This window comes from Osmia lignaria, chromosome 3 (assembly GCF_051020975.1).
Source record: "Osmia lignaria lignaria isolate PbOS001 chromosome 3, iyOsmLign1, whole genome shotgun sequence".
Classification (NCBI taxonomy): Eukaryota; Metazoa; Arthropoda; class Insecta; order Hymenoptera; family Megachilidae; genus Osmia; species Osmia lignaria.
Window position 1 is genome coordinate 8829506 of NC_135034.1, and position 1153433 is coordinate 9982938.

The 1153433-nt window shown below is 40.1% G+C and overlaps 55 protein-coding genes and 5 long non-coding RNA genes across 141 annotated transcripts; 26 read left to right on the forward strand and 34 right to left on the reverse strand.

Annotated features, from left to right (window-relative positions):
* The first annotated feature begins 9558 nt into the window (after positions 1 to 9558).
* Positions 9559 to 31291, forward strand: LOC117611177 (ras-related protein Rap-2a). Its single transcript, XM_034339114.2, has 4 exons — positions 9559 to 9867; positions 29378 to 29488; positions 30282 to 30705; positions 30773 to 31291. The coding sequence occupies exons 2-4, from the start codon at positions 29394 to 29396 to the stop codon at positions 31070 to 31072; spliced, it is 819 nt and encodes a 272-aa protein (XP_034195005.2). The 5' UTR covers positions 9559 to 9867; positions 29378 to 29393; the 3' UTR covers positions 31073 to 31291.
* Positions 17986 to 127065, reverse strand: LOC117611180 (uncharacterized). Its single transcript, XR_013065254.1, has 5 exons — positions 126670 to 127065; positions 126021 to 126156; positions 86938 to 87002; positions 34236 to 34312; positions 17986 to 18039 (listed from the first exon to the last, which is right to left on the reverse strand). It is a non-coding gene; the product is annotated as an uncharacterized LOC117611180 (long non-coding RNA).
* LOC117611173 (uncharacterized) lies at positions 33212 to 34913 on the forward strand. Its single transcript, XM_034339111.2, has 5 exons — positions 33212 to 33494; positions 33556 to 33749; positions 33836 to 34446; positions 34510 to 34615; positions 34688 to 34913. The coding sequence occupies exons 1-5, from the start codon at positions 33262 to 33264 to the stop codon at positions 34858 to 34860; spliced, it is 1317 nt and encodes a 438-aa protein (XP_034195002.2). The 5' UTR covers positions 33212 to 33261; the 3' UTR covers positions 34861 to 34913.
* LOC117611175 (somatostatin receptor type 2) lies at positions 40421 to 93159 on the forward strand. Its single transcript, XM_034339112.2, has 2 exons — positions 40421 to 40653; positions 82484 to 93159. Exon 2 carries the CDS (start codon positions 82948 to 82950, stop codon positions 84211 to 84213), a length of 1266 nt encoding a protein of 421 aa, XP_034195003.1. The 5' UTR covers positions 40421 to 40653; positions 82484 to 82947; the 3' UTR covers positions 84214 to 93159.
* On the forward strand, positions 103154 to 121973 carry LOC117611172 (guanylate cyclase 32E). 3 transcript variants are annotated; one of them, XM_034339109.2, is made up of 23 exons: positions 103154 to 103836; positions 109962 to 110168; positions 110434 to 110631; positions 112251 to 112373; positions 112691 to 112886; positions 113317 to 113379; positions 113668 to 113912; positions 114033 to 114178; positions 114820 to 114958; positions 115029 to 115119; positions 115924 to 116129; positions 116490 to 116672; positions 116747 to 116851; positions 116957 to 117028; positions 117313 to 117478; positions 117633 to 117840; positions 117946 to 118080; positions 118249 to 118361; positions 118457 to 118608; positions 118682 to 118780; positions 118896 to 119040; positions 119120 to 119218; positions 119298 to 121973. In XM_034339109.2, exons 2-23 carry the CDS (start codon positions 109977 to 109979, stop codon positions 120077 to 120079), a joined length of 3858 nt encoding a protein of 1285 aa, XP_034195000.2. In that variant the 5' UTR covers positions 103154 to 103836; positions 109962 to 109976; the 3' UTR covers positions 120080 to 121973. The 3 variants fall into 3 exon arrangements, with proteins under 3 accessions (XP_034195000.2, XP_034194999.2, XP_034195001.2); XM_034339108.2 differs by having other exon boundaries at positions 103155 to 103836; positions 113302 to 113379; positions 119298 to 121972; XM_034339110.2 differs by lacking the exons at positions 103154 to 103836; positions 109962 to 110168; positions 110434 to 110631; positions 112251 to 112373 and having other exon boundaries at positions 112776 to 112886; positions 113283 to 113379; positions 119298 to 121972.
* LOC117611179 (receptor-type guanylate cyclase Gyc76C) lies at positions 124109 to 177492 on the forward strand. 2 transcript variants are annotated; one of them, XM_076693323.1, is made up of 21 exons: positions 124109 to 124327; positions 128769 to 129391; positions 137925 to 138044; positions 149195 to 149627; positions 154038 to 154235; positions 171122 to 171428; positions 172152 to 172298; positions 172592 to 172785; positions 172866 to 173025; positions 173381 to 173535; positions 173660 to 173947; positions 174144 to 174404; positions 174494 to 174565; positions 174657 to 174825; positions 174957 to 175106; positions 175226 to 175565; positions 175634 to 175757; positions 175819 to 175917; positions 175994 to 176138; positions 176214 to 176470; positions 176543 to 177492. In XM_076693323.1, exons 4-21 carry the CDS (start codon positions 149238 to 149240, stop codon positions 177452 to 177454), a joined length of 4368 nt encoding a protein of 1455 aa, XP_076549438.1. In that variant the 5' UTR covers positions 124109 to 124327; positions 128769 to 129391; positions 137925 to 138044; positions 149195 to 149237; the 3' UTR covers positions 177455 to 177492. The 2 variants fall into 2 exon arrangements, with proteins under 2 accessions (XP_076549438.1, XP_076549439.1); XM_076693324.1 differs by lacking the exon at positions 128769 to 129391.
* ND-B14 (NADH dehydrogenase (ubiquinone) B14 subunit) lies at positions 177463 to 179002 on the reverse strand. The gene is made up of 3 exons (XM_076693327.1): positions 178838 to 179002; positions 178591 to 178706; positions 177463 to 178519 (listed from the first exon to the last, which is right to left on the reverse strand). The coding sequence occupies exons 1-3, from the start codon at positions 178959 to 178961 to the stop codon at positions 178391 to 178393; spliced, it is 369 nt and encodes a 122-aa protein (XP_076549442.1). The 5' UTR covers positions 178962 to 179002; the 3' UTR covers positions 177463 to 178390.
* A 2161-nt stretch (positions 179003 to 181163) lies between these two features.
* Positions 181164 to 182481, forward strand: LOC117610964 (uncharacterized). The gene is made up of 3 exons (XR_004583043.2): positions 181164 to 181314; positions 181663 to 181814; positions 181939 to 182481. It is a non-coding gene; the product is annotated as an uncharacterized LOC117610964 (long non-coding RNA).
* An 8100-nt stretch (positions 182482 to 190581) lies between these two features.
* RtcB (RtcB RNA ligase) lies at positions 190582 to 192609 on the forward strand. Its single transcript, XM_034338826.2, has 6 exons — positions 190582 to 190685; positions 190770 to 191223; positions 191283 to 191549; positions 191613 to 191923; positions 191990 to 192154; positions 192230 to 192609. Exons 1-6 carry the CDS (start codon positions 190590 to 190592, stop codon positions 192455 to 192457), a joined length of 1521 nt encoding a protein of 506 aa, XP_034194717.1. The 5' UTR covers positions 190582 to 190589; the 3' UTR covers positions 192458 to 192609.
* Positions 192610 to 192735: 126 nt separating this feature from the next.
* Positions 192736 to 284963, reverse strand: dpy (fibrillin-like protein dumpy). Its single transcript, XM_076693291.1, has 173 exons — positions 284749 to 284963; positions 268274 to 268329; positions 268004 to 268199; positions 267220 to 267324; positions 266957 to 267073; positions 266625 to 266872; positions 266311 to 266560; positions 265810 to 266055; positions 265576 to 265695; positions 265288 to 265421; positions 264994 to 265231; positions 264789 to 264911; positions 264581 to 264715; positions 264274 to 264507; positions 263672 to 264187; positions 263405 to 263590; positions 263073 to 263324; positions 262564 to 262995; positions 262201 to 262494; positions 261878 to 262126; positions 260044 to 261804; positions 259785 to 259973; positions 258915 to 259712; positions 258681 to 258831; positions 258357 to 258609; positions 258025 to 258289; positions 257477 to 257940; positions 257135 to 257390; positions 256856 to 257050; positions 256596 to 256778; positions 255844 to 256488; positions 255547 to 255748; positions 255295 to 255470; positions 254956 to 255224; positions 254484 to 254886; positions 254172 to 254414; positions 253913 to 254050; positions 252058 to 252843; positions 249839 to 251311; positions 248955 to 249098; positions 248797 to 248874; positions 248221 to 248403; positions 247820 to 248140; positions 247369 to 247749; positions 246960 to 247283; positions 246572 to 246877; positions 246176 to 246487; positions 245782 to 246096; positions 245403 to 245711; positions 244994 to 245326; positions 243945 to 244910; positions 243532 to 243864; positions 243149 to 243454; positions 242742 to 243071; positions 242357 to 242665; positions 241961 to 242275; positions 241566 to 241886; positions 240864 to 241493; positions 240164 to 240793; positions 239776 to 240081; positions 239380 to 239697; positions 237813 to 238445; positions 237277 to 237615; positions 236887 to 237189; positions 236506 to 236811; positions 236113 to 236430; positions 235713 to 236033; positions 235319 to 235633; positions 234917 to 235240; positions 234546 to 234848; positions 234173 to 234473; positions 233761 to 234104; positions 233214 to 233540; positions 232663 to 232971; positions 232152 to 232475; positions 231725 to 232027; positions 231319 to 231633; positions 230914 to 231231; positions 230521 to 230844; positions 230135 to 230443; positions 229744 to 230061; positions 229361 to 229672; positions 229000 to 229299; positions 228597 to 228914; positions 228202 to 228528; positions 227809 to 228117; positions 227394 to 227720; positions 227023 to 227325; positions 226640 to 226945; positions 226241 to 226561; positions 225851 to 226165; positions 225456 to 225767; positions 225059 to 225382; positions 224669 to 224971; positions 224286 to 224591; positions 223887 to 224204; positions 223496 to 223816; positions 223113 to 223427; positions 222702 to 223037; positions 222325 to 222627; positions 221939 to 222244; positions 221532 to 221849; positions 221129 to 221449; positions 220740 to 221048; positions 220315 to 220647; positions 219940 to 220239; positions 219542 to 219847; positions 219151 to 219468; positions 218744 to 219067; positions 218359 to 218673; positions 217945 to 218274; positions 217574 to 217876; positions 217192 to 217497; positions 216789 to 217106; positions 216385 to 216711; positions 215992 to 216306; positions 215588 to 215911; positions 215212 to 215517; positions 214809 to 215114; positions 214422 to 214733; positions 214031 to 214342; positions 213464 to 213775; positions 213045 to 213374; positions 212652 to 212957; positions 212275 to 212580; positions 211871 to 212182; positions 211469 to 211792; positions 211078 to 211392; positions 210679 to 210999; positions 210305 to 210604; positions 209916 to 210221; positions 209528 to 209842; positions 209121 to 209450; positions 208742 to 209047; positions 208348 to 208668; positions 207970 to 208275; positions 207592 to 207897; positions 207206 to 207523; positions 206804 to 207127; positions 206423 to 206734; positions 206016 to 206345; positions 205638 to 205940; positions 205262 to 205567; positions 204870 to 205187; positions 204466 to 204792; positions 204078 to 204389; positions 203678 to 203998; positions 203284 to 203589; positions 202897 to 203196; positions 202364 to 202687; positions 201648 to 201974; positions 201244 to 201564; positions 200707 to 201165; positions 200269 to 200622; positions 199978 to 200190; positions 199697 to 199894; positions 199413 to 199607; positions 198969 to 199337; positions 198672 to 198884; positions 198398 to 198589; positions 198113 to 198325; positions 197824 to 198006; positions 197160 to 197747; positions 196129 to 197076; positions 195667 to 196035; positions 195390 to 195590; positions 195065 to 195313; positions 194795 to 194983; positions 194481 to 194719; positions 194138 to 194408; positions 193826 to 194064; positions 193556 to 193742; positions 192736 to 193473 (listed from the first exon to the last, which is right to left on the reverse strand). The coding sequence occupies exons 1-173, from the start codon at positions 284756 to 284758 to the stop codon at positions 193235 to 193237; spliced, it is 56073 nt and encodes an 18690-aa protein (XP_076549406.1). The 5' UTR covers positions 284759 to 284963; the 3' UTR covers positions 192736 to 193234.
* On the forward strand, positions 277502 to 281189 carry LOC117610967 (uncharacterized). The gene is made up of 3 exons (XR_004583044.2): positions 277502 to 278811; positions 279288 to 279903; positions 280070 to 281189. It is a non-coding gene; the product is annotated as an uncharacterized LOC117610967 (long non-coding RNA).
* Positions 284964 to 291473: 6510 nt separating the features above from the next.
* On the reverse strand, positions 291474 to 294009 carry LOC117610986 (pescadillo homolog). Its single transcript, XM_034338865.2, has 8 exons — positions 293850 to 294009; positions 293464 to 293697; positions 292879 to 293386; positions 292665 to 292804; positions 292343 to 292602; positions 292079 to 292266; positions 291843 to 292000; positions 291474 to 291768 (listed from the first exon to the last, which is right to left on the reverse strand). Exons 1-8 carry the CDS (start codon positions 293871 to 293873, stop codon positions 291505 to 291507), a joined length of 1776 nt encoding a protein of 591 aa, XP_034194756.2. The 5' UTR covers positions 293874 to 294009; the 3' UTR covers positions 291474 to 291504.
* Positions 294010 to 294125: 116 nt separating this feature from the next.
* On the reverse strand, positions 294126 to 296436 carry pelo (pelota mRNA surveillance and ribosome rescue factor). Its single transcript, XM_076693098.1, has 10 exons — positions 296278 to 296436; positions 295902 to 295970; positions 295731 to 295823; positions 295496 to 295646; positions 295312 to 295425; positions 295109 to 295249; positions 294814 to 295036; positions 294552 to 294744; positions 294381 to 294487; positions 294126 to 294301 (listed from the first exon to the last, which is right to left on the reverse strand). The coding sequence occupies exons 2-10, from the start codon at positions 295940 to 295942 to the stop codon at positions 294201 to 294203; spliced, it is 1164 nt and encodes a 387-aa protein (XP_076549213.1). The 5' UTR covers positions 295943 to 295970; positions 296278 to 296436; the 3' UTR covers positions 294126 to 294200.
* Positions 296437 to 304162: 7726 nt separating this feature from the next.
* On the reverse strand, positions 304163 to 307293 carry LOC143305246 (AH receptor-interacting protein-like). 5 transcript variants are annotated; one of them, XM_076688022.1, is made up of 8 exons: positions 307145 to 307293; positions 306239 to 306354; positions 306038 to 306155; positions 305749 to 305928; positions 305509 to 305677; positions 305254 to 305440; positions 305050 to 305192; positions 304166 to 304978 (listed from the first exon to the last, which is right to left on the reverse strand). In XM_076688022.1, exons 3-8 carry the CDS (start codon positions 306113 to 306115, stop codon positions 304776 to 304778), a joined length of 960 nt encoding a protein of 319 aa, XP_076544137.1. In that variant the 5' UTR covers positions 306116 to 306155; positions 306239 to 306354; positions 307145 to 307293; the 3' UTR covers positions 304166 to 304775. The 5 variants fall into 5 exon arrangements, with proteins under 5 accessions (XP_076544140.1, XP_076544139.1, XP_076544137.1 ...); XM_076688021.1 differs by having other exon boundaries at positions 306239 to 306398; XM_076688023.1 differs by lacking the exon at positions 306239 to 306354.
* Positions 306381 to 310056, forward strand: LOC117610991 (putative serine hydrolase). Of its 4 annotated transcripts, none has more exons than XM_034338876.2 (6): positions 306381 to 306739; positions 306897 to 307053; positions 307124 to 307168; positions 308020 to 308255; positions 308609 to 308956; positions 309022 to 310056. In XM_034338876.2, exons 2-6 carry the CDS (start codon positions 306993 to 306995, stop codon positions 309271 to 309273), a joined length of 942 nt encoding a protein of 313 aa, XP_034194767.1. In that variant the 5' UTR covers positions 306381 to 306739; positions 306897 to 306992; the 3' UTR covers positions 309274 to 310056. The 4 variants fall into 4 exon arrangements, with proteins under 4 accessions (XP_034194767.1, XP_034194765.1, XP_034194764.1 ...); XM_034338874.2 differs by lacking the exon at positions 308020 to 308255 and adding an exon at positions 307293 to 307528 and having other exon boundaries at positions 306385 to 306780; XM_034338873.2 differs by lacking the exon at positions 308020 to 308255 and adding an exon at positions 307293 to 307528 and having other exon boundaries at positions 306385 to 306739.
* A 2317-nt stretch (positions 310057 to 312373) lies between these two features.
* LOC117610989 (dnaJ homolog subfamily C member 28) lies at positions 312374 to 313665 on the forward strand. The gene is made up of 4 exons (XM_034338868.2): positions 312374 to 312607; positions 312679 to 312771; positions 312843 to 313196; positions 313258 to 313665. The coding sequence occupies exons 1-4, from the start codon at positions 312374 to 312376 to the stop codon at positions 313663 to 313665; spliced, it is 1089 nt and encodes a 362-aa protein (XP_034194759.1).
* Positions 313666 to 313788: 123 nt separating this feature from the next.
* Gart (trifunctional purine biosynthetic protein adenosine-3 Gart) lies at positions 313789 to 318689 on the reverse strand. 4 transcript variants are annotated; one of them, XM_034338862.2, is made up of 17 exons: positions 318666 to 318689; positions 317846 to 317928; positions 317665 to 317754; positions 317338 to 317585; positions 317067 to 317266; positions 316802 to 316996; positions 316591 to 316721; positions 316319 to 316529; positions 316109 to 316244; positions 315827 to 316049; positions 315569 to 315763; positions 315243 to 315498; positions 314952 to 315155; positions 314722 to 314868; positions 314388 to 314656; positions 314047 to 314304; positions 313789 to 313974 (listed from the first exon to the last, which is right to left on the reverse strand). In XM_034338862.2, the coding sequence occupies exons 2-17, from the start codon at positions 317921 to 317923 to the stop codon at positions 313789 to 313791; spliced, it is 3027 nt and encodes a 1008-aa protein (XP_034194753.2). In that variant the 5' UTR covers positions 317924 to 317928; positions 318666 to 318689. The 4 variants fall into 4 exon arrangements, with proteins under 4 accessions (XP_034194753.2, XP_034194752.2, XP_034194755.2 ...); XM_034338861.2 differs by lacking the exon at positions 318666 to 318689 and adding an exon at positions 318307 to 318497; XM_034338864.2 differs by lacking the exon at positions 318666 to 318689 and adding an exon at positions 318144 to 318266.
* Positions 317864 to 320973, forward strand: LOC117610990 (succinate dehydrogenase [ubiquinone] iron-sulfur subunit, mitochondrial). Of its 2 annotated transcripts, none has more exons than XM_076688020.1 (5): positions 317864 to 318050; positions 319563 to 319819; positions 319962 to 320259; positions 320344 to 320466; positions 320542 to 320968. In XM_076688020.1, the coding sequence occupies exons 2-5, from the start codon at positions 319647 to 319649 to the stop codon at positions 320677 to 320679; spliced, it is 732 nt and encodes a 243-aa protein (XP_076544135.1). In that variant the 5' UTR covers positions 317864 to 318050; positions 319563 to 319646; the 3' UTR covers positions 320680 to 320968. The 2 variants fall into 2 exon arrangements, with proteins under 2 accessions (XP_076544135.1, XP_034194761.1); XM_034338870.2 differs by lacking the exon at positions 317864 to 318050 and adding an exon at positions 318825 to 319414 and having other exon boundaries at positions 320542 to 320973.
* Positions 320974 to 321080: 107 nt separating this feature from the next.
* Positions 321081 to 323609, reverse strand: LOC117610987 (ovarian-specific serine/threonine-protein kinase Lok). 2 transcript variants are annotated; one of them, XM_034338866.2, is made up of 7 exons: positions 323085 to 323609; positions 322733 to 323005; positions 322382 to 322638; positions 322114 to 322317; positions 321865 to 322038; positions 321628 to 321792; positions 321081 to 321559 (listed from the first exon to the last, which is right to left on the reverse strand). In XM_034338866.2, the coding sequence occupies exons 1-7, from the start codon at positions 323230 to 323232 to the stop codon at positions 321341 to 321343; spliced, it is 1440 nt and encodes a 479-aa protein (XP_034194757.2). In that variant the 5' UTR covers positions 323233 to 323609; the 3' UTR covers positions 321081 to 321340. The 2 variants fall into 2 exon arrangements, with proteins under 2 accessions (XP_034194757.2, XP_034194758.2); XM_034338867.2 differs by having other exon boundaries at positions 323089 to 323202.
* A 650-nt stretch (positions 323610 to 324259) lies between these two features.
* Positions 324260 to 327426, reverse strand: Ube2g1 (ubiquitin-conjugating enzyme E2G 1). Of its 2 annotated transcripts, none has more exons than XM_034338823.2 (6): positions 327268 to 327426; positions 326142 to 326244; positions 325949 to 326046; positions 325692 to 325870; positions 325481 to 325603; positions 324260 to 325400 (listed from the first exon to the last, which is right to left on the reverse strand). In XM_034338823.2, the coding sequence occupies exons 1-5, from the start codon at positions 327311 to 327313 to the stop codon at positions 325523 to 325525; spliced, it is 507 nt and encodes a 168-aa protein (XP_034194714.1). In that variant the 5' UTR covers positions 327314 to 327426; the 3' UTR covers positions 324260 to 325400; positions 325481 to 325522. The 2 variants fall into 2 exon arrangements, with proteins under 2 accessions (XP_034194714.1, XP_034194715.1); XM_034338824.2 differs by lacking the exon at positions 327268 to 327426 and adding an exon at positions 327077 to 327225.
* A 9511-nt stretch (positions 327427 to 336937) lies between these two features.
* Positions 336938 to 559719, reverse strand: LOC117610975 (TWiK family of potassium channels protein 9). 7 transcript variants are annotated; one of them, XM_034338846.2, is made up of 12 exons: positions 559636 to 559719; positions 559332 to 559455; positions 518324 to 518423; positions 504655 to 504832; positions 489092 to 489152; positions 439459 to 439506; positions 412993 to 413113; positions 378788 to 380597; positions 377465 to 377750; positions 338327 to 338532; positions 337792 to 338077; positions 336938 to 337426 (listed from the first exon to the last, which is right to left on the reverse strand). In XM_034338846.2, the coding sequence occupies exons 8-12, from the start codon at positions 379145 to 379147 to the stop codon at positions 337146 to 337148; spliced, it is 1419 nt and encodes a 472-aa protein (XP_034194737.2). In that variant the 5' UTR covers positions 379148 to 380597; positions 412993 to 413113; positions 439459 to 439506; positions 489092 to 489152; positions 504655 to 504832; positions 518324 to 518423; positions 559332 to 559455; positions 559636 to 559719; the 3' UTR covers positions 336938 to 337145. The 7 variants fall into 7 exon arrangements, with proteins under 7 accessions (XP_034194737.2, XP_076549461.1, XP_034194738.2 ...); XM_076693346.1 differs by lacking the exons at positions 518324 to 518423; positions 559332 to 559455; positions 559636 to 559719 and adding an exon at positions 506683 to 506973; XM_034338847.2 differs by lacking the exons at positions 518324 to 518423; positions 559332 to 559455; positions 559636 to 559719 and adding an exon at positions 506626 to 506973.
* Positions 466216 to 467566, reverse strand: LOC117610981 (uncharacterized). The gene is made up of 2 exons (XM_034338858.2): positions 467218 to 467566; positions 466216 to 466675 (listed from the first exon to the last, which is right to left on the reverse strand). Exons 1-2 carry the CDS (start codon positions 467410 to 467412, stop codon positions 466355 to 466357), a joined length of 516 nt encoding a protein of 171 aa, XP_034194749.2. The 5' UTR covers positions 467413 to 467566; the 3' UTR covers positions 466216 to 466354.
* Positions 559720 to 560005: 286 nt separating the features above from the next.
* Positions 560006 to 563601, reverse strand: LOC117610980 (protein obstructor-E). Its single transcript, XM_034338857.2, has 5 exons — positions 563104 to 563601; positions 561618 to 561812; positions 561090 to 561274; positions 560540 to 560772; positions 560006 to 560449 (listed from the first exon to the last, which is right to left on the reverse strand). Exons 1-5 carry the CDS (start codon positions 563150 to 563152, stop codon positions 560413 to 560415), a joined length of 699 nt encoding a protein of 232 aa, XP_034194748.1. The 5' UTR covers positions 563153 to 563601; the 3' UTR covers positions 560006 to 560412.
* Positions 563602 to 563917: 316 nt separating this feature from the next.
* On the reverse strand, positions 563918 to 566711 carry Cpap3-b (cuticular protein analogous to peritrophins 3-B). The gene is made up of 4 exons (XM_034338855.2): positions 566552 to 566711; positions 565117 to 565440; positions 564647 to 565043; positions 563918 to 564563 (listed from the first exon to the last, which is right to left on the reverse strand). The coding sequence occupies exons 1-4, from the start codon at positions 566586 to 566588 to the stop codon at positions 564446 to 564448; spliced, it is 876 nt and encodes a 291-aa protein (XP_034194746.2). The 5' UTR covers positions 566589 to 566711; the 3' UTR covers positions 563918 to 564445.
* Positions 566712 to 566857: 146 nt separating this feature from the next.
* On the reverse strand, positions 566858 to 571897 carry LOC117610972 (sodium/potassium-transporting ATPase subunit alpha). 2 transcript variants are annotated; one of them, XM_034338838.2, is made up of 11 exons: positions 571758 to 571897; positions 571576 to 571677; positions 571139 to 571472; positions 570561 to 570873; positions 570032 to 570160; positions 569558 to 569964; positions 569201 to 569470; positions 568821 to 569135; positions 568166 to 568583; positions 567725 to 568013; positions 566858 to 567664 (listed from the first exon to the last, which is right to left on the reverse strand). In XM_034338838.2, the coding sequence occupies exons 3-11, from the start codon at positions 571427 to 571429 to the stop codon at positions 567094 to 567096; spliced, it is 3003 nt and encodes a 1000-aa protein (XP_034194729.2). In that variant the 5' UTR covers positions 571430 to 571472; positions 571576 to 571677; positions 571758 to 571897; the 3' UTR covers positions 566858 to 567093. The 2 variants fall into 2 exon arrangements, with proteins under 2 accessions (XP_034194729.2, XP_034194731.2); XM_034338840.2 differs by lacking the exon at positions 568821 to 569135.
* Positions 571898 to 572127: 230 nt separating this feature from the next.
* Positions 572128 to 577190, forward strand: LOC117610971 (uncharacterized). 2 transcript variants are annotated; one of them, XM_034338836.2, is made up of 3 exons: positions 572128 to 572280; positions 572976 to 573486; positions 574174 to 577189. In XM_034338836.2, the coding sequence occupies exons 1-3, from the start codon at positions 572128 to 572130 to the stop codon at positions 576432 to 576434; spliced, it is 2925 nt and encodes a 974-aa protein (XP_034194727.1). In that variant the 3' UTR covers positions 576435 to 577189. The 2 variants fall into 2 exon arrangements, with proteins under 2 accessions (XP_034194727.1, XP_034194726.1); XM_034338835.2 differs by having other exon boundaries at positions 572976 to 577190.
* On the reverse strand, positions 575074 to 578288 carry LOC117610983 (uncharacterized). Its single transcript, XR_004583048.2, has 3 exons — positions 578148 to 578288; positions 577926 to 578054; positions 575074 to 577776 (listed from the first exon to the last, which is right to left on the reverse strand). It is a non-coding gene; the product is annotated as an uncharacterized LOC117610983 (long non-coding RNA).
* Positions 577773 to 592338, forward strand: Megf8 (multiple EGF like domains 8). 2 transcript variants are annotated; one of them, XM_034338828.2, is made up of 24 exons: positions 577773 to 578129; positions 578567 to 578881; positions 578965 to 579128; positions 579239 to 579516; positions 579586 to 579770; positions 579853 to 580207; positions 580326 to 580564; positions 580636 to 580869; positions 580948 to 581235; positions 581314 to 581451; positions 581528 to 581772; positions 581849 to 582466; positions 582540 to 585434; positions 585497 to 585921; positions 585988 to 586331; positions 586408 to 586613; positions 586691 to 586970; positions 587040 to 587274; positions 587352 to 587378; positions 587446 to 587761; positions 587839 to 588014; positions 588083 to 588336; positions 588596 to 588783; positions 588860 to 592338. In XM_034338828.2, the coding sequence occupies exons 2-24, from the start codon at positions 578677 to 578679 to the stop codon at positions 589712 to 589714; spliced, it is 9150 nt and encodes a 3049-aa protein (XP_034194719.2). In that variant the 5' UTR covers positions 577773 to 578129; positions 578567 to 578676; the 3' UTR covers positions 589715 to 592338. The 2 variants fall into 2 exon arrangements, with proteins under 2 accessions (XP_034194719.2, XP_034194725.2); XM_034338834.2 differs by having other exon boundaries at positions 587073 to 587274.
* Positions 592339 to 592549: 211 nt separating this feature from the next.
* Positions 592550 to 598878, forward strand: Oseg5 (intraflagellar transport protein Oseg5). Of its 2 annotated transcripts, none has more exons than XM_034338844.2 (16): positions 592550 to 592760; positions 592821 to 592999; positions 593083 to 593193; positions 593255 to 593523; positions 593589 to 593726; positions 593822 to 593946; positions 594014 to 594262; positions 594336 to 594499; positions 594573 to 594770; positions 594848 to 594998; positions 595076 to 595247; positions 595309 to 595431; positions 595495 to 595634; positions 595698 to 595836; positions 595917 to 597052; positions 597135 to 598878. In XM_034338844.2, exons 1-15 carry the CDS (start codon positions 592666 to 592668, stop codon positions 595917 to 595919), a joined length of 2256 nt encoding a protein of 751 aa, XP_034194735.2. In that variant the 5' UTR covers positions 592550 to 592665; the 3' UTR covers positions 595920 to 597052; positions 597135 to 598878. The 2 variants fall into 2 exon arrangements, with proteins under 2 accessions (XP_034194735.2, XP_034194732.2); XM_034338841.2 differs by having other exon boundaries at positions 595941 to 597052.
* LOC117610977 (apoptosis regulator BAX) lies at positions 596256 to 599311 on the reverse strand. 2 transcript variants are annotated; one of them, XM_034338854.2, is made up of 6 exons: positions 599031 to 599311; positions 597545 to 597585; positions 597156 to 597467; positions 596653 to 597043; positions 596518 to 596576; positions 596256 to 596390 (listed from the first exon to the last, which is right to left on the reverse strand). In XM_034338854.2, the coding sequence occupies exons 2-6, from the start codon at positions 597545 to 597547 to the stop codon at positions 596256 to 596258; spliced, it is 900 nt and encodes a 299-aa protein (XP_034194745.1). In that variant the 5' UTR covers positions 597548 to 597585; positions 599031 to 599311. The 2 variants fall into 2 exon arrangements, with proteins under 2 accessions (XP_034194745.1, XP_034194744.1); XM_034338853.2 differs by lacking the exon at positions 597545 to 597585.
* Positions 599312 to 602611: 3300 nt separating this feature from the next.
* LOC117610974 (mediator of RNA polymerase II transcription subunit 15-like) lies at positions 602612 to 607951 on the reverse strand. Its single transcript, XM_034338845.2, has 12 exons — positions 607771 to 607951; positions 607503 to 607590; positions 607289 to 607340; positions 607011 to 607205; positions 604601 to 604860; positions 604358 to 604516; positions 604174 to 604292; positions 603994 to 604076; positions 603745 to 603906; positions 603380 to 603668; positions 603205 to 603307; positions 602612 to 603118 (listed from the first exon to the last, which is right to left on the reverse strand). Exons 1-12 carry the CDS (start codon positions 607830 to 607832, stop codon positions 602789 to 602791), a joined length of 1902 nt encoding a protein of 633 aa, XP_034194736.1. The 5' UTR covers positions 607833 to 607951; the 3' UTR covers positions 602612 to 602788.
* On the reverse strand, positions 605350 to 606827 carry LOC117610979 (uncharacterized). The gene has a single exon (XM_034338856.2). It carries the CDS (start codon positions 606230 to 606232, stop codon positions 605396 to 605398), a length of 837 nt encoding a protein of 278 aa, XP_034194747.1. The 5' UTR covers positions 606233 to 606827; the 3' UTR covers positions 605350 to 605395.
* Positions 607952 to 608384: 433 nt separating the features above from the next.
* Positions 608385 to 610678, forward strand: LOC117610961 (tRNA pseudouridine synthase-like 1). Of its 4 annotated transcripts, none has more exons than XM_034338820.2 (7): positions 608385 to 608509; positions 608612 to 608903; positions 609088 to 609225; positions 609336 to 609470; positions 609544 to 609690; positions 609776 to 610010; positions 610266 to 610678. In XM_034338820.2, exons 2-7 carry the CDS (start codon positions 608857 to 608859, stop codon positions 610527 to 610529), a joined length of 966 nt encoding a protein of 321 aa, XP_034194711.1. In that variant the 5' UTR covers positions 608385 to 608509; positions 608612 to 608856; the 3' UTR covers positions 610530 to 610678. The 4 variants fall into 4 exon arrangements, with proteins under 4 accessions (XP_034194711.1, XP_076549452.1, XP_034194712.1 ...); XM_076693338.1 differs by lacking the exon at positions 608385 to 608509 and adding an exon at positions 608522 to 608536; XM_076693337.1 differs by having other exon boundaries at positions 608448 to 608903.
* Positions 610594 to 611948, forward strand: LOC117610962 (dual specificity protein phosphatase 19). Its single transcript, XM_034338822.2, has one exon. It carries the CDS (start codon positions 610594 to 610596, stop codon positions 611173 to 611175), a length of 582 nt encoding a protein of 193 aa, XP_034194713.1. The 3' UTR covers positions 611176 to 611948.
* Dp1 (satellite-binding protein 1 Dp1) lies at positions 611932 to 619286 on the reverse strand. The gene is made up of 23 exons (XM_034338815.2): positions 619262 to 619286; positions 619092 to 619160; positions 618144 to 618346; positions 617843 to 618058; positions 617545 to 617751; positions 617258 to 617473; positions 617002 to 617185; positions 616608 to 616922; positions 616423 to 616532; positions 616190 to 616346; positions 615742 to 615917; positions 615539 to 615670; positions 615318 to 615464; positions 615075 to 615233; positions 614869 to 615003; positions 614566 to 614784; positions 614350 to 614485; positions 614131 to 614282; positions 613928 to 614056; positions 613723 to 613833; positions 613464 to 613661; positions 613177 to 613395; positions 611932 to 613092 (listed from the first exon to the last, which is right to left on the reverse strand). Exons 3-23 carry the CDS (start codon positions 618303 to 618305, stop codon positions 612871 to 612873), a joined length of 3702 nt encoding a protein of 1233 aa, XP_034194706.1. The 5' UTR covers positions 618306 to 618346; positions 619092 to 619160; positions 619262 to 619286; the 3' UTR covers positions 611932 to 612870.
* Positions 619287 to 619593: 307 nt separating this feature from the next.
* Gk1 (Glycerol kinase 1) lies at positions 619594 to 622146 on the forward strand. Its single transcript, XM_034338819.2, has 9 exons — positions 619594 to 619821; positions 620132 to 620390; positions 620463 to 620686; positions 620760 to 620966; positions 621043 to 621153; positions 621231 to 621484; positions 621559 to 621764; positions 621861 to 621992; positions 622059 to 622146. Exons 1-9 carry the CDS (start codon positions 619747 to 619749, stop codon positions 622139 to 622141), a joined length of 1551 nt encoding a protein of 516 aa, XP_034194710.1. The 5' UTR covers positions 619594 to 619746; the 3' UTR covers positions 622142 to 622146.
* A 141-nt stretch (positions 622147 to 622287) lies between these two features.
* On the reverse strand, positions 622288 to 628617 carry LOC117610959 (uncharacterized). 4 transcript variants are annotated; one of them, XM_076693334.1, is made up of 15 exons: positions 628477 to 628617; positions 628292 to 628384; positions 625945 to 626066; positions 625772 to 625882; positions 625521 to 625705; positions 624960 to 625123; positions 624706 to 624878; positions 624576 to 624636; positions 624385 to 624511; positions 624057 to 624199; positions 623875 to 623986; positions 623518 to 623799; positions 623022 to 623438; positions 622830 to 622928; positions 622288 to 622743 (listed from the first exon to the last, which is right to left on the reverse strand). In XM_076693334.1, the coding sequence occupies exons 3-15, from the start codon at positions 626030 to 626032 to the stop codon at positions 622648 to 622650; spliced, it is 2058 nt and encodes a 685-aa protein (XP_076549449.1). In that variant the 5' UTR covers positions 626033 to 626066; positions 628292 to 628384; positions 628477 to 628617; the 3' UTR covers positions 622288 to 622647. The 4 variants fall into 4 exon arrangements, with proteins under 4 accessions (XP_076549449.1, XP_076549448.1, XP_076549450.1 ...); XM_076693333.1 differs by lacking the exons at positions 628292 to 628384; positions 628477 to 628617 and adding an exon at positions 628131 to 628270; XM_076693335.1 differs by lacking the exons at positions 628292 to 628384; positions 628477 to 628617 and adding an exon at positions 627128 to 627262 and having other exon boundaries at positions 624960 to 625117.
* Positions 627420 to 633523, forward strand: Nos (Nitric oxide synthase). 4 transcript variants are annotated; one of them, XM_076693331.1, is made up of 25 exons: positions 627420 to 627542; positions 627945 to 628081; positions 628203 to 628365; positions 628489 to 628580; positions 628650 to 628791; positions 628854 to 628993; positions 629053 to 629227; positions 629345 to 629446; positions 629504 to 629698; positions 629772 to 629869; positions 629943 to 630087; positions 630186 to 630290; positions 630356 to 630423; positions 630490 to 630633; positions 630693 to 630867; positions 630939 to 631068; positions 631128 to 631206; positions 631287 to 631480; positions 631648 to 631817; positions 631898 to 632108; positions 632172 to 632259; positions 632336 to 632460; positions 632523 to 632668; positions 632750 to 632941; positions 633008 to 633523. In XM_076693331.1, the coding sequence occupies exons 1-25, from the start codon at positions 627438 to 627440 to the stop codon at positions 633113 to 633115; spliced, it is 3429 nt and encodes a 1142-aa protein (XP_076549446.1). In that variant the 5' UTR covers positions 627420 to 627437; the 3' UTR covers positions 633116 to 633523. The 4 variants fall into 4 exon arrangements, with proteins under 4 accessions (XP_076549446.1, XP_076549444.1, XP_076549445.1 ...); XM_076693329.1 differs by having other exon boundaries at positions 628489 to 628791; XM_076693330.1 differs by having other exon boundaries at positions 631898 to 632259.
* Positions 633524 to 633801: 278 nt separating this feature from the next.
* On the reverse strand, positions 633802 to 637397 carry SdhB (Succinate dehydrogenase, subunit B (iron-sulfur)). 2 transcript variants are annotated; one of them, XM_076693339.1, is made up of 7 exons: positions 637382 to 637397; positions 635386 to 635531; positions 634780 to 634910; positions 634564 to 634707; positions 634290 to 634485; positions 633997 to 634221; positions 633802 to 633934 (listed from the first exon to the last, which is right to left on the reverse strand). In XM_076693339.1, exons 2-7 carry the CDS (start codon positions 635428 to 635430, stop codon positions 633842 to 633844), a joined length of 834 nt encoding a protein of 277 aa, XP_076549454.1. In that variant the 5' UTR covers positions 635431 to 635531; positions 637382 to 637397; the 3' UTR covers positions 633802 to 633841. The 2 variants fall into 2 exon arrangements, with proteins under 2 accessions (XP_076549454.1, XP_076549455.1); XM_076693340.1 differs by lacking the exons at positions 635386 to 635531; positions 637382 to 637397 and adding an exon at positions 635048 to 635169 and having other exon boundaries at positions 633803 to 633934.
* On the forward strand, positions 635722 to 637160 carry LOC143308260 (coenzyme Q-binding protein COQ10 homolog B, mitochondrial). 3 transcript variants are annotated; one of them, XM_076693341.1, is made up of 3 exons: positions 635722 to 635858; positions 636431 to 636553; positions 636635 to 637160. In XM_076693341.1, exons 1-3 carry the CDS (start codon positions 635818 to 635820, stop codon positions 637077 to 637079), a joined length of 609 nt encoding a protein of 202 aa, XP_076549456.1. In that variant the 5' UTR covers positions 635722 to 635817; the 3' UTR covers positions 637080 to 637160. The 3 variants fall into 3 exon arrangements, with proteins under 3 accessions (XP_076549456.1, XP_076549458.1, XP_076549457.1); XM_076693343.1 differs by lacking the exon at positions 635722 to 635858 and adding an exon at positions 635865 to 636088 and having other exon boundaries at positions 636375 to 636553; positions 636635 to 637155; XM_076693342.1 differs by lacking the exon at positions 635722 to 635858 and adding an exon at positions 635865 to 636088 and having other exon boundaries at positions 636635 to 637155.
* Positions 637398 to 637845: 448 nt separating the features above from the next.
* Positions 637846 to 642226, forward strand: LOC117608132 (uncharacterized). Its single transcript, XM_076693344.1, is given in 10 exon segments — positions 637846 to 638040; positions 638134 to 638562; positions 638653 to 638773; positions 639007 to 639033; positions 639035 to 639050; positions 639161 to 639182; positions 640092 to 640133; positions 640263 to 640330; positions 640387 to 640590; positions 640671 to 642226. Coding segments are annotated over 9 exon segments (924 nt in total). The 5' UTR covers positions 637846 to 638040; positions 638134 to 638222; the 3' UTR covers positions 640755 to 642226.
* On the reverse strand, positions 641285 to 643135 carry LOC117608131 (protein CNPPD1). Its single transcript, XM_034332762.2, has 5 exons — positions 642952 to 643135; positions 642787 to 642883; positions 642309 to 642514; positions 642097 to 642225; positions 641285 to 642025 (listed from the first exon to the last, which is right to left on the reverse strand). Exons 1-5 carry the CDS (start codon positions 642994 to 642996, stop codon positions 641285 to 641287), a joined length of 1218 nt encoding a protein of 405 aa, XP_034188653.2. The 5' UTR covers positions 642997 to 643135.
* A 264-nt stretch (positions 643136 to 643399) lies between these two features.
* LOC117608130 (actin-binding protein IPP) lies at positions 643400 to 647194 on the forward strand. Its single transcript, XM_034332761.2, has 7 exons — positions 643400 to 643826; positions 644154 to 644682; positions 644788 to 644953; positions 645026 to 645372; positions 645444 to 645790; positions 645886 to 646106; positions 646175 to 647194. Exons 1-7 carry the CDS (start codon positions 643757 to 643759, stop codon positions 646409 to 646411), a joined length of 1917 nt encoding a protein of 638 aa, XP_034188652.1. The 5' UTR covers positions 643400 to 643756; the 3' UTR covers positions 646412 to 647194.
* A 1767-nt stretch (positions 647195 to 648961) lies between these two features.
* Positions 648962 to 656414, reverse strand: Sf3b1 (splicing factor 3B subunit 1). Of its 2 annotated transcripts, XM_034332759.2 has the most exons (17): positions 656168 to 656414; positions 655738 to 655916; positions 655576 to 655662; positions 655340 to 655466; positions 653335 to 653414; positions 653102 to 653269; positions 652793 to 653009; positions 651847 to 652715; positions 651414 to 651771; positions 651046 to 651338; positions 650858 to 650983; positions 650572 to 650793; positions 650128 to 650499; positions 649878 to 650053; positions 649524 to 649796; positions 649230 to 649446; positions 648962 to 649125 (listed from the first exon to the last, which is right to left on the reverse strand). In XM_034332759.2, the coding sequence occupies exons 1-17, from the start codon at positions 656193 to 656195 to the stop codon at positions 648967 to 648969; spliced, it is 3951 nt and encodes a 1316-aa protein (XP_034188650.1). In that variant the 5' UTR covers positions 656196 to 656414; the 3' UTR covers positions 648962 to 648966. The 2 variants fall into 2 exon arrangements, with proteins under 2 accessions (XP_034188650.1, XP_034188651.1); XM_034332760.2 differs by lacking the exons at positions 655340 to 655466; positions 655576 to 655662; positions 655738 to 655916; positions 656168 to 656414 and adding an exon at positions 653728 to 654664.
* Positions 656415 to 658913: 2499 nt separating this feature from the next.
* On the forward strand, positions 658914 to 664896 carry LOC117608016 (uncharacterized). Its single transcript, XM_034332433.2, has 4 exons — positions 658914 to 659225; positions 659298 to 659441; positions 659818 to 663884; positions 664142 to 664896. The coding sequence occupies exons 1-3, from the start codon at positions 659045 to 659047 to the stop codon at positions 660030 to 660032; spliced, it is 540 nt and encodes a 179-aa protein (XP_034188324.1). The 5' UTR covers positions 658914 to 659044; the 3' UTR covers positions 660033 to 663884; positions 664142 to 664896.
* Positions 660588 to 661866, reverse strand: LOC117608013 (uncharacterized). 2 transcript variants are annotated; one of them, XM_034332431.2, is made up of 3 exons: positions 661725 to 661866; positions 661594 to 661657; positions 660588 to 661523 (listed from the first exon to the last, which is right to left on the reverse strand). In XM_034332431.2, exons 2-3 carry the CDS (start codon positions 661639 to 661641, stop codon positions 660588 to 660590), a joined length of 984 nt encoding a protein of 327 aa, XP_034188322.1. In that variant the 5' UTR covers positions 661642 to 661657; positions 661725 to 661866. The 2 variants fall into 2 exon arrangements, with proteins under 2 accessions (XP_034188322.1, XP_034188321.1); XM_034332430.2 differs by having other exon boundaries at positions 661594 to 661839.
* shi (dynamin-1 shibire) lies at positions 662697 to 682680 on the reverse strand. Of its 8 annotated transcripts, none has more exons than XM_034332423.2 (18): positions 681795 to 682680; positions 680950 to 681023; positions 680459 to 680608; positions 680182 to 680385; positions 679916 to 680108; positions 679628 to 679837; positions 678957 to 679156; positions 677946 to 678091; positions 677709 to 677866; positions 675963 to 675989; positions 674460 to 674631; positions 674127 to 674372; positions 673601 to 673612; positions 673081 to 673287; positions 672750 to 672925; positions 671980 to 672168; positions 670347 to 670442; positions 662697 to 663816 (listed from the first exon to the last, which is right to left on the reverse strand). In XM_034332423.2, exons 1-18 carry the CDS (start codon positions 681956 to 681958, stop codon positions 663753 to 663755), a joined length of 2688 nt encoding a protein of 895 aa, XP_034188314.1. In that variant the 5' UTR covers positions 681959 to 682680; the 3' UTR covers positions 662697 to 663752. The 8 variants fall into 8 exon arrangements, with proteins under 8 accessions (XP_034188314.1, XP_076549392.1, XP_076549395.1 ...); XM_076693277.1 differs by lacking the exon at positions 673601 to 673612 and adding an exon at positions 673930 to 673941; XM_076693280.1 differs by lacking the exons at positions 670347 to 670442; positions 673601 to 673612 and adding an exon at positions 673930 to 673941 and having other exon boundaries at positions 681795 to 682674.
* Positions 682681 to 683277: 597 nt separating this feature from the next.
* Positions 683278 to 685893, forward strand: PpV (Protein phosphatase V). Its single transcript, XM_034332432.2, has 7 exons — positions 683278 to 683769; positions 683896 to 683991; positions 684126 to 684333; positions 684422 to 684501; positions 684577 to 684682; positions 684753 to 684914; positions 685105 to 685893. The coding sequence occupies exons 1-7, from the start codon at positions 683701 to 683703 to the stop codon at positions 685293 to 685295; spliced, it is 912 nt and encodes a 303-aa protein (XP_034188323.1). The 5' UTR covers positions 683278 to 683700; the 3' UTR covers positions 685296 to 685893.
* Positions 685894 to 688856: 2963 nt separating this feature from the next.
* Positions 688857 to 813151, forward strand: LOC143308251 (uncharacterized). Of its 4 annotated transcripts, none has more exons than XR_013065241.1 (8): positions 688857 to 689516; positions 710242 to 710356; positions 710508 to 710565; positions 729163 to 729262; positions 744491 to 744584; positions 767121 to 767156; positions 808538 to 808645; positions 808725 to 813151. It is a non-coding gene; the product is annotated as an uncharacterized LOC143308251 (long non-coding RNA). The 4 variants fall into 4 exon arrangements; XR_013065243.1 differs by having other exon boundaries at positions 809579 to 813151; XR_013065240.1 differs by having other exon boundaries at positions 808538 to 813151.
* On the reverse strand, positions 691312 to 805847 carry Hr4 (nuclear hormone receptor 4). 10 transcript variants are annotated; one of them, XM_034332413.2, is made up of 12 exons: positions 803267 to 804778; positions 800348 to 801687; positions 707175 to 707279; positions 701427 to 702458; positions 700793 to 701339; positions 699286 to 699496; positions 698809 to 699162; positions 695436 to 695570; positions 695013 to 695276; positions 694730 to 694922; positions 694150 to 694277; positions 691312 to 693993 (listed from the first exon to the last, which is right to left on the reverse strand). In XM_034332413.2, exons 3-12 carry the CDS (start codon positions 707272 to 707274, stop codon positions 693913 to 693915), a joined length of 3045 nt encoding a protein of 1014 aa, XP_034188304.2. In that variant the 5' UTR covers positions 707275 to 707279; positions 800348 to 801687; positions 803267 to 804778; the 3' UTR covers positions 691312 to 693912. The 10 variants fall into 10 exon arrangements, 9 of the variants coding, with proteins under 9 accessions (XP_034188304.2, XP_034188305.2, XP_034188309.2 ...); XM_034332414.2 differs by having other exon boundaries at positions 800348 to 800548; positions 801062 to 804778; XR_013065239.1 differs by lacking the exons at positions 707175 to 707279; positions 800348 to 801687; positions 803267 to 804778 and adding an exon at positions 704204 to 707138 and having other exon boundaries at positions 691312 to 693117; positions 693686 to 693993.
* A 5474-nt stretch (positions 813152 to 818625) lies between the features above and the next one.
* Positions 818626 to 822668, reverse strand: LOC117608087 (cGMP-dependent protein kinase, isozyme 1). The gene is made up of 12 exons (XM_034332660.2): positions 821775 to 822668; positions 821564 to 821706; positions 821363 to 821500; positions 820963 to 821132; positions 820641 to 820885; positions 820261 to 820578; positions 819961 to 820192; positions 819760 to 819866; positions 819270 to 819509; positions 819125 to 819191; positions 818906 to 819056; positions 818626 to 818817 (listed from the first exon to the last, which is right to left on the reverse strand). The coding sequence occupies exons 1-11, from the start codon at positions 821948 to 821950 to the stop codon at positions 818961 to 818963; spliced, it is 1932 nt and encodes a 643-aa protein (XP_034188551.2). The 5' UTR covers positions 821951 to 822668; the 3' UTR covers positions 818626 to 818817; positions 818906 to 818960.
* Positions 822669 to 822951: 283 nt separating this feature from the next.
* Positions 822952 to 831380, reverse strand: LOC143308271 (cGMP-dependent protein kinase 1). 3 transcript variants are annotated; one of them, XM_076693433.1, is made up of 14 exons: positions 831007 to 831380; positions 826378 to 826535; positions 826233 to 826304; positions 825923 to 826173; positions 825703 to 825845; positions 825498 to 825635; positions 825249 to 825427; positions 824584 to 824831; positions 824205 to 824528; positions 823891 to 824122; positions 823705 to 823811; positions 823390 to 823629; positions 823263 to 823329; positions 822952 to 823184 (listed from the first exon to the last, which is right to left on the reverse strand). In XM_076693433.1, the coding sequence occupies exons 2-14, from the start codon at positions 826486 to 826488 to the stop codon at positions 823089 to 823091; spliced, it is 2208 nt and encodes a 735-aa protein (XP_076549548.1). In that variant the 5' UTR covers positions 826489 to 826535; positions 831007 to 831380; the 3' UTR covers positions 822952 to 823088. The 3 variants fall into 3 exon arrangements, with proteins under 3 accessions (XP_076549548.1, XP_076549549.1, XP_076549550.1); XM_076693434.1 differs by lacking the exon at positions 831007 to 831380 and adding an exon at positions 829499 to 829696; XM_076693435.1 differs by lacking the exon at positions 831007 to 831380 and adding an exon at positions 827013 to 827341.
* A 167-nt stretch (positions 831381 to 831547) lies between these two features.
* Sur (Sulfonylurea receptor) lies at positions 831548 to 843338 on the reverse strand. The gene is made up of 32 exons (XM_076687979.1): positions 842594 to 843338; positions 842110 to 842502; positions 841290 to 841573; positions 839426 to 839686; positions 839257 to 839359; positions 838412 to 838639; positions 838159 to 838350; positions 837948 to 838094; positions 837686 to 837886; positions 837465 to 837602; positions 837218 to 837380; positions 836974 to 837152; positions 836792 to 836914; positions 836491 to 836728; positions 836324 to 836429; positions 835999 to 836260; positions 835802 to 835939; positions 835510 to 835746; positions 835186 to 835430; positions 835068 to 835133; positions 834894 to 835001; positions 834738 to 834829; positions 834450 to 834664; positions 834163 to 834384; positions 833908 to 834089; positions 833678 to 833849; positions 833368 to 833605; positions 833181 to 833308; positions 832932 to 833119; positions 832761 to 832864; positions 832467 to 832663; positions 831548 to 832358 (listed from the first exon to the last, which is right to left on the reverse strand). The coding sequence occupies exons 3-32, from the start codon at positions 841508 to 841510 to the stop codon at positions 832200 to 832202; spliced, it is 5253 nt and encodes a 1750-aa protein (XP_076544094.1). The 5' UTR covers positions 841511 to 841573; positions 842110 to 842502; positions 842594 to 843338; the 3' UTR covers positions 831548 to 832199.
* Positions 843339 to 843481: 143 nt separating this feature from the next.
* On the reverse strand, positions 843482 to 1021284 carry LOC117608086 (RNA binding protein fox-1 homolog 2). Of its 13 annotated transcripts, none has more exons than XM_076693438.1 (15): positions 1021238 to 1021284; positions 981383 to 981427; positions 953472 to 953514; positions 904960 to 905247; positions 900997 to 901257; positions 900611 to 900664; positions 889289 to 889381; positions 879744 to 879798; positions 875981 to 876001; positions 857919 to 858072; positions 856475 to 856538; positions 855896 to 855922; positions 850462 to 850628; positions 849692 to 849755; positions 843482 to 849602 (listed from the first exon to the last, which is right to left on the reverse strand). In XM_076693438.1, the coding sequence occupies exons 4-15, from the start codon at positions 905242 to 905244 to the stop codon at positions 849558 to 849560; spliced, it is 1290 nt and encodes a 429-aa protein (XP_076549553.1). In that variant the 5' UTR covers positions 905245 to 905247; positions 953472 to 953514; positions 981383 to 981427; positions 1021238 to 1021284; the 3' UTR covers positions 843482 to 849557. The 13 variants fall into 13 exon arrangements, 12 of the variants coding, with proteins under 12 accessions (XP_076549553.1, XP_076549552.1, XP_034188543.1 ...); XM_076693437.1 differs by lacking the exon at positions 1021238 to 1021284 and adding an exon at positions 1010927 to 1011333; XR_004582293.2 differs by lacking the exons at positions 953472 to 953514; positions 981383 to 981427; positions 1021238 to 1021284 and adding exons at positions 849897 to 850018; positions 939935 to 940583.
* On the forward strand, positions 1018930 to 1021091 carry LOC117608092 (uncharacterized). Its single transcript, XM_034332666.2, has 3 exons — positions 1018930 to 1019596; positions 1020418 to 1020567; positions 1020643 to 1021091. The coding sequence occupies exons 1-3, from the start codon at positions 1019471 to 1019473 to the stop codon at positions 1020721 to 1020723; spliced, it is 357 nt and encodes a 118-aa protein (XP_034188557.1). The 5' UTR covers positions 1018930 to 1019470; the 3' UTR covers positions 1020724 to 1021091.
* Positions 1021285 to 1022123: 839 nt separating the features above from the next.
* Positions 1022124 to 1025246, reverse strand: LOC117608091 (uncharacterized). The gene is made up of 9 exons (XM_076693436.1): positions 1025058 to 1025246; positions 1024284 to 1024675; positions 1023907 to 1024203; positions 1023719 to 1023836; positions 1023456 to 1023619; positions 1023121 to 1023363; positions 1022682 to 1023051; positions 1022451 to 1022601; positions 1022124 to 1022387 (listed from the first exon to the last, which is right to left on the reverse strand). The coding sequence occupies exons 1-9, from the start codon at positions 1025139 to 1025141 to the stop codon at positions 1022125 to 1022127; spliced, it is 2082 nt and encodes a 693-aa protein (XP_076549551.1). The 5' UTR covers positions 1025142 to 1025246; the 3' UTR covers position 1022124.
* A 141-nt stretch (positions 1025247 to 1025387) lies between these two features.
* Positions 1025388 to 1142469, reverse strand: osp (myosin phosphatase Rho interacting protein outspread). Of its 8 annotated transcripts, none has more exons than XM_034332639.2 (17): positions 1141004 to 1142469; positions 1105020 to 1105100; positions 1075547 to 1075612; positions 1042673 to 1042861; positions 1039112 to 1039184; positions 1038466 to 1039032; positions 1035780 to 1035952; positions 1035572 to 1035712; positions 1035311 to 1035472; positions 1034680 to 1034852; positions 1033627 to 1034582; positions 1033406 to 1033562; positions 1030481 to 1033324; positions 1030130 to 1030418; positions 1029030 to 1029429; positions 1026867 to 1027052; positions 1025388 to 1026611 (listed from the first exon to the last, which is right to left on the reverse strand). In XM_034332639.2, the coding sequence occupies exons 1-17, from the start codon at positions 1141142 to 1141144 to the stop codon at positions 1026463 to 1026465; spliced, it is 6747 nt and encodes a 2248-aa protein (XP_034188530.1). In that variant the 5' UTR covers positions 1141145 to 1142469; the 3' UTR covers positions 1025388 to 1026462. The 8 variants fall into 8 exon arrangements, with proteins under 8 accessions (XP_034188530.1, XP_034188531.1, XP_034188533.1 ...); XM_034332640.2 differs by having other exon boundaries at positions 1026897 to 1027052; positions 1141004 to 1142467; XM_034332642.2 differs by lacking the exon at positions 1042673 to 1042861.
* A 637-nt stretch (positions 1142470 to 1143106) lies between these two features.
* Positions 1143107 to 1145666, forward strand: Pmi (Transmembrane protein Pmi). The gene is made up of 3 exons (XM_034332662.2): positions 1143107 to 1143231; positions 1143954 to 1144171; positions 1144246 to 1145666. Exons 1-3 carry the CDS (start codon positions 1143209 to 1143211, stop codon positions 1144530 to 1144532), a joined length of 528 nt encoding a protein of 175 aa, XP_034188553.1. The 5' UTR covers positions 1143107 to 1143208; the 3' UTR covers positions 1144533 to 1145666.
* A 119-nt stretch (positions 1145667 to 1145785) lies between these two features.
* Positions 1145786 to 1148195, reverse strand: LOC117608088 (dehydrogenase/reductase SDR family protein 7-like). The gene is made up of 6 exons (XM_034332661.2): positions 1147830 to 1148195; positions 1147617 to 1147760; positions 1147331 to 1147550; positions 1147185 to 1147269; positions 1146944 to 1147104; positions 1145786 to 1146880 (listed from the first exon to the last, which is right to left on the reverse strand). Exons 1-6 carry the CDS (start codon positions 1147971 to 1147973, stop codon positions 1146681 to 1146683), a joined length of 954 nt encoding a protein of 317 aa, XP_034188552.2. The 5' UTR covers positions 1147974 to 1148195; the 3' UTR covers positions 1145786 to 1146680.
* Positions 1148196 to 1148507: 312 nt separating this feature from the next.
* On the reverse strand, positions 1148508 to 1153284 carry LOC117608001 (outer dynein arm-docking complex subunit 3-like). The gene is made up of 10 exons (XM_034332394.2): positions 1152829 to 1153284; positions 1151482 to 1151603; positions 1151258 to 1151410; positions 1151077 to 1151178; positions 1150820 to 1151005; positions 1150616 to 1150731; positions 1150152 to 1150508; positions 1149920 to 1150064; positions 1148883 to 1149035; positions 1148508 to 1148742 (listed from the first exon to the last, which is right to left on the reverse strand). The coding sequence occupies exons 1-10, from the start codon at positions 1152917 to 1152919 to the stop codon at positions 1148524 to 1148526; spliced, it is 1644 nt and encodes a 547-aa protein (XP_034188285.2). The 5' UTR covers positions 1152920 to 1153284; the 3' UTR covers positions 1148508 to 1148523.
* Positions 1153285 to 1153433: the final 149 nt, after the last annotated feature.

Genomic DNA, 1153433 nt, shown 5'->3' on the forward strand with positions numbered 1-1153433 from the left:
TAAAATATTTCCACTGCAACGTAACAAATTTTTTAACGTCAATGAGAAAATGAATACTCGGTTACCTACACATGGGTTAAATGTAATTTCACGTGTAACGTCAAAGTTGGCGCAACTGAAAGAAATCGTTCTTCCGGGTCATTAGCGCATCTTTTACCAACGCAACGGTGGTAACTTTTTCTCACGAAACGAGACGGAGACGGGAATTAACGAGATTTCGTGAGAAACACGAGCGAGAATTTCGTTTCGAGACGCGAGCGAGAGCACTGCCAAAAATGACTGGAGAAATTCAACGCGCCGACCGAGCCTCGAGGTTCCGTGTAATTTTGTAACGTAACAAGAATATTAATGAACGTACCCTGGCCAGCTTCAATTGGATTAGCACAGCAGAATTTAGAATTACCGTTCCTCGTTTCTCGTCATCAGCAACATTTTAATCGGTTCAAACAGCCGCAGATTAATACCGTTTCACGTGTACGTAAATAATTTTTCATTTGCAGCGGGCTATTGTGTTTTATCGTTCAATAAAAAAGGATAATTCGCGAATCAACGGGTAAATACAAACGATTATGAAAAGTTGAAAATCGAGTTAATACCAATCGAATCAATGAAAATTTTTATAACACCCACGAATCTCTCGACATATTTAATTTGTTAATTTCGATAAATTTACTTGGAAAGAACGGTGCTGCAAGCGGCACAAGTTTGCGTTATCTTGATACCCGACGGGGTTTCGTGAACTGGACAGCTGGGATTAACTTTAAGTCCCTGTATTTCGGGAATTGTTCTGTGAACACGCAAGTCGACAATTGCGATCGCAAGTTTCCGCCTCGAATAACGATGGCGGAACGGCAAACTAGTTCGTAGCCGTTCGTTACCGTTCGCGGTATTTAGTTCTCCGCAACTATTCGGGAAAGTGCTCCTCCAAACACAGTCGGAGCAACGTATTTACCCGGAATAAAGTAACTGTTTCAGTTGGTGCATAAACGAGAACGTGGCTCGTTATAGAATATTTCACACTTTAGATAAGAGTTTATCTCGTGTGTTTTTAACAACGTTGCTTTATGCAATTAGAGATACTACCGTTGGTAAAACGTACCGTTAAATATAATATTAACAATGGGAAATTTGGATACGAGAAAAAGGATTGTACACTTCTTTAATTATACAGAGTGCACGTTTCGTTAAAGCAAGAACCACCAATTTATCATTCCTGTGAAATGCATTTTTTATACTTTGTTAAAATAAATTCGCAGGGAAAAGGGAAAAAGTAGAAAGTAGAAAATTTCATCTGTCTCTGACAGTTTTCTCCTGCAACACCGTTGTAGCGAACAAACGTTATGGTAACTTTCTAATTGTATCTCCTACGAGATAAAAATAAAGAAACGAGGTGTCGTTAGGTCCGCGAAACTGTCACTGAAAAGCGGGTCGAATCGCGAAAACTTTCCCTGACGTTTCTTCGATGCTCGCGAAGAACTTTTCAACCGTACTTTTGTGCTTCACGAGCGACCTTAATAAGCGAGCACCGCTCCCCAGGAAGAATAGCTGTTTCCGTCTTGGCTCTGTACCCGGAAGTTGGTCAACAGCATTCCCGTTTCGTACTCGCGTCGCATTTCCTGCGCTTCAACCTGCTGCCTCGCAAGTGGAGTAAATCCGTGCGAGACACTCGTTTCTCTTTTATCGAAAAACTGAACGATCCTACATTTTTCCCACCTTATCTACGACAACTTGTAATCTTTCGAAACCTTTGTATCTAAAATTTTACACCGAAAATCCGAAACTTAGAACGATCAATTTGGAATAAAAATTTCGAACGTTACGGTATCGAGATAAAAAGAAATTCACGAGCGAAAGGAGTTAACGGAGAAGAAAATTGTGAATCAAGGGCAAGGATTACTGCGATACCGAGGAGAAGGGTAAAGCTGGAAATAAATCAGCCGATGTACGACACAAAGAATCGAGTCTCGGTCGCTTAACGACGTCGACGAAACCGAGAAAAAGGAGGAAAAGTAAACGGATTCAACGAGAGGACGACGTTAGGTCGTTTCAGCCTGTTGCAACAGGTTTCACTGTTTGCTGCAACGATCGACGAAGAGAGGCAGAGGCTGGCTATGGCTCGAAGCTTCCATTGTGCAGTTAGTTAAGCGTCATACACAAGCGTAATTACGTTTCGCGATGCCGACGCGATGAACGCGGCCTTTGAAAAACCGTGTCCCAAGTGGCAGCAGTCCGCTGCATGCAAACCAGTGGTAAAGAGATCATCCTCTCCTTTTCTTTTTCTATCATTTCTCGTTGAACAATCAGTCGGCCGGAAATTGCTTTTCGCGGCCTGGAACAGCAGTCGCTTCGTCGAACACATTTAGACACCTCGAAATTCTAACAGCTCCGAAACGACGGCGCCAAGGTATTTTAAAAAAAATTTATTTTTTTTGAAATTCCATCGAATCGAACGCGTTTCGGTAAATGAAATTGAATCGAGACACGAGCTCGTAAAACATTTAAAGCACGAACCGCTTTATCGAGGCAACCACGCCTTTGAATGATCGATGCGAGGCGAGAAACAGAGGATGAAATGTGAAAAATGAGTTTGATACATCGATAAGAGCAACGCTGAATTACGGATCTGACACCCTCCCACCGTTCTCCTTGGAAAAAGTTTGAAGAAAATTCAAGCGTGAATCGCAAACTCGACTCGTAGCCATCGCTGGGATAGAAATTCCATACGAGGTTAAAATAAAAAAATACATTCCTTTCGATTCTATACACTCCGGTGTATCTCTTTGAAAAATTGGAAAAGCCGAGTTTACTTTTCACGGAAACAATGCGCGACGTATCTTCGATCAAAGCCAATAATACACAACGTTACTCTGTATTTTCGCAAATCGTAATCAGACCCCGTTAACATCGCCCCCGACACGGTTATTAATGGAGAAACAGCATTAACAGTAATGTCGAAACGCAGTGCACTCGACGCGAAACGTAAAGCGTAAACGTGCTATTGGAGGGTGGGTTCAACAGCGTACGAGGTTGTATATATCGTGTTGATCGAGGCAAAAGTTCATTGATTCAGGCGGAAATGTTCGTAGCGATAAAACTTTGATCACCAACGACGTCAGCGCTTTTCGTTTAGCGATCGTTTGAAAAGCAATTTCGAAATTTCATCGAATTATCATGCGTGCCGTTAAATGGCATTTTAAAAGCGTTAACGTGTCGGCGTTATTGGAAAGGAAAAAACGAAGCGACTGTGTTTATTATCGATTAAAAAACGATTCTTCGGTACTATACGTGAGCCGAAATTTCCAAGATACCAGCGATTTTTCTTCGGAATTGTAACGCGTAGGTCGTGTCGTTGTCATGCTGGAAATTCACGCGTGAAACGAATGATCGTGTAATTCCATCGGCGGAGCCGTTACCGAAGACCCTTCTGTGTTTTACGCAACGCGTCTCAGCGATACGTTTGCGTATGGAAACGATGCGATTTCGTAATGTCGCCGATTTCAGTGGAAAACGCCAGTTGTCGGGAAAAGTGTCACGTTTCTCGCCGGGCCCACGGCAAGAAAATCCGGGGATCGTTACGCCATTTCGAGGAGCCGCCGAAAGCCCGACTTAAGGCTGTAAGCTTGGGTCAAAGCACTTCGCCGCCATTGTGCGACGAACCGCTGCTTAGAGATGATTTTAAACGAGGCCGGAACTTTCGAACGAGTCGCGACAATTGAAAACGCGTCGTTCCAATTACTCCCCGTTGAAATTGATTATTCAACTTTCCTTAATCATCTATTGTTTACTGCTCGTACTAGGAACGATGTAAGCTTCCAAAAAAGAAATCAACATCTATGGTCTCCTCGGGCGAATAAATCAAAACTTGATAAATTCCCGACAAACAGGAAGCTTCGTTAAACAAATTACGGTCCGTTGCGTTATTTATCGAGCACACTTTGGTTGGTTTTTATTGTTATCACTTGGCGGTGTGACACGATGAACGAGCTATATAAATCATCGATAGACCGATGAAAAAGCGCGTATTATTAGAAGTAGATCGCGTCCCCGGGGTCGCTAGTAAATCTTTCGGCATAAACGACGGAATAAAGAGCGATTTCAACTACGTCGACGTGCCGGAAACTCTCGAAGACGTGCACGAGAAGAACGGTAACAAAAGAACCGACCGACTAGGTGGTTCGCGTAGAAGCTTCCTGTGCTTTTCCACCCTGTACCATCCCCTTTAATCGTCAACCAGAGAAACTGCGAAGAACCTCAACTTTGCCACGTACGTGTGTAAAAACTTCGCCAAGAATTTCAAGCATTTATTCCCGCTTGTTCGACGTTGATTTCGAATCGTTTGCTTTGTCGAGAATTGTTCATCGACGCGGCTTTGTACACGCTCGAGTTGCTCGCGTTGTTTCAAAATCTACCGCTCTTTTTGTTTCTCTTTTTTATTTTCACGCACCCTGATCCACGGTTTAAATGTATTCAAGTGCCCTTTCGCTGCTGTTTCTCGTTCCGTTCGATATTTTGACGCGAATACAGCCGATCCAGAGGGATTTGAACCGTGGCCGAAGGCATGAAGGGGAACAAAATTCTCGGTATCCCATAAACATTCGGCCGTTATTGGGAAAGCAGCGAAGCAGGACCGAATAAAAATATTTATTTAACTCGAATGATTCTCTGCGTTGAACGCGACAAACGAACCGTTCTGTGTTTGGAGGTGAGCGAGGTCCGCGGCCAATTTCTCGGAGGGTTTCGCGAGAAAGACAACGAGAAGCGTCGTCGATAGGTTGAAAAGGAATAAGGCGAACGGCAATAACGGCGAAACGATGACGTCTACGTGGCTTGTTTCACGGGAAATTTAGCTGGCATCTCGTAGAAATCAAAGAGGGAGGGTCGATTCTGGTCGCGGGCATGTCGTTGTTACTACCTGCTCTCTCATTCAATTTCTTTTTCTATTCAACTACTATTTAGATGTCTCTCTTTGTATCGAGCAATAAGGAAACGGAGTAAACGAAATTATTCTGTGGGTTAACTTAGCGAAATATCTGGGCGAGAACTTGCGGACCGATCGGTGTGCACGCGGATAGATCGACGTGCTTGCGAGTCCAGCGGATGCCAACGATGCTTTTCGAGGCTTGATTTCGCTGGAAGATGAGAGGAGATTGGAAATTCCGTTCTGTCGCGTTTCGCTTTCACCTCCGTGCCACTCTGAATGAAAGGCATACCACCGAACATTCAGTTTTATTTCCTGTTTGTGGTATCGGCAACCCCCACACTCAATTATTACAGGAAAGGCTGGATAGAGTAATCCATTGTCAAGTGAAATACCTTTCTTCTAGGAATTTTTCCAAAGTTCCTCATTTTTATTCCTCAGAAATTTCTAAATTTTCAGGAAAATACTGCGACTGAGCTCTCTTAGAATAACACCTTTGGGTGAACTCACGTGCACTTTTATTAAAACTTTTATCAAAGATACTCGAAGAATATCGTGCTGCTCTGTTCTTGCGATACGCGAATCAAATGATAGGAATTCAATGAAATTGTATTCTCGAGCAACCTTTTTCAGCTTTGATCTTTGGTTAACAAACAAGATCACCGCTGCGTGAATGTTTTCACACCTCGAGATCAGCCGTTATTCTCTTATGATATTCATACAGCCACAGTACCTATAGTTTTACTACGACGGATTTTATAAGTCACCCTGGAGGTATAACTAAGGGAATTTATGCACCCTTGTGAACGTCACGTCAATGTCTCGCAATGCCCTAAGGCAAGAAATATTCGATGTTCCTTTACGTTGCAGCGTCTTACGACGTCGAATGAATGAATGATGAACATCTTGAAACGCATTATGCTTCCATAAGTGCTACTCTAGTTACCGTAAAATCTAACGAGAAGAAACAATCTAATACACCGGAGGCTATAAAAATACATTTCGATTGATTCGCCTTGAACGTCAAACAAACGAGAAAAATAAACGCAAAATTATCTATCGACTGTACCGTACTCTTTTAATGTTTTCTTTTTTCTCGTCTGAACGCGAATAAAAACAAAGAAGCATCGAATAAAAATAAGCACGTGAGCACGATAAAGTCTATCTTGTAAGTAGACCTGTCGATAGTTTGCTAATTTTATCTCTTTACAAGCTTTCGCTTCCTAGACACAAGTACGCGATTAAATATTTACCCCAGGAGATGGTGTTCCGAGAGTAACTTCTTACATTTACCAACAAACTATTGTCATAGAAGTGAAGCGAAGAAAAGGTGAAAATTTAATGGTACCTTAAGAGCTTCCACAACACATTACACACCCCACCTTAACGACCCAATAATCCATTATCCACCAATAGTCTCTCACCCAGAGCAGCAAAGTATTTAACAGCTAAACACCAGGCAGACCATCTAAGACCTGGTCATAAAATTAATCGTCCATATCGTCTAAGTCTTTCAAGTGTCCCTGACAAGTCTGACCTTGATACTTTTCGCTCGATGAAACGATGGGACAGTTTGTACACTGTACTTGGTGAAAAATAAGATGTTCCTCGTGGTAATCCGTGGATTTTTCAGGGTGGAAAATCGAGACGGGACGTTAACCGTGAAAACCACGGAACGTTGTTAAATTCCGAAGAAATGAATTATTCACGGTTCGTTTCTGACGAGGAGGGGAGTCACGGTTCGCGAGACGAATTATTTCGAGGGTTGCCGAAGCGCGCAATCGCGGTTGCCTTCGAGAAATTCACTCTTAAGTCTTAAGATCGTGTCGTTCGCCCGGTATCCCGGAAATTCTCGTTTCCTTGGAATTTCGTGATGTCCCGCGAAGCTTCCTCGAACGGTCACCGCACGTGTTCCGAGTTTTATTTCATCGTAATTCCGGTGCAGCTCGATGACTCCGTACCTACCCCTACGTCTCGAGGAATCGCGCGACAGGGCGCGTTGTCCTACTTTCCTCGTAAAAATTTCTCCAATTTCGAAGAGAATTTTTACTTTTCGAAATTCGAAGTATCTACATTCGAACTTTATCAAAGTCCAAATCAATTTTGAAAAATTTATGTTAAACCTCCCTTATTCGAACAGATCAATTGTTCAAATACAAAATATAGTACAACGATTTTATGCGAAGGTAAAACATCTGGGTATATAATCGTATATTAGCGAAAGCACATTTGAACTAATTGCTGAATTAATCATGACAGGTCAGTTAACGGCGATCATAAATTTCCCAATTAATGTTTCCGAGGCGTATCAGTCAGGCGAATTAACTGAAATTTTATTCGACGTTCTAAAATGAAGTAATTTACCAGGTCTGTTAAAAACGGAAATGTCCCTCTTTAAATGCACTACTTTCACGTTTGTTGCTCCGTTTCAGCGTGTCTCTGTCTTTAAGTAGTATAGGTACGTACGCGGTCAGCCGTGGCGAGGCAAGAAACGGGTTAAAAGCGGAAAGGAAATCCGCTCGTTCCCTGCAAAGTGGATCGCTGATATTTGCTGACGTCGATATTCCTCTCGAATTGGCTGTACACTGGGCGAAAACAAGTCTCGATTTCGGCTATTGCCCCGGGAAAAAGCGTCGAGAACGTCGCGACGAAACTTTCCACCCCGATACTATCACCCTCCTGTTTTCTCATTGTCAGCGTTGGGTGACAAAACAAATTTACAAAAACTCCAAGCTTGTTCAAAGATAAATTGAAAGATAATACAGTCTCTTTTTTTATTTGTTAACCAATATGAGATGTTAACAGTGTTTTGACTTACGCGTTACTGAAAAACTGAAAACGCACACTAAGAGCAACAGTTTTCGAGTAACGACGTCCACTGATCCAGAACAGAGACGTAAAATTGGAAAACTTTCGGGGAACTGGTAAAATTGAATGACCCCACCTCGGTGGGGATGCTCGCTTCACCTCGTCTAATCCTTCCATCGACCAGGATATACATAGAAGCATGTTGAATCTCATCGAAGTTGCACACGCAAACATTGACCGTATCTCAGGTGCATCGAAACCACCCCTCAACTTGGGCGAACATAATCGAGGAAGGAAAGGATAAACACGCTCGTGTTCTCAACTTGCCAAAACACTTCGTAACATCGTTAATCTTTTCATAAATATACTAGTAGAAGTTAAATATCATTTCTGTCTCGATTCTAATGCGATACGACCATGACTTTTTGAACGAATAAAACTTTTATGTAATAATATTCATCCAATTACTATAAGTAATAATAAATAATAACCTTTTATATGAATAGCTGTGCAAACGTAATACTTTGCTGAAACTCTCATACCAGGCTATAAAAGGATTAAACTAAAACTTTTATCACGCGATACGAGAGAGCTTTTAACGAAGGTTAATCGGAAGAATGCAACGAAATTATTCGCAGAACGCGTTCGGGACACGCTCTTTCAGCGTCGAGGATAGACAAGTTTCACGCTTGCCTACCGTTTCAAAGTTTGATTAGTTTGTCTAGGTAAATGGAGTGGTTGTGTGAAAATAGCACCGCCGCGAAACACGGTTTGAATTTGATGCAAGAGGCGGGCCGCGAACGTTGACCCTGGTTCCAGCGGTGTATCGCGTTTCCGGCGTGGATCGATCGAAAAATCTAACCATCGGGGTGTATCGCGGTAACTGTCAAATTTATTATTTACAGAGATTCGTTGCTTGATCCAAGAAGAGAAATTTATGAGATGCATCGTAGCCTAGATCAGTTTCTCAACGTTTGGTAATATTTTCGCGGCAGATCGATACGTCTTCTTTATCCGCGTTGTCGGGTACAAACGATACGGTTATTTGCAAATCAAAATGATGGCAATATTTGTCCGATTCCTTTTACGAACCGGAGTCTTATCTAGATTTCGAGTAAACAGTCACTTCATCCCGGCAACTTGGTCGGTTTACTTCGAAAGATACCGAAACTTTGCTATCAAATAAAATTCCTGAAAAACGTCTAAACTTTGCGCGCGCGCCAGCAAAGAAGATCCCGAATAATATGAAGAATAAATTGAAAGAACAATTTCTCAGGGATTTGACGAAATTTCAAATAAGAAAAACGATAGATCGTCGAAGGAAAAAGTTTCAGAAGAAAAGACAAAAGGGTTGAAAAAAGAATATTCTTTCTTTTTATAAACGAGTTACCAACACCGCGAATGTAGCCAGTAAGTTTAAAGCAAATATTAACTAGACAACCGATAAACAGCCGTAATTACCACCTACGTTTTCCGCGAAAAACAAACATTCACCCCTCGGAGTACACACGAGCAACGGGAGGTTGTTCGGCCTCAGCCCGCTTGGACGTTCTCCGACGAGCAGAACCAGTGACCCTACCTCAGGTGTGTACCGTCAGGTGATGGTAGGCAAATCAGGTGAACGCGAAGGACGAAGAGTAAAGAGGGTTATAGACGAAGAGGAGGGGACGGAACGAAATGACAAAGAGGAACGAAGACAAGCAGCTATCGCGGCTGCAGTCTAAAATACGCCGGGCGTATTCGGTGGGGGTGTGCAGGTGGAAGAGAAGGTCGGAAGGTTACGAGAGCGCAGACGCCGACTGAAAGCGAGGATATCACCCGGCACGGTACCGAAGTACCGGACAGAGCTAGCTCGTCCGCAACGCTGTGTTCGTCTAGCAGCAACTGCGATCCACCAGCGCACGACCACGTTCACCTAATTTCGACCTCGTCACTTACTAGTCAATTGACCTAATCATCGAACCTTCAATTTCCACTTGTCGCCAACTGACGAGGCCAGACGAGATTTACACCGCAGCGTACCGTCCACCGTGTTACCGGCGGATCAACCAAGGACCACTCGAACCTTTGCCGCGCTCACGGTTTACACCTGTTAACCGAGTCGAGCCGTCGCGCTCTTCTACTCGCTGCTTTCTGTACAGGTAAGTACCACCGTGTTTTATTTATTTTATTTTTTTTTAATTTATTTCTTATTTTTGTGCACTTCTTTCGACGATATAGAAAAAATAATTTTTGTTTCCATTCAAATTTCATGAAGGATTTAGATAATTACCGAGCAGTGAAGAGTGATGATTTGTTTTTGAAAATTTAAAAAGATCAAACTAGGCTTCTTAATCTGTACATCTGTGAGAGAAAATGAACGGTGCAACAAATTAAAAATTTTAATTGCTTCCCCATAAAGGCGCGCGAAAATGAGTTCCAATTTAAAACCGTGAATTGACATCAAAGGGTAGGCTGTTTAAACCGCCTCGTTAGGTAAAAATAGATTTTGTAATTTGTGGTATCGTAGGATAAAATGAGCCAGAATAAACACGCGAGGGAAAATGAACTATGCCTTTGACCGAACGGCCTATTCACAAAACTTTCTTAAACTTTGTTGAAGACACGCGAATTAACCGAACGGAACAGTCCCATGGAACATTAGCCTGCTCGATTGTTCCTCGTTGAAAACTTTTAAGTAATCTTAACACGCTAACAGTGTCGCATATACGCGACGCTCTGATTTCTCATGAGAGATCACCGTTACGCATGAGTTTTCATTTTATGCAGTTCTAAAATAAATGAAACCCCTTACATCATCCGCACTTTAACTGGTGCAATCAAAATGGCATACTATGATGCAATTATTAAGATTCATACTGCAGTTCCATTTTCCAATTTAACATATCGTGTAATTAACTAATCAATTATTATGGAGTCGCTTCAGTTTGAAGTTTTCTATTCCATCAAATAATGGTATGAATTTTCACGATGACATTAGATCGTTGCTTGGAGGATCACTTTCGTACAGGATGCAACTTGCCAGGCCAAGTAGCATCGATGCATATTTAACGCGATATTAATGGTATTCCAGCCGGCCGAATATGGATGATGCATTTTCACTGCATTACACACCGCAATGCAACCTCTAATCCTCCCACGCAGATTTCCGGAAGCCCGAATCCCAAACGGTCCCGTTGTACCACCTGATCTCAATCGTATCAGTTCAAAGATTCAATCAATCGTTTGTCGTTGCTCTTTTCTTCTTGCAAACAGATTCTCCGTTTCGTCGACGAAACAATTTCCCGGCGAACCTGATTCCTCCGATACACCACGTTCGAAACTCATTTCCCCGATGGTATTCCCTAAACGCAGCCTCGGCAATGGCTATAAAGACGAGGCTTTTGTGTACAGAACCGGCAAATTAATGTGTAAGAAGAGAAAGTCGGTAAACATCTGCACCCTCTCTGTGTGCCGTGGTACAGTTTGTTTACAGGTGTGCCAGCAGCTTCCACAGTAGCTAAGATGGAAAAGGGTGTGCCCACGCGACACTACACTTTGTAGCTATTTTAATAAAGATTCTGTTTATCGTCTTCAACGCGACAACGGCAACAAATTTCAACGTTATTAAACAAGGTTACCGGGTTCGAAGTAATCTCGAAACGCCCGTGTAAAAAACTTTGTGGCTGTCATTCAAAGAAGGCTCATCCTGCCGAGCTAATCCATTTTTAAAACGCAATCCTTGCTTCTGTCGTTTGCCTTTACCGTGAATGTCAGACGGAATGCAAGATTTTTAATTAAGCGACAAGTTTTCAATTTTTCATTTCAATCAAATCCTAGAAACTCTTTCGTGCTAAGGAGCTTTCAATTCATTTTTTCAAGACAATTCTTCGTTCCATCGTTTATTCATCACGGATAGATGCCGCATGATTTTCAATTGCACGACAGAGCTTTTCGGCACGCAACCACGTTCCTCTATATACACGTCGATGCTTCCGCATTTCCCTGCGGTCTTATCTGGCCAACTGTTCCGTCAGCTGTCGGAAATGGCGCGGTAGATTGCACCATTTACCAAAGTCCTTTCAGAGCGTGACTTTCGTACAATGGTCGGCAATGGTGGCTTGCATGGGCGTCACTTTTAACGCCGTGTATCTTGCTAGTCGTTCGTTCGATTTGATAGAGAAGATTCACGGGTATCCTCGTTCCTCGTCGAGCAACGCTGTATGCGACGGAACGGGCGATTTATCGGTGATCGTACTGTTTGTTCGTTTCGTACTTTGAATTAAAACCATTTATGCGGAAGGTTGCGATAATAGTATTGGTAGCAGAGGATACAACGCCCGCGTACTTTAATTACGAATGGATGGATTCAAGAGATACGAGTGTGAAATTTGAAATAGTTGCTTTGCTTGGATGGCAAAATGTAGGTAGACTGGGTGATATCTGAAATCTTCAGACGAGTTCTTTCACCTAACCCTTATACTCGAATACAAGGACGATGTTATAATCTCGTATTTAACACGCTGCTCTTGAACGAACCACATTTGTTCCCAGACGAAATCACCGGCAGGGACAGTTTAAAAGACCCTTGGATTCCAGGCTCGAGACGATAACACGGTAAAGAGCAAACGGTCGTGTTAAGAGCAGTCACCTAACATGCAAATTTCCTCGGATAATTCTGGCCTGACGGCCTCGAGAAGAGAATTGGCCACGGGCAGATTGGCCGCGGGCTAGGAGCTAGGGATTAATTTTAAAATTCGTCGAGATTCACAAAGGCATGCTTCGTTTACAGAAGCTAATTCAAAAGCCGAAGGTATCCGTCCGAGGTTATAAAGATGTTTCTCCCGAGGCGTGGTTCAAAACACCGTCGGGATATAATGATAATTGGAAGCAAGTTCACGGGGTAAAAATAGAGACGAGATCTTTTTTTTTCTGCTCATGTATATGAAAACGCAAAGGAAAGTCTCGTGGAAAGTTTTTATACGATCATCGCTACCACCATTATCACCTGAGCGAAACTCGAAACAAGTTTCCCTGAAAGAAGAACCAGACTGATAACACGTTTTTCGCAATCTAAATGGATCTTTCTATCATAGCCCGCGAAACTTTCTCATTGACCGTGCTGGAAATGCGAATTTGAAACTAACAACTGAGAAAAGTCTAATTAGACAGCAGAAATATAATTATCGTTCATTTGTACAACCATGTACACGGTGTGTTGGAAAAGGAACAGAAGTTTTTGGAAACAAAAACAGAAATGCTATCGCGTTTTTTTTTTCTCTCGCCATTTTTATTTTTTAAAACATGAATTTCAGGATGAAAAATTGTATGCAAAATTTCATTATTCTATATTATCCTATTTGCGATTCTCCGATGCTGATAATTTCAACAGGGAAATTAAAATTTGCTTTCTTTCTGCACACACCGTGTGTTTTTCCAGCTGGCTTATTCAACTATTTTTCATGACATTTCTCGGATAAAACTTCAGTGACATTCATTATTCGTTGTCAACGTGGCGCGCGCGATATTCTCTGTTTTTGCTATCCATAAATTAATTAATCTTCGGTTTAATATTCGCCTATGCGACGTATTCCCAGTTGTGTATGAAACTTCGCGCAACTTCTTCGCAACAGATGTGTGTATATTTGAAATTTCTTATGGTGGTTTTTCCGCGAAACGATTTTACTTCGTTACTTTCGAACGATGGCTGAAAGATTTTTTAGACTGAATGCTGCTGAAAGATGTTCTCTCGCGAATGGCGCGAAACAAAAGAATATAAAAGAAAACAACTAGATTTTCAATTATTACTTTAGATATTATTTTGCAATACGCGAACCTCCTTCTTTAAAAGATTTTAGTGAAATTTTAGATTTTCAATTAATTTCAGCAACTTATGCCCTTTCGTTAATTCTTGAAATATCATTAAAAAGATTTTATTGTTTATTTTTCAAGTTATTCGATACATTGCGAACCATCGCGATATTTCTTATTCTACTTCGATGCTCGAATTACCTACTTAAAAAATTTAACTGGTGATACCTTTTACGTAGGAGGACTAATTGGATCGAATTAATCAGCGGTGAAGCTACGATTTTCAAATGCGACACATTACTGTATTTGCAATGATAATACGTAATGTTCCACGATAATCAGAGTAAATTGCAACCAGGTTTAGGTCAGATTTGGTATGATAATGTCATTTCATTACAGGCGATATTACAGAACGATCGTTTCGACAGATTGCAATTGTAATATTATATTACTGTGGCGTTGATTAGTAATTGATCCCGCAAACTAAGCAATCCAAATATTCAACATCCCTTTGTATCGATATCGAAATCTTGTCTTTAGTTTCTTATCGTAATGAATTCAAAGACTTAACATTTAATTACCCCTATTCCTTGCAGGCTGAATTCCCATTAAGAATGGAGCGTTCTATTAATCCTCGTGTACCTTTATTTAAGAAAGTTCCATACCTAGCAGGCTTATACAATTATTTATCACAGATGCTCCCTTTAAACAACCCGTCGAGGCAAACTCTGGAGGGTTTAATTGGCCATCAAAAAATTAAGGATTTCTTTTCATATCCAATATTTTCTCTTGATTTCCCATCTGTCTGGTCAAATTCAATTCGTCACCGACCCCTCGCGACGATCAACCCATCAATTTCTCCAAACCCAATTCGTCTACAGGACAGTTCATTCATCGCACACTCCAACACCCCTCATTTTCGGCAGTGCCTACAATCGCTGTTGCCTAACGCCGCAACAAAAACAAGCATGATCAGCTCGGAAGCCGCACAATATGAACCACCGTTGACAATAACAACGGGATACAATACGAATTCGAGCAACATTGTTCGGGACAGTGACGATTAATTGTAACTCGGTGGCTGTTGTACCAGCTTGGAACAATAAAGTCCATGAAACACGGTTTGTTACGGCGGTCGCCGGATCGGGACGAAGGGTGAGCACAATTGGTCGACGCGAGCGTCCCTTAGAGGACGACCAGCGGACGCCTTTCTAGCCATAAACCCACAGGATGTAGGTGCACGTTCAATTAACGTTGCACGCTGGACGCAACAAAACGAGGAGGGCGGACAAGGGCTCCCACTATCGATAATAATGTTTGACTTGGTGCACCCTGTGCGCGGACACCGGGATATCGATTGCCCCGTAACGCGACGATGAAAAGATAGGACAAGAGCAAGGTCGAGTTCGACTCCAAACAGCTCGGCTGGATCGAGTTTCGACTTTGACTCGTGAAATCGAATCGCCACTTCGAAACGCTGATGGGAACTTTTATTTCTTCGAGAACCTACAGTCGGAGAAATTTACTTAGGACCGAGTTTATCGAGACTGGATCGAAAGAGACGCGAAACAATTTGAAAGATCGAATCACCTCTGATAAAAGTATTAAATTCTTGCTTCAAAAGTCGCGGAACAAATAACTGGACCATTTGAGAAAATTTACTTAGGATCGATGCGTATAATCCATCAATCAATTTCTTCGTGCGAATGGGAAGATGAGACTCCGGGAGGACTCGATCGCTGGTTATGTAGTTAAAAGATTAAACTTCTATCTCGCGGGATAGGATCATCGTCCCTATCAGCTTTCCCCAACATCTACGCCTCTCGCGAAACTTTCCTTCCAAAGTGGAACTTAAAATTGTAGAAAAAGGAGGAACTTATTTGGGCCCATCGCGTATTCCGGTACACGTACTGAAGATCGCGATAACAGTCGCGAAAGGAGAGCAATATTTCTTTTCTTTTCGCCACAATGCTTTATAAAACGATAACTAGGGCAGATCTATAATTCTGGTACGGTTGAATGGTCTATGTACATTTATTAGCGGAAAGAACTTTAACTTGAAATATTTTCTATTTCGCGTTCGCAGGAGACGGTGAATATTATTTATTCTTCAGACGAATAAAAATTGAATCCGTTATCTATCGCGAGATTCGCAGGAAATTGCGGTCAGAAAAGCAACGCGGAGGCGAAAATGAAATCCTAAGGGAAAAGTTGAGCTCGTGGACAAATTCGCGTCGTTCTTTGCATTCTTTTTTATCTTTATTTCCTTTCTAGTGAGATTGATCTGTCCCGCGAGCCTGTCTCCTTCCAACGTTGATTTGTCAAGCTTTCATCCAGCTGCAAATCGAACCGAGTACTCTGCGTGCTTGGAATCTACCATTCTACATTTTCGATTTCTTCGAAACGTGACAAATGTTTCAATTCGATTTTCTTCAAGTACGAGCCATCTTCAATCTACTCTGACATGTTAACTCGTCTCTTCGTTTGAGGATGCCGAACAAATTTGATTCGTCGAATCGAACGTTTATTAAATCCATCCGGGTTTATAAATATTCCCGGATATAATTAAAAGATCGCGTTACAAGAGTAAGCACGAAACTAAATGTTTTCGCGGTACATTTAACTGGCATAATTGATCTAATAATTAATACTCCGAACAGTAGGTATCGTTCGACACGGTCGAGCAGGATTGAATCGGCAGCCGATCGATATGGAAATTCGTAATTATTTGCGTGCGAGAACTTGGACAAAAAGCTGTTCGCCACAATGACGTAAACAATTTGAATTTCCATAACAGTATACCGCGGAAAATATCCGGCTGTTTTCGAGCGGCGACGTTTCATAAAGCTCGCTAGACACTGCGAGGAGGAAAATTCGAGCCGGAAATTCGCACAATGAGAAATCGTTTCTGAATCAACGCGACAGCGACGATTTGTCCTGCAACGGCTGTTGAAAGTTTGTCAGTGAAAAATGATTCGCGTTATACGCGTTGCCTCTTTCTCTTTTCACAAGCTCGCAAAAAAATGGGAACTTTCAAGTCGTTCGCGATACCTATTCGGAATATCAAATTCGTTAGAAAAAGAAACAAAGAGATTCGTCGGTAATTTATGGACTCTCACGAGATACAAGTTTCGTAAGCGACGGATAAAGAGTAATTAACCCAGATACCTTCTCTCGCGTAGCTTTTCAATAGCCGAAACTCGATCGAGTCGCAAAAACGGCGCGTATAAACTTGGCCCATTGTAAAGTTTTCCAAGCAGAAACACGGTTTATATCCCGCGAACCTCTTACTTCGATTGGTCGTCTCAAAATCGAATGTTGCTCCTCGAACGAATGGGACTTCCGAATTTACGATGTATTCCACCTTATCTACTATACATATATCGAAACGACGACCAATAGTTTCGTCGAGGAAACGCTTGTAACGTCTCGAGCACTTCCTCAATTGTATTTTGCAACTTTTCGAAAACGGTTGCATAAATTTTCCTCGATGTTCTTCAAACAATTGAAAAAGATTCTAAGGTTCTGTTGTTTCAGTGACAAAATACGTCCTCCACGTTTTCTGAATGAAATTATTATTTAATCAAGATATAACAATTCCTCTTTTAATAGATTGATGAAAAAAAAAACGACAAATGAAATTGAATAATACCGAGACAGAAAATTTATCAGACCTTATCACGGAAAATATTTTGTTACAAAGTATCAGGGATTAAGTGTTCAACCCGACGCCAAAAAATAACCGATTGAACATTTGAAGGATGTTCTTTTTTCGTACCGGAGGCTTACTGTTTCGTGCGATAAATGGATACCCTATAAAATGCGTAAGAAAAGAAATTAAAAAATTTTTCATGAGAGCTCTTGATAAATAGAAAAAATTTCATTTCCCGACCTTCCTTCTTTGAAAAACTTTCAATTAACGCAGAAATGAACTTTTCTTTTTCTACTGAAACGTTTATAGAATAAAGAATGTAACAAAACGTATCGAGGTAAACTAAATGAATATCTTCTCTCTGTTTTTTTTTTTTAATCAAGCGATACGGGAAAAATTATGTAAAAGATTCAATTTGAACACGGTTCGAAGGTGTTATCTGATCCGAGATTCGATTATCCTAGGAAAAATACGATGTCGTTAGGGTGCAATAGTACGGAAACTTTTCCACCTAGTTCGTGATTGTGTTCGAACAAAGCACCTAGGACCTCTTTGTTATCTGATAGAATCAGATCGAACGGGAGATCTCAACGGGGAAAATTTGATACATTGCGTTGGCGGTAGAACAAAACTCCCGTAAATTTCATGCGTACCACGTGTCAAACTTTGAATTACTTGACCGCCAATTTATTATCGAGTAATTTGCAAATTAAAGGGACGTAAATTGCAATGCGGTGTTAATCGACTTCGCTTCATTTCCCTTTAATGAATATCGCATTAATCCGATAAGTAATTAAGTACTCAATTAAGGACTCACCGAATTTTCCTCCGGGTCTTCGAATTCCTTTCCCCGTGCTTCTGCTTTCAATCTCTGAAATTTAACAAACAATGCAATTAATCAATTGCGATAATCGGAAAGGAAATTATGCAACAACAACTGTACGCATACCATCCCGCCGGATTTAACGATGTATCGAGCGACTCTTTTGAATAAAACGAGATAAATTGAATGGTGTAATTGCTTGTAACCCCATGAAGCGTAATGCGATCGCGGTTCACTCTGATCTATGGACATTTTAATTGTCGCTCCCGTCAATGATCATTGATATCCATTGGAATCTTTGTTTCACCTCATTGCACGTATTAATTCAGTGAAATTCCCGCTAAAATCCTGATCAATGTAAATTAGTCAAAAGTTTTATCGCGAACGCGCTAAACGGTTTGCTCCCAGCTGAATTTGAAAAGCATTTTTCACAAAAGTTTCTCCATTATAACTCGTTGAAGTAATGATCCTATAAATGATTTTACAAATTGGTATTCAGTCAATTTATTTTACAATTATGTTTTTGTCCGACTTGGTAAATTTCCGGCGCGAGGGGATGATACTAAAACTTACTCGACAAAAAGTACCTACATAATAGTAACTAAGTAGCGAAGTAGTAAAAGTTGAACAGTAAACTCAAAACTGTAGTTTCTCTAAGCTAATGCTGACGTTGTTGAGTAAATATCAGGCGAAGAGCAAAGTACGTCTTAGAAGTACAGAATTTACGTGGAACGCAATAGAGAATAAAAAGTTGGACAATTCATCTGGCAGAATGAATTTCACGTGTCTCTGAAAATTACGCGTCTTGTCTTCGCTGATGGTAAGATACTTCCCTCTAAAAGGGATGCACCAATGGCACAGCCCATTTATATTTACCGGTGTCAGCTCGATCGAACTTTATTCTCTCTCGCTTGACGATACAATCCCCGCCGTTAACTCGACGATGTTTCTCGAGCTTCTCTTCAATCCTATTTTCAAAGCTGTTTTTCGCGAGCTAGCAGCCAATACCGTTCGATAAACTGCCGAACGATGTTGGAGAAACTGGAAAGCAATATCGTTGCTTGTTTCTCTTTGGAATGGTCGAAACCGATGGTAAAGTTAAAACGTTTAAACGATACTTTTGCCAAATTCGAGATGCAACGAAGACACGTCTGCGTTCACGACGATTGAAAAGCTGCCTACGTGAGAAAGGAAATTCCATTTGATATGCAGCTCGCGATCGAGTCATTGTTTACCCTTTCGAAAGGATTCCGTCGCGCGAGTCGTTCGTCCTGGCTCGGATCCCAGCACGGTTCTATCCTGAATCTCGCTAGAATATTGCTGTTCCAGCTCACGATTTGGTTTACATTCCCACTAGCTCCGTTGACCCCGATCCTGAATTTCTTTCGCCTCGAAACCTTCGCGACGAGACGTTTCGAAACGAGGCTGGAAATTGAAATCGAGCACCCTGCGTGCGAGCATCGAACGAGCCGAGCTTCTCCGGCCTCGTCATGGAAAAATGGATTATGGAAAGCAGACATTAAGATTCATGTTTCCCTGGAAACTATAACGAGGGACCGTCGAACGAATTAAAGTTGACTGTGTCGTTAATCGAGGACGAACGTTGTCGTCTCTCACAGGTGGAAGAATTGAGAGAAGACGACATTTATATTAACGGAGTGCTTCTGATGAGTGACACAGCTGCTGAGATTTTCCAACAGGGTTTCATAACTTTGAATATGAACGAGATTAAGAGTGAACGAAATGAACTCTTTTGTTACAATAAATTTGCGAAACTCCATCGGTAGAAGAGAACCATGAGGGAAATAAGAAAAAAAAAAATACAAGAGTATATAAATTACTGTGGGGTCAAGATCGCCGGGTACAATAATAAAAGGAACCGTGGGAGTAGAAATGGCCAGTTACGATTCGGAAGACCAACGTTCAATTTCCGGTGCCGGTGCTCTTCTATTTTTCACGAATTCTTACATCGTATATAAAAAATAAGGGAGAAAAAGTTTATTCCCTTGGGAGATAAAGTTTATTATCTCGAGATACTTATGATAAACAACCGACATTTTTGATGAGAATGAAAAAAGAAATATTTCTTAACGGATTTCCAGCGGTAACGAAGCGGATTTGTTCCCCGTTTAAAGGCATTAAAATCACCTGAACGTGTGCTGGTGGATAAACGTTAAAACGCGACCGCGGGCCGGCTAGTTAAGTGGGAAAATGATTTTGTAATTTGCACCGCAGACCAGGACCTAACTCGATTTCATCCTTCCTGACCAGATTACACGTTGCAATTAAAGTCTTATTCAACGATGTAATATTAATGTTTGCTTTGTCAAACTCGTTTACGTTTTAATACGTGTAAAAGTGGAAAAAGAGATTCTGCGAAAGAGGACGTTTTGAGAACTCGGTGCGATATATGGAAACCTTACTTTTTCGTTAATAGAAAAAGATTATTATTTCATTTAATAATGAAAAAATATACTCAAGCAGATCGTGTTTTACATTTTAAAGCTCTATAATTTCAATTCTGAATACTATTAGAATTACACTACAATTTGAAATGAACAAACCGAAGCGTGAAATTGCATAATTAATCTCGAAAATCATTAACAATGCGTATCACAATGTGCCGTACCAGGAATGGCTGTTTCTACCGTAGTCAACGTGTTAAATGTTGAAGAAAATCATCGCGAACCACCCACTCGTCATTGTTTTAATTGTATTTCCCGTATCAACGTATATAACGATGGCAGTCGCGTTGTTTCGAAACTTCACACGTCGGTGCATTTAACGAGCAGCCTACGCCACCCCTTTTTCACTCAGTAAAACACGATTTTTTTTCTTTTTTAAACGGCCTGAAAAAGGTTCCCCGTTTCCGTCGCTAACAATATCGAAAATTTATGTGTCTTATACTAGCTATTTAACAAGTTGTCGACGTTATCGTGGCTTAACCCCAATAGGTTGTAACAAGTGTCACACGTGTCCCCTCTAAGCGCAACTAGAATGCAGGCGCACGACGTCGTTTCATCGAACATTATTCTGCCTTTGCGGGTCAACTAAGTTTCTCGCCTATCGTGAACACATAGTAGAAAGGTTAAAATTAATAAAAATTTGTCCCTACGATACAAATGGATTAACGAAAGAAAACATCGATCCTGTAGTAGCTTACACCTCCGGATCCCGAGTAACTCAATCTGTCAAAGAAAGTTAGAAAACGAATAGCCGTTATCGCTTTTACGTCTCGACTCGTTCGTCTTCCGACCCGGTCGATCTTGCACCATCTTTCACCGGGTTAGAGGAAAACATCGAATTACCCGTGGCGAGAGGAAAGCATTTCTTACAACGTTGATGGGGATAACAGTGTTTACTATCTCGTCGAAACGTGTGACGGCATTTACATTTCTGTGGAAACGGAAAAATATACCCTTTCGGGGGTGTTTGTCGGTGTAGAACAAACGAAGGATCCCAGGGCAATTCGATTGGTCTATTGGATCAAACCCGATACACTCGAGAATATTGAAAGGGAACGGTTCCTTTCACCAAAGAAAACACACCTCTCGAAACGTCAAGGTAAATTTTCACGAAGCAAAACTCCATCCGATGCCGTTTGGAAATGAATCTCGTTTCTGATCGATCAAGAGGTTACACGAATAATAAAACTGTACACACTTTAGTCGAGAAACAGGGAGCGTAATTTATCAAACCCGAAACTCGTGTCACCGGTGGAAAAAGCAGCCTTAAGTATCGTCGACGTCATTAGCACGCGACGAAAGGAGGTTGCTACTAGCGTCGAAACAGGCCAACGAAACTGGAGCAATGGCTTTCCATCTCATTAGAATATTTCCATGAGACGCAAGAAACACACCCTGCGAAGCTGGCGACAATCTCCGGAGCATCTAGCCTAAATCCGGTGACTATCATCTCTCAGTAAATACGCATCGTAGCTCGTAAACGCAGTAATCACCAATAAACGGGACCGAGCACAATTTTTCATCTGAGAAAAGCTCGTAATTGATGGCTGTCCAAGAAAAAAAGAAAAACCACCCTCCGAGAAACGTTCGTGCCATTAACATCGCGATCAACGACGCGAGACCATCACACGCGAAACACTGGCCAAAAATGGAATAACGTCCTGAACGTCCCAGTTGGATCGCCAGTCGTGGTAACAATAAATTTCTTGGATAAAGGAGGTGCGTTTCGTTGCTCTGAAAACGTCTCCCACTTCCTGCACGATCAATATAAAGGATATTCGCGCTAATTTACGAGTTTCGTTATTTATCCTGAACCCGTTTGGTACTAGAGTAGCTCGATATTTCATTGCCTTATGAATAATATCAAACTCGTAAAATGTACCTACTGTACCAACTTCCATCTTCCATCTAGGAGAATCGTTTAACAGTATATGGATAAAAGTGAGGTCATCATTGACGTTTGGCTCGATGAGCCAAGGGTACAGCCAGGCACCCAGGAAAGTACCCGAAGGACGTCCGAAGGGAGGGTATACCTTCGTCATAGGGACGGTTACGAGTCTATAAAGCAGAACCGTTGTTCATCGAAACGAGAAGCAACGGCGATAAACGAAATTACATCCTCCTTTTGCTGACCAGAATACATTGTTTCAACATCGAGCCCGCAACAACCCCGTTTCCTTTCGAAAAATTCCCATTAATATCGCGCTTGTCTGCCACATTAAGGTCAACGAATTCAGATGTGCGGCTTTCGGGAAGCTGGCCAAACGTTTCGTTGGCAAGCTACTCGCATAATTCATCGTACGATCCAGTCGTTTCTTTGAAGCTTCCGTTCGTATATGTTTGGATATCGTACGAGTACCAGTCGGAAGTTCGGTCGCAAATTACGGAATAAATTTTCAGCCATTTCAATCGGTGATATGGCAAAAATTCAAGAAGAACACAGTAACTATAGCAATTAACAAAGAATTATATTTGTAATTTGAAATTTACGAAAATTTTAGAGAACGAGTGCCGAAACGAGGATGCCCTTTTAAATTGATCACACCTTAATTTGATTGCAATTATCGCGTAAGTGAGGATCATTCTCTTACATGGCCGGGTTTGATAGCGAAGGATAATAATCAGACGGTCGGCGACGCGTGGGTGGGACACAAGGTGGATGCGTATGCTGGTATAAAAGTGGAGCAACGACCGGGAAGAGAGTCGGAACTGGCCGGCTCCATGCTGTCGGGTTTCGTCGTATTGCACCGATCCAGTTCAGACGATCCGTGGGTAAGGGTGGCGAGTACGACGACGCCGACGTCGACCTCGAAGTCGACAAGCTGTGGGGCGCGATTCCCTCTTCGTTTCTACTCGCTTTTTTTTTCCTCCCCTCGCATACATACGAACGAACGAACGAACGAACGAACGGCTCTGGCATCCCGTCGAGAAGACTCGAGAATCACGCCCCCTTCTTCTTTTGCCACCCTTTCTTATTTCACCCCTAGTCGACCCGGTTGCTCTTTCCTTCGACGCGTTACCGATATACGAAGATGTCACCGTGGGGATCGCCCCACCGAAGCGAAGGGTTGAATTGAACGTTGAACCCGGAATATAAGCTGACCGAGTCAGCAATGCTCCAGGAAAATATCGACGAATCGTACACGGTACGATGGTTTGACGAATCTTGTTATTCTTCCATCACTAGTGGACAGAATTTAATTTCAGCTTTCCTATCTTTCAGACCGTGATTAATCGAGTGATTTTTCTTTTTAACAGTCTATCAGCTGCTCTGTTCCACTAACCTTCTTCCATCGTTCTAATGTACTCAAAGCAAATGAAACGTTAAGCCTTTATTAACCTATGCATGAGGATCATTATGAATCGTCACCCAGTTCACAATTGTTTTAAGCATAGAATAATCTTTGTCTATGTTATTTGGAATAATTAAACAAGGAAACTCCGAGTAACGTCAAATTATTCAACAGTTCCGAATGGCAAAGTAAAGAGGAAAGTTATTAGAGTTGCGTTCTCCTGGAAAGTCCTTATTTATAATTTACTATCTAAATGATGAAGGATTTTGGTTCGCTGGTTCGCAACATTGCACCGCTTTTAGAATATATGGATACAATATGTATATTGATCGTTGAAGGAAATAGAAAAAGAATCTTTCTCGATGCATATCGGTTGGTGCGATCAACTGGTGCATGATGGTGATAAGTCAGTGGGAGTCGAAGACGGATCGATTATCGGTCGGGTCGTAGGAAGAACCTCGCATGACTGAGATATTGTCGCGAACTTGTTGCCTCTGCCCGTATAGACATATAATTTACGAGGTCGAACGAGGTTCGTAAAAGCATTTTCCACTAGGGTTGGGCATTTATACCGTGTACGTGTGTTTGCCACCGGTAAACACCTTTTCTCGCGGCAAATACTGGATTTTGAGAAGCTGATACAAGCGGAGGGGCCATTTTCACTCTACCTATAGAAAAATTGCCAACCAAGTGGAAGAACACCTTAAACGAAGCGTTTCACGAGCCTGGTTCCTTTATAGCCTTTCTATCGTTAACGACGTAAAGAGGAAACACGTTTATTCGATGGTTCATCCTATCTTCGAGTTTCGAGAGTCTCTTGAATGATATTTATTCGCGAAAATATTATGTCATCTCGGCAAAAATTATCTTCAATTTCATCTGTACGATCGTTAATTATCGCGGGGAAGAGCTATTGATATTGTTACGTCAGAATGCTTATTCTTTTATGAATATGCACGGTGGGGGGTTGGCAATTTTCTTAATTAAAAAGACGCTACCTCGAAGCTGAAAAACGGTCCGGGATAATGGGCTGCGTTTTCATTTCTTCACAAAAAACAGGTAACGAGGCTGGGCTCTTGAATTATCAGAAATTCCTTAAAAGCTTTGTTTCCTTGGAAGCGGTGTCAAGAGTTCGTAATTACAGTCATTGAACAAACAAAAGGGGTTCCTGTTTTTTCTTTGTCCAAAGACGGAATGAACAAACATAAACGCGGAGATTCGATTTAACTTAACTTTCTAAATTTGAAGCACACTTAACATTATTCCGACGATTCGATATTCCCAAGTTACCAGACACTTCTCTAAAAGGCATAGAATAAAATTTATATTTGCCAGGGGACACACTTTACAAGGTTCCCTCTGAAATTTCTTTCAAATAAAATTCCAACTTCTCTGAAAACTTCGCTCTTCTTTTATTCAAGGATTTGAAATTCTACGAAAAAAAAGCTCGAGTATCGAATAAAATCTCAGCTGTTCGGAAAAATTTTCATCGTTCTCCCCTGAAAAATTCATTCGAACGCGATGAAATTCGTTTACCGATGAACAGATGAATCGTTTCGAAAGATACGCACGCGTTGCCCGTGTGTAAAATCAGTGTTAAATCGACGCGACGTTCTCTATCGGATAACAGTCAGGTGACTTTTTCAGCGAGCCGTTAACGCCGGCATTAACGCAGTCATTGAATTTAATTAATGTCAAAGCGGTGACGCGTGCTGCCACGCCACGATACACGGAAAGGGTTCACGTACGTCAGTCTGATCGTCGTCCGACGAGATTGTCCGCTTTTTCCGACTCTCTCTCTTTTCCAACTCCCCTCTTTCCACCCATTTTCTCTGGTAAAACGTATCGTGAAAGATCGACGATGTGGGCTCGTTTAAATCCCGTTTCGTTTATCTCGTGGCATCCGCGATTTAAACAACATTTATTTACGCTCTCGTGGCTGACGGTGAACGCGAAAAAGATGAGGACAGACGGCGGATAAACGAGAATACGCGTTCGTCAAATTGGCAATAAATCGTAGGAATAGCTTATCGCCAGGCCGATGTTCCACTTGATAACACGACACGCCTACCCGCATCATTTTTCTCTCTCTCTCTTTTTTTTCGGATAATCTGAATATCGATCCGGAGTATATCACCCGCTTCCGCATAATTTTAACCTTTTCTCGTTACCCGCACTGCGTAAACAACTACGCTTCTCTGGAAGCGTTAATGTATCCGTGGAGTTTTTTTAAAAACCGTTCCCGCGAATCTAACGACAAGATTCGGCCGGAGAATCGAGCGAAAAAAAGGTTGAATTCGAAATCGAACGAGAGATCCTGAATCTATTTAACTTGGCTTATTTCGAGAGGGCGGATTTCGAGATGCATCTGATTACGCGAACGAAGCCGTAATGCTATCAGACCGACTACTTTTCGCTATGGTAAGATTTACTTCCATCTTCCCCGTTCAATTTCCAATCTGTACACCTAAGGGGATTCATTTGTCCCTTTATAGGAACACGTTATTCGATAACATGTTCGATTTCCTGTTAGGAAACAGGACAAACCACTTTGTAATTGCTTAGATAATTTCTAATATTAAATACACGTATAGCGTTCGAGTTTGAACGAAGCACCCGTAAACCAAGGGAATATTTGTATTAATACTTTTTATTTATATTTGACCATAAAAAAGTAGAACATACTGGGTAATATATAACTATTCGTTATTGGACATGGCTTTAAAGATCGCTGAAACTATAATTGCTATCTTCCCTGGGGAGAGTTTCGTTTCTCTACCGGTTAATTACAAATCACGAACATGTATATGTTACCCTGTCTGATCACTGCGTTCCCTAATTACCACTATTTGTACGAACGCGACAGCTCGGCTGGATAATAAATTGCAACGAAGAATTATTATCGAAGGCTGATAAAAATTCGAGGACGGTTCGAGTGCACTAGACAAAATCGTGGAGATAAATTTCTCTAGGAGGCAGATTAAAAGTTGAACCAGCGTTTCGATGGTTTATGACGGTAATATCGGTAGAAAACGTTGATCAATACGCGGCGTCGATGCCGGTTCTACGGAGCTTTATGAAGCAATAAACGGGAAGATTAAAACGTGAGCGCGAAACTGGCCAGATCGCTAGACGATCCACTAAATTTTCTTTTATTTATTTTTTCATGTAACGAAATATACTATACACTTCTAAAAATATAGTCAGACATATAGTTAACAATTGATCCGACACGAAAAAGATGGTTTGTCATGAAAAAATTACCGAACCGAGGGAATGTGGAAGATAAACAGAGGAAATTAAGATACGACGGCGCTTTAATTAGCAATTATTTAAAGGAAAAATTTATATAACGCTTCAAGGAAACAAGATACTCAAGCATTTGGCGTGAAACCCTTTAATCCTTCAGCGAACTCCTGAATATTCTCCGAGCTTATTTTTCTTCAACCCCACTGTTCCTTAAAGCACGTTTACTTCGTTGCTCATCTTTATGCACAGCCATGCTGTGCCAGCGTTGCATCAAATTTTTAAGCGAAACACAAACGTACTACCGAGGAGGATCGCGCGATACAAAGACGAATGTTAACACCAGATTAAAATTTCAGGCACTTTACCTTGCTCTATGTGAATATACAAATTTCTAATATTTTCAACGTATCGTTACGCGTGTTGAGAAACAACCACGATCTTTCGAATATTTTCAACCCTATGAAAATGACGACCTTTTATATGATTTTTAATTTTACCGTATAACACGAAACGATCTAGGGACCAAAGGGATTAATACCTTGTTAAAAGTGTTGAAACCCATTAAATCATTTACCTATTTGCCCGATCGCGACCTTTCAAATGATGACCCTTGAAATGATTTTTAATCTTTGGGGATGAAACGAAGATGTTATTTGCAGTTGTAATAAGAATCTTTTACGACGCGCCCATTCGACATAATATTTCATTACTTTCTATAGAAAAAATTAATGAATTTTTATTAGTATCGGAAGAAATCGTCGGGCATAAAGGATTGAATGGAAAAAAAATTCAATCAAACGTCCCGTGTTATCTATCGTATGCATCGAACTCGAAAAAATACAATCGACGCAGGGCGATAGCGGCAAGGTTTTCACACGGTTGCTCGGAAATTATCGCGGCTACCTATCGATCACTAAAGTATTGCTCCTCCAGCAAATACGTAGGTACGTCGAGCTGGTTCTGTCGCCGAACACGCGTATCATTTATCTCGACGGGAAATTGCGTTACGCCATGTATCGTATCGATCCATGTTGCAAACGGCTTCAACGGAAGCGGGTATGCGTGTTCACCCACGGCGAATCGAGACCCGGTTGGACAAGATTAGAAAACGTCACCTACCTCCGAGAGTTAAAGGACGCTCAGGGACCCGGTTCGAGGTTACTTTGCGCGACACTGAACGATATTAACCGCCACTGCACCCGAATCGATTCCCTATTAAACGACCATGATTAGCCATAATGGATAAACTCGGGATCGGGTTAAACGCAAGTACTATTTTCTGACTCTTTAAATCATCCAAAGAAAACTAATATTACTAATCTATATTAGCGTTTGTACGGAAATAAACAATATCTGATTTGAATGACACGCTAAAGAGGTGTCGCAGAAAATTTTAATCGCGAGCAAATTAACGCGAAAGATCAAACGCGATTCGTGAAACCTGTTAATAGGAGAGTGTCTGCCGTCGACAGATGTACAAACACTTCCTTTAATCCGTCTTTCCTTAAGCCACGAGCTTTCTCGTTAAATTCACAATATTCCTTGTTACTCTCACTGATTGCAATCTTCAGCGTGTCGCTTTGAGGCTGAGTCTCGATTTTCGAATGAAATAAATTTCTTTATAGATAACGTTCGGCCGGATGGAAAGGGGATTCTGATGATTCGATTAGAGAGTAAATTTGTCGAGCTGGTATTCGCGAAATTGGCGTTATTGTAAGGCGCGATTAAACGGGAGTGAAACGATCGATATGATATTCGATGCGACGCGTGCGGTTCGTTCAGCTTTATCAGCTGAAAAGCGAACATCTATCCACGTATCGTAGATGGATCAATCGGTTCTATCGGTTACGGTTCCCCTTGCGGTTCCGTTTCGTGACAGCTGTTTCAAAATTTCAACCACACGGTGCCCACACGTAAAACGTTTCGAACGTCAGCTTGCGTTTAACTTTTGGAGAAATTAAGCTTGCAATTCAAATTTCCAAGTCCCTGTTTCAACGGGTTAATCCATTTAAAGTTATAAAATATAAATACAATTGAAAAAGAAAACTAAACATTTTGAAACACCCACGTTCGCGGCTTCTATCAATGCGCAAAGTACGTAAAGAAGAAAACCCGTAATACGATACTGACAGTGTACCATCCTCCCTTTCACGATTTTCTGCTACTTTCATCACAAAAGAGGTATAACTCTTCATAGACATTGTAACAGGTGTTCTCAGGACCGTTCAAGGATTCTGTTTGCGATCCCTCGAAATCACGAGAAGGTGATATTTTAACTATAGACAGCACCACGTTGGCGAAACAACGTTTTGCTTTCTCTTTTGAAATTTTTCCTCGCCCCTCGGCGAACCGATTTCTCTCACGAATTCTATTTTATAGGAATACTTCGGTACAAATGATGAAAGGTCGGCACCAGTTTCGTCGCCGTTTCAGTCTACAACCGTCATCGCTGAAGGAGGGTCAGGAAGATGGTACGACGAAGAACGTTAGGTAAGGAAATTTCTAATGCTATTTCCAACCAGTCGTATCGAACCTGTCATGTTCACGCTCGGGAATCCTCGTAAAAAAAGAAAGCTTTTACGCGATATTCCTTTTCCCTCTTATTTCCGCGATGCTACGTGAACGCGTATATTTATATATACTTTACCAGAGCGAAGGAGAGAAAGAGCTTCCGCTTAAAATGGCCACTCTGCTCGAAACTTTCTTTTGTTACTTTCATTAATTTCAAACAAATAACGAAGAAAATGTTGCCGGGGAAAAGTGTACTTCCGTCCGACACGAAACACATGCCAGGCCTTCAACAACACTACTTTTATTCTCTTTTCTCCCTCGCCTTTTCACCGTTTCTTTCTCGATGTTCTTTCCGGCCAACCTCTTGACTCGCTCTTAGACCGGGCCGAGCTTTAATTTCGCGGCTAGTCTTCGCGAAAAAGGGAAGCTCGCTCTTCTCCTTTGTGCGCACGGTAATAACCACGTCTCGCTTCTTTGCCGTAATAAGCGTGGATGATTACGAAGACGAAGATACTTAGAAACAGTTGTTATCTGGTGCATGCAAAAGCACTGAAGTACCCTGCACCACTCCACAGAAGAGATATCCAAGGGAGTAATCGCGGCTCGAATTCAGGACAGCCGCAACACGAAACCAGTATTCAAGATGACGTCCACAGAAGGATCTTTAATGTTCATTAGCGCTATTCTTTTCGTCGGGCTGTTGTATTTTTAAACGCAGATTGCTCTTTGCATTTTTAATCGCGATATATATACATGTATGCATTTGTTTCAGAAATGAAAGATTGTCGGAATCGGACAGCGGCGGCGGAAAACAAACGGAAAGTTCTATAAGATACAAAATCGTGGTGATGGGAGCAGCGAAGGTTGGGAAATCGGCGATTATCAATCAGTTTCTCTACAACACCTTCACTCCTAAATACAAACGAACTGTGGAGGAGATGCACCACGGCGATTTCAACGTATCCGGGATACATTTGACGCTAAACATCTTGGATACGTCGGGCTCGTACGAATTCCCGGCTATGAGAGACCTTTCGATCAAATGCGCGGATGCTTTCATCCTCGTCTACGACGTTCACGACGCCAACACCTTTCTCGAGGTGAAGACTCTGAGATCCGAAATTCTCAGCAAGAAGGGCGCGGTGCCGATTGTAATCGTCGGTAATAAGGTCGATCTGATCGATTCCGAACAAGAGGTACCTGAATTTATTTAACTATCCCCGATTGTCTGGAAATTTCTTTCCTGATCTGTTATATTTTCAGGTGGACAGCGAGAGCACCAGAGAACTAGTCACCACGAAATGGAACAACGGATTCGTAGAGGTGTCGGCAAAGGAGAACCTGAATATCACGCAGGTGTTCAAAGAGTTGTTAACCCAAGCGAAGATGAAATACAATTTGAGCCCGGAACTACGACGACGTCGCCGGCAATCGTTGCCACCACCGCAACATTTAAATTCCCGTAGCAGCAGCGCTCACGTTCCATCGCCAGCTCAATTGCAACATTTGCAACAGATTCGCGAGCGTTCCGAATCCAAGAGGAATTCCTGCATTCTCTCGTAAACAGTAGCTGCTATGTTTCAGCAGATCCGATAGAGACGGGGCGAAGCAAGCCGAAGAGAATGGGGGAAACTATACTACGACGATTCTATTAGCGATTCCATTCGCTCGGATCGATCGATATTCTCGTTTCGACGTCGCTGCCTCGCACGCTCGATAGAAACCACGATTAAACGGTCCTTCGATGGTTTAAACGCCATCGAGGATACGTCGTGGGTGATATATCGAAGGCCAGCTTGTACCCGTGAAAAACGGTGAATTTCTTTCATTTTTCGCTAAACGATCGACGTCGAGACGGAGGGGTACGACCGTGAAATCCTACGCGTTACATTTGAAACTCTCCAGGAAAGATTTTACCGTAGAAATGGCCTCCGATTCTGACGAAACTTTTACCAAAGATATGAATATATGGTTCAAATCTTCCGTCGTCTTAGACTGTCGCGCTGATTTCAATCGTACAAAGAAACGATTCGATGAAGATAAATCGATGTTTACTGTTCGACAATTCAATGTGTATAGGACGAGTCAAAGTACTTGATGTATCTCTATTTTGTCTTCGACTGAACACACGCGTGTCCTGAAATTCGATCAAGAAGTTCTTGTTCCTTTCTAAAATAGTTGTAGAAAAAGAAAACTTGCATCACCGGGATATTTTACGATCTACCGTTAATAGGAAATCACTATTTCTGGTGATCTATCGTTTCAGTTTTCTTCTCGTGCAGAAATGAAACGATGCAAACGTGGTGTTGACGAGAAAAAGTATAACCGAACCAAAAGATGTATACGTTAAGTTTAACATATTTATTCCGAATTATCAAAAAACCATAGGGGTCCCAGATTTTGCAGGCATACCAAAGTATCCTACAAAAATATCCTACTTCAGGGTTGTCTCCCACTGCCCGTTCAACATCTTATTAATCCAATGTATACAACACGCCCAAGAAACATTTTATAAATCCATTACTTGGCTAGTCGATCGAATGAATTTACATTTAAATCGCCTACGCTGTTCTTTATACATACTATATTATATACATGTATCTATACGCAATTGATTTAAAGAAAAAAAGAAAGAAAGATAACCTCGACTAATTCAATCTATATCGTATAAAGTTACGTGTAGACAGTTTATTAACAATTATTATATTCCTTACTTAAAACGTATTATATATTTCGAAAGAGACAAGTATATTGAAAATGAAGATCTATCATTCTCCTATTTAACTATGAAATATCGAATTATTTGTCAATTATAATGAACGTGAACTTATTGTACACGATTGCCTTGCTCGAACCCTGAGTTACCGTGAGTACAATAACGTTCAGGTGAGAATAGAACACCACGTACAAATTCTTCTATTCGATTGCAATAGCTTTTTAAAAACGGCGTTATTGTACTTGATGAACGCTGAAGAACGAGAAAATGAAAAAAAAAAGAAAAGAAAAGAAAAGATAAAAAAGAGGCAAGTAGTGTGTATGTACTTTACATTATACGAAAATTCCATATAGACGCGAATCTTTGCTGAAATTACGTATTATTAAACTTGAACTTTGCAAACGCATTAACTTGATCGTGTTACTTGAATTAATGTTAACTAGATCCATCGATTTAACGAGTAAACACAAATCGAAACATTTAACGCGTGAATTATACTAGATACACGAAACTTTTGTCAGGCCACACTTTAAACACGACTGTGACTATTTCTAGCGTAGTTCCGGAAGAAATGTATTGGGGACAGATTATTAGTAGTGTAAGCCCTTGACTTTGTATCATTGCGTTACCAAAAATTAAATAAAAGATGGATGTTATATTTAAATTCTCCAAAGTATCATTTATTTATTTTATTCACACCCCTTAGAATAGATATCTTCTAATAATCTAAATCTAAAAGATCTAATTAGATTTTAAAATTTTTTATATTTGTTCATTTCAATGAACACCATACTATCAAAATCTTATATTTATTATAAAAATCTACTCTTTATCTTGAAAATGATTTACCATATCCTTCCTGTATTATCTTCTGTGAATAAGCTAGGAATTTCTTGAAATCCTAGTGAATTTTTGATACTTTCACCTACCTTACCTACAAACGGTCACCAATAATAGGGACATTTAATGATACGGATTTCTATAAATGAAAGCATGTTTGTAAACATTAATGAACCCGTAACCTACATCAGGAGAAATGTGCCGGCCAAATTTTCGCGTTAAACTTGATTTATGCAAGTTTTATAACGATGTACGACGTTACTGTTGGATTTTCATTGATGGTACAAAAATGTGCAATGTATCACATATGACAGAACACATTGGAAAATTATTGAACATCAAAGAACCGTTCCATTTGTTGTTAAATAAAACTGAGTACTTGCCACCTAACGAGGATATTCGTATTGTTAAAGAAAATGAAACGATATTGTAAGTATTTTTGTATGGAATCTATGAAAGAAGTACCATTATTTATGTGAAAATTTTGCAGGGTTTCTCCTGGATCTGGATTGGAAAATGAAATGGAAATATCTACAGAGAATACAACACAAGATATAAGTAGTTTTATGAAAGAAGAAAGAAATAATTCCTTTCAAAATAAACAAATTCAGACCAATTGTTTTTCAGTAAATACAACTGCAGTTCAAACTTTGTCAAATGAAGGTGCATACAAATCGCAAAGTGGTCTGTGAATTTTATTCTTTTAATGTATCAAATAAGTTTTATTTTAATGCTGTGTAATAAATTTTATATGAAAATTTCTGTTACAGAGTTTTCAGGATTCAGTACAGCATGTTATGGGAAAGGAGATAGCGAAGCAAGCAGTGTGGTCAAATCAAAAACTACTGACACAGCTCTGATGGAAGATTTTAATACAGAAAACTTATATCCAAAACGAAAACGCGTAAGGCATAGAAAGAAGAAGACGAAAGAAGTTGAGCAAAGTGCTCCACAAGAAAATGAAAATAAACCAGCAAAGCCTAGAATTATTGATTCTTATCCTGTTTCTTTTGGCAGCCACATTCGTTTTGATAATGTAGATAACAAGGATGTTAAAGAAAACAAAGTAATTCGTACAGATACAATGAATGGGTGCAACGTTAAACAAATATCACCTTCTCATGAACTTGCAAACTTATTATCGTTAGGAAAAAGTTCTACTCCACTAACCTTTAGTAACACCAGAGTGAAGGAGGAACCCAAGGTAGATCACATGTCCGATGGAGAGCCTCAAGTTAAAGCTTCCTCTGAAAATAGAAATGAAAGTGTGGCTGTGAATGAAAAAGCGCAGAATGGTAAAAAAGATTGGTTGGACAAAGATTTTCTCAAGTATCCAATTTTGACAAGAAAACCAGAAGTTTTGGATGTTATAGCTTTTAAGGTAATTATTCTTTAAATCATTAAAATTAAGTTTGATATATTTCTCTATAAGTCTAATTTTCAGATGCTCAAAATTGGAAAAGATTATACGCCACAAATATCAGACTTTATTGTAGGAGAAGTAATATTTCGGAATCCTCTAAATACAGTGTATACATTCAAAGTATTAAGTATGTACTTTTTATCGCCTACATTTATCAATTTTGATGGGATTTGCTTAAATATGTTTCTCATATTTGCAGAAGGATTATCAGAAGTGCAAATACCGCTTGGAAAATTTACAATTATGCAAGATAAAGAAGAACGTGTAATGAATGATACATTTGTAGTAAATTATGCTCAAATGATGGAATCTCGACTTATATCTAGTGGTAGTCCACCTGTTTCAATGCATTCTATTATAGTAGTTACATAATTATACCTTTATTATATATGCCCACGTGGTTATCCACATTCGGAATAAAATACATTGTCTTATTACTATATTAATAATTCGTAAGAATAGAATTGTCATAATTACCTTTTCCTCGTATATTGTGCGTGATATTGTCGGTGCAAGGAATTGTTGAAATTATTTGAACACTTCACTTTAAACGCGATACAATTTCATTTGGATTTTACTTGAATCGAACAATTTCTACCGAATTAATGTTAAAAAAGATTGAGTTTTACTCGTGTGAACCCCGTTTCTCACGGCGTCTATTTTCGCGGATAGTTTTTAAGCACGAAAACTATGAAAAACACGATAATTCGAGTAAATACATATGCGAGATAGTAAAGTTACGTTACTTTTACTCGTTAGGTTGATATTTTGTTTAAAATATGCTTTTTACGCACCTTTTTAGTTAATTTTATAATTCTTTGAGCACTACGTCTTTCCCTTTTGAATAGTAATAACCAACTACGCCACGATACGGCAGAGTCGCGAATTATTTGCGGGAAACGTTCCTATTGGTCGACAGCGAGAGCCAGTTCCACCAATCACATTCAATCCAGAAAGCGCGTAATACGATTTAAAAAAACATTCTTAAGTTCAACCGACAGATAATAGAAGAAGAAATCGAGATTCTCGATCTTAAAATTATTATAATTAATTTATTACTGGCTGGATCTTCACGAAACCTATATTAAAAATATGCTATGGGTACATATATAAAAATATTTTTTGCAAATATCTCGAGAAATAACAATTTATTTGCCATGGTACCTTAATACTTTTTTACGTAGAATGAACAGAGGAATCGATCTGTGCAATAAAAAATATGCATTTCCGTTTAAAAAAATGATGCAGTTGTTAATTGCACATGCACTGTTAGTATTTAAAAAAATCTGAGGACCTACAGATGTAGTGCTCTTCGAGCCATTTATCTTTCTCCTATGGCATTATTTCGTAAATGCATTATTAACGGAGTTATGACCAGAATTATTACCAGAGGTAATCGGGCGATTAAAGGTCGAGCTAAATGAACTGCCATAATTAGCCGTGGAATTTTTGCACCGCTCCTCTTCCTGTCTCCCTTTCGCTCTCGTTTGCTCCAATTCACTGATTACCGAATTATTCCGTTCTACTATTACACGTACTCATACCGACGTCCCCTATCTCTTTTCTTTGACCAGGATTGAATGCTTCATTAGCCGCGCGCTGAATAAAATGACGAAAATTAACTCGATTCACGGCATTAATATGATTCTCGAAATTTTGTATAACAGCGATACTGTATCTTCGGGTCGTAAACGCATTATCCACGATCCACAGCTATTAATTTCGACAAACGGAAATAAAATCACGCTCATAAACTTTGTTTCGCTGATTAAATCGCACGGGTTTCAATATTTCTCTCCGTACGATAGAAATCAGAAATAATATTGTAGATGAATTACAAAATTATAGTCTAGATGAGAAATCTAATTTCTATCCTTTTATATCAGGTCAAGCCACCAGGGAACTTATCGGAGATCGGGGCTCAGGTAACACAAGAGAAACTGATGAAAGACTGATAAAACTTTCGAAATAATGAATATGTTTCGAAGACTATAACTTTGTTTGCGCGAACCAGGGTTTGTACAAACAACGATGTTTTAAGATGTCTGTAAATATACCTGGCTGAAAGCTGAAAATTCTTCCACTCTATTCCAATTCGCCTCTTGATTAGTCTATCGAACGATCCACGCACATTTTCATTCATGTTTCAACGTTGCTGTGATTTCTGTTCAAATTCGCCTACCATCACGTAACAGCCCTTTCGCAAATGTTTGCATCGACCGAATAACGGTGTCTCGGTAATGCCAGCGTGAATAATTCACGAGATAAAGCGGAAGGGTAAATCCGCGGCTGCACTGGCTCTCGCGGGTCCATTCCTACAAGGCGATGAATTTACTTCTACGCTTCGACAGTGAATAATTCCCAGTTAAATTGCGAACGGGAAAGTATGTCGCGATAGTGTAACCTCGAACTTCCTGCTTCCTGTATATACTTTCTTAAAAACACCGGCTACCGATGCAACTTGCATGATTTCCTTATATACCTTCAACTTTTCTCACTTCGACGTCTCGGGGTAATGCATAGTTCCAAAGTCGAGTTACCAACAAAGCGTGTTTGTTTTTGAAACATTTATAAGCCAAATGGAAAAGAATTTCAACGAAGAGGAAATTCAAATTGAAAGCTTCTAGGTCATCCGCGTAACCCTGTTGAAAATTTCATTTCACCGCAATGAAATATTTGCGTGCACAAACCTAACGAAATGGTGTTCAAGGATCGTTCAAACGAGAGTATCTAATTCAGCTTAATTCTCGCGAGAATGGAACAGTTTCTGAGATGCTCGGAAGAAAGGAACGTCGAGGATTGCCGTCTCTCGAATAAATGAGAGAAAATAAATAGCTGTAAGAGGCGTTCAATTCAGTGAAGGAAATATTCATGAAAGGTTGTCGGGTCGGTTGTTCGTCCTGTTCAGGATTTTGACCGAGGATCTTCTCGCTACTCGAGAGGCATAAATTTCAAGCGGTGAAGTTTACGCTGAGCGAACGAGACCGAGGTAAAGTCAAGCTGGAAAAGTGGCATAAAGTAGGCGAAGTGGCTCGTAAATCGAAGCGAATATTACTGTAAAACGTTATTAACATTGCATCGGGCTCTTATGCTTATGGACAAACGGTTATCCATCGCCATAAACCTCTTCGATAAAAAGCAGCGAAAGCACCGTTTTCGAAACGCTATCAAATCTCGGTCAGTTCGAAAAATTCCCCGCTTCAGAATATTTCGTTTCGTTCTATTTTAGGTTTTGCCTCTTGTCCCAGACAAATGGTCTACATTCGACCGGCAAAAAAAGTCTGTAGCAAATAAATCGATAGGAGAGGCTCGGGGTCATCGTTATAAATACTCGGCGCGAGTCGGCTCATAAAAAAGTAATTAACAAATGGAAGAGAGATTCGCGAGTTCCTTGCGATTGAAAATACTCGGAATCGCGTTTGTACATTGCAATACTCGTGTGTTGGTTTCAGTTATCCGCGTTTGTTAAAGAGATATCCCGATAGGGCTTGTGTTTCGCCTGAATATTCATCTATGAAAAAGATTTTCCGGGAAAAAAAAAACAGATTTATGATACGCGAATGATATAGCACGGTGAAAGGCAAGGCGATAAATTGACAAATTTGCATTCTCTTTGTCGAAAATGGAAGACGAACCTCGCTAAAGCACGGATCGCTATAAAGAGTTGAACTCCCAGTAGTATAGCTCAATGGATAGCGCGACGCGTTGCACCAGCGGGCTGATATAATACGTGGATACACTACTGCGAATATCTTTTTTATGTAGCGACCCAATTAGATGCTTTTAGTGTTAAGAAATAGTAATTACACGTTCTAAGAACAAGTTTGTTAGATTGAAACAGTTCCTTTTCCCGAAAGAATAAAGTAGCGTTCCTAGTTCCTGTAATTATCCTAGAAAATAAATGAACAGACTTCTCAGGTAAGCTTCGTCTGAATAATTGCAGGTGCAAAAACGAGGATAAACTAACGCGTGTATAAGGTTGAACTTTCGAATCTCCGATCAGAAAGGCCGGCCTCTGGATCTTGAATCATTCTGGCCGACTCGAAGCGTTCTCTCGACATTTGTCGTATATCAAGCCGGTGAATTTCCTTTCGAGATAACGTCGAGTACAAAGATAAATTCTTTATTCCGACAGTAATGTTCTGCTTCGATAGTTACGTCAGTCTTGTCGTTTCCTCTTTTCGCTTTTACGACTTCAAACTTTCAATCAGCGTTACCCTTCGAGTTCCCGAAAAATCGAATAAAATTAAATCGCGATGTCGAACAACGAACGATTGAAATCGTTTTAAAGAAGCCGGGAAGCGTTCCTCCACAAAATTTCCCTCCGAGGCGTCTGTCGTTCGCGGCTCTATTTACTTAACACCGTGACGGCAACCCGTCACGAGTAAATCTAATTTAACGGCCCATTAAATCGATCGATTTCATTACGAAATCCTGTCGTTGAAGCGGCTAATTTTAGCGGGTCTTTTAGCCCTCTCAAAAGTAGGCGATTCGAACCCATGTATCCTCGATATTTAGTCATTCGGGCATCGATCATTTTAATTCAACACACCTATGCAACTGGATGTTTCAACAACGAAAATATCGCGAGAAAAATAACCTTTTACTTGGAAAAGTAACCGATATGTCTGTTCAGAGAACATAGCTTTTTCTCAAAGAATTTCTACACAGTGTTTTAATTACTGAGTTACTAGATTCGGACAGTGTTGAAATTTACACTCAGATGGTAACGTGATATAACAATGTAGAAGTTTTGTAGCGAACAGGTAATTTAATCTGGCTACACTCGAAACAAGGTATTACGATATTGTTCCACACACGCTTCTCCGCTTGGAATTCGTTATATTGCTCTTCGCAATTCCAATTTCTCGTTTGCTGGTAAAGTTTACCTCTGCTAGACAGCGTTTCTATTATTTCTCGAAAGCATGGACAACGCGGTGTATTTTATAATTAAAGTTACATAAGAGCTGTCGCATTCGGTATGTTTTACGATGAAAAGAGGGAAAGGGACAAGGAAAGTGTGAGAATTTTTGTATAAGAACGCTATAAAAGGAACGGTCCCGAATGAGCTATAAACAGAGAAGAAAAGAAAATTAAGGAGATTGAACTGCTAGGTGTGGTCGTGGGGCGTATCGCGGTCATAAAAGAAATTTTCACTACTACTTTATAGATGGTAATCTGGAAAATTGGCGTGTCTCCTTCCAAGTTATTTACGTTAACCGTTATTGTTACCCTTGCTCTCTATGCAACGTTACAAGCCATTAAAGACGAGAGCAAAGCCCCGAGATCGAGCTACGGGACGGTGAAACGATATCTTGGCGGAAAAGCCTGTTCCCCTGAGATTATTGTTCCACCGTCACCGAGAGTCGCTTCGAAAATTGTAATCCGGATTGCTAGAGAGGGAAAGCTAAGGATGATCTTTGACGATAAATCACATTTAATAACATCGTCGTAAATGTCACGATTTTGTCATCGTAAAAACCAGAAGTCCCGTGCTGTTATAATATTGCATTCCCTATTGTGGTTTCAATGCCGCCGCATCGATTGTCTCGACGTTGATCAGCAAGAGACGTGCCTTGTAATGTCACGCGAAAGGAAAACACACCATGGAAAGCAATCACCGAACAGGAAGATTTGCTCGCGGAGTCGAGCCTTGTCGAGCCACATGGAAGAGGAAGAAGAAGAAGAAGAAGAAGAAGAAGAAGAAGAAGAAAAGGCAAGAGTCTGGCTTTAATTTAATCGGACGAGTGGAGTTGAAAAGGCGTCGGGACGGCCTGCGCAGCCGCCGTGGGTTGCTGGACCACCGACCGCTAGTAGCACACGGCGCGGCGGCGTCGGTGTCGTGGTGTAGTGGTGGTGTTGGTTGTCGTCGTCGCGACGCCCAGTGACCGTGCCGCCCGCGTTTCTCCAGCAGTACGCGTCCACACGTCGCGACGACACGGCTCCTCTTCTTCAGGAGCACGTTTCTTCCGTCTACACGAATTTCCAGCCCCGCGCGCGATCTTTCTGTGCACCCTTGCCCTCTCGCTGCTTCCCGATCCAGATTTCGCGCTTCACTTTTCGAAATTCACGTTTCCATTGCAAATCAACGGCGAGCCGAGACATGTCAACGGCACAGATCAACTCTGGAGGCTGTTCAGGACTCGAAGGGTGATTCTCAGAAAGGTAACAGTGAAACGTGGTTTGTGTTACTTAAAGTTAAGACCATGCGAGACTCGTAAAATTGAAATTTATCGGTGTAAATAGGAGCACGAGGCGGTCGCGTTTCGAAGGATCGAGGTCGAATCTCACATTTTCAGAGGGTATCGAGAATTCCGAGGGGTCCTATAAATGTTTTCGCGAGCTTGTTAACGCTGACGCTCCAACAGGTCGTCGACAGACGGCGTTAAGCGCCTGGGACGAACTCGCAAAACGCGTTTCCTCGGTTCGATAGCGAGTACCGTTGAAACGCGTGTGCGAGCCGTGACATCAATTTCCTTTTCTCCCCTTGTCGTCTATCGGGACCGCGCCGAAAATATACAGGTTACCGAGCAGAGTTCTATGCCCGACAGACGCTCACTCGTAAGCCACGATACATCGCGTTTATTTATGCGCTATACGATGTTTCAGGGGAATTATAGCGACGGTAAGAAAGAAATACGGCCGTGAATAATTCATAGGCTTATAGTCGAACGTTTTGCGGCATTGGCAGCATAAATATTATCCACCCTAACTAGCCGGTTCGAGACCTCTGCCTCTTCGACACACTCGCTTCCCTTGAAATTGATCCTCGAAGAGAACTCGAATCCCGCTGTTGTTTCGAGGGATCGATACTTGGTTGAAAATCATCTACCAACACAATGTAGAACTTCTCAAAGGTTCCGAGAGAAGGACAACCCACGGCCCATCCCTTTCTCTCATGGCAACGATTACGTTGCCTTGGGGTGTATCGACGCTCGCCTTCCACGTGTATCTCTCAAGCCCTACGCTTTCACGTTTCTTTACTGATTGTCAATATAAACGCAAAATTTCGCTAAAAACATCCTGTTGGAAATTTCCATATCCCCCGTTCCTTAGTTGTTTCTATCGAATATCAGGTCGTTCCATGAATAATACGGCTTCCTACCTTGCTTAAAGGATTGTAAGATTCCTGGAATTGAATGCACTCCATTTGTTATTAAAATTCAACGTGAACTCATTCCAGAAATGAATCGGAATCAAAGGAAATCGCAAAAGGGATGTCTTTAGTCTCGCTTCAGATGCAAACGCACCTTGAAAGTAAAAAAAAACAAAAATGGCTCGACCTTGTTGTACAGCTCGATACATATTTTCAGCGTTATTCCAAGGAAACATGCACGTTGTTCAGTCATCCATTTTCTTTAGCTGTCGTTTTCTGGGTCGTTTGTTATTGTATTTGCGGCGCGAAAGTCGTAGTACCGTTTCGACCCTCCACGATTTTTCCACGCTATTCTCTAGTTTCTTTTTTTCCTTTCACCCTATTGGCTGTGTACAGGCACGACTTCCTCGAAGCCATGCGTTTGCCACGTCGTTGGACACACAACCTGCTGCGTTGTGCACGTGTGTGTGTGTGTGTTTTCGTTACGCGTGTGCGTGCGACGGACCGTGTTTCCAACATTCGGTTCGTGTCGCCAGGGCAAATTAGATCGTCTATAAAACGCACCAGCTCGTTCTCTCCACAGGAAGCTGCCGTGACAGCGCTGTAGAAACAACACGCAAACACCTTGTTGCAACATGACGAATGTGTGTTTACGCTACCTAATTCATTTCTTCCGCGTCGACTACGAGAGCTTAGGAAAAAGTATGGTCCCCTTCAAATTTTTCACGGAAATCGTTTATCAAGATTTCCGAATCTCTCGAAATGAAAGGGTTAACTTCTGTGCTTGGAAAACAGCTCGAAACTTCGGTCAATTTGTTTTCTATTATCGAAGATTGAAAAGAAAAGAGAAGGGAGGAGCATTGTTTGCTCCTCGAAATGACATTTATTCGAGGTAGAAAAGAGAGGAGACAAAGGGTTGCTACGTCGCTATGTCGTCACGATTAAGTAAATATCCATCTTAGCTTAACTCGTCGTTGCTTCCAATTAATCAAGGGTAACGCGCGCGTGTGCCAATCACAGGGGGCTCGGATCGATCGGGAAAAGTATCTATAAATTACGTAATACGCTCTAGAGTACGGTCCACGGTGCTATTATGGAACAAATCGATGACGAGGCTGATTGCTGAACCGGCTGGAAAACGAAAGAACCAATGGTAAAAACGTTACCATACAAATGCTTTTAACTTGAACAACGATTCCAATCGCTCCCGACCAACAGCCCATAAATCTTTCCCTTTATTTGCCTGGAAACGACCTTGCTACTTATTCCTTCGTAATTAATCGCGGCAGCAGTAATGGGTACATGTACGTTGAAAGAAAAAGCAAGAAACGCGTTACGTTGACGGCTTGGAAGCATTTTTATCGCGCCGGCTTGATTTCCAGAATGGAGTCTATTACGGGTTTTCCTAAAATCGAAAACAAGTAATGGATGGTTACCCTTTAGACAAAGGTCGAGTCGGTAAATTTCGAGCCTGTACCGTTTTAACTTGCATCGTCTATCAATTATGAGACAGACTGTAGATAGAGCGTGGGTTACGTATAGAAGCATCGTGCAACAGGGATTTCACGATGCTGTCACGAGCCTTACGTAACTCGTTTAACGTTTAATAATCTTGCTTCGGCAACAACGGGATCCCTAAATATCTTTCCGCCAGCCATCGAAGCTCCGACGCCTGTTCCTTCGCGAACGCGAACGCTTCTAACGTCAGAGCAACTAATAAATACATATTCCGAGTACACAGGCCTTCCGACAACCGCGACACCACCAACGCGTTTAGATAAATATGCATCAAGTTGTCGGAGGTGTCGTAGCGGACATGATCGATCGTTCTTCCCGCTTGTCACGTCGAAACCCATCGTAATTATAGTCATAAATTTTGCCACGTCGCGTCCCGTCGTACGAGCGGGGTTAAGGTGCGTTCGTTTAACCGCTTCTATAATTAGAGAAACGTCCGAGACGGCCTCGTTTCCCTCGCGATTTTCCCGTCACAGATCATCGCAGGAGCAAACTCGATTCACGCGTTACGAACCGGAAGAAGACAAGCTAACTCATCGATTTTTTTAAGAATTACGTCTGTGTTCGTCTGGGTTGTATCTCTAGTCTAGTTGAGATAGCACAGATTTACTTGCTGATAGAACAGTTTAGGCAGTCATTATCTAGTTAACACCTCGAGGATAAATTGAGACGATGGAACGATGGAATCGCTGTTCGAAAATTATACGAGTACGGTCGCTTCTAATTTAAACTCTCCTAGGTTAAAGATAAGGATAAGGGAAGCAGGCTCCTAAATCTTCAAATGTTATTTCTAAAAACTATCGATCATTTTCTCGTTTTTACAGCTTTCAACGTGATTCAGTGGTTGACCTCTTTTCAGTTCCAAAATACACATCATACAACAAGACAACGTCTATCTCGTCTATCGATGATGATTTGAAAAAATATTTCAGCACCGAAGGATCTTTTTACAAACGTGTAAAATATCGTCGAAGCCACGACGACGATGGGATGCCGGTATCTTTTCTCGACACGAGGTTATATCTGAAGCATCCCGTTCGATCGTAGAATCTTCAATCTCTCCCTTTCTCATTTACCCTTTCATCTCGTTATTACGAACAATTTCCGACGAGCAAGCGATCCAGGACGTTCTTTCAAAAGACTTCATCGCGCGTACAAGCACCGTAGATCGGCGGAAAAATGCGGTCCGTGATACCAGGCGATTTTTCTTTCGTTACAAGGCACCACGGCTGGCTTTTCTTTATCGATGTTTCTTCACGGTGTACACATTGTTCCGTGGATATCAGCTGCTCGTTTCTTTTTTCGTCTTTCGTCGCCATCAGGCGGTTTCCTCGTCACGAGGCTTTTCGCCCGTTTACCAGCTTCGCCCTTTACGCGAGCAGACGCTCCTTTCTTGCCGGTCTTTCAATAGCTTTGATTTTTCTCTGAAAAACACGAGGCTGCGGTGGCTCTCCCTTTTGATCTCGAAATTATTTTCCTGTCGGCGGTGGCGTCGACGGCGTGAAACGAATTTCATTTGCAGCGACGACGTCAATTAATTTAGGAAGACGAAACGCTTTTGATTCTTTATTCCGACACCTTGCTACGGATTTAACGCACACTTTTATCATTTAAACCTCAGTTGGCGAAAACATCTTTTATTTTTACGATGGTTTTATGGGAAATGTTGGATGTAACTTGCGAAGGAAGAAGATAAGAAATGGAGTGTTTTTAACTTGATCTATGAACTTCGACCAACAACGAAAGCTGAGACGTCGATCGGGGACTGGTTCGACGATGATCGTCGTTGGTCGAGGACAAATTCGTCGCGATAATCGCGATTCCTTTCGGATGCCAAGGAAACTTTCACAGCCGAGGAAGTTGGCAAAGTTTGTTACGAGTTGTACATTCAACTTTCGAGTTCGAACGTCGAGGATGCGTTGGCTCCAGACGGTGTGCTGTTACATTTCCTCGTGGTTTCCCCGACACGAATGCGAGCGTTTGTTTCTGCTTTGCTACGAGAACGCGGAAGGTGTTCTCTATTAAGGAGACAGCACACCTCGGAGAATTTACTCTTCGAATATACACGCGAACCAGCCCTTATCGCAATAATGTATTTCTTCGTTCCTCGGCAGATCTTTTCTTGTCTTCCATGAAAAATTGAGGAATTCATCGTCTCTTAAGCTGAAATTATTTCAGCTGTCACTACTTTTCCGCGACAGTTTTATCGCACCGAGAACGAGAGTAGTTTGAAAAGTTCGATGGAAAGGCAAGAAGAAATCTCGTTTCAGTTCGAAGGTCGACGAGCTCTCGATTCTGTCGAATCAGCTCCTCACGCGATTTCAGTAACGAACCACGGAGATGGATGTGCCAATTGACGCTTTGTTTTTGTTACCGAACGTAAACACGAGATCGATAGGGTCGCAGTAAAACCGGTGACCCGCGAGGGGGCGGAAGTTGAAGGGATCGCGAAAACACGAAGGGTTCTCATAATAGTTGTAAAGATAGACACGAAACGTAGGATGAAATTTCCATGGAACCGAATTGAAATTAAACGTTTGCGTAATATCGTAACCGAGGAGAAAGAAGGAATAAAATTCCGGGGATAATCGCACTGGAAAAGAGCGACTGCATAAAGACAAACAACGAGTAGAAAAAGAAGAGAGGGTTGGAAGCCAATTAGAAACAGCTCAAGCTACAGCTAAGAAGCTGGATAAAAAATTTGAAAAGAAGCGACAGTAAAACGGAGAAAAAACGATTTCCACGATACGGTTTTAGCGAGAGAAAGGAACAAGGATAATTCCGCTGGAGGCATCAGTGACATCAGGATCCCTCGTAAAGGAACGAACACACGCTATCGAGCCGTTGGATCTCCGTTCATTTGATTTCCACCATTCAAGTCGAAAAGCCAGAAGAATCGACGAAAATTGAAGAAACCGAATAAGGAAACGATAGCGAGATGAGGGAATAAATTGAACAATGAAACACGCGGAGACAAGTTCATCCCCTTTTGATTGAACGTGTCGCGGGATGGAAAGTAGCGCGAAACAGAAAATGTAGGAAATGAAGGCGAGGAAAGAATCCCCGAGGAATCCGATATTCTACAGAAAGCGAGGGTCAGCCTGGGAAAAGCTCCTCCCGATTCCGCGAAACATTCGAAAACGGGTCAAAAAGACTAAGAGAAGGATAGAAAAGATCTTTGATAGCCGAATTGGTAGAGATCGGTCGCCACAGAGGAACTGTGTCGAACGAAACGCGTTGAGATTTCAGGGAAACGATCGCATAGAAACGAGGCCCGATAAAGGACAGTCTGTTTCGTTTGTTCAGAGGATTTGGCAGAATCGAATAGAAGGGAAAACACGATCGAGCATAGAAAAGGATGGATCCGCCCTGGTGCGGTTTAGTCCTCGAGTTACCGGCTCTCTGCCGCACCCTCTCTAGTCTGACATGCGCCATGACCCGCATATAGGTGCCCCCATAGGTAGCTCTTTCGCGTCTCTCTACACTCTCTTCGTCAACATGACAAACACGCGCTTCAACCTGGACACACGCGTTTTCCAAGACACGGACGCTATCTCTGTTATTAGAAGTCCACCAGCTGGCACGATGAAAGACCACAGCCAATTCTCCGTTTTCTCCGCTCCACTCACCCTCTTTTGCCGAGTTCTGATAAATCCAGTTGGAATTCGTTGATGAAACACGACTAGTTAAAACGCCAGCGACGGCATTTAATTCTTCTGCTCGCGATTGCATCGTGCGATAATTATAACTGGATGAGACGACGAGTTAAGAAAGTTTCGTTTTCAGAAGTATTTGGCAAAGGAGCAAACTCTAATCGTCAGTCGGGAAGGATTTAGGTCGCTCGTTTCACGCGAATCGAAAGGGAACGCGTCAATTTTCCGCACGAGCTTTTCAAACGAGCAGGATGTTTACAGAGATCGAAGCACGCATTTTTCCGCTAAATTTCGCGGCCATGGATTACGAGACGTGACACGCGTGGTCTCTATCTCCTGGAAAGCGGACGGCGCACCCACTCTTTTCTAATGAAAATCGAACCAGGGTTCGATCGATTTTTTCCCTCCCGACCCCTTTACTAGAAAGATCAATGATACGTATGTAGATCGAAAAATATACCTGAGGAAAATGTCGTCGAATTTAGATAGGATTTCGCGAGCTTTATCGTCCCCGCCATTTATGAGCAGCTCCTGTCTCTGAATACGATTCCCTCGGATCTTCGATACAGAGTCGAAGGGAAATTGGGAAACGAATATGTAAACTAGGAAAACAGCAATAAATTGAATAGTAGAAAAAGATGTACAAGAAAGTACAGAAGTTATGGGTATCGATTTTGATACAACAAAAAATAGGATACTAGAGGAAGGAAAATCAATCCATTTTTCAGAGGTGTTATCGGTTATCGTAAACAATGAATATTGTCCCGTTTGTACGTTTGCCACGGTATTATGTGGAAGTCGTGCAACAAAAGGGATCACAGCTCGTGTTCGAACGCACTCGTGCATCGTTTCGCAACTCGAGTGGATCTTCTACAACGACGATTCGCGTTTATCCAGTGGTTCAATCGGTATTCGAGATCATTTCAGGATTCAAAGAAACCCTTTACTTCTTGAAATATTTCAAGAACATTCGTGTGATCTTGAAGGGATCAAAGTTATTACAACAATATTGCAATTAGATGCTTGCAATTCGAAGAAATTTATTCGCAAATATTAGAAGGGATTCGAGAGCAAACGCTACGGTATTCGCGGAAGTCGAACAAACGGAAAGTAACCCGGTAATATTCCATCGATGTAGCTAGTTTCTCGCGCGTTTCCTTTCTTCCCTTTTTTCGCCACAACCACGAGATACTCGCACAGTGTACACGTGGGACGTAGGAAAAGGGAGGAAAACGGTGTCGTTCCATCCGAGGATAAAGGGGTTGAAAGTGCCACTCCTAAGGAGGCGAGATGCTATCTGGCAGCCAGAACGCGTTAACCCTTTTATCGATTCGCCAGACCGTGTCTGGTAACAATGTTTGCTTAACGTCAATTCGTCGACAACCAGAATCCTATCCTCTTTCCACGGAAACGACACCCGAATACATCACCTGCCCTCGCGAGGCCATCGCGAACACCTCTTTATCCTTCCACCCATTTTTTCTATCGTTCGCCGTTCGCGAATCACGTTCGTGACTCGGCACAGAGAATGCCGGCTGTTTTAAACGCAACGTGACTCGTGACTGGAATATTTGCCGGAGAACATGAAACGTACGTAACCGCGAAGAGAACGCGATTGTATCGATTCGCTGGGATGCGTGTAGCATGGACTTTATTGGACTGGCGGTTGCCATTCAACCGACTTTGATTAGCATTCCATTTGCAACCCCCTGAATGTGACACTGACTTTGACATTTCTCGATGATTTTTTGAAATACTTTTGATAGCAACCCTCTTGCGTGGTATTTTACCAACGAGCTTCTGTATCTGGCTGCTTTTGATCGATAGGCAACAAGTAGCCGGCAAACTTCCATTGTTCGTTCTTGGATTTTCAGAGTGGGCGGAGTTACAGCATACATAATAATAATAAACGATGTAATGATAATTCGAATATAAAAACGCTTCTAATTCGATAAAAGAAATTCTGATAGTTAATACGGCAATTCGACGATGTTCGATTCGTCAATTGGCCAACGTTCATTCATGATTTCACCGAGTTCTATTGTTCATTGTTCGTTCCAGCCCTGTTCATTGTTCGCCGCGTTTTACGAGCGTGTTGCACGCAGTATTTCCATTATATACGAAATTTCCTCGGCCGGTGGTTGATATATCGAGGAAAGCGTGTTAAATTTCTGCTGAATTCAGAAATTCTAGTTTCGCATGCGAAACACGTGGCGGACGAAGCAATTTTACGACCGCGAAGAAACTTAATATCGTTTACAATATTAGCGGAAAGTAGTCTATTCAATTCACCGGTTGTCGTCGCGTTAGTACCTTATGATTTGCAAAATTGCTCGGCATCCGTGTTTATTACGTTCTTTGATGCGGTGCTACGTTTTACTTTGGAGGGCTAAGAGGATTTCGCTTAAATGCTGGATACGGTAGGGGAAATGCAAGCACGTAATTATAGCAAATAGAATTCTCAATTTTACGTAGACATGCTTCTTAAAAGAGAACGAGCAGGAAAATGGAAAGATAAATTAATATCTTCTGTATTGAAACAAAGATCCAATATGAACAACTTCATTCCTCAGAATTGTTGCGACAATTCTGATAACAAGTTCATTATTAATTCTGTACTTTTGCAATGAAACTAGCAGTAATTAGTAATCGATGTAAATAATAATTAACAGGCATCAATGATTCAAAAATCATGCATCTAACATTGAAATAGCACCGGATACAGTTCCATTATCGCAATTACTTTCGTGAAATAGTAATTACGGGAAGAAAGAATTGCACGATAGCCTGTCTGGAATTTCAAACGATTATCAAGTTGCTGTTTTCATAATTCAACCGTCAGGGCTGGAAGAATTGATAACATCCTTCCGCGAAAATTTTCTCCGGCGAGTTTTCTAGATTCATTTGCCGGATGGACGACGGGAAGCATTAAGCTTGTACAAATTGGAGCATTGAATTATTTCCGACGACTGGGAAACGCTCCGGCGAAAGCACGTCGTTATTAGCGGACAGAGAAACTAGTACTTCGAACGAAATTCATCTACGAACGTTGAAACGAGTCGTCTTTGTGTCTCGCGCGACGATAAAACGCGACGATTAATTATTCCTCGTTCCGTTACGTCTCTTCTTCTCCGCGACAGATAAGAATACGTCGCTGACAGTCGAGAGTTTTAATTTCTCTTCCTCGGATGTTTTTCAAATTGCTAAGAAAATAAAACCGAGATCGTTCAGTTGATCTTAACAAGATTTACAAGTTTCAACACCAATCGCTTGAATTTCTTTGATCATTCGACGAATAACAATTGTTAATAAAAACAAGTATCGCTTGGAGAAATGATTTTTGTCATGTTTGCTGTTATTTTTGCTCCTATTCGCGGCGGAATTCCGGAGGCTATTTTGCTTAAAAACTCAGGGAAATGTCAAATTAGTCGCCAGAGGCAGAGAAATCTTTTTGTTGATTTAACATTCTCTGCTGCATACGTGCAGCTGTACAATAAATATGTTTACAAACGTATTTATTTTATTTTGAAATATTATTAAACAAACTTGTTATTTTGCAAACATATTTTGACACGGGTTGAAGAGGAGTTACCTCTCGAAAACCTTGTTAAAACTAGCGATTCAAGTAGCGTATATACTCGTATCAATTGCAGGCGAGTACTTTAAAGCAAAAATTATTGATTCGATAAGAGGATCGCGGGGAATGTGATTTAAAACATTCTTCCTTCAAGATTAAAGATTAAAATCTGCATGTACAGGGTGGGTCACACAATTGTTTCAGATCATAACTCCCTTATTAGCGCATTCACGAAAAAATGTCAAAGGAGAAAGATAAATGGTTCGAAGAGGACTACATACGCGGTACTTTCTCCTTTGGTATTTTTCCGTGAATGCACTAATAATGGAGTTATCACCTGAGACAATTGCGTGGGCGAACCTTGTATAATACGGAAAATTTGAATTTTCTTCTCGCTGAGAAACTGATAGAATCACCGTATTTATTCTCATCGCTGCATGTCGAGGAAAACGAATTACTCGCTTGGGTCAATCTGTGCGCGAGATTTAACGAAGGAAAATGTGAAGGAATTACGTTCCACGGTTGTGTACTATTTTACGAGGAAATTCAGAGGGAAGAAAGAAATGAACGGGGATAAAATGAAAATAAAGCTTCGTGGGATACTGATGAACACCCTGATGCGTTTTCCGAAAACAACACGATCCATCTTTCCCCCGATCGCCAGTCTATTTGTCTTTCGAAATGAAAAAACAATCGATACATCGAGAGTTCAGAAAATATCCCAGATGTTCTATATACCGTCGAAAAACTATTATTTCGTCGTGGAGGATAAGAAGAGGAAGGATTTTTTTCGTTCTATGAACTGTTGCTTTCTGTCGCCGTGGACAAAGCAACGCGTGTCCGTCTGTGTCGTATCAGAGGGGAAAAATACGATCCAAGTAGAAAAAAGCACCGTCGCTTGTTTTCTGTCACGTATGGCTGCAGGAAAAAAAGAAAAAAATTCACGAAACGAGTCGATTTGGTCCATGGTCGCAGTTAATCCGTGTTCTCCCGTCAAATTTTGCCTCCTGTCAAAGAGATAGCAGAAAAACACGCGTGCATCCGGTTGGATATTCGGGGCAGGAAAATCAATTACTAACGAGTTCGCTGTCACAGTGGAAATGAACGTTACGTAGTCAGACACACTGAAATTTTATTTTTCAATTTTCCCATCTCTACGATAGTTAATTTGTTGATATTAAATTTTATTTTTCTTCTATTAGTTTTCAAACGTTTCGGTTTTCCAACCATTAACGGTAGTCACGAGGAAGGTCTTTTGTCGAACGAACGATTCTATCCCGATTGAGTTCTCTCGAGTGCAACTTCAGCTGGAAAGGTGCTCTGTTCCTCGTCTTGTCTCGCTCCTCGAAAAATTCTTTCCATCTTCGTCGGCGGAATTTCCATTGACATTTTAAATCGGCCGTTCTTGTAACGACTGGCTGCGATCCAAAGATACAACGATCACGTAACGTGCATTCGATCTCTTCTCCATTCTTATTCGCCGGTGCAGAGGAAATCTCTGATAGGATCTTGGGAATGTCTATTCCCGAGGAATCCTTCAGACCGGATTTCGCCTGACTGCGTGTACGCGTTACGTCTTGAATCCCTCCACGGAAACGTGCAGCTAAAGTGCTTTCGATGATCCGACAGTCCCATTTTCGTATCGCATCCGAACACAGGATAAAAGGAACGACCGACAGAAATAACCGGAGCGTCGTTTAAGATAAAATAAATTCGAATTGCAGTTCTTGGATGCACTTTGAGTGGGACGCGTCAAAGTTTCGGATCAAATAGTTGCAACCGATTCGTATTCACGGATTGCGGATGTTTCTTGTACATAAGTGTTGAAGCGAAGGTATTTCAGCTGTGGTTTCGATTGATGATCGCGTTGAAATTGGCCAGCAATTCATTGCGAGCGAACAGCTGGCAGCTAGTTCCAACGCGAAGTGGTTTAAGTCAACGTGGGATCAGGCAGTGCCGTGTTTAATTTCAGCCACCTGTGACCGATGAACGAACAATGTTCAATTCGTCGCGTACTGCTCGCAACCGCGTTATTAATTGTAACGATACAAATTAATCATGGTAATTTCAACAAGTATCGATTCTCATCCTACAGCGTTAACTCTACTTTTCCGATTTTCCAAAATGCTTTCACTCGCATTCGAGTAACCCAATTTCATTGACCAAACGCCTATTATCGACTTTCTGATGCCTGTGGTTACTAATTAAAGACCAATTAATAAGCCTTTGAGCGTTAATAACTCAGTTATTATTCCATTTGATCTGCGAGCAGTAGGTAAGGCGTTAAGTAGTTTCGATCGTTCTGTGAGCAGACACGTTTCAGTAGATTCAGTAGATAAGTAGTCAGACGTAAGAAGAGACTACTGACCATGCACGGTGCACGCGGCAGTCTCGTGCAGGAAAAAGTAGTTGCAAGGGATATTAGTCAGCCACACGACTGTGGAACGAGCCGAGTTGGATAGAAAGTAGTTCAACCGGCAATAAAGTTCCCTCTACGAGTAATCCTTGCGTGCAAGAGCGTGGTTGCAGCTGGCTCTGATTCGATTTCGAATTCTCGATGCCGTGGGTTCTGTCTATTATTCGGCCACTTGAAAACACTCGGAATATCTGCGGTCCTCCGATGCTTCGCGTCTCGGGATTGACTCCGCATCCAATTAGGCGAAGAAACAGCGATCGGTTCGTTGAGAAGCATATCGCAAAGAGCGAAGGGAAAAATTTCTAAAGAAATATTTCCAACTCCTTGTTTCTCAGATTTTTCGATACGAGTTTTGCAAGTTCCAGTGCTCAGAGCCTAAATATCGTGCGTCGCCGACTCTCCGGACGGACCTCCGGTATCTATAAGGAAGCGTAGTGTCCCTCCCTTCGACGATAAAAGTTGCGTAAGCGGATGTATCGTCGTGAACAAAGTAGGAAGATGGTTTTACGTGCTCTCTGTGGATAACAGGCTACTTTGGACAGGTATAAAAGCGACGTGGTAGTGAAGCGTGTTAAGAGAACTTCTTGATAACACGCTACCTTGGACAGGTATAAAGCGACGCGGTAGTGAAGCGTGTTAAGTGAACTTCCTACGATCGGAATTATTATTTCAAGGATGTACTTTACGATCGGTATAACTATACGACATTCTGTCGCGCATAGTCTTCGAACGAGCTACCTTCATTTCCCGCTTGATTTGTTAACGATACATAACCGTGCACCATAATGGTTGTTGTAAACAGTGTAGGAGGAAGATATCTCATGAATTACAACGGAAATTTGTAAGAAAACTAATAATAATGTTACAAACATTATTATTTTCTTCTCGCATGAGCAAAAACGCGAAACCTTTTTCGCTTGAAATCCTCTGGAAACGATTTCAGCTGAACCCAGCTTGATCTTCCACTTCCTTTTCGTCATTTTCTTCTCTTTTCGCCGAAAGCAAGTCTAAAAAGTCGTACGATTCTTTCGTTTGGTCGAACGCGACGGAAGTGTCGCAATTTCCTGGCTACGTGTATGCCACGTAGATGACGTAGACCGTAGAAAAGCTCATAAAGAATACAGAGACGAATATTGAAGCGGCAACTGGTTTTATATCATTTTTAGTACCCCACAACCGCACGCGGGCGAGCGGAATGTATGGGCGGAAAATTGGTCGAACGAGCGTCATCCTTTGTCGCGGTCGCATAACCGACCGGCATCATTACTGTACGATCCTTCCTAGATATTCATTCGTACTAACGAGAAGGAATTTTTCAAACTTTTTCTTCGTTTATTTTGCGATACACCAGCGTTCATACGCTTGGGAATCGTTTCAAAGGTTTCGAGTTATTAGCTTATTGCACATCAGTGGAATTGGTATAATAAAAAGTGTGCTCGTCAGAAGACAGAAAATACATATTTGTATTCTTGGAAGTTCAATTAAATTAAACTCCACCTTCGTGCTCATCGAAGATCGATGATATTACCTGTCTCTTCAACTTTCACCATCAATCAATCGTTATTTGAAGATGTTCTTTCTGAAAAAGTAGTTCCATTGGAAAGTACAGGAAGCAATTCTCTCGCGAATTATTGTATCTTAATTTCTTAATTCATTTCCGGAGAGAACAAAGGAAGAGTTCCATTTTCAACCACCAATGAAACGACTATCTCTGAAATGAGAATTTTAAAAAATTCTCTTCAAAAGACGTACACCTTACACACTATTCCCGTCATTATCTCGTGAAAAGGAAACGGACTGACTAGTGGGGTCGGATTCCTCGAGAAATGGTGGTTACAACTGGAAAACGAACTTTCCTCAGAGGGAACCGATCTTCTCTTAACTGTACGTAAAGAAAATTTTATTACACAATGCATTTATTGTACTCTACTTTCCACAGTAACTGACAATTCTTATCATCGTTCCTTCGTGAGAAGCGCGTTTCGTGGTAACAAAATATTCCCTCGTTAATGACGGGTCTTAAAGTTTCCACGACACGTTGGAAAAACTTCTTTAATTCTACCTTCAAACAAACTATTTTCTACAGAGGACAGTTGAAATGCTACAAAGGGATAATAGTTTTAATTTCTGAGGAAATTCAAATAGTTTTGACAAGTTTCGTTGAGTGACAAGGCAAGTTTCACAAATGGATAGCTTTAAGAAATTACAAAACAGAGTTTCCTTGAACTTCTTATTTCATTAATTAAGAAGTACCTGAAACTGATGTCTTTGTTTTTACCTGCAAAGTAGCATAGACAATTATGTCGTTGTTGACCCTGACATAGTTAATCTTCAAAGACATAGCTACTATTTTATATCAACACGTCAATTTTCCAATTTCAGTCAGTCAGATTTTACAAAGCCCTGATAAAACACAAGTTAAATTCGCGCAGGAATCGAAGGAGCTATGCACCTCGTACACGGGAGAACGCTTCATTTAAATACGATCCAGCCGAAGATCATGCAACTTTTAGCCGCTGATTACGCACAGCAGAACGTAGAATTAGCACGGCAAGAATCCCGTTTCCATGGCGTCGCTGCGTTAATGATAAAAGTTGCCTCTAAGCTACTCGCTCCGTTATTCCGTCCACGCTCGCGCCCGTTATCGTCAACTCGCGAGAAACCTGGACGCCGTTCGCTTCCCTTCTCCTTATTATTCCTCGGACTGGCTAACGTGACGAGGGGCTGAAAACAGCCTCGCGATCGTTATCCCCGGCTAGAAACCAATAACTGCACCTGCTGTTGGAATTTATTTCTCAGATATTCGCGACACACTCGTTTTTTTTTTTTCGCTGATCCATTTTCTACGCCCCCGTGTTTTTCTCCTCTCTCATAAACTCGGCCCGGTTCGCTTCGGGCAACAAACGACCGTTCTGTACAATCAAGAAACAGGAGGCTTCTTTTCAACCCTCCTGAGGATTCTTCGCGACGGAAGAACCATATAAAAACTTAGCCCACGTCAATTAGTTTTAACGCCATAACTGTTTCGAGAATTCTTCTAGCCAACCGGTTCGTTAGAGAAGATGAGAAGACAAGAGAAATGAAGTGGAAATGTGAAAATATTAAGGAATATCCAGGGATGATAAGCGATACCATTTCCCCTTTACCTTCTGCCGTTTTCTTAGATTTTATTAAAGACCTTCATATTTTAGCAAATTGACGTAAATGACACGTTACTTGGTACGCGCATCGAATAACGAATAGTACGATGGTGATAACCTCGTTTGATGTTAATCATTCCGAGGTAATCGGTCGTATAGACGATAGAAGGGCTTTTGGACGGCGTGACGTAGAGATGTTAAAGGTGGCGACGATAACCGTAAGGTTGCCTCGTAAACTTCACTTCGAAAATTAAACCACGCCGGCTTAATTCCTATATACTCTACCTCGGTACGTTTCTCTCTAACCCTGGACCACCCTTGCCTTCGCCCGGCACCCCCGTTTATACGATCCGTCCAAGCGTCTACGTGACGGAGAACAACTTAAGAGAGATTCCGCAGGATCGCAAACCCGTTCGAAACTTCCAACAGAATCCCCAGGATCGACCCTGAGAAATTTCACATTCGAATTGAAAGAAGGTTCTACGAAGAAACAGGTCATCTTGCGATCGATTAAAAGCATGCAATTATAATTTTCTAATGCGATAATTGCTTTGACATTTCATTGCTCGCGGAACGCGTATGTTTGTGGAAGTAGAATCAGAATTAAAGGGAATTAAGCGTATAATTGCAAACAAACGTCCGTGACGAACCTCGTTGCCGACTAAAGGGTTGCTCTCGGTTTGCTATTCGTTACAACCCCTCTGATTCTTTGCGCAAGCAATGCTTGGAATATCAAAGTTTAAAAGTCCCTGCTTTCCTTTCCCCGGGCACCGATGCCCTTTGAAGGACTCGAGGTTATACCTCTTTGTACTTGTTCAAAGAACCTTTCCATCGTAGCGTGAATTGTACGTCAAAGGGTCCTGGGAATGTAATAAAACATGTGGTGACCCTTCGTGTAGTTAGTTCTCTGGTCTATCTCTTCTTTGATTCGATAAAATCTCGTAGCGAATGAAAAGCCACTGACCAATATTACTAAATTATAATTTTATAAAGTAGAATATTATTATTAAAATTTTCAGATATGGCGAAATCTTCTGAATCGAGAGGCCATTCTCACGCGAGTTTGCGCTTCTGAATAATAAACGCATAAGGTACACCCTTCATTTACTCCCTATCTCGTTCATCTTTAATACAAGATCCACGATCGGACGTCGCCTCGAAGGCTGCGCGATTTTTCTCAGCAAATTGTTAGCTCCCGAAGGAACAGCTTGCCGTAGAGAATACGGAAGCAATGGGACGAGCCTGCGAGCCGCACGATGATTTATTAATGACACAAAAGGGCCGAGGGTGAGCCTCGACGCAGCGACATGGACTTTCAAGCGATATTTTTCGAATAAATATGAGCGACATGCTCGACTGCGCGAACAAGGCAAGAAGGCTTAAAATACGCAGTGAATAATAAAACGATATTTAAGCTCGCTCTTGTTCGGACCGGAATATGCGGGCGTGTTTTAAGAAGACTTTATTCGTACATGCACACCCTTTTTCGAGCTTCATATCAAATTTACTCTATGCACTTTTTGTATAAAATTAATGGAATACAGAGAGAAATAATTAAATTTGAAAATTCCTCTGTTTAATATAAAAATGTAGCTTCCAAATCCTGGCTGACAAAGCGGTAGAGTATTATTAAAAAATTTGAGGAGATTGTATTGTCATGGAAACCATTGTATCCAATATTATTCCCGTTATCGGGTCGGCTGATACGATTGAATGGAGGAAAATAAAGAAAGAAATATTGCAAGGCGAACAGGATGAGCCACTGTTTCTCGAACGTGGTTTTCTCGTCGTCAGCTTTTTCTTGATCGATGACGCTACCCGCTTTCAAACGCATCCGTGGCCGTACTTCCTTTATTAAGGAGAAACTCCTCGAAGCCTCTTAAGATCTGCCTTCATTCTTTTTTAACTGCAGAGGAAAACGAAAAAGATATGCACGTATCTGCAAATTGATACATTTCTTAGAGACCTACGTCTAAATTTATTGAGAATTCTCAATGCAAATGAAACAGGCAAAACATCGCAAAACTCTGGAGGTTGATAATAACAGTTCACATATGAAGAGACAAAAACCATTGAAACAGTTAGTTAAATGTGAATGGACTAACGAGAGTTTCGAGAAGTTCCGACTGCGAGGAGCAGTCCCAGTCGTTTCGTTGTCAATAATTTCAGACAGCAATTCAACATTTAGAAACAACGAAGTATTTGTCCTCGTTTTCGAATTCAAATTAATTCGATATTGCATAAATTCGGGTTTCAATTTTCCACGTGTCTTCTAATGTCTCGTTGAGGAAGAAATTTCTGAGCATTCCAACATGCAAACAAGCCATGAAGGATAGAATCTCGAGAAATGATTTCAATTTACTTTTCTAACGCGAACGAACCTGTTAGTCCACAAAGAGTACTATATTTTCTTAATTATAAAACTCTATACGACTGTGACTCCCGCAGAATTCTTGCAATTTTGAAAAGAGGAACGGAACTTGATGGAAATTTCAAGTCACAAAATTATTTAAAAAGAATTCAGAGCTATTGTATCTTCAATTTGTTCTGAGCTTACAACGCCGTGTTCTCATATTTATGACTTATCTTCATCCGACAAGCCTGAAATTTGTAGGATTAACGAAAAAAGGGGGTCACTGAGACCTTTCTTCAAACACGAACACGTTATCCCCTATGAAACATCCCTTCCGTACCCAGCAATTTTTTTTTAGCTTTTCTTAAGGATTCATCCATTTTTCTTTTCAGAGGAACTCTCAGAAGATCCTAGTTAAACAGAAGTTAGAACGAAGTAATTCAAACGTTGACTAACACTTTTTCGCCACTCCATTATGGACACCCTTAATTTCAGACGTTTATCATTTTTACTTCTTGTCCGCCAGAAACTATACCAATGATAATTTGTCGTATAACGTCGTTCTCGATTATCTCGCGACACCATTCCTTCCTTCCTTTTCCCCTGGAGCCACTGCTATTGTATATCTTCGCAGGAAACGCGCAGCGTGGCTTTATTGTCCGCGTGTACGGTACACCAGCACTTCCAGATAAGAGAGTTTCCAGGAAGTCGGTGTCACGTAACCGTCTAACCATTGTAAGAAAGCGCTTTGCTCGTCCATGTACGAAAATAACGTCGTTCATGCTGGAAACGCGAGACGAGGTGGCCCGAAGCGATTTTTCAGGAATCGAAGAAAAATCATGCTTTATGTTCTTTCATCGATGGAATTCTATTTTCAGTTCATATTTGTACAGAGAATGTATCATCTTTCCGATCGTATCATCAGTTCGTCGAAAAGAAAAAACATGTAAAAATACTGAAACTTCGATGATTAATTGATTTTACCATAAAAGCTTCAGTTTGTACAATAGTACATTGTTTGAGAATAAAAGAATCCCGATGGGAATAAATTCAGACTGCTCAGTTAATGCGAAAGGAAAGCCAAAAAAGCTCGGTGCCGAGTGGAACGGTGGCATTGTTTGCGGTACGTATTTGGTTTCCTGTGGGTGTTTCCGGTTCGGGCTTTTCTCCAGCCCCGTCGTTTCTTCTCACGGCCCTTTATGTCCAACGGGAGACAAATATGGTGAGAAAAACGAGAACGAGAATGCGAACGAGCAGGAATTCCGAGGGAAGCTATTAGTCGAGACGGGTCGATCGGTTAGGAGGGAAGAGAAATATTCGTATTGGTGTAGAAATCGACTGAAACGGCTACGATATGACGAAAAGGGATTTAGATGGGTGAGCGGCTGTAGATTCAGGGTAACGAGGCCACCAGCCCTCTTCGATATTAAGTCGGTCCGATCTTAAAGCGAGACAGTATCGCTCGACAGATCTCATGGAAATTCGCTGAGCAGATTTACCGAGCTTCTCGTTAAACAGGCTACCGATAATAATAAACCCTCTGATCAAACACTCGGCGACCTTCGACTGAGCTAATTAAATGGTCTTCAAGATAAAATTAAATCTACACACGTAGTCAACTAAATTCACCAATGAAACGATTCGATTGAGGTTGCAATAAATTTCGGTGGAGGAAATTTTCAGTGCACCGATGATTTCGAAACTTTCGAACGATAGTGGCCGGACTAGTGTCGCGTGGGCAATCAGTGAATCATACGGGAATTGATGGGAATTCTGGGAAACGAGGATATGCTATTAAAACTCGGTATTGCTAGCGCGTAATGCACTCGAGGGTGCGATCGAATATCGTGATAATACCGAATCGATTTATAGCGACGGTCAAATTTTTGTACCCTCCATTTAGAATGATGTTGTATAAAGTAGCCCGATTTTTTTTTTAACTGATTACTTTGAAAATAATTGAAATTAATTAATTGTTCGTCTCGAATGATGGAAGTAAAGTTTGACGAGACATGGGGTTGCCAGTCGCAGGAACGCGGAACGTGTTGGCCTTTACCACAGAACCAGCAGGCATATCGACGACATCAACAGGTCCTTTCTGGGTGTGGCCAATCGAAACACAAGCCGAAGGGCAAAGTCGTAGGTAGAATGAACCGTATGCCGATAAAGCGAGGCGTGTTCGCACTTTGAAGCGACGCTGACCGACTTTACGCCACGTTTCACCGTGGCCGTGGGCATAGGCGGAGGGTGGGCTTCGTCTATTAGTTTCATTACTCCGTTTCACTCGAATTTCCCTGTGGTGTGACTGCGAAGGGTTAGGCCACAGAAACATAGACAGCCTTTCAAGCTTGTCCCTCGACGACCCTTTGTCCCTTCACGATACACCACAATGTTTATTCCCGCTTTTGTTCCGACTCTTCTATGACTCGGCTAATAACACTTCCTTTCTGGTACATTCAATTATCTCACATAACACGGTCTTGACGTCGTGTTTCTTTTTTTTTTCGGTTCTTTCACCAAAAACAGGGGAGAAAAAAGTGTAAAGGAAAAACAATTTTGTTCTTCCTACTCTGTTAACTTTTTTCCCTCCGGTGTATTTATACCCTCGTCGATTAATTAGGAGACCCGTTAATTGCTTGAAACACCAGTGAAACCATCCCTTGTTTCAAGATGAGAAAAAAAATACGGGGAAAGAGAGGATAAAGAAACGAGGTACGTTGCTTGATATTTGCATTCTCAGAGCAGGAATAATATCGTTCCACGGCAGCCCTTTTCACACTTTGCCATTCGCGTCACGTGGAAACGGTTAAATCCTCGGTAAGAAGGGGGTTGCGAGGCCTCCCTCTAACAGCTACAAAGACACCAAATATTAGCAGACAGTGCAACCTACACACCCTCGCTGTTCAACCGATGACTGTGACCCCGGCTGTATATTTGCTCTGGGACTCCCAGGAATATTTATTTTCACGCTCCTTCTCCCGCTCTTATCTGCGTATGCTGCTACCTGCTGACCCTACTTATCATTCCTCCGCCTCGATTTGTCTTTCAGCTTCCAATTTAACGTTGCTCACGGCCACCGGGAAATTCAACCTTCCTCTATCTCTATTTTTATCCGCTTTCCCGACCACCTTCCGACACTCGGTCGACACTTTTTCTTCTCCCTCGATCCATGTTTCAATTTCTCAATCGTCGGCCTAACATATTGACCGTCGCATTAACACTTCCAACGTCAAATCGAAGTCGTAAACTTCATTTCTTTTTTTCATCCTTTTAAGCGAAGGGTTTCGTTTCCTTCTTCGAAGACTATTTATAAACCTAAGGGATGTTCACTTTGAAGAGGGAACACAATTTCTACCATGATTCGTACGTCAATCAATTCAAGAATATTTCTTCCATTTCTTCTGTAACAACTTGAATATATTCAGAACGCTTTTAAAGCGTCTTATGAGTCACGTATTCCTTTGAAAGAGGAAAGTGGATCGAGTGGCCATTTGCAAGGGTAGAAACGCTTCTAGAGAGAGAAGTTCACAGAACTGACGTGGAAGTTTCGGGTGAGAAACCGTGTAGTACGTTCGTGTGTACGAACATTGACGTGACTCGTTCGCCTGGTAATGGCAAGTTGAAGGGGGGTTAAAACGTACAGCCAAAGCTCGAGTTGGAATGTCTAAAGTCTAAAGCCACAGTCGGAAAGCGGATGAATGGAACTCGATGTCACGGAAATTGAAGGATTAACTGCTGGTAGACTCGTGAAATTAATATCAATTTTCATCAAATTTTACGAGAATTTTTTCATTTATGAATAGCAGAAGTTTATGAATATCAATTTTGGAACTCGAATGCTTTTCTCAAAATAATTGCCTATAATATCGTTTAATTAAGGTAAATTGAGTTACGTTCGATCGCGTCAGGGCGATAACGTCAACCCAAATTGAATGCTGATTTTCGTTGCTTTCCACAACGAACAATGGAGCAACAGCTATCTAGCTATTCGCCAGCCATACTGGCGCGCGTGAAATTATTACACTTATTACACGGTGCTGCGTTAATGTGCCACATGGCGGCTCTATCATCATTTCAGAGGACGTATCTGAGCGAGAAAATCGTTGCCCAACGTCGTCGTGACGACTGCCTGCTTATCCGTTTGTCACGCTCCCCTCGCGCGAATTATTCCGATTATTCTCCATCGGGAATTGTAGTTATCGTTTGCTTCCTAGCCCTCCCAATTTTATCGACTGTCAAACTCGATCATATTTACGCAGATAACTCACATTGTTCATCATTTGGCTAAGCTTACGCGTAGAAACGTTATTAAATTGCTAATAAAATACAGGAATTCGTTAAAAAATTTAATTAAAATCTACCGTGAACATGTATGCCTGGAAATATTCACGAAAACAAATCTATTTCAAATGCTCACAAAAAGCATTGAAATAAAAAACATTCGTTTGACGAATAAAAGGAATAGAATATTCGTGTTCGATTTTTGTTCACACACCAGTTAAACTGCTGCGTTTTTTTTTTTTTTTTTCAAACGACAGTAGAGTCGATTCTAAAACGATATCAACTGTGTAACAAGCCGGATCGACGATAGTTATCTAGTTCGATTAACATCCGGGTCAATACGGGGCTGCGAACGAGCCGGTCTAGCGAAACGTTTTCGAAACTCCACGAGAAGGCGGCCCGTTTTTAATCGAGGCTGCAAATGGCCAGCGGCGAAAGCATTTTCGTTTAACAAGCTTGTCGAATAATTGACGCGCATTAAACGTTGTAACGAGAGCAGCGAAACGCGATAAGATATTATCGAAATTTCATCGGGACCCTAATCGCCTGACCGCCATCAACCAATCGGCCCGCGGTTCTATTCGATTTTCAGCCCCGGCTTTTGTCAAATCGTTAATCCTTCCCGTCGCTCACCCTCTGCCGCGACCCTTTAATTGCTTCACCGTGCCATCTGTAAAACACAGATTCGCTTCCGGCAATTACGCCTCGACCAGCTGTTTCCTGTCCTGTTCCACAGGAAAATTCTGCTCGAAAAGAGCGCCAGTGTAATGGAAGTTTTCACTGTCGTTTCGAACAATTTACTAGGTACCTTGATACTAATCATTAAGAATATTTTAAAATCTTTATTAAACAAATTTAATAAGAAGAGGGGCTTCAGTTTTCATTCAGATATTAATCGTAAAAAAAAAAATTAAATTCCTTCCTTCAATTAAATTGCATCTGGCATTCTTATTGCAATATGCCTGCTAAAGCATTAACGCGATTTTAATTGCATATTTCATCAATCAGCGAGCGGATTTAATGTTCCTTTAACATTGCAATAAATTATTCAGATATAACGTATGAAAACGCTTCGAAAATATGGAACAGAATTTATTCATGAAATTGATTCGCACATCCAAGTGGTTTTCCAACGTTTGTTATGAATACCGTATATTACTAATGTTTAAATAAATAACGGATTAAATACGAGCAATGTTTCGCGAGTATTATTCATTCTTGTTTCACGATGAATTATTCCATTTGCCGTGAAATATACAGACAAATGTAATGTTATTAGCTGAGGGATGTTCTGGCGTCGAGAAAATATTTCGCTCGGTGTAATCGAGCGACAGAATGACAATCGTTTTCCGCGATGATTTTATTATCTGACCGTCATTTTGACACGATTCAGAATTCGTTGGATGACGTTCCTGCAAATCTCCCCCACGAAACGCGAACGATAAATAAAAAAATCCCATCGATGTCGTTTCAAAAATGGATACGAAGGTGTCGATTTGACGTATGCAAAGTTGTTAACAATGTTTTCAGAAGAAAAATATAGTTATAAACTTGCATAATCAAAACTTTCCCCTCTCGCGTAACTCTGCGGTAATATATCAAATTCTAGTCATGAATTTCGAAACTTTGGACTAGTGCAATTTACACTTGTGAGGTGTTAATTATGGAGTAATTTTATGCTATTTTTAAGAGTTTGGAATTTTTTAAATATTTAATAGCTTCAATATAATAGTAATTAAAGTGTTGCAGTTTCACAACCCTACAACCACACTAAATTACTGCTTCAACCTAGATCGACAACGTCCAAAGAGGAAAAGCTTACATTTCGGAAAATCTATCTGACAGCTGATCGATCACTGTGGTGACAATCTAATTTCCAACGGATTTAAAAACGCAGAGGCACTCATATTAATAAACGAATTTCCAGCTTAAAATAAAAAAATTTCAATTCGCGTCAGAATTATTGAGAAGCAGCAAAAATCGTCGTGAAAATTTTCAAACTTTTTCAATGGCGTATCAAAGAGTCGAACACCAGTTGGGAAGTTTGATTAAACTTTCAGAGAATTCCGCGCATTTCGCGCTTCAACGATCGAAAACTTGGTGAATGTAGTAACTGGAGATCGTCGTTTCGACGATCTTCGAGTTTAAAGAAAATTCGACGCCTAGAGGAAAGCGTGCCTCAGCATCTCGGCTGATTTAAACGAAGTTCCTTGGACAAAAAGCCTCGACACCCAATATATTTCGAGAAAAAGGAAGACCGGTTAATGCTTAAGAAATTTCCATATCGGAATGAACGATCGAGATAGCGTTTGTCGTCTGATTAAAAATAGGTTGACAGATCGGTCGAATGATGTACGAGACCGAGAATAATTACGCTCACATCCGTCACGGATTCGCGTTCGGATGTTTCCGTGGTCATCGATTTTCCGGTGCCAGGAAAACGTGGAAATTTGTCGCGTCCGGTTTCGTGCTCGCAGCACGTGGATGTTTGCGAGAAAACAGACAGAATGATGGAAACATCGGACACACGTTCGACGAACGATCAATCGAAGCAACGTGCTCGAAAATCTTACGGACTTCTTGCCGCTATGTCAGCGGTGATTTATGATCTGTTCCGAGCGGATTTTCCGTCAGCAAGCTTCTAGCTGACTGGATTTTCTTGATCCGATAGCAGTTCACGGGTAATTAACGACGCCACAGTAAAAAAAGCCATTTGGAACGATTACTTTACTTTTTAATCTGAAATCAAAGGAACGCGTGGCTGATTCGTCGGCGTTATCGCGCGAAATCCAAGGTGATCCGTCTCTGTAGAACTGGGTTTATTGCCAATTCGAAAGGCGAAGGATCGTCGATGAAAGACGGCTTGTTTGAAGAATCGTTCCCCGTTGCTTTTATCGTCCGCCGTAAAATCGCCTACTGCACCGTGCTTTTCACGATTCGTAAATAGTAATAATTCAACGCGTATCGTGTCGAAAGAAATCGCGAGGAACGGAACTACACGGCTATAAAACGCGACCTCTTGGTCTAGAAACGCGCGAATTCGCGACATTCCGCCTTTGATACCGTAATTCAATCGTCAGTGGAAATAATAACTTTGATATTAGAGTGTTAACCTCCAGTCCCACTGACAGCCGCTATAACTTTATTTTTAACTTAATTTCTTTTTCGCAGCATGCAATGTAATTTTGATGATTACACGAGAACCGGAGCGGAACGACCGTATCACGCAAACTTCTAAAAGATTCTTCAGGGAGAAAATTAAGGAGGATCTTTAAGGATATTAATGGGGGATTTTCCGGAGATTCGCAAGCTTTTAAAAGCATTCGATTCAGCAGTTGGTAATGGATACTTAATGAAGAGGTTGCCAAGTATCATGAGCTTTCCGCAATTTAAGAGCACTTTATTCCGCTGCTAATTAGAATTGAAGTAGCCGAATAGGGATGTTAAATCTTAGAGACATTTGTATACCCACAATTGCTGCTAACTAACTCTATAAACATTAATTGGTACTCGATGTACGTGAAACTTTCTATCTCTCTTTATCAGTATATTTTGATTAGTAATTAATACGTTGATTGGCACATCAAATTTTTCCATCTAATTATCTCAGCTGCTGCTCCAGGTCAGCATACAATTTTCCTTCCGTTTTTGTTTCGTAATTATGGGATTAAATTCGTGACGTTGCTCAATGCTAATCAAGAGAGTAATTAATGCGCTAATGGAGGACTATAAATCACAGAGCAGGTACTTTGCTCTTTTTCTACTAAAATGAATTAAAGGCAAATGAAAATGTTGAAAAATATTTTAGGAAATTTTACAAAGTCTCAAGGAACTCTGGCGCCACGATCAAACGCCAACCCATGAACGTCTATCGAAATAATTATAGCACAACCATTGCTTTTCTTCCCCGAAAGTCGGCACGAGATACGAGTGCTTCGGAAGATAAATGGAATTCGCGTGTTTTGCCAGGTTTACGCTAGCCGGGGAAAATGTATAGGTGCTCCTGTAAATCAGTGTTGGAAGTCGGCGACACGTTTCATTCCTGAAATATTTCCGCTCCTTATCTGTGTTGGCAAAAATGATATACCGATAGCAGAGCAACTGGATGGCTTTCTAGACACGAAAAATCTATCAGGAATCTTTCCGATGCTGATTTATCGAGCTATTGTTTACGCTTCTCTTTAAGATTGAACCGACGGAGGCAAGGAAACTTTCTTCCAAGTGGAATCTCATACTTGAAGCGATCTTTCCATTAGCGAAGAAAGTCTGTCATCTAATAATGCTTTGATCGGAACAAAAATCATCGTGAAAGCCTGGAAATATACTTCTTTTCTTATCTTAAAGATATCTCTGAACTGTCCAAGAAAGAAAAACTACAAATTGAATTGCTGAGAAATATTCGACGAGATATTAAATGAAAAATTCTTGCTTTATTGCCGGCGCAAGTAAGGGAAATGAGAAGCTCATCGTCGACGGCTTTCGCCCAAGCTGCCGTAATCAACTTTTCCGACAGTCCCGTGGTAGTTATTGATTTGATGTATTATATACGTATATATCAAGCACGAACGAGCTAGGATGAAAAACTGTTTCATTGATATTTGTTCGAACAAGAAGTCTACTTCAATTGTTGACAAAAAAAAGCTACGTATGTTTGTGCTGGTTGTTCGAGAATAAAAATGCAACGCAAGGAAATGCAGGTGCATGAATGCGTCACTGCATGTGTATTCAGAAGGATGGGACGCGTGACGTGTAAGACCGCGAGGACACGGTTCATTTTACAGGTAATATTCCTGATGAAATGAAATCGTTTGCACCCGCGACGTGTCATTTCAGTTTACACTTCCCGAACCAATTAACGTCAAACAACTCGACTCGGGATCATGCGATCGACTGAGAACGAAAGAACAATGGGTAAGAGTAAAAATAGGAATTATTGTTTCTCTACCTCTCCATTTTCTTGATTTATACGCAGAATTTTAGATATTTAAGCTTCGATGGAATAGCAGGCCGATTCAACCGGAAAAGCATTATTATTTTAATTGCAATGCTAATTAAGTGGAAACGTCACTAATTTCATTCCAGTTCGCTGAGTAAATGGTGCTAGCGAATTCGAGATCGTTAAATAAATGAACAAGTAAATTATCCTCGAAATAATGTATAGATAGCGTTCTAGATTCTGAACGACCGTAAAAACCCCGAAACAAGAGAAGTGCATTAAATGATGATCGATAACGATTGGCAGAATGAAATCATCTTTACGTCAAAATGTTAATGGTCTTTTTCTACGTTTCGCGTGATAGAGATGAATTATTACTTTTATTTCTGTTTTGTCTGCTGATGGTTTTTGTGAAAATTCAATTCCATATAGTGATGTTTTAGTAATCTATATTTTTATCGAGCTATCGGCTAACTTTTTCAAGACAACTCATCGTTTATTCCAACTTCATTTTGCCACATAATAATAAATTCACGAGGGTTAACAATAAAAATAAATTCCAGCAGACTATCATGACGAGAGGAAGCAAATGTCAGAAATATTCTTTCGCGACTGATGACACCTTTGTTTCAAGGGACAGTCTGAAAAAAGAACCGGAAGCCGCTGTCGCGAACAGTTCTCGAAGGGAATTCTTCCCGCCAACCTCGGTTAAATGAAGGAGACCACAATGAAACTGATCCCGGAATGAATAGCAGTCGTTAAAATAATAAAGTCTACCGGCAAAAACAATGAAACGGTAGATTATAGAATCTTTGCGATGTTTAATACTGACTGTGCCATTCATAAATTATTTCTGATCCTTTGCGGAGCAATTCCAAATGAATTATTTATTAAACTAAGGTACGGACTCAAGAAAGACGATTGCAAGCTCCGAGGAAACAACTTCAATTGTCCTTTAAATTAAACTGCTCGCTCTTTCAAAGGCTCCGCTTTTATAAGAAGATGCACCCGTACGTGACGAGTAGAAAAATACATTTTAGGGAAAGAGCTCGACGGAAAATGAACCACTTCCGTTTCCTTTGCTACATTATTTCACATTCACTTTAGATATCTGCATTGACTGTTCCATTAAAATCATAAACCTTTTGTCTTAGATTATCATTGATTTATCGATTAGTTTACATATAAAACTGAAACGATGCAAACTGCCGATATTCTGACAATTTTCAGGAGATCTAAAGCACGAAACAGTGGAAATATAAAGCAACTTAGCCAAAAGATAGAAAGTAATCGAGCAAAGAAATTGAGAACAAAGGAATCAATCCGTATTTAACCAACATGAATAGGTACAATAGCGTATAATAAAATTGTGGATTGATTTCATGAAAATTCTGCCAACATTGTTGCACGTTCTATTTACCGAACACAAAACCGCGTATCGATCTTGTATCCCTTATCACGCTCACCTATTCGGCTGGCACCGTGAAAGGTCAAGTAATCTCGAACACCTGCTCAATGCACCGGCTCGTTCACCTTAATGTATACTTCATTTATACTCCGACGAAGATAATATGGTCGGATGTGGTTCTAACGAGGTCGAAGGTCGATTCTGTTGGTAGATAAAGCAACAGATCGAGAGAGAAAGGAAGGCTTGGGAAATTCAGCTGGTGTTCCTTGTTCGGTCCCGCGACAGTGTTATCGATCCGTGATTCGATTACGCGGGAAATTGGCAATTCGTTCGATGCTAGAAATGAAAAGTCCTCTAGGAATCCCACGGGTCCAGCTCGGACAGCTGTTGCCGTTGTGTAAACCGACGTGACTGACGTGACGCGAATGCTGAATTTCGACGTTGAAGAGAAGAAACGAAATACAAGCCAATGATATTTCGTTTAAATAAGTTTTATCGTTCCCTTTTTATCGTCCATGCTTGATTTCCTTTGAAACGTTAACTGTTTATACGAAACGATAGCTCGCAGTAGTAATAACATGAAATAAATCAGACGAAGAGGAAGAATGAAGCATTTAGGAAATATTTGAAAGCGTATCATGATTAGTTTGCAAATTTTGAGCAAAACTTAGATGAGTTAGCTTAATCGTATCTAAAAATGAATCCACGATAAAGTACCAGCTCTTTTATATCCTATTTTACCCAGCTTTTAACTGGGCTGTTTCAGAGTTTTTATATCTCTGTCCTAGATATACATTTTGCACAGAAAATACTAGGGGAGGAGCGATGTTATTTTTGATCAAAGAATACGAATGAGTATAACCCTTTTAACGTTTCATATTTCTGGAAGCGTTTCTGAAAAAGTTTCATATTTCATTTAGCTCGACTTTGCTCATTTATAAAACGAAGAAAGAAATGTAACGTATAACCCCTCGTTTTTCATCTTCATTTTACAGTTGTTCAATTAAATGAAATTTCCAGCTCTATCACAGGTGACCCCGAAAACTTCAATGTGTCAGAGCTTCGTTCCTCGAAGTGGCGTTTGCGAAATTCGCTTGCGAACATCAAACACCGAAGAACAATAGACACCTTAATTACGACTGACCGGAAATGGATGATCTACCTCTGGATGGTACAACAGTCGTCATCGCTGTCAGTTCCTTTGACGTAACATCAAGATTTCACGGTTCGAGCTTCCGTCTGATGGTGCTGCCTTGTCAAACAAGCAGCTTCAAAACGGATATCCTGCGAACGAGCTGCTAAAGGAGACTTCGCTGGAAACAACGAACTCCGTCATTATCGCAATCAACGTTCTCCTCTTTTGAATAGGAATCATTCGAAGCTCGAAATCTTGTCTGATTATTTCCTTTGTAAGCATTTCCAAGGAAACTCGGATGCGTGGCAAAAAATTGGCAAAGTTTGAATCGCCACCAGTTGTCGTCTCGAATCTTTTCCATAAGGTGAAGTGTAAATGTAGAAAGTTTGCCGATTCCCTCGCATACTTGGAACAAGAAACGACGACTAAAATTCCGTAGCTTTTGCCTTTTCTTTCTTCAATGGTATCGGGGAAAAGTTCAGACGAGTTTCAATGTCTTTTGTATGTTTCAATGAGATTTCCTTACATCGTTTCGTATACACGTTTCATAGGTCTGATTAATGATTGACCTAACCATTAAATTGTAAGAGCTTCAGATTTTACTATAAATTTTATTCCAACAGATCGATAAATTTTTGAATAAGTTGGAAAGGGGTACAGAAACAGCGATTAAGTAATAGAATCTGGAAAGTTTAATCAGTTCGACTTAGTTCGGATTCGAATTCCTTCGGCTTCGTTGGCCGTTTCCGTGATTTCCTGTTACCACGTGCCTTCGCAAAGATTCCTGAAGCACCCTATGTATATGTACCGAGGGAGTTCAGTAGATACGTTTTAAAATTCATCGAAGACGGTGATATCTTATACGGTAGCCTTCCGTTACCGGTTCTTAACGAGATTTCGATCCGTTTTCGAGCAAAGATTTCATACACCGAACGTTTCACCCTTTCATCCGTTTAGTAGTTTAAAAAGTTTATCTTCTATTCTCGTATCGGTTGACCTATATGCTTCTAGGTCAATCGAACTCTAGAATCTGGGAAATTATTATCGATCTATGCCGATCATAAAGGTTCGGATTCGCAAGCTTCATGAATATTTCCGCGCTATAAATTTAGCATAAAATTGCTTTACATATTCTACGATTGTTTACCGAATACTCGAAGAATTGTTTGAGTTAGGCTGATCTATCAGATTTAGAGCAGTACCTCTTTGAAGTCTGAGCGTTCAGTGCGAATCAGCTTCGAAAGCTAAACTTTCAATCATCGGACGATTCGAAGATCGATCGATATTTATTTAAAAGTCGAACACTCGGATACAGTGTGTTCCGAATCCGCGGGAAATTTGCGGTTTGATTGGTCGCGTTAGACGATCGCCGAGCGAAATTCAGACCGCGTGAAATCTATGCTAAACCCCGGGCTAAATCCAGCCCGTAGCGGTTCTAACGCAACTGAGCTTACTATAAGCTTAGGCAAAACCACGGTTCGACTGTTTCAAGCTTAGGTATCGCGTTAAATTTATGCCGTTCGATTAAGTTGCATGCTTACGACTCCTAAGAATTCTATCGTTCCCATTTTCAACCCCTTCGATCATTTTCAATCCTTCAATTAGAAGTGGACCTCGCTGTCAATGGGATTTAGCCACGAGGAAAGATGGATTTCCAATGGAATTAAAATTATACCTAACCCATAGTAATAATCCATATCGCGTGCAACGTTAGACAACGTGTTAACCTGATTCACGATCGTCTGAAAAGGGACGACTTTAACCCAACAATCAACCGCGTTGCAAAGGCTGACAGTTGGCGTGTCGGTAGATAATGAAACGATTAATCAAGTCGGATAATTTTGTTGCTTTGACATCAGAAACGTCATTCGGACAGGCGACGTACGACGTAATGTAATAATTGCTCTTTGGCTAACGAAGCGATTGGCTGACTGCGGTTACTCGTATCGTTTGTATCCTAAATTGACCGTCGATAATTGAAAATTATCGGGGGCAATTTGTTCGATTGCGGTTGGACATTCAGAAAATTCACAAATTTTCACGATTCGATACCTTAAGTAAAATTTTTATGTATTTGTGATGCCGCTGAACCATCGCCTTTGTTCGCTTAATCCTCGTGTCAAAAATTAATTTACTCGATCCCTTTGCGATCGTTATTAAGTTGCTTCGTTTAATTAATTCGTTCAAGTTGATTCATTGTAGTTTTGAGTTTTAACATCTGCTGAATTAACCGTGCGCTCGCTGCGAGCTAATTAGCGAACAATCTCCGCAGCTGTCCTGACCAGAGAACCTCATAAAATTGACACGAAAATCCATCATCGAGGTTCGTCGTTCCCGTGATGCTTTTAATGGAACACGATTTCGCTTCGGACGTATCGCAACGAGCCGCTTTGAGTTTCGCTATTATCAGGGCGATTTCATTCCGGCAATCGTACCTGTCCGAATTTCCCTCGTCTGTTAGATCAAAGGCTAATATTTCGCGGAGGTACTCGCGAATATTCGTGGAAACGGGAGCCTGTAAGCCTCCAGGATATTGTATTTCAGAAATACTAGGATTCTTGTTATATTTAAGCGAACTCTGGAATTTTATGCAAATAAGTTCCTTTGAAGAATCTGTATTGTACAGTAATTGTTAAAGGTAGGAGAACGAAGAGAATTTTATTATGAAAATTATTTCAAACAGCTTTTCATAATGCGATATGAAACTTGTGGAAAAAATTGTGAACGATCGACTCCTATTCCTCGCGTTGCATTTTCAGATTACCAGTCCTTGTTTCAAACGCGTTTTCACCGCACGATATTTGTCCGCCGATTCCCGGAAGGCGCATGTTACTAGTTATGAAAGTGCTCGAATGGAGGAGCACTCGAGAGCAACCAGATGAACAACGTACCGTGCAATTTATCATGATCCTTGGGATCCATCCGTGCAAACAAACCACGTCTCTTTGGTGATGCGCGAAACGTGACGTGATTGTTGTGCAGCGCGAGCCGCAGTTACGATTCACGAAATCTATTACGGTAGATTTGTTGGGAATCACGGATGTTGCTCGTGGCTAAAAAAGTTTCGATATCCTCCTCTATACATCGCGAATAAGATTGATTTCCGTTCGACGTTCCGTTGCTTTTCATTCGCCGGCTGCATTATTAGCGTGCCCTCTGTTCGCGTTAACGCTTTTGTCCCCGATTTAATTAACGCGTCGGACGTGGAGTTGCTTGCTTGATTACAAATGTTAAAGCGACGTATTTTCCTCGACGACGGAAATTAAAGGGTTTCGTTCCGTGTTTTCAATCAGTTCGTCTACCTCGTCAGCTTCTATTTTACCGTTTTGTTTAAGTTGCAGATTGCATCGTCGACAAAGTATCTCTCGCGGCGAATTCGGAGCGTATCCGCTTCGCAACGCTCGCTGAAACTTTCGCGTATTGTTATCGCTGCTATCCGGCGATATCCGGTTCCTGCAAATATTTGCCTGCTCGGAAAATTCTCTTCCCTCGAGCGTCGATCACAGAGGGAAAATTTAATAGTCGCAAATGGATCGCAAAGAATTTTACGATCGAACGATTCTATCTGGTAACCAAAGCTACCGTATCAACTTTCGATAATTCGTTTGGTAATAAAAGGTAGAGAATCGGACGAGAATCTGATCAGAAATGATTTTTTTTTTATCATAAGCAAAAAGTTAATCAGAACAACCGTTGCGATCTACCGTTGGAGTATTGTCAAGCCAGCTTTTCAGCTAATATTTTCCAGAATGGCAACGATTGGTGCGCTTTTGTGGAGGATCGTTCGTGCTTCGTCCCTGATATTTCCGAACGGTTGTCGAGCACGAGATTGCCTTTTTTTCCCGACCGGAATAATCGCACTGCCTCGGGTTTTTCAACAGACGTTTTTCAACGTCCAAGCTTATCGCTCGTGTTCGTCCACGGATTTCCAATTTCGATGTTTAAACAAACGAGACGATATCGCGTCTCGTCTCCTATGACGGCGCGATTCATCCGAGGGCACCAGCCTCCTCGTTATTTCGGACCGTACACACGTTACACGGGAAAATAAACGCCAACGATGGAAAGTTCAATATTTTTCCTTTTGCTTTCCTTTCCCCTTATGTCCAAGTCTATCTTAATACTACACCTTTGAATGGTGTATTTAAATCTGATGAAATATTATTTCCCATATGGTAGCTCGAGGCTAAACGTAAAGAATACCAAAAGAAATAAGAGTAGAGTTACCAGCAACGCTGCTATCCTTCGTTGCAGATTGAAACCTGAACTTCGTTCGGACTGAATTTCTATGGATTTACGAGAAACAACAGGAATGTGTTTCGCCTGACTCTGATCGAATTCAAATGAACTCACTGACAAATCTGAATCCATGATTTATTATGGTGCGCGTTGATCAAGTCTATTATAATTTTCAATTTCTCACAGATTTCCAATAAATCTTGATCAAATTCGAAGATTAATAGCTCCGAAAATTCGCGTTGTACCCTTTTCAAGAAACAATTTTCTGGACACGCGAATACCTTCGCCCTCCTGCCGTAATAGATATTTTCAACAATCAATCCTCTAGGATTTTATAGACCCCAAGGAAGGTTTTCGCTATAAGGAAGCCTGACGTAAAATCGGTAAACTTTCAACTGGAGGGAAAGCCTTGGACACGCCTGGAAAATTACCTCGATGCTCGCGAGTCGCGTTTACGAGCGCGCTCGTAAAAACGCCCGCATCCCCTTCGCGGTTGAATGATCTGCAATCTGCATGCATCGTATACTGTCCAAGTTCGCGTAGATCGGTGAAAATTTCACGACTTTGCTAAACTTTCGTCCTATCAGGAGCATCATCTGAATTCATCCTTATCAGAGGACTACCCTCTTCTATAGGAGTTGTTCGAAGAGTTAAATTTTCAATACTTAAAGAGTAATCCCTAAGAGACGATAAGAACGTAAGAAATGTTCTTTTATTTTTCACGCACTTTTGCATTACTTTTCGGAAGATCCTGGTATGCTTGTCACGCGGCTAACAAGTCCGATAACTCGTCGGTTTGTTCTTACTTTCGAAGGGGAAAAGTTTCAGAGGCTTCGAGGCCGACCGGTTAGAGCATCGCGCACCAACTTGGCACGAATCAATTTCGTTTCGACGAGCAACTTCCAACTTTCTCAGCCACGTGTCCAGCATCGAGATCAATCCATCGAATCTCGTAAAATTCTGCGTTGTCTGCCGCGGCTCGGATGCCGAGCACTTTAAAAGTTAACCACTGAGTAGATGCGCCTTTGAGGCGGATCAATTTCTGAAATTGGCAACGCTTAGCGAACGACCACCTAGCCTCGCCGTGAGATCAGCCCCGCTTCTCGTTTAGCCTAATTTTACGTAGCAGATCCTTGGATGAGAGTTGGCTGATCCCGCTTCTAAACGACGACGATTTTAACGAAGTTTCATTAGTGGAATTCAGGGGAATTATCAAGACTGAAAATTTCAGAGATGGAATTATTTCGTGGAATGAATGTAAGAGGGGAGATTATATCGCGATCTGAAATTCTGACAACACTTGACTCGAGAATAACAATTACCACGGGCAGACAAGAAATTATTTAACATGTTAATGAATTGACTTGTATTAGCATCACCCTCGAAAGTAGTGAAATTGAAAACCCTTCATTGTTTTCATACTCCCACGGACCGACTTGAAACTTCATGTACAAACGGTCGGGGAAACCCTGAAACTTCGCAGTGTTTCCTACGTACGTTTTAATTCTGTAGAAGAAGAAGAAAAAGAAGGAAAAAATGGAGAGGCAGCTTTCCCGATGTCGTGAGAGGTGCTCTACTAACTACCCAAGTTGAAGCCATAAAGTGTAGGAAGCCTGCTTTCCACGTGGCTCGCCAGCAAATTTCAAAGAGCGATTTAAAAACTTTCTACTTGGGGGATGAAACCCTCTTCGGAGGAAGTTGAAATCGACGAATTGTTCTATTACCGAATGATGAAACAATGAACTTACAGAGTTTCGACCGCCGCAGTAGAAATATCAACGCATAGTCAGACAAGGAATAGGAAAAATTGAAATAGAACGAATGAAATTCGATTTATCATCGAAACACTAGACTTTTCCATCGATTACAGCATCGAACGGGTAACTTTGTGGCAACATCGACGATCGCAAGGTAAACTTCGTTACATCGATGTAACTTTGCGTAGCCACGATGATGGAGCGGCAAAGTATCGCATTTCAAGCGAGAAGAAGATAGCGCGTATCCCCGAGGGACACATAAGTCACAGGATGAAGATAATTTAACAAAATAGACAACGAAGCCTCAGCTTATAAGCAAAATACAGATATTCTAGAAAATCTTCGTTCGCAGTGTCGTTTACTTCCCCTTGAAAAGCGTCGTTGAATCGAGCTGGTCGAGTTTCAGTCTTACAAACACACAGTGAGATCTCGTTTTCCCCAAATTGCGGCCATCTTTTCGAGCCTTTACGACGAAACCCTCTTACAGAAATTAATTAACCCATTTGGTGGACTCTTTTTTCCGGTAATTCGAGGACTCCTAATGGTGACAGACGGTCGCGTTTAAAAAAGAAAACGTTGGAAAACAGGCAGAGAAACGGGTGAGAGAGCGTAAGAAAGTATTGGCAAGAAGGTGGACCACTCTGGAAAATTTAATAAGCTTCCAGAAGCACCCTTGCACGGACGAAATCGACTTTGACGTAATTGCTAGCAGACCCTGGATTATATGGAATAATCCGATTGTCCGGTTGATCCATAAAAGGTCTTGTTATTCCAACGAGAAATATCCGAACGAGAATCGTCATCAATTTTCATTGTCTTGCGGACCTAATCTGTGTCGTAAAATCTCGATGTTAATCGTAACAACAGAGATCACCACATTTTAGTCGAATATTTTTCCTCTCGGACATAAAATGAGAACAATGTTCTAGTTTTGGACCAGTGCCACCAAACAGAAACACGAGACTCGGATCGCAAAAGAATTCCTGTAACCAGAAGTGATGTATGGCAAGTGGAATTCATCGAGTTCTCGAGATATCTCAAGATTCTGGTATTTCGTATCGCTCGAACGACGCGATTACGTTCAGAAATGAAAATATTGCGCGAATTCAAGATGCTGTCGCCGTAAATCGAACATCTGATCCGTATCCGACGAACGATGAAAAATTCCTGAGAATTTTATTTGTTAATCATACAGTTCATGTGATTTTCCGGGGAAAAACACGATGCTATTTTATCGAGCAGTCAATGTCGAAGCCGTTTCATCCCGCTTACAGGATGCAGTCAATTTATACCGTCAATCTGTCGTCGATAAAACGCGAACGCGGCCTCGAACGGTGTTCCGCATAGAATCTCCGTCGAGAAATTCAATTTCTTCGTCGGATTATTAGGAAAAATTAATTTCGCTGGCTTGTTTACGCCACGATAACTGTCACATGGCCGGACGCCGTTACGCTTGTCTCCTCTCGCGGATATCTGTCTTCTCGACTTATCGATTTCGCGTGTATCCTCCCTTCAGTTTCTACAAGGAACGGCTTTGACTGACTTTTATTAGCTCCGCTTGATGAACACTTCGTGTATCTACTTTTTATGCAGCCGTGAATTTTCATGGACCGCCTTTGCATTTTTTCCATCGAACGGAAATGCGTAATGCGGATGCAAATTAAGAGAAGATTTATTCTATAGGAAATTAAAAATGAACGAGATACAAAAAGGCAATCTTAAACAACTTTTCCTTTTTTTTCTCTATAAAAGCATCCGAGTCGGGCATCCTGCATTTTCGAGGAGGCAAGAAAAATCTTTCCAATTTAAACTCGTTTCTCATGGGTTTAAGATTGCCACCCTTCTGGCACACGGGGCAAAGAAGAATGCAACGGTACGCGTACGTGTTCGCGATGAAAAATTATGTATTTGCTGGAACGTAAGTGGTACGCGATTACAAATGGAGAAACGATGGAAAACAAGACTGGGAAGTTGGTTTACGACGTGTTCTATACGTCTTCATTTGGTCCCTCGATTTGCTTGCAATGCGCGCGAATGGATTCAACGTTGTACGACGCGTAATCGATTCATTTGTATCGGTTACAAGGCTCCCGACGCCGGCGACGCCACCGACGACGACGACGACGACGAGGACGACGTTCGTTCAGGAGGTCATCGTTTCCGTTTTAACCAACGATTCGTGATATTACTCTTATTGGTAACGGAGTTGTTTACGCGGACCTCGCCGCTGTTCGAGAATTCTATTCAACAGGAACGGGAATTCACGCATTGTTTCATCAGGGATGAAGGAAACGGCGTGACGTTATTATGGTCGAATAATAACAATACGTCTCTGTTGGAGCACGGTTATATATCATACACAAAGTGATACCAGCTAGTATAATAGGAAGGATTAAGCATTAAGCCGAGCTACCTAAACTATCATGCGTCAAAGGACACAGTAGGATATTTCATGGAGAAAATGAAATGAAAATTTTAATCACCGTCGTTTCGAAATACGTTTCAAAATTGGATGAAATTTAGCAAGGCGACGAGATAATTTAAATTTTGTTACTCTATAATGATATAATTGCATTTTTTTTTTTTTTTTTTTAAATCAGTTGTACTATATTAGCACAGCAGTTGCTATTAATTAATACAAACAAACAAATTGGCACAGTTCATCCGAGTTGAAAAGCTTCGGATATCGTCGCATTAGTTCTCCTCTGTCTGCAAATAAACGAACGAATGCATTTGTTTCCATTCAATTACACGTATAATTACTCTTTGCCTGTACGATGGAGGACAAATTTCAATACGTGTCCCTCGGACCGAACTTTTCATATCCGCCCATCGGATCGATGGATCGAGAATTCATCGTGGACGGTGTAACGAGCGCGTTCGTGAAACATCCTTGATCAATATGCAAAAGCTCGCTTTTATTCCGTCCTTCGGTCGCTCTAGTTTATCATGGCACATTTACAATCAATCGGAAGTTTCACGGTGTCGCGTCGGAGGGAATCGTTTCATCTACTTCAATCGCTCAAGGACTGTGTACCGAAGTGGCGACATCAGCCCACCCTGTACACTCTCCCAGTTTCTCTCGAGTTTCTACTTTTAGTGGCCGCTGGTCGCCGAGCTACGCTGCTAATTAATTTCACCGACCATCTCTTTCCATCCCTCTCGAGGTTGCCCTCTTTTTTTTCCTACTGTCTTCCACCTCCGTAACTTGTTTCATCTCCTGCACGCTAATGAAAGGTACGGATCCTGATCCTTGAGCGACACGTGTCCAGTACTAGAATTCTTTTCCCTCGATAAACTTGAACGCGGATATTAAAATTTAAACTCCGCTTTATCGTTTGAAAAAGTATTCTTTACCTACTTGCTGGACTGAATTGCGAAATCGTCGCTCGGTTCAAAAGAGCACCATTCTGGCTGAATGGATTCGCAATTTCCAGCTGGATTTCAGTAATGTAACAGGCATTCATGAATTAAACCCGCGAGTAATATAGAATTAAATTTATCGAAACAACGTATGTATGCCTGTTCATCAGCTCGTGTGGATTGCAATAAGGGGGAGCGAAATTTATTAGCGAAGCTCCACTTAATCGCTCGTGTCCTCTGTCCTTTGCCATTTCGAACGCGTATTAAATCTAGGTGAACGCGAATTGTAAACTGGGATCCATCTTTCGGATGGACCGGTTTATTACACGCGATACTAATATGTTTCTCTGTCGGCTACGTGTCATTAAAAGTGCAGCCGAAAACTCGTAGGAGGAACGTTATTACTTGCAGTATTTTTCTAGCACGTGACACGCGTACATGGAGGCAATAAAATCCGGAAACGAAGCTCCTGCGCGTTTTTTTTTTTTCTTTTTCTTTTATTTTCTACCAGAATAAAATTGGTAACTTTCCAACGTGGTGTTTTTATTTCGGGTGCAACGATTTAAATGCAATTCCCGTAACATCTACTACCGGTCAGAGTTTTGCGGCAGTTTTATACGATTTTTGGTTGAAAAACATTGTTACTCTCGTATCTTTGGATTTGATTAAAAAGCGGGCTAGCTCCGCAGCTTTCGAACGTTTCGAAAATGTTTGCATCGTGCAGAAACGAGATAGCCATTCGCCGAGTTTTAATTATACGCGTTATACTGATAACTCGAATTTCAATGAACTTTTTGCAGAGAAATCGACGGCACGGTAATGTTCGAACTCACGGACGCGTTAAAAGCTTGGATAATCTTTCGTATTGGATACCGATAATGATTCCAGTTTAATGAAACTCGGCAACACGTGGCGTACGAGTTGAACGAAAATATGATGATACGTTTCCTGATTTTAAAAGTATATGCTAATAACGTCTCCGTTTGCGATGATAATCGTGATATTCACGAAATTACCGTGATTGCATTTCTATCGACGAAAAAGATCAAAGAATCCGCGTCGGCTATTAATAATAAACCTTTGAAACTGGGGATAACGAAATGAAAATCTTTCATAAATTTTAACGCCCTGATATATCTGTTAACAGTTTTCTAAGTTAAAAAAAAAAACGTTCTCATAATCGTAACAGCTACTAGCAATTAAAATGCAAATATGCAAGTACGATAGAACGTTTAAAAGTTTCTCGTGCGGGTTATCTTCTGTTTGAACAAACTAGCATTACCCTCGCAGGGAAAAAAGTTTCGAGTTCACTGATTATAGTTTTAAGGACACGCCGTGTAGTTTGCACATCGTTAAAAAAAACTTTGAACCAGTTTCCCAAATGGAAAACACGTGCTTTGTTAGAGAAATCTGGAAACCAACACGGAACGGGCCGTAAAGGTAACGTTTTCCTTTGTATATTTTTTTTCCATCGCCATATATTTACAGTAACCTGAATAAAATATTGCTTCCGTTGTTTCCGCGTCACAATGGTACGGAACAGATTGTTATAAACATAAACAATCGATTTTACCGAAGATAGAAAAGCATGAAAATAAATAACACGACAGAAAGGACTTTTAACTGTTAACTAGGGTGGAATTTTTTACCTTCATTGAGCTAGTATTTGTTCAATTATTATAAAAAGAAAATTAAGAAAAGTTAACTTGTGCCTTTCGAGAAATAGAGTTTCCATTATTGTACTTTCCTAAGAAATATTTCCACCGTTTTCTGCCGTTCAAATAGAAGCTGAAGATGATTTATTTTCCCCAATCATCTTCCCAAAAGCTGGACACAATCGTGGCAATTTTTCCTGGAGAATCCCTCGAGAACCCTCGGGCAGAAGCTGAACAAAGTTGATTACTTTCTTGATCTCTCGTGCGAGGTTTTTGATAACTTCGACCGATTGATGAAAGCAACACCCCAAAAAAGCGGACAACACCGCTGTTCAAAGAAACATCGTTTACCGATGGGACACGTATAGCCCTTTTCCTTCCACCGGGAGTAGTTTGCGTTATTCAAAGTGCGTTCTGTAAACAGTCGCCCCTCAGGGCACAGGAGCCCTCGCGTACTTTTACAAGGTGGAGTTGACGAGTTTCTCAACTGGCGCACCATTTGCACAGCTCGGTAACGCGCTTCCTGTAACACAACGAGAGCTTGCGGTTACCTCAAAGCTTCCGCTCGTCTCGCTGGCTTTCACGGAACAACGCGGATCACCCTAACAGCTCGTTTCTCGGAATCTGCCCTCTCCACTCTCCATCATCCCCTTTGCTTACGCACTTAGCTTGTCAACAAGATTCTCGCTCCAGCTAGCCGACTGTTTCGCGAGAAATCTACAATTTGCTTTACGAGCAAACAACTCGTTTCCATCAGCATGAAATATTCATAACTTGATGAAAAGAAATGTTTCCAGCTGCAACCTCGTATAGCTAACAAATATTTGATGAGATTTAAAATAAAATCTTGCAAAGTTACGAGGCCGTATTATATAGAGCTTTTCATTTAACTCGAAACTCTCATGCTAAATCAAGCGCGATTATTTGCCAGGGTTGCCTCCCTGGATAAAGTATCCCCGAAGCGAGATAAACTTAATAACTTTTCCCCCCATGAAAAATATAGCCGAAAAAAATGAACCGATGATATCGCACAAGTCAGCCGGTACAAATTGGTTTTATTGTCCGCAATAATTGAACGGTCGGTGGTGTCTCATTTTCGAGTCTGTCGAAGCAGAAGGTTCTGTCGTGGAAAATCGCATGGTCCGCGTTACCGAGCTCGGTAAATCCGTACATTATTCGGAGTTGGGCGAGCGAATGGAAAGCGCGACACTCGAGAACGCTCGAGAACGCTCTCGAACGAAGATCCACGGCGTCTAAGGAACTAGGCTAGCGACAGCGTTTAATCGATGCCGGGCGAACGGCCTCGAAGATGTAATCTGCACGGTAGCCGAGTATAATGGCCCTCGTTGACCCGTAAAAAGTCCAATCTTCAATCGGTCTGACGCGAGAGCGTTCCCGTTCGAGAGCGCGATCCTCTTCGAACCATGACTCTATCGCACCGTCTCAAAAGCCGTCTTTTATTCTGTTCCAGATTTCCTGCTCGCGAAGAAAAAAGAAGAAGGAGAATAGCGTAAGAACAAGACGATCGTAATCGTTGGTAACTCTGGTCTTCCGGATTATCGCGTCGCCGGAAGCGCAATCGTTCGACGTTTGACGAAATGACGCCGACCCCATCCCCTGTATCGCCCTCGTCGACGCAGCAGACCTTCGTCTCTTCTCTGTTTCGCAATAAAACACGAGAAACGTGCATTTAACCGAATCGTGCCGAGACGATCGAAGCATCGCGACCCAGTGAAAGAGGATCCCTACTGAATAAATTCGAGAAAATTGCCCGATATCCTAGCGATCTTTCTACGCCGAGTGATCGCCTCCGGATTTCAGAAGTCGTTTATCCTTGATCGATCGCGTAAGAAGCTTCTCAGGCGGAGATAAACGCGAGAAAAAGAAGATTTACGACAGAATCGTCGAAGCAGAAGAAGAAATACTCGAGGCACAATGAACAGCACGGTAATGAGCACCACCAGCGCTATCGATTACGCTTGGAAACTGAGTCAAGAGGACTCGACGATTCAGAATTGCGAGGCAGATCTGCCGATCATCTCGTTGGTTAATCAGATTCTCTATTCGGTCGTCTGTATCGTAGGCCTCCTCGGTAATACCCTGGTGATATACGTGGTTCTACGATTCTCCAACATGCAGACGGTGACCAACATGTACATCGTCAATCTAGCGATAGCTGACGAGTGTTTCCTGATAGGTATACCCTTTCTGGTTACCACGATGAGTTTGCGTAGCTGGATATTCGGCAAGATCATGTGTAAAGCTTACATGACCACCACCAGCATCAATCAGTTCACTAGTAGTATCTTCCTGTTCATCATGAGCGCTGATCGCTACATCGCCGTCTGTCATCCGATCTCATCACCGAAGATACGGACACCTTTCATCTCGAAAGTGGTTTCACTGACCGCTTGGCTTACCAGCGTCCTCTTCATGATCCCCATATTCCTGTACGCGAGCGCGATGGAATCGGAAAGAGGTATCAACTGTAACATCTACTGGCCAACCGACATAGGAGGTCACACCACCTTCACTTTGTACACCTTCATCCTGGGCTTCGCCATTCCTCTGATTCTCATCTTAATCTTCTACTTCCTGGTGATCAGGAAGCTGCAGACGGTCGGTCCGAAGAATAAATCAAAAGAGAAGAAACGATCCCAGCGTAAAGTTACGAAATTAGTGCTGACAGTGATCACTGTCTACGTACTATGTTGGCTACCTTATTGGTTGATGCAAGTGGCTCTAATTTACACACCGCCCAAACAGTGTCAAAGCAAGATCACTATCACCAGCTTTCTATTGGCCGGTTTCCTAAGCTACAGCAACAGCGCGATGAACCCGATCCTCTATGCATTCTTGAGCGACAACTTCAAGAAGAGCTTCCTGAAGGCGTGCACCTGTGCAGTTGGCAAGGACGTGAACGCCACCCTGCATATCGAGAACAGCGTGTTCCCACGGAGGAACAAAGCTAACGCGGAGAGGCTTCAAGCGAATAGACTAGCCGCTTCAGGCCAGTCCAGGTTGGAAATGGAAGACGAAGACGCCGAGAGGGGGCTGTTGATCAGTAAAACTTCTACGACCACGGTGACCATGACGTCACGATCCAACATCACCATAGGGAACGACTCGAAAGATCAATCGCAAAGAGAGAAGGATTCCATGAAGAACGGAGCACAGCTGACTCTGTTGACCCAGGTGTAAAGATGCTACTCGATCATTCGACGAAATAGAAACAACGGGCTAAGAATGGCCTCTTGGTTTCACCCTCATTTTCCGCCTCGATGATCTTTCATCGAAAAGAAGAGGGAGAACCTTTTTTAACGTTGATCAATCCGAGATCGTGGATTCTCAACCTCAACATGGTTGTCCATCGAATTTTTATCAATTCTTCGTGAGTTTCTTCAACCGAGTGTTGAACTGGTTAATCGCGAGTGTATGTTTTCTTCGATCTCCTGGTTCATTCCGAGAGTCATAATTAAAAAGCAGTACGATCTCGGTAATCGTTCGAGAGACGAAATCGACGCTTATTCCATCTTCAACGAGGAAAATGGATGAAAAGCGTGGACCCTTCGTTCGACCGGCTTTGAACGCGACAGAAGGCGGGGAATCGTATGAAGACCTCGATGTTGACAAATGTACGATAACGAAAAGCACTTGTTCAGCCGAGGATAAGATTAGAGTGATTGACTTTCTTATGAAATCGACGCGTGTGAAGAAGTAATCCTTCCAGAAGAGGCGTTGCCGAAGAGACCGGTCTTATTTTATCTTATGGAAGATTCTTCGAACGTTCGTAATTAAATTTAATTGTAAGATATAAATTAAACCAAACGACGCGAAATATTGTGTGTGTACATAATTAACGATAATATTAATTATTGATTTGCTAGAAGGGCCAATTAAAAAAGAAATAATTAATTTTTATTGTAAGTCCTCGAAATTCAAAGATCATTAACTAAATTATACAAGAATACAAATTTTTCCATTGCTAAATAATTGAATAAATAATAATTTTTCTATTGAAACATTCTTCTAGCAAATTAATTATGTACCAATTAAATAAGGTCAAAGCGTGGTTCACTGTGCCAAAGGCAAGTCGTTAGTGAACTGTTACGTTTCAGAAACGATAGTCTGTTTTCTTACAAATAGAAAAGGAATTGCTATAAAGGATTCGCGTTATGATGAAGCAGAATAAGAAGAGAGGAAGTACAAAGATCATCTTACAGACGTTTCTTCGAGGAGGAGTCTGCTCGATTCGTAGGAAGGCAAAGTCGATCTACCTTGAAGAGAAGACAATAGTCTTCTCTCTTATCTCCTTCATTTCTTAATTCCCTCTTCCACCCCATCACAACTCGCTCGAGATATGTTCTCACACGTGATGAACAGCGAATTCATTCCGAAAGCTTTTCAAGAAAAACACGATCCGTCTCGTTTATTTTCAAAAAATGGAAAAGTACTACTGGCTTCACCTTACAATCAGCACGCTCTTTCATTACAACTTCCTATTTCATGGCATAAAATTTCAACATGAATGAAAGGTACTCAATTTTGTTCAACATCTTCGAAGTCTTCGTCGAAGCTCTGTGTTTATTTGAAAAGTTTAGTTTTAAAATTGAGTTGAAATAAATAATTTGATACAAATAATTATCCAAATTTTATACAGAAACGGAATGAAACTTCTAGTTCAATTTTCTACGGATCAATGTCTCAATTTATGAAGAGTGTATTAGATCACCGAAGAGTTTTCGGTTTATGTTGAAAAGAGTAATTCGTAAGAGTAACAGCGAATGGGTGATTCGGATTAAGTACCGACGAAACGCGTCGTTTCGTAAGCTCTTCTCTTTTCTTTTTTTTTATGGCAACCTTCGAGCCAAAGGGAATTAGCTTATGGTTGTTCACACGTGCTCGAGAAATACGAGCTCTCCCTGCGTCACAAGCTACTTCTGTTTCGGTTCGCTAATTTCAGTCTACACATCGCGAAACACGAGCGAATCCGCTCGTTCGTAATTCCAAAACGAGAATAAAAGAAAGAAACATCGACGCGTGTGGTTGTAAAAAAGTACTTTCTCGAAATTGCGCCCGAAGAAAGAGGATTCTCTAATGATTCTCCGAACTTTAGCGTAAATCCCGTAAAAATACGATGTTATTTAGTCTGTGAGACTTTTCGATTTTTCATCTTGTTAGCGTTTGATTTTCTACAATCTCTTCCTTCTTTTAATTAAGCTCTAGAATTACTTATCGAATCGTCGATACGAACGGGTAATATTGGAACAAAGTTTCTGAAATGTTCACTATTGATCCGTGTTGCTTCACAAGTTTTATTTAATCCTTTTCAAACGCTATTGGCAACGTTATCTACGTTAGAAGATCTTTATTTGACAATTTAAGCCGACACGGTATTACGAGCATCGATAACGCGGAACTACTCGTAATCTAAAAAAATTAGACTCCTCTGATAGCGTGGATCAAGAGTGCAAGTTAAATAGCGGAACCACTCGAGAAACGAGAAGGAAATTTTTCGAAAGTTTTCCTGCAATCCTCTCGTCTTCTCATTGATCGGTTTCCAAGTCAATTTTATCCTAAGATATACATTGGACCAAGAAGGTATCGGTTCACCTTGCTTTTTCCAACGATACCGTGTTGCTTATCAACGTTTATTAAAATAAAAAAGTTAAATTTCTGACCACCTTTTTCGAAAATTTCATGCAACAATGTATTAAGTTGTATAATCAAGCGTTAGAACTAAAATAATTAACGACCGATAATAAAGTTTGTCAGACTCGTTAAGTGGAAGATGATATTAATGGTTCGCTAGGGTATCACCGAAATGTTACAACAACGATCGTAAACGACAAATATTTGTTATGTCCGTTAATCCAAGCCGAAGGTAGTACGATATTGTGCGAAGGATAATCTCATTTTACTTACCTCCGCTGGAGGTGTATCCTTGGTTGATTACAGTCACTGCTTATGGGGTTAAGCCACCTGGATACCTGCAACATTTATGATTTTCAATTTCCACCGGGTTCAGACAAGTTTCTAGTAAATTTTAAGCCAAACAATTACATAGTAAAAATTACACAGTTAATGAAACACTTGGAAAAACATGAAAACGCTTCGTGCAACAACTAGTACTCGAGAAGGAAAATTAAACTTCTTTTTTATTACAAGACTCTGACATTCTGTTGTTGCATTGAAAATGCACCTTCGACGCCTTGCTATTTTCTAAAACTCAATTACATATTCTCTTTCAACGAGGCCGTCCAATTAAAACAGGAGCGCATATTAAAAAGCTGTATAAACCTGACGATGAGAGTAGCGTATCCCAAAGGAAGCGCGGGATGAAACGTTCAATACTGAATTTCCGAATAAAATTTCCGCGGTAGAGAGAAGAGATATAATAAGTGTTCGACGAGGGAAACAGCAAGCGTGTGCGCGGAGAAACATATGTACAATCTGACTGACGAATTAACGTTAATCACGTACGAGCAATTAACGCGTACTCGCTACAGAGGTGTGAATCGAGCAATCAAACGAACATGGAAATTTTATCGCCGCGGAAAACTTATTTCTCCGCTTCGTTTTGTTTCCCTCGATTCTTCCAATCGTTCCATTTCGCATTCATCCTTTCTCTAGAAAAAAAGTATACTGTTCGCAGGAAATATAATTTCTATTAGAAAAATATTGAGAATTTCCATCGTTAGCTGTTTAAACGATTGTCTGCTTGATCGACCGGGTAAATACCGAATCGAGTGTCGCGAATCGCATCAGCCAGGTGACGCGTATCGATGTATCGATGGTATTTGATCGTAACGAGTTAATTAGATTACAGGAGCCCCCTTAACGGTGAGGAAGAGGTGGTTTGTTAAAACAAGGCGAAAGGAGGCGCAACCTTGGCTACACGTTGGTCGTTACGGTCGTTAAGCAGCGGCTAGCGTGGAATTCCTATTTAATTTTGTTAAACGAAACTGCAGTCGCATTTAAATTTTAATGCTCACGATGCAACGTTACGTTGCAGACTACGAAAGCGGAACGTTTAATCGAGACGCTTTTTAATACCGGTGAAAGCGAGACAGGAAACGATCGTATAATTCCTTTTCGAGATTAAAACAAAGTCTCGTTTGCAAGGAGATACGCGTCACGCGTTTTACGAGCGATAAACTTATCTTTCCAATTATGAATAATTTTATTGAATACTTGAAAGGTGAAGGGGTGAAAGAATTTTCGTTAGGGTAGTCTACCAGGCTCGGTACTCTACATACGTTTACTACCATAAACAGATAGTTATAAACAATATTTTGTGAATTTTGAAACGAGCAACGAGGGAGAAGCAGACTCCATACTAAGCATGTAATATTTACAGAATGTTTACTGTAAGGAAACTGTTCATACGAGGCGTTTCCCTAAAGATTTTCACGCAATTTCCATGTAATCTCAAAGATCCGCTCTAGAACAGGTTGCTCACGGTCTCGGTAGGATTCAATCTTCACGTGGCTGCGATTAAATATCCTGTTGATATAAAGGTGGATCGTAATTCTCGGCAGCGAAGTCAAGTTTGATATTAAAAGTCCGTAAGTCTGCTTCGAGATTCTCTAAGCCAGATTAACTGGCTACGAAATCGGAATTTATTGTCAAGTTACGCCGAAAGTATCGTCGATTACCAGAAAGTTTATTAAACGAAAATCCGATTTCGTCTAACGCTTGGCAGTCACTTAATTGTACAAGCGAATGTATAAAATTGGAAGCTAAGGCGAACACCCACGCCAGGATCAGTTTAAAATCGTTTCTTTTTCTTTCACGCGATTGATATTGATGGTTTATTTTCGTTTTCAAGAGAAGATCGTCGTAATGTTCTCTTGCTGCCTTGGAGTAGTTAAAAAGAAAACAGACTTTAATCAACAGATAATTTGTCTTCTAGATCAAATTGCGAGTGATGTAACCCTTTCTATGTTACCTTTCTATATGCTTTTAATAATGACATTGTTTGGACATCAATACGTTTCGTGAAATCAACTGAGAACACTTTGCCGACAGAAAGGAGAAAAGGGTCTGCTTCGATTTATCAAAGGAGCTTTCAACGACCTCCATTTCACCGGTATTATGTGTTTACCGACACGTGTTCGTCCATATTTTCCTTTTCACAATTTGGACGCGATATTTTTCAACAAGAAAACACAAAAACATAACACCTTGTACCTGGACATACATATCTAAAAATTAATTAAAAAATCATTAATAACGTTGACACGATTAATGTTGGCACGTTTCATTGAAAGGTTCGTTGATTAATCGTAGCGAAAAAAATGGCTAGGTGTTCCATTTTCATTCACAAAAACAAAGATGAACTGTAGCTTGCCACGGTTCACCAGTGATTAATTCGCAATCAACACTGCCCCACGTACGGATCGGCGATCATTTCTGTTTCTTTCATCAAAGATCCCTTAAAAGCTCGCCACGGAACAATAGCGAATGAGAAACGTGAAAAAGAAACCAAGGCAGAAAACCACTGGGTACTCTATTTCTGTTTACAAAACGAAGAAAAATACCGAAGTAAAGGTGCTTGGAATTGTATACAATTTTAAGTATCATAAATTTCAAGTGAATATAATCTTGAAAGATACATCTTTACGGGGTTAATCTTTCGAAGAGATTCGATGAAAGATAAAAATAGACGAATGGAATGGTTCACCCTTCGGAGGAAGGAGCCACGTATTTCGAGCGATCGTCGATGCTTTCGAAAACCTTTCGCCCAAGAAATTTCCCAGACATCTGTATCAATCTTCCGAGCGATTCCAAAAATATACCATTCGAATAATCTTCTTTCAATTGGGGAAGAATAAAATTTATGGGGCATTGATCGTGAAAGAAACACGAGTCTGCAGCAAACTGGAAAAATTTTCAATTCTGACTCGGTCTCGCTGTTTCTTGGGACGAGTTTCCGTTCGGACTACACAGGACTTGTTTCCAGTAGAATTTCGAGAACCGGAAGGACGCGAAATCGTATCCACGGTCACGTGAACGACCGTGCTGTGTCGAGTGTTGGGCAAACTGGTCGAACATGACCGACTTTCCTGAACAAGGCGAATAGCATGGAACATATGTGCAAATAGCAAGATATATCGCGAACGCATTTGCTGGACAACTCGAGCTTGCAAGTAACTCGATTGGCAAATAAATAAATCCTTCTGGTTTTCCTGGAATATTGAAATCAGAAGTTCCTGAAACTACTTCGAAAGGCAATCTTTACTCTTCGAAGGTAGATTCTTCAAGAAGCGGAATTATTGTTTCATAGTTCTCAATTTGATTTCAATTTTAGCACTTAAACTTTGATTAATATTTTTGCGACTACCGCGATTCAATCAGTACAGTAAAATTATTGAAATCAAACGAGTTTGACGATTATTTTTACACCGAAAGGGAGATATTTTCTGAGGTAAGATTCATCGATTTTCTTTCCCTCCGTAACGGCATTGATCACCGGATAGCAGCGTGAATGAATAACCAAGCGAAACGATTCGTTCGGCTAATCCGGAGAAAGTTATCGGCCCTTTCTTCGAAATTCGATTACCGAGCAAATGAGATTCGGATCATACATATGCTGATTGCGGAATAATCAAGCTCGTCTTCTGATTACGGCCTGCTTTTATTCCAGGAATAAAGGGGAAGTTCCTGAATGGAACGACTCGATCAGATCTCGCCTGCCGAGTGACGAAAATGGGGAAAAGCTGATTCTATAAAAATAACTAACAGACATATATCGCGTGTTTGGTTAAACATTCTACGATAAAGTTCTTTCGTTAGAGTATAGGAGAAATCCTCCACGGAATTGAGGAAATCGATTTTCTTCTGCTACAGTAGGTTTAATCTTTTCCGCCGTGGATTTCTGTTTGAACAGTTGCTGTACAGTAAAATCAAGGAAAATTTCTTATGTATTTTGTTGATCAAATTCTAGAGACAGATTATGGAAATAGAGGGTACAGGTGCTCTCCAATTGCCACGATTATTTGCCCAAAATTTGTCCCGACTACTGAATCGAACTTTCCTTGTCAGTGGTTTCAGCTGTCCCGGAACTGACTAATGCGAACTGCATTCAGAACTTGCTAATGGAGCGTTAACCGCTTTATCCGATTTCATTTACCGAGTCCGTTTAATTCTTGCTCATCGATCATCCCTTAAGTCCCTACAATCATTGTTATTAATCGGTGACAGGGTGGTCTCTTTTCTATTGCTCGAAAAACAATTTCGTCATTCGTCTTAGAAGATGAATTTAGAAAAATTTTCAGTTTTAAAGACCAAAAAAATATATTCGAGACGATTACACACCGTTTAATAGGGAACAGAATGAACTCTGGAACCCTGTGAAACGCGATCATCGACGTTGCGATTCATCATAATTTGTCTGGATAAATTGATACAAGCGTCGTTTAATCACGAGTTACGTGTACAGAAAATCGTCGAATACACGACAATTATCGTGTGACCGAGCTCTCATCGTCCATTCAACGAACGACATCGATGTTGATCCGTTAAACCCTCTCCGTTCGACGATGTAACGTGTAACGAGATCGTGTTGTCCTAATAGTATTGCATTGTTTCTCGTTAAATTTGCGAACAATATCGATGCTCATATTCATCGATTAGTAATCACGCGACAAAGGGATTGCAATATTTTCTTTACTACAATTCATCATTTTAATCTTAACGTAGCGTATCCGGAATGTCTGAGAGCGGATTCGAGCAGAAGGTATCGCGCGAACCAATTAAACGATCAATCCTAATGGGAATCGGTGCATAATTAATGTGTGATAGGATGCAGTAGAGCGTGTTTAGCGAGAACGAATCATCGAACCGATACCGGAACTTACGTTGCGTTTCTCTCCGAATTCTAACCACATTCCTCGCACGAGCAACCCTCGGAATTCCCTCGAAGGAATGCGAATGAACCGGCAGCGAAATTCCAGAAATTCCATGGCTTCCGTTTCTGCCAACTCGAGTTCACACTCGTAGGTTTTCAGGCAAACTGCGGATACGGATGTTCAACGCGGGTTCAGATCTCCAATTCTGGTTGATCAATTTCACAATTCTTCATATCCAATCGTAAAAGCAAAATAACGAATTTATTTTCTATACCTTCTAAGATATATTGTATAGAGTATAGAGTACACGCAGCAATCCTTGAAGAATAAGGGACAGGGACACCGGAAATTGAACCCACGTCTCTTGACGTTCCTAACCGACTACACCGGCAGTCCATTATCATTCCTACTTCCACGATTCCTCTTATTTCGTACGAGGGTTCCGTTTCGATGTATACGGTACAAGTAATGAATTTTTGTACCAAGAGATGATATAGATAGATCCATTAAAGAAATTAAGTTGTTTCTTCAAACGTCTTGGAAGGTTACACAAAGTAGCGACTGCTATAGTTACAAGTCGGTCAATAAATAAAACTTCTGGAATTTTGGAATCCTAAAATTTTAAGATGGTAAAGATCCACAGTTAATTCCCGTTCGTATCGACATTATCTTACTTTCGTTTCACTGTATTGAATAAATAGTGTGAAGTTAAGATTAAAAAATTTGTAAGTCTCTGCGAAAATTTGTAAAATGTGTGTGTGTGTGAAATGGATACGAGTGATTTGTTTAGAGGACTTTAAATGCCTATTGATAAACCTGTATTGTAACTACTAACGTCATCTTCATCGAAATTGCCCAATGGCTTCTATCTTCTCGAGAAAACCCTTTGTTTGTGAAATCAGAACGAGTAAGAAATGTACATTAATTATACGTTATTAATAAGTCGATCAATTGTGTATATGTGTAACAAGTGTACACACGTGCACGAGGCACGTGTTTAAACGAAAGAATATAATTGTAAGTTAATTATATCTTGTACAGCATTTAGGTACGAATCATTCGTCTTTATCTGTATCAATGAAAACACAGAACCAAGTTACTCAGCGATGTTTTAGAATATAAAGAAGATGAAATCGAGGATAACGAAGAGGATAATTGCGATTGTTCGCCAGAAATCCGATTTAATATAAAGGATTGTAAATACATCTCGATGTTCCCTGTGCGAGTCCATCTTAATTTCATGTGTAAATTACGATTAACCATGATGTGGTACACAATTACAAAGTTTATCCCGACTTGTTCTAATTCGTTCCTTCAACCACTAAGAATTTCTTATATTTAAAAAACAAAAATTACCAAATTCCTTAATTTCTTAATTAAAATTCCTGTCTTCAGTTCGCCAAAATATTTTCTCTCTTCAGGTGAGTATCTTGTATAATGTAAATTAGATGTAAGTTTATCTGATTAGAATCGTGTACTATGCAAGATTGAATTGGCTAACACAGATATTGGATATTAACATGGATGAACGAGGAAAGTTAGTTTCCTAACAATCAAGGATGCATATAAGTTTAATTATCTTCGACCATTGGATATAATCCAAATGAACCTGTTGCATAATCAATTTGATGCCATTAACCCATTTCAGCTGATTGTTCTCGTTCGAGGACGATAACTCTTTTATTGTATTAACTTGAGCTGTATAGTTGCTAATTAGGAGTAATATTATCACTTAAAATTTCGTTCTGTTGAATTTGCGATGCTGGTCACCAGGGAAAAATGTGTTAAACTATGAGATTATTTATTCAACAGGTTAAATCATTTCCTTGTTTGTATTCCAAAATGATTGCAACTGGCCAAATGAATACAGACAAGATAGAATACGAAATTGCAAACATAAACGAACAGCGTGCTTTTCTTCGCAGTGAAACAAGTATCGGGTGAGAAATATTCATCATTTTCATTCGACCTCGTTCTTCTTCTCGCTACCCATAAAACGTGGAGTTCCCGTGGAGCAGCAATATTCCTCGAGTACTTTCATACCGCTTATATTTATGTAAACTGTAATACAGTCCGGAGGAAACGCAATTGTTTCGTTTCTTCGATATTCAAATGACGTTATAAGTAGAAAGCTGCTTGCGAGGAAACAGCAGAAGAGAAGAAGAAACAATTCTGTTAATAATTTATGGAAATGTTTCTAATTAAATTCTCGCCAATTGGAGTTTCGAAAAAGATAACGCTTCCTTTTCCCCTTTTCACGATCAGAAACATAATTAAATCGAAGACCAACCACAAGTTCTTCGGGCAATTAAACTTTCTCTTCTTCCCTTCGTTTGACCTGCTTCCCTCCCCAATGAAATTATTCCATTTGATAAAATCAAAATTGTTTCATGCAATAAATGTTTCTTAACGCGACAATTTAACTAAAAATTTTCGCAAAAGATAATTAAAATTATTACTCAATTTCTTTTTTTTTCTACGGAACGAAAAAAGCGATAAGTACATATTGGCCACTCAATTTTCCTTGAAACTGTAGTAAAAACGATTAAAGTCATAAGCAAAAGTTTGTAGAAATTTTCCTTAAAAGCTTGGCAAATATAAATATACGTGTATGTACACTGACTGGCTGCAATATCCAACACGTTGCGAAATAACAAACTTGCAGCTGCTCGAAACGCGTCGAATTAAACGACCAGTGAGTTTGATGGAGTTTGATGGTAAATTCCGGTTTATATGCATAATTCAATGAGAGACAATGTCGAAGAACGATGATCCTCGTAAAGAAGCAACGATGAAACACAAGTAAACCCGGTGATTGGCGCGTGTGTATCAACGAGAATCACACTTTTTGCAATCACACTAATCAAGTTTCGATGCATTTGCTGCAAAAAAATTATTGAACGTAAAACGGATAGAAACAAATTACCAAATTTGTAATCTTTCAAAATAATAAACTAAAGGTATTCGATTGCAAAATAATTATTCTCAACACTTTGACAAATTTTGCAACTTCACTGCATTAGAAGAACTCTAAAGTGGATCATCATCGAGTGATTCTCTTTCAATTACTGGCACATTGGTAACAGCGGGAGAGAAGAGCAAATAAAGCAGCACGGTTTACAAATCAATAATAGGGGCGCAAATTGATATGCGTCGAACACGATAAACAGCGAATGCAATTCACGTTCGGATTAACACGTCGAGCAGTTTCTATCGGCGATCGAATGCATCGGTCTGCACACATATCGCTGCGTAATCTATCGTCATTAGGCGGCAGAGATTCCCAGCGACGTGACGACACTCTTCGAGTCATGATTTTCATTCTACTAGCCGATGTGAGACAGAGAATCAGCCTGACAGCGAAACGGATCGACTTTCGATCGAGGACGTCGCGTCGGGACGCGGCGTGCATTCGAACAACGTCGAATTTCACTTCGATTCGAATCGACTGCCACTCGATCCGACATGATTCGACGTGTCGACGGATGCTTCTTAACATCTTGAAAATCGTGTTTCTCTAGTAAAACAGATCGAGCTTGAAATCCGGCACATTCGAGGCGTCGATTAAAATTAAATTTCAAATTTGTGCCTATATTGTTCGTTCATCGATTTCAATCAAATTATCTACGGAACAAATACTATCAATTTGGTAAGCTGTTTACAGAATTTAGAGCTAACAAACCCGCTGCAGCGGTGTTGGTTTCATTTCCTGATCGAAACATGTAAACCGGATGGTCGACCAAAATAAACAACCCCGATCAATTACAATAGATGAAGTTGAACAATGCTTGGTCTGAATATAAAATAAAGGGAAACACTATCGAATCAGGTTCAACATTGAATTGCAAAGGATTAAAGAAAAAGGGTGTGTTAGATCGCACGTGTACAACAGCCTGGAAAGCTTGAACGATAAAGAAAGCAGGTTCGGCTGAGAGGGAAAACGTGGCTCGTAAAGGAAAGAAAGTAATGGACCATAAAGTGGAGAGCTTTTAAAAATCCGTGGAACTTATTCATATTAATTTTTTACGGCGTAAATTTCTTTTGGACACAATAAAAACGAGAGATCGTAAAAAAATATGCGAGCACAGGTTTCCGTCCCCCGATCGAACCTCCCTTATCGAAAAACGGGCAATAAACGAACGGCATTGGACGATCCAGGAAATCCAGTCACGTAAAATTGGTCCATAAGCTTCTTAAAAAGCGTCAGCTCCCAAAAAGAAAGAAGCGTTTAAAGGTTTCCACGAAGGGTGAAAAAGCTATACAAGATGAGAGGTTGAGAGAAATGGTCGACGAAATCGAAAATATACCACTCTTTATTTTGATATATGTATCGTTTATAATAGTGCTAAAATATCCCTTGTATTCTGTACCACGAAGGGTTAAAAGGAGAAATTTCGAAAAACAAGCATGGATAAAAAATTAATTGTTAAGGACCGATTTCCTTTTATTCCCCTGAAAGGGAAACCACAAAATGGGGTGTGCGAAACAGGGTAAATCGAATAAATCGTTTTGCAAGAAAAGATAACGAGGGCTGGTACTTAAGTCAAGATTCACCTTCTCGAACGGGAGGCAGCTTCTTCGAGGGGTTAAAGAGGGGTCACGATCGCTTTTTCGTCAAGGCAAGAATGTTTCGAGGGTTGAATACGAGTATTGATTTCCAATTACCCACCGCACACCGCTCTGTTCCAAGGGAGGGTGGTGGGTGGTGGGTGGATAGCACCGGATGGAATCGAAAAGGAAAGAAGAAGATACGCATAATTAATTAACGAGTCTCATCTTGACCGTGCTAATTTCCCACCACCGTGCTTCCAATCTCGATTCTTTAATCGTGCCCCTTGCTTTACCCCTCTGTAACGTAATTACAAATTTCTCTATTAGAAAAAGGGAAAAATACTTGGACACCCCATCCTCTTCTCCTGATTTCGTCCCCCGTGTTACGAGCCGAATAAAATGCAAAGAGAAAATGTTCAAGTAATGCCTAACCTTTGTTAGATTTCTTTATTTTTTCTCTAGGATGATTAAAACTTTCAATATCCTGTCTTTCACAAAATTTCCTCGTCAAAAGTCTCTTCTTTTATTGACCACTTTCTGTCACTATCAAGTAAGGCAACAAATTTACATAACAGCTACAGTGCATCCAAAAAGTATTCAGCACACCTTGCTATCTCTCAATTAATTTATTCAAATGAAGCCAATATCGTATTACATTACAATTTCAGCCACCAATAACCATCCTTAACAGTTCATGCGTTAATTATTATTCTCATCCATCGATTTCCCGTCAGCTCGCGTTAATAACACAAAATTATTCGATATTACGCAAACTGACGTTTATCACAATTTTCCTGGCAATCGTTGTTCAATGATTCTTCAGTTCGCCCTACAAATATTAAACGATAAATGGCAATCGTACAGAGACATTGTATAAAGGGGCAGGAACATATTTATCGTTCAGATGACAAGATAAGGAATACGGTTAATGAAGTTATGCGAACACGAACACGGTGACTTTTCTCTCGCTCTCAAACACGACGATTCTCAATTAATTGTTCTGTCCGACTGGCGTTTATAAAGATCTTGTAATATTGTTCGGTTCGGCCAACCGAGACGAAGTAATACTCATTACTAGTTCGTTCGAAGAAAGAAATCTTAACGAGGTGTCACTGTAATTAATGTCTCTGTTCGTTCGAAACGTTTGTGAATACTTTTAACTGCACTTTTTGTGTTATTATTGAGTCGATTTAATTTTTGGCATGATTCATTACCGACATTATTGCCTATTAGTCTTGTAACGCCTCTCATGTTAATGCGATCGAATAATTAATAAAAGATATGGAAAGACAAGTTTTGAACGCCATTGCTATTGTATTATAAAAGTAGATAGTGCGTTGAAAGCTTTAAAATTGAAACTGAATTATTTCATTTCCAACCTGCTAATTTTTTAACAAAAATTCTCATAAAACTGCTCGTCGAGTCTTACGGCTTCAAGAGCATTGAAGCTGATTCAATACGGGGCTCGTGGCGCCATCTTTCTTTCGGCTCGTAAACATTCTGCTATTATCAATTTATCAGAGACTACCATTGCATCAATAACGCAAATATTCCATTTTTTATTACTTTTTTCAAGAAACAAAATATTTCATCCTTTATCAAATACAATATCGAATTTCATTTTGATTCATACTTCTATTAAATTTTTTTAATTTACATTGTCATAAAATGCAAACAATTCAGCAATTACATATACCCAAATATCTTTTCTTTAAACAATGCATCATTTTTTTGTAACATTTTCAAAGATGTTTAATAATTTGTAGTAATGTTATCATATATTTGGGACATTAATTTCGTAGTGAAATCAATTGCAAACGAAATTGTTACCACGGGCTAATTAAATCCGACCTATCCTTTGAACAATCGCCCATTTCGATCGATTTTCCGAACCGCGTATCGCCATTGTGAGTTAATCCTTATCCGCCACTAATTACAAATCGTTAGCAAATAGCATTACCAGTAGTCGGTAGGGTTGTCGCTAAATTACAGCATCGAGTTCATCGATTCCAGAACGATCAATTGTTTGCGAAGGATACGATTACATCTCTGTTTGAACCCCTTTGGAATTGCAGAGACGTTTAGTTTGCTCGAAAACGATTATCCCCTTCTTACAATTGATACAGATAATCAATTTTCGAATTGAAACTTTCAACTTCTTTATATCCCCCAAAGTAGTCAGTGTATTAAATAGCAAGCTGTTACGAACACCGATAAAAATGAAATAACGTCGTCAAATGATAACTTACAAGTTCCTTTCAGCGAGGGTAAGATTTCTGAAATAATTGGAGCAAAACTTCGCGACCATTCGTAGAGGCATTCGTTTAAATTGAAACGCAAGAAAATGAAAGCAGAGCGATAAAGTAAATTTTAATCAAGCTCCTCGTCGGCTTCCGTTTCAGGAAGAAACGTTTCTTCGCGGAAAAATATAGAGACGCTCGAGGCGAAAGGTCGAATGGCAAAACGGGTGAAAGTTTTCAGCTCACCATCAGCCAGCCGAACGTGGCCCTTATTAAAGAACTTTTGAAACTACGCGAACAGGAGATCCGAGGAGATATACAACCGTGATAAGGCTCGGAGCGTTTTATCCGTGTAACACGCGTCGAACGACCACGATCGAGCGTACCTACCATAGGTATACGTGAGCAGAAATGCGAAAGGGACGAGACGTGTAAGACGAAATGTATTGCCAGGTTATAATACAGCCGAAAAATTATTATCAATATACGGTCGTAATTTTCGTACAACATCGTTTACGGTGATCGCCGGCAGGTTACAATTATCCGGCTGAATTATTGGCAGCGATATTGAAAAAAATGGACACGAAAACTGGGTAATCGTGGCCAACGAAATTTTACTTCAGACATACGGGAGCAACAGGTGTCATTCAAGCGCTTTTTCAGCTACGATGAAATCAATAAAATCAATATACTATGTGTAATCTATTTATATAAAATAGAATTTCTTTTTATACATGCTCGATAGACATCCGAACCATTTTTAGAATAAATCTATTAAAATTCTATGAAACCTGGAAACTACACCCTCACCCTCTGATTTCATCCCTTATGCAAACCAGAACGTGTATACCTAATTAACACTTAAACCCTTCCACCGATTTGGGCCAAATTTTGCATACTTATTTTCTAAAATTCTATGACTACCACAAGATTCGAACTTCCCCTAATTTCATCCCTTATGTAAAACAGAACGTTTTCCTGTTCAATTTGAGCCAAAGCATAAGCGCGGTAGCGATGTTCGTTCTGTGCAATTGATTTGCCTGTCTCTCGTTTGGAAAACAGGAAAGAACGCAATACCGTAATGTGCTTTTCCCCGTACTCTATGGACATATTTACCACGAAACTTCCCCAGGAATACCGGCTACCGATCCGATCCGAGAAAAGAGCAGTTTCATATTTCGTATCTGGATGATAAAAGCAAGCGAGTTGGACGTTCGCCAACGGAGGCTGCGAACAGTTGTAAATGACGAGAAAGTATCGGTAAAAAGGGCCAAACTTTTCGACGGTCACGTATTCCCCACGACACAATTCCTCTTATTTCTTCGCCGATACAGAGAGCAGAGTGGTATGTATCGGTGATCAGGAGTAATTTATGGTCAAAATGGCTGGACATGCACGCTCGCCACGGATAATCGGTGCAATTACGAGCGATCGGAAAGCAAGCCAATTCGGGTGGTGCATTAACGCGTGCAACGAAATTAACGCGAGTATTTTTACGTGAGAACGCTTCTGGATAGAGTTTGTCCCTCATTATTTTTTTCACAGTTAACAACTTCATTGCGAAGGTTGCCAATCGATCTACGCGATGTACGAAATTCGATGATCGATAGCCTTTCACGTCATCCGTGTCGTCTTTTACAATGATTTATGACTGAGCTCATTATTGTTATTCTAGATTTATTTACATCTTTATTTGTTTTCATGAATCTCATCTGTATGATTTTGATGAAATATGGATCAATATGACGGAACAACGATAGTCGTAATAATAAAAATGATGAATGTTCCGTACGTGTCTGCGTTCCGTAAATAAAATCAAAAAACAAATTAAAGATTGATGGTACCGTGTGACAGGATTGATCGTTTCCTGGTCGCTTCAATTATAAAGTAAACAGAGAAAAGAATAATGGTGGAACAAAGAAGATCTCGTGATGGCAAAAGTAAAGAGAGACGGGCATTAAAGTGCACTAAAAGGCAAAAGAAATAAGAGGATAGAAGCCGCCTTAATTACGAGGGGAAAAACAAACAAACGGTGTACGAAGACGAAAGCGTCGCTATGGTGGTCGTATTGTCGCCGTTGTAACGAGATCCCATTGTCCGGACACGAGGACAGCAATTACACGGAATTTCCTCTTTTTTTCCACATATTCGACCGCGTTATCGGCACGAAAACGAGGCGTAACGAGCGTTTAATGGCCGGTCCCATCGCGATTTCGATTAACGAGCCCCGGCAAAAAGATTTAATTAACCGCGCACACGGGAAACTAGGTCGCGCGATAATGATTCACTAAACCGAGGGCCAGACGCTTCGCTGCTCAACGAAGGAGAGAAAAATTCTGAAGAATAGCTAAGTGACTGGAGGAGACGCCGATTACCATGCTAACCGGACGATTTGCCTCGTGATCGAGCGTGAAAAGGCGTGTTCTAGCTAATCCAGAGGAAACTTTCACACCCTCCGGAAGATTGAATCCTTCTTCTTTTTTTTTTCTTTCTCAGTTACGCCACAGGCTGAACGATATTTCACGAGATCGTTACGCCAGAAGGGAATTTCAAATGATTCTTTTTTTTCTTGCCAAATTACAGAGACCTTCGACAGAAATTAGACACGAGCCCCTCGAGCGAATTAACAGACGTCTTTTATGCTAATTATTCGGATACTTTTCTTCGACCAAGGATCATTATATTCTGATGGTCTCACGATGAAAATCGACTGTAATGTTTCTCTGTAAAAAAACGTCAATGGTTTCGAAGAAACGTTTCGATGGCAAGTTTTGCCTCGCGTCGCGACGCGACCAGCCACGCTTTTGTCCCAGTACGTAGAAGTACCTTTCTCCAAAGCAAGTCACGCGCGAGTTCCGCGCGTTCTTACGCACTTGCGTAATGCGTAATCGTCGGACGTCGCGAAAAAAAGGGTTATCCGAGTCTCGATACCGTGTACCGTGTCCCTCTTTTCCCCTTCGCCGTCGATCTATCGCGAATGCACACCGGAGAACCATAACCATACGATCGGTACCTTTCAATTCGGCAATGACAAGTTTTTCGTCAGACAATCGACTGACTGTCGAAAAATTATCGTGCCACTGGTCACCGGGGACTATCGATCAATCGTCTCAGGTTTTTTTTTGTTTTTTGTTTTTTTTTTCTTTAAAACAGAACGCCTTTGTTTAACGAGGTACATCGATAGAATGATTTATCACCTGTACACCGACTGTTTCGACTTTGAAATTTTCAGTCTCGTTTTATCTAGTTTTTGTCGAGATCGAGTGTACATAACGGCGCAACAGGGAACTGTCGCACGAATAATTTCATATTCGCACGTCTCGTTGCAACGGTGCTAGATTTCTTGAACTTTTGAATTATGTTGCACGCCAGTGAAGATATTTTACTTACAATCTCTGAGATAGAAGATTCCTTTGTCCCTGGTAGCGTAATTCAAGATGCTGAATAAAGATAAGATAAAAAAGGAGAGCGAAATAAAGGTGATCAGACGTTGGTTCAAGTAGAAGTGTGAAAAGCTTCGGTAAAGAAAATAATAAGGAAAAAGATGTAATAATCTTTTCCGGAAATAGAATCAATGTAATCCTCGTGCGAGGCTAAAATATTTCATACCGATAATCCTTTGTCCCTGACTTATGAAAATTCTTATAAAAGGCGACCGTTCATGCATAACAAAATACGCAGGGAAAAATCCTTTTAGACATTTTACCAGGAAAACGTGGTGGAACGTGTGCGAAGGATCGATCCGTACATTTCTCGACGTAGCATGAAACGAGATTTGAAAGTTTTGCTTTTTTCAAGTGCCGATGCAAACGCTAGGGAGAATCCTCCATAGGATTAGATTATTTTCAAAGAACGCACAGCGTTCTCCAGGGAACATCCTATTCCTCCTACCCTCTGCTTCTCGTAAATGGCCAAGAACGAACCTCCTCTATTTCCACGACCCTTTAATACATGGTTTTATTTGTATTCGACAAAATCCCGGTGCTCAACGTCAGTACCGTTTTCAAGAACGAAACGTTTACGAAAGCATCAGCTCTTATTATCCTGATGGAGTATGAATTTTTATTTCTTTGATCACGCGTTCAACGCCCTAAGAGCTTGGAAAATTTGCAAACTTTCCTAATCTTCTTATTGCATGAACGTTTACCTTAAGTACTTGCTACGAACATCTATTATACATTTTACATCTTACTCTACATTAACCATCCTCTGATATTCGAGTATTTCTCAAGGGAACCTTCAGCCCTTTGAACCTTCCGATAACGGAATTAACCTGAGGCACTTCCGCAAAAGGCACTTTCGTACCCGATAATTGTACGAATATTTATTGAGAAATTTGAATGATCGTAGATCAGTGAAAGTAGACGCGTTTCGTTACCAACAAATCCGACAGAGGACAGAAAAGAAATTCGAGAACAATCATACGAGTTAATTGTGTGTCCCACCTTTTTGAAACGTTTTCACGGCTAGTGCTCATGCGCCTGAGCAACGCATCGGTGCCCACGGAGTAGCGTCGGTGACTGTGAATGGAACGACGACGCCGACGGCGACGACGCTCGACGTACGAACGCTACGAGGGAAAGAGGACGAGCTGAGAGAAGTCAGTCTGGCCGCGCGCGCCTACGATCACTGTCGACCGCCGGTTTCACGTCGTTTTTGTCGCACCGGCGCGGCGGGACGATCGTTTCGATTTCAATCGTCCTATCCTACCAATTTTCCACAATTTTCACGCGAGTTTCATCTAACTTTCGTTTCCATCATTTTCCAAGTTATTACAATTTCAAGCATTTTCTTTATTCCCGTGCTAAGATATACAGAACTGATGAAAGAATAAGTAAAAAGAAAATATAGTCGGCGTCGGTGGTTTTCATTTCTTTGATTTACCGTCGCGATTACGGGCTACATTCTTGCACGCTCTGTATCGCGTGGACCACGCGGCAAGCCGCGAATTTCAATTACGAGATTCTAGTTCGTTGCCACCAGGAATGCTTTAATTCCTTCACCGTTATCGCGATCGACGCCTGTTCCATTGCCGTTGTTGTTCCATGGACAAGCTCTCAACGAGCTCTTTTCTAGGAATGAAATTCCATGTGTCGGTCCAGTTGCTGGTGTTCGACAACGCTTGAGCGGAGGCTGCTCGTCTGGCAAGAAAGTAATTAAACGGGAATACAACGAACGAGGTAAGAAATAAGCTCCCTCTCTGTGACTACCGATGTTGTACAGACACGATATTTCAAGGGTGCAGGAGAAGTTAAATATTTTTTCGAAAACAGTATTTTTTATTTTTTATCAAATTTGTACTGATAGACGTTTAGCGAATCGATGGAGCTCGCATCTTTGAAAATATTATTATGAAGAGCTGTGAAGCTGCCCTGAACCTTCGAACTTTTAATTAATTCGCGAAAGATAGTAGAGTTAAAAGTAGGCCACGAAACAACGGAGACACGCGAGTGACTAGCCGAACAGTGTTTAGAGAGTGGCAACGTTCACTAGGCAGAGGATAAAAAAGAAAGCGAATCGAAGAAGACGATGAAAGGTGAAGGTGGAAAGGATTGTGGCGGGTTGTGAATGACTGGCGGTGAACAAGTGTTGCCGCCACGTGCCGGCGAAAACTTGGCCCGATAAATCACGCTAGGGTCTCGTGAACGAAACAACTCGTAAACCGCGCTCGATTCAACGACCGAACGGTTTGAAAATCTCGAAACTCGAGGAACTGCTGTCAGCGATGGCCAATCGAGGATCGCGATCGACGCGTTCGATTAAACTTTATCGAGAAACGTGTCAGACGTTGAGAATACCACTTACCGCCGTGTCTCTTTTGGCGGACTTGTTCGAAAGTATATTAACCGACTTCGACGCTCAAAGGATGTTTACGAGTATAAAACTGTATCTCGGATGCTAGATGGATCCACCTTTTTTCTCTAAAGGAAAGTTTCTTTCGACCGTGACACATCGGGTTTAATTGAGATACCCTTTATCTTTGTCATTAAGCCCGATACACCTGGTCGTGCTTTCGGCGAAATCCTTTTCATGCCTTCGGATAACCGACTTTAGGCTTAATGGCAATCGAGTGTTGATACCTGTTCTCGATACCTTTGCTTTTCTACCAGTGTCCGGGTATTAAGAAACGCTTTTCAGGTTGCAAAATTCAGTCGATGTTATTTAATTTATACGGTAATTATCGTATTTTGCTTGCGAGATAAAGATCATGTTCCAGACCTCACAGGTTAATTCCCGTGCGTCGCCGACCTTCCGGACAGATTCTCGGTATATCTACATATAGAAGTACATACCTTCAGGAGTACCTCCAGGCAGAGGAAACAATGTCTACGTATCTATTTCGCTATTTAACGAAACAACAGTTGGAAATCATAGTCCCGGAGTCAATAGCCGAGAAAAAGAATGTCAGATGGATGTTGAACTCGCGTCAAAGCAACGTTAACTGCGTGGGTGCAAGGTGATTTAATACCTCGCGCGTAAACATAAAATAGAAACGCGTCAAGTTTGAACTATACGTTTATCGCGAAAACAAAGTATCGTCTCTGATGAGTCGTTTCTTTCTCGAAACGAATGATTCTCGTGTCGCTGAAGAGAGTTTCGCGAAGGTGTTGCGTAAAATGATAGAAAAAGACGAGCAAGAATTACAAGAAAATCCACTTCGATACAAGATGAGAAGAAATCGGGCAGCTTCAAAAGTTTCTCCAAGAGTAGATGGAATGATGTTTTGAAAATTACAACCAGACCTCGTGCAACGAGGTGTTCTCGATTGGAATAGAAACAAACAACGACCCAGTCCCCAAAGACTTTCCCTCTAGCCTGTCTACGAAAATAAACGGAACGTCCAATAATACGAAAATAGAGCATGTATCTCACGTATGAACGACCGCGCTATTTTGATTTGCACACAATCGCCGTTGACACCTTGACACGGCGATCCTGATACACGATTTTTCCAATCATCTCCAGGACTTCCATTCGAGTCAACGTTTCGATGATTGATGCGTTCTCGACAAAGGACACTGTTAATCGTGCTGCATTTAAGTGTTCTCTCATCAATTATTCTTCGTACGAGCTTCGCGTTTATCCGACGATTATGCGCGGCCGTTGATCGTCGACCATTCACCGTACGGTTACGTTGACTAATTAGAAAATGAACGTCGAATAGAAATTGAACGCACAGCCCGAGGTCCCCTGTCTGTCTCGCGTTGACGCAACCGAAAAACCGAGGCGTGCCTAAAATTCTCTATGTAACATCATGTGACACAGATTCGAGATCACCTTTTTCGAAAGTCGGCCCCCATGATCGCGTTGAGTCACTTTCTGTTTCGCTGTGTAGCTGAGATCCCCTCGCGAATCGGCCCCCTCTGATCGCATACACGCGTGTTCGATTCAAAGTGAACGTACACGAAAGTACTTATTCAAATAGTATGCTTTGGAATAAGATATGTCTATCTCTTTTTATTTTCGATAACGTAACGTTTGCGATGATGACATATCGAGGAATGTACGTATGTTTACACCTGGATATTCTTGAGTAATATTTGCTACATCGATTATAAACAGGTAATTTTGAATGGCAAAGGTTTTTGTAACTTGATACATATTTTTCTAACTAAATGAAAAAAGGATAGTCATATTCTTCCTTACGTCATTCGTACAGTTTCCTTCAAACAAAGACCAACAGGGATATACGCGAAGCTACCCAACAGCGTTCCTGGAAGCTTTGTTACTCATTCTCATAAAAAATTGCTATGAAAAAGAAACGGACAAAAGAGATTGCTTGGTCCTGCTGCTCGATGGACCTTGTCAGATTCCATCGTGCTGCAACACAACGAGATTGTCGGCATGCAAGCTATTCCATAAACCTTACGACTTGCTATTTCCATATATTCCAAAAGAAAAATCACTTTTCACCCTGTATGTAGAAGCTCTAAGTACAACGTCAATTTAAAAAATATTGAAACCGGATTAATTATCGGTTCATTAGACCTGTAAGTTGACACACGGAAGCGCATACGTACAAGTTCAGTGTCGAAACTAAATGTTGATCCAGTTGATTGACGAATGTTGATCCAGTTGAAGGACGGCAACGTGCTCGTCAACGTGCGTACACGATTGATTCACCGATGATTTCGCGATACGTCCACGTTTTTCCTTATGCACGATTCACCGTGTAACGTTCGCCATCGAGAAACTTCTAAATATAGTGTGTACAACGTGTTCCACATATGTAATAGCAAGAGTGGCACATGTGTGCGGATAGAAAGAGCATGGTGAATTGTAACACGCTGGAAGAATACCCGAGGCGATGGTGCCCCGAGGAAATATGTACAACATAGTATCACAATAAAAACGTGCAACCATCGGATGCTTTCTCTTGCAACCTTCGTAAAAGTCGAGTAGACCCGGGGACTTTGAAAAACCTCGGATTTTTCATTAATTATATTAATCGCGAAGAAAAATGATTCGATTACTGCCGAATACTATCGTACATGTAGGATCTTCCGTTACTCGTTTCATGAAAATCCAGCGGGAGGAAGTTTCGATGGTATCGCGGAACACGTATGGCACCGCGCGATTATTCGTGATAAAGCACGCGTTAGAAGGAATACTTATTTAAAGAGGTGGGCGATAAGGGCGGGAAATTTATCCGGGACAAGCGGAAATACGCGGCGTGAATACTGCGTCGCCGGTGTGGGCTTCCTGTACGATACATTTCCGTGTTCGTCTTTTCACGCTACACACCTGTCGCCCGCTAAATCATCTCGTTTGTTCCGCACGGTTTATCACGGCTAAAGAATTGGATACTCTGTTGTTTAGATCAAAGGATCATCTTTTTTCAGGAAGAGTTTTTGTTTTGAAAGAGCAATTAACTTGTTAAATTTTTTAATTTTTCAGTCGTTAAATGTTTCTTCTGTTATGTATGTAGCAATAATATATCGACACCTCGATGCGATGCAATGCAAGATAAAATAAAAAATTTTAAATGCTTCAAAGATCCGGCTTTCAGCAATCACGAGTATCGACAACTGTTCCACGCCGCCATAAATCCGTTTCTTCAGCCTTTTAATACCGCTTTTCTTTATACTCGGCGTAAGCATTTCGCAGTTTCTTTCGCGCGCACCGAATCAGAGAACATCTGTATTTAACCGGGGTTATAAACAAAGTAAAATGCACGACGTACACTGGTGGATAACATATGAAAATCAGTCGGCTACGCAAGATTCACGCGCAACTCTCACGGCATGCACTTGTAGCACGGTCCGTAACATGCCTTTACGTTCAATTTAACGCTCGTACTTCAGGCTTCGAAGAAATTTAATGAACGGACATAATTCCATTCCGATGCAAGATTTGATTATGGCCAAGCGATAGAAGAAAGGTGATAATTCCTTGTTAATCGAGGGATACGTAACGGTGGCAGAAATGAATGTGGGTTGCGATAAACGAGAACTGAGATATCGTAATAAGACGTCATGTAGCCGATTTAATTGATCCATACGTGTCTTCGCACGCGTTGCAACTGCACTCTCTTGTACGAATTAGTTCACGGTTAATTGGCGTAGGTGTCGTACGTTCCGGGTACTTGTTACCGCGAAATAATTACTGCCTTTATTTTCTAAAAAGTGAAATCGTATACTTCAGAGAATCTGATCTAAACTTTTAATGAAATTCTACTTCCTACGTGAAAATAATTTTTTATTGGATAATTATAATTTTAAATTAATCTTTCGTATCAAAATAGCTATATGACACTATGTAGAGAAAATGTCGACCTAACTCATTGTTAGATACGTTTCAGCCAGAAAAGAGCTCTATGTCTTCTAGAAACGATGATCAGCAAACGGGACTCGTAATCCCGTACAAACCGACGTTCCCACGAATGGGAAAATAATCGTTTACACTCGGTTTAGATCGTTGAAGTAAAGCCGGCGTTATTTATCAATGACGATGACTCAAGGCATCGCTTTTCCTTTCTTCTTTCCCGACGCAAGCACGTCCTTTCCTCTTGTCAGCGTTCGTCTTCTTACGTAATTGCAGCCGAGTTTATTTAGAATCCTGCTAGGCTACCGTGTGTTTTTTGACGTATTATTAAAATAGATCACTATTAATAATAAGTCGAAGAGAAGAGACCGGGCGGTATTCTTGGAAGAGACATTTGTCGCCCCTGCGTTCAGTAGAATGAACTTTCTTCCCGTGTTTGACGGTGAAAATGTAAAATTCAATTGAATTACAAACATAATGCTGAAGATATTCAAATTGAATGATTGTGTAAAAGGTTAACGCAAGATTTTTGACAAGAGCGCAAGAGATAAAAGCGTTTCTCGGGCTCAATTTCAACACGATAATGAACCCATCGTGACTTTCGTTTCCCCATGGTGATTAACGAGGTGTACACCTTTATTAAGTGCACGCGAAAAAAGATACGAGACTGAGAAATTAATTTCGCCGAGGGTGAATCGTCACAGGTAGCGAACCGATCGATAATATCGCGCACCTTTCGAAGGAGTAAATGAATCGGTAAGCAGACAACGTACCCACGGCGTCGTACACGTCACATATCTCGATACGTCGCATAGTAATTAACAAGATTAAAATCTTGACAGGGTATTTCGTTCATGCGTCAGCTATGAAGACATCATTTTCCATATCGATGGATTTATCTCTTCTCTTGGAATGATTGCTCGTCAATCCTTCAATTTGTGTATATTTTCATTATTTCTTAATCAATCTCATCAAAATATTATGAAAATAAAAAAATAAAAATTCAGTGACTCGCGTAAACTCTTATGAATTACTATATGAACCCCTTTGTCGCGAACCTCTTTGGATTATTCCATCAAAATGAGCAATCGAATTCGATTGAACGCTATTCCGGTATAACTTACAATTCGAATTACAATTCGAGAGAATTTTCTCGTTTGCAAGCTGTCGATAGCGTGCTCCATCATACGGGTACACAATAGTTTACGAGAAAGTATGATACGTACTGGGATATAGTGGTCGGTGAACGATGGAGAAACGTAGGAAGAGGAAGTGTTGAACACCATAGGAGATTGATGGTGTTTATTGCAACCCCGTCGAGTTTACCGCTTTCATCCATTACCTTCCCTATATCGTTCGCCCGCAAGTTTGTGCTTTTATTAGCTCGTGCTTGCAAATAAAAAGCACTGCACCAGACCAGCGGTACACGAACAGAAGATCGAGCGGCTTGTTCCATAAACGTGTTTCAAACGAACTTTTAGGGATTATCAATATAATAAAAAGAGAAAGTAATTATGGCGTGATGTTTGATTTCGCGAAGGTTTCGTGACTGGGCATGCTACTGGCAAACGCGGAGAGGGCTTGTCTGTTACTAACGGCGATCCACGTTTTACTCGGTGATAAGGGCACCGACGCGGAGACCTTCACCCTCGGCTACATCACCGGGTCGAAGAGACGTCCAGGGGACTTGGAGTATCAGCGTCCTGGTTACCGGATATCCGGCGCTATATCACTCGCCGTAGAAGAGGTAATAGAATCACGAATGCATCAGGTCGACCACAACTAGCACGGAAGTCGTTAATTAAGCGTAATTAAATTTAGAAATCTCCCATTCTTATCGCTGAAATTAACCTTAATAATGGAACAAAGAATCTGTACGTCTTCGGTGACAAAAATTCTAAGCAAAATTTCGCGAAAAGTTGCCTCGGCAAATTGTTAAATAGGACCCATGGGAAAAGATTGAATTTAATTCGTTCTGCGAGCTGAATTACTCGGCTTTCTCGACTTTCTAGGTGAACGCGGGCGAGCTAGGTCGACGCGGACACAAGCTCGATTTCCTGGTCGCGGAAACTTATGGCGAGGAGGAGACCAGCATCCTGATGACCGCTGATCTCTGGACGAAGAACGTCAGTGCTTATATCGGGCCCCAGGAAACCTGCGTTCACGAGGGTAGAATGGCAGCCGCCTTCAACCTCCCCATGATATCTTACGTGAGTTAACTTACAATATTAAATTTTCTAACAAACTTTTCCCCTTCGAATGATACAGATTCATTGATCGTACATCCGCGACGATTGGTATAAAGTGAAACATTTTTCTCCTGATGCTTCGAACGGACAAGAAAAATGCACGTTCTTCTTGTTCTTTAGTGGAGAACTTCAACGTTACGAGCGAATGCAGCCGGATAAAATCCAGGAAACCACCCCTTAGCGCTAGCCTTTTTCCTCCACGCCATAATGTGTACTCTAACCTCGGGAAACACACCCACTTCGGTCAGGTTACCGCGTGCATGCTTTTAGTTTGAAGCAACTTTTATTGCGCTTCCGCTACTTTAAGTCTACGTGGATCGATGAAATCGATCGTCCGGAAACACCGAAACTTTACGCCCCCTGATTAAGTCTCCTCTTAGATTCATCCCTTCCATATGCTACTTTACGAGAGATGGAACCGAGTTCCGTATCTACTCGAGAATCGGAATCAATTTTAGAACAAAAATGTCGCCAGTTCGTTCCATTTAAACGGAGAACCGTGCATCTATGCGATAGCACGACCAGGACTCCGTTCTTCGGTGTTTCGTTCAATCGTTTTTTCGCTTGTTCCGACGTGATCTGGCGGTGCAATGCGCGTTTTAAACTTCCACCAGCAACAGACCCGACCGAGGAAATAAATTATTCGCCGACTACCGAGGAATACGAATGTACAGAGCTGAGGTTACGACACGTTTAACCCGTTCAACGTCACCGAGGCGAGGGTTCGGCTACGCTAGACCTTCGACGTTTTTCTTCATTTCGCTAACTACTTTTGTTTCGATCGGAAAGTGATCGATGAATAATTTCAGAATTTCGATGTTTCAATGTCGTCCGATACGTGATTGAATAATTCCTTTTACGTCTAGTCACGATAAAGTGGTTCGAAAAGAAGTATTTATAATCGACAACAGACAAGTCAGATAAATGAGAAGACTATTATTTCTCTCTGTGATTCATAAGATTTCTTTTAATCTAACTCGCTTGGAGACTGTGCTATCGGCAGAGGGAAACCAGGAAAAGAAACCATTTATCTTCCCAGCGAATTACCCGGATCATTGAATAATTTCCTCCTCCAAGTCGAACCATATCGACGAAAAATTACGGGCAATTCTGCCGTTTGCGAAATACAGCTTTCGAATCGAGCGGCGTGAAATTAATTGGTTCTCTATTAGAAATCAACGTAATGATTTGCGTTCGCATAAATCCCATCTACGTTTTCATTCTTTAAATGTACTCAAACAGATATAAATTAAGCCGTTGATCATTATGATCATTATTAAATCCGGTTCGTGTATCAGTGAATCGGTATCCAAGTTTTCGTAGCACTTTTCCATCGGTTTTCCCTCGCCCGTTATATCAGCAGTCCAGCTGACACACTAATCACGCACATTACGTGTACTAGGCTTTCCAGCCTAGTAATAGACCAACCTAGAAACCCGATGCAAATTTGAAACCGGCTCGTTGCGCGTTGTATATAATTTATCTTTACATTTATCTCTGCATCTCCCCTAAGTTCAGGTGAAATACAAGAGACGAGGATGATCGCATTCAGGTCGCGAATCGCATTCGTATGCTTTCAGTTTTGCACTCATCGCGAGTCCTCCAACAAGAAAGAGTTTCCTACGTTCGCCAGAACCAGACCACCGGATACCCAAATCTCGAAATCGGTCGTTTCCGTGCTGATGGCATTCAATTGGACCAAAGTGAGTAACAAAATTCATTTTTTAAACACCACCTTAGTTATCAAATTATAAATATAACGCAGAGTGTAGTTTGTTTTTAGGAAAAATTTTTTTCAAAATCAATTATTCCAATCGTGGAAATCACTTTGATCAAATAAGGGTTATTAATTTGTATTATCGTATGCCATGGTAGACACGTGCGTTTCTACTGTTCCAATCAACGGGTTAATTGATTTTCACTCAACAACAGTTAACATCGAAACTCTGTTACCCAGCTTCCCTTCGACGAACCGTTAAATCAATGAACCGAGCTTACGTTTCGATACCGGAATGTTCAGGTGACGTTCATGTACATGAATTCTACGCTGTTCGAGTTCAATAAGATGTCCACGATCGCGGAGACGATTTTGTCGTCGTTCGAGGCTGCAGGCGTGACGGTAAACTTTCTTCGTTGTTGGGAAGAACCGTATCACGTCACACACATGACCAATCCGTTCCACGAGCACGTCAGCGAGACGTATCGAGAAACGCGAAGTGAGTAAATAAATTTTACTAGACGTTTTTATCGACTTTATGAAAACCATCGGAATCTCTGTAACCCGCTTTCTCGACTTACGACAGTCGCGCGATAATAATGAAACAATCGTACAACCCGTTATTTTGATGAATCGTATTCGTCGGATAATTTGGAAACAAACCACCCGCATTTTCATTATTTCATCGAGGTTACAATGTTTGTACGAGCGTGTCTAGATAACCCGCATGCTTCGGTCGTTGGAATTCCGCGCGGTGAATAGATACTGCTCGTAATGTCCCTTGTCTATTTTCGTTTGTTCGTTTCGCTAAAAATAGCATCGCGATGACCCGTTTTTTTAACAGTTAAGATTGAAAATAACAAAAGGACGATTTGAGAAGTTGACTGGCTAGAAGGTGTACCGTTCTGTTGCAGTTTACGTGATTCTAGGCAATTATTACGAGCACATGGGTCTGCTGATGGCTTTGGACGAAAAGAAGCTATTGGAAAAAGGTATAAATCTGCTGTAATCTAATCAGGTACATATACCAGAGAGCAGTGTCGCTAATAGTAGCTTAATTGAAACCTCAAAAATTCCTAGGATTATTCAAACTTCGCGTTCGTTCAGCAAATCTTAGTAACGAGAGTTTAAAGAGTAACGAAATTAATAACGAAAGAAATGAGATTATTGAAAAGAAATCAGCAGCTTGCTGTTACGCAAGTACCCTTAACGAGCCCATAGATTCCTCGTTAAGCTCTCGCTGTTTGAGAGAAAACATATCGCGAAAATTCGTGCTGCAGGGGAATACTGGGTGGTCGGCGTCGACATCGAACAGTACGATGAGAAACGACCGGACAAGTACTTCCGTGGTTTATGGCAGAAAAAGACAAACTCATCGATTTTGAGAGCGTATCAAAGCTACTTCAGCGTGGTCGCAACCGCGCCGAATTACTCCAAGAATTTCACCAGCCGAGTGAACGAGTACAGACAAAAGCCACCCTTCAACTTCAGCAACCCCCTCGCTAACGTCGGTGGAATCGTTCAGGTGACTATTATAATCGCTTGCAAATCATTTTCTCTACCAAATATAGTGCCTGCAAACGCGCAAAGTGTTGGGGTATTCAATTTTTAAACGTAAAAATCGCGTTTTTCTGTTATAAGGCAGATCGTGCCAGAAACGGCGTATCTTTATGACGCGGTGCATCTCTACGAGAGATCGTTGCTGAAAGCCCTGGACGAGAATCGTGATCCACAAAATGGTCGAGAAATGGTGGCAACTCTTTACGGCGTTCATTATCGAAGCGCCATGGGGTACGTAAGAAATCGTAATGATCCAATGAAAATCGAATCGTTCTGCATGCTAATTTACTTCCATTACCACGCGAAATTGACCGATATAGTCAATCGTTAACGTTAATTCGAGGGATTCGTAATTTACATTAAGAAACTCTCGATAAAAAGAAATAAAAACGTGTAATATTTGAGGATATTTAATCGTGGATAAGACTGTTTAAAATACACGAGGCAAACAAAGCAGAGAGGAGGATGGTAGTAGTGACGCAAGCGTCTAGAATTACAATTGACCCGAGAAAATAATTAAGGCTTTCACGTAGCGAACATACTGCTATCCGTGATCTCGGATTCTAGCTCCCACGTAATCTTCTCCCGAGAATGATCGATACGTATCGTCGCGTTCAATGCCAATCGCGGATCTGTTATATAATATTCGTAATCATCGTTCGACGAGTGACGATTACCCGTAACGAAGGTAAGATGAATTACAATGAGCGAACGAGCGAAAGAAAAATGACGGGATGAAACAAAAAGGAATTGCTGGAAAATATACGGCCCGAGGAGTTACTTTGCGCAATTTACGAGGACGTTTTTGAAGGTGGCCGCAATAAGAGTACGTTACGACTGTTACGCTATTCGAAGATATATCGTCTGTTCAGGTACATGGTTTATATGGACGAAAACGGAGATGCTGAAGGCAATTACACTCTGATTGCGTTGGACAATCGGCCGACAAAAGGACACGGTTTATACCCTATAGCGTATTTCGTGGGGAAAGAGAACGGCACGAACCTGCCAGTAAGACATTAACTGCTTTTTCAGTTGGTCGAACCTTCCAGTCTGCTTATTGATTCTCTTTCTCTTACAGAAACTCCGATTGACCAGAGATATTTCGTGGGTCGGCGATGGGCCACCTATCGCGGAACCTCATTGCGGATACCACGGCGAGAAATGTAAATGTACGTACACCGATGTTTTACCCTTCTTGTTAACAGTAATAAAGGATTGGTTTTCTAATCATCTACTCATAAGACTGTTTTTATATATTCTTATGACTGACACGTTTCTTCGTAATGTATGCTAATTTTCGCAGGAAATGAATACTCCTAGAAATTAATTAACTAGTTTTATAAATCTTAACGACTCTGTAACAGATGTCACCGACCATTAAACGACACGAGATAGATTAAAATAAAATTTAGAAAGCCTGAAGATAATGTTTCCCCGATGGTCGAATATTATCCACGGTTCGTGGAAACGCGAACAGGGTAGGGACCATTCTCCTTCGAATTACCATTCGTCAGCTTTCTCCGGTACCTTTAAGGCCGGTCGTCGCGCGAACCGATCGTTCGAAAAGTACATCATAAAGTTTGCCGGTCGACCTTAAAATTTACATATGTAAATGTTCGTAAAGGGGACCACCTTCCGCTTGTTCCCGCTACCACCCTTTTCATTTCCCTTAATTGAGATCGAATACGAATTTCGTATCCAGCTAACCGCACACGCGATTACATATTACGCAACAACGATCGCCGATCGAGCTTCTGACCGATTTAACCGTCCTCAACACGAAACCTTCAACGGTAGGGTAGAATTAAAAAGGGACAGACAGAAATGAACATCTGGTGACCGAAATTTTTCGAATCATTGCTTACGATCTTACGATAATAAAATTCGAAATTTCTTTCGTCTCGTCTCCATCGGCTTACCATCTACCGTAAACTCGGAATCAATTACATTGTAAGTTTCATTGAATCATTTAGCTCACACGGGAGAGATCGTGGGTGGAATAGCAGGAGGATTTCTACTGATCATCGCGGCGGTACTCCTGGTGCTGTACAGAAACTGGAAGTACGAACAGGAACTGGACTCGCTATTATGGAAGGTGAACTACAAAGACATTCAGATCAAAGAGCAGAAAGACGATTCGGCTGGAGTCAACGAGGCGCCTACCAAATGCAATAGCAAGGTAAATGCTCGACTTCGTTGCTACGTCCTTCGTATTTTTCTCCTCGATGTCTTGCCCTTTCCTATTTCCCTCGATTTCCTCCGACCCAATTGATCCTGAGACTTTCGGAGATTACGCTATCGGATGTTGAACGATGCGACGGTAATTTTTATTCAATTTTTATTCAGGAAGCTTCTTATCGAGAAAAATAACATTTCCCTGAATGGTTTTTAGAAACGAGTCAACCTTCTTTGATTTTCCCCGATCTAGGGTAAAGAGGATTATTCGATAAGTTCCTTCTTGATCGAAAAATGATTCATTCGACGGATTAAACGTCACCCGCGTCTCCAAAGTAAGCCATGAAAATCTTATCTCTCGCAGACGACGACCCAGCCTATCGTGAGGACCAGTCAAGTCTCTCTAAGCTCAAATCCGGACGCTGATTTCCGATATTCTATGATTTACACGCAAATTGGCGTCTACAAGGGGCGGATATTCGCGGTGAAGAAAGTCCGCAAGAAATCGATCGAGATCACCCGCGAGATGAAAAAGGAGCTGAAAGTGGTGAGTACCACGTGAGCACGAAGAACACACGAGACCCAATTCGCGACACCCAAATTAAAGGATCGTTTCTCTAGATGCGTGACTTACGACACGATAATTTGAACGCTTTCATCGGCGCCTGTACCGACCCACCGAACATATGCATCGTGGTCGAATATTGTGCACGCGGCAGTCTCAAGGTAATCATCCGTACGGACAGTTTGTAATTAAGCAGACGGAATATCGTGTCCGAAATTCCCGTAATTTTCTTCCATTCTCTTTTTTTTTATCCTTCATTTTCCTAGGACATTTTGGAGAACGAAGATATGAAGCTGGATAACATGTTCATGGCGTCCTTGGTCGGCGATATAATAAGAGTACGTAAGACACTCTAGATCATAGAATTTATATCGTTTTTTAAAAGAATATTCCTGTCCAACAAAATGTGCTAAACTCGAATAAAAATTTTTTCTATAAAAATCCGCGTACGACCGCGTAAACTTTATACTCGCTCGCGGAAATTCCGTTGAAACTTTAACCATGGAACGTTTCAAACTTTTCTACTTGGAAATTTTTCTCTGCTCGAGAATGCTTGTTTCGTGAATCTTACAGTGCCATTAGAGTCGATCCTGAAAGCTACTGAATTTCAAACGTTTTCTAGGGTATGATCTATTTGCACGAGTCTGTGATTAAGTATCACGGCGCGTTAAGTACGTCGAATTGCCTGGTGGATTCACGATGGGTCGTGAAATTGGCTGATTTTGGACTGTACGAATTTAAAAAGGACGCTGAATGTGAGCCATGCGATGTGATGAAGAAATATCATGGTATATAACGAATATACACCATCGGTCAAAAATTTCAGACCTACATTTTAAGCTTCTTTATTATTGCGGTTTCCTGCACTGGTCTCAAATTTTTCACCAATAGTGTAATTCAAATACTTTGATGATACTAATTTAACTGAATGAAATTTCCTAGGTTTGCTGTACCGAGCACCCGAATTATTGAGATTCTCTAAAAGCCAAGAACCAACGGCTCGTGACTACCAAAGAGGGGACGTTTATTCCTTCGGGATAGTATTGTACGAACTTCAAGGACGACACGGTCCATTCGGAATTATGGAACTATCCGATTCGGAGATACTGAAGAAGGTGATCGCGAATGAACCCGACACCGAGCCGTTCAGGTATTACGATTAAAGTCACGATCTGTCTACGGCAGAAGTTACTTAAATTTTATGTGCTTTTGTTTCCACCCTGTCAGCTACTCTGTTTTCCTTGAATTATCTCAGACCACCGTTGGGCCAATTGGAGAACTGTTTCCAGTTCGTGCGGGAGTGTCTGATAGAGTGCTGGGCCGAGGATCCTGAGGCACGTCCGGACTTCAAGGTGATAAGGAACAAACTGAGGCCACTGAGGAAGGGCATGTGAGTTTCTTATCAAAAATAATGATATAAAAGCATTATTAAATAATATTTTCAAAGTACCACGACACTCTTTCCAACCACCTCTACCCAGGATCTAATTAGAAAACGAATGAAAAATATGATCGAGAGAAATGAACAGTTCCATTAAACTGAAACGTTCGTTTCCAGGAAGCCAAACATATTTGACAACATGATGGCCATGATGGAGAAATATGCGAATAATCTGGAAGCTCTGGTCGACGAACGGACGGACCAATTGACGGAGGAGAAGAAAAAAACAGGTCGTGCAAGCAACGTTCCGAAAGTCTGAACGAATTTAATCAGCCTCGCTATCGCGTTCCCTTTCAATTATATTAAACTATGCTTCGCCTTTCAGACGCGTTGCTTTATGAAATGTTACCACGATACGTTGCCGAGCAATTAAAGCGAGGACACAAAGTCGAAGCTGAAAATTTCGACTGCGTCACCATATATTTCAGCGACATCGTCGGATTTACCGCCATGTCCGCCGAGAGTACACCTTTGCAGGTAACTTATCATTATAATTTCCCACGATAATTACTCAATTATTATTTCGATCACTGTGATTATGGGTTCTCAGGTGGTGGACTTTCTCAACGATTTGTACACCTGCTTCGATTCCACCATCGAGAATTACGACGTGTACAAAGTTGAGACTATCGGAGATGCTTATATGGTGGTACGTTAGATTTATTCATTTATTCATTTATTCGAACAATTTTTCATTCGATTTATTATACATTTCGAACGGTTTTAATCGCTGAGGAATCAATATTCTTCCATTTCTCGAACAGGTAAGCGGTCTACCTATACGAAACGGTATTCAGCACGCGGGAGAAATTGCCGGTATGTCCTTGTGCCTGCTGGATGCCATTAAACAATTTACCATTCGACATAGGCCGCTGGATAAGCTGCAACTTCGAATCGGTATACATTCCGGTAAGCAACCGACGTGAAAACAACAATACGATTTAGGATTACGCCTGTTACGGTTGACATACTTTTACTTCTCGTACAGGGCCCGTGTGCGCCGGTGTCGTGGGTCTAAAAATGCCCCGTTACTGCCTGTTTGGCGACACCGTGAACACAGCCAGTCGAATGGAATCTACAGGTTCGCGTAAGTATTGCACTTTCGGGAAAAGAATGCGAAACGAAAAAGCCAGAAAAATAAAATCGTACGGTCTTTTTCGTTCTAGCATTAAAAATTCACTGCAGTAGCGAAACGAAGCAGCTACTAGATCAGCTCGGTGGATTCAGGGTGATGGAAAGAGGCCTGGTATCCATGAAAGGAAAAGGCGAACGTCTGACCTACTGGTTGATAGGCGAGGATCCGATGTTGAGGGAAAAACGAACCAGAGAGCGGGAAAATCGACGGAACGGTTACGAAAGGAAGAACAGCAGCACGAATCCTCTGATACCGCGAAGTTCTTTAAAGAACAAGTCCCTAGTGAGGTCCACCTTCATCAGGTGTTCCAGTGAATCACCGAAACGTCTACGTTTCGCCAGCTCCGATCAGCTGGACCAGAAGTGTTCCCGAACGAACAGCCAATTAGAAGCAATAGCCGACAACAGTCCGTGCAAACCGAATATCTCTTGTGCAAACAGACTGTCGTGCGTGGAAAATTGGAGATCTTCCAGTAATTCTTGTCCGTGCGTGGAACAGTTGGGGGAGCAAGAAACACCGATAGACCCGAAGGTATTGACTCAAAATCGGCTGCAACCAGACGTTAGAAATCCACCGGTTCCTAACAGCTGGGGTATCGGAAACGAGCCGTATTTCCCGCGAACGGGGGCCAAGAACTTCCGTCTTGGATCGAGCGGAATCACAGAGACAACTTGTCGTTCGGCACCCAGCAGTCCCAGACACAGTACTCTGATCTTAAATTGTCAGAAGAGAGCGGCACAGTCGAACGAAGAGATTGACGGATGGGATGCTACTGCACCACTGATTTATTATCCGACAGGACGATTGGATTAAGGAACTCTCGTCGGCTATTGAAGAATTTTATACGTTCATTTCGGCTACGACCTGCTCGTCTCGAGCTTAATCGTAGAACAGTGTTCATACTGATCATGATCAAAATACGGTGCTGGCAGATTGAAGACCATCAGAAACAGTGAACAGAATTTTAGCTGGTGTGATTGTTTTGAACTTGTGATTGGTTTTTCAGTTCACACGGTTCCTCGTTGATTAAGGAAATTCAAGGTAGGACGTATCGATTGGAATCTTATTATCTGGACGATCATTGTTCAATATCCTTCGATCGGAATGAAATCACACCAAGATTTTATTCCTTAACCCTTTCGCTACTAAAAGTTACTAGCTACTGATCGAAGAAATAATGAATAAACTTAATTAAGTAGAATTTACTACACGTAGGAATAATATCTTTCAATTGATATTATCATAGCGAAAGGGGTAACACGATCATTTTTCATACATCCATTCTAATCGATGTTTCATCGAACAATTCAACAGACTGCGATTGGTCAATTAACGAACGAACAATTAACCGGTGAGCAGCATACGATTTTAAATTATGACTTCCTCCTCGCTCGAAGTACACGTTGTACCAAAGCACACCGCACGTACAAACCAAGATACCTAACAGACGTATTTATATACATTATTTATAGCATATGTAACTTGTGCACTGAAAGCAGCACGTCGTAACGGTATATTCCACGCATTAGCTTAGACAATCAAGAAGGCTCGTGCTTTTTATTCTACGTAAGTGTCACTCTAGTCAATTTGTTTTAGTTCGAACGCACGGTTTTCCTTCGAATTGAAAAATGGAAAAATGAAAAAAAAAAAGAATTTAATCCACCTCAAGAAATATCCTAACTTACTCTATAGTATTTAACCGTACTATTTACCGCCGGCGTTTTTTTTTTTAGTACTTAAGGCAATTATTTATAGAGTAATATATAACAATGACGATTTGAAACGTACTTATGAATCGTTATGAAACTATTTCACGATAATGTGTATCTTCCGCTTAAGAAAACCGATCTATCGTAAACGCGACACCGCGGGGAAACATGTGTAAATTTAATTATCCATCTTCGAAATAAAGAAATCATTAACGAACCACGATTATTTTCCTATCGAGGGTGAAACAAAGGTCCAAGATCATTGCGGTGCTTATGGTTCTTTTTCTCCCGTTCAAGTGCAACGTCTCTCATCGACGCGACGGTTGAAACGAAAGCACACGAGCACGATGCGTGATGAAACGATGGTGATAACGCACCGAGGTTCATTAAATTATTAACAACGAAGAAATTAATTGAACGCCAGCCGAGAAACGCATCTTTCTCTCCTACGACCAGTTTATCTGGCGGTGCACGGCTGAACGGCGCGGCAACGCGAGGAGATCATCGTGAAAAATTGGAAAAAATCGATCAAAGTCGATCGTGTCTGAGAGTGTTGGACGATACACAAACACGAATGCCCGATTAAAATTTACCGATCAGTCTTTCCAGTCGTGGATCTTGTGGGACGTTTTATCGAGCTTAAACGTTTCGAACGAGCAGTACCGAGCGCGTCGAAGAAAGTCTAGTTGCGGTCATTCAGGGATGTTAAAAATCCGCTCGTATTTTAAACTCGTCGCGAAATCGCGTCACGTTCTGACAATCTGTCAAGTTTGTCTGTCGATTCGTGTTATAAATTAGATTAGAAAGTCCTAGCGTCTGGATGGAATAACAAAAGGGGAAGTAACGTTTAACGATCCCGGCATACCCGTCAACGTTCCATTCCATTTGAAACGCGTGACAGTACTGTTACGTTTATTTATAACGAACGTACGGGGTCGCGCGCCATCCCGATCGCGAAAACTATAACTAAAGCCGTTAGTGGCTCGACGGCTAACTAAACTCTTCATTACTTTAATTTGCACGTCTCGTTACGTGCGTGTTCGGTACACGTGATCGTTCGCGATACACCGCGTTCGGTTCGAGCTACTCCGGTGCGAAACACTCGTGCAAATACGAGAATGACTTCTGAATTTATTGCGCAATTTACTATTCGAAGCCTTTTGCAAACGAGACGGAGCAAATGAACGTTAAGTTTCGCGGAGAAAATTCATCGTTTCGTTTCCCTTACAATTATATCTCCAACGCTGTAACGTCGAACGATGCTTTCCGAAATTTGCATCAGGAAATTGCGAACAGAACCGAGTTTTTGCAAATTCGATAATGCAAGTATCCATGATTTTAATTCTATTATACCAGCAGAATCAAGCAAAGGCAAATATAAAAATCGGTAGTAGTTTAGTAGAAGATGGAAGGAAAAATCGAGCACCCTGTATAACGAGGCGACTCTTATATACAGAATGGGGTACCATCTTATTTACGGTGAAGTGGTTGTCGGCCAACTTAGAGGAGCGGCCATCATTCAATCAAGCCGGACAATTTAAACAGCCTGATTCACGCAGCGAAATCATTTAATATTTGACGTCAAGCACGATTATCGTATAACGGTGCGTAATGGCCGATTGTTTATACAGGTTGCAAGCGGCGCCGCAATTTTCAAATGGTGTATCTGCCTCCTGAGAACGATGTTGTTGAACATCCTCGGGCTCGGAGCAATGTTGCAAAATGATCCGTCGTTAGCGGCAGACACGAGTGACGAGTACAATTACTCTTCTCAACCAGTTGCTGCTAATGGTCGAGGAGGCTACGAGCGTGGAAGAAAAGTAAAAGAAACGAGACGAAATGAAAGAAGAAGCTTCTGCTTCGAGCTTCCCTGCTGCTTTTTCATTCATGCAAATCCATCCCCGTCGTAATTCCCGCTAATTCTGTAGGCTCGTATCAGCCGATCCTCGTGTTTTAATATTAATCGCCGCGTCGCCTCGCCTCGCCTCGATGTGGACGTTGTGTTCGTTTAGCGAGTTCGAGTTGAAACGCGTACACGGCCTCTCTAGAGCGTACTTTTATTGGCTTCTCCTTCTGCCAGCCGCGGCTCTATTTATAGAGTCGGAATTATCTTCATCCGCCGTAGAACAATGCGTACAGAGCGGTAAAAATTCTCGATACGGGAATGTTAATCTGTGCGGTTCATCGCCGTCAACCGTTTATGACAAGGAGTGGCTCGATCGTTCGGAAACGATATCTTTCTGACGCGATTAAATAGAGAGGTATAGAATCGATAGATAAGTTTCACTGACAATTCGAAAAGAAATAATCATTCCGATTCCGATTTAACGAGAAATCGAGAAAACGTAATCGAAATCGAATGGAGTTCGCGCTGCATCTCAGCGTAACGCACGCACCTGCGACAGAAACGACCTGTTGTGTCCACGCACGCACGCGGTTACTTTACATAAGATATGCGCGAGCTTAGATCGAGCTGAAAATAAACTCGTCGTCGCGATTCGACGCGTTCGATCGTGACGCTACGCTAGTTGTCATTTAGCCTGATTTCCATCGACACGATTCGCGACTCGCCAACCGGCTGCTTCGAATGCTTCGCGTGCCTTTTTCCCCGACGTATCTCTTCCCTATGATCGCGAAATTCCTTGGTACATCGACACGACCGATCCATAGGAGCAAAAGAAAAATTATATAACAAGGGACAACGAATCTTTTTACGAAAAGAAATGGATTCCTGCTTCGATAATGTAACTAACAATAAGTATTCGATCGATAGCGATCGACAATTCGATCAACGGTCTATTTTCGATAAGGTGCCAAGGATGACTGGCATCGATGGACTTTTAACTCGCTCGAATCGGAACGATGGTAACGTTCGAGCAGAGAAATGACCCGCTAATGAGGTGGGAAACGAAGAAATTCTCTTACACGGTACAAAAGTTACACGCTCCGTGTACGTTACACATATTGTACAAGAAGCGACGAGTGTTGACACTCACGGGGAAAAAGATAAGATAGCAACTGTTTTAGCAGCCAATCGCCGCTTCTGTGCGTGGCCGTCTACGTCACTGTTGCTAACTGTGGTTGTGTACACACGAAGACCGTAGTAAATTCATATTTCTCCTTTTCTCAATAGTTCGATCCCCGATTCGTCCGCTGTGAACGCGACGACGCGGCGTTCCGGCAACGCGTGTTCCGCGCGAAACAAATCACGCCCGTGGTATTCGAAGTGGAAACGGACGATCGAAAATCGGCCGTCACCTTTCCACGGGAACGAGAAGGAATTTTATCACGAGCGCAGAAAGTGACGGTGGAACGTTGGAAAATTTATAGGAAGATAGCGAGAGGAAGAGAGGTACAAACGAAACCGGCCAAGAAATTAATTGAACGAGATAGGGAAACGATCGGATGCTCCGAGAAAGGAAGGTCTTTCGCGCAAGAAACCTTTCCTTTCGGTACTTTTTCTTTCTTGTCACGATGTCACATTTTTTCCAATGTTTTCATGCAGTGTTAATCGTGCTTTGTGACCCACCCTAATCATAATTCAAGCAAAAGAAAAGAAAATTGAAAGTTCACCAGCTCGGAATGAAAAGATCGAGAGCTGAATTCTTGGAATTTTGATTTCGCTTTTATTATCGACTACCACTTCGAAACGTCGCGATTTGCATTATCATTCATAGCATTTGCGACGAGGTGCGCGTGCATTAGCAACGTACGTGCATAATAAAGGCATTTGCGTATTACCACGCTATTACATCCTACATTAAACGCGAATAATCGTGCGTTAGCATTATTGCCGGTTGTGCATTTGTTCGATGAAATTTCCACGGGTGGATGTATAACAGTGATTTGTCGAACGTTATGACGGTTAATTAAGTCGATGTCGAAACGATGCTATTTCTTTTTGGCTTCTGGTAAAAAATAAAAAAGAGATGATAAAATAACGTATGTAGGTGCATGCATTCCTCGCTGATAAAACAGCTTTCACTATCAATCGCGGTTACCGTACGTAACACGAAGCCAAAGTGTTGGTAGAAATAAGTAAATACGACTAGATCTCTTAACTTCGAGTTGTAAACAAGATCCCATCTAACAGATCCCATCTACGGACTTGCAAATAATTAGAAGGTAAACAGCACCTTCGACGCGTTGTATCTTGTAGGTCGTCGAGTATACGCGTACCAATGTTTCATAAAATTCTGATTTTATTAAATTTCTAAATTAATTTCCAGATAATTGAAGGGGCAAAAGTAATAGAAATTATTTAAGAAACCGTAAATATTTCAAAAGTGTAAATTGTACACCTGTTAATCTTTGATTTATCTGCGTTATTTCATTGGAATAAAGGAAGACTTTTAAACGAGTAAAAGTGCAGAACGACAAGAAGAATGTGATAACCGCGTGGTCGCGATAAGCCAAGAAACATTTGGCTTTCTAAAAATATCTTCAATTTATCCCGACCGCTAACCGATGACGAAATCCACTTCTGTATTTCTTGTCATTGCCCGAAACTGTTTACAATACAATTTATTTGGCCCATTACAATACTTTAAATACTGACTGAATATCATGGAACACACGCGACGCTTGTGTTTCCCTCCAAACGCGATACATTTTTTCGAACATCCGCCATCTTGGCAAATTTTCATGGACACGTGACTCTTATAAATTCTATTTTCTAAGATTTTCTTAACATTCAACACAATTAACAAATACGTTTCTTAATGATTGCAATAAATAGCTTGAATAGAAGCTTGATAATGTAGAAATAACATAATTTTGAAATTGACAAGATTTTAATCGATTGATGGAAAGAAATCATGCGAGAACAGTTGCAGTGCCACCTACGTGCGTAAAAGAATTTATCTTTCGACTGGATTACAAACATCTATTTGGCGCGAAATAACCTATACCGCTAAGAATGAGACAAATAACCTGTCACATATCCTACCTTCACAACAGACACAGGAATACAATTGTACAAGAATGCAAATGAAATCAGGCATAAAAATTTGTTGATGTTCATAAATTATAGCAAATTGACTTACATTTTGTCGGTGAGCAGGTGTACCTCGTGGTAGCGTCTATAGTAGGTTGACAGCGATGTTGCAGACACCACACAACTTGTCCTGACAGCGAACCGATGACGAAATCCACTTCTGTATTTCTTGTCATTGCCCGGAGCTGTTTATAACACAATTTATTCGACTGATTACGATACTTTAGCTACTGACTGAATATCGTAGAACACACGCGACGCTTGTGTTTCCCTCCAAACGCAATGCATTTTTTCTAACATCCGCCATCTTGGCAATTTTTATGGACACGTGACTCTTATAAATTCTATTTTCTAAGATTTTCTTAACATCCTACACAACTAAAAGTACGTTTCTTAATGATTGTAATAAGTAGTTTAGATAAAAGCTTGATATTGTAGAAATAACATAATTTTGAAATTGACCAAATTTTCATTCGATTGATGGAAAGAAATTATGCGAAAGCAGTTACAGTGCCACCTACTACGTATCTATTTGGCGCGAAGTAACCTTTACCGCTAAGAATGAGACAAATTACTTGTCACATATCCTAACCTAATCTATTTTCACAACGAATACAGGAATACAATTGTACAAGAACACAAATGAAATCAGGCATAAAAATTCGATAATGTTCATAAATTAAAGCAAATTGACTTACATTTTGTCGGTGAACAGGTGTACCCCGTGGTAGCGTCTGTAGTAGGTTGACAGCTATGTTGCAGACACCACACAACTTGTCCTGACAGCGAACCGGTGATGAAATCCACTTCTATATTTCTTGTCATTGCCTGGAGCTGTTTATAATACAATTTATTCGACCCATTACGATACTTTAGCTACTAACCGAATATTATAAAACACCCGCGGCGCATGTTTCCCTCCAAACGCAATACACTTTTTCTAACATCCGCCATCTTGGCAAATTTTATGGACACGTGACTCTTATAAATTCTATTTTCTAAGATTTTCTTAACATCCTACACAACTAACAGTACGTTTCTTAATGATTATAATAAGTAGTTTAGATAGAAGCTTGATGTTGTAGAAATAACATAATTTTGAAATTGACCAAATTTTCATTCGATTGATGGAAAAAAATTATGCGAAAGCAGTTACAGTGCCACCTACTACGTATCTATTTGGCGCGAAGTAACCTTTACCGCTAAGAATGAGACAAATTACTTGTCACATATCCTAACCTAATCTATTTTCACAACGAATACAGGAATACAATTGTACAAGAACACAAATGAAATCAGGCATAAAAATTCGATAATGTTCATAAATTAAAGCAAATTGACTTACATTTTGTCGGTGAACAGGTGTACCCCGTGGTAGCGTCTGTAGTAGGTTGACAGCTATGTTGCAGACACCACACAACTTGTCCTGACAGCGAACCGGTGATGAAATCCACTTCTATATTTCTTGTCATTGCCTGGAGCTGTTTATAATACAATTTATTCGACCCATTACGATACTTTAGCTACTAACCGAATATTATAAAATACCCGCGACGCATGTTTCCCTCCAAACGCAATACACTTTTTCTAACATCCGCCATCTTGGCAAATTTTATGGACACGTGACTCTTATAAATCCTATTTTCTAAGATTTTCTTAACATCCTACACAACTAACAGTACGTTTCTTAATGATTATAATAAGTAGTTTAGATAGAAGCTTGATGTTGTAGAAATAACATAATTTTGAAATTGACCAAATTTTCATTCGATTGATGGAAAAAAATTATGCGAAAACAGTTGCAGTGCCACCTACTACGTACCTATTTGGCGCGAAATAATCTTTACCGCTAAGAATGAGACAAATTACTTGTCACATATCCTAACCTAATCTATTTTCATAACGAATACAGGAATACAATTGTACAAGATTGCAAATGAAATTAGGCATAAAAATTCGATGATGTTCATAAATTGTAGCAAATTGACACATTTTGTCGGTGTACGGGTGTACCTCGTGGTAGCGTCTGCAGTAGGTTGACAGCAATGTTGCAGACACCACACAACTTGTTCTGACAGCGAACCGATGATGAAATCCACTTCTATATTTCTTGTCATTGCCCGAAGCTGTTTACAATATAATTTATTTGACACATTACGATACTTTAACTACTGACTGAATATCATAAAACACACGCGACGCATGTTTCCCTCCATACGCAATACACTTTTTCTAACATCCGCCATCTTAGCAAATTTTCATGAACACGTGACTCTTATAAGTTCTATTTTCTAAGATTTTCTTAACATCCTACACAACTAACAGTACGTTTCTTAATGATTGTAATAAGTAGTTTAGATAGAAGCTTGATATTGTAGAAATAACATAATTTTGAAATTGACCAAATTTTCATTCGATTGATGGAAAGAAATTATGCGAAAACAGTTGTAGTGCCACCTACTACGTATCTATTTGGCGCGAAATAACCTTTACCGCTAAGAATGAGACAAATTACTTGTCACATATCCTAACCTAATCTATTTTCACAACGAATACAGGAATACAATTGTACAAGATTGCAAATGAAATTAGGCATAAAAATTCGATGATGTTGATAAATTGTAGCAAATTGACACATTTTGTCGGTGTACGAGTGTACCTCGTGGTAGCGTCTGTAGTAGGTTGACAGCAATATTGCAGGCAGCACACAATTGTCCATGAAGTCGAATTAAGTTGTTAATACTATCCGCCCGCTTCCGAACTTGATTTTGCATTAATTTAAGGATTACTCTTACAGGAAAAACGAAAATTCTTTAGGAACTTTCTGAAGACTTCCGTGCTTGATCGATTTCGATCGAAGCGCCGCTCGGGTGGCTCCATCTACTGGGCATGCGCAGTCACTATGCACCGTCGGAATCATGTGTTCGCTCAGTATATTCCGGTCTTTGCTTGCGTACGGTCGTTTATAAAGTAACGATAGTTTTGCTATCGTGGTGGCGCGTTTAATAATCGTCAAATCAAGCCCGCGTTTCGTCGTCGATCGTGTATCGCGCGTAATTAAATCGTCGAGTGGTGTTGACCGTGCGTTCCCCGGCGAGCAGTGCACGTACTCGTTCGAAGTAAAGCGGGGGAAAAATAAGAGAACGACGACGAGACACTCGGCTAAAATCGAAGTGCGTCTTGTTCGCGCCAGTAAAGGCGTCCTTCCGCGTTCTCTTGTACACGAGTGTCGCAGCTCGTCCCGCGAGTGAGTGATATTTCATTTCCAACGAGCAGTGCCCCGAAGAGGAGGGAAAATAGCTGTTAAGTGAAGTTCCTCGACTTTTTCGCGATCGGTCAACGAGAGATCCGCGGGGATGACGAGGTAGCCCCCCATCCAAGGGATTGGATTACCATGCTGGACACGGCCACGAGTCACAGGTAACAGAGAACCGTGTGCGCCCCGTGTAAAGACTCCCCACTCGTTCTCATCTTTTCTTCTCTCCTCTTCTTTCTTTGCTTTCTTCTCTTCTCCGTTCCCTTGCTCCGTTTCACCGTACATATTCTGTGTCGCTCGACACGTTCCGTCTCTCTCTCTCTTCTTCTCGTACGAGAACAGAACCGGCGGGAATAGTTGTGCGGTACTCGCGAGCGAATAGAGTACGGTCTCTCTAGTAGGCATTGGCTAGAGTAAACGATTGGATGGACGCCAGTTGCAGAGAGGAAATTCCTTTGACAAAAATTCCCCGCTGTCACTCGTCTCGATCTACATGACCGGGAGTAGAGTTGGGTGAACGGCGAAGATATACATATATTAATGGTGGGATGTGTTTGCCGCGGCGGAAAGGTCGATTCCTTGCCGATAAGAAGGGCGCGTGTCAAATCTCTTACGTATGCGCATGAACAACACTAAAGCGGAGAGATAGCGCGCGAAAGCTGACGATTCGAGTAAAGTGCATCCACGGTGGCGGTTCACAATGTTCCAGATGAAATTTGTCGTCGCATTACAAACGCGTTGTGATGGAAATCTGAAATATCTTTGTGCACTTGGTCCCTGCGACGTGTATTTCCGGAACAACGTGCGTCGTTGGCGTCTCGTTTTCCTCCGGCTCCGATTCAGGAACGACAATCTTAGTGATTAAAAAAAAAAAAAAGAAGTAATGTTGAAATAAATATTGAGAATGTGAAAAAAGTTCGATGCATTAATTGTTCCTGTTCGTATCGAGGCAACGTCGTATTTTCGTCGCTTGGCTCTGATACACAAATCTCTGACGTACATATAGTAAAAGCAAACCAAGTGGAGCTGGTACGATGATGCCTCGGGTCCCGAGAAATTACTAGAGCGACAACGTCTGTTGTATCGCGCCAGGGTCCACCGTATTCTAACCATTAACCGTTTACTTAACGAGCAGATAAGAGAGCGCAGGGGAAAATTTCCATCGTTGCTTTCCGCGTTCAATTCTTCGTTCCCGATGCACGTCCATCCGTTCATCTTCGTTCTCCTTTTGGAGCAACGCGTTGTCTCGTTCCTCGAAGTCGGAGGAAAACGAATTTTCTTTTTCTCCGATTCACACGTGCCACGACTTCTGTACTAAACTCTAGTTTCTCTGTGTTGTTACCCGCGACAATTTGGCTGAGTCATTCCTGATACTTTTGTACGTCAAGAAATTTCGTTCAGCTTCTTATCTCTGTTTGTGTACGGTTTTAGACAATAATTGTACGAGAGTCAAGGCAAATGTAAACAGTGCAAGTTGTACGATACGAAGGTTGTACAATCATTGATTGATTATTACGAATTTCCTTTATCGTAGGATATTGAACATTTCCTATTACAAGGTTGCAGTCGACATCTCGATAAATCTTCAAGAATCCCTGAGTTAGAATTTAAATAAAATTCGAAGCGATTCGAGATGCCCGGGGATCGAAAATAAATCGATTATCGATTATCGAGTCTTGTTCGGTAGATAAGTGCATCTCGTTGGACAGGTTCCTTCACCGTGGATGCACGAATAAAAGAAGTAAGACGATTCGACGGAAAGTAGAAAAGCAAATTGTTAGTTGGAATCGTATGTAACGTGTCGCGTTGAATCGTGTGATTTCTTCTCGCGTTAGAACGGCATCGTGTACGTCGTTCGTAATTCGAGAAAATAAAATTCGCTCGCAGCTACGGAGCAAAGGTTGCCACGATAAATATTGTCCAGGAGAGATGCTCGCCGTTGTCGACGGCCAAACAATAGCTTTTCATCGTGCTCCGTTCAAAAGCGACTCGGTGGAACGACCGTACCACAGACGTTTAATGAACTTAATTATTCCGAACGTCGATGCTTAACCCCTTTGTTGACCGCTATACCACTGTTAAGTAGCAACATTGTTAGCTCTCGAACAGGTGGCTCTCCAACTACGTATCAGATTATTTTGTTTTATACACAAATTTCATCTTCGTATCTCCGAGTCGTTATCAGTCAAGTTTCATTCGCAAGATTTCTTTCTCTAACAGTGGCTCATTTGCATACAAATAAAGCAATCTCGTCGGAGGTAGATTAAAATGCAAGACGAAGAAAAATAGGGCGCGTGTCGCTAGAGAAGGAATGGAGAACGATGATATGAATCGAGGAGAAAAACAGAGTAGGAGGATTACACGAGGAAGACGCGCGAACAACACCTGTAAAAAGGCTATTTAACAGCTTTATTAAAGCTGACTTGCGCGGGTCTATCTCGCGAACAAACCGATCCTGTTCAAACGTGGAACATGGTTGTCGTTAATACTGCTTGTGCTGGTGGGTACGCACACTTAGCCGATATTTTATAATGGGCCTCACGATAAAAATGCCACTTGTCGAGCCACGACTGTTTTGCATAATTTCAGTTCAGGCTACACGCGCGTAAATTGCGCGCACCGCCAATAAATCTCGAGGGAAACCGCTACGCTTCAGCTACGTTCTTTTCTCTCTTTTTCCCTCCTTCGATATTCAATGATAGCGAACACACACACGTATGATCTACGATACATCTAATGACAATTAATGCGAACGATCTAATATTATTGCTACTATTTATTTCACGAGATACGCTACTTTGTATACGTTTTCGCTCGAACATTGATGTGCTCCGGTCGGATTAATGACGATAATTGTTTATCGAACCGTAACACAAGGTTTTGTTTGATATTTTCTATCAGAGGTAGGCGCGATTAGTCAGCAGGACTGATTTTCTCGCGAAACGAGTAACATATCGAATCTCGTACCGGTATCGATTATCCCCGAGAACAGATACAAACGTAGAAATCTCGAAGAGGTTCAGCCACGACACGGCAGCGATCAAACTTGCTTTCTAATTAATCAGTCAAGTTAAGCATTCGCCTTGGTTAATGGTCGTAATTAGTCCTACATGCTTCGCGCGAGCACTGAAATTACACGATTGACCCGTGCCAGCCTGCTTCGGGGGAAATTAATCAAACGTTGGATGACTTAAGAGATCGTGATCGCCACGATTCGCGCGAATCCTCTTTTCGAAGAAACGACACGTTTTTCAATGGAGACACGGTTACTTCGAAAGTTTCATTAGCAGTTCTCTAATTTATATCGCGAATACTATATTTAGTTTCTCTTGTTGGACTTTCGATTAGTACTTGTTGGCAATCTTTCACGATCGAGCAGCTTTCCTTGCGATAATCAAATTTTTGGCAAGAAAAATTTAACGCGAAATTCTTCGAAAGAACCGGCGAAGGTTGATTTGAAAAATCTTCTATCGAAGCGAAGCTATTTTGCTAAGTAAACAACTTAAAACCGCGGAAACTTTCAGGATGACCCGATAGAATTTTATCGTTATCAAACAACGTGGCTCGTTATGCAACACGGTATATTCATTTAATACTGGCACGTTTCGTTTACACTGTTTGAACGTGACACAGGTACATAATCTGGAAACGTCAGTCTCCTTCCTTGACGAAATTTATGCAAAACGTATGATAAAAACAAATCGTATTTAAAAATAAAAGAAGGTTACGATGAAAATTAGTTCCTTTTTAGATAATGGAATTTCAATCGAGCGAACATTTTTCCAAACGTTTAATTAAACCCGTGACAGTAAAAGAATATCGAATAGAGTGAAGGATATTTAAAAAAACAAGGCTGAGAATTCGTGACTCGATTAATAAATATCCTGTTCGATTCCGGAAGCACCGACAGCTTTTCAAATATTATAACGAGAGCAGAGGTGTGTTTAATTTTCATTTTGGCGGCTCGCGTGATCCGTGGAATATCAAAGAGCGTTTTACTATGTGCAAGGGTGGTTGAGTAATGACTAACGAGTAATGCGCCGACATAAGTAAGCATTAAGTAACGAGTGCCACTTACACGTGCGCACGCAGCCCGATGGTACACTTAGCTGTGCAACGAGATTACGACTACGGTTGTCTCGGTTGATCATGATGTTCCTTTCATTCAGGCCCCCGATTAACGATCTGCAGATGTATTTAACGAGTCTAAAAGCGGCACTACGGTTTACCGAGCTCTTCTCGATTCGTTTCAATCTCAAGAAACCCGATACTTCTCTCATCATTCGTGGCGAAATTTTCATAAATTTTGGAAAAATTAAAAAACGACCCGCACGATCCTGTGTAATCTCGTAATTGGAGTAGAAGATCAGCCCCAAAGTTCGGCAGCTAAATCCGATCGCAACCCTGCGGGTTCACCGAAAGGTAGGGCTCTCTTTTGTCCGAGGAAGAAAAAAAGGGTCGGTCGGACGGGGGAGTTTAGAGGGAAAGGTAGGAAGACGAAGAGACAAAGGCAAAGTGGGAAGATCGGTGGTATCGGCGACGATCGCCTTGCTAGCCTGGAAATCCAGTTACTCCAGAAGGGAGCCTCGAGACAATGCTCGGAGTGCAAGCCGTGCAATGCCGCCTCGGGAGAGCTGGTTGGGTGAGCACGACGAAAATAACTCCACCAGGAGAATATTACGGCACTTTGCAATGAGAAGAGACCGATGAAAAGAGAGGAAGATGGGAGAAAAACAAAGATGCAACGCGTGGAGGAAAGAGGATAAATTGTAAGTGAAAAAGAGGGGAAGGAGAGAGAAGAATCACGTGGACGTGGTGTATGCATGTGTTGTGCATACACGATAAGGAGAGACGATGAAGAAAAGGAGGGTACGAGAGGAGAGGAGAGGAGAGATGGTCGCCACGAATCGACTCATGGCGAACCATTCGAAACGAGCGACCGGCGGTCGTCTTCTTTTGGTTCGTGACGCGATTGGCCGATCGGCCAATGACTGCTTCTCTCTGCACTGGCCAATGTGCACTGCCCCTCCTCACCGATGAAGTGCACTCGCGACTCGTGTACAGTGCACTTCATTGACGGCCGCAAAACTGGTCCATCGCGCGGCATAAAACTCCGTTAGAACCAGTTCCCTGCTAACCGGGCTTAACCCCTTTTACCCGTGCTCCTCCTCGGCAAAGGGTTTTCGTCGAGGACATTCGGTAGGACCGCAGGAACCTCCTCGACGAATCATCGAGGCTCGTTAACGCTAATTTCTTGATCCCTTCCGTTCCTCTCGCCTTCGACTTTCTGCTCCAAGAATCAATGCCACACGGAGATTTTCCCGATTTTCTAAAAGATCCTCTAATCGATAACAGCCCTCTGTTACGACGATGTTAAGAAATCGTTTTCAAGAAGCATTGCTCCGCATCCGGTTCCAATGATTCGAACCGTAACACGGCGCAACAGCCGTGATCTGTAATCGGCGATCGGCGAAACACGCTTTTCTTCTTCCCTTTCACGTACACCATTTAACTTGCACGAGTACCGGGAAATCCTGGTGCTGCCAGTATGTCTGCCAGTGCGATCGGCAAGAATCCGAGCGTTCACGGAATCCTACGAACGATTCCGATTCCGATTCCGAGTTTGTTAAGAGATGAACGCGCGCGAGCGCGAGGCCAGTCCCATAATACCGTAAACGTCGATTACGCAATGATGTAATATAATAATGGATATTGTCCCGGCAATGGAGATTCCAACAGATAGAGTTTCTTATTGCTTCAGTGAAACACGGTCACAATTGATACTTGACGGGAGACGGACGTCAGTCATGCTACATATGCTTTTTGATTTCTATCCTTCTTTTTCTTGTATACATCTAATAAGATTTTTTTTTTTTAATTATCATAATAGAAGAATATGATATTTTTACGCGGAGTATTGCATCGTTGTGTCGCGCGTAGATAAATATTAACCCCTCTATTCTTACTCTTCATCACTTCAAAAAATTTCCCCCAAATCATCGGAAGGAATGCGTTATAAATTGCTGTTAAATTATAGCACTCGTTTCGAGGCTATTGTACAGCTTAAACGACACGAGAAGGGTTTACATTCCTCGGCCGTTTAAGAAGTAAAAACGTAACCGATAGGAGAGGCTCGTGGTTTGTCCAGATCTCGTAAAGATATGCTTATTCAGCCTAATGGTAGGTTGTCTACACGGGCACGCCTCTATCAAAGTCGTCGGTATCTACAAAAGAGGCTGTTGAAGATTTTCTTTTCGTTCCCATCGTGTTCTACCGCTGACGAGAGCGATCCTCACCCCGTCGCGTCGTGTTGGTTGAAACGAAATAGGACGGGACTCACCACCAGCAGCGAGACACCTCTAATATTTCACGGAAGCCAGGTACACACCGTGGTCGATGTTATCGACTTTGCGGTGCGGAGGGTAGCGATTTTAACAGATACTTTTTGCTACGCCTCGATCTCGCGTTAAAATAAACAGCGCGCGCGGAAGAAGTGGAGTAAAAAGGGGTAGAGAATAACGAGGACCGAGCGGTGGGAGATCATGAACGAGAAGGAAATGGAAGGAAGAAGGTAAGGGGCGGCAAAAAGAATGAAAAATCCGATGGAAAAAAGGAATATCAAGAGAGGACGAAGAAAAGTGGCCAACCGGCTGGCCGCAACGAACTTGAAGTAAACCAAACCTACCGGTCCTACCGCTCGACAGCTACCACTACCACCTACTTACACCAGCTCTACATAGTCGTGTAATCAATTCTGTCCCTCAAAATAAAATATATTTTTTTTTTAAATAAAATATATTGAAAATTGCTACTGCAAAAGAACTACGTCTAGAGTCATTAAACGAAACGTCAACCTTGCTTAGAATAGAAACATCAGTCCGACTCTGTCTGTTATCTCTTATCAGACTCAGCTGATATCGCGTGGCTAGAATAAGGAAATCACCTTACCTTTCACAGCTATGTGGGTGCTCTTTGGTTGTCCCGCGACGATACTGATTGTAACGAAAATTGTTACGCTTCCTTCGTCGAGTTTCATCGGAAGAGAGAGATGGTTCCTTCAGAATCAAGATCGACGGGAGAGGGTCCGATGGCTGGCACTCTTAACGAGCCTCACGAAGAAAACGCTCGGATGCCTTTGATCGTCGGTACAGAAGGAGGCACAAACTTCCTTGCTCCTGACAAAGGAGATCCGCGTTAAGAATATAGCAGTTTAAGAGCTGGACCTTGCTCTATTAGCTCTAGCTTGAAGTTGCACCGCGTTCGGTCCAGTTTTTGCTGGACCTTCAGCGCAACCAGGAGGTTGCATCAAGTCTGTAGTTTTGCTGAAGTCTTTCTTCTTTGTGCTTCAACTTCTTGTTCCACGTTGATCCTTTTAATCCACGAAGTTACTTAAGATCTTTTATGGTTTGTCTATATTTATACTGTGTTAGCTGAATTTTGATTAGATCCGGGGATGGCTATTGCGCCCTTTCTAAAGGGTTGCATCCTCATTTTCTTTGCATTCATTCGATATCCTCCAGATATCCCAGGACAATGTCGGACGAATGGTTGCAGATGGTAACCGCGATACGAATGAAGCTGTTAGCTCGCTGTCGCGGAGCGGAAATCCAGGTAATCTCGTTGATCCGCGTGTAAATCAAAGATGCAATCGAGCGACGCGAGTTTTTCTCATGGCCGCGCGGCGACGCAGCTGCTGCCATGCCGGTGTAATTAATACAAGATCTTCTCGATCGCGGTGTTACGTAAATCGCGGACGAAAGAGAGAGGAAGAAGGAAAAGACAAGGATCGCGGAGAAAAATGAAATTGAAAACGAGCCGGCGCGATTCGATCGAGGAGCCGGCTTGGGTGTTCCTGTAAATCGATCGATTAAAATCGTCCGCGTGCCAGCAGGTGACATAATCTGGCTCGCAGGCTGGCTCTATTAGAAATCCTCGAATGTTACTTTAATTGACGCGATTACATTAGCGGGCAACTCGTCAACGTGACGTGTACGAAGTACAGGAATTGAAGCGATTCAAAGTGATTATTGGAGAATCGATAATTCGGAACGATCGACGGGTGGATTTTTTCAGCTTGTCGTCTAACGATTCGAAGAAGCGCGGGACGAAATAACGTAGTTTGAAATTACTAGCAAATACCTGATACTCTTAACTTTCGACGCTCCGTTTTTGCAGTTCAGCTGAAAATAAACGCGTAGCAAGAAATCCGATTGGAATTCCTTTTTTCAGGTTGCCTTTACGTTGAACCGTGTAGTCGTTTGTTTATCGTTCGAACACTTTACTAACTTCTGAAGGTTTTACGATCCCTGGGAATAACTTGGTGCTTAATTAACGACTATGTCTAATGATAATTAAGAAATTACCGTATCGGTTGTCTCTTGTAACGCCGTCCTGCTGCTTAATTAACTCATCGTCTTTATGACAACTCGATTATCATGAGTTTATCAGTACACTCCGCTGGGAATATAGTAAGTGCTGTGCGTATGTTCACGAATAGGAAATTTATAATTATTAAATGATTATTCATTGATCGTTTGAGGATAGAAAATGGTGATCTAAAAACCTGTATCTATACCCAGCAGAAATTAATTTCTTTAATAAAGTAATTAACATCACCGTACGCTTCATTGGAGATAATAACTTATTTATGATTTTTTTTTCTCATGATTATAGATGGATTTTAACGTTATGTTTCAGGTGGCTGTCAGAAGTTGAGGCTGAAAGTGCGAAGAGTACAGATTGGGAGCAGCATGCTGGCAATATAGCGATCAGACATCAACGATCTTCTCCGTAAAGTCACTCTGCCATGTTGCTTAGGTAAATTAATCCTTCCTGTTTCTAATCATCGTCATTACTACAAATTTCCCGTTTGTAGAACGCTTGTTGCATTGAAAACGCTCGCGATAAGAAGGTTGCAAATGTGATTTTTCTCCTGCTTGCATTAAGCGTGTAGTTACATGTAAACGACCTCTAGAGCGGCGATTAAAAGTTCCGTTTTATCGTTTTGTCGTGGCAGTACGCATGACAAACTGAAACTGATTTTTCGCTTCTCTATTTCTCTCGTATCTTCTTCTGGTCGACGAGCAGAAGGGAAGGGTGTTGGCCGTTTGAATCATTGCAATTATAGAGAGAGCGCGAAGCGTGCGATTTAATATCGCGGCGAGGAACGACACTGCGGCAGATATTCTAAATACGTGTTATCGTTTGTTGGCGTACTATTTTAATGCGTTATCTCGGTCCACGTCCGCCATAGAACCGCAAACACGCCCGTTCTTGTGTCCGCGTGTTGCTTGCGCGTGCTTTAAAGCTCAAGTAAAGACCGTTCCCGCCGCGGAAAGAACACGCGATGTAAATGCAAAACATTTCTTTCTCAAATTCTATTCGTTGCAGACGGTGTAAATCATGTTTCGCGCGATCAGCGTACCGGATTTTCCTCTTCCGCCGTTTAATTTTAACTTTCGCATTGCAATTTTGCAAGTAACGCCAAGATTTTGCATCATTCTTTCAAAAATTGCAACAGGTGTCGCATCGTTTTTTCCTTGTAAGTTTCATACCACCGACAGTGTCAAGTGCATTTCCTTTTAGCAGAAGACGCACCTGCGTTTCCCGAGTGCATCGTTGCACTTAGCTAATCCAAACATATTCCCCGTACATTTTGCCAACAGCATTGCAACCTAACGACGTGTATCTAAAATATTTGCTGCACAATAGGTAGCAGCGTTTATTTAGCCAAAAATATTATGAATCATTCCTGAAACTCGTGGAATTTTCACAATCCCAGCGTTGCAACCTTGTCTGTTGATATAACGTTTAACAAAGAACGACTAGCAGTACTCATTGTCCGCCGATGATATTTGTCTCGCTGTTTTTCCTTTCCGTCTAAAACATCGACGGCTCAGCCGTGAAACTGGCTTCTTAAAATCGAAACGTCGTAACCTTGCGACGTGTTTCTAAAACATTTAACAAACAACCAGTTTGTCCTCTTCAGTGTTGTTCAGTATTGCGATATCGTTGTATAGCAATCGTACGGCTAAAACAGAAGTTCGGATAAACGGAATTCGAATAATCGAAACTTTCGCTGCCGAAATACCCCCTCGCGGATTCGGACGCGTTTCGCGCGCATTATGAACGCGTGTTTTCGCGCGATCGCCGCCGTCTGCGGTTTGCAGCGACGAGGTACGAAGGGCCCGAAGGCGATAAAACCAGTCACGAACATTGTATTTACGCAGGGAAAACATACGATAGCCGTTTCTGCAGAATTCTGGCGTACGTCAGCGTGTGTATGCGTGTGCGTGGATTACACGGAAGCCCGGAACAATGCAATACCATTCATGGTAAAAGAAGAAGCGGTTGAATCACCGCCCTCTCCGATTCTACAGGCTTGTTCAGACGAAACGCGACTCCGATCGAAAACTTTGCCACCGTTTCATTTACACACGATTAAATCCCCTTTTCACGAGTGCCAGCGATTAGTAGGTATATCGGAGAGTAATTACAGGAAGCGTGAACGGTCTCGATCGAATCGTAACGATAACAGGCGAATTTATCGAAACGCCTCGAAGATTTCGAAGCAAATGAGTTCCCGATCGTAAAATTTCGCATCGATTCCACAATTCTTAACGGTTGGATCACCTTTTTACAGATGCTATCAACTCTGTAAATGATTAGGTATTTCTGATCATTAGAAAAGGCATAAACCTTCGCAGTGGAATTATAACGATATCAAACGAATTCATCGATATGCTTGGAAAATTTCAAAACAAATTCTGTTTTGATCGTAAAATTTCATGATTTCCTTCCGTTACGATTGCATCTCGTTATCTGACGATACTGATTCATTTTATTGGCAACTTTTCGGTGCATTTAGCGTCTGTCCCGATGAAATATCGTGTTTATTGGTTCAGCAAGGAAACTGGAAAATCGCGAACGTATGCGTTTGCTCGGTAGTAATAACTTGTTGCGGTCTATGACTGAGAAGAGGGAAATACTCGGGTATGTTATAAAGTTACGTGCTGATCGCGGTAACGCGATACACTGCACCAGCAACGGTAGGAACTGTAGTTAGAGATCTTGCGGGTGGAAAAAATGGCGTGGCGGTGAAAACGGCATATTGGATCGCTCGTGATACACACGTCCAGCTGTGGATGATAAAATTGCATCGCGCTCGGGAACGCTCGATTATGGGTTCTCCATTAGCCGCTAACGAGCCGCTGCTCGTTTCGCTACCGACTTCGAGATTCGTACTTTGGATCGTTTTCTCTTTTTTTCTCTCTTCTTATACTGCTCTCGATTCTCTCTGCCCTCGCAACTTTTCGATACGAGATATTATTTTTAGACGATACCGTATGTATCGCAAATTTCTACCGATTACATTTGCATCCTCCGACTGTGATAACAATTCAACACTTCATACTTTCGCGTTTGATTATCAAATGATTTTTTCATTCATTCGCGATGGTAGAAGACTTTTCTACTTAAGTCACGAAATAAAATATATCCTGATATTCAGATGTATATTCAAGAAAATTGATTAATATGTATGTTAATCAACGCTCCAACTGCTAATCTAGCTGGTCTTGAACTCTTTCAGATTCGCTTGTATCGATAATAAAATTGTACGAAAATGAACTAAAGTGATGTTTGTAGAAAATTTTCTACTGGCAAACACGGAAAGACTCGTTACATAATTATTTAATCATTTTCGAGCGCCGTTCGTTTCGGAAGCGTTCAGTTTTATTTTTCTTTTCGTAACACGTGTAGCTGTTTCGTAATTGCACAGGTGCGTCAGGCATATGAAAGATTCAAGGCACTGCGGAAAAGCAACTATCGAGATCTATTAATAGAGTCGGTGGCGATTTTTCTATCCATCGATAGTACCGATTCCGAGTACGTAGCGCGCTATCGTTCGAGCTGTCAGTCAGCTTTTGCGTTTAGACTTCTGATCTGTCCGTTGACTCTCTGTTCGATTCGATGGAATCGGCTGGCAATTAATCACGGAAAAAGTATTCGGTTCGACCACGTCACTCGGCTTGCAATCACTCTGTTCGTTTTTAATTGTATTCGTCAGGCTGTCTCGCGGTGACTGATACATACACGTGTTTCGATCCAAGTACAAGACTACTCGTTTTGCCTTCTGCACGAAGCACTTGAGAAAACGCTGATAAAACGGCGATTTACGTAACTCGTTATGCGTAATTTATACGAAAGTGGAATTTCGATAGGCAAGTTGAAATTTCAACCGCTAACTCGAATCGACGATTCTAAAGATAGAAGAACCGGAACATTTGAATTTCATCGCGATTCCGCTTGCTTTTCGTAAACATTCCGAACGCCAACAATACGATTCGATCGAAATACGAATCTGCTTGCTTTCGTTACTCGCATAAACGGTGGTCAATCGTGTAGAAGGTGAATAATCGAAGGGAATTACGGACGCGCAGCGTGCAACTTTGGATTCCCGCCAACCGTTTCGCGGCCGAAACGAAAACGTGCTGGTGTGTAAGAACACCGTGGAACATCCATCGCTTCGTTTGTAAGTGGGTCGTGCGAGGCGGATCGAAATCTCGGGGAAATTAAGAAAACACACGGGGACCGTTGCGGCGGATCCGAGTGGCGGCCGGCCAACTATTTCCTGGGAACGCGAATGTTTATGGTCGCTTTGAGACCTGTTCCAAAACTATTTCCTCGCTTTTGATTCGAGCATCGTGTTCTTTGAACGTACACCTCGCCTTCCTGCTGACGCGAAAGGTTCATTAACTAAATTAATTAAGCAGACGTATCGCACAGGAATTACGCACATTGGCTATCAATGTACAGTCATTAGCAACTCCATTTGTTATTATAATCCATTCATCGTTTTTCTTGTTTTTCTATTCCATTCGAAAGATTCTAACGCGTTTGAAAATCGTTATTGCGAAAACTGTATGGTGTCCCGGATGATTCATAAACGCCTCACCATTTCTTTGATCTATTAGCAAGTGATAAAAGTTACGATATTGACGTTTGATGCATGGATACACGTAGAGTTTATATAGTTGGCGTAACATGGTTAGTATAGAGAAACTTGGAAGATAAATTTATCCCATTTGGCTCCGTTCTCTACTGATTTTCACAGCATGTGTCGTACACATGCAATGGATGCCTATAACTTGCTACAATTTCGCTATCCCTTGCTGTTTGAATTCCCAGTTTCTAATCTGGGAAATACAATCCGGGTAACTATAGTTAATTTCCTTCGATTCATCGAAACGTGATCGTCTGACGAAAGATTCGTAATATTTACATGCTTCAGAGTTCGTAGAAATAAATGTTTTGATCTTATTCGAAGAAATCGTCATTCAGATAATTATAACTGGAAAAATGATAAAAGGATGACACAGTTGGTTATTCGTACATTCCAAGTTTAATGTTTAGCATTCAACGTCGTGGAAGCAAGAAGAGAGTTCATGCCAGGATATCCATAGACAAAAAGCAACAAATGAAGATCGTTCTTTAAGTACAGTGATAAAACGATTTTAAACACCATGCTTCCTGGTTTTATTGGAGATTTTGGAACGTAGCCAGTTGCTCGATGAGGATATGTATCAACTAGCTAAATCGGTTCTTTGTTTCAGAAATCGTGCGAACATTACACGTTTGAATTCTACAATTGATCGTTTATTATCCAAGTACCTATTTCAGAATAATGTGAATCAAATTGTGTTAAGTTCTATCAGCAATTCGCACCTGAGACACTATTAATAATTCTTGCCAGAGTGATTAAAAAACGAATTGAAAGATTGAGTAATCTTTCAAGCTTAATTTGTGAAATTAACACCCTCGTCTCCACAGTAGAATTAGTAATATCCAGCGCGGTGTACTGGATGGAAAAAATTAATTTTTCAATTCTTAATAAGTGTTAATATTACGTTAGTCACGCGAGGTAGCAAGTGGAAAGCTTAAATTGAAAAATGAAACAATCGCGTCCAGTGTACACGTATAACGTGTCTGACCACATGTCCGTTTTCACTGTGGCATGTGATACGTTCGTTAGCCCGAGAAGGGTGATCTTAGCTCCGTCAAGTTTTCGTGCAAGATAATTCTCTCTTAACAAGCTTGTTAGAACGATCAGTTTATTAAAGCAAATGCATCGCAACAGTGTTACAGGAATCAGCTTCGTCGCACTGCTCGTGTTTCTGTTGGTCGTTGCATCTTGAAACTCGTGCGCAGGACCGTAACGTGAACGTAGCAATCTTGTAAATCATGCAATTTATAATGATCACCTCTGCACTACAATGTAGCATGCACCGCGTCGCTTAACATTTTGATTACCACCTTAGTTTTACAGAGAGATCCGACCAGGAAGTGATATTACTTTCTAGCAAATGTAATTTATCTCCGGGGCTTCGATTCGAAACTGGACAACGTGTTATCATCAATGATGCTTTAGCGCGTTAATTATCGCGGTAGTCATTGGTGATCCATAGGTTGAATTTTGTAAAATCGACTCATTAGTCAAAGAAATAGCTTTAGTATTACACTAATATAAAATTGACATAATCCACTGTTAATTGAGATAAAATTGTAGCGTTAATAACTAATGATCATCATAAAAGCGTTGAAAGTACACGTGTGTTCGAATAGAACCGTATCGCCATAGTTGGTGACACTTTTTTCGCGATCACCTTGCGCTTAAAAATAGCTCGAGTATTTTTAACATTAATTAAAGTGCGCTACGTAACGTTTGCATCGTTGTCTTCTGGTTTGTCGGTCTTTCCGCGTAGTTGATCGCCGCTGTGTATTTGCACGCGATCACAAAAAGAGCACAGTTCCCGGGAACAACCGAGTACGCGTGTATGTCGTGTTCTCGTTGTGTAATCGCGTGAAATGACGGCACACAAATCGACGGGAGTAGGTGTAATTCGGTAATCCCAGTTCCAATCCCCAGTGTTCCCAGCGATTCTCCGACGATGAAAAATTCAACGAACCACGTAATTGCTAGGCGAGCAGTCGTGGAATCGTTGATCGCGAATGGGAAACAATGCGAACGTTTTGCATAATGTTTTACATGACAGAATTTCCTTATCATTCGAACGCGAACGGTATCTTTAGAAATGTCCTAATATCGAACGTTTAACGTAGTTCCGATAGATCGATGCAGAAAAGTGTGCAATTGCACACGAAGAAAAGAAAAAAAGGTGCAATCGCATCCTCGAGTCACATATTTAATTAAAGGAACGAGCAAAGGAACAAAACCGTTGCCTTAGACATAGCAATTAGAGAGGCCTTCTTATTTCCTCATCCTTCCTGGATCTTTGCCTTTCTTTTCGAGCTCGTTACACGATCATCGCTGCCGTTTCTGATTTATATCCGCTCGTCTTATGTTAATGTCCGCCCATTAATGTTCGTATTTAATCTAACAGTCGCGTATCCTTCATTTATCCAGGCAGTTATCGGTCTCAAAAACATGTTCGCCTATCGTGGTTCGACGATCCCCATTGAATAATCACCGTTTTTCGTTGCAACATTCATTTTCTAACGCGACGTGCCAGGGAGAGAGACTTGTATCGGATATCGAGACAAAAACAGCGGGAAACGGTCTTGCAGGATAGGTGACATCGAAGTAAATCGATGAGGACTGAATTAACACGGAACAGAGAGTTGTTAATTAATGTCTGCGACGAAAGGACGCTGTTAACTCGATATATTAATATTCCGTGCCTTTACGGAGCACTAATTAAACTGACGAGCCGAACCGTGCGTAGTCGCGAGATTCTTGCAATTTACACCTGACTATGCCGTACCGTCTCGAGCGTAATAGACGCACGCGTGCGTGCGCTCAAGGTAGCCACTGTGCCACTTGAATTCGGAATCTCCTAAAAATTAATTTTCACAAAAATGCGAAAAAATAAAACCGTTATTTAACCCAAAATCTCATCGAAATGATTACATAAACCCTTCGTTAATATTCCACTTATGATTCAGGAGTCAAAGCAGTATCACTGCGTTAACTATTGGTCAAACGAACCGTCTACTAATTTATACTTAAACTAAGAGAAAGAGAGAAAAAAAGAAAGAAATCCGTATACAGGATGAATTGCAAATGATACACACACCTGTGAGGCTGTATCCTGTGGTAAGCAACGTAGCCACACCCCTGAACGTTTACAGTAGTAACGTGATATATTATATCGACACGAAACACTCTAATGTACTGTGTAGCTGCGATAATGACAATGCCCACGCGTGCACATCTTGTACTACATATACGCGTATCGTTCTTCAATTACCCCTCGTAACACGATATACATACCGTAGAGACGAGGCGCGTTAGAACCCGTATTACACGTATCACGTGTGGAAAACAAACTGTTAATACAGGATAACGCGCTTCGATCGGATGTTCAACCTTAACATTTTCACTTGTCAAATTTCCCTCGTCGAATCAGTTCTCACGGCACGGACGTTCGATCTCTTTTTTAGCAATCTATGTTTAAATTTAAGCTTTCGTCGCATATATAGGTTGCCAAGAACCACTTCGAATAGAAGGTAAAGCTTTCTTCGAGTTCTAACATCTGGTACCCTGAATGTCCGTATCAGTTCGACGAGAAGGAAAGATCAGTATGTAACGAGCCCGGGACAGAGGAGCGAATTCCAAGCGGAGAATTATCACTGTTTATCTAAACGATATGCACCGCGAGTGTTGACCCTGGGTTGCGTAAACGCATGTCTGACTCGTACCGCTCACTCACTGATCTCACTTCCTGTCTCGATTCTGACCGCGTCGCGGCCTGATCAGCTCGACGAAAAAGGCAGTGGAAGCGCGCTAGAAAAAGGACCAGTTACTCCTCGATTCCGTGATACTCCATTAAGGAGAGGCCGGTATCTCCGTGTGTCATGACGGAAATAGCTATTTCAAGGGTTTCTTCGTTGTTTCCTTTGGCATCCCTGGACAGATGTTGACTGATACGCGTCGACCAGTTCTCAGGTTACTAACAACATGCTTGGATCGAGTGTTGATGATACTCGAGGGGATGAATTTCGAGAATAATATGAGATTTTTGCTTTCAGGGTTATTCGATATCCGTTGATTCTGTTATCAGTGATTACCGAATATAGACAATAGAACAAATGATTTTCTATTTCGTTATCTGTGACTTAAAATTGACAAAGCGTTTCAATGTTCTATACCTACTTATCAGTTTAAGTAGAATTTATCTCGGTGAACCAAAGGCAACGTCATTGACAAATGATGTAGACAGTTCCACGAGGACGTCGCTATTCTTAGAGTTTTATCAGGCTGAATTTGCTTTAGGTATCAGGTCTGTGTTAAAAAGATCCTATTTGCTTTGACAATCTTTCATGGGAACATAATGGCTTTAAAGTGAAAATAAATCCGTCTATAAAAATTACACGAAAATTTTATTCTACTTTATCGTTATCACTGGCAATTTGAGAAATTCAACAAGTGCGTGAGGATTGGTTACTTTGATGGATCATTTGTCTTGGATTATTGTGACACAAACTGTCAAGATTCAAGAAATACGATCTTTGTCCATAAATATAGGCGTGACTTCGTTTACAAAACCGTAACCGTTCGTTTTAGAACGAAGCTCTGTTACATTTTGTTATACCTAACTAAATATACTCTGTATCGATTACATACGATGATATCGGTGTTTGATTTAGTATTTGCGTCAAATGGTTAGCGGCTCGTAGAGTCTGTTGCTGGAAATTTGGAAAATTTTCATTAACCGGTGAAACGCGTTTGGAGCACGGGTTACGGGGAACCTGTTGCTACGCGTTAAATACGCTAATCGGATTGACAAACAACTCTAGAAATAAACAACACCGTGACGACGCGACGCGTCGTTCGTGAAAATTGTCTACAGAAGTCGTGTTTCTCGTTTGCAACGTCTCGACGATGTTGTTTGCCCGATCGAAACTGGTCCCGGCAGACACGATCGTCCAACACTTTTCTATCATTGGACGAGAAAAAATCGGCGGGAGAAAGTACAGCTTGAAAATAAACGACACGTCGGAAGTATATTGATTAAAAAATTATTCAAGATCGTAAAGAATAAAAATTTGAATGTCCATCGTTTGACCAGTTGAGAAAAGAGCAACCGGTACCTATATGAATTTCAAACTACGAAAGGATTAACTCATCTTCTAATTCAGCATCCGTATAAACGAGGTAGAACGAAACGCGGAACAGATTTGTCGCGACAAGTATTAGCGTCTGACAGCCGAGAACGGTGTCAGAGGGTCCCGTCACCTGGTGCTCGTTCCAAAGTGGCGTCCCTTTGGCGTCGTGTTCCGGGCGTCAAATAAATCCGTCCCGGTGACTATTTAACGACACTCGGCCATAATTAAATGCGAGTTAGAAAGGTGGAACGAGTGGAAAGTTACACGGCTCGCTTAGCGAACGACAGCGTGCATCAAGCCGGGGAAGACGCGTTTATTGTTGCGGGCTAACGTTTAACCCGTTGTGTCGCCTACAGAGTCCGCGTACGACTTCGTTACGTAATTGCAACAGGTGTGTCGGTCCCTCGTTGGCCGGCCACGTGTTCCCGCCAAGTTTCTCGAGCCTCGAACGCGGAATCGTTCAATTCGTTCCGTGAGACGACTACGTTATTTTTCTTCGGATTGATTGCGAAATTGCATCCGATATTGTTGTCGTTATATTAATCCTTAAGAGGCTCTGTCACGGAGTCATCGCATAAGTTATTCATCTACGAACGCTACGCAATTAAAAAGACGGAAATATTTATTTTTATTAAGATTAAAATAAATCGCGGATCTGGTTATGTCTCATTGCGCGGCGTTTCTCGAATGCTGAACATTATCGTACGCAAAGTTAACTTTCCATCGAACAGCGAATACCGATGGTAGCCTGAGGAATTTTAACATACCCGTTCTCCTTCCTGCTCGTCCTTTCACGCGTTACTCTCGAAGATCGCGTGGCCTCCGTGCAAGACTTCCTTAAAATCGTTCCACCAAGGTTGCAGCCGTGAAACAATAGAAAGCGAGTCGATTCCGCGTGCACTGAGGTCTTCTAGATCGACGTGTGCACCGTTGCGAATGAATTATATCGAAGCCAGGAGGGGAAAATCATTCATAGACGATCGTGGCGAACGATCGATCGCAAATTGCCCACGTTTTATTCCGAGCCCTGCATTTCTGACGCAACGTTTCCTGGAGATCATTGATATCCGATTGACGAGATAATAGCTTAATGCGCAATGGATTCTTCGATGAACGATCTGACTCATTTCTAGCCTGGAATCTAAGAGCGAGGCTACAGGCCACGATTACATCGGAATACGCATCGTTAGCGGATAGATAATTAATCGCGATCGATTTAAGATAAACCGAAGGAAGGAATCGTTGCAGATCACGGCGTCGATGGCACGCGCGTTGAATATCGTACTCGAGCTGTGCTTTGCGCGTTCTATCGTTTTAGGGATATCAGTTATTATTAGCCTGGCGCAGATGGCACATACGATGAGTCAGAGGAATAAATGCCGACCGATGATAAGTGTATTCAGCCAGGAAGATAGCGTTGAAACGACACTTTTAACAATAAGTTAAGCGTTTTCCATCTAATTGCATAGCGGAATGAAACTGGTAAAAATACAGTTAGATAAATACACGTTGCAAACATCTTGATAACCAGTGATATCGATCTGGATGGTGAAACGAGAAGAAAAGTAATTTCGGATTTTTTTGAAATCGAATTAGTTATCACCTCTCTAAGAATGACAGGGAATTTCTTCTCTGACATTCCTCACCCACGTGCTAACGAAGTAAATGTGCTCGTAGAAAGCAATCAGCAGGTGACCGTGCTCCGAGGAAACAGTTCCTACCACGGTGCGAACAAAAGGCAAACACGTTCGCTCGGTTGTTTAACGTCTCGGGCTGGCACCTTCTATTTTCCTAGGTAGAAATATGTAGGGTTGTTTAAAGGGAAATTGTTTTAATTGTAGGTGAGCGGGAGGGAGGCGGTGCTGACCGGTGGCGGCGGCGGCCATGCGCCCCGGCCCGCCAGTACAGCCGAGCCGCCGCAGGCCTCCCCGTCGCCAGGAACTCCATCAGGAACGAAATCGACGGCACCGGCAAGATCAGCTGCAACCGCGTGGCCCACGGCCGAACGGGAGCAGCTCACGGGCCCTGCTGGTGTTGCTGCTGCTGGCCAGCAGCCCTCTGGTCCTGGGCCTGGCCGAACCGCCAGGATTACCCGGGGCCGAGTGGCAGCAGGCACTATCCAGGCAGACTTATCCGAAATCCACCTTCGGCAGAAGCATTCAACCGAGGAAGCAGCAGAATCTTACCATTGGATACCTCACCGCTATCAAGGGCGGCCTCAAAGATCGCCAGGGACTCGCGATTTCGGGTGCCTTCTCCATGGCCCTTGACGAGGTAAGTTTCTTAATTAGCCGCGTCAACAGTTTGCGATTCAATTAAGCACGTAACGGCTTCTGTTTCATTTCATTTTTAACTCGCTTCTTCGTTTTATCGATGCAATAACGATACCACGGTGACCCGAATGACGCTACTGGCGAATCGAGTGCGCTGTAGTTGGGCCCACGATGTTCAGGTTAAATCGAATAACAATTATGCAAGGTGTCCATTCGAAATCTAAACGGCAAAGTATTCAGTCGTATCGATAGGTGTGTCCAGTAATCTTCCCTCGACCATTTATCTAGGCACGCGTGTCTTTAATCTTCTTTACCAGCCGGAAGTTGTACAAAGAGATTATTAATTCACAACACATGTTTGAAAGATATTGTTGCAACGATACGAAGCTGCCCTCGGGGTCGGAATATTTATAGAACCAGAAGAATCTCTTATTTATCCCGGTGTACTTGTACGCATATTAGACGTATCAGTAGACGAAAATACGATAATAACAGTATTCTCCTTGATCCTTAAATTCGATCCTTCCGATCAAAGGAGAAAAGGATCGACGGTACATTTAGCTCGTTAGTTTCCAGAAGTATAGTTGGTTGCCGTTGGAAATCAGTTTCGAAAGGAGTAGTCGGAGCGTGTCCTCCTGCGAGTCGCCCTTAATTACGGTAGCGGGCCCTTCGGTTCCCACGTAGTCCGCGGCGAATCCTTGGCTCGCCGAAAAGTAAGGTCGGTAATATCGTGGCCCCTGTCTCGGGCTTTTTTCCTCCGGGCGGTCACCGTGCGGCGTGGCGTGGCGTTCCACGCTCTGGAAGGCTCGATAATTCATTGGAGGATCGGCGCGTACGCGGTCGCGAGTGAGCGAGCGAGCAAGCGAGCGTCCTGGGACCGTGAGATCGTTTTCGCTGGTGGAGCTCGCCGGTGAGTCTCTGCCCGGTCGAATAAGAGAAGAAAAAGAGAAAGGTGCTCGCTGCAGCGGGAGCTGCAACGTGCAGAGTGACCCGGCAGATCTCTCCCCGGAGATGCCGATTCGTGGCGAGGGTTTAAAAATACAAGACCGGCATTATTCGCCGGTCCGCCCACGCGTCCGCCGACGAAACTGCACTCTCGTCGCAACCGTGAGAAGAATTCGTTCGCGATCGAGAAACCTTCTTCGATCCCTCTTATGCACCTTCCTTCACCTCCACCTCCTCCTCCTACTCTTCTTCTTCCCTCTTCCTTCTCCCTTTTTCTCCGAAACCTGCCTCCGCACACTGTTTTGCAACTTGCAACCGTGGCGCGGCTCCGGGCTGAGAAACCTCTGGGAATCGTCGAAATGACCGGCACACGATCGTATCGCTGCTACGTATCCGGTTCTACTTGGAAATAACAAGTTACGTCAAAGATGGATTGCGGTTGCGCCGATAATTATTCGGGGATATCGGTATCTCGCCGAGCCGATCATGGTAAAGCGGAGTCAACTGCCGAATTCGGTTCCAGTCGGTCTTGTTTTTCACGCGAACCGAACCGTATTTTCCTCCTTTGAAATTGATAGCGATAAAAATATGGGATTTCGAAGCGATAAGTAGCGATGCGTTAGCTTGTCGAACACGCGTGCTCCGACTTTATGAGAGATATACAAAAGGTCGGGGCAGTCTCGACTGCACAGTAGAAATGGACGTGTGTGGTCAGACACGTTGAAATTCTAATTAACACCTCGAGTATCGTTGGGTTGCCGGTGATTCGCGTAGGTCGTTGTTAATTTAGAAGAAGCGACAGATCGAGAGGAAGCGAGATTTTCAAATCGCTTCGCTCGGAACAGGTCGCGAGTGCTAATCGCGTAACGAACGAGCGGTGTGGTCGATGCAGCTCGAAAGGTGCAGGAAACGAGCTTTGCGCCCGTTTATTTGTGTACTTCGATATGCCACGCAAGAGTAAGCATCGCGATCGCAATGTCGGCCTCTGTGCTCGCAGTTAGCGTTAAGCTTGGCTCACACTCGACCGTAACAACGAAACGCTGTGCAGATACGTATTTTTACCTTAAACATAATATACAAAGCTGGCAATCTCGTTTGGAACACGGCTATTTTCGTCCATGTTTGTCAGACAACGTTTTTCTTTCATATACCTTTTCAACGAACGACTCGTAACGAGAAAATAAATGCGGTCTGTATTTTTAGCCGGTGAAAGTTTTTCCGTGATCGGAGACGTCCGTGTCGCGACTGTCCACTTCTAATGTATTCAGCGAAATATTGCTGATTTTCAAGTTTTACTTTTGAAAAAAATTAAGTAAAGAATTAATCTTTTGTCATTTGAAACCTTTAAATTTTTCTAATTGAGGATTCCACAGGTTAATTAAAAATTTTCTAATTGTTCGAGAATTGCTTAATTAATTGACCGAGAAAATCAGAGAGCGAGTGTGAATCGAGCTTTAGACGTTTACCCGGCCGCTCGCTTCAACAGTGTGTGCAGGTGCACGTTGGCCGGCTTGCTGCCGGCGATACTTGTTGAAGTAAAAAAAAGAAAAAATAAAGTTGGAATTTGCTATGACGCACTCCCACGATGTAAACTAGTTTGCCGCGTATACTTGTAAATACGACGCGAACAGTGATTGGCGATTTCGCGTAGTAAAGTATCCTCGAACCTTCCGTTCTCGAGTCAACAACGGATCATTTGCATTCGCGTGCGATATCGTCGATTGAGACCTTTCTTTTTATTTTTATTTTTTTCTCTCTCGACCAAACGAATCGTAGCAAAGCAAGCAAAGTCGCTCTGATCGTCCCTGAAGGTTGCCATTCGTGCCTTTGCACAGCCTTCCACGACCGGACGCCCTTCAATTACTCGAAAATAAGCTGATTGGTGAAACCCTGCCACTCGTAACAAGCGCTGTTAGACGCTTCTGTTGTTGCATTGTTTCACGTTTAAACATCTCCCCAGAGAAATCAACGCGCATCGCTGTCATGCATTTTTCCGTGTTTTTCCGGCTTCGTTCGCAGGATATAATAGAATTTTTCAGGAAAATTCATTTATATTCAACATCATCTACGCGTTGAGCTCTCATTCTGGTTATAGTTTTTCCTTGCTAAGCAAAAACCTGTGGATTCCACCAAATAAATAATTAAAACGCGTTTACAGCGAGTGTACATTATTATTTCCATTCCATGGAACGTATTCGGTAGCCGACGAGACAGGTGCAAAATCAGGAATGCGAACCATCCAACGGGAAGAGTAATGATTTTTTATAACGTTCCTTCGAAACCGCTTTAACGGTTCGTGCGATCCGAGGCGAAGCTACGAGAAAATTCGCCCTCTTCCATATGAAAGTTGATATTTTAATGAATTTTCTAATTGCATCGGCAGCTCCTTCGTAGCGTGTAATAACTCTTTGCGAGAACAATAGCTAGAGATGCGCGAGTATAATTAAGCCATTGATTCGCGACTAGGTGTCGGCTGAAAAATAATTTTTCACAACGTCGGATCGAAAGGGTTAAATCGTGTACTTTTCTATCGAACAGGAGAGGAACGAGTTAACAAAGTTCTCTCGTCTCCGGTTCACTTTCAATGGTATTTCTTTCTAGCATCGAATGGGAATGAATATCTGCCCGCCAGGAACGTCGATTAAAGTTCAATTCATAATGTTACTCGCGATGTCCTGTCCCGGTTCTTCGCGAGCGTTCCTCTAACTCTCGCGGCGTATCCGGCTCGGCTACACACATCATACGAGCCACGAGATTGCTTATTATGCAAATATGATTTCCAGCAAACAATACTTTTCCAAGTAGTCGCATTATCGTCACGTCGATTTACATGCTCGATGAAAAGCTTGCGCCCACTGTACATATCCTTTCACGGATCGATCTCGTTCCGTTAACGTTTACGAACAGGTGAATATCTTAGCGTAAAGGTCGATCCTAATGGCGAATCGTGAGATTAACGGGTAATTAGTACGCGTCAAAATAAATGAACCGTTCCTTATTATGCACGCGAGGGGGGACGAGGTGTTTTCTAATTGAAAAATGACTCAGTTAACAAGTTAACGATAATTAGGAAGACGTTCTAATTACCGACCGGTCGTTGTTTCATCGCTTGGTTATTGTTCTCTTATTGCCAGGCCATAGTTTGTGTATGTACATACACCGATGGTTGTCGACCAGAATGAATATTCATGACAGAAGTTATGGTAACGTAATTAGTTCCATTAAAGCATCGGTTGACCGAGTGTGCTGCGGAAAACAATTACACGAGATAAGTAGGTGAACGTAGTGTTTGTGTACGATGATCGCTGTCAGTATCTTGTCGCATTATTCTGTTTGATCTTTATTATTCGATATTGTATGACAAAATGGGACTCGGAATTAATTACGATTGAATTATAAAAATGAATTGAAAATGTTTGCAAGCTTTTATTATGAAAACTTGAAATGTGCCGACTATTTCTTTCAGATCAACAACGATCCAAATATATTACCGAACGTAAAGCTGGTGATGCGATGGAGCGACACGAGGGGAGAAACGGTGGAAGCCACCAAGGCGATGATCGATATGATCTGCGACGGGGTCGCAGCTTTCTTTGGACCAGAAGGCTCGTGCTACGTCGAAGCCATAGTCGCTCAATCCCGCAACATACCCATGATTAGTTATGTAAGTACTTTTAACGCTATTTAAGATAACGCTTACTTTGCAACTGCTCGACGAAACAAGATTTACGTTATTTGCTAATATTATCAAGAAACAAAGATTCTATTCTATTTCAAGAAGTATCTACCTTTCTTGTAACACCTTGTAACAATGAGTTAGCAGTACTGAAAGTAGCAGCAATTGTTGCACCGTCAGTCAAAGCGAATTTTCGCCGCTTATTCGATGTAACCTAAGAAACTTTCGTCCGCCGCCTCGTGAGAAGATCGAGTTTGCCAGGGTGACGAAGGTAGCGTCGAAGTTGTCGAAGGTGGATCGGTTCAGAGATGGTTAACGAACGCGGGGGAGGCGGATGTGTGCCGACAAATTGAACACCCGCGGCGTGACAATATAATTACAGGCTGCTTCCGCGTGCGAGTGTGTGCGTTACGTAGCTTTCGTACGTGCTATGTTAGGGAACACGCGATGCCTCCGCTTCGGGGCTTCGATCGACCGGCCTGAAAAATTAGCATCCAACCTTCTCTTTGGACCTTCTATCATCCGATCTTCCTTTTCGAAGGAGTATCGTGCCGATGCACTCACCCTCGCTTAGCTTCATTCGTCTTCATCGTGACTTTCAGAAGAAAAAAAAAATTTTTCTTCACTTTATTTATGTCAAGATCAGAAAATAGTATTTATAAGATTTTCTTTGATATTCTACATAAGTTTATCGTCCTCAAAGGGTTAATATACGAACGCTTGTAAGACGTTAAAGAAATTCTAGCAACTGGCTCTACCCAAGGTTGATTCGTGTTAGCCGCGTAGGTTGTGCCTTGAACCATGCTCGAGCTATCTTGGGTCGGACTTATCGCGTGCCCAAGATATTTTAAACAGCAGATTAACCTAGGTCTGAAGCTCGGCAACACGGTTGCCTGAACAGGATCTACAGAAACGCATTGATCACGGCCCGGTACTGAATCGAACCGGTTGTGCACTCGATCAAAGTGGACAAAGCACGATTTACGCGCAATCGGATCGGGTTAAATCTTCCTATGCCCGAATTGCTTCCATAATAGTTTCTTCCTTTCTAATCGCGGCGCGATCCTCTTCAATCGTCTTCGTGTCTATTCTAAGCCGCGCCAGTCCTAAGATTAGACCTCTGATCCCAATTAGGATGCTTCGCTCGTTGATAAATGGACGGTCCTGGTGCTCGTGAAATCGTACCACCGATGGAATGCACTTTTTTATAGAACAAGACGGTTCGTTCGCTTTCGTTCCGACAGGCTATTTTCGTGCACGCAAACGTAGCAGAATCATCATCCGATGCAGTTTCATTCGTTGTCACGGAATCACGAATACAGCCACTTCATCGTTGTGCCGTTGATATTGCATATCCTTCCTTTATCGTTTGATAACAGGATTAAAATCCTTTTGCTTAAAATTACGTTTGAATTTTCCCGTCTGACCATCCGAGGGTTAATACTACTTAAACTTCTATTACTATTCGAAGGATGGTGGGAAAGGAAAAGAGAAGAACTCTCGAGTGTTAGAGTGTCACGGGGTCAGGGAATAAACTACTCTCTCGTCAGGGTCGGGACGGAAATTTCGGTATCGTAGGTTATTTATGGACGAAATTATCAAGAAACGAAGAGTCGAACAGAAACGTCGTGTCTGGTGTGGTAGCAGTTTATAATAAAAACACATGTCACGAAGCCGCGCCTATTTTTAACCGGTTGATCAGAACTGCTCGTCTGCTTGTACGATTCGTTAATCGTCTGGAGTGTTCAGACCACTCGTTTGCGTGGAATTCGCCGTTCGAAAAGTAGCACGTTCGAATTTATCTGTCTTTCAACTTTCCAGTAATGTTTCCACTTGTTTATCGATCAAGAATTTTCGTTCATTCTAGAACAAATATTCGTTCGGTACTTCGTACAAAAATACCACAAGCATTAAGCACTTTCACAGTATCTGGATTTTTTCCTATCTGTATTTTCATTCCCGCGTATCTTACTTGTTAATACGTCGACTACTGTAGTGAAAATGGACGGATGTGAAGACACCTTATAGTATAATTCAGATAGCTATTTTATAACTTGTTATCTATGCACATATTTCATTATAATCTATCTAATAGGGTGTCGCGCTAGATATGATTATTTTTACTGTAGCAATCAACCTTTTCATAATTCTTACCGAGGTGAGTCACATATGGTTGTTTTCACTGCGGCAACCAGTGTTACCACGTTCACTGCCACAGTAAACCTGAACACGTGTAATAGAACGTATCGGGGCTCTAATTATTAGGAGGGAAAGAAAAAGAAGAAAGAGGGAGAGCTACATATTTTCCACTATGCTTCCACGAAGCTGTAAGAATGCAGAGTCCGTGGAGGACTCTCGCTCGATTGCCGGATAATTCGAATATGAGAAAGTGGTACGCGAACGTAAAAAGGCCTCCAGACTAATTTATGTTAATTGGAGGTCGTAAGAAAACGAAACGTCCACGCGAGAACGGCAATCGTTTCGCTGGCAGATGAGAAGGAAGGGATTAGTACGGTGCGTTCGCGATTCGAGCGTAAATCGGCCCTTCTCTCGCGGACCGTTCCGCTGGACGTTAGCAGCTGCATATAAACGTAAGGAGAGCCTACCCAGCTTCTTACTTTCACCTAGTTTCACTCGTTAACGGGCGCAGCGGAACCGCATCGAGCGTCGTCACGCGGCCACGCGTCGTTGAATTTCGTCGAGACTCACGGTTTTTCCTTCCGCCGGATGTTTGCGTGGCTTCTATTCGCCTTTCCGTCGGATTGTATTCTGCCTACTGCTATAACGTATCAGTCGACCGTACACGTTTCGCGCTTATTATTTTCGTCGCCAGAAACCTGCTGCTCTTCTGTATAAATTTTTCAAAAGCCCTCTTTTCGGCCCGATATTATTTTCCATTTCACAGGAAGGAACACGCGAAACGCGTATAAATCCTGACCGCGGCGGAGCTCGATGCTTTTCCGATGCACCGAGACGTCATCGTCTCGGGCGGCGCGCTGCAATCAACAGGTGGTTGCACCAACCACGATGCAGTGACCCGCGTGTGCGTGGACGAGCGTGCGCGCGGCTGTACACGCAAGCAGAGCCGAGAGTCCACTTATCGAAAGTTCCCACTAACTCGTGGTACCCGCATACGCTCGTTACGAGATCTTCGCCGTTGCATAGGTGGGCATTCAGGCTCTGCATCCACCTACAGGTATGCACCTAAATAGGTATTCTTGCTTGTACAGGGTGGTCCACGCAAACAGGCTCGATGCGATTTGCATTTCATCCGGTAAGCATCCGTTACTTCGTTCGGCTTTGAAATTCTTTGGAAAATAGTTAACATGGTACACCACTCTCTGACGCTAACAAGAAATACGCTTATGATATTCGAAATTCTTGATAAAACCTTGCGAATTCCAGGGAAATCTCGTGGCTTTGATATTTCTGACGGAGAGAAATAGATTGCAATTCTTTCGGGATGAAAGTAGATTAGAACGTCGGTGGGTTTCAGGTAAACTGGAAGAATAATCACGAGTTCTGCTAGGAATCTGTGGCGAGATTGTTCGCAATTTCGCGCGCAATACTCGGCGAGGGTCCGCGTTAACGGCTCCACGTCGAATTACCCTTTGAGACCTTGCGTAACTCGATTTGAAACGTTCACTACGGCATGTAGGATGCATTGAAACTCGAGAGGAGAATCGCGCGTGTAAACGGGTGAAAATGACTACTAGCCACGGTTAGACTGGCCATAAAGTCCATTTACCGTGCGGCAGCGAACGTATCGTTTGGACGGTAACGCGTCACCGTATAAAACTGACATTGTAACCAACTTGGACGACGAGTTTTATCGTGAAACGCGGAGACAGAGAGAGAGACGATCTTCGCCGAGGCATTTAGTGTGTCATCCTCTCCTGTGTTCACCTCTGCGTGAAAATCTCCAATTCAAATTGCGTGGCCGCTTCGATGATAAAGTATCGAGCAAAGGCACGAAGTAAACAACACGAATTATGAATACATACGCTGCCAGTCAAAAGTGTTGAACGACAATTCGAAACATTTTAAGAAATCATTCCTTTTCAACATTTCTCGCGAAAAAGACTTGGGTCACAGAATGGAATTTTCCTGACCGATTTTCTCGGCCAATAGTGTAAATTTTAGACTGGAGTTTTCGTTGTAATACCGATCAGAGAGGCGTTTAATCCGTGGCTTATTCGACCAAATCTAAAACAGATGAAATCGTAACGATTCCGCAACTGGAAACCAACGAGAGTAACCAGAGCTCTGATCAGAGCTATCCGCGAAAGGAGCAATATTATTCCATCGATGCCGCATTTGCATGAAAACTGCTGATTCCCCTGACCTTCGCGGTCTATTTATAGCCAAGCCTGTTGATGCCCCACGCACTCGAACGGACGCTTACCTGGTCCGGCTCTTGGTGTCAGTCCGTCGTTGTCCTACCTGGTCGACGACTGACACCGGTTACCCTTTCTTTCGGAAACTCAGCGCGATCTACCGTTCCTGATCGACCTCCTGATCTGTCGATCCTCAACTTTCCTTCGTTTCGATCTTTGTTCATTTGAACATCTTTTATACTAGTGTCTTATCATTTTCTTCAAAGCAAAATGAATTTTCATTTTTGCACATATTTTCCTTTGATTTTAATTAACGATACTGTCGTTGACACGGAATAATTATGCACACAAGGTAAACCATTATCACCTACTTTCTCATAACTTTGAAATGAAACGTTTATAGCCAACAATTGGGTAAAAATTTGTCCGTGTTTGCATCTGCAGAAAAGATTGAAACACCCGGTATAATATGCACAACTATCGAACTGAAATTCTTATTATCTTTGAGTAATGAATATTTGCAATGAAATAAGGACTTTGAATGAAAAAGCATCTTAAAATGAGCTCCTGCACCGTCGTAACAGCATCAACTTCTTTATGGAACCCGGGGTGCATTTATCTGAAATGTTATTAACACATTCCATGGTAATGAAGACGTTCGAGATGAGTCTCGTCCTGTTTGATTCTGCAAAACGACGGTCCGCGATATTGGCAACGATTCATTTAATAGAATAATAACTCGAACGGGAATATAGAATTTTCTCGCTAGACTGGTCGGTAAAATGATCCAGAAAACTGTCATCCGAGACGAGAAACGTTCTCGTTGAGCATATAGATTTCATTGGGAGAACGTGTGCAGAATTCTCTTAACACGCTCGATCTCGATGATGTCCGATATCATACGGATCGATCGGTCGTCGTTGAGATCGATAGAAATATCGTTGCGTTAACATTCGAGAGTAGTGAATATAAATAAAAGATTTCGGCCGTACAGTCTCACTTATCGAGGATCATCGTCGTGCCTTTCAGAGATTCCCTCGGACGTGTAGGCGCGAAATAGCATTGCGATACTTTCATCTTGTGCAATAACAGTGTAATAATAGCGCTTCTGCGGTAGCTATCGGTCCGGTAATAGCGGACGGTATGCCCGTTTCGCGTCTCCTATGCATTATTTATGTATACACGCGTAATACGTGACAGTTGTAAAAAGTCTATCATAACGATCGCAACGAAGAGTGACGTTCCTCCGAACGATTCACAGCGGAGATGACTTGTACCACTCAGCCCGTACGATTCGACATTTGTAGCTTCCATTTCCTCGTCTCCCCCGACACCCCGACCCACATTATATCTTTACGTTTCGAGTGACGTTACGTGATTTCCACGATGAAGTAATCGTCCGGCTATCTTTAGCCACGCACGACCACCGATCATCGACTACCGGACCATTCTTCGTCCCGTCTGCCAGCGTTGAGCAACGCGTTCACGTGGCGTTAAATCGTGACTTTTTACTACCGTATCAGGAAATACGTCACGATTTCTGACGTATCTCAAGACCGCGAAGTCGCGTTTCACGCGACACTGGATTCGGTGGCTTCATCCTGCCGTTATCGAGCAATTTCTTTCACCTTCAAATGGTAAAAAAGGATGAAACGAGCGTTGAGACGGCTGGAAAGCCGGTCGATTGCTAGCTAAATACATTGCTATCTTTAGCAACGAGGAACGAACCGAACGGAGCGTGAGAATACCGGTTCCCTGCGAAACGATACGATTTGTTTGCCACATTATCGCCAGGTTAAATATATCGCGATAGCGTGAGGAATTTACGAGCGAGTGGACGCGCCATTGGCCGAGCCTGGCGTCGAGATCGCGTAAAAGCCACGGTATTACGTAAAATTAACGCGGTGCGTGCGCGCACCGGTACCATTTTTCTTTTTTCTCTTTTTTTTTTTTTTTTTATCAGGGAAATACTTGCATGCGTTGCGATTAGCCGGCTCGGCTCGACTGCGATTACGCAAGATGAACACGGATGACATAACGTTGAGAAATTCATCAATAATGATTAATTCGACTCGATTCGATGCCACTTATTCCTTCTTACATGTTGTATCTTGATTTCAATGATTTCCCCCGGCGACAGAGGAAGCTCGATGAGTTTCGGGTATCTCTTCTTTGTCTGTCTTTTAATTGGTATAATAACACTGATGAACGAGTAATTAGAGGATCGTTTACTCAACATTTTAAAGGCTTAATGTGCATACCACATTCCTCGAAGCAGTGATCCTCTGATTCAGAGAATCATTGTTGCTCTTATCATTATTGTGCCTTTATACTACTTAGGAGTGTCAATTATCTGTTTCTCTCTGATTTTAATTAAACTTGGATTTGAAAAAATATTTTCGTCCGTTTCCTTTTATGGGTGAATATTCGTATCTAGGGGATGAAGTCACCCTTAAATTTATGGTAAGAGTGATGCTGAAGACTGCGATCGTATTTTCGAGGGGAAGATACTGACAAATTTGATCCGACAGTACCACTGTCTCGACCCAATAAACCTAATGCTCCAATTTACAAACCACCCTCGAAGGAGGCAAGATCTCGGGGCCAATAACACGTTCACGTTTCTCGACAAGTGGGTCAATTGGTTTTTACATAACGAGAGAGAATAGAAGGAAGGTCTGATGTTCTGTTGAAGCATCGAGTAGGTGTATAGGTGTATTCTGTAATCGCGGCCGGTGGTTAAGAGAGGAGAGGCAGCGGTCCATTCATCACGGACAGAGGAGAAACACAACGCGGACGTTTTTACTGGAGTAGACTCTATTTTTAGAGGCGGGAATAAAAGAGTGAATAGAGTGTGAGAATACTGGTTTAGCGGGCGAGCAAGTCCGACTCGTTTGCCCCGTCATTGGCGGCTCGTGTCCGCTTGTGCTCCAACAGTGGGAAAGAAAAAAAGCCTAGGGTGCAACGTAATGGGTTGCTTTTCCATCGGGTCGCATATAAGTATCCTTGATCCTCCTCTGGGAAATTGCCTCCCCGACGACAGAATTTATTTATTTGAAAATTTCAAGCTTTCTATTTGTTATAGCGTAATGTTAATGCTGTTTCAAATTTCTTTCCTCAATTCTTTGATCAATTATTCCCTTTTACTTTGGCCTGACAATCGATGACGCTTCTGGTCTCGATGTCCCGGCTAGTTACTAGAATTTCGTTCGCTATAAATTTTCCAGCCTGGCACAGCTTCTAGGCATCATTCTAGTTTTCCCGATTGTGTATCATCGTGTGATTCACGGTACACGCTTCGATCGAATCGTGACTAACGTGTTTTTTAACCTTGGCTCCGACACTTTGTCAGCGTTCAAGGATCGTTCTTTTCGAATTAACCGCCACAGCAGCCGGTGTGGATGTAATACCGAAAATATTTCTTGCGAGCTGATAACTCCGGGGACACCCGGATGTCCCATAGCGTACACACACGGATCGGCAACGAACTCTGATCTTTCGTTCGTTTGAGGACGATCGGTCCCGAATGTTGAGAATATTCAAGACGTTCTTTCTACTTAAACTGCCTGATGTCTGCCGTTCGAAAATAGCTGTCGTTTAGTGTCAGCGATTCCCTCGTTCGTGTATACACAAACAACCGTCGTGTAAAAGAGAAAGAGCAAGAGGGAGAGATGGGAAAAAAAGAGGAATTCCTTAACGACACGCTGGAAACACGTGTCAGCACGTTGTTGTAAAGATCCAACATTCTCCATCTTTTTCCGTGAACCCGGCTGCTGCTTTACACCCATAAAAAGGTTAATGTACAGGGGATAAATCGATACACCAGGAATAATTATGTTCGTCGGGAGATCGGTAAAGGAGGAGACAAGCGAAACTCGATTCACAAAGTGGCGAATCCTTGGTAGACACCCGACGTTATTTCGACGATGCCGTTGCAGTTCGGTTTTAATGTGGGTGCCGCCTTAAGTAACGACGACGCGGCTGGTTTCAGGCTAAAATACACTCAATTAACCCTTAATTGGCCGGCACCAATTATGGGCCCAGCGTACCGACGCGTATTCATTCGGTCAACAAGAATGTATGGTCGGCCGGCGTTGTTCTTCCCTCGTTTTACGACGACGACGACGACGACGTCGTTCGTGCCTCCTCTGGCACGCAGATAAACGAATTTCTTCTTCACTAGAGGAGCTTATCCGAAGATTCGAGCACGTGATCAGCACGTTTGATCATCTTGTCGCGTGGAAAGTTCGCGCCTCGACATCTACTACTATATTTATCTAACGTTTACAACTTAGACTACACATTTTTTTTTTTTTTTATCTTTTTTGTTGTAGGAAGTAGTATCTTTCGAAATGAACATATTATATTTGGAATGCGAACGTAACTGTCAACGGAGAAATATCTGGTCGTTAAGTCAACCATCGAGATACCTCTGAGAATTAACGTTAAGGTCAAGTTTTACTGCTCGTACATCATCCTTTTCGCGATAACGAGATCATCGGGCTTCCTAGTTGATTTGCCAAGATCGGTATTCGCGAATAACTTGGTCGGCTTTCGTTTCTCTTCCGCCTTCAACCGCGCGCGACTGTTCGCATCGAAAGAAAGCGCGGCAGAATCTAAAATCTGTTCGAGAAAAATGAAAAATACGCGTTTTATCTTTCGAATGATAATCCTCGTGGTACGCCTCCGTACGATGGAGAACGGTTTGAATTACAAGTACGAGGATCTCGGTGAAATCTTGAACATAAGCCGTGCTTTCAAGTGGTCGTTTCCCGCGATACGCGAAGTGCGTGCGATTTAACGAGCTAAGACATCTTCGTCGCAATCGCCTTAATTTGTCGTTTGCTAAGCTCGTTCTATCACCAACGTTTAAACCTAATGTTACATTCTAAATATAATTTCCGTGCAACGAGGCCGATCATTCGCGGAACAAGCGGCTAGTTTCTCCTCTCTCGTTGGTGAACGACGGTGTAGAAAAACGAAATAGAATTTCTGTTTTCATTCGTTTTTCATTCACCTTGGGAAACGAAAGAATGCACGAATGACGATAATTATTGTTGCAAGGTATTTTTAAATGGAGAGTGTCGCCGCGTTTACGTGATCCGACAGGAATTTCGCTCGACGGTTTATTTCTGTGGTTATAATTGCTCCGGATCGGAGACGATTCAACGCGAGAGTATGCCTCGTTATCTCCGACGACGTTCGTTCGTAAAGACGACAGAAAAGTCTCTGTTAATGGTGGGAGCCGAATATAAATTTCGCGACAAACGCGTCCTTATCAACTTGCTCGCTTGCTTGGTTGGTTACTTACCCTTTAAATTCGTGCACCGTTCTCTATCACTGTCTGTCAATATTTGCCGCTAATCGGTCGACGAAAACAACGTAAATCATATAGTATTACGACGGTGTGAACGATATTACAGCAGCCGTATTACAACGACTATCCGTTATCAGTCGAGCATATGTCCAAGTGTCTGTGTTTATCGGTCCCGACTATATTTAGACCGGGTATTGCTTTGTCGAGCAACACGAATCGAATCAAGGAAGGAAAGTAGACAATTTATTCTCCTTTCGAACGGAATCACGAAAACGAGCCGCGGGACCCGTTAATCAGACGCTCCTAGCTACAAACAACATCCCAAGGATTTACTTTTGCTCGAAAACCGTACAAAGTCGGCATTCTAATCGAAAACAGATACGAAATCGTGTGCGACGACGTATTCCCCGCGGAAAGTTCAACAGCTTCGATACGCGTCATGCAATATTAATTAGCCATTACCATAAAACGAGCGTTAACATCGGCTAGAGCGCACCAGTCGAAAACGCTAATTACGTTTTAACGCGCCATATCGACCATCCCAATTTTCACGTCGCACACTTTCATCGATTCGTGTACGTGGGCAAAATAAAAATGTCAATGTTTGGAGAAATTGTGATTGTGTTTTGCAAACACTGCCACGGCGGGAAAGTGCCTATTTTAGATTGAAAATAAATAAGCGTAAAGGCAGCGAACTAATTTACTCCGCGTTCGAGGGTTCGTTTGGGATTAACCGACCCTTCTGCTCCTTTTCGACCTGGCCGGGATTCTTGAATGGTTGTCAGGTAGGACCGAAATCCCACGGCGTTACACCAGAGAGAGAATGAGAAAGAGACTGGTGTATCCGGCGTCATTCGAGTATATCCAAGGATACCGACGCCACTATACACCGTGGCTCCACTAACTGCCTATGTTTATCGCCAGGCTATATTTAGCCTGGGCTATTGCTTTGCCAAGCGACAGACTGAACGAACCAGCTACAACCAACACGGGCAGCACCGGCATCGGCATCAGCATCAGCAGAGGCAAGCAGAGGCAGTTGCCTTCCCATCTCCTCGATTCCTCTGGTTCTCTCTCTTTCTCATCCTATCCCGTCCCATATACGAGCCTACACCATCCGTATGCTCGTCTCTCGGACTCCCAAGCAGAGTTGTAACCTCGTCGGCCAGCGACACCCACCGGTGAACCGATCTGCCTGGATCAGGACGAGATCCAAACGTATCTCTATCCGTTACGCCATTCCGCTGGCCGATACGTTTCCCAACTTCACCGTGAGCTTTTCCGCGGAGGCGGTGCCGATTCGCGAATCCAAAGATCCACTCGAATCCATCGGCAAACTCTAACGAACCGATACGACTAGTTTGCTCGCGGGAATTACCCAAAGATTATGTGTCGCTGATGTTCGGAATGGAAAACTTTCCAGAGACGAGGATTGAGAAGGCAGATAATTATCGTAGACCGGGTGTCTATGACCCTGACCGAACGAGACCGGGCGCACCGCTGAAAGTTGTCCACGTGCTCTACGAAGAGAGTACACAATCGGCTGCCGCGGTGGTTCGTGTCTGATTTTTCATCGGTACGCATTAATTTCCATTCGATTGTTTCGCCATTCAAGGATACAACGTCGCGCGCACAACTATCGCTATTTGTCCGTTGGGTACCTATAAATAGACGCTGTTGATTTATGAATAAATGAAAGCACCGCCCTGTTTCTGTGTCCGCGCATCCCCCACCGCGATTTCACCTAGCGTACGCGCATGCGTCCGCGCTATTTCCTCTAGTACGCATGCGCCCGTGCGTAAAAGAGTTGTGTACTCTCCCCACTCGGGCGATTGGTGCACGCGTTCCTGGTGAACAGGGCCGTCGAGCAATGATTCTCCGGTTTAGAAATGTATTTTTAGACTGTGTACCGTTCGTTGGGGCACAATTTGAACACCTTTCTCGGGTGATAAATCTTCCAGATACATAGCGCGCGGATTGCGAAACACAACCGACTCGATTCGACTCGACCCGGCCGTGTTTTAGGAACACAGGTTGAACTTTCTCTGGTTCGGTTCGGTTACGCCAAAATATTGTTTCGCTTTGTAAAATTTTTACCATTTTTATTGCCGCTGGAAGCAGAAGGAGTGCCCTTGGTATATGTCTCCGTCTCTATTATAAAACCAGACGGTTACAACATTCTGCTTCTCATTCCTCAAATTAGAATGTATAATGGCGTCTTGAGTTAGTAAATACGCTCTATTATGTGTTTATATCGGTGCTCGTGGTTGTATGCGCGGCACGAGGCTAAATATAAATACAGTCGGATCTAAATATTGTTCAACACCTTTGATCTCTTCGAATGAAGTTCCATATTCAGTTCGTTCAATCGGTTATTTATACGCTTGTTGTTTTTTCCCCTTCCTTTAAGTTTTCAATCTACACCGTGATAAAGTTGCATTAATTCCTCGACGGTCGGAGAATCCCCCAGAAGAAATCAATTTCACTCGCTGGAATGAACGATTTGCTCGAACGATAACGCGTTTATCGTCGTATAACAAAAAACTATGTATATGCGAAAGAAGAGGAGAAAAAGCTTCTCTGGAACGTTAATCATAGCGTCATTAGCGTAAGATCGAATCAAACCTATCCTGGCGGTTAACGATTTCATAACAAGTTAATTAAAGCGTTTAATCCGCCCACTTTCTGATTGCACCCTGTTTCTCGAGCTCCTCGTTCATCCGCGTTAAACCTTTTAACGATTGCGTAAGATACAGAAAAACGATGTTATCACCGTGGTCGCGTTACGATTTCCACGGTCCCATCTTGTTCACCTGGTTGGCCGTTAATTATTCGCGTCTTCGGGCCTGTTTAATTGGCAGAAGGGACGATTGCCGGCGCGAAACACTGTCACCTAATAAAAACCGAACGATCTCGTACGATGAAACGAAGCCGAAAAAACGAATCGTCCTCCTTCTTACTGTTTAACGAGCATCCCTTATCGATCGACTGATCGTATAATTTAGGAAGTTATGGCCGATGGAAAGTAACAACGACCGAACGAACGACCGACACTCTCTTCGTAGGGATTAGCCGAGAGCGAGGGGCTTTAATTGGCGTAAGGCTGCGTCCCCCGTGGCTTCAAGTTCAATTATCTAATGGCGAGCTCGGCCGCTGCGCTCTTTCCCCGGCTGCTTTCTAATTCCTTGGAAAGAATTCGCTCGGTCAACGAGAGTCTCTCTCCTCGTCCCTTTTTTGGTCGTGTTCAGGGTATCGGGTCGGGTCGTTAACATCCCGGACAACGGTCGCGTTTTCACCGTTTCCCGTACGCACGGTATCGTGAAAGAAAATGTAACTTTTCATCGGGGAAAGGAGAAAGAAAGGGGCGACGAGCGAACCGTAACGTAGAGAAAGAAGGAGAAAGAAAAAGTTAACGAGCCAAGAGGATTATCGATTGATATTCAAGATAAAGGAGGCACGGTTACGTTTCAACGGCGGAGACCTCCGAGAGGAACGAATTTATCTGCGACACGGAGCGTTGTCGTTTGGCAAGATCTTGGTGCACGTAAACGGTCTCCCTCGAGAACACTAATAGCCACCATTAACGGGCCAGGACGTGATCCGTTCACACGCTCGCGAATTCCGGGAAGCTATCTTTCCGTTCTGCCGTGTGGTAGCAAGCGTGTTGTATCGGGAAGGGAGGTATTTCTGGCACAACATTACCGTTGTTGCTTGTCACCTTCGGCCAGAGAGAAATGTCGCCTTGCCAGGCCGGCTGAAAAGCGACTAACCGGACACCACCGGGGTGAAGACACTTGCCCTAACGATTCCGTGTAACTTCTTCGATCCTGGAGCACGATAAACTTTTCGTTGCTTCAGATATACAGATGTCGTTGATTAAGTCTTTAAAACGATCGATGGGAAAGTCGCGACGCCTCGGCTGTTCGGGAATCAAGGTGTCTAGATCCTAATCAATCATTTTTCACCGCTTCTGGAGCAGTTCTCGTAAACGATTCGCGACATTGTTGACATTCGCGATGCGACGCTGTCAAACGATTAAACGCTAAATCAATATTCCAACACGTTCTTAACTTCCTTTCGAGTCTTCCTCCTCAGGTGTGACTTCCGTCTCTGGCAAACACAGGAAGGGGATCGTAGAGTGCGATGAATAGAAGCTTGTTTTCCAACCGAGCATCGCGATCGTTCGTGATTTCAGCAGGCCAAAGCGTTTGACCGGCGCGGCGCGACGATTTGCACGATTAAAGTGACTCGAAAGATACGTACAACGATTGCCCCATTGTTATTCAGCGAACACGACGATTGTCGATGCGCCGGGACGAGCAGCCGTCGCCGCGCCGCGCCGCGCCGTTCCACCACGTAAAGACGAGTTTAGAGGCATAATTTTGAGGGACGACGCGGATCACCGTGCAGAGGCGGAAAGATGAAATATCCACGAGTCATGTTTTATGGATGCGGCGAACAATTATGAGACAGTAGGACATAAATTTAAAAAAGTACCGCAAAGAATTCGCGATGAGACGATGCTAAAATAATCTTGCCACCGGTCGCAACCGTTGTCGACACATTGTTAACTTGACGTGTAATCATTTTTCAGAAACTCTTTCGTTTACCGAGATATTTACTTTGAACCATTATGTTGAATGAAAAAAAGGGAACAATATCTACTATAACACCGGAGTAACAGAATCTGTCTATGCATTCGTTGAAATAGTATCGTGGCACTCGACAAAGGTACATAAAGGTAGTTTCAACGCCTCCAACTCTGCGGCGTTAACACCGGTGGTGTCTCGGTCAATACCGGTGATACATCTGACTTCGAAACACGCCGGATACAACTTCGGTTCAATTTCAAATCTCTGAACCTGTCCAACCGGGACACCTTCCATAATGATCACAACTTCCAGGGAAGCATTTCAGTACAAGCATAGACTCGTGGAAAAGTTGAACGTCACCTTGGAAAAGTTGAAGAAAAACGGACACGAACAGGAATTCCTTGATCAGCTTTCCAAAGGATCGCGACTTTGTTGCACAACTGTATCAGCGGATAGAGAAAAGGCTTGTGTGTAGCAGTCCGCGGAGAGCACTCCGGCTCTCGCGAGCTCCCTCAAGGTGGTCTCGTCTAAATATAGCCGGGTAGAGCCCAGAATAACAGCACGTCGCGAGCCGGCAATGACCAAAGCCCGCCTCGTTCACCAGAGGCAACAGAATAACCGACCAGGTTGGTCAGTTTTGTCTACCGGTCCGCGACTCGTTCCTCGGCCGAGCCCGGAGAAGCATCGCTGCCTTAAAACAATACAATTCTGGCCCCGTGTTCCCGACTGCCTTCTCCTTTGTTTGTTAGCCCCGGTTCGACAGGAACGAGGGGACTGGTTTCTAAGCCAGACCAGTTTCGTCCACCGGATCATCGATCACCGCGGGCGTTTTATGCAAAACCTGGGGACACGACACGTTGCGTCGTCCCCGCGTCTTAGTTACGTACGGTTGCATCCTTTGCCTCTGACGCATCCATGCATCTCCAACTTTTCTTACCAGCAAATTCACATTCACGTGATGGACTAACGAAGGCATCACCTTCCGAAAGGAAATTGCGAGAAGCCAAAGGTAGCCAAAGAAACCACAGCATTTTCATAGGCAATTGCATAAAAATTTCATTGTTTGAAACTTATTATCAATTCTCAGAAGGATCGCATTACTTAGGATGATCTAATAATTTTGTTATTCTTATGCGTCTCGATCGACTTCCTTCCGTCGAAGCGAAGCCGGATCCATTTCGTTCCTTCTTCCTTTCTTCAATGGACAATTACAATAAGCTTCGCTATCGTGCGACGCAGAAGTCAACTTCCTTTCAGCGAATTCAATCGAACGAAGCCGTCGTTCCTTCGTTGGTCGTGCGACGCCAGACATCCGGTCTCCAGAGAGAATCCTGCTGAAAGAGGACTTCAGAATTTGCCTATGTTTTCCTTATTCTATCCGGTCTCGTCCGACTGGCTATTTTCACTCGAAATCTCGCGCAAAAAGCGCGGAATAATCCTGATCAGATGAATTAATTGCTGATGATGGCGACTTCCTGGAATCGTGGGAGGACGGTCAGAGGACGTCGGAAAAACAGAGGGTTTATATCTTAATCCTCACGAAACTGTAATTAATTTTAAGGCTGAATAATTGTTGCCCTAATTACGAATCTAAGGAGGTCGATGTCGTAACGATAGGAGAATGGCAATAGAAACAGTCGCTATGAATAGGTTGGATGCATGAATTTCGTGGCTGTGCTGTTCGATCGAGCAGAACAACAAAAGGGAAAAGCAGTCGCCTTGGGAGGGGTAGACAGGGAGGAAAAAGCAACGGAAAGTAGATCGTGGCCTGGCGGTGGTCGCCACGGTTAAAGTAGAGCTGACCCCCAGTTGTCGCGTTTAATTTATATGTTAATGAGCGCATGTCACATTTCAACGGTACGGTGCAACCGCCCCGCGTGCATTTCTCTGCAAGCACGAGAAGAGAGTTGCCCCGTTCATTCCACTTCTCCTCCTGCCCTCCTTCTTCGTGGTGGCTGCCACAGGTTTATATTTAACCACGCGCCACACACCATGGCACCCGGCGCAGCCCACTTTACTCTCTTGCATTCTACTCTCTTTCGATCTCTTCTACTCTCTCTTTCCACCTACTCCTTTTCGTTTCTTTTACCCTCCTTCGTTCCCACCTTCCTTGAATATCCTTCTCTTCTTCCTTCAATTTTTTCACCTCTTATTCCTGCCACCCATTCTTTCATTCCGACGTTTTTTCGCTACTTCTTTGTTCAACGTTGTACCTTTTGTTCGATGACTTCGAAAAGAGAATTCTCTGTATTCTGAGCTTTATCAGCGGGATCGTGGCTTTTAGTTGGCATGCCCCTCTTTGATCTTGGAGTTTACCAAGGTTTCTTGGTATTGATCTGCTTTCATATCTTGATATGCTGGGAGAAACTTGATACACACGAGTTTGTTCAAACAATGCCATTTCTATGTTTAGTCCCTTTCTGTTTATCGGGTAGAAGGTATAAGTTTGATTGGACGTAATGGAATTGCAAGCTAACCAGTGTCCCATCGAATATTAGAGAGTGGTGCAAGATACATAGATTCAAGGGATGAAAGTTTTAGAAATGTCGAAGCTCGAGTCAGTTGGAGCACGAGTGGTGTTAACATAAAGGGAAGCTGCTAACTCGCCTCGAATTCTCTGGATTGCAGAAATGCTCGGACTACAAGGCATCGAAGGTGAACACGTTCGCGAGAACCGAGCCACCGGACACGCAGGTGACGAAGTCGGTGATCGCTTTGCTGCTCCATTACGGCTGGAACAAATTCACCATCATCACGGAGAGCGCCTGGTCGACTGTGGCACGTTCGTTGGAGGAGCAGGCAACCAAGCACAATCTAACCGTGAACCATTACAAGACCGTGGAGGACCGTCACACGTGTTGCGAGGAGAGGCTACCGTGTTGTCAAGTTAGCGTATGGTTTCAGCTTATACAGGAGACCAAAAATATGACTAGAAGTCAGTACCTTAACTTCTTTTTTCATTTCCTCCTGGAACAACCATCGCGTTACTAGAACGGTCCATTCAGTTTATTGCTTTACCAAACTACCATTCGTCGACAGTTGGAACTTGTTCCGGTTTTGTTGATTCTGAGCATTCCATTAGGAACGACTATGGGGTTGCAACGCGTGAAATTTCTCGGTTTTCTCAGTTTGTTTGCTGAAACGATTTTGTGGCCTAAAGAGTACCATTCGAGTTAACCCGAATAGGAATTGATAACGTGGTGAAACGAAATTCTAGGACAATTAAGTCCAGAATTGAAAGTGACAGTAAATTTCAAGCGAACCAACAAGGATCATAGGTCGAGAGACATGTGCTTCTGGCAGTACCTATTTAAAAATTCCTACCCCAACTCGGGGATCAAGGTTCAACAATCGTACGTAACAGTTCGAAATTATCTCACGTCTAGCAAATCTACAACGACCCGAACGTAACTCGCTCGCGGACATATTTGTCGCGTTACGAGCCAATAGTTTCGTCGAGTATTTTCATGGGAACAGGTACATAAGTGGTTTCGTTCGATGATCTCACCGATAATCGTAGCAACCGTGTGTTTCCTCGGTGCAATAAAATTAAAGTCGTGAAAGTACGGTGTCCGTTCTGGAAATCGGTCGGTGGTCGTTCCTCGACACCGGACGCTCGTTCGAGTCTAACGGAAGCTGTAAATCTCTCTTTCTTTAGTTTATATATTCCTGGGAACGGCTATGTCGCTGATCGACATGATGAACGCTATGCAAAATCAAAGGCTGTTGGACAACGGGGAGTACATGGTGATACACGTGGACATGATGACGTACTCGCCGCGCGAAGCGCAAAAGTACTTATGGAGTAAGTAGCCTCGAAGAGAAACACCGAACGAACGACTCGTGAAATTCAATTGACCCGATTCCTGAACGCGTTTTTCGCGCCTCTGGCGTTCCTTGACCAACGAGCAACGTGTCTATGTACACCTCGTTATCTCATCATTTCCGTATCTAATCCCGGATTAAAGCGAAACGTCGTGGGTCAGGCTTGGCCCGGTTTCTACGATACCGTATTTTCATCCACGTTATTCTTTCACGAGCATCCGTAAATAAAAATCGTGATTTTCCATTCTGACGCGGTACACGATCGACTTACAGAACCGGAACACTTCGATCATCTAAAAAATTGTTTGGAGCCAAAGGACTTCCTGAAGAGGGCACGCTCGCTGATGGTGGTGATGTCCACGCCACCCACGCAGAATTACGAAGAGTTCACGAAGAAGGTTCGCGAGTACAGCAGTAAAGAGCCTTTCAACTTTGTAATACCCGAACTGCTGAGGAAGTACGAGAAGGTAGCTGTTCTTCACCTTGAACCCGGTCAACCTTGATACGATTTTAAGTAATTGATTCATCCGATTGATTCTGCTTTCAGTACGTGTCGATTCACGCGGCGTATCTTTACGATTCCGTGAAACTGTACGCGAGAGCTTTGGACCAACTGCTGAGGGATCAACCGGAACACACGCTCGAGGATATCGCCAGCAATGGCACTCAAATCATCGAAACGATTATCAGGAATCACACGTATCAAAGTAAGTAGGTCTTAATCTGGATGAGGATGAGAATTGCTTAAACTCTTGTGAAGTGGTACTCACTTGTCGATCCTTCGATAAGACTAGATCTGATTAGAAACAAGTGGATCAGACCTACTTTTTACATAATTTCAATCGTTTTCTATCTGTTACGAATGACGATTATGAAATCGATCGATCGATTATAGATCGGAGACGTTCGAAGAGATGACTCTTGGAAAAGAGATATCATTTTTCACACGGGGTATATAAAAAATATATCCCAAAGTATTTCGAACATTAATACCGATATTTCGATATGCAACGACCAAATAATTAATGAGCTTCACGAGACACGTTGCATTTGTGCAAACAGGTGTCAGCGGCGCGACGATCAAGTTCGACAAGTTCGGCGACTCGGAAGGAAACTTCTCGGTGTTGGCCCTGAAAAAGGATCCCTTCCGTTTCAACAACTTCTCCTGCGACTACCAGATGAAGCCTGTTGGCCAATTTCAACAGGGTGAAACTCTAGTGAGTGAGTTGTTTACAGCATTCGTGCAGATCCATTTTCTCATCTCTGTGTTCAGACAGCTGCACTGCGCCCGAAAGTGATATTAACAGGTAATAACGAACGGTGGTTATCGATTATGCACAGGTATACAGACCGTCGGAGGCGATGGACTGGCCGGGGAAGAACAAGCCGGAAGCGGAACCAGGTTGCGGTTTTCTCAACGAACACTGTCCAAAAGATGATACTCATCTACGTAGCATCGTGGCCGCCGGTGTTCTGGCTGTTTTATTGTTCTGCGCTGCGGTGATCACGATGAGCATATATCGAAGATGGAAGATCGAACAGGAAATAGAAGGATTGCTATGGAAGATCGATCCGAGCGAGATACACGGTTATCCTCATCTTGACAACATGATGTCCTCCCCTAGTAAGGTATGTCAATCACTCGTCCACTTTCGAATCAATATTTCTACCTATATTTGCTCAAATATTCCCTGCGAATTAATAATGTATCAAGCTTGAACCTTCTGAGCTGAACTTTTAAGCTCTCTACCTTGACGATCAAGTTGACAATTTTCAAAGTGCAAACAATTTCATGCCAATATTCGTTCTTTTAAATGAATTACAGTTAAGCTTAGTTAGCGCAATGTCCTACGAGTCAAGATGCGGGGGCCAGGTGTTCGCGCAAACCGGACATTACCACGGGGTAGTGGTGAGGATAAAAGAGCTAAAGTTTTCAAAGAAGAAAGACATATCGCGGGACGTGATGAAGGAGATGCGTATCCTTCGCGAGATCAGACACGGTAACCTAAACTCTTTCATCGGGGCGTGCGTGGAGCCAATGAGGATATTGTTAATTACGGACTATTGCGCCAAAGGAAGTCTTTATGTACGTCACCGTAATATGCTCGGATAAACGTGTGTATAATCTGGTCGGGATATTTCATAGAATAATTGTGAACTGTACTCGTGTTTCAGGACATCATTGAGAACGAAGATATCAAGTTAGACGATATGTTCATCGCATCATTAGTTCACGATCTCATTAAGGTATGCTTATAATGTTTTCAGAGACGAATCGATGGTAAGCGTTACCGGTACGGTGAGAACGGGTTAAGAAAATGATTTTATTTGGACACAGGGTATGCTGTACATTCATGAGTCATCTGTGCTAGTCTGTCACGGTAATCTGAAGTCTTCCAATTGCGTGGTGACCTCGCGATGGGTACTCCAAGTCTCTGATTTTGGCCTGCACGATATGAGGCACTGCGCCGAGTCCGATAGCATTGGTGAACATCAGTATTATCGAAGTACGATGTGAAATTATATGAAATTTTCTCCTGTATTTTAAGATTCGTTTAAGTATTGTTTAATGACTTTTATAAATAGGACGAATTCTAACGACATACTACACCGAGAAATGATCATTTATCATTTACAGACTTATTCTGGAAAGCGCCTGAATTATTAAGAAACCCCAATGCTCCGATCAGAGGTACGCAAGAGGGTGATATTTACTCGTTCGCGATTATATTGTTCGAAATGATTGGACGTAAGGGACCGTACGGTGGCGTGAATCTAGAACCCAAAGGTAATTATCCGTGTATTAGTATGTAGATCGTGTTCGTTAGTGATGTGTCATTCGTTAATCGGCATTTGCCAAAAGGTATAGCTGCAGAAATATAAATATGAACGTTAACAAATTGACAGAAATCATAGACCGAGTGAAAAGGTTCCCAGAAGATGGTGAACCACCGTTTAGACCTAACATAGAGATACTGTCCGAGTCTGAAGCAGATTGTGCTGAGTATATAGTTACTACGATAACCGACTGTTGGGCGGAAAGTCCAGAACTTAGGCCCGACTTCAAAATGATTAGGACAAGATTAAAGAAAATGAAAGCGGGAAGGCATCGAAATATCATGGACCAAATGATGGACATGATGGAGAAGTATGCGAACAACCTCGAAGATCTAGTCAGTGAACGTACACGCCTTCTTTTCGAGGAGAAACAGAAAACCGAGGATTTGCTTCACAGAATGTTGCCTGAGTTAGTTGAATTTTCTCATTTTTAACAATTAAAAGTGATATATGTACAAATGTATTTATCCTTTACAGACCCGTCGCTAATTGTTTAACAAATGGAATCGGAGTGGAACCGGAAGCTTTCGACCTGGTCACTATATACTTCAGCGATATCGTTGGTTTCACTGCAATGTCAGCAGAAAGCACACCTTTCCAGGTACGATCACCGAACGATGTAGCATAATTTCTCATACTTACATTTATCATTCTATTTACAGGTCGTGAACTTTTTGAACGATCTCTATACGCTGTTCGATCGCATAATCAAAGGTTACGATGTATATAAAGTAGAAACAATCGGTGACGCCTACATGGTGGTAAGTATTTATTGCACCTACTGACCACCAGCTGTTCCCTAATTTACATAATTATACAATTTATACATCGCTTCAGGTCTCTGGTTTGCCAATCAAGAATGGAAATAGACACGCCGGGGAAATCGCATCGATGTCTTTAGAATTACTTAACGCTGTGAAACACCATACCATAGCTCACAGGCCTCAGGATACTCTTAAATTGCGTATTGGAATCCATACAGGTAACGTGTCCTACGATACAGGCACCCAATAAAATCCGAAACAGGTTTCTATAAATGTTAGGAATAATGTTTTAGGTCCTGTGGTAGCAGGTGTTGTTGGTTTAACGATGCCACGATATTGTTTGTTCGGTGATACCGTGAACACAGCTTCGCGGATGGAATCTAATGGTGAACCATTGCGTATTCACATAAGTGAACAGTGCAAGGAAGCCTTGGACAAGATCGGTGGTTACATCATCGAAGAACGTGGACTAGTTCATATGAAGGGAAAGGGAGAAGTGAAGACTTACTGGCTCACAGGAGCCACCGAGAAAGCTATTCAAAAACGAGAAGTCAGTATATCGAGGGATATTAATGCTTCTGCTTAAATCAAGTATATTACTTCAACTGATCATCTCTTTTAGGTCGACGTTGGTGATCTTCCACCACTCTTCTGTAGACCAAGAAGAAGTCCAAAATTAAATTCAGATTCCCGACAGGCTTCGTTACTAGGCGGTCTAGGGGCAGGAAGTCGCAGACAATCAAACGTTCCACGGCCAACTCCGGACGATTCGTCGTCTCAGTGCGGGGGATCTAGCCCAGTGCCAAAATCGTTGAATCCTCGTAAATTTGAACGATCTCCGTTGTACTTGACTGATAGCGTATCGAAAACAACACTGGAGAACATTGCCTTGCCGGACGACGTGGATAATCGTGCGGCTAATATCAAGATGGCACTCGATGACTTCTTCATCGACACCAGGCCAAAGTTTAGGAAAAACGCGAGAGTTCTATCGACGATCGCCTCGTCATCGTCGACGAGTGATCATCCGTTTCATAATATAATAAGAGAGTCTCGTTCTTTAGACCCGTTCCCCTTAGAACTCTATAGCAAAAGGTTCGAGTCACCGAATTTCTCGTGGAAGGAACCGAAGAAAAGTTTCAGGTCGTTGGAGAATTGTGAAAAGTGCACGAGGACGAACTCGAAAACTAATATTTCTGGTAAAGTGTTGAATAATAATTATCCTAACGGTAATGTGATAATAGTGCCCCACACCGATGAATCGCCTAACGAGGCAGAAACACCATTGCTAGGGGATGAAAGTGGCTGCATGGGAGAGATCGTGCCTGTTAAGCGATGGAGGTCTCTCGATCAAGTGGTATCGGTTCCTAGTACCGACAGTGTACCGGACAAAAAGTCTTCTGCGAGGAATTCGATCAGAAGTTGGCTAGTAAATTTATTCAATGGCAATGGGTTACGTAACAGTGATGTTTCTTTAAGAAGGGGTGTGATAGCGGGTTACGATATACAGTCAGAACGTGAAAGCATAGTTTAATACATCAATTCTTTTTTTTTTTTTTTTTTTTTTTTTTTTGTCAAAGACAAAAGGAACAAGGAAAGAAACTTCTGCTATGAAACGTACGAGTGCACAAACAAACGTTATTACATTTATGAAGTCATAAGCATGATGATGATGTATTGTTGCCATTTTTTTTTTAGCGTATAGATATGTACGTGGAACGTATGGGTATAAAAGTTACCGATCGTGTATATTTTTAATACCTAGATATTTTATAACTTGTACTAAAATACGCGTTGTATTTGACGGAAAATGATTCTTTTTTATTTACATAGTGCGAGATTTACGTGTTAAAATTTTTAACCCGAGAGCATAATGAGAATACGATAAACTATTTTATAAATATGATTCTAACCAAAGTATATAGAAAAGCAGAGGTCACACGAAGGTGTCTATCTCGAGTTAGCACAAACGATTCCCTGTACAATGCGAAAAGAAAAAACAAAAAGTTACAGTGTATGTACATTTATGCAAGTTCAAATATGCTCGATTCAGACATATGTATGTATATACATGTATGTATGTATAATTTCTATACTTGTTCACTGAAGGAAAGCAAATTATCCGTATGGCTGTGAAAAGTGAACTAGATTGTACCTAAGGTGCTTAGTAATATATCATCTTGTCAAATGTATATAATTGAATAATAATATATCAATGTAAAGATAAAATGTAAATTAAAAGAAATATTATCTTCTATAGGAGCTGATTAAAGATTCGTCTTTCCAAATAATGTATAAATCGGATTTTCCTTTTTCTCTTTAAATAAACAGATTTTGTTTCCCTTTCTTATTTTTATTTTATGATCAGCTTTTATACACACAATGTATACATCTTTTAGTAACTTATATTTTATACATTAATTTCTTTAATTATCTACTACATTAATGCTATTAGAATTAAATACAAACTTCACTCCTGTCCTGTAAGAAATTTTGACATAAAATCTGTTGGCTTTGGTTCCCATGTTTCCTTCCAATAATTCATAACGCTTCCATTTGTTTTCCATAACATAGCCATTTCTTGAAGATCCATTTGTCCCTATCATAGTAGATACGAAAGTTAATACATTCATCAATGATAATTATATTTTTCATACATATTATTTTTACCTTAATAATGAGCATATCTATAACTCTTAAATCTCTTACAGTACTATTACGTCTGAACTCTTCTTTCAACTTTCGTTTACATTCTTCTTCTGTTTTTGGGATATCATAGCCTAATTCTGAAAGCAAAATGGATATGTATGAGTTTCATCAATACATAAAATAATTACTATTTTTGTCACAGTTAGGTTAGGTAACAATATACACCATTATCACCAAGGTGAAATTGTAAAATGTTTTAAATACATACTGATATATGGAATTTGTCGATACCATGCTTTATATAATGTTAAAGCTCTTCTACGAGCATCTGTTGGATTAAGTGACAAAAGTGGTTTGACTTGTTTTAGTGTTGCTTTCACAGGTGCAGCCATTATTACGCAGTATACTCAGAACCAAATCAAGTTTTCTTTAATTCAGTCAATGACTACAGATACAAAATGATAGGACATGTTTCTCTTCTCGAGGGGTCACAAACACCCCGAGATAAAGGTAGGTCTACATGTACAGAGAATAGTTGGTACAACAGTCGTGCCTGTTTTATCAGTCCCTCTTCCATCACACCTCGTAATTTGCGATTGTAAATTGAAGAATTTATTTGTAGTTTATTTATTTTTTAAGATTTCATTTCCACCGCGTCGAAAACGGTACAGGTAGTACCATCTAGGGCTTTTCCGAAGCCTTTAATTGATGAACTATTTTTCTACTGAAGTGTTTTTTCTACTTTCCTTCCTATATTTTGGTGTTATAAGTCGAAAAAGATAATTTTGACTTTATTTCAATTCGGCATCGATAATTTTGAATAAACCTTTCTGTTAAAGTTTCAAAGCAATTTGAAGTTTCTACCAATAAGTGTGATTGCATTATAGGGTTAGTATACAGAGTGTATGGACCAGTGTATCAGTCCTTTTGGAAGCTTCGTCCGTTTTGCACGCGTCTGTAAGAGGTGAGATAAAATTATCTTTAGATATTAAATTAATCTGCCTTTTGAGCGTTAACAGTACAAGAAACAGAAAGAAAAGTCGAAGAGAAGACCCGATTTTTGATTTTTGACATTAATTCGGCGTTTTCTTCAAAAATATACGAGTCGAAAATTTTTGCTCTTGTCGCAAATTCGCAATGAGATTGGAATAACAGAATCTTAATCATTTATTCTGCGTTTATGACGATAATTTATTAAATATCATCAATATCTTATGCTTTTTTCTACTTTTTTTCCTATATTTTGTTGCTTTAAGTTGAAAAAAGTAATTTTGACCTTATTACAATATGGCGTCAATAGTTTTCAACGAACCTTTTCCTTATTTTAGTATTACAGTTTCGAAGCAATTTGAAGTTTCTACCAATGGCTGTGATTGGTCGTCCGTTATTGCGTCTTCCCATTTCGACCAATCAGATTCATCGTTTAAGGGTTAGGTGTGCGGAGTGTGGTGGAGTGCATCAGTTCTCTTCGAAGCTTCGTCCTTTTGGCACGTGTCTGCAACAGGTAAGATTGAATTATCTTTAAATATTAAATTAAACTGCCTTTCGAGTGTTAACAGTACAAAAAACAGAAAGAACAGTCGAAGAGAAGTCCCGATTTTTGATTTTTGACATTAATTCGGTGTTTTCTCCAAAAATATACGAGTCGAAAATTTTTGCTCTTGTCGCGAATTCGTAATGAGATTGGAATAACAGAATCTTAATCATTTATTCTGCGTTTATGACGATAATTTATTAAATATCATCAATATCTTATGCTTTTTTCTACTTTTTTCCCTATATTTTGTTGCTTTAAGTTGAAAAAAGTAATTTTGACATTATTACAATATGGCGTCAATAGTTTTCAACGAACCTTTTCCTTATTTTAGTATTACAGTTTCGAAGCAATTTGCAGTTTCTACCAATGGCTGTGATTGGTCGTCCGTTATTGCGTCTTCCCATTTCGACCAATCAGATTCATCGTTTAAGGGTTAGGTGTGCGGAGTGTGGTGGAGTGCATCAGTTCTCTTCGAAGCTTCGTCCGTTTGGCACGTGTCTGCAACAGGTAAGATTAAAGTATCATTAAATATTAAATTAAACTGCCTTCCGCGTGTTAACTGTACAAAAAACAGAAAGAATAGTCAAAGAGAAGTCTAGATTCTTCATTTTTGACATTAATTCAGCGTTTTCTTCAAAAATATACGAGTTGAAAATTTTTACTCTTGTTGCGAATTCACAATGAGATTGGAACAACAGAATCTTAGTTATTTCTCTTTCATGTCGTCAATTTCTTGAATATTATTACATTTTTTCATGTTTTTAATTCCTTTTTACTCATAATCTGTTGTTATGCATTGTAATAATTGATGTCTTCGTTTTCGATTATACCGCCGATATATAGGTACCGATTAAAATAATATTTTCCTTATTTTATTCTCTGTTTATGACGATGATTTATTAAATATCATCAATATCTTATGCTTTTTTCTATTCTTTTTCGTATATTTTGTTGCTTTAAGTTGAAAAAAGTGATCTTGACATTATTACAATATGGCGTCGATAGTTTTCAACGAACCTTTTCTTATTTTAGTATTAAAGTTTCGAAGCAATTTGAAGCTTCTACCAATGGCTGTGATTGGTCCTCCGTTATTGCGTCTTCCCATTTCGACCAATCAGATTCATCGTTTAAGGGTTAGGTACGCGGAGTGTGGTGGAGTGCATCAGTTCTCTTCGAAGCTTCGTCCGTTTGGCACGTGTCTGCAACAGGTAAGATTAAATTATTATTAAATATTAAATAAAACTGCCTTTCAAGTATTAACAGTACTAAAAACAGAAAGAAAAGTCGAAGAGAAGTCTAGATTCTTAATTTTTGTTATTAATTCGACGTCTTCTTTGAAAATACACGAGTTGAAAATTTTTGCTCTTGCCGTGAATGTACAATGAGATGGAACAGCAGGATCTGAATTATTTTCTCTTTTATATTATCAAGTTCCTAAACATTATTGAATGTTTTTCATATTGTTTCACAGAATTTGCTGTTTTTAATTTAATAACGTTTTATTCTTGAGCATCGTAATATTATTCTTGTTTAGACGTGTTCGTGTACTTGCTTAGGTATCGGCCGATAGCAGAATATACCGAACAGTGCCGAGTGTTGCCGAAGTGCCGACCGGTCTACGATGGGAAGGAAGGTCTCGCCATTGCTCTCTCGAGCGTCGAAGCAGTAAGACGTATTGAGGGCGTCCTCCTGTACGGGTAGTTCATAGGTACACGCAGTTTATTATTCAAATATTTTGCATAAATTATGAAGCTCGATCATTTGTTAATCATAACTTTATTGCTGTTGGTTAAATTTCATTTACATAAATTTGTATTTCTTATTTGTTACAGATATTTCCTTGATATTGAAAAAATGCCATGCGATACGATGCCATGGTAATTAATACTGGTTTGAAACACAATTTCGTAAAGAATTGGTAACGTTTTGATTTATTGTAATCAATTGGTAATATTTGTTATTACTTTCTTTTTGTTGAGGCATTGTTAATTGTAAGCATTTTTGATAATTAATTATTGGTACCAAGGTCAAGGAAGGAAAGATCAGAGGAATGTTTCTTTCTTTGATCAATTAATAGAAAAAGGATAATTAATTTTTCATTTTATTGAATAATTTTAACTAGTAGTTTCATGCATCTGTTAAAAATTAGAATTATTTTAAACAATCTGTTATCGTCAAATTGTAGTAATTGTATTATAATATACAGCTTTCGGTGCAAGTTTGAATTAAAATAAAATCACGTTATTAAATCTCATGCTGTTTAAGCATGGTTAATTATTGGACTTTGCTTATTGTAAAGAAATAGATAATTTATAAATTACGCCGTAATAGAATTTTCAACAATTTTTAATATGCTTACAATCTTAACAACAAAAATCCTCTGCTTTAATACAATAGTCTATTATCTTTATTACAAAATGATTTTCTATCGATGTAATATTCATTGAAATAATTATCAACAATTATTTAAAACATTTCATTTCAATCTAGGATCAATATTCAGATTTAACAATATTTGTGCTCGTCGAATATATTTCACGAACATAGATATTTTCATTTACAAGCCATTAATAACAGTATTTCCGTTACGAACACTCAATAAGAAGAATGTTGTTTTGTTTATTTCCACCCAGCCCATCCCTGCCCACTAAGTTTTTCTTTCAGGAATTGTTGTGGCCGCGCGCAATGCGGTCGGTAGAGTCAGTGTTTGTACGAATATACTTCCAATGTTTTGATTTTTGCAAGGGCGAACTGGCCCTGAATAGAGTTGCGTTTGTATGATTAGGAATCACGCGAAAGTAGAGTCAGTGTTTGCTGCGGATTATAAAATATTCTTTAGAGCATCGCGGCTCTGCTTTTTCCTTTTTCATCGTGAAAGTAGAGTCATTACAATTGTTCGCCGGAAATTATTCTCGGTCGCGTTACTTTATATCTTTATTTTTTTTTTCTTTTTTTTTTCTTTAATTGCTCGATATATTCGGGATTAGAGTCAATGCACCACTGAAGAGGAGTTTTGGGCGTTGCTCCATAAGGAAAGAGTGTAAGTATCTTATTACTTTATTTAATTAATTTTAATTGAAATAGAATAATTTACAATTTCAATACTTGATAATTGAGAGTTCTTAATTGCTGTTGCTAATATTTTATAAAATTCAATTTCATATATAATTTTATTAGAATAAAAATTGATAATTTGTAAAATTAACCGTAATTCTTTTTTGTTTTGTTACAGATGAATTTTTTGATTGCCGAGTTCCTGGATATCCTGATGATGGCTTTCTTCACGACTTCCGCCTTGGTACGTCACTTAATTGCTTTTTATTGAAATAGAATAATTTACAATTTCAACACTTGATAGTTGAGATTTCTTTTTAATTGCTAATATTTTATAAAATTTAATTTCATATATAATTTTATTAGAATAAAAATTGATCATTTTCAAAATTAACCGTAATTCTTCTTTTTTTGTTACAGATGAATTTCTTCACGACTTCAGTATTCTCCTACAAGGCAGCCTCCTACCTGGTGTTGTCCATCCTCCTACTTGACTGTCGGAAGAAGAGTATATCTGCGAACGGTGAGTCGCATGTTTTATGGTTCCTCTGGTGCCCAATCATGTCGTAGGACGAATGGTCCGAATCGACACGGGCTACTAGTTGTATACGTGCTTGGCAAGCATAGTGACCATGGGTATGATTATACATACCCATGAGTAGTAACATTTTTATTGTTTCATTTCATTTAGTTAGGCTAGGTCTTCTTGTACTCCGCGTTTTAATATCATTTCAATTCCACATATTCTAATAGATATTTTTGAAATATATGAATGCTCTTAAATATTCTTAACTGTGGAATTAGAATATTTTAATACCGAAACAATTTTATTTATTTTGTCTGTAATAGAGAAGTCAAATACTATCTGACTTAATTATTGCGATGGTTCAAAGCAATATAATATTAATAATATTATGTAATCTGTATACTGGATATACATATTAATGATGCTGTTACATTGATTTAATTACATTTTGTACACTATAAATTCAAATATTCATTCAATAACAAAGTTTAACTTATTTACACGTTCATGAAAAAATGAACAATTTATGTGCAAGAAGACAATTCGTGACGGGTAGATTTCCAACTCAGAGTGATCTATTTCAACACATTTTGCGTATTCTTGAAAATTTACTCTGAGGAGGGAGTCACCCGAGGATGTTTTATTAATTTTCACAACAAATTCTTGTTTCATTGCAAAGAATTCTTAATTAAAGACATTAAATTCTTTTTTATTAAAATTTTGCATTTCTTAAATTAGTGTTGCGAAAAATTTCCAGCGCGAGAGTAAATATGACGATGCACTGACTAGTATTCGGTGGGAATCCTTTTGGTTTTTAAACTCAATCCTTTTTATTATTTAATTAATCAAATTAGTTACAAGGATTCCGCGGCATAAGACCGTGAACACCATCTCTGGGAGATATACCCATGCATTACTAGGCCTTTGCAGGCGCAGCTTTAGAATACGGAATATATGAAAATATGTTACCATATTCTAAACTGTAGTCCTTTTGTCTATACTATGGGCGTCCGTCAATCTGACACCGTTGGATGCAACGTGTTGGACGGGCGGGTAGCGCTCTTAGCGAAGGGGTGCACTCTGTCCTGGCGTTACGACGTCCAGGCGGGGTGGGTGGTATGTAGCGTCTGGCGCAAGTCTAGGGGGCGTGAGACCCTTCGTTGCCAGCTGATATTAGCAGTGCATCATGTTTGCGTCATAGTTGCTCTATTTTGCTTTTCAGTATTTGTTCTTAAGGTTTTATATTTACAAAGTCGAGTCATTTTTATTAAAATAGTGAAATATTAGCCCGTTAGATGTTTATGTACTAATCATGTTTGTAGATCAGGATTTTCAGATTTAACCCCTTCCGTGTTTATTGCCAAAGCCCATTCACGTGCCCAGGTGCTACTTGGATGGGTAGAGGCAATGGGCACGATGACCTAGTTCATAAGAATAATAATTAATAAGCGGCTGGCATTGTGTTAGTATATCGTGCACGACGTAATCTCCACATATGGTGTGTGTGTTTTTAGGCTGTGGGATTGCGTCGGTTTAATAACTTTTTCATTTACTTTTAATTTGAAATAATATTTTATTCAACAAGATGTACGATGAACGTACAAACCAAATACTATTGTTACTATTACCAAATACTATTATCATGATTATTACCATTACTATTACCATGATTATTACCATTACTATGAAATATTCTATATCAAAGTAGTTAATGAAATTTTGTAATTATCATTATACGCAATGATTGCTAGCCTTGCCAGACGATTTCAGTGAAAAATGGTACGTACCGTAGAGTGTGATGTGAGATGAAACTCGGGTGACGGAGGCGTCCCGGGACGTTCTCCCTAGTTTAGGCTCTGCGCCCGGGTGGAGTGTATGGGGGTCGTGGAATGAATTTTTGTGAGAATGTGATTTTGCCTTTTTTAAATATAGGGTTAGGTAGGTAGGTAGTATACCTTCTGGTGTGTGTGATAGATTGTAAGTAGGTAGGGCCGGGACAGGTTGTCACAGTCTCTTGGTCGGGTAGGCGCGATTTCGCGTGATCAACCTGTACCTGGAATATATTTGAAGAATTGACGATACGATCGATACGAACGGAGTATGTCGTTCGCCTTCGAATCTATCTGTACAATTTTTCAAATTTTTGGCGACTTCATAAGTCGTCATACGCGGTCGCGATGGCACGAAACGCACAAGTTCTGCTCGAGCACGGCACGTGTGCACGAACAACGACTTATATAAAGTCCTTTTTCGTCCACGTGTCAATTAGAGTTTCGCGATTTTTCTTTTTTGTTGATTGGTCTTTTTTTTTGTTTTGCGAATTTGCAAGTCTCGAGTTTTAGATATAAGTTTCAGGTGGGTGGACCGCCCGAAGAAAGAAAAGGCTATATGCCGAAGCGCCCCGACAAACTGTCTTTCAAGAGGGGAACTATTAATGATTTTGCATCCTTTTGCAAAAAAGGATGGGAAATCATTATCGTTACTACTTTGTCACTGTGCTTGCCTGTAGTTGTAGTTTTGTAATTTCAGGACAAGAGGGGGCCCGTGACCCCCATGATTTTGGGCAAATCGCGTTTTCAATTTAGTGTTGCGAATATTGACCACGGTTCAATTTAGTGTTGCGAATGCATGATTATCGCGATTTTCATTTAGTGTTGCGAACTTTAAATATCGCGTTTCTTTCTTGCATTGCATTACAATATAATTTAACTTTTCAATGTTGATTGTTTTAAGATTTTTGAGAGTTTTGCTTTTTAATGTTGATTGCTTTAGTGTTGCGAGTAAAAAATTCACGGTTTGAGAATCCCCCTTTTTTGCATTTTAATTGCATGTCTCTTAAAGATAGCGTTGCGAATGATATTAGCGCGATTGTTTCCCAGTGTTGCGACTTATAAATACGCGATTGTTTTGCATTAGTTCATAGAGTTCCCTGCTAATTAGTGTTGCGATAATGAATATTCGCGTTTTGCATTAGAGTTGCGATATATGATGAAATGCCCAAAAACGATCCAGTGGAGTTGCCATGGTCCATAAGGCAGCTATGGACCAGCTGCCGTGATACAGCCTTGGATTGGCTGTACCCCTTTTTTAGATTAGTGTTGCGTCTTACAAAATTCGGTAGATTTGAGTAGTGTTGCGTTACAGTTCGCGTTTTCTCTTTTTTTCTTTTTTTCAGCTTAGTGTTGCGTATAATGGAGCAGCCTTCACGCGTACGCTTTTGTACATATTATATAATTAATGAAATTAGTGTTGCGAGTAAAAAATTCACGGTTTGAGAATCCCCTTTTCTGCATTTTAATTGCATGTCTGTTAAAGATAGTGTTGCGAATGTTATTAGCGCGATTGTTTCCCAGTGTTGCGACTTATAAATACGCGATTGCTTTGCATTAGTTTATAGAGTTCCCTGCTAATTAGTGTTGCGGTAATGAATGTTCGCGTTTTGCATTAGAAATGCCCCAAAACGATCCAGTGGAGTTGCCATGGTCCATAAGGCAGCTATGGACCAGCTGCCGTGGTACAGCCTTGGATTGGCTGTACCCCTTTTTTAGATTAGTGTTGCGTCTTACAAAATTCGGTAGATTTCAGTAGTGTTGCGTTACAGTTCGCGTTTTCTCTTTTTTTCTTTTTTTCAGCTTAGTGTTGCGTATAATGAAGCAGCCTTCACGCGTACGCTTTTGTACATATTATATAATTAATGAAATTAGTGTTGCGACTGAATTCGCGATTGTTATTAAATTAGTGGAAGTAACTATGACTCACATTCGGTGGGAATCCATTGCTAGTCAAGGATTCCGCGGCCTAAGACCGTGAACACCATCTCTGGGAGATATACCCATGCATTACTAGGCCTTTGCAGGCACAGTTTTAGAATACGGAACATATGAAAATATGTTACCATATTCTAAACTGCAGTCCTTTTGTCTATACTATGGGCGTCCGTCAATCTGACACCGTTGGATGCAACGTGTTGGACGGGCGGGTAGCGCTCTTAGCGAAGGGGTGCACTCTGTCCTGGCGTTACGACGTCCAGGCGGGGTGGGTGGTATGTAGCGTCTGGCGTAAGTCTAGGGGGCGTGAGACCCCTCGTTGCCAGCCGATGTTTTGTCATAGTTCAGAATGTTTGCAATTTTAAAATTAGTGTTGCGTGTGATTTCGGTTTGTTTTTAGGGTTTGCTTAGGGATTGCTCTTAAGGGCAGTCAAACTTTTCTTTTCAGGTTCCCCTGTACCCTCCCTCCCACTGCCCCGCCCCCATTTTTTTTCTTCCCTTATTTTAATTTTGAAAATTTTGAGCATTCGGTTGTCGGAAATACTGTTAAATAATATATAAATTTATTGTTTTCAGAATATTACTAAATACGATAAAGTTTTAAATAGAACTTTATTCAAAGTTTTATTTAAAATGGAAATTCATTTTATTTTGTGATTGGTGATCAATTATTTCAAGGAATATTTGTTCATTTGAAATAGCTTATTAGATTTTAATTCTGCTTTATTTAAACAAAAGTGGATGGTTGTTGTTGAAGTTGTTTAGTTTTGATTTTTGGTCGCGATGTTTCGTTTCAAGCTTACGGAGAAGCTAATTAAATTACTTTTATAAATTTTCTAATTCTTTTCCTGAAAAGCAAAGCCCACTCGTGATTTTTTCTTCAGTTTTTCCATTTACAATAAATTTGCATTGAAAAGTGTATTGAATAATATAATGCAATAAAGTCAAGTAGAATCATGGTTGTACTTACGTATATTGCAGTAAAAGACAGTTGTTTCAATTAAAATTTTATATATTATTGGTTACTAAATGAACTAATGTTAAATATTATGCAATAAAATGAAATAATTAATGTTTCTAACTGAAATCACTTACTTAATAACAATTTTTTTTTATAAATCTTTGTCTGCTTTTATTTTGGTACTGAAATTTATTTTTAATTCATATTTTGTGTCTAATTGATGTTTTCTTATTTGGAAATGACTCGTTAATCATTACTTTGATTTTTGTGAAATTTTATTGTTACTAATGTATCTTCTTTTCAGGTATTACATTTTTTTCTCTTTGTATGAATTCGATTAATGAGTTTCTGTTGCAGAGAAATATCTTTATAGGAAGTGTGAATTAATAATATCGGATAATAGAATGGAAGAAATGTAATATAAAATCTAGCATCTATAAATGGAATTCAATCTATTCAATTAAGTAAAACAAGGTAAAAATGATTGAAAAGGGAAAGTGATTCTTATGAGTGGTAATATCTGAACCGTATTATTTTCGAAAATTGTATTTAATCATTTTCTGTTTATTTCAGGCAGGTTGTAAATTTATGATTAAGGCTACATCAGCCTCATTATTATCTTAAATTATGTTTAATCCTTTTCAGTTTGTTTGAAGAAGTATTCCGGCGAGGACAACAAAATCAACAAATTCATTGTACTTATTTATGTATATCCCTTGAAATTTTTATATAGATTATATACGACGTTATAATGACTTTATGGTGATTAAGATATAATCGTCAAACACTGCAGTGTTTAATTAGGAAGCGTTAGGTTTAAGTGAATTTTTAACACTAAACGTATCATGACCGATTATAAACTTTTGATTAAAAAATTCGCATAAAATGTTATCGCTTTTTCACATTTGTCTTCATGACTTTTTCTATTAAATATATACAATTAATTTTACTTCATTTATTTATATTTTTATTTGTTGTGGTACAAATAGGTATACATATATTAAATCTCGGTACGTTCAGTGTTAATATAATTACGAGCGCTCGTTTAAGTAGCTATTCTTAGTAATATAAGTATGTAGGACAAATATGCAATTGCATATTTATTAATTACAGATCTGTAATCAAAATCAAAACTAAAAAATATTGCGATAGGAATAAAAAGCAAAAATATGCGTAGATATATGTATAGATAAGTAGATAGGTAGGTAGTAAATAAAAATAATGCTCCTTTTGTTGTTCGTTTGCACAACAGTCAAAAACGTTTTGCAAATGTGCATCAAGAGGATGATATTAAATGAAAATAAAAATTTGCATAAATGGAGGGTGGATGGGATGAGGTAGGGCGGGTCTCCAAACCGCAGCAACCTCCCCGTGGTGAGACCTGGGCAATCGTTATTATTTGATGGGTAATTAATAACTGTATCATTATTTCTATGGTACATTTATTAATTATACAGGAAATAATACGAGCGAATTGGCTGCGAGGTTTGTAGGTTGTTTTTCTATTTTATTTCTGCTATATTTATTGGTTAATTTTTGCACTTTACATAACTGAAATAATAGAAAAGTTTGTCAATCAAATAAATAACTCAGTTGCTTTTTTAAAATGATTTATTTATCAAGGTGCATGGAGTGAATACAAGTTTGTGAAGCAATTGTAATAATAATTGTTCAGTCTTGTGCTGTTTTTGACTGATTTCTAGAAAAAAAGAAGAATCAAAGAGTGAAAATTAGGTCTTTTCGAATGTCAGTCTGCGGTGCAGTAAAAGAGGGACTGGTAAAACAGGCGCAATTATCATACAAGTTGTGCTTTCTGCACGCAGACGGTAGCTCATCTTGGGGTATCTGGGACCCCGTAAATCATGTCCAGTCTTTTGTATCTGTAGTCACTGCTATAAGCAAAATCCCGAGCAATGAGTAGGTTGGAGTAGGTATAACCTTCACATCCTACAAATGTTCATTCTAGATTCTAGCCGGTCTCCCATTCTGTCAGGGAGAGATATTTATATGTATCTCTAATATTTCAATAAAATACGTAGGAAAAGCTTGTTAAGTGAAGCTTGTTAAACTGTGTGAAGTGAAGAATTTGTTGTAAAAATATAGTTTTTTGGAAAACACTTCTATAAGAATTATCAACATACTTTAATAAAGTGTAAGAGTTTATGATTATTGAAAATGGTAGTCAGGAAGTATCAGGAAGAATTAAATTATTTAGAGAAAATATCTGATGTGTGTTGGAGAATAAAGAAAGGTTTTCAGCCTAATATGAAGGTAAATATTCTTGGTTTCAACAAATTACACCAAGTTTTGAAAGCATTCCGAACTGATGTGCATCTCTATTTGCAATTTTTATAGGTTGAAGGTGTATTTTATGTAAATGATACATTAGAACGTTTAATGTTTGAAGAACTACGTAATGCATGTAGGCCAGGTACAGTAGGTGGATTTCTCCCAGGTATGAAACAAATTGCTAATGTAGCTGCTCTTCCTGGAATTGTTTGGAGATCAGTTGGGTTGCCTGATGTTCATTCTGGATATGGTTTTGCCATTGGTAATATGGCAGCATTTGACATGAATGACCCAAAATCAATAGTATCACCTGGTGGAGTAGGTTTTGATATAAATTGTGGTGTTCGTTTGTTGAGAACTAATTTATTTGAAGAGGATGTTACACCAGTGAAAGAACAATTGGCTCAAAGTATGTTTGATCATATTCCTGTTGGTGTTGGGTCAAAAGGAATTATTCCTATGAATGCACATGATTTAGAAGAAGCATTAGAAATGGGGATGGACTGGTCTCTTAGAGAAGGTACTAACTTGTATGTTTATTAAAACGAATTTTTTATTAATATAAGATACCTTGCATAGGCTATATCTGGGCTGAGGACAAGGAGCACTGTGAGGAGTATGGTAGGATGCTTAATGCAGATTCTTCAAAGGTATCAATGAGAGCCAAAAAACGTGGTCTTCCACAGTTAGGAACATTAGGAGCAGGAAATCATTATGCTGAAATTCAAGTTGTAGAAGAAATCTATGATAAGTGGGCTGCTTGTAAAATGGGTATCGAAGAGAAGGGTCAAATTTGTGTTATGATTCATTCTGGTAGTAGAGGATTTGGGCATCAAGTTGCAACTGGTAATATAAATGTGGTGTGATTATCAGTAATCACAATTTGCTTCATTGTATGATGTATTACAGATGCACTTGTTCAGATGGAAAAAGCTATGAAAAGAGATAATATTGAAACTAATGATAGGCAGTTAGCTTGTGCTCATATAAAATCTAAAGAAGGTCAAGACTATCTAAAATCAATGGCAGCAGCAGCAAATTTTGCATGGGTTAACAGAAGTTCTATGACGTTTCTCAGTCGTCAAGCATTTGCGAAACAGTTCCAAATGTCTCCCGATGATTTAGATATGCATGTTATATACGATGTTTCTCATAATATCGCGAAGATAGAGGAACATATGGTAGAGGGTAAACAGAAAACGCTTCTAGTACACAGAAAGGTAAATTAAAACGCGAGAGACATTAGTTCACTTTGTGTGAATGTTTTTTAATCGCGTTTGCTGTAGGGATCTACAAGAGCATTTCCACCTCATCATCCTTTGATTCCGGTTGATTATCAATTAACGGGTCAACCAGTTCTAATCGGCGGTACTATGGGAACTTGCAGCTACGTTCTTACCGGTACCGAACAGGGTATGAAAGAGACATTTGGATCAACGTGTCATGGAGCTGTACGTATTTCAAAATTTACTCCTGCTATGATCGAGGTATTAATCTTCAAATCAAATACAAACTCTTCCTTTTAGGGGCGAGCTTTGTCTAGAGCTAAATCACGTAGGAATTTGGATTACACGGACGTACTAGAAAAATTAGAGCGACAAGGAATATCAATTCGGGTTGCTTCGCCTAAATTAGTGATGGAAGAAGCACCCGAGTCTTATAAAAATGTAACCGACGTTGTAAATACATGTCACGCGGCCGGTATCTCTAAAAAATGTATAAAATTACGACCAATCGCGGTTATCAAAGGATAATCACTTTTTTCAGGGAATATTTCTGAATTGTTAATGATGACTGAATTGCTGCTTCGATTTACAGCATAACATTACGTTTATTTATTAATGAATTTGTATGATTTGTTACATATATTAAGTACTCTTTACCTTTTGTAAATTATGTAAATGTAGGGAATACCTTATAATTAATTTGTAATAAAAATACCTGCAAAATTATATTTAATTATTTTAATATTTACATATGTCTAATTTCTACTTCGTTTATTTTTTAAGGAACTGCTAAATAATGGAGACCACTTTAAAAATATTACATTAGCGTTTTATTAGATAAAATGTACAGTTACCTACTATCGAAGTAAGAAAGCTATATTAGACTAATTCGTTCGACTTTACACGGAAATTAAATTCGCAGTGTTACGCTGAACAAATCCTCCAGTGACTAAAAGAAGTGAAGAACAGAACAGAACAGAACAAAAGGTAAGGTACTTACATACATAGGAAGACAAGGTTTCTCGTGTACGTAGATAATGGAAGCAAACCATCACCATAAATAGTAAATATATCTATACGTATATCTATTTAGATCGAAAATTCAGAGTACAGAGTATACAGCAGCGAACATATTCGACGCGCTCAGATTGTGAACCCTCGAGAGAAGAAAAAGTATGGAAAACTAGTCGCTGGAGGAGTTGTTTACAGAAATACAAGACCGACCAGCTGGATGAAACTGGTCTGTACTGCATTTCATTGACAATTATAAAATTACGTTATAAAATAATAATTATCCTAGAAAACTTATGATAGATGATAGTCAGGAGATGGTTCAGCTACAGATTCAGTAGTGAACAATGGATTTGGGAACTCTGGTGGGTGTGGCAGTGGTCCAGCAGTCTTTGGCTGGCGACGATACGCCATTAGCCAGCAGGAGACAGCAATAGCTACAGCTACTAGTGCCAGCAGTGCTGTAATTACTAATGCTATCACAAAGCCGACCATAGATACACAAATGTCTTCCACTCTTTGAGCTGAAGCAACTGTAACAAAAACAAATTCCATTTTAGCATACCAAGATTCTCTTTTATTTTTTACTACAGAAAGAGTAATAAGTTATCTTACTTTCAGTTGGATCTGCTGTAAACCTTTCTTCTCTCCTTTCCAGAGTGAATATCAGATTCGACTGGATTGTTATTTCTTCTCGAAGTTGTCCTTCGTAGTTGTCTGCGATGCTCAAAGAAGTGTCGTTCGTTTCTGAATCAACGTCTCGTCGGCGACGACCGAACGCATTGTATCCTCGACAGTTTACCTATAACAATCATTTAAGTATTATCATGTATCTTTCCTTCTTTGTTACTTCAGTGTACTTTATGGTAATTAATTGATACTTACAGGTTGACAGCGACCGAAGCATACACGGATATTGCACTGGAATCGAATATTGTTGCTGCTTGGGAACTTGAATGCGTTGAAGCTGGCCATCAGCGTCTGTGTTTCAGGGTTCTGTTCCCATTCGCCAAATATCGTTGGGTCTGTCGCACAACCATTCTCGTCTGTTACTATGTACTCGTTCTCCAAATTGTCTTCCATCGTTTTAGCCACGCAATTTCGAGCAAATCCACCGTAAATAGCTGGAATGTTTTAAGCAGGTGTTGAAGTTTTGAAAAACTCGTGAAATAATTTTCCTGTTTAATGTATACTTACTTGAGGGTTGAACTTCGACCTGCAACATTAGGTTGTCTCCAATTTCGGCCGAGTTAATTTCGTTTCCATTTTGAGTGACGATCTTCATCAGACAGACTGGCGGTGGACCAGTATTGGCGATGGTTCCAGCGGTTGTTAACATGGAGACATTAAAGCCAAGAGTGACATTTTGTTCTCCTGTTTGATATATACATTTGATGTGATAAGCCTGGGTCTTGTATGTCATCAATTTCGGGTGCTTTTGTATGACCAGTACAAAGCTAGCTTGTCCCTGAAATGATATAATTTTGTGTTACGTATTGTAATTATATCTTCGATGAACGTTTCTAAAGATAAAACTTACGTTCACGTGTATCAATCCACAATTTCCAAATGCCACTTTGAATATCTCGGTCTTGTGCATCGTTTCCGCAGCAATAGAAACAACTCTTCTGCATTGTTCGTCCTTACTATGACCTTTAACATATAGCACTCCATCAAACTCTTGGTCCTGAAGATGTATTTCGACCTGCACTCCATCCGACAAGCAGCTGACCACCATTTCTGGTTTTGGGAAATCGGTTCGCCATCGGTTTTTGTCACCTATTAAATAAAAATTTTATTGATTAATTTACCGTTTATATCAAGAAATTCTTGTACGTAAGAACGTGTTCTTACAGCATTGTTTGTAAGCATTTCCAATGTAGCCGTTGATGCATATGCAGATAGCTTGATGTCGAGTAGCATTGCAAAATGCATACGAGCCACACAGTTGGCTCATGCAAGGATCTTCGCAAGTTTGACTAGTTTTGTCACAGAACCTATTGTCAGCACAGTCGTCGTCGTGTTTGCATTCGATTATGTCGGCTGCGAAATAAAGATACTATTAATTCAACAGATCCATAGAAGTATGATTAATATAAATATTAAATTTATCTTGCATCTTACCTAATTTACAATATCCATTGCCGTCTAGTCTGTATCCGTGTTGAGTTGGACAGACACACCGTCCATATTCATCGATGATCATGCCATTTTCCAAAGCACACACGCAATATCCTTCGTTGTTAATGATCATTCCAGTTTGTTTGTGGCAAGGTATGCACACTTCGCTCTCGTCTTTAGCCGTTCCAGGTGGACAGATACAATTGCCATATTCATCAAGGATCTGACCCTTCTCCACTGGACATACATTAGCTAGAAAAGGAAAACGTACATTTAGATAGGTTTCTACATCAATTCTTCCTTTTGGAACATGTTTAAGGACAATTACTTTTTTCACAATGAACAACCGCGTTTCCTCTGTAACCAGGAATGCACTCGCAAATCATAGTCCTCACAGGAGTTGTATCCAGGACTTTGCAGTCCGCATTCACTCCGCAAGGCTCGATTTTCACGCAAGGATTAATACATTCGCCATTAAAGCAAGCGGTTTGAGATGGACACTCGTTGTCTGCCTTGCATTTCTCTGTCACTGAAATCAAACCAGTCGAAAATAAGCGAAAGTCTAATAGATTAAATAAAAATTTAATAGATGAGCTTATTCTTACATTTGGTGCATCCCAGTTTGGCATCACCGATGTAGCCAGGAGGGCAAGCGCACTCGACCACATGGTTGTACACGTTACAGTCCATGTTCCCGGTGCAAGGATTCACGGCACAAGGATTCTCGCATCGATTGTTGACGCAGGCCTTGTTCGTTGGGCAATCCGAGTTGGTCCTGCAACCAAGAAGAACACAGGCCGCTCTTGGATTACCTCCATAGCCAGGTGGACATTCACAGATGGCCTTGTGATTGATGCCATGACATTCTGCCCCTTTTCCACAAGTGGACAGGGACGGCGAGCACACTGAAACGCAGTTGTGCTGTATGCAAGCGTGCGATCCACTGCAATCTCCATCCGTGCGACATCCGGCGACTGAAAAAATAAATGCAAGTTCGCAATAAAGAGTAACAAGATCGTTTAACGAGTGAAATGAAGAAGAAGAGAAAAAAAAAAATTAATCCTTACCCTTGGTACATACTACATCAGGATTTCCATCGTAACCCAAAATACAAGAACAGATTGGCTTGTGATTCGCTACGCTGCATTCTGCGTTTGGTCCGCAGGCGCAAGGATTCTTGCATACAGCGTTCACGCAAGACTTGTCCAATGGGCAATCGCTGTCTCTGGTACATTCGACCTCTAGAATCGGCTTGGTGGCCTTGCAGAGTCCACTTCCGCTGCTTACATAGCCACTAGGACACACGCAAACCATCGTGCGAACAGGGTAAGTTGGTAGCACCCTGCACTCCGATGGTTCGCTGCATGGTTGGATCACAGAGCATGGATTCTGACATTTGTTGTTAAAGCAGGCCAGCGAATCTGGACAGTCTCCGTCTTCCTTGCATTCTGGTCTCTCTTCCGGTTTGCAATTCACGTAAGGATTGCCTGTGTGATGAGCCGGGCAACGACAGATTGGCAGATGGTTGAAGACTCTGCATTCGGCACGCGGTGAACAAGGGTTGCTATGGACGCATGGGTTGATGCATTGCATGTTGATGCAAGAGTGATCGCCGGGACAGTCGCCATTGCTATAGCATCCTATCACTTTGCAACGATCCAGAGCATTTCCGTGATAACCCTTACGGCAACGACAGTCGGCTTTATGGTTGTTAGGGTAGCATTCGGCGTTCACGCCACAATTATCGGACACTAGGCAAGGATCGACGCAGTTGTTGTTCACGCAAATCTTGTCCAAAGCGCATTCGCTGTCTCGTCTGCACTCTACGGAGTAGCAGGCGATGTCTGGGTTGCCTTGGTAGCCTTCCTCGCAAGAACAGATCGGTTTGTGGTTTTTGACATAGCAGGCAGCGTTGGTACCGCAGTTGCATGGGTTTCTGCATTGTCTGTTGATGCAGGCCTCTTTGTCGCTACACTCGTCGTTCGTTGTACAGCTACCGATGACTGCTATTTGAACTGCAACGAGGAAATAGAATATTATTCGAGTGAAATTATTAGATTGTCACATATCGAATTGGTGTAGTGTAATATTTTCTTACTTGGTCTGCAAACACCATCGATGTCAGTGGTCCAGCCTTCTGGACAAGTGCAGGTCATGGTCCTCACTGGAAGCGTATCAAGAACATTGCATCGTGCGTTCTCCAGACATGGTTTAATAACCGGGCATGGATCGATGCATTTGTTCTTGATGCACACCAGTTTGTCGGCGCACTCGATGTCGATTCTGCATTCTGGCTCGTCAAGTGGTGTCGTTGGACGATGCTCGCAGTAGGAATAGGGATTTCCAGCAGGGATGTTCTCGGGACAGCGACAAGTAGCCAGGTGATCTTGAACGTAGCAGACAGCATTCTGAGCACACGGTGAATCTTCGATGCACGGATTTATGCAGCGTCCGCTGCTGCAGGCGAGATTTCGAGGACAGTCGTAATCAGCGCTGCACTCGACCCTCTCGCAATGCACTTCCGGATTGCCGATGTAGCCTGCACCGCAGCGACAAACGGCGCGATGCTTTTGACCGTAACATTCTGCATTGATTGCACATTTGTTCTCCAAAATACAAGGATTCACGCATTGGCCGTTGTAACAGGTGGCTGCGTTGTTGCATTCGCTGTCCGACTCGCAATCCACTATAAAGCGAAATGTTATGAGATTGAACGAATAGATAAAAGTTTACATGGAATACTGTAAAGAGGTGTAACTTACGTTTGAAACAACCCAATTGAGGATTTCCAGAATATCCAGGTGGACAGGAGCAGGATGGATAGTGATCGACGACGTTGCATTTTGCGTTTGGACCGCAATTGCACGGGTTGATGCACAAGTTATTGACACATGCAGCATTGCCCGCGCATTCGCTATTCGAAGTGCACTCGGCCACAATTTCCGCTGCAAAGAATGATTGTTGGTGAATCGCGTAAAAGTTAGTCTAAATTTTTGTTAAATTTTCTGAGCAACTTGATATCCATTTGATAATTTCTCGCCCTGTACTTACGTGGTACACAATTGATTCTCGCGTCACCAACATAGTTAGCAGGACATCTGCAGACTGGATTATGATTATCCACGTAACACAAGGCATTTCTGCCGCAGGTGTCTTCGAGAACGCATGGATTCACGCAAAGAGCGTTGATGCATTGTTTGTAATTTGGACACTCGCTGTTAGCGTAACATTCTGGACGAACTGGTGGTAGTGGCACTATAGGAACTAAACGTAGAGGTTTTATTATGCTTGTGAATGATCCGAAGTTAATTAGAATTGATACGAGTTGAAACTTACGTCTGATGCACTCGATGTAAGCATTGCCGGTGAAATCAGGCGAGCATTGACAGATTCCTGTGTGGGACGTAGATTTGCATTGTGCATTAAAACCACACTGGGTGGTAAGACAAGCCTCAATGCAAGTTCCATCGATACATTTATCCGAATCATTGCAATCCTGATCTTGATGACACTTGACATCTTCTAGCACTGAAAGATATTTTTTATATCGTTTTAAAATATGTCCAAAAATGGACTAAAATCATTGCTTCCCCAAAGTATCAATATTTACCAATTTTCTTGCACAGTCCATTGATGTCAGTTATGGTATTCGGTGGACAGCTGCAAATCATTGTTCGAAGTGGTACCGTGTTCAATACCTTGCATTCTTGCTCACCAGTGCACATGTTCGAGGACAGACAAGGATCTTGACATTTTGTATTGATGCATGCCAAAGACGGTGGACATACGCTATCCTCTCTGCACTCCACTTCGATGGCCACACCTGATTAAATGAAACACATAGTAGAATCATTGATTTTCCCAATTACCTCGATTATATTATATTTGTTAGCGGTTACTAACTTACCAGTGCATTCGACGTAAGGATTTCCAACAGTTCCTACAGGGCAACTGCATCTCGGTTGATGGTCTCTAGCGATGCACTGGGCGGTTTCGGCGCAAGTGTCATCTTCGCAAACAGGTCGACAAACTCTGTTCAGTCTGTCGCAGGCTTCGTGATCAGCACAGTCTTCGTTGTAATGGCAAACCGCGGAAATGCATGCGATTCGAGGGTCACCCTGGGTGCCTTTAGGGCAAACGCATTGTGCTCTGTGCGAAATTGCAATGCACTCTGCACCGCGACCACATGCAATGTCTCCGACCAAGCATGGAGTGACACAGTTGTTGTTCTGACAGGTCTTGTCGTAAGGACAGTCGCTGTCTGATTTGCACTCGGCTGAAAAAAGACATAGTTTGTTGTAGCTTTGTCTCATTAAGATAAATTGTAAATTGATCATTATTGGGTACTTACGTCTGAAACATTGCATTTGAGGATCACCGGCAAAGTTCTGTTGACAGTGACAAGTTGGATGATGATTGACAGTGATACATTCTGCGTTCAATCCACACTGAGTACTGGCACACGGATTTTGACATAGTTCGTTTATGCAGGCCTCGTTGGGTGCACAATCGGTATTCCTTATGCACTCTGGGAACGAATCAGTGTCTGCGAAAGTTCAAACAATTTTATTCACGATACTTGTTACAGAAATATAAATCCATTATGCTACTTTTATTCGCTATTCGAATAGTTACCTCTGTAACAATTTACGAATGGATCGCCGGCCGTTCCTCGAGAGCAATGACACTGACGGTAATGATTGTCAACAGAACAGTCCGCGTTCGATGCACATGGACTGATGATGCACGGGTTGATGCACCGCTCGTTCAAGCATGCCAAATTCGAAGTGCATTCAGAGTCAGCTTTGCAGATTGCTTCGATTTGTTTATCCACTGAAACATGAGAATATTAAATCAATTATTTCAAATTTGATCACTCGAAACTCTGTTCACTGTTGAATGCAATTGATCTTTACCTGGAATGCAAGCCACTGTTGCATCGCCAGCGAAATTCGGTAAACATTCACAGACCATAGTTCTCATAGGCAAAGTGTCCACTACAGAACATTTTGCACCAGCAATACAAGGTTTCGTTTCCATGCAAGGGTCTTTACAGATTCCATTGAAACAACCCAATTTACTGGGGCAGTCCCCATCCACCTGACACTGAGGTTGTGGTTCTATCGGTTCTGAAACAATCAATTAACTTGTTAGTTAATTCTCCGTATCGTATAATTAGGTCATATTTCTTGAAATTGAATTATTACCCATTAGACAAGACTTGTATGGATCACCAGTGTAACCTGGTGGGCACCGACACGTAGGACGATGGTTAATCACAGAACACTGAGCTGAAAGTGGACAGTCGCAAGGATTCACGCATTTCAAGTCGCGACACGCTAATGAAGAAGGACAATCATTGTCGTTGGTGCACTCTGGTCTTTCGCAGCTCTGATACGGGTTACCCAGGTATCCTTCAGGACAATAGCATCGTGGTCTATGATATCCGTCGGACGAACAAAGTGCATTGATACCACACTGTGTCACTGAGCATGCATCCAGGCATTCGTTGTTGATGCAGGATTGGGTCAATGGACAATCGCTATCACCGCGACATCCAACTGTAGAAACGAATACATAAGTGTTAACACTGAGATAAATTTTTTAAGTGGGTGAAAATAATAAAATTGTTTTATGAGACGTACGCTCGCGACAGTACTGTTGAGGATTGCCAGTGAAACCTTCGTTGCAGACGCATACAGCCCGGTGCAGTTGCACGTGGCACCGACTGTTATAGCCACAGGAATCAAGGGTGCAAGGATCGACGCATTTCTGATTGTAACAGGTCTTATCGTTTGGACATTCAGAATTTTGGGTACATTCCGGGGTCGGTTCTTCAACTGTTGGGATGGTGCACTGAATCCTAGCGTTGCCAGTAAAACCAGATGGACACGAGCAGACTGGCTTGTGATTGACAGTCTGACAAAGCGAGTTGATTCCACAGGCACCGATGCAAGGATCCCTGCATTTCTGGGCGAAACAGGCCTTGTCTCGTGGACAATCAGAATTGATGACACATTCTGGATAAATGCATATTGCAACGCCGTTCTTAACTTTGCATTCACCGTTGTAAGTGCACGGTGATGGATTGCAGGGGTCAGTTTCTGGAAAGGAATCGTTAAGTTATAGCACAGCATGTTTCGATACGTAAAATTAAATAAATACGATTATGTTTGAAGTACCAATTTTCGTGTAGCATTCTTCGAATGGATTGCCAATTAAGGGAGATGGACAGCTACAAAGTGGACTGTGATTGATCGCCTTGCAGTTTGCCTTGATTCCACAGACGTTCTGGGTGCAGGGGTTGATGCATTTGTTGTTGATGCAAGCCTTGTCTCCTGAACAGTCTGAACTGATCACGCATTCTGGGTGACAACCAGTGATGCTCGATGGGATTCCTTGTAAGCCAGGCAGACACTTGCACGCTGCATTGTTGCCGATCTTCTCGCAGATGGTATTTGGACCACACGGTGACGGTGAACAAGGATCTCTTTCCTTTGGAACTGTGTTTCATTCAATTAATAAATTATTTGCACAAATTTAATTTGTGTTACTTGAGTCAGATATTTTGGTTAGTATTTATTACCTTCAGGCAGTGCTTGACAAAGAGTGAACGCATCTCCGATGGTAGGAGCAGGACAAGAACAGATAGGGATGTGATTGGATACAGTACAGATCGCTCCAACGCCACACGTGCCAGGACAAGGATCCTGGCACTTGGTCCTGATACAAGCTTGTGATTTTTGACAGTCGGTATTGACCAGACATTCCGGTTGACAACCTTCGTACGGATTTCCTCTGTAATCAGGCAGACACTCGCAGTATGCTGTATTGTACCTTTCCCTACAGTAAGCGTTGATGCCGCAAGGTGAAGGACTACAAGGTCTCGATGGCGTTGGTGGTGCAGGTGTGACTAGAATAAAATTACAAAATAAAATTAGTACCCCACTTTAGACATCGATCTATTCATTAATTCACGAAACAGAATAAAGAATTGTTAATTTACAAGAAAGCTAGCTTGAGGACTATACAGAAGAGATGTACATGAAACTGAAGAGAATGAAGAACGTGTATGAACAAAATGTATGTTTGATAAAAATTCAAGAGTATCAAAATAGAAAGTAGAGATTCTGTTGTCTATAATCGACGTGCAATCGTTTGTGTTTGGTACAATCTTTATATACAGTATTTACAGATGACTGAAAAATTCAATTATTATTCAAATCAGGCATCTCTGAATGTCTCTCCATTTTAATCGAAGAATATTTTTGTTTTAGAATTGCGACATGGGATATTCCTTACTGTTGGTCACGGAACAAACTGTGAACGGGTCTCCTGTGTATCCCTCGGGACACACGCAACGGATGTAATGCAGGGTAACTTGACAGAGAGCATTAGTGCCGCACAGTCCTGTGCAGGGATCGGTACATCTCTGCCTAACGCAGGCCTGATTGCCAGGGCACTCGCTGTTCACGAGACATTCGGGTCTACAGGTGGGAGGAGAGCCTACGAACTCGGGCAAACAGGAACAGGAAGCTTTATTGTCTGGCGACACTGTGCATTGGGAGTTTGGTCCACACGATGAGGGTTTGCATGGGTCCTGGCTGGGTTCCTGGTCCTGCGTTTCTGTTTTTCGACAAACGTTCTCATTGGGTTAATATTATTTGAAAGGTATAACATGCGGACCAGTGCTGTCCAAGTTCTAAATATAATAAAATATATCTATAAAAAATGAAATGGACTTTTATGGTTTATCAAGATACCATCATTAAAAGTGGTACTTTGTATTTTCTAACCATGGACAGCACTGAAGTAGACTTCTTTGGGGTACTTACTCATGGGGAAGCAGCTGATGAATGGGTCACCTGAATACTGAGAAGGACAGCTGCAAATGGGGTTGTGGTTTCGTACGGTACACAATGCACCCTGACCACAAGCGTTTTCGCAAGGATTCTGGCATTTCTCGTTCACACAGGCCCTGCTCTGTTCGCAGTCAGAGTTCACGAGGCACTCGGGTCTGCAGCTGGGTGAAGTTCCAAAGTATCCAGGGAGGCAGGAACAGGAAGCTTGCTCACCAAATTCGCGGCAAATGCTGTTCGGTCCGCAGGGTGAGGGTTCGCAAGGTTTCACACGTTCTATCGTCACGTAAAATGGTTATTAATCAATTGAATTTTAGAGGAATTTTTGTTTAAAACTGGCTGACCAATGGAGGCTACACTCACTTCGGATCGGTTTACAGAGGGTAAATGGATCTCCTTCGTGATTTTCCACGCAACTACAAGTGGGGATGTGATTCACAACCATGCATTCGGCGTTCTGACCGCAGATTCCGGTGCAAGGGTTCACGCATTTGTTGTTGGAGCAAGCTCTGTCATAAGTACAGTCAGAATTTTGTACACACTCTGGTCGACATCCTTGATAAGGATCGCCATGATATTCGTTTATACAGCTACAGATTCCGTTCTGACATAATGCGTTTGGTCCACAGGGTGAAGGGTTGCATGGGTCTGATGGTACTGGAAGGATAGCTGCGATTCGTGAAAGCAAGGATAATTATTAATTATATATATAATGGCCTAAGACGTCTTGATACCACTTAATTTCATGTATTCTTACGTGTGGGCATTGGACGACAACTGGTGAAAGGATCTCCCGTGTAATCTCTGGGACAAGTGCAAATCGGTGTGTGACTGATAACGTTACAGAACGCATTAGTTCCACAAGATCCTGGACACGGGTCTCTGCACTTTTCTCGAATGCATGCCTTATCGCTGGTACAGTCTGAGTTAATGGAACACTCTGGGCGACAGTTCGGAGCCGAACCGACGTAATTCGGTAGACAAGAACAGGAGGAGATACCTCCTATGTCTTGGCATTGTGAAAATGGTCCACAGGGTGATGGTACGCAGGGATTCGCAGGAACCAACGGAACCATGGCTAAAACGTAGTCTCAAGTTAAAGATTGATTGAAAATATATCAAGTAAAGTGGGGCAGGTTGATGAGTATTTCACTTACTGGTGACATCGAAGCATTTAACGAATGGATCTCCTGTCTGACCAGGATTACAGCTACAAATGGGACTATGATGGAAGGTCTCGCATCTAGCGCTTATTCCACAGACACCAGGACAGGGATCAACGCATTTTTGATTCACGCAAGCCATGTTGCTAGCACATTCGGTGCTAACTACACACTCTGGTCTGCACCTTGGAGGAGTGCCTTTGAACGTAGACAAGCAAGAACAGCTAGCCTGACCATTGACGTTGCGACATTGGCTGTTGGGGCCGCAGGGTGATGGGTCACATGGGTTGGTAGGATTTGGTTCGACTATTTAAAACCCAATAATGTTACATTACACTCTATCTAAATAGAATATAAATCCTGAAATTTTAGGACAACTTACAAGGCTGTTCAAACAGATTACAGTATCTGAAGGGATCTCCGGTGTATCCTAATTGACAGCTGCATGCTGGGATGTGATTAACGACCTGACATACAGCGTTGAATCCACACGTTCCTGGACAAGGGTCTTGACACTTGTTTCTTATGCATGCTCGGTTAAATGGACAGTCTGAATTGATGAGACATTCGGGTCTACAGTTTTCGTATGGATTTCCATAGAAATCGGGCAGACAAGTACAAATAGCTGAACCATAAGATTCGCGACAGACAGCGTTAGCCGCGCAGGGAGATGGCTGGCATGGATTTACTTTCTGTGGAATGTCTTCAACTACAAATGAAATTAAGAGATTAAGTCAATCTCCTTTAACGTACCCCTACAAAGAAACTATGAACAGACAGTCTTACTTGGTTGAGGAATGCACTGTACGAATGGATTCCCGGTGAAACCAGTGGCACAAGTACACATGGGAGTGTGACTAATGGTTCTACATTCGGTGTTACTTCCACAGGAGCCAGGGCAAGGGTCTCTACACTTTTGATTGATGCAAGCCTCTTGTGCTAGACACTCGGTGTTGCTTACGCATTCGGGTTTACAGTTTGGTGGATTTCCTATGAATTCAGGGAGGCAAGAACAAGAGGGAGCATTATTGTTCACCTGACACACGGCGTTTGGACCGCACGGTGATGGTTGACAAGGATTCACAATAACACCTGGCTCTTTTGCTGAAAAAGAAACATGTTTATCATAACTGTAGCTCTCAGTTAAACGTACTCGTTAAATAAAGTCTGATTCTTACTGTATGGGACACATTGGACAAATGGATCACCCGTGTACTGTTCGAAACAGCTGCACACAGGGTTGTGATTAATCACGGAACACTGTGTTGATAATCCGCAAGCACCAAGACAGGGATCGATACACTTTTGATTACTGCAAGCTCTGTCTCGTGGACAATCAGTGCTGACGACGCATTCTGGTCTACAGGAAGGTGGAGTTCCCTTGAATCCGTTAATGCAAGAGCAAACAGCTTGGCCGCTGGAGACACGACAATGACTGTTTGGACCGCAGGGTGATGGATTGCACGGGTCAATGGTACTGATTTCTGTCATAAAATATTTTTTCGTTAGTGTCTTTAAAATGTGTCAACATTATTGAAAAATAAAAAGGCGAACCTTGTACAGGGTTACAGGATAAGAACGCATTGCCTGTCGTGTTTCTTGGACAACTGCACATAGGCAGATGGTTGATTACGTTGCACTCAGCGTTCAATCCACACGTGCCTATACACGGGTTTCTACATTTGTGAAGTATACAGGCCTCGTTTCGGGAACAGTCTGTATTGATAACACATTCGGGACGGCAAATGGCGTAAGGATCACCTAAATAACCGGGTACACAAGTGCAAACACCGTTGTCGCACTGGGCGTTTGGTCCGCATGGCGATGGGTTGCACGGGTCTGACGGGGCTTCGGTTACTGGAACAAATGGACAATTGTATATGTTCGAAAATAACAGAGCAGTTGAAGGGATTATTGGTATTTTCTTCTTACTAGGTGGAGGTACCGGGGTACAGCTAGTGAAAGGATCACCGGTGTATCCTTCAGGACAAGTGCAAGCTGGTGTGTGATTCATAACTGTGCAATAAGCAGCAACGCCACAGGAGCCTGGGCAAGGATCTCTGCACTTTTCTCGAATGCAAGCTCTGTTCGCTGTGCAGTCCGAATTGATAGAACATTCTGGTCGACAATTGGGGGGTACTCCGATGTAGTTATTCATGCAAGTGCATACTGGCGTGTCTGCAACAGCCTTGCACATTGCATTTGGACCGCATGGGGATGGAACGCATGGGTCTTTCGGGTACCGGTCATCTGGTTTAGGTACTGTAGAGAAAACTCGTTAAAACAGATACGACTAAGAATAAATTTGAAGAATGTTCGGTATCTCAAAGTAAGCTTACTTGGTGTCGGGAAACAGTAAACGAATGGATCTCCTGTTAGGCCACTACCACAGCTACAAATTGGACTGTGGTGGACAACTTTGCATTGGGCGTTACGGCCGCAGGTGCCAGGACAGGGATCTTTGCACTTTTGATTTATGCACGCGAGATTGGAATTGCATTCTGAGTTCACTACGCATTCTGGTCTGCAATTAGGTGGAGTGCCTATGTACTGAGGCATGCAAGAGCATACAGCTTGGCCATTGACGTTCTGGCATTGGCTGTTGGGACCGCATGGCGATGGGTTACACACGTCGCGTTCTTCTTCTTCGACTGTAAAACGTTGATTTTTAATAATTTGTTCAAACTAGCAGGGAAAAAAATTAATACATCACTACTCACGTGTTGGTATCTTGTACATGCAATTGACGTACGGATCACCGGTGTATTGCGGAATGCAAGTGCATACAGGTAGATGATTAACGACCTGACAGTTGGTGTTGGCACCGCAAGAACCGGGGCAAGGATTCTGGCACTTGGATCTTATACATGCTAACTGCGAAGGACAATCCGAAGAAATCGTACATTCTGGTCGGCATCCTTCGTAAGGATTGCCGACGTACTCGGGCAAGCAGGTGCAAGAGCTAAGGCCATTTTGTTCTCGACAAATGGCGTTAGCTCCGCAGGGGGATGGTTGACAAGGTCGTGCTGGAATCATTGGCTCCGCTAAAAGGAACAATAGAATTATTAAATTCGATTAAACTCGATCACTGCACTTGATGCAGTCGTTGCTAGAACACTCACGTTGCTTAGCTGTGCACTGAACAAATGGATCTCCTGTAAAGTCCCTCATACAAGTACAAGATGGAATATGGTTTACAACATAGCACTCTGCGTTAGCGCCACAGGAACCTGGACAAGGATCTCGGCACTTGCGATTAATGCACGCCAATTGGCCACTGCATTCGCTATTACTGATACATTCGGGTCTACAATTTGGTGGTGTTCCAACGAACTCTGCCTTGCAAGAACAGGATGGAGAGTTATTATTCACTCGACAGTCTGCGTTCGGTCCACACGGGGATGGCTGACATGGATTTGTTGGTTGAACGGGTTCCTCCGCTTTAAAAAAAATAAACAATTGAATTGTTGCCATTGGACCATCTGAGACTAGAATAAAGGACACCTACGTCTGGGGAAGCATCGCACGAACGGATCACCAGTGAATACAGGAGGACAACTGCAAATTGGGTTGTGATTCACCACTTGACAACGGGCCGATACTCCGCAAGATCCAGGACATGGGTCCGTACACTTTAGATTCACACAGGCCTCGTTTAACGCGCAATCACTGTTAACGAGACACTCTGGACGGCAGGCGGGAGGGTTTCCAATGTAACCAGGGGCACACGAACAAACTGCCTGTCCACCGATGTCCTGGCATCTACTGTTGGGACCGCAAGGTGACGGGTTGCAAGGTTCTACTACCACTGGGTCTGTAAAGTTAAGAACACTTGTCTGTATTCTGTCGCATATTCGAGACTTCATTTTTATTCCTGAATATTTACCTTTGGCTGGATAACACGCGATGAACGCATTTCCTGACATGCCATCCGGACAGTTACACATGGGGGTATGATTGATTACCACGCATTCGGCGCTTTGACCGCAAGCGCCAACGCAAGGGTCGAAACACTTGTTGCGATTGCAAGCTTTGTCTAGTGGGCAGTCTGGATTTTGGACGCATTCCGGACGACATCCGTAATACGGGTCACCGTGATATTCAGGCAAACAAGAGCACACCCCATTGCGACACAGTGCGTTCGATCCGCATGGCGAGGGGTTACAGGCGTCTTGAGGAACTGGTGGTGATGCTACAGAGATGAATTTATTAAAACAGTTTCGAACCAGCTGCTTGCGGTACAGATATGATAATAAATGCTTACGAGGTGATTCTAAGAAACAACTGACAAACGGATCGCCAGTGTATCCTTTTGGACATGTACATACAGCCATGTGGTTCACCACTAAACACTGAGCTCCAGTGCCACAGGAACCTGGACAGGGATCCGTACACTTTTGCCTCAGGCAAGCTCTGTTGCTGGTGCACTCGGAATCGATGGTACATTCTGGTCGACAGTTCGGTGGAGTTCCTATGTAATTGTCCATGCACGTGCAGCTTGGCAATTCCGTGTTACCAAGCACACGACACACAGAGAAGGGACCGCATGGTGATGGGACGCATGGGTTTACACTTTCAGTCATCGCTGAAGAAAGATATATCTGTTATGAATCGAATTCCCTGGAATTAACTCTGAAGGTTCAGGACGAGATACTCACGTTGAAGTTTAAAGCATCTCACAAACGGATCACCGGTATGACCTACGTTGCAGCTGCAAATCGGACTATGATTGATCGCCTCGCATCTCGCATTGATACCGCAAATTCCGGGACAAGGGTCGACGCATTTACGATTCTTGCAAGCGCGATTTGTAGCACAGTCCGAGCTAACTGTACACTCTGGTCTACAGAATGGTGGCGTACCGACGAACGTGGGCAAACATGAACAAATAGCCTGTCCATTCGATACGCGACATTGACTGTTCAGACCGCAGGGCGATGGACTGCAAGGATCAGCTGGTTTCGCTAAAAGAACGTTCACGTTAGATATTGATTAACAATCGATCATCTTCGAAATCTTCAAGTCCCGAGGACTTACGTGCTTCTTGGACGACATTACACTGAACGAACGGGTCACCGGTGTAACTGAATTGACAAGTGCAGAGTGGAGCGTGATTGACAACCTGACAGACAGCGTTGTAGCCACAGAATCCTGGACAAGGATTCTGACACTTGGAGTTAACGCAAGCCTGATCGGCTGTGCAATCAGAATTGATGATGCACTCTGGTCGGCAGCCTTCGTAGGGATTGCCGATGTAATCGGGAAGACATTTACAGGATGCAGCGCCATTCAGTTCGTTACACATCGCGTTCGACCCGCAGGGTGTTGGTACACACGGAGTAGGTTTCTCTTGAGTGCCTTCCATAGCTAGGGAATCGTTTGATTCTTGTTATATGTTCGTTCATCTTTTCGAATGGAAGCATTAACACTGAAGCATCGCTTACCTGGTCTTGAAACGCATTGTATAAACGGATCACCAACGAAACCGTAGGAGCAGACACACATCGGTGTGTGACTAATCACTCGGCACTCGGCGTTTGCACCACAGGAACCTGGGCAAGGGTCACGACACTTCCGATTGATACATGCCAAATGCGTAGAGCATTCGCTGTTACTGATGCACTCGGGTTTACAATTTGGAGGAGATCCGAGGAATTCGGGCAAACACGAGCAAGATGGTGAATTGTTTACGACTTGGCATCTACTGTTTGGACCGCACGGTGATGGGACACATGGGTTCAGAACTTGTGGTTCTTCCGCTGTAGGGGCGATCAAAAACATGTGAGTTTGATGATTACTAATCAATTTTTAATGTAATATTGAAATACTCACGTCTTCTAATGCACATCGAGAAGGGATCGCCTGTCAGATCGGGAGAGCAACTGCAGATAGGATTGTGGTTCACGACCACGCAGTCGGCTCTGATTCCACAAGTACCTGGGCAAGGATCTATGCATTTCTGGTTGTTGCAGGCCATGTTTGATGGACAATCTGAACTGAGAATACACTCGGGTCTACAATTCGGTGGTGTGTCTAGGTAACCAGGAATACAAGAGCAAACAGCTTGATCGTTTATCTTTCTGCACTGACTGTTAGGTCCGCAAGGCGAGGGGTTGCACGGGTCTTTAGGTGTTAATACTGTTCACAGATGGAAAATATGGTGAATTAAACGTTGTATAATATAACTGGATGCAATTAAAATATCAATGATTCAATTATACCTTGAAGAGGAGAGCAAACTACAAATGCATTTCCGGATGTTCCTGGAGGGCAAGTGCAAACTGGAATATGATTAACGACAGAACACACAGCATTCTGGCCACAAGTTCCATCGCAAGGGTCGTTACATTTATTCATAATGCAGGCTCTGTCTCTGGAACAGTCTGTGTTCAGAACACATTCTGGACGACAGCCTAAGTACGGGTCTCCCTGGTATTCCGATAAACAAGTGCAAATTCCATTGAGGCACTGGGTATTAGCTCCGCAATTGGCACACGAATCCACTGGTCTCTCTTCTTGTACTAGATCAATGGAATGTTACAAGTAGTATCTAAAGTATGAAAATAAAACGAAGGATTTGATGAACGATAGATACCTGGAGCAAATGAACATCTAACGAAAGGATCGCCAGAGAATCCTTCAGGACATGTACAGATTGGAGTGTGATTGATTACTGAACACTGAGCACCTACACCGCAGACTCCTTCACAAGGATAACGACACTTCTTCTGAATACAAGCCTGATTGCTAGGGCACTCTGAATTTCTTATGCACTCTGGTCTACAATTTGGTGGGGTACCCATGTAATCTGCTAAACAGGCACACGAGGCCTGTCCATTTATGTTGCGACATTCTGAGTAGGGTCCACATGGCGAGGACGCGCATGGGTACGATGGTACAGGTACAGGTTTGTCCACTACAATGAACATTTAAAAATTAAATCTATTTTCTCTTAAAACAAATCAGAATTTAGTAGATATACTCTGAGACTCACTTGGTATATCGAAACAGGAAACTAATGGATCACCAGTGAATCCTGGCTGACAGGAGCATATTGCTCTATGATTAATCGTTTCACACCTGGTGTGGGAACCACACGATCCAGGACAAGGGTCGCTACACTTTTGGTTGATACAAGCAAGATTGAAAGCGCACTCGGCGCTTACTGTACATTCGGGTCTGCAAGCTGGTGGGCTGCCTATGAATTCGGGTAGACAGGAACAAACTGATTGTCCATTGATTGCTCTGCACTGACTGTTAGGTCCGCAGGGAGATGGATTGCAAGGACGGCTGATTGATTGCTCGATTTCTATAAAGCATTAACCAGTGGATATTGTCTTTAAAGTTGAAAAAAATGTCTCATTTTTCAGGAGTATAAAACGTACCTGGCTGAATAGGTAAACAGAGGACAAAAGCATTGCCTGTATGCCTAGGATAACACTCGCATACCGGCAAGTGATTGATAACGTGACATTCAGCGTTGCGACCGCAAGTTCCAGGGCAGGGATTCCTGCATCTGTTGTTCATACAAGCCTGATTCGAAGGACAGTCGGTGTTCAGGAGGCACTCTGGTCGGCATCCTTCGTAGGGGTTACCGATGTAATTTGAAAGACAGGTGCACGAGCCTGCGCCATTCAGTTCTTTGCAAATGGCATTAGAACCGCAAGGAGATGGATTGCAGGGATCGACAGGTGTAGGTATATTTGTAGCTGTAAAGTCGAATGTTCATGATTCATATTATATCAAGGTGTAGGCGAATAAACGTTTTCAAATTATAATATTCTTACGATCTTTGAAGACACACTGAGTGAACGGATCACCAGTGTAACCACTCAAACAGGTGCACATTGGGGTGTGACTGACAACGTGACAATTGGCACTAGCTCCACAGGATCCTATGCAAGGGTCCTTACACTTCTGATTGATACATGCTAACTGGCTAGGACATTCGCTGTTGCTGACACACTCGGGCCTACAATTTGGTGGGCTGCCAGTGAATTCTGGCATGCACGAGCACGAGGGTGAATTGTTGATGACCTGACACTGGGAATTCGGACCGCAAGGTGATGGCTGGCAAGGGTCTACTACTGGTTCTTCCACTGAAATAAACAAAGGTGTCATTTCTGCGTACATGGAACAGCTGATGATCTTCACATTCGATGAATTATTTAAGAAGGCAGTGATTTCTTACGGAAGGGCATGCATTGGACAAATGGGTCCCCGGTGTATCGCAATGGGCAACTGCATATGGGATTGTGATTGACAACGTGGCACTGGGCTTCAATTCCGCAAGTTCCTGGACAGGGATCGATACACCTTTGGTTACTACAGGCCTCGTTTTGCGGACAATCTGTGCTCACTATGCACTCGGATCTACACGTGGGTGGGCTTCCTAGGAATCCTCTGATGCACGAGCAAACTGCCTGACCATTCACAACGCGACATTCGCTGTTAGGTCCGCAGGGTGTTGGGCTACACGGATTGACGGGTGTCATATCTAATGAAAATAAAATCATGGAGTTATTCTTTGCTTTGGTAAGAAACGGTATGCAGCAGATGATTGACTACCTTGCAGAGGGGTGCACTGACTAAACGCGTTGCCGGTCATGTTCCCAGGACAGCTGCACATTGGGACGTGATTGATAACTGTACAAATGGCACTGATACCACAAGTTCCTGGACAGGGGTCCATACACTTGTTACGCAAACAGGCTCGGTCACGAGAGCAGTCTGAGTTTAGGACACACTCGGGTCGACATCCTAGATACGGGTTCCCTTGGAATTCTGCCAGGCAGATGCAAACGCCATTCGAGCATTCTGCATTGGGACCGCAGGGTGATGGGGTACATTCGTCTTCTACTGGTGCTGGAGCGGCTGTAAAGGCAAATAACTTGTAATAATATTCTACAGGTTTCGTGTTGATACGGTACGGTAGATCAGAAGAGAGTGATGCGTTCTTACGTATAGCTAGAAGTAATTGACACAGAGTAAATGGATTCCCGGTGAAACCTTCGGGACAGTTACACACGGGAATATGGTTAACGACAGCGCAAACGGCACCGGAGCCACAGGAACCAGGACAAGGGTCCCTGCATCTCATATTTATACAGGCCATGTCACTCTGACATTCAGAATTAATCGTGCACTCGGGTCTGCAGTTGGGTGGTTGACCAATGTAGCCTCCTAAGCAACTACAAGCAGCCGAACCACGGACATTCCTGCACTGCGCGAAATTACCACAAGGTGATGGTACACACGGGTCTTTCTCCACTGGTCCAGGGACCATAGCAGCTAAAAATTGGGACGAATCTCGTTAACCTTCATCTTACTGGTGCAAACAATTATAATATTATGTGCGACTGGTAAAACATTGTTCTTACGTGGAATTGGTGTACAAGTGGTGAAGGGATCTCCACTATATCCTGGCATACAACTACAGATAGGACTGTGATTAATCACAATGCATTTGGTGTTCAAACCACAGGGGCTCGGGCACGGGTTCACGCATTTGTAATCCTGGCAGGCAAGTTGGGTGGGACACTCGGAGCTAGCTACGCACTCGGGTCTACAAGCAGGTGGAGTGCCAACGTAGGTGGGCAGGCAGGAGCATACAGCCTGACCAGATACCTCTTTGCACTGGCTGTTGGGTCCACAGGGTGACGGGCTACAGACGTTCTCTTTCGGGACTATTACTGAGGAGCAAGGTGCATTTCGTTAATAATTTCCTTGAGGACGTAAGGTCTGTTCTTTTGGAGTACTGTTCTGACATTTTGTCAACGCTAGACTTCATTGAGAACTTGATAACTCTAAATTAAATACAAAGATGTCGAAACAATATTCCAAAAGAACTTGACCCACGAGCATTAGCAATTAGACGAATAAAAGTGTTTCAGATTTTTAGAAAAATGTAATTAGACTTAGTTTCGGGCATAATCGATTCAACTTACTATCCATGGTACATATGACAAATGGGTCCCCAGTAAAACCGGGTCTACAGTTGCAGAGGGGTTGGTGGTTAACGACTGCGCACTCGGCATTCTGACCGCAGGTTCCAGGACATGGGTCTTGGCATTTGTTTCTGACACACATTTTGCTGGACGGGCAATCAGGGTTAATGACGCACTCGGGTCTACATCCTACGTAAGGGTTGCCAATGTATTCAGGGGGGCAATAACATATCCCGACACCGTCTCGTTCTCTGCACAATGCGTTTGTGCCACAAACACCTTCGGCGCAGGGTGAGGGTTCCGGGTCACGAACTAGAACAATGAAAAATTACAAAGATTAGTTTGTTACGAAAATAATTACGAGCACGCTTTATATTCTCCGGTTCCTTACTTATTACTGAGCAACGCGTGTATGGGTCGCCCGTGAAACCGGTCGGACAGACACAATTGGCTATGTGGTAAGTCACGTAACACTCTGCACTTTCGCCACAGAGACCTGGGCAAGGGTCCATGCACTTTTGTCGAACGCACGTTTGGTGGCTGGGGCACTCGGAGCTTGAGATGCACTCGGGTCTGCAGTTGGGCGGGTTTCCTTCGTATTCGGGCAGACAGGTACAGGACGGGATGTTATTTACCACTTGGCATTGAGAGTACGGGCCGCAGGGTGACGGTTGGCAAGGGTTCGTGGGCACTATTACTTCTTCTACGGAAAAGTACATTTCCATCGTTACCAAGTGACCTATATATAATCTACAACGTTATTTGTTCGTCGCCTTACTGATCATTTCACATCTGACGAAGGGATCCCCTGTGTAACGCTCTGGGCAAGAACACACGGGGTTGTGGTTCACCACCAGGCATGTTGCCTGAACACCGCACGTTCCTGGACACGGATCTCTGCACTTCTGGTTTACGCAAGCTTGACTCTTAGGACAATCAGAACTAATTGTACATTCTGGTCTGCATAAAGGTGGTGTTCCAAGGTAATCTGGGACACATGTACACACGGCTTGGTCGTTCACCTCTCTACATATGCTGTTTTGACCACAGGGGGATGGATTGCATGGTCTAGTCGTTGTGGGCACTGCGATTCAATAATTTCAAAATTATCAAAACGCTTAAAATATGATATTGACTATGAAATATAACCGACGTTTAAGAAACAGGAAAGTAATGTGTACCTCGTATAGGCGAACATAGAACTAAGGCGTTTCCACTAGTTTGTGGAGGACAACTGCACATAGGCGTGTGATTGATGACATTGCACACAGCATTTTGTGCACAAGCTCCTGGGCAAGGGTTAACGCACTTGTTCCTGATGCAAGCTTTTTCGCTAGAGCAGTCTGTACTGAGCACGCATTCAGGGCGACAACCAACGTATGGATCTCCAAAATATTCGGGTAAACAAGTGCAAATGCCATTGTTGCATCGAGCGTTTGGTCCACATGGAGAACTACTGCATGGGTCTGTCACAGGTTCTTCGACAGCTGTTTAAGTATTATAATTCGATTAAAAAAACTGTCTAGGTTTTATCTTTCTTAAAGAAAGATAACTTACGCATTGGTTTGAGCTGACAAATATTAAAAGGATCTCCTGTATATCCCTCCAGACAGGTGCAAATTGGAACGTGATTATGAACAATACAGACACTGTTCAAACCACAGGATCCTGGACAGGGATCCTGACACTTCTCACGTATGCAGGCCTGATTTCTGGGACAATCGGTGTTGGTAACACATTCTGGACGGCAATTTGGTGGAACACCAACGTAGTTCACCAAACAGGAACACGAGGGAGAACCATTGATGGCGCGACATTGAGAATTTGGTCCGCAAGGTGAGTTAATACAGGGATCAACCGGTGTTTCGACAACAGCAGTGGCTAAAATGGTACAATTAACTTTATCTTTCTCAAATGTTTCGGCAATTGAAGCAACATAAATGTCGAAACATTGTGCTTACGTGGACTGTAGAAACAGTAGGTGAATGGGTCGCCAGTGAACCCTGGCTTGCAACTGCAAACTGGACTGTGGTTCACGACTCTACAGGTACTCTGTTGACCACAAGAGTTGGGACAAGGATCAACGCACTTATTATTCCTACATGCAAGGGTCAGTGGACAGTCAGAGTTAACACTGCATTCTGGTCTGCAATTAGGGGGTGTTCCAATATAATTTGGCATACAGGAACACGTAGCTTGACCGTTTGTCTGTCTACATTGACTGTAGGGTCCACAGGGTGATGGTTCGCAAGGATTGACAACGTTAGGTTCAGGCACTGTAAAAAGGTTATCGATTACCAATCTGATTGATCATTTGTTCGCGTTTAGATCGTTCTCATCGAATATTGTCTTACGTGGTTCTCGCATAGGGTTGCAGTAGACGAAAGGATCGCCAGTGTATCGTTCAAAGCAACTGCAGGTAGCTGCATGATTGATCGCATAACACTGAGCATTCTGACCACAAGTTCCAGGACATGGGTCTCTACACTTGGACCTGATGCAAGCTTGAGTGGATGGACAGTCAGAACTGAGGGTGCACTCAGGTCTGCACCCTTCGTAAGGGTTACCGATGTAGTCGTTCTGACAAGAACAGGAAGCTGAATTTTGTTGCACCCGACATATCGCATTTGCACCGCACGGCGATGGGGTGCAGGGATCCGGTCTACTGACTTGAACGTCGACTAGAAATATGCAAATGCCATGTTAATATCTTGATCCGTTATAAAAATAGGAACGTTCAAAATGTAAAGATTCTTACATTGCTGTGGTACACACTGTGTAAACGGATCACCTGTGTAACCATTCGTGCAAGCACACATTGGTGTGTGGCTAACAACGTTACAAACCGCGTTCAGACCGCAGGAATTTACACAAGGATCTCGACATTTCTGATTGATGCACGCTTGTTGATTAGGACACTCGCTGTTGCTGACGCATTCGGGACGACAGTTTGGTGGTGATCCTATGAATTCTTGAAGACACGAACAGGATGGTTGATCGTTGACCACCTGGCACTGTGCGTTAGGACCACAGGGGGATGGTTGACATGGATCGATTGGTGGTTGTGGTCTCTCAGCTTCAAAGTTCAGAAAAATCTTATTAATCTTAGCGGAATTAAATGAAGTAATCTTTCGACGTTAAGTTAAAAAATTAATCCTTACGCATTGGATAACACCTGACGAATGGGTCACCGGTCATTCTTTCTTGACAGGTGCATACAGGATTGTGGTTAACGACATTACACGCTGTGTTAACACCACAGCTTCCGAAACAGGGGTTTTGACATTTTTGATTGGTACACGCTTCGTTTAGTGGACAGTCTGAACTAACTACACACTCAGGTCTGCAAGTAGGTGGTGCACCAATGTATCCGCTTATGCAGGAGCATACAGCTTGCATGTTGTTTTGTCTACATTGGCTATTGGGTCCACATGGCGATGGATTGCAAGGGTCACTAACCGTTGTTACTAAAAGCGATTCAAGAATATTTATGATAACGATCCTTTTCCTGACTTTTCGATTGTATTCAAATAGTTCAATTACCTTGGACGGGAGAACATAGCACGAAAGCGTTTCCTGCCATTCCCGAAGGACAACTGCACATGGGCACGTGGTTGAACACGTTGCACAAAGCATTCAGTCCGCAAACACTGGTGCAAGGATCAACGCACTTGTTTCGAACGCAAGCTCGCGTGGTTGGACATTCGTTGCTTAGGACACACTCTGGTCTACAGCCAGAAAATGGGTCACCAAAGAACTCTGGCAAACAGCTGCAGACGCCATTGTCGCAACGAGCGTTCGATCCACAAGGCGAAGATGCACATGGATCAATTTCGACTGGACGAACTGTAACGTCTTGATGTTAGCACGGAATTGAAACTTGCAATTTCGAAAAGAAGAAGGTTAAATCTTACGTGGTTCTATGAAGCAGTTGGTGAAAGGATCTCCGGTGTAACCAGGAGGACAAGTACAAGTTGGTACATGATTGATAACACTGCACTGAGCTTGAAATGCACACGAACCAGGACAAGGGTCTCTGCATCTTTGTTGCATACAAGCTTGATTGGGTGTGCAGTCTGAGTTAATGGTACATTCAGGACGACAATTTGGCGGACTTCCGGTGTACGGGGGTAAACAGGAACAAGATGGTACTCCACCAATGTCCCGACATTCTGAATAAGCACCGCATGGAGATGGAATGCATGGGTCTTTTGAAATGACGTCGCTTTGACCAGGCGGTGTTACTAAAATTGTTGATTATAATTTATTATCTTATCGTGGCTATTAATTACTAAATTAGACAAAATAAAACGAGTCATGTTACTTACACGGAATGGGGAAGCAGACGGTGAAAGGATCACCAGTGTATCCTCTCGAACAACTACAGAGGGGTGTATGATTGATCACCCTGCACTCTGTATTTTGTCCACAAGAAGATGGACAGGGATTTTCGCATTTCTGTCTCTTACATGCTCTATCAGAGGGACATTCCGAGCTTGTAACACATTCTGGTCTGCAAGATGGAGGTGTACCCATGTAATTTGGTAGGCAAGAGCAAACTGCCACTTGATTTACTACCCTGCATTGACTATTCGGTCCACATTGAGCATTGCCACATGGATCAGTGACACTGATATCAGAATCTGGGAAATATTCTTGATTAATTTTAACATTCGATATTCAATGGGTTGTTGAGGGTGTAACTAGACTTACCAACTGGTTGAATGGAACAATATCGATAAGGATCACCGGTGTAACTAGGATAACACGAACAAGACGCTCGGTGGTTGATTACGCGACATTCAGCATTGGTTCCACAAGTTCCTGGACAAGGATCGACGCATTTCGAACCGATGCAAGCTCGAATGGGCGAACAATCAGAGTCTAGGACACATTCTGGTCTGCATCCTTCGTAAGGATTTCCTAGGTAACTCGGAAGACAAGTGCAGGAGCCTGCCTCGTTTCTTTCGGTACATTGTGCATTAGGACCGCAAGGAGAAGGTAAGCATGGATTCACTTTCATCGTGGTGTCTTCGACTAGAAATGATAAATGACATTATCGAATAGTCTAATGGATACATTCTGAAATTCTGAAGATAATAGTGTTCCAAAAATCTTACTGGGCCTGATGAAGCATTGGGTGAACGGATCACCAGTGTATCCTATATCACAGTAGCACATTGGAGTGTGGCTGACTGTTCGACACTGAGCGTTTGTCCCACAGGATCCAATGCAAGGATCTTTGCATTTCTGATTTATACACGCTTGATGGCTAGGACATTCACTGTTGCTGATACACTCAGGTCTACAATTCGGCGGGGTTCCAATGAAATCGGGTAAACAGGTGCAAGAGGGTGAGTTTCCTGAGATTTGACACTGAGCATTGGGTCCGCAAGGTGATGGCTGGCAAACGTTTATGGGTTCTGGTGGTACTGGTGCTATAAATTTTATTATTTAAACAATTGAGTATCATTGCTAAATAATATTTGCGTGATAATAAAGGAAACTTACGAAGTGGAATGCATCTAACAAACGGATCTCCTGTGAATCCTTCAGGGCAATGGCATATAGGATTGCGATTTGCTACTGTGCAACGGGCACTTACGCCACACGAGCCGATACAAGGATCTCTACACTTTTGATTACTACAAATCTGGTTGAGAGGACACTCAGAACTAACTATACACTCTGGACGACAATTTGGCGGATTTCCTAAGTAACCTGGTACACAGCTACAGATCGCTTGGTCATTGTTTTGTCGACACTGGCTGTTAGGTCCGCAAGGTGATGGGTTGCACGGAGTAAATAGAAGATTGACTATCAAGAAATCATCAAGTATAAACATATAATCTTATTCAGTCTTTTGAAACTTGACTGCCAAAGTGGTAATACAAAATGCTAAAATATACCTGCATGGGGATGACAGTATGCGAATGCATTCCCTTCGAAACCAACTGGACAGCTGCACATGGGTACATGATTGATCACGTTGCATATCGCATTGCTGGCACAAGTACCGATACAAGGATCTTCGCACTTGTTCCTGACACAGGCTTTATCACGAGGACAATCATTGTTCAGCACACACTCTGGTCGACAACCAAGAGTAGAGTCTCCATAGTATTCGGGTAAGCACGAACAAATTCCATTGTCACATTGAGCATTCGGTCCACAAGGAGATGGATTGCATAAATCTACCTCAGCTTCGGCTAATTTAAAAAGTTTCATACTATAATACATCGGTAGCAATATTTAGAAATAAATGGTGGAACACAATTACTCACGAGGTCTAATCTGTTGATTGCAATTACTGAAAGGATCTCCAGTGTATCCTTCGATACAGGAACACATGGGTACATGATTGAACACCGTGCATTGAGCATTAAAACCGCATGATCCTGGACAAGGATCTCTACACCTTTCCTGAATGCAAGCCTGATTACTGGGACATTCTGAATTGATGGTACATTCTGGTCGGCAATTTGGTGGACTGCCGCGATAATTTGGTAAGCAAGTGCATGCTGGAGTCTGGCCTACGTTCTGGCAAATAGCGTTGGGACCACAGGGCGATGGTGAACACGGGTCTCTTGGCACTGCTGGCGCAGTTTCCACAGGAGCTTGTTGGAGAACATTGTTCGTTAATATCGTCAATTTTAATTATAAATCATGCGTTTCAGATATAAGAATGAATTGAAGCTTTAATTCGTACCAGGAGCAGGGAAACAGGCGGTGAATGGATCACCAGTGAATCCATTGTTGCAGAAACAAATGGGACTGTGATTAATAATCCTGCAGTTGGCGTTTACTCCGCACGAGTTGGGACATGGGTCGACGCACTTTTGATTCACGCAAGCTCGAGTCAAAGGACACTCGGTGCTGGCCACGCACTCGGGTCTACAATTTGGTGGACTGCCGATGTAAGAGGAGAGACAAGAGCAGACTGCTTGGTTGTTGTTCACGCGACATTCGCTGTTTGGTCCGCAGGGTGAAGGGTTGCATAGATTTACTATCACATCCGCTTTTAACAAGTGATAGAAGGGTTATATATTTGTTAAGAATCACTTGGATCATTTAATAATGAAAAGAATCAATCCTTACGGTTCATTGGACTTAGACTGCAATATTTAAACGGATCGCCCGTGTATCCTTGAATACAAGTGCATACTGGTAAATGATTTACAGCATTGCACATAGCATTCTGTCCACAAGCACCAGGACAAGGATCTTGACATTTCGATCTCACGCACGCTAAATTCGCCGAGCAGTCGGAATTCACCACGCATTCTGGTCTACAACCCTCGTAAGGGTTTCCGATATAATCGGGTAAACAAGAACACGCGCCTGCATTTCCTGACACTCTGCAAACCGCGTTAGCGCCACAAGGTGTTGGCGTGCAAGGTGTGGGTCTTTCATCGGCAACTATACAGAAATGGTTCGCAAATAATGAACATAGTTATAAGCAAATTCAATGTTCTGATTAAATCAAAGGGAGAGAACTTACTTTGAAGAGGAGTACATTGAGCAAAAGGATCTCCCGTAAAGCCCGAACGACAAGAACACATTGGAGTATGACTGAACATGCTACATTCAGCATTAGCTCCACACAAACCGGGACAAGGATTCCTGCACTTCTGATTGATACAAGCCTCGCGAATAGGGCACTCACTGTTACTAACACATTCGGGTCTACAATTCGGTGGCGATCCTGTGAATTCTGGCAAACAAGAGCACGAAGGTGCTTGATTCACCACTTGACACTGAGCGTTTGGACCGCATGGTGATGGGTAACACGGATTGATCGGTTCTGGAGACATTTCAACTACGGAAGAAATAAAATGATCAGAAGTAGTAGAAAATTTCTGAATCAAAATCAGATAGTTCATCTGTTAATTTTCTATCGAATCTCACCTATATTTGTGCAAGCAGCGAAAGGATCGCCAGTTAAACCTTGGGGACACCTGCAAATAGGGTTGTGATTCACCACAGAGCACTCTGCTCTCAAACCACAGGTTCCTGGACAAGGATCTCTACATTTCTGGTTGATGCAAGCTTTCGATAATTCGCAATCAGAACTAACGACACATTCTGGTCGACACATAGGTGGATTCCCTGTGAAACCTTCTATACACTTGCAAACTGGGATTCCGTTCACTTCTTGACAATGACTGTTCGGTCCACACGGTGATGGGGAGCATGGATTTGTAACTACGTCTTCTAATATGGGAATAGAAGAATTAGATTAAATTAAATTCTTTTAAATCGTATCAAAAAATATTAAGAAGAAAATATTGTACCCTGTACTGGAGAACAAGAAACGAAAGCGTTTCCTGACATTCCAGCTGGGCAGCTGCACATGGGAACGTGATTGATTGTTTGACACTGTGCGTTTTGTCCGCATGTTCCTATGCACGGATCAACGCATTTGTTTCTTATGCACGCTCTGTCACGAAGACAATCGTTGTTCATGATACATTCAGGACGACAACCACTGTAGGGATCTCCTTGAAATTCTGGAAGACACGTGCAAACACCATCGCGACAAAGGGCATTTGCCCCACATGGTGAAGGGTTGCAAGGGTCTGTCAATGGTTCTATGGCTGTAATTTCAGAAATTTAACTTCAGAATTTAAGTTTGATATATGATAAAAGCCAGTAGGAAAAGAGGTCTTACGAATAATTGGTTTCGGCACACAACTGCTGAAAGGATCTCCAGTGTATCCTTCAGGACAAGAACAAATTGGTACGTGATTGAGAACAGTACATCTGGCTCCGAAACCACAAGATCCTGGACAAGGATCCGAGCACTTTTCTCTGACACAAGCGAGTGCACTGGCACATTCAGCATTTATCGTGCATTCTGGTCTGCAATTAGGTGGAGCGCCAATGTACGGGGTTGAACAAGAGCAAGAAGGATTGCCAGCAATGTTTCTGCATTGAGAGTATGGTCCACAGGGTGATGGTAGGCAAGGATCTTGTTCAGCTGGTCTTACTGCCTCTGGTGGAGGACCTGCAGAGTTTGAAAATGAATGCAAACAGTCCCAAACAACTCTGTGTTTCATAAAACACTCGTATAAATACACACGTGGAATAGGGAAGCAGATCGTGAACGCGTCTCCTGTGAAACCTTGCTGACAAGAACAGATTGGACTGTGATTGATGACATTGCAAATTGTATTTCTTCCACAAGGATCAGGACAAGGATCAGTGCACTTCTGGTTAACGCATACGCGATTCGAAGGACACTCTGCGCTCGTCACGCACTCTGGTCTGCATCCAGGTGGAGATCCAAGGTAGTTTGGCAAACAGGAGCAAACTGCTTGTCCATTGTTTTCTCGACAGACACTGTTGGATCCACAGGGTGATGGTTGGCAAGGATTTTTCACGTTCGGTAAAGTGACTGTCAAGTAAAATGAATTAAATATTTGCATAAATTTCGGATGTAAAGAAAGATTGTTCTTCACCAACCTATGTCTTCCTCTCTACAGAATCTGAAGGGATCACCAGTGAACCTGGGCAAACAGTTGCAAGTTGCCACGTGATTGATCACCTGGCAGACTGCATTCTGGCCACAGGTACCAGGACAAGGATCCACGCATTTCGATTGAACACAACTTTTACTGGGGACGCAGTCTGAATTTAGAACGCATTCTGGTCGACAACCCTCGTATGGATTACCCAGATATCCTGGCAAACAGGAGCATGCTCCTACACCGTTTCGATCACTGCAGATAGCGTTTGCTCCGCAAGGAGATGGAACACAGGGTCTTGGTACGTACATTGGTATAACTGTAAAGGGAATTTAGTTTAGTGAAACTTTCAAGTTTATCAACTTCGAGTAACTGTAAAAGATTCTTACGTTGTTGCACGACACACTGGGTAAATGGATCACCAGTGTATCCAGGAGAGCAAGTGCACATGGGTGTATGGGACACCGTGTTGCAAATTGCATTCGTGCCACATGATCCAGGACAAGGATCTCTGCACCTCTGATTGATGCACGCTAAATTACTCGGGCATTCACTGTTGCTTATACATTCTGGTCTACAATTAGGAGGTGAACCAGTGAATTCTGGTAGACAGGAACACGATGGGGAATCATTGATCACTTGACATTGAGCGTTCGGACCACATGGCGATGGTTCGCATGGGTTTTGCCGTGGTGGTATTTCCAATGCTAAAATACAGTTTAAATGCAATTTAAATGGATTGAATGCATTACAATGCGTTTCCAATTCGAACCAATGATTATTCTTACGTTTTTCGATACATCTCACGAATGGATCACCGGTCATACTAGGTGGACAATTACAAATTGGATTGTGATTAACCACTTGACAGGTTGCTCTGATTCCACAAGATCCAACGCATGGATTGCTACATTTCTGATTAATACAAGCTTCAGTTGGTCCGCAATCTGTGCTTACTACACATTCCGGCCTGCAAGTTGGTGGAATACCGACAAAGCCTTGGATACAAGTGCATACGGCTTGCCCGTTCGCTTCTCTGCACTGACTGTTTGGTCCGCAGGGTGTTGGATTGCAGGGATTTGTCACGATAGGGTCTGATTAGGAAAGAAAAATCAATTAATGATCGTAAATCTTCTTCGATAAATTACAGGCTTCCTATCAGAGATCGTACCTCTAAATGGAGTGCAAGATACGAATGCATTGCCTGTCATTCCAATCGGACAACTGCACATAGGCACGTGATTGTAAACATTGCAAGTTGCACTTTGTCCACAGGTGCCAACGCAAGGATCAATGCACTTGTTGCGTAGGCAAGCTTGATTCAAGGAACAATCAGTGTTCAAAACACATTCTGGTCGGCAACCCACATAAGGATCGCCTCGATACTCCGCTAAACACGTGCATACACCATTGTTGCACTGTGCATTTGGACCACAAGGCGATGGGTTACACGGGTCTTCGGGTACTATTTCTGCTGCTACAATCATGATATCAAATGTTAATCATCGGAATAATTAAATAATAATTTTAATTATTGCAGTATGGATATGAAAAATCTTACGTGGGGCAGGAGAACAACTGCTGAAAGGATCACCAGTGAATCCCTCAAGACAAGTACAAATTGGTAGATGATTGAAAACTGTGCACCTAGCTGACACACCGCACGACCCTGGACAGGGATCGGTACATGTTTGTCTGATGCACGATCGGTCACTGGGGCAGTCTGAATTCACCGTACACTCTGGTCTACAGTTCGGTGGGCTACCAAAGTAATTAGCTAAACAGGAACAAGATGGTGCACCACCGATATCCCGACATTCCGAATACGGACCGCAAGGGGATGGTACGCAGGGGTTTTGAGGTAGATTAGGTAACGTTGATTGAGCTGTAGAAATGATTAATTGTGTAAATGACTGTGTGTTTTATAGCGGACACAAATTTCGTTATAGAAAACTTACGTGGAAGAGGGAAACATCTGGTGAAAGGGTTACCAGTATTTCCGTCTTTGCAGGTACAAATAGGACTGTGATTGACGACTAGACAATTAGTGTTCTGTCCACAGGGTCGCGGACATGGGTTCACACACTTCTGATTCACACAGGCACGATTCGAGGGACAGTCTGAGCTCACGACGCATTCGGGACGACACGAGGGAGGACTTCCGGTGTATTCGGGGAGGCAAGAGCATACGGGGTTTCCAGAGACCACGCGGCATTGACTGTTTGGTCCGCAGGGCGATGGAATGCACGGGTCTATTTCATCTCCTATGACTGGAGAATAAAATATAATAATGTCTTCAGAGTTGTGCACAAAGCTATTGCAAATTAAATTGTAAGTTACAGGTATACTTTACCAGGTTCTCTCGAAAATTGACAGTATCTGAATGGATCTCCTGTGAAACCAGGAAGGCAAGTGCACATAGGTGAATGATTAATGACCTGGCAGACAGCATCCTGTCCGCAGGTTCCTGGACAAGGGTTCTGACATTTATTTCTTATACAGGCGAGGTTCGATGGACAGTCTGAGCTAACTGTACACTCTGGTCGACATCCTTCGTAAGGATTGCCAATGTATTCCGGTAGACAACTACAAGATCCAGCTCCGTTTTGCTCTTTGCAAACAGCGTTTGAACCGCAGGGTGACGGTGTGCAAGGAGATGTTGGAATCGCTAGATAATAAAAGCAAAATTTATGGTAAACTGGTTTCACACGATGAAATCGATAAGTTTAACTAAATTTCTTACATTCTTCAAATTGAACGCATTGCGTGAACGGATCACCCGTGTACCCATTGGAGCAAGCACACATGGGCGTATGGCTGACCACACGACAATCGGCGTTCGCTCCACACGAGCCAGGACATGGATCTCTGCATTTTTGGTTTATGCAAGCGTGATGGGCTAAACATTCGCTATTGCTGACACATTCAGGACGACAGTTAGGTGGAGAATTGATAAATCCAGCCATGCAGGTGCACGATGGTGAATCATTCACCACCTGACACAAGGCGTTAGGACCGCACGGTGATGGTTTGCATACGTTTATAATTTCTGGTTTCGTTTCCACTAAAAATTGTTTTACAAATAAATAATGGTCTAAGAAATACGTTGTACGGTTTGTTTATAAAAGAGAAATACTCTTACTGATGGGGTCGCATCTGAAGAAAGGATCCCCGGACAATCCTGCAGGACAACTGCATATGGGATTGTGATTGATGATCTGGCACTGTGCACGAATGCCACAGCTTCCTATACAAGGATTCACGCACTTCAAGTTACTACAAGCTTCGTTCCTGGGACAATCTGAGCTCACTGTGCACTCTGGCCTACAAGATGGAGGGCTTCCAACGTAACCAGGTACGCAAGAACAGACTGCCTGTCCATTGACATTACGACACTGACTGTTTGGACCGCATGGAGAAGGATTGCATGGTGTTTCCGGGCTTACTTCTACGAAAACATCAATCAGAAAATTACCAGTGTTGCTTGAAGCAATGATAAGAATATCTTTATGGAAAATCAGGTACCTTGCATCGGGGAACAAATCACGAAAGCGTTGCCACTGGTACCAGGTGCGCAACTGCACATTGGTATGTGATTGAAAACATTGCAAATAGCATTCTGTCCACAAGTGTTGATACAAGGATCGGTACACTTGTTGCGGACGCATGCCTGATTTGTGGGACAATCAGTGTTGAGGACACATTCTGGTCGGCAGCCTACGTAAGGATCACCTTTGTACTCAGCCAGACAAGAACAGATACCATTGGTGCATTCTGTGTTCGATCCACAAGGTGATGGATTGCAAGGATCATCAGGAACTGTTGGTTCTAGAAAATGGAGATAACGTGAATATCGAATTGACTATGCAGTTTGGTTTAAAATAACAATGTCTTACGTGCTGGCGGTTTTGGATAGCAATTGGTGAAAGGATCTCCGGTATAACCTTCTATGCAGCTACAAATTGGCAGGTGATTAAACACGCTGCACTGAGCAAAGATGCCACAAGAGCCAGGACACGGGTCCCTACACTTTTCTCTCATGCAAGCTTGATTAGGCGAGCAATCAGAGTTCACTGTACATTCTGGACGACAATTTGGTGGGCTGCCTATGTAATTTTGCAAACAGGAGCAAGAAGATAGACCGTTGATATCGCGACACTCTGCATTCGAACCGCAGGGTGAAGGCACGCAAGGATTAAACGGTACCATTGTTGGTGGAATTTCTAAAAATGGTTACAGAGTATCAAGAAAATAGCATGCTCTTGATTAACAGAAATTATTAACGATTATAACTGAGAATAGTTTTCTCACCTGGCATTGGGAAGCAACGTGTAAACGGATCACCGGTATACCTTTGTCTACAGGCACATATGGGACTGTGATGGATGACGTTACATTCTGCGTTGACACCACAAGGTCCAGGACAAGGATTTTTGCATTTCTGATTAATACACGCGAGATTCGATGGACATTCCGAGCTAACCACGCATTCTGGTCGACATCCAGGTGGAGTACCAATATATTGCGGTAAACAGGAACAAACTGCTTGATCGTTAACAACTTGACACTGACTATTTGGTCCGCAGGGTGATGGGGAACATGGATCTTTCCTATGTTCAACTGTATGATAAAGAGAAAAGAGGTCACGAAATTTGTAATAGAATCTAAAATAATGTAAAAGAAGAAGATAAGGTCTTCGTTTACCAAGCTGTGTAATTGGTTGACAAAATTGGTAAGGTTGTCCAGTGTAGCCAGGGAAACAGGTACAAGTTGGTAAGTGATTGACAACTTGACACTCGGCGTTCGTACCACAAGCTCCAGGACATGGATCCTGGCACTTAGAACGAATGCAAGCGCGTGTCGACATGCAATCAGAGTTCATGACGCACTCTGGACGACAGCCTTCGTAAGGGTTGCCAATATAGTCGGGTAAACAGGTGCAAGAACCCACTTCACCTTGCTCTTTACAAATAGCATTCGAACCACATGGGGTTGGAGTGCATGGAGTTGAAATAATTGGCTGTACATCGTCTAAAACGCATCGTTAATGAATTACCATGCTCTTAGAAAACATTGTTTTCAAAAAATTGAAATCTTACTTTGTTTCTGAACACACTGTGTGAAGGGATCTCCCTCGTAACCAACAAGACACATACACATCGCTGTGTGACTCACTACGCGACAGTCGGAATTAGCCCCACAAGAGCCAGGACATGGATCTCTGCATTTGTTGTTCATGCATGCCAAATGATTAGGGCATTCGCTATTGCTGATGCATTCTGGTCTACAGTTTGGAGGTTTCCCCGTGAATTCAGGCAAACAAGAACACGAAGGTGAATCGTTCACCACTTGGCACATCGTGTTGGGTCCGCAGGGCGAAGGCTGGCACGGATTGATAGGAATTGGCGGTTCTTCCGCTGTAATAAGGATGAATAACGTTTTACAAAGACTGACAGACTAAATATCTATCCTTTCACTCTATCAATAAACAACTAAGCTCACGTTTTAGTTCGCATCTGACGAAAGGATCACCGGTGAAGCCTCCTGGACAACTGCACACAGGATTATGATTTATCACTTGACACTGAGCCCTAACGCCGCAGGATCCAGCGCAAGGATTCATACACCTCTGATTGCTGCAAGCCTGATTCTTTGGACAATCAGAACTGACAGTACATTCTGGTCTGCACGAAGGAGGTGTTCCAATGAAATTAGCCACGCAAGAGCAAACTGCTTGCTCGTTAACTACGCGACAGACACTGTTTGGTCCGCAGGGAGATGGATTGCATGGGTCTTCGGGTCCTAGAATGGGCAGAATTTAGACTAGATATTTTGTTGTGGATAAAGGCTCGTAGATACGTACCTCTGCTTGGACGACAAGAAACGAAAGCGTTCCCTGTCGTTCCAGGCAGACAGCTACACATGGGAATATGATTGTAGACATTGCACTGTGCATTCTGACCACAAGTTCCAGGACACGGGTCCACGCATTTATTGCGAATGCAGGCTTGAGGTAAAGGACAGTCATTGTTGAGAACACACTCTGGTCGACAACCAGCGTAAGGGTCTCCTTGATATTCTGGCAGACACGAACAAGTACCGTCTGTGCACACAGTGTTCGGTCCACAAGGGGAGGGATTACAGGGATCAGCAGGTATCACTGGTTCTTCTATTGCTAAATAATTAAAAGCTCTGTTACTATACTGATTAATCTTGATCGAAATGAATACTCAAACAATTCCTTACGTTTGGGATAACAATTGGTGAATGGATCTCCCGTGAAACCGTCTGGGCAAGTGCAAGACGGTGTATGATTGATGATGTTACAGGTAGCTGATAATCCACAAGATCCTGGACAAGGATCCCTGCATCTCTCGTTTATGCATGCCTGACTACTTGGGCAATCGGAATTGATAGTACATTCAGGTCTACAGTTAGGTGGGCTGCCAATATAAGATGACAGACAAGAGCAGGAGGGTGTACTCCCAATGTCGCGACACTCTGCGTAAGGTCCACAAGGTGAAGGCACACAAGGGTTCTGTGAGATTGGGCCAGGTGCAGGTCCTAAAAGATTCACTTCGTGAAGCAACTGGAATATTCTTCCAGAATAGTGATCAAGTGCTTCGAGTTATCTTACTTGGTACAGGGAAACATCTACTGAAAGGATCTCCAGTGTAGCCCTGTTTGCAACTGCACATTGGGCTGTGGTTCAAGACCATGCAGTTGGTGTTTGATCCACACGGTTCAGGGCAAGGGTTCACGCACTTGTTGTTAACACAAGCCCTATTAGTGGGGCACTCTGAGCTCACTACACATTCTGGTCGACATCCGGGAGGACTTCCAATGTATTCTGGTAGACAGGTGCAAACCGGTTGATTGTTAACCACTCTACATTGACTATTTGGCCCGCAGGGAGATGGATTGCATGGTTCTCTTGTAACTGGTTCTGGTATAGAAACAAAGGATGACATTTACCACTTGGTTCTTCTACTAATTAAATTCTTAAATGAATTATGTAATTACCGGATTGTACGATAAGATTACAATATCTAAATGGATCGCCTGTGTAACCAGACATGCAGGTGCAAGCTGGCGAATGGTTGATCACTTGACAGACTGCATTTTGACCACAAGTTCCTGGACAAGGATTCTGACACTTGGAACGAACGCAAGCCATATTGGACACACAGTCAGAATTCACGGTACACTCTGGGCGACAACCTTCATAAGGGTTTCCAATATAATCTTGCAAACAGGTGCAGGAACCTGCTCCGTTTTGCTCTTTGCACAAAGCATTTGCTCCGCATGGTGATGGTGTACAGGGTGACACGTTCTCGACAATCGTTGCTACAATGATACATTATATGCAAATCTTGACTCTAACATAATTGAATTTCTATTAGATCTATCTCTTACGTTGTTGCATAAGGCATTGCGTGAAAGGGTCTCCAGTGTATCCACTGAGGCACACGCACATGGGCGTGTGACTGACCACACGACATTCCGTATTCGATCCACAGGCACCGGGACATGGATCTCTGCACTTTTGATTCATGCAAGCTAGATGGGCAGGGCATTCGCTGTTGCTGATGCACTCTGGTCTGCAATTTGGCGGGGTTCCAGTAAATTCGGACAGACAACTGCAAGAGGGTGAGTCGTTCACCACACGGCACTGGGAGTTTGGCCCACAGGGAGACGGCTGACAAGGGTTCACTAGCTCGAGTGATGTTTCAACTAGTGGATTTTAAAAATTAAAATTTCGAATTGAAGAATCAGAGAAGAATCACGAATAAAATTAAGGTCACTTTAATGGATCCTTACTTATTGGGTCGCATCTGGTGAAAGGATCCCCGGAATGCCTTGGAAGGCAGCTACAAATGGGATTATGATTGGCAACTTGGCACTGTGTCCTTAGACCACAGGTACCTAGGCAAGGATCTATGCATTTCTGATTGCTGCATGCTAGATTACGCGGACAGTCGGAACTGACGACGCACTCGGGTCTACAAGATGGTGGAGTGCCTAGGTATCCCTGGACACACGAACACACTGCTTGGTCGTTCACCACACGACACTGGCTGTTCGGGCCACAAGGAGAAGGTCTACAAGGGTCCGACGGTCCTGGGCGTGCTATATCTATGAAAGAAGCATTAAATTGTTTAAAACAAAAGCGATCTATAGAAACTAAAGAAATATATGAAACAGGAACTGATTAGGTGATATGCACCTTGGAAGACGGAACAGATTACGAATGCATTTCCGAACATCCCAGGTGGACAGCTGCACATGGGGATATGATTGTACACGTTGCACACTGCATTTTGACCGCAAGTGTCGATGCAAGGATCTGCGCATTTGTTACGAATGCAAGCTCTGTTCGTGGGACAATCGCTGTTCAGAACGCATTCGGGTCGACAAAGTTCGTATGGGTTTCCTTGGTACTCGGGTAGGCAAGTACAGACACCATTATTGCATTCTGCGTTCGGGCCACAAGGTGAGGGGTTGCAAAGGTCTGATGGAACGTTTAACGCTGTAAAACGATTAGAGTTATGTTTCGTAATAGTCTATAACTAATTCGAAGCCTATTAAGGAATCAAAAAATATTAAATAAAAAATAAATAATTAGAAGAAAACTGTAAATTATAGAATCTTACGTTGAGGCGGCAGTGGCTGGCAATTAGTGAAAGGATCTCCTGTAAAACTCTCGGGACAAGAACACGCTGGTGTATGATGAACCACGTTACAAATTGCGCCAAAACCGCACGAACCAGGACACGGATCTCTGCACTTCTCGCTTATGCAAGCACGATTGCTGGGGCAGTCAGGATTTATCGTACATTCTGGTCTACAATTCGGTGGGCTGCCCATGTAATTTGGTAAACAGGTACAAGATGGAGAACCTCCGATATCGCGGCATTCTGAATACGGTCCACAGGGTGATGGTACACAAGGGTTTTCAACGGGGCTTGGCAATGGTTCTGAAAATAATTTGTAAGCTTTACTAAATGTTAGATGACTGGTCTGGCTATTAATTTTGGAGGGGAAAATTCTGCTTCAACAGGGTCAAGTTATTTTATTTGGGTAATTAGGGAATTAATTGGTAAACGAAGCTGTTCCAATAGCATAAAACTTGAACAATCAAGTCATCAATGAAGTTCTTCTTACTTGGTGTTGGGAAACATCTGGTGAATGGGTCGCCAGTGAAGTCCAGCTTGCAAGCACAGATAGGACTGTGGTTCATGACTCTGCAGTCGGTGTTGGTACCACAGTGACCGGGACAGGGCTCGGTACACTTCTGATTAACGCAAGCTTTGTCCAAAGGACATTCTGAACTGACTACACATTCCGGTCGACATCCTGGAGGGCTGCCAACGTATTCAGGGAGGCAAGAACAGACAGCTTGGCCATTTGTAACACGGCACTGACTGTTGGGCCCGCATGGCGACGGGCTACACGGGTTTCTTTCGAGAGGGGCTGTAAGTCGTGAACGATTCCTTTCAGAATTGATCTTATTCACACGTTTGAATCCCACTCTAAAGGCGTTACTCGTTGAAATTAGTGTGTTAATGGCAGGTACAATTGGCCCGTAGGCAAATATTACGATGGAAGCGACGTAATGAAGAAGCATCTCTAATATTATTTCTTCTCTACCGAGCAGCGTCCATGGTATGGCGATGACAATGATAAATGACCACATTGCTGAAGTATAAACTTACGAGTCGTCGGTTGAACGTAACAGTTCACGAAAGGATCACCCGTGAATCCAGCCAGACAAGTGCAGCTTGGTAAGTGATTTATCACCACACAATCAGCGTTTTGGCCGCACGTGCCAGGACAAGGATTCTGGCACTTGGATCTTATGCAGGCCAAGTTTGAGGGACAATCGGAATTCACGGTGCATTCCGGTCGACATCCTTCGTACGGGTTTCCTATGTAATCCGGGGCACAAGAACAGGATCCTGCTCCGTTTAGTTCTTTGCATATCGCGTTAGGACCACAGGGTGATGGTGTGCAGGGTGACTGCGGCGGGGATTGAATCTCAGCTAAAAAAAACGGGGTCACAGGGTAAGAGTTAATGTTCATCAACACCAAATAATTGAATTCCCATAAATGTTAATGCGATTATACAACTACTTCAATCCTCGTGAGCGATTCTACAAAACACCAGGATTAGGGAACTATTGTGTTCTTGTTGTGGTGTGTCTTTTTGTTTTTTTTTGTTTTTTTTTTTTCAATAAAAAATTTGTCTTCTGAAAATCTTACGTCGTTTCAGGAAGCATTGGGCGAACGGATCGCCTGCGTAGCCACTGAGACAGGCGCACATCGGTGTATGACTGACCACCCGACACTCCGCGTTCGAACCACACGAGCCTGGGCATGGATCTTGACACTTTCGATTGATGCAGGCCAAATCGCTTGAACACTCGCTGTTGCTCACACATTCCGGTCTACAATTTGGCGGGGAACCGATAAAGTTGGGCAAACAGGCGCAAGACGGTTTGTCATTGATCATTTGGAACACGGAATTGGGACCGCATTGACAAGAGGCACACGTGTCTTCCTGTGTTGCGCTCACAGCTACAGGGATAGAAGGAGTATCAACAATTTTAATTGACCGTTTAAATAATTTCTGAATTAATTCTGTAGGGAAAGCGATAAGAAGGTCTTACTGATGAATTCGCATCTAGCGAAGGGGTCGCCTGTGAAGCCAGATGGACAGCTGCACACAGGATTATGGTTGACGACTTGACAAAGTGCTTTCAGCCCACAAGTACCCAAACAAGGGTCGATACACTTCTGGTTGTTACAAGCTTGGTTCCTAGGGCAATCTGAACTGACCACGCACTCTGGCCTACACGAGGGTGGAGTACCAAGATATCCTGGCACGCAGGAACATACGGCTTGTTCGTTTATTGCTCGACATTGACTGTTGGGTCCGCAGGGGGACGGGTTACAGGGGTTCACTAAAATTGGTTCTAAAGCAGGAATAATATGAATGTCCAGCAATTCTTATCAATGTAATTATGGACTGTGATCAATTTCCGTACCTGCCATTGGATCACAGGAGATGAACGCATTACCATCCATTCCAGGTGGGCAACTGCACATGGGTACATGGTTCAGGACATTGCATAGCGTATTCCTGCCACAGGTACCTATACACGGATCCACGCACTTGTTGCGAACACAGGCTCTGTTCAGAGGACAGTCATTGTTAAGGACACATTCTGGTCGACAACTGGTGTAGGGATCACCCTGATAGTCTGGCAAGCAAATGCACACTCCTGCGTTGCACTGTGCGTTTGGTCCGCAAGGTGACGGATTACAGGGGTCTGATTCAGGAGTTGGTACTGCAAGAATTTGTGTAAATTGGTACGGGAACTGGTGCAAACGAGAAAAATCCTGATTAAAATCTTACGTTGGGGTGGTGTTGGGTAACAATTGCTGAAGGGATCTCCGGTGTAACCCTGAAGGCAAGTGCAAATAGGCACGTGATTGATCACGTTGCACTGGGTTGACACTCCACAGGATCCTGGGCAAGGATCCATACACCTCTGTCCTATGCAAGCTCTATTGCTAGGACAATCCGAGTTTATGATGCACTCCGGTCTACAATTGGGAGGACTTCCCATGTAGGTGGGCAAACACTGGCAAGATGGACCACCATTAACTACGCGACATTCGGAATTCGGACCGCAAGGAGAAGGCAAACACGGTTCGACTACTGCGGGAGGTAGAGATTCTGTAAAATCAAATTAGTTGAAGATGATATCCTTTGATCTTGGGCTAGCTTTTGTTACTTTGAAATACGAGAACTTACGTTGCATGGGGAAGCATCTAGTGAATGGATCACCAGTGTACGATTCCCTACAGGCACAAATCGGGCTATGGTTCCTGACTACGCAGGTAGCGAACGTGCCGCACGAAGCAGGACACGGATTAGTGCATTTTTGATTAACACACGCGCGATCCTGAGGACAATCTGTATTCAGAACACACTCGGGACGACACATGGGTGGGGATCCTGTGTATTCCGGTAGACAGGAGCAAACTCCTTGCCCGTTTACTACTCGACACTGACTATTTGGTCCACAGGGCGAGGGTTGGCATGGGTCCTTGTATTTGGTTTTATCTTCTACGAAATTTTAGCCTTCTTAATAAACTGTCTCGACATGTTCATCAAACAAAATGATTGAAAGAAACGATGTATATACCTATTTCGAGTATCAAAATACAGTATTGGAATGGATTTCCGCTATATCCAGGGATGCACATGCAGACGGGTCGATGATTGATGACTCTGCACTCGGTATTCGTGCCACAGGTGCCTGGACAAGGGTCTTGACACTTGGAACGTATGCAACTGAACGTAGGCGGACAATCCGAGTCGAGAACGCACTCGGGTCGACAGCCTTCGTAAGGGTTGCCGATGTAGTCGGGTAAACAGGAACACGAACCAACACTGTTCTGTTCCTTGCATATCGCGTTGAAACCGCACGGTGACGGTTTACAAGGAGATAGATCAAAGGGTACAGCTGAAAGTTCTCAATGCGATTAATCGAAGAACTTCTACATTAATTGAAGAAGAATTTAGATATATGTTTCGATCCTTACGTGGTCTGGGAGTACATTGAGTAAAAGGATCGCCTGTGTAGTCGTTAGGACAGACACACATGGGTGTATGACTGACCACGCGACACTCTGCATTGGCTCCACAGGATCCAGGACAGGGATCTCTACACTTTTGATTGACACAAGCCAAGTGGCTAGGACACTCGTTGTTGCTGATGCATTCTGGCCTACAATTAGGAGGAGAACCTGTAAATTCCGACAAACAGGAACAGGAAGCTTGGTTGTTCACGACTCGACACTGAGAGTTAGGTCCACAAGGGTTTGGCTCGCATGCGTTTTCCGGCAAAGAGAGTACCGGAGCTAAAAATATATCGTCAGTCAGAATCAATGATCGATCATATTGGTAAAATAAAATTTTGCAATGAAAGATCTTACGTCCTAGAGAGCAGTCAATGAAAGGATTGCCAGGGAATCCTGGCGGACAACTGCATACAGGGTTGTGATTGACTACGTTGCAAAGAGCGCTGAATCCACAAGAACCAGGACATGGATTTATACATTTCTGATTACTACAAGCCTCTGTCAGGGGACAATCGGAGCTGACGGCACATTCTGGCCTGCAGGCAGGCGGTACACCCAAGAATCCTGCCACACAGGCGCAGACAGGCTGCTCGTTTATCTCCCTACAGACACTGTTTGGTCCGCAAGGCGAAGGTGAGCACGGGTTCCTCTTTACTGAATCTATGATCGTAACAATGATACAGGAATTCAGAAAATATCAATTTCGCGAGCTTAAAGGGAAATGACAAGTAGTACCTTGAAGGACAGAACATCGAACGAAAGCATTTCCAACCATTCCCTTAATACAACTGCACATGGGTATGTGGTTATGCACCAGACACTGTGCATTTTCGCCACAGATGCCTGGACAAGGATCAACGCACTTGTTCCTCACACAGGCACGATTCTGCGGGCAATCCGTATTCAGGACACACTCTGGTCGACAGCCTACGTAAGGGTTACCCTGATACTCGTCCAGACAGGTACAGACACCATTGTCGCAACGTGTATTAGGACCACAGGGCGACAGGGCGCATGGGTCAATGACAGCTGGCATAGCTGTTAATGGAACAAACGGATTAGCCTTGATTTCCTGTAAATTAAAAGTTTATAAAGAAGGAGTAAATTGAGTCTGTTCCTTCTTACTTGGCTGGATGGGTAGAGGGTAGCAATTACTGAAGGGATCGCCGGTGTATCCTTCGGGACAGGTGCACATGGGCACGTGGTTGTAAACCGTGCACAAGGAGGTGACACCGCAGGATCCTTGGCAAGGATCTCTGCACTTCTCGCTGGAACACGCGAGGTTCATGGGGCAGTCGGAGTTTACGCGACATTCTGGTCGACAGTTGGGCGGGGATCCGATGTATCGTGGCAAACAGGAACAGGATGGAATTCCGCCGATATTCCTACACTCTGCGTACATACCGCAAGGCGATGGTACGCAGGGGTCTCTCGGGACTGGGGAGCAGTCGCACTGAGGCGGTTCTGGAATTCATTTCTGATATTATCTTTGAAGCTCTGATGATTATCTATGATGTTGCGAGGGTGATCGTTTCACGAGTGATGATAATAAATTCACTCAATAGGCAATTGCTTAGAAAAGTCAATCAGTAGCCAGGATGAAGCAGATGAAATGATGAAATGTTTGATGGTCAAGCTGATAGAAGAAGAAATATTCTTACGTGGAGCAGGGAAACATTTGGTAAACGGGTCTCCAGTATATCCAAGATTACAGATGCAAATGGGACTGTGGTTGATCACCTTGCATTGCGTGTTGATACCACACGAGTTGGTACAGGGTGACGTGCACTTCTGATTGATGCACGCCAGTTCCAAGGGACACTCGCTGTTCACCACGCATTCGGGTCGACAGTTCGGTGGATTTCCAATGAAATTCGCCAGGCAGGTACACACGGCATGGTCGTTCACGTTTCGACACTTACTGTTCGGTCCACAGGGGGAGGGACTACATGGTTCTGAAGGTATTAAATCTGAAACAGGGGGCGGAGTACAATATGCAAAGGGATCGCCAGTGTATCCAGGGTTGCAAGAACAGACTGGAAGGTGATTGATCGTTTCGCATCGGGCTTGGAATCCACAGGTTCCTGGGCAAGGGTCTCTGCACTTCAGGCCCATACAGGCCATCGTCTTGGCGCAATCGGAATTTTGGGTACATTCGGGTCTGCATCCTTCGTATGGGTCACCTATGTAGTCTGGCAAACAGGAACAGGAACCAACGCCGTTGTTCTCGCGACAAATCGCATTTGTACCGCATGGGGAAGGCTCGCATGGTTTCCTAAGGTCTGGGGGTGTATCTGATGGAAAGAAAAGAAATACTTTCTTCTTTAGTTTCACTGATCGTGCAACGGTGGTCGGTCAAAGCTTGTGCAGTGGCGTGAACTATTTCATTGTTCAAAGTTTATGAATTCTTATGGCTTTGAAAAGCGGAAGCTTTCTTGAATGATTCCAGAACTGGAAATTCGGTGGTTCAATTGTAGCTTGCTTTAGTTTTTATTGTTAGAGTATTCTGATTCATGAGTGTGGCTGTTCATGTTTCATTAATTGGGTTTAATTTCGTTAAGGGACGTTATGATAATTCCATTAATTTTCCATTAAGCGTGTTTTCGGGATTAAGATATATTTCTATAAGCATGTTTATGTCCCCAGTTGGGGAGGGTCAGGCAAGCTGGTACAACATTCTAGGGGTTAATTGTCCGTGTCCAGGTTTAACGAGGGTGCCTATCAAAGGGACGCAAAATACGTTCTATCTCCAGGCATGATTGGGGATGATCAGTGCGTGCGATGTTTTTCCTAATCAAAGGGTACTAGTTGGTTATCGGGTATCAGTCAAGGGGTGAGTGCAATTAAGAGCCTATACTCCATAGGCCCCGCCACCATTCGTTCTTTCTCGGTTATTTTCCGGGGTAAGTACGCAAGGGGATTTCGAAGGCGTGCTGTTCTTAACGAACTCGTTAATCGCATAGGGTGATTCGTTTGCTAACGATTTTCATCATAAGTGCAAAATCATTTCTAAGGCCCCGCCACCATCGTGACGCTTTGTCACTTTGTTAGGGCCATTCGTTAATTCAATTCTCATTGACGACGACGATGGTTTCTTGTTAGATAACGCAATGAATGGGTTAAAAGAAGGTTGAGCAAAAGCACTTACCTGCGTTGCCCGCGTGCAAAGGGCAAATATTTTGCGCGGAAAAGAAAAAGAATAGCAAAAATCTGTTGCGGTTAACTCACCCTTGGTGTACGGCTCACAAACGCTGAACGGATTTCCGGTGTAACCTTCGACACAAGCACAGACCGCGTGGTGATTCACTACCGAACACTGCGCGTTCAAACCGCACAAACCAGCACACGGATCGCGACACTTTTGTTGCATACACGCTAAATGCGGAGGACATTCCGGATTGATCGTACACTCCGGTCTACAATTTGGCGGAACACCGATATAATTTTCTATACACGAACAAGCTGGACTGTCGCCCCTCACTTGACACTCTGCGTTTGGTCCACACGGAGATGGTTGGCATGGATTCGTTGGTACCGGCGGTGTCTCTGTAAATAAATGACAAAATGTTAACAAGACGTTGAGAAACATTGGGATCAAACTTTTATGATATTAGAGAAACTTACTGGGCATCGGATAACATCTGGTGAACGGATCGCCAGTATGTCCATCGTGGCAGCTGCATATTGGATTGTGATTGACCACTTGACACCTCGTGTTCTGACCGCAGGTACCAGGACAAGGATCCTGGCACTTGTTGTTGAGACACGCCTGGGTCAAAGGACACTCTGCGCTGACCACGCATTCTGGTCTGCAGGCAGGAGGACTGCCAATGAATCCTGGTTGGCAAGAACAGACTGCATGATCGTTCGCTACTTTGCAGACACTGTTCGCTCCACAGGGAGACGGGGTGCAAGGTTGTTTTCTTGGTTCTGAAGAAATGAACACTTAGCTAATAATTTTTCTTTAAATTCCGCAAGATACGGTCCATACGGTCAATACGGTCCAACTTACCGTCGGGCAGATGCTGTCGACAAAGAGTGAACGGATCTCCAGTGGTTCCTGGGGGACAACTGCACATAGGAATGTGATTAACCACATCACACCTTGCACTCGTTCCACACGTGCCAACGCATGGATCGACGCAGTAATGATTGACACAAGCTTTCACTCGAGAACAATCCGAATTCATAGTGCACTCTGGACGGCAATAGGAGTAAGGATCGCCAAAGTAATTTGGAAGGCAAGCACAAACTCCGTCGTTGCATTCTGCGTTCGGTCCGCATGGTGATGGGTTGCAACGATCTTCGGGTGTTTTTGGTTGTTGCATTATCTGCGAGCATAGCGTGAAAGGATCACCGGTGTATTCTGTCTGGCACAAGCAAACAGGAATATGATTCTGCACCCTGCAGTCCGCGTTCTGGCCGCAGGATCCGACGCAAGGATCTCGACATTTCTCTGAAATGCACGCCTGATTCGATGCACAGTCCGTGTTGACGACGCATTCGGGACGACAGTTCGGCGGAAGTCCGATGTAGTTCTTTAAGCAAGAGCAAGCGGCTTGATTACCGATTGCCCTGCACTCTGCGTACAGACCGCAAGGACTTGGTGTGCAAGGATCACCCGCCGGTGGCATTGGTGTCTCTAAATAAAAAGTCAAGCATTGTAAAATTGTTTTCGCTGAATAAAATGGAAACATTCCATTTCAACCTACCTGTATGAGGGTAGCACCTGGAGAAAGGATCCCCAGTCATTCCTTGAGGACAACTGCACAAGGGATTGTGATTGATCACCCGGCAATTGGCTCCCACTCCGCAGGTTCCAGGACAAGGATCGGTACACTTGTACTTATAACAGGCTCTATTTTGAGGGCACTCGGAGTTCACGACACATTCAGGTTTGCAATTTGGAGGGGAACCAACGTAAGATTCCTGACAAGAACACACGGCTTGTTCATTATTGGCTCGACACAAGCTGTTAGGTCCACACGGAGATGGGTTGCATGGGAGGAACACTGTGGGTTCCGTTTCCGGATTTAGCGGCAGAGTGCAACTGGTGAAAGGATCTCCTATGTAACCAGGCTGACAGGTGCAGGTTGGAATATGGTTGATGACTGAACATTGAGCCTGGATGCCACAGATTCCTGGACAGGGATCTTCGCACTTGTTGCGGACGCAGGCCTTGTTGGTTGGACAGTCGGAACTGAGTATGCATTCTGGCTGACATCCTTCGTAAGGATTTCCGTGGTAGTCGTCGATACAGATGCAGGCACCAACATTGTCGCGTTGCTGGCAGATGGCATTAGGCCCGCAAGGTGATGGTTCGCATGGATTAATCGCTTCCTCTGTAATTTAGAGTGATAATTAGTCAAAGAACACAGAAGGTAAACTTTGTAACGAAGGTCCAGCAAACGCACCTTCCAACACGATGCATTGGACGAACGGATTTCCCGTGTAACCGGATGTGCACGAACAGGTAACGGCGTGGTTCACAACCAGACACCTAGCGTTCTCCGCGCAAGATCCTAGGCAAGGATCTGTACACTTTGAGTTAATACACGCCTTATCGGTGGGACAGTCAGGATTGATGAGACACTCTGGACGGCAGGATGGAGGTGTACCTATGTAGGAAGGAAGACAAGAGCATGATGGATATCCATTTGCGTTCTGGCACTGAGCGTTTGGTCCACAGGGTGAAGGTTTGCAAGGATCTCCCGTGTTTTTGACATCTGGTGGAACTGTGAACACGATTATCAGATTAAGTAATTTTAAAGAGCGTATTTACATTAGAAATTTAATTGGTGAGTCTTACTTGAAATGTCATAACAGCTCTTGAAGGGATCTCCAGTCTGACCAGGAAGACAACTGCAAATTGGCGAATGGTTGATCACTTCGCACCTAGCGTTCAATCCACAGGATCCTAAGCAGGGATCTGTACACTTTTTGTTGATGCAAGCACGAGTTGGCGGACACTCCGAACTGACTACACATTCTGGTCTACAAGACGGTGGGGAGCCTAGGTATCCTTGAAGACAGGAACACACAGCATGATCCTCGATGTTGCGACACTGGCTGTTTGGTCCACAGGGTGAAACGGGCGAGCATGGATCTTTCGATGGTTGAGGAACTGCAACGAATTGCATAATTTAAGTATTGAAATCGTATCGATGTATATTTTGTAACACTAATCTTTGGTTGAAATATTTACCTTGTGGTTGAACTCGACAGCTAACAAACGGATCTCCTACGTAACCAGCCAGGCAAGAGCAAACAGGAATATGATTCACCACGTCGCAAACCGCGTTCTGTCCGCACGTTCCTGGACAAGGATCCTTGCATTTATTTTTCAGGCAGGTATTGTCGCGTGGACACTCCGAGTTAAGGATACACTGTGGTCGACAGGATTCGTATGGATTGCCGATGTATTCTGGCAGACATTTGCAATCGCCGTTGTTGCATATTGCGTTTGATCCGCAAGGTGATGGACTGCACGGATCACTAACAGGCGGTAAGGCAGCTGAAATTGAATTGAATATCATTACAGATCATGAAACCATTACTAGGCGATGTTAAAATTTGAATTGTTGTTTTACTCGGAGGAATGATTGTGCAGTGCGTGAATGGATCGCCGGTGAAATCCTCCATACACGTGCAGACGGGTATGTGATTGAGAACATGGCACTGAGCGTTGACACCACACGATCCTGGACAAGGATCCTGACACCTCTGATTGACACAAGCGAAATGACTCTTGCATTCGGAACTCAATATGCACTCTGGTCGACATTCTGGAGGTACACCGATGTAATTTGGTAGACAGGAACACGCTGGATTTCCGGATATGATATGGCATAAAGAATTTGGACCACACGGCGATGGAGTGCAAGATGGTGGTCTTTCCGTGGTCGAAGGAACGTCTATAGCTATCGAAGAAACCATAAAAGATTAATCGAATTCAAAGGTGATCAGATATAAAAATAGCTGGATAAATTATTCTTACGATAAGGAGAACATTGGGTGAAAGGATCTCCTGTAAAACCAACTGGACAGGTACAGATCGGATTGTGATTCTTCGTGGTGCACTGTGCTCTCAATCCACAAGTGTTCGGACAAGGATCAACACATTTCTTGTTTAGACAGGCTACGTGAGGTGGACATTCAGCATTGACCACACATTCCGGCCTACAGTTTGGCGGAATTCCTCTGTATTCCGGAAGACAGGTGCACACTGCTTGACCATTCACTTCGCGACACTTGCTGTTGGGTCCGCATGGTGATGGTGAACATGGATCCAACGGAGGTACTCCTTAAAATTAATAAAAAGAAGCGTGTATTCCAAAATGTATTTGTTTATACTCGTATTGAATAAGGCATGATATTTACTTGTCATTTCTTTAATTTCACAAGCGTAGTATGGGTCTCCAGTGTACCCAGGAGGACAAGTGCACACAGGAACGTGTTGTTGAACTTTACAGATGGACAGTGTGCCACAGGTGCTCGGACAAGGATCTGAGCACTTGAATCCAACACAGGCTAACTGTGGAGCACAGTCGTTGTTCGATTCGCATTCTCTGTGACATCCCCTTTCGTTATCATAAGGATCTCCAATAAAGTCTGGTGGACAAGCACAGGCTCCTGCACCATTTCTCTCGCGACACTGTGCCTTTGGACCACAAGGATTCGGCGAACACGGATTCGATACACTTATATCAGTAGCTGAACAAAAAAATAACAAAAGAATTAGGTGGGAAATATGATACACGAAAGAATAATTTGATGTTAGAATAGAAACTTACTTGGTGGAGGCGCCAGGACGCAGCGGACACTAGCATCCCCTTCGTACCCTTCAGGACACGTGCAGATAGGTACATGGTTCTGAACCGTGCACCTAGCCAGCTCTCCACAGGCACCAGGACAAGGATTCTTGCATCTTTGATCTATACAAGCAGCCGAGTGGAAGCAGTCCGAATTATCTGTGCACTCTGGCCTACAGTTTGGAGGTCGACCAACGAAGTTCAAGAGACACGAGCAGGCTGGCTGCGAACCGATGACTCTGCACTGTGAATTCGGACCGCAAGGATTCGGAGAGCAAGGATTTCCTAGATCTTTGAACGGTGGCTGGGACACGTTGAACCTGGTGCATTGTACCAATGGATTTCCAGTGTAACCGTTCGCACAGGTACAGATAGGGTTGTGATTGATCGTCAGACACTTGGTGTTCAAACCACAAGACCCTGGACAAGGATCCGCACACTTGTTGTCGATGCATGCTTTGTTCTGAGAACAATCAGAGCTGACTATGCACTCTGGCCGGCAGGTAGGTGGTACTCCAACGAATCCTGGTTGACACAGACACACTGCATGTTCGTTGTGTACACGGCAGTTGCTGTTAGGTCCGCACGGCGAAGGCTCGCAAGGATTAACCGGCAATGGTGTTACTTCTATTCCAGTGCACGCGTTGAAAGGATCTCCGGTGTATCCAGGCAGACAGGAGCAGGACGGAGCGTGGTTGATCACTCGACAAGTGGCTCCTTGACCGCAGGTATCAGGGCAAGGATTCACGCATTTGTTGTTGAGGCAAGCCTTGTTACGCTCGCAATCGGTGTTTGTGACACATTCTGGTCTGCAACCTGTGTACGGGTCGCCGATGTATTCTGGCAGACACGTGCAAGACCCTACACCGTTTCGTTCGTTGCAAACAGCATTCGCACCACAGGGTGATGGATTGCACGGTGTTCGAGGTTGTTCGGTCGTGGTGGGTTCTGTAAAGGAACGTACATTTTATAGAAGCTGAACCATTGAACTATCTAGACCATAGGAGGTAACTTTTCGAGTGACAACGTACCTTCCAGTATTGGTACACATTCGGTGAACGGATCTCCAGTATATCCAGTGTTGCAAATGCAAACTGGATTATGCTTCACGACGTTGCAGTAGGTGTTCACACCACAGGAACCTGGACATGGATCCACGCATTGTTCATTCTGACAAGCCAGGTTTCCAGGGCAACCCTCGTTGATTACACATTCAGGTCGACAATTAGGAGCTCTGCCTACGTAATTAGGTGAACAAGAACATGCGGGGAATCCATCTATCACTCGACACTGAGAGTTCGGTCCACAGGGCGATGGAATGCATGGGTTGCCGCTTGGTTCTGTTCCAGGCTGTTTTGCTTCCGCTTTAGAGAACAACGTAAGTCTTTGTTAAAAACCACATATGTTACATTAGATAAATAATTTTCATACGATTCTTACGTTCTTTAACGCATCCGAAGAATGGATCTCCAGTGTATCCTGACGTGCAGCTGCACACAGGATTGTGATTGATGACTTGGCAATCAGCGTTTTGGCCACAAGTGCCTGGACATGGATCCCTGCACGTTTGCGCAATGCAGGCCGTGTTTTGAGTACAGTCGGTGCTGACCACGCATTCTGGGCGACATTGCGGTGGACTGCCCACGTAGTCTGGTTGACAGGAACAGACCGCGTGATTGTCAATCACGCGACAATTACTGTATGGACCACACGGGGATGGTTGGCATGGATCACCTGGCAATGGTGTTACTGAAACGAAATATACAATTAATTGATTCTCTATAAGCAGTCAGTAGATTTCGTAAAGTACTAAACTTACCAGATGATATATGACAAGATTTTAGAGGATCCCCAGTGTAACCGGACAAGCAACTGCACGAAGGCTGATGATTAATCACTTGGCACTGAGCATTTATACCACAAGCTCCAATGCACGGATCCTTGCACTTGTTGTTTATACAAGCCTTCGTGTGAACACAATCAGAGTTCTGAACGCATTCTGGTCTGCATCCCTCATAAGGATCTCCCGTGTAATCAGGCAAACAGGTGCACGAACCAGCTCCATTTCGTTCTTTGCAGACTGCGTTTGCACCGCACGGTGATGGATCACAGGGTAATTCAAGAGGGAAAATAACTACAAAGATAATAAATAATAATGTTGACAGTTCTAATTAGAAAACTTGAAATATTAATTAAAAAATTAGTATCGTTACCTTTGCTGCAGCCAGAGAAAGGATCCCCTTCGTAGCCCTGATAACACTGACACATGGGACGATGATTCTGTACAGTGCAGTTCGTGTTGAACCCACAAGACCCGGCACAGGGATCGACACACTTTTTCTGAACACAGGCCAGGTAATTTGGACAGTCCTGATGGATCAAACACTCTGGTCTGCAATTTGGTGGAGCTCCAAACATTCCACTGATACATGTACAGACAGGATGGTTCTCCTGCACGCGACAGTCCGCATTAGGACCACAAGGTGGAGGCAGACAAGGATTCTTTGGTCCTGGTAGTGGCGTATCTAATAAAGAAGAAGATAATTTCATTTTCCAGGGACCCGTTACAAGGGGTTAAGTTAACATCCTGGGCCAGCAAATTAACTTACCTTCCTTGACACAGTGGGTGAAAGGATCACCAACGTATTCCGGAGGACAGCTGCAGATAGGGTTGTGATTGACGACCTGACACAACGCGTTCTGACCGCACAAACCAGGACAAGGGTCTCCACATTTTTGCCCGATGCAAGCCAGATGTGCAGGACATTCCGAGCTAACTAGACATTCTGGACGACAGGATGGCGGCGTGCCATGGTATCCTGGGCTGCAGGAACACACTGCACGATCGTTCATCACACGACAGATACTGTGCGGTCCACAAGGTGATGGCATACAAGGGTTTTGAGGCGGAAGAGCTGGAAGATTCAATCAGACGTTCAGTTTCAGCAATGATCCATCGATTGCAACAAGAAGAATTTCATTTCTATAGATACTTACGAGACTTCTCGACTTTACAGGAGCTGAATGGATCCCCTGTGTAGCCAGGCAAGCAAGAACAGACTGGAATGTGTTCAACCACTTCGCATTTCGCGTTTGAACCACAGACACCTGGACAAGGATCTCTGCAGTGCTGGTTGAAGCACGCCAAATGATTTTCGCAATCCTGGTTCACGATGCACTCTGCCTCACAGCCGTCTATATACGGATTACCAATGAATGGTGGCACGCATTTACATTTTGCTGCACCATCTTCTTCGATGCAGATTGCGTTCTTTCCGCAGGGCATCAGCAAACAAGGATCAGGCACATGGGCTGGTGGTGCTGAAAATGAACAAATTTTTCTCCCATATTCCAGTACTCTCCTTTTTACTATTAATGGAGTTGCCATTGTTTTAATGTTCCTTACCAGCACAGCTTTGATAAGGATTTCCAATGGTGTTTCCAGGACAATAGCATGGTGGTATCCTGTTCGCGTCGCATTTGGCTCCTGGTCCACAAGGATTAGGATCACACTGATCGGATTTTGGCACGCATCCTCTGATCGTGTTAGGACTTTCGATATATCCTGGCAAACAGGTGCATTTCGAAAGACCATTGTTCAAAACCGAGCATTGAGTGTTAGGTCCGCATGGCGATGGCTCGCAAGGGTTGGTAGGTAGCGAGCAAGGAGATTGAGGAGGATTTCCCTCGTATCCTGGCAGACAGAAACACCTCACTTGTCCTGATACTACTCGGCAGCCAGAGTTGGTACCACAAGGATTGCCTTGGCATTGATCACCCTCTGGAACTGGACACAAGATTTTGAAATTAATTGCAAATTGTTCTGATCATAAATCCTTCAAGTTTATCGTACTTACTGCATTGCTCAAAGGGATTGCCGGTTAAACCTTTCGGGCAGAAGCATATTGGATTTCCGTTGTCATTCTCACACATGGCGTCCAATCCGCAAGGATTTGGAACACAAGGATCCGTAGATCCTTGAGTGCAACCAACGTGTGGATTCCCTTGGAATCCCGGCAGACATTTGCATTGTGCTTGATGATTCTCTGGATAACAGTTAGCGTTAGCACCGCAGTCTGTTTCCAAGCAAGGATCAATACACTTCCTGTTCAGACGATCGCAGTATTTGCTCGGTGGACAATCTTCGTTGTATTGGCAGATGTTTTTGCCCTCTTCTTCTTCTAAAACCATCACAGAACATTGTGCATTGGTATTTCTAAGTAGTCGATCCATTTATAATTAATTAAAAATGAAGTACCTGGTGCACAGTAGGAGAAACCATTTCCGTGGTAACCATCCTCGCAACTGCAGTCTGCTTTGTGATTCGTGTTAACACAAATCGCGTTGTGGGCACACGGGTTCCAAACGAGACACGGTTCCTGACAAGTGCCCTCAATGCACGCCTCTGTCAGCGGGCAATCTTTGTGGCTAGTGCAACCCGCTAGAGAAAGATTGAGAAAGCCCATGTAGCCCCAAGGAAGTGTGCAAGGGTACAAAATATAGGGTGACAGGCTCGAGTGTATTATAAAACATAGTGTATCGTGTACGTGTGTCGGTGTGCTAAAGATTCAAGATCGTATCGAACAATCGTGTCGTCGAACGAGTTTCATACTCGATAATTGTAACAGTAAAGAGAAAACTATCGATAGTTAAGGCTCGGGATTCAGAAGAAATCGTGAACCGAAGAAATTGTCGATTGATACGTGTAGAATTGAAAGTGAAATTGCACGTTGTTGGATATATGTACAATATATATGTACATATTTACAGAATGAATATACGCTGTAAAAAAGGTAATAATGTGGAAGATGAGGTTGAAGATTCTTGAACAAACCTTTCACGCAAGTGTACGTCGCTGGGTCGCACTCCATGCCTGCTGGACAGTAAGGGCAATCTGTTCCGTTCGTTATATCTGAGAAAATTGAGAAAATTCCATTTTGGTAAATTTGCATCAATTGATTTTCTGTATATCTTTGATAATTTGTTTTTTACCTTTCACGCAAACGGGTCTGTGATCTTGAACATGACACACTTCGACGAAGTCACATGGATTGTGAACAGTGCAGGGGTTCAAACACTGTTGATTAATACAGGCCAATTGGGAGAGACAGTCGTCGTGCGTTGCGCATTTGGTATCTGATGAAACGAATGAATATTAGAAGCTCAAAATAACGATCCATAAATTTTTAAACAATTCTAAGTCTGACTTTCTACCAATATTCTATCACAATCTAATCAATTATGATTTACTTAATGATCCCTTTAAATTTTCAACAAAAAAAAAGTTCTTGAAATTATGCACATATGTTTGATAAAAAATTATAATGTATTGTACTATACTAAACATAGAAAATAATATACACAAAATCATCTAATTTCTAGAACATATATAATGGTTTCTGTGTTATATGTGTGAAGCCCAGAAACAGTTGTTAGTTGGTCCACTCATAAAAGAAACTCCATAATCCATAATTATTATTTAAAGGAAATATACAATAAAATTATCAACCAAAACCAGAAGTTTCCTTTAGAAGTGGATTTCTTAAAGGAATTACAATTAATAGCTACATATAAGTCAAGCAAAAAGAGATCGTGCAGAAGCACAATAATAATATACAACATGCAAAGAGCGCTAATGCAGCAGGTCCATGTCTGCACTGGATTGCAGCAGTGTACTGTAATTTTGATAAACATTTAAATGTTTCGTTCTTGTATCGTTTCATAATTGAGACCATCCGATAAAATGGTCGATGATAAATCAAACGATAACTCTCCAGAATTGGTTGCCTCCAATTTTTATCTGGATACTGGATGATTGTCACAACATTGGTGAACACGAGAACATTTACAACACTCCCGACAACAGAAATCTTTACCTGGGAGTATGCTACAATTAGATGTACTCTGGTTGACTGTTAGGTTGAAGCACACGGGCCGATGATTTGTTACATTCCATTTAGTTTCGTTTAAACATGGATTGGTATGGTTAAAACAGACATTGCAGTCTTTACTGCCAATGGTTTCATTGCAACGTGTATATCCTGTTGTTTCTGTGGCATTTGTAGGTGTTTCTAGAGTAGAAGATTGTTCTGATGTTGGCATTTGTTCTGTAGAATATTGTTCAGTTGTTGAAGGCTGTTCTGTAGAATACTGTGTGATTGTTGAAGGTTGTTCTGTAAAAAATTGTGTGGTTGTTGAAGGTTGTTCAGTAGAATATTGTTCTGTGGAATAAGATTCAGTTGTTGAAGCTTGTTCAGTAGAATAATATGTGGTTGTTGAAGGCTGTTCTGTAAAATACTGTGCAGTTGTTTTTTGTTGCTCAATAGAGAATGGCTCTGTAGAATGTTGTTCAGTATCAGAAGGATGCGTTGTTAATTGTTGTTCAGTTGTTAATTCAGTGAAATATTGTTCAGTCGTCGACGGTGTTTCAAATGTTGTTTCTTGTTCTAAAGGATACTCTGCTGTTACAGTGATCAACGTAACATCTTCCGTTGTCATCAAATTCGAACTTTCGGTAGTCGAATGCATTTCAGTCGAGCTGTCTGCAAATGTAACAACCTCAGTTGTACTCCTAGACATATCTATAGATTCAGTAATATCTGTTGTCGTTTCCGTAGTGTATTCTCCTACGCATACCGGTGTAACTGTAACAACATCTCCAGATGATGGTATCCTCTCCGTAAAATGAACATATGTAACTGGAGTGACTATTTGAACCCTATCTGTAGTAATACTGTTTGTACCATCATCATAGGGCACAGTTGTTTCAATATCTCCTACCGTTGGAACAACATCCGTGCTTTCATCTAAAATGTCTTTAACGCCAGGTACCTCTGAAGAGATCGAGGTTGTAATTTCGTCATACGAAGTTGTATCTATATCTTTAACTGTTATAGCAACATCCGGGAAAAGTGTCGTAGAAGTTTCTGAAGTATCAGTAACAACTGTTGTCGTCAAAGTCAAGTTGCCTTCCACAGACACAGAACTAGTTTCTTCAGCAACAGGAGTTGTGGTACCCTCGGTCGAATACGAAATTGTTGAAGTTTCCTCGTGAATGGTGGATAAAGTATATGGTAAAGTATCAACGTTGGGTTGTGTAACTGTCGAAAATGGTTCATCGGTTTCGTGTGTTGTGTAATCAATTGTAGACAACGATGTTTGCGTTGTAGTGTCTGTACAAGTGTCATCCTCGCAGCCACAAATTGGCCTGTGTGCTTTAACCCTACATCGAACTGGCAATCGACAATGGTCGACGCAAGGATCAACGCAGGATCCATCGACACATGCTTCTGTGTCGCTGCAGTTGTCGTCGGACTCGCAGAAATAGTCTGGCGTGTAGTCGTGAACTGCTGCGGATACAATATAACATCAGCACAATGATCTCAGCCAAGAGAGAAATTGAACAGAACATGAGAAGGCTGAAAAAACGTTCAAGCGTCTGATTAAACTATACTACTGATATCGTACTGTTTACTCCAAGTAATCTACGAATTAATATTAAGATTAAGTTATTGGCATGCTCGCACGTATGATAAATAGACAAGCTATCAATCAGAAGTATCATCGAATTAGGTCTTTGCAGAGACAGATGTAACGGAGAAAAAAAAAAATACTCGTCGAACAGTAAGAATATCGGCAGAGTAGAGGCGGGAGAGTATTCTAGGTTTCGAGGGGTGGTGAACAGTTGTATCTGTGGTATTGGAACCTGAAACGTTTTGTCATTCAGACAACGGAACTGTGGTCGATCATTCATTGACGCTAGGTATTAAAAACTAGATTACATTGGTAAATTGGTACTCTACCAATTTAGTTCAGACTTCAAAGAGTTATCTGGGCAAACTCTGTATAGTTGAACCTTTTGAAAGGATTCCACTGTCTGAATGGTCGGAAACCTGAAAAGTAGCAACTGGTATGTTTGGTGTGAGGCGGTAGAGGCGAGAAAAATATTGTACAGAGAGATATCCAGATATCGCAAAAAGATATCATCATCGGTGGCAGCTATTATCATAGTCGAGTGACAGGCAAACAGAGAGATACAGAGAGACGTGAGAGCAAGAGCGAGATAGAGAGATAGGTGGTGAGAAATGGTGTTTACCTTTCATGCATCCGTATTTAGTATCTGGCACAAAGCCGGGGGGACAGAACTTGCAGATAGGCTTGTGCTCCTCCACGTAACAGGGGGCATCAGCCGGACAGGTGGAGTTTCTGCATGGGTCCACACAGCGATAGTTGCGGCACGCCAAGTCTGGAGAGCAGCCACTGTCTCGCAGGCAAATGGAGAGGGAGGGATTGCAATTTTGTGTGCATATACAGACGGGACGGTGGTCCAGGACATCGCAGGTTTTATCAGCCGGACACGGCTTTTTCTTTCTCACGTTACACGGATTCTGGCATTTTCCATTCACGCACGCGGCGTTCGACGGACAGTCGAAGTCCCTGGTGCATGTCAACGTGTCGGGGGCGCATGTCAGTTCACCGATCTCGTTCACAACGAAACCGTATTTGCATACGCACATCGGCCTGTGGTTACGCACCTGGCATCTCTTGTTCACTTCACAGGTGTATCGAGAGCTTAAACACGGGTCACGACATTCGCCCGTTCGCGTGTGACACGACAGGCTCTCTGGACAGTCGCGATCGGACGAGCAACCGATACTCGGTGTAGGTCTGGGATTGAGCGTGTCGCATTTAGGATCTGGATGACAGGCCGTGTGGGGCATACCGATATAGCACTGCGGACAGGAACATCGTGGCTTGTGCAGAACCACACGACACAGAGCGTTGATCCCACAGGCACCGCGAAGACCGCACGGGTCCACGCATTGCAGATTTATGCAGGCTTTTTCATTGGGGCACTCTAGGTCACTGGTGCATTCGCGCTCTATCTCAACCAAGATTTTCATGTTTTTTTTTTTTTTTTTTTTTTTTTTTTTTTTTGTTTAATTTTTGAATCGTAGTGTCATTGGTGTAGAGTCGGTGGAACGGTGGGTGGTGGTCGTGGTGGTGGTGATGGGACAGGAAAAAAAAAGAAAAAAGCATATATAAGAACTGTGAAAAGAAACTTTCTCACAAATAACATAAACCACATGCTTTGTATTTATAATACGGAAATAAAATAGGGTAGCTCTTGTGAAGAAGTAGAGAACTTTACACTCTTTTACGACAACACGAGGTACAACCCTCTGGTTGTCCAAAGAAATATATATACGTGTGTATATATATATGTATGTACCGTAAATTGGCAAGCAGCGATATTTACAACACAAGCCCCCACAGAATTCAACAAGAAAATAAGAGGAAAATAATGTAACAGTGGATAAATCCAGCAAAAAAATAACAAGCATGGGTATATGAGAATGTCCCTTTCGCAGTTCCCAATCTGTATCATTAAATCCTATGTCTAGAAATGGATCATCGGTGTTCACTGTGAATGTGTACCTTTTTTGTTGTTGCAATCAAATGCGGTCTATATGTCTCTTTCTCTCTTTCTATATATATATATACTTTCTTTTTCATTAGCATTTTGCTTGATAATACAGTTTCCTCAAGACAGATTGGATACTGAAATAAACATTCTACATATGAATAGTTATGTGTGAGACATGTGTGATACGTGTTTCTTCTTTGGACACATTATGTACAGTATGCCTAACTGTCTATATATGTATATATATATGTACAGGTATATATGTTGACCATTGTGAGTAAATCCAGTGTCGTATAATATAATATGTATAGAATCTGGTAACTGGTCCAATCACATCTGTCTCTCGATTGTTAACGATTCACTGGATTAATACATCTATGTATTACTTCAAGTCCTACTAGACGATACATGGTTATTCTACGGACCATGTTCCTCTGATCGTCAGTATTGCTCGCTAGTCACAAATGCTGTACATGAAATTAATAGATCTGCCCGGTTAAACAGTTAGTAGGTCGTCTCTTACCTGTGGTGCACTCAACGTCTGGAGATCCACTGGTACCAGGTGGACATCTGCATACAAATATTGTACCGTCCCGGATGCACTCGGCACCCTTACCGCAACCGTTCGTGCGACAATCGCCTAAGCTCTTGTCTGTGCTACCTGTAATCGGAAATTAGATGTAAATTTAAAATGGAAACCTTCTAGACCTAAGAATAAAAGAAATCGTGGAAATTAGGAGTAATGTAGCACAAGTGCAATATTCTCTGAAACAAAAACTTACAAGCATGCATCGGATCGCCAGATGGATAGTTGGCTGGACAGTAACATTGGGGCTGGTTGTTGTAAATGCGACAGGCAGCATTCACTCCACATCGAGCATCCTTGCAAAGTTCTCCTCCGTCGCAGATGCAAGCCTGATGAGGATCACCGTGACATCCAGGATCGCAAGTACACTCGAATCCGTTCAAAGTCTCCCTGCATTTCGCGTTCACGCCGCAAGGTCTTCTCAGACATTCGTCTCCTCCTGAAACATCGAACGAGTCCTTTAGAGGTCCTTAGACATTTCGAGTAATCAAACTGCAGCTTTCAATACCTTTCTTGCAGTTGATCTTTGGATTTCCATAGTGTCCAGGTGGGCAGGAACACTGAGCCTTCCTATTCACCACTCTACATTGTGCGTTGAAACCGCAAACACCGTGTTGCAGGCAAGGATTCGTACAAACTCCATCCTCGCTGCAACGTTTGTTCGCCTCGCAGTCGTCGTCTCGGTGACACTCCAATTGATAACATTCTTCACTTGGCTCTCCCTGGAAACCTTCTGGACACAGACACACTGCACGATGATTGGAAACGCGACAGAGTGCATTGATGCCACAAGGAGATCCGTTTGCAGAACACGGATCCTCGCACTGGCCACTCACGCAGGATAGAGACGAGGGGCAGTCGGAATGAGTTCGACAACCGACGAGACACAGTCCTCCGTCACAAACGTAACCCTGGATTGAATGACAGTAAGTTAGGCCAAGTTGGGATCGTTAAGAAAACCTGAAATAAACCAATACTACCTTTGGACAGTAATTATTGATATCACACTTGATGCGACATTTTCCAGAATGACAAACTTCTCCACAGGAACATTGGTCCTGACTGGAGCAACTCTTTGTGCAGAATCCAATTTCATCGCATTCGCAAGAACTATCGCAAGGAATCATAGACTTGGAACAGCTGATTAATGCATTTCCATAATAATTAGCTGGACAGCTGCATTGTGCTACATGGTTCACCACGCGGCACCCTGCACACTCTCCGCATGCTTTGCCGCCTTCGCATGGATCTATAAGGAAAGCCATCAATTTTAGAATCAATTAATTTTTTAATATCAAGATCGTTATGCAGTCGCATACTTCTGCACTTGTTGTTCAGGCAGGACTCGTCGTTGGGGCAAGTATTGTCGCTGCGGCATCCGATATCGCACAATCTATTCTGACAGATCTGATTCGCTGCACAATGATCGTCGCTGTTGCAGATAGCCTTGCAAATTCCAGCGTCGCATCGTTCGTCGCTCAAGCAATTAGCATCGCTACAAAATGATTTACATATGGCAACCAGTTCGCGTAATGAACAACAAGATACGCTTCAAGAATTAATCGTTTTACCTTCTGCAGGTGGCGTAACAGGATCTGCCGTAACAAGTTTGGCCGGTCGCGCATTCCAGTTCCGTGTTGCAAGGCAGGAACGCCTGTTTGCATCCAATTAGCGGATCGCCAACCAACGGTGCAGGACAAGCGCATAACTTCCGATGTTTCACGATCGAGCACTTAGCGTTCACTCCGCAGGCATCGGAGAGCAAGCAAGGATCTATGATAAAAAAAAAAAGGATGAACATTGAACATGTCGAACCACAGGTACTGATCAGGGTAATCACGCACTGTAAGATTCCAAAGATTTCTTACCCTGACATTGATTATTTAGGCAGGCGTAATTTTCCTGGCATTCTACGTCCGATCGACATCCAATCACACAGACGAGTCCCTCGCATATCTCTCCGCTCCTACAATCCTCGTCCCTCCTGCACAAGGATTTACAGATGCCAGAGGGGTCGCAGCGTTCGTTGCTCAGACAATTCAAGTCCGTAGAACAGACAGGTGTGCAGACACCTCCGATACAAGTTGTTCCAGTTGAACAGTCCCTGCTCGCCTGGCAGGCAGGTCCAGGTGATCTCAGGCAAGCCACTTTCGCAGTTGGATTAGGAATGAAACCCGCAGGACACGAACAAGTGGCTCGTTGATTGAAGACAGTGCACTTTGCGTTCGGACCACACGGAGTTGCCTCACAGGGATTGGTGCACTTGTTGGTAATGCAGGCCTCGTTAGCGTTGCAGTCCTCGTCGGCGCGACAACCGAAGGTGCACATGTTGTTTAGACATATGTGACCCAGGAAACAATCGTTGTCGAGTCTGCAGGTCAGCAGACAGTTACCGCGGACGCATTTCTCGTTGAACGCGCACTCGGTGTCGCTATCGCAGATCGGTAGACACACGTTGTCGCGACAGGTGTTGCCCTCGTTGCAATCGTTGCTGTCTTTGCAGGACACCGGCACTGGAATGATCAAGTATCGTGGGATTAGATGCTGAGGTAAGAATGGAGGATACTGGAGATCGAACGATAAAGATCGTGTGAACGAGAATGATAGTCTAGGAACTTACGTCTCACGCATTCCACTTCCGAGTTCCCAGTGAATCCCGGAGCACAACTGCATTGCTTGATGTGACTCCTTACGTTGCATTCCGCGTTTATTCCGCATGCAGCTCTTACGTTACAAGGATCCAAACACTGTCCATTCAGACACACGTCCGATAGATTGCATTCCTCGTCGGATTGACAGAACGCTGGAGGGGTTTCAAATGAATTTTATTTGATTCACGGTTCGAGGGAACGATGCCCTGGATGATTAGATAGTACTTACGTCGACAGATCCCTTCGTAACAGTAAGTATTAGTCGAGCAATCTGTGGCTGATGAGCAAGTTACTGGTTTCGGTCGACAACCTATACTTAAATTGTTTGGATCACCCTCGTAGTCGGATCTACACTGGCAGGCTGCTGCGTGATTAGTGGCAACGCAATCTGCGTTCGGTCCACACTGTGTACGTGAACAAACATCTGGAAAATACAACGTAGAAGCAAGATTAAATATGAGAAAATTTTTATTCGTACCATAGAGATTGCTTTGAAAAAACTACACACCGAAACACTTTGGTATATTGTTGACGTTTATACATTTGGCAGTTAATGGACAGTCGTCGTCGTGTAGGCATTCGACTGGTGGTTGACAGCCGCTGTTGTACGGATCGCCAACCATACCTTGTTGGCAGTGACACTTGTAGGATCCTCGGGAATTTTCACACACAGCTCCGGGAGCACATGGTTCGTTCAAACAATAGTCGATCAGTTGACAGCCATGCGTTGGTTCCCCTGTGTATCCTGGTTGACACGTGCAGATCTAAAGGATAATATAGAATTGTTGGAAGTATAGTAATTGCGTGTATTTAATATCTCTCTTATGAATTTACATGCCAGAATAGTTACCTGAACGTGTTTCTCTGCAGTGCAAATAGCATTAACGCCGCAAGGATTGTGGGCCAAACACGCGATCCTACACTTGTGAGTATCACAGATTTTCTCTCCGCTGCAATCATCGTTACTTTCGCACTCGATGGGTTGACAGCCGATTTTGTCGTCTTTGGCGTTTCCGAAGAAACCAGCTTTGCAAGAGCACACCGGCTGGTGATCATTGGCTCTGCACTCAGCGTTGCGTCCACAAAGGACCAAGTCGCAAGATTTCTGGCATTCTGCTTGTCCAATGTTATTTTTGATGCACATTTCGTCGTAAGAACAATCGTCGTCGGATGTGCAACGCAATTCTTGTACACAGATGTTGTTGTGACAGTACTGATACTCTGGGCAACTGGAATTACTCTTGCAAGTGGGTTGACAGAGACCATTGATGCAAAGTTGGTCACCGATACAATCCCTTGTGCTACCACAGAGTGCTACAGAAACAAGACACAGATAAAACATCGTCTTAAATTTAAACCACCCTGGTGTTGGTTCATTTTTTTGAAATTTTTATTCACCTGTACATATGCCACCGCTGCATGCCGAACCCGTTGAACACTGAGAATCCGACTTACAGTATTGAACAGGTGTACAACCTAAGTTTGGATCGCCTGTACCACCTGGCTGACAAGTACAGACAGCACTGTGATTCAAGGGTGAACAATCTGCTCCTTGACCACAAACGTTCGATAGAGAACAAGGATCGACGCACTTGTGATTGTAACACGCGTCTGAAGGATTACAGTCACTGTGGTAGTTGCACTCCAAGTGGACGCATTCCACCTGAATTTATAATTTTATACTTTAACAAGAGCCTCTGGAAGGGATTGAATAAAATTTATGTACTTACCGCTGGATTTCCAGTGGTCTGTCCAGGGCACTTGCAAAGGGGAACATGATCCTGAACGAAGCACTCTGCACTCTTGCCACAAGTAGTCGAAATATCGCAAGGATTCTTGCACCTGTTGTCAACGCAAGCTGCAGAATTCGGACAATCGGTATCCGTGAAACAATCACCGGGTTGCTTGCAACCAGACTTAAAGGGATCTCCCACCAGACCATGTGGACAAATGCATTCGTACGATCCTTCTGAATTTTGGCAACTGCATACAAGAATGCACTATTATAAATCGGGGCCTCCAGACCTCACGACAAGTGTCTCTATTTTACTTACACTGCAGAAGGGTGGCAAGGATTCTTCAAACACTCGTTAACGTCGACACAGATATCACCTGCCAGCACGAATCCTGGATAGCATTTGCATTTACTAGAGTGATCGTAGGCTACGCAATTACCGTATCCACAATCCACTTGGTTACAAGGACCTAAACAATTTCAAACAGAATATCATGTGATCTTATAAAGAACCATCAGAAATTATTCAAGAATCTATAAATCCATTGCTTACCGCTACATTTGTTGGTATCCTGGTTGCAATATTTATCTGTAGAACAATCGTTATTGGAAAGGCATTCCACCTTGAAGCACCCGGAGGAATCGCCGATGTAACCAGGTTGACACTGACAGGCAGCAGTGTGATCCAGTACAGAGCAAACAGTGTTAGGTCCGCAATCAACCAGAGAGCAAGGATCGGTGCAATTATGCTGGATGCAAGCTTGTGAATCCGCGCAATCAGCATTGACGGTGCACTGATGAGGTATCACACAGCCAGATCCTACAGGATCACCGGCAGTGCCTAATGGACAGACGCAGCGATAGGATCCTTGAAGATTGACGCACTCCGCGCTCGAGTGACACGGTTGATCCTCGCACTCGTTCACGTCCAAGCAACGTTCTGGACCAGCAACGAATCCGTGACTGCATTTGCATTTGTTGTTGATGCACACTTCGTTGTCCTTGCAGCCGACGTCGGAAGTGCAGCCCACTTCGCACACTCCGTCGATGCACAATTCGCCGGGCAAACAATTGCTGTCGCTGTAGCATATCTTAACGCAGATACCGTTCTTGCAGCGTTCTCCTTCAGCACAGTTGTTCTGTTCACTGCACTGGCATTGACAAAATCCAGAAACACAGACGTGCTGACTGGGGCAATCTTGATGACCATCGCAGATGCCTGGTACTCTGACACAGCCCTGTTGCGGCGTGGGATTTCCGTGGAAACCAAGTGGACAGGTGCAGGTGATTGCATGATTGGTGCAACTGCAGATTGCATTTGGACCGCAGACGTCTTTCCTTTTGCATGGATCTATAAAAAAAATAACTCGTATGAAACCATATCATATGTTAAGGGACTATTTTTGTATTCTTGAATGTATACCTTGACACTTGTTGTTGATACAGGACTCAGTTGAGGGGCAGTTCTTATTGCTCCTGCATCCCAGAATACAAACTCCATTGACACAGGCCTGATCATTCTGACACTGATTATGAGTGACGCAAGGAACCATGCACTTATTGTTCAGACACTTTTCACCGATAGAACAGTCATCAGTAGCTCTGCAGACAGCTGTAAGAGACGTATTTCTTAAAAACAAGAATCTATATTAAATTCAAAAATCAATTAAAATATATCTTACCTATACACTGTCCATCCAAACATACGCTTTCATCGCAATCAGCATCGACGGCACAATAGTTCTTCGCCCGGACGCATCCATCTTGCGGTCCCTTCGAAGATGGAACGAATCTGTGAATGCATTTACAGGTCGGTTGTCCATTGACGAGCTCACATATGGAATTCGGTCCGCAAGCATCTTCACAAGGATTGACGCAACGATGGTTGTGGCAGATAGAATGAACAGGGCAGTCCTTAACGCTAGCACAGTAGCCTTCAGGTTGACAGCCGTTGCCATAGGGATCGCCGACGAAATTGGATGGACACTGACAGATAGGATTATTGGAAGGTCCTGGAACGCATATGGCCGTCTCGTGACAGGGATTCGGGTGACAAGCTTCAATGGCAACGCATTCTACGTCTGGCACAGGATTAGGTCGAAGTCCAGGTGGGCATTGGCAGATAGCTCTATGGTCGTCTGCGATGCAAACAGCGTTTGCTCCGCAGGCATTTTCGTCGCAAGCATCGTAACACGTGTGTGTTAGCCTGTTGCACAGTTGAGTAGGTGGACAATCGATGTTGTAGACACAAGGAACAGTGCGACATCCTTTAACCACGTCGTTAGGATCACCGGCATAGAGACCAGGTGGACATTCGCAATTGGCGACATGATTGTGAACTATACAGAGAGCGTTTGGACCGCAAGTAACAAAGTTGCATACTGGTTGACAGGTCAGTAGTCCTTCCTCCGTGCTTCTGCAAGTCTGATCCTCCGGACACTCGCTGTCGGTTGAACATTGATCCTTTCTAGGTGTCTGACAACCCTGACGATCATTTGGATTACCGATGAAGCCTGGTAGACACTCGCAGCGACCGTGATGTCGTTCGGCCACGCACTGAGAGTTGATCGCACAGGTAAAACTACGGCACACAGAGATACACTTCAGCACACCCAAAGCGTCAGGTCTACAGGCTTCAGTCGAATGGCAGTCGTCGTCCGAGATACAATCGGGAACAGATGGTTTCTCGCAGGAGGACAATATCGGATTCCACTCGTATCCATCTTGGCACTTGCAGGTAGCATGGCCAGGGATTATGTCCGGTTCGCACTTCTGATGGGCACCGCAAACCACTTTGCTGCATGGATTCACGCACTCGCGAGTACCACTGTCCAAGTCGATACAGAATGAACCATCCGGGCAATCGGAATCACGACGACATCCGGGTGTAATGACCGACTTGGATGGCTGACAACCTTCTACCAGATTACTGGGGTTACCCTGGTACCCGTCGATGCACAGACACGAGGACACATGATTCTGAGTGATGCACAATGCGTTCGGACCGCACTGCAGCTTGCTGCACGCGTCGACACACTTTCGAACACCTTTGCCAACTTGGAAACAGATTTGCTGAGGCTCGCAGTCCAGGTCGTTGGAGCAGTGGCCGTGAAGATGACAGCCTTTGGTGAGGTCGTTAGCATTGCCGCTGTATCCCGGTGGGCAAACGCAGGCACCATCTTGACAAACCGATCTGGGACCACATTTCACGTCGCTGCATTTGTTTATGCACTTGCCACCCACGCAACTGTAGTCGAAGGGGCATGGAACGGTGTCGCTGCAGGTACAGGTTGAAGGATCGGTGCAGGGGCCCACTTGGACTTGCTGACAACCGATGAACGGGTTGCCGAAGAAGCCTTCTTTGCAGCGACAATCGTAGCTCCCGATGGTGTTGATGCAAACTGCATTGTTTCCACAAGCATTTCCATTGCATTCATTGATGTCTGAAACAATTAACGCACGTGTTATACGTCGGTTTACACATACACGTTTCGTCACATATTTGCTTATACCAACCATGACACTGAATGTAGGGGTTCCCTGCGTATCCAGGAGGACATAAACACTCAACAGCATTCGGTCCAGCATTGCATTGTGCATCTTTGCCACACGATGCGGTGGAACAATCAGACTTGTCTTGTATACCGCAACCATGATACGGATTTCCAGTAGTTCCAGGATTACAGACACATTTTGATTCTTGAAGAGTATACTCGCAGTGGGCGTTAGGACCACAGCCGGGATCACAGACAGCAGGATTGATCGCTGCCAGATTATAGGTAATTAATTATTTTGTCTGTAAAAAGATTGTCAAATTGTGAAATTCTAATGATACTTACGTGGCATACAGAGAAGATCAGGATTTCCAATGAAGTATGGATTGCAGACACATTTGTTCGTAGACGGATCGCAAGAAGCACCCACACCACAGACTACCCCTTCGCAGCGGCGTTTACACCTTCCACTTATGCAGACACTTGGCTCAGCGCAGGGAACATCCGGTGAACAGACGTCCGGTTGGCACTGTCCACCAGGGAACGGATTGCCCATGAAACCTTCGATGCACTTGCAAGTTGGTCCGCTGTAGCTCACGATGCACTGTGCTCCAGAGCCACAGACGAAGCCGTCGCATTCTATAAACAGATAAGTAATTTGTTGATTAAAAATCATTTGAAATATTTTATAATTATTTATATACTCACGAGAAACACATTCGTTGTTTTTGCCCTCCACGAATCCGATCACACATCGACACCAAGCAGCATGCTTGTCAGGTTCGCAATAGGCATTTGGTCCACAAGGTATGTTTTCACAAGGGTTCACGCACCTTCCGTTTACACAAGCGAAAATATTATCACAGTCGTCGTTGGAAGAGCACTCGTTCTTTGCAATAGCAACTCCCGTACAACCAGCACCATAAGGATCACCCACTGTTCCCTTTGGACACTCGCAGATATGGTCGCCCTTGGTGTTGATGCAGTAAGCACCGTGTCCACAGGGATTGTTCGCACATTCGTTCACATCGACGCATCCATGTTGAGGATCTCCCTCGTAGCCAGCCTCGCACATGCACCTTGGTGGATCGCTTGGGGTACACTTCGCATTCATACCACATGGGAAACGATCACAGGGATCTGAAACATTCGAAAGGAACGTCAGTTTAAAAAATTTCTCGACCAACGTATTAAACATTTCTTTTCATGAAATTTACTTTTACAAAGGTTGCCATCGAGAGGGTCTGAGTAAAACGGTGGTGGACAGACGCATTCGCCAGGTTGCACACACTTCTCGTTAGCTTTGCATTCGTTGTCGCTTGTGCATCTTTTCTGGGCCGGAGAACAGAGACCGTTGTATGGGTCTCCGCCATATCCATGCGGACAGACACACTGATGGGAACCAGGCAAATTGATGCACTCCGCTCCGTATCCACAAACTTGGTGTCCAACGATGCATTCGTTGATATCTGTGAATCAATGTCAATTAAAAAAAAAAAAAAATGATATGTGAAGATTAATTTTAAGGTAAGATAGAAATGATACACACCCTCGCAAGAACCATCAATTTTGGTAGTGTACCCTTTAGGACAGGCACAATAGCTGACTCCACCAGCGATCGTTATACACTCAGCACCACTGGGACATTTCTCACCCTTGGAGCACCCAGCCAACATACACTTACCATTAACGATCTTGTAGGGAGGCTGACACTGACATTCGATGCTGTTGCATTCTGTAATTAACGTAAATGAAAATTTATTGAGAATCTAACTCGAGGATTTTTTATGAATTCAGCATAGCACTGGAAGTGTACCTTCGCAAAGGGAGAAGGGGTTCCCATTGAACCCAGGTGGACACTGACATTCATAACTCCCAGGTAGATTCTTGCAAATAGCATTGACACCACAGGCAGGTTTCTCCCTGAGCTCCATACACTCGTTGATGTCTCTGCATTTACCAGTTTCATGGTCACGAGTGTATCCTCTTTGACAAATACACACACTACTGCCCACGAACTCATCTTTGATACACTGTTCCCCAGCTGGACACGGGGTGCTGGGTCCACAAACGTGTGGGGACTTAGATTCCTGGCAACCACCACTGTAGGGATCTCCAGTGGTACCGCTAGGACATTGACAAGAAAAGGAACCAGGCTCGTTGTTGCAAATTGCACCCTGAGGACACGGATTGATCGCGCACTCGTCGATATCCCTGCAACCACCCTTAACTCCAGGCTTTCCTGTGTAACCACTGCGGCACAGGCAGGTTGCCACGTCGTTAGATAACATGCAATGTGCATTTGGTCCACAAGTCAAGTCCTCGCAAGGATCTGAAAGAAACACATAGAAATTTTCATGAATATTATTCTCACGAAATGATCCATCAAATTAAGATTCAGAAATTTTGATTGCTCACGTCTACAGTCATTTCCAACGTTGGGTTCCGGACACAGGCATCGTTTCTGTGGGTCGCAAATGGCATTTCCAGGACAGTCTCCGTCAACCTCGCAGGTAACTATACCGACACACTTGATGTAAGGATCAGGATCCGGTATGGTTTCCTCTGGACAAGTACAGGCGTAAGAACCTTCTGTATTCGTGCAGGTAGCACCGTGACCACAGGCATCGTGTCTGGTACACTCGTCTACGTCTATATTAAAACTCAAAATATTATCAAAATTGTCCAATAAGAAAAGAATTTTCTTTATTCGTTTCTTATATACCTAGACATTGTTTGAAGGCATTTCCAGCGAATCCAGGCTTGCACTGACAACTGAAGCCACCCAGAGTGTTAGTGCAGATTGCGTTTCTTCCACAACGACCCGAAGGGCCATTTACGGCGTCACATTCGTTTATATCTAGTTGGAGGAACAAATTACTTATGTTGTCGCGTAAAAAACCAATTGTCGATGTCATCAAGCCTTTCCTTACCAACGCAGCCAGCTGCAATGTCATTTGGATTGAAGGTCCAGCCATCCTCACAGATACAGTACGCTTCGTGACCATCTGCCTTGCAATACGCATGGTCTCCACAAGTTACTTCGTCGCAAGGTGCTGCCAAAATTAAATCACCCGTTCGATTATCTTTCTGCAATCAATATTCACCCCCTACTGCAGTCGCTTGATTTTAATTTACCTTTGCAGGGTATGTGCGGCGGAGTTCCAACAAAACCAGACTCACACTCGCAGTGATAACTTCCTCTGGTGTTGCTACAAATGGAAGCAGGTCCGCAAGGATTCGAAAGACACTCGTCCAGGTCCACGCACTCGGCTCCTACAGCCTTGAATCCATTCTTACAGAAGCATTGTCCTTCTATGCACTCGGCATTGTTCACGCAGTCGAAGTTCGATTTGCAAAGTGTAGTCACATCGGTCTGCGACGAATTTTGTGTTAGATAAAATCATTTGGATTTAAAGTAATATTAATTACCTGTTCACAAGCGACTGTCGGATTAGGATTGGCACTATATCCCGTCGGACAGATGCAATTGTACCCAGGATCCGTGTTCTTGCAAATCGCGTATCTTCCGCAAGGATTCTCCAATGCCGTGCATTCATCGATGTCTAAGAATCATTAATATTAATGTCAGTGGAAATGATCATTCAGAAAGTACTGTGTTCTCTGTTACCCAAATTTGTCATTATTCAACAATTTACGTTTCTGAACGCTATGCTTCTAAATAGAAGAAAAAGGAAGACTATGATCTTAATTGCTAACCGCTGCATCCCTTAAAAGGATCCCCAGTGTAGTCCGTCTTGCAACTGCATACGAAGCTGCCGATCGTGTCGCTGCACTCGGCGTTTTCGCCGCAAGGATTTCTCTCGCATTCGTTCACGTCTGTTAATCAACACGGTTAATCGCATGTTATCGTATGTTACTGGATTATTTACAATCGCGACAACTAAACAAGTGTTTCTTTTCTTTTACAAGAGTTAGAAAGGAGAGACTGACTTTCGCACAATGTTAGTCCTTGACCGATGAAGCCCTGGGGACAGATGCACTTGTACGATCCCGGCACATTGATGCATCTTGCATTCGCCGCGCACGCATCCGTCCGACTGCACTCGTTTTCGTCGACACAACCGTGTGTGGAATCCATCTGATAGCCAGCACGACATCTGCACTCGAAACTACCCTCTGTGTTCACGCAATCAGCGTCCGCGCCACAGGCTGAACCATCCTCGCACTCGTTTACATCTGTTACCGCGATGTTAGTAATTTTACTGTCATTTCTCGATTAATCACAATCAATCATTAATCGTGTTATCCGATGAATTTTATTTAATTGTTAAACACAGACAATTATTTAAAAAAATAATTTTAACATCTACTATGTTTTCTATATTTTTCTCTAAGACTTACCACACTGAGATTTCAATTTAACGATACTTTCAGCTGAATGTTATAACTTGTGTACTAACGTTTCAGATAATTAGGAACGAAGTTACTCACCGTGGCAGCCGATCCAAGGATCGCCGCTCATTCCTTCCGGGCAAGAGCAACGGAAACTTCCGTGCACGTTTGTGCACTCAGCTGAACGACCACAAGGGCTGCGCGAACATTCGTCGATGTCCAGGCATTCCTCTTCGGGACTGCCGTTGTATCCTTCAGGACACTCGCACTTGTGAGCACCAGGTAAATTCACGCACAAAGCACCCCTTCCGCAAGCACCCTCGTATTCGCATTCGTTGATATCGATACACTATACAAAGTCACGATTAAATTTAGAAAAACTCGTGAAATTACGAAGAATATAGGATACTTACACTTTCGTACGGGTCTCCCGTGAAGCCATCCTGACAAGCGCAGGTGTAATTTCCAGGGATGTTATGACAAACGGTATTGTCACCGCATGCACCAGGTATCGCACACTCGTTCACGTCCTCGCAGTGCACCTCCCCGTCGCCGATATAACCGGATTTACACTTGCATAGGAAATTCGAGGGAAGATTACAGCATTCTGCGTTCTCCACGCATCTCGAGGCGAAAGCCGGGTTGTCGCACTCGTTGATGTCTGCAGATACGTATCAGCGAGCAATGAGGAAACGTGGAGGGAGCATGACAAACATACGTGAGAGAAAGAATTATTGCTGCATACCTTCGCAGTAGAAACCATCGCCTTGATAGCCAGGGAAACAGGAACATTGAAAACTACCAAGAGTATTCGTGCAATGCGCGAATATATCACAGGGTCGGTACTTGCACTCGTTCTCGTCTGCAACGTGTTTCAGAATTGCATGATGCATTATCCTGCGTCGCTAAGCCATTAACCCTTCACGGACGATTAACCCGTACATATGTTCGAGCAGAATCGTCATGGGAAGTTGTAATTTTGGTTATTTAATTTTCTAATTTACTCACCCGGTACCTGACAATTACAACCACCAAAACCGTCGTTGCAATGACAAACGGAATTCAAGCAGACACCGTTCAGACACCTGGTTCCGTCTTCCTTCGTGCAGTCATCTATTGTCGGAAGCAGAAGAGAAATCAATTCGTTATTTGTCGTGGGTAAACACAACGCGAACCCTTAGTCATCGGTGAGAAAATACCGCGAGCCGTGTAAAAATGTTGATTGCGATGAGTAATTCGTTTCCCAGCGGGTTACGTAACGTGTTCATCATCGACGAACAAACGTTGATTACGATGAGAAGAAGAATAAAAAAAGATCAATGTCGATGGGATTAATTGCGCAGGAAGAACTCGATGGAAGAAAACACGACGACAACAGGGTGCGCTACTCCACGTCGTTAAAATAATTAATATAGATGGGATTCAAGTGTCTTGCTCGTGAATACTTTGAAAAAGAAAATCAAAAATTGATAATCTTTCGTTTATCAACTTGCATTTTTTGTTCATTGAAATTTATTGATTCAAAGTGATTGCTTTCTTATTACTAACCATCCTCCGGGTGAGGAGGAGGCGTAAACTTGTGTTGCGGTTTCGCGTGAGCTGCGGAGGAATCGCTTGGCTGGCGTAATCGCGTCAGGAACAACAGAATGACGTAAAGAAACAGTGGAGATCGTAACGGTAGCATAGTCGAGTCGAGGAACAAGCGAGGAGAGCCTCTTTTCCTATTCGCCGCGGCTGCTCACACGACCGTGCAACTTTTCCGCCCGGTTTTCCTCGGCTGCGAGGAACTTACCTGTACACTTTAATCTGTCACGTTGCTCGTCCGTGCCCTGGTAACAATCGACGTGCTCGTCGCACAGCTTGGACAGCTGGAGGAGCTGCAACACGTCCGTCGATTCGTTCACCTGGCAGCCGAAGTAGCCGTCTTCGAGGTTCAGGAAGAATACTTCTCTCCTCAATCCATGCCCGACCCCTCTGAGGGATTCGGCCTGGAACGCGTATGAAAATATGGATCAAATCGTTGCGGATCGAATAGGAAATATAAAAAAATAGAATTACATACTGGACACAGGAATAGAAGTATCCACACCACCAACGGCCGAAGATGTTTCATCTTGGCTGCAACAGAAGGGAACGAAATTAATCACTTTTTTAATTAACTGAAAATTTCAATTTTTTCAGGGCCAACACACCCATGATTCTTCAACAATTACGTCGTTTATATTATATCATTTTATTTCGTTCCGAATAGATGTAACAGGATCTCTTTAATAGATTAAAGAACGTCGAAAAATCCAAACCCTTGTAGAACCATTGGAACACTGTCGACCTACTGCTGTTCATGAAACAAGGGAACCGATGCAGAAGCACCTGTTCGACCAACTTCCCGGTAACATGTCGGCATTTGCGACCCCCTTACCCGAACCTGACTGTATCAACTTACGGTTTAGCCCTGGCCCTAAGAACCCAGTTTCCTGGTTGCCATGATGTTTTGAAATTTAAGAAGCACAATTAACTGCGAACACATGTTGCCTACCTATCGTTTAACGAAAGATGAGAATAGAAGTGATAAACTGAAGAACACGGTGTAATAGAAGATAAGGATAATTAAGCAACTTGTAGTTTCCCTAATCAACTGAACATTGTCGGATTTAATGGCACATCAAGAAAAATCCCGTGGGAAGAAATGTAACGCTAATTATCTGCTGAATTAACCGCGTTTTTTATCGAGCTACCTTAACATACGTATGTTACAAGCCGGTGCAAAGGTAGGGCAGTTAATTGAAAGTTAATTAGTACCTTCGTGACTGAGAATCGTTAGATTCGGTTAGAGAACGAAAATCATAGATATACACCGTCGAAGAGGGGAAGAAACTTTGTAGAATTTGCTGGGAAATATTATTCGCAATTGAAGAATCGTAATCGACCGAATGAAGAGGGAGAAACGTTCGTAAAACGTTCGAGAATCGCCGTCGAGATTTCACGAAGCACCGGAAGTGGAATGTTCAAGGGACACCGGTGCACGCGATTCGCGGAAGACGTCTTTTACGTGCGCCGCAACTTATGGCGAACATTCATTCGAACGGACGCATTGTACGCGAGCACGCGGCGAAATGTTAACGACTGTACGTGCAGCCGGCAGGATTCACCGAGCAGGAAGAAGAGGAACGTAGAAGAAAGAACGACCGAAAGAAAATTAGAGGGACAATTAGAGGAACGAGCAAGAGGAACGCAGAAAGACAGCCTAGAAAAACGAGCCTTCGAGAAGGAAACTGTTGAGGGAGAACGTGTGGTCAGAAGGGAAACAAAGAAACTAATTGTAAAATAAGGAGATTTAAATAATAATTAGTTCCTGCTATTTCATGCATACGAAATAAGTGAAATAGAAAAGAGGTGATATGGAAAGAAAATAATGTAAGCATTTGAATAATTGCTCGAATGAGGTGCAAATTTCGGTTAATACTAAAAAATGATACTAAACATGTCTTCAGCCCGTTACTAACGAGCATAAGATTGTAGAGGAAGCAAGAGGGACGGAAAAGAGAAGGAGAAAAGACACCGAGGAACGTAATAAAGGAGGGCGTGCGAGTGCGATGCACCTGTGGCCCTCCTGCCCCTCCGCAACAACTCGAGTCGACCATCAGTTCCTTCTTGTACCCTTAACTCGTCGCCGACTAACAGCTACACAGCTGGCCAGGCTATTTTGTCCTTGTGCTGGAATTTTCGTCACGGAAATTGGCCACCCTTGCCGCGTCCACGAATTTCAGATGCACCGACACCGCGCCACTTCCGCCATTCCGCTCGTTCGCGGAAGTAACTCGTGAATAGTGTGGCGTAACATAGTAATAGCATCGCAGGCTATTGATTTCGGAATTCGATCGGTTACTATCGAGTGAATTTCAATTAATTAAAGAGGGTACAGGGTGTGAAATGTGGGCTACTCTGGATTAATGACACCAGGCGCAAACGATGATTAGTGCTTTCCACGTGAAGGGACTTCCCATGTATTCTTCAGGGATGACCTCGAAATTAAAAGCATCTAACTCAAGCCGACTCTAATGACGGCTTTGTTTTTCGTTTTAATATCAATTTGATCTATGGTCGACAGGAAGGTCATCTTTTCAATCTTAATTTAATGACTCCTCGACGGTGATGAATTATAATGTATGTATCATCGAGAGGAAACTCTAATGATTCAAATATGATCTATCATCGGATGTTCACCTGCAGCCAGGATGTTGAATTATGCTTCCTCCGCGTTTTAAGATCATTATGAAATGACGCTAATTAGCGTACGGTAGCTGAAACAATTCGCGACGAGAAACACCGCAAATTGCAGAAATTACCACGACGATTATGTTGGATCTTAACTGAAGTCAGGGTCATTGCTTTGCAAACAGTGATTAGTCAATTGTTAGAGATTAAATCATTTAAAATAATTAATAGGCTTGAAATCATTTTTGAGCAGCCTCGTTTACGAAGATGTTTTCTCGAATTTATTACCGAACAACTTTCATCTGCTGACGAAGTTTCACTTAATTTGCAAAATTTAAGATTCACCAGTGCACCATTTTATGCGAATTCGTGTCCAGAATCCTAGACCGGTGATCTTTACGATGACCGTTATCTTGTTTCCTTGGGTACAGATTTGTGTCAACCAGTGACACGAAGTTCCAACGTAGCTGCATTTCTCTTTTCTTGAGATTCGTGCGAATCGGATTGCTTTTGCAAGAGAAATGCCTGGCCAAGGAGAGAGCCCCCTGACGCGTAACTTTTACCGCTAAATGGCACGTCGATTAATAAATATTCATTTTCGCGAACCATACCGCCAGTACATCCCACAGTTTACTCGGTGAAGAAGCGAACAGCTTAATAATTAAGACTCTGTTTCAAGCTTCACGCTTCTCGTTAGCCGGCTAACTGTATCTCAGAAATGCTTTTTCCAACAGAAATTGATCGCTGTCGGATATCGTTAAATTACAGTGTTGCGTTCGTTGCAAGGAAGAACTTCCTTCAATATACCAACTATCAAGTCCGTGAAAATACCTGTTTTCACATTTTTTTGCTTCGTAATTATTAATATATAAAATCACAATTTTTTCAAATAACTTCGACCTTTCAGTATCGCGAAACCGGACATATAACATTGACGTAGCATCGAAGGCATTAAAATTTCAAGAAAAAAAATTTCTTTTCCACGTAAACATCTTAAATCTTACAAAATACGATGCGTGGGACGTTCGAAGAAGTATAATATAGAAAGCAAAAATTGTAGAAGCTGTTGGGGCAAGATGTACCGTGACACATTCAAACGCTTTCACAGCGCTTAACGAACAAGCTTCCATAAAACGAGAACATCGTGGGCGAGGCGAAGGAAAAATCTATGAAACTATAGTAACTATGCTGACGAGAATAGTTATGAAGGTCCTCGACGGGTGCATGATAATTAATTAAATCGATTAGGTCATCAGCAAGGGGTCTAGGAACACGTTCGAGGAATGTCGAAATCGTGTTTGCTTCGAGCGTTCCTCGATAAATATGGAGGGAAACTTGAGGCAGAGGTGGGTGGTGATTGTGGAGTCCTCGAATTCAGATCCTGTCGCCAGGATCTCATTATACTATTATTAATACAACTTGTAGTGAAAGCGAATAGCATTCGAAATTGGGTGGTTTTTAATTGAAATTTCCAAAATGATCGCATGTTTGTTTAAAAAATTGAGAAGATTCGAAGTAGGCCAGCGAAAATGAGTTCAGCAAGCATCGCATTAATTCCTCCTTTCTTCTCGGCGCGTTTCGCAACGCGCATTGTGTGGGAGTTTTGCGTTATTGGTAGAACAGATATGTGCAGAGGCGCGCGTGTCAGCGATGCTGGCGTGTGTACGACGCCGACTAATTGATACCTTTTGTCATCGTTTCCTTCTGTCTGCCTACCGGATGATATCATTGACACGGTAACACATTTCACGGCGATACCCTTAGCGAGTAACACGAGTTGCAGGGCATCGTTTGCATAAAATGAACGTTTATTGTGGCATCTCTGATGGCATGAAATATAGAGAGCGGTGTTGAATTACGCTCTCAATTTGCGAAGTTAGACACGGTATTATTGAACATCAGAGACGAAGGATGAAAATCCATGGGATGCTCGTGCGAACCGAGCCAGCCTCGGTTGCAACGGCGTTAGGAAATTCCTATTCTGAACACGATCCGACGTCCATCTTGCCCGCCTGTGGCAACATCCGGCATGAATCAACAAAGTATAAAACCGGCAAATGATTCGGGCCTAAAACTGACGCCCACCACAAGGCGAAACGAGAGAGCGGCGAACCAGCCAAGACAGAATATAATTCCGTTGCAAAGTGAAAGTTCTTTGGTGTTACCGTAGTAAGTTACAAACGAAACTGGCGTAACGCGTGGGTCTCTCATCGCCCATGCTCGAACATCGAATTAACTCTGACACCTTCAATTTTTTTTTGTTTATCTTAAAGATTGCCTCTTATGTTCTACTCCTAGTCGTTCGCACGGTGTCTTCACTTTCAAGGTTTTGCCAGTAATCAGTGGATCGTTGAAATTGAAATTTCTGTACAGTATTTCTCAGACGATTTAATCTACTCCTTTTTTATCCTGTCTCGGAATTAAACTGTAGGCTAATTTATATTTGCAGTCTGCCTCTTCCTTATGTGCATTCTTACATAATGTATCATTGGCAGAGGGGTTAATCAAAAGGCAGGAAGTTTATTGAATATCCCTCATTCGTATGCGAAGCATATGAACTCATAAGACGGCAGAAGGCAACGAACGATTCCTGTACAACAACCCGAAGCTCCTACCGGTCGCGAAAGCTCGTGGAGAAAAATGTGAAAAACAGAGGCGCGAAATGAAACTCGGTGCGCTCATTGTCTAACGAGGTTTGCGTCATCGACGAATGCTAATGAAACGTTTATCTCTACGTTGTTTCCAACGAATTAATTTACCGCGAACAGCCTTGAGCATGGAGGACGTGGATCGTCCGGTAGCTCCTCGCCAAAACGTAACTTGCTTCATCTATGAAAGTTACAGTTCCCTTTATACTTTTGCAAGGCCATAAATTCTACTGAAATCCTCGCGATTTTTCCCTCGTTAGAACTGAAACGTTAGACATCACGCCACGCGAATCGTGGAATATAAATAAGGCTGAAGGATAGAGAAAGAGAGGCTTGGAGAACAACCGGCTCGCATACGCGAACACCCGGTACCGTTAAGTTTTCCACGGATTTCGCGCTGGCCCCCGTTGTTACGGATCCAGTGGAAAAGACGCCTGGCGTCGTAAAACGGCGTCTAACAGTAAAGGTCCCTCGTAACGCGAGCATCTTTCGCGGGAGAGGCAGAAACGGTTCCGCGAGGAACACCCATGTCGACGTCCTGCAGCGATCGAAATTCTCCCGGGTGCGTTCAACCCGTCACGAATAAAGAGACCGATCACGTCGACCTGCCTTTCCAGAAGGTCTCGTATCGATCACACGGTTACGTCACGGACGAGAAATATTGAACGACAATAATGAATGGCCGACGCTAGGATGCCATCTTTGGAAGAGACAAGGCGATGACGCGAGGTGAATTAGCGTGTCCAGGATGATTAAAACGGGTCGCGGGTGCGTAGGACGTGAGAAAATCGAAGGAAAATCGCCGATGCTCGATGCTCGCCACGCAAAACGAATGAGAGCCAAGGTTTTCGTGTCTGCGACCTCGATCGAAAGTTGATTCATTTCAACTGCAACTGGGTGCGATCAGAAACTACCATTCTTGATTCTGGTTCTCGTCGTTTTTATTCGCACAGCATAGTTTCTTTTCTATTAGACTATTATTTAATGATAATTCAGGATTTTATCGAGGATATTAATTTGTGAAAAGAGAACTTCACAGTCTGATTACTCGGGAGATAATATGATTACAATTGAAATATTTGTATTAAGGATACGTTTTAATTTTCTAGTTCATTCATCCGTAGTTGAAGAAACGAGTACATTGCTCCTTCGATGCAGAAAGGATACGTCTGTGATTAATAATTCAAGATATATCCTCGCACGAAACTTAACAACCCTTCCATGCATAATGATGAAGCTTATCAAGCATGAAAAACGTTTAACGATAAAACAACCGCGAGACGTTAATTAGCAAAAGGACGTGAAGCGTTAATTATCCACGTCGTAAACAGTCTCGACGAAATTCCTATGAGACTGTCCACGATGAAGACGTTATAAGTAATCGAATCGTATCGTTGCATGATTAGTTGCCAGCTAACTTTTCATTAACTTTAATCGTAATATTGCTCGGCGATCATGGCATCGCCATATTAGACGTAACAATTTTCTCGCGTGAGTCGGCCATTTTTTCCCACGCACGGTGATCTTGGTAACGGTATGGTGTTCTGGTTGTTCGATCCGTGAGAATCCGCTAGATAATCGCTAATAAAAATCTAGGCTCGTCGGTCGATTGATCATCGTGAAATTTCATTGAACGATTTCGTAACTCGTTACGCGTTCATCGAACGAGCGGAGGTCTTTAATCCTCTTTATCCCTCGTAGCAGCTGAATCAATCGCGACCCAGACCTCTGGAACGGTGCATCGACTGATCAGACGGTGAAATTTTTCAATGATAAAAGAATAATAAATTTCCATCGTGGAAATTTACACGTTTTTCACCTTCGAAGGTTAATTCTAAGTTCCAAACGATTAATTTCCACCTTGGGGAATTTTTTTCTTTTAGCACGTGTTGCATGCGCAATCAGTTAACGGATGCTTTCCCTAAACATGGAAATACTGGTGACACGATTGTAATGGAGCACGACGTTGCGTGTGCTGTCTGTTGCAAGCATTGAACTCTCCGCTCGGCCACTTAAGGCGCACGATCTGTAAACGTGTCACCGGTTATTCGCACAAGGGGCACGATGTTGTTTCATTACCACGTAATACGGGTATAAATTCTAGTTTCTTTGTAATACAATCCGTACGATAAATCACCGCGAAATGAAATCATTTTATGAAATCCCTCCACGAGAATCTCGAACTGCCTAGAGAAAGTTTTTAAACGAGGCGCGGGTAAAAGTAAAACTGTTACAGTTGTCTATATCAGGAAACGTTCTACTTATTAGTCGTGTCGATTCGAAGCATTGCAACTGATAGTTATTAAATCATTAGAATTTCAAATCAATTGCAAATTATTAAATAACCAATTATGGAGAAACAGGGAGAGGATACGAAACAAAATTTGACGGATAATAATTCGAATCATGGCTCGATGGACCACTTAAGGTACAGAAACGACGGCATTATTATCGGTTTGGAAGAACCGCGTGCGCACGCCTAGATGACTACTGCAAAATGCTAAAATTACAGCAATTTTCCTGATCGCCGTCTAACACGTGTTGCGATTGTTAACCGGACAAATTGATCGTTGCGAAAATTCACCGTTCTAACGTTTCTCGCGCCGCTGCTTATTTTTTTCCCCGTGTAAAACGCACCGCGCAGAAACGGGAAACGGAATTGACGGATAAACGGGAATTATACACCGGCTATCAGTTACTCGAGCCACCACGAAGTTCTTAACGTTGTTAAATCAGAAGGGTTAGTCGTTTCAATGATCGAGTCAAACGTCCATTTTACTTATCGTGCCTTATTTCGCCGCCATTTTGTATCTTTGGTAATGTGTTAATATTCGCGATCATAGACAAAGAGTGGAACGATGTATCTTTGCCGATTGAACAAAGCTGTGAATTTATTCGTCCGAGCGAAACGTAAGCGGATAGTTTGCAAATGTTTTAGGCGTTCTAGGATACGCGCAACCTTGGCTGTTCCCCTTCAAATGATTTAGCTGGTGTAAGCATTTCATCATCGTCCAGCAATGACTATACTTATAAAGCGCAGTTGCAAAAAAGTCCACTTGGAGAATAAACGCATGCATAAAACATCATCGATGCGTTTCATTTTATACGCTTCTTGGAAGGTCCGAAGCATCGCTGATTTCGAATTCCTCTCCTTTGGGAGGAGAAGGCAAGGTCAGAACGCGAATGAATATAAGGAAAAGACGAGGAGTTTCCTGGAGAACGACGAAAGGAAAACATCTCCTCGCGTAATGACTCTCATTATCGGCGTCACCGCACGTTCGCTCAATGAAATGATAAAATCATCATCGTAATGATACCGTACGTGCGTGTGCGAGCGTAACGGAACCACGGAAGGTGGCTTGAAAAGTAATTTGCACCGTGACCCGTGACACTGCCATCTCGAACCTCGAATAATTGCACCATAACCGTTAAGGGGTGGAAGGTCGTCGACTAAGCATGTCTGCGACTCATCGAGAAGAGCCGTGTACGAGCGGGAAAGAAATATTATTGGTAGAAATTGTACCGTGAGCAAGCCGGCTGCCGTCTACGGTGGACATTCATCATGGCTCTTTATCATAAACAATCAATCGTTCTATAGACAGGCATTCCCATAGACGCGAACAGTTCCTAGATGCTTCGTGACGATGATTACAGGCTTTTGCTAATGTCTTCCGGCAAGCAAGCGAAACCAAGATTTAATGAATCCACTGTTTCATTTCTGTTCGCTGCAAATAGGATCGTCAAGCTCTATCGAATTCTTCGATACCGTCATCTAGGTATCACGGCTATTTTCGTTCCTTCTCTTTTATGGAATTAGAATTCTAAAGGATTCTAAGAGATAATAGTTTTTCCTAGACTCTCCATGTTCTCCCAAGACCTAAGAAAAATTAACCTGCCCATCATTCACCCCGTATATTTTCATCAATGTTTGACATACTTTTTCTTTTTTACGTCCAGGTATTAATGCCTTCGCGTTTACACTGCCAATACAATTTACGTAACGCGTTCGACAACTTCGCCAACTATTTTACGCAATCGTCGATAATTTTATTATTGACACTGCTCAGTCGCAACGGTACAAATCGAGCCTCGGTTTATGCATACACCGGTAATCAATACCGTAATTCTATTCTCACAGACGCTTAACATTTTTATACGCAAGGAATAGAGGTTTTTCAGGAAGATCACGTTCGCGAGATCTAGCTACGAGAGAATTCGAATAACAGGTTGTCGCGAATTCGTAAACAGAGAGAAGACGGATTTACGGTTAGGCAAATATCGGGCTAGAAATTATTCGCGAGTCAGGTACGGTCGACTTGCAGAAAGCTAACATTTGTATGCAAATTCGACGCATATATTTAGCCGCACGTTGATCACCCAGATCATCTTTCCTTTTTACGACGTGCAAGAGAGAATGTACAGTTCGCAATTAAACAACCGCTATTCTTTGTTTACAACGCGTACGTGGTTTGTTTTAAAATTATGAAATTCGTTGTTCTCCAAATAATATTTTGCACAAAGGGTTAAATGATTACGTAGGATTCTCTGGAAACGAATAAGAATTCGCGGTGCAAAAGGAATGTTTCCAGAGAACGATGGTACTGCAAGAAAGACGATTTATTATAATCCAGAGCGACAAGTTGCTCGCATGCTTCAGCGAATTTAGAAGAAACGTGACAAACGGGTTTCGTGGTTGACTGAGAAAAGCAAGAGTGACGCTTTCAGACGTGTCATCCCGGCTACGATTTACCAAGAATCTTCCAACAGCCCTCCATAAGTTCCACGGTAACCATGGTACGAAGGAACGAGGAAGGGACTGGAATAATCGATATTTATTAAATTAACTCGCGTTATTAACTTGACAGGTGTTCCTCAATTACGTACCACTTTGCTCGGGGATACGTGACGGCGTATACCTTCAACGAAGACAATGGCCATGACATTCTGACCCGGGGGATTATTCAACAAGAAACGATTACCATGGAACGAGCAAAAACCGAAATCTCAATCGACGGCAGGTAAGGTCGGTCATTAAATCAGTTGCTGTTTTTTTCTTGCCAAATAATGGACTTTAATTCGTTGAAATTATAGGCATGAACGATCTACATATTATCATCCGGAGGATCTGGCAAGGTTTTAATGACTTCGATGGCCATATATTTTATAAATTCTATGGGCCCTCGGGTGTTTGACTTATTTTGATAATTTCCTGTGAAACGAGGATGTGGTGGTCAGCTCAGATTCCGAAAGACATTGGTTGAAAAATTAAAGTATTCACAGGGGGTTGATTTCTCCATGGCGGATGTGCACGGGCAGAAAAGTTCCTCGTAGCGAAAGCAACGAGGAGGGAAACGTGGTACGAACGTAACGATACGAAAGCGATTCCCGGAGACAAAGGAAAACGTGTAGCTACACGCCTGGTTAAAAGGAGCGACCTCCTTGAGAACGGTCCTTGACTCGTAGAGACGGACAAGATAAGCAGAAGAAGGAGAAACGAGTAGTCGTAGAAGTAGAAGAAGAACAGAAGGAGATGGTACAAGGGGCACAACAGGATGAGCTGAAGAAGAAGAAGAAGAAGAAGAAGAAGAAGAAGAAAGAAGGGAGTAGGGAGACCCGGAGGCAAGTAATGGCGCCTACACTTGGTGGCCGCGAAAGGTCGAAGAATATTCTGCTTCCGAGGAGCCAACGGAATAACGTTGCTCGCATTCAGGCCAAGAGAAAGAGAAAAATGTATACAGTAAGAGTGTAACAATCATTTCTCTTCTCCCACGACTTTCTTTGTTAATTAAACAATCGGCCTGGGTTCCTTTGACAACGCGCAATGTACACACGGAATCTGTTAAATAGCAAACGAAAATTCATTTCTGAAAAAATCAACCGAATCTTTGAAGTTACCTAACGTTATCCAACGATTCGAATTACAACAAGGTAGAAGGAATACTTCCTCGAGTTCGTTCAACTGCCTACGCTAGCTTAAATAATTGGCCCCCATAATTTCATTCAATTGCACACTTTTCCTCTCCGTACTCCTTCGAGTCATTAATATTGTTCTTGACGTCTGACCGTGTCGTTATTTTAATCGTCTACGGTATAGATTAACGCATTGACAGCCAGTGTGTCATCTTCTATTGAGAAGCAATAATTATACGATTTATATATCTGTTTTAAATATAAAGAAGAAGTGCCATCGAATAATTCATTTTCTTTTTGTAGTGAAAGAAGAGGAACTCGATATTCAAACAGGAACTATCCGGTCCCCAGGTATATACGCGAAGCCACGAGCAGAATGAGAAATGAGCAAACAAGAAGAGACGAATTCCACTGTATAGAATCCTAATATTTCCTCCCTTCGAGTTACAACTGCGCTCGAGCGACCATTTATAAAATTCTCGCTAGAATATCCGCGTGAGGCCGGACAGGAAGGTGCTATAAATTATAAGGTGAATCCTTTGAAAATTAACGATTCGATCCGGAGGATACGGTTTAATGTACACCAAAGTTCCTCCATCCTTCTCTTGAATGATACCAGGGATCATGCAGAAGGTCGTGGGGTGTACTCATTCGTGGCGAGAAAAATTCACCAAGGGAAAAGAAACGAAGAAGACCGGAGAAAGATACATCCTCGCACGTATGCTGTCCCGTCTACCTTTCTCTCTCGTAGACAACTTGGAAGAGGAAAAAGAGAAAAGAGAAGAGACGAGTGGCGTTTCGAGAAACGAAGGATGCCTATAATCGGCAATGGACGACCGCACCTCGCCACTTTCGCGTTGCTTGACGTGGATACCGGTCTCCACCGATCGATCGACCGATTTAATCATCCTCGTCTTCAGTAAGCGTTCTATCATCTGCATGCTCGCGTATTTATTATACGGTAGCCGAACGGTGATTTCGTGAGGGCCAAGGTCCAGCCCTCCGGACGGCTATGATTTAATTAACACATTAAGCGGCGCGTTAAGACCGTAGAAAATCGTTCAGGGTAATCATTTTATTTTCAGATCACCTAAATGCAAAATATTCAACTAACGATCGTCCTTGAACGTTGGAAGCAACTTTCCAATGGGGTTATCTGAAGAAAAGCGCGAGCATACGTTCCTTTGTCTTTTTTTGTTAATTTATTCGAGAAACGTTGATGCAAATCCTTGAGAAACACGCGAACCACTTACTGTTTTTCTTTTCTAGTTAAACGTTCATCGTACACCTCATCTCATCAGGCGTGCCCTCGCATTCGTAATAGAGAAGCACGGCTAAGATTGCAATTGGGCCGAGGAAACCGCCCGGAGGATGCATAATTGAATGAAGTCCAAGTTGAATATTACTTGCGAAACTCATAAATATGCACTGATTACACGGCAGCTTGTTGTGCAGCTCGTATTCAGACCATCTTCTCAACACACTAGCAAAAAGACACTTCTATACCTGCTCAACTATGCGCTGTTAAGTTCTATTACACGAAGCAGAAATTTCATTCTTTCTTTTCTAAACCGCGAATACCTGCGAAACCTTACGATCGAATTAAATTTCTTCTATTCGAAGAAGAAAATTACCTCAGAGTTATCGCGAATAACGATTTCCTGGTCATCTTGATTGAGTTCTCAGTTATGCGAACGTAGAATACAAGATGGGACACTGTATTCGAATGGAAAGAAGAGACATCGGTTTCGAATGATTGCAGGTTGCAACGACGCGGAGTCATGCGACAGAACATCGCTAGTTGAAGCAATTTAATTACACTTTCTTAATTGTCGAGGAATTTTCACATGCGTTGTATCAACGCATCAGAATCTAGATTTCCCTCTGATAAACTCGCTTCCTATGTATCCTCCACCGTGAGAAGTAATATTTCTGCCCTCGTTAGGGACAAAAGTAAACCAAATTGAATTATTACCATTTTTCTAAGCGAACAGCGATGCCAATGTTCTCGGACAAATATTCCAGACGATTGATCAAACGCTGTCAAGGATGATTCTGTATTATGCTCATTAATTAGTTCCAGTAGAAACGACGACCAGAACGTACCTGAATAACATGCCTCGCGTGCGATACACATTTTCATTGCATAATCTGTCAACGTAAAGTTCGGACGGGGTCATAAACAGTGAATGAAAAAATTGCGGACGATTGAAATTTAATAATTTGTCAAATTAAGCGCGCCTCTCTTTCGGAAGGGATCGGATAAATATGACAAACGATTATTATTTTCATCTGAGTCTATACGAAAGGTGGCAATCTTCTGCTGCTAATTAATGACGACAAGTAATTTATTCAAACGAGAGAAAATCCTCAAGTTCCTCGACTCTTATCATCTCCAAGAATCTACAAGATGAAACCACTGATACGTCATCAGGTATATTGTCGTCGTTCAACCTACGATCTCAATCGAACTTGTCTTTTACTTTCATTCTGACAAATGTTAATTAACGATCCTCAGCATGTAAACTACGCATCTCTCGCGTTCTTCGTATCCTATCTAGAGCACGCAGTAACTAAGACCGAGTGATTAAGCAACGTATCAACCTACATCGTTTCGTGTACCTACGCATTTTGCTCTAATTTCGATCGTTTCCACTTTGTAACCGGGAAAATGACGGACCTGTGCACCGTGACCTCGACAATACCTTTCCCTATCGATACAACTGGTCGCGCACCAGTTCGATCAGTGACATAAGAAACAATCACCGTTGAAAAATAATAGAGTTTTACTTTTCAACGCGCTTCTTCTATACAAGGTTCGAGGGTTGACGATGTAGCACGTGTGATTAGCCATTTCGTTATTGGAAATCACCTGGATTATCGACGTATTTTCACGTAAACGACGCTAATCTTCAAACAGCCCCATCGTTGAAATAAAATGGCTTTGCAAATTGTGTTATGAGTGGAACTCTCGCTTTCGAGAACTCACGTCGGCCTATTCGAAGAAGGTAAACGATGAACGAGCAAAAATATATTCTTTCGCTTGGCCGCATAAAACGTGGAATTCGCTTGGCGATGTTTTAAACCCGGTGAATCGGCACGGGAAATTGCTAAAACAACGATCGCTCGTCGTATATAGCTTCATTGTACATCATCTTCGCGGAGCTAGAGGAATTCCAGGAAACCAGGCACCGGTAATCGATTTTAACCGGTCGCAAAACGTGAACGGATCACAGGAGCAAACGATCGTGTAATGTATTCGGAATGCATTTGCAAGATAATGGCATCGCTCGTGAAAATAGGTTCTTCGGTACCGTCCAGACGGAACCGTGTAAAATGCTGAATTGTGAAACAGCCTAACAAACAGCCTGCCCAATCGACGTTTTGTTCGAATGAAAAAAAATATATGTTTAAGCTTCGGGCATAGTTGCCTTTCCATTCGTGCGGTGACGGTCTCAATGGCATTTGAATCAACCAAGCGAAAATAGGGATAATATCTTTACTATCACTCAAATGGAATTATATAATTTTCGCACGCAACACAGTGCCATTTTATTTTAATATCGATTCGAAGAAAAATTTGTGCAAAAAGTACTAAACATGCGCTGCAAATCTACAAATTGCCAAACCACCTGTTTAAGGTACACGAGTGAAAATGACGCTGTTTTCCATAATTAGTACCGAGCAATCTTCAGCGGATTTACAATCTCGAACCCCTTAATCATCCGTATCTTTACATTCCCCACAGAACTTACGCAATGGCCGGCAGGTAGTTCGTTGGTAAAAATAGGTACTTGCGTTACATCCAGAGACGGTGACGCTGTCGAGGTCCATAAAAGTGCACCAAAGCAACACTCTCCCCTGTCACTGTTGCATATCCATATATTTTTTTTTTTTTTTTTTTTCTTTAATCCATCAAACTGCTCACTCACTCACGACTCGCTGCACTCGCGACCCGTTTTCGCTGCATAATCCTCCTAGAATCCTTTTTGCACATCTCCTGGTTTCGACGTTCCGTGAAAGCACGCACTCGCGTCCGCAAAACCGGATTCAAGCGAACGAAGAAGTTCTATACTTGTCACAGAAAGTGTTCGCTCGAATTCACTACACCTTGGATCACGTACGACCACGAAACGATTTGTACCATGAAACTTTCCTTGGTATTTTCAACCCGTTCCTCCTGGAAGGTATACTCGAATAGGATAAACGCCTATCCTTTAGAATGATAGACCTATCAAATTAATAAATTTAGAAGAGGAGAAGCAAATTTTTTATGGTACGTTCATTATTTTCTGTCATCTATAATTTCAAATACTCGATTTAAGTGTTTTGTAATTACAGAGGCCTTGAGATACTTATTTAGCCATTTTTCATGTGGTTTGAAACGACACTGGGTCCAAGGTTAAGAAAGTGGCTTTCAAACGAATTAGATGATAAAATCACACCGAGTTCTAATACCAAATCAATCATTCAGTATCCTATCTCATAAGAGAAGAATATAAGGACAAATGATCATAATTGAATCAACTTAAATGTGCAACGATACGATTGAACCTTTTAAGGGAAGCCGTTACGACTTTTACCTCGAGTACTTTCTAAAGTCGTTAACACCGACGCTGACGAAACCGGAAGTTGGCCGTCGAACGTATGAAAAGTCAGCAGGATGCAATCGAATTAAATGATCGTCAAATATATGTACGTGCATACGAAACAAAGCCATGGAGGAAAGAAGAAAGCGCGAGGAACGGGAGGTTGAAACGTGACGGGCAAACGAAAATGGAGGATTCATTTTAGCGCGCAAAAACGCAACCGGTTCGCGTTACGCCCAGGTAGTCGCATAATTTCTGATCGGTACACTCGCACACCTCGTGCATATCCTTGACACCATCTGCCTAAAGGATGTGCTAAAGGTCGAAGCTATCATTGCGCTCTGACATAACGCCGTTTGATCCGACATCGGATAAAAAGCATTCCCTCCGAAACTGCGATCTATCCCACGATTCTAACGATATTTTCAACGTTTTCACTGATATCGATGTGTCTCGGTCCACAGAACGCGAGATGAAAGTGATGCAGCGTCAGCAACAGCGTTACACTTTTCCACGGAAGATCGAGAGGCAAAAGACTTTCGATATCCTTGGCAAACGCTTATAACAAAACGAAAGTCTCGGTAAATATACGGTGAAAAGTATCCGCATCGTCGTTCGATCGGATTGCACCGACGAGCGACGGGTTTTCTCGAACGAAAGAGGACGTCCATTTTGGAGAACCGCGAAACCATTCGATCACCCTAATTGACACGCTTTTTTCGCAGCATCCTTGAAGACTACATAGTTTCAAAGTGACTCAGACTGATGAACACTCGCGAATGATCTTTCGAGTGACCTTGACTTCGGAGGAGACCAAACCCGTCCCCAGCATCCTCGACAGCCCAGAGCAGTATCCCTGGAATCTCACCGCCCTCCTCTCTACTTTATCGACTAAAATTGATACTTTCCGTCGATCCCATAAGATCAGCGATCTTGTAACAACCAGACAGACGGAAGTGGAGACCATCATCGGATAATGTCAGCTGTAAACAGATCTCCGGTCTGTTTATCTTCTTAGAAAGAAGGAAGAGATGACTATCGAGGTAGCGAAAGGAAGAAGTGCTATCTGGTAATCGATCGAAGGGGTTAAAATTATGTTGATCAATGGCACGATGTTGGATGATGTTGAAGTATCGAATCCTCGAAGCAGACGGTTGGACCACCGGATCACTTACCCGTCCCCATGGCTGATAGCAGCCTCCTCCTTCAGCCAGGATCCTTCCTTCTATTCGTAGTCCAATGTTGACTGATTTCACTGGTCGACTCACCAAATAAAGAAAGAAATAATAAATAAATAAATAGCACCTCTTAGGGTGAAAACGTGGTGAAAAGGACGAACTTCTCGTCCAGCCGGGAGACCGCGGACGAACTGGTGGCTGGTGAAGACTTTTCGTGAGACTTGGACGTGAGACAACGACGACGTCATCGCCGGCCTGCTGTCTCATTGGTCGACGATCCTTCTCTTTGCTCGACTTGCCTCTCTCTTTTTACAAGTCTCCCTACTCTCCTTTTTCCTTCAACGAACACCTCTCTCACCTTCTCCTCATCTGCCCTCACCTCCGCCGTCTTCCTTTCATCTTTGTCTTTCACCTGGTTCCGACGCGTTCAACGCTCACCCGCTCCGACTCGCTTCCATGGTTCACAGCTAGAGCAAAGCTCTATACGTACGAGTCGCTCTCGAAAAGCTGAAACCGATCTACCTAGCTTGATTCTAGGTGTAGTGGAAAGTCTTGTACATGGTATACCCCGGCTATACTTAGCCAGGCTGTAGGTTAAGTATCTTAGAGGACAGATGATCCTCTTGCCAGAGGTCAGTCGAACCTGGTGAGCTGCAGTACGCTGGAATTTCGCGGGCATTTCGATGCGTTTGCGTTCGCCAAGGTTGATCACGTTTCAAGCGGGTCGGTAGAAAGGTGATGGTAATGAAACGAACTCGTGCAGCCTTGCTGATGGAGCTAGGGATGGTATCAAGTTCAATACAAACGATTTATTCTACTGAATTCGAATACCACTTAAAACAACGGGCAAAACTTCGGAACGAGCATAGCCGCGTCGATCGAACGTTAGCTCGTGCATAATTCACGAGAAGAGACGTGAAAGCGACATTCGTGTATTTTTCAACCGATCGAACCCGATTTCCATAAGATTCACGAGCGCATTGAACGGTTGGCACGCGTTTTTTCAAATACCATAGCAGGTTTTTCTTGGATCATCTTGGGTCACAAATCAACATAAGACATCGAAGCGTTCCTCTGGTGACGCTTCGATTCGTTTCCACGCGCTATTTTCCTCTCTATGAATCGTCGCTGCCACGGCAGGCCGTAGATTAAGCGTAATGGTGCAAAGTATAGAGCTTCACGTCCGTGGATTCTTCTCGTGGCCTCCGCCTGTGAAGTGCCTCGAGGCAGCGGGGTTCAGCGACACCGATGTACCCTGGCTACGTAGTACCTAGTGTCATTAGACTCGTGCAAAACGCGTGTACCTGCCTGAACGTTTCCTTCAACGACACTGCACGTGATTTCACGGAATCGGTTGGACGTCTCTTTGATAGTTTTCCGGGTCGTTCAATGGGAATAAGAAGTATATACGGGATACAACTTTTGATTTACGTTAATATTACAGGATAAGAGAGGAAACGTTTCGGGTAATAAAATAGATACGCGAGTTTCTTGTTGGGTACTTTGTCTACCGTTAGGTTGAATTAAAATAACTTGAAATTTTCTTGATTCTTAAATATATTCGGTTCATTTTTAACGTCAAGTATTCAGCGATCATAAGAGATGTCCAACAAGGTAATCTGAAACCGATTTATTTGTCCATTACTCTGCAAATATTTGAGAACGTTTCACTCGACAAAACGGAAGATAAGATTTCTCGTCGACATCCTTGAAACAATTCAGTCCCCTGTTTTTCACTCCTTCCTGTCTTCGTGCGTTTGACGCACAACAATTCCCGTCGAGATTCCCGGATCCCATGAATTTTTCCTTCCGTCAGATCGGATCAACGATCCGTGAGCCACGATGCAATCTTTTAAAGCATCAGGCACCGATCCATGAGACCCTGTCGGGGAATCTGGCTTCCGTGAATCCAACCTATGATCCCTTCGCGATACCAAACGATTTTGACTGATTAAAAAGAGTAAACTTTGCCTTTCGCTTAGATCTCATTGTTTATCCCTGCCTCGTCCGTAACGAGGTTGCACAACAAGTGTATTGCGTTAATCTGGGATTCACGATTGCACGTTGAACACAAGGATTTCTGAGATAATGCGGGTTCACAATTAATTTACATTTTTAATTTAACCCTCGACCATCGGGCAGCATCGCGAGTGAACTGAGTGAATTTTATTTTTATTCGTTTAGAAAGGATTATTGTTCGTGAAATATAATTTTGACATGAAAGTTAACCATATAGGGGTACTAAGATGTCGTACGATTTTCCAGATGGTAGCACAGGATCTCAGACACCTTGGAAACACATCTTATACCTTGGAACTCGAGCTGGGCATAGTATAGGTAACGGGTTCGTGAGGGCACGCGTTCATTTCGTATTCTTTTCGACGATGCCGTCATCCGCTTGGCCAACTGGGGATAACTTCGATCGCCAGACCGGGGCGCGATCGATTGCTCGATCAAATTTCAAAAGATTCACCGTCAGCCAACCGAACCACCTTGTAATTAGCCCTTGTACATTTTTTTCGAACAAGTTCACAGCACCCCGTCCCTCCTGGGGTGACAAGAATGAATGCTGACACCGTTTCAGAACCCGAACCCTTCGGTAATAAATACGTGCATGAAGATCTCTCTCTTTGCTACGTTTATTCGCTTCTCTTCTGAGAACAGTGATCTCTTCCTTTTTTTTTTTTTTTTTTTTTTTCGAAAAATTACACTCTAGACTTTGAGACTTAAGATTTACAATTTGGTGAAATAGGAAATTAGAAATTTTTTAATTTCCGTCCCGAAAGTCGGCGACGCACGGCTCTTAGCCTTTGGATCTTAAAACTTGAGACTTTCAACTTCTATTTCGCCATATCCCCGTGTGTTAAAGATCAATAATTATAAAGATAGTTTAATCAGCAAGTAGATATTGTAGATATTAAGTGGGTGCAAATAGCTCGATTAAAATCGCCGACTAATATAGTCGGAGGTCGTGGTAATTGAACAATTTGCGAGCGCACCAGGCACGTGTCGCCTGGCGACGTGAATGATCGCCGTTCCCCGTTGATTCATCACCGGTTACATCACAATGCAACCGCACGCTTCGAAGGTCTGTGCGACATTCGATAATGTACATTTCCGTTGGGCCTCTCGTGTAAGAGGAATTCCTCGATTTGCTGGAGGTCGCGTAATCTCGCGCCTCTATGAATATTTCCCGTTGATTAGGCGCCACTTAAAAGTGTTTTCCTTGATTAACGGGATGGCTTACCCATGAAATAAAACGATCGACCGTTTTACTCGATCCTACCGTCTAATAGAAAGCATAAAACCGCGACGTGGCTCCATCCAGCATCGGTTTTCCTTTCCGTGCTGATTTCACGTGAAACCAAACGCAAACATGCGTGACAGGAATTAAAGAAAAAATGGAACGGAGTTTGTTTTGTGTGGTTCATTTACAGATGAAAGAAATTCTATGTTGCTTGGGAAAACAGAAGAATATTATACTTTCTATTGGTGATAAATATTGGAGAAAAACTTGGAAAAGTGAGCCTGACTTTTTTCTTATCGGACTTGGATACTTCAAATGAATATAATGGTACTACACTTCTCTCTACATCGTCTTTTTTAATTTTCAGAATATTGAAACCGGATTTTCTTTAAATTTATCATTTCTTCGACCTCGATGCTACCTGGAATCTCGAGGAACATGTAATCCAGCAAAACGCCTCGTCACGCCATCTTAAACATCATTAAACAGACTTTTCCATGCGTTGCGGATTTAATAAGCATCGAGAGGCAACGTCGAAGAGCCATGAACGGGAAACGAAGGATCCAGTGAGTTCGATCGATTTCAGACCGAACGTACCGCTTGTGCGGGCATTGAAATCACTCGAGTTACTCATCGCCGAAGGCGAACGACCGGCCAGCCAGTAATTAAACCTATTAAAACTCGTCTCTTTTGCATAGTACCTACGCTCTTGCTATAAATATTATTTTTCCGATTATTTTAAACAAACGAGTCTGTACTCTTATCGCGTCAGAGCATCGATTACCTAATGCCGTAATAACCTTGATTGTATAATTATTCGCAGGAGAAGCATCTTCCGTCATTTATTACACTTCTTTTTTCTATGCAAAAACGATTCCTCTGTGCTCGGTGGCGAAAAGGAAAACCTCCTCCGTCGTTGATGATCCTCCGCTACACCGCAATTACACGGAACGCTGATGGAAATCAAGGCCGCTCTTCCTGAATCAATCTTGCGTGTCAATGAGATGAGGCAAGTTCAAGTAAACTCTTGTTTATTTTCTTTGATAATTAATTAGAAACCCGCGACATAATGACGCCTTTTGATATCACAAAATTAATTTCTAACATTATTACATATTTCAGTTTAAACTTCTCACTTGCTATCTTACAATATTACAGTAACGTCCAAGGCATTTAAACCTATTCTGTACATCGTTCATTAATACAAAAAAAAATTTGTCATTTCATCACAGAAATAACGCTACTTTCGAAAGCATTTTCGAAAACCTTGGTATTTTACACTCGGATATTAACCGTGTGGGTGTGCTAGCGCATCCCACGCTCCGCCATCTCGATCGCACCAAATTCAGCATCGATATCTGGTCAAATAGGACCAGGAACCCTACACGAAAGTCCTTGGGAATATTTCCGTAGGTACACCCTTTCCGATTTGCAAAAAGAAACAGGCTATCGTGAATTTTAATGACAGTCGTATAATCGGTGTGCAATCAAAGAAGGAATCATTGGCGTAACCAGGTAGACACCAAAATAATTCTGATCTTCCGAATACAGACTAACCCTCTCCATCAACAATTAATTTAAATAAATAAAAGGATATTCGTCTACTGAAGAAATCTGATCTTAATGGAAATAAATTTGGATCAAATACAGAATAAAAAATATATAATAATGTTTCAAATTCCACACGAAAGACCTACTTACGCCAATGGATGGTACAACGATCAATTATAGACTAAAACCTGAAGAAAATACCAAGAGAACGATCGTTAACAGAATCATTTAAAGCCACTCGAAGTTTATGGCCGGCATTAAAGTTGCTCATCTCTGTCTAATTAAACTTATCCGTACATTTCCCTGGATCAAGTATGCGAGGATCGTCACTGATTTCCGCGGGAATAGCAAGGAATCCGTGGATCTAGCGAAGCAGAGCAACATGTTTAAGATTAGCCGGATTGCCACTCGAGATCGGTTAAATTAAAACGTTCTTAGACCGCAGGTTGCGGCCGTTAAAGGTTGCTCGTTTTAAGGATAGCCGTCGGAGATGGGCTGGAACAGGAATAGCAAGGGTGACGTAAGCACCCGAGTCTGCACACGAATGGTACACGGGTGTTGGTGACTTCACCGACGACACATCGGTTCAGTCACCACTGCAAATAGCCGAAGAAATCGATGCGAGCCGTTCCAGCTACGAACCACATTCACCGGTTCTCGCGAAAAACACGTTGGCCAAAAGAGAAATGCTCCGTGTCGATTTTCAAGGAACGGTCAATCCGTCAACTGGCAGCAGAGAAACCGAAATTGCATTTTTACGCAAGACACCTTCGCAATTTCGCATTTGTTCGAATGGAGAACAATTTTTCCAAAGGGAAGCCATTTCCACGCTGATTTATCTTTTGTACATCGGATTACGCAAAAACCTTGCAGCTGTTTTTTATTACCCGTCACTTAATTCTCCACCGTTTTCAACCACCTCCGTAGCCAGTTTATTTGCACGTTATTTCGTTTCTTTACGAGCTATTTACAAGCCCGATCGCCATTATCAAAGACGTAGAATCAATCGCACGGAGTGGCAAGCGGTAAGGTTCGTGCATCGAATAGAAATTAAAGTCGTCTCGATGGTTGGACAGTACAAAATCGCAATCAAGTCCACGTAGATATCCTACGAATAACGAGGCAAACATTTACTTTCACGGTGTACTTTTGCTTTTACAACCGCGATGATGTCGCGTCGCTAAATAAACATTTTTATTTAGCCTTGAAATCCATGAATTTCTCTTAAGAGAATACCCTAGCCATACACGAAGATTGGACGTATAGTTGAATAGCAAATTTGTGTAAACATTCAGTGCCATACAAAAGTACATATTTCGCCCGCATCCGATTCAAAGTGACGCACCAGCAATCAAATGACCGGATGCATCGATGGTAATTTATCCGCTGTTAAATTGATTTGTCCTTCGATGCTAATTCATCTAGCGAAAGTCACGGGACTAATCAAAAACTCATTAACAGCCTGACTACCGAAATCGCTCTTGAATGGAGAACGTTATTGATTTAAATTCACTTGGGATCAAAGGACGACCTTGCTGGGTGGTCGTCTTAGAATTTGCAAGGAATTTTTTTTCTGAATATATCAAGTCGAAAAGACTGTCACGACAAATAACTTTCATGGGAGTATGCGCGTACGGCGTTCGCTATTGCGTAGGCTAACTTGTGTGGGTAGACTGGCCTTCAAAGTCCTTCGCTGGAAAAGTAGGGACCAGGATGGTCGTATGCGTAGGCTTCCGGTAGGTGGGAGGACTGGATTAAAGGCATCTCTCCATTACGTGTAACTGTACCTACAGGCATCGAGAAAGTCAACGATTCATACTCGAATCTTCTCTTATTTATGCTCATCTATGTTTGATAGATAATGATTCTTTTTCTTAGTGTAACAGTAGGGTGAGATAGAAAACGATAAGATATATTACAAAGTTAATTTATTGTTTCTTTTTTTTTGTTCACATTTATTCCGCAGATTTAGCTTTCTTCTGTTTGCGTTCTTCTTTGCGTTTTTGCTTCTCTGAAGCATCATGAATGCGCCTCTTCTTGCGGAGAAGCCATACTTCTTTAGCCCTCTGCTCGCGACCTTTCATCATGCTTCTGTACAAGTTCTTGTGTTTCTTCTTAACCATTCGTTCACGTAGTCGGTATTCTTGCCGCTCTTGTCGCTGTTTCTCCCACGGATCTTCCTTTGTTAACTCTCCGGTTTTTACTTTCATTTGCTTTTTCTGTAATTGCAAAGGTGAATTGTAAAAAATATTGTAACTTCAAAAAAATATAACCATCTCTGATGGTTTTCTACCTTGAGCAATCGATCCCGTTGGTGCTTTTGTTGAACTTCTGATTTACTTTCCTTTTCATCTTCTTCGTTCATCTCGACTTCTTTGTCTGAATCTTCCTCTACATCTTTTTCCTCATCTTCTTCTTCGTTTTCTGATTCCTCTTCAGACTCTTCTTTATCTAAAAAATATAAGATACTTCAATGTCCATTTTTTACCATTTACTGTTGCTTTATTATGAAAAAACAGTAATGTGTACCATCAGTCAACTTGAACTCGGGATCCATAAGCGCACGTTCCTCTGGTGGAATGTATGTTTGATCTTGACGACTGTCCGAAAATGGTGAAAGGTGCGGTGGAAGCACACAGCCCATTAAATATTTTTCCACGGGTAACAATTCTCTGGCATTCACCGAATCAAACACCCACTGTGGCTGCACGTAGTATCTATAGAAATATATAATAATTAGAGAACAATTGGGAACAAATCGATAGTAAAATTAAAAAGATTTCGAAATATTACCTAGAAATATACTGTTTAGTCATACTAGGTCTATCCACTATCTGATGTGTTATCGTTTCGTCACTTTCATCAAACGTTGCTCCAACAAAAAGCAACTTATCCCAAGATACTTCAGCACCAAAACAACGCAGCATAAAAACTAACGGTTCTCTTGGTACTTCTCTGTTTAAAAATACTTTCAAACCTTTAAACAGGGTTTTCAATTTTTTAACTTTTTCTGCCTCTAATCTGGCTTCTTCTAGTTTCGTGGCATCACCGTCCTAAAATAATTATATGTTATGTATCTTAAAAGGAAAGAACACAATATTATTCTTATACATACATTTGTGAATTGATCCATTTCCATTTCTTCATCCTCTGCAACTTGGGTAGAGGGATCTAGATTAACTAGTGGCACATTTAGTGCTGCTATCCTTTCAGATACATATGTATCTTCATCCACAAGAGACTTCTCAATATTTTCTACATGTTAAACATTTATATAATATCACAGTAAAATGTGTAATCTATATAAATATACAAGGAAAACATCTTACCAGCACTACTGAGTTTGGGTGGATAATATAAATTGAGTGTATGATAAAGCCTATAATTAACAAAACCTAACATTATGATATAAAATTCTACAAATATAGACATGAGTTTGAAGTCTACATCCATTCTTGCTTGGGGTTCAAAACAGAAATGATGGGGTACTATCCATGTTATTGTTTGACCCTTAATTTCAGCTTGATAGTAATAGCCTTTGATAGACACAAACACTTTTCTTAGAGCCTTGGCATTAATTACAGCATGTAAAAATTCAACTGCCAGTCTCCTACATAATAATGACTGATCTCTTGGTATATGGTTAAGAGATGGGAAAGTACTGAACAAGAAACACAGAGTCAAGCAATCATCTAGATCTCTGAGAGCATCAATAAATGTTGGATAACGTTCTTTGACAATATGATCTAGTTTCAAATTAGGATGATTACTCAGGTATCTCTTCATTTCTGAAAATTCTTTTAAAGCTCTTGCTCTTCCAACTTTTCTGTTGAATATCTGAAATATGACATTTTATTAAATTATTCATTCTGTAATATTTGGTATCATGATAGTAATGAATTGATTTGACATACCTTGAAATCTCTCAATTTCCATATTATTGGTTCGTGCATTAAAAATTGAATATCTTTCTTGTGATACAATATTTTAATACCAGGTTCTCCTTTCTGGGCTCTTTTACGATTACGTGGTTCTCGAGGGTATATACCTTTTAATATACATAATCTACGAAAATCATTCAAGGAAAGCTGCAATTTCTTCAAAGCAGCTTTCCTTGACATAAATTGGGCCCCCTCTCCAGACTGATACTGCAAATTAAAAGATACAGTTTAATGATAATAATAATTGAAATAATATTTCATAGAATTAATACTGTAATATGTGCTGGAAATGTTTTTAACCTCAATGACATTACACAAGAATCACTGTCAAAAAAATCGTAAATAATATTAATGAATACCTTCTTCTTTCCTATTACGACCATTTTGCTGTGCAACTTTTTACAATTAAAAATATGAAAAATACATTAGCATATAATAAACAAATTGAAAACGAATCCACGTGCTCCTCTATGGGAGAAACACACTTGAGGAGACTGATCGTAGTGAAAACATAAAAAGCAGCGCCACCTTATGTCATTATAACTAATTAACTTCATTCAAAATCAGCAAAGAATTCACGCGCTTGTATTTAGTATTAAGGATGGTCAAATTCAAACAAATTGGTTTTCAATTTCGTTATTAATATATTTTTGATTGCGCACAGCACAAGTATATACAAAGTTGTACGTTAAAGTATTAATATCGCGTTTTTAATCATCGCTCTCTACATCGCTTTCTCCATCGCTTTCATCTTCTAATTCCGGCATAGGAAAACGTAGTATAGCTGCTATTCCAGTAATTTGATCTAACTCTATATAAAAGGTAATTAAACATATAATATACATGTTCGCAAAAATTGAAGATTGAATAAATTCCAAATGCTAACTTACGTTCACCGGATACGTGTAAGCTTGAAAAAATCTTCACTTCCCCGCCAGATTCTCTCACATTTTCGACTATTTCAACATATTCTTTTCTTGTAGCGACATCTTGACATCTGAATATGATTGTTACAGTAACAAATAAGGAAATCAAGTTTAACCAGAGGAAAATTTATTTACCTAAATAATTTATCTGAGATGAGTAAGGTTTCAATAGCTTGAGCTTCATTGGCTTTCTGAATATGCTTTTTCCCATAAAAAGCTCTGGGAGGATCAGTCTGTAATATCGTGAAAAATGTTTCTAGAGCTTTTACTTCACTTGCTGCTTTTGTTTCAGAAATCCGGGAAACAACCGCAGGATCAGCCAGAATTTCTGTTACCAAAAATTATATAACGATGAGTTACTGTATTTTATTAACTTATCTTAAAGCACTTAATATACCTTTCAATGAATGTTTGAAACCAGAACTAGAATGTACAAGCAGAAACTTGCTTTTATTTTCGAGTATTATTTTGTTATCTGATTGAACGGCTTGCTGTACCATATAATCCATATACTGATCTTTAACGAATCCGGGACTAGCAAGAATAACGCACTTCACAATATCAAAATTGATGTGTCTCAAGATTCCTTGCATAACACTTTCATAAAATCGTGTTAAACCCTAAAATAAGTTATATATTAATATCACGAAAACTTAGGAGAATTCGATAAAACATAGTTTTATAAATGAAACCTTTTCATGCTGTGAAACATTTCCTTTTCTTTTTCTAGGAATTACTTGATCTATTTTTGCACGGACTATTGTCATATTAGAAGTTATTAAACAAATATGTGCTATACCCTCTTGCATTACCACAGCAGCAACATCTGCATTCTAAAATCAAACATAGTATTTTGTTGAAACAATTATTGTTATTTTTATCCTTACAATTTTACCTGTGTAGGATCACATGCTGTATCAACTCTTTCTAAAGAAATAGAATCCCATTTTGCTTTAGTAATTGTAAATTTTCTGTTCTGTTCAACATCCAGTGTGTGATATGCTCCTGTCTAAACAAAATTTCAGCAATATATTAAACATCTTTTTTGTACTTTACTGAATAATTCTAAATCAAATTACCTTAACATATTTATTTTCTTCTACATTTCTACCTTTTAATCTTAAAACACATGCCTGTGTATCAAAATCAATCCCTTCTACACATATAGTAAGGGTAGTTCTAACTCTATAGCTATTAGAACTTCCAGTTGCAGATTCTGTTTGCACCTTCCTATAAAAAATGTGACATTAAATATGACATATGTTTTCTGATACTTGTTCCATAGTAACTGATTAACGATATTAACATATTTACCTTATAGTAGAACAACTAACAAAATCACCTTCACTAATAACATTATATGCATGCCACATATCTTCAGTATTCTCAGGGACAAGGGATACACTCCTAATAACATTTTAATTCAATATTTCATTATGTTTTATTTTTAATATTATAATTTACTATTGAAAATAAGTTTCTCACCCTTCTCCATCTTTGTCAATATTTTTTCCTACTAGCTTCATTTTTGCAATTTTTTTTTATTTATTATTTCTAAAAATATAAAATGTTGAACTTAGTAATGTACTAAATTTGAGTAACATTAATTTCCACATATTTTAAGTAAAATGAATATAACTTTTCAGAATACAATATTTTTTCATAAACGATATTTTAAAATAATTCAAGCAACAAATGAAAATCAAAAAAGAATGCAACACATAGAAACAATTTATTTAATAAATCATTTTTACAAAACGTTTTATATACATGTTAAAGTTAACACCACTATCGTATTAGGTTAGGTTCAGGTTACGTTCAAATAACGTTTCATGATCTTCGACAAGAAGCATGTGATTACCTTAAAAAGAATTGCACAGATTTGTATTTTAAAAAAATCATACATTCCATGTTCTACGTTTAATTGGAATGATGTAAAAGGAGATATGCCATATGTCAAACATATCGACGGTCACACTCATGGTCGACAATGACTTCAGTTTCAGATCCAACAAGGCTGGACATAACTTTATTTTCGAGGAGTTATGAAGCCTTTGGTGGCGTCAGATGTTAATTATAAATTAATTGCAAAATTAAATTAATTGCAATTTTGACTTTCTTAGATTCAATTTTTTAGAAATCATTCTAAATCAGTACAAGACTGAACAATGATTAAAATAATTGTTTAGCAAACTTGTATTTCAAAAAGACCGCCATACATATTTTTAAAATTCGATCCCAGCGCCATCTATACAAAAGTGGCGCAAACTACTCAACAACTTATCGATCCATTTTCCCGAAACTGAATTATCAACTAGTAAGATGTCAAGTAGTTTCCGCTGTATTTTAATAGATGGCGCCGGTGTTCCCTTGTATCGGTAAATTCAATTGCTTTTCAAAAATCATTAAAATAATTCAATTACTTTGGAAAATAAATCATTTTAGAAAAGCAATAAATTAATTAAAGAATCGAAGAGTATTTGTAACTTTATTATTGTATAACGTTTAATAACTATTTGATGAAAATCAAATTTATATTAACACACAATAATTACTTCAAATTAAATAATTCAAACAAATTTACTGGATATCCATGTATAAAAGTTACAAAAATAATAAATTTCAATAGATATAACAATAATTTAATTAACAAATAATTGTAAAATTAAAAATAGTAATTAAATAAATTTGAATAAAATAATCAAACAAAATTTTACAATATACCCACGTGAAAATTAAAGAAATAAACAATTTAAATATATATAACAATAATTTGATTAATAAACAATTGTAAAATATAAAATAATAATTAAACAAATATTAACAAATATCAGATAGAAATAGTTAAATCTGCGGAACCGGTGAAGCGGAACGTCATGCCTGATTGCGCGCGCCGCGCGCCTCGCGCCGGTACAAGCGCGACCCGGAGGGAGGTCAAATCTAATCAGTCTAATCGCGACCGCCAAAGGATACGGATCGAGCTGTCAAACATATACCGGTACGGATTGACACCATAGATATTCGTGCATGGATTTATCAGTGTGTTACCATAAGTGTTACTATGTGTGCCTATCGTGTTTCCTATAGTGTTTCCCATGTGTTTTGGAATATTTATACGGATATATTAGTGCATTTTATTGTGTGGTTACTCATGTGTTTTGACATTTTTATACAATTGCATTAATGTGTCGTGTGGTGTGGTACCCCATGTACCTGCATGTGCTTTATTGTATTTTATGGTGTGGTTCTCTATGTGTTTTGGCATATTTATACGGATTTATTAGTGGGTTTTATGGAGTGGTACCCTATGTGTTTTACTATAATTTTGCAAATATTTTACGGTGTTTTATGGTTTTAATCCTTATGTGTTTTGGGATGTATTTGCATGTGTTTTACCGTGTTTTATGGTGTAGTTATTCCCATTAGATTTGCATGCATATTTTTGAATTATCCTATGTATTAGCATATTCACTACAACAAATTGAGAGAAAACATATATCGTTCAAGAATCGTGATTTTTATGCTTTCAGATGAGTGCTTTGGCCAGTGGGGGTACCGTTTCTTTGACGAGCCAACAGTCAATCTAAGATGCATGGCGAGTACAGTGGTGCAAGTCAACGATTGGTGAGTCGCATGCTTTAAAGTTCCTCCGGTTCCCATCATGTCGTAGGACGAATGGTCCGTAGCGACACGGGAATTGGTTGTAATTTTTATTTTTTGAGCGAGCATAGTGACCCACGAATATCACTGTATCATTTTATACAATGATAATCGTGCAAATTGCTTTTTTGTGTATTTTATGCCTTAGCTCAGGATAGGGTTTTCTTGTACATATTTACATATATAGATTTCGAGTTTAAAAATGTAGAGAAGTCGGATGACCCTCCGACTTCACAATACACTTTCTGTTTTATATGTACAAGAATTTATTTCGCGAGGAGCGGATTTCAATATCAAAGTAATAAGCATGAATACTATTAATTATTATAACTACTTACTTTCATAACGAAATCGCTCTTGAAATTGAAACGTTTTTCCAATTTTACTTGGGAAATTGGCATCAGTTTAGTATATGGGCTGGCCCCCAAGGGGGTCGGTATTTGCTCTTCAAGCATTGTATAAAGTTCCCCTTTCGAACTTGAAATTCATTCTATCACGTTCACATTTTTCGACCCTAAACACTCATCATTCACACTTCAGCCTCACGAACTCTATCACATAATCATTTATCCACCCGCATACGCTTGTGTAGTGAAATATTACCCCGTTAGGATTTTCAAGTTTAAGTAGTGTTGCGAAAAATTTTCAACGCGAGAGTAAATATTACCCCGTAAGGATTTTCAAGTTTAAGTAGTGTTGCGAAAAATTTTCAATGTGAGAGTAAATATTACCCCGTTAGAATTTTCAAATTTAAGTAGTGTTGCGAAAAATTTTCAACGCGAGAGTAAATATTATTCCGTTAGAATTTTCAAGTTTAAGTAGTGTTGCGAAAAATTTCCGGCGCGAGAGTAAATATGACTATACACTGACTAGTATTCGGTGGGAATCCTTTTGGTTTTTATATGATAAAATTAGTTACAAGGATTCCGCGGCATAAGACCGTGAACACCACCTCATGGGAGATAAAACCATGCATTACTAGGCCTTTGCAGGCACAGCCATAGAGTACGGAACATTTAAGTATGTTGCAACCCATACGCTAAGCTGTCTTAAAGTCCTTTTGCCTATACTATGGGCGTCCACCACTCGAACACGTTGGATGCAACGTGTTCGATGGGTGGGTAGCGCTCTTAGCGAAGGGGTGCACCTTGCCTGGGCCTAGAGCCTTAAACAGGCGGGGTGGGTGGTATGTAGCGTAGGGCTTTAAGTCCAGGGGGCCTAAGAACCTCCGTTGCCAGCTGATATTAGCAGTGGACGAATGTTTGAGTCATATTTGCTCAATTTTGCTTTTCAATATTTGCTCTTCAAGCATAATTTAAAGCTCCCCTTTAGTGATGTTGCTAGATCAGGATTTTCTATTTTAATTAGTGTTGCGAAAAATTTCCAGCGCGAGAGTAACTATGACGATGCACTTACTAGTATTCGGTGGGAATCCTTTTGGTTTTTAAACTCAATGTTTTATTTAATTAATCAAATTAGTTACAAGGATTCCGCGGCATAAGACCGTGAACACCATCTCTGGGAGATATACCCATGCATTACTAGGCCTCTCAAGGCGCAGTTTAGAATGTGGCGCACATCCATATGTTCCATTTAATAAACTGCAGTCCTTTTGTCTATACTATGGGCGTCCGTCAATCTGACACGTTGGATGCAACGTGTTGGACGGGCGGGTAGCGCTCTTAGCGAAGGGGTGCACCCTGTTCTAGGCGGGGTGGGTGGTATGTAGCGTCGGGCGTAAGTCCAGGGGGCCCGAAAACCTCCGTTGCCAGCCGATATTAGTAGTGCACCATTTTTGCGTCATAGTTGCTCTATTTTGCTTTTCAGTATTTGCTCTTCAAGCATTGTAGAAAGCTCTTGTTTCGTACTTGAAATTCATTCTGTCACGTTCACGGTTCTCGACCCTAAATGCTCATCAATCGCACTTCAGCCTCACGAACTCTATCACATAATCATTTATCTACCCGCATACGCTTGTGTAGTGTAATATTACCCCGTTAGAATTTTCAAGTTTAAATAGTGTTGCGCAAAATTTTCAACGCGAGGGTAAATATTACCCCGTTAAGATTTTCAAGTTTAAGTAGTGTTGCGAAAAAGTTTCAATGCGAGAGTAAATATTATCCCGTTAGAATTTTCAAGTTTAAGTAGTGTTGCGAAAAATTTCCGGCGCGGGAGTGAATATGACTATACACTGACTAGTATTCGGTGGGAATCCTTTTGGTTTTTAATTGATATAATTAGTTATAAGGATTCCGCGGCATATGACCGTGAACACCACCTCATGGGAGATAAAACCATGCATTACTAGGCCTTTGCAGGCACAGCCATAGAGTACGGAACATTTAAGTATGTTGCATCCCATACGCTAAGCTGTCTTAAAGTCCTTTTGCCTATACTATGGGCGTCCACCACTCGAACACGTTGGATGCAACGTGTTCGATGGGTGGGTAGCGCTCTTAGCGAAGGGGTGCACCCTGCCTGGGCCTAGAGCCTTAAACAGGCGGGGTGGGTGGTATGTAGCGTCGGGCGCAAGTCCAGGGGGCCTAAGAACCTCCGTTGCCAGCTGATATTAGCAGTGGACGAATGTTTGAGTCATATTAGCTCAATTTTGCTTTTCAATATTTGCTCTTCAAGCATAATTTAAAGCTCCCCTTTAGTGATGTTGCTAGATCAGGATTTTCTATTTTAATTAGTGTTGCGAAAAATTTCCAGCGCGAGAGTAACAATGACGATGCACTTACTAGTATTCGGTGGGAATCCTTTTGGTTTTGAAACTCAATGTTTTATTTAGTTAATCAAATTAGTTACAAGGATTCCGCGGCATAAGACCGTGAACACCATCTCATGGGAGATAAAACCATGCATTACTAGGCCTTTCAAGGCGCAGTTTAGGATGTGGCGCACATCCATATGTTCCATTTAATAAACTGCAGTCCTTTTACCTATACTATGGGCGTCCGTCAATCTGACACGTTGGATGCAACGTGTTGGACGGGCGGGTAGCGCTCTTAGCGAAGGGGTGCATCCTTTCCTAGGCGGGGTGGGTGGTATGTAGCGTCGGGCGTAAGTCCAGGGGGCCCGAAAACCTCCGTTGCCAGCTGATATTAGAAGTGCACCGTTTTTTCGTCATAGTTGCTCTATTTTGCTTTTCAGTATTTGCTCTTCAAGCATTGTAGAAAGCTCTTCGTTCATACTTCAAATTCATTCTGTCAAGTTCACGGTTCTCGACCCTAAACACTCGTCATTCACACTCATCATTCATCAGTATAGTGAAATAGTAGCCCGTTAGATGTTTATGTACTAGTTATGTTTTTAGATCAGGATTTTCTATTTTAATTAGTGTTGCGAAAAATTTCCAACGCGAGAGTAAATATGACAATGCACTGACTAGTATTTGGTGGGAATCCTTTTGGTTTTTAAACTCAATCCAATATTTTATTTATTTAATCAAATTAGTTACAAGGATTCCGCGGCATAAGACCGTGAAACACCATCTCATGGGAGATAAACCCATGCATTACTAGGCCTTTGCAGGCGCAGCTTTAGAATACGGAACATATGAAAGTATGTTACCATATTCTAAACTGTAGTCCTTTTGTCTATACTATGGGCGTCCGTCAATCTGACACCGTTGGATGCAACGTGTTGGACGGGCGGGTAGCGCTCTTAGCGAAGGGGTGCATCCTGTCCTGGCGTTACGACGTCCAGGCGGGGTGGGTGGTATGTAGCGTCGGGCGCAAGTCCAGGGGGCCTAAGAACCTCCGTTGCCAACTGATATTAGCAGTGCACCATGTTTTATCTCATAGTTGCTCAATTTTGCTTTTCTGTATTTGCTCTTCAAGCTTTATATTTGCAAAGTCGAGTTACTTTTATTAAAAATAAAACCCCCTGGGGGGCCAGCCCATATACTAAATCGGAGCCGCGATATTTCGCCGATATTCTTACTTTTAATAAAGTGAGAATATCATCTTTAGTTTTTGCTAATCATACGTTTTAGCTTAGGCATTTCAGCACACATGAAGAAAACTGGTAGGTGAAAATACCTTTGGCCTTGTTCATTTTTATGCCCAAAGCTCATTCGGGTACTTAGATGTACTCGCGTGGGTGGAGGGCGGTGGACAAGGTTTAGTTTTAAGTGTAATACATTTTGGCGACTGACAAAAGTAGTGAACCAATAGTGAACCACGATAGAAGTTCCACATGTGTGTGTGTGGTTAGGATGTGGGATTTGTATCGTTTATTAACAATCTTAACTTACTATAACATTACAAAATACTTATCAAGAATAAATTGAAAAATTTTTACAATATATAATTCAATAGAATACGAAAATGAAATGTGTTACTTTAGCATAATGTTCACTATTATTTGTCAGTCGATTTCAGCAAAAAGGTATGATTTTATTAGAGTGTGAAAGTTGAATTGAACTCGGGTGTCGGAGGCGTCCCGGGACGTTCTCTCTAGGTGTAGGCATTTTTGCACCCGGGTGGTTGTATGAGAACCGTGGAGTGAATTTTTGTGAGAATGATTTTTGCCCTTTTTTAAATATAGCGATAGGCAGGCAGGTAGTTTACTTCTGGTGTGATTGAGTTTAGTTTATAAGTAGGCAGGGCCAGAGCAAGCTTTCATGTTTCTCTTCGTATTCTCCTCTAATACGTGAGAAGCTTGTATCTGGGGTTGGAAATTAAAAAATCGAGAGGAAAAATGAAAATGCAAATTAATTAGTTGATTAATTAATTAATTTAGCATTCTCTCTTGATTTTTTTAAAGGCCAAGCCTTATTAGTTTGTAAGTCGTAGTCGTGGTACTAGACCCGATTACAAAAATGAAGTATTAAAGTGAAAGTGCAGTGAAGTGAAGTGAAGTGAAATTAAAAAGTGTTTTGTGCTTGGACATTTGCAAAAATTGTGCAGGTATGCGGGTAGCGATTCAAGGGATCGTTGCTCGTTTACGTGTTACGTTTTTACAAATGTCTGAGCAAACGTAAAATTTTCGCGAGTGATTTTTGTGAGGCTATTGCCGAAGAAAGAAGAGGCTATATGCTGAAGAGCCCCGGCAAAATTTGCCCAGAAGAGGGGAACTACTAATGGCTCTCCATCTTCGGATGGACAGTCATTCTGTCACTATGCTCGCTAATTTGTTTTTCATTTTTTGGTTTTTCTTTTGTATGTGCCTTTTGCACATATCGTCGAGAAGATATTGAACTCGAAATTTTACGAGTTCAATACCCAGCTCGTTGAATGGTCAACTCGCGATTTTATTTCCCCTATTTCTTTTTCGTTTATTACTTTATTGAAATAAATTATTCTTTTCTTATTGATTTGCACATCAATTATATTTCATGTTCCCATTTTAAATAGGTTCAATTTATTTAAAACATAGTCTGGGTGAGTTCTCATTTCATTAAATATCTGTGAGATTGTAATGGTAATTATATTTTCTGTTCTCGGCATTTTTCATTTCAATTGTAATCAAAATTATGATGTTAATTATATTTTCTATTTCAGCATTTTATTGTTGAATTGTTATTTTGTTAATTGTTACTGAAATTATGATGTTAATGATATTTTCTACTTCAGCATTTTATGGTTGAATTGTTATTTTGTTAATTGTTACTGAAATTATGATGTTAATTATATTTTCTATTTCAGCATTTTATTGTTGAATTGTTATTTTGTTAATTGTTACTGAAATTATGATATTAATTATATTTTCTATTTCAGCATTTTATTGTTGAAAGTTTTATGTTGTTTGTTTTGGGGGGTCTTATGATTTTAGGGAGGTTATTATTTTATTTCAGGAAATTATTCTCTTCTTATTGATTTTATATGTAAATGATATCTTATGTTCTCATCTTGTCTATCTTTTATTTCCGTATTCTACCGTTTCGATTGTTACTGAGCCTATGATATTAATAATCATCTTTTCTATTACAGCATTTTGTTGTTCAATTGTTATTTTCTCAGTTATTGCTGAAATTATGATGTTAATTATATTTTCTGTTTCAACATTTTGTCGTTTAAATTGGTATTTAATGTTGTCTCTTTTTGAGAATTTTATTGTTTTAGGTGGGTCACTATCGTAGCCACCTCCACGTGGTGTGACCCGGTAATCGATATCGTTTTCTAAACATTTATCAGATGATAATTTTTAGAAAACGATATCGAGCTGAGCGCTACGATTCGGTTAACGGGTAAAGTAGTAAAATCAATTTTTCGAGCGAACACGCTATTTTTTTTATTCTGATTCTTTTCTTCGGAAGGATCTATCGATCCTTTAGTCCCGATGTAGGTTCTAAGATTACCGTTCTTAGCAGAATTCAGTTCCACTAGTATCAGCCATCTACTGCTAGATGGCGGAGCATTCCAATGTCCTATAACCACCCCTATTTCACACCGCATTGAAATACAATATTTCATTATTGGTTCTAAGGTTTAAAATAAATTGTGACGATCGAACGCTTTCGAGAATTGCTATAGTTCGTAGTTTCTTTATTTTTCGATAAAGAAATTTTCTTTTGGGATAATCTGTTTCGCTCACTGTTAGATGGCACTAATAGTATCATTTTCTTTGATATAATAAAATACAAATTTAAGAGGTATCGATTTCTGTGATCGATATATTTATATTTATTCTATATAAACACTCACAGTGAGCACTGTGATCGGCTTGCTTAAATATGATTTAACATATATTCATTTATCTAAATAATTTTGATAATTTCTTTTTCTCTAACTGATCTTTTTCTTTAATGGCTGCAGAGAATGCCTGTAGCTCTTTTTCAACTGTACTTTGTAATGCAGGATCTAATTCAGCTGCTCTTCTTAAATCTTTGATAGCTTTTTCTTCATCCCAAGCGCCTATATACGCTTTACCTCTCCTATATAGTGCTTTAACATTATCTAACAATTTCAGAAATATTAATATCTGGACTTTTATGTATACAAAATGATGAATGTATAAAGCAACAAACCTGGATCATGCTTAAGAATTGTAGTACAATGTTCTATAACTGCATAATACTCCTTCTTAATTAATTTACATTGGGCATAATTTAAAAGCAGTGGAGTTTTTAACTTATTTAGAGCTAGCCATTCCTCTTCATTTGGTTTCTCACTGTAATACAGATGTATTAATTAACTAGTACAAAAATTACATCAATATGTAAAATACTAACGCAAGCATAAGTTGTTCCAATATTCCAATGCCTTTAGCATACATTTCACAAGCATCATCATATTTCCTTTTTTGAAATAATGCATTTCCTTTCTCTTTTATTTCTGGAATACTCTTTAATTTCTCATCTTCAGTCATCTGCCATGATTCTTTTTCATATTCATCTGGTAAAATTACTTGAACAAGTTCTAAAAAAATATAACTGTAGAGTTAAGAAAAATATTGTTTTAAAATATAATTATTTTAGATTGATTACCAATTGTAAATTCTAAATCTTGAGGATATTTAATAAGTTCATTCAAATCATCATATCCAATTCCTTCATTTTGCAAAGTTACACCACAACAATGATGACTACGTTTTTCTGATTGTGGTATTCCAACTTCTCTTAGAGTTTTAGACACAAAAGGGTATGCTGTAACTAGCTGAAGCAACAAGTATTATTAGGTATACCTTCAGCTATATAATATGTATGTTTATATTAATGTAAACATACGCTTTTATTAATTCTAAAGCATGCCACTTCATTTAATGCCATTTTTTGAACAATAACTTCCCAAACTTCTAGTTTGAATTTTTTGCCCAGGACCAATTCCATTGGTCTTCCCATAGTTTTGCTATCATCTATCACTGTTTTCTCTGGATCACATTTTGTTGTTTTAAAATGAAATACAACCTAAAAATTGTAATTTACTACTAACTGCAATTATTAGATGATTAACATAAATTGAAATTTGTATTTAAACGAATTAGAATAAAAAATATTGAGGGAAATCTATGCATACTTTGGTTCCAGGTACAAAATTAATGGTTTTTGTTCCTGCATAAATCACAGTCTTTACTATATATTCCGTGTTCTCCATTTTTTCACAATGCAAAAAGGTAGAGAATTTTAAAACTAATCTGAAAGAAAATAAAATTTCTAAATTATTATGAATCATTAGGTATTAATATTTATTTACAACTAATAATTTTAAAAATCTTACCGTATTATTTTACGGACTAATTAGTCCATACATTTAAATATTTTAAAATATTTTCTTATACTATTGTACTATTGTTCATTGTCCATTTCATTCTTTTTTCTTTAATATTCTGTCATCTTTATATTAATAAATTAACGTGAGTGTATAAAACATATTTCCACTTCAACAATTAATCACACATGAAATACAGAATAGTTTTATTATCCAATGCTTTTTTGTGTCTTGCATCTCGGGGGCTCTAGAGCTCCCTTATCATTTTATGTCACATCCTACTATACTGATAGATTATCGTAAATCAAACTTTATGTAATTATTTATAAATCGACAACTATAAGAAAACTTGCAAATACTTAATAATTCTTATTGTTATTTCATAACACATTCTGTATTCTGATCATACGGAGTTCATATTTAGTAATATTGCAAGCAGTTTTGTATTACAGTATTTGAGAAATTGTAACGTAGGAACAGAACTTAGAAACAATTAGTAAAATAATATAGGTAGGTAAAAATAAATGACGTAAGATCACGTTTTTTCCAAGGTGTGCTGATTTTATAAAAGTATTTAGCATTGCATAATTATTTGCACTTTGGTCTATCTGAATGACTGGCATCTTTATAGCTTTACTAAATTTTGTTGTGTATTGACAAATTACAGAATAAATTTACAGAATATATAGAAAGGTGGGGTTATCTTTCCTCCGAAATCTCGAAAGGATTTTTAATCATAAAATATTATTTCAACATTAGACAAATGAGTATAATTAAGAAGAATAGTGCTTCCACTGAAAATATAAATGGACATAAAGCACCTAGTAAGTCAACATTTTATATTCTGTACTTTCACTGTGACATTAATTTATTATTAATCATACCAATTTATAGGTGTAAATGAAATTCAGATACCTGTGCCATGGGGTCACATAAGCGGTCAGTAAATGTTGTAATTCAATGTATTCTTTTTTGTGATTGAAAACATACACATAAAGTTATTTTTAACCTTCTACTTTAAAAGATTGTTCAAATTACCTTAGTATAATGATAATAAATTTAGGCATTTGGTGGGGACCAATGGAAGAGCAACCGATAGTGGCATTACATGGCTGGCAAGATAATGCTGGGACATTTGATACATTAATTACATTATTACCATCAGATGTATCCATTTTAGCCATAGATTTGCCTGGTCATGGTTTTTCATCCCACCTCCCTAGTGGACAATATTATTATATGTTTTGGGATGGGCTTTTTGCACTCCGTAGAGTTGTTAAACATTACAAGTGGAACAAGGTTAGCTAACAAACAGGAGTTATACAACGATCTTTACATATTAATTGTCACTCTTCTTATATTTGACAACTAATAAGTTTAATTATAATTTTGATACTCGATTAAAAATCTCCAGATGAAAATAATGATTGATAGTTATAAGCAGTTCTAATAGGTATGAAACCATTCTTAAATTTATTTTGTACAAGGTTGACTGTTACACTCAGTATTAGTCTCAATATTTCATCATTATTGTTGCGATTCAGATCATATTTCAAAATAAAAAGTACAAATTGTTTAATATCGTTGTATAACTATAAATTGGAGATGAATTTTTGAGATTACAACAAATTTTTGTAAGTCAGCTACAACTTTGTTTCATTTAACAATTTTTTTAAAAGACATTCTCTTTTTGGGAATTATTAATATTCATAGTGACATATTTAAAATGGTTATTATCAATAGTTTAGAATTTCTAAATAATCATTTCATCATAATATTGTCACCTTCAGGCAAATGGTGGGGTCCCACTGGGATCCAACCAATAGTGGCACTTCATGGACGTCAAGACAATGCTGGCAGTTTTGACACTTTGATTCCTTTATTATCTGATGAGATTTCAATACTTTGTTTGGATATGCCTGGTCATGGTTTATCTTCCCATTATCCAAAGAGTCAATACTATTATGTTTACTGGGATGGTATTATTCTACTACGTAGAATTGTCAAGTATTTCAGTTGGAATAAGGTTAGCGAGTGGATTAAATTTTACCACTCCTTGTATAATTTAAATGCACTAAGATTTGTTATAAGATAATGTAACAGTCACCCTTGAAAGTTTGCACTGCTTAATTATGCATCATATAAGAGACATATACACGTGTAATGAAATTAAAATGTATAGTGTAAATTGTACTTTCAGTTCACTAGCACACAGTGATAATTTCATTGTGTCAATTACAAATTAATGGTATCGGAAATGTATGTTTGTGTTAAGAAATTAATTTAATTAATAATATCAATGTTTGTGCTAACACTTTATTACATTTTTTTCAATTGAGCATATTTTATTACGCAATTAATTATTTGTTACTGTCATAGGTGAAATTACTTGGACATTCTTTGGGAGGAGCAATATCATTTCTCTATGCTGCATCATATCCTGATGAAGTAGAGTTCATGATAAGTTTAGACATTGCAAGTCCGAGCGTAAAAGACATAACAAAAACTCCTACCATCACCGGTGACATAATCGATAAATTTTTAAAATATGAATTACTGCAATCTGATAATATTCCGTCTTACACGTACGAAGAAGTGCTTGATATATTAGAACAAGCTTACAGTGGTTCTATAACTAAAGAAAGTGCAATGATACTAATGAAACGTGGTATGCAGCATTCCTCTGTACCTGAGCGATACTTCTTTTCGCGTGATCCAAGGTTAAAGGTAATAACTATTTTACTGACTTACAATACATACATTATGTTTTATGTGTTTATAATATTATTCAGGTTTCTACATTGGGTACATTATCTTTGGATTTAGTACTTGCATATGCCGCACGAATTAAATGCGCTTATCTTAATATTCGTGCTGTGCCTGGAATGAAATTTGATATTCCTGAAAGTTATGATCAAGTTTTGAATCAAATAAAAATAGGTGCTGAAAGATTTGAATATCATAAAGTGGAAGGAACTCATCATGTACATTTAAATAATCCTGAGAGGATTGCACCTATAATTAATAATTTTATAAATACTTAATGATAGAGAAATTTAGATGGAAATCATAAAAGTAAACAACAGTTATGGTAAAAATTAGTTTCATGCAAGCTATATTAGCTAGTGGAAGTATTTAATTTAAATATTAATTATTTTAATAATTAATTTCGTATTTTGTATGTATTACATAATGTATTATATACAGATACTTGAAAGCAACATCTTATACTTTGAATGAACTAATTTAATTTAGCAAAAGTAACATTAATTTATAACGAAATATTTTATACGTATGTTTAAAGTTAATGTTGATCATTAAAAATTATTTAATACAAATATACTATTTTTTTAAATAGTAATAAAATGAAAGTATTTTCAAATGCATCAACTTGTTTATTCAAAAGAACAACTTTACAGATATTTTAATAACAATATTGGTTTTTTCCATTTTTTACTTCCCAATTTATGTGCGCGTCGCGAGTTACAAATACCTCAAAAGAATTAATTAATCTTTTAAATGTTGTGTAAAAAAAAGCAATGAAGCTTATTTTGTAATATTTATAGATGCATTATTGTTTTAATGGCTACTTCGTTCGGTTGACAACGGTGATAATACTATAATGACCCAGTAATGCAGCGCAGTAAACTTGTATCAGTTTATGCTTTCATACATAATTCGATAGTAAATGACCTCAAGGTGAAATTAGGCTACCGTTACGTTCTATTTTGTTGCAACTCTTTTTTGAAATATTAACAAAATTTATTTTGTACTTAATAATAGCAAGTGTCGAATTGTAATACGCCTAAGCATAAGATTGTTGTCTATAATTTATTACGACAAATTATTTATTGCAAATAAAAAAACATTTTACAAAACTTATTACTTCGGTTATTCCCCTAAAAATGTTATTGTTAATTATAACATTTTTTGAGATTACAAAAAATAACGTTATCGCTCGGATTAAATGACAAAAGAAGTAATACACGAAAGATAAAGAAAGTATTGATACAGATGTTCATCGGATCCCTATAACGATCAAATCTAGAGTTACCAATGTCAATTTATTTATTCAATTGGTAAAATGATACCACGTAAAAATATAAAGTTATGTAGCAGGACTTTATTCGTTGCAGCTGTTATGTATCAGTTCTTCTTAAATTTTTGATCGGTATAGTGTGATTGAGGGAGAGATTTATTAAAGTAATTTACAGTATTTTAAAATATCTGCTGTGTTATATATTTTTTTTGATACGCGTTTGCATCATAATTGTCATCCCGAATGTTTCAATTTAATCCACAAAAAAAACGCATTAAATGATACCAGTATATTTTAATATTTCCACAAAGGTCAAAATATAAATTCATGCTTGTCTGAAATATAACGCAGAGGTATTACATAGGTTTTTGACGAATTATTAGTTTAGGTCGTTATCAGGTAACTCCTGAACGAAGTTATCCTATCGTACATATACGGTCTGCGTGTCAGTAATTACGAGCGATGATAATGTCGTCACACGTAGAAAATGAACATGAATATTCCATTTCAACAGGTGAATACTGTTCGTACTTGACTACGTGTTCTTTTATTCTTTATTCTTATTAGAACTATTGTTCTGTACCATAGAAATTATTAGAATAACATCATTCTATTGTAAGTATGCAACATTCTTCATTCTATAAAATTACGTAACAATTCAGATGAAAGAATTTTATTTTCAAAAAGGGTATCGATCAATACAAATTCTTATATTTTCTTATTGTCAATCTAATGACAGCGTTTGAATTATCAGTCTGATCCATCGATCCTAACGATCAACAAACTTTTCACTTGAAAGTTTGTTCGTTCGGCTCGAGTTATCATATTGAAAGAATATTCTTCGCTTTTAATAGGAAGTTAATTCATTATTACGAGGTACTAAACTTCGGGATAGACTTCTGAAAATATTTTCGGTAATCTGCTGCACGTTGTTGTAATTCTTGATCAGTTGGCGTATATGCAGCGTAAGTCCTCAACCGTGCTTTTGCAAACTCCAAGTCCTGTATTTAAAAACTGTTTTTAATTTGTAACATATTTATTTATAATAGACTATCATTATACTGATTACGTAATATATTTCATTTTCAGTTTAAAGCATACATGGTATACAAATATTTAATTTTAATAATCATATTTATACCTTTATAAATTTCTGATTACGAATCAATGATTTTGTTGAATTAATGTGAAAAATAGGCGTTAAAATTCTTATATCGTTTTGTTCTTTCGAAGAGGTGTTATTACTGCTCGCCTGTATCGATGCCGCCATTATTTATAATTTTTAATATTCAAGATTAATTAGTTTATGCATATTCATGGTGTATTGTAAATACATACACATCCGCTTTCATTCGTATGTGTATGATTATTGTCGTTGCATTAAATATTTTAATATTCTTCAATTTATCAATAATCTGATATAAAAAGAACGATTGATCTTATTCGTAATTTCAAAATTTGATAATCAGAACTAATAAATCCACTATTCTAAAGTTAAATACAATTATTTGTAGTAATTTTCAATTCTTAATTTACAATATTATTGCAGATTTACATCTGTTTTCTTTTCTAAGCACGTATGTGTAATACAAACGACATTTTAACACTTTCTGAAAGTGTTGAAAGGGTATATACAACACTCCTTCCCTAAAAACGCACACCTGTTATTACTAGAATGCGCGAATATTTGTAAATTTTAGAATAATATATTTATAGAATAAAAAATACTAATTATATTATTTATGAACGAATGATTATTATATAATAAACAGCTGATTTTACGAACTTATCACATGATACTGCATCTATATATGCTCACATAGGCATATTTTGAAACGTCAATGTCACGATGACATTTTACGTTCTAAATGTTGTAGAATAATATACAAATTTTATTATTTATAGTTTAACACGTAGTAATATTAGTAATAACACGTAGGTGCGTTTACCCGACATATAAAATTAATGTAATAATGTTAATGCAAAATTGCTTAGGTTATTTAATTGTTGTTAACAACGTTTTTAGAAACAGTAGTTAATATGTAGTTACAAAACGATTAATTACGTAAGCGAATAAAAAAGGTATTACATATTTTCTAGAAATCATGTTTAAGTTTAACAGTTTGAATGGAAAATCATTTGTAAATTCCCTCTGTAGTCCATATGTGGACTTTGTGTATATAAAAAGATCTAAACATCAACTTAAAAAATGGTATCAAGCTCTAGAGGTTTCAGAAGATTGTGAAGATGAAGCATTAAGGCTAGCATTTGTTTATCTAGCAAAAAGATTTCATCCGGATAGTGGTACATCAGAAGCTAATGCAGTCAAATTTTCTGAGGTATAATATTTTGATTGAAAATCATGTAATGTAGTGTAATGTAATGTAATGTACAATTCTGCTTTCCATAGATTGAAAATGCTTATAGACAGATCAGAAAAGCAAGAATGGAACAGAAAGAAAATAATGCACAGTTACCTGAAGTTGAGGAATTTGATATTAGAGTACGTATGTTATACTAAATCATGTAATTATTTCAGTATATAACATTAACCATATATGTACGTATTTGCAGCATACTGCACCGCAACATCGTCATTATTTAGCATATAATGTAGGGGTTGGAACCCCTAGTAAAAGACAAAAATGGTATACTATAGAAAAAGCTCAAAAAGCTGTCGATAATGTAATGGAACATAGATTAAAAAAATTACAAGCTGAAGAACGTAACACGTTAGTTGGGATGGATAAACAACGCGCAAAAGATATTAAAACACGGTTAGGTATGGATCGTCTGGTGGAAGATTTAATTCAAGAAGCAATGAATAAAGGTGAATTCAAAGATTTGCCAGGCATGGGTAAACCATTAAAAGAAAATATAAATACCCGGAATCCATACGTTGATTTTGTTACGTATAAATTGAATGAGGTATGAAAAGTTGCTTGCTCTTAAAAATTTACAGACAATAATCCACATATTTAAATTACAGATATTAATAGAAAATGGATTCACTCCTGAATGGATACAGTTATCTAAGGAAATTAGAGAACAGATACAAGATCTTCAAAAACAGTTAGCAGAAGCGCGAAATAACGTGGGTCCTATTCCATTAGATTTTAAAGAAGAAGAAACTTGGAATAATATTCTAGATGAATATAAATCTACAATAAAACAAATAAATAATAAAATTGATAAATACAACTTATTGGTGCCTGTACTTCAGAAACAAATGTGTCATATTAAATTAGACGATCTCGCGAAAGAAGCACTTGCTATAGCACCCAATAAAATGAAAAAGTATTCTGATTCAAAAAATAAAGATTCTAATTTTATTGCTAACAAAGATGACAGCATATTTGGATTTATATTTTCAATTTTCAATAAAAAATTGCCTTAAACAATAGATGTACTTCCCAGAATTATGTTTGTTTAGCTATTTATCTTGAACAATTAGTCTTAATAAAAGTAAATAAATGAGAAAGAATTTTTTATACTGAAATAATTAAATCAAGTTTTGAGTTTAGTAATTCCATTCAATTGAATTATCTTCTTTCAATTGTATTTTTTCGTTAGCTAAATATTTTAAAGCAAGAGGAAAGATACGATGCTCTTCTGTTTTCACTCGTTCTTGGAGAGTTTCTACAGTGTCATCTGGTAATACAGGTACTGCTGCTTGCTCAATAATTGCTCCAGAATCTATATCAATCTGTAACAAATATTTTTGAATATATAAAGAAAGTATTTTACTAATATTGATCCTATTAAAAATGTTTCATACCTCAACGAAATGTACTGTACATCCTGAAATGCGTACTCCAGCTGCTAGAACATCTTCATGTGCATGAGCGCCTTTAAATGATGGTAACAATGATGGGTGTACGTTTATTAAAGCACCACGCCATCGAGTAACAAAACTGTCTGACAGAATACGCATAAAACCAGCAAGACAAACTATTTCAACTCCAGCAGCATCAAGTTCTACATTCATTGCTTCATCAAAAGCTTCTCTTGTAGGATAATCAGTATGTTTAATAACCTGTTATCATACATTAAACATAAATGGTATATGGATATTTTATAGCACATCAAAGAAGGTAAAATTGGAAGAATATTAATTACCACTGTCTTAATTCCAACTCTTTCAGCTCGTTTAAGTCCTTCCACATTTGGCTTATTAGATATTACTAGGACTATTTCAGCGCCAATATGTAGTGATGGATCTTGAGTCGCATCAATCAACGCTTGCAAATTGGTTCCGCTACCAGATATGAGAACACCTACTCTTTTTAAATGTTTACTTAATCTTGAAATGATGCCCGGTATGTATTGTTTCATTTCCAATTCTAACACTTTTTCAAAGTTCTTAACATTTACTCTGAGTTTACTATCTGAAATATTTTAATACGCATAATATAGATCAAATCATATTTAAATCATATCAGTTGAATCTTACCTTTGTAACTACTCGTGTATCCAATAACTTTAGGATTTTCTGTTTGTAATTTAAGTAAAACTTCATCTTTATTTTTATTTGAACAAATTAAGATAGCCCCAATACCACAATTAAATGTTCTCAACATTTCCTCTTTATTAATTCCACCTGAAGAAGAAGAATTTTGAAAAAAAAGGTATTAATGGAATAATAGCAACGTAATTTACGGTACACTTTGAATAACTTCTCACCAACAGCTGATAGCCAACCAAAAATTGGTTGAATCTTCCACGTTGTTGCATCTAACACAACTCCCATATTTTTTGGTAGAACCCTCGGTATATTTTCTGTAAGACCTCCACCAGTAATATGCGCAAACGCTTTTATTAAATTCGTTCGCAAAACAGGAATTACCCCTTTCACATATATTTTTGTCGGTTCCAACAATTCATCTCCTTTAATGCATAGCAAATATGAATAAATTAATTTTATGATTATGAGTTAAGGTATACTACAAAGAAGAAAAGAATAGAAAACAATACCAATTGTGCGACTATTTTTAGAGAAAGGTGCTCTGTCCGAATACTTTTTACTTGCAAACTTTAGAACTTTTCGCACAAGACTAAATCCATTGCTATGTACTCCACTTGATGGAAGACCAATTACGATATCACCTTCTTCGATATCATCAATGCGCGGAAGTAAATCATTTCTTTCAACCGCGCCTACAGCAAATCCTGCTAAATCGTATTCTCCGGTAGAATACATATCAGGCATTTCTGCTGTTTCCCCGCCAATCTAAAAATATTTTTATTTCTTATAGTAATCTTTATATTTATCTTTAAACAAAGAAACTATGTGTACTTACTAATGAACATCCAGCTCTCTTACATCCTTCACCAACTCCACTTATAACTTCGCGAGCTACAGAAATGTTTAGTTTGCCGCAAGCAAAGTAATCGAGGAAAAATAATGGTTCTGCATTATGTGCAAGCACATCGTTTACACACATCGCTACTAAATCTATACCTATCGTATCATGTTTGTTGCATTCAAATGCTATCTACAATTTGATACGTTAAATCAATCATAATTGTAACGATATTTAATGTAAATATAAAATTACCTTTAATTTGGTACCAACACCATCGGTACCAGATACCAAAATTGGATCTTTATAACCAGCAGCTTTTACATCAAATAAACCACCAAAACTACCAATTGAACCCAATGTACCCAAACGCTGAGTCGAAACAGTTGCTGGTTTTATGACTGAAACTAATGAATCTCCAGCTTCTATATCTACTCCGCTACTTTTATACGTTAATTTGCCGTGATATAAGATAGACCTAAAACCATTGCTTGATTAACATTGTTTTTCATCTCGTATATCACATCCGCAACATACCTTGCGATTCCTTTATGTGCTATGTCGGTTCTAAATTGTTTCCCTTCAAATGATATGCTTTGTGCAGCATATGTTGCTGTAGCAGCAGCCGCAGCTAACGATGGTTGTACACTTACAGTAATTAAAACTCTTCCTCCTAGTAAAAACAATCTTCTTGAATGAAAAATATTAAATCTATTTATACGTAATATCGATGAAATAGAGATGTACCATTAGTTAGCAATTCTCCTTCAGGAGAAATACTTGTTCCACTATGGAAAACAAAATGATTTGGTTTGCTCGAAATTTTATCGACGCCTGTTATAACTTGGCCTTTCGACGACGATGCAGGATATCCTCGAGAAGCCAAAATAACACCCACGGCAAATACATCTTCTTCCCACATAACTTGAGATTCGACTAAAGAACCCTCACAACAAGCCTGCATCAATATAAATTAAATTAATTTTAGCTAAAGGGTTTTATATTACAATATGAATTACCTTCATAATTGTAAATAAATCTGATTTCAGTAGCGGAAGTACTACTTGCGTTTCTGGATCACCAAATCTACAATTAAATTCTAACACTTTCGGTCCATTTCGCGTCAACATTAACCCAGCGTATAAGACACCTACATTTTTAACACAAATTTCTTGTAATGTTATAATTATTTTTTCAACTATACATATATATGTACTACATGTTACAAACCAACAAATGGTATTTGTTCTTGTCTAAGACCATCAATTGTTTTCTGCAGAACATTTGATTTCACAGAATCATAATCTGTTTGATTTAACAAAGGACATGGGCAATAAGCACCCATGCCACCAGTATTTGGCCCCAAATCTCCATCAAATATTCTTTTATGATCTTGTGCAGGTGCCATTGGTACAACAGTTTTTCCTATGGATTAAAAATGTTTTAATTTAATAAAGTCTGATCAAAAATTTATTTAAAGCTTCTAATATTATACCATCTGTAAATGCAAGTACAGAGATTTCTTCTCCTTCTAATAATTCCTCTATAACTATTGACTCCCCAGCAGATCCAAACTTTCTGTTTGTTAAAATTTCATCTATCGCATTGCATGCTTCTTGTTGATCTTTGGCTACTATGACACCTTTCCCAGCTGCTAAACCTGAAGCCTTGATTACAAGTGCTGGAAATTGTGCACTATAAGAAATTATTATACATGTACCAGCTTTCTTTTAAGAACATATATCTAAATAAAAATTCACATTTACTTTACAACAAATTTCTTTGCTTCCACAGCATCCACAAATCCTTTCCATCTTGCAGTAGGGATTTGATGTTTGTCCATAAACTCTTTTGCCCAATATTTGTCAGCTTCTATTTTAGAAGCTGCCTTTTGTGGGCCAAAACAATTAATTCCTACATCTTTTAATTCATCTGCTAATCCATTTGCTAAATATTCTTCTGGTCCAATAACTACTAAATTTATATCATTTTCTTTGCTCCATTTTGCTACTTCCTATAAAGTAGACAGCTTTTGTTGAACTTTCATGTAATTCATGTATCCATTAATGTTTCCATAATAATATGAAATGTACCTTATTATCCTTCACATTTAACTTTACTAAAGAAACCTTATTAACTAATGAGATTCCACTATTCCCAGGAGAAACATAGATTTTATTTACCTAAAAAAAGATAAACTCTAAGATAAAATATTATTAAAAACTATATTACTGTTAAAATTAACCTTTCTATACATGTATATATAATACTTACATGTGGAGACTGTGAAAGTTTCCAAGCAATGACATGTTCTCTACCACCACCACCAATAACTAAAACATTATACTGCATAGTGTCTAAAAATACAAAACCTGCCATTAATTATAATAAAGAACATTATAAATTATAATATAATCAAAATTATTAACTTTACTGTAATGTTTACATATAAACTCAAACCATACATATAGTACTAAAGGTACAAAACATTAATAAATAATTTAATCATTGTTAAACTATATTTAGCATATACATATTCCAACAAACAGTATCTATTATGTAAACCTATAACCTCTGTGGTTATAATATTTCACGAAACTTGTATATTTTCTTGATATTAGGATTAATCGGTGTCTGTCCAGTGTATATTTTCTTAACTTCTTCACTTTGTTGTAATAAATCACACCTGATACGAAATTTTCTGCGATTAAGTATGCTGTATTAAAATGATATACCTTAGCTGAAGCAACAGGTGGTAATAAGTTTAATTGAGATGAACAAACAGCTTTTACGTATGTTCATATATTAAAACACAAGATTTTTAATAAGCAATTGATGTATTCCGATTCGCATAAAGAAAAGACTACTTCGCGGGGGTTAATCCATTATATCCCATATACAGAGCGATAACTTTTGACCTTTTATATACATAGCACGATATTTAGAGTATTCTTTATCATGAAATAAATAGTTCCACAATAGGATAAATATTTGGGAAAAATAAATATTTATAATGTTAAGAAAACATGAAAAGATTATTTAATGCTGTATAACATACTTCATATTTAAATTTATTTTTGTAACTATTACTTACGGGTGTTGGGACAGTAAATACATGATAGAATTACTTTTGGATTATTAAAGTTATTTATTAATACAATATTTCTCAATAATCTTCATAATATTTTACAAATTAATAAAACTAGTTATTCAAATAAAATACACAGATTTTACAGAACAAAAACAACACGAAGATAAATAACAAATTCTTTAAAAGAAAAGATAGCAGCAAGTGCTTATTGGTGCTTATTATCATTGCAAAACTTCGATGTTATGCACGCGTATCAATTTATTTACGTCAATAAACTTTTAGTATATCTGTTTTGCGTGAATTTTAACAATTTTAATTCATCAATACATCTTGCTAAATTCTGAAATTACTAATTATCTTCATTTTCTGGCAGTTAAATCGTTCCGAATAACTATGAAGTTCTTTCGAAACGATGATCTTTTGTTTCCATCCTAACGAAGAATCATATGGTCATTATAAAACGAAATGGTTGAGAGATTTGAAAAATGAAATATACCATTGTAGCCTGACGTGACATTTATGAAAGGCTTCTCATAAAATACTTTCTTATAAATATGTTTACCCACAAAATCGTCAGTCATGCGAGCCAATTTTGGTCTTGTACAATTACGTATCTCCGTCGAAGTAATGGTTATAGAAGTCATCGATTTTTGTCCAGCGCCGGAAATAAAGACGAGAAGCAGTTATCGGATAAAGGAAATATCATTAATGCAGAAATGAAAAGCATGAAAGAATGCAAAATACCTCTAGATGTTAGCGATTATAAATGTGGTCTTCCACAATACCTACCTCAATACTTTTTCATTTTTCTATCCTTTCTCTTTGTTCAATTTTTTCGAACTTATTTAGGAGAATAAATATGTGTTTAAAAAACAGAATGACAAATCGGTTAATTTTTAGCAACGACTACCAAAGGAAAAACCAAGACTCCAGACTGTCCGTATATATCGTTGGAACCCAGAAAAAAAGAATGTGAAACCGTACATGCAACAGTTTAGTGTGGATTTAAATAAATGTGGTACAATGGTGTTAGACGTGTTGACGTTGATAAAAGCAGAATACGATCCTACGTTGTCCTTTCGAAGATCATGTCGAGAAGGAATTTGTGGAATTTGCGCGATGAACATAAATGGAGTCAATACTTTGGCTTGCCTCACGTAAACTGAAAGAAATATCTTTATCCTTTTGATCAAGTTTCTTGTAGTTATTTAGAAAAAAGTTGCAATATTAAAATAGAATATTGCTATTATAGTACTTTTATCATGAAACCGTATTACTATCTTGCTTCTTTATTCTTAGAAAAGTGAAGGAATCGCCGAAGCCTATAGTCTTGTATCCTCTGCCCCACGCCTATATAATTAGAGACTTAATACCGGATTTGTCGCACTTTTTGAAACAGTACGAGGAGATCGATCCATTTTTAAAGCGTCCAGGAGAAGAAAATTTCATCGGTTTACGGCAAATATTGCAGAGTCCAAAAGATAGAAAGAGGTTGGATGGCTTATACGACTGTATACTTTGCGGATGTTGTACGTTCGCTTGTCCACCGTATTGGTGGCTCGGTGAAAAGTTTTTAGGTCCAGCATCTCTTCTGCTGGTACATTATGCAAAATATTGTGAAAACGTATTTCAAACTTTAATTACTTAATTTGTTAATGATATGCATACTTGTTTCATTTAGGCTTATCGGTGGATAGTAGATTCACGGGATATGGGTCACAAAGAAAGACTTACTAAATTGAGGGATTATTACTCGGTATATCGGTGTCATACTATTTTCAATTGTACCAAAACATGCCCGAAGGTAGAAAATATAAAATATTATATAAAGAATAAAAATTGCAATGGTTATATTTAAATATATGAATGATCTTTTAAGGGTTTGAATCCTGGAAAAGCTATAGCTCAAATAAAACGATTGTTAGCGGGACTTACTAAGAAAAAGAAACCGGAAATGGATACTTCGCTACCAAATCCATGCCATGGTGACGAGATATACCCGTGTAGGAAGGAATAGACTCGAGGAAGAGAAAAAACTTGATTAATAAAACATTATTCTTGAAATGATTTGTCATTGTATATATATTTATTTTTCTTATTCTGTACAAGATCTTGTTTGTTTTAAGTAAACAAATTATCGCAATAGTCATTTTCCTGACACGGAGATTGCTACTTTTATCATACTAACTTTCCGTAGAAAAACATCACACATATTCACATATATATTTAACAAACGTTTAATACTGTCAACGATCGAGAATGTGAGGTACAAAAATAATTCTTTTTAAATAACTATTTGAACAACATTTAGGTATACATCCATACTTCTTTTTACTAAATATCTTTACAATCAATAAGACTTAATTTTATCAATACCATAACTGCATTAGTAAATTAAATCAGTTTAAACTGTAATAACGTTTCATATCACTATCAATTAATCTAAAGAATTATAGTAGAGTATGTTATTTCTGATTTTATATTAATTTCTGTGTAATAAAAAACATACATGTAACAAATAAATTAGAGCTCACATAATTTGAATAACATCCTTTGGAACAGATTTCTTTACAAAAATGAAAAACTTTACCATTTTATTTACTGAAATCAACCTGTAATAATTAACTTCAAAATGGCAGCTCATCAATTGTATATTACTTAATCTTATATATTTATACTTATAATTCCAATCGTGGACGTTTTATTAAACTTTGACACTGTTCATTTTTACGCTGGATATTAGCGAAATTATTTTCAGGTGCTATATTTTCATTATGTTCTTTTAAAATTAATGTATCCACGGTATCTCGAAGTTCACGATCTTGTAACCAAGGATGTAACAATACTTGCTTTATTGTTATACGTTTCCTCGGATTCGTCGTCATCATTCTCTTAATCTAAAAAATTATATTGTTAGAAATTAAAGATATTTCATATTACAAAGTTAATAATATTGTGCTTATACCAAGTCTATAGCTTTTTCAGTAACGTCACCAAATTTGGAAACAGGAAAACTATAATATCCTCTTTTAATTTGTTCCTGCAAACTGATATTTTTATTTTGGGCATTAAAGGGAACTGAGCCACTTAAACAAGCATATAATATTACTCCTAAGCTCCAAACATCTACCTGATAAAATCAAAAACATTATAAAATATGTAAGCTTTTCATTTTTGTTCACTTTTATATGAATAAACATACTTGATTCGTGTAAGAACCACGTCCTATGGTAGATAATATTTCGGGTGCAACATACATCGGAGTTCCACAAAAAGTTTTCATCATAGTTTGTGCATCAACTAATTTTGATAAACCGAAGTCAGATACTTTCGCTAATGTAATATCCGAATTACAAGCTAATAATATGTTTTCTGGCTATATTTAAATGATAATTATAGATTATTTTTATTTTGCAGGAAAATTTTGTGCATAACAGATTTTAACAGATACCTTTAAATCTCTATGAGTTATACCAGAGTCATGAAGATAATTAACAGCCAATACAACTTGATAAAAGATTAATTTGGCATGTTTTTCTCCCAATTTGCCTTTGCTTTTTATTCTTTCAAAAAGTTCACCACCTTCCATTAATTCCAGAACTATGTACACTGCTCTTGGAGTATCCACAATTTCTTCCATTTTAATTATACAAGGCTAAAGGACAAAATATTTACTAATTACTAGTAATTATGATAACTTGAAATATATATTAACTTACATGTTGCAGAGCTTTTAATATTTTAACTTCATTTAAGATCTTGTCTGGATCATTTAATGGATGTTTCTGACCATTTGTTGCAGTACCCATTTTCATGATAGTTTTCATGGCAAATTTTTTACAGCCAACTTTAGAAAAAACCATTTTCACCTCCCCACATGCCCCAGATCCTAATCTACGTGAAACTGCATATTTATTCTTGAGTTCTAATGGTAAGTCATTATTTTCAAATGCTATTGTGCTCATGAATACATAAACTGTTATAAACAAGAACAAATATAATTAGAAGTTGCACCATAAGTAAATATATTAAAATGTTTATATTGTACAAGAAATAACAAATGTATTTACCAGTAACTATTGGTTGTGCTAAAGATATAACATCATTACTTTCAATTACTACTTTGTTCCCACGTCCTATTTTTTCTTTATTAATAAAAGTCCCATTTTGACTTAAATCTTCTAAATAAACTACAGCATCATTAGTACTATTAATAAATTCTCTAGTTATTCTGAAATGTACTTTACTCATTACACTAAGCCACTTTGGCTTTAACTCATTTTTAGTGACTGCAATATCACAGCTCTCTGAACGACCAAGTGTATAAATATTTTTGGTCATTTCTACAAAAGTAATTAGTGGTGTGTTATACAAATTATGCTGATAAATCATAATTAATGTAAAATGAATGTGTATATTTACCCACTGTTTTAAAGGGTAACTTAATTGGACATAATCTTCCCCATACCGTCATATTCTTTTTCTGTGATAATTCTTGTGATTGAGTCAAAAATACTGAATCCGCGTTTTGTGTATCAGGTAATGTCAAAACAACTTGTTCATCGATCATAATTATATCTTTGTTGGTTTAATTCAAACCAAAAATCTTGAAATCACGTCAGAATAGATAATAATACGGAAATAATTGCAAAATGAAACATAAACCCTACTAACCATAGCAGAGCTATTTTGCTATTATTCTTAACTACAATATTGTCTAGTTTTTGTAAAAAAAATTCAATTATTATTGCAGGACTTTATAACGTATACCGCAGTTCACCAGAGTCCATAACTGCGACGCGCAGGTTGGAAGATGGTGGGGGAACGCAGCGAGCTCTCTGCTAATCGCTTTCCACTTCGTTTGGGAGTATCGCCAATCAGGGCGAAGATGCGCACTAGAGAAGCGCGAAGAACGAAAACTGGTCTTTTCGCAGTTATGGACTCTGGTGAACTGCGGTATCCATACATATCTCACAGCGTAAACAAGTTTTCAAAACTATGCTCAATTTGCCGATAAAAATTTCAGATGCAGAGTATCGATAGTTTAGGTATCTACTATATCCACATATAGTTTCGAAATTTCAACAATAATGTATAAATTTAAAATTAAATAGCCATCATTATATTTTTCTGCTATTTACTATTAAATGTTTCATAATAATAGCTCTTTTTAGTATCAATGATTTCTTCTGTAAATTGGAAATTCAGGTTTTTCATAATCATAAATGTAATTAAAGAAATTATGAAAGTAAACTAATATTTAACTTTAACTTTCATAAGATTATGTACAAGCAGATAAACGTTTATTAACCTTGGATATAATCATTAAATATTAACAGCATTACATAAAATTAAAGTACTGTTAAAAAATATGTGAGTAAATGATAATGTATAGGATTATTTTTATGTTTACTATCAAATGTTATTATAGTACAGAATCTTAACTTGTATACTATTACATCTTTCTTTTTATTCTGTCATTTGATATAAAAGTATTTAAATTCTTTGTATTATAAATACACTATGCATCACACTATGCAGAATATACACTAAGAAGAATTTTGATAATACAAATATTTGCAAAAGAAAAAAAAATATGAAGTAAAACAAATTTTATTTAAATACGTTGCATCTATTAAAAATAAAACATCATTACCTATTTATGTATGAGTAAATAATTAAATCACAGTATAAAAGAGGATTAATTTGTTTCAATAATTTTGAAGATTATTAACAATATTCTCTCACATTATGTAAGGTTTAGTGAGTAGTATTTTACAATTGTGTGAAAGTAGGTTCAATGTCAAGATAGTCGTTTGTCATATTGTAGAATTTAATTGACAATATGAAATTATACCTAGTTGGACAAAAAAATTCTTGAAATTTGAACGTATCTATAGTTCAGAACCGCAAGTTTAAATATCAACAAAAAAAATCACTCGAACAGTCACTTCACAAACTGGCACTGGTTTAAAATGTTCATAAAGTCTTTGTAGCAGTGTACGCAATTTCACGTTACGTTTACTAATGTAATTAATGTAATTAATAGTATATTTCTAATAATAGTATCGTTATTAGTATTATTATCACTTTAATTAGAATTCGTTATTTTGGCAACTTACGGTTCAACGGAAATTTCATATATCTTTACATAGCCGCGATTGTACAGCTTATTCGACATTATGTTTTGTCGCAGTGTCACAGTTGATTCACATATATTTCGTTTCTATTTTTTACTGGCATTACATTTAACTTGACTTTACAAAAATTTATTTATATATATTTACGAAAGTAAGAAAATACGAAACGCCACTAAGGAATTATCGTTCAATGATAAACATAAACATTTCAAATTACAGGGCTTTTAGGTATGAAGGGTGGGGCTAGCTTTTGAGCAGGAGGAACTGGGAAGTTAAGTTCATAACTATCAATATTAAGGTAATAATCGTACAGATAATTTTTTTGCATTATGTATACGTGTAAATTAGTTTTTTAGTTTATTATGTAAAAGGTGAGCTGCATGTATTTCCTTTATGTTCTTCGTATCGATGGATGGTACGTCAGTGGCGGTGGTATAAACTTGATAGAAGTGTGTGGTTTTATCTTTTCTTTTCACACACACTCTGCCTCCCTTTTTCTGTTTAAGAATGGGTCAGGCTTTATCCGTTTTTAGTGGCACTGTTATCCATAAGCTTAATGCTGAGCATCGGTTTCTTTCTTACAGTGCTTACGGCATCCCTATACGAAATTGAAAAGTTTATTAAATTCTATAGAATAAACATCTGAATTGACTTCGTATAAATAATTATAGAATTTACCAGAATTAAATAAGTCTTTCCATTTGAATAATTGTTCATCTCCTACAAACACTCCTCTTGGCTTTTTCTGACACACCTCGCCACCTTTCTTTTAAATTCTGTGTAACTTTCCCTCCACTCTTTCTGCAGTAATAAAATTTCATATTTATATTACATTTCAAGACTTGAGTAACTGACATCAATGCTTATAAATCTCTGCAATGCTACTTACGGCTGCATCCACATTAGCAGGACTTTCATCATTAGGATCTGCAAGCATACTAATAACGCTTATAAGAATGGTCTCAACTGTATGAACTGGTAACCACCGTTCTGATGCTTTTTCATAGCCCCACTTATCATCTCCAGGTTCATGCAAAATCGATATGCATACATTACCATTCTTCTCAACTAAAAATATAACACAGTTTTATATATAACTTTATTTTATTTTATTCATATAACAATTCATTTAAATAAAATACTTACTATTCGGATGCCAAATCTCTGTTATGAATTTCATTCTTGGTGGCCTAAGTGGATATTCTTTTGGAAACTGTAAGTGTGCTTTGAAAAACCCACCCTCACTAAAATATAAAAGAATATTTATATACATTGCTCTCAATTAATGATTACTTAATCATGTCATATTTTATTACAATTAAATAAATTGATTTCTTACTATAATGTGTCTGGAGGTCCAATAATGAGTACTTCCCACTGATATATGTCATTGTCATCTATAAGGCCTGCTGAAAACCCTTCTACTGGGTTTTTATTTAATTCTATAGAAAATAAGAAAATTTCAATACAATATCACTTATATAATAAAACAACTTACATATAAGCAAATAAATTTAAAGAATTTCATAGTAGTTTAAGTTAAACTACAAACATATGTAACAAAGAGGATAATACAATATGAAAACACTGGATGTATTGCTCATATTAAAAAACACAGAACCGTTTGAACATATAATCAGTCATACTTTGACCCAATGACAATGAAAACATTCAAAGAAAACCGTTAACACAACGTTACATATTATTTCGAAAACTTTTGTCATTTAATGTTTATAGGTTAGGTTAAATCGAATCATTCAATAACCGTCAAGCACCGACAGGTTAATCGGCAAGTGCTAGAATATCACTTTACATAAAATTAAAGCACAAAGCTTCATTATGAGACAAAAGGAAGATACTTAAAAGACTAAAGAAAGAAATTTTCAAGTATTTTGTTGCTTCGGTTATTGGACAAAAGTAATATAAAAGTGGCCCAAAGACGGTTGACCTTCGATGGTCGTTGCACGGCATGGTTTTCTCTGTCTCTTTTTTTTAGTCGAAACCGCGTCGTATACGGTGACGCGCGAATTGCTATAAATAACGTTGCCTGCAATTATTTTCGGTAACAGCGAAAACGGCCTTCGCTGTACACGAAAACCACACACGAGACAAATCCAATTTAACTGGAGTATACGAACGGGTAAATGCGATACTGAATGCTAGGTTAAACTTATTCATGGGAGGCACACAACGGTTCCGTAGCCGTATTGATTTTCACGCCCTAATCAGGCGCAGGGCCAACGTGTGATAACGGTAGGTTTAATCGGTGCTCACATAAGGTTATAGAGGTCTCAAGAAACTGATATCTCAGGAGAAAAAATGTTCACAAAGCCAATCCCGAGAGTCGAAGCACGACGATGACGAGATCGCACGAGTTTGGAGTATAAGAACGGTTCCGGCTTTTCGTCGAGCCTGAATTTACGGCACGGATCACACTTAGCACTTATACTGTTTTTGCTGGGTACCTGCTAATTGTTTTCGTAGTAGAAGCGCGGACTGTGGCTCTGACATTAATAAAAGTTCCGTTAAATAAGACTAAAGCTGAAAACAATCACTTTTGCTTGACTGGAAAGATGGCTAGGTACGTCGCGGAAGCAATGATTGCGCATGCGTTACTGCTTAAACATATGTTCTTCCGTCTCTCCTATGCGCCGGTCTGATCAAACACATACGCTATCTACTGGATATTTTGCAAGCATTGCAAATCTTAATCATTTCTTTCTATCGATAAACATTTTATATATTTGTAGAAACGTAGATGGAAGGTCTATCCTCTATCTCGTTTGTGTTATCAAATCAAAATAGAATAAGACAGTAGCGATATTGAAACGTTACGGATATTTGTTAACAACTGTCAATATTATTGCACGTTGTTTTATTCCATTAGTTACTTTGTTTACTGCTTTGGTATGGGGAAAGCAGCAGTTCTCAAAACTTCCCGTTTGGAACGACAAGAAACGAATGCATATACAATCATTTTGTTTGATAAAATTGAAATCGATGTCTAATCCTTTTTATTACAGACGCCGACAACAGTCAAACTTGCTCCGGAATCTCGGTCGGGAAGCTGTCGAGCAGTTTTCGCCGTCTTTGAATAGATAGCGTAGCGGTCGAATTTTTGAACAAGACTTCATTAGTGACTACAGATTCAACAAGATTGGATACGGTTTTTCATTTCAGTTGTTGTCAGTGTTTCAACCTCAGCTTTACCATATTTTAGCAACAAAGGCATGTCCAATTTTGTTCGATCTGTAGACGCCAGATTCCAGGATGGAATCAGGTCGGTATGTACAGAGCGTCACCAGTGCTTCGGGGTCTCTGACACTCCAGGATGAAATCAGGATTGTACGTAGAGGGCACAACCAGTATAATAATTTTCCCTCTTTATAGGCCAAGACCTTTCAATTATTAATTATTTTATCCTCCTTTATGGGTCAAGACCCACGATCCCTAACTATTTCTTATCCCACTCCTCTTATTCTCCTCTTAACTGTTTCTTATCCTACTTATCCATAGGACCAAGGCCTCCCTTGGCACATATTTATTTCTTCATTCTTTTTATGAGCTTATCCTTATAGCACTGCATCCCTCACATCACTGTCGTCCTTACATCTCCGTATCTTTTACATCCCTCTATCCTTTACATCTCTGCATCCCTTACATCCCTGCATTCCTTACATCCCTGCATTCCTTACATCCTTCCATTCTTTACATCCCTCCATCCCTTACATCTCTGCTTTCTTTACATCCCTTACATCCCTGCACCCCTCACATCCCTGTACCCTGTACATCCCTGCACCGCTTACATCGCTGCATTCCTTACATCGCGCCATCCTTTACATTTATGTATCCCTCGCATCCCTTATGTCCCTGCAACCCTTATAATAAATATATTACAAAAACCAGTTCGAGTAATGGCAAGTAAAGGTAAGTAAAGGTAAGTAAAGGTAAGTAATTTTTGAATTTTTGAATTTTTGAATTTTCAATTTTTGGCCCTCTAGCGGCAAAGACGTGAACTAAAATATCAATGTCCGATCAGCGCCATCTGATTTCGGAAAAAGGAACTAAAGCATGCAACATTTTTGGCCCTCTGGCGGCAAAAATGTGAACTAAAATCTCAATGTCCGATCAGCGCCATCTGGTTTCGGAAAAAGGAACTAAAGCATGCAACATTTTTGGCCCTCTGGCGGCAAAAATGTGAACTAAAATCTCAATGTCCGATCAGCGCCACCTGGTTTCGGAAAAAGGAACTAAATCATGCACCATTTTTGGCCCTCTGGCGGCAAAAATGTGAACTAAAATCTCAATGTCCGATCAGCGCCATCTGGTTTCGGAAAAAGGAACCAAATCTTGCTCGATTTTTGGCCCTCTGGCGGCAAAAATGCGAACTAAAATCTCAATGTCCGATCAGCGCCATCTGGTTTCGGAAAAAGGAACTAAATCTTGCTCGATTTTTGGCCCTCTGGTGGCAAAAATGTGAACTAAAATCTCGTCCTCGAAACAGCACCCTCTGGCGGGAAAAAAAGGAACTAAATTTGTAACGATTTCTTGCTCAAAAAGAGCTTACGGATATGACGGATGTGAAAGATATAAGGGATAAGGGGTTTAAGGGTTGTGGGGATGTAAGGGCGCAATGATGTAAAGGAAGGACAGCAAGGATGTAAAGGATGCAGTGATGTAAGGGATGAAGGACTGTAGGGATGTAAGGGATGAAGGACTGTAGGGATGTAAGGGATGAAGAGATGAAAAGAATGTAGGGATGAAATGAACGTAGAAATGAAAAAATGACAGGGATGTAAAGGATGAAGTGATGTAAGTGCTACAGAGATGTAAGGGATGCAGGGATGTAATGGATGAATAGATGAAAAGAATGTAGGGATCAAAAGAATGTAGCAATGAGACGAATGTAGGAATGAAAAGAATGTAGGGATAAAATGATTGCAGGGATGTAAGGGATGTAAAGATGTAGCGGATGTAGAGATGTGAGGAATGTAGGGATGAAAAGAATGCTGGGATGTAAGGACTGCAGGGATGTAAGGGATGCATAGATGTAAGTAATGTATGGATGTAAAGAATGTAGGGATTACAAGAATGCAGCGATGTTAGAGATGCAGGGATACAAAGAATTCAGGGATGTAAATTGCGCGGTGGATTCTGTCTGCATATCAACATATCATCTGGGGTGTCAGGGACCCCGAAGCACTGGTGGCGGTCTGTGTGTACCGACCTGAGTCCATCCTGGGGTATCTGGGACCCCGAAGTACCAATAACACTGATTGCATACCCACCTCATGGCATTTGGGGTTTCTGGGACCCCGAAGTGCTGGTGTCGATTTTACTTACCGATATTATGGCATTCGGGGTGCCTGGGACCCCAGCGCATCGTTGGCGCTGTCTATATAACGATAAATCATTTTGGGGTATTAGGGACCTTGAAGCACCGCTGAATCAATCTACATACCGAGCGATATCATTTTGGGGTGTTAGGGACCCCGATGCACCAGTGAATCTGTCTGCATACCAAGACGATATCATTTTGGGGTGTTAGGGACCCCGATGCACCGGTGAATCTATCTGAATACCGCGATATCATCTTGGGGGTGTTAAGGCACCAGTCAATATCCTTACGTACCGACCTGATATCATATTGGGGTCTTAAGGATCCCGAAACACCAGTGAGCATTTCTGCATACCAATATTATATCATCCGGGGTGCCAAGGACCCCGAAGCACCAGTCAATATCTCTATGTACCGACCTGATATCATATTGGGGTCTTAAAGATCCCGAAACACCGGTGAATGTTTCTGCATATCAATATTATATCATCCGGGGTGCCAAGGACCCCGAAGCACCAGTCAATATCCCTACGTACCGACCTGATATCATATTGGGGTCTTAAGGATCCCGAAACACCGGTGAGTATTTCTGCATACCAATATTATATCATCCGGGGTGCCAAGGACCCCGAAGCACCAGTCAATATCCCTATGTACCGACCTGATATCATATTGGGGTCTTAAAGATCCCGAAACACCAGTGAGTATTTCTGCTTACCAATATTATATCATCCGGGGTGCCAAGGACCCCGAAGCACCAGTCAATCTCTCTACGTACCGACCTGATATCATTTTGGGGTCTTGAGGACCCCGAAACACCGGTGAGTATCTTTGCATACCAATATTACACCACCCGGGGTGCTAAGGACCCCGAAGCATCGTAGACACTCTCTGCTTACCGACACTACTGCATTCGGGGTGTCTGAGACCCCGAGGAACCGGTGACCTCGATATTATGCTATTTGGGGTTTCAAGGACCCCGAAGCAACTAGCGAAATATAAGAACGAAAAACGAACAAATCCTGAAACTTACTTGTTCGGAATAGTGATGGGTTTGACCGGATCTAGCGAAATATAAGAACGAAAAACGAACAAATCGTGAAACTCCCTTGTTCGGAATAGCGATGGGTTTGACCGAATTTAGCAAAATATAAGAACGAAAATCGAACAAATCGTGAAACTCACTTGTTCAGAATAGTGATGGATTTGACAGGATCTAACGAAATATAGGAACGAAAAACGAACAAATCCTGAATCTCACTTGTTCGGGATACTGATGGGTACGACCGAATGTCGTACATAAATTTATATTTCCTAAAACCTAAAAACGAACAAATCGTGAAACAGTAATTACAAGATAGTGACAGATATGACCTATAATATTGAAAGTTCAGACCTAGAGAGAGTATAAAACATTGAAAGAAGGAAATATAAGAACCTGTGATCTGGGTATATTTGAAAACCTAGAAGAAAATGTAGTTGGATACTTACCTGAGTTTGCATACCGACATTATGGCATTTGGGGTGCCAGAGACCCCTGAGCTTCGCTGGTGCTGTCTGCATACCGACATATCATCTTGGGGTGTTAGGAACCCCGAAGCACCGGTGAATCTATCTGCATTTTGGGGTGTACAAGAACCCCGAAGCACCAGCGACATTCTTTGCATACCGACAATATGTCATCCGGGGTGTCAGGGACCCCGAAGCACTAGCGACGCTCTTCCGTTTTGGAAAATCGATCGATAAATTGTCAATAAATTTCAATTACTGTAACATGAGTATAATAAATGATACTAACATTTGATAAGTCGTTTTTGTTTTATTATTCTGTAATATAAGATACATTGTTCGACAAACGATTATACAGACGTACAATATCCAGTAATTCGTTTCCCCTCGTATTTTACAATGACGTCGAATTCGCTCCCACATCGTTCAGTGTTTCAGCTATTTACAAAGTATTAATTGATTCTTATATTTGTTACATGACACCAATTAAAACAATGGTTTTAAAACAATTGTTTTCTTTGTCTTTTTTTCTTTTACCCTTTTTCACATGTTTCCTCAGTTGCTTTCTTTATAATTTACATACACTCTTCTTCTCCACTTTGTTTTTACATGCATTACTTCAATAAAAATCAACTATTATTACCTTAAAATTTCAATTATAGTGAATTAAACGATGTATTAACTCAATTAATAAAAAAATGAGAAACTAGAGTTAATGTAACATATCAATTTTCCTGTACAAAGATTTACATTTCATAGATAATACAGTTTACTCCTACAAAGTATGCCAGATTATTCTTTCAGAATATTCAGAGACAACAATTGATTTTCAAGAAATCATTTAATTATGAATTTTCTCTTGATCTGTAATCCCTCACTTCGCTACCCCTGGACAAAACCGATCAAAAGTGAAAATGCAGAATCCAGGATCAATGTTTCGAATAACATTCCTCTAATATTAAACGTGAATCGTCATTAATATCATACAACGTTCAATTCTATGTACAATGGTAGTATAGAAAATTCAAGTTCAACCAATGTCCACGTTCTCAGTGTGTCATTAATCAGCCATTACTCGTCCGATGATCTCTTCTAAGTTAATATTACACGGCATGCTCGAAGAATGAGTTACATTCGAGAAAATTACATTACGTTGCAATTTCGTATAGGATTCGCTGAAACGGAAGGACGGCAGAAGCAAATCCCGCCGATTCGACACAATTGTGAATACTGAATCAGCTCTACGCTAATTTTAATGATTTTACTCAACTGGTTGCTCAGGCAATCGACAAACGTTCTCCTTCGGATCTGCTTTCTTTTCAAATTTCATTCATAGAAGAAACATGAATTGTTACGTTCACTCGGTAGACATTGAATCGGTTAAATCAAATTTCATGACATAAAAGTATCATCGAATAGAATGTACCATACATCAATTTGAAGCTTAAGATCTAAGGAAAATTATCGTATAAATTATTTAATGATTGTTTTAATACAAAACGGCTGATGGATAATAGTAACGAGGCAAATGATACGTTGAAGAATTCGTCGTTTCGAATCGTACATTGTTTGTTACAATAAATAAATAGGTCTTCTCATGTGCAACAATTTAATAATAATTGCATCTGTGTCGATAATGTTTGTTTCGCTCGTTGATATAAAAGTGTAGCTTAATTCTAATCGAAAAAGTCCTCTGTTATCACTCGAAAGTATTCTGCAATGTAATTGACATTTTATTCATCGACGTTATCACTGTTAAATTTGATTGTTGGTAGAAACGATCATGTATTTTAAATGTACAAAACGTTTAATTAATCGATGGAGGATCGAAATATTTTATTTTCAATCTGCGAAACATAAAATTTTATTGATTTTTTCTCGCAAAACTGTCGCGCTAAAGTTTCCTTCTGACCGAACAGTGTTTTGAACTCTCTGATATTTCCCCGAGGAGGAGGCGAGCAGGAAGGGAAAATCTTAGGAAATAAGAAAAGTCCAAGTCTTGGAGTTTCTGCAATGGGAATTCATATCGGAGCTAAAGGTAACGTTATACGTATGAAAAGGCTTCATTCCTCGGACCATTATATCACATTTACGAGTACATGAAACTTGATAATTAAATTCCCAACGAATTTCAATATTTTATGCCCTTTCTTTTATTTCAACGACAGGAAAGAAAAATGAAACAGCTGTCTTTTTATAGATCTATTATTAAGATCGTATAACCCTGGGAAGTAATATAAAAGCTTATTATTTTCGCTCTTTGCAAATGAAATTTTCCGATAAATGTCCCCTGTCTTACCGGTGTTAATGCTTTTCCGAATACTGGAATAATTTCAATAGCATTTAATTTAATTTAAATTTCACTGCAAAAAAGAAAATTGATTCACGCCAGTCAGGCTTTTTAAAAAAGAAAACTTTCCTGTTTCAGTGCCATCGCACGTTCATAATATCAGATGGTCAGAGGAATCGAAGGAAAGTTACAGGCGGTTATCCACAACAAATTGTCCAAGCGTCAGCTTGAAGGAACGTCTCATAAAATGAATGGAACGAGTGTGAGGAAGTTTGCTCGGTCAGCCCAGGTTGGATCGATGATTCGGATTGGTTGGTCGCAAGCAGGAAAAGTAAAGTTTGACTTGGCCGGTAGCCACGAGCCTCCATCGAATTGGCAACCGAGTGATAACGATAACTCTAATAAATGCTCGAAGATAATATGGATTGTCATTAGACACCGTAGGAAATTCGCTTGCCTATTCGCGACACCATCGGAAGTAAACCAATGCACGGGTCAGAGCAACGTGTTGTCTTCTTTCATTTCTTCGTTCCTTTCCTCAGCGCAGCACTTCAGCCTTTCACCTTCCCTTATATCTTATGATATGTTACAAGAAACAGAAAGAAGGGACACTTTTTCTTGTTACGTCGCTACTGATCGCGGTTCTTTCCTCGTTTGTACAGAGCAGACCTAATGTATGCACTTGGATGCAGTTTAATTTTGTAGTGTTTTTAGTTACATTTATTTTTTTGACACAAATAAAATATTATTTTATATTTATATACCATCAGTCATGTAACACTCTAATAATAAACGATATTTATTGAATTGTAAATAATTAATAATACTCAGACTGATAGTATTGTAAAAATTTGATAGATGGATTATTTGTACATCTTTTATGTCATTATGTAATTGATAAGAACAAAATATGTATAATAATGTATGTATATATATATATAATAAAGAGATCAAAATATGTACAACAATTGATAACTGTTTTATTATTTGAAGAAGAGAATCCTGTTAGGTCTGCCCTATACTAAAGAGATCATTATTTTACAGCTAATTCACGACTATACATTACGCACCTCGTAATATCACGAAATACCGATATTAAACAATGTGGATAATTTTATATGCAACACTCTTAAAGATTAGTGCCTAGTCGCAACAGTAGTTTAGTTATTGTTCTTGAGCATAGAATTCGAATGTGATTTTTCTTTCACCGATTTTTGCGTCTAGCCAATGGACGTACACTTTATTACGAATAATTGATTAAAAGTGAGCCACGATATTGCTGTAGAAAATAATTTCTTACAAGAACGTTTTAATAGTGATCGATGATAAAAATAGACACATACAAAGATCAAAGTTATATTAAAACGTTGTAAAGATTTTCATTCTAGAAAAATTCACCGGTTACAAAATATCCTTACAAATGTTTTTTTTTTCATATTAAAAATTCATCTCGGCAGTGTCGTACTTTAATTCATAAATGTAATGTACAAAAGGAATGTTTGATGTACGTTCCATCCTACGAACTAGACGCAATAATCCACTTAATTAGATTACAGACAAGAATGTGTTTACCACGTGAGTGCTTAAATGCAGAAATATAAAAACTATTACAAGTTTCTATCTAAATAGGCGTGTAGAAACATTGAGTCGATTTCGTCGTTGGTTGAGAATGTCATTTCCAATATTTGCAAACTGAAAATAAATTATTTCAACACGATGACCGCCGTATTTACCATAGGAATTATTTTACTTACTTAATTATACTTTATCCAACGAGACAAGACAGTAAATGCATAGAAATTCACGTGTTCGAAGCAGCTCCGGCTCACAGTACACAAACCTCGACCGAACCGTTTGAAGAACTGGAGACAACTGACAATGAGCCCCGGTCGACCTTGCGTCGAGCGCGGGAATTTGTAAATATATCCTGACTCGTCTCATTGGATGGATTATAGGTATTTGAAATTATGGATAATTGATAAGATTTATTAAAAATCAAATGCATACTATTTGATAAAATTTCCAACTTCACCTTGGCAGTCAATGTGTTAAAAGATTACCGATATTCGTTAATTAGAAACGTGAAGTTTGTTTGATATTATTTTGTAATTATAATTTCACTGAAAACACAGATTTCGCGTTCTCGCGATACGGCGTTTATTAAGACTAACGCAGGATTAGCGCAGAAATGTCTGCAGGAAGTTCAGGACATTTAGGAGACGCTTCGTATATCCTGGGAACATCTTACTTAGAAGTTGCGCAATGCCATTATGACTTAATCAAACAGGATATTCGTCGAAAGGGATTAAGTTTGTTTTGCTTTCCTATTATTTCGTTTTAATTAATTTACCGAAAGCAAGAAACTACCCTAATGATTTCCAATTAACGTTTATCAAATAATTTTCTAAAAGTCTTCTAAAATCATCCTACATCGGAAACGACATTCTAACCGTTTTCAAATATATACTTTCTTTGAAATTTCCTGCCTCTCTTCTGTTCGACGAGAATGTATCTTTATACATACCAATTCTCACCGGTTAGCGTTGAATCCGGAAAACTACGCGAAAGTAGTCCGTTAATGGTTTACCTGTTCTTCGGACTCTGTTACAACAAAAGATCTTTTCTTCGTTCATCGGTTCGAATTACAAAAAAAGACACTTTATGAAAAGACATAGAAAAACTGTTAAGTCACTGATTCACGACGCTTGAAATTAACATCGACGACGTACCGAATTGAAAAACGTTCTCTTAGTTTTCTCGTCGTTAGTCGAAGCTTACACTGTGTCACTGCTTCTTCGTTTTGTAACACATACATATTCATCGAGTGTACCTATCAGGAACATATTCCTCAAGAATGTCCTCGAACCCATTCAACAGGTTCTTTCACTTCGTTACTTTTATCAAACATCAGACTTGGGGGTGAAATAAGAAAAAGAAAAAAAATAAACGATACAGTTTTACATTTCAGTGTTTTCTTCGGCTTCCTCGTCGACCTTCGGCAACATATAGACACCAGGAATCGGCGGTACGTGATCCTCGAGCTTCAAGATCGGCTTGCAGTCTCTAGTGACGTCCACTTGATTGAAAGAGTCCTTCAGGATATTGATTTCGTTCTCGTGGGCGAACAAGCTGGTCGGTGGTTCGGTTCCACATATGTCGTTCTCGTCGGTGCCGTTCCTGTGGCACAGGTTGCCTGATGGAAATTGTCACGAGGTCAACGCGAAGGGATCCGTGGACAGTTCGTCCACGCTCGAGCTGGCTTTAACTGGCTCCTGCTTCTCCGCCTGATGGCTCAGCCTGTGCACGATCTCGTCGTGGAGGATGTTGAAACACATAGCCGTCAACGCCATTCCGGACATTATGTAACAGGAGCAGAACCAAATGGTCTCGTTCCTGGACTCGTAGAGGCTGTGCCGTGGGTAGGAACCGGGTACCATGTCGCCGAACCCAATTGTGCTTAGGCTCATGAAGCAGAAGTAGCTTGCATCTAGAGTTGCATGAAATGAATAAATTTCATTATTAATTTGATTACATAGTAATTTCATAGTGAGGGGCTATTGAACTTGCAATTTGAAAATTTGAAAATTTGAAAATATCTCAATTTCCTTGATGTCTAATTTCTAATTTCCCAATACCCCAATTGTACATATAATTTCCAACACCCCAATGTCTGGATTTTTCAATCTCCTAACTCCTTAATTTCTAATTTTCCAATTTTTCAATTTTCTAATTAATACAAGTTATATAAAATTAGCCTAATATATAATCAAAGGCGTTAAGTGACACGCTTACAATAGCCTGGTCGATAGGCAGGTCTTTTGGTAGAAATCTAGGATCTTTTTTGGAACGTACCCACAAAGGACCAGCCGTCAAACTTGTAGAGAGTAAAAGCTCCTGCCACGATGTAACAGAGCATCGTGCCCAAACAAATGCTGATTGGTGCGAGTATGGTAACGTTGGGTCTGTCACCGGAACCAAGACTCGACACTTCATCCTTCGGGCTGGCCTTAATTTCCACCGTGCTTGTGAACGTCGACGCATTTGCGCGCACGTAAAAGGGTTCCTGCAACTGCAATTGCTGCTGCTGTTGCGCCAATTCCTCCTGCTGTCTCTTCTTCCTCATTCGTCTTTCTTTCTCCTGCGTTCGCGCCAATTACAAAGCAATTTTTAAGATCGATGACAGAAAAAAAGAATGACACCGTTTTATTAAAAGAAAGCCTTTGAAAATTTACTTTAAGATCGATGTGGATTTTTATATCCTTCCATCGGACAGAAAGTGGAAAACAATGGAATATTACAATCGTTTGCATTGAAAAATTGTTAAAAATGTAAATACAGTACAGTGATCCAGGTCGATCTTAAAGTTGTATTAGTATTAATTACACACCTCCATCCGTCTTTCGTCGTAGCAACAATAACCGCAATTCGAACAAAGACAGCAACAAAGGGCACGCGTGAAAACCCCTCTGGCACACCTGGATAAGAGGCCTCCGGCACTTGACAGGTAAACCAGAGTCAAGGGGATCCCCAGACTGGCGTAACCCATGGTTGCGATCTTACCCCATGTAGACTTTGGTGTAACGCTACCGCAACCTGAAAAGTGTCATAAATTAGTACAAATTGAATAAAAATCTGAAAATTCAAAAAATTTGATCAAGAAGTTTCTTTTCAATACCTGCACCACCGTGTTCATCGATGTTATATCAAATTTCTTATTAATTAATCGTAGTATAATAGATAAAAAAATATGTTGCGTTTCGCGAAAGTAAAGAGAAGTGGGTGGTATTTCCCGATAGGCGAGAAACGACGGGGGAAAAAGGTGGAGGCGCGAATCGATCGGGTCGACACCGCTTAAGATAATGGATCGCCTATTGGAATTGCTCTGGACTGTGTATGATAGCAGTTTCGAGTGCATTGCCGATGGAATTGCGCTAACGGAAAGCTCGCGTTTTCCCCACGGAAACCTATTCGTCACTGTCGTTTCGCCTTATCGTCCACGACGGCGTGTGACCGCTTTCCTATCCGTTATTTGTTACCATTTATTAGGGTCTGCGGCAGATTGTCACCTACCGTTTTGTTGGTAAAATAGTGTTTCAAATAAAGCATCGAAATAGTTCGAGGCCAGAATGGAGGACATTGGATGGTGAACGAGGGAGCCTTTGGACGTCTAAGTTGTTAAAATTCTAATTAAAAATAAATTCTGGATCAAGTAATTCTCTTGTGGATTCATACGATCTATTGAATCTAATTTACTGAAAGAAATACTGGACTGAGAACTTTGCGCAATTAGAATATAGTTACCAGCAGTTGCATATAGCTACTGTGAGAAGACTTCTTCCTGTAAACTCCGGAAGTTAAATTGCTGAAAGTTTCAATTTTAAATCGAGGAGTTTCGAAAGTGTCCTTAATTCTTAGTATCTTTAACTTACGAAAGAATTTTCAATGGGAAAGAGATTGCACTTCTAAAAAGTGCATATTATTCCAGATATTATAAACAGATAATGTGGATGAAGCTTGAAAGATTTTCCTATGATTCATTTTTTTCTAATTATTCTATTTTCACTTTTCCTCTCGGCTTATCTATTAATAGGGATCCAAAGTAATCGCAAGGTAATCAGAAATACTGAAGAAACTTCGGGTTTGTTGGGCGGCGCATATTCATATCTGAATTTCTTAATGCAAACTCGATGCATACGAGATACCATGCATATTTATGCAGATTCTTGAATTATATTCGGGCAACAGACTTCACAAGTATGCCACAGGAAGGAGCTTGTGAAAGTTATAAAAACTCTTGTATCGCTATCGGTTCAATCCCTGTTTGTAGTAAAAATTTTCCTCGTTGAAATTTCTTGATAAATTATAAATACGAAGAGGCAAATATTGTTTTTTAATTCTCTTTTGTTATTACATCTTTATTAGAAATGATATGCAATTAGCAATATCATATGTACCAAATATAATTTCACTAGTTCCCTGATTTGAATTTCTATTGAAACTATATTGTTGTAAAATAGAAAGTTAGCTGGAAGATCGTTTACAGTTAACAGAATCAGGCGTTAACGCGAGACTTGCGGATCCGAATTCGCTTCAAGTGAGACTTGGCAAACTCATTGGGAACATGTCCAAGTTTGACAAGCTGTCTTAGACCAAGAAACTTGTCCACAATGACCTCGTTACGCCCGAGTTGAACTCTCACCCGTTCCGAGATAATGAAGACTTCTCGTCCGACAACTACAAAATTGTGAGTATGGTTTGTTATATACAGTGCCATTCAAGTATAGTCCGAAATGATTGAAATACTCCTCTAAATACTGTCAAGATACACTAAGATAAAATTTTAAGGTATCCTGAAAATTACCGACGATGAGACCATTGCTGTTTGAAATTTCCTACATAAATTATTTCAACGTAATCATGTTTTACAAAATTGTGTTGTTACATTATTCAATGATGTTTAATCATTTATTTCGACCCAGAGAATTATTTAATTTTATGGTAATCAAGGTTTAATTGGAGATCAAAAATTATTTATTCATACAAATTTAACACATAAATTGAATATGCTGTTTAATCGTGGTACTGATTACTTCTGATTGAAAATGATCGAACAAAGTAATAAGAAAAATAAATTATGTTCAGATGATCAATTTATTCTAGACGAAATATATGAAATTTCACGTGAAATCTAATGCTTTCTATTATAGTGTAATTTTGGGTGGCTGCGAACGAAATTATACAAAATGTACGTAGTAAAAATACCGGACCGTTGGTTTCATAAATATCATGTTGCTCATTACGTTTCCTCCTATTCAACGTTCTCTTAATTTTCTACATACGACAGTTTTATTCTCTTTTCATTAAATTGTGTGTCATTCAACGTAATACTACTGCAAAATGTTACACAGACACCCAGTCGTTTCTAATGTATTATTTAATAACCATTGAGAGCTCTCTTTCTAGGCGAAGTAAAAACGACGAATCTCAGTTCCGAAATTACGATTTTAATTACTTTGAAAGTTGTACGATTTCATGGATTCTTTACGCTCGAAATGTTGAGTATAAAAAAAAAAGGAGAAAAAGAAAGAAATCGCCTTTGACGAGAACGTTTTACCCTTCCCATAAATGGAAAAGTGTTCGAAGGAGGCACGGTGATTGGATTTCGGGGCATCCTGCAGGATTTCCAAAAGTACGAGGAAACTTTAAGATGTGCTACTTAGCTAAGCTGGCCGTCTACTTTCGGTTTTAAGTATAACTACCCGTGATTATTGGAAAAGTGCTGGTCCGTGAAACTTTCAACGACCTCTCTTCAACTTTTCAACGTTCGAAAATGAATCGCTTAATGTTAAGTTTAAGGAAGAAAAGAAATATAGAAGAATTCTTCCCTATCTTAAATAGAAGAAGAAAAATCATGAAATTTCAAATTTCAAGGTACCGATATATAAAACGATTTCATTGATTACTACGGTAAGATTAAATTTAATTGATTAATCACTTGTTAATTACTGTTCAATAACTTTGCAGTTAACACTCTAAAACGATGCATGTATCGCGATTTTATTGCCCTTTAAACTGGCTCGAACGTACTAATGACACACCTATTTCACAATTATGGGGTTAGTAATCAATTATCTTAATAGTTTCTATTACCAGCAATTATGAATCTATCTTACCTATAACTATCAAAATCGAGTAGTAATATTCATAGATGTTTAGTGATAATTACTTTCATTGCATATCTAAACATTTCGAGAAATTCTTTTTCTCAATATTAAATTTTCATTAATATATTAATTAAATATTAATTTTTAGCCTTATAATATTTTTTTAACTCTAATTCAGTAATAATATAAAAATAAAAATAAAACCAATTTCGAATAAAAAATATTTAATTTCAAAAGGTGTTAATATCTGATTAAAACATGAAATTATCCATTTACCAGAGTTCGTGTTAAAACTATCCACACTTCTCTAATTAACTCCATGACACGATTGAATACTGTGCTTCGCCTTTTCAAAAGGATTAATTAACGGATTATAAATTCTTAATTACTGGGAATGGTGGTACTACTTTTGAAACCATTCAGTGCATGTTATAGAGATACGGTAACATCATGAACAGTTGTTTCGAACTTTACCTGGCAACATCACGTCCTCCTATGCTTTCCACTATGTTGTCGGAGTTCGACTATCGGTGTACGCGTCGTCGTACAGGGTAGCATAAAGACGTTTAATTGATTTCTCATCGCAAGTTGTTACCATCGACCAGATTTCGATGCCACAGCCCGAAACTACGTAGCTCGAACATTAAACTGGATTAAAACTTGCTTATTAATATACCGACCGCGTGCGTTATCGTGTAAAGGCTCCACTTTGTCTCCTTATATCTGACGCGTCTAAAAATTCAATGTGAATGTTCTTTATAAAAAATAACGACGCATCGTTTATACAGTAGTTTTTGACAAATTTTAAGCTTTGAATTAATGTGTCGCAAGTGCTATTTAGTAATACTTTTATGTCATGAAAATGTCTCCAAATACAACAATGAAGCTACATAATTGTTTCTTTGTTTCCAGCAGGAAACACAATGTCCTCTGTTCGTTATCAAAATATTCTTGCTCCGCTTTCGATAAACGAACAAACAACTTTTCATCCGTCGTTTTTTTCTTTTTTTTTCAAAGACAGTACACGTATGAATGAGAAAAGGGAACATGATGTTGAGACAAGAGGAAGAGGATAAACCGGTACGATGTAACGAGATGACAGTATCGTGATAAAAAAAGGTAGCAGAGTAACAGACAGGAGACACACGAAGCGGAACGAAACGAGAAACGGAAGAGACTCCGGGGATTATTTATTTTGCACAGTGACCGCAATCCGCGGCTGCATTTTCCACGAGACGACCGACCAAACTGTCTGGAAAACGAGGAGAAATTACATCGGTAAAAATAATAGACGGTGGCCACCATTGGCTGGAGCCGTAACCGATTTACGCCAGCACGATGAGCAGCGATGCGATAAGGATGTTCTTGTTTCACGCCATAAGGGACGAGAAGACCCTTTATACTTTCGGCTTTATACTTTTTTCGAAGAAAAAATTAACAGGGTTCGACCCCGTTTCTAAAAATATTAATCCTTATCACTCTACTTTGCCCTTGTATTCATTTTACTTTAGTTAATAAATTACATTACTCCGTTTCCAAAATTATTTTGAAAGTCTATTAATACAACATTGCCAAAACCCTAAGCATGCTGGAATATCAGAAACCCGCTATAACTCCAACATCGTATCCACCCTTAAATGAGAAAATGAATTCCTACTTATATTTCCCCTTTTTTATACCTTCCTTCAGTGGGAGCTTCATAATGAAGAAGTCGAATAAATTAGGATTACAGTCTCATCGTGTTGTGTATATACCAGGAGAAAGAGAAAGTATCGTTGAGAGAACAGACAGAAGTCATTTCGTGTTTCGTGTAGACGAGATTACACTAGGGAGGAAAAGTTTGGGGTAGGGAATAATGCTTTAACTGATGAAACCTGATTCCAAACGGCGTAGCCTATTAGAAAGGTCGAAACCACTCGAATCATTAGGGAAAATCTATCCTGAAAATCTGTTTCATTTTCCTATCATTGTCATTATTAAGCCTTATTAAGAAACTTTCATTAGACGAAATAGATACATCAACGAATCAAGTGGTTTCAAAATTTTGAGTGACACTTTATCGGGCCAGCAATTTACGCCGTCGTAGCTTCAGCTGTTTAATTTACCGCTCGAAATAATTTGCATATACGGCTAGCACGGGTAAAGGGGTGCTTTTGCTAGTGCAATAACATCTCGAAGATGAGCCGTGTGCCACGTTAGGGTGAATGCATTCTATCGTGTGCTAGCCTGACTGGTATCCTGGGAGAGAAGTGAACAACCTCCTACTCTCTCGCCATCAGCCACGCAGCCCATCCCACCCCCTTTTCACCCCGGCCTTGTCGACGTCGTTCTACGGTGCAGGCTTGTCGGGATACCCGACGTAACCCCCGAGGTCGTAATGGTAAGTCTCTCTGCGAGAGGACCTGAAATTAATAACGCGGCCTGGCGCAAATACGGCGCACATAATTAAAGCGATATTACGATCTGGGACAGCCGGGCTGTATCGTCTAGCAGCCGGCTGCCGCCGCGTCCCGATGTTATTTAGCTGCGTGCCTTGTTTGCCGCGCGATTGAACTTCTCCTTTCACTCGTCATTTAGATTTCACTTATTTCTGAGAATTAACAATTCGTTTACAACGATTGATAGCCTTTAACGCAGCTTCTTCTGAATATAAATAAAAGAGAATTGTATGCAAAATTTATGAAATTTTTTTAGACAAAATAGTTATACTGAGTGAATATGAATATTATGGAATCGAGACCCTAATAAAAAAAAACGCAAAAATAGCTGTTACAGTGGATTTAAAGTAGACATTCAAGATCACTTTTGTTACTTCAACCCCTATCTTTCGCGGATTTTTACAGCATCATAAATAGATATCAGTATCAGTGCGTTCGCAGGACCTCTAATAAAATTTATTGCAATATTGATGAAAGGTTGGAAACTTTTATTGAGGACACGGTTTATACCCGGAACCCTCGAATACTATAATTTGGTTAAAAGATGAATGTATTATGTTATATCGTACATGTTAAAAATCTCCTTTGAAAGTTGAACTGATTCCAGTGACAGGACTTAATTACCATTCAGGGCAATCAGGAAGAAAAGCAGAGGGTTCGGTGGGCATTAAAGGGCATTAAAGCAAAGGTGAACCGGATACTAAAGGTCGTATTCTTACCGCAATAAAGTGGTATTACCTTTACGAAGTAAAACCACAACCTCAGGAATCCAAGCTCCCCCTCCATTACGGCCACCGAAGAATTTTAAACATTTAATGCCTCCTCGGTAAAATATTAAAATTATGGCGCGTTTAATTCGAGAAAAACAGAAAATTAACATCGGCGAACCGAGAGGAAAATGGATAAATGAAATGGAATCGAGGAAGACTGATAATAATATTCGTTGAAAAGAGAATGAAATAGAGAAAAATAAGAAAAACCGACGAAAAGATGGAGTAAAATGAAATAGAAAAGGAGATGCAGAGAATGTTCGAGGCTTCGTAGGGACGATGTATGTCTCTGATGTATGAGATATTTCTACGAGGTTGCCTCTACTACACCGTCAGGGAGATGTTTCTCTATAAAATATATCTCGCATGTTGGCTTATGCGAGAAGCAAGGCAGGCAGGCAGGCAGGCAAGATGTTTCTACTTCATGGAAACGCACATCTTCTGGGTGAACGTGTTGAAGGTGACACGACGAGGGATAAGGTCGACGATAGGGTTGGAGTATAAACCACTCGGGGGTTGTTCGATGCTTGGCTACGTTTCGCAGCTTCTGTGCCTGGGATTATCGTTGCAGGAAATTATTGACGGAATCTCGACGTCAACGCGTAACCGCATCCTTTGTTGAGGATTATTTATGTTACATGGAGTTATGGCTGCTCTAGGCAAGATTTACATGGTTGATAGAAGGGGCTCAGGAAGATGAAGTCAAATAAATAACAGTAGAATTGATATAGACAATTTTAATACAATATTATTAGAATTAATTTATTAATTATGTTTCCTTTTCTTTTTTGAAGCTTCTATGATTTCTATCTGTTCATCCCTAAAACGACCTTATTAATTTCGAAGTTATTTTCTTCAATTTTATCCGACTTGTGGCATTTCAGATTTTTTAATGGACTATTTGGTAGCTGCTTCCTTCCAGCTGTTTCTTTTTATTAAATATCTTACAATCTGAAATTCCATCTTTTATATTTTCTCCGAACATAAAACTCCTCTTGGAACGTAAAAATATCTCTCTGATGAATCTTTGAGACTCTGTTTGCCTGCTGGTATACCTTTTCACAAAATCCTTATTTTATGCCCTGTAGATTTTATTAATAACATCATCGTTTCTTTTTCCGGAATAACAAATTGAACCCCGGAAAAACGCGAATACTGGAAATTACGTAATACATTTGTACGAGAGGAACGGAACGAAGAGTTGATTGTATCTGCAGGATGATCCCAGAAATACGAATCGGTTCGGTAATAATTCCAGAGACATCGCGGGTATGTCGCGAAAATTTGGAAGCCGACCAAGAAAGTTCCCCGAAAGATATCGTGTTATACTCTATCCTATATTGAAACTTGTGCGGAGCCGAATCGTTTATCAGATTCAAACTTGGACCCTGTCCACGATTGGTTAACATGCAGTTTAATAAGGGGACGTGTATCGAGGACGATCTTATAGGAAAGTTCGGGAACGACGGGTGAAAGTGAGAAACTTTGTTAACCTCTGGAAACAGTTACGCTTCGATACTTAACGCGAGCACATCGGCCAAAGTGACGCATTATTCGGAACCGTTTCCATTAGATGTGTCACACGTGTTCGAAATGGCCACACAAGGGACCACGATAAAATTCCTAATAAAAGCTGGAAACGGTGGATGAAGCTCCGTACATCGGAAAGCAACAAAAATATTATCTTTTAAGAAAACTGTAAATAGATATTATCGATTTTTATCATAGTTGTTGGAGGGTTAACTTTAGAAAGAATTCGTAAGAATGAAAAATTCGAAGTGTCTTCCCTTTCGTATAACAATTTTAGGGATGGTTGTGCAGGTGTTAAACGACACCCATGAATTCTAACTCTATTTCGCTGAACGTCGACATTTCGTGAACTGTCCCCTTGCAATAAGAACCGTCACCGAATGTCGACAAGGATCCCGAAGAGTGCAGGAAAATTCCATGGGATCTGGGAAAAATTTATGGCCTCGGATGTTTACCGAGCTGGAATGTTCTCAAGCCTCTTCCAGACAGCGAGAGAATAGCCTGGTTCTACTTTGTCTCACTCCTTCACCCCCCATGGGATGGCTATTAGTAGTAATTACTGGAACAATGAGTCTCTGCCTAATACTTCGTTCGTGCACCCTTTCATCTTTCACCCAGCCGAGATGATACTCTCTTACCACCGTCACCTTTCCTCCCTCTAAACTGTCTTCCACTTTTGTCTACCACGTTTCTGTATAACGTTTCTCTAAAACGTTCTCACGCGAATGGCGGCCATTTTAGATAAGGTTGAAATGAAATTGTTGCAAGGAATTATTGCTTGAAGCTTAGTGTCGCGTTGGTGGATTTGTTCGAAAATTTGTTTCAATGAAAATCTCTTTCGCGTTTACTAATCTTTTTATCCCCTTTGATCGACATCTGAATATATCAATCGATATTCTGCCATATCAGAACAGAAGTTTTCGTTAAAATAAGAATAAATGAAACGTGAAACTTTCAGTTCATCTTCTTCCCATCGTGTTCATTAGTCTCCGTCAGAAGCTGCTGTAAATGCAGCTGTGGTAGTCGTCTGTCGATATTATTAATAGTAATGTCGATACAGTATCATATTACGTAAAAGAAATACTAAATTGTAATTTAATTAAGCACGGGCCATTGGTATCTTTAATCCTGTATTTAAATATTATCACAGCTTCGAAATTTCCCGGGTATCCAGTAATTAACGCATTTAAAGGTAAAGACGATAATCGCATTTAAGAATAATTTAATTTCGGTATACAAATCGGCGTTACCCACCGATATACCGTCGGTTAATTGCACGCAATATCGGATTAATTCAACAACAAATTCCCGATCTCACGTTGAATTTGTTAATTTTTCATTTCGCAAAAGTCCCCAGTATAACGATCATAAAATTTCTGTGGAATAAATATTATTTTCGATAATACCACGTGTACGAATAGAAATTTATTTCACATTGATGTGTGAGAAAACCATGTTCCCCTTTTCATAGGTGTCACCCAGTCTACGTTCCATTAGAGGAAAATGATTTTCATCAATTTCGACAATGAACGAATTAATAGGTGTCAGAGTAAAATCGAAGTTATTCAAACCGTCAATCATTTGTTTCCTTTTTGCAAACAAATATTTGTGAAGGTTTAATGAATTTTAAGAAAGCACGAAATTAAATGTCACATTATCAAGAGACCTTCTTTCCTTGTATATACATATATATCATTATTTTTCCTAGGAAAATTAATTGCGATTGCTACGAAATTCATTAATATCATGGTACAAGAAGTTCCAAGCGTAAAAGTATTAGTCATCTTCGACTGACATGAAATGTTTTTAACGAAAGCCAATTCACGATCGTTCTCAGGCAATAGAAGACCGGTATCGCGCACACGACAGTTTCCGACGCGAGGCGATTTCCGCATTTTCTGCACGGATGCTTTCTGCTATTGCAATTTTGCAATGTCACGTTCTACGGAACGGATTATAAATGTGTTTTCACGAACAGCACGATGACGCCATCTTTGTGCTCGCGGCATTGTTTTTATCGTACATTTTTAACTCTCGTACAAACCCCGTCCGCTATCCAATACAAGCTTTCACCGACAATTTTTATTGAAGAAGACGGCTATATTCTATACAAAAGAGAGAAAATTTTTTTCTGTTTTTCTAAAATTTAAATTAGCAGTATCCGAGTATTTATAATGCCTGGAAAATAGCGTGGACAAAATTTAAAACCATGGATCATACTTATTTACACTTGACAAACTTTGTCCACTGAATTGTGTCAAAAATGGTAAATCATCTGAAAGATCTACAACCCTGAAACTAAGGGTCTAATGCTCATGACCTTGGATAATAAGGTCGTGACAGTGACCTAATGATTCAATGAGTTCATATACTGATGCTCAGTATAGGGGAAGAATAGGGGTTGATATATTTTTCTTGTAATAAAAGAAGCTTCAAAATCAAATAATAATCTTAAATTGATTTTAAATTATTAGAAAATTATTTGTATGAAATCGGTTTCTCCGATATCTGTATAGCCCGAGAGCAGTAAATATTCTTCAAGAGGCAGTAACGATCGTTTGTCGGTTTCCACGATTTCAGAGCCAATAAATATCGTCCGTGAACGTTTTCGCGTGGGAAATCGTTGATCTAACCCACTTCAATTCGTTCTTTAACGATCTTTAACGATTGAGAAGCAATCGTAGAAACTAATTCACTATTAGTGGTCTATCTTCATTACACGTACGAATCTAAGATAAAACGTATTTCTATTCGTTAATTAAGTCTGTTCGTGTATTACAATGCTCTCTACTTCTAAAAAGAAATAAAATACAGCCCCATGAATAAACCTGAATACTTGCAATAATTTAAGCTCGCAATTCAAACACCGAATATATTGTTATCTTCTCACTATCTATTACATTCTCTCTTTCGTTCTTCTAAATTCTATCGCTTCCATCCCTCCACTTTTTCTCACGTTTTCATTTTCTCCTCCCCCTTTTATCTTTATGTATCGTTTTCTCGCCTGATTCGATTTCCTCGTTTTTCCGCTCTCGAAACGAGCTTCTAACCGGCTGTGCACACACTACCGATAACGAAAAGCTTCTACACACATGTACGGACATACGTGTGTAGGTGCGCGTATATCGGACACAAAGCAAATATTAAGCCTCTCTAAAACCATTGGCTGACGTCAACCGATATACCAGCGAAGAAAATCCCTTGTCAAAGTTGATGAAAAGAATCGAGGAACACCTTTGCTAGTGAAACGAAATTTCATACGTGGCTGTTAAACCTTTCGCTATCAGTCCACCAATACATTTTTTATAAATTAATAAAATAATTCTAGGCACAAGGGCTTTTGTTTCCTAATATTTCATATCGTACTAATATTTCTATTATTTCTAATATTTTATTTCGCATCGGCTATCTTGAAATATAATAATAGCGAAAGGGTTAAGAATCGATGAGTTATTCTTATGGCAACGAGACACCTTGAATATTTAATTAATTTTACCTTCATTCGAAGCTTCTACTATTAATCACGACATATATCAAACGAAATGGCTATCTAATAACTCTCTCTAAGTCATCTTGGTACCAAACCTAAACACCTTACATAAGTGCAATGGGCATGGAATGGTTTCTGGTCGAAATATTGGTTGGTCCTGCAGCCTTGATCAATCGGTAGGGTGCTCGAATTCGGTCGAGACCTGTGCTGTGGATTCTACTATACGGTTAGACCCCTTTCATCGAAGGCTGGGGAGTTAATGGATTCTATCGCAGGGACTCACGGATGCGTCGTTTCGTAGCTGTCGATATTCTTGCTCCGACTCCGTCTCATGCCCTGGTAAGTCGCGATTCGACTATCCTTTGACCCAAAAGGGTTAGGACCACTTTGCCGAAGACCACTCTGGTCATTGATGGGTCGCTGGATAGTCGGTTCGCGTGGTAATTTCATTTAAAAATCAAAAAGATAAGTGACCTATTTGGAAAAAATAATCGAGAATGGATATCTAGGAGGAACATCGACGTTTTGGTTCAGATTAAGGGTGTGTCAGACCTTTACCATATACGGTGGATAAATGTAACCATAAGTTTCTATCGTTACGAAGCTACGGGTTAAGGAGAGTCAAAACTCATCACTGAAGTTGCTAATAGTTCGACGATGGGCGGTTTGGATCTGGTGATTAGGGTGGGTCACTTTCACAGACATCTTCTCGTGCTGTGACATGGTAATCGATATTATTTCCTAGAAATTCCAGAGAGGGAAATGTTTAACCCCTTCGCTGTAGCCATTTCTACCAGAAATAATAGAATAATAAAATTCTTCACCTATCGTACTTTTAACACTTAACAGATATTTGTTGGATTAAAGAATTCAGAGGTCAAAAAAGAGGCACGATAACTGGTACGTAATAAATCTGCTTGGTAGATGTATTTTTCACCGCAGTCACTTCGATACCAGGAATATTGTTTGTTATTTAAAACAGGATATCGAGTCCAGCACGCGTTACGAATACAGATCGAATGGAATTGATCATAAATTATTCCAAGGAAATATCAATCGATCCTATTTCCACTGGTGTTCCATAAACCACCCCACTGAAAAAGTTCCAGGACGAGTCAATTTAAAAAAAAAGTGGTGAAAAGTTATATCAACTTTTGTTCTAATTTTGTTCTAATTACTTATTTTAATAATTTCCGACACAGAGTCCAAGGAACACTCTGTTCTCTACCTTATTATACAAACGCTTTGAACGTAACCAAATAGAAATTAATGAATAAATGAATAGTTTGTATTTTATTTGACTTCGCCTCTAACTTTTTGAACAGGGTAGCACATGTATGTACCTACATACACGAGAAAATGAAATGGTCGAGGAAGTCAAAGGGCTGCAATTTCAAGAGGAAACGTGCAATGTCCAATGCTGGTTGATTTTCATTTGCTGACAAATCGTTTTTCTCGAAGGGTTGTTGAAATGTTTTCTACCTATTTGTATTTACAATGCACTTGGGACACACAACGTTTTGTTTTTTTATGTAAATGTTGGTTAATTTGCATAAAAAGTGACACAGGAGATATTTGACAAACATTACCAAATAAAAAAAAATTATGCAAAACAGCCAAATTATTTAAATATGAAAAATAAAAATTACATACGTATTTAAAAATTCTCCAAAGATAATTCTGCCAAAGATCTGCAGTCATTGCAAATAACGATTTTGCTATTCAGGTAGCAATTGCACATAATTTTCCTACCTTTTCCCAAGCATGCCGAAATACGAGCACCAGCAGCAGCATCTATTTCATAGATTTTCCAGGAGAAAAAGCGCTAATTTGCGGACGGCTGTATAAGGTGAGCCATTTACCAATTAGTTCTCACCCCAGCCCCTGTTTTTTCATCCGTGCAGCACTGTACTGTCGGTACGTTTAATGCAAGTACCATCTGCATAATATCCACTCGTAAATCCAGGAAAAGCTTGCCCCGCTGTCCTGGCCGTCCTCTCTCTGTACATACGAGGCCGGCCGGATGATCCCGGGGATTTTATTTTCAGGATCTCCCGGGGATATGGGGAACGATGACGTCGGGATAGCCGGCGAACGGGTGAGAGGTATAATAACGGCATTAATTATATCATCCTACGTGTAATAAGCAAATCGCTTTACTGCCTAATTATTTTGTGATTGGTCCGTCCCTTTCGAGATACTAACGGCAACCGGGATATTACAAGCTGTTATACTTTCTCCATGTTCCTTCTAACGACCATGTAAACACCTTTGATACATCTTTGTTTAACATCATTCTTTTTACGCGTTGCCTCGGCTGTTCGAAAATATTTTATATTCGAATTTTATGCGCGAAATATTAACTCGTAATGACATTTTTGCGCGTTTCAACTTCCTCCAAGCGTAACAATTGACGGAATTTTATTGCAGGTACATTAATTTTACTTGACGAATAAAATCCTGGTATTGTAAAACATCAATAGTAATTATTATTTGAAATTCGTTCGTTTCCAAAAGCCTCTGCCGAATAATGCTGGAATAACTGTCGGTTAACGATAAATATTGACGCGTTTTGTGCGGTAATAAAGAATGATGCATCGTCGGCTTTTATTTTTTATATTTTCAAAATAAATAAAAGAATATCGTGGCTAAATAAATAACTGGTTTTTCTACTTATAACTGCCTCGGACGTTAACAACATTAATTAAAGTCTGTTGCCTTTGACGTGGAAGTTAGGGAAAAATCTTAATGGGAAACCACGAAAGTCGGGGCAACATGATTTTCTAAGGAAACCACGTGACACTGATCGATACCTAGAACTTGGTTAAAGTGTCGCGAAGCTTGAGATAATACGAATATACAGAGAGAATCTTCTTCGCCTTTCTCAGAACCAAGTTTTCTCCATTCAACCCCGTTGTCTAACCACGTGGCAGCAAGCTACCCTTCCTCGCCAAAAGTTTACTTATCCCCCTGGGACAGATCGAAATACGATCCAAAAAGGACAGATACAAAAGCTGGCAAAATATCGTTCGACTTCTCCAGAACAAACGACTTTTTTCTTTTTCATTCAGGACCTGGAGAAATCCTTATTCAGCTATCTTAACAATGTAATAAAAAGGATCCTGGAAAATTATGAATCATTGAAGATTTATAGTTTGATAATAGATTTTGATAACACTAATTCACTTGCGTAATACTCAAAGGAGGAATATTTATAAAACTGTTTTCTTTATAAAATCATTCAAGAAGATTGAATGGATAAATTCATTACATTTGAATATCGTTTCCTTTTCAAACTAATATTTTCACCTCTTTTCATGGGGCTTTCTAGTAAATGCAAGCTAGGCAGAAATTTTTTACCGACCTTTCTATATCATGAAATATGCTATCAGTCGTATTATGCAAATTCATTGCTATAAAAATATTACCCATTATCATTTCGACACGCAGAAAATTACTGGACAAAGGGTGGTTTATGGGATCTATTCATGATTAATAATTTATATAGCATAGTGGAAGACAATATTTGAAGAAAACATTCATCGTGTCAATTGCTGTAATTTAATTAACTTTAATAAAATAAAAAAATAATTATCTTCCTTGTTTAATTAAATATTTCAGTCGTAACCTGTTTTCAAATTAAATAATTCAGTTCACCCTTGGTCCATGCAACATCCAACGTGTTAAATGGCATGCCCATTGATATTTAAACACCATTGGTCTACTGTACTGAATAAATTACCTCAGGTGAACGCATCTAACGAGAAGAAGGGATTGGGAAAAACGAGGGGAATCGTTCGTTGTACCGGAAGTACAACACAGAAGAGTTACGGGGCAAACGCGACACCGTTCGCTCAAAATCATTTCGACCCGTCCGGAAATTCGATTTGATCCGAAGCGTTGTTTGTTAGTTTTTATTTTTATTGCTCGCCTTCGCCGACAGTGTATTTGACACCGGCTGAGAAATGTGCACATCGCGCTACGAATTTTCCAATCTGCGTCGAGAGACCTGGTTGCCGTTTAATTCATCGAATTGAACGAGGCATTCCTTCCGTTTTTCCCCCCGTGTTGTATAGAACTCACCGTATGGTTTTGTGTAACAGAGGCTCATCAATCGTCGAATGGGCAAGTTTTAAGAAATAATTTAACAAGTTCCACTAACAGAGTGGAAAAGTTCGCGCGTATATAAAATTGGTGAAAAAAATTAATTCTCTTAGTAAAATTTAAATAAACATTACAAATTGGAAAATTACACATTCGTTCTTGAATGGAGAATGAATGGTTAACGAGTGCTTCTACATTTTTCAAGCAAGCATTAAACATTACACAGCTTAAGGAGCAGCAGTTTCCGTGTCATTAAATATGTATGTGACAGATGTCGGTCCCGTGTCGTACATTTTTAAAAGATTCACTGTATTATTAAATTCAGGACAAACCTCATTTTCAGATCTCTTATTCAACTCAGCGAGTAAAAAGCTTAATTAAAATTGTTTAATGTCTTTAAATGCCTATCTAGAGGGTGTTCGATTAGGGTTGTAGTATCACCCATAAATAAAAAGTAATCTTAATTAAGCTGTAAAACAAATTTCTAACACACTGAATAATCTTTTATATGGAACAAAGCATGCCAAATTACCTTAATTCGAGCAAGTAATTTCTTCTCTGATAACGTGCCATTGAAATCATTTTCATATTGCAACAATGCGGTCGACCGGTGGACGATGCACCACTACATTATAAATCACCGTCCACGAGTAATTTCCTTTCAAATTCCTCGGCTGCCGTTTGTACACGTGGAAGATCGCAATATTTCTCCGTTTTCCGTCGGAAACTTCACCGGACCGAAGGCAAAAGCTCGCCCGATTATTCTTCATCCTGGCGGCCAGGGGGATAGGTAAAGGAGGGAGGAAAGGGTGGAGCAGGAACTTATTATGCCACGTTGCTTTCTGTCGTGGTTTATTTGAATATTGCTACGTGACCGTAATGCATGTCAGTTGTCGGTGTGGGCGAGCGCGTGCCTGTAATGTTTGCACCACCATAAACTCGATATATAGGGTGTCAAGTAAATCATGGTTTTCTATAACAATCGTGAAATTAATAAAAATCCTAAAATCGCAAATTAATCTGTCTCTAATAGTGTAATAATTTGACCAGCCATGTACCCCTATAAGGGTGACACTTGAATTTCTCATCTATATTAATAACTATTTTTTCAGTTGCCTAATTAGAAATATTAGATACCTAAAATTATGCGTTATGGCATTTATCATCTCGTGACTTCGATTGGTATAAAATTCTAAATATTACATTTGTAATCAAAATTAATTTTGTAAATGTTCACCCTCTATACGTGCGTACGGGAACTCAATAACACGGCAAGGAAAGCAAGGGGTTGAAGGGGAGGTTACGCGATTTGCGACAGTCAATAAACTCCGTGTATTTCTGGGGAAAAAGGTTTTAACCCCCGCGAGCTGGATGTGAAAGCTGGCAAATCTTTCTCTATTTCTCTCTTTCTGTGTCGCCCCGCGTGACAGCATGTCCGAATAATGGAGAAAGGCGTCCGTCGACGCCTCGATCGTATCGTTTCCGTTCGCCTTCGCCCCTGATTTATCGATGTTCCGTTCCCTCTTCCAATTGGCTTCGCGGGGGCAAGGTATTTTTGAGATCTCCGAGAGAAACGACGGTAAGGATCAAGGATCACGCGATGGATTCACGGAACGTTTGCATTCGACGAAAGACAATCGTATCGGACATCGACGCGTTTTCTACGCTCAACGTGGACGTATACGCGAACCAATCGATTCGAATGTCAAAGCCTGTCTTTTGGTTATCCCCGATGAAATTGCCCCGAGGATCATTTATCCAGGTTGAAACTTCCGGTTACAGGAAAAATTGGATTATATGGAAAGGATGATATGCTGTAGGATTAAACGAAAGATATTATTATGCGGCTGTTTACTCAGCAGAAACTACGTTAACTTCCTCTAAATTGATTTTAATATTAATATCGTGAAAATTAAAATTTCAAGAATTATTATTCCAACCTACAAAATAACAAAAATAATTTTCCAAGGTTTATAACTTTGTCGGTACTGATCCTTCCATCGTTTAAATTGTAATTTTTAGAATATCGTGTACATAGAAGATATAAAAAAAAAGAAAAGAGAAGCGCACAGAAAAGAAACTAAATGCTACCTGTTCTGCATAGACTTTCCACGAATGGTGTATGTTTTTTCTTTTCAGAATGCTTGCACAGCAAGTTCGTGTTCCACTGTCCGAATAACGTACAACGCATAGTTACAACTCTACACCCCCCCAGCCTCTGCAACACCCTAAATCTGCTTTCGGTTGTTCGCGTTCCGTGTTCCTGTCACTTTGTTTCTTTTTAAAATATGCGACGAGAAACGTTTTGAGAGCCAGCTGTTCTAGCTGCGCGAGATTCTAACGAAGAAACGGTATCCGAGCTTAAGATATTAACCCGATAAATTTTATCAACGAAATTCTTGTTTGACGCTATTGAAATTACACGCCACCTGTTACGTAATATATGAGTATCACCTTTCAACGAAAGAATTAAATAGTTGAAATTTATTGCCCGAGCCATCAGTTACGTTTCTCTAGCTGAAAGAATTTAATTTTCTTCCGGATGATCTTAGTTCATTAAAAGTTTCTTAAAAATGGACTCTTCTCGCGTGACTGTCCTATTAATCACGAAAGAAAATTATTACAATAAAAGAGAAAATACTATGTCAATTATTCGCATGTAGGTATATTAAATTGTACGCGTCAGCGATTTTAATTTCACGAAGGGACTTTTTTTATTTTCATTCCATTGTTTCAAACTGGCAGCACTTTAACTCACGGATCGCGTTGAATTTAACACGTCATAAAATCAATATTACCAACACGTATACGGGATGTGTTATGCAGGTGGTAGAGATCCGCGAACACAAATGCGATTCAGTGAAAATGCATTTTCAACGAGCAATAGGCATGGCCCCGTTTTATCATCCAATAAGTTTTATAACCTTTTGTCGGAGTAATGGAGAACCAAAGGGACCTATAATATCAATAACCTTTTCTACCGAACCTACTCAACCCTTTGTCTTTCCTGTTTCACCCCCTCGCTTCAGCCGCCCTTGTCACGCCTGTGGCTCTTTGACTCTCACTTTGATTTACTGGATTAATTTCCTCTCTGGCCTCCACTCTTCTCCTATACCTATACGTATAATCCTTATTTCGTGATATTTGATTTCAGAGTTTGTCAGAGGGTGATAAATTAATTTCATCGCGTTTCTATTAGCGCCTTTCTCTTTTTCGATCTCTACTGATTTTCGTTCCTTTGTATTCACTGACGGATCAATGCAAAGCTTTAGTTATTTAATTTGTTAATTTGGGAATTTAATATTAAAAATGAACAACTCGTTTTATTGGGTTGCCTTAATGGTAGTTAAGAAAAATTTCAAAGCGTTAAAATAATATATAGATATATATAGAAGCTTTTATTCATCCCCCTTTTTCGAATATGTAATTCGATCGAAATGAATATTCCGATATTTTCCATGGTCGAATAAGCTGAAAAGAGGGAAAGGATGATAACGTTAGGTACAGGTTGTTCCAGGTTCGCTCGTTTTACGCTATTACAACGGGGATGTTGCCACGGAAGAGAGAGCCACGAAACCCGTCGGGGGTTTTCCTGAAACGAGCCCCGTGGATTGACATTAATTTTTATGGAAATTCACGTACGACCCTCGGTTAGCTAGAAACCGGAGCGTGACGGGGCTGGGAAAGCGAAAAACACGTCGCTTACACATCGCTTCCGTGTTTCCTCGTGTCTCTGTTCTGATCGCGTGTGGTAGTGAGCACCCTTTTAACTTTTAGAGTGCTGCGAATGGATATACACTGTGTCCTGTAACTGATGGCTCAGAGAATAAATCAAATTTTTTTTTTTCATATGAGAATTCCTTTCTTGAAAACCAATTCAGAAAATTTCAATCCCGCTAGTAATATGGAATATCCATTTTATCTGTTGACCTACAAAGACTTGAAATAGTTCAAAAATAGAGACGAATAATTCTAAGGAATTTTATGTGAATATAATTTTTCTCTAGGGTGGACAAATTTTAAAAATTTGGAATTTTGAAATGTTGGACTTCTACAATTTTAGAATCTGTAATTTGCAAATTCTGGAATTATAAAATTGTGAAATTTTTTAATTTGTTAATTCTAGAATGGTGATGGGATCAGTCTCCATTTTTGAGGGGCTAAGCTCACCCTTACCTAGTTACATCAATGGGTATGTTGGTAGCAAATACGAATTTATATAGGTGTGACGAATTTCCCGTGTCAATGCAACATTTTGCAATCTATGGCACCCGCGGTGACGTTCGTGGTCGAAAACCAACGGCAGATGAAACGAGAGGCGGCGTATTCAGTTCGAAAATAAATAATAGCATTCAACTGAATCGTGATCTATTTTCTTTGAATCCTAGCTACATTCAATACTCCTGTGAAAGATGGTCATCGCTTTGCTTTCGGTTTACAACCCCAGTCACACTGTTAGCCATTGATTTCGATGGCTATGGCGACACATTCGTTACGATTTTGAGCGTTCACGTTTAAACTTTGGCTTATCGATAGCGATCCTGTAGTACTTTGGTCAGTTTCAATTTTTCAGCTGAATCGGTAGATTTAGTTAAAATGAAAATTCAAAGTAAGTACTATGGATACAACATTTTCAAACTACTCTGTCAGGCAACGTTAAAACCGTCCTCCCTTGTTTCATTTCCACCCCTATATTTGATTTTACGAATCGAACGTTTGCGGCACTCAATTGATTGCAATTTACGAATAGCACTTGGCTCAATTTCATTTGTAGACTGTGCACTTGGCACGACAGCCTCGTAATACCATAAGCCTTGAAAATCTGATGAAATAGCGTACACGAATCGTCCTTTGAATTTGTTTAAATTTGCTCAAGCGAAAGTAGCCTATTGTAAATTTATTATTAGCTTTTTGAAAATTTTAAACATTCGAAGCGTGAAGTTATTCTAAAAAAAATAACGATGTTTGAAAAGAGAAGCAAACGAAGAAATAGCTGGAAGCGAAACGTCGCTTTGCGCAAACAGTGAAAATCCAAAGGTTTGAAGATTTCAAAGTATATCCATGATAAAAAGTTTCTCTACACGAGTTATATCGTTCAATCCCTTTTCATTCGTACGAAATGCTTTGAAAATTGGCATCAAAGTTAATGATTTCCGTTACTTTCTGCCCTTCTATTGAATCCGGCGAGCTTCGCAGATTCTAAGGATGCACAGGCCACACGTTCGCGTTCCCCAAAGCTTTAGAATCGGAAAGGAGGCGTCTGCCTTTGATAGCTGTTAAGGTGAAAAATATTTCTCTTGGCAACAGCATTTGGAAGAGGGATGCGTTCCTTTCGCCCCCCCCCCCCCCCTGCACGCCGTATATCTTTCGCCATTTTCATTTCCTTCGTTCATACGACACCCAAAAAATTTCTTGGAAATCATTGAACAGGTACCTTCGTTCAGAATTTAAGCCAATTACAATTTAATCAATAAATAATATAAAATCAATGATTTTCCAAAAATTTTCAAGTGAAACGAGTCCAAAGCGATATGATATCGCTTCTACTATTTTAAATTAGTCGGTCAATTTACAGGGATGTTACTCGATACTCATATGCATGCATCAAGATTAATCTCACGTATCATTCGTTGATCACATCTACTAGTGTATCAGAGGAACGACAAGTTAGCCGAACAGTCGAATTCGGAGGACTGTGTGGTCATTATTGCAGAGCAGAATTTATGTAGGCAATCGAATCGAAACGAGGAGGAAGGGGTATTCCGAGCAATAATTAATATATGCTGAGAGTCGCTTGTTGAACCTACCGACCGGTTGATTATGCTTGCCACTGTCGTAACAGGGAACAATGTTAGGCGAGCAGAACTGGTTTCAGTGTACATGCACTAGATGCTGCCGGTTCATTATAGCCTTAATTACTGAAATATATAACACCGGGCAAAGCTATCTATTCTGATTGGAACAAGAAGCGAAGAAAGAAATACAAATATAGACGAAGTATGCAAATAATGAAAAATTGAGGATAGGAAAATATTAGAATTCTATGAAAAATATATTAATTATTTAAGAAAATATTTTTAATTATTCCTCCTTTTGGAATGCATAAGATTAATTGTAGTTTACATAGTAACTTATGGAGAATGGAAGATGCTATGTAGAAAGTGTATCACTCTTTAGGGAAATCAAACGCCACTCTAAGGGGACTCGTTTTACGATGATGTATGACTGCAATGTTTAGAAAACTAGGTTTCAAGGGGTACATATATGTATAACAAATCATCTATTTGCACCTCTTTCTGCGATCGGGATGATAGTATTTAGAGGTGAATGTTCAAGCACGAGGTAGAGTTTAGGAAGAGAAGTCATTAAGAGAAAAGTTTGGAAAGAGGGTGAGGGTGAAGAAGTTGAGGGTGCGAGTTTAGTATCGTGTAGTAAAGAGCTCTTTACGTCACTCGATTGCTATTATCTTCGTTTTACATATACAGGAGGATAAAATAATGGAAACCATGGTTTTCTTTAGTTAACACCTTTCTACAACCTTCTATTGATAAAGTTAAGTGTAATTTTTCATTTTATATTCTACTACAATGATATCATTAGAGGTCAATTTTGAAAACTTCGGTTTAGACAATGTAGCAACTTAATTTACAACACTAGAACAGGATGTTCTGAGATTACCCTGCCCGACTTTCCACTTTTTTTCGTGGCTTCATTAGCCTAATTAGGAAGCAGACCTCAACAAGAAAAGGAGGGGCAGACGCAAAGTGCTTGGTGACTTGTGAAATTCTCCCAGGACTCTTAAGACTTTGGAGTTTCTTGACGAATACTAAGGAAAAATAACTCTTTGATAGTAAACCTACTAGCGTCGTACAGAGGCGACGTTTCTTTCAAATTTGAAAAATTGATATTTGGTAGAATAAAACAATTATTCGTTACGTTGATTTATACGTTGATATAACGATCGTCTACGCAATAAATAAAAGGCTATACTACTTTTTTGTACATGATGCACCCATCAAAAGGCTTTCCTCGGTTATTCAACTTTCCAGGTGGCGCGTATTTATCCGCCCCATAAATAATCACGAAATACCATGTCAGCATGGAAAAAGTTTACCGTGAGCGTTTAATTCCTGCATCGATAGCTCGCAAACAGAAGCGAATTTCTGATGCGAATGTATTGTTCAACGTTTAACCCTTTAGTTAAAAACGAGCAAGGAATTAATATACAGGATGGACACTTTAGAAATTTTTCTGTTAAAGGGTTATACCGATGATAAAACGCGAAATTGGGTCAACGTCGATACGAAGGAGAATCATTCGAAGCCTGATTTCATGACACGGTCTCGACGAATGGGAAGAGGAAATAAGAATGGTTCCGCAATGCGCGCGCGTGCGTGGAGATCCGCCAAGATAATGAGCTACGGATAATTAAGCCCACCGTTACGGAATTTTCTTTTGTTCCCGGCAGTTTTAAAACGACGCGAAATGCGAACGAACCTCTGACACGTATTAATTTTCCCATTGCAACGCTGTTCTCGCCTTCTTTAAATCCCGAATGAAAAGCATCTAACGAGCTTGTAAAAAAATTACTTTCACGCCTGCACATTTTCAAAATGTGCCAGATATCGCGAACGGCGGATCGTTCGAAAGATTTCTTTTCGAATGATAACGACGGTTGAAGCCCATTAAAAGCAGCAACGAAGCCAAGTGGTAATTAAAGCTGATAATGCAAATGCGCGTGAAACTGAGGGAAGAAGGAAGCGGGTCTGGAGATACTCCGTAGGCAACAGTGCCACCGGAAGTCCCGTAGATACGCTACTGCCGGAAATATCGTCGAAATATGCTAAGAGCCGACCTCGTGGTCTTAGCATAACAACGGCTTGGCATTCGGTGCAAAACTTTTGAATATGGAACAGGCCGCGTCGAAAGCCCGGAATTAAAACGAGATCCACCCTCGTTCGTTGCGTTCCACCCGCGAAATGTATCGACGTGATATCCTGTCTTACCTTGTCGTCGAATCTGTAGACATCTCCAGAAGAAGTCTACTGGTTGTTTCGAATTTGTTTCCGCAGGCTGGTTAAACAGTATCGAGTGAGAATAATTCCAGGTTCGTTCCACTGCTGAACTTCCGGAAGCTTTGATTCGAACGGAAGCAAACGGGACGGTGTTTGATGAATCGTTAACTTGTTTGACTCGATGTAACGGTGTAACTCCCGACGAACGAACCGTTTGTTTAACTTTACGGATCTATTTGAGATGAAACGTTTATTTTTTTAAGGGTTAGCCAATGACGTAAAAGTGTTGGTCTAAAGGTCTAATTATGTTAAGGATTAATTAAGAGAATCTATACACCATGCGTAGAAACTCACGTGCTCGAAGCAGACCCGGTACGCAGTACACAAACCCCGACCGAAACGTTCAACGAACTGGAAACAACTGAGCTCCGACCCTGGGTCGAGCGCGTGAATTTGTAAACATATCCCGACACGTCACGTTGGACGGATTATAATGCTTCAGAATTATTCTAATATATGTGAAACTTTTCGGGAGAATTATTTGATAAAATGAAAATTAATTTGGACGAAGATAAGACGAAAGTAACCAAAGGAAAAATTCTTTCTTTCTCAAGTACCATTCTTCTCTATCGCATTTGCATTCGAACTGGTTGAAATGCCAACCGTTGGCATGTCTTTGACCGTAACAGAAGAAACGAGGATAAGGTGGCGAAAAGTTCTGGATAGTCGGGAGAAGAAGAAGTCCGACGAGGCTACGTGGAACCCACACCATGAGTTTGTGGCCATTAACATGGCAATGGCGATTGTTACGGCGCGCCGCGGCGTCGGTATGGTCGAACGACAACTTTGTCCTCGTCGACGGCTGTGGTTGCGAGCACGAAGAACTTGTACACCCAGGGGAATACATTAACGATAATCTCAGCCTTCGTACTGGAAAATAGCGCCCTTCCATCCTGGCTATTGCATCGTCACGCTCGATTATCGTCAAACTAATGTTTCTTTATTCAGGTGAAAAAATTTCGTAATTTTAACACTTTATCAATTTGGAAATTGATTTTCTACAGGATAGAACGAACAATGGATGATATTTTGCTTCTACGAAGAAGACATTTTCTGTATTTTCACGGTGTCCTTTGATTTTTTGTCCATGGAACTACAGATTTTGAATCCATGAAATAACAAGCATCTGGTTTTGTAAAACGTCTCCCTATTATACGCTTCTGAAGTTTGATTCCGATTTCTTTAACACCTTGTGTACATATCAGAGAGCAGGATGGTACATGGAAATGACATACTGAATAGAAGTCAGTCGAGTAGGTAGAAATGAGCCAATCTGGCAATGACACAATCCTATGGCAACGTTGACGTGCAATCACACATTGAAAATGCATTCTTTCCACGAGTTCAACATTTTTTATCGTCATCCATAGAACAGATCTAACGACAAATGCATTATACGGAACATCGATTGTCGGTATTCGAAATAAGTCCAACTCGCTTTTTTCATTATTTCGTGTTTTTAAAAATTTGGAAAGAAAACGTTCGAAATGTGTTCTCTGTTCCATGAAAAATTCCAACGAATAATATTGTCGTTCCATTTCCTCCTCTCCTTTAATGTTTCTTTAATGTTTCTATGGTACAGTTTCGAATGTATTTTTGATGCACGGTATGGTAAATACGAACGGGGGTGGAGAAATTTCGTGGACTACATTCATAAAATATTTCTCATTGAAATAATGCTTCTCCAATTCTAAAATACATTTTCCTTTAGGAAATTTCAACTTTCGGTTTAACCCATCGATACTTCAGCATTTTGTGCTCGTAAATTTTGCGTAAATATTTGTAAAATATTGTAAAGAAATTTTTAATAAAATCTGATGATTTGAAAACAGAGAACAGTGTTTAATTTCTTAACAAAATACTTCGTTTTTCATAGACTCAATGCTTAAAGTAAAATGAACATTACATTTCAATATTATTACAAAGTAAATTCAATGGTTTTTAAATAAAATCAATACGAAAGGATTAATCAAAGCTCCTGAATTTAAAAAGTAACATTTTTCAATTCATTTCGACGTTCCTATTAAAACAAATATTCTGAAATGAATATATTTTAAAATATTTCACGTGACTTCGTTTATCAAAGGGATTGTGTTATTTTAAAATGAAACATTTTACTGCATTTGTCATTTTTTGATGTAAAAAGGTATTATCAAGGAAAATTACATGTAGCTGTGTAGAATTTTTAAAAAACGTCGAAAAGAATTTAATTGGAACATAAATATTGTAGACTGGATATTGTTGCAGAATATTTATTTTAATACGAATATTTTTCATTTATGTAATTAAAAGATTTCCTAATAACATGAGTGACAGATTTCTATAGAAACGTGTTAATATTTGCAAAAAAATTATATAAATTATTTTATTATCCTCCAAATAGGATTGGTTAAACCATTTCGTCTCAATGGATTGATCGATGTGGTGGATTGTTTCGCAGACGTGGACACAATTGGACAATCAACCCTCTAGGAGAAAAGGGTCGACGAGGGTATTGTAGGGACGAAGAAGGAGAAATTCTCGTAAAAATGTTTATGTGGAAAAAAGCTGCAAAGGACATGGGATAAGAGCCTGAGGTACTTAAACCGAACTGATTTACAACAGTCTGCAGTTGTTCATCGAAATTTACTGATAGAACTGATCTTTCTCGTTTTACGTCGGCAAAACTTAACGACGGAGTAGTACGTTCGTCGTTTAAAGACAGTAAAGTTGTAAATTTTAACTTTCAAACCCAATAATAAAACTAATTAATCTCTATGTAACTAGAGATGCAATAAAAAGGAAAATCGAAATTTTACAAGGAAATCTGAAAAGTCAAATTCCCTCTGATCTTATGCTTTTATCTTCCTTTAACGTTTCTGATTTCGCTTTTAGGAACGTCAGTTTCTCGTCGATCGCCAGCGTTCCTCTGAAAGAGGTAACACTATCAACTGACACGGGCAAAGGTGCATCACCCTTTCAAAAGTGCTTCAATAATCCGTGAACGAAAAATCTGTACGGTCGTGAAAGCACGCCGATGCTCGACTGTCGGAATAGCAAATCACGTGCCCTCTCGTCCACCGTTTGTTTTCGATCACGTTCGCTTCGCGTTGCCAGTCTTTTCGCTTTGACATCGATTTTGTATCGGACAGGTAATTACAGATTTCGAGTTATCTATGCGAATCCATCGGCAGAACGTGCCTGGAATTATTAGCACGCGTTTCGTCCCCCAACATCCCTCATCCCCCTGTTTGCCTGTCCATGCCCCCTGTCCACTTTATTCCTTGACGCGAACCACGTTCACTTGCCGGACCGTTTCTCTGCTCGTTTATCGAAAGACGTATTACTTGCTCTCCTTCGATGGAGACATTTCGTTTTCTGCTTCTATTTCTGTCCGGCCACTTTCCGGAATTATTGGCTCGCTATTCAACCCCTTTCACAAGTAATTTTCTAATAGAAATGCTAAATTTTGAGATCCATTGATTTTCGAAAATATTTCAAACCTTACGTTTGAAAATTAATTAATCACATTCTTTTCTAAGGAAATAGCAAACGTGTTAATGAACTTTACTCCTCTATTATCGTACCTATGATTATCATTCTTTGTTTAACGAAACTAAATAGAGAGGAATTTTCGAAGACACTGGAAAGAAGAAGATAATACAGATACATCCTCGTGAACGAAACGATGCTGGTAGCTCGATGTACAATAGGGGTGACTGACCGGTCCGGTGAGAGTTGGGTGGTCCAGAGGGTTGGGCGCCATGGGTGCGGCGGCGAGTCACGAGAAAGGGGTGAGTTTATTTTCGCAAAGCCGTGATATACGTAACTTCCAGCCCGACGGTGTATCTCGAGCATTAAGGGAGCATTCGCCGTGAAAGCTTATCGGATAGTGGCATCGATTTCTTCGATCTCTTCAGCCTGTTCTAGATCGCGACCGGCCCGTGAACGGAATAAGAAACAGACAGGATATTTCTTCCGTTTCGCTTCTATTTTTAGTACAATTTATTCTCTCTTCTACGCTATCTTTTTTACCGATTCATAGTTCACAATGTGAAATTCGGACGGCGGACCGTGAAGAGAGGCCCGATTTTAATTTGAAGAGAAAGAAAATCTTAGGTGATAGACATAATCGAATCGACCCCATAAACAAAAAGGCGACGAAAGGAAGAAGTGTCCGGTTGAAGACAGAAAGGTTTAATCTCGTTGTCGGTACAGTAATCGATAGCACCAATTGAAGTTTCTTTGCTGCGTGGTGAAATGAAAAAGAAAAGGGAAACCGGAAGATCCGTGGGAAAGATAGTCGTATCCTATCAGCTATAGAAGAGGATGCCAAAGGCAGTTTTCATCCTTTAACGTCCAAAACGGATTACCGTGATAGATATAACGAAATTGAACGCTTCTTCTTTGCTACTTCATCCTTGATGTTACTTCCAGTATCAATGATACGATTATTTCGAAGTGCATATTTTGTATTTTCAGCAAAAGAAGACTAATTTCAATTGGTTTAATTATTTGAAATCCTCAGAGATTCGTGTTCATTTTTCTCTAAATAATAATTAGCTATTATCAGATTTATAGATTTTTATAAATTCATTAGATCTCGTTTAAATGAAACGATTTTGATCCATCGATATTCGACGGTGTCCCGTTGACAGTTACAATTTGTCGATGAATTTCGAACACGATCCCCCGGGATTACGGTCACGGATTGTTTTATTCCGTGTCGCGGATAGCTGCGTGGCCTCTGCGTGATAATAATTAATGAACGAGCCGTGCTTTGAACTCTGGTAATTACGTTATAATTGCATTAATTGTTCTGTAGAAATTCATAATGAGATTTGCTCGCCGGACTGGTCGCTAAACACTGATTGATTTACACCAATCCCGTCCATTCGGAATTATCGAACTATTCAAATCGGCTGCCAGGAGACACCTCCTATTGATTCCCTGCTGTATCAGTCATATTATAAATCAGATTATTGATTCTACGCGATATTCCACCAATCACACCACGATCTTTAATTCAACTATGCAATTAAGGTGTCAACTATGCGTTCAAAAAAAAATAAATTATATCGCAAACATAGTTGGAATAATTTACCTTTTCCTTTGATCGAGCTAAGCAGATTCTCGGTAATGTCAGAGCTTAAATATTTGTTGTATATTAACTGTACCCTACGGAACTAGAGTAAATAAATTAACCGTCTAGTACTTGGACCGATTATTCCCTTAATTAGCGTCTTTACTGTGAAACATGTAAATTTGCTGAGTTCTAGTTACAAATATCAGTGTCTTAGTTATCTCAAACTGCATGTTTACTGTTGCGATTGTATCTATCATTTGAAGACGAATCTGACTCGAGTTTAACGACTTGTATACACTTATTAATTACGTATTTAGAGACTGCGGATGTTTAAGCATAATTCGAGAACTTCAGTATGTACGAGGATTTTTAATAAATAAATTTCAATCAATGATACATTTATATTGCAAAGGAAATTTTTTACTTTCAGTAAATCAACTCATTCGGTTAATCATTTATTCATTATTGTGGATCTTTGTAAAGGATCGTTGGAACAACGTATTCAAACTCAATCGACGATTTTAATTACCCTTAACGCGTCGTTTGCAAGACGAAACAAAGCTCGCATCGCGGTATTCTGAGGAGAAAACGAACGTGGGAATTTCACTGAATTTACATTTCCCTGAGTCCCGGTAGACAAGGAATATTACCGGGGAAGGGCGGTTCAGTTTGATTCCTTCTTTGCGTTTCGCAGCTCTGGGATTCCTCGAAATGATGATACGTCAAGAACTTGCCAGATATTTGCTCGTTGCAAACACGTCTTGACAATTTTCCTTCTGAAATTTTACACTACCGAAAGTCATTATTAAGCCTCGAAGGATGGTCGAAATGATTGTTATAATGACCGATGGAACTTTATGTCGTTCAATCTGAAGTTCTGTATGAATTATGCTATATTGCTGTTTCCATGATAGTCTTTTTTTTTATAATTAAATGTTAACTTCGAAAACCAAGCCCTCGAAGATCTGATAGTCCTGGGGTTTCAAAAATCTTAATCCAGTCCACTTAAATAAATTTTCTATATTTTTGTCTATGACACATTGTGGTAAGTACAAGAATGTGTGATTTTTCAATTTAATTTTTCAACTGGCTACCTCATATTATCGGCGTAATATCAATGGTATTCGTTCCTTCTTTTTCTCCGATTCTTCGATAAAATTAATTTCCCCATCGGTGGTTATCGAACACGCCCACCACGTTCAACGTGTTAAAATAATATTTCTCGAATACCAGTGTAATCGAATAATTAAAAAAGAATGGAAAGATAAAAATGGATATGAAGTTACTCGAGGAAGTTACAGAGTATAATTCAGTTAATACCAGTAACCAATGGGAAATTCCATGGTAGGTGAATTTAGGAAAATAACGATTCTGGGCAAATAAGTACTTTAAAACAGATGGCGGTCGGAGCGAGCATTGCTTTGCAGAAAAATTGCAAAGGGGTTGAATGATGTCTACGTGAGAAAGGAAAACTAGGATAGGTGTCTTTGATTAATGCGGCTCGCTTTTCGCGAGGAAACACAGAACCACGTTTTCAGGTGAAAACACTTCCTGTTCCGACTATAATAAATTCCAAATTCTATTCCGAATACTTTTTCTCGATGTTACATCTCTTTCTGTCCACAAAGTTATACCAAACATCAATTAAAGTGAGCTTCAATATACAAAGTGTGTCAGATATTATTTGCTATAATTGGCGATTAATTATTACTCAATAATTTATGTAATCATTTTCTTCGAACTTTAAGCTTTAAATTGATATATCATAAGCGTTATTTTATAATACTTTTATGTCATCAAATCTTAATAGTATCATAATAAATGTAGATCAGGGTAAGCTTCCTAATAACAACATAAATATGACGGCTTACCCAAGCCCGTATTATTCCGTAAAAATTATTACGACCAAATCCGGCAGGTCCCGCTTAATACCGCGATATATTCCATAAAAATAATCAGACTTGTACATGCACCATCGTACCTCGCCAAACACATTAACCATCCATCCGGATGCTTTATTTCTTCATATAATCTTCTGTGGTGGAAAAACTTAGCCGTGTAATCCCCCGTGTTCCCCTTAACGTTTCCCACAGACGGTGTGAACCCCTTCCATACCTTTTCCCCCGGAACATTTTCCCGAAGGATGGCCGTATAAATTCATAAACAATGAGCCAATACGGTCGCGGAGGAAAAACTCGGGGATGCGAAGCATCTGGACAGGAAATGTCGTCTGTCTCCGAGTAGTTTTACTTTTAGAAAGGGACTTTCACAATTTTTATTTCGCTTCTTTTCAAATAGTATTTTCACCAAAGCAAAACTTCTTTAATATTTCACGACCTCTTCCCCTCTATTTCTCTACGGTTAGCTTCCATTAATTTTGATTTGTTAAAAAATAGGATTATTTTTAACGCGCTTTATGGGAACAGTTCTACTTTAAGAAATCGGCTTACCGAAACACCCTGTTAATAATATGGTCGAAAATGAATTTCGTGGGAAATAAAATCATGGAGAACGTATTACAAAATTACGACTGATTTCACGCGGCTGACCACTTGGTTTATTCTACTTGACCGTCTACCCACTGCTAAATCTATTCTCCTGAATTTCCTTTACGATTTAATCTTTTAACTGTGCATTTTATGGAATGTGTGACTCTATTAATCTCACGTTTCTTTTTATATTTTGAAGGTGCTAATACATTTTCTGAAAATATGAAAGATTCTTTAACCCTTTTCACAGCTTAATTTTCAATATCTTACATTTCAGAATGATAAAGTACTCTTTAAATTGGAGCTACTAATTTTCCTCGAATCCTGTATACGAAACACCATGGAGAGAAATTTTTTTCCTGTCCAAGGGGATGAAGAAAATAGAAAAAAATCGCGCAACGGGGTTGAAACAGCACGAAACACGTACGTTTCCACGAAACAGGGAAAATTAGAAGAAATATATTTCTTCCTAGACGTTCGTTTCAGCTATTCAATGTACAATTTATGAGGCACGATTCTCCACGGAGAAAACGCAATCGAAAAGTTATCTGCGGCCCGAAAATGTCGTGGAGAACGAAGAGAAACGTTAAGACGCGGGCAGAGGAAGGATGGGACAAGGAAACGAGATTAAAAAATATATCCTGCGAGGCGCACAATTCCACTCGAGCGACGATCGATCATTCCTATGTATCAGCATTCCCATGGTCGAACTACGATGGAACAGAGAGAAAGAGAAAATCCATCTTCGGCTGGCGTTTGACGTCGACATAGACGTCGAGGAAAGGGAAGGAGGATCTTGAAATTCCTTGAGACTATTCGAATGGAAAATAAAAGTGTCGGCTCCTTTTGAATTTGACCGCGTATCCGGTTCACCCTCGCCCACGATTATTATCTCCGTTTTGGGTGTCGATAAAGTTATGCTGGGGATGAACACCCACAGGGTGTATTTGGATATTTTCAATTTACTGATAAAATGGAACTTTATTATAAAATAAAATAATTTTAAACGATACTTTACGATTTTTTATTCTCATCTACCGTGAATATTCTGTTATTTTATTGCGAAGAAAGCATGAAAATCACAGTAGCCGGGAAAGACATCATGAGAATAGAAATTCTTTGTTTCCGAGTGTAATCAAGGTGCAATCGGGATGATCTGGAATTTCGTTCGATTCGAATTTGAGGTTGTATCGGTTCGTTTGGAGGGTCAGAGAAGAGAGAAAAGAAAAGTAGTAATTGTACGTGGTAGCGAGAAGAGGAAAGGTGGAGAACGTCTGAGGAGGTTGACGTGCTGCAATGCCTGAAAGACGAGAAAAGCGAGAAATTCGAAAGAAAAGAGAAAAGAAGAAGACAGGCGTGATTCGAATCCAACGAAATACGAAAAGAAAGAGTTAACCTCTTTAACATTTCGAGACTTCTCAACAACCTTCTTCAAACTCTTTTCTCCCTTTTCTTTTCTCTTCTTTATTCTACTTCTATTGAATTTGATTAATACTTGCGATTCCTGAAAACATACCAATAAAGTGAATCACTGCAAATTTCTCATAGTTCAACTCTTGAACGATAGATCACCGATACAGTGAAGATGAAAATTTAATTTTAAACCATATTTCATTTTCTCTAAATAAACCTGTCAATAGAGAAACGCGATCGGTTTTGTAAAAGAGGAGAAACGAAAGGATTGGAGTGTCGCGAAAGGTGGAAGAAAATTGCGATCAGTTCGCGAGCTGTTCTCGCCTAGCAATCCATTAACGGACCAGTGAAAAGGTCGAACATCTCTGCTGGTCGTCTTAGAACGTACCGAATCCTCTGATTAAAATTCGCGAAACCGGCGAGAATGAAAGACCGCCTTTGGATTCAGGAACACGAACCTCCTGCTTCTTCATTCCCTTCGCGTTTCACCAAGTGCGAGTCACGAGAGTCGACTGAAAACGGCGGAAGAAATTATAGTGGCGGTACGAAAAGGGCACAATGTAGCCTGGCAAAAAAGAACGGGTACGTCGAGAAGAAGCTGACACCGGGAAGAAGACGAGAGAACGTGAGACTACCTTAATGGTTACACAGCCAGAGAAAGAACGAAGATTACGATGACACGTAAGTAACCATGCGAGATGATTAATGGATTCTTTGTACGGCTATCGTTGTTCGAACTTCCTCTTTGACGGGGTCAAGATAAAACCATTCGTACACTACCCTATTCGTTGTTATGTTAGGGGAAGTCGAAAGAATTTCTTTCTTGGACCTACTTTTGTTACCTTCAGGAATAATAATTCTTTGCTTATATAATAGCTGAATTTTTGGTATATTTGAAAAGAACATCTAATTTAAAAAAAAATGTAAAGAATACTTTAAGAGCTTAAAATTTTGGGATGAAAAATTTTTAATACACCTAAAATGTTAATAAATTGCTCGGTTTGTAGTAAATGACTGGTAACTGGTTAAAAATAGATAAAGTATCAAACCACCCAAGGGAACCAAAGCATGAAATACCATGGCTCTTGAGGATCAAGCTGGATTTTATCCTCTCTAAGCTCCCGTATCACCTATTCATGTAGTTATTCCGCTGTATCTACTTAACTTGCACATTCTCCTACATAAAATTTCAAGCTTTTCCATTTTGAAATTTCCAATATCGCACAATTTCGAAAAAGTGTCTCTCCTATGTTCTGAATCATTTTTCATCGCATTGAATTTATTACCTTTCCTAACTTTAGTTTCTATCCCTTTCGAATATTATTTTTATTTCACCTAACTCTGTTAGAGATACCTAACTAACAAATTATTTCTTCTTTTCATTTTTATCAATAATTTTCTATCTCTCCTACGTTCTTCCTCGCCAAAATACTTGTATTCTTTCTTCAAGTTCACTTCCTTTATTCTAGAAGAGCGTTGTCTTCGAACGAGACAGATAATAAAAAGAATTTCTCTGCTACCGGGGTCTCGAACGTGCCTAGCGACTGCTCGCAGATCGCAAAATCCATCGACAACGGCATCTCTATTCCCATGAACGTATCAATCTTGCAGATAAACACGGTGCTTCCCGAGGACTTTGTCGTGCGCGTCCCATCGACGAAAAGGATAAAATATTTGATCCCGTGAAATTCCATATCCGAAAAAGCTCACCCCGATAAGGCGGGCTAAGAACGCGCGCGCACGTAGAGGCCAGGTGATATGGGAAGAATATTTCGCGAAGGGGATCGAAATCGGCTACGATCTTTCCGATCCTTTTTCTTATACTCTGCTTATACTCTTTTGGTACTCGTCCAGCTACCTTCTCGGACCATTTTCTTGAATACGTAACATCGGCCTTGCGGAGAAGCAATCGGCCGAAATATTCATGCGACCTCATTTCATGGAATACAAAAGGACCAATTCGTGTCTAACGATACAGCGAAGTGGATTAGGTGATCGAAAAAATGGTATAGATTGCCTGGAAATGTGTGAAATTGTTGGACATCGATGATCGTATATACAGAGAGGATTTTGGAGAAGACATTTCAAGGAATTACCGTATTGAGATAAATTTCCTTAAGAAAAATGATAATACGAGAAATGATAATACAGAAAATTCAGATTTTCAACAGAGTTTTCATAAACTACACGAAATTAGAAAAAGAATCGAGAATAAAACGAGTTGAAGGAACACTGATGCAAGAAATTCCAGCAAGTAGACTGGAAACGTGTCTAATGAAGAAAGTCGTCTACGCGTCAGAGGGTTGTTTGCATGTCGGTGCGCCTTTAATGGAATGTCAACGTCCTGTCGTCGAATTTCTTTTTTTTTTTCTTTTGTCAACTAGACAGGACTTCTGTTCGTGTCTCGGATAATTACAGAAAATTCAAGAAATGCGACAAGAAACGAAAGGTTTCGTCTGGTGGATGCATTGTGGGCGCGGCTCGTCTTGCATTTTGTGGATCGATAAGCTGTCGGAATGAAACCCGTCACAGGAAGTAACGCGACCAAACCTTGTTTACGTGCTTTCTAATTCTCTTGATTGATTATCGATTAGGAAATTTTACATGATATTACAACTACCATTCGAAAATTTTAATCCAAAGATTTGTTCTCTTCAGTCATAAAATTCAATAAAATAATGAAACCTTTCTCTTACAATTTAATTTGAATACCAAAAATACTATTTTTCTAAAAATAGTGAAATATTGTTGTTGCACTCTAATTCACAGCAGTATTGCATTTTTCAATACCGTTTTCTAAAACTGCAAAGACTTGACAAGATTTTTTTAACCAGTAAGAAAGTTGAATAATTACAGGACTCGTCATGAAAACTGATGGTATAACTTCGTCTATTAAATATAATTATGGTACCCTTCGTGTCGTTCCATTCGCAAAACGATCAGATTTTTCGAGTAGAGTGGCGACCAATTAAAAAGTTTATGTTCCTCAAGAAGAAATAAGACGATACTCAGTTGCTTTTGTCGAAGCGAAGTTTCTATTTCAAAACTAAAAGTTCATTTTAACAGTGCGGTTACAAGGGCTAATAATTAACTGCTATACGCGAATGCTAATTGCTTTGTAGCGTTAATTGCGCGTTGCTTGTTCGACCCGATGTAATTTTCTCTTGAACGGCGCAAAAAATAATTAAAACTTGATTGCTGTTATTCGTAGTAATATACCGATCGGAGAACGAATCAAAAGATAATTTTCATTACCGTTCAAATTATACAGAATTAAGGTGAAAGAAGAAAAATTAAAGAAAATTTTATCAAGCAGTTATTTGAAGAATAAATGAAAATTGTCTCGTCGAATAATTAAATAACTGCACAATGATCAGCGATATCAATTTATCCCAAACTGGTTTTGGATAGAAAAACGGCTGTTTTTCAATTGAGGACATAGATGAATGTATTGTACACGAAATAGTGTTGAGTTCAATCGACTATAAAACACGTACGCACAATGTTCACGCTGAATGATCCACGCTTTAAAAAAAAAGGGGGTAGATTTTTGTTGTAGAGAGGGATGGTCGAAGCTGAATTGGTTCTTTGCTCCGCAATATCGGCGGGAACTATCGTTTTTGTAGTAATGGCGAACATTCAGTCATTGAAAGCACGCTGGGTTTTTTGTTTTTCGAATTTTTTTCCACACGCTTTTTAAGGCTGCTCTTTTCACAAAAATTCGCGTACCTTCGAACGCGAGTCGAAAGCAATTGAATAATTGCAAAATTAAAGATTTAAAATGTTACAAATTAATTTTAACGTTTCATTGTTTCTTCCAGAATTGTTTCTTTAAATCTCTCTTTTTCATTCCCTCAATTTTCTGTTCTTTTCGTCCAATCCTCTCCCTAACTCCTTTTTCAACTTTCTGTCAAACCTCCCTTTACTTTAATCCTTTCTCTAGCTCTCGCTTCAGTTTCCGTTGCTTGCTTTTCGAGATTGAAAGTAGCCAGACGTGAAATGGGACAAACTCGAGCTTCATCTTAAACTTTCCGAATAATTGTACGTACGTATACAAAATTTCAAAGGTACATTACACGTGTTCTATAAATTATCCATTATATACGAACGTTTCAAGAAAGTTTATCTTTTGCTCGTTTTCTAATAACGAGAATGCGAGAAAAGAAAAAGAAAAGGATGAAAGTGGCGCAGAAAATTAATTCGTTTCCAGAATTCTCAGACTCACTGTTTTCTACCTTCTTTCTCCTACCGTCGTCTTTTCTTTACAGAAAGCCACTCAAGTTCTTGTCAGCAACGACGAACATGTCCGACCATTTCTTCCTTCTCTTTTCCTACTTTTTACACTAGCTTCCACTTAATTACGAAAAGCATCGTCACGCTTTTCATCCGCTCGTTTGAGCAGCAGAACACCACTTTCAACGAATTCTCTTTTCTTCAAACGTTCAACTTGAACACGAAGGTCAATTCGAAATGATTCCGAATGAAAATGCTAACTAATCGATTCAATTGTGATAATATAGATATTGAGATATCTATCACATAATTATAACTTTGGAAGACTTTAGAAAACTTTGAAATAAAATAATAAAATAGCTATCGAGTATAATTTATTTGGAACAGAAATTATTCGACAAAAAAATCAATTCAATTTCCGGTATTGATTTCAGTCTATCATTTAAAGTATTTATCTCCTAGTAGTTTATAGTTCTAATAAAACGAAGCTGACTTTATCCAAGTATTAATGATCGATTTACGATCACGAAACAGTTAACTCCGTCGTACCGAATATTGCGTTCTCAGGATTAAACCGTACGTCAAATATTTTACATTTTCCTCCCGCTCGCACACACGCATACGAGTATTAAGAGCATCGAAGCTGTTAGCGTGGTGAGTTTTCACGGCAGGAACAGAGAAATTGTCGATGCATTAAAAGGAAGGGAAGAAAAAACGAAGATAAAACGTATATTGCAACGATAATTCGATAAGCTGCTTCGTATTCCCTCGTTGTTTCCTCCTGTTCGTTTCTCGTCTCTTTTATTTATCCTTCCCTTCTCTCTCTGTCTCTCTTTTTTTTTCTGTAATATCCACAAAACTCATAGACTTCCAATCTGTTTCAGTAATAACCAGAGTAAACGATCGAACGTGACGTCACTGGGTTCGAACGCCAGTAAGCCGAAAGGATTGATATTGTCAAGCTTTTGTACAGGTAAAGCGAACCGTTTCTACATGTAAAACGGACAACAGAAACTCTCTCGACGCCACAGCCATTACACGTTAATGTTGGACTTTGTTTGCCTTGAAAATTGATGCCCGCTATACCAGCCACCCCTTCTGCTTTCACCCCTTTCGACCTCGCAACCACCGACCCTTGTTGCCTCCACGCTATTTTGTTTCTATCTTTTTTTTTTTTTTTTTTTTTTTTCATTCTACTCTTTTCGGTCGCGTATCTGTCGCGCGTTGCACGTTTTATCAGGCATCGTTCGAACGTAAAATTCAACCTCGTTTCGTTTTGCATTTACCGAACAGAGGTGGCTGGAAACCGCGATACCACGCTCGGAATTTCAATGTTTGCCGTTTCGATTAACGTCTGATCTGTCCAAGGTATCTTAGTCTGGACCCTAACGTTAACTCTAGCCGGAATTCCCTTTCGTGAATTCTGTCTACCATTTAACGGGACACACTCGTTCGTTTATCAGCCGGATCTACGGTAATCTTGGACCGTAAGCAACGTTGTAGGATTCGTGAAACGGTTAGTTGGTCAGATTTAGGATTACGGTCAGGGTCTACAGGTGTTTCAGATTAGAATGTTATCAGCTGAGTGATAATTTCGATTGAAAAATAGTCGGGAACATGGTGAACGATTAATAATTGTCTGACGAAACGAAAGGATTCAAACGGAAAACTAAAAATTCATTTAAGTTTCTAGACTTCTACTTCTTCATTTTTCTCCAATTAAGAAAGTTTAACTTCTACGTGACCGTTTCCAAGTTTTAAAAGGGATCTGCACTTTTTTAATTGATTTTCACAGATATCACATTTCGTTTTGTTCCTTCCGTTTTGTCTCAATAAAGGAATCCTTCTGTACCGTTTCAAAGTTGAAATTGATTGCACTGAATACAGGTATCGCTTTCGGATAATTTTCGATCAGTCATCCGTATATTCGCAGCTGAAGGATTTATTTAATTGTTCCCGACACGATTTTCAGTCAATATAAAATTAGCAATCAGAGAATTTGCGTTTGTGTTAGCAGGGATTAATTAGATTTTTCAATAAAGTCTAAACTTTAACTAATTTTTACTGAACTCGTCGAAATGACAGATCATAGAAATCGTTAATTAGAAATCAGTAATCACGATTCGAGTAAAGGATAATTGCACGATTCTCGAAAGTAATCATGCATCGAACACCGGCAGTTTCAGCGTTAATTGCGAATTCCACGTGCAAACGGCATTAAAAAGTGAAATGTTAATTCTCATTAATCACTTACCGATCGTAGTCAACACGGTGAGGGAGTACAAGAACGCTTTGGCGAAGTTCCACTCGTATTCCGGCACTCGTCGTTCTGTGACAGGGTCGCTAGCGGAACTTCCGACGTATGTTCCGGCGTTCTGGGTCGTCATCATATCCTCGGTGATCCTCTTCACCAGTTGATCCTGAAAACGTGCGATCTCCTGGGCGGCCAACCTCGTCCAGTTCTCACGGTAGAGGATGTTCAAACTCTCCGTGATTATCCATATATTCTCCACGGTCTTTGCTCGAGCGTCGTGATTAACCTTAACGTCATAAGAATGCTTTGTTAAAAGATTCAAGGTACCATTTTGTGGATATATTTCGAGAACTGAATGAATTAAGATTGGGTCTCTCTCCATGGTCCGCCGTTCAAAAATCAGATTGCATACGAAGTAATAATTAAGCTCTTTTGTTAATGATACGATGAAAATTTGAAAATAAGAAGTACGTATTCTAACTGGGAAATAAAGGAACCAGAAATATCTCTTCGAAGCAGAAGACTCTATGAAACAGGTTTCACTTTAAAGAAACGAAGAAACTAGATGGGACGTACGATCGATAAAACTTCGTTGATACGAACGCCAACGCCAGAACGCACCGATAATTCGATTGACTTCGGGTTCACTGAGGTCATCTCAGCGAGAGGAAACCGGGATCAAACCGGAGATGCGACGATAAATCGAGATTTGCTTCGAACGATACCATTCGTTCCTTTTAGCCGATGGAAAAAAAAAATGTCAAACACCTAGACGTATTTAGTGCGAACAGCAATTTCATGGTGACAGAAATATTTGGTCGTTTATCGAATGAAACTTTCATTTCGCAAAGGTATTCATGGAAATCCTTTCTATAAATCATTATATTAAAAAAATTATATGAAACTCACGTCCGAGAGGAACCATTAATTGATATACGATGTAAACGTTTGGAACAATGAAAAATAGATTGCAATTTTTACAGGCGATCAAAATTGAATCGGCACGATATTAATTTGACTATCAATGAAATGAACATTTTCGTAATTTATATCTGTCTCCCTAAACGATAGAAGTAATATATTTTTCATATCTCTACAATTTAATAAAAAAATATCCCTTTGATATTGATGTAACTCTAAACTCTAATTAAAAAAAGAAATCCATGGAGAGATCCCTAAATTTTGCCAAACGATTTTTGGAAGAATAACGTATCGACGAGTGCTTACTGTTCAAGTGATACCCGTTCGAAAAGAATGTAACAATAGAAGGTAAAGACGCGAAGAAGAATGTAACGGGTAGAAATCGATGAAAAACTCAGTTACCTGTTTCATCCAAGCGGTGGTGTTCCGTCTGGTAGGCTGATTCCCGGCTATTGTTGTGGCAAGTGTTCTTTGTTGTATCCCGACGTCGGTGCCGCTCTCGATGGCAAGAAAGATGAAGCTACCGAGCAAAGTATAAGCGACGAGAAGGGCGCATATACCGAGGTTTATAACAAAACCCTTCAAGAAGGAGTGCTGGCTAGCCTTGTCCGGCACGCCGCCGAAGCACAGGCACCTAACTTGTCTCGACGGATGCGTTTTCGAGCGATCCGAGGTGGACCTCTTCAAGGACGACGTATTCCCATTGTTCGCGGGCTTGAAGCCCTCGTAAGCTCTGTAATGTCTCGCGTTCTCTTTCTCCATTCTATCTCCCTTTTTTCCTCCCCTGGATCACCCGAATTCTGCCTTTACTATTTGTCAGCGTCCTTCGATAGGATGAGCAAGAGAAATAGGGAGATCAACGACGGTGTCCCCGGTATTCTTCCAGCTCCCTCTGACCTCCAGTCACCAGCCACGATTTTCATACCAAGAATAATACGGTCAACGATAGATCCTTTCAGAGATCTGTCTCGTGAAGAGAAATCAGTGTTTCTTCAACGATGATCGCGAACAACCTCCTCGACGATCTTCTACGCGATCGTCTTCGCGATCTCTGCATCGCGGAACTACGACTCCTTGAAACACGAACCAGTCTTGAACACTCCATTGGACGGTGGAATGATTTACGTTCGAAAGGCCGTGTCACCTCTGCGAGCTTCCTTTTTCATAGACGCAGGCTTTCGATTATCCTTTCGGAAAATGCTGGCCAAATGCGAGCAGATCGTCGAAAGACGTTCCAGGATCGTTCGAGTATTCGATCGCCATCGGGGTCATTTTTCCAAAGGGCACTCGCGTTCACTGGAATTCTCTATTTTCTAGGATATTAATCCGTTCCTCGAAGATCTACGACTTTTCGGGGATATTAGCCTCCTCACGCATAAGTTGAAGAGATATTTATAGGCTTCCGGGTTGCTTTTATTAAACGATTCGTCGACGTAATGCTAACCATAATTCTGCTTTACGGCTTTCAACGAGGACACTCCAATCTCTGGATATTCCATGGTGAACGAGATTTGCGTAGATCGTTGGTTCGGTTAAACGTTCATTTTAGAGGTACGTCGGTGAAGGAGATCCATCGATTAAGCCTCGATGCGCCGTCAGAGAGGTGAAGCACGTCACTGACTAGGCCGTAGCAGCACTTCCGCTTTTTACCCCTTTCTTTCCTTTAGCGGGAAAATAGAAACTTAAGGAACGGCGCGGAGGGAATTTCAAGAGTGTCTCCATGAGTCACTAAAAACTTTCTTCCGTACGATGTAAAGCTACCGACCTCCTTTTTCTTCTTCTTCTTCTACCTCTTCTGCCCGTTCGCGAAGAAAGAATGAACGAAAGAAAGAGATAAATGTAGCCGCGAGCGAAGCTGCAGGATGCAGACGGAAACGCGAGCGGTGAGCAAGTGGATGGCAACTTCAAGGCTTCATTCCAACAAACAGGATTTCCGGAATAAATGTTCCCGATGCAAACCGCGACTGCGTGCTTCGACGAACCCCTCGTACCCTCTTCGTTTGGTTGTTGCCGTTGCTTCGTCTTCTTCTCATTTCTCGCCGATCGAACTGGCTCGCAGTTCGCACGGAAAGCCGATTAACGCGGTCAGCCTGGATACACAGTAATTTACTCGAATCCTCCACACACGAGGCTCGCGTTTTCGTTTCAGAGGCTCGCGAATGAATCAACAGCTTCGAAACGCGTCGTTTCTCTTCCGCCTCGCCGAAGTAATCTGTAAACAGAAGCGCGAGAGGTGGGATTAGTATTCAAGTTTATACCTTTTGTTTTAATTTTCAGCCAGATGCGTATACCGGTTGGTATATTATTTAAACGAGAATCAATCAGAGTAATTTTTACCTATTTTCACAACGATTATATACGATATAATAATTATTGTATTATTTGCCGAAGGATACTTCCCTAGCGAAAGGGTTAACTCCATTGATTCATCGATAGGAAGAAATGACAAGAGATCGATAGAATTCTATGGACGACCATTTTTATCACTCTCTGGTCCCATGAAATTTCGAAAAGAATCCGAGATTCAACGAAAGAAACCACAATGGCCCCGATCTCTCGAGGAGAGACAGTTGAATCCAAGGTGGACGTAGGACGTTGAATTATCGAGCAACGTCCTTTGGGAAATCGTCTGGAGAAGTTCCATGGAGTTCGAAGAGAATCTAGCGGCAGGGAGAGCCATAATCGACGATCATCCTCGAATCCGCTAATACAGAAGCCACGAAAATCGTAGAAAAGGAAATGCAACGAGGCCATCGGATAAAAGATCGAGAAACGTCGAACTCGTCGCGGAAGAGGAAATCGCAAGGTATAGCGTGTTCTTTTCGACATCCATAAATGCATAGCAAGATCAACCGTTTCAAAGCCGTGAAGAGTTCTCTATATCCGGGCGCGATTCAGAAATCGCGTGCGCCCGGCCGGATGTTCCCTGATATTTAAATTCGAAGATTCCAAGCCGGGAGATTTTGTACCGTATACACCCCCGTAGGAACTGAACGCGCGCCACGCCACTCGACCACGTCACAGTTGAAAACTGAAAACGCTCCTATGGTATTTTTAATATCGCCGTAACACGAGGCTATTGAAATTCCCCTGCAAGAGAGACCCGCAGACGTTTCGAATAGAGGCAAGAATAATGTCGTAGATTTCATTCCCTTTCCCCTTTTCTTCGAATGATCAATAGAATTTCAGATTTAATCCTCGAACAGCGGAGCCTGGTCATTAATCTAAAGTTAAATGTATGATTTTTTAACGAAAGGGTTTCATATATCAGAAGAATATTTTCTAAAGAAACAGTGTAAAATTTAGAAAATGATAATAGGGGCTTTCTCCATGGTCCGCGGTCCGAAGGTTAATAAGGTTCTAATTATTATATAATGTTACTAATTATTTGTAATAAATCTAATGCAAAAATAATAAAAAATATAAAGATAGAAGCTAGTATTTTTATCTACCTTCTCTAACGATTATTCAATTAAAATGACTAAATTAAGTAACCGGAAGAATAATTATCCTCCAAGAAGGTGAATCCAGGAGAATTCGATCTCCAGCAATAAAATTCCTCGTTTCATCGTTTCCCTTCATCCGCCTTGGTCGCGTTCGATAGAAGAATAACGTTTCCAAGGATTTATGGTTTCGCCGGGCGCCTTTTCACGTACACACCAAAGGTAGATCCACAAACATAAAGGAGAACAATGAATTTGAGCACGTCGAATACTAACTTGATGCTAATTTATCGTCCGTCCTGATCGATCGTAGCTCTCGATCCTCCTTTTCACCGGGCGAGAAAACGATCTTTTCGAACAAACTGGCCAACCGGGCTGAAGATCGTAAATCGGTTTCCACGACGGCGCCGCCGCCTTGGCTCTGACCTCTTCCACTTTCGTTCCAATTTTCAGCCCTTGTTTTCCACCCTATCCCTTTATACCTCGTTTACGAGCTCACGCGTATTTCCTCGTAAACGACTGACAGTTTCTCCCTCTATCTATTTTTTATAGTAAACAATCGAAGAACGACGACTTTGCAATTTACGACACGGTTTCTTGCTAAATCTTGGATCTTAAGAAAACTTTAACCGTTTTACAGATGTATCGCTTGCTATTTTATATCCTCTACTTTTCGTACCATGCAAACCTGCAGCACATTACTCCAACCGAATTGACGTTCATCTCCAAAACGACCTTACAATTGCAGCCTGCCTATGTTTCACCTCAAAAGCCATTTCCGCGAAGATTGCATAGCAGCTGCTTCATGCATTAGCATTTATAACCACTTTCCAGCACGAATCGGGAGATAATTGTGCCAGAAGATCGAGCGTACAGAGGCGGAGGGTAGTTGTTGGTGGCACAGGTTTATGGGGGTTGGAAACGAAACGGGAGCCGATGCGAGAACGAAAGAAATGTGACGTTGACGGTGGATGAGGGGAAGGGGGAGGATGCAAAGATAGAGGGTGGCGAAGGGCTGGGAAGGGGTGAAATGCAATTTTTCCGTTCGGCGCTTTCCTCGCTGGCGGGAGAACCACCTGTGCTCGTCTCAGCGACTTTTAAATTCGTACCATTGTCGGCTCTATTTGCTGAAAAATGTTTATTCAATTCCGTTTACCATCACTGCAAGATATTTACCCGGTCGCTTTTGCTCGAATAGCCCCGTCGCACCACTACAACCAATGGGAATTGGATGGGGACGAGATGCGAGATGCTTGCTACGAGCGCGGGGGCGGTTGTGCAGTTAAAGAGAAGAGCGACAGAGAAATAGAGAGAGAGAAATTTCTCGCTATGCAAAGTGGAGCAAATTTTCCGGTAAATAGAGCACCGGCAGGTAAGTGTTAAAATGGTTTTGCTTTATGAGGCCATGATACGACTTTTTAAAAGCACTGTTTCCTGACTGAGTTGACTTCATATTGGGCCTAGTAATTTTCCCTTGGTACAGCGGAACCTCTTGTACCGTGAAATAGGCAGAATATAAAACAACACTTTACATTTCGTATAAATGAAATAATTTAATAGAAATTTATCCCTCTAAATTATATGTGATCATAATAAAAAAAATTATTGATTATTCAATGAACATAAAATTCAGCTGAATTTTTATTTTCACTGAAATTCTTATGTTTTTCCAAAAATTGGATGCTGGATGTATTTAGCCTGCAGGTACAGAGAACAGGAAAATGTATTTCGGAGGAAAATAGTTTTTATAACATATTTTCGTGTTTCATTTTTCAAGATATTTCGAAACATATCGAATCGTGGTATACTTTTTACTTTTCAAATAAAATTGGGATATTTCGTCTGCTTTTAATTTACTATCTTGAATAACTAGTGGAATTTGCATTTGGAAATTTCTCTCTCTATTCATCTTTCGATTGTCTGACTAATTGTAAATTAAATTTGTAATGTTGATCGCTGCTGACCCCGACGGCAGTCGATAATCTATACGGTGAATAATGCATGTATTAATAATCCATATTATCGTATACCGTATAAATTCATACTGATCTATTACATGTAGATGCTTTGAAACGTGTATATCAGCTTATGCGGGATTTTATAGTATGAGAAGATTTAGTTGAAGTTCAATTTTAAAGAAACATTATTTACAGACGTTATGAATTTCGATAAAAAATAATGGAATATCTCTTTAAATTTTCTAAAATAGAATTTGGCTAATTGTGAAGCAAAATGCTAGTCGTTAACCTGATATTGAAATATTATTAACAAAGAGACTTTCAATTATATGAACGAACAGTATGACAGGTATTCTGAGACTAAGCAAAACAGAATGAAAATGATGATATATGTACTTCCCTCTCGATTTCCTCTCGAGTTTGTACGATTTCGTATATCAGCAAACGAGATCACAGTCCACGACAGAAAATTTATGGGAGTGTCAACACCATCGAAAGTTTCATTAACCTGGACAAGCTATGATATACAAAATCGTCCCGAATCGATGAAATACACTATCACGATTTCAACCCATTTTTACTTTAGAATCTGAATCAGTTACCGTATTTTATGGGCCTTTTTTTAAAAATATTTCTGAAATTTTCAATAAAAGATCTTAGATTTATGAATCATTGATTTTTTTTAACACCTTTCTTTTTAAACCATCATTAATTTCTTACTTACACCTGGCAAACAATTGCACCATCAAGCATGCAGTATCGGAAACAAGAAGATGATAGAAAAACTATGGGAAAATGTTATAACGAGAAGGGAATTCGATGTCAATTAAGCTTCCTTCGAGGATCCTCCCTTGTACACGTAGACGAAGCGGAAGCACCTCGTTATTTCAAGCGCCTGCATTTGTAACTTTTTCTAAAACTTCGTTCGGTTAATCCTGCAAGCATTTCGTTAGACGTGGTTGGAAGGCAGTGCAAAAAGGAAGCATGCTCGGACAAATAACGACGATACGTTCCTCGCAGCTGTTCGCTAAACTTTATCACCATCATTTCTCTCCGCACGATCACCACAGAGTTCCTATACCCGTATGCACTTAGATTTCTTTCTATTATTTAAATAATATTTTTCAAACTACTCAGACATTTGGAAATAGACCTATAGACACCTGGTCGATAGTTCAATCTGAAGAATTCAACAATAAGCAAAATTTATCAAATTTTATCAGCAATCATAGAAGTATTAAATGATAAAGGATAAAATTCTTTAGAAATGTTTGAAGATAGAAGAAAAAGGGGTGAATAAGTGGTGGGAAGCAGTGCAAAGTAAAGCTGATAAAAAGTGGTAAAATAGTAGAAGGAGAGATAACGACGTGAGATAGGACAAGGTGGTTGCAGAGCAACGAATAAAAAATAGTCTACGACATATGATATTCTTGCAGGATGTCGTGTCTGAGCGTCGCCCGTTGCACATCCTGCTATACAACGGGCCGATGTGTAGCGTTGCGAAATGGAACGAGGTTGAAATTTGTGCCCCGAGATGAAATTCTCCCTGTACACGGTATACGATATTCCCTAGAACGTACATACGTATCCGTTCGAGAGAGTCCTTTCGCAATTCAGCTTGTTAGAGAATGTGGTTACACGGTGGCTACGGTGCTCGAGCGTCCGTATTTTCCAGAATTAACGACGCAAGGGATCCGACTTACTGAAAATACCTTTTCCCTTTTCTATTTTTCTCCTCAATTTCTCGGCATCGTTTCAAAAAATTTCAACCATTAATATTACATTAGCTCTGTTAAACGCCAAGCGGAGATTTGTCGTTTTCTTCATTGCGAAAATTCATTTGATCAGTGTAAATAACGAAGTGTCAGTATTAGAACAGAATAGAATGGTCATTCGAAATCCCAGTAGAATTATGGTCGATACGTGACAGGGGCAAATATAATAGAACATTGAACGCTAACAAGCAAGATGTCGATTTCTGTGCAAGTGGCACTACACGGCTTGTACACGGTCAGCATCGGACTAATTAGAAGTTAATTGCCGGTATAAATGTTATACTATTTACCATCGACTCGGTGCATTACACACGGGTGTTAGGCTGTGCCGTGTAAACGGGATATTATTGGCCGACCACTCGTCGATGTGACATTAATGCACGTGGGATCTTGTCAAGCTACACCCGGCCATCGCTATTAGTTCTATTACAAAGAGTTGCCAAACCGCGCCGGTTTATCGTCCACGTTACCTCTATTCCCATCGATATACCCCGGTAACTGAATTCTGTTGATAAACGTTTCAACGGATTATTTGAGTATCGGATAGGCTGCAGTCAAAACCACTTAGCACGCTTATGATTGAGCCATATCCAAAGGTGCTTATAACAGAATGTGTTATGCATCACACCTGATATCCTATCTGTTCATTTTTTCAAATCAATCAACACCTTTTTTTTAATAATAAAATTACCTACATTTAAAAATTTTATTAAATATACCTAGAGAAACGATTAATTTTTAAATTGCAATTAGTATTTTGTATAATAGGAAAGTTTCAATTTTTTCGAATGAAACATTTCCAAGCTATCTTTTAACAAACGATCGACACGAAATTCGAAGAATCATCGCGTTGATTACAGTAAACAGAACGGACCAGAGGCGTTAATTAACAACCGAATCCAATCAATTAGTCTGTTTTCCAATGGAATAACGAACCCTATCAGAAATACGTACCAAAAGGGAGCGTTCGATTACCGGTTTTTTCATTTAAGTGGTATTTCCCCGTTTACGGTACGGTCATTTCTGACGTAAAGGTAACACACACCGGGTTGCTATAAACGGACCGACAGCGTTATTGGACGGCGTATCCAAGGCTCGTGGTCGCAATTGATCCGAATCCTGGCCGTTTACGAAGACTCGGCAATTCGGTTCAGTTTATTAGCCGGCCATGCTCAATTATCGCCGGTATGATAATAATTTGCTCTCGTTTGCAGAGGTCGCTGCCAGCCGCGTGAACCTGCCGAATCAGCTAGTGGAATTAACCGAAGGAATTCGAATTGCACAGCACGTCGATCGATTTTGACCCCCCCTTCTATTCGCTTCGTCTATACTCTATGCGTCTGTGTCTCTTGTTCGAATTATACTAACTGCAACATTGAGATTCATAAGCGTGCTATTATTTACATATACACAAAGGACGTTTTTCGGATAAAGTGTGTTAAATAAATAGAAACATGCCATTCCAGACAACCGTCTTACCTCTTCGGCGGCCCCGAAGAGACTGACGATGCAGCGAAGGAGGTCCTCCCCCCTCTACATGTAAGTCTGTGGCGGACCACCCCTTGCGCATACGCGAGAAAATTTAAATTAATATTTACTTTGTTATTCATACTTTTCAGTTATATAATAAATTTTATAATATATAATGAAATGAAATGTTTAAACAGCTCATGGTACTACTGGTTTGATAGATTAATTTAAAAGACACTCGGTAGATGCGTATTTTAACTAGCTGAAGTAAGCCAAATTACTCAAGAAATTTATTAATTCGATGTTACATAATGGAAATTAATCAGATTTTCCTGCATTACGGAAAATCGCAACCGGTGATTGAGGAACACGTAGACGATAGACGTAGGAGTAAATCGGATTCAGTTTACGCTCGGTGGCGTTGTTAACATGGATTCAAGCTAGTTTGAATAACGGTATTAAGCATATCGAGTATTCTAATCAGATGTCTGTTAGACTATTCGCGAATTATTAGAAGCAGCAACACGTTAGATAAGACTGAACCGCTTAGAAATTGAAATTAATTTTTGTTCGAATACCTTTCTATTAAATAATAGTACATCTATGTTGTCATAGACATTTGAACGAATGAATGAAAATGAAAAAGATACTACAAAAATCAACGAAATAATCGATACACAAATATTCCTAAGGATTGTAGAATAATTGATTGATTCGATAGCAGGCATCTTCGACTGAAGTTGTAACAGGTACAATATCCGTAACCGTCGATAACGATACACTTTTACTTCTTCCAACATAGAAGAGTAATGTTCTCCATTTCCCCGCTACTTCACTTTCAACGTCTGCACGATAGGTGGGAACGATTTCGAAATATCTCGAAACATTATCGAAGCTTTTCCGTTCGCTCGAAGCGGGGAAAACCGTTGTACGAGACACTTGAACGATTTCACGCTGGGAAACTTTCATTTTGTCGTTCCACCAGGCCGAGAGTGGTGCAAAAATACGTGGAGAAAAAAGAAGAAAGAGAATTGAGAGAAAAATAGGGGGACAAGTTTCAAGGGGTGCGAGAAGAAGAGAAATTAGAAGTGAACAGTGTGAACCGTCGTCGCTTTCAAAAGGAACTTATAAAAAGTGTTCACACGAACAACGCAGACATACCATTCTTATTCAACAATTATAAAAAGTCTTTTTCATTTTTCATATCCACTGCGTTATTATTTATTCACGTTATCGTTCGTTCTATCGTTATTTTTCATATTGGACGAGAAGAAAATTGGATAATTCCAAAGAAATTTAATTTCGAATCGGTCGAAATGTTCCGTCATTCCGTCAGGCGACTAGTGGCGCAGAAAATATGAGCCAGGTGATTAGTGTATTGTTACCCGGTGTGTAATTAATCGGTGTACTTTAATCTCGATGTGCCTCCACATCGGAGCGAAAGTTAATGAACTACGGAGAGAGTAATTTGGAAAATAATTAGTGAAAATTTTGTGTAATAGCATCCGCCCTCAGGCTATAAATAATCTTCGATAAATAACGTCACAGAATTTTATCTAAATGAAGTTGTATTATTTTTGTTTATATTCAACAAATCTTTCTGATAGGACGTTTAACAACACCTGTATCGACAGGTTTGCGCGCATAAGGGTATCAGTTTCAAGCACGGTTACCATCGATCAGCGTAAAACAAGGGGTAATTGTGCAACAAAAACATAAAAGTGGCGAGTATCGGTGGCGTTTCAGTGTTATTGCGATACAGGAGGCGTGGGCGGAGTTCGACGACGTTGACAGTCGCATGCAAATTGTCGCGGCGCGAAATGACAAATTAACGGCGCCGGCCTATTCATACGGACACTGATTAATTGCCATTTACTTGCAAATTTCCAGGGTGCGCGCGTTTACACGTTGCGCGGCTAACCCTCGCTAACACCCACTTCCGCCCTCACCTGTGACTGCACCCACCCCCATGGCGGCTAACGCAGACCCTGTGGCGGCTACGCCGTGTTGACGCAGCTTGTTGTTTGTCATTTGTTGCGGACTGCATTAACATCGACCGCACGGGAGCGTAACCGGCACTCCGGGGACGAAAGCGCAACGGACATTGAAAATTCTGCCTTCAAATAGCATCCCTCTACGGTGTCATGGGAGAGCCTCTGCTGCTATTTTTGTTGCAGGTGAAACCTAGTGAAATATTAGTTTATTCCACCACCTTCCGCTCTTTTCTACCCCGATGTTGATAGGCATCGGTGTTAACCTAAGTCCATTAAATGGTTCGACAACCCCGGAAACAGGGTGTCGGTCGACAAACTTCCTTCGACTCGTCAAAACTTTTACCACGATGGGAAAAGCTCGACAGGGAGGTGCTGTAGCGTTCGAGTATCAGTTCTTGCGAACTTTCCTTGCTATAATGCGAAGATGATAAACTATGAGGCGAAGTAATTGTATTATATTGCAAATAAAGACATCATTAATTAAAATGTCAAAATTCTTATTGAATTATAAATCATGCTTCCTTCTATTTCCAACCCTAAAAGTGATCTATCATTCAGATTCTAAATATCAATCGTTGGGATCCATGTTTCCGGCTTAATATTCATAAGGGACTTAATTAAACAATCTAATATTCAGACGATCCGTTGCGTATAATTGCACATTCCGTTCGCTGTTTCCACGCGAACGGGTACCTATCTATACCCTGCGATGGAAATACATTCGGTTAATTGGAGATGAAAAGTTTGAGATAATTGTTCGAGCATAAAAACGTCGGGCAGCTTCGAATTTCTTCTTAATTGACAGGAATCCCTGTACTAGTAGGATCGTCGAAGCGTGGAGGGTGAAAGAGAGGAGGAGGATGGAAAAGCAAGAGAAATGAGTGAGACTAGCCAGAAATATTACGTTAGGAATGCTAATGAGACAAAGAAGGGTACAGGAAAAGAAGGGAAGCTGGTTGTTCTCGTTTCACGCTACCTCCAAGTCCATTATCTCGATTCGTGGACAAAGCATGAAAAATGCTCGAAACGAGATACCGTAATTTCCAAAAGGGATGCTTCAACGAGGAACACGTGGTAAATAATTTACTGTAACGTTAACTATTTCACCGTGATCGCGAGAAAAAACATTGTGTCACGCCTTAATTACTCGACGTTTCTTAATTGCTATTAGAGAAAAGCGTGCTGTTACGGATTTAATTAAAAACTACTCGAGGGGGATTCATATTTTCTTGAAAAGGAAAGAGAAAAAGTTAAGCGTAACGCCTGTCAGAGCTGAAATATAGGGGAATAATTAACGAGAAAGTGGAAGACTGCACACGCGATCCCTTTATTTTTCAAAAAGCCTTCAGGCATCGACGGACAATGAACACTTCGTTCAAGCTAACGCTCAAGAGCTCTCAGCTGTAGAAAACTTCAACCAGCCTTTCCCTCCTGGAACGCAAGTTTTAACGAAGTCGACGAGCAAAAATATTTTAAAGAATAACATGCAAGAGACTGACTGTTACAACATAGAGCATCGTTTATATTAAAGTGTACCACATAGTTTAAATAAAATAAAATAAAATAAATTTATACTTAAAATGCTATAGCAATTCTGCCAAAAAGAAAAAAGAATATTGAAAATGAACATAGACAAGGATGTACTGCGATAGGCAATTTTATGCTTGGATTAAGTTGGATTTATAAAAAATGCAAGCTCGTTTCATGGAACTGGAATTTTGATATCAACCATGATATTTTAAACGATTTTTTTTTCGTTTCGCGTATTTCCTATCAACAAATTGCATATTTTCGTTTGCTTTTTTAATTTTTTTTTTTAAAAGATAACAGTTGATTATGTATTTGAGTTTATATTGCAAAATAATGGATAGTTTTTAATTAAATTCCAAGCAATCTTAGCACTTTTCCGATACATTAAATCAGACCATACAGACATCGGATCGAATATTAATTAATGGTTAACCGGATAACCAAGAAGTTTCGCGTAGGCGGCACTAGACAAGGAAATCCAAATAACGTTGTAATTCGATTATTCGCTCATCCAACAGAGAATTGGATAACTGTGGCTAGTTGTTATTGTTTCGAGCACAAAGGATCGGCTTGCGGAAGGTGTTGCGCTTCCACGATTCCTCTCGTTACAAATGTATAACTGCCTCAAGGTGGCCACGGGCAAAGACAGCCTTTGGATTTATACTTGAACGCATTAATCTCGGTTTATTGCCAGTCACTAGCTTTGATCTACGTGGACGGTGTCCAATTTAATACCAATTACAAAAGCTAACGAGTGAACCTCTTAACTTAATGGCGGAATGTCAAATCACGGTCTCTGTAAAGTAATTAATTAGAAATATTCACGATTGAAGTTTGGAATTATTTTCATCGAGACGAATACATTTGCATATTGAAATAACAAACATGAAACGACAAAAATATTTTGACACCGATAACAAAAGCTATTGAAATTCTTTAATATTCTCCACAAAGCGTATCTGTAAAATCGCGAATACAGAGGGTAATTCAATTGAGAAATCGAAGGCTATTCGAGTTGCATGACCACAGTGCTCATAATCAAGAAGGCCAGGTACGTAATCCTGCGGAACCGGTGGCCAGGTCTCGCTCGGAACAAAGCATAAATCACAAAGCGCCGAACATTCGTTATGCGGTATGCGGACCATGAAATACGTGGACTCGCAGTTTCTCCTATGCGTTTGCGTGCACACTGCACACGTGTGCGCACGATATCCGTGTACACACAGTGTGCGTCACGCTCGACAAAGCAAATTCATCCGATTGGATTCAGAGTTATTCGTAACAGGGCAAAAGGAGGGGCGCGAGGGATGTACGAGAAGAATGTTCCGTCGATTTTTCACGATTTCCCGAGAACAGTGAAAAATGGTGAAGGTGTTCCGTATAAACAAAACTAAATTGAAAACGGGATGGAAGGAATAGGGGATGAACGAAATGTTCCGTTCTCTTCGGTATCAAGAATCATGCCCCTTCAAAGGTTTACAATTTAATGGATTCTTTTTAATTTTGCCGAAAATTAACTTTCGTATCATCGTTCGGCGAGTTCGAAGATAAATCGTAGACGATGAAGGGTAGAATGAATTTTGATTTAGCGGATCATCAATTTAAAATTTCACTATCAAATATTAAAGTGAAGGGAAAAGAAAATGCAAGATCAGCCCGCGGATGATAAGGATTCTTTTATGGAATCGATCGACTTTGGAGTTGATAATGAATCGCCAATCCGGATGGAATTAGTTAGAGTAGAAGTAATTCGGAGTGAATTTTTCGTGCGGAAAGAGATCGTACTCTTCTCGGTATTTGAAAATTTTATCAAGCTTCCCAGCGGTTCCAAGAAAATTGAGATTTCTAAGCTGCTACGTTACAATTTATTTCCTCGAATAGTAAGATTTCACCCGATACTTTCGACTCCGTTCCGGGACAAATTGAAATTTCGAATTTAATGAATTTTACTCTTTTAACAAAAAGTAAATTAACTATGTAATTTATAATTTCCTTTTGAAATTTAGAACGAGTACAATCAATTTGTATTTAAATTTGCATTTAAAGATTTTATCAAGAAATAATGTTCCATAAACGATGCAATTATTGTTTATCATTTTCCAATAACTACAATTTATTCCACTTCTCCCTCAATAATGTTGCACAATATTTCAATGCTGTAATACAATAAATCGTTACGTTGCCAATATTACAAGCAGAGTTTAGCACAATATATGAATAACCGAGGCAAAATTTCTGTTCAATCGAAACTCCATTTAACAGCACTTAACTTGTAAGTGGAATTAACACGTTCGTTACCAGCCCTCATTTGAAACCTCGTTCACTACAAACCGTGCAGAGACTCTCTTTACACAAAATACATAACAAAATAATATATTTTCAAGCTATGCACAATTGAACATCGAATGGTCGATAATTTTCCCTAATGTTATTTTTGGAAAATTCATTTCCCTCAATTATCAAGAATTCGGCGTTTCTTTGGTAAAAAGATGATCTTTCATAAGTCAAGGCTGGCTGTTATCATAGTCCTTCGTGTCTCAATGAGACGATAAATTAATCCACGAGCCGATGACGCTCTGGAAGTTGAAGATTAGCAAGTTTCTGACGAGTACACGGAAAGCACCTTAAAGGTTCGAGCGCAAGTAACCCATAAGAGGCGGGCAATTCCCCGGAAATTTTGACGGAGTGACCTCTTCCCCTCCCTCGCTTTTCTTCTTTTTTTCCCCACTCTTCGTCACCCCTTTCTTCTCTCGCTCTTCCTATAACAGGGGCTGTGAGCTGGTTCTTTTCCACTTCTATGGAAAAGTTCGTATGCCGAGGTTTCAGCCGCGCCGAGCGTTCGGCTATAATGAGATTTCAGGCGAACAATAGTGTCGCCATTTCCCTAATGCGATTCGCTACTTAAATATTTTAATAAAATTCCGTCTTCTTTCAGCAAGCTCCTTACTTAACTTTACCCTCTGCTCTCCGCTCCCACCACTTTGCATTCTCGGTACTTTTAATCTTTTTTTTCCCCCCCTTTTTCCTTCTTTGACGACCCTCTTTCCCCATTTGGCTAAGCGAAGCGGAGTTATCGAAACGTCGCTGGCTCTTCTTTTTCTCTCTCTCTCTCTTTGCCCTTCACCACGCCCGTTTTCATGGACAGCGGGTCATTATTCTTTGGAGAACTTTCTATACCCTTTGGATACGACGTTTTGTATCGGAACGACCGCATTTGCCATCCTTTTGCAAATTACTCTTCGATTGGATCTTCGGCTTCAGCTTTTTCTTCACCGTTACACGGTTACATTCAAGAACATTACATTCAACGAAGAAAACTTCGTTCATAAAAATGTATTCATTTACGTTTAAAGAACTCGGTTTTCTAAGGTGATCAATTTTAATTGAAATTAGAGAAGAATTTCAATATTCCAGCAAGAGGGGGTGAAATTTGCAAATTCAAAGGACTGTATTTTTGAAATAAAATTGAAATCAGTGAAACGATGACTTAAACACCCCCTAATTTCACGTGTTTTATATCATATTTCAATAGTCCATCTCATTGATTATGCAATCGCGTGGATATACCATCGACAGTAGAATTTCGCGAATGTTTTTTTCCTATTTTCCAGGAACAAACTTCCCTTGATTCGACTTCCTCCTCCCGTTTTCTGCTTACGTTTGCCCCGGTTGCGGATACCAACGTCTGTTCCCTTCTTCCGGCGAAAGTTTCGAGGAAGTCGAGGGAAGAGGAAGGAAAGTTTCAGGGAAAATACAGAAGCCGTGGAAAGTTCACTGGTGATCGAGTGGACACCGGATATCTAAGAATCTTCCCCTGGATACGTGCTCGCGTTTGTACCGAAGGGATTCGCCTCTATGCATACACTTTTTCGGCAAGTTTTATTATTTTCCAACCATCTCGTCTGTGAATAATTCCGTTATCGAATGCCATTTTTTCCGATCGGTATTCAAACGTTCCGTTAAATATAATGAAGCGTGAATTACGCAACAGTGGATTATTCTCATATTTCACGAAATAAAATGAGAGTTTAAAGATTTTTTTTCCTGAGCCGTATATAAAAAATAAAATTGTTTCGTATCTATGCAAATGGAGATTTATCTAAACGAAGAAGAACTTTCTCGTCAATAGATGAAGCAAACAGAATACAACTACCGCATTTTTGACACGTCGTACATTTCGTGAAAGTTTTTAAGCCGAAGAAAAGAGACGAAAACTTGTGCAGACATCTATTTATACGTATTCTCTGGTAAAAACGTATCGCAGTGTCTAGCCGATAGTCGTATGTCGTGAAATCGTGTTTCTTTATTTTTCAAAGGAAGTTGGCCCAGAAAGCGGAAGAGCTGAACCGCAGCAACAGATAAATCAAAACTGGCCAGCGAAAACTTTTCAAGTACCTGAAATCCGTGTCCAGAGAAGCACTTCTTACGGGAGTAGCTCGTGAACCGTTTTCGACGAAACTTTATGGGGATGTAAAGTTACTTGAAACACGGATAACCTTGTATTCTATTCGTCTACAGAAATATTCTCTGGGATTAAATAAATCGCTTTCTTAAAAAAAATAAATACTTTCAAATGAAATCTCGTGTTTGGAAAATAATTTAACTTCCATCGCTCTCCTAGGAAAGTTAAAATTATTGTTGATGATTAAACTTTTCTGATTTATCAGAAGTCATAATTACTTTTCCAGGTTTCGTTCAGAAAACTTTCGAAACGTCGTTGCTTTGAGAAGAAATATTAAGAAATTTATTGGCTATAATTATATCCACTTCGAAGATGCAATCCTTTTCTAATATCAAAGACTTTACAATTTTTCTCATGTTTACGTGAAATTTAATAAAAGTTTTAAACTTAAAAAGGACGTAATTATAATGACAGTTCATTTCAAGATTTTAGACGATTTTTCACAGACTCTTTCATTCACGATCTCGTTAATTATTCTACATCATAAAGTGTCTCAGGGGTCGTTTGCATCACAGAACAACACGGCAACTTACTTTCCGCACTTCGTAATAAAAGTTCTGCGAATCTTCTGTCATAGTTAACAGGGAAATTATTTCCTGGTAGGTACAAGCAGCCTTTTCGCGCTTTCAAACGCAACGCTTTGCCACTATCTGCTTCGCGGAACGAAACAAAGGGTCGAGGATCTTGTCGGTTTCTTTATTTCTCTAGAAAGCTGGAACTTCTTTGAAAGGTAAGAAACTTTCTTTAGGATACGAGAAAAGATTCTCGAAAATGATTGCAAAAGAAATACGGTTCAATTCGAGGCCATGGAAGTAGCAGGCAACAATTTTAATTTAATACGTTGATTGATATCAACACCTAAAAATTGAATTAATTAAAGTTGCAAAATGAATGTAACTGAAGATATACACTAGTAGGAGACATCGAAGGAAAGTTGTTGAAATGTTAATTTTTCAAGTTCGCGAAGGAATGTTCGAACTTGAATTGGCAATTAGTTCACAGACTAATCGAATATCGGGGTGTGAGGTGTACCATGGCTGGCCAACTTCCCTAATAATCCCCATGAACGTAATTGTGTTTGCGAAACTCAGCATTCCAACACTCGGCTATTCTCCCTCGACGAGTCAGCTGAATGCCGATGGATTAAACAAACAGCACAACCCTGAACTGCTATTCCAATTGAAAACATTCTGTTTCGAACAATAAAGGAATATTTCAACGAATATCCTTGAAGGACCTCTTTAAGGATCGTTATTCCTGACAAGTTAGAAAAGATTCTACTATGCGACATTTATATTCTCGGGGAGCAGTGATCCAAAACTTTAACTTAAAGCAACAGATGATCCTTCATCGTTAAAGTATACAAAGTTCATAATCTTCTTTTTACTATCTTCTCTCAAGACTTATTACTTCTACAAAGTTAAAATATATTAAGTTATCTGTGTCAAAGACGAGAAAAAAATATTAACAAATTTATTATCTTCAACGTTTTATTATTCAATTCCTCCTTCTTAATGATTCATTTCATATAAAGCCGGGAATAGCACGGTGAAAGCTTTGATATTCAAGTATGCGGAATTTGAACACGAAAGCAAAGGTGGTAAGAGGGAATGCTAACATAAAGATGGAAAAATACACTGCTCGAGAAAGAGAATGTACTTGTATGAAAAGGGATGTACAGATTATTTACATAACGTGGAGAAAGGGTCGGGGTACAAGTGGCGAAGGGGGGTGGAAAAGATAGGAAGGAAGGAAGTAAAGCAAGGGTGTGAACGTGTAACTCTCTGCCATTTGACCGCCTACACAAAAAGTCACTTTAAAGTTTTTTCCATAAACGAGAACGGTTGCCTGTTTAACGCGAAAAAGGTCCCTGAACTTCTCCACCTGAAACGTTACGAAATAATTCAACGTTCAGCAAACGAAAAGCATAATGAACCGGAAACTCGACCGGTTAATTTCTCACAAACTTCGTTCTACCAAACAGACGAACAATTTGATTAGCCTGTTCCATATTAATGATCAATTTAAAAAAACATCTCGATGACATAAAAGTATCAGAAATTAAAACTTGAGCCACTTTAAGTCATTTTGTTTTTTATGTATTTGTTTCTTCGATGAATAAATGGAAATTTTCTGGGCGAGAAATCTAACACGTTTCCAATATTTTCAATATCCCTTAGCTTTTAATATTTTCTATATGGGAAATATAATATATTTTCGATATTTTTTACATGGAAACTGTAATATATTTTCAACATTACACGGTGATTTAATAAAATGCAGTGGTTAAGATGAAAAAGATTGCAAGAAGAATTATATTTCTTTCGAGGGGAATAAGGGAGATTTGATTGAAAAATAGAAACTACTTCGGCGAAATTGTGTAGGTGTACGAAAAATCTATACACAGAAGGAATTGAAATGTACGCGTTACGTAAATTGATTCAAGAGCAGCGGAAAGGAACATTCGAAGGGGAGTGAAATTTAAAATTGAAATACAGTTAAAATGTCAATGACGCTGGGATCGTTATCGTCTGAATTTTTCAAAGAGAATCAACTGAATTTTATTCCCTTCGTGAAAACCATACTCCTGGTTAAGCCGATTCACGATTCTGCATATCAAAGGGACATCGAATTCTCGAAAATGAAAATGAACCACTTTAATGCCCTCTAACTTATGTCACTCATTCAATAAATATTTCATTGTATTATAATATAACAACATGTAAAATAGAACTGTACAACTTCTTCAGAATAAATGAAAAAATTAATTGGAAAATTGATTTTCTTTTTGACATTTTGTATCATCAAATAAGTTTCTGATCTTCTATCGTCAGTAGTCTATTCAATTAATAACATCATTTATTAACAGTACAATTATCTATAGAATGATAATTACGAAATCAATTAGCACGAGTAATTAATTTCGCCAGGATCACCCTACATTGATTAATGAAGCAGGTCAATCGAAATATTACTAACAAGTTACAAAATTTACAAAATCATAGATCGTTTTATCAATGAATTGCTATTAATTATTAACGTATTCATGAAATGATTAAGGAAGAAGTTGACAGTCTATGCCGAGAAGAGAAAGATTTTCAACGTTGTGAAAGGGTGAGCAAGGACTCGGTTGAGAGATTTCTTAAATACGTTACACGAAACCGAATTTTCACTCGACGAACCAGCAAAGGTAAACTTTTTCCATCCTTTCTCGAGGAGGCGAGGTCGTTTACTTTTCGAGACCACCAGCTACAACTCTTAATCCTTCTTCGAGTTCGAAATACACGCGACCATGAACGACAAATTCGATTTCCCCCGAGTTTATGTCACTTCCATGGGGGTGAGGAACGAACCATACACCATCTTACAAATTTTTTCTAAGCCAGGATAAAGGAAAGAAATTTGTAAAAATGTATAAAATCATTTTTTCGTTGATCTTTATAGTAGAAATAGTCATAATTAATCAGACTATTTTACCTATTTTCATTTTTCACAACTGTATCAACTTCTTATATTAATTTGACTAATGACATCAAGTTATTATGTTTAAATAACAAAGACATTCCACATCATAGCTTTTCATTAATAAATATTACATCAGAAGATTAATTTTAAGATTACAAGTTGTAATGCTTGTTCAAACTTCACCCCCTGAAAACTTTTCTGATCCCTCGATCGAACTTTTCAAATTCATAATACCTCATGGAAATTCTAGCTTCAACCTAAAACTTATAATACCATTTATCGTTAACTACATTAATATTAACAACAAAATCGACGAATGGCCATTGAAATTCTCATTTCCTGACATTATGCGAATTACTCCAGGTAAATGAAATTTGTAATTAGGAAACTAGCATAACTTTTCGACACTGACGAGTGCACACTCCATTTATTACTCGTCGCAAATTCCGGTGGACCTCGTACAGTTGCCTTCTTTACGAGAGGGTTTCAGCCCGACTAATAACGTCCAAATCCAACGTTCTCCTTCTCTTTTTAACCATCCCCTTCCAACCTCCACCCCTTTATTACGAAAAGTTCTCAGCTTATTTCGTACGGGTCATAATTTCAGCGAATTGTATTTTCATTCTACGCGCAAGCTTATGGGAATTTCTACCTCATAAGTAAGTAGATTACATTCACTGTATAAATATGTATCCGTGCGAGTAGTTTAATTTGATATGTAAATTATTATTACTATATTTTTGAACGTTTAATAAATGAAGGAAGAAGTTGAAAAAATATATTGAAGATGATATCGAAGACGATAAATCAGTGATAAGAAAAATGAGATCGAGCCCAAGGGACAGCAAGGAATTCAACAAATTTACCACGCGTCATTTATTTATTTTTTATTTATGTGCGATGCTCACGGCCTGATTTTCGGGATAACGAGGTTGTAAAGGCGGCCCCGGTAACAAGATCGGCCAAAGTAGCGTTGTGTATCAAGAATGATGCCTTCGTTATTTCGCCGTTATGGTTTTTGTTCTTCTAACGAGAGAAAGTAGTTTGCCAGTCTTTTCACCCTTGTACCCTTCTCAAATCTATCTTCTACTTTGTCGCGTCAAGAAAGGGAATTTCCTATATTAAATTGAGGATATTTTCAAAAATATTCCTATAATAGAATTCAGTTCCAAGTCTTGCAATCTTCGAAATTAAAATTATTTCAATTCCTATTTATAATTCACTTAAAAGCCTATCAGAGAAACAAAATTTCGAAGTGATTCCTACCAAGGTTGGCGTATCACTAGCGAAAGGTGCAAGTACTTGACTCGTCCTTGTAACTTTGAAACAACCTCTTCACATTTCAAACAGAAACTCTCGTTGGGTTTCCACGCAACGGCGAACAACGCGATTCGATTTGACGCCCTCTTTAGGCGCGAAGTAATTAACCGGAAGCGTCAGATTCTGACTGCAAATTATGCCAATCATTCTGTTTCGTAACTACGTTGATGTTTCTCGTTTCCTTCCCGCTTCACGCAATCCCATCGCGCGAATAATTTAATTTCAAAGTGAACACGAATTCGTTAGATTCCTTCTTCATCAACGAAGGATTCCTTGAAATTACGGGATAAAGGGAGGGTTTCTTTTCCAAAAGAACAAACCCGACGCAAGAATTTTGAACCAAATGAATTCGAATAAATTGTTTCTTTTAGGAAACACTTGTGACACTTGTTAAATGTAATTGCTGATTATTTAATGCAACATTGTTCATTTAATCTTGGAAAAAGTACTAGATCACCCTTTGTCGTATCTAAAACCTGCAGCGGCAGGAAGAGACATTTCTCAGATATGTGGAACTGGCGCTAGTCCAGAAAAGCCATTTCAATTACGCCATTATTTTTGTGTTACAGAAAATGGTGCATCGTTCATATTTTAAGGAAAATATTTTAATGAATCAGACTTCCCTTTGAATAATCTCGAATCTTAAACGATCTTGGCCGATGTTCCTGATCCCTGTTCGAAACATCACGGAATCTCTACAATTTCCAGTGGAACTGTAAAGGGGAGTTGTTGGCCGAAGAGCACGAAAGGTCGCATGATTCTCGAACGGCCACGGGCCGCGTGCACGGTTCCTCGTAAATCCGCCCCGAGGATTTCGTTATTTAATCCGCTTTCGAATTGCCTCGCGCTGCGCTCTCGACCTTCCTCTACGCTCTGTCAACTAAGCGTCGCCAGGTCGGCGAAACTGGTAGCCGGAGAGGCAAAAGGAAACAACACGAACCGAGCCCCGGCTCCCACGTAACGTACATACAAAGGGGGAAAAGAAAAGTACAGAGTACAACTATGGTTACAGTCATAGCCTTAAGCGGATCTCGCCTTGTACCGTACAAATTGCAGCGAATGTTCAACGTTTCGGAAAGGTTGCACGATTGCATCAACGTTATCGTCGGATAGCCGAAAGGAAAAGATACTCCCGAGACGAGCAGCTGGAAAAAGCCAAGAAAAGAATTTAAGGGAACCGGTTGCAATTCAACAGGATATCCAATCCGAAAACGCTTGTAATCTTCTATAGGGTGTAATTGAATCCACCGTATGGATGAAATTAATCCCTTTATATCGAGTTTGCAGCAGAGGAAAGTGATTCTTAGGTGCCGTTACGGGATCCGATTCTCCATGGGCCAACTTGTACCCCGATCGTTTGATATGGTTCCCGATGCCCGATTCAACGGGCAATATGGGTAATTTCCTCGAGACATCTCACGGGTTTTAATGGAACTTCCTGCTGTACGAGACTGCGCCATTTTGGTTGCATATTCTTAACACCAAAACGTTCCCATTAAACCCTGAATAGCGGAGCTGAATCTCTGCTCGCGTAATGTATAATTTAAAGTGCTCGGTAATTTCAAATTCATTCTGAATGAAATTTTCGAAATTCTACGCGATTTTAGATAAATTTCTTTTATTCAGGCAACAGTGTTAACATGCTAATGAAACCGATATTAAATTCTCTGTTAGATGACGCAGTCAGGGTAGGAAGAAATCGATTTTCCATTACTTGATTATTGACGACGAAAACCTAACTGGCTTCCAGCGTGATAATTACTCGCTGGCTTACGAGGAAACTCAAACGTCAAACGACAATGGAAGGGGAATTACATTACCGGTGGGAAGTTCTGTTTCCGTTTCGCTGTAATTGGTCAAACGATGTTAGTCCAGATCCTTTGGGCCCACTTAACGAGACGAGTAGAGCCGGAATCCAGTAATCAAAAGATATTTATATTTATATTTGTTCGTTCATCAATTTCGGCAAAATTATTTGGTTATGTATAAATTTGCATAAATTATAATTACAGTATTGTTTATCGCGTTCGATGGTGCCAGGTAATATTAAATTTCAATATAAATAGATTATGTATAAATGAAGTTATCGAAGCTTATTTAATTTAGTCATTTTGGCAAAATTTCATTTATCGTAATTAACTCTTCAACAGCGGAGCCTGGGTTAATTGCGACCCAAATTTTCAAAATATATACAAGAATATTAATCTAAAGTTAAATGTATAATTTCAAACAAAAGAGTTTCATATATTGCAAGATCATTAAAATTAAAATTAATTTGTGCCTCTCTCCATGGTCCGCCGTCCGAGGGTTAATAATAATGTATTATGGTACTTAACGACTCTGCTCTTAATAAGATTATTATAAATGAAAAGTATGCACGCGAAAAAGAGATGGAATCCAGGCGCAGACACTCAGCCAGCGAATGGAAAATGAGATGAATATTCTCTTTCAAGCAGTGCTGACATCACGAAGGTATTTTCTCGCGAACGAAGCCGGATAAAATCCTCGATACATCGTGCGCGATAAGGAGAATCCCGTTGTGATTTACATGTACAATATCGCATATGGTGTCTTGGAACGACGTCACAGCTTGTAGACAATTTTCTGTCGACCTTTTTGTCTGAAAACCTCCTTACAAGATCTTCCACGTATCTACACCTTTGTTCGTGAGTCGCAGTACAAGTCAACTTGGACTGCAACCATGCATCCAGAAATTGCAATGCACTTTTGTTTTCACGGAAACTGTATCCTTTTTAAAAAAATTGATTTATCTAAGCAAGATCACGTGTAAAAAAAGAAATCATCAGTTCCTGAATTATATTTGATTCAGAAGCAATCGGATTGCAGTCGTTTTATGGGTTATTCACTGTTTATGGGAAAATTTCACTGATACGAAGCTTTTGAAATAACTGGAAAATAGTGTACATAAACCATGTTAATGGTTTAAGTGCTTTTGAATCAATACAGTCAGAATTTCCAATCATCCTGATAAACATCTAGATTAATAAACATTGAACACCCTGAATGGGTCATCGTGTTCTATTGACTTGGTAAATTGGACAGTCAATCTACTTACGTTTGATCTTCGATAATATCAAATCAGTTCTAAGCCACTGAATTATGTTCTCGATAAATGACATTTGAAAATCATTCAAACATCTTATAGAAGATTTATTTAAAGACTAGATTGTAACAGATAAATGGAAGGATGTGAAGGAACATTTAAAAATCAATTTTTAATTGTTCAGAATACTGATTAAAGTTAATCAACATCGAAGCACCAACATCTGGCGCACTAATGATTTTCCGCAGTTGTCTACTTAAGAAATAGATCTTGCGTACTTTGGCTCGAGATATCCTTTTAATTATGAAGTACCATTTAAAACTCGTACTTTAATTACGGAGCATTATTCTCGGCTCCCTTTTTATCTACTCCTCCGATTATCTGTATGTCTGACCTATTCACTTCTCATTCTACTCCCTCGATCTTTATCTATATCTTCAGTTCTAAGAGGTGGAGATAAAAGTGATGAGAGAAGAAAGAAATTGATTGCAAATTATTGGATCTTTCGAGGATTCGACCTAATGCTGGTGCACTCTTAATTTTATGTTAATGATATTTAGCCTTCTCGTCGAAATTTATGATAAAATAAATTTAGACATTTTCTAAATTATATGGTTTTAGTATAAAAATAGGAAAGAAAAGATTAAAACAGTTATTTCATTCGAACGTTTCGTACCAATTACGTAGATAAATCTAACAAAGAAATTATACCGAACCGACATTAGCATTGTCATACTTAATTGGTCATTAAAACTTCCTAATTGAAAGCCTTAATGTATCCCCAGAAATGGATGTTGGCCGCTGATGAACGCTAATCTCAGTTTTAATAAAACGCGGAGAGAAACTGGGAGATGAAGAAACTCGCCTTAACATTGAGAAAATTAAATCTTATTTAAATAATTTCACCCTAAGAAGGTTGAAACACAAGAGGCAATTCATTTACACGAAAGATTGGCGTAACGAGCTCCTTACAATTAACAAATTATGTTAATAATATCAATTTTAAGCAACTTTTCCTCTCATTTTCATTAGATAAGATATTGAAATTTATGATAGAGAACAATTTTCCTTTATTAACTCTTGTCCAACAAGATTAATGACCGTTCAAAAAGAACTTAAATTGAAAAAAAAAAAAAAGTAAAATAGTATCATTTTTTATTATTTTATATTTAGAATTTCACCTTTGGAAGACGTTTGACATTTACAAGAAAATATAAAATCTTCTTCAGTATCATTTTTACCGTAGTTGAATATCTTTACGTCATTCGAACGACAGAGATACAATAACGATTGCATTTAGGTGTGTAGGTGTAGCCAGTAAAAACGCGACACCGTGACATCCTTCGTCTGAAAATGAGAGGAAAAAGAAAGAGGTCGACATCGGTGGTTTCGATAAATAAATGCGATTTCAATGGCACGTTCTACACGCCTTCCTCATTTTTCTCGCGAACCTCTGTAATATTTCCATGTCAGAAGTTCTTTCCTCGTAACAGTTACCTACACCCGAAGTGTTTCTTTCCTCATCGATGTGTTCCTGGGAAACAGTCATCAATTTTCAATCATCGATCCGGGAAACAAGCATTTCAAGTCAATAATATTATTTTCCAACAATTTACAAAACACTTTCGTATGAAATCAATTGTTTTTGATTTTAAGTAGAAAATTTAGAATTGCATGAATTCGAATAAAATTAAAATAAAATTTGATATTCGAAAAGAACATCTCGATTAGATAAACTCTAATAAAAAGTTTATCAAAACCCTACAGGTATCTCAGAAATAAAATATTATCGCGGTGGAACAGTAATTATCTGTCCGGTAACAATTTCAGCGAAAAAACGTGAGAGGAAAGGATCGAAATGTACTGTATCGTTTGTCCTAGGGTAACCGGAAACGTCGTCAAAGAGGACAGAGTGGCGCGAGAGACGAGGTGATTTCTTGTACGAGTTCAAATTAAAAAGTTGCCGCACGAGGTAAATGGAAGAGGAAAGTGGAATATCCTTTTTACGAGAAACGAAACGAGATCTATACAGAGATGAAGAGAGGCTTTGAGAGAAAGTTTTTATTGGACGTACTAGATAGATACTACGATAGTTATCTCCGGTACTCGTACAGGTTATCCTGACTTTATATAACGCGGAACGTCGACTTCCGGTTTACTTGGAGACCCTTCCCGTTGGCGCACGGGAAACTACGAAACGACGTGGAAAAATTGGTGGAAACGAAGCCGTGAAAATAAAAAGATCGTCCGGAAATTGCGAACGTTTAATGGTCCCTTACAAGGCGTTCAATTTCATTTCGATCGTCAGGAATTTCCGAAAGGATAAAATCATTTATTCCATGGAATAAGTTAATTCGATGAATTTTTAAGAAACACAAAAAATTTTTAAGGGACAGGAATATTCTGCACGGAATATTTTTATAAAAATGTTAAGTTATATCCGTGAAATTGCAAAGTAAGAAGGTTAAAATCGAAACACGGTTCAGTTCCTTTATAATGCAGTGCTTTTATCCAGGCTGGTCGTTAAGAAGAAAGTAAGCAGCCAACGAATTGTCGCTTTCAATGGATTTTCTAAGTAGAACGAATAAGAGGATCTTGGCCAGCGGTGAACACTTAGCCGAGGCTAAACCAACAAAAAGGGCAACACTACAATATCATCGTTAAAATCTCGCGGTTCACCGTGAAGCTTAATGCTCGCTACCAAGTTGAAAGCATCGAAACGCTAAATCGTCAAATGAAAGAATCGGAACAATAACTGGTGAGCTTTCCATTTTTAATGTATCTTTTGCTCTTTTTTCAGCGAACCTTCTTCGCTTCATTTCCGTTTCTACCACCTTGCCTGATTCTTCTTTTTAAATCATTTTTCTGCTACCCTCTTAACACTTTTAGTACTCTTTACTGTTATCTAATAATTCCAATTTCATTCATTATTTTGTTTATCTACTTACAGCAATGCAATACGATGTAATCAATATGCAATATGGAAATGGTATAGTACTGGATCTAGATAATTTACGATGGAATCATCTAAAACGTTTACAGCCTACAACCCTGTCTATTCGGCTGCTGTTGCCTTCGTAAATGTACGCATAAGATTTACGGATCTGTAGACACGCACGTGTCTATTGTGTACGCATTGTTAGGGTAGTGTACGTACACTATGCATATCCTCACCTTCGTGTATGCATATATCAGTTTATGTGCCGTATACCATACCAGGAGGTGGTATTATTCCATAGGTATGTACAGTGAGCTACATAAATATTCTCCCAATTATTAATTGGATGTGCATAATACTTTATCAGAAGAGATAATATAAAGTATGTTGAGTAATGGGAAGCTATTCATTAATATAAATTTCATTTACTTTATTGATTCGATGAATAAAATTCCTTTCATAATAAATAGAATATTTTCTCAATATTAAATAATAAAACCTATTTTCTTCGGCTCTTTTCGATAATCCATTGTTAAACAGGTCCTTTGTAGAATGCACTGTTGTGCAAACCATGATGAGAAAGTCATGGTAGACCACATCTATAAACCCACCCCTATTGTGATATCGTCTGATAACCTAACCTATGAGCCCTGAAGCGGGACCATCTGAATTATCTTCACTGATTTAATTTATTACCAGGATATTACCGAGTGATATAGCCGGTAACCTGAGTTATGGTTACTTAGCTTTACAAAGGCCACTGGCCGTGACTGACTTACGGAAACTACTTGAGGTATGGTGATCTGGTATAAGCCGAAGAGTCGCCATCGAAGCTGCTCTCTTATCCTTAGCTTATCCTGACAACCAAACTCGAGGGGTAATAGTTATTAATGCGGTTGCTCTTTGATGTAACACTAAAGTTACAACCAAACCGAAACTATCATAATTCATACGAAGTTTGAATTATATTCCTAGCAGTTGATTAAAAATTGACACATTTTTCCTGAAATACTTCTTTCTTTCATTTATTTTAATATTAGAAAATAGTAAAATTTCTCAGTAATTTTTAACTGGTCGTATTAAGAATTCAAGAAGATGAATTTAAATTTAATTAAAAATGGGAAGCAGAGTTTAGGTGATTAAAATTTTTCCCCCCCAAAAAAAACATGCCGGGCGAAGGTGGATGGTAAATGAAGGCGAATAATTTAACGGGGAGATATTTTCCTCTCGATTAAAATTTCACAGGTTTCTATTTGTAGATGCAGGTAATTAAGGTACGGGCGTAAATTGGAACGCTTTCACCTGTCTGAAGCGTTTCAATTAGATCTCTAGCATTTACTTCTCGCCGGATCTTGTTCTCGAAAGAATTTGATCTCGGGGATGGTTTAATTCGACGCGTATCGGTGTGAACGATGCACGCTCGAGTACGCTTGATCGCTCGATTAGCGACGTCCCAACGCCTACGAATAGGCGAGTAATAGACATTTGTCACATAAATGGAGCGTGCTTCATTTGAATATCACTTTAAACCTACCTCTATGCATCGCTAATTGTACATCACTTCACAAATTGAAATTGAAATTCTACGACAATTCGTTTCTTAAGTTTCAGACCAGAAATTAATCTTTTCTGAATTTTTATTTCTCTGTTACATTAGCAATTAATTGGGATGAGCTCCAAGTGAAATTAGACAAAATTTACAGAGAGAAATATTACACTGCATAATTGTAACCGGTGCATTGCAAAGTGCAATTGCACTTTTTTTAAAATTCCAAATTAAATTTTGCAGAAAAGGGAATAAAGGCAAAAATTAAAATATAATTAAATGCTACTAGTAAATTAAATTTAATTGGTAATATTCAGGAAGTATTTTCACAAAATGAAATTAATTTACTTACTTTCTGAATATGTACCTATATTTACACACTCGACGTCTGCCTTGCGTGAAATTCACCATGCTTTTCGCGTTATCTCACTTCATCACGATATGTAATTTAAGACCAACTTCCTTTAACAACTGTTGGCGAACATGTCTGACGACATGCTGGATAAATTAATCTCCTCCAACAAATGGGAATTTCACAAATTCATGAAATCTCCATCTCTAAGTTTATTTATGTGCTCTGTGACCGATAATTGTTATCTTTATCACGGTAAAAAATCACATAAAGGGTAATACAATTATGCAACATAATATTGGCTATAAAATCGATATCGGTTAGTCGGCAGTACGTAAACTTAATCGGAAATGTCGGCGACACGATTAGAAATCATCAGAGACATTACTGACTGGCAGGAAACACCTGTCTGCAGGTCGAGAGGCAATTTCCTGGTTAACCTAACCCCCGTTTACCAACATATTACGTTGGCCAGATTGTCAAGCGTCACGTTCAGATAAGGAATTTCGAATTTTATCAGTTAAATAAGGTTTCTAACTAATTAGCAATTACAATTTGCAATTATTCCTTTCCTCATTAACAATATTTTTATGAAACAAAGAAATTAAGAGAATTACATTTGAGAGTGACTTAAAATGATCAATTTTCAAATAATAAACAAATCATTAATTAAAATTAATAATTAAATCATTTGATCATCGCCTAAATGTGGATTAAAATATTGGCCGATTTTTATTAACCATATAATGGCGTGAAATTCCACGGTAAGGCGAGAGATTTTCAATAAAAATTGTCGTCGCCCGGGGACGACAGATGGTGGTCATAAAAGCGAATGCACCGCGCCGCTTTTGTTTGCTCGTTATTTCAAAAAGCGTCCATTAGGGACGTCCAGGGTGAACGCGAGCAAGGGTTGGTGCCAAGAGACGAGCAACTTTTCCGGGGACAAATCGGTCCTCGTAAATCTGCCTGCTGTCCATCTTCCCTCCCACGATTTTTCCCTCTTTCTAACCCCTTTGAAAATATCGGCCAACTAAAAGTCGACGACAAGTCGAAGGTATTCAAATATTTTCTCACGACACGAACAGCAACAGGAGAATGTACCTCCGCGGAGACGATCGAAATCCTTATCTGTTATCCTGTCAATTTTTATTTTAGAAAATAGAAGAATATTTGGCAACTTCGAATGATTCTATTTTCTACTATTCGTAATCTATTTAAATTTGAAAAGTTTCCATTTTGAATAAGTTGCAATATTTCGAACGAAAAATATAGATTTCTGTAATAAATCTAATTTGAAAATTCCTTCAAATAAATATATTTTATAGCGACATCGTAGATGATTCAGCTAAAGACTTGTTTTATTAACGCACACAAGTTTCACTTATCTAACTTAAGATTTACCGTTGCAGTTCCACCCAAGGGTACACGTTGCAGTCTACGTGTTTGTGCTTACGGTTGCCCTTTAATTAACGAATTTACGGAAACTTGGAATACGTAATTTAGTTTAGACAAGCAGTCGCGTAATTAACATAATTCATTCGTGAAGTTTTGTTTGTATTACCTTACGTATGTCGAAGAAACACATTGTTGTGGCTAATGTCTAACGCGTTAATCCTATCGTAAATACAAAGAATCAATTTAAATATTTCAACGGGTTCGATTCGTCGAAAGTGCAATTCGAGTATAAGAGAAACGAAAGAATTCTATTGTGGAGAATAAATTTCAAGAAAAATGGTTGGTACTTTTCAAAGAGGTGTAAAGTAAGCTCAGAAGAAGATCGAAGTGTTCACAACGTTGCACAAGTGGCGAGAGGCCATTTTCTAGATTAACCGTAAGCACATCCGGAAATCCTGTCGGACGACCCTCTCATAGCGGTCAGTTGGCCATTTTATTATGGTTGTTACACAGCTTTCTTCCTCGAAGTGGTGGTAGCCAACAAATCCTGGCATTAGTGCCTCGAAATAATCTTTTGAGCTATGTACCTTCGTCCCTTACCGTGGTTCAATTCATTCGTATTTTTCACGATCACATTTATGTGACCATTTTTAAAGAAACAACTTCATAAAATGGAATAATATTTTATACGAAGACATAAATCTACTCGTCCATCAAACGAAGAATGTCATTAGAGCCTATAATTGTAGCAGCTTCAGTGACGTTTAAGGAGAGTTTAAACATGTCCAAGAGTGTCGTAAAGTTTAATTCTTTTTCCGTCACGTTCGTGGTACGTAAGGAAGGAAAAAGCTTCCAGAAGGGACGAAGAATTTTTACCGGCGATGAAATTTATATACTCCACGAACGTGGATTACGTTTGCAAAAGGAAGTACCATCTAGACAGTAAAACTTCCCTCGTCTCTCTCGTGGTTTTCCCTTTCGCCTGTATGCATCGCGTCAGTTTTTCTCTGTTCTGTTTTCCCGCCCCTACCCCGAAAGAAATGCGTGTACTTCGGCTGAAACCTAGATACCCAGGTGCTCGTATTCAAAAATATACCTCGAGTTTTTCGTTACACGTGGCAGACCGTGTGTCTTCGAAATTCTCTGCTTTTCAAGAGTATTCCGTGCACTACTTATCTGAGCACTGGAATCTGAAATGTTTCTCGTTCGTGTTACAAATGGTGACCCAACGTAAAAAATCTCTTTCGAGGAAAATAGAGAGCGAACACTGAAACGAGAAATTTTCAGAAATTTTTTTCCACAATTTTCGTATTATCGGTCAGAAAAAATTAGATAAACTGATAAAAGCTCTGCTATTTATTAATACCTGAGGGTGAATTTGTAAATTGAAATATTGAACATCGAAAGCCTCCAGTACCATTCTTTAGAAATTTTCAGAAATTTTTTTCCACAATTTTCGTATTATCGGTCAGAAAAAATTAGATAAACTGATAAAAGCTCTGCTATTTATTAATACCTGAGGGTGAATTTGTAAATTGAAATATTGAACATCGAAAGCCTCCAGTACCATTCTTTAGAAATTTTCAGAAATTTTTTTCTACAATTTTTGTATTGTCAGTCAGAAAAAATTAGATAAATTGATAAAAGCTCTGTTATTTATTAATACCAGAGGATGTATTTGTAAATTGAAATATTCAAAATCAAAAGTTTTTAATTACGAATGCATCCAGTACCATACTGAGCATGTCCATTGCTACGAACGAAGTGTAAATCATCGAACGAGTTCGATGGATCACGCGGAGCGTAAACCACAACTAGTGATCGAAACCACATCACTACGTAGTTTTCGTACCTCCTGCGACTCGTTAGCCGAACGCGGTTATCCGGAGGACGAACTTGCTAATTAGTTGCTCGACGTTTTTGCTTGCGAACATCCAGCCGAACTGCGCGCAGCTATTACGTTTATCGCGGCTGAAACTCCATAAACTGTTTCGCCACGCGTGTCGTTTATATTTTTTCAGAGGTGCCAACGATGTCAAAACTCGGCCAATTTAACGAAATTAGCTGTTCAATGAACGGAAACTTATGTTCCTTCGTTAAATATATTCTTTAACCAATTCCCAGCCTCGCCTTTGATAATTTAGTTTAATTTATAAATTACAACTCGGGTATCATTGCAGTTCAAAGGTTTATCTATTTTATTATCATAATTTTCATGGTAGTCCCCCGTGAACTGGTTGACGAGTATCGCATCTCGAAGAACGGCTCGCAATAAAGGGAAAAAGTAGAAGGAAATGTTTTATGTCCTGCACACAAGAGCGGAAACTGGATTCTCCCCGGTGCTCTTTTTGTTCGCGCATCCGCGTACTGACTTTTTACGAGACCCGCGAAGAATGGTTTCCGCCACGATAAAATTCACGCGTCTAGTTGTCCGTCTTTGTTTGCCAGAATAGGCATGGGTGTTATCATTTTCAAATTTTCCCTTTGTTTTCTCTTCACTGAGAATCTTACTAATTTCACTCTCTTCGGCCGGCTTTCGAATCGCTTCTCTTCGAGTTACCGTAAATTGCAATTGAATAAAAATTACAAATTCAAGAAAATTTTAAACAGCAAGTGGAAACGTTTTCAATTGAACCATAATGGTACGAGACTTCGATCTTTCTAAATTTGTCATTTAATATGCAAACGTGCTTAAATCCCGCATTTAAAATTCTATAGCGAGGCTGAGAAAAAAAAATAGAGTTTCGGCGAGGTTTTGTCCCTTTTTGGCATCGAATATTCGGATCGTTCGGTTAGGGTCGAAGCAGTCAAGATAATACCGAACGGTTGCCAGTTCCCGTGAATAGTTACACGTTCGATTGCCACGGCCATGAATGTCTATCGAATCGACTCCAGGCTCTCCCAGGATCCATGTAAATACCAGTATCAAGCTTTCGAGTAGGCATTAGAACGGTATTCAGTTTGCGTCCTGCTCGTTCGGCTACAATGCCTCGAAATGTCGGTTGAGTTTCACGCGCACCTATTTTCCCGACCTGGAGTCTATTGAACGCGAATAGAAGGAAAAGAAACATATCGGCCATGAATACAAATAGAACCTGTCCAAGATATGCGCCGATACGTTCTGCACGTGCTGTTACCATCTCGGTATCCGGCCCGATGGTCAATGGAATTTCGATCCTATTTCTGCATCAAATTTCGGGGTCAAAACGTGTACACGGTATCTCAAGATATTCTATTTGTGAATAAGATAGGACTTTAAGTAGTTTCATTATCACCTCATATTTAGTATAATTAAAATAATTAGTATGAAGAAAAGAGAAGGAAAATTTTAATAATTTTCTTTTTTAAATGAACACGTTCGAACCCAGTCGGGTGCATCTACCCCTATCAGAGAGGAAGTATAAATAACCTAACTTTGCTTCGAAAAAAGAATTTCAATCAATGAAAATTGGGAAACTCGAGCAGAAATTTTCTCGATTCGTATCTGGAGCGGAGAAAGTATCGGCACAGAAAGGCGACGAATGAAATTTTATTAGACGGTTCCCTCGGTAGATTGATCACAGGTCATGTGACCGTTTATTGTCCGTCGAAACAAAGTGAAATTCGGCCGCGGCGAAAGTAGAGCGAAGCGTGGATGACACGCTTCGCAGAGTGGAATAAATTCGAACCTTTTGATCGCTGCCGCTTCCTTCATTCGGCCGTTCGATCGTTAAGGCGGTCAATTTCGAAACGGACTTCTGCCTTTTTTATTTTTTTATTTTTTTTCACGCGAAGTTTGTTAAAAATTCGATGTTTTAAAAAAGAACCGTATTTATCGGCTTCTGTTCTTACCAATTTTTGAGAAGGGATTAAAAAATTTAGCGGAAAAATTGGTAGAGAAAATCTTGAAAAATACCTGAGCCTCCTTGGTCCGTAGCTAGCTTTCAGGGACAATGGAATAGTTGAGTCACGGGATTCACGGCGTACCGCAATGCCTCCAGTTATTTTTCAAAAGCTCCCATTTCCTGCCAGCCCGGCTGGAAAGATACGAAAGAAAATTTGTTGTCTTCAAGCCTGCCTTTCATACACGCAATAACTCGTGCAATAAAAACCTGGCCAATAACTCGGTCGTGTTGTTGGTACAAAGGAGGTTCAAGCCGAAGGAGCACGAAGGGGAAATGAGAGGAAGCATTAAACTCGATTCGCATTACAAGAACAAGGGAACGAACGAGACGACCATGGTGAATGAAATACTGTGACAGCTATGATAATCGATATGATCGAGTGGAATCGATCCAACGACATGGGAACGGTTATAAATTTCTATTGCAATTGACGTTTTAATAAACATCATAATTTAACTCGTTTGATACTGGACAGAGTTATTTTAATTTAGGAAACTGAAGATTTCAATTTTTTTTTTTTTTTCAACTTAGACTTGAAACACGACATAAAAATTGATGTAAAACACGTTCTCGTAACATTCGCAATGTTTCTGGGAACGTGGTGCTATGAAGACCATTGTTTGCAACGAAAAAGCAATACCTGTCGAACACCTGGCAAAGGTTCGTTCGTGTCCGTGAAAAAGCACCTAACACGGATATAACAGTAGGCTAAAAAAGGTAGGGAAGGAAGAAAAATAGAAAAGCGGAAGGTGAAAGGGCATGGAACGAGCAACAGGAGCCACGAAGCGTGAAGTTTTATGATATTTGAAAGAAGAAATGAAAAAGAAGAACAAATGACGGACGTGGGTAAAAGGTGGAGGAATATGAAAAAGATTCCACTGTTAAAATGCAAAATGCCTGTTTCTCTCTGCAAAACAATGCACCCTTTACTGATTTATTGTCAATGTTTTTAATATAGACTAAATGTTATAAAAAAATTCCAATTTTGAAATAAAACATTCAATATGGATAAATTTTAAAACAAACCATTAATCGGAATTTAAATTGACGTTCACCTATATTCGCAGAAGGTGCATTGTTTTCAACGTACGATTACAATCAACGTTACAATGCAGGAACAAAAAAAAGGAAATTCAAGAAAATATTCAATAAATGGTGTAGGCGAAAAAATGCACGTCACGAGAATAGAATTCATTCCGTTTCAGCGGAGAACAATACTCACGAATTTGTAAACAATTTTTAACGTTCGCCTGCGCGCATCGCGATATAAAAAAAAAATAAAAACGAATTGCGGTGAATAGGATTTGCATTTGAGTTGCAGTTGGAGAAAAAAGGAGACAGGAAAATAGACTGTCACGTTGCGACAATATCTAATTTCCCAGAGAAAGGTCTTTGTCGAAATTGCGTGGATAAATCGTACGGCAATTAAACGAGGTCGTGGGTGGAAATAGCGAAGAGCGATATAGGATAAATATGGAATATTAAAGCGAACTTTACGAAGCTTCGCGACAGCGTTGATTTAATTCAAGCGCGAATTAAGTCAACAGGCATGCGAGCAGGAAAGATTTGTGAATCGCTCGTTTAGCAAAATCTGCGGCAATATTTTTGCAAATGAAATTACAGTTTTATTTAATTTATGCAACAGATTATCCGAACCACAGTGTCGGTGGCATCCTTTTAAATTTATAATAAAATCATTATTTTCTGTAAACATTTCTTTCGGAATATTTCAATAAATTAATAAAGTAGCGGTCATTAAAATTACCTTAATTTTCACGTCATTACCTATTTCAATTTTCCACGTTTCTCAAACCTTCCGTTTCCCACCATCTCATTCATGCGATTGGGTTACAAGACGAAATTGCAAGCTACACGAGCAAGGAGCAAGGCGCTATTGTTCGAGACAGATCTCAACAAGTTTCTAACCCGGACATATCCTCCCCAATTCCACCCTCCGTAGATCGGAAGACGCATCGAACGGGACGTTGAATGTTAGCGTTGATCGTGGATCGCCACGGATCAGTCTGTTCTCTCATCCCTCTTTCTGGATATCCGCAGGAGAAGCCAAGACTGATTGTCCCTAGTGAAACTTCCTTAATTATCTCGCCGTTCGAGGAATAATTCGGCCGATTCGGACAGGCTGCTTTACAAATCTGCTCGACGTCTCGCGACGAACGGAACTTCAATTTTACACCTCGTCATTTTCCCTTGGAAAATCTGACTCTTCTATTGGAAATTCTTTTTCCAAATCTGACCATTTCTAACACTCGAAATCTACCATTTGGAAAATAGTTTCTATCGAAGACCGCAAAGCAGAAGGATTAAAGACGGAACGTTTCCCTTGAATGCGATGATACGGATTTGCAAGCAGTTTGTCGAGTTCCTCGGTGGCTGGATGCCGGCAACTTTCAACCAAACTCGAGACGAAAGGTGACAACAGAGGGCAGGGTGGCGGTCGACAGGAAGCGGATAGTCGTATCTTGGCGATGGTCTAGGGGGTTTTGTGTTTTCCAGGCGACAGCCGGCGCTTTGGGAAAGTAAGCCTAAGAGGGTGTGAGACGAACGTGCCGTCGATGCGACGATGCTAACGATACTCGGACGGAAGAGGAGGGTTGGAACGGAATCCCGAATGCCAAGAGTGTCTTTGGCCGAGAGCTTCTGGTAAACGAGCAAAACGAGCATGCGACCAAGCTGAACGGAGAAGTTCCTTTTGGCAAATGTCCTGAAATGCCGAGTCTTAAAACATCGACCGGCACCCTATTCGCTAACCCGAACATACCGTTGCAAATATATTACAATTGTTTGAATTCTACTTTAATTACTTTACCGTTATAAGTAATATTCAGGATAGCTACTGAATTTAATGAGCAAATTAAAAAAATTTTACCTAAAATTCTAATCTATATTTTATAAACTATGTCATCTTTTTAATGTTCCCGTATTTAAAGATATTCCGTGGCTTTTAAATGCGCGAATAAAACACCTGCAACGCGACATATGGCGTATTATAAACTCGTAAAGCCTGTTCAAAATCCAATTCCAAATGCAAAATAGTTAGGAGAATTTTAATAAAGCGATGTTTGAAATATGTTCTGTGAGGGGATAAAATTTGAATATGAAAATGTATCTACATCAACGTAATAAATATCATACCTATACTTAATTGTGTACCTTTCATATCCAGTTTCTTTTTTTTTTTTTTTTCATTTCATATTGGTAGAAAAAAAAGGTTTTTTTGTTGTAGGTAACTTTGGAGAGGAAAGATACTTATAATTGGGTGTTCTCATTTAAATGCTTCCTCATGTACGAAAGGTGACGTGACGAAAATGCGAAAGTCGAAATCCTAGCTTGTCTTCTTCCTCGTGGAATTAGTCACGGAAGATTAATTTGGCACGCGGACCTACGCTTTACGAGGCTACGTTGCCAGCCAACTCGTTAATTTTTTAAATCTCACGCTATCACAATGTTCACCAACCCCGGTCCTAACTAACAAGAGCCTTGTTGACTGGATATTTGGATTAATAGGAACGATAACCGTACTGAATTAAACATCAATTTTCGAATATCATTTTCAGAGGTAATTACAAACTACGAGATTGATAATTTAATTGCAATGTATAACATAGTATTAGGTTGTTATTAATAAATCTATGTTGTACGAAGTTGGATTTCAATTTAAAAAAAAATCAGACGATCCTATCGCGCAATTTTTTACCCGAAAATCGCTCGATTTCGAACCACTGATACAGCAGAATTTTAATGCTGATTTACGATTTGCTTCGAGCGCTTTATCAATCGGCCATAGTTGAGCATAAATTGGTGCTGGTATAATGCACTTTCCAGCGCGTATTTGGCTCTCCCTTGTCGCCGTTTATCAAAACGTTATTATTCAGATAATCGTTAATTGGACTGTAATACTCTTGAATGATTTGTTACTTTCTACCCGAAGATAAATATATAGATCTTTACTTTCATCGATCAGATTTCTTTAAATTTTCCTATTTTCTTATCTAGAAAATAATTACAAATTTTATTTATTGTATCTATCTAACTCCGCACAGAAGCCATAGAGGGAAACTTTCAAATCCTCAAATTCTAAAACAAATTTCTCCGTGCAACCAAACCGACCGCGAGATTATTCAACTCTCGGTATCGTTCAACCCTCCATAGGAGGTGGCTACATCTTCCCAAAATCTCAGACTTAATATTCATACCAGTGCCGTGTCTTGCCACGATCCTTGAATCCATTACCGACTTTCACGGCACCGATTAGTAACGAGGCCAAGATTTCATCCGGTTTCTAGGATAGTCTAGGAGCAAAAAGACCTGCTGTTCCACCCTCTTCGAAGGAACATTAATTCCACGAGAACTAATACTCAAGATGTTTCAACTATTCGGCGATCTTGAAAAATTTTTATTTTTCCATAAACCATAAAACACCTTAACACCTTAAACGTACAATACACGGAGGTATGGCATTCAAAGGGTTAAAGAAGCTGTCGAAAGCAAAGAATAATGGAAGAGGGTGAAAAACGGCTGACGAAGGAAAGGGGTCGGGTATGGTTGACCGGTGGAGGATTTATAATAAAATGGTCGAGTAAGCGGTAAATTCCACGATGGTTTCGTGACCGATTCCAGCGCAAGCATCACGAACGATACTCGCCAAGGGCCTATCCAATGCTTTTCGTTTCGCTGCTTTCCATCTTCTCCACGAAGTAGTTGTGCCTCGTTCGAGCCGTTCTAGACGTCACGTCTACCCCTAAGAAAACTGAACTGCTAAGGGTGTCACGATGGATCGTGACCTTCGACGAGAGCCGTCTCGAGCATGATAGAACGGAAACCTATTCGAATATAGTCACGAAGAAGGACTGTGATTTTTCTCAGGAGGTCAATCTACCCCGACGAGTACGTGCTGAAGGATGAATACTGATGTACGGCTACCCTTTCGTCACCCGAGACACTTCGCAAACCCTTTTTCTCGTAATTTAGGGACGACGATTACTTCACCCAACTCTGTTCATTAACCCTCGAGGAGACTCGAGAGGTGAATATTCTTTAGCTTGATTACAGTAGCGGATGAAGTATTATTTGAAGAAAGAAATTCTTTGGAAAATTAGAAAAGAAGGAGAAAATTCTAAAAAGAATTTTACAGCGAAAATTCGCGAAGGAATGTTACATTTTTAAGATCAGAGAGAGGATCGTTTATCATAGGACCTGTTAGCCGCTTCCATCCATCTGGATGGCAGGATCGAGGTTGCGAATCGAGTAAATCCGCATTTACCAGGACGTGCGGGGTAGGAAATCCCGCGAATAGAAGGTAAGGGATGATCGTTGCGGCAGAAAGATCGAGTGAAATAGGGGAAAACTGACGAGGGTTGGCAAGTTTCGTAAAGACCCCGGATGCCACTTGTACCGGTTTTCACGTTGATTCGCGATATTTCCTAGCTAACAAGTCAGAAAAATCCTTAATTTGTTGCTTACTTCGGGACCTCGCCTCGCCCTCGAATAATTTCTTATATTGCCCTTTTCAATTACACCCCTCGTTAACTCTGCCATAAGAAACTTTCGATCTTGAAGCGCACGAAAAAGTTCTTCGAAGTTTCGAGTTTCTCCTGAATGGTTAATTAATTGATTATACAAAATGGAATAAAAAGAAAATTAATATGAAGTATGGTAATAATATGGGCTATCTGGAGTTTTGACTATAACCGTGTTCAATGTAATAAATAAAATTTAACGAAAGGTGTAACATTTTATCATGAAATTTTTACGTTTGAAATATTTTTAAATAACTACCAGTTGGATCATTAAAATGATGCTACGTAATTAATGTTTGTTGTTTGTACTGCAGTCGAAAGTTTATACACGCTTCTGTTTAACAGTGATTCATACCGGTTTATTTTGTAATTTTTCAAAAACAAAATATACAAATTGTTTTATTATATTAAATAGGAGGACAAACTGAAGAAAATGAACGGAAGTTTGGTAAAGTTAATAAACTGAAGTCGTATTAATTTACCTCCCTCTGTATTATAAGTTCAGCTTGGAAGAAAGTTTGAAGAAAAGAATTTCGCTTCAACGATTCTCCCAGAAATCAAATTTTTATTTACGAAATGAACGAACCACTCTACTCGTTTCGACCTCTTTTATTATGCCCCTCTGAATCATAAAAGTGGAATCACAATAACGTAAGTGGATGATACTGTTTTCTGGAGGATAAAAGATAAAAACGATGTACAATCTCGAAAAGTATGAAATTTATCTTGAATTTTTTAAAAGCCACTTCACGCTTGCAATTTAATAAATTATGATTTCGGAAGAAATGAAAAATTCAACTGCCAAGAGTTTGCAAGAAATTGTGTGTATAGCAAAATTTTCAAAGAAATTAAGATACAATAAAACTTTCTCTAACACACTTGTTAGTAGCATCGAGCAATGTTGCAACATATTCAAGATGAAATTCAGTTCGCGTGTGTTCGAATTTAGCATACTCCTGACACAATGCGATTCAGCACGTGGGGGCTCGTCTCAAGGGTTGAACCAGCAGATGCAACCAGTACATTGCGAATATTCCCTTTCGTATATGAAACACACGTACAAGTAACTATACGCATTCTGTACTAATACTCGTTTGTACGAGCCCAACTAGTAATAACTCCCAACGGTGTACATCGAACAAGGCGTGCCACGAGGGCATGTATTTACTCGATACCGAATATAATGTCACCAACGATGCACAAGTATGCACGCGCGTGCAGCTGCAACCGAAAGCAACAACCACTGGAATTTCGTTTACAACGTCCTATTCAAATATCTCGTAGAGAAATGTATCTTAATCATTCCCAAATATACTAATAATTACAAACAGCAAAAGACTGAATTTTTAATTGTTTAATTTCAACCCTCCAGACCTTAATTACTCTCCATAAAGAAATTTCAAAACGTACTTTCCTTTTTCTTCCCTCATAAAGAAGAACACGTGTTCGCACGAAGAAACTAAAAACCATCCAAAACGTAGAAGCAAGAGAAAATAAAAACGAAACGAGAAGGGTTGTAGAAAACATTGAAACACGCGTGTAAAGAGAATCCAGCTACCTCAATTTGCAGAAGGGCTAAGAACGAATAAAACAGTCCAGGGTAGATGGAAATAATGCAGAACCGCGTTGTCCAGGTAACGAGACGAAAATGGAAGGCAAAGTTAACAGGGTAGAATAAGAAAAACACGATGCTAGGCTATCGTTATTCGTTTCGTTTTATCCTCTTTCTCGTCGAAGGTAATCCTCTTTCTTTGTCATCGTGCGTTACAGATGCATATTCCAAAGGGTTGGAAAAAAGTGTACTGCAGCAGGACGCTTTATAGAATATCAGTTTCCATACGAGGAGATTGAACCAGGCTGAAGCTTCTCTCCCTTTATGCGCCTTTATCAGTCTTTTTCTTCTTTTTTATCGACCTTGTACCAGGTGCATACTCCACGCACGTAAGCTCGTTCGATCAAAGCCCCCTCATCGAATTCCGCGCTGTTAATTATTTCGGGATTATTCGTGCTTAGAACCCCCTTACGAACCACGGAATTTCGATCTTTCATCGGTTCTCCGGTGAAGATTCTTTGGAAAATTTCATTAATTAACCAAGTGAGGTAATTTCTTCTATGGATTTTTATATTTTCTAATATCCACTAATAATTCACTAATAAATTGCTTTAGTAACAGGGATGTGATCGAATAACATACAAAAGGAAAAGGAAATTGAAAATTCGTATCAATCATACAAACTTATAAAGTTCAATCATCATTTCAATATAGAACCGCACATAAATTCCCTACGGTTGTTCGTTGCCGGAGCCATTAAAAATCTCCTTAAATCAATTGCCATCGAACAAACCGCAGCGAAAGGAGTTTGAATTGCTCTATAAATCGAATCGTACCACTTCGACGTCTTAATAAAACTACTTTTGTTATATCGTCGTCTATTATCCCGACACCAGCAAATACTTCTGCCGAATCCCCGAGGAAATCGTGCCGTTACAACAGTTTTATTTATACCCTCCGCCATGAATTCTCCAACTTCCTGCAAAGAGCTACGAACCCTTTTATAATCTTCAGTTAAAACAAAGAAGTGAAAAAAACATTTCTCTTAGACAATATCTCTATTGTTTCATATTTTTTCAACATTTCTGCTTTTATAGGTAGCAATGCACTTTAGTCACCGGTCTGTTTAGCTTTTATCAAAAGAAGAATAGCATAGAAATGACTTTCCAGATTTTTACTCGTCGACCCCTGAAGAGGCTACACTATAATAATTTAATGCCTCTTGCGTTTTTGTTAAATATTACACTAAAATATTAATATTAGCAATATTTATCAAATATTTGATCTAATATTAAATTATATTCCAAACGAGTAAATTCGTATATTCAGTAAATAAATAAAGGAACCAAGAACTACCCCTATCGTTCAATTTAAAAGCCATCCTTTGAAAGAAAATCGAGCCGAAAAATTTGTCTAAAAATCCCAAAGCAACATTTTCTCCCTATGGTGGGAAGATTCCGTTCGCGGGGGTAGTCACGTTTCGGTGGGAGATCTCAGGGTGACTCATGGGAACCGGCTGAATATTAAGCAAGATTCTAACGGTCCCCGACGAGGTGAACGCGCGGAACAAGCCATCGGGGTTGCGCTGTAAATTTCACTTTGCGGAACTTAAGGGCGTCTGGGATGGAAGAAGGGTTGCTAGTGCGAGCAAGTTACTAGTTCGACGACGTCGCGAGGGTGAGGCGGGGTGGAACGAGAAGAGAAAAGCGGTTGCGGGATTCCCGCGTACACGGTGCAAGTCCTGCGGGAGAAACAGGATGTAGCAGACACTAGCCACCTACTCTTACCCTTCTGGACCAAACAGTTTGTGCTGCGCCAATATTAGTAGGACGGATAAGAAAGCACAGTCTCTTGCGGAAGAGGCAACCTTACGAACGGTGGGGATAGTCTGGGTCAGGTTAATCCATGGATCTCTACAGTTTGCCGGTCGAAACGACGACGGTTTGTCTTTTCTTGGCTAACCTCATCCGGTACATCCTCGACCGCAATTCGTTTAAGACCTGGGTGATTTACTTCACTCTGTGGCCCCTGGTATAGGTTCGCTGCACCCGGTCCAAAGGTTCTGTTTGATCTGTGCTCTGCTTCACTTGCACAACCCTTGTCGCTTCGCTCCTTGATCTCTCGAAAAGTCCTGAATCATTGTTCCTCGAGTGGGAAGTTGATTTGACAAGTTTCCCCTGGACACAAGGTCGCTTTCTACTCGGTGCGTGTTTCATCACCTTAAACATTTCGTTTCGACGAAACGACGAACGATGTCAAAATGGGAAAGGTCCAAGGTACTTAAGAATCGCCGGGAGGGCAGGAGTTAGACCGGTTGTTACCGGGGTGCTGGTAGATCCGGAGGGATAGCAATTTGCATGAAGATTGCCTAGATGAATCCTCCGGCTCCGGTATACGTTCTCGCAAGCCACTTCGGTAATTGCGACGTTATTAAATCATACAGCCTCTTAATTAATATATCCTTTAAAACGACGCCGCTGATAAAGAGAAGGCCGGCTTCTTTATCACGCTCCTCTTCGTCTTTGGCCAGCTCCAATTCCGCTTCTCCTTCTATCAACTTCCACCTTTATCATCCTCCTCTTCCTCCACCTCTCTTTCTCATCCAACTTAAATAACTCGTTTGGCAGACCGCGCTGAAGGCTCTCTAATAAGATCGTCGACGCGATATCCGTTCATCTTCTGCTTCGTTCTTCTTGCGTTTTCTTTCGACTCGGGGCATTACTCGCCTACGGCCATCTCGTTCCTCCTCTTGCATAGCAATCCCTTGTCTCCATCCTCCTCTTCCCGACGAGTTTTCGATCTATCCGACCATCTCGCCCCATCCCATTACCGAGAGCCTCGGCTAGTCAAAGCTCGATTAAATTCTTCGCTCCATGATTCACGGAAAGAAAGCTCGCGGTCGTTGCGTGAAACGTGAACCACCCTCTGTTACATCCCATTAACGATTCCTCGTTTCGGATAATAAATCTTTAATTCTTTGGCTAATTGATAAGTCACTCATTATAAAACTAGTGCTCCATTTGAAATAATATTACGAAACGAAATTTGTCAAAAATTATTCACGTTTAAGATTCTTTATGAAAAATCTTATTTAAGACCTTTATTCAGTTATATCCCAAGAAATCGACGAAACAGGATCTCGCGATGTAACGAAACGAAGGGGGGCTTTCAATACGACAAATTGAACTGCAAGGTGAAATTGAATATCACTGTTATAAGGTCCTTAATAAACCAAAGAAGTACCCTGGAGAAAAAAAGAATATCAGCCCAATCTCAATCGCAGTAGGCAGCTTTTTATTCAGAATCTGATTCGTAGTCGCGATTGAAATCGTGTTACAGCTTTCAGCGACATTTCTTGGAGAAATGTAATTTCTTTGTGGCATCGTTCCACTGCTCTGTAATCCTTTTCCTTTCGCAGACCTTCACCGATGTAGTTTTAACGAACCCTTTTCACGTTTCTCGCGTATCAAACTACGTTCAATTTATGTTTTGGATATTTACATAAATATAATATGTAGAAATATATATGAAATATTTATAAATTGTATAAATTTTTGAACTTTAAACTGGGCGAGATTGTGGGGTAGCTTAAAAATCAATTAATCAAAATAACCCATATCTCAATATCGTTCTTCCTGATCGAACTTTCATTCAAGCGAGAAGCATATTGGTAACAATAAAACGTGCCTCGAACGACGGTAAATTGATCGTGAAATAGTAACAACGGTATCGTCGATGACACTTCAATCGGTCTTTCCGTCGAGAGTCAATCAACCGATAATTTGTCACGACGAGTTTCCACGTCATCGGTCACGGAAAGATCGTCAATACGTAAAAATTGAATCGAATATTGAGAAGTTATTTCGCGAACAATCGAAAATACACCACGACCAGAAGGTCAATGATGATAATACTTGTCTAATCCATGCCAATGCTTAGTTACGGACACGTTAATGACACCAAGTATCTAAACCTCGTGTAATCTTGCGAAGATCATCGATAGGGTTCGAACAGCATCTATGTCAATACCTATGATAGTATAACATTGAACACGATGTTTTGGTAGAGACAGGGTGATTAGTTTAATTATTAATTACGAAGCTCTAATTATTAATACAGAAGAATCTTAATAACTTTTCTCTCGTTAATTTTCTGCAGAGTTCTATTACCCTTCATATTTACTTACACTAAAAATATTCATCTGAGCTTTTTATTATTTTTTTCTCTTCTACAGCCCTGAATATGGAAAGTTATCAAGAGTCTACTGTACCTAATTAATTTTTTAATTTTCCATCTAATTAGTATAACACCTCGCATATAATACCTTTGTTTCAAAGTATAACCTTTAATAAACGCAATCCTAAGGCAAAATATCAGAGGTCGTTGGAGGATCATTGAAACAAGTTGCATGATACGACTCAAAGTCCAATCAGCATTATCAAATTGCTGACTAGAGATGGACGTATCGTTGGAGCAACAACTATAGTCAAGCTGGAGAAGGGTTCGAGCTAGTTCAGCAGGGATAATGGTGTTCCAGTTACACGAATCCGTTGGGATAACGCAAACGCAATTACACGGAAATCCAGGAATCCTGGATGTTCTCTGGATTCGACTCGCGATACATAAAGCTGCTGCTTTTGTCGCGACTAATTGTAAGGCTAGTTTTGCGGACGCTCGGAGAGATCGGGATGGCACAACGCGAATCCATTCCGAGCGACTGCAACATCCGTGGAGAGCTATGATGGTTACTTTAATGGTTCTCGTGGGTTGTTGCAGAGATTTGTGTTTGCTGATGGTTCGCACGTTGTTCGGGCTCTACTGAGCGAACTTGAACGATTATTCATGAAACTGAACATATTTGTTTAAGAATTTAAATTTAAAATTCCTCCTTTCTATATAACTGGTTATAATAACGAAGTCTAAAAATTTGACAAAAATCGAGCATAAATTTTGTATTCTTATTTAATTTTATATCATTTCATTTCCCTAAAGGCTTGCAGTATTTGATGCGAATTTGCGATCATCTTTAGAATCACCGATAGAAGAAGTTGAAATATTTCAAAACCAAAAGGAATACCTACTTGTAAAAATCTACCCTTAAATTTTACTGTATGGAGTACTTTTCTAAAAATATCCAACTTTATAGAAGCACTAAGTGTATAAAGAAATCTTGTGAAATTTCCAAAAATCTGTTCCATCCGCCTTATCCTGGTACTTTAATCCGATCTCAGATCACCGCATTTCTCTTGGATCGTTCAATAAAACCTTCCTCGTTCGATCTAGCACGATAAAACGAATAACGATCAAGCATCGAGGGCTCTTTTTCTCTCATCTGCATCGAGGAGGAGGCAGTGAAACCAGGATGGTTCCACTTTTCTAGAGGGAGTTGGGGTTCGTAAAGAGGGTCGTTCCTTTGACGAAGGTAACTTGGCATCGACACGTAGTCGTCGTTAAAGTTCTGCTATGCCTCTGATAAACTCTGGTGGAATGGCTCGCGGTGGAGGAACCCATAAGGATCTATGGATATTCCTCTCTAACGGAGATCAGCCTCGCGAGAATTATGGTCCATTCGTCGACGGTTGGTGAAACGGGGAGGCTTACCCAACGACTGGCACCTGTCGCTTCGGGAATAGTTGGAGAGCCAGGCTGGCTGACGATGAATAGTGACACGGCAGGAGTTCCAGTTAAACGTAGTCCACAGGACCGTACTGGAACGGAACACCTAATTCCCTTAATCAGCCACGGAATTCGCCTCTGTCCAGTGCTACCGTTCAACGCTGCTAAGTCTCTTAGCAGTAGAAAGCGAGAGAGAGAGAGAGAGAGAGAGAGAGAGAGAGTTCCAGGTACTCATTCAGGCGTTAACATTTTGTCGGTCCAGGGAAAGGTATTACTTGGAGCGAAGGCATCATTGGAATTGGATTTTCAACGAGCTTTTCAGAAATAGTCTCTGATAAAATTAGCATTCACTTGACGGATTTTAAGTTCCGAATAAAACAGTATTTTAAATTAAAAAAAAATTAATATAGAAATATTATTCCTTTTTTGAATTAATTCATCCTCAAGATTAAAATCTTCTATCTGAAAAGCAAATTCCTAATCCCTCGATCCTAGCACGATTTCCTCGCTCTCAAAAATAAACCCCTAAACCTTGAAAGCAATGCATGTGTAAGCAACGCGGCTCGACGAGGTAAAGGAGGATTCAGCGAGCAGAAAACTTCCTGAAAGAGACTCTCAAAGGGCTAAGGTTGGAAGCGTGCTAATAAAGAAAGAAGACGTTTTGAAACGGGAAGAAGGAAAATAGTTCGGACCGCAAACGTTCGTCATGTCGAGTAATAGCTGGGTAAGACTTTTTAAATGTCTGTTTCAGGAACTTGGTACGACGAACTTCGACTGGAAGCTCGCGAGCCACATATTCCTCTAAGAAACGGAACTTCCGTTTCGGAGTAGGTTAAGGTAAGCACTTCAAACGGGCTGCATCGTTATTACGGATTTAAGCGAACGGCTAAAGAAAGGGAAGCCGAAGAGAGGGCGGAGAGGTTGGCTGAAGGATCGAAAAATAAACGCCTAAGAAACGGGTCTGGCTGTGCCAGCAGAACTTTCTGCTGCAACGCCCCTGCAGAATTAAGGAGACGCAACTGGGAGGGGTGCAGGAGTTAGGGTGGATCATCAGAAACCGAGTTTCGTCTGGTATACGTGAATGTTTGATAAATTTGTTTGCCATGGAACCCGAAAGACAAACATTTTTAATTTTACTATCTATTTTTTTTTTAATTTGACCCTAATAATTAAGTTGGAAAATTAAAGGCCTAAATATAAATAATAGACTGTTCTCAAATTAATATAAATAATTTAAAATTCACAAAATATGTAAAAGAAATTGGAACAGTTACGAAAAAATCTAACCACTTTTACTTTCTTTTTTTTCTGTATCCTTGTCACGCTTGATAGGGTAAAACAGTTGAGATTGTTCTGAAGGGAAAAACACGTTAAAGGGGTGTCGCAAAGGAGACGACGTTGTTCAATTATTGTACATCGTGAAACCAAAATGACCGTGTACGAGATAAAGGAAACAATAGCACGGTAATAGAATAATACTGTTTCTCGGTTGCGAAGTAATCTCGGATTAATCTCAAGCTCAGGTACGAGTTAAGTGGTTTTGTAATTTAATTACGTTGAGTGTATATTCGTTAGTTACCTGAGAGAGAAATTTTTTCCTCTTTTACACATACATACATACGCCCTCAAAGCGGCTGTTTCAAGACCTCATATGTGTAGTTAACTAGTTGAAATCTTTTTTGAATTATTCCAAAATTATTTTCCACTCTTCTTCTGGATGTTTTTCTTTTTTATCTTTTTCATTTTCAATATGCAAATTTTCTTTTCTTAGCTTGGAAATATCTAGTTGAAACGGATTCATAGTATTAAGTTGTAGTGAACGTGTTAGAAAAACAAATGTCGCACAGTTAATAAACTGATGCGTCCCATTGTAAAAGGGAATCGCAAGGGTCCTCTCAACAATTCGTCGATATATTTATCATCCTGACCGTGTACAGGACAATGACGAATAGAGAGCTTTTACAGACGATAAATGAACTCTGCCTACCGACTGTCTCGTTCATATTAATTCCAATGACACTTCTGCTACTCTGCTACCATTTCACAGCTACCAATGAATTTTTTAGGGATATTATAACAGTCGATAGTCTGCATTCAGAATACAAAAACTGTCAAACGAATTTCATCAACATTGTAGAAAACTAGAGAGCGAAAAATAACATCGTTTTTACCCCAGATTGATCGCAAACTCTATCGAAATGAACATCGTCGGTGTTAATTGATAAATTTTGTACAATGCCCTCGTTGATATATTACTTTGTCATTGGGATTCATGTTGAAAATTTTCAATTCGAAAAATTTCACGACAGGATTAATTAAATTGGATCTTTGATTAGATTCAATATTGCTAGTTAATGAAACAATAGGAAAAAGAAAGAAAACTGTTTGAAGAAATAAGAATGGTAGCCGATATAATTCATTAATATCCTTTATATTCAACCGACTTTACTTTCCATTGTCCTTGTACAGAGAAAAGAGTGGAAGGGTTAAAAAGGAGCCGAGGTAACAGCGTAATTAATGCCGCAAACGAAGAACAAGGCGTTTACAAGAATGAGAAACGAGGAAAGAACAATCTTCGTCTGACCTGATTAGTCTCTTAGACAACATCGTTTATCTGCTTTTACTTCTGTTTGTGTCACCCGCTTTCTTTCCTTCCTCCTTTCTTTCGAACATACCTTACGACCCTCGAAAACTTTCTTTTTCGTTGGAATTAAGAATCGTCCGTGAAGATAAGCTTCCAAGTAGTTCAATGAAATTTTTATCGTATATCCTATGTTCAAGTGATTACAAATTTAATTTCCGAATTAAAAACCAGAATAACGCTGTAAGTTACAAATTCAGTAATCTAAAATAAATTGAAACCTTTTATAATGTTAATCGGAGGGGAAGATGGAGGTGTTAATATTAAATTAAAAGTTCACTTTTATAGATCCTAAGGAAAGCGCCATAACAAAATTGAACAGGAGTATAAAGAAGCAAGAGAAATGGTGCGGAGAATTCGATTATTCCACGGTTTTACCACTTTTTCGACTGCAGTCGTGTTCAGCTAAGGAAGCCGGAAAAAGCTAGACAAGCGGCGTCGACCGTGAGAAATAAGGAAGTTCCGTCTCGCGAACGGAAAGACGTGGAAAAACGTGTACATAGGCGGATTTCTGGACTGCCTCCAGTGACTGCTGGATCCAGACTATACCTAATGAATCCCCTAGAGTTTCCACGGAAGATTAACGACGAACGTAACGATGCTAAGACGACGAAGAAAGTGGTATAGCGAATCCTCTAATGGCGTGTGAAACTCGCGTGATTTCTTTTCAAATAAATAACAAAATTTTATAAATTACAATTTTCAATACAGATCAGCTCCGCGTCGATTGATAATCTTTTGTCATATTTATTGGAAAAGAAGTCAAACAGTCTTTTATGTTTCTATAGTTTTCTTTTCTTCTGCCACGACCGATTGATAAACCTACCAACACAAAAGAAAGCGTTCACAATCCTCTGTTCAGTTCTCGATTCGATGGAAACCGCTTGCAGCCAGCCGGAATGCGTGATAAGAACAGAAAATGCGGTCTTTCAGTGCGCGGAGTTCGGTTATCATCCAGATAGAATTGTGAAAAGGTGGCCATTTGGAATTTAGCATGCAATAAACGATAACCGATTTCATCTTGATATAAAAAGGTATACCTTTTATATTCATCGTCATGGAGAATCTTGAAAATTCATACACTTGCGTAAGGAAGATTCGTATTTGGATGCAATACGGTTGGATCTAGGTAGAATTAAACACGCAACATAAAATGGCAAGGCAGACAACTTTGTAATCCCGAACAATCGTATTCTTTCGCGCTTGTACGGAACCGTCTGCGACCAAGAACCGGGGATAAGAAACTTGTTCGAACGCAAACGAGAAGTTAGTAAGTTTACTTCCCAAGACACGAATAATTTTCGTTCAAGTTCCAGCACCGTGGAAATTCAAATTCGAATGCGTCCCCCCTTGAAAATTTATTTGCACCACTTCCATGTCCCTATCTCTTCTTCCCATCTAGACGTACACATTCATTAATTTTTAACAAATTTTTAACAAAGAATATAAAAATTGCAAAAATAAATCATAAATATTGATCATTTGAATTGAACCCTTGAAATACCATGTTGTATTAATCTTGGGTGTTTCTCCATGGTCCGTCATCCGAGAGTTAATTTAAAAGCTAATGATAATTACTAATTACATACTCAGTATAAAAACTGTTTGTTTTTAATAAAAATGTTTAAATAACAAGTATAATTTCAATAGTATTAAAATTTGTTTCTCTTCGTCGATAAATATTTGCTTTCTTTTTTAATCGTCCCGTAAAATAGCACAGAATTTAAGCCCGAATAACCGGGGTTATAATTGCAAGTAAAAGTTGAAATTAATTATTCTCTTTGTCCCCGGCTGTTACGCAGAACATGTCTCAGTGTTATCAGAAAAATTTATAGTCCAGCTTTACCGAGTACAGAGCAATTTAACAAGAAGAGATAACCACGAAAGAAGTTGCCGAGAAAAAGAGTAATTCGGTCATAGTTTCCTACATTAACGATTTCACCGCAACTCGTAAAAAGAAAGTTCAACGTCGGAACACCGTTGCATCCCCAAACGATGATAAATCGATCCGAAAGAAGCGGAAAGGACCCGTGTAATTATCGCTTGGCAGCTGCATCGAGCGAATTTCACTGCCTTCCGAAACGTGCTATGTTTCCTAATTAATTAATCCTCTAAACTTGGTTCGCACTTCGATGTACTATTCCGAGTGAAAATTACAATTGATCGGAAAAATAGAAAGAAACAAGACAAAGTATCTTTACTTCTGAAAATCTACGGTCGTCTTGTTAAAAACTTTTTCACAGTGCAAATGTGTAAGAACTTTTAAATAATACAGAAATACCTGTTCGAGACATTCGTTTCCAAAGAATTTTCCTCCTTTCAGATCGTTTAATACAAAACGAGAAGAAGTTAACATTTGAGGAAATTAAATTAAGCAGGGGGTTTCGAAGGATGTTCGTTGCAGTTCAGAACTACATTATTTGTGCGAAGAGGAAGTAAGAAAGTTCGTCTTATTAATTAAGAAACTTGAAAGGCATTGTCGAGATTATTAAACAGTAGTTTTCCTAGCCTTTGCTTATTAAATTCAGACAAGAGAAAGAGATAATTACCTGTTTTCGTTCGATCCAGGTTATGAACGCTTTCTTCGATCCTTACCAGTTAGAAAGACATTTTAAACGAACAAGTTAATTAAACGAGTAACTTACGTTCGCATTAGCACAAATTAGACAAATAATTTTGAGAATTTGTAAAACTTTGAAATTTTTCCTTATCACCCGGGATTAATAGAAAAATTTCTTCTTTTTTTTTTTTATTGTCGTTTCACCGAAGTTCTGGCAACGAATAAGAAATAGGATAAATCTTCGGGCTTACGAGTTGGCAGTTTCGAAAAAAGGATCCGGCGAAAAAATAAAGTTTCGAATGAAAAAGTGTAAGCATCGGCTGTTTTCAATCCCGGCAGATTTCACCGGTCCGAATAAATAAATCGTGGCCAATGTCGAAACTTTAAAGGCATCTCACAACGTTCCGGCATTACTGGAAGAGGTTTGCCGAAGAAACGCGCGGAATGCCACTTACCCGTTCAAGTACCAGCAAAGTCTCGTTCACTTTCCGAACTATCGCGACTACGCGACCGTGATAGAATGTTATCCATGCTTTTCGCGATCGTTTTCCTTCAGGAAGTACGGCCGTTTCGTAAATCGGCCTAGCTGCGCTGGAAAATTTCACTTCTCGACATTTTTCACTCGCCCAATATGCCTTTCATCCCTCCCGGCTAATGCATAATACGCCTTCGTTCGAATACTTTCGAAAAATATTCAGGAAAGGTATTAAAAAACATTTTACCATTTTATTAACATAGTTCAATAAATTTCTAGTGAATCGATATGTGTAAAGCGAATCTAAACATCGCGATTAATATCCTGGAATTAATCTCCTGGAAACAACGCACGTTTGCATATTCGTTTCGCAATAAAACAATTCTGATTTGTATATTGGATTGACCCGGGTAGAATCCGTGATCGTTACACGGACAATACAGTCAACATTTTTATTTATTACTAGGACAGAAGCTTTGTTAGAATTTTGTTTGAATCGGTTCGCCGACGGCCTGACTTCCGGCGGAGTTTCGACAAAGCTTTCCAGCAGCGCAAACCGAATTCCCTTGTAACAAATCCATCGACATCGACGGTTCCAACGGCACGTATACCGCTGTTGGTTGGTTTCGAACTTAGTTTCGAGCACGTTCCACGTATAACTTTAAAGTAGCCGCTATTAATATAGGGTTCGCTCGTTTTTCAAATGGTTTCCCGACCCCCGCTCATGAAAGTCGCGTGGAGCGTTTCGGTGCGTGGAAATGAGAGTTTGCGAATGTTGAACGTGTATCAGAAATTATTCGTCACGTTACTCGACGTGAGTCGTGGTTTCCGGTATAAATTTCAGACATTAGTTTCCACTAACGTAAGAATAGGGGCTCTCTCCATGGTCCGCCGCCCGAGGATTAATTAAACGTCAATGCTTGGATATCTTCTTTCAGGTCAAAATCAAATTTAATTGGTATAAAACGAAAAGACAGTTGGAGTTGAATGACGTGGAAGAAAGTCAGCTTAATCGGTAAGGGATGAAATCTACGTAGTACGGTGCCAAAAACGTCGTGCTAGGAAAAAACTCGACGCCGCGACAGCGTCAAACTTTTTCCGCACGATATCCGGGTAACCGGAAACGGACAGAACGCACGTACAACTCCTAGCCAATTTTTTTTATGGACAGATAAGAAAAGAGCGACGAGGCGATAGTGTGTGTCACGAGAAAAGTGAACGAGGAAAGAAGAACGTTATTCGCAGACGACGAACTTGACTGACTGAGAAAATGACATTATTTGTAAAATCCTCGTAGTTTACAGCTTTGTTCGATGATGAATAGCTTCCAAGATATTTCGTGAATACGTTTAAATAACATATCTTATTCACTGTATAAGGGAAAAAGCGACAAAGCGACCAACTAAAAGGAGAAAAAACAGCATTGAATAAGCGGATGGCTGTAAATCAATCGAACGTGTAACAAGCACGACCCAGTTTTGGAAAATGCTTTGAAGAAGGCTTTGTACTATACCCGGCTTCTTTCGTATTTCTTGGCTGTAGTTGTTCTTTTGAATCCATTATACTATTCCTCTTCCCGTGAAACCTCCACTATTCGATACAAAAGAAAATGCTTAGTTTATCATACCACTGAAAATGTTGTGAGAAACCCTTTAAATTTGGAGCAAAATAACAATTTTACTCTTCAAAGTGAACAAAAGTAAATAAAAAGTAAAATCCTAATTAGTTGTAAAATATTAACTTTCTTTATTTTTAATTGGTTTGTTCAAAAGTTACGAATATTTTTTGATGAAGAAGACCTCAGAAGAAAGATCATTACCTTTTTATCATTGAATATATTTTACCTTCGATAAAATATACCTGTGACCCAATTAGTACGAGAAAGGTTAACGAATTAATGGGATTCGAAGCGTGAAAAATAAATTAATTCTCGAAGAAGCAGAGGTCGTTATTCAACAATTAACGCGTTTCGTTTTCTCGATGATCCATGAAAATAATTGGTTGAATTCGTTCAATCCTATCGCGTTCGAGGACTTAATTTTTTTATCTCTGACGTATCAGAGACCCGAACATAATTAATATGTACATACCACTGCTTGCTAATTAAATGAATATGTGTCCTTATTCCGCGGGTTAATCACAGATGAAAATTCAAAAGAATAATTTATATTAACAAAATTCTATTTTCAACGGACTTCGATTTTCAGAAAATTAAATTTTTTAATTCTCTAAAATATTATGGAGACCTCCACATATAAATGGATATATCGCGAACAATAATTACTTAAATATCATGGTGTTTGAATATTAATACGAGCCACTGTAGTTTGATTAATCGCGCATAAACAAAATTGCTTTGATTGGGCCGATCCTTTGCAAGAGAAACGATTCGTTGATTGCGTTTTACGAACAACAACGTTCTGTTCTGTTTTCAAAATTATCAGCTGCACTCATCTGGGCGGGGGCGTAATAAATGTTAATTGAAATATCGTATTTTCAATGATACATATGTACATACGTAGCAGGACTTCATTTCATTGCTTCACGAGCAGGTAAACGTTTAATCAAAATTTAAATTTCACGGATGAAACTTCCGGTGGATTTGCAATGCACAGCTCTACGCACTGATGCACCCTAAAATCGGTAAATTTTGAAATTTTCATTCGTGCCGTGAAAAACACAAATATTTATGCCTATGGGAAAATTCCTCTCGGGACAAAAGTGTTCGTTATGTGAAAAATTCTCGCCCAATTAAACATTTCAATTGTTTCACGGTATTTTCTGTTGCTCTTGGTTAAATGAACTAATTACACGCAGAGTTTTGCATTTAGTGTCAAGTTTCGTATATTCATTTTTTCGAATTATTCTTTTCAATGAATTCATGAAATTAACAAGAAAATATGAATTTTCCTCTTTTTCGGTATACACACAGTTTAGTATTGATTTTGCACTGTAATTTATAATATTTTTATATTTAATTTCCCGTCCAACTGGATGGGTATACGTTTATGATGAATTTTATGAAGGTGTAATTTCAATAACAAATATTATAAAGATAATATTATACGATGTTTGCAAACAAATGTACAATTTTAATAAATCACGTGAAATTTCACAATTATTCATTTACTCTCGAATTTTATGAAATATAAGGTACAGCTAAATTTAAATTTTTAATTGGCATCCATTGAACCGGTCTGAATATTAAAAATTGACAAAAGAATTAATTCTGCAGAACTTTTGAAAAAAGTTAATAAATATTTCTAGATAAATCTCTAAAGATAAAAGTCAATTTCCAACGGCTGTAAGTTTATTTAATTGAACCGTTTGACGGAGATTTCGCTGGACAAGAGAATTCTTAGTAAAGTTTTGTCTGGCAGAAAGAGGCCACATTGGTAGCGATAAAGTCGAACGAACATTGACAGACGAAAGGGGCGGAAGGAAAATTTAAGAAACGCCCGCAGGAAGAACAGCCAAAGGACGTAGCTTCTCCTCGGTTCCCGACTCACGTCTCGAATCGTGGTGATCATTTCACGGGGACGTGCTTCCGGTCGCTGGAGTTCCGCCTGGCGGCACGAACAATTCCGCACACGGAATGTCGTAGCCTCTTCGACTGCAGTGCCAGCAGCGTATCGAGCTAGCAAGGAGCTCTGCTTGCTCTTTCCAGCGTTTGCAATTCTCTACCATTCGGTTTCAAGCTGATCCTTCTATAGTAACAGTCTTGCCTCGTTTACGATTAAAGGCTTAATTAGACTGACAATGAACCGGCGACAAACAAACATTTTATTTTCATTTTGTCCACACTATTCAGAAGTTTGTCCCTTAAGAAAATTTAGAATTCATGAGTTCTATGTAAAAATTTTAGTATGCCAAAACTGCTATTATTTCTATCCAAAAAGAATTTAATATCACATCCCTTCCCTTTCTGAAAAACAATTTTGCATATAACCTTCTTTCCCGCATAATCAAGAATTTTTTAGTGTTCCTATTTCGAAACGAATATTAAAATAATTTCACATGCATTTTTCCCCTTTCTCATGCACGTGAACTAGTTTTCAGCACAAAGCTTTTGCATTCAAAGTTCCTGAAAGTTAAATACGAAACTGTATTAATATACTCCGAATTTCACGTAATGAACGCGCGATCCTAGTTTTTAAATTGCGACAGACCTTATTATAATTACAATGTTAAATTATGATATTCATCCGAAGTAAAGTTAAACAAATATTAGATATAATTAACTTTGAACTTTCATTTCGAAATTCCCCCTTTGATGTATGTATAACAGAGTTTCGAAAAACTTCTCAGGGCATATTGTAATGATAAATGAGGGGGGATCAAGATAAATCAGGAGCCGGTTACATCGATAACGAGCGGAATCGTGAATATAGTCAGCGACAAATTCACTGGGAATAATTCAAAAGTGGACGCGTCAGCCATGGGCGGGTGGCACGACGGTGTGACGTTATCGCGGCAAAATTAAATGTCAAATTAATGGAATGATAAATTCGCGTCGTCGAACGAACGCGTCGGCGAACGGAGGCCCAATTTACGGTGCATTACCTGAAATTTAATTCGACGACAGTCGAAACGCGCCAAGAGGGCCGATAAGAGGATGGAAGCAGAGGATCCGACTGATAAGGGAACCAACCTCGTCTGCTTCTGCCATTTCCGTTATAATAATTCAAAGGAAATTCAAAAATTCTTACAATCGCACGAAGTGAGAAAATATTTCATCATTTGCGATAATTAGAAAATTCGAAATTATCCTTCGGTCATTTTCTCCGGGACTGTACAGGATGAGAAGATGAACACATCAGGCAAGAAGAGGATAAAAACGAAAGAACAAATAAGATAAAAAGATGAATATACGAAAGATTGAAAGGTGGAAAAACGAAGATGGATAGAAAGAAAAGAGAAGAGAAAAAGGAAACGGGAAGCAAGCAAAGGGAAGCGTAGAGAAATGGGATAGCGAGAGGAAAAACACGAGATGAAGAGGAAAGGAAGGTAATTCAGAGCGCAGAGATGTTAAGTGTCTGACGTGCTGATGTATAACCATGAAATCCTCGCGATTTCCTTCTTCCAGATTCCGTAGAAGTTTAACGGTAAGGTATGAAGCTGTATCGTCGATTTCCTTGTTTTATTAGATGGTTACCAACGTTTCCCTTGGCGTGTTAGCTTACATTAGGTATAAATGTTCTTAACACCAAGGTAAACGAGAAAAAGTATGCTACAGACGATGCTTTTTATAAAACGTAGCAAGTAGCGAGGAAAAATGTGTTCACAACTGAAGGATTCAGAATTTTATGCTGAGAATAAATCGTTTTAATGTACACGAGTATATTTCTTCATTCAGAATTTTAAAAATTATAAAAATGAGATCATCAAAATTGCACCAACAATATTATATAGCAAACTGAAGCATTGTATTGTGAAAAATTGATTTTGAATATCCTTAATAATTGGTTTGATTACGTGGCTGACTAGATATTGACTATTACTACTGCGGAAACTTGAAAAATTTTTACCCTCAATATAACGAGAGACAACTGTAATATTAATATTAGCTGTAATTGTGGAGAGATCGTGCGACTTCCAGTGTAATGGTAAATGTAAAAATTGTAAACTGGGAAGTATAACAAGGGTTTTGTTCCTCTAATTTCAAGTGCATCATTTCCCCAGTGGCTAACGCCATGGACTTAAATCTTCTTTCAGCAGAATGAATGAGTTTAAAGTAGAAGTATCTACAACAAATAGCCTCCCAAATGAAAGCAATCGAAATTGCACAAAATTATTGAAAAAAAAAAGCAGGAGTTGACCATAGAGATGAAGAACGAAGGGCAGGGAGGATGAAAAGGAAGGCAGTTTGAAAAATCGAGGCCAAAAGCAGGCAACTTTTGCCGCAACCACGCGGCCAGTTGAGTGCGCCCATTGTCGGTAGATCTGGGTCAACCCGGACCGTACTTCCGGTGTAGGTAGAAGGAGAAAGAGACAGTCGAATAAAACGTTGAAGGGAAAAGAAAGGACGAATGTAAGAAACGTAGATGATAAGGGTGAGAATAGAAGAAAGAGCGAGCAGATAACGTCGAGTCAACACCGGAAGGACCGAAAGTCGTCGCTCATCGGCTTTAAGGGGTTGCTTCCTACGAACACAACTTGAACCGGAGGAATTCCGTTAGGGGAAACGTCTTAACCCTTGTAATTGCCAACGCTGCGTGTAATTTCAACTGCTACTTCCGCGATGAGAGGCTGAAGATAACGTTTCCTAATAAACGAGCTTCTATTGTCAGCGTTGATTGAAATTAATTAGAACCATGCACTTGAAAACATGGAATGAGAGATATGGATCAAGTTTCGAGGAGCTTTCGGATAATCGATATATCTTGTCGATATTATTGAATATGCGATGGAATAATAATTATTATTGACAACACATTGTTCTCTTTAAAAAATTTTCATGTAACTTTAGTTTCTCATAAAATATCCTACCATATTTAATATAAAAAATGTGCAATATAAAGTAAAATTCTAAATTATAATTCTAACTTCCAATAACCACCTATTCTTGTTTCTTCAATTTGTCTCTCTTTTTAAAATAAACAAGAATCTACATTTTGTATAATAATGGAAATTTATAGTTGCAGAAATCCAAACGTAAATTTGTCTCAATTTTGATGCTTCAAATGCAAAAATGTCGCATGTTCCTTCACTTTACCCATCGGATATCCAGGCAAAGTGTAAATAATGGGAACGGAAATGCATCGACAAGATATTGTAACGTCCATACGGATATTCGACATCCCCTTCAACCCTTGGGAGAAGTTAGTGTCGCTAATATATAACAATTGGCAATTTAGAGGATCATCTGGGAATACCACGTTACGACATAATTAATGACGATAATCATTAATAAATATTGACCAGCATTGGCAAATATCAAGATTTCCATTTGATTTGATCTGAATGGAAATTAATTTAAAAATTAAATACCACATTTTCCACGAAAGTTTAATTTCATGCAAGAGGAAAAATGAAAATTAACGTGACATCGATAGCATGCATAAACACGACGTCTTTCAGAGAAGCAACGAGGCTTATTACGTTTACAAGACTTTTTCAAAGAAATATTGTTTGCGATTAAACTCGAGTTAAAAGCTTTGCTGTCTTCAAAGCGGAAAATTTACAATCGCTGAACGTTGAAAGCTGGGTCTTTGTTTCCCGTACAACGTAAACGCGAGTGGAACGTCTTAATTTCGAAGAAAATTTATCTCCAATTTTCTTTGAGATGCTGCAGAGAATTTTTAAAAAAGGCAAATCAAGAAGCAAAATTATTTACGATGAGATTAATTGAACGAAATTTATATAAAAATAAATATCTCTGGTTACTGTATTTAATAAAACTTATTTTCACCATGGACCGAATGAAATATTTCCTTATTATATTCGCAAAATGATTATGGACTCGTGACAAGAAGTTTGATGAAAGCTATCCATGCAAGTTGAAGGTAACTTCGAGGTCCAGAAATTAACCTACTTAAAACTACTAACGACGGATCGTAATTCTTGCTTTCTCAAAGTAACGCCCTTCCTAGTGAATATAAATTTCTTCATTAATGCGCGTCATGCTTGCGCATACATTGATTAACGCGAGCGTAAAGCCAACAGAATGGCCCTGCTGGAAATTTTTATCTCGCGAAAACTATAACGAAAAATTAAAAAGTATCTCTTATCGTATAATAAAAACTTTCAAAACATTACATAATTGTTAAATTTTTTAAACAGAGATGAAATCGTTAACGATTCATGAAATAACGCGAGAATGGTTTTAATTTGAAGCGACAGTCGACGCGTTTCATTATGCAAAATTAAAGGAGTTCGTTGGTCACGGTTGAAAAACAGAAAAAAAAAAAAAAAGAAATTCCTTCACGCAATGTTTAACGGGCGACAGGCTTTCCGAAGGAGGTAACGCGTACTACTAGTTCCGGCATGGCTCGAAACCACTTTAATGTCCTCGTTAAAGTCCCAGCCAGTTGGAGGCGAGCCTTTATGAATTAAAGCCTCGTTACTTCGCGAAATTAAAAACCTTGCAAACTTACCATTCCGCCAGTCCATTAATCCTCCTTGCATGCAGCTACGACAGCGATCTGAAAAATCATCAAAAAAATGATCGGTTAATAAAAATCAAGTCATCGAATGTCAGCAGAAATGTAGTATAAATGGAAAAATGAAAAATGAATTGACAAATGGATCTATAATAATTAGAAATAGCCGGTGGTAAACTCGAATTCGTTCAGCATGTGTAATAGCCGTCGGATGCGACTTAATTACACTGCTAGCCATAAAGCTGCGCTGAATCATTGTCACAATCTTCCTCGATTTACGTCGCGCGACACCGCGACCGATGAATTACCATCGTCCATTCCTATCGCATGATTTACAGGTCAATGTATTTTGCATTCCGCTACCCTGGACGTTGGAGAAAGCGTGAAATGGTACACGCTAATCCTCCGGTTCAACCGCTCCCATCCATACATTACTCCTTATTTGTACGGGTCTGACAAGTGTCCAGCCACTCTTTTTCATTATGCCGTTTCAGCATTGTCGTTTCAGATTCACGTGTAATCGTTTCACTTTCCATAAGTGGATCATAACGATCGCAAATTTTGATTTAATGAAAACTTCTGATGATTTTGAGTGAAATTAATGGAAAGTAGGGTAAATTATTTATCCGAGGATCGAATCTATTTTCCTCGTGTATTTCAGCAATAAATAGTTTCGTGGAATTTGCATTCTGAAACCTTAACACTGGCAAACTTTATCCAATATGTCGGGGCTTATATTTTCGAAGCAGTAATCTAAAGTTGTGCAAACATCAGAGACTTCATCGGGTAATTTTTGCTTACCTTTGCGAAAGAATTTCAAAACTTTTCCTCCTCGTTCCACGATTACTTCTTCATTAACTTTTACGTAACATCGATCGGACAAAGTTTTCTTTGAATATAGAAGTACGAGATTATTTCGAATACTCTGATAAATTCATAATTGTATAAAGAATTGTGAATAATAGCTTATGAATTATAATGAATCTTAAGACGTTATCGAACCTAGCTTAGAGAACGTAATATGTAACTCAGTGAAATAAATTCTAACTACCGACTGTATCAGAGAACGACTACATCATTAATTACCACACAATTACCATTAATAATTGATAGTTCAACCACAGCACAACCTCTGCGGTGTAGTTTATTATTCTGATTAACAGGACTCTGTGATCAATAATATCAACCCTCGGATGACGGACCATGAAGAGAATCCCAATTTTAATTTAACATTGCATTTCACAGTCCTTTTTAAATTTCTAAATAATGGATAATAGATTAAGTTCTGCCATAAAAGTTTGATAAATTTTTGAGACATAAATAAAAATAAAAATTGGAAGCTACAAAAATCAGCAAAGATATTTTTTATCAACTTAAACGAGGAGGTTAGTATCACACAACTGGATTATGATACCCTGTAGCTTCTAATGTTGTCTATTACCGTTTACCTTGCTGTCTGTTTACTTCATTAATTTCAGTTTCTAGTTTAGTCAACAGTATTGTTTACCTTCATCCCTTGTTTACTTCATTAATTCTGGTTTCAAGTTTATGTATTCGTGTGGAAGAAAAAAGAAAAAAATTCCAATTTTTCATACATCATATTTGATTCTGTAATGACTTTACTTAGACATACATGGCATCATTGAACAACCCAGCAATTAAAAGTTTTCAACACAGGCTTTTGATAATTTTCGATGGGTCGACTAAATTCACGCTCATGTAAGTGATCCCTGTAAGATCAACGCGATCACCTGTGAATACAACCTGCTAAATGATCTGATGTGTTTGAAGCCATGCTACGAAGGATTAAAGCGTTTACCATGTTCGATCGTGTATACACTAGGCACGTGTTAAGCGGACTTTGGTAATTAACAGAATACGCGGGAATTGATTATACAATCCGAATCATTAGAGAAATTCTCAGAAAGAAGTAATTAATATTTTGTATCATATTTTGCAACAGTCTGGAGAAATTATTTATGAAATGAAAATCTGAACGACAGCTTGTTTCGTTTCTGTCCTAATTTTAAAAGGAAAATATCCGTGTCTGAAGCACAGATTTCCACGGTTGAAATATGGCGAGATTTTCTACAGATACAAAGCTAGGAAGAGCGAAGGTCCTGAAATAACAAGAATACGATTGCTTTGGACGGTCGTGAAATAACAATCGTAAGGACACACTCGACAAGCTTGGGCTGCGCCTTAAATCCTGCAGACCCAGAAATATCTGAAAAGCAGTACGTTGAAAGAGCATAGTAACTGATGAACAGCGGTACCTTCCTTTGAAAAAATTCTAAAGAAATCAAGGCAACCTTGCAAAACCCTAGCGAAACCATGAGACTTGAAACAATATTTCATCTAAGGAAGATTTGCATATTTTTAGAGAAAAATATTTTTACTTCACTTTCAGTGCTTTTGTAATGTATTCTGTGAAAAATATAACTTCAATAGGAAAAGTAAAATTTATTACGTCTACTAATGTACGAAGAGAATACATGTACAATAATTAGAAGTACTAACGTGCAAATGATTTTCAAGTATAATTGAAATGGTTATGACAAGCTTCTAACGATGCTCAAATGTGCAGGACTTCGTTCCATATTAAATAGGTAAACTTTGCTTAGGAAAATATTTCTACAACTGGAAAACATTAAAGTTAGCTTGGCCGCTAATTCAGCTAACGCAAGCGTTTCGAAAACATTTTCAATTAAGTTCCGTACAACGCGAGCGAGAACTTTAATTTTAATTAAAATTGTAAAAAAAAATACACTACTGTGTACTACCTGTTAACAACTTTAGCTACTGTTTATATCAAAATTTCTGCTTTATCGTCAAATAATATGATAGTCACAAACTTTTATAATACACTGTTCAGAGTAATTAGAGGATCTGTTGCCCTAATGAATTTATTGATTATTCAAGTAATTTTATTAATGCTCCAAACATTGAAAATAGAAACCTAACTTGTTATAGTTTTATTATATTAACATTAATTTTGAATAATTATAAGAAAAATTAAAATACTGTTTCAACAGAGATACTAGTTTCTAACAAACTATCATAAGCTCTTGTAACGTTCCATTTACCTCGATTTTCCAAAAACCCACAATTCAGTTACAAACTTTACAACTCCTCTACCTCTAACACAATTATGTCAGAACTCTAAAATGGTTCTACCATTTGCAGTTCCCTACTTCTCACTTTATCCTTCAAGCTTCAATGACTGTCTATGTTAAAACAACTTAATCCATAACATAATTAATTTATATCGTTGACTATAATCATGACACAACCTAGGATTTTTCTAAGAAACAGGAAGTTATCGAGCGTCAATGGTGAAAAATGTCAAGTGGAAGATTGCTATGAAATAACAAAGAAGACCGGAAGAAACAAGCTTAAGCAAGGAAAATTGAGGAAAACTCATTGCACTCATATTTCATAGGATGGAGTAGAGCGTAAATTCAGTTCGGCGAATGGTCGTCACTGTACAGAAATTACAGGTGAATGAAGAAGAAGAGCGAAAATAGAAGTGAATAGAGTCGTCGGATGGTGGAGACAGCTGAAAGTGGTCTGTGGTATTCCCGCGCTACGGCGAGTATTTTGTTTCAGGACGGTCGTTATCAGCGGAACTGTTGTGTGTTCGTTTCATCGCTCACTTTAGGCGAGACTGTTTTCGAGGCATCGGTTTTGTTGCGGCCTGACACCGAGCGCGAACGCCAACAGTTACGCTTCCCTCGCTTTTCCTCGTTTTTGTTGCGAACCGGAGGCTCTTGTATACTCGTCGACCGACCACCACTGTTCTGACCCCGCAAAAACTCTGTCAATTGCGGCGATCAACTCCATGGAACCTGGACCGCTTGGGAAACTTAACGATATCTCATTTAATTGCATCGTTTAATTTTTTTTTCCTCTAATCAAATTTCTTTTGTGGTGAAGGGGTTGATACGTTCGATTTTGCTTAGGTATATCTACCCATAGCAATGCTGAATTTTAGTGGGCTTGAATGTGTCAGATACCATTAACGAATTGATACATTAAAAATTTTAATGGCTGAAATTTTTCTTTAAAATAACGAGGGAACCTAGCAAGCTGCAGTAAAGATCCATCAACGGATCCAATGTAATATAGCTCGCAGCTGCAGCATCGCTAAACTTCCAGGGCGACATCCAGCCGTTATTATCAGCTACCTCGGAGACAGCGTTGATGTACAATAGGGTGTGCTGCTTCAGGGTGTCGCGAACCTAATCGCCTCGTAATAGAGCTTAACTATTTTAATGAGCAGCTATACCTGCCATGGCATGCTCGCGTTTTCGGCCATCTCCTTCTCCTTACGCGAGTACACTCAATTTACCCAAATAAACTACCCTGCCTACCGAAACACAGTGCGTCAAATTAAACCGGCAAACAGTGGTTAACATTCGACATAGATGCCTCTGCGGCATAGCTCGACCGCAGTCTTTTAAGATTCAACACGCAACTGGCAACGGTTTGGCTCGGTGAATTTGCAACTGTCCTGTTTATACCGTTCCCGTTGCTGTTTGTTAATTATACAACGGGCTCTACTAAGAGAACGACTGCCGGAATAACTTAAAGATAATAAAGACGGTTCGTCGTGGAAGTTTCTCTTAAGCGTTGAACAAGAGGATTCCGTAGCATGAATTCAACTTTCAATAGAATCCTGTGTCGAAATTCGAATTAAGTGTCTAAAACATTTTACGAGAAGTCTAATTAGGAAATATGTAATCGTTCGATGATTACGCAAATTGCGGTGTAATTGAGAGTATGGTACAAACGAAAGTATAATAATTCGACGAGTATAAAATTGCTAGAAGTATCGTTTTATCGATTGTATATAAATTTCTTTTTAAATACCTCTACTTTCATCGATATTTTATAAATTGGTATTTTCAAAAGTGCTTTAACGGTTGAATCGATCAGATTTCTCGATATTTCAATTGTACTCGATAGCAACATCAATATTTGCAATTACATCCGACAATAGAAACATCGATTGAAACCGATTGCATTCAAGCGATACACGAACAACGTTCAAACTATTTGAATAATTGATTTCGATCGTTGTCAAGCTAACTTCTCTCAGTTTTAAACTAATCAACGATGAGATGTTCAGTTTCCAAGAATATCTCCGTGAAAATTCAACAGGATTCGTTTTATTTTCTACGGGCTTCAAGTGCCATTGTTATTTAGTTAGAAACTACAAAATGGATTTAAATTGCGACACGATAAATAGCTACGGAGTTTCATATTTTCTTCGCGAGATGCAGATTTTCTCAAGAATTTGGATATGTTCTAACTTCCGGCTTAAAATCCGTACAAACATTATTCCAGGCTTAATTAAATGGTAATTGTTTAATAAAATTAAAACGAAGAATGTTTGTACTTCAATTTACTCCTCGCGAGTAATTCTGCAAGTAGTATAAGTAAACCATTAAGGGGTCAGACATACAAAACGATTCTAAAATAAAATATAAATTTGAATTTACTAACGATGGAGTATCTTTTAATGTTTCTTAAAAATCTCTTTTCTTATCTCCTCATTGTCCAGGAGTCGATCTTTACAGATTCATATCAAATGCCGAGCACAACACGGAATAGTCGGACAAAAGAGAGGGTGCTCTCGGTCGAATGTACCGTCAGGAAAGGTGCATTCGAAGGCGATAAACGAATCGTAGCAAACGCGATGTAATTCGATTTTCCTTCGTGCTCGATGAAGCGGTTTTCTCGTCTTTCTATTGGACCGTGTTTCCTGTACAACGATCTGTGTACACACCGATATCGACCCTCTCGTAACTCATCGTTACGACCTACCAGAGAGAAGATAATAACTCTAAAACTCTCGTTTATGCTTACGCGACCGATTTGCCTGGTGAATCATGGGTAATTTTGATAAACACTGGCTGAGTGTATTCCCGCGATAACAGCTTTGATTGGTGTACTTTTATTGCCCTGATCGATCACGTTCATCTGCGTTTACACCGTTTGTTAAACGCTGTAAAAAGTCAGAATGGAAGAGAATCGAGATTTTTTTAATCACTTGCCTCTGAAATCGTCTACTTGTACTACTGACGCTCTCCATCCACGCCTCTGTAATCGTTTACTTATACTACTGACGCTCTCCATCCTCGTTCTCTGTAATCCTTTACTTATACTACTGAAAGTATTATTCTACCTAAAGAGTTTTTATTCACCACAATGTAAGCTCTCTCTCGTTAGTGAATTCCACGTTATATTTTATTCTCAAGTACAAAGGCCTCTCTTTCTTCTTTGTAATCGTCCCTTGCGCGTAATTCTCTATTCATTTACGTTTACCATTTAAGGGGTTAGAGCGCCTTAACCGTATTTGTATTTTATAAATACCTTACATTTCGTTACTTAAATTTTGAAAAGATAGTAATTTTTGAACGATCGAACGGTAATAAAGAACTGACGGATGTGAATGTGGTATCCACAATGGAACAACAAACCATCTTTGATATCTTCCGCTTCGCTGTACCGATGCACGCGAACCGAAAGAAGCTTACAACTTGTTAGTATCTTCTGCTGCTCTGAATAGCAGAGAAGAACTCGGAATCAAGAGTTCTGATACGTCACTGATACGTTCATAATGTATCAACAATACGGAAGAACGGTATCGATGAAGCTTTTCAATTCTATCTTTGACAATTCTCCCATCGATTCGTTCGGCTTGCTCCATTTCTTTCTTTGAAAACGGAAGGAAACCGGTGATATTTAGAAAAATTTGACGCAAACAGAATTATTTAACTCTAGATAATATTCAAAATTACCTTTCGATTTTTCTCTATTAAAGTTTGCCTTATTTCAGTTCTCTGTTGTAACGGTAAATCAGAATCATCGCGATAACTTCAGCGAATCAAAAGCAATAAAAAATTTAAAAAAATTGTTCAGGTGAAATTCGTCAAACTTTTTCCCTGCAGCCGTTGTATAATTCGTTACACGCGTCGGTTATTGTTATAAACAGGATTCACAGTGAAATTCGGTTGGAACTGGTAAAAGTTCGGTAACGGGAAAGGCGAAACAAAAAGTAAATTGAACGCGGAAACGTGTAGAGGTGTGGAAGAGGGGTGGTGGTTTCGGGGTGTACACCCGAGGATTGAAAGCTCAGAGATACGCTGATTTATAAAATAGCCGAGTAGAACCGACGCTGTTCTCTACCGTTGTTAATGGTTCCCGCTAATTTGTATAAATTGCCATGAAATTTATGTTTTTCCGTCGGTTCACGACCGGGGAACGCTTTATTTTACCGAACGAAAACTCATTTTCCCGGTACACACAACCGGTCTTTTTGTTGCTCTTGCTTATCGTTTATCACTGTTCTACCGATATCAGTTTATTAATCAAATGAAACGCTAAAGAATCAAATTAAATAAATCAATGATAAAGAATTTCGAAGCATTAGAATTTTTAATTTATAAATTTCATATCTTTCTTTATTTAATTTTTCTCATACTCTGTGATAATAATTGACCGTATCTGAGAAATTTTTTTTTCGACGTTTCAGTTTCACCAGAGACCTAAACAACAGCGTCGTCTCGAAAATAGAGAATTTCAGAAGCAACGTTAAAACATCAAAGCGAGCAGCGTCAGTGAAACGTGGCAAACTTTTCAAGCACGCTTCGCCTCGACCAGCGAAAATTCGGCAATAACATTTTAATTCACGGTACACGAACACGGGGCTGTCGTTACGCTCCCGTTCGTCGACATTTTAACCACGCCAACATGGCGGATAGCTGGGCGAAAATGAAGGATATGCACTCGCGATACAGGCTGCAGTTTTTCAAACCGTGCCTCCGTATGACAGCCGACGTGGCATCGCTTTGAAATTTATGTGGAGAACACGAGTCCACCTGAATTCACCGCGTATAGTAAGCTTACATCACTGATGCATAACACACGTATACATGTAGATGTAGGACCTTAGATGACGCGTATCGTGTATACAGGGTATCTTCAAAAGTTGCAATCCTGTGTAAAATTTAATCATCCTGATACAAAAAAATCCTAAGTCTAAATGGAAAATAAAGATCTCAATATTTAAACAATGTTCGAGTAAAGAATGAATTATTGCTTTTTGGGATAGAAATTTTGAGAAACCAATTTTTATTCTCCTATGACTAGTGTATCAATTTGGCTAGAAGCTTAACGAACACCCTGTATATATCAGGTAGCCAAGCGGTGGGTTGTTGGAGTATCGGTTTTGCATTTTTCAAGCCGATAATTTATCAATCTCGTCCACCCTCGACTCTCGTCCCTCGATCACCATCCCCGTCGACGAACAGAGGGGAGAGAAAGAGGAGAGCGGTAGGGTGGTCGAATTCGACTAGGAACGATCGTTCCTGGCAGGAAAATAATGAGACTCTTTAAAGGGCGGAAGTTTTCGTCCGCAGGAAGAGCGAGTGGGAGGGAGGGGGTATGGAAAATCGATTTTCGCACTTTGTCGACCGCGCTCTGTCGGCTCTCGTGTTTGTCCAGGATGAATTTATTCCCCGATTGAAAGGTGAAACGACGGAGTTACGAGCGGAACAAACGATTATAGATTTTTAATTGACTTGGGAAATTAAAATACTATTGCTTTGTGTACAAAGCTCGATGATTTTCTAGCTAAAGTTAATTACTCTTCGAACAATTATTCCGAGAAATTGCAGTTAAATTTTCTTCAATCTATCGTATTTCCCTGTACGCTTTTAACATTCTAATCGCATCTTTTATTAGAGGGCTGATGATTTAATAATTCTATATAGAAAAGATAATTTGAACAATGATCAACTCTGATATCTATCGATACCGAAAATGAGTAATTTTTCTTTTGCGAGCAATAAAAATCCAGAATTTCTCTGAAAAATTACAGAGTACCTCGGAAACCATTACGAAACGGTAATGTATTTACAGAATTCTTAAAGCATCATTTAACACGAAACGTATTATTCGTCGATATGAAAGCATTCAATTCCATTGGCAGAAGATAAATGGCAAGACTGTCCTTGCCGAAAGCCATTCTTCACTTTAGTCCAGCTCCCTTTTCCTGCCTGTTGTTCTCTGCAACGAGACAGGAATCTTGTTCCCTGAAAATAGGTGAACGTACACGAGCGTCTCGACTGGTGGAGGAAACGAGCCAGAATTCCTGGGGACAGATTTTTAAAAGGAAGTACCGTCACGGTTGAACGGAAAATCCTGCACGGTAAAAGACGCTCATCTTGCACGGAACAGCGATCCGAAATTATTGGGTCATCGCTCAACGGCAGAGCCGTTATATTATTCGAAGGTGTGGCTTCGCTGCGAGCGTGTCTTGTTCCTGAAATCATTATTTAACTTCGTCCTCGGCTTATTCAGCAGGACGAAAAGCAGAGGATGGTCGATTGCCCGATCGAGTGGAAGATAAAGTTCAAGTAGACCGTTTTTAATATCCAGCCCGGCGTGTTCTAACGGAGAAAAATTGATCCTTAAGATGGAAAATTTTGCTGTAAATATATCACGTATTTTGGCAATATTCAGAAGAAAAGAATTCAAAGTCTCACAACAGTTTGTTAAGAAAATCGTGAATTTCTAATACGTCGAGGGGAAGAAAAATGAATCTTTTCCTTCCTTTGAAACCGAAAAATGCACACGTAACTGTACACGTCTCGCGAGTTTCACGGAGAATTCTCAATTGCTTTGGCGAAACTTTAAACACGGTATGCAAGTTTCAACCGTTTTTCATAGTTAAGGAGTCGCGGACTGTGTTGGTCGGACTTTCAAGTAGTAAAGAAGTGTATAGGGTGAGCCGCACCGGCAAAACTATGCCAGTTCCCTGGAATACCAGAGATCTTTACGAGTCAAAGTATTTTTCCAGCCGGCTAGACCTTCGCTGGACTAGCCAATAAAATTTGATATCGAAGCATTCCGTTGATAGCAAGAATTTTCGATCGAACCCCCTGTATAAACAATTCCAATAAGATCCACTTCGACCAACCAATTTCCAGTTAACTTCTCTTTGCAATATAACATCCTCATAAATGAATATATGTAAACCTAAAAATATCTGAGAAATATCTACACTGTATATCGTTTGAAACGAATATTCATGAAGGGGTTAAGTGTAGAAGACATTTAAGGCGATCAAACACTGGGAAGTTCGTTTATACGAAATACCATAATTGTCTGAGAAAATTCTATTCTTTCGTCTTTCAGGAGAGTTTGGATGGGCAAACTTGTTTCTAGCGTCGCTAATGGCACCCCTTATCTTATACAATTCGCGCCTTCCATCAGCCGCTCTTTTATACGATGCAAATCGCTTTTTTGTTCAGCTTCGCTGAAGGACGAGCCGGGAAATTGCTCGTGACCTCTTGAAAGGATTCCTCTGGCGAAACGGAGGACAAAGGTAGCCACGGTTAGATCTAGCCCTTTGTCGTGGCCCGATAATAATTGTCCCTCCGTAACTCGTGAGATGCATTCAGGAGTGCGTTAAAGTGTATCACGGTGTCCCAGTGTTTTACGTAAACCTTCAGCTGTGTAACGTCGAGATACCGAACCCAGAGGGAATTTATTATACGGCACCGGCTTCCCTTTGAACGGAAATTAAGATCTCGATGGCATTGCCAGAAGACTGTGACACGATTTCACAGGGTACAACGACGTGGCGGATGTAAATCTTTCAAATAAATTTATGAGCTACTGGAGAGAAGCATCGATGCAAAAGTTATGAAATCGTTCACATCTCTTGCAGATTTCTTACGAATCATCGAGGAAGAAATGCTACCACCATTTTTACCTTATTTTTTGTTAATCGAGGAAATTCTACTAGGTTTATACAGGAACTAGAAATTTTGCGAATAAAAAAGAGCCATTTTCCCTGATCGTCAGAAAGACTCATTCTCAACTGCTCGAAGCATCACTACCATCGAATCATCGCAGGAGAGCTTTTTCGTTTTCAACGACGAGTATAACGTGGCTGAATCACCTGCAATTACTGCCGGTGAATAGAACTATGGAAACAGGGACAACGGATTTTCGGTATAATGATAATTAGATCGTTTTGCACGTTTCGCCCGGTATACTCGTCCCCATTGATCGCGAAACTTAATTGCTCGAAAAAAAATGTCCCTCGAGCACCGTACAGTTACGTTACAGACTAATCACGGAACAATTACGTTTCTGTGCGATCTAAAATTCAAGAAAATCGTGATTCATTTGTATTAAATATGAAAGAACGCGCGTGAAGAAAGTCGAATTGTTTCACTAATTTTTCTATTATTTAGAATGAAAATTCTTATCTTTAAGAATGATCGAATAGAAAATTTAAAAAATATTTTCTGGGACAGAATACCCTCGCTACCTTCAAAGAATATAAAAGAAGATATATGATTCTACTTGAACAAATATTTAGGTGGGAAATCTCGAAAATAATCAGGAAATTTTTTTCTCCTGGTATCGTACTCTACCCTTCAACCATATATCTTCTTTCTTAGTAATATTTTCATATATCATCAAAGAATAAGAAGCGGATGTATTCCTTCGGATGACTTGTGCTGTATATATTTATGAACCCTCTGTCAGACATTATATGTTACCAGTTTCAGTTTATTCATTAATTTACGAACGCGTCCATCGAGTTTCCGTTTCAAACCATAATTATACATAATAATAATTTCTTTTAAAACCATTAAACTGTCTCAAAATAAATAAATAAAGAGAAAGAACTGTTTGAGACAGCAAGTGTTACCTTAATGCCGAATGCAAGGATAACAAGCCCAAGGAATTAGGCTTGGCTGAAATTAGAGGTAGGATTGGTACAAGGGAGAGCAACATCTGGGGTTGACGTTTCGTCAATGAAGCACCGGAAACCCGTGGGCTCTCTTCGTTTCCGATGGAGAAAGTGAGAAGGAAGCAGGTGACAACGGGGTCGAGGGAACGGAACATCGAGAGGAGCAATCCGTAAATCGAATCGTTCGAAGGGGGCGGGGTACACGTATACACGGGCAACGATTTCCTAGGGGCCGATTTCGGCTGAGGTTGTCGTGTGATTTATATGAGAACGATTTCGCGCCTGACGGCACGGCTAATCGCGCGATCATCGCCGCTTGTAATTGATTGCCGATTGCTTCTGTCACTTAATCCTCTCTGCTTCCTAGAAAATTGACGAGACCGGTATACCTATACCTCGATATCGAAAATATTGACGAATATTGAATGGACGAGATGAAATATAATTCGCCGTTATAGAATAAATGTCAAGTAAATTAATAGTAAATAATAATTAGAAGAATCATTTTTAACGTAGCAATTTTTACGTTTCTTTTTTGTCTATGTTCGGTCGGACTAGACATTGACCATTACTACTGAACGCCGCGCCGCAGTAGTATAGGTCAACGCATAGTCGGACAGATACAATAAAATGGAAATTACCAAGATATCCAGGGATAATTCCTTAATATAATGCTTAAGTGTGCATTTCTAAAAGTTATTAAACATAAATAATTCTTATTCAAAGAGATATTTAGATGAAAATAGTAATAGTTTTGAAAAATCATTCGCTTGAAAAAACGATTTCTTCCGGATCGAACAAGTCAAATGGAATATCTCGCGGGAAAATTCATCAAACCGGTATTGTTTACCAAATAACTCGTCGTGACGTGTGTATACGCATCTGGTTGATGGTAAAAAGAAACGTGAAGGCGTACGAATCTCGCGAAATTGCAATTCCGTCGACGAAATGGAGTTCCGGTATTTTATCTGACGTCCGGCCTCGTCCACGTGTTTGAGGTGGAAACGGATGAGGCGAACTGTACATGTACATACATACGTACGTCCGTCATTTCAGGAAACAGGTAGATGCAGTTTTGGAAAAATTGCAAACGACGATAGCATTCGTCATGAGAAACATTCCAGCACAGTTTATACGAAACTTGTTGTCTTTCTAGATTTCGGGATGAGAAAATTTATGAGACGGGTGAGATGCAATTTTTGTCTTCGCAGCAATAAATTTATGTAAAAATGCAGATAGCTACACGTGACATTTTTTTTTTTTCTTTTTCAAACCACTTATGACATATCAATTTAAAACTCGACATTTTATGTAAACGACTACATAAATGTTTTATCAAAATTCTTAACACAAGATGACTGGCTTTTAGTCTGTAAGGTACTTACGGTATTTTGCATTTTTAGAATATACTTTCATTAGATACTACCATAAGCATAATTTACAATTTATTTATACTTTTGAAATTTAAATTAACGATGATTCCCCCGACAAAGTTTCATCTTAAAAAGTCTTAGGAAATCCTTAAATATAAGTGCATATAAAAATACGTTTATCGGCCAAAGTAACCTTGTATTCAACCACCTCTGTCTGTCATTCATTACTCCACGAAATGGATCCTTTTCCTTTTTAAGAGAAAAATATTGTACGAAAGTAAAATCTTATAGCGAAGTGTTCCCGAACGGCGTGATTTCGGTGATGTATCCAGGGGTGAGATAATTTTATTGAAAAACGACTCTGTGCTGAAATGTCGTTCCACGAATACATTTCGCGACGAAAGTTCCGTTCGCGAGGGTATGGTAATGGAGGCGCAATAAAACCCAGCGAGCAACGGTTGTAACGTCATGAAAACACGTTCCCTCCCTGCTGCTTCTTCGAAAACACACTTTCCCGTTTGGTTGTTCGTCGAAAAGGAACATACGATTCCCACAAAATCGCGAGCGAATCATGGGATTACGCGTTTCTACTGTTGCTTTCAAACGCGCCTTACGATACCATAGCATTTCCATTTAAATCGCGCTTCAAGTTCGTAAAATGGAAATTTATACCTTTCCAGGTTCATTTCGTGTCAAGTAAAGAAAAAATAAAGAATGAAAAACGGTGCCTTGAACAAATGGAGGCAAGTTTTTTTTATTTCACTCTTCCGTTGGAAAAAAGTTACTCTATTTTAAAGGATGGGCCAACGTCTAATAAGGAGGTGATATCCTTCCATAGCTTCGTTATTCCATTACCTCGAAAATCCTGAAGGAATTCAACGATTCGACCGGGGTATCTACGAAAAGGTGGTCGTTCAAAAAGCGAAATTACACGCGAGTTCCCGCATAATTTCGTGTAACGAGCAGAAAGTAGTAAAGAGGCTTTGATGTGAGGGGAATAGCGCGAGCCAAGAGGTATCCAGTCCACAAAAGGAATGAAAAGAGCAAAGTGAAAGAGAGAGGGGTAAAAGACTGGTAAGACTTAACCCTTATGTTAAGTTTATGAGGGGGCATGGTTGCAGGCTTGGAAATAGCTAGCGAGCTTCAGGGAAAAACGCATAGACGGTGGCGGAGAACGGACGAGAGTTAAGCTCGTGTAAGCTGCCTACGAAATTATGAGAGGGATAACGCTCGAGATCTCTTCCCGTTGAGATAGCCACGACTGGAATGTGCCACGTGCCACATACTTTTTCCGCTTTGGACAATAAACGGAAGTAGAATTTATTTTCTAACATTATTTCGTCCAGACTCTTTTCTCACTGTCGCGCATTCCCATGAATAAACCACTTGCTTCCTCTATTCTATTCTATTCTATTCTATTCTATTCTACACCCGACCGTTCCAAATCCTTTTGTACTCTTTGAAAAAAGTGAAAAAGGAAAATATTTTGTCACCCCTTTCATTAAATTTCGAAATATCAATAGTAAAATTAAACTGGTCCAGACGAACGGTTCATAAATGAAAATGTTCTGGAATGTGACACGGTTAATTGGTAGACCTTCTACTTTCTCCGGGCAATAGAATGAAATTTTCATATTCCCCCGGGAAATCCTGTCGTAAAGATTTGAAAGGGTGTTACAGGTGCGCTTTATCTTCCGGTTCTAATTGGTATTCACCAGTGTCGCATTCAAATTCGAGCCGCTCATAGGTTGGAAACGCAGGCGGAACGGTCGATCGTCGAACAGTTGGTTTACGTTCAACGAGTTAGTAGTCTGCGACAGCGCACTTCCAAAGTGGCTCGTATTTTTTCGCTAGCCATATCAATGCCTGCCATCGAAAAGGGTGCAGCACCTTGCGGCAATAGCCTCGTAAATCGCGTTCATCGTTTCGCGGTAACACGTTGCTGCGATCGCAACGGCCTTTATCTAACGGATTCAAGATGTCGATGCTGGCGGTTCGTGGAAGCCATTATAAAGTCCGCAACTCCTATATCTACCGATAAAAATTCCGCCTTCTATACCAAATTTTCGGATATTCATTATCCAACAAAGAAAATAAGTCATACATGGATGACCCTAGTACTTACACATGTACATATTCCAGACATTAGTCTGCATACGTGAATCGATTTAGAATCAGAATCGTGTCAAAGGGAGAAACCATGTATCGTTAGTGTGCGATTGTTATACGATTTCAAAGCGTGCACCTGTAGGAAATCTGCTTGACTGAATCAAAGACCGTAAAACAATCTCCTTGTTCGTGGTTGCATACATGATTAGAAATATTTGTATACAACGCGCCTATTGATATACCTATTATTTCTGTATCTTTGAAAAATAAAAATTCCAAATTTTAGGATACTTTGTTTTCTAATGAAAAAACAGGCACAGATAAGAAAGTAAAAATCAAGAAGACATATCTGATTTTAAGGGAAAGAGAGAGAAGAGAAAATTCTGTGTATTTTAGGCCAGCCATATTCAGGCTTTACCCCAGCCCGTTCGCTTATTTCCCGCCTCCTCGTTATGTATTTTATTCCACAGTGGGTAGAGCTCGCAAACGATTTCCCGGGTAAGTGGCAATTTGCATAAACGAACACCCCCGAAACGTATTTCTGTCCGTTTCCATGCCACGATTCGTCATCTCGACCAACTTTCCGCTGCTGTAACATCGTTACATCGCCGCCATGATAGAAACACCTGCTGAAAATCCGTCTACACTCCGTTCACGATGGTTTAATCGTAAACTATCGGTGAACTTTTCCCGGGATTCGCGATGGTTTATGCATCAATCCAAAACTCTTAACTCCTCGCCTTTCGTGTACTACAGTCTTCCACTTAACGATTTACCAACCGGAAGCTTATTAACTAACTTTCCGACGCCTCTACTTATCGACTGGAAATTGATTAACGATTAAACGATTCATTTATTACTCGATCAAAGTGTTCACGCTAGAGTAACTAGAAGTTTACTTAAGTTTTAGAAGGAGAAATCGAATGAAAAATAAGCCTCGAATGGCGAGAATGAAATTTCGTATCACAAGATGCTTTCTAAACGTTACGGATAATTAATCGACGCTAAAGGTTCTCTCATGGCGGACAGAAATAGATGAACCTGGGACAGAGGTTAATAAGCCGCGAACGATTTGGTCAAGGAGCGCTCGAGATTCCTCTAACTACCTGACTCACTGACGGATGCTTCGCGTGTGACTTCCGGTTCCATCGTTCCGCGTCACGGACGCCTCATCCTTCCTCTGTTACCAGCAGGGAGTGGTTTAACCCATCCATGACATAATACTTTTAAATATAATACGTTCCCGATACTTTAATTAATTTTTCTATAACTTTACTAAAAACATGTCAAATTAATCATTAATTTAATTAATGAAGCATCGACGTTCGTTTGAAAACGTCTATGTCAAAAGCGACGAAAGAACTCGCAACATAGTATTCGAATCTGCTAGGTACGCGGAAAACAATTTCAATTGCACGCGTATCCCGAGGGAAAAATGCCGCCGGATTTACATCGCGCTTAATTATTTCATTTGAATGTTTATGCAGTGTCAAGCGGGTTAAATACATGTGCCTGTAGCGTATTTCAAATAATTCAGTTTGGGCAAATATAGGCCAGCCTAGTTTATTTACGTTCATTTGCACGAAGGAGATAAACAAAGGGTAGAGAAGTTAATATTCCACTTTATATTCATGCGAGTGGTCAATAAATTGTTCAAAGGTGAACGAATCGACAGAGGAAATTCAATTTTTCCACTTTTCATCGACATACCGTGACATATCAATTTATATTTCATTATTTTCTAGAAATTTATAAAGCAAAAAGTGTTGTAAATTATAAAGATATTTTAATGAAACTTGCAATCCTTGTTGCGATAATCGATCGTTAAACAAGATAGTAAAAGTGAGTGGAAGACTCTTCGAACGAGATTTCTCTAATAACACGAAACATTCGAAATTTCTTTGAGGATGAAAATCAAATAGAACAATTGAAAACACGGGCCGGAGGTTTCGTTTATTAAAGGCCAATTATTTTTGTTCAGCCTGTTGGAAAAGCATTCGAGTTCCTGGTGATTCGCGAGACCTCTTGATATCGAGGTGACATGGAAGATTGTCGTTTGAAAAAATTCTAATCAATATTTCTTTCTGCAAACCAACTTTCTGGGTCCATTTATTTATTTTAGACTAATAATCAAAATTCGTTGAAATGCAAAATAATTCCTCGTAAAAGAACAGTTCAAGCAATTACAGTTTCATGAATCCAGAGGAAGTTTATTAGAACTGTTCGTGCAGGGATTGGAAGCCGCACTCTTAATTGAGGAAACTGGGCTGCAATTTCGGATTTCGAATCAACGTTCGACGTTCTCATGGACTTATGGTACGTCAATCATAATACATCACTCGTGATATGTCAATTATGATACGCCACGACGAATGGAAAGCAGAAAGTTACTGTAAACTAATGCAACTTCTGATCAGCCCCTGCTGATACTTCTACAAACAGATGGTTTGCTAATTTAAAATTTCGAAAAATTATACTTTTCCGCTACAAATTGTTTGCGTATGAAAAACTTCGAGGGGCTACATTTCTCGATATAAATTGCAACAAAAAGAGGATCAAAATATGCAACATTTTATTGGGTAACGTTGTCTGGTGGTAACCAAAAATGTTAATCGCGTTCATGGGAATATAGTGTGGCCGCAACGAAATTTATTGTTGCTACTTGAAAGCTGGAAGCCCACGCGATAAATAATCAGATATCGGCGAATTAATTGGTAGAAAATGTATCAGTTTGCCGGTGGATATTTATTGCGAAATGTCGCTGACTAATTGTTCGTTCTTTTCAACGCGGTCATGAATCTCTGTCAACGTTCCATGGATTTCTACTGCAGTTCGTTCCGCTCGGTATCTCATTTACGGGATGTATTTCACTCTGCGCCATCGAAGAAAATATTTCTACCATCGGACCGAATGATTTATATGGCAACTGTACATATTGAATTAACAAAGACCATCCTGTAACATCTTTCCAATGCTTCCTCTGCTAAATCAAATTTCCAAGATTAAAGAAGGAAATTGCTATCATGTTACGAGTTAAAAATGTATGAAAAATTATAAAATGAAGTTAAATTGATCTTTTCTTTAAATATTTCAGTAGAGTCAACAGAATGTTTACAACGATGTCTATGAAATACCAAATTACATTAACACTGTGCCTCTCGTCATGAGAGCCATGGAAGCTTGAAAAATCTTTACCCTCACCGCGGCAATATAACGAGAGACTACTGAAATATCAATATTGACTGTGATATTGAAGAGAGGGTACGACTTCTAAGGTAATGGTTCATGTAAAAATTGTAAATGATTAGTTAATTAGAGTTTGGAAGTCGGTAACCCGACATATTGGCAGCACAGTACTACATGCTAGGCAAAGAAATGAGAACAGAGCGGCTCGAAGAGAAAAATCGAGCGACAACGAAAAGCATGTGGAGTGACGAATGTGTTTCACCGCGATAAACGACGCACCCGTTTCCGGTGAAATTACGCCACTAACTACCAACCCCTTGAGAGTGAGCCGCAGCATCGATCCTCCGTCGGGAATACGCGACGTAATGCATCGACGTGCTGCGTCGAGCATGGCGGATGCTTGACTTATGAAGCCGGTTTATATTTTCGATTTCTGCGTTCGCTCCACTCTCCGTCGCATCGTCGACCGAGTTTCCACGGCTCTTCCGTTTCCGAGCGACGTTGCACACGCCGATTATTCGTGTTTTTGTCGGCGGGTTTCCGTTCCTCTGTCAGGTTATGGCTTCGGGCAACGAATCGACCGTTTCAACGGAGACGGATGCAAGTTTTTTTTTTTTTTCTATTAAGATCCTTTCATGATCTCCACACCGCTGATCGCTTATGTGCGAATGACAATGGCATTGTTGAAACGCGGATTTTTGTGCGTTTATTATGCCACCAGATACGTGAAATACGTGGATAAAGTATAATTGAATTTGGAAAATATAAAATTAGATGAAAAACATATTTTTCTATATTTTAAATTAACAATTTTAATTTAAACTAATGAGAATTAATTAAAAGTATACTTTTTCCAGTAAATCCAAATCCAACACCTTCGAATTATATTTTTCAGATAATAAAATACAAGAAAATTTCATTCTATTTATATAAGTGTTACATAAAAGGATCATTTAGAAATTGCAAGATAAACACAAGAACACTTGTAACGAAACATTTACACGTACAAACCTATATTGAAACGCGAATTCGGTGAAACGAAAACTATCCAAGGTGTATCCGAACGAACATTAAAAGCATTTTATCTCATTACAGTTGGTAGGAGGGTAGGAAAAATCCATTAACTCGGAACCCCGCGATCGAAAATAAATCACTGAGAAACATCCACCGACTAAATCCACCATAAAATCCAGTGGGTATTAACAAATCAGGGAAGTACTTTCTCGGTCTTCCCTTTTTCACTCAACGGGCTTAAGAGAATTTAGGAACTGGTCGACATCATTCCGTGTTCGTAGCGACGCTTAACTATACGTTACTAACCTCTCACGTTGCGATGTTTTCTCTCCTTGGAAACTTCGCACCGGGTTTACCATTCCTTTCCCACCGATTCTATGCTTCCTTATTGGTTACATGATTAGAAATATTTGTATACAACACGACTACATGATATGAAAAGTGGAATAGAAATACTGTGAATAATCAGTCAAGTAAAATGAGGTAAGCAGAGGCAGTGGTAGTCAGATAAGTAGTACAAATCAATGGAAAGTCAGACATATAGAATATCTACATCGCATAGTGAAATAATACATAGGATATGATGAAATAATTTATGTGATGGGTGTAATAAGTGATTAAAGAAGTAGCATAGGCAATAAGTAGTCAGACAAGTAGAATAGGTCAATATATCGTCAGACATGCGCAGTCCCTGGCAATCAAATCGAAACTGCTCATCATTCTCAACGTTTCTTATATTTTCCACAGAAATTCTGCAAGGAAAATGTACGTTCGTGAAAAAAGGAACAACCTAACGAAACTAACCACAGCTCAAGTCGAAGTACAGCAACCATTGAACGTCCAGAACATGGTCAGACACAGGTGCACCAGATACCGAGGTCAGAGAAATCTCTACCTTTTTTCTCGTCTACTCCACTTCCTTTACCTACGATTTCCTCTTTCTTCCTTTAAGCCGTTCATTTTCTGGCTGTACGGGAAAAGAGGAACGCGGCAATGTGCCGAAACCTTAACTTCATTATACCGGGGCTGTTTTAATTTTACCAAGCTGCGTTGGACGAGGAACCAACAAGATGAAAGAAGGACGAAACGCGAGTACACCGCGATAACGAGTGTTGTTGCGTACAAACCAGCTAGCTGGCCAGAAATAGAAGAGAAATTCGAATTACCTGGCCACCGTTTTTCAAGCGTACCTACATTTTTTTTTTTTCGCCGCGAAATGCGTGTTCTTAAACTAAGACGGTGAAATTTCATTAAGCGTGGAATATAATATTCTTAGGGAATTTCACGTTCGTACTGGTCCGACGATAAATAAAATATTACAGATCAATAAAAATACAAATAATAAAGTTAAAAAGTAAGTCGATGAAATAAACGCGACATTCCTTTTGCGAAGAACTATGCAAACCAAGTAACAAATGGGGTAGACTTCTTCTTCAGATAAAACAAGAGATTCTTCTACACACGTATCTCTCGTATTGCATAATCCATAATGTACACATCTAGATACAGACTGGTTTTCACGGAGACGAGGAACGTGCAACCTTTGGAATATTCCTTTTTATCCTTCGAAAGACTTCGCGTGTCAGAAAGCAGAGCACATTCAAAATTTCGAAGTTAAATCATAGCGAGGTACAGGCGGGAAATTGAATAAATAAAACTTGCTCTTAATAACTCCCGACTCATTAATCAGACGGAACGAATCACTTGGATAAATGGTGGAAAACTTTGAACAAATTAAACATGTCTAAAGGTAATTATCTGACCTTTAAACGGATGAAAATATTTGATGAAAGAAACAGAATTGAAATTAACTCGAAGGCGGTCGAGTTTCTTCTGCAGTGAATGAAGAAAGTTGTTAATTGAAAACTTCGTTTAATTTCGAATGAAAGAGGAAACAATGTCGAAGAATTTTTAAAGAAAATTGAACGGTGAAAGAAGTTTCTTTACGGGGAAAAATTTAATACACGTACTAAGAAGAAAAGTACGTATTTATAACAACAATCTACAATCTTTAATAATATTTAATTTTATCATTAAAGGAAGAAGCTCTGCGTGTTCGTTACTTTTAATTTTCCTTTCTCTTTTTTTACTATATTTTGTATAAGAAATTCTGTTAAAACTTTTTAGTTTTCAACAAGTTCAAATAGAGACTGTTAACAGTCGCTACTCTTAAGCTGCCAATAAACTTCTTCAGTTTACGAGCACGGTGGATCTCGCAAGAAAACGTGACTCGGTTTACTCTATGCAATTTTCTTGCCACGCAATTTTTACTCCGCCAACAGCAACGCATTTTTCCACATTTAATGAATCACGATAAACATCCCTTCCGAACCGTGAGCTAAGGAAAGTTCCGCCTGCGTTAAAATACTGCCCTTACTTTCCGCAATTACGTTTCGAATAATTCTGGCTCTCTAGCTCGACGAAGGCAACGTATATTTACAAAGTTAATTAAATTCTTAATTAAAAAACAACTTTCAACCGCGATACGTGTTAAATTATTGAACTCCTTTTCTCACCAGCTAGAAACTTAACAACAAATTACACTTTCTATTTCGAAAAGAGCAAAGTTAAAAAAGATATTAATTCTTATCAATGACTCGTACAATGATTCTATTCTTTCCATGAATCATCGATTAAATAATTGATCGAGCAACTTTGTAACGCCTAATTAATTCTACCCCCTTGGACAGTCGAACGATTAATGGAGATAAAATGATCTAATAAAATTACTTGAAAATCAGGGCAATAGCTTCTGATCAAAGTGGCACAATTATGGGGGCCATAATGCGACCGAAGTTCCATTCTATTCTATCATGGCTGCTCCTCTACGAGCCGTTCGAAGCAGGATGCTACCGTTTCTCGTGTGCAACAAAAGGGGACTTAGAGCTTAATCGCGTTGCTTGCAGCCCACCAACTAATGCACCATGGAATCTGATTTAACCTCGTATCATTCCGTTACCATGATTACATTCCTTACGATCGAACCTGTCGAATAAACACGATCGCCTTTGGAACGATTTAATTGCGTTCGTTTCACCTGAGACAGCTGACACCTATCGTTGCTTCGGAAAATCCCTTTCGTTACGGTAGGATTGCAATGTAAAATCAGAATTATATAAATGAAAATTTAATTAAATTGCGCGTGAATAAGTTTTTCATTCGCTCTACCCATTTTGTTGCAAGAGGAAATATAATAACGGTTCGTTGTGCAGAGAAATGGCGTAACGAGCAAAGGTTGTCCCTTGATGTATTTCACGTGCTTCAAAATTCGTTTCACATCAACAAAGTAGCTTTAATAAGCAACCTGCATGAAAGTCGAATCGAATTATTCTGGCTTGCGAGCTTTGAAGCCCGTTTACGTGAAATTGCCAAGCTTGAATCACATCAAGCTCGAAAAAGGAAATTGTATTATGTTTCTTCTGTGTATAGTTGTTAATTACGAGAAAGCAATTAACTGAACACTGCATTTGGCTGTCGTAAATTTGAATGTTAATTGGAATTCTCTACTAGTCTAAATAATAAATAAATTTCACTCAGGCAAATATTTGAATTCCGACCAATATTTGCATACACTATATTATACCATCTTTCTACCAAGAAAAGAACATATTTGTACAGAATACAAGCTGTTTATCTATTGCCATTTTTCTTACTACAATAGAATATGGATTTCAAAGAGTCGTAAGTTGTTACCAAAGAATAGAGAAAGAGCTTAACTTTTAACTTATGAAAAAAAAAAAAAAAAATAGTGGATTACTCATTGGTACACCTGATACATTGTAAGGTTTCAAGCTCATCTAGGTTCAAAGTGGCAATTTGCATTCAGCAACGGTAAGCTTTTATGAAATGCGAGACAATCGTCTTCTGTGCGCAACTCGCTCGTAGCCAGTTATGATTCCATTACTTTGCGCGAGCCATATCGTTGCATTTCGGAGAGTTCCACGAGAAACAACCTTACCAAAAGCTTCACCAACGCCGGAGGAAAATTTATTAATTTACCCCCGGTGCAAACTAACGCCGAACCTCGCCAATTTTCCACGGCCATTGTTAATGCCGGTGTCTTCAATTTCTAAGAGAATAAGCTATCGATTTCACGATAGCGATGCATTCCTGAATTAATATTGTGTAATTAATTAATGGCGAGCATCAGGTTTCGGTGTGGTAACAATTACTCACGAGCAACACGCGTTTATCTTCAGATAAATAAAAGGGTTTTCATGCACATGTGCGCCGACTCTGAATACAAGGGATTTGAAAAAACAGATTTATAATAAATTATCGCTGATATTTTTCTTCCAAGATATGCTGAAAGAAGTGTAAGAAAACTAGAAAGTAAATCAGATAGAATAAAATGAAATTCGTAGCACAGACTGTACCTACAGTTAAAGTAACCAGTTCAAAAGCGATTCTTACAACTTCTCCTTTACTCTTACAATAAAGCGAAACGCGACTGCTTTCGACGCGTTTCGAAGCTGAAGCAGCGAAAGCGGAACGGAACAATCGTCTTTGGGTCGCGACAAAAGGGAGGTGAATCCTGAAACCGTGTAGCCACGCAATAGCAATTGCAAAACCGCCAACCACCACCGTGGAATTCGCACTAATGCCATTCACTTCGCTAGTCTGATAGCCTCTAGCCCCTTGCAACCAGTAGTCATAGCGGCCGGCCATTGGTCATTTTCTGGCTGCAATATGCTTTCAAGAGCGAACCCGTAAATCCTCGGGAATATTTCAGAGATGGATAGATTTTACCATACACAGAGATGTTACAAAAAAAAAAAAAAAAAAGAATAGTGAACAAGATTTGGTGGAGCGGTAGAAAAATTAGATCCATTAACTAAATAACCCTGAAGATGATACAAGTTGCGCATTAAAATTACAAAACAGTAAATATCCATAACTTCTGGAACGTTGCACGACAGAAAAATGAAAGCGTTACATTTTGTCGATTTTCTTTATCGCATATACCCCTCGTTCTCGAGGGAGCAAACATTTTTATTCATTCCAAGGAAAAAGCACATGAAAACCTCACCCCGGTGAATTTCACGTCTCTGCAGAACTAATGATAAATACCATCATTACTCTCTCGAAACACCTGATGCAAGATATCCACATAGGTATTTTTGCCGTGAAAAGAAAAACAGAAACATCTACAGAGGCGTTTCGTCCTTTCATCTTCATGAGATATTGAGAGTCTAACTGACCAGAGAGATATTCAATTTGTGATTAAAGAATTTCTAGTTTGAACTTGAAAAAAGATTATTTTAATGACAAATATCTCGTACGTCTTACTTATCGTAAAGCTGAATATATTCGAAGGCAATTAGTTGGTACGTATTCCATTTGAAACTAAAATAGATTATTTAGTCCGAGGTTACCGGCGCCGATTTCCATTAAATTCGAGGGAAACAACGCAGTCCGTGTCGGCCTATAATCCGCGAAAACATAGTCGAACTATGAACAACGTATAGCCAGGAACAATTCGAATCCGTTTAAATGGTAATTCGGCAAGCTAGTTGCCACCTAAAGGCCTTACGATACCGTTCCCGGTTACATCGTATTTAAACGAGCCTGGCTTGAATCACCATGTATATGAATAACAATTTTTTCCTCTTCTCTCTATGTTTTTGCATCTCTGATACACCGAAACAAATGTTTTCCATAAAATGCCGAGAAAATAAACGGAAGAGAAAATATCGCGTTACACCAATCATTATCTGTTTGTTATTTATAAAACTGGACCTTTTTCCTTTGGTATGATTTTTCAGCAAATAGTGAAACGAAAAGGAATAAAAATGGAATAGCAAATTTTGAAATATACAGAATCCATTTCATTTTCCTTCTATTATAATTTAATAGGAATTTGAATATTCCTTGATTGATTGATTAATCCGTCGACCTCGATCAGAGTTATCGATGACCAGCGTTATGAATTTAATTTAGTAAAATAATTGAAATTGGAAGAAGAAAGGAACTATTAAATACTGCTGAAATTGCATAGTTAATTTAATATGTTATCCATAATGTTTCTTACTGTTTTGTTCACTACCTGACATGACTGCTTTTACTGTCATTTATTTTTTTTTCTTTGAAGTCGTGTCTATGATTATTGTAGCGAACACAGCAATTTCCTAGAGAACACGGTAGAAGTAAATATAAATTTGAACGAAAAAAGCAACCTCGAATACGATCTTCAAATATCAAAGGGGTGGTATTCCTTTTATTGGAAAACGATTCGCTATAAAATTTCAAAGCAACGTAAATAAATAGCTGCCGCGACTAGGGAAACGTGAATAAACGAATTGTTCGTAAATTGATAAAGCGATAGACAACATCAAAGGCATAACAAAATTAAATTTCACGATTTTTTAAAATAAAAACAAGATCCGAGTACAAGAGTTCAAATTTAACTTCGCTGTTATTAATATTCATTTGATGTTTTCTGTTACCATCAGGTTTGAAATAAAAGAGAAAAAGTATTTTTCAATGAATTTTACTACCTGTGCTCTAAAAATATTTTAATTAAAGCGAATGAATTGTAACCTTTCTGTTCATTTTACATTTCAGTCATTTGTTTCATTCTCTTCAGTAAAATTGAGTGAAAATGAAAAAAGAAAAATTATTGAGTTATTGTAATTTTAAATAAAAAATATCGCTATGCACTTTGGATTTATTTTTTCATTTATCATTTTTTTGGTTATAGGTTCCCAGTTTGGAAACGGCCTGTATATGAATGTAAGCAGAATTTCGTTTGCGAAATGCACGTCGCCGAGCCAAATCCCGTAAATTTCGAAAGCTATTAAGTTTATCGTGCCACCGTAAGAAGCTGCTAAGTTTTATAAATGGCATCCTACGGTGGCCACCGTCTTCGATGCAATCTACGAAAGAAGCTCGTCCCTCATTTCACTTAATTCTCGTGGCCGTGTGCCGAACGGAAGAACAAAAGGATTCTGCACAGACTTACCAAGTACCAGTACGATTGATATATTGTAATAGAAAACGATTCGTTCGTCTTAACGTCCTCTTCCATTTACAATCGCCAGCCACTCTCTATTTAGCTTCGAAAGGTATTGAAATCTTTCAGACAATGGGGCCGTTTAAATGGCTGGACCTCTTGAAATGGCGAACCTATACTTTCTTCGCAATTTCAATCTTATTTGATACTTTTCTGAATAACCAATTTCTTATTATACGTTCTTTCATGATTATTCTAAGATTTTGCATATTTATTACTTATCAAATGTCAAATCTTGTAATAATTCAACTTGACAAATTTAAAAAATAAAAATTGTTTTCTATTCGACAAAGGATACTTTTAATCATAATCACCACAATTTAGTTATATATTATAAAATTCACAAGAATGATGAACCTAATCGTACAGTAGGTATCAAATAACAAAATTACTCTTTAAGAATCACGGTCGATCGAGTTACAAATGATCAGCAACGCAAACAGCGTTCGCCAAACTAACTGTGGGTGAAATTAAAGGTGAACGAGGTTTTACGAATCGTTTCGTCTTCCGTGATCCTACGTTAGAGCTGGTCAACTTCCTTTGACTTTTCACCGACGTGATTTTGCGGGAAGGGATCGTGTTTGACTTGATGGAATTGGAAGAGGGCAAAGGTAATTTAGCGAATCTCAAGGCAATGCGATTTGCACGATCTAATTCATCGGACATAGGGAGGAAATAGTGACCCCGGTGCCTTCTTAGTATGCCATACTCGACTCCCCTTTTCAACGCTGCTTTTACCTGTAATTATCGATTACCTAGATTTATACACTCTACCGATCTTTTACCCTCTAATTAAGCTGGGAACAGTGTCATTAAATGATACCGGCTTCATTTACTTCGAATCCTTTTCTAATAATTACTAGCTAATTGGTAGTTATTTTATTTCCCAATAAAATTGTTTGCTGAAATTTCCCTTTCTATTTAAAATATTTTCTATTTGATATTTCAGATTATCCTTAATAGACGTACAAATAGAATACAGAAAATATTTCATAAATAAAGCTTATCAAAAAAGCAAAGTTTCAATGCAAGATTGAACTGACACAAACTATGAAACATTGTAACAAAATAAAACAAATCGAACAAAATTTTATTCCACCGAAATTTCAACTAATTTTCACATACATCAGATATATTTAACTCTGTAACACGTAGCTCAAACTAATACGAAATGGAACGAAAGCTTTGAATGACTCTAAACTCGGCCAAAATTACTCCTCGAAATTGCTTGCTTCGAAAGGGTTTCTCTACGTCACAATTATCACCTTGAAACCACTCACTTGTCGTTTAACCTGTCCCTCACCCATATTCGTCCCGTAGTTTATGTAACCTATGATCCTGTTAGTAGTGGATCCTTTGGTCTCACGAAGGTCTTGAATAGCGGACACGATTAGAGCAGCAATTTTCATCGGTTTCACGTTTCGAACTTTTCTCCTCGACAATTTCTTCGTCACCCTTCCTCTTTTTCGAGCCATTACCGAACGATTAAACCGTCCACCGTCCACGATCAGAATAATTAAAACTTGAAATTTTTGTCGACTAGTCAGCGACAATCTTTAAACATTTTATATAAACGCCGAGAATTTATCACGTTAATAGATGTCGAAAAAAAAACTTTTGATCGATCATTCGTTCATTTGTTTCGATCAATGTTTCGAACTGAAGTTACCGTTTAATTTAACGAGTAATTGAGCAAATTTCAGTAGACTGTAGATTTTTAATTAAATTATCAATTTAACAGAAGGCAAATAATATTTTTTCGCGATCGGAATATTTACAAAATTTTAATTGCTGTTTGAGGATTAAAAGTCCCCGTTTCGATCTCGCTCACAGAATCGCAGAGAAAAGTGCAAATTTACCGTGACGTTTATTGATTCCACGCTAACAGTCGTTTCGATGCCAATGGAAGGTACGGTTTAATCGTAATTATCTACCACTGACAATGGATAATAATTAGCGACAACAGAAGTTGCATGCGATCGGCAACGAATTGCAGACAACCGACACCCGGACAGTTCGTTCCCGCAATTAATTCAAAACAGTCTTTTGAGCTGTCGCTATTTCGAACGAGAATTCCACATCGTTATTTCTCTGTTGATTGAAGTCATTTTCGATACACCGAGCGTATAAAATAACAACGTCACTGGTTACTCTATGTATTGTACTTTTCACATGTCTACAGGGGATGTGATGTTTTATTCGAAAATTTCAAATGTAAAATTTTATCAAAAATTTTGACAAATAAAATTGAATTCTCTATATCAAGAAAGTCTGACGTCTTTTTTTTCAGCCCATTCCTTTCTTTCCATTGCAGCACGATCGGTCAACTTTACGATAGGCATATTACTTTTTCGCCGGTGAAAAAGTAAGAGGTCTTGAATAATACATTGCAGCATGCAGATGCACTCCGCACTGGTATCAGTTTCAAGGAAGCGTAATCACCCTTTTACTGGCACCCAGGGTGCTCCGATAAGACCGGCACACGGTTACGTGCAAATTAGTTTCCGTCAGTGATACGTGGCACAGCTGTTGATACGCGAGAACGTCGTTACGATGATCGAGTGCAAAGCCCCTATCAAACCGCTAATAAAGAATGGAGCAAGTTTATCCGAGCCTCGCGTGTGTCATTTCAATTTGTCCGACTCGAAATTGATACGAAAGTCCGTGTTGGGTTTCCTCTATGAACACCTCTCCGTAAGGAGAAATCGCGAGGGGATTACTCAAAAGGACAAGCTTATCCTCGGGGAGAAAATGACACTCGTTTGGTCAAAATATGATAGAAATTTCATTCAGAGAAATTGATAACTTTCGAAGAAATTTTTTAAAAAATTTCCAAGCATTTTCCAATAATTTTCCAACAATTTTCAGAGATGTATGGGCACAATCATCGATAGAAAAGAGAAATTACTCTGTTTTATTATGTAAAATTCAGGAACTGTTAGACTTTGCTGGACAGAATTTTTCTTTCAGTTTATTTAAGCAAATCTCGGCCCATAAAACGGAGGATAAAATTAAAAGAGAAAACTCGAGTTGGAGATAAGGCACGTAGCTGCAAGACTTCTAGAAATTCTTTCAAACGTTAAGTATTACAACGACTGGTAACAAGAAAAAGGCACGAGATTACAAGCGACCCCTGTGGCGTGAAAGAAACGATAAAGGATTATTAAAATGGAACCTGGTAAACGTTCTGATAAGAAACATTGCATGCTGTGTTAAAAGGGTATTATAATACGTGATTGATGAAAGAACAACGTTATCCGTAACTATAAATCAATGTTCCCTTCATGAGCATGTTCACGTTGCTAGCTTCTAAATACCAACAAAATCATGCCATTTTAGTTAATAATAAAAAGTGTTCTTTTCTAAAAATTAAGTTAGGAAATTTCTCCCAGTGCCAAATAAAAATCCTAGTCACACCAATGAAAATATCTCGTACAAATAAAAATTCTAAATAAATGTAATCAACTTTTAGACCCTGTTATAAAATTTCAGCTAATTTAGCCTGCTGAAAAATTGTAACAGTTATAACGACACAAATGGATCCTCTTACAATGCAATATTACCTGCTGTAAGATTAACCATAGGCAGCTTTCGAGCATCCGGTTCGCGAATGACGCGATAATTATCCAGAGCCAAGTGTAATTAAGTCGTTAAAACGTGGCTGTCCTTTTCTTAACGTTGCATACGATATTTTACAGAAAATTTATCGGAGATCAAAGCGACAAGAGGCCAGTGCCAGTGGACACGACCAACAGTTATCGGCGGTAAAGCTGGCTGGGTCGGTGCTTTATCGTTTAATATTCTAAGTGGTCGTAGTACGAAGTGGCGTTATTGCCCTCGTTAAATCTAACGGACCGGGCTAATTATGCAGCCGGTTGAATTATTTGCGTCCTCCTTTATCGCATGCATTGCAGAAAGTGTTGCCCAGATGGGAACAAAATTTTAACTGCATTTTGTTCGCGGACGAACAATTAACTGTTCATCGCGCTCTTAATTCCTTTCCACCCACCCTTTGAATATATTTTCCACGAATGCCGACCATTTCAAGAGCTTTACACCGGAAACGTTGATACGACAAAGTGTACGGAGCGTCTCTCGTAAATGGAAATTGTTTTAGTCGAGCTTAAACGATACGTAGTAACGTGCAAAGAATAATGTAAAATAACAGTTTGTTACGTGAACAGTATAATAAATGTAAATATCATTTTAAGTATCACGAGCCAATAAAATTAATGAAAAACTTCATTGTAGTCTCACGATTGCACATAATTTTGATTTAATCTACAGATTACATCGAGTTCATTATGTCAGCTCCTATCTTTTTATTAAATCAGTACCATCTACTGACAGGTAAATGTTATTTTGCTTTCATCGATAAGCGTACTCATTGTAACGAAAATAATTGATGTTCCAAATGACGTCGTTAAAAAATAATTACCTATTTATACTTTTTCCTCTTAGTTTTGCAATATTATATTCCCGAGTAATAAGAATTTGATTGACTAAAATAATCTTGATTCTGCATCTCTATGAATAATTATCGTGTTCATAATGTACGAATGTATATTTAGTAGCAATGAAAAGCGTCTGATCAGCAATATTCCCCTTTCTCGCTCAATTCGACCGGCTCTGTTCTAATGATTCTCGACATCGAAACCCCATGACTCGACGTATATAAATCAACCGACAAATCGAACTTGAGAAATGGATTCTTCGCTTCGCTTTGTCTTCCTTGATCAAGCTATAGTATAACGCTATTCGAGAGCGGTGGTCTGCTGGAATCCAGTGGAGATAGAGAAAGGTCAATTAATCTCTCCGGGGATCAATGAAAGATCGAAGAATTTCATGTCGACTCGGAAAGAAGAAGAGGAAACAATCTCACCGATCTGCGTCGTTTCGCAAAGCACAGTGTTCGGCGAGTGGCTCTCCAGCCTGTTTTATCCGAGACATGATCGCGGCGAACAGAAGAACTTTCAATTATATTCGTATTCAATTACGACACGCTGCGCTGCTTGTTCAAACGTGGTTTGTCGAGAAGCCCACTCATACCGGATACAAGCGCTATCGTATACGCCCAGTAAATAAGTTCAAAGAAACGGGAGCTTCTGTGGGTCAACATCGCGAAAGGGTATTGTGTTGAACGTCAACGAGCTATACACAGATTTGTATAGTGTGATTCAATTATTACACGCCCGGCACCGGGGAGATTCCTTTTAATTTTCCTAACTATAAAATTTTTCATAGATGTTCAGTCTTATGTTCTTCTAAAAATTTCTTTTTATTTCTTTTTACTCCCCGAAACATCGATTACAAAATAACCAAAGACATTAAGCAAAAGCAAGTACAAAAAGTATTTGATCAAACAGTCGTGTCGCGTTCGTAAATCTAATGTCAACAATAACGGCGAACTGAGGCAAAAAATCCAAAAAATCCTAATTTCAACGCACGTACAGTTAAACCGTAAAACAACTCGTCCGGGATTGCATCGAACGAGCGTCGATCGAACACAATTATACTCTTCAATAATTCATAGTCCCGCATCCGAGTAAAGCGCATTTCCCCGCCTCGGAGCGTCTGTTTATTCATATGCAGGGAATGGATCTCAGTAAATAGGAACAGTTCGAACTTTCGAACGTCCAATATCGTAGGGGCTAGGATGAACGATGCTGCAACGGGTATGCATCAAATCAGTATTACAATGATATGTGATACCTCAACCCACTGTACCCGTAGAGATTTGAAATTTTTAATGCAAAAATATTAAATGGAAACTTCTTCAGATAATAATTTTATACTAACGTATGTATATTAAACCATCAAGGGAAGTTAATTTGAGTGAAGTGTGTGACACCCCAACTGACTACTTTAGGGTTAAGCATCTCAAATAACATACCGCCCTTATTTGTTTGGATTAGAAGAGGAATAAGTATCAGAGCAACCTTTCAAAGTAACACGATATTCTAATACTTATATCCTGACTCAAACAAAGGAAAGCACCACCGGGAACATTCCCTTTTAATTAGCCGACACAAAGCACTCTTGAGTAATCTTGATACTTTTATGATCGTTAAAGTCTGTAATTGATTGGAACCACAAAGTATTCCTTTGTAATATCATCTTTGTATCTTTGTAACGTAACACGTTGCTCTGATAGAATGTATCGATGTTCCTTCCTAGCCGAAAGCAAGCGATCTTCGGTAGCCACAGAGATATCGAAGGCAGTCGTGAGAAATGGCACACCTTGTATTTCGACGCGGTTCCTATGTCGGTCGATCTTTAATAGCAGCGAGTATCCGTCGAAACGAGGATCGTTTCGCGAGCTCTGGCCCGAATGCAGCGAGTGGAAAGTGATCGATCCAGGAGGGAACGAAAGCGGACTCGCGAATCGAACACTCGGCCAGTATGCAGGCTGGAACGGCGGAAGCGCATCCTAGGAATTACCGGCATTCCGTCGGATCGTACTAGGATTGCTCAGTTTCCACGCGACCCCGTAATCACCGATAGGACTTACTCGAATGCAATTGATCCGCGGCTAATGGCTGTACTCGCGATAATACCATAACAGTCGTGCATCAACGGCGTCTCTGATTCTACTACAGATTAAGGGTGAAACAGAGTGCTGCTAACTTTCTATAGTCACACTTCCCCGGATGAAAGTTTCCTTATACAGAATATCTCAAAATTAATGTATCATCTTGAAAATTCTTTGACTATGTAGGTGGTGATTGATTTGATGGTTAAGAATACCCAAGACCTGCCAGATCCCATAAGACATCAACTAGCCTGATAATTCAAATTTAGCCGTATTTTAGCCAATTTAGAGGATAAGTTCGATTGGCCATTAGCAATTCTGGATAACAGATAAGCCTAACTGCCGCGTAGACGAGCTCGAGATCTCGAGAATTCACGATGCCATGGCAAGCTCATAAAGAATTCACGTCCAGCCAGCCTAGTCAGCTTGGGGTTAGGTAGCAAGAGGAACCCTTCTCCATGGGCTACGAAACTAGTTTCTACCTGTCAGTATCTTATCTGGCAAGAAGACCCACGAGGAAACGTCGTGGCTCGTTAATACTTTAATTTCGTGCTCCTTTGTGACAGAGCCACGGGCCCCTGACAAACGGAACTCGTGCGCCAACTTTCCGAGCTTAATTGTTTGCTTACCGAATTGTTGTTAGTTAAAGTGGAAACTTGCTGATAACTCGGGCTACGGGAAAACGAACGAGAGAGATGGATGCGCTAGTTGGCGCAAATGGAAAGGAGAGAAGGAAAAGCATTAAGCGAATGGATTCTCTCGCAGCCGAATAGGAACTGCCAACAAGAAAGTGCTACATCATCCGACCTGATCGTGCTGAATCATCTTAGCAAAACGTTTGGAATTTAAAAATCCTTGGATTGTTTCATCAACGGGTAAGATTGAATCGTACGAATTGAGGTTACCGATTGAAACTGATATTTTTCGAATATCAATCGAAACTCATTCGATATCGAATATTTTTTTAACCAAATAATTATTGGAAAGCAATTCGATCTACATTCAAAGGTAATGGATTTTTATAAATCTTCGAGAAAAATTTACTTATCCGTCTGAGGGGAAAAAGTGAAGGACGTCCCATGAAAATTCATAGGCCATAAAAGACTGATGAGGTGCAACGGAAAGGAAGACTCAATTTTAGGATCTACGCATCCAGATCCGTAAAAATAAGCAGAGAGAAAGTTCAGCTTCTCTCTCGGTGTATTTTCACGTAAGCTGGGCTGAATGCCAGACCGAAGGTATGAAATTTTTCTTCGTTCCACCATAATTTCCTATCCCTAACCCTTAACCAACCGCACCGTTCCACCGATGTTCCTTCCGCTTGAACTCGTGCCAAAATAATACGAAGAAACATAACAGGATCCGATTAGAACCTTATCTAGGTTACGTTTAATAACTTTCTGTGCCAAACCTCCAACAAGGTAGCCTCTTCAGCAACAAAAAGATTGTTTTACAAGACTTTAAGTCCTTCGTTTCTTCGTTTTTCTTGGAATCTGAAGCTTCAGCTTTGAAACACCGATGAAAAATAATATTTCCAAGCTCAAAGTTAATACGAATTATTTCAACAATTTTCCCGGACCATCTTAGCGGACTTCCACTTGTAGGAAACATCCAATGCAAACGGTATATCTCAAGGTATTCTACGACTAACACTTTCCTGGTGGGTCGTCGACGATACCGGTGACAGTTCGACGAACAATTTCAACGCACCGACCGGCACTAATGTTGCGAATACATTTGCAAGTGTAAACCCAGTTCGAATACCAGACGAATGGGTGCACAGTGATGCTGTAGCATCGACTAACTGGAACGACTGGAAGTACCAGTTGGAATCCCCGACGATCGACTCGCGAATATGTACCATTCGCGATTCGAATTCCTGCTTCACCAGGCTGCCTGTCCATTGGGACGATTACCCATCGCGCTACGTTTAGAGGAAATCCGGTCAGTCCGCGGATACATTGTTATCCCTGCTATCGATCAGACTGACGATCAGATGATAACTCTGACAACGATTGACGAACAATAGTTTGGAATTTCAAAGTGTCTCTTAAGCGAAAAAGAACAAGTATCGTGATTGAAACTTTTCAAAATCAATTTCTGTAGTATAATAGCGCGAAATAAATCAACGATGATCGTTCATAATATGCAAAGCGTGGTATGCAAAGTTTCCACCGATCTCAGACAATTTTCTTCGTGAAAATTTCATAAATGATGTAACCCTTTGATTAAAATATCTTCTGTCATAATCTATCATTCTTTTCCAGCTCTCGCTGAAAGATGAATATCAAGATACAATCTGTGATGTTGGAATGAATTTAAAAAATCTTGTACGTACGTTTCTATCTGTGTGTAAAAATTAATTATATATTTAATAAATAAAAGTGAAACAAGTGTTTGAATACCGTTTCCCACTTTACTTCTTACACACTTTTCAAATAGACCTAAACACGTGTGTCCATTGAAAGAATCTTTTGTGACCGACCCTATAAAATGTAATTTCGAATAAACTCCCGTATCACTGACCGATACTGACGGGATACACGTACGTGACTACGCTTAACACGATTCATAAACCTTCTCTATTTACTTTCCCCGATGTTTCCATTCACGAAGAATGGTCAAGCTGGCAAACCGTAACTCTGTTCCCTGATCGAATTGAAGGTTCCTCGGTGGCGATTCACACGGGAATAGGAAGCGTGGTATATCCACGGGATCAGAGACCAGTAGCGAGGAATCTTCGTCATCCGTGGGAAAAAGTTTCAGCTTGCTGGACACGTGTTACGAGGCAGACAGACTTTTTGAAAGTTTCCTTTCCCGGAATCGGACACTGCCCGACAAATGAAGAAACTTTTTGCCTTTCCTCTGACGGATAGGTCTTCCCTACCAGAGGCTTATCGAACCCTCTCTCTGCATCTCTTTTCCCCTTTTTCCATTCGTTTTTCCCATCATTTGCCGTTGCATCCCGCGACAAAATGATATTCGCGTACACCCACCGCTGGATCTTTTTTCTCTTTAACGCGAAATTTCTCTATCCGGCGCCCCTTTTTATTCCATTCCACCCCGTAAGTGAATAAAACCACGATGGAAAGTTTACGAACAAAAGTAGTGTACCGTTTGCAGCGGATAATCTCCTTCGTTGGTACGAGCTGCTTTTATGGAAGAAGAGTGTATTATGTTTTAGTTACGTGGCTGTTTTCTTTGGGGGATAATTATGGATCGTAGGTTTCAGGGAATTATCCGTATAATAATATACGGATTTGTATGAAAAGATTATGACGCGCTGTTTTAATCCACCGACAAGCTGATTTCTTTTAGCTTGCGTAAATTCTGAATTACGAAATTACTTTGAAGTTTATTCGTCGGTGAGTCTGGATTACGCGAGGAAAGGATACGAACGCTAAGACGAATCGTAACGAAGCGGTGTAAAATCGTGGAAGGAATCGAAAAGGATCCCACAACAAAGGTAGACGTACCCTTTGAAAGACTACTACCGTTCTGATCCGTGGAACAATTAATCGAAGAAAAAGGGGCACGGAACGGCGAGGCTGGCAACGCGAACGTCTATCGGAGAAGAGGAAGACGAGTGTAAGGACCAAGGGAAATTAAATCTACCCGGTTCCAGTGTCCCCATCCACCCTCATTACCGTGGAAAAGCGTAAAGATCCCGGCGAGATGAGGAGACATTGTTATACGGAACGAGCAACGAGGAAATCCACGTTTCCTGTTTGAGAAGTTCCCTTTGCTCTGTTCACCTGCTCGCGTCTCGTGTTACACGCGTCGACGAGCATCGTCGCCTGCGACGTGAATCGTTCTAACAATAAAACCCGACTCTTCGGGGACTCGATTCTTCGACCCGATGCTTCCGGTAATTGCTAATCGAAATCGTGTCAACACCATTCGCGTAAACTAGGTCGAGAGCCTGATCCCTTAACGATTTTCGAATTCTACCATTCTATCGTAACATTTTGAAATTCAAATATCTAATACAAATCATGTATGGAATAAATGGAGACACTTTAAGTTTTAAGCACACGTAAATATAATGCTCGTACAAGCACCTAAGCGGATTACACCCGGAAGAAGTACAGAATATTAAATTAGACTACAGTAGATAGGAGGAGCTAAAGAGATTAATCTTTTACCATATCTGATCCCTGTCAGCATCCGAGGATTATCATACTCCATGTGATCTTACGTAATCATTCTAATTAAACGCATGATCTTCAACGATTATTATGCATTTAACTATTAATTGTTCGATGCTAATTTTCGAGCAACGAATGATGATCGTTCTGAATAAACAAGTACGATATCGTCGATTGAAATGCTAATCTAATTTTCAAAGTGGGCAGAGACAGGTGGCGAAAGTGGCTTGACAATTCCGGACACCCCCTAGTCGTGATTAGGTTTATTTGCGGCTGACCACCGAGAGAGCATTGTCCAACATCCTGAAAATCAATGGCTCCTGTATAGTGAGTACGACAGGATCGGCACAAGAGGAAGGTAGAGCGGAGGAACAGTTAGATAGGCACAAGATTGGAGCTGGTGAAACAATAGATCCACCTCGACGGACGGTTGATTACCAGAGATAATTACAGATACTGCAATGATTTGTATTAATGGGCTGCGTGTGATACTTAGCGCGTGAAGCAATTCATCATTTCAAATGTATTCACTCTGCTTCATTAACTGGCACAATTTATTCAATGAGTTCAAGAAATTCATTTGTCAAAATTACCATTTTGGAATAGATATTGTTATTAATACTCTACTTTTTCCATCAAACGATACACTGAATAAATATTACATTTCAAGAATACTGAATTCAATATAGAAGTGATTATTCGTCAAACTTTTATTTGAAAATATTGCACCAATTACGTTTTATTTTATAGTTAACCAAAACTATGCTTTATAGCTTCATTTCTCTGGACTGATTTTATTGAATAGAACAATAAATTCTACAGAATTGATTTTGTCGTGTTGCAAACGTGTATATCTTTTTCAGTCGTTTCTGTATAGAGATACAATCTACTTTCCAAATTACCTGTGGAAACGAATTATATATTCCATCGCAAATTTCGTTTGAAGCTAACCAACGAATTCAACACTGATTACCATGAATAATTTCACGTGTTTAATTAATTATGCTATAATTATAAAATTTCTTTGCAAGGTTTCATAACAACCTGACTGAATGAAACTTTTATCCTATTATGAGTCTAATTTCAAAATGAAATTTCTACCACTGTTAATTAAATACTATTCACTTATATACATTTAAGTAATTAGAATTCATTTCTGAAGTAAATATGACATATTATAAAACGTAATTGAAATTTCAATTTAAATGTGATATAATAAAGTAAACATCGTTCAGAATAATTCATTACTAACAAAGGTGGATGAAATTATCAAGTTATACTGGTATGGCCACAGCTGTATACTAATTACAATCGCTATAACAAGATTCACATTCAATTATCGAACAATATCAACGATGGTAATTCTCTCATCATGAAAACGAGCAAGATGATGCATAGCAATAACCCTTTATCGTAATAATGAAAACAATAACCAGATGAGAGTTGAAAAAATTGCCAATCAAATGTTCGCTTTATTATAAAAATGAAATCAATGTTCCTATCGCTAAAAAATAACGAACGAACCAACAAAGTTACTCGAAAATCCTGTTTCCAATCTTTTGTCGAGTCAAAGTGGAATCATTCAAACATATCATGATTCGACCAGCATTTCGTCAAACGACGAAAGCAACTGTGTTGGCAAACGACAGGTATCTTGGCAGCACCCCGTTTCCCAGTAACGAACGATAAGTTTTCCCCAAGATAGATAGACGAGAAGGATATTTTCCGGTGGTTGGTGAGCCGACTCGATGGATCCCTACGGACTCGTTTCGATTCTATGGAGACGGTTGACAGTCTCGAGAAACGAACTATGGAGTTGTGAGAAGAAGACAGAAAAAAGAAAAAGAAAAATGTATATCTTGTCTGAAATCTATTGGCGAGCTCATCAATAAAAGTACCAAGGAAACTCTTAACCCCTTCTGTGTCCAATAAAATACATTTCAGAGATACTTATTGGTATAATTTACCAATGGAAGCATAATTTATTTTGAAATAATGAATCGATATAAAAGATGTAGATTCTCTCTGACGAAGATTCGCAATGATAAATTTACCTCACATACATACATTCACTATTTCCAATAAACTTTCTAAGAAGAAGTGAAAAACATGGATGAATTTCAAAGATGATCCTGTTCCGTCAGAAGACACAGAATTTCTCCCGAATTTTTCACTGTCTTCTGCCTCACAAAGCTGACAATGTGTCCAACAAGAGCAACCTCTTTAACCCGCTCCACTGACGCTATAACCGTCCCGGGGGTTGATTCTCGTTTAGTCCGATGGAGAAGTCCTTCCCGTGTCCATTTCCGGCGTCCTCGAGCGTGCTCGAGAAATGCTTCTCGAGGTCAACCGTCCGCTCGATCTTTCCTGATCATCCGGCTCGGCGAACAGAATCTTACCGGATCCTTTTTCTTCCCGACCAAATGTCTCATGCCGCCTCTTTCGCTAATGACGCCTCCGTACCGGTTCGTCATACTTTACGACCGCGTCGTTCAACGTTATCGAACTTCCTCCAAGGAAATACTCGAGCATCTTCGATCATGATGAAGAACGAGCGACCATGTAGCTAGCTATCGTTGCTAAGTTTCTTCACTTACTCGACGTTTACGAGAAGCTGTCAGATTAACCTGTTTCTCAACTAACTTCCGGTTAAACGGTGACCCGCCGGTTGATGAGGAATGAACCTGATGCAATTTTCCCTTTCTATTTTCACGTACATCGACTTTTTAATTATAATCAAATTTTCCAAGAAAAATGATTCTGATAAGTTTGTTATTTTCTGAGAGTGAAGAACTTCGGATTCATTAATAAGAAGATGCTAACGGACAAGCTGGCTGCATTATGGAAATTAATTTTAAAAATTATTAGGATAGATGGTGCATCGAAACGATGAAGAATTAGATAAAATTTTCAAATTGGAATTCAGAGACAAGGAAGCATATGCGGAGAGAAAAATTTGAAAACAGTGCAAAGTTCGCTAAATTTAGTTAAACGTTAACGTACAAAGCTAGACACGTAACACGCTCGGTTAGCATAACTTTTGAATTATGCGTTCTATGAGTTATCGTTGTACAGAGAAGTTGTACGGTTTCAAGAGAAACATTACACAACGTATCAAGCTTATTTAAAGCTTTCTTTCTGAAAGATGTACAATACGTTTTCACCGAAAGCGTATCGCATTATGAAAAATCCGTCGTTTTCACTTTGAAAGGACAGTCCGCCACGAAACGTAGCTTTATGGCCGCGAAATCGATAAGTTAGGAACATTCGACGTGCAAGGAAATTTAATTAACAGGATACAAGTCGTAATTCAGCTATTGTACTGGCCGACAGCAACGGACGTTCCATTAAATTGTCCAATTAAGTCGGTACCGTGGAGTCGCGTAAAACAGCAAAGCAAATCGCTCGCTGTACGCAACCAATTCGACGTTTGCCGACAGTTTGACGGGGCCGTTTCATTCGTGGCGAAAGTATAATTGGCTGTTCGAATGAAAGCTCGTAAAGAGCTTCTGCTGCGCGATTTCGAAAATCCAGCCTGAACCAACGCCCAAGCTGGCTCATAAAATAAAACAAGCACGATTCGAAAGCTATTTGATCGTTCGCAATAACGCTATTTCGTTCGACGCGATACGCATAGTTCAATATTGAACAAAAAACGCATATTGATGTTGTTAACAACAAATTAAAAAATTAATTAGCAGAACTATAGAATCGATGAAAGAAAATCTTAAAAAACTTTGCATTCCCATGTGCTGGAAAACAGGAAACGGTTTCTTTTCCTATCTTCCTCTGAAGTTATAAAATTGATGAAAATATATTTTCTAACTTCGTTCGAAACATTTCGGCTACGATGCTAGCAGCTTTCAAGTTTCTACGGTTAAAAATGTGAAACGGTTGTTGGCTTCGTTCAAGGATTCGAAATTCGGCCCCCACTCGTACACGAAAACGACTTCCCGTGCTCGGACATTTGAAATTTCCAAAAAGCTTCGAGTACTCTCGGTTACACGGCTGTTCCATTATGTCGCAAACAAAGTATCAAGGGTTTCACTGTATTAGAAGTCACTTTAGCTACATTTTAACCGTCGGACCAGCGCTGTTTACCTTTTCCACGTCACACGACTACCGTAGCCAAGCCTCTACGAAAGAGACAATTTGAATCACAAATTCGCGTCCGCCCGCCGGCACTTTACCATTGTCACACGCTTGCCAAGTGGCGCGTATCCATAATAATAACTCACTAAATTCGAGAATGTAATCGTCGCTAATGTTACGGTCCCGCAGAAAATCATTTCAACCGTAAACACTCCCGTACGCGAATAATAAATTAATTGCTCGCAGAAACATTAATCGACCTTCCTCATTAAAAGCATTGCTTCAAAAAGATAATTGAAACATTTACACCTTCCCAATATGGTTATATCAGAAATGAAAATTCATTTAATCGATGATGCCTTCGACATTAATAATTTTATCAATGACTTCTTCAATACACGAATATCCAATTTAACCCCTTGGGTATATTTGATCAGAGAGATTGATTATGCGTTTCTTCTACTAAAATTCAGGTTAATGAATGTAACACGTCGATCGATTCGAAACAATACTTAGTAAATTTCAACGATGCACGTAGTTGTTCATTTTGAAATGTTTAATGAGATCGTTATCACTTGAAACGCAGCAAATAATTACAGTATTTCAATGAGATACAGTCCCGTAATATCGAAAATAGCATGGAATATATTTCACTGAATAAAAACTTTCTTTTATAACCCAAGATATCAAAATCTATTAAAACATCCGCTTTCAAGGATGCGCTATCTCGAAACCGAGGAAACGTGTGCACACCTTATCCTCGCCAATTTTCCGTGCTGAAAGCGTCAGACAGAAAAGCGATAAGAGAAGAACAACGTATAAAGCATCATTCGCCTAACCGTCCCCTGACAGAAACGATAAACAATGCTGTTTCTTCTCGCCGGACACTATTTCCCGCAGGTTGCAATAGAAGCCGCGTATACACGAAACGAGAGAGGCAACCGTGAGATAACTGTGCTTGTTTACGAGGCCGTAAATGCTTGGTAAGTACTTTTAAAAATTATGCGTGTAACAAGGTTGCACACGCGTGCGTTCAGCCCTCGGCGTGTACGTTCTGTGTGGCGGCGGTGAATAAGTGTCGGGGGCCAAACGAGATATCTTGCGATTTACCGTGCCGAGAATTATGTTCATGCAGCCCCCACAGCGGTAGCGTACTAACGTAAGATTTGTTTTAGCCCTTGTGGATATATCATGCATGCGAATCGGGTACGGGGAAACCGCACCATACACCCCTTACTCCGACCGGGTTTGTTAGGTCGACGCGTAGATTAAACTGTGCTTGAAGACTAACGCGGACCAGCGTAATTTGTTTTGTTAAAGAATCGGCTCTGCTTTGAATAACTGCGCTTGTCTATGGTAAATATGGGAATGGAAGAATTATACAGCGAGTGGAAGTGTAATGCCAGAGAAATATAGCGCGGAAATATTGTACGAATGTGAAAATAGAAAACTATCAAAGCGTAAAAATATAGAGGGTAGAATCATGAAAGAAAAAAAAGTAGAAGAATTGATGACTAATTTCATCGTGAGATACTCTTATCAGAAACACCTCTGTTAGCGCCATTTTCAAGTATGCGCCTCGGAACCCCCGAACACTTAGCCCTTTCGTGCTTGGAATTCATTAACGCTTAGACAATTCTACAGCCAGACAATCCTAATTATAACGCCGAATGAAAGCCAGACATATCCTAGAATCAGTGAATACAAATGTAACTCTGATTCGACGTCAATAACGAAGCGCTTTTTCGATGAACCGTGAATAGAACTTTGATATACCAGTTGCTTTCAATGCAAAAGACTGAGAGTTTAATTAAAATCGATACATGGTTTACTACTCTTTTAGGTATTTACGGAACAATGTTCGTCATTCGACAAAAAGAGACGGTAAAAGAAACATATTTCGCATGGTTCCACGAACTGATTTAATAGAACGTTTTGCGCGATACACCGATGCAAACATCATTTTATTGCAACGCGTACAATAAAATGCATTTTTATATGCCGTATCGAAAATACGCTTTTTATTAACGTGCCATTCGTCGCACGCTCCTAAATAATTTCATTTGCAAACGTTATTCGAGACAACGAACATATTTATACCACCGGTTTGAAAATAATATTAAGTCAAACTGTATATTTGAAATTCGATTAGAAATAGAATTTCGTTCGCTTAGAGTAAGATATAGTGGCAAGGATCAAGGAGAATTCAATTTCAAAGGCGAGTTCGCGATGCAAACAAGCAAACGCGACGGTTCGTGTCTTGAAAATTAGAATGTCCCTTCTCGGCAAATGCTACGAGACATTTATGGGATTTGTCCGGTTCTGCCAGGGGCGTATTACAAGCGGTGACCGTAGTGTCTCTATAAAGCCGACTGCTCATCCCTCCTAAGCCTGTAACCCCGTGATCTTATACCAGCGACGTGACAGTGGCTGTGCTAGTGTGTGTTCGTGACAAACCATGCACTGATATCCGGACAATAAATTGTCCATATCAGTGGGAGACAGTAACTGTCTTGCTGAGCGTAGGGACAGCCCTTGGAAACTTGATCTTACAATTAGTCGTGTCCCACTGACGTTCGACTTAGCTTTCCTTGAATGATCGCTAAACTATTTTGTAAAACATTCTAGAGTGAACTATGCTAATTTGAGGATTGCATTAATTACTGGTACTCCCAATTTTGGTAAGAATTCATAAGAATGTTTATCTTATAGGGAAAAGTTGTAAGCCTCGGACAGCGGACCATGCAGAGAGCCTTCATTTTAATTTAGTTTTATATTCTCTATTATTATCATCGTTCTTTAAAAAACATGGTTTTGAAAAAAGACAGTAACTTTCATTTCATAGGAACGACTTTGTAAAATGTTCGATTCTTGTTAATTGAACGGCGCAATCGTAAGTTGAATGTTTTCGAGTTAATTGTGCTTGGCACAATTATCGTGTACCGTCCATTCCGCACGCGTGATTAAATAATTGCTTATTCGAACGATTCAGTCGACGATTGGATCAGCTGCACGTAGCTATGTTTTCATGAAGCTTATCGGGTTCTATGGGAAACGCTCGTGTAATTAATTGAAATACAACATCGGTTGCTGCGATTTTCAACTTACAGATCGTTGAGACCAGAATACTGCTATATTTCGTGCAATCCCCTAATTACTCGTAGATGAATTCGTTCGAATATAAATATTTGGATAGCGAGTACCGATGGAAGAACTGATATCACTATTTTTGATGAGATTCTAGAATGCATTAAGTTCAATAAGAAAGAAAAAGAAAAAATTGTTTAGAAATTTCTTCATTTCTAATTTTATGAACATCATCAAAAATTGAACATGTTGAAATTACCTTTGGATAAATTGTCATACTAAAAGGAAAATAAACAACGAATTAGCCCCTTTTCACGCAATTTAGCGAAACCGTTCGATTCGAGCGTAAATGTAAAGCACTCGACCGAGCTGCACACCAGGTCTACGTGAATAATAAATTAACGAAAGCTCGGATTATCGTCGGTGCTGGATTACATCGGGTCCATAGGATTATTGAACTTTTATCGAGAAGACGTAGGCGAAAGGGAGAAGGAAGATAAAAGAAAAGAGAAACGAAACGAACTGGTTGAAACGAACGAGCCGAGAAACGGGCAAGAATTGGAAATGAAAGAGGGTCCTTCAGCGAGGAGACGCTTGGCAATTCGCCGATCCGATAAACTCAATCAGCTTACTCATCTACCTACATATGTGTAGCTGCGCGTCTACTAATGATGCTTAAATCCGGCCAATCTCAATCGGGCTTCTCTTGTGTCCTGATTGCTACCTGTACAGACGCAACGATGCTACGGATTATCCTTGAAATGCTTCTTCTTTCCGATCCTTAAGGATCGTGATTCAACCTCGTGCTCGAAACGAGATGGAACTCAATTTTCACAAAATCACTCGTAGAACCGGTGTTTTCTATCGCGAGCAAACGAGAAATTCTCGATGAACAAATCTTCCAACTGCGAGATATCAAAGGAACTGAGATTCTATTTTTTTAAATAAATTTTGTTAAAAATACAAACATCTTTGATAGGTAGAGTTGCAGTCGTAGATATTTAAAATTCCCAACAATCGCAATGAGAAAACGAAAAAGGAAAAATTAGGAAAATCGTGTTGTAATTTGTTAATTGCGTGGCTCGATAGGTGAATTTGCATATACCGCGACGAAACAATCACTCGAAACCGGATGCCGTTGCTGGCGTGGCCGCTCGCGTAGCCAACAAACGGAAGGACGAAAAAAGAAGTAGGATATCGTTCCATTAGCCAGAAATTGCAACACCGGCGAGAACCATTACTTAAGTGGAAAAGGAAGGAGAAAGCCGGCTAGGTTTTCGCGGGGCTGCTCGAGAACAATCGTTTTCAAGGGGTCGAAACTTCGGACTGGCGACGATTCTTCGACGAAGCCTCTCCTCCTAGCCCTTCCATCATCCTAACGTCGTGAAAACAATGAGAGAAACGGGCCACCGGTAAATCCCCTCGCAAAGCCACACCGCCAAGCTTGCTTTCCAAAGTTACTTTGCAATGAAAATTTAGGACCACCCTGTCAAGAAGTGAGAGGAGTTTTCGGTACCTTCCCGGGCAGATCTTGATAATCTCTTTCTGTTTGTTTTTCACTAAGAATCTTGATTATCTTAACGCTTTAAAAATTACATAAATGTAGCATAAATTTCCAAGAAACTATATAAGAGATGATCCTAAAAGAAGCGAGTACTTAGGAAATGAAAAATAGTCCTCCCTGAAACTCGCTGTTTGACGATTCAGTACGCGACGAAACATCCGCGAAATTGGAAACAGTTTCCACGCGAGGAACACCTACGTTTCTTTCTTTCCTTCTGTTCCTATTCTCTTTCCTTTTTTAACACCGAAAGAATTAATATCGTCTCGAATTTTTCGGATAATAATAGAAACTGGCTGAAAACCCTTCACCAGAAGTATCTGGTAAGAAGGTTTCCTTCGACCGAACAATGGGGTGGGTTTACACCCTGAAGAATGACCACGAATATAGAGAATTCTTTTTGGTTCGCCACGGTGTTTTTCAGCGCGCGAGACTGCTCGGAGGTGGAAAAGCTCGGTGACAGATGCGAGACATTTTCAAGCAGCCTGTCTGCCGCTTAATCAATCTAAGGTGTCGGAACGTATTACTACACTCGGGTCAGCGAGCTTTTACCACGAGCACGGCCCAATTCACCGTCTCTGTATTCGTATACCTGCACAGCTATTTCTCAACTTTCCAAGCAAAACGTGCATGGAAATTGCATGCACGCGTGAACGGAGACGAATGAAAATTAATCGTACTCTGTCCACGGTCATTTCACGGATAATTTCTGGTGTAACGAGAAAAGACTCGGCCTCGGGAAAATGTTCAAGTTTGATGGTTAATGTTCTTGTATTTCCTGCTCGTGTGAAACGCGCGACAGCGAGGGAAAAATAAGATTGATGAGAAGAGGAGCATCCATTTTCTTGTTTATAAAGAAAGTAACTGATGTGCTTTATCTTTATCCGAGTCTAGATTCATTTTACATATGATTTAGGTATCGTCAGAAGATACTATCCATATTTCTTCGTGTAATTAATATTTAATTAAGTAATTAAAGTGTAATAAGTGGGACAAGTATCTATGCATTTAAACGGCTCGGAGGTGAAACATGGAAGCATCTCTTCGAATACCCTGGCTAGGATAATATTATTAATTTATGATCTTCCGGCAATGACCCTTGAAACACCCTTTATGCGAAGGGTCTGGGTAGCAAGTACTATAAGTCCACCGCTAATTGATTTTGAGGCTATAGACTATAGATCTTCTGGAACGTATATGACGTTCGTTGCCCGACTCGACTAAATTCATTTCCTCTTATGGAATTATCTATATGGAAATTTCATTCCCTTCGAGAGCATTTCAGAAATTTGAAAAATTTGGAAAATTCTTCGGCTAAATTTGATCACTGCTCGAGTCTTTCAAATATATACTTATTTTTCTCAGAGGAACCTTCTTACACTAAAAGATCCGAAATGAAATATTTTTCAAATAGACATTCAGTCTGTCATCAAGCTCGTATATTCGAGTTTTCTAACACTCGACGTTTTTCTTCTTTCGTTTCTCGCAACCGCTCGCGCGCCTCCAACTTTCTTCTCCCTTACTGTCACATTTCATTACACTTGGACGTTCGAAATTGCCACTATTCTAAAGTAACGCTTCTCTTACTTCTTTATACTTCGTCCCGATAATAAAACGCTCAATAAGACGTCTTCTCGAGTGACATCGTTTTACTTTTGTAAAAATTCTTCATGCGAAACGACGTTTCTTACCCCCCTATCCACCTAACCTTTCACCCAAGAGTACTTTTATTTCAAATGACATTTCCCTCTTAAGGGCAAGAAAATTTTACAAAGAGAAACAGAGGGACGAGAATGGATAAATATTTCCAAGAAATTTCTCGCTAAAATTCTTCTTGATACAGCAAGAAGAATGAAGGACAGTACAAGCGCATTCTTCTTTTTTCGAATTTTTCGAATTTTTAAGCGAGAATAGTTAGGTGTCGTTCGCGTTCCACCCACCACTCGGAACTTTCTTAAACTTCATATTTCCCTATCCGGAAGTTTATGCAAGTATTATGATATACGACAAGAGCTAGAATGCGAGAAAGTTTGCGACTTCATTCTCGGGAAACTAGTATCACGTATATAATTGCAAATTAATCTGCCGGGATTTTCGAGGAACGGAAGAAACATTTTCGCTAAGTGTTACCTTCAATCTAATTACAGGGATAAGTCGACAAGTTCCAATGAACTTCTGAATCCAGTTTCCACCCTCTTCAATGAAAATCACGAGTTTTGACTAATGAGCTTTCTTAACTAATTTTGCTCACTAATCTAATAATAATAATATAAGCTTCGAACAAACCTCAGCATTAAATAATTATAAAATTATTTGAAATTCTTCGAGATTCATTAAATTTGGACATTTTCTCGGTTCAACTTCGATACTTTCAATAACCCTACTCTACCGGTAATAGAATTTACATCGGAACGGATGCACGTAAAAACTGTGAAAGCAACGTCGAGGCGAGAGAGCGTTTCGTACTTGTACAGTTGGTTCGTCGATTAAAGAAAACGAGCAATCGAAGGGACCGGTGTGCAACGAGTAAAGCTGAAAAGGGAAGCGTTCACGAGAGGTGTAAGCGAAGGGTGGCGAGAAAGTGGGAGAGCGCTCGTTAGGCGCATTTTAACGCTATCAGAAATTCCTCGTGCAACGGTGGCCCCTTTTCGACGGACCAGACACCTGGCAGCAATGAATTTACACAGTATTTCCTTCAGAGTTTTAATCTCGTTTCGCTCGATTCCGCCTCTAGCCTCGGCTTCGCTTCTTAGGTCGCGGTAATGAGTGAACATGCTTCGAGGAACAGCTACGTCTCGCGGTATATACCCTATACATATATATATATATATGTGTGTGTGTATATATATATTCCAGATGCTAAGGCTAAAGAGGAATGGCGTGCTCGTCTTTGCTAAATTACACCGTGATGCGCTCGATAAATCAGACACGGTTATTTCCAGCAGAGAGAAAACGGCTTTGAGATTCTTTCGGATGAATCTTTTTCACCAACTTACCCCTGTCATTTTGGTACATTGGGATAAAGAACCGTTTCTGCAGGTCTTAACGTACGAAATTGCCAAAATTCGACGAACGATTTCAACTTCCTACAACCCTCGTAAATCCTTTCAGCTTGAAATTCAAAGAAGAAACTGCATTGCAAAGGAAAAGATAAAAGATTTTTCCAAATGTTATATTCAGAACAATATCAAAACGAAATTTTCAAAATTTCCCTTATTTCCTATATGTACTTTACAAACAGTTTCTTCTTCCTTAGGAATGACTCAACGAAAATCCCATTGTCGTAATGCAATAAGGCCAGAATCAAGAGAATTATTAATTCAATCCAAGAAACGAGAAGCATTGTTCGTCGTCGACGACGCTGCTCGAATTCAGTTCGACGGAAGCTCTCGGATGCACAACATAATTAATCATTTTCTAAGCGCATAAAGACGAACAATGTAATAACGTAACTGGTACATTTCCAACGGGGAAATGTTGTTCTTTTGTGTTCGCGCTAATTCAGCACCGTTTTAAGCCCGCTCTGGAAAACAATGCTCGCGTACGTGGCAAGTAGATATCGACAGAAATTCAGCAGGAATTTCATTACACCGCGGATGCATCTTGTCTACCCGCGATATTGCCTGCAGGATCAATTATCCTTTGTTTAATAATTATTTTCGCCTCGTCTTCTCATCAATTACGACGCATTATAATAAACGAATATAATAATCAATTTTTCATTTTTGACTCACCACATCGTCACCACCCTCCAGGTATATAGGCTGCTTCCAAGCTCTGCACCAAATACAATTTCTATAAAAGACAACAAGCTTGTCGTTAGAGGTATATTAAGAAGTTAATGCGCCGGAACATCAGCTCGCATAATCGTTTACATAATTTTAAATTTTCAGAAAAGTGGTGATATTACAGTTTACAGTGAATATTAAAACACAGACACACGCATACACAGTGAAGTTATAGAGTTTTCACGCTGTTACTAGCCACCGTTTATCTCGAAAAATGGTAAGTACCTACATGGAAGAAATGAAAAAGGAAAAAGTTTCACTGTTTCTTATATCCAACGTAGGAAGACATTTAAGTTCGTTGCTGTTTGCGATATTTTTCGAAAAACCTAGCGTAAAATATTATCATAAATGTTGGAATACTTTTTGAAAAAGATCACTTCCGGTAGAAAGACGATTGTGTAACCTTTCTCACGATAAAAGAGGCCACGACCTCGGCGGGTTAAGCGACTCGCTTAAAGCGAGGAAGAAAAACGCGAGGACAACACGAAACTCGACATGCATTACTTATAACGCGGTCTATTTTCCACGACCAAGAGGGTGAACCTCCCCGGAGACGTTCAACGGAGGTAACAACGTCAAATCCGTGACAAAAAGCGAAACTTGAATTCAAGATGGACGTGACCGGCCGTGGGATGAAGTCACGAGCGAAAGAAGAGGGAAAGAAGAAAAAGGAAGACGGTTGTTGGAGTTCGAGTTAGTTGGGGGGGTAGCAAGGAAATGAATTGAATAATTTAGTAGGTCAGAACGAAAGGATGGAACGAGCAAGTTCGAACGTATGTTACCCGGAAAGAGCCTGCGAAAATTCTAACTATCTTGTCCGGATTTCCTCATTTTCCAAGAGTTTACATTCCAACATTTCTATGGTGTTTACGACGCGTTGAAGATAGAAAAAGACAATGTTGAAAAATAATAAGGAAAAGAAAAAAAAAAACAGAAAAGAGATGAAACCCTTGTACATACAACAGAGATTTTAAAATAATTTTTTGAAAATTGATCGATGGGAAGCATAATATTGTTCGTCTGAGTGATCCTTAATTTTGATCGATCTTATGTTGGATATGAAAGACACGATAATTTTATGGGGTAGCTGGGTCGTGCTCGCTAGGAATGGCTGACGGTATGCACTTGAGAATAAGGTCAGTTTAGGGTGAAGTATGAGGTGGAGCTTGAGAAAATTAACCTGCGAGCCGAGGTCATGCCTGTTGTGAAAATGAGAGAGGTGTTGAGTAATACTTTGTAATACATGTTTACGTTACTACCATGCTTCCAGTTCATTTATCATATCGTACTGTATTAAAGCAATAAACGATCTACCGGAGAAAATTTTTCATAATTTCTGTGAAAAATATCGTTGCATGAATGTTAAAAGAAAACGTACAGCTGTGTGCATAAATTTGCACAAGTTAGTAAATTCAGGCAATTTAAAGTAATAAACATTGAGTGATACATCAAGCCGATAAAGACACATTATTGGGTACTTACGTTAAATCGAGAAAATTCTTCAAAAATTATAGTAATTTAGATCTATCCACGGATAATAGTACGTGGCGTTGCTTTAAAGGGATATTAACAAGAGTTAATAGCGGAAATTTAGGGAAGTGAACATGTTCGTGCAAAAATCAAGCGTACATGATCCAAAGTACAATATCGTGTTCCACAGGAATGAATCATTTAAGGAGGGGTACTATTATACCCGCTCGAAACACGATACTGGCTTTCCATAACAATCTAGATATCGACGTAATACTTTTTGTCTGTCAGAAATCAGAAGAAAATTGCATGACAATTTCAAGACGTTATTCGAAACTAAATAAACTAAGATGCCTATAAGAATTGTTAAATATGTAAGATCGTATAATTTGTAAAATTACCAAATAAGCGACTATGAGTGTATAATACTAAGAAATAAAGTTTCTAAGGCAGTAAATAAATCATGTTTTTATTTAAACACACATATATTTTTCAAGCTATCGTGAACAAAAAAAAATTCCTCCTAGTCGCATGTCGATACGAGTTTCGATATGAAGCAATTAGCAGCACGACAGGACGAAATAAAGGATTTTAACGACTTTCTTTTAGGCCAGCACAGATCCTTTGATACGTGTCGAACACGAACGATCTCGTGCATAGGAACCTTTTTCAATTTACAACTCAACCATAATTGCATTCGAATTTCCAGCCGTAATTTCAGCTAGAAATTACATGGAATTTAAATCATCCACCGAAAAAAAAAGAAAATGATATTTTAAGGGGAGAGAGATCGTTAGAAGTAAAAGATATTCGTTGAATAAAATATGAAGTGGTGAAAGCAAGGAAAGCCTGCTAATAAAAAGAACAAAACCCTTTCACGTTGGTCCATTGCCAAAAATTTGGATGCAACCAGGCGATCGTAGCTAGTACTTCGACAAAGGATAAACAGCAAGGAGTAGGGTGGAAAGCAGGAAAAGGGGGATGGAAACGAGAGATTCGCAGGCAAAGCGGACAACACAAAGACTACTCAAAAATTGTCACCGAAGTCGCAACTAGAACGATAAAACTTGGCTGTGAAGCGAATGCAACCGGAACTTCGCACCATTAGATCCAGCCGCGTTGTTGCGTTACTTCGAACAACAGACACTGAGGTCTTGCACAGACATACACGTAATATTCTCTTCGTCTTCTTTCTCGACACGTAGTCAATACTATTTCTTTTTTATTTATTCACACCCTTCTATGCCAAATCTTTCTATTCTACACCTCATCTTCTCAACAATATAATTTGCATCGGGATTCTACTTATTTTTAGAATCTAATAATGCTTCTATAAAATTTTTCATTAGATTTAATAAATTTGTTGATATTTATCAAATTCAAATACAAGATTATTTGAAGTAGAAAAAATTTACTAGATAAAAATGTGAATTGTTTATCTCAGCTAATTTTCCCCTTTCTCAAGTAAGGAAACTATCAAAGCTTTCCAAATTCACAGCTCGAATTCAATTCCATTCGAATCTCGTTCCCGCAATTACATTTCTCTTCATCATCAGTGACATTCGCAATCTCTTTTCGACACCTTTTACCCGACCGATCGTAGCGGCGATATTCGCTTGGAAATTCGCACGTTACGCGTCGATGAATCGTCATTGTCTACCGTTTTCTACCCCGATTTATTTCTCTTTTCCCCTTATCCATCGGGATCCCCATCCCCTCGATTCATCCCTCGATTCAGCTAGGTCACGTCTCTATTTTGTATTCCATCAAGCTCGTAACTATCGCTGCGCTAAACAATGGAGAGTAACCCGTTCGCTATCTACCAACCACCGTAACTTCAGCCTGATGAGTTTCAATGAAGAACAAACGTTCGAAAGTTCTTCGAAGAAAGAAAATTTTTCACCAACAAATATACATCGCACTCGATCGCGTTCGAAAGCTCGTTAAATGCTTCTTCAATTTCAGAAGAAACGTCTAAGAGGAAGGCAATTAAGGGCGTTATCTTAACGGGCGAAGGAAGCGTCAGAGGCAAAGCTTCGAATTCGTTAGGGATAAATCATTTCTTGGGCGTAAGCATCGCGTGAGATTTTATAGTTCCCGGAGACTCCGGGATGCTGGCTGTTCCCTGGAACCCTCTTCACCGTCTAACTTTTAACTGCCTCGACAAAGTTCTCTCTTCCCGTGGTAATCCCGACGATAACATTCCAAAATCGTTAGTTCTACCTCGTACGTTCGCGCGCTAATAACGGCCGGCTTGAGCGCAACTTCGACTTCTGGCAAACAATAGCGCCAGCCACCTTAACACCGCGTCTTATCGGTGGAACAATGGGGAATCGCGTGACGGGAAATCGTGAAACTGCTACTGGTTTGTAGCACGAAAATAAAGACGCTAGTGTATTGCTGTTTCTCTACCAAATATCTTTAGCCAGCTTGGAAAGTTCTGACCATCGCCCTCGATGTTGGTATCGGTGTTGCTTAAATTTCAATTTAAGATCCTTTCATTCTAAATCTCGTGAAATATAATTTTTTATATCAGTTTTAAAATAAACACATTTCTCTGAATTTTCCTCGCGGAATCCACTTTCTGTACATAAGTGAGAATCTAAGTAAATATAATATAATTTCAGCTTTAGCTGGACAATTTTGCTCAGATGTCGTCCGCGTGTAGTCGAAAACGAGCGTCTACCCCTTTCGTTCGCCGGCAACCATCCCTATTTCGTTTCAACCATAATGTGTATCGCTGGGGGCCCGCAACGACGGAGATCCGGTGGCCGCTGGTTTGGAACGGTAAATGTATGCCGTATGTAAATGTTATCCGAGGCGTAGGGTAATCTGGAATTTGCTGGTAGCGGTTCGGAGACAAGCGTACCGAGGTAAGCGTAGGTTTATGGCACGATTGATACAACACACCGCACAACCCCGATGCTTCTACGCACGGTTACACGTGCTAGATTGTCAATGCTGATGAATGAGGATAATCGAAAGTAATGGTTTGTGATATACAGTAGTTGGCTGGGAAATTCATTTCTACTATTCGTATCTTCGAAGTTCATTTGTTGGATAGAAATATTCATAATTGCAAAATGAAGATTTCATATTAATCTTCAAGACATAAATGAGAATAAATAATTTTTTGAAAATTTTTCAGCTAAGAAAAATAATATGATCTGTGCAGAGGCTGGTTCATTAAATTTCAAATTTCAATCAGCAACGACAACCATAAAAATTGGAATTCTTTCGTTAATTAATTACGAGACTAATTCTAGCCAACGCTCATCTAACTCGCCGGTTTGTTCTTGAAAAACAACGCTAGGTAAAAAGTAATTGAATAACGAAAGCGCCGGCTAATTCAGCCGCCAGTATTCCTATCGTTCCTTTTACCGCTGGTATCGTTCCCTATAAAATGGCTGACCCGTATGCTACTTGAAAGGTTAACAATACACGTTGCTTCTTCTGCAACAATGCAAAAACATCGAGAAATTTTGTCCGGTTGGTTGAAGCTTGTCTACGAGAAGAACAGTTGAGAATCACTGAAACGTGGAATCGGAAAAATTGTGCAGACTGCGCAGGAAAAAGGGAGCCCGGATAGTTTAGAATTTAACTTAGGATAAAAAGAAACGAGTGACTTTCCGGCCTTCCCACTGATTATCCGAGAATACTCGAAGAATCTACTTGCGCATGCAGAAATCATCAACCGTTTCTATTTCGAGAGGTATCGGGTCGAGAAATCGGGTGAATTCGCAAAAAAGAAAAATGCAAAGCAATGCGTTCGTCGTTTGGAAAATTTTCTGAAGCTCGAAGGGAATTTCAGATGTACATTTTTGTTCAAGTTATCTTTTGATAACGAAGCTGTATTTGCATTCAACAGAAAACATTCCCGGTAATAATGATAAAGTATCAACTAGGAATTAAAATGATACGTGGCAAAAATATTCGGTTTGCTGCGTTCCTGCCTATACCCGACAGTGGAAACTATGAATCTCTAACTTTATTTGAAGAGTGCATTTCTACGAAGCGAATCGTACAGGGACACGATGCAATGTACATTTCCAGATAGACGGGTGCAGTGCAGGTATCGCGCTTTAAAGGATTCGCTAAAATTACGGGCAGAAAGTAATAAAGTTGCACGGATCCATGGAAACGACGTTAACTTCGTTGCCTTCCAAATAAAACCAACTAAAAAGCATCGCTGGACAAAATTTATTTGTCCGCGTAACGCTCGTTAAATAAATGCTACAAATTGCGATGAAACAAAGGTGTGTTTAAATTTCCTGAAATCCGGGCGACAAAAAAAAATTGGATATTTTTTTCAATTTGAAATCCTACGAAAAAAATACTAGGAAAACTTTAATACTAAACTAATCACTGTCCATTTCGGGTAAAACTAAAACCGATATTTGTTTTTCAATTCTGAACCATTCGCGTACGGGTAGAAATGAAATTTTTCGTTCTGATGGAAATCTATAGCGATAATTCTATAAACACTTTTTTTTTATTTAAACCCATAGAGCGCAGCAGGACGCGATATAAACAAATATAAGTGCATTGGACCGTTCAACCGCAGGCAATACCGGAACCGTATAACTAGAATAAATGTAAGTTTTATCAGTTCGCGGTATGCGGAGGTAAAGCGATTTAAAAAAGTTTACAATTTTAACCGGTATACTGTGAATATTAATGTTTATACCGCCTGAAGGCATAACTAATGTAACCGGTTAAATATCATACGAATATGAAATTAAATTCATTAATAAACCTTTACACAATTATCCAGGGTACTTAAAAAATCGTGTTAACCGTTCGCACAAAGTCGCGTATTCACTTTGTCGCGTTTTAAAACGCATCAGAAGACTTGCGCCCCCGCGAAAAAAGAGACAAAATTTTAAACGCCCTCTCGTACCACTCGAGAGGGTCACCACTTTCATCTACGAATCTCAGACCCTTTGAAACATTCAACAATCCGTGCATAGAAAAAAGAAACGTCCCTAATTGCTCGAGTATACTTTTAAACGTGACTACGATGTCTCCTTTGGCAATTTCAAAAATCAATGGCCAAGAAGTTTAGAATCGAAGAATCACCTGGACATACGAGAAACAGAAACCGATAAGGTGCTGTTAGATTTATCGCCAGATGTACGAGTTACAAGCACTCAGCCAGGTATAATAAATTCTCCTTGAACTGAAGATAACATACACGCATAAATATGCAGCTGAATCTGAATCGTATACAAGCGCAACGAGAATAATCTCTCCTGGGATGAATGAACGGGATTAAGTTGAAGATATTGCTTGAATTTCAGAAATACAACAAGGTAATCCTTGCAAATTTCAAGTATTCTGGCACTGCAATTTTCACCACTGGCTGTGAATTCGTATATTTATCATTTTTTATCTTTCTACTATACTTTGTGTGTGAAATAAATGATATCAAAAACGAGAGGTAAATACTCGACACTTTTTGTTCTTTTGCTTATAATCACGAATAACAGAATTCTTACGAACAATCAGCTACTTGGAGGATGATGGAAAGGTATCACGAACAATTGATTCGAACGAATGGCTCGGGTAATTCCCGTGCGACGGCAATTTACCTTCTTGCATGATGAACAACAGGAGCGTGAATAACGATCACTCGTTTGTTCGCGCGATTGGCGCGACGACAGGCGCGATATGACGCGGAACAAACTCCCGAAGCGTACGCGTGGATCCGTGCGCGATTGCAGCTGCATTACGATGGCTCGTTAGCAGCCGGTGTATCTAACCCAGTTGTCGATTTGTACGGCTTGTTTCGCGTGTATCGTGTCGCGCCGAAACATAGCCGGCATACAAATAAAGCTATCCCGGCTAGCTGGGAGCGCGATCCTTTCCAAGTCAAACACGAGCAACGGGCTTTAATAATATTCCTGGAGAACGAGAACCCGGTCGCTCTGCGGCACGGATAAATAAATAAAACTTGTCAGAGTTCGCGGAACCTGCTGAGAGCAGCCCACTGGCTGGATTCGCAATTTCACGGAAATATCGCGAGCCTCTCTCGTCCCGTTTAAACGAGCACTCGTCGATCGGGCGCCGCGACGCGACGCGCCGCACCTTCAAACTTTCCGTCCCATAGACGTCGCGGGAAAGATTAAGAAAAATATTCCTGCCTCGGATGGATCGAATACCACCGTCGTCGCGCCCTGTTCGAAGGAACCGTTACCGTTTCCGCTTGAAATTGTCCCTGCCACCTGGTGCTCGATCTGACACGGTTATCGGTTACCTCAATTTTCTTCTTTTCATTCTTGCCCCCCTTGCTACGGTTTAAGGATTCATTCGAGCGTATCGTCGTGACGCGATTTGACTCTCGATAAAGGAAGTCGGTTAGCAAATCTTATTTGTTTTAAGAAATACCGTGATTTATTGGAAGAAGAATAGAAAAACTTTCAAGCTGCGACACCCACGTCATTCAAGCTGCAAATGCAAGTAACTAATTCACCTGTTCCAAGAAACTTCCAAGGAAGCGAGCAAAGAAAGAGGAGAACAGATAAGACTTATCGTTAAACAAACTTTGAATATTCGTAAGTGACGGGGCAAACCTACCGGTACCTTGGCCGAGCTCGTCGAGGTGCAATTATTCGGGGGAGAAACTTTGAAAAAATTGTGCGTTTGCACTTTTTTAATTAAATTTCCCCGCGGTCCCGCGACCACGTCGCGGCCACGCGGTGGACTTGAGAACTTTCAGGAATTTAATTGAAGCCCTGGCATCCTGACCGACCCCCTTTTGTCGACGGGAAAGAGTATTCCACGGCAAATTTGCGGAAAATTCGCTGCGGAACGATGCCCGGCCCAACGATACTTTTCCACGGGAAAGAGTCGCTGGTGTCCGAGCTGGCAAAGAAAAATATTTAATGAGAAGTGGCTCGGACGTTCTGACATGTAATTTAAGAGATGAACGAACCACTGAAAGCTGTCGTTCAAAGCGTAGGTAACCAAAGGAGGAGAAGCAGTAGGAGAGTAAAAACTGCTTGTGTAATTGAACGAAATTCAGACTCGAGGATGTGTAAGAAGCACGTGAATGCCGATATTAATTTAATGTGAAAACTGAACCTCGACCTACCTTTCGAAACGTTAAAAAGTTGGTAAATGTACCAGGTTGCGAATGCGTGGATACGAGAGAGAAACCTTGTGAAACGTGTACGGATAAATATAAAGTGTAATTTAACATGCGGACAGCCGCAGTGAAACCATATTTAATATGACACAGCATATTGCGAATTGAAAATACTGAAAATTAAGATCTTCCTATAAAATTATTTGCATGATTTTGGAAGGTATTCAGAAACAATCTCAATTAATTATTGATTATTAAATACAATTTCGCAAAATGTATCCTTTAATACGTTTCGAAATTCAGCAGAGAAATTCACGTCGAGCTGACGGATAAAAGTTTCAAATAACAGAAAGCAATGAAAAGTGATGTCCCATCTCAGGATCCGAAGAATTATTGCCAGCGGAGGTTTCTCGAATCGCGAGAAACGGGAACGGTGAAACGTCTGATCCGACATCGCGAAAGTCGGCTTTTGTAAAAGGGAAACGGAACGGTGTGAAAAGAAAACGAGCTGAAGAAGAGAAGGCAGACGATGCGGCTCCCATAGAATAGCGATGAGAGTCGAGAGGTTAAGCGTCTTATGGGACCCAGGCGAATTCAAGGGGCTTCGTGGGAAAAGTGGCTTTTATGCCGACGTGGGTGGCGTGCGAGTTGCGCGAAAATGTGCCATTGATTTTTATCGATGAAAAATAGCCTCTCGCGATCGGTTATGAAGCGAGAAAAGGAATATGGTGACGCGTAAGCAGGTGTACAAGTTTCGGGGAAATTGAAGAAACAGAGCAAGGATGAGACAGGAAAAAAAAGGGGGAAGAGCTTCGATTTCTGCCTCTGCCAACAGACAGACGGTCGTGGGAATTTTTAGTGGCTTCGATTTCCGATAAAAAATAAATTTTTAATAGGACCTCCGTGTTTTCACGAGGAACACACCTGCTACTAGTTTTCCTTTGCAGTTGGAACAACGTGGTGTTATTCAAAAGGATATTCTGTTTCACCGTATTGGCTAAAGTACGTTCGTTTACATTTCAGAGCGAGTGATTTTTGGCCAAAAGAATAAGAATAATTGTATGAAATTATATTTTGCAGTCTATGATATGAATATATTCGGATCACCGCACAGGAGCTGCGTTACAAATTCTCATTACTACTGAAATTACATTAGTAATTCCAAATAGCAAATGAAAGCTTTAAACAATTAATCCTTGATAATCCACATTATCCTATCGTACTAAACGCGACAATTTCTACCGTACCGATTAAATAATTAAATAATCGTATCAATTCCATAACGATTTAACAAAGTGGTGACACGAAATTACCGACTTTCAAGACAACAAAAGTCACGAAAAACAAAAACCTCGTCACGTGAGAACGCGTCTAAATAGAACCAAAAAGCGCGTTAAACAAACAACGATCCAGCATTCAAGAGGTTTTATTCATTAAAGTCACATCTTCGACGCGTCCACACATTTTATCCTTTGACATCGAACAAAGAAAACCTCGTTCTACCGTTCTATTGTTAAAACAAAATCGAGCACAGGGTGCAGCTGTGTCACGCGATTGGCTCGACATGGGGCGCGATGCGAGCGTAAAAGTTCGATTAAAATACAGATACATACGCGCGAGCGTAGAATCGAATTAACCGAGGCGACCCGGTTTTTTTCCATTTCCCAAACGCTTTGTTTTCCCGTCGTTCGCCGCGAAAAGCAAGCTCGCCAACAACGTGATCGGAATGTTCATTGGTAATTCAGAGTGGCTAGCGGCGGAGTGGATCGCCGTAGGGCGTCGAAGCGAGATGAAGATAGGAAAAGTCGAGGCGAAATCGCTTCAAGATCACCGACCCCGGTGAAACGAAGCAAGGTGAAGAGCACGGCCGGAAGGAGAATAGAAAATGAGAGGATCGATCGATCGAACGTAGGGTTCCGGGGTGGATTGCGAAAAAGTATCGAGGATTAGGAAGCTGCGCGGCGATTGCGATCCGCGTGAACGACAACGGACGAGGATAGAGAAAATGAAGCGGAAAGGGAATATCGGAAATGAAAGGGGGTGCAAGGGTGTCTTTCCAACTGAAATTAAGAATAATGACCGGTGCTGAGGGTACGGTGAACGTTAATTCAACCCTTTCGCTCGAGTATTAATAAAGAAAGTTTACGCAAGCGGTGAAACGTTTTCGATTAAGGGTTATAACCTCGACCCTTTTATGGGGAGAGCTATCGATATAGAAATCGCGAAGATTAATGCCAGAAAATATGAAACAAGTGCGTGGGTAGTTCAGTAAAGTAATTAAATTACTTGCAGATCCGTTCTACAAGATCTTATATTTTATTTACCATTAATCAAATTGATGAAAGCTGAAATCAATTCTTTCCGAATCAATGAATATATCGTTTTAATATTTATATTCGTATCTTCTGACGATGAGTAAATAAATCAATGAAACAACAGAGTGACAAGATTCTGTTTAAATACGCATTGTTCCTATAGTAAATGAATGTTGTTTGTCATTTTTGGATATTTACAAAAGCTACGTCCTTCATCGTTATTTCCGCGAATTACACATTATCGTAATATACGAATAATTCAACTCTTCTATATTTAACATACATTTGCTAAAATTAATACGCTGATCGTAATGCTTCATACGGCCCACGATAATATATGGATTATTACGTATCAATTCCAATCTCGCGGTTTAATTTGCTATTTTGAATAGTCGATGTAATTTTATTCTCTCTTCGCATTCCTATTATTTAACTAAATTTCATTTATAGCGTTTATTAGAGCTCTATGAATTTCATTATCTTATCAGCGAGTACCGAAAACATTATTAAACGCGAAAAATTTAAATACACGAGTGAAAAAATGTGCCATTAATCGTTCAAAATCGTTCAAATATGGTGTGAAATATATTTCTAATGAAACAAGGGAAATTCGTACGGACGGTAATTCGTTAATTATTAAACGGAGATCAAGTTTTAGGTGAAGCGAGAAAAGGTGAGGTGCAAAGAATCAAAGACACACGATACTGGAAAAAGAAACTTGATCTTACGAACGTGAAAAGCGCTTTCGTCTGTCAAGAGCCGGTCGAAGCTTTGGAACCGAGGACTTGGAACGCTTGGCATTTTATATTAAAATCCTTCCTCTCATGTCAGCCCGGTATCACCCCAGACCCCGTCTTCTTTCACCGTTATTCTCCAACACATCCACCGGCATTACCACCCTCATCCCCTGTGTTGGTACACGTTCGTGTAACCGAAAACTTTTCCAGAAATTCGTCACACTTCGATTCTTCGCGTTCGCTCCCAATTGCACGGAGACTCGATTGAATTTCACCCTGACTCGTTACTTATATAATATTCCCAAATTATTCAGAAAGAAACTAATGTCGGAACTAAAGAAAATTAGTACTGTATTCAGAAGCAGCCAGCCATCGTCGTTTTCAAAATTATAATACGTATCATTATTCCGCAGCCACATTGTGCATTGTGCAACGCGTTGTGCAGCCAGAAAATGCAAGGTGGAAGAACAAAAACATGTTTTATACGTATCGCGAGTGGAACATGCTGGGGGAAACCTGGACTACTTGTGGAGAGATGTTTTTAATGGAATTAAAACAATATATGAATAAGCTTTTATGCATTAATGTATACTAACACTGATTATTATTTGCTCATCATTAAAAATATTTATGTTTTCATGTACTTTTTGAATAATATGAAAAATAATGCATCGTATGTAAAACAACGGTCACCAACATGTCGCTAATCTTGGCTAGAACGTTTCCACGAAGCAAGTTAAATGAGATTTATCGCGGGGGTTGAAAACAATGTGCCATCAGAAGTGGTGAGAGGCTTTTAAACGTTTGCACGGAGGTCGAGACAGATAAACAACTCGAGGCTGTTCGTCAATGAGCCGCGGGTAGGATTCGAAAAGCTCGAAGCTAAACAGCGAAGCGTGCTCGAGAAGCTTACTAGCATCGTTTCTCGCTCGAATGGAAACGGCAGGCAGGGAAATTCAAAAGCGCATGTTTGTCGTCCACTCGGTAACCCTTCTGGAAATTGGCCCGGTGTCACTCGAAAATTTCACGACCCTTTCGTGCGGTATAGCGACCCCGCCACCGAGAGACACATACGGGCGAAATGAAATCAAGCCCTGTTCCTCCTCTTTTGTCCTGCTGAAAGCCACGAAACAGCTATTACCGTATACTTGTTACACGATGCTTGCGCAAGACAAATATAGTCAGCTAATCAAATTCGAGACGAACGAAGGTTGCCATCAAATTATTATCAGCTCTGCACAATTTCGTCGCGTTAACGTTTCAAAGCTTTGAAGAACTTTTATACCGGACGAGTAGAGACGTAAAAGAAATCTATGCACAACTGTTTCTTTTTCAACGGATTTGCATCAATAACGCAAAACTATTCGATTCGATTATTCTCGGTAGGAAAGTGTGACGAGAAGAGCAATGTTGAGAAACTTTGAATGGTCCTCGAAAGCATCTTGGACGGTGAGTGTGAGGAAATGGAACGTGAAAATGAATACTGGATGCGTCTCTATAGTGTCGCTTCTTTGCCATATCTCACGCGAATGTTTCACCTCGCGAAGAAATGCTCCCCGTTCCTCGGGGGCCAGACGAAACTAAAATATTCGCGCCTCGTCGGAACTTTTCTTATTATGCGACGAAATAAAACGCTTACGGTTTATTGAATTCGAAAATGTACGCGTACAGTCGCGATCGAATCAGACTCCTCTAAGGAAAACAACTATATACAAGTCATTTTGTGTAATTCAAACGTTGATATCGAGTTTCTTAGCCGAATTGGAAACTTTACCAACCCTTCGAGCATCGAAGCAAACGATTGAAATAAAATTCTTATCCTGGAATCGTATATCGCGCGAGTCCTGCTCTCTTTAGCAATCGCCTGGTTTCCGGCAAGCAGGGATGGCGTAAGGTATATCCGTTGGACAGATTCCAGTACGCGGATACAGCAGCTTTCAGGTCGGAATACCACGATGGTCGCATGCTTGGTATTACCGATATTAGCGTCGCCAGTAACTCTTTCGAAATAGTCTTGGCACGTTCTACGCTTCGATCAGTACATGATTCGCTTCCTACACCTTTCTCGAATCACGCTTCCAAATTCCGCGTATCCGCGCCACTTTTAACGCTTTTCATTATTTATCCTCCTGACATGCTCCTAATCATATTACTCGGTCAAATGTACTTTCGAAACAGACCTCTGTTGGTATTGTTCGTTTCGAACGTCGATATTCTACGAATTTTATGTTCTTTTCTTCGAATTTTCACATGAACAGTGGATCTGAATTTGAATTTTTCTAAGACGATGAATTTACTAAAAATAACTGCAATAATATTTTAATATCGTCGTATTTCATGAAAAACGGCTTCGTTTTTCAATTCATACAAGTGAAGACCTCTCAAAGATTTTCTTGTAAAAAGAAATTTATGACCATTAAATGGAAAGTTCAGGCCTGCTTAATTATTCACCCTGTGTGCGTTTACTTACTTTCCTTTCTTTAATTAGAATTCACTCATTTCGACTCGTATTTATGAAATGCAACTAATTAAGGTCACATTAACCTAATTTTAAAGGACTTTCGCTAACAAAGGGGCAGTGATAAACCAAGAGACAGTATGGAACATGAACAATCTCTCGTTCGATTCCCTTCAAAATGAGACACGAAAAAAAAAAAAAAAAAATCCCTATTCTATAGAGCCGATGGTAAAATGGATTTTATACGTCTCCCGAGTCATGAATATTTCACGCATTCGATCGCAATGAAAATCGTCTTGAAGCCGTGTCAAAAATGTAGTCGAGGCAAATCGGAAACGTATTTGATAAAAACTCGATATTTTATTTCCTTCTATTTTTTTTTCTTTTTTTTCGAAACACCTAGGATCAACGTGTCCGTGGAAAACGCATCACGCTTACGCTTTGAAATTTTGCATTTTTATAAATTTTTCCGTCGATCAGGGGGATGCTTTTTTGAATTTCCCTTTACCACGGTATTGGTTGATTGAAATGTCCGTCAAAGCTTGATTTCACGCCTTCCTGGCGTTTCCATCGCATTAATTTTCAACATTTTTCTATTCGTGTACGAAAGGAAAATATAATCGATCATAATGAAAAAAAAAAAAAAAATAAGGAATATCTTGTATCAATTGGAAATACTGAGATTTATGTGAATAAAAGAGAAACGTAAAGTGTTTAATGAAAGGATTGCTGTGTAAACTATTAAAAAATAAAGCTGATCATTCGTCAGTGATATTATTCAATTTGTTGTATAAAGTGTATTAGGTGTTGCAAAAGTTTTTAATGAATACGAATTATCATTGGACCGAAAATGGTTAAATTCCTGTGGTATACAATTAATGATACCCAAGAATTATAATAAAGTACCCTTGCTTTCAATTGCTTTTTAATTACAGCACATATAACTTGAATTATTTCAGCTGAGTTACAGATGGATCAATAATAATCAAAGGTTTATTAATTGGTTCTCAATCAACAACCGATGGTATTGGAAAGCCTATTAACACGTTAAACACCGCAGTGAAAATGGATATATGTTACACGATGCACTATAATTACAATTAATCAAAATACGATCATTTCATTTTCCAATTTAAACTTCCCATTTTCTACCTTACAAAATTATTATAACATTAATGCTACCTCTGTTAAAATTTTCTTTCAATTATTCGATTATGTTTCTAGTTCAACGTGTGAATAGGTTTTTGGTAATTAAAGTGTTAATTCTAGCCATGCAACTTACAAACTAGAATCTACTTGCATTTTTTCGTAGCTTATAAATGAAAAACTATTCTCTTATTCGATGTGAACTAGAACATCCTACCAATTGTTCGCAAAATCACCAATTGAAAATAGGATTCCATCAAATAAATCACCAATTAAATAAATAATTCGGTACTCACCGACTGCTGAACGTTGATGAGGTTGAACGGTCCACCGGTTTGCAGACGAATTTGTCCTTGTTGATCGATTCCCTCGCAGCACAGAAACACGTTCGGTAACAAAACAAATTCCTCGAAGGGTGTTTTTCATTCGCGGGTCTGGTTCTCGCACTTCGCTTCACATCATAACACTGACACACTGGAAGATTATCAAGAGACGTTTGTTTACATCGCGTTACCTTTGCGTGTTTCTAATGTTACACGAACAGTTATTTAGAAGTAAATTCAAACGAGTTTAAAGAATATTAAATCATCAACACATTCTTCGACATGGAAAATTTTCAAATACGAGGACGTTATTTGAATTATCTACATGAACTTTGTATTGATTTTTAATTATCTAATGCTTGATGACGCGACCAATTAGCTCTATATGAAGGTTTAAGTAATTAGCAAAATAATAATTAAAGAGTTAGAAAAATAAAATTTAACTACAAAGTTTAAACTCTCGATTTTAAATCTATAATGAAATCTAAATTTGAAATTGGAATTAAATCAAGATTTAAGCTGTAATGAGTTGAAAACAGAAAAGAAAGTGATTTTACAAATCTATTCATTGAACCACATTTATACTCCATAATTAGATTATATACAAAAGAACACACTAGCTAGCCCGATTCCAATTATTTATACAAACTAAAATAAATGAAACTTCATTAATAATAACAGAAGCTTGTTTTATAAAGCTTCGAATAGAATCAGTTCTACAGTTATGCCGTAGCGAAACAAAGCAAAGGAAGAACAAACAAGCTCCAGGTCCAGCTCAACATTTTTTTTTTTTACGCTTTTCGTGTTCTGCACCCACGCGTCGCAACACGTTCACGGTCTCGTTAATTCACGTACATTCTGCAGGTTATTTTTCGTGACAATTCGAAGCGTTAACGCCCAGAAACGCGTTTATTACGTGGCTTTATTAATTGCAATGGTTAAGGAAAAATAAACCGGAACGGTCAAATAGACATGAATATTTTAAAATTTAAAATGGAAAAATTCATGATACGAAATATCCTGCTGCTTTCGTTACAATTTTAATTGCAAATTTTCATCGTTTCATCGAATGACTCATCTTAATCGAACAGAGAACGTTATTTTAATTAAAGTGGCTTTTTATCGAACAATGTTATCTCATCGCGACGACACGTTAATCAACCGATTTAATTGCAAATTAGCTGTGAAATTGCATATCCGAGGGTATCTCGTATTTTTCTTTTATTTAAATATATGCTACTACAGGGAACAACATTGCTTCCTTTCGCAAAGAATTCAGAAAGAAGATATTCGTTTAAAATTTTTAAATATTTGCACATAGGAATGAATATTCAAACGTATTACATTAGCATTATTTGCACGGAACATCTCTGAACAAAGAATTTCGTTCTCAAGAATTGTAACTCTAAAATCGTAAAAGAATAATGAGAACAGTATGAAAAAAAAAATGATACCGGATTAACGTAGGGACTTCTAAAAAGAAGATTAAAATTATTTTCAATTTTAATGATGTATTCAGTTTGGATGATAAATCGTAAAACAAAGCAAACCCAACGAAAAGGTGATAGGAGGGACGTTCGAAAATAACGAGCAAAGATTAATTAAAATGAACTTTCACGTGCGTCGTTTGAACTACATGGCTGCTTTGTGCGTCACGCTATGCGTAGAGTTGCATCACTGAAAAAAGCGCTTGCTGGCTCGACTTGTCACACGTAACGCATCACCTTTAATTAACGTGATTTTTTTTTCTTTCACGAGTATGCTTACAATACACAAAGGCTCGCGTTGAAATCTAACTAAAACCAATTCGTACCCTATGTACCAGTGTTTCACACTCAACACGTGATCCTCAAAATACGTTGACCGCTAGCGGTTAACCTAACTTTTGCCCCCGACCGCTGACCGAACCACACTATTCTACGCGAGAAAAGCCTTGAAAAATACCTTTTGTCGTTTGAATGCACTTCTCTTATCCTTATCCTTTTTGTCATTCACATCTACCTCGATGCATTAAACTGTACGAATCCCACTGATAAGATAGAATCGGAGTACTTGAAATTCGTCGAACTTTGTCACTGTTCAATTCCAATAACGTTTCGAGCCACGCGTCACATTCGGAGCGTCTCCTTGCAACCACGCAATATGCACTTGTATCACACTTGTATCTGTCGAGGAACGATCGATTGCACCCTGGATCGTTAACCCGAAAAACGATTAATTAACGTGGGATAACACGCGATACACGTCGAACGGCGAGCACACACGACAAATGGCGCGCCGATCGCGCGCACCGGGCGCTGAACTACGAATGAACGTAAGCGCCACGACCGAAAGTTCGCGAGCCCCACCGCCCTTTCGGCGCTTGCGAAGTTACGCGCGAAGCCGACCGATCGCCACCGAACACCACCGAACACGCACGAAGATCGATGGGGACGGGGTTCGCGGTGTCGCTACAAGATAATTAATCGCTGGAAATATAATGCTCAATCGTGGCTTTAACATCGCTACTTCTGTTTTATAAAACTCGTTTGCCTCGGACGTGCTTATAAAAGGATCCTCTGGTATTATGTCGATCGTCCGATACCTTTTTTTGCGCTAACCGCAATGGCGTTAATAAAAGTTTTTCCTACCCTTCCAACAGCTTCGTTCGCTTTTCTACCTTTCCCAACCCAGCATGTCATATTCTACTTAAACGTTCTTCTTACACGGAAACGATTTGAAAGATTACGATAAAACATCGATTGTTTGAAACAGTGGAGATGAATTGTTTTTACCCATTGCTATTTTCTGCAATCGGTTTCGAAGAATGAAATTTATACCTTTGCTTTCTGTAAATAATTCATAGACTTTGATTTTTTTTTTTTTTTGTACTATTTCCGGTTCTTTTTTCATTAGTTTTTGTTTTAGATAGAAAATAAACGGGATAAAGATAACAGAAAATCATGAAACAATGAAAGGTCGATAGAAATTCACAGCCAGTATTTTTGGTTTCAAAAAAAGTATGAGAAAAAACTTGAAATAAACGTTGAAAACAGAGTATGGCTTCTTCCGATCGCTTTCTGTTTTCATTCAGAATAAAGTAGCAAATTGGGCGATGATATTTTATCGTTGTATAAAATTCATTGACGCTTGTTCTACCAACGAATTTAAGTATCATCGACGATGAAACCAGAGAAAGATTGCTGTTGAAATTTAATGAAAAATTATTCATTCGAATTTTCTGTTGAATTTTAATATTCACCCTATGCTTGCAATGGCAAATGAAAGCTGGTCTGCTGATGCGACATCAACCAGGCAAAGTGTGAAAAGCAAAACGCAATTTACTGAAATATGAGGGGTAACCCAACCTACCATCTCTTTTAACTTTTTCCGAAATACCTTTCGTAACGAAAGAGAACGACAGTGGGGTGCTTGACTGCGACACAAGCTTTTCATATTATGAAAGCGAAAATGTACATGTTAAAGGATTATCGATAACGATTAAAGCGCAAATTACAGGGAAACGCTTTTAAACGCTGAAAGTTATGAAGCACACGGTGAAAAATGTTGATATAATGAGATGGATGGTCCTTTGACGAGGCAGATTTTAAATTATTGTATAAAAATACCATCGTACTATTTTGTAACTGAATAAATTCTCTACAGTGTTATTTTAAATATATTGCAACTGTTGAATGGAATAAAAAATTATTGTTACACAGAACTTTTCAGTAATTTTAACTAACCCTTGACAATAATTATATAAGCGTAACTAATCGACAAAATACTGTAGTAGTAAAACCATCAACTTGATTCACAGTGAAACTTCTTGCTGTTGTATTTATCACCTTTAAGCACATGCACAAAATGTGTTACATTAGTGTATTTAGTATTTATGATGATTAAATTTCTCTTTAGTTCAGAGTACAACAGTATTACAACTCGAAGGAAACTGTAACAATCAGAATAACAAATAACAACGTCGCTTTTCCCCCAACCTCAGATCCTATCACTTCCTCTTATTAACTAAGATTAAAAATAGCCTTAAAGGTCGTCATTTTCCAACAATCGGAAAGAATCGGAAGATCGTGACCGAGCAAATGAATCCACTAAAGAACGAAGACTTTCAGCGTTGCTCCGAGGAATGAGTAAAACGTCTCCATCAGTGTAACTGTTCTCAGAGGAACTATTTTCAAGGAAATCATTTTCATTCAGTTGTAACTTTAAATTAATACAGCCATGGATTTTTTTATCTAGAAAACTTCTTCACTACTCATAACAAGCTTTAACAAAAATCTGACGCAGAAAGCTCTTTTCAAATAATCCCATCGACAGATGAAGAGAATCAATCGAGGCAACAAACGTACGCGTAGTAACGAGAAGGAATGATGTCACAGAAAATAGCGGGGAATGGAACGCGTGAAAAACGAGTTGGACAGAGGTTTTGACAGAGGCACGAATCGACAGCAGATGCGTTCTTCAGCGGTCGGATGATTAAATACCGGCTAGCCGTGGAGGCTTTGATCCCTCCAATCAGCTCACTGTACCACGTTCGAGTAAGCTACGCGACCTTTGTACACTTCAAAGTCCTCCGGTTCTGGACGTTCATAGAACGACCTGGAACGAACGGACACTGAATGTTTAATGTCCAGACACCTGTGCGTTCAACCTCCGCGACACTCCATTTTTTCTTTCCATCCATCGCTGCTTTGAAGTCTGCCATTTATTTAATTAACAGACAACCTGACCGCTAATTATACGCACTTTGTACTTGCAGTTTGTTCGCACTCATCTCTGCCAGTCTGGATGACTTAATCAAACGATATCGATACCAGCAATCAAAAAAAATAATTAATGGAACAAGTTGATCTTTGTTTTTTTGATAGTTGAAATAATTACTACGAAAAGCGTGCTACTCTTGAGTCAAGTAATTATGCATTGGCAGAATTAATATTAAATTGAATGATGTTTAAGATAGGTGCACAGTGATGCGAAGAAGATGTCTGATCTGATGAAATATTTTTCACCTAACCCTGTCTCTAACCTGTACCTGATGCATCGAAGAGGATCAGAAGGCTCTTGTGTGCCAGCATCACCTAGAGTAAATATTTGACAAGTAACTCCGCTATCGTGGCAATACTGGCCCTGATGAGGGCTGCTCAACCCCGCCTTCGATGTTTCGCCTTCGATGTTTCGCCTTCATCTCGTGAAACGTTGTTGTGTCACTTTGCAGAATCAAAGTTCTTCGAAAAAAAAAAGAACATGCTGATTCGTTCGCAAATGCAAAGCTCGTGGAAACGAACTTTCAGTTTGGATTTACATGAAATATTTAATGAAACCTTGCAGGATTGATTTAACGAAAACCGTGATCAGTTGCTTAATTATTACGGGTCAGTAATTATATCGTAACACGATTCAAACAAAAGCCTAATTAGGAGAATATCGCATCGCGATAATTACACAGTAATTAAGTAATAATGAGAAAAATAAATAAATGTTTTAATTGTTCCCGGTTACAATAAATCAAGTTGTTAGGTTCACGTAGGATAATTAGAGAGCGATAATGGACTGTTTCCCAATCTAATTGTTTACATTCTGTTACAATTATACTCATGTTACACCGGACCAGTGGAGAATGGTATGTTGTTGACTACAACTGCGTAATCGTAAATAATTGATGAAGCAGTAAGAGTTAACAAGCTGTTGCATGTTGGAAATGCAAATGAAAGGCAATAGCTGGGTCAATGGTGACCCAGTCTTACGGAACATGTACAACGTCTACTATAAATAGATATTGTAGGTATTATAGATGAAACTATCTAATTCGTAAGAGTATTTTCGGATATTCAGTTTAAAGGCAACACCACTGCCGCACGATTATGAGCCTTGCGGGAGAAACAGATGTAAATGCTCCAATTAACTTGCGAATCTGTGGTGAATACTAAAGTGCGAGAACCAAAGGCCGTGCGTGGCAGCAGTAAACTTGCGGAAATCGGATCCCGATTGCAAGGATACGCTCATAATTAATTGATATCGTCTTTTGAGCGATGCCATCGGTACACGATATCGGTAAAATCTCATTACCGTACCGCTGATGGCGTAGACTCTTTGCTACTAAATGTCAACGGAAACAGATCACGTAAATAAATACTGTTACAACAGTTCTAAAAGATTTTAAACAATTCCAAATTTAACAGTTTCAACATATTTGAACCATCGCGTAAACTAGCTGCGGTTTGTACAAAGTTGTACCGGACAGTTGGTTATTAGTCAAAAAAAGGTCAGACCGCAAAGGGTTAAATTCCTCCCAGCGTATCGTTTCCGTTGAAAATGCGTGCCAATTAAGCGAACAACGATTCCAACGAAGATCGATGGATTTAAAGGAAAGCGTTTCAAATTTCATCCCTACAAAACTACCCAACGTCAGTGTACAATACCATTCAAAAGTCTTCGAATATTTATGGATATTTCTAGATTGTAAAACCGTATTTTATAGATATTTAAAAAAATTTACATCAAAGTTTTTCTTTTTTAAAAAAAATTAATTTCCCTAGATGTGATATTTTTTATAAGGGGATCAGTCCCCTTAAAAAGGAAGATGTTCCAGGAACTATGTAAATCACCCTCTTGCATAAAACTTCCAAGTTTCATTAAATATACCCTATTCTAAGACTTTTGAGGGGTAGTGTACATTTAGCATTTAGAAGATGAGCTTTACACACGGAGAACAGTGAAGGATACTGGTAGTCGGGGGTCGTTAAGGGGATGGTGGTGGCAGCACGGGGTTACCCTGGCCGGTTCCCCCTGACAGAGAAGCAGACTATTCGGGGAGGGTTCGTATGGCCCTAGGGGTTAATAGATGGCCGATGTCCCCGCACCAGGGTCAGACACTGTGTCACCTTCCACGTTCGTCATTACGAATGCAGATTGGACCTCCCGCCATTACCCTGGCGCCTATCTAATCGTCGTCGAGGCTGGCCACGAAACTTCTCGTCTCGACGGAAAATTGCCCATTGTGTCCGAGCACCGGCTGCTCTTTTCGCGCTTTCCATCGGCAACCAGACAATGTTAACCTACGACACCGAAAGAAGTCGAACTTCTGGCGCCCTGAATCGAACGCTATGTTTCTGGATTCTCCAGGAGCCCAGAGACGCCGAATGAGTTCAGCTGCATCGAGAAATTCACAGTAGAAAATACCATTAATTTTACCAGCTCATTATTTCCTCATATTACATATGCCACAGCGACACGAAAGAGATTTTCCTTTGTTATTTAACAACATGTCGAATTTTGATTGGATGGAAAATTAGTTGGAAGAGAAAGTTTCGTTCGATGAAAAGCGTGTTACTGAAAGTACGTATAGTACGAGCCAATGGGTATATGGTATGGGGTGATTTACGCATGCAAAAGCCTGTAATAAATATTTTATCTCGCTCGTAGATGCGTGTTTTAAATGCAAATTACACTAGAAATTGACGGGGGAAGTATTTTGATAAAAACAGAAACAAAAACAGTCCGTGTGATATGGAAAAATAGTTAGAACTATAATTCAGAAGTATACAAGAATGTAAAATAATATAAGATAATCTAAATGTTAGATGATAAACTTTTAGAATTTGCATGGTTTTGTAAATTTTCGATACGTATACGTATTTATTACCATGATATTTGGAAAATATCTCGGCTCGTATTCGTTGAATATCATGCTGGATTCTGTCTATCTAATTTACGCTTCAGTAGCTTGACAGAATTCAGATTCGGCAACTACACCTGTCAATACAATATTTCCTAACGCGTTTGCTTGTTCTGCTGGATCTAGATATCTCCCTCTATGCTTTAATGCTCTGAACTACTATTTCGTTGTGGCTGAAAATCCACCACAAAGAGTGGATCATTTCGTTGATGTACAATATTTCTTCTAAATAAATGATGCTTTTTCTAGCATTTCAGATGAAAATAAGTTTCCAAAGAATCGTATTGAATTTATGATTAACCCATAAAAATTGATTATCAGCTAAGATAAGTTTCTCTTAAATTAACATCATTTAAACTGGATTCTCAATTCTATAATTACACGGAAAGAGCAGATGAAGACATTCAACCACAAGAATTCGACTAAGATTCAGCTTGCAGTACACTTTCAAATCCGAAGCCATAAAGGACACGCGGTCCTGTAGAACGACCAGGACAATGGGGTCGCGATTCTCCAAGTATTGTCCTCTTGACGTTTACCAAGGATAAAGGAGTTAATTAAGCAAGTCGAGTGAGCACAAGCTGGACATAATCATGTGTAATGACCAGTTTCACCCGAACATTGTTTTCCTTTTCGTACTTTGCTCTCGACTACGCCGGAAGAAATCGTAAAGGACGTCTCGGTTAAGGACCCTAGCCAAACGGGCGATAACTTTGCTCCTTCGAGATTAGTTCGACGGTAACTAGCCCTGCAGATCGCATCGAATTAGCCTGAATTTCATGACTGTGCCAAGGGTTCAAACTAGAAATCTAATTGTAAGACTATCATGGGTTGAATGTTATCGTTAAACCTGTAATTCCCTCAGTTGGTGCTGATTACTACTGGCCCATCTACCATTAAATGTTTTAATTTTACAACTGAGGTATATTTAATAAAAAATAGAGATAGAAACTAATTAAAGTTAGTTTTATAACGGTTTAATGGTTCATGAAAATCAATATATCCGACGTAGCATCGAGACCTACAGGCAACTCTGCATCGTTATCGAAGTTGTATACTATCGGATACAGGACAGGTACGGTTGCATCCCCTTTCTAGGGAAGGCACGTCGAGGGTGGAGGGAGATCAGGAGCAATTAGACTTTCAGAAAGCAGTCGTGCAGTTGATAGAATCTAAACTACTACCAAAAAGTTTGGAAAAACTTTCATTTAGGACAATTCTGTTAATGTTTCCAATATTTCCGTGCATCGTGTTGTTCGTCGATTGACATTTTTTGATACCTTTGATCGTTACACAAAATCACAGAACAGCTTGGTAAATAAACGAAACGTATCCGTTTCGGTAGATTGTATTTCAATTTTCATGATTGAAGAACTTGATTCTTCCCATCGATAAATAAATACATTTCACTCCATTCATTCGACAAACTACAAGATGGGTCAAAATGTTTCATAAAAATCTCAGCAAATTTTGTATAATAAATAAACCAAGAGTGTGGGTGATTATAAAACGGCTGGAGTTGAGAAAAAAGAAAACCAGCCAATGGCGGGAAAATAAAAGGCAGAAAAGATGCATATCGATTCAACGTAGTTTAACCTGTATCACTCCGTTTTGCATATATTATTGTATCTCCATAATTTCGCCAGTTTTTTTCATTAGATCGAAATACCCCTTTCGTTGAACGGAGATCGTCTCGTTCTCGACGCCTATGGAACCACCGTGGAACCGTTCTTGTTCCCGCTATAAATGGATTTTTCTATGCAATTTCTATTAGCATAGTTTTTACATAATTGCACACGGCCAGGCCGATGTTCGCGGCTAGCCATTTTGTAGGAGATTAAATTCTGCCACCGTGTATACAACGAGCAAGGGGATAGCCGTGAAAGAAAGCAAAGGGAGAGGAAAAAAGGTGGATCAAGGGGGACGAGCCCCAAGAAAAAGAGACAAGAACGAAGAACAATGGCAACGTGCTATGGAAAAACTAACGACCACCATGCTGAACATCGATATAACGTGTATACGTTTAACGATTTTACAATACTGGTCACTCAGTGAACACTGGTGAACGTTTATGAAGAAAATTGCATCACGGTGATTACGACAACAAGGACCGATATAGCTTAAAAAAAGTGTAAAATAAAAAATAAAATAAGTAAAGAACGTGCACGACTCTTCTTTTTATTTAAACCCTTAATGGCTGTTTTAGAGATTCGAGATTTCCTCAATTTTGTTTATTTTAAAAACTGATCACACGAACTCTTCGTTCAATTTTTTCATATAAAATGGCTGACTGCCAGTGTGCAGTTTGTAGTTATGAATAAAACATGTTCAGAAATAACAGCAACTGATTTTATTACATTTGATTTGATTATTTATACAGTTCTCTGGACAATGAATTTTAATCAATACTCTACAGCTTGTTTCGAAGTTCTGCTTTTTAATTTTGACTACGGAGAACATTTTTATTGATGTAAATTATTTGGAATATCTATGGAGACATTTTCTGTCAAGCTTATATTTTTTCATTACTTTTAGCTACAAGGTACACTGTCACAGGTTGATCGTTATAGCAAATACTTCAGGTATAAGAGGCACTGCCATACTCGTGTGTTTTAGAGCAATAACATTTTTCATTTTACTCTAACTAAACCATCCTTTCAATGTAGAAACACCCTATAGAGTAAACGAGGTTTTTACCCCATGTTACGTATTTCTTGTGGCTGCAAGGCTAAACAACTTGAACGTCGCGTACACCGTGGCATGGCATGTTTCTTTTGAACAACACTTTGTAATAAATTACTATAAGATGAAACTCAGCAACGTCGTTGGAACTTTTGACGAAGAAACATTAATATCGTTCCAACCCTCCCTAGATACGGTTATTCGCGACCCGAACGTAAGAAGAAAAAAAGAAGTAAAGAACGTATTAAGAAAATATACGGAGGGTACAAAAACCTTTGTAATTATTGGATCCTTCTAATGACGTAGACACCGCACGGAACTCGTCTCATTTAGCGCAACCTATATTACCACGTCGGACTCAATCGTTCGAATTAATCGTAATGGGTAGTTTGCTGTGAGTAATTATTGAGCTTACCACGAAAATTTAAAAGGGTTCGCCGCGGTGAAGAAGCGGAAACGTTTAAATAGAAATTTAAATTGAAATCAGGACCACATCCCTTATCGGTCATTGTAGAAATTCTAATAGATAGTAAAAATAATAATAGGTACTATTTATCTACTTTTCGTTTAATGAATTCATTGAAATAATTTCACACGATTAAAATGATTTTCTTCTCTGTTAGTCTCAATTTCATTTTGATTTTGAAATTAAACATAAAATAAAATATTTTAGAAATGTTAAACGCTCTTCACTGTTTTGTATTTCATTAATTTTTACTTAATTGACTTTGAATAAATAAATGTGTGAAATGAAAGAAAATTGTAGGAAACGAACTGTGAATAAAAATGAATCACGTTTTCCGGACGATCAAACGAATGAATTCATTAAATTTACGATATACATCGTTTCCTATTTGAATTATTTTCTATATACCGTGCTGAAATTTAGTTTGAAACCCATTATCAAAATGTCGTTGCAATTGTTTCGTAGCTTTGAAAATTGATTGTCTGGCGAAACGAATATTCACAAACCTTTTTCATTTAATTTGAATTGCAGAAAAACGTCGTACAATTAATAATCAATATTGTCCATGTCCTAACAAACTCATTTCTGCAGTTTTAAAAAGTAAAGAAATGAATAACTGACCTAGTATAATAACAATCTTTCGTAATTAACTATTAAAATTGAATCTACAAACCATCATAATGAAACAATTCAACGACCCATTTGAAACTGTTATCATTCACGATGGAGTAATTTCGTGAAATTTGTCTGAAAATCGTATCATCTCTAATTGAAACGATTTCACCAGTCTGTAAGAGGGATGCAAGTTTCTGTAATTGTCACGATGCTATGGTGTCCCCGTTTCGCTTAGGAATTCGTTAATTCGCGAACGGGATTTCGTGCCGTAGCACGATGAGGAGGATCCTCGTAAAAGTAGACGTAAAGGGTGAATATCGCGTCCCATAAACAGAAGTGCAGCGAAAGTGGTAAAGAAAGGAGGAGATCGAGGGTCGGTGTGTGGTTTACGGGACGCCATAAACGTAGGGTATTATCGAAAGCTGTGGTGCTTGGTCCCCGAGGCTGGATGATTAATTTAACGTCACGTTACATAGCCGTGAGTAATTTTCGCGATGCTCGCGATACCGATCAATCGACGATGCTTCATTACATCTTTTATTTCATTCGCGCGAATCCACTTTCAAACGTCCTTTTATTCCTTGGTACGACAGTAATTTATGCGAGTATTTTCTTGTTCTTACGGAGAAACTAAGAATGTAAAAATATAGTACAATAACGCAGAAGGAAGTGAACTTCTTTCAGATAACCTCTCAAGAGGGACGACTCTTTAAGAAGTAAATCCGCTTTTTACAATATTTTATCCGATGGAAGATAGTCATATATTTTGCGTTTTAAGCTTTATTACGAAATGGGGTATAATGGATTAGGTTACTATAAGGATTTCTGGCAAGTTTCAAAGTTGCATTTATTGATTGTATTATATTCTTCATCGAAACAGCTATCAGACAGTTTTTATGAAATATAAGTGCATATATTTCTAAACACATCAGCTTTTGCTCGAGCAATAAACGCGATTATCACGGTTAATTTAATCCAGCCCCATATTTCCCTGCAAGCGAATTACCATCTTCCATGGGATATTAAATACCCAGAAAGCTTATTTGAAAACTTAATGGAACAGAATCAAGGTATCAACACTTCGATATGAAGAGGAGGATAATCGGAAAAGAAAAGAACCGGACAAGATATACATATACATGGACAGATGCGTGATTTATTCCCGAGAGGGAGGGGTGGAGGAGTTGGTACCACGATAATAGGGATAATAAATGGCCTGGAATCTCCCTCTGAAATTCACCCTTGGCCCGCTTCGTCGAAGGGCATGCATCTAGACAACGCCGCAATTTCCGTAGCCGATAAACTCTGCTTTTATTAATAGGAACGTGTCTTGAAGAATTCCGAATACAACGTTTATCGAGAAATTACTCGAAGATCTTCAGAACGGTAATTTAACCAACCTATGTACAATTGCTTTTGCAAACAACCAAACCTTGCGATGAAGATTTCTCTTTCATCAGAAAAGTTTACCTTCAGTAGAATAGAAGGAGACGAAAAGAAGGGACAAGGAAAGATAAAGTACTGGCAGAGGAAAATCGTGGAAGGGTGAAGACGATTCACACCGTTTGCACAATTTGTCAAAGTGACGATTTTCGATTGCAGAGGAAACGTCCTGTGAGCACGTTATTTCGTGTTATCCCATACAGTTTGATGCAAGCTCCAAAGGTTTCGCGAAAATCTCTCTCTAAATGGAAATCCTCTGTTACGAAGTTTCCCTCCGCCGCCCTTCTATATCCACGCTTTCGAATGTTTGTTCTAGCCAGAGCTGATGAACGTTGGAAACGATTCCGCCAGCAAGTTCGTCCAAGTACAGAAAGAGGTTTAGATAATTCCTCGCGAACTTGCCACGTCGTTCCCTTTAATTCAAAGGCTTAATCCGACCGGCTGTCGTTCCCTCCCTTTTATTCCCCTCTGTATCAGCGTTCACGAAGGATCTGCACGGCGCACCCTACCCGACCGACTCATCAAGCCATTGTAAACACACTGTTCCAACTTCGATTTTATAATGAACCACTTGTAAGCATGAAAATCACGACTAAATAAGATTACCGGTTCTCGCGAAGGCATTCGTTACTGCCCCGGTAAGTTCTATAATTAATTATCCTTTGAAGGAAATATGGTTGATTGTAAATACCGATGAGACGATTTTGTAACTTAGTTTTCTAATTTAATAAGTAGTATTTCAATGGAAATGTTTCATCACTTACCTTATTTATCCATGTTGTAATCACAGGATGTCCTAGGTGAAAAATTTTTCTCTCTATTTTTCCTCTTAACTAGGAGAAGTTCACACTGCACCCAGGTACACTGTAACAAAAAAAAATATGCAACCGTTAGTTTAATTATTTCAGTAATCAATAATTTACTATATTATTTTCCAATTCAACAGCATTCAAAGGATGCATTTGTTCAACAATTTCGAAACTGTAATAACTGTATTCTCCTATTCTAATTACACTGCAATTAATTTATCCGAGCGCGAGCGATTCAGAGTTTGAAAATAAAAGGCAGAGCAGAGGATAGCCGCGAGGCAGCAGAATATCGGGATTTTCAGCATAAATGAAACCGTAAGTTTCGATTCGCCGTTTGATATCGGTGTTCGACTTTATTAATAATAAAGCTTCGAACATAGTACGATCGATGCGAGCGTATCGCATATGTTCTGTACGAAACAAGATTACCGGTATCGCAAATGAAACGTTCCTAGCCCATGAAAGTCCTCTCTCGTCGTGAAACTTGCCTCGTTCTGGAATGAGAGTGGGCAAACAATGGAACGTTGCGAATCTCGACAATGCGTCGTGTATCTCTGGCTGACAAATGTGCATTGAAGAGAACGACTAGTTTTTACGGCGGTGATTCTAACACTCCAAAATGTATACACCACGGCTCATCTCGCCCCCGCGTGGAAAAGGAAGAACATAGACAACTCTTGTTACCCCTCGTACATCGACGATATTAAAGATTTATGTTTAAGTTTATACGGCAATAATTAACATAGTAGATTAATTAAATAGAAACATCTTATTTTTTCTTCCACCCGGATGATGATAAATGAAAAAATTTTTTGCCTGATATTTTACTATATTTCTCTTTTCAATAAATAATTTTCCTAATTGTAGAGAATCATTTTTAAAATGAAATTCCAAGACTTATAGATTGCAATGCAAGGCCAGTGTCAATGGACACGAGATGCAAGTACGATGCACCGGAAACAATTCTTTTTCCTGTTCTTTCCCTTTCTTCTCGCCACAGTCTCGTTTGCAACGGGAAATTCTCTTAGGGGTTCGAGAGCTTGCAACGGAAAAGTCTGGCAAAGTTGCCGATGAATAATGGATCTTCTATTTCGGCGACAAGATTCAAGAACAAAGTCCTCAAAGAAAGCATGCATCGTTGATGTCACCGTCGAATCTATTCTTCATCGTCAAAGAAGCGCGTACTGAATTGTGATTATCAAGTATCTTCAACTACGTGTCCTTAAAGAACTTCACGTTCGAAGAGACAAAGGATCTAACTTTCCAAACTTTCCAAAATTTCAAATTTGTCAAATTTTAATCCCATTTCTTTTTTCATACATTTATATTAAATTTGAAATTTACAAGATACACGTGCCTCTTGAAAAATATTATTTCATAAATGATAAACTTCAGCTGAATAAATTTCAAATATTTCCCAGATAAAATGTGTAATACTTAAAGAGAAGTGCAAATTATAAAATAAATTAATTATTTTTTACTGCCATAAATTTTGGAAAATTTATGGAGAGAAATGTATAAAAATGAGAATGTTTAAATTTCTCTTTTATAAAGAGTTTGACAGTGATTTTTGTTTCGTTTTAATCCAAAGCGGTGGCATTTTTTTCTACCATATGGACGCTGCTAGAGAGATGTTCCTTTACTCTGAAACGAAAATTTGACACGACCAACGCACGCGTCTATTCATATTCGAGAAATTAGAATTTTCATTTACAATCCTATGCTGTAGGACTTCATCAAGCAGCAATTTTTTAATCATAGCTGCACCTTTTTTGAAGTGAGCACCTTTCGCTCCCAAAACCCGAAAATGGCACCCAAAGCCCGAACATGGCTCCCATACCCCGAAAATGACACCCGCGAGAGTCTCACCCATGTTTTTTTTTTTTTTAAACACATGGTACTTTATGAATTCGTGATGTATACATGGAAAACAGGATGTAAAACATTCGCATGTGCCACCGAAACGATTTCTTCTGTTCTGAATAAGTTGTTCAATTCGACAACTTATTCGCGTCGCGCAACTCAACTTTCTTTTCTTCTTTCCCGGCAAATGCACTTTCCCAACAACTCGAACGATTCTGACCCCCTTGTTTCTAGACACGTTTTCCTTAAGCTCTTCAAAACATTCTGTTGAAATAATCAATAAGAAAAGAAAATGAATTCCAGGTTCATCTAAAAATATAAAAATTTCAAAATCTAAAATGAAACACGGCAACATTTTCCCAAAATTTCCCCAGATTGCGTGCCTCGAACCCTTCCGTCTTATACCTAAGAATCACGAGTATGAAATTCCCAGAATATACTATTATAATAAAACAAAGTATCAGCCCTTTTTTCCTCCTTCCTTCCTTTAGATTGATTTTAATCGCGTGGCTGTTGGTAATTGCAATAACGAGGAATATAACGAGCGTAAATCAAAGTCAAATCTGCTTTCGATTATATCCTACCGGAGCGGAGGTTTGGTCGATTTCTTACCCCTGTCCTGGTTTCAATTTTGTCCCGGAGATCCATCGTCGGTAGGAAGCAATTCGTAGTTTTCCAATCAGAAAACGAGACAGCCGTGCTCATTTTCCGAGTAGATACGCGACTTGCATTATATCTGGCAACCGGAAGTAGTCGATCAGAGAAGACCGCAACGGAGGAAGTCTGGAAACGGAGTGGAAGACCCTCACGTTCTTCCTTCCCCGTTTTACTTAGCCGCGGAAACGCTATTCGCGATATTGTCTCTATTGTTCCTTTGATCGACAAAATCAGGGCTATTTTTGGCAGACAGATTTTTATTAGCATTTTCAGAAAAATTTCTTCCCTGTAATTTTCCGCGTTACAACGAAACAGACGAGACTGTTCGTTTCTTGAAAATATTCGTATTTTCAATATGGTAGAATTTGGAAAGAATCTTTCTATTTTATTGCAGAATAATATTTCTTCATTTCCCAAGTAAAGATAGGCAAGTCAGAAAAATTCTTTTTCCATTGTTCAGCACCGGAAAAGACAAGAATCTCCATTGTTTCCCTTTTTTCTGTCAATCCCTCGTCACGATGATTCTGTCAGCGGAATCGATTTCCAGTTCATTTCTATCGATAAAGGAACTTCCGAACGAATAATCGCAACTCCATATATAACTATTATATCTACGGTTTGATAACATCTTTGTAATTTCACGCTCGTATTTCTCTTGGACGTATTTTTTTCTCAATGTTACAAGACGTATTGATAGTTTTAGTCAAAGGAAGTTTCGATCGTCTAGCGAGGTGTTCAAAGTTTTCAAAGTATAATATATCTTCGTTGGAAGTTGTGCGCTATTTTATGAGGAACATTTCGCGCTGCAAGTATTTTCACTTTAAACGAAGCGATTTCAAGATAAAACCTTCAATTCCTGTCTACGTTTCAACGTTAAATAAACGAAAGATTGAAAAGATTCAAATTCTATGAAATCACAAATGCAAATTAATCTTCCACGCTGTGATTTCTGTTAAACTGATCGATATAAAAATTAGGACAAATCAGAAAGTTTATTAGAAAAATAATAATAACCAATCTGACCCAGCTCGTGAAGTAACGAAAAGAGAGATCGAAGGTTTACCGTGAACCGGTACGAATTCAGGTCGGCTGGATAAATCTTATCAAGAATTTATCGATTTCAGCTTTGTCGCCGATAAAACTTTTAGGGGTAAAGTTTGCCCTCGTAAGGGGGTAGGTCTATAATGGAGGAGGAATGAAAGAGTGAAATAGGTGAAACGAATTTCTCTGACGTATATGTACGCTGTAGTACGATATAGTAAGCTTGGTGATAAACGCGTTAGACAGAAGCAATTGGAATCCAAAGTGTTCGGTGCCATCTGAGTTCGACGGGGTAACCTCGTTTCCGGAGATAATGTGTGGCTTGCCTTTCGACTATTCTGGAAATTGTCGTGTATCGTGCACTGATCCTAGCTCGTAGTTCCACGAATAACCATTGTGGCCGATCGGCAGTGTACGCGGAATTTCCTAGTACGCCGATCCCTATGGCTTTTCATCGGTTACTCTCAGAAATGATCGGGTTCGCTGTTAACAACGAAACGGAATCACTTTAGTGAACCTATTGTCGGATCTCTTGAAAAATAGGGACAATGTTGGCGACCGGCAATCGAATCCTGAATCCTCTACGTTCTAGCTGGCTACCCTGTTCAATACGCTGCTTGGCATCCCTATTATTAAATCCACGAGTACGGATTTCACGTTATTAAAGGATTTATAATAAGGGCACTGTGTAAAATTTCAGATCATAAGAAAAGAAATATTAAAAATAAAATATTCTGTATCATTTTGTTGTATCAACTGTGCCTAACACTCGGATGACGGACCATGAAGAGAGCCCCAATGATAATCTAATTTTTAATATCCTTGTATACGTTTTGTAATTTTTCATCACGAGTAACTCAGACTCTGTTGTTCAAGGATCAATATGTAAAAAATCCTTGACAGTTGCTAGAAGATTAGCGAAGTAATTTACCTGGAAGGGTTAATAGTTTCGCAATAGGGTTTAACGGTTCTTGCTTTGTCTCGTGGCTTTCCCTGGTGTTTCGCTCGTTATCATGCAAATTAATGCGATCATACCGACGAGCTTTACTGGCTACAACTCGGCAAAAAATAGATCGCTTAACTGAGAAAATCGGCCACTTTGTTTCTTCCGAGGCTGCCAATAAACATCACCGACCCTTTCCTTGGATTACAAGGACCACAGCCATGCCGCGAAATCTTCGATTAATTGCAAGCGTTTTGTTTACAATTATTGCATATCGTATCTTCGATGCAATTAGCGACGTGGATTTTCATTAAATTTGTATAAATTTTCTGCAATTATTGGTAATTTTGTTATACATCTCTCGTGGATAAAATTACACATTTATCATTGCGAGCGTAAATGAGCTTTAAAATTTCATATTCTTATGCATATGCAACGACTGTTAAAAATCGATATGTTTAAAGAATTTCAAAAGCTTCATTTGTTCTCCTGCTTCGTACATAAGCTATTTGTTAATTAACAAGGGAATCTAGAATAATGCTGGAAATTACGAAGCAGGAGAATATTCTGATAACAAGAGAGTTTTATCGTGGTGTCTGCTTCATCTCATAAGTTCTACTAAAAGAAATCAAATCGTTACTTTAAATTTTATAATACTTTTAGGTCATGAAATTGCATTAGCTTTCTACGCCTCCAAGTTCACGATTTAACACGCAACAATCCAATAATTGCAGAGTATCAAATGATTGAAGGATAAGCTTGTTTCACGGAAATTTCCTTCTCATGACGAATAAGATTCAGAAATTGAATTTCTAATTAATGGCGTATACAGGTAGCAACATCGCGACGTAATGCGTCCGACGTTGAAACGCATTCCTCAGTTGGTATTCAAACGTGTTTCGACGGCTGCGTGGTAATTAATAAGCATAGCTTCGACTTACTCAAGCGAGACTCGGTAACGTGTTAACACCACCTACGGATATCCTCGTCGACGTGGAAAATCTTCTGGAAACTTTGTTACGTGTTCAAAGGAACTTGCGAATCTCGCTGATGTCGTAGGAAATATTGTAACATTTATCAGAGATGTAAGGATCATTAAACGAATAATGAAACATTGGGAATTAAATAAAAATTAGATATTAGCTACCCAATCGTTAAATAATTTGATGAAACATTTAGAAAATGGAACCTTGAAGAATACATCGAAAATGACAAATAACTACATCCATTTTAAACGTGAACTATTTTTCAAATACTTTCATGACGAATCTTCCACGCTATAAATAACAAGGGAATCGTTCGTTATTACAAGCATTTCGACACGCTTTGTAGGCATTCGACTCGCAGCCCCTTTCGAGAATTTATATTTCCTCGGTTGTGGCAAACATAAGTTAGCCCCGCAGAAACTTGGCCAATAAATAATTCTTCGCTAAGGTGTCTGCAACTCGAGACCCGGCGACGAGGGCGAAATAGGAGGGCAAACAGGGGGTTGAAGGAACGACGAGGGTGTGTGGAAGATAAAAGGGAAAGGAAGAGGGAAATAAGAAATTCGTGGCAGCCCACAGCGCAACAGCAATAAACATACCGATGGATTCTATCTCTGAGCTTTAGGGTTGCTATTGTATAAATAATAAAAAAAGGACGAACAGGTGCTATGTTGCTCTTGAAATTGAATTATAAAATTCCATAAAATCAAAAGTAGCTGTCTAATGTTTAAAGCAGAGAAATTTTATGTATGCACGTTAAAACAGACGCAGAGTGATGGGTTAATGTATGATAAGCAAAGTAAATTAGTAGAGAAGAAAGGGTTTCAGGGGGATGCTCGGCAATGAAATATTTGTGTTGCATTGGTCGTACTTGAGAAGCTCGTGCAAAAGACGAAGGACGTGAATGGGAGAGGAACGGTGCTTGTAGCAGCTGCTTCATGAGCTGCTGAAGAGGATTATGACGCTGGGCTGATGAGGAAGAGGGAGTCAGAAATACCCGACGCAAGCACGCGCGATGACACAAGCTCATACGCCGGATTAAAGTAGCTTATAAAACCAACCCTACTCGTATCTGGAAGCGTGCATATGCTTCAACCTTGTTGTAGTTAAAACGTGATAAATCCTTGTTACTTCAAATCGAATAAGAGCTGAATATTTCACGCAAACAACAAACAGGAATTACATTCTGTCTATTCTGTCTAGGGATAACATTATTATTTGTAATATAAAATATAACATGGGCTATTTAAAAATAAACATACTAAAATTGAAATTTAATTTCTTTTTTAATTTTTATAAATACCTGCTAGTTTGAGAATTTTCATTTCAATTTTTCATTTATTTATCACAGTTAATTGCATAATTAAAAAATAATCATCTGGTATAAAGATAATAACGCCACTGGTTCGATAGAAAAAATTTGATAACAATCTGTTAAATTAAACAACGTTAATTCCAACAATTTCAGCCTGTAGCTAAGCAAAGATCGAGTCTAAACGTTGTATAATAACAGAGCACAAAAGATTTTCCTACATAAATTCTTCAACAATTTCCTTCATTTCGAGCTCCCATCGGAAGCTCTTTCTCTCCCCTTCCGTTCTGCGGGTCGGCCTTTTTTCTTTCGCGCTTTCGTCTCCGTCGGAAACAGAATGAAAGAAAGAAAGAAAGAAAAGAAACGGGCAATAAGGTCAAGTATAAAAGTTCCAACTGAACAGAAGAAAAGCTTGAGAAAAAGCGGCCCTACACTCAGATAGGTCATAACTTCAACTACCTTGTGCCATTCGATTCTCGATACGAGGTAGAAGACTCTCGAGTTACACGATACGAACGAACGAGCCTCTGATTTAAAACTGCACGATATCGTCAACCTGCTACCTTTCATGATTAGAACTAACCTATCATTATCTGATAAGAGTGTAATTTTTCCATACGTCTACTTTTCTTTCTTTACATCTCTACTTATGTTTGTAAATGCAAATGAACGTTCATTACCAGTTCTGTGTACATTAGAGAAGTGCGGGTACCCGACTGGACGTATGTATCGGATACCCGGCCGAGTCCACCCGGGTGTACATACAAAAGTTCTTATCGAGTGTAATATTTCTTTTTACTCTCGAAGATCTGAGCTCGGTACGTAGAGTATAATTAGGGCAATATGTATGTACATTAACCCTTTCGCTATTACGGGTGATTAGAACCACTCGCCACTAAATGATCGTTAAATACGATATAAATTTCCAAGTGGCAATCAAATATACCTCGTGGTTAATAAATTCGTCCTTAAAAAAATGGATAAATATTTCACCTATAAATGTGTTTCAAATTCCAAGTAACTTGGTAGTTTCTTAATTGCAAACGAGGTTCATTCGACGTGCTCATTTTTGCCTGGCAAATCCGATCGGCTTTGCATTCGGCATTATTCCCGATAAACCGTTCCCTTTCCTGCACCGATAACGGAAGTGTACATTGGGAACGGCATCCGGCTATAAGCTAGCGGTGAACAGAGGAAGGGCGCAATTAAAGTTAAACTACTATAACGAGACATCGATAGGCCAGGCGCTAGATCGCAGTGCGAGACTCGAAAACGATTAGAAAACGGGAAAGAGGAGGTACGGTGAGGGAGAGAAAGAGAGAGAGAAATGGTTGAGATAGGAAGAGAGGAAGATAGCTAGAAACTGGCTCGAGTTCGTAAGTTTTAATTGGCAGAGAGCACCACGACCTCCTACCATTTTACCTTCACCGTACCTTTGGCCACAGTTTCACCTCAGCCCTTTCTCGTCCGCCGCTGCGATAATAATTATAGTTACTCTTTGTTTTATAAATTAACTCTGGCTCCCTGAGCCCGCACCTTCGCGACTACTGCGATCGAGGCGGAGGCAAACTGTAGATACTTCACATTCACTTCAATTAACCGGTAATGGATTAACTGCTTATCTTCCCTTCGGGTTTCGCTCGCCGCGGCGGCTAACATCACCCTTTGCTACACCCTGTTCTCGCCTCTGAAGTCGCGTTTAAAGCCGATCGAACTTTTCACTTCCCTCTATTCTTTTACTTTGAAATCATCTGATTTTCCAGCCTTCCACTTCGTTCAGAAACCAAGAACACCTTTCGATCGTGTCGTTAACGAGATAAGGTTTCACCGTTCAGAGTATCACCGGGGAAATGAAACTAACTGATTCAGAAGAAGTATCCTTGGCTAGGAGTAAATTTTAACCAACGTTTCTCAAAGGAATTAATACTTGTTTATAAACATAGACGTAGCTTTAAATTGCTGTTAGATATAAAATGGGAAAATGTCTTTGCTTCGCGCAATAACGTTCGAGTAGAATATTCATTTCTCTCGTTTATTGTCCCTATAAAATTATTCTTTATTTCATTGCCACTTCAAACGCCGGGAACAGCGATGTCCAAGCTGATGATACCCGTTAAACGGTTTCCGGTGCTCGTCTGCCGCAAGCAAACGGCCTGGCCCGTTGGAAAAACAAGCCGTAAAAGAGCGATCTTAACAGTGGAAAGTTTCAAGCATTCGCGTAGGAAGATAGTTGAATAAATAATGAGATGCGTGACGTCATAAATAGGTGAATTCGATAGACACGAATTGAGAAAGGCAACGACAGCTTCTAAAATGGAATGAATAACGAAGGCGGAACTGATAGAACCTTATGGACGACGACGAAAAGCTCCGATACTCCAGAAACGTTTCTCTCGTAAAAAGCAATTGTTTCGACTTTATACTACCCTGTTCAAGTACACTTCCGGCACTGTTAGTATCGCGGCAAAGAAGTACATACACACTTGCGGTTGCGCCGATCGAAACGCGAACCTCTTCCGATGGGAATGTTTGCGTCCAACCCGGAACGTGAAAAAGTTTCTTAAATTCGTAAAACGAATGGCCCCATACGAAAACCTTCGAAATTGGCACGACCTAAAACAAGCTTTTAGGAGATGCTTTCTCATGGAGCCGATATGTCCCGCAATTGATTCGTTTATTTATTACTATGTTCAAAAAGTTTCCGACTGAATCGTATAAAGAACCAGATTATTCGTTTATCCATCGATATTTATTTGGTCCCTTTCAAAGTAATCTTTATTGCTCGCAACAGTGTTCCATTCAAAATTGATCACTTTTGACCTCGATATCAGGGATTTTGTTCCAAATGAAATACTAATGATATGGTGTATGTAAAATTGAGGGGAGTTTAAATTATATAATAAAAATGTAGAGCTCTTTGAATTTTGCAATGTTTGCCTATAAATTTTTTTTTTTTTTGTTTTAATCTAGAAAAGCTGTTTTATTGTAATAATATTATTTGCAAAGAAATATTTAACTTTATCCAAGCATATGCCTGATAAAAAGGTCCATCTCCAAGCCAATGTCACGGAACTAATGTCCGCTTCTTTCTCCTATCAAATTCGTTTCCTCCTGTCCCTTATCTACTTCCTTCCTTTATATCAGCTCTCGTCGCAATCCATCGATGACCCTTTGCCTTCTTTTTCTCATATCGCCACCTCCTTACCGTTCAACCTTAGTAACTCAAGACTCACCTTCGGATCCTTTGTGTCTAACCTAGCCATCTAACGAAATAGAGCCATCTTCTTTTCTCCAACAACGTATCCTTTCATCCGAACTACAAGAAATTTTTCCCCCCCGTCTCGTTCAAACGAAATTAACGACAAGTGGTAAAAATGAGTGCAAAGTGCTGAAGAAGAAAAATGATTCCTTGATTCATTCCTTTTAAAAGTAAATTGACCATTATTGAATAAAAGAGAATTCTGATAATTATGGATCATGTTCTTTGATCTGAATTTTAGAAGATATACAATTATATTAAATTATTAATAACTGCTAGTCAATTATAACTTTGTTACCAGTACTTTTATGTAAATGTTAAATTAAAAATTCTAAAAGTCTGGTATTTTTTTATTACCCTCTGACATTTACTTCTATGTAATATTTCCAGCAATATCTTTAGTACTCCTTACTTGTCCGACTTCTTTGTAAGACATCTGAATATCATCATGCAAGATATTCAAAGCACAGTAACCTACTTTTACAGTTGAAAGTACAGTTTCACTCAAGACATTCAAGACTTTCAATTGCAACAATCTTACAAAATGTTCGGATATTTCTGAAACTTCGTTTCTAGCCTGAGGGTATCTTAAGAATATTCGAATGTCGTCGCCGTAAACGGATGGTAAATTTCGAGGAAAGAAGAAGAAATTTCACGGGAATGAAACTTGTATTGTATAAATTTTCCTCTTCTACTTTTTTTTTTTTTTTCTTCGGCCCCTTTGCTTTGAGGTCGAGATAAATCCGTGGCTCATAAATAAGACGTCGAAGGTCTTAGGTATGGCATTATACGAAGTTACATACATTGTTTCATAAATGTGGAAAAAGGGCGGTGGTGAAAAGGAATCGCGAAGACGATCCTTACTCGTGTTATGACTACGTAGCACCGTTTTTCCTAGCCTAAACAGCAATAAATGAGCGATAAAAGGTGTTTTACGACGGGCATGGGAGTGATTCTTCTTTGACCCGTCACGGATTTAATATCGAAAAGGTCGGAACAAATAATCGTTGTCAGAATGGAAAACCGCGAAACTGATCTCCCCAAGAAATTCTGTTTCCTTCGATACATTTTTACGACTTGTTTCCAAGAAATATATGAATTTCTCTGATATACAATATCTGGTTGGAAATCAAATACAATATTACCTATAAAAACAACGAGAACCCAAAATATGGAAATTGAGAAGCTAAATGTTTCACCGATTCGCCTACCTTGTATTATTACACATTAATTTAATTATTAACTAATTATTGAATCACTCTGATTGAAATTAATTCAAAATTTCGTGCAAAATATTATTTTAATGAGGGAAAATATTTGTACGATAAAAAGATCCTCTGATTCGTAACAGTCAACAAAATTGAATATTTGATAATACAAGTCACATTCGACGCTGCACCTAATAAATCTTAATCGGATTTCACTAACGCAGCATTAATCACATCGCTGCAATAATAAGATTATCGTATTAATAACGTAACGTGCAAGTATCATCGCATATAACGTGCATATAATGTTACCGCATTAATATCAAAAAGCGATTCCATTCGATACACGTGTCTAACTGTATTATAAATTTGACAGTCAAATTATTATTATCGCCTTTTAAATCTTTTAACAAATTACCTTCATCGATGAAAATTCAAATGATATCTGATATTTATTAGGTGCAGAAATTAATACGAAATTTTTGAATTCTTCCTTGAAAATTTATCCGATTCACCGCTCTTATATTCTTATTAAACAGTAAACGTTTATAATAAACGATGATAGAGTGTAACAGAGCGATTAATTAAGAAGACTGAACCCATGAATCGCTGTTTTCAAGGAATACAGCGTAGCCTGAAATTCTAACAATAATTCTTCGTTAGCACACTTTTGCATAATAAAACATCGCGCGCGCCTCATTTCCATTTACGACAGCAAAAACACTTGGATATTTGCATGTCTTCTGAACTTTCCTTACATACCCCATTCATTTCACAATGTTTACTACGTTTTGGAGTTGAAATTCGAACATCTGTTTACATTACAGGATCAATGATAATAGAGTTTGGTTTACATCGTTTCTACTTTTACTAATGAAATTCTTAAAATTCATGGCTTCGATTTCTAATTAATTTATTCGCTCCATTTTATTTTTGTACAAGGTTTCGATTCCATTTACCTCGATTTTAAGGAAACAATTGCTCGTTTATTCGATAAAGCTTATCGAACCTATCCACGAATTCGTGTCAAACTTCACAATGATCAGTTTCATTGAGAGAAGGTTCAAGAGAGCGGGCAGTGAATGGCCATCGCCTCTTGTACCGAGCCACGCTAACAGTAGCCCGCGTAATGCGCATCGTGTGTCAGGATCAGCCTGTCCATAACGCGCACAGGATATCCGGCCTTATCAGAGCTGTGTATCTGAATGAAGGATCGACCAGGATCAAGGGGATCGAAATGCCGAATCAGAGTTGCGCACCCCCTTTAACCAGTATTCCCTGCGTTTGCCAAGAAACGTATTCAACTAACTGACAATTTTGCTCGGTAATTTTGAAAAATCTACCTAAAAATTAGAAAAGTTAATTACACGCGTTAAATCGATTTAATTTTCTGACAAATTTTCCGGAGGACCTCTAACTATTTATGGAGGATTAAACGGGATGCATTAAACAATACAGCCTCATAGGCAGGCTATTTAATGCGCGGTCGTAAAGCGAACCTTTATACCGGTTTATTATGTAATAATATGGAAATAAACGAGCGATGTAATGTTTCAGGATTACTTGTTAAATATGCTGAAGTGACAGTGTTAAGCGTGATTTTATACAGAGAACGAATAGCGAATAAAATATTATCGTTTTTTCAATTATTCGTTAACATTTTCATTGCCACAACAAAAACGTCAAATGTGTAATTAAAATCATTAACACTTATAAATAATGGATCGTGATATCAAGTGACCCACTCTAACAAACATTTATACATACTTCTTTTCTGCTTTTAATAAAAATACAGAATATTTTCGAAAGTTTTAATAGATAGCTTTAGCGATTAAATGTTACTAATTGTAAGTAAAATAGAGTAACTGGGATAACTGCAAGGGTGCAGCCCTACCCGAAAGGCACGCGAAGCAGAAACATGTCGTGCAATTAGTGTGACAACTGCCTTTCAACTCGCCTCTCAGATACCACGCTGAAATGATACTTCGCCTCCCTCGAGAAATATCCTCGACTATGAGGCGTAAAAAATTAAGTGCTGTTTAAAAGCCTATTAACCGAGGGAACAGAGGGTGGCAAAGCACGGAACTGCTCGCATGTAGGCCATTAAATTCTGAAAACCTTAATGACAGCTGTTGGTCCAATAAATCTTTTCAACGATATTTACTTTTCTCGTCTATTTGTCGAAATACAATTATCAACTAAAGAAGATGAAATTTTTTTTCAATTCAATCTTCTCAACTAATTACCTTAACCTAAATATCGAATTATAATCAATGAAGGGTTAAAGTGTAGGTAGCGTTAAATTATGCCTGACTTAATCCCAATACCGTTAACGAGATTGAACTGATTAAAACGTGAATTTGCGGTGAACAGGGCATCTTTTGATGGACGAACATGGAACGGCGAGTAGAGAGGTTGGATAGTCGCTTATAAGAAGTAACGGTTAGCTAAATACAAAGCGGAATGGAACGTGCGTCCCGCTATTAATTCCGTCGCCCCTAAGACAGACCCGTTCCCTTTCTAGCCAGGCTCTCCGGGCTAGAATAATTGTTAGTAGTAACGATATATCTCGGCTTTAGGTATGTGAGAATAACAGCGTCTACGTGCACCTAGCCGGGGGTATGCTTAATTAAACGTTCGTGTTAATTGCTGGGACTTCGCGTCAACCTCTCGACCCGCGCCATTCTAGCGAACGCTGCACGAAGAACTTCCGCTTTCCATCGGCTCGAAATGGAACGGCAGACATAAAATCATCCTTTGTTCCAGCCACGCTTCAGTCAGCACTTATTACTCTTTCCAAAGTCGTACGCTTTATTGTCGAACCTCTGTTTCGCACACGACATCGAAATGTGGTAATTGTTGAAGCTGCAATTATCCTCCCGACCAATTGTCGGCCATCAATTATGTGCAGGAGCAATTTTTTTTTTTTCCTTATCGATTGACAGATTGTATCGTACACAATAGCTACAATAAGCATTCAATTTTTCGTATCTCGTACTATTGACTAATTGATAGTAATTAATAGTGATACTATTAACAGGAGACAAAAGATATTTAGATAAAAGACACGGAACAAATGTAAGGCAGGAGCAACAGTTAGTGTCATTTCAGAATTGAGTTTACAGTTCGATCGGAAAATAATAGTCCCCTGGAAAGACGTCCAACAAAGGAACAAGTGAAATTTGATAAAGATGTATTACAAACGTCGATCAAGCAGAATTTCATCGTAACTATTGAGAAGTGAACCGAAGAACTTCGATCGATTCATTCTGCAGTCCATCGGCATCGAAAAAACACTGGAAAAATGTTCGGATACAGACAATGGACGCCCAGCAAGTTATACAGAGTTATTTCCCAACAAAGGGTAACTGTAGGTCTCTTTTTCCTTTCTTTTAAACTGAAGAATAAGGGCTTTGATGAATTCGATTATACCAAAGGAAGCAGATAATGAATCTTTCCAGCTTTAAACTGTTACAAAATACGTATTAATTGTTGCGTCCCCTAAATATTTAACCGATAATAAACCAAAGGAAGAATCCAGGATTTTTCCTCGATGAATCTCGTTAATTCAACCACGAAGAAAGGTGGATAAAGGAAGCGAAAAGAGGCGCAAATTAATTACACACCGTAGATTAAAGTACAGTTTCATTTCGTGTGACCCTCTGTCGACATTCAACCCCCAATCTTGTCATCGCTCAAAAAGCAATCAGCAGCAATGAAAATTCCCAAGGATTAGCGGGATTTCTCGTTTAAACAGCGAGCGCGTGGGAATTCTAACGCGTATCCTCCGCGACTACTAACACGCTTTACCCGCTTATAAATCGCGACGCGGGCTATGTACCTATGAACACGGAAACACCTACAAACGTTGCCGGTGCTAAAGTCCGTGGCCAAACAGTTAGGCAGTAGGATAATAAATTAAGCTCAACCGGAACTCGGAATTGAATCAAATGCGATAATCTCAAACGCAATTGATTCCGGCATGCAAGCGACCCCCTTGAACACCGGCATCCGAGGCTTCAAACGATTTTCAGAAAGTGATTAAGAGAGAATAACAAAGTAAAAGCGAAACTATCAATCTTCGGATCAAGTAATAACGAAGGGCAATATTATTTTAGAGAAAAGTAAATTCTGAAAGTTAGTTAAGAAACTTCCCAAATTAGTATAAAGAACACTTGCAATTTTGCGAACAAACTAAAATTTTATAAATTCCTCGAAAACTACCTGCATAATACTTCGAATATTGTTATTCATAACATACGCACTAAATCAAATGTTTTATTAAATAAAATATATACGTATGACATATTTTTTTCTGTTATATTAAGAAAGATCGATTAAACGCCGAATTCAGTTTTTCCATTCTTCTTTTAATTATTAAAACAACGTCGAACAGAGTAATAAATTGTTCTCTGTTATACTTGACGAATTGGGACACGGTATTTGCGCGAATAAAACAATGTCATACATTTTTGTCAGCAGCAATTTAACAAACGCTGCTTTTGGTCGCGGCACATTGATCGGGAATTCGTTATTTCCAAGATAATCCTTTTCCAATTCGATACAGCACGAAAATTGAATGGACGCGTTGCGCATTTTGCTGCACAAGATCTGTAACTTCTCATCAAGGAAAATTTCATTTACCCTGAAATAAACGGGTGAAAAACCGCTGTATGGAAAACAAGCTATATTTCATTTAAATAACAATTTCTCGATAGCTACTATTTTCAAATTCTCTATGTATCTCTAAAAGGCGAATATTAGTATGAAATATAATACAAATTATTGTCAATTTACTGCTACTTTAAAGAAAATTAAATTAAAATATCACGTCGACTAGAACAGAATTTCAAGAGGGAAGCTCGTATATCATGGTTCGTACAAGAGTCTCCAGATAGAAACGCTTCGATGGTCACTCATTGTGTCGGCCAAAGAGTATACATTCGCAAGCAGACGATGTGCATCGTGGCTCAGAATGCGCTACCTCTCTACACTTTTCACTGCTTGCACTTGTCAGCTTGCAGCGATACAACTACCGTTCCACTAATTAGAGTTTAATTACGAGCTCGTACGAGAACCTAAATGCACCTCGGTAAAGGCATGTAACACCGAGGAATCACGAGATAAAGGAAGACGATGGAAGCAGCAGTACAACCAAGGATAAAATTTCTATACGAAGAGTTATCGATATAATATCAATCGCTAAATTGATTTAGAATTCAGTGATCAGCACTGCAAATTAATAATTAAAAAATATTATTTTGGATAGCAAAATGAATATTTTGGGATATGATATCGAAAAAATGAAAAATACAACTGAACCTTACAATTGCTGAGGTGTGACTAATTTTGAATGCAACACGTTCGTATAATCATCCTGATTCAATTAACCTGATGTAACGCGCTTCTTGTTTGCTCAATAAATAGAAGGTGAAAGCAACTCGTTGATTGCAGAATTGTAACTTGATTCATAAAGCAACAAGACGCGATATGTTTATTACAGATCTGACAATTATTTTGTTCAAACCAAATGAAAATTAACGTATAATATTTAGTAGAATTTTACAAGAATGGAGGGGAAACTGAATGAAGGATTCCTTGAGGAAGTACAACGGTTTTGGGAGTTATAAATACATTCGGTTTTAATACCGACAGTCGAGGATTACTTCGCTGCTTCGTTGCTTCCTACCTTGCTTCTATATCCATTTCTAATTGAAACCTACTCTAAACGCGTTGCTGGCTCGGAAGCCTAACCAAGACTGTGTTCACTCACAATCGGTGTACGAGGATTTTAATTATGAATAGAGAATAATCCGGAAGGGTTTATCTTCCAGTGTAGCTCTGTTTCATCTTACTCGTTAGATAAGACGGATGGAACATCATCGTACAGTCGAGTAAAAAATGATCTAATTCGAAGAATATTAAAATTAGGATAAATTCGGGCGATATACAATTTGTATTTTAATACAAATTTTTTATTTGAAATAAGCAAATGGAAATAATTTCAGAAACTATTCTGTTAACAGAAATTACAATAGTTATAGCTACTGTATGTAAATTGGAAAATATTTGATCGATCGGATTTCTGGATCGTTTATTTATAGATAGTGAGGATAAGATTAAATCTAATTCCATGTTTTATGTGGCTGCAGATAAGCGTGTATTTAACGATGTCTATGCTCTACTTGTGCTGTATGACTGCTTTTAACGTCAGCTTCCATCTTTTCATACCAGTAATTTATGGTAATATGAAAACGAAACCAGGCTAAAGCATCAAAAGCGCTTCACTGGTATGAAAAAAAAAAAAAATTTAATATATGATGCATAACTAATAAGAAATTTACATAAAAGTATCTGAAATAAGCCGAGCAATATGAAATTATCAAATAAATTACTGTTACTTCAGCCGTCTACAAACATCAAATCAGTGTAGAAATTAATATTAATTGGCATCAACTTTGAAACGGTGTCAATACACACGACAAGTTACTTGCTGAATATGATATCGTTGAAGTATAAAGTACAACTAAACTCAACAACTGCTGAGGTGTAACTAATTTCCTTGAATGCTGAAGTGCAACACGTTCGTGTAACGATTCTGATTCAATTAACTTGATGTAACGCTCTTCTTGTTTGCTCAATAAATGGAACGAGAAACCAACTCGTTGATTGTGGAACTGTAATTCGATCTATCGACTGACAGGATACGGCTTGTTTGTTATTCAAATTTGACAATTACTTTGTTCAAACATCTCATACACGATAAAAAAATAATTATATTAACACTTCAGCTATTATAGAAAAATTTTAAAAATTTTTGTTACTGACACAAGTTTGTTATTCAATTTGACGTATAACTGAGCCATTGTTCTATCAAGGATCCTTTCGCAGGCCTAAAAATCAATTAGAAGGAAAAGAGCGGCGTCGTGTAGGTTTACGGAATCCTTATGCGAGAATGATGTCGAATGGCGCATTACGGCAGACCGATATACATACATGCACACATAAGAGGAGGCGAGAGAATTTCTCGAGTGTCGGGGACCTAAGCTCAGCCGCGTGTTTTGTTACTTACCGAAGATTACCGGCTTACAAGAAACCCAACGGCGGTGGGAGCAATCTACCACCCAACGACCCCTCCTACACTCGGCCCCATTCCAACTCTCCTCCACACCCGTTATCATGCCCGCCTTCCGCCTTTCGCCTTCCGTCTTCCGCCACCCAACACCCAACGCTCGACGCCCGACGTCGGCCGCCCTTGCGAAACAGCAGCCTGGCAGAATGCACCGGGCCACCGGGCTGCGGAGAGCAAGAGATAGAATAACGCCCCTAAGTGTACTTACTGCAAAGACCCGAAATTGGGGAACGATGTAAATCACTTACGAGATACACTCGCGCCTTGCCGCCCGAGGAAAAGCAAGACGCGCCGCCATTTATCGTTGCTACGATAATTCCCGTGGATTCGCGCGCACGAGTTTCCCCAGTCCTGCGGGATAGCAACGGAGGAGAACGGACGTGGGTTTACGAACGCGGATTTCTCTTACAGAACAAATGAAAAACGTGCTACCATGGGGATGTTTGCTAATCGGGGGGATTGAAAGAGGTACGAATTTGTTGAGAAGAAACAATGGTCCCCTCGTTAATATTCAGGAAAGAAGCTCCATTGAAAGTATCGTTAAATAATTGTTTTATTCTTAACTGATCTAATCTTTCGTACCTATTATCCATTATTTATGACAGCAATGAAACGTTGAAGATTCTACGACGTTTAATTTCCTGGTAACACCAGTAACATCGTTAAAAATAAAGTTAACTAAAGTCGTTTCCAGCCGAAGTTTCTACGCCGTTAAACGATTTGCAAAAATGTCATAAGCCGACAATGGAGCTTGGAAAAATGAAGCAACACAACGAGATACACAAGGTTCCCTTTTAACGTCTCGGTACAAACTCCCCCCCTGTCTCGACGTTTGTTTCTCGTTTCCCTTATCTTACTATGCTTTTTTTCCGTCCTACTTCGCATTGCGTGGACGGAAAGGACTTAAGTTGCCACTTGCTGCTTTTATTATCTTAAGCAGTAGCAGCCACCAAGAAATACGTCGCGAGGCATTTAAAATTGCAAAAACAGAAGAATGGTCCTCGCTGTCTGGGATCTCTGTGACAAATTATCGCCAGCTTTTCCCACTTTCAACCGTTTCGCGAGCAGACCACGGGAGAAATATTTTCTTCTGTGCCGAAAGAAGGGGACCGAAGCTACGGTTGCTCGAGTTGTGGCGGAAATAAATTGAATAAAGATAACAATGGAATAAAGGTAGTACGACGGAAGCGACTGTTAAAGGTATTTATAAATGAAAATGGTAGAAGGGTTCGATTCTTTAAAACTCATAGACAGCAAGTTGCTAAAATTATTACTCTGCGGTGCGAGTTCGAATATTCTTTTAATCTTTCACTACTTTTCGAAGCAACCCTCCTGGGATGTAATTCAACTTCCGTTGCGGGGGATCTCGGTTAACCGGTCATAAAGTGGGCAAACGCATCGCTGGCCCGTTCAAATTTATTCGAGTATCGGCACAATTGAAAGAGAAAAGTAACCAGGTATGATTTAGTAGCCGTCACACTTCTTTCTTTCTTTCTTTTTTTTTTTTTCCTTTCCATCCCCCTTCTCGTTCGATAGCGAAGCGTTTTCATTGCCTCGAACGAAGCCGAGGGAGCTTTTCAGAAATCGATAACTCTCGGCGACTATCGCACGCTTGACCCGGCTGCCTCATTGTTCCCGGTGCACAGTTTGAAGAACGTAGCTGCACACCATCGTCCCTGGTATTTACCCATATAATTCCGATTATTAACGGCGCGCGTCTCGGGGTGACGCGCTTTTGCTGTCCAACAAATCCAAACAGTGGACGTACTCGGGAAAATCTCGTTTAATGCTCTGTCACATGTTTCCGTTTTAACGCTTTCAACTTTGCCCGGTAGAAGTTCAATTTATCATAGTAATTTGCTAGGAAAATAATATGCACGTATATTCCCCTTCAAAGGTTATCGGATATTTACTAAAGTTTCATAGAAATCTAAAAATATAATTGGACCTATGCATCAGCATAGGTGTTGAAGATAAATTATTATCAAACTAATTATTTTGATTTACTGCATCAGTATGATTTTTATTTAATTTGAAAAATACTCAAATTGTTTGCTATATTATAAACTAAATAATTTTGAATATGAAAATTGAACGTCTACTTGAAAATTATACAACCACGTTGCAGATATTCTTCCAACATTCCTCGATACCTAATCTATGGATCAGGTAACAATTCTATTAACAGGAACTTGGCAGCTGTTTCCGACCATAAATTCCCAACCGAGTTATAAATCTAAATCAGTGTACTACAATCTGAATTCATACCGAAATCTATCTAACTTTGGCAAATTAATAAATTCTTGTCTGCACTGCGTTCCGCGCAACCATAGAAACTGCTTTAATAAGGAAAGAAAAATGCGGTGGAAATTCCGATCGAACAATATCGAGGCTGGTAGGTCGGGGAATTTCATCGAAATTTAAATTACCATCCAAGGAAAACGTCGTTATCGCGAAAACAACAGGTAGAAGGGAACTCTGCAGGCTTGACATTTGGGATCGAGTTGGTAATTCGCGGTGGACTCCTGAACTCTGTCCTCTAACTTGTTTAACAACCACCCACACTTATAGGTGGACCCAGAGCTCCATGAACAGTTCGGAGCGGAATAATAATGCCGGTATAATCGTATCACATGTTGTAACTTAGCCGTGAAGCAATTCTCGATACTATGTGCTGTACATTCGACCCTATCTTTTTCTTATCACCCTGTCGTCAAAATGTTCTAACTGATAGCTACTTCAAAAATAAAAATAAAAATTCATAGAAATTTCTATTACTTTGTAACCCTTGATTCTACGAAAGAATTTAATAAAATAAAATAAATATTGAGTAGTGGAATGTAGCAATGTTGCAATAATGTAAATCATTTTATAGTTCAATATCGTGCTCGTATAGCTGGCTAAAACACTTTTCATAATGCCATCGAACACGTTTAAATCTCTGACAAAGATCAAGGGTTGACGATGCCAACCAGTAACGTGGCACTTTTTTATAGGCCATCGCTCTTCTATAACTCGCTAAAGGCCGATAAAGGGCGCACACGACACGTCTGAGGATGTCTCGTGATTCTTTAATGTTCTCATAACTGATTCAACATCTGTGTAAGCGCAAACTCTGCAAAAATTTCTAATATATGCACGTGGTGTGTGACACGTATCCACTGATGTGTAGAGACAAAATTTCACTATCTTGGCTATAAACCTTTTTATTTTCTATGTGTTTCGTATCCATCACAGTACACCCTGTCTCTTCTTCTTGGTTTACAAAGCATCTCCAAAAAAGACAAAAAACAAAGGAACAATTTCTTGAAACGTTCAATCAAAATTGATCCAAAGCTTCGCGGAGTTTGTTGAGAAAATTGTATTCAAGACGAAGGGTAATTCTGAAAATCACGATGGCAATGCTCGAGGATCAATCTGGCTCTGACATGGTTCACCGTTCTTCGATTCGTCAAGAGCCGTAAAATTCGTTCGTTCCTTGCGAAGGAAGAACTTAATCCAAATTGAAGAATAATATCGTCGGTTAATCCTGGCCCGAGGAACGGAGTTTCGCGAAAGAAAACCGTGAAAACGTCGACCTGGAATTGTCCGGATTTAAATATTTCGAGCAAGAGTTCAACTCTCTTTGCTCTTTCTCGTTATTCTGCCCCATAACATTCTCCATTTTTCTGCTGCTCTCACCGCGGCTATTTAACGAGAGTCTACTGTAACATTAGTATTAGCTGTTTTCCGAACCGACCCGAATAGTCGGGCCGCACAGCACTAATGTACAAGGTAAGTTCTCCATAAGCGCATCTATTGCATACATTGCATTAACACCCAACAAGTCGGGGCCATGGTAATCCAGGCATTAGCGTCATTGATTTACGAGGGAACGGTGCCAAAACTTTTTCACCCGGTTAACGTTCCATCCAGACTGTGCCAAAATCGAAATTTCGAAAAATTCCAACACCGTTTTTCATCATTTTCTATTTATTCCCACTCGCTTTTACTTTTCATCTTTTTATTAACAAGCCAAATTAAAAAAACTGTCGCAATCGTTATAACGAACGTTTTATAACGTATCCTTAATAAACCTGGCAAATTAATTAAAACACTTGCTTCGAGTAAATGCAACAATGTTTCCCACAGTTTTCCACGTTCAAACCGACGGCGACGTTTCATCAACGGAATACATTTTTGAAAAAAAGTAGGTAAACGTACTAAAATAGAGAAAAAAGGGGTGAAAAGGGAAAGCATAGACGTTCAAAGCGATGTCAAAGAAAATCGTTATTTACGAGAATACACGGTGCACGGACGACGCATCCCTTGACGAAAATTCAATTTTCATTTAAAAGAGATATGGTAAACGAGCCTTTGTCGCGCAGATTATCGCTTTTCGAGTTGTTCAGTTACCAGCATGTTGGTACAAAAGCGCTTTTTTTCCTATAACCATGCAAGCGTTCGCGTGTAACGACTAACAATTTTCTCCCCTTCTACTTTCTCCTGAAATATCGCAGCCTGGCCAGATTATAAATCACAAAGTTACACCATTTATCCGTGCATCGAATTCTATTACGCGAAAACCCCTGAATAGAACGCTTTTGCGTGGGAATAAGCGATACATGTTAAGACCAGGGTTGGAAAACCAAACTGAAGCTATTTTTGCAAATACTATCTCAAAATATGGTTCTTGGATTTCATTCCGTACTACACCGAACGTTCTAAATATTGCCTAAAATAAAAACGTATGGAACGAAAACAAATGTTTGTCGCAGCGAATTTTTCTTTTTCCAACGCTACCCTTAATGAATCCTGCGGTTTCATTTTAACGATCTGACGGAATTCTGGTCGTTCCGAGAGAAACAAGCTGAAGACCTTCGTTCAGGATCGATTTAACTTTGCCGTTGGCGTACCATCGGAAGTTAAATTAGTAGCAGGTCCATCCGCCAGAGTTGCATCATGTTCTAACGAGAAACATTCATTTTGCAAAAGGAAGGACATTCGCGTAAACATATTATCTTGGAAAACATAAATGTTCCAGTTCCATAAACCTTATGAATTAATGTGAAACACTTCGTTCCACAGCGAGGTGTGCTCGTTAACTTTAACGTACTAATTAATCCATTTTGAAATATACCCTTTCCCTCTTGCGCTATTTTGTTAATAATGCAAATATTTAAGTGTCATCCGTACTATTTAATAGTAATAAATATGATTGAAAAAGAGAAAACCGAAGAACTTTCCTCAGCGCCTAATGCATTATTCAGAAATCCCACGGAAGAGATTGAAAGCAAACCTTTCATCAGGCAACTACAAAACACGATAAGTAAACTTTCTATTAGATTGTAGCCTTTAAAACCGCGCTGTGGCTTTCGAAGCGCGACAGTAATTATCCTTAAGAAGTTTCGTTTATATTAAAATCAGCTTCGATAATCTAAGTGTAAGAAATATCAGGGAATTTTCAATGAACCGCGCGATCGATCACAATAAGATCGTTACATCGTTTTTCATCGGTCGAACGAAGATTTTCCAGATCCTGAGTGAAACTCTTTCTACTATCTCATTCTCTATGTTTTTCCACGCGCCCACCACTCGACGAGTCAGCTCATCGACATTATTACACGATGTCACTCGAGCTACGTAGGTATCGATTTCGAATCACACTGGCGGACCAATGGAGAAATTTAATTGGGGGCCGCGTAATTCCCAGTTCAATTCGAGCTAGCCTGCAAACGCTCGACGTGCCGGAAAAAATTACCTATCGCAGGATACGCTCGCAGAAAGTCGAGGCTGTCCGCATTGGTTGCGCTGCTAAAATCACTCGGGGGAAAAATTTATCCATTAAACCGATCCCTCACTGTGAAGATCACTCACTGGTAACGTTACACGAACGATCCCTACCTTTCGTTTCGACCGTGATCACTTTTAACCAACCTGATATATATATAACTTTAGACTTTCGTTACAAAACGGATTGAAACACGGAAAATAATTAACCGCGACGGTAGAAAAATAATATATAAACTCGTGAGAAATGGTATCATAAAATAAGAGATCCACCGGCACATTTTACCTGAATTTAACCGGTATAAAAGGATGCAAGGTTGAAAAAGTATGTAAAATGAAAAACGTGGCAGGGACGAGGATTACGTAGCTCGAAATGATTAAAGTAAGTTCTTATGGAATTTTTTTCGAAGGTAAATCCCTTCGAACTATTTAAATCGCACTGTTCGCTGTACTGCAAGCCCGCGTAATACGCCCGAACTATGCGGAAAGTATTTGAGGCGGAAACGAGAGAAGCAACTATTCTATGCTATATACGCAACTTCGAGATTTCTGGCAACCAAGGAAAAGCCACAGTAACTCGCTGTGCTGGCGTTGTACGAATCCACGCGAAATTACTATAGTGAGAATAATGGCTTTATTTGATACAAGACACCTACTAGACTTTCCCCCTTTTCGATTTCATCGTGGAATTTTAGAGATTTTATCAAATTAACAGGAGTTCACTGAATCTCGATTACGAGAACACTGATTAAGGAAATCATAAATTTTCTAAAATAATAAATCAGATTTAAAAAAAATTTCATAAACACAGATGTTTCTTGAAACATCAGATATATTGCAGCACCGTTCATTAGATCTACCATGGTTGCAGTTGCACCGGTTTAAATGCAATTTAACAGTGCATTGCAACCATGTCAATCGTTTTGTTTCCACGTTTAGGATCTTACTTAAGTCTCGAGACTGTAGCGAACTCGCAGAAGGGAACATATGCGGTTACCGTCTACGCGATATTGCTTGCCCCAAGGGTTTAATAACAACTTCTGCTAATAGATTCTCAGCTTTGTACAAAGCGTACATTTGCTACGCTTGTTTTACATCCAGAAAGAAAGCGATTGAATTTACAAAGGTCTTGTTTTTATTTCAATTTAAAGGAGAACTTCAATTTTTTCAGTAATTGTCATTCGATGTCAGGTTGAAATTGATTTCTCGCTCACAAAGAAAACCCGTATCCAATTTATCTATGTCTAATTGAAAGGTAGCAGTGCTTAATACAGGAATGAAATTTCTCTAGTAATTAAACTCTCGGTTTGAAGCTTTCGAGCGTGGCTTCAGCAGTGGATCGACGAGTTCTAAACGATCCCCGAACGGTTTCCGTAACTTCGAAACCCCGTGGACCGAAAAACGAAAGCCCCTTGAAGAATTTTCCTACTGAAACGCATCGAGATGGCACGTAAAGAAAATTGAATGCATTCCTCGACTACGTTTTCCCTTCGAATAACTACTGAAACATGTCTAACAACCATCGTTGTATCTAAAAACTTGAAACTTTATTTCCCCTTTCTGCTTTCTAATTTCCATCTGTCAACGATGTTTCGCGAAACTAATTTTGTCGATTTTATTGAAACTTTAAATTCAATGATATGCAATTACATTTGGCAAAAGCAGGAAAATCCACGTTGACCACGTACACCGACCAAGAAGAGTTACCACTCGGCTACAACATTAATTTCATTCCATAGATGGGGTCAGCATGAATATATAAATGTTTCAAACCCCGTGTGTTTTCGTTGATTAAAATATTAATACGTCGAAACAAAAATGTTTCCTGTCGAAAGACTGCGTTAAATTAATTGAACATCCGGAGGATGGAATTATAAATAAATATCGTTCGATCGATATGCATTTGTTCAATTACATAATTGATTATTTCAACTGTGACAACTTATGAACATCGTGAAGAATAAATATAAAACATCCGATTCCCTTTTCCTCGATCGCATCAGGCTTAAGGGCTGATTTTCAAGGGCGATTAATCTCGCGAATCGGGAGCAATAACTTTTATTCGTCGCGCGTTAATTCTGATAGCGACGCGACGCAGCCTGCACCGAAATCGTGTCGCGTTGGTTTGATCTCGACGTGGCTGGGCACGATCAATCGTTGCCGCGAATTATTCAATGTTATCGTTATCATAAATTCGCCGGTGACCTATTCTTGCTCGTTGGCTGGCACACCAGCCTCGGAATGATCCTGATAAATTATCGAGCACGGGCTTGCACCCTGCGCGCCCGTCGGCCACGCTGAAATTTTCATAGCAGTCGTACAGATCGGCCACGCAAATCCGATTCTAAAAACGTTTTCTGATTGATCTATCGGCTGACTATCGTTCGACCATCGTCCCAATTCTGTCCGTCGACGTTCGTCAACCTGTTGGCTGATTTTTGTTATCTTCCAAACTACGTATGCCGAGCCCCTATGTCGTCGATAATACCAGCTAAAATATTTCACGCGTTGTCTATTTAACAAAAATCCAGCTTCCTTCAGCTTTTCAGCGAAAATCTGATGAATTCGATCCTCTGACCAGTGGCTGAGAACTTCATCCAAACGATGGTTAAAAGGTACGCTGACTCTGAGAGTAATCTTGCAGACAGATTTTTATAGATATCTTTTTAATATTGTAGTATATTTTACAGAAATATTTTTTCAATCAAACGGATCATCGTGTATACTTATTATGTTCATTTCTTCGACACTTTGTAAGCTTTGCTGTTGGCTTCCCATGAAGAAAAGATAAATTTTAATTATCCCAAAACATACTATTCCAAGTATGGTATCTATTTTTTCAGCAACGCAGTAATGGTAGTACCTAAATCTATTAAAGTAGTGCTTCAAGGTCTTCCTTGGAATCTCTTGCAATTTCTTCTCATCTTCCTGATTAGCTGTTAAATTTTCTGACTCCGTATCTCGCGAGGCTTGCTTTCCTGTTAATGAAACCTGTTGCGGTAAAACCACAACTCGAGATATTCGTGATAAGAGTAAGAGAAACTTACGTCGCTTCGCGATTTCTTCCATTATTTTAAATATTTTCTATGTTATTGAAACACTTTCTTGACGCAATGATATTAATAATCACACTGTAATGGACAAGTTCCAACAATCGTTACATTTTATTCCGATTAATCGATGAAATGTTTCATAAATTTATTCTCGAGCTGTGTGAATCTGAACTGTTTGAATGAAATAGTTAACATTTAATGCTTTTATAATCTTCGTTGCTCAATGTGAATAATGCACTGATTAACGGAGGATCGTATAAAGTTTTTAATCGCTCTAAGCTGAAAAACGGGTTTCCTAAAACGTAATCCCCCATTTCTCTTGATTTTCGAATAGAGTAAAGTTGAGTGAAGCGCTTGAATATCCTCCTCGTTCTAAATCACCTCGCCACTTTCGCGTAACTTTCTCCAAAACGGCCAGTTACTCCGAAACTTGAAAGAACCCCGAGAAGACAAATAACGAAAGTTTTATATTGCATTCGGTACACTTCTGTAACGACTATCCGTTAAAGTAGTTAATAAATTCTCTGTGCGTAACGGTAACATGTTTATCGAAATTACACGCTTTAAATTCGAAGTTTTTCAAGAATTTTAAGAAATTGTAGAACAATTGAAATTTCGTGAAAAGCCTAAGGAAATGTAAGTTTCTGTAACGAAGGAAGAGCAGGCACTTTTGAATTCAAAGCCTCCTGTATGTTACTTTCGGTTTCGGTTCGTAGGAATGCAACCAATTCCCGGTTGCACACCTGACGATCACGACTCTCCTTAAATTACAACAGCAGAGAAACCGTGTCCCGGAGATTTCGTTGCTCGCGAACGTGTAATCTGGTCGCACGTAAAATGAGGGAGAACAAAACCCGATTACAATTCAACCCGACCGTATTTCAACGCTTCGAAACGCTCGATCCGGCAACGAAAATCGAGGCTGCCGATATTTCGTAAACGAAATTCTATTCCGTTCTAGCGAATCGCTCTGCCGAAAACACGCCACCGTAATAGGAAAAAATGTTTTCAAACGGATAGAATTAAAACATCGACGGAGAAGAGTCGCATAAATCTCGAAGCCACTTCAGTACTGGCTTGACGATAAAAAATGTTTTACCATTCACCCATAACCGTGCAATTCGATAAAATCTACATATTAATATACAATTTTATTTGCCAAGTTTCCTTTTCACGATAATATTTTCACGCAAGTACATTTTATTTATGTATTATTCCTTTTACCTGAGTCTTATGGAATGCTATGAAAATCGAAAAGCACGTGATAATATTTTATCGAGGTCTTAGCCTGAGATAAGGTTCCATAAAGATTCAAAATTATTTTAGAAAATTATATTTCTAACACTGTTTCACACTTTTCTTGAAAATTAAGACATAGGACTTGTAGTTAGATTTGAAAGATTCTACATTCAATTACAGAATTTCACTGACAAAATCACCTTTATCAGGAAGAAGATTTTTTTTTTCGACAGACGTAGTCGATAAATAAAAAAAGGTCGAAGGTTGTTTAATGTCTTTTTCGTTTTTCGAGCTTGTTTCAATTTAACTCCCACGAGATGAAACGATACATGTGGGTACGAGAAAGTGGATGGAAACGAACCTTCTGACGGATTGCTTGCAAAGAATTCGATTGTTGTTTCACAATTTCAATTCAAACTATTGGAAAATGTATTCGGTTACGCACAGAGAATTCGAGACGTTTAATTTGCGTGTTTGTTGAAATCGTCTGAAAACGAATTCCAAAAAAGAGTGATTATGAATTCAATCACCTGAATAATCAATTATTATTCTAATTGAACCTTCTATATTGAACAGTAGTGCACTTGAAACTGGCACATGTCACCTTCGATTGTATTTGTTGGGAGTGATTTTTATGATCATTCGTATCAAAGCAACAAGTCATCACTGATAGTGTATACCTATTTCATTTTGAAGGTGATAATTTTAACAGCAAAATTATCTGTAAGAACCGTTCATAGTTTCATGACAAATGCAACGCTTTTATAAAACATTTTTATAATAAAAAATGTCGGAATTGAGAAATGAAAATAATTATATTTACAAATTCAGTAATCAAGCTTTCGTTCAAGAATAACATATGAATTTAAGAAGTTTCCCTGACAAACGGTAAAGAATAGAATTCAATAGAGTGAATCGTTTCCGTGGAACTCAATATTCCTTTTCACCATTCAGCTTCGTCATACTGTCTTCCTGATACATACACGTCGATTTCAAAAATTTCATTTCATAACCTGCCACGATACATTTACGATTAAGACCCCGTATGTTCTCTTACCAGACGACACTGCGGAATATCAATTCCGTTCAACGAAATGGAAGATGAATAAAATAAATCTTTGATTTGATTTTCCAAGCAACGAGTTTCGTGGATAATTTTCAAGCGAATCATTGATATCGTCAGCGAAGGGAAACCCATAAAGCAACCAGGAAGGAAATCTTTCCTGTGGAACAAGGATTCTTACGGAAACTTCATCCCGTCGAGTTTTCTCTTATGAAAAATGAGACAGCAGAACTGCTGTCTGGAAAGGACAGAAAATTAAACTAGGATAATGCGCTGTTGTTCCATTCGAATCCATGGAACCATTCTTTTACCTTCATCTTTAAGAACACCATTTTCTCCTTGTCGGATAATCATGTCGAAGTTAAAATCTCTCCGTAAAAAGCGCTTGAAAATCAATTACCAGCTTTGCTCCTTTCGTTTCGATCCGAGCCAGTGATTTTCTTTTTACACAATCGATTCGCTTAGAAAATTATCCCCTAAAAGTGAAGTGACGATGAATCTTCTACGATCCACGCCGCGAACCTCTTCAAATTGATATTACATTGCTTGATCGAGCAATCTTGTTAATGGCAACCAAACGATGATCGAGTTTCACTATGAAATCTGCAAGTAAATTGAAGAGCGCAATCGGACGGAGCAATAAAACTCGATGAAAACGATAACGAGCACCTCCAGCAATTATGCTACCTCGATGTATTCATTTCGTTTACAATCGTTGTCCATTTCACTTTTATTTCGTCACTCTTGTGCTTTAAAAACGCGCGAATAAATTCGCGGACTCGAAGGTACAGAGATTGATAATTTATCGAGAAATCGGATGAAGGGAAACGTGGAATTGGGAAAACGAGAAATCGCAGATGGCATCCGTGGCAGCAATAACAATGCAAATTCCTTGCATTAAGAAACTTCTGGTTTCTTAAATAACATCGAAGCCAATTCACGTCCTCGCATCGATTATCGAAACGCTCGGCAAATTATAACTTCGGATATAAATTCGAACGTTCCGCGAGATTCCGGAAGCGATTTAATTACCACCGGGAAGAAGTTCCCGGAGGGGGAGGGCCTGACAGACGCGTAATTTGCAAGATAATAGAAAAGTCGTGGATAAAAGAAGCTGCCCCTCACCGAATGGAATCCTGCCCGTGCCAACAGAAGGAAATAAAAAAAAAAGGGACTATACAGTTTTTTACGGGAAATAATTAAATTGATCCGACCTTTCTAAAGCTCGACTGTTTTCTTGGAATGCCCTTTCTTAAGACAAGACAGATAAAATTGGCAAGTTGACATCTATTCAGCTAACGAAAAATTTTGAGTAAGAAAAATATTAAAAATGATAATTAGAATAGGTAGAAAAATGTAGAAAAATTTTATTTTCACTTTTTCCTCGACCTTTCTATTGTACATTTTTTAATGCAAAGTTCCTTTTAAATGAAAATCTTGTTGACGACCTTTCATCTTGGTCTAACAATGAAATATTGAAGTGTTTTCTTGGGTTATTAATGACAAACTGTAGTACGTCTATGCGTGTAATACATACGCTGACAAACAATGAACGGTGTAAGCCTGCTAATTAATCAAATACCCCACCATATCCAAACGCGCGATTAATTCTCGAAACGTTCAACTTAGAAACGATCCGTCAGCCAGACGGGGTCGATACTCGCATTTAAACAGAACGTTCTGTACATATATAATATATACGTGTATCTTGCGGATGCTCACTGCGGTCGCGGAGACTCAACTTTCCAAAGACCAATAATCTTTGCCTTAATTGAACGGCGCAGGCAGAAACAAAGATTGAATCGTCGACGACCTGGCGCGATGGAATATTTCGGGAAGAATCTTATTATATACACTTTGATTGCCACGTTCAGTTGGCTGGTTATTCATTCGAAACAGGTCTCTCCGAGGTCCTTGCTTAAGATATAACTCAATTCTTAATTGCTAACCATTGTTATAATTAATTTTCTCATTTATAATAATGAAACAATCTTATTACTTATCACTTGGACTTCCTAATCTTCTCTGCATACAATTTCTTATCAATTTCACCGTTTCAGAGAATGTACTCATAATCACAATTGAAAATTGTACAAACATTCAACCCTACCTTACAAAAGGGTTCTTTGAATTCAAGAAAAAGAGAATTATGAATTTCCTATACATGTTTCATTTAACCTCCGAGAAAATTTGCTGGCAAATTCGAAAATAGAATACACAGGTCTTTGTATCGATCTTGGTAGAGCAAGAAAGGGGTGTGGACGGAGGTCGTACTAAAGAGATTAAACGCATCCGCCGGGTTCAAAGTGGTCCGCGTGTTCGCGTTTGAGGAGCGCAAAAGAAAATTAGAGTGGAATGAAAAGGAAGAGGTTAAAAGTAAGAGGAAGGTTGGATAGAAAATAAAAAAGGGTAGGAAGCGAGGAGGATGAAATCGCTTGGGTTGAGGGAACAGTAAATCTCGCGGTACCGCGTCACGACGATTTGCAGTCGGCGCTGCCACTAATTGCATGTCAGCCCCAATGTTTTGCGTTTTATCTGACCGGCACGTCGGCCCTGCTATCTACCAGCCGTTAACTGCCGCGTGAAATTCCACAGTCCTGAAACGTATGTCTCTCTACTCGAAACCTGAATGTTCCATGGAGTCATCAGCAACGATTTCACTCGTTTAAGGATGAAGATATTTCGCGTCCCTTTTTTGCTAAACCCTTTAACCCTTTGACAGTTTTATTCCACGATTTAACCGGAGTTTAATTGCCTGGCCTTTGATCCAAGAACGAGAATTCGTTAATTTTTTAATTAATAACGCTTTAATTAAAATTTCCCATAAAGGACCTTCGTAATCGTTCATGAATGCTTGCGAATGGAATAAACATTCAAATATTCTCTCTCGATAATAGCGTGTCAGGTCAGAACAGTTTGTAAACTATTACATTGAAGTGCAGGGATACGAAAATATCAGAAACATGTGAGATTGATGGTTCCACGAAAATTTTTTTTTTTTTTTTTTTTTTGTCACCCCTTTCCTGAGCACGACATTCGTCGAAGCCTACAGGCCACGTATGCGAAACTGTTGCGTGCTGGTAGGCCCTGTTCAATAAATCGTTCAATCCAGGATATTGTAGCATGACGTATCATGCGACTCCAGGGCGATTGGCTAGGCAGAAGCATCGTTAGTATCGGATATCGATTATGTAGCTACCTTTCGCGTGAAATTTATCACTCAAAAAGATGAATTCACTTCTGGCTGACTTATGATCGTTACGAAATAAGTTACAAGCAAATTCGCTGTTGGATTTTACGGCCAACGAGCGGAACGTTTTGAGTGAAAGATGTATAACCGACGGGATTGGAGTTGCTGCGAAATGGAATCGTTACGCGTAGACTGGGGAAAAAAAGGAAGAAAAATATGAATCTTTTTTTTTTTTTCACACACTGCCGTGGCTACGTTTCGCAGATTCAACGGTAAGTTAATTATTGATTTTTCCGCGAGATGAGAGGACGATTTTTTTTATTTCGAGCGTGGTCCTGAAAAATGGATATACGCTACTGATTCAGAGTGTAGAAATATTTGTACCGATAAAGAGATCAACTAAAATTTCTTAAAAGTCGAATGATTTGTTTCTACTTTATTTTATTTCTCCAATTTTTCTATTTCGCTATATATTTCGTGGCGTAACTTTAAAACAAGAATCAGAGAATGAAATGATTAGAAGATGGGACGAAAGAGGGAGAAAGAATTCGGCAGGGAAGGCGAAAACCACTTAAGAGAGAAAATTTTCGTTGAAAGTCGGCAAATAAATAATTCTTGAACGAGGCATTTCCACGGAACGAAGACCCACCTTTCCCTAGTACAAACTCAGTTCAGCTTCTCTATCCTCGTTGGTAGTTGAGTCGGCTCCAAGAGCGACCTTCCTTTTCCCAGGGGACAGCCACCCTTATCAGCCATTGATTTACATCTCGAATTGTTCCTGCGGGAACCCGCCTACCTGTCACACCTCTTTCGTTCCTGTTTTTCTTTGTCGACACTCGGACGACTCCATCATCCGACTTTTCCTTTTATCCCCCGTTTCTTACCCTCCTATACATTACGCAGGCTCCCTGACCATTCTGGGTCAACCCTTTCTCATCGCATCATTAAAAACAATAATTTTTCCTTGATTTCACGTGAACATTTAAGTAAAAGATAATTACTTATATTATTTTGAAGAATACGTGTACCTTTGTGTTTGTTAGAAATTTTTTATTTCTACAGCTCCTCTTTTAAAGAAACTAATCCTTTTTTTGACAAAATGTTTTTAACTCTCACAGGACAGACGAAAGATTTTGACCCAGTTACAGAAATGAAACGTGTAACACATAAAAGGTTTATTGGTGAAACGCATGCAAAAAATAGAAGTGTTTTTTGTTGCAAGTGCATCTGAATATAACATGGATATACATATGCATATTACACATATGCTTATTGAAGGTGAATGAAAATGTAAGCTAACGTTTCACACGAAATTTGAAAATAATTCAGAGTTACAAACCAATAAGCATTTTATGATAAAACACAATATTGAAATGCGGATTATACAATGCCGGAGAAAATATTGAGTTGCTCTACTTCCATCCAAAAACTCAGAATTCCGCTCGATCCTCGGCTTCCTAATCCTCTTTTTTTTCACTTATGCGATCTCTTTGCATATCGACTCGTAAATTCCGATCTGCGTATGGCAAAAAGCCGAAGAACTAGCCGAAGAAATAACACGAGCTGAATGCATAAAGAATGCACGCAACCTTTAAATGCATACATTGATTACTCTGCTTTCTCAAGCATTGCATTTTCGTTATTCATTCAGCTATTGTTAAATGGTTAATAAAAAGACTAACTCCTTGAATTTTCAAAAGTTCTCAAATAAAAACTAAAAAATTCCATTATTAAATTTAATTCTGACTTGTGAAAAATCAATGTTCAGCGGGAATACTAAAAAAGCACTGAATTAATTTTTCCGCATAATGTAATAACGAAAGTTTTTAGCAGCGCCACGTTAAATTATAATATTATTCTACAGCTGAAAAATTGAAATTTGTAAAATAGCGAAGGGAAATGTTCACGGCTCGGTATAATCATCATCTTTCATAGAAACAGATACCACAATGTCTCTCGATGTACATACGTCGACTCTTTTTCAATCCCTGACTATTCTACTATCGAAAGCAGCACACGCACGCAAGTTGGACGATTGCGGGGTGCTTTTAAAAGAATGCATCGAAATAACTATCCTCGGGGCTTATGATCAAATAATTCATGCGAATAATGAAAAAACCGAGTCTATTCAAGGGGAACGGCACGAAAACCGATCGAAATCGAACGGTAATGGGAAAGGTCGAGCAAGGATAATCCAGACTATTTTGCTAATAGATTTTTCAGCGAAATGAAAAGATCGTAGCTGATATCGCGTTTAATGAAGCAGAAATACGCCTGTAGCGGGAACATCGCCAGATGAATTCTCGCGCACTTTGATTTTTACCCTATTCATTTCCTACCCCGTGCACTATCTTTTCTCTACGATCCTGTCTGCTAGTTATCCTGTATATACTGAAATTAATAAACCGTTGTCGATAAGACATCGATAATTTACATACACACCGTCATCAATTTCAATATAAATTCGAATAAAATTCATGCATCACCTAAGCCAACAAACTTTAATCACGATTCGTTTTAATTAATGGAATCGTTCGTTCGTATTTTAGTAGACCATTTTCGACGAGGTATTATTAAATCGATCGGAACTTTTTTGAAAACCTACTTTGACTTTATTGGCCATGTTTCGAGGATTTCTGGGTTAGCAGAAGTTGGAAGACCTTCTAAATACTCAGGAGCTGAGAGAAAGTTTAAACAGTTTCAAAGTTTCACTGAATTTCGAGGGTTTTTAAGGTCCTTCGTATTTACAATACTTTCTGTTTGCGGACATACCACGAAATTATTTCCTAAATTTAATTTTATAGGTTTCGAGGGTTTCGAATGGTATTGATCTGTTGCCTCTTAACCCTCGAATACCAGATGACCCGATAGCCAGAAGCGAAGGTGTACTGGGTCAAAAATAATCTGAATAATAAATTTGCATATATTACTAACGTGCAATTGAGCTTTATTTATAAACGTGATAGATTTCTATAGCACTGATTAATACGTTAACACGTCAGTTTATAGACTGATCAATAGATAGGTATTTGAAACTAAAAGTCATCCATCATTCGCGTGGTTCGAAGTGTTAAAGTGTCATTCTGTCAAACTAATAGCCTAACGTCTTACACTATAACATCGTAACCCTTATGTACACGAAGGCTATTACACAGCTTCCATTAATTTTAACAAATCATTAAAGTTGTTATAATGTATTCAAGAACTAACAACTTCGTAAGATACCTTTTCGTTTCATTTATAAAAATTACATTAAGGTCGCCGGTTAAAGGTTCAACGAGCGAAACGGTGCTTCGTCCTAATACCAGCGTTACTTCGTTATTTCCGGTTATCGTTTCGCCCTTCCAGCCAGGTAGCCACTCAAAATTCGATTTCCTCTTTCCACGACAGACGCATCCTTCGACATTTCTATCTAGTTTCCCCTGTCTTCGTTATTCCACGGTCCTTTTATCGAGTACAAGATTAACTTGATAGCGCACCAAGAACCGTTCGATAATAAATACACGTATAAAAGGTGCAATCTAACCAGTTTATTGATAATTTAGTTTCCACTGTTTCGTTATATTCTCTACCGATATTACCACAGAATGCAGGTGAGTCACACGAAAGCAATATAATCAAATTTATTGTCAAAAATATTAATAACTGATACTTGATAACAGAAAAGGGAGAAATTATTTTTAAGATATATTCCATTTACCATCGGAAAGTACACTTAAGTATCGAGGAAAAGTTGACGAGAAAAGTGTTTCAACAGAAAATAGATTTCCCTTCGTTGAAAATGATTGCTTCCATAGAAACTGGCTACCGTGTTTTACTCTCAAGGGATTAACAGTCGACTATTCGGATACCCGTTATTCTCGTGTACTTTCTAGCTCGTCTATCCGCACCCCCATAGGGACAGCCGAAAGAAAAGGGGAATCATCAGGACTCGCAGGAAACAAAGAGCAACACGTTTCAGGAAGAACGCATCCTATACGTATTAAGTTACACACTATCACGCGATTGTTTTCCGATTCTTGTCGAATTCGTACCAAAGTCCATGAACAAACATCCTTCGACGATGTTCCTGAACGAAAAGGAGTTTCATTCTGGAAACCCTTTCCTTTATTTACAGTAAAAGATGTTTCTTGGTCTTATAAGAACTTCCATCGATGTGTTACACATTCTATCTATGTAATATTTATCTTTTTGATTAAAAATAATGAATTTTGATTTAATTCAGTGTTTTATATCATTTTCTAAATTTTATACTGTTCCTCTGAAAAATTATTCTTCCAATATGTTCAAAGAATAAATGATGAATTTCAGAAATAGCGAAAGAAGATAGCTAAGTGAACCTTCTATTAATGATTTCAATAGAAATTAACTAGACAATCCTTCTCAAAAGATCACATCAACTTGTACAAATATGGAAGTTTTCAAAGTTGAATATGCTCTGTTACAATAATCCCAGAGACTGGAAATTGAAAAAGATACGAAAGAGAGAAGGTGTATCATAACTGTGAAAGATGCACTGGTTCTTTTAGAAACTACCTTTGTGCCCCGATGGAGAACTTTTTAAATTACTTATACATACGGATGGTAATCCCTTCGAAAGCTTCGCGTCGAGAGAATCATAATTTTATTCTCGGTCGACCAGTGAATTCGACAGTGTTTGACTAACCCGATAGGAAACGAGGGAGAACAAGTTTTTTGGATTTCATTCAGCAAAAGAAACATAAATGAATACAAATAAAAGACAAAAGTAGAACATTATTACCATCGTCCAAATTATGGACTTTAATTTTTCACCATGAATGTAATTGTAAAATTAATTAATTATCTAAGTAATTAGAAAAACTGCTTAATTTCGTGCAATTAATCAAATATTCTAAAACAGGAGTAAAATAAGCTAGAAGAGAAAAACAGCAAGGAGTTGGCTAAGAAAACAAGATTACTCATTATGCCTTTCGTTAAGAATTCTCTTGATTTCTATTTTTCTATGGCAGTTTTCTGTCGCTCCTTCGTTCTCTATTTCTTCGCCGGCACGCAGTCGCAAAGTTGGACAGAACTCGTTATCGGATAGAACAGCCGATTACCGTCCCGTCTCGAGTTGGTCCTCGACTTTTAACGCGATTATACGTCGCTGAAACGCTAAATTGCAGAGCGCGACGAGAGTTAACGCCTACGAAAACTGCAAGTTCGAACGAGCGACCGGCAAACGAATAAGCAAGCATAAACCGGGGCTAAAAATGTACAACAAAAACGAATCAGCCGGAAATTAATTCCACAGAACGGTCCTTTCGATGCTTAGTTTATGAAAGAAGAAACTTTCATTTAGTAAGAAAGGTATATGTATTAATATTCAGATATTTAATTAAGTGAAATGAACAAAATGAAAAAGTCGCTCTTAATAGAAAACGAAAATCAATGAAATCGTTTAACGGAACAAAGACTCGAACGAGTTAAAAAATCGCCTCGTGGAAGGATAAAAACGCGGTATGGTACGTGGAAACATTTGTATCGTATCGTATATTGATGGAAACGCGTTACTGCTTGTTCGAGAGTGAAATAGAGAGAGCTCAAGGAAGCAATCGAGCCTGAATATTTGAAGCATTTGGAATCTGTAAATAGGCAAAACTGCTTTCTAGCTGTTTGGATAAACTATCCCTCTTCGGATCCATTCGAGTAACACCCGGCTTCCTAAGCGTCTAACGTCGTAAAAATCCGCATACCTTCGATCAATTTACTGCAACTCTCATACCATAAACTTACGATTGAACATTCACTTTTCATGAAAATCTGCTCCCACGAAAATTTGCTGACACGAGTGCAACGAAAGTAATGGTTATAACCGGCTTATGCATCTTGATTCGAACGCATCTTCTCTATAAAATATTCCTAATTTACTTTACTTCGCGTACGTTGATTTATGCAATTTTGTAATTTCACCAAGGAGGAAAATTTATATATTACGACAGTAATTGTAGTTATACTAACTAACGTAGCGATTAGTTGAAAATTATACAGTTACAAGTGCAATGACTGCGATATTAACACGCGATGTTGCTTAGCCCCTGGTTTGCTGCTATGCTGTTTCCGGTCTATTATCATTTTCGGAGCGTAGTTCGTTCTAGCAGAATTACCTTAACAGCGGCTCAACGGTCACAGAGGAACTAAGATAAGCGTAACTAATTACTTTCGTATTATCTCAAAATTACGTTTCATCGCGTCAACGAACTTCTAGAAATTTTCGTCGAACAGCAGTCGAACATTTGAAGTAACATAAAATGAAGATATTGAAGGAAACATTGATTTCTAATAAAATGAGAAAAGAAACAAACAGATTTCACGGAATCTACTCTATTTTTAAAATACAATGAGACCATCTAAATAACTGTATAAAAATTTCAGTAGAGAAAGGAAAACTTGTAGCTCTGTCTTAAATTAGAAATCAGTCTCGTACTTGGTCTTGGGAGAAAGAAAAAGAGAATTGACGAAAGGAAGAAAGGGTGCAGGAAGAACCTGAAAGATCGAGCCAATCGCTCACCTGGTTCTAGCAATCGCACACCTGTAAGCACGCTTGCTACTGCTAAACCAATCGTCTCGTTGTTCTCCTGGATATCGATTACCGATCGAGACGGCTACCGTTTCCTTCTAACGCTAAAAAATGGACCGGAGATTTTCCGCAAGCTCCGGCGAAAGCTCCCAACTAACGTGCTAGAATCCCTGATACCGGGAGAGAAGAAACTTTCGAAAAGAATACTCGGAAAAAGTTTTGGTGTATTTTCAATCAAAGTCGAGGAACACTTTTGAAGAGGTGAATCGAACTGTTCTACTATAATTACCGTACTCGATAGTGATCTTCTTTTACCGTTAAATTGTTAAATGATAGTATTTTTTCTTTTAAGTATTAATTTATATTTGAAAAATTCTATATAATTACATAATTGTTACGCTTGATCTTAAATTAATTAGCGGTTATTGGAATCGATGAAAGTGGTGTTAAATGTATTTGCGGTTGTCTAGTATTCTAATTTATTGTACATCTATTTGATGTTGGTTCGAAGGCCGAAAGAAATACACAGAATATCTACTGGAACATTGAAAGCAAAGGAACCCTTTGGTCGACCATTCGAAAGCCAATTTGCATATTCTATTGACCTTTCCGAGCTCCACCAGTTCTCTTATTGGTGTAACTTTAGCCTTCAAAGTGTTCCTAATATTACACCCCAACTATTCGACTAACTTCTCTCTAGTCTCTTGAATGTTATCCCTAGAAATGGTGTGAGTGTCCCTGTACAAGTTAACGTATGCTTATCTGCACACACCCACACCCCAGGTCCTTTATCGTGCAGTTCGATCCCGATTATCAGGACACACTCTAACCTAATAATTTGACTATCCAGGTGTTAATCAGTCAGTTACTACTGTCATGGTTAACGAAGCCAAAAGTATATTCGATGTTTGAGAACAAACTAATTAAATTCTTTTCTAATTATTCTAAGACTCTGTTAATCGAAAACTGAAATAGGTGTTTCATGTTATTACCACTTGTGGTAGTAACAATTTCTGTAATCAATTTAGTTGGAATCTACCGGTAACGTATTTACCGATTTCTAGGGAGCAGCTTGATTGCAATTAGACTTGAACCTAACGGAAGTGTAGAGAGTTTCTACTTCCCTTTGTTTCTGCACGGTACTTTAAAGTACTCTTACAATCAGGACGAATTGAACCGATGCTGGCCGTGAGCAAGAAATATCAGGTCGGATTGAATCGGCCATAAATGAATGTACCGTAGTTACGCAAACATAGTTTAATCGAGAGAGTAGTCGAGAAGTTTAGATTGGTCATACTCATCTGTGTATTCTACTCGCGATTATTACAAATATCTCCAACAGTTGGCAAGTTATACGAAAGCTGAACTGTATTATCATACGACTCCCGGTAACTTTATATGGTAAAAAAGTACATCGTACTGAACTTTTTATCTACTGTTCATAAGCAAGTAATACATTCTGTAATCTAGTTTCCTATCGAAATTCTTTCTAATATTGAATATTATTTTCACACTAGAAGAGTTTCGTTAAAGCTAGCAATGAATATTCTGGAAATGCTGACTTTAGAGTTTACATAACCAATAAACGTAATCGTCGTTACCGATATAATCGATTACACATAATTAATTATTTCGAATAAATACTTTTGCATACTGCTTTCTACTGTAGGTAAAGTAAGCATGCAAATGGCGGATAATATGACTCACCAAATGTTGAGCGGGTACATACACCAAACTGCTTCCTGTTGTAACCATTTTGCAGCAACGGGATGTAAAAAGCTGAAGTATGACCATTTGGAAGAGCTGGTGCACATTCCACGTAGAAAATGATCTTGAAAAATTGAAACGAAAGTTTGCGAAAAGCATGTTTCAACATGGCAACTGACGCCAAGAAGACGCCAATCTCCCAATCTTTTCTTTTAGACATTACAAATATAATAATGAGAGTTTGTGTCTCTCAAAACATTGTTAAGATAAAAGGTATCGTAAATTATCACCTGATCATACTTACAGAATTGTCTGAAGTCCTTGCACACGAATATTAAATACATAAATACGCAGAAGATAAAATTTCAAGCAGCCGCTTCCACTCCCCTTCTTCATCTAACCGACGCGCACGCTCAGATATAAAAGCGCGGGAATTGAAGGGTCACGTGACATGCAGACGCGCCACCTACCGAAGCGCGGGAAAATTAACTAATTCAAAATCTTTTATTTATGTTTCGATTAAATCAAGAATAACTGTAATTAAGACGTAGAAACATGCAGAGTGTTTAATTATATTTACAATTATAATTAAATGAACAGAATTTTATTTGCATTTTGTCAATTTTCTTTAATTATAAAATGTGTAGGTATGTATATAAAAATATAAATCAAATTTGTTACAAGTAGAAAACAAGTTATTATCGCATGTTTCTAAGAAATACATAAACACGAAAGTTGTCTGTTGACTGAATTTAAAAAGAAGAAATAATAAAATATCCAGGAGAAAGTTACCATCGATTCGCTTCGTCGATTACGAAAGAAAACTGAATAATATTTCATGTTTTTATATTCATATCCAAATGAACAAATAAAATCTATTTACATGATGTGTTCATATTTCATTTAAGGTTTATTCAAAACTCTGGATGTGAAGAGGGGAATCACGATGGAATAAGGTAAAATAGAATTTATTATTTATGAACATTCTAAACACACACATGGTTACACACGAAACAAGAATGATGTGATTTCAGGATGATATTAAAATCCCGATGCGGGACATATAAATTTAGAAGGTGGTTCATGGTTTCTTGTCATCGTCCTTGTACCAATCCTCGCTGGAAACAAAATAATAATAATTCCAAACATAGTCTATAGTACATTATTTGATTAGTACATTAATTTAAATAAATTAATAAATGAAATACCATCCGGGAACGTTTTCAGGCGCGTCACATCTTTGTTGTTCCTCGTTATAAACAGTACCATCGCTACAACCTTGTTCACGTGGTGTTACACCATTCAGACAAACATAGAATTTTTGACAGTCATCTGGATGAGCAAATTTAGGATGATCGACAACCATTCCTCTAGTGTCGACTTGACTTTCTTTCGGACATTCGAAGCCATCTTTCAATTTCTTGCCCACTATTCCGCATCCCTACATAAACACATATTATGTATAATCCATTCTATAACAGCTTCTGAATTAGAAATTTCAATGATGTAACATCTATTATTATAATTAATTATAATTTAACATCATAGCTAATCTGTTACAAAATTATGATGATTCGTAGATTCATTCGTAGATTCTACCTATTAATTATTCAGCTTGCAAATTAATATCTGCAACTACGATATCCGATCAATTATTCAAGAAGCATAGATTAATCAATAGTAATAGCAGTCGTCAAAATTGCGATGCTATGAATAAATAATCATGTGTGTATATGTAAAACATATGTAAATATATACTTGTCGGCCAGCGCTATCAGGCCACACACAAGTGCCACTATATTCATCGAAATGCAATCCAGTAGTGCAAGTGATTTCAATAGCCTCGCCATCGATGCAATTGTAAAAAATGTTACAGACGGATGGATCTGGGTGGGCAAAGAAACCGTTCCGTCGTGGACACTTCTTGGTTGGCTGAGGCGGTTCTGCAAAAAATATAACAGGAATTAGAATTACTTTCGCTACTTATCGTCATTGTATCCTGTATGTCAAGGACATTAACCGCAAGAGCCAATGACACCGGTAACGTGTTGCACTCGGAGGTCTCGACTTTCTAAGAGTATATCCCCAACGTTTGATACAATTATTCAATAATAATATTCTGCTACTTGCTACTTTACAAAATTAATTTAATGTTAATGATACTACAAATTTTCTTTAATTTCTTTGAGTTATTGAATTATTTTAAATTTACTCGGATACTCGGCAATGGCTAACCAACATCAACGTGTCAGTATTGTGAAATAGTGATAGGAGCGATGATCTTACGTAGTTCAAGACGGTCCCCACAGTCGACGTTGAAGACATGGTCGCATTTGTTCACTTTACGGTTCAGAGGATCAAAAACAAGCCCATCTGGGCAAAGTTTCTCCGTCGCTATGCCGTCTGAACATTCATAGTATTTGTCGCATTGCTTTGAATCCTCGTACTGACCATCTTTAATTGGACAATTGAAGGCACCATCTGTAACATTGAACAAGTTTCACATAAATGAAAGTTAGTGATTTGTACCGAATCATTCAATTTTCTCCCATTCTTCTCAATCCTGACATTTACCAAATAATCAAAGAATTATTAATTGAGGAATTAAAATGGTAAATGGTGTAAATGTCGACAAAATAATAAATGATATTTTTGTAGTAAAAAATGTAAATTTTATGCAGAATACTGTAAAAAAATTTATAAATGCTAAAGTAATTTATTTCAGATGAAATTCACTGTGCTGGAAGATGATGAAGGTCTCAATAATTTTCATGATTCTAATTACCTCAAATGATATAATTATCATACTCTTTAAAATTAAGTTTCAGTTTGAAATCAAAAAGACAAACAATGAAAAGTGTATCGAAAAGTTGTTGCCTGAGTTTCACTTGTCGAAAATCAATCGTACAAAAAAGAGAAAGGAGTTGGAAGAAATTTCTGAAATTTCTCCGTGTTACTCGTGACATTTGCTTTGTAAGATATACCGGAAATCAATGCCACGTTTCAAGAGGCATATAAAACAGCTTGGCAACTAATGTTATAGCGAATATGGTACCTGGTCGAACCAGAGCAACTATTCTATTTCTGTTCTTCGAATCTCGATCGGTATTGTTTTATTTCTTTATGTAATTTATCGGTTTTACATACTATACAGAGACGATAAACACGGCGAATACTTATGCAACTCGGCACGAATAGTAGATCTGACATTTACGCTTTAGAAAGTTCAGTCCAGGCTGTCTCTTACGCACTCTCCAAGCGAAATGAATACGTTTCCACTGTATACACGAATGATTTTTCACCGTGGGATGGACAACGGGTTTCAGATATTTAAACAGTTATGAAATTTTACCGGTTCTACGCGACGATTACAATACCGGAAGTTATGCTGCATTTTAGAAGGTGTTGCACGGACCGGTGCTAAGAAATCAAGAGAAAGTCTGAAATCTCTGTCTCAGTGAAACCAATCTTTTTCTTCTCCATAATTAGCATGCGCTGTTCTTGCTTCTGGTTGGAAACATGGAATGTAAATGATAGAAACTTTGTCTACCTTAAAATTCAGAAAAACTCTATGAATTATGTCGTTTTTTACAAACAATGAAAAATGGACTATTCTTAAATATGAAACTTTGATAGATATTTTTAATTTTAATTTATGTTGAATATCTTCAAATAATTGCATAGAATTATATTTTACAAAATTTGAAGAATAAAATCACTTTTACCTTGTTGAAGTTTCTATTACAGTAAGAAAAATGGCTATGATACATACGTGTTACAGCCACCACGGCCAATATCGTTACAAGGGATGCTCTCATCATTTCTACCCTCGGTTCTCAGCTCTCTGTTCAATCGTTGCGAATCACGAAATCCAGTGAAGAATACTCGAATCACTACCGTCACTGAGAGATTTTAATCTATATTTTTTGGTCCCCTTTCGAAATGGTGCCTCCGTCGCGAAACACTGCTGCTCTTCAGCAACTCACCACGGGGGTATACCCCATTGGCCCCACTACATCCAGTGTTTCTTCCCCACTTTCGCCACGTTTTCATCGATGGATAACTGTCTAGAATCAAGATTGATCGGAGGTAACACGCGCTCTTACCTTTCTTTCTCTTCTCTCATTGCTCATCTTTTTCCTCTTCTTTCTATCTACACAACTTACTCTCACTTCGATGTCCTTCACTAGCCTTTGCGGAAAAATTAAAATTACCATGATCTTTGTTGATGATCGACGCATTCTTCAAATCTTTCGAAATTCAGATATTGTAAGATTGTATCTTCCAACGTAGCATGCTCCGTCTTTAAAGTGCATAGGATCCTGTGTTATTTTTTTTTAAATCGTTAATTAAAATGTGTTGTATCATTAGATCAATACTGTTTGTTAATTTATTATTGAATAATTTACCTTTCGTTTATCTTTTCTCATTCCTTACCTCAGGATTTTCAGCTTCAGTTTAACTGAAAACAGATTCATAAAATAGTATGAACAATATGATATCTGTTGTAAATAGTATTTTATAATATATTAAAGTTAATAACAATACGTTTAGATTCTCTTTCTACACTCTCATTAATGATAAGTTATTTCTGCATTAAACATTCAATGTGTTACATAATACTGCCTCTAATGAGCAATTACGAAAACGGTAGTTAATTAAATTTATCACCAAAGCGCCACATGTTGACCTACTGTTTGATCGAGTAGATTTCGGAAACATTTCCTATGAAATGTAAAGAACCTTCAGGAGTAAATCACTTTCACTGCTAGTGGAAATTTACAGGCCATTTGAATTCCTTAGAGAAGCCACAGAAAAGAAGAGTACTTGCATTTCCGGTACCGGAATAATAGAATAAGCAATTTTACGCAATTTCACAATCTTGTAATAAAATTTGTCATTTAATTTATTCTTCCATTCAAAAAATATTGATGCACGTAAAATCTTTCATTGTACAGTCATCCTCATTATGTACATGATCAATCATTCAATAATCCTATTTTAATTATCCTGTTATAAAAAAGAACAACCGTATTAGAAATGTTTTATTCACCAGGCGGGGTATTTAATATGTCAATGAATATTAAAATCTACATATGAGTTTAGTCTTAAATCTAGGTCGGTTTGGTGCCTTTTCTTCTGCTAGGACCACCAGTAGGTTTTGGTTTCGGCGGTGGATTTTCCAAGGCATCCAACTCCTCGTCAGTCAATTGACCTTTGTACCAATCTTTGCTAAAATTTCCAAAAATTTTTTATAACGATAGTTTTTATCCAATTACCTAATATCAATGAATATTACTGCTACTACAATTTACCATTCGGGTATCTTCCTGGCCCAATCGCACTTTCCGGTGCGTTCGTCGAAAGCTTGGCCCAACTTGCAGCCACTTCTCCTAGGTATCTCACCATTCACGCAAACATAGAAATACTGACAGTCCTCGGTGTCAGGATATCTGGGATGCGTGGCAGCGACGGAATCGTCGACTTTTGGACAGGTGAAATTGAAAAGCTCTCTAGATCCGCAACCTTTCTTCTGCGCCTCGTCGGGCCAGTTACAAATTCCGGTCTTCTCTGAGAAGACCAGACCATCCGGACAAGTGATCATATTAAACTTGCCCTCGACGCAATAATAGAATGTGTTGCATATCCGGGTATCTTCGTGAGCGAAGTAACCGTGCATTCTTGGGCAATGAGGAGATGGCTGCGGTTTTTCTGCAATTAAATTTCATTATAAATGACAGAGATTAACAAAGATACTTGAAATCGAATCGAGCGCAATACGCACGTAGCTTTGGCCTCTTTGAACAATCAATCCCAAAGGGTAGGTCGCATTTTTCGTGCTGCGGACTGAAATCATTGAACACCAAACCATCCGGGCATAGTTTATCCGTGGGTCTGCCATCTCGACAGTCGTAGTATTTGTCGCACTGTTCCGCGTCAGGAAAGTAACCATTGGGCTCGGGACATTGATCCGAAAGTTCGTCTTCGTCCTCGTACTCTTCTTGCTCCTCTTCCGCGGTCTGTGGCTTTTTTTGCAAACTTGGCAGAGCTACCTTCCGACGATTCTGCTCGGCTGCCTCTTGTTTCCTCGTTAAAGCGGTGACAACGCCTAAAAAATATTCCAATTATCAGGGTAATACTGAAGATATCAGTCGTTTCTTTGCAGACAATGAGAATATGCGCGCGTTTGACCTCGATTTCAATGAATTCCATTTGTGGATACTCTTTTACTTGGTGGTACAATGCGGATGTATCCGGGAATAACAAATGAATCGAAAGAGGAATAAAAGGAAATGGAAAGAATGCGAAATAAAAACGGTGAACGGCGAGAGAGGGTCAACTGGTCGTAGCGTTTTCAAGGCAGCCCGACGTCCAACGTCCCTGAACAAAACGCCGGTTGTGCGTAAACGCCGGTCGACCTCGCGAACGGAAGAAAGCGAGAAAGTGGCCGAGCGAAGTGTATCTGGTCGGGCAGAACTTAAATGTCGTTTAATCGTTCAGACCTGTTCGCTTTCCAACACTCTATATAGACCTTGCTGCGTTTTGAAGATCCTAGATACAGCTAGACTAAGCAAATGGCTGAGAAATGAAATCGACAACTGTAGCTTGAGAACTGATTCAATTATTTCTGATATCTTGAGAGAATACAGAACAATACTTGAAGAAACCTACGTTACATACTGGAAAGTGTGTCTAATTAAAGATATTAAATTTGTTTTTCATTTAATTTGTTGTTCGTGCGGTGAATCGACACGTGGTGAAATTAAACTTTCTATTAGTTTAAGGAGAACTGATTTCTCAATAACAAACGATGGCGTAAGTTCTTTCGTGATCAAACGGATATCGCGTATCCGCGTAGAACGTATCAATCAAATTTGAATCGTATAGCTTAAACCTTGTAAAAAAGAATGAAACGAAGCTAGAATAGTGGAACAATAAGCAGACTATATTAATAACTGAAATATGTAATTGAATCTGTATCATTATTGTAACGGGTAAAACAATACCTTGGCTAAAGGTCACTAGTCAAACTAGATATCATTTTATCACTTATTATCTCTCCTTTAAATTCTTTTCTATTCAAAACCTCAGAAATTTGTTTTCATCAATTATCAAATGTAAATTATGATTAGAAAAGGATAAAAATTAGTAAGATCAATGTTACTGTTTTTGGGTACTTAACAGTCATTAAGATATTTCAATTATATCCAATTACTCACCGAGACAGATTAGCAAACAGAATACCTCCGTCTTCATCCTGACGGAGGGCAGGAGTAACTAGAAGAAAATATGGTATTTTCGTTATCTCGAAATCAAGTCACGGTTCTTCGAACGTGAAGGAATTGATGACTAGAGACTACTGGGCCTCATCGAGTGGGTCCCACGGTCTTATATGTATCCCCCACTTTTCCATCCATGAGGTTACAACACTCGATGACCGCGTAGAACTAAAGGAGAACCATTGCTCTTCTGCATACTCACGTCACACGAGTGCTCCGTTGAAGATGCATCGAATTAACTGTACATCGAACAACACAGCTCTTCTTTTATCAGAAAATATTGAGAATCATAATTTTATCGACAGGCAGAGCGAAGATATTAATAGCCTTTCTATTTCTTTGATACTTCTTTCTGTTAATGTTGCATGGCCATTTTGTTTCAATAAATTTTTATCAAAATGAAAGCATCTTCTAGTGTTACATTTTCAAATTGCTCTCAAGTACTATAAGCTGACTTCTGTTTATATTTCTTTTTTTAAAACTTAGTAACAAGTTTCTCGATCCCACCATCCTTCAGGATTTTTTCTGATCCAAAGCTTCCTAAGCTCTTCGTAGATCAAAATGATCACAGCGTATGGAATACCAGGGAGCCACCATTCGAACTTCAACGCATAAGTACTCAGAATTTTGTCCATATAAGGAGCATAGCACACGATGCATGCCACAGCAATTTCAAAAAATATTCCCACATTAAGGACCCAGTTGTTCATGCCTTGTTGGAAAAGAGAGTTTCGTCGAGTTTTGCAGATCATCACGTCGGCTACTTGGACGATCACTATGCTCACAAAGAAAGCAGTGTGACAGGTGTATTCAAGAACCTTGCGTTGTTCGTACGTCCATTCTTGGCCGAAACTGTCTTTCAAATCGTTCACAACAGTGTTGTCCCATAGTGATCGCAGGCGAAACAATGTACCGGGTAGAAAACCATGCTCCGCCATAACTACAAAGTATGTGAAAAAGCCAGCACAGGTTTCGATAATGCCGATCTGTCCGTAAGTCATGAAGAGTAACCGATGACTGACCAGATGATCTATGTGAGGTATTCTTGGTTTCCTGAAACAGAAATTTAATGTTAGAATTATTTTGAAAATTAAACAAATAACTAACAGTTACCTCAGCATAATATCTGATTCTGATTTCTCATAAGCCAGTGACACAGCTGGCCATATGTCAGTACCAAGATCAATGCATAACACGCAGATCACGCCCACAGGTAAAGGAATCCCGAAAACAATGAACGTCAGGAAAGGTACTATTTCTGGAACATTACTGGCCAAAGTGTACGCGATGCTCGACTTCAGGTTGTCGAACACTCTTCGTCCCTCTTCTATTCCAGTAATTATCGATGCAAAGTCATCATTTAATAGAATAAGATCAGCAACTTCTCTGCTCACATCCGAGCCTAATATCCAACAAATACTCGTTAAACTTCTTAAGATTCTGTTAAATGAACACTATTTAATTAATACAAGAGTTTATAGCTGCTTATATTAAAATTTTAATGTACAACCATAAAATGGAAGCTTAATGTATTCGTTCATAAAAGAAAAGTACCAGCAATCCCCATGGCAATACCAATATCAGCCTTCTTCAATGCCGGTGAATCATTGACTCCATCACCGGTGACCGCAGTGATCAAATGAAGTCGTTGACAACTTTCCACGATCTGAAGCTTCTGTACAGGTGAAGTTCTAGCAAAAATAATCTCAGGATACCCTCTTATAATTGCATCCAGTTCTTCTGGCTTCAGGTCACGCAATTCCATTCCTGTCACCACGATGCAATGCTTTTTGTCTTCTTCGGGGTGGAAAAGATCTTCGTCGGTGAAGATGCCTACTAATTTTGCGATCGCCTTTGCTGTGTCAGGGTGATCACCAGTTACCATGATCACCTTGATTCCGGCACAACGACATTTGTACACTGCATCCGATACTGTTGGCCTCGGCGGATCCATCATCGCCATCAATCCAATCTGATAACAGATAATATTATTAATAGTGTAATTTTAACTTGAAATTCATTTAACTCTAAATTTAAATTTAGAAAAATTAATACGAATATTAGATAAACTATCAAGCGAAATCAACTCGCCAAATGTTTGCATATTTCTTCTATGATTCAGAACAGAAGGATTCCGGTTTAACAGGCCTCGATATAAATATATTTCAGAATTTAGTGAATGTCTACGACTGTAAACAAATAACATTACTAGTCTGAGATTCTCAAGAGGAAAGTTTGGAGGATCATCCTTGAAGACGTAGCCGAGAGGGAAATCAGAAATCGGCAGATCGAGATCGGCAAAGCCAAGTACACGTTCGCCATTATTCGCAAGAACGTAACAAGACTCCGTATAAGCATTCTTGATTTCATCATTCAGTACTCTTGTCTCGTTACCGAACGCTACGGTCGAGCATCGTTCTAATACTCTTTCTGGTGCGCCCTTCAGTGCAACGAAGTGCTTATTATTGTATACGTGAACGTTAGCTTGAAACTTGTCCGTCGAATTGAACGGTATCTCGAACACCTTATATCGAAAGAAGATATTTTTGTTATACTTCTTTCGTTTGGAAATAATTGCATTTATTGTACCTTTGGATAAGCTTTTCTGTAAGTATCCACACCTCCTTTCACCAGCACTTCCATACATTTTAATAAAGCAGCGTCAGATGCATCCCCCAAAATTTTTCTCTTGTTCAAAGGGGGTAGAGGTTTCCTTTTAGGGAAAGGCGCCCATTCAGCTCGATTACAAAGACTAGCTACTCTGGCTAAATTATGAAAATCTGGATCCTTAATGTATTTTCTCCACCCGTCGGAAGACATTACTTCTTTCAATTCACCACTGAACCACATGTGTCGCACCTGGAAATAAACAATCGTGCAATATAAAATTTCTTCCTTAATTAGTTTACAGAAAGAGTTCCACGAATCATAGGAAAGCGAAGTTACAGTCATTTTATTTTGAGTCAGCGTTCCTGTTTTATCGCTGCAGATAACAGCAGTGCATCCCAGTGTCTCTATAGCTTTCAAACGTTTTACCAAACAATTTTTATGCGCCATTCTCTTGGCTGTTAGGGTCAGACAAACGGTCATGGTAGCGAGTAGTCCTTCTGGTACGTTTGCTACAATGATACCAATTAAAAATACTGTGGAGTGGATCAAAGTGTATCCCAGAGCGATGGACAGGACGAAGAAGAGAACTCCAAGGAAGACCGCCCAACCCGAGATTAGTACCATAAATCTATTAATCTCGCGGGTAAGAGGGGTCGGTCTTGATACTAATTTCGATGTTAGCTTAGCGACTCTACCCATCACCGTCTGGTCACCACGGCTAACTACGACTCCTTTCCCTGTGCCTAAACAAACAACACTTTGACAGTATATTATACTTAATTTCAGAAGTTGTTCCTAAGTCCATCTCACCTTCTACTATATCGGTGCCGAAGAATACCATGTTCTTCGCTTCGAGGACGCTATTTACTGGAAGAACGTTAGCTGTCCTCAAAAGTGGAATGGATTCTCCGGTGATCGAAGCATTGTCCGCCTTCAAACCTTGAACATAATATACGAGATTTTAAGATAAAATAAATGCTTCGTTTCATCCGCAGCGATGTGATTTAGAGCAGAGAAAGGAAATTGGATTTTGCAAGAGGACAATGACCGAAGTCGTCGTTGCATAGACGATGAAAGGATGAAGCGATATTAAAGTCTTGTCGTGTGCTATAAATTAAATTATAATAAACATTTCTTGTAACTAATAAATATTAAAATAATTCTACTATCATTGTCATTCAACTTGAATGATTCGTTCCAAGAATCTTCCACAGTTCTGAAAATAGTGTTTACAACAAAATCACCACGATATCTCGATTGTCGACGAAGAGAAAGGCGAAGACTCTTTTTCTCGAGAAATAAGAAAGTTACGCTTGCAACTACAACGATACGAATTTACCTTGACATTCCAGGACTCTAATGTCAGCGGGTACTCGGTCACCGGTTTCCAAAAGGACAATGTCCCCGGCGACCAATTCGGCTACGTTCAACTTCTTCTTCGAACCGTCCCTAAGGACCATCGCTTTTTGCGGTAACATTTGCTGAAACGATTCCATGATTCGAGAGCTTTTTGATTCCTGATATTGGCTAAAGAGTGCCGTGATTAAAATCAGGCTAACAAGAACGATACCAATTCCTAAATGTTCGTTGGATGCTTCGCCGTGTGTTCCGTGTTCCAAAAGGTAATTGGAAAAACTGAGAAAAGCGCCCACCTAGAAACACAATTGACGATTCTAAATTAATTTAATAATATATTATAAATTTTATATAATTTAGATGAATCTGTTGTAAGGGTAAGATGAATACATTTGGAGGCAACAAAGATTTCCTTTGAGTAAGGAAAGAAGCCTCCCTCCATTTTCTTGGAATTTATCACCATCCATAATAAATTTAATTAATTACTGATACTTTCAATGATAGTTATGAAATGGTAATTTCTCTATGATAGTTCCTCTAATTTTATTCATAATCATATACCCATATTAACGCAGAGAATCCTCCGAAGCATCGGTTTACGAATTTTAAAACGTTGGAAGTCTTTTTCGCTGGTGTAAGTACATTCGGTCCAGTTTTGTTTAAAAGATCGCGTGCAACAGCCGTGGATAGGCCACGCTTCGTATTAGTTTGCAGACTTCGTAATAAATCTTCCGTTGGTTGTAGGTGAATGTCCGTCTCGATATCACGATGCAAATATTCTAGGGTAGTAGGATCCTGTTGTTTTCGCTTCTTAAAATATTGTAGTATTTTCCAATTCGGCAAGCGATTCATTTTCACTTCATGTCGAGTGAATATTTAAAGAAAAATGTTTGTCCTATAAAAATATAGAATAACCAAAATGGTGTATTCAAGGATCAAGTTCTATCGAAACATCAACACGAACTTAAACAATAACGTATCGTAATTTAATTGCCTACCTGAGATAAATACTTGAGTATTATTTTATAATTGAAATAAATTTAGTTTATTTCATAAGACACTCCAGTTATATATTGCTGTGCGTCGTATCATATTTTAATCTGAAAATATTACTTTCGTAATAATGTTTGATATACCGACGGTGTTAAAAGTGCATCCGAAAAACCATACTCTGTTTTACCTATAAAGCATGTGGTGGTTGTCCGGGAAAGAAGGAGGAAGGTGATGGCGCTGATGTGCAAAGGCCGGAGCTATGCGAGCCAGAGAAGTTCGAAGAAGACGCCACGCAGAGGAAACAAGTTTTCGGACCGCCATAATAGCGCCATAGTGGTATGTACTTCGCGGTTGCTCGTTGTTCGTGACGCGACGCTTACCGACGCTCGGCGTCGTTTCTTAGAATTCTGAATAAGAGATATATTAGAATCAAATTAAACTATTGTTCTTACAGCGTGTTCCAATACACGGTGATCTAGAAGATTCGAAGGAAGGACGAGCTGAGAGACGGAAGAGTGTGCTTTGTGGGTGTCTGAACGGACGGTAGTCAGAAAAACATGGAGAATAGGCCGGCGCCGCTTCGTTCCAGGCGGGTCTGCCGATTCTGCTTGACGGAATCCGAGCCACTTAGCTTCATTTATGAAAGGGATCATAATAAACCGTTTCAAGTACCGCTTACCCTGCAGATCATGTCGTGCGTCGCCATAGAGGTAATTATTTTCTTTGAAGACGACGTCGACCGCCACCGATTCATTCTCTCACTACCTTTCATACCATATTCTTGAGAAAGATATCCTTTTAAGTGTCGCTGTTATTCAATACGCATTATTCTTATTTTGTATTAACAAAATTCACCTTTGTTGAACTATTTGTTATCACTGATACATTTCAATTAATAAAATGAATAGTAGTCAAATAGACAACTAATGATCTGGATAATGCAGATATCATATTTACCGATCGAGTCAAATGTTTTCGACGCCTGAATATCCGATCACAAGAAATGTTCTTGTGCTGATAGAATAAATAATATATATTAATTAGTAACAAATGATAAACAATTTCAAGTTCAAAATTTTAAATGCATGTTGCAATTGAAAAAATAATTTTTGTCATCGATAACTTTGTTTAAACGCTGCGATGGTAAAATATACAATTAGATATGATTACGATATTTTCTACTACCGATATTTAAGAATATACAAATATATTTATTTTTTATTATCATTATTGATTTATCTTTCAAAATGTATCTTTTTCACTGTAGTGTTTTTTATTTTACAGTTTCATTACATTCCTAATAAGTATTTTTTTTAACAATATTTTTTTCTATCATAAACAATAATTTTTTACCTATTACCTTTAATGTATTAAATTACTAATATGTTAACATGTTATATTTCAGGTGTATGCAGCAGATGGAATGCCACAAATGATATGCAGCATGTGTCGCTGGAACCTGGACCGTTCCTACAAGTTTAAGCTTCAATGTAAGAAAGCAGATGAAGCATTAAGAGCGTATCCATTATCTGGTGTTTTACCAAGACCATTTCCTCCAATTCCAAATGATCCACCTGATATGAATAACAAGCGACCTTCTGAACAAAGGTCCCAAAATGAAGGTGCTAAAAAACCTAGAGTTGATAATGGTGATAGGGAAAGACGAGAAAACCGGGAACGAGACAGAGATCGAGAAAGGGAACGAGACAGAGATAGGGAACGTGACCGAGATCGTGATAGAGAAAGGGAAAGAGAACGAGATAGGGATAGGGAAAGAGGAAGGGAAAGAGATAGGCAAGCAGAAAAACAAAGAGAAAAAGAAGATCAACATGATTTCTATGAAGAGGAACACGACGGTGGTAGCGAAGGTGATCAAGAGACAAACAGCACTAAAGAAGAGCTTAAATTAGAACCAGGTGAGATAAGGGTACATGCATGTGATCAATGTGATCGTACTTTTCCTTTACGTCAAGCTCTCGTTCTCCACGTTCAAAGAGCTCATCGTGACCGCAATTATAAATGCACAGAATGCGACCGCATGTTCTTCTCTAAATATGATCTTGGAAAACATATGACTACACATTCGGAGGAGAAACCATTCTCTTGCCCAGTATGTAACAAACAGTTTTCAAGAGCAAATTTGCTACAGCGTCATGAGAAAGTTCATAGAGACGAATTACGTTATGGCTGTCAACATTGTGACCGTGAATTCTTTACAACCGAAGAATTAGAAAAACACGAGGATTCTGTGCACAAAAAAGAGAAACCCTTCCAATGCAATATTTGTAATAAGCGTTTCACATATAAACAAGGTCTGGAACGTCATGAGGTGCTACATAACGAAGACAAGACATTTAATTGCGAATACTGTAAGGAAGCATTCCATACAAGTACAAAGTTAGCTCGTCATTTAACAACTCATGCTGGACATCGACCATATTTATGCAAACTTTGCCCTCGTTCATTCCTGCTATCTCATCATTTGACCAGACACATGCGGACACATTCTGTAGAAAAGCGTCATGTTTGCGAGGATTGTGGTAAAGCATTTAAACGTAAAGAGAGCTTAGAAGTACATCAGCTAACGCACACAAAACGCACAGGTATGGGGTTGACATGCGATGTTTGCCAGGAGTCGTGTCGGAACAGAGCGGATTACGTCACTCATATAAAACAACACATTGAAGCTGGTGAAAAAATGGGACCAGATGGATTGCAGCCAGACAGTAAAACTAAACTCGAGTTAGATTCTGACGAGGACGAAGAGGAGGAACAATATTCGGATGGAGATGACGATTACGAGCCACCAGCATACATTGTCAAAAAGCTTCCAAAACCAAGCAAACCGATGGAAAGTGAGGAGGAACAAGACAGATCTGAAAAAGACGAGAATCAAAAGGAACAAGTCGTATTCGTACGACACAAGGATGGAAATATGATTAAGAAAACTATCAAAACATTAATGCCTATTCAACGTAGGGAAGTACAAGATACGAAGGTGAAGCAAAGTCCAAGTAGCAATCAATCTCAGATGAATGCGAAACCTTCGCAATCTAAACAGAACGACGAACCTCCAAAATCTTCTCGCGTGGACGAGACAGAAGCACAAGTCCAAAAGATTGTAGCATCTGTATTCAAGGAGCACAAGATTCCTTTGAAACATCAAAGCGGTCAAGAACAAAATAAAGATTCACCTACGTCTGCGAATCAAGCAAGATCTCAGCAAGGGCAAAGTAATTCACAGAATCAAGTTTCAGGTAAAGAAGAGAAAGTGGAAGCATCCCCGTCGGTCAGTGGTACACCCAAAGCTATAAATACTATTAAGGTAATAAAAAGAATTGTTGTGAGGAAACCAAGTGGGAGTACCGAAACAACAACTAGTGCAATAAAAGACGGAGATGGAGCAGGTACCAGTCAGACACACAGTGGGCACAAAGTTACAAAACGGGTTATCGTTCGTAGAATCATTCGTCAAGGAGATACTACGAGAGAAGTTATTATGAATCCAGATGGTACAATAATAGATCCAGCAGAGTTAGCTAAATTACCAACTGGCAATGTTGTAAAAAGGGTTGTTGTTAAGAAACCTCTTGATAAACATCAAAGTCTTGTTCAAGCTGTAATGCAGTCACCTACAGACGTAAAACAATCATCTAGTACAGTAAAAAGTAATGACTCCTCTCTAAATGAATCTTCCAAGTTTGAGTTGAAAACATCTCAGTCTACAAGTACACCTTCTTCGGTAACGAAAACAACTACTGTACAAAAACCTATATTAACCCGAGGTGATCAAGAAACTAAAGAGAAACTAGAACAGCTGGAGAAAAGAGTGGAACAACAACGCTTAAAGATAGAAGAATTAGAGGCACGTAAGCAGCAAGAATACGAACCTCTCGAGGAGTTGTCACCAGAACGCCACGACGAATCTGATGATGAACAACAGTTACCTTTGAAGAGAGTATTTGTGAAGAAGAAGCAAAGTATGTACGACGAAGAAAAAGAGTATACTGACACCGATGTGACAGTACATTCCACAAATCCTGCAACAACAACAGCACTTGTGACAACAACTACGACAGTAAAGAAACAAGATGTTCGTTCTGAACCGGAACCAGAGAAAAATAAAGCTGAAAGTGAAGTAAAACAAACAGAAAATGTACAGAAAGAAACAACTTCAGCAACACCAAAACCAGTAACTACGATTTCGACAACAGCAACACCAACAACTGTTACTGCTGGTAGAAGAGAAGGTAAGCAACCATTGATAACCAGCTCTAAGGTTTATGGAAATAAGAAAATTATTGTTGTAAAGACAGAAGAAACATCAGAAGTGGACGAAATGAATAGAGAACTATGTGATATATTAGATTCAGCTGACGATGTAGCCAAGATGCAAGAAACAGTTCTAAACAATCTCACTCAAATATCGCCTCTTGCTGAAACTTCTCAGAAAAGTTTTGATGACAAAGCGAAAGCAGGTCCTTCTAATGCAGATAACGATACATTGAAAGAAGAAGTTATCGGAACCGAATCCGAAGATCAAGAAATGAGCATTAAACTGGAAAATGTTGTTTCGTTGGAAGTGGTGGATTCGCAAGAATCTGACGTTAAAATGGAAGAAACAGTTTCTGAAGAACAAGTCATTGAACAACCTGAACAAAATTCAAATTTAACTTTAGATGAACAAGATCTTTCGGAATCTACGGATATTTTTGAACCTTCAGACAATGTATTAGAAGCTCAAAAGAATGAATTATCAGATTCTGTGATAGAACTTGATCACGACAGTCATACAATTAATTTGAACGATACCAACGAGAGTCAAGATAGTCTTGAAGACAAACTTCAACAAATGGAAGGATGAATTTTTCTCCTATATAACATTGACTAAAGAAACGTACAGTGAATGTCTGTTTAATAGAGCTTTGGTTTAAAACCAAAGTTTTCATTTAAACAAGAGTATACTTTCAATTACGATTTTATAAATTCAAAACTTGACCTCTATACATTTTGGACAGATATTGATAAATAATGATCGTTTTATCACCAGATTTATTAATCGCATGAGCTTGAAGTAATCTATATGTTACTATTATATTACAATCTAAACTTCCTTATGTATCTTTCATTTCCTTATGTCAATTGTAGGTAGAATTATATCTACAATGTTGATGATTATAGTAAGGTATGAAAATAAGATAGTGCCTAGTAGCAAACATTTCCCTACATTCTTCGTAACAAATTTCATTTGAATCCTAATGAAGAATTCATCGATCTTTCGCATAAAATATAAATAAACAATTCATCTTAGTTGACAAAGCGTGTAAATTTCAAGTACTTCTTTTAAGTGTCTGACTTATCATTAGATATATCTGGTATATTTACCTTTGGTAAATACCAGACAAAAGATGTACATATGCCAGGCACCGTTTATTTTGCGTATTCTTTGTGATTGTCAAAATTTTTTACTCGACATAATTACGGAATTACGTTATATTCCCATTGTTATATATAAATATGACTCCACTGTTGGGAACAGACAAGGTACTTTAAAATGTTAAGCTTAATGTAACATTTAATCATGATGATTTTATGATGCTGAAATAGAAATGGTACATAGATTATTCAATATTCTCTAAACATTTAAAGCTATGTATCAAATACAAAGTATGGTGTGTGAACGTAATACTGAATGTTATTTATTTCCTTTGACAACCATCTCCCCCTTCCCTCAATTATATGCTTATTAGCCAAAATTTTTATAAACGCGTAACAAAGACAACTATAATAGTTTTCAACTTTTGTATTACGTGGGCAAGAAAATTTCAAAAATTATTCGAACAGTGTCATCTAGCAAATGGGATCTGAACTAAGTATTTCTAATCAGTGACTACAGATGCAGAAGACTGGACATGCCTATGTTGCTGAAGGTTCATGGTTAATGGGATCCCAAACACTCCCAGATGAGGTTAGGTCTGCGTGCAGAGAGCACAGCCGGTATGATAATCGTGCCTGTTTTACCAACACCTCGAACTGACATTTAAAAAGACAATTTTCACTCCCTTTGATTCTATTTTCTTTTTTAGAAATCAGTCAAAAGCAGCACAAGACTGAGCAATTATTATTATAATTGTTTGACAAACTTGTATTCGTGTCATGTCATACTGATACAAGACATCAGCGTCTCCTGGTACTCGAGCGCAGACCTAAAATTTGCATCAAAATCACAAGAGTAGAGTTTGGAGGGCCTGGGTGTACCCAAGATCCATGCTTACGAAATAATTGCCGTTTGAGAATGCGACTATTGAAAGTATAGCAAGGTGCAGATTTTTTTGACGTGTATGTGTATACGTACATAATGTTTTGATTCAATTCCAGCTGAGGTTCTATTGTATCTATTTAGTTAAAGAATGTTCCTTGATTTCGTTTCGATGAGAAAAGTATAATCGAGTGTCCAGTTCCCTCGTTGTTTGTCGCTATAAGTCTTATAATACGATTTTTATGAACTGACATTTGTTACAATTTTTTTATTTGATCAGTGTATAAAATCCTGCAAATGGTATGCCTCGATACTTACATGATCACTACACAACGTGACTGTGATGGTTGCATGTTTAATTGCTGTTATTATAAAATTGTGTTTGTACTGTAAACTCAATAAAACTAATAGTTAAACATTTTTGTAAATAACTGTGACATAAATTTTATTGCATGCCGTTAAACAAATATATAATAATTTGTTTATTTTTGTGTATATTAAGTTTCTAAGTAATAATATTCTATTGTTTTATTTGTGATATCATTGTTGTAGCTATATAGAAAACATAATGTGATTTTCAATAAAATTTATGTATGTCATTTTTGTACTAAATCAGTTACATAATGCTAAAACTAAACTTACAGTTGTCTTGCAAAATTGTTATAAGTAGTACACTGTTTTTATAAACAACAAACAGCTGTAAGATAATGAAAGAAATAAAAACTATATTTTTTCAGATATGATTTCTTACATGAGTCCCATACAATATAATTGCTCAAAAAACAATCCAATGAATGTGGATGATGAACTTTATTGTATCAAACATTAGTGAGGCGAATATACTGTAATGGGGTGGGTCTCATCCACCACAATATGGATCATAATGTGGAGTTGCCTATTGCGGGGCTTTCAGTTAGCTCCGCAAACATCTCCAAAACAAATTCCATGTGATAAAACAAGGAAAGTTTTTACTGAATCTTGGGGAATCATTAGTGATGGACCTTTAGGTTCAAATTATACTCAAGATTCTCATTGTGAATGGCTTATAAAAGGTAGACAAATTTTTTAATGTATTTATAACAATGGTGTGGTTATTAAATGTTGTGATTATTTAATGTTGTATAATGTTTTACAGCTAACAACAGCCGTCAATTTATTACATTAAGTTTTCGTACAATGGGAACAGAATGTAGTTATGATTATGTTTTTGTTTATGATGGAGACTCTTTTCGATCTCCGCTCCTAGGTAGTTTCAGTGGAAAAACAGAGCCACAACAAGTGACATCATCATCTGGTTATGTAAGTGGATATGAAATTCTTTGATGATAAGTTGTATATGAGTAATTCATTTTCTAAGATTATTAAGAAATATTACCATTGCTATAACTTTCAATTGTATTTCATTGCAGATGTTAATCTTACTGTATAGTGATACAAATTACGTTTTGGATGGTTTCCATGCAGAATTTTCAGTTACAAATTGTCCAAATAATTGTACAAATCATGGAAAATGTATAAATAATACTTGCTTCTGTGAAAATGATTGGGGTGGTAGAGATTGCTCTAGAGCTCTTTGTCCCAATAATTGTAGTTATGGTGGGGAATGTGGTTTAAAAAGATGCCAGTGCCATAATGGATATTCAGGACAGTCTTGCTCATTACATAAAACACATCCTGAAGGAAATAAGTATGTTACTAATTATACTATTAAGTACATTCTTTCAATTACTTTCTAATTATTATATCTGATAAATAGGTGGCATTGGCTTTCTCATTCAGAAGGTGGACTTAGGCCAAGAGCAGCACATACAGCAGTGTATATAAAAGAAACTGATTCTCTTTATGTTTTTGGTGGTTATGATCTCAATTATATACTCAATGATCTGGAAGTCTATCAGTTTAGTACAAGTCAATGGGAAGATGAATATGGTAATGTACTAGGTAAGTAGCAAACACTAAAATTATTTATTATAATTACAGAAATCATATTACATCTTCTACATGTCATATATTCTTAAAACAGAAGGCACCTCATCTGCGGAATATTTAGATCCTATGCTCATTGCTACTGAGTTAGAACGGATAGGAGCGGGTGCAAAGGAACTGTACGGTCTTCGTACGTCGTCCCTTATTTGGAGAGTACTTTACAGTATTAAAGACAATAATACTTTTAGTTTACGTAATCATGCAAACGCAGAAAATGAACAGCATGGTTGGCCCGATTTTAAAAACGCAGCAGAACATAAAGAACATGAAAAAAGAACCCAAGATAGCAGAGATGGTGAATCAAGTAAAAGTACAATTAGGATAGAAAGAAATGATGATCTGAAAAGGAAACATTCGAGGCATCCTAAGCCTCGGTATGCACAAACAGCAAGGTAATAATAAGATGTACAGTACACAATTGCCCTCGGGAAGCCTATCGTAGATTTATCAAACTTCAATTTAATATTAAATCACGATTAATGGTATTTTTATTCCTTATGATTATACTAGACATCGTCGAAATCTTGAAAACTTAGATCTTTATCAAGAACTTCGCGCGGCAAATATAAGAAGCGACGTATTAAATTGGGAGAAAGAAAATGCTGATGATTCCATTGGAGAGAATATTTTTAGTCCGGAACCTAAATCCGAAAAAGATGAATCATTTAAACATGAATCTACAAATCCACCAGTTGATGAATTACCTAAACCGAGTTCACGATATGGTCATGCTGCCTGTAGATACGAGGGTCAGTTGTGTATCCATTAAATAAGAAAAAAAAATAATGCAATTATAATATGACTTACAACTTACCAATAGGTGGTTTTGTTATATATGGCGGAAAAGTACAAGATGGTTCTTTGTCAAATGAGTTATGGCATTACAATGTCAACACACGTTCGTGGACATTACGGGCTAAAAATTCTCCATTCTACCCACCGCAGTTGACAAGACATACTCTTACTTTAGCGAATGATTATATTTATCTTTTTGGTGGTAGCACGGTTGATGGTGAATTTTCATCGAGTCTTTATAAGATCAAATTGAATTTATGTAAGTTTATATTGTACTTAACGTGTTTTAAATACCCCTTAAGATAAAAAATAATCTAAATTTATTTTTCTACTTTAGCCGATCCTACAGTAAGTACAGAAAGATGGAAAGAAGTACATCCTCGAGGGGGAAAAGAATTAGACGTACGCGTAGTAGCACATTCAACTGTATACCATCGCGCCACAAATTCTTTGCTAGTTTACGGAGGAGTAGTAGCTAGCGTCGCACGATTTAGTAAATTATCAGATAGAATGTTTGTATTTCAACTTGACAGAAAAGTTTGGTCCGAAATTCATTACCCGAGAGCGCATTTAAGAGATACTTATGTTCCGAGAGAACGGGCATTTCATACTTGCAATATTATAGGTAATTAATCTTTCAAGATTAAAATTACCAATGAACTAAGGTATCAACAATTCTTTTTTTTTCCAATTAATCTTGCAGGGAATTATTTAGTGGTGTTTGGTGGATATTCTCACAGACATAACAAAGAAGAAATTTGTTATGATAATCAAATGTATCTTTACCACTTAGGCTGTCACGTTTGGGTAAATCATGACGTATTAGGTTTAAATGACAAAGGTAAATTAATATTTTAATGATAAAAAATAAACATTTAATTTATTTTATTTTAAAACATTTGTTCTGATATCTGTAGATTCTCGTTATCCAAAGCAACAAGGAGTATTTGCACACGCGGCAGATGTACGAAACGGAAATACTTTGTTATTAGTTGGTGGTTATCATGGAAATGTAAATGCAGATTTACTTGCCTATACATTACCACCAATGCTTGCGCCTGGAGACGAAGATTACATAGAACCTGAACAGATTTGTTCAAAACATAAAAGTTTAATGGAATGTTCAGCTAATCCAGAATGTGGTTGGTGTTCAGCAGATGAGGTATTATCCTAATACACAGAATCTTCCATATTTGGTTAGTACTGATTTAATGTCATATATTTTTCATTTATTATAGATATGTTATGGTAGAACAATTGGTAGTAATTGTACAACTAATCTCCAAACGACTCGTTGTCCAGGCGTTTGTCCTGCACTTGGAGATTGTCATTCATGTTTGATACACGGTCAACCTGGCGGGGGTTGGGGTACGACTGCCCGCGGCAAAAAATCTGTATCGAATAAATTAAATCTCGGAACTTGTACTTGGTGCGTTCAGAACGCACGTTGTCACCACAAAGATGATAATTATGGGGTTTGTGGTCTACGAGATGATACACCATTACAAATACCTGGATGGTGGGGTCCGAAAGGCACGGAAATTATAAAGGTCGAAGAATGTCGCGAAATGGATAAAAGACCAGGATTGACATTTTTAAAATATAAACCCCCTGTAAATTTTAGTCAACCCGATTCGGTTACCATAGTCAATGCCACTACAGTAGATTTCAATGTACCATCCATGCAAGGTGCAAAGACAGAATCTGCCCTTGGTGGAGAAATGATTGCTAGATTAATCGGCTTTCTCAGACCACCTCACTTCTATTGGGATAGCACAGTGGAACATCTAAAAATTTGTGTCAGTTATAACAGTGCCACTCTACATGTATCACGAAGCGATGATCCTCAAGAATTGGTAAGTAACCTTTGCATTTGGAATTAATTCAGAAATCATTTATTTGCTACCTATGTTTTCTTACTTTTGTTAGGAATTAGTTGCAAATTTAACTGCTGAGACATCGCAGTGTATTCCAACGAAATGGCCCGACGGATATCAAATGATGTTATTACCAGGACGATATTTATTAGATTTTGAATCTAAGAGAATGGTTACGACGAGTTACGCGTACGCTAGTAAAATGGAAATAACTCACAATAAGAAAACCGAGAATCCAAAAGTTTTTACGTTCGAATATCTTGAACCATATCAAAATGGATCGTGTCATCAATATAAAAACTGCCTTCATTGCTTAACTGATTCTTCGTGCGGTTGGTGTGATATTATTAACAAATGTCTTTCACGTTCCACTAACGAGACTGAAAGTTGTATAGCTGACGTAGAATGGGACGAAGATGGTACTCCAATCCGTGAATGGCATTATTTAACCATCACTCCTTCAACTTGTGCTAATTGTTCTAATTACATATCTTGTGAATCTTGCATCGGTAGCAATTTATGTGAATGGTGGACAGAAGAAGCTCGTTGCGCACGAATAGGGAGACTACCTAATGCAGTTGTTAGTCTTGATCAGTGTCCAATTCCCTGTAGACAACGTTCGAATTGTACACAGTGTTTGGACGAACGTGGGAGGTGTGTATGGTGCGAAGCTACGCAGGAATGCTTCTCTTTCTCGGTATACACGTCTGAATATCAATTTGGATTATGTCGAGAATGGATGGATCAAGCTGGTCTAATGGGAGTAACATCAAGATCTGGATCGTCTCTAACAGGCAATGATCAGTGCAAAAGCTGTAGTAGGCACACAAACTGTTCTAGTTGTTTACATTCATTAAGCTGTGGTTGGTGTTATAGTTTAGAAAATCCTATTATGGGAGCATGTGTACAGGGAGACTTCAATCAGCCACACGTCAATTGCAGTTTAGTGATTAACGATGATCAGAATACAACGTTAGAATCTGATGAATCAGGTTGGGCCTACGCTCAATGTCCAGACGTTGACGAGTGTGATTTAGGCCTGCATGATTGTCATCCTAATGCAGTGTGTACTAATACCCACGGTAGCTATAGTTGTCAATGTAAGAAAGGTTTCAATGGCGATGGCAAAGAGAATTGCACGAAAACCTGTTACGAAAAATGCGTTAATGGCTACTGTAGCGAAGCACCTGATTACAAATGCGAATGTTATCTTGGATGGACAGGACCAGATTGTAGAACGAATTGTGGATGTTACAATCATTCCACTTGTGTACAAGGCCCAGGTATTTGCGACGAATGTCAAGGCTGGACTACCGGTAGATATTGCGAAGAATGTAAAGCAGGCAGTTACGGTAATGCTATAACACCACTTGGATGTAAAAAGTGTAATTGTAATGAACACGGAGACAAAGATTTAGGTATCTGCAATCGGTCTGGTATATGTTTCTGTCGTGACAATACCGAAGGGGATATGTGCGAACGTTGCAAGAAAGGATATTATGGTGATCCAAGAGACGGTGGAATGTGTTATTACGGTTGTATGTCACGAGGAATGCTTGGAGGCGAAGGAGCTGGTAGACAAGGTCTTGGCAGCAGACACTCGCAGTCATCTTTATGGGAAAGTCATTTTGGAGACTCACCAACAAGAGAATGTCTCTGGATAGTAAGCCCAAAAACAGATCTTTCATCGGATACTATGCTTTCAGCAACTCAGAGTGTAATACAATTTACTATACACAGCGATATAAATGTTAGTTGCCAAGAGAACAGCGTCTACGTATACGACGGACTTCCAGAATTTGTTTCATCATCGACTAGTCATCAAAGTCAGCTACTTGGCGTTTACTGTACAGAAAGTACAGACTACCCTGTAACTGTGGAAGCTAAGTCTGGCTTCCTTACTGTTCATTATAAACAACTAGATGAAGTGGAGGGTTTTAATGCAAGTTATCTGATAATGACATGTAACAATTGTCCTGGAAATCGAGAATGTCGCAACGGAAACTGTTTATGTAAAATCGGTTTTGTAGGAATCAATTGCGACATCGAAATATGCCCTAACAATTGTACTTCGTCGAAAAAACAAGGAGTTTGTGATAAAGGCTATGGACGCTGTGTTTGCACAGCTGATTACGGAGGTCGCGATTGCTCCATTAAGATTAAAGAACACCAATTAATATTTACTGAATTATTTAATTCTGAATATTTAGCCGATCACTTGGATCATCTCCGAAAAACTCTACCACGTTTTGGTCATACATTAGTTGCCGACAGAAGGGGTAGCCTGTGGATGTTTGGAGGATATTCACTCAGTCATGGTCCTTTAAATGATATCAGATTATTCGATACCAAAAATAATACATGGATGCCAATTACTGTCGAATCTACTTCAGAAGCTTCTATGCCTCAAGGTAGATACTTTCATGCAGCCGAGATTGTGCATAGTAGACAACAGATATACGTTTATGGTGGATTATCAATGAAAGAAGAAGACATTCAAGGATTATCGAACAATACACTGAGCGACTTTTGGAAGTTCAGTTTGCAAAATCAAAGATGGATGCAAATTATACAGGATGAGTTTAATAGAGAACCATCACCTTTAGCCGGCCATACATTGACTCTACGTAGAAGTGGAGAATCAGAAAGTCTAATATTGATTGGAGGATTCAGCCCTAAGTATGGATACCTTGATACAGTATGGGAATTCAACTTGGAGACAGAAACTTGGGATACGATAAATACAATTGGTAATGGACCATTAGGTGTTTACGGGCATTCAACTGTGTACCATAGCAAGTCGGATAGCTTTTACATTTTTGGTGGATATACTTATGCAATAAATCGTACGTTTATTTCCAACAAATTGTATGCACTGAATTACAAAACTCGAACGTGGTCTGTGCTTCCACCATTTGATGATGATCTTACCGATGGAAATAGTTTGGTAAGTAAATGATTATTTAATTATTTTGGGTAAATAAAGATTGATTGGTATGATGATTGCAGCCACAAGCTAGATTTCTTCATTCTGCAGTCACCACTGATGAGTACATGGTAATATTTGGTGGTCGCCAAAATCCGCATAATACTTCTGATTCGTTGATCGCTTATAAATATTCATGTAATTTGTGGATCCGTTTAATAACGAAAGACATGGAAGTTATTGGAAGTCCACCACCACCTGCATATGCCCATGCAATGACTCACGCGGATCCAGAATCTAATGCGGTATACGTTGTTGGAGGTTTTGACGGTGGAATCAAAAGTCACGTCACTCTAATAAGCATTCCTGAAGATTTGTGTAATCTTTGGACGGATAAAATAACTTGCAGAAAATATTTTGGATGTTCGTTCTGCTCTGTTATTACAATCAGTGGGAATAACGCTTCTTTCTGTTTCTCTAATGAAGTTTCAGTTAACAAAGATGATCGGTAAATGTTCACCGTAAACACTTCACGTGATCATTTTTCAAAATACTAAAGCAATTTCTGTTTCAGATGCGATATTAATGTTACCCAAGCTCAACGATCAAATGGAATATTTTGTAATTCAGAATGGATGGCAAGTAGAAAATGTCAAAATTTTAAAACTTGCACAGAGTGTTTAGCAGAATGGCCATATTATAAAAATGAGGAGCCAGTATGTAAATGGTGCACAAACTGTCCAAGTGGAAAGTGTATACCGTCTGAGAAAGTTTGCGATGAATTAAATAAATGCAGCATCAGGCAAATATCCATGGCCGACGTGAATCAGTGCGGTGAACGGCAATGTCCAGCAAGTGATTGTGAGAAGTGTAACAGCCTCGAAGGTTGCGTGTGGACAAGACAGGTTTTAAAAACTTGTAAGTTTCAAATAGAGATTAGAAAATGTAACAGCAGTTATTAACAGTTCTTAATAATTTTTATAAATATTCTTAGCTGAATTGGGATTAGCAGTAACCGGTGAACCGGCATATGATTGGAATTGTGTACCGGATTACATTTTTGAGAGATCAAGCATCAAAATGGGAAGCACGCAATGTGAAAAACGATGCGCAGAACATAAAGATTGCAAAAGTTGTTTAAAGGGTACAGGAGCAGAAGGTGGATGGCGAGAATGTCGATGGTCGACACAACTTAACGAAGTAAATAAAACAATTATCAAAATTTAAATTGAATAATTAACATTACTATAAATATCTGATTATTAAAAAAATTCTAGTGCATTTCTCCATCGTACCAACCTCTTTACTGTGCTGGAGGCGTATGCGGATTAGTATTGCGAAGCTCGGATATGGATCATTGTCCTGAACCATGTTCTGTTTTCAAGCAGTGTAACACGTGTTTAAAGCATTCACACTGTGGATGGTGTTCTTTAGATTTAGCTAATATAACCGGTCAAGGAATATGTACAGAAGGTTCACTTGAAGCACCTACAGATCATCCAGCTGGTGGAACATGTGAAATGTTATACTACCAACAATTCCCTCAGACTGAACCACGTATGTAAAACTAAAGTACAATTTCTAAATTATCATCTCCCTATATTAATTTTCTTTAAACGATTACAGCATTCGTAACTACGACATTTCCGCATTATTTAGAATCTTCAGAAGCTCCGGACAATGTTACAATGTTAATTCCTAGCGTTTCATCAAAACCAGTATTTTCTTGGCACTATGTACGATGTCCCCCAGAAGACGAATGTACCAATGGACACCACACATGTTCCCCAAAAAGTGAACAATGTTTCGATTTGACAGAAGGATTTGAGTGTTTGTGTGGTGATGGATATAAAACTGCAAGGTACATTTATTTCCTTTCTATTAGCTCTAATAACATTAATTTTAATTAAATAATTCAATGATTTATCTTTATTTCAGTCCGTCGTCGTTTAATGAATTTGGAAGGTGAGATTTCAACTTCAGATTCATTATTATTATTTTTTAATATATCTAACAAATATTACATTTTTAGACGAATTTGTGTACCAACGTGTACGCAAGGTTGTGTTAGAGGAACTTGCGTAGAACCAAATGTTTGTCGTTGTGACTTTGGTTACGTAGGTGCCAATTGTTCCATTCAATGCCAATGTAATGGTCACAGTAATTGTGCAGGCCCAGACAAATTAGATGTCTGTTTAGAATGTCATAATAATACGATGGGACCACAATGCGACAAATGTCTACCATTATTTGTTGGAAATCCAGCTGATAATGGACAATGCGTACCATGTCTTGAATATTGTAACGGGCATACACGAATTTGCATTAACGAAAGCATGACTGTACCGGTAATTTTAAAGTTAATTTCACGTTTTAAAGATATATACATTAAAATTGAATAAATCATATGTGATACCGTTTATAGGATCCAAATTCCATTGACAAAATGTCTATAGAACTTTTAAAGAAACAATTGGTCGAAGGTCCTGTAGCCAAAGCAAAATGTGTAAATTGTGGGAATAACACTAAAGGTGATAAGTGTGGTGAATGTATGACCGGTTATTTCAGAGGAACAGAAGATCCTCGTGCTATCTGTCGGCCGTTAGTATTTTCGAGTTTTTGCATTTTGAGAGTGTTTATATTAATTAATAGATTATTTAATATTGTAGTTGTGAATGTCATGGGCATGGATTCACTTGTGATCCCGTAACAGGAGAAAAGTGTAATTGTGGTAATAATACAGAAAGTGAACCATCCTGTGCTAGCGGTCCGATAAAAGGTTCAAATACCGGCGGCCCGCCATGCTGGATGGTACAATGCAGTAAATGCAAGGAGAACTATGCTGGAACACCAACCATGGGTCATCAGTGTTATAAAACTGTAACTGTCGATAACAAGATGTGTTTTGACTCGAAGTTGATAGGTAAGTTATTTACCAAGTATCTATAAACGTGTATTATTTCACCATTTTGTTTTCTGTCATATTTATTGCAATTTTTCTACCATATACATTCATTGTATTCATGCACTAAGCACTTTAACTAAGTATTACTTTTCTTGAATTGCAACATTCTATTATATGTGAAGGATCTTATGGTTCGTACTTCTCTCACGATGACAAGTGTTTTTAATCAACATTTATGCATCATATATTATTAATACATTGTCTTAATCAATTACAGACGAGTGTAAGATGAAGCCAAAACCATTGAATCCCGGTCAGACGGTATTTTACATGGTACAACCTCGTTTTATGAACGTTGATATCAGAGTTATGGTAGATGTAACTCAAGGGGCTTTAGATCTATTTCTCAGCCCGCGCGACGATTCTTTCGTTGTTACTTTAAATTCGTCAACAGGCTATCAAGATGTATGCGTTTGAAATATTTCTATTATTCCACATATATTAACTTCTCAACTCTATTTTAACATTAACTTATCTTTAGGTTGAACTGGACAGCAGATTCGTGTGGCATAAAGACCAGCACAATATGTGGCTCGATGAACATACTCGTAGCTTAATGAGAATCGTCGAATTTCATCCGCACAATACATTTTCATTTGCATCTAATGGCACCACCACAGAACCAACTTGGAATACCGGCCCTCAGTACATTGTAATGGAATGCTTCGCAGAAGGTTTGGCTACTTTTTTAACAATCGAGAACAGAAACACGTTCTTAGTGGTAAGGAACCTTACAAATCGATTAGTGTTAACTTTGCCACAAGATAAGCACGAACTTCATCAAACAAAGTTTCACATCGCGTTGAGAGCAATTGATCCAGTTTATCCGGAAACAAGCGGCCGAGCCGCGTACGGGATGATCTTTTTCCGGCAAGATCAACTTCACATAGATCTTTTCGTATTCTTCTCCGTGTTCTTCTCCTGTTTCTTTCTATTCTTAGCTGCTTGCGTAGTCGCTTGGAAAACGAAACAAGCAGCCGACGTACGAAGAGCACGGAGAAGACACGTTGTCGAAATGTTACACATGGCTAAGAGACCTTTCGCTTCAGCTACCATCATTTACGATCGAGATGGTAACGACTGTAGTCCAAGTTCGCCTCAGCGAAAAAGTAGACGCAATAAATTAGTTAGCTTTCACAGTGATGTTAAACCAGTAGCAGTGGAGCCTACCGATGACGGTGTTGCGGCTGTAGCCACTGTCTTCATCAGATTACCTGGTGGTCGACAAGCTCCAGTTAAATTGGCTCTTGGCAGCTCATTGATACTATTAACCAGAGTGTATCCGGTTAACAGTAGAGTGTTCCTAAGGCGTAGAAACAGTCACGCGTTAAACTGAGCTTCTTTCTGTAAAAACATCTTTCTTGCTATCTTTAAGTCTGCTTAAGCTCTCAGAAAAAAAAGAAACAAAAGGAAGTAACGGTCATTTTTATTCTTTATTTCTGCTAATCATTTTTTCATTGATCTCAATCTGTTTTAATGGTCGATTTGTTTATATCATCTGCATCATTGTGCATATTGAAGCATTTCCTATGAACAGCGTATATCGTTGAATTTTTGTATAAATTTAATAATCCGTGATTTTAAAATCATCGAGTTTAACGAATGATATTATTTACTACACGTATATGTCATCGTCGACATTGTTCAATGTTCGCCAGTAATATGAACTCTTAGGTATAACGATTGTATTATAGTCGCAAAGAAACAATTGTAAGGGTATTTAAGATAAGTAATAATATATATATATGTAATACATATAGTGTCATACCATTCCATGACGAGACTGTATGTTTGTACATAAGAATCTGTAATTATGTATTAATTCGTAATTTACACACTTTTGTAGAACCATTTTATGTAACAGGACATGGTTTTGTGTCTTGGAACATTTATAGATACTTTCAGCGGAAAGTGAATTATTTTATTGAGTCGTCTTTAAAAAAAAATTTATAGGATCATCTATTGAGAGATACGAACAAAAGAAAATGCGAAGGCAGCTGCAAGTATTATTCTCATTAGCAAGATATGTTTATGATGTTTAGATTAAAATTTTGCATACAATTATGAAACATTTGAATAGCACTGAAATTCTTTGTCACAAAAGTACACGAGACAAAGTAATTTTATTATTGTCACGATTGATATTAAAACATTTGCTGTTGAACAAATTGTAAAGCTTCAAGTGATAATATGTCAGTGTGGGATTTCTTTGCGATTACTTTTAATATAATGAAAAAACGCAATAATATTCGCATGCCAATCAACGAAAGTTTCTAACAGCTAGCATATAGAGTGATTTTCGAACAAGATGTGTATGTATAAACTTATGGTCATGTGCAGCTTGGGCTTTTCTTAATTAGAGGACAGAGGACAGGGTTCTCCTAAGATTAAAGTCCAAAGAAGCCTATGTTGCACCCGAGTGTACATGTATGTATGCTGTTAGAAGTTTCATTAACGCTATCATTTCAAAACGAGTTATGTCCGGATCGTTTAAAAATTAACAGTATTAGAAGAGTTGGTTAGAAAAAAGCTCGAATAATGTGTGAGTCGAAAAAGGTTCCTATACCAAAATGAAAAAAATAAAAATAAAAAAGAACTGATGAGAAATAAGGAGCGCCGTAGCATTAATGATATATTATTTATAACAAAAAACAATAAGGATGTAAAGGATTTTAATTAGAAGAAATTGTAAATACAAAAGATGCACATTGCAGATATTTATCGACACCATATAATACTTTCTAATTGTAAAATATATTAATAGCATGATCATCGATATCGCCTCAAAATGAAAAAATGAAATGTGTCCTTTATCAAAGATAATGAGCCAAGGTTACGTATTAATCAAAACACATAGATAAATAAAATAGGGTTTTGATGTAATAATATTAATAATTAATAGTAAGAAGAATTGTAATAAGCTAACTAATCCAGAAAGTGAGCAATGTAGTGACATAGATGTAAATATCATGAGGCGTTTACTCTTCTTTTTTCTTCTTTTTTGCTAAACTATTATCAAACGAGTTTTAATATATATATATATTTTGTACAGAATCGTTCTTGGGATAGTTGTTATTCTGGTTCGGATATTTCTTATCCGTATTTGTAGAAGAAGCTCTGAAAGCTTTGTACTGTATAGTCTTTTTAAATTCTTCTTATATAATTCATTTTTATTGATGTTACATCTGTAAGTCACTATTGGAATAATATTTTAATGCATTTATTTTTGATAAATAATATAGAATCAATCATATTTTCTGTAGATACAGAGTGAAATTTTTAAGCAATTTTTTCAGAGCAGTTATGTGTGTCATTAATATGTTAAAAAATGCACGGTTGTTCCTTGATTGGGAACGGTGGTACACTGACGTATGAGAATGTAACATGTCTTGTCTGTTAAATCTCTAAATTTATTTCTCTTTTTCGTTTTCATGAGTCTCGTCATTACGTTCTTGTTAACAAAATATTTTACATTTCTCTCTGATTTTCATCGCAATACATAGGTATTCATTTACCTTCACGCGACCAACTATCCTAACTCTTCATCAGCAAAATTTACGCAAAAGTCTGTAAGCATATGTATAAGATATAAATTAACGTATATGTACATTTATATAGATCTACATGAATAGATATATATATATATACACACGTGAATATATGTATATTACACAATTTATATATATTACACGATGAATGTATAATTCTCGGTTGTACAGATCTGAGCGTTATCTCCAAAATGTTCTATTTTATATATAATTATTACATTGCATTCAATGTAAGCGATATCTTCCAATGCCGGCATTGCATCGCGTTGAAAAAACGTTTGTAACATTATGAGACACCGTCGTTTATAAAATATTAAAGAAAAGGTTGTGAGGTCTGGGTACTGTGGGGATCTCTTTAAGGGGTTTACCACTTTCTCATGGATTTATTTGTATGTATTATGGGGAGGAATATCAGGTTGTGCTAATGAAAATTAATGAATTGTATTGAGACAGCTTTAATAAACATGTGTAAAATTGGGTTTCACCTAAGGACTTTTCATTGAATCTATTTTAGGACAACTCGTGTCTGAACATGGAATAAGGAGAATATGTTGTGTGAATATATTTGTCACTATGGTAACCATATGTCAAAACACTCCAGAACTTTTAACTATGTGATCGAATTTGTACTATAGAATATTTACTTTGCATGATGTCAAATATAAGGTGTTTTTGCATAAAATTATAAAGGAATTTACATATGTATTTGGGTAGGAATTAAGGCGATAAAAGGTGTAAAATGAGATTCAAAATATCTGCACAAAACCGTAATGGTCATAAGCGTTTGGTAACATGTGTAGCATGGAGCTCTGCAGAAGAAATTTATTCTTGCGGGTATGTTTGTTTTCAGGGAAAACTATGTAAATTATTATAATGAATTAATTTTTTTTATAGCGAGGATCATCTATTAATATCATGGCACTTAGAAGGTGGAATCGCACATTCTAGCATTGTCACAGAATTTCCTGATGATTTTTATCCGACTGATATGCAATGGCATCCAAGACCGAATTATGCTCTATTAATTACCAAGAAACAATCGTTAGATGTGCTCTTAATTACTACAGCTGATGGTATTTATTTTAATTCTTAAAACTTAAAGTGTATTGTACTGTAATCATCAAAATACATTGTTGCATTGATGTTTCTATTACAGGAAAGTATCATTTAGTGAACAAAAATGGACGTATAGAAAAAAGTGTAGATGCTCACAAAGGAGCAACTACAGTAGGCAGATGGAGCAGTGATGGTTCTGCACTCTTGACTGGTAATTAAAATCTTTTAAATGAAGTATTTTCTTTTCAATTAATCTTTTACTTTATTTTCAGCTGGTGAAGATGGTTTGATAAAAGTGTGGTCACGTAGTGGCATGCTTCGTTCCGTTGTGGTCAGAGGCTCATTCCCTATTTTATCAGCTGCATGGAGTCCAGATTGTACCACAGTATTATATTCCCAGAGTGGTCATTTAACTTTCCAGTCACTTAACTCTAATTCTAAACCTCGCAAGTTATTAGCGCATGATGGTCTCATTTTGGTTTTGTGCTGGAATCATACTCATGGATTAATAATCTCCGGTGGAGAAGATTGTAGATACAAGGTATATAATATACATATAAAATAAAAATTAATTTTTCCTAATACATAGAATGAATTTATTTTCAGGTATGGGATTCCAATGGCACTCAATTATTCTCTAGTAATGCGGGAGATCATCCCATCACTGCAGTGAGTTGGAGTTATTCTGGAAACTATTTTGCTGTGGGATCATTTAATACAGTTAAGCTGTGTGATAGAACAGGAGTTAGTTTACTTTCATATTTTGTATTACTTGTGTTTCTGTATTAATTCCTTTTCACTAACATTCCTTTCACTCATTTCCTGTATCTATATTTTAGTGGTCTCATTCATTAGAGAAAGTTAATGCTGGAAGCATTTACAGTATTGCTTGGTCAAGTGATGGCACTCAAGTAGCTATGGCTTGCAGTAATGGAACTGTACTTACAGGCCATATAATTGATAGGTATTCAAATATTTTAAAACATTATTTACCATCACTGTTATTATGTTCTGATATTTTGCGAAAACAGGAGATTGGAGTGGAACAACTATGAAGCTACATTAGTTAAAAGAAAAGTAATTGAAATCAGAGATGTTGGTAATGAAATACGAGAAACATTGGAGATATCAGATCGCGTTGTTCAATTAGAGTTCGGTTTCGATCATTTAGTCGTTATCACACCTGCACAGTGTCATGTTTACTCTGTTACAAATTGGAATACACCTGCTATATTCGATTTGAAGAATACTAGTGTATCAGCAGTCCTTCTAGCAGAAAAGTATGTACCAGATATATTTTATACTACAAAGAAAAATAAATGAAGCATCATTTATACATGTATTATTTTATAGGCATTTTTTATTAGTTGAATGGAATAATGTACTATTATACAGTTACCAAGGGCGGCTATTAGGAACTCCAAAATGGAAAGGAATGACACAGGAACGACTTTATCCATCCTGTATATCATTATGTTCTGATACTTTAGTTATAAGATCACAAAGTAACGACAAAAGTATGAAACAAAATAAATTCTTTAAAAGAACATTTCTATAAATACATACATATTAGTAAAAGTTATGTTTCAGTACTTCATGTTTTGGAAGTTGCTTATAATAAACCTATAGTAGAAAGTCAAGCATACACACATCTTCAAAGTATTACAAGAGTTGCATTAAATCACGTTGGTGGATTAACTGATAGACAAGTAGCTTTAATTGATATAAATAAGGATTTGTTTCTGGTCTCTATACGAGCTAGTGGTTTTGGTAGAGTATGTAAAATAGGTATGCATTTTATTAGTTACATTATGGTGTTTTAATAAATACACCATTACAATATTTTTACTATCTATATTTTCTAGCGGCTATGACACAAGATATAGCATGGGCGGCTGATGCAAATGTTTTAGCAGCAATGCTGGATGCAACATTATCCGTCTGGCTATGTCCCAATTGTGTGCACTATAGTGATCGTAAAATCATACGAAAAACAAGAATCGACAAAGAAAGCAGGTTTCATACTTTTTATATTATTTTATAAAACAATGTATTTTTCTTTCCTGTGAATTATTTCTCATTAACGTCTTTAGTGAATTTGGTAAGCAGCCAAGTATAGCAAATGTGTATAATGGAATGGTAATGGTAAGACGCGGTGATGGGGCATTAGTAGCTTCTTCCTTTTATACTTTTTTTATTAGTCTTCAACAGCATATTTTAAATAAGAGTTGGAAAGAAGCATTGTCCCTTTGTCGAATTGCTCAGGTAATTAATAGCTTTATTTTTTATCCTTATTTTATCACTAATTAAGAAAATTAATTCTTAGAATGAAATATTATGGACTTGTATGGCTGTTATGGCAACTGATGATAAAGAATTGGATGCTGCTGAAGAAGCGTACGCAGCAATTTCAAGATACGACAAAGTCGATTATATTCAGTATATTAAGGTAATATTATTTGAAGATATTGTTTTTCAAATAAATTTTAATTTATACATAATTAAATTGAAGAGACTACCAAGCAAAACAGAAAGATTAGCAGAAATGGCACTTCTATCAGGGGACTTACTAACTGCAGAAGGAATTCTTTTACAAAATGGATTAATTGAAGAAGCTATACGAATTAATATTGAAGTGTACAACTGGAATAGGTATTTTTCATTCTATTATATTATTATGAATAATATTGTTTTTAATTTCATACATTTATTTAGAGCGTTAGAGTTAGCAATCAGACATAAAAAGCAACAGGATGAAGTACTAAATGCAAGAAAAAAATATCTTCAAGTTATTAATAAGGAAGAGACAAATCAAAGCTTTCTTGCATATGTAGCAAATGTTGCCAAATCACAAGTAAATCGAATTATTTTCATTCAATATTGCACAGTCCTCTAGCGTTTTGCACTTAATGTTATATGTTTCTTTTTAACTAGTGAGACAAAAACTGTTTTCACTAGGAAGCCACTAAACAGACTACCTATAAGGCAGATGAAATCGAATTACCTGAGGCAGAAATACAAAAGCAGGAAACGTTGGATGAGGAAATGCAGATCTGAAAACGTAAAACTAGCTGCGTTTATACGAATTGTTTGTTAAAATATATATCTATGAAATATAACGAACCGGTATTGGAAAATATTTAAATTAAAAAATCTTTTAATTATTAAGATAGAATAAGCGACACAACAAACAATTTACATGCAGCAAAGAGGATACTTGAATTCAAGGACAGTGCAGTAAAGTTGGTTTAATATATTTATATTTAATACGTATTATAAAACTAATAGTTTTAAAGATATGGAGATCATGATAATTATTAAAATGGTAATTATAAATAACAATCCGAGTTTCCGTGAATACCATATAGTCTCTTTTGTCGGCGGTCTGTACCGTGTTGTTAAAGCAGACTGAAATTAATAGTACATCTATTTTTAAAGCAACGAACATGAATATTATTTCTACTCTATCAAAATAATTTGAATAAATCTGGATAATTTTCAAAATAATTCAATATTACATTAACTACTCTCTTACCCATCCTCCATTGGCCTGTATCCATACAGCAAGGTCCTCTTCCAGAACATCTGTCATGCCTGAAATTGAAAAAGAAAAGACTAATTGATATTTGATTAAAAAGCATAATATTATAATTTTAAAACAGTTAATTACCTCTTTGTATGGCAGGTAGGAATTCAGGTTTTCCCTGGCGTACACAATCTACAGCAATGCCACCAGCAACCGCATAAAGGGCTATTACTTTACTCCAATTCATCTCTCCATTCCTGATCATTTCCCTGGAGACATCGACGATAGCCTCACAAGCAGATTGTTCAGTGGAGAAGCTACCACAACCGATCTGTCGTGCTACACGGTTGAATAAATTTGGATGCATTTTTTCAAGCTCAGCTCCAATTGATACTAACTCTGGATATACTTCTCCAACAACTGCTCCACCAGGAAGCAACATAACACTTCTCATTCTTTTTAGTCCAAGTTTTCGATGGAAGATTCCTGATCGTTTCAATCGGTTTCGAATGTATTGAGCGCATAATGAAGATCCCTATTATTAGTAATATTAATTGAATAATGGCTATGCCAGCTCTACGGTGAACGTGTTAATTATTCTAATTATCATTAATGGTTTATTTCAGATGCTGGTATTGTATGGGTACCTGAGAAACCGTAAGCTCAACAGAAGCTGAAACAGTCCTCCAGCGTATTGTATGAGATATCTTCCTGGAAACAACATCGCTGACGTTGCTGAATCTCCTCCTTGCTGAGTCGACCACATGGAAAGACGAGACTTCATGATTATTAGCTGCCGGAAAAGCAGCTAAATTGGAATGTAATGATAAAGCAAGGCTGTTCCTGCGATAAGGCTGCGTTGTATTCCCGGAATTGTCCTCCAAGCCTCGCAGAGATCCAACCAGTCCAGACATCGAAGAATCCTCCGTGGTGTGTTCGTGCCATTCAGGCTTCTCAGGCTTGAAGAATTTTAATGGTCGTTAACAAAAAAAAAAGAAACATGACACCTTGTTTCTTGGTATGAGTTCTCTTTTACCATTTGTAAGGTAAAGGAATGAAATAATCAGCTTCCTGGAACTTTAACATTCTAAATTCTTGCTGTTCCTGTTTCTTAATGTAAATCATGTTTTTAGGGGAATATTTCTTGTGAAGATATTTAGGAAACATTCAAAGCATCATAATAAGAGCATTAGAGGCTCATTTCCTTTCTCTTAATGTTTTCACTGATCAAATAATTTGTAGGAAATTATGATTAATGGCCAGTGAGCCATGACTATGTAAATGGAAAGCAAACAGGAAATGTGTTTCAATAGCAGGATGCTCTTACATGATAATAAAAGGTGACTGTAATATTTTTATTGTTGCTATGCTTATTGTTGATATAGACTTAGACTCATCATCATCGAAATCAACGAGGATCACATCTCAGTCTCTCGTTGTAAGATTCAGGACATCTCAAGGCCCGTCATCTAACATCCTCAGTCCCTTTATGATAATAATGGGCGACACAAGTGTTACGAAAGAGAAACGACCATAGAATTCTCTGTCCTTACTACCACAATTGTCATGGTACATTCACACCAGGTATCGTGCGCAATTATTATTCCTCTCATGGGTATGCCCGTTGTTATCTTGCTGCCTTATTTGACATGTCCCACACCGCTTTGTATGCCGCCCGCTAGATACATTCTCATTGTGTGCATATTACTAATTCTCATTCCATCATTTGTCCTTCTTAACGAGTCGGATTAATCGTGGCGTGTGTCGTTTCTAAATTAACGCAGATGATACGTACGTGAAATCATGACCCGTTTAATCATTTAACAAGGTAATTAAGGAGTTCTTTATCGCGGTCGCCGAGAGTGTTTAAAATACATTGATTGTGGTATGATGGTTACCAGTGATTTGTAATTAGCAAAATTGAATTTAAGCGAGTAATTACAGAACATGAATGTGAGGTAACAAGTTAAAGAACTGTGTGGCGGTCAACATGTTAATTAAATGAGAAAGGATGTTGAATTAAAATTCAAGGAGAATGTGATTCCTGAAAAGGATTTAATTATACTGTCAAGATGAAAGTATACAAGTTTTAATCCAATTTCAATATTTTTATAATTATATATTTCTACCAAGGACCTTTTTGCTAATAATTATACTTTGTTATTCGAACTGAAAAGTTTTTATAAAACATTTTAATATCAAGAGGATGTTTAATAAAATAGATAATTAACTTCGTTCTTCTTAGAATGAATTACAAAATATCTACGATTGTTTCGATCAAGTGTTAGTTATCAATAAGGAATGACGTTCGGCTGATCAATTATCATTTAAGTGTTCACGGAATGAGCTCGGGTGTTTAAATTTTATAAGGTATGATAATAAGCAATTGTTGAAATTATTAGTTCAATGACCGATTGAAACAATACATCATTGTTTTTGTAGAAAAATTGAAAAAAAAAAAACAAGTTATAAAGCGAAGAAAAAGTAGAAGAAAAAGAAGAAGAAGAGTTGAATTAATTTACCGCTGCCAGAGGCATTTCCTGTTGGACCACCAATCGAAAGTCCGGCCTCATCGTAATTAACGCAGGACCGCCTCATTAGTTACTGTCATCTAACTTGCTCCACTACACATTATATGCGTAACATGTTTCTGAATTATCGCTTATCAACGGTGAGGCTGCTGGCCGGCCGATTATCGTTCGTCGAGCGTGCGCAACGGCGTGTTAAATCGTTTGTTTTATCAATTTCCAAGGCTTATTTCCGTGCCACAATGATCCCGATAATGAGTTCGTACGTCATTTTTGCATTTCTTTACTGACCAACAGTGACGCGGATGGACGCGAGTTTCGTTTCATCGCGATACATGATACTCGTCTGCATCGCGTTGAAAGTGAATTTCTTAGGTGAGTTTTAAATTTCTTTAAATATAACTTAATAGTAGATTTCATTTATTAGAGTATCCTTACTAATGGTAATGAAATATGCTATTTTGGGAATTGTGACTAACATATGTAACTAAGAAGTGATATATTGCTACTTAAGTGACCACCGATGACACTTAAGAAGAAAACCAATTGCCCGGATTAGTATGTATTTATTCTTCATGAATTTGTAGTTTTATTTTTCATACCAAGAAGTACTTTTTTTTCTTTTTTACAAATCACGCATCTTATGTAAGAGAGTAAAAAGTGTGTGAGATTCGAACAAAAAAGCGCGTCATATTTCATCATTGAAAAAAAAAGACATAAAGAAACATCATATAGGTATGTAAATTAGTGATGTATCGTAGAATCATAAATTGCAATCATTCAGATAGTAATTCAATTCTTAATTTTATGTTTTTATTAAAATTAAGATTTTGTATAATTGTCTTTTACCTTCTATCTTATAAAATCTTAGATAATTCATCAAATAGATATTTTATTAATTTATGTGGCGCGTAATTAGTCAATCAAGCTCGTTAGATACCATCGAATTAGATAGAGGTAAATGAAGAAGGATATAATTTATTCGCTAATTGGTTTGCTTAGAACAGCAATTAGTAAAGTCTTAAACAGATACTTGTACGAAAACGGAATAAATGGAATTCTTTTAATACATTATTAAACGAATCTCTTCGTGTCAGGAATATTAATGAACTTCCAATTTTCATTAGAATTTTAATTGTAATTTAATTAAAAAATTGTCTGTAAAAATATTCAGATAAGTATACAAATTTCTGAAAGGCTTTTAAAAAGAAATTGGCTACCGTATATGAATCAATAATAGCAAGCAATGATAAATGCTTCTGGGAAATCGATAAATCGGTTGTGGTCGAGGAACATTATTAATATATTGAAAAGGCAAGCATGTTTGATTCTTTATACCGAGAAAGTACATGCCTTGAACGCCAGTGGCAAGCGATTCGAATTCTTTGTACCATCAATCGTGGCCTTTCGCCATCGTGTTGTAGCCTGTATTTCGAGCACGTAGACCACCGGTGTCAGGTTCTTAAAAAAGGAAAAAAGTTGTGGACAGTTTCGGCAATGCCGGTGGTTTTTCATAAAAACAGGGTAATCTTGAAACTTGATCGAGCGATTAAGTTACTATCAGGATGCAAAAAATAAAAATCAATTATAATCTGCTTTGATTATATTGCACGGAAATTACACGAGTTGTCTTTTTCTTAATTTTGAATACCTAGTAAAATTTAAACATTTCAAAAACCATGATGTACCGCCAACTTCGTAAATATTAGTCACGTGATGCGCAATAGACATGCGCAGAAAGCGCGTCACTATTAAAGGCAGGAAGACGTCAAAACTTTTTAAGCACAAATATATGGATTTTATAACATTATTGTATTAAAATAAAACTATTTTCTTACAAGGAAAATGTTTTAGAACACATTAGCAACAAATTATCACTTAAGAAACTAAATATATAAGTTATTATTGATGATTCATTATTTATAACTATCTTATTCGATTTTCACTCTAATCAGTAGAATTTTGAAACATATATTGACGCAAGTGTTTAACAAAAAAATCGGAATATTGTATCAAGGAGTTAATAATATCTAACGCTTAAATCTTAAGCTATACATATGGTATAAGATAAGTAATAAGATTTGTAAACAACTGTGTTTATCAGTTGATGTTGTAATATAAAAAATCATTAAAATTTCTTAGAGTTTAATTATATGAGTAATTACTACTTTGTACAAAATATAGATTCTAAAATGTTTTAAAAGGTATTGTTGATGGTATATTGTGTTTGGAAGATAGGCACAATGCCATTTACATAAATTTACATGTTTTATAAGTCGGTCGATTAGGCACACCGTTTAAACTTCATAGATGATGTAAGTGTAGAGGAAAAAAGAATGGAGTGAGAAATTGAAAGGGCGACGTATAACAAACAAAACGAAATATAGGTCGAGACAACATCCAATGAAAGATGCGGGCTGTGCGTTATTCAGGTAACGGCTGTGTCTCCCACCCTTTAGAAATTTGCCAAAAATGAAGCCAGTTTTATCGCGCCCAGAGCATTTTCATCATTACTGCCTGCGATGATTAAGAGTCCCTGTAGCTCCTGCATGTTCCGTGTAAAAGTTTTATACCACAAAATCAAACTGGACACAGTGCAATAAATAAAAATGATTATAGATATATTTTTTCAAATTCTAAGTACCTAATTTTTGATAAGAACCCTTAATAGAATAACATTAACAATATGGTTAAGATAAAATTATACATATTTGTTTATTTGACAAATAATAAAAAGATGCACTCTTACCTTCAATATTAATAAGGTGTAAGAAGTTATCACTTTCTTTGATTAATCACTGGATCACTTTTCATTTTTAATGATGAATTTCAAAAACTTTCTTAGAAATTTTTAAGCTTGATTACTTTCTTAACGTGTACTGTGTACTTGAAATTTTTATTAATGCCTCACATACCGGGTTTTATTCACCTAATATGTGAATAATGTACAACACAGTGACGAAGTTACAAGGAGCGTAGCGCATGCAGTACTGGCTCCTTTACAATACGAACGATACAATTTGTTGTGTAAGCCCCGCGCATATGTTATCCCAACTTACACCGTTGTACCTATGGTTAAGGCATTGCAGGAATAATAGTACCTATGTATTTCAGTGGCTGCAGATTATTATTTTTTTTTTTTTTAACGTGGGGAAATCTTGCATAAGACCCCCCATCGTCCTCTGGGGAAGGGCAGCGGGGGAGTGTCAGATTCCTACTGACTAAAACCCCACGGCGACCGACGCTGGCGTTAAAGGAGGACTCTGGGGCTTTATGTCATTCCGGAGCCCTCCACGCCTGGCACACAGGTGCCGATCTCGGAGAAGGTCCAAATTAAGATCTCCCCCTGCTATCTACCCTGTAGCCGACACCGGGGGTCGCACCCGGTACCGGCCTCTTCTCGGGCCACCTGCAAGGGTGTCATGGGGCGTCAGGAGCCCCAGCTCCCGACGCCCTTTCACCCGCCAATCACTGCATATAATACATTGTTCTTACAAGAAAATATGGAATCAAAAGTTAAACATATTTTTATACAATAAGTTTGAATGAAACTATATAAATAATAAAAAAAAATAGTAAATTCATTTATATTTATTTTACAACGTCATATAAACATACAAAATGTCTTAAGTTAAAAGGGAAAATATGGATATAGATATCTTATCGCAAACAAATCAAATAAATAATTAAATTAAAAATAGTCACTATATAATTGTCTTAAATTCATACTATCTTTTATATATAAAAGCTTACTATAAACCCATTAATACTGTACTGGCGGTTACAGGAGTTTGCGATGGTGCACTCGCTTGTCTCACACTCATTTCCCAAGTATCTAATAACTGAGATACGGAAAAACGTCGAGGAAGTTTTGTTATACGTGCATTTAAAGCTTTCTGAACCGCACAAAGGAATGTTGTGGCATATTCATGGGGTGCCATAACACAACGCGGTGGTGTTAAAGGATAATCAGCAGGAACCGTAACTGACACTGGTGGAACGCACGGGAGATGACGGTCATCTAACCAACATATTAACTGAATACACTTTGATCCATTTTGTTGCGCTGGATCCAGACTCACCTAGATGTTTACAAGCGTGAATTATATATTCATGTATGATCACATAAATTAACGTAATATATTAACAAATAAATTGAATAATTTACTTTAAACCGTTGGTCCAATCGAGCTATTTCTCCTTGTAAGACATCTGGTATTTCACTTGGAGATTCTTCTATCTTCTGTTTCTTCAATGGCGGAGGTAAATTCCTGTTTCACAAATTTTCACAATGCTTTGTTCATAGTACTTTGGAATTATAGTTAAATGTAATTACTACCCACTTTATTTCTGGACCAAACAAAGCTTCTAAACACGGGCCAAAGGTACGTTGTAACGTGTGATTTACTACTGGACTTTGGAGATGGGTGCTTACTGCTTCTAATAGTGGACTAAAGAAATGATGTTCTTTTAGTGTTGTTACAGGAGGGCCTACACTGGCATCGCTTCGTTTAAAATCCAACTTTTCAAGAACTACTTCACATTTTAATAATGTATCCAAGGACATAGTACGTTTGGTAGGATTTGATAAAATTTCTAATAGCTTTTTCATTTTGCTTAACTTATCGACATCTGTAAAACGAAAAATTATATAATTAATATATGTGTAAAGGAATATAATACATATAAAAATCATTAAAATACTTACTTCCTTCGTTTCCCATTTTAGCAATCATTCTTCTTAAAGGTTCAACATATTTACTTAATTGTCTAACTTTATCTCTATATGCTTGATCTTCTTGCTGTGGGCTTGGAGTAGCACCCACACCCCCCGGAGTGTTCAGAGAACTACTAGGGGATGGTGCCATTCCTAATTTTAATACAATTTTTTTTATTGTTACTTTTATTAGATAGTTCTAAATGTATCACTTTTACACTAACAATTATCTTAACATACCCACAGATCGTTGTGATCCTGCCATTATTGCGTGTTGTGGACTTGGCGATGGAACTAAGGCAGGCGAGGCTACCATCTGATTACTATAAAATGTATTTCATAATATTTGCTTTCAATATAAATCCTGAAATAGCTAATCATATATGAAGTGCTTTAGGGATGTTATTGTACAATAGTAACCTTGATGGTGCACCTAAACCAGCAGGACTTGGAGCTGATGGTGATGGGCTCTGTCCTAGAAATTGATTTGGAGTAACATTTCGAGGACCAGCGAAACCAGCGTTTATCATTTCACCTTGCTAAAAGTATTAATACCCATGAAAATCTCTAAATAATACTACGTGTTAATTCTTTATTTGTATACCTTTCTCTGCATATGGCTTAATTGTTGTTGCATTTGACTAGGTCCTAATGGACCTGGAGCAATTTGATTCATTTGTTGTGGGATACTAGTTTGGATTCCACTGATAGACCCACCAATTTGATTACCCATCTGATTAGATAGTTGATTTTGCATTTGAGTCTGAAAAATAATGTATAAATTTTACTAATTTCAAAAATAGAAATAAGTAAAAAACGACACATATGTACATCAGTTGATACATGCTTGCATATTTTGTTGCATCTGACTTGTAGTTATTTGTCCCATTTGATTGGTAACCATCTGGTTCATTTGTTGAGGAATATTTCCCTGTGTCATTTGATTTATCTGTGTTAGCATTGAATTATTTTGCATAGTCTGAATTGGTCCCATATGACTCATTGGACCACTGGTTTGAGTAGGCATCATACCCATTCCTGGCATTTTACTTTGCATACCTTGCATGGTTATAGGTTGCCCGGGACGTTGATTTAAACTTTGCAATACTAAAATAAACACAATAGATCATGTCTTAGGAAGATATCTAGTAGTAAAAGAATGTAGTCCAGAAAAATAGAAAAATATATTTCTATCTCAAATATAAGTATTACCTAATCCTACACATTGTAAGATTGTAATGGGAGAAAGGTGAATTAACTCACAATAATAATAATAAAAACACCATAAAACAATGTAAACTATAAATTTTAATCTGAACACAGTGATACAATAATATAATAACAAAAAATAAACAAGTGTATTTTAATATGTATTTCATGTGTAATTAAAATGCCATATGCAAAATATAATTAAATTAATATTTAATGTGAACATGAGTTAACAACTGAAGATAAATAACTTTGAAAAACATCAACTGAAACTATACAATTTAATCATAAATAAAAAAGTATTTATATTAGTTAATATACGCAATAAATAAATATTTAAACATAAACTGAATGCAAAAGAGTATTACATATTTTAATCCTAATTACATGATTTATTTTAATGATAGAAATGGTGATGAAATGTGTCCAGAATTTAATCTTCCTTCATGAAAGTTATAAAGGCCTCTACCAAAGGATAATCAAAAAATATTTGTAATTTCTTTTCTAATTGTTTTATGCACATTTTATAGTGCTTTAAAGTAGATGTTTGTTCACTATATACATATTCATATTCAACATCACTAACTTCAAGATTAGTATCTAGTGACAGTTTCACAATTATGCAGTCTTGATGGCTTATTTTTTTAATACTTTTTGGCCATTCCTCATCTTTCAACACTGCTTTTATGTCAGTTAAGGATGGATTTACTTCAAATTCCATATATTTGTAGGTTTCTTTTATAGTATCGATCACTTTATATGTGTTCACCAATCTTTGTACATAAATATCAAACTTGTTTTTGACCTTTTGTATAAATGCAAGTACTTTTGGTTTAATAGGATCATAAATACCATCCTTAAATTTATTCTGAATATTTATTACGTCTGGTAAACGACTACGTCCCAAACTAAGGTACCATTTGCGCAATAGTTTGATATATTCAAATGTTATTTTAAATTTTATGCCTACAATAGTACTCTCAATGGCAGGTTTATAAACATAACATACTCGATCATCTTTTAGGTCAACTGCCATACCACATTGCTCTTTGATATTTTCTGCAAGGTCTGGTTTTTCACGTAATTTAAGCTTCCAAGATTCGTGCAATACTTCTTCGCTACGTCTTTGTTCAAGATATTTACGAAATTCGGCTTGAGATGGTGATTCCATTAAGCTTTTAAATGCATCTGGATTATCAGAATCATAGCCAGGCTCGCTTTCTGTGTTACTCTCATACTGGGAGTAATACATATTAGTTAATCTTGTCATTTTTAACCTTTTTATAAAACTCTGATTTAATAAATATTTTGTTGAATTATGGAATGTAGACCAGAACTGCCCAACTTCTTGCTCATGACTACTATGATTTCGCGAGATGTTTACGAGTCAAACTCACGTTCTCATCCTATTTCACCTCTCTAGGTATCACACGCATTGTCCTTGTCGGCTACGGCCGGTAACAAAGGATAACAACGAACATATCGAGACAGAATGAGATAGAATGATTCCACAGCAGTGGCGTAGCCTCCCAATTAAAGTATCAACTATAAAATGATATCTTAATTGTTGACACTTTGATTGAAAGGCTACAGCAATGCTGTAAAGTCATCATTCTATTTTATTTTATCCCGATATGATCGTCATCGACCTTTGTTACTGGCCGTAACGAATAACGACATAGCGCATGAAACGCTTTTTTCCCTCCCTACAATATATACCTTCTTGTGTTGTTGATATTTTACTTTTGAAGGACTTATAATATGCATATGTGTCTCACAACTCTGTCCACTTAAATATCTTGGTTATTCTAAGCAATACGAGGATATGTTACTCGGAAAAAATATAAATTAATATATGTATGTACTTATATATCTTTACATATATCTGAAGCTAAAAAAATAAATTATGATTAATAATATTTTCATAATGAGTGTATAAGATGTAAAATTGTAAATGCATATCTATTAAAAACTTTTTTTACTGCAAAAAATGATACTTGATTACAATAAAGTGTACTTTGTATTAAATAATTGATACACATACTTACAATTTGTAGCAGTATTTGCAGGAGATTGAGGGATTATTCCTTGAGGATTAGATCCTGGTCCATTCATATTCATCATTTGGTTATTACCAGTTCCCTGACGTGCCAATGTTTGTAATGCTCCAATTGGATCTGGCATTCCTTGATTTCCAGCACCAACAGTAGCTGGTGCAGAGCCTCCTGCTGTTTTTTTAGAATCTAAACAGAGGAAAAATGATAATGTAATACCAACATACAATTGCTGAAATAATATTTACATATTACATCAAAATGTATATTACTTAATTCTCTGACATGTAGAATTAGCCTGGCTACGAAACCTAGATATTCTTCCTGCAATTTAATAAATTTATATTGTAAATAAGCCTGATTTACAGTTTTTACTTTTTAATAATACCAAACAAATATTTAACTTATTAGTCTTATTTTCATAAGGTTTATTAACTATTTGTTTAATTAATTAAATTGGAAATTAGAAGATAATAGATAACAAACCTTGGTTTTTGCCTTTTGGAAAACATGATTTTCCATTTCAATACTATTTTTTGCAGTGGGCACTCCAGACATTTGTACAGCTTCATCTCTGCATAATAAATGTTTAATAGTAATAAATATATACATGAATTTTATTTATTTCCCAACACAATCATTTCCTATTTTTGTATAAGCATTAAATACTATACGATTCACTTATCTTTCATGATGTGTGTTGTTAGAATTAACTACATTGTTATAGAAAATTTGTTAGTATATATTAACTTACATTTTTGCAATTACGCTTTGCCGAAAGCTTTGTGTTCTCCATGAGTTTTCATCTGTTGCCATTTTACATGATTAAGTCAATAAATGAGGTATTTTCACAACTTTCTATTATCAAACAATTAACAGTGAACACATGACAAACTGAGAGCAAGTCTATTTTCTAAAGCACACTTTAAAAAGTCGGTATGCAAAGAGCGCCGCTGGTTCAATGGGGTCCCTGACACCCCAACATGAATTCAGGCCGGTATTCAAAGAACGTCTCCCATGCACCGGGGTCCCAAATACCCCAGGATGGAATCAGGTCGGTATGCATAGAGCGCCACTAGGGCTTCGGGGCCCCTGACACCCCGGATACCAAAATGACAGTATGTAAACAGTGTCACCGGTGCTACGGGGTTCCTGACACCCCAAGATGATATCATGTCGGTATGCAAAGATGGTCAATGGTGCTTCGGGGTCCCTGGAACCCCGGGTGCTATACTATTGGTATGCAAAGATAGTCACCTGCGTCTCGGGGTCCTTAATACCCCATATGATATCAGGTCGGTACGCAGACGGCGTTATTTACGCAACGGGGTCCCTAACACCCCCGATAATGTCAGGTCCGTATGAAGAGGGCACAACCAGTATCATGTTTTTCCAGAGTTTATTTAATTTACGTCATTTATTTTTTTTTGCTTATTAAATAAGCTCTTCGAAGGGGAATAACATTTATGATTATATCCTTCTTCTATATACAAGTTTGTCAAACAATTACAATAATAATTGTTCAGTTTTGTTCTGCTTTTGACTGATCTAAAATAAAAATAGAATCAAAGGGAGTAAAGATTGTGTTTTTTCAGATGTCACTTTGAAATACGGTAAAATAGGCACGATTATCATACTGTGCTCTCTGCATGCAGATCTAATCTCATCTGGGGTGTCTGGGATCCTCAAAATCATACCCCTCTCAAAACCTATCCAATCTTCTTGTATTTATAGTCACTGGGTCCATATAAATAAACTTACAGCTTGTAAAAGTGATGTGCAAATTTAATTTATAACTAAAAAGTTAAATAGACCTTGTACGTTTTGATAAATTAAAGCAATGAAAAGATATTTCATTAGATTTTCATACCTTGGAAAACAGTACAGGTATAATTACAAATATACTTTATTTTAATTCTACTGTAGCTTGTAATCTTTACTATTATTAAAGATAACAATTTCTGAATATATTTTGTAAAGTGCAAAAAGATAAATTTAAAAAATGTCAATACAATATTATATGTGAGATAGATAGATATATATATATATATATATATATATATATTTTTAGAGGACTCCAGAAAAATGTTGTTACAGATGACCACATTATGGTACATGATACAGATACTATTCAAGGTACTATAGAATCTGCTTTTTCAACATTAATACCAAAATGCATGGTTAGGCCAAGGTTCTATTCTTCTAGCAGGTGAATACGTTTGTATAGATCTGCTTTTGTTTTATTTTACATATACGGTGTATCATCAAATATTGGTGCAGTTATACTTTTATTATAATTGTAAAATATGATATTTATAGAACAGATACTGGAGTTCATGCTTTGTGTAATGCAGCTCACATTGACATAGAGAATAAATATGATGCTATCTATAATCCTGACTATGTACTTAAAACTATTAATCGATATCTGATAAAATGTAATCATGATATTAGGTAATTAGTTATTTGTTATTAACATACTTTTTATTCTTTATAAATATTTAATAACTTAACATTGCATTTTAAGACTTCTAGAATTTGTTCCTGTGAAGCTAGATTTTCATGCTAGGTATTTTGTACAGTCTAGAACATACATGTATAGATTTATGATAGCTAAAAAAAAGAATGAACAGAGAATACCTGTTATAGAAGCATCACAGTGTTACCATTTAAGGTATTATTTATGTTCATCAAAGATACATTCTTTTTAAAATATATTATTGATTACTGTATAATCTTTTGTATCATATACATAATAGGTCAGAAACTTTTGATTTAGAAAGATTAAAAGCAGGAACCAAATTATTTATGGGAACAAAAAATTTTCAAACTTTTAGTGCAAAAAAAATATCTCATAGACCAATCAATTTTATAAGGACATTAAATTCTTTGACTATAGAAGAGGGTCAATCACTTATGCCATATGATACATTGTCCCAAAATTTTGACTTTTGGAATGTTGTATGCTCATCACATTCTTTCTTATATAAACAGGTACATTTACCAATATTATCTTTAATAATAATTGAATGTTATTAACTCTCTACAAATATGTCGAAGTCCAATGAATAATTGCTTTCTTTGCTGAGGAATTTTTTTGACAAATATCTATAAATCAGTATAATTATACTTCTTTTATATACATATAGGAATATATTTAAATTTCAGTCATTTGATTTTTCACTTTGAAGTATTCATATATGTATATTCCTATAAGTAAATCTGATGTAAATGTAATTTTTGTTACAGGTTAGACGGATGGTAGGAGCATTACTTGCCCTAGCTACTGGAAAAATAACAGAAAAGGATATAACTATAATGTTACAAGTTCCTGGCCATCATAATTGGCTTACTCAAATACACCCAGTTCCAGGATTTGGTTTATATCTTGTAAATGTAGAGTACTGTCAAAATGAAGTAGATAAATATTGTATAAAATACAAAACGTGTCCTAATAGACAATCTATAGTCATTCCAGAAGATGAAAATGAAGTAAATTGTGTACAGACATAAATGAATTAACTTTTTTAATTTCTACAATTTTATCTTAAATCTGCCAAGTATTGTTTATATAACAATGAGCTTAGAAAGTTTAATTATAAATAAAAAGTTACATCTGAAATCTTGTAAAACTGTTGTAACTAATATGCTTGGACAAAGGTACGAAGAAATTGATGGTGAAAAGAAAGAATTACCAGCTGGAGTACCATTTGTGGTAGATAATAAGCCTGATTTTCAAATCAGTCAAATAATTTCTGGACTATTTCTGAGTTCGCAAGATCCTGTTGTAAGTAAAGAAATTTTACAAGAACATGATATTCATCACATTTTAAGTATCGGTATTAACGTAACGGTAAAATTTAATGGGATTAAATATTATAACTGTGATTTATTAGATCTGCCTGAATCTGATCTAATTGTAGCAGTAAAAAGATGTTATAAAATTATACACGAAAATCGTCATGAAAATATTCTTGTACATTGCAATGCCGGTGTATCTCGTTCACCAGCAATTATTATTTCTTATTTAATAATTTCCGAAAAGTTATCTTACAGTGATGCTTATGCCAAAGTGAAAAAATTGAGAAATTACATTAAACCTAACGAAGGATTTGTAAAACAATTAAAAATGTTACGATCCTCATCTATTTTCCAATAAATATATTAAATTGACAAAGTAATTAATGTCATTAACTTATTTAAAAATATGGTTACAAACCATAGAAGGAAAAAATAACACCTTTTTAACAATAGATTAATTATTATAATATATATGTATATGTGTGTATATATATATATTGTTACAATAGAATTCATATATCATGACATGTGTACAGAGAATATTATTTCATAATTACAATTATTTTGTATTTATAATTCATTAGAAAAGGTACATTCATGCACAGCATCTATCAAATCTGTAGCCAAAACTAAGCATATTAAGATTGCTAATTCTGGCATATGCGTATACACCATGCGTTGGAGATGACACGTAAGTCGTCATACCAAGTAGTTTTATAAAAATTACTGTAAATCTAAAAAATATAGGTGAATTTCTGTATACATGATAGTATCTATTATTTTATTCATGATGGTAGTATATTATTGTACCTTGTAGTACAATACCTATCATATTGATTATATATATATAATAATTATTATCAATATTTATATACTATATATAATTATATATAAACTAATATTCACATTCCTCCAACAATTGAAATGAGCTGTCTTGAAGAAAATAGACAAGGCACTTGAACCGAATATCTTTTCTTAGCTAGTTGGCCTCATAAATAGTAGAATGCAAAAATTTGCACATCATACAGCAAACATTAAAACAGAAAGAATAAATAAAATTAGCTATTCAAAGAATACGGCGTATCGCTTTTAAATTATAGATATTCATGATTTCTTTTCTCTTTTAATAATCCCAATAATCTCGTGTCTCGTCTTTGATGACTGCATAAAAGCAGTGGAATTATAGCAAGGCCTTCTAAAGATCATGATCCCCCAATGCATATTTAATGTTCATTAATTTTTTCTTAAATTCAATATTTAATAATATACTACATTCAGTTTACTGGCAGATACTTGCACTTTTTTTTCAGTGTACCGTAATTTTAAAAGTATAAAGCGATTTTATTATATTACATTACCTACATAACAAAAGACAGGAAATCATGTTTAAGAACGTTTTCCTTAGAAAGACCTTAAAGCTTTACGTTCCACAAAAGTTTGATACAGACTCTAATATCATCATGATAGTTAAAAAACGATTTCACTTAAGTCCAACACAAAAAAAATGCAATTTATATACAAAAAATATAAATAAATTAACAAAACATTATATCCGGTTAAACGAAATATGTTTAACCGAACAATCTATGCGGATAGAGACAATCTGAAAAATATATAATATACACAAGAAAATTAGTTCCTACGAAGCCACAGTCTTAAGTACAACATATCTGTACCTGAAAGGCATATCAGTAAAAGTAAGTTATGAAGAAATCAGACGTTCTGTTTATGAATGAAATCCACTCGCAATTTGCGTCTGACTGTATGTGTGTATATTCCTAACATGGCAATCAACTTAAAATATCATGCGTTACAGTTACAGATACATAGGTTATTTAGTATATGAACTGCAAATATAAACATCATCGTCAAACGTTATGTAGTAAACCAGTATCAGAGTCCAATAGAGTGGCCAGGTCGTATGCAGCAACATCAGTAATGGAACAGGGAACCACCTAGCACTAATGTGTGTACCCTTTTGTATCGTTTGTCAGAGGAAAGTTATATAATGTTACCTTATAGTTTTTCAGTGAGTTTTACTGGATTGATATTATTAACGTTTTACGCCCCATGGACCGTCAGGATTAGTCACAGGTACGTGAGAATACCCAGCAAATTGAGGAAATTCCTCAACGCTGGCGGTATTCGGAGCACTTTGTGGTTGCTGTTCCCAAGGTCCTCCTTTCACAACAAAGCCGGAATTTCCAGAATTCCTTTCATCGCGTTGAGGCGAGCGTAAATTTTCACGATATTCATTTTCTAAAACATCTTGAATCTGAAATTTCATAATATTATATAATAGAATGTTTCAAGACTTAAGCATTAAAATGTAGATAACAGCAGTCTATTCAATATTTACATATTCTTCTTCCAAGTTCAATAAACGATCTTTCGCATCGGCTACATTTTCCTCCGTACCCACAATTGTTACAATATTAGGGTCAGGATCAGTTTTTCTTGGGAATTTGATATCCACTTTAAATTCGTCCATTATTTTACGAATATTTCTACCTTTCGAACCGATTAAACGTGAATGTACAGCAGCATTTATATGCACCTCTTCTTTTGTCAAACCATTCTATATTAAAAAGAAATATTTTATTAGAAACTATCCAATTCTAAGATATGAAATATGTATAAACTTACCAATTCATTGACAATTTTCATAATATCATCTCGTGCGCTACAAGCATTTTTTTCATAACCAGTAATTGTAATGATATGTTCTTCAGGGTCACCTTTACGAGGGAAATTAATTTGAACATCATGATCACTACGTATTTTATTAATTACTGCTCCCTTTCGACCAATTATTTTCGGATGATATTCTGGATCAACTTTAATCTAAGAAAAAAAGCAAGTTAATACTATAGAACATGGCATTTTCTAAAATAATTAAACTTACCTTCAATTCAAATGATTTTAAAGCTCTATCTTGTCGTTCAGCTTCCAATGCTTTACATTTATCGAGAATAGCTTGCTTTGCATTCTCAACACATGAAGGAGTTCCAGAAATCTAATAAACAAGCCATACTGTTATTGTTGGATTTTAAATAATAATGAACTACGAAACCTTAATTTTGACAATATTCGGTACTGCGCATACATACCTTGATATAATCAAGTTTTTCTTCTGCTGGAGACAGCATGATATGAACATCATATGTATTCATCAGTTCCCGCACATCACGACCTTTCTGACCTATTATTGAACGATGTAGATCAAACGGTACCTCTACCTATAATATATATTACATTTTATATAATTATTTGATATTTAACACTACTTAAAATGTTTCATGAGGAAACTAACTTCTATCGTAATCGGCACAAGATCTAATAATGCTTGTTTAGCAGCTGCTACATTTTCTGGCTGTCCAGTGATGCGAATAATATCACAGACTGGGATAGTATCCGTAACTTCCCCATTCTCACCATTCATCTGTTCCGCTACACGTTGTTCATCTGAAATATAAATATAAACATAAAGGTGTATTAATATTTTATCCAAAAAACAATTTCATGTACTAACCATACGTATCTCTGTCAGGGAATTTAATTTGTACATCATATTCGGACGTAATCATTTGTACTTTACGTCCTTTTGCTCCCATTACTGTACGATGATGTTTCTGGGGTATTACGCATTCTTCAGTTACCATAGATTCCTAAGAAATATAAGTAATATAATTTTGATTTCTATGAGAAATGTGGAATTAACAAAAGGATATTTATTTAAAAAATTTACCAGTTCCTGTACAATTTCTCGCATTCGCTGTTTCGCTGCTTCTATGCATTCGTGTGATCCTTTCAAAATGACTCGATCACTATCAACACCAGCTCTTGGGAATGAAATTTGCACTCCCCCACATTCATCTGCAATACGATGCAGTACTCCACCCCTGCGAGCTACAAAATGTCTGTGATGCTTTGGATCAATATGAATTTCCCCTTCAGTAATATTATCCTATAATACAAATTTATATAATTAAAAATAATTCCATTTTCACGCATAAATTCAGAAGTAATTAAATGTAATGGAAACTCTTACAATTTCACTAATTGTGGCCTCTAGTTCAGCCTTAGCTTTTTCAACAGCTTCCTTCTTTCCCATAATAGTAATTACTTCTTTATCTTGATCGTCATCGGTTGGGAATATAATACGTGCACCCGTGGATTCTCTTATCTAGAAGAAATAAAAATAGGTAAATATCGCAAACATATATAAAACTTCATTAATATAACTGACGCACAAACCTTTTTAATATTGGCACCATTTTTTCCAATGAGAAATTTGTGATGTTGTACTTTGGCACGAACTTCAGCCGAATAACTAGATAACTGTTTTTCATTTGTAAGTTCAAGTAATTGCTGTTTTGCCTTTTCAACATCCTCTTTAGGCCCTCTAATTGTTACCTAAGTACAAAATATTGATAATTTTACACCACATAATAACAAATTAAAAAATTGTAAATTATTACTATTGTTTAAATTCTTTACCTTATCGCTTCGGCTCTCTGCGGTAGGAAATTTAATTGCAACACCGCCACAATCTTCCATAATAGAATGAATCAATTTTCCGCCAGTGCCAATAAGTGAATTGTAAAACTTTGGTGGAATTACTATTTCATCGGTAACGATATTAGCCTAATATAAATGATATTATAATTAACTACTTTACATATTTATTTTATTTCTATACAAATAAAAAGCTAAATTACCAATTCATTTTGTATTTTTTGAATCATTTCTTTAGCTTTCTCTACGTTTTCCTTTTTTCCTGTGATAGTTATAACATCACTTTTCTCACCTTCAGCAGGTAAATCAATTTTAGTTTGTGTTTCTTCCCTAATCTAAATTAAAAATTAATTTATAATTAATTTAAGATAAAATATAATTAGGCTTTTTAGCAGTAGATACCAACCTTACGAATATTTACTCCGCCTTTTCCAATGACAAATTTATGGAATTGTTTGAAAATGGGTACTTCTAATACATAATTATTTTCGTTTAATTCTTTTACTAATTTCATTAGATATTTATGGCACTTATCTACATCTTCCTTGGGTCCTCTAATTTTTACTATATCTTCTTTCTCACCTATTAACAAAAAGTTTTTTAAATATCATATAAAATGCCCCAAAATTAAAAGTTTTATGTAATTATTTTTTGTTAATTTTTTGTATTCTATTTTTGTAAAGTTAACAGAGAAAGAGTGTATAACAATGCAAAATGATATATATTGTCTGCACTCTAAAAATTAACATCGAGCCCCTGTTGGATAAGCGCCAACAAGGGCCGAGGTCTTTTTGAATGTTTGTACCTGGCATAAATCCGAGTTCTAGTTATTGAATATATATCACGCTACATACCTGGACCAGGAATAGTAATCTGTACTTGGTTAAACTTATCTCTAATCTCTTTAATATTATCTCCCTTGTTTCCGATAATACTAGGATAATAACGATGATCTATTATCACATCTTTCTCTTTTTCATTTTCTAATTTTCTCACCATTTCTACTAATTCCTGTAATAAATTTAAATGTCAGTAAATATGAACTACATATTACTTCTTGTACATAAATTAAAGAAACAATACAAACCGTTTGAGCTTTAAGCACACCAGGGTGGTTTCCTTCAATACGAATAATATTACTACCGTCATTTTCCGAGATATTAATAACAACACCTGTACCTTCTTTTACACGATTTACTGTTCAGAGAAAAATAATAATGACACCTTAGTAAATAATTAATATAATAATTAAAATAATACGAAGTAACTCACCATTGCATCCATTTTTTCCAATAATATGTTTATAAAATCGAGGATCAACATTTAATTCTGTAAAAGTAAGCTTGGATATGAGATCACTAGCCATTAATTGAAGTTCATTTTGTGCTTTCTCTACTTCTTCAGGAGGACCTTCAATCTTGATTTTGTCTTCCTTTCCAGTAAATTCTACATTTACTTTCGGCATTTCTTGTGTGATACGTTTAATGTTCACTCCTTTTCGTCCTATTATATACTTATGAATCCACACAGGTGCTTTTACAACAGCCGTACGAACACTGTTTGCTTTTTCATACACTTTAGTCAATGCTGTATTATTGAATACATTTATTAACACGATGTTGATATATTTGTTTAAGTGTTTATAAAGATACAGACTAAACATTACCTTGACCAAGCTTTTCTTGAGGTCCACGGAGTGTAATAGTTCCGGTAGGAGAATCTGGTGCAGGCATTTCTACACTTACACCAGTCACTTGCAATATCTCTGCTATAGTACTACCACGAGGACCAATAACATATTTGTGCTGAGATTTGGGAACTTCAACTGATACTGTTGTACATCTCTTTTCCTAAATCATAATCATTATTTTAATTCTGAAATGAATGACAATTGTATATAATTTCCGTTCGAACTTTCATACCATATCTCTGTAAATATCTTCAATTTTTTGCTTTGCTGCCAAGACACCTTCTTTTTCACCTGCAATAGTAATCTCATCTTCTTGCACAGAAGCAGGAGGAATATTAATTCGAGCACCAGTTTCTGCCATCATAGCATTGAGATTCTCATTGTGTGCACCATGTATAAAAGGATGATATATTTTTGGCACAGATACTCTTTCAAATGCTTTTCTTGACTATAACATAAAAATTCAATGTATATGTTACATTTTATGATATTAATTAACTAACAAATTGTATTGCTTACTTGTTCATCTGAAATGACCCTAATTTCATGTTCAGCCTTTTCTATTCCTTCTTTTGTTCCTGTAATTGTGATTATATCTGACTGATCTTGTACAGATGGAACATTTATTTTTGTTGCAGTTGTTTTTTCTAGATCCTTGAGGCGCTGTCCTTGTTTTCCAAGAATCCAACGATGATGGTCCTTAGGAATGCTAATTTGTTTACTTGCCTACAATGATAATTCTATTATTAGATCGTTCACCGTTAATTAACGTAAAGTTAATTAATAAAACATCTTCAATCTAGCTATAACATTTAACCTGAGTCTGAAATGTTGTTAAAATTCGGCGCTTAGCTTCCAATACTTGGTTTTGCTTGCCAGTTATTAGGAATGTAAGAGATTGATCTTTTGATGATGCTATTTCAATATTGGTATTTGTCTCTTTCATTATTGTTTTACATGTACGTATGGATTCACGTTCCCCAAATTTATCACTGTGATCAAATTTGCGTTCTTCGCCGGGTACGCGAAATATCTAAAAAAAAAAAAAAAAAAGAAAGCAATAAAATAGTATGTTATCAAGAGATTGTATATATACATTCCACTTAAATGATATATACCTGTGTGATTGTTATACGTCCAAGCTGTAAATTATTATTTACAGAGAAAATATTTAATTTTCCTGAACTTGAACTAGCTGACTCAGGAAGAACTGGGAATGTCTCATCATAAGTAGGTGGCTCATAGGCCGTTCCCTCTTCCATTACTGACTGCTGCTGCATGATGGGGTTGTCCTGTTCCGTGCCAAGTCCTTACAGTAGCACTATAACACAAATTATTAATCAAATGGGGATTATTATTTAACACATACGGACCAGCATTAAAGACAGGTGCAATTCTTAAATATGAAATGCTTATATTTTATACAATTAATTTAAAAATAAGAAGACTTACATAATCAATTATATACTAAAATTTAATTACAATATTTATATGCATATTATATTTTAAATGAAATACCTTATTTTATTATTTTAACAGTTACAATACATTGTTTGAGAAAATGTAGTTAACATAAAAAAAGAAAGATTAAAAATTCCAAAAAATAGTAAGAAATTTTTATGAAAATTAATAGTGCCCATATCTATGAACAATCTTTCTTAATACATTTTTTTTACATAAATATTTGATTAATGATTGTATATTTAACTAAAATAGATTGAAACGCTTAACATCTATAAAAGTTCATAACGATTGCGATATTAAGTGGGAAATAGGAAAACAGTTCAAGTTAAATGCCAGCATGTCAATGACCACCAAGTGGTTGAGGCAGTGACCACCATATGGAATGAAGTATTCACTTGACACGTCATAAGATCGGTAACCTCTTTAAAAATGAATGTATGCACATTGCAGAGATCAAAAATAGTGTTCCTGTATTTTTCAATCGAAATAGAAGATTTGCAATGTAAGTCTGATGCCGTTATATCTCACAGAGTGAGAAGAACAAGAAGACGGAGAGGGATTCACATGGAGCAGGCACGACATATCCATGAAATAATACTTACTCTACCGTAATAAAGAAATCCGGCCAAGTAATAAACGTGTATTACGAAGCCAGTTTAATAGTTATTTGCCTGAAACATTACAAAATTCACGTGTATTAGACACTGATGAACACTTAATCTAATTCAATTATCATCGAACAAATAATTGTTCACTACACCCACAAACGTACGTCCGTCCTTACCGGTAACGCAAAGTGAAATGAGATAAATACTGGCTAAAACGCAGAAAATTACTAGAATAGAAGGATCTGTAGAAATATTTGCATTGCAAACCTTATAATGTAAAAAAGCACTATAAAAATAATATTTATATGGAAGAAATGTTAATTTTATTATAAACAACAAAGAAACAAATTATAACATAAAATTGTACAGTTCATTTTTATTCCCTGTATTCCAAAGTCCATACGACATTGTTTAATGAAGAATGTATTTCTAACGTAATCAATAAAAACGATATATTGAACAGGAAGTAAATTAATATCTTTTTATTTCATCTGTAATATATACATCACTATCACTGAACGAGTTTTATATTTTGTATAAATTATGTAACAAGTTAAGATAAAGATTAAGTATAGATCATCGTTCGAATACCTCTAAATGTGTTTTTGAAGATTTCATTGAATTTTAAGTGGAACAAAAAAAATATACTATGTCTCAAAACTTGAATCATCCCGGGCCATTTATAGGTGCAATCGACGAAGGAACAAGTAGCGCTAGGTTTCTAGTGAGTACATTTTTTTCTGTTTTATAGAAATTCACACACCAAAATTGATATTTTTTGACCAAGATATCTAAATGGAACTTGAACCTCACGTAGAACATACTCCTGTAGATCACTATGATTACTTTATGATATCTTCTATAACTTTCTCATCATTAATTTATGAATCATTTTTATCTTATTTTTAATATTATTTCAGTATTTCTTCTTCATTTGTAAACCTGATAAATGTAATTGTTACTTTGTATATAAACAATAATGTATTAATAAAAAACTTTGAAACCTAAAGCATAATGTATTATATTTATTTTAGGTATTTGATGTATTGCATAAAAAAGTAGTAGCCTCACACCAGATTGAAATTAAGCAGAAGTACCCACAAGAAGGATGGGTAGAACAAGATCCAAAAGAGATTATCCAATCTGTCAGAGAATGTATCAAGAAAACGATAGAAAAATTAAAGGATATTGGTTTAAGTGTATCAGACATTAAAGCAATTGGGATTACCAATCAACGAGAAACCACTTTGGTGTGGGATAAAAATACAGGAGAACCATTGCACAATGCAATTGGTAAGACACTGTCCATTATTTACATATTATTATAATGTCATTTATGTGCTTATATAGAATGAAATTTTATAGTATGGCTGGATATGAGAACAACTACAACTTTAGAAGATATATTAGACAGTGTACCTAACAAATCAAGAAATAAAAATTATTTAAAACCACTTTGTGGGCTTCCAATGTCACCATATTTTAGTGCTCTTAAAATACGTTGGCTTATTGACAATATACCTCGAGTTAAACATGCAGTAGATGAAGAAAGATGTGCTTTTGGAACAGTTGACACCTGGCTTATTTGGGTATTACCGTTAATTTTAATGTATCTGTTCTAAACCTCTTCCATTTATGATTTATTATAATTTTTCTGTACAGAATCTCACAAAAGGCCAACTACATATAACAGATGTTTCAAATGCTTCTCGTACTATGTTAATGAATATAGAAACATTAAAATGGGATCCTTTATTATGCCGATTTTTTGGAATTCCGCAACATATTCTTCCTGAAATACGATCTAGTGCTGAAGTATATGGGACAGTTTTAAATCCTGAAGTGCTTGCTGGTGTACCTATAGCAGGGGTAAATTATTAGAGAAATATTGTACTTAAAAATTAATATCTAACTAAATTCATATGTCTTTTTTTTACATTTACAGTGTGTAGGTGATCAACAAGGAGCTCTTCTTGGTCAATTATGTTTAAAGCCTGGACAAGCAAAAGCTACTTATGGAACAGGTTGTTTCTTACTGTATAACACTGGAAGTGTTGTATGTACTTACTTGCTAATATGTTATATGTACATAATCCAGAATTAGTTCATTTATTAAATATTTCATTTTTTTAGAAAGTAGATTCAACTCAGGGTCTTATAACAACTATTGCATATAAAATAGGTAAATCCCCAGCAGTTTATGCATTAGAAGGATCAGTAGCTGTAGCTGGAGCAGCTTTATCATGGTTACGTGATAATATGCAATTATTCAGTAATTTTGCACAGTGTCAGGAGATGGCAGAACATGTAGGATGTTCTGGAGACGTATATTTCGTACCCGCATTCTCTGGTTTATATGCACCATATTGGGAACAAGATGCACGGGGGTAGACAACTTGTCATAGTAACGCTCGAAATAATTATTCGAATATTACAAATCATAATTGTGTATATTTTTTAGGGTAATCTGTGGTATCTCTGAAGATACACAACAATACCATATTGTTCGAGCATCTTTAGAAGCCGTTTGCTTTCAAACAAGAGATATTTTAGAAGCAATGGTAAAAGATTCAGGAACAAAATTAACAACGTTACAGGTTGACGGTGGAATGACGGTAAATAATTTACTTATGCAATTACAAGCTGATTTAACTGGAATATGCGTCGGTACGTATATATGTTCATTAATTAACGTTAAACTTTTGATAATAAATTTCTATTGAAATTTAATATATATCGATACGATCTTAATGATTTAAATAGAAAGGCCTAATATGGTAGAAACAACATCATTAGGAGCTGCTATATTAGCCGGTGTTGGAGTAGACGTTATTGATATTAACGATGTAGACGCATCGCAAATTACAAAGTTTTCGCCCACTATTAAAGAATATGGTAATATTTTTATAAGCAGTATGGTATAGATAAATAATTTATAAATATTATATGTTTACATTTCAGAAAGAGACTTGAGATATTCAAAATGGAAAATGGCCGTGGAAAGATCTATGAAATGGGATTGTTCTTCTAGTTTCAGTAAATAATTAAATAAATTAAAACAAAACGTAAGTATGAGTGATAAATAAGATAAATTTACCATTTAAATGCAATAATCTAGACATTAGTGGACAGCTCAATATTCTATACGTAGCATGTAATTTAGTTTTCCATATATTTAATGGAGGGTAAAAATAATACATATTTTTTTGTCAAGCGTTAAGCAGATCTTATTAATACATCTTTAATTAATTATAACATATTTATTTTTTATTAAATAGGTTATTTTATGAATAATTGTCTTTATGTATTGGTACATGTATTTTTAACCAAACACCAAGATCTTGAAATTAAAACGCTTGCTTGTAACCTCTTCTTTTTAATTGTACATGAATATAATTTAAGGATTATGTACTCATAAATATTAAGTAATATAAATAGATTAAAGAATTACATGATAAGCTGCTATGAAGAAAAGGTCTTTTGAAATTGAAACGAAAACTATATTTTTCGTTTAAAAATTTAAATTAATTTGAGCACTATACAAGAGATTTTATTTTTTAAATATTCTTCGTGGAGTTCCATATTGTTTTAATCCTGTACTGCGCGTTTTAAATATTTTTTTCTTTTGTGGAGAATTAATTTGATCCTATTTATGAAAAGACATTTCAATTATACATTTAAATATACAAGCAATGTACAAAAATTGGAATAAAAATTGTCTAAATATAGTACCTTCTTTGTTTTGTCATTATTTTCCTGTGATATTATATGTAATTGTGTTGCATTCTTACTTTGAGAAAGGTAAGAGTAATTTTCAGTAGAGTCGAAAACCTATGAAAACAGTGTTATTTTGTTTCTTTTAAAAATATGATTCACTTAAAAAGTTAATGGTTTATAAAAATTATTTTGTTATAATTAACTTACATTTTGCAATTTATCATTGACGTTTGTAATATTAAAATCATATATATCTTGTTCTTTCTGAGTGGATATTTCATTTTTATTTTTAGATAATTTTTGTGACAAAATATTTTCTTGAAATTCTTGCTCTTTCATTTCGCTGTTCTGAGTCAATTTCATTTGACTTACTTCTACAATTGGTTGTGGCTTCCATTTTGATTTCTTTTGCAATTTATCAGAATTCTCTTTTGCATTATATTTTTCTATAATCTGACTTGCTTCGTTCATTTTATTCAACGTTTCGTTTAATTTTGTGAAAGCAGTATTTTGTGTGTCTATGGATTTCTTCATGTCTGCAAGTTTGATATTAAACTCATTTCTTAAAGATATTATCTCTTTTTCATGCTTTTGTTTTAATAATTCACAAACGTTTTCTAATTCCTGTATAAAGAAATAAAAACAATATTATCATCTGTAAATTTACGCAAAGTTTTTGTACATCAAATGTTTAATGTTATACCTGAACTTTTGAATGTTTCTCTGACAATATTTTTTCTTTTTCTTCCTCTAAATCCTTAATCGTTTTATTCAGTTTCATTATTTTCTGCTGATTATTATGTTTCATGTCTTCCAAGGATCTTTCAAGATCTAAATTACGAATCTGGGTTTCGTTTAATTGATTTTTTATATTAGATAAATCATCTATCACGTTCCTGTATTTATTATCTATTATATCAAGATCTTGAGCTAAACTTGTTTCTATATTCTGTCTTGCCTCTAAATTTTCTCGTAGTTTGTCAAACTATCAAAGAAATAAAATTAATTGTTTATATGTACAAAAATATATGAAGTAATTATATAAAGTGTATGATTATACTTCCTGCACTTTTGACTCCATTTGCGTTTTCAATTCTTCTTCCTTATGAACTGATTCTTCATATTTCAAACTTAATTCTGTGTTCTGATGTACTAAATCCTGCACTTTATTTCTGCCACAATATGCACGTGTATTTAATCAATGTAATTAAGAATACTGAATGTATGTGTAAAAATATTTACTTGCACGCAACGATCTCCTCTTGCAGCTTACAGATTTTCTTGTCTTTTTCTACGAACAGATTAGTCAAATTTTGTTTCTCTTCCGCGACTGTTTCTAATTTTACCTGGAGGTCCTTATTTATCGACGTGAGTTTGTCTTGTTTCTGAAATCAACAATCATAGTGTTTCACACACGTTCATTACATCTATGATAACAACGTGTAAGGATAGTACAGACGAGAAATAGTTTTTATTGTTTTCAGTAAAGAAGATAATACACGTCTTTCCGTATTAAAAAATTAAACAAGAAAAAAAAAGGTAAAAGTTGCTAAAATATTATGTTTTAGACCTTCATTAGTTCTAATTTTTCTTCTGCATGAATATTATGCAATTGATCTTTCTCTAAAATTGATTTCTTCTTTACTTCATCTAGTTGTTTTCTCAATTCCGTCTCCGCAATAACCATTTCCTGTATTCTAATAATAAATTCAATTAACAGATAATCAAATGATTTAGTATTGCTAATTTTTATACAAATACCGTTTTTCGTGTTGTGCTGCTTTATTTTCAACTGCACTAACAACATTCTTGTGTTCTTCATCTACATAAAAACATGATAAAGTATATATATAATTAAATAATTATTTCTGTTGTATTATTATGAATTTACCTTTTAATCTCATAATACTTAATTCTTGTTGTAGCTTTTTTACCGTTGATTGTTGCACGACTATAACATTATCATACAACTTTGACAAATTATCTTTGTGTTGTTGAAATTCTTTTAAACTTTCTGATATTTCATAGTAATATTTGGTAATTGATTCCCAATCACTGTTCAATCTACAAAAATAGATATTATTAGTAACAAAAATTTATAAATAATTATTGGTGTGTTTTAATTCATCATATTAGACATAATACTGTTGGAGTATCTCTTCTTTAGCTCTTAATTCAGTCTCATGAGAAGCGGATAATGAAGATATAGTTTCTTCAGCAGCTTGAAGTTTCTTCTGCAATTTCTGAATCTTTCGTTCCTCTATGGCGTATTTTCTTTTAATTTCTTCCACCATCGGACTCTCCTGCACCTATTTATAATAAATAACAGAATCGACTTTTGAAAGATAAAACCACCCTGGAGGCTTCAAAATGACAGGAAACTTTGTAAAGAGGTTTTTAAAGTTTTCTTGAAAAGAATACAAAATACGAAAGATATTTTTATAAGTATTCATAAAATATAGTTTTATCTACAATTTCGAATATTAAGATGTAAAAGAAAAAAACAAAATGGTGAACATCTTCTTATAAAAAGTTTGCATCAAATGCACTGCTACTATTCTAGCTCCTGTACCATATCTTAATATTTCATATTGTGTACAGAATTGTATTTTTTAAATACTTAATAAAATATTGTGAACATTTTATTTTAAAACAACCATTCATGAGGCCCTCAAGGTAGTCTTCCTCTTAACCGGAACTTCATACCTTTATTGATTGAGATAAAGGAGTTTGCATCCCCATATGTTTCGACCATTGTCCTATTAAAGCGTTAACAAATTTACCGCTTTGCCCGGTTTTCTGAATTTTTTCAAGATTTTCGTTGTGGCAAGATTGAATTTTACGCTTGGTACTATCCAATTTCGATTTCGTCACTTCTTTTCTAAAGGACCCTACAATATAAATCAAGAATATAATCAAACGTGATATTCTACTATTTTTATATTCTACGAACGTACCTCCACTCTGAGGAGTTTTAGAATATTTATCCGGACTATTATATGGAGTAAAATGAGTTCTGCTTTTAAGCTCCAACGAATGATGGGACATTGGGTTCCTCCTTCCGGATCCTAAAACAAATTATATATTAATGTTATTCACTACTCAAAATATACATATTAATGAAACCTACCACCATCCTGTGATGTTCTTTGCAATTTTTCCGGAGTCAAGTTGTAAGCTTCGCATTCAGATTTACGATTGTCTTCTTCTTGTTGCATCTTTATACTTCTTTTCTTCTTAAATAAAACTGAACTAGAACATAGATGAACAATTAACAGTGTGGTAAACCTTGCATACCAATATTCAGCAAAATACTACCTAATGTGACAATCAAATATAAAGTTATATTTTTATCCCAATATATATGTATATATTTCGTGAATTATTAATAAAAGTATTTTTGAATAAAACAAGAAAACAAGATGTAATTAGTTCTTTGATTAAAACGTTTTTAAAATGACCCTATCAAGAACGGCATTAGGGGTGAACTGATTAATTTCAAATTGTACTACTACGTGAGTAAACACAAGCTAGACCAATACTACTTGAAACATGAAACTGATAGAGCACGCAATATCGCGAGAGCGACAAAAAACTTGTTATAATATAATGATAATTTCGTTTCTGAAATTCCTGGAAATGCTAGATTTTTTTTAGGAGACCATCCTCTACCCCTGGTAGAGGTAGTTGTAATAATTATAATAATAATCTCATTAGCACGTTTGAAGAAATACAAAATCAATAACAAAAAATTGTAAAAATAGTTATTAATAATATATGACTTCGTTCAGTAAATTATACATTGAGCTGTTTCGTAAATTTACTACCAATTAGTCAACGCAGGAATTAAATAAGCTTGAAACGATCGTATTAACGATCACTAAAATATGTCGATTATACTGATAAATTGACAATAACATTTTATGTATTCGTATAATCTTTATACGTTATTCTTATTATAATAAAAAATAACAATCTTAAGTTAATATCTCTCTCAAATATCAAACAATTAAAAATAATACATCAAAGCGTCTAGAAAAAAATGTATAATACCTAAGAACAATCGCTGAAACATTGTAATAGACCAAATACTTGCAATTATAAAAATTGAATCATAAATATTCAATATTATTCAAATTCTCTGAAGTGAACCTTGAATATTGCAATTGATTCCATGAACTTGATCCTATCGTTAAGTCCTCCCTATTTAATCATACATTTTTTACCGTTCAAGACGTGCCTAATACTCTCTTATCGTTTGAATGAATTGACAATGAACAGTTAATAGAAAAATGATAAACATGATACGAAACTTGGTACAGTGTGGTATAGTTTGCGGTATCGGGAAAACGATTTACGATGCGCGGGAGTGTTCGGCGAACATTTCGGCGCGCTAAATCGATGGCGCATCTCGTAAAGTCCGGGGGTGTATACACTTCTACGTTAGTTTGTAGGAGATAACCATCCCTTCTACACCTCCCTTCGGTAGTATAGGAAGGATCGTGAAAGAAAGCTGAATCAGTGTACGTGCCGCTGCAGTATTATATACAAGCGGAGCGGTAAAGAGGTGAGCCAGGGGCAGACGTTTTCCAGTTGTGAGGTGACAGAACGACAGAAACGAGAATGAAGGAGCACGAGACAGGAGGATGTCAAAGGAAACCGACCAAACTCAGGAATCTCATCTACAAAACGGAAGCATTTGATTCCCTGCACGCTAGAAATGCTGAGGTATCTGTAATAAATCGTATAGATAATTTTTGTATTTTTTTTTTCATTTCTTTTTTTTTAATGAATTACTGTTTTTGTGGATTTGAAGATTTTTTTACCTGAATGATGCAAATGATTTAATTCTGTTAATTATGTATGAAAAAGAACAACGTGGGTGTTCGAATGGAGTGTGGGCGAATTTGTAACGAAGCACGTCAATACTATCGAAGAACTGAAGTTCGTTTTGGTGACCCACTAGTTGCACAAGGGTGCACATACATAATGCATTGCTTGACTCAGTCAGGAGGTCGCCTTTTAAGACAGTTTGAATGAATGCACCTGATGAAATAAAAGATATCCGATTATTTCGCGTTGATTGCTCTATTGAACAATAAAATAGTTGAAACAAATTTTTTTTTTTAGAGAACATTGTGTTCTAGCCGTGTATGTCTTGGTAGCATTATGCAGCTACCAATTCATAGTACAGAGGCTCGTTCCAGAGAAGAAATCCTAGTGCATGCGAAAGATTTCCTGGAGCAGTATTTCTCTTCTATTAGAAGGTATAAATTTAACGAAATAATTAAAGAATGAAAAAAGAAAATGCAATACTTAATATGTCGTAGTAAGCGTTGTTTGTAGTACTGAAAATTAATTTCACTCTCCTTTTTCAATCGGACCCAGATTAAACAGCGAAGCACATCGTTTTCGTTGGGATAGTGTACAGAAGGAAGTTTTAGTTACTGGTACTTATCAATTAACTGAAACGGAACTAGTGTTCGGAGCAAAATTGGCCTGGCGTAATGCTGCAAGGTGTATCGGTCGCATTCAGTGGTCGAAGTTACAAGTATGTAACAATCTAATTTCTGTAAAAGATTGAATTCAAGTAACGACAATTTACATTGCTATAGTCTTTTAAATAAAAATAATTTGAAGTTTTCCTTCTCATATGAGATACCTTTATTTCTAGGTGTTCGATTGTCGCTATGTAACAACAACCAGCGGTATGTTTGAAGCATTATGCAATCACATCAAGTACAGCACTAACAAAGGAAACATCAGGTATGCTCAAAAAATGCAATTATTCTTTTCACCGTTACCATCGCTTTCCCTGAATCATTCAAATTTCAGATCCGCAATAACAATATTTCCACAACGTACAGATGGAAAACACGATTATAGAGTGTGGAACCAACAATTGATCAGTTATGCGGGTTACAAGAATCCAGATGGTACCGTAACGGGTGATCCTGCTAACGTTGAGTTCACCGAGGTACGATTCTTCTTAAATCATTTGCTTTTTTAGGATATTCTTGTAATATGCTGTTCTTATAGCTGTGCATAAAACTAGGCTGGAAAGGTGCACGTAGCCGTTTTGATATATTGCCACTCGTGTTATCAGCCAACGGCCATGATCCTGATTACTTCGACATTCCAAGTGAACTTGTTCTCGAAGTACCTCTCAGTCATCCCACGTGAGTACCATCATTGCGATACTGTAAATTAGTATGTAATATTAATTCCTTTATCACAGGTATGATTGGTTTGAAAAATTAGAATTAAAGTGGTTTGCCATTCCTGCGGTGTCGGGAATGGTGTTTGACTGTGGAGGACTAGAATTCACAGCCGCACCTTTTAATGGATGGTACATGAGTACCGAAATTGGAGCAAGAGATCTCTGTGATGTTCAACGATACAATTTATTAGAGGTTTATCACTATTTAAATTTTGTTTTATTATATAATAAAAAGAACTTCCAAAGGTGATACCCTTAAATTTTAATGAAACGATATTTATGCCACGTCAATTTAATATATTAATTGCAGACAATAGCCACGCACATGGGGCTGGACACAAGAACATCCACCTCCTTATGGAAGGATAAAGCTATGATAGAAGCTAATGTTGCTGTGCTACATAGTTTTCAAGTATAATAATTCAAAACTTATTACTAAAAAGTGATACTAAACTGATACCATTTACAGATGAAAAACGTGACGATTGTAGATCATCATACTGCATCAGAATCTTTCATGAAACATTATGAAAACGAAATGCGATTGAGAAATGGTTGTCCAGCCGATTGGTTGTGGATCGTACCACCGATATCAGGATCAGCTACGCCTGTATTTCATCAGGAAATGGCTATGTATCATTTGAAACCGTCTTATGATGCCCAGGTCTTTTGTTAAACAAGTAATTTAGCACATACATCGTGCATTTCTGATATCGTTTTTTATTTTTTAATTCCAGGATCCTGCTTGGAAGACACATGTTTGGAAAAAGGGTCGGGATAAGAGATCAACGTCTAAAAAACCAAGAAGGAAGTTCCATTTCAAGCAAATTGCAAGGTAAACTTTGTAAAAATTAATAGTACAATTAATTTTCTACATAAACATGAATACTTTATATAAATACTTGTAGAGCTGTGAAATTTACATCAAAATTATTTGGAAGAGCTTTATCACGAAGGATTAAAGCCACAGTACTGTTCGCCACAGAAACTGGTACTTCGCAAATGTACGCTGAGAAACTGGGTGAATTATTAGGACATGCTTTTCATTCCCAGGTATTTATCATTTTACCGCATGTTATGTCAATCTTCCTTTTTACTTAATACTCTTAAAAATATGATGTCTCAAAAATACCTGAAGCTATCTATTGTAGGTACTCTCCATGTCAGACTATGATATTAGCAACATAGAACATGAAGCTTTACTATTGGTTATAACATCCACTTTTGGTAATGGTGATCCTCCAGAAAATGGTGAAGTAAGTTTCCTTTTTTTTTGCCTATTGAATAAATTGAAACTTAAATTATACATATTACTTCCTAGGCTTTTGCTCAAAATTTGTATGCAATGAAAATGAATGAAACTTACATCAATAGTGGTAACAAGATAAGGTACTTATTTATAATTACAACGAAATTTAAAGAAAGTTTACAACTGTTTGTATGATAATCCTGTAGCTTGGCAACTTCAAAATCGTTTATCAAAGCTAACAGCCAAACAGAAGTAAGTAACTCAAAGAAATTAGATAGATTGGATTCACTTCGTGGTTCCACTACGGATTCTCAAACAGAAGACACCTTTGGACCACTGAGTAATGTCAGGTATGTCGTGTCAAGATTATTTCATGACCATAAGATGAAGGTTGCAATATGTTTCTTAGATTTGCTGTCTTCGCACTGGGGTCATCCGCGTATCCAAACTTTTGTGCTTTCGGTCGTTACGTGGATAATTTATTAGGGGAATTAGGTGGAGAACGATTGCTGAAATTAGCACAAGGAGATGAGATGTGTGGACAAGAACAAGCTTTTCGAAAATGGGCAGCAGATACTTTCACTGTTCGTACCTTGTTGTTAATACCTTTTTTTTTGCCACTCTTCTTGTTAATGATTCAGTATAATTGTTCTAGGTTGCATGTGAGACATTTTGCTTGGATGATGATGATACTTTGCTCGAAGTTGCTTTATCTTTGGGATCAGAAGCTCTGTCAGCAGCAACTGTTCGTTTCGTAGAAGCTGAAGCTCAACCAATTGGAAAAGGTGCATATTTATACCTGCAATATATTTATTTAAAAATTTCTAATTGTAATAATTTTCAGCATTAAGCAAATGCCATAATAGAAATGTAACTACTTGTAACATGTTCCGGAAAACAAATTTAAGCGGCGATTTGTTGAGGTGATTATAATATATTTAACTCGTTCCTAATTTTATATAATAAATTTTCAATTTTGTATTTTCTTTTTTATTTTCCATAGCGGAACTACATTACTTTTGGAACTTGATGACATAGCTAGCATGGAAATCCCGTATAAACCCGGTGATCATTTAGGAGTTTTCGCATGCAATAGACCAGAATTGGTAGAAGGAATTTTGAAACGAATACAAACTCCTTTTGATCCAGATGTACCCATTGAATTACAGATGCAAAAACAATCTCATACTCCAAATGGTTTGTATTAAAATTATTATTTTTCTAAATTGCATTTGGAATTTTAATTAAAATCTAATTATTTCGAGATAATGATACTAGTGTAAGTCAACAGTATAAAGCAAAGGGTTAAAGATTATCATATTCTATTTGATGATTTCGGCATTTTCTGTTTTTCTTCTATCCAGGCATTGTGAAAACATGGATGCCGCATGATAGGTATTTACCCAACTCTTTAAGAATGTTGTTGACCAGATTTCTGGACATTACAACACCACCGACACCGAATCTTCTTAGATACTTTGCATCGGTAGCGACAAATCCAAAAGAACAAACGCAACTTCATCTTTTATCTTCTGTAAATATGAGATTGATATTTAATAAAAAGATATATTGGTTCATTGAAGGTTTGAAGAAATTGTAAGGACTTTTATACAGGATCCGGCAGCTTATGAAGATTGGAGACATTGGAAATTTCCTAATTTGGTAGAAGTATTGGACGAATTTCCATCCGTAAAACCATTCGCACCGTTGTTGCTGCTTCATTTAACTCCTTTGCAACCAAGATTTTACAGCATCTCTTCTTCTCCAGATGTACATCAAGGACAAATACATCTCACTGTTGCAATAGTACAATATACGACACAAGGTATATACTTATATTTATTTGTCACACACTCTAAACATAAAATCATTTTAAAAAATATATTAGGTGGTTCTGGACCAGTTCATTACGGAGTTTGTTCCAATTATTTGCGTGAGATATCAGATGGAGAACCTTTGTATGTATTTGTTCGTAGGTAAGTTTATGCTTTCGATATTAGCTTCTACTGTTTTATTATATAAAGGATATAATATTCTTCTTCTTGTGTTTAGTGCGCCTAACTTTTATATGCCAACTGAACCAAAAGCACCAATGATACTGGTTGGTCCAGGAACCGGAATCGCTCCTTTCCGTGGTTTCTGGAATCACCGACTTGCTCAAATGAAGTATCGACCAGGTATTCCATCCATGATTGACAAACATAGTCATTGAAATAATCATACCATGTGAAATTTATAGATCTTGAATATGGAAAGGTGTGGCTATTCTTTGGTTGCCGGAATACGAACTTGGATCTGTACAGGCAAGAGAAAGAGGAAATGGTGAAAAGTGAAGTTCTGGATAAGGTCTTCTTAGCACTTTCTCGAGAACCTGGATTGAAAAAGGTCGTATACTTGGATCTCGGCCTGCAGAAGTTACATTATACTTAATTTATTGTTATTTATTGTATATTCTATTCTTAACAGACATACGTACAAGATTTAATTCAAGCGGAAGCTCCACAAATTTATGACATGTTAGTATATGAACAAGGTCATTTTTATGTCTGTGGCGACTGTACTATGGCGGAGGACGTTTATCAAACTTTAAAACACATTATACAAACTCATGGTGAAATGACGGATAAACAAGTTGAAGCGTATATGTTATCGTTGCGCGTAAGTCATGTCATAATTTCATCATTAAGTAATAAACTCAGACTGTTTATATAACTTATTTTTTAGGACGAAAATCGTTATCACGAAGACATATTTGGTATAACGCTACGAACAGCGGAAGTACACAATCGATCAAGGGAAACAGCAAGAAGTAGAATGGCTGCAGAACCTTAGATCTCATTATAGCATACTTTTAATCTTTAAAAGTTTTGACAGATTTTTAGATAGTTTTCAATTATGCATATCGTGCATTTGACCTGTTGAATCGTAAAAAAATTAAGATACTCTTACTTGTTTTATGACATATCTTATGAAAGCATGATTTATCATAAATTCATTATCAATTATAATGTACGAATTTCTAGTATTACATACGTATATATTTTTGATGATATTAAAATCTACTTCAAATTAGAAATATCAAATATGTCCCTGTTTTTAGTATAAAAACAGGATAAAATACATATCCGAAAAATGTGCAACTAATTAAAAAAACTATTGAATGTTTTAACAATTCACATTAGCAATAATATGTCATCAATAAAACATAAAATATGTTATATAAAACATTGAATGTATGACACTACATTCTTTAAATAAGTTTTAATATATTTGGTTTCAAGTATTAATATACATACATAAAATAAATTATTCAAAAATCTATCTGTATCATCAGGGAATTGAGTTTCACTTACAGTAAAAGACATTAGAAATAGGCGAAATATATATATATGATTTATTACATAAAAAATTTGGCATCAGCACTAGCTATTTTACCAAGTAATTTAAACGAATCCATTATCCATTTTATTAAATAAAATGTAAATTTCTAAGTAATCACGATAAACGGAAAATACATACGATTCACTAATTCCTGCTTCATCATCTTCTTCTATTTATTTATATAGCAGCATCAAGGCCCGGTTTTTGTTTCTCACTAATATGAGCTAGCAATTTCTTTATTTCTGCAATTGCCTGTCCAGGATTCAAACCCTATTTAAAGGAAGATATAATTTTATTATTGAACTTATGATTATCATATTATACAAACTCACCTTCGGACAAGTACGAGTACAATTCATAATAGTGTGGCAACGGTATACCGAATACGGATCCCTTAATTTGTCGAGACGTTCTTTTGTTTGAGTGTCACGCGAATCAATGATCCATCTGTAAGCTTGCATAAGTACAGCAGGTCCTAAGTATTTGTCACCATTCCACCAATATGATGGACAAGAAGTACTGCAGCAAGCACATAAGATGCACTCATAGAGACCATCCTGCATTACAAAAAATTATGAATTATAATCTATAAAAATAAAGATGCAATATTCCATTAATAAATTACCAATTTTTTACGATCTTCAACACTTTGCAAAAACTGCTTTTTGCCGACATCTTTACGATCACCTCGTTGTAACCATGGTTGTATACTCTTATACTGATTATAGAAGTTAGTTAGATCTGGGATTAAGTCTTTGACTATATACATATGTGGTAAGGGGTAGATTTTACTAACTGAATTTACATTAGTATCAATTTTGCTGCAAGAATTTCAAACATTAGTAAGATCTAAATTTTTATATTATTATTGTAAATTATTAAACATTCTCTTCAAATACCTGATACATGCTAATGTGTTTACACCACCAATATTCATAGCACAAGAACCACAAATGCCTTCACGACAAGATCTACGAAAAGTTAAAGTTGGATCAATTTCATTCTTAATTTTAATCAAAGCATCCAAGATCATAGGACCGCATCTGAAAGAATATAAATTAGATCAATAGGAGGAAGATAATGAAGTCATTTAAGAAAATAGTTTTTGAACTTACGTGCTTAGATCTACTTTATACTCTTGCATATATGGCTTTTCATCAGGTTTATCTGGATTCCAACGGTATACAGAAAAGGTTTTCAATTTGGCTTTAGTATTTTGATTTGCAGAGAGGTGGAAACCTCTAACCTGAATTTGCAATTATATTAATAAAAATTGATGTAATATTAAATTCAAGATTTTATATATAAGTAAGGTGTTATTACACAGATAACTTATTTAGAATGAAAACAATTATAACAAATAATTAATACATACATACTTACCAGTATACTAATAATAACTAACAATATATCATAACAAATATATCATCAAATTGTTAAGGAAAACTACAATTACATAATTGATTATCATTATTGCACAAAATTAATAAATGACACATTATACAAAACAATCAAACGTTAACGCTGCTTAGTTCTGTTACATTAAATAATATTTATTGTTCAAATACAGACAGTAAAATATACAATTGAAAAGACAGTAAAAGTGACATTAGTAGTTAGGTTCTATTGCCGACATTTTGTAGAGTATATCATAAAAATGGAAGAAACATCGAAATCAAAATTCCTTTATTGTTACAGTACATTGTTTTAAAAATACTCACTTGTCGGAATACATTCCTACAAGCCTGAGGAGCAATGCCAGCCATTTTTTTCAAAAATAATCGAACCAAGACGTTTGTGGTACCTGTGTTATGTAACTCCCACACACGTGAGCCTGTACCAACTTTACTACTAGCTCTGCTTCATGCTTACATAAAAATATTGTATGTGAATATGAAAACGTTATCACATTTTGTTAACACTAATGAAAGCGTGAAAACTGATTATGAAGCATTTGCGCAAAAATATAAGCCGTTTTTTTTGACGAAGTTTAAACTAAAAAGTAGAGAAATCATTAACTTAAATATTTGATTAATATATCATTGAAATACGTATTCATTGTCTTGTTTGAATATATTTTATGCATATATTATATCTTACTATTTGACGTTTCACTACAAAAATATCATATTATTTTTAAATAAACCTTCATCATGCAAGTGCTTGTATGTAGTATTGACGTACTTTTATTTCAGTAAGTGATATTTTATAAATTCAATTATATTTTTAATGATGTACATGATAAAATACATCGTTAAAAAATGAAATACGTAAAGTTAATTGAAAAACAAGAAAATGTAACTGTGAAAATGAACGATGTTGGAAGTTTACGACATCATATACGAAGATATATCTAGTCTGTAGATATAAATTTTATTAATATTACATTATAGTGGAATTAATAAATTATACCATCATGTATAGGTAATATTTTAATTAATATACATTTGCATTAATTATTTTTATGGTACAAATTATACATCATTTATGGATATAGGTTATGTAAGGTTAAGTAGCATGACATTTTTTTTATTGAAACACCTTTTTATAATCTTATAGTTTTATCATTAAATTCTAATTTCATTATTGGTAGTATAAAAATGAAGTAACTTTTAAATTCAACAATTTACGGTATATTTCCATTATAAGAATATATACCTTTAATATCGTGTACATGTATATAGTATCAATAAATTTATTTTAATTGCAGACGTTTCAAAACGTTATAATTGATTTTTAAATCAAAACAAATAATACTCCTTTCAGGCGTGTTTCATTGCTAGAAAATATCTTTCAAAATAAATGCAATTTTCATAAACAATGTATGCAAAGATTGCATATGACCGAATCCGGGAGAACAAAAGAATACGAAGGCCGTAAACTTATAGGGTAAGTTTTAAGAAATTCAAAAATTAAATACTATTTAGTAAAAACAAATACAAAAAATAACAGAAAACGAATTGCATCTAGGTTTTCAATGGAACAAATATATGATGTTGTAGCGGACGTTAAAAATTATAAACATTTTGTACCATTTTGTAAAAAATCCGATGTTATATTTAAAGGCGACGATATTCTCAAAGCTAATTTAGTAATAGGATTTCCACCTATAAATGAAAGTTATACTTCAAAAGTAACAATGGTACAACCGCGTTTAGTAAAGGCAGAATGTACCGATGGTAGATTATTTAATCATTTAAACACACTGTGGTTGTTTAGCCCGGGATTAAAAAACAACGCACAAACTAGTGTTATTGATTTTTCTTTGTCATTTGAATTCAAATCAATCATTCATTCGCACTTGTCAAATTTATTTTTTAATGAAATTGTAAGACAAATGGAAAATGCCTTTCTCGCCGAAGCTAAGCGTAGATATGGACGACCGTGTATAAAAACAGTACGATTAGAAAGATGACAAATAGTAATATGTTAAATTATTATTGATAATGTATGTTATGTGTATAAATAAAACAATTATTTAAGTTAAATTAACAAATGGTGGATATTTTTTTGCATTCATAAAGTTATTTCGAATAGATCTTGTTAAACCTCTAACTTATGATAATATCAAGACATGAAAATTTATACTTTTGTTTATGTTAGATTATAATCTTTATTAAATTACTTTGAAAAATCAGATAATGGGAAGGGTGTTATTATGAATTATGTATACAAGAACCAATTTAAATATATTATTCGTTCAAGGAGAAAACATACCTGTTTCGCGCAGCTCAAGGAGACCTTTTAGTTTATGTAGTGGGCCCTCACTCAAAGTTAACGTGCGCAGAACGAACAAAATGCAAGTTTCTCAAACAATGATTTTAATAATTTTTGGCTTTTGTGCTGATTTTACGTGATTTTTAAAAAAATAAAGTCATAGGAAGTCAAAATTGTGTCTTCAGTTGCGAGTGCGCGGCATAGAAGGGCTACTAAAATAGGCATGACTGTCATACCGACTGTACCCCCTACCTGTAGACTTAACTTCACTTTGGGTTGGCTGGGACCCCTAAAATCATAACCCTTAGAGAATAAAGGCATGTCTATACCGCAGTTCACCAAAGTCCATAACTGCGAAAAGACCAGTTTTCGTTCTTTGCGCTTCTCCAGTGCGCATCTTCGCCCTGATTGGCGATACTCCCAAACGAAGTGGAAAGCGATTAGCAGAGAGTTCGCTGCGTTCCCCCACCATCTTCCAACCTGCGCGTCGCAGTTATGGACTCTGGTGAACTGCGGTATAGTCTTTTTGCACCTGTAATCCCTACTATCATATATTTTCATATTTTGATAGTATTTTCATTCTATACTGTCTGACATATTATACTACGTACTACTGACAATGGCGCAGTATTAAATTATTTCCAAATCAATCGAAGCAGGTGTATATGTATAAGTATAATCTTAAAGTGTTTATAAAATCTATATCTTTAGAATTTTAATCTTTATTTAACAATGGAAATGATTGATTTTAGGAATTGATGCTGTATACATGTCCTCATAGTTACATACGATTAATTTTGTCTAAAACATCGATAAGAAGAGTCTTGTATATTTCAGAAAAATGTGTATGACGGTCGCAGCTTTAGCTAATCAAACAGTATTTGTTCCGCGTGAAATTACCTATTTTAGTAAAAATGCATTTCATTTTTATCATCGTTATCGAAAACTATGCCGTGTAAATAGTTTTCTATCAGAAAAATACCTTTTACCATCTTTAATTATCAATACTTGTACTATGCAAAGGACATGTTACAGTACCGACAGTAAAGAAGCTTTTCCTGGCGGTTTAACTAAAGAAAAAGCAAAAAAAGTGGCAGAAAAACTCACCACAGACGAACGAGATTTTTTGTTAAAAGCCCTAAAAGAATGTAAATCAGAAGAAGACAGAGTTGAATATCAACGTAATTATTATTTCATATTTTTATAATTTGTGTCTTGGTTAAATATAAAGTTCAGTCAAAAATATAATAAAAAAATCTTATATTTTCAAGGACAATTAGCTGCCTTTCGATGGTGTAATAAGCTTGGAAGGCCTAGCAAAATAACATCATTAGGTGATGTGGATCCAACAGGAAGTTATTGCCCTGTACCTGAGGATTGGCTTATGCGCAAGTATGGTAGGAATTTTAGTATATTAATTAATTCCTTAAAAAGATTAACGAATATTAAGGTGTAATAACTTCCTTGTACTACTAAAATATATAAATCTTGATACTACATATTTTGATTAGTTCATAATAATGATCTAATATGATATAAATATGCTAATGATTTCAATTTTAGAGGTGAAAATATTTATTATTATCATATTGTGATTCAGTGTAATTTTCATTATTCTTTAACAGTTTAAAATATTTCCTTCCATCGCATTCTACATGGACATCACTTTGTAAGTTTATTATAATATATATTAAACAATACATTTCATTCAACTATGTGTTTTAATTCTTTTTACTTGCTTCTTCTACTCTGACTGAACTTTTTGGATATTTTAAAAAGACAACTACAGAGCCACACTTAGGTAATACATTCTTACTGTTGATTTTGACACATGTATTACAATATTATACATTAAAGCCAATTAAAACTTTTTAAGTTATGTTTCTACATCATACTTTCTACATTAAAATAACTATATAAATTATGTGTTTGCTCATTTTAAATAAGAACATAATATATAATGATAAATATTTATTAATTTTATAGAAATGTTTAATACATGCTGCATTAATTTTATATTTCATACCTTTCTTTAATAGAACTGTTATTTAAATTACTTGTTATACAGTTCCACTGAGTAATTTGAATATAAATTCCCCCAATTAATTCAACAATGAACACATGAACATTGCAAGATACCTCTATACAAATAAGTTAAAGATTTAGGTAAATAATTTTAAAGATCTCTATTAAAACAATTCCTAAGATTTATTTAGATTATTTGAATTATTCCTTTATATATTCTATAATTTTGCATGGTTCTAAGAGTAATTTTATATAGAACTTTTTGCTGAAAGTATTCTATAAAATGTTAAAATATTTAATATCTGTTACACTATCTAGCATAACTCTAATGTTATATGTTTTACATAGAAGAAATGTACTTTTTGTTTAAATAAAGTTTTGTTTTTCAACATCTCGTGTATTTAATTAATTAATTAGTTCATTAATTGTCCTTTAGATTTTCTTTAATTTGTTTGTTATATAAATTTTAAACAACTTCATATAGCATTCTGTATATAAATAATTATTATTTAAAATTGTTTGCATATGTAAAATACATGCATGAATGTTAATCACTTTGTTTCGTAAGTAATACGAGGATTATAATTTGTACTTAGTAATTTTTTACTAGATTATTATCTATGTACATAATGCTATGTTACATACAAATAGATATATTTACTTTTATTTTTCTTTCCCATTACAGTTGAAACTGTTCCAGAACCATCCATGAAAGAACTAATATTAGGTATGAAATTTAACATTACTTACACTTAATAAAGTGTACTTACATAAAATGCTTTGAATCTGAGCTGTTATAAAAAAGATACATACTAAAGAAAAAATGGTGTAATAATGTTAGATAATATTCTTGCAGTTGCAATTTCAAATGCAATACCATTCATCGGCTTTGGTTTTCTTGACAACTTCATCATGATTGTTGCTGTACGTATCACTGTGATATAAAATGTATTTTCCAATTTGTAACATGCTTATTTCAGGGTGATCAAATTGAAATAATGTTAAATAAAAGATTTCCAATATCAACTATAGCAGCTGCAGCATTAGGAAATACAATATCTGATATAATAGGAATTGGATCTGTACATTATGTAGAACGTTTTGCACAAAAAGTTGGATTTGAAGCACCAAAGCTTACTCCTATACAGTTAAATCTTAAAAAGACAAAAGCAGCTGCAAATATGGTATGATTTATTTGCTTCTATATTTCACTTTATATTGATAAATTACTTCAACTAAGAAAACATAATTTATAATAATTCAGGGCCGAGTTATTGGAGTTACAATTGGCTGTATTATTGGGATGGCACCTATTCCTATTTTTTCCTATTTTCACCATGCTGGTTGAAGTTGTGAATAATAGATGCTTCAATAATTGTAATATTACAACAGAGGTATCTCCACCTTGCACAATATGTCAAAGTGTAGTGATAGAACCAACAAAAATATTCACTCACATTATTAACTGAACTAAAAGTTATATATAACTATTTACAATATTAATTTATGACAATCATAAAATTATGTAATATAATTTAATCTCCATAATGTATGTATTTAATGTAATAATATGTGTAAAATAACTGTACTATTGACATTATTTAAGCAGCATTAGCAATAGATATATGTATTATTTATGTCTTCTATTTTAATATTATTATTTCCCCATGAGTTAGATCTAAGGATTTTGAGGATTAGAATAACTTTAGAAACGAATTTTCGTTTCACGTTCTTTATTGGAAAAATTGAGTTGTTAGTATAGAGATTGTTTATGAATTTACAAGTTAGTACAAAAAATATATATTTTTCTTTTCTATAAATCTTTCTAATAAAGACTTTTTGCTTTATAAAATTTTTCATTTTTTCAATATATAACTTTCAGTGTTGATGATCAACAGTTATTTTTTTAACATAATTTGCATAATATCTCCAATCTCGCAACACAATCTTTAAATCTATACCCAGAATTTGTTTCCAATTTATATTCATTAAAAATTCATCAGAATTCCGTATTAATGTAGTAACGTCAAGTAAAAACTTAGTACTTGTCATTAATGTATTTGTTACGTTTAATTTTATCGTTTGTTCCGTACAATCGGTATTTTGGTTCCAATCTTGAGCATCCTGTAACCAGATCATAGCTGGATTTAGCCACCATTTCCAGCCTATATTTTCAATTTCATCAGATTCGATATTTTCACTGTTTCGTTTAGTTTGATTGCAATTCAGTGTATTAGACATAAAATCGGCTGTAAAAACATTTTCTGGCAAAGTTTCAATAGCTATTTCTGTTACATCAATTACTGGGTTCAAATCTGTTTTTATAATGTCTGTAGAATTTGTTATTTGTTTGGGACTAAGCATTGTCCCTGGGAAGTAACTTGCAACTAAAGCAGAACCCAGAAGGGTGACTATTCCTGCAGTGTATGTTGCCAAACAAATAGATGATATATTTATCATAGCATGTGCCACTGTTATTAACTGCATTGAATTCATTAGACAGCTTAATTCTGTATATGAAAACCACCCTCTTTTCTGTGCTTCTTTATAAGCTATATCTTTTTCTAGCTTCTGCAACCTTTCCCAAAAGTCCTGATTGTGAACAAAAATAGTCCAGTCCTAAATAGAAGGTTTCAATTATTAATGTACTATATTGTTAGCATATTACATAATGTACTTGATTTGCTTACAATAGCTTTAAGAAACTCTTTTTCTAACTGATTTATATATGATATACTTAAACCACCAGATTGTGCCCATTCTGTATTAAACACCTCATCTTCTTCTCCTTCATCATTCAAAAATTTACTAGCAACCATCTGTAGAACAAAGGAGATTGGTTTTAAGTAACAATATTTTTTGAAACAATGTAATTTTATATAACAGACAATATAGAAAGTACCAAAGAAACAAGGAAGAGATCAGAAGGTGCTACCCTTTCAAGATATTCTGGATTACAGTCTTTTAATCTTTCTAAGTACAATAATGCCAAAACAAGGGAACATGGTGAAACACATGCATTTCTAGAAATTTTACTTGCTTCTTCCACATCTAATCTTTCAAGTGTATGACCACTCTTTACTTCAGTAAAGAATTCTGCTGCCAGTTCTAAGAATAAAGTTTAATTATATAATTCCCAATGCTGCAAAGCATTTAATTAATTGTACAGTATTATTAATACAAAAAACTCTTCTCCAATCTATTCTTTTTTTAATTTTCTGTACCAAATAAATAAAACATATGATGCTGAAAAGATACATCTTATTCATAATTAAAAGTTTCTAAGATTATTTTGTTTCTATCATAATATGAGACTATGTAATAATTTTTTATTTGAATGTAAAATATATAAATAAAAAATCTGGAATGTTTATACTAACCAGTAACAGGTAAACTGAGGCAATCAGTCCCTGGTAACTTTGAATAATAAAGCGACTTTGATATACGATTTAAGAACTCATCATGATTACCCACACTCTGCAAACAGACATATAAATGAAAGACCAAGTTTTTCGTTTATTTATTTCAATAAATAATTACTTTACCTTAAGTTTTGATGGGGTTTTTCTTTTTCTTGAAATGTTCGTCATGTTAAAATATTAATAAAAATAAAATAGGTCGGTTATATAATGTTATTATATATGTTCAAAAATAAAAAGAATGATTGATTTTCTTAATTTAAAAGTACCAAGCTCGAAATTATGATGTAAAAGACCTAATTTAGAGAAAAATGAGATAATTTATATTCATCGTACATGATGAACAAGGCTAAGTTATGGAAATCATTGGTACCACTACCAATGTCAATCAGCTGACCCGAAAAATATTAAGGTACTTGTTCATTGAATTAAATACATGTAACATTCTGTTTGTGTAAAAAAAGAATCTAATACAATGGAAAGCTATTGTTAATTCATTTTAATTATCTGAATTTAACGATTGTTCATGCTCATATTGTTGGTATAACTGCAAGCCGATGAACTCATAATTGAATTACTAAAATCGAACGAGTAGAATGTGTGAATCGAAAGCTTTAATTTAAATGTATAGAATACGCAAGGAATTTGTGTTTTCTTAAGTTACAAATGGAATAGTCGATTTTATATTCAATAAAGAATATCATTGTACTTTGTCATTTAAACTCTGTAACTTATCTCGTAGGTGTGGTACGAATATATATACTTATTACTGATTCTCTTGTAGCTACTTTCATATACTAAATAGGTTATTTGACATATGTCAGATTTTGTATTACTGAATTAGTGACTAATTGGTAGAGTCAGTAAGAGAATAAAGCAAATGGAAATTGGTATCAAGCAATAATAAATACGTGAAAATGTGGTGGTAGTGATGCGTTTAAAAGGGAAAAATAATACAAAATCATTTCATAGCGTCTATAAGGTGCTCTCGCGTATATGTCGTAAGTATTCTTACATATATGAAATATTAATTGATGAAAGTATTCAAATTATTAATTTTTCTTTTTTAAGAGATACTAAATAAATTAAAAAAGTGTGATCAAAAATTACACTCACTTTAAACTTACTGTAATATCTGTTACTACAGTATCCTCTTCTTTATATTTAATTCTTGATGACATAAATTTCTAATAAAGCTTAAAAAATAAAAATCTATTAACAAAGAACATAATTAATATGTATTATTTTTAGCTGTATAAGATTAAAAAATATCTTATTAAAATGTTCTAAATAAATATATGTGGCAAATGTTATTATTTATTCATTAGGAACTGCAGATAAAAGACAACTTGATGGTTTCATGGCGGATGGTGCAGTGCCACCAATAAAGAATGCCCATAACTGTAATAATATGGGTTTTGCAACGCAACCAGTAAAGCAAACTTCAGATGTTTCTAATATTGTCTATGCAGTGGGGCAATATGCCCCCAAAGTCTTGAGAAACTTAAATACTCAAAGATTAAAGAATCAATTTAGTGATGTTGGTTTGGTTGCTGGTGGTAGTGTCATTAGAGCACATAGATCAGTTTTAGCAGCAGGAAGTGCATACTTCAATGCTATGTTTACTGGTGGTCTTGTTGAAGAACAACAAGAATTGGTGGAAATTCATTCGGTATCAGCTAATATTCTTTCCCTTCTGATCGATTTCATTTATACTGGGAATGTTGATATCACTCAGGACAATGTTCAAGAATTATTTGCAGCTGCTGATATGTTAGAATTAGATGAAGTAGTGTCTGGTTGCATTACTTACTTAAAACAGCAACTTCATTACTCCAATGCTCTTGGAATTTATAGGTGAGATCAGTAAGATTGAAGGAAAACATTATGTAAATTGTAGGTTCACTAAGTGTAATTACAATATTTTATAGTATTATTCTCTGAAATTATTGTATTAAATAGATTTGCAGAAGCACATAACAGATTAGATCTTTTGGAAACTGCCCTACGCTTTATACAAGTCAATTTTCCTCAAGTATCACAGGAGGAAGAATTTTTGGATCTGCCGAAAGAACATCTTGTTCATTTTCTTAGTAGTGATTACATTCATATTGATACTGAATTTCAGGTATTAATTTAATTGATTGAGACTAGTGTAAGCATATCATTGTTTCTAATATTTTAAATAATATGTTAACAGGTCTTCCAAGCAGCATATAATTGGATTGTCCATGATATACCAACAAGAAGATGTTATGTATTTGAAATATTAAGTCATATTCGTTTACGGCTGTGTTCATTAGCGAGATTGGAAGGGGTTATTTTGGAATGTAAAGACGCCAGTTTGATTGTTGCATTGAGATCTATACAAAAGGATTTAATATCAAATAAAGGATGTCTTGTGCCTCTTCACGCACAACCTAGACTTTGCGCTAAAAAGAATATTTTAGTAATTGGTGGATCGAGACGCGAACATTCAGGAGACTGTTGGGGTAGAGCTTGTGAAAGTACTTATGAAACGATTGAAAAATATGACATATTCACAGGGTACAATTTCCTATTAATCCTTATAAAGATCATTAGATCATTTTCATTAATGGAGTTAATTATTTTTGTAGCGAATGGAGTGAAGTAGCGCCGATAGGTATAGGGCGAATACTACCGGGAGTGGCATTGTTAAACGGCAAAGTATATGTCGTTGGCGGCGAATTGGAATCGTGTATTATTGCCAATTGCGAATGTTATGATCCACGTGATAACAAGTGGACTTCTATTGCCTGCATGGAAGAACCCAGATGTGAATTTGGACTTTGTGCCTTGGATAATAGTTTATATGCATTTGGTGGTTGGGTAGGTGAAGATATTGGTGGGTCAATAGAAATATACGATCCAATAACTAATTCTTGGACGCTTGATGGACAACTTCCCGAACCTCGATTCAGTATGGGAGTAGTTGCTTACGAGGGTAAATTAATTTAATAGAATAGTACAATTTTTAAGTGTTATTAATCTAATAACATCTTGTTTACGAAAACACTGAGTTGATAATACCTTGTTTAGGTTTAATATATGTAGTGGGTGGTTGCACCCATAACAGTAGGCACCGTCAAGATGTAATGAGTTATAATCCTATAACAAGGGAATGGACTTATTTAGCTCCAATGCTTACACCACGTTCACAAATGGGAATTACAATTCTTGACGGATATCTTTATGTTGTTGGTGGTACTAATAGAAATCAAGAGGTTTTAACATCTGTTGAACGTTATTCTTTTGAAAAGGTGATTTGACTACTAATATGTTCTAATTTTCTTCAAATTCTTTGTATTTTTAAGGTTTTATATTTCAGAATAAATGGAGCACTGTTGCACCTATGAATATGGGCAGATCATATCCTGCAGTTGCAGCAGCCGATAGTCGACTCTACATTATAGGAGGTGATCTGACTCAGGAAATTAATTTTTATCGAAGGCAAATCACAATTTCTACCGTTGAATGTTACGATCCGCATTCAAATAAATGGCACGAATGTGCTTCGTTACCGACAAGTAGGGGTGAGGCAGCGGCAATTGTTGCACCTTTTTGATTGAAATTTCCTTTCAGCATTTAAAAACTTATATAAGTTGAACACGATTTACATCACTTTTGAATTTATTTCAAACGTTTTTTAACATAAACGCGATATCTATTGCGAAACTTACATTTATTGACTATTTTATGTTATTATGCAATCATGAGCAAACATATGTAACTCTTTTTCTAACAAGCATAAGATGCAACAGGATTTGAGAGACAAGAGAAATGTTCCATTATAAGAGTAGTACAGTGTTATTTTCTATACCCACAATACTAAATTACGTATACTGATTTTCAACAGAAATTTATTACATATATTTACTAATGAAAGTAGCAAAACTGACTTCCATACAGTTTAAAAAACTTTTTAGTATAAATGATTTGATTAGTTGTAGAAATGACTGACAGCCTTCATATTCTATAGTCATTTACCAAAGTTATTGAAAAAACAAAATATGATATTCTATCGTAAATCTTATTACACTACAACGAGAGAGATAAGGAGAAATAATATTTCGGCATATTATGGATGAATCGAAATGTCTTAATGTAAAAGAGTGAAAGTGAGATTTATCTAGTTTTCATTGTGAATTGTATACTACAATTATGCGTGCTTGTGATATTTATACATCTTTTTCTTTTTAAATTAACTTTTGCGATAGCTGTGTACGTATATTTCGTTACTTATTAAGTTTTCCCGGTGTAAGGAGTAACATACTTAACACTACAATTATCACTTTAACCAATTTTTTAAAAATTCTATAAAGATATTTTACAAGTCATACTTTAATAGAATCACGTATAGTATTTGTAAGTTTATAGAATCGAATTTTATGTTGATAGATTTCGTAGAAAAACTTTATTATGGTTAAATGTGTGTTTGGTGCTATGGTGGAATTAAAAACTCATTTTTATATACCGTAATTTTCGTAATTGAATCTGATTTTAAAAATTCTAAAATAAAAGAAAAAAATAATAAATAAATGAAAAATACATTTGAAGAATATAAGAATAACATCTTTATCATATTATACGTATATTGTTCTTGCAGATTCATAATTATTAATAAGTACTTAGCTTGAAAATAATTTTTATAATGTGTATATATATACATATTATATCAATGTGATTCTATAATCAGCTGTTCTTTACGTTTTCTTATCATACCAAGTTTTACTATATCAAGTACCAATTTTGTGTACTTCTTATACCAAAGGTTTTTCAAACAAATGGTTTATATAAAAACGATACTGAAATAGCTAATATAAAAAAAATAATAACAGTAACCTGTATTATTTTAATTACCAGATTTTTTATTGTCTTTAGAGCCATTTTGTCATTTTTCTTACACGCATTGCAAATGAAGATAATGACATTTTAAACAATAGTATTTGTTAAGAATATTTTAAAGCGTCTTCTATATTAGTTATATATATTTCGTTATTTCGAAATATATTTCAATATCTCTTTAACATTTTGAATGTTTCACAAATCATAATTTGTGTTTAGATATCTTTTTAATTATGTATTAGTATATTATAATATTTTGCGGATATGTACGTATACAAAAGTGCTATTAAGTAAAAGGCCTTCATATATAATTAAAATATGTTGAGGATATAAAGAGCTTAGTGTTGAAATTTTGCTTGGTTTCTAATTTGAAAGTAGGAGCAGTAATATTCTGTATAACGTATGTATTAGAATCGAAACTAATGGAATTGTGTTGAAATCATAAATAATCGAGGAATGTCGTAAATATAATGATATTACGTGCGTTTATATCTTTACGCATATATGTTTTATGCCAAAGTAAACAAGAATATATTTGGGAGAGACAAACATTTCAAATGCAATTTTGATACAAAAATTCTTATGATCAAGAAGTATATTTCATAGCAAGAGATTATAGAAAGCAAATATTGACTGTATTCTCCAATAATACTTCAAAAGTTGTAATATCCGTACACAAGTTCAATATGTGGACATTTTCCACAATATACACTATAAAATATCCAATTCTCTTACAAAATTATAAATAAATATTTAAACATATATTGTTACTAGTTTTATTTATTTAACAGTAAAAAATGTTAAATAATTCTTGATCAATGTTTTGTTTGCAATATTGCTTCTATGAAAGATAGACTTTTTTTATTTCTGTTATTAGCTGTGTTAACAGTCTGAATTGAATAAAACCTATTTTGCATAAAATTGATATTACTGAATAACTTATAAAAATTTAAGGGAACAACTAAGTGAATATTAAAATGTAATAAATTTAATATGGCTTATGATACGAAACTTTTTATTTGTAATAAGGACTGACATATATTTCTTTTTAAGTAAGTCTAGAATGAATTTCTAATAAAAAAGAATCTATGTATAATTTGTTAAAAGAAGTCCAGGAAATAAATACTTTCAAAGTTCACCGTAATGTCTACCTTATATGTCACATAACAGACAGCTATTTAGTATGACTATTTATAAACAATAAGCCAACGACACTTACTTTTACGAAGATCATATAAACGTATGATACACGGATTTTGCATATATCTGGTTCTATTATAAAACATAGTCCAATTCATATCTAATATATTGATTCTTTGGATCATTCATAATTCGAGGATAGCCAGCTACAAGAGCATCCTGTCCACCTATGTAAAGAGAATTATAAATTTTCCAATATACATCTCGTACTTTTCGTGCCGGATGGAATAATCCCTATAAATTAAAAAAATATAATCATTATACGGTGTTCCAATGCTTGAAACATTATCCCTAGAAAACGAAAATATTTATTAGTAATAAATGATTTAGTTGTATACCTGTAAAGTATATTGCAATATTTTGATTGGTCCAAGAGCGACGCGTAAACCATCCACGGCATCCATAAACGCTTGTACCAAATGCGGTGAAGTTTCAAAAACATTTGGCCATACATGATTCAATAAATGTATTAACGCATCTTCACATCCGAACCCATAAACACCTAATGCCATATGTTTAATGGCAGCGCATGCAGTTTGTCTATGAACTAAATCCCTATAACAACATATTAATCACAACTTGTAATATTACATAAAAGAAATTTCATTTTTATATAGTATACAAATCCTTACCTATCCATGAGTGCATCTTCTAATAATGGACTCACAGCATAAATGTAATCTTTTCCCATTTCACCAATATATTCAAATAAAAATGATAGAGATTTTAATACACCATTTTGTACGTTTAATTCCGGTACTCTGTATTCATTCATTAACGCAGGGAGTACCGTAAATGGACTACAGGTTTCAGCTACGATAGCAATAGCTACCGTGGTACATACACGATTTTGTCGTTCTTGTACTTTCAAGTTATTCAGGAGTGTTGCTAACACATCGTGAGGTCTAAAAAAATTCATTAAAACATGTTGGAAAACATTAAAACATAAAACATAATAAAATCTTTGAATATTAATTTATAATTACCCTATCGCTTTTGCAATGTAACCGAATGTGTTTACTGTAGCTCTTCTAATTGCCTTTTTGTGAGCTTTTAACAATTCCAAAAGTTCAAAACATATTCTCATCCATTCCCTGGCAGACACATATTCAGGTCCTCTATCTGCGATTCTACCTACGAGATCGATGCAATTTTCTTGTACCTACGCAATAAAAATTTCATAATAAGGTAAAATATTTTTAATAGTTTTAAATATGAAAATATGTGTATGCTAACTTTTTCATGTCTGTTTTTCAATATAGGAGTAAGTCGCGGTAGCAAGTCTTTAATTGGTGGGGTCATTTTTGTCATTCCTATGACGTTAACGATGGCTTTCAATGCGCCTAAGATGCTACCTAATACTTCAGGATATTCTTCACCTAAATATTCATAAAGAACCACACCTAGATGGCCCATTAGTTTTTCCTCTTGACATGTTTTCATAACAACAGCAATTCGTGATATCAAATCAGCAGCTTGTTGCCTCACTTTCGCAGATTTATTATTTAATCTCCACAATATTGTACCACAGATTTGTGGAAGATACGCCTTTACTCGTTTTCCTAATGTATTCACAATTGTACCAAAACCATTCAACATTACAACATCCTGCAACAATTGATATGTTCATTAGAATAAATGTGCAGATTCAATTAGTATACAATTAGGAATATTATTTACTTCTGTTGTCTGTTCCTGGAAAGCGTATAAAATACCGTCTATAAGCTGTTCTTCTAAACGAGAGTCAACATCAGCGGCTCCTAAGTTACCCATTATTTTCTCAATAGTTTCCATAACCATTTTCCTGTACTGTTCATTTTCATCCTTCAAATCATCTACTACGCGATTTATAATTTCTGATGCACCAACTTTGTTTGCTATTTCTACGGTTGTATCGACGAGCTAAAAAATTAAAATTTGTAAGTTGATCTACGATATTAATATATCCATACAATAAGATACATACTTGTCTGTAATTTCTACGATCTAAAGCCATTCGATGATTCCAGAAGTGCTTAAAGAAATGTGGAAGAATTTCGTCTTTAATATATTGTGCCTCTACACCATCTGTTCCACAACATTGTTTCACCACCTATTCACAATATACATGTAAGTTTCACATTCAATAAAATTTATATTAATACCGGGGCTTACCTTTAACACGATCTTTTTCATTTCTTCATCAGGAGACTGGAATTCACGTATGAGAATCAGCATCACTTCACGGGTATAGTAATTGGCATATTCGGCGTCCATAAGTGGAATTAAATAACCAATAGCTTTCAAGAATGCAGCAAGACCTTTTCCTCTGTGCGTACGGATACCTTTCCAAAGTGGTTTCAAAACAGAGTCAAAACTTTCAATACCGTAAGGTGTTGCTGCTTCAGCCAAAGCAGCGATTGCTAAAGCGGTAATGGTACGTACTTTCTGTTGCTCGTCAACCAGACCTGTAAGGTAATTAACGTATATTTATTTCTTAAAGTATTTTTTTTTTTTTATATTACAAATCAATCTGTAATTACCATGTTCAATAATTTCAACTAAACTCTTCAAGTGTGGTAATATAGCACACCCCATAAGAATGGCAATTTGTTGTACAATTTTGATACCCGTGTGACGAGCCTGCCACGACTTTTTACTACGACAAACGGCTTTCAAAAACGGAAGTAGAGAAGGAATTCCTAAAGCTGAAGCAACTACAGCAAACGCTCTTGCTGTTGTATTTCGCACGTATTCATCGATGTTATCGATATCTGGTCTCATCGTGGAGATCATTGTCGCCAAACCTGCCGCTTTTGCTAAATTAGAAATGATTTCTCTACCCTCTACACGAGCATAATAATCTTCGTCAATGAGTAGAGGTTCAATGACGACTAGAATCTAAATATAAATTGTATTATTTATTAATATTGGAAAATGATAGTTAAAATATTATAAAATAATTTGTATACTTACTTTATGTACATAAGGTCTCACCAAATCATCTAATTTATAAAGAATACGATCGATAACTTTCACTAGAAGATGACGTTCTTGATCCTCCAACGTGGGTGACATAAGTAGGGGAAGTATCTGATTGAACAAAGGACCTGCACCAAATTCTCTTGCCTTGTCCGTGATTTGTCTTAAAGCAGCCTTCCTCATCGGCGGTGTACCATTTTTAATTTTTAATAACAATTTCATAATCTTCCTCTCTTTTTGTTCTTCAGGACTGAGTGTCTCTTCATCAACATCGACCAATAATTTATCAAAATATTGTGCGTCTTCTGGTTTCATAAAAGGTAAGTTTCCTTTTGGTTGGTTATCTACGAATTTTGCAGTTTTGTCCTCGGTTTGGATGAAAAATCCTTGCGGGGTTCCCGCAATCGGCGTTGGCGTAGCGGTGAGTTTTCTTGCGGGTGTACGAATTGGAATATAACCGGCAGGAGGTTGTAGAACTTTGTATCCAGGAGGGAACAGAGCATCTAATTCGTCATCTGAAAGTGGTCTATTCCTCTCGTCTATTTCTCTTTCCCAACGATATGCTTGAAGCTGTTCAGGCGTCATCGACATCAAATGCCCTGGTGTTGGGGTAGCCAATCCCATAGCTTTAGGTCCGGTCGGTGTTACTCCGCTAGGTGTTAAAATAGAAGTTTGATGCGGTGTTGTAAGAGGAGTTGCTGGCGTCTGTGGGGTCATAGAACCAGGTGTCTGATTCGAAGGTGTTTCGTCCCATCGACTTCGACGCTTACTAGCAGAGGGTGTTGGTGTTTCTTGAATCAAGTCCCCCGCAACACGATCTGTCCTTGGAGTCTCTGCCCAGCCACTACTGTGACCAGGTGTTTCTATTGTTTAAAATACGAACATTAATTATTATATCAAAAACTTATTATTAGCTTATCTTGAAATCGTGTAAACATACCACGTTCAGTTTTCGGTGTCTCATCCCACCGATTTCTACGACTTGAAACGGTTTTCTCATGAGAAGGAGTTTCTCTACCAGGAGTAGCTGCACCAGGTGTTGCATGCCCTGGAGTAGCATCCCACATTCTTGTACTTACACCTGGCGTTGCACCAGGAGTTTCTCCACCTTTACCATGTCCGGGTGTTTCGTCCCATCTGATGGCAGCTGGTGTTACCTGATAATATTTTAAACACAAAACTCTATTATATCTTTTCAAATTCACAAATATTTTCAAATATATATATATATATTTATTTTTTCATTTACATCTGCATTGTCCCAAGATGTTGGTGCTATAGTGGTACCAGTTGGTTTCTTAGGTGTTGGAGCATCATCTGTTTGATCCCAACGACCCCTTTTCTTAGGTGCTGGCTTAGGTTCACCATTTGCTTTTAAAGTTCCTTCTTTGGCTTTTTCCGCTAGTTTTTTTCGTAACTGTGAAGGAATAAAGATTTATTATTTACATATAAAGAGGTAAGAAAAAATTAGAATTCACGTACCTCAGTTTCTTCTCCTTTTAATAACTGTTCTCGCATAATCTCAGTATACGTCCTAGAACCGATGTCTGGAGTCTTACCACCTGTAATCAGGAATCAAACGTCACGCAAAGCGCAACCATTAGACATTTGATCAAAGAATGCTTAAACTTTCAAAAACTTCTGAACATACCTAGTCATTTTATTATAATAATTATTGTTAAATTGCCCTTAGAATATTTTAGTATATTCTAAGTAAACTACTGAATTCACTCTCATTTCCACGTTGCATATATCATCAAATTAAATGATAACAAGTTTTACGAAGGTAATGTAAATCATAAGTAACAGAATATATATTATTCACACAACGAATTTTAGAGAGCTGCAACAGTAGATGGCATATAGCATACGTACGTGAAAATTTGGTGCCATAGGGAGCACTGTCCTGCTCAAGTCTTCCACATCGAAAAATACTTTAGCCATCTAAAAATCAACTCATTCTCGTTATTAATAATATTTGCACACCAACCACTCATTCTAGTTTTCAATATTTACGTTCTCACGAAAAATGTATGATACAATGGGAATTTGGTGACATAGACGTGTTAGTATAATTAAAAGATTAAACAGACAATTTCTTTTAACACCCGGGAAAATGTGTGAAATAATAATTCAATATGAAAATATCTCATTGTATCATTTATAGGATGTGACTGTAATGCTGTGACAATTCAATCTCGCTTAACCTTCGACATAGTATCCTCGGTAAGCAGATGATTCCAAACGTGCAGACCGTCACTAAGATTGGAAAAAAATGTATACATTAGTATGTATTTGAAAGAATCACATTCACTCTCTTCATTCAACCCAGTTCTTATCTATTTCACAATGCTTCCACTATCTGAGCATGAAAAAATATTAAAACTATTAACTACTAACAACTGAGGTAGTATAAAAAAGAGGATTTATATTATACTTCAAATAAAAATAATAAATTTCCATTGAAACTGAATCCTTTATACGAGTTTTTCTAAGAGTTCGAATCATTTTGTTTGGGCCTCAGTTATTGTAGTTAGCAATACTACAGCAACCGAATTGCATTAATTAATAAATACTTATTCAGAATTAAGTTTCCAAGTTAAAATGTGTAAATATTAAAAGTACTTTTGTTTGCTGTAGTATTCACATACTTAATATTTTTATTTATACATACATATAATTTCATCAAAGTAGCAGATAATTTTGCATGACTCAGTGTTGAAATCCTAATGTTATAACACATCCAGTTAAATGTAAAAGATACAATGCATAATACATGAATTAATATATATCGGAAATAATTTAAAAGAAAGTTCTTATAGATCATTTAAAAAATGAGAAAAATCATGATCTGATTAATTACTCATGAAGTTAAATAATTTATTAATCATATAATCGTAAATTGTATTTTTTCATTCTACAAAAAAATTTTTAAAATGGTTAATAAAAAATAATTCAAAGCTTTGGTCTTTAACTATTAAAGTTTTCTATCATTCTTAGCTTTATATCTCTATATAACTTGATACGAAAAAGTCAACTTAATTAATTTCTTCGATCTTAATAATTTCCATATTATTACTTCTAATCTTCCATATTAGTAAAAAGCAAAGTTCGGTTACATCGAAATTAAGTTGATTTTTTCTTTATAATTTTGCAAAGTAAGTATTTAATGTGGGTTTATTTCCTTACAAACTGCAGTGATGAAAGCTTTATTGTGCATATATTTTGTTGCAATATAATTGGTAAATAATTATATACAACATTCGATTTCAATAAATCTTGTAAAATATTTTAATACAAGCTTGGAAAAATTGCTATCTATATATAAAGGAAACTTTCATAGAATAAAAAAACAAGAATGTGTGGCTATTATACTCTATTACATTGCTCCAAAATATGAACAAGAATAATAATACATAAACACACTTAATATCTAATTACCTGTTTTATTCTCATATTGTTTAAGATTAAAGAAAAAAATACCAACCTTCTGCAAAAGGATCAACACGCTCAGGTGATATAATCATCCGGCGCCTCTTTTGTCTGTATTCATCTTCTCTATCTGCTATCGTAGGACGTCGTCTATCTGCGAATGGATCGTAATCCTTTTCGCTCTAAACAATAAAAAACATTAAATATTATAAATGTTAATATTCTACTATCATAAACACTGTTACTGGTAATGCACATATATATATATATGTATATATTCTAATGTTTCACCTGTGCAACATCATTAAGTAATGCAGCTGGTGCATTGTAACCTGGTCTTTTGTTAGTACTAAAAGTAGTTGGTTCATAATCTTCATCCTGAAAAAGAATAATACGTTAATGGTTGTGTTAATAAAGTAAAATAAAATACAAAGCTATCAAGATAACAATTACCTCAATTTCATCATTGGCTGCAATTGAAGTGACATAGCCTTCATATTTGTTATTACTTCCATCATAAATATCTTGGTCATAAAAACCAGTTTTTCCTAGCCCCACTTGTTCTTTTTCTGTGGCTGCATTTTGAATTTCCTTTTTCTTTGATTGAATTTCTCGAATTTGTGCTTCAATATCTAAAATTTAACATCAATTTAATACTAATAGTAGTATTAACAGTTATGATTTGCTACATTTTAATATAAGCAACGATGTGCAAGTGGTTAACTAATGAAACATTTGATCACTTGAGCATTTTCCATTTGAGTAACCAAAATTTCACATAAAAGTATTTAAAAACAAAGTAAGTACATTACATTAATTAGACAAATAGTTGCGGTTATTAGTAATATTGCCTCAGTATTCAAAGAATTGTACAACAACAAACCTTCATGCGTTCTTGGAATGGAATCCATCGTGCAGCGCTGAAATCTGACAATATGTTTTTCTTAAAAACTCTGTCAGAATTACACTTAGCCTTATTGCTAATATTTGAGGAGCAGAATTATTTCTGCACGGTCACATAAGCGTTGTTTCTATACGTAAACATTAACATTCGATTAAACGCTTAAAAGTTACACCACAAGACCAAATTCGTTTATTACCAATTTTTCCATTGGTAATGATACAAGATGGTAAACTACAAGCTCTTCTTCTAAACCTAAAGGTAAGTTTGCAATTACGGAGTTGTTGAGCACGGCCTGCAGGCTGGAGATACTTAATTATCGAATTTATAAAAAATTAAAATAAAATGAATGGAAATTGATAATCATTCACTGTGATTAAAGTATATTGCAATTACGATGTATCCATCTAAATAATTTTAGCACCATCTAGCGGGTGGGATCGGAACTAACTATTTCTAATAGGAGAGCAGGAAACAGTGGAGGTATCCCAAGAGGTATACTTTGCACGTGCAGGGAAAAATTATTAATAACTCATTTTCTAGGAATAATTTATGAACTTTTATGATTGATTCTTAAACTACATGCTTGTAGCTACTTTCACATATAGGTTTTGTGAACATTCTGCTGATAAATAATTAATTATGGGTAATTATAGGAACGCCGGCACCAACATGCAAAACGCTTACTCCAAAATTTGTTAATAACTAATTATTCTGAAGCAAATTGTTGGCAAAAGCTAATGCAGAACGTAGCTACAGCATCAGGCTTCATTCTTCGATCAATAAAGAATACAAATTAGTCATGGGAAATGAGAAAATGAATAAAGATCTCTGCCACACGTCGCTTTTAATCGCGTGATTACCCTTAAAATGCTAATAAATAATTAATTAACGATATAATGCTTATAAAACATATACTAGAAAATAGCTGCTGTGCTATTCTTTATTCTTTAATCGCTAAAGTACGGAAATTGATTACCGGAAGGCAGAAAACTATGAAAGTTCCCTACCATGGGTACACACGCATCGAGTGGTCGATCTCAAAATTGTTATAATTAATTAATTACCAGCAGGATCTTTACAAAACTTATATGTGAAAGTAGCTGCAAGCTGGTACTTTAAGAATAAATCATAAAAGTTCATAAGTTGTTCCTAGAAAATAAGTTATTAATGATTTTTCCCTGCACATGCATAGCATACCCCTTGGCATACCTCCATGCTCTTTCTGCTCTCCCATTAGAAATAGTAGGTTCCGACCCCGTCCGCTAGATGGCGCTGTGGGCGTTTAAAATCGATAATCGAAGGAAAAATCAGTAATAACTTATTTTCTAGAAACAATGTATGAACTTTTATGATTGATTCTTAATCTACATACTTGAAGCGACTTTCTAATATAGGTTTTGTAAGAATCCAGCCACTAATTAATGAATTATGAATTCTTATATGGGCGGCGGCTCGAATCTACGAGAATGATCATTCTAAAAATTATTAATAATTAATTAATTACTTTCAGAAGGAAGCTAAAACCTATACTAGAAAATAGCTGCTGCGCTATTCTTTATTCTTTAATCGCTAAAGTACTGAAATTGATCACCGGAAGGCAGAAAACTATGAAAGTTCCCTACCATGGGTAAGCGCGCATCAAGCGGTCGATCTTAAAATTGTTATAATTAATTAATTACTAGTAGGATCTTTACAAAACTTATATGTGAAAGTAGCTGCAAGCTTGTACTTCAAGAATAAATCATAAAAGTTCATAAATTGTTCCTAGAAAATAGGTTATTAATGATTTTTCCCTGCACGTGCATAGTATACCCCTTGGCATACCTCCTTGCTCTTTCTGCTCTCCTATTAGAAATAGTTAGTTCCGATCTCATCCGCTAGATGGCGCGGTTCCGATTTTTTTACTAGCGCGGAATTCAATTGAGCGAAAAGTTGAATAAATATAGTAATGTTTCAGATATTTATTGTAAACAAATATATATTTATTATTTCTTTTGCATAAATTTAATTAGAGGTGGAATATCAATTGAAAATGAAATTATTTTAGCAAAGTATTTGACCAATTAGAAGTCTTGCGATTTTCAAATGATTATTTTATAATATTACTTACTTGCAGCTATTGCTCCGTAGATAAATTATACTCCATGTATCTGTAATTTTAATTAGTAATTTCATCAACAATTATAAACATTAATCATGTTAATTTTGCTTAGAAGTTTTCCAGTTGGAAGTGATACGACTTAAAAATAGAAAATCAATAAAATAACAAATCTCCACGATAATCAGTGATCGATCAATAGTTTTTTTACTGGAAACAGCTTGCACTAAGCGCATAAAAGATTATCAACAAACATTTCAAACATTTCAGTAACATTAACGCAATAAGATGACTTGGAGCCATCAGTTTGACAGCAATTCGAAAGCAGTTCCATTTAATTTCGAAGAAGAGAGCGGTAAATAGTAGAAAAGCTGTGAAATATCAGAGCATCGACATAATAGGTCACATGCCACGGGGCAAAAGGCGCGATCCGCCGTTTCAAGAACCGAGGAAGTTTCGAGAGATAAGGAAGTCGTGGTGGTCGACGGCGTCAGCATTGAAGGACGGCTGATATCTTATGCTCGTCATACAAAGACGCTCTTTTCTTTTTCTTACAATTAGTTTCGTCTCATCAAATCTCCTCCCCCTCCAATAAATGAGAAAGAGACGAGTTCATAAATCAACCGCAATTTTCATACGTGCTGTTAGTCGGCTAACAAAGTCGAAGGAACACCCATCGGTATTCAAACGACGCGTAAAACGAGTCTCGAGAAGACACGACTGCTACTATTTGTTATTCCGTTCAAGAAGAACGGTCGATGAGAATTTCCAAGTGTTTCCATAGTGGCTGCATGAGTTTGCGAACGATTACACGTGCAAGTAGAAAGTTGCGGAGGTTCAAAATAGTCCAACAATCTAAGATCGAGAAGATAGCCGAAGAAAATCTGGCTAAGATCGCTGAAAAGAAAATCGCCGAGCTGCTGTTTGAACGTTGCATTGGTACGTTTTATTAGACATCGTCGCGGTTTAATGGAACGGTACGTAATCGAAACGGTATATTTACTGTTCTAGATTGTGGAAGAATGGCCACAATTCCGCAGGGTGCATTTGCAGCGTGCAAAGTCCGTCGTAATCTTGAACGCAATTCTATGATAACACCGATGGATGAGAAGGTCGACAAGGAAACCGCGTTCAGCGAGAGACCTCCATTGGAAGGTGCTTATCCGATGCATTATCAGACGCTTGTACTGTTGTATTTTTCAAACTGCGTCTTAGATGTCACTTGAAGAAAAAGAGCCGGATTTATTTCATTACCGATCTATTATCGAGATTTAATTAACTTGTTTGAGTAATGTTTACAGAAAATGTTAATTCTGACATTGAGTAAATCAAGCGATAGGGGGAAGAATGAAAAAATTTGGAAATTATATTTTAATATTACATAGGATCGTGTTAAAAAATAATAATGATCAGAATTAATATAAAAATGGCAATATTAGGTAATAGAAAACAGTAGTAGCTGCTGAACAGAGGCAAGAAATAAAAAAATTTTTTCAATTGAAATTGAAATAATTTTATCTTCAACTTGCAGGCCGGGAGCTCACTCCACTGAAGTATAATAGCAAATTAATGAACAGCATCTGGGGGCTGTACAATCGTTATTCGGTGCACAATTTCAAGAAAAACACTGATTCGAATGAAGGGGCGTTTGGGACGTTCGTGGCGGTTTGGGGGGCGATCTCCGGAAGCCAAGCACCCGCCGCGAACTCGGTGACTGCAACTGCAGTCGCCAAAAATAATTCATAAAACCACGAACGATGGGAATGATATATAGAAAAAGAAAAAAAGTTCCATTTATTCTTTTCTCCAACGGGCAGCTTTCTACGAGAATAATCGTGACAATTGGAACCAAGTACAAACGAAGAAATTGATAATTTTCATATGGAAGAAATGAGTATTGTGTGCAAATTACAATTATAGAGACTTCTATGGCAGTATTTTTATATGTAATCATTTTAATTAGATACAAAAACGATGGAGATGAAATAAATGTATTTTATTTAATGAATGCAACTCGAAGAGACTGTAACGGTTATCTGTTAATCCTGAGGATTAACCAAGGATTATATCAATGATTTATCATAAATAATATAGAATGAATAAATATATAATCTTGCAAAGAAATCACTTCATTTTACTATGTACAGTACCGAGCACGATAGGGAAGACGATTATACATTTTTGATTATTTTAAAAATCAATTATTCAATTTTTATGGCTCTTTTTTTTTATTTAGAGTAATTCCTTGAGAAGGTTTTAAAGTATAAACCACGACTTATTTCATGGTTGAAGAAGAGTATTTTAATTTAAAAAACTGTGAGAGAAGAGGGTTAAATCAGAGGTCGATCCAACATAAATTATACTCTTCTCGAAATGATTCGACCAATTATCTTGATCACGTTTCTGGGACGATTTACGTACAACGTAAGTTCTTGGTTTTCTACGTTCAGTAAATTCATCAATCTTGCTAGAACTATTCGAAATATTCACTTCCAAATCAACAGACACCGATGAAGAAGACCAGCTATCTTCTTGCAGAGTCTCATCGTTCGTAGACGAGATATCTTTCAATCTTTGAATAATTTTGTCCAAAGAAAATTCCTTATTCATCTTTCCATTATTAACCGTCTCAATGTTACTTCCTTTCTTTTTATCCCAAGGATACTGTCCATCGAATTTTTTCTTCAAATATGAATAATCATTTCTGCAAACTCTTAAGGTACTTTCGTTCGAGTTTCTTATGGTCTTCTTAGTAATTACACCGTTTTTGAACTTGGAAAAATAGATATTTTTATTTTTAGACTGAGACTTCATAACTTTCCGATTTCTTCTCAATCTAGGTGCTGTAGTTTGAGTAGTGGCAGCTGTTAATCGTTTACCAACACCATTCGGCAATGATACTTTCGTATTTTGCGAAGAATTTTTAGGATCAATTTGAGTCGTCGATAAATTAGAGGGAAGATTAGTCGCTGAAGAAAATGGGGTTTCTACTCGAGAATCTAATTCGCAGCTTATGTCGGAACACCGTGGTGTCATAGTTACGTATTCATGCGAGTAAATTTTATTTTCTGCAGTTTCTTCAAGCTCCTCCAGCTTCTCATCCGTTTGGTTACCCTCGTTATTTAAATACTTCACTCTAGTCGGTATTTGCCATACGTCTTCTCGTTTACCGATTCGAAAAATATAATTCAAAAACGAAGGCATCGGAGCGTCTGAATTTGTGCAGGGATAGTAAACCTGGTAGAAAGAATACATAACAGAAAATTAGTGTAAATAATTTCTTAATTATTTTAATGATCAAATTTACCTCTTGATTATCAGACTTTCTTTCACTGATGCTCGTTACTTTTCTCATGTACCTCTTCAACTTTCTAACAATATTATTTTTAATGTCTCCAGTCTGTTGGAAAAAGCCACTATCTTTCTTTAGAAAATTACCTTTCAACGCATCGATCTCCGAACGCAACTCGTCCAGATTATTAGCGAGGATTTTCATCTGATCGATCACTTGTCCCATTTTGCGTTGATCTCGGCAGCAAGTTTGCACCGACATATTAGCCCCATTGAAATAAACAAACTTTCAACAAGATACAGTTTTCAACGAAAGAAATTTTACAATACGCTGTTTATTTAGAATCCGCGTGGATCTATTGCAAAAATTATGTCACGTTTCAATGGTCGAGAAATCAAAATCGCATTTCGCAGGAAGTTTTTACAATTGACAGAAAAAAAAAACACGAAGAATTTACACAGAGAAGAACAATAGACGATCGAACGATAGAAATGTTTCGATCCGGGGAGATAATTAGGATTATCGAATTTCGTATTAAATATCATTTATTTGATTCGTCGCGTGTCCTAGGTACATTACTCGTCAGTCAGTGTCGTTATCCATAACTATTATCCATGGCTATCGACGCGTGAAAAGTTTGGTATTACAAAAAAAGGAAAAAAAAAGGAAATTGAAATTTTTCTCTTTCACCCTAGTACGTACATCGACACGTAATACTATGCTTGGACTTCGATTTTCTATGTACAATTTTGTGGCGTTTGTTAAAACAACGATCGTAACTCGAGGGACCTCGCGCAGACCTATCGTCGTGTCCCTTCGAAAGCGTCTATCACAACAGCTCTAACCGTTAAGATGCAAAAATAACCGTAAAAACAAGTAAAAATGTTGAAAACGACGATCACACGCACGCACGTGTTGAGAAGAAATTTACATCTATCATTAATTTCGTTGTTCGCGACTCGATTGCTAACTTACAAATTCGAGCTGTTAAATGGCATCGTAGTAAACGTATTTCAATAAATAAATCGTACAAAAAGAATTGTTTAGAGTCGTGGTTCCCTTTTTTTCATTTCCTCCCGCACAGCCGTTCTCTCTGGAATGCTGTTGTTCGAATATCATTTCGTTCGACCCATTTCTTTCTTTTTTTTTTTTATACAAATCGTAGGGCGAACCGTGTACTTTTCTAGCGAGTTCTACAGATCGAGGTAATCGGGTTGCACGTTATCATCATCCACGAATCTCGTTTTAACAATATCTTAGAGGTTCTCCGGTAAGAAGCGATTCTTTTTCATCATATTAAACCAAATAGAACAATTAAGAAAAATTTGCATCCCTTAAATGGCCCATCATTTTTCAACTCGATATACAGAATCATCTCATTCCAAATTTTATATAAAGGAACACCCTGTGGTTTCAAAAAGATTTCATCTCGACTATCGTGGATTCCCCGAATAGTGTAAACTGAACGAAAGGTTTCGTCAACGAAGCGCGTTCGCGGTGATACGAGCGAAAGCGAATCATCGATTACCCCCTCACACCTATTAATACTGATTAATGAAAAAACGTGACCATTAACGCGGCTCGATAACCGTGTCGCTTCTGGCCGGAGAACCCTTATCGCGGACACGAGCTAATCATCGTTCCTCCAGAGCGAATCGGACGCATCGAGCGCACCGACTTCTAATACTTAACAGCTAACACGTAACTTAAACGCGTCTAACGGTACATAAATAAACATAGAAGACGAAATTATCAGAGAAAGAAGAAGTAGAAGTGACCGAATCTCCGGTTCGTTGAATCGGATTAGATCCTTTGTCTTCTCTGTGCGTCGGTGATTAGGTTCCGTTCAATTCTTGGTCCCTCTTTCTCTTTCGTTTTTTAGTGGCACAGCCTTGTTCCTCCCGTTTCACCGATCGTGTGCCTCCTCTTCGAATCTTTAGCAGGGCACGAAGCGACGATTTCGATGTTGACCATTTTCGTGGGGTCGATATTAAGGAAGAGCACACGGAAATGGACCCGGTCCTCGAGAGGATTCTCACCCCCGGATTCACCCGTACAGCTTTTGCTCGCATCTACCAGTTTGCTTCTGAGCTGTCGTTTCTCCTGTTCCGCTCGTCGACTCGTTTCGCAACGATATCCTACGCACAGGTGTCGCGTGCTTTCCATGGACTAGCTCAGTGTAATCGGCCGTAGTTCGGTCTGTCGGGAATTCGGGGAGGAATATTGGGTACAGGACGCCTATAAACACAGACAGTGATTAAGTACCGGGATGTTTCCTGGTGCATAAGAGACGCGGCGATGATAAGGTTTGCATTTAAACGATTCAAGCGGCGATGAATGTTCGTGATCGTGTGAAAAATTCATACCCTTCGAACGAGACTTTAAACGATTTCAAATTGGTATTTGTTATTTTAAAATTGTACTATACTTCATCTAACGTTCGAAGAGTCGTGTAACTATTCCATGATCAATTAAATTTATTTCCTCTTGAAATTTTAAGAAACGAATACAACGATCGTTTAACAAAATTCAAACGAATAAATTTAATTGGATATCGTTACAGATTGATTGTACTAAGTCATAGACGGGCGAATGACTATACTTAACGTAAAAGAAGTGGAATATTTTCCTTTGTATGCTAATGAAAAATCAATAATGAAGAATGTAACAGTAATCGTCGAATGTGTGTCAGAACGCGAAACGAGCACGTTATCATCGTCTTAAATACACGAACATAAATAACGGTGTAAACACGCAGTAGATGATTATGCAACGTGAAAGTACATAAATAGATTACTCGTGTGAATGATTAAATAATACAATTAAAGCAATGAGAATGATAATCTGTCGAGACGAAACAAAAAAAAAATAACTCGTGATTTGCACAACATGCTCAAGCAAATAGCGAAAACCCATGCAAACATTAAGATATGATGAAGAAAGGACGTTCGTTACAATGATTTCTTTCGTTCTTAAAATCCAATCTACTCCTTGCAAACGTCCTTTGAATACAAAAGAAACATCATTGAATATTTGAAATATTACTTCACGAGATAAAATCCTGGATTTGCTTAAGGGTGAAATATAATTTTAAAAAAGGGGGTAACAGACGTGTGTGTGGGTGGATGGTTGAGGGAGGAGGTTCGATCAAAGAAAAAGAACGCAGAACGCGAATACGCATTCCAGCGTGCGGGGATGATCAGGATCTCCCACGTTCTTAATTAAAAAGTAATCCTAATTATCGCACACAACGAAGCGAAATCAGAGTAATTAGTGGTACACACATATATAAAAAAAAAAAAAGAAAAGAAAACAGCATCATCAGTGATTAATAATTAATAATTAATCAATGGTCAAGTAACATTACACGGCTAATAACAACAGTTAATTATTGAAAAATATTATTCAGCCGCAGAGTTTGCTCCAAGATATATATTTCCCCGGCGGAAATGCGTTTCCGGTCGATATCTATAAATTTCTCTCGGATCCTCTTTCATTTATGTATATATATATATAGATATTTATATATTTATAATCTATAACATGTTTATATCCTATATACACATTTATATTGCAATAAAACAGTGTACGTATATCGCGCGAGCGTAGCCGCGCAATATTACAACATGAACCGTGAGTGAAGTGCACAATTCGAAAGAAAAATAATTCGCCAAGTAACCCTTCCGAGAATGTTTCCCTTGCTCGTAACACGAATTCTCCCCGACTATAATAATCGGGGATGAATCAATACACGGATAGGGCGAGCGATCTCGACATATCTCGTAGAAAAGAATTCCTTCTATAAAAATCAGTATAACAGGTATCAAAATGATGATCAAGGTTTTTACTAGAACTTTATAAAATACCGGACAGCTGTAACGTTCTCAGGGAACATTAGATTTCTTTGTTATTTTTCTCTCTCAAGGGTGCACCATCGATTTGACGTTCATGATTCATCCCGACGTTTATTTCACTCCTTAGAATACCATCATGGAATTTCATATTAAAAAAGTTCATTATATCAATTAAAATAGTGGATATTCAAAATTTTTTGTAGCGTACTCTAGGGATGAAAAATTTGTATTCTAAGAAATGAAACTTTAACTGCCAAGGTGGAGATATTCTTGTCTAGGCACACGAATGGATTATTAAAAATTAAGTTCCTTTTCATTCGAATGAAATTAAGATTTCAGCGCCGGTTACTGGTGACTCCCCGTGGCAGTTAGGGTGTTAACGCTTTCGTGGTGAAATTCTGACAAAGCTTTTGGAATTTAATATAAGAGAAACAAGAAAATTTATTTCATCTTCTAACCGCAACATACGTCTGTTAAAAAATAAAATTTGTAAATTTATAGAAAAACATAGATCGTCAGTGGCCACGATCGCTTTAACAACCCCCGTGAAAAACGTCGGCGATGAAACTGGCGTGAGAATCTTCATCGGCATTTCTTCCGCTTAATTCGTCGGCTGTTTCTCTTCTTCCTCGTTCGCTTAAAATTCGTGAATTATCGCGTGTATATATGCTCGGCCCGCGGTGTACAACAGCTTCGTGTCGCGCAAGGAAAGCTTCTTGTAACTAGAATCTCGCTACGTATCTTAAGGCTTTTAGATGGAAGCATATGTAACAATTTTGTCGCGTGAAAGGATTGCTCGCGTTTCTCTCGGCGTGATTTCATTGTTTTATCTTCTCTTCTCTTCCTCTCTACGTTCCGCTGAAGCGATCTGAACGGAACCGATTAAGAACGCGCGCACCGAACAAACTAAACGTTAAATAGAAAAATAGAAAAAATAGTCTAAGTAAGTGAAAAACTGTTCGCAAGTTAGATTACGCTATATTGATGGCAACGAGCAGGCGTTTGGAAAGAACACGTTCAGATTCGCTTCTCTGCCGGACGATTAAATGCTAGGTACGATAACGCGTTATCGTTTTGAAAGTTCGCAAAAGAGGGTCAACGATTTCCCTTGTTCCTTCCCATCCATCCGTTAATTCGGCCTTTACGCGACGATATCGCTAAACATTATCAACGCTAGTTTCGCTGGATCTAGTCACGAATGCCGAGGCTTTTGTTCGAGTGCCTTAGGCTCGAGGCGCGACGGGTATCTTCGTTCGCAGATCGCACGATACAAAGTGAAACCGAACGGGACGAAAAAAATTGTTCAAATCAATCGGTTGAATCGTTTAATTGACGGTGCGAGGGTAAAGAAACATCAGAAAGGATCGTGAAGAAACCTTCACGAGCCGATTGCACAGTTTCTTTACTTGTCGTCTTTCGTTGTAACGTTTGTATCAAAGATTCCACCCAGCTAGAATTAAGAATGAAAATGTATTTTTTAAAGAACGAAGAAAATGGAATGTTTCCAGGAGTTAAACGAGTCTTCTCCGTTAAGATACCTTAATTGATAAATTATAAACGACGGACGTATATTAAAGTATAAACGATACGAAAAGAAAATAAGGAATGTAAGATAGAGTTTAGGAGGGTGGAATCGAAAAAAATAGCGTCGACGAACATCGAAGTACCTGGACACAATGAAGAACGATCTTTCTGCACGGTTTGCTACTTGATATGCCCAATTATTGTAAACGCTACACCTCGTGCATCTACTTATATCTCTAATCGTCTCTTTAGACTCGTAACAAGAACGATCCGTCTCGAAAGTAACGACGCTAAGGTGTACTTTTTACGAAAATAAAAGGCTTCACAATCTACCGTACACGGAACGTGACGCTCTACCGAAACGAATAACGTCTTTCTCTATACCCTTATACGATAGAACGCGACGTCGGTTCACAATGATAATAACATCGTTAATCGCAATTTTACTCTGTAATTTTCAACGCACGATCTATTTAATCCTTGTTTATGTACGATGCATAAAATGATTGGTAGTTAGACATATGTATAGGTATTTGTACAATAACATTACAGTAATACCACTTGTGGTTGCTCGTGAATGTTTCCCTTTTCCATATTTTAATAAGAACCCTTTTCGTTTCTTTTATCGAGCGTTAACGTACGCGAAACACATTCCATGTAACCATTTGTGGTCCTCGTATACAATATTTTCAATGGATCTGATTTTTTTTCATTTTTCTTTCTGTTAAGATCTTCAAATTTCAGAGATGTTTAAGATAACACTTTCGCTTGGACCGCAAAGGGTTAATAACCAGATATAGTAGCCTGAAAATCACGAACCATAGCTTTTTTCAATGTCGATAAACGATCAATCTTGTTTTAATTCACGAGTGCGACGTGCTTTCGACGATAGAGTGATTTCGAACATTTATTTCCTTTCAAGATATGATAGAGCTTACGAGAGGCTATCAGCACCAGATGCGATCATCGAAATTTAATTCACGACTGAATTTAGGGGAGAATATTTCTATGCGATAAAGACTGTTAATCGAGTATTTTAGGACCGTTTAATATCGAAACGAACAGGTATTAGAGCAGGCCTCGCTGAATTTCTAACAGAAAAGTGATAAGAAAAGAGGTGTGCTTGATTTTCTCGCGAAAGGAGCAGTGACGCGAGGAACGCTTTTCGAAATTCATCATCTAGCCTTAGCTGTAACGAAAAATAATATTTTTTCTCTCTGGTTTTGTAATTGCACTTTGATCATCGTCCTCGATTCTCATCTTCCGCGCGTCACTGCACGGAAAGTACATAACCAGGGGTAAATCCACGTTTCGAACTTGCTCTGATCGCGTAGAACCGCTGTTTACGATGACGATGACACGTTTAACGATTACGTCGAACCGACTAATATTTATGTATAAATATGTGTACCTTAATGATGATAACGATCAGTGAAACGGAACAATCAAAGAGAATTAAATCCGCAAGAAATATATGCTTACAATAAGATATGTCACGCCTCTGATAGGCGCGTTAAGATTTGCCAAAAATCATCTACAAAGATGATTCCACATAGAAAAATCTAATACAATTTATATAACGATATCAGATAGGATTTTCCAATTTTCTGTCAAAGTTTAATTTCTTCTTAAGTTGAACAAACCTTCCGTTTCTCTGCACGCTTCCTCTAATCTTATGCAAAATTATACATATAAATATTACGAATATGTGTTACGGAAACTCGAAAGCACATCGCCTCGTTAGTCATAGATGCGTCTAATTACACAGTAAACGTGTGAATACATCGTGTGTTTCATCCTTATGTATGTACATGTACAATTAATTGAATCTGCCAAGGTACGATCGCGGAGCTGTAGGAAACAACAGATATCGTTCGAAAGAAAACGCAGCTCCCAATCATGCTCGCTTAACGTGATATACATACATTCAATTATACATTAGAACGATATACAATTGCTATAATACGCATATAATATTATATTATTCTGAGCCGGTATCGTTAGTGTCGGTTGTTAGGTTTAATTTTTTAGAGAGAGAGAGAGAGAGAGAAAGGGTTGGGTTCGCAACTCAGGATTTTCATGCAAAATCCTCGAAGCAATCTACGCTATATCACATCCTATGTCTGAGCACGTTTCTTTTTTTTTTATTTATTTATTTATTTATTGTTAATATTTCATAGGGATTAGCTAGTGTGTATGTATATATACATACATATGTATAATTATAATCTTTATATGGTTTATATTTAGTATTGATATAGCTAAGAATGAAACTAATCATGGTGAACATGTTAAGAGGTAGAGAAACAGTGTGATGACTTTTATTTAGTCGCGCAATTAATATAATTACTGATTGCTTAAACTTAGCCGGTGTTAATACAATCGTCGCCGATGGATAAAGCGAACAGTCAACGATACATTCGATCCTCACACCAACAGCATGACATTTTCATTCTTTTTTCTATCCGCAAGTCCGGAAACGAACGTTCGACGACGACGACTTCCTTTTACCATGGAAATTCCGTTTAATTGAGACTACCTTTTGATCACATTATAGGGTTCTGGTAGACTTTCCAGGATAGATTCACTGGAGATACTAGTAATATTTAACGAGCTTTCAACGTTTCCTCCGTTCTCTTTTCTTTTTAAACATACGTCTCTATCGACAAGAAGATCGCTGCCTCCAGCGAGAATTCCAAAGCGAAAACGATATCTACTAAAAGTTACGCTCTACTTTATTCTCGGAATCTCTCGAAATTCTACTTTATTCGACCAAATTTTTTCTCATTTTCTTCGTTTTTCGATTCACGTTGGATTACATAATGTACGCGCATGATTAATCTACGGTTCGTAAAAGCACATTTATTTCCTTTCAACGGCTAACCATCGTTAGGAGGCGCGAACGATACATATGGAATGTAAAGAAGAAAAAATTACAAGTCTTACAAATATACTCTCTTAATCGTATTTACTATATTCTCTGTGTGCACGACTAAAACGCGTATGAACTTGACGTTCTCTTTCGGTGTATCATCGCGTGTCTACTTAACGACATACAGCTTCGATGGCATCGTCATCGTCATCGTCGCGGTGAATCCAATTTCTCGGATCATGCAAGAGAGAAAGAGAGAGCGAATGGAGAGAAACAGATAGAGAGCAAAAAGGATTTTTTAAAAAATAATAATAATAGCTGGTTACGCGGAAGAACTGTTATTGAAATCACTCTATCGAGAGAAAAAACAGCGGGACATCGAATTAGTCGTGTTCATTCTCAACCCTGAACAGTCTACCATCTACTTGCGCTTTAACTTAAATAAGGAGTACCCATGTAATCGTATCGTGGTTAAAGGGGCAAGATCATAGAAAATTATGGACTGCGAGTCTATTTACTTGATCTTGAATGCGTCCATCAGCTCGTTCACGGCGGCATTAGTAGCGGCCTGCGTCGCAGCTTGCGTCACCCTCTGCTGTAGACCACCCCCACGACTAAACACACACCACGGGATACTCAGCTTTTACTACTGATCTCAATATCTTGTTGCAATTACTTAACATTTATATATTACTATACAGAAATCGATCAAGATGCAACTACATCGTGCATCCTCGGATAATCTTAAGTGACCTCAAGAAACGTTAAGGAAAAAAAAAAAAAAAAAAAAAGAAAAAAGAGCGCGATGTTTTGTCTAATGCTAATTAAATGCTGTTCAATGCAGGCACCGACACGTCTGTTCCTAATTGATAATTGACTAAGATATTGATCTTCTATGCGGACGTTCGATCGAACGAACGGACAATAGCAAGAAAGCGATGATGATATTAAAGAGACTTGAAAGCTGTCGGGTGTGTAACACGTCGTGTGTTGCATTCTCAAATACAGTTTCTTTGTCTCTGAGACGAAACGAACTCATCTAAACGCATGGAAAATGCGATCACAAAGAAATGCGGCGTTCTTGTAATTAAAAATGTCATGCTGTTAGTAAGCGAATGAATACTTGTCAGCCTGGTGATAAACCCAAGACCATTTATTTTACAACGTTTTTTTAGTTGTATATACAGGCATCATGTACAATTCCATCGAACTAATTTACAATGAAACAAACGTCGCACTACCTAAGGTTTCATTCGTCACGAACGGTACGTGATTTAATTCTAAGTACTTTTATTTTCTCTCTTTTACTAATACCGATTAAATGTATCGTAAACACTTAAGAGTGTCAATTAGAGGTGTGCGGGTTGGATTTTATTTTAGAATGACTTTGAAAACGAGTGTAATATATTTTGGGTGTTGGTTAAAAGAAAAGGAAGAAATGATTAGTTGGTCATTCTTACGAAATAATTGGACCACTTGAAAACAAATGCAGATTTCCGGTACGAGACAAATGATTCGTCGAAATTCTTGGAAGCTCTTCTTTAATTGTTAACTGATGTAAATATCGTGGTTTCGCTCGTTCTTCTACAAATCGCACACCTCTAATTAAACAGTGATTCCGTAATCTGTAATGTTTGCAGACAAAACATGTAGCATTAGGAAATTGTATCTCGTGTAAAATGTACACTGACTAGATGTAATCGATATATATATAAATATATATAATGATTAGTAGCGATTAGGCGAGTTAGTGCGAAGACTTATTGTCGGCGCCTGCAATAGAAAGTGATGTTAGCACCAAAGCCCCAATCACACAAAGCTAACAGAGACAAGCAACTGCAAGTTTCTGTTTTCAACAATATTTTAGTGAAGAATATTTAATGAAGAATTAATATAAAAAAAAAAAAAAAATAAATAAAAAAAGAGGACCTTCACCACGTTCTTCAGACAAAGGACTACCTTAACACAAAAAATCGACAGAACGTTGTTGTGCAAAATTCGTCACGTGAAAAAGTCAATGATTGATAAAGTACTTGCTAGTACAAAGCGTTTTAATTCAATTATCAATTATTCCAAAATTCTCTGTACTACTTCACAAGTTATATATATTTTTGGTAAATTAATTATTAAGGTGAATTAATGAGTACTTACGATGGTACCATAGGAGGAGGTAGGCCAGGTGTAGAGCGGGCCGGTGGTGGTCCACCAGGTCCGGGTCTGTTAGGAATAGCCGGTGCTGGACGGCCTCCTGTTGGCACCGGTGGTGGAGCACGAGAACTAGAAAGAGGTGGTGGCTGTGTCACTCCACGTCTTGGCCCACCAGGTGATGGTGGTGATAACCTGTAATAAATTGTCAGATAAATAACGATCATCAAGTTTCCTAAGTGTACAGTTTAGGTATGCAATTTAGATGGAAGATGAAATAGATATTAAATTTAACCGGGACTGTACAAACATACTAAATTATAAAAGTAGTTTTAGCAATGGATTTCATTACTGCTCTCTGCATTCAATATTAACATAAGATGTCCTACTTATGATTTATATTCTAATAGTTGGAAGAATTGGGCTCGAGTATAATGTATTAAAAACATATAGAGAAAGAACTTATTTCAATGAAAATGTAAAAGGTATTATAAAACTTGAAATAAGTTTGGAAATGAAACAAAAATATAAAGCATACAGATAAAATTATACATATACAAATAATAGGGGTATAACAGTCTGTTTTTAATGCCTCCAAATACAGACATAAAAAGAAAAGAGGAAAAAACGATAATTAATAGAAACGTAATAGCTCTTACCCAAGACTGTTTCAACGGTGTTCAAGTGTATGGGGCAAAAGCAGGCAGTACAAGATTGAAAGATACCAAATTAGTTGAATGCACAAGCGACAATGAAAATAATATCATAATTGTTACCTTGGATTCTCGCCAGACGCCAACCAATCGTTTTTCACTGGCGGTGGTACCGGAGTAGTAACCGTCGCCATTGAAACATCCCCGATGATACGAAGTGCTTCCTTGCATGCGTGATACATGCGTAACATTTCTTCCCGTTTTTGTGCCTCTTCCGGCGATTCTTCCATCATCGAAGTCTATAAGGGAAGAACTTACAGTTATCCGATTAATGAAACTCTTCAAATAATGTTTATGAAATTTAGCGAACTCAAGGAAATTCTGAGGGCATCGTTAATTCATTAGATGAGAAATATATAGAGCTATAATGCTCTAAGTTTGGATAAATTTTTACCTGATCACCGCTTGCGTACAGATGAGCCAATAGCTCTCCATTGATGAAATCCTTTGCATTATTGATGATCAAATGCATAATTGTCTTTGGAACCAGATCGCGAGTAGTTTTGGTGACAATCTTCATGTACGAATCAACAAGGTTTCTGATAGTCTCCACTTGACGCTCCAACTGAGGATCCATCGATGACTGAGCTTCCGATCCACCCTATAAAATGTGAGCAATAAATTTGATGCACCGATAATCACAATGATACAAGTTAAAAGTAGTGTTCAAAATAGTTATATAAAATTTTTAAAAAAGTATAGCAGCAATAATTAAAGTGTTATGGGTTTCATGTCCCAACGCAAATACTGCCAAGAACGTTGAAAACAAAGTATTTTTATAAACAATACATACATATTTCAACAGCGAAATATATTCATTGTCAAAAAAGCAGAGCTGGGTGGAGGTGTTTTACATTCGTGTACGTGTTGTGTGTCCGTATGTCATTCTACGAAACTTTTACTATTGTACCAACCTCATATCCTTCCTTTAGTTGATTAGAGGCAAAAAAATGCAATCATAATTTTAAATACAAAAGCTAATTAATTTCTGAAGAACGTAGCTAATTCATACTTGCATTAAGAAGAATATTTAAATAGAAGCGCTTTTACAAAATATACGAGTTGATTAAAATTTTGTATTTTCTTTAATTATTACATTTAATGTAAAACTAAAATATACTTCAAGACTCTGTCAAAATTAGTTTCTGGTCATGAATATTATGAGCAATATCGTTATCACACCACCACGCAATTAAGAATTTAATGTCAAGCAAAATAATCTAATTATACCGTACTAACTCACCCGCTGCTTATCCTAAAATAAATGAAAATAATCTTTCGCTAGTAAACATAATACAATGTATTTATTTCTAATAATAATAATAAAATCAAATGAATCCTCCCATGATTTAATAAATATAAATTCATAAATAAAAATGATACAACAGATAGATACATATATATTTTTATCAAATTCTTTAAATATAAAAAAGAAATTACCTCCCCTTCGCCATTTGCTTGTTCCGTTGACTTCTCAGGATATACACCAGCTCGGAGGAAAGAAGCTTTCCAAGAATCAACATCATCCTGTGTTTCACAGCTCAACTCAAGCTGTTTGGAATCCTTGTAAACGTTTCTGCCTTCAGGATTAAACAAAGCGAACAAGTGACGTCGGGACATGAAACCTTGTTCCAAATCTCGTAATTTTAATCCATCTAAAGGTAACATGTACTTCTTCTCGCGTTCCTAAACAAAAAGACATAACAAATAGCTTATATCTTACATACAAACTTACATATTACTAAACATGTTGTAATTAAAAAATATATTTACTTCTTCATCCTTGAACCATGAAATGCTCTCCGATGTTAGGACAAACCAATAATCTTTAGAACCACCTTTCATTATACCAAGATTGTGGATGCACATGTAACCTTTGCGTATTACTTGATTGCCTAATGTATGACGACCAGATTTCACTGCATTTTCCGAGGACTGTTGTGCACTGCAACATAAGATACAATGTAAAATGAAATGTTAAATAGAAAAGAAGTGTTTGAATACCCATGTACAAAGTGTATTATAACAACTTGCACAAAAAAATTTGTTAGTTTATCTTGTATATTTTGTAAAAAAAAAATCTAGCAGGGTAAAATCCTAGCAATATTTTTTTTTCTTTTAACTTACACAAACGTTCACACAAGTTCAAATTTAATTTTATAATATAAATGAATTATTGAATCATACCGAATAATTAAACTTTCTAAAATATGTGCTTTTATGGCATTAAAATGTTGAAAAATGAGATGTGATAAAAGAATAACATAGGAAGGATCATTACTTTGGCTGTATATCATTGATTAATAATTTTACAATTGTGAATAGAATAAAAATTTACTAAATAAATAAAAAAAATGTTAATTTCACCTCTCAAGTTGTTTTTAGCTTACATAGAGAAAACTATATAACATACAGCCACAACAACTCCATGCATATACTCTTTCATACAGTTTGAAATATTACAATTATATAATTTTTGAATGTACATTCAAACATTGTAACATGTAAATACACAGAATGTTATTACTACTTAATCAACACTTTAGTAATTTTATATATGACAATGCATAAAGAATTGCAGAAGCACATATATATTACATTCATTGTGAAACAATGTGAAAAGTGATGAAATCAAGATTTGATGCTGCTGTATGAAATATACGATTCGGAGCATCTATGCATGACTTTTAGTGAATGATTCATTCGAATGGTACATTTGAATTGTGCGAACATGTACAAGAGACTAAAATTAAAATTATTAAATTTTTAATTAATTTTAAGTGTATTTTCTAGTATGTAAAATTATATTGAAAGTAAAAAAAATAAACGAATAAATAGAAATAAATAGTATATGCATAAGAGTATCTAACGCAATTAATAAAATTTTATTTCATTTTTTCATTTTCATAGAGTACAACTTTATTTTTATTACATTAATTGAAATTGTAATGAACAGTTATTGGTAAACTGTTAAAAATATATTAATAATTATTGATAATTTTAAATAATTAAAAAAAAAAATCTGTTTTAATTAAAAGAAGAATAAGGAAAACCTAATACACTAGAAAAATATGTCATTTTCCATTTTTTATTATTATAAAGGACACAAGTGGGATATTGCTTTTCATGGATCATACTCTTTGTTAAGAAAATGATAAAAATCGGAAGCTAGGGAAAATTAACTAAAAATAAGCATAAAAGATTAAGAGCGTGAAAATGGAAAAGGAAGAAAAATGTAGTGTAAATCTTTGTTCCAATGTACTTTATAATTCTTACCTTGCATTATGGCTACTGGCTGCCGCGCTGCCGATATAATTAAATAATTTCTTTAATTGTGAAGTATAAAGTTTTGATGAATGGAAACAAATGTCAGGAAATGTGTACAATGCTATGTAATTTAAGGAAAGACATACAATTTTTAAGCCTCAATTACACAAAGCTTATTAGTATAAGTTTAAAATATACAGATATAATGAAAGCACTACAAATATTACTTTTAAATGATTATTAACAATTTTTGCAACACTTTTTATGAAGAGGTATGCCTTGCCTTTAATGACATAAAAGATTTTGTTAAAGAAGCTACAGTATTATTATTCAATTATTCTTAATCATCATATAAAAGAAAATAGTATTACATAAATATTTGTCTACTATTCGTACATGTTTCAAGAAACCAAATAATAACTAATTTTGGACTAAAAATTAAACTGAGTAGCAGTATATATATAGTACTCTATTTTCAAATTATTCATTATCATCATCTATTAACAATTTGAGTTTTCAAAATATTTCAAGTGTTGAATAAGTAAAATATAGAAATGAACAAAAATTATGTTAGTTACATAACAGTAAAGTATTAAAATGTTAGAAATATGCAAATTTCGAATAGGAGAAATGTAAGTGGGATACAATTTAATATGACAATACATATGACACGAAGTGTCATACACACGTACATCAAATAGAAAGAATAGCATAAGTTCTACTATTTATTAACGATACCGACAATGTGTGCCTCTGCTTTGAAAAACAAAATGAGCTAATAGTACGTACTAGTATAAAGCTTGCAATGTGAACTGATTTTAGCAAGACATGCACTGATTATGAGATATACCTTATAAACCTGCCAAGGATTATGTGAATATAATTAACCCTCCGACAGTTTATTCGGAGTAAAACTCGTGCATGGTGACGCACCAGGCTATTGAATCTATTATAAATATCTACATTTATTATTACATGTAATAAGTAATAATATTATCTTTATTTTTAGTCGCTCATGTCTTTATTTTCTTCTGCCTACTATTTAATTAGGAGGATGGATAATAGTACTTATGAACAATTCTTTTGTAGCAATTTGTAATTTTATTGGACTGTCGAAGGGTTAAATATGCAAAATTATAAATCGTAATTTGCGTACAAAAATGTTGCAAGCAAACTAATATAACTAATTATGAATCTACCCTGTGAATTTATTTATTATCATGATTTTTTTCTGCTATATGTAACTTAAATTCTAGCTTTCAATAATGATAAAAATAACGAAACAAATTTAAAATAATATCCTGTTTGCTATGTATTGAAGTACATTATCATTTATGTGGACTATGCTATGTGATGAATTTACATTAGTCATGCAATATAGAAATTCATTACTGCAAGTATGAAAATGTTTTTTTTTTTTAAATCTCGGTAAGAAATTTCTGAGTATTGTCGAGTTTTCAGTCACTAAAATAATAGCAATTAACAAGATGATATTTGTATCTTGTTCGTTCAATGAGTAACAAAATAATACTTTCTTTAAACATTTTTAAGATTTATAATGTATTTTTTAAACGTAAAATAGTAAAACTTATACATGTAAGTATGCTAAAATCTATAGCTGCAGTTATGAATGTAAGAACAACATAGAGCGCTAGATGTGCGGTGATTAAAAATCAAAATTTTCTATCGTATTATTTATGTTGTTGATTTTATTGAATTGCTACAGTAACACGTAATAAAATGCAAGCAACTTACTTGGCAAAACCGATAAAATCTTCATGATTCGTGTTCATGTAGGCAAGTTCACAGTCCACCAGAAGTACCAGCTGCTCTTTACACATTTGTTCACGTTGTCTAACATGAGTAGTAATAATACGTTCCGTTTCTTCCCTCAATCTAGGATAACGTGACATCTGTAACACAATGTAGATGTTACGTTAACAAACATGTAATACTTGAAGTTTTACAAGTAGAATTGAAAAATTCACTTACTCTATCGGTGCAAATGCGTACAACGTTACTGAGCTCCTGTACAACTAGGTCCACACATTTTAGACTAGGTTCCTTGAGTCTATTGATTTGCTTCTTAACTATTGCCTCAAAGGCCATATCAGGAGTAAACAAACCTACCCTGATACCTATGACATTATGCTATTGTTAGTACTTTATTTTTAAATCAACAAAGTGCAGCTTTGTTGCCTTTCATTATGTCACTGGCTCGGATCACCGCCGCGACGGATAATATATTCTGACTTGATTTTGTTGCATCAAAATGAACCCGTCATTACGGTGAGCTTATTCAGCCTGCGAATTCCCAAATAATCATAGGAATCACAAGGCAAAATAATAGAAATTAAATATCGTGACATAATAAAAGACACAATCTTATATTCATTTAATATTATATACAGCATTCTCTCCAATAGTAGGTGATTCAGGTATTGATTCTATGACATCCATACCGACTCGTCTCATTGGACGGACAGTAGTATTACTTTTACTACAGCAATCTCAAAAATTCGATTAAAATAATTTTACACCGTTCGAACAACAGACATTGAAATTCAAGTGTTTTTATTTCGCTGATTCATTTGTTTGATCATCGATAATCAATTGTGAGCAATAGATAAGCTCGAGTCGAGTTCCGAGATCGAACAGTTCTAAACCAATTAGAAATCACAACACAATATTTTCCGAATACTTCTTGGAAGAATACTGTATGTACCGTATCGAACAAAGTAGACTTTCCTAGGAGCAATGGCGATACAGGGGAAGCAGGAATTCTCATAATTTTAATTATTAATTTGATACTTAATAATTATAAATACGGGGTCTTCTCCCCTATATCGTCATTTTCACCGGGATGAAAATTTATTTTTCGCCACCTACGGTGACGAGCAGGATCCCGTGGAAGCTTACGGTGGGGAGGAGGCGGATGCCCGGGACCATGCTCGGTACTGTACGTAATAAAATTGCAACAGTGAAAATTAACGTATTATTTACCATGAATATTCCTAATGGCAAAAGCAATTTCCCTTCTCAATTCTTTTTCATCAAATTCCATTTTAACTATTTCAAACGGAAAACGTTCATGGAATAGTCTATTTATCTTAGCACCTCCACTAAGCTCCATTGTATTAATTTGTGCAGATCCTGAACCTTCTATAGTCCTTTCAAAATCTGACTGAAGCTGTTGGATCATCCTTAAAAATGTTTTTCTTTCAATCAATGCATAGACAAGCACTAAACTTTAATACTGGTTATATGGGTAGAGAGTCATGATATTTTGGATTAGAAAGCTATATAAATATAATGTCTCATTAGTACATTAAAATTTTTCATGTTAATGGGTTAGTTTCCACTCTGATTTGAGTTAAATAAAAATGTATGATGCATTAAAATTTCCATGCAAATGGTATACACACGCGTATGAACAGAATATGATACCTACATAAACATTTGAATTGATCTGAAAAATAAGAATAAAATGCTCTAAAATATCAAGACCCTCCACCCATAATGTATTTTAAGAGAAAACTGCAAAAGGTAAGTTTAGTTTGTAATAGATTTTACATGATCTATTTATATCTAAACCTTTTTTGTTCACTAATATTGTTTTACTAAACAGCGTATTATCAATTATGAAGGTGAAATTATACAAAGACTGTACTTACTGTAACATAGCTTTTGTTTTTATGGCAGGATCATCAGGTCTGAAATGTTTGTACTGTTCTACATCTTTTTCCAAAGCAAGTAACTGTTTTTGTAATCTATCTCTTAATGCTGGTAGAGTGTCCCTGATATGATTTGTTAATTGCTGGTTTAAAACACGTTGCAAATACGGTGTTCCTAATCTATCTGCTAGGTGCCGATAAGATGGATGGCTAGTAGAAAAAAAGAAATATTTTATGTATTTTGTGAATTATTAATTTGTACAATTATTCTCCACTGTTGACGTATACCTTAGGAAAAACGTCCTTTCAGCCGCTAAAGCATTTTTAATATCTTTCCGACCTTCTATATCTTTTTGACTTCTATTAACAACACCTATATAACCTCGCCTTAGAGGCAATAGTTTGTTTTCCAGAATATCTCTTGCATCTGTACCATCGTCCATAAGATCCAGTTTTGTAATAACACCAATTGTACGTACACCTAACCAAACAATTTACAGTGGAAAATGTATCGAAATATATTATTTCTATTCGCAAAACAAACATGTATATACCTTGAGGATCTACTTCTTTGGCAAGTTTAAGAGCATCACTATTTGCCAAATCAGTATTTGCAGGTGTTACTGCCAATATAAGGCAATTTTCTCTTTTGATGAATTGAAAAATCATGGCTTTAATTTGAGCTTCTATGTCTACTGGTTGATCTCCAATTGGTACTTTTGTGAGGCCAGGTAAGTCGATCAGTGTTAAATTTAATACTACCAACAACAAACATGTTAATTGAAATGACAATACACATTAGTACAGGATGTAATGTAGAAATATATTTACCATTGGGTGAATAAACTCTTAAATTTATAGGTATGTTAGAAATACCCTTATTACTGCCTGTAATCCTGTCTGTTTCTGCTTCAATTTCCTTCCGTACTTCATCAAAGTCCACAAACTTTTTACCTTTACAGTGCAGAAACTCAGCAAATTCTATAATAGAAAGATATTTGATTTAATTACTCATGAAATTTTATAGAATTCTTTAAAGTATGTATTTCTGTTAATATCATTCAATTAATTTTAATTATTTAGCTTCATAATAAAAGTGATAATACATTCAATTTTGTGCTTATCAAAAGTTCATTGCCACAGGAAATGTGATAAGTTGATACAGAACAATTAAGGAGATGCTAAGCTAAGTTCAAACTACAATATAAAATCATACAAAATTTTATACTGAAACCAATTGTAACAAAATATTATTTCATACAATAAATTTTTATATTCATCATATGAAATGTGTTGTAATGTATTTATCTATTATGACTCACCAGTTGTACTATTAATCAGTTGTAAGATAAGTGGTCTTCTGGTTACAATGCCTGATCCTCTAGGTAAGAAATCTCTGAAAATGAAAAATGCATTATTATACATGTGGTTATTATAATAATATTAAAATATGTAACACTGAAATAGAATAAATAACATGAGTACAATTTTATTTATTTACTTAATAGATAATAGAACCTGTTGATGAATATAACAAGAATATGCTTTCTCTTAAATATAATTGCCATAAAATAATATGCTCTACGTTTGAGTTATATTTTATTCAACAGCTACCGATACTTTTTCCCTTATAAAAACTATTACATTTAAAATAAAATTATAAACAATATGTACTGTTAACTGATTTATTATGACATTAATACAAGATTTGAGGATTTCCAATAATGTATGGTAAATTGAAAAGGGCTGTATTAGTAGAATGTAATATTAAATGGTCTACATCAGGAACAATTAAATTAATAATTCTCGTCGTTGTATATGTACACTTGAGGCAATTTAGTAGAAGGTTAACTGTTATAGCAGCGAGAAAGAATAACCGTTTGACAGGTCGTCGTGTAGGCGGTCTCAGATCACAAAGATATAGTAGATTTTGATGTCATGATCGATAGATTAAAATAGTTAACCTGTAGAGGTATAGAAAAGAGGAATAGTTCAATCAAAATAACCAAGGATGAACGTCAAAATTATAACGTGGCGTAGTTCGCCACGCCTTTAATCAAACATTTGAATATTCGTATAATCGTCGTTTAATGATTTTCAAAATATATGTCAATGAAAGAGTTATAATAAGGAAAGACAATGAAGCATTAGCAGATGATATACTTACTTCCCGACAAAGTTCTCAAGAACAGAACTTTTTCCTGCACTCTGACCACCTACCACTGCGATCTGTGGTAGATCAAGTTGCATGTGCACCCCAAGTTGTGTGAATGCATCTTGCAGCTTGTTCACAATCGGAATCAATTGTTCCATACCCGTGTTTCCTGCCATTTTGTCGAGGCTGTTTGCTTCAATGGCACAGGAACACGATCGTTTTCAACTTTACGGCTGTGTCCTGTGGGCGACACCGAGCTGCCACCACTTCCACACACAACCGTTGAGGGTAGCTGCCAGAAGTGATCCTATCCGTTTTCGTGAAACACGCACTACCAAAATGGCCGATTTCACAAAGGCACGTCGTTTTGCATGAAATTTCACCGCATTTTTCTAATAACCATGCTCGTGCACGAGACCGCAAACGGGAAGATGTCAGCCACTGGCCTACTGCAAGAAAGTTACACTACGAACCTCCACAGCTACTGTGTTCACGTAAATGAGATCCAGTGGTACGAACTCAAGGCACGTAACGTGTTTCAATCGATAATCGAAGCGTGCGCACAGGCACCTCCGTTCTGACCCACTTTTCATCGTGAGATAAAATCCATATCGTCCTCCTGCTGCTGACCTTTTTCCACGTCCCACGATGATCTGATATTAAAGGAAGCTGGAACTACACCTTTTGTCGTCTCTTGATCCTGTTCACGACAAATAATCATTTTCTTGACCTATTGCTTTTGAATAGTACGCGGCAAATATTTTTATTGGCGCGGAACTTTTGTAATCGTTACGAATGTAGATGACCAATGAGAATATGTACTTTCTGGTTATTGTAGGCGTAAAAATGACAGTTTCATTCATCTCATATGACTAACTGAGTTTTGATAATCTTATTGTAATAAACTACACATTGTGCATTGCATCTTTTGACTAAAGCAAAGAATGTCTATACCGCAGTTCACCAGAGTCCATAACTGCGACGCGCAGGTTGGAAGATGGTGGGGGAACGCAGCGAGCTCTCTGCTAATCGCTTTCCACTTCGTTTAGAAGTATCGCCAATCAGGGCGAAGATGCGCACTAGAGAAGCGCGAAGAACGAAAACTGGTCTTTTCGCAGTTATGGACTCTGGTGAACTGCGGTATAGATAAATGATTAGCCTTCAATTAGTAGTTATTATAGCGATTGTTACTTTAAACTATAAGACAATATATTTAAATAAAAATTGGAACTCGCATTCTTATAAATCTGTACAAATACGTTATTACTTCACACTAAACATAACTTATCGTTAATCCGATCTTCGATAACCGATTCATTGATAGTAAAATATATCATTTCGAAAAATTTAACTAAAAAGTTTCAAATTTAAAATACTGACAAAATTTTGAGTTTTTTCGTTTTTTTTTAAGTATAGGAATAAAATAAAAGATACTAGGATTTAAATAATATTATTGGTCAAGTGGTTTTGTTATTTTAAGACTAGCATCTTATGTTAAACGACATGTCGTAATCTAACATGATACATTTATCGGTGTCGTGAACTATTCATGGAAAGATAATAACAAGTACTTGCTATTGTATTGTGAAAAATATTTTATTTTTATGTTTGTTTTCACTGTGTAAAGTGAAAACTCTGAACCAATGGGATAAAAGGTTTAAAGAGAATGAAAGTTGGTCTTGTTTAATGTTACCTTACAGTAGCTTAACTGTGTTTGAGTCTAACACGATGAGAAAGAGGAATGCTTTGTTAAATAAAACGTTTAAAATCTTGAGTCTAAAATGAATAAAAGTCGAAGGATTGATTTAGATTAAATGTTCAGTGTATTCTTTAAAAATACAAATCAACTATAAATTCAGCGCACCTATATGTAGTGAGTGAGGGCGCGATCGGTATTTTCTTACGATACGAGTCCAAAATGTCAGACATCGATAAATGGATAGAGATTGCAAAAGAGTGCAAATATCTTCCTGAACATGATCTTAAGGTAAATAATATATATGACATATTATTTTTTATTATTTTAATTATATTATATTCCGTCGACATATTTGACAAGATATTAAACATACGCTATTAGATTACTCCTATTCATTGTATTTCTTTTGTTTAGAAACTTTGTGACATGGTATGTGATTTATTATTGGAAGAGTCTAATATTCAACCAGTATCCACTCCAGTAACCGTATGTGGAGATATTCATGGCCAGGTAAATTTCATACCAATGTTCTAACCTCAACACAACATCGATATCTCTACTGATAACGATAATTATTTCGAAAGTAAAAGTTCGAGCTGCTTTGATTCTAGCCCGCTAATTGTTGTAATCATTTCTTTTTTCAGTTTTACGATCTAGAGGAATTATTTCGTAATGGTGGTCCTGTGCCTGATACAAATTATATATTCATGGGAGATTTTGTAGATAGAGGGTATTACAGTTTAGAAACGTTTACTCGGTTACTTACACTTAAAGCTAAGTGGTCTGATAGAATAACATTGCTTCGAGGAAATCATGAATCCAGACAAATTACACATGTTTATGGTTTTTATGGTTAGTGTGTATTATAAATTAAACATTGATTTATTATCTCTACATGTATAACAATGAAATTAAATTCAGATTTTTTCCTTTATTGCAGATGAATGTCAAAATAAATATGGCAATGCTAATGCATGGAAATACTGCTGTAGGGTATTTGACTTGCTCACCGTTGCTGCCGTTAGTATCATTAAATATTAACCAAATTACATGTATATACAAGCTTATATATTTAACAAAAGTATTTTTATTTAGTTAATCGATGAACAAGTACTATGTGTGCATGGTGGATTGTCTCCAGCCATTAGGACATTAGATCAAATTAGGACGATTGAAAGAAACCAAGAAATTCCACATAAAGGTATTTATATTATTATATTGTGATGCTATGTACAATACTTATACTAATGAACCTTCAATTTTTGTTTCAGGTGCTTTCTGTGATTTGGTTTGGTCTGATCCAGAAGATGTCGAAACATGGACCGTTAGTCCACGCGGAGCGGGTTGGTTATTCGGAAGTAAAATAACGTATAATTTCATGGAGATCAATGATCTTAAACTTATATGTAGAGCTCATCAATTGGTTCACGAAGGTATACTTAAAAAATTTTTAATTATTTAGTACTATATTAACCCTTTGCGACTAAAAGCCGAGATATTCATAACATGAGGTTTAGCCGTTTGTTCAGTCGCGATTAAATTTGAACAGCTCCCGGCCGCAAGGGGTTATTGGTAAAGTATAAAGTGTCTGTTATTTATATTTTTCTTTTATTTTATTTCCAGGTTATAGGTACATGTTTAATGACAAACTTGTAACAGTATGGTCAGCTCCAAATTATTGTTATCGTTGTGGTAATGTAGCTAGTATTTTACAGTTCACAACTGTCGATCAAAGATGCCCAGTGCTATTCCAGGCAGTGCCTGATTCTGAAAGAGTAATTCCGCCTTTAACAACTACGCCGTACTTTTTGTGATCTAACTTAGTGCTCCATTTGTTTGGATGCAGAAGGGTGGTATCTGCGTCTAGACTTTACGGAATTACATGACTGTTTCTTCATATTGATAGACACAGGCTGGTACTCTGACGGAGCATCAAATTTTCGGAAACGTATCGAAAGGTGGTACATTATTTAGAATTTCGGTTTTTAAAAAGTTACTTCTTTTTATGTTTTTACGATAAAAAAATGTGTCATTTAAACGAACAAAAAAGAAAAAACAATTATCATGTGATTATCTATTCAGGGAATATTCTTACACGTTTTTTAAGAAGATTTACCCATTTTTGTATGTTAAAGAATGAACTTTTATACATAGTGCGTCTGCCATTGCATCAGCCTGACTTCTTTAGTTCGGAGAATTTTTCGAATTGAAATGTGAACTTCTGTGGTCTAGACGCTTTTGCTGTCTACTGTGTATGTACATTCTGAGCATTCGCATCTCAGAGCAGTATTGTGAACGTATTGTTTTAAAGGCTACACGCTTTTAAGTAAGTTGTGAACGCGAACAACAAATGGTTCAGTACTATATGAATGAATAAATGAAAAAAAAAATTAAAAAAAAAAAACATTTAAACATTCCGCCGTGGAAAAGTCTCTGAGTATAGTGAATGCTTAACTGATATTATGATCGTTGTGCGTAGAATTCAGGTTTATTAAAGCGTGAGCATATATACTACTGTTAAGGTCTTCCTGAGTATGTAATTGATCTGTTTCTGGTTTAGATACTGTGTGTGCTGCGTGCAATTCTTTTAATACTACTAGATACGCAATCAGTGTTCTTAGCAGCATAAATTCGGCGGTTTCGCCGAGGTACAAATAGTATGTAGCAGTAGCCAAAGTTTTCCTGCCTAGGTAAGGAAATTCAGTAGAAGAAAAATTGTATTATATGATAGGATTTTTGTTAATATTTCTATGCACATGACAACTTTATATTCCATTCTTTCTTTCTTCTTTATTACAAGCTCAACATACCGTTTGCAAAAATGTTTAAAGTAAAAAGAAAAAAGAGAAAAAAGACAAAAAAAAAAAATATGTACATTGAAATTCTTTCCTAGTATCGGCCTTTCCAGCCATGTTTCACTTCTGTGTATACAGAGCAATAGTTTGAGTACTCTATCGTTATTCTCGGAAGCTTTGTACAGTTTCCATATTATATGCCAAATCGCTGTCGTACTGAATAATTATAATAGCTAGATTGTCATAAGTTCATTAATGTAGGGAGCAATTTTTAAGAACCGAGACCCTTAGCAATGTGCCTCTAAATTAATAAGCGTTTGTGTAATATAATGGTATGATGATATTGATACATAATTAATAGAACGCACCGGCCATTGTGTATCATAAGCCTGAATTCTGACCATCGATTTGCTAGCTCATGATAATTCCTAACCGATCACAGACTCGACATATATGGCATTGGCATTGGCACTGGATGTCAAGTTGAAACTACTCTATTTTGAATTTTGTGATATAGTTCAAGTGAGGCATGTGAAAATTGAGTCGACGTTTGTAACGATTTTCCATGTCGAGTCGTTTGAGGATGTTTTGAAGACTTGTTATTTCAAGAAGTATAATCAACTTTTGAACAGTGCCTTCAGAACTATAACATGACGGTCTACTAGAAGTAAACACTTTCTAATGACAGATAATCATAGAGACGAACTAGGACGGATCATAATAAATAACCGAGAGCTTAACAAAAGGGCGTGTATAAGGAATTTTCTCTTTCACCTTTTTTATATTCCAGGAAGTATTATTAACAATCCCCTTATGATAATTCGACTTTTTTATTATTATTATCTCTCGTAAGATATTTCGGCGTCCATTTCGATTGCTTTACATACGAGATACTTTTTACATTTTACAATGATATCGACTAAAAATATTTATATATATACATATATATATATATATATATATCTATTCAGATTGTTACGATATGCAATTACACGATTTTACATTAACCGCTGCTTTAATACTTACATTGTCAATATTGTATTAGATAGATTATTATACAATTTTAAGACACGGAGTTTACGTTACAAACTCGACCTGTCGTTTTTGCAGCCTCTAATTAATATATCGTGAAACGGAGGTGATGCATGAAAATGCCTATGTAGTACGGACATCCTAGAAATCGTAAAAAGTATTAGCCTCTGTGTCTACTTAGGTATTCGCAGTATTCACCTTTTAATGCCTCTGTCTGTGATCGCTTTAATCTTATCGAAGTGTCCAAGCGCTTGCGACGATTGTACATCGGATAAGCTCCACGTTAATAAAGACAATGACATTAAAAATAATGAGACTAATAAGTTAGCATAAAATATATGTTCTTCTCTGCGGGAGCTTGAACACTGCGCATAATTCTTAAAGATCTCACAGGTAGACAACAGTTTAACGATCATGTACCTTGAAAGTATAGACTTTGTTATGTTAATGTAATGAAACGTCTGTAATAAAAATGCGGAAAAATTGCAACTGACATTATCAATAATACTCCCGTTATTATTGTGATAAATAAAGTACAAATATATACATACATATACTATATACACACACATATATAACTATATAATATCGTGAGGTGTTGAAAAGGAAAAGTTATCATATGTAGGTGTGGGTGTGGAACAATAAAGATATCATCAAATCTGTTCATCTTTAATTAGTTTATTTACTTGTAATAATATTATTTTCATCGCATATATATATATCATTCTATTATGATATATATACATATATATATCATTCTATTTATTCCTTACTATTTATATATAATAATATAGTGTATTTATGTTCATTATGTATAATATATTATCTACATTTATAATCCCTATGAAAGGCATCTCCAAACAGACTTCAGATTTACTTTTTTTTTTTTTTTTAAAATATCTTATTTATTCATAAAAATACAGGGGGTTTACGCGCCACCTGTGAAATCTAGCCTGTTTTGCCCGGAACCGATAGCTTCCGATTATTGGTCGGACGAACAACATTATATATCTTACAATCTTTCATTTTTGTAATAACAACGAATTTATTATGTTTCTCAACATCATCTATATGTACACGTCTTTACGCAAACAAGTTAAAGGATTTTTTCCCCTTCAGCTACGAATCCGTAAGCGCATTCGCGTTATTAATATCATTCACCACTGGGTTAAACGACGAAAAAGAAAAAGGATCCAACGATTTCAAGAGCTCACGATACGAGACGGAGAATGAAATGCAATAAAAAATGCAAAGAACAAGCTAGACGAATATTTACGAAGTCGTTAACTAACGACGAGAAATAAGTTAAAACTAAAACGTAAGTCTTTACAATAAACGAATATATTCTCTTCTCCACCGACTAGACTGTTTGGTTCGAGACATGCATCGACGAATATAAAAGAAAAGCACAAGAGAAGATTTCTCGTTCAGTCTCTAAACAATTCAAAAGAAATAAAACACGTTTCTATAACTCATTTGCTTCGATTAAAAATTTTAAATGAAATTGCAGGCGTTTAAAGTGACTAACAATAAGTACAATTTCGTTAACGATTCTTCGAAGATAAAACAATTTATAAAATCTAATAAAAAATGCAATAGAATCATGTTTGAACGCTTCCCAGGGTAGAATAATAATGATTCTTTAAAAAACACGTTTATAAACTCGATATCGTGAACAATTATTAACAATTGAATCAAGTGCAAAAATTTGAAAAATATCGAATTAAATAATTTCCCGCGCATTCGTAGCGATCGACGGGAATTCGTAATTCGCGCGCAAAAGATCGATTGAAAAAATTTGTTTAGTAGCAACGCAGCATCCGGTTCCCGGCAGAGCGGCGATTCACACGGCGCTCAAATCTCAGTTACAAAAGGAATAGTCGAAGGTAAACGAGACGATAAAAATGTACTTCCTAAACGTAGGTAGAAATTGGTAACTTTGACTCACTCATTGAAAAAGTATTTCCTCTTGCCAATCCGGCATTCGTGCTTTCTTTCTGCCCATCGTTTTTGGGTTAACGTTTGTATTGCGCGCGCCTTCGGCTATCACGTGACAAGCAGCATACTTCAGTGTTCGCCAATCCGTTCAAAGTGACAGTCCGTGCTCGTAATTTCAGTGATTTTTGTAGTTTAAATAGTGAAATTAATGACTGAATTACACTTCTTTCGTGTTCCTGGCTGGTCTAGAGCATCGAAGAAGACATCACGGTGAGTGAAACATGTGACAACAACTTAATTCGATAATATATCATTGATAGCTGATCACGGCGTCACGTGGACGCTTCACTGTTCCCGGTGTCACGTTTAAACGTACACAAAATACATATAACCTGTCGACCTTGTTACATATATTGCTCGTACAATCATAAATCAGCGATTATTATGAAGGTTTTCGTAAAATAGGTACAATTATTTCGATTGATTCAGTGTTCTTCGACGATCACGATCGAAACGATCGAACGAAACAAAATGTCCGTGCTATTCCGTTACAAAACGACGGTTCGATAGTTGTCTCGAACGATAGCTACATTATCCTGCGTGAGCAATAAATTTGCTCAGAAATCACCGAACTTTATATACGCGATTAGAAACACTGTGTGGCCGCTTGACACCATATACAATATATATATATATATATATAATATATATATATAGAACAGGTATAACACGGAATTATACAAAGAGACAGGACTAGTACTTTCAACGTAGTTATTATTAAACCTTTCGTACAATATGTACAAAGTTAAACCCACAAACGAGAGGCATATGTTTTTTTATACTTTTAAATTTCATCTTTCTTTCATCTCTTCTCTTTTTTTTTTTCGTTTTTTTTGTTGTTTCTTTTTTTTACTTTTTGCTCAATAGACTCTCACTCGCACTTAAATATTAAAGGTTGGGCATGATAATACTCGCGGTAGTATAATGCCCTAAGTCTTGCTGATCCAACGCGTAGCTCTCCCGTAAGCAGCTGCTGTACTCCCAGACATCGATGCACATTTTCAATTTTATACAATATACATATTTATATTTATATTTATATACTTATATGTATATATATAACGTAATATTAAAAGACAGTCCAACTTGGCGCTCTTTATCTATTTTCACGCGGTGTTCATCGACCTTCCCCCCCCCCCCCCCCCCCCCCCCCCCCCCCTCGCTCGTTCTTTCGTACCCGATACCGCCGCTCGTCTATGTACAGACTAACAATAAATAGAACGCGACAAGAAAAAGGTTTCTTCGCGGGAAGTACATAAAGTTTAATTGACCTAACCAGAATAAAAAAGATCGATGGGGTTGGTTGAGGATCGAAGGATTGGGAATTGAAAGGAATCAGGGTAACGTGTATCGTGAGACATCGACAAAGACAGGGATAGACAGAAGGAATCGTTTCTTTCTCTCTAAATATATTGCACTATCGATAAGAACGGTAACTTCGAAGCAAACTGTTTATCGTCCGCCGATCGCTTAACATTCTCGAAGGAAGAAGCTAAAGATCCCATTCCCGGTCCACTATCTGGCGGATATTATTCTTAAACTAAACTCAGCGAGGTCGTTATACTTTTTCAATTCGTTTCTCGTTGGGTGCTACCTCATCGACCGTCCAATTGAACACAGAGACAAGTGTACGATGATGTCCGGGGAATACAGGAACCGTTACCCCCCTCCCCCCAGTTCCTTAACCGCAAATAATATACATTGTTTACCGTATTGAAGTATCCCATCGTTAGTTAAGTCTTATAGTATGGACAAGTATCCTTAGGCTAGTAGGCCCAAGGTGTTTTGCGTGTACAGTTTCTCGTGTTGATTCTTTCGTACGTAAGCTCGCCGACCACGAGTCCGCCGAAAATTCTCTTCGATATCATGGAAAAACTATACGAAACGATATAATTAGTCGAAGTTTTGAGCAGTAATTCGATTGGTAACGCAATGGTAACTCTAGTCTCGATCCAGAATATTTAAGAAAAATTCGTAGATCAAACGCGAGATGGATTGAAAGAGAGAAAAAAAAAAAAAGTTTCGATTAAGTTTATTAAGATGAGTAGATAAATGCAACACGATCAAAGTTATCCAAAAGACGATAATCTTTGGTAGTGAAAAGAAAAGGGGATCGATTTTCATCGTACTCGTGATCGTACAGCGTACAGGCGATTTAGCGCGTGTTTACGATAATTTCTATGGAGGCAAGATGAAACGATCACGTCGCGATAGAACGTGGCGCTGATTAATTACATGCGTATACAGGGAGCGTTATTATTATTATTTTTTTTTCTTTTTCATATTTCTTTCTTTGCCTCTGCCAAGACACCGAACGACGTTTCGACTGGCGTGAACCACCGGGTTATTTTGTCTTTCGTTAAGATTCCCTCCTAGAACGAATCGGTATTCGCTATCTTAAATAATTGAGCCAATCCCGAGCACCTGGTATTTCCGGGTCGCGAAGAAAGCAAATATCACACGTGTCGACGACACACATACACATATGTATATCTACGATTGCTAATCGAAGCGCGGGAACACTGATCGTTCGAATTGACGCGACAGAGAGAAGGAAAGAAGAAGAAGAAAAAAAAAGAAAGAAAAATATTGAACATTGTATACGCTTCCTCGCAAGAGAGAAATACCAAGTCTCTTGCTGTTCGTGTTTTCCGTTCGTTTCACGCGGTTTATATCTTTCCTCATATTCCTTTTTCTTCGTTTAATATATATACACACATACATGTATATATGTATAATACTATGAAATTATCGCAGTCGTCTCAGCGAGGAATCATAAAAAAAAAAAAAAAAGAAAAAGAAAAGAATCTAATGATGAACACCCGGTAACGAGAAACGAAGCGCGCTCGTTCGAACGATCCGATCCTCGTCCTATCGTTTATGCAGAATAAATTGCATCGCGATAGTAGGCTACGAATAACACTTGGAACAATATAAAAGATTCTTCAAAAAATTCGCGTCAGTCGAAATTATCAGCGAGTACGAACGTTTTCGTATCGCAAGGCGAGCTCATTCTTCGTTAGCAAAAAAAATCGAAGATTATTCTTCGAAAGTGTTTGAAAAGCAATTCTCGAACGTTTCTCTATTTTTATCGTCTATCCGTAAGCTCCTAGAATAACGTTTTATCTCGCGAATCGAGGAAGAGGATCAGTTGGCTCGAAAGACGATCAGAACAAGAACATTTTCGACCGGTGAATGATGCGTAAACATTACGTCGATGGTGATCGAATGTAAATGAACAGAAAAACAGTGAATATATGTATATATATATATAATATAATATAGTCTTCTGTGTTGCGCGCTTGGACCATGATTCGGAGCCGCGAACGACGACGAGGACGACAATAACGACGAGGACGATCGTATTCTCTTTCGTTTCTTTAAGAAATTTCATTTCCATTCGGTATTATCTTCGTTTCTCTCGTCTTCGTTTCATTACGGAATGGGTGCACGTTGATAATGTCGCACTTATGTTTACTTCAGGGGATGATTATGTCGATGATGGTGTTGTTAGTCTATATAGCGTATCGCGGTTGTATGTTTGAACGTAAAGATACGCAAAGTGGCGGCAGTCGAAGTTGTAACGATGGATTGTTCTTTGCATTTGTGTCGTTGCTGTTTGGATCTCGTCGTCGATCATCATCATCGTCATCGGCATTATCATTACAGTCAGGGGGATGGATCATCAACATCGGTCGATGGATCGTTTCGGTCGTTTTGGTAGTCTGCTATTTTAGCTGATAGCGATGGAGAATAGTAGTAACAGTAGCAGTAGTAGTAGTAACAGTAGTAGTAGGTGGTAGTAGGTGGCCTACAAGTGAGCGTACGTAACGAGAGTCTTATTATCGATCGGATTATGCAACGTGAACACACAATGACGTAGTTGCGTGGTACTGCGTACAGAAATATATTATTATAGTCTTTTAGTTTCGATAAAAAAGTTTCAGTTCCCTCCTCGATTGATTTTCCATCTCGAGGTGGCGCGCTTTCTCTCTTTTTCACATTCGTTCGTATCACTTTCTCTCGCACGACATTTTCACCCTCATTCGTTCGTTCTATCATTCAAAATTCTTTATATTCTTTCATTTATTTCTTTATATCTTATCTAAAGCATTCTCTTCGTTTTCTTTTTCTCTCGCCGTCTCATCTCCTCGTTTCTCTCTCTCTCCCCTTAATTTATTCCTCTTTTATTTTTCTTCAATTAATTTCCCATTTCTCTTTCGCTCTCTTGTATTGTTTTTATCACGTTTATCACGGGTATCCCGTTCCCTTTTTCGACCTTCTTCATCGTTTGTACAACGCAACGAACACACACATTTATATTATTTATATTATTTATATGTATATATATATACTTTTTATATAATTATTATACATACGCAAACAAAGCTTTTCCCTTTTTTTTTTCTTTCTTCACCAGGCCCAGTTTCAACGGGCTATCCTTTGTTTGCTCTTCTCGCTTAGGTTGTTCGATTCTATCTTTCATACATACATATATATATATATATATATAGATTTCTCTTCATATTTATATTTGTATATATTTATATGCATAGTATGTATATAGGTATTCAGCTTCGTTTATCGTCAGTTTATTTTTTATTTACTATCTTTGAATTGTTGAGTTCAATAGGAAAGGAACGTAGAACATTTTACTCTCGAGTAGAAGAGCTGCCGCCGATTGTACCTGGAATTCAGGAAAAAAAAACAAGGACGAAGATCAATTAAAGGATCACTCGGCTTAGCTTTTTTCGCGCGAAGTTAATTTCGAGTACGTTGTCGCGCGGCTACGACGATTGTTCCTCGTTTTTATTTTTCATTTCTTTTATTTTGATGAACTTACTTCAGGCAACCTGACGAGAAGATCGTGAAACCGATTCGGTTGTTGAGGCGCGCTGTGCTCGACAAAACTTCGCAGACAGCTCATGTACCGTTCTTGCAGATGCTCTAATTCCATTGTACCTCCACGTGCTAAGAGAAGGCAGATACAAGAGAAAGAATCGTAAATAGATGTTAGAAACTTGTATGCTTTTACCGCGATCCTCGGTTACACTTTCGTATATAACGTTCGTCTCTTTTTATCGGGGATGAATAGGCAATTGCAAGGAATCGTAAACACACTCGATAAACTACGTTAAATTTATTGCCCGCGATCACTCGAACGTTGTATGGATTAATTGGGATAGTTTTCAGTGAATCGAATAATAAAACCGACGAATATTCCAATCGAATCGTTCGAATAATTGCGAACATTCTTCTACACACTAGCGTTCGTACGCGTGAAACTTACATTTTGCTTCGCCAATTGCAGCATTAGCAAAAAGGATGCATTTCTTTATATTTTAAGTTTCTCAACCAAACGCAGAAAGTCGTTCGTTCCTGTTTCTTTCATTTCTTTCGTACGATGAGTTAAGGACACTTACCTTGCGAGAGCATGGTGATTACTTTCAGACAGACATACTCTTCCATCCGTAGCCTCACCCTCCTGAACATTAACGTGACGTACGTGATCTTTTCCACCATGAGCCCTACGTCTTGTTGTAATTGGTCCATGGTTATCGGTCGGCCCATCATGTTGGTTAGGCACGTTTGTAACGTATACATGTTGTTCGATACCTGTACACGAAATTCGTTTGTTCGTTTCATTCGTTATATTCATTCATGTTATAATTAGAATTTGTCGAAGAAATGAAGAAATTCAATTACTTCTTGCATAAAATCCGCTCCCATCACGTCGGTACCGACATTGGAGAACTTGTGCTGACCGTGTATCGCTTGATAGGCGGAGGTGGTCAGCACCAGGATTTCGTGCCACTTGTGGGTGAGCAACGTCGTGTGAACTTCGACCGGTAGCTCAAGGTAAAAGGGTAACCTTTTGGTCCACTGCACCAACTTGTACACTATACTGTCCCCTATCTGACACAGCTTGTCGCTTAGGTTTGATTTATGGTCCAGCAGCTCGTCCAAGTTCTATAATACAAGAGAAAAAATCATTTCATTGAAATACCCTCATCCTATGGTAAAAATACTACGAAACGATTTCAAATCGATACTATTCGCGTCAGTCTGAAAATAATATTAGTTTCATTCGAATAATGTGATTCGAGAATGTAGAACATTGAAACTTACCCTTAACGTGGCTATATCTTGGAACTCGTCGCAGTCTATGAGGGACTGGATCATGGCGACGGTTGCATCAAAAGGAAAAGATCGATCCCTCGAACTGCTCACAGTGTTGTCTAGCCTCTGTCTTAAATGTACCACCTTAAACATTACCAGTGCAATCCTTAGATTTAAAATTTCGCTTCTTAAAGAGTACAAAGAGCATGTGAAAGTGCTTGAAAAATAGTAAAAGTTAACAGTAACAAAGTATCCACTTTAATGGGACATTATTAAAGTTCTAATTTTAATACTTTCCATTAAAAAGTGTTATGTTTGATATCTCACATGACACATAGGTTTCGCTGACTTTTATGAGAGAAATAGAAGATAGGTTCTGATTTCACTTTTTACTATCTATCATAAAATAAATGATTTACTGCCGTGTTTATTACCAATATTTTCCTATTCGCACAACAGACTTTAAAGCGTTATTAGCATATAAATAAGATGATTTTAGTTTACATTTTCTTCGATACAGAAACAGTCTTTATCATTTCTAAGTGATGCATAAATCAATAATAAGAAAAATCTTGTTAACAACGTCTCTTCAAATCGCTCGATTTCTCAAACGAATCGAACGAACAAATCGTTGCCATTTTGAGGCACCAGTGATCCCGGTAGTTGAATAAATTCGATCGATCGATCGAATAATCCCGAAACAGCGCTTCCTACGTTAATCCGATCCGGCCTTTCACTGACCTTTTCGGACCCGCTGCTACTTCCTCGAGGTCGATATTCGTCGATGCAGACGAGAGGGAGAGCGGCCTCGGTTCGCGATACCTTCGGGGAAAGCTGCGATCCTCACCTCGACGGATATAACCCTTAAGTTTTCTACACACGGTCGCGAACCGTGGGACACGTTCTCGTCGCTGAAGGCGATCGAGTTGGAGGTGGAGAGACTAAGGTGTTGGAGGAGGAAGAAAATGAGGTAGGGTGAGGTCAGTGTCCCTTGTGTGCAGACTTTCACGAGTTACGAAACCGACGGAGAACTGCCCGTCCTTGGCACCGGCTGTCGCTGATTTTCTATTGTCCCTACCTTACAGTCCTCGTCATCGTCGGTGTGTTTCACCTGGAGATGATTCGATACCCACCTGGATAACGATTAACACCAATCGATCTCCCAACTCTCTTTTCATATTCATTTCTTACATGTCTGTGCAAAGTATCGTTTGCACTTTCAGTTCCGTGTTTCATTGAAAATTTCAAGTTACTTCAAACTTTTAGAAAGATTCTTAGAAATTTTAAACTCTTCCTCTTGAAATGGTCTTATCAAACCGAATCTACTACCTCGAAACTCGAAGTGACGATGTTTTTGAAATTCCCAGGAGTATCCGTGTTTTGCAGAGACATGCAATGATTCGTTCGAAGATGGAAAGTGACCTCCTTAATGGAGCTCCACCGGCAATATTTATCCGGTCCTCGAGTCATCGATTTCACTTTTGGCAATGGCCTCTAGCGGGCTGACTGTTCCCGGTAATTCTTCTCGTTGTTTGCATACCTCACGTGCTCGATGTACACAACAACTTCGGTTAACCTTTATTATGGCCAACAAATAATACCTTGCACAATGTCCCGATGTTTTTATGTTCTGAACATTCGTGTGACGAATTAGGTTCTCCCTAAATCTTTCCTTAGTTAAAAAAAAGTCTAAGTTACATTAAATTTTGCATTAGAACTGCATTGGATCGGCCATTTGAAATTCAGTCCATTTCGTAATTTGGCCAGAATTTGATGATCTTCCATCAGTCGCAGGATCGGTTTAGGATTCACTTGGCGGATGATTAATTTTCATCGTCGCTGTTGCTGCCACGTAGGGAACACTTTCACGATGTTAAAGATAATACGGTGCACGTTTAGAAGAGCACGAAAAAGCATGCGAGACGACGACGACCAGCCATTCGGCTCTCGAACTGCTTGCTCGTTGTACATATCTATCGGCTTTCGTAATGTGGGAAACCTTGAGGGTTGCGCAAGCGGACTCGTAAGAAAGTGAAATTGCAACGGGGAGTTCATTCATTTCAGGATCGTTCCGCTGAAAAGCGATCGAATCCGATGATTTTCCCTCGTCGCGTTATTTCTCCTTCGAGCCACGGATAATCCTCTTGCAAGCACGATATTCAAAATAAGTGCAGTAAAAATGTCCATAGGAATCGTGTAATCTTTATATTAGGGTTGGAGTGACGTAGCGTGTCGCAGTAATAGAGAAACGAATTTTCCTACGATAATTATTCATCTCTGCTGTTCCTTCTGTCCTACTTTTTTTCTTCTAGAAACGACGAAGCGTTCTTCAGCGCGTATCCATCGCGTTTATGAATGTAATCACACGTGGGAGCTCGTAATCGCGTTTTACCTCAGACAGCGTAAATTTCTCGCCGTTTTCTTACCTGTTCGTAACGCAGTCGTAAACGCTCGGCAATTCTTTTGTAATCGTTCGCATCCATTTCCTGTATGATTTCAACTTCTGTTCCGAAGCCATCGTTGCTTCGGAACGCGTTTATTGAATAACGTTTCTCGAACGATCGGATTCCATAGGGAAGCCTTTGTTACTTTCGCATAAAATTGAGAAGAAGAAAAGGTTCGATCGAAAGACCTTAATTAAAAAAACAAGTGAACAATTTGCACATACATGGGTTTGGCAGAAGAAGGAGGATACGTGTTTTTGATTAATTTACAAGATTGATGCAGTTACGCGACAGACTGTACATTTATGGGCTCCCGTGAATGGATATTGTAACCAGACGAAAGAAGAAAGATTTCGACGAAGCATGTGATCCTCGATCGCGTGCAGCTGCTCCGAAAGTGAAAGTAAAGATGCCTTCGGGATGTTCTCATCGACGTTGGATTCTCTCGCGAAGAGATCAACTTTTGTCGACCCGAGCTCGATTTCTAGCGGAGCCGGTTCGAATAAATCACTCGAATCGTTGTTACGTCCCGGCACGTTGATCTATATGCGCTCCGGCCAATGGAGGATGAAAAAAGAAGAAGAAAAAAAAATTGGAAAGAAGGAAAAGATGTTTCACACGTGGAATTGGCTCGTTAGATAATCGCTTTTGATGGTGCTGATAGAGAAATCCCGTGGAATCTGTTGATGCAACGCGAGCTCGTGTCGAGTTATCACGCAGGAAGATCGCGTGAAATCGAACGAGTTGCGTCACCGTTCAAGAAGAAATGCTCGAACGAGTAGAAAAACAAGTGGAAATTACCGTACTTGTTCGGTGGATACACTCCTGTCCTCATACGTCAGGAAAGACTCGGATCATTTGAACCAATATTGGCGATATCGTCGTGTGATTAAATGAACGATTAGAAATTCGACTTAAAGATAGAGAAATGTACTCACTTCGGAGGGGTTGGTAAGCGCTGTCTTCAGGATCGTCCCGTTAACAAGATGACCCGAATGAGCTGGGTGACTCGAGTGACTGGTGGTAGATTGCGAGTTAAGCGGGTCGCCCGACGAAATTTTGTGATGGTGGAGAAAACCACCGGCTAGCTGTGCATGCTGCTGTTGGCTATGGTGAGCAACTGCAGCTACAGCCATATGCTTGTCAAGCATCGTCGAGCCCATGGTGTTTTTATTACCACCAAGGGATCCCGACCCGTTAACACCGCCAACGTTACCGCCGCTACTCATGCCACCCATGTTTCCACCAACTCCGCTCGATTTGTTACTCTTCTTGTGCTTTTTGTACTTCACCTAAAGAACAAGATGTTTCATTTTAAATTCACCACCTCGGTACGAAGGTTTACCAGAATATAGTAGTTCGTTTATTTAGAGAATTAGAATTTATAGATATTCGAAGAATTAGGATTTACGTACCTTGTAAAGGTTATACACAGCACCAGAATTTCTTCCCCCAGGCATCCGATCTTCCCGAACGGCCTGAAGGACCATACCCTGTTCAATGCACTTTTTGAAGCGACAGTACTGACACCTGTTCCTTTGGGCTTTCGTGATCTCGCAGCCACCTTCCGCTACACAGGTGTACACCCGCCTATTTTGCACGGTTCTCTTGAAGAACCCTTTACACCTGCGCATAAACGGTTTATACCCTTCTTCGCATATTACATCCACGATTTCTCATCAAACAATCGCACAGTTTGTTCGTAATGAAAATTTCAAAGTTACTTTCGCGAGAAAGAAAGATTACGTGTTCTAAAATAGTACGAGGCAAGTAAAACGTAAGATACAGATGCGATTAGTCATTACGATTTTTTTATCCGACGAATTAAGTTTGAAAGTTTACTTCTAGCTTCTCAGGGGAACGCGATGATACTAGAAACAGATTAAACATTCATACTAGCAGAATTACGGCTACGCTGGGATGCATAAGGAAACTCGTCTGCGACTTTTCCCAACTAATTTGCCAGATTTGTTGGATACGACGATAGACATTGAATAAACTGACGCGAAACCGTGTTACGATACCCCTCTTGTAACTTAAGGGACTAATCAACCCTGTTGCAGAATATATTAGAACGGGATACACCTTGAAATACAGTTTTCATCTCACCTTGGAAACATATTGTATCGTTATTCTTCAAATAGAAAATTTCTATATTTTTATTCGCTGATAAGTTTGATAAATCAACTCGAAACTTGCGGTGCAATTTATTTCTCAAAATAATTTCTTAATTAACGAAGCGGTACCATAAAGTATCTTTGAAGATCACTATATTTTGTTAGTTATTATTTTCGAAAGTCGGTTTCAAACGTACTCTTCCATAATGAAAAATTCAGTTTCGATAGAATGACAAGTATAATTGAGCCTGTTCGATAAACAACGTACAACGCAAAGAGCAAAGTAACGATGAAATAAAAGAACCGCGTATGATATCGCAAATATCACGGAAGAGACAAGGATGAAAAACACGATGACACAGAGAGTTGTTTTCCGTCGCGGATGGATACCTATCTACATTCATAGTTCAACTCTGACGCGGTAACCTCGAAGACACACGAAACAATATATTTCCCCAACGATGTATAGTTGAATGCTAGGATGCAGGTGCAAGTTGAGGATACCAAAAAGGTCAGAGGTGGTGGGGCACCCTTTAGGGTCGTGTAATCCTAACTTTCCTTACATAGTTTCAATGTAATTATCTCTAATTAAGCGGATCGTCTGAATCTCTGGCGCGTAACGTATCGCCGAAAGGCATTCTAACCATGGTATTTCGAGATATACAGTGGCATTAGTTTTCTAGACGACTAATTTGATTATCACACTTCGCTCTCATACCGCTCGAATGCATTTCTAGCAATCTCGAGAATTACTTTTCAAAGTAATGACGAAAAATGAACGATAAGAAAGAATGATTTCACTTACCCTTCGCACGTGATGATGCCATAGTGCAAACCGGTAGCTTTGTCCTCGCAGATCATGCATATCATAGGCGTCTCGTCCTCCTCGTGTTCTTGAGGTGGCATAGGTGGTGCAGGGGGTGCGACCGATATCGACTGTGACGTCGACTCGGATTTGACCACTCCTCCGTTTCTCGTCCACGGTTGACCGGAACCGGATGCGGTCAGGTTGAGCGCCTGCATTTGTTGGGCGGCCGGTAGTTGCGTCAGGTCGCTGGCCCATAGCCTCTCCATGTTGAGCGGCGGGCCAGACGGGTAGGAAACAGAGGATGGTTTGCCCCTGGACTCTTGTCCAAGGTTCAGCAACAGCTGAGCAGCCGATTCCTCGGACGAGGAACAGGATGCTGCCGCGGCCGTGGTGGTCCACGAAGCCGCCGGCGGTGGTACGGGATCCAAAGGTGGCGCGGACCATATCATCGTCCTCACGCCACCGATTTCTCCCATGATCACTGTGGGAGGTGGTCGCGGGGGTGCCGGCGCGGGCCTCTGCGCCGGTGGTTTCATCGTTTCGCCTGTAATCAAAGACGGATACCATCTAGGGTCTTCCATATCGGAGTAGGGTTAAAAGTCTTCGGAAAGTAAATTGGACTAGGACTTACAGGATGAGGCAGTACTACTCGAGCCGGTGCTCGTGGAAGTAGCTCCGCCGCTGCCCGTGCTGGTGCTCAGACTCGTGCTGCTGCTGCTGCTGGTGGATGCGACAGCCACGTTCTGTCCATAGGTTACCGTACTGTTGATCACCCCGTTCAATAGCCTCTGCGTAGCGAATCCTTGTACACCGTTGTTTTGCGACCAAAATTGATGGTGAGCCAGAAGATGAGGGGGTACCGAGGGTACCCGCGGTCTCGGTGGTGTTGGGGGAGTTTGCGGTTGTTGTTGTTGTTGTTGTTGCTGTTGTTGGGAACCGTGTGTCGTGCTGGCACTAGGGCTCATACTCTGGCTAGGGCTGTACTGGGAAGATGGACTGCTCCGGTGACTAGGTTGACTGGAGGTCTCTGAACGACCGCCACCGCCACTACCGCCTCCGCCTCCTCCGTCGAAAACCGAGTTATCCGACTCCTCCTTAGTTTGGGCCGACGATAAGTCACCCTTATCGGGAGTGTCGCTCCTCGAGGTTGGTTCCTGGGGCATGGGAGTGGTGGAGACCGCTTGCATGGGCGAGTAAGGCGAGAGTCTGGTTGGTACTGGTGTACCAGCACGTTGTTGATGTTGTTGTTGCTGCTGTTGCTGCTGCTGTTGTTGTTGTTGTTGCTGCTGCTGTTGGTGCTGATGGTGCTGTTGCTGTTGTTGTTCTTCGACGACTCTGAAGCCCGCCATCGAACCGGCATCCGGGAAGACTGAATCGGGCGACGCACGGTCCGAGCAGGCTGTTTCGCGAGCTTCCATGCCACTTGCCATGCCACTTCCGCGAAGAGGATCTCGCGGTGTCCCTGGACTCGGGATGCCTAGCAGATACTCGCTTTTCACTTTGACCACGGGGCAGCCCGGCGAGCCCGGCATGTTAGCCTCCGGCGACAGGGTCGAGGTGTCAGCCATGCTCTCCCCTGGAGCAGGAAAGTTTATGGGTGAAGGAGCGTCCGCCGGCTGGATCCCGAGCGGCGAGCCTGCTGATCCGAGGGATACCGGGGAGTCTGAGAAATAAGGCGTTGGTCTCACGTTTATACTCGGTGGAAAATTTTTCACGCGTTTTTACCTCGGCAAAGCCGCGATTACGGGCGCGGATTGAAGCGCGATTAGTCCTGACGCGTGTCGTGTGCACATGATTATGGACTGCCCTTTCTTTTTTTCATGCTGATGATGGTGGTGATAGTGGTGGTGGTGGTGGTGGTGGTGGTAGAGAATGATTCTTAACAAAATGGCCAGCAAACGATCGTTTTGCCAGTTTTAACACGTGGGTTACCGAGAGACGCGTTGATATTCCCGAGAGGATGATGAACTGGTTCGCGAATATTTCATGATTGCTACATCAAAGGCGTCCAATTGTAAACGCATCGAGAATGATGATGGTTTATTACGAACTTTCTAATGTGGAAAGTACCAGGTATAAATCGCTTAACTGAAGATTCACCTTTGTTACCGCGAATAATCTATATCGATCTTATAAGGCTCTGTCCTAATTGAGATGAACACGTTAGTTCCATTCTGTGTTTTGACACTTTCCTACGTAACACCTAACAAGTATTGTTCATTACTATTCTTCGGTGGTTGGGCAATCGCGTTTCACCGTGCATTAATAACAATTATTGCCAGCCGACGATTCCATCGGGCCGTATGCGCGATTCGCACGAGATTATGAAAGTTACGCGGCATGAAATTCTTCTTCGTTCGCCGGTTAAACTATTCGGTTCAACGATCGCGTAACCATCTCGAACCGCGATGTTCACGTTAATGGGTTTGGTCTTTCGTGTTTCAGCCGTTATGAAAATGTTATTAATCATCGTGTATAAGCATGCCCGGTGGTCTATCGCGATGATGAATAACATTTATCATGGCGCGCAGTCAATCCGATGTTTTATTACGTTGACAGACGCGTTTCGAAAGGAACATCTCGTATTTCGTTGTTCCTGTTCGTTTGAGGGTTGAATCTTAGGATATTTCAAGTGGCTCTCCCCATGGTCCGCCGTTCGAGGGTTGACCCTCGATGATATTGTACCGACTCAATCATAAATCAGACTTACGGTGCTTTCACTATAATCTACTGAAAATTTTCAAAATTTGTCCAAGTTTATTTGCAAAGATAATAACCGTGCGACGTGTACTGTATCCCAGGGTGTTGAAAATGTTGTTTGAGATCACACGTGGTAGAGAAAAGGATATTTCAAAGCTAAAGCAATTTACAGAAGGGAAACGAAACTGTAATACTCGTTCAAAGCGTTTAGATCGTGAAAAGGATGTGGGACTATGGGTGTTCGTGTAGGTCAAGGAAGGAATGCAGTTGACAAGGCCGAGCTATGATTGTAGGTACCTAGGTACCAGTTTCCAAGCTATTAATAGCCCGATCACCGTGAATATCGGTTCCCGCGGATTATTCATTTACCGACTCTTATCGTCCTCTTCTCGTTTTGATTTTCTCGCGACGAGATGGAATCGATTCCCTAGCCCGGTTATTCAATCTTATTTTCAAGCCTTTCCATTCCGATCACGTGTAATCGTACGATTATTCATTCATCAACGGGTGCCAGAGACGATCGACGGGTCAGAAATAATGCATGATTGATGAAATTAAAATTAGAATTCTCAGCCTTTCATAGAATCGCTTTATATAATACTTCAGACTTTCAGGTGTAAACATAGAAAAATATTTTAAATTAAGAAACGATTCGATTAAAACATAAGTGCTTGTACCAGGGGTGATTATTTAACATTTTCTGTTTACCGAATATCGAAGAGCAAAGGTTCTTCGAATCGTAGTAGCAGTATCGATGATCGAACATTGATTGAGCGCCCATTATCGGTCCTGATCTAAGGTATCGATGAAAATCGAAACAGCTCTGATAAGACGGCATCGGTAAACCGTAGTACGGATGATAGAGATACGGATCGAAGGGAGAAAAATGATTTAGCGATGTCCTTTGGAGTGCTCTGAAATCCATGTTTAACGAGTTCCAGTAGTCCAACCAGTGGAGATTAGACACGAGGGACATGTTGCCTTTCAAAGGAGAGTTCATTGTGCCGATAGCGTAGGCAGTATTTATCCTTGGTAACTTCTCTATATATCCTCGAATATTCGTTGAACCGTAAGACCGTGTTTACTTGTTGCGTATCGTTAGAATATCACAAGTTCTTCGTTAAGCTCGTTTACTTTCATCGATTGTCATCGGTGTTTCAAAAGTCGTTGCACTTTTCCACTAACTATTGTTCCTCTTTCTTTTTTCTAACTTTCGATTTTCAAAAATATATCGATACAAAACAAGGTTTTCGAAAATAGGTACCGAGAAAAATTGTTCATTATTTAAATTCAGAATTAGAACATCTTTTATGGTTCCACATATTTATCTGTTAATAACGCGATAGTTTTGATTTAGCTCTCGATTTCCATTAATCAATATATAAATATATTGTCTTCTTTATAATAAACCTATATCCCTGCAAGTTTATCGAACTATCTTCATTTATGTACCAACGACGCAGAAGAGAGCGTTAAGTAGTACAAACGTAGCATTAGTCAGACGTACCGAAAAATATCACAATTCCTTTCTCTATATAATCACAGTTCACCTGAAACCTTAGAAAACCGATAGAATCTATAAAAATTTTCAATTATCATCACAATTTTACCGGTACAAAAATGTTGAAGTATAAATAAATAAAACTTAAAGCGAGCGTAGAAAGTCTTATGCTACCAAATCACAAACGACTATCAACGTTACCGGCGAACTAATTAATTAAACATTTATCCCACGTAGGTGTCAGGTACGATCTAATCAGTCCTTTGTTTACCGCTTGCCCGTAATATCACTTTTCTCGATTAACCAGCGAGCAGAACTATTCTCGTCTCCGCTCCGTTCTCTCTAGCTTTCCATATTGTTGCGTTCATCGCACCGTTTCCGTTGGTCACCGCGTAATTACGCGCTCTGTATTTCGCGTATGACGTAGTTGGCGTTGTCCTGGAGGAAGATCAATGATTTCCCGCGACGCGAACACGCGCTCATCGAAAAAACCCATTCATATCGCTTCCGCGTCGATGGGTCGGGCAACAAGCGTCCAACGTAACTCTCCGCGATCGACGATGCTCCTTCGAAGCGGGAAACGAGAAACTGCGCGGTTATCCTCGCGTCTCTTTCGGCTCGGCATCGTTTCCAACGTAACGACAATCCAGGTTCACCGTGGTCGGCATCGATTTCGCTTCCCGCCAACGGCGATCTCTGACCTTTAATCGCCGGTTGGTCGAGAGTCATTGGTATCGTTGGAAAAATCGATACAGCCTAACGAACAAGCTGCTCGCCGGATAGGTACTTCCACTACGAATAATCAGTCTGTTCGAGTACTTTGCCCGACGAGGGTTTTCTTTGAATATGAGGAAAAATCGCGGGCGTCGAAACGCGTGTTGACTCGAGTTCAGGCGAAGCCGAACTAAGCACCGGGCAACCGCGTGGGTTGATGTTCAACCCTGCACCGACGCCAGCAACCACCACCCCCTCTATTCCTGGACTTACCTTCCCCGTTTGCTCTACAACAGCGTCTCAACTACCCCCATGGTAACCAATCTCTTCCTAATAGAACGATAGAATGCTTCTGTGAAGAGACGTACACGGGATCAAGGATCAGAATTTCTGAATCAGGTAGACATTGTCTAATGGCGTTGACTATTCCATCAGGATATTTTGTTTTCCTTATTGTTACCTTCGATTTAGAGGAATATTAGATTCTTTTTGACGATTATTAAATGATATCCTCGTTAAAATAGAACTAGTAATCCTAATACCACCATTTAATTAGTAATCCTAATTAAAAATTAAATTGAGAATATTTTCTCGAAATGATTCGCTGAGAAACGAAATCGGTGGAAATAACGAAGAACGGGAGCGCGATGGAAACTCGTGCTACATTGTTGACACCATTATTTAAATAAACTCGTGTCTATTTTGTTGCACCAACATTGGAGAAGATCCAGGGATCCATCGAGACGAAAGACATAATAAATTCGTGGCTCGAGCTAGCCTCCACGTAAAAGTTTCGCTCGCGTAATGATACGCTCAAGCGTTTATGGCGTTCAAAGCGGAACAGATGAAGCATGATTGATGTTACCACGCGCGTTTCATGCGCTCTCCACCGTAATATACGCGGCTTATGAAAATCGGGCCAATAAAGGGTATCAAATGTGGCATTATGGGCGGTAACTAATCATTACAGTTGCGCTGACCAGTCTCACACAACTCGTTCCCAGTATTCTCAATAAGAAAAGATTGTCTGCGTGTTATACTTTGCCCGGACAATGATATACGATCCTTCTCGAACGCATGATTACGCCTTCTGTTGTTGAAATCTCGATACGCATTGTCCGCCTGCTCGCTTTAGCAAACAGCAATTCATTTTTCGACAATTAATGATTTAACGGGTAATTAATGAAAAATTCTTCCGAAACAAGCACAGTTAGTTCTCGTACAAGATAGAACATTCGAAAAGAAGTCGACGATGAAATGCTAAGAATTTTGTATTTTTAATATGAAAAATAACGCTGTGTGTAATTGAAAATGAAATTAGATAGTTATGTTAATTAGGGGTTGATCATGGAAGAATGATGAAGAATATTAGTATATCTGATAATGACATGTTAATGAGAGAGTCAATTCTGCACACGATTGTTTAACGATGATTATTATATAAATGGAAACAGAATTTCTTACCGTCGCTACTACATCGGGAGTCGACCTTTCTCCTTTTCAACTTGAGGTCTTGAAACAAGCTCATGTTGTCTAGCTCACACGGGCTGCTCGTAAGGGTCATAATTCCTGTAAACAAGAACGATATACAAAGATTAGCTCGTTGTAGCCGATAATAGGATAGAAAATTCTAGTATGCAATAAATAGCCGAAGGTAATCAACGATGACGGGTTCAAAGGATCGTGCAAATCAAAGTCGCGATAGACGCGTCTCGCTGGTGTCTGCAGCGAAAAACATCTTCGTTAATCATGAAACGTCTAGTCACGTTTCTCTTTCATTATACAAGTTGTGATATATACATATTGAAACGATGGCGTGAATCTTTCGGGGGTATTTCATGAATGACGATTATCTTCTCGGATATTTAGTATCATTTTATTGTTGTACCATCATGTGTACTGTAAATCTTTCAACGGGTTGAAAATGATAATTTTTATTACGAGTACGCTCGCGATGAAATTAGGCTTCCTAATTTGGTGGCTCCCTAAAATGATGGTTCCCAACCTCATAGGTAACATAGAACCGACCATAGAAGCTTCTCTCTGGCACGGTGCTCGATGTAATTCCGTTCTGTTGAGAATATCGGCTATCGCAAAGAGAATGGACTGAATGTGAAAGTACATACGTGTGTCGGACGCACGCGTTCGCGATTACGGCGAACGCATAGTTCGCCATTAACCCCTCTTTAGCCAATAGCGTACAATTGGATCGTTTCATGGCAGTGTCTTTGAACGGTGCAACGGCGCGAAACCCTGCGATTCGATGCGTCTACGAAAGGATGCTGTATGAACCTACAAGGGTGGATTCAGCCTTTAAAAATGATTTATAGAAAAATTTCGTTTTAATTGGTACCTTGTTACCAAGACTTGGAATTTTATTTCATTAGAGATATGCAAAATTCCTGATAACGATAAATAATAGAGTAGCTTTTACGACCGTTGCTGCAGAAACGGTCCATGACAAACCATGGTTCGTTTCAATAAACGCGACATCCCGTGAACAATGCAGGCCAATCGTACGCGATAGCTCGTATGCAACTATGTTCGGTCACGCGACCCATCGCTGGATAATCGATGCTACATTGTGTTAACACTCTGACAACCATTCGCGAGGATTTCCTTGTTTTAATCATGGAAAGAGGGTTGATCGGGCCAATCGTGGCATAGATTTATGAAAGGTCTCAAAGCTGTTCGATCAACGTTGTTTGTTGAGCAAATAACTTTCTGAAAGTTACAATTCAAAAATCTGTCCATACAGTACCGATCGATCATGACTATCGGTTTACAAGCAAGTCAAGCTTCCTGCTACCGAAGTTTAAGTAAATATTCGCGGCTCGTAAAATCGTGGGGGAACTTTCTCTGTCACGTCGAGTGCTCTTAATTCCAGCGATTTCTCTTATCCGCGGCTCTACACGTTAAATGATTTCTCTTATGTCCCTGCTTACACAAAGTTCGTGCAATAGCAGCTTTCTTCTCTCTTCTGTTCCCCCTTTCGAACGTGCCAGTTCTCCGTTCACTAGAATTTCGGACGACCTCTAAAAGTGTTACCCCAGTGGTTCATGTTTAATATAGAAATTATTTTTCCAAACAATCATTACTTCCCTTGCAATTCATTTTAATGAAGAGTTTAATCATTAGAAAGACCGAGGAAACATCCAACTGTTTAGTTAATTGTACCCCGCTTGGTCGAAATCTTGTTGTTATTAAAAAGTTTTGAAATTAAGGGTCGAAATAAGCGAAGGAAAGAAGTAAAAAGGAAAATAATTCGATTAGGAAGGAAGACGGGTAGAGATTGCAGGCGAAGGCGTGCAAGTGCTGCTAATCTCGTTTCTCGGCTAGATAGAGTACCGGCGTTAAATAGCGCAGCAATTTCACGCAAACTATCGATCTTCACCCTCCGAGCACCCTATATTTATCGAAACACGCCTTCTACCTTGGAACGTCGCACTCGATCGCAGGAATTACACCGGCCCGTTCTCGATAACAGTGAACCCGGCTACTCGTTGGTGCTCTCGAAAGAAAATAGCTAGCGCTAGTAGAAGCTGAAGAAACCGAGAACCTCGGTCGCGATCGAAAATATCGGAGGGCGAAAAGCTCGCTGCCCGCGGGCTACGATGAATCTTCAGGAAAAACGGGCCCCGATGGCTAACGGTTGTGAACAGCCCTTAAACCGAACCGTCTTCGACAACCACGTGGGCGATTGTGTGCACGGTAATCGCGTGCAACGCCAGATGGCGGTTACGTTCACTAACACACGGACAAAGTGCATCCACAAACGGAGCGACAAACATGCGCTTGCGCGAATATACACAGACAGTAAAGCCCGCACTCGAGGCGGCACTGAGCGGGTACATGTATACGCGGTGCAGCGGGGTCCTTGCTCCCTGACGTATGTGGGTCAGCAGTCTCACACACGTTACTATTCTTGCGTAACCAATGCATGCATACAACCGAGAGCTGCCGCCACTGCGGCGTGTACATGCACACACCGAGACGGAAAGTGCAGCCAATGCACTAACCTACGGTCTCTTCTTGAGAGGCCGCCGGCGATCTTGCCTCGACCGATCTCCGTGTACGTGTACACTTTGTATATGCAACTGAGCTAGTGAGCGTACCTCTGTACCGGGGCTCAAAGCCACGCAAGCCCGGTATATCTCGGCCAAGCTTTTTCGAGGTTCAAGCTTTACCCTGATACTCCTCCGTGGTATTTGCTTCATTAAACGCGACGCTGTCGCGAGAGGGTTCGCACAACCTTTTCAGATGTATCACTTTTTTCTCTCCCCCTCGCCACACGGTTTCTAATTGTACGTCGGACGTTGCTCGATAATTGAAAAGTTGTGTAACGCGTTATTATCGCGTTTCAGTCGCGTCCATGGTATCTCGGCGATTCATTATTTCTATAGTTATTTTACCACTCATCTGATCACCTTTTTAATGAAATTATTTGAAATCAAAGTTACTTGAAATTTTTCTACTTTCGAGGATGATCCTGGTTTTTGAAGACTAATTTATTTTTTCCTTTTTGTTTCAGATCGGAAAAGAAGCGAATCGTTTGGTTTTATTGAAAAATTCTTAGTACAGGAATACATGAAAATGCTACAATGTTCGGTACCTTCAATTCCGGTGTTTATGTAACTAAACGAAAGGTTAGAGATTTTGTTTTATATAACGAAGAAAGTAAAAATGTTGGCCGATCGATCGCCGCTTCGGGCGATCGGTTACCACCTCTTTATGGTTAACCAATATTTGTACACCTACCGTACAATCGTATAATTATTTTCGTACATTTATTTTCAGATCATCGTCGTAGTGATAATCATCGCGACAGGAAGCACGTTGCATAATTCATCGTTCGGTAAGTGAACCTGAAGTATCGATTATCAATTTCAATATTCAATTTATCACTGTTCCAACGTGAAATTGTTTGCGATAACTCGATGAAAAAATTCTTCCATCGTCGATTTATCGTTTCGTTTTTAATTCAACGTAAATCGTATTATTATTTGCATAATAAAGAAAAAGGAGATGTCGGTTATAAAACGTTATATCTGCACGAATTGTATACTGGTACGGATAGAAAATCTCGTTAGTTCGGTGTCTGACATATTTTCGGTCAAGTTGGTACCATCATCGCGAATCTAGTGGCACAGAACCGCGTAATTTTATGTAGCACGGTAGATTTTACCGCTATAGGGGCCGACGATGGTGAAAGTGACTCTCCCACGCCATGACATCCTAGATCTACTACTCCCCACTTTACTGTCTGACTATGGCTGTCTGTTTCTCCTAGTCACAGGCTCTCTTCCTTTTTCTGTCCTCGGTTAACTCTGGTTCAAGTACCCTGGCTCGCGATCGCAAGAAGGAAACGAATTCTTGACAATGCTAACGAGTCGCGGATAAAATAATGTCACTATCGACCAGGAAATCTAATAGATTAATTAACTTCCAGCTGATGAACGCTAGAAAAAATTGAATTCCTTACGAAAATTTTCCTAACATCGAATTTTTTACTTTCAAAAAAAATGATTCGAAATTCTGTGCACAAAAGACGGTGTTAAAATTGTAAATCACGGGGAAAGTTCTTTGGGAATGATTAATTACTCGCCTGATTTCGAGGTAACCTTAATGTCTCTTCTGTTCTTTCTTTTTTTCGGGCCTTTTTGACTGTGTGAGAGAGAAAAAAAAAGAAATGTTTCTCCTACGAGAGAAATCGAACGCGCGAAAAGTCGTGCTGGCCTCGCGTTATCGCGCCTCGGGCGGTACCGTTATTTGAAAAAGCGACTTATCGCTTATCGGAGCGAGTCCTCGCGGATGTGGAACCCGGTTTTCAGCCACCTTTGAAATCAGCCAGCTTATCAGGGGGAAGATACATTTTGTGTAACGGTACACCATGTGGGAATACTAATTTAACAGTGAATCACTCGTTAAGTTGTCACGATTCTATCATAAAAATATTCTTATCGTCTCGAAGAATACCATGGTTGAACATTTCGCTTCGGAGACTCGTTCTTCTTCGTGTTTCTCACGGGAAGAACAACACGATGATTCTCGATCGTCACGTTCATCAAAACTTTCTTTTTCGCGAGCTGAAACGCGTTATCTTGTGAAGAGCAAGTCAAAAGTATTATCTGATAGCAAAGTAATTTGTTATGATATTATTCTCCTTAGTTAACCCTCGGATATTTAATAATTTTTCATGATAATTGAATAAAATTTTTGAAATCTAACGAAGGTAAATAAAAATACAGAGGGATGGATCATTATTGTTCGTTAAGGGATAGAGAGGAGGTAGGAGAGAAGGTTCTAAGGGTTGCCTTTACCCACGCACGGTATCCATCGAGAAATTTCACCGTGCTGTTCGCACCGATGTTATAAATATTCCCCTTCTCTCCCTTAACTTTTCTTACGCGGCTTCGCGAGGGAGAAAGGAAAAGGAAGAGGGAAACAGAGGGACAGAAATCGTGTCTGTTGGATGCTCGTGAGTCGGGCAACCAGTGAGAACGGCCAGTGAGAGTCAGAGCTCGGTACATTGAACCTCTGCAGTGAAAGTTTCTATTATACCACTGGCCTTACCTTACTTTTCCTACGGCAAGCTGTGCCGTGTTGTGTCATAAGTCGACGAGTAGCGTGGAAACATCGAAATTCGCTTCGTCGATCGCTCGTATCGTATATTAATAACACTTTTCCTTAGGACCTTGCCCAAATTGCCAGAAGGCATATCCGTGATTTCAATGAATTTTTTAAAACGATGCTCAGACTTATGACACTTGTGTTTTGGTATCAGAAAAGATTTTTTTTCAATCTTTTTCTTGAAATTCTATGGGTTTCGAATTTGATAAATCTATAATATTGAGGTTGAAAAAATTTCTTATTTTTCGTATAGAGAAAAAAGAATTAGTAAATTAACGATAGATAGAAGGTTTTTAGGTTTTTCTCGACGAGACTATCCCACTTTTCCCGATTGAAATTCGTTATTACAGCGAGACGTGCATTTGACCGATCGTTTCACCGTATACGAATCGAAACGATTTCGTTGGATCAGCGCATAGCTGGTTTTGAGCGTTGCAACACGATTGGCCGGGTGACGAAACAGCAGGAAGCCCGTCGAAACATTCTCGTTGGCGTTCTACGAAAAATCTCGATAGCTCGATGTTGTTCGAGCAAACGCGCGCGAACTTCGCTTCGTTACGACACACGACGCGGCGCGAAGTTGCTTCTATCGGCAACTCGAAACTGTTGCAATCTAGAGCAAAAGTCTCGCGTTGTTGCGAAGCGACGAAGAACCCTGCGGTTCCAGATTTACGCAATCGATCTATGCGCCACGATTCATCGCTTACGAACCGCCAGACAGACACGACTATTTATATCTTCCGCCTTTCAGCAGGAAATGACATTCGAGGCGTTATATCTAAAGAGAGATTTCACGGTTCGTTGAGACGCAACTGCAATTAAATGCATCGCGATGACACTTAAAGTTCGATTTCGGCGCTCGTTTACCCGAAGACAATTTCTATTTCATTCCTCGAAGATATACCTCCAGTATTCCCACCGCCACACGCGGTCGCGTCGCTGACTCGCAATTGTGATTTGCAATTAGCGAACCGTGCAATTGTGAAATCGCGTCGCGCGGTGTTATTGACCTGGAGGACGTTGGTTAACTGACACCCGGTTGCACCACGGGAACCGATTCCGAGAAACTTCCTCGGGTGATTAACACGGATATCCACGCGAATTATAATACTCCAAAACGACAATAATCGAGCGTAGATTCGTTCGCAGATTCTACAGAATTAATAGCGTCGAACATCGCACGGGTGCCAAATGCATAGGAATTTCATAGGTCCGTTAAATATAGAACTCCTACCTATGTGACGACCTTGCAGAACACTCATCTTCGCGCACATGGTATGTCACGTATCGTAACGAACGTTGGATTATCCAAAATTCCTGTCACACTGAACACACCTTTCGATACGGTGTCAATCGATCACCGATCGTTCGTCCATACGACACCAGGTACCGAGTATTCGCGACATAGATCAGCTGCTCTATAATTAAACACACGTAACAGTTCCTCGTCGCACCGATCGCGATCGTTCCCGCGAATTCGATTCATTCTCCGATATTCATCACTTTGTTCGCTGGCAAACGATCCTCGTCAGATATCGACGAATCACTTCGCGATTCATCGCGATCAGAGAAGAAGCGTTCGAAGATTAATACCCTCTACGCGATATACACTTCCGTATTCAGAATGCGTCGCGGCTATGCGGAGAAGAGACTCGTGGAAGTACGGATGAAGCGAGGAAACACTGTCCGCAGGAGGAGCCGAAGTGAACGCCTGGCAGAGCCTAAAGTTTTTGGGGCAGCCAGTGGTGCGGGCCACGCGATCCACCGAAGTTGTGGATCCACGCTGCTGGGTGGTGGTGGCACCAGTGACCTCGATACGAACCGAGGCCCTCCAATCCCAACGCCCAATGCCAAAAACTCGACACGCGTACACGCCGGAACTTTCACTCTCTCAAAGTTCCCTCTGATAGTCAGTCGAGTGCTGGAGCGACCAGGTACCCACCGGACAACGGAACCACCGGGGTACCTTCTGCGGATGCTAAGGACCGGCGATATAGAATCGATCAAAATATATGAACTTGAAATCAGGTCAAGATAGAGGTCCCTGGAAACTTTCACTAAAAGATGAACAGAAAGATACGGTTCGTTTTAAGATCCAGCGTAGGAAAAGGAAAACAGGGTATCTGAAATAGCAAACTCGTTAAACGAGCACCGGTTACGAAATGTATCGGCGATATCGAGGCGGAAGAGGCTGCGTAAATCGTCGATTAACCCTGTCGCGTTACATAAGTCTACCTGTCGCGTGTGTGCCGCGCGATTATGCACGAAATGGCTGAGAAAAAAAGAAGCGAACAGCCAAATAAGGCACGAAGAAGTCGACGTTACTCTCTCGCCTCGCCTCACCTTTTCTTCTCGTTGCGATTTCACTTTCGATGATGGCCCGAGAGAGCATCTTCGAGAACCGAGTGAAAGAGCTCGCCGGATCGGCACGGTACGGTTGATGTTTCACCGCGCTGGTAACCGATAAGAAAGCGAGGAAAGTCCGGGAGGAATGAAAGTTTCGACGATCGGTCTCGTGCAACGGTCGCTCGATTTCGGCAGGACCTGTTGTTTTCTTCGTGCCTGTTCGGCCGTACATTGGACGAAAGTAAAAGTAGCCGAGGACCTTGCGGCGGAACGTCGTCATCGTACATGACATCGAATCCTCCTTCTGCGTCTTCTTCCTCCTCGCTCCTCCCCTGGTCAACCTGGCCGGCCAGGTATACCGGTTCTTTTTCGCCCGAAACGATACCATCTTACAGGAAGATCGAACCACTTGGTGAAAACTCCGTCCTTAGTGGAACAGGGTTAAATTACGTCACGCGTGTCAGGTTATCGCAATCTCGTCTCACCCGGTGTTGATACATTTCACTGATGATCCGTTTCTCAAGACGATCATTCGAGCGTCGTTACGATCGCGAATTAATCGAACAGCGTGTGCGTGTTACGTAATCGGTAGAATGATGAACTTTTACATTTGAACAACGGTGTAGCAACTTTGTGCGTAGGAATGCCAGCTAGGTAAACCGGCTTACCGGTCTCGACGAGCGTAAAGGAATTTAAATTTCCTACAATGTTAACTAGGCTTTACGCGAAGTGAACGGCGACCAAGATCGACGTCTACGTATCGATATCGACAATACATCGAGCTTCTGTTTATTCAGATAAACGCGTCTCTCTTTGATGAATATTCTTTTAACAACCCTTTTTCTTCCTAGAGGTGGCTGTTTAACCGTGACATATCTGACAAAGAAAATGTTATCAGTGTGACGGTAAATTTACAGAGTTCTATTATTTTCTAATAGTGTTTTATTATTTCATTTATTATTTCATTTAATAGTTCGCAAACGTTCGGTGCATTCTATTTCCATATTGCGGTTCTAACTCAAAGCGACCCCTGAGCATAGGACCACTTAAGAAATAGGTTATTCCCGAAAATCCCCTTGATCCAGGGTACAAAACACAGTTTCTCTTGTCGCGTGCCGTCCTACTACCACCTGTTACACCCGGTTCACCGGTTGCGTAACCGGTCCGTCGATTCATCGTTCTATCGAAGTGTCCCATGAAAAACAAAGAAAACATCTGAGAAACACTGTACCGAAGTATAATAATTGAAAGCTTCATTAAATTTCATCTTCGTGATATTTTGTTATTCCTACTAATTAGGTCAGTAAAGGAATTCCTTAAAATATAGGTGTAATGAACTTTTAGAATAGAAATTCAAGCGTTTCTATCTGTGAAAGGGAAAAGGGTGAAATAGAATAACATTTTCGTTAGTGTTTATTAAAAAATAAATCGATCGGTAGCGAAGGTTGATTTTTCAACACGTCATTGGCAAAGTTATTCGAAACAGTGTGTTCCTGGGGAAAAATGCTGAAGATCTGCGAACGAACGGAAACGCGTTGGTTGAGTAGGATTTTCTCGGCTGCTTTTTCTAGCCAGCCTAGACGGATGGCGGTGTTACAGTGGCCGATCGATGTGTTCGTACGTGGCAGTGTGGGCAGTGCTACAGTCGTTCGTACCAGCACGTTGTGAGCGGTCGGCCATGGCATACTTACTGATGTCAATCACACCGGCAGGCATGCACTGCATCTATGTATGAGTGTACACACAGGCGAACGTACGAGAGTGGTGGTATACACGGATAGGATGGCACACAGAGCGGCAAGGCGCTTCTCGCTCGCCATCGAATCTCCTAGCCTTTTGGCCTTTAACCCGTGCAATTACCTCGACCATTGATATCGGGTCGCAGCTGCGCCGACGATCTAGGTCTGAACTTGGCGGACCGTTCCTCTGCAAATATGATTTCGTAGGGTGCAGCTGAACCGTGACCATCGGTCCGATGAACGTGGCTCGCGAAAGATCGCGAAGGACGAAGAGATCCGCGAACCGGGCAAAAATTATCTCTCAATCGTACGAAATATGTTTCCTATTTACCTTTAGATATTCATACGTAAATGTTACTTTATTTTTTATAGGAGAATTGATTTTTATCGATTCGAATAATTATTCAAAAATCAGTGAAATTAAAAATGGCTTCGTTGGGGGTTAATTAAAATAAAATAGAAAATTAAGAAGTAGGTTATAGTATAAATAACCTACCATTTGAATGGTAGTTTTAAAATAATTTTATCGAAATAACGTCTAGGTCAGCACGTTTCGATCTTGTTCCAAGAATGACGAGCATCGATCGTGGTTTCTTTTTCCTATCCACGAGACTGAAAAGTGCAATCGCTTCAGTCCTGATATGATATCGTGCCGCAAGCGTTTGTAACATATTTGTCTTACACGTATCGCGGTACCAATTGAACACGCTGTTCCTATCATTTTTCCAGTCTACCGATACGAACAACTCTCCTAGCCATTCATCGAGCAATTTCTAGCTTTCAAAATCTTCTTACACGGCGTGATACTTGTGTTCGTTTTTCGGTCCGATGGTATAGCAGATGAAAAATGAACTTTGATACTGTACTCGGTATATAAATAGCGGGTTTAGACTCTGTTCCCATTGCACGTTTCTCGGCCGCTTTGTTTTCTAGCCGAGCTTATTCCTTTCAGGAGAAGCGAACAATATCGTTTGTTCGGTCACGTTCTCCGCTGACACTCGGCGCCATAATCGCCGCGAGTTGGCAGAACGATATGTAAACAAGACTGTCCGTTTCGGTAAATAGTTGTTGATAGCGAGTAACTATTCTCATTTTCATCTTCTGCCAAATACAGTTCTCCTTCCTTTTTATATTTGTTCATTTTGAAAGTTTGTCTCCAAGATTCATTGATGTTCTTCATCAATTCGTCTACCAATTAGAAAATATTACATCAGGCTTCTTTAGAAATGATGGCGATACAGGAGAAGTATAAATTTGGCTAGGATTGAAAGGAAAAAAACAAAACTTGAACGATGTTTCTTATTCAGTTGATAGTTCCCATTCAGAGGCATTAAACGAGGCTCATTAAAAGCCTGTCGTTAATCGACGATCCAGAGTCCGTGATCTTGATGGAATTTCCTTTGATCGAAGACGATTCGTCCCGGTTGATCGTCTATCACGAGATGTCGGAACGACGAGGTATAACGAATTCGAAGCTATAAGGCCAGCCAACGTCCATGAGAATCGACCTCAACAGTAGTCGGTGCACTGTGTGTCATCATGATCGTTCTATGTACACAGCTTCTGTCAGACGCGTTGACTAAGTTCTTTTCATTATTTCTGATCCTATCTTCAAATTATCTCAAGGAATGACAACGTTAATCACCTTCGAAAATGGTGCGAGTTGACACCTTTACATTATTTTCCATATAATTTATCCACGATTTCAAAAATAAGATGTCATAAAAAAAAAAAAAAAAAAATGAAAAGAAAAGAAGAAAAAAATGAAAATTATATAAATCACGGTCATCTTTAAAGGATTAAACCTGAAGAATAAAAGAGGAATATAAATCATCTTCAAAGAATTACAACTGTGCCCAATTCTGCAATGATACAATGAAAAAATTTATTCACACGCAGTCAAAGAAGAGATGGTAACGAAACGTCTTGGCCGGATACGTAATTCATGAAACAATGTATTCGAAATAAAAAAGACAGATTTCGTCGTGACGATCGGGGAGATCGTTAGAACGATTTTTATATCTCGATGCATTTCTTGCATCTGGCTAATCAGGTGCAGTGTCATGCACCTCTCGAGAGCACGTTTCTCTTTACCTGGCGACGAATCGAGTATTCGCATTCGAATACCGGTACTTGCTGACTGCACGTGTCAGGGTCAAATGACATCATTCCGACGCAAGGATCTTCGTGATGGTGCGCGGACGTTTGTGTCGTCGTAATTCATCCCGTCGATCGTTCGCGCTTCTGGTAAAGTTAAGGAAGAACTTGGTATTACCTAGTTAAGACGGTTTCTCTTTGATCGATAACTCTTGTATGATAAAAAAAAAAAACTTTACTGCGTTTTAATATCTTAATCGTTTCTTGGATACAAAGATTCGTCAGGCTTCAAACTTGTCTTCTTTCGATAAAATCAAATAAAAGTTCCCCGGTAGATTTCGAAAGCAATTTTTTTTCAAATTCGTTGAAATCGTTAGACGAATCAATTGGTTGAAGTAGAAACTAGAGCGAGCTTAAAAAGTACACCTTGTAATTATTTTCTTCGCCAATTAGTGCACCGTTTTATCGTAAAGGATGCTTTAAAGCTCGTCGTATCACTCGCTTCTATTCTCGTCCCTGTGTCAGATCGTATTATAAAGCCTTTAGTTTTAATCCGCCGCAACAGCAACATAACTTCTCCATGCATTCGTTAATGAGTCACAATAAGGTCGACCACTCGTTAAGTCATTTTTCTTCAATGCGTAAAGGCGACGCTATCGTCGACATTGTAGTACGAACAAATTGCATTATGCACAAGACGTATCACTTTCATGGTGCATCCAACAAGAGGGACCTTGTCATTCGTTATAAATTTGATCATTTTTCTGATAACTTACTTAGCCTTCGAAAAATATGGTACCCTTTCCCAAGGAAAAGATTGATACCCTAAATTTCCACCCTTCTCCACTGGCAACCCTTAGAAATTCGAAGAATTGCAATGTAGAAAAAAGGCCCCATATTTATAGATACGTCCACGTTTAGGCGGGAAAATTTGAATTAATCGAATGATGATGAAACAAGCCTCGCGATCTCCGTAAGCCTCTTTTTTTCCTCGTGAGAACCTACCAGAGAATTTCTCAATGGTAATCGTGCACGAGAAATCAGAATGAGAACACCTCTGTTCGTATCACGGAAGCAATTTTCTTGTTCGAAGGTCGATTTTTCAAGCGTCTATCGGTATCGTTGGCAACGATTCGTCCTCTGTTACGGATCGCGACACATCGATAGAACGTTGCTTCAGCTTTTATTCGCACGAACATTCGCCGCGGTGTTATACCACGTCAGTTTCGCGTTAAGAACGACGCGGCGGAGGTACGAGAATCATGGCGGACGTTTGTCGACGTAATACCGTGATTACTGGCCGGTATATTTAGTTTGCGATTGGCATAGGTCGCGAAGAGTCTGCTGGTTGTTATCTATTTTCTACGCACGTGGCCTCTATAGGCCGAGATCTAGCTGGTTATAATCGGTGACACAGTATGGTCGCGACGCAGAGAAACGCCTTGGTGACATTTTCGGGATAAGGTTTCTCTCGTTGGCCACACCGAAACACGGAGTCCCTGAGATCGGTTAACGTCGATCCGTGTCTTTTATTCACGGACCGAAGTTAAATTATCGTCAATGGAAGAATGTTTACGAGTCGAGTTATTTAATCGACCAGGGGAACAGGGGAACATCCTCGTTTCTCTGTTGACCTAGAAATTGCTTCGTTACATTGAATTAATATTTCCTATTACCGATTGCAGTACTTTGATCTGAATGTTTTTAAAATCGCAACATTTTTTTTATCATAATCGCTAGAAAAGCAAAATAACAACTTATTGTTAGTCTATCAATGACGTGGTGTCGTTAGTATAAAACTTTTATTTTTCTAATAAAATATCTTCTAATGCTTATGTATAAGACATTTGTATAAATAGTACCGTCTGATGCAATGTAGTATAATTAGAAATGGAATAAAACGTGGGAATAAATTTCAATTACAAAAAAAAAAAAAAAATTGTAAACTAGGGATTCGAAACTAATGACATATTATCAGATAAATCAAACAGTAAGTTATAATTATTCGCGCGATTACAAACAGGTATGATGAATTTCTAATGATCTGATCTGAATAAGGTTTTTCTAATGAGTCTTGCCGGAATTGCGAAGTTAATCGTTTAAAATTTCAAAGTTGTAGTAAGAAAAATTATTTCCATATTCGGATCATTCATTTTAATCTGAAATTCAAGCGGAATCAAAGACCATACTAGGGTCAATTAATAATTGCTTCAATCTTTCTATATCTACTTTAAATATCAGTTCGAATAAGCCAGCTCTATCCGTTCGTAGGCCATCGATCGATCATCGATCAATTAGCAAATCAATAAATCGTTAGATATCGGCAATGGTAAAATGTCGGAAGAAAAATGTAAGGAAAGTGCAATGAATAATTGCGGTAGCGACGCGGATCGTGGTACGGTTCGTGCGACTATAGTGGAGCAGCCAAGTTGCACGTAACGTGCATTCGTACGAACGTTTGTACCCGACCTATCTCAAGCTCCGTCATGGAGAGAGGGCACGCGTCGAGCTACGGAGGTTAGGATAGGTTAGGGACGTCACCGGCTACTGCGCTCATCCGCCAGAATAACTTGAAGCGGGGTTGCACAACTCTAGTTCCCGCCATGTGGCGTGTGCTCCTTACTTAGCCTGCCTTTAACACGTTCGCTGCCGCGCTGCAAACGGTCATTTCTTCTCGGGCACATTGAAACCCGAATTTATTGAATTTTCAAACCCCAAATTTCAATTTATCAATTCCCATACCCAAATAATACGTTTGGGAGTAACGGTGTACAACTTAGAAAATTGGAAAAGTGAAAATTGGGGCTCTCTCCGTGGTCCGCCGTCCGAGTGTTAATTTATCTAATAGAAATTTATAATTATCAATCAATACCGAAAACACTGCAGAAGTAATAAGAATACTCGAATAGTAATTACGTTATGGTAATTAAAATATACTAGTTTAATGAAAGTGCCATTTAACGAGTCCTGTCGCGATGAGCATCGTCATGTTTCAAGGAACCATCACCAGCTGATAGGCTAACTTCCGATGCATTTTACTCGTAGCAAAGTCCGTCAACTTCGGACTTGCCGGCTCACGGATTATCAGGGCAAGCTGGCCCGAAAAGTGGGGCAATTGGATCGCACGTAAATCACGTTACGGACACGAGTTTCGATAGAATTTCATTTTCACCGGAGCATTCGCTCTTGAGCGGGTTAAACGCTTCCGTATCGTGTCCGTTATCGTTCCGCAACTGTTTGCAGACGATTTTCTCGACGAACGTCGGAACGTCGTAAACGTTTTACGCAATGCCATCGCAGACGTACGGTGTTTAAAAAGTAATTTATCGAAGGGCGAAGCGTCTCGCACTTGTTTTCCTGACGCAACGCGTGAACGTTGGATTATTTTTTACGCAATTACCGGTAAAGGTCTGTCGAACGAGCCATTCTTCGCCTATCCTATCCACATTCGAACATACGCGCATTTGCCTAACAATCGTTCATACGCGCATATAGCCTGGTCTCGAGTATTTATAGATTACAGAGAAATCGTTCCGCCCTACCGTGAACGATTCGTGCAAACTGAACTACGATGATCCTGAGAATAGATAGCGGCCAATTAAACGGAAACAATAGCCTCAGCCAGCGGGAATGCGTCGTCTGTAAATCAATGAAATCGAACAAAAGATAGAAGGATCACGCTTCTGTCTGATTTTCTTTTTACGTAAAGGTAATCGTCGTCCAGCGTGGAAGAAAGAGTTTAATCGATGAACATTTGAATTCTTCCACGTAACGGGTTACGTTATCATCGCGCGCGAATCATTCTATAACTTAATGGCTCCTTCAAGGTTTCCGTGATTCGTTAAAAAATCATATTTATATCTTTGACGCTTGCATCAGCCGTCTATGGAACACGGTCCGCGCTTTGTCTCTCTTCCTGATCTTACGGGACGAAATGTATTTGGCGTGACGGGGAAAGGGGAAGGCTCTATCCTTCGGCAAGATTTGTACAAGAAATTCTCACGAATTTCGGTGAGCCGGAAGAAGAGGAGCATCTGTCAATCGTTGGAACGACCTAGACCTTTCGACTTGCGCGAAACCTGTACGCCAGATTTGCATCCATTATCGATTATTCTTCTTTTCTTCCTGGTATTCGTACTTTATCATTTCGCTAATTTTGCGATTTATGTTTATCTTCTCGAAGCTTAGGTATACGAGAAGCATAAGAAATTGTCAACTTACATCTTTTTCCGGTTAAGACATCCAAAATACGAAAATCGGTTGCACAGCCAGAGTCTTCCCGAAATTCTGGCGACGATACCGTCGGCACGGTATTAGTAGGGTCACCGACGTGTCGACGACGAGGTGTATCGTCGATCAGGTGTCAAGGGGAGGTTGGTCGCGTTACGTCAGCGTTTATGCACTGGCTGCACCCACACGAATCAAGATCCCTGCATACACAGAGCCGCACGTACACGTATGTCACCCAACGTCACCTTTTCCCGAGATTCTACCCGAAAATTCTTGATACTAAACGAACAACATGTTTCCGGCGTCTCGTCCGTTTTCGCAAATATTTGCACGTACACTTGCTCTTCATTTGTTCCACGATCCTTCGTAGAGTTCAGTTCATCGATTCGAGATAATGAACAAACCTCGATCGATCCAGTCTATACGTAGATCAATAGAATCTCTAATATATCTTAATTTATCTTCAAGCCAGACAATTGTATCTGGCTAATTGAAATCGACACAAAAATGCATACAGAAATTGAGCGAACATGAGTGTGTTTTTTTTTTTTCTTTTTTTCTTTTTCTTTCAAATAATCATTCGATATCGATCGTGTTTCTTAAGTATCGTGGTTTAAGCAGAGTACCATGGTACATACGACCCACTTGCACGTGCGAGCTCCTCCTCAAAAGTGGGTTATCCTTTGTCCTAACAGAAAACACCCGGTTGCATGTCCTCGTCTTTCCGGTTCCTTCCAGTCACAAGCAATAACGGTTTACCTGCTGGTTCGCTCATCCATTTGTTTCTTCGCTTAGTCCCTTTGTACCCTTTGGCAGAGTCTATCCGAAGCATTAACTATCTCTCTCTCAGCTTCGTTTAAATCCCAGTTCGCATCTGTTTAAAAACTATGAACACGTATGGACGAGGAAATGTCGGTAATCCCAGTAAGTAAGAGTTCATCGATCGTTGGCAATCTCTGTGACGCGTCGATCTTATGGTCCAGAGGATTCAGATCCGCACACGTTCACCGTGTAACAACACAGACGCAAAGGCTAGAGAACCGCATTCAGAATCGTTAATGAAATCGATGCTATCCGTAACTCGTTCGTCCACGTTTTTCTTCACTGTCCATTTCACTGCTGCCTCGGTGCACTACGGGACCGCGTTCACCTTTCGAAACGGGGCGCAAAGTCCAACACCGATTCCTTTCCCGCAATTTCTTTCATCCACGGGTTAGTCTAGGTTGGAAACATAGCGCGTTGCGCACCGCTTGTCGCGTAGATTTATTCGAAAAATAACCACGCGGTCGTACGAAATTTTTCGAAAGTTCGTTGCACCTCCTGGCCGCTCCCGATGCGCGTTGTATTTAAGCGCGAGTTCCGCTCGTGTTTATTCGGTCGTACTGGTAACCCTGTCGTCGCAACGCATTATCAGCCGATACCGTGTTTATCGCCGAGTTACCATTCATAGGTCTGTTTTCGCGGAGACGAGGCGCGCGCGAAACGCCGCGGCGACACGCGTCCACCCACGTACGCGTGTCCGTGCGTATGCGTGGACCAAAATGGCGGCCATGCAACGGTTACGTAACGAAGCTCGATTTTTTTTTCTCTCCCACTCTCTGTCCGTCGGTGTGCCGTTGCACGACTCGTTTAACAAGAAGCCACGAGGTACACCCGCGAACACCAGGTACCGTGGAATACGTACAATCGACGCGTAACGACGAAACGACGATCCGAGCGGAACGCGTTATCAGTTTGGATGAATTCTTTGAACAAAGAAGCGGGTATTCGGCAGTATCAGGGTTTGCCACTTTCAGATCGGCTCTACGAAATTTCCTCGAGCCCGGTCACGTGATCTCAGTCGGATTTCCCTCCTGCTGGCAGTGCGATTCCCGCTAATGCGGCTCGATTGTTGTAAAGGTCTCTCGTGTATCGAAGAAGTTTGGCAGTGTGTTGTTCGGTAATGAAAAAAAAAAAAAAAACAAAAAAAACCAAGTCGATCGATTGCGCTCGGTTCGCGATCCTTTCTCCTCGGTTCTTCGAGGGTTGCCTCTTTCAAAGCCGCCGTTGGCGAACTTCCTTTCCGTCAGCGCATGCCCGCTACCCGGCGCACAAATCAGAAGACGTACGGTGACTTTGGCCGTGGGACGAACGACGCCAGTCGTTCGATTGAAAAGATAAGAAGAAAAGAGAAAAGAAAAGGGGGTAAAACGAATAAAAATCACAGCAAAGAAGTAAGGTGTGCCACCGATCAGGCGGCGATATTAGCCGGTATTGGCAGTGCTGGTTACGAGATCAGACAAACGGGAGGAGGGTTGATCAGTGGCGTTCCATCAGTCGTTTCTGTGACGAGCCATTCCGACGCCCTTGGCGAAGGGTGGAGGCAAGCGTTGGCGACGAGATTCGTCGAACAATCGGCGAACATCGATGGGAGTATTTCACGGGACCGCGTGCGTAGAACACAGAAGCGGGAGAAAGGGGAGAGAGAGGAGGCTGGTTGCGTTGAATATTCTCGCTCGATGGCACTTCCGGTTCGCGAGGTGCCCGTGCACTTTCTCCTGAACGTGGCGCGAAAAGCGATCGTTTCCCTGTCGGAGGCTTTGCCGGTCTAGCTGCTCGAGATTTCTCGCGCCTCCTGTGTGCATCCACGAACGGTGGACGAGATGGATAAAGCGTGGGACGATAATGAAACTTTTTTTTTTTAGATCGATTCGACGGCGTGGCCGCAACGGAGGGCAACGTTCGGCACTGATTATTCTAGAAATTGCAGCGCGCCTGACGGCTCGTGTCACTGGTGGAAACGATCGGATCGGATGATCATAGGCGGTCGCGGGGTTGCACTGGACGAGCAGCAGGTTGTCGTAGGTCACAGGACGGTCCGGTTGGTTGGGTAGAACTGGTACTTCCGGTCGGGGCACGTGGCTCCACGGTTCGGACCGTGTTAAGGAAGGGACGGGTCGAGTTTTCGCGCGGGACACTTCCGGTTTCTTGCAAAACGACCACGACGTCCATCACCATCACCATCACAGCCACCACCATCGGCACCACCTCCACCGTCGCGCGTCTTCCTTCTTCCCTCGGTTTCTCCTATACAGAGGAGACCGCCTCGTACGTGGCCCACCGTACCCGCGTTCCTCTCGGTGCCCGCCTGCCCGTCTGCGTACGTACGTACGTGCGTGGTTGCGTGCTCGCGTGCACGCGTTCACGTGTGCGTGTAAACGAACGTGTGTTTCTCTCTCGTCGTAGCGAGGTGTAAACCGAGTGTCGAGCTGAGTTGGCTTCGACAAAGTAGGGCGACGACTGGGACAGCGGCCACGGGCACCAGCGCTCACCGACGAGGAACCCGTGCGCCGTGCGGTGGAGGAACTGTGGAAGTGGAAGAGAGAACCCTCCTCGTAAAACGGCAGCGTAGCTGTACTACGTTCTCCAGTAGGGGAACCTCTAACACCGCTGCAACAAGCCTAGTCGATCGCTTAGCGTTACGCGCACCGCTCGCGGAACAACTCTATCTGAAATGCTATCTACGTATCACCGTTACACAGAGATCAACGAAAGCTTCGTTTATTTTCACCAACGATCCCTTATCAATACCTCGCTTCTATGACCCAGCTTTTCCCTTACAGTTATCTACGCAAGTCGGCGTACTTGCACTTTCGTTACGTACGATTTCTACGCTCGTACGTGACGCGACTTTGATTCGATGCCGAATCAGATATACCGTGTTCGGGAACAGACTTCTAATTAAATCGCTAACGGGCTTATTGTATCGTTTTATAAATGAGAACGCTTGTTACGTAACAAGCTGGTCGCATTGTTGTCAAAAGCGCGGTTTATCGTGCAGCAGGGAAACGCGAACGGGGATTGGTTTATCGTTGAAATTTACCGCGGCTAATGGTCGGTATTGTAGGATTTTAGCGAACACCGGCTACGCGGCACTGCATCGATATCTCGATTGAAACGCGAATTTTTCAAGTGTCGAACGTGAGCGAATTTCGCGTGATCGCGTGACACCGGTGTTGCGAAACAACGCGAACTAGCGCGACCCTTATCTTAAACAGTATGCATCGTTCTGGAATGTTGCGTCGAATGCGTTCCTTCTTTCCATGGGAATCTTGTTACGATACCACCTTAGCAAATTTACTGATAATTATTCGATTATGCAAAATTGTAAACAATTCTTATTTTTATAAGGAAAAACTAACCAATTCTGAGAAACGCTCGTTAAGTCGGTATCGTTAGTTTACGATGATTTGAGTAGAAGGAAAGAATAGATCGTCAGACAGAAGCGTGACAACAGCAGACCAGGAAAACAGTTCGAAGGGAAGTGTTTAGAATCAAAAAGAGAAAGCAGCAGAGGTATAAACTGCTTACGAGAATTCCTGTTATTCTTTTACGGTCTAGGCCACGATGTTCGATAACCGAAAAACTTTCACCTTCCGAACCAAGTTACACTCGCGAAGTCCATGACCAAGAGGATCGTATCGCGGGGTTTTAGCACAGCTGCGACCGAGCCCCCTGTCCACCCATACCTGCCTCGCCACGGTTCTCTTGATCTTGATCTCTCAATCGGCCCGTTACATAAAAACACGTCCGAAATATCTTTTGGTAAAAGAGCTCGTGAAAAGGTTACCAGTGAATTCCTCATCTCCTTCGACGCGCGAAACAGTTGACCCGACCTGAACGTAATTAAAACCATGCGACACGGATTTAGTTTTTCCTAACGAGATATTTCTTACATACATTTTCCTCGAAGAATATTCGAGTAATGGATCATTAATTTATCCGCTCAGAATGGTATTTTTATTACGATCTAATGTCTGATAGATAGCAGACCTGGAAATTGATTTTTTTTTTTTTTTCTCTCCCGTAAAGGTTTAAGCCAGTTTGTAATGATAACCCAGATATTTTTCATGGAAATCAGAAGGAATCTTTGCTGTAAGGACATTCGCGGAACAGGATCGCGGTAGGAAGAATAGTCCTGTGAAAAGGAGGAGCGCTAGTGGGAGTTGGTTCAGGTCGAAGGCCAACCGGAGCGCTCCTTGGAGCACTGCACGTCACAAGGATCCTCCACGTCGTTGCCCTGACCTCAAAACTAGCTGACTCTCGCTATCGCCGTTACAATTACGTTCTCGCTATGTTCAACCAGATGGAAGTTTGAACGATACTGTTCAATACTATCGCCTCCGTTAAATTTTCTCCAAAGTTTCTAATTACACGAGCGTTTGATTACAAATTAAACTAGCATTCCGTTTGTTTAAGAATTCTTCAGAGGTTTTCTATGGTTTCTTTCATTACTCTTTTCATCGGATATCCTTGTATCTCGCAAGATATTTACTCTAGAAAATTATTTTTATACAATTTATTCGCATGAATAATTTTTGGAATATTCACTTTTGCAAATTTTTATAGTAAATTTCATTCAATCATCTATTCTCTTCAGTCTATCGTTGTTGTGACCTACATTTGATATGGTCTATCGTTTCAGTAATTTGTAAATTAATTTATTTCGAAAATTTTTTGAAAGAATTTCAATGCCACATTTCCACTATTGCACTATCTGATTCGTATCTCTTAATTACTGAACAATTTTTTCTTAATTCATTTGAAATTTATTCAGTATCCTAAGACTTCTTAGCAGTAATATATCGTTTCATTTAACATCACAAAAGGTATAAAACCTCTGCTGCTTTATTATTGCAGTAGCTTCTTATTCTGAGGATTAACCCCCTGACCTACAATTTAGTTCACATTATTTTTGCATATGAATACAATTCAGTTTCTTTACGCTCGTCATTGTATAGGTTGAAAGTTCTAGACACTACTAAATGTTTATAAATATTTATTAATTACTTTCTAAAGTTTTCTCAGAGACAAAGTGTTACGAGGATCCTTATCAAGGGTTGAAATCTTGATTTTTTAAAATAAACATATTATTACAATACAAAATTGATTTTTGTATCTCAAACATTATCATCGGTATACAATTAGTCATTCTATATTCATTATAATAATTATAATTATTTAAATCAAAGGGGTAAAAAAGATATTATAATTGAATCACTTTATCCCATAAAGTATGGCATTCGTATCGGTATACACATCGGCGAAGAACTTCCTCGTGTTATTGTTTACAACGAGAGGAATTCGTTTAACAAGGGCCGAGGCTCGCTTCGTGTTTACATTCGGGGGATTATTGTTCACCGAGAGGTATTAGGCATCGCTTCACGAACGATGAGTATATTTCCAGTCACGGACGGGATCGTTTGCTCGTAATTTCGTCGTGCGTGTTTCTCGCGTACCATTCTACTTTTTACGTTTGTCGGAAGTATGTCAGTGCGTTGTTTCGCTATTACCCTGTCGCGTTTCTGGTGGAAGTGAAAGCAAAAATTACGTGCTCCCAGAAGTATCAACGAATTCTTTATCGTCTTCAGGATGAAGAGGTCTACTGAGGAACTTGATGACTTCGCGACCAGAATGGACTTTGAATGGAGAACAGAACTGGGCTTCCTTCGAGCCATGGATCCTGAATCGGTGAGTGATTATTTTACAAATATTTTCTTTTATTTAACCCTTTACGGACGGGGCATTTTTAATTTTGCCTGGAGTATTATTAATTTAAAGCAGAAGAGGTTATAATTCCATCCTTTAAAGCATATATTGTAAATCTTTACTGTCTACACTTATAGCTATGTTTTGTATTAAGAATATAACGCGATAAGTACAAAATTATAAATTACTACGAACAATTATGTTTGGACGCACATACGCGTCGATCGTCCGCAAAGGGTTAATTGTTATATTGAAGGTTTTTTAAATTATGCTTCTATCCATAATTCGTTCGATAAACGATGCCTTTATCTAGATACGCTTTGCATGTGTTAGAATAAATTAGACCAGTTTTTTAACACCATTTTGATGCTCGTCTCCGTAGATCAATTAGATTATAGATAGAAATCAATATTACGTCAGCCTAATCTGAAAAATATGCCACAAACGAATAGATCTCTAAAGTTGAAATTTGTACTTTTTAATTTTCAATTTTCTTACAATTATAATTATAATTTTGTGTGTTCCAACGTGAAGTTCAGTTATTTTTCGTAGTATTTAAATATGTTACAATTACAGTAAAACGGTTATCGCATATTCAATAATAACAAATAGAAAAATAACGTAAATAAATATTTTCTTTGTCAAGTTCGCGATTAAACTTCCGGATGTATGTTGAAAAATAAAATAGAAAAACAACAGCAGAGATTAAAAACATACACGCGATATGACCGAGCATACAAGAGGGAGTAATAAAATATTGTGCACAGCTACAGGAGATACAAATGTCTTGACTCTTTTTTGCAGTGATTTTAAAAAATGATTAATCATTGTAGTTAGTAGCAACGCGTGTTCATTTTATCACGAACAATTAATTTCGTGGTATTTTAATAGCACAATTTTGATTCCTAAAGTATCGGAAACGCTAAATTTTAGAACGAAACTTATCTGCGCTGCAATTAAAATCTTTTCGACGCGTTTCTTGTAAAATTTCTACGTATCTTCTTTCAAAATATAAGTTCTTTAGCCTGGTGTATATTTAATCAATATTTCATAACGATCAGTCAAATGACTCGGTTAAATTGTTTACTTAAAATTCACATTGCAGAGGAGCCTTTTTTTTCAGAAGATTCAGGTTAAACAAATATGTTCTTCAAGGTAGAACATTGCCCGTTTAAATGACATTGTTTGCTGAAGTATTTAGTACGTTAAAAGCCCAATCTGGCCTCTGAAATACAGTCAAATTCATTTTTTTTTCATTTCGGAATAAATTGTCAAAAGGTTTAACAACCGCGGTATATTTCTGTGCTTACTGTACCGTATTTATCAACAAAGAATAGAGCTGCGAACAAAGTTGGAGAACGCTCTAAAATCGTACGGCATTGAAAAAAAAAATATTGTGGGGTAAAGTTTCGTCGAGAAGGCGAGCGCGTTTGCAAAGGGATAAACGATGTGGCTCGTCTGGATTACCCGTTTCCCGTTCCAAGACTCGAGGCTGTTTAACCCGTTGAACGTCGCGGGGTACCGCAAGCCCCACTGACTCACAGAACTACTTTCCCTTCTTTCTCGACGAGCTACCTACAACACCGGCTACCTCGATCGTGAACAGAGCCCCGTTATCCAGCCGGCTCGTCGAGAGTGAAACGTTTGTATACCGAACTCTGCCTTCCCACGGAACAACGTGACCGTTCAGCCCACGTAAAAAGCCTCTCCGCGTGTAACCTTTTCCGTTTTCAATCTTTTCTTTCCAATCTTTTTTTATACACGCTCATCCTTCTTTGGGAATCTGTTTGTTTTACCCGGAATTCAAAAGATTTTTCAGAATTTTGATAATAATGATATTTAGACTAGTCTGATTATTCTCCTGGGTTTCTGGTTTGAAGGGAATTTTAGATTTTGGATTTTATTTTAAATATTCGATTGAAGTATCGAGCCTAAAATAATTGATCAAAGTCGAGGAAAACAATGGGAAATATTTAAAAAATTCGGACGGCGGACCATGGAGAGAGCCCGAAAGATTCGTGACCGCGCACATAGTAGCAGCGCAAATAGAGCGGCAAAATTCGTAGCTGTAGCAACGTCGATCTAATGACTTCATATAAAAAGACTTTTCCATTAATTCTTTGTCAATCCCGTCGCCTACTATGTCAAGGATACTTTGCTACTTTGCTGTTGCTAGCTGCATTATTCCATGCGGTTGATCAAATACAGATTAACGATTCTTTGAAACGATAAATTGGTATTTTGATCGGTTTCGAGCAACGTATCGTTAGAAATCGATGCGTGTAAGTACACGGTTGCTTTTTACGTTTCTTATATAACGCGCACGCTTGCGAAACTGTTACGCGATATTGGAAGCGCAAAACGATCATTACAACACGACGATAGCAGGAAAATGAAATTGTCGTGCACTCGGCCAAGAGAAACTGCTACCTTCTCGTAATCTTTACTTCCTGTCTCTCCGCTTAATTCTATGCTGGTTGTTTTACGATTAGATACCGGTTAAAAGACATCGTATAATATCCTGCTTATAAATGGTGACAATAATAATCATTCTAGAAACTTTAATACGTTTCACTGGGACAGCACAAATAATTATGCCAAAAAATCGGATACAATTTCATGACATAAAAGTACTGTCAAATACCGTTCGTGGTACATCAATTTAAAGCTTAAAGTTTACTGAAAATGATTATATAAATGTTTCATTAATATTCTTAATACAGATTGACTGGTTCTGCATCGCAACCAACAATCAGTCAACTAATTCACAGCTCAGCACTGTCTGTTGCAATTATCCAATTTGAATAATTAATTTCTTTATATTAAGAATATCGATGAAACACTGATACAGTTATTTTCAGCAGACCTAAAGCTTCAAATTGATGTGCCTTAAATACTATTTCATGATACTTTTATGTCATGAAATCACGTCAGAGTTTACGTTTCAAAATCAGTCATTTCGATCCAACGTCCCAAAATATGTACATTTAGTATTCCATAAACCTAGTAAAGTTTTCCCTCGTCGTGTCCATTCGAATAATAAGATCACGGGTTATTTAAAAGTTCATTGAAAAGCAGTGCATTGGTGCAGGATTCCAGGAATTTCATTTTCCGTAGCGCGAAACGCAATTCGACACGCTTTCTTTTCGGTCACACCGGATGCAAGAATAGCGAACAGAAACGAAGGATTGTTGTTACTTTGGAAGCAGTTTAAGACCGCGGACTTGGACGAGGATAGCGATGCGAACCGTGGCTCTGCTTAACACGCCGTCACGTTCCATTTAGGAGGGAGCCTGCTAAAGCAGAGGCTCACGGTTTCACGAGCTCCACTCGACGACGCGTAGAAAGTGTTCCTTTGCTTATTATCGCGCCAGCAGCTAGCTCGGCCACTTCCTCGTCGGCCTGACCTTTCCCTCCGCGTCTCTTTTTCACCGCGAAAGAGGGAGGCCGTTGATGAGTACGCGATTGCATCCGCGATCGTTAAGCTCGCTTCTCGAGATGGCTGGCACAATTCCTCTCCTCTGTCGGCCGACGGAATCGATGCTAGCTGGTCGTCGACGGCGATGCTCCAGACTATCAGGCACCGCGAAAACTCGGCTCGATCTACACGTCCGAGGATCGTCCTTCCAGCTTTTGTTTATTCGCCAAAGGAGAATCGCGTCCACTAGCTTCGAGCATCGTATCGTGTTTACGAGTTGCGAACAAGCTTTTTGCGAAAGAGAGCGAAGAAATCATGGGAACGAGGAGAAGTCGAAACTGGAACGTAGGCGGAGTAATCGGGGAAATCGAGATGGAGATCCTTGAGGCTCTCTCTCAGATATTCGAAACTTTTCAGAATTGTTCTCCTTTTTTTTTTATTCTTGAAATTAGAGCAGCGATTTATGATACCATGCTTCTTTGTTCAGAAGTTGACAAAATCGTTTGAAACGTCGGTGAACGGGAATAGGTTGATTGACCCGTTTAAGAGGCAGCTGTTCGGGAGGTTGAACGACCTAGGCACGGCCGCGAGTAGCGACTTAATTTTTTTAAACAATAGAGAAAGTGTTGCGAGAGCAACAAAGCCGCGTGTAACGTTGCCCTCACGTGCGAACCCGAAGCAGACAGCCTTTATAAAAGTGTTCGCGTCGAGGGAATCCTTTCGTTTTCGCTTGTCACGGGTCGCTTTCAAGCTCGTTCTCTCGCTGTTAGCAAAATGTTTAAGCCTTTCACCGCGGTCACCGAGAAACTCTTAATGGCCGGTGTGCTCGGCTCGTTACGAAACGAGTCGTGGACGGTTCGGCTGGAATTCGGCCGAGGGAAGGTCAAGGGCTGGCGGGCAGCGGCTTTCACCAGAAACTCGATCGGTGGCCAGAATGTCTCGACGAATTTCCAATTTACCGGGCCATTGTGAAGTTTCAATCGGTGTCGTTTTGTTAACATTTAGCCGAGGGGCATCTTGCTTTCTAGTAAAAATTCATTTTAGTAAAAATTCCGTGACCAAATCGTTACATTTGGATGATTATCGGTTATATTACACTAACAGGCTCTACTTTCCAAACAAGTTTTAAGATCGTAATCAACCCTTGGATGGCGGACCACGAAGAGAGCCCCAATTTTAATGAAATCTCGCATTTCATATTATCTTCATCCTCTAAATTTCACGCTGTTCCTTTGAAAATTATTCTTAATTCAGTCCACTTAATCGTCAAGAAAATTATAAGATGTTAGTAAGCAGAGTACAACCGGAGCGAAGTTTACCGTTCCATTTTCATTATTCCCGAGTTCCCATTCGATTTTACCTTCCAGCGGGCTCCCGTTCCATTTTAGCCAGGCTAAACCGCCCCTTCATTCACGCTTATTGTCTTCAACACTCTGAATGAGAGTGCGTTGCCCCGTGGATCCATGAGAAGCGATTATTTTCACGTTCGTGTTCGCACGATATCGCGATGCCTTTGCTCGTGTAAGACGACCAACTAGCGAACGCGTATGCGACCTCCTCCATTCCTACTTGCGAACCACGTTCGAGGAATCGATTGCGTAAATGTAGGAAGCGACGATGCATTCACCTTTTGCGAGGTGTAGCCTTGTTCGAACAGCGGTTCTCAGGTCTGCTGTTATCCTCTGATCGTTCAAAACTCGAACGAGATTTCTTGCACATATTAAGCCTTTCTAAGTCTCAGTTATATAATATAAATAAATTATTCGATTCAGAATTGATATCCAGTGGAATTCGAATAAGAATACGTGTTACGCTTTTGAACGGTTTAACAAGGTCCAAGGATTTCATTACGAATATGGCAAATTAAAATTGCGAAAATTTTACGTCGAAATAATTTCCTCGATGAAGATCGAGATTTCTATGGTACTTTATATAATCCAAAGTGAGGAAAAAATTGACTTTAAAATTACGCGTTACATATTCTCGTTTAATCAAGTTTCAGTTTAAGTCCTAGCGATGTATTTTGATAGCAACTGTGCAAAGCTGGGTATAAGGAAGTAACTTTTCCTTAGAAATGAATATTTCACTGGACTGCGTGTTAACGTGATAACATTTTAATTAAACAGAAGCGTAACATATCTTTGAAACGAAATTCCTGGGAAATAAATCATCGTGTGAAAGGTTTCGTTTTTCAATCCATGCTTTCGTGAACGATCTCCTTTCTTGTTTTAGAATTAATTTATCCTCGTTTTTGCTGCTCTAAACGCATCTTAATTATCGATTCCGACAAGGATTGATATATCTACGTTAAAATTGGTGTCTCGATATGGTTTCCCAACGCCACAGCTTTTTTCCATTACCCCGGAAGAACGGTGAACTTTGATACTCGAAGCAGGTCAACGTAGCGATCGGTTCGCGGGGAAATTCGAAACTAACGGCGAAATGCTGGAACACGATACGACGCGGAAGCGATCGTAGTCGATTTTCGAAATCGACCTGTAATATCGCAACACCGATAGTATTCATTCGCGAGCTCTCGCTGGATTAGCAATTTTATTGCCACATGTGTCGCGAATAACCAGTGTATCATAGATCTCAAGATGAAAACTCAACATATTAGTAATATTATATCAAGTACATTCAGTTTCAATTCTAAATTAGAAATAATTTTAAAAAGAAAATTGTAATCGTACAGAATTTATTATACCCCCCTTTCATAAGTAATTTCTTTATGACTCACAAGGCATTTAATCATTTTCTCGCACGTTTGAAACTTCGCTAACGAGAAGATTGAATTTCTCACGAGATAGCACGATAATCGAATCGTATTTCTTTCGATAAAACGTTATGAAATGGGAGGTACATCTCGCACTTTCTCCTCGCATCTTCGTTGTCAAACATCATACGGAATCTCATCGTTGACAGTGCAGAGAGCGTAGATAATAGTCGTTCTGCCCACTATTTATGACTCAGCCGTGCTCGATGCTTCGATGACAGTCAGCTAGCTTCGTCAGCGACGAATAAACGCGCGGATATCTATATATGGTCGAATATAACGAAACTACATAATAGTCGCAGAATTTTTCATCCTATTCTTTTGTAAGATTTTTATTTTTAATCTGGTATAACTATTGTACGATGCGCGTGGGAGAACGATAGGACGAAAGTGAAATTGATAAGAGCCAACAGGCTGGAAAGGAGACTTAAGAGAAAGGAGCCATGGTTCTAGATACCATCGTTAGCATAATCGAATGATAATGAGGATACAGTTTCCTACCCCGGTCATTGGTTATTTCCGTGAATCGATCGCGAGATCGGATCGAACTCCGCGAAACGAGCGTTACGAAGATTTACGCGTCGATTGAGAAATCGAAAGTCGAGTCGTACATGTTTAGGATCTTTTAGCGAGTCTCAATGACCGGTGAAATTTCTGCGGGTGAATTTTGCACGGTAAGGAATGCGGGTAATGGATTTGCAGAAACGTTTCTCCCGAGGTTTTGTTATTCTAAAGCATTATAGACATAGGTGCTAAGTAGAATGACGGTTTGGCATTCGGTGCCTCGTAAATGTCAGATTCTTTTTTTAGAAAATAATTTCAAGAGAAATTTAGGAGATCGTTCTAAATTTAAATTTTTAATTCCATTTAAAAAATTATTATTTGCTCAACATTTTTACGATGGAAAAGAATTTCACCCGATTTTATTTTATCAATAACGCATCCTCGATATAAATATTTCTTAATGAAAAAAGAATTGAAAGCGATAATTAAGTCCAAGATAATATTTCTCACCTCGAATCGTCGATCACAAGATCACTGGCACGTTCCCATTCCCGTCGAAGGTGAACGTTTAAAAATTCGACGCACCCCCTCGTTCTACGCCACTGTTGATCCTCCCTCTTCGTCGAATCCACCCTCTCGCTCCACCAACGTCACATCCTGTGCTCTCGGTGTATCATAGAGGGAGGGTTTCGCCCCGTTCGGTGGGGACCACTTGAATGACGTCACCGAGCCAATAGGGGTGGAAGTGAATGCGAGAAGAGGGGGGGGCGTCAGTTGTGCGCAAAGGGGTGGTGGAAGATCGTAGGGGATTCGGTAGGGGTTGCTGGGTAATGTTGGGGACGGTGACGGGGTGAATGACCGACCTAGACTCGAAGTCAGGGGTGTGCAATGTATGAAACCATCCGTAATAGCAACCCTCCTTCAAAGCAATCTACAAGGGTAGGCTTTACACCCTCTTTCTTCGTGTTTCTGTTCTTCTTGTTGCCTATGCCTGTGACCGTTGTACGGAAAGATGGTAGCGCGCGTTACTCGCCAGCCTTGGAGTGCTATAACGAACGGAACACTGTACCGAAAACACATTTTTTTTTGTATTTTCTTAAATTACATTCTATCGTAATTATTAATTTTCGGATTAGCGATCCGTGAGTGAACTTTCTATCGAAATTTCAACACGGACAATAATTAACGTACTTCCAAGTTAATATATCTCATTCAATTAGGGATGTATCGGTTTATGAAATATAAATTTTTAATAACGCAAAACCCTCCGTATTACAACTAATTTGGAAAATACTCAAGTTTATATACTTCAAATTCGGAACAATTTTATTACTTAAATTTTACAAAACATGGGAAAATTAGTGTGTCGATGCAGTGCGCCGATATCGGACCGATTAATCAATCTTTGTTTTCATCTGGAAAGATTCTAGGCCAGCCGAGCATTCTAGTTGTAACTCGGATCTTATCAATCGTCATCCGATCGATCATTTTATTTGCCGTTTCAGATATTATCGCGAGGATTCTCGTGTATCCTTCGCGTATCACCGGCAATCATCTCGTCTAGCTAGCTATTCGACGCCACTACCGTCGCGTGTCTATCTATTCTCTATTTTTGTTAAAATCTTCGTTTCTAAAATCGCGACACGATATTTAGAAAGAAACAAGCTTCTTCCCGAAATATCATGAACGATCGCGATTAGAGAAGACGAGAGGCTGCGCGGTTGATCTGAAAATTCAACGAGACCGGTGACTGTAGTCCTCGGGGTCAGAAGATCATCGATGCAGATCGGCTTCTGTGCACCGATGACTCGGTGTCCCAGAAAGATAAAGGCCGTTCCCGTGGTCGGTAAACTGACTTAAGCGGGCTTAAGCCCCGGGGTGAATCGAGTACACGAACAGGGTAACACGATCGATGCACGACCGAAAATAGGATCCTCCGATTCGCGATTTCGTGAAAGCATCGTCAGAAAACCTTCTTCCTTGCGCCGCGTTCTCATTAGAGCCGACCCAAAACGGTCGAAACATCGACCAGATTGGAACTCGATTGAATTATTCAACGGAGACGGGTAAATAGTCTGAAATCGTTCGAATCGATCGCTCGTTCGTACGAGTTATAAAAAGTGATCCGTTTCGATGGTGAAAAATTGAACAAAATGACGTTGGATCGTTCCCTAGAGGGGGTTTAGCGAAAAAGTGAAAAAGCTTTTTCGAGGGGAGAAAGAAAAAAAAATAATCAGCCTACAATGTGGTTGTCCCATCGGTTTTAGGTTGTTGCATGCACGAGGGTTAGGCTGGTCGTTCTTCGTGGCGTTACTGCTACACCACGTGGTTCGTATTGATCCCCTTCGGTGGGCACGATGAAGGAGAGCGAAAGAGGGATGGAGAAAGAGAGGGGAGGGGATGAGAGAGCAGCTCGACCGATGTATTCTCTCTCTATCGAAGCTTCTCTCCTTTCTTCTCTCTCCTACTCTCTCGTCTATCGTCTTTCTCTGTAGAACGTAGCATCGACCTATGTCTTTCTCTGTCGCTGCAGAGGGTAGCAGCCTAGTGCCCCTGCCTCCCGGTCGTTCACCCTTCGTACACACTCGATTCCGATTCTATGTTCCCGTTCCCGTTCCCGTTCTCGCTATGACTTCCTCTCTTCTCCTGTCTTCTACACAACACCGGTATTAGAACTTGCCCCGGACTGTACTTGACCCCAACGGCACGCGTGTCGAATTAACAAGGCGAAATTAGGTAAAAAATAATTAACCGTTCGTTATCTTCGAGGAAGATAAACCGGAGAATATTATTTAACCCTTCTTCAGATTATGGAGTCGCAATGATCCCTAAATTTTCAATTAAGCATTTGAAAATTTATTTCGTTAAGTTTTTAAGTATTGAGAAGAGCAATTTAAAGGTCTAAGAATTTCGTAGATAATCAATCGTGCTAATTTTTCGGAACCACGGTTAACTTTACTTACGGTTGTATCGAGAAATGAACCGAACGAGAGGTCGTAGAGTTAAAGAACGTCTGACGTGTGCTTACCTGAAACAGAAATGAAAAAAGAGAAATATTACGTAAACCTCTTGGTCAACATCGTTCCGCGAAACCGACCGCTAATTTATCGTTTTGTCCTGTCGTGCATCGCAACCTCGCCCTCCGAAAAAGGTTAAGGTCGTTAAAGAACCGTCAAGATGTTGCGACAGGTAAGCGAACACGCACGCGCTCGCACGTGTCCTCGCTAGGTGCGTACACGATGTAAAGTAACATCGCTTCGAAAGCAGTATTCTTTGACCCCGTTTTGCAGAAACTTAGGGTAAACATTATTCTACAGTATAAAGTGATAAACATTTCACGTAAGTTTCACTTTTTAGAGTTGTTAAGAAATAAAGTAATTCGTCGTCACTTTGCAATAAAATCATTTTCAACGTCATCAGAGGAATTAATTTAAAAACCGAACGAAATTCTCATATTTCCTAACAAAAAGCGCAACTTTAACCGTTTTCACGACACTCGTGTCAGAGTAACCGAGCCATTTCCTATGCGTTTGCTGCGTCTGGCATGGGTTAAAAAGAGGCTCAACCCCAGGAAAACTTACAGGCAGAGGATAAAAGGTTCCACCGCAGCCTCGTGGTAGGAGAAAAGTTTCGGTAAAATGCGAGCAAGCGACGGAATAATGGAGCAACAGCTCGCCTCAAAACCCAAAGGGGCTTATAATCATTTCTTCTTTCCCTTTCTCTATGTTGCGCACTTGAAACATGATCATTCCATTTGTTTCTACGATTCAAGATTTCAACCATTATGGAAAGATTTGTTTTAAATTTAATTTTCGTATAAATGTTTGAATTTTTTCATTTTTCCGTCCGCCTAGAACGCGTTGTATAAATATAAACGATATCCCGCGGTGGGTTTTCTAATTTTGGTATCGATTAATTCACGCAGCGTTGTTGGTAAAAGCAGATGTCAGTGAACCGACCCTAAAGAGCATCCTGATTCATAGTTTACGAACGAATGGAGAGCTTCGACCCCAGTGAGAGAACCGATCAAGGTCATTGACCTTCGAAGGGGATATCCTTTCGTTGCCATCGACCTGATGAGAACGTTGCGGGTTAAGCCTGGCTCCACCAATTGTACTCTTCCTATAGAATAGTATATTTTCTTTTGTAAATAGTATTGTACGTATTTCACTTTTACCCTTGAAACAGGAATAATTAATTGAAGCGAAGCTCCGCTATTGAACGACTGATAGGGATTTTTTTGTGATTTGATATCTTTATTACGAGTCTGTAATTAGGTAGTTATGTTCGATGCAAAATAGTATTGGTATTTTGACAAATGCGACTGCAGAGAGTCAACATAAGTAAACGTCACTTTTCAATGGACAAATATCTAAGTTACTGTACACCTAATACGATTCTGCAACTTTACAGTCGCAGTGTTATTTGTCGTTCAATAAATCATCCTCGTTTTATCGATCGTACGGGAATAAAACCATTTGTAAGATGAAAAATCCTAGACCGTTTTAAAAAGCATCATATAACCAGGGGGGGTGTTCGTTGCGTGAACGTTCCTTCTAATGATTCGATTAAGTATCGGAGATTCGCAATTAGGCCAGGCCTAGCCTACTTTCGTCGAGTGCGTTCACCTCGTCGGGAGGGGGTGACTCGCCCCCGCAGGCTCGTTTCCTGGGTTTGCACCTGCGCGGTGGCTCGGGATGATCCACGTGGCTGGCACGTGGTCGCGGAAGAAAAGCAACGAACGTTGGCAGAGGGTGGCGTTGACGCCGGAAAAAAGGCAACCTTCGAGGGGATGAGTATCGACCAAGGGCAAGGGCGAGGGCATGCGTACACCACGCATTCACTTTCCCGAAACTTCAACCCTAAAGATGTTCGAATCCGATTACCCGAAAGGGAAGTTTGCCGTTGGAAATTTAGCTTTTCGAATTGGATACCTGTTGTGGTAAACAGATCCAGTATGTAGGTCATTCGCGCCTTATAGGAGATAACATTGATAATAGTTAAAAGATTTTTTAAAGGGTAGAAAAGCCTTCAATTTCAATTTTGCTTTAGAAATGTTTTATCGACAAATCTTATCAAAAATTTCAAGCCTTTGGTACAAATATTTCTAGCAACGTGATTGATAGATTTTTATAAAAGATCAAAGGTTAATCAACTCTCGGACGGCGGACCATGGAGAGAGTTCCAATTTTAATTTAATTCTTCTTTTTCTAAATTTTACACTGTCCCTTCCGAAATTACTTTTCCAATATATAAAAGTCTTTCTAATTTAATGAACACCAAAATATCTAAGAATGTTAGATAGAAGGACCTTGAACGAAAGTGGAAGCATAGGTGTAAGGATGATCGATGATCATTTTTCTCTCTGGAAACGGAAAAGTGTGACGTGTTCGGTCGCGGAAACGACAATCGTGCCGGTTGGTAGAGAAACGGAAATTGATGTCCTCTTTCCAGCTCATTTCCGGCAGGCATTCGTGCGCGAGGCTTACGCGCACGTTAAATTGCCTCGGCACCGTTTTGGACAGCCCTGACTATTCGTATCGAGCGGCAATGCCAAGGGCAAGGGCGCCCTTCTCCCACCCTTCCGTCGGCCCTCCAAACCCCCATTTCTCTTCCTCATTCTCTTCCTCTTCCGTCGAATACACGCACAAGAACAGGCCAGGGCCACGCACTCGTTCGTGTTCCTTCCTTTCTGCGTCACAACAGACCCACCATGAAAATTCGGTTTCCACCAGGGATAGGGATGATTCGTGTACACCCTTCCTTATGGGGAACCAACACGGTCCTTGCCGATGAAACCGATTGGTTTGATATAAAAAAGTATAGGGTGTAAAATAGACGGTGAATACTTTAATCTTGTAGAATTCAGACTGAAAATTTGAAGCTTATAAGGGAAGCTTTCTAAAATTTAGTATGAGAATTCTATACAATTATTAGAAAAATTATTTTCTAGAGATTTGAAAACAAATTTTTCATCTAGACAGAAATCTGTAATTTAAAATATGAAATCTGAAACCAGTCATTTTTATCGGTTTGATAATTCTACTATTAATAAAAGGCAACGAGACTAGTTATATAACCGTGTTGCATTAACAAATGACTGGATCTCGTGACTTTCAACCACAAAGGGTTATTATTAATATTCAAACACAATCCATGTATCCATCACACTCAAATTCCTGTAAACGTCGAAGGTTCTATTTTCAATCGTAACAAAAATTTAATTGAAAATACTCGTTCATATAGTAGCAAGAATAACAGAGCCAACGCTCGTTTCCAATCACAATTTCCTTCTCAAACTTTCCTCCGCCGATCGAGTGTCTTATAAATCCCGGTCTAGCAGACACCGTTCGAACTTCTCCGAGCATTCGATACCGCCCCTACTTCCAATAAATTTCCACCTCTCGCTTCCCTGTACACGGAAATAACCCGAACGTTTCGTTCAGGTGACAGCGGGAATCGAGATCCGGTGAATTAAAAACCTACGGTATAAATAGACCGGCGGCAATGGGGTGGGGGTGGAAAAAAGAAAAAAATTAAAGAAGTAGCTATATGAATAAGAGGGAAGGTGGAGAAGGTGGGTGTGGGGTGGTTACGAGGTAGGAGAGGCCTCGGAGAAGGTGAATTTAATCGAGCACGGCGAAGAGGAAAGGGGAAAGTGTTGGTTGAGGAAGGCGAAGGAGGGAAGGCAACATTCGCCAGTGGAGAAAGCCGTGTTCGGCTTCAACGGGGTTAACGCACTTGACGTTATACTGTCTCTTGCGACTAACGATGATGTTTCTACCATTACGTAAAGTCAGCAGCGAAGCAGACTCTCTTCTCTGCACGCTCAGACGGGATTGGAATATAGCTGTTTCCTAGTATCGAGGAGAGAGCTGCTTCGAGGGAACGACGAACATCATACATATACGTTCCCGAAACAAAAATCGTACGTTCTTGTCGCGACGGCTATGTGAAAGCTCGCTTCTCTTTGCTACCGCTTCGAATTCTTCGGTTTCATTTGAAGAACGAGCACTTGTAGGAACGCCAACAACCTGGATATCAATATCCGACCCTCCTCCCCCCGGTGAGGGGATGATTATCGTTATGTCTTGTTTCTCGATGGAAAGCTGTAGGAAATGGATCGAGACTCTTGGAAAATGTCGGTGTCGTAATCAGACGTGGCATTAAATTAACCTTCCATAAGTTAGTTTCTTTTTTTCCGCGACTGAAAACAATTACGTAACGTAGCAAATATCAATCCTCTAATACGAACTGCTAATTAATTTACAATTTTTAATATTTCATCACTGGAAAGCGGTTCGCGATTTTATAATTCCTTTATTGAGTAATCGTCTAAAATAGAAAATGGAAAAATTTCCTAAATCGACTCCGAGAATCTACAGAATTTATACCTACCTCTTTCCTAATCGAATTTTTCTAAAAAGGTCTTGCGTCGAAGGTAACAAAAAAGAGGTAAATCATCCGTAGACTTTCAGATTACGAAAGTGGAACCTGTTGTTTGCCAGGTAGATTCCTAATACGATAAGCTGAAAAAGGAACACGGAATCCTAATTTCACTCGAAAACACTGCAAAAGAGTCTTTTAAACACCGCCTCGTTGATTTCATAACAAATTACATGAACCTCAATTTCAATCATTTTTGTTTCTTAAAAAGGCAAGTGTATATTTTCTATTTTCAAAAATCTGTCAAAAATCGGGCCACGCATGCTCTGTTGACAGTTTGTAAGTAACGGGACGGACGTTTGTAAAAGCAGGAAGCGTGTCTGAGAACCGCTGAGCAAAGAGAAAGTTGCGACCGACATATTTTGCGTTCGCGCAACCGTGCGATGTGTACGTTAGGTGGCCCGTTAACATGGAAGACACCCGACAGAGAGATGGAACGAACAGTCGAGACACGAAGAAGAGAAAAGAGGAAGGAACGAGCAGCGTTAATAGCTTCATTCGCTGCCGTGGAAAGCAGCCCTGCTAAAGCATCAATTAAGGTGTTACGAGCGAGCCGCCGTTCGCGCCATTTCAGGCGATCGAGTGGAATTCCTTTTTACCTGACCCCGTGAACCAGACGCTTCCCTCGGACTTCTATGTCCCTTTATTTCCTCCCTTAAATGTCCATTGAACACTTGCGATCAAATAAGCTTCCTCGGCAAAAATACCGATGTCCTAAGATCTCACCTTTATCAGTAGAGAAATTGACAATGTTGCGAAGGGGTAGTTTTCAATCTAAATTTATTAGAACGTTAATCTCAGTCGAATAATTAGAACATTCGTGACTTTGATACGTATAATCTTATTTACATTTTCATTAGCAACATGATTCATGAGTTCATCGGTTCTTTTTATTATTTGAAGATGATTGAAACGAGCTAGGGTATTCGTCGAACAGTAGCAGTTACTTACGTAATTGTATCCAGATTGAATTTTAATTAGCTCGTTTGATTCTATTAGCAGTATATATCGTTAATTATATAAATTGGTACACTTTGGCTAAGTGGACGAAATAATTTCATTTCAGATTGTTCTGTTCAGAGAGGAAGGTCGAAGGACGAATCAAGCAGATGTCTACGAGGAAGCTGTTGGGAATTCATTCATCCTTGGTTTCGTCCAAGGTATGTACATGTACTATTTAAATATTCGCGAACGGTTCGAAGACAGGAAGAGGAAACTTGCGATGCGAGTTTCTAGCCGGTTGAGCAAAGCAATGCATCGTGACGCTCGCAGGCACTTTCGCTTCTTCGGCATCCTCTTCGGTCAAATACCAGTTGCGATGGAATTGTGATTACATCTAATTAGTGGGAAATTTTGAAATTTTATTACCTCGTCGAAGTTTTTGTTCGAGTTATCTATCGATCAATTGAATCGTTTAATGATAACAGCATACGGAAGTCCATCTTTTGTTTCAATGAAACTTTTACAGAGCAAACGTGTGCAAAGATAACTCGCTTTACAGAATGATTTACAATCGACCATATTGGGGATAATGTATTATAAAAGCGAGAGATAGGGAGATATGTCGTAAATTAGAAAAGTTAGAGAATGGTGCGTGGAATATCGCAAGGAACAAAATGAAAACGTTCCAGGGGTGCAGGAAGCGAAGCGGGCCTGATAGAGATAGGAAACAAACTATTGCAACTTTGTAACTATTTATATATAAAAAGCAATGATTAAAAACAATGATTAGTACTTTGCAACTTCAGTAATAACTCAAAATAATTAACAGTGTGCGAGTTTAGAGATGATTAAAATTGCAAATTAAGGAAATACACATAGATTAAAAGAAATTTGAAATTTACATTTGTGCAATTTCAAACATTAGAATAGATTATCGACAATCTAATCGGACATATTTAATTAAAAACCGGGTACCTCAACATTAACTTAAAAGTGAACAATATTCAAAGATAAGTAATGAAACTGATAAGAAAAATATACGATACGAAAAAAAGTAGCACATTTGTTACTTGCAATTCTCGTTAATTTTTAGTCGCATCATTTAGTTCATGACCTACAAAACTAATAATGGTGGAATATTTTTAATTGCTTTTAGAAGTTTAATAAAATATCTAATTACCGAATTATCAAATTTAAAAAAGAATCATGTAACAGGAAATTCACGATTTCTATACAATTCAAACGCAAATGGTGGTGACGTAGAACAGTAAGTCTAATAAGTCTTGCAAGTCTGTCCTCACTTTCGCTGCGCTTCGGGCCGTCGCGTCGCGCCTACCTACATGGTGAAGCGCGTGACGAGCATACGGGGTCGTCATTAAGCGTTCCAAAGAAATAATTTGCTTCGGACGTATATGGAGCAGCACATGTGTTCCACGCTTAACCACGTGCCGCGGCAATATGAGATGTTCGTTGGAAATTAAAAAGCATCTAAACTCTTAGAATTCCGTTCGCGGATAGATCCTGGCCACCGTAGTAGTAGCATCGGTTCCTGGAACTTATTCCCGAGACGAACACCTCTCGACGATCTACAGCTTTGCTATCTCGATGAACGAGCCGGGAATAACTAATATCTCTTTCGTTGATCGAAGGAAAATAGTAGAAAATAGAGAAATTCATGGTTCTTTAGAAGCTCTTAAAAATATTTAAAGGAACAGTGTTTAGAATTAGGGCTCTCACCATGGTCCGTTCTCCGAGGGTTAAACCACTTATCGCTTAATTATCGCAGTGAAAATAGACGTACATGGTCAGACATATTGAAATTCTAATTATTAAGGATACGAATGGTTAATTTTTAAACTGAAGATCTGATTTTGTCAAATTTTAATTTACCAATGCTAGAAAAGTGTTAATTTTTAAATTGATGAAATAAATAAGATAAAAGTGTTGAGTTCCGAATTTGACAAAACATAGAAAATGACTGGAAAATAGTGTAGTCGTTCTCTTCACGATTGACTGTTTTGTCAAATTCTGAACTTTTAGCCCTGGTCTGCCCTACACGTGACATCGGCGGTGAAAGCATCATTCTTTTCTAAACGAGTATACGTTAATCGTTTCGAGCGTCTATAAAATCGTGTCGAAGATGCTTCGATGTCATTATCAATCGGTGGCGTTAACGACTGCTGGCCCTGACTTGTCCGCGCGAATCACCGAGTCATGGACTCGCTTGCACCGTGCATATCTCGGCGTGCACTCTTATTCGTGCGTTGCATAGCCTACTAGCGAATGCAAGTGCAAGGTAGTGCGACGGCTGGTAACCGATAGAGGTGAGCGAAAGTTTCTTACGTCACCCCGTACGCGGGTACAACTTCAGTTTCAACTACGCGTGTGTCTGTTCGGTCTATCGCACGATCTAGCAGCCACTTTTCACATGAGAGCTGTTTTTCTTTCGTACGAGACATACAGGAATAGATTGCTCGTTAGAAAAAAGAAAAATATCCCGCGAACAGTAGGCTGAAATTTTTCAGGAGAGAAGCTAAATATTAAATTTTTATTTACTATAGAAGAGCGACTCTTTATTTATAGAAATTTATTTATAACAGAACGCATGATACGTTGAACAGCGAAAGGGCAGGCGTGCTAAGTGGTTTGAAAACTTGACTTTCGACAGCTTCCTAGAAAGCGAAGCAGGTTAGCGATTTTTAGTCACGTCATGACCGGTAATTCGAGGCTTATTATAGAGTGTAAATGGTTCTCGGTTTAATTTACGACGGGGCATGGTGTTCGTGTGAGTGGATAAAAAAAAAAAAAAAATGAAAATTCCTGCTCGCGACAGAGCGTGGCGGAAGCGTTGTGAATTGCGCTTAAAATGACCCGTCACGAAGCAACGACCCGGAAGCGATAACCGCGCGCGAGGTCGAAAGCACGGTCGATAAGGAGGTCGGTCGCACACCAGCTCGTCACTTTTCCAGGGTGGGATCAGTCCGTGTGGACACGGCTAATCGAAAGCAATCTGAGACAACACCGATGCGTTTCTGACATATTGCGATCGTGCCGACAACACGCCAGAGGATTTTGATATATTATTATTTTCCACGCGACCCTGTCCTGCAATTTCATCGAATATATCATTCGAACACGTATTCGGTGTTCCAGTATTTTTTTCTTTCCTTTTTACGTAGAAGCAATATTTTTTTTCTCAATTTTCAAATAAGACTTTTGTATTGAAATATTAAGAGAGACAGACTGTCGGCGGCCAAGTCTGGTTACATCGACGCGTTTAGCCTAGTGTCCTCCTTTTCCATAGCCCGTTGCATTTATTCGGTAGGTAGAAGTTTTATTCCTTTTACGTTGCGCCCCTGATTCGTAGACAATCGTGGCCGAATGAAAATTCGCGTGCGACGCGAACCGAGAACATTGCGACATAGGCATGTCGCAGCGTGAATATCACTTAACAGGTACCCGCGATATGTTGCAATGGCCTAGAAGCGGTAACTAGGCGGAGGGTGAGAAACATCGAACAATGTAATGTATACGACCCTACATCCTTGGAAATTGCTCAACGAGTCCATTAAAACGAGCGAAGGAAACGAAGGAATTCGCGCTTCGCTCGTATTCAACCTACCTTCGCGTCTTTTCTTATTCTTCTTCTTCGTTCTTTTTGTGCCAACGAACATTTCGTAGAGGCGAAGATAACTCGGTCGTTTGTAATTTACTACCGGGGCAAAAATAACCCTGCAACCAGCTGAACGAAAAAGGACAGTATCGGGAGTGCGGAATGCACCGGGACAGTGTTCTTCTGGGGATGAAACCATCCCTTGTACGTTGAGCTTTTAGTTACCATTTTCTCTTAACGGGTATTTCAAGTCTTTTGGGGTTGAGATAGAAAAATTTCATTAAAATTTCGAAAGGTCGGCAGATATTGAAGATAGATTTTGAGAAATTAAATGAATATTTATCTACTGATTAGATTTCAATCTTACAATATTAATTAGCTGGATCTAGGAAGGACTTAATCACTGTCCTATTTCTTCATGTTATTCTTCAGGATAGGAAGATCTACGTTAAGATAGAATCTATCCCTATTCATATCCAAAGGAAGTTTACATAACACCCTAGTGTACATCAAATCATTTTACTCCTCTTCAAGAATTTCAATTTTAACCTTAAGAATCATGGTGCATACCTATGAAACAGGGTTAGTCGAAAAATTAGAAAACGAGGGTTAAATCTTTTATTTCGAATCTCTGTCCATGAATTTCGATCCCTGTAGCGTTGGTCCGAATGTATATCCGAGGTACATTGGTATCTAGCTGGGCGTTCGTTGTGGACGCTGCTTAACGAGCATGAGCGTGGTGTTGCAATGGCCCAGAAGCGGTAGCTAGGCGAAGGGTCAAAAACACCGAGCGGCACGGTTTCTAGGCCATGCGCTGCTATCTATAAACCCCTGCGAGCTTCACTCCTGCCCTCCCTCTCGCCTCTTCCTCCTCCCCTATGCTGCTCGATCCTCTACCTACACCACCTACGAAGCTGCACCTACACTTCCATACCTAGGTCACCTTCTCTATCGCGCTCCCTCTCCCTTTCTCTACTTCTAGCCCTCTCTGTCCGTCTCTCATCGCGTAGATCCCGCGTCGAGTCTCGCTTTCGCTTCGTTCGTTCGTTCGTAGGCCGAACCATCCGAGGCGATACCACCACGAACAGTTTCAGATCCAGACAGAGAAAGAGAAAGAAGCGTCACCGCGAGACGGACTCGAAATAGAGGGAGCTGCGAAATTTCCGGTTCCGAGAAACGCATTCGGTGCACAGGGTAGTTCTACGTTTTTCAATCACTTTCTAATCGGGGGTTGATAGAGAAATTTGAAGGAAAAAATTGATCCCCCACGAATTGGAAAAATAAAAATTGAAGAAATATTTTTCTTATGGATAAAAGATTCGTGTTAGTTTCACGTTTGTTGGCGATGTTAACCCTTAGAGGGAAATTTACAGAATTTATTCACCGTTTGTAATTAATGATGTTGTATTGGAAAGTTGTTCATATTTCAATGCCCCAACAGCGAAATGTTCTAGTGGATATACAATTTCTGGTTATTAATCAACGGACACTTGTAATTTCAGTCAATTCGCTGAAGTTTATGTGATCGGTTATTTACGTTTCGCAGATAAGATGATTGCCAAACAGGGAATGTATAATTTTCATGCGTTTCTGGTACTTTGATCGACACTTATCATTGTTTTCTAGCTGTTCGTAATCATTACCAATCGTTATGAACATTGTTGGACATTTTTAAAATACATTTATTAACTATTTATAGTAAACTTTTCACATTTTTGTAATTGAGAAGTTAAAAAAATATTTTCGTATCTTCTGAAAGTAAACAATCCCGAAAATAGGTCCAGCTGAATGTTTCAAGCAGGAATTCTTTTCTATCAGTGGAATACATTGTCGATATCGAAGGCGGGGATCGGCCTCGAGTAATTCGGCACTTAAACTTGACAATGGGGAGTCGAATGGTGGGACTTGAACGGGGGAAATAATGCGATACGCGTGCACACACATTATCCGAGCTTCTTATGCGGTTATACAACCGATCACGTATATCTGCGATCCCGGTTCGCACGAAAGTTCCACGCGGACCGATCGCTCTCTCTTCCGGCAGAGGTTCTCATCCGTTTCTAATTTTCATTCCTTGCATCGATATCGATTCTTTCGAAAATTAAATTTCTAATAAATTTCGTTAAAATTAAAGTATATTTCACTCTAGTCTGGTAGTCGAATCGAGTATCCGAAAAAATTGGATGCTCAACGGGTTAATTCCAAGTAGCATGTCTCTATCGGGCACAGACAGTCGATTCTATTACCGTACCAATAATCCATCCGCGATCCAGCAGAAACATAAGCTCGTTGCGCGATACTCGGCAAACAGGACGTTGTCGGCCCACGTAGTAGTATCGATTTCCGTGGCGAACTCTACTCGTTAACCGATTACGAACCAGTATTATAATTCATGCATCCGTCTCAACGGATGATGCAACGGTTACGAAACGCTGGACAGTCCCCTCGTAAGCAGGGGGATGAAAAGAAGAAAAAAATGAACGTAATCGAACGCGACGGGGAAAGTTGTCGGTGAAATTAAAACGATTTTTCTACTTGTTTCTGGTCGGAAACGGGCTTACGATTCGGGATGCAGTTTGATACACACGTTTCACCCTTCTATCTTTTAGTCTCTGCTCTTTCATAGATATAGTTAACGCGGTTCGACTAACTTTCACTTAAATGGCAGACACTCGCTTCCTGATCGCACGACGAACCAGTCGCAATTGCACGATCGAACTAGGAAAACCTGGTTATGTAAACGATTTCAGGTTAACCCAGCTGGATATTTTATTTTTCGGTCGACGAATTGCGCAGCTTGAACTTTTGCTTCGTTCAAGGACGACCGTGGGCCGCAATCGTTTTCAACGTGCTAATCGCGAAAGTGAAACCTAGTTAGTAGTTGGAGGCTCGTAGTGGAAGAGCAACGACCGGGTTACTTAAAATCGAGAGAATCGGGTCGGTGGCGATGGCTTCGCGGACAGTCGTAATACCATTTCTTGGGAGAACTATATTCGATGCGTTTCGAGGATATCTGATTCATACGAGCTTTAAAATATCGTTATTTTTATTCGAATTGTAATAAAATTTAATTTGTTAGTCAGATCCCTTCGCAAGTATTAGATTGTCTGGGAAATCTTGCAAAGTTTTTTTTTTTAAGAACAAAAGGTGTTGTCCTATTTTGGTATCGTGTCGAGAAAGCTTTGTTTCGCGTTTTCTAGGTGCGCGATGATTCAAACGGAACAGGGTAGGCGTAACCGTAGGAGTTCGAAGCGAACGCGTCGTGTTCTATCGGCTCGGGGACGAACGAAATCGAGGGTGAAAATATGGTAAAAATGACGCGAACCCGGCTGGTTTCCTTCGTTTCCTTGAATTTCATTATTCGATTAGGGAGCGAAGAGAAAACAACACCGCGAACGCGTAGGTTTCGCTGCAACAAAACGGTCGTGTCACTTCCCTTCCTGTTGCGTAACCCAATTAACCGCTTATTTAATACCGACCCATCGACCGCAAACCATAGAGTAATAGAAATGTGGCACGGAAGAATCGGAAAAAAGAGAGGAAACCTTTGAAAGGATTATATTATGTGGGATGATAATTAAAAAAAATTTTTAATTTTAAATTAAAAATAAACTGCATAATCATTTTCATATACTAAATTTAATATATTCAATTCTAGTCAACAATGTTTTAAACAGCTATTAATAATCCCCGTTGCATAATCATCGGATCAGGTCTCTTATCGTTAGAAATTAAAATAGCATCCCTATCGCTTGTTCTTAAGCTTCGAGAGCCGCTGTTCAAAGCAAACAAATTCCCGTCCACATCATTAGAGCAGACCGAACAATCAGATAGGGCGAGAAGATGCGCGGGAGGGGATGCTGTTATTCAGCACTTTTGGCAGTGGAGAGTAGCTGGCGGACGAAGACAAGGCAGCAGAAGGTCTCGAGCCGCGAGGTTCAGCCTCTTGCATAGGTCATTTCCTCGTGCATAACCTAATTAAACTGATTATTTAACGCTCCCCAAGTACCTGCTGCTCTCTTCTCCTCCCTCGACTCTCGCTTTCTTCGCGATCACCTTCTCACCTACTTTCGTGATAGCGATTTCGTCGGAAGAATAGAATAAGGGGGTGCACGTTCCCATCGGAGGAATAAATTGTCGATTGTTAATAATAAATTTTCAAATGAAAAAAAATTCCAAAGATCATCAGATCGATGACGTGAAAAATCGCGAGTCGAGAATTATTCGGATATTAGTCGGGGTGAATTACGCAATCGGTCGCGTGCCTTTGTACGGACAAAGGTAATAAATCAAGTTCTGTCCCGCGAGAGAAAAGTCGAGGTGTCGATCGAAACGATGGAGCAGGAAGGAGGGACAGAGGGTGGGGAAGGAGACGTAAGAGACGGGGTAAAAGGGGACGAGGGGTAACCCTGGGCGAGATTACGTCGTTTCGTGCATGCACGTCGAAAGGTTCGCAGCGCGAGTGCGCAATGGCCTATTCCCCGTGCCCAGGGTTACCCGCGGTCGTTGTGTCCAAAAACTTTGGCAATAAACTTACGCTCTAGAGCTGCGGGGGGCTTTCAGAGCTTCGGCCACGAGAGCGCGCCTCCACCAGCCAGCTAGTCCATCGGGCAAACCGATAGAACCGTTACGAAAATCGATGCTATTTCATTTACAAATTTTCCAGCAATTTATTCTAATTAGCCGACAACACTTGATTGACAAAAATTCATGAAACTTTTGGAAATGTCAAGATATTCATAGTTTTAACTGTTCCCCTGTGATCCCGCTTCTGGATCATTCATTTTTCTTTTTTGGGAAAATTGCATTTGAAAATTTGTTACAAATTAATTACTTAAAGACTGTTTGAATAAAGAGGATAGGAATGTTTAACGGATTAAAAGCCTGCTAGTTTTCAGAGGTGATTAATTCGGAATGAAACTAGAAACGAATCGTTTGAAGTGATTTTAATCCATCAGTAGATATGAGTAGATGGGACGAACGCTGGTCGACTGGTTGGCCGGCAGTGGTACTGTGCTGCCGGGATAGTTTCACTAGTTGCGTAATTCTAATAGGCTGCTCACTGCTGGCTGTTACTACTGTCGCCGTGACCGACTCGCTGCGCCTGTTTTCGCGATGAGACTCTTGTTGTTACCACTTCGAGGCTTATTCTAATTATTTTAATATAGATACATCGTGTTCATTCTATCATTTTCATTATTATTTTATCTATCGTTCATTATCAAAATATTTTAAAATGGGGATGCTCGCTACCATCGTCAAATATGTGTGATAATTTTAAGATAATTCTTCATTTTCCATCCTTTGAAATAAATTAAAATGAATATCGATGCGATCGACTATGGATGAACATAGTGCTGCTAACGCTTTGTCAAAGGGTTAACGACCGTTTCGAAGCTTCCCACCTTGGTTATTCGTCCGGGAAACGTAAATCGACCTAGGAAGATTTATTTTTCGTGAATGTTCGCCGTCAGGTAGTTTCACTAGTTGCGTAACCGCGATAGGCTGTCTACTAACTAGCACCGCTACTGTCGCCGCGACCGACTTGCAATCGAGACGGTCGAGATCGTTGCCAGTTAATTCGAGAAAGTTGCAACCGGCCGTAGATCCTGGCTACGAAAAGAAAAGCAAACTCGGTCCACGGATACGCTTCTTTTCCTTTGCTCTTTCCTTTTTTTCTTTTTCATGTAACTGGTTATCGGTTATTGACTTCGTTCACAGTACAGTTGCAACGCTTGTAATCGATGTTCTCTAGGAAATCGGCGATCGGTACCGCGGATGTTTCGTAACGCGAGAAAGAGAAATTGTTGCTGTCAAACGATACTAAAGATCTACGAACGAAGATTTCATAATCGAACTGAACTTTTGCGACTCGAGAATTGAAAATCTTTCGATTCTCTTTGGAGAACGATTTCTTTCGATTTTTAAGTAAAATATGGCTGTTTATGTAGTTGAGACGATAATTGAACGTAAACCTCGTAACTGAGAAATTGAATATTAATCTGTGAAGAGCAGTTGCTGGATAGGAACAAAGAAAGACCTTCAACAATATTGCACAGCTTCCTGTATATTGCAATTTTATTACTAATTTGTGTATACAGTGTGGAAACTACGTAAACGTCACATAAATTAATTTAACCTCGAAATATCAAGATTTCTAAATCACTTTTAACATTAATATAATCAAAATTAAAGTTTTGAGAATTTCTCTTCCTCCCCTGTAAATCTACTTTCCTCTATACCGTACATTTGCAATATTTCATTATTTGCCGTGTTATTAATAGCTATCGATCGAATGGTAACGCGAACGTATCCTTGAATTTTACAAAACGATGAAACGAGAGGAAAAATTAGAGCAACGATGCGAGACGGGGGTATCGACCGATCGATTTTCTCGAGGTGTTCCTCGTGCATCCACGATCGACAGGTAACCGATAGTTTCACTAGTTGCATAACGAACAGCCGTGCTACACGGTGTCAAACGGCTGCAGCGTTTTGTAATACAACAAGCTTCCCACAGCATCGCATAAGCGGCGTAGGACTTTGAACGAATCGAATCGTTTAATTTCGATGAGAATCAAATCGGATATCTTCTTCCGTTTCCTTTCTTTTATTTGTTATTTTCACGGAAAAGTGGGAGCTTCGAATGGCAGGTGGTGTTGAGAACCACGGCTCGACGACAGACGGCAACGAACGGACGTTATCTTGCCGGTGAACGAATGCAGTAGAAGTGCATTGCAAGCAGCGCGAGTGCAGAGGCTTAGTTTGCGCTCGCCGGCTGATAGGGTTGCGCAAACGTCATCGAAAAGTTCATGATACAAAGTCACGTTACGAAAACGGCGAATGACGCGATCGCCTGGTTATACATCGACACCGAGAGCGAGAGGAACGAACGAGGGAGTGCATCGGTGAATGTTAATGCCAATTCGAACACGGCTGTAATAATAATACCGGCGCCATGCCATGGCGATCGAGTACACGCTTGCTTGCACGCGCCCACAAACTTTGCCTCTCGATTTCAATCGGACGATTGTTACCTCTTTCCTCCCCTTTGAAACGATCGCGAAAACCCGCTGTATTTAATCCTTTTCTTCTCTTCAATGTTTATTACCACCTTTAGCTCGAGCAAAGTTCACAGTTGTTTCAAGAGACGGAGACTTCAACTTAATGAATTCAACTGTTTCGTTCCATTTTACCGAATTTCTAAGAGAAATGTCTAAAAAGTGAATGAAAATTTCGATGTTTCTCTTTCTAAATGGTATCGCAGTTTATATAAGACAATTTACTATATTTTACGAGGACGAAGCAGAAATCTCGTAAAAATGAAATCTAGTTAAAATCGCAAATTTTTCATGAAATTGATTGAATTCGTGCCAACTCGAGCGCGTACCCGATTTTATGTACTACTTTTGGCAAAATCACCGTTTCACTGCTACCAAATGTTTCCAATCCGAAAAGATACTTTCCTGGAATATTAATAGTATTCCAGGAAGTATTCAATTATCCATACTTACGAGTCAATAGAAATCGTTCATTGTAAATCTTTCTTTTATTTATTTTATTTCCACGAATTTTGCCGTTAAAATGACAGAAGCTCTCATTCGAATAATAGTAACAATAGTCACCATTATTGTCTTTTTCCTTTTTATTCGAAAACGTTCAAGCGTAACCGATGAATATTTTCCTTTTCTGGGTTAAACCGGTTTGCTTTCGCGATTTCTGAAAACTAGGGAAACTTTTCACGTGCAACCCCTAACCTACATTTCGTTTTATCTGTTACATTTCGTGAATGTAGCGTGGTTGAAACAAGAAAAAAATCTCCAGTTCCGATAAGAGATATTAGTTGCTCGTTAAAATTTCACAAAAGTACAACCGTGATTACCGAAACGCAACCCTTTCGAACGACGTAACCACCCTTATCGTTCATTCTTTCTTTTCTCTTTTATTCGGTGCAGCTGTAATCCATGCAAAAATTAGAATCATTATATGAAAATACCATAACGTTCGCTTCAAATCGGTAAATTAACCAATTGACAAATTTTTATCTAACAACTAGGTATATTTATTTAACCAAGCGTGTATTTAAAAAATATTCGAGTATTTACAAAAGCAGTTCGCGAAATCGTCTCCTCGGAAGCGATAAAACAGCCGTTAAGCGCAAACGAATCGGGCGAGAGGAAGCGCAGCCTCAAAGAGGGTGGCGCGGACCGAAAAATAGAGCAACGAGGGTGGCGCGGATGTTGCTTCGTTTTTTCGTCGTACACTTGGAAAGAAAAACTCGGGCGATCTTTTGATGTTAGCGCCGAGTAAATGACGATAATGCAACGGCCGCGATCCATTATCGTTTCGGAGGGGTCGCGTTTTTCGCGGCTCTCGACATTTCGCCGCGTACATTTCCGCTCAGACATCGTGCAGCGAACGATTCACCTCGCCTGGCCTAAATAAACAACCGAGAATACACCGACTCGCGAACTAGCCGCTGTTCTCGGTACACGGCTGTTTATACAACTAGATTCGATGGATCACCTCGGAGAGACCGGAAACGACGTGGTCCATCAGTTGTAAACCGATTATGTTCATCGATACTGTTCTCGATATTTTCAAATTTAAGGAACGATGCTTCCAGTTTGATCATTTTAACATATTGATTGCCATTCGGTCGGTGGATTTTTTATTTTTTACTAAATTTTATCTATTATTTTCTATTACTTCTACTTAGGTAAATTTCTACTTTCCTACTTGGATGCAAGAACCAGGCAGTTAAAGAAAAAATATTTTTCAAACAGTTTTCTTTGGTAAGATTAGTAAAAATGGAGCTGGTTGGTTCTTGCATCCAATCCTTCAATTTATTATCGTTGAAAAATAGTAATTTTAGAATGAATATTATAGAAAATCCGATCAATATTTTAAAACGATAAAATAGAAAATCTGGAATGAAATATGAAACGTATGGTCATCAAAGTGTTAACAGCAAAGCGACGTCTAGCTACGATAATCCCGAATTAGAGCATGGAACTCGTCGCGAACAATTGTCACGGTAACGTCTAACTCCTACGATCGTTAGATCGTTAGATCGTGAGTGTAGCACGATCCAGCCGACCGTGGATCGTTGCGTTCGCGTTGGAAGGTCGAGACGTAGTCGCGCGATGGAAATATCCCGGGCAATTAAGGCGAGGAAGAAACAACACGAACTATTCACGCTTGAGCTTTCGAGCGAGCGTTACATAAGCTTGGCCCTACTGGTTCTCTATACTGGTGTGTTCAGCTCGCTATCGCAACGCGATTTTTCCACCTACTTTCCGAGGTATCGGCGAATTTTTCACCGACCTACTTCTCCTTATCGTCTCGAAGCCTTAACGCAACACCAAGTGGCGATTTCATGTTCCACGGATCGCCTTACTCGACGCGACTGTTCGCGCCTTGTCATTGAAAATGTTCAAGATCGAGTGCAGAACGAGAGAGCAAACGTTATCGTCTTGATACGAGGATGCTATTTTTCGTAGTCGTTAAACGGCGGATGTCGGGTCAATGGTGATCTAGATTAGGCATTGAAATTTTTTAACGAAACACTTTCATAGAAGAAATTCTATGAGGACAATTATTCTTAGAATTATTCGTAGAATTATTATCCCCATTATTCGTAGAATTTTTTATTCTCCCAAGTATTCTTCTCATCTTATCACCTAGCATTATCAACGCCTCGTTACACGTTTCCTAGACCAGAAGGATTTTCAAAACTTTCAGCGTGAATCGCGAAAGCATTTTGATAAAAGATCCCCCTCTTTCTTGCTATGCAATGCGATAGCGAAAGAGTAAAGTGCATCTTGACTGTGACCTAGCCTAAGAGTAGCAAGAGTATGCGAGAAATTCTTATTCTCTGCGTTACTCCGGTTAGAAGAAACAGAGCAGCAGCTGCCGTCAGAATCTTTGTAACCGACCTCAGACAACTCGCGTAGACGTCGAGGCCGTCGCTAGATTCGCTCCATCCTAGGTGAACGTTTTTTCCTTCTCGTTCCGCGAGATTCAAGGATTCCAAACATCACTTGACCCAGATCTTCGTTAAACTTCGACCGCCGCGGCGACGTAAACAGACCGGTAGCTAAGACAAGGGAATGCGAGACGAGAATTGGCGGAATGCTGGGAACTCGTTGGATTATCGCACGTACACAGGTAAACTCGAAAATATTCGAACGGTAATATATTCAACGATCGAATAGATAAGACGTTACACTGGGTAATAATTATCTTTATGATGCACCGGTAATTGCGCAGGGGACATAATTCTATGATAAAACGTAGAATTAATATGATTGAGATTGAAGTACATTCGCGATTAGATCTGGCGCTTCCCTAGAGGAAATGAAATTATCAAAGTCTTCATTTTGATAATATTAATACCAACAGTGATTTAGAATCAAAATAATAGGATTTTTAATTATAATTAAAAATGTTTATGTAAATGTTTATACACAAGTGGTGGTTCGCCATAGACCTATACGTATAGAGTATCTTCCCTTCCATTGTCATTTTCCTCGGGAATGCCTAAGGGGAAGGACGGAAACCGAGGGCATTACATTTTTCCTTAAATAACAAATAAATCTATTTAGAACAAAATTTTTATTTATCACTTTAATAAGGTAAAGAGACTTATATATCGTAGCTATATGAACGATAGTAGGATGGCGAACGTTACATGTAGTAACGTTTACTGTCACGCAAGCAAAGTACGATCCGCAGTAGATTAAGCCTGAGCCGCCGTACGTAGTCAGACATACTCGGTGAACCGCGAGGCACTTTACAGTAAATAATAAATTAATGAACCTCGAGGCTTGCAGTAAGCAAACTATTCTCAAACGAAGTTATTCACCGCGCGTCTCAAAGCCAGTCACCGAGTTGATTCATTGCAAACAATTCTTATTAACATTGCTCCTATCAGAAGAACGCGAAGCAAAATTTTAATGCTAAAATAACAGAGAAGAAATAAATAGAATCGCAAAAAAGAGGAAGTTTTTAATCCGTTCCGAAGTAGATGAATGAAGAAAAAAAAAAAGGTGTCGATAGTATTTGCATATTACAAATCGTTCAAAGTGCAGTTTATAATTGTACAATAGCTATGTGCAACAGTCAGATAGGAATTTATATAGCCGAGCGTAAAATTATCTAGTTATCGGTACATTGTCAAGTTCATCAGGATCTGAGAAAAAAGAAAAATTCATCGCACACGGATTCCATTGTTCTCCTAATTTTTCGCATTATCCTATGGTCGAGGCTGCGCTTTTTACACGGCTGAATGAACCGCGGAGTCGAAGACTGGCTCTCCACCTTGCACGAGCGATGATTTTTTCTTTTTCCTTTGCATGCGATTATGAATCACTGCATAATATCCTCTCGACGGCCTTAACCGACAGAAGGAAAACGAAAGGACGCGAACACTCGGAGTTTATCTATTTGTTCCACGGCTTTATGTCATTTTATCACGAATCACGCGTATTTTATAGACCGTAGAGAAGAGTGTGAATTACAAACGCGACTATGAATATTTGAAATTAAATTGCATTTATAATCGTACGCAGTTGATCGGGAAACGATAATTTTTCTTTAAGCGGTATTCTTTCACCCTTCAATTAACAGTCCTCCTTCTGGCGAGGTAGCTTCGATGAAAGGGTTAAAACAATAGATGATCGTTGATGAAACAGATGTTGGCGAAGAAATTTCTTGCGCGACGATGACGGAAAGTAGAAGCATCGAGTTCCCGTCGTCCGCATCATCGCGTTTCTCCATCGGGCCACGAAGAGGAGAGCCCTCCGTCAATCGGATCGCAAGTAGAGCGTGCACATCGTGTGTACGCGAACGGACCCTTTACCGGTGAACTCGTGTTCGGAAAGCTCACTCGCGTGAACTCTATGCTCCGAAGGTTCGAGCTTCATCGCGAAGGAAAATCTTTCTCTCAAACTGAGAGCACTCTTCTTCTCTTTTCTTTACAAGTTTCTTACTTAGGACTCGAGTTCACTTTTCTAATTGAAGTAATTCGAATAGCAATTAAAAATATTTCTCTCTTCATCGTCGATTTCCTCGAATATTTGCTTTATTTTTATAAACAGCTATAATTAAGAAAAATATTTTCGTTACACTGTCGTCTTTCGAAGCACGCTCCTACGCGTACGGCTGACTTTTCATTGATTCAATCCCCTGCCGTTTTACCTTTGAGAAATTTTTCTCGGTGAACGACTCGGGAAACGACGGTCTTAATTAAAAAGTTAATTTCAAGTAATATTTGGAATATTTCCAAGCGATCAAGCGGACCATCGTTATCGACGGATCGAGCGGAACGGATAGGAAAAAGAGGCGCGAACGTCGGGTTGCTTGAAAAATGAATGCCGGTATGAATAGAAAATGAACTGGCGCGTGATCTCGAACGAACGCGCTCCTGAAGGCGAAGGAAAGTGCATTGCATAACATAATAAAAACTTCAATAACTTCGTCCTATATTCCAAAGTAATTGGCCTTCCTCTAATATGCACGACACCTTCTTGCCGCGGCGGTAATTCATGCTGTGCGCGAGTTGTTACATATTCGAAAAAAAATCGACTCCCCTCTCGACGATGGAACGCCGCGTTGCGTACAGCCTTGCGCAAAATATCGCGATCTACGTTACTCTTGTCACGTCGCATCGTGGAAATCGAGCTTCACATTAGAATATTTCCATTCGCAACTTTGACACCTCGATTATCTAGATATCAGACTTGGAACTTTTAAATATTCCCTCAATTATTCGATGGAAATTGAGAAAATTTCTTAATTTTCAATCGCGTATAAATCCTGGCTTTGATACTTGAACCGATTCCACGATCGGCTGCACAATTACGAGATGACCTAATATAGCCGCAATTTAGCGCCTACGATCCACTTGCATCCCAGATTCATCGGACGAGCGTACATTTGAACTTCATCCCAAGTTCAAGCTCCCCGTACACAACCCCATGATCGAGCGACCTAGATCGAGCGCCTGACCCACCCCCTCGAAAGCCACCCACTGCGCTAGAAAGCATGCGTCGAACGAATTTCGACCTCGAATCTAGCAGACCGACAAAATACACCCCTTCCGTGTCCATCGAAAATTCCTGAAATATCTCGTGACAAATTTTTAATCCACCCTTCGGTACCACTCTTATCCGACACGCACGAATCGTCACGCGTTCGAGGCGTTCGTTATCAGTCCGCAACTGCGACGAAAGCATCCTCCGAGCGGAGAACAAGAGGGGTTGGTTTGTGTTTGACGAGGGAAAATCAGGGCGCTTAGATGAACGAATCCATCCCTGAGCGTGTATCGCGGCTGTCGGATAGTGTGTTGCATGCGGCATGCACGCAGACACGCACACGATGCAGCTCGATGCACCGAGGAGAGCGAGTACGTGTAGCTGCACGAGGCGGAGAGGGGGTTGGAGCGCGACGGGGCGGAAGGGAGGAGGGTTAGGTGTAGTATCGGTCATTACCTCCGGCGAGTAACTGGGTCAGTCGTCACAGCGCCTCGGTTCGCTCACTGGCTGCTCGTTTTGCATCGTTCTCCCACCCTCTCGTTCTCTCTTTCTCTCCTCTGTCTCTCATTTCTCTCTCTCTCGTACCTTCCCTTCCATCGGCCTCTCTCTCTCTCTCTCTCTCCGTCTCTCCTTCCTCTTTGTCACTCTGTTCGACCGTATCCCCGCTTCGAAACCTTCCACACGATTCTCGAAGCGGCCACAGGAGGTTAGACCTTGGATCTGAACCGCGGCTTGTACAGAAAACATCCGCCTTTTTTCTTTTCCATTTTCTTTCTGCCTCCCCCTCCCCCTCCCCGCCGTTTTCGCACCGGGAGAGACGTTTCACGGCTGCGAGATCCAGCGAGGCTCGTTTGCCTTTTCAGGGAACAACGACCACCTCTGTTCAGTGGAACAGGGTGGATGGTTCGAGCGACTCGCGTTCCGGGGGTTGAATAAGATTTCGCGATGATTATTAACCCTTCCTCGCCGCGGAGGATATTCCTGGAAGGGTTGCGTTAAGGGAGGACACGTGTAAAAGGAATTTTCACTTTCGGAGTACATCGAAATTTTTCTTTCTCGATGTTGATCCAAATTCAAGCTTTTGTTCGTTAGATTTGATTTGCAATCCGATTTACTGGTTCGCGTTATCGATAGAATATTAATACCATTGGAAATACTTTTTCCTGTGATCGAGTCACAAGGGCATTCGACGTGTTAACGCGTATTGTATACCGTGCATAGACGTCATTCATGACCTACGACGTTCAGCTACAGGGAAACTTCATTTACAAGATAAATAAGTGTTTTTGCTAGGTTCTAAGGTAGAAGCAGAATGCGATTGTAATAAAAATCGATATAAAATTGCTTCTGTGTAAATTGAACGTACGGTAGAACTTTTTAGTAAATAATCTGAACATTGGTTTTCTAAAAATAGAACGCTGCAAATACTCTAATCAAATATAAGACAACAAGAAAGGCATTATCAATATTCTATAAATATCAGGAACAATTGATTCAACTATTTTTACCATCTTCCTTAACCCCTTTTTCTTTTCCGCCAGTTTAACCCACTCTTCCGGCAACTTTCAATCGACAAGAAAAAGAAAAGTTGCTACCTGTTGGGAATGAAACGTTTCCATGTGAAAAACTCATGGTTTTACGTGACGCGTTCGTTGTTGCAACGAAAGAAAGAACGCTTGATGTGTTTCGTTATGCAACCAAAGCGAAGGACAGGTCGTTGTGCGATAGCAATTACCTACCGCGAGCGGAAGAACGAGGCACGGAGAGGGAACGGCTGGGTGATAGCAGAACGGAAGGGGTGGTGTGAACTAATTTCTGGTGACATTAGCATTTCATTACGCGAGTAATCAAGTGCCATGATTGTTACATCGAATCACCTTTTCCGTGATAATTGACTCGAACCCTTTCGATCAGAAGGGTTGGAGAGATGAGAAATATAGTATAACCGATAATTATTCCAGCAAACAATTTATTATCCCTTTTGTATTAATAATATTTATGAAGCATTTATGTAGTCGATTCTGTCATCAAACCATGTTAAATTATCTGTCTTGGGTGACTATTTCAACAGGGTGTAATTAAACTATAATAGAGACTATTATAAACTTTCTAAATGAGAAGTTAGCGCTGACGGTAATTTGCTACTTTGGAGAAAAATGTGTTTGAAACAGGATTAATTCGAAGAATCTGGAAGCGGTGTTCCAGAAGCCATCAACTACTCCGGTGAACTCTAGTGGACCGGAAGTCGTTGGAGTATGTTCTAGCGAGAAAGCAGCGAACAGCTTGCATTCGGGGTATAAATATTCGAGGAACGAGGTAAATTGCAACGTCACCGTGGCCAGTCGAATCGTTGTCTCGTACGGTCACGTCGAAATTGTTCGCGGTGCGCGATTAACGGGTTCGAAGCGTTGCATATCAGTATTATGAGGGGCATTCTGGGGCAAAGGTTGAGGAACGCTGTCTCCCCTCGAGCTCCAACCCTCCGCCGAGCTACCCGAAACCCTTCCCTCTTCAACTCTCTGTCGAGTTACCTCCCTCTTTCACCGCTCTTCCACCTCCTCTCCGATCCTCCCCACCTTTGCCGTCACTCAGGCAATACTCTCTTGGTGCTTTCGTCCGACCTACCCCAATATCCCTCTTGCTTTCTCTCTCTCTCTCTCTCTTCCTCCCTCCTACCTTGTCTGCCCCTTTTCACTCTTCCGCTTTCGTTCACTCTCACTCTTTCTCTGTCTGTCGTTCAGCCAAGGGTGCCCCTCTTGCCGGTACGGGCCGACACTCGTCCCATCCACTCCTTTTTCTCTCCCTTTCTCTCTCGCCGCTCGCGGATGTATCCGATGAGTCTCTCCTTCCGCCTGCCGGGTTTCTTTCTTCTTCGCTGACGTTCGCCGCCGTTACACCGTTCCCTTGATGCCGTTGTAAACTGTTCCGGGATACTTTGCTCGCTTGGAACCCTTTCTTTTTACCATCCACTTCTCACGGTTTCTTCTTCTGTCGGCCAGAAGATCGAGAGAATCCTGTTGTCGGATCTTCCTCGGGTTTTATACCGTGGCGAGGGTGTAACCCCTCGCGAAATCGCACAGACTGATTCGGTGGCTGGCTTTGAACAAGATTCGGGTTTTAAAAAGTTAGCCTACTCCGATGCGATTCTTTGAGAAACGGAATAGGAGAATAAGTTTGTGCCGTTTGACTTTTTCTTTGCTTTTCTTCTGTTCGAAGAGGTTTGATAAGGTTGTATAAAATCTGTATACATGGAGATTGAATTTCAATGGTTGCGAGTTGAAAAGATTCGCGAAGCGTAATCTTTGCACCGATGATAAGCCGTTTATCAATGATGACGTACGGTTCGCTGGTATTTCGAATCGATAAAACTCGAGCAGAGTGAACACACGTAAAAATAGATGCCGACCTACCCTAACCGACTCTAGACGCACCCCCTCCTTTTTCTACCTCCTTCTGTCCGTCTTTTATCGAATATCTCACGGAGCTTTTTCTTTTACGCTTTTCTTGTCCTTTGCCACACTCCTCGAATACTTTATACCCTCTCAACCCGTTCTGTTAGTATCTCCTCTGAAATACCAGGACTTAACTTCCTCCGCAACGATGGGGAATTTTCTCGAGAATTGAATGTGGGTCGTGGGTTCGTAAAATCGACCACAAAGAAATCTATTCCCTTTGAATATTACCGGGGATGAGGGGAAAGCTTTCTTAATAATTTATGACCGCTTCTTTTGTAATCAACATTGAAGTAATTCAAATGCAGAATTCAAGAACATTTATGTTGCAATAATTACACGTAGCGTGTATCACTTAATTAAAGAAATATCGAATGTAGATTCTCGTTGATAATATTAGTCCAATCAGAATCATCTGAATCCAGCATTGTAATAGAATATTTCGCGACCTAGTTCGATCGTGTTCCACGAACACAGCTTTCCTCGTTCGTTCTCGTCTTTTCATTCCTCTGTCGCGTCGATCCTCTTTCATTTCGCTTCTTTTTTTTCCTCTGCTACGCGTTTCACGGTGTCTCGCTGCTTTTAAAGAGTCTTTAATACGAGAGAATGCACGCGATTTGCTGCGTCGACGAGCAGCTTCCGGGTCAAAAGAACGCGGGATTGAGCGAGGTTGTGCAAAGAATTCGCTGTATTCACGAACCACCTTAATTTTTACCTTCGTTTGGAGAACTCTATAACGCATCGATTCTCAAATCAAATGTGTAACAATTTTAAGAGATTGAAAATCGTTGCAATACAATCCCAATTGATTTTGTTTGAAAATTTCAAAAATATCTTTGTTCAATTCTAAATGAAATGTGGGAGGAAATCGTTTGCGCGATGATTAGAAAATGAAAAATTACGCGTCGATGAGAAGCCGTGATTTCAAACGATCGTCGCGATGCGCTGAGCCGCCTAGAAGCCAGTCTGATAAAGCGTCTATTTTTGCGAGCGTAAAAGCCGGCTGTGCGCGCTGCATCGGCGCTCTGCGTGAAGAGGGTCGTGCCACAATGCATGCTGACCCATATTCGGGTCGTTGCTATTTCAGATCCATCCTTTCCATAGAGGAAGGTCGTCGGACTACGTGGCGAGCGCTGTTATGTAACCAGCGCGGCTTGTTTTTAACGCCCGCTTCGAAAACACGCGATTCTACAATGAACGAGTTGAAAAAAATCGACGATTGATCGACGAATTAAAAGTGTCAGATTTTTTAATTTCTATATGTTCCAATTTTTCTTTTTTTCTTTTCATTTTTTTCGGATCACTAGTATTACGTGCACGATTTTAGATCGTACGTGCGTCATAACTGCAGTGCTTTTAATACTTTTATAGGAGCAGTAATTAAAATACAAGTAACGTGGAAATAAATGAAATTCGGTGAACGAGAAATATTAGTTTCAAGAGATTCCTGCAATTAAGTTTATTCTTCTTCAGGAGTTTTCTAAATAGACTTTTGAATTTTTATAGATTTAGTTATTAAACTATTATTATGTTACTTTTAAAATTAATATATCATAGAATTATAATAGTAATATTCTTATTATTACTATTACAAGTAGTATTATTAATGATATAATAACACTAACGATATTGTAATATTTGGAATGTTAACAGTAAAATACTAATTACATGAATACTAACTACGTAAGCAGTAAGCCATAAGTGCACAGTTTACAGTTGGCCATGTCGTCAATAGCAGACACACCTCTTCTTCTTTTTCACTTGAAAACTTCTTGCACAATAACGAGGTGTGTTTAGGGTCATTGTCTCGTGAAATGAAAGTCTGTTCTATGATTTCTATTTTAGAAACAATTTCGCTGTGCGACCTATTTATTTAAATACCGGTGCCCAGAGATAAATATTTAATAATCATTATCCAATATTTATAATATCATTCCATACATTTTTCACGTTTATTCAGATAAATTATTAGCTCTGGATTTGTCTACCTCATTTACGTCCATGCACGTTCGATTAGGAAAGTTTCATGTGTCATAAAACATTGTAGATTTAACGAAACATTTCGAGCGAACGCAATAAATGGTAGTTAATTTCTCGTAGATGCATTGTAAAATTGATTCGAGCACAATTGAGCCTATTTATTATTATTTATTGTCTCTATCCACTTGCCATAGTCGTACGGTTACGTAACAGACTCATTGAAAATCATCACATACATTATAGCATCATTATCGTGTGAATCCTGAGAACTTGTTTCATTAAACCTCGTTCTTTTATGAAAAGTATTCCCACCGAATAGAATTTGATAATGCTGTAAAGTGTTTGATTGTTATTGACCGAGAAATTCAGTTTAATCGGTGTCTGACTGTGCGTCTGACCAATACTTGACCTATACTACTGCGAATTTGGTTTTTTCCGTTCAGAGGTCACAGAATCAAACTTGCTTAGATTCTATTGAATGTTAAATTAATAAAAACCGATTGTTTAATAAATAATATGATTCTCATGTTATACTTCCCTCACAGAAAAAACAGAATATGCATTGAAGCGAATGGAGTCCGGTTTTCGTGAATCTGTGTAATTTCAAACGAAACTTCGAATGATATTTAATGAAACACAGATGAATAACATATTATTTCTGTTATGTTTCAGGTTTCACAGAGGATGTGCTGGAGAAAGGCAGTGGTGGTGAGTGAGATAAAAATTTGTTATCAGATATTTTATTGTACCAAAGTAGAAGTAGGAGCATGCACAACAAGATTGTTTATTGCATGCATTTTTCCGCGAGAAATTTATAGAAGCATAGCTCGTATCAAAATAGAACTAGTGTGATAAGATAAAAGTGCTTTTACACATCACGATTATATATAGCGTGACACAGAATGTCGAAACCGTAGTGCAATCGACTTTCCGAGTCTCTTAAAATCCAAGGAAATGATAAGTCTAGTTAAAGTCATCAGAACGTATTTACGCGCTTAACGTGGAAAGATTTCCAAGTAGCGGTCACTTCACTGGACGGTGAAGTCACTCCAATGATATCCTCTAATCATCCTAAATAGTCCAGTTACAACCACGTCGAGTCTCGCGTACTGATTTCAATGAAATTCACAGATTAATACCGGAATATGAATAGTCTTTGTCTAGCAATTTAATACGAGGGGTCTAATTATAAATTTGCAAGATAAAATTCTTCAAAGTTATGAATTATTCATCGAGTCATTGGCAGTAGACGGACACAATCGTACGGTATAAAAATATTATTCTTTTCATTCTGTTGAATAATTTTCTCTCAGGAAGATATAAAATTTTCCAAGAGCGTACACTGGTTTCAGCGAATTTCCCGGGACGGTTTCCTCGTTTTCCCTCGCATCCAGCTTCCCCTCGGTTCACTTTCGCTCTCGTTCCCGTTCCCTCTCGCCTTATCCCTTTATTTAACCGGGTATAGCAAGCCTAGATAGCGCGCGGACACCATGCTTTCGTCGACAATTTCACGCCTGGTCGAACAGGCGAACCGTGCATTATGCCGATGCACGGGAACGATAAGATACGCCCAGCTTGCTCTCACCTTGAACGCGGAACCTTAAAGACCGTAATCGAGGAAAACCCGTTTTCCGAGCTGTCGACGAGGCGCTCTCAATCCGTTCGCGACCACCGCGGCCCGAAGCGGAGATCCATGGACGAGCGTAGACTAACCTCGACGACAGTCCTCGAGACTTTTAACCCGGCATATGAAATGCTGTTTGCTTTTTATTCGCTGACGTAACCGCTGGAACTGGAGCAAAAAACGAATTGTGTTTTAATTGCGTAATTAGCATGCAAGCGTTGGGACGTTCGTGCGAACTAACTTTGTGCAAGCTACAGGAATGCCTTTTATATCGGATTAGGACAAATAGTAATCTTTCTGCTTTTCCCAATTGCAAGATTCTTCTTAAATTATGTTTGATAAAAGATATGTTTCATTAAGAAATTATTTAAAAAGAAGGGTAAAATTCGTGACTTCCAATCCCTAATCGCCTGAACGTACACAAAAAAGCCCATTCACCAAATGCATCGGTTCTCCCAAACCCTATGCGGTCGCGATGATCGTCGTTCCTGTCAACTTTTGAACCTTTCTCGTCGTCCCTAAAAAAATCCCTTCGACAAATCCCCCTGGATCGGCCAAAACTACGGTACGATGTAGAGTATGAAAAAAGCGGACAGCGGGCGGGTAAGAGATCGAGGGAGAGGGGTACAGCGATCATTAATCGTTGGACCCTCGCGGGGGTCCAGTGTCGTCGCATCCGCTGCACTTTCTCTCCCGTCGATGCCGTTGCAGCGGTGCACTGGCAGGGTGTAGGTTACGCGGCGTGAAACGTCGCCGGTGAATCCCCACCTGGAATGCACCTCGTCGTCGAATGCACGGTTCCACCCCACCACGTGGCCAGTCTCACTCTCCGTGTTCTCCCCACCGAATACGGTGTGGTTGCACCTCCGTGTCCCACCACCATTCTCGGGTTCCCCTACGTTCGTGATACAACCCGTTGCCTTCCGTGTCACTCCTTCTCTTGATCGTTCGGTTTACGGTATCCCTGCCACCGGTACCGACAGACCCACCACCATACGAGCCGTCCCCCCCCACTTGCCGAACGGTTCTGTATACCTCGCGTTCGCATGAATCAGGGGGTGGACAGAGGATGCGCATGCGTGAAAATAGTAAACACTCCCCGGCTGCGCAATGCGACTGGCGTTGAGGCAGGCCCGGGACGCAGGCCGAACAGACGACAGCATCACCAGCAGCAACAGAGGTGCAGCAACAACCTCGGCTATATGCACGGATAGGTGAAGGAGGACAGGTATACGCGAAGGAAAGGGGGTGGCCTGGGTGGGCAGCTCGATACCGGTCTGGGTTCAATGCACACCGCTCACCCACCCCAACCGACAATTCACCCCTTCCTTTCCGTACCTGCTTCTACTACTCTTTCAACCCCTTCTCAAACCATCCGCGGATCATGCACTATATACTCGTACCCCTACTCTCCCGATATCTCTCTCTCTTTCTACCCCTATTTTCCAACCCTCTACCGTTGCCAACACACTTCGAGGGCTTTCTCGTTTCACTCGATCCGTCCTTGCCTGACGTTCGACTTAACCACTTTCATCTCCTTCCTTCTTACCACGAAGTTCGTCAACTGGAGGTGGAAAGATGTTTTCTAGCGGAGAGAAAAGAGGACGGTTTGCGGATGGTCAGGGTACGGGATAACCGAGACTCCGTGATGGAGGAAGAGCGAGACGGATTTGGAGTTTTTGCGAGCAGATCGCGAGATATGGTAGGTTGTTACGGAAGCCGGGTTATAAGCTGGTTTTTTTTTTCCTTTCGACGGATTTTAGGTGTTATTATTACCTCGCAACGGGATCGAACACTTGGTCGATACTTTTAGAAATTAATTATCAATTGTTCGAAATGTTTCTAAATCAATTTCTCGTTGTCTAAAAATGAAATTTTATCGTTACGTGAAATTTGATAGAATAACTTGAATTATTGCTCTCGCGATCAGTGGCAACGTAATCCGACAACGAGATTGGGTGAAAACGAGGGTAGGTAAGAAGAGCGACGATTTCCTCGACTCCGAAACGCATTACGTCAAAGTTTGTCGGAAGGTTTCGCGTTCGCGGTACATTTCTGCTGAACAGGAAGAAAACGACCGTCCATCGGTTCTTGACTGCGTGAAATCTTGTTTCACGCTAGATGAGGTAATGGGGCTGTATAGAAAGGGAACGAGCGGAGTGTTTTATGTAGCGTGGTTGTTGAATCGAAAGCAAATAAGGACGGAATTTCTGAAACTAGAAACCCCGTTGGTCGTCGATGCTTATCACAATTTGAGGATGAGAAGAAGCTACGAGGATTCGCATAGTATATTATGACTGAAAGAAAGCACGAGTGGTTGCCTGACACGTTTTAAACTGGATTTTCGATGGAATTTATTATAGCGCTCTGCTTTTCTAAATAGAACTATGATGACTTAGAAAAACGATGTTGCGGTGGGATTCCTAGAACAGCTCGTACGAAATTTGCAAACATCTCAAGTTATAAATATAACCGATGGAGATGTCCCAAATTCGAGTTCTAATACAGATTTACAAAAATGACCGGAAAACATTTTTCTCAAGACATCGTTTTGTCTCGGAGAGAATTTTCCATTGGGTATTTTATGCTTTCTGCAAGTTCGTGTCCTGGCCACGTATCTTCCTTCTGGTTCGTATTGAATTACACGCAATGTTAGAATCCTGTGAGCGTAGCCACTCTGTTTCGTTATCACTAGCTGGTTGGCAAGCGATCCAACCGTTCTGTGCCTTATCGGTTGACAAAGGCAAGCTGGCATCGTCACCTAGTCGCGACCATTGCCAAAGATATCGAGGGTTAAAGACCTATCCGTACGTTACAAACCGTCGTAAAATACAGTTAACTCGAAGATAAAGACGTAGACGAACGTAAAATTTAGAAAATGAAAATAACGTGAAACATGATATTGAATTAATATCGGGCTTCTCTCCATGGTCCGCCGTCCGAGTTTTTACCAAAATGGTGAAAATCAAGAGGTCCTTCTTAATTATAATTACTACTCCGTTTCTTAAGAGATCAAATCTTCTTTGATCACGATACGTGCATTTACGGACGAAGAAATAATTCATTGGCGGGGTCGAAGCACAAGCGGATGGCGTGTTTCGATCGTGGTCTAGCAAGCGAGCATCGAAAAGATAGAGAGGAAGCCGGAGGCGAAGGAGGGTTCAAGCCAAGAGAAGACATCGAAATTGACATGTCCCCCGGGAATACCTCTGTTCGCATCAATCGAGCTTTTCCAACGTAGTCGACGCCCTCAGCTACTATTTCGATCTTGAAGAACGAACGAGGAAAAAAGGAGACACAAAGAAGCACGCGAACGAGAATAGTCCGTCACCGGGCTGTTTTGACGAACCGCCATATTTACGATACGCTCTTTTTACAGAATCGCGAGAAACAAATGATCCCTCGCCGTTTTATCACCGCCTCTGCTCGCTCGTTCCGGAAACAAATGAACACTTTTAAGAAATTGACGGCGTTCCACAGTCTCGAGTTTTTCCTTCGGCTCGAGACCGTAACCCCGCGGACGTTTCACTTTTATCCTCTCGTTTTAACGTCTCCCGCGTTATCTCTCTCTTTCTTCTTTTCTTTCTTTGCGTTGTCGCGTTAAACGCCTGCACGATGGACAGAGTATTTCCTTTGTTCCGTTGGACCATGATGGGTCGTTTGTCGGGAAGGAAGAAAGGAATTTCGTTTTTGGACGTTAAGCGTAGCTGTGATCGAATTCGAACTTCTGGACAAATTTCGAACGACTTAAGTTAACGATGACAGAAAAGAATCTTTCGTACTTCTATTCTTCAAAAAGTGACATTGAAAGTTTCAGCAAATTCAACGATTTCAAGAAAGTAATTTAAAAACTTTCATTCGCAATATTCTATTACAATGATAAATTCAATAATTTACCCTGCGCCAAAGAATAGTTAATATTCATTCAACAAATAAATGATACTAGCCATTGCTGTCTAAAACCAACGAAGAAACTTAAATCAGTAAGAAGATAATAATGCAGATTCACCCTATCACCCCCTTCGTCTGCCATCCTCTCGACAAGCAACCACAGCAGAGAAGCACTTAATCCCTAAAATCGCAATAACATCGTACCTCCTAGTGGAAGGATGCAGCATGCGGTATCCGAGGGGAAGAAGTAAAGCGTCTCCGCGAACTAGAACTTCGAGAAGGGACGCATTGACCCTGGCAGCCGGAAAATGCAAGCTCGTCCGCCCGCCTGGTCCCGTCGCGGCGCGTCTCGATTCACTACGCCCGTCGGCCGTAAGACGGAAATCGAGGTGACATCGATAATTGGCCGATCCAGGCCGAGCGGATTGATCGTCGCGGTCGATTTATCGTACGCGAATTGCAGTGTCGAGGCGCGAATCGATCGCGATTAAAAGTCCTGCACCGATGTAAACAAACTGCGGAGCTCCGAGAGGAACAGCGAAGAGGGCGGAGGGAGGATGCTGCTAGGCGGAGGAAGAGAGAGCCGTGGAGAAAGAGAGTAACAGAGAATGGGAGTCGTTGGTGCGTTACCTCGCGGAGGTCATTGACCGAGGGTGGCAGAGAGAAGGGAGGGGTAGCAATAGGGGTTGGAGCAGCTGGAAGGGGTTTCGACTCGAAGCAAGAGAGGCTAGAGAACGAGAGAGGGAAAGAGAGAGATAGCGTGCAAGGGATGTTGGAGGGGTTCGCGTGCAGTTGCATCGACCGACGGCTCAGCTGTGCATCTGGATCCCCTTCTCGTCCTCGCGCCCCGCGTCGACGAACCCTTGCTTTTGCAGTTCGTTCTCCTCTCTCCCCTCGCTCCTCTACGCCCCTGGCCTAACCTAGCGCCAACAAGTTCGCCAAGCGAGTCCCTCACACCCCTTGCGGCCCGGACCTCGCGCAACCACCGAATCGACGACGCCGTCACGGGGGATGCTGCGCTGTGAACGTGACCCTCAAAACGGCACAGCGTGTACAACACCCCGCCCACGGATAGAAACCGCCGTCGCGCTCGCTGCTCTACGATCCGTTCCGCTCCGAGACACGTATGAACGTGGTGGCTGTCGCTAATGAATCGGCACTATGCTCTCTCACCGAGCTTCCTGAACTTCGGTCCTCCCTTAAGACGCGGGAGGTTCAACGAACCCTGGCAAACTCGAACCGCCTTTCGAACGACTTCGGATTCTCCTGCTGCTACGCGTCGTGCCGAGTATCGATGAGGTACTTCTTCTTTCATGGGCTTTTTCCTTCGTACGGATTTTGGTCGGGGTGTTATCGATTCGGGCTGCTTCCCTATTCGAACGATTCGACGAGATTTATGCTTATCGAAGAAAAGCATGATAAATTCATCAACCCCCTATGCAAATTAATATTTAGATAACAGGTTATTAATATGGGGGTTAAGAATCTTTGAATTACAATTTTTTTTTTCTATATCATACGATGGAAATGAAAGAATTATTATCGAACGAAGATGGAAATTGTAAATGAATAGGTATAATAATATTTGAACATGTTCTGACGGATAAAAATAATTAAGAGCAGATTGAATATGAAGCCGAACGAACGAGTCACTGAAACGAACAAAGAAAACAGTATCAGTGATTAAAGTCTATCCCTGGTTGATTGTAAACGTTCTCTACAGACAGGGATCAGCATATGCGATACGCAACAAGTCGGCACACCGTGAAAATATGGGGCTGATGTTATTGTTCCATTCAATTTGATTCTGCTGCGTTATTAAAAGCAGAGACGAAAGGTATTCGGAGCATCCGTTTATCGTTGAAACTCAACATTTAAATTTGGAGAATAATTTACCTCTAAATTCTCTTTCTGTAAAAAAAAAAATCGATGACAAAAACGAATCGACATTTAAATTGTAAATTATCATCATACTTCATAATGTTCAAGGAATACCACAACCGTTTACCCTCGTCACTGAGATCATGAAAAAAACATGATTCCACATGCCTGGTCCCCATAAAAAGGAATCATAACGCTCGAAAGACGATCAAACAAAATTAACCCTCACCGTCGGAAGAACGGTGATCTCGCATCGCAAATCGAGAAGCAACAACGTCGAAACGACCAGCACCCCTCTCGCGTTTTGCACAACCTCCAGCCAGAGTTGCTGGCATAACCGGCGGTACCGGCACTCGTTTTACGACCGGCAGACCGGTAGTCTGCTGCATTATACGATATACGACCGGCGGCTATATCCACGTGTCTGGCTTGCCACCGTAGCGAACCAGGGTGGTTTCAGGTGGGGGGGGATCGAAAAGTCTTTGAAAAGTCGGCCCACGAACGACTTCTAGACGAGGTTATTGGCCAAAGGATATGTTAACTCTGCCAGCGAATGTCACTACAGCCCTTTGTATGTATGCAATTACATATACGTATATCGGGCAGAAATTAGTTGACAATCATTTAGGTAAGTTGGAAAAATTCTAACTGGATTGTTTTTGAAGTATCGTAACTGAAGTAAGGGATGATTATATCAGTAACTCTCCGTTTCTTTCTCAATCCTTTGACGAGGATTTAAAATCCCTCGACTGCATATCGAGGAAGATGATTTCCAGTTATGGGGATACGTAGTATCCATGACAACGTTTACCACACTCTGATGTACACGTTACACTCGGCCAGAATGATGGGGTAGGTCAACGTACGGTTTGTCGCTTGGCAACCTAACAACCTACCCCGCGACCAACTGCATCCAAGGACTAAACCCTCCTTTTTCTTTTTTTTTTTTTCTTTTTTTAATCACCGCCTTTGTTCCGCGGTTCGATTGTCTCCACGTTCGAAGCGAGCCCGAGGTAAGGGAGGGGCGGAATCCGTAGAAGTTTGATCGACGACGAGGGTAGCAGAGGAGCTTTGCTTTTTCCACAACTACTCGGATGAATGGCCCCTATTTGCAGGGTTGTTTCGAAATCGACCCCTCGGGAGCGTAACCTACATTCCAAACCAGCCAGCTCGTTCCTCTGATTCCTTATTTTTATTATCCAATTTTCTTCGCTTCGAAGTCCATCATTTTAACCCTTTATTGTTACATGTTATCGGAAAGTGCGCGATTCAAGTTTCATTTGATTTTAGAAAAAAATATTTAAACATCATCCGTTCGAGGGGTAAGAGAGGGATCTTATGGTAGGTTGAGAAATCGGCAACTCGGTAGGTGGTCGTCGTAAGTCGTCTAGTTGGAATTAGGTTAAACTACGAGCAATTATGACAGGATATGATTTAGCTTGACTTTCTTAACCATCAATTTCTGCTGTGTGCACACGCCAACGGTTGTCCGCACGCCACTGTTCCACCGGTCAGGGACGGCCTTTGACACGTATTCCCCGATAGCTCTTGCTATCGCGTTCACGAACAGTAGGATGCATCGCAAAAATCTTTCTATTATTAGTAATTCAATCGCGCTGATAACTCTAACGAGAGAAGGTCGTAATTATACGATACTTATCTTATTTTTCAGTAGATCGATCAGGGAGAGAATTGTACCAAACATAGAAGCGATATTTATGTATTATAGGTCAAACAAAGATTGCACTCGATCGTTCAAAGATTTCTAAAATTGATTAAATTAAATTTTTTCTAGTAATTCGAGCGATCGTTAATTTTCGGACGATGGATCACCGAAATCATAATAACTTTTTATTTAATTTTTCATTTCGTTTTATGTCATGTGAATTAACGCAATGAACGCGCGAACGTATCGAATAAACGATATGCTGATTTCTAGCTAATTTGGACAATTAGTAGGCAGAAGTTGGTTAGAGATATTGGAAATAGATTAGGACAGCAATGAATGTGGGAAACGTTCGACCCTGATTAAACGAAAACAATACACCTCTTATTTGCCCAATTTCTATTGTTTTTTTTATATTGTTGTTTCATCAGTTATTTATTCATATTCATTGTATAGATAAATCAATTTAAAACTCGTTAAAATAAAATATTTCTATGAAAATATAATATAAGTTATTATAGAAAATTAATTAGCCACTGGAATCGGTAACTTTGGCAAAGGCTCAAACGCCTCTTTATTGATTACCAACTCCTGATATTAGAAACTAATATAGATACGGAGATGTGTCGTTTGATCGTATTTTACATTGTAAATATCGTTATAGGAACGGTCTGGTTGCTAGATATTTATGAGTTCGATGAACGTTAGTTAAAGTTACCAGTACACGCACACGCCTACTTTAAACAACTGTAAACTATTTCCGATAACTCATCGGAGGAGATTTAAAATTTTATCCAATAATAGTATCTCAACAATTCTAGATTTAACACTTTGACTATCGCGTTAAATTCTCTAAAAATTGTTGAATTTTTCAACATAGGATTTTGGCATAATTTCATAACATAAAAGTATCTCAAAATAACACTTATGGCACATCAATTTGAAGTTTAAAGTTTGACAAAAATGACTGCATAAATGTTTCATGAATATTTTTAATACAAATTAGCCAATTCTTCGTCAGAATAAACTATGAATCAATCGATCGTTAACTTCATATCGTCTACCACAAAATATTAAATCATTTTATTTATATTGAGAATATTCACAGAATTTTTACATAGTAATTTTCAAAAAATCTTAAGCTTTAAATTGATGTATGATAAGTGTCATTTTGTGCTACTTTTTTGTAATTAAACCAATTCAGACTCTATGTCCCGACACCCACTATTTGATATGGAAAAATTTGTCTTCTTTTCTCTGTTAATTATTAATCACTGGTAACGAATCATCGCAATTAGCGCGCTAATAATCCATATTGTATTATGCCGCACTATACACGGTTATTTCTACTGCGACTGCTAATGAATTAACACCTTCACTGCCGCAGTAGAAATGGCCACGTGGGTTAAGACATACCGAAACTCTAATTACTAAAAATTTATCATCTTTCAATCGAACTCACGATAACACGTGCTCGACAAAGAACATATTAATTATCAGAGCTGCAAAACACATAATTTTCAGTATCTCACCCCATAATCGTCACTCGAAACACTATCACAACATGACTAAAGGTCATCAACCCCTTACTATTCCCTTATCAGAAAATCTCTAAAGAAATTGACGAATTGCTTGCCGTGATCAAGACGACAAAAAGAGTATCGTCTGTTGAACCGAAGACGGTAGTCAATCCCGTTGATATCTTACCAGTCGCTTTTGTAACCGATCGATCGTTTCTCTCTCTGAAGGCCTCGTGTCTTAAATCTCCTCGATTTTTTTTTTTCCTCCTCTCTGTCTGTTCCTCTGGTCTTTCCCTTTAGAGCACCGCTAGACAAGCGTGTTTCGCCGTCGCGATTGCGCATGCACACCGCACCAGCGTCAGATTAAATTCGAAACGGCCTGTAAAGCGTTACCGAGACACGTTGTGTTTTGTGTAGTTTGGAATACGTGTAGCGCAGAGTGCGCCGTGGGGTCAACGACCCGTCTACGCTGTGGAACGTACACACACCATCGTCGAGGAACGTGTACACACGACGTACAAACACCGGTGTAACAGTGTACACGTACACGCACACACGTTGAACCAGTATCACCATGCACCTCCACCAGATGGAGCTGTGAATCTCTCTCTCTCTCTCCTCTCCTCTCCTCGAGCATCAAACCAGCGGTGTGCTTCTCTCGTTTTGCTCCGCGCAAGAATCTAGCCTAGACCATAGACGGTATAGAGAGAGCATAGAACAACGGGCACCCATGGGATATTTCCAACGAATCCTAAACGAACGATAACCACACGCAACACGTGCACCCGTGTCGCGATCCACGAGCACATGTTTCCCGGCTGCCATGACTTTTTCCGGTATCCGATGGTCCATACCGAATTTTTAAAACAACTTCGGAAGATGCAAGTTTCCATGAGCGACAGTACGCTGAATATTTGATAATTCATCGGGGGTATTCTTCGAGGTCCGTCCGTTTATCTGGTACGATCATAGGTTCATTCACTGTATAAGCGAAGAAGCGGGGTCGAAGGGCGTTCCTACGGGAAATTATCGAGTGGTTGTTGTAAATTTTTAGGAGAAGACACGTGTGGGTCGGTTTTACTTTAGATGTTGGAGGCTATTTTGAAGGGGGCCCTTGGGTCCCCCATTGATCGATTAGCTCGCGTTGGTACAGTGCCGATCATGTTGTCCTTCTCTAAGAAAAAGGGATCGTCGAAGCAGACCCATCGTCGTTTAAAGATAAAAGCATAAGCGATCCCCTAAATACGTTAATTCAGTGAAGCATGAATGAAACACGTGTCATTTATAAGTACGCTATATTTCTGCGTCTACTATACACCGGTTGGATCGCGGATGCACGTCGGACAGTAATTATTCGCGGCTGTATACGAGCATTTGCGACGACCCGATAGAAAGCAACCGTGTATCGTCCTCCCTCATGCAAACTCCCCTCTTTTTTTTTTTTGCGCTAGCAAGAATTATCGGGGTCGAGTGGCTGCACAATCGAGCAATTATAAACATTATTCGCATCGTGCTGCCATGACCCATCGCGGAAGCTCGAAAAGTAAAAAGGAAACTAACAGCTAAACGAGTTCGTCGTTAATGAACACCACGTGGAGGTAGAGGAAACCGAAACTAGATATGTTGTATGGTACGGGGGTAAAGGAATATCATGGGATTTATTCATTTTTATTAGCATCGAAACAAAGATACACCTTGGTACATGGTATGGTAACGGTTCGACGCATCACCTTCCGAGACGTCTAACCCTATTACGGATTCACGGAAAAACAACCCTTTCGAGCAAACGTCAATTACACAACGCTCGTCCCCGTCGACGACTCATTAGAGCGTAAGATTTGCTCTCGTATCGTTAGAGTCCAGGTCCTTGACCTGTCCCAGTCCACCTGGTCGGCGACCGTGTCCCCGTCAACGCACTCCCTGCTCGCACCGTTTTCTCCTCCCTCGATCCATCTCAAGAATCATCGTCCATCCCTCGATGACAATGACGATCGTAGGGGAGAAAAAAAAAGACACCTTCGGAGAGGGTGAAATTTCGTTTGACACTCGCGGAAGCACGCTGCACCCACGACGTTACACCTCATGCACCCAGGCGAAAAGCGACGAGGAAGGTCGGAGATGGCCGAGTACGCGAAGAGGAATACGGCGCACGTGCGAGCGAAACAATGATAGACAGAAGGGAGAGGCTATGGGAGGAAGAGAGAAGGAACGAGGGAGATGGTTGTGAAACCTCGTGCGAGAGGGAACGAGGAAGGGCGGTGTAGAAAGAGGGGGTCCTGAAAATCGACTGGACGTCGTCGTGCACATTCGTCGCGTTTTCACGGTCAGGCTTTATCGATCGTAGAAGGAGAGGGTGAAGGAGCGGAAGGAAAGGAGTTTCGGAGTGCATCGAAAGGGCGTTGAACCCGGCCTTTCGGCAGTCGCGGCGCCCATAATGCAACGATTGTCGTCGTGCCCGACCGTCCCGACAGCTGCCGATCTTAACGACCTTTCACAAACGTTGCCCGACAGAAAATTTTTCGTTTCCATCCGGGTTAATGAGCCTTCCCTCTTATTTTTCTCTTACCGTTTGCGTAGTCGTCGAGGTAGAATCAACGTCTGGTTGGCGTAGGTCCGAAACGTCGTGTCCCCTCGCGTTGCCAGCCACCGCGTGTTTCATAACCGACCATCGCCCGGTGAAACGTCATACTGTGTCACAAGCGTTCCGCACATTTTCGCGCGAAACTTCGCACTCACCCTGACCGTTATACCGCGAGAAACCCTTCGTCGACCCCCGCCAGACGAAAGGGCTGTTTTTCGTTCGGCGTCTTACATCCGCGAGGAAATATTAGAATACACGGTTTATCCATTAGATAAAAAGAAAAATACGTCATCGAGGGTAGCCACGAAACGGAGGTCCGCTTTCGAAGCAACCGAACCCGCCACTATTATTATTAATAGGAGTCCCTTTTCGGCATGTTCACGCCCTTCGTGGTTTTTCCATGCATCCACGGGGAGAACGGAAGGGGGACAGGAACACAGGGTGGTCGAAAGAACGAACGATGCTGTGTGTGCGTGGATGTGTCGGATAAAGAGGGATATATAGGGAGCGAGGGAGAAAGGGTGAGATAGAGAAAGAGAGAGAGTGAAGCAGAGAGGGGAGACGCATGTGCGAGCAACAACGATGTATTTCGGTGCAGCGCTCCATACACCGCGTGGAGGTCAATGCCCGTCCTTACTCCGGCCCAAGGAACGAGCGGGAGGGCATCGAGGGAGAGAAAGAGAGGTTTGCAGGTCGGGGTAGGGAGACAGAGGGCAAGCACTGAGCGGAAAAAATGAACAAACATTCAGAAAGACCAGAAAAGGGACGCTTCGAGTGCTCCTATGCCACTCCCTCCTCCTCACCCTTTCTTCGCGTATTACGTTTCGTGTTAACTTTCATGTTAATTGACCAGCTAAGATTCATGACTGATTCGAACCACTTTGTCGCACACTTTCATCTTTCCGGGGTATATTACTTCGTACTTTTTCAACCCCATCTGTAGGATATATATTTGATAATTTTCATATTCGAAACAGGGTACCGGGTGTTTTATTCCGTTTAATATGTTTGAACAAATCTAACGATGAAGGTTAAAGGGTTAATCCTTAATTTAGAAGTAAATCGTAGAAGAAAATTCCTCGAATTACTCAAAATAGATTCTCTTAAACAATAATATTTATTTAAAACTGAGAATAGTCACGTCTATCAGTGTACATCATTAATTTCGCGTTTCCGCATCCAGCTACTTGTCTGCCAGTACTTGTTCGTTTATTCTCGGTGCTGATTATGCAAACTTTTTGACGCATTGCCAATCGGCCGCGATGATTCACGAAGCCTAAGAAATTATTCTGGCTGGCCGAAAATCTGTTCGATGCACGTGTTGCACGCGGATTAACGAAAATCTCCGGGATTCTTGTTCGGTTAACAGAATCATGGGTACCTTGATATCCGATTACAATTCTTCGTCTTCTCTGAGAACCATTTTTGTTGCCATTTTATGGCCAGTGGATATTATAACTTTTCGCGAGAGCGTTGCTGCGAAAGGACACCCCAAAACCTCTTGGTCCTCCGGGTAAAAGGAAAAGAGGAACACGTAGCAGACTTGCTCGTGCAACATTGATCAGACATTACGACCAACGTCGCTGGCATGGGATATACCACTGAGGTATGTTCGTACGGTGTTCGTTTCATCATTGCAAGGGTAAATGTTTTTTAAATTATTTATTGCTGAAATTTACCTAATTTCGAATCTCATCGTTCTTTGGTCATTTCGATGATCATCAGTAATTAAGGGAATTATTATAATTACAAGGCCATTGCAAATAATTAAATATAGTATTGTGGAAAGTTAATTAGCTCTTCTATGATGATGCCCTTTTTTGATGTTTTCAAAATAGCAGCAGAATTCAAGATTATTCCAAATATTAATCACCCCTTTCGCTATATCTCAATCCAAGCGTTCATAGAAATTAGGCATCCAATAGAAATTTTTCTATTAATTACTGACAATCTGGAAAGAAGAATACGTAGAACTCTACTAATGAACTAGTTAAGAAAGTTTGCTGAGCAATCGCGTTAAATCGGAGCAGCTATGAATTTAATTGGAACAAATGTGTAAAGAGAGATTGTTTTTGGGGATTATCAAAATCGCTTGAAAGCTGTTTTTAGTTACTCTGCATGGCACGCGGACTCTTCAAACCATGAAATTGTTATTGCAGTGAAGAGCTTTCAAGCAGTTCGAGAATTGTTCCTCTTTGTCCTGGTTTTACGCTCATTTGGAGCAATGGTATTTGAACACGGACACAGAGTACGCCCGGAGAATTGTAACAGTCTAACGGATGTTAAAAGCGATGCTAAACTACATTTTTGCTATTCCAAAAGTACAGAACGTTTAATTTTTTTATTAAATATAAATGAACACCTTTTATTCTAAAGTCTCAATATTTTTCAAAATTTAATTAACGAGTTCTAAAATTAATTCTAAACCACTTTTCTTCGAAATTGTAATTTAATTCGTATTTCAACACTCCTATAATACTCGGAAAATCCTACAGAAATCAAGGAAAGACAATCGTGATTATTACATAACGATAACCGGTGCATCGTGAGAATGAAATTCGAACTCGCTACGGGACTGTTTGCACTGTTGAATTCAATTCGAAGCAGATAGAGGGTGGAGGGTTGAAAAGGAAAACAGAGAGCGTAGGGGGTTTGATATCGCAACACACGATGGATTACGAAGAAAGCGGAAACGTTGGGAGAGGAGGGTGGGCAAATGGAAATAGAAACGGGGAATATTTAGGTGGTTACACACCGTGTGACGTAGCTCGTATACAGCTATCAGTTGCGTTCTCATTTATCATCGCCATTAACCCGGTGACACGGTGAACTTTGCTAACCTTCGAGGTAAAATATAAATTCTTGTTTTGGGAGAAATTTCAATTCACTTAATAGAAAAAGAAAATGAAATACAATTTTTTTCTCTAGAGATTATAATTTAATTATAAATGCAATTAAATCTTGTCATATTTCGAGTAACAACTCGTGCCACTTTCTGTGATCCGATGTTACAAATCAAGGGGTAAATATCTATCCGTTTTAATTACGATAATTTCGAAACGAGTATTGTTGAACGGTCGCGTTTTGGACGGCGACCAAAGATAAAAGGATCGATGAACGTTCCTGGAAAGTGTCGATTACTCCGCGGAACGTTCAATGACCCGTTGCTTAGAGGTGGACGGCATCGGAAGGAGCGTTTAGAAACCAATTTCCCGGACAAAGAAACGGTGATTATCCGAGAGTAATCGCGGCATGCCGGTAGCCAGTCGACACCAGGAAGCGAGCCGCTAAACTCCCCCGGTTGCGGTGCAATTGCAATCATCTCGCTGCCTAGCCACTTTCACTGGTGACCTACTGTTACGACGTCCTGGCTTGCCGGTGACGCGGCACCTTCCACAATGCGCGTGTGTGTGTGTGTGTGTGTGTGTGCGCGCATGTATGCGTCTGTGTTTGCGCGCGTGTTCGTTTCACCCTACGCGTGCAGCCTATTCACGATTCGTACGCAGAACCGTTAGGTGAAGAGAATAGCACGAAGATGAAAATAGAAGTAATAGGGAAGAGAGAAACAATCTTTACTTTGATTCTTATTTTCAATTACTTTATGGGAATGTAAAATTGATTGGAAGCGGTGGATGTTTAGTTTTCTGATGTTTAAAGAGGTTTGAACTTATTAAATTTGTAGGTTTCAACTAAATATTGAATGTTACAATGCTGAGACAAATTTTAGTGATCATTTGACAGTTTTAGTTTTGAGATTTGAAGTCGTTTGAACAAATCAACCCCTCGATTTTGAACTTTTTCTTTGCACATTTGCTAGGAATATTATTATTTTAGTAATCTTCAATTTTTAGCTCGTTGGTCTTAGGGTTTGGAAAGGTTTGAATTACTGGAATCAGTAATTTCTATTTACTTTTCTTTAATTATTCAAATTCGAAGATATTACATTGTACTCCATTTACTAAGATTGAAAGGACTAGAGGAGGACGAACAGTCTAGTCGCTAGAAACATTCACCGTTTTTCTTCTCTTCTCTTCTGCTTTAACTTCCGCGTCACGAATGTCATGATCCTCGTCGTGGCTGCTGGATCACGAAGCATTCCGTCGAGGAAGATCGATCCTCGACTTTGCGATACTCTCTTCGTAAAGAACAAAAACTAAATGACGGAAAATTGAAAGAAATTTCTTTCCACAGACAGAATTGGCACTCTTAATTCCTAGTATAAAGTGACGATTTTCAAACTAGATATCCGTTCTCCAATTCATCAATTCTTCTCCCTTTTTCTGTCTCTCGAGACACGAACACGTTGAGCATGGTCATGGATTAAGGAAGCAGTTCTCGCGATCAAAGTTGTGCCCCATAGTCACTTGAACAGCCTATCTCATCTTCTACAGGCTTGCCAATTATCCTGGCAGTGCTCAGGACTTCGTCGAACTGCAAACTATCGGATTAGAGAGATCCACGAAGACCAGGCTCTCGATTTGATAGGTTTAAGTTCGAGCTTTCCATGTAAATAATTGTTATAATTATAGGAGGAAATTAATTTTCCGACTAGATATTTCAGTTTCAATCGAACGAATATTTAGAATATTTTAGTGATATAACGTTGATACATCTAAATGTTGCAAAAGTAATAATATAAATTTATCGAAAATTAAAGAGGGATTTTAAAAAAAGGAAAATATAAACTTGTACTAGCAATTCCCTCTAAAATCATTCATTCAACCAACGATCATTCTACCGCAGCATTCTCCGTTCGTTCAGCGGGAAAACGCGGAAGAGAAACGCAAGGAGGAGGCCGTTGCCTCGAGAGGGCAAGGTGCATGAACCGTGGGTGGTTGCGCAAGCAGCAACCTCCTCCTCGTCGTTGTCGTGTACCTGACCATGCAGCCGGGTCTCGGTTCTACCGAGACCATGATCGCACGCAATATGCATAAATTACCTGCGTGTATGGGCATGGGGGCAACCCGGTGGCCCTGCGGCGGTGAAAGTTGCCCGAGGTCAACAATCACCGTCCACCATTCTTTCGTGACGAAGAGGGCCATTCAGAAGGGTTGACACTATGTCATTTAACGATGGGGTGATTTGTTTGAATAGACTGAATTTCGGGGACACAATTTCGACAGAGGATTTAAAGAGATTCAAGGGTTTTCGGAGTAGATTGAATCTGGTAATTTTAGGATTATTAAATGCAGAGTATACATAATATCTTATTTTTCTTTATTTTGTTTTTTAACATCGCAATAGGGGATAGTTAATTTTAAAAGTAATAAAATAATAGGTAATTACAAATATTTAAATCATCTGAGTCATAGGAAAGAAAGTGTTAACATTGTCTACATATTTATAAACACGTTCTCTTAGCTACTTTGTTTCACAAAGTGTCATTGTCGCATTCAGTACGGTACACTTAGCATTCGGAAAGCTGAGCGTAGCATTTGAATTTCTTAAGAGTGTCACGAGCTAAAAGGAACGCACCTTTCGTTTCCTTGCAATTTACATACATCTTGTTGAACTTTGAGCCCTCAAACTAACATTGTAGCTTCGTTTGCAGTGTTATTCACACGCCAATCTAAACGCACCTTCCACTTCCGCTCCTCTCGCTTTCTCTTATTCATATTTATACCCGTTGTAATCTTATCGTCTTAATCTTAAACTCATTTGAAATCGAATATTTTTTTTTTTGAAAAGGATTAATTCCAGAAGAAAATAATCGAGGAAAAAGAATTCCCGATGCATAAAAGAGAAAAAGAGGTCGCGGTGGTTGGAAACGTAGTGTCATTGCACTTCGGAAGCCACGCAAGAGCTTTCAAGCTCGTAAAGCATCGATGGACAGGCGCTGTTTTCATCAGACTTTTCGAATTTTCAAGGCGTACACTTCCTCGATACGTCTATCTAGAAGTTTCTTACGTAATGACGTTCAAGTACAGACGATTATCGAGAAAGAAGAACCCTTGATGTATATACTTTGTATTTCTTGTCTAACGAAAATTGCTGTCGATCATTCAGGAAAAATAATTTCAATTTAATTCTTGATTGATTAATTTCATTCTGATATTTTATTATTATTCTATTTGTAATATTGGGTTAGTCTATTACAGCAAAAATATTTTGATTAATGAACATTATTTTTATCGAACCTATGATTGATCAGACCAATCGATAATTCCTCTTCCGGCACAAAATTACAAAAGCGATTAATTCCCCTGAAACGTATATGTAGTTAAAGTGTTAATAATAATATTCAATCGAGGCCAGTCGAATGAAAATAAAATTCATCGTGTGTAGAAACATACGAGCGAAGTTGATTCGGTTATCGTCGTGACGGGATTATCTTACTTCTTTTTTTTATCAAACAGTCAGCTGACCGCAACAGCGAGACCTATTGTCAAGTTTCTCTCTCGCTCCTCCACTCGGTCCCTATCTCTGTTTCTCTCGTGTTTGTTATCCGACAGGAAGGAAAGCGTGGTCGAGATTAAATTCTCTCCATTGGCAAGGTTTAGGTTGTTGCGCCACATTCTCCGCATTCACAGCAGCTCCGTTCGAAGGTTAAGGTTTGCCCAATTTCACGAGCACGATTGTTGACAACCAGTTACCAACCATTAGCTTTGATAAAATCGATCCAAACTTCAATACTATTAATTACACGAATAATTATTGAGCATACGATTGGATATTTTTCAAATTTAAATTTTCAATTTGGCACCCCTAGATTATTACTTAATTTCCATATTTAAGCTTTCAAGTTCTACTTTACATCATTCATTAATTTTCAAATTTAATTTGGTACACTCGCCTCGTCAGCGTATTCGGTAATTAACTTGGGAAGCCAAGTTCCCCGGCTACGACAATCCTGTAGCCGGAAAATCGAAATTTTTCCCCGCTAACTTAATTCGATCGCTGTGAAAATTTCCATAAAAGAATGATCGAACGTGGCAAAGCGTAACAGGCTGACTTTCGTCGCGTTGCAAAGAGCAAATGGGCGTGTGGCGTTGAAGCGGTAGGGTCATTGACTGGTACGGTGGTTAATACAGCATCCAGGCACGCACACGATCGTGCCAGAGGGACCCGCTTTTACGCGTGGGAGTTATTAAAAGCCGAACGAAACGGCGAGAAAAAGCGACAGGCTTAAAAAAGGAGCCGAACGTTGGCCATCTTTTCGGGCGGGTGTCGCGGGGCTTCGCGTCTAAAGACGACTCGAAGCTGCCTTTTACAGCCTCTCAAAGAGACGTATTCTTGACTGAACCGAGAACCCAGTCGGCTGGGGTGTTTCCTTCCTCGAATTCAACTGGAATAATTGGAACGTTGTTTCGAGGAAACTGTCGCTTGCTTCGGGTAACAGCCTTGATGATTAACAACGCTTTATCTAACGTTTCAAATGGAAAGATGAGCCATAAAATGAGCTGAATGTTAGACACATCATATATTTTGGGGTAGTAGTACAAATATTAAAACAAATTTGCTTTGTAATTAGTCCAAGTCAAAACTTAAAAAATAATTTGTTAGAACCCATGTGGCTCTCTGCCAAATATATGATCTTCATTTTTAAGAAAAATATTTTTTCACAAAAGAATACAATTATTTGAATGTCATCATTGATATTAGAAGTTGTTTAGAAATGAACCATGCCTAAGTATTCTTATCTTTGGGGTGTCCGTTGGACGTGCGTTGTGTCAAACGGACCCCATGGAAATTTCCCCCTATCGGTCGATGCAATTTCCCTGCAGTCTCTCCGGCTCGTAAATTCTGTTACGTCCCATTCAGGCGGCGCGTGCGTTCACGAATCCTCGTCGCTGGTACGCGCGTGTTTTCGAGCCGAGGCCCGTCTCGAGATACGCGCGAATGTACGCCTCCTCCCGCCGTTGCATTTCCATGTATTTTTATGCCCGAGTCATCGCTCCCACGGTGTATTTTTATCCGGACCGAGTGATATGTAACGTTCCGTGGCGAACGCGGGACAACCCCGACGAGGAAGGCAGATTGTTCGAATTGCTAGCCTCTTGCAACTGCAAGAACTGTGTCGCGTTGACGTGCTATTACATCTCTTCGTTAATGTTACATTTTGACAGACGGTGTCGCATACTTGCGAATATATAACACGGCAATTAGGTTGAACGATGAATTTTGAAACGTATAAACTCTGGTACGATTTCATGACATAAAAGTATCGCGAAATGGCACTTGCGATACATCAATTTAAAGCTTAAGATCTTACGAAGGAAACTGCATAAATGCTATTCGGATATTTTTCATCTTCTCCAAAACGCATCGAAGCGATCGTAACATTTACTTACGCGCGCTGACGTAGGCGTGTGCCGATTTATATTTCATTAATAATAAAGATACGATGAATGAGAGAGTAACTGGAGGACCTTATGTAATGGCGCGGTCACTGACTCTGATACACTTTCTCCAACGAGAAGTTATCCGTCGTAGATACAGATAAATGTCCGTATCGTTTGACGTACGAAAGATAGACAGCGCAACGAACAAGCAAGTTTTTTTCTCCGATGGAATTATACCCATTGAAAGTGAGAAAGGACCATTCTTTACGGTCACCGTTTCTTGCGATCGTTTTTCCAATACAAAAATTTATCCCCCATTATTTTGTTCGTTAATAAAAATCATTAATCTGTTCGATAAATTTGTATTCATAAAGATACCAGGTTACTGTACAATTAATACACAGTACCATTAACATAATTTCACCATCTTAATTTAATAAGAGTCTGACTCAGCTCGATAAGATTTATCAACAATTAACCATCGAAGTAATTAAAGGAATGTAATTATGCAATTCATGAACGAGCCAATGCACTTTTCCCTCCGCGCATCGGATCGTTGCGTTTAAAGAAACGAATCGCAGGTGGTAGACTTGGTCGCGTTTTCCTGCGGTTGTGCGTTTTTATCCGTCCACCTCGAAACGTGTTCTGCTCTTCGTATATTTTTCTTTTTTTTTTCTATTCCTCTTCTCCTACGCTGCCGTGAAACTAATTTAGCTACCGAGACGATGACCGGGGAAAAAAAGACTCTGCCAATCAGTATCCCCCGGGGACGAAATTGCGTCGGTAAAGCTGGAGTTTTAACGCGACGAAATATTTTTCAGCTACTCCTAAACTATGTCCACGTGGCTAAAATTGACGTCAATGAAACGGAGATTCGCGTTTTTACTATTTAATGGATATTCATTGTATAAGTGATTAAATTAGAAACAATGGAACAGATAGAATTAACAATTTAATAGCGAAGGTAAAATGGAATAATCTGATATCGAAATATTAATTATTTCAAAAATCTTCTTCTTGAGACAAGGATACGAGTAGTTAATTATAAATGATCAAATCAATCAAATTATTAATTTTCGTTCAAATAAGATCGAATATAAAATCAAGTTTCTACTGCTAAAAGTAAGGATGCTTCGAGCTTGATGTCAAGATTAAGAGGTTGAAACTTGAACAGAAAAACCGAGGAGAGTTGTGGAGTAAAAATTGTACAGTTCAACTTGAAACTCTTTGCACTTCGTTAAACGCGGCGAAGTTTCTGCCGCTGCTGCCACGTTCCAGGGCATGGTAAGACTTCGTGCCGGAATCGTTTCAGACTTCATAGAAAGCTATTTCGGTGCCAACGATAGAACTATTCAGACCTGGCCGCTTCCGCGTCAAAGCTACTTAACGCGACTGGTTGACTTCATTAATCGTTATATTAAAAGCAAACGACAAGAATAGAAGTCGCGAGTAAAGTTTGCCCGTCTACCAAACTACACAACCTAATTACCATTCGTCGATTCTTGAAAGATTTATTCGATTTAAAAAAATAAATGAAGAGTCATAAAAACCGTCATAACGCGGGTGTAACAAAAAGCGCAATCCCCGTCTAAATTGTAACGCTATCGATTCCATGGCATCGAGAGAGTCTCGTCGGTCAAGTCGACGCTTTATATCGCCTGGTAGATCCACCGTGGTGTCTGGTGGGGCCAGGTGCATCGTCCTCGGGGAGAAAGTTTGCTGCAACGGCGTAATACGCGATCTAGCCCAACCTAGCCGACAGACAGACGATCTAGTGGTAGTCTAGGCCTAGGATAAGATTGGATAGGATTGGATCTAGCTACGGTCGAACGGGTATGAGGAACGGTTGTGCAACCTGGTTGCAACCATCTCGAGCGGAGAACTCTTCCGAGACACGAAAAGCGAAACGAGATTCATCTGTGATCGTCCAGCGAGCTTTGTAATGATTTCAAAATTTTTATCTACTTTTGATTTTTAATATTATTTTAGATGAACTGAAAGTTAGATAGCATTTGTGATTCGAATTTGCAAAAATTCTTTTTGGGTAGATAGTGTATGGTTAATTACTTGATATTCAATGTAAATATAAAAAGCGTTTAATTTGAAACGACTGCGAACACGTTTTTCAGGGTTAATATCCGAAATAATCCGTCGAAGTGTGTACTAATAGCCGTCAATAATAAATTAAAATCGGCAGTGCATGACGTTGGACGTGATTTCAACGTTAATTAGCAATGGAAATGATGCCCAGTCAAGTGGTGTCAATAGTTCTGATTAAAGTATTCATACGTTGTGCAAATATCAATCGGTGTATTCGTGGTTAAATATTATTTAAATTGGTGTAAACAATAGAATTATTTTGATATAAATCAATGAATCATTTATACAATTATTTTTATTATAATTTGGGCTTTAAATTGATTCATCACAAGTGCAATTTCGCGATATTTTGATGTCATCGAAAGTCGATCCACTATAAAAATTGAACGGGTTGCCTAAGTCTCCTTCTTAGCAAGATAATTGCGAATCTCCCGTCACAAAAGAGTTCCACCGAAGAATATCATTTCTCACGCTCGAAAACGTGACTTTTAGGGATTCTGAAAAACGATTACGTTGAAGGAACACGGTAAACGAACGTCTTGTAATCACAGAAAAATCCTGATCGATAGAACGAAGCTTCAGTGACAGGTGTAAGACAAGCGGGTGATTTATGACTCGCTTTTAGATCGCGAAGATTTCCCTGGAGGTGCATCGAAATTGGACTTTAGAAAGTGAGACGAGCTCGTGGAGTATGATTTTTACCAATTCGACGGGTTATAATCACTACGCGAAACGTTCTGTTCAAGAATAATCACGAATACTTAGAAACCGATTCGTACTTTCATTTCAATTTCATGAAGAATCCCTTGGAAGGAGATACTTCATTTTTAGTCTTCGTTTCAGATCACTTCTTTAATTAGTCGCGAATCATTAATAATTCAATTAAATCGAATAGAAGTCTTCTTATAAATATTTTATTAAACTGAAGTTCTATAGATACATAATTAAATTTCTTCTTCATTCCTATCAATCATGATTTAAAATTGCCAAAAACTGTTCTTTCCGTTTTCAAAATACTACAGAAAAATTTGTCATTTTCCAAAATCTCCTCCGAAAAAAAATTAGTTTCTTCATTATTCTGGACTTCGTGAAGTTCCCTCGTCTTCGATCGGATCCTTACAGGTAGACAGGCAAAAGCGAAATGGAAGGTAAGAGTCGCGACCAGTTGCTGGAAAGAGGTGAAAGTCCATAGGCACACCATAACCGAGCTGCGCCGCCATTCATTCCGTGGCAGAGTGGTTCACCGAGCGGAGTCCAATCGCGAGCGGACCCGCTCCACTGGCTCGCGAAGCGTAGACGAGGATTCCGCTAACTTTACTCATGGTACCGCTAATCCACGATGTTCTGTTCCCGGACCACCATTATACTTTGCGACCGTACCTTCCGGCATTTCCCTTTCCGCTCGTGACTCACAGACTCGAGACGCTTTAAATTCGATATCGATAGAAAAATGATAGACTTTGAATATGTACTTAAGAATTTAAATATTAGCTAGATAAAAAGAAAGAAGATTTTATAAATTTGTTTGATGCGAAGAAAGTTTATGGGAGATTCATGGGAGGATATAGTTAAAGGATGTTCTGTAAGGTTGGAGACTTCAATGCGTGGATACGGAGGTTTTCATTTGAAACGTGGTTTTAAAAGTCTTAGATACCTTTTATTTATTTTTAATTAAATTTATTATCTTTCCTTTTTCTTTATAAGATAAATCAATCAATTAAATTTAATTACAGAATTTGTAAAAATAATAAGACTTTCGATACAAAGTTGAAAAATTATAATGACATTAGAGCTTAATTATATTATAATTAAATTAAATTTCATTTCGTATCATAGAGCATAATTTTATTACAAGTTTATTTAAGTTTACATATCAAAGTTGAGCAAATATTAGGAAGATTGGAACGGCAGATCTTGCAATAGTTATTCATGATATCGCTAGTCCAAGGTTATTTTCATCCCCTATGACACATACTGGATCGTCGTGGTGCCCCATGTACCACGGCAAGCCGGTTTTCCCTTTTATCCTCCCCATCGTAGGATCCCACGAGGGTGAAAGTGGGATCGCGTTATTGAAACTAGGAAAGTGACACGCTGTTTTCTTCTTCCCTTTTCTCTTGGCCTACGTTTTTTCTTCATTTTTCTTTTTTTTTTTTGCTACGAACTTACGTGTGTCGAGTTTAATGGCTCGTAGGGTGAAAGGGTGATTCTGTTGGATCAAGAAGGGGTGAAAATCGATACTACCCTTCGTGTGTAAACGACGAAACTAGGGAGAATATCTGTGACGTTTATGTCAATTTTCTATCGGGTTAAAGTGACCCACAAAGAATATTTATTACTAATAACGTAATTTCGAACGTATTTAAGAAATAATAGTAAAAAGATAGTACAGAAGATTGAAACGGAAGGTAAATGAAACAGAATCGTACGAAATTCGATAGTAAACTAAAACACGAACAACCAAGGGAACTCGAGAAAAGAAGATAAAGTTCTCCAGTCACGATTCTTCTCCTCTATCCCTGCTTTTCGAGTTTGTAATTACAAAAGACACTCCGCTGAGATTGCGGGGACGGAGTGACGTGTGGAAGGGTATAAATCGTGTGCACGCGGTGGATGAAGCATAGAGGAAGACAATGGAGTCACCGATAGAGCACTGATGACACGACGTAATCAGAAGTCACGAATTATAGAGCATGCATAATGCAAGATCACAGCTACTGCAACATTCATGTAAAGCCGCGCGAGCCGAATTTTCGCGATTCTGAATTTCAATACGGGCCTAACAGTACTCTGCCAGCTCGCTCGAGCATGGAGCGAGTGAACGTGTTCTGTCCTCGAGATTTTGAGGGCTTTTGGATTAAACGTGTCGTCGAAATGCATAGCACGTGATCCACTTTTGTGCGACCTACCAGAAACTATTGGAATCTACATTCTATCGTATGCCCGTTCATTTTCATGAATTAAATTAATCCTTTGAAGTGGAAGCGCGTATAAGCTTGGCATTACACGTGCACGGAATATTTTTTATTTAAACTAAATTAAACATCAATTTTCAATTTAATCCTGTGCTAACATTATAAGAAGATATTTGTCAAATGAGGATATCGTATCGTATTTATACCCAACAATTTTTATCGAATCAATTTTTCATTTTCCGAATGAATGTATATTACAAAAACTTCCACGAAGAATGTCTGCGCTCCGTCTAAAGATGAACCATGCAAAAATCCAGAAAACTTCAACTTACTTCGATCCTTGGACGTGAAACTTGGAGGAAATGCAACCCCAACGACTGTCATACCGTGACAATTCTACCGTATTCAAGATATTCTTCTTCTTTATTCCATTCTTCGAGTACCTCGACCTTTCAGCCCTCGTCAGAAGTTCGCGTCATCCCTTGTCGATCGTTCAACGAGGAGAAATCTTTTCATCGGCTGCGGAGCTGACCAATCGACATCTCGTCTACTATTTTCCAGCGCATTTCCATGAAATTTCGTGCGCGTCCACAAGGAAAGGGCCTTAAGTGTGGCATATCGACGCCCTGTTACCAGATTGAAGCTCTCGAAGGGTTCTCGAAGAACGATTTCGTACATTCCAGCAGCTGGACGAGGGACAGGGTGAACGAGTTGGGAACACCATGGGGTAGAAAGCCAGACGAAAGTGTTTTTACACGCGGGAGGTCTTGACAGCTTAAAAAAAGGGCATCGAACCGGAGAAAGGCGTCTGTGTCTCACGAATTTCCATCGGAGTCTGGTGATTATTCGAAAGAATTTAGAAATTATGATTTCTGAAATGCTGCTTTGGTTCGTTTGAATTTTAAGAGTTTCGCGTGTTGTTAGACGTTTAGTTTCATAGCGATTCTGTTCATCAACGTTTCGAACTCTTCTGGATGTCGTAAGCTTCATCTACATTTCATCTTAGGCGACCTATTGGCCAACCGGTCGATGCTCAAACCCTACTTTTGATATTTAGTCTGCACGAGTTTCGCAACGTAGAATTGTGAAGTATCGTCGTGTAGTTGCGACGTATTCGAATTGAATTAATTGCCAACAAATCGATTCTTTTTGGGTATAAATGGACTACCCTTCTTTGATCAAGAAGTATTCTCTTTTGAAGAGTGAAAATTGCAACGCTGAGAGGAGAATTCAGAGAATAGAAATTTCTTCTTTCCTTCAGTTTAATCAAACGTTACTACCATAAAATCACAATTATCATACGAATATCTAACTTGCCACATTTTATGGTAGTATCACACCTTATTACGTGGCTGATACTTTCGTTGACTTAGGATCACCGAGTGACACGTTCAACGAGGCAGATCGCGGTTGTCGACCTCGTATTCAGAATTGGTCCCCTTAGGATCGCACGCTGCGCGTTTGAACGCACGTGTTATATCAATATGTGAGGTCATCGGGCGACGAGAAGTGACAGAAGAATCTTTCGAATGAAAATAGCATTGTCATTGGCAAATCTCGTCTGGCTGTCATACAAGATAAAATAGCTGCTCGAAAATCTCTCGTCTCTAGGTCTTTGGAGGAGGACCTTTCTAAGATACGAGGAATTATCGAGCACTAATAGCCAAGCTTTCCTAACAGAAAATTATCTAACGGCTATCGCAGTCGATAAATTATATTTCTTGAAATGTTTAATTTCATAGTGAAAAAATATTTTTTAACACTCCAAATCACAAAAATGGTGAAAACGAATAATACCACTTTCGTAATCACGGACAGATATATGCTCTCGATCATATAGACGCAAGGCGGGCGCATCGTGAGTGCTCGTCAATGCGGGGGCGCTGTTAGCGGCGCGAGCGTAATGGTTAACGGGGGGTGGAGTTAGCGAGGGGAGGCAGGGGTGGCGAGGGCGTGGTGGGAGATGCTTAAGCGAGTAGTGGGGGTAGTTCGGTGGCAGCAACGGCGTGCTCGGTGTCATTGCCTCGACGCTCGGGGCGGCCAGTGACTCCATCACTGACCTAGTGCCGAGGATGCGCGAGCCTGAACGGAAACGGCCGAGCCAGAGGCCGTCGACCTCGGCCGGCCTCCAGCGCGACACACACCGACATTACGAGTAGCGCCCCGCTGCCGTACACATCGCGCCTCGTCCTTCTCTTTCTCCGTCACCCCTATCCCTCCCTATCCACTCCTCTCTTTCGCACGCGCTGTCTCTTTATCGCGCCAACCTTTCCCGTCCTCCTCGCTCGATCTGTTTCGATCTCCATTCCGTCTCTTTCTTCGAGCTCCTCCGTGGGCTTTCGAAGCGACCAGCTGGCCCGGTTGGTCCTGAAAATCGCGGAAATGCGCGAGTTACGCTTATGCGCGAGCCTCGCGGCCTCACGAGGGAACGGAGCGGCATGCGTTACGCCAACGGACACGACCGTTCAGACCTTTTCCATCGCGAGATGATTTAGAAAAACCATCTCCCGTCCACGTGAAATAGGAACGTCCAGACGCGTCGCTTTCAAGCGCGTTCTCCTCGAACCGTTGACGATTATGGACGTACGTATATCGGTTTTATGACGGGGATCTGGCGATTCTGCTTGTTGTTTTCGATGACGGAACTTCGAAAGAGGAAACTTAGCGGGGCGTTGATTCGTCAAATCGATAGGACTCGGCTCGAGAAGAATCGTCATTACTTATTTTGATAACCAACGTGGTTATTGGAGGTTTTATTCTTGAAAGTCATCCTCTGATTCATTCGGTTCTGTTTCTGGACGAATCATCCTGTTTGAGTAGCTTCTTCTTTCAATGTTTCATTAACATATCGATGATAAAATAAAAATTGAACTTGAAAATTAAAAATTGTAAGAGTAATCATTTTTATTCAAGATGGAAATATATTTGCAGTGTTTTTATCACAGTGAAGTATAATACACAGGATGACTAATCTCTTCTATTAGTCCCAAAATTCTATTGTAGCAATTAGGGTTACTCATGCTAGCCTAGCATTACTCATCGTTGTAACAACTAAAGGCTAAGGTCACTCTTAAATAGTCTTAATCAGACAAAAGTAATACATCAGCCGAAGGAACCACAATCTTTCAGTTAGGAAATCTCTCCCTTGTTTCTCGTCGAGACACGCGATCCTAAAGACGCCCGACGAACCGACTTCCGGAACACCTTGCACACACTGTCGGCCCGAACATCCGCGACAAACACAATGAGATTGTAAATCAAGTCGACCAGGGCAGCTATTGAACGTAGGAAGTATCGTTGACGCGTGTATGAATCATTACGAAAGCGGGCAGGTACGTTTCTACCTGTTTGAACAAGAGAAATGGGTGAAAAATTGAAAAGTGTCGGTTGGAATAGAAGAACTCGTGGATCGCGAGGGGAACGAGAACAGGAAATTGATTCATAAAGGCGGACGACGTTGAAGCTAATCGTTGTTGTGACAATGAAAGTTGTGCCTATCTTAAAGTTGAAGAAACTTGACATTTTCTACTGACATTTTGATGAATCGTGCCGGTAAAAGGTCTTAGAAAAAGTGTATTTACTAGTCTGTAATAGGCGTGACGGAGACTTCCGGGTTCGTGCTGGAGAACAGGAAGCTCTATCGTTGGGATTTTGACAAATTGGGAATGGTAAAAGAGATGGAGGTTCTTGTAGGAATTTCTGATGACTACAAATATGTTTGATTCTCGTAATAGAAATCGGTCCAGTGTTATTTTCTATTTTAATTAACTTTTAGCAAAGCATTTATTAAGCTACGTTTATATAATATTCTGCTTTTAATTTTACTTATACAATGTACTGATACCATCGCGAAGGAAAAACTTAGGACATCCTATTCGTTTCCTGATTTTTTGACTTTGGCTGACTTTTGATTTACCTGTATCCCTTAAAATACACCTTACATATTAATTCTACTTAATTACCTTTAGGAAGAGTGTTTGAAACCGGTCCTAAATTATATTACTATATTTGTATGGTAAATAACTTATAATATAAAGACTGTACACCCTTTAAAACCATTCCCTTCAAAATTTTAACCAACTCGGTCTTAAATTTTCTGCAACTATTTCTCTACTTTCTTTTTCCATTCGCTCTAATTCGATTCCCTTAGAGTTTTCATTATCTTTTTCCGGAAATGTCCATCTTATTTATCATTGTACTCGGCTGAAACATCCCTAATGGTTTCAATAACTGGAATTTTGAACTCGATCCAGAATGACCAGCTCTTGCTCTCATCATGACCACGAAGTTATCGTCGTTAGAACGATATCGTCGCGTGGAAGTAACGGTCTTGGAGGGAAAATTATGGTAAGATATACGGGATGCGTTCGCGCCGCGTTTTGTGTGCTTGGATACGCGGTGTGAGACCGGAAGCGAGATAAATGGGCCGCTCTGTTACGCTCACCAACGAACGTTTCAACGTGGCGAAACACTTTCCAATGTTAACCGATAGCAAGAAACGGAACGGCTCGTTCGAGTCGTCCGTTTTAACTGTGTATCGCTCTTGTTCAAACGTGCAATACTAATGGCCTGTAAACATTACAGCACGCGTTTAGCGGTACCGAACAATTCGGTATACCTTTTCGTAGGTTTCCTCGTAACAAATGTCAAAGCAAACAAGCAGACCGAATTTCTTGTGTACGAATAGAAATAGAATTTAAGAAAATAATAGTTTGTAATCTTCGATGAAACATGACCCTGTATCAGTAGTCTGTGACACTATTAGAGGGTTAATTTCTATGTCCGTCACAGCGTAATCGCAAGAACACTTTTGTTCAACCCCTTCGCGTGACGGTCGGTGAAAAGAGTATCAGGGAGGACGAAACACGAACGAAAGAAAGGAAGAGAGAAAGATAGCAGGTACGGGCGCCACGTGCGCCGAGATTGGCACGTTCCTAACCTACCCCATTCGTTAACCTGACCCGTGTCGCGATTCCTCCGCAGGTCGATTCCCATCGAGCGCGGATTAACCTACATACGCGAGGGCATTTCTGCGGGGTCGACACACGACCACGCGTAGGTGCTCGTCGATACAAAATTAAATAGCCCTCACCCTTCGCTCGTAACCAGCGTATCAGTCGATAGCGCAGCCTCTTCCCTCTTCCTTTTTTTTTTCTCACCCTCCAAAGTGATTCTCTCGCGCGAATAACGGAACGGTGTTACGAACATTTTCAACGCCGGGAATATTTTCAATGGACTTTCAATCCCGAGGGTGAATCGCGTTGAAGTGTTTCTGGTTGTTGAAACGTGAGAATCTTTTTTTTTTTTTATTATTATAATGGAGATTTTTAAAATTATTTTTAATTGGCGGTAAAGTGGGTTAAAGGCTTTTTTTGCACTGAAAGGAGTTGTGAATTATTAACACTTTGATTGGCACAGGGAAACGAGACATAATTAATCAGACCGCTTGCCATCTTGTCTAATTAATATAATATTAATTCTGCTCAATATTTTCTGTAATTTTTTGTCAGAATAATTTCAAATTCAATTATCCAAGTGATGGAAAAATAATTCTTTAGAATCGGTTTCGCACAAACTTTGTTTACTGTTATTTTTCTACATAGTGGACATTTGGAGAGTTATTTTAAATTGGTAATAAAGTGGGTTAGTGGTATATTTTTCACTGAACTGCATTTGGGCCAAAAGTGATTACCAAGCATAAAGAATATATTTCTATGCAATAATCTTTATCAGTTTACAATGGAAATTAACGGAAATTTCATACTTTTTAACGCCATTCAAAGTGACTATCATTCTGTGTCGTTGTCAAAGAGATAAAAAAAATTCTTGCACCTCGACTTCTTCAGGAATTCTTTCAAAAATGAATAACGCTGACGAGCGTTCCAATTCTTCCGTTGGAAGCCGACGCGTTTTCGAGACGAAACGAGTCGCATTGAAATGTAACCAGATGAACGTCGGCGACGTTTTATTCAAGAATCTCGGCCAAGCACATATTTTACCTTCCAATCCGGTCAAGTCCACTCGCTTTTGTACTCTGCGCATCGGATTTCGGGGAAATCGGTTGAATTCGAACGGAATTACATTTTACCCCGTGCTGCGTCAAGTTTCGCTCTAAATATTTTCATCTCGCTCTGCGTATCAATCTGCACTTAGGCAGTGATGCACAATTATGCATCAATATTGAAAGACGACTTATTTTGGAGCGATTCGATAGAAAACTAAAATGAAATCGGTCTTCCTGAAAAGTCAGGACGTTCACAATCAGCGAATGCTATTGTTGCGATTTCAACGACGACGAAGAGGAAGTAATAGAGAAGATTTTTTTTTTTTTCAATTAACGAGTAAAGAGAGAAAAGTTTTCTCTTAATTTCTCACGACAGCTTGTTAATTACGAAAAACGTTAGCCAACAGCGAGGAAAGGAACGGTCTTCGGAGGAGTTTACTGAGCCGCGGACAATGATTTTCGCGCGGCGAGTTCCCCTTTTCACGGGAAGGGAAACGCTTCCTCCTCGTGCACGCGAAAACGAGTCGCGGAAAGAGACAGTGAAGAAGTGAAACTCGATCCAGCGGTACGAGCCTAGAGCTCGTTTCTATCCGCTTCCTTTCCTTTCTACCACGAGAGTAGAAGTTCCATTCTTGCCTTCTTTTCTTGCCGCTCGCAACGGTATATTAGAATCGCGGACGACTCTTTCCCTCGAAAGGGAAACGAATTCCTTTCAGATCGCCATCTTAATTGCATTTCACGGGGATTATCGCACGAATCGCCGATGTAATTTCCGTGTTAATTAATTTACAGCACGAGTACGATTATATAAAGTGACTTGTGATAATATGAATTCATATTTCATCTATTATTTTCAAGCAATAATGATTCGACCAGAGATACTAATATAATATCATATTGTATTTTTTTTAAATATATAGATTGATTCTTCGGAACATTTCATATAGAAAATTATTAGGGTGCGATATCAAAAAGTTCAATAGCCGTTAATAAAATATCTCATGAATTTGTTGCACTTTCACACTTCATACTTTCTTATTCCGAAAGTTCCAAAGAATTAATCTATATTAAAAAAAAGTTAAATTGACATTGAAATTGTGAGAAATCTTTCATCTTAAGCAAAATTGTTACCACTATGGTATCACTTTTTCAATAGTAATCTAACATTTGATAGCTTGAGATTAGAAAGTGAAATATGTAATTTCTTCCAAAATTCAACATCAAATTACCCTGAACAGCCCCAAGAAGAATTCCCTTCAAACCACCCAACGTTCCTCATAGAAACCCAATGAACCCCTGAAATCTGTCAGTGAACGGTACAATTAATTTCGACTACCCTTCGAAGAAGAAACTTTCTCGTCGAAAGAACATTAAAAAGGGTCAAGTGTTATCGACCTATAACGGACATATGGTTGTTGTACTTTGTGTAACTTACATTTTTGGATCGTCGATGATCGGCCATCAACGTGAGCGCCAGCTGTCAGCGTAGCCTCTGTTCCCCACCGCGTGTTCCGGAAGTGCGAGCCTGTAACGCGACCGTGCCGGGTCGCTTTCAGCTGCTTCTCGGCTCGCACCTGCGTGCCATTCTCGCGGATGATCCGCCGGTACCTGTTGTCGAGCGAGCCGAAGGGGCGAGCTAGTCGGGAAAATCGTAATGTCGATCACTTTCACTGGCCGTTTTGCGATTCCCTTCCGTGTCACGACCGAGGAGAGGGCGGGAAGGAGGCCGAGAAACGAGAGACAAAGACACAGGAGCACCGGTCGAAGAGTGAAAGAAAAATAGAGATAACGAAATAATAAAAAAAAAGAAAGAAAAAAAAAATGAAATGAAAAGAAAAGAAAAGAAAGAGAAAGGGAGAAAAGACGACGACGTTCGAGGCGATAGAACGGTAGCAAAATAGGAGAAGAGGGGGGGAAAACGCGTGGATCGTCACAGTTTCACTTTTAAATTCCTCCAGGCGGTCGCTTAGCTAGCTGACTCTCCACTCGCTCCGCTCCGCACCGCTGCTCCGACTAGGTCGCGTGCGTGTTGTGTACGAGGGTTACCGTTAACGTGACGTAGGATAGTCAACGGTAACGTCATACACCTCTCTCTCTCGAGCGACTGCCTCTTCCTGCCCGTCCTCTAGCTCCTCTTCCACAAACTAACCTCCAGCCTTGCGCCTCTGGACACCGCACGGTACCACACTCTGTCCCTCGTTGCTTTCTAACGATATATACCCGCTCTATCCTGCCCACGTAATTTCATCTACCTTGTCCTAACGCGAGGACTAGGCTTTCACGGTTTCACTGTCGGCGACCGACCTGGAGACTCCAGCTTCATGGTTTCTCCGGGTTAACGGTCCGCTCACCGAACAACAACGATCGCTCTTCAGTTGTTCGTCAATCCGGTCTGTGTACCGGTACACGAGCACGCGGAATCACGCGGATTTCGATCACTATCCACTGTTGACACGCCGCGGTCATCACAGTTCAACATCGGGGCCCACCCAACTGGCTAGATCGTCCGCGATGGACGGAAGAATCCGTCGCGATTTTCGCTGGAACCAGCTAGCTCTACCGTCGATTCTTCTATGTTCGCTATATGGAAGGAAAATCGTGGCACGCGTCCATCTTCGGTTACTTTGACAACTAGCGACACGTGCGTGAGCCTTTTTCTCTTTTTACGGCAATTCGACAGTTCGTGCACGTGGAAAGTTCGACAACGGTATATGATCCGAACGAAACTTCGGTGAAACTCGAGGGATTCGTCTTATCCGCTGGTCGTTCTCGTTTCTTTAATTTTTAAGTTCTGATTCGCGCGTGGCTCACGCGCGTACACCAGCTCGTCGCGAGGCCCGTTTTCTTTTTTCTTTTTTCAAGCAGACACGAGACGAGACTGCCGCGAACCAGCGATGTCGAGGCGTGCTTTCCACCTTTCCGTCGCGATCATCGGCTTTTTTTCATTTTTCTTATCGTCAGATCTATCGAACCGTTTCAGAACGATCGGATTGTTCTTTTTTTTTTTTTTTGGAAAATCGTGCGTATAGAGATTCCGTTTCTTTTCAGATACTTGGCGAAGCGTCAGAGGGCATTAGTTACGATAAGGTTCAATCGATAATTGACTCGTTATCGAGCACAGCCGGTGTACAGCAGAGGACCGCCAACCGTGCACGACAGTCTCGAATTATTGCTGGATAACGAGATCAATTCGGTTAATCGCCGTTAGGTGAGCGAGTTTAGAGCCGATTTCAAAGGTCGACTTGCTTCTAACAAATCCCTTGTCACACGAAGGATTATTTTCTAGGGAGCGCTATCAGAGACTACATAGATATCTTAGAAAATAGTAGAATATCATTTAGGGTACTGAACATTTTTCAAGAAATTGAGTAATACTTTTCAAGCAACGATTTACCTACTTATATTTTTTTGATAAAATATAGACAATTTGTCGTTTTCGTGCAAAGCTTGATACGACTGGACGAATTAATTAACAGCACACTGTGCAGGTGGAATTCACGCGCTAGGAAATTCTGTTAATTAAAGCGTTTGTCGTGTCGCGGTCGATGCGATTATCAACGATCTGATTAGCGCAATTACCGATCGATTAATCTTTTTTTTTATCCAAGAAGCTTCATTAATTTTCCTACCAAAATAAAAGAAGGATTATCTAAAGAAATCTTCTCGCCTCGGATTTTCCCTCGATTCGTTAAAAATCAACAGGGCAGAAACGGTTATGCATCGAATCGAATTTCCTGAGTAGACATGCTGTCTCTATTTTCATTGACACGTTGTTACACCGGCACGAAAGAGGCTCGAGCGTAATGCGGTGCCGCGGTGCCGCGGTGCCACGACGCGGCTTTTATTTATAAACGCGTCGGTCAGAAACGGTGCTGCGATGCGTGGTGACGCGCGTGTCGAATATTACGCACGCGTACTGCGGCGGCCCGCTCGCGTGCACACGCGGCGGAAAGGTGGTTACGGGATGGAAAAAGATATCCACTGGAAGAGACGCGGAGCAGAGGCGAACGGGGTAAGACGGGACGAGCAACAGTGTTATTATTTCCCTTGCTATTCTAATCCGAGCGGATCCGAGTCGCTTCGAAACGGGAAGAGAATTGCTCGATACCGAACGACCCGATGATGTTTCTTAAAATAACAGGCTAAAACACCGTGGATTATATTTAGAGAGCGCTCCGTTTGGAAGCTTTTCGAGGTTTTTCAAGATCGTGATCGAAACACGCGGACCAGATCGTTTCCATTTAATAGAATCGTAAACTTTGTCGATAACCACGTTAATGTTCTTCCGAAGACTTATCAATATTTTGACAGCCAGTTTAATTACTCCAACGTATAAACGAATAATTTCCTCCACCATCAAAGATCTATAAGTTGAAGCATCCTCGGTGTTCGATAAAATTCATCAGGATGATCGGTTGCCAGGCGCGTAATCAGTTCACGCGTCTCCTGATAAGATGTTCTATCTGTTATCAGTCACGGTTCGATAGATCGACGCCAGTCCAGTCGTAAAGATGTTTCATACGACCAGATGTTCGAACGAATCGTGTGCACCATATAAATATTCTTCGACGAGGAAAGATCGTCGATCTTCCTTCGGACACTTGCGTCTGTGATTATTCCACCGGTCGGTAATGTCTCGGAAAAGAAAGAACATGAAATTTGACAGGTCGAGCACGATGATGGTTGTTTGCAAGCTCGACGTCACTGGATCGAGAATCACGGGAAGGGATGAAAGAGTGCGCGAAATCGGTGGCGCGAACGCGTCGAAAGAAACGGCTCGAACGGGCCGCGTGGACGATGGAACACGTGTACTACGTTGATGAAGGAACAAAGATCGGCTTGGAAAAGAAGCGGATGAGCGAAGCGTGCGTTGTTGGCCGACAAGAGAGAGAGAGAGAGAGAGAGAGAGAGAGAGAGTGTGATGCGTTGGAACGCGAACGAAAGAGAGAGTGGTTCCGAGGGTGGCCGCGAAGGAAGAAACGCGAGGAACGAACGCGAGATGATCGCGATCGTTCCTCCGGGATGACAACGAGGGAACCGATGTATGCAGTTAGGAGGGAAATAAGGATAACCGAATGGCGCGAAAGTGAAAGATCGAAATTGAATTATACGCGTGGACCGAGGACGATATCGCGACGAACGTCATGCGTGTTATATGCAATCTATTTATATATGTAATGTGCATGTATGCGTGTGTAATGCATGATGAGTATATCCGGGGAGTCTCTCTCGCTCTCCGGCTGATCACACAACGTGACAGATTTCCCTTCCTGTTCCTTTATCTTTCCTTTCGTTTATTTATTTCGTTCGTCCCCCGTTCTCTATCCGTTATTATCCCGCCTCTCGTGTTTCTCCCCCTTTTTCTCGTTTACTGCATCACCACAGGTGATCCACTGGGTTTAAGGCTCCTCTCCCCGTTGTTCCTCTCGCTCCCGGGACCTCCACCCGCGAACTCCGTCGAAGACAGACAGAGAATTCGGATAGCCGCGTATTATGTTAAAACTTGTAATATTTATATTACATCGGTGGAGTACGAGAAACTAGCCAGCAGAGGAACAAAAATGAAAAAAAAAAAAAAAAAAAGATGAAAGAAACGGAGCACACACTCGATTTTCGACGATAACACTCGCGTTAATTATTCGAAGACGACGAATCGAAAAGCGTCGTCACTTCTTGTTCCCGTTTTAACGTTCGCGCTCTTCCGCTTTCCTTCGCGTTTGTCGCGCAGACCGAAAACCGGCCAACGAAACAACAAACGGCGCACACTATTGTGGCCCGGTCGTCGCACTCGCGGCTCTCTTCTTCCTTCTCCACCACCTCCACTACTTCTGTTCCTTTCCGTTCTTCTTCCTCCTCCACAACCACCACCACCACCACCACCTCCCTCTCTTGTATATCTTCTTCTTCTTCTTCTTCTTCTTCTTCTTCTTCCTCTTCTTCTTCTGCTGCTTCGTTGCTGTTCAGTAACAAGTAATCCTTGCAACCGGCTGTCACGAACGAAACGTCACGGAGCCGACGTAACCGGCTGATGTTTACGCGAGTAATCGGGCCCGCGTTCGCGTGTTCGCGGACGCGAAACAACGAGGAAACAACGAACACCGTCACCGACACCCTCACCCTCTCACCCTTTCACCCTCACCGACACCTTAACTGTGCCGCGAGACAGCGTGGACAACACCGATCGGACGTGTGGCGGCTCTAGTCGAGCACGTAGGAGGATGCAGAAGAGACTCCGTAGAAAGCGTTCGGCACGCTCGTCCGCGATAAGCCGACTCTCCGCGCGTGCACGCGTGGAGCCTCGAAGCGCGACAGACGTCTCTCCTCCCTCGTGGAGAAGGGAACGGACGCGCGCGGTCAGAAAAGCCGGGGAAAAAGACACGCGGGGAGTGAGTGAGAGAGAGAGAGAGAGAGAGAGAGAAAGACACCGGGAGACAGAGAGGCAACGAACGAGTGACGAAGACGGAAGTAGGGACACACAGAAAGAGTAAGAGAGTAAGAAAGAGGTTTGTGGTGCGAAGAAGATAGGAAAAGATGTAGAGAGAGAGATGGTCGCCGCGACGGGGACGGACGGTACAGCACTAACGAGGGAGAGATTTCTCTCCGCGAGGGAGGAAAAAGCGATCGTGCGAAACGCGCGGCCCGAGACGAAACGGTTTTTCCTCGCAGCGCGATGGAAATGCAATCGGACACTCGCGTGTCGTCGGACCGTGCGCTGGCTTGAACCCACGGGGGTTAACACGCACGAAAGAAGAAAACAGAACGCGGCGGTGTGTAACGCGGAACACGCGTTCTCCGCGCGCAGTCGGCGCGATCTCTCGCTCCGTAACGCAACGTCCTACGGGAAACGCGCGCGCGCGAACTCTCTCTCTGTTTCTCGCGTTGCTTGCGCCCTGCCGGAATCGCGGCGACGAACAGTGGCGAGAGATGGTATAGGGACACGGAGAGCCGCGGGAGAGAAAGAGAGTAGGCGCGAGCGAAGGAGAGGCAACGGGTGTGAGAGAAACGGAGGGCAGAACTGTACGGGATAGGTGTACGGTGGTCTGTTTCTCTCTTTGTCGCGCGCGCACAGCACACACGAGGTTACGAACAAACGCGGAACAGACGAGGAGAGGCCAGAGCAGCGCGCGAGCGACGTAGCTCTCTAGCAGCCGGCAGCCTGCCGGTCGGGTCAATGACCTCTCCTTGCTGTCGTCGAGCTCTCCTCCACTCGCCTTTCCTCCCTACCACGTCACCTTCTCCCCACTCACGCTCTCACCATCCCCTCCACTCTCCATCATCCCCCACTATAGACTCCGTACCCCACCGTTGCTCCACTCGCACCCCCGAGTCAGCACGTCGACGACCACGACGTCAGTTGGCAGCGTAACGACGTTTCACCGACGCGCTTTTTACGACGCCTTGGAGGGATGACTTTTGGAAGGGGTTAGAGGGGAGCTGGTACTGAGGAAGGGGTAAGGAAATGGTGGGGACATCGTTGGGTCACCCCTCCACCGCTTTAGATTCTACTGGGTGGGAGAGACTCGAGAGTGGGACGAAGGGGTAGTAGGTCCGTTACTCGAGTTGTTTCCTTTCTCCCTCGTTCTCTACTCCACTCTTCTCGCTCTGTCTCCTTCTCTATCATCCCTTCCTTCGTACCCTGCCGTTAGAAGGGTGGGGAACAGCACCTCTACTCGCGGCAACCACACACCGAGTTCACTGGTACAGTGTACCCTCTCGAGCGGTGCAACGCTCTCTTCCTGATTCCGCTTCTAACCCGAACTCTCCCTCTCCACGAATTCGCCTCGAGGAGATGGACGCGGATTGCGACCAACTGGTCGGCAAGAAGGGAAAGAGAACACGCCCGAAGAAGGAGGAGGGTCAGTGATGACCGATTCTGGCGGTAATGGGATACGATCCAGGGTCAGATTCGGTGTGCGTGGATACCAGAGGGTGGGATCCTCGCATACGACTCCCTGACGTTCGAGGAATGGGTGCCACGCTTGTCAATGCTTTCGGAACAGATTTTCTTTTTTTTTTTTTTACATCAGTGGTTGAGATTATTGATAAGTCAACGTTAGTTGCTTAAAACTTAATATCCAAGCATATTCTTATTTCCTGTTCTTATCAGTAGATTCGACCACAGCTTAATCAAATATTACAATACCTACTTTAGAACTTAATCAGTTATCCAAGGTCAAATTTTCACTGTCGAGCAATCATTAATAGATTAGTTCTCCTTATTTCCCGTTATCGACGGCTCGAACTCTCTCGATAGAATTTTGCTCGTGGCACCGTGAATGGCCCGTAAGTTTCCGTAAGTTTCTATATCGAGTCGCTTCGATCGCAGATCGAAGATTAGTTCTACGAAATGTGGCTGGTAAAAAGTCAATGGCCCTGATGTTTATTCGACAGCCTAGCGTGGAACCAACGGCAAACGTTCGATAGACAATTAATCATCGACCGCGATGATCGGTGGAATTTGGTGAACGTGTTTTCTATCGTTCAACGGCTTCCAGGAGATTTCAAATGATTTAGATCAATTTAAGCTAATCTTTTAATTCCACCATGACTGGTTCTTCTTCGGACTAAACAATGTATTAACCCTTAAACAGCAAAATCTGGGTCAATCACGATCCAAATGTATCTAATTAAATGTATAATGTTTTCAATGAAAAGATTTCATATATCGAAAGAATAATTTTTAAGAGAACACTGTACAATTTAGAAAATAATTAGGGCCCTCTTCATGGTCCGCAGTCGGAGGGTTTTTACAGCTTTAAGTATTGCCCATTAACTAATCTCTAAAAAATTAATGGAACATTTATGTAGGAATTTTTATCAGATTTCAAGCTTCAAATTGATATGCCATAAGTACAATTTTGCAATACTTTTATGTCTTCAAATCATAGAATTTCAATCTTTCAATATCCACTCCATTCGATGTGTCACAAGTTAATAAGATTCACGTGTAATTTACAAGTTCCTCGATGCTGTAACAAACAGCTGACGTAGTAGAATATTTTCATTACGCAAACATGCCTTTTTAACAGACTCTAACGGCGTGCTTACATTAACACAAAACCCGAGACGGTGATAAAACATCGTATCTAAGGAGCGATGATAAGAACATCGAAATATGACTCTGACCTTAAACTTCAAACGCATGAATCTTGGAAAAGAACGCTATAAGTTGTGGCGTTAGTCTATCTTTGCTTGCCCATTAGACGATCAATTTACTTAATTAAGTCGGAACAACAAGCTTGACTAGTTTCTACATCAAACATACATTTACATATGTAGGAAACGACGTATAAATAGATGTTTAGAAGATTTTCATTGCCAAGTTATTTGAATTCTAAGTATTTTTGCGAGAGACGTCGGGTCTCCGATATTTCGGTTCATTCTACTTGCAGATTTTCCCGCGCAAACAAATCTGCGCCCGAATAAAATTATCGGCTACTTTCATATAATAATTTCGTACAGCAATATTAATCTCTTTAGAAAATTTAATATCTTTTTAATCAAACTCGAAGTTATAGAACTTAATTTCTATTTAAGTTTACTAATATTTGAGTCTCGTAATTTATCATTTCTTTTTCATTATTAATTAACGGAAACTAATTGCTATTTTATTTTTATGTTTCAGTGAATTCATATGAAGGTATTACCACAACTTTTTATCAATCTGGAATTTTTCTTTAATGAGGCTGAGCTGTGTTGCTGCTGAACAACAAATTTATTCACCGTTTACAAGGTGATATATTTTTTCCATAGTGAAGTCTTTGTCAAACGTTTTGACAGATTAATTACTTTGCCGGCGATTTTTATGGTAGTACATCGTCAAGAGTTTGCAGCAGGTTAGAGCAAACACGGGCTCGAAATATCAAGAATATGATTACCTAGATAAAACGAATTTATGCTAAAAAATATGTTCGCGTTTAGATTAGGTAACGTGTGCTCTTTTCAATTCGTATACATGAAATTTTGTGTTAGATAACGAGGAATTAAAGATAGCACAAGTCATAGATATAGTTTCACAAATTTTCAGGGACTCGATAAAAGTTATTGATTTTTGTCATTTTCGTGATTACTTCAATTTTTCTAAATAATCTTTTATATAACTTATCTAATTGTAAGTATGAAATGGCTGATCCTTGAATTTTGATATTCCCTGATGGGCAAGGTTAATGCATGGTTCTCTTCAACGAAGAACCATTCATTTTGTATTAAGAATATCGATGAGGCCTTTACACATTCCTTTTTATCAAACTTCAAGCTTTAATTTAGTGTATCATAAGTACTATTTGACAGTACTTTTCTGTCATGAAATTGAGTCGGAAGTTTGATCTTTAGTAGATGGCCATTTGATATGAAGCAACTTGATAGTTCCACTATTTTTATTGTCAGTTCACTTATGTTGCGAATTCAAACGAAAGACTTGTGCATTTATTTTCACTAAAGTTTAAGCTTTAATTTAGTGTATCATAAGTGATATTTGGCAATGCTTTTCTGTCATGAAATTGAGTCAGAATTTCATTGTTCTAAAATCTATCAAATCTGTCAAATCAACGATAATTCAAAACTGTTCGAGCCTAACTCTGTTTTAATCAGGAAATAATCAGACGATTGAGTATATTTCACGTAAAGGTATACAAAAGGTTGAATTTGAATTATCGACGTCTCCTAGGCATGGTCCAAACGACACGTGTCAGCGTGAGAGCAACGAGGAACGAGAATGCAGCCACTGTGGCTGTAATCAGAAAAGCGTGCGTACGGTGGTTCGAGTGTTAACAGCAGTCCTTCATAGGACATTGACTTGAGATATCGTCGACTCGCTGCGACGACGCTATCTCGTTTCGGCCTATCGTACTCGTTTCGCTGTACCTTATCTGTCCGCCTCCGTCTTAAGACACTTTCTCGTAGCTAGCCGCGTGAAATCGTCATAGCTGCGAAAAACGTCGCGAAAAAGAATCATGCGGTGAGTTTAACACATTAATTGCCACGTTGGTCACCTGTGACAGGAATTTATTTTCTCAGTGGGACCATGGTGGTCATCGATGAATGAAAATTCTATAGTGGGTTTCTGGGAAAAATATAAAAAATTAGCGTGGCAATCGACGTGTTAATTACTATCCAAATATCAAACCATTCAAATTTTTACTCTGTCTCATTTAACCCATAATTAGTACAGTAGTGTTAATTTTTATCTTTAAAATTATTTTAAAATAGGGTATTAAGAATAATCCACAGTACTACTACTTTATTATTTATTTTTATTTTATCATGTGTTGTGTACTCCACCATACCTTACCATCGATTATGGGTTAATTAGACTGGAAGCAAATCTTAATTGTTTGATTTAAAACTGTGTCATTTACAGTATATTGTAAAATATTATAATATAAATTTTGTGAGATATGGTTTCTGTAAAATGTAAGAGTTTGTGGTTCGAATGAATGGTTAATTAGGTATGTATTTTAATTAGCTATTTCGATTGGCCCTCGCAGATTTCTTCGATCGTTCTGTTTAATTAATTCATTGTATATTCTTCTTTGATAGACGACGATACTCGATTTTTTTTTCTCCAGTAAGAAAATTAGCGTTCCATTTATAAGACCGTGGTGGGACGTGTTTATCGAAAGGTCGTTGACACGTGACGTATACTGGAATTATTTAATTTTTATCGGGATCTGTCTCGAAAATAGTATCACACACGAATGTTACTCCGTAAGAAACGTATCACTGTCGTTTTGTGTATCTTCACTTTGTCGTGCATTGTCTCGCTTTCCAAATGAACTATTTTCTTTTATTTTTAACATTTTATTGGAGGTATTACAACTTGTAAGTCGGCACGCTTAGAATAAATTATATTATATTATTTAATAATTAAAAATTGTAACTTGGAATGAAATTACGTATTCTTAAAAAATGCAAAGTTATAACTCCAAAGAGAGAAATACTATCAATTCGAAAGGAAATACTCCACTCGATTAATTATATAATTGATTGCATCCCATTGTTCTACTATATCAAACACGGTGTAATTAGCGGTAATGTGTGATTCTATGTCGAATCTTGATGTTAATGTATCGGGCAAAACCCCCTGTGGCTCGGGGGGAGTAGAATACGGCCACGGTATCCCCTGCCTGTCGTAAGAGGGGACTAAAAGGGGGATGTAAAAGAGATTTCACGAAAACTGTATTGCGAATAAGAGCGAGACACAAAATTATAGCAAAACAGACTAAAGTTAAGATTAAAATTGCATGTATGCGCGTGGATGAAAGCGTTCGTTGGGATAAAAGGGACGGGTAGAAAGTCTCTAAAGTACGCCACCCTCGCGGAAAATCAAATCAAATCATGTCATGTCATGTATCGGGCGAAAAATTGAAATTCGATTGATTAGGGCCGTGAAATTGTCGTGCAATCCGCGAGCGTGTCGAACGAGCGAAACAACGTAGCGACAACGCTTCTAATTATAAAGCGAACTTCAATAGGCTTATCACACCGAGGCAGGTGGCCCTTGCGATGTGTTATTAATAAACATGCTCGGAACGATCGGCGAACCGCGAAAGCTGTGCTTGCTGCTTCGCGAAAGATCGCTTTAAAACCTTGACACCGATCTAACATTGAAATGGTAAACCGTTTTTTATAGAAAAAAATTGAGTTTGCATTATTCAACACTTTGATGACCGCGCGATTCCTTACGGTACTCTAATTGGCAACCCGGTAATTTTATATTAAGAATATCAACGAAAGTTTATATAGTCATTTTCATTAAATTTTAAGTATCGAATTGAACTAGGATAAATTGTATTCGGTGATACCTTTATATCATCAAATGTTGAAAATAAATGAATATTAACGCAGGCCTCTATAAGAAAAAGCTCGAACAATTGTAAATGCATTGGGATAGCAAATTTGTAAAACGGGAAACGCATCAAACATCAATTACAAGTACGTGCGTCGATTTTCCGGAATCGTTAATTACTGCGTCCTTGCTCGAAAGCAAGGGTATTGCTGTTCGAGGTAATGACAGTCGTCAATACGATTCTAGGATGGTTAATCTTATTCTTCTCGGTTAACAGCTTCGCGGAAGGAACGAATCCGTTGAAGATACTTCGTTATCGGGGCCATGGTGTCATTATCACGCGATAGACGATTAATCGCGAGGCAAGGTCACGCGAAAGACCTGTCCTCCGCTTTCCGAACTTCTGGCAAATTTTGCGACAGATTCCAGTTAAAATAAGTATCAATTATTTTAGTTCTCCGAGTAAACTATTTATATTTTCTACAAAAGAAATATAAAACAAATGTCCCTCGAATTCCACAAGCTATTGATATCTTGTATTACTATTATGATGTTTTCTAATGCAATTTTGTAATTTAATGATCGACGCATGTACCGATATATATGTAATTGTTCCAGTAATTTATAATTTCGTTCATATTGCAGTATATTTTCGATACAAAACATAGTTATAAATTTATAATATATGCTTTGGAGGATGGAATTACTACTTCTCTTTGCAAGCTTAACCCCTTCGCTTATGATTTCTTCGATAATTGCATCAGTCATTGCTTGAATTTTTGGACAAATATGATGCATGCATAGTTTTTTTACCATCCTTGACTGATAATGACAAATCACAATTAGAATTCAATTCAAAATCAACCATACTAAATCAGCCAAAGACACATTTGAATCGTGTCACGAGTGTGACACAATGTTATTGGGCAAGGGGTTAAGAATGTTCTGTCCTCCAAAGGGTTAATATCAATCCTGATGAAAGTAGAGTTAAGTTTAAATGAGCGTTACCGTTACCATCGATGGTAAAAGACACTTCAACCTGTCGTCAACGTCAAACGCTTGCCGAATCAAGGAGGAACAAGATGGTGGAAGCTAGAGAAAAGGAGAAAGGAGAGAGTAAGAGTGACTGACCGACAGGATTAATTCGACGAGCAGAAACAGGGACCGGGATAGCATGGAATCACGTGCTCGTAAATCTGTCAGAACTCTTTAAGCGTTCATGATAGCATGAATGCTCCTTTTTTCTTCTCTCTCTCGCTTCTTGCGTTTTTCCTCGACCATCGGTCCTCCTCGTCACTCTTGGTCCCACCAGACGACCCGATACTCTTTCTCTTGCCGTTTTTACCACTCTCGTCTCTTTCCGTTCGCCTCACTCGATTCGCCCTCGTTCAGACACGCTTTAGCTCTCCTTTCTTTCTTTTCTTTTCTTATTTTTTTTTTTTATTTTTTCTTCTCAACGGCCACGATTGCACTTTCTCCGCCGTTTGAACCCCGACGACCCTCGGCCGGGAATATTATCGACACTGCCAAGTTCACTTCTGTTTACATTCGCCACGCTCGACGACCCCGCGACTCGGCGGGAACGCGCCTCGCGGTTTCTTCTCACGAATTCGCTCCGCCTCGAAATCGGCCAATTTTTTCGGGGAAAAGGAATTGCTAATTAGCATAGATTTATTTGCTACTATTTTTCCAATTAATAGATCATTTCTACCGCGATTTGTATGGAAAAGTATCTACCCTTAGCATAAATAAAAGGATAGCAAATCAGATAGGGCTGATTTTGAAAAGCGGAATGAAAAGTGTCGCCAAATACCAGCTATAATATGTCAAATTAAAACATATGGTTTGTATATAACAGCCGACTAATTACTTCGTCAATATTTTTAATATAAATTGGATAGGTTTTGATTAGAATCAATTTTAGAGCAACCGAGTTACAGCGTACTGTTTTTTAATATTGAACGTTTAATTTTAACAATCAGTCATTTTCTATTACCGATGTTGAAGGAATTTTTATGTAATCATTTTTCTTAAACTTTGAACTTCAAATTCAGGTGTCATAATTGTTATTTTGTAATACTTGTATGTTATCAAATAGCGTTAGATTTTCTATGTTTCAAAATCCGTTGTATATTTTAATAAAATATTTGTTATATCTCTACGTCTCCTAATCATCTAATCAGGTTGTTATTATACTTGTAGAAGAAATAAATCTCGAAAATGTTTTGCCCGATTCCTTGTGCTTATCGCTCTATTTTTTCACCTAATAGTCGCAGTTATCGTGTTTTTATCTAAAATTCTACCACATGATCGTGATCGATATTGCGCAATTGATTAAAACTATTAATTAGTGAGAAAGGTAATTATTCTATGAGAAAAAGTATTTTTATATTAAAATATAAATCTTTGACAATACTCTTTAGTTAAACAAAATTTATTTATTTTCTAACACGAGAACATAGCCAGGAAATTTATTATAAATTAAAAATAAATGTATGCATAATGGAAAATAAATTGCATCATAGAATTACAACTTCATTCTTTTAATGTTGAATAATGAAATCAATTGATCGTATTTATCTTTTTCCAAATATTCAATAAAAAGTGTTCCATTGAATGCACAAATTGTATTATGTTTATAATACATACTTATATAGATTAAAAATAACATGAAAAATATCAAACTTGTATTTTAAAATGACCGCCATAAATTATTTTAAAAATTCGACCTTAGCGCCATCTATACAGAAACGGTGGAAACTACACGACAACTTACCGACTTTGTTTTTGAGGACTCGTGACCTAAGGGGTCCCTGACACCCCAGGATGATATGTCGGTATGCAGATAGAGCCGCCGGTGCTTCGGGGTCTCAGATACCCCAAGATAATATCAGGTCGGTATGCAGAGAGCACCAACGATGCATCGGGGTCCCTGACACCCCGAATGCGATAATGTCGATATGCAAACTCAGGTAAGTATCCGACTATATTTTCTTCTAGGTTTTCAAGTATACCCAGATCACAGGTGTTATATTTCCTTCTTTCAATGTTTTATACTCTCTCTAGGTCTGACCTTTCACTGTTATAGGTCATATCTGTCCCTAGCTTGCAATTACTGTCTCACGATTTGTTCGTTTTTAGGTTTTAGGAAATATAAATTTCGCTACATTCGGTCGTACCCATCAGTATCCCGAACAAGTCACTTTCACGATTTGTTCGTTTTTCGTTCTTATATTTCGCTAGATTCGGTCAAACCCATCACTACTCCGAACAAGTAAGTTTCACGATTTGTTCGTTTTTCGTTCTTATATTTCGCTAGATTCGGTCAAACCCATCACTACTCCGAACAAGTAAGTTTCACGATTTGTTCGTTTTTCGTTCTTATATTTCGCTAGATTCGGTCAAACCCATCACTATTCCGAACAAGTGAGTTTCACGATTTGTTCGTTTTTCGTTCTTATATTTCGCTAGATCCTGTCAAACCCATCACTATTCCGAACAAGTGAGTTTCACGATTTGTTCGTTTTTCGTTCTTATATTTCGCTAGATCCTGTCAAACCCATCACTATTCCGAACAAGAGAGTTTCACGATTTGTTCGTTTTTCGTTCTTATATTTCGCTACTTGCTTCGGGGTCCCTGACACCCCAAGTTGATATGCCGGAATGCAGAGATAGCCACTACTGGTGCTACGGGGTCCCTGACACCCCAGATGTCATATTGTCGGTATGCAAAGAATGTTATTGGTGCTCTGGGTTCCTTAACACCCCGAAGATGATATCTCGGTATTCAGATAGATTCACCGGTGTATCGGGGTCCCTAACACCCCAAAATAATATCGACTTGGTATGCAGACAGATTCAACGGTGCATCGGGGTCCCTAACACCCCAAAATGATATCGGCTTGGTATGCAGGCAGATTCAACGGTGCATCGGGGTCCCTAACATCCCAAAATGATATCGCTCGGTATGTAGACTGATTCAGCGGTGCTTCGGGGTCCTTAATACCCCAAAATGATTTATCGTTATGCAGCCAGCGCCAGCGATCCGCCGGGGTCCCAGGCACCCCAAATGCCATAATATCGGTAGGTAAAAGCGTCACCAGCACTTCGGGGTCCCAGAAACCCCATATGCCATGATGTGGGAATGTAATCAGTGTTATTGGTACTTCGGGGTCCCAGATACCCCAGGATGGACTCAGGTCGATACACACAGACCGCCACCAGTGCTTAGGGGTCCCCGACACCCCAGATGATATGTTGATATGCAGACAGAATCTACCGCGCAATTTACATCCCTGAGTTCTTTGTATCCCTGCATCTCTTACATCACTGCATTCTTTTCATCCCCTACATCTCTTCATCCCTTACATCACTACATCCCTTACATCCCAGCAATCGTGTTATCCCTATATTTTTTTCATCCCTACATTCTTCTCATTCCTACATTCTTTTCATCCCTACATTCTTTTCATCTCATCATCCCTTACATCTCTGCAACCCCTACATCTCTACATCCCTTACATTTCTGTAGCCTTTACATCATTTCATCCCTTACATTCCTGCAATCTTTTCATCCCTACATTCTTTTCATCTCTTCACCCCTTATATCCCTGCAATCTTTTCATCCCTCTATTTTTTTCATCTCTTCACCCCTCACATCCCTACATCTCTGCAGCCCTTATATCACTTCATCCCTTACAGCACTTCACCCTTACATCCCTGCAATCGTTTTATCCCTACATTCTTTTCATCTCTTCATCCCTTACATCCCTGCAACCCCTCCATCTCTACATCCCTTACATTTCTGGAGCCCTTACATCATTTCATCCCTTACATCCCTGCAATCTTTTCATCCCTACATTCATTTCATCTCTTCACCCCTTACATCCCTGCAATCTTTTCATCCCTACATTCTTTTCATCTCTTCATCCCTTACATCCCTGCATCCCCTACATCTCTTCATCCCTTACATCTCTTCATCCCTTACATCTCTTCATCCCTTACATCTCTTCAACCCTTACATCTCTTCATCCCTTACATCTCTTCATCCCTTACATCTCTGTAGCCCTTACATCACTTCATCCCTTACATCCCTGCAACCCCTACATCTCTACATCCCTTACATTTCTGGAGCCCTTACATCATTTCATCCCTTACATCCCTGCAATCTTTTCATCCCTACATTCTTTTCATCTCTTCATCCCTTACATCCCTGCATCCCTTACATCCCTGCATCCCTTACATCCCTGCATCCCTTACATCCCTGCAATCGTTTTATCCCTACATTCCTTTCATCTCTTCATCCCTGACATCCCTACATTCCTTCATCCCTTACATCCCCGCAACCGTTAATCCCCTTATCCCTTATATTTCTCACATCCGACATATCCGTAACCTCCTTTTGAGTCAGAAGATGTTACAAATTTAGTTCCTTTTTTTGCCACCAGAGGGCGCTGATTCGAGGTCGAAATTTTAGTTCAAATTTTTGCCGCCAGAGGGCCAAAAATGGTGCATGCTTTAGTTCCTTTTTCCGAAACCAGATGGCGCTGATCGGACGTTGAGATTTTAGTTCACATTTTTGCCGCCAGAGGGCCAAAAATGGTGCATGCTTTAGTTCCTTTTTCCGAAACCAGATGGCGCTGATCGGACGTTGAGATTTTAGTTCACATTTTTGCCGCCAGAGGGCCAAAAATGGTGCAAGCTTTAGTTCCTTTTCCCGAAACCAGATGGCGCTGATCGCACGTTGAGATTTTAGTTCACATTTTTGCCGCCAGAGGGCCGAAAATGGTGCATGCTTTAGTTCCTTTTTCCGAAACCAGATGGCGCTGATCGGACGTTGAGATTTTAGTTCACATTTTTGCCGCCAGAGGGCCAAAAATGGTGCACGCTTTAGTTCCTTTTTCCGAAATCAGATGGCGCTGATCGGACATTGAGATTTAGTTCACATTTTTCCCGCTAGAGGGCGCTATTTTTTATAAAAAGTTTACTTACCTTTACTTACCTTTATTCGATCCAGTTTTTGTAATATGTTATTATATTTATAGTGTATTTATTATAAGGGTTGCAGGGATGTAAGGGATGCAGGGATGTGCGTGATGGGGGGATGTAAGGAATGTACGGATATAAGAGATGTAGGTATGTAAGGGATGGAGAGATGTAAATGGTACTGTGATGAAGGGGTTGCGGAGATGTAAGAAGTACTGTAATGAAGGCATTCCTTACATCCCTCCATCACGCACATCCCCTTGGATGCAGAGATATAAAGGATGCAGGGATATAATGAGTGCAGAGATGTAAGCGATACAGTGATGGAAGGGATGCAGAGATGCAAGGGATGCAGACATTTAAGGGATGCAGTAATATAGGGTTCGGCCCCGCGAGGCACACAAATGGGGGTAAAATAATAAATAAAATAATAATAAAGTCAATACATTCATCCTTTTAATGAGTTTATTCAATAAGCTACAAAGATACATACAGCAAAGGCACACAAATGGGAGTAAAATAATAAATAAAATAATAATAAAGTCAATACATTCATCCTTTTAATGAGTTTATTCAATAAGCTATAAAAATACATACAGCAAATTAAATGAACGCAGAAAATGGAACGCAGAAACACCGAACGAGGTGCGGTAAAAGAGAGACTGGTAAAACAGGCACGATCGTCATACTGACTGTGTTCTGTACACGCAGGCTAAACTTTGCCTAATTGCGGTTAAAAGTAAGCGTCGTTGTGGCTATCGTTGGTATTCCTGGAATATCCCTGAAGGATGAAAGGGTACCAACGGCCTACCTTAGGGGAGAGGTTTTAGTGGGTAGTATATCACCCCTTCTGGGTGGTATGAGTCCCACACTGCCCAGGCCCCCTCTAGCCGAATAGTGCTACGAGGGGATCACCTGCGCGTACGTAAATGTATTTCCTCTTCCATTAAACAAAAAAAAAAAAAAAAAAAAAAATATTGTTCAAACTTTGCCTGGAGTTATCTGGGACCCCAAAATCAGAGGAGCTGGTAAAGAAGCATGGACCACATTTCACTTGAAGGGTGTCTGGGACCCCTCAGAATCAGTATCCCTCGGAAACAAAGGCATATCCAGTCTTTTTATATCTGTAGTCACTGAAAACGCGATAGACATATTTAATTAAATAAATTCATTATTATTATTATGAAAGTATCATTATGATACATGTAATCTGACACGAACCTGCATAAGTTTATCCTATACTTCGTCCATAACAAATTGAACTAAATAACAATTGCTAGAAATTTGTATCCCAATCGGAAAAATCAATCGGTACCCCTTTGCGGTCAGGAGGATATCTATCAAAGTTTCTTAAATCGAGATGATTTTTCACCTGGAATCAATGAAATAATAAAATGATCTATCTTAAATATAAAAACACATAAGAGTATATATATTTACTGTTGGTACAACAGGAGCAGGCATTATTTGATCTTGTAAGTTTTGCCAATTGAAAGAACGAAACCACCTGAAATAAAATACATCCTATTTGTAACACTTCCTTGTAACTAATTGAGAGAAAAGATTAAATAACACACAATTATACCTATGATTACGAATATCATTGACACCATTTCGTAGATAACCGAGTCTCTTGACGGGATCTTCTTGCAACAGGGATTCGATGAAATGTTTCGTAGAGCTCTTTACAGCAGGTGGGAAAAGACCATCGTTAATGCCACGAAGAATGTTTTCATATATGTCTAGGTCGGTTGCATCTTGAAAAGGTGTTCGATTCAGAAGCATTTCATACGTGAGAATACCCAATGCCCAATAATCGACAGCCCTTTGTTAGTAAAATATAATGATCTCTTATTAACTGGGGATTTCATAAAAAATTGATTAACACGTTAATTGCCAAACGTTATTGATAATTTCATTATTTTAATTAGCCATCATTTCAAATGCCTAATACGAATATTTCTGACAAGGGAAGTCAAATAATTTCTAATAATATGGGTAACGTTTGCCTATGGAAATTATCACCTAAATATAGGTGACATGGTAGTTAATATGTTAAGAACAGAAGTACATACTGATTGTAAAGTTTGCTTTGAATAATTTCAGGAGCCAAATACTCCGGTGTACCCATGAAGGTTGTTGTTTTGTGGAGACCAATCCTTTTACTAGATCCAAAATCGGTCTACAAATAATAATATTATTATTAATAATAATAGTTGATGGATTAAAGGAGAATATTGTTGTTAATTATATCTAGATAAAATAGAGGAACTTGCAAGTTTAGCGTAGCCACGGTTGTTGAAAACCACGTTCTCGGGTTTCAAGTCCCTGTAGACAATTCCCAGAGAATGAAGATGGTGGATAGCTTCTACGATGCAAGCAACGACGAATCGGGCTGCAGAATTTTCGAATCTACCACTTCTGTTCAACATTGTCCTTAGATCACCGCCCAAGCAAACCTCCATTAATAAATATAAATACCTTTTGTCTTTAAAGGTTCTGTACAATCTACAAAATGATTCTAAATCAATTAATTTATAGATCAAGTCACTTCAGATCATTTTCACCACACTTACTTGCAAATAAACGGCGAATCGCATATTTTCAGATTATTCTTCTCGTTGTAAATCATTTTCTGAAAATTACCCTGAGTGATCATGTGTTTCTTCACCTTCTTCCTGGCGAAACTAACGTCTGACAAGTGTTTCACTGTCACTAATTCCACTCTGCCGTAACCACCGGTACCGAGAGTCCCTTCCACTTCTAGTTCCAATAGAGATACGTGTCGATATTTGTTATCCCAATTGTTGTCTTCTTCGATCGATTTCTTCCTACACTCTTCCCAGTTTTTGTTTCTGATCGATTCAAGTCCTCCAAGATAGTTCAAAAATGTCCTGAACACATACAGAATTTAATGAATTCTTACAAACGAAAAGGAATCTATGGATTTACATACGTTCTTTCTATGGTGTAACATTCTACTCCAGGAGACATCGCAATGGCGTTCGCTTTACGAAAAGGTTCGCCATCGTCGAATAAAGCTTTTTCCCCAAAATAATCGCCTTTATTGAGGGTCATTAATTCTTCCGCAGTTCCGTTCGATTTATTCTTCGTGAGCTTTACAGTACCAGCGTTTATCACGTAGAATTTATTTCCTTTGTCTCCTTCTTGTATTATACACGAATTTGCTGAATAGAATTCCTGAAGTCATACGAATAATTTCAAAGTTCGAAATCAAATTGATTAGATACACGTTGTGTCCTGGATACTTTACATACCACAGATACTAAGTCGCACATTTTTAAAAGGACCTCTTCTGACAGTTCCTTAAATATCTCTATTCGACGAAGAAGCTTGAAACAGTATTGTAAAGATTCTTCGTTATCCCTTATCATGATTATTTGGAACATGTGTCTGTCCAGAACCCAGACTTTTCCGTTTGTAGTCACTGAACAGAGAGATAAATATGGAAATCCAATGAATCTTGAGATATTTATTAAATTGTCATAATTAGTAACTCTGATAATTTCAAACAGTATCAAATTTGTAAAAGGGTATAGCCGGGTAAGGTAGGCAAAATGGTCCTTGCACCAACTTAAATTCAGAATCCGTCATTCGATTTTGCCTACCTTACCCGGCTATACCCTTTCCGAAATATCAAGAATGAAAATTGAATACCATCTATGGAACAGAGTCTCTTGGTGTTGTACAATAAAGCCAATTCACCAAAGGCGACCCCAGGGCCAAAGCTCCCATGGTACGTCTTCCCCACGTAGATTTCGAATGTACCTTTCTCCGTCACGTACAAGTGAGAACCTATTATATATGAATGAAATCATACTAGCGATAAGAGATTTCGAAAAGAAGTCATTTACTCACCAGTTTCACCTTCGTAAATGATTCGTGTGTTTGCTTTCACGTTTTTGGGGTACATCACCGATACCAGATTATCGATTCGCGTTTCATCGAAATCACTGAGGAATTTGTTGCTCAACAACGCGTTTTTGATCAGCTTCTTCGTCCTAAAAATGATAGTATCGTTAGAATAAAATAGATGAATGAAAAATAGAGGGTAAAAGTGTCCTTTTACTTGTCATCCTTCTCGTAAACGGTGATGGGGGTACCAGACGAGACGTTCACATCGCCGACTACCCCTGCTTTCCTCTGATGGGATAATTCTACATAGCATTCTTCGCTATTCTGTCGACGCGTACGAAAAAACTTGACGTTTGCTCGAAACGTTTTTCTCAAACACAAATAATGCATTTTCTTAATAGCCACTGGGCGAAAAAGTTCTATAACACTTGTTCAACAAATGAAAGCACAAAATATTTTATAAGAAAATGAATAGAAATACTTCTTCCAAGTATTTTCTATGATAATGTCGAAGATCACAAGAGGTAGATCACAATTGATAGGTAGAATGGCAGTCGATTGACGTTTAATGGCAATGATAGAGATTAATGATCTTATCTTGAATGAACTGCAATACTGATCTATGAGTAAACGGACTTGACAGATGGTCTTGATAGATATGACGGTATCAAGGTCACATATCCAATCAGTTTATGCATTTTTTTCGTAGCGTAGTTATCAGGATCATCATTGACATCGCGTGCGTTGATAACATATTTAATATAAATTCTAGGTAATTAAATTATACTAACAGAATTAACAGAAATACTAACAGAATTCTTCATTGAAGTCATGATGAAAAATCTGAAAAGGTAAAATTACCTCTTGTGCGAAAAGGATTAAAGAAAATATGATCTAATAATCATTCGTTAACTCATGTATCAATTTATTAATAATTGGTAACAATGACGTATAGTTCTCATGATAATAAACTTTTTCGATCGCAGAGTATCTCTTTATGAATCATCCTATACATCCGCAAGGGATGGACTTATCTAATTACAGCGTAATCATTCGTTTTTACTATGGTTTTGGACCCTCGCTACAAAGACCATTTGCTGTCAGCGGAACAGAAGCAAATAGCATACGAAATACTTGGTGAAAAAATTGTTAGTATGCACAAAGGATCTTCGAGCGATGAAGATCAAGGTGCAGGTGAAAGAGGTAACGATACGTTTTGAGGATGCTAAGTATAATATTTGATTATAATTCATCCGTCTGTTCTAAATATTTTATTAGGTGAAAAGGAAAATAAATGAAAATTATTAAATTTCTTAAACGATACGTTATTTCTTAAACAATACCTTAACACAGAAGTAGAAGATGTTGGATTTAATAGCAAGAAAGGTAAGGAAAGTGAAAGCATCTGAAATGAAAGATCTGAAAGCATTGTTTCGAGAAATACTGATATCATGGATTGTCGGAAAATGAATAATTCAAGATTTTCATTATTATCCGAATGAATAAACCATTATCATAATGTCTTGCGTTAAAAGTTCGTGTCCCATCCAGAGAATTCGTCAGGTGGAATATTGCGATCTGGGTGATACGTTTCGAAATTCCTTGTATCGATTTCACTTCGCACCTGTAATTAATATTTCGAAATATTCAATAAAAATCTTCTGGAAAGCACGAGCTATTTCCATGGATAATTATTAATTACCGTAGGGACGATGGGTGCTGGCATTCTGAGTTTTTGTAAAGATTGCCAATTGAATCCATTGAACCATCTGCATAGATAATATTAAATTAACAAGTTTCGTTTGCAAATTTAATTATAAACAACTCACTTGTGGTCCCGAATATCCTGGATACCGTTCCTCTGATATCCTAAACGTTCCGAGGGCCTTATACGAAGAAGTTTTCTTATCAGACTGTCTGCATTTTTGCTAACGATACTTGGTATTCCAACTACTTCAATTCCTTTCAAGATTTTATTATAAGTACTCATATGATCGGAACCTCGGAACGGTGGTTTACCCACTAGTAATTCATGAGCCAAAATTCCAAGAGCCCAGTAATCAACCGCCCTTTGATTAAAATCATTTCAGATATTATCTCGAAGAAAATTATTTTATTTTCAAGATCTTCTACGAATTAATTACCTGTCGTGTCCTTTGTTCAAAATAATCTCCGGTGCCACGTATTCAGGTGTACCAGCGAACGTCCAAGTTTTCGATGGACCAATTTTTTTACTGAAACCGAAGTCAACCTAAAAGCAATCGAAAAAGCATTCATCGAGTACATTTCAATTTTCATGAATTATTATTAATGATGTACGTTGAACCTACTAATTTTAAATATCCACGAGTATCGAACATAAGATTCTCCGGTTTCAAATCTCTATAGACGATGTTCAACGAATGAAGATGATCCAGTGCTTCCACCACGCATCCCACCATAAATTTTGCGGTCGCATCATCGAAATATCGTCTCCTTTGAAGAGTCGTCCATACGTCACCGCCTAGACAGACTTCCATCAGGAAATAGACGTATTTGCTGTCCTTGTAGGTCTGGTAGAGTCTAAATCAAGAAATGAAGAGACGCGTTAATTAAAATATTTCGGTTACTAATGAATTATACACACTGTAACGATGATACTAACTTGCAAATAAACGGTGATTCGCATGCCTGCATAATATGTTTTTCATTCAACACATGCTCCTGTTGTTGCTGTTCAACCATCTCCTTCTTCTTCAGCTTCTTCAAAGCAAAACTCTTCTGATCATCAGATTTCAAAGTGACCAATTCGACCCGTCCGAATCCGCCAACTCCCAGAGTACCTCTGGTCTCCAAATCGGCCAAGGTCACGTTCGAGTACTTGTTCGTCCATTTCTTCGGGGTCAAAGATCGTTTTTGTCTCTCGTATTCCGCTACCCAATCTTTGTTGCGTATTTCATCGAGACCGCCCAAATCATTCAAGAACGACCTGAAATTTCCTAATAGATCATTTTCTTCCTACAAGAAGATTCACCAAGACTTACTGTCGGTCCAGGGTTAAACATTCGACGCCAGGCGCCAGGGCGACCACGTTAGCGTGTCGTCGATTTTCACCTGCGTCGTCATAAAGAGCCTTCTCCCCAAAATATTGTCCCTTTCCGAGGACTACCAGCTCCTCTTCGTCTCCGTATTCGGTGTCCTTAGTGATCCTAACATTTCCACCGCTAATTATGTAAAATTTGTCACCCTTCTCTCCTTGTCTCACTATTTTAGCCCCAGCTGGGAAGAATTCCTAATACAGACACGTCTTTCTTTCATTGCTGCTCGAATTAACCCTTTCGGCGCTGCATATTTATGACAATTATTTGGACGTGTATACACGTTCGTAGCACCGAAAGGGTTAAGAGATGGATTCAGTGATGTTAGATGGGGTAGATTTTTTCGCGCATGCACATTGAATGTAGCGTCAATGAAGTAGTTACTCGTATGAAACGAGGGTTCTACAGTGCCCCACATTTGATCTTCTTTAAATTATTAAAAGATTTGGAGTTAATTAACTAAAATGTAATTATGAATAATAAATGTATTATAATATAAGCTAAAAAGGTGAAGAACTTGTTACTACCCTTTGCAGTCTTGCCGAAACTCTGAGGTTCGCGCATGCGTGAAAAAACCTACCCCCATATATAATACATAGATAAAAACGTACCACGCGTAACAGATCGGAAATTTTAGCAAGCAGGTGGTCCTTTGGTTCTGGTAACTTTTGGAGAACGGATACTTGTCGAAGAAACCGGATGTTCCCTTCTAATCTTTCCTGAGCTGTCCTCATCATCACTGTGAGGAACACTGATCGATCGAGTACCCATACTTTTCCACCCTTCTTCACTGAAAATCATATTCTCTGACACTCTTTCTACACTAAACAATGTATCAATGTATCAATTAATAAATTTACCATTAATTGATCGAAGCCTTTTCGAGTTGTACAACAAAGCGATTTCCCCGAATGCGATACCTGGTCCAAAACTTCTTTGGAATTTATTACCCTTATATATGTCGAACTCTCCCTCCGCAGACACATAGAGATGCGACCCTGGAATAACCATCGAAAAGAAATTACACTAATTCTGTGTGAAATAAAAATGACAAATATATTTTACCTATGTCTCCTTCTTTAATAACCAAAGTATTTGGTGGTATCGTTTTAGAGTACATAGCAGATACCAGTGCTTCTACTAGGTTCTCTTCAAGATTTCCAAGGAACTCATTCTCCAAAATCGCTCTCTTGATTAGTCGTCTACTCCTATATAAAAATACAAAGATTATTAGTACACTTTTATTTAGAATCCATCCAAGTATTCTATGTATCCTTTATATTACTTGGAATCCTTTTCGTAAACGGGGGTAGGCGCAGAGGGTGGTGTCGGAGTTCTACCAATAATACCCCCTCTGGGATTATTAGAGGGTTGATCAGAACCATCGGAACTTCTAGCATCTTCTCGTTCATTTTCATGATGCGTCGGAAGGTGGTTTTGATCCTGTCGGGGTGGCATCGGTGCTTTACCTTTTCCACTGGAACTTAGGGGTGGACCGGTTCCATTCGATACAGCGCTACCAGGTAGCGGTCGTATCTAGGAAAATTCATTATCCGATTTATCATAATTAATTATAAAATGATTCGTTCACTTACCACGCCGTGAGTTACGTCTAATTCTCCGGATCGTTTGTAACTAGTCGCCACAGGGGTCGTTGTACTTCCATTCTGCAAATAATTTCCAAGGATTTTCCTTACCAAATATTTCTTACAAATTGATTTTTCCGAGATGATCGCTTACCACATTAAAAGTGTTCACATGATTCGCCTCGTCGTTGCCGGGCAGAGGGGTAAGATTGATGCTACCCCTCTGTCCCAGGATACTTGCTCGCGGAAAACACGAGAACCTCATCGTATCATCTTCATCCAACGCATGTCGGAAGCACACTCTCTTAGCTCCTGAAACACGGTGGGAATAAGTTAACAGATATATCGTGAATTTTCAAGAAATCGTATTCGCGTGCGACTCGGCTATAAACACGCGATCCGAGCCAATTGTTTTATCTGACTCGCGTTCAACGTCGAATTCCTTGGTCGCGTTAAGCGTGATAAGGATACTTATCGGTTCGCGAGCATTGTACGAGCACGAATCTGCTTTATTGCGTCCTTTATTACCGCGAAACCATTATTGTGGTTTCTTCGAGTTAGAGCAAATGTTTGATCAGTGACTGTTACTTATATTTGAGCAAGATTAATGTCGAAAGTTAAGAAATTGTTGGCTCGCAAATGGAATTATCTAATCCGTGGCCTGATTCAGGCGTCGACCAAGAAGAGATCCCTTTGTTGCCACGATAATTGTCATCGTCGATTTCTTTATCTAATTAATTACTAGAGATGGTGTCGATTGATATCGATATCGAAGCACGAGTTTCTCACCGTTTCTTTATTCGTCAAATACTGTGTTATTAATGAGATCGCTGTCTGTCGTGGACAAACAGCCGTCAGACAAAAGATTTCTAAGATGTTGGACACCGAGCACGTGGCACATTCGCCTCACCTAGTCACATGCTTATGCTAACGATGATGGATGCACGATATATCGTCTGCTGACGTCAAAACACATTAGCACGTTCTCACGACGAGGATATTTTCATTTCGCGGCATGATCGTTCTATTGCTGAAAAATTTTCCAACTCCACTCTTATTATTCGCTGAGCATAACAACTGTTTGCCGGTTTCACCTTTCGGAAGAATCAACAGACATTCGACGTTTTCAACGTAGAAATGATTTTTGAAACTCGAGCAAATTTCATTTACGTAATCGTGCAGGATTACTTTCGAGTTGGCAGAACGAATTATCGAGTATGAATTTAATAAACGCTGAATCGAAACGATTCTTATCGCGAATGTAACTTTATCGCGAATCTCTGCTAATCTCCGTGCAAAGGAATTGAAAAAAATTGCAAGCTCCACGAAAAATTGAATTCTTAAATTAATAAAATTGATTCTTTATACTTCTGATTAGCCATGTTAAATATCACCGCGATTGCAATGGCAAAGTTAGCCTTGTTACAGGGAACAACCTCGCTGGATACAATCTATTAAGAGAATGATAAGGATATTTGATTAGCCATCCGAGAAAAATCCAAAGCATGTTATTTATAGCATGTTTGCAGAACGAATTGCAGTATCCTTGTGCAGATTCCTAGAAGCTGTTTTGTCCCAGATTCAAGGTTTCCCAAAAATTCTTCCCGCGATACTTCATTTATTTGCAAATCATGTAAATATAGTTATGAGATGAATAATCTTTAATATACATCTCGCACAGTACATCGAGATTTAATTGTAAGGAGATCACGGTTTCCGGTGATTTCAATGCTACAAATCAACTCTTATTTCGTAAGAGCAATCCATTCTGTCCGCAGATTACGTTTAAAGCATATTAAACAAAACCGAGGCGAAATAAATTGCATCGAAGCAGCGGAAAACAGGAAAATCTTTTCTCATTTTTTCCTTCTTGCCTGATCGTATCTGACGAAACGCGTTTCCTGGCTCGTTAGAGGTCGAGCAATTAACTCCGAGGTATAATTGGAAATTAACGCTGACGGTGTTGGTCGCGTATTTAGTCTCCGCTTTTTCTTTTCTCGCGCCGATATATTTTCCGGATTCTTCTGTTTTACGTAACACCCTGGACGATTCTTTGCATCGGCGTGCAGGTGTTTCGCAATTTATCTTGCACAATGGTTGCAAGAATGTCGCTCGTTGAACGCATGGAACGAGAAGTACGCGAGATATTCGTTCAAGAAAAAATCGTTTTTATTTTCTCGGATTATTATAGGATGGTCGTGTTTCTTTTTATTTATACACAGTGGAACTAAAGAAAATACTTGATTTACCTTGCTTTGAGTATCTTAGCGTTTATCTTTTAACGCTAATTGACACCGAAGAGATGATAAATGATAATTAATTATGAAATACCAGTAGCCTAGATAGCAGTTAACGAATGGTTAACAAAGATTAATGTACAGTAATAGAGTAATTTGTATGAACGTAAACTATGCATCTCAATATTTTTTGTATGCATTTTTCATTAGTCATCTTATCTTCGTTAACTTGCAGCTTATATCATCCCACTTGCATTATTGTTATTAATACCTCTATCTAATAATCCGCATCTGTTCTCCGTCTTAAATTAGACACAACGCATCCTTGTATTACTAAGCCAAGGAATTTTTTTTAATTAACAAATTACTGAACATAAGCCCGACACACGTGGTCAGAATACTTATTTCATTAGACGTTACTCGCGAATCGGTTTCTCTTTCTGCAAAGTTATTTTTAAACTCGATCATTATTTCCCGTCGTGTTATCGTGTTTGATTTTCCTCTAATTACTCTCTTTAAGTGCTTTATTACGTCCACATTTGCCCAGACGGGATTTGTGATGTTTGCGAACGAGGGAGATCTTATTTTAAGCACTGCGGTGAGCTGTAAAATTTTTAAGAAATGAATTTCACCCCTTTCCATGGGATGCTTCCGATAGCATACTGTTCTTCAAATGATATACAAAACAAGGAATCAATTGTTAATTTACCATTTCTTTGTTTCGTGTTAGAATTGCACAACAGGATTACCTAATCGCGCGATATTTGCTCGCGCGCCGCTAGCAAAATCGCGGAAATCTTATCAACAACGTCGAGGTACTTCTCCCCTTTGAGTTGCAATCGGATCGCAAAGTATTATCGTCGTGATTTTTATCCGATGTCGAATGTCGTTTCCGTCGTGATCGATCAGATCGTCAGATAAACCCGGTCGAACCACAGAACTTTGTCGTTACAGTGAAAATAATCCAAGTTTCTTGAAACGTTTATGCCATTTGAAATTCTTAACATACGATAACGAGTTATCAGTATTGACACTCACCTTTCAGATTTAAGGCTGGTTATATTAACGACGATGAAAAAAAAAAAAATAATAAAATAAAATAAAATAAAATAATGATTGAACATCGAGTGTAATCAAGAGGAATTACTTTAATTAACGATCATGTATCAGACAAGAAGAAACGGTTTTAGGTAAGAACGATCAGCTGCACTCGCTGAATTCACGCATAAAACTGATGTCTCAAGTTCGACAATGACGCAGAAATCTTATCTAGCCGATAACAAAGAGACAAAGTGTCAACAGGCAGGTACGAGAACGCTCGTCTTATCTAACGAATCCTATTCTCCTTTCATTAATAACGCAGCTACAATGCGAAATTTTTCGGTAATTCGCATTCTAACCCTTCTAATCAATGGTGTTATTATAACACCATAATTAATTTTGCTCAATTAATAAATTGACAATTTCTTTATATGACGCATATGGTGCGTCGTCGCTTGATAGCGTAGGACGCACATGGTGCGTCGTCACTGGAAATATTTCCTGACAGTGGAACTTCAATTTTAACTTGAAAATTAATCTTCACACGTACGATGATAATGGAAAGTAATAAGAATACTTTATCGTGTCTTTAGTGCAGTATCAGTGCTATAAATAATTATTTTTCTGGGGAAATTCTAGCTTTGTCATTGATGATAGCTACGACCGCTAATGTCTTGATTCAAGTACGAAGAAAATATTATTTTATTGCAAATTCTCAGAATTTAACAACTTATTTATCTAATTGTTTGATAAATTTTGTTGGTTTAATCAACAATTGATTTAGAAAGGAATTCAAACCCATATGAGATAACATGGTTCATCGATCACTGATCGATAAGAAATGCATCATAACGACTGCTGAAAGAATAGTATTTTTAGTTGAAGAAACGTGTAATAAAAATATTAAGGAAAGAGCTGCTATCGTGGACAGAAAGGTTCATTGGAATGCATCGGTTCTTATGCAATTTTTCCAGGGTCGTTCGAAGACACTCACCCATTTTCTTATTTCCTATTTTCTTATCTACGAAACGATGATTTCTTATCTATGCTTTTATCGTTACACGTCAATTGAACATTGTCATTTTCTTTTCTTTTTTCTTTCCACGATGAACCTCAGAATTATTCTACTTACTTGGTCACGATGAACGAGCAGTTATTCACTTTCAAAATGTTTCGTGGTATTATATTATTAGAAGCTTTGAAAAATACGCGTCGTTTCATACGAAAAATTACTATTAATTCTGAATCGATGAATCATCGACAAACAGATGTTGAAAACATTGATGCTACATTTTTAAAATTGATTTGATTGAAAGGTATAATCCTCGTATCGATGCTAGACAAACGTGACGAGTCGAGCAAAGTGCAAGAAAATTATACGCTCTTTCAAAAAATCATTCACTGCCATTCCAAATTCAATACAGATAAATGAATCGGAGAAAAAAAATTAAAGGTAGGATTTAAATTCCAAAAGGAGCTTAGGAAAACAGACAAATCATACTCACTTTTCAAAGTTTCTCTTTTTCGCTTCACAAAAGGATACTCTTCGTCAATTCACAAAATTACAGAACGTTGTACACTGTTGATCATCCACAGTCTACTTTCGAGATTCATTGTCCGTAACCAGGCACGATATCACGCAAATTGATTATCCTCGTCAATTAGAAAGTGGATCACTCTAGAAATGATTCATGAACAATGATCTTATTTTATAACTTTCATTTTTCACTTGCACCGAAATCAGATGACCACCTTTTCGGTATCATTCAAATCAACGATCTTTAAATATTAAAAAGGGATAGGTGTGAGGTACGATGTGCATGTTCAAGGTAGACGATGAACGAATGGGTCTGGTTCGATGGAGTCGAGGTGTTATCGACAGGACGGTCTCGATAATACTGGATGAAAAATACTGGCACACGTTTTTCCAGCACACGATGTGGGGGTATTGGCAATTATTATCGTTTGGCACTTTATCCACGTGATACAAGCTGGCCGTCAGCGTTCCGATTACGTATTCCACTCCACGTGGACGTGGTCACGATTGATACCGATCCTGAAATGGCCCGGGAAAGTATATTTCCATTGGATCGTTTCGATAAGATCGTGTTTTAGATACGAACCGTGTTTAACTCTCGAACGATGGACCAGATAGCGATAATTGAATTTTCATTTTCATTTTCGAAACTTTCAATTATTTCTTCGAACGAATTGGGCCAATGGTCAAAGTGGAATACCTCGAAATGTAAAAAAATTATTGAAGCCAACTCGTAAAATTTTATGTTAAACAGAAATAAATATTACTAAATACAAAACGTTGACGCACATACATTTCACTTTATCTCTATTGAATGGTGTTTTCCTATCAATAATGTAAACATGATGATTATGACATATGTGTGTCAGTAACTTTACTATCGACTTCATAATCGTAACGACTAATTATAAATTCAATGTTCAATTATAAATTCAAAACAGTTTCTTCGATCCTCCGTTCGTTATTGACGATTTCTGGTCGATTTGTTACAAGAGATATACTTACGATTTATCAACAATTATTTTACTTTCACCTTTTATAAAAATAATTTAAGAATTTATCATCTTATTTAATCTACATTTATCGTCAGTATAAAAAATAAATATAGCACTTCAGAGACATTCAATTGTTTCAGTCTTTCAATAACAACTTCATTATTTCTTAATCAGCCATCTCATCATTTTCTTCGTTAAATTTCAACATATTTGCGAAAAATCCAGTTTGCTGTTGAGATAGATCCATGGGTGAACCATCCTGGACGATTTTGCCCTCGTGGAAAACGATCACCCGATCGCATTCCAATAACGCCGCTACTCGATGCTGAAGAACATACGTACACAATGATAGTCAAGTAGAACAGCAGCTGTTACAAGTTTCTTTCTTAACACAGATAAAAAGTATGTTTTGTATCTATCATAGGTATGTTACCGCGATAACGATCACTGTTTTATTCTCGAAGGCGGTCGAAACTGCTTTCAAGAGGCTCTTTTCGGTAGTAGAGTCAAGTGCACTAGTTGATTCGTCGAGAACAACGATCGAGGACTTCCGGAGAACAGCGCGGGCCATGCAGAGTAGCTGAAGCTGACCGGAAGAGAAGTTTTCCCCACCCTCTCGCACCTCGAAATCTGTCAGCATTGAAAATTATCATTGTTGTAGGAACTTTCTTTAATAAAAACAAAATGGTAATCGAAAAAGAAATAAAATAAAAATAAGTATTGCAACCGAGTCCTTCAGGATGAGAAGCTACGACGTCCTTGATCTGGGCTACTTCCAAAGCCTCCCACAATTCACCATCTTCGTGTTCCGATAGGGGATCCAAATTCTTCCTGAATGTATTGAAAATATTTTATAATATAATTGTTTTTTAATTTTTTAAAGCGTTGAGAGGATTACCTGATGGTACCACTGAACATAATCACATCCTGAGGAATTACTGACAATCGTGAACGAAGTATCCTTAATGATACTTGACGAGTGTCAATTCCATCGATCATAATACGACCTTGCGTGATTTCTAATAATCGAAACAGTGCCATTGCTGTGGAGGACTTTCCACTTCCGGTTCTTCCACATATACCAATCTACACATCATATTTATATATTCTATCATAGAGCAGTCTTTTCATTTTTTATAATTCTTACCTTCTGACCTGCTGGAATCATTAATGATAAATTTGAGATCACCGATTCTATCTGTGAATCGTATCTCAAAGATACATTATCGAAAATGATTTCACCTTTAGCGGGCCAATTTTCAAATACACGGAGACCTAGAAATTTGTCCAAAATTGTTCATTTTTCAATATTCTTTCCCTAAAGTTTTATATACCTTCTTGATGATAATCTTCAACAGGAGCGTATCTGTAAACCGAGATTCGAGCCACGCTACCCAGGTACATCTCAATCTCGGCTGTGAATTTCACCACCCAATTCAAGTAAATTGGCACTAGAAGCGTGTAATTAATTGCCAGGCCGACCAAAGCAGGTGTCACACGGTCTGGGTATAGCTCGGCGGAAATTAAAGCAGCAAAAGTTGCAGTGACCACTATCACTGCGCCCAGATAGTCCTAAGAAACATTCCCAATAAATGTGCAAGAAAAATAAGATTTGAATCTTTCGAAATCTTGGAATTATCTTACTAAAGCGATGCCTAGCCAACGACTGCTCGAGTTTAGAAGTAGAAAAGCGTTAGTATTTGTGTCCAGACACTTCAGAGCTTGCTGCATGAAACGATTCTCTTGTTTCGAAGCTCTCAGGGTTGCCAAACCACGAAGGGTCTCTGAGAAATGGGTGGCAATTGGCCATCGAGTGCTGGAAAATCATTTAATCTTCGCTTCCAATCAATATTATTAGAAAATTATCACCTCACCTTCCGTCTAATCTTTGCAAATGCCTGGCGCTGCGTCTGTAAAATCTTTGAACAAGATAATAAGCTGCGCAAGTAGGTACAGCTGCGATTAAGAACCATGGGGAGACTACTACGTTCACTATAATCGCTGATCCACAAAGTAGAACGAAGAATGTCAGTCTTTGGATAGACATGGAGATTTTCTTGAAAGAGATATAACTTCAGATTTTTACATATAAATGATAAATATTAATAAATTGTTGAGAGAATAACAACCTTGTCTATAACACCGGTATCACCACTGAATCTGTTGAGAATTTTACCAACAGGATTGCAGTCGAAGAAAGACACTGGTACCCTAAGTAATCTGGATACAGCTTCTTCGTGTAATTTTCTTCTTGCTTTGGCACCTGTCCATTGACCCGTAGCATTGCACACGAAAGATAGGAATATGAAGCTTATCGAAAGAGTTATGTATACTTCAAAGTAGAATAATGTCTGAAAGCATTTGGAAAAAGATTTTTGATTTTTTTGGTTAGACGAATTATCCTGCGAAGACTAACCGTCACATCCGGATTTTTCTCGGACAAACTATCACTCTCCTGGTCTGTCCATCGACTCAACCAGAGATCCGTGTAAACGCGAAGGACCTGACAAAAAATTGCTACACCTATGTAGATCAGACCAGATATCCAGCCTCCAGCTTTCAGATAATCCACCAGGATCATCCAGGTTACCACTCCGCTTCTATCCTCTTCTTCATCAGTACCATCAATTTCTGTAATCAATAATATTCTAGTATCTTTTCAATATCTTTGTTCTACTTCAATTTTGGTAGAACGTGTACCAACTTCCTTCAATTTCCTCGGTTTCACTGGTTCCTTTCGATTCTACTGATATTAATCGTTTAACAGGTAGATCATGCTCTTGATCTCCATTCGATCTAAATAAGGAAGATACTTAATGAACAATTATAATTAATTAGGATTTATGGAAAGTGTTCATACTTTTTGACATTGTACTGCATGTGTCTATTGGAATTAGGTGGTATCAATCTGTGGAGGGCACTTTTATCTCTGTTTAGAGGTATTTCATCAGGATGTGGACTGACGATTCTATACGATATTAAAATTACTTTAATTAATTACTTTTATCCATCGACAATTTAGGATCTGACTTACCTCCCAGAAAATATCTGTCTTAGGACACTGCTAGGTTGTTCATTATCAAAGGTATTATTTCTTTTCCTGAAAGGAACTTTTCGTTATTCTTTTTTATTTTCTAATGGAAATTACTTACCTGGAGTGAACTATGTGTGCACCCTCAAGGATGGTCGGGGTGCTGCTCTGTCGAAGAACAGGAGGAGGCTGCCTTTGAGGCTGAAGACTGGTGGATCTAACAGCGTTTCTATGCGATTTGAATCGCTTCTTCGATGTATTCCATTCTTCACTGGGCAATGGAAGATCCGTCAGATCGTGGGCTAAGTATCTGGACCCTGAAAGGGTTGCTCGTCGCATTCTAAGTGGAACAAAAGCTGATGGACCCTGATTAAAAAATCACTTCCAATTAAAAATTAACATCATTTCGATATTGAAAGTGTGGAATAATTGAAGGTTGATTTACCACGTGAGCATCTTGATCGGTAATCCAAGACCCACTCTGCTTATTCTTCACGTTGATGCTGATCCTGGATACCAGTCTGATCAGAGACCATCTATCTTTGGCAGTTCTATAAACACGATGTCCATCATTTTTCCTCGTTGTGATGTTCCTCCATTCGTTAGCTAATTCTGGATCAGAATCCTCTATCGATGATTTCGTTCCTACTGCTCGAATTCGTCCACCATCCATGACGATGATCTAAATGATATTCATTATAAACCTGTCTATTTCAGGTGTACATTTATCAGCGTACCTGATGGGTAGTAGATAATAGTTCTAATCGATGGGTAACCATGATCACTGTACGTCCACTTCGAAGGAGCAATTTCCGGATTCCTTGATCAAAGATCTGCTGGCCGACTTGGTGATCCAACGCAGATAATGGATCATCCTAATAATATTGATTAATAATAATATTTATCGATGAATTAATTAATCAAGATAACTCACCATAACTATGACATTCGCGTCGCTATAAATTGCCCTGGCTATAGTCACCCTCTGCTTCTGTCCACCGCTCAAATTAATCCCCTTTTCACCTATCCTCGTCAGATCGTGTCCCGGAAGTATATCTACATCCGGTTGTAGAGCGCAAGCTTTCAAAACGCTTCGATATCTTCTCGATTTATACGCTGATCCGAAGAGAATGTTGTCTCTCAGTGTCGCATTCAATAGCCATGGTGTTTGTGCAACGTAAGCGATCTTAGAGCCCCTTTGTTCACAAGTAGTTTTTAATAGATACCTGTGCTTAGGTGGAGGATAATATTAGACTTACTTGGCCCACTCGATCGTTCCTGTTGTTCTCTGAATTTCTCCCAACATTCCAAGCAACAGGGTTGTCTTTCCACTGCCAGTTTTTCCGACGATTACAGTCAATTGACCTGGAAATTAAGATTTCTATCTTTCTCAGAATCTGAATTGTTTGATGTTAAATAATATTACCTCGTGGAAAGTTGAGGTGATTTATCAACAACCGACCCTCTTCCGAGCCTAAAGAAAACGAGCAATTTTTCATCCTAAGCACCGGAATTTCCGGATCATTCTCAAACACCGTATCTGCAGAAGAGTCGATGTCTAATTTGTATTTTCTTAAACCACAGGAATTTCCATCTTCTTCGTCTTCTTCGATATCGTCCAAGGATCCAAAAGTTGCAGCATTATGAGGCTTCATTGTTTCCACCTTCAGATAATTCAGATTCACAAGATTTCTAATTTTTTTTTTTTAATTTTCTAATATACTTACAGTGGTGTCGTCGATAGAATTTGTACGAGAATGCAGAGTTTCGAATTTTTCCTCGACAGGATCTGGTAGAACGTTGTCGATTTCTGGAAGCTGAAGAAACTCCTCCATTCTGGTGGTAGAAATCTGAAAGAGGAAACGTTTGGTAGATATATTCATGATTTTGGAAAATTGATTTTATTTACCATTGCATTGATGATGATGGGTATCATCACGGGAAAAATTAGAAGGGGTACAGTGAGCTGGGAAAATAGGGCTAAACTTGCGAATACATTTCCAGCTTCGAGACTTCGTTCTTCTATCCAGAAATAAATGCCGAAAGTGAAGAGTGTCGTGAGTACCGATGATGCGTGAGTAAGAAAATCTAAATGGAATACAGAGATAATTAATATTATTTTACCATTTCATTTATCCGAAACTTGAACTTACTAATGAGAGTCCAATAGAAAGAATCTTTGTCCAACATTCTCAATTCATCGTTCCTTGCTTTTTTTATTTTTCTTTCGAAAATCTTCTCCCAGGCTCTGAGTTTAATTAATTTCATCCCTTGCAAGATTTCGTTCATCAAACGTAACCTGGCGTCGCTCTTTTTCTAAATAAAAAATTCTAGAATTATAAAAACACAATTTTCTTAATAGAGTAATGTAAAAAGAAAAATAAACATTCTTAGTCATACAGCGACTGATTTGAAATTTTCCGACATTCTCTTGCCAAGTATCAATTGCATCGGTGTTACAATGAGTATGCAACATAGTGCACCGATGATTGCACTGATTCCTAACTTCGTGTAGAGAAGGAAAATGATAGCAGTGATCTGAAATCAAAGAGTTAAACTAAAAATAGAGTAAAGGAATTTTATCTCCGAAGAAAATGTTTCAATAATTATTATTTTTGAACCTTCAAGGGGATTGCCCAAGCGTAATGACCGATCCAAAAAAAGCTCATCACGTTATAAACATCTTCTGATATGAGATTTGTCAGAGTCCCGATATCAGCAGACTGCTGACACCTGTCTTGTTCTTTCTCCTTGTCTAATGGATTCTCCTCCTCGTCGATGCTCCACGAACATAGACGCAAAGCCTTATCGTATAGCAACGCCTACAACATTGAATAGAAATAGAAATCCTCAGGGAATATCGTTCTAACGCTTCAAGTGTACCTGAAGAGCAGTTTTCAGGCGGATCCCTTCCACGCAGAGGATATGACTGGATGTCTGGCTCAGAGTACTTTGTAACAGGGCAAAGAAGAAAATCAGCAGGCCCAAGAAATAACCATTTTGTATAATTTCAGAGAACGTCATGGCACTCTAAAATATTTGTATCATTAGTAATTCTTGATGAGAACGATGGGAATAATAAAGAAACACGAACATTTGATATAACAGGTACAGAATTTGTTGTTCCATTTTGAGAAATAGAAACATAGTCCAAAATTTTGGAAATTGTCATTGGAGCAACTAGGGTTGTAGCATCCCCTAATAATTTTAAGAAACCCCCGATTGCAAAGGGGTACCATATTCTTTTCCAGAAACATCGCCAGAGAGACAGTTTCCTTTTTCTTTCCTATAAAAAAATATTAAAATATTGAAATATTATTTTTATTCCTAACGGAGCTTTGGGTTACCCTTTGCTCTTCGTAAATCTTTCGAAACTTGTTAAATTGTTTCTCAGCAGTTTCCTCTTCAGGAAGTTGACCAAGATCTTGAGCATCTAAAGATCTACTATAACCTTTGGATAAGAGGTCGATCACCCAGTGGAAGGTGATTCTACCGAGAAAAGGTGCCTCGGAATGTTTGTAGACGATCCTTCTGTTACCCGTTCGTTCGATCAAGTACCTCTTCCTCTTCCTCGTCTAAAACCAGGTGAAAATCGTAGTTCACTTATTTGCGGCGACGCGCTAAGGCGATCTATTTGCATGCACAAGGGAGGTACGGTTGTTTTTACTGGGTCAAGGAGGTGGTATGCATGTGAAATATATTTCGAGCGAATGCAGCTATCTCGTGTTACCGGATATCGAAGAGCAGCCACTTGTCTTCTTGCTTTACAGGGGGTGCGTTCTTTGAATTTTTCCTTCAACCCTCTGTGCGCTCGTACAGAAATTTCTATAGTAAATTATAAACTTCCTTTCTCAATTCATTTCACCGTGAACCGTTTTACGTTACAGAAAGTCAGAAATTAAATAACGGAGTGTACAACCTATTTTCGCGATCGTTAGTTCACATGATCGATGGAAAAAGTTGGCGCAACACGCTCGATAAGCTCGACTCTTGCCGGACTATGATAATAAACATTATTATTCAAACAAGCTGAGTAAATGTAAAACAAATGTTTGCACTAGGTGGAGTATCTGGCTCTCCTCGATAACGTTGTAACACTTTGTCGCTAATTCACGGATCGATAATTTTAGTCACCTTTACCATCGATAGTTTAATTAACAATTTATATGGGAAAAATTTCCATAAACCTTACCGTAAGATAAAGGGTGTAAGAATCCAAAATAGCGAACGTTCCGCAGAGAATGGCGGTGATTGCTGTTGTCGTGAATCGAACGTGTTCGATCGACAAACCGTACCTAAGTATATTTAAGAAATAATTTTTATTTAAGGAACAACTACAATAATTTGTTAATAAAACATACCTAGATAAATATGTAAATTTCCATGCTCTTGATAAACCGATGGTGGCAAAAATTGCAGCAGTGAACACAGTTCCAAAACCATCTCTAATTTCGGTTGCTCGATGAAGGAACCAACAGGAGAGGATAGCCAGGATCGTGAGGATCGACGATAAGGAAATTAATGTTAAAAATGACTCGCAGACTTCGAAGAAAAGCATCACGAGCAAAGACATACACAGGAGTGTTCTGGTTACATGAAATGGAAGAAGTCTTCTGGCATCTCTAATCCAACAGAAAGAGATTTTAATTCTAGTAAGAAGGAAGAAGTTATTGTACTAATCATAAATTTGGTTTGGTAATGATCTATGTAGATTAACAACTTTTTCATTAAATATATTAAAAATGATTAAAATTTCCAATTACCAGAAAACAAGTTTTTCCTCCTCAAAACCAGCGTCCACTAAAAACAAGGAATCATCGATCCAATCTATTTCTCCTATATCTAACATGCTAATAAACAAGTCAACTATCGAACTGATTACTCGTTAATTACACCGTTCATCGAACGGCAGTTTGATTTTTATATTAGTAGTTAAGGTGGAAATTAATCGAGTTTCTTCTTGAACGATGCCACTCAACTTCAGCTGATTCGATCAAGGAATTCCGGTTGGATAATTCAGGAATCTGATCGATTTTCAAGGAATAGCTATGAATTTTCCGGGGATCGAACGAGAGTAAATCGCGTGGGAGTTAGTTTATTTGGGTTCATTGAAATTCTTCGAACACCGTGACGTAAACCAAGAAAGAACACGTAAGTGTACGAGCATCCTAAGAGTAGCACGTGTCATGAATTATTCCGACAATTAATCCGAGCCCTCCAGAGACCCGGTTAATCCCTGTTTCTTGGTAGTTTTCGCGGTGAATGGGAATACTAATATTTCCACATCGGACCACGACTCTTGGATTTTGTTTTCCTTTGAAATTCTACGTGTTGAGATTTTGAACTTGACCTGATTCGAAAAATTTCGACTGACATGTTTGTTACGGTTTCAATTCATGGAATAATAAAGTCTGAAAAACAGCATGGAACATTTACAGTTCCGTCATTCTACGAAGAAGAGTGCGTTAATGTTTAACAGGGATAAATAATCGAATTCTCAGGAAAGGATTCTTCAGAGATATTTGTTCTTCCATATTTTCCTACCGATAATGATCAAAAGTAATCAAAGGTTGATTAGAAAGACTAATATACATAAATCATGTGACAATTGTATGTACAAAGGTTTAAACAGAGGCGAAGAAATTAACAGCGTTGATCAATTTTTTACCACGTTAATTGAAACAAATTGTTTCGAATGGAACGTAACCCTCCTCTGAATCATGGGGGATCCCAAATGTGAAACACTGTTTTAATTGGACGTTGTCCTAATTGAACCAGCCTGGGGCACCCAACGGTCGTTTCTTTTTATTATAAATTAAATGGTAACAAATCTCTATTTTTCCTTTCTCTCGATCAACCTTATCGTTTTGATTCTGACTTGCAAAAATACTTTCGATTATTATTATCTAAACAAATCATTTTGAAAATTAATTCTCTAGAAATCAGTTTCAATTATCATTATCTACTGCAAATATTTGATAATTTGATCTTTTGACAATTCTTTCACTAGAAAAATCATAGAAAAATGATATTTCCTAAAACATTGAATATCAGAACGGATATCTTCTGAAATTGAGAATGGAAATCAATCTGATAGAAAGTTGCTTTTGAATGGATTTTTCTAAATCATGGTTATCGATCAAAGTGAGTTTCGCCGATCGATCAAACATCGTATCATGACACTGAAATCTCATTCAACTTTTATATTTTCTTTTACCAACTTACTTTTGCTGTTTGCTGCATTTGTATCTCAATGTTGCGATCACAGCAACAAGGATAGCGATCACAGGAACAGAAATGTTAACGATTTCTATCAAACAATCCTCGTTGGATTCGTTCTCAGTGAACCGGAAGATCGTACCGTTTTCCGTTCGCCAGCTCCAAGTGATACGTCTTCCGGAATTTCGGAGTACGTGTAAAAATTTGTAACTCTTGCACAACTCCATTTTACGTTTATTTTATTGCAAAATATTTTCAATGATTTTTTGCTCCATCTTTTTGGTAATCAACTGAAAATATTTTTCATTTATTTTTTAGAATTACAGAAACATAGAAATACAAAACGCTTGCAAAGATTTCCATTCGCGAAGGCAAGCTCTTACGTGCAGTATAAATTGTTTAATCTTCGCGAGATGGGTTTTGGAGACCAGGAATAGAGTGTTTGTTTTCGCTGTTTCCTATTTGACGTCACGATAGGTATATTTCACAATCCCGAAGAACGCTCTTCTCGTTTTTCGACAACGTGTTTCAAGTTCACTAAAAATACTCTTACGCTTGGATAAGTTCCGATACGTTTGATAAAAATGCGAGCGTGTTTTCATTGAATAAATATGCCTCTTTCGTGAAAGAAAAGAAGAAACCTTGCAACTTTAATATATTTTAAAAAGAAAAACAATGTATTTAACGAGGCGTCAGCTTAGCGACAGTAATCTTATGTCAACATGAAAACGTTATTATCGCTGCAATTATTGGTAAAAAATGAACTGAAATTCGTAAAAGCGAGCCAGAGATATGCTAAGTTCTAAGACAAAGCAATAACACTTACGTGTCCATTGTCGAAATTCTTCGACGCTACTCGTTATCATAATTTATGCGTTAACTTTGTTATGTCATCGTTCGGTTTTCTTTTGTAACATCACTTTCGCGATTCATGAATGTTCATTTAAATCCAATATCTATAAATCTTTCAAATAGATTACTTCCTTTCATCCATGAATCAATTTCAGCCTGGATAGGAAACCGATTATAAATTCGTGATCTTTTGACACCGTAATCGGTGAATGTAATCAATATTCTATTGCACGAATCTTTACGTCATCCTAAGAATCATTCCTATTGTTCTTCTACCATGATCACGATGGGAATTTTGAAGGTAATACTCTGAGTGATCAATTAGCATTTCACTACCATGAACTATTGCAAGTCTAGATTTCAGCCTCTAAAATTAAAAAATATATTATAAATGGTATTATATGTTATTTAATCGCAAAATAAATATTTGTTTCATTCATAAAAATTCTGAAGTTTACCAAATTCCCTGGCAAAACGAATGACACTTAATTTTTAAGAACAATACTAAATTAATTTAAAAAGAAAATTAATAAAATCACGTATTATAAATTACTTTGTTACTACATCAAAATCGCATAAGATTCTTCTGAATGTAAATCACTTTCGGGAATTTTGAACAGACGCTTCACGCACGTGCGCGTTGACTCGATCAGAGAAAGGAATAAACCTCCTTTCCGCTTGACGGTCCGCGGACTACTGACAGATCAGAGAACGTTGAACATAGCGAATGGTAATTTCATGTGTACCGATGAGTCATTGGTAAAAAAGAAAAAGAAAAAGATCATGATGCCGCTGGCAAAGCAACAGGCTCTTCTTTCACCGGAAACGTAAGCACGTCCTAGAAACGCGGATTCTTTCGAGCGGCACTTGGCTTCGATTCTTTTTCCATTTCTTATGACCAAGAAGAATTTAACCCGAGGGTGAAACAGTGACGAAGACACATTGGTTATATCATAAATGACACGTTGCGTTAAGGATCTTTAATTAAAAAAAAAAAAAAAAAAAAAAAAAACAATTAAATTAAGATCTTTGCTTTCGGTATTACAAGATTTGCAATTAAAAAATGTTGTATTATTTTTCTATTTCAATTTTAGGAATCTACAATTTTTCTATCCTCCTTTACTTTGTTACAAAAGATGGAAAGAAGAATAGAAAAAACGGTGATGGTTTATTTGAAAAATATTTAATAATAAACATTGACAATATACAGAGAAAATACGCCATAAGAAGTCGCTATGGGAGTAATAAGAACCTAACAACTGGTCCAGACTTACAAAATATCATCAAATCAGACAATGATAAAGGTGTTCCGTTATGACACCCCGTGTGTACTCCTATCATCAGTATTATTCTTTTTTTTTTTTTTTTATTCTTTTTCTTTTTTTGCAAACTAAAGTTATCTCGAGTTGATCGTATTCTCGTTCTCTCGTGTATGCACCTGAACGTTTCTTGCTTTCCTTGCGATTTTCCTTTCGAATTAACATCATCCCTGTGTCTGTTCTCGCGTATAATATTTACCGTAAATCGCTTACGTTTTATCCTGAAGAGGTAGACTCGCAATCGGAAACCAAGAAAAACGATTTCCCACAGGGCCCACCCGTTGCGAATCCGTTTACATCGGCGAGAGAAGCGAAGAAACAGGTGGCATTTAGCTGCTTACGATGTTCTCTATTCCTTTTTTTGTATTTTATCATTTTTTCATCTCAATATTCCCCCTCCAACCTTTACTACTACCTTTCATTATTATTCTTTTAACCCTTCCCCCGTGTGTCTCAACGAATCGCTTCATTTTAATCAATTTTACTCCTCCGATCGTCCTCCAAAGGTTCTCGTATTACAATGAATAAAATCGTGAATAAATCGGAGACCTCGGAGAACATTCTTTCCATGACGATTCGAAGAGGATCGATTACATCTTTCATCAAGTACAATACACGGACGCATCCCCCGTATCATCCACGCACGCATCACTAACAATTTACGACTTATTAACGCCCTAATGTCATGGAACATCCCTTATTTTTCTTTTACTAGGCGTCGCCTAGTACGCTAGGATATGTTGCTCGTAAAGATGTGTCGTTTTTTTTTTTTTTTTTTTTCACGTAAGTCATGTAAGTCATCTAGATTTACTTTTTTTTTTTTTAAAAATCCCGTTTACGGTACTGCTTTATAATAATTAATATATATCTCATATCATCGTATATTTATATGTATGTATAACGTTACGGTGCGTATCGGTCGTTATTGGATTATCTTACAATGCGAATTACCGCCAGCCGCTGGATTCGAATAAACGCGGGGAAATAAAAAATACGCGCGAAATTCAATAAGTGTTTCTTTCTTTTTTTTTTTCTTCTATTGAAAAGATTTTGATGTTTAAAGAGGACGCATCCAAACGACTGACGAACCAATCGAGCACGTTACAATCACGCATTTTGTACAATTAATTCTTGCTCGCTCAAGAAGAGAGAAGAAACTTGTTGTGCGCTGTTCAGACGCACCAAAAATCGATAGACGATAAACACGCGAAGCACTTGAACGAATTTATATCATAAATAAGCTGATCGCTAGTTAATCGAGAGGACTGGTATCTGACTTTTTCTAAGATTCAGAAACAGACGCTATTTTCTCTAATCTCTAATCCGTACCTGGCTAGACTCTAAGTTTCTCGAACGTTCCTTTGTACAGAATTCATCGGGTTATCCGTCGACTTTACTTGTTCTTTTGCCTTTTGATCCATGTACGGGGTGTTTCGTAAATTCATCAAACTTTGAATGTGCTTAGGTGAATTAATTATAGCTGGAGAAATCATTTTTTTTTCATAGCGAATGCGAATATAATAGTAAATATTTTTCTTATGGATAAGAACGTAACGATTTTTAGAAAAATATAGTAAATTGAATAGTCATCTTTTACGAAACACCCTACGTAAAATATTACAATATTCGAATGAAATGAACAATTAAATATGATAGAGATTTCGAGCGTATGGTCAGTCGGTTCGACGCGCAGCCGGAATGAATAAAAAGAAAAGAAATGGCAAAGAAAGCAAAGAAGATCGAAGACACAGTCGAAAATCATTGATAGGCCTGCGTACGGAATCGGAGAACACGCTGAAAGAACGATATCAAGAGTCAAGGAACAAGAAGAGGAGGAATCAATGGGGGAGGAGGGAAGTTGTGCACTCGTGACGAAGAATAAGACGATGGGTTCTCGCCTAGATTTGAGCTTCACTTACGCTAGCCACTAGTTGTAATAGCCTACCGATAAAGGTATTACGAGTAAAGTATAAATTGTAATTACAGTGTACAATATACAGGGATAGATCGTTCGTCCGATTTATTCGTTCCAACACCCTCGTTCCGCTAGGACGAACCATCTTGGCGTATCATTTCTAATATCAATATTATCCTCGAGCACTTACGTATAAGAAAAGAAAGCATTCGATCGAAGAAGAACGATGGTGTAGAACGAATGACGAGAGAAAAGGGTTGAGCCATCTTGATCAGTTGCAAAAGTAGAGGGCTAAAAACCATAACTATTTTTCTACCAACACGTCTCCGTTTTCATTGATCAATTTTTATTAAAAAAAAAATGTTTCTGTAACTCGGAAATAAATTTTCAGAAATGCGATGCTTTCTTTGGACTGATCAAGATGACACGACCCCTTAAGTTCAAAGAATTCCAAGAATCATCATCGATCATTTTATCCCAGCTTCCTCGCATTGGGATTGCAATTAATCACTAGTATCTTTCCTCTTCCGTTTACGGTCATTTGTAGTTTGCATTAAAATCTACGCTCGTTAATTTAAACGTTACAAGAATCATGAGTATGTCTGAGAATTGTTCGGCTTAGCTCTTAAAACAAGTTTTGTGCTGGTCGAAATCGTTTCATCGATCCCAAATTCATATTTACATGTACTGGCGCTCGCACACGCAAAACGAGAAAAAAAAAAACCATGAGAGTATGATTATTTTTATTTTTTATATCCTTTCACTGTCTCTTTTCCTAGCCTATATATATAACTATCCTAGCGATAGATTTACGAGTTAAAACGTATATAACCGATGACAGTGAACTAATCTGTCACGAACTATCTACGTAGAAAAGAAGAACGAACAGAAAAGAAAAAGAAAATAAAAAGTTGTGAAGAACATCTTTGTCATATTTGGCTATTTCACACACGACTCTTTTGTTGTGTAATTTTCCTCCTCTTACTCTTCCTTTTCATTTTCCAACCCCCCCGCCCCCAACGTTTTGTCACCTTCTTTTTCATTCCCGCCTCTCTGTTCTTTCTCGCACGCATTCTTTTTCATTCACACCTTTCCCCATTTATGCTTTCACATCGAATCATGCAACCACTTATCTATATATATATATATATATATTTATATATATATATTTATTCATTTATTCTATGTATATGTTTATTACGATAAATCTCCACTTAACTAGAACTTGTAACAGGGATTATTACTCACTCGGCTCAATGTGCGTACCATTTTCCCTTTTGCGTTTAACCCCCTGTTTCGGAGTACTTTATTCTTATGTCTCTCCGTGTGTGTATGTGTGTTGTTACTCGATTTTGCGAATCGTCAATGTGAAAGAAATTAACATGACCGATTTTCGTTACGTAGAAAGGGTAATCGTGGTGATCGAGAACGCGGTATCGAATCGAGGAACTTTAATTTTTGGACGAACCACCTGGGGGGTTGGTCCTTTAACCCTCCTTTGGATTAAACTTTCATTAATGTTGCAAGAGAAATTTAAATAATCGCTTGGGAAATTCAAAGAAGGGTTAAAATGAAAAATAAATCAGTCCATGGATAGAGAGAATTAAAGACTATTGTGCGAGGAACGTGAAGAATATTTCATGATTGAGTTTATCGAAGGTACAAGCGTTCTCGATCATTAGATTTGAGCTTCGTTAGGAATTTAATGAAATTCTACCATAGTTCTGGACGAAAATTATGGATAGCATAGGGATGATTTTTTTTTTGGTAGAGAAATTGGAATATTTGATTCAATATCTTGGATGGAGATTGTTTCTTTACAATTGCTGTGATTCTTTTTTATTATATCACAATTCCAACTCCTCCACCAAAAGCGATAAAAAAAAATAAGAGAGCAAAGAATCCCCGTCCAACTTGCTTCAACCTACAACTACGAAATTTGTTCAAATATATTCCTAAATAATCTTGATCACTGATTAAAGAAAATGCTGCCTCGTTCTACTTTCTATTGAAGCATGGACAAGATTACGAGTATTTAAAGAGGTTGCTTTGCCATAATCTTCATTAGAAATTAGTAGAAACACTTTTGACTAGATTCTATCTGTCAGAATCTGGCTGTATTGGCTCTGTTCAGGGTTCTCTCCTACTATTCTATGGTCATGGTTCGATTTTCAAATTTACTCATAAACACACATATACCCACACACACGCATACACTTATTTGGCATAGAAACCCTACCGGACACGCGTAACTGCCTCGCCGCTCTCGTCGCCTCTCTCTTAGCTACCTAACTAAACAAAAGAAGAAAACGAACGAAATGGTCTATCGTCTGTCGTGGGTCACCGATTATATCGACTAGTTGTACCCGGAAGTTCATCCAGTCGATACGAAAGAAGAGTTCCCTTTCCGGCAGCCATTTGCGACAACTTTCAATTCTCCCTGACTTGACCGTACACATCCGGTTTCTGTCTGAGAAAGTTCGACGAGTGGCTCGAGCGATCATTGATTTCTAAAGAAAAATAACGAATTAAAGTGATATATAAAAAAAAAAAATAAAATAGAAAATTATGAACAACTGGCTCGTATTCGAGACTCATATTCGCATATATCCGCTTCCCGATTTAATGAAATCAAATGAATTATGTACAAAATTCATCGTGTACAATTGTTTTTTTTTTTTATTACAGAGCTTTTCTTTATATGCAATTTAAAATGTACTCGCGATAAAACTTACCCCGAAACGCGTCTAAAAGTTACCTCCAACGAGACGTGCACGAGCAACGAATTGCATAATTACAATTGATTTCTAAAGAGATCAATTACCTATATCTATCTATCTACCTATTATATTTATATATATATATATATATGTATATACACACGTATATATACACGTACACCGGCTATATTCCATATATTCCTCCCTCCCTTTTTAAATATGAAATGGCTGCCGGTTTCGAACTCGAGACGAACAAGTCTGACGACGCGATGCCACGCTCCTTCGGAATTCCCATCGAACACTTCGAAAACGTTTCAAAACGAACCCTATCCGACTCTAATTGTTGCATTTACCTATTAACACCTCGATGGCCGTGTAATTTATAAATTTTGTTACCTTTAATAACTACACTCCAACGAGACGAGACAGTAAATGCGTAGAAATTCACGTGCTCGAAGCAGGCTCGGCTCGCAGTACACAAACCTCGACCGGAACGTTTGAAGAACTGAAAACAACTGAGCTATGACCCTTCGTCGAGCGCGCGAATTTGTAAACATACACTGACTCGTCTCGTTGAACGGATTATAAAAATTAATTATTCTCGAATAGCTTGTAAACTTGTAATATTACTATTATAATAAATGTTTAAAATTGAAAACGGGAGTTTTGGAATTTGGAAAACACCTACCCCTATTCCTAATAATCAGAGCTGCAATATATGATATAAAAAAATTGTTCTATTCTCACAGGGTTAAAGTGGCAAATGTTCTAGCCATCAAAGGGTTAACAGTATTCTTTCTCTAATGGAAGCAGGATGTTCGAATGTTTAGCATGTTCGAAAAGCTGAAATTCGATTTAACCGGTCCTCTTTGTCCCAGTAATTCGGTTTATCAATTTCCTCGTCTCTCCGCGTTTACCTCCCTCGATTATCGATCAGACAGGCCTGCCTTTCGAAACTTTGACGACGTTTCGAGCAAGCCTTTGTGTCATGTGGTTCGCAACCTCTGCCGAAAACTATCTCCAACTCTGAGCACGCTTTAAATCCATTCAAATTCAAAGCGTTCTTCGTATTATTCCAATTCCTTTGATCTTCCTGTTGCTTGTCGAACGCGTTCCCTTATTTTTCTTCCAATTGCCGGGAGACTCCTTTGTTCGTCATCCTTCGTCAACAATAGTAATCGTTTTGCCCGTTTTCGAATCTGTTCGAGCTGTGACTTAATCTGGATTTTTCTTTTTTTTTTTTCGACAATCATTTTTGTTTACAGAGAGTAATTTTTCTTTTTTGTTTCACGTCGAGAGCCACGTTGGTGCTAGCGTCAGCATGCGCGGAGAATCCAGGCATCGCTTCGTGGGAGGATCATGATCGATGGCGGATGAGGATGATGATTGTGTCGATTTATTCTGGTCATGTTTAGCTGAGTATAACGGTGTACTCTTGGAAGGCTCGTGCCTCGTTATCCTTCGAATCTTAATACGGCGTGAACCTGTTGTATCCACCCCTGTACACTGTCGCCTGAAAACAGACATTCAGTTTGTTAGTTAGAAGGAACCTGGAAACTTGAAAACCAAAGGATCAGGAAAAGAAACAGGAGTCTTATTTACCCCATAGCCGGCTACTGGTCCAATACCATGTCCAAGGTAGGGATCGGCGTATTCACGCCCGTAACTGGAAAGAGCAATGAATCAACATATTAAAATTTCATTTATTATATGAATCGTTTTAATGCACATAAATACAGTAGAAATGCATAAAGGTTTTCGTGTAACATGCACAAAATAGGATAATAAGACAAAAGGAGATACAAACGTTAGGACATGTCTCTATAGGTTTATAAAGGACTATCGGGGTTTTCGATAGGACTATCAAGGTGCATCTGGGTATCGGCGTATCTGCGACTTCTGATGACTCGACCACGTCGACCTGTTTGTCTGTAAGTAATGGACTTTTTATGTACATCTGTAGTATATTTTAATCATCCAATCACTGAAATTAATTAGCCCCTTACGGTACGAAATATTTATTTTCATCTGGAATACATTTTTAATGTTAGCATATCACTCAAGTGCAATGTAGACTTCTCTTAATTAAGTGTGCTTCTAGTCTTTGTAGAACCAGGAAGGGCCTAATGATTAAAGGAAACCTAAGGAAATTTAGTTTCTCTTAAACAGAAATTTGTTTAATTTCAAAATAATCTAGGTACATTTAATTCCCTCTTTCTTCTCGAGTATCAAAGTCTGCATATTATTTGTAGACTTATTGAAAAGACAGGACCGTAAGAGGCTGGCTAAAAGAAAAGTACAGAAAGTGAAGAACGAGGGATAAAAGCGAAAGGAGAGGTTGTACGACGAAGGGAAGCGAGAGTGGTGCTTACCCCGCGACTGCGGCATATCCTGCGACCGGTTGTGCCGCAGCTGCAGCTGCGCCGTATGCGCGCGCAGCTACTGCCGTGTAGGTCGCTGCAGCTGCGTAGGTGGCCTGCTGGGCCGTCGAGAGGGGTGTCTTCAGCAATGGTGACGCTGCAGCTGCTGCTGCCGCGGCCTGAAACACGAACCATGACCCGCCATGCAAGGCTCAAGCAAGCTCCAAGACAGACCAGACAAGGGTGTCCTAGCTGGAAGGATAACGCTACCATACGCGCCCTCTTCCACTTTCCGAAAAGGTCCTTGCACGTTTAAGAGAAATTGCAATTGAAAGGATATGATCCGAGGTCGAAAGAGCTTTCGTTCGTATACGGAGGGTTAATTGGAGACTGATAAATGACTGCTTCGATGGTCAGTTGGGGTATTTAATAAGAGATGTTATTCAGGTATTTAGGATGGTAAGGAATTCGTGTTCAAGTTTCAGGATCTTCATACTAGAAGGGTCAATTAGAAACTAATTAGACACTTTAACGGTCAGTTAGGTATGTTAAGGAGCTTGTGTTCCTTAAGTTTCAGAATCTTAAGACTGGAAGGGTGGAATGGAAATTTAATGGACGCTTTGATGGTCAGTTGGGTTACTTAACCAGAGATGATTGATGTTGTACAAATTGGGGTATCAAGGATGTTGGAACAGAAATTTTTATGATATTGTGCAGGGGTCGAAAATGGCAATAATTTCGACTACTCTAACTTTCTACTTTTTATTCCATTTCTTTTTTATTATGTCGTGCAAGGACCCTTAGAAACGCGTTTGTACGGTACATCGACGAAACAGCGACGTATTCAACCCTCTAAAATTTCATTTATTTTTTTTGTTTGCAAAATTGACGAAACTTTGATACTTGGAACGATACTCGGGAGTCCGCACGCGTTGTTTCGTCGACGCACGATGGTGTGCAGGTAATTAAAAAGTTTCGAGCACTCAGCTAAAATGTGGTTTCTCGAAGCTACTGTTTGTTGTTCGATCAAAAAAAAAGCATCAGGAGAATGTGCTTTATGTACAAAAGATGATGCGGAAATGATACAGTTTGCTCGTTAATATTCATTCATCGGTTCATCGACGATGATATTTCATGTGTGGTTAGCTACTAAAGGCACAAAGAACGCGTGTGTTGAAGAACGTTAAAAAAAAAAAAAAAACTATCACGTCCCTTCATTTATCTTGTCTATGTTCAACAATGAGAGAGAATCGTTGAATAAAACCTTCTACACGATGGGAAATGGCGAAGAAACAGTTACACAGGATTACAGGGAAATTCGCGTACAAAGGGAAGGGAAATTAGATACGAAGAGCAATTTAGCGGCGAGATGATAACCGCTTAAGATAAGTCCCGAACGTGGAAAGCATCGATGTTCATGTCGAGATTAAGATATATCCCTGGAGGATACCATTTATTGTGGAAAGGAAACGCGAAATCTACGTGCATGCATCTACGGTGCAATTGTATCAGCTAAAAGATATCTTTTTCGTTTATCGTATCACGCTACACCAAGAATTTTTTCTTCTCCAACATTTCAGGCAACTCTTTTGCAAAGGAGAATCCTTGAATTCTAGCGATTTTCACGGGATTACGAATTGAAACGGGGCTGAACTGTGTCACCTACCCTGCAGAACACTGAAGAACGCCGAAATTAAAGTTACCTTTTTACTCCGTCGCTGGTTTTATTAAACCTCTCCCTAATCCCGAAATTACATTATCCCGGAGTAAGAAAGCCTTTCGCGAACGAAATCCTCGCAATCGACTTCGCGGAGAAATGTGGAAAATTGCTTGAGAAATCTGGTGATATCAAGGTGAAGAGGATATTTTATAGAGTACTTCTTTTCACGATGCTCTATGGTAAAGAAAGGGCTGATGTTGCGAGGGATAATTAGCCAGATGGCTGAATTAATGCAAATTAAATCTCTTTATCGTGGTCGTGCTTCAAGATTAAACCAGCTCTGGAGAATTACTAAGAAAAAAAAGAAACTCGCATGGATATTTTCTTCAGAGCAATCAGAGAATCCTAAGAATTTTGCGAAATACAGAGTAATTTTTTCGTGAGCTGTCTTACAAAATGTTTCTTCGACTGTGAAAAGCTTTCTTCCGGAACAAGGAAACATTTTTCAGAAGGAAATGATTAATGATTTCCTTCCCTAGGAAATTCGTTTTCTTTTTCTCTTGTCAAGTATCGAGCAATCTTTCCATATATCGTTGTGCAATGATCAAGATTACGATCGCTAAAGGAAATTTTAAATAAAAATAAAATCTTTGAAAGTCTTTTACACGTGATAGTCAATTTCAGCGTGGTTAAAAAGCACTCTTCCAGTAGGGGTCAATTAACTCTCGGTTATTTTACCGAGAGAACGGAAGAACGGAAGCTACCGTTACAGCGTCTATCCTGTCGCTTCCTCCTGATATCGTTTCCCTTTTTTTCCGCCGTATTTCCGGCTCCTTCGTGCGGGCAAGCTCTACCGTGAAATGGTGAAACCGCAACGCGGATCCCTGCGTTTACACCGGCTCGCTTCACGGGTCAGATGTTACGCTAACGATCTCCCCTCGACTTCGTAACCTTTCGTCGACGGCAACGAAAACGTGACTCGATAATTGCTCTCTTTCGTACTGCGTCCGTTGGTGTTCCACCAATTTTCCGATTCGTTCGAGCGAAAAAGGAAATTAAAGCCGAAGAATCGCGATGGCTTAGAAAAGAACTTCGATTAAAATACGATGCCCTCGATAAAAATAAAAAAATCGGGACAGAAATTAGCACAAGAACGGGACACCCTTAAAAAAGGGGAGTTAATCTTTTTTACCGGAAGATAAAATCGTTAACGAGGCGCATCGAAGACGGAAGCGGCACGAAATACCTGGAATGAAGCTGTCGGACGCGCGAAATGACGCGACGTTGATTTATGAAGGCTTACGATGGCTCGTACAGTTTCCACGGCTTGCTAGATCGTTCCCAGGGAGCTCGTAAATTCACCAGGAGGAACTACGTGGCCAGTTTCGTGTGCCGGGTCAAGACAAGCCTCGAACCGGAAGAGGGATTCGAGCCGGTGGTGCGAGTTCGCGCGGAAATTAGACGCGGAAAATTCCGTGGTCTCGATTCGATGCACGTGCTACCTCAGGAAATTTATGACATTATGTTTCACCTTCGTATCTATCGTAAATTGCTTCAACAGTTCATATCAGATATATACTTTATCCATGAATAAATGATTTTTTTCCTTCATTCCACGATGATTGATTATCATGGATAATTAATTTCTCGTATAACTTTCGAACTTCGAGCTGCGGTTTTCCTGGTTATAATAAGTTTCGAGGTAATTTCATAAGCAAACTTACGCTCGCCGCTAATTACTCAACGCTTGCCGATGTACACTTGCGTGCATCGATGGTTTTCTTCGATTCAAAGAAGGATCCGCCTACTATTCGTTTGATTGGCTCTCGTGACTCGGGTGAAAGGTAGGAGGCGTGGTTAAATTGCCGACGCGAGTCGAACTCTGCCGAAACAGAGCGAATGGTAAAAGGTTCTTTTCTCTACTCCTCCACTTAATCGAGAAAAACTATCTATGCACGCGATCGTACTCACGGTCTAAAGCCTAAGTTATATTGGTATACCGATGTAACTAAAGCTTAAGACCTAGTGTTTAGGCGAGATCTGGATTAGGTTGCCGACGGAACTAATTCCATAGAAGGGTGAATCTGCCGCCGAAAGAGTGAAAGGGGCGAGAATTAAGAGCAATTCTAAACTAACTAAACAACTTTCTCTAAAATACTCAACCGAGTGCTCAACGATCGCTGTACTTTTCTGAATCTTCGTGTCAGTTGACGATAAAGAAAAGAAATCGGAATAGAAGAAGAGAATCTGTAGGATGTTGCGATTAAGAATCTTCTTCTCAATGAAAATTACCTGCTCTTAAAAATACGGTCGCGTTTCTCTACTTGAAAGCGATCAATTGAAAGTTGGAAACAAAATAAAAGAAATACCGAAAAAAATCACTCTCTAACAGTATCAAGTAAAAACGAAAAAGGAGATGAAACAAAATACTACCAATTGCATGCTGTTTACAACCGTCGCAAAGAACACACTCGGGAAACGAAAAAAGCGTAGAACAGAGGAAGCGTATATAAATATAGAACTGCAACGACACCGCAGTTTATTACTGTAAAGGGTAAACAGACCAAGAGTAATAATAAAAATGAAATATTTAACGAAGGAAGAAAAGAAAAGTATGTATAATAGATGATCAGGCAAATCTCGACGATCGGTGAGCACTCCTGGTTGGCTGGTTCGAACAAGAAACCAGCAAGAAGACAGGAGAATAAATAGAGGTAATAATAAAAAAAGGGGTGTTGGGGGATAAAAAACAGACAAACAACGGGCGAAGAAAATTCACGGGCGGACCCTTAAAATTCCTACCTCCAGGGCGGGTGCTTTAGCCTGAAACACAAACGGCATACCTGAAAAGAAATTCGGCCAGATCGTGTGGGGTGCGGGAATTAGAGGGTTCGTGTGTTTCTTACAGTCATGATTTATGTTACCTTTCATTTTCTCTCTGGACACGGGTAGATTTATTGTGTATTGATTTGAAGGTAAGGAAATATCGAAGGGGTGAGAAAAGAAGGGCGCGAATGATTAGGCGACAAAATGCAACAAGATGCTGCATGATTTTGTGATGCAACAGGGTGCACAATGAACGTTAGAAAGGTAGACGTTCCCTTGAATTTTAAAAATAATGTACATATATTTCTGTTTCAAGTACAGGTATTAATAAATAAAAAATCAAGGAAACGTCATTTGTTAAAATAGAAATGGTAGAGGATTTTGTTGAAATTGAATGAAAATTTATGTGTAACAGATTGAACGTGTGAAAACAAACAGTAGGGTATCTCAGAGAACCATTATTCGCAATAATTGCAAAAGAACAGAGTTTGTTCACAAAATTTGAATATGCTCGCAAATTTCCTATTAAACTTTTGGTGCATTTCATTTCCGGCGTGACACGAGGTCGAAACACGAGAACACCCCTTGAAATGAACGCGGTACGTTCGAAATTAATTTTCATTCCGACTAAAAGGTGAATCGAGCATAGCGGGATGTCGGACGAGGCTGATAAAAACGATAGCTGTCGTTACTTCTCTCTGTTTCCCTATGTCTCTGCTCTTTTGCAATTCTTTCCTTCTTTTTTCGACCGCTCGAACGAGAGATTCACCGGGAATGTTTTCGTGAAACTCGCGGAGGGGTGCAAAAAAAAAGAGAGGAAAGGGAGGAAAAACGGACGAACAGACGAGCGAGAGTGACGACAGATGAAAGAACGTAGAAACGAGATAGGAATGGCGTTAATTGTTATCGGTCTCTCTGCGTTTCACGTGTGTGCAAGCCTGGAAAAACGTGTCAACTAACGTCAGCTGTTGCTTGAGGCCATTCCAGCTAAACGGGTCCGGAACAGTAGCAGACTTTAGTCAATATTTCTCTGCCTTCTTTTCTTTTTGCTGTATGTTTCTTTTTTCTCTTCTATATCTTTTCTTCTCGTTAATTTCGCTTACGTTCGTTTCGTTTTCTGAACGCAGCGTGCTCTGTTCCCTTAGCTACTGAGCGTCGATTTGCGATGCTTCTTGAAATTAGGTCAAGTATCTTTATTCGTTCCCCTGTTAAAACTTATCCGATCCTGTTTTGCTTTCGTACTATTACTAACAGACATTATATAAATTAATTAACCACAAAGTTTTGAACGTGGGAAGCTTTTCCACTTAGAATTTAAACTTTGAAATTCGTAATTCAATAATGAAATTTTATATGAAATCCAAGCAATGATCGAACCAGTTCGTTTACTGTACCTGGAAAGGTGATCGATTGAACGCGTCGACGTTTCAATCTAGTAGTTCTATTTAATTAAAAACTCATTCGTCGTCGGTTCGCTTTTCGGAAACAGAGCACTGGTGACAATTTTCGGCGGGAAATCAAGTAAATGCTGTGCCTCACCTGTAGCCTGTAGTTAGGATCCTGCGTCGCTGCATGTGCTGCTAGGAAGGGGTCGTAATAAACGCTGCAAAATAAAAATTACACATGTGAATGACATGTTTCTTAAATTCAGGATTGCAATTAACCGAAGGATTAACAAACAGAACTGTATCCGGGAAATTTCAATGCACCCATCGCCTGACAGCATCGAAGGATTTTAATTTAACTTTCTGACTTCAATGACCAGCAATATTCGCGATAATACGATTGCTTCTGATTTAAAATATTTGCTTTTCACGTGATTAATGATACATTTTGAAATGCCGAACTAGGACACCAGAAGTGGATCACATTACAGACGTGAGATTACAGTTACTCGTCCATCATTTTTACTCTCCGTTGGGTTTACTCGTCACTGGGTTGTTATCTACGATTTCAGCAAAGTGAACGAAAATTCATAAATCACGGCTCGCGCGTTCCGCCCTTCCACTGAATCGCGTCAGGATGATCGGTGAACCCTGCGCCAGGAAAACGAACGATTTTAACGGGTTCGTGCATCGATGAATCGTAAAACTAACAGCTAACGTTATTCCTGAACGATAAAGTTCACGGTTGATCGATGAGGTAACACACGATACATCGCCTCTTTTATTTCATTCTCACCACGAACAATTAATTAACAAACAGTTATATATATACAATTAAATTGGATTTTCTATTTTAACCTTCTATAACCCTTTTCATATTTTTTGTTTTAATTACCGATCATCGTGAATCACCGATTACAAGAAGGACATCATTATCGCTGAAAGAAGCTTGTCTACGTTAACTGAAAAGGCCGTGGATCGTAAAAATCAATGTATAAATCGTGCTTCACAGAAAGGTTAGATCGGTGCATGCGGGTGCAAAGATTTCGACAGGCAGGTTAACGAGCAAGGCACGTGCAGCAAATGCAACGGGGTTACTCGACGTGTGTTGATTTTCGATGACACTCGATGATCCTCGCGTCACGTCGACAAATTGGCGGAATTTCTCTTCCTTCTCTGAAACGAACTCGACGATACGTGAAATCATCAGCAACAAAGATCAAAAAAAAAAAAAGAAGAACGTAAATTTCCGTTCTGAAGATTGTGGCGCTTACGTCGAAGAACAATTTCTTTTCGAGTTTCCATTAAAAAGTTGATATACAAAAATTTAGGTTAACAGAACTTGATTTTATATACACGAGAGAAATGATTCTACGATACAGTTTCAATTTGTATTCGTTTAACGTTCTTGACGCTATGAAGTTTGCAAAATTTTTTCGACCACTATTTAAATAATTCTAGAAATTGCAATAGGAGCTTCAAGAATATAATCGAAAATAGATCGACCATCAAACGCTCGAGTAACCCGTTGACATTAAAGAACATTCATCGAGAAGTGCGTTGTGCATAAACGGCGCACAACGTGGTCGTCTACTTACGCTGGTGCAAAGGGATGCAGGGCCGTGGCTGCAGCTGCAGCTGCAAGTGGCCCCGGGTTCCTAGCGAGGGCCAATGCCGCTGCACTTGTCGGGAAAGCCGCCCTCGCAGCTCCTACCCTTCCTCGTTGGATGGCGACTCCTCTCAGTGCCGCGGCTGTAACAACACACACAAATGCACATACGAATACTGACCTGCCTTTTGTTAACGTGTTTTATCAGCTGGTGAGTTTGTCCGGCCATGACCGCTTCGTTCAATGTCCCAAGAGACAATATACCAGGGTGACGACGAGACGAGGCGAGATTTTTTACATTGAGATCGACTTTCAGGGACTTAAGGACCTTCTGATCATAGGGAAAAGGGTTGCTGAATATATTAGAAACGTGAAAGAAGACTGTTATTCAGATTATTTTGTCGAATATTCCTGCCTGAATTGAATACAGGAGGTAAATGAGTGATCTTTGTTCAGAAAAAAGGAAATGGTATCGTTTGCTCCTTTTCAATCGAAATAAGTTCCATTCAAGACACCAAATGGGAGAGCAGGTGAATGAGAGACAAGAATGGTACAAATCTATCTTTAGAGCAGCTGAATCCACTGGTCAAAGGGAAGAGAATCATGAAAACGAACCATCTACGTCCAACCACCACACGTGTCATCGAACAGTGCCAGTTGCTCAGAGTAATGAATCTAAATCTGTGAAGTCTATCATGAAAAACCCTCATACGAGGTCACAGATGGCTACCTCCACGGTTACATTCCAAGTACCAGAAACAGTGGAAGAAACTGATAGAAGACCCAAGAAACTCAAGTTTCAGGATAGATGTAAGAGATTCAGTAACAGTCCGATTTTCGGGCTGATTCTGTTGGTGGTATTTGGAATCCTGCTACCTTGTATTGTAATTTATGTAGCATTGTATTATTTGAACAAGATCAGAACGCAAACGATTCAATTTAAGCAAATAATTAACTAATGAAAGAGGAATAAAAATATTTCAAATTAAATTTCACCTGGAAATTAATTAGAAATTAGCCTAATTAAGCGTCGATGTTTCTACTGTGGCGATTGACTCGTTGATTGTTCTACTCCTTATCTCACAAAATTTCGAATTTTCTTTATATCTTTCTGGAACGTGCTGAATCTTCAAACCACTAATTATTTCTCTTTAAAAAATTCTTCAAGGATCTCAAAGAAACCTTAATGTCTCTTAATTGTCTTGCGTCTCAAGGATTTTTTAAACGAATTTGGAACACGTTCGTTTGACTCAAAGGATCCTTTAACTTAATCAAAGCCAAAGGAAACGATTAAAGAACAGATCTTTCGATTGAAGAAGGAAAATCAGCCGATTGATCAAGTTCTTCGAGGAAATCGAGCTCTTCGAACCAAGCACAGATGATTTCCCGTGAAAAGCACGTCGCTCGAATTGAACGAAAGCTTTCAGTGTTCAGGCAACTTGACGAGAAAATTCTTCGGGTCGTTCCGACGATCGTTCGAGCAACAATTAGGAAGAAATCGCCTCTTCGACGCGGTAGTTCGCTGATGGAACCATCGGGGACGTCCTTTTTGGAGCCGGAAATGGTGGTGCTCGCGGCGTATCCGGCCACCATTGATCGAGACCGATTCCCGCTCCTTTGATCCGGACTTTGAGCAATAAAATCTGTTTCTGCCTACCTTTTGTCCGTGCCGTTGCCTTTCGTGGCTCGACGAACTAGCTCGCCTTCTTTTATTTTACGTTCGTGCGTTAACCACCCTGAGCATCCACCTTGAAGATATCAAATGGTCTAATAAAATTTAATTTTTCATTTTTCTCCAAGGATTTAAAATTTTCCAATCAAAGAAGCGGTAGCTAATTTTAATAACTGACATTATTATTATATAAAAATAATTTCTTCAAGAAATGGATGCTCGTCAGGCGATTAGTACGAAGCAGAAAACAAAAACTGGCGTTGCTGGTTAGGCTAAAGGATTGTATACAACGAGCAACAACAGTAAACAACAACAATCAACAATTAAAAGTCACAACAACAATAATGGAATAGTATAGTTAACAATCAAACTACCGTGCAAGTGTCGCACGTGTGGTTAGCGTGAATTAAGAACGGAAGTTAACGAATTCTGTATCGAGTGGGAAAAGCCGGCTTTAGATCCGGCACTATTTTAGTATTCGGAAGTTTCGGTGCATCGAGAATAAAACTAGAGCGTGATGCATTTACAGCAGGCACATTCCAAAAACAGGTATTTAAGGGTGTGATAAGAATGAAACAATAAAATCAATCGCTACGATTCGATCTGTGGTGAAAATTTCCTTTAGAATATTTTACAAATTCCTGACGAATAAAAGGGTGTTTTCTAAGTAGGAAAAAGTTCCGAAGAAGTAGATCAGTTTTCGACCACAGATCAATAATCGTCGCGCGTTGAACGTCGCCCTAAATGGCGTGTCAGGTTCGTTAATTACGTGAAAGGTAACATCGATAAAATGCGTGGCCAGAGTGAACAAAAAAGGCTGGTGAGAGAGGGATTTTAATGGTGTAGAACGGAAAAGAAACAAAACGGAGAATGGTGCTGCTCGAGGAGGCAGCGACAATGTAACAACCGGTACGAACGGTGCCGTTTCCGGTGTATTCTCATGACGAACCGGCAACAGTCTCGTTGTTTCCTTCTACGAAATCGAAGATCCCTTCGATGCTGTTGTGTCATTTGCGTTACGTCGCCATTGTGTCGAAAGAAAGGGCGCTAAGAGGGCTGATAAACGTGTTGGAAAATGGAACAGAGGAGACGAGAGGAAAAATTGAAGAATTCAAGAGAGATTGCCTCTTAATATCGAAACACTAGTTAATTATATAAAATTTCAAATTTAATTAATTACCAAATTCATTATAACCGACGGAAAGTGCGGTGAGAGTGTATTGCGAGAAGGTAACAGCGATCGTGAACAAGAAATTACTCAATTATCCGGGAATCTGTCGAAGCTTCAATGTCGAGTTATCGCGTAATTGAACGAAGAGGGATCCTTTTAATTAATTCGTTCTAATCGCACTCCTGGTAATCTGTCACGGTGCTCGAGCGATTACGGGGCCATTAAACGATGATCACTAATTAAGTTGATCGAGCTGCTAGGAACGCTGACTAATCTGCTCGAACGCCTGAAACCGCGTCGCGTCTCGAAGAGGGATCGTTTGGAAAATCTGAGGAAGAATCGAGCGGATACGAGGACCATTCTCGATATCGAAGAAATTGGATCCATTTGGATTCTCGAAGAGGCAGGCAATCTCTCGTTATTCACACTGGTTTCCGGTATCGCGTGCCGAAGGAAACATGGTGTGCTACGTTCTATTCAATTAATTCTTTTATACCATGTAAATTGATCAGAATTAATAATTGCAAGAACACAGCGACACTTATTTCTTTCAGCTTTCAAAAGTTTCTAAAGATAGAAGAAGCAAAGATGGGGTAGATTGGTGACAGGTTGAAAGGGGGTTAGAAGGGTAAAGGAAATGGTGTCGTGCTAGTGGTTTCGTTCAATCTCGCGTCATTTCCGGCTGGGTTATTAGAAGACTCTCTGTACCTTCGTCTCGCCGCCGCCCTGGGTGCGAGGACGAGCGGTGCAGCTGCTGGGGATGGGGTCACCGCGGCTGCGGCGACCGCTGCAGCTGCAGCTGCCGATGGCGCCGCTGCCCCTAGCCAACTCCACGGCATGGCCGGCAACCTGTATCCTGTTTTTTGTCAGAAACTGTTAGTTTGTTACATCGTGTGAACCGAACTTGCGACAATCCTTTAGGTCGCGTCCGAAACAACCCTTATCTCGAAACCATGAATCTTTTTACTTCTTATCTGGATCTGATATAACAAAGAAAAATTATGTGAAAGATTAAACGTCATAATCACGAACAGGTAACATTGTTCATCAAAGTGTTAAAAATTTAGATTTAAATTTAATAGATTTTCTAGATAATTAGACTGCAGATGTATATTTTGTTGTTTCACGGTGTCTGATTCATGGTAATGATTAGGGGTTGAAAATGGCAGGTCGTAGATTAAATAGTTATTCTCGTGAGCCATGAATGATTGTCTGTGACACGGAACCGTTGTTCTAGAAAACTTTTCCATTTGTTGTGCTAAATGGTTGGATATTAATAATGTAGTTTGAGCTGTTACCGTGTTACAGGCGACACGGTCACGAATTAACTTCATTAATATTTCGCACCATCTTTTTACGAATATTTTCTGTATCAGTTAACGAGCTGATTATTTAGTTTATTTATATTCATAATTTTATCTGAAATTTCTCTGCTTTTTCGTTTCCCTTTTCTTTCATAATTATATTACTTTAATTTAAGATAATAGTGACATGATTAAGATATTCAATAATTTACGATTTAATTAAATACCAGTCAGAATTGGAACCTACGCTAAATCCCCAAGTGTGAAATTGTAAATTTCCATGGCACAGTGTGACAAATTCACAGGATTGTAATTATCGCGATAAAGGAGACGATGTGCCTAGGTACAAAAGGAATTCGATACCGTTTTGATGATTCCTGTACATGAATTATGTATAACAGGTAATACGAGAATTCAGGTAACTGAATATCGAAACAGATTAACACCACCGCAAAATCGAGTGTTCAAATTTCATGTGGAACACCACGAAGACGCGTCTAAGTTTCACATCCTGTATTTATTTCTTTAGAATTTATCTAATTCAAACATTTTCAATTGCAACATTCCACTGTTTCTTTTTCCATTTTCTTTCAAAGACGAACCATTTAAATATCCCCTGAAGATGAGTGAATCATCAATTTTGTAGCTCTATGTATAAATCGAGAATTACGCTCGGATATACATATATCTTAGCTTCTCTCTGGTTCACTTATTTTAAGGTTCCAGTTCGATGCTGTTCAAAAATTGCTGGGGTTATTCTTGGAGGAAACGAGGACGATCTAAAATTGAGGAGTGAAACGCCTCCAGAAATCGCAACGAGAGCAAACATTCAATTTTTATGCGAGACACTATCGATCCCTCCCATCCTCTCCTTGATACTTTTATTTCACAAATGTGAAATAACCTTTTCATTTTCGATTTTTACACTAAATTTATCAAATTTTCAACACCTCTCTTTCCACTTTGCAACTCATACAACTTTACAAAATATTTTATCTTCTCTTCTATTTTTTCTGTTGAAACGTCTCGATATATCGCCGCAACTTTAGCAAGCTTTCGAAGCGTTTTAATTAAACTTCCGCGTTCGCGTAACGATCGTCGTTCAATGAGCGTACGGAGACAATGTATTATTAATTAACTCGCTCTTTCCGACGTTGATTTATTCCTGCAACAATACGTCGCCTATTTGCCCGCGAACACGACCGAACTGCTAATTACCCTCGCGTTTATTTATCGGTTCGTCGTCAATCGGGCTCGGTCGACGTGATTCCCGACGAAAAGCATCGATTATTGTTTGTGATTTTTCTTTTTTCCTTTTCCCTGCTTTCTCGATGACATTCATATGCTCGCTCCTCGTACCCAATTATACGGAATACGGTTCGTTTCTTCTTTGTGCGGCGAAATACAGAATATGTGGAGCTTTCCAATCGTTTCACAATTTCACTATAAATTCAAATCGTTTTTCTAAACAGAAAGGATTTCCATTCTTTCATATTTCTATCTCTTAACATTCTTAGCTGTAGTAACTTGGATTAATTTTGAATAATTCTGGTTAATCTGTATTATAAATTCATCAATGGATCTGTCATATTAACGTCGTGGATATTTCAATGAAAATTTCCATTTCTATGGAATGTTCTTCTTTATAAATTCAGAAGGGAGAGCGAGCTCGTTAAATGAGGTTCTCAGTCTAGCCTCGAGTGGCACCGCAGTAATTAATATGATTGAATTGATGAATTTAGGATGTCTCTTTAATATAAGAGTACGAGCTATGATGCAAATATTATGCAGTTCTCACTGTGTGACTCTATTAATTTTTAGCGGAAAACTCGTAAATTGCAACGATAGAGCCACGAAAAGTGTACAGATGAAATGAGAATATAAATGAATATTCATGGAGACATAATGAGCACGGATTGTCGAGTCATAAATAATCAGAGATTCATCAGAGAATCTCCTTCATTCGTGAATATCCATAGCAACTTCCGGACAATTTCAGCCGTTCAAACAGACCCGAAGCGTTTTTCTAATATTTGCCATTCCGCGAACGCGACGTGGACACACGAAGCGTTTCCTTTGAATTATTAAACGGACAAACGAAACGCTGCCACGCGGGAATCAACGAAATTTCAACCGCAACTTCGTGCACGTCGCCAGTCATACGCGATTACGTTGAATAATTAACAGCCAACGAATTGAGTCACAATTAATTATGCAAATAGCCGACGCGTTCGATTCGTTATTAGATTCGTTCGGAACAACGAGATTCTATTTAATCCAATAATGTTCAACTGAAATCCTTCGATAAAAAATGATAATTAATCGCGATAATTAAAAAACAAAATTCAGAATATTATCTTTATCAATATAAATTGAAATTTCTGGTTCAATGAAAATCACCGTACGCGATGGCTGAACCTTTTAAATAAAATAATCGGCCAGGTGAAAATCCACGATTATTAAAATCCTCGTCTCCCATTTTGTTTCTGGGGTATGATTAAATGGAAAGCTCGATGTAGGCGAGACTGGCGTAACCTTGAATTGATGAAAAGCCATGGCAGCGAGGATACCGCGGGGAATCAATGGGGGTTGGTGCATCGAGTTTGCGTACGTCGAGAGTCATCGTTGGTTCACGAAGCTGCGAGTAATTAATACGATTGAATTCTATTCTCCGTCTGGTGCAAGCTCAGAGGCTTTCGCTTGGAAGCTGCAGAGGCCTCGTAGGGTGGTACGACAGGGTTGCGAAGGGTGTAGAGAGGGTTGGCTATGCTGGCAGGGTTGCTACGAGCGATCAATAAACGCTGCTGCCAGCATCCACCCCTGGATCCAACGTCTACCCTTCTCTCTGTCTCTCTTAATACCACCTTTTCACGTCTCCTTCCATCGACATTTTTCTTCTTTCTTTGCCTTTTCCCTCGAGAAACTTCTCTCTATCTTCGTATCTCTCTACCGTCCAAACACATCCCCCAGTCTGCCCGGTCTCCTCCCCTATTTTTTCTTCTTTCTCTCATCGCTCGTTACTTCTTCCTTCATCTCTATCCAAGTTGAACTTCACCCTCTGTTTTACTCTCTCCATCGATTTTCACGCATCCCTTTCTCTTTCTTCAATGTTTTACGTTTCCGGTTTGATTTCCTTTCTTCTTCAGGGAACATCATTTCTTCGGGATTTCACTCTCTTTGAAACGTCTTGATTTTAGTTTATAAATATTTATAAGAAAATATAATAGAAAATATTGTCTCTTTTATTGAGCGATTTTAGAGCAATTTTCTTTGAAAGCCTTCGTACGCATCGTCGAAGAATCCACGGAAAAAGAAACAGTTTTGCCTTCGTTCTATTTTCTTGCTTCTCTGTGATAATCGTCGGCGAACCATGCAAAGTATTCTTATGTCGAGAATAACGTCAGAGAGAAGTCTCTTTACGAGACTACTCTTCGAGATATGACAAGTTGAAAAACTTCAACTGAAATTTATCTAAATTCCTCGTATTCCTATAGAAATAATAAATACGAAACTTTGAACAGTCATAAAGAAGAACATCCCTATATTTCTAGTTTCTACTTTAAAAACGAATGAGTAGCAGGGAAAGCCCTAAAAGTTTCGAAGAAAAACATATCACCAGAGATGCTAGAAAAACATTGAATCCTTAAGGATTCGTCGGTATAAAAATGTTTCCAATCAACCTGGACAAAACCTCTGATTCCCAATCGAATCTCGATCGAAGCTACACGAGAAACCGATCGGATCTCTGTATCTCGAAAGGGGATGCGATTTGCGACAACGACAAATCGACTCGCAGAAGACTGGGTGAGAGAGGCTGGGTGAACTTAGGGGTGTGAGAGAAGGAAGGGTTGCTGTGGTAGACGAAGAGTGGAGGATGGCTAGAGAAGTAGAGCTAGAACAGAGCATACATCGAGACAGACGTGAATACAGCCCTGGGGGGGCTGAAAAGTCAAATGCACTAGAACCAACAGTCGCATGACCCACGAGTAAAGCAACAGTGATTAGGTGTGTGTAGATTACGCTACTCCTCCTTTAGCAATTACGCAAGTAACATCAACGGTTCTCGGGGGTTAGCTAATGGTAATCGACGGACAGTCTAGCAATTTTGGCCCTCCGGAAGGGTGAACAGCTCCGTCCATTTCGTCGAGAAATGAACGGACCAACCCTCTTCCAGCTGCCTTCGACCTGGGATATACAGGCTGGTTCAAAAGGAACGAACGATCTATGAATTCACGAAAAGTTCTGAGTAATATTTACTTTTCTATATAAAACTGTATATATTTTTTTCTTCGATTGTATAAACGTTTGGTTAGAAAGGTCTTTTTAGAATCTATAACGGTTGCTGTCGCGGACAGAATAATTAGCATATACTTAATAGCGATTCAGTAAGACGAAGTTAAGCCAAAGGATAAAACCGATAACAAGCAAAAAGTTGAACTTTAACACGTTCGTACGATTAAACTCGACGCGTCAAACAAGCGAAGTTAAGTGAAGGAAAGCAAACTCTAACCGAGAGGAAATTTGCAAAAACTTAATTTTCTTACCGACCAACGCGGTGGATGAAAATCGCGAACGAAAAAGTTTCGAAATTTCTTAAGTCTCGACTCTTAACCTGGAAAATCTTTCAAAATTTTGAAAATTCGTTATTAGAATTATCTACTGAAGGCTTGAACTTGTTATCTTAATGTTACGATTCGAAAAATTTTCAAAACTCAGAACCTTCCGTGTATTTTGACAAGACCGTTCAGAATTTCAAAGACGACGAGGGTGTGAAAATCAGAGGATTACTGTCGCTTCCTGTAGCAGCAACAAAATGCATTCCCGTTGAATAACAATCAAATACAACGATCTCGCTACACAGACTGAAAATCGCAACTTTCAAAGGTCCTCCGCCTGGTCACAACAGCTGTTTCATCGATCATAAACCATGCACTAAGAAACGCATCGTTCCAGAAATAACAATAATATATATATATATAGATAGATATCGTATATGGTTCCTTACGAAAGCCATTCAACAAAAAGAGAATAGAAAAATGAAAAATTAACGAAACAAGGTACTGTACTCCGAGCAACGTGAGTAAATTACGCAAAAAAAGGAAAATAAAAAAAAAAAGGTAGATGCAAAGATTAGTATAAAAAGAACGTGAGCTTCTACGATGTTTCACGTGTCGTGTCTCTCGTACGAAAAGAGAAAGAAAAAAAAAATATTAACCTATTGATATATAAAATTTTTGCAAATCATCGCGATTGGATCATTCGATTTGAAGAAAGGTAATTACCATTGGGAATCACTATTACAGCTAAATATTAAGTTTATGAAAAAAGTTTGTCGTATTTTTCCTATTCTACAGATCCCGAACGTCAAGGATGTTTTTTCTTTTCAAATGAAAAATAAAAAAAGGAAAGAAAAGAGAATAATACCAGTCGTCTCTTTCCCATTCTGTCTGATTCAAGGAGGAAAGGATTATCTGTCGAGCTTTCAAAAAAGCGCACTCCCTTCGAGGGTGTCTACTAATTGCTGACGGTGCTTGCACGCTCAGCGGTAACTAATTAAGGCTACGCACTGAGACTAATTAGTGAATGCCAGGCTAAACAATCAGTAAGAATGGTGAACGTTATATAGGTATATACGTATACATATAGATGTACTCGTGTTTGTTGAAATAACGACGCCGTGAATGGTGACGAAGCTCGCGCCATTCTCGAAATTTCAATGGACTTCTTTCGATTTTCTGTACCACAAAGAATCCTTTGTTTTCGATTTCGAAGCAGAGCTATCTTTTTTCGAAATCCTATGTGTCACGGATCTAATTATACCGTGATACTACCGGCAGTTACTTGCGAGAAATCGAGAATGAAGAGCGAGCGACGTGATCGAAAATGATACGAGAATTAATTAGTTACCACTAAATCAAAGGCGGCACTTGAGCATGCAGCAACCTTCTCCCGGTCAAAAAATTACTGTCATGTCTCTCGCCAACTAACACACCGTGCCACGATTCAGTAACATTAATCAATGACAACAGTTCCATAAGAAAAAGGGTTTGTGAAACGAACAATAAATAAAAGAAAAAGAAACAACCTTGAAGATAAATCATAAACGATCGACGTTAGATCGATTGGATCGAAACTAAAAGAGAATCAACGAAAAATAGATTAAAGGACCGTGCCGCCATGGCAGCCAATTACGGTAAAGGAAAACAAAAATTGAGGAGAACAATTTCCGAGAATTATTATAACGGTGGTACACGGGTGAGAACGTAGCGGGAGAGACGCTAATTGAAAAGAAGATAACGTGTTACGTTTGTCTGATAAGAACAGAGAGAAACACAGGAATACAAGAAACGAATGAAAGCGTTCTTTGGTAGAAGGCATGCTTCTCTCTTCCCCCTCGTTACGTTCTTTCTCGCAAATGCCTTAAAAAAAAAAAAAAAGAAAAAATTACGCGAGCAATTAGCCAGTACAACTTGCATTACCGACCCTTTTTCTCTCTTTCTCCCTCATGCTTCCATCCCTCTTTTTTCTTTTCATCCACGAAGATCATATTAACGCGTTGAATACCATGGAATCCGCTGATACTAAAAATAATATTAACGCTATCCAAAGTTCATCTATACTTTTTTAATATTAATTAGTCGGCCGCCGGTGAGCGCCACGGTAGTCAACGTGTTAACAATACATTCGGTTAATTCTCAAATTTCAGTTATTAGTATGCTACCTTAATAAAATACTGAAATTTGAACAATTGCAATCATAGTATGCCGTTTTCGCCACGATATTCAACGTGTTAAGGTCCGTTAAAAAACAAGAAAGAGGGACCAGAATGAGAGAAAAAGAGAACACAAGACCAAACTAAAGAGAGAATAAATTAAGAAACGATACAAAAAATAAAACCAGAAGGGGTAAGAAAAAAAAAAAAAAAGGGAAACGTACGTGTGAAATATACACTAGGAAACGCAAGATCCGTTTCCGCAATCCACACTACTTCAGCTCTCGTTACGTGTACGTAGGTGCAAAATATACAATATATATATGTAATAAGTAATCAGTACGACTGCCAGGACGGACGTACCATAAAACGCGTGAAATTATAACGTAATAATAAGATACGAGCGTGTATATCTACCTGTTAATTATGTCCAATCAAATTGTTAATTTACTCTCATTAATATATGATTTTTCTATTTCTTAATTGTTCCTTTTTTTTAGACATACACGCGCGTACCGTTACATATTCAATATATAGGTATATGTACGGTATATATATATAATATATATGTATATAATGTATTCACAGGTGAATCTCATATGAAGGCAAGCCAAGGCCACGACATGAGACGTGCAAATTAAAAAAGGTAATAATTATTAAAAAAAGAAGCAAGTAAAAAATTCTCTCCCAAAACCGCTTTCCAACCACAACCAAGCACAACCACAGGCAAGGTACGGGCCTTTGTCAACGAGACAGTCATCAACCAGTGAATATGTGGCGCATTACCGTGATTATTATATATATATGTAATACAGGCCTGCTCATCAAGTTGCCCCGCCATTCGACTAATAAAAAAGAAATATTTCTTATTCTTACAGAAATTCATTATTTCGAACGTTTGGTATTCGTTATACTGCTTGCTGTGCAGGCCTGGTGTAATAGTAACAATTCGAAGTCTATATATATACAGGGTGTTCAGCTAGGGGTGGGCATCCATTGAGGGGGTGGTGGTTGAGATAATTTTGAACAACTTGGGGAAAAAATTACCCCAATTGCCACCCCTACAAACGATGACAACCCCTAGCCGAACACCCTGTACACGTAATGTATATGAGTACAGGGTGCTTCAGAAAGGTTTATCACGAAAACTATGAATTCTTAATTTTCAAATTAATTAAAAAGTATTTTAGAGTCTTGCTTTCTATGATGACTATAGTTCTATCAATGGTTAAACGAGATATTCCAAAAATGGGGTGTCGAATTTTGGGTAAATCCTGTTTTAAAAAAGAATCCACAGTTTCATCGAGACACCCTGTATATACATACGTATGAGGTACGAAAGAGGGGTTAATCGAACGGTACGGGAAATTGGAGGAGAAACAGTGGAATTTAAGGGTGGAAAACGAGGGATGAAGTGTCAAGAACGCGTGACGAGGATAATCGAGGAACGATTAATAATATGTGTGTAGGATCCAGTGACGAGCACCGTCGGAGGGTGATCGTTAATACAACTGTTGTTTTAACCACAGTGATTCGGTTATTAATATCGTGGCAATCGGTTATACGAATCGACGAGTAGCTTGGTCTCGATTCGACGAACAGTGGCGAACAATACCGGGATAAGATCGATTGGATATCGATAGGGATCGCGTTCTATCGCTTCGATGAATGTTTTGGACACTCTTTTTCTTTCATGAGTTATTCACAAATTCAATGCTACATCGAATACTATTGCAAAAGTGACTAAGACTGTTCTAATTGATGCTACTTTCAAACTGTCAACTAATTAGCTATGATCACTTTTCTAACACGTATCTAACATGTATCTAATAATCAAAAGAATATTAATTTCAACACTTGAAATGATTAAATTGATGCAAGAATAACATACGTGGCGAAGATTTTTAAACCATTTGCATTAGGGATTTTATTCATTTATCGTCAGAGGAATTTATGTCAAGTGGAATAAGAGTAACACTAATTCGGGTCAAATTGAATATCGTTACATGTTGCGTGCAATAAGCGACGATCATGCACATTCGAACCTTAGATTATTTTCAGTCTTTTCTCGTATTTCATTTGCTATAAAAATAAATTGTTATTCATCTCTGTGTGTTTTTCTCGTATTAGACAATTAATTGAGGTATCAATTCTTAACTTCTAAATACTGTTTCATAAAAAGATCCAACCGATACCATTTTATCACACTCAAACATTGATCTAAAATAGAAAAGACAAAGAGAATTTAATATCCCAACGATGCAAATGGATTAAAAATATCAAGATAAAAATATTGTCTCCAAGGAAGAAAGAAAGAAAAAAAAAAGGAGTGTCCAAATCGATCAACAATCTACACGAGCACCAACATCATCGAAACAAACCCCAGCATTGCCACGCCACACGGTAAGTGTCACAGAATTAACTTGAGACTTGCTAGCAGCCAGTTATTCATTAAACAAGAATGATACAAATGTGAAACAAACGAGAGATAAGTGCTTTTGTTTAGAAAGATAGATAGAAAAGATTGACTTGTGGTGTTGCGAGCAGTGTGCGCCGCGATACGGCCAGATTAATCGATTAATCGAGTATACAAAAAAAGGGGGGGGGGGATTTTTGTGGAGTCTAGACAACTTAGATGAAGAATAAATAAATAAAAGGATTGAAGGAATCGATCAGGTACAGGGGTAGTAGGCACAAGAGCGATGGGTTAATGTAGTAAATCGTTACGCTAATAATTAATCAAAAATATCATACGAATTATTACGTACGAGAATACCTCATGCTTTAACCACCGGACAGAGGAAACCCTAGAGACTAATAAAAGCTAGCACAGGCGAGACTCGCATCTTTTATTATTATTTGTACGGATTTCTTTTTTTTTTTTTTTTGCATTCGACACTAGAAAATATATCCCGACCTTTCTCCGCATTTTATTGCCGTCCACTGCCCTTCGACTACCCCTTTTTCCAATCCAATTCCATTCTGAAGGGAACATCGAGAAGTACGGAAGAAAAAGAGGGGGTGGATGTCTCCTCGTCGATCATCTCGGATATCCTCCCTTCTCTTTGTATCTTTTCTCTCAACATCTACGTCGTACACTTTACATCCATTTCTAATACGTGTGTCGTTAACGTTGCCATTTTTATCCATTTCAATTTTGACTCATTTTAAAAAATTTTTTTTTTTATTTTTCACGTTGGTTCATGTTTTAGAGAGCCGTACCTTCGCATCTGAACGTTCCAAGTGCGTCAGGTCGTGTGCATCTCTTGGAGAATTCTCTCAGGCCCTGATAAATCATCCTTCTCGTCCTTGCGGTCTTCTCTAAGGTTGGAGTCCATGTTTTAGGTAGTCTTCAGGGTTTCTGTGCTGGATGCTCGAGCTGTCTCGTTCATGGATAGCTTTATACTTCATAAAACAGAGGCTAGATTTTATAAAATTGGCTAAATTAGCATTTTCATGGTTATATATTTTATAGAATCAATGACTTCAATAATTTTAATAAATTAACGAGAGATTTTATATTTGCAAAGTACAGTTAACTCTTTCCAATGTCCTCTTCGATGGTACAAAAGTGTTTCCTGAGAAAATTTAACGCAAGTCTTTTGTTATCATTGAAAAGCAATGATATCTCGAGTTTCGAAGTACAAAGCTATCTGCCATCAACGAGACAGTCTCGTTCCATTCCTTTCTTCCTGGTATCCTCTCTTCCTGAAGATGGCACGTGTAAACGATCGCGTGAATCGCGATGAGAGACACGATTTAGAACGAGCTTAAAAATATGTTACGTGGGTGATGGTACACGTGGCATGCAAATAAGGGACATCTACGAAATAGTAGAAGTGTTGAAATAAAGAGCAATGAACCCTTGTGTTAATGAAAATGTTCGTGGTTGCCAAGTTAGAAGAATTTAAGTTGACTGTGAACCAACAAGGAACTTGGTAAAGATTCTACGAGATAATAGAAAAGAAGGTAGCCAGAGAGTGGTACACTGAACAAGACACATCGAAAGAAAAGAAAAATTGCGGATAAACAACTGTTCGAGTGCCGTGTCAATTTCTCGTTTGAAACAGACACCGTTAGACACTCGAAGTGGCTATTGTTTCCAACAACGAGTTTGAAACTGCAATTCGATCTGAAAGAAATAAAAAGAAGCGAAAGCAACAGGGATGAAACAGTGACACAAGGGTGTTTGAAAGAGGAAACGATGCATGCCACGTAATCGAAACGCGAGAATTCGTTCGTTTTTTTCCTTTTGATAAAGTAGAAAACACTTCTTTATTGGTTGACCAGAAAACACATTGATTCACCAGGGGGTTGTTTTTTGACGAACGATAGCAAACTATTGTTGCGCGCGAACGTTTGTTGAAACCTTGACGATGAAAAGAACTGGCACAAAGGTTCCATTGTTTCCTCGATACTGAACTTACGATCTGGGTTAAACTGCATTTATTGCAGTTGTAATTTAACGAAACATGTTCGCGTTCAATTTGGATTAATCTTCGAACTGTGGAGCCTGGGTGAATGATGAATAACCAAATTTAAAGACGAAAGAATTTTGAAAAATTCTGCCAAAATATTTAATTTCTGAATTATTTCAAACATCAAGGTTTCAATGAATCATTGTTCAATTTGCACAGTTTAACTGAAACGTCCTCCTGGAATATTGTATCATTTATATGTCTTTTGATTTTCAGTCGTTTTTCTCTTTGTCCATTAGCTCTCTGTTTCGTATTTCACATTATTCTTATATTCTTCTTTTCTTCATGTTTCTTCGGCTCGTTTCCACGTCTGTATTAGAGTGTTCGTTTTGGTAGAATCGAGTTCCGGAAACGTAGAACGACGCATCACTGTCTCCCAAAGAGAAATCGTGCGAACTTACTGCGATCGTTGTATTTTGTCTCTCAAGATTTACACTCGAAACATGGTGGTCTTGCACGTGAGATTACCGAGAATAATGTTCATGGTTTCGCGGGTTCAAGTAGAAAATGTTCCCGAGCATCAGTCAACGTGCCTTGGAAGTTTCACGAAATGGGAATTGATCGATCGGACTGAAAATCGAATCGAACTGAAGTAAAAACAATGCTGTACAAGAACTGAAAATTATCACAGCTTTTATATAACAAATCAAAGTTTAACACGATAACTTCGATTTGAATTGTTTCACATGAAAATGCATTCATGGAAGCTGAGTCTTGAAACGTAAAAAGTTGAATTCATTTTACTTCTATTCTCAAAACATAGGAACTTTGATAACGAATGTGAATAATTAATGAATAGCACCGTTTTGGAGGAACTTTAAAAATCTTTCAGTTCATCGATGAATTCTGTGTCTATAAATTGAGTATTTCAAATCACACTTTGGCACGTTGACGATGATTACTGAATTTTCGGAATGTCCACTTATATTCTATAAAAGGTAACTTATAATCACTAGAAACTATACCCTGTATCGATGTATGGCGAGATTGGTAATGCGAAATACCATCGTTAAAAGAAAAAAAAAAGAAAAAATAAACGCGCAGAGTGAAGTGTAAAATACTCGTATAAAACTCGGTAATTAATCCGGAGGAATGATATCATGGAATGTCGTTAAAATACTTTCCGAGTACCCTGTGGTTCCGATACTATCACTAACCTTACGATCTAAACTAAATTCGTAAAAATACTCTCGAGAAAACGTCAGCGAGAATCTAGATTCTTTTAATAATTTCCGATTCTTTACGCTGAAGCTCCCTGTACAGAGAGAAAATCATTTCTCAAGATTAGGAATCATCGATTCATTGATCTGAGAAGTCTCGTGCCGACCTACCACTGACCGATAGACGTTATCCACGTGGCCGTTTCTTAATCGCGTTATGACACTTTAGTCGCGGAAAGATTCTTATAATCGAGGAAAATTGTACTGCGTGAAATTCGAATACTCGAAAGACACCGAGAAGAAAAGCAACGTGAAAATTTTGAAAATTAAGAAAAGATTTTCTACCTACAAATATTAGAAATTAAAAACACAGAATAGAAACAGCAAAATCATCAAATATACTAATGAAAATATTTCGAAAATATAACATTCGCTACGTAGAAATTTCTTCGAGCGCAATTTCCTCTCATTTCTAGAATTTTCATCCCCTTTTCTCGCGTCAAGTTCACACTAGAACGGGAATAGACCACATACTGCTCTTTTCTGTCGCGAAAACACAGAACGGAACAAACACTTTTTTCTGATTGTACGTGTACTCGTGTGTGTATATGCGTGTGCGTGTGTATGTAAGATAGACGTGGGATCGGGGCCTGGTGTGAGCACGAGCTCTCCATCGTACAGGTTGAGGAAGACGAGTGAAAAGAGTGAGAGTAAAAAAATAAATAAAAAAAAAAAAGTAATAGAGAGAAGAGTAGACAGTAGTATTCGCGAGCTGGTTGAACGACGAGCAATTAGTTGTAGGTAAATAAAGTCTGTACACCCACCTTGGTTCTGCTGAAATCACCGAGAACCCTAAAAAGAATTGTTTGGGCAGAGCGTAAAGGGTTGGTGGTTAAGGGGTCAAAAAAAAAAAAAAATCGAAGCCCTTTTTCGCGTGGACCATCTAAGGGTCAGTGCTAGACCTGTGGTGTAAAACACGTGGAAACGAGACTACATCGGTGTCGTTTTTACGTGAAAACGTACCTTGATTGAATCGAGTCGACGTCTACTTAAATTAATTAATGGAAAATGAATTTTCCAAACTTAAATGTTAGATATTTTTATCGACTCGATTCTATGGCACGAATAGAAAAACGCTCGCTGAAATCAGCGAAATTCGAGAGAAGATAAAAGCGATGAAATAATAAAAAAAAAATAATTGAAAAAAAAAAAAATATAGAAAAAGAAATGTAAGATAGATCGTTCTCGAGCGAAGAGAACGAGATTTCTATACTCGTGGCTGTCTTTGTCTTTTAGTTTTTGCTTTTTGTTGGCTTGGTCGTGGTGTGTTGGCGGCTGTTGGGAAGAAACAAACGAAAATGTGAACTGTTTTTTTTTTTCCCTCTGTTTGCACAGTGCGCCTCGAGACTGTCTGTCGCGATGCACTCCGTTGATCGTCATCACTGTCGTCGCCTTTTCCTGTGCATCGCCTTCAGGAGAAACCGTGGCAATTCTCACGGATCTCGAAGTAGAGATTCAGCAGTGCCGATTCTGGCACGTCGTGGAAGCACCTACCCTCTGGCCATTGTACGCATACTGAAACATAAAGCACACATTGCACGGTTAGCGGATGGGTTATTCGAAACTTCATCGTACAAGTTTCCAAGCAATTCAACCGCACCGGGTACCGCGAATCGCTTTGAATTTCATCTCGACTCGACGAGTTTTGAAATATTTCAGATTCTTGGAAATCAACGGCACGCAATGGTATGCAGATTTTCATTTTAATTCTCAAGGTAATTATGAAAGCATTTATAGAGAATTTCGTCTTCGTCTTCAAGTACGAGCGAAGGGAGAAAAGAGGAAAAAGCATTTATCGTTTCTGGCGTGAACCTGATCGATTGCCTTTTATTTCAGAGAAAAATTGGAAAGGAATGCTGGTAAGTGGTGAGCAAGTGTGTTTCCTCAAGAAAGCAGATCCTTCATCTAGAATCCTTCGGAAGAGGAATTATCCTTTCGTGCAATAAATTATCCTCGTGTCGATATCGGCTCGATACGGATCCTGCTGCGCGAGATATTCTCCAGGAAAAAGAACGTTTCCTTTTTTTAATTTTCTATTTTTCAAATCAGCAAATCTAATTGATTCTTTTAACGAAGAATACACGGAACAATTCGAAATGCAATTTGAAATAAAAAATAAAACTTTTACCGAAATACTATTCAATCCTCTTTGAATTCTATCAATTTTTGCCGGACCGGTAGAATATGAAAGATTGGTGTACACAAAAAAAAGCAATGGTAGAATTTTTGATGAATTTTCATCGTCGATGAAAACCTGTCGAACAACCGTTCCTAGTAAGCAATGGAAGCACAAGGTTCGTTCGTTTTTTATTTGAAATTCCATTATCGCAAACGGCGCAATCCGAATTACAAATGCCGGTCGAAATTGCCGATTGAAATACGGACTTTCGTGTAATTTAACCCTTCAGCCTCTGTTTCGAGGATATCGATAAATCTGTTCGATTACGTATTCATGAAAAAGAGCAATCGAAATTTTCTGGAATACTATCTCTTATATTCGTCTTTTTCTATCTGAATGGAAAAATTACACTTTCAAAATGAATTTTCTTACCACTAGAAAACAAATAAGTGACTAAAAACTCATCAAGGAAATCGAGTCATCCTCGTCGACAACGAAAACAACGCGCTCCATAGAGGACGATAAAAGAAAATTGTTCTTCAAACTTATCTTCTTAGATCGACTTCTCTGCTACACAAAGTTATCCGACCGAACACGGTAGAGTCCAACGAACGGAAACTTTTCAGGCAAACAAAATGACCCGAGCTACTATCCGTCGGAACTTTCTATTGTGAAGAATTCGGCCGACTTTTGGAACAGAGTAAAAGAAATCCTCTTTCGATTCTCTGCCTCCTCTTATCGAAGTATCGTACAATTTCAAGTGTCGACGGTGGCTCGTCACTCGAAAATATTCGCTTTGTAAACGCGTGAAAGTCAGCAAAGAAGGTCTACGAGATACCCGCGGGAACTGTTCCATAAAATCCGCTGGTAATCCATCGCCGGAGGAAAATTAAAAGTTATAGGGCAACGGGGCTCCTCGATGGTTGTTACGTGTGCGACACAGTTGTTGGAAATGATGAGGATCGATGGAAACCCGGGAAAATAGACGAATTATGGTGACCTACATGTCTGTACACTCGAAAGTGATCACGGATAAAATCAAATAAATTACCACGAGTGTAATTATTAATTTAACGCAATTGAAAATATTTTTGATGGAGGGATATTTTTTTAATTAATTCCGAAGACTAATAATTTCGAAAACAATTTTCCTCGTTGCATATTGTAATCCGTTCAACAGAATAGAGGGGGAAAATTTAATTAAATTTAGGCATCGTCTAATTTCTCCGTAATAACGGATAACGTGACCGCAATTTCATCAGCATTATCATCATCAACGGATTACGTATATAATTTTCCAAGAGAGCATGTACAAAATTCAGAGGTGATTTTGAAGTTTTCAAAGAAATTTTCATGGCGTAGTTCTATCAGAAGCATTTTGTAACGCTACTAGTGGCAACAAATCGTCGACCAATCTATTTTACAAAAGCTTTCAGCGCGTGAATTTCAACGAAATTGCTAGCTGTCGTCAGGGGGAAAAAAGAGGGATGAAATTTTCAAGATCCAAGAGTTTCTCAGTTAATCCAGTGGATGCGCGATACAGAAACCGACGTGGAATATTCAGTCTGTCGCCTGTTATCTCTTTGTACGCGTTTTTCTAGCGAACAAAGGGAAAGATATCCTGGAAAACTGGCAAACAGTTAAAAAGACGATTGCGAGTTCTCGTAGGGGATTAGTCGTGAAATGTATGAAATTATGCAATTCCTGCTTAAAACTCTTTCGACTCGTTCAGAAATAAAAATCATGACAGTGAGAGGATTACTTGAAGTCGATTAAAGGATTTCTTTTCACTTGGCTTTTTTCAAATTAGTCCTTGCAAATATTCTGTTGACAATTGCTTCTTGGTAGATTAAAATAACACTGCAATTTTAATACACTGAATATCATAATGAAAATAAACATTTGCAATAATACGTATTGAAATTTGAATTATTAACTCGTGGATGGCGTATCTGGGTCTCGGCTGATCCAATGTATAATTTATAATAGTATAAATTAAAAATATTACACGAACGCATGGATGTTTCAGAGGTAATGCATACCATAGACGCGTCAAGTAGTTGAGATCAATGTTAGGTCCGACGTATGTGGCCACAGGTGTGGTTCTAATCGCGTAATTCGGATACTGGAGTAAATTTCGTCGAACAACAGTGGTCGGGCAAGGAATTACATGGGTTTGCTCTGGGTTACCTCGTCATGTTTACCAAATATGGTTATTATTATTCAGAGAATTACTGACTAATTAATCCCTGCGATTCTGGCTTGATTTTTTATACATTCTAGAGGATAATGCGAGTTTGATTACCAATTAAAGAATCTGTCTATAATTAGAAGCACTTTCGGGTTAGGTAAAACGAGATTTCGAGTTGGGAAACACTTGGCAAGGGATGGCTGTGATTGTTGCATGAGTTTTGATTATTTATAACCACTTCAGGAATTGTGTCTGCTACTGGGAGCGTCCTGACGAATTGCTTCTCTTCAAAATGATAATGAGAATCTCTATTCACTGTCATGACATTCAATTTCTAAATATATCTCTTTGTTATTTCTGTTTGCATGAAATTAAAAAAGAAGTAAATTTCTGCTTGCTCGGCAGAAGTCTCGTTAATTTCCGCCAAATATGAGCGTGCATCGTCCACGATAAGTTTACCTCGCAATTGTCCGATCCGATAATCTGGATTAAGCCGTGATTTGAATGGGGTCGAACGATGGCATCGCGGTTAGTTTTAGATTAAAGTCAATTGCTCGGACGATGGAATTAAAGCTTCAACTGTGGAGCAACGAATCGAGTTCCAGCAGCTTTTCATTATCAGTTATCGGCACAAGTTCCATTCAAAAATCAACAACACTTTATCGAAGAAGCTGAATATTATAATATCAAAGAACGACCTCTTTTTACCTTTTCCAAGTAAGCGCCTTCTTAATTAATGATACTAAAACAAACGTCAAGTTCCCTGAAATGGCTGGCGTATATTTAACTAGACAAAAGATAGAGAACGAAGGATGAGAAAATAACTTGACGTTTCGCGATACTCGGAAAGGTAAAATGTGTCAGACTAATAATAACATCGGTGAAATATTACTTAAATTGAAAATTTAGATTTCAGAAATTATTAAAATAAATATACTTTAACTTACCGTTGGGTACCGTCGGTGGTTTTTTCGTCTGCACCCTCGCTGTCGCGTTGTTCACCTGTCAAACGAACAATAAGAGCATTAGAAAAGTTATTTCATCTTCCTTCGAAAGGACACAAATCTTATTTCTATTTATCAATACGGAGATCCGTGTTTGTTTCTGCTTTCCCGTTATCAATGCCGTCCAACTTTCTCAACTTTCTTACCTATTCTTCGAGAAATTCTTCCAATTCGATCAAGAAAAAACTTACGAGAGAAGGTTTTACCGAGTTGAAAAACGAATGATCTGAATTCGACGAAAATATTTCGTTCGAACGGAAGTTTGCCGAAGTTGTTGAAACTCGGACAGCCTTCGACGATGGCGGTGCAAGTTCGTTGTTTACTTTATTTGCCCGGGAAAATATATATTTTTCTATCCAGCCGGAAGGTTGGATATTTCCGGAAACCGTCGAAACAAACGACAATTTTGCAGAGCCACGCACGAATCTCGCGATCGATGATGCGTCGATGAATGCGCAACCGGATTCGCAATTTTCCCTCTACGCGTATCTATCGGCCTCTCAATTTTCATTTTCAACGAAATTCTCGCCTACCAAACGAGCGTATCTGACCTGTGCGAATCGAGCATCGATCGACGAATCATCGCGTTAGTTTTGCCAACAAAATCTGTTGCAACTGTGCGTCGTTGCTTCTTTTGATTTCATCTACCAATTTCATTCTAGTTGTTTTTTGTTTAAATTTAAATTTTCTACAGTGTTCAAAGTAAATATTATGCGACGCACAGCTGCAAGGTTTCACTTGAATTCAGATATTTTTTATTTTCACGCAGAGAGGTCGTCGATTTGAATTTGACAAATTTTCTGTCAAATTTTGGAATCGACCCTCTTTTCCTTCTGAAACCATGTCTAAATTCAAGGAAAATTTCAAGCATTATTTCTCCAAAAATTTGCTCCATATTCTTGGTCGTGAAAGCAGTGTTATAAAACTGACAGAGAATCCTTTGATAAGTTGACAAATATATAATGAATTGATCGCGTTCAAGACCAAGAACAAAAGTATTCGATCGATCCTTTCAATATCCATAATTTTCAATCATAGATTAAATTTTCGGCCACACAGAATCGTAAAAATGAAACATTTTAATTCCATCAAGATATTAAAAGCGATCGATCGATTCGTCGAGCGGGATTCCAGAAAACTGGAGCATTCAGATTAAATCGGTTCATCTAAATCTTGTTTATTTAACTTTATATTTGAACACACAAAGCATTCAAAAGCTCCAATTTTCTGTGTAATTATAAAAAGAAATCAAGAGACTGTTACCGTCGATCTCCGATTATTTCAACCTCGCACAAGCACTTTCGTAGCCAATGAATGAAAAAAAAAGAAAGAAAAAAAAATCTCGATGGTTCTTTTCATCAGTTGGTTATTTCTTACCGTACACTTGATTCTTCAGCTCCTTTTCATTCTCCTTTGCCTTTGTTAGTGCAAATGAAAATAATAAAAGTCACCCGGAGTCTTTTCTATCCACCGCAATTACTTGCCACCTGTGTCTATCTTTTGCAATTTCTAATTTTCAAAATATTATTATTGATCGCTTAATCGTTGAGCAAAAGCTCGTGGTTAATTTACAGAAAAATAAATAAAAAAATACTTTGATCGGTGTGAATTTACGATATCATGATCACTCGGTCAGCTTCTTATTACCGAAGATTTCTTGTCTCTCACGTATAAAATCGTTCAATTTATCGTAGACGCGTTGGACACCTAATTTCTCGGTATAAAACGAAACGCGATCGCTCGTTACGAGAAACGAGGCTCGCTTAATCCGGCCATTACTATAAAGCGAGGTTGCGTTGCACCGCCGACGACAAATCCTCGTTGTTGGAAACAAGATCGTAAAATGCAAATTGTTCGATGTATCGACGCAATTGGCCTCCGATTCTCACGACGGAATAGCAAACAAACATTTCAGAGAAATGGCAGTGACTTGGCCATTTGGAAAACGAGATGACTTTGAAAAGTGTCTACGACAAACGCTCGAATGAATCGCTTTGGATCGAAAACAAACACCGTGACGCGTTTTACTGTGACAAGCAGAATTGAATTAAGATTTCCAAGGCCCTGGGGCTATCAAATTAAGTTTAAAATTAACGTTTGATCGTAAGAAAAAAGGCAATGATAAAAGAAATTGCATTCAATGTTTTTACAAAGCGGAGCCCCGGAGCTATAGCTCACCTTAATACAACAATGGTAACGAATAAGAAAATTCAGACGAAAATTTTAACAAAATAGACGAGCGATGTGCGACACACGAACACACGACCGTCTATGTTGACGTTCTGTCGCAGACTACCTGCCATGTTCGCCTACCTGAGCATCAAACAAAGCCACCGTCCATGAATCTCGAAATCTTTGTTTGCTATTCGAGCATCGTATTAATCTTTCTTGTTTCTAGTTTTCCACGTAATCCGCGTAAATTGTTTTGAAAATACACTGCCTGAACGCAACTGAGTTTCATTGTTCCCTCTCCCGAATCGATTATTTATTTAATCTCGCCGATTATTCGTATAATCTTTGTACGCGAGAATGGTTTGCGCAAAGCTTCTTTGTTTAAAAAATTATGCACGCATGCGGAAAATATATAAATTTATTTTGTATTATTCGATTAATACGTTTAACGATAAACGCATTAGCTTTGATAAAATATATATATTTGTAGAATCATGCAATTAATGCGTTCGATGTTAATTAATCAGTGAAACGTTTGATTAAATTTATGTTCCTTGAATAAGTTACAACTTGAAATTGGAATTATTTTGGAAGACAGGTTGATTTGAATGCTCCTCGATTTTCAACACGGTGACTGTCACAAATTGGCGAGATTAAATCCTGGGATCTTAATGGACGTCTCGAGCTACTGCTGCAAGTACAAATACGATTCGATGCAAATTCAAGTTCGCGACGCGATCGTTTTGCAAATTGGAGGGGACGCATAAATTCACTACTGTAAATGCGTCGATTGATTTTAACAGAAACACTAAAATTTTCACTGATGAAACTCTCGTTCTATGAATTTTTATTTTCTAAGAAATTCAAATCAAAATTACTATGTGAACTCTTTTTTCTTTCATTAATTATACAATTAGCAATGAACGCGATTTTTTCACTCTTCTAAGATAATTAAATGAATAACGAGGGTGAAGAGGTTTTAAAGCCCAATTATTTTCCATACACGGTCAAGTACGTTCGTGACCCGCACTGACACGAACGATCCACGATTTCCGGCCAATCTGGAGCGTTATCAGCGTATCGCGATCTGAATTGAAATGCAGGAAGTAAGTAAATCTAACCGGTCCCCGGTAAATCGTGGCTTGTTAAGCCCGCTTGGAACGCAGCTCTCTACCATCGATTTTTCGACCTACGCGGTTCCTGCTTGTACATCCCACTGTTAATGCATCAATTGAACCCACCTTATCATACGAACGAAACACTCGTTGTTTTATTACAGGACCACTGTTAACAAGTTTATTTACCGCGCCGGGACAGTTACATTCTAATCGAGTCGTTCGTACAGTCTGCCCTACTCGGAATTTTAACGAGACGACACAGAGAATTCTTATTCGTTAATTTGCATGATGGCTTTATAAAATGATCATTATAATTGTAATTAAAATTACACGATAAAAATCATTTGAAATATTCGAAGCTGTGCCCCTAAAAATCATTAAAAGAAAAATCACCCTCTCTATCAAAGAATTTTCTACGTGGAAGACACGTGCTTGACCGAATTAGCCCCCTAATGAGAGGCTGATCTATCTTCGCGAAGATCACCCTTGAATCGCGTGGCAAGCCAGAAACCATTTCGAACATTTCGTCTAACCTTGCACGAATCTCGGCAACCGGGAAATCTGCATAAATTTGACTTGCTAAATGCTGAAAAGTCGAGCAACCACCACCTGTCGTATACGGCAGCCAGTCAAGTTGCATGAGCTACAAGCAGACAGTCGCGCTACTAGGTCGACTGGTATGGCACTTCCGTCTTTCTGGAATGCCCGAGTTCCGGTCAACGTGCAGTTGCTTTTTGTCCTTCCTCGTTAATCAGTTTCGACCTTCGAGCTGACATTCTAAGCGTTGGCGTTTTCGGAGGAATTAATTCCAAGATCGGATATCGTCGTTAGGCATATTCGATGATCGAACGTTTTTCTGGAGATTGAAATTTTTCAATTTAAATCACGGTTCAATATTTGCAAATTCCTCGGAATATTAATAGGATGAAGATGAAACGGCATTTGGAGATTTAAAAGTGATCTGAAAAAGTTTAGCCGTGGATCCAGAAAGGGGTTATCAATTTTCAAGTATTCTCCAGTACCTCGGCTGCTTTTTGCAAGCTCAACGACGTCGTCCATCCACAGGACAAAGATTAATTTTCTCCAGTCCTCTTATCGATATTATTTCCATTGACGGTGACCTGGAATCTTCGTACGAGAATTTTCTTATCTCCTACGTACCTGATTCTTGACGATTAATCTGCCGAACGATTTAATTCCAGACTTTCGTAATCTCTTCCATTTGTCAGAACATCAATGTACACATTTCTCTATCAAGTGTACTCAAGATCTTCCGCGGATCAAATATAATTTTGAAAATTATGCAAAATCAATTCGAACGTTCTTCGCCTGGATATTTGCTCGGAAATCAGCAGCTTTTAAAATCGAGGATGCTTTCGACTCTCCGATGAAATTGTTCCAAATAAAAGAGTCTCATTATGCTCAGCTATCCAGCAATTTCAACAAACCACCCCTCTTCTGCCCTTTCGTTTCTCCTCCTCTATCTTTCTTTGATCCCGGTCAACAATGCTTTCAGCGAGCGTGCAAAATTCAAGCGCTAACGAGGCTGAAAGACCTTCGATAATCGAAGAGTATCGGGACTGCACAGGCGCATGGTAACTATTGCCAGTTTAAACTTCCCGTTTGGACCTTTTAACGGGGTGGGTGAAAACGCGGGGCTCAACCCTCGCGACATCGCCAGATACCCCATTCAACCGGGTCATTATCTTAACGAACGTTCTTTGTACTCTCCGAGCCAGCATTGTGTTCGTTCGTTACAAGACTGGAAACCGGTTCAAAGGCCGATTTCCAAGGGGCGCGCCGAGTCGATATATCGCCGATGAAGAACCTCCTTTCCAGGAGGAGGAGCAATCGATCCAAGCTTTTATCCGCCACGGGGATAAGTGTAATTTCTTCGATCAGATCCTCCGGAAACGGAGCAAAGTCTCGCAGGAAATTCGATGATAATTAAACTCTTCGGCTATCCTGATGAATATTGTGTTTTTTATTTATATCCTTCTTTTTCAATATGAAAAAGTAATTCGACTTGATGTAATTATTCCAGAAAAAGAAGCTCATCGAAGTTTTAAGCCGATGATAAATTTTCCAGGGATCCTACGATCCTTCAAAGTGACACGCGTCGACGGAAGGCTACGGATTAAACTTCGAAGAGGGAGTGAACAAAAATGTCGACTTTAATTTGAGATCTCTGTTAATCCGTCCGGTAATTAAAAAGCTAGCCTGTTCGGTCGCGAAAAAGGGATCATCGTCGAACTCTCGCCTTTTTTACTACGACGTTCAGTCTCGCCGCTCTGCAACCCCTAACCCTTGGAACTTTTAACTTTGTCGTTAGGGTGCGACTCGAAATTGCACCATCTTTTTACCAGAACCTCCGGAGCGTAAATTCGTTACACATTCTCATTTAATGATTCATTAAATTTTAACGGTCCAGTTAATTTACGTGATTTGTGCAGACGCGAGAGTTGCATTAATCTCCCAATTAAAACAGCGATCGTTTAGGAGCCGGCCAAAATTGCGAAATTATGGAATTTTTTTGAATTTTTTGCTACGAGAGTTTAGCGATGGAAATAGTGAGAATTGCAGCTGTAAAAAGTGGTGAATTGAGTTTCATTTAAAGTATTATTAATTACGTCTCGAGTTCATAATTTTTCCCAGTAAAATAATAAAAATACTCATTTTATATACCCCTCTATCATCTACACATAAAATGGTATTTAAATTGAAAGACACAGGCGGCAAGTACTTTCCAGCTTTCAAGTCTTGATGAAAGCTCATTCGTCGAATCACGGGCCTCGAGCAGAGGCCGGCATTTTTCCCAGTTTATAAAAGCCGGGACAACACGAAACACGCTCGTAAATTTCAATTACAGTGGCTTATTACGCCGACTGTAACAGCAGCCGTCCAGGCAGGTGTAACGCTGTAATTGGGTATTAAAGCTGGTTACTTTTAAATTCAACCAACCACCGTGGTTGCATCTTTGTTCGCGCTTTCTCGGCTTTCCAACCGTTCGAAAAGGGTGAATATGCAAAAGCGTACACTTTTATAGATCCATAAATGTCTGCTGGTACATTTTCCAATGTTTCTTGATATGCAAAATACAGGTTGGTTTCTTTTGAACGAGCATCGATTCACCAGCTACCAAAATGCTTGTACGAATCTTTCACTTATATTTAACTTAACGATTAGCTTCGTAGTGTCGCGTGGAACGCTCGCGAAATGTTCAATCGCGAAAAACAAACAGGTTTTTTTTTTTTACTCTGGAAAACGCGAAAGCGAATAGCGAAAAATTGATCGCGCGAATACCGTGCAATATTCGCGAATTTTGTCGATCGGTTGAGCGAAAATTTGCTGAAAATTTATAGCCATTCATTTTTTATTTGTATTAAATTCACTACCCACTCGTTTACAGTGGAATTTTATATAATCAACGTTTAAATGGACCACTTATAGGTACGGCTGAAAAATTTTCATCCTTTGATTCATTTGAATTTTTATTTTTATTTAATGAATAAAGGGTGGAATAAAATTTCAATATAATAAGACCGAATATGGAAATAAAAGAATCGCGCAGCTTTTGGTAACGTAATTATATTATATTTTTTGAAAGACAAGTTCTGTAATGGATTTCCCAGATCGAATGAAATTTCCATCTTGTTCGCTGGATTTTACGATTCTATTTGCATAGAGATTCGTCGAGTCCAGGTTAAAAAAAAAAAAGAAACGAAAGAACGAGCGGATCGTTCGTAAAAATCCAATATTCCATCGAAAACCGTAAAAAGAAATAACTGAAAATTCATCTTGACTGCTGAATTATCGACACGAGCCCACTATTTTCTCGTTTTTCTGCTGTCAGACTCTAGCAGAACTTCGTATATTCTTTTATTCTATCGATTTATCGATTACATGAATCAAGAGACATAAATACATTATACTGAAACTAATTATCTAATTGCAGATCACTCAGCAAATTCTAAAATTCCACTCGTTTCATGTATTAGATATAATTTAAACTGGAATGCCAAAATTTTCATGAAAATTTATAATTAGATGGCAAACGTATTAACACATTTTTCTTAATTTGAAAAGAACTCGTGATAAAGAATTAGAGCATGAATATTTTCATCTCTTTCAAAGTATTTTCAGGATATTTTTTGAAGAAAATAAATTACAAAATTTCGACTGGAATGCAAATTTTTTGTGGTATAATTACTTTCGTTCCCCACATGGAATATTTTTCCAGGAGAAAAAGGAAAAAAAAAAATTTGGACGTTAATGCAAACCTTCGCTCATCCGTTCGTTCCACGAACGAAAGAAACAGGAAGAAGCGTTCGTGTTTAATTGATCGTGCGATTTCCGTGTGTATTATCGAGGGGGTGAGAGAGCGGGCAGTGCGAGGCGATATATCTCGTCACGACTGTTCGAGTCGTGTGTTCCCTTTTTTTTTTTTTTTTAATTTTTTTTAAACTGATGCCCGCCATTGTTTCCTTACCTTTTCGGACACTTCGGGGATCGTAATTTTCGACAGGCCTCCTCAGTGTCCCTCGTTCAGCGTTCAAATTTTCTTTATATCATCGTCTCTCTTTCTCTCTCATTTTCTCTATTTGTTCTCTCTTTATATTCGCTCGCTCTCTCAATTTTATTTATTATCTGTCGCGCGTAGAACAACTCTATATAGGAACAATAAGAGACACGCGTCAGACATTATCTTTTCTTTCTATGATTCTTATATAATTTTTTTGTTATTTTTTTTTATTTTTAGCCAGCAGTAGCCAGCGACGTTTCCTTGAGTTTCGCTGACCAATTTCTATCATTCTCTTTCTCTTTTGGCCATGCGTGCATTGCCTCTTTTCCTCGACTCAAATTAATGTTTCTCTTTTGCCTCGAGCGCGTCCACCCCTTCAACTTCGCCAATTCTAACGGGAATCGCAACATCCACCGTCGGAGATTAGATTTTCATTGCGATACTAATTAGATTTTCTCGAATTTCATTTCGAAGATTAATCAGTTTCCGTGGATGGTGCGAGTCACGTCTCGGCTCTGTTTACGCTTTCGAGAGACGTCGCGACGCAGCCTGGAAATGACCGAATGCTGATTTTCTATATGAAATGTTACATATGCAAGTTCTTTGAGTAAATTCTGAATAGATAATTACATGGCCTCCGTACGCTATGTTGAAGATTTACTAAAAAGTTAACGCCTCACTTTGACTACAGTGAAAATGTAATAATTAAGGATTTCTTTCACCATAAAGAGAACAAATTTCACTAACATTTTAATGAGAGCGAACTTCGTAAGTTCTGAAAATTCTGAAATTATCATTTCCATAGTGATCCACGTCGTGATTAATTTCAACGGAGCCAATCGATCGATATCGAACAGTCGATATTCACTTAAGAGCGATTAAACAGAAGAATATAGAGATTGCGGCAAGTGCAATTTATACGCAACGATATATCTTGATTCCGGTGGCGAAAATAGAGTGTATAAGTCATTCGAGGATGCAGAATCACTCGAGGCACTCGAAACGATCGGCGAGTGCCGGTCTCGATCGATGCCACTCGATGTTTTCGAGTGCCTCGACCGGATTCACTTTGCACGCGAGCAGTACCCTCTTGGTCAGCAATTATTTCTCAACAATTATTCGAAAAACGTATCGAAAAGGATCGTGGCTCCAGGAAAATTTGTTAACTCATTCGTCTCTCGGTCAGAGCCATTTTTTTTACTTTTTCGCTTAAATCTAAACGCTTCTCGCGTGCTCGTAAATCACTGTTCGCGTTAAAAAGAATTTTTCCACTGTTGATGAAAGAAAGGAACGACGTTTACGAGCAACGACGATTCATGCGTCGCTTAAATTCTACAAGATCAACGTGAAATAGGCGACCAACGCTTGGATCGATGAAAATAAGCATTTTAATATAAAATATGTATAACAGCGTGGTTAAATGTAGAAGAAATTGATACGAGCAGGTCGCTGGTCGCCTGTTGATCAGAGCGAAAAGCGCAAGCGAATGACACTCGTCTCGCGTGCGCTTTTCGCGTGCACCTGTGAAACAAAGAATAAAAAATATATGTATATGTATATATATATAAAAAAAAAAGAAAAATAAGTACAATACGTGTATAAATGAATTAATGGCGATGTATACATATATATATGTATGTATATATATATATAAGTATAAGAATGTTCATGCACACCTCAATCTTTCTGCCCTCAACCACGGTGCCGTGTAGCCTCTCACGTGCCCGGTCCGCGTCAGCACTATTTGCGAATGTTACAAAACCGAATCCCTGCATGCAAGGACAGACAAAACAACATGCATTAAACTCAACTTACAGACTGCCAGCGCTCGGCAAACAGCCGACGGACAGGCCCGACATTTCGTGCTTTTTCTTCGACAATTTTCTAACGTGTCTTTATTTAAAAAGAAAGAAATGTAAAACGTGTCTTTATAAGAAAATGATGAAAAAAGAGGGGAAAAAATAAATATGAAAATTAGAAAAAAGGCGACGCAACTGTTCGAAGCGATCTGGAAGCGAACCAGTGCGTTTTCTGTGGGGAGGGTGCTTCGCGTGCAATTGACGAGACAACTCTTTTCACGTGCACCGCTATCGAATTCACGTCGATTCGACGAACTTTTCATTCAAGGTATATCCCGAACGAAACGAGCTCATAACACCGTATACTCGTTTCTTTGTTCCCGTTTCCCTTTTTCGCCCTTCGCGCGACTCTTCTCACCCTTCACGACCCCTCTCTCGCCAGGCAAGCCTTCTTTTCCTCTCGTGCTTCATTCTTCCGTTTATTCCTCGGACCCGTACAATGGCCGTTTGCCAGAGGTCGCGCTAATTAATTCTCAAGATTCTCTCGAGACGCGAGGCCGAGAGGCACGAAAAGTTTCGTGGAATTTCTTTCAGCCGTCCAGCTCCATTCAATTCCGAATGATTCGCGAAATTCCTAGAGAGAATTCTTAATTGCTTCCACAGCGAAACGATAACCCGTTTGAGACTCGTTAACTAATAAAATATGTTTCTTTAACGCCGACGTTTAACGCTTTACACATTTGAATGTTAAGGATCACAGAGATTGTTAAGTTTCAAAGCGATTAACGTTGTTCGAATGATCTGTGAAGGGTAGAAAAGAGTTTCTTCTCTGTTTGATTAAAAGTAGAGAGAGAGAAAAATGATAAGAATCGATTTAAAGCACGAATTCCATCAGCCGAAATGTCGGTTTGCCAGAGGGTCTGCGAGCGCGTCATACTGCTTACGGAGACGCACCAAACAACGTGCAACAAATAAGTAAATATAAAATCATGGTAAGAAATCATGGTCATGGTCACATTAATCATCTCATTATCATATCATATCATATCGTGTCATGTCATCACGGTCATCGTCATATCATTAAAGACTCTTGCTTGTACCGAGAGGTGCGTGTACGAGAAAAAAAAAAAAAGAAAAATAATTAAACAGTGATAAGGATCTTAGGAACACGAAGGAAAGAGGAAATCGGAGAAGAATTGCCGAGGATCGAAAATTTGGTGCGCGCAATTCACGTATGTGTGTATGTGTGTGCCAGTTGTGATTTTCGTGTGTGCAAAATATGGAAGAAAGATACATTGAGAAATTCTTGAAGAAGTTCGATAATTGACAATGATTATTAATTAAAACGCGAAATTTTACTACTCTGAAAGCTTTTACACAAATTTTTCTTCCTTTCGACAAACGACTCTCATTTTCCTAAACGACGCCGTCGCGTCACGACGAATAAGAATCTCGCAACGTCTCCTAGAACGAACACTAATCCGCTCTAAGCGACGCGACTCGCAGTCTTTCCGAGCTCGATGAATTTTCCAGCTACAACCCTCTGGATGGAACGTATTTCTTTTCTGAAGAAATTAATCAAGAGAGTTTTACGAAAGCAGAGGGGACGAGTAGCTTCGTCGGATAATCGAGTTCCTCTCGTTTCCAACCCCTCGACAAGACGGGTTCGCCTGCCAGAAGCGGTTACGTATCCGAGGAGCTGTCGGCATCGCTGAGAAATCGTATTAAAGCCAAATCAAATACGACCGTCTCTCCTCGAAGAACGAAATAGGAGAGTGCAAAGTTATCGGTCGTCCTGTGCTCCTGACGTAATACGCGCCGAGGAACGGTTTGTTTCTACCCTCAAGGAACATCGTAACTCGTTCTCGATGGACGGGGATGGGCCGGCTTGATAATCGAATCGATGGGAGAAATTGAATTGCACCGACGTGAATTCCACAGGAATAATCGAGCCAGGATTTCTCTGCGTTTCGTTAATTAATCGACGAGACGGGGGCCAGAGGAAGCTGGTTAATTGAGGAAGATGGCGGAGGGGCTGAGGGATGTAAAAGGTTCGAGAGAAGCTCAAATTTGAAAGCAATTAATGTTCTAACTTCGTTTCTACTAACGAGTGGAAATTGGACGACTGTTAACTCAGCTTCCTTTGTAATTTATTATCATCTACCTTGACGATGTAATTTTTTTTTTTTTCTTTTTTCAATCTCAGAACTTTATCATCTTGGAAACTCATCTACTCATCTTTTTTGCGAACGTGACAAATGATGCTTTACTTGGATTATCGAATACTTTGCGAAGAAGAGTCATTAACCATAGGCTTAACACAAATTTACTTTTCTCGTCTGAGACATTAAAGGCATTTTCTGTTTGAATTTTCTCTGAACCAGACTGGACAGATTTATAATTTAAGCCTTCCTTTTTCCTTGATGTCTTTCAGAACTTTTGAACTTCCATTTGGAAGTTCTGAATATTTCATCTCACCCCGAGTTTCGCAGTTTCTCATCGTAACTCACTGAATTTTTCACCTCCCTCGTCGATTCTCCGTCGATTTCCATTAAAAACTGAAGCATTTTTCGCCCAGGAAACCATGCACGAATTATTTGCTGTCGACATTGTTTACCAGCCTTCCTATATACTCCTTTCTCCAGCGGAGGGCATTGTGCGACCGCTCGATAATGCAGGCTGCATTTATGAAACAGTCAACGAGACTCGATGAATTCGTTTTCAAACGATCGACCGTACTGTCGTTGCTCGTTAAACAATATTTCCATACGAACGATTGAACTGGACAACTTTGTTGGAACAACAAAGCCCCTTCGTATGTCGAAACGTTTTACATTTGTCCAAAATGCATTCACGATTTCGAATGATAAACAACTGTTACCGAAGAAAATAATTATTCCTTCAACTTTGATATACGATTTAATGGGAATATCGAAGATTTGAAATACCATAAAAATTCATTTTTGTCTGAAACACGAAGCTATCCAATTTGGAAGATCACAACAAGAAAGATGTATCAGTAAAAGCATCGATACGTCGACGTTGAAAAATTTTCCTCCGAAAAAAAAGAAGAAATCTCGTCTGTCTCACGCCTTTCATCCGGCATTCGCGACGCGAAACGAATCGCACGCATTCATATTCACATGGGAAATCAGCATAATGTCGATAAGCTGAGTGTACCGACAATACTTCGGCTCGAACACGAAGGAATCGAATAATCGATTTGCATATCGAGCACGCGCGTCCAATCATACGTCGCACTTTCCAATCCACGAAAGTCAAGTTTCTCGGTGCAAAATTCAAGAGCCATCGTTTCGTGATCGACAACTGAACAATTCCGAGAGTTTTCGAATTTGAAACATGATGAAAACAAATTTAGAAGAGAAAGCGATAATGAAAAGATGAGTTCCAAAGTAATCGAGAAGCGAGGTAAAATTTTCAGGATGCCTAAAGTTTGAATGCAACAGAATAATCGAAAGAGAAGTCTATACTAGTATTTTCTACGGCAATTTTCTTCGCTGATAATCCAAAACGCGATCCAGGGACGTGGTTCACGTGACGGAAGATCGCGATCTTGACGAAAACCTGCTTAAAGCCTTATCGGCTTTCGGAAAATTGAGGTTGGCGTGCAGAAACCACCGAGCCACCTCCCACGTTTTCTTTCCTTTCAGGAAATTAATCCACCGGGAGTCTTACAAATCTTTCCTACCATACTCGTTCATCCTGTTAAATGAAATAACGATCCTTCTCCTTCCGTTCCTTAAACCCTTTAAATTTCATTTTAAATATTATCAAAGTTTCATTTGATCTTTTTAACCTTTGAACAGCTAGCCCAACCTTATAAAATGTATACAAGGAAAGAGTTTCATATGTTAGAAGAATAATTTTCAGAAGAACAATATAAAATTTAGAAAATGAAAATACAATGAAATAAAAGATTGAATAAAAATTAAGCCTCTCTCCATGGTCCGTCGTTCATAGAAATCCATAAAATACGACAATTTCATCTAACAATGAATTTCACAGTCATTTACGATATCAAAGGGAAGGTTTCTTAATCTCTCCCATTATTCGTCGGCCCTTTTTCAAAGTAATTACCCTACTTGTTGAAAGAAGCCTAATTACACGGTTGATTTATCTGAAGATGCATCTTGAACCGCACGGTAACAGGAAAGGTGTATTAGAAAAATAACCAGCAGGTTGTTCGATAAGCCTAGCAGGTTTCTCTGAACTTTGTCACGAACGAAATCGTGCCAGCACCGCATCGTGCAATTTATCTTCACGCTCGCTATTGAATAGCGCGACTGCCTCTCAAAACCTTGTGTATTCATCGTTCGGTTTTCTCGTTTTACGATGGCTACGCGCCGCTTGACAACGAGAAAACGTGAAACGAGAAGGATCGAGAATCGCGTTCAAAGTGTTTTCGTGTCGAACGAGTTCTTTTTTACTCCCCTTGTCTCTCGATGAAATCGCGACTCCAAGGCTGTTCAACGGCTCGTAGATGCGGAAACAATGATATTCCGCCTGCGGTTTAAACACGGTTAATTACGATTCAAAATGTATTCGGTACAACATCGAGTCAAGGGTGTTTCGACGTGTTTCTACCTTTAATCACAAACACGTTCCACGTGAACAGTCTTGAATTTAAAATTTCATGTAATTAATAACTAAGTTCACTATATTTCTAACAATCTTACGATGCGAAATTTCCGAAATGTAAGTGTACAATAAATACTATAAGGTGCGATTAAAGAACCTCCCCTAAAATGTGCGAGGGTGTATCAGAACCAAATTCTAACATCTCCTCTCCCCTAAACATCAACAAAAACACAATTGGAAACAACTTGAGACTACGTTGGTGCAATTGCGAGTAGTAAATTAGCATGGTTGAAAAGTGAAACGTGTAATTCACCCCTGTACGCTCGAATCGCGTGAACTGATAACACGATAATTAAGCAGATAAACGGGTGATCGTGTGTTCGTGTTGCTAAACGTGCGTGTCGGAGTGTCAAAGGATCGTGGGGGTCGGTGGGGTGGTAATTAAGAATAGAAAGAGGAAGGAGAAAAGTGTCGATGAGATACGATGGAGAACGAAGAGAGAGGAACTTGAAGAATACTTGAAATCGTGACCGAAGCTGGCAAACAGCGATATATAAGCGCACAAAACAATACGAGATTTAAGATTATATATATAGAGAGATACGTATAGAGAGAGAGAGGGTGAGTTAAGAGACAAGGAATGTGTGCGTGTCTGTGTACAAGTAAATTCATCACTGAGTGTGTGTATTAGCGATGGAAGTGATGCGAGAGATCATTGTCTCCTTTTGCTTCCTACGTTTCTTTCTCTCTCTCTTCTTCTATCCCTCTCACTCGATCACTCGTCCCTTCTTCTTTCTCTCTTATCATTACCGTAATGATAACCACGAGATCCAAGGAGTTTCAAGGCGTTGAAATGATCTCTGAATTTGGATTCCTTTGAATTTCCGAAAAAATCTATTATATCCCCTCTGAACGATTTTCGTGTTCCTTTTCTCGATGGATCGATCAATTAAGGAAGAATTCGATGATGATGATTTTAGGAAGGAATGTATCAGAGAGAAAGAGAAAGAAAGAGTAAGAGTGAGTGTGAGGAAATTGTTGCAACGAGAAGAGGCAAACTTTACGTGAGACTATATAGAACGCCGGACAAACGGTTGGTGAGATCGAAAGCAGCATTTCTCTATCCTAAGACACATACGTGAGTAATTAAAAAGAGGTAGAAGCATGGGCCTTTCATTAATACCTTCGACTCGCCTAGACAAAAGCGTGCGACTACTATTTACATATAATAATAATGATATAACAATCAGATAGAGGTACGTACGGACATGTACATAATTAAGGTGTGTGTATGTGTGGAGATTTGAGTGTGTCTGTGTGTGTGATATATAAGAGATACGCAAGAAATTTCGTAGGATGCAATGGTAATATAAATATGTACGGTATCATGCTGTTCCCGTTGGACTGTAACATGCGAAATATTCACTCGTTAACAGGAACAATAATTTTGGTATTTATTTGAAAAACAGTTAACAAACGATCCACAGAGAAAGTAGTAAAATTCGTGTGATTGTATCAACTCATTTGCATCTAAACTGAAACAAGAATAATTTAAATATTCAATATTCACGAGATTTGATTTATTATTCTACGAGACATGAAATTCTTTAACTTAGACAATTCTACTTGAAAATCAAGAAGATGTTTAAAAAATTTAAAAAAACGAGACCAGTATCTCATCCGTTACAATCCAACGTGTCTGCAGGTGGATTAGTTAAAAGATTCGCGACACGCGAAGATAAATCTCCGGAGAAATTCGATAATTCGTCTGAGAGATCGATCAGACAGGCAAGTCGATACTTTGGTTAGTCTACTCTAGTTTCCTCTTTCCTGTTGTTTTATTAATCGCGCGTGTGTTACTCGTGTGGTTCGTGTATGTGTAATGTACGGGCCTTGAAACGCCTTGGGGAAACTCGTCAGAGAGAGAAAGAGAGAGAGAGAGAGAAAGAGAAGAAGGACAAGAATGGAGGTTTTTGGTTAGAGTCGTAGCTTCGGAAGAAAACGAGGTGTGACAAAAAGTTTCATCAAATCAAATGGGCAGCATCTCCCGCGAGGGTCTCCTCCGCGACCGGAAGTGGCGGCAGTCGGCTCACCGGGTGCACCGTGTGTCCGCTGCTGCGTCCATTTAAAAAAAAAAAAGAAAAAAAAATCATCTAACCCGATCGAGTTCATCGATAAACACGAGAGAAGATTTTTGAGATGTTTCAGCTGCCATTTTTAATATCTTTCTTCGTTCTTTTCTTTTCTTTTTTTTTTTTTCCTTTACTGAACTGTACAAGGAGCAAATGGGTATCACAGGTGATTATGTAAGGAGGAATGGAATACTGTTTTAGTTATTTTTTGGTACGACAGTTCGTCAAAAGCAGCCGCGAACACACAGTTACGCAAGGTGCACCGAGCTCTGCCTTATAACCAATGGGAGCTAAATAATGATAAAATGCGATAATGCTAGCTAATAAAAATGCAATAGCTCGTCTAACAACTACGAGAACTAACACCATTGGTTATATTATATGGTATATGTATGTACGTGTCACTGGCACATACTCAGCGCGGGAAAAGTGTGCTTACCGTGTGCCATTTTTTCGATCGATCAAATTTTCAATGCGCACGACGATCGATTCCGATCGAACTACGTAAGGACGAATAAATTCTTAATTAATGAAATAATTTGGCAACGCGATTAGTACGCTCCTCCGCGCTGGTTTCAAAATATCTCTTCTCCAAAATGCTGCACTTCATTAGGGATGCCACATTCCATTTACATTGACGAAGCTTTCGAGAAAAGGTCTCTCTCACAGACTCTCATCGCACACACACTCTCTCGCTCACCTTATTTCTAATATCCGGTGCAAACGAGCGATTTTGTTGATTATTAAAATTAGAATAAAATATCTCCTCGTCGTGACACGACACCCTGGTCGCATCACCATTTTACCATCTCAATAATTTTCAATTTTCAAAAGCTAATGAAAAATCATTAGTCTGCACCGGATCAAACACGCCATTTTCCGACGAACACGTCGCAAGCCTCTTCGGATTTCTTCGAAATTCATCGATGAAATCGAATCATCGTACGTCGTTTCGTCGGAAAAGCGTGGAAAATACGAGTAACTAGCGTCCGTGACGGGATCATCGATCGTTTCTAAAGTTTCTTTATTTTTCCTTCAGTTTTCTCTTTAAACAAGTGCTTTCCTTTGCACGCGGTTACGTTTGTTTCTGGTAATAGCGTGCGGATTCCGCGGGGATCACCGTCACGTTCGCGGCGATCGCTTAAATGCTAAAAAGCGATGGCAACGTATCGTTGCCGCGTATTTCACACGGGGCGACGAGTGTTTTGCAATGCAAAAGGTGCGTTTGCTGAGGTGCCATTGTCGACGTCGGCCTAGGGTCTATCACGCGTGATGAATGTCGCCATTCTATTTGGTATTATACGCAGTACCGAGGTCGATTCTACTGTGATTTATCGGCTTTTCCCCATTCCAATCGTTTTCTTCCTCTGTATACAGGATCGTTCAAAAAGAACGACGTTATTTTAAATCGGTCCTTGAGAAATGGTAACAAGAGTTGAAAATGATTTTATTGTATCAAAGAAGAAGTGCATTTCACAAATTCAGGACAATCACTGACGACGGATAACCATCAGCAACGAGTTTAATTAATTCCCTTCCGGACGGTTCTAATCGTAACAGCTATTTCCACTTTGGATTGGCTGTTCAAGCGACGGATGTGACTTGAGCTAGACTTCCTGTCAGGATTGCACGATCGAAATAGACCCCTTTATTATCACTCTAATAGCGGACAGTCATCCTCATCCTACGTTCTATTTTCCACGATTTTAATTTACTATTTCGATCGAATAACAAATGATCGTATCTTGATACTAATTCGTTGTAAATGAAGACTCCAATTAAGCTCGGAACGAAGAGAAAACTTGGAGATTAGAGCTGAACACTAGAGTTGTAACGATATGTATTATAATATTCGTGACGAGAAATGGAAGAGATCCACTGAATATGCAAACTAGAAACTTTTCGTTGATGAAGGTACTCGTCCAGCGTCCCGAATAGCTGAGAACTCGTCGACGGTGTCTCGAGAAATCATCGCTCGCGAATGGAGTTGCTCGAAATAATGGATTTCTGATCTAATTATATCGCCCGGCCTGGAGAAAATCACGTCTGGAAGACCTTTTACCCGATATCCTTCGCTCGTCGATGTTGCAAAGCGAAACTTTCCACGCGATTTCGTAATCTCGATGAACTTTGCCAAGTTTTATCGCGCGAAGGACAATGAGGGGTGCCTGGCGAGGCGAATTAACCCTTCGGGAACTTCCCGTTTCATAGTCGAATGTATATTGCGTTCGTTGCATCCCGTTCTCTTAAATTCTCTCTCAAACAGCCAAGTTTCTTATTACAGGTATCGCGATGAAAAAGTTCGAAGATTATTTCGCTATTAGAGTCTAATCGGACGGGAATTTTTGAATTTCTAAGAGAAATAGAATGTTCTGAAGCTCCTGGGACTGGTTAGACAGGGAAGTTCAGTTAGTATTAGAGTTAGGGACGGGATAAACTGATTAGCTTACCCTTGCGTCACCATTTCAGGCAAAGCAGAAATGTAAACGCAGCTTGAAAATTAAGCTTGACAAATAGGAAGAGTTAATACTGTTTGAGGTTTACTTTAAGCCCTGTCCAGAAGGAAAATATTCCTAAAGTTTCGCGAGCATTACAGTAATCTTTCAGGGTGTTAACATTTTAACAGTCGCAAGTTTGTGTTATGATTTTACGTCTTCGTGAAAAATCCTACCAATTTAAATTTAAAAAAATTAATTTTACATCGAACAAATACCCTAATGACACTGCTGATTTCTGTCAAACGAATTGTAGTAAGAGAATTGATCCTCCGATTCTCGCGATGAATTTCTACAAAAAAGAAGCTCGAAAACGTCTGAACGAAATAATTGATAGATCACTCGTAGCTGATAAATTAGTCGAGAAGGATTGGAGACTCGATCATCATCGACTGGACAATGGACGAACGTGCGTGACGTCGTCAGCAGCCGATGTTATTGGGTTACCGGTACCACGGAAGCTTGATGAAGTGCACTTGAGTGTGCTTGACGCAAAGACGCTGAATATGCAAGCTCACCGGATGCCGGCTGTCGGCACGATGTATTACTGCGGATCTTATCCAGACCGCTGTCATCCATATTGAAACCTATTTGCATTTCAAACTCTTCCGCACCTACCCTCCCCTCATCCTTTTTTCTATTCACATTGAATCTCTGATTTTCATTAACGATCATTAGAGTTGCATTTCACTGTACATTACTCGACTCAAAGAACTTGAGATGCGAACGATTAAAAAAGATATTCTAGATCGATGTAGAAAAGAAATTAGAACAAAAATCGTGGAGAATTGCAAACAGAACATTTCTAGGAGAAATATTCGAATAAATTGAGGGGTAGCAGGAATTATTGGGAAAAAAGCTCCAGCTCGAATATCGGAGTCAGAGTACCCTCTTTATCACCTCTTCGAGGACACTATTGGCCGCAGAGAAATCTACGCACGAGAAATACTGTCTGATAGAGCTGACTAAGGAGTGTCCATGCTCGAATCGCAGAAAAGCAATCTCAGCTGGTCGTTCATCAAAGATTTTCAAGAGTATTTCGCGTACCTCCTCGGGACGATTCTCAAACACGATTTCAACCTCCGTTTCTATCATACATATTCGAATAAAATCATGATTTTCTGCCTAGATAATACGAACAAGAATCGGACTGCAACTCTGTGCTACCATAGAGCCAGCTTACGAAATGTATAAGGAAGGAAGTTGTTCGACAATGGCACCAAGCTTCTTGTCACGCTTTTACACGACGCTTGGAGGGGTAGTTTTCTCAGTGTACGCGAACATTTTCGTTGCCATCGCGCTGCAAAAGAACGTATACGAGCGAACGGATGTAACGTCACGACCCAGTTTTCATTTTCTCCCTCTCGTCCTTGAACATCCTTGGATAAACCAGCCGTCCGTCCCTTCTTTCGTCGGCACGGAATCGAGTTTCATCGGTTGCGCGAGAGAAATCCTTGTGCCGTTGCATCCGTTCGACGAGAAACGATTACGACCTCGAGATTTTCTCGTGGCCAGGACGCGTCTACGACTTCCAAGTTTTTCCATAAGTTCCACGGTCACGAGTTCGAGAAAGAAAAATCGAGTCATGTTCGACTTGCGAAATCTTCGCGCGATGATTGCGAGCCATCGTTTCTGCGGGTAGGATGAAGTATGGGGTTGGGGGAAGAGAGAGAAGAAAGAAAGGGAGGAAAATTGCGAAAGTTACAATCAACAGAGGAACTACTGGTCGAAACTTTCGTGTTCTACGTCCTTTTTGAAAGAGTTCGAATAAAGAAAGTCGTCGCGATGATTTACCGAACGTGTTACAAGGGTTGAACGAAGGGTGGTATAAAAAAATAACGAATTGGAGAACGCGAAACAAGGGTTCGTCCTGGCGACGAGAATTCTGTTCGGTACGGCTTATATCTAACTGTATCGTATTTAGGGGTGGGTTGACAGGGGTGGCTCGCAGCCTAAGGTCGACTTGAGCTTACCTTGCTTCCCCTTTCGTTAAATATGATTTCCACGTCGAGGATTGGCCCGAATTGCTGGAATACAGAAAGCAACGTTGTCTCGAGAATATTTCACTTGCTGTGGTGGGCGCGAAAAAAGAATGGACTTGGATCATTTGCAAAAAGGAATTTTCGTAACGACTTGAATAAGAAAATTTTCAACGATTTCAAATTCATTCTTTCTTCGATCCCAGTACAGTGCTAACCGCAACAATTGATCGGCGACATTTAATTCGTAACAAAACTACCAGCGAGAAATTGATTCAAACAACAATCTACATGATCAAGCGACAAAAAATAATGACTAATCAAGTGTAATCTGGTGCTCGGTCAAACGAATCGTATGGCGAACAAAAGTGTTTACTTACCCCAAACATTGCCCTGAGATCAGGGTCACGGAAACGGAAAGGTATATTGCTGACGTGAAGGCGCTTTGGCTGACCTTTCAGGTCGGTACCCTGTGTCGCGGTTGCTGGTGTGGTCGCGCCGGAAGTTACAGGTAAAGCATTGCCTTCGACGGCACCTTCGGGGTTCGTCTCGTTTCCGGCTTGCGTCGGAGCTGCTTGCTGACCACCGCCACCAGCAGCTGCAGCTGCTGCAGCTGCCACTGCTGCCTGAAACACCTCCGACTGACGTCGGAAATTATACATTGTGATAAATACAGAATTCGAATCAATATTCGAGACTGATAAAATAAAATTGATAAACTTTAGAATCCTTATTTGAAATTTTAATAATTATTCATCGATAAATTTCCATGGAATAATTAAGAGTTTAAGTAGAAGAGGCGGTAAATGATCAGACCCGCGGCTGACTTTATCCTGTTCGTATCACTGCTGAATAATTCTTCCTGTTAATCAAATTCAGTGCGAAAAATATACAAAAAGATTTACACGCGATCATCAAATCAGACGGACGGTACGTAAACTCGCAAATAGAGTAAACAGTAAGTGGTCAGCCGTACGTCTGACTATATCCCCGTTTGTACCACTAACGAGTGAACACACACGGTGCATAGTCAGACTCAGCAGGCTGTACGTGGAATTTCTGGCTGTACTACTGAACGCGGTACCTTCCACGGAACTTTATCGCTCTAGTTAGAGCTGGTCACCTACTGGAACTAAAGCAATTTCAACCGAGAGCCCACAAGAAGCTTTGCGCGCTATTAATAAACACTTAACGGAACGAGAATATTTCAACTCTCCAGCCACGAGACGCGGTATTCCATGCGATTAATTTGGAAAGCTCGGGGCCTTAACGCGGTTCAAGCCTCGTTAAGGTTACACCCTCGAAATTTACTTCTCATCCCCGACTAAACGGATCTCCTTTCTCCTCTATTAGAAGCTGAAGGCTAGTTTGGAAACGCGACGATTCATCGAAACCCACCTCCGATGAATTTCTCGGAGTCTGACCGAATGTACGGTGGACGGTAGAGGATTCGTCGAAACCGGAATGAATTTCTCTGTCCAAAGTGCGGTAGACGGGATGAAATTTTGATGCCGTGTCTAGCGTATAACGCGCTCAGAATGGATCCTGGTCTACGAGTGCTCGCCGTGGGATACTCACGAATTATTCATCGAGCATCGTCGCAGCTCTCCTCCCTCGGTGATACCGCAGGAGATTAGGGGTTGAAGAACGACGTCGATACGCTTCCAGACAAAACACATTCTACCAAGCTTGTTCCGCGGGAGATTAAAACTTTTTCCTCGAGCTTCCGTGACAAAAGAGGCGGGAACAACGTCCAAAGTTGACGCCGATCTCACCCTACCAGTTTTAGCCACGTTCCCTGACCACCCTCGTTCATTCAACGCACTTTCTTACAATCCGCGGTATTCTTCAAGGATTTTTTATCAGTGATGATGATAAGACTGAATGTTTGTCAGAATACTTTAATAAATTTTACATGTGAAAAATGATGTCTTTTTTTTTATTTCCTATTCATTTTGATCTAGAAATTTCAATGATTTTTCTTTTTTAACAAAACTGAACGAGTACAAGGGAGAAGTTGGGAGCGAGTAATTAAAAAAATTCGGCATCGTCGGATGCGATAACAGAGCGACAAAGGGGTATGAGAGAAAGAAGGGATGTACACGAAAATTTCATCCCTGTCGAACGTGCAAACGAGGTCGATCGCGACGAGTTTAATCGAACTAAATTGCACCGTTCCTGGGCTTTTTTTCTTTCCCACTGATTCCTCGTTTCTACCCACGCGGGACAATTTCACGATCGTCGAACACTCGTTCCAATTAGAAGAAATTATTCCGATCCGACGAACGCCACTCGAACCGTAGCCTGGCGAACATACACACAGACAAAAAAGCATTTCCGCCAGGAATTTATCGTCTCCTGAAATCGCGTAGGGGTTTGTAAGAATTCTTGAATATTTATTCGCAACATTTCAAGAATACAGAATGCGTCATTTTTAATTAACCAGAATTAACATCTCAAAGTAACAGTCTATTTCTGTGCGCACGAATGGGAAGGAAAAATGAAATGTAGTAAAACTCGAGGATTTGATATCTAAATGAAAAATGATTCACCCGGAAGGGAATTAGCGAGTTTTTTATTATTCCAGTATAAACGGAGTTTTATCGCGGATAAGTAAGATAGATGTGACATCTTTTTCTAGAAACTGCAAGAAATTTAGAGTTCCAGAGCTATTAACCCTAGAGAAATGTTTGCAGATTCTCTGCCGTATCCAGGAACCTCGTCCACGACATGAACGATAGGAATTTCCCTCTTCCCTGGCAGGAATTTATCGTACCCCTAAACTGCAGGTCATTTGTTTCCTCTTCAATTCCTTTAAACGACTGGTCGCAAGAAGGCATCGGTTACAAAGGATAAAGAAGTAACAAAATTAATCGCTATCTTGAATAAAAATTCAATTTCGAATTATTTCGTTCAACAACAGCAACTTCGATCTTTCGGTCTATCTTGAAAATTTTTTTTCTTTCGAATGTAAAAGAGGAAAAAAGTGAAGAAAAGTTGCAAAACTTTCGCGATTTCAGAGCAGGAACCTTTCCGAGTAGGGATTCGGTGGTACAGCTTGAAATCCACAAAACACTCCAACTACCCTCGAGACAAGACTTTGTATTGGTTAACGAGGGCTGGTCAGCAAAGAACCGAGCCGCAAATGGAAATTTTCGAGACGGGAAAGTTCGCCAACGGAACGTACTCGAGAGCCTCCGATGAAACTGGATTGTCTGAAGGCTTTTCGTCGTCAAAGAACGACGCGACGATCACGAGAGTCAGCCATTCAGCGACCGCTTCGTACAGCACCAGTCAGGATGAAAGGGAACTTTTAATTTGCGCTTCTGCTCCGGGTAATTCGATTCAAATGGTGGAGGACCTTCGAAGGGTTCGACTATTAATTCCTTTCCATCGACGCAAGTGGAAATAGTTGATTCGTCGATTGGATTATTCGTTTCTTAATAAAAATGAAAAAAAAAAAAGACCACGAAAATGTGAACTTTCAATTTATCGGAAGATGCGCAAAATCTGCTTAGGTTCCGGACAATTTTCGAGTGTAAAGCGTCTAGAACGGAGCGGAGGTTCACGAGCCGTTGACTAACCAGAACCGCATAATTGACCAAACGAGCGACGAACAAAGCAACCACCTCGTTTGGAACCACGACATTGTTCGGAACTCTTCACGCTCGGCTCAACCGTGTCCGAAATGCCTCGCATAGTCTCTCCTAGCCGGGTTAATTAGATACAATCGTCCGGTAAACTGTGCCCCGACTCCCTAGTTACGACCGATTTGCGATAACCCGTTGCTGTTATTCCGAAATACCGATGTGTCTGATAAAGGAGTGACCGAAATGAGCAGGCAGATGGAAACACGACTCGGACACGGTTGAAAACTTATCAAAGACACCGTGCAATTTAACTTTCTTTCACAAAAGTGTATAAAAGTGTTCGGAACATCGAACGCGTAGATCCTTCAAAAATTCAGAAATCCTATAATTAAAAATTCACGAGTCGGTAGAATTAACGCGGTGGCAGCAAGTAACAAGGGTCTTCCGCGTCTGCAATCTAGGCCCGTATAGTAAATCGAATTAACGAATGAAATTACTTTAATTAGCCCGGCTAATTAGACTGCTTTATGAGTCGCGCTAATTACACCGACGCGACGCGACGAGCTATCGCGTGTTCAAACAAATTCAAACTGCTTGCTCGCGAACGAAGCAGAATGTTTGAAGTCGCCCGACGGAGTTGAAAAATGTTTTCCAACATATTTTTTTGTCGTCGTACACACGTGCGTGTAATTAAACCAGCGTTATGTTATTGCAATTAAAATGCCACATCGGAAGAATAAAAATGTCACTTACGATAGCCTGTTGATCCACGCCGTTTGGAGGCGGGGGTGGGCTAAAGCTAGCCGCGGTTGGGGCACCAGGGGCGGTTGGATGTGGGGCGCCTGCTGGTGGTGGTACCTGAGGTCCACTAGGTGGAGGTTGTTGGGGTGCTCCGCTGTTGTCCTCTTTAACAGGCACCGGTGGTGGTGGTTTTACTTCACCGGCTGCACCAGCCGCCCCAACGACACCCGCTACACCGTTCACCGGCGGGGGGAAGACACCCCCACCGTAGGGCGCAGCCATTCCTGTCTGCACCATGTGCTGTAAACAGAGAAAGATCTTTCGTTAGTAATGAAACAAATATTATAAGTATGTTTCAAAATCAAAGTGTCCATATACCTGAGTCCGTATTCATATTAAGGTGCTTAGATATCAGAGATTTTGTATTTATTTAAATTTCTTTATCATTAAGGAAGTTTCGACGTTATAGAAGTGATTTATCGTGATTATTCTGGCGTAGTTCCATCGGAGCCGATTAGTTGGGTAACACACTTTACTTTGAAGAAAGGAGAAGCAATTCTCTATACGAAAAGACGATCCTTTTGTGCTTCTTCAGCCTCTATTTCATAACGTTCTCTCTATCCTAGCTCGAAGCATGTTCCGAATCGATGCGAGAAGGCCGGTTCTTACGTAAGCGAAACTCAAATAAATATGTATTCCAGGAGATCGGGACCGCGGCGGCCATCAAGGTAAACTTTGTCTTTTGCATCTTAAATGGTACGCGCGAACGAGACGATGATTTGTACCCGCATGAATTTTTCACGTTTGCTTACTGAAATAAATACCCTAGATAGGCAGCGGTATTAAAAGTGGACGATACCGAACAAGCCGTAAATCATTTTGCGTGTTGCACGCGCACCGATTACCGACATGCTACAAAACAACCCCTTCCTTATCCAATCTCCGAAGAAAAAATAAAAAAAAAAAAAAAAATACTTCAAGAAAATGTAAGAATAATACGCGTGGATCGATTAGATTTACGGGTCGCGAGGGAACAACGTTCTGCCGGAGTATACGGACGCTAAGATTCGGAAACGAGGCGTAAAATAGGAAGACACGTTCCCACGATCATCCCTTTTCGTCGATTCAAGTTTTCCATCGCACCGAACGCTATAGAAACGGGACTAACGAGCCGGACCAAGGAAAATAAAAAGCTCAAGACGGCTGTACGAGAAAACAATGGACGAAAGAGAAGCTCCGTCGACAGAAAGACGCGCGAAGAATGAAAACCCGTGGAGGATCTCTGCTTTTGAAAAGGGTTCTCGCGATGAACGCGAACCAACGAGCGGATCGAGTAACCTCGAAGAATCATCGCGATTCGTTCCACGTACCTTATCTCCCACGGGAAGAGCAAGTTGATTCACAAAGGAGGTGAAATGAAAGGAGCAGACGTTCCCCCGATTCTCCGACCTAATTTTCCTCCCTTCGAATATGTCATTGTGTTAGCCAATTTCTCTACTATTAACGCGAAATCTGTCTATCTAATATTTATAAAAAAGAAAAAATATTTAACGCAATTGAATCGCAGTTGAATTTCGCATGAACCAACCGATATACCGTCCTTATCACTTCCTTTGTGTCCGTAATTTTAATGCCACGATCACGGTGCTGGAACGATCGTCCTTGAATTTAATTACACCATCTGCAGGGACGATAAAAGGAGGAACTTTTTATCGAGAGCATCGTCGTCTCGTTTAACGACGACTTTTTATCGAGCTTCGTTGCAAGTACCGTAGGTCTAAGGAAAAGCGACCGATTTCCCATGAGAACGCGTGGAAAATCCATTGAACGTCGCCAAGGCGACAGTGAACGATCGGATCGTCCATCGGTCCAGGATTCCAAGTAACCATTCTTGTCACTGGATGTAGCTAGTTTTAGGAGCAAACTCGAGGAGAACCATACCGTCCTTTTAACGAGGGTCTGTTCCATCTTGGCTAGTTTCGAAACTAACCGAAGTCCAAGGGACCATTCAGAGCACGCTTCCCCTTCGAAAGCAGAGGACCATGGCGACTGGATTGACTCTTGTAGTTACTGTTTGCGAATAAGAAGAAAAAGCTCGTCGGAGTTTAGGGTCCAACGGAGGTTTATATCATTCTTGCGAATGATACGCAGACTTCTTCTACCAAGAAGAGGGAAAATTATAGCGGTGATTGATTTTCTCACTCGATGGATGCATTATCGACTAGAAGGTGGATAAAGTAGAAAAGCTGGTGATCGATCGATGCACCATGTCTGGCAGTATTGAAGACGAACGTAGATGGACTAACAGCAGTATCACACCCCTATTTTCGCTACCCCTATTATTAAGTCAGAAAGTCATTAGCGAGCTTCCAATTACTTCCAATTATTCCTCTAAATATTCTAATGCAGCAATGTTCCCTGTATTCGAACCCCTATGCACCCTATGCACCCAAAGGAATGCATCCTTTGATCTAACTCAATTTCAAATTCATCGATGCACCAAATAGACCTTAGTGTAATTAACAATTTCCAGGTATCCAATATACCTTAACACCCGTCTTTCTCATTTTCACCAACCATGCCTACCATAATTTACTCTGTCAACCATCCAGCAATATCAGCAACGTTTCTCCCTTCGCGCCGCAGCTTATTAAACTGTTCCGCAGCCGCAACCGCACCGATCACGCGTGCAAACGTGTCACATGTTCCAGACACGTTGGGACACTTACGACCCGAGTTGACTAACAATTCCGCCGACTAAGCATCCGAGTTGGCGTGCAAATCTGACGAGTTTAGGAAGAACTTCCTGTCGGAGCAATCCAGGAAACAGCCAGGTTTAATTAACGCAACAAGCATTTCGTTATACCGACTCTGTCAACCCGTTCGTCTCGCGCTTTTATTCGCGCTAATACCTGGCTTAATGATAGAACGATTATGTTAACGGCGACGTGTAATCACCGCATTCGAATTGTAATTAACTGAAACACAGTGGATTGAAGGCGGCAAGGAGGATTGCTTAATCACGCGTTATTATGGTCACGGAACTATAGAATCCTTCGAAGACAATGGAAAGATCCCAAGTATCCTAACTTAATCAACCAGCTTGCGTTCAGAATGCTTTTGCCAATGTCAACACACTAGACTAAGCTATCCTGAGGAACGAGGGCTACCCTCGAGCGATAAAGTCTTGATACGCGTTACCCTCCACCCGCGCTTTCCATGTTTTCACGCCGGCAAACCGACCAGCCCGCCAAGAATAAACCTGGAATCAATAGTGGACGAAGCGGTAGGAAGGATAGGGACAGGGAGACAAGGGTGGAGACACGAAGGGACGAGAAGCGAGGACACAAGGAACAGGAACCGGGCATCATAGCTAAACCGCTTATTGTCTGAGCCGCTTAATCCGTGGATGAAAATGAGCAATTATTAGCGCAATACTGGCGAGCGGAAAGTGCACGATAAGCAGGAGACACTGAAACACGTTTAGGAGACTCATCGTGTACCGATAACGAAGCATCCGAATGCTGCAGTAATAAGGTTTACAGTGTAGCTGATCGCCATTTACTTACAGAGAACATATTCCCTGATTGCCCGATTAGGTTCATCGGATTAGTCTGTTCGTAAACGAAAGATCGAGAGATTCAAATGGCCCTAACGATTTATTATCGTGTATCTACAGTGATCACTTTTAGACAGTTTTCTAATCTAATTTCTAACGTTGAGAATTATTCAAACGCATAGGTCTAGGTCTGCGACCAGCTGATCTATGTTTCAAGGATGTTGCATCGCATATAAATCGTTCTCAGGTATTCGGCTACTAACGAGCGACGACACCGATGCATCGACGTTATTTCACGAAGCGATTCGTCGCGTACAACCGATTCGAGAATGACGACATCGAGAGGAAGAGGCTCCTCTTCTAACCTCGTCGGGAATAGGCGCAATTCTTCTGGCGCAATCGTTGACACAGACCTATCGAGGATTCCTCGAGCGACGTTTATTAGACGGCGAAATAAATTACCAGCTCGACGATCGCAACGAGCTGCAATTCCGTCATATTATTCAATGGAACGAGCCGAATCGCGTTCGAATTCGTTGCGATTGTGAGAACGAGATTCATCCTCCCCGATGAAAATCTCGATGATGAAACTGACGTTTCCTTTCATTTTCATTCAACGAGGATATCAAGAAACAAAGATAAATTACGAGAGATAGTCTGCGAAGTTTACGATAGATGGCACCGTTGCTCGTTCCATTGGAAAATTAACTAATAAAATAATAAACCTAATTTTTTCAAACGTGATAAATATTCAAACTCCATAAAATTAGAGTAATAAATTATGATCAGACAGGTTTGTTGATTTTCGAAACTTTCAGCGTAATTCAAGTACCATCTCCTAAATTGCATTCAAATAAAATATTTCACAAGTAACACTTCTAACCACAAAAATTCTTATTTTAAACACTGAGTTTGGGGAAAAAAGAGTGAGTGCGTTTAAAGAAAAAAAATTGGTAACAGTAGCAATTTAGCCAATTCTTTTCCGTGGAACGCGATTCGAGCGTTTTCATTCTCCTTTATCCCTCGTTTCCTCCCTCTTCTCTCTTCCTCGTCGTTGCCTGGTTCGTTCGCTCACCAAGTTAAATACTCTAATTCGTATTAATGGATGGCCCGCTGCCAGTGGAACATTTCTAAAGGGGCTCTTCCCAAGCTACGAGCCAGAATGGACGCGTTCACAGAGTACGTTCACACCAATTGACCAGCCTTTACCGTCGACGGTTACTGGCTGGCTACGTGGGATCTCGACCGAGGGGGAAGATCCTCGATTTAACGCGGCCCTTTCCGAGTCACCACTCTCCGGGGACTCCAGAAAATTGTATTTAACGCGACAGGCCAGCTGTAATCGATAACTCCTACGAGAGACTCGGAATAAGGGGTGAAAAGGGACCGCAAACACGTGCGAAAGTACCATCGTCAACCTTCCCCGTCCCTCGATCGAATGAAACGTAATAATTCTTCGTCAGTAAATATCGAGATGTTGAAAGAATTTCAAATAAAACAGCTGACGACGATGAATTAGTTTTCGAAGAAAATTCAGAAATAAGCAAGTCTCTTCGAGATCTTAATCGATTTGAAGCAACCTAGAAATCATATTCGGACTGCAATATTGCGATCTCTGTTTTATTAATCTTGTTTCTTCCATTTCCATGCGGGCTCACAGACTGGATGTTCGAATGACACCGCGAACGATTGGCTCGTCTATGCGTGGGCATTCGGTAGCGACGCATGTGGCAACGACAAGTGAATTCAGCATGGGTCGCTCGTATTTCTTCCGAGGAACGTGACTTTATTTCTGTCGAGGAAGGCCCACGCGGAGTCGTGATCGTCATTCGGAATCGATCATCCCTTCCAGCGAAGAGACTTCCCGAAAAGAAAGCCTCGTTCTCAGTGGCTTACGCGCGAAAAACGTGTACTATATATGTTCTCCTCTCGCTTTGGAACACAATGGATATTTTCGAATCGCTAAGATCATTTGCTCGTGACGATTCAAACGTCCTCCAGATATAGCAGTGGCGATGTTTCAAATGGAAAATGACCATTATTTCCTTAACACCCGGTACAAAAAATTAAATGGACAACGACGCGACTTTCGATCGAGGAGTGGATGTTTCTCGGTAGCGAGGCTGCATATCCGTCAATGAAACGCGTATCGTATATTTATGAGGCCACATATCCATCTCCGAGCTCGTCCACCCCGTCGCGTACGTTTCCTCGCGCGGCGCCGACTTAGCGTTGGAAATAAGCCGCATTAATCATTCTTACGTGCTCGTGAACAAGCTTCTTCCTGTCGTTCAAGAGGACATCAGCTACCGTGTTCGTGTCTCATCTCTACCGATCCATTTCACCTTCGCGTCATAATTTTCTCGAGTAGAAGACGTCTTTATGTCGTTGATACAATCACGAACGAAAAATAAAGAGTGCACCGACACGAGATGTTTGAGAAAGGAAAATAACATAAATTGTACGGTAAAAGACGAAAAGAAAAGTCTTTCTCGAAGAGTAAGATGACTCAATACTAGTTGGAAGTCCGTTGGCCGACGAATTATCGACGCCTGAAGCTTGTTGCCGCGAATATTAATAAGACATTCGCGTCGAGATAGCTGCGCGAAAGCCAGGGACGTTTATCGAGCTCGTAACCAACGATGCGAAGCATTTTCCGGCTATTTTTATTCGCGAATCGTGGAATAGACGATAATGGTGTCGCTACGAACGCTAATAAACCTGGAAATTACTATGTCTGCCTGCTTCGCGGATTAATTTTCTTCTTCAACCGAGACTCCTCCGATACGAGATCATCGTAATGTTTATAAATAGAAAAATTGCAATATTTTTATCGTACGCTAAGTTCTCTTTGAATTCTCTGTTCTTTCATTTCAAGTTTCTTCACGCATTCTTCTTCTCTCTCCATTCTATTCATTTCCTGCTTACTCGCTTTACGTCTTCGCGTCGTTCATTAACCTTTTGCACTCGATGCCACTTTCGCCTAAATATACTCAACAACCTCGGAGCTATTCATAAGCACGGAAGAATGAAAATAATCAAGGATGAATTAGAAAAAAATAATTTGATAAAGGTGAAATTGAAGCATTTTCCTTTTTCCTTTTCACACCATTCACTTTCTCCTATCATTTAACGTAATTGTTCTCTATTTTCCGCTTTTTTCATCTCCTTTCACTCTTATCGTCTGTCTGCTTTCTCTTTCTCTCTACGCTTCGGTTGCCTTCTTCTTCTTCACTCTGTCCATTAACCTCGTCGTCTCTTTCTTCCTTTATCCTCTGCTAGCTTTCCCCTCTATTCGCTCCAGAACCGAGCGCTCTTCCCACGATCATTAGCGTTCTTGCTCATTCCTTGTGAAAAGCATCCTCCTTTGCTGCAGCCGGTATCGATTCGCGAGCCTGTCGCCCGTCGACTTTCCTCGAGACGCGGGCGGAAATGAGGCCTGTATCTTCGAAACCGAAACACGGCCGACATACGCGAGACTGAGACGCGGCAGGAAATTAAGAAAATTTCACCTTTCAAAACGATTCTAATAACTACCATCGAAGAATTACATAGTCGCGTTCAGAAAATTTGGAAAAACTCGTAGTATGTAATACGATGGGAGAGATTCTATTTTCTTTTTTTTCTTTTTAAACGAATGCTTTTGACGATTGATCCTCCGATATTCAGGGAAAACAGAAATTGAGATTAAGCAAAGAATCGAAGAACGTAAGCTGAATCGATCAAACTCTCGTGCAACAAACGAAAAACCAACGAGTCGGGATTGCAAGGGTTTCGATCCATGTAATCCCTACGAGTGATTCTTCTTTCAGTGTCTCTGAAAATGCAGCGAGCCTGATGATGCATTATTCATGGAAAACGAGGAAAATCGTGTCGCCGGGTTGCTTGTCCAGGTCAACGAGCGTTTCATTCGATGCCCGTATAAAGTGCAAGGAAATTTGAAACTTATCTACGTCTGCACCGGCTGATTCATCGAACATACAAATCCGGCTCAAATTCAGGTGTAAACAAAAAATTGTCACATTACATTCGCCATACCTGTTATTCATTTTAAAGATAAAATTGTACAGAATAATTAAAGATCGCAGATAAAGAATACAAGCTCCTGTTTAACAATTAAGAAAGAAAGTCAAATACTTTTGAAAGCAAACGAACTTTTTATTCGATTCAAGTTGGCTTTCAGCAGCAAACGAATTCGATTAACGATGCACCGCCTTCGTTCGAGGCAAACGAATGTCCAGGCAGAACTTTTAATTACTTGTTTGCGTTATCCGGCTGCTGGTCCACGGATCGAACAAAAGCCATCGAATCGAAGTCGAATGATTTTTCAACCAGCCCGTCGCGTCGTCCCCTTCGAATTTTGTCTTCTTAGTTCACCATCGATCGGATCGGATCGGATCGGATCGGTTAACGAGAAAACTTCCACGGAAACGAAATCGAAGCACGAATAATAAACAGGCGGACACCATTCACCTCGAACAACTTCTCGTTCGATTGCCAGGAGTTTGATGTTTAGTCGACTTTCCATTGTTCCTGGTTCATCGATAATTGAACGTTATTGATCGCAGGAACGCGGAAGGAACGTTAATAAATTTTATAGATAGACGAAAGATAGGGAAAGGTTTATTTTTTAAAGAACTCTCTTTCACAGAAAAGAGGAAGCTTTTATGTAATGAAGAAAACCTATCACCTTTCAATGAAATCTATTTTCTTTTATAGAAAAAGGGAATAGTTTGTTCTTGCACGAGTGTTCGGTATTACTAGATAGGAACCAATTACCACCTGAATGTAGATGCACAAATGGACGAAAGAATCTCATGAAAAAGTGTTGTTTCGTGGGACGTTAAGAAGAAATAAGTAGTAAACGTTTGGGATATCTCGCGAGAAACGTTCGACTCCGATTCAGATCGCTAAACGAGCTATCGCGTGACGCACGACACCCGGTATATGCAAGCCCTCGAGAGGGTGCGCGCGTTAATTCCTTGCGAACATGCGATCGGAAAACAAAGAACTTTGCGTTAAACGTAAGGTCCAGCTCGGAGGAGAGACAATCTCGATGGTAGAAGATTAATCGCGTGCTACTATGAAGTACATAATGCCATCTTTTCCCAAAGAAATTCTCACGATGATATTGCGTTCCTCATTGGGCTCATTAGCCCAAAGGAGAACAGTTTCATTAAAAAAGTTGGTAATTACAAACTCGCGAGATCTGCTCCTCTGAGCTTACGTTTTCTGTGAAATATTGAAATATAAGAAAGGAAAAAGCTAATTAATCGAGCGATCGTCAGAGCTTCCCTTAATCTTCGGTTCTTTCAAAGCGATTTTTAAGCTACCAAATTTGTATTACGTTCTATCGAGCGAGTCGATGATGCAGAAAGTAGAGGAAAAGGTTCTCCGAACGGAAAATAAAACTGCTTGCCGTGGCAGTAACAATGCAACCCCTATGACATCCTGTGAACGCGCCACGACCCTTTACCATAACAAGAGACTCGGCTAACGAGACGAGGGTTCGAGCCCTTTGCAGAACACCCTGTGCTACTCTATCAGGGACTCGCTGCGTTCCATTGCAAAAAGATTTATATAGAAGAATTCTAAAGAAGCAACTTCTTCCAAGTAATCGTTTAATTTCGAGGAATCAATGGAGTCTAATGAGCGAATTGAACGAAAACGAAGGGGTGAGATAATTTTTTCAAAATGATTTTAATTTAAACGCAAGCCTCTCGAGGCAAGTGAGAATCACTGTGCACAGTCGAATACATTATCGTTCGCGTGTAAACGCGGCTACCGTTTCTCATCCCCTTCAAAATGGACCCTTTTGAATCCTCCCCTCGCTGGGTTCCGTTCAGGGGTTCACTATTCCGTTGGTCGTGACATATGGATGGAGTGTATCCGAAATGCAACATTGCAAGTCGAATTAAAATTATGGACCGTGCGTTGGGAGTACAGAAAAATTTAATACAAATGAATAGCTGAATGGAAAAAAAAAGAATTGAAGGGAGGAACGAGGGTTTCTGGAAGATTCATAAACCAGGGAAATTAAAAAAGAATATGCTCGATAAAAAAGGAGGTTCAAGGAATGAAACGATCGTTACATCACTCTGCGCTATAGAATATTGGTTATACCTGCAATTTTCCTCGGGAATAAGATCTTGTCCATGAAAAGCTGAGGAGAAAATTGCTTGCGAAAAGAATTTTCTTCTCGGCGACGATCCCTATCTAATTTCACCGATGAAGATATTATTTCTCTCTTCGCCAGAGAATAAAGGAATAGAAGAAATAAGATGAGAGGATAATACGTGATCCATTGTGTCGGAAATTGGTGTTGCTTTTGTATCAAAGAAATGCATATACATGCAATTGAAAAATTTCAGATTTGCATCGAATTGTTTCATAAGTATTCAATGTTCGACCTCATAAATCACTGCGGAATGTTTATTCATTTTGCACTAGTAATTTATTAAAATATATACGCAATTTACCGTAAATCGTGTACGAAGATACGAAATTCCCATTCGTGCAAACATTTATTATATCAAAATGTCATCTCGGTGTTTCATAAAAATACCACTCTTCTATTTGGTACGAGAAAGGAAATAAATAAGAGACAGTGTAAACGTGAATTGAAAAATTACATATTCATCGTGTTTATAAAGGAAAATGATATTAAACGAAAATTTCTCTTTTTATATTCTGTAAAATTGTCCTAATTCGTGTCACATCGATGTTGCATCCAACGATTCTGACCTTTTTCACTGCACTTTTCAGTCGCTTTAATATTTCAAGCACTCCATTTATCGATATCGTATCTCTCTGAGGAAAATACGCTCCCTGTTCCTGAACGATAACGACTTTTACAAAGTAATATCAAGGTTCAACGGGCACTTTCGACTACGAATGAACACCGTTGCTCAGCATTGCAGATTTCACGAGTCTGATGCACTTTTCTTTTTCACTATGAATTATGACTACTTTGAAACTATCGCACAAGATAGTCTTCTTATAAATCAAACTTTAATCTCGAGAATGCATATTTAACTCAGCTTTTATTATTAAAAATTATTAGAGATGAAGCTTAAAATTTGTGAAGAATACACAAATGAAATGGAGCTTTAATTATAATTTATATCATTAAAGATACGAAACATCTAAAAAATATTAAAACCATGTTTTTATTAGAAATATGTAACTTCGTAGGTATCGCACTGTTTCATGATAAATAGGAAAAGTTATAGAAATGTTCGTACATAGTTGTTCCAGTATTCCTCGCACGATATTTAACAATTACGCTTCCCGTTTAGTCAGAGGAAGAGGAAGTTTCTTCTCTCCGAAAAGCACGATCTATTTTCTGCAACAGCTGTGTAATACCTCGATTAATATTCTCTGTACATTTCGGCCAGGGGTCAAAAAATAATCAAGAACAATAAATTCTCGAACTACCACGATATTCCTTCTACGAAATTCAATATCCTAGAATAGATGACATAACAGCATCGCACTATTCGTAGGATTATTATCGAGTGAAAAGAAGAATTCCTCGCTTCGTACCAGCCATCGTTCGAAATATTAAAGAAGACATTTATTGAAAATAAAAATGAAAGGAATTATGAATTTTCAAAACAACTTCACCCCCTGCTTGTAATTTTATCCTGATCTCATCGTGCTCCTACATCGCACAGGTAATTTCCACACGAAATTTAACGCCGATTTTAGTTTCCATTCCGTTCGTTACAACTCCGACATTCGGAGCTCAAAATTGGACCACCCGAAAGGGAGCAAATTATTCCTACGAAAACATCGACCCACAAGTTCGACCGCAACCTAAAAGTAGTTCCAGGAGTTCTCAACAACCATACCAAGAGAAAATTATCTGACCGAATTTTTAGAGAAATTTGATGATTTGCAATGATAGTTCAAGGATGATTTCAAAGCCACTCCGGTAAATGACCGCTAACCATGACTCGCACCCATCTATCCAAGACACCGAACATAAACTTCTTAAATGGACAGTGTACGACACTAGTGATCATTCTATAATAGAAGAAGATCGAGTGGCAAGAAAGCATCCATGACCTTTCCGCTCGGTTCGTCCTTCGATTATTTCGGCGGTTGGCGTTCTACGTTTTCTACGCGGACAATAAATGGAACGTGGCTGATTTTCGCAGGTCTGCTAGTAGTATATAGAGTAACCGAGGGAGAGGGGAAGAGAGAAAAAGAGATAGACGAAAGAGAGAAGAAGATTTTGGCAGAATGCCATGCTCGTTTACAAAGGCCTACTCGAGCAGAGCTACCGTGTGTTCCTCCACCTCTAGGCTCTCTAAAGCCAGGACCGCGTACATCTCGCAGCCTGCTGAACGATTCTCTGCCATACCGCCGGTCCAATTGCGACCCTAACCTCGAAATCGCTCGGCCCAGAACCCCCTCCAGCTGAACAAAAAGCAACGGGCCAGCTTTTCAGACGTTCCATCGGCGCCGCAGCAAAGATTCTGGCCCTCCTTGGCGCCTGCGTCCGCCGACCGCACGCCAATGCGATTTTTCGGGGGCTCGATGCAAGCTGCGCTCTCGTGCAACCTCCAGATGATCGATGCATTAGGCATGCCGGATACCAGTTTCGTTGCCCGCAACTCGGGACACGCCAATGGGATCGTTCCTAACCATCAGGGATTTGTCCCAACTAAGGATGAATATTGCAGCTGAACGGGGCTGGGCGAAACTCTACCCTCGGTGTTCTGTGGCTTGAAATGATCGAATCGAGGGGGAAATTCGTTTCGATACTAAATCGATCGGAGATGGATCAGGCGGCGAAGATTTTAGCCTGTGTAAATTGGATGTGGTAGAATTTTTCTTGAAATACATTCGATATTGATAACGTTCGATAAATTACAATCTCTCCTGTGTTTCTTTGAATTCGCTCTGAACAGCGTACGATGCAAGTGTTCAAGTTCCATGGAATTTAATTAGCATCGCATTGCCCGGTCAATTTACCGACTTGTGCACGACTTCATCATTAAAGTCGTTCACTTAGCCTCGTTCGCTTAGAGGACAGATTTACGAGGCTCGAGTCTGCCTATGCGCCATTACTTTTCGTCGAAATTATCGACAACACGATATAAAGACACACTGGCTAACTTTAGACCTAGCTTTATCGAATTTATCCAAATTGGATCAATGATCATTGAATAATTCCCCGGACTATTTACGGTAGATCGAATCTTTTGGCGTTTCAGCTAAAAATATACAGGCCAGTAATTAAATTCGCGGAGGGAATAACGTAACAACGTAAATCTCTAAACGCCCACCGTACCCCAGCATCGCTAACATCTGCGACACATTGTGCGGTTGCAGTTTTACGAGCTCGTATACGCGTCTTAAAGCCCTGTAATCCAGGCCCTTTGTTGCTGTTCCCCGCGACAATGAGCTTCAGGATGTCGGTAAAATCCTCGTCCTCGGAGAGAATTTCAAAAGGAACTCAACACCGTCACCGGACACGATCCGTGCTTTCCACCAAGGTGCACGACAAGTGACGTGGAATCTGAAAGCAGGGTAAACACGCGGCTATCTTCGAGATAGCGTATCGTAAAAGACTCGATCAAAGTTTTGTCCAAGACCAATTTCAACTGAACTTTGCACTCGAACACGAAGCTCGCTTCGATTCTTATTCAATTTGAACGCTTATTTGGAACGATTTCAGAATCGTAAGTGGGACACTTGAGTCAAGTACAAACGTGGCTGGTTAATGGATTAAAAATTTGAACAAGATTCGAGTTAAGACTTTCTTTGTCAACCTCTACGACGCCTGAAGTACGTAATACTCTCCTACAGCCGGAAGGGCATAAAATCATCGAGTATCCCTGCTACCGCTTCCCCTCGTAATTCATAAACTATGAACGCTTTGTTCTCCGATCCTCCAACTTTACAGTCCATTTCCGACACGTAGATACGCGAGTTAGATTTTCAAATTTTCTCCGAGTGTGTAACTATGATTTCGACGAGAGGGATGGCTACGAAGGGCGTCGGGCACGTCGATAACGACGACGCAAAGGGTGACCGCGACAGGACGGAACGTGAAACGTACAAGCGACCCGTCACCAAAGTAAACACACACGGCAGCCAATGATTCTCGAACAAAGATACAGTAGCGGATTAATGCGAGCGGCGAGTCGTGATGCGTGTCGTGACGTCACTTCCGGCCAATCAAAAACCATCAACGCTACGATCTCAGCGACGGTGCTCCGATCGTGTTAAGCGACGTTCACACGAGACGACCTCGTCCGAACTGGAAATTACATTATATTCCTCGATTCGAACGAATCGACTGAACTGCTGATCGTTAAAATTCATTTCGGCAGAGAGGATGGAAAAAAAGGTATTGGAGGAAAAATCGTGTGGATATAGGAAAAGCCATAGGATTGTTTGTTCGAATGAAATCCAGAGGATTTTCCGACTGCCGAGGCCGAAAGCTATGTAAAGGCGCGTACGCATCCGGTTTCCCTGGGGCGTACGAAACGCGAGCAAATTATGACTCGCACAGACTACCGAAACGGGCAACAGGGCGTAACGAGACTGTTTCCGGTCGATAGATCCCCCCGTGAATCCTCCTCGAAATGAAAATTCAATATTTAAATAAGTTAAACGTCGTCGCCGGAACAAAGCGGAAACGAGCGGAAAAAACAGCTTAAGCGTGGAGCAATTTTCTTTGACAAAGCGATGGAGCTTAAACGAGATCAGTCGTAAAGGAAAAATAAGCTTCTTTGTGCGTGAACAAATGCGTGGCTTCGCGGGCTGACAGAGCTTACGACAGACTGTCGTTACGCTCAATTAGCTTCATTAACGGCCTTGAAGAGTTGGCGTACGAGCGAGAAGGTTCGTTCGAAATGGAAAAAAGAGAAGAAAAAAAAAAAAGGAACAAGAAAAATTAGATCGTTTCTGCGAGACAGTTGGAATATTTGCCGGTCGACACTCGCGAATTCTCGATCGAGCCGCTCGGAAGTGAATCCTGGCTTCGAGTAATTGCTTCGAGGCTTAATTGAGAGGATGCCGCTTATAGAGCTGACCGAGATAGCGTCAGGTAGAAGCAATTAAGCCTTTCGTTAGTTACGATGGAAATGGAGGACCGTCGAATTAAGGATCCGGCAGATTAATTTATGACGGCGTGGAGATTGAAACAGCCCGGAGCTGACGATCTTAGAGATTGCCGTATATTATGCAGAAAAATGTGTAACGGTATCTGTTAACAAGTTCAACTTAACGCGTTTCTTAATGAATCATTTATACCGCGATTACAATTATCATTCCATCGGTGTTGAAAAGCATGAAAAATTTTATTTACAACTAAACACGAAATATTTCACGAAGTAGAATCTAGCTGGGTTAGAGTTCTCTGAAAGAGGAGCCTGTATCGGACGATCTGAGTCGAAGCTGACTAGCAACGCATGAATTAAGTCCATTTGTTTCTTGGAAAAGCAAGGGCGAGGTATCCAAGGGAGTTCGAAGAAGAAAAAAGGGACGAAAGGAACTCGAAGGACTGGCCTCTACTTGGCTCTTTCATCCTCGCGTGTTCCTATCGTTTCAATACTAACCGATCTTATAATTCATCAATTATTATCCATAATTTAGAGTTGCATTTTTAAAAATAATTTTTACGAAGTATTCCAGGTTATTCCAGAAGTAAATTCACTCGACCGGAGTCTAAGATGATTCTTTTCCTCTATCTCGAACTTTGAATTTGAAATTCTCCGCGACCCGGATCCATTTCCGCCTTACATTCAACTATTCTGTGTTTCTTTCTCTTCAGTGAACTGTTAAGACGTGCAAGTTTCAGAGAATAGGTTGAGACAGTGGAAAACTTGAGGCACCTTTGAATCTTCGACGAAGTTGAGAAACCATATTTCATTCGATAGAGAAACAGTACCTACTTTCCAATATTATTTCGTATCTGTCCTCGAGAATTAAAGCGACGGATAAATTCTGAATTTTAGCAGTTGCGCGAGAATATCGAATCACGGAAAATCGATTCGCTAGATAACGCAACTCGTGCACCAAGTTAAAACACGATCGTATCAGTCATGTGTGTCTCTGGTAACCTACTTTTGCTGTCCACATCGTCCTTTGAATCTTCGATCGCGGCACGTGCTGTCCCATAAATAAAAGGAAAATTTTACATGGTCGAGAGAAAATCGGTGGCTGTGTTGGAATTCAAATTACCGCGCTATTAGATGCGCAGAGCGAGCCAGTTGACGAGTTGCGGGCGCAGGTGCCCGGGAAATTTGTAATTAACATTACGAGTAGTATCAAACTTTCAATTTTCTTTTTTTTTCTTTCATGCCTTTCTTTTGTTTTCAACACTTTCAAGCCTTCTCTGCTTTCCATTTTTCTACTCGATTTTATTCGACACAGCTTTGGAATAAGTTTGAATAATTCATACTCGGCACGATGGCTTCCGATTGGCTGTGTTCGAGAGACTCTGATCGCACACGCGTGTTGGCAAGCAAGCTAATAAGGTACGCTTATGGCGTGCACGTGGCGTGACGGAACGAGCGTGCACGACAGACAAAAAGGGTGTGTTAGCAGTCGGCGAGGAAACGCTGGCGCGGAGAGTGTACAAATTGTGGGTTCAGGCTTAGCCGACGACGATAAAAGTCCAACCTCCCGTCGTCCATCTCAATGAAATCCTCTTTCTTTATAACATCCATGGTTAACAGCTCGAAAAATATTCCAAAATTCATCTTCCAATTTCCGCTCCAATATTTTCCCTCGATATATATATATATCGTCGCAGAGATACCGAAGAACTCCTCTTCCCTACCGTTCAATTTCCTGGACCCCGAAGAAATTTCTCGCCAAACATGGAAGATCAATAAAAAGCGCCGGTGACAGGGGTGAAGGCAAGTTTTCCGGGACATCTGGATTTATTGTTCGACGACGTCGTGACGAGGATTCGAAAAGTCTCTCGCGGAGATTCGAATAAAAATCTCGAGGCTGGGAGAAACAATATCCCGTGGAAAAGGGACGCCGTTCCGGCGGGAAAGTTCGAAATTGGTGCGCACGTCCGTGCCAGATGTTACGTAGTTACCCGTCGGGTCGAATCGAGATAAAAAAAGCTGACACGTCCCTTCGTTGTGGGACACTGGTGAAAAGACGGACGCGAGCTACAGCTGCCGCTTTTCGAGCGAAAACTTCGACCTATCCGCCACATGTTCCCTTAATTGTTTCCATTCTGACAAGGATCGATTCTTCTCTTGCCAACATTCAGATTGATTCTTTCCCCGGGATTCTTCTTTACACGAGTAATAAAAATATTTTCTGGAAATTTTTCATCGAAGATATTTCAAAGGACGTCGATAAATTTCCTCCGCGTGAGTTAACGCGGATTCAATTCCTTCGAAAGATTCTGGAGAGTCCAGGAAGAAGGATCTACGAGGTCGACAGAGTTCGCGATTCCATCCGAAGAAGAATGTTCTCGGAAAGTCGGCTTCTACGACGTCTACGTACGTACGAGTGAAAGACAGTCGAGTGAATAACCCGTCTGAACCGATAACCTTAATTATCACGATCTTAATGACCCACGGGCGGAGCGTGTAAGTATCTCGAGCACACGGCCGCTGGCCACACATTCTCGGCTCCGTTGTTCGCCTGCTCGTTCATCGAGCTACAAGCCGCTGGAAAACTCAATTTGGCCGGGATCCAACGATTTCGAAGCCGAAACGAGTAACTCCTGGCTGCCTGCTCGAGGAGCACGATTTCCCTGGAGCGGGAATAGCCTCTGGCTATTTCTGCCAACGTTTTTCTCGCCATCGTTCGCGAAACTCTTTCGCGATGGGAAGACATTTTTCTTCGTGTTTACGAAGCCAGAATCGCGATGGACGCGCGGGAATCGAGAACGTTATCTGTGAACGGGGCAAAAAACGAAAAAGCAGATGGAAAATAGCGAAAACAGGCGTCGACTTTACTCGTAAACAAGCACGTTCGGCTCGATAAATCGAGCAAAGATTGAAATAAAAAGTTTAGATCTGTGTGATCTGGAAGATTCTTGGCCGATTTAGATTTTCTTTTGATACTGAGACAGCTGGGTCGTGGGTAGAATGAAACGAGAACCGGAAAAAGAAAGTGGAACGATGGATGTACATATTCGAGTCTAAGGAGATCTAGCTAGATTTGCCGAGATTTACTGAGATACACTTCTCCGCTTTGTTTGCGTGCAGCACAAACGGAGAAATATTTTTAGACCGATGCTGAATTCTAATTCATCTTTGCATATGTTCAAGAAATTGCAGTAAATTGCCAAGTAATTTACTCGGCGAGGAAAAAAGTACTCCGATTAAGCGACTTCTGGTCAAATACCCAGAAGCACATATAATGTTTGATCGCGGACAAACGACCGGTGTTATTTCAACGATCACACCTTCTTTCCTAATGAGACATAGAGTATTTCGTAATTACTTAATTGTGGAGTCGAATTTCGCGTGCTTCCATCGACGGGAAAGCGAACGAACGTGAAACGATTTCCTGTTATGCAATGATTATCGAACAATCACGAGATATTAGACTACAGACCGGTATATTTTAATTTCTTTTATGGACAGAATCGTTCTGCAAACTGTAAATTATATGCAAAAATAAATTATACGAAAGAGAATGTAAATAATAGTTAAATTTACTATTTAAAATTATTTAAAATCCTTTGATAATTACGAAATTTATCAAAATCAATTTCAAACGAAAATCGTATCTCGAAATAAAGGAACTTTTCGACGAAACAGGTATTCGCTTTGAGATTAATCTGAGCAACAGCGAACGCAACAGAAATTTCCCGCGATGCAATCAACAATTCGTCCGATCCGCACGAATCACGGTATTAATTAATTTAATTGGAATGCAGTCGATCTCAATTGCACTTTCCCCGTTAATTGGCTCGAGCGCTCCTTTGACTCAGTGGAAACGATCGTTTCGAGTATTGGACCGATACGAACACGCCCATCGAAAATCATCTGCGTTTCTTAGCCCTCCGGGATCCCTGTGAGCTCGTCCAATTTTGACGGGGCTCCGTGTTTCGCGCTCCAAGAATTTCGTACCACCATTGCCGGGCGTGTTTTCTCACAAACGAACACCACCGTACCGGCCTGAAGGGACGCTCTGATGAACGGGTTTCTTCGCGTGGAACCGCTTAATTCCAGGGTCACGCCGATACCTGGAGCCCGTTTTCAGGAAGCGCAGGTCAGATTTCGCCGACAAACCGCTCCGCTCAGACTGCGAAACGAACCCGTTGGTTCCATGGTCGAAGGAACCGTTCCGTGGACAAATGGAAAATATAAATAAACTTAAGAAAATAGCAAATATTATCCAGTTAGATTTGGAGCGGGTGTCCTTCAGCAAACTAACTCCATTTATTACCGCTACTATTTTTCTCTCTTCGGTAACTTCGACACAGCCCGGTATTTCATAATCCTCGAATTGAAACGTAATAACACCGGAAGTATCATTACATCGTCAAACTGTCCGCAGCGGGCAATTGAAAGGGCGGGCTGACGGGCGGAGGGAGGATTCGAAGCGAAGAAAAACGCGGCAAAGTGTGTCAGAGCGTTCGCGACAAATTGGATAATGAATCTCACGTAGGATCGCGAACTGGCACGGGTAGAAACGTCACGATAACAACGAGCATTGATAACAACTAGCAAGAAGAAATCATGGCCACGATCTCGAATACCGTTATTGTTTCATTACCGTCGCTTGAATACAAATCGACCTTAATCGAGCGGCCCTTAATTGCCCTCTCAGAATGGACACGGAATAATCCTGTGGAAGTTGACGGTTCGAAAAGGGACGATATTAAACAAAGCCGGATCAAGAGCATAAACCGTGCGTCGTAGATAATAATTCTTCGATATTCACCGGGCAACCCGTTGAATTTTAATCTTCCTACCTCGATTACGACCTGCAACGAATATCATTCGGTGGCTGGTAATTTTCCGGGAAATTCTCTATTGGTGTTCGTTTGCCTTTTGTCATCAACACCACTGACATCGTCCATCCTTTTTATATACCTTTGTTCGCGTTACTACTTCTAATAACTGTTGAAATTTTCCTGGAAATTATTCAGCGAAGAAGGATTTCAAACGAAACTTTGCAGCGGCTATAATTTTCGTTCCGAGAAGCGGTAAATAATCGACACCGAGTAATTCCCTGTTTCTGTTAATTAACTACTGCTATATTCTCTGATTACTTTTGAAAATACGAAGAGTATCGCAAAGGTGATAGGATTGCTCATTTTCTCGAGGACATTCGTTAATTTTCCTTCGTACCACTTTGCCGATGCGCGTTGCTGATCTCTTTTCAGCAATCGTGCCGCGGAGTGCGAGATAATTACCAGGGGATAATTAAAATCGATCGAAGGATTATTTCGTAGGCGGCTACTCGATACGCGTATCCCTTCAACGAGATCAATTAAACTTATACACACCGGTGCGAACTGCGTTAATAAATGATCGATACCCTTAAGTTAGACAGCAATTATCATCGCACTGATTCTATGACCAAATTAAAGAACATCTAATTTTATAACGGTGAAGTTTCATAATAATATGAACCTTGAAGAAATCCTGTCGTGACGTTTCTTGATTTAACAAGCTAAGTGAACTATATTCTGTTATGAACGCATGGCTTGCTATATATTAAATTCAGTGTGTACTTTGGTATATACCGTGGTATTAACTCAATGACTGCCAATAATGGAACGTTGCTGATGCATAACTTAAACAGTAACGGAGAATCGATTCCTTGCTGAATTTCAATTGCTCTATACGCAGAGCAAAGTATCTTAAAACAATTTCTAAACCTCAGAACCATGCGACGACCGACTCTACGGAGAACAGCTAAGCTGTTTCGCCGGAGCAAACGCGTGAAAATTAAACGGGAACTGATGAAATATCGTGCACGTTTCACGCGACAAGTAGACGAGCAATCAACGGGTGCATTTGTCGCGGGCAGAGATTTCATTCGCGAATAATTGACATTCCTAGTGGAGCGTGCTAGGGGGAACACCTTTGTGGCAACGTCTAGCAAAGTGTTTCTGTTTGATGATATCGCAGAGAAAATGCAAGCCTCCGTTGCACCATGAGTCTTTGAAGTTGCAACCGAGCTGGCGCAATCTAATATTAATGCACGCTCTATAATTATTAATCGCTCAGACGTCGTCGTAGACGGACATCGTTCGAGGAGCGCGCTGCTTTGCAAAACCGGCTGGTAATTACCGTGATGCATCCCTCAATTAAGTAATCTTACTAACGCAACGTCGGCTACCGCTTCATTTCATTTTCAATCATATCGATCGAGCATTTTTCAAAACTTTCTCATGTGTTAAATTGAAAAATTATAATCTATAATCCTCGTTTGAATTATTCAATGTTCACGGAATTGGCTACGAGATTTGCACGGGTCAAATTGAATTTACATCTTGAAAAACAAGGGGGAAATAGTAGAGTGTTATGAGAGAAACAGGACGATCGATCGAACACGTCATTCGCTCGATAAATGAACTTTTAAACAGTTTAATGGAGGAAAAATTGAACACTCTACCTATCTAATGATTCTCTATGAACGAACTACGAGACTGGTAATTTCGTTGGGGGAAAAAGGATTTTCACGTTGCCGTGGCTCGATCGTTCGTACCGATAAAGCGAGAGATTATATCCGGTGACAAACAGTTACGTGTTTTCCTCTTATCTGACGTTCGTATTTTAAAATGTCTTTTTTCTCCACGGAGGTAAATTTCAGAGGACGACCAATAGGAAAAAGTAGTTACGATGACGTTGGAATATTTACGAGCCACGTTTCGTATCACGATCTTATCAGAAGAAACAAAGATTTCGAAACCTCGATTTTCATTGATGTTTGAACAAGTTACTCGTCAAGTCTATGAATCATTTAGCAGATGATATCGTACTATCGAATCTGTTATTCGTAAAAAAAAAGATAACTTTTCTCTCTAGAATGATTTGTGATTCGAACCTTGATGAGACGAAAATCCTTGTTCCGCGGAAGTGACTCAAGGATGTTGTTCGACCTAGATTTTTCAGAAAAATTCTGGATAACCTATTGGTTTTGGAACAGCCCGGTCCTCTCGACGCCAGATAACCTAATACGTCATTGGATTTCACAAGCGAGGCAATCCGGAATTCCGGAACGGATGCGACCCGACCGAATTTACGCTCGTATAAAACTATTTTGTAGCTGTTCTTTTGTTAAGTAAATTTACCATAAATCCAAGCACCATAATATTATGTATCGAAACAAGATGTATTTGTCAACCCTTTTTACTGAAAAATAATAAAATAGAGCATCACAAATACTATAGCCTCGACAACTATTTTTATATAATCAAATCGTCAGTGTTATTAGGAACATAACAAAAGGGTTAACGAATGCATCTCATAAGAATGATAGGACTCACGGTATACCGGACATCAAGAGAATCACATCTACCAGAGAACCACTGAACACTTACCTGAAACAACAAGGAAACATAGAATAATTAGTTAATGCTCTAACGAACACATGTAGATCTGATTTATTATCCCTTTCTTTCCCAGTTACACCGATCAGCTTAGAATTGCAATAAACATTATTTTATAACATAGATATGTCGAGTCTAACTTGAATGGCTTATCCCCGGTGCAATCGGTTTAATTGAAAATTACAAAAAAGACCTTGATACATAGAGAGAGAGAGGGAGAGTAAATGCCGGAATTGGAGATAAACGCGTTCGCCAAGCAGACAAATAAAGATAACCCTTGAAAGGCGCGATACGCGGAGGCTTCCACGGCGACCCGAAAATCCGTGACGCTATCGCGACAGATAATTCGCCAAACATAATAGGACAAACACGCTCGTGCCGGGCTGGTCCGTGGGCATGGAAATTAGATTCGTTCGCGCACGCGAGCTCCGAGCCCGGTTTTCTAACTGCGCTCGGAAAATCGATATCGACCCATCTATTTCCCTCTCTCTCTCTCATTTATTCCCATACATACGCTCGATGCACCTTCAGCGGTGCTCATATCATCGCAAAATTGCCGGACGATCACGTGATTCGTCCGTGAAATTGCATCGTCATCCGTCGGACGAGATCGAAACGAACCAGTCGAACGAATACGGATTTCATAAATCGATAACTGTCATCAATCATTACCATCTAAGATAATTATCGCGCAATGTTTATCAGTGGTATGCAAAAATTTCTTTCTTCGATACTGTTTATTAATACTGATAACTATCTGAGTGATAAATTATCCTTAAAATGGACTCGTTGTTAAATGAAAGCTAAAAAAACTTCTTAGATTTTCCTTCGACCCTCCACGCGGGAACCGCGTTAATTTCCCCTTTTTCCTGCAGAACGATTGATACAGAGAACAGAGCGCCTCCGCGTCGCCGCGCCGGCAGCTGTGCTCGTAAATTACATTTGCGTTTTAATATCGGCCAGCTCGTAAATCCTGCCAACGGCACCCCAGGGCGCACCAGTCTTTCGCGAAGTTAAGGTTGACTTCCCCTAAACACTGGACCACGTGCAACAACTTTACTAAAAAGCTCGATCAACTTTTCTTGATCGCTAATTTCCATAAAGTAAAGTTAACTCTTTCGAAAAAAAAAACAAAAGATGAATTTTTCTTTTTTCTACCCTTTATTGATTGAATAATTTGGAAATAAATAAAATCATACAAGAAACAAATATCCCAATACGATTTCCTCTATCCTATAAATTTTGAAAGCCACCATCGTGCCAGACAGGCGTACCGTATTAAACCCCGTAACGTCTTCATATAAGACCCATAAAAATGAGAAGTAGCCTATCGTGCACGTAGCTGCACTTTCACTGCAGCCACCAGCGACGTTTTCGCATTTCCCACCAAGCTTTTCCCACCCCGTGGTTCCTTGCAGGAAGCCGTGAGTATCGATCTCTCAGCCTCGTACACAAAATCTCACTGCCCCTTCTGCTCTTTCATTATGCATCTTCGCGAACCATGAAATGGGAGGCTGGATATCGTTTAACGCGAGGAAAGGGTAAGAAGATTTACCCCCACGATCTGCCGTTAAGTATTTCGATACGTAATCGGCTTTACAACGTCCCGGGTTCCTTCGAAATCGCCATTTCACGATAACACATTAATTAAAATATTGATCGAGAAAAAAAAACGAAACGAGATCAAAGCTTTTTGCCAAAGGGAAAGAAGAGCTTCGCCAAAGAGGGGTTGCAGCCATTTATATACAGAATCCTTTGTTGGAAACTTCTGTGTTCACTATTTCAACGGTATCGAATTGGACTAGGTCAAACGATGTCGGATAAGTCACGCGTCCGTTAAACAGCGAATTTCTAACAAACATACCCCCTTACAATTGCGGATACCTTTGTATCGTACATCGTTTCGTTCGACTATTACAGCGAATAAGAAAGGGACGGGAAAAAAAATCCGCAATAGTCCAACCCAGATAGTACAATCAAAAGCAAAAACACAATGGATCCACCAAACAAAGATTCTTCTTTCTCTGTCCCGACAATTCCTCAAAACGATTCTTCTCCGTTACCCATTGAACATCGAACCGTTTCGAAAAAGAAAGCAGAAGAATAGATTCTTCGTTCGTGGAAACAAGATCAAGGTTTCTGAAACATTTTTTCCAACGACACCTGACGGAGAGTCTTAAAGAAGAAGAAAAAAAAATAACAGAGGATTCGAGTAGACGGCGAATAAAGGGCCAAGGAAAATTCGCGAGGAACTAGGTTGCAGCAGGGTGCAGGCCCGGTAACCGTGTCAAGTTCTCTGGCTGAACATCGAAAATACTCGCAGCAAGTGGCACTTAACACTCTCGAAAAGGGACAAAGCCTAGAAAGCTCCGGCGGGATTCGCAGAGAGCGGAAAAGGCGCTTCGAAAGGAGACTTGGTTGACGATGATGATTCAACGAACACTCCGGTACCGGCTGGTAGACTGCGTGGGTGGTGAAGGAAACGAGAAGGGAGGCAATATGAATAACAGATTACGCCTCAAGACGCTGACCGAGACATTAACAAAGGGATCGCGAGCTCATTCGATGAAACGTTCCAAGTAACGCGAGGACAATACCATTTAATGACAGACGGTGAGCTGCGAGAGGAGAATTGCAGCCGGTTTCCGTTTGATGCCGATCTTGTTGACAATTCTCTTATGAATGAAGGAGCATGTTGAAAGCTTAATGTTGAAATTGTCGAGGTAGTTCAAACGGTACCTGTCACGATGAATCTTGTTTGCAACATTCTATGAGAAATTAATACTTTAAGAGATAATTATGCGGATGGATTAAAATGGGACATCCCGTGTAGGATCTATTTTCAGGTGGGTGATCAAGGTTGAATTTCTCGGAGACACAAGTTCCTTCTTTTTATGGGACTAAAATGTCCTAGATTAAGCAGATCGATCCTTGCGTGAATCAAGGCTAGGCCAAGGTGTTTCTTCCTTAACATATTTACTTGAACCGAGTGTATGTGATCCGATGAGGATCTCTGTATTATTAGCTTGTTGCATATCAAATGCAACCCTGTCTCTATAAAACCTCGATAATTCTAAATAGAGAATGATAGAGAAATAGATATCGAGAAAATTTCTCCCACTGTTCCTAAAGAGATTCTTCGAAAAAGGATTTCCGAATGGAATAGCACTGTAGAAAAGGGGATGGAAAGTAATCATCGATCGATAGAAGTTCTTTGAGAGGAGAGGATCTGACATCAGGGCGCGAAGATCGAACGCATCGGATGAAAGGGAAGCTAGGTATGGACGCGTCGATACGACGGACCTTGAAGAGAACCAGCGACGGCGAAATTGTAAAAGCGGAAGAGAAACGAAGCAAGAAATAGGGCTACGCAGTGGAGAGAGTGAGATAGAATAGAGGAGGGTGCCCTCGGTAGATGGAAACTGCAGACTGCGCGGGTGGAATGGTAACAGGGGAGGGAAGAGACACGGGTAGCATCAGGGGCGGATGCGTGGGTGGTCCTGGGCCCCGGATCACTTAAAGAGAAGCTGCGACTAGCCCGGACTGATCGATATCTGCACCGGCATTTGCCATCGCGACGTATTCAAATTTTCCTCTGTTTTCTAAATTTTTCAAGGAATACTAATATGCACCGACGACGGCGTTAAATTTGACCGCGTGAAAAATTAAATGTATCATTTCTTTCGCTCAAAAGCCAGACGGATATATAACATTAAAAAGCTGTTTTGAAAGCTCGTACGGTAAAGTTTTCTCTTGCAATCTGGAATTTTTTCTAGCGGAAAATGCCGAGAAGCGAGAAGATACGTTCTCCAGCGCCCCATGGGAAGGACGTACGATTCGTAGTCGCGATACAACCGCTCCCGTCGCGTCGGGTCGTTTTATTTCGTTGCTGGTACGCGGGAGATTAAGTTGGCCCAACGGGCCAACAAAGAATTCCTTGTGGCCTGGGTATATTAAGTCGGCTGCAACGTGTTCCTTTTTTTCTCCCTGTCTGCGCTTATTTCTCTCGGCGAGGATCGAGAAAATTTCACGAATTTTCGACGCCCACGGGCAGACGGACCCGAGACCAGAGCGTGGAATTCAACTCGCCGGGCTGTAACCGTGGGCAAGATCGATCGACCGAATCAACTTTCGCGTTTCATTCAGATGATTACTCCTTATATCAAATACTGACTATTATTTGCGAACGATGCGTATACATCAGCTCGAAATAATGGTATTAATTTAAGTCTAAACGCATCTTCGGTATGGATGTACAAATTAATTCTGAAATGTATAGATTTAAGAAGAAACAATATGGCAAGAAGAATCCATCGAGCTCCGGTAAGAAGAAAAACGAAGAGCAACTTGTAAAGACGAATTGCAGACTGTCGCGGAAAATTTTCGATGGAACTCAAAGTGCAAAGTAGCGGTCGAAACGCGAACTTTTTCGCAGACAGGTTGCAAAGTTCGTCGACGAAGTTACAACGTGCTGGAAGAGCGAACTAAAGTTAAACTGGCGCGAATACTCTCGTTGTTTTCGCGACAACCAAGACGATTAGAGAGCGGTTTCCCTTTAACTTTCTCCATTTTCTGCTTTTCAGCAATTTTCACGCGTTTTAAACAACCTTTTTAATCCCTTAAAAATTGCAAGGATATAAAAGTATGCGTTGAAACGAGATGGAAAATATTTTATCACGAACGTGATAAATAATAAAATGATCTTTTAAGAGGAAAATTAAAGATGCTTCCTATGAAAATTTCAAGAGATCAATCGGATTACTCGTAAATGGTATCGATAAAACGCGATTAATGCTATTTCACAGTGGATGCACGGTAACCAGTAGAGTAATTAGAATTAATTAAAGCTGGTAATTGAAAAGACGATAAGGTCAGCGGGAAAACTGCATGTATTTATCGGTATAGGAAACCGTGCAAAAGCTGGTAAAACCGCAAACTATTCCCTCCCCGAGGAATAATTTTTAAATACCTAAACGAGTTTCGTTTCCAAAGTTACGAACAACTTGAATGGTCGAAAGAAGATCGCGCATGCTTTTAATTGCAACCCTAATTATCTTCAATAATTACTAAGGGTAATAAATATATTTTATTAACCTATCTTACCTTGTCTCACAGAAATGAGCTTAATTTTCACCCAAGAATACAAAATTTTTCCAATGAAATAATGTTAATAATTTTTTACTTACAAATTTAGAATGTTAGATCAACTCTATTTTAGTATCTATTCCATTTCTATGTTATTTCTATCTCCACGATATCTCCACCCATCTCAATATTATCTTTCCCACTATAATATATCTACTCGCGTTATGTTCATTGCCAGTACATTCTGGTAGCCGGACTATGGTTCCTTGTGCTCGCAACTCGGCTCTGCTTCTCTTTCACGGTCAATTTTCCCGATCCGCGTGTACGCGTCTCGATTCCGCAAACGTTCTCGCGCTATAAACGCGAGCGAACACGATCCACGTTCTAAAAACAGCCCCAGTTATTCAGACATGAATCATCCTCGGGATGACGAACGGCTATATATAATGAGCGTGCCGCGAAAAGGGTTGAAAATCGCGCCCTCTCGAAATTCTTCTCGTTAAGAAACTGCAACGAAGCGTTTAACCGTTCGTAGGGGAAAACGCGATTAAACCTTCTTTCGGAAAAATCCTATCCTCAGCAGTCGAACGTAAATGTTCTTTCAATTAAAGCCGCGTGAAATCTGCGCGCAAGTTGCGTCTGTAAATTTAAGGAAATATAGGAAAACCGAAGTTTTTTCGAACGTCTATGATATACAAGACTAGAATTTTGTCGAGCGTTACCAATACATGGCGGTAGAATTTTTGGAGCGTGTATAACGCATACCGCTTATATAGACATCCGAGGCAATAAAAATGCTAGACGTATGAAAATTCTTCGTCGAGCGGGATCGCTGCTGGTCCGCGGTTTAGGGAGCAAAGATTTTTAACAATTCCCTCGCGTTTTCGTGTGGCTGATGCGAAATTTCATTGGCACCCGGCCAACACCACTGCAGATCTCGCGTTTAAGTATCCGGTTGGAGGATCTTTAGAATTTTCCAAAGATTGAGAACCGCGAATCGAACGCGAAGAATTTCATTTCTGTCTATTTTTATAAAATATTGATAAAATGCAATGTTCAACCACCGAGAAGATAATAGAAGCAATAAATTGGTTATTTGCCTGACAATTTGATACAGCAACAAAGGGAAATAAAACTGGATATAGCTTTGAATTTCAACGTAAACGAATGAAAACGCAGGATTCTTTGAAAAAATAAACAAAGTTACGGAAACCCTTGAAAAAATTTCAGCGTAACTGTTTGAAGCTGCAGGGTAGGCGAGCTTTCATCCCGGCAACCAGCGAAACGTTGAATATCACCGAGGGAAAACGACGCTCGTTGCAGCTGGCAGTTGATAAAATTTGATTAGCCTCGTTTAACAAGCGATTTTTGTTCTCGTTCGACACGCACCGGGAATAAGGACGCGGTCCCCTCTCAAACGAACCGAAATTCAATTTTTTTTACTTTCCATCCCAGGACACTGCTGGTACCCGCAGCAGATTTTCATAGCTGATGCCACAGAAGGAAAAAGATCAATCGTCCCCGTATTCTAATTTAATTTAAACATCACTCATAGAAAGATAAAAAAAAAAAAGAAATTGAAAATCTTAAGATAGATACTTAATTTTTCTATACGAGGATAGCAGAAATACTTAAATGTAGAAAAGAGATAAATGAAGAAATTGAAGGTGTTAAAGAATGGCATAGTGTCGATGAAAACACAGATGACGAGGAAGTTGGCATTCGTCGCGTTCGGCCGTGTTCCGGTGTCTCGTTCGTCGCGGTTTCGTGACAGGGTCGAGGCTGTCTCTCGAGGATGCTCGCTTCTCGAGGTTGCTGGCCTCCGTTCGTATTCGTTGCGGTTAATAATATTCGCTGCCGATTATCGGTGCGGGCAGAGTTCGCAAACCACCGCTTTCTATCTACGTTTCCCCTTTATCCGCAGTTTGACGATTTATTATGCGTTTACCAAGCGTAGGAATTCGCGCGGAACGAAACGGATCTCCAATCTGAATGCAAACTCCTTAACGCAAATCTCGCCAATTTCGATACGCGACTTTTCACTTTATCAGAAAAGCTAGAATTATCCGGCTGCTGCTTTCTTTCGATCGTTCCTTACACAACTGATTTACATAATCGAATCGAAAATTTCCCGTGCCAGAATTCGAACGAAACGAGCCGGGAAATATTAAAGGAAAACGTCGGCTATCGCTGAGGGAAAAAGAATCGAGGTGGCAGGAACAACGGTAAACATAAAGTTGAACGCGTTCGCGGTGAACGATCGAAGCGCGAGCCAGGTGCAAAGGAACATCATCCTCGTGTGGCGAAGGAATTTTTCCACGTCCTAGTTAACTAACTCGTCCCAGCCGGGAGTTATATTTAAAGCCGTGTATCCGAGGCAGAAATTCGCGAGCCGTACCTCAACGACGACGCGGATTAATACCGAAAATGAAGAATCGTCGTTGGCACGCATATACGCCTAGCCGACAGAGAGACAGACGGATATTCTCTCACAGTCTGAAACGCGTCCCGTTCAACAGCTACGTTTCCACGCTGGATAAATATAATCCACACCTTGAAGAGCACAGCCGGTGATTCCGTCGGATAAATGAAGGGCCGGCGACTTGCAAATGGACCGCGTCCAGCAAGCACGGATTTGTTAACTCAATCATACGAACGTGTGCATGACTAGAACCGTCAGTTTGAGAAATAGCGGATAAAGATGAACAATTATCACTCCCCGCACCCTTTGTTTTTACGTAATATTTCATCGTTATATCGAAGTAATGGAAGAGATAAAATGTGGTAGACAGTGATGGAGAAAGAATCTAATTTAAAACATATTTTGGCTCGATGAATAACTGGACAGAATAATTTCAGTCACGTTGATGCACAATGCATTTGAAGGAAAATCGTAAAATTATAATTAAAAAATTGCAAGCTTATCTGAAAGTAACAGTGATATATAGAGGGTTGATAGGATGAATTATTCACATTTTGCACGATTGATCGTGAATAATGGACACTCGCGTTGTCTTCATCGAACAAGACAATAGCTAACGTTGGACCATTTAATCATTGATCTTATTCCGGTGGACGCGATACGTAAGCATTATAAGTTAATTCCCGTATCAGTATATGAACACCGGGGCGGATGTTGCGTGTTGTTCGTAACTAATTTGTAAGTTAGGAGAGGATATGACTGAAATTGCTGGAACCTGTGTGCTCCCAGTTTCTGCTTCGTAATTCCATGCCGAGTTCTCCGATCTAACGATTATTGGATCCTTAAGGGATCTTCTTTAGAAAGGAAGTTAGATAACGAAACGACTAAAATTGATCAAATTTGCCATTTGATTCGCTTTGCAACTCGGTGCGTCGTTATTTTGCAATTTAGCAAATATACTGATTTTTCAACTAAAACCGTTGCAAGTTGCAATTTCATTAACTTCGTATTGCAATTTTCTGCATCCGACTGGGATTGTTAATTTCTTCGCGACTAGATCAACAAACGGGCAATTAAAATTATTCCAATTTGCAAGTGTAGAAAACCCGACGAACTGGGAGCATTAATCAATTCGCAAGAAGGTTCAGAAGCAGAACTGTAACAGTTGGATCTCGCGATATTAATTAATTCGTGCACTTAACTGCGCGTATTTTCGTCAACATTTTACTAGTTACTTCCGACTTGTTCCCTCGGATAAAACGTGATCCACTAGAGACTATTTGAGAAGCGAATCCCCCAAACGTTTACACAGACATCTCTGTACCAACTCGTATTCGTCGATTTTCCTTCGCGAAAATCTAACGGCTTCCATTTTGTTCCAAACTGTCTAATTAAATCATCGACTTTAATAATACCGCCTAACTCATTCAATTCGAATTTTCCTAAACATCGAATTCTTTATTCGAACATTAATATAAACTGGTATGGAATTGAAATTAAACTTGAGGTCAAACGAGCATGATTATTGCTTCTTGCATACGATTATCATTTTTACGTCATTGGTAATAGATGACCGGCAGTATGTGTAAGAAAAACAGTGCCGTTCATCGATAGGATGTTAACAATAATTCCTTTGTTGGTTTTACATCGAAGTGATAAATCGGAGTACAACGGGAGTCGAAGAGGAAGAAATTTTCTCTTTTCAAGACAAAGAATACGCTAAGTGAGTTTTCATAAGCGATAATTTCCAACGATGAAAAGAAAAACAATGTTCGGACTGAGAGAAAAAAAGCCTTGACACGTATTTGCGATGCAAATTAACCGCGCAAGCAACGCAGTTTAAGCTTTAAAACGATACTTCCTTCCACTTATGTATGTCCCCTCGGATTACTCGTATGACACGTTAGATATTTTTTTAATATATTCAAACTTATTAATTTTTAAAAAAAAGCTCTTAACGAAATACCGAGAGTATCTGTTTCCTAAAATTGTCTTTCGGTTTTCACGCATTTAATACGCGAACAATCGAACGAGAAACGATCGATTGATCGACCAATGGACCGGAAGTACACAGCTGCACGTGACCGGTCCTCGAATCTCTGCTTGTTTCGAAACGACATTCCGATTACCTGTGATTTAACCGTGCAAAACAACGGGAAACGCTATGGAAATATGGCCGATGGCCATAAAGAGAACGCGTGATCTATAAAGCTCGTGTTAACACGCGATCGTGTACGGCCTATTTCGCGTGCTTTCGCGGGGCATGACCTCTGCTTCGAGGGTTGAACACCGCTCGCAAAAATAGCTTCCATTGGAGCACCGCGAATGAATCGAAACAGCCGTAGATATTGGGATGCTGATTGATTTTCCGACGAAAAACCGTGGCCATTAAAATGATTGCAAATTAAAGAAACAACGATAAAAGCTTGCGGTAGCTAAAAATTCTAGAAGCTCGCTTAACTGGAAAAAATATTTCCAACGAGAATCAAACTCCGTGCTTTCTACTTATCAGGAAGCATTTGCCAAACAACAGAAGCATATCGCATAACGCAAAGTTCGAGCCTCGATTCGAGTATGTTGCAATCAGGAAGATTGCATCGCGCCAAATAACTTTCGATCCCATTCGAATATCAGATCCTGCACTTTCAGACACCTTTCAAATTTTCACCCTCCCCAATCCGACGCGTACATTTCCCATTTCTCCCGGCGTTCAATTTCTAATATCTCAGCACATTTCTTGCGGAAACTGAGTATAGAAAAATTACTCCCGAAAGTATGCGTGTTACGTTTGAGAATCTTGGATCGATATCGAAGACCCGACGAGCAGTGGAAAAAAATTGTGAAATGTGTTTACATCTAATTTGCCTGCCGGATGAAATTTAACCCTGAGAAAAACGAAGGTGATACAGATGTATCTATGAACAGATAACACGACGCCGAAGATGCGGTTAGCCATAGCAAAACCCACTGATTAAACAAGCTCGTGACGCGAATATCGATAACAAGGTGACACTGCAAGGACAATTCTTTTTTTTTTTATCGAAATTGAATCACAATCTCCGAATCTATCTAAAGAACTTCGGAACATATGGTATATTTGAAGCAATTTCAGTCTGAAAGCATCCATGTCTGATTTTCTTCTGGCAGGCGAAAGAAAAGACAAGTCGCAAGCTCGAGGAACTAACCAAGGGTAACGATCGATCTTTCCCAGCTTGCTTCGAAATAAAGCACCGATACAGGGGTTGAAAATAGCCTATAGCATCCTATATTTCAAAATACATCCTTTCTATCGAGGGGTCAACAGAAGTATGCACTAGCACCGGAAAGAATCATGGAAATGTGGAAAAATTAGCGGACCTCGAGGAATAAACGTGGACAGAAGTATTTCGAGATGGTTCCACTTCTGTCTGTTCAAGCCTCATTGGCCGTCTGTATCTCGGAAAATAATATTAAAAGGGGCGGTCCAGGGCGTAGGGGTGAGGGCTAGGACGCTTGACCTAAAAAGGGACTCTTCTACTCTGAAAAGCGGACACGGTACGTGACCGTGTTACCGAATTTTTCTTTTTTTAATTTATTCCCCTGGAATTGGCAGTGATAATGCCAACGGATTAACGTCCACCTCGTGACGGTGTAATCTGCTTTGAATTTTTTTGCCTCTCGTTCCTCTCCGGCGAACAAGCTTTCTCGTTTTCCACGAACCACCTACAAACGGCGGAAAAACCGCTTCGAGGTTGGGGAAAACGTTTTCACGCGGAAATTAGTCTGACATTCGATTTTCGATGCAAATACAGAATACGATTCTGTGATTATTTAAACGAGCCCGTTTCGTATTCCTGTGTATCTTCAACAGATGCAAGCTTAAGTCTCTAATTTTAAATCTCCGAGCATAGAATAATGGCAAAGTTGAAATTCAGAAAGTCAAGTCTCATCGAGCCCGGAAGTTTGCATCTGCCGATTCAAATATTTCTGCGCGAAATGAAAAACAGCGAAACAATAACAAACACAATGTAACGCGATACTCGTGTTAATGTCAATTACACGGATGCGTTCGCAACGAACCGTGGACGCTTCGAAAACGCGCGCAAAAACAAGCTCCGTTTCCATTGGTCGTGACGTGACGAAACAGGCAAGTTTCGCGCCGCGATGCACGTGATAAAGACGCATAATATCTATTGTATATTCGTGATGTAATTTGATGCAACGAGTAATGACACGAATTTCATATAGCGAGTAAGGTTCCTAGGTTTTCGAATGACGAGTAGAAAGCATAGCCACTGGTTGTATGTCTCTGCAGACCTTATTGTACCCAAAATCCTACCCAAAGGAACCCGTCGTCGCGAAGAAAAGAACTTTGAAATAGGAGATAACAGCGGGGTCGGAAAAGTCCCGTTTCTTCAATTTTACAATCTATAAGTATACCCAGGGTCGGTTATACCTGCTCCGATTCAAAGGGACCGTGAAGGAAACGAAACCATTAGCTCAACTCGAGTTACGAACACAGTGAAAGAAATAAAATGAAAGAAAATACGAATAGTTGAACGCAGTGTAAATTGGTGCTGCAATTATGCTTTGGTGGTTTGTAGCTGGCTACGGTATCGATTAAAATTTGTCGAGGTTATCGGTTTAAAATTAGTACATCATTGACGCTCCAATATAATATTTGAAAAGCTAACAGCACATTGAAGGAAGGTAGCGAGCAACTTTATTTACTTTCACTTCGTAGTGCCCCCTGTCCGTGTCCCTCGGTGAGCATCCTAACCTCTCTTTCACGGAAGCCTCTTAACGCGGTAAATAAATCAAGAGCGTTCCTCGAAATGCGTATTCCATTGGCAACGCAATGGTCAAGGCGATTCTCGTAGCCTTAGATTGTCATAAAGCAGAGTCCAATCGGCTCTTTCTTTGCTCCGAGCTTCGTCTCCTCGTTCGGAGTACATATCCCGGCGGAGGCAAACCTAACCTTCAATTCGTGCGCATCGTGCTAGTCTCTACCATTAACCACGGCTAAATATTCACTGACTACTTAAGAGATAGATTTGAAATGAATAGTAAACAAGTAAAAACGAACGGTTTGAAAAATTAAATTACTTTAAAGGGAAGAAACAAAACAATACGCGATGGAAACGAAACACTGTGCGCGTGTGTTCTATTCTTTCCTCGGCGTTTTTTTTACGCAACACGAATCGAACGAGGAGCATGGTTGAGTTATTGGAGTACGATATTCTATCGTTTACAGAGGTTGAAAATAGAAACGAAGCACGATCCCACAGGCTGGCGCCTCATATCGAACCGACGCCTTCGAACATTTCCAGCAAAGAGAGGGTAGAGTGAGGGAAACAGAGAGACGCCTCCCTCTCTCGTGTATCGCTGGACGCCCGGTGAACGCACAATATTCATAAAAAATGAAATGGTCACTTACGGGGTAGTACATCCCTTGCGGAGGAAGAAAAAACGCCCCAGAGCCCCACAGTTTGAGGCCGTTTTGCTCCACCGTTGTGCGAGAAAACAAATCCAACACTCCGTACCTCCTCCCCCTCCTCGCCCACCTCCACTGCTCTCCTCTTCACAGTTGTGTCGCTTTTCTTATTCTCTCTTTCTTTCGTTCTTTCTCTTACTCTGTCGGTTTCGTTCACACTGTACGCGACCCGGTGATTCCTTCTCTCTTTCCGTCGCACGTAGATCTCTCTGTATACGTGCTAACCGTATGTGTAACACACAAGCGTAACGAGAGACGGTGCGGTGTTTTTCACGCACACACGGACACAAACGCGCGCGCGCCGATCCACACGCACCAGAACGGACCGAGACGACGCACGATAATCGAACGACGAGGTTAAAAACTCTTTCACGCGAACACGACCGAGCGGGACCCGCGAAACTCGTCGAACCACGAACGACCGCGAAAATGTCTACGTATTTCTGTTGCCTCCTCTAACGTCCTTCTCCAACTCTCTTTCTTTGTCCTTAGCTCCCTTCGTCCTATAGCACGTTCTCTCTTTCTTGCGACAAACACACGACCGTCACCGTGCGTGGTCCCTTTGCGACTGACGATCCCGCTCCTAGCCGGCGCCATCGGCGCGCAGCGTCACTGCGCATCCAGCGCCGCGCATCGGCCATCTTCCGTACTACGCGAATCAAACTCTATCGGGCCGCACAAAATGCCTCGCTTTGATCGCTCTCTCTCCAACGTCGAACGGGAAATTTATGGAAATATAAAACGTTTCATTTACCGTGAACGTTTGTTACATTTACAACCATGCATCGTCGTCGTTGCCTGCGGTGGCTACAATGTGACATAAGATTTATGCCTATGATTTACTTTTTCCTTCCTTTTATTTTCTCATGCAATTACCCTGCCTTGCTATCCGAACGAATATGAAATTAAATTTATTTCTACTTCTTTTTAACCTCCTGTTGCCTATTTTAATATTACTTTTGTATTTTCTATGCTATTTATGTAGCGAATCACGTTTACAGTGATTCAACATTCCTCGTAAATGTTTTCCTGTTTTATATTAAAGTAATTAACATTTTACAATTAGAATTTTATTTTCCCGCCTATTTTAATTACGGTTAGAAAACCACAAATTTATTTATTTGATTTTATGCAGATATAAATGAATTTTACTCTGATTTTTAATTGCTACAGAATATCAGCGTTAGACAAAAGTTATTTTCAATAACGTATAAAATCGATTTGTTAGTTATTCATGAATAGCAAATAAACTGATTCACAGGTAACGAATAAATCGAACAGAAATTGAACGCCGAATGAATCTACACGCGAATGGCTTTGAATAAAAATCTAAAATTACAATAAAATGATTGCAGTAAGTTAAATGAAAAACTTGATGTAAAAATATTTCAGAATACACACCGCTTTCTAAACGTATCTCGTCGAACGCAATTATAAAAATTCCCCCATGATTAAAACAAACTCGTACGGGTTTTCATTAACATTTCGTTAATTTCCACCGTTTTTCCACGAACCAACGAATCACCGAATGGTATCCTACGAAAATTGACCAGTACGTGGGATCCAATCACGTCCCAGTACGTATAATATCGAAGCACACTGTTATTACGCATATATTAGCACGCACCAGAGAGATACAAGGAAATGAAACCATTACCGAAGAGTACAGAACGGATTCCGATTCCGAGGAAAGCTTGTGCTACACGAGATTACCAGGGTTCTTTGCGAAATTATCGCTGCGAAGGCAATCGTGTTCAAGAGCAAACGTTATTATTTCCCGAGGTATGTTTTATCTCTGTAAATCGTACAATTAAAGTGCTGACCGACGAATCGTGCAGTACAGTGTAGAGTACTTAAGAACGAACGAATGAATCTCCATTGTTAACATCCTACGTAATGAATGTAGCAGAATCAATATCGAAGAACATAACAAAACACTCGAGTTGATATTTGTAAAATATTCGATCACAGTGTAGATGATGAGAAGAATTTAATGGAAAAAGTTTGATACCATTTGGTAACTTCAGTATCAATTATGTTAATTACATTGATTAAATTAATCATAGGATTTCAATATTTGCAAACAATTTCTTGATGCACGTGCACATGAAGACGTTCGAGAAATTATCGCGTGAATCATTTAGCCACCTCTAACCTTTGGTAGAAGATGAGCCCCCATACATGACGTAAAACGTGAATGCATCATGTTGCACTGTCGAAACTTTCACGACTTCCATCACGCCTATTCCTTTCCCTATCGTTATGCAATCCCGTTCCTAGGAAAGGATCGAAGATGGATCGTCGCTGGATGCGTTTCGTTCGTTTCGAATCGATGCAGCTCCCTTTGGAAGCGAGTCGCGGTACCGGGAGGGAAGCCGAGTTGACGGCAGCTAGAAAGTTCTCCAGTAAAGTATCGGAGACAACGAAATCCCGACAATTTATATCCTGGAATTCCGCCAGGATCCATCGGGTCTGTCGGCCGCAGAGGGAGTACGCGAGTAATGTCAAACAGGAGAGCCGCGAGGTTTGGTTGCAGGTGAAAATCGCAAGCTGCTAGAAACTTGTACACGCGTGACAATCTGTTTCACTCTACGGGGGAGACATTGATCCAGTTTTATACCTTGGCAATTCTAACGAATGTTGACAATGCTCTGCTATACAAAAGCTCGTGGATCACCCGGCGAAATGCGTAATGTCACATTAAAAGAAACATTGAAGAGAATTCTAAGAAACCCTGGTCATTTCGTCAATGGAACGTGACTGCTGTGTACGTTTTCAAAGGTGCGACTAGCGTATTTTCGGCAACGTGATCCCGCTAAACGAGTGGAGTTGACGTTTAGAAGCAACGTAAATACACAACGAAAAGGAAGTGGCCGCAAGGTGAATGTAAATTTGCAGCCACCGCTTGCTGACCCGACGCGACGGTTTGCGCAGAGAGCCGAACCAAAAGCTCACTTCCTAAAAATGTTGAAAATTCGGTGACACGGTTCTAAATAGATTCGCCGAGTGTTAAATTTCATACCAAGTCTTTTTACTATTCAGAATATTTCCAATTTCCGTTTGAAAATAAAATATGAATACATGGATGGATGCATCGCAACATTTCCATGAAAATGTAATTACGCTCTTCCGTCTGGCGTTACCTCAATAATCACCAGCGAAATGATTGTTTCCTTCGAGAGGATGGAGCACTCTCCATCCTGGATAGATCATCCCCCTCTGCGGGGAGCGAAACTTGCCTCGATCCACGGGGATAGCATCCCTCTTCGAATCACCATAGAAACGAAGGGACGACACGAGAGGGTGCAAAAGCCACGGTGCTTAGAATAACGCGCTCGACGCACTCTAGATGGAAATGGATCTCTACGGTATTAGCTTGTGGTAACAAACGAAGATACGATGTCAGGACACATATTCTCGTACCACCGTAATAATACCCAAAATACGATACATATTACGAAGATGTTCTTATTTCAAATATTGTCAACTGTATCGTCCAAGATTTTATTGAAGCAACAAAGAAAAATTGAAATCTTACAAAAAGGGTAATTATTTGAGGACTAACGAGAAAGTAAGTTCATGTGCTCCTCTGGTGGCGAGTGCCGGAAGTATCGGGACAATTATAACGAGAGCAAGAGAGAAACGGTCGGATGCGTCGCGTCGGGTCGCGTCGTGTCGCGTCGCCTCGGTGATATTGCCTATCGACGTCGGCCATCCTCTCGGGGCTACAGGCTTCGCTGGTGCAGTTTCAAGTGCACTCAGGGTGGCCGCGTATTTTTAGAACCCTCTACGCGGCTACGTAGCCGCGTTGCAGCTGGATCACACATGCGCTCGCGTTCTTGCACTCTCCTCTCTTCGCCTATGTGTGCACGTACATCCCCGTGACACTATAAATGTTTTACGGTTGACCTGACCGTGGGGTAAAGGAGCGCGAACAGCCGCCACCGGGACAAATTTATCGAGATCCCTGGACGGAGAGGACGTCGCGCGATCGGGACGGCAACGATTTCGGTGACGAGTACCAGCTTTTATTGGAATAATGGATGACGAATGGGAACGGTGATTGGTAAATGGCTCGTGATCGAAGAATAAATTTTTACCGGACTAATAAAGCATTATCGAGATTGCTTTCGATCTAACTGTCGCAGTTAAAAGTTGAAAAAATATTTTATCGAACTGGCAGACGAGTCTTGGAACAATTTTGAAGAAAATTAATTATCTTCTACAGAAATTAATAATAAAAAGTCACCGTTGAATGTTTAATTTTTTGAAGAATCTTAATATTATATTACTCTTTTCCAATAGCAATATTTTTCTGAATGAAGGAACATGGCGATCGAAATTTACTGATTGCATTTCTGTTTATAGGTGTCCTCGTTTCTTCTCGCCTTTTTACGAATACTAACAAATCCCTGCGTTTTACAAATAGCACGAATCTACAAGAAGATCGCACGAAAGAGAAGTAGAACGAAGAAAGGACAAAGGGTCATTTTACTGAAACGGTTGACTATCAAAAGGATCACCTCGAACTTCGGATTTATCTCGTACTGTCATCTTGACGGAGGAGATCAGGTTGAACGACGTCACTGACAGATGAAACTTTTCCAAGGAAAAAAGATGTCGATCCTGAAGAATCACACCTTATAACCTTTTATTTACACCTAGATATTTTTCAAAATGAAATCTGTTATCGCTTTTTATTTTCATGAATCTTCATAAAAGACAATAAAGCCTGTGTCACAGGATGAAAACTTAGATAAAAGAAGAGGAGAGATTGTTCGTCTTGACGAAATTGAAATTGTCCAAGATTATTGCTAAATTATCCACCATCCTTGAAGTATCTCAAAGTGGACATACGTAAAATGAAGGATAAGATGAAACAGAGGATGGTAAGATGAAGCATTTAGATTTATCACCAGTGGAATAGGTATGCCTTGATCGACGTCGTTCGGCTGGGAGCTCGAGGTTACACCCTAAACCTCTGGAAACTGCCTACTCTCGACAAGGGAGCACCCTGAACAGGGGTTACCATGACAACTACGAGAGAGAATTGTGCCGATAGCCAGGGACGACCAAGACTCGAAATGTTAACCCGTCCCAAGTACCAACATTATCAAATATTCAAATCGTGAAAATTTTACGAATCTAAAGTCACCGAATAAGATTAGAAGTGGACGGTATTATTAACCTCTAGTTCATAAAGTTTTTGGAAGAAATTCAAATTTCTTACAAGATAGTCTTAATTTGTAAAATTTTGGAGTAAAATAAAGTGAATTTAATTAAAGCAAATTTCGTATTTCACTTTTCTGGCTGGCTGTAAAAAATGGTAAACGGTTGGGGTCTTAATTGTATCGCTCGTTCAAAAAACTTCGAAGCTTCTGAAGCATACCGATACCGAGCACACTCTTCGATGAAAATATTCTCGCAAGTAGAACGAAGCGTGCATTAACCCGGTGCTTGAGAATCCAAACTTTTCACGTTCGAATATATCGTTCTACTGGCTGGAAAAGTTGTAAAAGTCCGGTTCGCTTAACTTCGACTCTGACTTACCGATGAAAAATCGTAAATTTCAACCCCTCGCTGATAAGCGTCGACGAATTTTCCTGCTTCGTGCTGAAAGTGCACTTAGGTAAATTTGTTGAAAATGTGCTAGCCACCTTATAATAACAGTTGATTTAATAAACGACGAGGGTATTACGATCGCCACAAGGCTTTTAGCTGTCGCGTATCGTCTCCAGTTTTCCACTGGAAACAAATTTATCGCCTTCATTTTAAGCACGCCTGCGACTTACTCGAAGGACTGAAAAATTGTCAATAAACGTGGTAAATGTTTTATCCGCCGCGGGAATCGCTTTTGATAAACTTTTACCCTTATGAAACACCGTCTATTCCGGTCCAGGGACGTTTTCATGAAATCTATGACAAACATCTTTCAGTTGAACACGAAAGAGGTGAATTGCGAAAGAAAGCCGATAAAATCTGCTATAATAAAGAGTATCGAAAAATAAAAAATAATCTTTCTTTATTCGAAGTAACCGACTCCCGCTGAAGTCAGAAGCTCCGTTTCGAGGCGTTCGAAATAAAATCAGGCGGTGAATAAAAAAGAATCGCGTCGAATTCCCGGGGGTCTGCATCGTGGAGTGATACGAAAATAAGAAACGTCGACTAAAATTACTTTTACTAATTTCGGACGGACCTCCCTTTCGTGTTACTTTCATGAAACTGCTTCGTGGAGCTTGAGTCATCAAAAATAGGTTTTAAGAAATAATTTATGGGCACAGATATATTCCATAATTTAGAATTTTTCTTTTTCTTTCTATTTTATCTTATACCACGAACGTTCTGCGTCGTTTTTCGTAGATCTCGAGCGAAACGTATACAGAAATTTTAGTGTTGCGCTAACGCCACGTGTTTCTGCTTCCTGTCACTAACAAATCGCGCGATCCGAATTGTATGTTTCTCTTCTGATGGGTACACACCGGTAGCCTCGCGGTTCTAAATGCCGACAGACATTCTCAGCGGCCCGTATAAACACCGTGAACATGTTTAAACGGACCCTGGCCTCCTCCGTTTTCCTCTCCCGGCAACGTCAAAGGGAGAATCCGGTTCCCAGAAGCACTCTAAACAGTGCGCTCGCAGGGCCATCTTTTCTGAGCAAGCAGGAGCTCGTTTTGGGAAAACAACACCCACGACGAGCGGGGTTGATTCGACCCCTGAAGAACGCTCGAGGGATGTTACACACAGGGGGTGTACTGTTTTCTCAAGCTTTTGTAAATAATAGAACGCTGTGTAAGCGAACGAGAACGAAGGAAGATGATTTTGTGTGGGGGATGAATTGGAATGGGGTTGGAGAAGGGTAATTCGATGAGAACAGGGTAACTAGCTATTAAAAATTGTTGTTTGAAAAATAACAAATATGGAAAATAATAGAACTAAATAAGATTAGAATAATTTCTAAGGGATGAAAGAACAACAGAAGTTGTCGATACTCAAAGGGTTGATTGGAAGTTGAAATGTTTCAAGAGCCCCGTGAAGGGCAAATGTCGAAGTGAAACGGTAAGCATCGAATTAAAATGGAGGAAGAAGGAAACGCGGTAAAGTGGAGCAGGAAATCTATAATCTTCTCCCCTTTCGCTTATCGTGCATCGTTCCTCCCTCTGAAACATTTCGCGACACGCGAGCACGTACCGCGAATCGGCCAGGTTTCAAACAACGATCAGATGGAATTCTTTCGGCCGATTATTTCGAGACAACGATCCTACGGGAGCCCTTCGCGCCCGTGAACATCCCCTAAACCAAGAGGATCGAATTACAGGGATGTATCCTGGCAGCGATTCAATCTTCCAGCTAAATATACACGCGATGTATATTTGGCCAATTGGTTGTTTCAGTCTTGTACTGCATTCCATCGTGAAGTGTTGCGAAAACACCGTAGAATTTTTATTGAAACCACGTGGGAACGCGAGATATTCGAAGGAACCATCAAACCACAAACGAATTATTTTTAGAAGAGGTTTAATTAAGTTCCAGTACCGTCAAGACGAAAATCACGAATAGAAAGAAAATATAATTTGTAATTCTGCGGTATAAAACAATTTTCCTTTTGATAGAAATAAGAATATAAAATAGTAAGAGCTAAGGTCCATAGCGTGACGCTGTTGAATATTGAATATTCCCTAGAGGGTAGTAAACTATTTTTGGTAGTATCCCTATGGTGTTCTACTTCTACTTAATTATTCAACAGAAATTCATATAAGGAGAACCAGCAAATTGTTACATAAAAGGTTACGTAAAAGCGTCAACTTCGTCCAGAAACCCATGTCAATCGATAAAAATTTGTTAAAGTGTGTAATTTATGTAAAGTACTTTGCTATACCGTGATCAATATTAGATAAACAGAAATACAAGAACATTATAAAACCTTAAAAAATTGATGTTTAGATTTTACGAATCTTTGAAAATATAAATGTAACTTTTGTAAAATTTCTTAAAATAAATAATGCATCCTCTTTTTTATATCTCAACTAGTAATCACTACTTTTATATAAAAATCATGAAATAAAAAGGATGAGCCTTTAGCGAAGATTTTCACAAATAATCACAAACATTTTTATAATCATTATATATAATAAATAATTGTATAATTGTTATAATGGTTCGATAAGGGAAGCTGATAACACAGGACACGTAGTCGATAAGGAAGTTTCCAATGGAAGATCAGATATTATTTAAAATATTTGAATAATTCAAAAATTAAGAACCTTCACTATTTTTCATTTTTAACATTCAATGCATTTTAAGCAATTATTAATGTATGATAAAAGAAAATACATTTAGTAAATGATAGGAAACTACTTTATCGTTGAAGGACAAGCACGTTACAAAGGAAAACTGCTTAGAACGCCGCTGTTTCGAATATGAAGGTGATGGCGACACATGTCCTACCTTACGCCACCTAGTACTTTACCTGAGGATCCAACCTCGTTTAACAAAATTCGGAAAGCAATATTAAAATATTCAATTGTAAAACGATATTTCTACTTGTTCACATATAACTAATTCATCACTGCATTCGAATAATGAATAAATAAATGAGATGTAAAATATTGGCTTCAACCAAAACTGACGAATAAGACCAGAGATTCTTGGTCCGACAAAAGGAACGAATTTTCGTAAAATTAGAGAATTATACGAGTTTTATTGCATAATAGTATTCAGTTACATTAATTGAACGATTATTGGAAGTACTAGATGGTGTATAAGACAGGACATTCAATATATTCGTGTATGACAATTTCATTTGCCAAAGATTCTCAAGTAAAGAGTACCGTACTTGTCAAGTACAAGAAATTGTTAATTATTTCACGACATACCCAGATTTCCCAGTTCAACTGCTCCCATTCGTGGTTCAGCGATATAGCCATCCTCATATTTCGTAGACGAATGCTTCTAATCACTTCCTGCGTCGATTTTTCAAAAGATTTCGAAATGAGTCGTCGTCGCGAACGCATGGTGGTCAACAATAGTGCAAAACTGTTCGAAATTATTTGCGCGCGGTTAGCTAGTTTGTTCGATGGCACCACCTGGTGAGCAGTTTTCTAAGCTATGAGAAAGCCGGTATGGTAGTGTACCTTCGCGCATAAATTCAAAAATCATAAGACTTCTATTTCTTTATATTCATTAATATTTCCTTAAATAACCAAAATTACAAAGCAATTTTTATTTTCATTAAAACATTATTCCTTTGCCATGTGCTTCTACAATAGAAGTCAGGAGAAGTGTAGAAACAAGTAAATCCTAGACATTGATATCCTCCGGCTGATTTAGCGCTGGCAGTGTATTTCCTCTGACATTTATATTACATCCTCCCCATAAGTGTCGTTACACATAAGTACTTCGGGACCAATATTACAAGCTGCTTCAGAGTTTCATATACAATTACACAACACGGGAAAATTTCTAATAAAATATCCAACCATGGTATGAACAATCTCCTATATAAATCGTGACCATTCCCCTGTAAATCTTGGAAATAAATTGTCAATCCAGCATCGTAGCTCGAATAATAAAGTCCACTGGTCTTGGAGGTTGAGCTGGAAGGCTTCTTATTAATTCAGAGACGCGAAGGCGGAAAAGCAAATACCTTCCCGAATTATTCATAATCCCGATGCCTTCAGAATCGGGATAATGGAAGTCCATGGAATAAAAGGCTTTCGCCACGGTCCTTGTTGATCCCTTTCAGTGGTGCTCGCGAAAATCTCCTCTCTTCAGGGGTTCCCCGTAGTCGCCGGTGAAATGCTGGAAAATTATTTCGACGAACCGAGCCACGACCATTAACGTGTGCCAAGCTGAGAATCGTTCCGCGAATTCAACCGAACATCGAGCCTTTCGACTGGCGTCCAATGAATTCGGTTCCCTTCGACGTTAAAGACCGTGAAAATTCGTATTCAAACGAGCCCGTTTCCTTTCGTCTTCCACTCGAAGCTCCCGTTATTTTTCCTCGTGGAAAACCTTCCAGCTGGAAAGCGCGCGATGAGAAAAATACGGACCTCTTAGCCAGACTTCTTGAGAGAGATCTACATCTCTTCTGTCCGTCGCGTCGTCTGTTGGAAAGCGTCGTGACGTTGCGGAAACAGCAACCCCATTATGCGTTTCCTGCCGTTGACGTTCCATCTTTCTTCGAGACACAGCTAATTTCCCGGATTTAATTAGCCAAAGCGTAAAGCCAGCCCGTCGCTGTTTCGTGGATCCTTTTAATCGAGCTGAATTAATTTAACCCGTCCACAGGGTTGATTCCTATGGCTCTTTTCTTGAATCCTTTCACCTTTTGCGGTGACTATTTCAGAATTGCAAATAGATACCTCACAATCAGATTATATCATGTAGCGTGAATGACGTTTGAATCATATCAAATTAAACTAAACCCTCGGCAATTAGATTTGCGGTGACTTTGGTGATAAGCTAACTTAGACCTGGATTAGATTTGCTCTAAGTTCGGTTGAGCCACGTATGGATTAGACTAAAATTGGCTTTGGAATTGGTTCGAGTTACACTTGGATCAGTTAAATTAGATCGAAATTAGATCTAGATTAAATCTTGAGCAATGACTTTCCAGATTAATTCACTCATCTATTCTGTATCATTTCTTTGCTGTCACGATCCATGACTTGTTACGTGAAAAGAAATTTGAAAATTTTAATCTACCCAGTTGAATTTTTGATATTCTGAAATCTCAACAAAAAATACAAATCACGCATAGAGCGGACTCCGTTCTGGAAAGGCGATTGAATTTTTCATCAAAGCAGACGCGAGCCACGCGAGCTGGAATTGATCCAATTCTAGAAGCCACCGATTAGATTGCTCTGCCCGCTGTTTTCCCGTTCGATATACGCGTTCGTCGAGATTATTAAAACATTCTCGTTATTAATCCGCCTCGTCGCTAGAAATTCCCAACGAGCACCGTTTCCCCGCATTTCCCATCGGTTCTTTCCCCCTTTTCACTTCTCTTCCCTTGTCCCGCTCGAAACGGGGTTACTTCGGGGCATCCTCGATCCTAATTCAATCGCACAATATTCCCAACCCTCGAAAACGATTCCGCCCTTATACGAGCAGCAAAGTTTCGCGAAACCCTTGAAAATCCATTGCGGACGAGTTTTCAATTTCGATTCCGCGGCTTCTGGATGGTTGCGATAAGCTTTAGACAGGCTCTCTCAGTGTGAAAGTTGACTATAACAAAAAGGCTGAAATATACGGCAAACAGTTGGTATTTCATTCGAGAAAAATGATGAAATTATAAAGAAACGAAATTTCATCTTGTTATTTGTGTAGCCACTATAAAGATGTTGTAACGAGACGGAACAACTTTCAGGATCAAGGAAACCTTCTCGTAAACTTGTCAGAGAAGAAACAGAATCCTTTATCTCTGGAAATTCCTTGAATGTAAGTAGCAGAGAGAAATTCATCTCTTTGACGGACCGAAAGGACGAGTTCCTTACTCATTGTTACAATTCTGATATTTACCTTCCAAGGAGATTCTATTCATTTCAGTATAACATTTAAGCGATCTATTGTTTAACGCAGAGACCTCTAACTCCGTAATTCTTCTCACACTTAGTCAAAGATCGATACGTTTCGCTTTATTTTTCTTTCGAAAGAACAAATTCGTTTACAGGGAAACAATGTTACCGTCGTGAAAAATTCTCGAAACTCGTGGATAGATTTTAGACCGCAACGATGAAGTTTCGTATATCTTAAATATGTAATCAAAGTCTTTCTATAAGATTTTCTCCTGAAACTCTGTACTTTCACTGGGAACTCTTTCGGAACTTTGTTTTTCGAAGCTCGCTAGTTAACTACGTGCTCCACACGGCAACCAATCTTTGATACACTTGCAAACTGGTACAAAGTCACTTTGAAACGCGTGGCTATCGAAGTGTCAATTATAGTAAAAGAAATAGAAAAAAAAAATAATTTAAGGTTTAATTAAAAGAAGGCGCACAGTGATTCGACGTTAAATTTGGTGTAAGACGAGGCGGGAAATGGAGACCAGAAAATTTCGTGTTTCACGAGCAACGAAGGAGTAATTAACGAGTGTCGCCTTGATATTGCAACAGCCTTGAGAACGAGCCCTTCGTAAAACGACACGGTGTTAATTTACTCGAAGCTATCATCGTCAGCCTTTGTGACTCCGTATGCTTCTTCTAGTCTACGTATGTACTTAATTATCAAATTTTCAAGAAACAAAACTAACGCGACAGGAAATATTGTTAAGAGAAATTGCTGAGATTCACAGCTGGAAACAGGTCCATTTTCAAGCATTACACACAATAAAATGCAGCACGTTGCGCTTGGAAATGAACTTGTTTGAAGTTTGCGGGCTCTCTGAACTTTCCACTTTAGAAAGGTCCTTTGTAGATTAATGAGTCGTCGTTACTACTTTTAATCATTGCTTTCCAAGATGTATTTTCATTAACCCCGTTGCCTCGGAACTTTCCTCGCAATTGTTTGTGATTTTCATTTGCAAAGATTCTGTCCAAAGTTTCGAACATGAGAAAAGAGGATGAACTTATCAAATTGGAGAAATATGAAGTTATTATTGTTCGAAATCGTAACGAAGAAAATACTATGGAAGAATAGGTTGGATGCGGACAAATCGAATTCGATTTCTCTCAACGAAAGGAGGGGAATCTCTTCAGCGTTGATTTGCCGGAAATGCGAACATTTTTCGAACAGAGACGCTCTTTCCGGCAAGGACAAAGCTTCTTCGCGTTTCTGTCGGGTTTAAGGTCAGCAGAGGAACGCCATTTTTCCGCGGCCCGGCCCGGCGTCGCGACGGACGTAAGAGGATTAAGCCAGTTTTCTTGCTGGCGGATTTACCGTGTGCCACAGATGCTGCCGTCGACCATTTTTGGCCTGTCCTCGACTCTTTCCCCATCCAACTAATGGCGGATTTATATTGTTCCTCATTTCGTGATTTAGGTCGAAAAGGGTTGCTTTTCCTTTTTTTAATTTTACTTTCAGACGATAACGTTGAAATCTCTATTGGAAATGGTATTAATTATCACCGCGTAGTTCGTTTAACCTAAATCACGAAAGCTTCTAGGTGATTAATTGGAAAGGGTAAGTCGGAACAATTCCAATTGAAAATTTCGCATCGCGAAATCCGAGTTCAAAGCGAATTCCCTGATCCAATGTAATTTTTACCATTTCCCGCGTCGAACAGCGCCTTTCGTCCCGCCTTAGTCCCAAAGGGATTAGATTAATATCGCGGCTCGTGGAAGCTCGATATTCAAGCGAGCTGGGCTTTGAACTCGTATCCGGATGAAGCAGAGATTAAACGAATGAAAATTAAAAATTAATGAAATAGGGTTAACTTATGCCTAAAGGTGACAGCTTCATTTTCCATTGAATATTTCTTCCCTCTGTGAAAGCTATTTGATATTTGTCTACAGAAAATAAATTAATGAAATATTTTACTCACATTGTGGGGTATGCGGTGTGGCGTCTTGACGCGCAGTGTCAATCTGTAAAACAAAGAAAATTTATTCTGTAAAACCTATGAAATTACTAAAAGCACTTAACTTAATTCATTTATCGAAGATTGAGATTTATACCGGTGGTAAAAGGGCAAATGAAAAGCGACTCGACTCGACTCGACTCGATGGAATCGAGGACAGTTAGTTCGAAATCCTTTTCCAGCTGGAACGGGTCTCGCGTGTCCTTTTTAGGAAGAGAAGCAAAAATCCACATTCCCGCGAACGCGGCACGAATTACTCGACCGATCGATGAATTCGATTTCGAACGAAACAAGCATAACTCGTGGCGGTGATTGCCACCTTCAACCTCAGCAGAGCTAAGTAATTCTGTTTGTCGAAGCTTCTCAAAGAAATTCTGTCTCTACCTTTGAAGGAAATTACAAATAACAAACAGACTCTCCTTTCTGCAGTCAAGGAAATTGAATAAATATCATGCTGTTTAAGGATTAAATATCATTAACAGTTTATTTGACGAAATTTTTAATCAACCTCCTTTTGAAGTATCTAAAAGTGCTTTGAGTACTTTATTAAAATATTCGTAATTAAAAAAAAAAAAAGAAAGGAAAGGAAAAGTTCATGTTATCTCATGCGAGGGGACAATTTCATAACAAGTCTGTTGTTACTCTATCATAATTACTTCCACCCTGCAGAAAGGGTAAATTTACCATTTTCCACGTTTGTTTCCTCCGTGTCTATCCCCTTTTAAGCGTTTTGACGTTTTAATTGGACGATCACTTGACCGTGGAGGAACGTTCCGAACGATCGTCCAGCAATTGCTGAAAATCCAATTAGACGGAGGCTAACGAAAGTCCGTGAAAAGGATCTTGATCGTGAAGCGACGCGTGCACATTGATTTTATACAGTTCTCCCGTGTAATGTTATCTCGAAAGAAAAAAAAGAATTCTCTCTTTCGCAGAACGGAGAACACGATTGCTCGTCGCAGCTAAGGCCAAGAACTATAAAGCAATTACTTTTACTCCCGTTGGTAATCGATTGCTTGCCTACCCGCGCCGCGAGTACGTGACCTGTATCGTTATACGAACCTTCCACGTTGCACACACAAGTTTCTCTGCCCTATCTCACGTTCCTCTCCTATTTCTCTATCGTTTACGAGTCACCTTTCGTCTTATCGAATTCCCGTCCTCCCTCGGACTGTCCGTTTCCACGTGATAATAAAATCTGGAACTAATATCAGCGGGAGAAGAGCCCGAACAAAAGCGGATCGGAAATCGAGGGAATCTATTTTTGACGAGTCGAACCAGCTGGACGCACATGGTACTGCTAGAGAATTGTTGTTATCGAATGTAATTGAATTGGAAAGTGTTTCAAGATATAGCCTGCCAGGATTTCCACGAATTCTATTCTCGAAATGATTTATTCTTGCAAGAATGCAAATATGCAAAGTTTGATGAGGTGGATGGTAAATAGAGACGATTCGTAACGTTTCCAACGGAAGAAACGAGAAAGCTTTCCCGTCGCACGTTATTAACCGTACACACACGCAATTCGGAGTAATTAGCGGGCAAGATTGAAGCTGTTTCATGGAGATACGTAGGCAATCTGGCGCGTGGTAATGGATCCGCGAGCACCGCTTGTTGCGGGTAATGGGACCGGGTCGAAACTTTGCAGGACGTCGCACGACGAGAGCGTGTTACAATTTCGCGACAAGCATCGCCGTTTCGAGATAATTGTATCACCTATGCGCAACCACCAGGGACCGTTCAAAAATACGCTGGAAGCTCAACTTTCGAACAATCAACGCTATCCAGAAGATGCGTGTACAACGAAGCTGAACTGAATCTCCCTTTTGAAAATGTTTCAGAATAATTATTTACTAAACACACTTGCAGAGAATGCACGGCAATTTTCCGCGAACAGTAGGAACGGTGTATGGTGAGATTGCGCGTTGAAATTTGGAATTCTGTGGCAGGAAATTTGAAAGTAGCCAGCCTGGCTAGATGAAAACGTTCTAGCCGACGAACGCGCGCATCAGGCCGCGATGCAACCTGCTGCGTCTGTAATTACATCGCTGAACCGTACGGATGATCGTGTACGCGGTAATGGATACACGGACTGCAGTTGTAACGAATAATGGCGCCGAGTATGAACCCGATAAAACGGTGATATCCAACGCATAGTGGATAAAGCCTGCGGGTAGAAGACTGAAAGATTCATTCGCGGCCATCGGCGCAGGAACATCATTCATGGTTTGGGATTCGTGATTAAAACGTCTGTGGTTGCGATACCCAGGTTCACAGGTGCTTCGGTAATTAGAGATTTTGGGATGTTTCGCCGTTGCTACACGAGTTAATTAATCAATTTTATGTATTTTGAAAATGTACAATTTCATTGTGTTCAATGAATTTTTCAAACTCCACTGACGTACAAAAGTGTACTTCTGAAAAAGAATAAGCCCGTGTACCTGTGTAAACCATTCGATGCGCGATGCTTCAAAATATATTTTTATCCATCTATTCTTTTGTTCTGCAAAATCGTCTAGTTATTCCCACAAATATTGAAAATGTTAATAACTCGAACGCAAATATCGAAGGTTCAAATACGAAAAATTTCATTCAGGTGAAAAAATTTCATCGATTCGAGAAGCTCTGTTTATTCGGGTACCGGCTGGTACCGAAGTGCGGGTCCATTGTTACGTTCGTGCCGAGGCTCGTGTACGCGGTAATGGATACGCGTGCCGCGAATGTCCTAGTTAATGGCAACGAGGATCATCCTCGTGAAACAGCTATTCAGCTAGGACGTTGCACGATAAGGAGAGAAATCCATAGTATTTTTTCGATTACACGAAAGTTTGAAGTATCAGATAGCATTTTCTAATTTCGTGTTCTCAAATCTGGATCAGAGAAATCGTGTTATTCCGAGTTAATTTAACAGAAGATTAAACAATATCATTGGCGTTGAGGAACGAGGCATTTTCACCGAAAATGCTGTACTCGATTCGGCAATTAAAGCGGCGGAGTCGGCGGCAAACGGACGATAACAAACTTGCCTCGTTTTATGCAAACGATCCTTGGCAAAGGAAGAGAATGCTTTACGACCGGCTGTTTCCTTCGAGAGTTTCAAACAACCGAGGAAAAAGAAGGAGTAATCCGTTATCGAAGGACTTTGGCTCGATCCTTCGCGAAGATGGCTACGTCTACGTCCACCAGCTTGCAAAGAAAGACGTGACCTGAGCCCACGGAGGGGAACAGAGAGCACAAGGATTTTCTCGTATTTTGCTAAGAGAATAAGGATCGTTGCTCTTAATCTAAGAAGGATTTACTTTAACTTCGCCCTCGAAGAATCTTTTCGCTCCTTTTGTGAATCTCCTGATAAATGGGTCATTTCGGTGCCGAAACAGAAACGTATTCCATGTCTGCACCGTAACTAAAGTATAATACACTTATTCGAGTCTTCGAAAATAAAGATTTCTTATTTTTTCATGAAAATTAGCAAAGGATTTTGTAAGCCTTAGCTTCCTTCCGAAGAAGTTCCTTGAATTTTCATTAAGATGGATTGGTTTTTTGGGTCACCAGGTAATACGCCGCGCCGAAGCTAATCTCGTGGTTGAATCGAGGGAAGAAAAAGATGCAATAAGAATGAAGCCCCTCGAACGATCGCGGGCTAGTAAGGGTGTGCTCTGTTATCACTTCCGGCCGATCGCCTACCCTATCGAGATACCGCGATCGAGACTGAAATAAAGTGGAAACCTCGGCGATAAGGTGGTGATACCACGTACCGGTGTCTCTGTTGCCGCCTACTTGTCGATTAATGATTAAAAAATCCTTCGAGCAGTGACGTAAATTATTATTAGAGATAAATCTTCGATTTGCTAAATTTTTAACCATCGACGAGGTTGAGTTTTCCGAATTTATTCATTTGGAAAGCTTTCGATTTGCTACGCTCAACAATCATAGCTTTCGAATTTTTTTCAACTAGCAAATTTGATTCGCCTGAAAATGATCAGCCTCGAATTCGATTTATCCCAACATTAACACCTTGAAATTGAACAGCATCCAAACATGGAGTCGATCTCTGCACCACTTTTATATCGGCTCTCTTGAAACACGATTTTCGCGCGTTCGCCGACCGAGTTATTCGAATAACTGAATTTCGAGTGTATCGACGCACCGGGGGACTCGGTTATTCACGGGCGCGAGAGTATCTATGCGCCTCCGCGCTGGGATTTTCAAATGGAATTCCTGTCGCGCGAAATTTCGCGCTGATTGGTACGCGCCAAAGGGAATAATAAACGGAGTCGCATCTAATTTTGCGTGACGAAGACGCGACAGTGAATAATACATGTAGATACAGTAGCGAACCCGGATATCATGGCAGACTGATTAATTCATCGAGCAGACACGATAATTGAACAAATTTTTGCATTCCCTTCGGCTTGTCACAATCCTGATACTTCCTAATTAAATTCAATAATCGTTAAATAAATTATTCTTCAAGAAAAACATTTATAAATATTATTCGATCGCTCTGGCAGCGGGGAAAAAGGAAATTTGATTGAAGCGACAAAAAATTAAGCGATTATACCATGTATGGTGATTACTAAGGTGATAATCAAAGAACACCATCTATTGAGACATCATCAGGTCATTACAGAGCGTCGTTTAAAGCTTGTCTGAATTTCTCATCGCATTTGTAAGGTCGTTGAAAGGAACGAAGGAAGCCTAAAGAAGCATCGACCTACATTTTCCTCCCATTAAACCGTAGCCGAGATCGCGATACGAAATTGGTAGCAGAACATCGTCGCTATACCCGATCATCAGATTTCCCACTTTTTCGTGGAACATGCAAATTCTCGTTCTATCGCGATTCCGTTTTGTTACCGCATCCCACGCCTGCCAATTTCCTTTCTGCTCGCGTGCCGAACGTTCGCGTGCTTTTTATTCGTATCGTATCTGCCGTTGTCCCTCATTAAGGAGCCTCGTTCGACCTTGCACCAGTGAAAAGCAGCAATTTCCACCCTGCTACCTGTTTCCTCCTTCCTAATTTATTCGAACGTTGTACGAGAAAAAGAATTTTCACCGTCTCCTTTCGTTACGTACAACGCCGAGGGCACTAACTACCTGCATAATTTCGCAATACTGATTTTATGATTCAAATTTCCATAAATATCGAACTAGTTATGTACGGAGGAGGTGAAGGAAAATAAACGATCAAACTTTATGTATACACGTATTTTGTTCCTATTAACACTTTCACGATCGCTGTTTTATATTCTTTGCTTTTATCATAAAATTTCGTTGGATTTTAAGTGGAACGATAGGTATTAATGTTGGCGATACGGCGTCCGTTTTCTCGAAAGGATGCTTCGTTAACGTAAGCGACGCTCACAATCAGCTGTCGGAAGGAATTTCCTGGATAACTGGATTACCCAGCCGCCAATTATTTCGAATGTAGGTCGCTCGTCGAATTTACGAGGGGACGCGGTTATCCTGCAGTTTCGTGATCGTCCTGCAGGATAACGAGGGATACTCCATTGGTCACGCACTACCCCGTTCGCGTCTCGAGTTAATAACTCGGATAACTTTTCGACAATTTTTAAAAAATTCTAAATTTATCTATGCGAATCCATTTTTCCATCTAATCAATAGGTGATATCGGCTATTTTCTTTGTGTATAATTAGCAGCAGAACAAACAGGGAAATTCGATATCTGTACAAAACTCTAATTACGGATTATCAAGGTACAAATTCTGGGTAGCTAAAAGGAGTTCGAATCTCTTGACTATAAGATCTTAATCGGATTTCAAGCTGACTTGGAAAGGACAGCTTCAAACATGCTTTGAATTCGGTAGAAAGCATGAAAATCATGAAATATAGAAACGTTTAAATGAAAGTACTAATCTTTATCGTCGAAAAAATAATTTAAATTTCAGACAAGAGACGAAAGTTCGTTCCAAATCGTTTAATAAGAGAATCAACGCGAGTTTCCTTGAACAATGCCTCGAATTCGTTCCGTTCGCTGTCACAACGATATTCCGTAAGTTGCCCAACTTTCTTTTGTCGCGAATTCTCGGGTAACAATTCGTTCCACCGACCACAACCAGAGAACAAACGGATCGAATATTCCTGTAACGAGGAAAATTTTCTAACTGGTCAACCCTTCGATAATTACGGCCCAGGAAATTCCTGCGACTTCTCTTGGAAATCTCCGCAGAAACGTCCATTGGAACATTTTTAACACTTTTGTTTCAGCAAAATCACAGATAATAATTAATCGATGACGTGGAAAAACATGGAACGACGAAACTATATTTTTTCTCTCGGTTAATGGATTATTATTTACACACTGTTATTGATATAATGTAAAACAACCGAGAGCTACGTGCTCGTTTTTCTATCCATCGGATAACAACCATCCCTCGAAAGGTAAACACGGCTGTTGTTTCAATTATTATTCCATTGAAAAATCGTGGAACGAGAAGAAACTGCATCAAAACAAGCGCGAGATTTAAAAGTCCAGCTATCGGAAAGGTAAACCGAGGTTCGTGTTGCGAATCATTTCCCGACCCAACCCTGTTGTTACCAGCTACCTTTCAGAGAGACGCAACGCGCAACAACATCGTTATCTTTTATTTACCACAAAAGAGAAACAAACTAAACGCTATCTCGACCACGAGATACGAGCACAAGTTCCTGGTCGACGATGAATTACAACGTTACGGTGGAATCTCTCCAGGGAAGAAATTCGTCTTTTTATCAGCAAACGCAACCTGAAATTCGGTCAAGAGTAACATGACAGTACACAACCGCGATTTGCATTCGGTACACAGAAAATCCTGCCGTGAAAGACAATTTGAGAAATCTAGAACAGAGTAATAGAAACGCGTAATAAAGGTAGAAGAGTAGTATTTTATATTTAGAATCGAAGAGAGGAAATTTTCGATCGTTGAAAAACGAGCGAATGAAATTCCCTTTTCGCCGAGGGTGAAGAATTTCTGATCGGTCGCGGCATCGTAATTACCCTGAATAAATGCATGACTTTCAGACGAAGGCTCGAGGATGGAAACTCGCGACGTTCCGCGACGAGAAAGCATCCCTGAAACAATGGATAAGGAGAGAGAGAGTGAACGAACGAAAAGAGGGAGCAAAGGCGGATATCCGATGTTTCTAGGTCAGTCGGCGCAGTTCGCGAGCCTCGCAGCAGGATCTCCATCTAAATTTCAACAGCCGTACGCCGCTGAGGATTCCCTTAATTAAATATTTGTCACGTCCTGGTGTTTCGTGCCTTCGGTTAAAACGCGCGGAATAATTGAAACGTCGCGTCGTCGAAAACTCGACGCAGCTCAGCCATTCCCGTACGCGTTACTTTTAAGCAACTTTTTCACTATGTTCCCAGCGATTCGTTCATGGTCTATTATGGAGAAACTGCGGCGTGTCTGTGGTTTTGCCGTCAGTCTCAAAGCTCTTCCTTCTTACGGTTGTTTGCTTTGATCCTGCAAACCGTGGCTGTGCGATGGAATGGAGTTCCAAGGTTCCAACGATACGCGCAGACGAGGAGGATACCATTTCATTTGCATATAATTTTTTTCCAGACGATTTTCTTGTACCTAATTTTTCATTTCTAAGTTTTCTCCAAGTATTGGCGCACACTGACGTTAACGTCGCTTGCTGATAAGATTTTTTGGTCAATCCGATGGCGAAAGTTGCGGAAAAAAGATAACAAAGTATCTAAACGACCGAATGCCTCGTATCAACTCAATTCCTCATCCCCGAGAACCGCTTTACGAGACTCTATCCTCGCCATTTCCTGTCCCCGAGCAACTGCAATCATTCTTCCTCCTTTCATCCCGTCGATTCCTCGGATCCACGCTAAGCCGGCCGTCCAGCTTCGAAGAAGCTTCCGTCAATATCCGTGGAAGAAGGAGAGCCGTGAAAGGAAGAAGCTTCTATCCGTTGGCTTGTATTCTTTCCCGTGGACCGTGGAGCCGGCGCGTCCGGAATCCGGTTTCGATTCCACCGCGATTTCCGGATCCGTTCACAGAACAGCCCGAGGGGGCTGAGCGCGATCAGAGGACAAAGGAAACGACGCGTCCGTGGAAACACATTTATCGGAGGCAATAAAGGCGAGAGAAAACGACGCTACGGGGTGCAATTGCCAGCCACCCTTCGTTTCCTGCCACCCTTGCCTACATCGGGTACTTTTAAACCGGTTCAAACCCCTTTCATCGTGTTCGCATCCGACGATAATGAGGACAACCGAAAAGCCGTTTCAACGAACACCTTGTGTTCCGAAGTTTTATTTATCTCATATTAGAGAATGGAACGCGTCAACGCCGTTGGTTGTTATCGATTAGTTTCCAACGAACACGATCATTTGTAGTTCGTACACGGATCGGATATCGCTGGAAACGTCTAATCGGTAAGCCTGCTGTATGCCATGGCTGCAGCATTCGTAGCAATTAGCACCGGCAATTTCAGACGGTCTCAATTAGAGGGCTTCGTTAATTAAAAGTAATCCAACGGAACTGAATATTCTACGGGATACAGCTTTCCATTGGTTTCGTGACACTCGACACTCACCGGTCAGAAAACGATCTGTTAAACGATTCATCGCGTATATTTTTCTTTCTGTTTCTGAATAAAAATGAAAAATCATCGGAATTGCGCTCTCGATTCGATAGGGGAAATAAAAAAAAAATTAATTGTTAATTATTTATAGTAAGTTTAGTATTAAGTATGGTTATTTTAAGCGCATTAACGAGTGCGGTATAATGAGATGAAGGCATAGAAAGGGAAATGTGATCAACGAAGTTTCCTTCGAATCTTCGAGCGTCAACGTCAGTGTGGCATCAACAGTCAGCTGGATAATGAACCAAGAGGTCTCTCGTCTCGCACTAACGCGTATCAAGCGGGAGCCGCCTACGCATTCGCAATTAGCACGAATTTACGGCTGCCACTGGTACAGACGTTAATTAACGTAGATCCGTCTATGGGGCTCGTGATACCGCACCTAATACCACTCCATCCGCGCGACAAGTGGCCCGTTTTCTTATCCGACCGGACAATAACGAATCCATTGAATTTCCGCTGGTATCAGCTTTAAACAGTTTGTTACCGAATTCGTTTCTTCGTGATTAGAAGATTCTTAAACGAATTCATTTTCTAATTGCGATTCTTTGGAAAAGGTGCCTCTCTTTTTACCTCGCGTCTCACCATCAAGTACAAGTAACATTTCCGCGGAACGTAACAAAAGGAAAAATGTATGTTCAAAGGCGGACAGCGAAGAAAGGCGAAGAAAGGACCATAAAACATTTCGCACGCCGAGAGACAAGCCAACTTACGATTCTTCTCGGAGATAAAGCCAAGGATTCCATTTAAGAGAAAGAGTAATTCCTATCAAGGAATACGTCGCCTTTTAAACTCGCATTTGGAAGAACCTCGTCGAAGATCAATTAAAAAGAAAAAAATATTTGCTCGAAACGAAAATTAGCAAGGCTTAAAACCGGTGATCGAGCAGACCACCGTTTGATAGTCGTTGACAGACGTTTTACGGTCGAATCGCGAGGATCGGGGTTGTTTCGAGGATCTAACGAGCCAGGAAGAAAGCGCGAGCTTAACGACTTCCAGCAGAACCGTAAAAACCGACGAAAGGGTGAAAACGACGTTCGAACGCGTTGCAACGCATTTAATGTCCGGAAAATCGTGGATTCGAAAGAGATAGAGGGAGGTATAATTCTCGATAACTGTACGATAATCGACGTTTAATCGCTGGCTTGAAGATCGAGACTGATGGGGATGTTTTATAAATAAAAAATTAATAAGTTACCACGCGAAGATCGTACATCCTTGATATATGAAAAAATCTGTCCGCTAAATCTTTCAAGAAACCTTGAACGAAAATGTGGTCAGGAAAATCAATAGATCCAGAGAGCGCTGTTGCTCTATCAAACGAGCTTCCATAAAATCCAGCTATACCATGAATTCCAATTCGTTCTGGTAGTTTGGAATTCGCCGTTAAAAGCGGCTTCGGTTGGTGGCATTTTCGAAACGCCCCACTACCGAGGAATGCTTATTGCAAAATTTTATTGCCGACCTCGAGTTCCGTTGCGAAATTGCGTGGAACGCTCGTCTTCAACCCTCTCGCTGTCCTAGTATGCCTTATTTTTTCTCCTTCTTCCTCCCGTCATCCACCGTGCACGTTTCCATCGATCGTGGAACGGTATTTCGAAAATTTCATCGCGCGAAAGCCTCGTTGTATTTCCACGTCGCGGTTTAATACATACGAGAACGAGGACTATGATCCTTTGAATCCTCGAGACTCGGTGTTTTCGTTACCCGATAACCTGATACCCTGGTGGCTCGATATCGGTCGGGTCAAGTCGATAGGCCGTCATTGTCGAACACTTTGTTCGAGTTTTCAGGGCAACCCGGTGTTGAATAACAAAGTGGAAATTCTAGAGTTCGAAAGTGTGGAAAACTTGGAGAAAGGATACGATTCAGCATCCTTCGGGCTTTGATAGATATTTTCTTTGAAAGAAAGTCTAAGCTGTTTTGCACATAGGTAGATTTATTTAACAAAAGCACGTTAAAAGAGATTTACGTAACACGAAGTTTCAACGACACAGTGATAGCGTGTCTGGCTGCGATTAAAAGGATCCTGTTTCGATTTTCTAGAGCAAATAAATCTTTTCCCTCGACATTCTTATATCTGGCACGATTTTCATCCATCAAACTTACGAAGAAACGTTCCCAGTACATACAAATATAGCACAAAAACTATTTATCAATCTTCGTCAAACACGTCCGAGCTTAGAAAAATGATATTTAAATCGGAGAATCAAATTGACGAATTTCAGAATACTTTAGGGAAAAGGTAAGAAAAATGTCGCAGTAAAGCAAAGAATCGAAGACGAACCCTCGTTAGGCATGCAAAAGTGGCGCTAGTGATAAACGGTTTTATGTTCGACGTGGTAATGGTCGAACCTTCTCCTTCCTACGACCTACCTTCTTCCTGACCTACATCCACAGGAAGGAAGGTGTAACTTCGTTCCTTGGCTGTTGAACGAGCAAAGTAATTTGTTCGAGTCGCTCAAAAAACGAGCTGACTTTAGATTGAAAAAGGTAGAACCAAAAGATACCTTTACCAATCCTGTCAGTTGTTTTACGATTTTCTTCTGCCAACAGCTTCTACAATTCTACTATATACTTTTTACGACCTTCTAGAAAAAATATTATCTAATATCCTTGTATCAGCAAATTATGGAACTGAACAAATATCCAATAGAATAATTGGACTCCTTCAACTATTCGATTTACTTTGAAAAAAAAAAAAAAAATCGAAGCTATCTAATCGTGTAAATGGCTCCACGTTTCCCGACCAAACCGAAATTATTTTTTTTCTTCTTCGGTTTCCTTTCGGGTCAACGGAAATACATCTGTTTTGCCGTTTCCTGCGCGATGTCGTTTATCGATTATTCATAGTCGCGCAAATACACCGGCGCGGCGTCGTTCCGGTACCAACTGTTCCACGATTGTAACGCAACCGGCCAACCGGAAGATCCAATTTTTCTCACGGTGCCTATCGCGTGTTCGCGTCGTTAAAAAGAGAGCTCGACGAGCACGCGATCGGCACGCTTTCCGGGTGACCGACTGAAGACAGCTCGCTGTAACCAGGATCTCTGTTCCTTTCTCCTATTTTCCATCGATTTCGCTTTACTTTATCAAAATCCACTCTCTAAAAGCACTGAAGATCTCTTTGGAATTGATCCAAGGGCTTACAAGGGGAACTACCCAAGTGTTACACTCACTTATTAATGAAACTTTGCCAGCTTAACACGCCTATACCCCCTTTTGGGAGCAGACGGCTAATTGTTTAAAAGATATTAACAATTACAGTTAGTTACTCCTTACATTTTAAAGTATGACAAATTCACACATACAACTCGCCATCTAGAGATCCATGGTTCAAATCCTTGGTTCCCAACATTTTTTTTTTTTTTTTAATGATAATTTGTTTCTTTTTGAATAACTATTACATAAAAATTATTTTAAAAAAAATTTTGGGAATCGAGGATTTGAACCGAGGACCTTCAGATTGCGAGTCATAGATCCGCTCCATGGTTAAACACATGGCTCGCAATCTAAAGGTCCTCGGTTCAAATCCTTGGTTCCCATTTTTTTTTTTTTTTTTTTTTTTTTTTAATGATAATTTGTCTCTTTTTGAATAACTAAAATTCTATATTCTATTTTGAATAACTTAAATTATTTACTTTTGTCCCTTTCTCTTATTTTAATTAAAGTAGCATCAGTGATTATCCCCGGCGACAGTGAACGTATTAAAGTATATTTAATTCCTTTCACTGGAACATCCATTTTACGGAGCATCCAGACAGAGAATTAGAAAAAAGAAGAAAAAAAAGAACGCGACAGCCTCCATTGTCTCCTCTTTTCGTTTGGCAAGCAAGCGATAATGAAGCGTAATTGTAACCGTTTGTTGGCTCGCGTCGACACGATTGTGTACTAGGCTGTGTCTGCGGTCTTGTACGAGTACGCGTATCGTGCACGACATCGCGCGTTTGAATAACATCAGCCCGTTTCCCAGCGGTCGCCTCTGGCTGACTACGTCGCTACGATTCTACTTAACTAACTTACCCTAATCTATTCGGATAAATTGCCCTGTATACGCCATACGCGAATGTGCCAGTTACACGATTCGACGAACATGTTTCTCCCTGTTTGCATAATTCATACACGCTTTACCCAGCATTCATAGAGCACAAGCGTTTCACCCAATCAATTTATCATTTTATGCTGTTAAATTTTTTTTACCATTAAAATACCAAGACGACAGAGGAAGGATAATTGAGTCTCGTCGGGAAAATAAAAATCCAACCTTTCAATACCATCGAACAACACGGTTGACCTATCGACGCGGCACGCGGCGCGCTGAGGGATTCACCCTGCTGGTAATTGCAAACGCGTCGTTAATTAAGCGCCACAGGAATTCGCGAAGAAAGAACTTGCTCGAAGACGTTTTATTCGAAGGGAGGCCTGTTCGAGCACGCGGTAAGCTGGATTCATTGTTCCACGAAACTCTGGCGCGCACGAAAAGGGACGGCGAGGGTGTTTTCACCCTCCCCCTCGATTCGTCCTCAGGAGTCGTCTTTGCCTTTGTCCTGCCGACTCCACGTTCCCCCGTGGCTCCTTCACTGTTGCTCGCGATAGAAAAATGTCTCGTGCACGTTCGAGGCAACCGGAGAAAGAGCCGAGACGTTTCCACCCTTCTATAAACGAGAAAAGAAGAGGCTAGGGACAAGTGCTCGAAACAAGCAGTCCGTTTCCGTTTCTCCCCTCGACGCTCAACGTCAGATCGATAACCTTCGCGTGCAACCTTTGTAATTCTATCAATTTTAATTTATCATCCCCTCTGTCGCTGATGATTGACTTTCTTCTAGGGGGCTTGTTTTTAGTTCGCACGTGGCGCGTTAATCACGCTCGAAAAACTACCCTTTGACGAGAAAACTAAATGCAACAAATATGACAATGATTCTGATCGATCGAGATCGCGATTGCAATTCGACGAACGAAGAAGCAATTAATGAAAAGCAATCGTGTCTTCAAAGAACCCTTTCAATCCCGAATGCAAACAATTTTGAAAGTTCGCCGAGCGTCCTGACGAGTTACCTTCCCCCGTGTAAGGATTCATCGCAACGTTTCCTGCGAACTATGCAACCGTATCCGATGAATTTATTCCGAAGTTGGTGCATTCTACGAAACTAGCCTTTCGCAACGAACGTCGAACGTTCGGCAAAAAGACGACGACGAAGAGAGGGAGGAACTTTTAGAATTTGCAGTTCTCTGTCCCCGAAGAAGTTCGAATCGGTCCGTCTTCCCTTTGGGAGGAACTTTATCGAGGAAAATCGGAACGCCTCCATAAATTAGCCTTCGGACACTTTCCATAGAGAAATAGACGAAAAAAGAATTTCATAACGAATCGATTCATTTTATTAATTATTCCAACTTCTGATCGTCGAGTCGAGTTGAAAGGTGACGACTCCGTCGTCAGTTTCTCGAAATCGAATTCGAAAGATCCGTCGAGATTTATCGAGCATGCTTCTGTTGAGCAAGGAAAAAGATGGAGGAAAGAGAGGCAGCGTCTTTCGTGAAGCCGATATATCTTCGAGTTCTCTCGTGTCCGAAGCCATTTGTTCTGCCCGTTGGCTAAATCCTCGCCATCTAATCCCGCCTCTTACACCGGCGCTCTTTTTCCAACTGGCCGCTGGTCTCTCTCGCCTAAGTCCATCCCCGTCTTGGCGGAAAGGGATTAGACGAGGAACCACGGGATGGACGTGGAAATGGGAAATAGAAGTGTCAAGACCGGTCGCGATAATATCCGGCAACCGTTAACCAGCTTCTTTTCCCTAACGTGAAATTATCTGGACCAAAGGGTAGATAGTGGATCGTCGAAAGAACTCGCGTCTCGATATTGGCTGCAGGATTTGTACGATTCGAAAGAGAAAACAATGAAGAAGACGGTGAAACGGAAATCTATACTGGGAATAGATTCTTCGAAAGCTGGTTTCAATCTCGTCAGTGATTTCAAGGTAAGTTCGTCAAGTGGTACGACTTATTTCGCGATTGCTCTGTTATTTGTAGCAAGCAGGATCGCTGAAAGAAAGAGCGAAAAAAGGGAAACGAAGCTGGCGAATGGAAATTAGGGACAAAAAGGAGGACAAACCCCTGGTGGATTTAGATAAAACGGCAGAGGGTAGGGGAGAGAGAAACAGAGAGAGAGAGAGGTAGGTCAACGAGGAGGAAAACAGAAAGAAAGAGGGCAAAGCTTTGTCCATGGGCGTACTGTTCATTTGCCTTTGACAGAACGGATTAAAGGGATTCGTTCGTTTCATGGTCTAACTGTGTCCTCTCTCCTCTTTTCGGCGACCTCTTTACCTACCCTTTCCTTTCTTCCTTTTACTCTCTCGCGAAATCCTCATGTTTGCAGGGTTGATAACGCGCATTGGAAAGGAGAATGATTCGAAGCGAATCCAATGACAGGGAAAACTCGATGACGCGAGGATATATTAGCCGGAGAAGGAAAACTTGGAATTATTAGATGGTGTAAGAAAATGAAATAACTTTTACCTTGCCTTTGTGGGCATCGAATACACCGAACAGAAGTAGGGAAACGCGAGAAGCTCAGAGCGGGTAAATGGAACGAAGCTTTTATGCCGCGATACGTGCCGTAGCCCCTATTCCCCGTGTCCACCCTCTTCTCCTTTCAACCCCTCTTGCCAAACGATCGTTTCACTCTTCCTTCCGCGCTTTTACCACCAACGACTAAGGGGTGCGTTCCAACTGTCTGTCAACGTAACACGCGAGAATTAACCTCGTTACGGAGAATCGAGACCCGATGATATCGTAAACGATTCGATTGTTGATGGAAACGCTACTAGAAGACTAGCATGGTTTTCGCCTTAATCACTGGAGCTATCCTGTTTCGAAGGTTCAGCTATTTTCTTGAAACCGGACTCCTATCGATGTCGCCCCGAGTTGCCAATAAATGCAATGTAATTACTGGGAATCTAATTAACCCTCTATTTTTCCTATTTTTCCTCTCAGCAAATTTATATTTCATCGGGTAATGGTAAAAGCAATATTCACGATTTAACCATGGAAAGATACTCTTATAGATGTTAATCGGGTAGATAGGAAATTTCAATGTAACGTATACTGTACATTTAAATAAAATGGTAACCGGTGTTGCACACGCCGCGCCGGGGGGTATACGGTCCATCAGATTTAATGCAATGTCCGGAGCACGTGATTCGGTATCGTGGACGTTCAACCCCAAAACCAGTTTACCCACTGGCCAGCCGGAGGATATTACGTGGCCACGATCAAAAACTTCACAATACCCTGGCGGTTGTGCGTACACGTGGCTATGTAGGCCACGACGTTGTGTGGGTCCCAACGGAATCCACGTGGACGTTAATCCGTGTACGCATGGGCCATTAATAGTGGCCGACCGATAAATGGATTCGCGTCGATAGCACGTAGTATAACTATCGCCGTAAGTGCCGGCACCAATAGCCTGGAAACATTTTCCGTTTTCGATGCGATACCTTCGACGTTAATCGATTCCATCGAACGATATATTTCCGGCACTTTTGTAGCAAACGTATACGATACTCATTTATATGATAAATTACTCTTTTGTACTTCGAACTGTACCGAAGCTTGAAACAATCTGATTTCTATATTGCAAACGAGTTTGTGGCTTAACAGTAAAATGTTGCGTTAACGAGTAGCTAACAGAATCCCGTTCGGGATTTAAATCGCGATTTCTCGTTAATTACGCCGATAGAGGTAGGGTAATCAGCGCTCAAACAACCGGTCTATTAAGGGCCGCTAATTGAAAAATCCGCGCCGATGTTTGTACACCGTCCGACGATTACCAGAAAGTCAAACAAAGAAATCGAAAATTCTGTTTCCTGTATATCCCGTGGCGCACGCTAATTGCGCGAGTACCGAGCGTTTTTCCCCGGATAAGTGTATCCTTAATTAAACGCATAACTTGATTTAGGAAAAGATCATTTTATCGAGTATATAAATTAATGAATATTTTTCTGATTCACTCGAAACTGGTGGCGAGCTTATTTTCACAGACACTTTTCTTTCGATCGCGCCACTTTTCTCAATTTTCCGAGTAAACGAAGCAAACGACAGATCCTTGTCCCGAGTATCTTTATCAAAACGCATTAAAGCCAGCCTCATTGACTGAAACGGTCTCTTAAATACGGTTTCTTCTTCTCCTGTCTCTTCTTTGTTTCTCCTCGTTCAAGATAATCGTAATTGAAAGAATAGAATTGAAAGAAATTTAATCCGAACTTTTCTCGTCTGGAAAAACGTCTTGTCCCTCGATCCAGCCTGTTGCCGTTTAAAAATCTCTTGACGAACGGTTAAACCCTAATTTCCCTCTTCCTTCTTACAACTTCCTGCCGGTTTATTAAATTTACTTTCCTCCCACCGGTGTTTCCAGCTACCAAATGATAAAAAACTTCTGCCCGGGTATTCGAGTGATTTGTAGGCGGTTGCATTAAATTTCATCTTCTTTCCTCGTTGGAAAACTTCACCGAGTGTTTCCAATATTCCGGCAGCAACGGAACTGTCCACGGTCTCGATGTTAATTATCCGTAGTGGAAATAAAAGAAAAAAGAGAAACGAAACGAAACGGGAATAATTTCTCGTTGGGATTAATTACCGGTTATCCCGAAAGTCTAAAAGACTGCTCGTCGAAATTATTCATCTAGGATATTAGCTAGCTGGAGCACAGGGTCAAGGAACACTTCGTTACGGAAATTTTTTAATAAAAGTAATCGCCGTGCCGTGAAACTTTCTTCGTTAACTCGCTTCGAAAGTTTCCGGTTTAAGGAGCCTTCTGGTTGGTTTACCATTCGACGGAAACGAATTTTTCGTCCACGAAAATTATCCCCTCCCAATTCGGCAGGTGAAAAATCACCTTTATGTTTCGTCAACGATTTAAGAGGAAAACTTCGTCCTGAGACCAGACTGACGAACAATATTTGCAGAATATGATATCAACTTGTCATTGATCGCCAGTGACATTGAAACTGAACAAATTTTGGAAAAGAAAAAGAAGAAAAGAGATATTATTCGCGTGTCAGCGACCTCGAGCGAACCGAGTTCACCATGCATTTGTTTATCTGACACGCGAGCTAATTGAATATTGTTTGCGCATTATCGATTCAGAAAACGAACGATCGATTTGTTCGTCGTTGACCAGACTGAAGGACTATCCATCGCGAACGTTTACGAACGGATATCAATCAACGTAGACGCATCAATCGCGATTTAACGAAAGAGCCAGGCTGCGCTGTAGAATTCCGATCGGCCAGCCACGCCATGACAGATTTATGGGAAACGAAAATTGAAGGAAGTGGCTGGCTGCCAGTGACGCACCGCCGTGATTTTTCAGCCCTATCCAACAGACTATAAATGAGATTGAAAATGCTGTATGACACAGCAAGGCGTGGCTTTTGTGGTTTAACTCTAGCTACCATAACAAATGCCTTGTCCCCGATGACTGTCTACCATTGAAATGTATGCTCGATTAACATGAAAGCAATTCGATTAATTTAAATCAACGCCCAAAGGATCTAACTGAAATTCTAAAGCTTTGAAGAATAAATATTGATTTTCAAGGGCTGCTGGTCTTCGCGGCAATCGATTACCGATCAAAGTGTGGGTCTGATATTTTCTTTAAATAAAAATTCATTCGAGATTCGTCCGGCTGGTACAAGAATCGTCCTCTGGGGTGATGACAAATGTACCAGAAATTACAGCACGGCTAGTTCATTTCCAACACGATCTTCTCATCTCCCTGCATTTAAAAGGAATTTCTCGTTGCCCGCGAATACCGTGTACACGGTAAATTTAATTTTAGAGCCGTCTGCAGTTTGCACCTTTTATTTGCGTCGGGACTCGCGGGTTATTCGTGATCAATGGTACGCCTCGAAACAGCATCGAAATTTCAAAGAAATTTTTGTCTTCCCTTCAAGGAAACATTCGGTCTTTATCTTTATTCAACGCTAACGGGTCTTTCGTCTTAAGGAAAGAAACATTTTTATGATACGTACTTTGGATTCTAAGGTATACGTGTACGGTTGGAAAGGGGAAGAGTAACGCGAGCGGAAAAGACGCGACACCGCGAATCCTCGCGTGATTCAGGGGTCGAGATCGAGGGAAGAAGGAAGAGACAAAGCGTTGACAGGAGAGCGACAGGCAGAAGCGAACCACGATATAATGGCCCTTGTCCTGTTTTCCAACAGTTTCCCGGAAAATGCTCGAGCAATCGCGTTAGCAGGCCAGACGGAGGCCGGAAGCGGAGAAGATGGCTGAAAGGCTGCACCCTTCACTGCTCTCCACGAAAATATTACGATCCTCCATTACCCGTTCGTCCTCGAACAATAATTACTCTCTGTATTATTAAAACTTTCAGTCTACTCGATTCGACTCGAATGCCTAAACGAGGTGTATTACTTTTTTTAGAAATTCCCTGTCCCTTTGTACCGTTCAAACTCCCATTACAGATTACAGAAAAATTATTTGCAACAATAAACTGTAGGAGAAACGCGAACGCCCTTAACGCGGAAACGATTCAGCCGAGCAGCTGTACGAATTCTCGAAGGAAATTATTTTCAAGGCTCACGTAGCGACGTGTGCAGACAGTGTCGGGAAATACAAAAATAACGTCGCCCCCCCGGACACGGTGCATGAAAGTTTCAAGAAACTCGTTTGCTAGTTCGGTTCCATACGTCGAGTTGCATTCGATGCACACACGACCCACTACCACCATGAGAAACGACTGCGTCGGGTTTCCCCTTTGCCAGCACGTATAACTTCCGCCATGCCTTCGCCAGTCCATGGACTCGCGAAACGATCATTTCCCGAGAAATAAGGGTACCTAGCTTTTTCGCAAAACCGACCCGATATTTCTCGTCACCCTACTGGCAAGTGTTTTCATCGAACCATCGTAAAATAGAAACCTTTCTCTCCGACTTGGGTAATTTCTTTTTCAAATAAACTCATCGTAGATCTAATATTTTTTGAAATTTGAAATTCAACAAGAACGAGATTGAAATCCGATTTCCCGTTCGCGTTACATCGTATCTCGTAGTTAGATGTTTGATTAAGTTAATGGCAGACCTGCTTTGCCGCTGAACACACGGTTTGCCCTTCTCTGCTAATTCAATTACCTTCTACGTTAGTCAAAGGTGTTCCCATCCCTGTCTCGACTCTGGCGAGATGTGATTCGAATGAAATCTATCGAACAACTGCGGTATCACAAAGTACGATTCTTGTCGTTTTATTTTGGAAGATTTCTCCTTTGAAAAAGAAAGAGAGAATCCCCTGAGAAAGTTCACCTGCTTTTGGAAACTTCTTTGATAACTAGGGTAAAAATGTTTATTCGAAAGGGTAAAAGTATGATTTCCTAGTCGTTTCGCGAGCGTACAAATATTTCCCTGGTTCAAACGCTCTCAAGCCGACCGGCCACGTTACGTTTCGCTCAATCGAACAACTTATCAGTCGAAATTGCTTTCTGCGGCTTTAGGAGCGTGCCAGTTGCACAGGACACACACAAGGGATCGTAAAGCTTGCGCATATAATGGGGCAGGATCAAAGGAGCTTGCGGTCTCAGCTTATTGCCGTGCGCGAGCCGAAACTACGCCTCTGCTTCTTACTTTTCGATCCTTCCTGATGATTATTTATGCGTTCCCAGCAAAGCCTCTTACGATCTCTGCTTTATTAGCCGACACGATGCCCGGTGCTGCATTAACGCTAAAGTTAGAGCAACAGGATCAGTCTCTTTCGGAAATCTTAAGAAACACCACCTTATCCTGCTGGTTGTGAATTTAGAAATTTATAAAATCAAACGCAGACGGGAAACTGTGGTTATCGATGTAAAATGTTTGCGGAAATATGATACCACTGTAAACGCTACCCTTCAGCATCAAAAGAAATACGCGAACGAATGAATGTCGAGACTTTGAGGGGTTGCGACAAAGTCAGCCTGAAGTAGCATCTATAATGAAAAAAAGAATACGTCTCGGGAATATCCGTTTGCCAGCGACATGCAACGAATATTAATATTTAACTGTTTGCTCGATCATGCGGACTACCATCGACGCGAAATTGGAAAACCAGCCCCGTACACCGTGTAATAAAAATTTCATCGTAATCTCCGGTGCTTTAGTACTCATTTTTCTTTCTCCCATTCCATCCTCGATAAACTCAGATAAATAATCACCGGTGTATCCGTTCGAAACGAAACCGAGAACGAAGCTTCGTTTAACCAATATTTCCTAATAATTACACCCGAGAAATTTCCATTTACTTCTCTCCTGTGAATCCAGCTCGCCAAGGTATAATTATAATTGGAGAATAAATTTGGAAACTAATGAAAATCAGTAAATGTCCGTTGCTGGTGTGGAAAAATGGAAGGTGCAAGAAGATATTTTCTCGCTCTAAAGATTACGTAAACCAAGTGAAATTTCCTCTTTTCTTTTTCTCCACTCATGGACGTCTGCAACGTTGTTACAGCTTCTTTGGGAAGCCCGGCGATGGGTGTAGTCCTCTGAAGGTAACAGCACTCGTTGCCGGGTATAAGTAAACCTTTCGTTTACAACGGAACATCCCATCGCGTTTCCATTACCGTCGCCATTTTTGTTGAACCAGCAAAGACAGAGATGGAAAGAGATCGTCCATGGTGGACATCGGACGGGAGTTCGCCGCACTTTATCGGTCAAACCCGCCGTGATATTTGTCCGCGTTAAATGGATCCCCGTTGAAATATTTGGCCAAGCAGCCGCGGGGATCGAGGACGATTCATTTGAATTTCTATTATTTGGTTAATCGGAGCCAAACTCGCAGAGGAACTGCTCTCTGCCATGGTTAAAGAGCCGTCGCGTCGCTCTCGTGATTGTCGCGATTCAATTTAACGCCAAGCGACACCGATACGTGAGAAATTATAATGCCAGTTTGCGGAGCTCGTTTCGTCGCGTAAACAAACTCTGATTACCGAGCCAACACAGCCAGGCGCTCATTAATACGACAGCGTATAATTGTCGACGAGAAAGCGGGGAAAATTATACAGAAACGTGTCTCGTCGATGATCCAGCCGGTCAAAAAATATCAAGTGTCTCGAGTAACGCGGCAGAAAGTAAAGATAATGAACGATGGAAAGTCGATGAAAAATTGAAAAAATAAAAAAGAAACAACAAATGCCAGATAGATAACCGAGGAAAATTTTCTGTTGGCAAAGCGAGGAGATACGATGATTAAACGGAAATGAAATGGAAAAAGTAGAACGAAGGCAGTGGAAAATCATTAGACGTTAGAAAATACGCCAAGTTAAAAATCAAAAGAATGAAACTATTTATGAGGGTGCTTCTGGATTGAAGTGTTTAATTTAAAGTACAACCTTGAAATAAAATAGAATTCTACTGAAATTTCTGCTACTTCCGAAATGATAACGAGGGTACGATAATATTCCCTCATTTCATGGAATCGATAGAGTGCTATTTTCCAGGTGCACCGAGCGTATCGAAAGTACGGCAAAGTTTCGCGATAACACAGTGTGCTACGGTCGCGTTAATTAATTCGAATCCGTCGTGTAATCGGCCTAAAGCTCGGCAAAATCGTAGAAACCATTCGGAATTGCTGGCCACGGTTCCACGAAATTAATAAGTTCTCCGCGCGGTTCTACGGATTTTAGCATTAATCCTGTTGGACGTGCAACCGTGCTTTTCCTACGCGACCGGCCCGTACGATTGTATATTCATCCCGCGAACTTACCGGGTGTCCTCGCAGTATTCTTCACCGCGTTTAAAGAATCCCGAGGAGAATACGTTGAGATGCGCGACGAATGAAACACGAGGGCAATGATCGGTTGAAATAATTTAAACCGCATTCGTTGACATATATGCGAATGTGGAATCTTGGCATACGATACTTTATACACTTAGCGTATCTCTGCTATATCAAAACTTGAGCTATCAGTTGATTACTCCACTTGGGACACCGTTAACAGCTGCTTCCTGACGATGAAAAATCATCGAGATTAATCAGACCGCGGACAAATTGCAAATTGGACCAAAGTATCGAGTAGCCGTCTGAAGGCAATTCGTTTTGAAAGCAACCGCGTTACTCTTTCATCTCTGGCTTTCTCTTCCAGCCACGCATTAGCGTAATAAGATTCATCAACGACTCACCACTGCATCCTTCATCAAATTTTTTCTCCCGACGAAGAATCGTGTACAGAGCTCGTAACGATCCTCCCTCGAGCGGCAACTTTTTAACTCTTCAAAGTTGATAACAAGTTCGGTCTGCCTGAGAATCGTTCCCTTCCCTTCTTGTCGAACGACTTCATAAGTTAATCTTTTCTTTTTCTTACGGAGCGCAATGGAATTTGATTTCGTTCAACGACTGACTCGATGATAACGGTAAATGGTACAGCGATGGGATTAATTACGTGATTATTAATTATCGCGACGAACGTGACTCCGTGTCCATCGTTTGTATCCGTGAATACGGTAAACCCTGGATATGCCAACGGTATAATACGCTATTGTGTGCGCAAAATATACAAAACGTATTGTACTTGCAATAATGTTCAATATTATGCAGCCAAAATCCTGCGAGTTGAATACGGTAAGTGTAAAGTACACCAGACGCAGGTGATATCAAACGGCAGAATATTCTAAGAATACCGGTTAGAGCATCCTCGTGAAAGTGAAAAGTGTCGCGGAAAAGTATGAGAAAGCAACACAAGTATTCTCGTGTACGTCTTTCTGGATTCTTAAGAAGCTACGGTTCCTTGAATTTCAAGGGACTATACATACGTCGCAACAGTTTCACCACTGTATTTCATCTACTCCCATTAGCATACAATTTTTCATTTCTCACTTTCGACTATCTTCAAATTTAATGTAGCGTGCAACGAAAGAATTTTTCTCCCATAAATCGTTGAAATTCCTTCTAAAAGTAGCACCCCTACGTTCGCTACTAAATACACGCAAGATAAAGCGACTCGGAGGAAGAGGTTGATGAAATTTTCGTGCAACGGTCTGCCTAAAAGTAAATGAAAAAATCTCGACCCAGCTGGCTCGTAAAGTTACCCTTCAAGATCGCTTGTAACACCGTCGTTCTTCCCTTTCGACCACGAACACCACTCACGAAATTATTATGCAAACTGTTTACCACGGGAACATGATGCGCCCGGTACAATACAGTTCGCGACAGGGTTGCACAATAGGCACTCTGCATAAAGTTTCTCTCTCCGGTCGCTGACATTACGATAGCGATGTACGTATGCGTGGAGCCACGAATGGTTGATTGGTTGTAAAAAGAACAACGTTTCACAGCGATGACATTTAACGAGGAAGCAACTGGTCGTAGATAATATCTAAACTTGTTTGAAAATAATCTGACAATTTTCTTTTCTTCCTTCCTTTCGTTTTAGCGCCAGTATGAGTATCAAAGTTCTAAGAAAGAGTGTCCGCATCTATTATTGATCAGTCAGAATCAGTTCCTTTTGAGTTGCATTTCAAGTCAGAATTTCAAACGTAAAATCCCTTTGGATTTTACGTCGAAATGGTAAGAATCTTAAAATCTCTGCCACTTCTATCCTTAAAAGCTACAGCCTTTTGACTTGCCCGAAGAGTTTTCAGTCTTAAAGATTCAACGCTAGAAGCCTCTTAACCCCTTACCTTGCGTCGTCTTTAGCGAGTGAACAACAACCCCTGGTATAAAGCTTCTTTGCTTAAAAATGAATAATTACGATTTCTAGAGCGCGTTATAAATTCTTATTCGAGGAATGATACATTTTTCAAATCGAACACCTGAACGAGTACGTTATCTCGGAGTAGACAAGTTGAAATGTACACTTTAGCAGACGGAAAGGGGGTGGTTCGTGGGCAGAAAGTTTAGTGGAAGTATCGTGTGAAAGAAGCAACCTCGAACGCGGGTGGTAGGTGCGCGTTCCCTGGCGAACCATAATTTTTACACGTATTCACCGTGCATTCGGACGATCCGGAATCCGCGCGGAGTCTGCGGGATCCGCATTGCAGATCTCCCAGTCACGGAGGTACGATCGAGCGATAAACTGGTTGCGTTGATAACACCGTGTGGAACGTCTTAATTTCATGCATTGGGAACGGATCGATGCACCGCACCCTCTGCTACACCATAAACGCTGCTTACGGTTTGTTTCCATACCTCGGTGCACGGCTTTTACTGCTCCCCGAGCAATCGTGAAGCCCGCTTAACGACCGCTCGATGACGCATTCTACGCTCCTGGGATAACAGTCTTCGACGTTTTACGATGCACTGCGCCGCGTGGGAGTGGAGGAAACGCAGGGACGATTGATCAGAATCTCGGTCACCGTGTTGCGATATCATCTTGAATCATATTGTTCTTACAAATTCGAAGAAACGGTGAAATTTTTCAAGCCCTACAAGGAACAAAGTAGACCAGCAACCGAGAGAATTCATTTTCTCGAATTTCTAAATCTCACCGCAACCCTCGCACCGGTGTAAACAAGAAGAGGCATAGAATACGAAGAAGAGAAAACAATGTGCAAAGGGCATGGAAGAGGAGGGGGAGGAAAAACTAGAGTAGAGGATGGCGGGCAATGAAAGAAAGCGAAAGAGGCGTAGGCGAAGAGCTGTGTCGAGATGGTGGTGGAAAGTGCAAGCAAGCAAAAGCAAAGAGAGTCTACATCACCTTGCGTTCCACTTGACGGCACTTCTGCGTCGACGACCGCTGTTTCTTTCTCTTTCCGGTTGCCAATGCCGCACCCCCTCGGCTCGCATCCTCTTTCCTAGCCGAACCTACTCGCCTCCTCTTGTCGCGACCGACGCGGAGGAAACTTTTCAGCTTCGAATCGACCAACGAGCAAGGTTTAAACATCTCGACACGCATCGACGATCACGAAGAGACGAGTTTCCTCGTTTTCGCCTCTCTGTCAACCCTTCCAATGTTTCTTCCTCGATGGTCTTTGAATGAAATGATCGGGTTGCTTGATCCGATTAATCATTTTCGAATTAAATATACATTCAAAAGGAATTTCGATCGTCAAAGCAAATCCCTCGTCTCATTTAACAAGGTAAAAAGAAGAGATCGGTAATTAAAATTATTTAGCATTTTCGAATCTTCAAGTTTTAATCACTCTATCCGTCTCGTTTATGTTGTAATATACGTGTGAATGGAGCGTGTCGTGTCGAGTTAACAACTGTTAAGTACCGTGTCAAGCTGTCAAGTTTATCCAAGGTATTTGGAAATGAAGTGTAAACAGTTTGTCCTGTCTGTTGTTTGTGCTTCAGAATAAATACGTTTTGCGGTGGTACGTTGCCTCTGCCAACAATACGTTATCTTATCTGTTATTTTATTTATTTATTTCAATCATACGGGACGAACCGTATATTGTATAATAAATTGTGCTAATGTCAACCTCAAGTGCATACGTAAGAACCTAAGGAGTAAAAATGCTTTGGTAGTGGGATTATTATGACTGAAGAAACGCGGTTGATACGTGATAAGATGGTGCGCGAATTTTCATTTATAATTAATCATGACTAGTTAGAAGAAACCATCTATCCTCTATCTGTCGATAAAACACCCTTCCGTCTATCGTCTACCTCAAAGTTTCTCATTTCACCCCTCAACCTCTTCCTTCTCTTTTCTCTTCTACTTTTCAACATGACAAGCACGCGTCGATCGGAGAACGAAAATCACGAGATTACGTGGTCGAGGTATTCGATCGACGCATTCTTCACCGATCGCCATCCACCGCCATTACGTTCTCCACGTTTTCCAGTCGCAGCAATAGCCGGTCTTCGGAAAAAGCCCGACCGTCCTGCTCCACGTACTCCGTTCAAGTGATTTCTTTCTCGATAACGCGTGTCACGTTTCCTTCTATTGCGACAAGGTAACCCTGTTCCCGGAATACCATTATTTCCCGTATTATTTTTCGATGATATACTCGATGGATCGTATCGAACGATCGTACAGAGAGAAATCGTTTCCACGAAACTCGACAAAGGTACAATTTTAAAGAAGAAAAATATTTAGAAGAACATTTGACAATTTTATTTGATTTTAGTAATTGATGTCTCGGTTTCAACTATGAGGGGTGAAATAGAATAAATCCTACACGATACAAGGATCCTCCATTAGTCTCTAACGTTCTCACAGCTCGACTTAGAAGAAAATATAAAGAAGAAAGAAGTAGCTGAAAGTAATATTTCAGATAGAAGATTTCATCTCGACCTTTGTGACAGCCGACGTGAAAACCAGGTTTTCAAGCGTGAAAACCAGGGAGTAATTTACAACTGACACCTTCACGCTTAAATATAGATTAAAAAAAGACGATTATATTTCTATCCACTGTCACGTACCAACAATTAAAACACCCACGGTCAAATTTATCCGAAGATCTCGAAACTCGTCTACTTCTATCTAGAACGACGACTCGTTTAGGAGAAACCATCGTATCGTCGTTTACAGCACGATTCCGATGCCATGGGATAAGAGACACGCATCCACGAGCAAAGTACAAAAGGGTCGGGTCGTTAAAAATTGCTTTCCTCTTTGGAAAGTACATATCCGGTGGAACTGTTCTTGACTCGTCTCTCTATTCGTCACCCCTTTTTCACCGATTTCGAATGCAATCATTTTCGTGTTTTCTCGCTGAAACGCGCGTAGCATCGTATATTTTTCTTTTTCATACCTCGTCTGTTCCCTTTGACGACGTTCGTCGACGAGATGATGGATTAGTTTTGCTCGGCTTATAAAACGATCGCGACTTCCCGCCCTTTGACCATTTTCAACGAGAAAATTATCGAGTTGTTCTTACGTTTCGATGATCGAGATTACTAATTTCTAACAATTTTAAAACGATTCGAGATTAATAGAAAGAATTACAACACTGAGGAAACTGCGAAAATAATCAGCTCTTTGCTTCAATATTAACGTTTCATCGCTTGATTCATGGAACAGAAATAAATAACGCCATAAAAAGTCCTGTTTGCGTAGCGCGCGAAGAACTCGCAGTCCCGAGAGCAGTTTGTCAAGTAAATAATATTCCTACCTGCGAATACTGGCGTCGAAATTGCCTTCAACGATTTCTTCGAAAGAGAGTTTAAACGAATTCATTTATGGTGTCTACGAACGAAAACTACCGCGTGATTTTTCTGATCAAAGGTACAGAGAGCTGAAAATTGATTGGACGTTGCTCGTTTCTCTTGCGACATTCTCTTTTTTCACGAGCAAACAATCCCTTAAGTGGCGCGTTTCCATCAAAGATATTAACGTCACTCACCTGAGAGCAGGAAGGAAAGCCGGGCAGGACGAGGCTGGCAGAAATCTGAAACAACACAAGGGAATCCTGAATTATTATACTGGTACGGAACTTTGCTATCCGGCTTTAATCACCGGCTGAATAATCACTCGGTTGCATCTAAACTGGCATGATCTATCTGCTGTGCTAACGAAATTCGTTAGAAAATTGCAAAGACAAATCACGAATTGAGTTGGACTGAATAAAACTGGAAGAAATGAACAATTTCGATGCTATCGAAAATACGATGTTCTCGCAATCAGGTTGAACGGTATTTCCGTGGCTTCGTCCGGAAATCGTGTGCACGCGCGACAAGGGAAGCCGAAGAACGTCCGGTACCAGAAACGTGTTACACAGTCGCGTGCAGTCCGAGCATTAACTATTAACGCGACGCGACGCTGTGTTCCGGTGTGTAACACACTCGATTTAACTGCGTTTAGTTTTAAAACCCGTCCCTCGACCATTTCCTCTCCGGGCGATACATCGACTTCCACTTCCCGTTTCCACCTGGCCAACATTAACGCCCTCGAGTCCACTAATGTGCGTTCTCTGTCATGAAAATTGGCTTAAACCGACCTCCGACGATCTGTTTCCTCTAACGTTATTCTATCATTATTTTCTTTTCAAGGAAAGAGGACCGATTTATTCATTGAGTTAATATCATTAGCATTGTTGAGTCTCGTAATTAAGTTAAAATAAAATTCATCGATATTCCTGTTTCGGATGAAAATAAATATCTTCCGGTCGTCGAAGATCGATTCAGAATTTTATAAAAATATTTTCCTTCGAGTTTTCTTGCTGAATAATGAAACAGCTCCTTGGCAAAGCACCCCGGTGACCCTTTTATCCATCTCCATCTCCCGGAATCGAGATCCAGAAACCCTGGGACAAGTTGGAAAGGTTCAAAGTCCGGAACGATTCAAGCAAACCCGCAACTCGATTGGTATCTGCTGAACGTTCGAGTAGATCCGATTCCATCATCGATCTTAACGGAACTTCCCTGAGTGTCGTCCTCGGAGGACTTTGTGGATGGACGCGTCTCTTCCCTCTGACGTGGCCCTTTTCGAAAGTGCATCGGGATATAAAAGATGGCAAGAGAACACCTGTCGCTTTTTCCATTCGATCCCCGGAGTAATCATCGAGCAAAGTTGGCCGATTCGATAACGCTATTCGATCCTCTCCGGTGTAATTAAACAAACGAAGGAATGGAAATTATGCGAGGCTGGAATCTGAGACGGCAGACGGGGGACGAGATGAAAATTCCGCGATGGAAGTAATTCGCGACACCTCGAAGGACCTTTCGATGGGAATTCCTGGGTAGCAGGAATGGAAAGCGATTCCATCGTCGACGAGACGAGACGGTATGCGTCGTTATCGATCACCGTCACGGATGATGCCTTCGATCGTTCTCGCCCCTGATCACTTCTCATCAATTGGGAATTTCAAAAAAAATGTTCAATCGTTAATTTTCATAATTCTATCTTTCTACTACCAAAACTATTTCACAAATATTTCCTCGGGTAAATTATATTCCCATTGGAAAACAATTGTTCACAACGGTGAAGCAACGAATAATTTTCCATCGAACTAGACGCCGCGCGTTAGTTATTCGTGGAATTTAAAAAGGCGCCTCCGCTCTCGTTCGAACCACTATGGAATTTCGCTTTGCTCCGAGCGTGGCCCGTTGCAATTCCAAGTCTACGCTAGCTACGAGAGAACTCAGTCTCAGCCACCGATGTTTCATGCCAGTTTCCCGGCTCCAGGAATTTTTATTGAACCTCCCTCGGGAGAGAGAAAGAGAGAGAGAAAAGAAGGACGACGTCCTAGCTAGCGATGTCATCGATTTCGCATCAAAGAGCAGTGCTCGATGAAGAAGCTCTAGCGTTAGATCCGACTTGACGACTGGAGAGCTTAATTAAAGAAAATTTACCATTGCATCTTTTCATCTCGTTGTTAAGGGGGTTTATCAAAACAGGTAAATAATACTTGAAAACAATTGAAAATTGATTTCGATGGATACGATATTTATCTGGGTCAAGATTACAAGAATCGTGAAAAACAGGAACTACGAGGATGGAAATCGAATTCAGGATTGCATTTTGATATGGTATTTTGAGACATCCAGTATGCCAGTCGGAGGCCACCCTTTTGCCACCCTTAATAAACGCGTACTCGGGTCGATGCACCGGGAAACGAGCGAGCTAACTGGGTCACGCGTTGCACGGCTCGCAACGCCGTGAAATTAACCCTTCGCGACTACTTGTCGCGCGAAACGACCCCGTGTAATCGAGCGGACAAAATTTTGACACCCGAGAATAATCTGATCTCCACTGAAGAAAAGGAGTCGTGATTTGGTTAGAGAATGAATCGATCAAGGAGAGCAAGAAACTTTCCAATTTCATTTCTCTGCAAGTTGAACTTAAAAAAAAAAGAAAAAATGAATAGAAGAGGGTGTAATGATAAGAGACTGGTCTCGAATGAATTAACCTGTAAACGAGTGAAACGAGTCATAATTTAATTGACGCGTTGAATACGGTAGCTCCATAGAAATGAAGATTGCTCGGACGAGTTCAGTATTTAACGCGTTAACTGGCGCTGCCATTTAAATAGGAATTTAATTGTTTCAATTTACTATTTCATTATGTTTCCCAACGTAGACAGAAAATTCTCGCTCTACCCGAAGTTCTTAAATGAAAACGGCTGTCACCTATTCTATTCGTTTAATTAAATTCAATCCGTGATCTAGCTCTCCTGATTAAAGCCAAGAAAATGTAACTCACCTTTAACCTTAGAGAAATTTAATGAGTTTTAATCGTTTGAAAACTCGAAGAAAGGTTCATTTAAACGATTAATTGATCCAGTTTAAACGGGCTAATTGATGCGACTCGTTTCATTCGTAGAAGACCGGCATCGATATGAAGACCGTCTGCATAACTGCAACGCGACTGCAACGCGATTAATTCGCTTCTTAGAAATGTTCGCGGGAGGCCGTAATTAACGTGATGAATGACTCGAGTTACGAAGAAGCTTGTCTTCATATTTCAAACGGCTCGTCGAAACATTTTCTCTTCTTCCCGTAGAGAAAACCGGACACGAGCATCGAGGAATCTATAAGCTATATCTATAATTTCCATTAATTAATCATTTCGTCGCGTCTTGACTCCTCGTTAACACGTTTCATCGGTAATAAATGATTAAAAGGTTTTCTTCCTTGTTTGTTTCTCGCACGGCGATCAATAACCCGATATTAATTGATCACTGTACATCAAAGTTTAACCTTTGCAAATTTCTTTCAAATTTTCTTCGCATTCGTAATCACAAGACGACTCGCCAGCCAAAAACCGCAAGATTAAAGATTCCGAAAGGTTACTAGAAATTTTACGATCGTTCCTTCAAAGCGAGAGGATGACGTGGAAGGGCAAAGGGTTGGAAGGTTACTGGCTAGAGGCCAAGTGTGCTCCCTCAGGTTTATTTGGCCCCTTTCGATTAATCGATTCGCTTGCGGGGGAGGAAGAGCGTTCAGTCAGGCCTCGGGCAAGGAAAATTGAAAAGCATTCGAGGGTTGCATCGAGATTAGAGGCTGGGATAACACGGTTTCTGTGTTATCGGGTGGAACGAGATGCTTATTAAAGATTAGACCTTCTATCAACTACTAAAACCATTATATTTTCTGCTTATCATTATTATTAAATTTTGATAATCTATTAAAATGATTGATTCGATAAGAAATAGAAAACGATACTGGCGCTAAGTTAAATTAGAAAAAGAATAAATGATCCTTTTGATTGAATTTCCTGAAACAAATTTGAAAGAAATTTCCTGAAAAGTTTCTCAGCGATTCAAAGTTGACGAAGTTTCGTTCCTGTTATCAATTACCCTCTGCTCCCGGTTTAAGGAGATTCCCGATCGAAACAGCTTGAAATTAATTCCCCTGTTATCCCAATAACGTATGCAACTCAATCCCGGTTGCTTGTTGTTCGCGGCAACATCGGGAACACAAGGTTCATTATCGAAGGCAGGCTACGTTTGAGTGATCATGTGTATCCCGAGTGCTATTCGCAATTAGGAGGTTTAGCTGCCTCATGGTCACCGTGAACAGTCAGCCGAATTGATGGTAAATGACCGTGACTGATGCGAAGCAGGTGAATCGAGGAAATCGAGACACGGCATTGGATTCGAAGAAAATTATTGCAGTGATCGAACAATTTACGATATGAAAATATGAATTTGTAATCGAGCTGTTGTAGATTCTCGACATCAATAAAATATTCGAGAATTACAATACATTAATATGTTGATCGATTTCGAAAATCATTCGCGATTCGATCGGACCGATCAATCGTCCTATTAATTATAAAATGAACGTTTTACCGGCATCCGAGGCTCGTTAAACCGTTAATTCGTAATACCAGGAATAATAATGCACCGGGATGAAATATTCATACCAACATTCTCGTCGAGCTGCTCGTTTATCCTGCTACTCGACGGACGATTATTTCAAAAAGCAGAGAGGAAAACGCTCGAAGCGGAACGCATTTTCCGGATGCGAACGAAATTTAACGTTTTTCCTCTTTCCCGAAAGATTCGCCGTTCGTGATGCTCGGGTCCGAAGCTGGGATTATCACAGACGGATTTACGTAAATACCCATCGTTTCCACGATTTTTATACTTCTGTTGGATCCACGAGAAACAACGCTTCGCCGGACGTTAACTGTTTAACGTTGCGATAAAAATGACAAAATATCGTGTAAAAAATATGTTCTTATTATGCTTGGAATTAGTGGAATTATCAATGAATTACACTTTAAACCATTAAAAATTTCAGAGGCTTTCTCACAGTGTTTTAGCTCTCACGATGGTATTAAAATTATTTCGTTTGAAACGGACGAAAATAAAGAAGCGATCCCGAGGATCTAAAGATGCATTCGCAGTCAGAATAAAGAAAGTCTGGAAAATTCATGACGGTGACGGATCGTAAAATCGGCACCCGCGATTCTCGTGGCCGGCTGCGAAGGGAGATTGCCGTCGAGTCGGAGAGACGATAACCTCGGTTCTCATCGATTTGGCCGGTCGCCAAAGGAACCCGCTTTAATATCTCCTGACACGTACCGTGTGCGGGTATGCATGAGGATTCGGGAGAAGGAAAGAGAGGAACAGGTTCAGACCTCGTTTTGACAGCAGCTTGAAATATTACGTAGTTTCTTGGTTGCAATCTGTCCTTACTTATCCGCGGCTCTTCTTCGATAACAGACTTTTCCTCGAAGCCTTCCCGATAATGTACCGTGATCGTGTTCGATGCCATCGTCTGAACAACTCGTGCGGTTAAGAAATATGAACTACCTTTCTTGGTAACACGTCACTTGGAATTTTCCAAACATCAATTTCCTTCTCTCATAGGAGTTTTCCTTAACACCCGTCAAACGTGATAACTCTTTCCTCGAGAATTCGTACAATTATTTTTAAGCGTTTTAAAATAAAATTCACCAACATCGCAGCCAATTTCACGTGAGTTGGAAAAGCACAAAAGTATGGTCACTATACGTTTCAGCAACTATACAATTCTCGTACGCAACGAGAAGAAAACAATACAATTGTTGAAAATGCTGGCGATCCTGGAGCAATCGCAGACGTTTCCCAGGCTCGCAAACGATACCCGTTTATTCCACATTCCCTGCTGCTCCTGTTCCACGTTCGCACACATTGTTTCCCCAGAATGCGTTCGCGAGTATGCAATCAGCGTGTATGCGCCGAGCGTGTACAACCGTATCCGTCTTTCCGCGCCCTTCTGACCGCTCGCGAGTATTCAACGACCGGTGGAAAATTTTGTTTAGAATTTTTTTCCAAGTTGAATCAGGTTAGCTCCGGGTTTAATTACGCGTGCCACGCAACTCTCTCTCGGCTGCTTAATTCACGGAATTTTCTGCCGGACACCGACGAAACTGAATCTTCACCCTTAGTCGCGGTTAATTACAATCTAACCTTTGATCTTGCGAAACAAGCCGGACTCGTACTTCTCTTAATTTCGTGTCTTCCTTTCTCTTTATTTTCCCTCCCCAACCTGTGTAATTTTTTTCACCCTTTCTTGATTACGTAACTCCAATTAAATTCGTATATTTTCAGTCGGTCGATTTATCGTGATTATTTATCGAGTGCCTTTTATTTATTATAACACGTATTAAAGGTTGTACCGCGTTACCATTAATAATTCTACCGGTGCAATTCATCAGTGGTTCGTTATCTTCAGCACCCTCGATCTCACCGCGAACGGGTCGAACCTGAACAGTTTCTTTCCCCATCGACGCACGTACGTCGAAAGTCTGGGGAAGATACGAGCACTTGTATCGACGCGCTCACCTGTGCACTCTCGCGTTCCACCGCACGCGTGTATTTACACAAACGGAACGCGTGCATCTGGCACACACGCGAAGGGATGGAAAAGCTGGAGCACGGTGGTAACATCCCGGAAGCGAGGATCGATATCCAGACACGCTATCGCCCTCCTCAACTGCTTATCTCTCTCTCACATTCCTCTTTTCCTAACTCTCGCTCTCCGTTCGGTTCCCCTCATTCGGCTATCTCTCGTCTGTTTATTTTTCCCTCGTCCCGTTTAGCCCTCGCGTAAGGTTAATGGACCCTCGGGGATGTCTTTGACAGCGCGAGCAGATTCCTCGTCTCGCGAAAGCCAGATTTTTCCGCCCGTCACCTGCGGCGAATCGTCCTCCGGCGAAACTCTCGAAAGGAGATCAAAGCGTACCGCGAGGACGTTTCGAGGAAAGTGATTATGTTTAAGTTGAAGCACGTATAACTACCGCCGCTGATTACTCGTACCGAGGGTCATCGAGCATCGCGTGGGAAGTTGTTAAACGATAGCAGGAAAAGAAAAGTACCTCTTCCGTTCCGACACTTTCCACGGTCAATCGATAAACAAATTATACAAAAATTTGATGGCCCGAAGCGTTCGTTCTCATTCGACACGCGATAAGTCGTTATGCAAGAAAACGGATGACAAGGAAAGATCGATGTTCTCGTTATCGACGGAAAATGGAAAAGCAAAGTTTAGCGCGGTTGACAGGACACCGGCGAGTTTTCCTCGGTTTATAGGTCGACGGATTTGTCATCGAAGGGATTAGCAGAGGCGTTTCCATAGGATCGATCGGTTTCTCGATTCCCATGACGCTCATTTTCCCTGGTGTCGAGGGGGGGCGTGAAATGTCGAGGAAACTGAGCAGCACCCTTTTGCAAAGTAAATCGAGGTCGAGGCTTCGGGGGTAGTAATAGCCTTTAGGACACTTCTCCTTCGCGATTCGATTTAGCCCCGGCGCGGCGGTATTGTCCCTGGCAATCCGATCGAATCGCGACGAACAAAGACGATCCTTCCATTTGCTCGAAAAAACTGACAACACGGGAACAAGAGCAAACAATGGACATTTCTCGACGAATTTTCATTAAGCTTCCGGACGATACGCTTCTACCGATCGACTGCGAGACAATTTCGCGAGGCGATTCAGGGGAAATAATTTGAATAATTTCCATTACAAGATTCTGACAATTAAATCATCGCTCCTTCGAGCCGCCTATTGTACGCTTTCTTGTTCGAAACGTTCAGATCGTATAAATTAAAAAGAAAGTTATAAAAAAGATATGTCTTTCTTTCTTTATAAAGCGCCTTATGTAAAAATGTTCAATGATCCGTATAACAAAAGGAATCGAAGTTCGATCAAACGAAGTAGGTCAAAGTTTGCAGCGAATCAAACGCGTCCAAGTATCAGCTACTTGTCTGACCATCGAAATTCCAGGCATATTCTACTGCGAGTATTCACTATGGAAACGCAGTGAATTGGTTTACGAATTGCAGCGATATATTTCGGCATGCCTGGTAATTAATTAGGTCAGTAAGACAAGTAAAATCATTGACTCAATTCGACGGCGCAAATTGTGGCGCCCGTAATGGACTACTTAGACACTGATACAATTACATCGATCGGGAGTAATACGATTCGAGAGACGGCGGAGTCTCGTGTTCGATAACTACATTCCAGAAGAAATCCATAATTGTAAAGTCACCGATGTTTTTCCTCGATTTTTCAAAGGAATTCAATCGAATCTCGGAGAAATATTTAAGAGAAGAACGCCACAATTAATTTCAATTACCCTCCCTGATGCTTGCTGCTCGATATAGAGAGCGAACATTGCACTTACGAAAGCTGACCAGACAACAAAAAATAATCAGAAATTTCCGGAATAGCGTACGGGAAAACGCGGGCAACTCCGAGCCGAAAGTTTTCCCCATTAACGTCTCGTTTTTGCGGACGTGGATGCCCACTCGACGCGCGGACCCGTGCAACCAGAAAAGATGCACACCGATGCAGCCTCGCTAAATGAAACTTTTCCTCCTTTTTTGCACTAATTTGCTCGTTAGAATAATTAGAATGACCGGACGTCGAAATGTTGCCAGTTGCTACGTTTCCACTTTTGTACAGACTCTTTCGTCCTACAGGCTGATTCAAAATAAACTTCACGAAAAATATTTATCCTAATCCTAAATCGGTGGTCACTGCATTCGTACACGCGGATCGTTGCAGCGTTAGGGATCGGTAAAAAGCTCTTCGAACTCGTAGATAACGATAAGGTGACGATTCAGGTTGCATTACCAGTTGTACAGGGAAACGCACTTTACCCGTTTCGCTCTATTTCGATATTAGCCCCGAGTGAATTAACAAGGGAATCGGCCTGCCGCGGTGACTGTTCCAACGACACAAGTTTCACCTCAGACGATGGTCGGCAAAGGGTCGAGCTGGTGAAACGGAAGAGGAGGAGGGAAGGGGTGGGTTAAGGGAGCTCACAAAGCCATTTCTGTCGAGAGGGAATAGAGGCATGCTCTGTGCTCTCAGACATCGTCAAGCTGCATTATGCGCGGTGCACGCGATGCGTATAGACTGGCCAGGGCCGTATGAATCGAGGTATACGATCTCTGGGCACCGTTTTCCACTTCTATCTCCTTGCATTGCCTCTGTGCTCCTCCTTCAATCCTCCGTGCTCCTCTTACGTGCTTCTCCGTTCCTTTTCACCGCGGTCCGTTGCTATTCCAAACTCGTTGCAGAGAAAAATTCCAGAGGATCTTCCTTGTTTCGCGTTGAACAACCTTTGGGAGGAGCGTATCTTTAAAGGAACGACGAGCTGGTCCTTTGCAAATAGCAAGGGTCCTTGGACGGATCAGCGAAACGTCAAATCGACCTACCGGTCCTTTTCATCCTCCTTCCAAATCACGTCCCTCCTACGCGTTCGCAAACTAGACGGGCAAAATATTTGCCGAATCGAATTGCTGGATCGGGATTCAAAGTGAAATCTTTCGTATGGCAAAAGGGTTGGGTTAGATGATCAAATCCGTCGATGAATATTCTGTCTGTGAACTTCTTCAAGACAAATGGCTGTCTGGTACGTCTCGTTTTTTCTTCCTCATCTTCTCCTCGTACTTCTTCTTTTTCTTGTAAATTGAATCGAAGGGGAGGAAAATAAATTCGATAAAACTGCATTATCGTCCACGCGATAGTAGCCGAGCATAGTTCTTGCCCGGCAACTTCCAAGTTTCCGCAACATAAATCCCGTAGAAAGAGATTTACCGCGACGAACGCGAGGAAATCGAAGATTTCTCTCGCGTCCTCGCTACGAATCCTCCCCGTAACGGCAAGCTATAATCATTAAATCGTGCTTCCATTCGTTCATTGGTCGTAGCCAAGAAAACGTCAACGATAAAACTGAAGGATCGTGTAAGGACGTCGATAAAACCTCGTCAAAGTGTCTGACATCGTTCTACATGGGTCGTTTCTCTCACACTAATAATCAAATTGAAAACCGCAAATTTACTATGTAGAGCATCCTCTATGCAATGATTAATTCTTTTCCTAAGAAAGTAGGAGAGAGCCACGATCCTAATTTAATTCCGTACTTTGTATTCTTTCATTTTCGAAATTTTAAATATAATTATCTTTCGTAGCCCGAATACAATTATAATTTATTACATAAGAAACGCATCATACTATGTTTTCTACTTTTCTGAGAAAAGGGATCAATAATTGAATACGTTACCCTATTATATTAATATCAAAATAATGTCCAATATTTCTCTCTTCTCTTCTTTTATTTCCAACCCCGATCACCGACCTGTTAACGTAAATTTATCAAAGATCCCTTCCCGAAGAACGCGACTACGCGTCTGGCTTCGATCGTCCAATAACGAGCTCCCCAAAATTAATTAGAAAATTACTGGTCCGAAAACGAGCCGTCGAGAGCGATTTGATCAGTCATTTCCCGTACGCAGCAGCATATCGTTCGCATTAAAGCTCGATTACGAGGCTTCCAGGCCAACGAAGGAATTTCATTTCGAAGCCTGACGACCAGCACGTGTCGATGATTGCTAGGAAAATTTCATCACGCCTTCTCCCCATCCCCCGTACTTTTCTCTCAACTCATTTTCAAAGACAAAGATCGAAAGTGGTTTGGTTCGCCGAATTTCAGACGCGGATCACTCGGAACAGCGACTCTATCGAGTTCCAAGTGTCTCTCGTCTCTCGAATGAGAAATTGGAGGTACCTAAACGAGCGGAAAGTGTATTAGGGGTAAGTAGGTGCCCCAAAGATTCGAGAAACTGTTGGAATATTAATTTGCCCTTCGAACACGCGACTCACCACGGTTCTAACGGAAATCTTCTTATAGTATTATAGGATCGTCTTTGAGCTTCGTTGTGATTCAAGAAAAAGCTAATTCTATTCTAAGCTGGCGAGGAAAAATTGCGAGTGGACAAATTTATTACCAGGGAATTTTCTTCTACCGATTAACACCGCTCGGGTTAAAATAGAAGTCCAAGAAAAAATGTGAAACAATCGTAAACCAAGATGAAAATTAAGTAAGATCCAAACGAAAAATGAAAAGCTAAGCGTGTAAATGAAAAACGCGATGAGAAAAAGCATGCTTTTCGAGAGTGCTTTCCAAGAGTACGAGAGGGAAGAAAGCTAACGAATTAAGACGATCTCGAGGCTTCCTTCTTACCCAATGTTGGAAGCTCTTCGCCCGGGATAGATGCTACTCAATCTCCACTTATTACCAAGCTTCTCTCGGTTAAAACACAGTTCGAAGTGGCTGTAAGAGCCACCGGCGGGATCGAAGTTTGTAATCATGGAACGTGGAAAAAGAAAGAAGCAAAAGAAGGAAACGGTCCAGCGATCACCGCGATCGTAACACACCATTCGAAACCCTCTTACTAAGCCGGTTCGATAATCGAAAGTTCCGCGTATATTCCTTAAAAGCTTTACGCGTTCTCCATTTACGAACAGATCCAGTTTTACTAGATTTGTCGATGATCGGGACTGTAAATCGAGCGAACAGCCATCGAGAAAAAGAGTCTTTGCTTTCGTTGATTCCCGCCATCGTTCCCGAGTTTCGTGAACCAGAAAACTTCCTCGGTCCAGAAGAAGATAAAAGGGGAACGATGTACACGCTCGTCGAGCCGCGACGCGAACCGGTGTAAACTTGGACGAAATTAATTGGCAAAGCTGGGGAAGTTCGTGCCTGGTACCGAAATTACGATTCTCCCGGGAGGATATCGCCTCTGCGACCAAACAACCGTTTAATTAATGAAACGTAATTCCATGATCGAAACGGATATTCATAATTTCTATGCAACAGGATAGAACCGGGATATCCGCTCTCCGATGGATGAAAGTTCAGTCGGTTCGTCTCGAGCTCGTCAAATATCAAGCGATTTTTCCTGCGCCAGCCTCGCAGAGAGACCCGTAAAATACCCGGAGACCGGCGGCAATATTTCTATTGCACCGATCGCGATATTGCTTTCGATCCGTCCTCGTCGACCAAGAAAATACTGGCCAATGGAAACAGCTTCCCGGATACGTTTTTTTTTCGAACATCATACGATGCTTTATTGCTGGCTATTTTGTTTGGAAAAAAAATTTCTTTGTTAATCTTCCCAGAAGTAATTAAGCGTTCAACGATCAATCATATAATCAACCTACTCCCATAAATCACTGAAAAGCCATTCATTTTTTCTAAACAGTAATTTCCTGTTTTCCATACGCGATTTCGCCACTGTCGACGGGTGAAACGAATCGCGAGATTCCCGAGGCTGGATTCATGCCAAGATGACGAGCGTTCTTGATGACGCTATCGGATCGATCGATGCTTTATAGATTCCAATCTGACCCCACCGCGTTCCGTTATATTAAAATGCAAAACTTGATGGACCCGGTGGAATACACGAACGGGTTAATAATATAAAATTCTCGGTTGCCTGCAAAAGCGAAGGGATAATAATTGCGCGCCAACCTGGCGGCTTCCATTCGCAAGATATTCGACGCTCTTTATGCAAAAGCTGAAATTTTCTCTCGAAAAATCATAGCGTCCCGACGACTCTTGTTCGAATGAAAACTCACGCGTGCCAGTTGCTCGCTCTCTGAATTTCCTTCCCGTGAAAATTGCCAATCTACTCCGACTCTTTACAGAGCTACGACAAAGTTCAAGATAAGACGAGTTTTATTCTTTCTCGAAAAGCTTGTTTCGGTAACGTCGTTCTCCTTGCATTTGCATCCGCTTTATCCTTCTCTTTGCCTTCAAATTCCACTGTTTTAATCGTATTTCTTCGCAACCATGTTTATAACCTTTATATCGTATTTTCTTTATTAAATTGTTGCTGAAAGTGGGTTGTTTCCCCAGTGGAATAACGCTGTTTGGATTCGGAATGGTTCAGAAGATTTGTAAGCTGGTATCGCGCAGATGGTTATAAATCGAGAAGACGATATTGCAGACAGCAAGTTGAACAGCAGGAACCATTCGATTCCGACTCGTATGGAAATTTCAAGGAAACACCGCATACAATGCGATTTCCTTTCGAATATACTTTCTTAGCAAAAGGAGATCGTATCTCTGCTTGTGTATGTACTCGAAAAGATTCCATATATTGTTAAAAATCAATAAAATCATTGAAATTTTTAATATAATCAGCGGTAACAGTGGTACACGTGTCGATCAGACGTAGAAAGTTAAGTATATCCTCCTTTCTCTCCTTTCTCACGCTAGAAACCGTGCATGTTATCTCATTGACAATGCAACGTGCTTCTCTATACACTATATACGCCAGAGGCACGGATTAATGTACTCTGGTGTGCGCGCACGTGTTCCAGCCACACAGACACACAAATCAGTTGCTTTAATTAAGTAGAGGGTGCATAGTACACGTCGATGTACGAATGTGTTTGCGGTTTTTGTGTGCGAGCATCGACGAGTGCCGTGCCTTTCCTTAACGAAGCCAATCTCAGAGTTCGTCGTCGGGGTCAAACGAGATGCAAGAATGGCTTTACGAGCGGTTGCAGCGTGCACCAAGATGGCCGATCCGATTGATCCTCGCGGATACAACTGATCAGGATGTCTTTCCTATTATAACGTTTCTCAGAGTCGATTCCTTTTTTCCATGGCAATTATTAATCGATGCACTGGTGCAAAGAATTTCATTTCGCGAAATAATTGAAAAAGGAAGCCACCAGGGAAATTCAGAACCCTTCTAAAATTATACTGATAATTTAGAAAGGAAATTGAAGCGGTGAATTGAAAAATGAATTTTTAGCGAAGGTATCGATTAACTTCGATTGAAATTTTAATTAAACAAAAAGTGAATTGTAAAAATGCTTAATTATTTCCAGGCGTAGAAGAAAAAATTAATTGGCAAGAGAGCACTTCATTAGTGGCATATCAGGTAATTTATCACCGTGTGTTGATTTCAATCTCTGTTGAAAGTATCATTAGTCTACTTTTAATTGAAAGAACAAATTCTTCGTTGAAAAGGACGCAATCGTTCTTATGAAAATGTCTTCTATGTGACGCGAGCAAGTACATTTCATGAAGAGTTTGTCGACTCTCTGAGTCACGAGCAATGGAACCGGAGAAAATTGATGCGTGCATTGTAAGAAAGAAGTTTAAATTACATTCCCCCTTGTTACTTCGTTTCTGTCTCATTTGTATACACATTATCCGACGTTCCTCTCTCTCCTATATTCCATTCTTTCGCAAACGCGGATGAAATTGAAGAAAATTCTCGAGAAAAATTACACCGCGCTGAACAATTACGTTGAATTGAAATAAACAATTTCCTCTGATTACTATACCATCCACCCGTTCACCTCGTTCTTTCACGACGCTGGGAATAAAAAATATTCGAACGTTACGCGAGATATACGATCGTATCGATAAAACTTAAATGATTTCACGTGCTGCAATTTCTTAACGAGTTAATCGCGATCCTTCGTCGCAAATGTCTATCAGAGAATTTCCCTCGCAACTCTGACCGGAATAACTTGCCGGCTTTTCGTATCGATCGCATAATTGCTCAACATCGCGCACGATATTTCAATGTTAACGCGCGACCCACGTTCGAAAGGAACGAATGTGGAACGATGAAAATCGCGATTACACCTGTGAAAGGTTAAACGATAGAGCTCGCGGGCAACTTTGCCGTTCTGAAATAATCTCGCTGAAATTTTCGCTCGTTTATAGCCCGCTATCGTTTACTGCTGACGCATGTACATATGTAAATCGATGAAAATCGCGATAACAGCATTAAAGCGTCAAACGATAGGAGTAACTGCACCGTTTCGAAACGATTCCATTGGAATTATTTAATATTCTAAGAAGTTACTTCAGAACAAACAGAGTTTAGATTTGTACTTTAAAATACCGATTGGACGGTAATCGAGCGGACAGATTGAATTACGAAGCAGCTGAACTAAAACCGTCGCAACGAAGTTTCTTTGGAGCTGAGACGAAGATGTCGATAAATCATATTTCAAAACGAAGGGGGCTAATAACGAGCAACGAACGAGCAAAACGACTAACGAGCCGACCTGCCAATTAGGAGGAAAGCACGGCGAACTCTAATAAATGGCACTTCCTCTTTATCGGTCGTGATGAGTAGCGAATCGTGAGACGATTATTAGTAAAACTCGAAAGATTAGTGTGAAACGTCAGAGTCTTCTCTGTATTGAATAAATAATATCTAAACGAAGGAGGATGAAAATCGAGGATAAATTAAATTTAAACAAAGATGTACAGATAAAAAAATTAAAAATCCAACGAAAGATTAAAAACATTCTCTACCTTCTAGATTAATTAAATTAGAGAGATAATACCCTTCTTCCCTATAACTATTTGCCCCGTAATTCTAGCCTTTTGTTTCACGAATTTCAATTCTCATTTTCTAGACGGTCGCGTTTCCCTCTTTGTCATCGCGACGTACAATCAAGTTCATTTTCGAATCAGCGTCGCCCAGCTGGGTCAAAAAGCGACGATCGTTGCGAGGAGCGGTGTGTGCGAGAACCGGGCAATGTTTGCCTGCTGGTAGTTTAACAAAACTCCGGTGCAACAAAGCGATCCGCGCCAATCCACGGGCCGAAATATCTGTCGCCGCGACACCGCCCAGCGATGCACTTTTTCCGCTTCCGTTTCATACGCCCACCGACACAATACGTGTCATCGAACTGTGCGTATCGAGTAGGAGAATTAAAAAAAAAAAAAGAAAAATCTGTTATCGAGCAGTGAACCAGAAAATAGTGTTTGTATCTATTCCGATTGATTTTCATAGATACCATTCGGTGGAAATAACATTAATTCTCATTTCTCGATAGAAGATCATTCGGGCACAACGTAGAAGAAAAAGAAAGTGTCGATATATCATGATCATAAGAAACGAGGTCGAAGAAGGATGCATTTACTCTAGAAGGTAATATCGAGAGGGTGGATACCGCGCGAAAGGGTTGCTCAAGGGATCGGCCCATAAATTCTCGGCACCCGTTTCGAGGACGCGGTAATTACTCGTTTCCTCGGTTATACCCGGGGCACCGTGACGCGTACTTGCCGTTACTGACCCCTTGTGGTCAATGCGGTCTACGTATAGATTCTAACTGCATTGTGGGTAATATGCCGCGGGTAATACGGCAACTCGTATGCGAACTCTCTTCCCCCGTTAACAGAGTCTTCGTCCTGAGGGCATCGTTGCAAAATTCAACCACCTACTCCCTGAAAAGCCCGATTATTTTTCTCCGACGAAACAACCTCTCCTGTTTGACTTGTCCACCGCTGCACGGTGAAACAATGCCGGTGCATGTTTGCTCTGTCCAGATATAACCATTTTCGAATGGTTAATGATAATTAAAATTTAATCATTTTTTGTTTCGTACATTTCGCAATTTTACTTCGGAAAAATCAGAAATATCCGCGTAACTTTTCCAATCAGACGGACGGGATTATCACGATTAATTCGTCGGAACGTTTCCCACGGGTTGGTAACGATTTTTCGCGCGGGCCATTCTTTCTCGTTCGCTCAGAAATAATTTATCATCGATACCATCGGTGAGATACACGTATCCCGAGCTAATGGCCCGAATAATACGTCGGATTGCGCACGGTCGTTGAACGTATTAATATACAGAGCTGTGAATTCCAACTCTGACGTGTTGCAGAGGAGTGGCAGCCATTGCTCTTCATCGGCAAACCCGATGTTCCAATAAAAAATGTTTCTCCGCCTACTTGTTTAACGAATTAATGCCGCACTTTACAGAATGAAATCGACCAAATACCCGAGGCTCGTTCGAATTCCATCGAACGGTCTCGTTACGACTAAATAATTCCTTCGCGGTACGGTAGCGACTGCTCGTTGAAGGTAAGAAAATAAATTCGAGAAAAAAGAAAAGAAATTGCTGTAACTAGAGGGCGGATGAAAAATATCGTAATACTATTTGAACGAGAAGATATTCACCTTCGTTCATGAATATTCCAAAAGGTAGGAAGGTCGGACTACAAACAACCCTAACCACTTAGTAATTCAATCGTTACGGATACCGTAATTGTTTTTCTTTCACTTCACCTGGATAATGAACGCCAGTAATTACGGAAAATATCAGGTAGAGGAAGTATCAAACTTTGTATAGGAAAACATAAACAAAACGAAAAGGAGAATATATTATTAAATTACTGCAAACAATTTGAGCGACTCGTTGATAAAAATTGATATTTTTCGAAGCAACAAATTGCTTAAAATTACAAATTTCAGATAATCCTGGTAGCTGATAAAATTTGTCAAATTAACAAGCTATTGTGCGTTCATTAGCTACGTTCTACAAATATTCTGTTAAATTACCAACAGTCATCGCTGCGATATGTTCTGATTGAAACCTGTAAACGAACTATACATGAATTTCACTTTAAGCCATTGTTTGCTGTGCCTGACAACCAGCCATTTTACGCTCAGAATATTAACGAAATGTTTATGGAGGTATTTTCAGCAAATTTGAAAGCTTGAAAGTGGTGTAGCGTAGTATTACTTTCATGTTATGAAATCGCGTCGAAATTGCTTTCGAAAGCTGTTTTGTTATTTTTACCCGAGTTAAATCCTGGGACTAAAGGACTCTATCCCTAAGCTTTCGAACAATATTACCACAGGAATTTTTGAAATTGAGAAAAATTGTCAGAAATCCAGAACGATCCGCCACTGACGAAAAATGAATTTAAACGTTCGATTTCATCATTATACCAAAGAACGACGCCCACGAAATGAAATACGCGACGCGTCTCGATAACGTTCTCCAAGTTTCGCGTGTCCCGCGGATCGGTATCGATATCTGACCGGTGGTCGAGCGTGTAAACAGCGATCGGTCGAAAAGCGGTGGAGGCTGGACGAGGACCGATGTAATCGCATATCGTTCGTTCAATTTGCTAATGGTTCGCGAAACGTTCGCGTTTACGCAACCGCCCCGCCGCACGTTTGCGTCGTTATTAACCCACTTCGTTACCGGTCGATGATGGATTGCCAAGTGGAAACGGCGAGTCATCGACAAGCAATCGAATGGTCCGATCTATTCGAAATCAGCCGAGGCACAATGAATCTTCGATACGCTTTTTCTCTTCCTGGCCGGAAATGGCTGACCACGACAAGGAAAAACGGAACCACGGTACTCGTGGTCGAATCGTGGAAGGGATTACGCGTGGTACGAGGGAACGATTAAAAGCGACGAATGCCGAGAATCCACGGGGATACAAAACGAAGCCGATTACTCGTAGATTCGTTTCGAATTTGTTTACGCAGCTCGCTGGAGTTATTTTAAATTCAAACCGATTCGCTAATGAATCTGTGAGCGGGATGTCTATAGGGTGCTCTTTGAAAAATTAATATTCCAACACTTTAACCCTTTGAATGCTTTGCACTTGTTATCAATGAAAAATTACTAAAAATTATAAATTGAAAAATGAAATGAACGTTTAAGCCTGGAGTACTCGGTAATGAAAGGGTGCAGATCGAAAGGTGTCTTCTTCGCAAAAATATACGTAGAATGGTGTACAAGCTTGTAAAGAGCTGGCGAGCGTGCACAATGGACGGGCATTCCAGTCGGCCCTGAAAGTATGCAAACTCACGTAAAGCGGATGAAATCATCCGCACGCAATCCGGAGCCTCGGCACAAGAGCTTTCAAATAACCGTCTCCGTTGGTGGAGCGTCGTTTTCCCCGGAATTAATTGAAGGACGGGGCCTCTTCTAATCGCGCGCTCGGTTTATTAATCGAGCATCGTCGCGCGATCGTGTTCATCGTCGACTACCATCGATGCCATCCCATCGATGCAATTTACGCGCGACCATTTCGCGATGCTACCTGGCTGCCCGCTCGTTATCCTACCCGATTACGATTGGAAATTTCGATGGCCAACTCTCTGCCCATCTGCACGCAATTCGAAACGTTTCTGCCGACTGAATACGCGAGTCTCGTTGATAACTGCGGTGGGCGTGAATACGTTGGTAAATTGAGTTTCGATGAAAAACGAGCTATCCTCCGGGAGACGCGTTCGTCGAAGCGGCTGCTCGCTCGATTTCTGATTTTAATTAATTGCATACTTGTCGTTTCGATTGCTTTCCACGGGATAATGATACCACCGCGCTCAGCTACGATTTTATTGCCAACTGTTCGGTATTACCGCGTGAAAAAAAAAAAAAAAGATTTACAATTGATGTTCCACGTACACTCTACAAGTTTCTACTTGTGCTTTGCAACAATGGATTATCGTGGTATCGTACGTCTTCCAGGAATATTAGTCATCCGTGTTCTGTTCAATGATTATACACAGTTTAATTAAAGTGTATTTGTATAATGATGTCAGCTTGCTATTCTAATCAGGGAATGCTTGGCATGCAGAATTCGTAATTATATGATACAAGGAGGGTACGTAGGGAACACGTGTAACACCTTTTGTAAATATTGTATGTAAATGAGCGGTTTTAGAAAGTGAATAATAACCCGAGAGGTTAAAACTGTCTGAGAAAGTAAATTATCGGCTAGGTAAGTTTCCATTTTTTATTTCATATAAAAATATCCGATTTGCATAAATATCCGCAGTCTAACGATCACCCTGAAATTTTACATCGATGGAATTCCGAAACTCTGTCACGTTCACCTCCGTTTGTCCCGAATACGCTTTATAAATATAACCGGCATTCGAATTAATCAAGGTGGCTGGGATCGAAAACAGAAATTTGTAATTCTAAGAGGGCCGAGATACAAGTTAATTGACCGGTCGACTGCTAAATGCAGCATCGATTTAAACGTACCCTGATACATGCATATCCCACGGATGATTCATCGTCTATCAAAACGAAAGTGTCTTCCGTTGATCGAATGGCGCGAGTCACGTTTACACGGAGCGAACTCTATGCAAATTGCAAAGGAATGCGGCAACTGCATCGATTTTTCTTAACTTCCCCCAGCCGGAAAGTCGAAAGGGACCTTAAGCGTTTCGCGTTTAAAATTCGTCGGCTCGTTCCGGACCGTCCATTTACAAGATTACATCGTAAAGAGAAGTCGAGTAGAACGGGAAACGAGGTTGGTAGATGGTAGAAACGTAACGTAACATGATGGTAGCATAAAGTTTTCGCGACGCAGTCGTCGTGTAGGAAAAGAGAAGTTTCCGTTTGCTTTGCCCCGCGAAACCAGCCGAAAGTTTTATTACGCGACAAATGCTAAAAGACCCGAAGCGATTCCAATATACCACTACACACCCACTCCGAACGTTCTTTAAACAAATTCACGAAAACGAGTTCCTTTTCGATCGGGACGAATCGTTTCGGACCTGCGTTCGCCAAACTGCATCAAAGACAAAGTATTTTGCAATTTTAGCTTCGAGCTAAACTATTAGTTACTCCACAAATTACATAGCGGTAACAGGTTTATCCAATATGAAATTTACGCTTCCGGCTAAATTATTATCCGGTTCACGAGTCGTACACGTATTAATCGAGCGTAAACCAGTAGCAGCGATTTATTTAATAAGAAATTTGTGCTGCGAGCTATTTAGCTACGTTACGAATTACATATTAATCGAAATCACCGGCACCCGTGTTGGCGTATGCTGAGAACGCGCCCATTCATATTTTCTATGCGTGAATGGAACCGTAGCTCGCGAACGCGTCTTACGAGAAATGTGAATGGGCGTGGTGCACGTGTACTGCCGTGCCGCTAGCGAAACGCGGTTGGCTTTTAAATAAACCTGCGACAATGGAAATATCACTGGTCATTTAATTTCATTTTCGTTTTACTTACTTCCACAAACGGATCAGCCACGCTATTTCCACGCCTATCCTCTTTCGCGTTTCTATTATCAGCAAAGTCGTTCAAGACGTTGCAAGTTCGTAAAGAAGCTTGCGATAATGAAGACGAAGAGTTCTCTCGGCAAGCATCGTTCACCAAGCGTGGCCATGAAACGCTATCGTATCGACAGGACGAAATTTACCATCGTGTTGGTAAGCTTAAACGAAGGTTTCATCGGTTCGAATAATTCGTGTCGCGTCGTATCGAAGAATGCCATAGTCCAATCGAACAGCCGGGATCGATGGGAGCGTTAAAACGAAACGGTTCTCGATATATCGATCGATATACAAAGCATCTGCATCGATAGGTTGGCGAGGCAAGCTAAGTGCTTCGTATACGAAGCTATCGTGCCTGGTCAAGGGGAAAATTGTTCTCCATTCAACACGGAGAGAGAAAAGTATCGCGGTGGTTTATAAAGCAAACGTGTGCCTCCCCGTTCGCATTGCTAAGCTTAATACTTTTCTAGCCACGATTCGATTCGAATCTCATTTCCACTTGTACCGGATGTTTCAACCCTTTTCGTGCTGAATACACTTCAACCAACGTGCACGCAAAGTATTTTAATCTTTGTTGCAAGTTACAGAGTCGAGTCGCTGCTTAAACTCTCGGACCATGGAGAGAGCCACGCGTTGAATGCAATATTTTTTGCAAATATTCGCAAAAATAATAAGAGTTAAGTGAAAATCAGCGAAGAAAATGTCTCTGACACGAGATCAAGAGGATCGTAAGGTGTCGTTACATCAGGAAGCAGCATCTCGAGCGTCAAGAACACGCCAGTGTCGAGAAGGCACTCGACGTGTTCCCGGTGATTAGACGAACGAAGCACTCTCGTTTTGCCGTGCTTATCACCGAGCCAGCACGTGTAGACACGCGTGTGCATGACACTGATAACGGCCACGCGGACCTGTACGTTCCGGCTACAGGGAACACACAACTACTCTAAGAGAGTGTGCGAACCTAATCTCGCATCTCTGAACGATCGCGTACCCAGAACCCGACAGATCGTTATATTATGGATCATGGTAACCCTTCGCGACTAGACGCGAAATATTACAGCAATTAATTTCGTTAGAAGAGAACGGAATCATTATCTCGACTCGTTTGGCTAGCAGCTTCGACACAGAATTTCTGATACGTTAATAAATAAATTTCAACGGCGAAAGAACTCCCTTAAGTGAAATACTTTTTGTTCTGTGAAAAAAGAAGATAAAAGCACACCGTGTCCAGAACAGTTCATTATACCGAGGAACCGTAGACAAAGTAAATTCCTTCGACAACTTCCTTAAATTGCTACGTGCACTTTCTTCGACTAAATATTGCGTTCTCCGGGGGCAAGAAAACAAGTTTCCACAGAGTTTTCGTTCTTGGCGACGTGGTGCGAGGGAAATGTTCGCAAAATCGTGTCCCGTCTGCGCGACTCGAAGAGAGTGCATCAAGAGCCAGGGCTCGTGTTCTCGTCAAGTGCCACGATGCACTTTCAGGAACCGCAAATTGCATTATTGCCGGGCACACGAGGGAATGGCGGCGGTAATCGATAGAGAACGATGACATATTGCTTTGCGTTATACACCTTCTTCCGAAGAGATGACAGAAAACAATACTTTTATTTTCTGTATAAACTTAAACGTTAGAATCCATGAAATTATCTCGTCAAATTCTGCAGTCCCTATGCACTTTTCAACGGTGCGAATACCCGCCTTCGTGCTTGCCAGGAAAATTGATACGTTACTCTGGAAAAGCATTTATAAAACTTGCGAGGATATACCGTCGATCTTTTTCGTCGTCCACCGTTTCGTCTCTTTTATCTATTCGAAACGTACCCGCGGATGATTTGTTTTACCGCTTTGTCCTACATTTCTCGCGCGGTCTTTCAAACGAGAGGGAAACAGGTCGAATATAAACCGTTTTACTCTCCGTTTCGATACCTCTCATTTTTCTTCTCTTTTTTTTTTTATTCGCATCGTTAATTACGCTTTCCACCGGGCTATCGGTCTTCTGTTTAAGCCTGAATAGACTGAAGCGAATTATCAATGAACAAGAGAAAAAACTGTGCCAGTTAAAATGGAAAGATTGTTCAGATACTAAAGCGGTTTGATTGAATTTATCGCATAGTTTATTGGAAAATATTTTCCATACTAAAGTAGTCTCTGATACTGGCGAACAACGAGAACCCTACGAAATCGATCGTTCTACCTTAAAACAGAGATTTCAAGTTTCACGAATATGGATCGAATCGAAATTACATTTTACCGCTGTTATAAGAGAGCACGGAGAGTACGCGAGACTTCGTTTCAGTGTTCCAAGGGTAGCTGCCGATAGCAGGCGTCTCGACGCCGATAAGCAGCCACGTGTTGATGCGCGTCGAATGCAGTATAGGTTTCAGAAGAAAGAGGAACAACCCCCGGAACCGAAATCTGCCTGATATTACCCCTTTTCGCGTGCCTTGAAATGCTCGTCTTTTTCCCCGGAAATCCGTCGGAAAATGAACTTTTCTTCCTAAACGAGAGAAACTACCACTGTCTTCCTCCTAGTCTTAGATGAAAGATCATTTTTGAAAAACTTATAAGAATGGAGGGTAGAAAGAGATTTCGTTGCTTGCGAAAATTGAAGCATAGAAAATTACTCGTAAATGCCGGAAAGATGTAGAAATATTCGTAAAGGTAAGATATTGCAGAACTTTGATGAAGGTTACTTTTAAAGACAAGGAGCGAGATGAAGTTCGAGGGGTAAACTGGGTCGACGGAGTTCTGACGTGAATTAATTGCTATTGACGTAACGATACACCGACAGAGCAGTTCCTCCAGTTATGTAGATGTATATTGCATTAAAGTATATACATTTAATAGAGCAAGGATAACTTTGGATCTCAGCTAATTTGTTGATTAAGTCAAGCTTACAAGAGCTCAGCTTCTCGGATGGTAATTAAAGTAATTAGGTAATCCAAGTTAAACGTTGCATTCCCTATTTTTAATAATTTCATAATCTGCAAAATTCTTTGAAAAATCCTCCACTCCTTCTTGTCCTCGCTATAAACATTCACGACGCACCTTTTACGAACGATTAAGAAATAACGCCAACTCGCGTCGCGTACACGTGTTGGTGAAGCGTGAAAGAGCGTTACGCGTCGTCCGCCATTACGGTGTCATTGCTCGCTGGCAATTAAACTCAATGATCGAAGAAACTCGGAGGGGTCACGAGTCCCACGAACGCGTCACCGAGAGAAAGAGAGGATCATAGGGAGAACAGGGTGTCACGGGGAAAGTAGTTGTGTAAACGCGATCGTTAATGCTATGCAACAACGTTCCTCGTAAAGACAAGTATCGCTTCGGTTACCGAACACCTGAGACTGCCACTTCCGGTCCAGACAAGTTCCAGGGTGTTTCGAAACTTTGCCGCACCCCGTTGATGTACGAGTCTGCACGGCTGTTTTCGAAGTCACGCGTGTATACAAGAGTCAGCAGAAAGGGAGAAAGAGAAAAGGGTTGGGAGGGACTCGGCCTGAATACTCGTTTCGCTCGTTTCCATTTTAAGAGGCCACTTTCCAGTAGCTACGCGAAACAGGAAACGCGAGAGCGAACGAGAACGTAGGGAGGAAAATATTCGATCGATCCGACTACCGAACAAAGATCTTCAATTCGATTCTTTTCGACGGTTACTCGTGGAAATAATGAAAATATCGTTGCACTTTTCTTGAAATCTAACAACAGCTGAATCACTGATTAATCAATGTGCCCGCACAGCAAGGAACAGTTTCAGCAAGCGCGATATAATTAATCATCGACTTTATTTCTCTCAACCTCTCGCCTAATTTCCCTTGACCTCTACCTTAACCCTTCAATTCGGGAGCAAGTAGAATTCACCCTAGCTACGTTACCGTCTCCTTCTCGTCGAACCCGATATTTCAAGCAGCCAGCATTGACAAGAAAATTCAACGAAGAATGAGATAGGAAAAGTAACGAAACACAAAAAACCGTGTATCGTAAAAAGGATCATCAAAGAACCATTATATTTTACACAGAGGCAAAGTTGCAAAATGCTGATGCAGCTAGGTGCATGGAATCGAATGGATCCGTAGCCACGAATACCATCGAGTATCGATTCTCTGACGTTCTCCATAAAATCTGCCGTAAATTGAAACGTTTCCCCGTCAATGTTGCCGGTGTTTCTCGAAACGAAGCGCATCCTTCGGAGGAACAAAGTTGCCAGCGGCAAAACGAATCGTTGGAATTAAAAGCGACGATCTTTATTGTATCAGTGCGCCTCGATTATTCCGGGATATAAAAGGAAGGATTCCGATTGTACGGCACGAAACGAGAGGATCAGCGGGCTGGAAAACTGCTAATTTTATCCCGCCTTCGATACACGGCCGAGCGTAAATTATGAATCGATTACGAGCCGACATTGACTCGAATCACGGCTCGCGAGATTGCACCTTCACGGTACCACGTGTACACGTTGCATCACGGCCAGCTGCATCGCTGGCGGATGCACCGGGATGCAACAGCTTGCACGCCTCGTTATGTCGCGTCTGTATCTCTATCTGTATCTATATACCGGGCAATCGATACCACTTGTGCTTGTTCCACAAAACCAAGTGCATATTAAACGATGCATTCGGTCTTACACTTCTTGCAGATCAACCGATGCAAGCGATTTCTCGAAAATTAACGTTCACCCAGATATACGATGTTATCAAATCTTTCCCGGAAACAAGGCTAATATTTTGATTACCCAAAGACCGTGAAGCTCATTTCGTTTTTATCCTTCTGACAACTTTGAGGAATAGCAGACACCTCGGAACAATTAGATACCCGGCAATCTAAACGCGGAACACGAAGAAGGGGACGAAGAGGACCCGTAAAAACGTGCTCTCCCGCCAGACTGACGGCTTCGCGCCGCTTAAGCCGGCTTCCATCTCGAAACGAAGTTTCCGCGAAAAAAGATGAATTCACCTTGGTTCAGATTCTTCACCAACTATTTTCCTATCCAATCTCTTCCGTGACTTACAAAGAGTTAGACGAACAAAGTTCATTCGCGTCGAATTACAAGCAGGATCGGCTCGAGAATATAAATTCAATTCATCTATAATATCAATCATTTGAAAAAAAAAGAAGAAAAAAACATTTCATATCTGAATAAAATTATAATATAAAATTAACATATAAAACACATTTAATTTCAATATCAAGATTTCGTGTTCCTGTTTGCATACGTCGTTTACGTAATCGTCATTGTCGGTGTAATACAGATTCTGATTTGCATAAATCATCGGCATCGTCGCGTAAACGCGAGGACGTTTCTCGCGGAGGATCGCAGTTCGGACAATTTCGGTCGAATTCTATCGGTCGATCCTGTTTCGAGGAAGAATCCCTGAACAGACGTTCGCGCGATTTGCATAGATAGTGGAAGGAAGAGTTGCCTCTGCTGGCCGGTTTTAACGTCGTTATTTTCTGCTCGGGCACAGCAAAGGCGGTGTGTACGGCATGCGTTTCACCCGCTACGTACGCGTGTAGGTGCACCGTAATTTCGGGTAATTTTATTTCGCTCGTGAGACACACTGGCTGGCCTGATTACGGGTTGACAGAGAGAAACGGAGGAGAGAAACAATTCAGGGAAGAACATTGACAAAGAGCGAGAGAGTACGGTCAAAGTCTCTCGATCGCAGCTATTTCCGTCGAAAAATGCTGGTTACTTTGATCGTGGATTCGCGACGCTGAGCGGAACGTGACCGGCATTACTGTCATTATTTGCCTGATCGGGATACGAGAGCTGGATTGACGGCGAACCTTGAGCATTCAATGACTTTTGTTATCGAGGACACGGAACTCGTGACACCACAATTCCTCGCTACGTTAAACGTGAAACGTATTAAATTCTAGAAAAATTCTACGCTCATAGATCCGAAAATGGTAGCATTAGAATTGATGTACTTGTAAGGGGAATGTACACGCGAAGCGTGACGCATCGATTTCAACCAGGTACACTATTTTCTTCCTTATCAATCTACATCCAATTAGCTAACGCGTTCAATGCCATCGTGATAATTAAGTAATCAGGAAGAAAAAGAATTCTGAGAAGGAAAAAATGAATTCCATAGTAGCGATGGTGTTAATATGGCGTGTATTGCCACACACGGCTGTATCTACTCTAACGATCTACCACCGTGTTCATTATTTTCCATGCTAACGAATTGCACGAAAATAAATCCTGTATCTATTACGATGACGAGAATATAGCCTCGATCGAGGCCATATCGTTGCAGATTTCACGAGCATTAACGTTATAAGGTTACCTGCCAGGATCAAGCGAGTCGAGGTGCAGGTATCGTAAGACGATACAAGTTTCGTTTCAACGATAAGCCGAAAGTAAGCAGATAGGATGAGTCGAATTGAAAGATAGATAAGCCGAAGGCATCGATAGCGTGGCCGAGCCTTCGACATTAGCGAGCAGTCCTTCAGAAATCCGGTCGGACGTGATCCGGTAGGTCGACAAAAGAGGAGCGGTCGCGCGAGTCAGTCAACTTCTTGCTCGACGATCGAGACAACCGATCCTGGATGCGCTATAGATCCGATCTGTTCTTCGTACACACGATCGTGAAAGACCTTCCAACGGATACCGGTTCCCTGCCAGTCCCCGAAACCGCTCTCTACTTGTTTAAAAAAAAAAAAAAAAAGAAAGAAGGATTTTTCTGCTTGCGACACCGCCAGCGAGACGGAGAAAGTTCCTTCCCTGCGTTTGCATTGCAGTTTCATGTTTCTTTCTATTTTTTTTATTTCCATTTTGCACTTTTCCTTTGGCTTGAGAAAGATAGACACGATTGTGTAATTAAGCCGAGATTAAAAATGAAAATTTTCAAGAATTCAGATTCGGAGTTTTCATTCGCACGCTCTGTTTCTCTGAGAGATAATTATCAGGTTGTCTGGAAAGTCTTGTCATTTATTTTATACGTCGAGGAAGCGGTAGAAAGTTTTGGATCACTCTGGACACGTTCTTCGACCTCGCGCTTGATAAGCGAGAAAATATTTTACTCGATTTAAAGGATGATTGAAAATTATTGGAATCGTTACGAGCGCACGTCCGCCACATGGCGCAGCCCGCAACGCGTTAATCTTGCAATAAAACGCAACAGATAATGGCCTCGGCTATAACAGCGACTAATCAATGTAGAAAACACGCGTTCGATACCTACCTTCGTGTTTATGTTTTCGAACGATCGGTGTACTCGAAACTCGTACACGTCGCATATGTTTACAATACGGGGACAATGATCCCGTGTACATCGAGCCAGTTGAAAATTCAAACAGAAATTGTTTCAATCGAAAATTGCAGGCTGACAAAATATTGAACAAAATAATACTCATCTTAAGCGAAAAGTATTCCGGATGTACACGACATATCAACGAGAATATCAAGGAATCTCATCGCTACGAATACAACGATGTCCCGAATGCGTGATCCATTCAATAGCCTCTACAGAAAGAGATTCTCCCCATAGAAAACGCGAGAAAACGACAGCATCGTTTATCAGAAAAAAGATAGGAAGAAATATACTCCGAAACACATCGGATTAAATTCGGATTTAATCGCTTGTAAACAAAGAAATAAGAAATCAATGAATTTATCCTGATCGAGGCTTGTGAACGCTTGAAAATTGCGCACCTGTTCGTTTGTAAATATTGTGGTAGACAGGAAACCTGTGTTTAATTCGTGAAAAATACTTAGGACTGTGCGCAATTTGCCCGGCAAACGAATCATCATCGGTTAAGTCAATCAGTTTCTTTATGGTGGGAATTATTAAAGCTGATTGGTTTCTAAGAGACGCTACAGGTTTCCAAGAACGTTATGCAAGAGTCGCGGCGGCAACATTGAAAAAATTCAAGACGAACCATCAGTCTCGCGAGGGCGACGATCGAAATTATAATAGAACCTTGATATTTGCGGACGTGTCTCGTTTGCTGCATCTAGCGAAATTCTACTGGATTCTCGAAATCCTGATGATTTTGTGAGTAAAAAAAGAGAGGCAAGGAAAACGACTTCAAGGCTCGCAAAAAAAAAAAGAAATCGCAACAAAGCGTCTGTTTATTTATGCATCTACACATTCGTACGAGCTGGTTCGAATACGAATGAACCTTTCAACAGAGAGTATGTCGTTCTCCGAAAGATATTTCCTTTTTTATTCCATCGTCCCTACCGGTTGAAAGACTGTCAGTCGACACGAGTTCTGAAGGCTGTCGAGCAAACTCGAGTAGAGGCAAGTGCGTGTCTGCCGCTTGTTAGATGCAATCCTCGCTCGAATCACGCTCTGGCAACGTTTCACGATTTTTACGAAAGATCTACGATTTTCACGAGCTACAACAGGATCTACCTAGAGCGGATTTCGTTTTAAAGCCTGCACAGATGTAGCAACAGTTCCTTTCGCGTCAAAGACCGGCTACGCGAACGGTGATAGATGAACAGAGTGGAAAAGCGATTTACAATCGCGTTCTTGCAACGTTCCATGATTTTATTATACATAAATCTCACTTCAAATGGATTTATTTGGGAAGCTTAAACAATCGTGACGGTAGCTCTCATCGCGTCGAAGAATGATCAGGAATGGGAAAAGAATAATAAATCAAAGGATTTGATCCTTTGATGCAAGGTATCACGATTTTTTGGAATGATCTATGGGAACATCAAAAGGAGCACAAAATGAACTTGAAATAAATTTCGTTTTAAAATGTGATCATAGATCAATTAAAAATAATAAATCAGATTTCATTCAATGATCCATACGAAATAAATTTTCTTTCGACTCTTAACAACTGTTAATAAATTAATAAAAATATAAAGATCACCCACCGACGACGATCCCCTCCACAGAAAGGTCCGAAAGTCCCCAAAAGGGTCAGCTTGTTTCCCTTGTTCTCCGATCTACTTCGATCACTGATCACACTTGTTCGTTCACGGCGATCGATGCTCACCACCACCAGCAATCTTTTATCACTATATTACTCGATTATATTCGTAAGAATCGGCATGGATCAGCGGTGAACAATGGAACAACACGAAACAATAACAACGGCACCGACAGTCACTAGTCCAATTAGATGAGACACACTGATCAAGCGGAGATACACGGTCGATCGACGAGAACACGATGTCCTCGATCGACGACGATTCGACGAGGATACGCGTCGCGGTTGAATTTTCTATCGGACGAGCAAAAATCTTTCTGTCCGAATGGCACAGTGGCTCGCGCGATTCTGCCGTGGTTGGCTCTCGCCGACCTTAAAGGCCGTTCGCAAGCGCCATCGCGACGCGCGCAACACCGATCGCACTCGCGCCGAAACACCGTGTGATTCTCTTATCGTTGCCAAAACATTCACCTTATCCTCGATTTTCTGCTACCTTTTCTTTTCTTTTTTTCATTCCGATCATGCACCAGACCCTACGCTGCCCTTTTATTATTTTCCATTGTGGCTGAAGGTATATTGAAATTTTTCTATTTTCTTTTCCATCCATCGTTCGATTTATAGTTTAAAAAATCACACTTGAAACCTGAAGTTCTAGGGAACTTCAGATGTTCGATATTCGATGAATACTGTGTAATCATTGAACAACGTTTTAGAGGTTCCTCAGTCGCATTCGTTTGCGTATATTGTAAGCGAAACTAGATTACATCGTTCAATATTGTCTTCAACGATGTACATAATGAGAAATCGACGCGTTTAATTGCGTTCACGATGACGCGCGGAACACAAATGAAATTAGTGTTCTATAATAAACCGCTTTCGGCTTGAACGGCCTGAAAATCCATGATAGTTCATGAATCGTTGAAGAAATTGTACATATTGGAATAACTATTAGTTTGTCTACTATTTAAAAAAGAAAGATTTATATTCGCGACCTTTGAACCGATTAAATCCGACAGTAACGAGTAGCACAAATTTTCCAAAAAAAAAAAAAAATGAGAGAGGTAGTTCAGAACGAATTCCTGAAAAACGAAAAAAAAGAGTCGTGGTCGTGTGTACGCAGATAAAAGAGATGTTTCAAACGGTGTTTATTCAGTCACTTCGTTTTTAATTTATTCCACAGATACTTGCGTCTGTTTACGTTTACATATTTCCCAGCATTTTATCGTCTCTCCGCGTTCCATGCATTCCGCGATGTTTCAAATAAATTCCGTCGAAAAATATATCTATTACTTTAATCCTTCCATTGAACGCAATTACCGTTTCAATCCTCGCTAAATTCAGCGAGCTTTCACGGTGTTGTTTGAACCGCTCCAAATATTCATCGTTCGATACGATTGACGATGATCGATTGTGTTCGAATTTAAAAACATCCACGATTTATCTTCTTCTTTTTTTCTTTTTTCAAATTGAAAACACGATGAAACGCGGTCGCGTTATTTCCGGACGAACAGCATATTTGTTTCGATATAATTTCGCGGCCCATCGAAACGGTCGGCGGAAAGGACGAAAATGGACTTTTCCACGGTAGCGTAACTCGTTCGGCGCGTTAAATATCGACGTTAATTTGCATGGACGACGAAATCGGGTTCACGGTTCCTGGGCCGAAACAGATTTCGCGGCGAATTAACGTGGCGTAATCGACGAATAACGGGTGCGCGCGCGAAGGTACGCGGATAAAAATTTCAAAGTGAAAATCGACTCGGTAATAGGAGTTCGCTCGAAAGTTGGATTATTCATTTCCGTTGCATACGCAAACACGGCCGATTCATTTCCAATGCGAGCCGCCGTCGAATTGGAAGAGTTCTCCAACAAAAGCCGGCCAGAGTAATCCGATGAAAAACTTTTCCTTTCTTTTATTTAGTTACTTTCAACGGATTATCTCATTTAAATGAAGATTTAGGAGACCACGAGTATATACCATGATTCATGAATTTGAGAATTCTAAGAAAACTGATGATATCACGTTTTGTTTTTGAATTTCAAGTTTCATTTACCATATTTGTACACAGGTTAATAATTCTTTCATCTTCTCTATTTTATAATCATAATTAGACACGATCCAGTGAAAAAGGAATCCATTTAACACGATGGTCATAGGTGAATGCTTCGAAATCGATCGTTCATAATCGGTGTGCAAAGCCTCGGTCAACTTTTAAGAGAAACGTTAGGGAAAGTTTTTCTCTCGTCTATCTGGACACGTTTCTGTGTACTCGGATAAAACAGGAACATCAATGGTTGCAAAGAGTTATCAATTTCCCACGGAACAACGCGAGAAGACCATTTTTCTTGGAGCATCCGTTGCTCTCTTCCGCGAAAGAAACTCGCTGAAAGTTTTTCTCGCATAGATTATCGCGATTACGTCTGCGCCGTCGGTTTAAGAATATCTCGCGAGTATCCGGCGGTGGTCCTTTTCAATTTTTACGTCTAAGTTTACGTTTCTTAACGACTGGTTGAAAAGTTGAGAAACGATATAAAGCGTCCTTTAGAAAAGTCTTGAAAGCCTGGCCGACGATAACGCTCTCCTCGACACACCTACTTGGCCAATATTTTCAGACCATTGTGTAACTCTAGTATTTTTAAATCGTGGTAGGAAAAATGTCTGATAGAAATGCGTAGAATGCTGGTAGAGAAGGAGAAACACGGAACCTTGCTTGAAAATTTCACGCTCCATTTGTGAAATCATTTACCAAGGTTGTTAATTTTACTCTGATTCGACTAGTTTTTATTTCATATCGAGCTGAAATCTCTCGAATGTTATCGTAGAAAGTGTTCTATAAATTTTTCCAAATTTTCTTGTTCGAACTGTCGAAGGTAATGTTATTCGCGTTACTTCGGTCGATTATAGACAGATTTCGTTTCGATATTTTGATGACTAGACAGAGAAAGACGTCTATAAAGGAGGAAAAATCTGAGGAAAAGTCTCATCCCCATCGAATCACATCGCAGATCAATAGAAACGAACTACCGTCCCGGTGAAAGTCTCTTTCATGGGACTGGAAAAAAGCTGCTGTAACCGTGCGAGAAAGTTGAACAGCAACGGCAGCAAGTATGGCTGACACGATTTTCCGTCACGTACTTTATAACTCCGCTAAAGTCCACGTCGTATTCCTTTCACATTCTACATCGAACGTTCCCCTCTTTCCGACTTTCCGCGACAATTCGCTTCTTTTCATCAGCAAGCTGACGAATGACAATTGTCCAATCAAAATTTTGGAAAAATATAAAAATTTGAATATTCTGCGAAACAGAATACAAGCATCGTCTACTGTTCAGAATCTTTTCTGCTTATAGACCAACCGGACAAGTCTGTCTGTCCTCGACTAACCTGAAGCGGACTAAAATAAACCTAAGGTCACTGAGCTGAATTCTAAAACGTTATTCAAATTTATGGTGTCGGTCGGCAGAAGCAATTACCAATTAACGTTTAAATTTAGACAAGCATTTTCTGTCCACTCGCAACGAGAACGTCAGAACCCAAGTACTTGCGTATACAAAGAAGAAGAATCGGAATTCCGCGAGTTATTCGCGAACGATTCCGTGGATATCGCTTTCCACGGTACGCGAAGTCTGACAGCAGCTTCGTGCCATAATTTAGCCCATGAACGTCAGCCAATGATAAAGCGATATTGTGTTGTAAATTTATACGACGCTCGGCAACTGGCGGCCGATGCGTTTCGGTAATGAGATTCGCTAACTGAGGAAACGCGGCGAGGGTTCGATCCGCGTAACGCGTTCTCGGCTCTACCGGTGATTTGTTGCCGACTGTTTGCTCGTGCGGCACGTAATCCCAGTAAAGTAATTGCTTTTCCACTTTCAGATCGTCCGATAATCTGTTCTACACGTTTTTGCAGGCATATACTGTCCAGGGAAAAGCCTCGTTGAGTGCCCGCTTCGACGTTGTTCTTTTCAAACGAATTCGTCTATAACCCTTTCGAGGATTCACGAAATAAAGCAAGGTGTACCCTTTCTACCCATTTTACAGAACTGCAATTTATCGTACCGCGAAATATGTTTGCTAGGAAACGAATTATCCAGCCACTCGAGAAGGATTTAAAAGCGAACGAAACGAGAGCTCGCGGTCGCCTATTGCATCGCTAGACGAAGAATCCGCAAAAAAGTGCAGGTGATTTAACGCTTTTACGCGGCCGCGCGCTGCTGCAGTTACCAGAAAATTGTGACTCGAGCGTTCCGCGTTACGTGTGAAATTGCGCGTGACCCGTGGCTAATTTATGCCGACCCCCCTCCTGTTCACGCGACTATAACCAGACCCGTATTAAAATAATAAACAAAGAGTCGGAGAGCAATGCGAACGCGTTACGGGTCAAGATCGTGAGAGAATAATCGTGAAAATGAGAATATTTTCACGCGAGTTTCATTGGTATTAGGAATTTCATTATTTCTCTGACCAAGTTACGTTAAACACGAAATTCAATACTCATCCACGGAACTGTCGTTAGTTTCCGAACAATTCGATAACCAAACTAAAACTGTCAAAACGTCTATCGACCGTAGAATCAGGGCAACGAGGTTCATTTAATAGCGCAGCTGGTAAGTTTCCCGTTTGATATCGAACAATTAGGTGCAGAGGATGGGAGTCCGTGGCGGCAAACGTTTCCTTCGAATTCCGGTCAGCAGAATTTCACCGCCGCGTTCGTTTTATATCGATTGCGGAGGCGGGGGTGGACGGTGCGCAGGTCAGTTCACGTAAGTTCTGCTTTCCCTAATTGTACTTGTTGCACTTGGGGTCAGGTGCACACGGGTCTGGATTCGGCAGCGTGCCAAACGTTTGACAAACGGCGCCCCAACACGGGGTTCGTCGACCGATTTTCCATAGAAACGGATATCTCCCTGGAAATTCGCGATTTCGTCGTCCGTCTTCGCGAATTCCACGTGTCGTTTCGGATTAACCCTACCACGGTTCATTTACACTCGCTTTAATTATATAATTTTCAACACTTTGTAATAAAATCCCGTTCGAGCATGGGACAATGAAACTGGAGACGGTTTTCAGACGGAAATACCTATCGCTATGAGGCATCAAACAGTCGGTCCGTTTAATTAAAGGCCGAGTTAATGATCGACCGAGCAGAATTCGCCGCGTGTCGCCACAAATTGCAATGCTTCGCCTGGTTTATGTAAGGGCTAGTTTGCGTTCTGGTCATTAAACACTGTTATGACGAGCTTTCGTTGCGATTACCTTGTAATTTTCACCCTGTAATACTTCATCAAAGTGTGTATCCTTAAACACCTACACGGGTGACAATTATCGCGTCCGTCGGATTAACGAGGAAACAAGCAATCTTATTAAAAATTTCCGAGAGAAAATATTTTACACGGACTTGACGTATATCTGACAACATATTTTCTCGATTAAAGCTCTAGACGTGAGAATAAAACATTTTATTAAGCTCGACATTTTTATGAAATGTAAACATCGACTTATCCCTTGTGAATGAAATATAAACTATACGTATGTTCCTATCACAGATTACTCAAAATTGTTATAAAAAATAAAACTTTGTCAATTTTTAAACTTGCTATTTCTATTAATAATGGAAAACATTCATGTCTTTCGCATCCACGTCTAACAAACCCCTTTCTCTAACTCTTATCCTCCCCCATGAACGGTACACTTTCTCCGGAAAAGAAAAAAGGGTTTGAATTTATCCATGGAAACAAAGCCAATGAAAAACGGTAGCCACAAGAACAGCCACATCCTCGTGGTTGAACAATTCCCTTAATCGTTGCAATTAAATAAACTAGCCTGCCATTCGCCGTTTAATTGCCGGCTAATTAAATCAACTTCCATCACTGTTTCCCATCGCGACATCCCTCTTTATCAGTATAGAACCGGATTAGCTTTAAATAATACATTTTCCCGAGAACGCCTGTTCGATAATCCCGATCGATTCGGATTAAATAATCGCCGAATTATTGAATGAAATCTATCAATCGTTAAAGCCATTATTCCGAATGTTGCAAATGCTACATTTGATGGTTTAATTCCTCAAGCATGATTAAACCTGATACGACTGGATGTATGTATCGTTAAGAATATTAATGATTATCCCTTTAAAACTGTTTAACGTTGAAACGGGATGAAAATTGTCAAATTTATTTTATCTACGAATTTTTCAACGATAAATCTACAAAGACAAATTATAACACGGTTCAGTGCACTTTGCTTGGAAATAATTAAGAGAGGTGTCTCATAATTCCTATGAATTTTCAATATACCGTATAATCTAATGATTTGAATGGGCCAACACGGAAATTATTTCACAGATGAACGAGGAAATGTCAACCATAATTGTCAAGCGTTGCAGAATGCGTGTCCATTCGCGTTACAGCCGCTCTTGTGTTTCAACGTCGTCGTTGAACATCAAAAGCGAAATTACGTAATTCGTTAGCTCTGACTCGACGCAGTAATTACAATTATAAAAAACTGGACATGTCTTTGTTTTCGAGTGTCATGATTTTGGGGTCCCAGATACTCCCAGGCACAGTTTGCCCTGCATGTACAGAACTGTACACAAACATTCCTAGCTGCAGTAGTAGCCGTCTTTTATCAATTAATGAACGCACAACGGGATCTCGTTAATCAATAGGAAAATACAGAACGAAAAACAAATAATATCGATACGATAAAAAACAACGAGGAGCGAGCACGCGTTACGAAACGTTCGCTCAGTGAACATTTCTATCAAACGACTCGGCTACTCGATACGAATTTTCTCTCTTTGATAAATTCCTTGAACAAATTGGAAATTCGAGTAAAATCACGATTTAATCGAAAACATTTCATGTATATCTGTGTAAATGCATCAAGCAACGATCGACGAAACGAACATATAATTATGGAATCTGTATCTTTATCAAACTTTCAAAAAATAAATTTTCCTGTTAAGTCTGCCTCTCCGTCGCTCTAATGGTTACGTCGAAAAAGTTTCAGCGGTGATTTTTGCGTTTCCCCTTGATCCCGGATCAACGGTGACCCGAGCTGCAGTTTAATTAGCCCGAATGTCTGGTTACGCGAACGAACGCGGATGAAAATTTTAATTCGAATCGAGATCGACCGGCTTCTCCGCGGTTTAAATTCACTTCCTCCTCGCTTTTCCTCTGTCCGTTCGTGTCGCGGGAACCGCGATCCGTTTCATTAATCGCGGTGTCTTCGTAATGGATTTTTAAATTACTCTCCTAGCACGTGGCCGATCTACGAAGGGAAATGGCAACTTCAACCCCCGGCTACTCGTTAATTGGTAACGCGGGTTTAATATTCTATCCGTTCCCTTGTTTCATCTTTCTTCTCGTTTTTCTTTTCTATCTAAATAAAACACCGGATCCTGAATTTATATTTTTAATAAAATACCAGTCATTATTTCATCATATTTCAAGCTTTTAGAAAGAATCTTATACGATATCACAAAGTGAAAAGGGGGAAAGGTTGTGAAAATTTCCTGATCAGGAATCAGAGAACGGAGAAGTAAATCGTAAAAGAAGAAAATGGAATAACAAAGCCACTCGAATTCGACTTGGTAGAAAGCCGGAGAAGAAAAGGAAGAAGAAGGGTGGAATATAAGTGGATCCAGTTCGGGGAGTCGAAATTTCTCGGACCGAGGGAAAATTATTGGGAAAATCTATCGACTGGCAGAGGCAGCGAGGCGAGGCAAACTGCCGCTAATCACTGCCGAAATCTCGATTTAATGGTCGGGATTTGGTGAGCTCGGAACTGGTGGTGCGCAACGGCTAGCCGAACAAAAACGTCTCGTTCGCTCGCATGCATCGCGACGATAAATGCACTCGCGCTTCGTTGCATACACACTCCGTTACGTTTTATGCAAAACAGTCGAGCCGCGGATTTATCGACGAATTCACGCGCGCATCCAGTTTCTGTTTACAGACGGATCGTCCACGACCCGTCTTCGCTTCCTCCCCCTTCGTTTCACCCAGTATTTTCACCCAGAATTTACATGATTTTCAATATAAAGATGAATATCTAACGTGAAATTTGACAAATTCTAATGATATCTGTATCATAGCTCCATAGATCCTCGGTTCTAATCCTCTGAGCCTCTTGATCCTCTTCCAAAAATCCGCAATCCATCTGCAAAACACATTCAGCCAATCTCTGTTGGCGGTAGCAGCAAATTCAGCAGATCCATCCCGCTGTTCATTTTACAGAAAAAGAAGAAATTCGTCGGCGTCCAGGATCGAGGCAGGAAAATGAAAGCAGCGAAGCTCTTCGTCGATCTCCGTCTCTCGAACGATCTTAAAAGTCAATTTCATTGGAATTGACAGGTTCATCGAGGGAGGACGATCGCGCGGATAGATCCTCCAGCCCGTTCGTTTTCACGGGTTACAGAGGGTAAAGCTGGCGGCAGGAAGAGAAGCGCCACCCCATCATATTGATCGTAGCCGGCTGCTCAACATGGCGCCGGGGGTGGCGTTCGCGATCGGCCTGATCCTCGTCGTCGAACACCTGCAGGAAGGCCCGGGAAGCCTCGCCAAGACCTTCACCTTCCCCGAGTATCCGTACAAGGAGACTACCAAGAATGTAAGTCGGTCGGAGGCTAGCAAGAACCATCTGGGAGGAACGCTTTTTGTCGCTTGGTACAGGTTATGGCTGGACAGCCTTGTTTTCGGGGTGGCGCTTTTGCACATCGGGGAAAAGAAACTCGTGACTATTCCTCTTCGATCGCGTTCAATTTTCACCAAGTTCTATGGTATTTTTCTTCTTGCTTTTCATTCGCCTTCGCTTGTCTGGTAGTCGCTGGTGTTTGGAGCAGTGTGAAAGGTATGCTCACCGGATTCCATGGTTCTGTTTATAAACACCGTAAGGTATTTCCAAGCTGTTGTGATATCGTTCCGAGTGAAACGTGTGACATTTGGTACGACGTTCGACGTCGATCTGACATTTTCACGGGGACGTAAGGAGACAGGTGATTTCATGAATTCGTTAAAGGGGTTGAATCGATTTGCCGTTAACCTGAAAAGCAGCGGACGTGCTCGGGGTGCGCTTCGGTGTCGAAACTTATTTCAAATACAAAACTGTAAACTCAATTTTATCGTCGTTCGTTGCACGTAAAGATATTCGCTTCTTTACATTGAGAGAAAGGGAATTGTTCTTCGAGAAAATTGAACGAGCTTATGGCACCAATAATGGAACTTCTACGAGCATTAATTGGGGTTAATCTTTGAACAGGCTCGAACCAATTGTTGCGCTCGATTTTGTCCGGTTATCGTGTACGAGAATCGTCCACTATGTTTTTCACAACTCGTCGAGTGCCTTCTCGGCTTGGTTCTTTTATTTTCGGTCGAGCCTTGTTCTAGAAATCAATTGGCAATCGATTTCTAATAATTTCACGTTTTTGGCAGGAACTTCTCTTCAGGCAGTTCGAGCAGGCTTGCGAAGAAAGCGGCGCTTGCAAGATGCTATCGCCACAAAGAAGCGGAATCGCCAAAACAAGATGCATTCGCGAATGCGTGTCACCGTCCTGTTACAAAGAGATCTACTTGTTCGACCAGGTATTCCCTTTACTTTCAATCATTTCAACCATCGCGTCAACGAATTGATCTCATAAAAAATATGTGACTTTTTAGTTAGAAGAAGGTGAGATCGACGTGAGATTGAACTCGTTCAAGGGTTGCTTCATGCAGCGCAACGGGCGACCACGAAAGTAACAAAACCGAAGCCGAAAGAACGGCGGAAGCACGGAGGAGAGAGGAATCGCAACGCCATCGAATCGCAGAATCGTATTCGAAATTGCGACCGACGCACCGCACAATCGCGTCTAACCAGTTCCAAATGAAAATTTTAGAGGTCAACAGCCAAGCTGGGGAAGATTAGAGCGAGGAGAGCGATCAAGCTATTTAGCGAAACAACCAAAAAAAAAAAATGAATGCTATATTTCAGGATATCACGCAGAAGCGCACGCGTTACACTCGGACGAATTAAATTCGTCCCGGATAATCTTTTTCTACTTTTTGTACGCACGTATTACCATGTTAAGCCGATGTTACTAACAATGTTGCACGGATGAAATAAACTGTTAAAGCAAAATGATAGTGCCTTTTGTTTTCGACTACCCTTTAAATTGCGACAACTGAAAATAACGCGGTATCTTCGTAAACGAGATCAAACTATATAGAGTTCTCTCGGTCAATGCCGTTCGAAAATTAATATTCAAACACTCACCGCGTAGCGTAGACCGTGGAAAGCTTCGTCCGTCCTCTGCGCGCCGTCCATGTATCTTTCAATTTGATCCAAAGTCTCCTCGAACGGCGTTTTTCGGAGCGACCTCGGGTTCCAAGGAGCTTCGTCGGTGCAATATCTCTTCCGATATCGCAGCCAGGTCGATACGAATTCCAAAAAATGGCAGGATACGTGTCGCGTCTTCAAGGTAGAAGATACGATAACATAGTTGCTCATTAAATTGCAGAGATGGTACATCAATGACTCTGTGTGACTGTGACAGAATCTCAAGACACCCACGAGACATCGGTACACGATATCTCTTTGCGTCGAATCTACCTGTTAACATAGAAGTTGTAACACAGATGTAATTTATTGCAAACCTATGATTAATTTCGATAAAAACATTCGTACATTCCCGTGAACGATGAGAAGAGTCTCGTAGAGATTGAGCACCGCTCGCGCCCCGTCGTTATTGCTCGGTATTCCGCTCAGACTGACAACCGATCCATCAATATTTTGAGTTAAAATTTCCAACGCCAGTTGCATCGCGCTGATCGACCAGTGGACGGATTTCCTCGTATTTAACAGCAAATCGGCTAAGCTCTGCGCGTCAATCGTCAACAGCTTATCACGCTGAAAAATAAAAAAATAAAAAATAGATGAGAAACACCGGAATGGAACGATTCGTTCTCTAACGAGATTTATTATTTACGAAGTGCAAACAGCATGCGCGCACCTGGATAGACGATTTTCCTTGACAGTGAATAATAAACGCGAGAAGCTTCAAACAAACCGCGGACAATTCCGGAGTGTCTTCCGAAAAGCCTTGCACGATCAATTCCTCCAGGAAGTTCGTGGTCGTACAATATATCTGGAGAACTGCAATTTCAAAAGCGTGAATTGTTTTCTGTCTTTTTCTTATTTATCGAGCGAGTGTACTTGAAGTATGTACTCGTGAACGGCTTGGTCGTCGAGGATGTGACCAGCAAGACGTACGACTGCATTACCGCCAATGTCCTCAGCTTCGGGTCCGCTTCTCGTCTCAGCAAGATTCTTACCAGACTCTCACCGCAGCGATTCTTCACGCTCGATGACAAGGTAGCCGGAATGGAGATATTGGTCAATTCTAGCACCGCCTTGACCTGTTCATCTGTAGCTTATTTTTAGTCGAGGCTCTTTGATTTCTCTTAATATTCCAAACAATTGTGTCTACCTTTCTCTGGTTCGTAAGGGAAAAGAAGATTCGGCAATATGTGCCAGGCAATTTCAGCAATCTCTTTCGCGTTGTCCAGTTGAATCATCTCGCGAATTCCTTTCATGGCCAGCTTGATTATCTTCTCGGAATAACCAGTCTGTACGACGAGCTATTTACCACGAGAAAATACCAATTAAATTATCGAAATCACCTTTGATTCTTATGATTTTCTCTGCAAAATAGTCCTACCAATAAATAATGTCGCACAACTGTGGCGCAATCGAGCGTCAACAGAGGTTTGATATCTCCCTCTGATTCAACCAGCCAAAGATCCATCGCTTTGTTTCGCAAATCTTTCGGGAACTCGGGGCACTTCAAGCAATAATGCAACAGATCTATGTGATGGGTGTAACAGTCGTTCAATCTGGAATATTGCAACACGGCTGCCAATCGTTTCACGGCTTTCCCGTAATCCTGTTCCGAGCTCGATGACGAATGCGACATAGACGCGACAGCAAACAGAAACCATAAAACTTTGAGAATTTGCGACGGTGTCGGATCAGACTTTGGCAAATTGATGATCCTGGTGATCAGGGATTTCAAGCATATCATGTCGTTCCTGGAATATTCGTGTTACAGTCTCTTTCAACTTAACTTGCCGCCTTTTCATACGAGTTAAACAACGTACTCTCTGGTTCCGTGGAAGTGATAATAGATTAACATCATCAAGGCAATAGCACTGCCACCTTGATCCTCGGCTATTATGTTCTTCCATTGTTGAGGATCTCTCGGTAAGTCCAATAATCCGCGATGCATCAAAGTTTCGAAAGCAGTTGCACCTTCGGGCCATTGACTGATAGATAGGGATTTATCAGCAAGATTGGTTATGATTCTAGCTAACAGCAGGCAGGTGCTACGCCGAGGATTTTCCCTAAAATACCAACGACTAAATCGTGAATCCTGCAAGTTTATCGATTTTATTTCGTTTTATCAGTCTCGTTGGAATTCGTGTGCGCGACTTACGGAAGCCTGCCGGTTAAGAGCAAGAAATACTTGAGATATCCGTTGGCGGTCAAGTGGTTTGACAAGTTGTCTTGGTTACAGCTACTCAACTTGTAAAGGTTGTACAGACAAGTCACGAGATTTCTATGGAATTTAACCCTGTCCGTTCCGTTTGACTCTGTGTCCTGTACGCGGATAATAAAAATTGACGCATGACGCTTGTAATTAAATATGTCGCACCGAGGCGATACGTTAACTAGGATAACGATCTCGGAATAACTTACTTTAACGTGAGGCACGATCGTGCTCATCGTTGTTCCATAGATCGCCTTTACCAAAGCTACTTTGCATTGCGAAACTTTGTCGAAGGCTTTTCCGCTATCGTTCTTCTCGATACACAACCTGAGAAGAGGATTTTCTTTTAGCTTTACCGACTTAAGTTAACCGTTCAATCTTATATCGAATGTCTCACCGGGTTCCGGAAGCGCAAGCAGCGCACAGCGCAGCAGCAGCAAGAGAAACCGAAGCTTCGTCATCGCTGTATTTAACGATCTCTTTCATCATATCGACAGCCTTATGACAAAGTTGAAACACGCTGTCCTCTGAATCATACGCAGACTCAATATTTTCCAAAACGAGATTCAACAATGCTATAGCGGAGAATTTTATTTTCTCATCCGATGAGTCTTCTAAGAGCAATGATTTCAAAAGCGACAGTATTTGTTGTGGAATGCAGATCTCGTGAAAATTCATATTAAATTCTATCGCTCTAAAAATTTCAATATTTACTAATACTTCTATGAAAAATTCAGTGATTTTGAATAATTAAATTGATATAAAAATGATCACCTCTGAAGTATATTGAAAATTATTGTAACAAGCTTATGTATCAACTGTGTCCCTTTACTGCGAGATTTTAAAATGCAAACTGTAATTTTCAATATCGAATCCATAGCTTCCTTTGCTATGTGATAATCGTAGAACTTCCGGTATACGATTATCACGTTTAAAAAATCGAGAACGCATCTGTTAATAAAATATATGTTTTTATAAATGTTAAAGAGAATTAATTTGTTGAATAATTTCTCTAAAACGTACGGAAGAAGTGATTCGGTAGAAGTTTGCAAGATTTCGAATACGGTTGATAGCAAGTCGAACTTAATGAATTTTGAAAGAACCGCCTCTTTGCTCGCAGCGCCACCATTTTGGAACAAATCGGATAGCCGTTGCATACATGCTACCTATGTACAAACAATTTCTTCTCAATTCCTAATCTAAATCATCTCACGATACCTTCTTACAATATCTTTTACAACTTTATCGAAAAACAACAGTATATAAGTGAATATTACATCTTAGAAGCAAATAAATTTCAAGAATGAAACAAATCGGATAGCCGTGGCATACATGCTACCTATGTACAAACAATTTCTTCTCAATTCCTATTCTAAATCATCTCACGATACCTTCTTACAATATCTTTTACAACTTTATCGAAAAATAACAGTATATAAGCGAATATTACATCTTAGAAGCAAATAAATTTCAAGAAACCGAAGCACGCTACAATGCTGTATGACGCTATACATTGCCTTACATGAATTTCGAATGAAATAGACGTACCTGGGCATTTTCGTCGTGTTGCATCAGTTTCTGCTTGATGCTCGTCAATAAAATATCGATGTCTAACCGAAATAAAGGCTCCATGTTCACAAATAATTCAAATTTCACAAAAAAACAGTTGGATAAGGGGAGACGCCGTGCGAAGCCGCGTACCACGTGAACGGAAACGATTTTTCGAATCCAGGCGCATGCGCGACCAAGATGGCGGCCGGCGCGTAATACGAACGCGAACGCGGGAAATATTCGAATAACAAAATATTAGTTTGTTATAAAAAGCGTATTACAAACACGTAAATTCGTAATATTCACGTCAATGGTTACTATATTTTATTTCAAACGGTATTATAAATTATAATACAAATACAATAAGTATAATCGTAATATATTATAAATGTTAAACAATCCTGAGTAATTACTCTACATAAGAGATAATGAATCGTATTGTTATCGATAATTTCTTCTTTTTTTTTCGCTCTCACGATGCCGAACGACATCCCCGTTGAAACGAATCGCGACAATATATATATATAATATAGAATACAATAATAACATATAATATAAACAATCCATTTCATATGGAAGGAAGGGTTAATTCTAGACTATTTATAATTTTCTCCTTACATCGAAAACGTCATAAACTATACAGTATTAACATCAAAAGAAAATGATATCGCGATCCGACAAAAACATTTACACAATGAGACGATGCGGTAATACACAGTGCAAGGTGACAACGCCGTATATTCAATTATATGTGCAAAATCTATACATAACGAGAGCGAAACAAGCGTACAAATATTTTTCGATCTCGGAACATCAACGACTCATGGTAGAAAAAGGAAAATGAAGAAAAAGAAGAAGTCGTAGAAAATAAACCTGTTGTTTCTTCCTTGTTCAAACGAATAGAAAGAAAGGGAACGGTCGTGGAAGAAACGTGTCAACGAATGAAATGAAAGTTAACAATTGGAAACCTCTTTAGAGACGAACGAAAAGTCCCCTAGAAGTGTCCGCGTAATTTAATCGCGAAGCGGAATTCGCGGGACCTGAGCCTCGTTTCGGCTATTGAATCATGTTTACCTGATAAACATGCTCAATATCGTCACGTTACGACGAGAGCACGATCCCAAGCGACACGGAATTCGAATCTTTTTTTTTTTGCTCCACTCAATCGCTATGGCAGTGACAAAATACCTGTGGACCGTTCGATTATTAATTGTATACCAGTTGCAAGGATGACCATACAACGAAGAGAATCGTCTACGTTTTCAAGCTGGACGATAGAGGTGCACGAACGAGCAACCAGTCTAGCACCATTCGGAAATAATCGCACGCGCGAAATTCATTTAATTACAAGCCTGAACTTTCTAAACCTTCTGAACCGTAGAATCGAAAGGTAACAGCAAAATTAGAGTTCAAAACGCTTCTTCCTCTCGGCGACCATGCCCACCGCTGGCAGTGGGGGGTGGAGCGGGTGATGGTAATTAGGCGTAGGTGTTGGAGGCAAACTGCGACAACTTCTGCTGGACCACCTCACTGCTGGAGACCTCATCAGCTCTGCAAACAAAATCTAACTTTATTAGTGTCCTTTAAACTATTACAATTATCCTTTCGCTGCATCGTCTCGAACCCTTTGCTTAACACATTTGCATCGGAAACAGAGGGGACTCGACTTCCTCCAAGGTAGCAAGCGAGTAAATTGAAAGAACCAAAAAGCACCGATGATCAGATGCGAAGATACATAGAATACAAAGCGTGATGAAACGGTTCGTGGACACGACGAGTGGAGAGAAAAAACACACATAATAGTACTTGTCTTAATTGGCAAAGAAGAGAACGGACCTGCAACGGAGAGAGCTGAGGGTTCCGGGGTGAAGCGGGACGTGTGAGGATTGTTGGCACGGAGGAATGCCTCCGCGTGTTGTTGCTGCTTTTCATTTTTGTTGTTGTCCTGCCACCGGCTGCCAGCGCTGTCGACTCGCATCTCTGCTGTGCCACCTTTCGTGTCAAATAATTGTCGGAATACCATTATCTCGTTTCCTTCGTTCGTCTCCTTTTCTTTTTTTCTCTTTCTCTTCATACAAATCAAAATACCGATCGATTCGAAACAAAGAAGAACTCTCTCCATCCTAAGATGACTTCAGGAACATTAATTAGTAACAGATGATTTCTTGGACTTTGGATAATTATAATTTTCAGAATTGAAATGTTATTCGTGGTTCAAAGGAACATCTTCTGTTGGCTACAAATATTTTAGAAAAATATCATTTCCAAAAAGTCATCTTAGCATTAAAAGCTGTACCCATTCTATTATTCCACTGCCACCGATGTAACTTAATTTATTCCTAATTGATATAATGCGCACAATAAAGGCCTAATTATTGCCTTGCACACCTAGTATGTTCCCAACAGTTAAGCGACGTTATTCTTATAATTATACTCGTATTATACGATGCTGCTGTTCGAAAATGCGCAGAAATCAATAGATATGTATATTGCAAAAATAGCTTCTTCGTAAGAAAGTGCAAAAAGTTCGGTACAAAAGGTTTCGTTGATATCAAAAATGTCTGTATAGACTATTGCGTTAGGATAAGCCGAGTGATTCCTGCGCAGCTCCGGTGTTAATTAAAATGTTGAAGATTATGCGTACGAATTAGACATCGAAAGAGTACATCACACTCACAGAAAGGCAGGGTTACTTTGCGTTGCTGCAATATACACCCAGAAAAATACGTCCCATGTTAGCTTACAGTCAAGTCAGACAACCGTCTAATACGGAGAACTACCCAAGTGTTACACTCACTTATTAATAAAATTACGTGTTGTTTTATTAATGAAATTGAATAACTATTACATAAAAATTATAAAAAAAAAAAAAAAATTTTTTTGGGAACCAAGGATTTGAACTGAGAACCTTTACATTACGAGTCGTGGATCCGCTCCGTGGTTAGACACATGACTGGCAATCTGAAGGTCCTCGGTTCAAATCCTTGGTTCCCAAAAAAAAATTTTTTTTTTTTTACGATAATTTTTATGTAATAGTTATTCAAAAAGAGACAAATTATTATTAAAAAAAAAAAAAAATGTTGGGAACCAAGGATTTGAACCGTGGATCTCTAGATTGCGAGTTGTATGTGTGAGTTTGTCATACTTCAGAATGTAAGGAGTAACTAACTGTAATTGTTAATATCTTTTAAACAATTAGCCGTCTGCCCCCAAAAGGGGGTATAGGCGTGTTCAGCTCGAGTGAGTGTAACACTTGGGTAGTTCCCCTTCTAAGTGTTACGTTAACTGTCGTTTACTAACGATACGATTGTTGAATTTTTTTTTAATTTAAATCCCCAGTCGTTCGGAACATCCGATGATTTGTATCGTCGAGTCGAGCTGAAAAACTGGCGCGAACGTTTTAAACGAGATCGCGTACACATGTAATTAACAAAATGATTGCACAACAAATACATTTCATGCCGATTGCAATAAAAAACACAGGGTCGTTCTATCAGTCGACGTTAACAATCGAAGCAGTTAATTTTCTAGTAGAAAGCACCTGTTTGTTAGTCTTACGTTTCCCTTTTCTCTCTCCTTCAAAAAAACAACTACTTTTCGTTGTTAGAATAAACAGCATAGTGGATCTCCATGAGATTTAGCATGCTCTATACAGTTGGCTGGAACCAACTGGAACGATAATGTTCATTCAAGAAATCGTCTGACAAGTATTAGATTGCTTAGAAAATTCGTTTCGAATTTCTGCCAATTTCAAAGCTGATGATATTAATTTTCCAAACCGTCCAATGTTATAGAGAAAGAAGCAAGATTCGATAGAATGAAAACGATGATCCTGTCCTAGCTCGAGAATGAATGCAAGTTTCAGAGAAGCAGAGACGAGTGTTCGAGGAGGATTGAAAGAGCAACGATCCACCGAACGACAGTGGATCCGTGCCGATCGACGCTTCCGTTTTCACCTTTCTTCTGTACCTTGATACTGATGGGGCAGTCCGCTCCTTGGTCTCAGGCTGTCCCACAGCGGCGAGGCCAGACCGTTACGCTCTTGGCCCTTTTGCCCTAAGCCCGCCGTCTCTTTCCTATCGTGCGACTGAACGCCGCCGGAACTACCCGCCGGTCTACTAACCAAGTTACTCGAGTAAGGCAACGACACCGACTTAATGCGTTCAAGTTTGTAGGAGAACGCGGCCGGTTTGTCCGTTGTGCTCTTTTGCAACGTGGACATCGAGCTTTTAGGCCGTTCGCTCGTCAATCTCTGCTCCTCGCTACTCGCACGTGCCAGCGGCTCCTGACTACTCCGTACACGGTGCGGCGAACTTAGCGTTGGCGATTTCGATGTCACACCGCACGTATCACGAGGGCCGTCCCCATGCTGTTAGTGAAATATCGAAAATAATATGTATATGCGTCAGAGTGCGGCTGATGTGGGTTAACACGATCGTTAAGATCGCTGCTCTGATTCGGCCAATCCAGTACGGTCGAGTGCAGTTTTACGCTTCCCTTAATTAAAGAAGTTGCGTAGCTAACAGAAAAGTTCCACCCGTTTTTCTCTATGTGCAAGACCGAAAGTAAGTAAGGGGAGACTTGTCTTTTTGCTTCTTCTTTTAACTAAGAGAAGCCTACGTTGCACCCGAGTGTACAATTACACGTTATGGGCTGATCACGAGGTGGCTCTCAGGTACAGTAAAACCTCTATGGAAAACCGTAGACAGCAATGATCGTCCGAGGTGATTTCGTGATGTAACTGTTAAGCGTTATTGGATTAACCCTCGACGCTTCATGGGGTGCGATGATTGGTTATTTTTAAATGGTAGCAAGTTGCTTGCTCCCTCCCTACCAGCCGAGGGTTAAAATGTAGGCGAACAGAATAAAGCTTTGCTGTACCCAAGTCTATCTCTAGCCGATTGATCATTGCCGATTATGTACAATGTTTTTGCGAGTACTGCAGGAAGCTAGCACGGGGTGACACCATAATATGTAATTGCAGCGGAGTTAATCATTTAGTAATGTACACTTGTTAACCACATCTACTTGTACAATAAATCGGACTAGTTGCAGAGCTCTAAGTTTACCTTCAATTGTTGCAGTCTGTGGATATCCTCTCTCGGTTCAGCTATATCGTTCTCCTTGCCCCTTAACATTTGCATGGTGTCGTTGATCGCGCCATCGTTCGTTTCCAGCACCAAATGAGCCCTTAGTTGTTTATTTCGTACGTCCAGTTGCATGATGTGCTGTTGCGCTTGGGCAAGCTGCTTTGTAAGAGAACCAACTTTTTCTTCTAAGGCTGCAGACTCTACACACTTGGAGGAATATTTAGCTGATAACGAAAGTATCTCCTGCTTAATTTCTTCCATTTCTTCCCTATAAACGATGAAATAATGAGACTCAATATTATCGACCAGACACGTTTTCATTCGACTTACTCGTGTTCCTTATGAAGCACGCCAATGTCCTCGCGTGCTTGCATCTGTTTGATGAACTCCTGCTTGAACTTGGCTATTTCCTTCTGCACCTCGTGTTCGTGCGCCTTTCTCATAGCATCCAACGCCGCCAGAGTAGCCTGAGTCTCCTCTGATAAAGCTTGTTCCTTCTCCACCCTCAAGTTCTCCAATTCCTGTCGATGTTTCTCTTCCATCTCCGAAATGATCCGTCTGTGAGAGTTCTCCATCGCCAGCAAACCTTTCTCGCAAAGGGCTCGCAGCTGTTTGATCTCCTCCTTGTATCTCTTTCTCGTCTCCGCATCGGTGTCCAGTTCCGCGCTCATGGATCTCTGATAGGCGGCCCTCAGTTCGTTCACGTGAGCGGAATGCTCGGAATCCATGGCGTTCAGTCGGTGTTCCAATTTTCTCGCCTTCTCTCGGAGACTGGCAGCCTCTTGCTCGTATTGGGAGGTTAAAGATTGCCTCTGGTTGTCTAGCTCTCCCTTGATGTCCATCAGATCCCGTTCCTGGTTGCGTTTCAGGCTCTCCAGTTCCTCCTTGTGCTCCGCGGTTATCCTCTGAATGGTCTCTTGCAACTGTTCGCACTGTTTGCAAGTAACGCGATTCATGTACTCGCTTAGCTTCTTGATTTGCTCGCGCAACTGCGAACACTTGTCGCAGACGTTCGACCAATCGGTGACGGTGATCGTTTTTGGCCAAACGATATTGCTATCGGCAACGTTCTCGCACGATTTCTCTCGTACGCGTTTGCTCAACTCCATCAGATCATCCTCCAAGCTGAGCAAACTCTGACCGACGTTCTTCAACTGTTCCTTCGAGCCACGCTTGCCGGATATCCTATCCTCGCACTCCTTGCTAAATTGTTGGTAAAGGTAACTGTACTCGGCGTCGAGAATCGGATTGCTTTGGAAATCGTAATCGTCCGCGAACAGACAGGAAAGAAGGTCGTCGTTTCGGATTAGACTAGATACGAAAGTCTCCCCAGGGAAGCTTGTCAATTGTCTGGTGTTCTCCTGAAGAAGGCCGATTCTGGCATCGATTAAAGCTTTGTGCGCGATCACGTCCGCGTAGTCCGTCAACAGCTGTCGCGATTCGTACTTGCTCTCTACCGTCGACTTGTTCCTCTTCAACAGGCGAAGACAATCTTCGTACGCGTCCGACAGTTCGCGGGTGGAAAGATCGATTTCTTGTCGCAATCTCGCTTGGCTCGCGTCTATCCAAGACTCCAACGTGACGTTTTCCGCAGCGTCGAAATTCAGGCAAACGTCGCTGATGCTGGTGACGTTCTGCTCGTACATCTGACCGCAACGCATGATCACGTGCGACACTTCCGCCTGAACGAGCTCCTTGCTGACCGTCTCTTGGGCCAACGCCCAAGCCTCGCGAATACGTCGATCTTCCAGCAACTTTTTGCTCGAATTGCTCACCTGTTGTTTCCCGAGATCCTCCTTGTCGGACATGCTCAACGTTTCAACGGCCAGTGCCTCGGCGAGCTGGCTAAGTTTCGTCTCTTTGTATCGCCGCACGATCTCGTTCACCTCGCGTTGCTTCTGCAGCAAGAAGTTGAAACTCTCGCTACGAGCAGCGGAAAGTTCGTTCGACGTTTCTGTCGCGTTCACGCCGCCTACTAGTACTAACTTATTCGCTAACACTTTAGTAAGATACTGAATGTAACTGGTGTTTTGGTACGTTTTGGGCTTAGTTCCGTGAATCTTACGCATTAAGCTTGAGGCAAGCTGACTAGTTTCGACCAATTCACTGAGAACGGCACTCCTATCGTACGTACGACCGATCGCTCGTTTGATCTGCCTCAGAACGATAAACTCGAACGCCACCCTCTCGGCGATCAGCTTCATCTTCTCTCTCTCGTCCAGCTGACCGTTCTGCGCCATCGTCTGCCGCCTCTTCGTGAGTTCGGTGAATTTATCTTTAAGTATAGTCTCTAGTCTAGATACCACTACGCCTATTGACTCGGTCGCTTGAGCGCTAGCTTGATTTTTCTTACATTCTAAACACGAGTCCAGGATGTCGTTCACCTCGCGCAAACACTTTTCCGCTTTGTCCTCCGCCTGCGTCGAACCTAAACACTTCTCCAGCCTCCTCTTCGACTTTGACACTACTCGCTCTAATTTCTTCAGCCTCGCTATGATCTCCAACGATACCTCGCTGGTAGACGATCCGCTCACTTCGCTGCACTCGCTGGAATCCTTCTCAGCGTCGCTGGCCATGTTCTCCGTCACGTTTGCCACCTTCGTTTCCAACGTGCTCAATCTGATCAACACTTTCATTGGTTCAGAACTGGTCGCGCTATCCAACGACTTTCTTCGTAGCCTGCTACGATCCAGGTTCTTAATGTCTCTCCTCTTCTCTTTCTTTGGATTAGGACTCGATTCCTTCGAGCTGCTACCGGTCGACACGGGCGTGCCAACGATGCTCTTACCACGTTCGATCGCGCAGATTTTGTTCTCCAGGTCCACCAGCTTGTCCTCCATCTCCTGAGAGATCTGAAAGGACTCGCGACCCTTCAACGACAACGATCTCCTCTTGTCTCTGCTCTCGGCTTTCGTCAGCTTCTGCTTCAGCGTTCTCACTTGCTTCTCACTGGCAGCTAGTTTATTCGTCAGATCTTGAATCCTCGCCGCCATCAGCTGTATCTGAGCTTGATTCGTCTCGTTCACGCTGATCGCGTCCTGTTTATGCGCAAAGATCTCCAGCTCCAACGCGTCCTGCATCGCGTGCGCTTCCCGAAGTTCCTTGCGCATCGCGCGGATCTCTTGGATAGCCTTCTCGAAACGACTTCGAAGCTCCTCGTACTCTTCCATAATCCTGAAAACAAAATACGTACAAAGTGTATTAAACGAGGGTTCCAAAGTCTGTTTTTTAAGAATGGACGCTTCAATTCCTTACCTTTCTTTATCCAACGAATTCAAGTCCAGATCCAGCTCGATGTTCGTCAAGTCGCTGAGCGAGTCGAAGCTCCTTCCACGTTCTCTCGAAGCTGATAGTCCTCCCTTCTCTTCCAACTCTCTGACCTTGGTGTACAAACGATCGTTCTCCTCGATTCCTAAAGTAAAAAAATCAAGTTAACCGATGTGTCTCTCATTTTTCGAATCATTCGATTAACATACCTTGCGACAGTCTATTGCTCAAGGAAGCAATCTCAGTCTGCAGATGCTCGACGGTCCTGTGACTGGACGCGAGTTCTTTCGTCAGCATTTCACACCGTTCGCTGGTCTCCCTGAGGATTGCTTCCGTCTCCAATAACTTGCACTCCAGCACCTCTTTATCCCTGTTGTATATCTTCTTCATCTTCTCCAGATCGTCCATGTCCTTGTTCCTCTGCTGTTCCGTCCTCTGAATCGTGCCTAACAATTCCTCCACCTGTTTCTCCCTGATGGAGGCCTCAGCCTTCTGTTGCCTCAACCTGGACAACTCTTTCTCAGCGCTCGCGACGTCGGCTCGCGCGGCGTTCAACTGCGATTTTAGACTCTCGATCTCGTTCTCCTGACGCTCGATAATGACTAGTAGCGTGCTTGGGTGCGATTCATTCTGATCCAGCTGACCGCGTAGCAAAGACACCTGGTTCTCCAACAGTTCGACGATCAAAGGATTCTCGTTGCCGCTCGATAGACAGCTGTTGCTCTGCAGATGACCGTTGCTCTGCTCCTCGTCTTCTCCGAGTTCGCAGCATGCCATCATCAGGTCCTCCGACCTCACGCTGTCCAAGGTGCTTCTCCTGGAACTCGGTGGAGAGCTGCGACTTCTCTTGTACACCCTGGACCTCGAACTCGATCTGGATCTGGCTTTCACCCGCGACAACGCGGTTCTCGTCAAAGGTGGCGACGGGGGCAGCTCCGACCATTCGTGGTTCGCGGAATCCGACCAGCTGGAACTCTTTAATCCGCTGGCCCAGTCACCGTTCCTCACTAACGGCGGCGAAACTGCCACTTCCGACCAGTCGCCCGACTCTCTTCTGCCACCCTCTGACGCCGTTCTGTACTCCTCGTCGGAGGAAAAGAGAACGGAACGTGGTGTAACGGAGGTCGAGGGTACGACCGAGTCCCTCTCGCGATCTGTGATGGATCTGAGGATGGGAAGAAATCACTGGTACCACGGTTCAAGAGAACTAAAAACCTGATCGATAAGAGAGAAGACAAGATATCGGAAATGAAATCGCTTACGCGGTCGGTGATTGTGGAGTGTTATCCTGTTGACTGTCCTGACAAACCGTTAGAGAATCAACGTTACTATCTGGATCAGGCAAATTGGCAGCCCTTCGAATTGCCGTCATCCAGCTATCTCGTATACCAGCCGTCACCGCGGACAGCACGGTAGACCCTCGATCGTCCCACGCCTAGGAGAATCGAAAGAAATCGATAAAAAGGCAAGCAAGAAAACAAGGACATCGTTGTTTATCTGGGCCAAACAGTGGGATACCGTCGAGTGACAGAAGCGATCGTTAAGAATAAAGAATCTTAAGATCTGTTCTAGCGTGAAATTGAGTTAGCCAGTTTTTCTAGCCACTCCCAGCCTAAGCACGGAAGTTAATTCCGGCAATGCAATCGAGCAACAAGCCCTCGGGGAGATTCACGGTTACACTTCTCCGACACGATCCGCAGTGACGTGGATCTCGGTCCAGCCGGTTCGGACAATGTAAATCGTCCGTCCGGTTCGAGTTCTGTTTATTTTCGATGCAGGTAGGCAGAGAAAATTGCGGCTCCCGCAACGTCTAACTGCATTTCCGTCCGTGGGGAATGTTAATTACCGTAAATCACCGCGTAGAAATCAGCCGCGCCGTTCGGTCACACTCACCACAGTCTGGAATCCATAATTTCTTGCGACCTGAAGGGGCGTAACGGCGGTAACGGTATTCAGATCTATCACGCCGTCCATGATACCCTTATCTTCCGCGCAAGGATCCCGGTAGTACATGAGACCGCAGCCTCGCAATACGAACCAGTGCTTGTTCCATTCCTGAAGTACGACCGACAACATTGACTTTCATTAGCGCTATATCGCTCGGCTGAACAGGTTCGATGGTAGTACGCGATGAAATGAAATCTTCGAACCTACCTTGTTCAGCGCCTGCTTCATCAACCATCCTTTCTTGATGTTCAACAAATCCTCCGCGGGTAAATCTACCCTTAATTCAGAGGTAGGAGAGTACCTGATACCTGAAATATCTAGGCCGCATCCATCGGGATCTCCTCTGATCTGTAACACAAACGATGCGATAATTATTATCGATGTCGATGATTTGAAAAATAAATTTCATATTTACGAATTTATCCTGGTAAGCTGCGTTTGCTGCGTCAACCACGTCTCTAGTCGGTTCGGAAGTTCTAGGCTTGATCCTCCTCGCGCGTGGCTGGGTCAAAGAAGCCGCGATGTCTCGCAGTTTTCCTTCTCTTTCCCTCTCGTGCTCCAAAAGTATTCTTCGACAGGCGTCGTCGTCTAAGAATACACGAAGTAAATCGTGATTTTTACCAGATAAAACATGTTTTTTATGACTTTTTTGAAAGGTTCAGCTCCTACATCGCTTTCACGCCTTTACTAAATAAAAATTCGTCGCGGATCATTTCGCAAGCGTGACTAGGGGCCATTAGACGATGGCTAAACGACGTTAGAGAAGTTTACCAGGAACACGGAAGACGTTGCAGCGACGATCGCGTGCATTCTAATTACGATGGTTGTATGGCAACCAGCGGCAATATAGCTCGCGTCGTTAATATTCGCCTTGTCGTTATCAAACATTCGTCTCTCGGCGTCGCCGGTTTAACCAATTAATTTCTTTTCCACCCGAGAGGAATCGTTCGCCTAACACGGCGACGCAAGCACGCCCAGCCGACCGCTCCGTTAATTGACTGCCAACTAATTAATAACCTGGGACCCCTCTCGCAGTTACCGCGTCGACCAACAACCGAGGCCGCTTATCTCACTCGTTTATCCGCATTTTTATCGAACCCCCATCGAAATCTAACCGCCATTAGTATGCTAATAACAGTCTTCACAGGCTCGATCATCGTTCCGCTAAAAAAGAAAAATGAAAGTACCGTACAACGGTGAAACAATGGAGCGAAGCAAATTGACTTCTCGCCGATTCGTCGTACGAATGAATTATTACACGAGAAATTGGATTCGAAGGAAAAATCGATGGAAATTTAAGATCTAAATACACGATCCAGAGTGTAAGATCGTCGATTTCAGTTTTATTAGGGTAGAGAAAGGTAAGATGAGAGATATAGTCAGGGTATCTTTCGGCGATCAGAGTTCGACATAAATCGCGAGATCGCAGGTAGGACTCGGAACCGTTGCTCGTCGTTCGTTTAACGCCAATCTAAATGAAATCTACGGATCAGTCAGAGGAGCAGAGATTACTCGGCACCGCAGAGCCGACTGATTTTCTTCAAGATTGTACGCGCACAATTACGCAACCGTGTACAAACGACGCGCGTAATTTTGCAGAGAAAATCATTTTGAATTGAAAGCAGCGTCGATCGAATTCGTTCCATGATTATTTGCCTCGATCGTCGCTTCGTCATGCAGTTTCATAGCCGTGACTGTGCGTTTCCTTCAATTTTTTACGACTACAGAAATGTAGCGCGTGGATTACGTTTGTTTTGCGGTACTCCCGCTAAGAAATGACCAAGACTGCGATAAGTTAGTAAACTTGACCCCAAAAGTAGCAAGAAAGTTGCAGGAAACGAGTTTAAAAAATTAAAAAATCAAATGTACTGCACGAAGATGTGCGCTAAATTTAGTTCAGGGGTTTCGCCGCTACGCGGTGATAGTGTTTCAGTGTCCATAAAACGCTATTTTTTCCAATTTTTATTTGAAGACTTTATTTGAACTATAATGCCATTTTTTCAATAAAACTGTGTTCCAAGAATGATATACAATTATCAATAAAGAGTAAAAGTCGCTAATTTTGCAAAAAAAGGCAATTTTCTGTTCCATTAGTTGAGCCGCTTAATGGTAGATGGCACCAGTGGTGCCGTTCTGAAAGCGCGCGTGAACAAATTGAAAAATTAAGCGGTAAAATAAAATTTTCTCACAGCATTAATTTATTAGTCGTGAGAAATCGATAAATAACAATTGTAAGCGTAAAAAGTTGTCACTTTGGAAGAATAACGACGACGAAAGTGGAAGGATAGAAAAGGCGAACGTTTCAGGACGAGTGAATTTTCACACGGCTCGTTCGTTCCCGATTGCGTCCGAGCGCTAACTGCTTTATTTATGCCGTCAATTGTCAAGGGAAAAATGGGTCAGGTACGATTTAACGCGGAGCGCAAATCATCGTCGCCGAGAAGAATAGTCGTCGTTGCGACGACCCAGTTTCCTCTTCAATTGAATGGAACGTACCATTGTTGGCGTGCAACCGAATCATGTAACCAGATCTTGTTGCAACGAATTCGCCTGTGAGAACGTAACGAGTGTCATAAAGTTTCTCAGCGACGTATGATCTAGTAAATAGACGAATCGTAGCTGACGATTCAAGTAACCAACAGTGAGAAAATTCCACCCCTCTGATGTAACGCTGAGAATTCGTAACAAACTTCCTTAGTTTCAACAAGAACTCCGTTAATTCTATCAAAATAGATACAAAATAAGGGTTTCTTTACGGAAATCATTCTCACAGATTCGACAAAAACTTGGGCCACCAGCGAACTGATCGTTTAAGTAAAAACCGATGTTCGAACCTTCAGCGAAACGGAACTAAGCTCGCCTCTGGTAATCCGCATTTCCGTCGATGATCTAGCAGCCACGGGCGTAGGCCGCGTGATTCTACGTCTATGGTACATGGAAATAATACAGCGTGATAGTAAATTAAATCTAATAACATCAGAGTACCCTTCTTTTTTACTATTTCCCTTCCAGGAAATTTATCTGAATCACGAGGGATTAACAAATCTGGCGAAAGCGGCGTTTCCAAGTGCACACACACACACATTCGGGTATATACCGACCTAGTTTCTCGCTGGAACAGGCGGTCCCGCTGCCGATACTCGTTCGTTCCCCATGCTGATTCATCCTACGCCTGGCCTTGTCCTCTGCTCTCAGTTTGTCCCTGGTCGGAGGGGACGCGCTGCTGGCCGGTTGATCCCTGTAGCTGGATCTACCCTCGTTGGGAACGATCGGAGGCTTCTCCGTTAACGACGAGCTGTTGGTGGTGGTGGTGGAGATATTACCGGTCGACGTGGTGGAATAAACAGCGCTGGCCACGTTTCCGTTCATAGGAGAAGTCGAAGAAACGGAGGAGAGATAAGAGGAGCCACCGTTCTCCAAGGGTGCAGAGGTCCTCAGAGGCGACGAATTATTCGTTCGACGATCGTTGTTGGATTCTGTGCTAGCACCGTTGCTCATGTTCCCGCTGCTCACTGTTGTTACCACGCTGTTCGTCACCAGGGACGGTGTCGAGGAGAAAACGGAAGGACAGAGGTCCGTCGAGACGCTCGATTCCGGTATCCACGTGTTGCTTCGGGGCTCCGAGCGACAACTGTTGAAACGTGGTCTCGGTGGATTCGGAGTATTGCCTGAGAGTAGATTTCATTTTTTATTCGATAAAGGAAAAATTCGTCTCGTTAATTGTTCAAGTGTAAAATGAATATATACTTCGGATGGTTGGAGTGACCTGAAGAATTGTAGTCTGTCCACCAGGGAACGTGGCATTCCGTTTATGCCGACCCTGAAACAATTCAATCATTTCTCATTTCATTCCCCTTCGATCCCGATCGTTCGATCAACCGTCCCGTCGACGAGTTTACGGGATAAAATGTCATCGTATTCTCACGCGAAAACCGTCCGCCAATTGAAAACCCGCTACTCTATGGAGGCCACCGTCCGCCACGTTGATCGATTAAAAAATCTTATACTGATTATTGAGTTGCATGGACGGCAGCGAGTTGGAATGCCGTAGAATTTCAACGTGGGCGAAGCGACGAGGGAAGGCGCGTGCACGACTAGGTCGCGGTAGGCGGCCGCAATAACGGCAGATAAGAGCTCCGCTGATAATATTCCGCGAGGGTACGCTGTTCGCGACGTGCATAATTCATAAGCGCGGGCTACGCGTACCGCGCGATGCCGGACAAATGCAAAACGCGAACGATTCAATCGATCCTACCGCGCGAGATCCTCTTTGCCTCTTCATCTCTCGATCTCGATCCTGCAAACAATTACCTCTCGTCATTTATTTTTTTTTATATCATGAAAATCAAAAGCAACAACACCGACACGATTATCAATATATCATGAAATTGCATCGAACAATGATATAAATTTCAACGATAGCAGGTGATAAGACCGAGTGTGTTTAAAGTCGAGAAGGATCGATTTATCGACCCAAGCGAGAAGCAGTAGTTTCAATGAAGTGTCCATGGATAAAGTATAACCGCAGTGCCTAACAATCGATCGATCAATAAACATGAGAAACGGTAGTTCCAATAAAGTATCCGTGGGTGAAGTGCAGTTGCAATCGTAATAATGAATCATCGATCAATAAAAATGAAACGCAATAACTTGGACAGCACGTCCGGCAGGATTGATATCTTGAATCTAGCTAAATAACAATACCGATTGATAATTAAAAAATTTCATTTCTTATTCATCCTTTGACCTGCGCCTTCAACTAACAATAAGAAGAGAAAATACATAGAAGTCTTCTTCGGATTGTTTCGCAATTAACGCGATCCTGTACAGGTGTCCCGTATCCCTGCCGAGAATACTGATCTATCGTGTACACCTTTTACGACTAGTTCCAGGCGAAGCAAGGAAGAAAAATAAAAGTGTACGTGTTCTGTACGCATTCACCGGTCTGCTACTTACACGCTCGCGTGTTGGCGTACGTACCCGTCCCGTCGCCTTGGCCTCTTAACGTAATCGTACGTTTACACCGTGCTGCAGGTCCACCACGATTACCACGTCGAGGTGTTTCCATTTGCCGATCGATCGATCGATCGATCGGTGGCTTGCGTAACGGAAATCGTGGCAGCAATGCGCTTCGTGTTGATTCGAAAAATGCCTGGAACGAACGTGTCCAAACGATCCGCGCAGATTTCCAAGTATTCCTTCGACAGATTTCCTCGTTTCGCAACACGCGCTGACCGCTACAGTAGAAATACCTCTGCTTACCGCGACACGCGATCAAATACATTATTATTCGAATTATCCACTTATCCTCGTTTTTTAACCCTTCGAGTAAAATGAGGAAAATGGAATTTTGCAAGAATCGTTAGAATCGTTGGAAGGACTTGATAAATGATTCGCAATACCGATCGACCGTGAAATAAATTAAAGAGCGTCATTTTATTCCTCTTTCCTGTCCGAATTGTCTGATCTAGTACGAAGGATTTCTCCTTTGGCATCGATCATTATACTTGCGCAAGAAGTTGTCGAGTTTCAGTAACGCGGCAAAACGACAACCTACCGACGACAGGCTACACGATTCCCAACCGAGCACCTTGATCTATCGAACGATCGCGAAAACGACGCGTAGATCGCGCGAGTTAGATAAAATCAGCGGAGCTCTCTTATTGTCTCGATGTCGGCACCGTTTCCAGTGGCACGGGTCATTGTAGGAACAGGAACGAGCTCGAAGAGTGGCAATTTCACGGTGGAAAATATTCTCTCTTCTACTTGCAACAATCGTTCGTGGCTGTTTTTCGTTATCTTCCTTGGTAATTCATGGGTATATTCGAAACATCATTTCTCATTATTTATAAAAAATTGATGTTAATATTTATTGTGTTTCGAGATATTTAACCCGTTACTACTCTTCTCGATCGTTCGAGATAATTGCGCGAACGCGTTTAATTATCATCCGAGGCTCGAATTCTAAAGTATCTATCCGTCGGTGAAAACTGGCCCCATAAAATCGCGACACGGTGCAACAGATGAAGTGAAACGATGCTGGTGACGAATCAAAGAGACGCGGCATCAAATTGTACTCAATTAAAATTAATTGAGTCGACTCGTAGCCAGTCGAACAGGGGGGCTGAATGGTTGTCAGGCTTCGAGGTTGCTCTTGAATCGCGCCCGGAATCGAATTGAATCGTCCCCCGAGTGGATTAACGAACACGTAGGAAGGATCGTTTCGGTATATCCGCGAGCCGGTGCATTCGTCGCTTCCTTTTCTCTCTACCCTTTTCGCGGACGCATAATCACCTCGGTTCCAGCCAGCAATGGTGAGAAGAAACGCGCAAAGAAGCGAAGGAAAGAAGCGGTTCGAGAGGCGCGGAACGATCGGGCAGAAAAGCGACGATCAGCGTGCGACTACGGTGCAGTTTCCCGAGTAACCGGCATTATTTCGAGCTGTAACGAGCGTGACGCCGCGACAGGCCGCGCTAATGATCGTGCATTATCGCACTTTTGCCGAGCTTGTTTCTTCTTTATCTGTCCGCCAGTCTGAGCTGAGATTCCCACTTCCAACGAATCATTCGTAAGCTACATAAGTAACCGTTGGCTAGTTTCTTCCACTCGTTTATTCGAATTGTAATAAACGAATAATCAATGTTTCAGTCGGTAATTCGTATTTCAAAGATGAAAGGTTTCGATTCAATCGTTAAAACTAACAGAATGTTAGCCGAAGATAAATCGTTTCAACCGTACGATAAAACGTATTATTTTCCCGGCGAGATAAGAATCGTTTAACCAAAGCTCGGATAATTATACAAACATCGCTCGTTTCCGTGAGCGAAACAGTAAAAACGGAGCCGTTTTCAAGTACGTAGGTACGTACACGCAGCTAGGATGGTTTCTTGCGAATCAAGGACCGTTTGGCCACGCTCTCTGCGCTTATTAAAGCTATTTCCGCCGGTGAGACAGGTCTGTACGCCGCGACTGGTATTACTCTGCACGCGTAACAAGCATGACACACGAAGGATGTAGTAATGATTATGCGAGCACCGTAATCAACGAATGACAGCGGCCTCGTCGGCGTCACTTCTTTTTCACCGGCGAACCCCCTTCGAACGTGTAATTCGTCCGCTCGAATACCGCCTCTGATTCATCGTTCCACGGATAGATATTGAATTTTCACATTCGATCGTTACTGGAATCGTTCGAAATAACCGCTTCGATCGAGGTTTTGATTACTAGCTCTCAGACGGTAGCTGGCAACACTTTTAATCGAATTTTTTTTTTTTCTTCTAAAATTATGTTCATTTTTCACGAACGAACCTTATTCCTCGAGTAGACTTGAAGCACGTCGGCCCACCACCTGGTTTCCTCTCGGCACGTGCCTTTCACGAAGGTAACACCTTCCGGCGAGGTGATCGCCAGGCTGTAAGGATGTCCAGTGATGTCCTCCGCAGCGGCGACCTCTAACACCCGGGTCATGTCGATCCTCGCTTGAGGTACCGTTTCCGGCTGCAAAAGAAACGGCAAACAGGTTAATCGCGAGACAGCCTCGATTAAGCAGTTTCCTGGCTGACGACTGGGCTGGTAATTTAATTGACCGATCATCAGGTAGCCGATCGTTTAATTTAATAATACAGCAATTTCATGATAATCGAAGCTACTAGATGCCGCGACGACCGGGTAAAGATATCGAAGAGAAGACCTAGAAACACGGTAAAGTAACCGGGTCGATCGGCGGCCAATTTAAATCTCGTATAAAGATACTTCCGTTGAATTTTTCTGATCGATAGGATTCATTAAAGCGTCTGGTTGATTGGAAATTGATTAGGATGACGGAGTGTATAAACATTTACGAGAGGAGAAATTATTTTCAGGATATGCTTTGATGATGATAATTTGTTTGAATTAATTCAATCGGCTATGATTAGCAACGTTTCTTTTTTTTTATAGCAGTGTCATTGCGGAATCTGTTGCGTTTAATGAGTTTAGAAGTACTCCACAGTAGTCTGGATTTAATTATATAGTACTAGAGTAAGTTTATTGCGATATTTCTTATAGTTGCTCTAATTTCTTGCGGCTTTTCTTCCCTTCCTGTTCCTTCTTAATGTCTGTACCGTATTTGATACCAATTTATATCTCTATTCGCATATCTTAACGTAATTATCCGAGTGATCTTGTCCCGTTAGTTGTTTCTTCAGACTGGCTATATTTCTGTCTTTTAACCCTTTGATACCGGACTACGGAGAAAGGCGTTCATTTAAAAATGATATCTTTAATTTTATGTTATTATCCTCGCAGTTTGTCCATACTTTTCGCAACTAAATTAATTGCTCGATCACTCGACTAAATTAAGCCCGCATCGCTGGTCGATTTCAATGAGAAATAAAAATAAAAATTAATGTTACATTGTCGGTGGTGGGTTCGCGACTACGAAACATTGTCGATAGGTTTAACGAGCACGAAACGTCAAGCAAACGCGAACGAGGAAAAGAGTGGATGAAACAATAAAAGGAGGCGAGAAAGAGCGAGAGCGAGGGGTTTCCACCGTAATTTTATTTGTTCAGCGTGGCGTACGCGTCCCGCGACGCGTTTTATTACAGCCGAGGATAATTTAGTGCGTCGTATACGGTCGACAGTAAAAACGACGCGATGCGAACGCGACGGGCAAGGAACGGGCGAGCAACGGGGCAGGTGGCCGGCAGGGAAATAAAATCCTCCAGTGTTACTTTGTCACCGATTTCGGGCGTAACGCGGGTACGATTGTCCACCGGAAACCCGTCATTTCAGCGCAATAAGCCGGTGTCGTTACCGCAACACTATTTCGCGAATCGTAAACCGGCCGCTTCCCAGCCGGATAGCCTTCTATTACTATCGCGACCAACGCTTCTCGCCTCGTAAAATCAACTTGTCCCTCATCTTCTCTCGCCGGACGATACCTACAACTGTATTTCTTATTCGAAACGGTTCTACAATTTATCCTGCCAAGCAACGCGGTCTGTTAATGATCGTTTAGCATATACGGGGAACTCGTTGATAACGATTAGCAGACAGAGATTCGAATTTTCCGCTCCATCGCATCGATTAATCAAATTATTCGGATTACCAGCCGTGTAATTCATTTTATTTATAAACGCGAACTGTCCGCCGCGAATACGAGGAATAATTACAAGTCTCGTTGAAATATCGCCGATGCAAATGGAGGAAACGAGTTTAGCAAACTTCCTGCTCGAATTCGAGTAATCTGTCGCGTCCGGTAGTAACGCAGAAACGTTCCCTGCAATAACGTTAACGAGGCGTTCGAGATGAAAGTGTAGCATTATGATAGTCGTGCGGGTAAAAACAGAAGAATCGAACCGTTTCCAATCGATTACAAAGCAACGAGCGTCGCCAGGCTATCGGAAGAAAAAACAGTGCCTCCTTATTGGTCGTAGAAAGTCGACGGCGCGAAGAAAGATCCGTGAAATCCGTGGTACGACCGCGATTCTCGCTCGGCGAACGTGTAATCGGGGTGAACAAGGTGGACGAAGGAAAGACGGCTGGAAAAAGGAGCAGGTTGACGCGGAAAATGCTAGGCTCGCGGAACGGTGCTTGTCACTGTAACAAAGTATCCTCCTGAATGGCAATTATCTCTTTGAACAGGACTGACGTGGTAAGTATGGAACATGGACGGGTATCGATCGGTTAAAAATCGATCGATCGTTCGTACACGCGGATGAAAATTAAAAGGGATTCCTTGAGATTTCGAAAAAAGGAAAAGAAATTTCAACATCGCCCGACACGTTCGTGATCAAAGGTTTCATGCAAATTGCTACCCCTCGATTGATACGTTTCACGATGACGTTGAGAAACACCGAGTACCGACGTGATATCATTCTTCTGTTAAGGAGGACGTATTCGTTGTTTAAGAGTTGAAGGGTTAAAAATGAAGAACGAATAATTGTCACCCTCGAAGAAGGCTTGTTCGCAGGCACCGCGTCCATATTTCTCCGCCTCCCTCATTTGGCACGGGCGAAAAAATTTACATTTTACAAATCTTCTTCCGCGTGTACTCGCACGCAGCCCGGTCGTTCGATCGGAACACGATCGTCGAGGAAAGCGATATTTTTATTACTTTTTTTTCTCTCTCGCTGGTTCACCTTACCCCCGCGACTTCTCGTTTACAAGCACGCCTCTTGATTAAGCGGTATAAGAGTACGCTGACGAAATTTTACCGTTACCAGCCTCTTTTATTGCGAGGGCTGGCTAATGAACCGCTTGCAACGCGCAAAAATCTACATTTAACAAATTTCCCTGCCCGCCACGCGGACACTCGAGCGGCGAATAAACGAGCGGACGGGATAATTTAAGGCGTAACCCTCGCGATGTTTCTGCGGACTTAACGGACAGTCGTTCCCGAATCTGCCGTATCGTTCATTCGCTTCCCTTGTCTCCTGTCTTCTTCTTCCTTTTTTCCAACGCGAATCGGCAATAAGGTACCCGCGTAATTCGCCCGCTTGCGTGTTACCGTCTGACTCTCGTTTGACGAATCGATAAGAAAGACGCCGGTCGATTATTTTCGCTCGACGATCAACAGTGAAAAGGCTTACCATCGAACGTATCGAAACGCGCATAGAATCGACACGAAATTCCTTATCTCTTACCTATGGGACAGGATAATGAGCCGGTTAAAAAGCTGATACACCGTAATCAATTCTAAACTTGGAGCGAGTCAAGCGAACAAAGGGGAGAAATTTATTTTCATCGTCGAAGAGAGGAAATCTGCACCTGGAGCTGGCTAATCCGGTTAACCAGCAACGATAAATCTCTCTCGGGCAAAACGCTGGACGGACGTGTTTGACTGATACAGCATACCGTTAGATTCTTTCGCCGAAGTAACAACAAGTTCGTTTAGCCTGCCAACAGCGGCACCGCGAAATCTACAGCCCTGGTACGACAATAAAATCCGCGATTTAGAAATGATCATGGCCGAGGAAATTCCTGGCGATCGCTGCCGCGCACGCACAACCTCTCGGCATCCTTACTTTCTATTATCCGCCTTCTTGCCACGGCTCAATGGAGACCGTACAATTAAGTACACTTGACGCTGGTACACGGCAATCCATGAAACGTCCAACGCTCCTGGCTCGATTCGCTTTCTTGCTACGCCACTACAATTTCTTATTTCTTTATGAGTCGTTGGTGAACAGTGAAATATTGCGTGGGAGGTGGAGCGGCATTGGCGATTTTTCGTCGATCCGACGCGAGGTTACACGCGATTAACCAAATCGAACGCGTAAATTGTGCTCGAGAGTGGTCCCAGAAGCGGAACATTGACCGATCGCGTTTCGGGACCGGCGAGAAGTACGATACCGACGATAATAAACTGGCCGCAACGACTTACTCCGGTTTTGCCGTTCCACATTGCAGAACGGCTTTTGAGGGCAGGCCTTCGATCCTCCTTGGGAAACCGGAAAATTTAAAGAGTAGTATCGATATTATCGGCGAAAACTGTTCGGTATGCTCGCGCGAGGACACGAGTTAATTAACGCCCCCTTAACGACCGTACGCTCGAGTTTCATCTTTTCATTTACTTAGCAAAGAAATTAGATAAACGAACCGATGCCCGCTTCCGGCATTGGTATCAAGGAAGCGAAGAAGATCGAGCAATTATTGAGGGAAAAGGAAGGAGAGGAGAGCAAGCGGGGATCGGAATAAAATCGAAGATATATCGAGCGAAGAGTCGACGCGGCACGAGCCTCTATTAAGCGCCGCCACTCTCCGCTTCCATCTGCTCCACATAGCCGTACGGATTATGCCGGGTACACAGGGTCCAAGACGTGTCCAACGCGGCGATACATCATGGCCCGTGTCCGGCTGTTATGTATACGAGACCGCCCTGCATCGCGTTTTTGTTCATACGACGTATTTATTAGCGGCCACGTCCTTCCTACCTTCCTCTTTCGGGACGAGCATACGCTCCTTGATTTATCACGAACGGCCGCCGTGGAATGTCATTAACTCGCTTCGCCAACGATTATAGAACGCGTTCAGCATCCCCTCTAACGAGCGGAATTTACGCGAACCGATCTTTGTCACGCACCATCGAAAAATCATCGGTGTATAAAAAAATAACCGAGTACCTGGCGGCCAATAAAAATGTACAATTAAAACGTCAGGACAGTGTCGCAAACAAGATGATAAAAGTATCAGAGGAGAAAAATAAAAATGGAAGGCGACGAACGAGCAAAGGTGGTTGAACGTGAAAAATACAAAAAAAAAAAAAGAAATAAAAGTTGGTCCAAGTCTCGGAGGATGTTGGAGATCTGGTGTACCCAGCTTCTTCGTGACCCGGTTGCAGTGTCCAGAGTGTACCAGAATACAGATAAGATCCGCGCTACTTATGTAAAACACGAGTTGTCGCGCCCTGTGGCGGTCTCTTCATCTTCCACCGCATCTTTCCAACCCTCTCTCTTTCTCACCACCACTCGATCCTCTCTTATGTTCCTCGTTCAACAGCCCCCGTTTCCGACCAGCTATCTTCGTCTCCGATCTTTTCATCTTGACTGAAGATTCTCGGTAAGTTGTTGGAGCGTGTACGTCGGTACGTGGCGGATCGGAGGATCTCGCGATTTCGTCTTCAACAACTGTTAAGCCAGTCGAGGCCACCTGGGACGAGCGAGTCTTTTTCAAGGCTCCAGCCCGTTCGGCTTCAGGGACGCGAGTCGAGCTCGAAAGTAGCTCTAATTAACGGCTGCAATTAAAACGTAACGCCCGGTGCGATTCGCTCGGTGAATTTACGGATATTAGCGACGCTTATCGCCACCTTGGAGATTCTGCGCCGGGTCCCGGTAACCGGGCTTCGATCACCGTTCGGATAAGCAGCTTTCTCGATAATTCAGACCTCGAATACACGCAACAGTGGAAATGAAACGTTTCTCTATCGGTTGCAAGAAAATAGGATCGTACGAAAGTGGCTCGTCGTCGGACGGTGGAAAAATCGTTGAATGGAGAACGAGAAATCGGAGGAAGCGAGGAACGAAAGGGCAAGCTTTTTATCGTACTTTGCTTTTCGCACGCTCGACCAGTTCCATCTGGAAAAGCAACGGGGGTCTGTCGCCGCCACTAACCAACGATCTGGTAACTTTTCATCGGTGAAAACAGGTCCCACCGGTGCACGTCGGGGGAAGCTCGCCGCGAAAAACGATCGATAAAACCGGAACCCATCGAGGTCCTCGACCAACGAGAACCATCGACGCCCTCGTGCAGAGAGCGTGCTCCTCGCGACAAATAGCCTGCCCGTACTCTCCCTCTGATAATCGGCAACGAGAATATACTATTAACTCGTTGCTAAAGGATTTCTCCTGTACCCCGTGTTACCTTAAAGTAGGAAAAATTGCAATTAACTTGTCCTCCTCGTACCTGTCCATATCTTAACCGGCAGGCTTTTCCATTTTCCATCTTACAAAAATGGAACGAATAATCTTTACCATAAATTACCATTTCTTTTGAACAATCTACGATCCGTGTGGTATCGTAAATGTTAGAAAGGAGAAAATCAAAGTTCGATGCTCGCCAAGTTGCAGGCTGATCGAATATTGATAGGTAGCTTCCACGTATGGTCAGCTGCGATTATGCTAAATCTAATCTACCGCACACGATCAGGATGCGTTACGTTTAAAACGCCACCCCTTTAAATTATAATTGGATTAAGTTATGCTAGCCTTAAGTTACGACCGATCAGCCACACTACTCGCGGAACGTATGCAACCACTTACGTTGTAATTTCGTCTAAATCGTGCCTGGTGGAGTAGGCCTCGGTTAGGTTTTGCTGGTCCTACCTTGTATCTGCTAGAGCGATCTAAATCACGCGTGTGGATCGAGTTATGCTCGATGTAAATTACATGCGATCTGAAATTATACTAATCCGGAGTTACGGTTGAATCCGGGTCTCCTGTTAAACTAAACTTGTATCTCATGTAAATACGGATAGATTTATGCTCGCTTTACGAATGTTAACGACTGGACGTTGCTGCTACCCGATACACAAAGATTCGGATTTTTCTTCTTTCGTTTCGAGCTGCTATTAAACCTAGAAGAGTAACTTGACCATCGATGTGCCAGGGTTAATTAATGTATGAAATAAATGAAATATGCGGCTACGGTGTTTGTTTTGTTCATGGATGACGATAGGTTAAGAGTGGCAATCGAGTTCTCCGAAAGAACTTTGTCGGCCCTTGTCGGAGATATAGGGGCTAGAAAGTGATTAGAATAGCAGGGATTTGCTCGCGGCGCGAACGGCTCCTCCCCTGCAACGTGTCGGAATGCAACGAGAAGCCCAACCTAACTCCGCGTTCCGCAGCCCAACGCGAGATGAGTTTACGCGCTGCCAGTTCTCGCCTGGCGTGCACCTTCCATGGAATTTCGATCAGTCTGCCACTAACGAGATTACCGTCACGCAATGAAACGGGATCGATTGTCCATTCGACCGCGAATACCTTCGCGAAAGCTGGCGATCGTTCACGGAAAGAACGCTGTTAAGTTTTCGTTAGCCTGCAGAAGTGCCTACTCTCAAATAGAAATCCTCGACGAGCGCGACAAACGACGTTCCCGATTTTTCTTCGCTGCCAATTTACTGTTCGTTCCATTAAACATCGAGCAGACAAGCAAGCAATTTGCGAAAGGTTAAAATGGAAAGGTTACGCTTCCCTTCGGAAAGACAAACCCAGGAGTTTTGCAATTTTCCAGAAACGCGCGAACGGTTCGTCCAGTCGACACGATCACGATCTCCCTGGAGATAAACCGATAATTTCATCGGCGGCAATCATCAGCTAGCCGTCACGACCACCCGGGGGATCTTTAATAGTCGTAGCAACACCGGGAAAATTCGTAATTAATAAATCTTTGCCGCTTTGACGAACAGAGGGGAGGAGAAACAAGAATCCGACGATATCGTCGCGGTACAATTAAATTAATGGCTCCGTGTCCTTATTAATTAACCTCGCCCCGGTTACAAATTGCCGCTGATATCGTGCGGTGGAAGTGGCTACGCTTTCATTACCAGCGCTAATCAATTAGGCTGACGCGATTCGACTGAAGGGTTGAAAATTCACAATTTTCATTAAAATTTCGAATTATTTGATACGTCAATTTTTAAATCACGGTTAGCCTCATCGAAATATTCATCGACCTTCGAAAAACGAAAGGTGTGGCGCCTGAAAGAATTCGCAAGAAAGATAGCAACGCTCATCAATAACGCTGTCGAAAAGCGTTAGGTATCAAGATAAATGGCGTGTTCATCGATTAGATTGGTAAAAATTAGTCATAACGGAGTTAGATCGAGGGGAATTCGTATGAATCAGCAATTTCGAACGGTATTTTCTGCTAATAAAAATAGCAATAATTTACCGAGTCAAAGTTAGGATCTTTTTGGCCGGGAAAATTCAATGATTCGTAAGCGACGATTCTATCAGGGCCACTGTTAAGAAGATTTATCGATGATGTAAATAATATGCAGACAGTGGTTGGAAGTGACGCGAGCGTTTGCTTATCTCGCGGCGCGGCAAGATTAATGCGCGTGCCGACCGCCGCGTGTACCACGGTTAATAAACATTGCTCGCAATAATAGTGCCACCATCCGCATCAAAGAAGCATAGTTCGACTAATGGAACTCTCGTTCACGGTTGCCAAGTGTCGAAACCACGATGCACGCGATTTAATTCCACCGTGCTGACCATTTGTTTCCAGCCTGCTGAGACGATGAGAAGTTCAACGTTTCGATCAGAAAATAATAATAATAAATCCAATCTCTCTCGAACCTCGTCGTCGACACGAACCAGGTATAATCATCACGAAGTTACTTGTTTCTCGAGGATTCTTAGGACGGGTGCAACAAAACGTTACATAAGCAATCAGCAGCATCATCGACGAAATAAAGAAACCGCTCGAGGATGGAAAATGTCGAATAGATTGCGCAAAACAACGATCTTCCTTGCTATGCTCGCAAATAGGGGAAGCACGATAATTGTCCTTGATCCTTGGAATTTTTCTAGATTTCACGAACGATCGTGGTTCCCTCACCTTTTCCACGCGGATCCGCTCGAAGCGTGGAACATCGTTAACCTTTCGGATCATTCTAGCGACACCGCAAGCGTTTAGCAGAAATAGGGAGAGCTGCGAACCGCGTGTACCTACCTGGTGCCACGCGTGTGTCGTTTAACGCTCGACGGGATGCATTCCGCGAGGATGACTGCCTTTTACGAGAGCCTACGTATGCGTGAACACGCGAGGAGTAACGGGATCGAGGAATCGATCGCGACGGAGATCGAAGGTCCCTTGAGATTCGATTCGATTCGATTCGATTCGATTCGATCGTGGAATGGCGAAGGTCGATGGCGAAAGGAATATGCCGTTCGTGAGTTATCGATCCGGCCCAGAGATCGATGGACGGAAAACGCGAGAGACGAGGAGGATCCTTGGTGTTTCGCAAGAAACGAACGGACGCGAACGGTGAAAGATTTAAAAATCTCTTTGATAGCTGAGAGATACGGTACAATCTTGATTTACCCTTCTACTACGAACGCCGATGTACAGTCTGGTTGAAAGGAAAGTAGACATAAAACCATAAGAAGGATGATGAAACTTTCCGAAAAATAATTAGTAAAATAACGCGTGTGTTCGATTTCCATTCACAGGCTCGGATTAACGCGGAAGTTATTGAAATTACCCATTGTCTGCTAGCGGAGCTTAGTCACGGAGAACAACTGTTTTCCAGCCTCGATTCTCCACGCCATGCCATCCCGTTCCTCCCCGGGTTAAGTGAGTTTCATTTAATCCCGTCATTAGCTATTTGCCGGTCGAGAACGGGGCGAGGCCTTTGCTTTCTTCGTCGTCCCTCGTTCGACCTCCTCTCGCGTGCATCATCCATCTTGTATCCTCTCCGGCGGACCAGCAGCACCAGCAGCAACACGGCTGCCCGTACAACGTCTTAATGATAATCTTCGGTTCGAACCGGGAGAATAAAGAGCACGTATTACGTGAACACGTTGGTCGATGTTGCTCCTACACTCTTCAACCTTATCGGGAAACTCTGGAACGATTCTTGCGATTCGAACCCTGATTCCAATCGTTCGAACTGTCGATTGATCATTCAATTAATTTCCCCGTCGAGCATTCTGTAGGCTAAGAAGCGGAGTACCCAGAAATCTCGATAATCCTTGCGAGAATAGCGTGCTGCGGTGATCTAATATAGGAGGATCTTGTCCACTCGGGTATGAGTCGATGGAATGCCAGTGATGTCCAATAACCAATATAGCGAATGCGGCATCAGTGAACAACAGGCTGCTAAGCTAAGCTGATGGTACACGCGTACTACCTGGTTGCACGATAGCCAGGTACACGCGTAGCCAGACGCGTACTATGTAGCTACGTTTCCTGGTTACTCTGCTGGATGGGTGTGTCGCGATACTGACTACGTGTATACACGTCTAACGTACGCTTCCTACGTGACACTTCGTTTCCAATATGTATGTGGCTCTCTGGTGTACTCGATGAAACGGAGTGTCCACATTGTACTTTTTCCGAAAGCAGTCGAATGATTCAATCGGAAGGATAACTGTCGCGATTTCGCGGTTATTCGATGCGAAATTTACGCAATTCCATCTGGTATCTTTCAATCCCTATCTACTCGTCGAAAGAGACACCGAAGTTCCTTTTAACATCGACTTCGGGAACTTGTTCTTTCTGAACAGCATCGTATTGGAAATACTTGAAAATGGCTCAGCATCTAGTTCTGTTTTACGAGGAACTGGTAAAAGTGAGCTGACGGAGAGACAGCTCGATTCTTCGAACACAATCTAACCAGTTTCCACGTTGCAGAGCATGTCTGTCGTCATAAAGCAGGTGTCTACGGTGTCGAACAAAACATACGGCAACGAGGAAGTTGGGCAAGTGGATTTTACACGTGTCATTTAAACGATTCCGAGAGAATGCAACGATGCAGCCTATCGTATCTCCAACAGATATCACCTATGGAGCGTGAAAATTCTAATGGGATTAGAAGATACTAGAGATTTGCGATTTTAGAAGAAGATAGTTCCACGAACGGGGCAGAGAACGAGGCAATCTTTGACACGCGAATAGCTGGCGTGCTGGTTGCACCGTTTAAGGTGTTTCTATTGCACGCTGGCGCAAAGAGATCGTTAACCTTTGCCAGCAACCACGTTCAATTACGCTCGGCGCGTTCGCTTCTTTAACGCTCAGCCGGCGAACGCGTTTATACAAATTTACCTGAGCTTATATTCGAAGCTTTAGATTGAAAGGTAAAAGGTTGCGAAGCTTCGGTATTCGGAGGAAAGAATGAACATTTCAGGAAACTAGCGAACTAGCCCGGTCGAACTGATCGTCGTTCTTTCCTCGACTCGAACAATTTCTATTACGTGCAAGCGCTGCGATCATTACCCCCCCACGGCACGGTAATGTTCGGTAATCAGGTGTATTTTAACGAGTAGCCGCGGTGGTTTACGACTTACTAGATACCTGGACACACGTTTACCTAGCCCCAACATTGTGCAGGTGCACATGCAACGCTTGCTGAAATGCCATTTTCTCTGCAACGCGGGATCGTTGCACTCGCTCGCCACGAAGAACTTCCCTCGACAACGAAGAAACTGCATTTTTTTTTTTATTCCACCGTTCTTTGATTCCTTATTTATACCGTAAAACCAGTCTTCTGTAACTTGAAACGTAATTTTGCTGGATTCTATTTAACTCGACTCATCCGAAAGCGGAAGTTTTTTCATTTTATTTAATTACACTGATGTATAGCGTAGAATAAAAATGAAATTTTCTTTGAATTAGATTTCTTATTATTCCCTGAACCTTCCTTTATTTTTAATATATTGTTTTTTTTTCGAATCCATAAATGGTAGGTTTCAGTCGTACACGAGATCTACCTATCGCGTCGCGTCGAAAGGTCTCGATATCCTGTCAAAAACGACCAGGAAGATAATAATCGAAGCGTGGTATTTTCCTAGCAAAAAGCACCTTACAGGTAGGTAGCGGAATAATTACACCGATGGCTCGGTACAATAAAGTACACGCGGCACGTTATACTAATTAGGAGTATCGCATTAGCAGTTCGACGAGCAGGAATGTATAACCGAAGATACGGGGTCATCGACACACCGGCTACCCGTTACAATACAAATACACCACACGCGAGGTACGTGCTCTTATTCTACTTTTTTTTTCTAATTATACCCTAGAGAAAAGAGTAATTAGTACGCGGAGGCAGAACGAGCGTTATTTCTTGTCGATCGTGGAAATTTTCAATTTTTCCAACGGATTAAAGAGAATAAAATAGCAGTTCGTTCAACGAATCTCGTCCATTCGCCGAGAAACCCAATCGCCGAGGATCTAATGCTTGTCGATGGAGGTGAACGGGCCGAAACATCGCAGGGCTTTCTTCCTTTTGGACGCGGTTGTATCGGTTTCCGCGTCGCGGAAACCGCAGAATCCCCGAACAGGATGCTCCGACCGCGTTCGCCCCGAAACTCCTGAAACCTGACACGAGGAGCGTCTTCGATGGACGGCAAAAAGAAGGGAATCTTAAACGTCACCCTTCTCGACGCGGCATTCAAAGTATTTTCTCACCGTTATCCACCATTTTATCATGGCGATCGTGAATAAAAGTAGCTCGTTATCCGAACTATTAATCGAAGCTTTCGTTTCCCAAAAAAGAGCCGATCTATCCGAGTGGTCGTCGCGGTCGGCCGAGGCAACGGGCCGCGTGTCACGGCAATTACGCCCACGAAAGCTACGTTAATTTCTTCGCTCGATTGTCTAGGCGTTCTCGTTGGTTCTCGCGCAGCTATCAGGCCGATAAATTAAATTCCGCGAGCGTTCTACGGGGTCGTTTCGAGCGTACACGTGTTACTCTCGCGGGGCAAACCGGCGTGGCACGGTCTCGAGAGTCGCCGTGGCCTGGCGTGGGACGACGGCATTGTTCGAGCCGACGACGGCCTCGACGATATACGCCGGGAATAAAGAGTACCGGTTAGTTTTCATGGCTGCTGCCACCATAAACGCCAAACGCTATTTGCCGATTATAATTTGTGCACCGATAATGAAGGATAATAAAGCGTCGCGTGGGATACGCGACGTCGCGTCGCGTTGCTCTACCCCGGTGAAAGCGACGCGACGCCTCTTTTCTTTTCCTCCCCTTTTTGCAAGACTGCTACGAATTTCTTTACGATTAAAAAAAAGAAAATTTTAGAATTCCGATTGCGCAATGCCTCCGCACGATTACCCGCCTGGACATTTATACGCGCGACATTTTCTTTTTACACGTACGTACTTACAAGTTTTTCGGAACCATTCGACGCTCGATGTAACATGTGTGACTTTCACTCGCGCCACTCGGTACCCCGTCTCTTAAACATGTAACGCTTTTCTCTGTTGCCCGATCCGATCGCTAATGCTTTCTTCGACGAGTCGTTCGTTGCCAACAAGCACGGTCCCGTACCGCGAGTTACAAACCGATTACGTGTACCAAATAACGCGCGCCAGAAACGCGGCTTGTTTTCTGTCCACGTTAGTCCCAACAGGATTTATGTTCCCAGCGGACGTATCTCACGATTAGCTTGAAATACCGTCGCTGGTAAACGATTATCGTATCTTTAATTATCATAGTGATACAGTGTATATCGAACAACCAAGATGCGATGTATACATACTTTCAGGATGTAACATAAATAAAAAAGTGTAACAGAATTAAATGATCCGAGTAATTTTTATAATTATAGAATTTTTTGTAAGCTTAACCTGTTTGATTTAATTAAATCATTATATCGGCGTCTCGCGATTGATTCTAATTTCCGGTGTTAACGAAGGGGAAACGGGATCGTTTAGCGGTGTCGATAATTAAACGCGTGTCAATCGTTCCGCGTTAATTCTTGACTCATCGATCGTAAAATTCCCTACAGCGATAACCGCGTCCGTCCCTCGGATCTTTTAATTGCCATCCCTTGCTTGCCACACTGTTGCAAATCACGGATTATAGTGGCCGTTTCTCCTCCCCTTCCGACCGATTAATCGAACGTTCGCAATTGCATCCTCGATATCGATGAATCTCGAACGGCATTTCGCGATCAGCCGTTTCGCTGAATCCTGGAATATCATTGGCAATCTCCGAACGACTTTGAAGCTACGAACACAAGCTTTTCTGCCTCTTCGATACTGATATACGATTACGCGAATCGCCTTCGATCGCTCTGGGTTCCCGCCTTCGGGTATTCATAATCGTTGCTTGCCGAGGAATCGCATCGTTCGAAATACTCTGCACCGTTATCTCGACCAGAGTCGGTGCAGATTTTCATTTCGTAATAAATTAGGTTGCTCGAATATCTTGTGAGAACGACTCGAAGAGGCAAATATTCGAATACCTTCCAAAAAAAAGAGGAATTTTAACAAAGTTACATCTAATTCGATGTCCTAGCACCCAGTTGGAATATTAATCTCTCGTTGCTAATCAAAGGACAAATAAATTTCGATTAGATTTCGATCGCGTTCAATCCTGGATTCCTGTCGTCCCTGCGAGAGCATCCAGGTAACGGAAAGCCTGCAGGAGACTCGGATTTGTGGGCGTCAATTTGTTTTTCATCGGGGCCGCGTTCTGCAGAGGTAGAAGGAGAGGCTGGCGATCATGGCGAACAATTCAATTGCAGGGTATCTGGCAGGACGAAATGCCTTGTTTCACCTACCGACACGACGTCCACGTACGTCTAATAACAGCCAACCAGCAGAAGGTGCCTCGACTTATCGATTAATCGTCGCCGCTCCTCAGGGTCCATTGTAATTTCGCCATTAAACTCGCGCACAAAAGAGACAGACACTTATACACCAGACTACGTGTGTACAAGTTTGCGAAACAACCGTCGCGAGATATTATCTTACGATGACGATTATACTTTACTTTCTAATTGCAAGAACGTCCGCGGATTAGCGACTCGCCCTCCCACCCGTGTACGGGTTAAGTGAAAATATAGTTTCACGTGGTGAATTGAAAGAGCTTCCATCGGCTGGGAAGAAATTGGACCGATTGATTTCCCGCGGCGAACAGCTCGAAGCGACGAGAAAGCGAGTAACTCGATCTTCCGAATAATTACTGTTATTACGTGGCTTTGTTGAAAGCCGTATTCGTTGACTCTGCTCGTTCTTATCGATAATTGTACGTCGAGAATGTAAATGATGAAAACGTCGAAAGTTTCTCTTCATTTTTTTCTTATCATCGTTTCCTTACATCTGCCTGCGACAAAGAAGATCGTTAGAAGATCGAACGATTCTCCCCTGCCACGATGCGAACGGACGATAAGAAAATTCTAGCTTCCGAGGTTCGTTAATTGTAAATCCGGTTGACGATTCAGGTGCACGGTGCGGATGGAATAACAGTGTTTCGCTTGGATACCGAGGAATTTGTCGTTTAATCGAGCCAACTGCGAACAGCGATCGAATCGATCTCGAAGAACACCAATTTCATTGAAACCGTTCGGGATTCTCGTTCACTCGATTATAGTTATCTTAGGAATCTTCCGAGAGCTGTCGAATAATTGGTGAAAATAAAATTGGAAATGAGTACCGTCTACTCGACGAGTGTCGAATATATTGTTTCTTCGACGCGCATCTTCGGATGATCTAGAAACGAGATGAAACGAGGGTTCGTCAAACCGAAGATAAATCGATGATATCTTCGATGGGGAAGCGAGACAGGGAAAGAAAGTGGAATGAAGGGAAGGAAATACAGTAGGTGGTCGCGAGAAAAGAAGCACGTGGACAAGAAGGAGCCGGCAGTCGGAGAGATAGGAGGCGTGACAGCGACTGCACTTAGCATAACAATATTTACTACTAGAAGAAACTAAAGGAGACTTGAATATTCTATGCGCTGGCCTCGCCCAAGCCTTGCACAACCACCTCGTGCCACATCGCAGCCCGTATAATTACGTATACCGTGGATGTCGCGATGATTATCCGCCATACTCGGACCAACTAAACCATAAGCTCGATCGTCTATGACGAGTGTACAAAAGGACGACCTTTTAGCTGCTGTTTTAATTGATACTTGCCAGTCCTATTCAAACGTCACTCATTTCTTACGATTATTACGGGACAGAGTTACGGAGTAGAAAACAATTTTCACCGGTTTTACCCTCATTGAACAAACGATGAAAAATCGAAAGGTAATTGAATTAACCTACGCGCAAAAGGTGATAATTTCGCAAAACTATCAACTGGTAGGGAAAAAAAAGGCGTATTTGCTATCGCTATTGTGAGAGGACTCGTTTCTCAATGGTTCGAGGGATTGCGTTTGTGGAGGATGATCATAGAAACTGGGTCAAACTGTACCTATTTTCCAGAGGAAGATGGAGGAAATTGATAGTGGAACCTCGTTGCATTGTTCTGCTTCCCTGTGAGCTTGTCTTCTAGGTTGCTGCACCTCTGATGTATAACTGCACTCTTTTATTTCACGAAATCGTCTATCTTTTTTCTATACGTTGGTCGACGACGATTCGCGATGTTTTCTGTGTAAAACTAACTGTCTTCGTGTCAGGGTTATCATATCATTAATATTTCATTATTTTCCGAGTGAATCCCATAGCAAAAAGGGATTGAAATTACATCTAATCGTAACACCATGGGAAGTGTGCTTAAAGTTAGCTAATAGCATTAACAATTAGCTGCAAAAGGAGGTATGGAATTGTTATTAACACTACGAATATTCTTGTAAGAGAAATGACTAATAGAAAAATTCCATTTGCCGAAGCAATCTCATTGCTTCGAGCGACGTCTAACGATCTACCGATATACCTCTGTTCTCTGATGGAAAATAAAAAATGATCGAACAAAAGCCAATTTACTTTCCACGCAGCATCGAACCGCGGATTCTCTCATCCGCGCACGTAAGTCGGTGACGCAACAGAGAGGAGGACGCGTAAGAAGACGAGAAAACGAGCGGCTCGATTCGCACGACATTTGCCGTACACCGCCCCCGAATGTTACCTGCTCAGGAAGAGAATCGAAGAGGATTCCTCGCGTTTCTCCCGCTTCGTAACGCGACTTTACATCTACGATTGCGTAACGGTGAAAATAGAGGACCGCTCGTGTCACGACCCGACCGCGGCCAACTGCAATCTTCTCGCAGGTGCTCTAATCTATCGCGTTTCCAACCGAATCGACAGGCGATCCAATCGATACCATTAGAACTTCCATTATTAGCGAATTCTCGCCCGGTTACGCAACCCGCTCGAAGGTGAAAACGACTTATCCTCCGATCACGCGAGCAGAACTTTAAGAATTTCCTTCTGGATTTCCAAACTGCAAGCAGGCATCACGATTAGAAAGAGCAGAAGTTGAACTAACTACTGAGCCACCCTGAGTATCCGAACGTCGAATACTCGAAGCGGAATCGTTGTTCATCCGCTTCGCGAATCCTTGCCTCGGCGTTCAACAAAGCCCGAGGGTTTCACCTTTTCGATTGCCTCGCGTTCGAAGGCTCGGCTATCTCTTTCTCTCGTCGGATGGTCGTTGTTCGTTTCACCAAGGGGATAAGTAAGGGTAACTACGTCTCAATAGGCCGTGCATCGCGGTAGAGCGAGCAACAGGACTCCTAATATGGGATTGCTCGCAACAACCACCGTAGAGTAGGTAAGGAAGACGAGCAGCGAGGGAGGAGGTGGAAGAAGAAAAGACTGAAGAGAAGTCGAGGTGGAAACCGCGGGTGCAGAAGAGGAAGAGGAAGAGGGCGCAGGGAAAGAGTACTGTAAATTATTATTGCCGCTAGTTTCTTGTCCGTATCCGTCTGCTAGTCTTACAGTCTCTTTCACAAGAATATACTCATGATTTTTGTAAGAAAAAAAAAAATATATAGAATGTCTCAGGTAAGAAGGTACAATAGGGGATGATTCTATCAGCAAAAATGAGCCGAAAGAAAGGAACAAATTTTCTCCATTTTGTGATATGTTTATCCTAAAGGGTTGCATTTTCTAACTTATTGCATATAAAGAAAATATTTTTCAAACGCTCTTTACGAAAACGAAAGCTGAAACAGAAAAAATTTATTCTTTTTCTGTCAAAAATCGATAGAATCACCCCGTGTCTGTATTTCATTATCCCCTCACCTATTGCTTTTTTCTTGAAAATAATAAATATACCAAGAATACGTTCTTGTGAGACGGACTGTATCTCCTGCTACTTATCTCCGAGCCTATCCGTCGCAAAAATCCTTACTACTCTCTTTAACCCTTCTTCGAGCCCTTCTTCAGCTCCTTCTCCTCCGAGAAGGTTTCTTTCTCGGAAGGAAGAGCGCACTTGTTCTCGATCCTAGAGCTCAGGACTGATCCAGAACTCGTCTAGTCTGGCTGGAAGATTCGAGAGGCAAAAAGTCTGGAGCGATGGAAACCTGGAAGAACGATTTCCACGCGGCGTAACGCACCGCCGGGATGATCACTTTTCTAGTGAAACGATCCGGACGTGGCAGCAACTGCTCCGCCATGGCATTCTGTTTTCTTGCGACTAACAAGAGATACGCCATGGTTTTCTTTCTCGTTGCACCTTTTGCTCGGCATTGTCTTCGTCTTCGTCTTCGCCGAGGAAAAGGTAGCGATTCAAAGGAATAGGGTAGAGGGTGAGTTTTTCAAAGGTCTGTTAACGCCTTGCCTGTCGCGCAGGTCAATAATGATCGCTGGTGTATTGTAAATTGAATCTATTAAGATGGCTGAAAAAAGTGAAGCAACGATCGAGACGTTAGATTGCAAAATTAATCATGAAAGGAAACCTGTTAACGGAGATAAGCGACTTAACTCGTTTAGACCGATAAAAAATATCCAGAGACTAATGGTACGATTAATAAAGGGTGTCTTAAAAAGAAGTAATTAATCTGAAGTTGCAATCATTTCGAAATTTCCATATTCGCATCACTGAATTTTACGACTGAAAAACCTTTAGATTTCTAATCAATAACGTTACATCTTTTCTTTATTATTTTTCAATCCGTTCCCTATCGCGTTTGACGCGTTAGAGTTTGTCTCGCGAGCGAATAAAAGTACGAGATATGTAGTGTAATAAAGTATCGTGAGGTATGGAGGCAGCAGTTGTGTTTTATAACATTGTGGGCGGTTCCATTCTGGATAAATGCTGGTTAGAGTCATGGCGCGGCTGGTGGAGAGCCGAAGCGTTTACACGCTAGCCTGAGGATTTTTCTAATTTTATATAGAAAACATAATGACTTTTTAGTGTGTTGGGTTATTCACGCGGCGCGGCGTCTTTATCGATCTGATCGTCAGATACGAACAAACGACAGAGAACTTTATTTTGCAAAAAACTATTGACTCAACCGAACAATACTCGAGTTCCATTATCTTCGATTTTTCTTACGCTAACGTTCTTCTTCGTTTTTACCTTATCTCTTCAGCGTGCCATTGAGCCGAAGCACGATTCTTTGCTGTTCGCAATAAAACGCTATTCAATCCGCTCGAACGCACCGTGCTCCCTCGACAGTTTTAGAGAACGAAAAGCCGAAGGGTAATAAATATCCAGCCGTTCCTCGACTCCTCGATTTTTACGTGGCCAACTTGGAACCACGCCGCGTTAAAGCGTCGTTAAAGTGTCGTTAAAGTATCGCCGCCGATTAATGGCAGCACGCGAATCGAGTTACATGCACTCTAAGCCAGTGCTCTTAAATGTCCCTTCGAACACGTTCCAACAACTATATCAAACAATTTCCAATCGAAATTTAAACGCCACGCGTATCTCTTGTATCCCTTGCGTCACAAAAATCTAGGTAAATCGAGAAATAACCGTGTAAAATCGGTACCCCTTTCGTGTACCAGTCAGCGGAAAAATATCAATCTTTATGCAAACACACGTGTGAGAGAGCAATTCTACAACGAGCTGGATCGATTTCACGGATCTCGCGGAGATGAGGGTCGGAACAATCGTGCGTTCATTTCGATGACCACCCACGACAATCGGAAATGGTCCGCGAAGCCACTGATCTAAGCAGGGATGGAAGAGAAGACGCTCGGCGACTTTAATGAAAGAAGAAAAAGAAGAATAAGGTGAGGGCGAAGCTTGGTGCATCTGCGATTACTGATTACCAAAGCGATTTGCACCGTCCGCTCGGCGGACGATTAATTTCTTTAATGTAGTCGGTACTGGGGGTACGATTCTTCATGGTTACCATTGCCCACTAGCTCGATTCACGATTATTGAATTCATCTCGATGCCGAAGCCCGGCTGGAACTGAGGATTGCCTGGTAGTTTCGCGTAATACCTTCGACTACGCCTCTGCAATTTGTTAATCGATACCACCATCTCGAATTCCTCGGCCGTTTCGTTTTCTTCGACACGATTTAATGAGTGTTCGAACGCAGAGGTTGGCGAGAGCTTTATAGAGTCTAGGGTACCATGGAATTCCATTCAATCGAGTTTAGCGGAATATCATCATCGTTACTACTGGTAATAAGTAAATCTCGAGTCAAAATTTCGACTCGATTTAACCGGAACCGATGCAATCAACCTTCGTAATCCTATTATCGTAACTTACAGGTGTAACTGTGTTCGATTTCAGACACCACAACGATGAAACCTATGCAATTTGCTGTCTCTAGGTATACCTGTTGCAAAAGCAATCTCTATCTCGGAGTATCTCCAACTGCCACGCTTCCACCGATGCTAATTCATATCGATCTTCGCTTTCATCCGGTAATAAGCGAGTCTCGGAATCGGAAGGGAGGAGCAGAACGTCTCAGGCGGTTTCTTGCGGCCATAGTACGGCGGGGCTATATAACCCGAGGCGCTTTCCAACTATATGCACCCGATTACCAGGAACAAGACCGGCGTTTCTTGTTTCCACCGCAACCCAACAAGCGTGTTCCGCTCTGACGGATGATGACCATCTCGCCAGGCATTTGCTCCACCACGATCTTCAGCATCGTTCAAACGAACCGCGAGAAGAACACACATCACCCCCTCGTCCGTAATCAAGCGATTCGGCAAATCGAAATTCCCGATAAAATTGCCGAGTCCGTGTTTGCTTGAATTTCACGGAATAACAGTTACCGGAGTTATATCTGATCCGCGATCAAGTTTTTCATTAGAGCATCTCGAGAGGAGATAAGGGGTTGGATAGATAAGAACCCTAGAATGTTTGCCGTTTCATTTGCACGGAGAGAAGGTGGAAAGGATGTCTGGCAAAGTCAGAAGAGGAATCAAGGAGACCATTATCCGTTGTACGCGAGCATTCAGCCGAGCAAGGCCCATTACCATTTATCCTGGCAGCCGAGTGCCGGAATCGGAATTCGTATTTCTGCGGAGAACGAACCGAGCGAATTTATAATAACAAGCAGTCTCCTTGTTCCGCGGACCGTAATCGGTATCCCGGATTGCCAAGGATGCGCTTCGTTCCGAAGAAATCCCGAAACGACGCGACGACACGAAACGCGCAGCACTTTTATCGTCTTTCCGTGTCTCTGCCGAACGAAGCTCGCCACTTTTAGAATCCGCCAAAGTTTTGCAATTCTTTTCCTCGCGTTACATTTCGATTAGAGTATTATTTTTATTATTATTTCAAGAAGAACCAAACCAGTCGAATATTTATCTTATAAATGGTAACCGGAAGGGAATGTTCGGCATTACGGTAGAATTGGAATAAGTCAAGGGAAGGCCAGTTCGAAACTGGATTTACTAATTCCTGAAGCTAACGAAAGCAGCCGAAGGAAGAGACGGTCTAAAAGGATATTTGCCTTAAACGGCAACCGGAAGGCAGCCGCGGAGCCCGGGTATTTTTCAGTCCGCGTGTCGGTACGGCTCGACAAGGTATCGAGGAAAGAAGCAAGAGAGCCGCGAGTGCGTGAGCATTGTCTCGACGAGACCGTAAATACTTCAACCCCGCTCGCTTTCGCCCGTCGTTGTCCAGGAGGGCCTGTAACGCGTCCGGCAGAATTTTTCGCAAAGCGCGCCGAAGAATTCTGACCACCCAGAGACCAGGAACGACACCGATACGATAGCCGCCGCACGGTGCCCGATAAAATATCGATTTCCAGCCTCCAAGACGCCGGAATCCTCGTTAATGTACGATTTACACGATCCACCTCCGCCACACCGATCGCCCCGTGCAAAGATACGATTTATGCGACGATTTTTCTAATTAACACGGACAGAGGATCATCCTCCACCCTCTCCGAGTTCATTGTTTTTCCTTCTACACGCAGTTGATTCAGATTTCATCGAGAAACTTAGATCACTGAGTACAATGTAACACGCTAAGTCCACTCCCATTTCATTTTCATTCCCATTCGTTCCACTTCTACAACGCTATCAATCCCTTCGTTACGCTGCAATTAATCAGCAGCCACTACTTACAATTATCCTATTAAATTCTAGAATTCTATCCGACTGCTCGCGCTTCTTTTCCCGGTATCTTTTCTAGCGAAAGGGTTGAACGTTAGAAACGAGCGATCCCGGGCGAGATGGCGAGAGGCGATAAATCGTGCACCGGCCGACGCGACGGAACGAACGGGAGCAGGAGGTGAAAAAGCGCGAATATACGTTTCCGTTGGACGTTGGTCGTCGGCCGGGCACAATCACGAAAGCCCTCGGAACCGTTGCAGCAGGCCGACCTTCTTCACCGTGAATGCTATATGACCCTCTTAATGAAGTCCGACAGATAGCCGAGCGAGCGGGCACCGGGCCCGGTGAAGCATGGTGCGAGGCTCGTTGTGCGGCGATTGTAAGGGACACCGTGCGATCAGGAACACCGTGGCCGACCCGTGCTATTCGATATAACGCGAGTAGACCATAGCGTAGAGCAAAAAACCAGCCAAGGGAGAGCCAGAGGATTTTTACCGGCTCTACCTCTTCCAAGTCGATGCTGGAGAAACCAGAAAACCCTTCACGAGACACTGGCCGCAGCGCCGGTTGTGAATCACGGCGTGATAAATCTGACGATTTTTAAGCCACCCGATACGACAAATTCTAGTAAATATCGTCGGATTGAATTATACAACTCTCCGAGGATAAAGGAGTGATAATTATATTTATGGTAAATTTATCTCTACTTATGCACGGACTGTAGAGAAAGGGTTAACAGAGGAATTTCAACGGCTAAAGGGGTTCTAATCTGATCATCGATGCTGAAACGGTAGCAAAGCGATCAGGGTGGCATTGCTGAAACGTAACCATCCGTTACGAACGAACCGTTCGTTCTATCTCGAATGAGAAAATAAGAAATAAAAGAAGTAAAGATCGTTCGTGTAGCACGCATAATTCCAGCCCCGTTCGAGCTTTCAATTAACGCCGTCGTACCGTGCAACCGGCCGATTAAAAGCGGCGACGACGACGCCGGTAATCTAATTCGTGGCTCGATCTGGCTAGATCCGACCTGCTGGTACCCTGATCAACACCGGCCATGGACAACACGGCCCTCTAATCTAATTAGATGCAATTAGAGGAGCGAACAACGCCGACTAACCGCTGATTGGACGTGGTACGTCTAATTCGAGCACCGGTAACGACTTCGTACACAGGCTTTAGATGCTTGTCCTGAACCTGTCGTTCCGCTAGTTTTCGACGGCAACTTCGTAGATCGACTTCAGGCCAGCCCGTTAACTTCCTAGACCCGAGTGCTGGACAATGGTCCGAGTTAACGAAGCCTATTCGTCGAATTCCATCTCGTCGCTGAACTGTTGCGCTCGTTCGCTCTGTAATTTCGCGATTGCTACTTCCGGTATCGTTCTAGCTAGCTACAAAAGGTAGATTTATTCTGATTTTCAAATTCAGAAATTTATTCACGAATTAAGTTGAAAAGTTGTCCACGACGAAAAGGATCGTTTCGAATTACAATAAGCTTCTCTTCTTTTTCGAAACACGTCGAGCAAGAGGCGTCTTCCTGGAAGAACAAACGGCGGATTTCGATTGAAATAATCGCGCGGACGGTAGCCCAGTTCAGAGCGGGTAAACCGAATTGAACGGCTGGCAGGGAGCGAGTGGCAGCACAAAAGGGCTGCTAATTTGGCGAGCTGCAAGGAACACGCGGACTCTTTCCTTTCAGACGATCCAGATCAAAGGGGCTCGTTGATGAGCGGTTATTTTCGTGCGACACCGTGAAAAACCTACCGTTCTTCTGGCCCTCACGCGACACGTGGAAACGCGACCCTTTTCAGCCGGTTTTCACGCAGGGAGATGAGCAATCTGCCAAGAGAATCGTCCGCCTACCGTTAACCGTGTACCATAGGTCGTTCTTTTATATCGTTCAATGGCGAAGCTTAAAAAAAAAAAAAATTTAATTATCATTCATTCTCTATTTCACTGATCATCTAAGGACGAACCCGAAGAAGGGTTGCTTTCATTTCCGAAACTTATCCAGAAAGGAGATGCAAAGGACCCTAGTCATGTTCAGTTCCATTCACAAGGCCATTCTTCACGTTCAGCGTCAAGGATCGTCGAGAAGATCTCGCAGGACGTTTACGTTTCGGTTGGAACACCGACCTGAAATTATCCCGAACAGTGCTCCTCTCCTTTATCTAGGATGATCTGGATCCGGGGCCTGAATTTGCACGAGAGGCTCATCCTCGTCAATTCGGACAGCTGGTAAATTGAATTTTTTTTCCCATCCGGTCCAACTTGATCCGATTGCTCGAATCATTCGACCCGTTATTTCAACGATACCCGCCCAACCGAGGGGAGAAACGGGTCGGACGAAAACAAGTGGCGGCATGCTGGCTAGATAGAAGATAAAAGTTCCTGCTTGATGAACACTTCCGACCCACGAAGAACATACTTATCGCGAATGAAGCGTCCTTAATACCAGCTTCAAGAAGCAGACGATCAATCTTTTAACGTCCCTCGCGTCGTTCTTCACGACGTTTCGTACCCGGCTGCGGATAAAATCCCTCGTAAAAAATTCGTCAATGAGGGCCACACCAGGTGATCCCGGTACGCGTTCGCGAGATCGTAAGTCAGATTAATCCGGGAGCGTAATCTCGCGTTTCCAGCCACCAGCTGTCGCATAATTTTCGATCTAAGTCCAGCGTTCCGCTGAATCTACGACGGCTCGATCGTAGACAGCGGGGAATTTCGTAGAAGTTGCCTCGATTTACGACGAGCAAAGTCCCCGAAGGGGGAAGGCTGAACGCACCAGCAAGACTAACGAGTGTTCAAAACAGTTGTAGATCTTGCCGATGATAAATTCGAGAGGACACTTTTATCCCGGGCCCGGATGTCACTGGTTTTTCGATATTTTGTCGCCACGCTGGTAGACCTTGAACGGTGACCAACTCGAATGCGAGGACCAACTTGAAAGACGAGTTAATTCAAATTTCACCCTTTTTCTTTTATTCGCATCGCGAATACTCCTCGAGGACTTAGGTGCGTCGACACTCGCCATTCCATCGTTTCAGATATTTTCCTAATTTCCGTTCGAGTTAATTAACGATGAAAGTTCCGGTGAAAATAGAGATACTACGATGAGTTAATTTTGTGTAATTTTAAATTCAGAAAAATTGTATCCTTGTATGTTTTAAGAAGGATTAACTTGAGGAATACTGATGGCCTTTATAAATGTGAACAACTCTCGGTACAACCCGTATATCATTAAACTGCACATACGTAATTATATTATATAGTATGTCGTTATTATTCGCATTTATAAAGGTCATCAGTATTCCAAAGTGCTCGCCGTAATATTCTGTATCCTGTATTAATGATAATATGAAAATTAGTCATTTTGCATCGTACACGGTAAAACCGTCCTGCGTGTAGAAGTAGCAAATTTAAAATTACAAAGAGTATCGATTTTGTAAAATATGCGAGCACGAATGCGTTAAGCAAACTCCGTTTCGTCCTGCGGCTATTTCACGGCGATTTAGATTTGAATTAGCACGCCATTACCGATCCACGAACCTGTTCGCTGGTTCCTAAGCATCGAGCGATTCTGGACAACGAAAGCTGTCCACGGCGAAGCGAATTCGCGTTTCCAGACGGTGGGGACAGAGGGGAAGAGGAGAAAAGGAGGCGATCAGGTGCGTTTAGGCGGGGTCGTTTCGTATCCTCGCGTGTTTTCGCATTCAAATGCCCGGGCCGGTGCAATTTAAAACTCGTTTCGGCGCCACGTTGGGCCCGGCTTTCGGCGAGTCGAACACTTGGCTGATTTCGTGCAGCATCTGGACCAGAAAGGAACACAGACGCGAACAAGAGACCACCGGCCAAATAAAAGGCCCAAATGGCCGAAGGCCGGTTTTCAAAAGGAAGATGAGCCACGGCGAGAGAACGGCCAGAGGTGTCTTATTGTCCTGTTCGAGGACGGTCCTCTTTCAAAGGACAACACCGACGCTACGATGATTTCGTGAAAGAGGATTCGCAGGAAAATTATTCGGCAAAAAAAGTCCTAGGGAAAGAAGAGCCGAAGGGTGGAGTAGTATTGCCATCGAAGGGCAAAGATAGAAACGAACGATACTCGAACGGTAAATATGCGCGTGGTAGACCGGTAGATACACCACCGCCTACCAGAGATACGCCGTTTCGTAGCAAAGGTCGAGCTGCAGATCGATTTGCATGTCACTGATAGGAATCCGCTCGAGTAACGACGTGTACGCGGAGCTGGCCCGACAGAACGTCGAGTGACGGAAGCGGTAGACAGTTCGAGACAAACGATCCGATATACCAGGCGCACCAGGACTGCACGGTTGCGCATCGCAACCAGACGAATGAGAAAGTCATCCATCGTAACACGATAATTATTATTATCAGTGCTCGCGGCCAGTTCCTTGCCTCATCCACGCGAGAATAATCGCGACGATACGATTCGAGTAGCCTCCTGTTCGATCAGATACCACCGCCCACGGTGTTTATCGATAACGAGCTGAAATTTCTTTCGGCTGTGATTAATATTCGGCAAACTGGACGGACGATGGCAGAGAATCGTGTGGAAATCGAGTTTAACTTTGGAAGTATACGCGAAAGAGGATCTACCGTATCCGCATGATTCTGCGTTCCTGCAGAGATCTAACGGAAAATCGATGGTCCTGGTATGATTCAATGATCCCGAAGGGTCACGTACATTCGTTCATGCGCGACCGGCCGGTCATCAATATGGCGGCGAATAACTGTCGTTGCTAGAGCAGCGAACGGGCCTCCGCGAGGCTATCATTACCGATAATTGCGGTTGGCTAACACCTTGTCCCACCCGAGGATCCCCTTATCCTGCTCGTGGACTGTTGCTATTTCTTGTTCGCCGCATCGAGAGCCACAAATGGACGGGAGCAATATGACAACAGGATGTCTGCGGCAAATGGAAGAATAAAAAGCTGCGAGCTAGAGGTCGACCGGTCTTTCCAGCCTGGTCTAACAGAAAATTTCGACAAAAGCCTTTCGTGCCTGCACGATAAAGATCCTGCCAAGTAAAGATGCTTTCACATTCCTGTCGCGTCTGAAAAAAAGTATCCTTCGATGGTTCAATACCCTATCCTTCTACCATTCCATCGATCCAAAGTGTTGTTCGAAGGAACTTTACAAGCATCGTTTGTAAAATCATCAAGGTTCATTATAAATCACTGATGATTCACCTAGAACCCTTGGCTCTTTTCTCTTTAAACTTGTCTCGAGCTTATCCTGACCCGGATTATTTGTAGCCTAGATAACGATTTATGTCCGATTGTAAATTATTTATCGGTACCCTTGGAATCATGAACAAATGCAGAGTTGCAACTGGAGTGTTTATAGAAAAAGAAACGTGGACAATAAATTCACCGACAGATCGGCCATGTATGTGTTGAATTCAGCTGGACCACAGATGAAGTTGGCCCGCCTAGGGTGTCCATTATCCCCAGATAATTACATACTTCTCCGTGAGGAATTTTTAAAATGAGTTTCAGCCCAACTTCGAGGCTCCAAGATTCCTCCGACGAGCCTTTCACTCTCGACACCACAGAAAATATTCGAATATTCAAATTTTCTTAATCATCCCGATCGAGTCGAAGAATCCTCGAATTAAAATCCATCGAATCAAAGCGAATCAGAAAAGAGGATCGAGCTTCGGGAAGGCGACGAGCACTTGGATTTCGTCGAATCGGCAACCGATTCGATCGACGCTCTCGCGTTCTGTGAACCGTAAAAGCCAGCTTCCGTGTTCCGGCTAACTGTTCACCAGGAGGACCGTGCACACACCGTCGAACAAGGACGAACGACGCGAGAGAAACCCGGAGTGAAAGAGGAACGAAAGGACGATAGGATGAGAAAGAGAGAAGCACGACGAGGATGCCCATTAAACTTAACCTCTCTCGTCGTTGCTTCGGTCTAGTTTAAAGCCGTCGCCTCGTCTCGCGTGAGTCTGATTGCCGTTCGAACAGGTTGAACAGTTGGGTAATGGAGGCGGCCGCAACATCTACTCCGTTAGCGGTACCAGGCTCCTCTTATCTTCGCCGCTTGAAAGCCGACGAACTACCTTCGATCACCGTTCCCTTCTTCGAAAAAGTAAGAAGATTACCGGCTCTCCGATGTTCGTTCGCTAACTTTAGGGTACCCTTTAGGGCTGTTCGATGTCGTCGCGTCAATCGGCCCCAGAAATCTGTTCCCTTTTACGACAGGATAGCGAGACTTTCCGTTCGAAGCCTGGAATCATTGGTGCGAGTTTCTTCCTAAGTTTCTTCCTAAATTTCTTCTGTAAAATTTCATAAATTTCAAGCTTGTATTCTTTTGGTGGTATCTCCGAGTTCTGGCGAACAGAAGGAGTCCACACGTAGCAGCTTCATGGTCAGATGGAAGCGAGCAAGGTCGCCCTACCACGTGCTCGATCCTCCGGATACGAACGCATTTTCATGAGAGTAAGTTCGCGATGAAGATAATCCGGAATAAGGGTCGTCGAGCACCGTTGCACCGGGTGGATGCCATAGAAGGCCAGCTAGTACGGTGATCCAGGAATTAGATGGGAGAAGGTTGCACGCCATCGACCGCCAGGTGTAAACGCGACGGGATCGTTAATTTCCCGATACTGTCAGCTTCGTCGGGAACGTCGATTCACCCGGGTCCATTTGGAAGCTGATACGAGCAGACCGTTTCGCCGAAGCAGCGGCAACACTTTTCGTAGCCGCTTTATCGGAACGGAATGCCGGGCCCGTTGAATTTTTCGAGAAAATGTACCGTTAAGTTCGACGTGCCGCGTTTCGGAAGGTCGAATCGTTCGGAAATCGAACGCGAACGCACAGGTGTCAAGGCCTACCTGCTTCGCGGTTAGGTACATTAAGAATCTTTAAGAGTGCCTTTTAAAAGGTGGATTTTTTATAACGCGCTCATCGGAAACGTTTCTTCCTAACTTTCTCTTTGATTGATTAACACCGGTGACACGGAACGAAACGCCATTAAGATGTACCAGAAAGCTGTCTCGTACTTTTCCACCTTATCTTCGATCCTTTTTGTCACCGGTCATCCTTGCTCAGTCGCTTATGACTCTGTTCAGAGGACTCGTTTACATAGCCAGTGTCTTCCTTACATTACTCCACGTTTAAACGTCCACTTCCTCGTGAGATAAAGCCCGCTTGTAACCCTTCGCCCCTAATGTAAAGTTGCCCCCGACCTGGTGCTCGTTATCTCAGCCACTCTCTCGGCTCGCTTGACACACCGGACGAGGCATTACGTAAGGCAGAGAGCGAACAGTGGCGGATTAAACGCTCACGAATACACGGGGCTGCGAACACGAAGCAAGGGAACGAATGCAAATCCGAGTGGAGCACGCGTATCGGTATTAATATCGAGAATCGAGAGGCACGGTAGGATCGACGCGAGCAACGTGAATAAAAGGAGAAAACTAAAGGATAATCGGCAGCTAGGCTACTCCGACGTAGCCGCGGAACGAGCAAAAACTGATCCTTCTGATATCTGTTGATTAGTGGTCGATGATGACTGCTGCAGAGTTTTGTAGATTTATTCCTGACGACCAGTTTAGTGGAAAAACCTGTGGCTCGCGTGATGGTGCTTCAATTAACGCTGATTTCTCTATCCCAAGATGAATTCCTTTTCTTTTTTTTTTTTTCTTTTTTTCTTAGAAACTCTATCAGAAGTTCAGAAGAGAAAATCAAATGTCAAACGATCGCTGTCGAAGATCTAAAAGCGCCGACTGGCTGCTGATCGTTGAAATTAGTTGAACGAACAGTGGCGCCTGAATAATACGACGGAGAAATTTCTATAGGCGCCGATAGCAATTAAAGGGTTAAGAACTAACAAAGTACCGATATTCCGTGTCAAAAGTTAGTCTTTCTAACAAGAGACAGAACGAAGAGGAGAAGAGGGTAATAGGAAACGTTTGTGTCGTCGGGTGTGTAACAATGCAGAATGTCGATGATGTCGAGATGACGAGATCGATAACGTCTACAACAATGCGAATGAGCCTCTTTCTTTGGACGGCACACGGATAGATGCTCGATTTAAACACGAGTTAATCAGCTGACCCCAATTAAACGATAGCCATCGGCTAGCCCAGGCGAGACAACGGTTGCGTCGTCGATAAATGTTAATGAACCGTGCCACAATAGCGGCACGGATAATAACCGGGGAAACGCGGCCATTAAGGGGTTGCCTTTGTTCCTTCCACCTACGATTCGTCGATTATTCCGTCGGCCGCGTTAATATCATAACGGTGCTCGCTTTCCAATTAGAGCACAATTTAATTGCGGAGGTAACCGTAAACCGCGCCGCGATGGCCAACTTCTGTAAAAAAAGAAACTATTCCTCGGAAATAATTTGCCAAATTTTCTGCCAGAACGCGCACAATTTTAATTAAATAAAAATTCCATCATCCCGCTAGATTGTTTAACATTTCAACGAGAGAATAATTTCGATCGAAATTACAATTGCACGATCCGCTCTAATGTTCCTAGCTGCTCATCAACAGAATTATGATCGCGCTGGTAACCCAAACAAACGAGCATAGAAGAGTACAACAGTACATGATAGAACTCTTACATCATGTTTCATTGGATTTACACATACGATTCATTACAATCCGTCGGAGAAGTCATCCCTGCCCTCTCTCTATCTCGAAAAGCACACTTCAAATCTGCTAAGCGTCTGGATGCATCGCGAACGATGCACCCGGATAATTTATGCCGGTGTCAAGTGGCTAATTCATTTAATTAGGCGCGCGTAAATCAAGCCGCCTGCTGGTCGGCCAGTAATATCGGTCCCTGCTGATCGAGCTGTTCGAGTTGCAGTTGCACGGTGCCAGCCGACCGTTCTGGCACGTTCGAAAGTGGAAGAAGAAGCTTTCGCGCTCGGTTGCGAGGGTTATCGCGAGAGCAAGGGGACGGGGCATAATTAATGGCAGATCGACCGATCCAATTTTCCTGATCGCGCCCTAACCGCGACGAGAAAGCCGCGATAATTGAAAAGGAACCTTGCCGAGTGTACAACGCCGGATAGCAACGGCTTGATCATTCCAATTCAAACGATTAATTCCACGCAAGTTCCTCCTATTCCCGTAAGCCGATTTGCATAATTGGCCACCGGTGACCATTTCGCGTATCGTACGCGGTACCACCGGATCGCCGATTATCCTGGACAACCACCGACCACCTTCTCTCCCTTGAGAAATGTCATTTCCAATTAACTATCGATTATTGGGCTGGCGCGGGCTAGGCCAATCGAACGATTACGCCTGTCCCGTTTAAAGAATCTTGATAAATGTTTACGCGACGGGATGCTTCCTTTACATTTCCCTCTTTTTTTCTTACTTTAAACATGAACGCCTACCACTTGGATGGTCATCTACTTTGTAGATACATTTCCTTTAATTATTCGTACGTTAATTTACCCGTAGAATACAAGCGTCAACGAGTTTCACTCAATTTTCACTTCCGTCGGACGCAGCATCAAGTTTTCTACTTGCCATTGTTGTAAACTCGCGCCGTCACAAATTACTAATGCTATTCGAAAAGACGGCGCGGAAAGGTGTCGTTGAATGAACATCCAATGTCCCATTCGGTATAACGTCCCATCGCGAGGAGGATTCCGTGCGCGTTTCACGTGGGAGTCGATTTCATCCGAAGGAATCAGGATCCGTGCTGTCTATTCTCGGCGACGCACACGCGAAAACGAAATTAAAATAACGAGGCTCGATGCGGAGAAGGTGATAGGCGCGTGTTAAGGGACCGCGAAGGACTGCGGATCCATTTGCTCGAACGGCCGACAACTCGGCCATCTTCGAAGTCAGATTAATGATCCGGTCGCGGAGCTTAAGAGGTCCATTCGTTTCGAGAATAATCTCGGTCGAAAAATGCGAAACAGATAATAAGCGATGCGTCCGCACACCGGACACACGCGTGTCTTCGGCCCTTGGTTCGTGACCATTCTGGTCGTCCTTGAACAGCAATGAAAAATTGGGCTAACGGGTCGGAATAATTCAGACGAAAGTGCCTGCTCCCTGATCGCTTCTCACCGATTTCGTACGATATTTTAATTGAATTATTTTTCACGGTTCGAGTGGCGTGAATTTGGAGAAAATTAAATGATATATACACCTTCCTGTTTCATCGATGTTCCTATTCGCGAATAGAAGCACGATGCAGAGGATTTACAAGCCTTCGGTCGTTCATCCGTCGAGCTTAAATCAATTCTGACAGTTTCGAGCATAAACGTGGTCATCGACGTCAAGATATTCGCAGCTGTTTCGTAGCCACGTTCGATGTCGAAGACATTGACGAGGCTGTCGATGACCCTGCACGAGCCACTCGACCACCAACAATTTGACTCGAACCTGACGCCGTTCCTAGACTCCGAGGGAGCCGCTTCAAGAGGCAGCTTTTGATTCACTGCCTGCCATAACGTTCCTCCTCCGACAGTTCAGGGTTTTCGAAGAACCGTCAGAGATATTTCCGCTTCGATCTTCGTCGTTTACCAACGCGTTTCTCAACGTAAACTCGCGAAACGTGACTCGAATGCGAAATTGAACAGGAGAATTTTTCGATAAGATTGTAAGACTCGGAGACCTCTGAATTCGAGTAAAAGTTAAACGAACTAAATGAAACCGTATCGATACGGTAAACGGATTTTCCTACGGCAAAGCGGATTTCGAACTCGACTAGCCATCGTTTCGTGAACGAAGATAGCCTAAGAAGGATTCGATTCTTCACGGATGATCGGATAAGAAATTTCTATCAAATAGATTTAGTAAAAACTCACGTGTTCGTCCACCGAGTACGTCAACTCGCCATCGTCGTACAGCACAAACCATCTTCTTTGCCACCTCTGAAACAGAAAACAGATAAAGAAATCGTTAGTATAAGATACTTTAGAATTCGATAAATAGGTCGCGTGAAATGGCATCGTTCGTCTGAAATATTCCAAGAAATAAACGAGGAAAGTAATTAGCTAGAGCTGAAGAAGCGTAAAGAATTCACTTTCGATGACACTCGGTCGCGTCCGTTCGTGGAAACGTTTATTGCATCAAGCGAAAAGAATCCCTGACCGAACCTGCTCAACCTACATGCAGGAATCTCTAAGGTATCCCTCGGAGACGCGGCAGCTGGACAATTAGCACGATGCTGCCGTTAATTAGAAACAAAGCCTAGGAAAAAGAAGAAACCGGCGCCTTTGCAATTTCGCTTTCATTGCCAGCAACCTTTCAAGTACCTTCTATCTTCCATTCTACAACGATTCACCTTGAATTTCAAATTCTTTATCCACGCTATTAATTAGTCAACTATTACGTTCGAAAGGTGTACAGAAATTCATCGTTGCTATCGGGAAGGTGTTAATCGTCGTGAAACTTCGCGAAGTGCATAGAACGCATCTGGCGGTGCATCCTCGGGTGCAGTAGCGAGGATGCCAAGAGAATTTTCGCACGTTCCCTCGGTGCATCGAGTCTATCGAGGCGAGAAGCCTGGACGCAGAGGTTGCAGCAAGCGTTGCAGCACGAGGAAGAGATTACGGGCCCGTTCGGGTTCCGTGCTTTCTCCAGCACCGTCTCAATCCTGCGGCATTGTTCGAACGGCACGGCACGGCGCGGCGTCGTCCGCTTCTTCTTCTTGCTTCTTCCTCTTCCTCCACGAGAGATCTTCCCACGCACGTGCCGGCCCCTCTCGTACGGATCCGCGAGCTCCGTTGAATAATTACCAGATGAAGATACCGCCACGCCGCCTCGTGTAGGCTGAAATCTCGCCTCCCTTTCTCCATCTTTCCTTGACTAACGCGCTTTTTTCTTAGTCGCCTGCTCCGATCGAAGAGGATTTTGCAACGGTACCTAGCTGCCTATTCGATGACAACGCGTCCCATCGTCGACGATCAACCCACGAGGATCGACCCCTGCTGAACTGTAACCATTTTCAGAATCTTCGCGAAAGTAACTGAGATTGCAATCTTCGTTTAATAAATTAATTAATTCGTTCAATTGAGAATTATAAATATTCACGAGTCTGACGTCTGTATTCGAATGAAAAATAAAACCACCATCACGAGCAAACACTTTCAATCTTACGTTCTATTTCTATGGAAGATGGATTGCACCGGGAAGGAAATATAAATTAGTATGCTCGCAGACGAGAATAGAAGGAGATTTAAAAGGAGTCGGTGTTGGTTGGGTTGTCTAACCCAGGAAGAGTCTCGTGGTTTGTCAAACACTCTCTCGAGACGATCGCATCCTCCATGGGTTATACGACCCTCGCCGCCTACCTCTCCACGATAAATTAGGGTCCTGACCCTAGGATTCAAGCTCGTGGTGTTCGAGTATGAAATTTTCCACTTAATGGACCACGACGTGCAGAGAATTGATTTAAGAACTTTGAAACTCGAGCCATTCGAATAATGGAAAGCAGGTCGATCCTTGAAATTCTTAATCTATCATCAAAATTAAACGCTCGGGATAATTAAGAATTATAATTACAATTAATATTGTTTCGCTTCGATGCGTTTTCAGTTCAACTTTTCTATCCCGTGAAAATAAAAAGAAAGTTGTAAGAAGAGGGTTAATCGAAAGTAGGTTACTTTCTGTAGGAAATAGGTCTGTTCCAAAGTGCAGGTCGTTATTTCGTGCATCGAGGGACCCGCATATTCTTGACCTACCATATCTTCCTGGTCTGAAACAGCCGGTCGTTAACACCGCCCACCAGCACGGTTCTTTCTGGTTCAACCCGTTCCGATCATCGATGAGCAAAATCACCAAGGTTCCAACGGTTACGAGCAAGATAACGAGCCGACCCATTCTTTTCACGCCTCTACGTGGATCGTTTGCATGCTCATGGGAACGTATGTCGCGATAAAAAAACGACAGAGAACTCATTGTTCCCTGACAATGAGACTCGTTCCACGCAACTGCAAATGCATTTGATTTTTCTAATTACATACGAAGTCTTTTCGTTTGAAAATTTCAGTGTCTAATTTTGATCAAAGTATTCTTCTAAATCTGGGTCAAGATTCACTGAAGATCCATCGTTCGAAAAGGCAACAGGACGAACGAAAAGGAAAGGTAGTCATCGATGATGGAACGAAACGCTGACCTACCGCACCTTCTTCCGGGTACAACGAGGATCGTTTTGCATCGCCCACGGATCAAGGACTTCTGGTTTCATTGGCGCGTAAGCATCGCGTCGATCATCCGGCACGGGATATTTCCTCGACGGGAAGGTAGACAAAAAAGGAGCGAACATACCACTTTGTCATTGGCGACACGGGGAATTTCGCGTCGCGACGATCGAGAGATCGCGATTCCACCGGACGCTTCGACGATCCAGTCTATCCAGACGACGTCGAATGCTGCTCGATCATCGATGCCGCTTCAAATGAGAATGGAGGAATTATCGAGGCGCGATCGTTTCTTCGGGAAGATTTCATCGATCGCGGAAGCGGTTCGAAGCGCAAGAAGGCACGAACGAATTTATTATCGCGCGAGGATGTTCAGCGCGAAGACGCGCGTAATGTCGCGCGATACCATCGAGATTTAGAGCGGAATGGTTGCAAAGGCTGAAACGTACCGAAGATGCCGCCGGATAAGGCCATTAACAGGGATGTGGCGTAAATTTGAGAAAAAATACGAGCCTCCTGAATTCTTATCCCGCCCGAAGCATAGTTGAATCCGTCGAGTATCTTTCGGTTAATAACTTATCAAGCGAAGAGGAATGCTTGGAAGGTGTTCGTGACAAGGTAACTTGGCACCGAACGTCCTGACTTCCCGTGCGACTTCCTGGTCACCGATCAGCTTGTATCTTCTTCGAGTCCGTGTCCGTGTTTACCTCACGATTCTCACGTGGCGTGGTCATAGCGTGGCGTGCTACCATGCATAGACCGCCGCGCTATCACTTAAGTTGGCCGTGTTCGAACGGAGAATGGGCGAGGTTGCTGAAGGGACCAATCTGACCTGAACGGTAACGTGACCCGCCGATACCGCTGGCGATTCTTCGATCAAACGACCACGATTCGAACCATCTTCCAGGATACCCAAAGGATCATGACTTTTCATTGGAATTCCTTCGCGTCGAATGGAAAGAGAGGAATTAAGTTTGATTAAGGAATAATCAAAGTTTCCAAAGGGATTCTTCGTGTATTTTCGAAGGAAATTACCGTCTGATATATAGCCGTATGTTCCACGCAAATGCACATCATTAGCGAACGTGTTAACCATCGTCGATCTTCATCCTCGGTAGACTAATCGTCGACTCCTACGAACAAATCGATCGGAGGAAAGGAAAATAAAAAGGATATATCCTCGTCGGAGGCGTTCTCATCAACCTTGATAAGCTAGATCTGCTATCCCGTCGTCGAACGTTCCAATTTCATCCGGCACTTCCTGGTTATCGATTATCATCGACCAGCAAACCGTCCGTAACGATTCGCTGGTCGGGTCGCGTCGAGGACGACGTTTAGTCACGGTGTCTTATCAAGAATGTAGGCTACCGTCTTGGTTTTCTTGTTACGGGAATATATCAATTTACCGTATGTATCAGGGTGTACCATCTAGCCGGCCCATCGCCGGCTGGAAACACCCATCGTCATCGTCTCCAGTCGGAAATCGATCGATCACGAAACACCTAGCGATACCGAACGATCCCATTAATTAATCATTACCACCGTTTTTCCATCGAAACGCAAGCGCCCCCTCGTTCCGCTGCTAGCTTTTTCCCAGCTCTCTTGACGGGATAATCTACGATCGAATCGATCGTTAAGTCCCCGGTTCGACTTCCTGGTGGCTGATTATCTCCCGTAGACCGTATCCTCCGCGATCGCCGCTCGCTTCACTCATGATACCCTCGCGCCGCGTCGGACTATCGCGATCGTCCGCCACCGAGAGACGCAAACATCCTGTCGACACGTTCAAATCGTTCGAAGAAAGTTCCCTGGGTAATACGTGTGCGTCGCTAAAGATATCACGATTTGTTCTGACCATCACCGCGGACATTTATTTATAGTCCAGCTTATTTCTTCCTAATGCTTTCACGCTTAACGCTTGCTCTCGCAACCAGTATTCGTGTATTTTAGGTCATGTCAGCACCCTTCAATTAATTTCTAAATTTAATAATTTTCCTGAGGGTAAAGGTAGAGGAAGCTTATCTTGAAAAATTAACCCTTTGAACTCGTATAAATTTTCTTGTGAAACTTATAAAAAGACATTCAATTTTACGGTTGTACGTTAATTTACTTAATTTGATTTAAAATGAATACAAGTTGACGAGCAACAATATTGAAAATAAATGAAGTTCTAAGGGTTAAATAATCGTGTTCTTAATTTTGTACCATGTAACGTCCTACTTCTTTCATGATTAGAACGAACGCGCGTGAAATTCCTCTGCATTCAAGTGAGGCTCATTTTTTTCTTCACTTCTAATTTATTCGACAATTAACGAAGAATGCTAACCACGCGGTATCGAACGGTACGTGTACCCGCATGGTTACACGGCTACCGTTACACGCGTTGATAATTTACGTGGAATCGATCTGGATCGGTGCTGAGGCTTGTGTACAGGTGCGACGAAGCGGTCACGATCGACGCGATCGATCCGAAAAGTAACGAGCCAATCGAGCCGCGTACTCTTGCTCGCCATCCATCGACCGCTTTAATTAAAGAGCTAGACAGGTGCATCGGAGAAAGCACGACACCGGTGTTCGACTCGGAGTAAGCCGGGAACCGGGTGAAAGTCAGCGATCTCGCGACAACGATACATAACGCAAGCAACGATCGCTTGTTTAGACAATGTCCAGCTAATTGGTGAAGCTCCGCTGAGCCGAATCGTAATCTCTTATCTACTGGAGTGCAATTTCGCCAGATGCAACTGCATTCTAAAAGAAAATCATACGAAAGCATAGAAAACCGCGTCAAGACGTTCTGAAATTTTGCTAATTTCCCTCATCTCGGTGATTAGCAAAGCTTCATAAATTTTTACGATATTTTCCAAGAAAATCGATCAAGAACGATACGCGTTCGTTGTACGAATCGAGCACGTTTCTCTGCTTGTTCGAGCAGTTGTTTTTCCCATTCCAGCCACACGACTAAGACGGGAGAGAAAGAGGTTTTTCGAGGAACGCGAGAGGAGAAATCAGCGACGATAGCGTGGGCAAAAATGAGGAATCTAGACTCGCGACTGAGCAGGTTCGACGTTATCAGGAATGAGAGTCGAAGGAGAAATTCAGCGACCTTGATGAAAGCAACGCGTGTGTAGCCGCTGTGACTAACTGGTTACAAAATATCTGGCGTGTTCATCTCGAGTCTGGACGAGACGGGACCAGACGTTTTCTCTCCGCGGGAAAATCGGCGGCTCTCTAATTAAACCGTTTGTTAAACGGGACGGATCGAAGGGAACGCGAACGCAGCGAGAGGCAGCCAATTAAAAGGACGCAATAAATCATCGTAGAATACTCGGACTGATCGTGAACTCGAAGAAGTTCGAAGAAGAGAATAAAGATGACCGTCAATGACGATCGTGGACAAAGTTTTCAACGAAAGAATTCAACTGAACTAAACTTAGAAGATAAACCGTAGATTTATTGATAATAAAAGTAATGTGAATGAAATTTTAAGATTTAAGGGTTGATTAAGAAAAAAATCTAACAATTGATATATCTCGAAATTAGAAGTGCTTAATGTATAAAATGTTTGTTGTGGAAATAAAATTATGAATATATATTTAGAGATTATACGGTATTCAATTTTAATGATATCTCGATCTCGATGAAGGCAATGATTTGAATGCAAAACACGATAAAAACAATTTTCAAAAAATTTGACGCGAGATAGACGGATCGTATCGGTCGTAGAGATAAAGAGCGAGTTTTAACTGACAAATCAAGTAATGCAGCTCGTCGATCATTGTTCGTTATCCAGTTGCTTTGCAGACGGCAAATAATCGCCGCTGGAATTTCCAGCCGAGTTACAAACGAGCGTTGAAACGATACGAATCTGGTTATCCTGAAACGACAAAGTGTGTCGCGGGTCACCGCTTTCCTGCCGGTATAGTTCGCGATACGGTAGATATACCCGATGAATTCACCTGAGGCGAGACGATGATCAACGCGTCGACATCTGCTTGATTTTTATCTTCACGCTCTGCCGCTGCTGCGCCGTGATAATTCGTTGGTTTGCGATTATTTAACTTAACTGACCGCGCCTAGGGGATAGGTCAAGGCTGCGGCAAACCTCTACTTAATTTCTTTTGGATCTTCGTAAAAGAAAAAAATTCTGAATGGAAGCTACACGTTGTTTCGAGGATAATAACCTTTCGCCGTGATCTCCTTTTTCGTTCGCTTCCGAGTTCTCTCTCGGATGCAAATTCAAATTTCGCCGTCGAGGCGTCTCGCCCACGCGAAGCTAACCTTCCACAGCCACCTTGTAATTTATTTGCGCCAGATACGTCGGATTTACGGGGCCAGAAGAGGAAGGCCACGTAATTTCTGCGTTGCCATAAGCTCGGCGACATTGTACCGTTACCAGCGAGACAGGAGACCAAGGTGATCAAAGAAGAGATCCTCGAGGGTTCGATAGAATCTGCATTTAAACTTACGATTAGGATGCAAAGCTAGAAATCACATTTTCGAATTTTAGCGATTGAAATTCGGCTGAAAAAAGAATCGATATCGATATCTCTAGCGATAATTTGCAAAAGTTTGGAAGAAAACAGCAAGGATTCGAAGGAGGAGATGGAAGAGTGAGGCTCGTAAAATAGAAAGGCGGTAATTGGTCGGCGACTTTCTCGTTGCCGGGGAAGGGATACCTGCACGAATCATAATTTGCAGTGACAAACCTTTGTCCCCCGGCCGCGTTCAATAAATCCCAACACAATGGCGTAGCCTGTTCGTACCGGGCCCCATTACATTACTCCTCGCGCCACGAGGACAATGCCAGCCATGGAATAGAAACAAGACGAACAACGTCGAAGGAAACGAGAACGAGAACGAAGAATCCATGGCCGATCGCTTTTCTGACAGAGAGAGGAAAAGACTCTACCGAATACTGTTTCAATTTTTCTACTTTTCCTAACTAGAAAAATCCTCTCGACGGACTCTGTCCATTGCTATTCGAAATTTTTCTTGAAACCAGTCGACGCTAATTCCTCGAGGAATTCCTGGTCGGAGTAGAAAAACGCGTTCGTATAATCGGAATCGTTAAGTAGCGCTTTTCTCCTGCATCCTCAATTAACGGTAGTACCTTGATAGTCTTTTTCGCTTGTCCTTTTATCGTCGGCTTTCGAACCTGTGCTCTCTCTATGGGCGGCGTATCGACCTCCCGTTGTCGACGATACGTCGGCCAATCGATAGTTCGACATGCCTTACACACTTTGCTACTTAGATCGTGTCCTCCCGCAGGACATCCCGCACGATAACGACCCCTGCTCTCCTCGCTGTCTACGCGGGACAGATAAGCGGCCACTTTTCACCGGCGAGCCTAGCTGCCCGGCTAGTTTATCCCTTTAAAGAATGTCGAAGAATCGTGAATGCTTTCTTTCTACCTGTTCAATTTCTCCTTGACAACTGCCTCCTATTTACTTGTACCTAAGTTTTGCAACTTAACAAATGGAAAACTTCAATTTACAAAGCGAGTCTATCTGAAAGACAACAGGGTGAAGCTGCACCTGCAGCTTCGATGCCTTTCCACGAAGTCGGCGACACACGGTCGCGCGTCCGACCATTGCGATTTTAATCTACTCGTCTGATTGATTTACACGTTGCCTCGATCGGCTGACGAGCGGCAATCTCGCGAGAGAGAGAGAGAGAGGTCGATCGTACAGGTCGTTACGTAAAAGCCACGAAGAAGGCAGAAGAGGTTAAAGGACGGTGGCGAACATCCCGGACGTAGGAGCGAGTGCGCGACACACGAACGGTACCGCCTGGCAATGCTTACGCAACGAATTATTGCACAGACGAACTTCTAACGAGACGACCTTTTGCGATCGATCGTGGAATCGATCAAAATTGGACGTCGTTTCGACCGCGGATCGTGGAGTAATGGGCATGGAAAGGGAAAGCGCGGAGATGTTGGATGGAATTTTAAAATCACCTATCGTAAGCTATCATTGATTCAGCACGAAACGATGAGATTTCTTTAGAATATTAAGTTATTGTCTTGGATTTGAAACTGAACTATTGGTATCATTGATAATCAGAGCCAGCCCTTGTTGAAAAATAAGGGAAATTTAAATTTTCACAATCTTGTTGCTTACATCAACATTGTTGACGTTGCAAGGAACAAAACGAAAGGGACATTTTATTAAACATATATGTCGCCATTCACCTGGCACGAAGCGGAGGAATCGCGCGAGGCTAGTAACCTTCGATCCTCTCGCATCCTTCACAGCTAGAATCCTCCTGGCGAATCCTGTTTCTCGCTGCTAGCCTCGTTATGTAACGCGATTCTATTCGACGTCGGACCGTTAATTTAATTCGCGCTTTCCACTTAATTAATCCCAATTACTCGCGCGCGACCAGCCTCCCTTTCTTGTTCGTTCGTCCACCTGAATGCGCGTTTAATCCGTAGTCACCTATAAATTAATAACTGACTCGGTTATCGCCTATCAAGGTAATTAATGATTAACCAAGATAGCTACGTCCTCTTCGAAAGGATCACTGTCGCAACAAATATTCTCACGTAGAGTGTAATTTTATGAAAAGGGCTCGAGACGATCTTTAATCGTCTGGTTTTCGACTTAATTGCCTCGATCGAGCCGCTGCGAACGCGATGCAGTCTCGTTAACGACGCTACGCACCGGGTAATAGGGTCGTTACCAAGGGAGGGGCGTACAATTTAACCCCGTCGGGTCGGGGTAAAAATCGCGCGAAATTCCATGGCCGCGCGGAAAATTCCGAGGCAATTTCCAAGCTTGGCACACCCGACGTCCGCGTTTCTGCGACGCTGCGGGATGCTCGTCCAGCTGAACGCGACCTTATTTAGCGCGCCAGGAATTCCAGCTGCCCTTCTTCCTCGGGGAGAAGAAGCTCCAGCTTCGGCACCGCGCCAAAGAATTCGCCCGCGAATTCCTGGAGAATTCAGTCCGCCTGCGATCGCCTCGTTCCCTTTGCTTTCCACCGTGAAAACGACCTCTTCTTCATAGCGAATGGACTTTCGAAACCTATTGTTTTCTACTTTTTTCCAAGCCGAACCTAATTAACACCTTCTTCCCTTCGGATAATTATGATAATTGGTGGATGAGCGTACGAATACGTGGACTGACTGGACTGACTCTTGAATACGTTCGAGTCGCCCTATGCAAAATCAGGTGAGATTTTTCGGGTAAACAACAACAAGGACAAGCGGTTGTTTAAACAACAAACGTAATGCGATCAGGTATCAGCTGACATTTCCTAGTGTCGAGAGAAGGCAGCGGATCGGTTGTAGATTGCAGAGGAATCGAGGCACGTCGCGCCTTTCACTCGGCGCGCGCGACTCGCAGCAGCGTCTTCCACGGACTGGCAAAAGGTTACATTTACATGCGGCGACGCGCTCGTCGTCGGCATGTCATTGTCTTCGAGGTTACTGCCATCGGCACGTGCGAGGAGAATGTCGAGTGCTCTTACTAGAGGGTGCCATTGATTGAAAACGAGCACGTGCACTCCTCGTCTCGTCACGCCGCATCGCGTCGCGTTCCTTCTCCAATACTAGACGTTTTCCTTACTTCCTTCGTCCTGCGCACTCGTCCTTTTGCTGAACCACCATTTCTTTCCAGCAATGCTGACAATAAGAAGATTTCTAAGGCGGGACAGCACAGTTGTAACGTGGAATAACGATCTTCTACGATTTCTTCATAAATAAATTTCTGACACTGAATTTCCCGATTCCGGCGATTTTATCAGAATCCTTCCGTTCAATTAATCGTCCATCGATAAATTATTGTCCACGGTTAATTTTCACCGGCAAGAATTTCATCTTCCTACGGGAAGCAACAAGTTTATTTATCGTCCAACGAATAGTTGACCAATAAATAAAAGCCTGATTACGAGCAGCGACGCGTGAAATGCAGGGGATTGGAAGCAACGGTGGCGAGCAAGCGATCGTAATCGACTATAATTCGACATAGCTAGCAGCTTGCTCCGAGTCGAGCGGAAACGGATCTATGCTGCGAGTTTATCGCGTCGCCACCGGCCTTCTCGCCCTTCGCGTTTCGCGTCGGAGGAATCGTTATCACGACCGATAACAATTGGTAGCGCGAAGAAAAAAGAAGAAATCCGATTGAATTAATTATTGCTGAAGGACAAGATCCGTGCTCCATTAGATAAAGCTACGTTGTCTGCCGGAAAAGGGAATGGCATTTCCTTTTATCGTTCCTCTGGCCATCCAATTAATTGCAGCAACAAGAGACGCGCCGACAAAAGGCGTGCAATCGTGAAAGCAGCCTGTCGAAAGTACAGCCCGAACCGCGTGCCATTCGGTCTTAGAACAGTTACAATCCTCTGTCAACTCCCCCGACTTGGATCGTCCAACAATCAAGCTAATTAAGAGCCATAATAGCCACGCGATAATTAAAGGAGCACACGAGTCATTGGGAAACGAGTAAGCTATCTGGAAATGGTTTCTCGGCATCCAAGTCCTTGGTAGCTATAGAGAAGTATACTGCGAGAAATGAATGAAAGTGAAAAATTTCGAAGTTTAGAATTATATAGAATTTTAGTTATTCAAAAAGAGACAAATTATCATTAAAAAAAAAAAAAAAAAAAAAATTGGGGACCTTCGGATTTGAACTGAGGACCTTCGGATTGCGAGTCATGTGTTTAACCACGGGGCGGATCCATGACTCGCAATCCGAAGGTTCTCGGTTCAAATCTTTGAATCCCAAAAAAAAATTTTTTTTTTTTATGATAATTTTTATGTAATAGTTATTCAGAAAGGGACAAATTATCATTAAAAAAAAAAAAAAAAAAAACGTTGGGAACCAAGGATTTCAACCGTGGATCTATAGATTGCGAGTTGTATGTGTGAGTCTGTCATACTTCAGAATGTAAGGAGTAACTAACTGTAATTGTTAATATCTTTTAAACAATTAGCTGTCTGCCCCCAAAAGAGGATATAGGCCTGTTCAGCTCGACGAGCTCTACAAGCTGGCAAAGTTTCATTAATAAGTGAGTGTGACACGGGTAGTTCCCCTTGTTAGAAATTTTACCCTTCGATTTACTCCTTGCCACTATGCTTCTTTATACAATAGATACCAAGGATCCGTTCGGAAAGTCGGCGACACACGGATCTACTTATATTTAAGGGCAACGAAAGCTGATGTACAAAGTGAAGGAAAGTTTTCGAGCGGAATCACACGAATTACATCTTCAGTTTTTAGCATTTAAGAAGAACAAAAAGGAGTCTCCAAGAAAGTCGCCCGCGCGCTTTCCCGCCTTTTTGCCGTCAGGAAAATCTGGATTCCTCCGTTCGAGCCAGTTTTTTCCTTTACGGCTATCATTATCGCGAATTAATAGCTTGGCCTTTCACCGTCAAACTCTTATTCTTCTTTCGTTATCGACGCCTGTCGAAACGCGTGTGGACACATCGTCAACGGGAAGAGAAAGTGGTTGCTTCTCTCCTACTTGCTTCTTCTCGCAATTACACTTGAACTCGTCGCCGGTAACAATCAAGAGGAAATGAAATCGTCAAGAGAGTCGCTCGATTTCTTTCTTCCAGTCCCATTGACGCGATGTCGAACGGGTCGCGTTTTCCGCCGAGTTTCCCGAGCGGGAGGAGGTTCTTCGCAGAGAAAGCATCCTGCCTCGCGGCGTTACGCTCGTTTTCACCGGTGTTTATTAGTACCTACGAATGCATCCTGTGGTTCGGCGAAGTTGTGCCACGGGCGCCGACAAGCACGGTTAAATGACTGCAATTAGGCGAACAATCGGTGCAATTAGCGTGGCTGGCGCAGTGCACCGTTGCTCGTCGCTTGCGTGTTCCCTGCTCGATGGAAATGGCGAAAACTAACATAATCGTGACTAAGTACAGGCTGTTGCACGTGGAAGGGTTGAAGAATCGTTGAGTAAATACTACTCGCTAAACGTATCAGACGATTCCCGGTGAACACGGACACTTTCACAAAACGTTCATCGTCGATCCGTGAAAATAAAAAGGAAAGTTTATCAAGGCAGCGAGTAAAACAAAAATCTAGAGAGTTTAAGATGAATAATAAAATCATTTCGAGAAGAGATATTTCATGAAGCGCAACAGCCAGTTTCTGCGACTCATTATTAGAAAGCAACCTCGTTGCTGGCTCTATGAAAATTCTACAATTTCTTTCGCCAGCTAATAAACCATCGCCACCGAGCAAATAATATTGTTTTGCTATTATCGCTAGTAAAGATGCACGAACCAGATCGAAGCCAGAGAGAAAACTAGCCTATCTTCGATTAATCAAACCAATCAAACTAATTAGCTCTGTTCTCTCTAAATTTAATTAAATTTCAAATTGAGACGCCCAAGTGCGTATCTCCATTCATCTATTGAGGCAAATATTTGCAAACGAACAAAGGTGCGAAAATATTGATAAGGAAATTGAATCGGTAAGAAGGTTTCGAACAATGCAGACGTTCTCGAGTACAATTCGCACCTGTAACAACTGTACATCCTCTCAAATTATCCATGTTATTAAACATCTGATCACCTTATTTCACCTGCACGTATAATAAAAGAATATCCACAGGATCGAGATTCTTCCAATTTTCATCGAAATCCATCGACTCCATCGAAAAGACGAAGAAAAGAGGGAAGTTGATAAGTGACAGAATAGGAAAGGAGAAAAGGCAAAAGGACGAGGAAGTGTCTGGCGAGGTAGTCGCGTTGGTTGGAGTGCTCTCGAGGAAAGGACTGGAAGAAAGGGAAAAGAGAGGCAGAAGAAGGGAAAGGAAAGGGCAAGACAGGCCGGACAGTGGCCAGAAGCAAGCAACGTGGCCGTGCATGCAGGCGTTCGTCTCGGTTCGTCGACCTCGAGTGGAATGCAAGGCATAACCTACCGTAACACCACCACCACCGCGTCACCGACGCGTCCACCAGCGTCCACCAGCGTCCACTCTGCTCGGAAGATCGAACCACCTGCGAGACCAACCCTTCGAGATCCATCCTCGATCGGGCGTACTTACTTTCCTTCTCTTCGCCCCCGCGTATGACTCATCTGGTCAACGCGAACCTCCTTCCTCTATTTTCGCAGTAGCTGCTCGAAAGGACATTTGCGAAAGAAACAAGATCCTCGAAGCGCCAACTTTACCGAAATTTTCAATGTATAATTTTAGCGACATCCTTTTGTAATTAAACGAATAAAATCATCAGCCATGAATTCAAGAACGAGTTACCTAGCGGTCAAGGTATTTTCTCATTTCATATCCTGACAACACGATTCACCGTTAATTCATGATATAACGCTTTTAATGAAGACTTGTTAAAAGCGACGATATCTCTTAGTAACCTACTAATTGTCCCGCTACGAATTACACGGCTAATTATACGGTATTATACGAAGGAAACGGCAACGATTACCGTTGCAATTGTCTACTGAAAAATAATATAATGAAAGGTGATCAAATAAAGAAGAAGAAAAAAACGTACGCAGTCGAATTACGGAAATTCCACAATACGAGAACGTGCCACGATCGAGGTGGTCTTATCTGTATAACTGTACCTGTCCACAGCGGTCCGCGATTGCTCACCGCACCGACTATTAGCGATTCTCCCGTTAGGATAAATACGTGCCAGGCGCCACAGGATCGTAACGATTAACGACCGATTAACCCGACCGACCGACCGTCGTGTGCAAAGTTGTTCCGGAATTTTGCTGGAAAATTTTCATGACGATGAAAATTCAACGGGCTCCTTTGTTTTTTTACATTTTATCGTTTGAGGATTTTTCAGGAGACACTTTTTCTTCGTTCGTCCACCGTTTTGCTGAATCCATCATTCATAGACGTTTTATATAAAATTCTGGAAAATCGGATGGCTACCGGTTAACAAGGTGGATCCTAGGAATTTGAAAACGCACGAAACGAACGGAAGGTGTACGCGTGGATCGACAATAGTTCAGCTCGTCGAGCTGAGCTGTATGTACAGTTATAGAGATAAGACCCTCCTCGAAGGATCACGATTACAACCTGCGGCCCCATCGTTCAACAGCATCTCCAACGGATCCTACGTATCTCGGTTATGGCGTTCCACCTAATTCCAGATCCTGTTTACAAACAGCCCACGATAACGGAGCATCGTGTGTTGCGTAATGCATTTAAAAACTCATCTCTTACGTGGATCAAACATTTCATTTTTTATTTCTCCTTTCAACATCTCAACCAAACGAGATCGTAATTACGACTGTATCTTCATTTTTTTGAAATATTTTAATAACTTGCAATGCTTTCCACTGCCTTGTCTTTTTCGAGAGAAGTCAGATGCCTTAATAGGAAATTCAAGTAACCTACTTGAATAATAACACTCTTGATAAGGTATTCGATCCTCGAAGGATTTTACTATAGAAGATTTAATATAATTTTCTCAATAATTTGCAGAAATATTAGAAATTCCTGTTGATAATTAATCGCGAGATCGAAAGAGGAGTTTGAAAGAGGAATGGTTACAATACAGCCTAATGACTACGCCACGGAGTCAGGTCCATCATCAACTTCTTCAAACGCGTCTCTCATCTCCGTTCCAACGACGTGCTGACCGGAAGTGTACAGGGCAGCTCGCTTAAATATGCACGTGCTTGCGAAGCTTTGAAGTCGTCAACCAAGAGGAACATTAATGGAGAGACTCGCTTTCACCGTTCGTCCAAGAGAACCGCGTGCTCGTCGTTAGCATCTTCTTCATCTCCTTCTTCTTCAGCGACCGGTAAAACCGACACGACCTTTCGAACCACCTCCTAGTGACCTTTCCAAGGAGAACTCTCGCGCATACTTCTCGTTTTCGTTTCAGGAAGAAGAAGGAGGAAGAGGATTCGCGATAAGAACAATTACCACGCGATTTTGCCTCCGGTCCGCTGATAAAATTGTCTTCCAGTTCGCGATTCAAGATACCGGCCTTGTTAACATTCCCGATAACAACGCGTTACATCGTGGTCGATCCCTCTTGCGTAACCTTGTTATTGTTCCATTGGATTTTTCACAAGATTCACTCGACTGGCTGTTTCATTCGAGTCCTATCGACCGGTCGAATTTCTATTCCATCGCCGAGTACGACCTTCCTCCTTGATTCCCCGTGATGTAACATCATCGAACGACGCACTTTGCTTACGTGGAATCAGTCGAGTCATTTGCGAAAACCTCTTACGATGATTTGTTCCTTTTAAACTTAGAGCTACGCTAAGATTACTTTGATAAATCGGCCACGCAAAAGTACATAAATAAAAATCTGGCGCCTTCGGTTCTTTACGCAAGATCCTTATCTTAGCGATAAGGTACTACGAATCTGAAACATTTGCGTCACAATTACGCTCGTTTCACTATTCAAACACGAATCTACCAAAGTTCCACCAATTGATAAGCTCGAGACTGATCGAGATCTGTTTACAGGAAGAAAGGATATACTCGGCTTTCACCCGCGACACGATTCTTTTTCTCGCGAAATCGTGTATCTCATTGAGGAGGAATGTAGTCCTGGATCTAGACATGAGTCAAGCCTGTCATCCGAATCACCTTGGACAGAAACGATTCGAGAACGGCGGGATCCTTCGCATTCCAGGTTAAGATCGCGAACAAGTTGATGACTGTTCGCGGGACATGGTAAAAACTAGGATCGTTAAGAAATTAGTTGGATCACGCTAGCGTAACGCGGTCGCTCGTTGAAAATCGAATTCAATTTGTTGTATCTAGTTTCGATCGTGTGCCGAATGAATTTCAGACGATTTTTTTTTCTAAAAAGAAAAAAAGGAGGTACAAACACATTCCATAGATTAAATCTGAAAGGTTAGAAAAATAATTGCTGTCAAGAAAGTGTAAAATTTCGATTCACAGTTAGTTCATGGAAACGGTAACTCTCTATTCCATTCCACGAAACGTCTGAAAAATTTCGCCACGCCTAATTCGCAGTGGAGAAAACTATTGTCTCGAGCAAGAAACCCGGGTTACTTTATAGAATCTCGTTGCCCGGTCGGCTGCTGCAAAGAGGAGCGGGACTCTTTCGAGAAACAAAGTAGCGCAATGACTCTTCGACTCTGGATGCGCACGAATTGGAGTGGACTGTTGGAACGATGTAATATTGTAAAAGGGTATGGCTGGCACGCGGTCGCTTTGAGAGCCGTACCAGCCAGGAAGAGCGAGCAGCCGCGAGTGAGATCCTATCGGCTGATATTCAATGCGATATAACTCATTCTAGGTATGGAACTATCCCGACTATCCCGATACGCTCGCCTGCACCTACACCGCTCGTCCGCTTCGTAAAGCTCCCGCGACACGCGTGCAAGCCTAACTTCTAAGTCATCGATGATTCGAAATTCGGAGCCGAAGATCAGAATTCTGTAAAAGACAGAAACGAAACGAGAAGATTTTTGGCGAAGAATCTCGGTCTTCGTGGGAAGGAATAATTGAAATATCGAGTGTTAATTAAGCCCGGCAGCAATCGGATCGGTCGGGATTAATTTGGATCGAGTAACGGTTGCCAAAGGGAGACGCGATCTCGAAAGCCAACGTCCCACCGAGCGACATCGACGAGTTTTAATTAATTCATATCGGTGCGCGACTCGCGAGTGACACTTATTTGGGCCACTAACGGATTGCGTTCGAAGGAAGCTACTTTGAAAGGAGGCGATACAACTGATAACCGTTAACTTCGGTTCGCAACGAGTATCAGAGAAGCGTTTTCTTTTTTTTTTTCGATGCAACCAAAGGCAATGGACACCAGATGAAAATCAGCGTTCTATTTGCCTTTGGGACGAGCGCGGGTTACATGGCCACCTGTCTCGCTCGTCAAACGCCGTAAGGACAGCTGATCAGATAAGAGGTGGACGTGTGTGTGCTCGTCATTAAGGAAAATAGCCCGTTACCGTGGTGAATGATGGTGACTGGACGAAAGGAAGGAACGGCGAAGCGGAAAGAAGTCGACCGCTTCGAAAAGAGGCTGGATAAATCGCGAAGGTGCAGCGAGGCACGTGGCTTGCGAAACCGCACCCCGGCTACGTGAACCGATACTTTGTTTTACAAGGAATGTCGTGAAATGGCGTTTGACGACTAAATGGACCGACCCGTTGCGTCATGTTCGATTGAAATATCGATTCGACGGAGCCACGTTCGCGGGCACCAACTTCCAAGCGGTTCAGCAAGTCGAGAGCTGCAAATTGAGCAGGTGACTGTCGGAACATGTTCAATGGATACGTTATTGCTCGTTTTATTTCGTGAAAAACTTGCTATCTCGGGATTGCATGAATCGAACGAGTACATTAGAAACAAATATTTACTTTGCCATACAATTGGCTAGGAATACGGTGGCTTTCACGATTCTATTAACACCGCAACTACCGGTGTTCGATGTATATTGATTTAACAATTGAAAATAAAATCAAAAGATAAATAAACAGTGAAACATTAACCAAATTATTTCCCTCGACAAAACGTTTTAATAAGTTTTATAATTAACCCTTTGGGAACGGAGCATTCTTAAATTTACACAGAGTATAATTAATTTAAAGTAAATTATAAATCTTTACTGTGTCTCAATTTTACAATTGTGGCTCAATTATACGAATGCTTCTGTAAATTGGAGACTAAATAACAGAATCGAAATCTGAACGAGCTGAATGATCGATAAGAGAAAAATGATTGAATACGAACGATCAGAACGTCCCAGTTAGTTAATTAAATAAAGTGTGCCAATACGAGCAGCTGGTTACCGAAACAGGCCTTTCCATTCGCGTCGAGGATCGACGGGGATCCTTCCATAAGAGATCGCGAAATTAATTATCGACCGGCGAACGTTCTCAGCTCGAGCGGAGGACTGTTGATGTTGGCCGAGGGCCGTGTTGCAGCTGGTATCGGCCGAGGGCGACGGTGACGAAAGTGAATTTTAAAATCGAGGTCTCCGGCTCGTGCCGAGGAGGACGTCGACCTTAATTTGCTCCCCTAACGACTCGCGATTGTCTGCCTACCTTCTTCCATTGCAAATGGCAAAACCTTCTCCGTGCCACTCTCGAAACGTGCCTTTTTTCTCTCGTTCTCACGGCATTCCATGTGCAACGAGATTTCACAAACGGACGAACGGGAAATTACGGATTCGTGAAACAACAACATCGGCGCTCGATCCTGTTATCAAAGTTATTAGATCTCTCGTCGATCGACAGCTTCTTTCCAAGATGTTAAAATCATGTTACAAAGCTATTCTTCTTGCATGAACTTTCAATTTGTCGATTTCGACGCATCGAAACGTTCAATTACACGTTTCCTTTCTCGCGGCAACGTTTAATATCTCGGGAACAACCGTTTCGCTCTGTAATCGTCAACGCTTTATCGAGAAAAAATTACACTTTGTAATCGTCCTTCGTACATACGGGTACTTTGCCACGCTTTATCGGCGAATTGATGCAGCTTCATCGTAATTGATAGAGATGATTCGAACGTGATTCGCATGCAGATGCCCATTGCATGCGATGATGTTGTAAATGTAAGAGGAAATTGTCGAATTCGTTTTATTGCTGAACCGTTTGATGGGTTAATTATTTAATACAAAATTGGACGCCTGTACGCAGCTGTATAATTTTCTGTATTAAAAACGTAACATTCAAGAGGATGAATAAATGAAATTTCCCTTGAAAAAATTCAATATTCTCCTCGATGAAATTCCACCGACGATGAGAACCGTTTCGCTACTTTGTATATCCTGTCCAGTGACCGAATTTCACGGGCGATGTTTCATCGCGACCGCGTTCCAATCGATTAAAAAAGCGTTCCCCAATTAATATGCGAAGAAACGTCCTGACACTTTCGTACCTGATGCGATTCAATTGGCAACTATCGATTTTCCTCATTATTCCTTCGACTATTTGGAGCACGATTGAAATCGAGCAACTAGTTCCGGGCGTTGCTTTTCTGTGTCTGAAACCCCCCTATGGCAGGTGGAAATCTAATTAGCATACCGTTTGCTCTCTCAGATCCTTCGCGGATATCGCCACGATCCCACGAGTTAGAAAATACTGAACAACCAATGGAAAGTAAAAATGCTCGATTCGTTTTGATAAAATACCAATGGGGTATAGGAACGTGGAAATCGTGACGCGATGATGAAGCACGTGGTTGGATAAAATTGGCGGGAAAAAGCTGACGAAAACGTGGGACACGGATTTCAATTATCCCAGCTACTATCATTTTCTAGCCGTGATATATTATACGAATGTTCATCGCGCGACTCGAGGACCCTGTATTCTCATCGTTGAAGCTTCATTAATCACATCACAGATGTAATTTCCATACCCGGTTCAAAGCGTGATTGATTGCCGACTAGCCAGAAAAATCTAACTCGCGGCTCATTAACTACTAGAGAAAAATCAAGTACCCTAATAATCGTGAACGTGAAACTGGAAAAATTTCACTTGTACTCGGACTGGCCAGGTGTTCGATATTTTATAATTAGATCAAAATCCCGTGGAAAATTTCGTTTCGATAAGTACCTTGCCGATATCGAGTAGGCGATTGAATTTAAAAATAAATTTTTATTATCTCCACCACAAAGGATTATAAACTATTGTAAAGAGATATAAAATACTTGTATCTATAATCCTTCTATTGTAGATATCAGTAGATAGCTCGGAAATTCTATTCATTCTCCTATCGACTACCACATATTATCATTGTACCATTTCATAGAAATATTTGAAAAAAGTCTATGGCTATCCAGGAGCAAAGCTCCAATATCAGGGTTTCGAGTAGAATTCACGATTCGTGTTCGAGTTGGAGATTTGTCAGTTTTTCTGGAAACGTTTGAAAAGCGAAGCGAAGCCGCACCGCAAAGAGATAAGATCGGATCGTACGCCATTCACCACGGAGGCAATCCTCCTGTGCCCTGTTACGAAGGTTTTCTTCGCCTACTCTTCCGGGTCTTCTTGCCACTTCTCTTGGCTCGGATTACCGATCGAACTAGTCACCGAGTGTACCGTGAGCGACGGCATCGTGTCGTATTAACGAACAGGTTGCTTTTTGCCGAGAGAAATCCGACGTTCGATTGTGCAACGAAATTTCTGTTCTCTTCGATCGGATGGCATCCAGAGGCTCGATAACGCCAGCGGCTACGAAGATGATGAACAAGAAAAAGAAAAGAAATCAACTTCTCAACCTTTCATGCCATTATTCGTTAATTACCACGAAAAAAAAAATACGAAATTTTGCAAGATACCTTAAATGAAACTCTCAGGCGTAACAAGAAGACATGGTTCTAAGAGGAAAAATGACAGTAACCATAAGTGGTTACCCATCGAAGAGCTCGCGAATTGAACGAGCACTTTCGTAAAAATCATCGAAAGAGTTTGCCCGCTAGAAGACGTCGCGTGAAAGTTTACGACTCGCCGTCTGTCAAAGCTTTCTCTAACTTATTTCTCAACACCTTGTTATCGCGGTCGGAGGATACAAGGTGTACCCATGTTTCCACTGCTTGTAAGTGCATACATTATTCAGATAGCACCGCGGCACAAAATAAAACTCCTAATAATTACAAGTTACATGGGTTAATTTGAAACGAATCGAACCTATCGAACTCCGCTATGTGTTCCTGAAAATAGAGAACGTTGTACAACCTGAAATTCAAATGCAAATTGCAATTGTTCCCGAGCAAAGAGCAGGTTAATATGCATTTACCGTACAGTTTTTTTTGTGATGGAAATGTTGGAGCTGTTGGAAAGAGAATGCCAACAGAGATTCCCTAATAAAAGAATGACTAATTGTTCTTTGAACTAGGAATTCAGCGGTGGTACACGCGAATTTTTAACGAAGGTCAACAATTGTTCCGCAAACGTTGTTGAAAATAAAATGGATACGCTCTGTATTCGAAGCGGTGTAATTACAAGAACGAGCGAAATCGAATTCTCGCCTTCGTTCGAACGCGAGGAATTTTAATACCGCGCCACGACAAAACGTCGCGGAAAGTGATACCACGTGGTGGTCGTCGTCGTTGTTCGATTCGTTGCTCCGTCTCTTTCTTATCACGATCGAATTACCCCGGATCAGATTCGATATTTCATACGCGTCACGATATTTCATACGCTGCGTTTTTGCTATCCTAGCGACGCGAGAGAACGGTGTCTGAAATCTTTCGTTCATTTCCCAATGAAAATTCTTCGCTGGCTACCTTGAATTTTTCGATAAAACCGACGTTAAAAATGATGGAAAAATATCGGAAGTTTCATGGTGAAAGGTGGATAAAGAGAAGAAAATGAGCGAGAGAAGGAAAGCGAATGAGGGAAGAGATAAGGCAAGCTCTATTCATAGAACAATAGGCGGCATCGAGGTACCAGACGATGAAGTCACGACACACTCGTGTTCCAACATTGTGGGCATTTTGCCGTGGCCAAATAGCGCCGGTTTAACGTGCCAGCAACGTTTACACCAGCTGTTGTCCCGCATCGAGAACTCCGCCGCGCAAACCTGCAAACGCGACACCGTTCGCTGGAAAATAGAAATCTCCTGGAAACAGACCGTGTCCCCCGTAATTTTCTTTCAACGAACATCTAGACTGAATATTTTAACATGTACGCTCCGTGTCGTACTTTCGTTCTCGCGGAGTTATGCTTCATTTAACCCTTTGAAAGTTGAGCTAGCAAAATTTAGCAACACGTAGATATCATAGAGGTTAAAATCATTTTTGAATTTTCAAATTAGAAATCTGCAAAAATTCTATAATAGAGATATGTCTCATGAATAGAAATTTCTCTGATTTTTTCCGAATTTTTCATGCACTAAAATTGATTACCACCGGGTTGACACTTGGCTATCGAACGAGCCGTCGCAAGTCGAATTTGGTTTACGACCGATTTTGGTATTTTGACCAGCTTATCCGGTTGGGCCTTTTCCGAGGAACCCATAGAAGCATTAGAATATTTTTCGATCGGATATCAGGATCGATAAACGAGTCCGTAGGAAATCGACTGATGTTTAATGTATCCAACCGGGTAATGTTTAATGTATTATAGAATCGATCGTCTATGGTGGATCGGTGATTCGAGTAATCCTATTGTCTGCAGGGGCACACGACCCGTGCCACGAAGAGGAAGCCGTGCAGATGAATAAAGTCCCCATAATTGGCTCAAAGAGCGCTCGACATTTTCACTTTACGGAGATCGTTGCCCCGATAATCACCAGCCTCGACGGTCCTACAAATCTTCGACAAAGAGTATTTTCAATTTCCCTTTCCCTGGTGATCCGCGCAAGCATCTTATTCCTAACTACGATTCGACCCAGAAAATCATCATTCCTCCAACGCTGGTCACATTCATCCGCGAGGTTAATTATAAATTGCAACTGGTCGAGAGAGAAACGGTTACGGATTCGCTTAAACGTCACGTTCGAAGGCCTAATTAAGGCGGCGCGGCGAGGCTATCTTCGTGAGAAACGATCAACGTCACGTATGGTTACGTTAATCGAGCAAAAATTCGTCTTAATCGCATCGTGGAAAGTTGATTACGCGCGTGGGATATCTGTTGGTCGACCCACGTCGACGAGAAGTGGAGCACAAGCGACTCGATAGTGTCACGGGTTAAATAATGGCGCTAATCGCGGCGATCCAGGCTGCCTATCAATCGTCTTAACGCGGCTGTAAAAGGCTGCTCGTAAACTTATCTCGACGATCCGTGCAACTTGAACACGTTATGCTCGAGATATTCAAAGCGCTTGTCGATTTACCGTGACAACGATATAACTGCCGATCGAACATCCATATAAGAGCATTTACGAAGAGTTCCGAGCAAGAGAGAAACCCATCGATTTTCTCGCATCCTTCTATAACGTATTAATGAACTTTCTTTATTTAAATTGATAATAAATGATCGACGGATCGTTTTCTCGTAAACGAATTGGAGTAAGAGCGAAACAGTCAGCACGTAGCTGCAATCAAAACTGCTTTCTCTCCTGGCCAGAGGTTGGCTGCCATTACTGACCCGAGAGGCGCGTTCTAAAGATTGATTGCTTTATCGATAATTAGCTTAGCACGACCAACGTGCCAGACCTTTGTTTCGCTTTCTGACCTAACACCGCCTTTATTCGACTTCTCTGACTCCAGGGAATTTCGATTGCAGCAATGTTCTACGGTTTAAATAAGAAAGCCTTCTCACGAATTTCATCGGCCACCTTCCCAAAGTCTGCATACGCTCCTCCATTGATAGGAGAGTCGCAAGTTTCTAGGCTAGTTCGGAACGAGTTCCGATGATGGAAAGCGAAACGCAGACTGGACGGTCTTGTAAATCGACTGCTACCAAATACGGAGGCTCCTTGCTGACTATGGAAAATTCAGTGAAAACTAATCCACCTTCCCTCGTTTTCAAATGCAACCTGAGGAATACTAATTCCTTTTGAAAAAAAAAAAGAAAAAAAAAACAGCGAACGAGATCTTCGAACGAGGCGACGCGTGCATGTGCAGTATTGCATTCGTGCAGGGATGCATTCGAATGTGTCGCACGTTCTCGGCTGGCGAGGCGACGAGGAGCGTAAAAATAAAGGGTTAAAAAGAAGAGGGAAAGGAACGACGCGTGCAAGAAGGGCCGGTTGCAGGCTTTAAGAAGCTGCTCACAAAAGGGAGCAGGTAGAAAAAAAAAAGGAAAGAAGCGACGACGTGCGTACGGAGCGTAACTCGCGAATAATGCGCCGTTTTATACGGGCGTACGTGAGTGAGCCATAAGCAAATGCATTTTACAGCGGGCGGATTTAAGCCGTGCTTGCATGTGCAACGCGATCCACCTTCGTTCGGAGCAACAAGGCTCGTCGTTATGGTAGAAACGAGCTCGTTAACCCGTTAACCAGGAAATAATCTAATCAAAAACGATCCTCGGTTCGTGCAACCGCTCATCCGTCAACAAACGTTTCCAACGAGTTAACTCGTCCCGAGTATGTGCACAGAAACGTTTCCCAATGACGAGTTAATTTGTCATTCTCGGTTAGTAGATTAACGCTAGAATGTCAGCGCTGTGTCAATCGTGACGGTTGACTTACAAAACGAATTGTACTATTTGCAAATATATATTCTCTCACGACTGCTTTCGTGCGAATGCTTCGAAAAGACTCGCGTCATTATTCAATAATATTCAATTAAAATCTCGTAAAGTTTCTTTCAATACCGGTCCGTGGAAGACCCATCCTTACGTGCCGGATAATCTCTCGTGGAATTACGGAACGATTTCACGTGATGCGAGCAGATTCTCTACGGCAATTTGGATGTCGCGATGGTTTTCCTTATTTCTTCGATTATTCTTTCCACAGTGAAATACGCTGAAAAAAGTCGCGGAGAAAATGAAATTTCTTGATTAACCCAGGATCGTTTATACCCAGAGAAAGTATAACATTAGGGACGATCCACTTATTTTTTTCCTGGAAACAAAGGAGGACGAAAACGACGAAAAAATGAGAAGGATAGCTGGAGGAAGAGGACGAGGCACGCCCATTATGATGCAAATTAACGTTATTCGTGGAATTTTGCTCGCGGTCGGCCTCGATTTTTTCCGTGCGTCGCAGGTTCATTAGAGTGTGCCAATTTCTTAGCTTCAGCCCCGCGTTTCTCGGTCCGTGTCTGGGAAAATATCTGGCGCGCGCGAATTCCCTGCCTCGATTCAGCCCGGTCTCGTTCGCGAGAACAAATTAACCCGTTCTCTGCGCCCGCGTTAATTGGACAATCGAACGGGGACGTGTCGTAACGCGAGGGAATTAAAAGCCCGACAGATTCATCGTGTTCGACGCGACGCGTTTTAAGATACCGTAGGAAAACTCGAAATCGTACAACGGGGAAGGAAATTCAACCGACGACCCGAGGCCGAGTGTAACCCAGATCGAAAATAGAGGGAAACCGAAACGGCCTAGGCTTCATTTAGATTCGACTTTCCACCACGCTCCCTCCACTACCGTGGCTTTAGTTTAATGTATTCTAAACTCGACACCATGTAAGATTAATAGATTCTCCACGCTTGTTTGACCGGAGTTAATCATAGCACCCGGTCCGGCTTCGTTATAATGTACAGTTAACGTAAGCTGAAACTTGGATCCAACATAGATTTGCTCAAATTTTAATTTAAGAGCACAGTGTATGCGCGTGGTAATAACTTAAAAGTTACGATGAGTTAATGTACATCGGTAAAGCCGAAAATTCCAGACGTAGTTCGAGTTTACTTTGATGCTCGACTAACTTGAGCTAAGTTTAGCGAAATTTCAACGCGCATTTATCATAGTCTAACTAATACGGAGAACTACCCAAGTGTTACACTCACTTATTAATGAAACTTTGCCAGCTTGTAGAGCTCGTCGAACTGAACACGCCTATACCCCTTGGGGGCAGACGGCTATTTGTTTAAAAGATATTAACAATTACAGTTAGTTACTCCTTACATTCTCAAGTATGACAAACTCACACATACAACTCGCAATCGGTTCAAATCCTTGTTTCCCAACATTTTTTTTTTTTTTTTTTTTAATGATAATTTGTCTCTTTTTGAATAACTATTACATAAAAATTATAAAAAAAAAAAAAAAAAAAAAAATTTTGGGAATCAAGGATTTGAACCGAGGACCTTCAGATTGCGAGTCGTGGATCCACTCCATGGTTAGACAAATGACTCGCAATCTGAAGGTCCACGGTTCAAATCCTTGATTCCCAAAAATTTTTTTTTTTTTTTTTATAATTTTTATGTAATAGTTATTCAAAAAGAGACAAATTATCATTTAAAAAAAAAAAAAAAAAAATGTTGGGAACCAAGGATTTGAACCGTGGATCTCTAAATTGCGAATTGTATGTGTAAGTTTGTCATACTTCAGAATGTAAGGAGTAACTAATTGTAATTGTTAATATCTTTTAAACAATTAGCCGTCTGTCCCCAAAATGGGGTATAGGCGTGTTCAGCTCGACGAGCTCTACAAGCTGGCAAAGTTTCATTAATAAGTGAGTGTAACACTTGGGTAGTTCCCCTTGTAAGATCACAAGAATATTCCACGTAGATCCGATCAAATTTCAATGATATCTGTGAAAGAAACAGAGTTCAGGGCTCTCAAGATTCTTATTTCTTCCTTGCCGGACTACGATAGCCAGCCGAATAGAAGCTCGAGTGAATTCGCCAATTTAAACATAATGTTCTAAATATAATGGCGTTTGTGGCCAATAACTGGCACACTTGAAACCTACTATTCTCTAATTTATCACTATGGTTGGGCAATACGTCTCGGACGTGGCCTAGGAGATAGCCTAAACCTAAGGCAACGTGGAATTACCGCGTTCGCTAACAAGCGTCTATTACAGCTCTAGCCCTCTTTAATGGTGCATGCTTAATAAAACATAAATTCTGTTATGGCAACGGAGTATGGCTCACGTGGGACGAGGCGAGCCGACAAAAGGAAAGTATTCGTTCTTTCTTCACCTGATAACACTGTTTCCCTCCAGTACAAACACTCGGGCTAACAATGAAGGTATGCTCGGTTACGTAATCGAACGCGTATATTATTGTATTTGTATGGTGTATACCGTGTGTGTACACGTACGTATGCATACGTCGATTGTGCAATGAAATAAGCGGTGTACTTAACAACGCGATGTTTCCCGTAAGAAACGTAAGGCCAGTGCTAAAAGTTCCTGATTACCGTTATTATTTAAAGAACCCCAAAGAGACGGAGACAACTGAGCATCGGTTGACAAACGTTGACACGTTATCAACAATTCTGCTTGATTTCGTACACCTTTCGAGCACGCAACTCGACGTGCTGATTTAGCAGCAATTTTGTTTCGTCGTTATGCAAGCAATCGACGTCGAACGATAGGTGTGAATCGGTATACCGATCGATTACCAAGCGTTTCTTTGTATACAAGCATTTTTCCGCAATAAATTGTTGTAATTGGTAATAATATATAATAACATTGAATCGCGGTTTTCCTTATTGCAATGAAACATTTGGAAAGTGGGTCGTTTGGCAAGTTCTACTCGTGTTGCAAAGAATAAAATACAAATTTTTTTCAATACATCTCCCACCGAAAAGGGTTAAACCTTCCTTTATATCCCGTCTCGCGGAACCGCATACCGTGTGGTGAAAAAATCTGGGACACCTTCTGTGTAACGGTATTCATTAAACTTATGTATTTAAGTACCTGCAATTATCGATCATAATTTACATCGCGTAAATTTCCTTATATTTTTAATCACGGATTGAAGTACCTACTTCTTTTTGATCGCAATTTTCCAGTTCTAAATTACGTCAAGCATAGAAGAGCGAGCGAAAAGTATGCACGGTCGAGGCATAATAACGAAAGACCTACATAAATCTGGATATACATGTGTAGAAGAGGGGCCGTGCGGTTGCCAAAGAGGGCAAACGAAGAGAAAATCGTGTAGCTTCGCCGCGATACGCATGAATTAACAAGGTCCACTTAATTAAGGAGTCGGCTGCGTGCATCGACGGCTGTTACGCACTCTGCCCCTCCTGTCCCGTCCCGTCGTTTAGGCTTTAAAGGCCTTTAAGGCCTTCAGGCGCCTTCTAATTATTCACTTTCTCCGGCGTCTCGCGGTGAAACGACCGAGATTTACGGGCTCGCATCCTCGCTCGTTGTAATTTCGTTGATAGTTACCAGCTGAAACGACAATGGCTAGATAACTGGTCGCAAGAGATTCGCACGCGAATCCTCTCGCTTCCGCGTTCATCATCCACCTGGCGCGTTTCTTTAATACGTCATTCATTAATCTAACTATGCACGAGAAGTGAATGGTACTCGTACGACGATTACCACTAATATTTTTCAAAACCAAGAACCTTCGCTAGGGAGAAATTTCAAAGAACCGACGAGCATCAGAGTTCCACGAAAACGGTAACACCGTCGATCGGTGACCGGAAGCAACGCATGCCGATTCTTCGGGAAATGGAGAAAAACTAGCTGTCATAGAAAATCAAGGGAGAGTCTGTTGATCGAGGTCAAACACGGTCATCCATGAAACCGCTTTCTACTCGCGCGTTTCTCGGCGTCGCGTCGCGTCGCGTCCTGGCCGCGTCTTCGCCACGCCGTAAGATTCGATAATCGATCGTTCATGCTCGCGTTTCACGCTCCTCCACCTATGGATGCCAAATGAATTACAAAGCGTATACTAGTAACGATATACACGCTCTGAATCGGCCAACGATATCAATAGTTTCCAATCGGTCGCGGTGAAAATAGAATTCTCTTTCTTTCGCATAATTAACTGAAAAAATAACAGTGATTTCAATGACCTATTGCATCGCTTTTGGAATGCATCCAAATGAAACTCGTTTCTTTTCTAAAAGCAGTATAATAAAGTATAAACAAAGCAACTCATTTCTCAATTAATACCAGTGGCTGGGCAAGCATTCGCGATCCGTATAAATCTGAGCGTTCGATCGCGGCGCGATCGGGCGTCGATCCTCGACGGTGAAAAATTCGTTCGCGAAGCGTTAAGGATCGTACGTCGTTCGCGGGAGAAAGTTTAGAAAGGAACTGTGCCGATCGATTCGCGGTCGTAAATATAAAACAACAGCGAAGAAGATGAAGAAGAAGACGAAGAAAGGGGGAAAAAAAGCAGGACGATCGGCTGAGAACTGTTTACACATCTTAGTCACGTTCCTCGCGTAGTTACCGTAAAACGGGAGAAGAACCGATGGAAAGGACGACAGTGACGAGGAGAAATACCGTGTCGATTGAAAGAAAGGCGCAGCGAGCGAATCGAACGATTCTCCGGTAAAGAGGATAGATAGGAGATCGAGGGAAAGAGAAAAAGAGGTATACATGGACGTTTCAACGGGTCGTGGCATGCGAGAGATATAGGGTGCACACGCTTATCCTCGCTTTCTCGATAATGAGAAAATTGTGCGGTTCGATCGATCTTGTAACACGATCTCGCGATCATAGAGTGTCGATAACGCGCCACGTAGCCCGAGGTATCGGAACGGAAGTGATCGATGGGACCAAGCTAGCATTTCCGATCTCCACCTCCGATCGCTTCAACACGCTTCCGCGGATCTTTCAACCTTTTAAATCGTTCCCTATCGAACCCCGCGTAGACGTATTTTAATTTCAATGAAAATTCAAATTAATTCATTAGCGATTATCAAATGATGTACTCTTTCTTACCTTTGTCCGGTTCAGAGGATTCGAGAAGTCCCAACCCGGGGCGACGAACAGGTATCCGCATTTTGAAATCTTCCTCGTTGCCTGCAACAAAAATATACGTATACTTTAGTTATAAACGTTCAAGGAACAATATTATACGCGTACGCGTTATCAGGGTCATGCGGACTCGTTGCTAAGTAGTTTCCTTGATTTATTTCTATATAGTCCTTGATTTGTTTTCGTGTTCCACACTATTTGACTCGCGTACGCCTACTACTTTGTACCATGTACGATGTGAAACTACGCGTAGAAAGTCCTTGTACCCGATGGAAATAATAACGACGTCGGAAGTTCAATGCAACGTGACGAAACGCATAATATACAAGTACACACGTGGAACAAGCGTGTATCCACCTCGAATTCATACTGATTTCACCGAACGAAACGAACCGCTGAATAATGAGACAAGATCGTTTCATTCGTCGATTTACTGTTCAAACGATGCTCGCGTTTCTTGAGAATTCTTGCGATATACGATATCTGTTTGCATGCAAAGCTTGCATTGGAGAAAAAAAAAAAAAAGAAGAATACATGCAACGAGCCGGAAGTTTACATTTCAGCCGGGTATAACAAGAAGTCGGATTTGTGAAAGTCTTAAATTGAAGAAAGGATTGAACATGAAAAATTGAAGATTCGTCCGCGCGTTTCTCTCCTCCGAGAGAAAAGAAAAACAAAGCGAGGGTAATTATTAAAAAAGTTTCAGCCGTGTATCGACTCGGCATTCCACAGGGAACATCGACGGAATATCAACCACGAAAAGCAATCTCCCGTCGTGTCGACGGAACGAGCCTCGACCATCGCAATCGACCGCGTACCACCGGCTAATCAAACTTTCCAACAACGCCGCAGCAGGCCGGATCCTCTTCAAACTCTATTATTATGTTTAGAAGAAGATTTAGGGGCTACCGGCGGATAGGAAGTGTTCGAGAGAGCAACAAGATACAAAGAAACGATGGTTAACAGACAGAGAAAGGGTGAAAGAGAAGTGGTAGCCATTCAGGTGGAAAGGAGAGCCACGTGAACAGGTACAATATATATCTGAAGAATTTTAAATTGGTCATTCATCAAGAGCATCGTCTTTCCTTTGCTACTGTCTGTCTTCCATATAGATCGTTACTTTCTTAACCCTCAGACGGCGGACCATGGAGAGAGCTCCAATTTTAATTTCATCTCGCATCTCGTATTACATTCATTTTTATAATTTTCCTAGTAAACTGTGATAAAATTCGCATAATTACACGTGTATACACGTACCCTTGCGCATTAGAAGGATTACGAGATTACGTTCTTCGAAGCTACTATCCCAAGATGGAGTAACCACGAGAAACGTTCAGCCTGTACGGTTAATGAATGGGTGTCCCACAATACCCCCATGTAATTTGAAAACCCCCAATTTGAATAGAACCCGTTCGGTACAGCTTTAAAAAAACTGCACCGTTGCCGAGAGAGAAGGGAAGAAAGAATTGAAATGACATACACGTTCTGTTAACGTAGATCAATTCGGAGTTGAAAGTCGCAGAATTTTGCTATAATTAAGGAAAGTACAATAAGAAGCTCGGGAAGGTAAAATAAAACGTATCCACTAGGAGAAGTTGAAGTTTTTCTCAGCTTAACGAACGCATCAAAGTAAAGGATTTACAACGAGATAAATACTTCAAGCTGGCGTCCGAAGCTGGCGGCAATAATTTCATCGGTGGCAGGAAATTCTTCGGGAAACGACGATCTTTTACCGTACGCTCGACACGGAGCATATTTTTTAAGCCGTTTCCACGAACGTACGCCTTCGACAGATCGTTTCCCTTGGAAATATGTTAATGAACATCGCGCTGACTCTTTCACGGCGCATTAATCCAACGGAACGGAAACAGCTTCCGTCGAGGGAACGCGTTCCAAGTTCCAGCCACCGGATTTATAGCGAACCGAAGAAACTCTCCGAATATTTGAAAAGAAACCCGGCTTCGATATCGTGTAAAAGAAAACGATCGTACGAAGATATACGCGTTCTCGTCACTTTCGCTCGTTACGAAAGCTGCATCTGCGGCTTAAGGGAACGAGCTGTGCAGTTTTTCCCTCGTTCGAGACACGAGCAAGTTAAACGGGCCTGAAATTACGCTCCGGGATCGTCTCTGTTCGTTTCGGGCCAGCGAAAAAATTTCACTTGCCGCGATGTTTGATCGTCCCGAGTTTACGTTAATTAACGCTCAATGAAGAACGTAGCCTTCGTAAAATCTACGACTTTTACAATTTCATTTACCTTCACCGCTTTTGCTGCTCTTCTCGTTCGAAAAAAAAAATGAGGAAAAATTGCATAGAAGGTTGGCGAAATTTACGAGGGGTATTTCATGGTCGAGGCGAGGCGCAACAACAACGAGAGGGGACGGGATAAATGAAATACTTTCCGTGGCAAAGTTTCACCCAGCAAGAAAACGAGGAGAGGGCCCGGCAAGAAAAGTAATACGTCTTCGTTCAGCTGGCTGACGATCATTTTCCAGTGCGTGGCAATCACGAAACGAGGCGATCATCTGGCCGTGCCGGGCAAGAACGAGAATTTACTCTGCTTTATGGAGAAATAAAGTCGGTCTACTTGCTGGAACAGGCCCCCGAAGCGCGTCTTTCTTTACAGAAAATTATGCCGTTCTCCCTTGTACGGGGCTAAACAAAAGATCAAGGATCGAACGGTAAAAACAGCAGCTGCCTAAACATCCTGGCAAAAGGTTGAACGCCATGGAATGCCATTCTGCACACCCTTAACTGAATGCTTCTCTACGATCAGCTAATTTACGCGAACCGAGAGAGTCATCCAGCCGAGGGCAATCAAGAGAAAGATAAATGAACGTTCCTCTGCTTATTGTATTTATTGCCAGAACAATATACGAATCAACGTCCTCCGATAGAATGATAATTATGGAGGAAAAAATATCCGAGCGATGGGACTTGGAAATTTTATTAAAGTTCCCTCGTTAAAATATAAAATAACGAACGAAAGAGAAGTCCTATCATTAATTCGAATGAGAAAACTTTTACTATAATTATGTCGGCATTCCATGAACGCAGTGATCCGGATTTTAGAATGATTAAAATCATAAATTGATCAAGAAACGATCCAATAAAATGGAAAATTCTCTTCTCGATAAATCTATAAAGATAATTCAAAAACTCTCTCTCTATCAAGTGGATTTTTTTTTTTCAGTGACTCGAATCGATAGCAATCGAATATACGCTCTGTTTAACCGCTTTCCGTCCGGGCTCCGCTGATTTCCTGTCGCCGCGCTGCTCGCGCATCCACAATTGACTTCCGGTCTGCCCACTGTCCTGCCGGACAAAAGCGCGCGGTTGGAAAAGCATCAGGTGAACGCAGCTCGCCATTGTTGCGTTCCAGATGAACGCGACGTCGTGTCATAGAAATCCGATTCTATGCACGGTGATTTGGAAAGAGAAATTCGGGATCGTTTCGAAGTGAACGAAAGATCCGATGGAAATAATATAAATCAATATATTCAGGTCTGATTGGACGGTTTTCGAGATCTAATGACCCGGTTATCGGTTGTGTAAAACGTAGCACAGATATCGAGTTTACGATCCATAACGATAAATCTAGAAACGTGAATCGACCATTTTGTTTATGAAATACAAGCGATTGAAAAAAGAATAATTCAACGAAACAATAGGAACCCAGCCACCGAAACGAACGATGACTGACATTAATCAACATCGTAATTCCGATCGATCTTCTCATAAATCATATCAGTTAGATCGGATGGGAATCTTTTCGCAAGCTACAGGATCCATGGATTGTTCGAGGTTCGACGATCGATCAGCTAAAACCGAGGTCGAATCGGGCGGTTTCTGTCGTTGGCACGTGATTGCACAATCAGAGACACAGTGATCCGGGCAATCGGGAATAATTGGACAACAGGTTGATCGCCGGAGGGGTCTCAGCTTCCTCGCGGTCGTCCTTGACACGGTTCGACCGAGTCCTTGCCAGTCCTTAAGCTGTTAAGGAGAGCCAGATGCAGGCCCACACGCCTCTAATCTATCGGCTCTACTAATAAGGTCGATTCAGAGGTGGAGGTACGTTGGTTGTTGCTCGACGTAGGTGCAGCTGAAATGCCGATTGCTAACACGTCGTAACGAGACTCGGACAAGCGAGGCTACTTACTCTTTATTAAGGCAATTAAAGATCTGCCTCGTTCGCCACCTCGTTAACCAATCAGAGCGTGTCGTGGGCGATGCCCAGGCCAATAAGAAAGTCCCGTTGCACGCGTTAACGCATACCTGGGGCACGTTTATAATGTATACGAGCCACGTAACGATCGTGTGCACGGAATACAGGAAGCCAGCAACGATTGCCGTTCGTTTCGATTGAATAACGAGCAACCCCTTATCTGTATTAGACGATGCATTCAGTCTAACAAGCAAACGTCTCTAAATCTAATCGAATGAAAAAGACCCGGTTGAATTTAACGAATGAATCGCGCAATGTCAGAGAACGTTCTACGATTTCTATCCCCAACGTAGCAAGACCCTGCTTTCCAACTGGTGTCTGCGGTGCGATCGACGATTTGTCCGGGCAACGGCGCGCGGATTTCTACGGCAACTGTACACCGCAGCCACGTCCAAGCTGTCCTCTCGATGGTCAGCATGGTCCGGTTGGTCGAGAGACACCAAGAGAGTGGCCGACTCGCGTGTATCACACCAGCAATCCCACGCGTCTCGTCCTCTGCGTATCCCACATCCGGTGTCCACCCCGAGCCCCCATCCGTTGGAAACCTGTCCCCACCTAGCCACCGAGACGTTATCGTGCCGAGAAATCGATCGACGAAAGGATTAAAGACGACCGGCCAACGAGTGTGTACTTCTTTGGTAAATGGAAAACATCCACCACCAGGCGTGATATTTTTCTATCGATGAATTATACGTTCCCCCGAGGCAGCCTTTCGATCTGGCAAAAATTGATGTCTTAATCTGGCGTTTGATCAAAGTCAGAATAAATTTTGATTAATCGAACGAAGGCCAGGCTGATCAATAAAGCTCGAGGAATTATTACCTTGATAATTTCTCAATTATCCTCGGAGGATAGACGTGTCTTCAGTTTATTTGCATTTAGAAGTTGATCATTTTCTGACAAATATGGAATGACCCTGGATTTTTAATGCAGTAGGAATGATACTGATTCCATATGCAAAGCAGGATTTATTTTTGTGAAAAATGACTCTGAATTATTTGCTAAATGCATGTATATTTCATTATGTCTCAACTGACCTCACTATAAAATAGTATTTCTGCTTCTACTTATTAGGTAACGAGAGGTACAATAAGGTACTAGCTTTAGAATACTAATAACAAGTGGCGTTTCGCATGTCTTATCTCGCTGAACAATCATCGTGACCACTTGAAAAAAAAAAAAAATTGAATTGCCATTGAAACAACAGATAACAAAGCCAACGTTGATAAAAGGCTAAGAAGAGACCAAATGAAACAGCAAAGTCTCGTCGCGAGAGCGAGTTTCACCCAATTCGAGAGCAGTTTTTTTTTTCCCCCTTTCCGGAGAGACGTTCACTCGTCTCTTTCCCACGACACGGCCCGTATTGCTTCGTTTCCACGCGAACTGCAATTAACGAAGCGTTCGTAACGCGAGTCCTACAATTAAGTGGTCGTTAAACCTCCGCCCGGGAAAAGTGAACTTGCTCGTCTTCTCTAAACGCCTCCCACCACCAGATTCTGTGAATCGTGCGAGCATGAAAAAAAGGCGACGGCAGGAAGGAAAAATCGTTCGAGTCGCGTGGAACAACGAAACGATCCCGGCCTTTAACGACCGTTCACCTGCAACGCGTACAAAGGAGCGCAAAAATCGCCGGGACCACCTTGCGTGTTTCATATTTAAACGGTTACCCGGAATGGATCGAAACTGGTCTGAGGAAAGTGAAATCGGGGCTAATCGATCCTTAAACATCCACGTCGTTTTACCAATTTTTTTGTTCGATGAAAATCAACCTGGTTGGTCATTGGTTCACCGGCTCGTTTCTATAGCTTTTTAATCGTCTACTTAATTAATCTCATTTCTCACACAATAATTCTCACACAAATTTCAATTACAAGATTTATAAATAAATAAAATTTTCAAATGATATTTCAGCTTGGAAATTGAAGGTTTTTTACTTGGTTCTGTTAAGTACCCCATTGACGAGTACAATTACAGCCCCCCCGGGTGCAAGATTATCCCCCTCCTATAAAAACATAAACTAAATCACACTCATCAGGCGAAGTCCTAAAAAAAAGAACACGGATCGATTGTCCCTCATCGAAACAGAGAAATCAGAGAGGTCGAGAATCGTCGAGCGTAGAATCGTAACGTATCATTATCATCGTAAAGCATTCGTACGATTTACCGTCATCGATCATGGCCGGGACGCGCAAGAAATCGAAAAGCAGCGGCGTACGTACCGAGAGAATCATTACGTTACGCAAGATTAACCCACCTCCCTTGTCTTCCTCTTTCCCTCTTTACCAAGCCCGGACTCCCTGTTCCCGTGTTACGTCGATTACCGGCTCGCGTGTTTTGCAACAACAATACAGCTGTGCATACAAGTGCATACAACTAACCCGACTGGTTAGCCGGGCTTCGAAAGAATTGCCCAAGAGAAGCGTTGGAGGTCGAAGACGTGGGATCGGACAGCATACGCTTGTCTTTCGACCGCGAGAAAAACGGAGAACCGAGAAAAAGATGAATATAAACGTGTACAGGTTGACCCATGCAATTGGGCCAAGCTATAATTTCTCGGGTAGGTTAGAAAAAAAAGAAAGAAATTTCATTAGAAATAATTCAACTGTATCGAATGTGATACGAAAAGTGGAGAAGTTTCAAAGATCCTCAATATTCTAAAGCTTACAATGGAGATACAGGTTGACCCAGTCACCTGCAACATCCTGTATGCACACACAGAGGGGCTGACACATGTGTACAGAATAATTATCCAGACTGACGTGGAACATTGTTACCACGCAAATCGCTAACGAGCTACTGCAAGAGGTGAGAATATGTAATGCATCCTGCGCCATTCGTCGGGATAAAAATAACGAGGAATTTGGAGGAAGGGTGAAAAAAAAAAAAGGGAGGAACATCGATCGTGAATGAAGCTGGGTACCACCGGTGTCTACTCGGCTCATTATGTAAAACGCTTGCAGCTGTGTCGGTTATTGACATTTCACGGATATTACGGAACCCCGGCGTCGCGACGTTAACCATGGAACGGAGATTCCTCCGTTCAATTAGACAGAGCTTTCTCTTCAGCTTTGGAATCCTAGGATCTATTCCCATTGGAAATGGAAATGTGTGTCTCGTGAGGATAAACTCGATTAGAGTAGGAAAAAGATGGAGCTGTAAAATGAGCATGGTTGGAACGGTGTCAAGGTCTTCACGATCGTCGATAGGACGTTATCGAGCTGGATCGTGGAACGGGCGGTCGGTTTCTTGACCTGACCCACAGTTGAACTGACCTCGAACGATGGCTGTCTGAGAGACAGAGAGAAGCAGAGATACCGAAAGCGGACGTGGCTTAAGGTGAGGTGAATAAGGTGGAAAACGTGGGTGGATGTAAACGTAGGTGGATATAAGGTAGACCGATGTCGTGATGCGCACTTGTCGAGAATGACTGGCCGAGCCTGCCGCTCGTGGTTGCCTCGAGCTATCGCCGCTTGTAACGTGCAACTGTAAGCATTCTCCTCGTGTGTACCGCGAATGCCATTTACCCTACTCTCCGTTTCCTTCTTTCCCTTGGTCAACCTTTCGTTTCTAATCATTTCCGAGAAAAATCATGCTTTACCTTTATACTCATCAGCGTTGAAACGGTTATAGAAAACTGACCATCCAAAAATATCAGGTGCAATAAAACACTTTGGTTTTTCCGAATCGTTTTATTGCCGATCACGTTTTGCGCAAGATAGACTTTTCTATTTTCATAGGTACAAGTATTAGCGACCTTTTAATCTTTCAGTCAATTCGATACGAGAATCGGTTTAGGTAGCCCAGTACGTCCTGGTTTTCCACATTTCAAAACTTATTTTTCACTAAAAGACTATCTTAGTAACCTACTTCCCGCGTATCTTCAACAATCAGTCCTTGGATTCAATGGAAATTGCCTCATCGCCGAATCACTCTGTTTTAAAATGATAATGGATAACACTCTGGACCCCCGACCTATAGATTTTCTTTTCAAACAAATTTTTCTTTTATCTCTGCTGGTGAGCGCGTTAGATAAGAGGAATAGTTTCTACGAATATTCTTGAAACTGATGGTGGAGGGAAGCTTTGTTTTCTATTGCCATGGTAGAACAACATGAAAACGTGCTTGGACTACGATTTCGATGGGAAACGAGAAAAATCGGGAGTAGTCTGACACGAGAGAGTGGTTCGTTTCTTTTGCTTTCGTTCGACGAACCTCGAATAGCAATGTTCCCGCGTTGCGATCGGGTGAAAACAAAACTCTTGCCGCTTTCTTTGACTCTCAGCCAAGTAACTCTGATTTCACGGTCGCTCGGTTCGAAGAATTCTAACAACAATACTAAGAATCCATCGTGTTGATCGACGCAGCGGAGGCAGTTTGCGCTTCAATTTCAGCCAAAGTTCCACGCGAGCTAGGCGCTGAACTATGATAGTCGTAATTGCGAAAGAGATCATAAGAGCAAGGGTTAAACCGGAAACCTGGAAGACTGGCTCGCGGCGAAATTTCGCGATCGCTGTTCTCTGAAATCCTGGTGAAAGTTCCTCTTTCGTGGAATCGTTGCGAGAACGATTGCCCTCTCTTTCTGTTCGATAGAATTCTGCACTCGGTACAGAAGATATTAAACTGTTAAAGGAAACCAACGATCGCCTTGCAGAGGGAAAACGAGCCCTACGAGGTCTAAAAGGGAGGTAATATCCCTGCGTCGAGTCTCGCTAACGAATTCAACTGTCGCGAGTTAAGGTGAACGTGCATGTAACGCTTGTAACGGTACCGCTGGTTCACGCTTATATCGTCCAGGACTATTGCAGCTACCGGTTCGATTGTTTCCCTATCGATTTCCATTTCTCTCTTATGCTGACCCTTTACGCCTAATGACAATGAAACAACGTATCGGAGCCGAGCGCGTGTGTACACAGACGGAAATTATATTGCGACATTTTAGGGCTCGTTACACGCCGTGGCCGATCGCGTGTACCGCGCGAAACAATAACGAACAGGAAAAACGAACGTCCACCACGAGACCTTTGCAGATAGAATACGGATACGGTTTATCCGTTCCTCTACACATTACGCCTCGCTAGAATCGTGGACACGCTTTATTGGAACAGCCCGTTTAACGGGTTGAAAGTGGCCGCGGCGTCGGTCGCATTATCGGCCGATTCAACCAACTGGCGGCCAGGAAGTCGGCCGGACGAAAGCGATATACCGGAGATCGAAAGAAAGTGTACACGCACGCGTGTTACCGGTATACACCTTTTGACAATTAACGTGTAGGAAGAGAAAAAGGCGTTTCATCCCTGCTCCAAACGCCTATAACTCCACTTTCGGAACTGAGAAATGAGAATCGTCATAAATTTGACGCAGTTGTTAGAAATGGAAATTAGCACACGTACCGACGCATTCCAGGTGACGTGGAAACGTGACAGAACACAATGGGGACGGGTTGGTACCGTTACTCGAAATTAATATCGAACGAGCGAAGATCGACGCTTAGCTGCGCGCATAAAGTCACGTTTGCGCCACGTGGGCGTTTGAAACGAGCCGGAAAGGGCAGGCGTCGTCTCGGACACGCGAGACAGAAATAGTAATTAGGCAGGTCAAATTAGGTTAACCTTGAAAGGAAACGCCGCGCGAGATGCGTTTCAACGCCAAAAATGGTCTCGAAAGTGGCTTCGATTCGCTGTAAACGGACGTTGACCCGCATCGGTGCACAATTTTCATTCTTTCCGCGGCGAAATCAGGATCGAAGGGTGCCACGATCTTCGCTTCTGGGCAAAAAAATAGATCGCCAGATCAATCGTCGGTTTTTTGTTACCCGAGGCGTTGACTCGTGTAATCATCGTTATTAACCACTCAAGGATCAAATTTCTAAGCAGCCTGCCTTACAAAAAGAAAGAAACCTGGTACAACTTACGAGCCTCGGGTTTTAGTATAATACCAAGCCGAATGGTATTCAATACCCAAAATAGTGTTAGATCAGAGCTTAAGTTCAGTGACTTTGAACGCTTCACCAGTTAGATACATCAATTAGCCGAACGCCTGTTAGGAATTCGAGCTTTTTATTTTTCATTAGTGTGCGCAGGATTATATCCAAGTTACGACACGCTACGTTACTTTTTATTAGATACCGAGACGATCTTTTTTGCGGGGATTATGATACGAGTAATGGGAAACGTTCCTTTGAATGGCACTTACGAGAACGTAGAAAAAAGAAAATAAACTGTTACGATCTTATTAAAGACTGCGAAGGACCTTTACGTGTTCAATGTTCGAAACACCACCATATAAAATGAGCCCATTGTAAAAGTGAACGTCGTTGGATGCAAAAACGTGACAGGTTGATTACCAGGAATAAAACTTGACTATCTATGTTACAACAGCCGTGGAAAAGGGGGGACACTTTTCAACTAAAAATTTCTCGGCTAATTCGCAGCAAGAAGAACTATGAAACGGAGTGGAAAATGAACGGGTTGCTAGGAATAGAATCGTTTAAACTTTGATTCCACGGCTAGTTAAGAATGTCGCGAGGGGTCGTGACGGTTCACCGAGTCAATGAATCGGGTCGAATTCAATTTTGTCACGCGGTCGATCTTCTGAGAATGAAAACTGGCGCCGAGATATCGGTATCGATTCTAATCCGGCATCATAGACAAAGTCTGGCTGTACGAAGGGCGTCGACCGCCAATTTCTCACGGCAGTTTCTCGAATTTCAATTTCAGTATCGAAAGAGTTGGGCAACGTTGGCCTCCCATTGAATCTCTGGTTGTTTCTACACGCGTTCGGGGCCTTTCACTCGAAAGACGCGGACCTCGAAACAGGCTGCACGGATTCCTGTCTAATACGGTATCCCGATTTCGTCAGAGTGCCGATCGCTCGGGATGCCGGTCGGCTAAGCCAGCCACGATGGAAATCAATGGCTCCGAGGTGGAAAGAAGGGAAAAAAAAAAAAAAATCTCATCGTTCACTTGTGAGAAATGCCTGACTCGAGGAAACGAGATCCCGGGATAATTGACGCGTTTCAATGCGCAGGCAGAAAATTCGCCGGTTAAGTTGGCACGGGGATCGATAACATCGCCGTGTACCACGAAATTTCGAAAGCGGCTACCATTTCTGTTCGATTGAATCTCCTTTGAACTATGTCTCGCGCGTGCGATCAGCGTAACATCGTTATTCTCACAGAAACGTTTAAATGATCGGTGAAGTTATTCTAAATGATTAATTAACTAATTTGGAAGCTTAAAAAAGAGAGACTACTAATTTTGGAGAGAGTGTGCGACTTCCAGTATAATGGCAATGTAAAAATTGTGATCGATGTGGGTCATTTTGATCCGAGCTTCCTCGAGGACTTATTAAAGTCCTGGCGAATCGAACGATCGATCGACTCCTAATAGGGTTGCAGGGCTGCAGGTGTTTTCGAGCAGTGTTCGTTGCTCGTTAAGGGGAAGGGGGGGGAGTATCGCGTAGACGGGTCTCGGGTCGTGGGTCGTGACCCTCGAGGCCGAGCCTCTTTTACGAGGAGTACTGTTACTGACACAGTGGCACGCTTAATGCCGACCTCAACCGGCTCTCGCGGTGTCTCGAAAGCACCTGTACTCTACCCCTGCCAGCCACCACGCCTTCCCGAAGGTGCGATACGAAACCGGACGAGCGTCTAGTCGTAATGACACCTCGCCGAATGGTAATTGCATGGGAACGAGAAAGAATGAATCTCATTTTTCGCGACCGGTCCCCGTGTCAACGTACCCGTAGCCGCAGTCAGTCAACCTGGATGAACACGCGATGACGAAACAAAGCAACGCGACAAATCTCGGCTTCAGCGATCTTTCGCAATTCCACAAACGCTCCCGCGACACGTTTCAAGGGAATATTAAGGACCTTTTTAGTGTACACGGCTTTACCGACGAAACGCGGAATTGAGCAACCCCGTTCGTTCCCGTACTTACCCAACAGGGAATTATGAATCTCGAAATCTGCCACGAGCAAGCAAGCTTATTATCTATGCCGGTGTCTTATTAAGCGATTGTCTAATTCCCTTTCGTTGCGACAACTTTCGCCTTTCGATGAATATAAATTTGTTATCGTTGACATTGATAGCGCGCTATTACCCTGAGGATTGTTGAAATATCTCTAAAATTATTTAGTATCTCGGCTATCCTGTTGAATCTAGTCTATTAGCAGGAGAAAACAAAGCTCTTTCTAGTAGGTACACGTACGAGGTAGCTAATAAAACGACTTGTAATTAGGTAAATTAAATTCTCTCCCCATAAAAGAGACGATAAGCTGGCCGGTGAAAATCGCCGACGGTCGAATAGGTATCGAGTAAATATTCTCTGACGCGAATGCGTACGGAACGAGGAGAAACGGCAGTCAACCGTTCACGGTGGAAACATCGAAAACCGGTAGTTGGCGTGATTTTTCCTAGCTTCGACAGAATAGCCGGTCGCGAAATTGCCACTTAACGACGTGTATACCGCGCTTATCTGCGGGGATGATCTGAAACGATGTTGATATCGTGGCTTTATCTTGGCATCGAGCCAGCCACGGATACCGGGATCCCGCTACCACCACCGCCGTTGCGTTATGCTTCGATTTACGAAGGGGGGAAAGGTAAATGATAACGTTCCTTCCGGCACGGTTCATTGAATCGACGTTGCGAACGGGCCTGCAACCGCGGCCGATCGGTTAAAGGTGCTGCATCAACACAGCCCGTTCTACGTTTCTCTACGATACAAACGAGACTACGCGAGACAACAAAAGAAGATCGATAATCATACCGGCATGACGAAGAAATAGCAGGCTACCGAGGATGCATCGTCGAACGCGAACCCAAGCTTAGCCAGCCTTCAATTTGCTACCAGTTTCGCACGATGACTTCGATAATGCATGCGGTAGCGCAACCTCCTCGTTGCATATCGGCATATCGGCACGATGAAAAAAAAAAATATTTCATTTCCTACACCGATGCATCCATCCTCCTGGAGGAATGCGAATCGAGTAGAACTTTCCATTTCACCCTTCTATACGTTCGCCTTGTTGGAGAAATCAATGGCTACTCAAGGTTGAACAACAGTCTACCGTATCATTTTCTTACTCTTTTGCTTTATTTCGTACGTTTTGTATTCGCTGAGAATAACCTGACGCGATAACCCCGTGAAACAAAGGCTGAGGATCGGCATAGTTGCAGAGGATATGCATGAGCTGGAGAACGACGAGTCAGGGCACCGTTTACAACTCCCGACTGCATCATCGTTAAGGGTAAACTACCAGTTATTACGAGTCACGGCACGGTGACGTAAGAATTGCAAAGTTTATTGCACTCAGGACTCGGAGAGAGTTTTCGCGGACGCAAGTTCGCAGACTGATACAGAGAGACAGACGCGCGTGTACGAGATCGGCTACCGTAGCAATTTGGCACGACCCAAATGACGAAACTAAGTATAAACGCGGCGGCAAAGAAACGCCCACGTGCGAGCTTACAAGGGAGCTTGACACGATGGTTTTCCCCGATGACCGGCTCCCCGTGTCTCGCATATTCTTGGACCCGAACATGCCGGAGAAAAAGAAATCCGCGCCGATTCTGCGAAAGCCTGCAGAAACGCATTCGCGAATTTTCGCTTCTAATCATGGAAATACAATCACGAATAATTATAATTATCGATTCGATCCTGTGAACGGTACTAATTAAAGATTCGTCGCGTTACCGCGACAGACTGGCAGAAAAATTGAATCCACCCCTTGAGCAACAAACACGCGCGAGCCGTTTAACGAACAAGCAAACGCGTGAAATTGGAAACGGAAACGCTACTCGCCGTGCACCTCATCTCCCCGACCATCGCCCATGTTTTTATCAAGCTCCGCGATACGTTAATTGTACCTCTTTCTTCTCCCTTCCCTTTTTGCTTCGTCGCGGTTCGCCCTTCGGTGACCGTGGGTGAAGTTACTTTAACCCTTTCTTTCGTTCAAATTTCCGAGTCTATCGACTCCTCTTCGTCGAACAATCAAATCCTTAAAAATCCCTCGGACATCGCCTCGGCAGTCGAGTGAAAAATAAAATAAAATAAAGGCAAGTATTTTCCACGAGTCCCGAGCAACGCTAACTCAATCTTCTCCTTTCGACTCGCGTGCCATTCTCAAAGCGTTCATATATCATGCCGGCAACGTTTTTGCGATGCACGAGAAAAGAAGGTAGCGTAGGTATCGGAGATGCAACTCGGGTCATCGACGAGCCGCGGAGGTCACGGTTCGACGCGTCCTCTTCGACTGGCGGTTCTCTTGGACGCGTTGCACCCAGTTCGTTCGGGGATTGATTAAATTAGCGTCGGCCGGTGCACACGCAAGAGGCGGAGACGCGCACCTGCGAGCGCGAAGTAGAAGAAGAAGAAGAAGAAGAAGAAGAAGTAGAAGCAGAAGAAGAAGAAGAGGAAGAAGCCAGTCGGGACTAGGGAGGAGCGAGTGTCATTGCCCTGTACCGCGGTGTCTAGTATAGAAGGTACAGGAATAGCAAGGCTTGGCCATCGGCTTAGACGTTGCACCGCTTCGTCGTCGTCGTCGTCGTCTTCGTCGTCGTCTTCGTCGTCTACGTTGCACATCCGCGCGACTCTCTCGCGGTTGCGTGTACAGCGAAACGGCAGAAACTAACAAATCAACCGTGTCTTATCGCGCCTGTATATATATACGCCTGTGGCCGCAGAATCCGTGGGAAAAAACGGCCTCGCCTGAGAAATTCCTCCCTCTACGATCTCGTTGCTCGATCTTTCTCTTTCCCGATCTCTCTCGGCCAGTGAGCCACGTATTTACGAGATTCCCCGATGCCCGGCAAACAGATTAGACCCGACGATAAACATTTACGATCTATTAAATCGAAACGATAAGACGCAACACAGTGTATCGAAATCTATATATATATATATATGTGTGTACACGTACGACACGCGTGCAAGTCGGTGAAGCAAGGGGTAGGTGACCGAGAGGATTGCAGCTCGTTAGCGTGGCCCCGAGCAAAAACGAAAGCTCGATAACGATACCGGAATGATACAGTTCGAGTACATCGTGTGCGATCGAAATCCTCCTCTGCAATTTCCTTTCCGCTTCGTATATCTGTTTCAACCTTTCCATGCCGACTTTTTATAGAACGCTTCATTTTTCCCGGTGCTATCAGCCTTGTTAATTGCCTCGGGACATTATCGGGGACAACTCCCGCCATTTTCCACGGACCTGGACCGATCGAACCGATCGACGAGGCTGTCTTCGGGAACGGTTCGTTACTGTCCAGCGAGAACGATTTGCTCGCGACTCCGTGGCGTGCAGGACGTATGATCAAACGATACTCGACAGCCTCGAAGGACAACCGCAAAGTGTGTACCGTCGGTCTGACACTGGTTGGTAGAGCGTAGATTAGATATCGAGGGTAACAATCAGCTCGGCATGAAAATCGTCGTGCGGAGCGTATTGCGCGCCAACGTAAAATGAAGGTTTTCTCTCGCCGCGCCTATCTTATCCGCCTCTAATACCGGTGTAAACGTCTCGACGTGCTAACTCGCTGTTGCCCCCTAACACACTAACCGTACACTGGAAACAAGAGGAACGGCCGTGAGACGGAGGACAAACACGGCTACGGATGCAAAGTTTTATCCTAATGACGATACAGGGATCAAAGGTAGAGGAAAAAGGAGCCGCCCTATTAAAATTGTATCGCTGCCACGGGGAATAATCTAACCCGGCCAGCAAGCATTTGCATCCTACTCGGCGAACGACAATGTCGGGGTCACCAAGAGGGATCTACTTTTATCGGTGAACGCCCGTAAACACGGATCGTCGGTGCATTTTTGTCGCGCCTTTATAGGCCGATACGCGATTTCACATCGGCTGCAGCGATCTAAAGAGGGCTCGTTACACGGCGAACACGTGCACCGCAACGGTGACCGTGACTTATTAACGATACACGTCTCTATCGTGAATAGCGAGCGAAAAAAGCGATACATCTGGGATAAGCGGTGGTCAAACGGAAACGAATGGAAAGGGGAAATTATTTGTCTATATTCTGTGAAATGAAACATAGCTCCGGGTCAAAGCCGCTTGATATAAGACCCTTTGATCGATCTTCGCAAAGCGGAGGAAGGTGTTTAAAGAGTCTCTACAGCTTCGGTGTAATCTCGTTTAAAAGGTTGTAACCGTACCTGATCACTCCTTTTAATCTGCGGGGAAGACGTTGCGATCGATGCCTACGATGCATGAACGCGATAGCGCGTGCTCGCGGCTAAAAACTCTCACGACAATGGCAAGCAGAGTTGCTGGAAAGCAATGGGGACCGTTTGTTCCATCGTATGCCTCTCTGCCACCGTTTATTGCCAATGGAGCCAAAATGATTGAGCGTAGAACATCTCGAAACAAGGCGTTTTATGAATAAAAAAACAAATTTGTAAATAAAAAAGAAATATTAACCTTCATTCCTTCTCTTATACATCTCTACCTGTAATAATACCACGGATATCCAACACTTTCGCCTGATTTTCACTTTCCAAGAACCATCCGCCCTAGAGAATCAAGCAGTTGCTCGATTACATATCTATCGATAGGCTGAATCGAGGAATCAAAGGCGATCGAGTTGGCCACACCCTAAAGGCATCCGTCTGATTGCAGCTCCCTTTTCCTGCCACCCTTTCAGCCGCGAACACGTGAATCGGATATTACAGTGATCCGCGCTACCGAGTTACAGGACTGCGGCCGAGATGGAGGAAAATCTATCGATACCGCGATCGATCGTCCCGATCTACGGCGAGAAATCGGGATGATCGGCCGGCTGGCGATCCACGGATCGGGATTCCGCGGATCCGTGGCCAGCAAAACGAACACCGTGTCAAACGATGGGATAACCATAGGCCTTGGCAGCTGCGAACAGCAGAGTGACATGCTTCTCCGCCAAGTTTCAGATTGCATACCGCCATAGCGGCCGGTAGATTATAATCAAGCGACTCTGATCCAACGACCCGCTTCTGCGAGATAGTATTCTGTCCGCCAGAAGTATGCATGGAAACGGTTATCTCTACTGTTTGTCGATCAGCACGCGTCGATGCTCCGAGTGGAATTTTGAGAATTTTCTGAATTTTCTGATACTTAGTTTTCTGACACCTGTTTCATCGTAAAACAACGCTTATGGCATATCGGATCGAAGCAAAAGTCTCTGGAGTCGCTGTGAATCAAGTTGCAATAAGAAACAGTCGATACTCGATTCAAATCCCTCGCGCCTTAATTAATTGAACGCGTTAATCGATTAAGACACGGACAGCGTAAAGTTAAAATTCAACAAGTTGTTGATCCAGTTTGTATCACGAAGCGCAGACGGTTCGCAAACGCGAAGTCGAAAAAAATCCTGTTACTATGTTGTTAATTAACGTCTAACTGTGCACGACGTTGCGGTCGCTATTTTTTTTTCTTAATTACACTCCACGATATCGCAGGGATAACTAGCGTGTATCTGAGTCGGAAACACCTCCTAACAAGGAGGAAACGGTGTAGGTAGCACGCGTTTCCGTGTTCGCGCGCCTGATAGTAATTGGCGAAAAACCCCAAGGGAAATGAGACGCTAAGTTTCTATGCAGAGCACGCGGCGATCGATTATAGATCGATCTGATGCGATCGAGGGTTCGTGATCACCGCGATTTTTCACTTCCTCTGCAACTTTCCAGCCTCGTTAAACCGGTACTAACGTTCTGATATTTCATTATAGACTATCGTGTGCAGTTTTCGTTTGTGTCTAACGATGGATACTCGATATCCTCCTTTTGCAAACTTTCGAACAAATTATTCGTTATGGAATTTCGAGTCGGAAATTATTGAAAGCGTTGAAACATGAGAGATTTCCCGTGTAATTTTATCTACGGAACGGACACCGGGAGAAGAGAAAATGAAGCTTTCAAAATGAACTACCAGCTTATCAGTTCCCTCGCTTAACGTTACTAAAAGATAAATGGCGATTGAGATCGGTTGCAAGTTAAAATTGGAGTAGAAACGCGGGATTTTTCATCGGGGATCGATCGGAATCGTGGGCGTGGCTGATAAAACCTCATTATTTCGCGATCGAGCAGTGGAAAGCAGGTTTCGGTCGCGATGTACGAGTGGAATTTCACGTAACGTGACTCGTCAATAACATTTAATAACGGTAACAACGTCGTAACCGATTCCTGTTTTACTACAAAAACAGGCTACGCTGTGCGAGCAACGAAGAAGAACGTAGAGAAACGAGCGCGAGATCGAACGAACAGGACGACAGCCGACGCCGTAAATGCGAACAAGTTGCAAGCTTTTGCCACTTCTTAATTCAACGGAAAGTGTTGCACCGGCCCGTTACGGCTTCTATTTAGTATCTACTTTACAGCCACTACTTTCCTAACTCCACAAAGCCGCCTTTCCTCGCTAATGAAATGCTGCAGAACCTCGCGAGCAACGTCCACCGTTATGAATATATAAATAGTCAGATATCTATGCCTCCATTTCTTGAAACCGCGATCATTTGCCTATCTCGATGAATAGATTTACATTTTTTTTTTCCAATTCAACCAACCGATTCGATAAGAGATAACTCTATGAGGAGATAAGTCTATAACTCGATCCTTTTGTATTAAGGTAAACTAACAATTTGTTCGAAATTTTTCAAGAATTTTCTTGACATTCGGAATACCTCTGTAGAGGCACATTGCAGAGTCTCGTTTACCTATGTTTATGGAAATGAAACGGGGACTGGTCGCTGACGATGTCAAAAGTCCTTCCTTATCGTTCTTAATGAATTCGAAATCGAGCCGCAAGCTGACCACCCCGTGGAGTATTCAAATGAAGGGAAAAACAAAGAATAAATAAGAGAGAAAAAAAAATATGATTTGTCCTGCTAACCGATCCATCAGAAGGTTCAGACAGTTGGAAGGATGTAAGGCCGGAAAAGAGAAGCGTATCCTTCGAAAGTCAGACGAAAATGGTTGCAGATGTCTGTGGACGAGTAACACGGCACTCTCAGCCCCCGACAGGGCATGGGTGCAAATCGTTGCCCGACACCCCGTACAAGGGGGCCGAATGAGATGAGAGAGAAGATTATACGGTATGAAGCAGCAGGCAGGGGCATCCTGTCTATCAAGGACGCCTTCTATCTCTCTGGCTCCTCCTTGCCTCCTGTGATCCACCTTCTTTACTCTCATCTCTCTTCATCCAACATCTCTCTACCTTCCTTACCCGCTTCCTAACCCTTCGTCATCCTCCCCGCAGACACGTCGCAGCAGCCTACTGCCTCGTGTTACTCAAAGGTTATTTCTCCCGACGCTCTGCCCCTCTTCCTTCATTCCCATCGATTCACCGGGAGCAAGGAACTTTGCCTCGCAAGAATGTCCTGAGATCACGAACCATCTGACGATTACTACCATGGACCGATGCTCTTGATTCCGCTGATGTTGTTATTAAAAGGGTTCATTGTTTCATTTCAAATTAGTGTCCAGGTGTGATTTTACATGAAAATCATTTTCACCGTACAAATGGCGGACCTGAATGAGCCGCGAAACGCAATCTTGTTCGACTAAAAGTGTAGTCACCGGTAGACGCGCTTACTCGGGGCCAGACCTATCGATTACCGATCAGATCCCGTATCCGTGCCAATATTGTATTACCGTGAGGGGAACACCATCACGCGGGGATTAAATCGTAAAGAACACGTTCTGCACACCAGCTGCTCCAGTGTATCGGAGTGCGTTCCTTGCGTTTGTTGTCCGATCGCATGGTCGCGTCAAGACTGATGGCACTCGATCGACTCGAGGAAAACGATCGATCGTTCCTTCATTTTACAAGACTATCTTATGAGGAACGAATGTTTGAATACCGATCGTCTCGATTATGATTTAGATATAATTCTTTCTTTTTAATGGAAGATTTAGGAAACGGTTGCGTATCGATTTTCAACTGGTGCGGTTCCTAACGAAATGCTGTTGAAACGCTTGTCGCTCGTCTGAAGCAGGTCTTAAAGTCATTCGACAGCCATCTTGGCAGCGGGAAACGTATTTATAGCGCGCGAGGATTCTGTATTCCGTCGACACCGATTGCCCACGATACGCTCTCAAGTCACGACTCGAAAATTCTGCTCCGAACATTCCGATCCCTGTGCCGCTCTCTGAATCATCCGATAAATACTTCACCTTTCGGTCGAAAGAGTCGATGGGACATTATTGACCGGTGACAGTCACTGATTCCGCGAAAATTCGAGCGAAAATAGCCGACTGGAACTTCGCCACCGTTGAACAGAAAATACTCGAAAAACGATTGAAAAGAGGGGAAAAAAGTCACTTTTCTTGGAACTGTTTTGATCGCGAGAAATAGATTCGAAAAAGTGGGGGGATGAGAGTGTTGGGAAATGCGCGACACTCATTTTTCCTGGAACCGCCTGATTGCGAAAAATGGATTAAGGAAAGATAGCAGGGTGAATAATCGATCCGATAACAATAGCTCTGTTATCCGACTGTTCGAAACATTAAATTAAGCCTTTAAAGCATTTTAGATAAAAATCTTTAACTATAACTTCGATGAGTTCAATAAACTTCGACTGTAAAGAGTTAAGCAATATCTCTCGGTGTCCGCACCCAACATTTTCATCGAATTTCTCTCGGTAAAAAACCGCTGGTATCGGTATCTACGCCTATTTTCATTTCTTTCATAATCCATGAGCAAAGAGCAACGCACCGAAACGTAAATAAACGTTGTCACTCGTTTCACATTCGACTCGCGGCTCGTTTTTGCGAGCAAAACTGCATTTACGGGAACCCGCTTAAGTACTATTACTATTCTGACTGTCTTGTCCATAAAACCGACGGGATTGATATCTACCATCGTCGATACATGGGAAAGTAAGAGCGAAAAGTGCCTCTATCTTGTAGAAGAAAAAATAACGCTAACCGAGGAGAATCTTAAACCATAGAACGTGGTCTCTCGAATATTGCCTGTATCCTGTAAAATCTGCGATTTCCTTGCGAAACTTATCACCGGATTGATGCAAATTTGAATTTACTGTTGCGCGCTAGTGTCACGGTTTCGTGATTTCGATCGAACTTGCCTAATATAGCGTTGCAAACCTGTCGCGCCATATTAGCCAAAGAAACTTTGTGTAACTTTACCTAAGAAGTAGAAAGTCTTCGACTACTTAAAATTCTAATTTAAGCTTTCTATTTGCTGCCTTAAATAATAACAATTTCTTCTTCTTTTTTTTTAAATTTCTTATCAAATTCAACGCGTTGAGAATTGATCAGAGCATTCAATTTTGCTACAATCGATCGCAAGTAACAAGCTTGAAAAGTAGTTCAAGTCATCGAAGCAAGCAATGAAACGAGAATCAATTGAGTTGTCTCCAGAAGGAATTTCTCTCTCTCTCTCTCCCTGTCTGTTCACGAAGCACAACCTTCGAAGACCACTTCCACCTGTGGTGTCTCACTTTCGTCATAACCGTGTAACGAACTAGCTTGAACCGTAGTTCAGGGCAACCTGTTAAACGAGCCACAGGGAAGCACATTGCCTACAAGACGCGCATGAGAGAACACGAATCGATCGAGGTCTTTGGAACGACACAACGAGACCGGCGAGAGAACAACAATGTGAATTGATCGAGCTCTTCCCGTCATTCTGCTCAACACGATCGTCCACTGTCATCGCGAGCACTCGCGGAAAATATTGCCTTCTGCCTACGGATGAAAGGCGAGAAATTTCTATCTCTCCGAGTGTGAAAGCAGGAAATACTTTAATCAATTTTAAGCTAGGATCGAAAGATGATCGTTAATTTTCAGCAGCGACGGGACCGATTAAGAGACCGTTTCGAGGACGATAATGGTAGTCGAATCATAATCAATGGAATAAAAATGTTCACGAGCTGCGAGCTTGTAAAACGGCACCCGATCCGACGATTGGTTCTGGCTAAATTATCGCGCTCGTTCGAACGGTTGCAGGAAGTCTAGAGAAACGCGAAGCCGGACCGTGTTTCTGGCCGCAATTACGGCCAGCTACAATTAGGCTACTGTCCAAACAGGGACATTGTCGCGGTAAATAAATCGCTGCCATGCCGGCATCGCGAAACACCGAGAGAGAACCGAACGCGACACGAAACACGCGTAATAGCCCGGTGATTTTATTCCACCGGCAATTTCGACGGATTGTTCACGGTGTATGTTGCGTGATTATTCTGGCCGAGCGAGGCCGTAAACGGAGCCTGAAATTCGCGTTTAAGCCCGGCAGCAAAGCTCTATCTCCTTCTCCTCTGTGTTATTGCCTTTTTTGCGGTAGTTATTATCGTTGATAGCGTAATATACAGACACCTAGCCGAAGTCTCTACGATTCCCATATCGATTCTTCGACGATCCGTCCACGATGAAAAATTGATGAAAAAAAAAAAAATTCAAGGTATGAATAAAACGAACGGCAGCCATATCGAACGCACAGCAGCGAGGTTTTTCCTGAGAACAGCTGCTCCGTTACAAGCAGCCGTATGAATCTTATCTGCGATCGAATGTGGCTCGCGCAGCCAGGTAAATACACGTCACATTCGATCGCCACCAGTATTCCGGTCTTAATAATTTCCAAAGAAATCTCCACGCCTTTCTCTTGTCTCCGTTTAAGAGTTGCAGCCGATCAAGTGGAGCAGGAAGTGGAGCCTGAGAACCGTTTACCCAACAGTTTCCTGCCTAGGACTGCGAATAATTTTCCTTCCACTCTTAAACTCCGCGATACCTATCCTCTTTCAAAGAAACGAATTTTCTAACGTTCAACTCGAATGAATATAAAAATAATTATCAACTCGTTTGGTATTCTCGACTCGCGCCCTAGCCTCTCGCTAGTTACACCAATTTCATCCAGCGATTCAACCAGCAATATCTAATCTATACTAATTGCTCGTATTTGTCACCCATTAAGCCGGATCACCGTTATAGAAGGAAAAGGTTACGAAAGAAATTCCTGTGCCCGAGCTACATGGGAACGTGACAGGCTGTACACACCGGCAACATCGATCCATCAGACCGAGCTGTTCTCTCGGCTGACCAGCTTCCAAGTCGTCTGGAATTAATGGAAATACAAGGAATATCGTGTACGAATCGATATTCAATGTTCGATCGAGCGAGATCATTTTTTCTATTCGCAACAAAATCAACAACGAAACGATCGTATCGTTACGCAATCCGAGTGCATTTACACTTGGCTGCGGTGCAAGGACAGTTACGTTGCACCGGAGCGTACATAAAATTTCATATGAAAATCCATATTACGAACGATCCCTGGATCTTACGTAAAAAGAAGGATATGAAACGTAAGAACACGTCTAAGCATCGCGCTTGCCTTCACAGTTTTATGCGTTTTTAATGGAAACGCTTCGTTACGATTATTAAACCGTTCTCTGTTCAAGGATACGCGAAGACGAGCAAACATCGTATGCAATTATAAATTAAAAAATAAAAAGAGCCCGTAAACGAATGTTATAATTTGAAAATACAGCAGAATCATTTCCTGTTACCTGTGAAATCATCGATTCTCTTATACGAGGGAATTAAAACGCGGTGAATGTTGATTAAGCAATTCTATGCGACAAGCGATTAACGAGAATTAAAACCGGAATGTTGATAAAAATGTTGCATTCGCGCAGTTTCCTTGGAAATCTTTCAGCAAACACGGTTATTCTTTCATAAACGAGCGTGTTATCTGTTACGTGTACTTGATAATGCCGTGTTTAAATACTCGACGTATCGAGTGTCGTGGGAATGAAACTGGCGTGCAATTAAATTTGAAAAAAAAAAAAATAAGAAAAATAAAATGAGATTCAACTCCGTCAGGGTGAGATCTGACCCTGAGATAATTAAGGGTTAAAGAAGCTCGATCGTATTTCGCATTCGCGACGATCAATCGTCCAAGACGGGGTGGCAATTTTCACGGCAAAAACGTTCACGCTTCAGCGTTCCGGAGCAAGACGTCTTCGTCGTTTCGCTGACGGTTTTTCGCGTCATTTGCGGTTCGATGTAAGCTACTAGCGACGTAATGATTCATCCTGCCAGTGAAAAGTCGATTCGTGTGTGACGCGTCGCGCATCAGACCGCTGCGCTGGACGGCTTGCCGGTACCGTAATGCACGCAAGAAAAGGACGAGCTTGATTTTGCAGCAACAGTTTACGACTCGCCAGGACCCGACCGAAATCATCAATGAGCCGCTCTGGGATCGGCCTGACCTGGGACGAAGCCCCTTCGAACAACGACAAAAGAAGAAAAACAGGAGGAGACAAGCCCTGCACCCAGCCCGATCGGTTTCCAAGCAAATGTAGGAAGATGACAATTGAAAATCTCGTGGGAAAAGGTCGGATATTGGGATAATTTTCACTGATAGACGATCGAATTCGAACGAGACACGTAGACGATGGATAAAAACTTTAATTGTATTCTTCATCGAGGTGGAACGAGGCAAAGCTTTTCTTTTTTATCCCGTTCGATTGCGTGGAGCGAAAGCAAGAAGAAATAATGCTGTAACAGGTTCCCTCTCAGCGTTTCGTACCTTAGAGGTTCGATATTTTTCTGACATCAGGCACGACCCAGTTTCCTGGTCACCTGGCACGATCACGCTCCATCATTCTCACGTCCCTCTTTTCTCGTTGTTTAATCCGTGTCGGATGTAACGATTCCTAATTCTAATCTACCCGACCCGTTGAATCCCAGAACGCTCGGTTGTCCCGGGGCTGTGTTGGACGGCGAATCGCGTGGGAGCAAGAAACTTTCCACCTGTCCTCGATCTTATCTAAGAGACCGACCCGGGAGAACTACCCAAGTGTTACACTCAGTTATTAATGAAACTTTGCCAGCTTGTTATTCAAAATAGAATATAAAATTTTAATTATTCAAAAAGAGACAAATTATCATAAAAAAAAATAAAAAAAAAAAAAATGAGAACCAAGGATTTGAACCGAGGACCTTCAGATTGCGAGTCATGTGTTTAACCACGGAGCGGATCCATGACTCGCAATAATCTGAAGATCCTCGGTTCAAATCCTTGGTTCCCAAAAAATTTTTTTTTTTCTTTTATGATAATTTTTATGTAATAGTTATTCAAAAATAGACAAATTATCATTAAAGAAAAAAAAAAAATGTTGGGAACCAAGGATTTCACGATGCACGTGCATCCCTATGAATGGCAAACCGAACTCTCGAAATTATACTCGGGGTAATTAATTGCCATTCATTTCTATCACGAATAATAATGATTCGCGATAACCGTAAGCACGTGGCTAGTTTGCTTGCGCTTCGTTCAACCTTGCACTTGCACTGCTCCAATTTCCTTCGCTAACACAGTAACCCAAAGAACGATCAATTTTCCCCATCAACACTTGGCAATAAAACAAGGCGAAAAGAGAGAAGAGAGTAATTTTCACGATGACTAATTATTGTCGCTGGTCGCCTTGCGGGCCTGCGGTTCGCGCGGCAACAGGTCTTCCAAGTGCACTCCGTAGCAAAGGGAGCAGGATGCAGGAGAGCGTGTTGAACCGCGGCTCTCTCCACCTGCTCCGGATCTTATCTCGAACGATGAAACGCGCGCGAGTGGTGCATATAGGTGTACACGTGCACGCAGCTCGGTACAGGATCCTCGAGGTGTACCCTGCGGCGTCATGAATGGAACGCGAACGAGCGTGTGCGCGTGCACCGCCGCGGAAGATTAATTAATATCGCAATATCGCCGGCCGTACGCCAATGACAAATTGGAGAAAGTGAGCGGCCCTCGCGGTGGCCGTGGTCTCCTCCGGCGTCATCCTGATAAAGGAACCATAAAGGGATTATACTGGCTGAAAACCTTGAGTCGTCTCTGTTCTTCTCGTCTCCTCTCCTCTCCTCTTCCACCGACAAATTGAAAAAACGTCAATATATTCGCTTGCCTTCGTTTTTTCACAAATTTCTTAATGCAGTAGTCGAGGTGTTTAATTTGTCTGACCAGGTACAACTGTATCTACTCAGACAGCTGAGGCAAGAGGCATTCAAGTTGATGAACGGATACAGCACACAACTCGAACTCGTATCTTCTTCGAAAAAGATCAACAAACCTTCTAGCGGATTGAACGCTGAACAAGTTACGACGTTATCGTTTCTTTCGCGTGGAAATGTGTACGCTATTGGCGAAACAAGTTTTCCTTTTACTTCCTGCCCTGCTACCATACCTTCTTCTTCTATCTATCAAAAGATTGATACCCTGGCCGTGGGGCAAAAATCGAGCAGAGAATTCGACGAACGAAAGAGAAGAAAGAGAGTAGCAGAGAATAGATTCAAGAGCAATCGAGCAATGCACTTTACATGCACTTTTTCGGCTTGACTTAACTTTGAAGAAATATATAACCCTCGAATCAGAAAAATCGATACCTTCTTCAAATTAATTTCTTCCTTTAAATATACATAATTCCGAGTGAAATATTGTTGGAGAGCAAATAATGGTGCTTAACAGTTGAGCAAGGTCCTGTCCCTGAAACGTTTCGCAGCTTCCTGTCGCGAAGGACTACACACAGCCATTCTCGTATCGGTTGACCGGTTTAAAGGGAGCACACGGACGTAACATCTGAATGAATCACGTCCGACCAAAAGGAATACTGGGCAATCGCGTGTCCCTTCCCCCATACCTCGCGGTCACCCTTGATCCTTCTTTTTGCACGCTCGCTCCTTGCACGGGCCAGTTCGCGGGCTCAGGACTACGTGCGTACGCGAGCGTGTATAAATAAACGCCCATACATTATTTATAAATCGCTTATGCACCGACGGCAAGGTCGGATAAGATCTAAGAGCCGCGGAAAACAGAGATACAGGCTCGCTTTTATCATCCTCGCGGCTGACGTATCGTTGCAAGAGAACCGAACAAGTATACCATATCCAGATGGAAAATCGTCCGATTTATTTCACGAATATGATCGACCTCTAATCTTTTCATTTTTACAAATGAATAATTCAAACTATTTCCTATCCGCTTAAGAAAGTCACAGAATGAAATGTAAATATTTCTTAGGGGTGGATGGAAGAAATGGACGGTACAGAAATCTGGAGAACGTCCGTGGAAATCTGGAAGTCTGGAAATTCCGAGAACGCGTAAACGCAAGGGCGCCGTGAAAGGATGAGGAACGAACAGGGCTGAAGAATGTGCTCGAGACTGGAGAGAGGAAACGGAAGGGAATGGAGAACTAAGCGTAGACGATGGTTGAGGAAAACGTGTGAAAGTGGTTGGGTGTAGAAGGAAGAGAGTCAAAGCACCGCGCAAAGGGTTACACGCAGAGCCTCTTACGAAGCAACATAAACACCGGACGTTTACAACGAAGGGAGCAACGCGAAAGAAGCAACGAAGGGTTCCCTTTAGGGAAGCTGGTGGAAAAGGGAGAAGAATGTCGAGACAGAAGGGCGGTTGGATTATCGAAGGGAAGGAGATCTGGCCAGTACGTTATGCCTGTTCGATTACAGGTAATCACAGCGGCGCGCAACGATCGAACTTGGTCGACCTATAAATCGGCACCGCTGCCCGCTGCAAACAGCCCGGCGTTTATGGTAGCGGCGCGCGGTTTCTCTACCTGATGAGTTATCCAATCGAGCTAGGCATAAATGTACGATTATTTCTCGTGGCGCACGTGTTCCCTGGATATATGAAAGCCGGCTATTTCTTTCTCCTTCTCTCACGAGATCGTAAAGAACGCGTTAATCGCGGGTTATTGGCTGGCGGGGAACCGGTATCGATGGAAACACGGCGAATTCGATTCGCTATCTGCACGCTGCAACTAATTGTCCAAGTCGTGTCTCTCGGCCTGAATGGGAAACTGTTCGATTTCTATCTCCGGGCGAAATTTGTCCCATAGATTTACTTACTTAACAGGCTATCCCCCTCCGAACGACCATTTTTCAATGAAATTTTGTTCGAATTTGTTTAACAAAGACTGTAAGCTTTATGTATGTCTTCTATTTGTATTAGAATATGTTCGAAGCAGTAATCAGAATTTTTATTCAAAACTTATTGTTGATCAGAAAAATCGAGTTTTACATTTTTCAACTTGCTGCCCGCGATATCTCAAATACCAATCGAACGATTTTATTACTCATTCGATACGTAATAAAATTCTCCGCTGCTCCAACTAGAATTATAACACGACATTTCATATCATTTATTGCAAATAAAACACGACTGTTAGACCGATGGAATGTGAAAGCTCGAGGAACGTTAAGTAATCATAACAGAAAGAAATGACAATTTTTCTAGCGTCTAACGATTTCCACTGACTTTTAATTAATTCAACGAAAGGATGAGATCGTCGAGCAAAACATTCGGACGTGTTTTACTACTTATCACAGCGGTTCACCCTGGGTGCAACACCTCGACGACGAACAGAAAGCAAACGGAGAAGCGAACGATGAATTAACGTTGTTCAGATAGATTCACTCGGAACATTAATCAATAAGTAGAACTCAATCAGCGAACGGGTAATGGAGTTTCTGGCCAGCAAAGGCCGACGAAGGGGGCGCGATCGCAATGATCACAAATTATCCCCCCAGTGTTCCAAGCCCCCTCGATCACCGGGCAATATCTCATAGAGTAGCCGACCTGTGTTTAGCCTATCACGAACTGGATGTCCTTGTTGCGACCATGAGGCTAATTGCCGGTGGTCAGCGCCAGGACGAACGCCTTGCTCGAGGATAAATAGCAACGATGCTGGTGACGACGCACGAAAACCAGGCGAAATATCACGCTGATTCCGAGGTGGATGTCGCGCGAACCAGACTTTCAAGACCTTTTATTTTCTCCGTCTTTTCACCATCCATCATCGGGAGAATCCACCGAAAGGAAACGGAGCAGACGGTCGCTCATGAACGATAAATCTCAACGAAAAGATGGATGACTTTTAAGATGACTCTAATTCTTCGGAAAAATCACACGTATTTCAACGAAAATATCTATTCGTTAGCGGAAATTGCGAACAGTTGAAGGAGAACTGGCGGAGAAATGATAAATAGATGGTTTATCGGGCGAAACAAGAAGAAACCGAGTCGGGAAGACGTAGAGGTAAGTTGTTTGTTAGGTCTCGATCGAAGACGTAACTACGCGGAAATCGCGTTACCAGGAACCAGAGGTTCTCGTTAAGAGAAACTCCGTAAACGTAAAGCCGACCTGGTACGGATCGTTCATTGACGTGGACCTATCTGGATTTTCCATGGGAACAAGCCGCAAACCAATCGCTTCGAACATCGTCTTCATTCATCCGTTTTATTTTCTATTAAGAACCGACCGTTTCGCTCGCGTAAAGGTATGCATTGACAGCATAATGATACTCGTTAGCTGGTCGGAGAACACGAAGGTACAAGGGGCTGAATTTAACTCATTTCACTAAGTACATCTTTGTCCTTCGAGCAGGCGAAATTTCAATCACCTTTTTCTCTTATTAATTAATTAATCGTACAAAGGCCGTAAAGTAAATTTTCCATCGTGAAGAAAAAATTGAGAGTGAATCCTTCGTAAATCCTATTCTCTTAATTGAATAATTCATAATACCAAAGAAAAGGCAATGATTTTTGGACACGTATTCACGAACGATAGTCAATTTCCTCGATAACGAGAAGCAAAAGGTTGGCTATCAGAGGAGCTGGAGGGTGCGCGGTGCTGGAGGCGACCGATCCGGCCGCGTTTTCAATGAAGTCCATATAAAGGCAAGCAGCGTGCGTACGACGGCTTCTATGGCGAGCCAGGACGGAGGTTGCGCAAGGAAAAACCATCAATTCGAAGGAAAGGAGAAGAGTGGCCTCACCGGCTTCCCAGATTCGATTAATCGCCGCGGGGCTATCGATCCTCGATGAATGCACCGCGACTGAGGCCACCAAAGGTGCTCCATTCACTAGCAACCACGCTCGGCCAAGAGCTTTCGTTTAACATTGTCTACGTATCTCGTAACCTTCTTTCCTTTTTATTTTTCCCCTCTTTCCCTTTACGCGTCCCTTACGTGTAACTTGTCGCCTGCTACTCGTGCTGGTATACCGTTACAACTGGATACCTGTCTTTACGATTTTCTGCACCGGTCTTTTTGTCGCGACGCGTATCTGAACTTTGTCCGCATCCTCACCCGATCGACGATCGACGATCGAGATACTCGATTCATAACCGGGCCCGGCAGAAAACTAAACGAGTTTGCGTTAACTAACTATCTCATTATGACGTAATTTGGAATCTGTTGACCAGCACTGGTTCGGAAGGGTGAGTTTATGAGGGATTCTTTCGAAAGGGGTAGAATATCCTTAAATTGGGGGGTCTAAATAGATTCTCAATGGATTGGAACGGTGCCACCCTAAAAATTAAGCGTTTCTGACCCCTCGAATATGATATCTCGTGTTCCATACCACGATCCATCTCTTCGGCTTGCTTCCAAATTCAATATCAATCAACTACGGTTTCAGTTTCCTCAGAATTTACGATATCACACCGTAACGAGCGTATTACAAGACTCGCAAAGATATTACGTTCATCAGCATCTGAATAAACGTACCCGGGATTGTAATCGAGACGTAAGACGTGTGAAAAACAGATAAGTTTATGTCGGAGATGATTACAGCCGCAACGCAATGTTACCGTGAGCAAATCGAAGAGATTTATCGAGGCAACAGGTGGAAACTTAATCTAGGATATCGTTACACCTCCATCTAATTCGTGGCTTTAATACAGAATAATGGTTATAAGCTTCTAACTATAGCTCCCTACGATAATTTCGCTAATAAATAGAACGTGCAAAGTCGTAAAAACCCCATCAAGCATGGAACACCAACGAAGTGCTCAACGCTGTTTATCCATCCGAGGACGATAGAAAAGAAAGAGCGTACACGTGTTACGCTTCGTTTGCGAATAAACCCGCGTCAAAGTTATTCATTAAGTAGGATCACCCAGAGAGCTTCCTGAATACACAGTCTAGTCATTCATAGCTAAACACCGACTTCGCCAAAGAACGCATCCCTTGCACTAATATGGAGAATTCCAACCCTCGAGTTCGGTCGCACACGATATACTATCTTTGAAAATAATACAAAACCCCCGGAAAACCTTTCTCCAAGATGACAACAACATCCGCCACACTGTCTTTGTTTATTAACTCTTCTTTCTGCGAATTACCTTTTGGCAATCTAAACGGTGGAGAATCTAAAAGCTAGAGGGTGTATCCCTTTCTAGAGACAATTTATAATTCGATGATTATCTGTACGCGTTTGTATAGATATCTGCGTGCCGGGCAGGCATAAATTTCACGTTAAAAAAGGTCCGCTGCTTTTCGCCGTAGTCACGACAAATTATTGATGATCTTATGGACAGGCAATAGAGATGGTTATCGGGCTCGTTTCACAGAAAGGTCGTGTCGTGCAACACGACATTGCAAAAAGCCTGGAATACCTGTTCGCGTTCTGTTCGACGGGAAGAAATGGCCACACGGTTTTCAAGCGGACACGGTCCTCGTTCGCGGATAGAACCGTCCGAGATTTTACTTGCGTTCATTTAACGCAACTTAATCTTAATCAGCGTTAGCATAATCGTAGAAAGTTGTGTAGTTATTTTATTTAGCAAGAGAATATCATCGACATTATTTCTCGGTTACGGGAGAAATATAGCGATACCAGGAGGAGCTTGCGGTCCGCGAGCAGGTAGCAACGGTATTTCGCGGACGAGTAATGGCGAAATAATCACGAATGGCCGATGCAGCCCGGCAACAGGTAATTTAACGAGCAGGCAACGTCCCGAAAAGCGACTCGCCAGAGGACTGTGGTTTCGAAACGCGAGAAAGAAATATCAAGATCGTCCGAGGAGATACGTCATACGAGCACCATCGGACATAACAGTACTTCGCTTATGGCCGGCTAAAGTAAGCTAAAGTAAATACATATATGCTGCTAACAATGGATAGGTTACGCTCGACTGGTCGGTAAAAATGTTGTCTGAGGAGAGAAGAAGGTAAGAGTACGGGCGAGGAGGCAAAATTTGCCCGTCCACGGGACGAGCCCAAAATTCTTGCCACCACGACCTTCTGCATACTGATGCCCTTTAAAAGCGACCAGTTGCATGCTGAACCCTGCGCTCGACACGCTCCGCGTGGCGCCGTCTGCCTCGGATATATTATTCACGAATAATATATCCGAATGCAGCGTGCTTATAAAACGATCGGGACACCCGGTATGCATACGTGTCCCATTGTCTAACTTGGCGGTGAGATTTCGCCGGGTAAACGAGGACGGAGGAGAAGAAAATTGTAACGGATAGTTGCGCAATGGTGAACGTTAATTACCGGGGAATCGAGGAATCGAGAATTACCTCGTGATCGTGAAACACCGTTAATTAATTGAACAGCGCGACGTGTATGCGTACTGGTAACAACGTATCACCTGCACGCTCGCGACAGAACAATATCGTTGAATTAGACCGGTGATTGTGAACGCCGGAACATTGCGTTCCCAGACTCGTCCGACTGGCGTTATAATTCCGGAAATATTTGAATAATCGCGACGCGTAGAGGACGGAAGGGAAAGAAAGGGGATACCGTAAGGCATCCGACGAAATCGTTTCACCGGATCAAAATTTCAGGGACTGGCTCATAGGGGGGACCGAAGGAAATTATTTCTGCAAGACCACTTACCGAGGCGCTCACGAAGAAGTAATCGGACAGAAAATACGGAGTCGCGGACCGATAATGGCCGGTCAGAGGAACAACGTACCCCGAAGGGCCCTCCTTCTTCGGGGTCTCGACGAAACAACACGACGCGTACGTACGCAGTTCTTCCACGCTTTTAACCATCCTTCTCCTCGTTCTCGTTCTCGTTCGAATACCGGCTACTTTTGATCACTTTCTCACGTTGCAACCCGGAACGAAAGGAACGGGAAGCCGATGATTACAGGAATTAAGGCACGAATTCGAACTGGATGCGAAGTCGCGCGAAAAATGATAATTAACCTCGCGCGGATCCGACTGTTACTCCGTTATACAATTCGGTGATTAACTCTTTCCGATTCGAATATTTTTCCGATACCAACGGACGGCAAAGGATCCTTTGCGACAAGGATATAATTAAAGCTGAAAGGGTATCGATAACGACAGCATCGCGCAAACTTCCGTTCCGAGCATGACTTGCAGACTTCGAACGTCGAATCGCGGCGTCACGACAAGCACGTTGGATACGTTGGAAGAATTAAAACTTAGATTGATAAGCAAACCCAATTAAGTGGACCGTTTGCACGGCGACCAGGCCGAGACGACCTCACGAGGAAGATACTATCGATTAACGTTCGATAGAAAAATCTTTGAAATTCCTCGATTACATAATCGAAAAATTGGAATCGAGCTAAAGGATCGCTCCGAAACATTGCTTAAGATATCGCAAGTTCGTTAGCAGGGAAATTGAAGAAAGAATTAAAGATACTGCTTACGAATAGATGTCGCGAGGTATTCGTCTGTTACAAAAGAGTTAGGCAAATGCGAGCTAATCTTTCGGTTCGAAATTGACCTGGGACACGCGTTTCGCAGCCGTATCCACGCAGCCAGCTACAACTTCCGCGAGAACCGGGATAGTCGTAGCTGATAGAAACGATCACGTTAGAGAGTCGCCGCGAGAAAGATTGCAAAAGGTTAAATTCCATTGATTCGAGGCTCTCCTCGTCAAATTACGAACCACCGCCAGGCGAAGAACCGTGCGACCGAGGAACGAAGAAAGGTTGCATTGCGTATGCATTCGTTATTTGCGGTTACACCAGGGACAGCGCATGGTAAGAACGAGAAAGAAAGAATCGGGATATTAAAGAAGAAGGTGGCAAGGGATCGAAAGAGAAGGAGGAATAGAGCCGATACAGAGATACCGTATCCAGGCGAAAGCCGACAAGCCAACAACTCTCGAAAGGGTCTGTATTGTAAGGGTGCCGAGAGGAGATGGCTGGAATGCAGCGAGAACAGGTCGTAACGCTGCTGACATTCCAAAATTTGCAACGGCTCCAGAACGAGGAACGTGTCCTATTGTACGCGAGCACAAAATTGCCGCAATCTTTGTGCGGAAAAAAGGCGGGAAAAGGAGATGGTTCTTTGACGAAACGCCACGATTCGTTCGACTAGTTCTGAATTATCCTCTAATGCGTTCTTCCCTGCTCCCAGTATTCGCAATTTCCTGTCGCGTGATCTACCGTGCAGGATGCAATTCGAACGGAAGAGAGAATAATACAGGAAACTACTGGACTGCTGGTACTCTTGTAAATTTTCTAAATTTTAGACGCTTTCCTCTCTTAATTACTTCTTTTCTATTCGATCAATGTATCAAAATTAAAATCTAATACTATAATTTATTGGAAATTGAACAGATATTACTCTTAATCTTTATTTGAAATAGAATGGAAAGAACTAGGAAAAGATCTATGAAGATGAAACAAAGGGGACGATATCGTCTTATCGGATGAACTTTAAACGAACAACTGTTTCGCGATATTAACATATACATATATGTATATTCTGACGGTGCCATTTAGCGGTACCGTACGATACGCAGCGTGAATTGATTTTTAACGCTTTTATTTTACACCCTCCTGCTGTCTTTTACGAGGCAATTTTGTTCATCGACGAGCACGGCTGGTCCTGTTGTAAATAAAAACCGCGGGAGAAGCAAGAAAACCTTACTATAAAGATTCCTGTTCTTCTTTTAACGGCCATCAAACTTGTACAGTGCCACGTACTATTTATGTCTCTGAACTCGCGCGGTTACGCTAACCCCTTCATCTTTCCTTTCTGCCCGCGCTCTTATTTGAAAATTGTTAGAAATTTCCATTGATTTATCGATCAACGCGAGGGCGAATTTACAACTCTGTTTCAACGAGCTGGAATTAGAGAGTTACTCTAACGAATCATCCTTGAAAACAAGGTGACCTACATACTATTTGCTATCGAAGGCGTAACGAGGACGTTTTCGAGGTTTGCTTTTTCAAATAAACAATTAAACTCGCGAATTTCAGTCATCTCCGACGAGTTCAACAACCGATAACATGCTCGAATGTTGAACAACTTTTGGAAAGATACGCTTTAATCGTTTTGATTTATCATCGTTGAGCTTCGAAAGCATTTCAACGTCTTCCATTCTTATCTAATTTCCAAACTAGCGTTTATCAAGCTGCGAGGATTACAGATAACTTGATACGACTTTCATGGACTACTCTGTTTCTTATTTTATTACTCAGAAAATAACGCGTAATTACCATCGAAACACGACTGGCTACCTAGGTGAATCGTAACAATTTGATTGCTCCTACTTATTTACATACGTTACGTTCTGTCTGCATTGCGTAAGCGCGGTTTGATTGAACGTTACCGTGGCGAAAGGGTTAAGGCTAAAAAAGAGAGAGATTGGCGAAAACCGTTCGTTGCTGAACGGACTAATCGAGTTCACCGTGCACGCTCATCTTACATAACATCGAAGCTTGGACAGGACCTTGGGGTCCTTTCTACCCGGGTCCACGGCAAGGCAAGGAATTCGAGGGCGAAGAAGAAAGAGAAAATGCCCGATCGCGATGGAGCCGAGTACGCACGCGTAAGACGAAGCGAGACCACGCAGGATAAAGAGAGTAAGAACGCGAAACATGCGCTAGTGCAAGAGAGCGAAAAGATGAAGGGAGAAGGCGCTTACAAAGGGGAGAAAGAAAGAGAGATAGAAAGAGTCCATCAAGCAAAACTCACCCTGTTGCATTCCAGAGCCTCCGCGCTGTGCTCCTCCTTCTGCTTGAAGCAGCTGCTGCACTTGCTCTTGTTGAATATGTTCGGCGCGAACTTCCTGCACTCGGCGCCGGTGCCACGGACGCCCGCCGTGCCGCCCGACATCGCGACACGTGCGAATTAACCGCGACGACCGGACAGCAGCATCGTTCGTCTCTCGCCCTCCCTTTTTTTTTTTTTTTTCTTCTCCTCGGTACGCCGTTAACCAGCGAGAACAAGCTCCTCGCTGATATAAGATTCTACTCTTCTCGTTGATTCCCCTTTATCGACGCGCCGTACACGCTCCGCCGGGAGGGTTTTATATTTACGCGCGGAAATAATTCGTTTACGCGCATGCGCAGCGGCGTGGTACGCTCGGCCACTTGTCCGTGCCCGTTACGTTAACGGATCGAGTTAACAGGATTTTGTATTCCAGAGAGAGAAGGCGAGGATAACACTTATCCAATGATACGTTCACTCTCTAACAGTTGCAATCTCTTGCACCGTGATACCGGCTTCGTGACACGATCAAGATCCCACGATGTGATCGAAGCTTCGTTTGCTTGAAGGGCAAAGTGTGATTCGGTCGCCGGTGTATGAGAAGCGGTATATTACGTTCGCGATACTAGCGCCAGAGAAAAACAAATCGCTGGGGTATACCAGCTTGTTCGAGTTGTTTGTTTACTAGCTCTTCACGAGGCACGAACGTGCTTACTCAGTTTCAATTTCGTAATAAATATGTGACTGCGTCGTGCGTGTTTACAATACCTTCGTGTCACGCGGAAACACACGCGTTACGTCGTCGACATTGACTCGATTCGACGAATACGTCTACTCCCCGCCGTTTTGTATCCCCTCTGCGTTCCCTTGTTGCGGTCGAATCGTTTGTTGACAAGTTCAATAGGTATATCGTTCCCTGTTCGATGGAGCACGTGGATTATTCGCGGCACACCGAATCACACTGTTCTATTAATAGACACACTGGCACGCACTGTAGTTAACATGTCACAGCACCGTTCACCGATCTATCGACCGCACGACAAATCGATTGTCGAACGCACGTGCGTATTGATTGCTCGATCGATGGAAGAGCACTCTTTTATTCGGCGATGAAAACACGCCTTCGAACCGTACAGACGTGGCTCCGATGTAATTATTCGACTGCCACAGTTCACGATATATATCGATATAGTAGCACCAACAGCACCGCGATCCTTACGCACGCCTATCTTTGTTGACTGTCACTCTGATAATCTCGCGACACGCTCCGAAATACTACACACGCGACGACTACGGTAACGACCACGACGATGACGACACTTGAGCACACTTACGACACGTCGCGTTGTGCTCTCCATGACAGAACGCTCCCGCGGACGTCCATCTGCGATCTGGCCCGTTTAACTCGGCCTCTATGCCGCCGGCAGCGCTCACTCTCGCTCGATCGACCGTAGCACGCCCTCTCGGCGCCGATACTACGCCAGCGCGGAATCTAGTGCCCCCTATGATTCTCCCGTAGCGTGCAATGCGCAGGCGCAACAATTTTTCAATTTTTTTTCAGTTTTCATATTCTTTACATTCCTTAAATGTACAACTTTTTATTTATACCTATCTGTATCACCAGAAACTTACACTGAAACATACAAAACAGCATAATTAATACCAATATTCGTTTAAAACACATGCTCAACATATAAGCTTTATGAATAAACTGAAATGTACTATAATTAAATACGATTATTCAGCGGATAATTCATTCCGCAATAAATGACGATAATGTAAAAAATTGTATTATGAATAATGTAATTTTCAGATTATGTAATGGGATATGTAACTAGAAGATTTAATAAAGCTTGTGTTCAATTTTCTTTATCGGTAAACATAGAAAAACTTTTCAGAAGGAAAGTGTTCTTTTATATAACGTGCTACTGATAGATACATACATGAAATTGTATTTTAATAGTTTTACCTTTTATTAAATAATTCAAATGTCACCCTTTCAACGTTTGCAAAGTTTAAAATTTTATGAACGTGTATATTTGAACAAACTCAAAATATAAACTATTACGGCTCAAGTCATGCGAATGCTTAAATAAAATCAGCTGATGTTTGCTTCCGGTTCAATGTTCGAGTTTTCTTTTCCGGTTCATCCAGTCCAACGTTCCAGTGTTTGGAAGACTGACTGTAAAGATGGTAGATGAAGCTGGTGACAGGTTCGTAGGCGAAGTTATTTTCGGCTTTTCATGCGAAATTCATTACTCCTATCTAGTTCAAACGTACACAACGCAATTTCTTATGATGATATAAAATATATGTTTAAATAAAGTTATTAACCACACATATATTCCCTGGAATTCAAGAGATTAATCTTTCATAATCTCCTCTACTTATCCGTGAATATTTCGCTAACTTGTAAAATTCCACCTCAAGGTGAAGCTGAAAATCACTGTTTACTGAGAATTCATTATTTTATGCGTTACATTTATTATTCTTGCAATCTTTTCATGTTTCTACCTGGTTCCAATATAATGTTTCAATTGTTACTATGAATATTTATTCATTAAATTCAGTTTCAGTTTAATAAAACGTTAGCTAAACATTCAACATTAGAAATAATGCTTTGTCTCTGTCATAAATGTGTTTGTATTCAAACAAATCAGACTCTGATTAGTTGCAATCAACATCTTACATAACACACAAAAGAATTAATATTTGATAATCATTATAAAATCTAGTACAAATGATTGGATAATATATACAAATACAAATAAATTTTAAATAGCAGGCAAATCTAGATATGTTTAATTGGTTTAAATATCATCATAAATTTTATAATTATTAATCAGTTATGTTTTTACGTGAATGCAATTGCAATTGTAATTTATGTAACTTGTATAAAATGCTTCTTCACAAATTAAATATATATTTCTTGCAGGGATGATTCTGCAAATGTTGCCATTATTAGAGAGGTGTATGATAATGAGAACGCACATGAAACGTTCGAATATGAACTAGAAAGAGCATTAGAATCAGAATGCAATTTAATTGTTATTGAACCATCTAAACTAGGTGATGAAACCTCCAGGTGGATAGCAGTAGGTAACTGTCTTCATAAGACTGCAGCATTATCGGGTCTTGCAGCCATAACCACAGGTTTGTAAAACTTATACTTTGCTTCATATATACCATTATTATTTATTAAAATTATATTATTATGTATTTTATAGGTTTGATTTGGGGTGACAAACCCTATATCTGTGGTCCATTAGGTTTTATATCTATCATATCCTGTGGACTTTATACAGTTTCATGGCAGTTTGACCCCTGTTGTCAGTACCAGGTTGAAACTGACACAAGTAAGCTACCACATGTAGAATTGCTAGCTGTTTTAGGACCATCATCTCCAACATTTCTTGTAAAAAAAGATGATACAAGAAGAAGAATTCTACACACAACTATTACATTGGTAGCACTCAGTATCAGTGCCTGGAGAGTGTATCAGGCATTTAAATGAAATGATTGCTATCCAGACAGAAAGAATCTAAATTATAAAAACCAGTAAGGTAGGCCGTACGATGCATCGTATATGATCGTAGTAAGGCCTAGTATAGAAATTTGTGAATTACAATTTCATGTATATTAATGGGGAATTGTTGAGCCATACTATGAATCTGTTTTCATTTGATGTTTATATCCTTTTTATGTTTTGACTCTACCTCAAATGAACGGTATTTTTACGAAGAAAAAATAAAGTAGAAATACATAACACAACAGATTAGAAAACAAAATTTTCAACATAAAGCATGATATCTCTTAAGGCTCCAGATTGTCAGTGTATGATCTCCATCTTGTTGATTATATTTTGCAGTTAATTTTAATACAGAAAAAAAGACACAATCATATTCACACACTTTAAGTGAAGCAACTACTGCTATAAGTGTTCTTAGAGTTATACGAAATTGCAACTATACATCTGGACAGTTGAATTTAGAATTATATATTTTTAGATTGTAAATAAAGTAGATAGAATACACTGCATATGATATACTACAGAGAATGTTGCATAGATTTTCTCACCCAGTGATATAGCCCAGTTGAAAGAAAAAAAATATTGTATACACAAAACAAAAAATATATTACGTTAACCTTATTGTCATTTGGCAATCGTTGTAATCAGCATAATAAACATAACTTTTGTTGGTTATGTAAGCCTCTTGTGCTACATACAAAGAATTTGAATATCAAAAATAAACGTCAAAAACATTCCGGAATGAACAATGATAACAAATATTATATAATCTAATATATGTATATCAACTTTTTGAAAGACTTGCAATTCACAAATTTTTACATCTACTTGTATATACACGGAAAAACTAATAAACGAGCAAAAATACATATACATACAATGCACTTCAAGTATTTCTGTAGTAAAGATCTCGGAAAATATGCGAAAACTAAGCAACATCTTTTGTAACCATTAATATCATTTACCTTTGTAACAAGCAAGATAAAAATGTTGCGATTTAGAACACAAACAAGATATCCATTACTTCAAAAAAACATTACGTACTATATAAGCTTTTTTTTAATATATAAAAGTATAAAATTTATTTAAACTGTGTGTGTTTTTTTTTTTATCATTTATCTACTCAGCTTTGATTTTAAAGAATTTGTAGTATAAAACGGAAGAGAATGAAGTTAGTGGTCACAAATATTTTAAGTAATATTTAAGAATTTTCCTGTTTTTTTTGCATAATATTTGTTTATATATCAAAATTCAATAAATCAAAAACTTGCTTAATTACTTTATGTTATCTGCATTTCATATATTATACAAGTACATACTTTAGTGTAGTTACCTAAAAGTGTGTATTTGTACTATACTTCTTTTTAATTATATTATTGTTAGTTAAACTTGATACTAATAATATGAAAGAATATATTAAACATTACAAAACATCACTAATAAATAAAAAGGATATATAAATAAGAGTTACTAATCCTGCCATGACAACAAAATATACCAATCACTGTATATTATATAATATACTTTAAATATTCGAAGTATTAGCCAAATATCTGTCATGATACCACAGTGATTGCACAATTGTAACATATAACAAATAAAATATCAGAAATGAAATAGGCTCCAATTTTGATGAATGATACGTTGAATGAATTGTTATATGTCACTTATAACTCCAAAAGACTATTGCTCAGCATTTTCAAGCATTTATTTTAGATTTATTTGAAATTTATGCAAATATATCCAGTTTATAGACATTTACTTTTTAGAATTTTTATTACATTTATAAAACAAACTTTCACAATTACTTATTATTAAATAGCGGAATTTTACGAAACTTTTCAAGTTACAGGTGACACGCGTATTTAAGAGTGCTTAATTTCGTTAAAACATTTGTAGTATTAAAATGTATATAATGTAAACATATTCCACTTCTAAGTGGCATAATAAAATATAGTTTTGAATATAACTATTTTTATTACACTCCCGAAATTCCCTAGTTAAAAATTACTTGAATTGATAATAACAACGGTGTAAAATAATACAAAAATAGGTGCGATAAATCAAACAAAACATGATACAGAAAAAATCGAATTAGAGTGCACTTTGTACACTGTAGCAATTCAGAAAGGGTTATTCTTTCTTAGCTATCTTTCTTGCTCTTTTATGCATTATCCAGAAATAAAGAGATGGACATAAAACTCTTAAGTATATTGCACATTTTGGGACAAATGGAGCTATTACTACATCTTTCTCCTGCTTTAATACTGCTTTCAAAATATAGTTTGCTACATATTCTGGAGAGTATCCCTCTTCTGTAGCTTGGTCCATTGCTATAATAATATGTTTTATATAGACAAATATTTGAATAAAATTTAATATTTTTATTTACCAACCTCCATAAATCTGTCCAGTTCCTGTTATTGCATTAAGAGAAATAGCAGTTTTTATATAACCAGGACTGGCAACTGTAACTTTTATATTCTGATCAGCCAATTCTGCTCTGCAACTATCACACCATGCTTGTAATGCGTGTTTAGAAGCAGCATATGCAGACCTGACATAGAAATTGTACACTTCTTTAAAAAATAATTTTTAATAAGGATTCCATTAAACATAAATGTAAAATATACATACCTGTATGGAATTGCAATTCTTCCTTGTATACTACTTACACATACTACATGACCAGACTGTTGCTTTATCATATATGGAAGTACAACTGCAAAGTTATAAATGTTTAAAAAAAATGTTGCTTGTTAATAATTCTTACTGTACCTCACCTTTTGTCAAAGCAATTTGTGCAAAATAATTTGTAAGCATTACTTTTGTATCTACATTCACATCAGTATTAACCACATCCCCTCTGTAAGAAATACCAGCATTATTAATGAGAATATCAATCTTTCCACAAATTTCTGTTATTGATGCTACTTCAGATTGGAGAGAGGTCATATTTGTTATGTCCATTGTCAAAACTACAGGTGGATAAGTTGTCACTGTCTAAAATTAAATCAGTTAATGAAACAGAAATTTATAGGAAAAGTTTGCTAATAAATCTGTACATACAACATGAGTATTCATTAATGCACTTTTTACTCTTTCCAGTTCTTCTTTCCTTCTAGAAACTAAAATAATTTTACAACCACAATCATAGAAAACATGAGCTAGGGCTTCTCCTAATCCTGAGCTGGCTCCAGTTATCATGACCACCTAAAATTCAAATTCTCCTTAGTATCTTGTAATTTTTATACAATGAAATTGTAACAAAGTACAATTCACCTTCCCACTCAGAGCAGCTTTTCTCCGTTTTTGTTGCATAATATCAAAAAAATGATATATTAACCATGGAATAGTTATTGAAAATCCAAATAACTTGAACAACCACCATATAAGGTGCCAACCCTTTAGTGATTCTTCTTTCATGTTTCTAATTGATTTTGTACGACAATGTTAACAAATTATCAACTTTTAATGATTTCAATCACCAAAATTGACCTTTAGACTAAATCAGAATTAATTTGTCTCTGTCTCTACTTAGAATGCTAGTGTCTCTACTAGCAGCAGTGACGCCAAAACAAAGGCATGATGCTCAATTTTTCCGTATCTCTATTCACTGCTGCTACATAATCTTTCTGTAATTCTGTAATACACATAGTTGATAAATTTACAATGAACAGGGTCGGCAAAATAAAAATCTATATTATCCTTACAAGGCAACTTTCTACTTCGTTAACTTTGTTGATCACCGTCAGGTAACGCCAGCAGTATTCTTTTAAATATGCGCGTTGATACAAAATTAAAAAACAGTTTGCATTCATATAAATAATACAAATACTATGATAATATATTTATAATACTAAACGAAAATTTTGGATTTTTTATAGGTGATTAATGAAATAGAATAAACGATTTTTATTTGTAATTTGCAAATCTATTTTTCTACATGTCCCATGAAATATAGGTACAGCCAGATTTATCTTCTAAAGGTGAATCCTTTTCGGCGGCTCTTTATGTCAACCAACTGTTGTGCTTGTTTTTTAAGAGTGTTCCTAGTTGGTATCTCTTCTTCTTCTTCCGAAAGTATCATTGCTGGTATTGTTGAAGATGGAAATCGTGGAAAAAGCGGTCCTCCTCCATTCGAACGTGCTACTTTTCCCTCTGCCGATGTCGTTGTCATCGATACCGTTTCCACCTAATTCAGATATTTTTGCGAAGCGAACGAAAGTTTTAAAAAATCTTGTCTGAATAAAAATTATTAAGTGCTCCGGATTTATTTTCTTCTACTTATATCAAGTCATTTTATTTACAACAATGATGTAACTTGAAACATACCTTATCAATTACAACTTCGTTCAATACTTCGAGGTACTTATCTGGCCCTCCTAAGGTATCAATTATGCTCTTCGATTTTTCATTCATCAAATCTATCAGTTCCAAAGGATTTTCGATTTCGCTCGGCTCCTCAGGCAAGGTATCAATTATATCCTGAAATTGAATTCGCGATTTTCACTAAAAATTGTTATATTATGAAAATTGATTGAAGAACTTAAATTCTTCTTCAGAATTATCGTCCAAGAGAAGAAATTTCTTTAACGTTCGAAGTCTCCCATGTTCTTTCAGAAAGACGAATTCTTTTCCATTACTATTCCATGTTTGTACACGCCCAGCAGAGAATTGAAAGAGGACACAGAGAATCGGGAAGGTGAGTTAACGAGTTAGGGTGGCACGTACGGATTTCTAGGGATCGATTGAATCAATAATTGATTTTCTCGCGGTCCCGACGTGCTACCGAAGTGTTTACTTTCGATCGAACGCGAAGGTGTTAATGCGTAGGACAGCGGCTTCTTCAGGTGAGAATTACAGGTAGAGATCGTTGAAGAAAGTTCATTGGTGAATGACGAACGAGGAGGATGGACGTCGATAGGGTGTTAAATCCCGAGAGACAATATAATTGGTACGGAAACTCGAAGCGGTTCCATTACCGTAAACGCCATCGAACCTGCCTTTACTAATTTAATTAGGAATTTACACGGTATTTCCATCGACCATTTTAACCATCACACCGGCCATTCCGATGGAAGTTGATTTTCTGTACGCATTCCTTGAAAAGTGTTAATTCAAAGCGACATCCTTTCGCGTTTATTGAACGAACGTATGTTAATTAAAAACTTTACGTTACAACAAAAGCTAATTACCGATTGCGCCTCGTCGTAAAGATAAGATCAACTGTCTATAGATTTGAACTAGAAAGGTAAAACTTTTATTACGAATTACTGCAAGGGAGATGATTGAAACTAAGATTATTTAAAACGAAAAAAAAAAAAATTTGTTTATTTCTTTCATCGATGATTCAAGAAAGGGTTACTCACTCGAAACTTATTGCATACGTTCCACAACGTGGTAGTTATTTCTCGTAGAAGATCCTCGATCCTTTGTCTTTCCGTTTCTGCCTTTAATTGACGCGATCGTTGCTCACCGATCTGACCGTTCAACGTTTCTACTTCTTCCGCGTTTCTAAGATGCATGGTGCGCAATCAAAAAGGTTAAGAAACGTAGGATAAACGTTGGCGAAGGAAAGGAAGGACGGATGGTGATGCTTACTGTTCCGCGTTCTTCGTTTCCGAGAACTTTTTCGTTTCCATTTCGGCGAGGAGCCGTTGTCTTTGCTTTTCTAACGCCATTTTCTCTTGCTCCGTGGCCAGTCGCATTTTCTGTAAATTATCCTTGGTCGCCCGCTGACCCAGAAACCGGTTCAGAACGTCCTCGGTCCTGGACACTCCGGTCGCGCTGCGAAGCTTGGAGAACGCCTCCTCCAGTCGTGTCACCTCGTCCTTGGTAATGTCCTCTGTGGACACCACGCCACTTTTCCCACGTGTGTCAAAATCGTCTCGAGAACGCGAATGGAATATCATCTTTTCCAACCGTTCGAGTTCCGTCTTTCGTTCTAACACGCGTCGTCTACCGTTCATCGAATTTCATCAAAATATATAAAAAAAAAGAAAGAAACGTACAACACTTATCTCAATTATTTATTTCTAATTTTAATAATATTCATGCGTTCGAACCTGTATTCCTCGAGTACAGCATTTCGTTCTTTACCGCAATTTGTAACTTCAATTTCCTCCTTTATCAACGTCTCCTGCGTGTTATCTCTTAACGTAATCGCTTCTTCCTTCACTCTCTGCTTAGAACATGTTCACGTTGATTTCGTGTCACTATGAAAATCTTGTAAAGCAATATTTCTTTGAACGATCAAACTCGTAGCTTGCCTGTAGACGTTTCATTTCGTTTTCCTGTTCTCTCATCTCGTACTCCAAGTTCTTCAAGGAGGACGCGTAAAAGACCGATTTTTCTTTCAAATCGGAACGCATGGAACGATACTTCATTCGCACTATGTTCGCCTTGATCTGCATCATTTTGATGTGCTCCAAACGTACCTCCAGTTTCACAATTTTCTGCCAGAACATTAGTCGACGATAAGTATCTAAATAAATGAATAACGTATTCTTCTCTACCCCTGACTCACATTTTTTAATGGGTTCTCCACCTTCTTTTTAAATATTTTCTGCATTTTATCATTCATCAATTCGTTGTACTCTTCGAGTAACAGATGTAATTTCTGCTGTCTCTAAGAAATTATTTACGTCCAACTATAGTTGTACGTTCGTGCGAAGTAATCCTTAGAAGATTGTTATCTGGTTGCTTACCCTCTGGCGTTGATATTTAATTAGATCGTGCCTCTTTCTTAAGCGTACATTGTCCTCCTCCGCTTTAGCAATTGTCTCGCTTAAATTGCGTTTTTTCTCATGAGCCGACGACTTGCGACTCATGTGAACACTGCTCTCCGATTTTCCCTCATTCTGAAATACACATCGCGCAAGGTACAGATTCTTCCCTTAATCTTTCTTCCTTTCCTCCGTTATAATATTACATTTTTCAAGTTTGCATACTCCGCGTAAAGCTCCTTAACCCTTTGCTTAAGAGACCCGATGCTCTCCGCGTACTCGTGCTTCTTCGCTTCGTACTCCTCGAAATTCGCTTTTCTTTGTCCCTCTGTGAACGCAGGATACACGTTTCGTTATTAACACGTCGTGCATGCTGCACGAATCTTGATAAGCATCTATTACTCGTTGGCAAGACTTATGAATAAAATCTTTCCACCTATTCTCTATACGGGATTTACGCGGCTACGGAATGTCGTTTCACATCGGGATGCAACTCTATTTGTCAATACGTTGAATTTCCATCGTATACATCCGACTACGAGTTATGAGAGTGTTCGCAGCGTGTATGTATGTCGAACACGTGAAAAATCATTAAAGCGATCTTGGAGAGGAAGGAATGAAAGTCTCCGGGTCTTCAGAGAAAACTGCGAAATAATTTACTGCTTGTACGACCACGTTCCCGTTATGCTTTCTTGTCAAATCAATTTCCGAGTCGAGTGGAATTCCATCGTTTTCCCTTTTTTTTTTTAAATTCATTTTCTTGCATATGCATTAAGGCAATAGAACGGTAATTAAGCTATAAATCAAGATAAGACTGTTTCCATAATAATAGCCAAAGGATAGAACAAACACGAGTCGTGACTGAACTCGTGTTCGCGATGCCCTGATCATCCTATTTTGCATGTACACTTTGAAAAAACAGAATTACCTAGATTATCTAAATTGATGTCACGTGGTCTCTTAAAAACGACTAGTTTCTTTGAGGAATTTCCTAATACCAGACTGTTAGTTGTCTTTCTAAACTGTTAAAAAAAGAAAAAGAAAGTAGAAAAGCGAAAGGACCTGTATTTATTTTAAACAATAAAATTGAGAGGGAAATGATTTAGAATTTATTATATTTATTTTAGCATGAGGAGGTAACATTAAAATTATCAAGTAAGAAATAATATTTCATAGCAATGTTCGAGACCGTGAATTAAAATGATGCTTGGACTTGCTCTGCTACATTTAATAGAAACGCTAACTGGAATATCCATTTTATAATTAACGTTTGGATAGCTGTGCGTCGATAAGCCAGTGGAGATTTTCTTTCTTTTTTCCAGAGATCCACTTATGTGACACGAACGTTTCTTTCCGAACCTCTAGTCTTTCCGGTTAAACGTGTTCTTATGTACCTTCGTACGCAATCAGGAACTTGCTTGTGAAATAAACGTTAACGGATTGTTTTATTTTACGTGGTTATACTAAATGAACAGCAACAGCAGGGCAAATACACGAATATTAAAGGCTGATTAAGTAAACTGATTATAGTATCGTTTAAAGTAAGAATTTACCTGACAGCTGGATCTTTTTCTTGATTTCGGCGATTTTCTTATTCAAATCGTTCAATTTATTTTCTGCACTGGATACCAAAGGATTGGACATGGTTTTGCAGGTATTCACGAAGATTCACATGGTACTTATCGATTTAATAGTATCTTACGTCGTCCTGACGACGATTTTACCAAGATTTTAATTCCTCGCGCCATGCGCAAACGAACTATATTGGATTATTTCATTTTACTTTATTGAACTTCGTATTAAATTTGAGATTAATATTTTCATTTTTGTAATATTAAAAGCTTTGGAAATTCGCAATGCTACGAAAGAAAACTCCGTAGCTGATGATGGCGTAAGATTTTGCGCGACAACGCATCGCTTGGGCAGATGTTTGCGGTTCGATGATAGGGTTAATCGTTCCATTAATAAAAACTAACGACCGGCTCGTATTTACAGTTTCGTGCGCGTATCTCGTGCGTTTCGAGATGACAAAGGGGAAAGCAATTCGTAAGACTTCGCCTTGTTGAATGGACTTAAGAGAGGGAGAGGGCACCGAATTATAATTCCGCATTTGTATTCGTTAAGGCAGCAGCCGCGCCTGGCGGCTGCTATACTGGCG

Excerpts from the sequence above, each read along its gene's own strand:
- LOC117611177 (XM_034339114.2), top strand. The coding sequence starts at position 29,394 with ATGATGAAAGGTCGGCACCAGTTTCGTCGCCGTTTCAGTCTACAACCG. Across the intron at positions 29,489-30,281 it reads GGTACGACGAAGAACGTTAG|AAATGAAAGATTGTCGGAAT; the intron begins GTAAGGAAATTT and ends CATTTGTTTCAG. Across the intron at positions 30,706-30,772 it reads TGATCGATTCCGAACAAGAG|GTGGACAGCGAGAGCACCAG; the intron begins GTACCTGAATTT and ends TTATATTTTCAG.
- LOC117611173 (XM_034339111.2), top strand. The coding sequence starts at position 33,262 with ATGTGCCGGCCAAATTTTCGCGTTAAACTTGATTTATGCAAGTTTTAT. Across the intron at positions 34,447-34,509 it reads TGGATGTTATAGCTTTTAAG|ATGCTCAAAATTGGAAAAGA; the intron begins GTAATTATTCTT and ends TCTAATTTTCAG. Across the intron at positions 34,616-34,687 it reads GTATACATTCAAAGTATTAA|AAGGATTATCAGAAGTGCAA; the intron begins GTATGTACTTTT and ends TCATATTTGCAG.
- LOC117611175 (XM_034339112.2), top strand. The coding sequence starts at position 82,948 with ATGAACAGCACGGTAATGAGCACCACCAGCGCTATCGATTACGCTTGG.
- LOC117611172 (XM_034339108.2), top strand. The coding sequence starts at position 109,977 with ATGCTACTGGCAAACGCGGAGAGGGCTTGTCTGTTACTAACGGCGATC. Across the intron at positions 114,959-115,028 it reads AGAACGGCACGAACCTGCCA|AAACTCCGATTGACCAGAGA; the intron begins GTAAGACATTAA and ends TTTCTCTTACAG. Across the intron at positions 117,479-117,632 it reads TGTGATGAAGAAATATCATG|GTTTGCTGTACCGAGCACCC; the intron begins GTATATAACGAA and ends GAAATTTCCTAG.
- LOC117611179 (XM_076693323.1), top strand. The coding sequence starts at position 149,238 with ATGCGCCCCGGCCCGCCAGTACAGCCGAGCCGCCGCAGGCCTCCCCGT. Across the intron at positions 173,948-174,143 it reads TGATGTCCTCCCCTAGTAAG|TTAAGCTTAGTTAGCGCAAT; the intron begins GTATGTCAATCA and ends AATGAATTACAG. Across the intron at positions 174,826-174,956 it reads TGAACATCAGTATTATCGAA|ACTTATTCTGGAAAGCGCCT; the intron begins GTACGATGTGAA and ends TATCATTTACAG.
- ND-B14 (XM_076693327.1), bottom strand. The coding sequence starts at position 178,961 with ATGGCTGCACCTGTGAAAGCAACACTAAAACAAGTCAAACCACTTTTG. Across the intron at positions 178,707-178,837 it reads TCGACAAATTCCATATATCA|AATTAGGCTATGATATCCCA; the intron begins GTATGTATTTAA and ends TTTTGCTTTCAG. Across the intron at positions 178,520-178,590 it reads TAGATATGCTCATTATTAAG|GGACAAATGGATCTTCAAGA; the intron begins GTAAAAATAATA and ends CTACTATGATAG.
- RtcB (XM_034338826.2), top strand. The coding sequence starts at position 190,590 with ATGGTAGTCAGGAAGTATCAGGAAGAATTAAATTATTTAGAGAAAATA. Across the intron at positions 190,686-190,769 it reads GTTTTCAGCCTAATATGAAG|GTTGAAGGTGTATTTTATGT; the intron begins GTAAATATTCTT and ends CAATTTTTATAG. Across the intron at positions 191,550-191,612 it reads TGGGCATCAAGTTGCAACTG|ATGCACTTGTTCAGATGGAA; the intron begins GTAATATAAATG and ends GATGTATTACAG.
- dpy (XM_076693291.1), bottom strand. Across the intron at positions 221,450-221,531 it reads TCAATGTACTCCTCTTCAAA|TTGCCGATGAAAGACCCACA; the intron begins GTAAGTTCTCTC and ends ATTTCTGTATAG. Across the intron at positions 219,848-219,939 it reads ATACTGTCATCCCCATGCAG|TCAATCTTCTATTTACTCCG; the intron begins GTATATTTTAGC and ends ATTTCTTGATAG.
- LOC117610986 (XM_034338865.2), bottom strand. The coding sequence starts at position 293,873 with ATGGTCGTAATAGGAAAGAAGAAG. Across the intron at positions 292,001-292,078 it reads CGAGTTCAAGTTGACTGATG|ATAAAGAAGAGTCTGAAGAG; the intron begins GTACACATTACT and ends TATATTTTTTAG. Across the intron at positions 291,769-291,842 it reads AACGGGATCGATTGCTCAAG|AAAAAGCAAATGAAAGTAAA; the intron begins GTAGAAAACCAT and ends TTGCAATTACAG.
- pelo (XM_076693098.1), bottom strand. The coding sequence starts at position 295,942 with ATGAAGCTAGTAGGAAAAAATATTGACAAAGATGGAGAAGG. Across the intron at positions 295,647-295,730 it reads GTTAGTTGTTCTACTATAAG|GAAGGTGCAAACAGAATCTG; the intron begins GTAAATATGTTA and ends CATTTTTTATAG. Across the intron at positions 295,426-295,495 it reads AAGAAAATAAATATGTTAAG|ACAGGAGCATATCACACACT; the intron begins GTAATTTGATTT and ends AATTTTGTTTAG.
- LOC143305246 (XM_076688023.1), bottom strand. The coding sequence starts at position 306,115 with ATGGAGAACACGGAATATATAGTAAAGACTGTGATTTATGCAGGAACA. Across the intron at positions 305,441-305,508 it reads AGATTTAGAATTTACAATTG|AACTTGTTCAAGTAATTTTA; the intron begins GTAATCAATCTA and ends ATATTTTTTTAG. Across the intron at positions 304,979-305,049 it reads AATTCTTAAGCATGATCCAG|ATAATGTTAAAGCACTATAT; the intron begins GTTTGTTGCTTT and ends TGAAATTGTTAG.
- LOC117610991 (XM_034338876.2), top strand. The coding sequence starts at position 306,993 with ATGAGTATAATTAAGAAGAATAGTGCTTCCACTGAAAATATAAATGGA. Across the intron at positions 307,169-308,019 it reads GCCATGGGGTCACATAAGCG|GCAAATGGTGGGGTCCCACT; the intron begins GTCAGTAAATGT and ends TGTCACCTTCAG. Across the intron at positions 308,256-308,608 it reads AGTATTTCAGTTGGAATAAG|GTGAAATTACTTGGACATTC; the intron begins GTTAGCGAGTGG and ends TTACTGTCATAG.
- LOC117610989 (XM_034338868.2), top strand. The coding sequence starts at position 312,374 with ATGTTTAAGTTTAACAGTTTGAATGGAAAATCATTTGTAAATTCCCTC. Across the intron at positions 312,608-312,678 it reads ATGCAGTCAAATTTTCTGAG|ATTGAAAATGCTTATAGACA; the intron begins GTATAATATTTT and ends TGCTTTCCATAG. Across the intron at positions 313,197-313,257 it reads TTACGTATAAATTGAATGAG|ATATTAATAGAAAATGGATT; the intron begins GTATGAAAAGTT and ends TTTAAATTACAG.
- Gart (XM_034338862.2), bottom strand. The coding sequence starts at position 317,923 with ATGCAGTATAATGTTTTAGTTATTGGTGGTGGTGGTAGAGAACATGTC. Across the intron at positions 317,267-317,337 it reads GCAAAGAAATTTGTTGTAAA|TGCACAATTTCCAGCACTTG; the intron begins GTAAATGTGAAT and ends AATTTCTTATAG. Across the intron at positions 316,245-316,318 it reads AGGAGAATTGCTAACTAATG|GAGGAAGAGTTTTAATTACT; the intron begins GTACATCTCTAT and ends TGTTTTTACTAG.
- LOC117610990 (XM_034338870.2), top strand. The coding sequence starts at position 319,217 with ATGTTTACCCACAAAATCGTCAGTCATGCGAGCCAATTTTGGTCTTGT. Across the intron at positions 319,820-319,961 it reads AATACTTTGGCTTGCCTCAC|AAAAGTGAAGGAATCGCCGA; the intron begins GTAAACTGAAAG and ends CTTTATTCTTAG. Across the intron at positions 320,260-320,343 it reads GTCCAGCATCTCTTCTGCTG|GCTTATCGGTGGATAGTAGA; the intron begins GTACATTATGCA and ends TGTTTCATTTAG.
- LOC117610987 (XM_034338866.2), bottom strand. The coding sequence starts at position 323,232 with ATGATCGATGAACAAGTTGTTTTGACATTACCTGATACACAAAACGCG. Across the intron at positions 322,318-322,381 it reads TATTAAAAGCTCTGCAACAT|CCTTGTATAATTAAAATGGA; the intron begins GTAAGTTAATAT and ends TTTGTCCTTTAG. Across the intron at positions 322,039-322,113 it reads TAACTCATAGAGATTTAAAG|CCAGAAAACATATTATTAGC; the intron begins GTATCTGTTAAA and ends ATTTAAATATAG.
- Ube2g1 (XM_034338823.2), bottom strand. The coding sequence starts at position 327,313 with ATGTCAGAGCCACAGTCCGCGCTTCTACTACGAAAACAATTAGCAG. Across the intron at positions 326,245-327,267 it reads ACTACGAAAACAATTAGCAG|AATTAAATAAAAACCCAGTA; the intron begins GTACCCAGCAAA and ends TATTTTCTATAG. Across the intron at positions 325,604-325,691 it reads CTGCTAATGTGGATGCAGCC|AAAGAGTGGAGGGAAAGTTA; the intron begins GTAAGTAGCATT and ends TTATTACTGCAG.
- LOC117610975 (XM_034338846.2), bottom strand. The coding sequence starts at position 379,147 with ATGGAGAAAGAGAACGCGAGACATTACAGAGCTTACGAGGGCTTCAAG. Across the intron at positions 338,533-377,464 it reads CACCGTGTTGACTACGATCG|GTTGCGGTAGCGTTACACCA; the intron begins GTAAGTGATTAA and ends GACACTTTTCAG. Across the intron at positions 338,078-338,326 it reads ACGACGAAAGACGGATGGAG|GAGAAAGAAAGACGAATGAG; the intron begins GTGTGTAATTAA and ends GCGCGAACGCAG.
- LOC117610981 (XM_034338858.2), bottom strand. The coding sequence starts at position 467,412 with ATGGCTCGAAAAAGAGGAAGGGTGACGAAGAAATTGTCGAGGAGAAAA. Across the intron at positions 466,676-467,217 it reads AGGGACAGGTTAAACGACAA|GTAAAAGCAGCGTTGAAAAG; the intron begins GTGAGTGGTTTC and ends CGATAATTACAG.
- LOC117610980 (XM_034338857.2), bottom strand. The coding sequence starts at position 563,152 with ATGATGAGAGCATCCCTTGTAACGATATTGGCCGTGGTGGCTGTAACA. Across the intron at positions 561,275-561,617 it reads TGGGGACCGTCTTGAACTAC|AACCGCCTCAGCCAACCAAG; the intron begins GTAAGATCATCG and ends TATTTTTTGCAG. Across the intron at positions 560,773-561,089 it reads CTGATAGCGCTGGCCGACAA|GGATGCGGAATAGTGGGCAA; the intron begins GTATATATTTAC and ends GTGTTTATGTAG.
- Cpap3-b (XM_034338855.2), bottom strand. The coding sequence starts at position 566,588 with ATGAAGACGGAGGTATTCTGTTTGCTAATCTGTCTCG. Across the intron at positions 565,441-566,551 it reads CTGTTTGCTAATCTGTCTCG|GCGTTGTCACCGCTTTAACG; the intron begins GTGAGTAATTGG and ends AATATTTTTTAG. Across the intron at positions 564,564-564,646 it reads GCCAGGAAGATACCCGAATG|CAAAGATTGGTACAAAGGTC; the intron begins GTAAATTGTAGT and ends TGGAAATTTTAG.
- LOC117610972 (XM_034338838.2), bottom strand. The coding sequence starts at position 571,429 with ATGAATCGCTTGCCGAATTGGAAAATACTACAATATTTTAAGAAGCGA. Across the intron at positions 568,584-568,820 it reads CTCTTGAGAATCTCAGACTA|ATTGGATTGATGGCGATGAT; the intron begins GTAATGTTATTT and ends ATCTGTTATCAG. Across the intron at positions 568,014-568,165 it reads TATTGCCATGGGGATTGCTG|GCTCGGATGTGAGCAGAGAA; the intron begins GTACTTTTCTTT and ends GTTGGATATTAG.
- LOC117610971 (XM_034338835.2), top strand. The coding sequence starts at position 572,128 with ATGGAGAATAGGCCGGCGCCGCTTCGTTCCAGGCGGGTCTGCCGATTC. Across the intron at positions 572,281-572,975 it reads TGTCGTGCGTCGCCATAGAG|GTGTATGCAGCAGATGGAAT; the intron begins GTAATTATTTTC and ends GTTATATTTCAG.
- Megf8 (XM_034338828.2), top strand. The coding sequence starts at position 578,677 with ATGGGGTGGGTCTCATCCACCACAATATGGATCATAATGTGGAGTTGC. Across the intron at positions 581,452-581,527 it reads ATTAGGTTTAAATGACAAAG|ATTCTCGTTATCCAAAGCAA; the intron begins GTAAATTAATAT and ends TGATATCTGTAG. Across the intron at positions 587,762-587,838 it reads ACGAAAGCATGACTGTACCG|GATCCAAATTCCATTGACAA; the intron begins GTAATTTTAAAG and ends TACCGTTTATAG.
- Oseg5 (XM_034338841.2), top strand. The coding sequence starts at position 592,666 with ATGAGATTCAAAATATCTGCACAAAACCGTAATGGTCATAAGCGTTTG. Across the intron at positions 593,947-594,013 it reads ACAGGCCATATAATTGATAG|GAGATTGGAGTGGAACAACT; the intron begins GTATTCAAATAT and ends TTGCGAAAACAG. Across the intron at positions 595,837-595,940 it reads CAAATGTTGCCAAATCACAA|GAAGCCACTAAACAGACTAC; the intron begins GTAAATCGAATT and ends TGTTTTCACTAG.
- LOC117610977 (XM_034338853.2), bottom strand. The coding sequence starts at position 599,081 with ATGAGGCCGGACTTTCGATTGGTGGTCCAACAGGAAATGCCTCTGGCA. Across the intron at positions 597,044-597,155 it reads TTGAGCTTACGGTTTCTCAG|GGATCTTCATTATGCGCTCA; the intron begins GTACCCATACAA and ends TACTAATAATAG. Across the intron at positions 596,577-596,652 it reads CCTACCTGCCATACAAAGAG|GCATGACAGATGTTCTGGAA; the intron begins GTAATTAACTGT and ends TTTCAATTTCAG.
- LOC117610979 (XM_034338856.2), bottom strand. The coding sequence starts at position 606,232 with ATGACAAGATTAACTAATATGTATTACTCCCAGTATGAGAGTAACACA.
- LOC117610974 (XM_034338845.2), bottom strand. The coding sequence starts at position 607,832 with ATGGCAACAGATGAAAACTCATGGAGAACACAAAGCTTTCGGCAAAGC. Across the intron at positions 604,517-604,600 it reads AGATGCAACAAAATATGCAA|ACTCAAATGCAAAATCAACT; the intron begins GCATGTATCAAC and ends ATTATTTTTCAG. Across the intron at positions 604,077-604,173 it reads GGTTTAGGTGCACCATCAAG|TAATCAGATGGTAGCCTCGC; the intron begins GTTACTATTGTA and ends TACATTTTATAG.
- LOC117610961 (XM_034338820.2), top strand. The coding sequence starts at position 608,857 with ATGAAAAGATATTTCATTAGATTTTCATACCTTGGAAAACAGTACAG. Across the intron at positions 609,471-609,543 it reads AAATGTAATCATGATATTAG|ACTTCTAGAATTTGTTCCTG; the intron begins GTAATTAGTTAT and ends TTGCATTTTAAG. Across the intron at positions 610,011-610,265 it reads ATTCTTTCTTATATAAACAG|GTTAGACGGATGGTAGGAGC; the intron begins GTACATTTACCA and ends TTTTTGTTACAG.
- LOC117610962 (XM_034338822.2), top strand. The coding sequence starts at position 610,594 with ATGAGCTTAGAAAGTTTAATTATAAATAAAAAGTTACATCTGAAATCT.
- Dp1 (XM_034338815.2), bottom strand. The coding sequence starts at position 618,305 with ATGCAGCAGCAGTCAGTAATGGAAGAGGGAACGGCCTATGAGCCACCT. Across the intron at positions 616,533-616,607 it reads TGGAAAAAATGGATGCAATG|TAAATCGTGTAAAAGAAGGT; the intron begins GTGAGTTACTTC and ends TTCTCTGAACAG. Across the intron at positions 614,486-614,565 it reads GAGAAATTGTACAGGAACTG|GAATCTATGGTAACTGAAGA; the intron begins GTAAATTTTTTA and ends TATATTTCTTAG.
- Gk1 (XM_034338819.2), top strand. The coding sequence starts at position 619,747 with ATGTCTCAAAACTTGAATCATCCCGGGCCATTTATAGGTGCAATCGAC. Across the intron at positions 620,967-621,042 it reads CTGGTGTACCTATAGCAGGG|TGTGTAGGTGATCAACAAGG; the intron begins GTAAATTATTAG and ends TTACATTTACAG. Across the intron at positions 621,765-621,860 it reads TTTAACTGGAATATGCGTCG|AAAGGCCTAATATGGTAGAA; the intron begins GTACGTATATAT and ends TGATTTAAATAG.
- LOC117610959 (XM_076693334.1), bottom strand. The coding sequence starts at position 626,032 with ATGCAACAAGAAGAAGACAATCGTAAATCTGAATGCGAAGCTTACAAC. Across the intron at positions 624,512-624,575 it reads GCAGCACAACACGAAAAACG|AATACAGGAAATGGTTATTG; the intron begins GTATTTGTATAA and ends ATTTATTATTAG. Across the intron at positions 623,987-624,056 it reads GAGGAGATCGTTGCGTGCAA|AAATAAAGTGCAGGATTTAG; the intron begins GTAAATATTTTT and ends ATATTGTGGCAG.
- Nos (XM_076693328.1), top strand. The coding sequence starts at position 627,438 with ATGAAGGAGCACGAGACAGGAGGATGTCAAAGGAAACCGACCAAACTC. Across the intron at positions 628,994-629,052 it reads GTACCTCTCAGTCATCCCAC|GTATGATTGGTTTGAAAAAT; the intron begins GTGAGTACCATC and ends CCTTTATCACAG. Across the intron at positions 631,818-631,897 it reads AACTTCATCTTTTATCTTCT|GATCCGGCAGCTTATGAAGA; the intron begins GTAAATATGAGA and ends ACTTTTATACAG.
- SdhB (XM_076693339.1), bottom strand. The coding sequence starts at position 635,430 with ATGGCTGGCATTGCTCCTCAGGCTTGTAGGAATGTATTCCGACAA. Across the intron at positions 634,708-634,779 it reads TATAAAGTAGATCTAAGCAC|ATGCGGTCCTATGATCTTGG; the intron begins GTAAGTTCAAAA and ends ATATTCTTTCAG. Across the intron at positions 634,486-634,563 it reads AACACATTAGCATGTATCAG|CAAAATTGATACTAATGTAA; the intron begins GTATTTGAAGAG and ends AAATTCTTGCAG.
- LOC143308260 (XM_076693341.1), top strand. The coding sequence starts at position 635,818 with ATGCAAGTGCTTGTATGTAGTATTGACGTACTTTTATTTCA. Across the intron at positions 635,859-636,430 it reads ATTGACGTACTTTTATTTCA|GCGTGTTTCATTGCTAGAAA; the intron begins GTAAGTGATATT and ends TACTCCTTTCAG. Across the intron at positions 636,554-636,634 it reads GAAGGCCGTAAACTTATAGG|GTTTTCAATGGAACAAATAT; the intron begins GTAAGTTTTAAG and ends AATTGCATCTAG.
- LOC117608131 (XM_034332762.2), bottom strand. The coding sequence starts at position 642,996 with ATGACGAACATTTCAAGAAAAAGAAAAACCCCATCAAAACTTAAG. Across the intron at positions 642,884-642,951 it reads AAACCCCATCAAAACTTAAG|AGTGTGGGTAATCATGATGA; the intron begins GTAAAGTAATTA and ends GTCTGTTTGCAG. Across the intron at positions 642,515-642,786 it reads CCTCAGTTTACCTGTTACTG|AACTGGCAGCAGAATTCTTT; the intron begins GTTAGTATAAAC and ends CTTTATTCTTAG.
- LOC117608130 (XM_034332761.2), top strand. The coding sequence starts at position 643,757 with ATGCGTTTAAAAGGGAAAAATAATACAAAATCATTTCATAGCGTCTAT. Across the intron at positions 643,827-644,153 it reads GGTGCTCTCGCGTATATGTC|GAACTGCAGATAAAAGACAA; the intron begins GTAAGTATTCTT and ends TTTATTCATTAG. Across the intron at positions 645,373-645,443 it reads AAATATGACATATTCACAGG|CGAATGGAGTGAAGTAGCGC; the intron begins GTACAATTTCCT and ends TTATTTTTGTAG.
- Sf3b1 (XM_034332759.2), bottom strand. The coding sequence starts at position 656,195 with ATGGATTCCATTCCAAGAACGCATGAAG. Across the intron at positions 655,917-656,167 it reads CATTCCAAGAACGCATGAAG|ATATTGAAGCACAAATTCGA; the intron begins GTTTGTTGTTGT and ends GTTAAATTTTAG. Across the intron at positions 650,984-651,045 it reads TGAAAAAGATCGTGTTAAAG|GTGGTGAAACAATGTTGTGG; the intron begins GTAAGCCCCGGT and ends TATTGTGAATAG.
- LOC117608016 (XM_034332433.2), top strand. The coding sequence starts at position 659,045 with ATGAGAATTTCCAAGTGTTTCCATAGTGGCTGCATGAGTTTGCGAACG. Across the intron at positions 659,226-659,297 it reads GCTGTTTGAACGTTGCATTG|ATTGTGGAAGAATGGCCACA; the intron begins GTACGTTTTATT and ends TTACTGTTCTAG. Across the intron at positions 659,442-659,817 it reads CGAGAGACCTCCATTGGAAG|GCCGGGAGCTCACTCCACTG; the intron begins GTGCTTATCCGA and ends TTCAACTTGCAG.
- LOC117608013 (XM_034332430.2), bottom strand. The coding sequence starts at position 661,839 with ATGTCGGTGCAAACTTGCTGCCGAGATCAACGCAAAATGGGACAAGTG. Across the intron at positions 661,524-661,593 it reads GAAAGTCTGATAATCAAGAG|GTTTACTATCCCTGCACAAA; the intron begins GTAAATTTGATC and ends TCTTTCTACCAG.
- shi (XM_034332423.2), bottom strand. The coding sequence starts at position 681,958 with ATGGCAGGAAACACGGGTATGGAACAATTGATTCCGATTGTGAACAAG. Across the intron at positions 680,109-680,181 it reads CAAAGAAGTAGATCCTCAAG|GTGTACGTACAATTGGTGTT; the intron begins GTATATACATGT and ends TTGTTTGGTTAG. Across the intron at positions 675,990-677,708 it reads GATTTTATCGGTTTTGCCAA|CGCGGCAGCCAGTAGCCATA; the intron begins GTAAGTTGCTTG and ends TTATATCGGCAG.
- PpV (XM_034332432.2), top strand. The coding sequence starts at position 683,701 with ATGTCAGACATCGATAAATGGATAGAGATTGCAAAAGAGTGCAAATAT. Across the intron at positions 683,992-684,125 it reads GTGGAGATATTCATGGCCAG|TTTTACGATCTAGAGGAATT; the intron begins GTAAATTTCATA and ends TTCTTTTTTCAG. Across the intron at positions 684,334-684,421 it reads ACATGTTTATGGTTTTTATG|ATGAATGTCAAAATAAATAT; the intron begins GTTAGTGTGTAT and ends CCTTTATTGCAG.
- Hr4 (XM_034332410.2), bottom strand. The coding sequence starts at position 704,495 with ATGAACTCTCCTTTGAAAGGCAACATGTCCCTCGTGTCTAATCTCCAC. Across the intron at positions 695,571-698,808 it reads CGCTTACCAACCCCTCCGAA|GTGGTACATTTAAGACAGAG; the intron begins GTGAGTACATTT and ends GTAATGTTTAAG. Across the intron at positions 693,994-694,149 it reads TTCTCGTCAGGTTGCCTGAA|GTACAATCGGCGGCAGCTCT; the intron begins GTAAGTTCATCA and ends CCTGAATTCCAG.
- LOC117608087 (XM_034332660.2), bottom strand. The coding sequence starts at position 821,950 with ATGCATTATTTGTGTTTGAGAAAAACGTTTCGAGCAAACGTCAAGTTT. Across the intron at positions 820,886-820,962 it reads TGTGCGACTTAGTATCTGTG|GAATTCTATTCAGCAAATTC; the intron begins GTATGTAAAGTA and ends GTATGACTTCAG. Across the intron at positions 820,579-820,640 it reads TGTTACACCATAGAAAGAAC|GACATTTTTGAACTATCTTG; the intron begins GTATGTAAATCC and ends GTATGTGTTCAG.
- LOC143308271 (XM_076693433.1), bottom strand. The coding sequence starts at position 826,488 with ATGAGGTTCTCGTGTTTTCCGCGAGCAAGTATCCTGGGACAGAGGGGT. Across the intron at positions 826,174-826,232 it reads TAGACGTAACTCACGGCGTG|ATACGACCGCTACCTGGTAG; the intron begins GTAAGTGAACGA and ends GAATTTTCCTAG. Across the intron at positions 823,330-823,389 it reads CAGGATATTCGGGACCACAA|ATGGTTCAATGGATTCAATT; the intron begins GTGAGTTGTTTA and ends TTATCTATGCAG.
- Sur (XM_076687979.1), bottom strand. The coding sequence starts at position 841,510 with ATGGAGTTGTGCAAGAGTTACAAATTTTTACACGTACTCCGAAATTCC. Across the intron at positions 837,153-837,217 it reads TTTCTATTGGACTCTCATTA|ATTTTCTTACTCACGCATCA; the intron begins GTAAGTTCAAGT and ends TATTCCATTTAG. Across the intron at positions 835,002-835,067 it reads AGACAGATATTTTCTGGGAG|AATCGTCAGTCCACATCCTG; the intron begins GTAAGTCAGATC and ends AATATCGTATAG.
- LOC117608086 (XM_034332649.2), bottom strand. Across the intron at positions 858,073-875,980 it reads ATGCGTACAATGGCCAGAGG|CCGCGGCACTGAGAGGAGTC; the intron begins GTAGGTGCTTCC and ends GTGTTGTTACAG. Across the intron at positions 850,629-855,895 it reads GGCCTCAAGCAACAGCTGAC|GCCGCGGCAGCAGCAGCTGC; the intron begins GTTAGTTGACAC and ends TTCGTGTTTCAG.
- LOC117608092 (XM_034332666.2), top strand. The coding sequence starts at position 1,019,471 with ATGGCGCCGGGGGTGGCGTTCGCGATCGGCCTGATCCTCGTCGTCGAA. Across the intron at positions 1,019,597-1,020,417 it reads ACAAGGAGACTACCAAGAAT|GAACTTCTCTTCAGGCAGTT; the intron begins GTAAGTCGGTCG and ends CGTTTTTGGCAG. Across the intron at positions 1,020,568-1,020,642 it reads AGATCTACTTGTTCGACCAG|TTAGAAGAAGGTGAGATCGA; the intron begins GTATTCCCTTTA and ends GTGACTTTTTAG.
- LOC117608091 (XM_076693436.1), bottom strand. The coding sequence starts at position 1,025,141 with ATGGAGCCTTTATTTCGGTTAGACATCGATATTTTATTGACGAGCATC. Across the intron at positions 1,024,204-1,024,283 it reads ATTTTCAATATACTTCAGAG|AGCGATAGAATTTAATATGA; the intron begins GTGATCATTTTT and ends TGAAATTTTTAG. Across the intron at positions 1,023,620-1,023,718 it reads CGATCGTGCCTCACGTTAAA|GACACAGAGTCAAACGGAAC; the intron begins GTAAGTTATTCC and ends ATCCGCGTACAG.
- osp (XM_034332639.2), bottom strand. The coding sequence starts at position 1,141,144 with ATGTCGGGCGGCACGGCGGGCGTCCGTGGCACCGGCGCCGAGTGCAGG. Across the intron at positions 1,035,713-1,035,779 it reads CAGCTTACCAGGATAAATTC|ATCAGAGGAGATCCCGATGG; the intron begins GTAAATATGAAA and ends TTTGTGTTACAG. Across the intron at positions 1,035,473-1,035,571 it reads TGAAGCAGGCGCTGAACAAG|GAATGGAACAAGCACTGGTT; the intron begins GTAGGTTCGAAG and ends GTCGTACTTCAG.
- Pmi (XM_034332662.2), top strand. The coding sequence starts at position 1,143,209 with ATGGTAGATGAAGCTGGTGACAG. Across the intron at positions 1,143,232-1,143,953 it reads GTAGATGAAGCTGGTGACAG|GGATGATTCTGCAAATGTTG; the intron begins GTTCGTAGGCGA and ends TATTTCTTGCAG. Across the intron at positions 1,144,172-1,144,245 it reads TCTTGCAGCCATAACCACAG|GTTTGATTTGGGGTGACAAA; the intron begins GTTTGTAAAACT and ends TGTATTTTATAG.
- LOC117608088 (XM_034332661.2), bottom strand. The coding sequence starts at position 1,147,973 with ATGAAAGAAGAATCACTAAAGGGTTGGCACCTTATATGGTGGTTGTTC. Across the intron at positions 1,147,105-1,147,184 it reads AGAATTGCAATTCCATACAG|GTCTGCATATGCTGCTTCTA; the intron begins GTATGTATATTT and ends TTTCTATGTCAG. Across the intron at positions 1,146,881-1,146,943 it reads AACTGGACAGATTTATGGAG|CAATGGACCAAGCTACAGAA; the intron begins GTTGGTAAATAA and ends ATATTATTATAG.
- LOC117608001 (XM_034332394.2), bottom strand. The coding sequence starts at position 1,152,919 with ATGTCCAATCCTTTGGTATCCAGTGCAGAAAATAAATTGAACGATTTG. Across the intron at positions 1,151,604-1,152,828 it reads GAAAAAGATCCAGCTGTCAG|AGGGACAAAGAAAAGCGAAT; the intron begins GTAAATTCTTAC and ends CTGCGTTCACAG. Across the intron at positions 1,151,411-1,151,481 it reads AGTATGCAAACTTGAAAAAT|AATGAGGGAAAATCGGAGAG; the intron begins GTAATATTATAA and ends TGTGTATTTCAG.